The 1,153,433-nt window shown below is 43.8% G+C and overlaps 1 long non-coding RNA gene across 1 annotated transcript; it reads left to right on the top strand.

The window, feature by feature from the left end:
* Positions 1-15,674: 15,674 nt before the first annotated feature.
* On the top strand, positions 15,675-942,549 carry LOC308610525. Its single transcript, XR_014014569.1, has 3 exons — positions 15,675-15,702; positions 97,164-97,210; positions 942,475-942,549. It is a non-coding gene; the product is annotated as an uncharacterized lncRNA (long non-coding RNA).
* Positions 942,550-1,153,433: the final 210,884 nt, after the last annotated feature.

The following is a 1,153,433-nucleotide window of genomic DNA, read 5'->3' on the forward strand; positions in this document are numbered from 1 at the left end:
ATGACAAGGGTCAGGGAGCATTGTGCTGACAAGTGCATGGAGAATTGTGATGACAAGGGTAATGGAGCATTCTGATGACAAGCATGTGGTGTGTTTTGATGACAATGGCATGGGGCATTGTGATGAAAATGGCATGGGGCATTGTGATGACAAAGGCATGGGCATTGGATTGAAAAAGGCATGGAGACTTTCCGTGACAGGGTTCAAGCAGCATTCTGATGAAAAGTGTCAGGGAGCATTGTGATGACAAGTGCATTGAGAATTGTGATGACAAAGGCCATGGAGCATTGTGATGAAAAGGGCATGGAATATTGTGATGACAGGCAGCATGGAGCGTTGTGATGACAAGTGTTATGAAACATTGTGATCACAAGGGTTTGGACAATTGTGATGACAGAGGTAATGGATCATTTTGATTTCAAGGAGCATGGAGCATTGTGATGACAAGGGCATGAAGCAATGTGATACCAAGGTTCAGGGAGGAATGTGATGAAAATAGTTATGGAGTATTGTGATGACAAGCGAATAGAGCATTGTATTGACAAGGTCATGTAACATTTTGCTGACAAAGGCATGGAGCATTGTGATGACTGGTGTCATGGAGCACTGTGATGACAAGCGTCACGGAGCATTGTGAATACTGGGGTCATGGAGCATTGGGATGTCAAGTGCATGGATCATTGTGATGACAAAGGTCGTGGAGCACTGGGCTGAAAATGTTCAGGGAGTGTTGTGATCAGAGGGGTCATGGAGCATTGTGATGACTAGGGAATGGAGCACTGTGATGACAAGAGCCCCGGATCATTGTGTTGTCAGGTGTCATGGAGTGTTGTGATGACAGTGGTCATGCAGCATTGTGATGATATTGGCCATGGAGCATTGTGATGAGTAGGTCGTGGAACATTTGGCTGAAAATGTTCATGGATTATTGTGATGACATGTTTCATGGAGCATTGTGATGACAAGGGAATGGAGCATGGTGATGACAAGGTCCTGGATCATTGTCATGAGAAGACCATTAAGACTTGTGATGACAAGTCTCATGGAGCATTCTGATGAAAAGGGGCATGGAGCATTGTGATTACAGGGCTCTTGGAGCATTGTGATGACAAGGGAATGGAGCATTGTGATGAGAAGGCCATGGAGCATTCTGATGACAAGCGTCATGGAGCTTTGTGATGACAAGTGCATGGAGAATTGTGATTACCGGTGTCTTGGAGCATTGTGATGAAAAGGGCATGGATCATTGTGATGAAAAAGGCATGGAGCCTTCTCATGACAGGGTTCAACGTGCATACTGACGACAAGTGTCAGGGAGCATTGTGCTGACAAGTGTATTGAGCATTGTGATGACAAAGGTCATGGAGCATTGTGATGAGAAGACCATGGATAATTGTGATGATGAGCATCATGGGGTGTTGTGATGATAAGTTTTATGGAACATTGTGATCACAAGGGTTTGGAGCATTATGATGACAGAGGTCATGGAGCATTTTGATTTCATTGTGAGGACAGTAGCCTGAAGCATTATGATGATGGGCATGGTGCATTGTGATGACAGGGTTCATGGAGCATTGAGATGAGAAGGGGCATGAAGCATTGAGATTACAGGCGTCATGGAGCATTGTGATGACAAGGGCAAGGAGCATTGTGATGAGAAGGCCATGGAACATTCTGATGACATGAGTCATGGAGCCTTGTGATGAAAAGGGCATGGAGCATTGTAATTACAGTGGTCTTGGAGCATTGTGATGACAAGGCCGTGGAATATTGTGATGGCTGGGGTCATGGAACATTGTTATGACAGAGATAATGGAGCATTGTGATGAGAAGGTCATTGAGCATTGTTCTGAAATGTTTCATGGTTTATTGTGATGAGAGAGGGCATGGAGCATTGTGATGACAAGGGCATAGAACACTGTGGTACATGGGTCATGGAGGATTTTAATGACAAGGGCATGGAGCATTTTGATGAGAAGGTTATTGAGCATTGTGATGACAAGTGTCATAGAGCTTTGTGATGACAAGGGCATGGAGCAATGTGATGAGAGGTTTCATGGAGCATTGTGATGACAATGACATGGAACATTGTGATGCCAAGTGTCATGGAGCTTTGTGATGACAAATGTCATGGAGCATTTTGATGACAAGTGTGTGGTGAATTGTGATGAGAAGGCCAGGGAGCATTTTGATGACAGGGTCATGCAGCAATTTGATGAAAAATGTAATGGAACATTTTGATGACAGTGGTTATAGAACATTGTGATGCCAGGTGTCATGGAGCTTTTGGATGAAAAGGGTCATGGAGCATTTTGATGACAGTGGTTATGGAACATTATGATGTCAGTGGTCATGGAACATTGTGCTGATATGGGATATAGCATTGTGATGACAGGGGTTATGGAACATTGTGATTACAGGGTTATGGGAGGATTGTGATGACTAGTGATGGAACATTGTGTTATCTCAGGTGAGAGAGCATTTAGATGAGAAGTGCATGGAGCATTGTGATTACAATGTTTATGGAGCATAGTGATGAGAAGGATGTCGATCATTGTGATGAAAATCACGTGGCACATTTTGATGACAAGGGTCATGGAGCATTGTTCTGACAAAGGCACGTAGCATTGTGATGAAAAGTTCATGCATCATTGTGGTTACAAAGTCACAGAGTCTTGTGATGGCACGGGCATGGACCATTGTGATGACAAAGGTTATGAAGCATTGTGATGACTGGAGTCACGGAGCATTGTGATGACAGGGGTCATGGAGCATTGTGAAGACAAGGGCAAGGAAAATTGTGATGACAGGGGCATGGAGCATTAGTCTGATATTTTTTATAGATTATTGTGATGACAGTGGACATGGTGCATTGTGATGACAAGAGCAAGGAGCATTGTGATTAGAAGGTCATGGAGTATTTTGAAGACAGGTGTCAGGGAGCATTGTGATGACATATGTCATGGTGCATTGCGATGTCAATGACCGGGAGCACTGTGATGCCAAATGTAATGGAGTATTGTGATGATAAATATAATGGAGCTTTGTGATGACTAGGGCTTTGAGCATTATGATGACAACAGAAATTGAGAATTGTCATGACAAGGTCGTGAAGCATTGTGATGACAAGGTTCTGGAGCATTGTGATGAGAAAACCATGGAGCCTTGTGATGACAAGTCTCATGGAGCATACTGATGCAAAGGGGCATGGAGCATTCTGATTACAGGGGTCTTGGAACACTGTGATGAAAAGGGCATGGAGCATTGGTCAAATAATTTTCATAGATTATTGCGATGACACTTGGAATGGCACATTGCATTGACAAGGGCATGGAACATTTTGATGTCCAGGTCATGCAGTATTGTGAAGACATATGTCAGGGAGCATTGTGATGACATATGTATTGGCCCATTGTGATGACAATGGCATGAATCATTGTGATGCCAAGTGTCATGGAGGATTCTGAAGACAAAGGTAATGGAGCATTGTGATGACAATGGCTTGGAGCATTGTGAAGACAAGGGTCAGGGAGCATTGTGCTGACAAGTGCATGGAGCATTGTGATGAGAAGGACAAGGAACCATCTGATGACATGCGTCATGTAGCTTTGTTATGAGATGGGCATGGAGCATTTTGATGACAGGTGTCTTGGAGCATTGTGCTGACAAGGGTCACTGAGCCTTGTGATGACAAGGCCGTGGAACATCGTGATGGCAGGTGTCATGGAGCATTGTTATGACCGTGGTAATGCAGCATTTTGATGTCAAGGATATGGAGCATTGTGATGAGAAGGCCATGGAAAATTCTGATGACATGTGTCATGGAGCTTTGTGATGACAACGGCATGGAGCAATGTGATGAGAGCATTCTTGGAGCATTGTGATAACAATGACTTGGAACATTGTGATGCCAGTGTCATGGATCTTTGTGATGACAAAGGTCATTCAGCATTTTGATGACAAAGGCGTTGTTCATTGTGATGAGTAGGGCAGGGAGCATTGTGATGCCAGGGGTTATGGATCATTGTGATGTCTGTGGTCATCGAAAATTGTGATGATAAGTGCATGTACCATTGTGAAGACAGTAGTCATGGAACATTATGATGACAGGGGTGATGGAGTATTGTGACGAATAGTGATGTAACATTGTGATATCAGTGGTGAGAGAGCATTTTGATGAGAAGTGCATGGAGCATTGTGATGACAAGATTGTGGAGAACTGTGATGACAAGCGCATGGAGCATTGTGATGACGTGTCATGGAGCATTGTGCTGACAAGCGCATGGAGCATTGTGATGACAACGGTCATGGAGCATTGTGCTGAGAAAGGCATAGAGCATTGTGATGACAAGGGTCAAAGAGCATTGTGATGAAAATTTCATGGAGCATTGAGGTTAAAAAGGACACAGAGACTGTTGATGACGAGGGCATGGACCATTGTGATGACAAAGGTCATGAATCATTGAGATGACTGGAGTCACGGAGCATTCTGATGACATGGGTCATGAAGCACTGTGATAAAAAGGGCATGGAGCTTTGTGATGACAAGCGTCACGGAGCATTGTGAATACAGGGGTCATGGAGCATTGGGATGACAAGGGCATGGATCATTGTGATGACAAGGGTCATGGAGCATTGGGAGGAAAGTGTTCATGGAGTATTGTGATGACAAGGGACATGGAGCGTTGTGATGACAGGGGTCATGGAGCATTGTGATGAGAAGGTCATGGAGAATTGGGCTGAAAATGTTCATGGAGTATTGTGATGACAGTTTTCATGGAGCATTGTGATGACAAGGTACTGGAGCATTGTGATGAGAAGACCATGGAGCCTTATGATGATATGTCTCATGGAACATTGTGATGAAAAGTGGCAAGGAACATTGTGATTACAGGGGTCGTGGAGCACTGTGATGACAAGGGAATGGAGCATTGGGATGAGACGGCCATGGAGCCTTGTAATCACAGGGTTCAATGAGCATACTGACGACAAGTGTCAGGGAGCATTGTGATGACAAGGGTATTGAGCAATGTGGTGACAAATGTCATGGAGCATTGCGATGAGAAGACCATGGATAATTGTGATGATGAGCGTCATGGGGTGTTGTGATGATAAGTGTTATGGAACATTTTGATAACAAGGATTGGGAGCATTGCGATGAGAGAGGTCATGGAGCTTTATGATTTCATTGTGATGACAATAGACTGAAGCATTATGATGTTGGGCATGGTGCATTTTGATGACAGGGTTCTTGGAGCATTGAGATGAAAAGGGGCATGGAGCATTGTGATTACAGTGGTCTTGGAGCACTGCGATGACAGGTGTAATGGAGCATTGTGATGACAAGGGCATGGAGCACTATAATGATAAGGCCATGGAGCATTCTGATGACATGCGTCATGGAGCTTTGTGACGACAAGGGAATGGAGCAATGTGATGAGAGCGATCATGGAGCATTGTGATCACAATGACATGGAGCACTGTGATGCCAGGTTATGGATCTTTGTGATGACAATGTCATGGAGCATTTTGATTACAAGGGCGTTGTGCATTGTGATGCGAAGGGCAGGGAGCATTGTGATGAGAGGGTCATGGAACAATTTGATGAAAAGTGTCATGGAACATTTTGATGACAGGGGTTATGGAACATTGTGATGTCATGGGTCATGGAACATTTTCATGACAGGGGCTATGGACCATTGTGAGGACAGGGGAGTGGGTGTATTGTGATGACTAGTGAGAGAACATTTTGATATCAGTGGTGAGAGAGCACTTTGATAAGTCGTGCAAGGAGCACTGTGATGACAAGTTTTATGGAGCATTGTGATGACATGGGTCATGGAGCACTGCGCTGACCAGCGCATGGAACATTCTGATGACAAGGGTCATGGAGCATTGAGTTGACAAAGGCACGGAGCATTGTGATAACTAGTGTCACGGAGCATTGTGATGAAAAGTTCATGGAGCATTGTGGTGACAAATTTCAAAGAGCCTTGCGATGATGAGGACATGGATCATTGTGATGACACAGGTCATGAAGCATTGTGATGACTGGAGTCACGGAGCATTGTGAGAACTGAGGTCATGGAGCATTGTGATGACAAGGGCATGGAGCATTTGATGACAGGGGCATGGAGCATTGGTCTGACAAGTTTGATGGATAATTGTGTTGAGAATGGGCATGGCACATTGTGATGACAAGGTCATGCAGTATTGTGAAGACAGGTGTCAGGGAGCATTGTGATGACCTATTTCATGTTCCACTGTGATGACAATGGCATGGAGCATTGTGATGCCCAGTGTTTTGGAGGATTGTGATGACAAAGGTAATGGAGCATTGTGATGACAAGGGCTTTGAGCATTGTGATGACAAGGGTCATGGAACATTGTGATGACAACGGCCATTGAGAATTTTGATGAAAATATCGTGAAGCATTGTGATGACAAACGCATGGAGCTTGCTATGACAGGGGTCATGGGGCATTGTGATGACATGTGCATGGAGAATTGTGATGACAAAAGCATGTAACATTGTGATGAGAACTGTCATGGAGCATTGTGATGACAAGGACGTGGAGAATTGTGATGACAAGGGACATGGAGCATTGTGATGACCAGGGCATGGAGCAGTGTGATGGCAAGACCGTGGAGCATTGTGAAGAGAAGACCATGGATAATTGTGATGACGAGCGTCATGGAGCACTGCAATGACAAGGGCTATGGAGCACTGTGATGTCAGGGGACATGGAGCATTTTGATGAAAAATTTCATGGAGCATTTTGGTGACAGGGATCATGGAACATTGTGATGTCATAGGTTATCGAACATTGTGATGATAAGTGCATGTAGCATTGTGATGACAGGAGTCATTGAATATTGTGATGACAGGGGTGAGGGAGTATTGTGATGAATAGTGATGTAACATTGTGATATCAGTGGTGAGAGAGCATATTGATGAGAAGTGCATGGATCATTGTGATGACAATGTTAATGGAGCATTGTGATGACAAGATTGTGGAGCACTGTGATGACAAGCGCATGGTGCATTGTGATGATGTGTCATGGAGCATTGTGTTGACAAGCGCCTGGAGCATTGTGATGACAACAGTCACGGAGCATTGTTCTGAGAAAGGCATAGAGTATTGTGATGACAATGGTCAAAGAGCATTGTGATGAAAATTTCATGGAGCATTGAGGTTAAAAAGGTCACTGAGACTGTTGATGATGAGGGCATGGCCCATTGTGATGACAAAGGTCATGAAGCATTGTGATGACTGGAGTCACGGAGCATTGTGATAACAAGGGCATGGAACATAGGTCTAATAAGTTTCATGGATTATTGCAATGACAGTTGGAATGGCGCATTGTGATGACAAGGGCATGGAACATTGTGAAGACCAGGTCATGCAGTATTGTGAAGACTGGTGTCTGTGAGCATTGTGATGACATATGTAATGGCCCATTTTGATGACAGTGGCATGGAGCATTGTGATGACAAGTGTCATGGAGGATTCTGATGACAAAGGTAATGGAGCATTGTGATGACAATGGCTTGAAGCATTGTGATGACAAGGGTCAGGGAGCATTGTGCTTGCAAGTGCATGGAAAATTGTGATGACACGGGTCATGGAGCATTTGGATGACAAACTTGTGGAGTATTTTGATGACAATGGCATGGATTATTGTGATGAAAATGGCATGGAGCCGTTTCTTGACAGGTTTCAAGGAGCCTTCTGACGACCAGAGACAGGGAGCATTGTGATGACAAGGGTATTGAGAATTGTGATGACAAAGGTCATGGAGCATTTTGCTGACAAGCACATGGAGCATTGTGATGACAACGGTCATGGAGCATTGTGCTGAGAAAGGCACAGAGTATTGTAATGACAAGGGTCAAAGAGCATTGTGATGAAAATTTCATGGAGCATTGAGGTTAAAAAGGTCACAGAGACTGTTGATGACGAGGGCATGGACCACTGTGATGACAAAGGTCATGAATCATTGAGATGACTGGAGTCACGGAGCATTGTGATGACATGGGTCATGGAGCACTGTGATAACAAGGGTATGGAGCATTGTGATGACAAGTGCACGAAGCATTGGTCTAATAAGTTTCATGGATTATTGCAATGACAGTTGGAATGGTGCATTTTGATGACAAGGGCATGGAGCATTGTGAAGACCAGGTCACGCAGTATTGTGTAGACTGGTGTCAGGGAGCATTGTGATGACATATGTAATGGCCCATTGTGATGACAATGGCATGGAGCATTGTGATGCCAAGTGTCATGGAGGATTCTTATGACAAATGTAATGGAGCATTGTGATGATTATGGCTTGGAGCATTGTGCTGACAAGTGCATGGAGAATTGTGATGACAAAGGTCATGGAGAATTCTGATGAGAAGCTTCTGGAGTATTTTGATGACAATGGCATGGAGCATTCTGATGAAAACTGCGTGGGGCATTGTGATGAAAAAGGCATGGAACCTTTTCGTGACAGGGTTCAAGGAGCATTCTGACGACAAGTGTCAGGGAGCACTGTGATGACAAGTATATTGAGAATTGTGATGACAATGGTCATGGAGCATTGTGATGAAAAGGGCATGGAGTATTGTAATGACAGGCATCATGGAGTGCTGTGATGACAAGTGTTATGGAACATTGTGATCACAAGTGTTTGGAGCATTTTGATGACAGAGGTCATGGATCATTTTGATTTCAAGGAGCATGGAGCATTGTGATGACAAGGGCATGAAACAATGTGATCCCAAGTTTCATGGAGGATGCATTACAATGCATAGAGCATTGTAATGACAAGATCATGTAGCATTTTGCTGACAGAGGCATGGAGGATTGTGATGACAGGTGTCATGGAGCACTGTGATGACAAGCGTCACGGAGCATTGTGAATACAGGGGTCATGGAGCATTGGGATGACAAGGGCATGGATCATTTTGATGACAAGGGTCATGGAGCATTGGGATGAAAGGGTTCATGGAGTACTGTGATGACAAGGGACATGGAGCGTTGTGATGACAGGGGTCATGGAGCATTGTAATGACAGGTGTCATGGAGCATTGTGATGAGAAGGTCATGGAGCATTAGGCTGAAAATATTCATGGAGTATTGTGATGACTGGTGTCATGGAGCATTATGATGACAAGGTACTGGAGCACTGTGATGAGAAGACCATGGAGCTTTGTGATGATATGTCTCATGGAACATTCTGATGAAAAGGGGCATGGAGCATTGTGATTACAGGGGTCGTGGAGCACTGTGATGACAAGGGCATGGAGCATTGGGATGAGAAGGCCATGGAGCCTTGTTATCACAGGGTTCAAGGAGCATACTGACGACAAGAGTCAGGGAGCATTGTGATGACAAGGGTATTGAGCAATGTGGTGACAAATGTCATGGAGCACTGCGATGACAAGACCATGGATAATGGTGATGACGAGCGTCATGGGGCGTTGTGATGATAAGTGTTATGGAACATTTTGATAACAAGGATTTGGAGCATTGTGATGAGAGAGGTCATGGAGCATTATGATTTCATTGTGATGAAAATAGCATGAAGCATTATGATGGTGGGCATGTTGCATTGTGATGACAGGGTTCATGGAGCATTGAGATGAAAAGTGGCATGGAGCACTTTGATTACAGTGGTTTTGGAGCATTGTGATAACAGGTGTAATGGAGCATTGTGATGGCAAGGGCATGGAGCACTGTGATGAGAAGGCCATGGAACATTCTGATGACAAGGGTCATGGAGCTTTGTGACGACAAGAAAATGGAGCAATGTGATGAGAGCGATCATGGAGCATTGTGATGACATTGACATGGAGCATTGTAATGCCAAGGGTCATGGATCTTTTTGATGACAAAGTCATGGAGCATTTTGATTACAAGGGCGTTGTGCATTGTGATGCGAAGGGCAGGGAGCATTGTGATGAGAGGGTCATGGAGCAATTTGATGAAAAGGGTCATGGAACATTTTGATGACAGGGGTTATGGAACATTGTGATGTCAGGGGTCATGGAACACTTTCATGACAGGGTTTATGGACCATTCTGATGACAGGAGAGTGGGCGTATTTTGATGACTAGTGAGGGAACATTTTGATATCAGTGGTGAGAGAGCACTTTGATAAGACGAGCAAGGAGCATTGTGATGACAAGGTTTATGGAGCACTGTGATGACATGGGTCATGGAGCAATGCGCTGACAAGCGCATGGAACATTGTGATGACAAGGGTCATGGAGCATTGAGTTGACAAAGGGACGGAGCATTGTGATAACAAGTGTCACGGAGCATTGTGATGAAAAGTTCATGGAGCATTGTGGTGACAAAGTTCACAGAGCCTTGTGATGATGAGGGCATGGATCATTGTGATGACACAGGTCATGAAGACTTGTGATGACTGGATTCACGGAGCATTGTGAGAACTGTGGTCATGGAGCATTGTGATGACAAGGGCATGGAGCATTGTGATGACAGGGGCATGGAGCATTGGTTTGACAAGTTCCATGGATAATTGTGTTGACAGTGGGCATGGCACATTGTGATGACAAGGTCATGCAGTATTGTGAAGACAGTTGTCAGGGAGCATTGTGATGACATATTTCATGTTGCATTGTGATGACAATGGCATGGAGCATTGTGATGTCAAGTGTTTTAGAGGATTGTGATGACAAAGGTAATGGAGCATTATGATGGCAAGGGCTTGGAGCCTTGTGATGACAATGGTCAAGGAGCATTGTGATGACAACGGCCATTGAGAATTTTGATGCAAAGATCGTGAAGCATTGTGATGACAAAGGCATGGAGCTTGCTATGACAGGGGTCATGGGGCACTGTGATGATATGTGCATGGACAATTGTGATGACAGAAGCATGTAACATTGTGATGAGAACTGTCACGGAGCATTGTGATGACAAGGACGTGGAGAATAGTGATGACAAGGGACCTGGAGCATTTTGATGACCAGGGCATGGAGCATTGTGATGGCAAGTCCATGGAGCATTGTGATGAGAAGACCATGGATAATTGTGATGACGATCGTCATGGAGCACTGTAATGACAAGGGCTATGAAGCATTGTAATGTCAGGGGACATGGAACATTTGATGAAAAAGGTCATGGAGCATTTTGATGACAGGGGTTATGGAACATTGTGATGTCATATGTAATGGCCCATTGTGATGACAATGGCATGGAGCATTGTGTTGCCAATTGTCATGGAGGATTCTGATGACAAAGGTAATGGAGCATTGTGATGACAATGGCTTGGAGCATTGTGCTGACTAGTGCATGGAGAATAGTGATGACAAAGGTCATGGAGCATTGTGATGAAAAGGGCATGGAGTATTGTGATGACAGGCATCATGGAGCGTTGTGATGACAAGTGTTATGGAACATTGTGATCACAAGGGTTTGGAGCACTGTGATGACAGAGGTCATGGATCATTTTGATTTCAAGGAGCATGGAGCATTGTGATGACAAGGGCATGAAACAATGCGATCCCAAGGTTCATGGAGGCTTGTGATGACAATGGTAATGGAGCATTGTGATGACAAGGACATAGAGCATTGTAATGACAAGGTCATGTAGCATTTTGCTGACAAAGACATGGAGCATTGTGATGACAGGTGTCATGGAGCACTGGTATGACAAGCGTCACGGAGCATTTTGAATACAGGGGTCATGGAGCATTGCGATGACAAGGGCATGGAGCATTTTGATGACAGGGCTTATGGAACATTGTGAAGTCATAGGTCATCGAACATTGTGATGATAAGTGCATGTAGCATTGTGATGACAGGAGTCATGGAACATTGTGATGACAGGGCTGAGGGAGTACTGTGATGAATAGTGATGTAACATTGTGATGTCAGTGGTGAGAGATCATATTGATGAGAACTGCATGGAGCATTGTGATGACAATGTTAATGGAGCATTGTGATGATAAGATTGTGGAGCACTGTGATGACAAGCGCATGGTGCATTGTGATGACGTGTCACGGTGCATTGTGCTGACAAGCGCATGGAGCATTGTGGTAACAACGGTCATGGAGCATTGTGCTGAGAAAGGCATAGAGGATTGTGATGACAAGGGTCAAAGAGCATTGTGATGAAAATTTCATGGAGCATTGAGGTTAAAAAGGACACAGAGACTGTGGATGACGAGGGCATGGACCATTGTGATGACAAAGGTCATGAAGCATTGAGATGACTGGAGTCACGGAGCATTGTGATGACATGGGTCATGTAGCACAGTGATAACAAGGACATGGAGCATTGTGATGACAAGGGCACGGAGCATTGGTCTAATACGTTCCATGGATTATTGCAATGACAGTTGGAATGGTGCATTTTGATGACAATGGCATGGAGCATTGTGAAGGCCAAGTCATGCAGTATTGTGAAGACTGGTGTCAGGGAGCATTGTGATGACATATGTAATGGCCCATTGTGATGACAGTGGCATGGATCATTGTGATGCCAAGTGTCATGGAGGATTCTGATGACAAAGGTAATGGAACATTGTGATGACAATGGCTTGGAGCATTGTGCTGACAAGTGCATGGAGCATTGTGATGACAAAGGTCATGGAGCATTCTGATGACAAGCTTGTGGAGTATTTTGATGACAATGGCATGGAGCATTGTGATGAAAATGGCGTGGGGCATTGTGATGTAAAAGGCATGGAGCCTCTTCGTGACAGGGTTCAAGGTGCATTCTGATGACAAGTGTCAGGGAGCATTGTGATGACAAGTGTATTGAGAATTGTGATGCCAATGTTCATGGAGCATTGTGATGAAAAGTGCTTGGATAATTGTGATGACAGGCATCATGGAGCGTTGTGATGACAAGTGTTATGGAACATTGTGATCACAAGGGTTTGGAGCATTGTGATGACAGAGGTCATGGATCATTTTGGTTTCAAGGAGCATGGAGCATTGTGATGACAAGGGCATGAAACAATGTGATCCTAAGGTTCATGGAGGATTGTGATGACAATGGTAATTGAGTATTGTGATGACAAGTGCATAGAGCATTGTAATGACAAGGTCATGTAGCATTTTGCTGACAAAGGCATGGAGCATTGTGATGACAGGTGTCATGGAGCACTGTGATGACAAGTGTCATGGAGCATTGTGAATACAGGGGTCATGGAGCATTGGGATGACAAGGGCATGGATCATTGTGATGACAAGGGTCATGGAGCATTGGGATGAAAGTTTTCATGGAGTATTGGGATGACAAGGGACATGGAGCGTTGTGATGACAGGGGTCATGGAGCATTGTAATGACAGGGGTCATGGAGTATTGTGATGAGAAGGTCATGGAGCATTGGGCTGAAAATGTTCATGGAGTATTGTGAGGACAGGTGTCATGGAGCATTGTGATGACAAGGTACTGGAGCATTGTGATGAGAAGACCATGGATCCTTGTGATGATATGTCTCATGGAACATTCTGATGAAAAGGGGCATGGAGCATTGTGATTACAGGGGTCGTGGGGCACTGTGATGACAAGGGCATGGAGCATTGGGATGAGAAGGCCATGGATAATTGTGATGATGAGCATCATGGGGTTTTATGATGATAAGTGTTATAGAACATTGTGATCACAAGGGTTTGGAGCATTATAATGAAAGAGGTCATGGAGCATTTTGATTTCATTGTGATGACAATAGCCTGAAGCATTATGATGATGGGCATTGAGATGAAAAGGGGCATGGAGCACTGTGATTACAGGGGTCTTGGAGCATTTTGATGACAAGGCCGCGGAACATTGTGATGGCAGGGGTCATGGAACATTGTTATGAAAGAGGTAATGGAGCATTGTGATGAGAAATGCATTGATCATTGGTCTGAAATGTTTCGTGGTTTATTGTGATGAGAGTGGGCATGGAGCTTTGTGATGACAAGGGCACGGAACTCTGTGATACATGGGTCATGGAGGATTGTAATGACAAGAGCATGGAGCATTGTGATGCGAAGGGTATCGAGCAATGTGATGACAAGTTTCATGGAGCTTTATGATGACAAGGGCATGGAGCAATGTGATGAGAGTGTTCATGGGGCATTGTGATGACAATGACATGGAGCACTGTGATGCCAAGTGTCATGGAGCTTTGTGATGACAAAAGTCATGGAGCATTTTGATGACAAAGGTGTGGTGCATCGTGATGAGAAGGCCAGGGATCATTTTGATGACAGGGTCATGCAGCAATTTGATGAAAAGTGTAATGGAACATTTTGATGACAGGGGTTATAGAACATTGTGATGCCAGTTGTCATGGAGCTTTGGGATGTAAAGGGTCATGGAGCATTTTGATGACAGTGGTTATGGAACTTTATGATGTCAGTGGTCATGGATCATTGTGCTGATAAGGGGATGTAGCATTGTGATGACAGGGATCATGGAACATTGTGATTACAGGGTTATGGGAGGATTGTGATGACTAGCGATGGAATATTGTGATATCTCAGGTGAGAGAGCATTTGGATGAGAAGTGCATGGAGCATTGTGATTAAAATGTTTATGCAGCATAGCGATGACAAGCTTGTCGATCATTGTGATGAAAAGCACATGGCACACTGTGATGACAAGGGTCATGGAGCATTGTTCTGAAAATGGCATGGAGCACTGTGATGAAAAGTTCATGGAGCATTGTAGTTACAAAGGTCACAGAGCCTTGTGATGACGAGGGCATGGATTGTTGTGATGACAAACGTTACGAAGCATTGTGATGAATGTAGTCACGGAGCATTGTGATGACAGGGGTCATGGAGCATTGTGAAGACAAGGGCATGGGACATTGTGATGACAGGGGCATGGAGCATTGGTCTGACAATTTTCATAGATTATTGTGATGACAGTGTACATGGTGCATTGTGATGACAAGGGCAAGGAGCATTGTGATGAGAAGGTCATGGATTATTGTGAAAACAGGTGTCAGGGAGCATTGTGATGACATATGTCATGGTCCATTGTGATGACAATGACAGGGAGCATTGTGATGCCAAATGCAATGGAGGATTGTGATGATAAATATAATGAAGCATTGTGATGACTAGGGCTTGGAGCATTATGATGACAAGAGAAATTGAGGATTTTCATGACAAGGTCGTGAAGCATTGTGATGACAAGGTCCTGGATCATTGTGATGAGGAAACCATGGAGCCTTGTGATGACAAGTCTCATGGAGCATACTGATGAAAAGGGGCATGGAGCATTCTGATTACAGGGGTCTTGGAACACTGTGATAACAAGGGCATGGAGCATTGTGATGACAAAGGCATGGAGAATTGCTCTTATAAGTTTAGTGGATTATTGCGATGACAGTTGAAATGGCACATTGTAATGACTAGGGCATGGAGCATTTTGATGTCCAGGTCATGCAGTAATGTGAAGACATGTGTCAGGGAGCATTGTGATGACATATGTAATGGCACATTGTGATGACAATGGCAAGGAGCATTGTGATGCCAAGTGTCATGGAGGATTCTGATGACAAATGAAATGGAGCATTGTGATGAAAATGGCTTGGAGCATTGTGATGACAAGGGTCAGGGAACATTGAGCTGACAAGTGCATGGAGCTTTGTGATGAGAAAGCCATGGAAACTTCTGATGACATGCGTCATGGAGCTATGTTATGACAAGGGCATGGAGCATTTTGATGACAGGTGTCTTGGAGCATTGTGCTGACAAGGGTCATTGAGCCTTGTGATGACAAGGTCGTGGAACATCGTGATGTCAGTGGTCATGGAGCATTGTTATGACAGGGGTAAAGGAGCATTGTGATGGCAAGGGCAAGGAGCATTGTGATGAGAAGGCCATGTAACATTCTGATGACATGTGTCATGGAGCTTTGTGATGACAAGGTCATGGAGCAATGTGATGAGAGCATTCATGGAGCATTGTGATAACAATGACATGGAGCACTGTGATGCCAAGTGTCATGCATTATTGTGATGACAAAGGTCATGGAGCAATTTGATGACAAAGGCCTTGTGCATTGTGATGAGTAGGGCAGGGAGCATTGTGATGACAGGGTCATGGATCAACTGGATGAAAAGTGTCATGGAACATTTTGATGACAGGGGTTATGGAAAATTGTGATGTCAGGGCTCATGGAGCATATTGATGAAAAGTGTCATGGAGCATTTTGATGACAGGGATTATGGAAAATTGTGATGTCTGGGGTCATCAAACATTGTGATGATAAGTGAATGTAGCATTGTGATGACAGGAGTCATGGAACATTATGATGACAGGGGTGAGGGAATATTGTGACGAATAGTGATGTAACATTGTGATATCAGTGGTGAGAGAGCATATTGATGAGAAGTGCATGGAGCATTGTGATGACAAGGTAAATGGAGCATTGTGATGACAAGAATGTGGAGCACTGTGATGACAAGCGCATGGTGCATTGTGATGACATGTGTCAGGGAGCATTGTGCTGACAAGCGCATGGAGCATTGTGATGACAACGGTCATGGAGCACTGTGCTGAGAAAGGGATAGAGTATTGTGATGACAAGGGTCAAAGAGCATTGTGATGAAAATTTCATGGAGCATTGAGGTTAAAATTGTCACAGAGACTGTTGATGACGAGGGCATGGACCACTGTGATGACAAAGTTCATGAAGCATAGTGATGACTGGAGTCACGGAGCATTGTGATAACAAGGGCATGGAGCATTGTGATGACAAGAGTCACTGAACATTGTGATGACAGGGTTGAGGGAGTATTGTGATGAATAGTGATGTAACATTGTGATATCAGTGGTGAGAGAGCATATTGATGAGAAGTGCATGGAGCATTGTGATGACAAGGTAAATGGAGCATTGTGATGACAAGATTGTGGAGCACTGTGATGACAAGCGCATGGTGCATTGTGATGACATGTGTCAGGGAGCATTGTGCTGACAAGCGCATGGAGCATTGTGATGACAACGGTCATGGAGCACTGTGCTGAGAAAGGCATAGAGTATTGTGATGACAAGGGTCAAAGAGCATTGTGATGAAAATTTCATGGAGCATTGAGGTTAAAAATGTCACAGAGACTGTTCTTGACGAGGGCATGGACCACTGTGATGACAAAGTTCATGAAGCATTGTGATGACTGGAGTCACGGAGCATTGTGATAACAAGGGCATGGAGCATTGTGATGACAAGGGCATGGAACATTGGTCTAATAAGTCTCATGTATTATTGCAATGACAGTTGGAATGGCACATTGTGATGACAACGGCATGGAGCATTGTGAAGACCAGGTCATGCAGTATTGTGAAGACTGGTGTCAGGGAGCATTGTGATGACATATGTAATGGCCCATTGTGATGACAATGGCATGGAGCATTGTGATGCCAAGTATCATGGAGGATTCTGATGACAAATGTAATGGAGCATTGTGATGACAATGGCTTGGAGCATTGTGATGACAAGAGTCAGGGAGCATTGTGCTGGCAAGTGTATGGAGAATTGTGATGACACGGGTCATGGAGCATTTGGATGACAAGCTTGTGGAGTATTTTGATGACAAAGGCATGGATTATTGTGATGAAAATGGCATGGGGCATTGTGATGATAAAGGCATGGAGCCTTTTTGTGCCAGGGTTCAAGGAGCATTCTGACGACAAGAATCAGGGAGCACTGTGATGACAAGTGTATTGAGAATTGTGATGACAAAGGTCATGGAGCATTGTGAGGAAAACGGCATGGAGTACTGTGATGACAGGCATCATGGAGCGTTGTGATGACAAGTGTTATGGAACATTGTGACCACAAGGGTTTGGAGCATTGTGATGACAGAGGTCATGGATCATTTTGATTTCAAAGAGCATGGAGCATTGTGATGACAAGGGCATGTAACTATGTGAACCCAAGGTTCATGGAGGATTGTGATGACAATGGTAATGGAGTATTGTGATGACAAGTGCATTGAGCATTGTAATGACAAGGTCATGTAGCATTTTGCTGACAAAGGCATGGAACATTGTGGTGACAGGTGTCATGGAGCACTGTGATGACAAGCGTCACGGAGCATTGTGAATACCGGGGTCATGGAGCACTGGGATGACAAGGTCATGGATCATTGTGATGACAAGTGTAATGGAGCATTGGGATGAAAATGTTCATGGAGTGTTGTGATGACAAGGGACATGGAGCGTTTTGATGACAGGGGTCATGGAGCATTGTGATGACAAGGTACTGGAGCACTGGGCTGAAAATATCCATGGAGTATTGTGATGAGAGGTGTCAAGGAGCATTGTGATGACTAGGTACTGGAGCATTGTGATGAGAAGACCATGGAGCCTTGTGATTATATGTCTCATGGAACATTCTGATGAAAAGGGGCATGGAGCCTTGTGATTACAGTGGTCGTGGAGCACTGTGATGACAAGGGCATGGAGCATTGGGATGAGAAGGCCATGGAGCCTTGTCATCAAAGGGTTCAAGGAGCACACTGACAACAAGTGTCAGGGAGCATTGTGATGACAAGGGTACTGAGCATTGTGGTGACAAAAATCATGGAGCATTGTAATGAGAATACCATTGATAATTGGGATGACGAGCGTCATGGGGCGTTGTGATGATCAGTGTTATGGAACATTTTGACCACAAGGATTTGGAGCATTGTGATGAGAGAGGTCATGGAGCATTATGATTTCTTTGTGATGACAATAGCATGAAGCATTATGATGCTGGTCATGGTATATTGTGATGACAGGGTTCATGGAGCATTGAGATGAAAAGGGGCATGGAACATTGTGATTACAGGGTTCTTGGAGCATTGTGAAGACAGGTGTTTTGGAGCATTGTAATGGCAAGGGCATGGAGCACTGTGATGAGAAGGCCATGGAGCATTCTGATGACATGCGTCATGGAGCTTTGTGATGACAAGGGCAAGAAGCAATGTGATGAGAGTGATCATGGAGCATTGTGATGACAATGTCATGCAGCATTGTGATGCCAAGGGTCATGGATCTTTCTGATGACAAAGTCTTGGAGCATTTTGATGACAAGGGTGTTGTACATTGTGATGAGAAGGGCAGGGAGCATTGTGATGACAGGGTCATGGAGAAAGTTGATGAAAAGGGTCATGGAACATTTTGATGACAGGGGTTATGGAACATTGTGAAGTCAGGGGTTATGGAATATTTTTATGACAGGGGAGTGTGTGTATTGTGATGACTAGTGAGGGAACATTTTGATATCAGTGGTGAGAGAGCATTCTGATAAGACGTGCAAGGAGCATTGTGGTGACAAGGTTTATGGAGCATTGTGATGACATGGGTATAGGAGCACTGCGCTGACAAGCGAATGGAACATTGTGATGACAAGGGTCATGGAGCATTGAGTTGACAAAGGGACGGAGCATTGTGATAACAAGTGTCACGGAGCATTGTGATGAAAAGTTCATGGAACATTGAGGTGACAAAGTTCACAGAGCCTTGTGATGATGAGGGCATGGATCATTGTGATGACACAGGTCATGAATCCTTGTGATGACTGGAGTCACGGAGCATTGTGAGAACTGCGGTCATGGAGCATTGTGATGACAAGGGCATGGAGCATTGTGATGACAGGGACATGGAGCATTGGTCTGACAAGTTTCATGGATAATTGTGTTGATAGTGGGCATGGTACATTGTGATGACAAGGTAATGGAGTATTGTGAAGACAGGTGTCAGGGAGCATTGTGATGACATATTTCATGATCCATTGTGATGACAAGGGCATGGAGCATTGTGATGTCAAGTGTTTAGGAGGATTGTGATGACAAATGTAAAGGAGCATTGTGATGACAAGGGCTTGGAGCATTGTGATGACAAGGGTCATGGAGCATTGTGATGACAAGGCCATTGTCAATTTTGATGAAAACGTTGTGAAGCATTGTGATGACAAAGGCATGGAGCTTGCTATGACAGGGGTCATGGGGCAATGTGATGACATGTGCATGGAGAATTGTGATGACAAAAGCATGTAACATTGTGATGAGAACTGTCATGGAGCACTGTGATGACAAGGACGTGGAGCATTGTGATGAGAAGACCATGGATAATTGTGATGACGAGCATCATGGAGAACTGTAATGACAAGGGCTATGGAGCATTGTGATGTCAGGGGACATGGAGCATTTTGATGAAAAAGTTCATGGAGCATTTTGATGTCAGGGGATATGGAACATTGTGATGTCATAGGTCATCGAACATTGTGATGATAAGTGCATGTAGCATTGTGAGGACAGGTGTCATGGAATATTGTGATGACAAGGGTGAGAGAGTATTGTGATGAATAGTGATGTAACATTGTGATATCAGTGGTGAGTGAGCATATTGATGAGAAGTGCATGGAGCACTGTGATGACAATGTTAATGGAGCATTGTGATGACAAGATTGTGGAGAACTGTGATGACAAGCGCATGGAGCATTGTGATGACGTGTCATGGAGCATTGTGCTGACAAGCGCATGGAGCATTGTGATGACAACGGTCATGGAGCATTGTGCTGAGAAAGGACTAGAGTATTGTGATGACAAGGGTCAAAGAGCATTGTGATGAAAATTTCAGAGAGCATTGAGGTTAAAAAGGTCACAGAGACTGTTGATGACGAGGGCATGGACCATTGTGATGACAAAGGTCATGAAGCATTGTGATGACTGGAGTCACAGAGCATTGTGATGAAAGGGGTCATGGAGCATTCTGATAACAAGGGCATGTAGCATTGTGATGACAAGGGCATGGAGCATTGGTCTAATAAGTTTCATGGATTATTGCGATGACAGTTGGAATGGCACATTGTGATGACAAGGGCATGGAGCATTGTTATGACCAGGTCATGCAGTATTGTGAAGACAGGTGTCAGGGAGCATTGTGATGACATATTTAATGGCCCATTGTGATGACAACGGCATGGAGCATTGTGATGCCAAGTGCCATGGAGGATTCTGATGACAAATGTAATGGAGCATTGTGATGACAATGGCTTGGAGCCTTGAGATGACAAGGGTCAGGGAGCATTGTGCTGGCAAGTGCATGGAGAATTGTGATGACACGGGTCATGGAGCATTTGGATGACAAGCTTGTGGAGTATTTTCCTGACAATGGCATGGATTATTGTGATGAAAATGGCATGTGGAATTGTGATCAAACAGCATGGTGCCTTTTTGTGCCAGGGTTCAAGGAGCATTCTGACGACAAGAGTCAGGGAGCATTGTGATGACAAGTGTATTGAGAATTGTGATGAAAAAGGTCATGGAGCATTGAGCAGACAAGCACATGGAGCATTGTGATGACAACGGTCATGGAGCATTGTGCTGAGAAAGGCATATAGTATTGTGATGACAAGGGTCAAAGAGCATTGTGAGGAAAATTTCATGGAACATTGAGGTTAAAAAGGTCACACAGACTGTTGATGATGAGGGCATGGACCATTGTGATGACAAATTTCATGATGCATTGAAATGACTGGAGTCACGGAGCATTGTGATGACATGGGTCATGGAGCACTGTGATAACAAGGGCATGGAGTATTGTGATGACAGGGACATGGAGCATTGGTCTAATAAGTTTCATGGATTATTGCAATGACAGTTGGAATGGCGCATTGTGATGACAAGGGCATGGAGCATTGTGAAGACCAGGTCATGCAGTATTGTGAAGACTGATTTCAGGGAGCATCATGATGATTTATGTAATAGACCATTGTGATGACAATGGCATGGAGCATTGTGATGCCAAGTGTCATGGAGGATTCTGATGAGAAAGGAAATGCAGCATTGTGATGAAAATGGCTTAGAGCATTGTGATGACAAGTGTCACGGAGCATTGTGCTGAAAATAGATGGAGAATTGTGATGACAAAGGTCATGTAGCATTCTGATGACAAGGTTGTGGAGTATTTTGATGACAACGGCATGGAGCATTGTGATGAAAACGGCATGGGGAATTGTGATGAAAAAGGAAAGGAGCCTTTTCGTGACAGGTTTCAAGGAGCATTCTGACAAGTGTCACGGAGCATTGTGATGACAAGTGTATTGAGAATTATGATGACAAATGTCATGGAGCCTTGTGATGAAAAGGGCCTGGGGTATTGTGATGACAGGCATCATGGAGTGTTGTGATGACAAGTGTTTTGGAACATTCTGATCACAAGTGTTTGGAGCATTGTGATGACAGAGGTCATGGATCATTTTGATTTCAAGGGGCATGGAGCATTGTGATGACAAGGGCATGAAACAATGTGATCCCAACGTTCATGGAGGATTGTGATGACAATGGTAATGGAGTATTGTGATGACAAGCGTATAGAACATTGTAATGAAAAGGTCATGTAGCATTTTGCTGAAAAAGGCATGGAGCATTGTGATGACAGGTGTCATGGAGCACTGTGATGACAAGTGTCATGGAGCATTGTGAATACAGGGGTCATGGAGCATTGGGATGACAAGTGCAAGGATTATTTTGATGACAAGTGTCATGGAGCATTGGGATGAAAATGTACATGGAATATTGTGATGACAAGGGAAATGGAATGTTGTGATGATATGGGTCATGGAGCATTGTGATGACAAGGTACCGGAGCATTGTGATGAGAAGACCGTGGAGCCTTGTGATGATATGTCTCATGGAACATTATGATGAAAAGGGGCATGGAGCCTTGTGATTAGAGGTGTCGTGGAGCACTGTAATGACAAGGGCATGGAGCATTAGGATTAGAAGGCCATGGAGCCTTGTCATCACAGGGTTCATGGAGCATACTGACGACAAGTGTCAGGGAACATTGTGATGACAAGGGTATTGAGCATTGTGGTGACAAAAGTCATGGAGCATTGTGATGAGAAGACCATGGATAATTGTGATGACGAGCGTCATGGGGCGTTGTGATGATCAGTGTTATGGAACATTTTGATCACAAGGATTTGGAGCATTGTGATGAGAGAAGTCATGGAGCATTATGATTTCATTGTGATGACAATAGCATGAAGCATTATGATGGTGGGCATGGTGCATTGTGATGACAGGGTTCATGGAACATTGAGATGAAAAGGGGCATGGAACATTGTGATTACAGGGGTCTTGGTGCATTGTGATGAGAGGTGTAATGGAGCTTTGCGATTGCATGGGCATAGAGCACTGTGATGAGAAGGCCATGGAGCATTCTGATGGCATGTGTCATGGAGCTTTGTGACGACAAGGGCATGAAGCAATGTGATGAGAGCGAACATGGAGCATTGTGATGGCAATGACATGGAGCATTGTGATGCCAAGGGTCATGGATCTTTGTGATGACAAAGTCATGGAGCATTTTGATGACAAGGGTGTTGTACATTGTGATGAGAAGGGCAGGGAGCATTGTGATGACAGGGTCATGGAGCAATTTGATGAAAAGGGTCATGGAACATTTTAATGACAGAGGTTATGGAACATTGTGATGTCAGGGGTCATGGAACATTTTAATGACAGGGGTTATGGACCATTGAGATGACATGGGAGTGGGTGTATTGTGATGACTAGTGAGGGAACATTTTGATATCAGTGGTGAGAGAGCATTTTGATAAGATGTGCAAGGAGCATTGTGATGACAAGGTTTATGGAGCATTGTGATGACATGGGTCATGGAGCACTGCGCTGACAAGCACATGGAACATTGTGATGACAAGGGTCATGGAGCATTGAGTTGACAAAGGGATGGAGCATTGTGATAACAAGTGTCACGGAGCATTGTGATGAAACGTTCATGGAGCATTGTGGTGACAAAGTTCACAGAGCCTTGTGATGATGAGGGCATGGATCATTGTGATGACACAGGTCATGACGCCTTGTGATGACTGGAGTCACGGAGCATTGTGAGAACTGGGGTCATGAAGCATTGTGATGACAAGTGCATGGAGCATTGTGATGACAGGGACATGGAGCATTGGTCTGACAAGTTTCATGGATAATTGTGTTGACAGTGGGCATGGCACATTGTGATGACAAGGTCATGGAATATTGTGAATACAGGTGTCAGGAAGCATTGTGATGACATATTTCATGTTCCATTGTGATGACAATAGCATGGAGCATTGTGATGCCAAGTGTTTTGGAGGATTGTGATGACAAAGGTAATGGAGCATTGTGATGACAAGGGTATTGAGCATTGTGGTGACAAAAGTCATGGAGCATTGTGATGAGAAGACCATGGATAATTGTGATGATGAGCGTCATGGGGCGTTGTGATGATAAGAGTTATGGAACATTTTGATCATAAGGATTTGGAGCATTGTGATGAGAGAAGTCATGGAGCATTATGATTTCATTGTGATGACAATAGCATGAAGCATTATGATGGTGGGCATGGTGCACTGTGATGACAGGGTTCATGGAACATTGAGATGAAAAGGGGCATGGAACATAGTGATTACAGGGGTCTTGGTGCATTGTGATGAGAGGTGTAATGGAGCTTTGCGATTGCATGGGCATAGAGCACTGTGATGAGAAGGCCATGGAGCATTCTGATGGCATGTGTCATGGAGCTTTGTGACGACAAGGGCATGAAGCAATGTGATGAGAGCGAACATGGAGCATTGTGATGGCAATGACATGGAGCATTGTGATGCCAAGGGTCATGGATCTTTGTGATGACAAAGTCATGGAGCATTTTGATGACAAGGGTGTTGTACATTGTGATGAGAAGGGCAGGGAGCATTGTGATGACAGGGTCATGGAGCAATTTGATGAAAAGGGTCATGGAACATTTTAATGACAGAGGTTATGGAACATTGTGATGTCAGGGGTCATGGAACATTTTAATGACAGGGGTTATGGACCATTGAGATGACATGGGAGTGGGTGTATTGTGATGACTAGTGAGGGAACATTTTGATATCAGTGGTGAGAGAGCATTTTGATAAGATGTGCAAGGAGCATTGTGATGACAAGGTTTATGGAGCATTGTGATGACATGGGTCATGGAGCACTGCGCTGACAAGCACATGGAACATTGTGATGACAAGGGTCATGGAGCATTGAGTTGACAAAGGGATGGAGCATTGTGATAACAAGTGTCACGGAGCATTGTGATGAAACGTTCATGGAGCATTGTGGTGACAAAGTTCACAGAGCCTTGTGATGATGAGGGCATGGATCATTGTGATGACACAGGTCATGACGCCTTGTGATGACTGGAGTCACGGAGCATTGTGAGAACTGGGGTCATGAAGCATTGTGATGACAAGTGCATGGAGCATTGTGATGACAGGGACATGGAGCATTGGTCTGACAAGTTTCATGGATAATTGTGTTGACAGTGGGCATGGCACATTGTGATGACAAGGTCATGGAATATTGTGAATACAGGTGTCAGGAAGCATTGTGATGACATATTTCATGTTCCATTGTGATGACAATAGCATGGAGCATTGTGATGCCAAGTGTTTTGGAGGATTGTGATGACAAAGGTAATGGAGCATTGTGATGACAAGGGTATTGAGCATTGTGGTGACAAAAGTCATGGAGCATTGTGATGAGAAGACCATGGATAATTGTGATGATGAGCGTCATGGGGCGTTGTGATGATAAGAGTTATGGAACATTTTGATCATAAGGATTTGGAGCATTGTGATGAGAGAAGTCATGGAGCATTATGATTTCATTGTGATGACAATAGCATGAAGCATTATGATGGTGGGCATGGTGCACTGTGATGACAGGGTTCATGGAACATTGAGATGAAAAGGGGCATGGAACATAGTGATTACAGGGGTCTTGGTGCATTGTGATGAGAGGTGTAATGGAGCTTTGCGATTGCATGGGCATAGAGCACTGTGATGAGAAGGCCATGGAGCATTCTGATGGCATGTGTCATGGAGCTTTGTGACGACAAGGGCATGAAGCAATGTGATGAGAGCGAACATGGAGCATTGTGATGGAAATGACATGGAGCATTGTGATGCCAAGGGTCATGGATCTTTCTGATGACAAAGTCATGGAGCATTTTGATGACAAGGGTGTTGTACATTGTGATGAGAAGGGCAGGGAGCATTGTGATGACAGGGTCATGGAGCAATTTGATGAAAAGGGTCATGGAACATTTTAATGACAGAGGTTATGGAACATTGTGATGTCAGGGGTCATGGAACATTTTCATGACAGGGGTTATGGACCATTGTGATGACATGGGAGTGGGTGTATTGTGATGACTAGTGAGGGAACATTTTGATATCAGTGGTGAGAGAGCATTTTGATAAGATGTGCAAGGAGCATTGTGATGACAAGGTTTATGGAGCATTGTGATGACATGGGTCATGGAGCACTGCGCTGACAAGCACATGGAACATTGTGATGACAAGGGTCATGGAGCATTGAGTTGACAAAGGGATGGAGCATTGTGATAACAAGTGTCACGGAGCATTGTGATGAAAAGTTCATGGAGCATTGTGGTGACAAAGTTCACAGAGCCTTGTGATGATGAGGGCATGGATCATTGTGATGACACAGGTCATGACACCTTGTGATGACTGGAGTCACGGAGCATTGTGAGAACTGGGGTCATGAAGCATTGTGATGACAAGTGCATGGAGCATTGTGATGACAGGGACATGGAGCATTGGTCTGACAAGTTTCATGGATAATTGTGTTGACAGTGGGCATGGCACATTGTGATGACAAGGTCATGGTATATTGTGAATACAGGTGTCAGGGAGCATTGTGATGACATATTTCATGTTCCATTGTGATGACAATAGCATGGAGCATTGTGATGCCAAGTGTTTTGGAGGATTGTGATGACAAAGGTAATGGAGCATTGTGATGACAAGAGCTTGGAGCATTGTGATGACAAGGGTCATGGAGCATTTTGATGACAACGGCCATTGAGAATTTTGACGAAAAGGTCGTGAAGCATTGTGATGACAGAGGCATGGAGCTTGCTATGACAGGGGTCATGGGGCATTGTGATGACATGTGCATGGAGAATTGTGATGACAAAAGCATGTAAAATTGTGATGAGAACTGTCATGGAGCATTGTGATGAGAAGGATGGGGAAAATTGTGATGACAAGGTACATGGAGCGTTGTGATGACCAGGGCATGGAGCATTCTGATGGCAAGACCGTGGAGCATTGTGATGAGATGACCATCTATAATTGTGATGACGAGCGTCAAGGAGCACTGTAATGACAAGGGCTATGGAGCATTGTGATGTAGGGGACATGGAGCATTTTGATGAAAAGGGTCATGGAGTATTTTGATGACAGGGTTTATGGAACATTGTGGTGTCATAGGTCATCGAACATTGTGATGATAAGTGCATGTAGCATGGTGATGACAGGAGTCATGGAACATTGTGATGACAGGGGTGAGGGAGTATTGTAATGAATAGTGATGTAACATTGTGATATCAGTGGTGAGAGAGCATATTGATGAGATGTGCATGGAGCATTGTGATGACAATGTTAATGGAGCCTTGTGATGACAAGAGTGTGGAGCACTGTGATGACAAGCACATGGAGCATTGTGATGACAACGGTCATGGAGCATTGTGCTGAGAAAGGCATAGAATATTGTAATGACAAGGGTCACAGAGCATTGTGATGAAAATTTCATGGAGCATTTAGGTTAAAAAGTTCACAGAGACTGTTGATGATGAGGGCATGGACCACTGTGATGACAAAGGTCATGAAGCATTTTGATGACTGGAATCACGGAGCATTGTGATAACAAGGGCATGGAGCATTGTGATGACAAGGGCATGGAACAATTGTCTAATAAGTTTCATGGATTATTGCAATGACAGTGGGAATGGCGCATTGTGATGACAAGGGCATGGAGCATTGTGAAGACCAGGTCATGCAGTATTGTGAAGACTGGTGTCAGGGAGCATTGTGATGACATATGTAATGGCCCATTGTGATGACAATGGCATGGAGCATTGTGATGCCAATGTCATGGAGGATTCTGATGACAAAGGTAATGGAGCATTGTGATGACAATGGCTTGGAGCATTGTGATGACAAGGGTCTGGGAGCATTGTGCTGGCAAGTGCATGGATAATTGTGATGACATGGGTCATGGAGAATTTGGATGACAAGCTTGTGTTGTATTTTGATGACAATGGCATGGATTATTGTGAGGAAAATGGCATGGGGCATTGTGATGAAAACAGCATGGAGACTTTTCTTGACAGGTTTCAATGATCATTCTGACGACAAGAGACAGGGAGCATTGTGATGACAAATGTATTGAGAATTGTGATGACAAAAGTCATGTAACATTGTGATGAAAAGGGCATGGAGTATTGTGATGACAGGCTTCATGGAGCGTTGTGATCACAAGTGTTATGGAACATTGTAATCACAAGGGTTTGGAGCATTGCGATGAGAGAAGTCATGGATCATTTTGATTTCAAGGTTCAAGGAGCATTGTGATGACAACGGCCATTGAGTATTTTGAAGAAAAGTTCGTGAAGCAATGTGGTGACACAGGAATGGAGCTTGCTATGACAGGGGTCATTGGGCATAGCGATGACATGTGCATGGAGAATTGTGATGACAAGGGACATGGAGCACTGTGATGAAAACTGTCATGGAGCATTGGGATGACAAGGACGTGGAGAATTGTGATGACAACGGACATGGAGCACTGTGATGACCAAAGCATGGAACATTGTGATGGCAAGACCGTGGAGCATTGTGATGAGAAGAACATGGATAATTGTGATGACGAGCGTCATGGAGCACTGTAATGACAAGGGCTATGGAGCATTGTGATGTCAGGGGATATGGAGCATTTTGATGAAAAGGGGCATAGAGCATTTTGATGACAGGCCTTATGGAACACTGTGATGTCATAGGTCATCGAACATTGTGATGATAAGTGCATGTAGCATTCTGATGACAGGAGTCATGGAACACTGTGATGACAGGGGTGGGGGAGTATTCCGATGAATAGAGATGTAACGTTGTGATATCACTGGTGAGAGAGCATATTGATGAGAACTGCATGGAGCATTGTGATGACAAGGTTAATTGAGCATTGTGATGACAAGATTGTGGAGCACTGTGATGGCAAGCGCATGGTGCACTGTGATGACATGTGTCATGGAGCATTGTGCTGAGAAGCGCATGGAACATTGTGATGACAACGGTCATGGAGCATTGTGCTGATAAAGGCAGAGAGTATTGTGATGACAAGGGTCAAAGAGCATTATGATGAAAATTTCATGGAGCCTTGAGGTTAAAAAGGTCACAGAGACTGTTGATGACAAGGGCATGGACCATTGTGATGACAAATGTCATGAAGCATTGTGATGACTGGACTCACGGAGCATTGTGATGACATGGGTCTTTGAGCATTGTGATAACAAGGGCATGGAACATTGTGATGAAAATGGCATGGAGCATTGGTCTAATAAGTTTCATGGATTATTGCAATGACAGTTGGAATGGCGCATTGTGATGACAAGGGCATGGAGCATTGTGAAGACCAGGTCATGCATTATTGTGAAGACTGATGTCAGGGAGCATTGTGATGACATATGTAATGGCCCCTTTGATGACAATGGCATGGAACATTGTGATGCCAAGTGTCATGGAGGATTCTGATGACAAATGTAATGAAGCTTTGTGATGACAATGACTTGGAGCATTGTGATGACAAGGGTCAGGGAGCATTGGGCTGGCAAGTGCATGGCGAATTGTGATGACACGGGTCATGGAGCATTTTGATTACAAAATTGTGGAGTATTTTGATGACAATGGCATGGAGCATTGTGGTGAAAATGGCATGGTGCTTTGTGATGAAAAAGGCATGGAGCCTTTTAGTGACAGGGATCAAGGAGCATTCTGACGACAAGAGTCAGGGAGCATTGTGATGACAAGTGTTATGGAACATTGTTATCACAAGCTTTTGGAGCATTGTGATGACAGAGTCATGGATCATTTTGATTTCAAGGAGCATGGAGCATTGTGATGACAAGGGCATGAAGCAATATGATTCCAATGTTCATGGAGGATTGTGATGACAATGGTAATGCAGTTTTGTGATGACAAGTGCATAGAGCATTGTAATGACAAGGTCATGTAGCATTTTGCTGACAAAGGCATGGAGCATTGTGATGACAAGTGTCATGGAGCACTTTGGTGACATGCGTCACTGAGCATTGTGAATACAGGGATCATGGAGCATTGGGATGACAAGTGCATGGATCATTGTGATGATAAGCGTCATGGAGCATTGGGCTTAAAATGTTCATGTAGTATAGTGATGACAGGGATCATGGAGCATTGTGATGAGTAGGGAATTGAGCATTGTGATGACAAGAGACCCGTATAACTCTGTTGTCAGCGGTCATGGTGTGTTGTGATGACAGTTGTCATGGAGCATTGTGATGATATTGGTCATGGATCATTGTGATGAGAAGGTCATGGAGCATTGGGCTGAAAATGTTCATGGAGTATTGTGATTATAGGGGTCATGGAACATTGTGATGACAAGGAAATGTAGCATTGTGAATAGAAGACCATGGAGACTTTTGATGACAAGTCTCATGGAGCATTCTGATGAAAAGGGGCCTGGAGCATTGTGATTACAGGAGTCTTGGAACATTGTTATGAAAAGGGCATGGAGCATTGTGAGGAGGCCATGGAGTATTCTGATGACATGCGTCATGGAGCTTTGTGATGACAAGTGCATGGAGCACTGCGATTACAGGGGTCTTGGAGAATTGTGATGAAAAGGGCATGGAGCCTTGTCATGATAGGGTTCAAGGAGCATACTGACGACAAGTGTCAGGGAGCATTGTGATGACAAGTGTATAGAGCATTGTGATGACAAGGGTTATGGAGCATAGTGATGAGAAGATCATGGATAATTGTGATGATGGGCGTTATGGGGTGTTGTGATTATAAGTGTTATGGAACATTGTGATCAAAAGAGTGTGGAGCATTGTGATGACAGAGGTCATCGAGCATTTTGATTTCATTGTGATGACAATAGCCTGAAGCATTATGATGATAGGCATGGTGCATTGTGTTGACAGGGTTCATGGAGCATTGAGATGAAAAGGGGCATGGATCATTGTGATTACAAGGGTCTTGGAGCATTGTGATGAGAAGGGAAAGGAGTGTTGTGATGACAAGGGGATGGAACATTCTGATGTCATGTGTCATGGATCTTTGTGATGACAAGGGCATGGAGAATTTTGATTACAGGGGTCTTGGAGCATTGAGATAACATGTGTCATGAACCCTTGTTAATGAAAATGTCGTGGAACATTGTGATGGCAGGAGTCATCTAGCATTGTTTTGACAGGGGTAATGGAGCATTGTGATGAGAAGGACATGGAACATTGGTCTGAAATGTTTCATGGATTATTGTGATGTGAGTGGGCCTGGAGCATGGTGATGACAAGGTCACGGAACACTGTGATACATGAGTCAATGAGGTTTGTAATGACAAGGACATGGAGCACTGTGATGAGAAGGGCATCGAGCATTGTGATGACAAGTGTCATGGAGCTTTGTGATGACAATGACATGGAGCATTGTGATGCCAAGGGTCATGGAACTTTCTGATGACAAAGGTCATGGAGCATTTTGATGACAAGGGTGTGGTACATTGTGATGAGAAGGGCAGGGAGTATTTTGGTGACAATGTTATGCAGGAATTTGATGAAAAGTGTAATGTAACATTTTGAAGACAGGGGTTATAGAACATTGTGATGTCAGGGGTCATGGAGCTTTGGGATGAAAAGGATCATGGAGCATTTTGATGACAGTTGTTATGGAACATTGTGATGTCAGGGGTCATGGAATATTGTGATTATATGGGGATGTAGCATTGTGATGACAGGGGTCATGGAATGTTGTGATTACAGGGGTGAGGGAGTATTGTGACGACTAGTGATGTAACACTGTGATATCTCTTGTGAGAGAGCATTTTGATGAGAAATCCATGGAGCATTGTGATTACAAGGTTTATGTAGCATTGCAATGAAAATTTTGTGGACCGTTGTGAGGCAAAGCGCGTGGCACATTGTGATGACAAGGGACATTGAATATTTTTCTGCCAAAGGCATGGAGCATTGTGATGACAATTGTCATGGAGCATTGTGATGAAAAGTTCATGGTGCATTGTGGTTCCAAATGTCACAGAGCCTTGTGATGACACGGGCATGCACCATTGTGATGGCAAACGTTATGCAACATTGTGATGAATGGAGTCACGGAGCATTGTGATGACAGGGGTCATGGAGCATTGTGATGACTAGGGCATGGAGCATTGTGATGATAGGGGCATGAAACATTGGTCTGACAAGTTTCATAGAGTATTGTGATGATAGTGGGCATGGTGCATTGTGATGACAAGGGCATGGAGCATTGTGATGTGAAGGTCATGGAGTGTTGTGAAGACAGCTGTCAGGGAGCACTGTGATGACATATGTCATGGTCCATTGCGATGACATTGGCAGGGTGCATTGTGATGCCAAATGTAATGGAGGATTGTGATGACAAATATAATGGAGCATTGTGATGACTAGGGCTTGCAGCATTATGAAGAGAATGGCCACTGAGAATTTTTATGACAAGGGCATGAAGCATTGTGATGACAAGGTCCTGGAGCATTGTGATGAGAAAATTATTGAGCCTCGTAATGACAAGTCTCATGGAGCATACTGATGAAAAGGGGCATGGAGCACTGTGATTACAGGTGTCTTGGAGCATTGTGATGAGAAGGGTCATGGAGCCTTGTTATGACAACTCCATGGAACATCGTGATGGCAGGGGTCAAGGAGCATTGTAATGACAGGGGTAATGGAGCATTGTGATGGCAAGGTCATGGATCATTGTGATGAGAATGCCATGGAGCATTCTGATGACATGCGTCATGGAGCGTTGTGATGACAAGGGCATGGAGCAGTGTGATTACAGTGGTCTTGGAGCATTGTGATGAAAACGGAATGGATATTTGTGATGAAAACGGTATGGAGCCATGTCATGACAGGGTTCAAGGAGCATACAGACAACCATGGTCAGGGAGCATTTTGATGACAAGTGTATTGAGCATTGTGATGACAAAGGTTATGGAGCATTGTGATGAGAAGACCATGGATAATTGTGATGACGAGCGTCATGGGCATTGTGAGGACGAGTTTTATGGAATATTGGGATCACATGTGTTTGGAGCATTGTTATGACAAAGGTCATAGAGCATTTTGATTTCATTGTGATGACAGCAGCATGAAGCATTATGATGATGGGCATGGTGCAATTTGATGAGAGGGTTCATGGATCCTTGGGATGAAATGGGGCATGGAGCACTGTGATTACAGGGGTCTTGGAGCATTGTGATGACAAGGGCATGGAGCATTGTGATGAGAAGGCCATGGAGCATTCTGATGACATGAGTCATGGAGGTTTGTGATAACAAGGGCATGGAGCATTTTGATTACAGGGGTATAGGAGCATTATCATGCAAACGGCATGGATCATTGTGATGAAAAACGCATGGAGCCTTGTCATGACAGGGTTCAAAGAGCATACTGATGACAAGTGTCAGGGAGCATTTTGATGACAAGTGTTTTGAGCATTGTCATGACAAAAGTCATGGAGAATTGTGATGAGAAGTGTCATGGGGCCTTGTGATGACAAGTCCATGGAACATCGTGATGGCAGGGGTCATGGAGCATTGTGAGGAGAAGGGATGGAGCATTCTGATGACATGCGTCATGGAGCTTTGTGATGACACGGGCATGGAGCAATGTGATGAGAGCTTTCATGGAGCATTGTGATGACAAAGACATGGAGCATTGTGATGCCAAGGGTCATGGATCTTTGTGTTGAAAAGGACATGGAGCATTTTGATAAAAAGGGCGATGTGCATTCTGATGAGAAGGGCAGGGAGCATTGTGATGACAGGGTCATGGAGCAATTTGATGCAAAGGGTCATGGAACATTTTGATGACAGGGGTGATGGAACATTGTGATGTCAGGGGTCATGGATCAATTTGATGAAAATGGTCATGGAGCATTTTGATGACAGGGATTATGGAACATTGTGATGTCAGTGGTCATCGAATATTGTGATAATAATTGCAAGTAGCATTGTGATGACAGGAGTCATGGAACATTGTGATGACAGGGGTGAGGGAGTATTGTGATGAATAGTGATGTATCATTGTGATATCAGTGGTGAGAGAGCATTTTGAGGAGAAGTGCAAGGAGCTTTGTGATGACAAGGTTTATGGAGCATTGTGATGACAAGTTTGTGGAGCACTGTGAAGACAAGCGCATGGCGCATGGTGATGACATGTTTCATGGAGCATTGTGATGAGAAGACCATGGATAATTGTGATGACGGGCATCATGGGGCATTGTGATGACAAGTGTTATGGATTATTGTGATCACAAGTGTTTGGATCATGGTTATGACAGAGCTCATGGAGCATTTTGATGTCATTGTGATGACAATAGCATGAAACATTATGATGATGGGTATGGTACATTGTGATGAGAGGGTTCATGGATTATTGAGATGAAAAGGGGCATGGAGTATTGTGATTTTAGAGGTCTTGGAGCATTGTGATGAGAAGGGTCATGGAGCCTTGTGATGAAAAGGCCATGGAACATCGTGATGTCAGGGGTCATGGAGCATTGTGATGACAGGGGTAATGGAACATTGTGATGGCAAGGGCAAAGAGCATTGTGATGGGAAGGCCATGGAACTTTCTGATGATATGCGTCATGGAGCTTTTTGATGACAAGTGCATGGAGCAATGTGATGAGAGCGTTTATGGATCTTTGTGATGACAAAGTCATGGAGCATTTTGATGAGAAGGGCGTTGTGCATTGTGATGAGAAGGGCAGGGAGCATTGTGATGACAAGTGCATGAAGCAATGTGATCCCAAGATTCTTGGAGGATTGTGATGACAATGGAAATGCAGTGTCGTGATGACAAGCACATAAAGCATTGTAATTAAAAGGTCATGAGGAATTTTGTTGACAAAGGCATGGAGCATTGTGATGATAGGTGTCATGGAGCACTGTGATTACAAGCGTCATGGAGCATTGTGAATACAGGGTTCATGGAGCATTGGGATGATAAGGTCATGGATAATTGTGATGACAAGCGTCATGGAGCACTTGGCTGAAAATTTTCATGGAGTATTGTGATGACAGGAGTCATGGAGCATTGTGATGACAGAGGTCATGGAGAATTTTGATTTAATTGTGCTGACTATAGCCGGAAGCATTATGACGATGGGCATGATGCATTGTGATGACAGGGTTCATGGAGCATTGAGATTAAAAGTGGCATTGAGCATTGTGATTACAGGGGACTTGGAGCATTGTGATGACATGGGCATGGATCCTTTTGATGAGAAGTCCATGTAACATTCTGGTGACATGTGTCATGGAGCTTTGTGATGACAAGGGCATGGAACATTGTGATTACAGGGGTCTTGGAGCATTGTGATGACAAGTGTCATGGAGCCTTGTGATGACAAGGCCGTGGAACAATGTAATGGCAGTGGTCATGGAGCATTGTTATGACAGGGATAATGGAGCATTTTGATGAGAAGGGTATGGAGCATTGTGATTTCAAGTTTTATTGAGCATTGCGATGACAAATTTGTGGACCGTTGTGATGAAAAGTGCGTGACACATTGTGATGACAAGGGTCATGGAGCATTTTTCTGGCAAAGGCATGGAGCATTGTGATGACAAGGGTCACGGAGAATTGTGATGAAAAGTTCATGGAGCATTGTGGTTACAAAGGTCACAGAGCCTTGTGATGATGCGGGCATGGACCATTGTGATGACAAATGTTATGAAGCATTGTGATGACTGGAGTCAGGGAGCATTGTGATGACAGGGGTCATGTAGCATTGTGATGATAAGGGCTTGGAGAACTGTGATGAGAGGGGCATGGAGCATTGGTCTGACAAATTTCATAGATTATTGTGATGACAGTGGACATGGTGCATTGTGATGACAAGCGCATGGAGCGTTGTGATGACAAGGGCATGGAGCGTTGTGATGAGAAGGTCATGGAGTATTGTGAAGACAGGTGTCAGGGAGCATTGTGATGATATATGTCATGATACATTGCGATGAAAATGGCAGGGAGCATTGTGATGCCAAATGTAATGGAGGATTGTGATGACAAATATAATGAAGCATTGTGATGACTAGGGCTTGGAGCATTATCATGACTAGGGCCATTGAGAATTTTCAGGACAAGGTCGTGAAGCATTGTGATGACAATTTCCTGGAGCACTGTGATGAGAAAACCATGGAGCCTTGTGATGACAAATCTCATGGAGCATACTGATAAAAAGGGGCATGGAGCATTGTGATGACAGGAGTCATGGAACATTGTGATGACAGGGGTGAGGGAGCATTGTGACGAATAGTGATGTAACATTGTGATATCAGTGGTGAGAGAGCATTTTGTTGAGAAGTGCATGGAGCATTGTGATGACGAGGTTTATGGAGCATTGTGATGACAAGATTCTGGAGCAATGTGATGACAAGCGCATGGAGCATTTTGATGACATTTGTCTTGGAGCATTGTCCTAACTAGCACATGTAGGATTGTGATGACAAGGGTCTTGGAGCATTGTGCTTAGAAAGGCACAGAGCATTGTGATGACAAGGGTCAAAGAGCATTGTGATGAAAAATTCATGGACATTGTGGTTAAAAAGGTCACAGAGACTGTTGATGACAAGGGCATAGACCATTGTGATGACAAACGTCCTGAACCATTGTGATGACTGGAGTCACGGAGCATTGTGATGATAGGGGTCATGGAGCATTGTGATGACAAGGGCATGGAGCATTGGTCTAATAAGTTTCATGGATTATTGCGATGACAGTTTGAATGGCACATTGTGATGACAAGGGCATGGAGCATTGTGATGACCAGGTCATGCATTATTGTGAAGACAGGTGTCAGTGAGCATTGTGATGACATATGTAATGGCCCATTGTGATGACAATGGCATGGAGCATTGTGATGCCTAGTGTCATGGAGGATTCTGATGACAAAGGAAATGGAACACTGTGATGACAATGGCTTGGAGCATTGTGATGACAAGTGTCTGGGAGCATTATGCTGGCAAGTGCATGGAGAATTGTGAAGAAACGTGTCATGAAGCATTTGGATGACAAGCTTGTGGAGTATTTTGATGACAAAGGCATGGAATATTGTGATGAAAATGGCATGGGGCATTATGATTAAAATGGCATGGAGCCTTTTCGTGACAGGGTTCAAGGAGCACTCTGACGACAAGTGTCAGGAATCATTGTGATGACAAGTGTATTGAGAATTGTGATGACAAAGGTCATGGAGCATTGTGATGAAAAGGGCATGGAGTATTGTGGTGACAGGCATCATGGAGCGTTGTGATGACAAGTGTTATGGAACATTGTGATCACAAGTGTTTGGAGCATTGTGATGACAGAGGTCATGGATCATTTTTACTTCAAGGAGCATGGAGCATTGTGATGACTAGGACATGCCGCAAGGTGATCCCAAGGTTCATGGAGGATTGTGATGACAGTGGTAATGGAGTATTGTGATGACAAGCGCATAGAGCATTGTAATGACAAGGTCATGTAGCATTTTGCTGACAAAGCCATGGAGCACTGTGATGACAGGTGTCATGGAGCACTGTGATGACAAGCGTCACGGAGCGTTGTGAATACAGGGGTCATGGATCTTTGAGATGACAAGGGCATGGATCCTTGTGATGACAAGGGTCAAAGAGCATTGTGATGAAAATTTCATGGAACATTGAAGTTAAAATGGTCACAGAGACTGTTGATGAAGAGGGCGTGGACCATTGGGATGACAAAGGTCAAGAAGCATTGTGATGACTGGACTCACGGAGCATTGTGATGGCATGGGTCATGGAGCATTGTGATAACAAAGGCATGGAACATTGTGAAGACCAGGGCATGGGGCACTGTGATGAATTGTTTTATGGAACATTGTGATCACAAATGTTTGGAGCATTTTGATGACAGAGGTCACGGGTCATTTTGATTTCAAGGAGCATGGAGCATTGTGATGACAAGGGCATGAAACAATGTGATCCCAATGTTCATGGAGGATTGTGATGACAATGGTAATGGAGTATTGTGATGACAAGTGCATAGAGCATTGCAATGACAAGGTCTTGTAGCATTTTGCTGACAAAGGCATGGAGCATTGTGATGAGAAGACCATGGAGACTTGTGATGATATGTCTCATGGAACATTCTGATGAAAAGGGGCATGGAGCCTTGTGATTACAGGGGTTGTGGAGCACTGTGATGACAAGGGCATGGGGCATTGGGATGAGAATGCCATGGATCCTTGTCATCACAGGGTTTGAGGAGCATACTGACGACAAGTGTCAGGGAGCATTGTGATGACATGGGTATTGAGCATTGTGGTGACAAAAGTCATGAAGCACTGTGATGAGAAGACCATGGATAATTGTGATGACGAGCGTCATGGGGCGTTGTGTTGATAAGTGTTATGGGACATTTTGATCACAAGGGTTTGGAGCATTGTGGTGAGAGAGGTCATGGAGCATTATGATTTCATTGTGATGAAAATAGCCTGAAGCATTATGATGATGGGCATGGTACATTGTGTTGACAGGGTTCATGGAGCATTGAGATGAAAAGGGGCATTGTGATTACAGGGTTCTTGGAGCATTGTGATGAGAGGTGTAATGGAGCATTGTGATGGCAAGGGCATGAAGCATTGTGATGAGAAGGCCATGGAACATTCTGATGACATGCGTCATGGAGCTTTGTGACGACAAGGGCATGAAGCAATGTAATGAGAGCGATCATGGAACACTGTGATGACAATGACATGGAGCATTGTGATGCCAAGGGTCATGGATCTTTGTGATGACAAAGTCATGGAGCATTTTGATGACAAGGGTGTTGTGCATTGTGATGAGAAGGGCAGGGAGCATTGTGATGACAGGGTCATGGAGCAATTTGATGAAAAGGGTTATGGAACATTTTGATGACAGTGGTTATGGAACATTGTGATGTCAGGGGTCATGGAACATTTTCATGACAGGGGTTATGGACCATTGTGATGACAGGGGAGTGGGTGTATTGTGATGACTAGTGAGGGAATATTTTGATATCAGTGGTGAAAGAGCATTTTGATAAGACCTGCAAGGAGCATTGTGATGACAAGGTTTATGGAGCATAGTGATGACATGGGTCATGGAGTACTGCGCTGACAAGTGCATGGAACATTGTGATGACAAGTGTCATGGAGCATTGAGTTCACAAAGGGACAGAGCATTGTGATAACAAGTGTCACCGAGCATTGTGATGAAAAGTTCATGGAGCATTGTGGTGACAAAGTTCACAGAGCCTTGTGATGATGAGGGCATGGATCATTGTGATGACACAGGTCATGAAGCGTTGTGATGACTGGAGTCATGGAGCATTGTGAGAACTGGGGTCATGGAGCACTGTAATGACAAGGGCATGGAGCATTGTGATGACAGGGGCATGGAGCATTGGTCTGACAAGTTTCATGGATAATTGTTTGACAGTGGGCATGGCACATTGTGATGACAAGGTCATGGAGTATTGTGAAGACAGGTTTCAGGGAGCATTGTGATGACATATTTCATGTTCCATTGTGATGACAATGGCATGGAGCATTGTGATGCCAAGTGTTTTGGAGGATTGTGGTGACAAAGGTAATGGAGCATTGTGATGACAAGGGCTTGGTGCATTGTGATGACAAGGGTCATGGAGCATTTTGATGACAACGGCCATTGAGAATTTTGATGAAAAGGTCGTGAAGCATTGTGATGACTGAGCCATGGAGCTTGCTATGACAGGGGTCATGGGGCATTGCGATGACATGTGCATGGAGAATTCTGATGACAAAATACGTAACATTGTGATGAGAAATGTCATGGAGCATTGCGATGACAAGGACATGGAGAAATATGATGACAAGGGACATGGAGCATTGTGATGACCAGGGCATGGAGCATTTTGATGAAAAGGGTCATGGAGCATTTTGATGACAGGTGTTATGGAACATTGTGATGTCATAGGTCTTCGAACTTTGTGATGATAAGTTCATATAGCATTGTGATGACAGGAGTCATGGAACATTGTGATGACAGGGGTGAGGGAGTATTGTGATGAATAGTGATTTAACATTGTGATATCAGTGGTGAGAGAGCATACTGATGAGAAGTGCATGGAGCATTGTTATGACAAGACTGTGGAGCACTGTGATGACAAGCGAATGGTGCATTGTGATGACGTGTCATGGAGCATTGTGCTGACAAGCGCATGGAGCATTGTGATGACAACGGTCATGGAGCATTGCGCTGAGAAAGGCATAGAGTGTTGTGATGACAAGGGTCAAAGAGCATTGCGATGAAAATTTCATGGAGCATAGAGGTTAAAAAGGTCACAGAGACTGTTGATGACGAGGGCATGGACCATATTGATGACAAAGGTCATGAAGCATTGTGATGACTGGAGTCACGGAGCATTTTGATAACAAGGCCATGTAGCATTGTGATGACAAGGGCATAGAACATTGGTCTAATAAGTTTTATGGATTATTGCAATGACAGTTGGAATGGCGCATTGTGCTGGCAAGTGCATGGAGAATTGTGATGACACGGGTCATGGAGCATTTTAGATGACAAAATTGTGGAGTATTTTGATGACAATGGCATGGAGCACTGTGATGAAAATGGCATGGGGCTTTGTGATTAAAAAGGCATGGAGCCTTTTAGTGACAGGTTTCAAGGAGCATTCTGACGAAAAGAGTCAATGAGCATGGTGATGACAAGTGTTATGGATCATTGTGCTCACAAGGTTTTGGAGCATTGTGATGACAGAGTCATGGATCATTTTGATTTCAAGGAACATGGAGCATTGTGATGACAAGGGCATGAAGCAATGTGATCCCAAGGTTCATGGAGGATTGTGATAAAAATGGAAATGCAGTTTTGTGATGACAAGCGCATAGAGCATTGTAATGACAAGGTCATGCAGCATTTTGCTGACAAAGGCATGGAGCACTGTGATGACAGGTGTCATGGAGCACTTTGGTGATATGCTTCACTGAGCATTGTGTATACAGGGGTCATGGAGCATTGTGATGATAAGCATCATGGAGCATTGGGCTGAAAATGTTCATGGCGTATAGTGATGACAGGGATCATGGAGCATTTTGATGAGTAGGGAATTGAGAATTGTGATGACAAGAGTCCAGTATCACTGTGTTGTCAGTGGTCATGGAGTGTTGTGATGACAGTGGTCATGGAGCATTGTGATGATATTGCTCATGGAGCATTGTGATGAGAATGTCATGGAGCATTGGGCTGAAAATGTTCATGGAGTATTGTGATTACAGGGGTCATGGAACATTGTGATGACAAGGAAATGTAGCATTGTGAAAAGAAGACCATGGAGACTTTTGATGACAAGTCTTCTGGAGCATTCTGATGAAAAGGGGCCTGGAGCATTGTGATTACAGGAGTCTTGGAACATTGTTATGACAAGGGCATGGAGCATTGTGAGGAGGCCATGGAGTATTCTGATGACAAGCGTCATGGAGCTTTGTGATAACAAGTGCATGGAGCACTGCGATTAAAGGGGTCTTGAAGAATTGTGATGAAAAGGGCATGGAGCCCTGTCATGATAGGGTTCAAGAAGCATACTGAAGACAAGTGTCTGGGAGCATTGTGATGACAAGTGTATAGAGCATTGTGATGACAAGGGTTATGGAGCATAGTGATGAGAAGACCATGGATAATTGTGATGATGAGCGTCATGGGGTGTTGTGACGATAAGTGTTATGGAACATTGTGATCAAAAGAGTTTGGAGCATTGTGATGACAGAGTTCATCGAGCATTTTGATTTCATTTTGTTGACAATAGCCTGAAACATTATGATGATGGGCATGGTACATTGTGTTGACAGGGTTCATGGAGCATTGAGATGAAAAGGGGCATGGAGCATTGTGATTAAAAGGGTCTGGGAGCATTGTGATGAGAAGGGCAAGGAGCGTAGTGATGACAAGGGCATGAAACATTCTGATGGCATGCGTCATGGATCTTTGTGATGAGAAGGGCATGGAGAATTTTGATTACAGGGGTCTTGGAGCATTGAGATGACAAGTGTCATGGACCCTTGTGAATGACAATGCCGTGGAACATTGTGATGGCAGGAGTCATGGAGCATTGTTATGACAGGGGTAATGGAGCATTGTGATGAGAAGGACATGGAGCATTGGTCTGAAATGTTTCATGGATTATTGTGATGAGAGTGGGCCTGGAGCATTGTGATGACAAGGGCACGGAACACTGTGATACATGAGTCAATGAAGTTTGTAATGACAAGGACATGGAGCGTTGTGATGACAGGGGTCAGGGAGCATTGTGATGAGAAGGTCATGGAGCATTGGGCTGAAAATGTTCATGGAGTATTGTGATGACAGGTGTCATGGAGCATTGCGATGACAAGGTACTGGAGCATTGTGATGAGAAGACCATGGAGCCTTGTGATGGTATGTCTCATGGAACATTCTGATGAAAAGGGGCATGGAGCATTGTGATTACAGGGGTCGTGGAGCACTGTGATGACAAGGGCATGGAGCATTGTGACGAGAAGGCCATGGAGCCTTGTCATCACAGGGTTCAAGGAGCATACTGACGACAAGTGTCAGGAAGAAAAGTGATGACAAGGGTATTGAGCAATGTGGTGACACATGTGATGGAGCATTGTGATGAGAAGACCATGGATAATTGTGATGACGAGCTACATGGGGCGTTGTGATGATCAGTGTTATGGAACATTTTGATTACAAGGATTTGGACCATTGTGATGAGAGAGGTAATGGAGCATTATGATTTCATTGTGATGACAATAGCATGAAGCATTATGATGGTGGGCATGGTGCATTGTGATAACATGGTTTATGGAGCATTGAGATTAAAAGGGGCATGCAGCATTTTGATTACAGTGGTCTTGGAGCATTGTGATGACATGTGTAATGGAGTATTCTGATGGCAAGGCCATGGAGCACTGTGATGAGAAGGCCATGGAGCATTCTGATGACATGCGTCATGGAGCTTTGTGACGACAAGGGAATGGAGCAATGTGATGAGAGTGATCATGGAGCATTGTGATGACAATGACATGGAGCATTGTGATGCCAAGCGTCATGGATCTTAGTGATGACAAAGTCATGTAGCATTTTGATTACAAGGGCGTTGTGCATTGTGATGCGAAGGGCAGGGAGCATTGTGATGACAGGGTCATTGAGCAATTTGATGAAAAGGGACATGGAACATTTTGATGACAGGGGTTATGGAACATTGTGATGTCAGGGTTCATGCAACATTTTCATGACAGGGGTTATGGACCATTTTGATGACAGGGGTGCGGGTGTATTGTGATGACTAGTGAGGGAACATTTTGATATTAGTGGTGAGAGAGCACTTTGATAAGACGTGCAAGGTGCATTGTGATGACAAGGTTTATGGAGCATTGTGATGACATGGGTTATGGAGCACTGCGCTGACAAGCGAATGGAACCTTGTGATGACAAGTGTCATGGACCATTGAGTTGACAAAGGGACGGAGCATTGTGATGAAAAGTTCATGGAACATTGAGGTGACAAAGTTCACAGAGCCTTGTGATGATGAGGGCATGGATCATTGTGATGACACAGGTCATGAAGCCTTGTGATGACTGGAGTCACGGAGCATTGTGAGAACTGGTGTCATGGAGCATTGTGATGACAAGTGCATGGAGCATTGTGATGACAGGGACATGGAGCATTGGTCTGACAAGTTTCATGGATAATTGTGTTGACAGTGGGCATGGCACATTGTGATGACAAGGTCATGGAGTATTGTGAAGACAGGTGTCAGGGAGCATTGTGATGACATATTTCATGTTCCATTGTGATGGCAATGGCATGGAGCATTGTGATGCGAAGTGTTTTGGAGGATTGTGATGACAAATGTAATGGAGCCTTGTGATGACAAGGGCTTGGAGCATTGTTATGACAAGGGTCATGGAGCATTTTGATGACAAGTGCATGGAGCATTGTGATGACAACGGCCAATAAGAATTTTGATGAAAATGTCGTGAAGCACTGTGCTGACAAAGGCATTGAGCTTGCTATGATAGGGGTCATGGGGCATTGCGATGACATGTGCATGGAGAATTGTGATGTCCAAAGCATGTAACATTGTGATGAGAACTGTCATGGAGCATTGTGATGAAAAGCACTTGGAGAATTGTGATAACAAGGGACATGGAGCATTGTGATAACAGGTGTCATGGAGCACTGTGATGACAGAGGTCATGGACAATTGTGATGACAAGGGTCATGTAGCATTCTGATGACAAGCTTGTGCTGACAAAGCATGTAAGAGTGTGATGAGAAGTGTCATGGAACATAGTGATGCCAAGAACGTGGAGAATTGTGATGACAGGGAACATGGAGAATTGTGATGACCAGGGCATGGAACATTGTGATGGCAAGACCGTGGAGCATTGTGATGAGAAGACCATGGATAATTGTGATGACGAGCATCATGGAGCACTGTAATGACAAGGGGTATGGAGCATGGTGATGTCAGGGGACATGGAGCCATTTGATGAAAAGTGTCATGGAGAATTTCGATGACAGGTGTTATGGAACATGGTGATGTCATAGGTCATCGAACATTGTGATGAGAAGTACATGTAGCATTGTGATGACAGAATTCATGGAACATTGTGATGACAGGGATGAAGGAGTATTGTGATGAATAGCAATGTAACATTGTGATATCAGTGTTGAGAGAGCATATTGATGAGAATTGCATGTAGCATTGTGATGACAAAGTTAATGGAGCATTGTGATGACAAGATTGTGGAGCACTGTGATGACAAGCGCATGGTGCATTGTGATGAAATGTGTCATGGAGCATTGTGATGACAAGCATATGGAGCATTGGAATGAAAACGGTCATGGAGCATTGTGCTGAGAAAGGCATAGAGAATTGTGATGACAAGGGTCAAAGAGCATTGTGATGAAAATTTCATGGAGCACTTAGGTTAAAAAGGTCAAAGAGACTGTTGATGACGAGGGCATGGATCATTGTGTTGACAAAGGTCATGAAGCATTGTGATTACTGGAGTCAATGAGCACTGTGATGACATGTGTTGTGGAGCATTGTGATAAAAGGGGCATGGAGCATTGTGATGACAAGGGCATGAAGCATTGGTCTAATAAGTTTCATGGATTATTTCAATGACAGTTGGAATGGCACATTGTGATGACAAGGGCATGGAGCATTGTGAAGACCAGGTCATGCAGTATTGTGCAGACAGGTGTCAGGGAGCATTGTGATGACATATGTAATGGACCATTGTGATGACAATAGCATGGAGCACTGTGATGCCAAGTGTCATGGAGGATTCTGATGACAAATGTAATGGAGCATTGTGATGACAATGGCTTGGAGCATTGTGATCACAAGGGTCAGGGAGCATTGTGCTGGCAAGTGCATTGAGAATTGTGATGACACGGGTCATGGAGCATTTTGATGACAAGCTTTTTGAGTATTTTGATGACAATGGCATGGAGTATTTTGATGAAAACGGCATGGGACATTGTGATGAAAAATGCATGGAGCCTTTTTGTTCCAGGGTTCAAGGAGCATTCTGACGACAAGTGTCAGGGAGCATTGTGATGACAAGTGTCATGGAGCAATGCGCTGAAAATGTTCATGGAGTATTCTGATGACAGGGGTCATGGAGCATTGTGATGACTAGGGAATGGAGCATTGTGATGACAAGAATCCCGGATCACTGTGTTGTCAGGGGTCATGGAATGCTGTGATGACAGTGGTCATGGACCATTGTGATGCTATTTTTCATGGAGCATTGTGATGATTAGGTCATGGAGCATTGGGCTGAAAATATTCATGGAGTATTGTGATTACAGGGGTCATGGAACATTGTGATGAAAAGGAAATGTATCATTGTGATTAGAAGACCATGGAGACTTGTGATGACAAGTCTCATGGAGAATTCTGATGAAAAGGGGCATGGAGCATCGTGATTACAGATGTCTTGGAGCATTGTTATGACAAGGGCATGGAGCATTGTGAAGAGAAGGCCATTTAGCATTCTGATGACATGCGTCATGTAGCATTCTGATGACATGCGTCATGGAGCATTGTGATGAAAAAGGCATGGAGCCTTGTCATGACAGGGTTCAAGGAGCATACTGACGACAAGTGTTAGGGAGCATTGTGATAACACGTGTATTGAGCATTGTGATGACAAAGATCATGGATCATTGTGATGAGAAGACCATGGATAATTGTGTTGACGAGCGTCATGGGGCATTGGGAGGACAAGTGTTATGGAATATTGTGATCACAAGGGTTTGGAGCATTGTTATGACAGAGGTCATGGAGCATTTTGATTTCATTGTGATGACAATAGCATTAAGCATTATGATAATGGGCATGGTGTATTGTGATGACAGGGTTCATGGATCATTGAGATGAAAAGGGGCATGGAGCATTGGGCTGAAAATATTCATAGAGTATAGTGATGATAGGGTTCATGGAGCATTGTAATGACCTGGGAATGGAGCATTGTGATGACTAGAGTACCGGATCACTGTGTTGTCAGGGGTCCTGGAATGTTGTGATGACAGTATTCATGGACCATTGTGATGATATTGTTCATGGAGTACTGTGATGATAAGGTCATGGAGAATTGGGCAGAAAATGTTCATGGATTACTGTGATGACAGGGGTCATGGAACATTGTAATGACAAGGAAATGTAGCATTGTGATTAGAAGACCATGGAGACTTGTGATGACATGTCTCATGGAGTATTCTGATGAAAAGGGGCATTGAGCATTGTGATTACAGGTGTCTTGGAGCATTGTGATGAAAATAGTCATGGAGCCTTGTTATGACAAGGCCATGGAACATCAGATGGCAGGGGTCATGGAGCATTGTGATGAGAAGGCCATGGAGCATTCTGATGACATATGTCATGGAGCTCTGTTATGAAAAGGGCATGGATCAATGTGATGAGAGCGTTCATGGAGCATTGTGATGACAATGACATGGATCACTGTGATGCCAAGTGTCATGGATCTTTGTGATGATAAATGTCATGGAGCATTTTGATGACAAGGGCGTTATGCATTGTGATGAGTATGGCAGGGAGCATTGTGATGACAGGGTCATGGAGCAATTTGATGAAAAGGGTCAAGGAGCATCTTGATGACAGGGGTTATGGAACATTGTGATGTCAGGGGTCAGCGAGCATTGTGTTGATAAGTGCATGTAGCATTCTGATGACAGGAGTCATGGAACATTGTGATGACGGGTGACTGAGTATTGTGACGAATAGTGATGTAACATTGTGATATCAGTGGTGAGAGAGCATTTTCATGAGAAGTGCATGTAGCAATGTGATGACAAGATTTATGGAGGATTGTGATGACAAGATTGTGGAGCACTCAGATGACAAGCGCACGGTGCATTGTGATGGCATGTATCAAGTAGCATTGTCCTTACAAGCACATGGAGCATTGTGATGACAAGGGTCATGGAGCATTGTGCTGAGAAAGGCATAGAGCATTGTGATGACAAGGGTCAAAGTGCATTGTGATGAAAAGTTCATGGAGCATTTTGGTTAAAAAGTCACAGAGACTGTTGATGACGAGGGCATGGACAAATGTGGGGACAAAGTTCATGAAACATTGTGATGACTGGAATCACGGAGCATTGGGATGACAGGGGTCATGGAGCATTGTGATAACAGGGGCATGAAGCCCTGTGATGACAAGGGCATGGAGCATTGGTCTAATGAGTTTCATGGATTATTGCGATATCAGTTGGAATGGCACATTGTGATGACAAGGGCATGGAGCATTGTGATGACCAGGTCATGCAGTATTGTGAAGACAGGTGTCAGGGAGCATTGTGATGACATATGTAATGGCCCATTGTGATGAAAATGGCATTGAGAATTGTGGTGCCAAGTGTCATGGAGGATTCTGATGACAAAGATAACGGAGCATTATGATGACAATGGCTTGGAGCATTGTGATGACAAGGGTTAGGGAGCATTGTGCTGCCAAGTGCATGGAGCATTGTGATGACAAGGGTCATGGAGTATTTTGATGACAAGCTTGTGGAGTATTTTGATGAGAATGGCATGGAGCATTGTGATGAAAACGGCATGGGGCATTGTGATGAAAAAAGCATGGAACCTTTTCGTGACAGTGTTCAAGGGGTATTCTGATGAAAAGTGTCAGGGAGCATTGTGATGACAAGTGTTTTGAGAATTGTGATGACAAAGGTCATGGATCATTGTGATGAAAAGGGCATGGATTATTGTGATGACTGGCATCATGGAGCGTTTTGATGACAAGTGTTATGGAACATTGTAATTACAAGGGTTTGGAGCATTGTGATGACAGAGTTCATGGATCATTTTGATTTCATGGAGCATGGAGCATTGTGATGACAAGGGCATGAAGCAATGTGATCCCAATGTTCATGGAGGATTGTGATGACAATGGTAATGGAGTATTGTGATGACAAGCGCAAAGAGCATAGTAATGACAAGGTCATGTAGCATTTTGCTGACAAAGGCATGGAGCATTGTGATGACAGTTGTCTTTGAGCATTGTGATGACAAGTGTCATGGAGCCTTGTGATGAAAAGGCCGTGGAACATTGTGATGGCAGGGGTAATGGAGCATGGTTATGAGACGGGTAATGGAGCATTTTGATGAGGAGGCATGGATAATTGTGATGACGAGCGTCATGGGGCACTGTGATGACAAGTGTTATGGAATATTGTGATCACAACGGTTTGGAGCATTGTTATGACAGAGGTCATGGAGCATTTTCATTTCATTGTGATGACAATAGCATGAAGCATTATGATGATGTGCATGGTGCATTGTGATGACAGGGTTCATGGATCATTGAGATGAAAATGGGCATGGAGCATTGTGATTCCAGGGGTCTTGGAGCATTGTGATTACAGGGGTCTTGGAGCATTGTCATGAGAAGGGTCATGGAGACTTGTGATGACAAGGCCATGGAACAAGGTGATGGCAGGGATCATGGAACATTGTTATGACAGGTGTAATGGAGCATTGTGATGGCAAGGGAATGGAACATTGTGATGAGGAGGCCATGGAGCATTCTGATTACATGTGTCATGGAGCTTTGTGATGACAAGGGCATGGAGCAATGTGATGAGAGCATTCACGGAGCATTGTGATGATAATGACATGGAGCACTGTGATGCCCAGGGACATGGAGCATCTTGATGAGAGGGGTTATGGAAAATTGTGATGTCAGGTGTCATCGAACGTTGTGATGATAAGTGCATGTAGCATTGTGATAACAGGGGTCATGGAGCATTGTGATGACAGAGGTCATGGAGGATTTTGATTTCATTGTGCTGACAATAGCCTGAAGCATTATGATAATGGGCATGATGCATGGTGATGACAGGGTCCATGGAGCATTTAGATGAATAGTGGCATGGAGCATTGTGATTACAGGGGTCTTGGAGCATTGTGATGACAAGGGCATGGGACATTTTGATTAGAAAGCCATGGAACATTCTGATGACATGTGTCATGGAACATTGTTATGACATGGGTAATGGAACATTTTGATGACAAGGGAATGGAGCATTGTGATGAAAAGGGCATGGCTCATTGTGATGAAAAAGGCATGGAGCCTTGTGATGACAGGGTTCAAGGAGCATACAGACAGCATGTGTCAGGGAGCATTTTGATGACAAGTGTATTGAGCATTGGAATGACAAAGGTATGGAGCATTGTGATGAGAAGACCAAGTATAATTGTGATGACGAGCGTCATGGGGCACTGTGATGAAAAGTGTTATGGAATATTGTGATCACAAGGGTTTGGAGCATTGTTATGACAGAGGTCATGGAGCATTTTGATTTCATTGTGATGACAATAGCATGAAGCATTATGATGATGGGCATGATGAATTATGATGACAGGGTTCATGGATCAGTGAGATGATAATGGGCATGGAGCACTGTGATTACAGGGGACTTGGAGCATTGTGATGACAAGGGCATGGAACATTTTGATGAGAAAACCATGGAACATTCTGAAGACATGTGTCATGGAGCTTTGTGATGACAAGGGCAGCGAGCAATGTGATTACAGTGGTCTTGGAGCATAGTGATGACAATTGTCATGGAGTCCTGTGAAGACAAGACCGTGTAACATTGTGATGGCAGGGTTCATGGAGCATTGTTGTGACAGTAGTAATGGAGCATTGTGATGAAATGGGCATGGAGCATTGTGATTAAAAGGTTTATGGAGCATTGGCATGACAAATTTGTGGACAGTTGTGATGAAATCGCGTGGCACATTGTGATGACAATGGTCATGGAGCATTTTTCTGAAAAAGACATGGAGCACTGTGATGATAAGGGTCAAGGAGCATTGTGATGGAAATTTCATGGAGCATTGTGGTTACAAAGGTCACAGAGCCTTGTGATGACGTGGGCATGGACCATTGTGATGACAAATGTTATGAAGCAATCTGATGCCTGGAGTCACGGAGCATTGTGATGACAGGGGTCATGGAGCATTGTGATGACAAGGACATGGATCATTGTGATGAGAACGTCATGGAGTATTGTGAAGACAGGTGTCAGGGAGCATTGTAAGGACATTTGTCATGGTCCATTGCGATGACAATGGCAGGGAGCACGGTGATGCCAAATGTAATGGAAGATTGTGATGACAAATATAATGGAGCATAGTGATGACTAGGGCTTGGAGCATTGTGATGACAAGGGCCATTGAGAATTTTCATGACAAGGTCGTGAAGCACTGTGATGACAAAATCCTGGATCATTGTGATGAGAAAACCATGGAGCCTTGTGATGACAAATCTCATGGAGCATACTGATGAAAAGGGGCATGGAGCATTGCCATTACAGCGGTGTTGGAGCACGGTGATGAGAAGGGCATGGAGCATTTTGATGAGAAGGCCATGGAACATTCTGATGACATATATCATGGAGCTTTGTGATGACAAGGCCGTGGAACATTGTGATGGCCGGGGTCATGGAGCATTGTGATGACCAGGTCATGCAGTATTGTGAAGACAGGTGTCAGGGAGCATTGTGATGACATATGTAATGGCCCATTGTGATAAGAATGGCATGGAGCATTGTGATTCCAAATGTCATTGAGGATTCTTATGATAAAAATAATGGAGCATTTTGATGACAATGGCTTGGGGCATTGTGATGACAAGGGTCAGGGAGCATTGTGCTGACAAGTGCATGGAGAATTGTGATGTCAAGGTTCATGGAGCATTATGATGACAATATTGTGGTGTATTTTGATGACAATTGCATGGCACATTGTGATGGAAACGGCATGGGGCATTTTGATGAAAAAGGCATGGAGACTTTTCGTGACAGGGTTCAAGGAGCATTCTGAAGACAAGTGTCAGGGAGCATTGTGGTGACAAGTGTATTGAGTATTGTGATGACAAAGGTCATGGAGCATTGTGCTGAAAAGGGAATGGAATAATGTGATGACAGGCATCATGGAGCGTTGTGATGACAAGTGTTAGGGAACATTGTGATCACAAGGGTTTGGAGCATTGTGATGACAGTGGTCATGGATCATTTTGATTTCAAGGAGCATGGAGCATTGTGATGTCTAGGACATGAAACAATGTGATCCCACGGTTCATGGAGGATTGTTGTGACAATGGTAATGGAATATTGTGATGACAAGCGCATAGAGCATTGTAATGACAAGGTCATGTAGCATTTTGCGGACAAAGGCATGGAGCATTGTGATGACAGGTGTCATGGAGCACTGTGATGACAAGCGTCAAGGAGCATTGTGAATACAGGATTCATGGATCATAGGGATGACCAGGGCATGGATCATTGTGATGACAAGGGTCATGGAGCATAGGGCTGAAAATGTTCATGGAGTATTGTGATGAGAAGTGTCATGGAGCAGTGTGATGTCTAGGTAAAGGAACATTGTGATGACTAGAGTCTCGGATCATTGTGTTGTCAGGTGTCTTGTAGTTTTGTGATGACAGTGGTCAAGGAGTATTGTGATGATATTGGTCATGGAGCATTGTGATGAGAAGTCATGGAGCATTGGGCTGAAAATATTCCTGGAGTATTGTGAAGACAGGGGTCATGGAGCATAGTGATGACAAGGTCCTGGAGCATTGTGATGAGAAGAACATGGAGACTTGTGATGACAAGTCTCATGGAGCATTCTGATGAAAAGGGGCATGGAGCATTGTGATTACAGGGGTCTTGGAGCATAGTGAAAACAAGGGCTTGGAGCATTGTGAGGAAAAGGCCATGGAGCACTCTGCTGACAGGCGTCATGGAGCTTTGTGATGACAAGGCATGGAGCATTGTGATTAACGGGGTCTTGGAGCATTGTGATGAAAAGGACATGGATCATTGTGATGAAAAAGGCATGGAGCCTTTCCATGACAGGGTTCAAAGAGCATACAGACAACAAGTGTCAGGGAACATTGTGATGACAAGTGTATTGAGCATTGTGATGACAAATTTCATGGAGCATTGTGATGAGAAGACCATGGATAATCGTGATGATGAGCCTCAGGGGTGTTGTGATGATAAGGGTTATGGAACATTGTTATCACAAGAGTTTGGAGCATTATGATGAGAGAGGTCATTGAGCATTTTGATTTCATTGTGATGACAACAGCCTGAAACATTATGATGATGGGCATGGTGCATTGTGATGACAGGGCTCATGGAGCATTGAGATGAAAAGGGGCATGGAGCATTGTGATTACAGGGGTCTTGGAGCATTGTGATGACAAGGGCATGGAGCATTTTGATGAGAAGGCCATGGAACATTCTCATGACATGCATCATGGAGCTTTGTGATGAAAAGTGCAAGGAGCATTGTGATGACAGGGGTATGGAGCATTGTTCTTACAAGTTTCATAGATTATTGTGATGACAGTGGGCATGGTGAATTGTGATGACAAGCGCATGGAGCATTGTGATGAGAAGGTCATAGAGTATTGTGAAGAAATGTGTCAGGGAGCATTGTGATGATATATGTCATGGTCCATTGTGATGACAATGGCATGGAGCACTGTGATGCCAAATATAATGGAGGATTGTGATGACAAATATAATGGAGCATTGTAATGACTAGGGCTTGGAGCATTATGATGACAAGGGCCAATGAGAATTTTCATGACAAGGTCGTGAAGCATTTTGATGACAAGATCCTGGAGCATTGCGATGAGAAAAACATGAAGCCCTGTGATGACAAGTCTCATGGAGCGTACTGATGACAAGGGGCTGGAACATTGTGATTACAGGTGTCTTCGAACATTGTGATGACAAGGGCATGGAGCATTGTGAGGAGAAGGCAAAGGAGCATTCTGATGACATGCGTCATTGAGCTTTCTGATGACAAAGCATGAAGCATTGTGATTACATGGGTCTTGGAGCATTGTGATGAAAAGGGCATGGATCATTGTGATTAAAAAGGCATGGAGCCTTTTCATGACAGGGTTCAAGGAGCATACAGACAACAAGAGTCATGGAGCATTTTGATGACAAGTATATTGAGCATTGTGATGACAATGGTCATGGAGCATTGTGATGAGAAGACCATGGATAATTGTGATGACGAGCGTGAAGGGGCATTGTGATGACAAGTGTTATGGAATATTGTGATCACTAGGTTTTGGAGCATTGTTATGACAGAGGTCATGGAGCATTTTGATTTCATTGTGATGACAATAGCAGGAAGCATTATGATGATGATCATGTTGCATTTTGATGAGACGGTTCATGGATCACTGAGATGAAAAGGGGCATGGAGCATTGTGATTACAGGGGTCTTGGAGCATTGTCATGACAAAGGCATGGAACATCGTGACAACAGCGTTCATGGAGCATTTTTATGACAGGGATAATGGAGCATTGTAATGGCAACTGCATGGAGCACTGTGATGAGAAGGCCATGGAGTATTCTGATGACATGCATCATGGAGCTTTGTGATGACAAGGGCATGGAGCAATGTGATGAGAGCTTTCATGGAGCATTGTGATAACATTGACATGGAACATTGTGATGCCAAGCGTCATGGATCTTTATGATGACAAAGGTCATGGAGCATTTTGATGACAAGTGCGTTAGCAATGTGATGAGAAGGGCTGTGAGCATTGTGATGACAGCGTAATGGAGCAATTTGATGAAAAATGTTATGGAATATTTTGATGACAAGGGTTATGGAACACTGTGATGTCAGCGGTCATGGAGCATTTTGATGAAAAGCGTCATGGAGCATTTTGATGAGAGGTGTTAAGGAATATTGTGATGTCAGGGGTCATCGAACATTGTGATGATAAGTGCATGTAGCATTGTGATGACAGGAGTCATGGAGCATTGTGATGACAGCGGGGAGGGAGTATTGTGATGAATAGTGATGTAACATTGTGATATCAGTGGTGAGAGAGCATTTTGATGAGAAATGCATGGAGCATTGTGAAGACAATGGTAATGGAGCATTGTGATGACAAGGTTGTGGAGCACTGTGATGACAAGCACATGGCACATTGTGATGACATGTGTCACGGAGCATTGTGCTGACAACCTCATGGAGCATTGTGATGACAAGGGTCATGGAGCATTGTGCAGAGAAAGGCATAGAGCATTTGGATGACAAGGGTCAAAGAGCATTGTGATGAAAAGTACATAGAGCATTGTGGTTAAAATGGTCACAGAGACTGTTGATGACGAGGGCATGGACCACTGTGATAACAATGGTCATGAAGCATTGTGATGACTGGAGTCACGGAGCATTGTGATGACAGGGGTCATTGAGCATTGTGATAACAAGGGCATGGAACATTGTCTAATATGTTTCATGGATTATTGCGATGACAGTTGAAATGGTGCATTGTGATGACAAGGGCATGGAGCATTGTGATGACCAGGTCATGCAGTATTGTGAAGACAGGTGTCAGGGAGCATTGTGATGACATATGTAAAGGCCCATTGTGATGACAATGGCATGGAGCATTGTGATGCCAAGTGTCATGGAGGATTCTGATAACAAAGTTAATGGAGCATTGTGATGACAATGGCTTGGAGCATTGTGATGACAATGGTTAGGGAGCATTATGCCGACAAGTGCATGGAGAATTGTGATGACAAATGTCATGGAGCATTCTGATGACAAGCTTGTGGAGTATTTTGATGACAATTGCATGGATCATTGTGATGAAAACGGCATGTGGCATTGTGATGGAGAAGGCATGGAGCATGTCTTTGACAGGGTTCAAGGAGCATTCTGATGACAAGTGTCAGGAAGCATTGTGATGACAAGTGTATTGAGAATTGTGATGACAAAGGTCATGGATCATTGTGATGACAAGGGCATAGAGTATTGTGATAACAGTCATCATGGAGCTTTGTGATGACAAGTGTTATGGAACATTGTGATCACAAGGGTTTGGAGCATTGTGATGAGAGAGGTCATGGAACATTTTGAATTCAAGGAGCATGGAGCATTGTGATGACAGGAGTCATGCAGCACTTGATATCAGGGATCATGGAGCATTTTGATGAAAAGGGTCATAGAGCATTTTGATGACATGTGTTATGGAACATTTGATGTCAGGGATCATCGAACATTGTGATGATAAGTGCATGTAGCATTTTGATGACAGGAGTCATGGAACATTGTGATGAGAGGGGTGAGGGAATATTGTGATGAATAGTGATGTAACACTGTGATATCAGTGGTGAGAGAGCATTTTGATGAGAAGTGCATGGAGCATTGTGATGACAAGTGTATTGAGAATTGTGATGACAAAGTCATGTAGCATTGTGATGAAAAGGGCATGGAGTATTGTGATGACAGGCATCATGGAGCGTTGTGATGACAGTGCTATGGAACATTGTGATCTCAAGTGTTTGGAGCATTGTGATGAGAGAGGTCATGGATCATTTTGATTTCAAAGTGCATGGAGCATTGTGATGACAGGGGTCATGGATCATTGTGATATCAGGGATCACAGAGAATTTTGATGCAAAGGTTCATGGAGCATTTTGATGACAGGGGTTTTGGAACATTGTGATATCAGGAGTCATCGAACATTGTGATGATAACTGCATGTAGCATAGTGATGACAGGAGTCATGGAACACTGGGATGAGAGGGGTGAGGGAATATTGTGATGAATAGTGATGTAAGATTGTGATATCAGTGGTGTGAGAGCATTATGATGAGAAGTGCATGGAGCATTGTGATGACAAGGTTTATGGAGCATTGTGATGACAAGATTGTGGAGCACTCTGATGACAACCACATGGTGAATTGTGAAGATATGTGTCATGGAGCATTGTGCTGACAAGCACATGGAGCATTGTGATGACAACGGTCATGGAGCATTGTGCTTAGAAAGGCATAGAGCATTGTGATGACAAGGGTCAAAGAGCATTGTGATGAAAAGTTCATGGAGCATTGTGGTTAAAGTGGTCACAGAGACTGTTGATGACGAGGACATGGACCATTGTTATGACAAAGGATATGAAGCATTGTGACGACTGGAGCCACGGAGCATTGTGATGACAGGGGTCATGGAGCGTTGTGATAAAAAGGGCAGGGAGCATTTTGATGACAAGTGCATGGAGCATTGGTCTAATAAGTTCCATGGATTATTGCGATGACAGTTGGAATGGCACATTGTGATCACAAGGGCATGGAGCATTGTGATGACCTGGTCATGAATTATTGTGTAGACATGTGTCAGGGAGCATTGTTATGACATATGTAATGGCCCATTGTGATGACAATGTCATGGAGCATTGTGATGCCATGTGTCATGGAGGATTCTGATGACAAAGGTAATGGAGCATTGTGATGACAATGGCTTGGAGCATTGTGATGACAAGGGTCAGGGAGCATTGTGCTGGCAAGTGCATGGAGAATTGTGATGACAAGGTTCATGGAGCCTTCTGATGACAAGCTTGTGGAGAATTTTGATGAAAATGGCATGGAGCATTGTGATGAAAACTGCATGGGGCACTGTGATGAAAAAGGCATGGAACATTTTCGTGACAGGGTTCAAGGAGCATTCTGACGACAAGTGTCAGGGAGCATTGTGATGTCAAGTGTATTGAGAATTGTGATGACAAAGATCATGGAGCATTGTGATGAAAAGGGTATGGAGTATTTTGATGACAGTCATCATGGATCGTTGTGATGACAAGTGTTATGGAACACTGTGATCACAAGGTTTTGGAGCATTGTGATGACAGAGGTCATGGATCACTTTGATTTCAAGGAGCATGGAGCATTGTGATGACAAGGGCATGAAGCAATTTGATCCCAAGGTTCATGGAGGATTGTGATGACAATGGTAATGGAGTATTGTGATGACAAGCACATAGAGCATTGTAATGACAATGTCATGTAGCATTTGGCTGACAAAGACATGGAGCATTGTGATGACAGGTGTCATGGAGCACTGTGATGACAAGCGTCACAGAGCATTGTGAATACTGGGGTCCTGGAGCATTGGGATGACTAGGGCATGGATCATTGTGATGACAAGGGTCTTGGAGCACTGGGCTAAACATGTTCATGGAGGATTTTGATGACAGGGGTCATGGAGCATAGTGATGAGTAGGAAATGGAGCATTGTGATGACAAGAGTCCCGGATCATTGTGTTGTCAGGTGTCATGGAGTGTTGTGATGACAGTGATCATGGAGCATTGTGATGATATTGGCCATTGAGCATTGTGATGAGTAGGTCGTGGAGCATTGGGCTGAAAATGTTCAGGGATTATTGTGATGACAGTTATCATGGAGCATTGTGATGACAAGGGAATGGAGCATTGTGATGTGAAGACCATGGAGACTTGGGATGACTATTCTCATGGAGCATTCTCATGAAAAGGGGTATGGAGCATTGTGATTACAGGGGTCTTGGAACATTGTGTTGACTAGGGCATGGAGCATTGTGATGAGAAGGCCATGGTCCATTCTGATGACATGTGCAATGGAGCTTTGTGATGACAACGGCATGGAGCATTGTGATTACAGGGATCTTGGAACATTGTGATGAAAATGTCACGGATCATTGTGATGAAAAAGGCATGGAGCCTTGTCATGACAGGGTTCAAGGAGCATACAGATGACAAGTGTCAGGGGGCATTGTGATGACAAGTGTTTTGAGCATTGTGATGACAAAGATCATGGAGCATTGTGATGAGAAGACCATGGATAATTGTGATGAGGAGTGTCATGGGGTGTTGTGATGATAAGTCTTATGGAACATGGTGATAACAAGGGTTTGGAGCATTATGATGACAGAGGTCATGGAGAATATTGATTTCATGGTGATCACAATAGCCTGAAACATTATGATGATGGGCATGGTGCATTGTGATGATAGGGTTCATGGAATATTGAGATGAAAAGGGGCATAGAACATTGTGATTACATGGGTCTAGGAGCATTGTGATGACAAGGGCATGGAGCATTGTGAGGAGTAGCACAAGGAGCACTGTAATTACATTTGTCATTGAGCTTTGTGATGACAACTGCATGGAGCATTGTGATGAAAAGGGCATGGAGTATTGTGATTACAGGAGTCATAGAGCGTTGTGATGACAAGTGTTATGGAATATTATGATTACAAGGGTTTGGAGCATTGTGATGATAGAGGTCATTGATCATTTTGATTTCAAGGTTCATGGAGCATTGTGATGACAAGGGCATGAAGCAATGTGATCCCAAGCCTCACGGAGGATTGTGATGACAATGGAAAAGGATTATTGTGATGACAAGCGTATAGAGCATTGTAATGACGAGGTCATGTAGCATTTTGTTGACAATGGCATGGAGCATTGTGATGACATATGTCATGGAGCACGGTGATGACAAGCGTCACGGAGCATTGTGAATACAGGGGTCATGGAGCATTGGGATGACAAGGACATGGATCATTGTGATGACAAGTTTCCTGGAGCACTGGGTTGAAAATGTTCATGGAGTGTTGTGATGACAGCGTTCATGGAGCATTGTGATGACTAGGGAATGGAGCATTGTGATGACAAGAGTCCCGGATCATTGTGTTTTCAGGTGTCATGGAGTGTTGTGATGACTGTGGTCATGGAGCATTGTGATGATATTGGCCATGGAGCGTTGTGATGAGTAGGTCGTGGAGCATTGGGCTGAAAATATTCATGGATTATTGTGATGACAGGGATCATGGAGCATTGTGATTACAAGGGAATGGAGCATGGTGATGAAAAGGTCGTGGAGCATTGTGATTTGAAGACCATGGAGACGTGTGATGACAAGTCTCATGGAGCATTCTGAAGAAAAGGGGCATGGAGCATTGTGATTACAGGGGTCTTGGAACATTGTGATGACTAGGGCATGGAGCATTTGATGAGAAGGCCATGGAGCATTCTGATGACATGCGTCATGGAACATTGTGCTGAGAAATGCATAGAGCCCTGTGATGACAAGGGTCAAAGAGCATTGTGATGAAAAGTTCATGGAGCATTGTGGTTAAAAAGGTCACAGAGGCTGTTGATGACGAGGGAATGGACTATTGTGATGACAAAGGTCATGAAGCATTGTAAAGACTGGAGTCACGGAGCATTGTGATGACAGGGTCAATGGAAGAATGTGATAACAAGGTAATGGAACATTGTGATGACAAGGGCATGGAGCATTGTGATGACCAGGTCATGCAGTATTGTGAAGACAGGTGTCAGGGAGCATTGTTATGACACATGTCATGGCCCATTGTGATGACAATGGCATGGAGCCTTGTGATGCCAAGTGTCATGGAGGATTCTGATGACAAATGTAATGGAGCATTGTGATGACTAGGGCTTGGAGCATTATGATGACAAGGGTCAGGGAACATTGTGCTGGCAAGTGCATGGAGAATTGTGATGACAAGGGTCATGGAGCATTCTGATGACAGGCTTGTGGAGTATTTTGATGACAATGGCATGGAGCATTGTGATGAAAATGGCATGGGGCATTGTGATGAAAAAGGCATGGAGCCTTTTCGTGACAGGTTTCAAGGAGCATTCTGATGACAAGTGTCAGGGAGCATTGTGATGACAAGTGTATTGAGAATTGTGATCACAAAGGTCATGGAACATTGTGATGAAAAGGGCATGGAATATTGTGATGACAGGCATCATGGAGCGTTGTGATGACAAGTGTTATGGAACACTGTGATCACAAGTGTTTGGAGCATTGTGATGACAGAGGTCCTGGATCATTTTGATTTCAAGGAGCCTGGAGCATTGTGATGACAAGGGCATGAATCAATGTGATCCCTAGGTTCATGAAGGATTGTGATGACAATGGAAATGGAGTATTGTAATGACAAGCGCATAGAGCATTGTAATGACAAGGTCATGCAGCATTTTGCTGACAAAGGCATGGAGCATTGTGATGACATGTGTCATGGAGCACTGTGATGACAAGCGTCAAGGATCATTGTGAATACAGGGGTCATGGACCATTGGGTTGACAAGTGCATGGATCAGTGTGATGACAAGTTTCCTGGAGCACTGGGCTGAAAATGTTCATGGAGGATTTTGATGACAGGGTTTATGGAGCATTGTGATGTGTAGGAAATGGAGCATTGTGATGACAAGAGTCCCAGATCATTGTGTTGTCAGCTGTCATGGAGTGTTGTGTTGACAGTGGTCATGGAGCATTGTGATGATATTGGCCATGGACCATTGTGATGAATAGGTCGTGGAGCATTGGGCTGAAAATGTTCATGGATTATTGTGATGACAGTTATCATGGAGCATTGTGATGACAAGGGAATGGAGCATGGTGATGACAAGTTCCTGGAGAATTGTGATATGAAGACCATGGAGACTTGTGATGATAAGTCTCATGGAGCATTGTGATGAAAAGGGGCATGGAGCATTGTGATTACAGGGGTCTTGTAACATTGTTATGACTAGAGCATGGAGCATTGTGATGAGAAGGACATGGAGCATTCTGATGACATGCATCATGGAGCTTTGTGATGACAAGGGCATGGAGCATTGTGATTACAGGGATCTTGGAGCATTGTGATGAAAAGGGCACGGATCATTGTGATGAAAAAGGCATGGAGCCTTGTCATGACAGGGTTCAAGGAGCATACTGATGACAAGTGTCAGGGGGCATTGTGATGACAAGTGTATTGAGCATTGTGATGACAAAGATCATGGAGCATTGTGATGAGAACACCATGGATAATTGTGATGAGGTGCATCATGGGGTATTGTAATGATAAGTGTTATGGATCACTGTGATAACAAGGGTTTGGAGCATTATGATGACAGAGGTCATGGAGAATATTGATTTCATTGTGATGACAATAGCTTGAAGCATTATGATGATGGGCATGGTGCATTGTGATGACAGGGTTCATGGAGCATTGAGATGAGAAGGGGCATAGAGCATTGTGATTACATGGGTCTTGGAGCATTGTGATGACAAGGGCATGGAGCATTGTGATGAAAAGGCCTAGAGTATTGTGATGGCAGGCGTCATACAGCGTTGTGACGACAACTGTTATGGAATATTGTGATTACAAGGGTTTGGAGCATTGTGATGATACAGGTCATGGATCATTTTGATTTCAAGGCGCATGGAGCATTGTGATGACAAGGGCATGAAGCAATGTGATCCCAAGGCTCACGGAGGATTGTGATGACAATGGAAATGGAGTTTGTTGATGACAAGCGTATAGAGCATTGTAATGACAAGGTAATGTAGCATTTTGTTGACAAAGGCATGGAGCATTGTGATGACATGTGTCATGGAGCACGGTGATGACAAGCGTCACGGAGCAATGTGAATACAGGGGTCATGGAGCATTGGGATGACAAGGGCATGGATCATTTTGATGACAAATTTCCTGGAGCACTGGGCTGAAAATGTTCATGGAGTGTTGTGATGACAGCATTCTTGGAGCATTGTGATGAGTAGGGAATGGAGCATTGTGATGACAAGAGTCCCGGATCATTGTGTTTTCAGGTGTCATGGAGTATTGTGATGACAGAGGTCATGGAGCATTGTGATGAAAACGGCATGGGGCATTGTGATGAAAAAGGCATGGAGCCTTTTCATGACAGGTTTCAAGGAGCATTCTGATGACAAGTGTCAGGGAACATTGTTATGACAAGTGTATTGAGAATTGTGATGACAAAGTTCATGGAGCATTGTGATGAAAAGGGCATGGAATATTGTGATGACAGGCATCATGGAGCGTTGTGATGACAAGTGTTATGGAGCATTGTGATCACAAGGTTTTGGAGCATTGTGATGACAGAGGTCATGGATCATTTTGATTTCAAGGAGCATGGAGCATTGTGATAACAAAGGCATGAAGCAATGTGATCCCAAGGTTCATGGAGGATTGTGATGAAAATGGTAATGGTGTATTGTGAAGACAAGTGCATAGAACATTGTAATTAAAAGCTCATGTCGCATTTTGCTGACAAATGCATGGAGCATTGTGATGACATTTGTCATGGAGCACTGTGATGGCAAGCGTCAAGGAGCATTGTGAATACAGGGGTCATGGAGCATTGGGATGACAAAGGCATGGATCATTGTGATGACAAGGGTCATGAATCATTGGGCTTAAAATATTCATGGCGTATTGTGATGACAGGGTTCATGGAGCATTGTGATGACTAGGGAATTGAGCACTGTGGTGACAAGAGTCCCGGATCATTGTGTTGTCAGGTGTCATAGAGTGTTGTGATGACAGAGGTCATGGAGCATTGTGATGATATTGGTCATGGAGCATTGTCATGAGAAGGTCATGGAGCATTGTGCTGAAAATATTCATGGAGTATTGTCATGACAGTGGTCAAGGAGCACTCTGATGACAAGGGAATGGCACATGCTGATGACAAGGTCTTGGAGCCTTGTGATGAGAAGACCATGAAGACTTGTGATGAGAAGTCTCATGGAGAATTCTGATGAAAAGGGGCATGGAGCATTGTGATTTCAGGGATCTTGGAGATTTGTGATGACAAGGGCATGGAGCATTGTGATTACAAGGCTCTTGGAGCATTGTGATGAGAAGTGTCATCGAGCCTTCTGTTGACAAGTCCATGGAGCATTTTGAAGGCAGGGGTCATGGAGCATTGTTATTACAGGTGTAATGGAGCATTGTGATGAAAAGTGCATGGATCATTGTGATTACAAGGTATATGGAGCACTGTGATGACAAATTTGTGGACCGTTGTAATGAAAAGCCTGTTGCACATTGTGATGACAAGGGTCATGGAGCATTGTGAAGAAAAGTTCACGGAGCACTGTGGTTAAAAAGGTCACAGAGACTGTTGATGACGTGGGCATGGACCATTGTGATGACAAAGGTCATGAAGCATTGTGATGACTGGAGTCACGGAGCATTGTGATGACAGGTGTCATGGAGCATTGTGATAACAAGGGCATGGAGCATTGTGATGACAATGGCATGGAGCATTGGTCTAATAAGTTTCATGGATTATAGCGATGACATTTGGAAAGGCACATTGTGATCACAAGGCCATGGAGCATTGTGATGACCAGGTCATGGATTATTGTGAAGGCAGTTGTCAGGGAGCATTGTGATGACATATGTAATGGCCCGATGACAACAATGGCATGGAGCATTGTGATGCCAAGTGTCATGGAGGATTCTGATGACAATGGTAATGGAGCATTGTGATGACAATGGATTGGAGCATTGTGATGACAGGGGCATGGAGCATTACTCTGACAAGTTTCATGGATAATTGTGTTGAAAGTGGGCTTGGCATACTGTGATAACAAGGGCATGGAGCATTGTGATTACAAGGTCATGGATTATTGTGAAGACATGTGTCAGGGAGCATAGTGATGACATATTTCATTGTCCATTGTGATGACAATGGCATGGAGCATTGTGATGCCAAGTGTTATGGAGGATTGTGATGACAAAGGTAATGGAGCCTTGTGATGACAAGGGCTTGGAGCATCGTGATGACAAGGGCATGGATCATTTTGATGACAATGGCCATTGAGAATTTTGATGAAAAGTTCGTGAAGCATTGTGATGACAAAGGCATGGAGCTTGCTATGACAGGGAAAAGGGGGCATTGCAATGACAAGTGCGTGGAGAATTGTGATGACAAGAGCATGTAACATTCTGATGAGAATTGTCATGGAGCATTGTGATGACAAGGACGTGGAGAACTGTGATGACAAGGGACATGAACATTGTCATTACCAGGACATGGAGCATTGTGATGGCAAGACCGTGGAGCACTGTGATGAGAAGACCATGGATACTTGTGGTGACGAGCATCATGGAGCACTGTAATGACAAGGGACAATGAGCAATGTGATGACAGGTGTCATGGAGCACTGTGATGAGAGGGGTCATGGATCACTGTGATGACAAGGGTCATGCAGAATTTTGATGACAAGGGCGAGGAGCATTGTGATGAGAAGACCATAGATAATTGTGATGACAAGCGTCATGGAGCAGTGTAATGACAAGGTGTATGGAGCATTGTGATGAGAGGGGTTATGGAGCATTGTGATGACAAGGGTCATGGAGCTTTCTGATGACAAGCTTGTGGAATATTGTGATGACAACGGCATGGATCATTGTGAAGAAAAGGGCATGGAGCATTGTGATAACAAGGGCATGGAGCATTGTGATGACAAGGGCATGGAACATTGTTCTAATAAGTCTCATAGATTATTGTGATGACAGTTGGAAAGGTGCATTGTGATGAAAATGGAATGGAGCATTGTGATGCCAAGTGTCATGGAGGATTCTGATGACAAAGGTAATGGCCCATTGTGCTGACAAGTGCATGGAGAATTGTGATGACAAGGGTCATGGAGCATTCTGATGACAAGCTTGTGGAGTATTTTGATGACAATGTCATGGAGCATTGTGATGAAAAAGGCATGGAGCCTTTTTGTGACAGGGATAAAGCAGCATTCTGACGACAAGTGTCAGGAAGCATTTTGATGACAAGTGTATTGAGAATTGTGATGACAAATGTCATGGTTCATTGTGATGAAAAGGGGATGGAGTGTTGTGATGACACGTGTTATGGAACATTGTGATCAAAAGGGTTTGGAGCATTGTGATGACAGAGGTCATGGTTCATTTTGATTTCAAGGAGCATGGAGCATTGTGATGACAAGGGCATGAAGCAATGTGATCCCAAGCTTCATGGAGGATTGTGATGACAATGGTAATGGAGTATTGTGATGACAAACACATAGAGCATTGTTATGACAAGGTCATATAGAATTTTGCTGACAAAGGCCAGGAACATTGTGATGACAGTTGTCATGGAGCACTGTGATGACATGTGTCACGGAGCATTGTGAATACAGTGGTCATGGAGCATTGGGATGACAAGGGAATGGATCATTGTGATGACAAGTGTCATGGAGCACTGGGCCAAAAATGTTCATGGAGTGTTGTGATGACAGGGGTCATGGAGCATTGTGATGGCAGAGGTCATGGAGAATTTTGATTTCATTGTGCTGACAATAGCCTGAAGCATTATGATGAGGGGCATGATGCATTGTGATGACAGGGTTCATGGAGCATTGAGATGAAAAGGGGAATGGAGCATTGTGATTACAGGGGTCTTGGAGCACTGTGATGACAACGGCATTGAGCATTTTGATGAGAAGGACATGGAACCTTCTGATGACATGTGTCATGGAGATTTGTGATGACAAGGGCATGGAGCATTGTGATTACATGGGTTTTGGAGCATTGTGATGAGAGGTGTCCTCGAGCCTTGTGATGACAAGGCCATGGAACATTTTGATAGCAGGGGTCATGGAGCATTCTTATGACAGATGTAATGGAGCATTGTGATGAGAAGGGCATGGATCATTGTGATTTCAAAGTTTATGGAGCACTGTGATGACAAATTTGTGGACCGTTTTAATGAAAAGTGTGTGGCACATTGTGATGACAAGGGTCATGGAGAAGTTTTCTGACAAAGACATGGAGAATTGTGATGACAAGGGTCACGGAGCATTGTGATGAAAAGTTCATGGAGCATTGTGGTTACAAAGGTAACAGAGCCATGTGATGACGCGGGCATGGACCATTGTGGTAACAAATGTTATGAAGCACTGTGATGACTGGAGTCATGGAGCATTGTGATGACAGGGGTCATGGAGCATTGTGGTGACAAGGGCATGGAGCATTGTCCTTATAAATGCATAGAGCATTGTGACGACAAGGGTCAAAAAGCATTGTGATGAAAAGTTCATGGAGCATTGTGGTTAAAATGGTCACAGAGACTGTGGATGACGAGGGCATGGACCATTGTGATGACAAAGGTCATGAAGCATTGTGATGACTGGAGTCACGGAGCATTGTGATGACAGGGGTCATGGAGCATTGTGATACCAAGGGCATGGAGCATTGTGATGGCAAGGGCATGGAACATTGGTCTACTAAGTTTCATGGATTATAGCGATGACATTTGCAAAGGCGCATTGTGATCACAAGGACATGGAGCATTGTGAAGACCAGGTCATGCATTATTGTGAAGGCAGTTGTCAGGGAGCACTGTGATGACATATGTAATGGCCCATTGTGATGACAATGGCATTGAGCATTGTGATGCCAAGTGTCATGGAGGATACTGATGACAAAGGTAATGGAGCTTTGTGATGACAATGGATTTGAGCATTGTGATGACAAGTGTAAGGGAGCATTGTGCTGACAAGTGCATGGAGAATTGTGATGACTAGGGTAATGGAGCATTCTGATGACAGGATTGTGGTGTGTTTTGATGACAATAGCATGGAGCATTTTGATGAAAATGACGTGGCGCATTGTGATGAATAAGGCATGGGGTATTGTGATGAAAAATGCATGGAGCCTTTTTGTGACAGGGTTCAAGGAGCATTCTGACGACAAGTGTCAGGGAGCATTAAGATGACAAGTGTATTGAGAATTGTGAGGACAAATTTCATGGAGCATTGTGATGACAAGGGCATGGAATATTGTGATGACAGGCAGCATGGAGCGTTGTGATGACAAGTGTGATGGAACATGGTAATCACAAGGGTTTGGAGAATTGTGATGAGAGAGGTCATGAATCATTTTGATTTCAAGGAGCATGGAGCATTGTGATGACAAGGGCATGAAGCAATGTGATCCCAAGTTTCATGGAGGATTGTGATGACAATGGTAATGCAGTATTGTGATGACAAGCTCATAGAGCATTGTTATGACAATGTCATATAGAATTTTGCTGACAAAGCCCAGGAGCATTGTGATGACAGTTGTCATGGAGCACTGTGATGACAAGTGTCATGGAGGTTTGTGAATACAGTGGTCAGGGAGCATAGGGATGACAAGGGCATGGATCATTGTATTCACAAGGGTAATGGAGCTCTGGACTGAAAATGTTCATGGAGTATTGTTATGACAGGGTCATGGAGCATTGTGATGAAGGAGGTCATGGAGAATTTTGATTTCATTGTGCTGACAATATCCTGAAGCATTATGATGAAGGGCATGATGCACTGTGATGACAGGGTTCATGGAACAATGATTTGAAAAGGGGCATGAAGCATTGTGATTACAGGGGTCTTGGAGCATTGTGATGACAAGGGCATCGCCATTTTCATGAGAAGGCCATGGAACATTCTGATGACATGTGTCATGGAGATATGAGATGACAAGCTCATGGAGCATTGTGATTACAAGGGTCTTGGAGCTTTGTGATGAGAAGTGTCATCGAGCCTTGTGATGACAAGGCCATGGAGCATTTTGATGGCAGGGGTCATGGAGCATTGTTATAACAGGTGTAATGGAAAATTGTGGTGAAAAGGGCATGGATCATTGTGATTACAAGGTTTATGGAGCACTGTGATGACAAATTTGTGGACCGTTGTAATGATAAGCGTGTGGCACATTGTGATGACAAGGGTCATGGAGCATTTTTCTGACAAAGGCATGGAACACTGTGATGACAGAGGTGAGGGAGTATTGTGATGAATAGTGATGTAACATTGTGATATGTTTGGTGAGAGAGCATTTTGATGAGAAGTGCTTTGAGAATTGTGATGACAATGTGTATGGAGCATTGTGATGACAAGATTGTGGAGCACTGTGATGACAAGCACATGGCGCATTGTGATGACATGTGTCATGGAGCATTGTGCTGACAAGCGCAGGGAGCATTGTGATGACAAGGGTCATGGAGCATTGTGCTGAGAAAGGCATAGAGCATTGTGATGACAAGGGTCAAAGAGCATTGTGATGAAAATTTCATGGAGCATTGTGGTTAAAAACATCACAGAGACTCTTGATGACGAGGGCATTGACCACTGTGATGACGAAGGTCATGAAGCATTGTGATGACTGGAGTCACGGAGCATTGTGGTGACAGGTGTCATGGAGCATTGTGATAACAAGGGCATGGAGCATTCTGATGACAAGGTCATGGAGCATTGTGATGACAAGGGCATGGAGCATTGTGATGAGAAAGTCATGGAGTATTGTGAAGACAGGTGTAAGGGAGCATTGTGATGACATATGTCATGGTCCATTGTGATGACAATGGCAGGGAGCATATTGATGCCAAATGTAATGGAGGATTGTCATGACAAATATAATGGAGCATTGTGATGACTAGCGCTTGAAGCATTATGATGACAAAGGCCATTGAGAATGTTCATGACAAGTTCGTGAAGCATTGTGATGACAAGGTCCTGGAGCACTGTGATGAGATAACCATGGAGACTTGTGAGGACAAATCTCATGGAGCATACTGATGAAAAGGGGCATGGAGCATTGTGATTATAGGGGTCTTGGAACATTGTGATGACAAGGGCATGGAGCATTGTGAGGAGAAGGCCAAGCAGCATTCTAATGATATGCGTCATTGAGCTTTGTGATGACAAGGGCATGGAGAATTATGATTACAGGGGTCTTAGAGCATTGTGATGAAAAAGACATGGATCATTGTGATGAAAAAGGCATGGAGCCTTGTCATGACAGTGTTCAAGGAGCATACAGACAACAAGTGTCAGGGAACATTTTGGTGACAAGTGTATTGAGCATTATGATGACAAAGTTCATGGAGCATTGTGATGAGAAGACCATGGATAACTGTAATGACGAGCATCATGGGGCATTGTGATGACAAGAGTTATGGAATATTGTGGTCACAAGGGTTTGGAGCACTGTTATGACAGAAGTCATGGAGCATTTTGATTTCATTGTGATGACAATAGCATGAAGCATTATGATGACGGGCATGGTGCATTGTGATGACAGGGTTCATGGAGCATTGAGATGAAAAGGGACATCGATAATTGTGATTACAGGGGTCTTGGAGCATTGTGATGACAAGTGCATCGTGCATTTTGATGAGAAGGCCATGGAACATTCTGATGACATGTGTCATGGAGATATGCGATGACAAGGTCATGGAGCATTGTGATTACAAGGGTCTTGGAGCATTGTGATGAGAAGTTTCATCGAGCCTTGTGATGACAAGGCCATGGAGCATTTTGATGGCAGGGGTCATGGAGCATTGTTATTACAGGTGTAAAGGAAAATTGTGATGAAATGGGCATGGATCATTGTGATTACAAGGTTTATGGAGCAATGTGATTACAAATTTGTGGACCATTGTAATGAAAAGCGTGTGGCACATTGTGATGACAAGGATCATGGAGCATTTTTCTGACAAAGGCATGGAGCATTTTGCTGAGAAATGCATAGAGCATTGTGATGACAAGTGTCAAAGAGCGTTGTGATGAAAAGTTCATGGAGCATTGTGGTTAAAAATGTCACAGAGACTGTTAATGAGGAGGGCATGGACCATTGTGATGACAAAGGTCATGAAGCATTGTGATGACTGGAGTCAAGGAGCACTGTGATGACAGGGTTCATGGAGAATTGTGATAACAAGGGCATGTAGCATTGTGATGACAAGGGCATGGAGCATTGTGACGAGAAAGTGATGGAATATTGTGAAGACAGTTGTCAGGGAGCGTTTTGATGACAAGAGTCCCGGATCATTTTGTTGTCAGGGTTCATGGAGCGTTGTGATGACAGTGGTCATGGAGCATAGTGATGACAGGGGTCATGGAGCATTGTGATGAGAAGGTCATGGAGCATTGGGCTGAAAACTGTCATGAAGTATTGTGATGTCAGGGGTCATGGAGCATTGTGATGACTAGGTACTGGAGCATTGTGATGTGAAGATGATGGAGCCTTTTGATGACAAGTCTCATGGAGCATTCTTATGAAAAGGGGCTTGGAACATTGTGATTACAGGGGTCTTGGAGCATTGTGATGACAAGTTCATGGAGCATTGTGATTACAGGAGTCTTGGAGCACTGTGATGAACAGGGCATGGATCATTGTGATGAAAAAGGCATGGAGCCTTGTCATGACAGGGTTCAAGGAGCATACTGATGACAAGTGTCAGGGAGCATTGTGATGACAACGGTATTGAGCATTGTGATGACAATGGTCATGGAGCACTGTGATGAGAAGTCCATGGATAATTGTGATGACCAGCGTCATGGGGCATTGTGTTGACAAGTGTTATGGAACATTTTGATCACAAGGGTTTGGAGCATTGTTATGATAGAGGTCATGGAGAATTTTGATTTCATTGTGATGACAATAGCATGAAGCATTATGATGATGGGCATGGTGCATTGTGATGACAGGGTTCATGGATCATTGAGAAGAAAAGGGGCATGGAGCATTTGATTACAGGGGTCGTGGAGCCTTGTGATGACAAGGCCGTGGAACATTGTGATGGCAGGGATCATGGACCATTGTTATGACAGGGGTAATGGAGCATTGTGATAACAAGGGCACGGAACACAGTGATACATTTGTCAAGGTGGAATGAAATGACACGGTCATGGAGCATTCGTCTGAAAAGTTTCATGGATTATTGTGACGAGAGTCGGCATGGAACATTGTGATGACTAGGGCACGGAACACAGTGATACATGTGTCATGGAGGACTGCAATGACAAGGGCATGGAGCATTGTGATTAGAAGGGCATCAAGCATCGTGATGACAAGCGTCATGGAGATCTGTGATGACAATGGCATGGAGCAATGTGATTCCAAGGGTCATGGAGCTTTGTGATGACATAGGCCATGGAGCATTTTAATGACAAGGGCGTGGTGCATTGTGATGAGAAGGGCAGGGAGCATTGTGATGACAGGGTCATGGAGCAATTGGATGAAAAGGGTCATGGAACATTTTGATGACAATGTTTATGGAACATTGTGATATCAGGGGTCATGGAGCATTGTGATAAAAGGGTCATGGGTCATTGTGATGACAGGAGTTATGGAACATTGTGATGTCATGGGTATGGAGCATTGTGATGATAAGGGCATGTAGAATTGTTGTGAATAGGGTCATGGATCATTGTGATGACAGGTGTGAGGTAGCATTGTGATGATTGTTGATGGAACATTGTGATATCAGTGGTGAGAGAGCATTTTGATGAGAAGTGCATGGAGCATTCTGATGACAATGTTTATGGAGCATTGTGATGAAAACGATGTGGAGCATCGTGATGACAAGCACATGGCGCATTGTGATGCCATGGGTCATGGAGTATTGTGCTGACAAAGGCATGGAGTATTGTGATGACAAGTGTCACCGAGCATTGTGATGAAATATTCATGGAGCATTGTGGTGACAATGGTCACAGAGCCTTGTTATGATGAGGGCATGGACCATTGGGATGACAATGGACATGAAGCATTGTGATGACTGGAGTCACAGAGCATTGTGATGACAGGAGTCATAGAGCATTGTGATGAAAGGGCATGGAGCACTGTGAGGAGAAGGTCATGGAGTATTGTGAAGACAGGTGTCAGGAAGCATTGTGATGACATATGTCATGGTCCATTGTGATGACAATGGAATGGAGCATTGTGACGTCAAGTGTCAAGAAGCATTGTGATGACAAGGGTCATGGAGCATTTTGATGACAAGGGCCATTGAGAATTTTGATGACAAGTTCATGAAGCATATTAATGACAAGCACATTGATCTTGCTATGACAGGGTTCATGGAGCATTGCGATGACAAGTTCATGGAGAATTGTGATGACAAAGGTCATGGAGCATTCTGATGAAAAGCTTATGGAGTATTTTGATGACAATGGCATGTAGCATTGTGCTGAAAACGGCATGGGGCATTCTGATGAAAAAGGCATGGAGCCTTTTCGTGACACGGTTCAAGGAGCATTCTGACGAATAGTTTCAGGGAGCATTGTGATGACAAGTATATTGAGAACTATGATGACAAAGGTCATGGAGCACTGTGATGAAAAGGGCATGGAGTATTGTGATGACACGCATCATGCAGCGTTGTGATGACAAGAGTTATGGTACATTGTGATCACAAGGGTTTGGAGCATTGTGATGAGAGAGGTCTTAGCTCATTTCGATTTCAAGGAGCATGGAGCATTGTGATGACAAAGGCATGAAGCAATGTGATGCCAAGGTTCATGGAGGATTGTAATGGCAATCGTAATGGAGTATTGTGATGACAAGTGCATAGAGCATTGTCATGATAAGGTCATGTAGCTTTTTGCTGACAAAGGCATGGAGCATTGTGATGACAGGTGTCATGGAGCACTGTGATGACAACCGTCACGGAGCATTTTGAATACAGGGGTCATGGAGCATTGGGATGACAAGGGCTTGCATCATTGTGATGAGAAGTTTCATGGAGCATTGGGTTGAAAATATTCATGGAGTATTGTGATGACAGGGGTCATGGAGTATTGTGATGAGAAAGGAATGGAGCACTGTGATGACAACGTCCTGGAGCACTGTGATGTGAAGACCATGGAACCTTGTGATGACTAGTCTCATGGAGCATTCTGATGAAAAGGAGCAGGGATCATTGTGATCACAGTAGTCTTGGAGCATTGTGATGACAAGGGCATGGAACATTATGATGAGAAGGCCATGTAGCATTCCGATGATATGCGTCATGGAGCTTTGTGATGACATGTGCAAGGACCATTTTGAACACAGGGATCTTGAAGCATTGCGTTGAAAAGGGCATGGATCATTGTGATGAAAAAGGCATGGAGCCTTTTCATGAAAGTGTTCAAGGTGCATAGTGATGGCAATAGTCAGGGAGCATTGTGACAACAAGTGTATTGAGCATTGTGATGACAAAAATCATGGTGCATTGTGATGAGAAGACCATGGATTATTGTGATGACCAGCGTCATGGGGCATCGTGATGACAAGAGTTATGGAACATTGTGATCACAAGCGTTTGGAGAATTGTGATGACAGAAGTCATGGAGCATTTTCATTTCATTGTGATGACAATAGCATGAAGCATTATGATGATGGGCATGGTGCATTGTGATGGCAGCGTTCATGGAGCATTGTGATGAAAAGTGGCATGAAGCATTGTTCTGCAAATTTTCATGGATTATTGTGATAAGAGTGGGAATTGCACATTGTGACAACAAGGGCATGGAGCACTGTGTTGACAAGGTCATGGATTATTGTGAAGAAAGGTGTCAGGGAACATTGTGATGAAATATGTCATGTTCCAATTTGATGACAATATCATGAAGCATTGTGATGCCAAGTGTCATGGAAGATTGTTGTGACAAAATAAAGGAGCACTGTGATGACAAGGGCATGGAGCATTGTGATATCAAGGGCCATTGATAATTTTAATGTCCAGGTCGTGAAACATTCTGATGACAAGCACATGGAGCTTCCTATGACAGGCGTCATGGAGCATCGTGATGACAAGTGCATGGAGTATTGTGATGACAAGTGCATATAACATTGTGATGTGAAGTGCCATGGAGAATTGTAATGACATGGACGTGGAGAATTGTGAGGACAAGGGACATTGAGCTTTGAGATGACAAGGCATGGAGCATGGTGATGGCAAAACCGTGGAGCATTGTGATGAGAAGACCTTGGGTAATTGTGATGTCGAGGATCATGGAGCACTGTAAGCACAAGGGACATGAAGCATTGTGATGACAGGTGTCAGGGAGCATTGTGATAAGAGGGGTCATGTAGCATTCTGATGACAAGGGCATGAAGCATTGTGATGACAAGTGCATGGAGCATTGTGATGAAAAGTGCATGCAGCATTGCAATGACAAGTGCATGGATAATTGTGATGACAAGAGCATGTAACATTGTGATGAGAAGTGTCATGTAGCATTGTGATGACAAGGACGTGGAGAATTGTGATGACAAGGGACATGGAGCATTGTGATAACCAGGGCATGGAGCATTGTGATGAGAGGGGTCATGGAGCATTATTATGACAAGGGCCATGGGGCATTCTGACAAAAGATATCACTTATGAAGGGAATGTAATCATGGCTACATATGAACTGAATTAGGGAAGAGAACAGATTCTCAGATTTAGAAAAAAACTCTTATGCTTGCTTAAGGGGAAAGAGAGGTGGGGAAATGCAGAAAACAAAAGTTTGATATTAGAACAGGAACCGTTCCAAAATCCAAAAACAGAAGAGACAAGCCCTACTCCTTCCTCAGTGAACGGAACTCAACATCCCTATTCCCCACAGAGAAATATATCTGACTAGTAAGAATTTTAAAACCTATGTATTGATATGTCTCCGTAAGGGAACCAAGTGTGTCTAGAACAACATAAGCATGGCAGTGAGAATCAGCTGAATCCCACTATACAAATGAATTTCAAAACAAAACATAAAAACAGTAAAATTCTTACACAATTCCTTCAGGGGTTCTGATGAAACCTGGAATGACCCTATCTACAATGACAGCTGGATGTGGCATAAGGCTGGTCACTTGAGACTGAGAGGATTGGTGAGATTGGGTGAAAAAATGCAGACCCTTTAAAGCAATAATGCCTGCCACCCATTCCATGGTTCCCAACTCTCCAGGTAGAAAGAAATATCACTACAGTTATAACATGTATGGGAACGTAGAGACTGGAAACACTCTGAAGTTGAAAGGTTTCTAAAACTCTACTACTTTTCTCTCTCCTTGTGCACCAGTTTGACATTCCAAATGCTTTACTATCAATCTCACAACTTGGAGAGTCAGCCCCTATAACTTCCTAATTCGCACAGTGGACAAATTGTGCAGAGGATATAAGGGAAATGGAGAACCAATGAGAGAGTAGCTGTAGGCCTTTGGACGGCACCATGTCACTCTAATTTCGCGTCACGAAGAGGAATTAACCAAAGTCTCAGCCTGCCCCGCCAGAACAAGTATAGGTCCTGAAACAAAATTGTGGATTTGCGGTCAGCTCACAAAAACGCGAGTTGAATAATGGAGCTCAGGGCCACAGCAATTCACTAACATGCAGAGTTACAAAGGACTACTCTCTTCCAAAAATCTGTGGAGAGAAAGCCACGAGGCGGAATTGAAAATGAGGCAGAATGGCATGAAACAGATTTCAAGAGGTACATTGGAATCACCTTTAAACACAGGAAAAGCATCACAGCTTTGAAATTATGGAAACAGCCATAAAGAGTGTAAGGGTTTTCACGTGAATATATTCAGGAGAAAACGCATATAGCCTTTTCGGCCAAGCAAGAAAGCGGGCAATGCAAATCTGCACTACAAAGAAGTAACACTTCCCACCTGTCAAAAGGGACATCCGCAAAATGTGTAAAAACCAGAAAGGCAAGACAGGCCCTGGAGAACAGGGAACACTGTTATGCTGATGGGCGGGATGTAAATTGCCAACTGTGTCTCTCAAGGAATGCATTCTGTTCGCTAAAACAAGTAAACAACAGAGCTACAGAACCAAGGGCACTTCGAGTCTAGGGAATATACCTTGGGAAAACTGAAAATCAATAAGACAGATCCACACCAAAATTCAGGCCTGCACTGCTTACAAGAACCTCAACTTGGGTACACTTTAAATATCCCAGGAAAAAAAAATGGTTCAAGAAATTGTGGTACTTACGTATGATGGAATATTCCTCAGCCAAGAAATCAATGTCATAAGGCCAGTGGCAGCAAAATGAGTGGATTCAGGTACGATAATTCTAAGTGAAATAAGTCACACAGAAAAATAAACTTATCATAAGGTATCACTTAGGAAGATCCTGTAAACATGGCTACACAAGAACTGAGCTAGGAAAGAGAAGAGAGTCTCATATTTATAAAACACACTTATGCCTGCTTAAGGGGGAAGGAGAGGTGGGGTGATGCATAAAACCAGAGTTTGATATTAGTACAGGTACCGTTCCAAAAACCAAACACGGAATAGACAAGACCTACACCTTCCTCAGTGAAAGGGACTCAAAACCCCATATTCAGCGCAGAGTAATATATCTTACTAGTAAGAATCTTAAAACCTATGTATTTATATGTCTCCATAAGGGAATCAAGTGTTTCTAGACTGGCATAAATATGGCAGTGAAAATCAGCTCAAACCCAATATAAAAAGGAATTTCAAAAACAAAACAAAAAAACAGTGATATTCTTTACAAATCCTTCAGGGTCTCTGATGAAACCTGGAATGACCATATCTACAATGACAGCTAGATATGGCATAAGGCTGGACACTTGGGACTGAGAGGTTTGGTGAGATTGGGTGGGAAAATGCAGACCCTTTAAGGCAAAAATGCATGGCACCCATTCCATGTGTCCCAGCTCTGCAGGTTGAAGGGAATATTACTACAGCTATAACATGTAAGGGAAACCTAGAGAATGGACACACTGTGAATACGAAATGTTTCTAAAACTCAACGAATAGTCCCTCTTCTGGTGCTCTGGTTTGACTTTCCAAATGCTTTACTATAAATCTCCCAACTTGGAGAGACAGACCTTTTAACCTCCTCGTTCTAACAGGTTGCCAAATTGGCAGAGGATGAAAGGGAAGAGGGAGAACCAATGAGAGAGTAGCCATGAGGCACATGGACGGGCACATGTCACTCTAATTTCCCGGGCAGAAGAAGTATTAACCAAAGTCTCAGCCACCCACCGGACACCAGGATAGGTCCTGAAACAAAATTTGGACTTATATTCAGGTCACAAATAACATATTGAAAAATGGAGCTCAGGGGCACAGCAATTACCCAACTGGCAGAGTTGTAAAGGACATATCTAGTCCAAAAATCTGTTGAGGGAAGGCTACGAGGTTGACTTGAAAGCGAGGCAGAATAGCAGGAAACAGATTTCAAGAGGTACGTTGGAATCACCTTGAAAGCACAGGAAGAGGGTCTCATCATTGACAATGATGCACCTGGCCAAAAACTGCCTATGTGTTTTCTCCTGAATATATTCAGGAGAAGATGCATATGCCCTTTTTGGGCAAGCAAGCAAGCGGGCAATGCAAATCTGCACTACACAGAAATATCACTTCCCACGATTCAAAAGGGACATCCACAAAATATGTAAAAACCAGAAAGGCAAGACAGGCCTTGGAGAACAGGGAGCCTTGTTATGCTGGTGGGCGGGATGTAAATTACCAACTGCCTCTCTGGAGGAGTGCATTGTGTTCCCTAAAACAATTAAACAACAGAGCTACAGAGCCAAGATAGCTTCCAGTGTAGGGAATATACCTTGGGAAAACTGAAAATCAATAAGACACAGGCACCCAAAATTTACGGCTGCACCGCTTACAAGAACCTAAACTTGTGTCCACATTAAATTTCCCAGGAAAAATAAAAATCTTTCAAAAATTTATAGTACTTATGTCCAATGGATTATCCCTCAACCATGAAATCAATGTCATAAGACCAGTAGCAGCAAAATGATTGGATTTAGTTACAACGATTCTAACTGAAATAAGTCACACAGAAAAAGAAACTTATCATAAGGTATCATTTAGGAAGATCTTGTAAATATGGCTACACTTGAACTGAGTTAGGAAAGAGAACAGAGTCTCACATTTAGAAAACTCTCTTATGCCTGCTTAAGGGGGAAGGAGAACTGGGGTGATGCATAAAATCAGAGTTTGATATAAGCACAGGTACAATTCCAAAAACCAACTCTGGAATAGACATGACCTAGACCTTCCTCAGTGAAAGGGACTCAAAATCCCTTATTTCCCGCAAGGGAATATATCTGACTAGTAAGAATCTTAAAACCTATGCATTGATATGTCTGTGTAAGGGAATCAAGTGTGTCTAGACAGGCATAAACATGGCAGCGAGAATCAGCTCAAACCCACTATAAAAAGGAATTTCAAAAACAAAACCAAAAAACAGGGAAATTTTTTACAATTCCTTCAGTGTCTCTGATGAAACCTGGAATGACCTTATCTACAATGACAGCTGGATGTGGCATAAAGCTGGACACTTGGGACTGAGAGTATTGGTGAGATTGGGTGAGCAAATGCAGACCCTTTAAAGCAATAATGCATGGCACCCATTCCATGAGTCCCAACTCTCCAAATTGAAGGAATATTACTACAGCTATAACATGTAAGGGAAACCTACAGAATGGACACACGGTGAATACGAAACGTTTCTAAACCTCAATGAATAATCCCTCTCCTTGTGCTCAAGTTTGACTTTCCAACTGCTATACTATCAATCTCCCAACGTGGAGAGACAGCCCCATTAACCTACTGCTTCGAACAGGTTGCCAGTTTGGCAGAGGGTGAAAGGGAAGAGGGAGAACCAATGAGAGATTAGCTGTTAGGCATTTGGACGGGCACATGTCATTCTAATTTCCCGGCAGGAAAAAGAATTAACCAAAGTCTCAGCCACCCACCGGGAACAAGTATAGATCCTGAACCAAAATTTTGGACTTGCGGTCAGCTCACAAAAAACGAGTTGAAAAATGGAGCTCAGGGGCACAGCAATTCACAAACTGGCAGAGTAATAAAGGACAACTATCGTCCAAAAATCTGTTGAGGGAAGGCAACAAGGCGGACTTGAAAGCGAGGCAGAATAGCAGGAAACAGATTTCAAGAGGTATGTTGGAATCGCCTGTAAAGCACAGGAAGAGGGGCACAGCTACGACAATGATGTACTTGGCCAAAAAGGGCGTATGCGTTTTCTTCTGAATATATTCAGGAGAAAACGCATACGCCCGTTTCGGCCAAGCAAGCAAGCTTGTAATGCAAATCTGCACTGCAAAGAAGTATCACTTCCGACCGGTCAAAACGGACCTCCACAAAATGTGTAAAAACCAGAAAGGCAAGACAGGCCCTGGAGAACAGGGAGCCTTGTTATGCTGATGGGCGGGATGTATATTGCCAACTGCCTCACTGGAGGTGTGCATTGTGTTCCCTAAAACAATTAAACAACAGAGCTACAGAGCCAAGGGCGCTTCCAGTCTAAGGAATGTACCTTGGGAAAACTGAAAATCAATAAGACAGAACCACACCAAAATTTAGGGCTGCACTGCTTACAAGAACCTCAACTTATTACACCTTAAATATCCCAGGAAATATAAAAATGGTTCAAAAAATTGTGGTTCTTAAGTATGATGGAATATCCCTCATCCATGAAATCAATGTCATAAGACCAGTAGCAGCAAAATGAGTGGATTCAGGTACGATGATTCTAAGTGAAATAAGTCACACAGAAAAAGAAACTTATCATAAGATATCACTTATGAAGATCCTGTAAACATGGCTACACATGAACTGAGTTAGGAAAGAGAACAGAGTCTCACATTTAGAAAACACTCTTATGCCTGCTTAAGGGGGATGGAGAGGTGGGGTGATGCATACAACGAGAGTTTGATATAAGCACAGGTACCGCTTCAAAAACCAACTATGGAATAGACAAGACCTACACCTTCCTCAGTGAAAGGGACTCAAAACCCCATATTTCCCGCAGAGGACTATATCTCACTAGTAAGAATCTTAAATCCTATGTATTGATATGTCTGCGTAAGGGAATCAAGTGTGTCTAGAGTGGCATAAACCTGGTAGCGAGAATCAGCTCAAACCCTCTATAAAAAGGAATTTCGAAAAAAAAATAAAACAGGGAAATTCTTTACAATTCCTTCAGGGTCTCTGATGAAAACTGGAATGACCCTATCTACAATGACAGCTGGATGTGGCATAAGGCTGGACACTTGGGACTGAGAGGATTGGTGAGATTGGGTGAGCAAATGCAGACCCTTTAAAGCAATAATTCATGGTACCCATTCCATGTGTCCCAACTCTCCAGCTTGAAGGGAATATTACTAGAGCTATAACATGTACGGGAAACCAAGAGAAAGGACACACTGTGAATACGAAATGTTTCTAAAACTCAACGATTAGTCCCTATCCTGGAGCTCCTGTTTTACTTTTCAACTGCTTTACTATCAATCACCCGACTTGGAGAGACAACCCCTTTAACCTCCTGTTCGCACAGGTTGCCAATTTGGCAGAGGTTGAAAGGGAAGAGGGAGAACCAATGAGAGAGTAGCTGTTAGGCATTTGGTCGGGCACATATCACTCTAATTTCCCGGCAGGAAGTATAATTAACCAAAGTCTCAGCCACCCACTGTGAACCAGTATAGGTTCTGAAACAAAATTTTTGACTTGTGTTCAGCTCAAAAAACACGAGTTGAAAAATGGAGCTCAGGGGCACAGCAATTCACAAACTGGCAGAGTAATAAAGGACAACTATCATCCAAAAATCTGTTGAGGGAAGGCAACAAGGCGGACTTGAAAGCGAGGCAGAATAGCAGGAAACAGATTTTACGACGTAAGTTGGAATAGCCTGTAAAGCACAGGAAGAGGAGCACAACTTCGACAATGATGCACTTGGCCAAAAAGGGCGTATGCGTTTTCTCCTGAATATATTCAGGAGAAAACAAATACGCCCTTTTTGGCCAAGCAAGCAAGCAGGCAATGGAAATCTGCACTACAAAGATGTATCACTTCCCACTGGTCAAAAGGGACATCCAAAATATGTGTAAAAAGCAGAATGGCAAGACAGGCCCTGGAGAACAGGGAGCCTTGTTATTCTGATGGCCGGGATGTATATTGCCCACTTCCTCTCTGGAGTAGTGCATTGTGTTCCCTTAAAGAAGTAAACAACAGAGCTACAGAGCCAAGGGCACTTGCAGTCTGGGGAATATACCTTGGTAAAACTGAAAATCAGTTAGACTGAGCCACCCAAAAATTTAGGTGTTCACTGCTTCCAAGAACCTCAACTTGGCACACCTTAAATATCCCAGGAAATATAAAAATGGTTTAAAAAATTTTGTTACTTATGTACGATGGAATATCCCTCAGTCATGAACTCAATGTCATAAGACCAGTAGCAGCAAAATGAGTGGATTCAGGTACGATGATTCTAAGTGAAATAAGTCACACAGAAAAAGAAACTTATCATAAGATAGCACTTATGGAGATCCTGTAAACATGGCTACACATGAACTGAGTTAGGAAAGAAAACAGAGTCGCACATTTAGGAAACACTCTTTTGCCTGCTTAAGGGGGAAGGAGAGGTGGGGTGATGCATAAAACCACAGTTTGATATAAGCACAGGTACCGTTCAAAAAACCATCTATGGAGCAGAGAAGACCTACACCTTTCTCAGTGAAAGGGACTCAAAACACCATATTTCCCGCAGAGGAATATATCTGACTTGTAAGAATTTTAAAACCTATGTCTTGATATGTCTCCGTAAGGGAATTAAGTGTGTCTAGACTGGCATAAACATGGAAGTGAGAATCAGCTCAAAAGCACTATAAAAAGGAATTTCAAAACAAAACAAAAAAAAACGGGAAATTATTTACAATTCCTTCAGGGTTTCTGATGAAACCTGGAATGACCCTATGTACAACGACAGCTGGTTTTGGCATAAGGCTGTACACTTTGGACTGAGTGGAGTGGTGAGATTGGGTGGGCAAATGCAGACCCTTAAAGCAATAATGCTTGGCACCCATTCCATGGGTCCCAACTCTCCAGGTTGAATGGAATATTACTACAGGTATAACATGTACGGGTAACCTAGAGCACGGACACACTGTGAATACGAAAGGATTGTAAAACTCAAGTAACAGTCCCTCTCCTGGTGCTCCGTTTTGACTTTCCAACTGCTTTACTATTATTCTGCCAACTTGGAGAGACAGGCCCTTTAAACTAATGGTTCTCACAGGTTGCCAGTTTGGCAGACTATGAAAGGGAAGAGGGAGAACCAATGAGATAGAAGCTGTTAGGCATTTGGACGGGAACATGACACTCTAATTGCCTGGCAGGAAGAAGAATTAACCAAAGTCTCAGCCACCTGCCGGGAACCAGTATAGGTCCCGAACCAAAATTTTAGACTTGTGTTCAGCTCACAAAAACGAGTTGAAAAATGGAGCTCAGGGGCACTGCAATTCACAAACTGGCAGAGTAATAAAGGACAACTATCATCCAAAAATTTGTTGAGGGAAGGCATCGAGGCTGACTTGAAAGAGAGGCAGAATAGCAGGAAACAGATTTCAAGAGGTACGTTGGAATCACCTTTAAAGCACATGAAGAGCGGCACAACGTCGACAATGATGCACTTGGCCAAAAAGTGTGTATGCACTTTCTCCTGAATATATTCAGGAGAAAACGCATACGCCCTTTTTGGCCAAGCAAGCAAGCGGGCAATGCAAATCTGCACTACACAGAAGTATCAATTCCCAACGATCAAATGGGACATCCGCAAAATGTGTAAAAACCAGAAAGGCAAGACAGGCCCTGGAGAACAGGGAGCATTGTTATGCTGATTGGCGGGATGTAAATTGCCAACTGCCTCTCGGGTTGAGTGCATTGTGTTCCCTACAACAAGTAAACTACAGAGCTACAGAGCCAAGGGCACTTCCAATCTAGGGAATATACCTTGGGAAAACTGAAAACCAATAAGATAGTGCTACCCCAAAATTTAGGGCTGCACTCCTTACAAGAACCTCAACTTGGGTACACCTTAAATATTCCAGGAACGACAAAAATGGTTCAAGAAATTGTGGTACTTACATATGATGGAATATCCCTCAGCCAGGAAATCAATGTCATAAGACCAGTAGCAGCGAAATGAGTGGATTCAGGTACGATGATTCTAAGTGAAATAAATTACACAGAAAAATAAACTTATCATAAGATATCACTTATGAAGTTCCTGTAACGATGGCTACACATGAACTGAGTTAGGCAAGATAATAGAGTAACGAATCTTATCATAAGATATCACTCATAGTGGGAATGTACACATGGCTACAAATGAACTGAATTACAAACACAACAGAGTCACTCATTTAGGAAACAATATTCTGCCTGCTTAATGGGAAAGGTGAGGTGGGGTGATGCATCAAACCACAGTTTTAAATTAGCACAGATACCGTTACATAAACCAAGTATGTAATAGACATCACCTACTGCCGACACAATGAACTGGACTCAACACCCCCGATTCATTGCACAGGAATATATATGACTCCAAGAATTTTAAAACATATGTATTATAATGTCTCCATAAAGGAATCATGTGTGTGTATAACAGCATGAACACAGCACTGAAATTCACCTAACCCCCTTATAAAAATAAATTTCAAAAGCAAAATGCAAAAACAGCGAAACAGAGAGAAAGTCTTAAGAATTACGTTCAGGGCCTGTGATGCAACATGGATTGTCCACCTTTACACCCACAGCCTGATGAGATATAAGACTGGACACTTGGGGCTGACAAGATTGCTGAGGTTGTGTGAGCAAAAGAACACCACTTAGAGCAATACTGTGTGCTACCCATTCTAGTGGTCCCAACTCTCCAGGGTTAAGGGAATCTTCCTACAGTTAAAGCATGCATGGGAAACCCATTGGATGGTACACTGTGTAATTGGGAAAGTTTTCTAAAAGGTACCTCATTTTTCCTTTTGTCTTTCTCGGCTTCGCCATTCCATCTGCATTACTAAAAATCTCCCGACTTGGAGTATCAGCGCCTTACCCTCCTGTTATGCACAGTTTGCAAATTGTGCAGAGGATGAACAGGAAGAGGGGAAACAAATGAGAGATTAGCTGTAGGTGTTTGGATGGGCACATATCACTCTAGTTTCCCATCAGGAAGAAGAATTAACCAAAGGCTCAGCCTGAAGCCCCGGAACCAGACTAGGGCCAACAGCCATCCTACGGTATTGCAGGCAGCTCACAAATAGGCGAGTTCAAAAATGGAAATCAGGGACACAGCAATTCACAAACTTGCAGAGTTATAAAGGACAACTATCATCCAGAAATATATTGAGGTAAGGCAGTGAAGAGGATTTGAATGCAAGACAGAATCGAAGGAAACAGATTTCAAGAGGTAGATTGGAGTCATCTTTAAAGCACATGAAAAGCGACAGAACTTCAACAATGTTGCCCTTGGCCGAAAAGGGAGTATGTGTATTTTCTTGAATATATTCGGGAAAAAAATCATAAGCCCTTTTTGGCCAAGCAAGCCATCAGGCATTGCAAATCCACACAACATAGAAGTGTCCCTTACCTGCAGTCCAAGGGGCCATCCACAAATAGTGTAAAAACCACAAATGCAGGACAGGCCATGGAGAAAAAGGAGTCTGATTACGCCGATGGACAGGATGTAAATTGCCAACAGCCTCTCTGGAGAACTGTATGTTGTTTTCTAAAACAGAGCTACAGAGCATAGCACACTTCCACTCATGGGCGTGTATTTTGGGAAAATTAAAAATCCACAACACACAGCCAGCCCAAAATTTACGGCTGCTCTGTTTACAAGAACCTCGACTTCAGTACACTTTAAATATCCCAGGAAATGAAAAAAAATGGATATAGATGTTGTGGGACTTATATACAATGGAATGTCACTCAGACATAAAATCAATGTCATAAGGCCAATAGCAGCATAATGAGTGGCTTTACGTACGATGATGCTAAGTGAAATGAACCAAAAAGAAAAAAGAAACTTTTTGTAATATATCACTTATAGAGGGAATGTAAACATGGCTACCCATGAACTGAATTTCAAAAGTGAACAGAGTTACACATTTAGAAAACACACTTATTCTTCCTTAAGGGAAAAGGTGACGTGGGGTGATGTGTAAAAGCAGAGTTTGAAATTAGCACAGATACCATTCCATATACCAAATATGTAATAGACAAGACCTACTCCTTTCTCAAAGAACTGGACACAAAACACCCTATTCACTGAAGAGGAGTATATCTGACTGGGAATAATCTTGAAACCTATGTATGTATATGGCTCCATAATGGAATCAAGTGTATGTAGATTGGCATAAACACAGATCAATGGAACAGGACAGAAAGCCCAGAGATAAACCTACATACCTATTGCTATCTCATCTATGACAAAGGAGCTATGGATATACAATGGAGAAAAGACAGTCTCTTCAGTAATTGGTGCTGGGAAAACTGGACCCCTACACATAAAACAATGAAATTAGAGCACTCCATAACACCATACACGAAAATAAACTCTAAATGGATTAGAGATCTAAATATAAGACCAGACACTATAAAACACTTAGAGGAAACCATAGGCAGAACACTCTATGACATAAATCACAGCAAGATCCTTTTTGACCCACCTCCTAGATAAATGGAAATTAAAATTGAAATCAACAAATGGGACCTAATGAAACTTAAAAGCTTTTACACAGTACAGGAAAACATAAACAAGATGCAAATACAACCCTCAGAATGGGAGAAAATATTTTCAAATGAAGCAATTGACAATGGATTAATATCCAAACTTGACAAGCACCTCATGTAGCTCAATATCACAAAAACAAACAACCCAATCCAAAAACGGGCAGAAGACCTAAATAGACATTTCTCCAAGGAAGATATACAGATTACCAACAAACACATGAAAGGATGCTGAACAACACTAATCATTAGAGAAATGCAAATCAAAACTACCGTGAGGTATCACCTCACAGCAGTCAGAGTGGCAATCATCAAAATAATCTACAAAACAATAAATGCTGGAGAGGCCTTTATTGGAGAAAAGGGAACACACTTGCACTGTGGGTGGGAATGTAAATTGATATGGGCACTAGGGAGAATAGTATGGAGGTTCCTTTAAATAACTAACAATAGAAGTACTATACGACACAACAATCCAACTACTGGGTATTTGCCTTGCAAAAACCATAATTTTAAAAGAGTTATGTACAAAAATGTTCATTGCAGCTCTATTTACAATAGCCAGGACATGGAAGCAACCTAAGTGTCCATCGACAGATGAATGGATAAAGAAGATCTGGCACATATATACAATGGGATATTACTCAGCCATAAAAAGAAGCAAAACTGAGTTATTTGTACTGAGGTGGATGGACTTAGAATCTGTCCTACACAGTGAAGTAAGTCAGAAAGGGAAAAACAAATACTGTATGTTAACAGAGATATACGGAACCTAATGAAGAAAAAAAAAGATTTTGAGGAACCTAGTGGCAGGACAGGATTAAGGACACAGACATAGAGAAAGGACTTGAGGACACTGGAATGGGGATGGGTAAGCTGGGCCGAAGTGAGAGAGTGGCATGGACATAAATACATTACCAAATGTAAAACCGATAGCTACTGGGAAGCAGCCACATAGAACAGGGAGATCAGCTCGGTGCTTTGTGACCACATAAAGGTGTGGGATATGGGGTGTGGGAGGTAGATGCAAGAGGGAGGGGATCTGGTGATATTTGTATATGTATAGCTGATTCACTTTTTTATACAGCAGAAACGAACACTCCATTGTAAAGCAATTATACTCCAATAAACGTGTAAAAGGAAAAAAAAAAGAAAGCACAGGGATAAACCTACACACCTATGTCAACTAATCTATGACAAAGGAGGCAAGACTATACAATGGAGATAAGACAGTCTCTTCAATCATTGGTGCTGGGAAATATGGACAGCTACATGTAAAAGATTGAAATTAGAACACTCCCCAACACCATACATAAAAATATATGCAAAATGGATTAGAGACCTTAATGTAAGACTGGATAGTATAAAACTCTGAGAGGGAAACTTACGAAGGATACTCTGACGTAAATCACAGCAAGATCTTTTTTGATCCACCTCCTATAGTAATGAAATAAAAAAGAAAACTAAACAGATGGGACATAATGAAACGTAAAAGCTTTTACAAAGCAAAGGAAACTACAAACAAGATGAAAAGACAACACTCAGAATGGCAGAAAATATTTCCAAACGAATCAATGGACAAATGATTAATCTCCAATATTTATAAACAGCTAATGCAGTTCAATATTAATAAAACAAACAACCCAATACAAAAATGGAAGAAGATCTAAATAGACATTTCTTCCAAGAAGACATAGAGATCGCCAGTACGAACATAAAAATCTGCTCAACATCACTAATTATTAGAGAAATGGAAATCAAAACTACAATGAGGTATCACGTCACACCTGTTAGAATGGGCATCGTCAGAAAATCTACAAACAACAAATGCTGGAGCGGGTGTGGAGAAAAGGAACTTTCTTCCACTATTGTTGGGAATGTAAATTGATACAGTCTCTATGTTGAACAGTATGGAGGTTCCTTAAAAAACTAAAAATAGAATTACCATATAATCCAGCAATCCCACTACTGGGCATATACCCAGAGAAAACCATAAATCAAAAAGACACATTCACCACAATGTTCATTGCAGCACTATTTACAATAGCCAGGTAATGAAAGCAACTTAAGGGCCCACAGACAGACGAATGGATAAAGATGTGGTACATATATACAATGGAATATTACTCAGCCATACAAAGGAATGAAATTGGGTCATTTGTAGAGACCTTGATGGATCTAGAGACTGTCATACAGAATGAAGTAATTTAGAAAGAGAAAAACCAATATTGTATATTAATACATATATGTGGAACCTAGAAAAATGGTACAGATGAACCAGTTTGCAGGGCAGAGATAGAGACACAGATGTAGAGAACAAACATATGGACACAAAGGGGGGAACGCCATGTGAGGGTGGTGGTGGGATGAAATGGGAGACTGGGATTAACATGTGCACACATATATGTATAAAATAGATATCCAATAAGAACCTGCTGTATAAAATAAATAAATAAATTTGAAAAAATTAAAAATAAATAAATAACATTTAATAAAATAAAACAGAAAAAAAGATTTTCCCTTCACATAGACGTCTTTATATTAATGCATTATTTCCATGTTTATATCTCCAAATTAAAAAAAAAGAGGAATAAATAAAATCTACCTTGAACCGAAAAGAAAAAAAGAAAAAAAAAAAAAATAAAAACAGAACCCACCATTTATACAGAGGAAAATCGTATCAGGGACTTGCTCCAGTGGTAAAAAAATTCTTAAGTTGGTCAGAGGTGGGAAATCGTCTCCCATGCAGTCAGCAGCGCTCCCCCCCTCAAGGAGCATCCTCATTGCAAAGCTGGGGGACTGTGTCGAGGCGTCTGTGAGTAAATGTGAGCTGAGCCCCAGTCCTGCTGCAGCTGAACTCTTCCCACCCTTTCCAGGTAAAACACATGAATATGTACAAGCACTTGCAAGCCTAGAGGAAGGGCTGTGGAACCACACCAGCGACAGCACGCAGGCTGACTTGGTGCCTGCAGGCCAGCCAGGATGGTCCTGGCCCCAGATGGTCTTCTGGAAGCTTTCCATTTCCCTGCCTGAGATACCCCTCCTGCCACGGCCCCCACTGCTTTTTTACTTCCTCACCTCTGCCTGGGGAGAAATTCCAGCGGCAGTTATAGGTGACATATCCTCTTCTTTAGCAGGTGGCAGCCTGGCAACACCTGCAGAAAGTCCAGCAGAGCCCCACTCACACTGGGCCCCCCACAAAGCCACGGCCCCTCACTCCTTCCCACCACACCAGCCCCGACACTGCTGACGGGGCAGAGAATATGGCGTCAGGCACAGCTACAGGGGCTCTTGCTGACTGGAGAGGTGTTTATATTGACCTCAACCCAGGCACACCTGGGGAGGGCTGGCAGGCAGTGTCAGGCTGCCCAAATCCGCCAATCCTCATCCCTCAGGGGCTCACAGTTGCAGAAAATGAACCTTGATAAACGGGCCACGCCCAAGGAACAGGAGTGGGCTCTTGAGAGTCAGGATAGACAAGGGGCTGCAGCTGCGTCTTGTTTTCTTACCATTTTATCTGGTCCATGAGTGGAAAACAAATTCAAGACGACAATATCCTAAAGAGAAGATCCCAGGAGTCAGGGAGAGGATTGATGGTGGGTGGAGACAGAGGCCTGGTGCTCTGGCTGCAGTGGAGGTGTCTGGAAGACCAGGCAGAGAGAGGCTGCACAGAGTGATATCCAGGGTCACAGAACTGTCAGAGATGCTGTTTGTTAGTTCAAGTCCTGCTCTGAGGTGTTCTGTGTCAGCTGTGAGTGACAGGTGAGCTGGGGTTTCTCTGCAAGTTGGGCTATGTGCACATTTCCCGTGTCTCCAGCCCTGCCGGGGTACCTGACCAGGGGAGTTCCGTATCCTGGGAAGGGCCTGAATATGAGAGCCCCATGGGCTGCTGGGTAGCTGCACAGGTGAGCTCCATACCGTGGGAGGGACTTGACCACGAGAGCCCCGTGGGCTGTGGGGTGGGGGTTGCAGCCCTGGTTAGCTCCATATCCTTGGATTGGCCTGATCACGAGAGCCCCATGGGTTGCTGGAGACCTGGTAAAGGATATCAGGACAGTCAGTGAAGCCACTGAGGATATATATCCAGTAGCTCCTATTTCCTACACCCTGCTGGTCATTCTACCATCCACCAGGCCATGGCATTCTGTATTAGACTTCAATGATGACTTCTTCTGTATTCCATTCATCTCAGAGTCACAAGAATTTTTGGCTTGTGAGTGGCCGGACACAACATGCAACAAAAGCAATAATGCTGGGCCGTCCTGCCCCAATGGTTCAAAAATCCCCACACCATCATTGGGGAAATGTCCTCTAAAGACCTAAAAGTTCTACCTTTGTAAAAGGGAACCCTCCTTCAATATGCAGAGGACATTCTGATCGCCAGGCCTACTAAAGACGCCTCTGAACTACCTAGCCAAGAAAGGATAGAAGGTGTCCAAGAAAAAGGCTCAAATATCCCAGGCTCAGGTGACATGCCTGGGCTTCATTCTCACAGATATTCGGAGAAACGCATCCCAGGATAGGGAAGAAGCCATTTGCAGCCTTACCACTTCTAAAACTAGAAGACAGCTTAGGGGTTCCTGGGGAGGCCAAGGATTTCTGCATCTGGATCCCTAACTACAGTCTAATACCTGGGCCTCTACATAAAACACTGACACGAAAAGATGATGATCCTTTTGAGTAGAATTCAGAAGCAGCCTCTCAAGAATGGAAAGAGCAGTCAATTCAGACCCTTGCCCAGGAACTCCCTAATTTAGCTAAACCCTTTGACTTTTACATACCCGGTCAAAGGTTAATCGCCCTTGGAGCCTTAGTGCAAAAACTGGGACCACTTGAAATGGAGCAACACAAGAATGCCCTTCAGGTATGATAAACTATAGTCACCAAGGGCTTTGCCACCGACTCATCAGGCCAGGATACTGGGGTATCTAAAAAGCTGGAAATCAGCAGCTCAAAAGGCCAGCTCCCTCTTAAGGGAAAAGGACCCCACGTGATGATCCTAACCACCCATCATGCCCTGAAGTTGCAGGGGTCGCTCTGTGGACACACTGACCTCGATTGAGGAGGCCCTCCAACTCCAACCTCCAGAGAGACAAACAGGGGCAACGGGCCCCCAAGATGACTTGTGTGACCATCACTTCACCTGGAGTTTCTCTCAGAAAACAACAAGACTGTGCCCCGAAAGAGCAGGCTACTGCCTGCAGGACTTACTGCACCCACAGGGGAGCTAATAAGCTTGGCGTGGGAAAAGTATATCCCGCTTTCACCATAGAAAACCCTACAGACAACACGGTGATGGTGGCCAATATGACCAGCTGGCCTGCTGGCTACTTCTAAAGGCCTTTGACTCAGTGGACGTCATAGTCCTGGATCACCACTGACACTGGACTGTCTGGGAGTTGCGTGGGCAGGGCTCTGACACATGGTGCTGTTTGTACATTAATTCAGGGACCTAATTAAAGAAAGCACAGACTACTGGACACAGCATCTAGGCTGGCAAAAACCATCTTCCTAAGGTCGCGGAACAAATGTGGTGTGGGGTGAAACCTGCCACCTCAGCATCTCTGCACATCTCTTTCCTGGACCCTTAAAGGTCATTAGAATCTATAACACTTCCAATGCTGGTGCTCAGGCAGACGAGAAGTGAGGCAGGAGGCCTTGGGACAATCAACCTCACCTGGAGGCTGGTGGGGAGACGTTTTGCCCACTTCCCCGAGGTATCAGGGCTCCCACCATAGCATGAAGCAGTTACAAAAGAGGGGTCTGCACCCTCAACACCCCAAGAATGTGGAACAGAACAAAAAGCAGAGGAGGTGTTTGTCTCCGGCAACGTTCATTAAAAATTCCTGGGAGATAAAAAAGAGAATCTGGGCAATAAAATAAAGTCTAACCTGTTTTCCTTTGTGCTTTGTCTAATTTCACGTGCTTCTAGGGTTCCGCATGCAGAGGCCCCACACCTGGCACTTCAGACCCGATTTCCTAGAACAGAATGGCTGTGTCGACACCTCAGCTAGCGGGGTCCCATGCAGACTCCGTGGCATAGAGCCTGAGCTGCAGCCAACCCAGCCCTCGAGAGCTCCATCTGCTCCCTCCCTCTGACACTACCGTGATCCCTACACAGCAGCCCACCCCACAGCCCGTGGGGGAGTGCACGCTCTCACCTCTCCATTCTGTTTTCAAAATAATGTTTCCTTTGCTTCTGAACCAAACTCAGTCTTGATCTGTCGGCTCCAATGACACTGGGCATGGGGACTCCTGTTGGGGTCCACTCTGGAGGATCAGTAACAGAAATTGAGAACATTGTAACTTCAATGAACAGATGTGTGAGCCAAACTGTAGTTAACATAGAGCAGTGTATAATGCTCGGGTAAAATAAGATGTTTCTAAGACTCACATTTGATATTTCCATCACTTTACTATAAGCAAGTTCAGTGAAGACGTCTGTCTTATTTGTCAGGACAACATTAGAGAAATGAAGTGATTTATTTCCATGGATGTACATCGAAAACTCTTGGCTGAAGCTTCAATCTTGTTTTGAATGCTTTTCCATTGAAAATGATACATCTCTTTCTGTACCCCCATTTCTGAGAAGTATAAAATCTTATAATTTATTATTAACAAAGGGGAAAGGTAGGAGAAGGGATAAATTAACAGCTTGGGATTAACACATACACACTGCTATGTATAAAATAGATCATCAACAAGGAACTACTGTATAGCACAGGGAACTACACTGAATATTTTGCAATAACCTATAAGGGGAAATAATCTGAAAAAGAATCGATATTTTTATTGACATCATCTATCAATGACAGATAAAATGTAACCTAAGCAAGGCTGATGGTGAGCGCTTCTGACCCTGAAGATTTCAATCATCTAAAGTTTGGGCTCTGCCTATTTCCCAAGGCCCTTAATGGACATATGTGTAGCCGTAGCTTAAAAATTCCCCAGTTTGGGGTTCAGGGAGGCACTGATTTGGAAAAATCCCTGGTGTTCTCCTTACATGCACGGGACCCTTCCTATATCTAAAACATGCCTGCCACACCTAGAGGATGGTACACTGTTTGATCGGAAAGAGTTTGGAAAAGGCACCTCAACTCCTCATCGCCTGGTGCTCGGGTTCACCCCTCCAGCATCTTTCCTAACAATCTCCTCACTTGGGGATATCAGCACCGTCAACATCCTCTTGCACACAGCTTGGAATTTGTCCAGAGGAAGAAGCGGAAGGATGAGAAAAATTTAGAGACAAGTCTTAGGTGTTCGGACAGGCACATGCCACTCTAATTTCCCATTAGGAACAAGAATTAACCAAGGGCTCAGCCTGCCTCCTCAGAACCAGAATTGGGCCTGAAGCAATCCAATGGTTTGGCGGCCAGCTCACAAAAAAAGCAAGTTGGAAAATGGAGCTCAGGAGCAGACAATTCAAAGACCTGCAAAGATATAAATGATAACCAACATCCAAAAATATATTCAGGTAAGGCAACGAAGAAGATCTGAATGAGAGGCAGAATTGCAGGAAACAGATTTCAAAAGGTAGATTGTACTCACATTTAAAGCATATGAAAAGCAGCAGAATTTCTAAAATGATGCAGTTGGGCAGAGGGGTGTATGTGTTTTTTTCGTGAAATCTTCAGGAAAATAAAACACATACAGAGTTTTTGGCCAACCAAGCAAGCGGGAAATGCAAATCCGCACAACAAAGAAGTCTCAATATACACTGCTTAGAAAGGTCATCCAAAAAATGTGTACAAACCAGAAATGCAGGAGAAGCCAGGGAGAAAAGGGAGCCTAGTCACGCTGATGGGTGGGGTATAAATATCCAAGAGCCACTCTGAAGAAGTGTATGCTGTTGCCTAAAAAATCTAAAATGCAAAGCCCCTGAGCAAAGGGGACTTCAACTCATGGGCATATAACTTGGGAAGACTAAATATCGACAAGACACAGGCACCCCAAAGTTTAGGGCTGCTCTGCAGACAAGAACCTCAACTTTGGTACACCTAAATTATCCCAGGAAAAAGAGAAATGCATAAAGAACTTGTTGTAATTTTGTACAACGGAATATCACTCAGACGTGAAATCAATGTCATAAGGCCAGTAGCAGCATAATGAGTGGATTTAGGTATGATGATTCTAAGTGAAATTAGTCACACAGAAAAAAAGAATCTTATCATAAGATAGCACTTACAGAGGGAATGTCAACATCACAACACATAAACTGAAATAAGAAAGAGAACAGAGTCTCACATTTAGAAAACTCTCTTATGACTGCTTAAAGGGAAAGGAGAGGTGGGGTGATGCATAAAACCAGAGTTTGATATTAGCACAGGTAACATATCATAAACCAAATACAGAAGAGACAAGACCTACACCTTCCTCAGTGAACGTGACTCAAAACACCTATTCCCCGCAGAGGAATATATCTGACTAGTAAGAATCTTAAAACCTATGTATTGATATGTCTCCGTAAGGGAATCAAGTGTGTCTAGACCGGCATAAACACGTCAGTGAAAATCAGATCAACCCCATTATAAAAATGAATTTCAAAAACCAAACAAAAAAACAGCGAAATTCTTACACAATTCCTTCAGGGGTTCTGATGAAACCTGGAATGACCCTATCTGCAAAGACAACTGGATGAGACATAAGGCTGGACACTTGGGACTGAGAGGGCTGGTGAGATTGGGAGAGAAACTGCAGACCCTTTAAAGTAGTAATGCATGACACCATTCCATGAGTCCCAAATCTCCAGGTAGAAGGGAATATCACTACAGTTATAACATGTATGGCAAACCTAGAGAATGGACACACTGTGATGGTGAAAGGTTTCAAAAAGTCTCCTAATTTTTCCTCTCCTTGTGCTCCAGGTTGGCATTCCAACTGCCTTACTATCAATTTCCCAACTTAGGAGAGTTAGCCCCTATAACCTCCTGGTTCGCAAAGTTTGCTAATTGTGCAGAGGATGAAAGGGAAGAGGGAGAACCAATTAGAGAGTAGATGTAGGCATTTGGACGGGCACATGTCACTCTAAATTCCCGTCAGGAAGAAGAATTAACCAAAGCCTCAGCAACCCGAAGGGAACAGTATAGCCACCCCTGGAACCAGTATAGGTCCTGAAGCAAAATTGTGGATTTGCAGTCAGCTCCCAAAAATGGGATTTGAAAATTGGAGCTCAGGGGCACAGAAATTCACAAACCTGCAGAGTTATAAAGGACTACTCTCTTCCAAAAATCTGTTGAGAGAAGGCAATGAAGCAGACTTTAAAATGAGGCAGAATTGCACAAAACATATTGCATGAGGTAAATTGGAATCACTTTTAAAGCACAGGAAAAGCATCACAACTTCGACAGTGATGCACTTGGCCAAAAACGGTGTATGGCTTTTCACTTGAATATATTCAGGAGAAAACGCATACACCCTTTATGGCCAATCAAACAAGCGTGCAATGCAAATCCACACTACAAAGAATTGTCTCTACCCAGCGGTCAAAACGGACATCCAAAAATCTGTAAAAACCAGAAAGGCAAGAGAGACATGACAAGGACATGAAGCAATGTGATCCCCAGGGTCATGGAGGATTGTGATGACAAGCTCATGGAGCATTGTGATGACAAGATTATGTAGCAGTTTGCTGACAAAGGCATGGAGCATTGTGATGACAATGTTCATGGAACACTGTGATGACAAGAGTCACGGTGCATTGTGATTAAAGGTGTCATGGAGCAGTGGGATGACAAGGGCATGGAATATTTTGATGACAAGAGTCCCGGATCATTGTGTTGTCAGGGTTCATGGAACGTTGTGATGACACTGGTCATGGACCATTGTGATTAGAAGGTCATGGAGCATTGGGCTGAAAATGTTCATGGAGTATTGTGATGACAGGTGTCATGGAGCATTGTGATGACAAGGTAGTAGAGCATTGTGATGAGAAGACCATGGAGCCTTGTGATGATAAGTCTCATGGAGCATTCTGATGAAAAGGGGCATAGAGCATTGTGATTACAGGGGTCGTGGAGCATTGTGATGACAAGGGCATGGAGCATGGGATGAGAAGGCCAGGGAGCGTTCTGATGACATGCATCACGTAGTTTGTGATGACAAGGGCATGGAGCATTGGGATTAGAGGGAGCTTGGAGACCTGTGAGGAAAAGGGCATGGAACATTGTGATGAAAAAGGCATGGAGCCTTGTCATGACAGGGTCCACGGAGGATACTGATGACAAGTGTCAGGGAGCACAGTGATGACATGTGTATTGAGCATTGTGATGACAAGATTCATGGAGCATTGTGATGAGAAGACCATGGATAACTGAGATGACGAGCGTCATGGGGCATTGTAATGATAAGTGTTATGGAACATTTTGATCACAAGGATTTGGAGCATTATGATGACAGAGGTCATGGAGCATTTTGATTTCACTTTGATGACAAGAGCATGAAGCATTATGATGATGGGCATGGTGCATTGTGATGACAGGGTTCATGGAGAATTGAGATGAAAATTGGCATGGAGCATTGTGATTACAAGGGTCTTGGAGCATTGTTATGACAAGGGCATGGAGCATACTGAATGAGAAGTCCATGGAGCATTCTGTTGGCATGTGTCATGAAGCTTTGTGATGACAAGTGCATGGAGCATTGTGATTACAGGGGTCTTGGAGCATTGTGTTGACAAGGGTCTTGGAGCATTGTGATGACAAAAGTCAGGGAGCATTTTGATGACAAGGCTGTGGTGCATTCTGTTGTGAAGGGCAGGGAGCATTGTGATGACAGTGTCATGGAGCAATTTGATGAAAAATGTCATGGAACATTTTGATGACAGGGTTTATGGAACATTGTGATATCAGGGGTCATGGAACATTTTCATGACAGGGGTTATGGACCACTGTGATGACAGGGTAGTGGGTGTATTTTGATGACTAGTGAGGGAACATTTTGATATCAGTGGTGAGAGAGCGTATTGATAAGAAGTGCATGGAGCATTGTGATGATAAGGTTTATGGAGCATTGTGATGACAATGTTGTGGAGCATTGTGATGTCAAGCGCATGGTGCATTGTGATGACATGGGTCATGGAGCACTGCGCTGACAAGCGCATGGAACATTGTGATGACAAGGGTCATGGAGCATTGAGTTGACAAAGGGATGGAGCATTGTGATGACAAATGTCAAGGAGCATTGTGATGAAAAGTTCATGGAGCATTGTGGTGACAAAGTTTACAGAGCCTTGTGATGATGAGGGCATGGATCATTGTGATGACACAGGTCATGAAGCCTTGTGATGACTGGAGTCACGGAGCATTGTGATGACTGGGGTCATGGTGCATTTTGATGACAAGGGCATGGAGCATTGTGATGACAGGGGCATAGAGCACTGGTCTGACAAGTTTCATGGATAATTGTGTTGACATTGGGCAAGGCACATTGTGATAACAAGGGCATGGAGCATTGTGATGACAAGGTCATGGAGTATTGTGAAGACATGTGTCAGGGAGCATTGTGATGACATATTTCATGGTCAATTGTGATGACAATGGCATGGAGCATTGTGATGCCAAGTGTTATGGAGGATTGTGATGACAAAGGTAATGGAGCATTGTGATGACAAGGGTTTGGAGCATTGTGATGATAAGGGTAATGGAGCATTGTGATGACAACGGCCATTGAGAATTTTGATGAAAAGTTCGTGAAGCATTGTGATGACAAATGCATACAGCTTGCTATGACAGGGTTCATGGGGAATTACGATGACAAGTGCATGGAGAATTGTGATGACAAGAGCATGTAACATTGTGATGTGAACTGTCATGGAGCACTGTGATGACAAGGACGTAGAGAACAGTGATGACAATGGACATGGGCATTGTGATTACCAGGGCATGGAGCACTGTGATGGCAAGTCCATGGAGCACTATGATGAGAAGACCGTGGATAATTGTGGTGACGAGCATCATGGAGCACTGTAATGACAAGGGACATGGAGAAATGTGATGACAGGGGTCATGGAGCATTTTGATGACAAGGGCGTGGAGCATTTTGATTACAATGCCATGGAGCATTGTGAAGAAAAGGGCAAGGAGCATTGTGATGAAAAAGACATGGAGCCTTTTCATGACAGGGTTAAAGGAGCATTCTAACGACAAGTGTCAGGGAGCATTGCGATGACAAGTGTATTGAGAATTGTGATGACAAAGTTCATGGAGCATTGTGACGACAAGGACATGAAGTATTGTGATGACAGTCAGCATGGAGCGTTTTGATGACAACTGTTAAGGAACATTGTGATTACAAGTGTTTGGAGCATTGTGAGTACAGAGGTCATGGATCATTTTGATTTCAAGGAGCATGGAGCTTTGTGATGACAGGGGTCATGGAGCATTGTGATATCAGGGGTCATGGAGCATTGTGATGAAAAGGTTTATGGAGCATTGTGATGACAAGATTGTGGAGCACTCTGATGACAAGTGCATGGTGCATTGTGATGATATGTGTCATGGAGCATTGTGCTGATAAGCGCATGGAGCATTGTAATGTCAAGGGTCAAAGAGCATTGTGAAGAAAAGTTCATGGAGCATTGTGGTTAAAAAAGTCACACAGACTGTTGATGACGAGGGCATGAATCATTGTGATTACAAAGGTCATGAAGCATTGTGATGACTGGAGTCACGGAGCATTGTGATGACAGGGGTCATGGAGCATTGTGATAAAAAGGGCATGGAGCATTGTGAAGACAAAGGCATGGAGCATTGGTCTAATAAGTTTAATGGATTGTTGCAATGACAGTTGGATTTGTGCATTGTGATGAAAAGGGCATGGAGCATTGTGATGACCAGCTCATGCAGTATTGTGAAGACAGGTGTCAGGGAGCATTGTGATGACATATGTAATGGCCCATTGTGATGACAATGGCATGGAGCATTGTGATGAAAACGGCATGGGGCATTGTGATGAAAAAGGCATGGAGTCTTTTCCTGACAGGGTTCAAGGAGCATACTGACGACAAGTGTCAGGGAGCATTGTGATGACAAGTGTATTGAGAATAGTGATGACAATGGTCATGGAGCATTGTGATGAAAAGGGCATGGAGTATTGTGATGACAGGCATCTTGGAGCGTTGTGATGACAAGTGTTATAGAACAATGTGATCACAAGGTTTTGGAGCATTGTGATGACAGAGGTCATGGAGCTTTTTGATTTCAAGAAGCATGGAGCATTGTAATGACAAGGGCATGAAGCAATGTGATCCCAAGGTTCATGGAGGATTGTGATGACAACGGTAATGGAGTATTGTGATGACAAGCGCATAGAGCATTGTAATGACATGGTCATGTAGCATTTTCCTGACAAAGGCATGGAGCATTCTGATGACAGGTGTCATGGAGCACTGTGATGACAAGCGTCACAGAGCAGTGTGAATACAGAGGTCATGGAGCATTGGGATGACTAGGGAATTGATCATTTTGATGACAAGGGTCATGGAATTTGGGCTGAATATATTCATGGTGTATTGTGATGACAGGGGTCATGGAGCATTGTGATGACTAGGTAATGGAGCATTGTGATGACAAGAGTCCCGGATCATTGTGTTGTCAGGTGTCATGGAGTGTTGTCATGACAGCGGTCATGGAGCATTGTGATGATATTGGTCATGGAGCATTGCGATGAGAAAGTCATGCAGCATTGGGCTGAAAATGTTCATGGAGTATTGTGATGACAGGGGTCATGGAGCATTGTGATGACAAGGGCATGGAGTTTTGTGATGACAGGGGCATGGATAATTGTGATGACAAGGGTCATGGAGCATTCTGATGACATGCTTGTGTAGTATTTTGCTGAAACAGCATGTAACACTGGGATAAGAAGTGTCATGGAACATAGTGATGGCAAGAACTTGGAGAACTGTGATGACCAGGGCATGGAGCATTGTGATGGCAAGACCGTGGAGCATTGTGATGAGAAGACCATGGATAACTGTGATGAAGATCGTCATGGAGCACTGTAATGACAAGGGGTATGGAGCATTGTGATGTCACGGGACATGGAGCATTTTGATGAAAAGGGTCATGGAGCATTTTGATGACAGGGCTAATGGTACATTGTGATGTCATAGGTCATCAAACATTGTGATGATAAGTGCATGTAGCATTGTGATGACAGGAGTCATGGAACATTGTGATAACAGGGGTGAGGGAGTATTGTGGTGAATAGTGATGTAACATTGTGATATCAGTGGTGAGAGAGCATATTGATGAGAAGTGCATGGAGCACTGTGATGACAAGGTTAACGGAGCATTGTGATGACAAGATTGTGGAGCACTGTGATGACAAGCGCATGGAGCATTGTGATGACAACGGTCATGGAGCTTTGTGCTGAGAAAGGCATAGAGTATTGTGATGACAAGGTTCAAAGAGCATTGTGATGAAAATTTCATGGAGCATTGAGGTTAAAAAGGTCACAGAGACTGTTGATGACGAGGGCATGTACCATTGTGATGACAAAGGTCATGAAGCATTGAGATGATTGGAGTCAAGGAGCATTGTGATTACATGGGTCATGGAGCATTGTAATAACAAGGGCATGGAGCATTGTGATGACAAATGCACGGAGCATTGATCTAATAAGTTTCATGGATGATTGCAATGACAGTTGGAATGGTGCATTGTGATGACAAGGGCATGGAGCCTTGTGAAGACCAGGTCATGCAGTATTGTGAAGATTGGTATCAGGGAGCATATTGATGACATATGGAATGGCCCATTGTGATGACAATGGCATGGAGGATTCTGATGACAAAGGTAATGGAGCATTGTGATTACAATGGCTTGGAGAATTGTGATGACAACTGTCAGGGAGCATTGTGATGACAAGTGCATGGAGAATTGTGATGACAAACGTCATGGAGCATTCTGATGACAAGCTTGTGGAGTATTTTGATGACAGTGGCATGGAGCATTGTGATGAAAAATGCATGGGACATTGTGATGAAAAAGGCATGGAGCCTTTTCTTGACAGGGTTCAAGGAGCATTCTGACGACAAGTGTCAGGGAGCATTGTGATGACAAGTGTATTGAGCATTGTGATGACAATGGTCATGGAGCGTTGTGATGAAAAGGGCATAGAGTATTGTGATGACAGGCATCATGGAGCGTTGTGATGACAATTGTTATGGAACACTGTGATCACAAGGGTTTGGAGCATTTTGTAGAGTGAGGTCATGGATCATTTTGATTTCAAGGAGCATGGAGCATTGTGATGACAAGGGCATGAAACAATGTGATCCCAAGGTTCATGGAGGATTGTGAGGACAATGGTTATGGAGTATTGTGATGACAAGGGACATGGAACGTTGTGATGACAGGGATCATGGAACATTTTAATGACAGGGGTTATGGACCATTGTGATGACAGGGTAGTGGGTTTATGGTGATGCCTAGTGAGGGAACATTTTGATATCAGTGGTGAGAGAGCATTTTGATAAGACGTGCAAGGAGCATTGTGATGACAAGGTTTACGGAGCATTGTGATGACATGTGCCATGGAGCACTGCGCTGACAAGCACATGGAAAATTGTGATGACAAGGGTCATGGAGCATTGAGTTGACAAAGGGATGGAGCATTGTGGTAACAAGTCTCACGGAGCATTGTGATGAAAAGTTCGTGGAGCATTGTGGTGACAATATTCACAGAGCCTTGTGATCATGAGTGCATGGATCATTGTGATGACACAGGTCATGAAGCCTTGTGATGACTGGAGTCACGGAGCATTGTGAGAACAGGGGTCATGGAGCATTGTGATGACAAGGGTCATGGAGCATTGTGATGACAAGGGCTTGGAGCATTGTGATGACAAGGATCATGGAGCATTGTTATCACAATGGCCATTGAGAATTTTGATGAAAAGGTCGTGAAGCATTGTGATGACAAAGGCATGGAGCTTGCTATGACAGGGGTCATGGGGCATTGCAGTGACATGTTCATGGAGAATTGTGATGACAAAAGTATGTAACATTGTGATGAGAACTGTCATGGAGCATTGTGATGAAAAGGACGTGGATAATTGTGATGACAAGGGACATGGAGCATTGTGATGACCAGGGCATGGAGCATTGTGATGGCAAGACCGTGGTGCATTGTGATGAGAAGACCATGGATAATTGTGATGAAGAGCGTCATGGAGCACTGCAATGACAAGGGCTATGGAGCATTGTGATGTCAGGGGACATGGAGCATTTTGAGGAAAAAGGTCATGGAGCATTTTGATTACAGGGATTATGGAACATTGTGATGTCATAGGTCATCGAACATTGTGATGATAAGTGGATGTAGCATTGTGATGACAGGAGTCATGGAACATTGTGATGACATGGGTGAGGGAGCATTGTGATGAATAGTGATGTAACATTGTGATATCAGTGGTGAAAGAGCATATTGATGAGAAGTGCATGGAGCATTGTGATGACAATGTTAATGGAGCATTGTGATGACAAGATTGTGGAGCACTGTGATGACAAGCGCATGGGGCATTGTGATGATGTGTCATGGAGCATTGTGCTGACAAGCGCCTGGAGCATTGTGATGACAACGGTCATGGAGCATTGTGCTGAGAAAGGCATAGAGTATTGTGATGACAATGGTCAAAGAACATTGTGATGAAAATTTCATGGAGCATTGAGGTTAAAAAGGTCACTGAGACTGTTGATGATGAGGGCATGGACCACTGTGATGACAAAGGTCATGAAGCATTGTGATAACTGGAGTCACGGAGCATTGTGATAACAAGTGCATGAACATAGGTCTAATAAGTTTCATGGATTATTGCAATGACAGTTGGAATGGCACATTGTGATGACAAGGGCATGCAGCATTGTGAAGACCAGGTCATGCAGTATTGTGAAGTCTGGTGTCAGGGAGCATTGTGATGACATATGTAATGGCCCATTGTGATGACAATGGCATGGAGCATTGTGATGCCAAGTATCATGGAGGATTCTGATGACAAAGGTAATGGAGCATTGTGATGACAATGGCTTGAAGCATTGTGATGACAAGGGTCAGGGAGCATTGTGCTGGCAAGTGCATGGAGAATTGTGATGACACGGGTCATGGAGCATTTGGATGACAAACTTGTGGAGTATTTTGATGACAATGGCATGGATTATTGTGATGAAAATGGCATGGGGCATTTTGACGAAAATGGCATGGAGCCTTTTCGTGACAGGTTTCAAGGAGCCTTCTGAAAACAAGAGACAGGGAGCATTGTGATGACAAGTGTATTGAGAATTGTGATGACAAAGGTCATGGAGCATTGTGCTGACAAGCGCATGGAGCATTGTGATGACAACGGTCATGGAGCATTGTGCTGAGAAAGGCATAGAGTATTGTGATGACAAGGGTCAAAGAGCATTGTGATGAAAATTTCATGGAGCATTGAGGTTAAAAAGGTCACAGAGACTGTTGATGACGAGGGCATGGACCATTGTGATGACAAAGGTCATGAATCATTTAGATGACTGGAGTCACGGAGCATTGTGATGACATGGGTCATGGAGCACTGTGATAACAATGGTATGGAGCATTGTGTTGACAAGTGCACGTAGCATTGGTATAATAAGTTTCATGGATTATTGCAATGACAGTTGGAATGGTGCATTTTGATGACAAGGGCATGGAGCATTGTGAAGACCAGGTCACGCAGTATTGTGTAGACTGGTGTCAGGGAGCATATTGATGACATATGTAATGGCCCATTGTGATGACAATGGCATGGAGCATTGTGATGCCAAGTGTCATGGAGGATTCTGATGACAAAGGTAATAGAGCATTGTGATGATAATGGCTTGGAGCCTTGTGCTGACAAGTGCATGGAGAATTGTGATGACAAAGGTCATGGAGAATTCTGATGAGAAGCTTCTGGAGTATTTTGATGACAATGGCATGGATCATTGTGATGAAAACGGAGTGGGGCATTGTGATGAAAAAGGCATGGAGCCTTTTCGTGACAGGTTTCAAGGAGCATTCTGACAACAAGTGTCAGGGAGCATTGTGATGACAAGTCTCATGGAGCATACTGATGAAAAGAGGCATGGAGCATTGTGATTACAGGGGTCTTGGAACACTGTGATGACAAGGGCATGGGGCATTGTGAGGAGAAGGCCAAGGATCATTCTAGTGACATGCGTCATTGAGCTTTCTGATGACAAGGGCATGTAGCATTGGGATTACAGGTGTCTTGGAGCACTGTGATGAATAGGGCATGGATCATTGTGAGGAAAATGTCATGGAGCCTTTTCAAGAAAAGGTTCAAGGAGCATACAGACAACAAGTGTCAGGTAGCATTTTGATGACAAGTGTATTGAGCATTGTGATGACAAAAGTCATGGAGCATTGTGATGAGAAGACTATGGATAATTGTGATGACGAGCGTTATGAGGCATTGTGATGAAAAGTGTTATGGAATATTGTGATCACAAGAGTTTGGAGCATTGTTATGACAGATGTCATGGAGCATTTTGATTTCATTGTGATGACAATCGCATGAAGCATTATGATGATGGGCCTGGTGCATTGCGATGACAGGGTTCATGGATCATTGAGATGAAAAGGGGCATGGAGCATTGTGATTACAGGGGTCTTGGAGCATTGTGATGACAAGGGTCTTGGAGCCTTGTGATGACAAGGCCGTGGAACATCGTGATGGCAGGGGTCATGGAGCATTGTTATGACAGGGGTAATGGAGCACTGTGATGGCAAGGGCATGGAGCATTGTGATGAGAAGGCCATGGAGCATTCTGATGACGTGTCATGGAGCTTTGTGATGACAAGGGCATGGAGCAATGTGATGAGAGCGTTCATGGAACACTGTGATGACAATGACATGGAGCATTGTGATGCCAAGTGTCATGGATCTTTGTGATGACAAAGGTCATGGAGCATTTTGATTACAAGGGCTTTGTGCATTGTGATGAGAAGGGCTGGGAGCATTGTGATTGACAGGTTCATGGAGCAATTTGATGAAAATTGTCCTGAAGCATTTTGATGACAGGGGTTATGGAACATTGTGATGTAAGGGGTCATCAAACATTGTGATGATAAGTGCATGTAGCATTGTGATGACAGGAGTCATGGAACATTGTGATGACATGGGTGAGGGAGCATTGTGACGAATAGTGATGGAACACTGTGATATCATTTGTGAGACAGCATTTTGTTGAGAAGTGCATGGAGCATTTTGATGACAAGTTTTATGGAGCAATGTGATGATAAGATTGTGGAGCACTCTGATGACAAGTGCATGGTGCATTGTGATGACATGTGTCTTGGAGCATTATCCTGACCAGCACAAGGAGCACTGTGATGACAAGAGTAATGAAGCATTGTGCTTAGAAAGGCATAGAGCATTGTGATGACAAGGGTCAAAGAGCATTGTAATGAAAAGTTCATGGAGCATTGTGGTTACAAAGGTCACAGAGTCTGTTGATGACGAGGGCATGGACCATTGTGATGACAAAGGTCCTGAACCATTGTGATGACTGGAGTCACGAAGCATTGTGATGAAAGGGGTCATGGAGCATTGTGATAACAAGGACATGGAGCATTGTGATGACAAGGGCATGGAGCATTGGTCTAATAATTTTCATGGATTATTGCGATGACAGTTGGAATGGCACATTGTGATGACAAGGGCATGGAGCATTGTGATGACTAGGTCATGTAGTATTGTGAAGACAGGTGTCAGGGAGCATTGTAATGACATATGTAATGGCCCATTGTGATGACAGTGGCATGGGGCATTGTGATGCCAAGTGTCATGGAGGATTCTTATGACAAAGGTAATGGAGCACTGTGATGAGAATGGCTTGGAGCATTGTGATGACAAGGGTCAGGGAGCATTGTGCTGACAAGTGCATGGAGAATTGTGATGACAAGTGTTATGGAGCATTCTGATGACAAGCTTGTGGAGTATTTTGATGACAATGGCATGGAGCATTGTGATGAAAACAGCATGGGGCATTGTGATGAAAAAGGCATGGAGCCTTTTCGTGACAGGGTTCAAGGAGCATTCTGACGACAAGTGTCAGGGAGCATTGTGATGACATGTGTATTGAGAATTGTGATGGCAAAGGTCATGGAGCATTGTGATGAAAAGGGCATGGAGTATTGTGATGACAGGCATCATGGAGCGTTGTGATGACAAGTGTTATGGAACATTGTGATCACAAGGGTTTGGAGCATTGTGATGACAGAGGTCATGGATCATTTTGATTTCAAGGCGCATGGAACATTGTGATGACTAGGACATGAAACAAGGTGATCCCACTGTTCATGGATGATTGTGATGACAATGGTAATGGAGTATTGTGATGACAAGCGCACAGAGCATTGTAATGACAAGGTCATGTAGCATTTTGCTGACAAAGTCTTGGAGCATTGTGATGACAAGCATCACGGAGCATTGTGAATATAGGGGTCATGGATCATTGGAATGACAAGGGCATTGATCATTGTGATGACAAGGGTCATGGAGCATAGGGCTGAAAATGTTCATGGATTATTGTGATGAGAGGGGTCTTGGAGCATTGTGATGTCTAGGGAAAGAACATTGTGATGAAAAGAGTCTCGGAACATTGTGTTGTCAGGTGTTTTGGAGATTTGTGATGATAATGCTCATGGAGCATTGTGATGATATTGGTCATGGAGCATTGTGATGAGAATGTCATGGAGCATTGGGCTGAAAATATTCATGGAGTATTGTGAAGACAGTGGTCATGGAGCATTGTGATGAGAAGTACATGGAGACTTGTGATGACAAGTCTCATGGAGCATTCTGATGAAATGGGGCATGGAGCATTGTGATTACAGGGGTCTTGGAGCATTGTGATAACAAGGGCTTGGAGCATTGTGAGGAAAAGGCCATGGAGCACTCTGCTGACAGGCGTCATGGAGCTTTGTGATGACAAGGACATGGAACATTGTGATTAAAGGGGTCTTGGAGCATTGTGATGAAAAAGGCATGGAGCCTTTCCATGAGAGGGTTCAAGGAGCATATAGACAACAAGTGTCAGGGAACACTGTGACGACAAGTGTATTGAGCATTGTGATGAGAAGACCATGGATAATCGTGATGATGAGCGTCAGGGCTGTTGTGTTGATAAGTGTTATGGAACATTGTGATCACAAGGGTTTTGAGCATTATGATGACAGAGGTCATTGAGCATTTTGATTTCATTGTGATGACAATAGCCTGAAGCATTATCATGATGGGCATGGTGCATTGTGATGACAGGGTTCATGGAGCATTGAGATAAATAGGGGCTGGGAGCATTGTGATTACAGGGGTTTTGGAGCATTGTGATGAAAAGGGCATGGAGCATTGTGATTACCAGGGTCTTGGAGCATTGTGATGGCAAGGGTCATGGAGCCTTGTGATGACAAGGCAGTGGATCATTGTGAAGGCAGGGGTCATGGGGCATTGTTATGACAGAGGTAATGGATCATTGTGATGAGAAGGGTCATGGAGCCTTGTGATGACAAGGCCATGGAACATCGTGATGGCAGAGGTCATGGAGCATTGTCATGACAGGGGTAATGGAGCATTGTGATGGCAAGGGCATGGAGCATTGTGATGAGAAGGGCATCTAGCATTGTGATGACAAGTGTCATGGAGCTTTGTGATGACAAAGGCATGGAGCATTTTGATGACAAGGGTGTGGTGCATTGTGATGAGAAAGGCAGGGAGCATTTTGATGACAGGGTCATGCAACAATTTGATGAAATATCTAATGGAACATTTTGATGACAGGGGTTATAGAACATTGTGATGTCAGGGGTCATGGAGCTTTGGGATAAGAAGGGTCATGGAGCATTTTGATGACAGGAGTTATGGATCATTGTGATGTCAGGTGTAATGGAACATTGTGATGATAACGGCATGTAGCATTGTGATGACAAGGATCATGGAACATTGTGATTAGAGGTGTGAGGGAGTATTGTGATGACTAGTGGTGTAACATTGTGATATCTCTGGTGAGAGAGCATTTGGATGAGAAGTGCATGGAGGAATGTGATTACAAGGTTTATGGAGCTTAGCGATGGCAATGTCATGGACCGTTGTGATGAAAAGTGCATGGCACATTGTGATGACAAGAGTCATGTAGCATTGTTCTGACAAAGGCATGGAGCATTGTGATGACAAGGGTCACGGAGCATTGTGATGAAAAATTCATGGAGCATTGTGGTTGCAAAGGTCACAGAGCCTTGTGATGATGCGGGCATGGACCATTGTGATGACAAACGTTATGAAGCATTGTGACGGATGGAGTCACGGAGCATTGTGATGACAGGGGTCCTGGAGCTTTGTGATGACAAGGGCATGGAGCATTGTGATGACAGGGGCATGGAGCATTGGTCTGACAAGTTTCAGAGATTATTGTGATGACAGTGGACAGGCTGCATTGTGATTGCAAGGGCATGGAGCACTGTGATGAGAAGGTCTTGGAGTACTGTAAAGAGAGATGTCAGGGAGCATTCTGATGACATATGTCATGGTCCACTGCGCTGACAATGGCAGGGAGCATTGTGATGCCAAATGTAATGGAGGATTGTAATGACAAATATAATGGAGCATTGTGATGACTAGGGCTTGGAGCATTATGATGACAAGGGCCATTGAGAATTTTCATGACAAGGTCGTGAAGCATTGTGATGACAATGTCCTGGAGCATTGTGATGAGAAAACCATGGAGCCTTGTGATGACAAACCTCATGGAGCATACTGATGAAAAAGGGCATGGGCCACTGTGATTACAGGGGTCTTGGATCATTGTGATGACAAGGGCATGGAGCATTGTGAGGAGAAGGCCAAGGAGCATTCTAATGACATGCATCCTTGAGCTTTGTGATGACAAGGTCATGGAGCACTGTGATTACAGGGGTCTTGGAGCATTGTAATGAAAACGGCATGGATCATTGTGATGAGAAAGGCATGGAGCCTTGTCATGACAGGGTTCAAGGAGCATTCTGACGACAAGTGTCAGGGCGCATTGTGATGCCATGTGTATTGTGAGTTGTGATGACAAAGTCATGGAGCATTGTGATGAAAAGGGCATGGAGTATTGTGATGACAGGTTCATGGAGCAATTTGATGAAAAGGGTCATGGAACATTTTGATGACAGGGGTTATGGAACACTGTGATGTCAGGGGTCATGGAGCATTTTGATGAATGTTCATGGAGCATTTTGATGACAGGGGTTATGGAACATTGTGATGACAGGGGTCATCGAATATTGTGATGATAAGTGCATGTAGAATTGTGATGACAGGAGTCATGGAACATTGTGATGACTGGGGTGAGGGAGTATTATGACGAATAGTGATGTAACATTGTGATATCAGTGGTGAGAGAGCATTTTGATGAGAAGTACATGTAACATTGTGAAGTCAAAGATTATGGAGCATGGTGATGACAAGATTGTGGAGAACAGTGATGACAAGTGCATGGCACATTGTGATGACATGGGTAATGGAGCATTGTTCTGACAAAGGCAAGGAGCATTGTGATGACAAGCGCATGGCACATTGTGATGACATGGGTAATGGAGCATTGTTCTGAGAAAGGCATGGAGCATTGTGATGACAAGGGTCATGGAGCATTGTGATGAAAAGTTCATGGAGTATTGTGGTCACAAATGTCACAGAGCCTTGTGATGATGCGGGCTTGGACCACTGTGATGACTAACGTTATGAAGCATTGTGATGAATGGTGTCACGGAGCATTGTAATGACAGGGGTCATGGAGCATTGTGATGACTAGGGAATCGAGCAATGTGATGACAAGAGTCCCGGATCATTGTGTTGTCACGTGTCATGGAGTGTTGTGATGCCAGTTATCATGGTGCATTGTGATGATATTGGTCATGGATCATTGTGATGAGAATGTCATGGAGCAATGGTCTGATAATATTCATGGAGTATTGTGATGACAGGGGTCATGGAGCATTGTGATGACAGAGGTCATGGAGCATTTTTATTTCATTGTGATGACAATAGCCTGAAGCATTATGATGATGTGCTTGATGCATTGTGATGACAGGGTTCATGGTGCATTGAGATGAACAGGGGCATGGAGCATTGTGATGACAGTGGTCTTGGAGGATTCTGATGACAAGAGCATGGAGCATTTTTATGAGAAGTCCATGGAACATTCTGATGACATGTGTCATGGAGCTTTGTGATGACAAGGGCATGGAGCATTGTGATTACAGGGGTCTTGGAGCACTGTGATGTCAAGTGTCATGGAGCATTGTGATGACAAGGCCATGGAACAGACTGATGGCATGGGACATGGAGCATTCTTATGACAGGTGTAATGGAGCATTGTGATGAGAAGGGCATGGAGCATTGTGATTACAAGATTTATGAAGCATTGCCATGACAAATTTGTGGACCGTTGTGATGAAAAGTGCGTGGCACATTGTATTGACAAGGGTCATGGAGCATTTTTCTGACAAAGGCATGGTGCATTGTGATGACAAGTGTCACGGAGCATTGTGATGAAAAGTTCATGGAGCATTGTGGTTACAAAGGTCACAGAGCCTTGTGATGATGCGGGCATGGACCACTGTGATGACAAATGTTATGAATCATTGTGATGCCTGGAGTCACGGAACATTGTGATGAAAGGGGTCATGGAGCATTGTGATGACAAGGGCATGGAACATTGTGATGTCAGGGGCATCGATCATTGGTCTGACAAGTTTCAAAGATTATTGTGATGACAGTGGACATGGTGCATTGTGATGACAAGGGCATGGATCATTGTGATGAGTAGGTCATGGATTATTGTGAAGACAGGTGTCAGGGAGCATTGTGATGACATATGTCATGGTCCATTGCGATGACAATGCGAGGGAGCATTGTGATGCGAAATGTAATGGAGGATTGTGATGACTAGGGCTTGGAGCATTATGATGACAAGAGAAATTGAGAATTTTCATGACAAGGTCCTGAAGCATTGTGATGACAAGGTCCTTGATCATTGTGATGAGGAAACCATGGAGCCTTGTGATGACAAGTCTCATGGAGCATACTGATGAAAAGGGGCATGGAGCATTCTGATTACAGGGGTCTTGGAACACTGTGATAACAAGGGCATTGAGCATTTTGATGACAAGGACATAGAGAATTGCTCTTATAAGTTTAATGGATTATTGCGATGACAGTTGAAATGGCACATTGTAATGACAAGGGCATGGAGCATTTTGATGTCCAGGTCATGCAGTAATGTGAAGACATGTGTCAGGGAGCATTGTGATGACATATGTAATGGCACATTGTGATGACAATGGCATAGGGCATTGTGATGCCAAGTGTCATGGAGGATTCTGATGACAAATGTAATGGAGCATTGTGATGACTATGGCTTGGAGCATTGTGATGACAAGGGTCAGGGAAGATTGTGCTGACAAGTGCATGGAGCATTGTGATGAGAAGGCCATGGAAACTTCTGATGACATGCGTCATGGAGCTATGTTATGACAAGGGCATGGAGCATTTTGATGACAGGTGTCTTGGAGCATTGTGCTGACAAGGGTCATTGTGCCTTGTGATGACAAGGTCGTGGAACATCGTGATGTCAGTGGTCATGGAGCATTGTTATGACAGGGTAAAGGAGCATTGTGATGGCAAAGTCATGGAGCATTGTGATGAGAAGACCATGTAACATTCTGATGACATGTGTCATGGAGCTTTGTGATGACAACGTCATGGACCAATGTGATGAGAGAATTCATGGAGCATTGTGATATCAATGACATGGAGCACTGTGATTCCAAGTGTCATGCATTATTGTGATGACAAAGGTCATGGAGCAATTTGATGACAAAGGCCTTGTGCATTGTCATGAGTAGGGCAAAGAGCATTGTGATGACAGGGTCATGGTGCAATTGGATGAAAAGGGTCATGGAACATTTTGATGACAGGGGTTATGGAAAATTTTGATGTCAGGGCTCATGGAGCATAATGATGAAAAGTGTCATGGAGCATTTTGATGACAGGGATTATGAAACATTGTGATGTCTGGGATCATCAAACATTGTGATGATAAGTGAATGTAGCACTGTGATGACAGGAGTCATGGAACATTATCATGACAGGGGTGAGGGAGTATTGTGACGAATAGTGATGTATCATTGTGATATCAGTGGTGAGAGAGCATTTTGATGAGAAGTGCATGGAGCATTGTGATGACAAATTTTATGGAGCATTGTGATGACAAGATTGTGGAGCACTGTGATGGGAAGCTCATGGTGCATTGTGATGACATAAGTCATGGAGCATTGTCCTGACAAGCACATGGAGAATTGTGATGCCAAGGGTCATGGACGATTCTGATGACAAAGGTTATGGAGCATTGTGATGACAATGGCTTGGAGCATTGTGATGACAAGGGTCAGGGAGCATTGTGCAGACCAGTGCATGGGGAATTGTGATGACAAGGGTTATGGAGGATTCTGATGACAAGATTGTGGAGTATTTTAATGACAATGGCATAGAGCATTGTGATGCAAACGGCATGGGGCATTGTGATGAAAATGGCATGGAGCCTTTTCATGACAGGTTTCAAGGAGCATTCTGACGACAAGTGTCAGGGAGCACTGTGATGACAAGTGTATTGAGAATTGTGATGACAAAGGTCATGGAGCATTGTGATGAAAAGGGCATGGAATAATGTGATGACAGGCATCATGGAGCATTGTGATGACAAGATTTATGGAACATTTTTATCTCAAGGGTTTGGAGCACTGTGATGACAGGGGTCATGGATCATTTTTATTTCTAAGAGCATGGAGCATTGTGATGACAAGGACATGAAGCAATGTGATCCCAAGGTTCATGGAGGATTGTGATGACAATGGTAATGGAGTATTGTGATGATAAGCACATAGAGCATTGTAATGAAAAGGTCATGTAGCATTTTGCTGACAAAGGCATGGAACATTGTGATGATAGGTGTCAAGGAGCACTGTGCTGACAAGGGTCCCGGAGCATTGTGAGTACAGGGTTCATGGAGCATTGGGATGACAAGGGCATGGATGTTTGTGATGACAAGGGTCATGGAGCATTGGGCTGAAAAAGTTCATGGAGTATTGTGATAACATGGGGCATGGAGCATTGTGATGACAGAGGTCATGGAGAATATTGATTTCATTCTGCTGACAATAGCCAGAAGCATTATGATGATGGGCATGATGCATTGTGATGACAGGGTTCATGGAGCATTGGGATGAATAGGGGCATGCAGCATTGTGATTACAGGTGTCTTGGGGCATTGTGATGACAAGGGCATGGAGCATTTTGATGAGAAGGCCATGGAACATTCTGATGACATGTGTCATGGAGCTTTGTGATGACAAGAGCTTGGAGCATTGTGATAACAGTGGTCTTGGAGCATTGTGAGGAGAAGGGCATGGTTCATTGTGATGAAAAAGGCATGGACCCTTGTCATGACAGGTACAAGGAGCATACAGACAACAAGTGTCAGGGAGCATTTTGATGACAAATGTATTGAGCATTGTGATGAGAAAGGTCATGGAGCATTGTGATGAGAAGACCAAGGATTATTGTGATGATGAGCATCATGGGGCAGTGTGATGAAAAGTGTTATGGAATATTGTGATCACAAGGGTTTGGAGCATTGCTATGACAGAGGTCATGGAGCATTTTGATTACATTGTGATGACAATAGCATGAAGCATTATGATGATGGGCACGGTGCACTGTAATGACAGGGTTCATGGATCAGTGAGATGAAAAGGGGCATGGAGCATTGTGATTACAGGGGTCTTGGAGCATTGTGATGACAAGGCCATGGAACATCGTTATGGCAGGGGTCATGGAGCACTGTTATGACGGGGTAATGGATCATTGTGATGACAAGGACATGGAGCATTGTGATTACAGGGGTCTTGGTACATTGTGATGACAATCGTCCTGGAGCCTTGTGATGACACGGCCGTGGAACATTGTGATGGCAAGGGTCATGGAGCATTGTTATGGCAGGTGTAATGGAGCATTGTGATGAGAAGGGCATGGAGCATTGTGATTACAAGGTTTATGGAGCATTGGCAGGACAAATTTGTGGACCGTTGTGATGAGAAGTGCATGGCACATTGTGATGACAAGGGTCATGGAGCATTTTTCTGACAAAGGTATGGAGCACTGTGATGACAAGAATCAAGGAGCATTGTGATGAAATGTTCATGGAGCATTGTGGTTACAAATGTCACAGAGACTGTTGATGATGAGGGCATGGACCATTGTGATGACAAAGGTCATGAAGCATTGTGATGACTGGAGTCACGGAGCATTGTGATGACAGGTGTCATGGAGCACTGTGATGACAAGTGCATAGAGCATTGTGATGACCAGGTCATGCAGTATTAAGAAGACAGGTGTCAGGGAGCATTGTCATGACATATGTAATGGCCCATTGTGATGATAATAGCATGGAGCATTGTGATGCCAAGTGTCATGGTGGATTCTGATGACAAAGGTAAAGGAGCATTGTTATGACAATGGCTTGGAGCATTGTGATGACAAGGGTCAGGGAACATTGTGCTAACAAGTGCATGGATAATTGTGATGACAAGGTCATGGAGCATTCTGATGACAAGCTTATGGAGTATTTTGATGACAGTGGCATGGAGCATTGTGATGAAAATGGCATGGGGCATTGTGATGAAAAATGCATGGAGCCTGTACATGACAGGGCTCAAGGAGCATTCTGACGACAAGTGTCAGTGAGCATTGTGATGAAAAGTGTATTGAGAATTGTGATGACACAGATCATGGAGCATTGTGATGAAAAGGGCCTGGAGTATTGTGATGACAGGCATCATGGAACGTTGTAATGACAAGTGTTATGGAACTTTGTGATCACAAGGGTTTGGAGCATTGTGATGACAGAGGTCATGGATCATTTTGATTTCAAGGAGCATGGAGCATTGTGATGACAAGGGCATGAAGCAACGTGATCCCAAGGTTTATGGAGGATTGTGATGACAATGGTAATGGAGTATTGTAATGACAAGCGCATAGAGCATTGTAATGACATGGTCATGTAGCAGTTTGCTTACAAAGGCATGGAGCATTGTGATGACAGGTGTCATGGAGCACTGTGATGACAGGCTTCACGGAGCATTGTGAATAGAGGGGACATGGAGCATTGTGATGACAAGTGCATGGAGCATTGTGATGACAGGGGCACGGAGCATTGGACTGAAAAGTTTCATAGATTATTGTGATGACAGTGGACATGCTGCATTGTGATAAGAGCATGGAGCATTGTGATGAGAAGGTCATGGAGTATTGGGAAGACAGGTGTCAGGGAGCATTGTGATGCCAGAATGCATGGTCCATTGCGATGACAATGGCAGTGAGCATTGTGATGCCAAATGTAATGGAGGATTGTGATGAATAGGGCTTGGAGCATTATGATGAAAAGTGCCATTGAGAATTTTCATGACATGGTCATGGAGATTTGTGATGACAAGGTCCTGGAGCACTGTGATGAGAAAACCATGGAGCCTTGTGATGACAAATCTCATGGAGCATACTGATGAAAAGGGGCATGGACCTTTGTGATTATAGGGGTCTTGGAACATTGTGATGACAAGGGGATGGAGCATTGTGAGGAATAGGCCAAGGAGCATTCTAATGGCATGTGTCATTGAGCTTTGTGATGACAAGGGCATGGAGCATTGTGATTACAAGGGTCTTGGAGCATTGTGATGAAATGGGCATGGATCATTTTGATGAAAAAGGCATGGACCCTTGTCATGACAGGATTCAAGGAGCATACAGACAACAAGTGTCAGGGAGCATTTTGATGACAAGTGTATTGAGCATTGTGATGACAAAGGTCATGGAGCATTGTGATGAGAAGGCCATGGATAATTGTGATGACGAGTGTCACGGGGCATTGTGATGACAAGTGTTATGGAATATTGTGATCACAAGGGTTTGGAGCATTGTTATGACAGAGGTCATGGAGCATTTTGAATTCATTGTGATGACAATAGCAAGAAACATTATGATGATGGGCATGGTGCATTGTGATGACAGGGTTCATGGATCATTGAGATGAAAAGGGGCATGGAGCATTGTGAGTACAGGGGTCTAGGAGCATTGTGATGAGAAGGGTCATGGAGCCTGTTGATGATAAGGCCATGGAACATCGTGATGGCTGTGGTCATGGAGCATTGTTATGACAGCGGTAATGGAGCATTGTGATGGCAAGGGCATGGAGCATTGTGATGAGAAGGCCATGGAGCATTCTGATGACATATGTCATGGAGCTTTGTGATGACAACTGCATGGAGCTTTGTGATGCCAAGCGTCATTGATCTTTATGATGGCAAAGTCATGGAGCATTTTGATGACAAGGGCGTTGTGCACTGTGATGAGAAGGAAAGGAAGCATTTTGATGACAGGGTCATGGAGCAATTTGATGAAAAGGGTCATGGAACATTTTGATGACAGGGGCTGGGGAATATTGTGATGTCTGTGGTCATCGAATATTTTGATGATAATGCATGTAGCATTGTGATGACAGGAGTCATAGAACATTGTGATGACAGGGGTGAGTGAGTATTGCGACGAATAGTGATGTAACATTGTGATATCAGTGGTGAGAGAGCATTTTGATGAGAAGTGCCGGGAGCATTGTGATGACAAGTTTTATGGAGCATTGTGATGAAAAGGTTTTGGAGCACTGTGATGACAAGCGCATGGTGCATTGTGATGACATGTGTTGTGGAGCATTGTGCTGATAAGCGCATGGAGCATTGTGATGACCAGGGTCATGGAGAATTGAGCAGAGAAAGGCATAGAACATTGTGATGACAAGGGTCAAAGAGCATTTTGATGAAAAGTTCAAGGAGCATTTTGGTTAAAAATGTCACAGAGACTGCTGATGACGAGGGCATGGACCAATGTCATGACAAAGGTCATGAAGCATTGTGATTACTGGAGTCACGGGGCATTGTGATGACAGTGTTCATGGAGCATTGTGATAACAAGGGCATGGAGCATTGTGATGACAAGGGCATGAAGCATTGGTCTAATAAGTTTCATGGATTATTGTTATGATAGTTGGAATGGCGCATTGTGATGACAAGGGCATGGAGCATTGTGATGACCAGGTCATGCATTATTGTGAAGACAGGTGTCAAGGAGCATTGTGATGACATATATAATGCCCCTGTGTGATGGAAATGGTTGGAGCATTGTGATGCCATGTGTCATGGAGGATTCTGATGACAAATGTAATGGAGCACTGTGATGACAATGGCTTTGTGCATTGTGATGACAAGGGTCAGGGAGCATTGTGCTGACAAGTGCATGGAGAATTGTGATGACAAGGGTCATGGAGCATTCTGATGACAAGCTTGTGGAGTATTCTGATGACAATGGCATGGAGCATTGTGATGAAAAGGGCATGGAGCATTTTCGTGACAGGGTTCAAGGAGCATTCTGAAGACAAGTGTCAGGGAGCATTGTGATGACAAGTGTATTGAGAATTGTGATGACAAAGGTCATGGAACATCGAGATGAAAAGGGCATGGAGTATTGTGATGACAGGCATCACGGAGCGATGTGATGACAAGTGTTATGGAACTATGTGATCACAAGTGTTATGGAACTTTGTGATCACAAGTGTTTGGAGCATTGTGATGACAGAGGTCATGGATCATTTTGATTTCAAGGAGCATGGAGCATTGTGATGACAAGTGCATGAAGCAATGTGATCCCAAGGTTCATGGAGGATTGTGATGACAATGGTAATGGAGTATTGTGATGATAAGTGTATAGAGCATTGTAATGACAACGTCATGTAGCAATTTGCTGTCAAATGCATGGAGCATTGTGATGACAGGTGTCATGGAGCACTGTGATGACAAGCGTCACAGAGCATTGTGAATACAGGGGTCATGGAGCATTGGGATGACAAGGGCATGGATCATTGTGATGACAAGGTTCATGGAGCATTGGGCTGAAAATGTTCATGGAGTATTGTGATGACAGGGTTCATGGAGCATTGTGATGACAGAGGTCATGGAGAATTTTGATTTCTTTACGCTGACAATTGCGGGAAGCATTATGATGATGGACATGATGCATTGTGATGAGAGGGTTCATGGAGCATTGAGATGAATAGGGGCAAGGAACATTGTGATTACAGTGGTCTTGGAGCATTGTGATGACAATGGCAAGGAGCATTTTTATGAGAAGGCCATGGAACATTCTGATGACATGTGTCATTGACATTGTGATGACAAGGGTATGGAGCATTGTGAATACAGGGGTCTTGGAGCATTGTGATGACAAGTGTCATGGAGCCTTGAGATGACAAGGCCGTGGAACATTGTGATGGCAAGGGTCATGGAGCATTGTTATGATAGCGGTAATGGAGCATTGTGATGAGAAGGGCATGGAGCATTTAGATTACAAGATTTATGGAGCATTGCCATGAAAAATTGTGGACCGTTGTGATGAAAAGAGCGTGGCATATTGTGATGACAAGGGTCATGGATCATTTTTCTGACAAAGGCATGGAGCATTGTGATGACAAGGGTCACGGAGCATTGTGATGGAAAATTCATGGAGCATTGTGGTTACAAAGGTCACAGAGGCTTTTGATGACGCGGGCATGAACCATTGTGATGACAAATGTTTTGAAGCGTTGTGATGCCTGGAGTCACGGAGCATTGTGATGACAGGGGTCATGGAGCATTTTGATGACAAGTGCATGGAGTATTGTGATGTCAGGGGCATGTAGCATTGGTCTGACAAGTTTCATAGATTATTGTGATGACAGAAGACATGGTGCATTGTGCTGACAAGCGCATGGATCATTGTGATGACTAGGTCATGCAGTACTGTGAAGACAGGTGTCAGGGATTATTGTGAGGACATATGTAATGGCCCATTGTGATGACAATGGCATGGAGCATTGTGATGCCAAGTGTCATGGAGGATTCCGATGACAAAGGTAATGGAGCATTGTGAGGACAATGGCTTGGAGCATTGGGATGACAAGGGTCAGGGAGCATTGTGGTGACAAGTGCATGGAGAACTGTGATGACAAGGGTTATGGAGCATTCTGATGACAAGCTTGTGGAGTATTTTGATGACAATGGCATGGAGCATTCTGAAGAAAACGGCATGGGGCATTGTGATGAAAAATGCATGGAGCTTTTTCCTGACAGGGTTCAAGGAGCATTGTGACAAGTGTCAGGGAGCATTTTGATGACAAGTGTATTGAGAATTGTGATGACAAAGGTCATGGAGCATTGTGATGAAAAGGGAATCGAGTATTGTGATGACAAGTGTCAAAGAGCATTGTGATGAAAAGTTCATGGAGCATTGTGGTTAAATAGGTCACAGAGACTGTTGATGACGAGGGCATGGACCATTGTGATGACAAAGGTTATGAAGCATTGTGATGACTTGGGTCACGGAGCATTGTGATGACAGGGGTCATGGATCATTGTGACGACAAGTGCATACAGCATTGTGATGTCCAGGTCATGCAGTATTGTGAAGACAGGTGTCAGGGAGCATTGTGATGGCCTATGTAATGGCCCATTGTGATGACAATGGCATGGAGCATTGTGATGCCAAGTGTCATTGAGGATTCTGATGACAAAGGTAATGGAGCATTGTGATGACAATGTCTTGGGACATTGTGATGACAAGGGTCAGGGAGCATTTTCCTGAGAAGTGCATGGAGAATTGTGATGACAAAGGTCATGGAGGATTCTGATGACAAGCTTGTGGAGTATTTTGATGACAATGGCATGGAGCATTGTGATAAAAACGGCATGCAGTATTGTGAGGAAATAGGCATGGAGCCTTTTCGTGACAGGGTTCAAGGAGCATTCTGACGACAAGTGTCATGGAATATTGTGATGACAAGTGCATTGAGAATTGTGATGACAAAGGTCATGGAGCATTGTGATGAAAAGGGCATGGAGTATAGTGATGACATACATCATGGAGCATTGTGATGACAAGTGTTATGGAACATTGTAATCACAAGGGTGTGGAGCACTGTGATGACAGAGGTCATGGATCATTTTGATATCAAGGAGCATGGAGCAGTGTGATGATAAGGGCATGAAGCAATGTTATTCCAATGTTCATGGAGGATTGTGATGACAATGGTAATGGAGTATTTTGATGACAAGCACAAAGAGAATAATAATGACAAGGTCATGTAGCATTTTGCTGACAAAGGCATGGAGCATTGTGATGACAGGTGTCTTGGAGCATTGTGATGACACATGTCATGGAGCCTTGTGATGACATGGCCGTGGGACATTGTGATGGCAGGGGTAATTGAGCATTGTGATCACAAGGGCATGGATAAATGTGATGATGAGCGTCATGGGGCACTGTGATGACAAGTGTTATGGAATATTGTTATCACAATGATTTGGAGCATTGTTATGACAGAGGTCATGGAGCATTTTGATTTCATTGTGATGACAATAGCATGAAGCATTATGATGATGTGCATGGTGCATTGTGATGACAGGGTTCATGTGTCATTGAGATGAATTGGGCATGGAGCATTGTGATTACAGGGGTCTTGGAGCATTGTGATGAGAAGGGTCATGGAGCCTTGTGGTGACAAGACCAGGGAACAACGTGATGGCAGGGATCATGGAACATTGTTATTACAGGTTTAATGGAGCATTGTGATGGCAAGGGCATGGAACATTGTGATGAGAAGTCCATGGAGCATTCTGATGACATGTGTCATGGAGCTTTGTGATGACAAGGGCATGGAGCAATGTGATGACAGCGTTCTTGGAGCATTGTTATGACAATGGCATGGAGCTCTGTGATGCCAAGTGTCACGAGTCTTTGTGATGACAAAGGTCATGGAGCATTTTGATGACAAGGGTGTTGTGCATTGTGATGATAAGGGCAGGGAGCATTGTGATCACAGATTCATGGAGCAATTGGATGAAAAGCGTAATGGAGCAACTTGATGACAGGGGTATGGAACACTATGATGTCAGTGGTCATCGAACATTGTGATGATAAGTACATGTAGCATTGTGATGACAGGAGTCATGGAAAATTGTGATGAAGTGTGAGGGAGTATTGTGACGAATAGTGATGTAACATTGTGATATCAGTGGTGAGAGAGCATTTTGATGAGAAATGCATGGAGCATTGTGATGACAAGGTTTATGGAGCATTGTGATGACAAGATTGTGGAGCACTGTGATGACAAGCGCCCGGTGCACTGTGATGACATGTGTCATGGAGCATTGTCCTGACAAGCACATGGACAATTGTGATGACAAGGGTCATGGAGCATGGTGCTAAGAAAGGCATAGAGCATTGTGATGACAAAGGTCAAAGAGCACTGTGATGAAAAGTTCATGGAGCATTTTGGTTAAAAAGTCACAGAGACTGTTGATGACGAGGGCATGGAAGATTGTAATGACAAAGTTCATTAAACATTGTGATGATTGCAGTCAGGGAGCATTGTGATGACAAGGGCATGGAGCATTGGTCTAAAAAGTTTCATGGATTATTGTGATGACAGTTGGAATGGCGCATTGTGATGACAAGGGCATGGAGAATTGTGATGACCAGGTCATGCACTATTGTGGAGACAGGTGTCAGGGAGCATTGTGATGACATATGTAATGGCCCATTTTGATGACAATGGCTTGGAGCATTGTGATGCCAAGTGTCATGGAGGATTCTGATGACAAAGGTAATGGACCTTTGTGATGACAAAGGCTTGGATCATTGTGATGACAAGGTTCAGGGAGCATTGTGCTGACAAGTGCATAGAGAATTGTGATGACAAGGGTCATGGAGGATTCTGATGAAAATATTGTGGAGTATTTTGATGACAATGGCATAGAGCATTGCGATGAAAATGGCATGGGGCATTGTGATGAAAAAGGCATGGAGCCTATTTGTGACAGGTTTCAAGGAGCATTCTGACGACAAGTGTCAAGGAGCATTGTGATGACAAGTGTATTGAGAATTGTGATGACAAAAGTCATGGAGCATCGTGATGAAAAGGGCTTGGAGTATTGTGATAACAGGCATCATGGAGCGTTGTGATGACAAGTTTTACTGAACATTGTGATCACAAGAGTTTGGAGCATTGTGATGACAGAGGTCATGGATCATTTTGATTTCAAGGAGCACGGAGCATTGTGATGACTAGGGCATGAAGCAATGTGATCCCAAGTTTCATGGAGGATTGTGATGACAATGGTAATGGAGTACTGTGATGACAAGCACATAGAGAATTGTAATGACAAGGTCATGTAGCACTTTGCTGACAAAGGCCTGGAGCATTGTGATGACAGGTGTCAAGGTGCACTGTGAGTACAAGCGTCATGGAGCATTGGGAATACAGGGGTCATGGAGCATTGGGATGACAAGGGCATGGATGCTTGTGATGACAAGTGTCATGGAACATTGGGCTGAAAATGTTAATGGATTATTGTGATAACAGGGGTCATGGAGAATAGTGATGACAGAGGTCATAGAGCATTTTGATTTCATTGTGATGACAATAGCATGAAGCATTATGATGATGGGCATGGTGCATTGTGATGACAGGCTTCATGGATCAGTGAGATGAAAAGGGGCATGGAGCATTGTGATTACAGGGGTCATGGAGCATTCTGATGACATGTGTCATGGAGCTTTGTGATGACAAGGGCATGGAGCAATGTGATGAGATCGTTCATGGAGCATTGTGATGACAATGACATGGAGCATTGTGATGTCAAGGGTCATGGATCTTTCTGATGACAAATGTCAAGGAGCATTTTGATGAGAAGTGCATTGTGCATTGTGATGAGAAGGGCAGGGACCATTGTGAAGGTAGGGGTCAGTGAGCATTGTTATGACAGGGGTAATGGAACATTGTGATGACAAGGGCATGGAGCATTTTGATGAGAAGGCCATGGAACATTCTGATGACATGTGTCATGGAGCTTTGTGATGACAAGGGCATGGATCATTGTGATTAGAGGGGTCTTGGAACATTGTGATGACAGGCGTCATGGAGCCTTGTGATGAAAGGCCATGGAACATTGTGATGGCAAGGGTCATGGAGCAATGTTATGACAGGTGTAAAGGAGCAATGCGATGAGAAGGGCATGGAGCATTGTGATTACAAGGTTTATGGAGCATTGCCCTGAAAAATTTGTGGACCATTGTGATGAAAAGCGCGTGGCACATTGTGATGACAAGGGTCATGGAGCATTTTTCTGACAAAGGCATGGAGCATTGTGATGACAAGAATCAAGGCGCATTGTGATGAAAAGTTCATGGAGCATTGTGGTTACAAAGGTCACAGAGACTGTTGATGACGAGGGCATGGACCATTGTGATGACAAAGGTTATGAAGCATTGTGATGACTGGAGTCATGGAGCATTGTGATGACAGGGGTCATGGAGCATTGAGACGACAAGTGCATAGAGCCTTGTGATGACCAGGTCATGCAGTATTGTGAAGACAGGTGTCAGGGAGCATTGTGATGACATATGTAATGGCCCATTGTGATGAGAATGGCATTGAGCATTGTGATGCCATGTGTCATGGAGGATTCCGATGACAAAGGTAATGGAGCATTGTGATGGCAATGGCTTGGAGCATTGTGATGACAAGGGTCAGGGAGCATTGTGCTGACCAGTGCATGGAGAATTGTGATGACAAGGGTCATGGAGCATTCTGATGACAAGCTTGTGGAGTATTTTGATGACAATGGCATGGAGCATTGTGATGAAAATGGCATGGGGCATTGTGATGAAAAAGGCATGGAGCCTTTTTGTGACAGGTTTCAAGGAGCATTTTGACGACAAGTGTCAGGGAGCTTTGTGAAGACAAGTGTATTGAGAATTGTGATGACAAAGATCATGGAGCATTGTGATGAAAAGGGCATGGAGTATTGGGATGACAGGCATCATGGAACGTTGGTATGACAAGTGTTATGGAACTTTGTGATCACAAGCGTTTGGAGCATTGTGATGAGAGAGGTCATGGATCATTTTGATTTCAAGGAGCATGGAGCATTTTGATGACAAGGGGATGAAGCAATGTGATCACAACTTTCATGGAGGATTGTGATGACAATGGTAATGGAGTATTGTGATGACAAGCGCATAGAGCATTGTAATGACAAGGTCATGTAGCATTTTGCTGACAAAGGCATGGAGCATTGTGATGACAGGTGTCATGGAGCACTGTGAGGACAAGCGTCAGGGAGCATTGTGAACAGAGGGGTCATGGAGCATTGTGATGACAAGTGCATGCAGCATTGTGATGACAGGGGCACGGATCATTGTTCTGACAAGTTTCATAGATTATTGTGATGACAGTGGACATGCTGCATTGTGATGACAAGGGCATGGAGGATTGTGATGAGAAGGTCATGGATTATTGAGAAGACAGGTGTCAGGGAGCATTGTGATGCCTTAAGTCATGGTCCATTGCGATGACAATGGCAGGGAGCATTGTGATGCCAAATGTAATGGAGGATTGTGATGCCAAATATAATGGAGCATTGTGATGACTGCGACTTGGAGCATTATGATGACAAGGGCCATTGAGAATTTTCATGACAAGGTCATGAAGCATTGTCATGACAAGGTCCTGGAGCATTGTGATGAGAAAACCATGGAGCCTTGTGATGACAAATCTCATGGAGCATACTGATGAAAAGGGGCATGGAGCATTGTGATTACAGGGGTCTTGGAGCTCTGTGATGACTAGGGCATGGAGCATTTTGATGAGAAGTCCATGGAACTTTCTGATGACATGTGTCATGGAGCTTTTTGATGACAAGTGCATGGAGCTCTGTGATTACAGGTGTCTTGGAGCCTAGTGATGACAAGTGTCATGGAGCCTTGTTATGACAAGACCGTGTAACATTGTGATGGCAGGGATTATTGAGCATTGTGATGACAGGGGTAATCGAGCATTGTGATGACAAGGGCATGGAGCATTGTGATGTCAGGGGCATGGAACATTGGTCTGACAATTTTCATAGATTACTGTGATGACAGTGGACATGCTGCATTGTGACGAAAAGGGCATGGATCATTGTGATGAGACGGTCGTGCAGTATTGTGAAGACAGGTGTCAGGGAGCATTGTGATGACATATGTCAGGGTCCATTGCAATGACAATGGCAGGGAGCATGGTGATGCTAAATGTAATGGAGGATTGTGATGACAAATATAATGGAGCATGGTGATGACTAGGGCTTGGAGCACTATGATGACAAGGGCCATTGAGAATTTTCGTGACAAGGTCGTGAAGCATTGTGATGAAAAAATTATGGAGCATTGTGATGAGAAAACCATGGATCTTTGTGATGAGAAATCTCATGGAGCATACTGATGAAAAGGGGCATGGAGCATTGTGATTACAGGGGTCTTGGAGCACTGTGATGACATGGGCATGGGGCATTTTGATGAGAAGGCCATGGAAGATTCTGAAGACTTGTGTCATGGAGCTTTGTGATGACAAGGGTATGGAGCATTGTGATTAGAGGGGTCTTGGAGCATTGTGATGACAAGTGTCATGGAGTCTTGTGATGACAAGGCCGTGGAATATTGTGATGGCAGGGCTCATGGAGCATTGTTATGAGAAGGGTAATGGAGCTTTGTGATGAGAAGGGCAAGGAGCATTGTGATTACAAGGTTTATGGAGCATTGCGATGACAAATTTGAGGACCGTTTTGATGAAAATTGCGTGGCACATTGTGATGAAAAGGGTCATGGAGCATATTTCTGACAAAGGCATGGAGCATTGTGATGACAAGGGTCACGGAGCATTGTGATGAAATGTTCATGGAGCATTGTGGTTACAAAGGTCACAGAGCCTTGTGAATACGTGGGCATGGACAATTGTGATGACAAATGTTATGAAGCATTGTGATGACTGGAGTCACGGAGCATTGTGATGACAGGGGTCATGGAGCATTGTGATGACAGGGGCATGGAGCATTGTGATGAGAAGTTCATGGAGTCTTTTGAAGAAAGGTGTCAGGTAGCATTGTGATGACATATGTCATGGTCCATTGCGATGCCAATGGCAGGGAGCATTGTGATGCCAAATGTAATGGAAGATCGGGATGACAAATATAATGGAGCATTGTGATGACTAGGGCTTGGAGCATTATGATGAGAAGGGCCATTGAGAATTTTCATGACAAGGTCATGAACCATTGTGATGACAAGGTCCTGGAGTATTGTGGTAAGAAAACCATGGAGGCTTGTGATGAAAAATCTTATGGAGCATACTGATGAAAAGGGTTATGGACCACTGTGATTACACGGGTCTTGGAACATTGTGATAACAAGGGCATGGAGCATTGTGAGGAGAAGTCCAAGGAGCATTCTAATGATATGCATCACAGAGCTTTGTGATGACAAGGGCATGGAGCATTGTGATTAGAGGGGTCTTGGAGCATTGTGAAGAAAAGGGCATGGAACATTTTGATGAAAAAGGCATGGAGCCTTGTCATGACAGGGTTCAAGTAGCATACAGATAACAAGTGTCGGGGAGCATTTTGATGACAAGTGTATTGAGCATTGTGATGACAAAGGTCATGGAGCATTGTGATGAGAAGAACATGGATAATTGTGATGACGAATATCATGGGGCATTGTGATGACAAGTGTTACGGAATATTGTGATAACAAGGGTTAGGAGCAGTGTTATGACAGAATTCATGGAGCATTTTGATTTCTTTGTGATGACAATAGCATGAAGCATTATGATGAGGGGCATGGTGCATTGTGATGACAGTGTTCATGGATCATTGAGATGAAAATGGGCATGGAGCATTGTGATTACAGGGATTTTGGAGCATTGTGATGAGAAGAGTCATGGAGCCTTGTGATGACAAGGTCAAGGAACATCCTGATGGCAGGGGTCATGGATTATTGTTATGACAGTGGTAATGGAGCATTGTGATGGCAAGGGCATGGATCATTGTGATGAGAAGGCCATGGAGTATTCTGATGACATGTGTCATGGAGATTTGTGATAACAAGGGCATCGAGCAAGGTGATTAGAGCGTTCATGGAGCATTGTGATGACAATGACATGGAGCATTGTGATGCCAAGTGTAATGGATCTTTGTGATGACAAAGATCATGGAGCATTTTGAAGACAAGGGGGTTGTGCATTGTGATGAGAAGGGCAGAGAGCACTGTGATGACAGGGTCATGGAGCAATTTGATGAAAAGTGTCATGGAACATTTTGATGACATGGATTATGCAACATTGTGATGTCAGGGGTCATGGAGCATTTTGATGAAACGGGTCATGGAGCATTTTGATAACAGGGGTTATGGAACATTGTGATGTCAGGGGTCATCGAACATTGTGATGATAAGTGCAAGTACCATTGTGATGACAGGAGTCATGGAATATTATGATGACAGGAGAGAGGGAGTATTGTGCCGAATAGTGATGTAACATTGTGATATCAGTGGTGAGAGAGCATTTTGATGAGAAGTGCATGGAGCATTGTGATGACAAGGTTTATGGAGCATTGTGATGACAAGATTGTGGAGCATTGTGATGACAGAATTGTGGAGCAGTGTGATGACAAGCTCATGGTGCATTGTGATAACATGTGTCATGGAGCATTGTGCTGACAAGCACATGGAGCATTGTGATGACAATGGTCATGGAGCATTGTGCTGAGAAAGGCATAGAGAATTGTGATGAAAAGGATCAAAGAGCATTGTGATGAAATGTTCATGGAGCATTGTGGATAAAAAGGTCACAGAGAATGTTGATGACGACGACATGGACCATTGTGATGACAAAGGTCATGAAACATTGTGATTAATGGAGTCACGGAGCATTGTGATGACAGGGCTCATGGTGCATTGTGATAACAAGGGCATGGAGTATTGTTAAGACAAGGGCATGCAGCATTGGTCAAATAAGTTTCATGGATTATTGTGATGACAGTTGGAATGGCACATTGTGATGAAAAGGGCAAGGAGCATTGGTCTAATTAGTTTCATGGATTATTGCGATGAAATTTGGAATGGCCCATTTTGATGACAAGGGCATGGAGCATTGTGATGCCAAGTGTCATGGAGGATTCTGATGACAAAGGTAATGGATCATTGTGATGACAATGGCTTGGACCAATGTGATGACAAGGGTCAGGGAGCATTGTCCTGACAAGTGCATGGAGAATTGTGATGATAAGGGTCATGGAGCATGCTGATGACAAGCTTGTGGTGTATTTTGATGACAATGGCATAGAGCATTGTTATGCAAACAGCATGGGGCATTGTGATGAAAAAGGCATGGAGCCTTTTCGTGACAGGTTTCAAGGAGCATTCTGACGACAAGTGTCAGGGAGCATTGTGATGACAAGTGTATTCAGAATTGTGATGACAAAGGTCATGGAGCATTTTGATGAAAAGGGCATGGAGTACTGTGATGACAGGCATCATGGAGCATTGTGATGACAAGTTTTATGGAACTTTGTGATTACAAGGGTTTGGAGCATTGTGATGACAGAGGTCATGGATAATTTTGATTTCAAGGAGCATGGAGCATTGTGATAACAAGGGCATGGAACAATGTGATCCCAAGGTTCATGGAGGATTGTGATGACAATGGTAATGGAGTATTGTGATGACAAGCGCATAGAGCATTGTAATGACAAGGTCATGTAGCATTTTGCTGACAAAGGAATGGAGCATTGTGATGACAGGTGTCATGGAGCACTGTGATGAAAAGCGTCACAGAGCATTGTGAATACAAGGGTCATGGAGCTCTGGGATGTCAAGGGCATGGATCATTGTGATGACAAGGGTCATGGAGCATTGGGCTGAAAATGTTCATGGATTATTGTGATGACAGGTGTCATGAAGCATTGTGATGACAGAGGTCACGGAGAATTTTGATTTCATTGTGGTGACAGTAGCCGGAATCATTATGATAATGGACCTGATGCATTGTGATGACAGGGTTCATGGAGCATTGAGATGAAAAGGGGCATGGAGCATTGTTATTATAGTGGTCTGGGAGCATTGTGATGACAAGGGCATGTAGCATTTTGATGAGAAGTCCATGGAACTTTATGATGACATGTGTCATGGAGCTTTTTGATGACAAGGGCATGGAGCATTGTGATTACAGGGTCTTTGGAGCATTGTGATGACATGTGTCATGGAGCCTTGTGATGACAAGGCCATGGAACAATGTGATGTCAGGGGTCATGGAGCATTGTTATGACAGGGTTAATGGAGCATTGTGATGAGAAGGGCATGGAGCATTGTGATTACAATCTTTATGGAGCATTGCCATGACAAATTTGTGGACCGTTGTGATGAAAAGCGCATGGCACATTTTGATGTCAAGGATCATGGAGAATTTTTCTGACAAAGGCGTGGGGCATTTTGATGACAAGGGTCATGGAGCATTGTGATGGAAATTTCATAGAGCATTGTGGTTACAAAGGTTACAGAGCCTTGTGATGGTGTGGGCATGGACCATTGTGATGACAAATGTTTTGAAGCATTGTGATGACTGGAGTCATGGAGCATTGTGATGACAGGTGTCATGGAGCAATGGGATGAGAGCGTTCATGGAGCATCGTGATGGCAATGACATGGAGTATTGTGATGCCAAGCGTCATGGATCTTTGTGATGACAAAGGTAATGGATCATTTTGATGACAAGGGTGTTGTGCATTGTGATGAGAAGGTTTGGTAGCATTTTGATGACAGGGTCATGGAGCAATTTGATGAAAAGTGTCATGGAGCATTCTGATGACAGGGGTTATGGAACATTGTGATGTCAGTGGTCATCGAACATTGTGATGAGAATGCATGTAGCATGGTGATGACAGGAGTCATGGAACATTGTGATGCCAGGGGTGAGGGAGTATTGTGACGAATAGTGATGTAACATTGTGATATTAGTGGTGAGAGAGTATTATGATGAGAAGTGCATGGAGCATTGTGATGACAAGGTTGATGGAGCATTGTGATTAAAAGATTGTGGAGCACAGTGATGACAAGCGAATGGTGCATTGTGATGACATGTGTCGTGGAGCATTGTGCTGACAAGCGCATGGAGCATTGTGATGACAAATGTCATGGAGCTCTGTGCTGAGAAAGGCATAGAGCATTGTGATGAAAAGGGTGCAAGAGCATTGTGATGAAAAGTTCATGGAGCATTGTGGTTAAAATGGTCACAGAGACTGTTGATGACGAGGGCATGGACCATTGTGATGAGAAAGGTCATGAAGCATTGTGATGACTGGAGTCAGGGAGCATTGTGATGACAGTGCTCATGGAGCATTGTGATAACAAGGGCATGGAGCATTGTGATGACAAGGACATGGAACATTGGTCAAATAACTTTCATGGATTATTAAGATGACAGTTGGAATGGCACATTTTGATGACAAGGGCATGGAGCATTGTGATGACCAAGTCATGCAGTATTTTGAAGACAGGTGTCATGGAGGATTCTGATGACAAAGGTAATGGAGCATTGTGATAAAAAGGGTCAGGGAGCATGGTGCTGACAGTGCATGAAGAATTATGATGACAAGGGTCAAGACAGGGGTCTTGGAGCATTTTTCTTACAAAGGCATGTAGCATTGTGATGACAAGGGTCATGGAGCATTGTGATAAGATCATGTAGCATTGTCGTTACAAAGGTCATAGAGCCTTGTGATGACGCGTGCATTGACCACTGTGATGACAAATGTAATGATGCTTTGTGATGCCTGGAGTCACGGAACATTGGGATGACAGGTGTCATGGAGCATTGTGATGACAAGGGCATGGAACATTGTGATGGCAGGAGTCATGGATCATTGTTATGATGGTGTAATGGAGCATTGTAATGAGAAGGGAAAGGAGCATTGTGATTTCAATGATTATGGAGCATTGTGATGACAAATTTGTGGACCGTTGATATTAAAAGCGCGTGGCACATTGTGATGACAAGGGTCATGGAGCATTTTTCTGACAAAGGCATGGAGCATTATGTTGACAAGTGTCACGGAGCATTGTGATGAAAAGTTCATGGAGAATTGTGCTTACAACGGTCACAGATCCTTGTGATGATGCGGGCATGGACCATTGTGATGACAAATGTTATGAAGCATTGGGATGACTGGAGTCATGGAGCAATGTGATGACACAGGTCATGGAGCATTTTGATGACAAGGGCATGGAGCATTGTGATGAAAAGTTCATGGAGTATTTTGAAGAAAGGTGTCAGGGAGCATTGTGATGACATATGTCATGGTCCATTGCGATGACAATGGCAGGGAGAATTGTGATGCCAAATGTAATGTAGGATTGTGATGACAAATATAATGAAGCATTGTGATGACTAGGGCTTGGAACATTATGATGAAAAGGGCCATTGAGAATTTTTATGACAGGTCATGAAGCATTGTGATGACAAGGGCCTGGAGCATTGTGATGAGAAAACCATGGAGCCTTGTGATGACAAATCTCATGGATCATACTGATGAAAAGGAACATGGACCATTTTGATTACAGGGGTCTTGGAATATTGTGATGACATGGGCATGGAGCATTGTGAGGAGAAGGCCAAGGAGCATTCTAATGACATGCGTCATTGAGCTGTGTGATGACAAGGGCATGGAGCATTGTGATTACAGGGGTCTTGGAGCATTATGATGAAAAGGCCATGGATCATTGTGATGAAAACGGCATGGAGCCTTGTCATGACAGGTTTCAAGGAGCATACAGACAACAAGTGTCAAGGAGCATTTTGATGACAAGTGTATTGAGCATTGTGATGACAAAAGTCATGGAACACTGTGATGAGAAGACCATGGATAATTGTGATGACGAGCGTCATGGGGCATTGTGATGAAAACTGTTATGGAATATTGTGATCACAAGGGTTTTGAGCATTTTTTTGACAGAGGTCATGGAGCATTTTGATTTCATTGTGATGACAATAGCATGAAGCATTATGATGATGGGCATGCTGCTTTGTGATGACAGGGTTCATGGATCATTGAGATGAAAAGGAGCATGGAGCATTGTGATTACCGGGATCTTGGAGCATTGTGATGAGAAGGGTCATGGAGCCTTGTGATGACAAGGCCATGGACCATCGTGATGGCAGAGGTCATGGAGCATTGTTATGAGAGGGGCAATGGAGCATTTTGATGGCAAGGGCGTGGATCATGGTGATGAGAAGGACATGGAGCATTCTGATGACATGTGTCATGGAGCTTTGTGATGACAAGGGCATGGACCAATGTATTCAGAGCGTTAATGGAGCATCGTGATGACAATGACATGGAGCATTGTGATGCCAAGTGTCATGGATCTTTGTGATGACAAAGGTCATGGAGCATTTTGATGTCAAGGGTGTTGTGCATACTGATGAGAAGGGCAGGGAGCATTGTGATGACAGGGTCATGGAGCAATTTGTTATAAAGTGTCATGGAACATTTTGATGGCAGGTGTTATGGAACATTGTGTTGTCAGGGGTCATGGAGCATTTTGATGAAACGGGTCATGGAGCATTTTGATGACAGGGGTTATGAAACATTGTGATGTCAGGGGTCATCGAACATTGTGATGATAATGCATGTAGCATTGTGATGACAGGAGTCATGGAACATTGTGATGACAGGGATGAGTGAGTATTGTGACGAATAGTGATGTAATATTGTGATATCAGTGGTGAGAGAGCATTTTGATGAGAAGTGCATTGAGCCTTGTGATGACAAGGTTTAAGGAGCATTGTGATGATAAGATTGTGGAGAACTTTGATGACAAGCGAATGGTGCATTGTGATGACATGTGTCATGGAGCATTGTGCTGACAAGCACATGGAGCACTGTGATGACAAGTGTCATGGAGAATTGTGCTGAGAAAGGCATAGAGCATTGTGATGACAAGGGTCAAAGAGCATTGTGATGAAAAGTTCATGGAGCATTGTGGTTAGAATGGTCACAGAGACTGTTGATGACGAGGGTATGGACCATTGTGATGACAAAGTTCATGAAGCATTGTGATGACTGGATTCACGGAGCACTGTGATGACAGAGGTCATGGAGCATTGTGGTAACAAGTGCATGTAGCATTGTGATGACAAGGGCATGGAGCATTGGTCTAATAAGTTTCATGGATTATTGCAATGACAGTTGGAAGGGTGCACTGTGATGGCAAGGGCATGGAGCATTGTGATGACCTGGTCATGCAGTATTTTGAAGACAGGTGTCAGGGAGCATTGTGGTGACATATGTAATGGCCCATTGTGATGACAAAGGCATGGAGCATTGTGATGCTAAATGTCATGGAGGATTCTGATGACAAAGGTAATGGAGCATTGTGATGACAATGGCTTGGAGCATTGTGATGACAAGGGTCAGGGAGCATTGTGCTGACAAGTGCATGGAGAATTGTGATGACAAGAGTCATGGAACATTCTGATGACAAGCTTGTGGAGTATTTTGATGACAATGGCATGGAGCATTGTGATGAAAATGGCATCCTGCATTGTGATGAAAAAGGCATGGAGCCTTTTCGTGACAGGGTTCAAGGGGCATTCTGAAGACAAGTGTCAGGGAGCATTGTGATGACAATTGTATTTAGAATTGTGATGACAAAGATCATGGAGCATTGTGATGAAAAGGGAATGGAGTATTGTGATGACAGGCATCATGGAGCGTTGTGACGACAAGTGTTATGGAACTTTGTGATCACAAGTGTTTGGAGCATTGTGATAACAGAGGTCATGGATCATTTTGTTTTTAAGGAGCATGGAGCTTTGTGATGACAGGAGCATGAAGCAATGTGAACCGAATGTTCATGGAGGATTGTGATGAGAATGGTAATGGAGTATTGTGATGACAAGCACATAGAGCATTGTCATGACAAGGTCATGTTGCATTTTGCTGTCAAAGGCATGGAGAATTGTGAAGACAGGTGCATGGAGCACTGTGATGACAAGCGTCACGGAGCATTGTCTATACAGGGGTCATAGAGAATTGGGATGACAAAGGCATGCATCATTGTGATGACAAGGGCCATGGAGCATTGGGCTGAATATGTTCATGGAGTATTGTGATGACAGGGGTCATGGAGCATTGTGATGGCAGAGGTCATGGAGAATTTTTATTTCATTGTGCTGGCAATAGCCTGAAGCATTATGATTATGAGCACGATTCATTGTGATGACAGGTATCATGGAGCATTGAGATGAAAAGGTGCTGGGAACATTGTGATTACTGGGGTCTTGGATCATTGTGATGACAAGGGCATGGAACATTTTTATGAGAAGGTCATGGGACATTCTGATGACATGTGTCATGGAGCTTTGTGATGACAAGGGCATGGAGCATTGTGATTACAGGGGTCTTGGAGCATTGTGATGACAAGTGTCATGGAGCCATGTGATGACAAGGCCGTGGAACATTGTGATGGTAGGGGTCATGGAGCATTGTTATCACAGGGGTCATGGAGCATTGTGATGAGAAGGGCATGGAGCATTGTGATTACAAGGTATATGGAGCATTGTGATGAAAAATTTCTGGACCGTTGTGATGAAAAGCGCTTGGCACATTGTAATGACAAGGGTCATGGAGCATTTTTCTGACAAAGGCTTGGAGCACTGTGATGACAATGGTCACGGAGCATTTTGATGAAACGTTCATGGAGCATTGTTCTTACAAAGGTCACATAGCCTTGTGATGATGCGGGCATGGATCACTGTGATGACAAATGTTATGAAGCATTGTGATGCCTGGAGTCACAGAGCATCGTGATGACAGGGGTCATGGAGCATTGTGACAACAAGGACATGGAGCATTGTGAGGTCAGTGGAATGGAGCATTGGTCTGACGAGTTTCATAGATTATTGTGATGACAGTGGACATGGTGCATTGTGATGACATGGGCATGGAGCATTGTGATGACAGGGGCATGGAGCATTGTGATGAGAATTTCATGGAGTATTTTGAAGAAAGTTGTCAGGGAGCATTGTGATGACATATGTCATGGTCCAATGTGATGACAATGGCAGGGAGCATTGTGATGCCAAATGTAATGGAGAATTGTGATGGCAAATATAATGGATCATTGTGATGACTAGGGCTTGGAGCATTATGATGACAAGGGCCATTGAGAATTTTCGTGACAATGTCATGAAGCATTGTGATGACAAGGTCCTGTAGCATTGTGATGAGAAAACCATGGATCCTTGTGATGACAAATCTCAAGGAGCATACTGATGAAAAGGGACATGGACCATTGTCATTACAGGGTTCTTGGAACATTGTGATGACATGGGCATGGAGCATTGTGAGGAGAAGGCCAAGGAGCATTCTAATGACATGTGTCTTTGAGCTTTGTGATGACAAGGGCATGGAGCATTGTGATTACAGCGGACTTGGAGCATTGTGATGAAAAGAGCATGGATCATTGTGATGAAAAAGGCATGGAGCCTTGTCATGACAGTTTTGAATGAGCATACAGACAACAAGTGTCAGGGAGCATTTTGATGAAAGTGTATTGAGCATTGGGATTACAAAGTCATGGAGCATTGTGATGAGAAGACCATGGATAACTGTGATGACGAGCGCCATGGGGCATTGTGATGACAAGTGTTATGGAATACTGTGATCACAAGGGTTTGGAGCATTGTTATGACAGAAGTCATGGAGCATTTTGATTTCATTGTGATGACAATAGCATGAAGCATTATGATGATGGGCATCGTGCATTGTGATGACAGGTTTCATGGATCATTGAGATCAAAAGGGGCATGGAGCATTGTGATTACCGGGGTCTTGGATCATTGTGATGAGAAGGGTCATGGAGCCTTGTGATGACAAGGCCATGGAATATCGTGATGTCAGAGGTACGGAGCATTGTTATGACAGGGGTAATGGAGCATTGTCATGGCAAAGGCGTGGAGCATTGTGATGAGAAGGCCATGGAGCATTCTGATGACATGTGTCATGGAGCTTTGTGATGACAAGAGCATGGAGTAATGTGATGAGAGCCTTCATGGAGCATTCTGATGACAATGACATGGAGCATCGTGATGCCAAGGGTCATGTATCTTTGTGATGACAATGGTCATGGAGCATTTTGATGAGAAGGGTGTGGTGCATTTTGATGAAAAGGGCAGGGAGCATTGTGATGACAGGTGTCATGGAGCATTGTGATGACAGGTGTCTTGGAGCACTGTGATGACAAGCGTCATGGATCATTGTGAATATAGGTATCATGGAGCAATGGGATGACAAGGGCATGGAGCATTGTGATTACAGGTGTCTTGAGCATTGTGATGACCAGTGTCATGGAGCTTTGTGATGACAAGGCCGTTGAACATTTTGATGGCGGGGTCATGAGGCATTGGGCTGAAAATATTCATGGAGTATTGTGATGACAGTGGTCAGGGAGCATTGTGATGACTAGGTAATGGAGCATTGTGATTACAAGGGTCCCGGATCATTGTGTTGTAAGGTGTCATGGAGTGTTGTGATGACAGTGGTCATGGAGAATAGGGATGATATTGGTCATGGAGCATTGTGATGATTATGTCATGGAGCATTTGGCTGAATATATTCATGGAGTATTGTGATGACAGTGGTCATGGAGCATTGTGATGACAAGGGAATGGAGCATGGGGATGACAAGTTCCTGGAGCATTGTGATGAGAAGACCATGGAGACTTTTGATGAGAAATCTCTTGGGGCATTCTGTTGAATATGGACATGGGGCATTGTGATTACAGGGGTCTTGGAGCATTGTGATGACAAGGGCATGGATCATGGTCATGAGAAGGCCATGGAGCATTCTGATGACATGTGTCATGCATCTTTGTGATGACGAGGGCATGGAGCATTGTGAATACAGGGGTCTTGAGCATTGTGATGACAAGTGTAATGGAGCCTTGTGATGACAAGGCCGTGTAACATTGTAATGGAAGGGGTCATGGAGCATTGTTATGACAGGGGTAATGGAGCATTTTGATGAGAAGGGCATGGAGCATTGGTCTGAAATACTTCATGGATTATTGTGATGAGTGTGCGCATGGAGCATTGTGATGACGAGGGCACGGAACACTGTGATACATGGGTCATGGATCATGGAGCTTTGTGATGACAAGTCATGGAGAATTTTGATGAAAAGGGCATGGAGTATTGTGATGACAGGGGTTTCAGCATTGGTCTGACAACTTTCATAGATTATTGTGATGCCAGTGGACATGGTGCATTGTGATGACAAGGCCATGGATCATTGTGAAGAGAAGGTCATGGAGTATTGTGAAGACAGGTGTCAGGGAGCATTGTGATGACATATGTCATGGTCCATTGCGATGACAATGCTAGGTAGTATTGTGATGCCAAATTTAATGGAGTATTGTGATGACAAATGTCATGGAGCATTGTGATGAAAAGGGCATGGAGTATTGTGATGACACACATCATGGAGCGTTGTGATGACAAGTGTTATGGAACATTGTGATCACAAGGGATTGGAGCATTGTGATGACAGAGGTCTTGGCTCATTTTGATTTCAAGGAGCATGGAGCATTTTGATGACAAGGGCACGAAGCAATGTGATCCCAAGTTTCATGGAGGATTGTGATGGCAATGGTAATGGAGTAAGGTGATGACAAGCGCATAGAGCATTGTAATGATACGGTCATGTAGCATTTTGCTGACAAACGCATGGAGTATTTTAATGACAGGTATCATGGAGCAATGTGATGACAAGCGTCATGGAGCATTGTGAATACAGGTGTCATGGAGCATTGGGATGACATGGGCATGCATCATTGTGATGAGAAGGGTCATGGACCACTGGGGTGAAAATGTTCATGGAGTATTTTGATGACAGGGGTCATGGAGTATTGTGATGACAAGGGAATGGAGCCCTGTGATGACAACGTCCTGGAGCACTGTGATGTGAAGACCATGGAACCTTGTGATGACTAGTCTCATGGAGCATTTGGATGAAAAGGAGCAGGGAACATTGTGATTACAGGTGTCTTGGAGCTTTGTGATGACAAGGGCATGGAGCATTATGATGAGAAGGCCATGGAGCATTCTTATAACATGCGTCATGGAGATTTGTGATGACAAGTGCAAGGAGCATTGTGATCACAGGGTTCTTGGAGCATTGTGATGAAAAGGGAATAGATCATTGTGATGAAAAAGGCATGGAGCTTTGTCATGAAAGAGTTCAAGGTGCATACTGATGGCAATAGACAGGGAGCATTGTGCCGACAAGTGTAATGAGCATTGTGATGACAAAAATCATGGTGCATTGTGATGAGAAGACCGTGGATAATAGTGATGACCAGCGTCATGGGGCATTGTGATGACAAGTGTTATTGAACATTGTGATCACAAGGGTGTGGAGCATTGTGATGACAGAGGTCATGGAGCATTTTGATTTCATTGTGATGACAATAGCATGAAGCAGTATGATGATGGGCATGGTGCACTGTGATGACAGCGTTCATTGGGCATTATGATGAAAATTGGCATGGAGCATTGTTCTGACAAGTTTCATGGATTATTGTGATAAGAGTGGGCATGGCACATTGTGACGACAAGGGCATGGGGTTCTGTAAAGAAAGTTGTCAGGGAGCATTGTGATGAAATATGTCATGTTCCAGTTTGATGACAATATCATTGAGCATTGTGATGCCAAGTGTCATGGAGGATTGTTGTGACAAAGTAAAGGAGCATTGTGATGACAAGGGCATGGAGAATTGTGATATCAAGGGCCATTGATAATTTTAATGTCCAGGTCGTGAAACATTGTGATGACAAGTGCATGGAGCTTCCTATGACAGGGGTCATGTAGCATCGCGATGGCAAGTGCATGGAGTATTGTGATGAAAAGAGCATATGACATTGTGATGTGAAGTTCCATGGAGCATTGTAATGACAAGGACGTGGACAATTGTGAGGACAAGGGACATTGAGCTTTGAGATGACAAGGCATGGAGCATGGTGATGGCAAAAGGTGGAGCACTGTGATGAGAAGACCTTGGGTATTTGTGATGTCGAGCATCATGGAGCACTGTAAAGACAAGTGGCATGAAGCATTGTGATGACAGGTGTCAGGGAGCATTGTGATGAGAGGGGTCATGGAGCATTGTGAAGATAAGAGCATGAAGCATTGTGATGACAAGTGCATGGAGCATTGTGATGACAAGTGCATGGAGCACTGCAATGACAAGTGCATGGAGAATTGTGATGACAAGAGTATGTAACATTTTGATGAGAAGTGTCATGTAGCACTGTGATGACAAGGACGTGGAGAATTGTGATGAAAAGGGACATGGAGCATTGTGATAACCAGGGCATGGAGCACTGTGATGACAGGGGTCATGGAGCATTATTATGACAAGGGCCATGGTGCATTCTGACAAAAGATATCACTTATGAATGGAATGTAAACATGGCTACATATAAACTGAATTAGGGAAGAGAACATATTCTCGGATTTAGAAAACACTCTTATGCTTACTTAAGGGGAAAGAGAGGTGGGGAGATGCACAAAACAAAAGTTTGATATTAGCACAGAAGCCGTTCCATAATCCAAAAAGAGAAGAGACAAGCCCTACTCCTTCCTCAGTGAATGGAACTCAACATCCCTATTCACTGGAGAGAAATATATCTGACTAGTAAGAATTTTAAAACCTATGTATTGATATGTCTCCATAAGGGAACCAAGTGTGTCTAGAACGACATAATCATGGCAGTGAGAATCAGCTCAAACCTACTATAAAAATGAAATTTAAAACAAAACATAAAAACAGTAAAATTCTCACACAATTCCTTCAGGGGTTCTGATGAAACCTGGAATGACACTATCTACAATGACAGCTGGATGTGGCATAAGGATGGTCACTTGGGGCTGAGAGGACTGGTGAGATTGGGTGAAAAAATGCAGACCCTTTAAAGAAATAATGCCTGTCACCCATTCCATGGTTCCCAACTCTCCAGGTAGAAAGGAATATCACTACAGTTATAACATGTATGGGAACGTAGAGAATGGAAACACTCTGATGGTGAAAGGTTTCTAAAGCTCTACTAATTTTTTCTCTCCTTGTGCTCCAGTCTGACATTTCAACTGCTTTACTATCAATCTTCCAACTTGGAGAGTCAGCCCCTAAAACCTCCTGATTCACACAGTCGTCAAATTGTGCAGAAGATATAAGGGAAGAGAGAGAACCAATGAGAGAGTAGCTATAGGCATTTAAACAGCCACATGTCACACTAATTTCCCGTCACGAAGAGGAATTAACCAAAGTCTCATGCTGACCCCCAAAACAAGTATAGGTCCTGAAGCAAAATTGTGGATTTGTGGTCGGCTCACAAAAACGCGAATTGAAAAATGGAGCTCAGGGGCACAGCAATTCACAAACTGGCAGAGTAATAAAGGACAACTATCGTCCAAAAATCTGTTGTGGGAAGGCAACGAGGTGGACTTGAAAGAGAGGCAGAATAGCAGGAAACAGATTTCATGAGGTATGTTGGAATTGCCCTTAAAGCACAAGAAGAGGGGCACAACTTCGACAATGATGAACTTGGCCAAAATTTGCGTATGCGTTTTCTCCTGAATATACTCAGGAGAAAACACATACACCCATTTTGGCCAAGGAAGCAAGCGGGCAAAGAAAATCTGCACTACAAAGAAGTATCACTTCCCACCATTCAAAAGGGACATCCACAAAATGGGTAAAAACCAGAAAGGCAATACAGGCCCTGTTGAACAGGGAGCCTTGTTATGCTGATGGGCGGGATGTAAATTGCCAACTGCCTCTCTGGAGGAGTGCATTGTGTTCCCTAAAACAAGTAAACTACAGAGCTACAGAGACAATGGTGCTTCCAGTCTAGGGAATATACCTTGGGAAAACTGAAAATCAATAAGACAGAGCCACCTCAAAAATTAGGGCTGCATTGCTTACAAGATCCTCAACTTCGGTACACCTTAAATATCCCAGGAAATAAAAAAAATGGTTCAAAAAATTGTGGTACTTACATACGATGGAATATGCCTCAGCCATGAAATCTATGTCATAAAACCAGTAGCAGCAAAATGAGTGGATTCAGGTACGATGATTCTAAGTGAAATAAGTCACTCAGAAAAAGAAACTTTTCATAAGATATCACTTATGAAGATCCTGTAAACATGGCTACACTTGAATTGACTGAAGAAAGAGAAAAGAGCCTCACATTTAGAAAACACTTTTATGCCTGCTTAAGGCGGAAGGAGAGGTGGGGTGATGCATAAAAACCACAGTTTGATAGAAGCACAGGTACCGTTCCTAAAACCAACTATGGAATAGACAAGACCTACACCTTCCTCAGGGAAAGGAACTCAAAACCCCTTATTTCCCACAGAGGAATATATCTGACTATTGAGAATCTGAAAAACTATGTATTGATATGTCTGTGTAAGGGAATCAACTGTGTCTAGACTGGCATAAACATGGCAGCGAGAATCAGTTCAAACCCACTATAAAAAGTAATTTCAAAAATAAAACAAAAAAACATGAAATTCTTTACAATTCCTTCAGGTTCTATGATGAAACCTGGAATGAACCTGTGTACAATGACAGCTGGATATGGCATAAGGCTGGACACTTGGGACTGAGAGGATTGGTGAGTTTGGGTGAGCAAATGCAGACCATTTAAAGCAATAATGTGTGGCACCCATTCCATGGGTCCCAACTCTGCAGGTTGAAGGGAATATTACTACAGCTATTACATGTACAGGAAACCTAGAGGATGGACACACTGTGAATATGAATGGTTTCTTAAACTCAATGAATCGTGCCTCTCCTGGTGCTCTGGTTTGACTTTCCAACTGCTTTACTATGAATCTCCCAACATGGAGAGACAGCCCCTTTAACCTCCCGGTTCGCACAGGTTGCCAATTTGGCAGAGGATAAAAGGGAATAGGGAGAACCAATGAGAGAGTAGCTGTTAGGCATATGCACGGGCACATGTCACTCTAATTTCCCGGCAGGAAGAAGAATTAACCAAAGTCTCAGCCACCCCCCGGGAACCAGGATAAGTCCTGAAGCAAAATTTTGGACTTCCGTTCAGCTCACAAAAAACGAGTTGATAAATGGAGCTCAGGGGCACAGCAATTCACAAACTGTCAGAGTAATAAAGGACAAATATCGTCCAAAAATCTGTTGAGGGAAGGAAACGAGGTGGACTTGAAAGAGAGGCAGAAAGCAGGAAACAAATTTCATGAGGTATGTTGGAATTGCCTTTAAAGCACAAGAAGAGCGGCACAACTTGGACAATGATGCACTTGGCCAAAATGGGCGTATGCGTTTTCTCCTGAATATATTCAGGAGAAAACGCATATGCCCTTTTTGGCCAAGGAAGCAAGCGGGGATTGCAAATCTGCACTACAAAGAAATATCTCTTCCCACCAGTCAAAACGGACATGCACAAAGTGGGTAAAAACCAGAAAGGCAAGACAGGCCCTGGAGAACTGGTAGCCTTGTTACGCGGTTGGGCGGGATGTAAATTGCCAACTTCCTCTCTGGAGGAATGCTTTGTGTTCCCTAATACAAGTAAAATACAGAGCTACAGAGCCAAGGGCGCTTCCAGTCTAGGTAATATACCTTGGGAAAACTGAAAACCAATAATACAGAACCACCTCAAAATTTAGGACTGCACTGCTTACAAGAACCTCCAATTGGGTACACCTTAAATATCACAGGAAGTATAAAAATGGTTCAAAAAATTGTGGTACTTACGCACGATGGAATATCCCTCAGCCATGAAATGAATCTCATAAGACTAGTAGCAGCAAAATGAGTGGATACAGGTACGATGATTCTAAGTGAAATAAGTCACACAGAAAAATAAACTGATCATAAGATATCACTTATGAAGATACTGTAAACATGGCTACACTTGAAATGACTCAGAAAAGAGAAAAGAGCCTCACATTTTGAAAACACTCTTAGGCCTGCTTAAGGGGGATGGAGAGGTGGGGAGATGCATAAAATCCATAGTTTGATATAAGCACAGGTACCGTTCCAAAACCAACTATGGAATAGAAAAGACCTACACCTTCCTCAAGGAAAGGGCTCAAAACCCCTTATCTCCCGCAGAGGAATATATCTGACTATTAAGAATCTTAGAAACTATGTAGTCATATGTCTGTGTAAGGGAATCAATTGTGTCTAGACTGGCATAAACATGGCAGCGAGGATCAGTTCAAACCCACTATAAAAAGGAATTTCAAAAATAAAACAAAAAAAGAAGGAATTTCTTTCCAATTCCTTCAGGGTCTCTGATGAAAGCTGGAATGACCATGTCTACAATGACAGCTGGATATGGCATAAGGCTGGACACTTGGGACTGAGAGGATTGGTGAGATTGGGTGAGCAAATGCAGACCCTTTAAAGCAATAATGCGTGGCACCCATTCCATGCGTCCCAACTCTGCAGGTTGAAGGGAATGTTACTACAGCTGTTACATGTACAGGAAACCTAGAGGATGGACACACTGTGAATACGAAAGGCTTCTTAAACTCAATGAATCGTGCCTCTCCTGGTTCTCCGGTTTGACTTTCCAACTGCTTTACTATAAATCTCCCAAATTTGAGAGACAGCCCCTTTAACCTCCTGGTTCGCACAGGTTGCCAATTTGGCAGAGGATGAAAGGGAAGAGGGAGAACCAATGAGAGAGTAGCTGTTAGGCATTTGGACAGACATATGTCACTCTAATTTCCTGGCAGGAAGAAGAATTAACCAAAGTCTCAGCCACCCACCGGGAACCAGTATAGGTCCTGAACCAAAATTTTGGACTTGCTTTTAGCTCACAAAAAGGAGTTGAAAAATGGAGCTCAGGGGCACAGCAATTCACAAACTGGCAGAGTAATAAAGGACAACTATCGTCCAAAAATATGTTGAGGGAAGGCAACGAGGCAGACGTGAAAGCGAGGCAGAATAGCAGGAAACAGATTTCAAAAAGTTCATTGGAATCGCCTATAAAGCACAGGAAGAAGGACAGAAGTTCGACAGTGATGCACTTGGCCAAAAAGGTCTTATGTGTTTTCTCCTGAATATATTCAGGAGAAAAGGCATACGCCCTTTCTTGGCAAGCAAGCAAGCTGACAATGCAAATCTGCACAACAATGAAGTATCACTTCCCACCTGTCAAAAGGGACATCCACAATATGTGTAAAAACCAGAAAGGCAAGACAGTCCCTGGAGAACTGGGAGCCTTGTTATGCTGATGGGCGGGATGTAAATTGCCAACTGCGTCACTGGAGGAGTGCATTGTGTTCCCTAAAACAAGTAATCAACAGAGCTACAGAGCCAAAGGCACTTCCAGTCTAGGGAATATTCCTTGGGAAAACTGAAAATCAATAAGACAAAGCAACCCCCAAACTCAGGGCTACACTGTTTACAAGAACCTCAACTTGGGTACAGGTTAAATATCCCAGGAAACATAAAAATCGTTCAAAAAATTGGGGTACTTACGTACGATGGAATATCCCTGAGCCATGAAATCAATGTCCTAAGACCAGTAGCAGCAAAATGAGTGGATTCATGTACGATGATTCTAAGTGAAATAAGTCACACAGAAAAAGATACTTATCATTAGATATCACTTATGAAGATCCAATAAACATGGCTACACATGAACTGAGTTAGGAAAGAGAATAGAGTCTCACATTTAGCAAACACTCTTATGCCTGCCTAAGAGGGAAGGAGAGGTGGGTTGATGCATAAAGCCAGAGTTTGATATAAGCACAGGTACCGTTCCAAAAACCAACTATGGAATAGACAAGATCTACACCTTCCTCAGTGAAAGGGACTCAAAACCCCATATTTCCCGCAGAGGAATATATCTGACTAGTAAGAATCTTAAAACCTATGTACTGATATGTCTCCGCAAGGTTATCAAATGTGTCTAGACTGGCATAAAACATGGCAGCGAGAATAAGCTCAAACCCACTATAAAAAGGAATTTCAACAGCAAAAGAAAAAAACAGGGAAATTCTTTACAATTCCTTCAGGGTCTCTGATGAAACCTGGAATGACCTTATCTACAATGACAGCTGGATGTGGCATAATGCTCAACACTTGGGACAGAGAGGTTTGGTGAGATTGGGTGAGCAACTGCAGACCCCTTAAAGCAATAATTCATGGAACCCATTCCATGGGTCCCAACTCTCCAGGTTGAAGGGAATATTACTACATGTATAACATGTACGGGAACCCTAGAGAATGGACACAGTGTTAATACGAATGATTTCTAAATGTCAACGAATTGTCCCTCTCCTGGTGCTCCGCTTTCACTTTCCAACTCCTTTACTATCAATCTCCCAACTTGCAGATACAGAACGTTTAACCTCCTGGTTCGCACAGGTTGCCAATTTGGCAGAGGATGAAAGGGAATAGGGAGAACCAATGAGAGAGTAGCTGTTAGTCATATGAACGGGCAAATGTCACTCTAATTTCCAGGGAGGAAGAAGAATTAACCAAAGTCTCAGCCACACACCTGGAACCAGGATAGTTCCTGAACCAAAATTTTGGACTTCCGTTAAGCTCACAGAAAACGAGTTGAAAAATGGAGCTCGGGGGCACAGCCATTCACAAACTGTCAGAGTAATAAAGGACAACTATCGTCCAAAAATCTGTTGAGGGAAGGCAACGAGGTTGACTTGAAAGAGAGGCAGAATAGCAGGAAACAGATTTCATGAGGTACATTGGAATTACCTTTAAAGCACAGGAAGAGGGGCAAACCTTCCACAATGATTCACTTGGCAAAAATGGGTGTTTGCGTTTTCTCCTGAATATATTCAGGAGAAAACGCATATGCCCTTTTTGTCCAAGGAATCATGCGGGCAATGCATATCTGCTCTACTAAGAATTATCACTTCCCAACGGTCAAAAGGGACATACACAAAATGTGTAAAAACCAGAAAGGCAAGATAGTCCCTGGAGAACAGGGATCATTGTTATGATGATGGGCGGGATGTAAATTGCCAGCTGCCCCTCTGGAGGAGTGCATTATGTTCCCTAAAACAACTAAACAACAGAGCTACAGAGCCAAGGGCACTTCCAGTCTAGGGAATGTACCTTGGGAAAACTGAAAATCAATGAGACACAGCCAACCCAAATTCAGGGCTGCACTGCTTACAAGAACCTCAACTTGGGTACACCTTAAATATCCCAGGAAATATAAAAATGGTTCAAAAAATTGTGGTATAACATACGATGGAATAACCCTCAGCCATGAAATCTATGTCGTAAGACCAGGAGCAGCAAAGTAAGTGGATTCAGGTACGATGATCCTAAGTGAAATAAGTCACACAGAAAAAGAAACTTATCATAAGATATCACTTATGAAGATCCTGTAAACATGGCTACACATGAACTGAGTTAGGAAAGAGAACAGAGTCTCACATTTAGAAAACACTCTTATGCCTGCTTCCGGGGAAAGAAAGGTTGGGTGATGCATAAAACCAGAGTTTGATATAAGCACAGGTACAGTTCCAAAAATCAACTACAGAATACACAAGACCTACACCTTCCTCAGTGAAATGGAGTCAAAACCCCATATTTCCCGCAGAGCAATATATGTGACTAGTAAGAATTTAAAACCTATGTATTGATATCTCTCCGTAAAGGAATCAAGTGTGTCCAGACGGGCATAAACATGGCAGCGAGATACAGATCAAACCCACTATAAAAAGGAATTTTTAAACCAAAACAAAAAAAGCAGGGAAATTCTTTCCAATTCCTTCAGGGTCTCTTATGAAACCTGGGAAGACCCTGTGTACAATGATAGCTGGATGTGGCATAAGGCTGGACACTTGGGACTGAGAGGATTGGTGAGATTGGGTGAGCAAATGCAGATGCTTTAAAGCCATAATGCATGGCACCCATTCCATGGGTCTCAACTCTCCAGGTTGAAGGGACTCTTACTACAGCTATGACATACCGGAAACCTAGAGAATGGACTCACTGTGAATAAGAAAGGTTTCTAAAACTCAATTAATAGTCCCTCTCCTGGTGCTCCGGTATGAATTTCCAACTGCTTTACTACAAATCTCCCAACTTGGAGAGATAGGCCCTTTAACCACCTGGTTCACACAGGTTGCCAATTTGGCAGACGATGAAAGGGAAGAGGGAGAACCAATGAGAGAGTAGCAGTTAGGCATTTGGACGGGCACATGTCACTCTAATTTCCAGGCAGGAAGAAGAATTAACCAATGTCTCAGCACCCCACCGGGAACAAGTATAGTTCCTGCACCACAATTTTGGACTTGCATTTAGCTCTCAAAAAACGAGGTGAATAATGGAGTGCAGGGGCACAGCAATTCACAAACTGGAAGAGTAGTAAAGGACAACTATCGTCAAAATTAAGTTGTGGGAAGGCAACGAGATGGATTTGAAAATGAGTCAGAATATCAGGAAACAAATTTCAAGAGGTACGTTGGAATCTCCTGTAAAGCACAGGAAGAGGGGCACAACTTTGAAAATGATGCACTTGTCCAAAAAGTGTGTATGCATTTTCTCCTGAATATATTCAGGAGAAAATGAATACACCATGTTTGGCCAAAGAAGCAAGTGGGCAATGCAAATCTGCACTAGAAAGAAGTATCACTTCCCACCGGTCAAAAGGGACATCCACACAATGTGTAAAAACCAGAAAGCCAAAACAGGCCCTGGAGAAGAGGGAGCCTTGTTATGCTGATGGGTGGGATGTAAATTGCCAACTGCCTCTCTGGAGGAGTGCATTGTGTTCCCTAAAACAAGTAAACAAAAGAGCTACAGAGACAAGGGCACTTCCAGTCAAGGGAATATACCTTGGGAAAACTGAAAATCAATAAGACAGAGCCACCCCAAAATTTAGGGCTGCATTGCTTATAAGAACCTCAACTTGGGTACACCTTAAATATTCCAGGATAGACAAAAATGGTTCAAGAAATTGTTGTAATTACGTACAATAGAATATCCCTCAGCCATGAAATCAATGTCATAAGGCCAGTAGCATCAAAATGAGTGGATTCAGGTACGATGATTCTAAGTGAAATAAGTCAAACAGAAAAATAAACTTATCATAAGATATCACTTATGAAGGTACTGTACACATGGCTACAGATGAACTGAGTTAGGAAAGAGAAGATAGTCTCACATTTAGAAAACACTCTTATGCCTGCTTAAGGGGGAAGGAGAGGTGGGGTGATGCATAAAACCAGAGTTTGATATTAATCCAGGTAAAGTTCCAAAAACCAACTATGGAATAGACAAGACCTACATCTTCCTCAGTGAAACGAACTCCACACCGCATATTCCCCACAGAGGAATATATCTGACTAGTAAGAATATTAAAACCTATGTAATGATATGTCTCCGTAAGGGAATAAAGTTTGTCTAGACTGGCATAAACATGGCAGTGAGAATCAGCACAAACCCACTATAAAAAGTAATTTCAAAAACAAAACAAAAAACTGGGAAATTATTTACAATTCCTTCAGGGCCTCTGAAGAAACCTGAAATGACCCTATCTACAATGACAGCTGGATGTGGCATAAGTCTGGACACTTGGGACTGAGAGGATTGGTGAGATTGGGTGAGCAAATGCACACCCTTTAAAGCAATAATGCATGGCACACATTCCATGTGTCCCAACTCTCCATGTTGAAGGGAATTTTACTACAGCTATAACATGTACGGGAAATCTAGAGAATGGACACACTGTGAATATGAAAGGTTTCAAAAACTCAACGAATAGTCCCTCTCCTGGTGCTACGGTTTGACTTTCCAACTGCTTTACTATCAATCTCCCAACTTGGAGAGACAGCACCTTTAAACTCCTGGTTCACACAGGTTGCCGATTTGGCAGAGGATGAAAGGGAAGAGGGAGAACCAATGAGAGAGTAGCTGTTAAACATTTGGACTCATACAAGTCACTCTAATTTCCCGGCAGAAGAAATATTAACCAAAGTTTCAGGAACAGGCCGGGAACCAGTATAGGTCCTGATCCAAAATTTTGAACTTGTGGTCAGCTGCCAAAAAACGAGTTAAAATATGGAGCTCAGGGGCACAGCAATTCACAAACTGGCAGAGTAATAAAGGACAACTATCCTCCAAAAATCTGTTGAGGGAATGCAATAAGGTGGACTTGATATCGAGGCATCACAGCAGGAAACTGATTTCAAGAGGTACGTTCGAATTGCCTTTAAAGCTCAGGAATAGGGGCACAATTTTGACAATGATACACTTGGCTAAGAAGGGTGTATACGTTTTCTCCTGAATTTATTCAGGAGAAAGCTCATACACCCTTTTTGGCCAAGCAAGCAAGTGTCCAATGCAAATGTGCACTACAAAGAAGTAAAACTTCCCACTGGTCAAAGGGATATCCGCAAACTGCTTGAAAACCTGAAAGGCAAGACAGGCCCTGGAGAACAGGGAGCCTTGTTATGCTGATGGGCGGGATGTAAATTGCCAACTGCCTCTCTGGAGGAGTTAACTGTGTTCCCTAAAACAAGTAAACAACAGAGCTACACAGCCAAGAGCACTTCCAGTCTAGGGAAAATACCTTGGGAAAACTGAAAATCAATAAGACAAAACCACCGCAAAATTTAGTGCTGCACTGCTTACAAGAACCTCAACTTGGGTTCACTTTAAATATCCCAGGAAAAACAAAAATGGTTCAAGAAATTGTGCTTTTACGTACGATGGAATATCCCTCAGCCATGAAATCAATTTCATAAGGGCAGTAGCAGCAAAATGATTGGATTCAGGTACGATGATTCTAAGTGAAATAAGTCACGCAGAAAAAGAAACTTATCATAAGATACCACTTATGAAGATCCTGTAATGATGGCTACACATGAACTGAGTTAGGAAAGTGAACAGTGTCTCACATGTAGAAAACACTCTTTTGCCTGCTTAAGGGGGAAGGAGAGGTGGGGTGATGCATAAAACCAGAGTTTGATATAAGCACAGATACCGTTCCAAAAACCAACTATGGAACTGAGAAGACCTACACCTTCCTCAGTGAAAGGGACTCAAAATCCCATATATCCAGCAGAGGAATAAAACTGACTAGTAAGGATCTTAAAATATATGTCTTCATATTTCTCCATAAGGGAATGAAGTGTGTAGACTGGCATAAACATGGAAGCGAGAATCAGCTCAAACCCACTATAAAAAGGAATTTCAAAAACAAAACAAAAAAACAATGAAATTCTTTACAATTCCTTCAGGGTTTCTGATGAAACCTGGAATGACCCTATCTACAACGACAGCTGGATATGGCATAAGGCTGGACACTTGGGACTGAGAGGATTGGTGAGATTGGGTGAGCAAGTGCAGACCCTTTAAAGCAATAATGCATGGCACCCATTCCATGGGACCCAACTCTCCAGGTTGAAGGTAATATTACTACAGCTATAACATGTACGGGAAACCTAGAACACGGACACACTGTGAATACGAAAGGTTTCTAAAACTCAAGTAATAGTCCCTCTCCTTGTGCTCGGTTTGAATTTCCAACTGCTTTACTATCAATCTGCCAACTTGGAGAGACAGGCCCTTTAAACTCCTGGTTCTCACAGGTTGCAAATTTGGCAGAATATGAAAGGGAAGAGGGAGAACCAATGAGAGAGTAGCTGTTAGGCATTTGGACGGACACATATCACTCTAATTTCCCAGCAAGAAGAAGAATTAACCAAAGTCTCAGCCACCTGCCGGGAACCAGTATAGGTCCCGAACCAAAATTTTGGACTTTCATTCAGCTCACAAAAACGAGTTAAAAAATGGAGCTCAGGGGCACTGCAATTCACAAACTTGCAGAGTAATAAAGAGTAATAAAGGACAACTATCATCCAAAAATCTGTTGAGGGAATGCATCGAGGCAGACTTGAAGGAGAGGCAGAATAGCAGGAAACAGATTTCAAGGGGTACGTTGGAATCACCTTTAAAGCACAGGAAGAGGGGCACAACGTTGACAATGATGCACTTGTCCAAATAGGGTGTATGTGTTTTCTCCTGAACGCATATGCCCTTTTTGGCCAAGCAATCAAGCGGGCAATGCAAATGTGCACTACACAGAAGTATCAATTCCCACAGATCAAAAGGGACATCCGCAAATTGTGTAAAAACCAGAAAGTCAAGACAGGCCCTGGAGAACAGGGAGCACTGTTATGCTGATTGGCGGGATGTAAATTGCCAACTCTCTCTTGGGACCAGTGCATTGTGTTCCCTAAAACAAGTAAACAACAGAGCTACAGAGCCAAGGGCACTTCCTATATAGGGAATATACCTTGGAAAAACTGAAAATCAATAAGACAGAGCCACCCCAAACTTTAGGGCTGCACTCCTTACAAGAACCTCAACTTGGGTACACTTTAAATATCACAGGAAAGACAAAAATGGTTCAAGAAATTGTGGTACTTACGTACGATGGATTATCCCTCAGCCATGAAATCAATGTCATAAGACCAGTAGCAGCAAAATGAGTGGATTCAGGTACGATGATTCTAAGTGAAATAAGTTACACAGAAAAATAAACTCATCATAAGATATCACTTATGAAGGTCCTGTAAATATGGCTACACATGAACTGAGTTAGGAAATATAACAGAGTAACGAATCTTATCATAAGATATCACTCATAGTGGGAATGTAAACATGGCTACGAATGAACTGAATTACAAACACAACAGCGTCACACATTTAGCAAACAATATTCTTCCTGCTTTAGGTGAAAGGTGAGGTGGGGTGATGCATAAAACCACAGTTTTAATTTAGCACAGAAACCGTTACATAAACCAAGTATGTAATAGACATCACCTACTCCTGACACAATGAACTGGACTCAACACCACCGATTCATTACGGAGGAATATATCTGTTTCCAAGAATTTTAAAACATATGTATTCTCATGTCTCCATAAAGGAATCATGTGTGTGTATAACAGCATGAACACAGCACTGAAATTCACCTAACACCCTTATAAAAATAAATTTCAAAAGCAAAATGCAAAAACAGCGAAACAGAGAGAAAGTCTTAAGAATTACGTTCAGGGCCTGTGATGCAACCTGGATTGTCTGCCTTTACACCCACAGCTGGATGAGACATAAGACTGGACACTTGGGGCTGACAAGATTCCTGAGGTTGTGTGAGCAAAAGAACACCACTTAGAGCAATACTGTGTGCTACCCATTCTAGTGGTCCCAACTCTCCAGGTTTAAGGGAATCTTCCTACAGTTAAAGCATGCATGGGAAACCCAGTGGGTGTTACACTGTGTAATTGGGAAAGTTTTCTAAAAGGTACCTCATTTTTCCTTTCATTGTTCTCGGCTTCACCATTCCATCTGCATGACTAAATATCTCCTCATTTGGAGTATCAGCGCCTTTACCCTCCTGTTATGCACAGTTTTCAAATTGTGCAGAGGATGAAGAGGAAGAGGGGAAACAAATGAGAGATTAGCTGTAGGTGTTTGGATGGGCATATGTCACTCTAGTTTCCCATCAGGAAGAAGAATTAACCAAAGGCTCAGCCTGAAGCCCCGGAACCAGACTAGGGCCTACAGCCATACTACGGTATTGCAGCCAGCTCACAGATAGGCGAGTTAAAAATGGAAATCAGGGGCACAGCAATTCACAAACTTTCACAGTTATAAAGGACAACTATCATCCAGAAATATATTGAGGTAAGACAGTGAAGAGGATTTGAATGCAAGGCAGAATTGAAGGAAAAAAATTTCAAGAGGTAGAATGGAGTCATCTTTAAAGCACATGAAAAGCGACAGAACTTCGACAATGTTACCCTTGGGCGAAAAGGGAGTATGTGTATTTTCTTGAATATATTCGGGAAAAAATGCATACGCCCTTTTTAGCCAAGCAAGCCATCAGGCATTGCAAATCCACACTACATAGAAGTGTCCCTTACCTCCAGTCAAAAGGGCCATCCGCAAATAGTGTAAAAACCAGAAATGCAGGACAGGCCATGGAGAAAAAGGAAACTGATTACGCGGATGGACAGGTTGTAAATTGCCAACAGTCTCTCTGGAGAACTGTATGTTGTTTTCTAAAACAGAGCTACAGAGCATAGCACACTTCAACTCATGGGCGTGTATTTTGGGAAAACTAAAATTCCACAACACACAGCCAGCCCAAAGTTTAGGGCTGCTCTGTTTACAAGAACCTCGACTTCAGTACACTTTAAATATCCCAGGAAATGAAAAAAAAATGGATATAGATGTTGTGGTACTTATATACAATTGAATGTCACTCAGACATAAAATCAATGTCTTAAGGCCAATAACAGCATAATGAGTGGCTTTAGGTACGATGATGCTAAGTGAAATGAGCCACAAAGAAAAAAGAAACTTATTATAATGTATCACTTATAGAGGGAATATAAACATCGCTACCCATGAAAAGCGAACAGAGTTACACATTTAGAAAACACACTTATGCCCCCTTAAGGGGAAAGGTGACGTGGGGTGATGTGTAAAAGCAGAGTTTCAAATGAGCACAGATACCATTCCATATACAAAATATGTAATAGACAAGACCTACTCCTTTCTCAATGAACTGGACACAAAACACCCTATTCACTGAAGAGGAGTATATCTGACTGGTAATAATCTTGAAACCTATGTATTTATATGGCTCCATAATGGAATCAAGTGTATGTAGATTGGCATAAACACAGATCAATGGAACAGGACAGAAAGCCCAGAGATAAACCTACATACCTATGGCTATCTCATCTATGACAAAGGAGCTAAAGATATACAATGGAGAAAAGACAGTCTCTTCAGTAATTGGTGCTGGGAAAACTGGACCCCTACACATAAAAGAATGAAATTAGAACACTCCATAACACCATACACAAAAATAAACTCTAAATGGATTAGAGATCTAAATATAAGACCAGACACTATAAAACACTTAGAGGAAACCATAGGCAGCACACTCTATGACATAAATCACAGCAAGATCCTTTTTGACTCACCTCCTAGAGAAATGGAAATAAAAACAGAAATCAACAAATGGGACCTAATGAAACTTAAAAGCTTTTACACAGTACAGGAAAACATAAACAAGATGCAAAAACAACCCTCAGAATGGGAGAAAATATTTTCAAATGAAGCAATTGACAAAGGATTAATCTCCAAACTTTACAAGCACCTCATGTAGCTCAATATCAAAAAAACAAACAACCCAATCCAAAAACGGGCAGAAGACCTAAATAGACATTTCTCCAAAGAAGATATACAGATTACCAAGAAACACATGAAAGGATGCTGAACATCACTAATCATTAGAGAAATGCAAATCAAAACTACCGTGAGGTATCACCTCACAGCAGTCAGAGTGGCAATCATCAAAATAATCTACAAAACGATAAATGCTAGAGAGGCCTTTATTGGAGAAAAGGGAACAAACTTGCACTGTGGGTGGGAATGTAAATTGATATGGTCACTAGGGAGAACAGTACAGAGGTTCCTTTAAATAACTAACAATAGAAGTACCATACGACACAACAATCCAACTACTGGGCATTTGCCTTGCAAAAACCATAATTTTAAAAGAGTTATGTACAAAAATATTCATTGCAGCTCTATTTACAATAGCCAGGACATGGAAGCAACCTAAGTGTCCATCGACAGATGAATGGATAAAGAAGATATGGCACATATATACAATGGGATATTACTCAGCCATAAAAAGAAGCAAAACTGAGTTATTTGTACTGAGGTGGATGGAATTAGAATCTGTCCTACACAGTGAAGTAAGTCAGAAAAGGAAAAACAAATACTCTATGTTAACAGAGATATACGGAACCTAATGAAGAAAAAAAAAAAGATTTTGAATAACCTAGTGGCAGGACCGGGTTAAGGACACAGACATAGAGAAATGACTTGAGGACACCGGAAGGGGGATGGGTAAGCTGGGACGAAGTGAGAGAGTGGAATGGACATAAATACATTACCAAATGTAACACCGATAGCTACTGGGAAGCAGCCACATAGAACAGGGAGATCAGCTCGGTGCTTTGTGACTACATAAAGGTGTGGGATATGGGGTGTGGTAGGGAGATGCAAGAGGGAGTGGATCTGGTGATATTTGTATATGTATAGCTGATTCACTTTTTTATACAGCAGAAACGAACACTCCATTGTAAAGCAATTATACTCCAATAAACGTGTAAAAGGAAAAAAAAAAGCACATGGATAAACCTACACACCTATGGTCAACAAATCTATGACAAAGGAGGCAAGACTATACAATGGAGATAAGACAGTTTCTTCAATCATTGGTGCTGGGAAATATGGACAGCTACATGTAAAAGAATGAAATTAGAACACTCCCCAACACCATACATAAAAATATATTCAAAATGGATTAGAGACCTTAATGTAAGACCGGATAGTATAAAACTCTGAGAGGAAAACTTACGAAGGATACTCTGACGTAAATCACAGCAAGATCTTTTTTGATCCACCTCCTATATTAATGAAATAAAAAAGAAAACTAAACAGATGGGACTTAATGAAATGTAAAACCTTTTACAAAGCAAAGGAAACTACAAACAAGATCAAAAGACAACCCTCAGAATGGCAGAAAATATTTGCAAACGAATCAATGGACAAATGATTAATCTCCAATATATATATAAACAGCTCATGCAGCTTAATATTAATAAAACAAACAACCCAATACAAAAATGGAAGAAGATCTAAATAGACATTTCTTCCAAGAAGACATAGAGATGGCCAGTACGCACATGAAAATCTGCTCAACATCTCTAATTATTACAGAAATGGAAATGGAAATGGCAATGACGTATCACGTCACACCTGTTAGAATGGGCATCATCAGAAAATCTACAAACAACAAATGCTGGAGTGGGTGTGAAGAAAAGGAACTTTCTTCCACTATTGTTGGGAATGTAAATTGATACAGTCTCTATGGGGAACAGTATGGAGGTTCCTTAAAAAACTAAAAATAGAATTACCATATAATCCAGCAATCTCACTACTGGGCATATACCCAGAGAAAACCATAAATCAAAAAGACACATTCACCACAATGTTCATTGCAGCACTATTTACAATAGCCAGGCAATGAATGCAACCTAAGTGCCCACAGACAGACGAATGGATAAAGATGTGGTACATATATACAATGGAATATTACTCAGCCATACAAAGGAATGAAATTGGGTCATTTGTAGAGAACTTGAAGGATCGAGAGACTGTCATACAGAGTGAAGTAAGTCAGAAAGAGAAAAACCAATATTGTATATTAATGCATATATGTGGAACCTAGAAAAATGGAACAGATGAACCAGTTTGCAGGGCAGAGATAGAGACACAGATGTAGAGAACAAACATATGGACACCACGGGGGGAACGCCATGTGAGGGTGGTGGTGGGATGAATTGGGAGACTGGGATTCACATGTGCACACTTATATGTATAAAATAAATATCCAATAAGAACCTGCTGTATAAAAGAAATACATAAATTTTAAAAAATTAAAAATAAATAAATAACATTTAATAAAATAAAACAGAAAAAAAGTTTTTCCCTTCACATAGACGTCTTTATATTAATGCATTATTTCCATGCTTATATCACCAAATTAAAAAAAAATAGGAATAAATAAAATCTACCTTGAACCAAAAAGAAAAAAGGAAAAAAAAACAAAACAAAACAAAAAAAAATACACCATTTATACAGAGGAAAATCGTATCAGGGCATTTGCTCCAGTGGTAAAAAATTCTTAAGTTGGTCAGAGGTGGGAAATCGTCTCCCATGCAGACAGCAGCGCTCCCCCCCACAGGGAGCATCCTCATTGCAAAGCTGGGACACTGTGTCGAGGCGTCTGTGAGTAAATGTGAGCTGAGCCCCAGTCCTGCTGCAGCTGAACTCTTCCCACCCTTTCCAGGTAAAACACCTGAATATGTATAAGCACTTGCAAGCCCAGGAGAAGGGCTGTGGAGCCACACCAGCGACAGCACGAAGGCTGACTTGGTGCCTGCAGGCCAGCCAGGATGGTCCTGGCCCCAGAAGGTCTTCTGGAAGCTTTCCATTTCCCTGCCTGCGATACCCCTCCTGCCACGGCTCCCACTGCTTTTTTACTTCCTCACCTCTGCCTGGGGAGAAATTCCAGCGGCAGGTATGGGTGACACATCCTCTTCTTTAGCAGGTGGCAGCCTGGCAACTCCTGCAGAAAGTCCAGCAGAGCCCCACTCACACTGGGCCACCCACAAAGCCACGGCCCCTCACTCCCTCCCACCACCCCAGCCCCGACACTGCTGACGGGGCAGAGAATATGGCGTCAGGCACAGCTACAGGGGCTCTTGCTGACTGGAGAGGTGCTTATATTGACCTCAACCCAGGCACACCTGGGGAGGGCTGGCAGGCAGTGTCAGGCTGCCCAAATCAGCCAATCCTCATCCCTCAGGGGCTCACAGTTGCAGAAAATGAACCTTGCTAAACGGACCACGCCTAAGGAACAGGTGTGGGCTCTTGAGAGTTAGGATAGACAAGGGGCTGCAGCTGCGGCTTGTTTTCCTACCATTTTATCTGTTCCATGAGTGGAAAACAACTTCAAGAAGACCCTATCCTAATGAGAAGAACCCAGGAGTCAGGGAGAGGAGTGATGGTGGGTGGATACAGAGGCCTGGTGCCCTGGCTGCAGTGGAAGTGTCTGGAAGACCAGGCAGAGAGAGGCTGCACAGAGTGATAGCCAGGGTCACAGACCTGTCAGAGCTGCTGTTTGTTAGTTCAAGTCCTGCTCTGAGGTGTTCTGTGTCAGCTGTGAGTGACAGGTGAGCTGGGGGTTCTCTGCAAGGTGGGCTATGTGCACAGTTCCTGTGTGTCCGGCCCTGCTGGGGTACCTGCCCAGGGGAGTTCCGTATCCTGGGAAGGGCCTGACTATGACAGCCCCATGGGCTGCTGGGTAGCTGCACAGGTGAGCTCCATAACCTGGGAGGGACTTGACCACAAGAGCCCCGTGGGCTGTGGGGTTGGGGTTGCAGCCCAGGTGAGCTCCATATCGTGGGATTCGCCTGACCATGAGAGCCCCATGGGCTGCTGGAGACCTGGTAAAGGATATCAGGACAGTCAGTGAAGCCACCGAGGATATATATCCAGTAGATACTATTTCCAACACCCTGTTGGTCATTCTACCATCCACCAGGCCATGGCATTCTGTATTAGACTTCAATGATGCCTTCTTCTGTATTCCATTCATCTCAGAGTCACAAGAATTTTTGGCTTGTGAGTGGCAGGACACAACATGCAACAAAAGAAATAATGCTGGGCCGTCCTGCACCAATGGTTCAAAATTCCCCACACCATCATTGGGGAAATGTCCTCTAAAGACCTAAAAGTTCTACCTCTGTAAAAGGGAACCCTCCTTCAATATGAAGATGACATTCTGATCGCCAGGCCTACTAAAGACGCCTCTGAACTACCTAGCCAAGAAAGGATAGAAGGTGTCCAAGAAAAAGGCTCAAATATCCCAGGCTAAGGTGACATGCCTGGGCTTCATTCTCACAGATATTCGGAGAAACGCATCCCAGGATAGGGAAGAAGCCATTTGCAGCCTTACCTCTTCTAAAACTAGAAGATAGCTTAGGGGTTCCTTGGGAGGCCAAGGTTTTCGGCATCTGGATCCCTAACTACAGTCTAATAGCTGGGCATCTACATGAAACACTGACACGAAAAGATGATGATCCTTTTGAATAGAATCCAGAAGCAGCCTCTCAAGAATGGAAAGAGCAGTCAATTCAGACCCTTGCCCAGGAACTCCCTTATTTAGCTAAACCCTTTGACCTTTACATACCCGGTCAAAGGTTAATAGCCCTTGGAGCCTTAGTGCAAAAACTGGGACCACTTGAAATGGAGCAACACAAGAATTCCCTTCAGGTATGATAAACTATAGTCACCAAGGGCTTTGCCACCGACTCATCAGGCCAGGATACTGGGGTATCTAAAAAGCTGGAAATCAGCAGCCCACAATGCCAGCTCCCTCCTAAGGGAAAAGGACCCCACGTGGTGATCCTAACCACCCATCATGCCCTGAAGTTGCAGGGTTCTCTCTGTGGACACACTGACCTCAAGTGAGGAGGTCCTCCAACTCCAAACTCCAGAGAGACAAACAGGTGCAACGGGCCCCCAAGATGACTTGTGTGACCATCACTTGACCTGGAGTTTCTCTCAGAAAACAACAAGACTGTGCCCCGAAAGAGCAGACTACTGCTTGCAGGACTTACTGCACCCACATGGGAGCTAATAAGCTTGGAGGGGGAAACGTATATCACGCTTTCACCATAGAAAACCCTACAGACAACACCGTGATGGTGACCAATATGACTGGCTGGACTGCTGGCTACTTCTAAAGGCCATTGACTCAGTGGACGTCATGGTCCCGGATCACCACTGACCCTGGACTGTCTGGGAGTTTCGCGGGCAAGGCTCTGACACATGGTGCTATTTGTACATTAATTCATATACCTAATTAAAGAAAGCACAGACTACTGGTCATAGCATCTAGGCTGGCAAAAACCATCTTCCTACAGGCGCCGAACAAATGTGGTGTGGGTTGAAACCTGCCAACTCAGCATCTCTGCACATCTCTTTCTTGGACCCTTAAAGGTCATTAGAATCTATAACACTTCCAATGCTGGTGCTCAGGCAGACGAGAAGTGAGGCAGGAGGCCTTGGGACAATCAACCTCACCTGGAGGCTGGTGGGGAGACGTTTTGCCCCTCCCCCCAGGTATCAGGGCTCCCACCATATCATGAAGCAGTTACAAAAGAGGGGTCTGCACACTCAACACCCCAAGAATGTGGAACAGAACAAAAAGCAGAGGAGGTGTTTGTCTCCGGCAACATTCATTAAAATTCCTGTGAGATAAAAAAGAGAATCTGGGCAATAAAATAGTCTAACCTGTTTTTCCTTTGTGCTTTGTCTAATTTCACGTGCTTCTAGGGTTCCGCATGCAGAGGTCCCACACCTGGCACTTCAGACCCGATTTCTTAGAGCAGAATGGCTGGGTCGCCACCTCAGCTAGCGGGGTCCCATGCAGACTCCGTGGCATAGAGCCTGAGCTGCAGCCAACCCAGCCCTCGAGAGCTCCATCCCCTCCCTCCCACTGACGCTGCCAGGATCCCTACACAGCAGCCCAGCCCACAGCCCGTGGGGGAGTGCACGCTCTCACCTCTCCATTCTGTTTTCAAAATAATATTTCCTTTGCTTCTGAACCAAACTCAGTCTTAATCTGTTGGCTCCAATGACACTGGGCACGGGGACTCCTGTTGGGGTCCACTCTGGAGGATCAGTAACAGAAATTGAGAACATTGTAACTTCAATGAACAGATGTGTGAGCCAAACTGTAGTTAACATAGAGCAGTGTATAATGCTCGGGTAAAATAAGATGTTTCTAAGACTTACATTTGATATTTCCATCACTTTACTATAAGCAAGTTCAGTGAACACGTCTGTCTTATTTATCAGGTCAACATTAGAGAAAAAAAGTGATTTATTTCCATGGATGTACATCGAATACTCTTGGCTGAAGCTTCAATCTTGTTTTGAATGCTTTTCCATTGAAAATGATACCTCTCTTTCCGTTCCCCCATTTCTGAGAAGTATAAAGTCTTACAATTTATTATTACCAAAGGGGAAAGATAGGAGAAGGGATAAATTAACAGTTTGGGATTAACACATACACACTGCTATGTATAAAATAGATCATCAACAAGGAACTACTGTATAGCACAGGGAACTACACTGAATATTTTGCAATAACCTATAAGGGGAAATAATCTGAAAAAGAATCGATATTTTTATTGACATCATCTATCAATGACAGATATAATGTAACCTAAGCAAGGCCGATGGTGAGCGCTTCTGACCCTGAAGATTTCAATCATCTAAAGTTTGGGCTCTGCCTATTTCCCAATGCCCTTAATGGACATACGTGTAGCCGTAGCTTAAAAATTCCCCAGTTTGGGGTTCAGGGAGGCACTGATTTGGAAAAATCCCTGGTGTTCTCCTTACATGCACGGGACCCTTCCAACAGCTAAAACATGCCTGCCACACCTAGAGGATGGTACACCATTTGATCGGAAAGAGTATTGAAAAGGCTCCTCATCTCCTCATCGCCTGGTGCTCGGGTTCAACCCTCCAGCAACTTTCCTAACAATCTCCTCACTTGGGGATATCAGCACCTTCACCATCCTCTTGCACACAGTTTGGAAATTGTCCAGAGGAAGAAGTGGGAGGATGAGAAAAATTTAGAGACAAGTCTTAGGTGTTTGGACAGGAACATGCCACTCTAATTTCCCGTTAGGAACAAGAATTAACCAAAGGCTCAGCCTGCCTCCTCAGAACCAGAATAGGGCCTGAAGCAATCCAATGGTTTCGCGGCCAGCTCACAAAAAATGTGAGTTGCAAAATGGAGCTCAGGAGCAGACAATTCAAAGACCTGCAAAGATATAAATGATAACCAACGTCCAAAAATATATTCAGGTAAGGCAACGAAGAGGATCTGAATGAGAGGCAGAATTGCAGGAAACAGATTTCAAAAGGTAGATTGTGCTCACATTTAAAGCATATGAAAAGCAGCAGAATTTCTAAAATGATGCAGTTGGGCAAAAGGGTGTATATGTTTTTTTTCGTGAAATCTTCAGGAAAATAAAACACATACAGAGTTTTTGATCAACCAAGCAAGCGGGAAATGCAAATCTGCACAACAAAGAAGTCTCAATATACACTGCTTAGAAAGGCCATCCAAAAAATGTGTACAAACCAGAAATGCAGGAGAGGCCATGGAGAACAGGGAGCCTAGTCACGCTGATGGGTGGGGTATAAATATCCAAGAGCCACTCTGAAGAAGTGTATGCTGTTTCCTAAAACATCTAAAATACAAAGCCCCCGAGCAAAGGGGATTTCAACTCATGGGCATATAACTTGGGAAGACTAAATATCGACAAGACACAGGCACCCCATAGTTTAGGGCTGCTCTGCATACAAGAACCTCTACTTCGGTACACCTAAATTATCCCAGGAAAAAGAGAAATGCATAAAGAACTTGTCGTAATTTTGTACAACGGAATATCACTCAGACATGAAATCAATGTCATAAGGCCAGTAGCAGCATAATGAGTGGATTTAGGTATGATGATTCTAAGTGAAATCAGTCACACAGAAAAAAAGAATCTTATCATAAGATATCACTTACAGAGGGAATGTCAACATCACAACACATGAACTGAATTAAGAAAGAGAACAGAGTCTCACCTTTAGAAAACACTCTTATACCTGCTTAAAGGGAAAGGAGAGGTGGGGTGATGCATAAAACCAGAGTTTGATATTAGCACAGGTAACATTCCATAAACCAAATACAGAAGAGACAAGACCTACACCTTCCTCAGTGAACGGGACTCAAAACCCCTATTCCCCGCAGAGGAATATATCTGACTAGTAAGGATCTTAAAACCTATGTATTGATATGTCTCCGTAAGGGAATCAAGTGTGTCTAGACCGGCATAAACACGTCATTGAAAATTAGCTCAACCCCATTATAAAAATGAATTTCAAAAACCAAACACAAAAACAGCCAAATTCTTACACAATTCCTTCAGGGGTTCTGATGAAAACTGGTATGACCCTATCTGCAAAGACAACTGGATGAGGCATAAGGCTGGACACATGGGACTGAGAGGACTGGTGAGATTGGGAGAGAAAATGCAGATCCTTTAAAGTAGTAATGCATGACACCATTCCATGAGCCCCAAATCTCCAGGTAGAAGGGGATATCAATACAGTTATAACACGTATGGGAAACCTAGAGAATGGACACACTGTGATGGCGAAAGGTTTCTAAAAGTCTCCTAATTTTTCCTCTTCTTGTGCTCCAGGTTGGCATTCCAACTGCCTGACTATCAATCTCCCAACTTAGGAGAGTTAACCCCTATAACCTCCTGGTTCGCACAGTTTGTTAATTGTGCAGAGGATGAAAGGGAAGAGGGAGAACCAATCAGAGAGTAGATGTAGGCATTTGGATGGGCACATGTCACTCTAAATTCCCGTCAGGAAGAAGAATTTACCAAAGCCTCAGCCACCCATAGGGAACAGTATAGCCACCCCTGGAACCAGTATAGGTCCTGAAGCAAAATTGTGGATTTGCGGTCAGCTCCCAAAAATGGGATTTGAAAATTGGAGATCAGGGGCACAGCAATTAACAAACCTGCAGAGTTATAAAGGACTACTCTCTTCCAAAAATCTGTTGGGAGAAGGGACCGAAGCGGACTTTAAAATGAGGCAGAATTGCACAAAACATATTTCATGAGGTAAATTGGAATCGCTTTTAAAGCACAGGAAAAGCATCACAACTTCGACAGTGATGCACTTGGCCAAAAACGGCGTATGGATTTTCTCCTGAATATATTCAGGAGAAAACACATACACCCTTTTTGGCAAATCAAGCAAGCGTGCAATGCAAATCCACACTACAAAGTATTGTCACTACCCAGCGGTCAAATGGGACATCCGAAAATCTGTAAAAACCAGAAAGGCAAGAGAGATATGACAAGGACATGAAGCAATGTGATCCCAAGGGTCATGGAGGATTGTGATGACCAGCTCATGGAGCATTGTGATGACAAGATTATGTAGCATTTTGCTGACAAAGGCATGGAGCATTTTGATCACAATGCTCATGGAACACTGTGATGACAAGCGTCACGGAGCACTGTGATTAAAGCTGTCATGGAGCAGTGGGATGACAAGCGCATGGAGCATTTTGATGACAAGAGTCCCGGATCATTGTGTTGTCAGGGTTCATGGAGCATTGTGATGACATTGGCCATGGAGCATTGTGATGAGAAGGTCATGAAGCATTGGGCTGAAAATGTTCATGGAGTATGGTGATGACAGGTGTCATTTAGCATTGTGATGACAAGGTACTGGAGCATTGTGATGAGAAGACCACGGAGCCTTGTGATGACAAGTCTCATGGAGCATTCTGATGAAAAGGGGAATGGAGCATTGTGATTACAGGGGTCGTGGAGCGTTGTGATGAGAAGGGCATGGAGCATGGGATGAGTAGGCCAGGGAGTGTTCTGATGACATGCATCACGGAGTTCAGTGATGACAAGGGCATGGAGCATTGTGATTACAGGGGGCTTGGAGCACTGTGAGGAAAAGGGCATGGAACATTGTGATGAAAATGGCATGGAGCCTTGTCATGACAGGGTTCATGGAGGATACTGACGACAAGAGTCTGGGAGCATTTTGAGGACAAGTGTATTGAGCATTGTGATGACAAAGGTCATGGAGCATTGTGATGAGAAGACCATGGATAACTGTGATGACGAGCGTCATGTGGCATTGTGATGACAAGTGTTATGGAATATTGTGATCACAAGGGTTTGGAGCATTGTTATGAGAGGGGTCATGGAGCATTTTGATTTCATTCTGATGACAGTAGCATGAAGCATTATGATGATGGGCATGGTGCATTGTGATGACAGGGTTCATGGAGCATTGAGATGAAAAGGGGCATGGAGCATTGTGATTACAGGGGTAATCTTGGAGCATTGTGATGACAAGGGCATGGGGCATCGTGAATGAGAAGGCCATGGAGCATTCTGATGATATGCGTCATGAAGCTTTGTGATGACAAGGGCATGTTGCATTGTGATTACAGGGGTAATGGAGCATTGTGATGACAAGGGCATGGAACATTTGTCTGAAATGTTTCATGGATTATTGTGATGAGAGGGGGCAAGGAGCATAGTGATGACAAGGTCACAGAACACAGTGATACATGGGTCGTGGAGGATTGTAATGACAAGGGCATGGAGCACTGTGAGAAGAATGGCATCGAGCATAGTGATGAAAAGCATCATGGTGACTGTAATGACAAGGGCATGTAAAAATGTGATGAGAGGGTTCATGGAGCATTATGATAACAATGGCATGGAGCATTGTGATGCAAAGGGTCATGGAGCTTTGTGATGACAAAGGTCAGGGAGCACTTTGATGACAAGGCTGTGGTGCATTCTGTTGTGAAGGGCAGGGAGCATTGTGATGACAGGGTCATGGAGCAATTTGATGAAAAATGTCATGGAACATTTTGATGACAGTGGTTATGGAACATTGTGATTTCAGGGGTCATGGAACATTTTCATGACAGGGGTTATGGACCACTGTGATGAGAGGGGAGTGGGTGTATTGCGATGACTAGAGAGGGAACATATTGATATCAGTGGTGAGAGAGCATTCTGATAAGAAGTGCATGGAGCATTGTGATGACAATGTTTATGGAGCATTGTGATGAAAATGTTGTGGAGCATTGTGATGTCAAGCACATGGCACATTGTGATGACATGGGACAGGGAGCATTGCGCTGACAAGCACATGGAACATTGTGATGACAAGGGTCATGGCGCATTGAGTTGACAAAGAGACGGAGCATTGTGATGACAAGTGTCACGGAGCATTGTGATGAAAAGTTCATGGAGCATTGTGGTGACAATGTTCACAGAGCCTTGTGATGATGAGGGCATGGATCATTGTGATGACAGAGGTCATGAAGCCTTGTGATGAATGGAGTCACGGAGCATTGTGATGACTGGGGTCATGGAGCATTGTGATGACAAGGGAAAGGAGCATTGTGATGACAAAGTCATGGAGTATTGTGAAGACATGTGTCACGGAGCATTGTGATGACATAATTCATGGTCCATTGTGATGACAATGGCATGGAGCATTGTGATGCCAAGTGTTATGGAGGATTGGGATGACAAAGGTAATGGAGCATTGTGATGACAAGGGTTTGGAGCACTGTGATGATAAGGGTCATGGAGCATTGTGATGACAAGGGCAAGGAGCATTGTGATGACAATGGCCATTGAGAATTTTGATGAAAAGGTCGTGAAGCATTGTGATGACAAAGGCATGGAGCTTGGTATGACAGGGTTCATGGTGCATTGAAATGACAAGTGCATGGAGAATTGTGATGACAAGAGCATGTAACATTTTGATGTGAACTGTCATGGAGCATTGTGATGACAAGGACGTGAGAATTGTGATGACAATGGACATGAGGATTGTGATTACCAGGGCATGGAACACTGTGATGGCAAGACCGTGGAGCACTGTGATGAGAAGACCATGGATAACTGTGGTGATGAGCATCATGGAGCACTGTAATGACAAGGGACATGAAGAATTTTGATGACAGGTGTCATGGAGCATTGTGATGACAGGGGTCATGGAGCATTTTGAGGACAAGGGCGTGGAGCATTGAGATGAGAAGACCATGCATAATTGTGATGACGAGTGTCATGGAGCACTGTATTGACAAGGGGTATGGAGCATTGTGATGACAGGGGTAATGGAGCATTGTGATGACAAGTGTCATGGAGCATTCTGATGACAAGCTTGTGGAGTATAGTGATTACAATGGCATGGAGCATTGTGATGAAAAGGGCATGGAGCATTGTGATGAAAAAGACATGGAGCCTTTTCATGACAGGTTTAAAGGAGCATTCTGACGACAAGTGTCAGGGAGCAGTGTGATTACAAGTGTATTGAGAACTGTGATGACAAAGTTCATGGAGCATTGTGACGACAAGGACATGAAGTATTGTGATGACAGGCATCATGGAGCGTTTTGATGACAACTGTTATGGAACATTGTGATTACAAGTGTTTGGAGCATTGTGATAACAGAGGTCATGGATCATTTTGATTTAAAGGAGCATGGAGCATTTTGATGACAGGGGTCATGGAGCATTGTGATATCAGGGGTCATGGAGCATTTTGATGAAAAGGGTCATGGAGAATTTTGATGACAGGGGTTATGGAACATTGTGATGTCAGGGGTTATCGAACATTTTGATGATAAGTGCATGTAGCATTGTGATGACAGGAGTCATGGAACATTGGGATGAGAGGGGTGAAGGAATATTGTGATGAATAGTGATGTAACATTGTGATATCAGTGCTGAGAGAGCATTTTCAGGAGAAGTGCATGGAGCATTGTGATGACAAGGTTTATGGAGATTTGTGATGACAAGTAGGTGGAGCACTCTGATGACAAGCGTATGGTGCATTGTGATAATATGTGCCATGGACCATTGTGCTGACAAGCACATGGAGCACTGTGATGACAACAGTCATGGAGCATTGTGCTGAGAAAGTCATAGAGCATTGTGATGACAATGGACAAAGAGCACTGTGATGAAAAGTTCATGGAGCATTGTGGTTAAAAAGGTCACAAAGACTGTTGATGATGAGGGTATGAACAATTGTGATGACAAAGGTCATGAAGCATTGTGATGACTGGAGTCATGGAGCATTGTGATGACAGGGGTCATGGAGCATTGTGATAAAAAGGGCATGGAGCATTGTGAAGACAATGGCATGGAGCATTGGACTAATAAGTTTAATGGATTATTGCAGTGACAGTTGGATTGGTGAATTGTGATGAAAAGGGCATGGAGCATTGTGATGACCAGGTCATGCAGTACTGTGAACATAGGTGTCAGGGAGCATTATGATGACATATGTAATGGCCCATTGTGATGACAATGACATGGAGCATTGTGATGCCAAGTGTCATGGAGGATTCTGATGACAAAGGTAATGGAGCATTGTGATGACAATGGCTTGGAGGATTGTGATGACAAGGGGAAGGGAGCATTGTGCTGGCAAGTGCATGGAGAATTGTGATGACAAGGGTCATGGGACATTGTGATGACAAGCTTGTGGGGTATTTTGATGACAATGGAATGGAGCATTGTGATGAAAACGGAATGGGGCCTTGTGATGAAATAGGCATGGAGTCTTTTCGTGACAGGGTTCAAGGAGCATACTGACTACAAGTGTCAGGGACCATTGTGATGACAAGTGTATTGAGAATTGTGATGACAAAGGTCATGGAGCATTGTGATGAAAAGGGCATGGAGTATTGTGATGACAGGCATAATGGAGCGTTGTGATGACAAGTGTTATGGAACATGGTGATCACAAGGGTTTGGAGCATTGTGATGAGAGAGGTCATGGATCATTTTGATTTCAAGGAGCATGGAGCATTGTGATGACAAGGGCATGAAGCAATGTGATCCCAAGGTTCATGGAGGATTGTTATGACAATGGTAATGGAGTATTGTGTTGACAAGCGCATAGAGCATTGTAATGACAAGGTCATGTAGCATTTTGCTGACAAAGGCATGGAGCATTGTGATGACAGGTGTCAAGGAGCACTGTGATGACAAGCGTCAGAGAGCATTGTGAATACAGAGGTCATGGAGCATTGGGATGACTAGGGCATTGATCATTTTGATGACAATGGTCATGGAGTTTGGGCTGAATATATGCATGGAGTATTGTGATGAGAGGGTTCATGGAGCATTGTGATGACTACGTAATGGGGCATTGTGATGACAAGAGTCCCGGATCATTGTGTTGTCAGGTGTCATGGAGTGTTGTGATGACAGTGGTCATGGAGCATTGTGATGATATTGGTCATGGAGCATTGCGATGAGAAAGTCATGGAGCATTGGGCTGAAAATATTCATGGAGTATTGTGATGACAGGGGTCATGGAGCATTGTGATGACAAGGGCATGGAGCTTTGTGATGACATGGTCATGGATACTTCTGATGACAAGGGTCATGGAGCATTCTGATGACAAGCTTGTGTAGTATTGTGCTGACACAGCATGTAACACTGTGATAAGAAGTGTCATGGAACATAGTGATGCCAAGAACTTGGAGAATTGTGATGACCAGGGCATGGAGCATTGTGATGTCAAGACCGTAGAACATTGTGATGAGAAGACCATGGATAATTGTGATGAAGAGCGTCATGGAGCACTGTAATGACAAGGGTTATGGAGCCTTGTGATGTCAGGGGACATTGAGCATTTTAATGAAAAGTGTCATGGAGCATTTTGATGACAGGGCTTATGTAACATTGTGATGTCATAGGTCATCGAACATTGTGATGATAAGTGCATGTAGCATTGTGATGACAAGAGTCATGGAACATTGTGATGACAGGGGTGAGGGAGTATTGTGATGAATAGTGATGTAACATTGTGATATCATTTGTGAGAGCGCATATTGATGAGAAGTGAATGGAGCATTTTGATGACAAGGTTAATGGAGCATTGTGATGACAAGATTGTGGAGCTCTGTGATGACAAGCGCATGGTGCATTGTGATGACATGTGTGATGTAGCATTGTGCTGACAAGCACATGGAACATTGTCATGACAACGGTCACGGAGCATTATGCTGAGAAAGGCATACAGTATTGTGATGACAAGGGTCAAAGAGCATTGTGATGAAAATTTCATGGAGCACTGAGGTTAAAAAGGTCACAGAGACTGTTGATGACGAGGGCATGGGCCACTGTGATGACAAAGGTCATGAATCAGTGAGATGACTGGAGTCACGGAGCATTGTGATGACATGGGTCATGGAGCATTGTGATAACAAGGGCATGGAGCATTGTGATGACAAGTGCACGGAGCATTGGTCTAATAATTTTCATGGATTATTGCAATAACAGATGGAATGGTGCATTTTCTTGACAAGGGCATGGAGCATTGTGAAGACCAGGTCATGCAGTATTGTGAAGACAGGTGTCAGGGAGCAATGTGATGACATATGTAATGGCCCATTGTGATGACAATGGCATTCAGTATTGTGATGCCAAGTGTCATGGAGGATTCTGATTGCAAAGGTAAAGGTGCATTGTGATGACAATGGCTTGGATCATGGTGATGACAACGGTCAGGGAGCATTGTGCTGACAAGTGCATGTAGAATTGTGATGACAAAGGTCATGGAGCATTCTGATGACAAGCTTGTGGAGTATTTTGATGACAATGGCATAGAGCATTGTGATGAAAACGGCATGGGGCATTGTGATGAAAAAGGCATGGAGCCTTTTCGTGACAGGGTTCAAGGAGCATTCTGACGACAAGAGTCAGGGAGCATTGTGATGACAAGTGTATTGAGAATTGTGATGACAAAGTTCATGGAGAATTGTGATGAAAAGGACATGGAGTATTGTGATGACAGGCATCATGGAGCGTTGTGATGACAAGTGCTATGGAACATTGTGATCACAAGGGTTTGGAGCATTTTGATGACAGAGGTCATGGACCATTTTGATTTCAAGGAGCATGGAGGATTGTGATGACAAGGACATGAATCAATGTGATCCCAAGGTTCATGGAGGATTGTGATGACAATGGTAATGGAGTATTGTGATGACAAGTGCACAGAGCATTGTAATGACAAGGTCATGTAGCATTTTGCTGACAAAGGCATGGAGCATTGTGATGACAGGTGTTATGGAGCACTGTGATGACAAGCGTCACGGAGCATTGTGAATAAAGGGGTCATGGAGCATTGGGATGACAAGGGCATGGATCATTGTGATGACATGTGTCATGGAGCATTGGGATGGAAATGTTCATGGAGTATTGATTTGGCAAGGGACATGGAGCGTTGTGATGATAGGGGTCATGGAAAATTGTGATGAGAAGGTCATAGAGCATTGGGCTGAAAATGTTCATGGAGTATTGTGATGACCGGTGTCATGGAGCATTGTGATGACAAGGTACTGGAGCATTGTGATGCCACGGGTCATGGTTCTTTGTGATGACAAAGTCATGGAGCATTTTGATGACAAGGCCGTTGTGCATTGTGATGAGAAGGGCAGGGAGCATTGTGATGACAGTGTCATGGAGCAATTTGATGAAAATGGTGATGGAACATTTTGATGACAGTGGTAATGGAACACTGTGATATCAGGGGTCATGGAACATTTTCATGACAGGGGTTATGGACCATTGTGATGACAGGGGAGTGGGTGTATTGTGATGACTAGTGAGGGAACATATTGATATCAGTGGTGAGAGAGCATTTTGATAAGACGTGCAAGGAGCATTGTGATAACAAGGTTTATGGAGCATTGTGATGACATGGGTCATGGAGCACTGCACTGACAAGCATATGGAACACTGTGATGACAAGGGTCATGGAGCATTGAGTTTACAAAGGATGGAGCATTGTGGTAACAAGTGTCACGGAGCATTGTGATGAAAAGTTCATGGAGCATTGTGGTGACAAAGATCACAAAGCCTTGTGATGATGAGGGCATGGATCATTGTGATGACACAGTTCATGAAGCCTTGTGATGACTGGAGTCACGGAGCATTGTGAGAACTGGGGTCATGGAGCATTGTGATGACAAGGTTATGGAGGATTTTTATGACAGGGGCATGGAGCATTGGCGTGACAAGTTTCACGGATAATTGTGTTGACATTTGGCATGGCACATTGTGATGACAAGGTTATGCAGTATTGTGAAGACAGGTGTCAGGGAGCATTGTGATGACATATTTCATGTTCCATTGTTATGACAATGGCATGGAGCATTGTGATGTCAAGTGTTTTGGAGGATTGTGATGACAAAGGTAATGGAGCATTGTGATGACAAGGGCTTGGAGCATTGTGATGACGAGGGTCAAAGAGCATTGTGATGAAAATTTCATGGAGCATTGAGGTTAAAAATGTCACAGAGACTGTTGATGACGAGGGCATGGGCCATTGTGATGACAAAGGTCATGAAGCATTGTGATGACTGGAGTCACGGAGCATTGTGATAACAAGGGCATGGAGCATTGTGAGGACAAGGGCATGGAACATTGGTCTAATAAGTTTCATGGACTATTGCAATGACCGTTGGAATGGCACATTGTGATGACAAGGGCATGGACCATTGTGAAGACCAGGTCATGCAGTATTGTGAAGACTGGTGTCAGGGAGCATTGTGGTGACATATGTAATGGCCCATTGTGATGACAATGGCTTGGAGCATTGTTATGCCAAGTGTCATGGAGGATTCTGATGACAAAGTTAATGGAGCATTGTGATGACAATGGCTTGGAACATTGTTATGACAAGGGCATGGAGCATTGTGATGAAAAGGGCATGGAAAGTGGTCTAATAAGTTTCATGGATTATTGCAAAGCCAGTTGGAATGGCACATTGTGATGACAAGGGCATGGAGCATTGTGAGGACCAGGTCATGCAGTATTCTGAAGACTGGTGTCAGGGAGCATTGTGATGACATATGTAATGGCCCATTGTGATGAAAATGGCATGGAGCATTGTGATGCCAAGTGTCATGGAGGATTCTGATGACAAAGTTAATGGGGCATTGTGATGACAATGGCTTGGAGCATTGTGATGACAAGGGTCAGGGAGCATTGTGCTGGCAAGTGCATGGAGAATTGTGAAGACACGGGTCATGGAGCATTTGGATGACAAGCTTGTGGAGTATTTTGATGACAAAAGCATGGATTATTTTGATGAAAATGGCATGGGGCATTATGATGAAAATGGCATGGAGACTTTTCGTGACAGGGTTCAAGGAGCATTCTGACGAAACGAGTCAGGGAGCATTGTGATGACAAGTGTATTGAGAATTGTGATGACAAAGTTCATGGAATATTGTGATGACAAGGGTCATGGAGCACAGAGTTGACAAAGGGATGGAGCATTGTGGTAACAAGTGTCACGGAGGATTTTGATGAAAGGTTCATGGAGAATTCTGGTGACAATGTTCAGAGAGCCTTGTGATGATGAGGGCATGGATCATTGTGATGACACAGGTCATGAAGCCTTGTGATGATAGGAGTCACGGAGCACTGTGAGAACTGGGGTCATGGAGCATTGTGATGACAGGGGCATGGAGCATTGGTCTGACAAGTTTCATGGATAATTGTGTTGACAGGGGGCATGGCACATTGTGATGACAAGGTCATGCAGTATTGTGAAGACAGGTTTCAGGGAGCATTGTGATGACATATTTCATGTTCCATTGTTATGACAATGGCATGGAGCATTGTGATGTCAAGTGTTATGGAGGATTGTGATGACAAAGGTAAAGGAACATTGTGATGACAAGGGCTTGGAGCATTGTGATGACAAGGGTCATGGAGCATTGTGATGACAACGGCCATTGAGAATTTTTATGAAAAGTTCGTGAAGCATTGTGATGACAAAGGCATGGAGCTTGCTATGACAGTGGTCATGGGGCATTGCGATGACATGTGCATGGAGAATTGTGATGACAAAAGCATGGAACATTGTGATGAGAACTCTTATGGAGCATTGTGATGACAAGGACTTGGAGAATTGTGATGACAAGAGACATGGAGCATTGTGATGACCAGGGCATGGTGCACTGTGATGGCAAGAACGTGGAGCGTTGTGATGAGAAGACCATGGATAATTGTGATGACGAGCGTCATGGAGCACTGTAATGACAAGGGGTATGGAGCATTGTCATGTCAGGGGACATGGAGCATTTTGATGAAAAGTGTCATGGAGGATTTGGATGACAGGGGTTATAGAACATTGTGATGTCATAGGTCATCGAACATTGTGATGATAAGTGCATGTAGCATGGAGATGACAGGAGTCATGGTACACTGTGATGACAGGGGTGAGGGAGTATTGTAATGAATAGTGATGTAACATTGTGATATCAGTGGTGAGAGAGCATATTGATGAGAAGTGCATGGAGCATTGTGATGACAATGTTAATGGGGCATTGTGATGACAAGATTGTGGAGCACTGTGATGACAAGCGGATGGTGCATTTTGATGACGTGTCATGGAGCATTGTGCTGACAAGCGCATGGAGCATTTTGATGACAACGGTCATGGAGCATTGTGCTGAGAAAGGCAGAGAGTATTGTGATGACAAGGGTCAAAGAGCATTGTGATGAAAATTCCATGGAGCATTGAGGTTAAAAAGGTCACAGAGACTGTTGATGACGAGGGCATGGACCATTGTGATGACAAAGCTCATGAAGCATTGTGATGACTGGACTCACGGAGCATTGTGATGATATGGGTCATGGAGCATTGTGAAAACAAGGGCATGGAACATGGTGCAGACCAGGTCATGCAGTATTGTGACGACTGGTGTCAGGGAGCATTGTGATGACATATGTAATGGCCCATTGTGATGACAATGGCATGGAGCATTTTGCTGACAAAGGCATGGAGCATTGTGATCACAGGTGTCATGGATCTCTGTGATGACAAGTGTCACGGAGCATTGTGAATAAAGGGGTCATCGAGCATTGGGATGACAAAGGCATGGATCATTGTGATGACAAGGGTCATGGAGCATTGGGATGAAAATGTTTATGGAGTATTGTGATGACAAGGGACAAGGAGCGTTGTGATGGCAGGGGTCATGGAGCATTGTAGTGACAGGGGTCATGGAGCATTGTGATGAGAAGGTCATGGAGACCTGGATTGAAAATATTAATGTAGTATTGTGATGACCGGTGTCATGCAGCATTGTGATGACAAGGGCATGGTGCATAGGGATGAGAAAGCCATGGAGCCTTGTCATCACAGGGTTCAAGGAGCATACTGACGACAAGTGTCAGGGAGCATTGTGATGACAAGGGTATTGAGCATTGTGGTGCCAAAAGTCATGGAGCATTGTGATGGGAAGACCATGAATAATTGTGATGACGCGGGTCATGGGGCGTTGTGATGAAAAGTGTTATGGAACATTTTGATCACCAGGATTTGGAGCATGGTGATTACAGAGGTCATGGAGCTTTATGATTTCATTGTGATGACAATAGCATGAAGCATTATGATGGTGGGCATGGTGCATTGTGATGACAGGGTTTATGGAGCATTGAGTTGACAACGGGATGGAGCATTGTGGTAACAAGTGTCACGGAGCAATGTGATGAAAATTTCTTGGTGCATTGTGGTGACAAATTTCACAGATCCTTCTGATGATGAGGGCATGGATCATTGTGATCACACTAGTCATGAAGGCTTGTGATGACGGGAGTCACGGTGCATTGTGAGAACTTGGGTCATGGAGCATTGTGATGACAAGGGCATGGAGCATTGGTCTGACAATTTTCATGGATAATTGTGTTGACAGTGGGCATGGCACATTGTGATGACAAGGTTATGCAGTATTTTGAAGACAGGTGTCAGGGAGCATTGTGATGACATATGTAATGGCCCATTGTGATGACAATGGCATGGAGCATTTTGCTGACAAAGGCATGGAGCATTGTGATCACAGGTGTCATGGATCTCTGTGATGACAAGTGTCACGGAGCATTGTGAATAAAGGGGTCATCGAGCATTGGGATGACAAAGGCATGGATCATTGTGATGACAAGGGTCATGGAGCATTGGGATGAAAATGTTTATGGAGTATTGTGATGACAAGGGACAAGGAGCGTTGTGATGGCAGGGGTCATGGAGCATTGTAGTGACAGGGGTCATGGAGCATTGTGATGAGAAGGTCATGGAGACCTGGATTGAAAATATTAATGTAGTATTGTGATGACCGGTGTCATGCAGCATTGTGATGACAAGGGCATGGTGCATAGGGATGAGAAAGCCATGGAGCCTTGTCATCACAGGGTTCAAGGAGCATACTGACGACAAGTGTCAGGGAGCATTGTGATGACAAGGGTATTGAGCATTGTGGTGCCAAAAGTCATGGAGCATTGTGATGGGAAGACCATGAATAATTGTGATGACGCGGGTCATGGGGCGTTGTGATGAAAAGTGTTATGGAACATTTTGATCACCAGGATTTGGAGCATGGTGATTACAGAGGTCATGGAGCTTTATGATTTCATTGTGATGACAATAGCATGAAGCATTATGATGGTGGGCATGGTGCATTGTGATGACAGGGTTTATGGAGCATTGAGTTGACAACGGGATGGAGCATTGTGGTAACAAGTGTCACGGAGCAATGTGATGAAAATTTCTTGGTGCATTGTGGTGACAAATTTCACAGATCCTTCTGATGATGAGGGCATGGATCATTGTGATCACACTAGTCATGAAGGCTTGTGATGACGGGAGTCACGGTGCATTGTGAGAACTTGGGTCATGGAGCATTGTGATGACAAGGGCATGGAGCATTGGTCTGACAATTTTCATGGATAATTGTGTTGACAGTGGGCATGGCACATTGTGATGACAAGGTTATGCAGTATTTTGAAGACAGGTGTCAGGGAGCATTGTGATGACATATTTCATGTTCAATTGTGATGACAATGGCATGGAGCATTGTGATGTCAAGTGTTTTGGAGGATTGTGATGACAAAGGTAATGGAGCATTGTGATGACAAGTGCTTGGAGCATTGTGATGACAAGGGTCATGGAGCATTTTGATGACAACAACCATTGAGAATTTTGATGAACAGGTCGGGAAGCATTGTGATGACAAGGGCATTGAGCTTGCAATGACAGGGGTCATGGGGCATTGCGATGAAATGTGCATGGAGAATTGTGATGACAAAAGCATGTAACATTGTGATGAGAACTGTCATGGAGCATTGTGATGACAAGGACGTGGAGAATTGTGATGAGAAGGGACATGGAGTATTGTGATGACCAGGGCATGGAGCCTTTTGATGGCAAGACCGTGGAGCATTGTGATGAGAAGACCATGGATAATTGTGATGACGAGCGTCATGGAGCACTGTAATGAAAAGTGCTATGGAGCATTGTGATGTCAGGGGTCATGGAGCATTTTGATGAAAAGGGTCATGGAGCATTTTGATGACAGGGGTTATGGAACATTGTGATGTCATAGGTCATCGAACATTTTGATGATAAGTGCATGTAGCATGGTGATGACAGGAGTCATGGAACACTGTGATGACAGGGGTGAGGGTGTATTGTAATGAATAGTGATGTAACATTTTGATATCAGTGGTGAGAGAGCATATTGATGAGAAGTGCATGGAGCATTGTGATGACAATGTTAATGGAGCATTGTGATGACAAGATTGTGGAGCACTGTGATGACAAGTGCATGGTGCATTGTGATGACGTGTCATGGAGCATTGTGCTGACAAGCGCATGGAACATTGTGATGGCAACGGCCATGGAGCATTGTGCTGAGAAAAGCAGAGAGTATTGTGATGACAAGGGTCAAAGAGCATTGTGATGAAAATTTCATGGGGCATTGAGGTTAAAATGGTCACAGAGACTGTTGATGAAGGGGGCATGGATCATTGTGATGACAAAGGTCATGGAGCATTTTTATGACAAGCTTGTGGAGTATTTTGATGACAATGGCATGGAGCTTTGTGATGAAAATGGCATGCGGCATTGTGATGAAAAAGGCATGGAACCTTTTCGTGACAGGGTTCAAGCAGCATTCTGACGACAAGTGTCAAGGAGCATTTTGATGACAAGTGTATTGAGAATTGTGATGACAAAGGTCATGGAGCATTGTGATGAAAAGTGCATGGAGTATTGTGATGACATGCATCATGGAGCGCTGTGATGACAAGTGTTATGGAACATTGTGATCACAAGTGTTTGGAGCATTGTGATGACAGAGGTCATGGATCATTTTGATTTCAAGGAGCATGGAGATCTGTGATGACAAGGGCATGAAACAATGTGATCCCACTGTTCATGGAGGATTGTGATGACAATGGTAAAGGAGTATTGTGATGACAAGTGCATTGAGCCTTGTAATGACAAGGTCATGTAGCATTTTGCTGACAAAGGCATGGAGCATTGTGATGACAGGTGTCATGGAACTCTGTGATGTCAAGCGTCACGGCGCATTGTGAATACAGGGTTCATGGAGCATTGGGATGACAAGGGTCATGGAGCATTGGGATGAAAATATTCATGGAGTATTGTGATGACAAGGGATATGGAGCGTTGTGATGACAGGGGTCATGGAGCATTGTGATGAGAAGGTCATGGAGCATTGGGCTGAAAATATTCATGGAGTATTGTGATGACAGGTGTCATGGAGCATTGAGATGACAATGAACTTGAGCATTGTGATGAGAAGACCATGGAGCCTTGTGATGATATGTCTCATGGAACATTCTGATGAAAAGGGGCATGGAGCACTGTGATTACAGGGGACTTGGAACATTGTTATGACAAGGGCATGGAGCTTTGTGAGGAGGCCATGGAGTATTCTGATGACATGGGTCATGGAACTTTGTGATGACAAGTGCATGGAGCACTGCGATTACAGGGGTCTTGGAGAATTGTGATGAAAAGGGCATGGAACCTTGTCATGATAGGGTTCAAGGAGCATACTGACGACAAGTGTCAAGGAGCATTGTGATGACAAGTGTATAGAGCATTGTGATGACAAGGGTTATGGAGCATAGTGATGAGAAAACCATGGATAATTGTGATGATGAGCGTCATGGGGTGTTGTGACGATAAGTGTTATGGAACATTGTGATCAAAAGAGTTTGGAGCATTGTGATGACAGATGTCATCGATCATTTTGATTTCATTTTGATGACAATAGCCTGAAGCATTATGATGATGGGCATGGTACATTGTGTTGACAGGGTTCATGGAGCATTGAGATGAAAAGGGTCTTGGAGCATTGTGATGAGAAGGGCAAGGAGCGTTGTGATGACAAGTGCATGGAACATTCTGATGGCATGCGTCATGGATCATTGTGATGACAAGGGCATGGATTATTTTGATTACAGGTGTCTTGGAGCACTGAGATGACAAGTGTCATGGACCCTTGTGAATGACAAGGCCGTGGAACACTGTGATGGCAGGAGGCATGGAGCATTGTTATGAGAGGGGTAATGGAGCATTGTGATATGAAGGACATGGAGCATTGTTCTGAAATGTTTCATGGATTATTGTGATAAGAGTGGGCATGGAGCATTGTGATGACAAGGGCACGGAACACTGTGATACATGAGTCAATGAGGTTTGTAATGACAAGTACATGGAGGTTTCTGATGACAATGACATGGAGCATTGTGATGCCAAGGGTGATCGAGCATTGTGATGACAAAGGTCATGGAGCATTTTGATGACAATGGTGTGGTGCATTGTGATGAGAAGGGCAGGGAGTATTTTGGTGACAATGTTATGCAGGAATTTGATGAAATGTGTCATGGAACATTTTGAAGACAGGGTTTATAGAACATTGTGATGTCAGGGGTCATGGAGCTTTGGGATGAAAAGGATCATGGAGCATTTTGATGACAGGGGTTATGGAACATTGTGATGTCAGGGGTCATGGATCATTGTGATTATAAGGGGATGTAGCATTGTGATGACAGGGGTCATGGATTATTGTGATTACAGGGGTGAGGGAGTATTGTGACGACTAGTGATGTAACACTGTGATATCTCTTGTGAGAGAACATTTTGATGAGAAATGCATGGAGCATTGTGATTACAAGGTTTATGGAGCATTGCAAAGAAATGTTTGTGGACCGTTTTGAGGATAAGCGCGTGGCACATTGTGATGACAAGGGACATGGAATATTTTTCTGCCAAAGGCATGGAGCATTGTGATGACAATGGTCATGGATCATTGTGATGAAAAGTTCATGGAGCATTGTGGTTCCAAATGTCACAGAGCCTTGTGATGATGCGGGCATGGACCATTGTGATGGCAAACATTATGTAGCATTGTGATGACTGGAGTCACGGAGCATTGTGATGACAGGGGTCATGGAGCATTGTGATGACTAGGGCATGGAGCATTGTGATGACAGGGGCATGAAACATTGGTCTAAACAGTTTCATAGATTATTGTGATGACAGTGGGCATGGTGCATTGTGATGACAAGGTCATGGAGCATTGTGATGAGAAGGTCATGGAATATTGTGAAGACAGCTTTCAGGGAGCACTGTGATGACATATGTCATGGTCCATTGCAATGACATTGGCAGTGAGCATTGTGATACCAAATGTAATGGAGGATTGTGATGACAAATATAATGGAGCATTGTGATGACTAGGGCTTGCAGCATTATGATGAGAATGGCCATTGAGAATTTTCATGACAAGGGCATGAAGCATTGTGATGACAAGGTCCTGGAGCATTGTGATGAGAAAATCATGGAGCCTTGTAATGACAAGTCTCATGGAGCATACTGATGAAAAGGGGCATGGAACACTGTGATTACAGGGGTCTTGGAGCATTGTGATGAGAAGGGTCATGGAGCCTTGTTATGACAAGTCCATGGAACATCGTGATGGCAGGGGTCAAGGAGCATAGTAATGACAGGGGAAATGGAGCATTGTGATGGCAAGGGCATGGATCATTGTGATGAGAAGGCCATGGAGCATTCTGATGACATGCGTCATGGAGCTTTGTGATGACAAGGGCATGGAGCAGTGTGATTACACGGGTCTTGGAGCATTGTGATAAAAAGGGAATGGATCATTGTGATGAAAACGGTATGGAGCCTTGTCATGACAGGGTTCAAGGAACATACAGACAACAAGTGTCAGGGAGCATTTTGATGACAAGTGTATTGAGCATTGTGATGACAAAGGTCATGGAGCATTGTGATGAGAAGACCATGGATAATTGTGATGACGAGCGTCATGGGCATTGTGAGGACAAGTTTTATAGAATATTGGGATCACATGGGTTTGGAGCATTGTTATGACAGAGGTCATGGAGCATTTTGATTTCATTGTGATGACAATAGCATGAAGCATTATGATGATGTGCATGGTGCAATTTGATGAGAGGGTTCATGGTTCCTTGGGATGAAAAAGGGCATGGAGCACTGTGATTACAGGGGTCTTGGAGCATTGTTCTGACAAGGGCATGGAGCATTGTGATGAGAAGGGTCATGAAGCCTTGTGATGACAAGTCCATGGAACATCGTGATGTCAGGGGTCATGGAGCATTGTGAGGAGAAGGGATGGAGCATTCTGATGACATGCGTCATGGAGCTTTGTGATGACACGGGCATGGAGCAATGTGATGAGAGCTTTCATGGAGCATTGTGATGACAAACACATGGAGCATTGTGTTGACAAGGTCATGGAGCATTGGTTTAATTAGTTTCATGGATTATTGCGATGACAGTTGGAATGGCACATTGTGATGAAAAGGGCTTGGAGCATTGTGATGACCAGGTCATGCAGTATTGTGAATACAGGTGTCAGGGAGCATTGTGATGACATATGTAATGGACCATTGTGATGACAATGGCATGGGACATTGTGATGCCAAGTGTAATGGAGGATTCTGATGGCAAAGGTAATGGAGCATAGTGATGACAATGGCTTGGGGCACTGTGATGACAAGGGTCAGGGAGCATTGTGCTGGCAAGTGCACGGAGAATTGTGATGAAAAGGGTCATGGAGCATTGTGCTGAGAAAGGCATAGAACATTTTGATGACAAGTGTCAAAGAGCATTGTGATGGAAAGTTCAAGGAGCATTATGGTTAAAAAGGTCACAAAGACTGTTGATGATGAGGGCATGGACAATTTTGATGACAAAGTTCATGAAGCACTGTGATGAGTGGAGTAACGGAGCATTGTGATGACAGGGTTCATGGAGCATTGTGATGACTAGGGAATTGAGCACTGTGGTGACAAGAGTCCCGGATCATTGTGTTTTCAGCTGTCATGGAGTTTTGTGATGACAGATGTAATGGAGCATTGTGATGATATTGGTCATGGAGCATTGTGATGAGAAAGTCATGGAGCATTGTGCTGAAAATATTCATGGAGTATTGTGATGACAGGGGTCAAGGAGCACTCTGATGACAAGGGAACGGAGCATGCTGATGACAAGATCTTGGAGCCTTGTGATGAGAAGACCATGAAGACTTGTGATGAGAAGTCTCATGGAGAATTCTGATGAAAAGGGGCATGGAGCATTGTGATTTCATGGGTCTTGGAGATTAGTGATGACAAGGGCATGGAGCATTGTGATTACAAGGGTCTTGGAGCATTGTGATGAGAAGTGTCATCGAGCCTTCTGTTGACAAGGCCATGGAAAATTTGATGGCAGGTGTCAAGGAGCATTGTTATTACAGGTGTAATGGAACATTGTGATGAAAAGGGCATGGATCATTGTGATTACAAGGTTTATGGAGCACTGTGATGACAAATTTGTGGACCGTTGTAATGAAAAGCGTGTTGCACATTGTGATGACAAGGGACATGGAGCATTTTTCTGACAAAGGCATGGAGCATTGTGCTGAGAAATGCATAGAGCATTGTGATGACAAGGGTCATAGAGCATTGTGATGAAAAGTTCATGGAGCACTGTGGTTAAAAAGGTCACAGAGACTGTTGATGATGAGGGCATGGTCCATTGTGATGACAAAGGTCATGAAGCATTGTGATGACTGGAGTCATGGAGCATTGTGACGATAGGTGTCATGGAGCATTGTGATAAGAAGGGCATGGAGCATTGTGATGACAAGGGCATGGAGCATTGGTCTAATAAGTTTCATGGATTATAGCGATGACATTTGGAAAGGCGCATTGTGATCACAAGGGCATGAAGCATTGTGATGACCAGGGCATGCATTATTGTGAAGGCAGTTGTCAGGGAGCATTGTGATGACATATGTAATGGCCCGATGACAACAATGGCATGGAGCATTGTGATGCCAAGTGTCATGGAGGATTCTGATGACAATGGTAATGGAGAATTGTGATGACAATGGATTGGAGCATTGTGATGACAAGGGTCAGGGAGCATTGTGCTGACAAGTGCATGGAGAATTGTGATGACAAATCTCATGCAGCATTCTGATGACAAGCTTGTGGAGTATTTTGATGACAATGGCATGTAGCATTGTGATGCCAAGTGTCATGGAGGATTCTGATGACAAGTTAATGGAGCATTGTGATGACAATACCTTGGAGCATTGTGGTGACAATGGTCAGGGAGCATTGTGCCCACAAGTGCATGGAGAATTGTGATGACAAGCGTCATGGAGCATTCTGATGACAAGCTGGTGGAGTATTTTGATGACAATGGCATGGAGCATTGTGATGAAAACGGCATGGGGCATTGTGATGAAAAAGGCATGGAGCCTTTTCGTTACAGGTTTCAAGGAGCATTCTGATGACAAGTGTCAGGGAGCATTGTGATGACAAGTGTATTGAGAATTGTGATGACAATGGTCATGGAGCATTGTGATGAAAAGGGCATGGAGTACTGTGATGACAAGCATCATGGAGCATTGTGATGACAAGATTTATGGAACACTGTGATCACAAGGCTTTGGAGCATTGTGATGACAGAGGTCATGGATCATTTTGATTTCAAGGAGCATGGAGCATTGTGATGACAAGGGCATGAAGCAATGTGATCCAAAGGTTCATGGAGGATTTTGATGACAATGGAAATGGAGTATTGTAATGACAATCGCATAGAGCATTGTAATGACAACGTCATGTAGCATTTTGCTGACAAAGGCATGGAGCATTGTGATGACATGTGTCATGGATCACTGTGATGACAAGCGTCACGGAGCATTGCAAATACAGGGGTCCTGGACCATTGGGTTGACAAGGGCATGGATCAGTGTGATGACAAGTTTCCTGGAGCACTGGGCTGAAAATGTTCATGGAGTGATTTGATGACAGGGGTTATGGAGCATTGTGATGAGTAGGAAATGGAGCATTGTGATGACAAGAGTCCCGGATCATTGTCTTGTCAGGTGTCATGGAGTGTTGTGATGACAGTGGTCATGGAGCATTGTGATGATATTGGCCATGGAGCATTGTGATGAGTAGGTCGTGGAGCATTGGGCTGAAAATGTTCATGGATTATTGTGATGACAGGTATCATGGAGCATTGTGATGACAAGGGAATGGAGCATGGTGATGACAAGTTCCTGGAGCATTGTGATGTGAAGACCATGAAGACTTGTGATGACAAGTCTCATGGAGCATTCTGATGAAAAGGGGCATGGAGCATTGTGATTACAGGGGTCTTGGAACATTGTGATGACTAGGGCATGGAGCATTGTGATGAGAAGGCCATGGAGCATTCTGATGACATGCGTCATGGAGCTTTGTGATGACAAGGGCATGGAGCATTGTGATTACAGGGATCTTGGAGCATTGTGATGAAAAGGGTATGGATCATTGTGATGAAAATGGCATGGAGCCTTGTCATGACAGGGTTCAAGGAGCATACTGATGACAAGTGTCAGGGGGCATTGTGATGACAAGTGTATTGAGCATTGTGATGACAAATATCATGGAGCATTGTGATGAGAAGACCATGGATAATTGTGATGAGGAGCATCATGGGGTGTTGTGATGATAAGTGTTTTGGAACATTGTGATAACAAGGGTTTGGAGCCTTATGATGACAGAGGTCATGGAGAATATTGATTTCATTGTGATGACAATAGCCTGAAGCATTATGATGATGGTCATGGTGCATTGTGATGACAGGGTTCATGGAGCATTGAGATGAAAAGGGGCATAGAGCATTGTGATTACATGGGTCTTGGAGCATTGTGATGACAAGGGCATGGAGCATTGTGAGGAGTATCCCAAGGAGCATTGTAATTACATGTGTCATTGAGCTTTTTAATGACAATGGCATGGAGCATTGTGATGAAAAGGGCATGGAGTATTGTGATGAAAAAGGCATGGAGCCATTTCGTGACAGGGTTCAAGGAACATTCTGACGACAAGTGTCAGGGAGCATTGTGAAGACAAGTGTATTGAGAATTGTGATGACAAAGTTCATGGAGCATTGTGATGAAAAGGGCATGGAGTATTGTGATGACAGGCATCATGGAGCGTTGTGATGACAAGTGTTATGGAACTCTGTGATCACAAGGCTTTGGAGCATTGTGATGACAGAGGTCATGGATCATTTTGATTTCAAGGAGCATGGAGCATTGTGATGACAAGGGCATGAAGCAATGTGATCCCAAGGCTCACGGAGGATTGTGATGACAATGGAAATGGAGTTTTGTGATGACAAGGGTATAGAGCATTGTAATGACAAGGTCATGTAGCATTTTGTTGACAAAGGCATGGAGCATTGTGATGACATGTGTCATGGAGCACAGTGATGACAAGCGTCACAGAGCATTGTGAATACATGGGTCATGGATCATTGGGATGACAAGGACATGTATCATTGTGATGACAAGTTTCCTGGAGCACTGGGCTGAAAATGTTCATGGAGTGTTGTGATGACTGCGTTCATGGAGCATTGTGATGACTAGGGAATGGAGCATTGTGATGACAAGAGTACCGGATCATTGTGTTTTCAGGTGTCATGGAGTGTTGTGATGACTGTGGTCATGGAGCATTGTGATGATATTGGCCATGGAGCATTGTGATGAGTAGGTCGTGGAGTATTGGGCTGAAAATATTCATGGAGCATTGTGATGACAAGGGAATGGAGCATGGTGATGACAAGTTCCTGGAGCATTGTGATATAAAGACCATGGAGACTTGTGATGACAACTCTCATGGAGCATTCTGATGAAAAGGGGCATGGAACATTGTAATTACAGGGGTCTTGGAACATTGTGATGACTAGGGCATGGAGCATTGTGATGAGAAGGCCATGGAGCATTCTGATTACATGCGTCATGGAGCATTGTGATGACAAGGGCATGGAGCATTGTGATTACAATGGCATGGAGCATTGGTCTAATAATTTTCATGGATTATAGCGATGACATTTGGAAAGGCGCATTGTGATCACAAGGGCATGGAGCATTGTGATGACCAGGTCATGCATTATTGTGAAGGCAGTTGTCAGGGAGCATTGTGATGACATATGTAATGGCCCGATGACATCAATGGCATGGAGCATTGTGATACCAAGTGTCATGGAGGATTCTGATGACAATGGTAATGGAGCATTTTCATGACAATGGATTGGAGCATTGTGATGACAAAGGTCATGGAGCATTGTGATGACAAGGGCATTTAGTATTGTGATGACAGGCAGCATGGAGCATTGTGATGACAAGTGTTATGGAATACTGTGATCACAAGAGTTTGGAGAATTGTGATGAGAGAGGTCATTGATCATTTTGATTTCAAGGAGCATGGATCATTGTGATGACAAGGGCATGAAGCAATGTGATCCCAAGGTTCATGGAGGATTGTGATGAAAACAGTATTGGAGTATTGTGATGACAAGTGCATAGAGCATTGTAATGACAAGGTCATGTAGCATTATGCTGACAAAGGCATGGAGCATTGTGATGACAGGGTTGAGGGAGTATTGTGACAAATATTGATGTAGCATTGTGATATCAGTTGTGAGGGAGCATTTTGATGAGAAGTGCATGGAGAATTGTGATGACAAGTTTTATGGAGCATTGTGATGACAAGATTGTGGAGCACTGTGATGACAAGTGAATGGTGCATTGTGATTACATGTGTCATGGAGCACTGTGCTGACAAGCGCCTGGAGCATTGTGATGACAATGGTCTTGGAGCATTGGGTTGAGAAAGGCATAGACCATTTTGATGACAAGGGTCAAAGAGCATTGTGATGAAACGTTCATGGAGCATTGTGGTTAAAATGGTCACAGAGACTGTTGATGACGAGGACATGGATCATTGTGATGACAAATGTCATGAAGCATTGTGATGACTGGAGTCACGGAGCATTGTGATGACAGGGGTCATGGAGCATTGTGATATCAAGGGCATGGAACATTGTCTAGTAAGTTTCATGGATTATTGCGATGACAGTTTGAATGATGCATTGTGATGACAGGGTCCTGGAACATTGTGATGAGAAAATCATGGAGCCTTGTGATGGCAATTCTTATGGAGCATAGTGATGAAAAGGGGCATGGAGCATTGTGATTACAGGGGTCTTGGCACATTGTAAGGACAAGGTCATGCATCATTTTGAGGAGAAAACCAAGGAGCATTCTGATGGCATGCGTCATTGAGCGATGTGATGACAAGGGCATGGAGCATTGTGATTACAGGGGTCTTGTAGCATTGTGATGAAAAAGGCATGGATCATTTTGATGAAAAAGGAATGGATACTTGTCATGACAGGGTTCAAGGAGCATACGGACAACAAGTGTCAGGGTACAATTTGATGACAAGTGTATTGAGCAGTATGATGACAAAGTTCATGGAGCATTGTGATGAGAAGACCATGGATAACTGTTATGACGATCGTCATGGGGCATTGTGATGACAAGTGTTATGGAATATTGTAATCACTAGGGTTTGGAGCATTGTTATGACAGAGATCATGGAGCATTTTGATTTCATTGTGATGACAACAGCATGAAGCATTACGATGATGAGCATGGTGCATTGTGATGACAGGGTTTATGGAGCATTGAGAGGAAAAGGGGCATGGATCATTGTGATTACAAGGGTCTGGGAGCTTTGTGATAACATGGGCATGGAGCATTGTGATGAGAAAGCCATGGAACATTTTGATGACATGCGTCATGGAGCTTTGTGATGACAAGGGCATGGACCATTGTGATTACAGGGGTCTTCAGCACTGTGATGACAATTGTCATGGAACCTTGTGATGACTAGGCCATGGAACATTGTGATGGCACGGGTCATGGTGCATTGTTATGACAGAGGGAATGGAGCATTGTGATGAGAAGGGCATGGAACATTGGCCTGGAATGTTTCATGGATTTTTGTGATGAGAAGGGCATCGAGCATTGTGATGACAAGTGTCATGGAGCTTTGTGATTACAATGGCATTGAGCAATGTTATGAAAGGATTAATGGAGCTTTGTGATCACAATGACATGGAGCATTGTGATGCCAAGTGTCATAGAGCTTTGTGATGACAAGTCATGGAGCATTTTGATGACAAGGGCACGTTGCATTGTGATGAGAAGGGCAGGGAGCATTTTGATGACCGGGTCATGCAGCAATTTGATAAAAGTGTAATGGAACATTTTGATGGCCGGTGTTATAGATTATTGTGATGTCAGGGGTCATGGAGCTTTGGGATGAAAAGGGTCATGGAGCATTTTGATGACAGGGTTTATGGAATATTGTGATGTCAGTGGTCATGGATCATTGTGAGGATAAGGGGATGTAGCATTGTGATGACAGGTGTCATGGAATATTGTGATTAGAGGGGTGATGGTGTATTGTGATGACTAGTGATGGAACACTGTGATATCTCTGGTGATAGAGCATTTTGATGAGAAGTGCATGGAGCATTGTGATTACAAGGTTTACGGAGAATTTCAATGACAAGATTGTGGATTGTTGTGAAGAAATGTGCGTGGCACATTGTGATGACAATTGTCATGGAGCATTGTTCTGACAAAAACATGGAGCATTGTGATGACAAGGGTCACATAGAATTGTGATGAAATGTTAATGGAGCATTGTGGTTACAAAGGTCACAGAGCATTGTGATGATGCGGGCATGGACCATTGTGATGATAAACGTTATGAAGCATTGTGATGATTGGAGTCACGGAGCATTGTGATGACAGGGTTCATGGAGCATTGTGATGACAGGGGCATGGAGCATTGTGATGACAGGCGCATGGAGCATTGGTCTGAAAAGTTTCGTAGATTATTGTGATGACAGTGGGCACGGTGCATTGTGATGACAAGGGCATGGAGCATTGTGATGAGAAGGTCATGGAGTATTGTGAAGACAGGTGTCAGGGAGCATTGTGATGTCATATGTCATGGTCCATAGCGATAACAATGGCATGGAGAATTGTGATGCCAAATGTAATGGAGGAATATGATGTCAAATATAATGGAGCATTGTGATGACTGGGACTTGGAGCATTATGATGACAAGGGCCATTGAAAATTTTCATGACATCCTCGTGAAACATTGTGATGACAAGATCCTGGAGCACTGTGATGGGTAAACCATGGAGCCTTGTAATGACAAGTCACATGGAGCATACTGATGAAAAGGGGCATAGAGCGTTGTGATTACAGGGGTCTTGGAACATTTTGATAAAAAAGGGCATGGATCATTGTGATGGAAAAGGCATGGGTCCTTGTCATGACAGGGTTCAAGGAGCATACAGACAACAAGTGTCAGGGAGCATTTTAAAGACATGTATATTGAGCATTGTGATGACAAATGTCATGGAGCATTGTGATGAGAAGATCATGGATAATTGTGATGACGAACAACATGGGGCATGGTTATGACAAGTGTTATGGAATATTGTGATCACAAGGGTTTGGAGCATTGTTATGACAGAGGTCATGGATCATTTTGATTTCAAGGGGCATGGAGCATTGTGATGCAAGGGTATGAAGCAATGTGATCCCAAGTTTCATGGAGGATTGTGATGACAATAGTAATGGAGTATTGGGATGACAAGCACATAGAGCATTGTAATGACAATGTCATGTAGCATTTTGTTGACAAAGGCATGGATCATTGTGATAAAAAAGGCCTGGAGCCTTGTCATGACAGGGTTCAATGAGCATACAGACAACAAATGTCAGGGTGCATCTTGATGACAAGTGATTTGAGCATTGTCATGACAAGGTCCTGGAGCATTTTGATGAGAAATCCATGGAGACTTGTGATGAAAAATCTCATGGAGCATACTGATGACAAGGGAATGGATCATTGTGAGGAGATTGCCAAGGAGCATTCTAATGAAATGTGTCATTGAGCTTTGTGATGAGAAGTGCTTGGAGCATTGTGATTACAGGGGTCTTGGAGCATTGTGATGAAAATGGCATGGATCATTGTGATGAAAAAGGCATGGAGCATTGTGATTAGAGGGGTCTTGGAGCATTCTGATGAGAAGGGTCATGGAGCCTTGTGATGACAAGTGCATGGAACATCGTGATGGCATGTGTCATGGAGCACTGTTATGAAAGGGGTAATGGAGCATTGTGATGGCAAGGGCATGGAGCATTGTGATGAGAAGGCCATGGAGCATTCTGATGACATGTGTCATGGAGCTTTGTGATGACAAGGGCATGGAGCCATGTGATGAGTGCGTTCATGGAGCACTGTGATGACAATGACATGGAGCATTGTGATGCCAAGGGTCATGGATCTTTGTGATGACAAAAGTCATGGAGCATTTTGATGACAAGGGTGTTGTGCATTGTGATGAGAAGGGCAGGGAACATTGTGATGACAGGGTCATGGAGCAATTTGATGCAAAGGGTCATGGAACATTTTGATTATAGTGGTTATGGAATATTGTGATGTCTGGGTCATGGAGCATTTTGATGAAAAGAGTCATGGAGCATTTTTATGACAGGGGTTATGGCACACTGTGATGTCAGGGGTCATAGAACATTGTGATGATATGTGCATGTAGCATTAAGATGACAGGAGTCATGGAACATTATGATGACAGGGGTGAGGGAGTATTGTGACGAATAGTGATGTAACATTGTGATATCAGTGGTGAGAGAGCATTTTGATGAGAAGTGCATGGAGCATTGTGATGACAAGTTTTATGGGGCATTGTGATGACAAGATTTTGGAGCACTGTGATGACAAGCACATGGTGCAGTGTGATGACATGTGTCATGGAGCAATGTGCTGACAAGCGCATGGAGCATCGTGATGACAAGGGTCATGGAGCATTGTGCAGAGAAAGGCATAGAGCATTGTGATGACAAGGGTCAGATTGCATTGTGATGAAAAGTTCATGGAGCACTGTGGTTAAAAATGTCACAGAGACTGTTGATGACGAGGGCATGGACCATTGTGATGACAAAGGTCATGAAGCATTGTGATGACTGGAATCACGGAGCATTGTGATGACAGGGGCCATGGAGCATTGTGAAAACAAGGGCATGGATCATTGTGATGATAAGGACATGGAACATTGTTCTAATAAGTTTCATGGATTATTGTGATGACCGTTGGAATGGCGCATTGAGATGACAAGGGAATGGAGCAGTGTGATGACCAGGTCATGCAGTATTGTGAAGAGAGGTGTCAGGGAGCATTGTGATGACATATGTAAAGGCCCATTGTGATGACAATGGCATGGATCATTGTGATGCCAAGTGTCATGGAGGATTCTGATGACAAAGGTAATGGAGCATTGTGATGACAATGGCTTGTAGCATTGTGATGACAAGGGTCAGGGGGCATTGTGCTGACAATTGCATGGAAAATTATGATGACAGCGTTCAAGGAGCATTCTGATGACAAGCTTCTGGAGTATTTTGATGACAATGGCATGGAGCATTGTGATGAAAAAGACATTGAGCCATTTTGTGACAGGGTTCAAATAGCATTCAGATGAAATGTGTCAGAAAGCATTGTGATAACAAGTGTATTGAGAATTGTGATGACAAATGTCATGGAGCATTGTGATGAAAAGGGCATGGAGTGTTGCGATGACAAGTGTTATGGAACCTTGTGATCACAGGGTTTGGAGCATTGTCATGACAGAGGTCATGGATCATTTTGATTTCAAGGAGCATGGAGCATTGTGATAACAAGGGCATGAAGCAATGTGATCCCAAGGTTCATGGATGATTGTGATGACAATGGTAATGGAGTATTGTGATGACAAGCGCATAGAGCATTGTTATTACAAGGTCATATAGAATTTTGCTGACAAAGTCCTGGAGCATTGTGATGACAGGTGTCATGGAGCACTGTGATGACAAGTGTCACGGAGCATTATGAATACATTGGTCATGTAGCATTGGGATGACAAGGGCATGTATCACTGTGATGACAAGTGTCATGGAGCACTGGGCTGAAAATGTTCATGGAGTATTTTAATGACAGGGGACATGGAGCATTGTGAAGACAGAGGTCATGGAGAATTATAATTTCATTGTGCTAACAATAGCCTGAAGCATTATGATGATGGGCATGATGCATTGTGCTGACAGGGTTCATGGAGCATTTAGATGAAAAGGGGCATGAAGCATTGTGATTACAGGGGTCTTCGAGCATTGTGATGACAAGGGCATCGAGCATTTTGATGAGAAGGCCATGGAGCATTCTGATGACATGTGTCATGGAGATTTGTGATAACAAGTGCATGGAGCACTGTGATTAGAGGGTTCTTGCAGCATTGTGATGAGAAGTGTTATCGAGCCTTGTGATGGCAAGGCCAAGGAACATTGTGATGGCAGCTGTCATGGAGCATTGTTATGACAGGGGTCATGGTGCATTTTGATTTCATTGTGATGACAATAGCATGAAGCATTATGATGATGGGCATGGTGCATTGTGATGACAGGGTTCATGGATCATTGAGATGAAAAGGGGCATGAAGCATTGTTTTTACAGGGGTCTTGGAGCATTGTGATGACAGGGGCATAGAGCATTGTGATAAGAAAATCATGGAGCCCTGTAATGACAAGTCTCATGGAGCATACTGATGAAAAGGGGCAAGGAGCATTTTGATTACAGGGGTCTTGGCACATTGTGAGGACAAGGGCATGGATAATTTTGAGTAGAAGGCCAAGTAGCATTCTGAAGATATGAGTCATTGAGCTTTGTGAAGACAAGGGCACGGAGCATTGTGATTACAGGGGTCTTGGTGCATTGTGATGAAAATGGCATGGATCATTGTGATGAAAAAGGCATGGAGCCTTGTCATGACAGTGTTAAAGGAGCATACAGACAACAAGTATTAGGGAACATTTTGATGACAAGTGTATTGACCATTATGATGACAAAGTTCATGGAGCATTGTGATGAGAAGACCAAGGATAACTGTGATGACGAGCGTCATGGGGCATTGTGATGACAAGTGTTATGGAATATTGTGATCACAAGGGTTTGGAGCATTGTTATAACAGGGGTCATGGAGCATTTTGATTTCATTGTGATGACAATACCATGAAGCATTATGATGAAGGGCACGATGCATTGTGATGACAGGTATCATGGGGCATTGAGATGAAAAGTGGCATGGAGCATTGTGATTACAGGGCTCTTGGAGCATTGTGATTAGTAGGTCATGGAGCATTTTGAAGAGAAGGCCATGGAACCTTCTGATGACATGTGTCATGGAGCATTGAGATGAAAAGGGGCATGGAGCATTGTGTTTACAGGAGTCTAGGAACATTGTGATGACAAGGGCATGGAGCATTGTGATGAGAAAGCCATGGAATATTGTGATGAAATGCGTCATGGAGCTTTGTGATGACAAGGACATGGAGCATTGTGATTACAGGCGTCTTCAGCATTGTGATGACAAGTGTCATGGAATCTTGTGATGACTAGGCCGTGGAACATTGTAATGGCAGGGGTCATGGTGCATTGTTATGACAGAGGTAATGGAGCATTGTGATGAGAAGGGCATGGATCATTGGTCTGAAAAGTTTCATGGATTATTGTAATGAGAGGGGGCAAGGAGCATTGTGATGACAAGGGTACGGAACACTATGATACATGGGTCATGCAGGATTGTAATGAAAATGGCATGGAGTATTGTGATGAGAAGGGCATCGAGCATTGTGATGACAAATGTCATGGAGCTTTGTGATGACAAGGGCATTGAGCAATGTTATGAAAGCGTTCATGGAGCACTGTGATGACAAAGACATGGAGCATTGCGATGCCAAGGGTCATGGAGCTTTGTGATGACAAGTCATGGAGCATTTTGATGACAAGGGCATGGTGCATTGTGATGAGAATGGCAGAGAGCATTTTGATGTACGGGTCATGCAGCAATTTGATAAAAAGTGTAATGGAACATTTTGATGGCAGTGGTTATAGAACATTGTGATGTCAGGGGTCATGGAGATTTGGGATGAAAAGGGTCATGGAGCATTTTGATGACAGGGGTTATGGAACATTGTGATGTCAAGGGTCATGGAACAATGTGATGATAAGGGATGTAGCATTGTGATGACAGGTGTCATGGAATATTGTGATTAGAGGGGTGATAGAGTATTGTGATGATTAGTGATGGAACACTGTGATATCTCAGGTGAGAGAGCATTTTGATGAGAAGTGCATGGAGCATTGTGATTACAAGGTTTATGGAGCATTGCAATGAATAGGTTGTGGACTGTTGTGATGATATGCGCGTGGCACATTGTGATGACAATGGTCATGGAGCATTGTTCTGATAAAGACATGGAGCATTGTGATGACAAGGTCATGAATCAATGTGATCCCAATGTTCATGGAGGATTGTTATGACAATAGTAATGGAGTATTGTGATGACAAGCACATAGAGCATTGTAATGACAAGTTCATGTAGCATTTTGCTGACAAAGGCATGGAGCATTGTGATGACAGGTGCCATGGAGCACTGCGATGACAAGCGTCATGGAGCATTGTGAATACAGGGTTCTTGGAGCATTGGGATGACAAGGGCATTGATCATTGTGATGACAAGTGTCATGGAGCATTGGGCTGAAAATGTTCATGGAGTATTGTGATGACAGAGGTCATGGCGAATTTTTATTTCATTGTGCTGACAATAGCTGGAAGCATTATGATGATGGGCATGATGCATTGTGATGACAGGGTTCATGGAGCATTGAGATGAAAAAGGGAATGGAGCATTGTGATTACAGTGGTCTTGGAGCATTGTGATGACAAGGGCATGGAGCAAATTGATGAGAAGGCCATGGAACATTCTGATGACCTGTGTCATGGAGATTTGTGATGACAAGGGCATGGAGCATTGTGATTACAGGTGTCTTGGAGCTTTGTGATGACAAGTGTCATGGAGCCTTGTGATAACAAGGCTGTGGAACATTGTGATGGCAGGTGTCATGGAGCATTTTTTTGACAGGGATAATGGAGCATTGTGATGAGAAGGTCATGGAGCATTGTGATTATATGGTTTTTGGAGCATTGCGATGACAAATTTGTGGTCCATTGTGATGAAAAGCGCGTGGAACATTGTGATTACAAGTGTCATTGAACATTTTTCTGACAAAGGCATGGAGCATTGTGATGACAAGCGTCATGGAGCATTGTGATGAAAAGTTCATGGAGCATTGTGGTTACAAAGGTAAAAAGCCTTGTGATGACGTGGGCATGGACCATTGTGATGACAAATGTTATGAAGCATTGTGATGACTGGAGTCACATAGCATTGTGATGACAGGGGTCATTGAGCATTGTGATGACAAGGTCATGGAGCGTTTTGATGAGAAGGGCATGGAGCAATGTGATGAGAGAGTTCATGGAGCATTTTGATAACAATGACATGAAGCATGGTGTTGCCAAGGGTCATGGTTCTTTGTGATGACAAAGGTCATGGAGCAATTTGATGACAAATGTGTGGTGCATTGTGATGAGAAGTGCAGGGTGCGATTGATGACACGGTCATGCAGCAATTTGATGAAAAGTGTAATGGATCATTTTGATGACAGCGGTTATAGAACATTGTGATGCCAGGGGTCATGGAGCTTTGGGATGAAAAGGGTCATGGAGCATTTTGATGACATGGGTTATGGAACATTGTGATTTCAGGGGTCATGGAACATTGTGATGATAAGCGGATGTAGCATTGTGAGGACAGGGCTCATGGAACATTGTGATTACAGGGGTGAGGTAGTATTGTTATGACAAGTGATGGAACATTATGATATCACTTGTGAGAGAGCATTTAGATGAGAAGTGCATGGAGCATTGTGATTACAAGGTTTTTGGAGCATAGCGATGACAAGGTTGTGGAATGTTGGAATGAAAATCGCGTGGCACATTGTGATGACAAGGGTCATGCAGCATTGTTCTGACAAAGGCATAGAGCATTGTGATGACAAGAGTCACGGAGCATTTTGATGACAAGTTCATGAAGAATTGTGGTTACAAAGGTCACAGAGCCTTGTGATGACGAGGGCAAGGACCACTGTGATGACATACGTTATGAAGCATTGTGATGACTGGAGTCATGGAGCATTGTGATGACAGGGGTCATGGAGCATTGTGATGATAAGGGCATGGAGCACTGTGATGAGAGAGGCATGGAGCACTGGTCTGACAAGTTTCATAGGTTATTGTGATGACAGTGGGCATGGTGCATTGTGATGACCAGGGCATGGAGCATTGTGATGAGAAGGTCATGGAGTATTGTGAAGACCGGTGTCAGGGAGCATTGTGATGACTTATGTAATGGTCCATTGCGATGACAATGGCATGGAAAATTGTGATGAGGAAACCATGGAGCCTTGTGATGACAAGTCTCATGGAGCATACTGATGAAAAGGGGCATGGAGCATTGTGATTACAGGGGCCTTGGAACATTGTGATGAAATGGGCATGGATCATTATGATTACAGGGGTCTTGGAACATTGTGATGAAAAGGGCATGGATCATTGTGATGAAAAAGGCATGGAGCCTTGTCATGACAGGGTTCAAGGAGCATACAGACAACAAGTGTCAGGGAGCATTTTGATGACAAGTGTATTGAGCATTGTGATGACAATGGTCATGGAGCATAGTGATGAGAAGACCATGGATAATTGTGATGACGAGCGTCATGGGGTGTTCTGATGATAAGTGTCATGGAACATTGTGATCACAAGGGCTCCGAGCATTATGATGACAGAGGTCATGGAGCATTTTGATTTCATTGTGATGACAATAGCCTGGAGCATTATGATGATGGGCATGGTGCATTGTGATGACATGTTTCATGGAGCACTGACATGAAAAGGGGCATGGAATATTATGATTACAGGAGTCTTGGAGCATTGTGATGACAAGGACATGGAGCATTGTGATGTGAAGGCCATGGAACATTCTGATGACATGCGTCATTGAGCTTTGTGATGCCAAGGGCATGGAGCATTGTGATTACAGGGGTCTTGAGCATTGTGATGACAAGTGTCATGGAGACTTGTGATGACAAGGCCGTGGAACATTTTGATGGCAGGGTCATGGAGCATTGTTATGACAGGGGTAATGGAGCATTTTGATCAGAAGGGCATGGAGCATTGGTCTGAAATATTTCATGGATTATTGTGATGAGAGTGGGCATGGAGCATTGTGATGACAAGGTCACGGAACACTGTGATACATGGGTCATGGGTCATGGAGCTTTGCAATGACAATTCATGGAGCATTGTGATGACAATGGCATGGAGCATTGTGATGATTGGGGCATGGAGCATTGGTCTGACAAGTTTCATAGATTATTGTGATGACAGTGGACATGGTGCATTGTGATGACAAGGAAATGGAGCACTGTGATTACAGGGTTCTTGGCACATTGTGATGAAAAGGGCATGGATCATTGTGATGAAAATAGCATGGAGCCTTTTATGACAGGGTTCAAGTAGCATACTGATGAGAAGTGTCAGGGAGCATTGTGATGACAAGTCAGTTGAGCATTGTGATGACAAAGGTCATGGAGCATTGTGATGAGAAAACCATGGATAATTGTGATGATGAGCGTCATGTGGTGTTGTGATGATACGTGTTATGGAACACTGTGATCACAAGGGGTAGGAGCATTATGATGACAGAGGTCATGGAGCATTTTGATTTCACTGTGATGACAATAGCCTGAAGCATTATGATGATGGGCATCGTGCATTGTGATGACAGGGTTCATGGAGCATTGAGATAAAATGGGGCACAGTGCATTGTGAATACAGGTGTCATGGAGCACTGGGTTGACAAGGTCATGCATCATTGTGATGAGAAGGGTCATGGAGCATGGGCTGAAAATGTTCATGGAGTATTGTGATGACAGTGGTCATGGAGTATTGTGATGACAAGGGAATGGAGCACTGTGATGACAACGTCCTGGAGCACTGTGATGTGAAGACCATGGAACCTTGTGATGACTAGTCTCATGCAGCATTCTGATGAAAAGTCGTAGGGAACATTGTGATTACAGGGGTCTTGGAGCATTGAGATGACAAGGGCATGGAACATTATGATGAGAAGGCCATGGAGCATTCTGATGACATGCGTCATGGAGCTTTGTGATGACAATTGCAAGGAGCATTGTGATCACAGGGGTCTTGGAGCATTGTGATGAAAAGAGCATGGATCATTGTGATGAAAAAGGCATGGAGCCTTTTCATGAAAGAGTTCAAGGTGCATACTAATGGCAATAGTCAGGGAGCATTGTGATGACAAGTGTATTGAGCATTGTGATGAAAAAAATCATGGTGCATTGTGATGAGAAGACCATGGATTATTGTGATAACCAGCGTCTTGCGGCATTGTGATGACAAGAGTTATGGAACATTGTGATCACAAGGGTTTTTAGCCTTTTGATTACAGCGGTCATGGAGCATTTTGATTTCATTGTGATGACAATAGCATGAAGCATTATGATGATGGGCATGGTGCATTGTGATGACAGCGTTCATGGAGCATTGTGATGAAAAGTGGCATGGAGTATTGTTCTGACAAGTTTCATGGATTATTGTGATAAGAGTGGGCATGGCACATTGTGACGACAAGGGCATGGAGCACTGTGATGACAAGGTCCTGGATTATTGTGAAGAAAGGTGTCAGGGAGCATTGTGATGAAATATATCATGTTCCAGTTTGATGACAATATCATGGAGCATTGTGATGCCAAGTGTCATGGAGGATTGTTGTGACAAAGTAAAGGAGCATTGTGCTGAAAAGGGCATGGAGCATTGTGATATCAAGGGCCATTGATAATTTTAATGTCCAGTTCATGAAACATTGTGATGACAAGGGCATGGAGCTTCCTATGACAGGGGTCATGGAGCATCGCGATGACAATTTCACAGAGTATTGTGATGACAAGAGCATATAACATTGTGATGTGAAGTGTCATGGAGCATTGCAATGAAAAGGACGTGGAGAATTGTGAGGACAAGGGACATTGGGCTTTGAGATGACAAGGCATGGAGCATGGTGATGGCAAAACCGTGGAGCATTGTGATGAGAAGACCTTGGGTAATTGTGATGTCGAGCATCATGGAGCACTGTAAGGACAAGGGGCATGAAGCATTGTGATGAGAGGTGTCAGGGAACATTGTGATGAGAGGGTTCATGGAGCATTGTGATGACAAGGGCATGAAGCTATGTGATGACAAGTGCATGGAGCATTCTGATGACAAGTGCATGGAGCATTGCAATGACAAGTGCATGGAGAATTGTGATGACAAGAGCATTTAACATTGTGATGAGAAATGTCATGTAGCACTGTGATGACAAGGACGTGGAGAATTCTGATGACAAGGGACATGGAGCATTGTGATAACCAGGGCATGGAGCATTGTGATGACAGGGGTCATGGAGCATGATTATGACAAGGGTCATGGGGCATTCTGACAAAAGATATCACTTATGAAGGGAATGTAAACATGGCTACATATAAACTGAATTAGGGAAGAGAACAGATTCTCAGATTTAGAAAACACTCTTATGCTTGCTTAAGGGGAAAGAGAGGTGGGGAGATGCACAAAACAAAAGTTTGATATTAGCACAGGAACCGTTTCATAATCCAAAAACAGAAGAGACAAGCCCTACTCCTTCCTCAGTGAACGGAACTCAACATCCCTATTCCCCACAGAGAAATATATCTGACTAGTAAGAATTTTAAAACCTATGTATTGATATGTCTCCGTAAGGGAAACAAGTGTGTCTAGAACGACATAAACATGGCAGTGAGAATCAGCTCAAAGCCACTATAAAAATGAATTTCAAAACAAAACATAAAAACAGTAAAATTCTTACACAATTCCTTCAGGGGTTCTGATGAAACCTGGAATGACTCTATCTACCATGACAGCTGGATGTGGCATAAGGCTGCTCACTTGGGGCTGAGAGGACTGGTGAGATTGGGTGAAAAAATGCAGACCCTTTAAAGAAATAATGCCTGCCACCCATTCCATGGTTCCCAACTCTCCAGGTAGAAAGGAATATAACTACATTTATAACATGTATGGGAACGTAGAGAATGGAAACACTCTGATGGTGAAAGGTTTCTAAAACTCTACTATTTTTTCTCTCCTTGTGCTCCAGTTTGACATTCCACCTGCTTTACTATCAATCTCCCAACTTGGAGAGCCAGCCCCTATAACATCCTGATTCGCACAGTGGGCAAATTGTACAGAGGATATAAGGGAAGAGAGAGAACCAATGAGAGAGTAGCTGTAGGCATTTGGACGGCCACATGTCACTCTAATTTCCCGTCACGAAGAGGAATTAACCCAAGTCTCAGCCTGCCACCCCCAGAACAAGTATAGGTCCTGAAGCAAAATTGTGGATTTGCGGTTGGCTCACAAAAACGCGAGTCAATAAATGGAGCTCAGGGCCACAGCAATTCACTAACCAGCAGACATATAAAGGAATACTCTCTTCCAAAAATCTGTTGAGGTAAAGCCACGAGGCAGAATTGAAAATGAGGCAGAATGGCATGAAACAGAATTCAAGAGGTACATTGGAATCACCTTTAAACACAGGAAAAGCATCACAACTTGGAAAATTATGGAAATGGCCATAAAGAGCATATGGGTTTTCACGTGAATATATTCAGGAGAAGATGCATACACCCTTTATGGCCAAGCAAGCAAGCGAGCAATGCAAATCTGCACTACAAAGAAGTATCACTTCCCACCATTCAAAAGGGACATCCACAAAATGTGTAAAAACCAGAAAGGCAAGACAGGCCCTGGAGAACAGGGAGCCTTGTTATGCTGATGGGTGGGATGTAAATAGCCAACAGCCACTCTGGAGGAGTGCACTGTGTTCCATAAAACAAGTAAATAACAGAGCTACAGAACCATGGGCGCTTGCAGTCTAGGGAATATACATTGGGAAAAATGAAAAACAATAAGACACAGCCACCCCAAAATTTAGGGCTGCACTGCTTACAAGAACCTCAACTTGTATACACCTTAAATTTCACAGGAAAGATAAAAATCGTTTAAAAATTTGTGGTACTTATGTCCGATGGATTATCCCTCAGCCCTGAAATCAATGTCATAAGACCAGTAGCAGCAAAATGAGTGGATTCAGGTACGATGATACTAAGTGAAATAAGTCACAGAGAAAATGAAACTTATCATAATATATCACTTATGAAGATCCTGTAAACATGGCTACACATGAACTGTGTTAGGAAAGAGAACAGAGTCTCATATTTAGAAAACACTCTTATGCCTGCTTAAGGGGGAAGGAGAGGTGGGGTGATGCATAAAACCAGAGTTTGATATTAGTACAGGTACCGTTAAAAAAACCAACTACGGAATAGACAAGACCTACACTTTCCTCAGTGAAAGGGATGCAACATCCCATATTCTGCACAGAGGATTATATCTTACTAGTAAGAATATTAAAACCTATGCATTGATATGTCTCCATAAGCGAATCAAGTGTGTCTTGACTGGCATAAACATGGCAGTGAGAATCAGCTCAAACCCACTATAAAAAGGAATTTCATAAACAAACCCAAAAACAGGGAAATTCTTTAAAATTCCTTCTAGGGCTCTGATGAAACCTGGAATGACACTGTCTAAAACGACAGGTGTATGTGTTGTAAGGCTGGACACTTGGGACTGAGAGGATTGGGGAGATTGGGTGAGCAAATGCAGACCCTTTAAGGCAATAATGCATGGCACCCATCCATGGGTCCCAACTCTCCATGTTGAAGGGAATATTACTAGAGATATAACATGCACAGGAAACCTAGAGAATGCACACACTGTGTATACGAAAGTTTTCAAAACCTCAACTAATAATCCCTTTCCTGGTGCACCGGTATGAGTTTCCAACTGCTTTACTATAAATCTCCAGGCTCGGGGAGAAAGGCCCTTTTAACCCCTGGTTCGCACAGGTTGCCAATTTGGCAGAGGATGGAAGGGAAGAGGGAGAGCCAATGAGAGAGTAGCTGTTAGGCATTTGGACGGGCACATGTCACTCTAATTTCCAGGCAGGAAGAAGAATTAACCAAAGTCTCAGCCACCCGCCGGGAACCAGTATAGGTCCTGAATCAAAATTTTGGGCTTGCGTTCAGCTCACAAAAAAGGAGTTGAAAAATGGAGCTCAGGGGCACAGCAATTCACAAACTGGTAGAGTAATAAAGGAGAAAAATCATCCAAATATCTGTTGAGGGAAGGCAGCGAGGCGAACTCGAAAGCGAGGCATAATACCAGAAAACAGATTTCAAGTGGTACTTTGGAATCGCCTTTAAAGCACAGGAAGAGGGGCAGGATTTCGACAATGATGCACTTGGGAAAAATGGCGTATGCGTTTTCTCCTGAATATATTCAGGAGAAAACGCATATGACCTTTTTTGCCAAGCAAGCAAGCGGGCAACACAAATCTTCACTACAAAGAAGTATCACTTCCTACCGTTCAAAAGGGCATCGACATATTGTGTAAAAACCAGAAAGGCAAGACAGGCCCTGGAGAACAGGGAGCCATGTTATGCTGATGGGAGGGATGTAAATTGCCAACTGCCTCACTGGAGGAGTGCATTGTGTTCCCTAAAACAAGTAAACATCAGAGCTACAGAGCCAAAGGCAATTCCAGTCTAGGGAATATATCTTGGGAAAACTGAAAATCAGTAAGAAAGAGACACCCATAAAGTGAGAGCTACACTTCTTACAAGAACCTCAACTTGGGTACACATAAAATAAACCAGGAAGTATAAAAATGGTTCAAAAAATTGTGGTACTTACGTACGATGGAATATCCCACAGCCATGAAATCAATGTCATAAGACCAGTAGCAGCAAAATGATTGGATTCAGGTTGATGATTCTAAGAGAATTAAGTCACACAGAAAAAGAAACTTATCAAAAGATATCACTTATGAAGATCCCGTAAACATGGCTACACTTGAACTGAGCTAGGGAAGAGAACAGTGTCTCACATTTAGAAAACACTCTTATACCTGTTTAAGGGGGAAGGAGAGGTGGGGTGATGCATAAAATCAGAGTTTGATATAAGCACAGGTACCATTCCAAAAACCAACTATGGAATAGACAAGACCTACACCTTCCTCAGTGAAAGGGACTCAAAACCCCTTATTTCACGCAGAAGAATATATCTGACTAGTAAGAATCTTAAAACCTATGTATTGATATGTCTCCGTAAGGGAATCAAGTGTGTCTAGACTGGCAAAAACATGGCAGCGAGAATCAGCTCAAAGCCAATAAAAAAAAGGAATTTCAAGAACAAATCAAAAAAACAGGGTAATTCTTTAGAATTCCTTCATGGTCTCTGATGAAACCTGGAATTACCCTCTCTACAATGACAGCTGGATGTGGCATAAGGCTGGACACTTGGGACTGAGAGGATAGGTGAGATTGGGTGAGCAAATGCAGACTCTTTGAAGCAATAATCCATGGCACCCATTCCATGTGTCCCAACTCTCCAGGTTGAAGGGAATATTACTACAGCTATAACATGTACGGGAAACCTAGAGAATGGACACACTGTGAATACGAAAGGATTCTAAAACTCAACGAAGAGTCCCTCTCCTGGTGCACCGGTTTGACTTTCCAACTGCTTTACTATCAATCTCACAACTTGGAGATACAGCCCCTTTAACCTCCTGTTCGCAGAGGTTGCCAATTTGGCAGAGGGTGAAAGGGAAGAGGGAGAACCAATGAGAGAGTAGCTGTTAGGCATTTGGACGGGCACATGTCACTCTAAATTCCCAGCAGGAAGAAGTATTAAACAAAGTCTCAGCCACCCACCGGGAAACAGTATAGATCCTGAACCAAAATTTTTGACTTGTGTTCAGCTCACAAAAAACGAGTTGAACAATGGAGCTCAGGGGCACAGCAATTCACAAACTGTCAGAGTAATTAAGGACAACTATCGTCCAAAAATCTGTTGAGGGAAGGCAACGAGGTGGACTTGAAAGAGAGGCAGAATAGCAGGAAACAGATTTCATGAGGTACGTTGAATTTGCCTTTAAATCACAGGATGAGGGGCACAACTTCGACAATGATGCACTTGCCCAAAAAGGGCGTATGCATTTTCTCCTGAATATATTCAGGAGAAAACGCATACACCCTTTTTGGCCAAGCATGCAAGCGGACAATTCAAATCTGCACTACAAAGAAGTATCACTTCACCCCACTCAAAAGGGATATCCACAAAATATGTAAAAAACAGAAAGGCAAGACAGGCACTGGAGAACAGGGAGCCTTTTTATGCTGATGGGCGGGATGTAAATTGCCAACTGCCTCTCTGGAGGAGTGCATTGTGTTCCCTAAAACAAGTAAACAACAGAGCTACAGAGTCCAGGGCGCTTCCAATCTAGGGAATATACCTTGGGAAAACTGAAAATGAATAAGACAGGGACACCCCCAAATTTAGGGCTGGAATGCTTAAAAGAACCTCAACTTGGGTACACCTTAAATATCCCAGGAAATATAAAAATGGTTCAAAAAATTGTGGTACTAACGTACGATGGAATATCCCTCAGCCATGAAATCAATGTCATAAGACCAGTAGCAGCAAAATGAGTGGATTCAGGTACGATGATTCTAAGTGAAATAAGTCACACAGAAAAAGAAACTTATCATAAGATATCACTTATAAAGATCCTGTAAACATGGCTACACATGACCTGAGTTAGGAAAGAGAACAGAGTCTCACATTTAGAAAAAAACTCTTATGCCTGCTTAAGCGGGATGGCGAGGTGGGGTGATGCATAATACCAGAGTTTGATATGAGCTCAGGTACCGTTCCAAAAACCAACTATGGAATAGACAAGACCTACACCTTCTTCAGTGAAAGGGACTCAAAACCCATATTTCCCGCAGAGGAATAGATCTGACTAGTAAGAATCTTAAAACCTATGTATTGATATGTCTGTGTAAGGGAATCAAGTGTGTCTAGAGTGGCGTTAACCGGGCAGCGAGAATCAGCTCAAACCAACTATAAAAAGGAATTTCAAAAACAAAACATATATACAGGGAAATTCTTTACAACGTCTTCAGGGTCTCTGATGAATCCTGGAATGACCCTATCTACAATGACAGCTGGATGTGGCATAAGGCTGGACACTTGGGACTGAGAGGATTGGTGAGATTGGGTGAACAAATGCAGACCCTTTAAATCAATAATGCATGGCACCCATTCCATGGGTCCCAACTCTCCAGGTTGAAGAGAATATTACTACAGCTATAACATGTACGGGAAACCTAGAGAATGGACACACTGTGAATATGAAAGGATTCTAAAACTCTACGAATAGTCCCTCTCCTGGTGCTCCAGTTTGACGTTCCAACTGCTTTACTATCAATCTCCCAAATTGGAGAGACAGCTCCTTTAACCTCCTGGTTCCCACAGGTTGCCAATTTGGCAGAGGATGTTAGGGAAGAGGGAGAACCAATGAGAGAGTAGCTGTTAGGCATTTGGATTGGCACATGTCACTCTAATTTCCAGGCAGGAAGAAGAATTAACCAAAGTTTCAGCCATTCACAGGGAACCAGTATAGGTCCGGAAGCAAAACTTTGGACTTGCGTTCAGCTCACAAAAAACGAGTTGAAAAATGGAGCTCAGGGGCACAGGAATTCACCAACTAGCAGAGTAATAAAGGACAACTATCGTCCAAAAATCTGTTGAGGGAAGGCAACGAGGCGGACTTGAAAGCGAGGAAGAATAGCAGGAAACATATTTCAAGAGGTACGTCGGAATCGTCTGTAAAGCACAGGAAGAGGGGCACAACTTCGACAATGATGCACTTGACCAAAAAGGGCATATGCATTTTCTCCTGAATATATTCAGGAGAAAACGCATATGCCCTTTTTGGCCAAGCAAGCAAGCAGGGAATGCAAATCTGCACCACAAAGAAGTATATTTTCCCACTGGTCAAAAGGGACATCCATAAAATGTGTAAAAACCAGAAAGGCAAGATAGGCCCTGGAGAACAGGGAGCCCTGTTATGCTGATGGGCGGGATGTAAATTGACAGCTGCCTCACTGGTGGAGTGCATTGTGTTCCCTAAAACAAGTAAACAACAGAGCTACCCAGCCAAGGGCACTTCCAGTCTAGAGAATATACCTTGGGAAAATTGTAAATCAATAAGACAGAGCCACCCCCAAATTTAGGGCTGCACTGCTTACAAGAACCTCAACTTGGGTACACCTTAAATATCCCAGGAAATATAAAAATGGTTCAAAAAATTGAGGTACTTATGTACAATGGAATATCCCTCAGCCATGAAATCACTGTCATAAGACCAGTAGCAGCAAAATGAATGGATTCAGGTACGATGATTCTAAGTGAAATAAGTCACACAGAAAGAGAAACTTATCATAAGATATCATTTAGAAGATCCTGTAAACATGACTACACTTGAACTGAGTTAGGAAAGAGAACAGTGTCTCACATTTAGAAAACACTCTTATGCCTGCTTAAGGGGGAAGGAAAGGTGGGGTGATGCATAAAACCAGAGTTTGTTATAAGCACAGTTATCGTTCCAAAAACCAACTATGGAATAGACAAGACCTACACATTCCTTAGAGAAAGGGACTCAAAACCCCATATTTCTCGCCGAGGAATATATCTGACTAGTAAGTATCTTAAAACCTATGTACTGATATGTCTGGGTAAGCAAAATAAGTGTGTCTAGACTGGCATAAACATGGCAGCGTGAATCAGCTCAAACCTACTATAAAATGAATTTCAAAAACAAAACAAAAAAACAGGCACTTTCTTTGCAATTCCTTCAGGGTCTCTGACGAAACCTGGAATGACCCTAAGTACAATGACAGCTGGATTTGGCATAAGGCTGGACACTTGGGACTGAGAGGATTGGTGAGATTGGGTGAGCAAATGCAGACCCTTTAAAGCAATAATGCATGGCACCCATTCCATAGGTCCCAACTCTCCAGGTTGAAGGGAATATTAATACAGCTATAACATGTACGGGAAAACTAGAGAATGAACACACTGTGAATACGAAAGGTTTCTAAAACTCAACGAATAGTCCCTCTCCTGGTGCTCCGCGTTGAATTTCCAACTGCTTTACTATCAATCTCCCAACTTGGAGAGACAGCCCCTTTAACCTCCTGGTTCCCATAGGTTGCCAATTTGGCAGAGGATGGAAGGGAAGAGGGAGAACCAATGAGAGAGTAGCTGTTAGGCATGTGGACGGGCCAATGTCACTCTAATTTCCCGGGAGGAAAAAGAATTAACCAAAGTCTCAGCCACCCACCGGTAAAAAGTATAGGTCCTGAAGCAAAATTTTGGACTTGTGTTCAGCTCACAAAAAACGCGTTGAAAAATGGAGCTCAGGGGCACAGCAATTCACAAACTGGCAGAGTAATAAAGGACAACTATTGTCCAAAAATCTATTGAGGGAAGGCAATGATGCGGACTTGAAAGAAGGCAGAGTAGCAGGAAACGGATTTAAAGAGGTACATAGAGGGCTTCCCTGGTGGTGCAGTGGTTGAGAGTCCGCCTGCCGATGCAGGGGACACGGGTTCGTGCCCCGGTCTGGGAAGATCCCACATGCCGCGGAGCGGCTGGGCCCGTGAGCCATGGCTGCTGAGCCTGCGCGTCCGGAGCCTGTGCTTCGCAACGGGAGAGGCCACAACAATGAGAGGCCCACATACCGCAAAAACAAAAAAAAAAACATAAAGAGGTACATAGAAATCGCCTGTAAAGAACAGGAAGAGGGGAACAACTTCGACAATGATGCACTTGGCCAAATAAGGCGTATGCGTTTTATCCTGAATATATTCAAGAGAAAACACATACGCCCTTTTTGGCCAAGCAAGCAAGCGGGCAATTCACATCTGCACTAAAAAGAAGTATCTCTTCCCAACGGTTAAAAGGGACATCCAAAAAATGTGTAAAATCCAGAAAGGCAAGACAGGCCCTGGAGAACTGGGAGACTTGTTATGCTGAAGCGTGGGAGGTAAATTGCCAGCTGTCCCTCTGGAGGAGTGCATTGTGTTCCCTAAAACAAGTAAACAACAGAGCTACAGAGCAAAGTCACTTCCAGTCTAGGGAATATACCTTGGTAAAACTGAAAATCAATAGGACAGAGCCACCCCCAAATTTAGGGCTGCACTGCTTACAGGAACCTCAACTTGCGTACACCTTAAATATCCCAGGAAATATAAAAATGGTTCAAAAAATTGTGGTACTTAAGTACGATGGAATATCCCACAGCCATGAAATCAATGTCATAAGACCAGTAGCAGCAAAATGAGTGGATTCAGGTACGATGATTCTAAGTGAAATAAGTCACACAGAAAAAGAAACTTATCATAAGATATCACTTATAAAGATCCTGTAAACATGGCTACACATGACCTGAGTTAGGAAAGAGAACAGAGTCTCACATTTAGAAAAAACTCTTATGCCTGCTTAAGGGGGATGGCGAGGTGGGGTGATGCATAATACCAGAGTTTGATATGAGCTCAGGTACCGTTCCAATAACCAACTATGGAATAGACAAGACCTACACCTTCTTCAGTGAAAGGGACTCAAAACCCATATTTCCCGCAGAGGAATAGATCTGACTAGTAAGAATCTTAAAACCTATGTATTGATATGTCTGTGTAAGGGAATCAAGTGTGTCTAGAGTGGCGTTAACCGGGCAGCGAGAATCAGCTCAAACCAACTATAAAAAGGAATTTCAAAAACAAAACATATATACAGGGAAATTCTTTACAACGTCTTCAGGGTCTCTGATGAATCCTGGAATGACCCTATCTACAATGACAGCTGGATGTGGCATAAGGCTGGACACTTGGGACTGAGAGGATTGGTGAGATTGGGTGAACAAATGCAGACCCTTTAAATCAATAATGCATGGCAACCATTCCATGGGTCCCAACTCTCCAGGTTGAAGAGAATATTACTACAGCTATAACATGTACGGGAAACCTAGAGAATGGACACACTGTGAATATGAAAGGATTCTAAAACTCTACGAATAGTCCCTCTCCTGGTGCTCCAGTTTGACGTTCCAACTGCTTTACTATCAATCTCCCAAATTGGAGAGACAGCTCCTTTAACCTCCTGGTTCCCACAGGTTGCCAATTTGGCAGAGGATGTTAGGGAAGAGGGAGAACCAATGAGAGAGTAGCTGTTAGGCATTTGGATTGGCACATGTCACTCTAATTTCCAGGCAGGAAGAAGAATTAACCAAAGTTTCAGCCATTCACAGGGAACCAGTATAGGTCCGGAAGCAAAATTTTGGACTTGCGTTCAGCTCACAAAAAACGAGTTGAAAAATGGAGCTCAGGGGCACAGGAATTCACCAACTAGCAGAGTAATAAAGGACAACTATCGTCCAAAAATCTGTTGAGGGAAGGCAACGAGGCGGACTTGAAAGCGAGGAAGAATAGCAGGAAACATATTTCAAGAGGTACGTCGGAATCGCCTGTAAAGCACAGGAAGAGGGGCACAACTTCGACAATGATGCACTTGACCAAAAAGGGCATATGCGTTTTCTCCTGAATATATTCAGGAGAAAACGCATATGCCCTTTTTGGCCAAGCAAGCAAGCAGGGAATGCAAATCTGCACCACAAAGAAGTATATTTTCCCACTGGTCAAAAGGGACATCCATAAAATGTGTAAAAACCAGAAAGGCAAGATAGGCCCTGGAGAACAGGGAGCCCTGTTATGCTGATGGGCGGGATGTAAATTGACAGCTGCCTCACTGGTGGAGTGCATTGTGTTCCCTAAAACAAGTAAACAACAGAGCTACCCAGCCAAGGGCACTTCCAGTCTAGAGAATATACCTTGGGAAAATTGTTAATCAATAAGACAGAGCCACCCCCAAATTTAGGGCTGCACTGCTTACAAGAACCTCAACTTGGGTACACCTTAAATATCCCAGGAAATATAAAAATGGTTCAAAAAATTGAGGTACTTATGTACAATGGAATATCCCTCAGCCATGAAATCACTGTCATAAGACCAGTAGCAGCAAAATGAGTGGATTCAGGTACGATGATTCTAAGTGAAATAAGTCACACAGAAAGAGAAACTTATCATAAGATATCATTTAGAAGATCCTGTAAACATGACTACACTTGAACTGAGTTAGGAAAGAGAACAGTGTCTCACATTTAGAAAACACTCTTATGCCTGCTTAAGGGGGAAGGAAAGGTGGGGTGATGCATAAAACCAGAGTTTGGTATAAGCACAGTTATCGTTCCAAAAACCAACTATGGAATAGACAAGACCTACACATTCCTTAGAGAAAGGGACTCAAAACCCCATATTTCTCGCCGAGGAATATATCTGACTAGTAAGTATCTTAAAACCTATGTACTGATATGTCTGGGTAAGCAAAATAAGTGTGTCTAGACTGGCATAAACATGGCAGCGTGAATCAGCTCAAACCTACTATAAAATGAATTTCAAAAACAAAACAAAAAAACAGGCACTTTCTTTGCAATTCCTTCAGGGTCTCTGATGAAACCTGGAATGACCCTAAGTACAATGACAGCTGGATTTGGCATAAGGCTGGACACTTGGGACTGAGAGGATTGGTGAGATTGGGTGAGCAAATGCAGACCCTTTAAAGCAATAATGCATGGCACCCATTCCATAGGTCCCAACTCTCCAGGTTGAAGGGAATATTAATACAGCTATAACATGTACGGGAAAACTAGAGAATGAACACACTGTGAATACGAAAGGTTTCTAAAACTCAACGAATAGTCCCTCTCCTGGTGCTCCGCGTTGAATTTCCAACTGCTTTACTATCAATCTCCCAACTTGGAGAGACAGCCCCTTTAACCTCCTGGTTCCCATAGGTTGCCAATTTGGCAGAGGATGGAAGGGAAGAGGGAGAACCAATGAGAGAGTAGCTGTTAGGCATGTGGACGGGCCAATGTCACTCTAATTTCCCGGGAGGAAAAAGAATTAACCAAAGTCTCAGCCACCCACCGGTAAAAAGTATAGGTCCTGAAGCAAAATTTTGGACTTGTGTTCAGCTCACAAAAAACGAGTTGAAAAATGGAGCTCAGGGGCACAGCAATTCACAAACTGGCAGAGTAATAAAGGACAACTATTGTCCAAAAATCTATTGAGGGAAGGCAATGATGTGGACTTGAAAGAAGGCAGAGTAGCAGGAAACGGATTTAAAGAGGTACATAGAAATCGCCTGTAAAGAACAGGAAGAGGGGAACAACTTCGACAATGATGCACTTGGCCAAATAAGGCGTATGCGTTTTATCCTGAATATATTCAAGAGAAAACACATACGCCATTTTTGGCCAAGCAAGCAAGTGGGCAATTCACATCTGCACTAAAAAGAAGTATCTCTTCCCAACAGTTAAAAGGGACATCCAAAAAATGTGTAAAATCCAGAAAGGCAAGACAGGCCCTGGAGAACTGGGAGACTTGTTATGCTGAAGGGTGGGAGGTAAATTGCCAACTGTCCCTCTGGAGGAGTGCATTGTGTTCCCAAAAACAAGTAAACAACAGAGCTACAAAGCAAAGTCACTTCCAGTCTAGGGAATATACCTTGGTAAAACTGAAAATCAATAGGACAGAGCCACCCCCAAATTTAGGGCGGCACTGCTTACAGGAACCTCAACTTGCGTACACCTTAAATATCCCAGGAAATATAAAAATGGTTCAAAAAATTGTGGTACTTACGTATGATGGAATATCCCAAAGGCATGATAACAATGTCATAAGACCAGTGGCAGCAAAGTGAGTGGATTCAGGTACGATGATTTTAAGTGAAATAAGTCACACAGAAAAAAAAATTATCATAAGTTATCACTTTTGAAGTTCCTGTAAACATGGCTACACATGAAATGAGTTAGGAAAGAGAACAGAGTCTCACATTTAGAAAACACTCTTATGCCTGCTTATGGGGGAAGGAGTGCTTGGGGGATGCATAAAACCAGAGTTTGATATAAGCACATGTACCTTTCCAAAAACCAACTATGCATTAGAAAAGACCTACACCTCCCTCAGTGAAAGGGACTCAAAATCCCATATTACCCGCAGAGGAATATATCTGACTTGTAAGAATCCTAAAACCGATGTATTGATATGTCTCCGTAAGGGAATCAAGTGTGTCTAGACTGGGATAAACATGGCAGCGAGAATCAGCTCAAACCCACTAAAAAAAGGAATTTCAAAAACAAAACAAAAAAACAGGGAAATTCTGTTCAATTCCTTCAGGGTCTCTGATGAAACATGCAATGACTCTATCTACAATGACAGCTGGATGTGGCATAAGGCTGGACACTTGGGACTGAGAGGATTGGTGAGATTGGGTGTGCAAATGCAGACCCTTTAAAGCAATAATGCATGGCACCCATTCCATGGGTCCCAAATCTCCAGATTGAAGGGAATATTACTACAGCTATAACATGTACGGAAAACGTAGAGAATGGACACACTGTAAATACGAAAGGTTTCTAAAACTCAACGAATAGTCCCTCTCCTGGTGCTCCACTTTGACATTCCAACTGATTTACTATCAATCAGCCAAATGGAGAGACTGCCCCTTTAACGTCCTGGTACGCACAGGTTGCCAATTTGGCAGAGGATGAAAGGGAAGAGGGAGAACCAATGAGAGATTAGATGTTAGGCCTTTGGACGGGCACATCTCACTCTAATTTCCCGGCAGGAAGAAGAATTAACCAAAGTCTCAGCCACACACCGGGAACCAGTATAGGTCCTGAACCAAAATTTTGGACTTGCGTTCAGCTCACGAAAAACGAGTTAAAACATGGAGCTCAGGGGCACAGCAATTCACAAACTGGCAGAGTGATAAAGGAAAACTATCGTCAAAAAATCTATTGAGGGAAGGCAACGAGGCGGACTTGAAAGCAAGGCAGAATAGCAGGAAAAAGATTTCAAGAGGTACGTTGGAATCGCCTGTAAAGCACAAGAAGAGGGGCACAACTTCGACAATGATGCACTTGGCCAAAATGGGCTTATACGTTTTCTCCTGAATATATTCAGGAGAAAACACATAAGCCCGTTTTGGCTAAGCAAGCATGCGGGCAATGCAAATCTGCACTACAAAGAAGTATCACTTCCCACCGGTCAAAAGGGACATCCACAAAATGGGTAAAATCCCGAAAGGCAAGACAGGCACTGGAGAACAGGGAGCCTTTTTATGCTGATGGGCGGGATGTAAACTGCCAACTGCCTCTCTGGAGGAGTGCATTGTGTTCCCTAAAACAAGTAAACAACACAGGTACAGAGCGAAGAGCACTTCTAGTCTAGGGAATATACCATGGGAAAACTGAAAATCAATAAGATAGAGCCACCCCCATATTTAGGGCTGCACTGCTTACAAGAACCTCAACTTGGGTACACCTTAAATATCCCAGGAAATATAAAAATGGTTTAAAAATTTGTCGTACTGACGTACGATGGAATATCCCTCAGCCATGAAATCAATGTCATAAGACCAGTAGCAGCAATATGAGTGGATTCAGGTACAATGATTCTAAGTGAAATAAGTCACACAGGAAAAGAAACTTATCATAAGATATCACTTATGAAGATCCTATAAACATGGCTACACATGAACTGAGTTAGGAAAGAGAACAGAGTCTCACATGTAGAAAACACTCTTATACCTGCTTAAGCGGGAAGGAGAGGTGGAGTGTTGCATAAAACCAGAGTTTGATATAAGCAGAGGTACCGGTACAAAAACCAACTATGGAATAGACGAAACCTACACCTTCCTCAGTGAAAGGGACTCAAAACCCCATATTTCCCACAGAGGAATATATCTGACTAGTAAGAATCTTAAAACCTATGTATTGATATGTCTCCGTAAGGGAAACAAGTGTGTCTAGACTGGCAAAAACATGGCAGCGAGAATCAGCTCAAACCCACTATTAAAAGTAATTTCAAAATCAAAACAAAAAAAAACAGGGAAATTCTTTACAATTCCTTCAGGGTCTCTGATGAAACCTGGAAAGACCCTATCTACAATGACAGCTGGATGTGGCATAAGGCTGGACACATGGGACTGAGAGGATTGGTGAGCAAATGCAGACCCATAATGCAATAATGCATGGGCCCCATTCCATGGGTCCCAACTCTCCAGGTTGAAGGGAATATTACTACAGCTATAACATGTATGGGAAACCTAGAGAATGGACCCACTGTGAATACGAAAGGTTTCTAAAACTCAACGAATAGTCCCTCTCCTTGTACTCCAGTTTAACTTTCCAACTGCTTTACTATCAATCTCCCAACATGGAGAGACAGCCCCTTTAACCTCCTGGTTCACACAGGTGGCCAATTTGGCAGAGGATTAAAGGGAAGAGGGAGAAGCAATGAGAGAGTAGCTGTTAGGCATTTGGACGGGCACAAGTCACTCCTATTTCCCGGGAGGAAGAAGAATTAAACAAAGTCTCTGCCTCCACCGGGAACCAGTATAAGTCCTGAAACAAAATTTTGTACTTGCGTTCAGCTCACAAAAAACGAGTTGAAAAATGGAGCTAAGGGGCACAGCAATTCACAAAGTAGCAGAGTAATAAAGGACAACTATCATCCAAAAATCTGTTGAGGGAAGGCAACGAGGCGGACTTGAATGCGAGGCAAAATAGCAGGAAACACATTTCAAGAGGTACATAGGAATCGCCTGTAAAGCACAGGAAGAGGGGCACAACTTCGACAATAATGCACTTGGCCAAAAAGGGCGTATGCATTTTCTGCTGAATATATTCAGGAGAAAACGCATACGCCCTTTTTGGCCAAGCAAGCAAGCGGGCAATGCAAATCTGCCCTACAAAGAAGTATCTCTTCCCACTGGTCAAAAGGGACATACACAAAATGTGTAAAAAACAGAAAGGCAAGACAGGCCCTGGGGAACAGGGGGCCTTGTTATGCTGATGGGCAGGATGTAAATTGCCAACTGCCTCTCTGGAGGAGTGCATTGTGTTCCCTAAAAGAAGTAAACAAAAGAGATACAGAGGCATGAGCACTTCCAGTCTAGGGACTATAACTTGGGAAAACAGAAAATCAATAAGACAGAGCCACCCCAAAATTTCGGGCTGCACTGCTTACAAGAACGTCAACTTGGGCACCCCTTAAATATCCCAGGAAATATAAAAATGGTTCAAAAAATTGTGGTACTTATGTAAAATGGAATATCCCTCAGCCATGAAATCAATGTCATAAGACCAGTAGCTGGAAAATGAGTGGATTCATGTACGATGATTGTAAGTGAAATAAGTCACACAGAAAATGAAACTTATCATAAGATATCACTTAGAAGATCCTGTAAACATGACTACACTTGAACTGAGTTAGGAAAGGGAACAGAGTCTCACATTTAGTAAACAATCTTATGCCTGCCTAAGGGGGAAGGAGAGGTGGGTTGATGCATAGAACCAGAGTTTGATATAAGCACAGGTATCGTTCCAAAAACAAACTATGGAATAGACAAGACCTACACCTTCCTCAGTGAAAGGGACTCAAAACCCCATATTTCCTCCAGAGGAATATATCTGACTAGTAAGGATCTTAAAACCTATGTACTGATATGTCTTGGTAACGTAATTATGTGTGACTAGACTGGCATAATCATGGCAGCGAAAATCAGCTCAAACCCACTATAAAATGAGTTTCACAAACAAAAAAAAACAGGGAAATTCTTTACAATTGCTTCAGGGTCTCTGACGAAATCTGGAATGACCATATCTACAATGACAGCTGGATGTGGCATAAGGCTGGACACTTGGGACTGAGAGGATTGGTGAGATTTGGTGAGAAAATGCAGTCGCTTTAAAGCGGTAATGCCTGGCCCCCATTCCATGGGTCCCAACTTTCCAGGTTGAGGGGAATATTACTACAGATATAACATATACGGGAAACCTAGAGAATGAACACACTCTGAATACGAAAGTTTTCTAAAACTCAAGGAATCGTCCCGCTCCTGGTGCTCCACTTTGAATTTCCAACTGCTTTACTATCAATCTCCCAACATGGAGAGACAGCCCCTTTAACATCCTGGTTCCCATACGTTTCCAATTTGGCAGAGGATGGAAGGGAAGAGGGAGAGCCAATGAGAGAGTAGCTGTTAGGCATTTGGACGGGCACATGTGACTCTAATTTCCCGGCAGGAAGAAGAATTAACAAAAGTGTCAGCGATTCACCGGGAACCAGTATAGGACATGAAGCAAAATTTTGTACTTGCGTTCAGCTCACCAAAAACGAGTTGAGAAATGGAGCTCATGGGCAAAGCAATTCACAAACTGGCAGAGTAATAAAGGACAACTATCGTCCCAAAATCTGTTGATGGAAGGCAATGATGCGGACGTGAAAGGGAAGCATAATAGCAGGACACTGATTTTAAGAGGTACGTTGGAATTGCCTTTAAAGCACAGGAAGAGGGTCACAACTTCAGCAATGATGCACTTGGCCAAAAAGGGCGTGTGTGTTTTCTCTTGAATATATTCAGGAGAAAACACATAGCCCTTTTTGGCCAAGCAAGCATGCGGGCAATGCAAATCTGCACTACAAAGAAGTATCACTTCCCACCGATCAAAAGGGAAATCCACAAAATGTGTAAAAACCAGAAAGGCAAGACAGGCCCTGGAGAAAACGGAGCCTTGTTATGCTGATGGGCGGTATGTAAACTGCCAATGGCCTCACTGGAGGAGTGAACTGTGTTCCCTAAAACAATTAAACAACAGAGCTACAGAGCCAAGGGCACATCCAGTCTAGGGAATATACCTTGGGAAAACTGAAAATCAAGAAGACAGAGCCACCCCCAAATTTAGGGCTGCACTGCTTACAAGAACCTCAACTTGGGTACTCCTTAAATATCCCAGGGATATAAAAATTATTCAAAAAACTGTGGTACTTATGTATGATGAAATATCCTTCAGCCTTGAAGTCAATGTCATAAGACCAGCAGCAGCAAAATGAGTGGATTCAGGTACGATGATTCTAAGTGAAATAAGTCACACAGAAAAAGAAACTTATCATAAGATATCACTTATGAAGATCCTGTAAACATGGCTACACAGGAACTGAGTTAGGAAAGAGAAGAGTGTCTCACATTTAGAAAACACTGTTATGCCTGCTTAAGGGGAAAGGAGAGGTGGGGTGATGCATAAAATCAGAGTTTGATATAAGCACAGGTACCGGTCCAAAAACCAACTATGGAATAGACAAGACCTACACGTTCCTCAGTGAAAGGAACACAAAACCCTATATTTCCCGCAGAGGAATATATCTGACTAGTAAGAATCTTAAAACCTATGTATTGATATGTCTCCGTAAGGGAATCAAGTGTGTCTAGACTGGCATAAACATGGCAGCGAGAATCAGCGCAAACCCACTATAAAAGGGAATTTAACAAACAAAACAAAAAAAAACACGGAAATCCTTTACAATTCCTTCAGGTTCTCTGATGAAACCTGGAATGACCCTATCTACAAAGACAGCTGGATATGTCATAAGGCTGGACACATGGGACTGAGAGGAATGGTGAGATTGGGTGAGCACATGCAATCGCTTTAAAGCAATAATGCATGGCCCCCATTCCATGGGTCCCAACTCTCCAGGTTGAAGGGAATATTACTACAGCTATAACATATACGGGAAACATAGAGAATGGACACAGAGTGAATACGAAAGGTTTCTAAAACACAACACATTGTACCTCTCCTGGTGCTCCTGTTTGACTTTCCAACGACTTTACTATCAATCTCCAAACTTGGAGAGACATCCCCTTTAACCTCCTGGTTCGCAGAGGGTGACAATTTGGCAGAGGATGGAAGGGAAGAGGGAGAACCAATGAGAGAGTTGCTGTTAGGCATTTGGACGGTCATATGTCACTCTAATTTCCCGGCAGGAAGAAGAATTAACCAAAGTCTCAGCCACCCACTGCGAACCAGTAGAGTTCCTGAACCAAAATTTTGGACTTGCGTTCAGCTCACAAAAAACGAGTTGAAAAATGGAGCTCAGGGGCACAGCAATTCACAAACTTGCAGAGTAATAAAGGACAACTATTGTCCAAAAATCTGTTGAGGGAAGGTAACGAGGCGGACTTCAAAGTGAGGCAGAATAACAGGAAACAGATTTTAAGAGGTACCTTGGAATCGACCTTAAAGCCAAGGAAGCGGGGCAAAACATCGACAATGATGCGCTTTGCCAAAATGGACGTATGCGTTTTCTCCTGAATATATTCAGCAGAAAACGCATACGCCCTTTTTGGCCAAGCAAGCAAGCGGGCAATGCAAATCTGCACTACAAAGAAGTATCACTTCCCACTGGTCAAAAGGGACATCCACAAAATGTGTAAATACCTGAAAGGCAAGACAGGCCCTGGAGAACAGGGAGCCTTGTTATGCTGATGGGCGTGATGTAAATTGCCAACTGCCTGTCTGGAGGAGTGCATTGTGTTCCCTAAAACAAGTAAACAAAAGAACTACAGAGCCAAGGGTGCTTCCAGTCTAAGGAATATACCTTTGGAAAACTGAAAATCAATAACACAGAGCCAACCCAAAATTTAGGGCTGCACTGCTTACAAGAACCTCAACTTGGGTACACCTGAAATATCCCAGGAAATATAAAAATGGATCAAAAAATTGTGGTACTTCCGTACGATGGAATATCCCTCAGCCATGAAATCAATGTCATAAGACCAGTAGCAGCAAAGTGAGTGGGTTCAGGTACGATGATTCTAAGTGAAATAAGTCACACAAAAAAAGAAACTTATCATAACATAACACTTATGAAGATGTTGTAAACATGGCTACACTTGATCTAATTTATGAAAGATAACAGAGTCTCACATTTAGAAAGCACTCTTATGCCTGCTTAAGGGGGAAGGAGAGGTGGGGTGATGCATAAAACCAGAGAATGATATAAGCCCAGGTACCGTTCAAAAACCAATTATGGAATAGACAAGACCTACACCTTCTTCAGTGAAAGGGACTCAAAACCGCATATTTCCCGCAGAGGAATATATCTGACTAGTAAGAATCTTAAAACCTATGTATTGATATCTTTCCATAAGCGAATCAAGTGTGTCTAGACTGGCATAAGCATGGCAGCGAGAATCAGCTCAAACCCAGTAAAAAAGGGATTTCAAAAAAAACAAAAAAAACAGGGAAATTCTTTACAATTCCTTCACCGTCTCTGATGAAACCTGGAATGACCCTATCTGTAATGGCAGTGGGATGTGGCATAAGGCTTGACACTTGGGACTGACAGGATTGGTGAGATTGGGTGAGCAAATGCAGACCCTTTAAAGCAATAATGCATGGCACCCATCCATGATTCCCAACTCTCCTGTTTGATGGAAATATTAATACATCTCTAACATGTACGGGAAACATAGAGAATGGACACACTGTGAATATGAAAGCTTTCTAAATCTCAATGAATTGTCCTTCTCCTGGTGCTCCGTTTTAACTTTCCAAATGCTTTAATAAAAATCTCCCAACTTGCAGAGAGAGCCCCTTTAACCTCCTGGTTCGCACATGTTGGCAATTTGGCAGAGAATGAAAGGGAAGAGGGAGAACCAATGAGAGAGTAGCTGTTAGGCATTTGGACGGCCACATGTCACTCTACTTTCCTGTAAGGAAGATGAATTAACCAAAGTCTCAGCCACCCACTGGGAACCAGTATAATTTCTGAACCAAAATTTTGGACTTGAGGTCAGCTCACAAAAAATGAGTTGAAACATGGAGCTCAGGGGGACAGCAATTCACCAACTGGCAGAGTAATAAAAGACAACTATAGTCCAAAAATCTTTTGAGAAAGGGCATCGAGTCGGACTTGAAAGCGAGGCAGAATAGTAGGAAACAGATTTCAAGAGGTACATTGGAATCGCCTTTAAAGGACAGGAAGAGGGGCACAACTTCGACAATAATGCACTTGGCACAAAAGTGCGTATGTGTTTTCTCCTGAATATATTCAGGAGAAAACGCATACGACATTTTTGGCCAAGCAAGCAAGCAGGCAATGCAAATCAGCACTACAAATAAGTATTACTTCCCACTGGTCAAAGGGGACATCCAAAAATGTGTAAAAACCAGGAAGGCACGGCAGGCCCTGGAGAACAGGGTGCCTTTTTATGCTGATGGGCGGGATGTAAATTGCCAACTGCCCCACTGGAGAAGTGCACTGTGTTCCCTAAAACAAGTAAAGAACAGAGCTACATAGACAAGGGCACTTCCAGTCTAGGGAATATACCTTGGGAAAACTGAAAATCAATAAGACAGAGCCACCCCCAAATTTAGGGCTGCACTGCTTACAAGAACCTCAACTTGGGTACACCTTAAATATCCCAGGAAATATAAAAATGGTTCAAGAAATCGTGGTACTTACGTACGATGGAATATCCCTCAGCCATGAAAACAATGTCATAAGACGAGTAGCATCAAAATGAGTGGATTCAGGTACGATGATTCTAAGTGAAATAAGTCACACAGAAAAAGAAACTTATCATAAGATATCACTTATGAAGATCCTGTAAACATGGGTACACATGAACTTAGTTAGGAAAGAGAACAGAGTCTCACATTTAGAAAACACTCCTATGCCTGCTTAAGGGGGAAGGAGAAGTGGGGTGATGCATAAAACCACAGTTTGATATAAGCAAAGAACCGTTCCAAAAACCAGCTATGGAATAGACATGGCCTACACATTCCTCAGTGAAAGGGACTCAAAACCCCATATGTCCCGCAGAGGAATATATCTGATTAGTAAGAATCTTAAAACCTATGTATTGATATGTCTCCATAAGGGAACATGTGTGTCTAGACTGGCATAAACATGGCACCGAGATTCAGCTCAAAACTACTATAAAAAGTATTTCAAAATCAAAACAAAAAAAACAGGGAAATTCCTTACAATTCCTTCAGGGTCTCTGTTGAAATCTGGAATGACCCTATCTACAATGACAGCTGGATGTGGAATAAGGCTGGAGACAATGGACTGAGAGGATGGGTGAGATTGGGTAAGCAAATGCAGACCCTTTAAAGCAATAATGCATGGCACCCATTCCATGGGTCCCAACTGTCCACGTTGAAGGGAATATTACTACAGCTATAACATTTACAGGAATCCTATCAAATGGACACACTGTGAATAAGAAAGGTTTCTAAAACTCAACGAAAAGTCCCTCTCCTCGTGCCACTGTTTGACTTTCCAACTGATTTACTATCAATCTCCCAACTTGGAGAGACAGCGCCTTTTACATCCTGGTTCGCACTGGTTGTCAGTTTGGCAGAGGACAAAAGGGAAAAGGGAGAACCAATGAGAGAGTAGCTGTTAGGCATTTGGACGGGCACATGTCACTCTAATTTCCTGGCATGAAGAAGAATTAACGAAAGTCTCAGCTTCCTGCCAGGATCGAGTATAAGTCCTGAACCAAATTTGTGGATTTGCGGTCAGCTCACAAAAAAAGCGAGTTGAAAAACTGAGCTCAGGGTCACAGCAATGCCCAAACTTCCAGAGTAATAAAGGACAACTATCATCCAAAATATGTTGAGGGAAGGCAATAATGTGGACGTGAAAGTGAAGCAGAATAGCAGGAAACAGATTCCAAGAGGTACATTGGAATTGCCTTTAAAACACAGGAAGAGGGGCACTACTTCAACAATGATGCACTTGGCCCAAAGGGCATATGCGTTTTCTCCTGAATATATTCAAGAAAAAATGCATATGCCCTTTTTGGTCAAGCAATCAAGCAAGTGGTTAATGCAAATCTGCACTACAAGAACAACCACATCCCACTTGTCAAAAGGGACATCCGAAAAATGTGTAAAAACCAGAAAGGCATGACAGGCCCTGGAGAACAGGGAGCCTTGTTAGGCTAATGGGCAGGATGTAAATCGCCAACTGCCTCTCTGGAGGAGTGCATTGTGTTTCCTAAAATATTAAACCACAGAGCTACAGAGCCAAGGGCAGTTCCAGTCTAGGGAATATACCTTGGGAAAACTGAAAATCAGTAAGACAGAGCCACCCCCAAATTTAGGGCTGCACTGCTTACAAGAACCTCAACTTGGGTACACCTTAAATGTCCCAGGAAATATAAAAATAATTCAAAAAATTGTGGTACTTACTTACGATAGTATATCCCTTAGCCATGAAATCAATGTCATAAGGCCAGTAACAGAAAAATGAGTGGATTCAGGAACGATGATTCTAAGTGAAATAAGTCACAAAGAAACAGAAACTTATCATAGGATATCACTTATGAAGGTCCTGTAACCATGGCTACACAGGAACTGAGTTAGGAATGATAACAGAGTAACGAATATTATCATAAGATATCACTCATATGGTGAATGTACACATCGCTACACATCAACTGAATTACAAACACAACAGAGTCACACATTTAGAAAACAATCTTCTACCTGCTTAAGGGGAAAGGCGAGGTGGGGTGATGCATAAAACAACAGTTTTAAATTAGCACAGATACCGTTACATAAACCAAGTATGCAATAGAAAACACCTACTCCCGGCACAATGAACTGGACTCAACACCCCCTATTCATTGCAGACGAATATATCTGACTCTAATTATTTTAAAACACTTGTATTCTCATGTCTCCATAAAGGAATCATATGTGTGTATAATGGCATGAACACAGCACTGAAATTCAGCTAAACCCCCTTATAAAAATAAGTTTCAAAAGCAAAATGCAAAAACAGCAAAATGAGAGAAATCTTAAAAATTACGTTCAGGGGGCTTCCCTGGTGGCGCAGTGGTTCAGAGTCCGCCTGCCGATGCAGGGGACACGGGTTCGTGCCCCGGTCTGGGAAGATCCCACATGCCGCGGAGCGGCTAGGCCTCTGAGCCATGGCCGCTGAGCCTGTGCGTCCGGAGCCTGTGCTCCACAACGGGAGAGGCCACAACAGTGAGAGGCCTGCATACCGCAAAAAAAAAAAAAAAAAAAAAAAAAAAATTACGTTCAGGGCCTGTGATCCCACCTGGATTGAACACATTTTCACCCACAGCTGGATGAGACATAAGACTGGACACTTGGGGCTGACAAGATTCCTGAGGTTGTGTGAGCAAAAGAACACCACTTAGAGCAATACCGTGTGCTACCCATTCTAGTGGTCCCAACTCTCCTGGTTTAAGGGAATCTTCCTACAGTTAAAACATTCATGGGAAATCCAGTGGATGGTACACTGTGTAATTGGGAAAGTTTTCTAAAAGGTACCTCATTTTTCCTTTTGTCGTGCTCGGCTTCGCCATTCCATCTGCATTACTAAAAATCTCCCCACTTGGAGTGTCAGCGCCTTTACGCTCCTGTTATGCACAGTTTGCAAATTGTGCAGAGGATGAACAGGAAGAGGGGAAACAAATGAGAGATTAGCTGTAGGTGTTTGGATGGGCACATATCACCCTAGTTTCCCATCAGGAAGAAGAATTAACCAAAGGCTCAGCCTGAAGCCCTAGAACCAGACTAGGGCCTAAAGCCATCATGCGGTATTTAAGACAGCTCACAAATAGGCGAGTTGAAAAATGGAAATCAGGGGCACAGCAATTCACAAACTTGCAGAGTTATAAAGCACAACTATCATCCAGAAATATATTGAGGTAAGGCCGTGAAGTGGATTTGAATGCAAGGCAGAATTGAAGGAAACAGATTTCAAGAGGTACATTGGAGTCATCTTTAAAGCACATGAAAAGCGACAGAACTTCAACAATGTTGCCCTTGGCCGAAAAGGGAGTATGTGTATTTTCTTGAATATATTCGTGAAAAAATGCATACACCCTTTTTGGCCAAGCAAGCCATCAGGCATTGCAAATCCACACTACATAGAAGTGTACCTTACCTCCAGTCAAAAGGGCCATCCACAAATAGTGTAAAAACCACAAATGCAGGAAAGGCCATGGAGAAAAGGGAGCCTGGTTACACCGATGGACAGGATGTAAATTGCCAACAGCCTCTCTGGAGAACTGTATGTTGTTTTCTAAAACAGAGCTACAGAGCATAGCACACTTCAACTCATGGGCGTGTATTTTGGGAAAACTAAAAATCCACAACACACAGCCTGCCCAAAATTTAGGGCTGCTCTGTTTATAAGAACCTCGATTTCAGTACACTTTAAATATCCCAGGAAAGGAAAAAAAATGGATATAGATGTTGTGGTACTTACATACAATGGAATGTCACTCAGACATAAAATCAATGTCATAAGGCCAATAGCAGCATAATGAGTGGCTTTAGGTACAATGATGCTAAGTGAAATGAGCCACAAAGAAAAATAAACATATTGTAATATATCACTTATAGAGGGAATGTAAACATGGCTACACATGAACTGAATTTCAAAAGAGAACAGAGTTACACGTTTAGAAAACACACTTATGCCTCCTTAAGGGGAAAGGTGACGTGGGGTGATGTGTAAAAGCAGAGTTTGAAATTAGCACAGATCCCATTCCATATAACAAATATGTAATAGACAAGACCTACTCCTTTCTCAATGAACTGGACACCAAACACCCTATTCACTGAAGAGGAATATATCTGACTGATAATAATCTTGAAACCTATGTATTTATATGTCTCCATAATGGAATCAAGTGTATGTAGATTGGCATAAACACAGATCAATGGAACAGGACAGAAAGCCCAGAGATAAACGTACATACCTATGGCTATCTCATCTATGACAAAGGAGCTAAGGATATACAATGGAGAAAAGACAGTCTCTTCAGTAATTGGTGCTGGGAAAACTGGACCCCTACACATAAAAGAATGAAATTAGAACACTCCATAACACCATACACAAAAATAAACTCTAAATGGTTTAGAGATCTAAATATAAGACCAGACACTATAAAATTGTTAGAGGAAACCATAGGCAGAAAACACTATGACAGAAATCACAGCAAGATCCTTTTTGACTCACCTCCTAGAGAAATGGAAATAAAAACAGAAATCAACAAATGGGACCTAATGAAACTTAAAAGCTTTTACACAGTATGGGAAAACATAAACAAGATACAAAAACAACGCTCAGAATGGGAGAAAATATTTTCAAATGAAGCAATTGACAAAGGATTAATCCCCAAACTTTACAAGCACCTCATGTAGCTCAATATCACAAAAACAAACGACCCAATCCAAAAACGGGCAGAAGACCTAAATAGACATTTCTCCAAAGAAGATATACAGATTACCAAGAAACACATGAAAGGATGCTGAACATCACTAATCATTAGAGAAATGCAAGTCAAAACTACCATGAGGTATCACCACACAGCAGTCAGAGTGGCAATCATCAAAAAAATCTACAAAACAATAAATGCTGGAGAGGGCTTTATTGGAGAAAAGGAAACACACTTGCACTGTGGGTGGGAATATAAATTGATATGGGCACTAGGGAGAACAGTACGGAGGTTCCTTTAAATAACTAACAATAGACGTACCATACGACACAACAATCCAACTACTGGGAATTTGCCTTGCGAAAACCATAATTCTAAAAGAGTTTTGTACAAAAATGTTCATTGAAGCTCTATTTACAATAGCCAGGACATGGAAGCAACCTACGTGTCCAACGACAGATGAATGGATAAAGAAGATCTGGCACATATATACAATGGGATATTACTCAGCCATAAAAAGAAGCAAAACTGAGTTATTTGTACTGAGGTGGATGGACTTAGAATCTGTCCTACACAGAAAGGGAAAAACAAATACTGTATGTTAACAGAGATATACGGAATCTAATGAAGAAAAAAAAAAGATTTTGAAGAACCTAGTGGCAGGACCGGATTAAGGACACAGACATAGAGAAAGGACTTGAGGACACCGGAAGGGGGATGGGTAAGCTGGGACGAAGTGAGAGAGTGGCATGGACATAAATACATTACCAAATGTAACACCGATATCTACTGGGAAGCAGCCACATAGAACAGGGAGATCAGCTCGGTGCTTTGTGACCACATAAAGGGGTGGGATATGGGGTGTGGGAGGGAGATACAAGAGGGAGGGGATCTGTTGATATTTGTATATGTATAGCTGATTCACTTTTTTATACAGCAGAAACGAACACTCCATTGTAAAGCAATTATACTCCAATAAACGTGTAAAAGGAAAAAAAAAAGAAAGCACAGGGATAAACCTACACACCTATGGTCAACTAATCTATGACAAAGGAGGCAAGACTATACAATGGAGATAAGACAGTCTCTTCAATCATTGGTGCTGGGAAATATGGACAGCTACATGTAAAAGAATGAAATTAGAACACTCCCCAACACCATGCATGAAAATATATTCAAAATTGATTAGAGACCTTAATGTAAGATGGGGCAGTATAAAACTCTTAGAGGAAAACTTACGAAGGATACTCTGATGTAAATCACAGCAAGATCTTTTTTGCTCCACTTCCTATAGTAATGAAATAAAAAAGAAAACTAAACAGATGGGACCTAATGAAATGTAAAAGCTTTTTCAAAGCAAAGGAAACTACGAACAAGACAAAAAGACAACCCTCAGAATGGCAGAAAATATTTCCAAACGAATAAATGGACAAATGATTAATCTCCAATATATATATAAACAGCTCATGCAGCTCAATATTAATGAAACAAACAACCCAATACAAAAATGGAAGAAGATGTAAATAGACATTTCTTCCAAGAAGACATAAAGATGGCCAGTACGCACATGAAAATCTGCTCAACATCACTAATTATTAGAGAAATGGAAATGGAAACTACAATGAGGTATCACGTCACACCTGTTAGAATGGGCATCATCAGAAAATCTACAAACAACAAATGCTGGAGAGGGTGTGGAGTAAAGGAACCTTCTTCCACTATTGTTGGGAATGTAAATCGATATAGTCTCTATGGAGAACAGTATGGATGTTCCTTAAAAAACTAAAAATAGAATTACCATATAATCCAGCAATCCCACTACTGGGCATATACCCAGAGAAAACCATAAATCAAAAAGACACATTCACCACAATGTTCATTGCAGCACTATTTACAATAGCCAGGTAATGAAATCAACCTAAGTGCCCACAGACAAATGAATGGATAAAGATGTGGTACATATATACAATGGAATATTACTCAGCCACACAGAGGAATGAAATTGGGTCATCTGTAGAGACCTTGATGGATCTAGAGACTCTCATACAGAGTGAAGTAAGTCAGAAAGAGAAAAAAACAATATTGTATGTTAATGCATATATGTGGAACCTAGAAAAATGGTACAGATGAACCAGTTTGCAGGGCAGAGATAGAGACACAGATGTAGAGAACAAACATATGGACACCAACGGGGTAATGCCATGTGAGGGTGGTGGTGGGATGAATTGGGAGACTGGATTCATATGTGCACACTTATATGTATAAAATAGATATCCAATAAGAACCTGCTGTATAAAATAAATAAATAAATTGAAAAAATAAAATAAAAATAAATAAATAAAATTTAATAAAATAAACCAAAAATTTTTTCCCTTCACATAGACGTCTTTATATTAATGCATTATTTCCACGTTTATATCCCCAAATTAAAAAAAAAGAGGAATAAATAAAATCTACCTTGAACCAAAAAGAAGAAAAAGAAAAAAATAAAAGAGAACCCACCAGTTATACAGAGGAAAATCGTATCAGGGCACTTGCTCCAGTGGTAAAAAATTCTTAAGTTGGTCAGAGGTGGGAAATCATCTCCCATGCAGTGAGCAGCGCTCCCCCCCAACAAGGAGCATCCTCATTGCAAAGCTGGGGGACTGTGTCGAGGCATCTGTGACTAAATGTGAGCTGAGCCCCAGTCCTGCTGCAGCTGAACTCTCCACCCTTTCCAGGTAAAACAGCTGAATATGTACAAGCACTTGCAAGTCTAGAGGAAGGGCTGTGGAGCCACACCAGGCGACAGCACGCAGGGTGACTTGGTGCCTGCAGGCCAGCCAGGAGGGTCCTGGCCCCAGATGCTCTTCTGGAAGCTTTCCATTTTCCTGCCTGAGATACCCCTCCTGCCACGGCCCCCACTGCTTTTTTACTTCCTCACCTCTGCCTGGGGAGAAATTCCAGCGGCAGGTATGGGTGACACATCCTCTTCTTTAGCAGGTGGCAGCCTGGCAACTCCTGCAGAAAGTCCAGCAGAGCCCCACTCACACAGGGCCACCCACAAAGCCACGGCCCCTCACTCCCTCCCACCACCCCAGCCCCGACACTGCTGACGGGGCAGAGAATATGGCGTCAGACACAGCTACAGTGGCTCTTGCTGACTGGAGAGGTGTTTATAAAGACCGCAACCCAGGCATGCCTGGGGAGGGCTGGCAGGCAATGTCAGGCTGCCCAAATCAGCCAATCCTCACCCCTCAGGGGCTCACAGTTGCAGAAAATGAACCTTGCTAAACGGGCCTGGCCCAAGGAACAGTTGTGGGCTCTTGAGAGTCAGGATAGAAAGGGGCTGCAGCTGCAGCTTGTTTTCTTATCATTTTATCTGGTCCATGAGTGGAAAACAACTTCAAGAAGACCCTATCCTAATGAGAGGAACCCAGGAGTCAGTGAGTTGAGTGATGGTGGGTGGAGACAGAGGCTTGGTGCCGTGGCTGCAGTGGAAGTGTCTGAAAGACCAGGCAGAGAGAGGCTGCACAGAGTGATAGTCAGGGTCACAGACCAATCAGAGTTGCTGTTTGTTAGTTCAAGTCCTGCTCTGAGGTGTTCTGTGTCAGCTGTGAGTGACAGGTGAGCTGGGGGTTCTCTGCAAGGTGGGCTATGTGCACAGTTCCTGTGTGTCCAGCCCTGCTCGGGTACCTGCCCAGGGGAGCTCTGTATCCTGGGAAGGGCCTGACTATGAGAGCCCCATGGGCTGCTGGGTAGCTGCACAGGTGAGCTCCATACCGTGGGAGGGACTTGACAACAAGAGCTCCGTGGGCTGTGGGGTGGGGGTGCAGCCCAGGTGAGCTCCATATCCTGGGATTGGCCTGACCACAAGAGCCCCATGGGTTGCTGGAAACCGGGTAAAGCATATCAGGACAGTCAGTGAAGCCACCGAGGATATACATCCAGTAGCTCCTATTTCCTACACCCTGCTGGTCATTCTACCATCCACCAGGCCATGGCATTCTGTATTAGACTTCAATGAAGCCTTCTTCTGTATTCCATTCATCTCAGAGTCACAAGAATTTTTGGCTTGTGAGTGGCAGGACACAACATGCAACCAAAGCAATAATGCTGGGCCGTCCTGCCCCAATGGTTCAAAAATCCCCACACCATCATTGGGGAAATGTCCTCTAAAGACCTAAAAGTTCTACCTCTGTAAAAGGGAACCCTCCTTCAATATGCAGAGGACATTCTGATCGCCAGGCCTACTAAAGACGCCTCTGAACTACCTAGCCAATAAATGATAGAAGATGTCCAAGAAAAAGGCTCAAATATCCCAGGCTAAGGTGACATGCCTGGGCTTCATTCTCACAGATATTCGGAGAAACGCATCCCAGGATAGGGAAGAAGCCATTTGCAGCCTTACCTCTTCTAAAACTAGAAGACAGCTTAGGGGTTCCTGGGGAGGCCAAGGTTTTCTGCATCTGGATCCCTAACTACAGTCTAATACCTGGGCCTCTACATGAAACACTGACACGAAAAGATGATGATCCTTTTGAATAGAATCCAGAAGCAGCCTCTCAAGAATGGAAAGAGCAGTCAATTCAGACCCTTGCCCAGGAACTCCCTAATTTAGCTAAACTTTTGACCTTTACATACCCGGCCAAAGGTTAATCGCCCTTGGAGCCTTAGTGCAAAATCTGGGACCACTTGAAATGGAGCAACACAAGAATGCCCTTCAGGTATGATAAACTCTGGTCACCAACGGCTTTGCCCACCGACTCATCAGGCCAGGATACTGGGGTATCTAAAAAGCTGGAAATCAGCAGCCCGCAAGGCCAGCTCCCTCCTAAGGGAAAAGGACCCCACGTGGTGATCCTAACCACCCATCATGCCCTGAAGTTGCAGGGGTCGCTCTGTGGACACACTGACCTCGAGTGAGGAGGCCCTCCATCTCCAACCTCCAGAGAGGCAAACGGGGTCAACGGGCCCCCAAGATGACTCGTGTGACCATCACTTGACCTGGAGTTTCTCTCAAAAAACAACAAGACTGGGCCTCCCTGGTGGCGCAGTGGTTGAGAGTCCGCCTGCTGATGCAGGGGATACGGGTTCGTGCCCCGGTCTGGGAGGATCCCATATGCCGCGGAGCGGCTGGGCACGTGAGCCATGGCCGCTGGGACTGCGCATCCGGAGCCTGTGCTCCGCAACGGGAGAGGCCACAACAGTGAGAGGCCCGCATACCGCAAAAAAAAAAAAAAAAATAGAAAGAAAACAACAAGGCTGTGCCCCGAAAGAGCAGACTACTGCTTGCAGGACTTACTGCACCCTGAGGGGAGCTAATAAGCTTGGAGGGGGAAATGTATAACACGCTTTCAACATAGAAAACGCTACAGACACCGTGGTGATTGTAGCCAATATGACCGGCTGGACTGCTGGCTACTTCTAAAGGCCGTTAACTCAGTGGACGTCATGGTCCTGGATCACAACTGACCCTCGACTGTCTGGGAGTTGTGCGGGCAGGGCTCTGACACATGGTGCTGTTTGTACATTAATTCAGGGACCTAATTAAAGAAAGCACAGACTACTGGTCAGAACATCTAGGCTGGCAAAAACCGTCAGCCTAAGATCGCCGAACAAATGTGGGGTGGGGTGAAACCTGCCACTGCAGCATCTCTGTGTATCTCCTTTCTGGAACTTAAAGGTCATTAGAATCTATAACACTTCCAATGCTGGTGCTCAGGCGGACGAGAAGTGAGGCAGGAGGCCTTGGGACAATCAACCTCACGTGGAGGCTGGTGGGGAGACGTTTTGACCCTCCCCCCATGTATCAGGGCTCACACCACAGAATGAAGCAGTTACAAAAGAGGGATCTGGACCCTCAACACCCCAAAAATGAGGAACGGAACAAAAAGCAGAGGAGGTGTTCATCTCCGGCAACGTTCATTAAAAATTCCTGGCAGATAAAAAGAGAATCTGGGCAATAAAATGAAGACTAAGCTGTTTTTCTATTGTGCTTTGTCTAATTTCTCGTACTCCTAGGGCTCCGCATGCAGAGGTCCCACACCCGTCATTTCAGATCCGATTTCCTAGTGCAGAATGGCTGGGTCGACACCTCAGCTAGCGGGGTCCCATGCAGACTCTGTGACATAGAGCCTGAGCTGCAGCCAACCCAGCCCTCGAGAGCTCCATCTCCTCCCTCCCACTGATGCTGCTGGGATCCCTACACAGCAGCCCAGCCCACAGCCCGTGGGGGAGTGCACGCTCTCACCTCTCCATTCTGTTTTCAAAATAATGTTTCCTTTGCTTCTGAACCAAACTCAGTCTTGATCTGTTGGCTCCAATGACACTGGGCAAGGGGAATCCTGTTAGGGTCCACTCTGGAGGATCAGTAACAGAATTTGAGAACATTGTAACTTCAATGAACAGGTGTGTGAGCCAAACTGTAGTTAACATAGAGCAGTGTATAATGCTCGGGTAAAATAAGATGTTTTTAAGACTTACATTTGATATTTCCATCACTTTACTGTAAGCAAGTTCAGTGAAGACGTCTGTCTTATTTGTCAGGTCAACATTAGAGAAATGAAGTGATTTATTTCCATGGATGTACATCGAATACTCTTGGCTGAAGCTTCAATCGTGTTTTGAATGCTTTTCCATTGAAAATGATACCTCTCTTTCAGCTCCCCCATTTCTGAGAAGTATAAAATCTTATAATTTATTATTACCAAAGGGGAAAGGTAGGAGAAGGGATAAATTAACAGTTTGGGATTAACAGATACACACTGCTATGTATAAAATAGATCATCAACAAGGAACTACTGTATAGCACAGGGAACTACACTGAATATTTTGCAATAACCTATAAGGGAAAATAATCTGAAAAAGAATCGATATTTTTATTGACATCATCTAACAATGACAGATAAAATGTAACCTAAGCAAGGCCGATGGTGAGCGCTTCTGACCCTGAAGATTTCAATCATCTAAAGTTTGGGCTATGCCTATTTCCCAAGGCTCCTAATGGACATACGTGTAGCCGTACCTTAAAAATTCCCCAGTTTGGGGTTCGGGGAGGCACTGATTTGGAAAAATCCCTGGTGTTCTCCTTACATGCACGGGACCCTTCCTACAGCTAAAACATGCCTGTCACACCTAGAGGATGGTACACCGTTTGATCGGAAAGAGTTTGGAAAAGGCACCTCATCTCCTCATCGCCTGGTGCTCGGGTTCACCCCTCCAGCATCTTTCCTAACAATTTCCTCACTTGGGGATATCAGCACCGTCAACATCCTGTTGCACACAGTTTGGAATTTGTCTAGAGGATGAAGCGGAAGGATGAGAAAAATTTAGAGACAAGTCTTAGGTGTTCAGACAGGCACATGCCACTCTAATTTCCAATCCGGAAGACAAATTCATCAAAGGCTAGAATTGCCCACGGAAACAGAATAGGGCTAGAGGAAATCCCGCTGTTTTGTGTCCAGTTTCCAAAAACACAAGTTGAAAAATGGAACATAGGGTCACTAAAATTCATGAAACTGCAGAGTTGAAATTATCTATCTTCGAAAAATGTCTTGAGGTAAGACACAGAAAAAGACTTGTAAGCAAGGGAGAGTGGCAGGAAACATATTTGAAGAGGTAGAAAGGACTCCCCATTAAAGCACAAGAAAAGGGGCTGAACATCGCCAATGATGCAGTTGGCCCAAAAGTGTGTATGCATTTTTTCTGAATATATTCAAGTAAAGGCCATACACACTTTTGATCCAACCAAACAGGTGGGCACTGGAAATCAATACTACAAAATATATCACTTCACATCAGTCAGAAGGGCCATCCACATAAAGTGTAAACACCAGAAATGCAGGACAGTGCGAGGAGAAAAGGGAACCCTGTGAGGCTGATAGTGGAAATGTAATTTGCCAACGGCCACTCTGGAGAAGTGTATTGTGTTTGCTAAAACATCTAAAACATGAGCTACAGAGCATAGGGCACTTGCACTCAAGGGCGTATACCCTGGGAAATACAAAAATCGACAGAAAACTGGCACCCCAACGTTTACCACCTCTCTGTTAAAAAGGGCCTCCACTTGGATATAACCTAAATGTCCCTGGAAGGATAAAATGGATAAAAGAGATGGGGTACTTATGTAGAGTGGAATATTACTCATCCAGAAATCAATGAAATAAGGCCAGTTGGAACAACTCTGGAGGAGTTACATACGATCATTCTAAGTGACATATGTCAGAAAAAAAAAGACACATATCATAAGATGTCACTTAAAGGTGGAATCAAAAATGGCTACACATGAAATAAACTACAAAACAGAAACATAGTCAAATATGTAGAAAATAGACATAAGGCTGCTAAATGGGAAAGGTGGGGAATGGTGAGGTATTATCCAGGAGGTTGAAATTAGCAAAGTTACCATTCCAAATATCAAATTGAATAACTGACAAGGCCTACACAGTACCTCAAAGAACTGAACTCAGCTCACTCAAGTAACTGGAAAATAATACATATGTCTGATAAGCATCTGAAAAAGAATTTATTGTTGTCTCACAGTACATGAATCAAGTGGATGTGCAGCAGCAAAAAACAGAGCTTGGAAAATCAGCTGTAACCAATATAAAAATAAATTTAAAAAATATTTATAAAAACAGTGAGACAGACAAAAATTCTTACAACTTTTGTTGAAGGGCTATGATGTAACATGGATTGAACACATGTAGACCCACAGCAGGATGATATATAAGGCTGGAAGCTATGCACGCTAAGAGATGTTAGAGAGGCTGGGTGAGGAAATGCAGACCTTTTAAATACTGCCTGGTACCCATTCCATGGGTCCCAAATCTGCAGGTTCAAGGGAATATTCTGACAGCGAAAACATGCCTGGGAAACCGAGATGAATGAACACCGTGTGCTCAGGAAAGGTGTCTAAAATGCACCTCATTTTTGATCTGGTGCTGGGGTTCGCCATTCCAGCCACATTACTAACAATCTCCCCACTTGGAGAATCAGCACCTTTAACCTCCTGTGTCACACAGTTTGCAATTAGTGCAGAGGATAAATGGGAAGATGGGGAACCAATGAGAGATTAGCTGTAGGGGTTTTGACAGGCACATGTCACTCAAATTTCCCATTAGGAAGAAGAATTAAACAAAGGCTCTGCCTGCCTCCTCAGAACCAGAATAGGACCGGAAGCAATCCAATGGTTTGGCGGCCAGCTCACAAAAAAAGCGAGTTGCAAAATAGACCTCAGGAGCAGACAATTCAAAGACCTGCAAAGATACAAATGATAACCAACGTTCAAAAATATATTCAGGTAAGGCAACGAAGAGGACCTGAATGAGAGGCAGAATTGCAGGAAACAGATTTCAAAAGGTAGATTGTACTCACATTTAAAGCATATGAAAAGCAGCAGAATTTCTAAAATGATGCAGTTGGGCAAAAGGGTGTATGTGTTTTTTCGTGAATATCTTCAGGAAAATAAAACACATACAGAGTTTTTGGCCAACCAAGCAAGTGGGAAATGCAAATCTGCACAACAAAGAAGTCTCAATTTCCACTGCTCACAAAGGCCATCCAAAAAATGTGTACAAACCAGAAATGCAGGAGAGGCCATGGAGAACAGGGAGCCTAGTCACACTGATGGGTGGGGTATAAATATCCAAGAGCCACTCTGAAGAAGTGTATGCTGTTTCCTAAAACATCAAAAATACAAAACCTTTGAGCAAAGGTGTTTTCAATTCATGGGCATATAACTTGGGAAGACTAAATATCAACAAGACACAGGCACCCCATAGTTTAGGGCTGCTCTGCATACAAGAACCTCAACTTCAGTACACCTAAATTATCCCAGGAAAAAGAGAAATGCCTAAAGAACTTGTGGTAATTTTGTACAACAGAATATCACTCAGACGTGAAATCAATGTCATACGGCCAGTAGCAGCATAATGAGTGGATTTAGGTATGATGATTCTAAGTGAAATTAGTCACACAGATAAAAGAATCTTATCATAAGATATCACTTACAAAGGGAATGTCAACATCACAACACATGAAATGAATTCAGAAAGAGAACAGAGACTCACATTTAGAAAACACTCTTATGCCTCCTTAACGGGAAAGGAGAGGTGGGGTGATGCATAAAACCAGAGTTTGATATTAGCACAGGTACCATTCCATAAACCAAATACAGAATAGACAAAACCTACACCTACCTCAGTGAACGGGACTCAAAACGCCTATTCCCCGCAGAGGAATATATCTGACTGGTAAGAATCTTAAAAAACTATGTATTGATATGTCTCTGTAAGGGAATCAAGTGTGTCTAGAACGGCATAAACACGTCAGTGAAAATCAGCTCAAACCCATTATAAAAATGAATTTCAAAAACAAAACAAAAAAACAGCGAAATTCTTACACAATTCCTTCAGGGGTTCTGATGAAACCTGGAATGACCCTATCTGCAAAGACGGCTGGATGAGACATAAGGCTGGACACTTGGGACTGAGAGGACTGGTGAGATTGGGATAGAAAATGCAGACCCTTTAAAGTAGTAATGCATGCCACCATAACATGGGTCCCAAATCTCCAACTAGGAGGGAATATCACTACAGTTATAACATGTATGAGAAACCTAGAGAATGGACACCCTTTGATGGCGAAAGGTTTCTAAAAGTCTACTAATTTTTCCTCTCCTTGTGCTCCAGTTTGGTATTCCAACTGCCTTACTATCAATCTCCCAACTTAGTAGAGTCAGCTCCTATAACCTCCTGGTTTGCACAGTTTGCTAATTGTGCAGAGGATGAAAGGGAAGAGGGAGAACCAATCAGAGAGTAGATGTAGGCATTTGGACGGACACATGCCACTCTAAATTCCCGTCAGGAAGAAGAATTAACCAAAGCCTCAGCCACCCGCGGGGAACAGTATAGCCACCCCTGGAAGCAGTACAGGTCCTGAAGCAAAATTGTGTATTTGCGGTCAGCTCCAAAAAATGGGATTTGAAAATTGGAGCTCAGGGGCACAGCAATTCACAACCCTGAGAGTTTTAAAGGACTACTCTCTTACAAAAATCTGTTGAGGGAAGGCAACAAAGCGGACTTGAAAATGAGGCAGAACTGCACAAAACATATTTCAAGAGGTAAATTGGAATCACATTTAAAGCACAGGAAAAGCATCACAACTTCGACAATGATGCACTTGGCCAAAAACGGCGCATGCCTTTTCTCCTGAATGTATTCAGGAGAAAACACATACGAACTTTTTGGCCAATCAAGCAAGCTTGCAATGCAAATCCACACTACAAACAATTGTCACTTCCCACCAGTCAAAAGGGACATCCGAAAATCTGTAAAAACCAGAAAGGCAAGAGAGAGATGAGAAGGGCATGAAGAAATGTTATCCCAAGGGTCATGTAGGATTGTGATGACAAGCGAATGGAGCATTGTGATGACAAGATTATGTAGCATATTGCTGACAAAGGCATGGAGCATTGTGATGACAAGTTTCATGGAGCACTGTGATGACAAGCATCACGGAGCATTGTGATTACAGGGGTCAAGGAGAATTGGGATGACAAGGGCATGGAGCATTTTGATGACAAAGGTCCCAGATCATTGTGTTGTCAGGGTTCATGGAGCGTTGTGATGACAGTGGTCATGGAGCATTGTGATGACAGTGGTCATGGAGCATTATGATGAGAAGGTCATGGAACATTGGGCTGAAAATGTTCATGGAGCATTGTGATGACAGGGGTCATGGAGCATTGTGATGACAAGCTACTGGAGCATTGTGATGAGAAGACCATGGAGCCTTGTGATGACAAGTCTCATGGAGCATTCTGATGAAAAGGGGAAAGGATCATTGTGATTGCAGGGGACTTGGAGCATTGTGATGAAAAGGGCAAGGAGCATTGGGATGAGAAGACCATCGAGCGTTCTAATGACATGCATCATGGAGCTTTGTGATGACAAGGGCATGGAGCATTGTCGTTAAAAAGGTCACAGAGACTGTTGATGACGAGGTCATGGACCACTGTCATGACAAAGGTCATGAAGCATTGTGATGAGTGTAGTCACGGAGCATTGTGATGACAGGGGTCATGGAGCATTTTGATAACAAGGGCATGGAGCATTGTGATGACAAGGGCATGGAGCATTACTTTAAATTGTTTCATGGATTATTGTGATTCCCCAGTGTCGTGAAGCATTGTGATGACAAGGTCCTGGAGCATTGGGATGAGAAAACCATGAAGCCTTGTGATGCCAAATCTCATGGAGCATACTGATGAAAAGGGTCATGGACCACTGTGATTACAGGGGTCTTGGGACATTTTGATGACAAGGGCATGGAGCATTGTGATGACCTGGTCATGCAGTATTGTGAAGAGAGGTGTCAGGGAGCATTGCGATGACATATGTAATGGCCCATTGTGATGACAATGGCATGAAGCATTGTGATGCCAAGTTTCATGGAGGATTCTGATGACAAAGGTAATGGAGCATTGTGATGACAATGACTTAGAGAATTGTGATGACTAGGGTCAGGGCGCATTGTGCTGACAAGTGCATTGAGAATTGTGATGACAAGTGTCATGGAGCATTCTAATGATAAGCTTGTGGAGAATTTTGATGACAATGGCATGGAGCATTGTGATGAAAATGGCATGGGGCATTGTGATGAAAAAGGAATGGAGACTTTTTGTGACAGGTTTCAAGGAGCATTCTGACGACAAGTGTCAGGGAGCATTGTGATGACAAGTGTATTGAGAATTGTGATGACAGGCATCATGGAGCGTTGTGATGACAAGTGTTATGGAACTTTCTGATCAGAGGGTTTGGAGCATTGTGATGACAAGTGTCAGGGAGCATTGTGATAACCATTGTATTGAGCATTGTGATGACAAAATCATGGAGCATTGTGATGAGAAGACCATGGATAATTGTGATGATGAGCGTCATGGGGTGTTGTAATGATAAGTGTTATGGAATATTGTGATAAAAAGGGTTTGGAGCATTATGATTACAGAGGTCATGGAGAATATTGATTTCATTGTGATGACAATAGCCTGAAGCATTATGATGATGGACATGGTGCACTGTGATGACAGGGTTCATGGAGCATTGAGATGAAAAGGGGCATGGGGCATTGTGATTGCAAGGGTCTTGGAGCATTGTGATGACAAGGACATGGAGCATTTTCATGAGAAGGCCTTGGAACATTCTGATGACAAGTGTCATGGAACCTTGTGATGACTAGGCCGTGGAACACTGTGATGGCAGGGGTCATGGTGCATTGTTATGACAGGCGTAATGGAGCATTATGATGAGAAGGGCATGGAACATTGGTCTGAAATGTTTCATGTATTATTGTGATGAGAGTGGGCATGGAGCATTGTGATGACAAGGGCACGGAACACTGTGATACATGGATCATGCAGGATTGTAATGACAAGGGCATGGAGCGTTGTGATAAGAAGGGCATCGAGCATTGTGATGACAAGTGTCATGGAGCTTTGTGATTACAAGGGCATGAGCAATGTGATGAGAGGGTTCATGGAGCCTTGTGATGACAAGTCATGGAGCATTTTGATGAAAAGGGCATGGTGCATTGTGATGAGAAGGGCAGGGAGCCTTTTGATGACAGGGTCATGCAGCAATTTGATAAAAAGTGTAATGGAACATTTTGATGGCAGGGGTTATAGAACATTGTGCTGTCAGGAGTCTTGGAGCTTTGGGATGAAAAGGGTCATGGACCATTTTGCTAACAGGTGTTATGGAACATTTTGATGTCAGGGGTCATGGAACATTGTGCTGATAAGGGGATGTAGCATTGTGATGACAGGGTCATGGAACATTGTGATTACAGGGGTGAGGGAGTATTGTGATGACTAGTGATGGAACATTGTGATATCTCTGGTGAGAGAGCATTTTGATGAGAAGTGCATGGACCATTGTGATTACAAGGCTTATGGGGCATATCAATGACAACTTTGTGGACCGCTGAGATGAAATGCGTGTGACAGTTTGTGATGACAATGGTCATGGAGCATTGTTCTGACAAAGACATGGTGCATTGTGATGACAAGGGTCACAGAAAATTGTGATGAAAAGTTCATGGAGCATTATCGTTACAAAGGTCACAGAGCCTTGTGATGACGCGGCCATGGACCATTGTGATGACAAACGTTAGGAAGCATTGTGATGACTGGAGTCACGGAGCATTGTGATGACAGGGGTCATGGAGCATTGTGATGACAAGGGCAAGGAACATTGTGATGACAGGGGCATGGAGCATTGGTCTAAGAAGTTTCATAGTTTATTGTGATGAGTGTGGGCATGGTGCATTGTGATGACAAGGGCACGGAGCATGGTGATTAGAAGGTCATGGAGTATTGTGAAGACAGGTGTCAGGGAACACTGTGATGACATATGTCATGGTCCATTGCGATGATAATGGCATGGAGCACTGTGATGCCAAATGTAATGGAGGATTGTGATGACAAATATAATGGAACATTGTGAGGACTAGGGCTTGGAGCATTATGATGACAAGGGCCATTGAGAATTTTCATGACAAGGTCATGAATCATTGTGATGACGAGGTCCTGAAGCATTGTGATGAGAAAACCATGGAGCCTTGTGATGACAAGTCTCATGGAGCATACTGATGAAAAGGGGCATGGAGCATTGTGATTACAGGGGTCGTGGAACATTGTGAGGACAAGGGCATCGAGCACTGTGAGGAGAAGGCCAAGGAGCATTCTAATGACATGCATCATTGAGCTTTGTGATGACAAGGATATGGAACATTGAGATTACAGTGGTCTTGGAGCATTGTGATGAAAAGGGCATGGATCACCTTGATGAAAAAGGCATGGAGCCTTGTCATGACAGGGTTCAAGGAGCATACAGACAACAAGTGTCAGGGAGCATTTTGATGACAAGTGTATTGAGCATTGTGATGACACGGTCCTGGAGCATTGTGATAAGAAAACCATGGAGCCTTGTGATGACAAATCTTATGGAGCATACTGATGAAAAGGCGCATGGACCATAGGGATTACAGGGTTTTGGAACTTTGTGATTACAAGGTCATGGAGCATTGTGATGAAAAGTGCATGGAGTATTGTGATGACATGTGTCATGGAGCGTTGTGATGACAAGTGTTATGAAACATTGTAATTAAAAGGGTTTGGAGCATTGTGATGATAGAGGTCATGGGTCATTTTGATTTCAAGGAGCATGGAGCATTGTGATGACAAGGGCATGAAGCAATGTGATCCCAAGGCTCACGGAGGATTGTGATGACAATGGAAATGGAGTATTGTGATGACAAACACATAGAGCATTGTAATGAAAAGGTCATGTAGCATTTTGCTGACAAAGGCATGGAGCATTGTGAGGACATGTGTCATGGAGCACTGTGATGACAAGCGTCACGGAGCATTGTGAATACAGGGGTCATCGAGCATTGGGATGACAAGGGCATGGATCATTGTGATGACAAGCTTCCTGGAGCACTGGGCTGAAAATGTTCATGGAGTGTTGTGATGACAGGCGTCATGGAGCCTTCTGATTATATTTGCCATGGAGCATTGTGATGAGTAGGTCGTGGAGCAATGGGCTGAAAATGTTCATGGATTATTGTGATGACAGGGATCATGGAACATTGTGATGACAAGGGAATAGCGCATGGTGATGACAAGGTCCTGGAGCATTGTGATGTGAAGGCCATGGAGACTTATGATGACAAGTCTCATGGAGCATTCTGATGAAAAGGGGCATGGAGTATTGTGATTACAGGGGTCTTGGAGCACTGTGATGACTAGGGCATGGAGCATTGTGATGAAAAGGCCATGGAGCATTCTGATGACATGTGTCATGGAGCTTTGTGATGAAAAGGCATGGATCATTGTGATGAAAAAGGTATGGAGCCTTGTCATGACAAGGTACTAGGAGCATACTGATGTCAAGTGTCAGGGAGCATTGTGATAACAAGTGTACTGAGCATTGTGATGACAAAGATCATGGAGCATTGTGATGAGAAGACCATGGATAATTGTGATGATGAGCGTCATGTTGTGTTGTGATGATAAGTGTTATGGAACTTTGTGATAACAAGGGTTTGGAGCATTATGATTACAGAGGTCATGGACAATACTGATTTCATTGTGATGAGAATAGCCTGAAGCATTATGATGATGGGCATGGTGCACTGTGATGACAGGGTTCATGGAGCATTGAGATGAAAAGTGGCATGTGGCATTGTGATTACAAGGGTCTTGGAGCATTGTGATGACAAGGGCATGGAGCATTTTGATGAGAAGGCCATGGAACATTCTGATGATAAGTGTCATGGAACCTTGTGATGACTAGGCCGTGGATCATTGTGATGGCAGGGGTCATGGTGCATTGTTATGACAAGCATAATGGAGCATTATGATGAGAAGGGCATGGAACATTGGTCTGAAATGTTTCATGTATTATTGTGATGAGAGTGGGCATGGAGCATTGTGATTACAAGGGCACGGAACACTGTGATACATGGGTCATGCAGGATTGTAATGACAAGGGCATGGAGCATTGTGATGAGAAGGGCATCAAGCATAGTGATGACAAGTGTCATGGAGCTTTGTTATGACAAGGGCATGGAGCAATGTGATGAGAGGGTTCATGGACCATTGTGATTACAGGGGTGAGGGAGTATTGTGATGACTAGTTATGGAACATTGTGATATCTCTGGTGAGAGAGAATTTTGATGAGAAGTGCATGGACCATTGTGAATACAAGGTTTATGGAGCATTTCAATGACAAGGCTGTGGACCGTTGTGATGAAATGCACGTGGCACTTTGTGATGATAATGGTCATGGAGCATTGTTCTGACAAAAACATGGTGCATTGTGATGACAAGTGTCAAAGAGAATTGAGATGAAAAGTTCATGGAGCATTGTGGTTACAAAGGTCACAGAGCCTTGTGATGACACGGGCATGGACCACTGTGATGACAAACTTTATGAAGCATTGTCATGACCGGAGTCATGGAGCATTGTGATGACAGGGGTCATGGAGCATTGTGATGACAAAGGCATGGAGCATTGTGGTGACAGGGGTATGGAGCATTGGTCTGACAAGTTTCATAGATTATTGTGATGACAGTGGACATGGTGCATTGTGATGACACAGGCACGGAACATGGTGATGAGAAAGTCATGGAGTATTGTGAAGAGAGGTGTCAGGGAACACTGTGATGATATATGTCATGGTCCATTGCGATGACAATGGCATGGAGCATTGTGATGAAAAATGTAATGGAGGATTGTGATGACAAATATAATGGAACATTGTGATGACTAGGGCTTGGAGCATTATGATGACAAGGGCCATTGAGAATTTTCATGACAAGGTCATGAAGCATTGTGATGACAAGGTCCTGGAGCATTGTGATGATAAAACCATGGAGCCTTGTGATGACAAGTCTCATGGAGCATACTGATGAAAAGGGGCATGGAGCATTGTGATTACAGGGATCGTGGAATATTGTGAGGACAAGGGCATGGAGCACTGTGAGGAGAAGGCCAAGGAGCATTCTAATGACATGTGTCATTGAGCTTTGTGATGACAAGGGCATGGAGCATTGGTCTAATAATTTTCATGGATTATAGCGATGACATTTGGAAAGGCGCATTGTGATGACAAGGGCATGGAACATTGTTATGACCAGGTCATGCAGTATTGTGAAGACAGGTGTCAGGGAGCATTGTCATGACATATGTAATGGCCCATTGTGATGACAATGGCATGGAGCATTGTGATGCCAATTGTCATGGAGGATTCTGATGACAAAGGTAATTGAGCACTGTGATGACAATGGCTGGGAGCATTGTGATGACAAGAGTCAGGGAGCATTGTGCTGACAAGTGCATGGATAATTGTGATGATAAGGGTCATGGAGCATTCTGATGACAAGCTTGTGGTGTGTTTTGATGACAATGGCATGGAGCATTGTGATGAAAACGGCATGGGGCATTGTGATGAAAAAAGCATGGGGCATTCTGGTGAAAAAGGCATGGAGCCTTTCCGTGACAGGGTTCAAGGAGCATTCTGACGACAAGTGTCAGGGAGCATTGTGATGACAAGTGTATTGAGAATTGTGTTGACAATGGCCATGGAGCATTGTGATGAAAAGGGCATGGAATATTGTGATGACAGGCAGCATGGAGCGTTGCGATGACAAGTGTTATGGAATATTGTGATCACAAGTGTTTGGAGAATTGTGATGACAGAGGACATGGATCATTTTGATTTCAATGAGCATGAAGTATTGTGATGACAAGGGCATGCAGCAATGTGATACCCAGGTCCATGGAGGATTGTGATGAAAATAGTAATTGAGTATTGTGATGACAAGTGAACAGAGCATTGTAATGACAAGGTCATGTAACATTTTGCTGACAAAGACATGGAGCATTGTGATGACAGGTGTCATGGAGCACTGTGATGACAAGCGTCACAGAGCATTGTGAATACTGGCGTCATGGAGCATTGGGATGTCAAGTGCATGGATCATTGTGATGACAAGGGTCGTGGAGCACTGGGCTGAAAATGTTCATGGAGTGTTGTGATGATAGGGGTCATGGAGCATTGTGATGACTAGGGAATGGAGCATTGTGATGACAAGAGCCCCAGATCATTTTGTTGTCAGGTGTCATGGAGTGTTGTGATGACAGTGGCCATGCAGCATTGTGATGATATTGGCCATGGAGCATTGTGATGAGTAGGTGGTGGAACATTGCGCTGAAAATGTTCATGAATTATTGTGATGACAGGGGTCATGGAGCATTGTGATGACAATGGCTTGGAGCATTGTGACGACAAGTGTATTGAGCATTGTGATGACAAAAATCATGGTGCATTGTGATGAGAAGACCATGGATTATTGTGATGACCAGCGTCATGGGGCATTGTGATGACAAGTGTTATGGAACATTGTGATCACAAGTGCTCCGAGCATTATGATGACAGAGGTCATGGAGCATTTTGATTTCATTGTGATGACAATAGCCTGAAGCATTATGATGATGGGCATGGTGCATTGTGATGACAGGGTTCATGGAGCACTGAGATAAAAAGGGACATGGAGTATTGTGATTACAGGGGTCTTGGAGCACTGTGATGACAAGAGCATGGAGCATTGTGATGTGAAGGTCATGGAATATTCGGATGACATGCGTCATTGAGCTTTGTGATGCCAAGGGCATGGAGCATTGTGATTACAGGGGTCTTGTGCATTGTGATGACAAGTGTCATGGAGCTTTGTGATGACAAGGCCGTGGAACATTTTGATGGCATGGTCATGGAGCACTGTTATGACAGGGGTAATGGAGCATTTTGATCAGAAGGGCATGGAGCATTGGTCTGAAATATTTCATGGATTATTGTGATGAGAGTGTGCATGGAGCATTGTGATGACAAGGTCATGGAACACTGTGATACATGGGTCATTGGTCATGGAGCTTTGCGATGACAATTCATGGAGCATTGTGATGACAAGGGCATGGAGCATTGTGATGATAGGGGCATGGAGCATTGGTCTGACAAGTTTCATATATTATTGTGATGACAGTGGACATGGTGCATTGTGAGGACAAGGAAATGGAGCATTGTGATTACAGGGGTCTTGGCACATTGTGATGAAAAGGGCATGGATCACTGTGATGAAAATAGCATGGAGCCTTGTCATGACAGGGTTCAAGTAGCATACTGATGACAAGTTTCAGGGAGCATTGTGATGACAAGTCTACTGAGCATTGTGATGACAAAGGTCATGGAGCATTGTGATGAGAAAACCTTGGATAATTTTGATGATGAGCGTCATGTGGTGTTGTGATGATAAGTGTTATGGAACATTGTGATCACAAGGGTTCGGAGCATTATGATGACAGAGGTCATGGAGCATTTTGATTTCACTGTGATGACATTAGCCTGAAGCATTATGGTGATGGGCATCGTGCATTGTGATGACAGGGTTCATGGAGCATTGAGATGTAACGGGGCACGGTGCATTGTGAATACAGGTGTCACGGAGCATTGGGATGACAAGGGCATGCATCATTTTGATGAGAAGGGTCATGGAGCATGGGCTGAAAATGTTCATGGAGTATTGTGATGACAGGGGTCATGGAGTATTTTGATGACAAGGGAATGGAGCACTATGATGACAACGTCTTGGAGCACTGTGATGTGAAGACCATACAACCTTGTGATGACTAGTCTCATGCAGCATTCTGATGAAAAGGCGTAGGGAACATTGTGATTACAGGGGTCTTGGAGCATTGAGATGACAAGGGCATGGAACATTATGATGAGAAGGCCATGGAGCATTCTGATGACATGCGTCATGGAGCTTTGTGATGACAATTGCAAGGAGCATTGTGATCACAGGGGTCTTGGAGCATTGTGATGAAAAGAGCATGGATCATTGTGATGAAAAAGGCATGGAGCCTTGTCATGAAATAGTTCAAGGTGCATACTAATGGCAATAGTCAGGGAGCATTTTGAGGATAAGTGTATTGAGCATTGTGATGACAAAAATCATGGTGCATTGTGATGAGAAGACCATGGATAACTGTGATGACCAGCGTCATGCGGCATTGTGATGACAAGTGTTATGGAACATTGTGATCACAAGGGTTTTTAGCCTTGTGATGACAGAGGTCATGGAGCATTTATTGATTTCATTGTGATGACAATAGCATGAAGCATTATGATGATGGGCTTGGTGCACTGTGATGGCAGCGTTCATGGAGCATTGTGATGAAAAGTGGCATGGAGCATTGTTCTGACAAGTTTCATGGATTATTGTGATAAGATTGGGCATGCCACATTGTGACGACAAGGGCATGGAACACTGTGATGACAAGGTCCTGGATTATTGTGAAGAAAGGTGTCAGGGAGCATTGTGATGAAATATATCATGTTCCAGTTTGATGACAATATCATGGAGCATTTTGATGCCAAGTGTCATGGAGGATTGTTGTGACAAAGTAAAGGAGAATTGTGATGCCAAGGGCATGGAGCATTGTGATATCAAGGGCCATTGATAATTTTAATGTCCAGGTCGTGAAACATTGTGATGACAAGGGCATGGAGCTTCCTATGACAGAGGTCATGGAGCATCGCGATTACATGTACATGGATTATTGTGATGACAAGAGCATATAACATTGTGATGTGAAGTGCCATGGAGCATTGCAATGACAAGGACGTGGAGAATTGTGAGGACAAGGGACACTGAGCTTTGAGATGACAAGGCATGGAGCATGGTGATGGCAAAACCGTGGAACATTGTGATGAGAAGACCTTGGGTAATTGTGATGTCGAGCATCATAGATCACTGTAAGGACAAGGGACATGAAGCATTGTGATGACAGGTGTCAGGGAGCATTGTGATGAGAGGGGTCATGGAGCATTGTGATGACAAGGGCATGAAGCATTGTGATGACAAGTGCATGGAACATTGTGATGGGAAGTGCATGGAGCATTGCAATGACAAGTGCATGGAGAATTGTGATGACGAGAGCATGTAACATTGTGATGAGATGTGTCATGTAGCATTGTGATGACAAGGACGTGGAGAATTCTGATGACAAGGGATATGGAGCATTGTGATAACCAGGGCATGGAGCATTGTGATGACAGGGGTCATGGAGCATGATTATGACAAGGGTCATGGGGCATTCTGACAAAAGATATCACTTATGAAGGGAATGTAAACATGGCTACATATGAACTGAATTAGGGAAGAGAAGATATTCTCACATTTAGAAAACACTCTTATGCTTGCTTAACGGGAAAGAGAGGTGGGGAGATGCACAAAACAAAAGTTTGATATTAGCACAGTAACCGTTCCATAATCCAAAAACAGAAGAGACAAGCCCTACTCCTTCCTCAGTGAACGGAACTCAACATCCCTATTCCCCGCAGAGAAATATATCTGACTAGTAAGAATTTTAAAACCTATGTATTGATATGTCTCCGTAAGGGAACCAAGTGTGTCTAGAATGACATAAACATGGCACTGAGAATCAGGTCAAACCCACTATAAAAATGAATTTCAAAACAAAACACAAAAACAGTAAAATTCTTACACAATTCCTTCAGGGGTTCTGATGAAACCTGGAATGACCCTATGTACAATGACAGCTGGATGTGGCATAAGGCTGGTCACTTGGGACTGAGAGGACTGGTGAGATTGGGTGAAAAAATGCAGACCCTTTAAAGAAATAATGCCTGCCACCCATTCCATGGTTCCCAACTCTCCAGGTAGAAAGGAATATAACTACAGTTATAACATGTATGGGAACGTAGAGAATGGAAACACTCTGATGGTGAAAGGTTTCTAAAACTCTACGATTTTTTCTCTCCTTGTGCTCCACTTTGACATTCCAACTGCTTTACTATCAATCTATCAACTTAGAGAGCCAGACCCTATAACATCCTGATTCACACAGTGGGCAAATTGTGCAGAGGATATAAGGGAAGAGAGAGAACCAATGAGAGAATAGCTGTAGGCATTTGGACGGCCACATGTCACTCTAATTTCCCATCACGAAGAGGAATTAACCAAAGTCTCAGCCTGCCACCCCCAGAACAAGTATAGGTCCTGAAGCAAAATTGTGGATTTGCGGTCAGCTCACAAAAACGCGAGTTGAAAAATGGAGCTCAGGGCCACAGCAATTCACTAACCAGCAGACTTATAAAGGAATACTCTCTTCCAAAAGTCTGTTGAGGGAAAGCCACGAGGCAGAATTGAAAAAGAGGCAGAATGGCATGAAACAGAATTCAGGAGGTACATTGGAATCACCTTTAAACACAGGAAAAGCATCACAACTTCGAAAATTATGGAAATGGCCATAAAGAGCATATGGGTTTTCACGTGAATATATTCAGGAGAAGATGCATACGCCATTTTTGGCCAAGCAAGCAAGCGGGCAATGCAAATCTGCACTACAAAGAAGTATCACTTCCCAACATTCAAAAGGGACATCCACAAAATGTGTAAAAACCAGAAAGGCAAGACAGGCCCTGGAGAACAGGGAGCCTTGTTATGCTGATGGGTGGGATGTAAATTGCCAACTGCCTCTCTGGAGGAGTGCATTGTGTTCCCTAAAACAAGTAAACAACAGAGCTACAGAGCCAAGGGCGCTTGCAGTCTAGGGAATATACCTTGGGAAAACTGAAAAAAAACAATAAGACACAGCCACCCCAAAATTTAGGGCTGCACTGCTTACAAGAACCCCAACTTGTATACACCTTAAATTTCTCAGGAAAGATAAAAATCGTTTAAAAATTTGTGGTACTTATCTCCGATGGATTATCCCTCAACCATGAAATCAATGTCATAAGACCAGTAGCAGCAAAATGAGTGGATTCAGGTAATATGATTCTAAGTGAAGTAATTCACACAGAAAATGAAACTTATCATAATATATCACTTATGAAAATCCTGTAAACATGGCTACACATGAACTGAGTTAGGAAAGAGAACAGAGTCTCATATTTAGAAAACACTCTTATGCCTGCTTAAGGGGGAAGGAGAGGTGGGGTGATGCATAAAACCAGAGTTTGATATTAGTGCAGGTACCGTTACAAAAACCAACTATGGAATAGACAAGACCTACACTTTCCTCAATTAAAGGGACGCAACATCCCATATTCTGCGCAGAGTATTATATCTTACTAGTAAGAATATTAAAACCTATGCATTGATATGTCTCCGTAAGCGAATCAAGTGTGTCTTGACTGGCATAAACTTGGCAGCGAGAATCACCTCAAACCCACTATAAAAAGGAATTTCAAAAACAAAACCAAAAACAGGAAAATTCTTTAAAATTCCTTCAGGGTCTCTGATGAAACCTGGAATAACCCTGTCTACAATGACAGCTGGATGTGGCATAAGGCTGGATAGTTGGGACTGAGAGGATTGGTGAGTTTGGGTGAGCAAATGCAGACCCTTTAAAGCAATAATGCATGGCTCCCATTCCATGGGTCCAAACTCTCCAGGTTGAAGGGAATATTACTATACCTGTAACATGTACAGGAAACCTAGAGAATGGAAACACTGTGAATATGAAAGTTTTCTTAAACTCAATGAATAGTCCCTCTCCTGGAGCTCCAGTGTGACTTTCCTACTGCTCTACTATCAATCTCCCAACTTGGAGAGACAGCCCCTTGAACCTCCTGGTTCTCACAGGTTGCCAATTTGGCAGAGCATGAAAGGGAAGAGGGAGAACCAATGAGAGAGTAGCTGTTAGGAATTTGGACGGGCACATGTCACTCTAGTTTTCCGTTAGGAAGAAGAATTAACCAAAGTGTCAGCCACCCACCGGGAACCAGTATAGGTCCTGAACCAAAATTTTGGACTTGTGTTCAGCTCACAGAAAACGAGTTGAATAATGGACCTCAGGGGCACAGCAATTCACAAACTGCCAGAGTAATAAAGGAAAACTATCGTCCAAAAATCTGTTGAGCGAAGTCAAAGACGTGGACTTGAAAGAGAGTCAAAGTAGCAGGAAACAGATTCCATGACGTATGTTGGAACAGCCTTTAAAGCACAGGACGAGGGGCACAACTTCAACAATGATGCACTTGGCCAAAATGGGCGTAAGCGTTTTCTCCTGAATATATTCAGGAGAAAACGCATACGCCCTTTTTCACGAAGGAAGCAAGACGGCAATGCAAATCTGCACTACAAAGTAGTATCACTTCCCCCCAATCAAAAGGGATATCCACAAAATGTGTAAAAACCAGAAAGGCAAACAGGCCCTGGAGAACAGGGAACTTTGTTATGCTGATGGGCGCGATGTAAATTGCCAACTGCCTCTGTGGAGGAGTGCATTGTGTTCCCTAAAATAAGTAAACAACAGAGCTACAGAGCCAAGGGTGCTTCCAGTCTAGGGAATATACCTTGGGTAAAGTGAAAATCAATAAGCCAGAGTCACCCAAAAATTTTGGGCTGCACTGCTTACAATAACATCAACTTGGGTACACCTTAAATATCCCAGGAAATATAAAAATGGTTCAAAATATTGTGGTTGTTATGTACGATGGAATATGCCTCAGCCATGAAATCAATTTCATAAGACCAGTTGCAGCAAAATGACTGGATTCAGGTACGATGATTCTAAGTGAACTAAGTCACACAGAAAAAGAAACTTATCATAAGATATCACTTATGAAGATCCTGTAAACATGGCTACACTTGAACAGAGTGAGGAAAGAGAAAAGAGCCTCACATATAGAAAACACACTTATGCCTGCTTAAGGGGGATGGAGAGGTGGGGTGATGCATAAAAACCAAAGTTTGATATAAGCACAGGTACCTTTCCAAAAACCAAATATGGAATGACAAGACCTACTCCTTCCTCAGTGATAGGGACTCAAAACCCCATATTTCCCACAGAGGAATATATCTGACTAGTAAGAATCTTAAAACTTATGTATTGATATGTCTCCGCAAGGGAAACAAGTGTGTGTAGACTGGCATAAACATGGCAGCGTGAATCAGCTCAACCCACTATAAAAAGAATTTCAAAAACAAAGCAAAAAAAACAGGGAAATTCTTTACAATTCCTTCAGGGTCTCTGATGAAACCAGGTATGACCCTGTCTACAATGACAGCTGGATGTGGAATAATGCTGGACACTTGGGACTGAGAGGATTGGTGAGACTGGGTGAGCAAATGAAGACCCTTTAAAGCAATAATGCATGGCACCCATTCCATGCGTCCCAACTCTGCAGGTTAAAGGGAATATTACTACAGCGATAACATGTACGGGAAACATAGAGAATGGACACACTGCGAATACGAAAGGTTTCTAAAACTCAACGAATAGACCTCTCCTGGTGTTACGGTTTGACTTTCCAACTGTTTTACTATCATTCTCCCAACTTGGAGAGACAGACCCTTTAACCTCCTGTTCCAACACGTTGCCAATTATGCAGATGGTGAAAGGAAAGTGGGAGAACCAATGAGAGAGTAGCTGTTAGGCATTTGGACGGGCACATGTCACTCTAATTTCCAGGCAGGAAGAAGAATTAACCAAAATCTCAGCCACCCACCGGGAACCAGGATAGATCCTGAACCAAAATTTTGGACTTGCGTTCAACTCAAAAAAAACGAGTTGAAAAATGGAGCTCAGATGCACCGCAATTCACAAACTGGCAGAGTAATAAAGGACAACTGTTGTCCAAAAATCAGTTGAGGGAAGTCAACGAGGCGGACGTGAAAGCGAGGCAGAATAGCAGGAAACAGATTTCAAGAGGTACGTTGGAATCGCCTGCAAAGCATAGGAAGAGGGGCACAACATCGACACTGATGCACTTGGACAAAAATGGTGTATGCGTTTTCTCCTAAATATATTCAGGAGAAAACACATACGCCCTTTTTGGACAAGCAAGCAAGCGGGCAATGCAAATCTGCACTATAAAGAAGTATCAGTTCGCACCAGTCAAAAGGGACATCCACAAAATGGGTTAAAACTAGAAATGCAAGACAGGCCCTGGAGAACAGGGAGCGTTGTTTTTTTGATGGGCGGGATGTAAATTGCCAATGGACTCTCAGGAGGAGTGCATTGTGTTCCCTAAAACAAGTAAACAACAGAGCTACAGAGCCAAGGGCGCTTCCACTCTAGGGAATATACCTTGGGATAACTGTATATCAATAAGACAGGCCAACCCCAAAATTTAGGGCTCCAGTGCTTACAAGAACCACAACTTGCTACACCTTAAATATCCCAGGAAATATACAAATGGTTCAAAAAATTGTGGTACTTACATACGATGGAATATCCCTCAGCCATGAAATCAATGTCGTAAGACCAGTAGCACCAAAATGACTGGATACAGGTACTATGTTTCAAAGTGAAATAAGTCACTCAGAAAAATAAACTTATCATAAGATAGCACTTATGAAGATCCTGTAAATATGGCTACACATGAACTGAGTTAGGAAAGAGAACAGAGTCTCACATTTAGAAAACACTCTTCTGCCTGCTTAAGGGGGATGGAGAGGTGGGGTGATGCATACAACCAGAATTTGATATAAACACCGGTACCGTTCCAAAAACCAGCTATGGAATAGACAAGACCTACAGCTTCCTCAGTGAAAGAGACTCAAAACCCCATATTTCTGACAGAGGAATATATCTGACTAGTAAGAATCTTAAAACCTATGTATTGATATGTCTGTGTTAGGGATTCAAGTGTGTCTAGAGTGGCATAAACCTGGCAGGAAGAATCAGCTCAAATACACTATAAAAAGCAATATCGAAAGCTATTCAAAAAAACAGGGAAATTCTTTACAATTCCTTCAGTGTCCCTGATGAAACCTGGAATAAACCTATCTACAATGACAGCTGGAAGTGGCATAAGGATGGACACTTGGGACTGAGAGGATTGGTGAGATTGGGTGAGCAAATGCAGACCCTTTAGCACAATAATTCATGGCACCCATTCCATGGGTCCCAACTCTCCAGCTTGAAGGGAATATTACTACAGCTATAACATGTACCGGAAACCTAGAGAATGGACACACTCTGAATACGAAAGCTTTCTAAAACGCAACAAATAGTCCCTCCCCTGGTGCTCCAGCTTGAAATTCCAACTGCTTTACTATCAACCTCCCAACTTGGAGATACAGCCCATTTAACCTCCTGGTTCCCACAGGTTGCCAATTTGGCAGAGGATGGAAGGGAAGAGGGAGAACTAATGAGAGAGTAGCTGTTAGGCATTTGGACGGGCACATGTGACTCTAAATTCCCGGTCTGAAGAAAAATTAACAAGAGTCTCAGCCACACACCAGGAACCAGTATAGGTCCTGAACGAAAAATTTGGACTTGTGTTCAGCTCACAAAAAACTAGTTGAAAAATGGAGCTCAAGGGCACAGCTATTCACAAACTAACAGATTAATAAAGGACAACTATCGTCCAAAAATCTGTTGAGGGAAGGCAAAGAGGCAGAATTGAAAGCGAGGCAGAATAGCAGAAAACAGATATCAAGAGGTACGTAGGAATCACTTGTAAAGCACAGGAAGCGGGGCACAACTTCGATAATGATGCACTTGGACAAAAAGAGCGTCTGCGTTTTCACCTGAATATATTCAGGAGAAAACGCAGACGCCCTTTTTGGCCAAGCAAGCAAGCAGGCAATTCAAATCTGCACTACAAAGAAGTATCACTTCCCACCAGTCAAATGGGACATCCACAAAATATGTAAAAACCAGAAAGGCAAGACAGGCCCTGGATAACAGGGAGCCTTGTTATGCTGATGGATGGGATGTAAAATGCCAACTGCCTCACTGGACGAGTGCATTGCATTCCCTAAAACAAGTAAACAACAGAGCTACAGAGCCAAGGGCACTTCCAGTCTAGGGAATATACGTTGGGGAAACTGAAAATCAATAAGACAGAGCCGCCCCCATATTTAGGGCTGCACTGCTTACAAGAACCTCAACTTGGGTACACCTTAAATATCCAAGGAAATATAAAAATGGTTCAAAAATTGTGGTACTTACGTACGATGGAATATCCCTCAGCCGTGAAATCAATGTCATAAGACCAGTAGCAGCAAAGTGAGTGCATTCAGGTACGATGATTCTAAGTGAAATAAGTCAAACAGAAAAACAAACTTATCATAAGATATCACTATGAAGATCCTGTAAACATGGCTACACATGAACTGAGTTAGGAAAGAGAAGAGAGTCTCACATTTAGAAAACACACTTATGCCTGCTTAAGGGGGAAGGAGAGGTGGGTTGATGCATAAATCCAGAGTTTGATATAAGCACAGGAACCCTTCCAAAAACCAACTATAGAATAGACAAGACTTACACCTTCCTCAGTGAAAGGGACACAAAACCCCATATTTCCGGCAGAAGAATACATCTGACTAGTAAGAATCTTAAAACCTATGTATTGATATATCCCCGTAAGGGAATCAAGTGTGTCTAGACTGGCATAAACATGGCAGCGAGAATCAGCTCAAACCCGCTATAAACAGGAATTTCAAAACCAAAACAAAAAACAGGGAAATTCTTTACATTTCCTTCAGGGTCTCTGAGGAAACCTGGAATGACCCTATGTACAATGACAGCTGGATATGGCATAAGCCTGGACACTTGCGACTGAGAGGATTGGTGAGATTGGGTGAGCAAATGCAGACCCTTTAAAGCAATAATGCATGGAACACATTCCATGGGTCCGAACTCTCCAGGTTGAAGGGAACATTACTACAGTCTTAAAATGTACGGTAATCCTAGAGAATGGACACAATGTGAATACGAATGGTTTCTAAAACTCAACGAATAGTCCCTCTCCTGGTGCTCCGGTTTGAGTTTCCAACTGCATTACTATCAATCTCCCAGCTTGGAGAGACAGCCCCTTTAACCTCCTGGTTCCCACAGGTTGCCAATTTGGCAGAGGATGGTATGGAAGAGGGAGAACCAATGAGAGAGTAGTTGTTAGGCATTTGGACGGGCTCATGTCACTCTAATTTCCTGGCAGGAAGAAGAATTAACCAAAGTCTCAGCCACCCACCGGGAACCAGTAGAGGTCCTGAACCAAAATTTTGGACTTGTGTTCAGCTCACAATAAACGAGTTGAACCATGGAGCTCATGGGCACAGCAATTCACAAACTGGCAGATTAATAAAGGACAACTATTGTCCAAAAATCTGTTTAGGCAAGGCAACGAGGCGGACTTGAAAGCGAGGCCGGATAGCAGGAAACTGATTTCAAGAGGTACTTAGGAATCGCCTGTAAAGCACAGGAAGAGGGGAACAACATCGACAGTGATGCACTTGGCCAAAAAGTGCGTATGCATTTCTCCTGAATATATTCAGGAGAAAACGCATACGTCCTTTTTGGCAAGCAAGCAAGCGGGCAATGTAAACCTGCTCTACAAAGAAGTATCTCTTCCCACCAGTCAAAAGGGACATCCACAAAATGTGTAAAAACCAGAAAGGCAAGACAGGCCCTGGAGAACAGGGATCCTTGTTATGCTAATGGGCGGGATTTAAATTGCCAAGTTGCTCCCTGGAGAGGTGCATTGTGTAGCCTAAAACAAGTAAATAACAGAGCTCCAGAGCCAAGGGCACTTGCAGTCTAGGGAATATACCTTGGGAAAACTGAAAATCAATAGGACAGAGCCACCCCCAAATTTAGGGTTGCACTGTTTACAAGAACCTCAACTTGGGTACACCTTAAATAACCCAGGGAATATAAAAATGGTTAAAAAAATTGTGGTACTTACGTACGATGGAATATTCCTCAGCCATGAAATCAATGTCATAAGACCAGTAGCAGCAAAATGAGTGGATTCAGGTACGATGATTCTAAGTGAAATAAGTCACACAGAAAATGTAACTTATCATAAGATATCACTTATGAAGTTCCTGTAAACATGGCTACACATGAACAAAGTTAGGAAAGAGAACAGTGTCTCACATTTAGAAAACACTCTTATGCCTGCTTAAGAGGGAAGGAAAAGTGGGGTGATGCATAAAACCAGAGTTTGATATAAGTACAGTTACTCTTCCAAAAACCAACTATGGAACAGACAAGACCTACACCTTCCTCAGTGAAAGGGACTCAAAACACCATATTTCCCGCAGAGTTATATATCAGACTAGTAAAGATCTTAAAACATATGTACTGATATGTCTGGGTAAGGGACTTAAGTGTGTCTAGACTGGGATAACCATGGCAGCAAGAATCAGCCCAAACCAACTATAAAAAGGAATTTCAAAAACAAAACAAGACACAGGGAAATTATTTACAATTCCTTCAGGGTCTCTGAAGAAACCTGGAATTACCATATCTAAAATGACAGTTGGATGTGGCATAAGGCTGGACACTTGGGAATGAGAGGATTGGTTAGATTAGGGGAGCAAATGCAGACCCTTTAAAGCAATAATGCCTGGCACCCATTCCATGGGTCCCAACTCTCCAGGTTGGAGGGAATACTACTACAGCTATAACATGTATGGGAAACCTAAAGAATGGACACAATGTGAATACGAATGGTTTCTAAACTCAATGATTAGTCCCTCTCCTGGTGCTGTGGTTTGACTTTCCAACTGCTTTACTATAAATCTCCCAACTTGGAGAGACAGGCCCTTTAACCTCCTGGTTCCCACAGGTGGCCAATTTGGCAGAGGATGGAAGGGAAGAGGGAGAACCAATGAGAGAGTAGCTGTTAGACATTTGGACGGGCATATTTCACTCTAATTTCCCGGAAGGAAGAATAATTAAACAAAATCTCAGCCACCCACCGGGAACCAGTATAGGTCCTGAACAAAAATTTTGGACTTGCGTTCAGCTCACAAAAAAACGAGTAGAATAATGGAGCTCAGTGTCACAGCTATTCACAAACTGGCAGAGTAATAAAAGACAACTATCGTCCAAAAATATGTTTAGGTAAGGCAACGAGGCAGACTTGAAAGCGAGGCAGAATAGCAGGAAACAGATATCAAGAGGTACGTAGGAATCACTTGTAAAGCACAGGAAGCGGGGCACAACTTCGACAATTATGCAGTTGCCCAAAAAGTGCATATGCATTTTCTCCTGAGTATATTCTGGAGAAAACGCATACGCACTTTTTGGCCAAGCATGAAATTGGGCAATGCAAATCTGCACTACAAAGAAGTATCTCTTCGCACCGGTGAAAAGGGACATCCACAAAATGTGTAAAAACCAGAAAGGCAAGACAGGCCCTGGAGAAGAGGGAGCCCTTTTATGCTGATGGTCGGGATGTAAATTGCTAACTGCCTCACTGGAGTAGTGCATTGCGTTCACTAATACAAATAATCAACAGTGCTACCGAGCCAAGGGCACTTCCAGGCTAGGGGATATAGCTTGGGAAAACTGAAAATCAATAAGACAGAGCCACCCCCAAATTTAGGGTTGCACTGCTTACAAGAACCTCAAATTGGGTACACCTTAAATATCCCAGGTAATATAAAAATGGTTCAAAAAATTGTGGTACTTACGAACGATGGAATATCCCTCAGGAATGAAATCAATGTCATAAGACCAGTAGCAGCAGTGCGAGTGGATTCAGTTACGATGATTCTAAGCGAAATAAGTCCCACAGAAAAAGAAACTTATCGTAAGATGTCACTTATGAAGATCCTGTAAACATGGCTACACATGAACTGAGTTAGGAATGAAAACAGTCTCACATTTAGAAAACCCTCTTATGCCTGCCTAAGGGGGAAGGAGAGGTAGGGTGATGCATAAAACCAGAGTTTGATATAAGCACAGGTACCGTTCCAAAAACCAACTATGCAATAGACAAGACCTACACCTTCCTCAGTGAAAGGGACTCAAAACACCTATTTCCCGCAGAGGAATATATCTGACTAGTAAGAATCTTAAAACCTTTGTAATGATATATATCCGTAAGGGAATCAAGTGTGTCTAGACTGGCATAAACATGGCAGCGAGAATCAGCTCAAACCCACTATAAACAGGAATTTCACAAACAAAACAAAAAAAAACAGGGAAATTCTTTACAATTCCTTCAGGGTCTCTGATGGAACCTGGAATGACCCTATCTACAATGACAGCTGGATGTGGCATAAGGCTGGACAGTTGGGACTGAGAGGATTGGTGAGATAGGGTGAGCAAATACAGTCGCTTTAAAGCAATAATGCATGGCCCCCATTCCATTGGTCCCAAGTCTCTAGGTTGAAGGGAATATTACTACAGCTATAACATGTACGGAAAACCTAGAGAATGGACACACTGTGAATACGAAAGGTTTCTAAAACTCAACGAACAGTCCCTCTTGTGGTGCTCAAGTTTGACATTCCAACTGCTTTACTATCAATCTCCCAACTTGGAGAGAAATCCCCTTTAACCTCTTGGTTCACACAGCTTGCCAACTTGGCAGATGATGGAAGGGAAGAGGGAGAAACAGTGAGAGAGTAGCTGTTAGGCATTTGGACGGGCACAGGTCTCTCTAATTTCCCAGCAGGAAGAAGAATTGACCAAAGTCTCAGCCACCCACCGGGAACCAGTATAGGTCCTGAACCAAATTTTGGACTTGCGTTCAGCTCACAAAAAACGAGTTGAATCATGGAGCTCAGGGGCACAGCAATTCACAAACTGGCAGAGTAATACAGGACAACTATCATCCAAAAATCTGTTGAGGGAAGTCAACGTGGCCGACTTGAAAGCGAGGAAGAATAGCAGGAAACACATTTCAAGAGGTGCGTTGGATTTGCCTGTAAAGCACAGGAAGAGGGGCACAATTTCGACAATGATGCACTTGGCCAAAAAGGGCGTATGCGTTTTCTCCTGAATATATTCAGGAGAAAACGCATACGCCCTTTTTGGCCCAGCAAGCAAGCGGGCAATGCAAATCTGCACTACAAAGTAGTATCACTTCCCAGTGGTAAAAAGGGACATCCACAAAATGTGTAAAAACCAGAAAGGCAAAACAGGCAGTGGAGAAGAGGGAGCCTTGTTATGCTGAGGGGCGGGATGTAAATTGCCAACTGCCTCTCTGGAGGTGTGCATTGCGTTCTCTAATACAAGTAAACAACAGAGCTACAGAGCCAAGGGCACTTCCAGTCTAGGGAATATACCTTGGGAAAACTGAAAATCAATAAGACAGAGCCACCACCAAATTTAGGGCTGCACTGCTTACAAGATCCTCAACTTGGGTACATCTTAAATATACCAGGAAATATAAAAATGGTTCAAAAATTGTGGTACTTACGTACGATGGAATATCCTTTAGCCATGAAATCAATGTCATAAGAAGAGTAGCAGCAAAGTGAGTGGATTCAGGTACGATGATTCTAAGTAAAATAAGCCACAAAGAAAAAGAAACGTATCATAAGATATCACTTATGAAGATCCTGTAAACATGGCTACACATGAACTGAGTTAGGAAAGAGAAAAGACTCTCACATTTACAAAACTCTCTTATGCCTGCTTAAGGGGGAAGGAGAGGTGGGGTGATGCATAAAACCAGAGTTTGATATAAGCACAGGTACCGTTCCATAACCAACTATGCAATAGACAAGACCTAAACCTTCCTCAGTGACAGGGACTCCAAACCCCATCTTTTCCGCAGGGGAATATATCTGACTAGTAAGAATCTTAAAACCTATGTATTGATATATCTCCATAAGGGAATCAAGTGTGTCTACACTGGCATAAACATGGCAGCGAGAATCAGCTCAAACCCAATATAAACAGGAATTTCACAAACAAAACAAAAAAACAGGGAAATTCTTTACAATTCCTTCAGGTTCTCTGATGGAACCTGGAATGACCCTATCTACAATGACAGCTGGATGTGGCATAAGGCTGGACACTTGGGACTGAGAGGATTGGTGAGATTGGGTGAGCAATTGCAGTCGCTTTAAAGCAATAATGCATGGCCCCCATTCCATGGGTCCCAAATCTCCAGGTTAAAGTAATATTACTACAGCTATAACATGTACGGGAAACCTAGAGAATGGACACACTGTGAATACGAAAGTTTTCTAAAACTCAACGTATATTCCCACTCGTGGTGCTCCGGTTTGACATTCCAACTACTTTACTATCAATCTCCCAACTTGGAGAGACAGCCCCTTTAACCTCCTCATTCGCACAGGTTGCCAATTTGGCAGAGGATGGAAGGGAAGAGGGAGATCCAATGAGACATTAGCTGTTAGGCATTTGGACGGGCACATGTCTCTCTAATTTCCCAGCAGGAAGAAGAATTAAACAAAGTCTCAGCCACCCACCGGGAACCAGTATAGATCCTGAACCAAATATTTGGACTTGCATTCAGCTCACAAAAAACGAGTTGAAAAATGGATCTCAGGGGCACAGCAATTCACAAACTGGCAGAGTAATAGAGGACAACTATCGTCCAAAAATCTGTTGAGGAAAGTCAACGAGGCCGACTTGAAAGAGAGGCAGAATAGCACTAAACACATTTCAAGAGGTGCGTTGGATTCGCCTGTAAAGCACAGGAAGAGGGGCACACCTTCGACAATGATGCACTTGGCCAAAAAGGGCGTATGTGTTTTCTCCTGAATATATTCAGGAAAAAACGCATACGCCCTTTTTGGCCAAGCAACCAAGCAGGCAATGCAAATCTGCACTATAAAGAAGTATCACTTCCCACCAGTCAAAAGGGATATCCACAAAATGTGTAAAAACCAGAAATGCAAGACAGGCCCTGGAGAACAGGGAGCCTTGTTATGCTGATGGGCGAGATGTAAACTGGCAACTGCCTCACTGGAGGTGTGCATTGTGTTCCCTAAAACAAGGAAACATCAGAGCTACAGAGCCAAGGGCTCTTCCAGTCTAGGGAATATACCTTGGGGAAACTGAAAATCAATAAGACAGAGCCACCCCCAAATTTAGGGCTGCACTGCTTACAAGAACCTCAACTTGGGTACACCTTAAATATCACAGGACATATATAATATGGTTCAAATATTGTGGTACTTACGTACGATGGAATATCCCTCAGCCATGAAATCAATGTCATAAGACCAGTAGCAGCAAAGTGAGTGGATTCAGGTACGATGATTCTAAGTGAAATAAGTCACACAGGAAAAGAAACTTATCATAATATATCACTTATGAAGATCCTCTAAACATGGCTACACATGAACTGAGTTAGCAAAGGGAACAGAGTCTCACATTCAGAAAACTCTCTTATGCCTGCTTAACGGGGAAGGAGAGGTGGGGTGAGGCATAAAACCAGAGTTTGATATAAGCACAGGTACCGTTCCAAAAACCAACTATGGAATAGACAAGACCTACACCTTCCCCACTGAAAGGGACTCAAAACCCCATATTTCCCACAGAGGAATATATCTGACTACTAAGAATCTTAAAACCTATGTAATGATATATCTCCGTAAGGGAATCAAGTGTGTCTAGACTGGCATAAACATGGCAGCGAGAATCAGCTCAAACCCACTATAAACAGGAATTTCAAAAACAAAACAAAAAAACAGGGAAATTCTTTACAATTCCTTCAGGGTCTCTGATGGAACCTGGAATGACCCTATCTACAATGACAGCTGGATGTGGCATAAGGCTGGACACTTGGGACTCAGAGGACTGGTGAGATAGGGGGAACAAATACAGTCGCTTTAAAGCAATAATGCATGGCCCCCAATCCATGGGTCCCAAGTCTCCAGGTTGATGGGAATATTACTACAGCTATAACATGTACGGGAAACCTAGAGAATGGACACACTGTGAATACGAAATGTTTCTAAAACTCAACGAATAGTCCCTCTCGTGGTGCTCCAGTTTGACATTCCAACTGCTTTACTATCAATCTCCCAACTTGGAGAGTCAGACTCTTTAACCTCCTGGTTCGCACGGGTTGCCAACTTGGCAGAGGATGGAAGGGAAGAGGGAGAACCAGTGACAGAGTAGCTGTTAGACATTTGGACTGGCACATGTCTCTCTAATTTCCCAGCAGGAAGAAGAATTAAACAAAGTCCCAGCCACCCACCGGGAACCAGTATAGGTCCTGAACCAAATTTATGGACTTGCATTCAGCTCATAAAAAACGAGTTGAAACATGGAGCTCAGGGGCACAGCAATTCACAAACTGGCAGAGTAATACAAGACAACTATAGTCCAAAAATCTGTTGAGGGAAGTCATCGAGGCCGACTTGAAAGTTGGGCAGAATAGCAGGAAACACATTTCAAGAGGTGCGTTGGATTCGCCTGTAAAGCACAGGAAGAGGGGCACAACTTCAACAGTGATGCACTTGGCCAAAAAGGGCGTATGTTTTTGTTCCTGAATATATTCAGGAGAAAACGCATATGCTCTTTTTGGCCAAGCAAGCAAGCGGGCAATGCAAATCTGCACTACAAAGTAGTATCACTTCCCACCGGTCAAAAGGGACATCCACAAAATGTGTAAAAACCAGAAAGGCAAAACAGGCCATGAAGAACCGGGAGCATTGATATGCTGAGGGGCGGGATGTAAATTGCCAACTGCCTCACTGGAGGAGTGCATTGAGTTCCCTAAGAAAAGTAAACAACAGAGCTACAGAGCCAAGGGCACTTCCAGTCTAGGGAATATACCTTGGGAAAACTGAAAATCAATAAGACAGAGCCACCCCGAAATTTAGGGCTGCACTGCTTACAAGATCCTCAACTTGGGTACACCTTAAATATCCCAGGAAATATAAAAATGGTTCAAAAATTGTGGTACTTACGTACGATGGAATATCCTTTAGCCATGAAATCAATGTCATAAGAAGAGTAGCAGCAAAGTGAGTGGATTCAGGTACGATGATTCTAAGTAAAATAAGCCACAAAGAAAAAGAAACGTATCATAAGATATCACTTATGAAGATCCTGTAAACATGGCTACACATGAACTGAGTTAGGAAAGAGAAAAGACTCTCACATTTACAAAACTCTCTTATGCCTGCTTAAGGGGGAAGGAGAGGTGGGGTGATGCATAAAACCAGAGTTTGATATAAGCACAGGTACCGTTCCATAACCAACTATGCAATAGACAAGACCTACACCTTCCTCAGTGACAGGGACTCCAAACCCCATCTTTTCCGCAGGGGAATATATCTGACTAGTAAGAATCTTAAAACCTATGTATTGATATATCTCCATAAGGGAATCAAGTGTGTCTACACTGGCATAAACATGGCAGCGAGAATCAGCTCAAACCCAACATAAACAGGAATTTCACAAACAAAACAAAAAAACAGGGAAATTCTTTACAATTCCTTCAGGTTCTCTGATGGATCCTGGAATGACCCTATCTACAATGACAGCTGGATGTGGCATAAGGCTGGACACTTGGGACTGAGAGGATTGGTGAGATTGGTTGAGCAATTGCAGTCGCTTTAAAGCAATAATGCATGGCCCCCATTCCATGGGTCCCAAATCTCCAGGTTAAAGTAATATTACTACAGCTATAACATGTACGGGAAACCTAGAGAATGGACACATTGTGAATACGAAAGTTTTCTAAAACTCAACGTATATTCCCACTCGTGGTGCTCCGGTTTGACATTCCAACTACTTTACTATCAATCTCCCAACTTGGAGAGACAGCCCCTTTAACCTCATTCGCACAGGTTGCCAATTTGGCAGAGGATGGAAGGGAAGAGGGAGATCCAATGAGACATTAGCTGTTAGGCATTTGGACGGGCACATGTCTCTCTAATTTCCCAGCAGGAAGAAGAATTAAACAAAGTCTCAGCCACACACTGGGAACCAGTATAGGTCCTGAACCAAATATTTGGACTTGCATTCAGCTCACAAAAAACGAGTTGAAAAATGGATCTCAGGGGCACAGCAATTCACAAACTGGCAGAGTAATAGAGGACAACTATCGTCCAAAAATCTGTTGAGGGAAGTCAACGAGGCCGACTTGAAAGAGAGGCAGAATAGCACTAAACACATTTCAAGAGGTGCGTTGGATTCGCCTGTAAAGCACAGGAAGAGGGGCACAACTTCGACAATGATGCACTTGGCCAAAAAGGGCGTATGTGTTTTCTCCTGAATATATTCAGGAAAAAACGCATACGCCCTTTTTGGCCAAGCAAGCAAGCGGGCAATGCAAATCTGCACTATAAAGAAGTATCACTTCCCACCAGTCAAAAGGGATATCCACAAAATGTGTAAAAACCAGAAATGCAAGACAGGCCCTGGAGAACAGGGAGCCTTGTTATGCTGATGGGCGAGATGTAAACTGGCAACTGCCTCACTGGAGGTGTGCATTGAGTTCCCTAAAACAAGGAAACATCAGAGCTACAGAGCCAAGGGCTCTTCCTGTCTAGGGAATATACCTTGGGGAAACTGAAAATCAATAAGACAGAGCCACCCCCAAATTTAGGGCTGCACTGCTTACAAGAACCTCAACTTGGGTACACCTTAAATATCACAGGAAATATATAATATGGTTCAAATATTGTGGTACTTACGTACGATGGAATATCCCTCAGCCATGAAATCAATGTCATAAGACCAGTAGCAGCAAAGTGAGTGGATACACGTACGATGATTCTAAGTGAAATAAGTCACACAGGAAAAGAAACTTATCATAATATATCACTTATGAAGATCCTCTAAACATGGCTACACATGAACTGAGTTAGCAAAGGGAACAGAGTCTCACATTCAGAAAACTCTCTTATGCCTGCTTAACGGGGAAGGAGAGGTGGGGTGAGGCATAAAACCAGAGTTTGATATAAGCACAGGTACCGTTCCAAAAACCAACTATGGAATAGACAAGACCTACACCTTCCCCACTGAAAGGGACTCAAAACCCCATATTTCCCGCAGAGGAATATATCTGACTAGTAAGAATCTTAAAACCTATGTAATGATATATCTCCGTAAGGGAATCAAGTGTGTCTAGACTGGCATAAACATGGCAGCGAGAATCAGCTCAAACCCACTATAAACAGGAATTTCAAAAACAAAAGAAAAAAACAGGGAAATTCTTTACAATTCCTTCACGGTCTCTGATGGAACCTGGAATGACCCTATCTACAATGACAGCTGGATGTGGCATAAGGCTGGACACTTGGGACTCAGAGGATTGGTGAGATAGGGGGAACAAATACAGTCGCTTTAAAGCAATAATGCATGGCCCCCAATCCATGGGTCCCAAGTCTCCAGGTTGATGGGAATATTACTACAGCTATAACATGTACGGGAAGCCTAGAGAATGGACACACTGTGAATACGAAATGTTTCTAAAACTCAACGAATAGTCCCTCTCGTGGTGCTCCAGTTTGACATTCCAACTGCTTTACTATCAATCTCCCAACTTGGAGAGTCAGACCCTTTAACCTCCTGGTTCGCACAGGTTGCCAACTTGGCAGAGGATGGAAGGGAAGAGGGAGAACCAGTGACAGAGTAGCTGTTAGACATTTGGACGGGCACATGTCTCTCTAATTTCCCAGCAGGAAAAAGAATTAAACAAAGTTCCAGCCACCCACCGGGAACCAGTATAGGTCCTGAACCAAATTTATGGACTTGCATTCAGCTCATAAAAAACGAGTTGAAACATGGAGCTCAGGGGCACAGCAATTCACAAACTGGCAGAGTAATACAGGACAACTATAGTCCAAAAATCTGTTGAGGGAAGTCATCGAGGCCGACTTGAAAGTTGGGCAGAATAGCAGGAAACACATTTCAAGAGGTGCGTTGGATTCGCCTGTAAAGCACAGGAAGAGGGGCACAACTTCAACAGTGATGCACTTGGCCAAAAAGGGCGTATGTTTTTGCTCCTGAATATATTCAGGAGAAAACGCATATGCTCTTTTTGGCCAAGCAAGCAAGCGGGCAATGCAAATCTGCACTACAAAGTAGTATCACTTCCCACCGGTCAAAAGGGACATCCACAAAATGTGTAAAAACCAGAAAGGCAAAACAGGCCATGAAGAACCGGGAGCATTGTTATGCTGAGGGGCGGGATGTAAATTGCCAACTGCCTCACTGGAGGAGTGCATTGAGTTCCCTAAGAAAAGTAAACAACAGAGCTACAGAGCCAAGGGCACTTCCAGTCTAGGGAATATACCTTGGGAAAACTGAAAATCAATAAGTCAGAGCCACCCCCAAATATAGGGCTGCACTGCTTAGAAGAACCTCAACTTGGGTACAGCTTAAATATCCCAGGAAATATAAAAATGGTTCAAAAATTGTGGTACTTACGTACGATGGAATATCCCTCAGCCATGAAATCAATGTCATAAGACCAGTAGCAGCAAAGTGAGTGGATTCAGGTTTGATGATTCTAAGGGAAATAACTCACACAGAAAAAGAAACTTATCATAAGATATCACTTATGAAGATAATGTAAACATGGCTACACATGAACTGAGTTAGGAAAGAGAACAGAGTCTCACATTTAGAAAACACTCTTATGCCTGCTTAAGGGGGAAGGAGAGGTGGGGTGATGCATAAAACCAGAGTTTGATATAAGCACATGTACCGTCCCAAAAAAAACCATGGAATAGACAAGACCTACACCTTCCTCAGTGAAAGGGACTCAAAAGCCCATATTTCCCGCACAGGAATACATCTGACTAGTAAGAATCTTAATACCTATGTATTGATATGTCTCCATAAGGGAATCAAGTTTGTCTAGACTGGCATAAACATGGCAGCAAGAATCAGCCCAAACCCACTATAAACAGGAATTTCAAAAACAAAACAAAAAACAGGGAAATTCTTTACAATTACTTCAGGGTCTCTGACGAAACCTGGAATGACCCTATCTACATTGACAGCTTGAAGTGGCTTAAGGCTAGACACTTGGGACTGAGAGAATTGGTGAGATTGGATGAGCAAATGCAGACCCTTTAAAGCAATAATGCATGGCACCCATTCCATGGGTCCCACCTCTCCAGGTTGAAGGGAATATTAATACAGCTATAACATGTACGGGAAACCTAAAGAATGGACACACTGTGAATACGAAATGTTTCTAAAACTCAACGAATAGTCCCACTCCTGGTTCTCCGATTTGACTTTCCAACTGCTTTACTATCAATCTCCCAACTTGGAGAGACAGCCCCTTTAACCTCCTGGTTCCCACAGGTTGTCAATTTGGCAGAGGATGGAAGGGAAGAGGGAGAACCAATGAGAGAGTTGTTGTTAGGCATTTGGAAGTGCACATGTCACTCTAATTTCTCGGCAGGAAGAAGAATTAACCAAAGTCTCAGGCACCAACCAGGAAACAGTATAGTTCCTGAACTAAAATTTTGGACTTGCATTCAGCTCACAAATAATGAGTTGAAACATGGAGCGCAGGTGCACAGCAATTCACATACTGGCAGAGTAATAAAGGACAACTATTGTCCAAAAATCTGTTGCGGGAAGGCAACAAGGTGGACTTGAAAGCGAGGCAGAATAGCAGGAAACAGCTTTCAAGAGGTACGTTGGAATTGACTGTAAAGCACAGGAAGAGGGGCACAACTTCAACAGTGATGCACATGGCCAAAAAGGGCGTATATATTTTCTAGTGAATATATTCAGGAGAAAACGCGTACGCCATTTTTGGCCAAGCAAGCAAGCGGGCAATGCAAATCTGCACTACAAGAAGTATCTCTTCCCACTGGTCAAAAGGGACATCCATAAAATTTGTAAAAACCAGAAAGGCAAGACAGGCCCTGGAGAACAGGGTGCCTTGTTATGCTGATGGGTGGGATGTATGTTGCCAACTGCCTAACTGGAGTAGTGCATTTTGTTCCCTAAAACAAGTAAACAACAGAACTACAGAGCAAAGGGCACTTCCAGTCTAGGGAATATACCTTGGGAAAACTGAAAATCAATAAGACAGAGCCACCCCCAAATTTAGGGCTGCAATGCTTACAAAAACCTCAACTTGCATACACCTTAAATATCCCAGGATATATAAAAATGGTTCAAAAAATTGTGGTACTTACCTAGGATGGAATATCCCTCGGCCATGAAATCAATGTCATAAGACCAGTAGCAGCAAAGTGAGTCGATTAAGGTACGATGATTCTAAGTGAAATAAGTCACACAGAAAAAGAAACTTATCATAAGATATCACTTATGAAGATCCTGTAAACATGGCTACACATGAACTGAGTTAGGAAAGAGAACAGAGTCTCACATTTAGAAAACACTCTTATGCCTGCTTAAGGGGGAAGGAGAGGTTGGGTGATGCATAAAACCAGAGTTTGATATAAGCACAGGTACGGTTCCAAAAACCAACTATGGAATAGACAAGACCTACACGTTCTTCAGTGAAAGGGACTCAAAATCCCATATTTCCCGCAGAGGAATATATCTGACTAGTAAAAATCTTAAAACCTATGTATTGATATGTCTCCGTAAGGGAATCAAGTGTGTCTAGACTGGCATAATCATGGCAGTGAGAATCAGCTGAAACCCACTATAAAGAGGAATTTCAAAACAAAAGAAAAAAACAGGGAAATCCTTTACAATTCTTTCAGGGTCCCTGATAAAACCTGGAATGACCCTATCTACAATGACAGCTGGATGTGGCATAATGCTGGACACTTGGGACTGAGAGGATTGGTGAGATTGGGTGAGCAAATGCAGTCGCTTTAAAGCAATAATGCATGGCCCCCATTCCATGGGTCCCAACTCTCCAGGTTGAATGGAATATTACTATAGCTATAATATGTACGGGAAACCTAGAGAATGGACACACTGTGAATATGAAATTTTTCTAAAACTCAATGAACAGTCCCTCTCGTGGTGCTCCAGTTTGACATTCCATCTGCTTTACTATCAATCTCCCAACTTGGAGAGACAGCCCCTTTAACCTCCTGGTTCGCACAGGTTGCCAATTTGGCAGAGGATGGAAGGAAAGAGGGAGAACCAATGAGAGAGTAGCTGTTAGGCATTTGGATGGGCACATGTCACTCTAATTTTCCGACAGGAAGAAGAATTAACCAAAGTCTCAGCCACCCAGCGGAAACCAGTATAGGTCCTGAACCAAATTTTTGGGCTTGCGTTCAGCTCACAAAAAACGAGTTGATAAATGGAGCTCAGGGTCACAGTAATTCAGAAACTGGCATAGTAATAAAGGACAACTATCGTCCAAAAATCTGTTGAGGGAAGGCAACGAGGCCGACTTGAAATCGAGGCAGAATAGCAGGAAACAGATTTCAAGAGGTGCGCTTGAATCGAATGTAAAGCACAGGAAGAGGTGCACATCTTCACCAATGATGCACTTGGCCAAAAAGGGCGTATGCGTTTTCTCCTGAATATATTCAGGCGAAAACGCATACGCCCTTTTTGGCCAAGCAATCAAGCGGGCAATGCAAATATGCAATACAAAGAAGTATCACTTCCCACCGGTCAAAAGGGACATCCACAAAATGTGTAAAAACCAGAAATGCAAGACAGGACCTGGAGAACAGGTAGCCTTTTTATGCTGACGGGCAGGATGTAAATTGCCAACTGGCTCACTGGAGGAGTTCATTGTGTTCCCTAAAACAAGTAAACAACAGAATAACAGAGCCAAGGGCACTTCCATTCTAGGGAATATACCTTGGGAAAATTGAAAATGTATAAGACAGAGCCACCCCCATATTTAGGGCTGCACTGCTTCAAGAACCTCAACTTGGGTACACCTTAGATATTCCAGGAAATATAAAAATGGATCAAAAAATTGTGGTACTTACGTAAGATGGAATATCCCTCAGCTTTGAAATCAATGTCATAAGACCAGTAGCAGCAAAGTGAGTGGATTCAGGTACGATGATTCTAAGTGAAATAAGTCACACAGGAAAAGAAACTTATCATAAGATAGCAATTATGGAGATCCTGTAAACATGACTACACTTGAACTGAGTTAGGAAAGAGAACAGCGTCTCACATGTAGAAAACCCTCTTATGCCTGCTTAAGGGGGAAGGAGACATGGGGTGACACATAAAAATAGAGTTTGATATAAGCACAGGTTCCGTTCCAAAAACCATCTATGGAATAGACAAGACTTACACCTTCCGCAGTGAAAGGGACTCAAAACCCCGTATTTCCCACAGAGGAATATATCTGACTACAAAGAACCTTAAAACCTATGTATTGATATGTCTGCATAAGGGAATCAAGTGTGTCTTGACTGGCAAAAACATGGCAGCGAGAATCAGCTCAAACCCACTATAAACAGGAATTTCAAAAACAAAACAAAAAAAAACAGGTAAATTCTTTAAAATTCCTTCAGGGTCTCTGATGGAACCTGGAATGACCCTATCTACAATGACAGCTGGATGTGGCATAAGGCTGGACCCTTGGGACTGAGAGGATTGTTGAGATTGGGTGAACAAATGCAGTCGCTTTAAAGCAATAAAACATGGCCCCCATGTCATGGGTCTCAACACTCCAGCTTGAAGGGAATATTACTAAAGCTATAACATGTACGGGAAACCTAGAGAATGGACACACTGTGAATACAAAAGGTTTCTAAAACTCAAAGAATAATTCCTCTCGTGGTGCTCCAGTTTGACATTCCAACTGCTTTACTATCAATCTCCCAAGTTGGAGAGATAGCCCCTTTAACATCCTGGTTCGCATATGTTGTCAATTTGGCAGAGTACGAACGGGAAAAGTGAGAACCAATGAGAGAGTAGCTGTAAGGCATTTGGACAGGCACATGTCACTCTTATTTCCCGGCATGAAGAAGAATTAATCAAAGTCTCATCTTCCTCCCAGGAACGAGTATAAGTCCTGAACCAAAATTGTGGATTTGCGGTCCGCTCACAAAGAAGCGAGTTGAAAACCGGATCTCAGGGTCACAGCAATTCCCAAACTGCCAGATTTATAAAGGAGAACTATCGTCCAAAAATATGTTGAGGGAAGGCAATGATGCGGACGTGTAAGCGAAGCAGAATAGCAGGAAACAGATTACAAGAGGTACATTGGAATTGCCTTTAAAGCACAGGAAGAGGGGCACTACTTCAACAATGATGCACTTGGCCCAAAGGGCATAGGCGTCTTCTCCTGAATATATTCAAGAAAAAACGCATATGCCCTTTTTGGTCAAGCAAGCAAGCGGGTAATGCAAATCTGCCCTACAAGAACGACCACATCCCACTTGTCAAAAGGGACATCCGAAAAATATGTAAAAACCAGAAAGGCAAGACAGGCCCTGGAGAACAGGGAGCCTTGTTAGGCTAATGGGCAGGACGTAAATTGCCAACTGCCTCTCTGGAGGAGTGCATTGTGTTCCCTAAAAAATATACCACAGAGCTACAGAGCCAAGGGCAGTTCCAGTCTAGGGAATATACCTTGGGAAACTGAAAATCAGTAAGTCAGAGACACCCCAAAATTTAGGGCTGCACTGCTTACAAGAACCTCAACTTGGGTACACCTTAAATATTTCAGCAAATATAAAAATGGTTCAAAAAATTGTGGTACTTACGTACGATTGAATATCCCTTAGACATGAAATCAATATCATAAGGCCAGTAACAGAAAAATGAGTGGATTCAGGTACGATGATTCTAAGTGAAATTAGTCACACAGAAAAAGAAACTTATCATAAGATATCACTTATGAAGTTCCTGAAACCATGGCTACACATGAACTGAGTTAGGAAAGATAACAGAGTAACGAATATTATCATAAGATATCACTCATATGGTAAATGTACACATCGCTACACATGAATAGAATTACAAACACAACAGAGTCACACATTTAGAAAACAAACTTCTGCCTGCTTAAGGGGAAAGGCGAGGTGGGGTGATGCATAAAACCACAGTTTTAAATTAGCACAGATACTGTTACATTAACCAAGTATGCAATAGACAACACCTACTCCCGGCACAATGAACTGGACTCGACACCCCCTATTCATTTCAGAGGAATATATCTGACTCTAAGTATTTTAAAACACATGCATTCTCATGTCACCATAAAGGAATCATATGTGTGTATAATGGCATGAACACAGCACTGAAATTCAGCTAAACCACCTTATAAAAATAAGTTTCAAAAGCAAAATTCAAAAACAGCGAAACAGAGAGAAATCTTAAAATTACGTTCAGGGCCTGTGATCCAACCTGGATTGACCACCTTTACACCCACAGCTGGATGAGACATATGACTGGACACTTGGGGCTGACAAGTTTCCTCAGGTTGTGTGAGCAAAAGAACACCACTTAGAGCAATACCGTGTGCTACCCATTCTAGTGGTCCCAAATCTCCTGGTTTAAGGGAATCTTCCTACAGTTAAAACATGCATGGGAATCCCAGTGGATGGTACACTGTGTAATTGTGAAAGTTTTCTAAAAGGTACCTCATTTTTCCTTTCATCGTGCTCGGCTTCGCCATTCCATCTGCATTACTAAAAATCTCCTCACTTGGAGTGTCAGCGCCTTTACCCTCCTGTTATGCACAGTTTGCAAATTGTGCAGAGGATGAACAGGAAGAGGGGAAACAAATGAGAGATTAGCTGTAGGTGTTTGGATGGGCACATATCACCCTAGTTTCCCATCAGGAAGAAGAATTAACCAAAGGTTCAGCCTGAAGCCCCGGAACCAGACTAGGGCCTAAAGCCATCCTGCGGTATTGCAGCCAGCTCACAAATAGGCGAGTTGAAAAATGGAAATCAGGGGCACAGCAATTCACAAACTTGCAGAGTTATAAAGGACAACTATCATCCAGAAATATATTGAGGTAAGGCCGTGAAGAGGATTTGAATGCAAGGCAGATTGAAGGAAACAGATTTCAAGAGGTACATTGGAGTCATCTTTAAAGCACATGAAAAGCGACAGAACTTCAACAATGTTGCCCTTGGCCGAAAAGGGAGTATGTGTATTTTCTTGAATATATTCGTGAAAAAATGCATACACCCTTTTTGGCCAAGCAAGCCATCAGGCATTGCAAATCCACACTACATAGAAGTGTACCTTACCTCCAGTCAAAAGGGCCATCCACAAATAGTGTAAAAACCACAAATGCAGGACAGACCATAGAGAAAAGGGAACCTGGTTACACCGTTTGACAGGATGTAAATTGCCAACAGCCTCTCTGAAGAACTGTATGTTGTTTTCTAAAACAGAGCTACATAGCATAGCACACTTCCACTCATGGGCGTGTATTTTGGGAAAACTAAAAATCCACAACACACAGCCAGCCCAAAGTTTAGGGCTGCTCTGTTTACAAGAACCTCGACTTCAGTACACTTTAAATATCCCAGGAAAGGAAAAAAAAAATGGATATAGATGTTGTGGTACTTATATAAAATGGAATGTCACTCACATAAAATCAATGTCATAAGGCCAATAACAGCATAATGAGTGGCTTTAGGTACGATGATGCTAAGTGAAATGAGCCACAAAGAAAAATAAACATATTGTAATATATCACTTATAGAGGGAATGTAAACATGGCTACACATGAACTGAATTTCAAAAGAGAACAGAGTTACACATTTAGAAAACACACTTATGCCTCCTTAAGTGGAAAGGTGACGTGGGGTGATGTGTAAAAGCAGAGTTTGAAATTAGCACAGATCCCATTCCATATACCAAATATGTAATAGAAAAGATCTACTCCTTTCTGAATGAACTGGACACCAAACACCCTATTCACTGAAGATGAATATATCTGACTGGTAATAATCTTGAAACCTATGTATTTATATGTTTCCATAATGGAATCAAGTGTATGTAGATTGGCATAAACACAGATCAATGGAACAGGACATAAAGCCCAGAGATAAACGTACATACCTATGGCTATCTCATCTATGACAAATGAGCTAAGGATATACAATGGAGGAAAGACAGTCTCTTCAGTAATTGCTGCTGTGAAAAGTGGACGCCTACACATAAAAGAATGAAATTAGAGGACTCCATAACACCATACACAAAAATAAACTCTAAATGGATTAGAGATCTAAATATAAGACCAGACACGATAAAACTGTTAGAGGAAACCATAGGCAGAACACTCTATGACATAAATCACAGCAAGATCCTTTTTGACTCACCTCCTAGAGAAATGGAAATGAAAACAGAAATCAACAAATGGGACCTAATGAAACTTAAAAGCTTTTACACAGTATAGGAAAACTTAAACAAGATACAAAAACAACCCTCAGAATTGAAGAAAATATTTTCAAATGAAGCAATTGACAAAGGATTAATCCCCATACTTTACAAGCACCTCATGTAGCTCAATATCACAAAAACAAAGAACCCAATCCAAAAACGGGCAGAAAACCTAAATAGACATTTCTCCAAAGAAGATATACAGATTACAAAGAAACACATGAAAGGATGCTGAACATCACTAATCATTAGAGAAATGCAAATCAGAACTACCGTGAGGTATCACCTCACAGCAGTCAGAGTGGCAATCATCAAAAAAATCTACAAAACAATAAATGCTGGAGAGGGCTTTATTGGAGAAAAGGGAACACACTTGCACTGTGGGTGGGAATGTAAATTGATATGGGCACTAGGGAGAACAGTACAGAGGTTCCTCTAAATAACTAACAATAGAGGTACCATACAACAAAACAATCCAACTACTGGGTATTTGCCTTGTGAAAACCGTAATTCAAAAAGAGTTATGTAGAAAAAATGTTCATTGCATCTCTATTTACAATAGCCAGGACACAGAGACAACCTAAGTGTCCATCGACAGATGAATGGATAAAGAAGATCTGGCACATATATACAATGGAATATTACTCAGCCATAAAAAGAAGCAAAACTGAGTTATTTGTACTGAGGTGGATGGACTTAGAATCTGTCCTACACAGTGAAGTAAGTCAGAAAGGGAAAAACAAATACTGTATGTTAACAGAGATATATGGAATCTAATGAAGAAATAAAAAAGATTTTGAAGAACCTAGTGGCAGGACAGGATTAAGGACACATACGTAGAGAAAGGACTTGAGGACACCGGAAGGGGGATGGGTAAGCTGGGACGAAGTGAGAGAGTGGCATGGACATAAATACATTACCAAATGTAACACAGATAGCTACTGGGAAGCAGCCACATAGAACAGGGAGATCAGCTCGGTGCTTTGTGACCACATAAAGGGGTGGGATATGGAGTGTGGGAGGGAGATGCACGAGGGAGGGGATCTGGTGATATTTGTATATGTATAGCTGATTCACTTTGTTGTACAGCAGAAACTAACACTCCATTGTAAAACAATTATACTCCAATAAACGTGTAAAAGGAAAAAAAAACAGAATGTCCAGGGATAAACCTACACACCTATGGTCAACTAATCTATGACAAATGAGGCAAGACTATACAATGGAGATAAAACAGTCTCTTCAATCATTGTTGATGGGAAATATGGACAGCTACATGTAAAAGAATGAAATTAGAACACTCCCCAACACCATACATAAAAATATATTCAAAATGGATTAGAGACATTAATGTAAGATGGGACAGTATAAAACTCTGAGAGGAAAACTTACAAAGGATACTCTGACGTAAATCACAGCAAGATCTTTTTTGATCCACCTCCTATAGTAATGAAATAAAAAAGAAAACTAAACAGATGGGACCTAATGAAATGTAAAAGCTTTTTTCAAAGCAAAGGAAACTGCAAAAAAGACAAAAAGACAACCCTCAGAATGGCAGAAAATATTTGCAAACGAATCAATGGACAAATAATTAATCTCCAATATATATATAAACAGCTCATGCAGCTCAATATTAATGAAACAAACAAACCAATACAAAAATGGAAGAAGATCTAAATAGACATTTCTTCCAAGAAGACAAAGAGATGGCCAGTACACACATGAAAATCTGTTCAACATCACTAATTATTAGAGAAATGGAAATGGAATCTACAATGAGGTATCACGTCACACCTGTTAGAATGGGCATAATCAGAAAATCTACAAACAACAAATGCTGGAGAGGGTGTGGAGAAAAGGAACCTTCTTCCACTATTTTTGGGAATGTAAATCGATATAGTCTCTATGGAGAACAGTATGGAGGTTCCTTAAAAAACTAAAAATAGAATTACCATATAATCCAGCAATCCCACTACTGAGCATATACCCAGAGAAAACCATAAATCAAAAAGACACATTCACCACAATGTTCATTGCAGCACTATTTACAATAGCCAGGTAATGAAATCAACCTAACTGCCCACAGACAAATGAATGGATAAAGATGTGGTACATATATACAATGGAATATTACTCAGCCACACATAGGAATGAAATTGGGTCATCTGTAGAGACCTTGATGGATCTAGAGACTCTCATACAGAGTGAAATAAGTCAGAAAGAGAAAAAACCAATATTGTGTGTTAATGCATATATGTGGAACCTAGAAAAATGGTACAGATGAACCAGTTTGCAGGGCAGAGATAGAGACACAGATGTAGAGAACAAACATATGGACACCAAGGTGGTAATGCCATGTGAGGGTGGTGGTGGGATGAATTGGGAGACTGGGATTCATATGTGCACACTTATATGTATAAAATAGATATGCAATAAGAACCGGCTGTATAAAAAAAATAAATAAATTGAAAAAAAATTAAAAATAAATAAATAAAATTTAATAAAATAAACCAAAAATAGTTTTTCCCTTCACATAGACGTCTTTATATTAATGCATTATTTCCATGTTTATATCTCCAAATTAAAAAAAAGAAGAAATAAAATCTACCTTGAACCAGAAAGAAAAAAAAAAAAAAAAAAAAAAAAAAAAAACAGAACCCACCAGTTATACAGAGGAAAACCTTATCAGGGCACTTGCTCAAGTGGTAAAAAATTCTTAATTTGGTCAGAGGTGGGAAATCATCTCCCATGCAGTGAGCAGCACTCCCCCCCAACAAGGAGCATCCTCATTGCAAAGCTGGGGGTCTGTGTCGAGGTGTCTGTGAGTAAATGTGAGCTGAGCCCCAGTCCTGCAGCAGCTGAACTCTTCCCACCCTTTCCAGGTAAAACACATGAATATGTACAAGCACTTGCAAGCCTAGAGGAAGGGCTGTGGAGCCACACCAGCGACAGCACGCAGGCTGACTTGGTGCCTGCAGGCCAGCCAGGAAGGTCCTGGCCCCAGATGCTCTTCTGGAAGCTTTCCATTTCCCTGCCTGAGATACCCCTCCTGCCACGGCCCACACTGCTTTTTTACTTCCTCACCTCTGCCTGGGGAGAAATTCCAGCGGCAGGTATGGGTGACACATCCTCTTCTTTAAAAGGTGGCAGCCTGGCAACTCCTGCAGAAAGTCCAGCAGAGCCCCACTCACACTGGGCCACCCACAAAGCCACAGCCCCACACTCCCTCCCACCACCCCAGCCCCGACACTGCTGACAGGGCAGAGAATATGGCGTCAGTCACAGCTACAGGGGCTCTTGCTGACTGGAGAGGTGTTTATATTGACCTCAACACAGGCACACCTGGGGAGGGCTGGCAGGCAGTGTCAGGCTGCCCAAATCAGCAAATCCTCACCTCTCAGGGGCTCACAGTTGCAGAAAATGAACCTTGCTAAACGGGCCAGGCCCAAGGAAAAGGTGTGGGCTCTTGAGAGTCAGGATAGACAAGGGGCTGCAGCTGCGGCTTGTTTTCTTATCATTTTATCTGGTCCATGAGTGGAAAACAACTTCAAGAAGACCCTCTCCTAATGAGAGGAACCCAGGAGTCAGGGAGAGGAGTGATGGTGGTTGGAGAGAGACGCCTGGTGCCGTTGCTGCAGTGGAAGTGTCTGGAAGACCAGGCAGAGAGAGGCTGCACAGAGTGATAGCCAGGGTCACAGACCTGTCAGAGCTGCTGTTTGTTAGTTCAAGTCCTGCTCTGAGGTGTTCTGTGTCAGCTGTGAGTGACAGGTGAGCTGGGGGTTCTCTGCAAGGTGGGCTATGTGCACAGTTCCTGTGTGTCCAGCCCTGCTCGGGTACCTGCCCAGGGGAGCTCTGTATCCTGGTAAGGGCCTGACTATGAGAGCCCCATGGGCTGCTGGGTAGCTGCACAGGTGAGCTCCATACCCTGGGAGGGACTTGATCATGAGAGCCCCGTGGGCTGTGGGGTGGGGGTGCAGCCCAGGTGAGCTCCATAACCTGGGATTGGCCTGACCACGAGAGCCCCATGGGCTGCTGGAGACCTGGTAAAGCATATCAGGACAGTCAGTGAAGCCACCGAGGATATACATCCAGTAGCTCCTATTTCCTACACACTGCAGGTCATTCTACCATCCACCAGGCCATGGCATTCTGTATTAGACTTCAATGATGCCTTCTTCTGTATTCCATTCATCTCAGAGTCACAAGAATTTTTGGCTTTTGAGTGGCAGGACACAACATGAAACCAATGCAATAATGCTGGTCCGTCCTTCCCCAATGGTTCAAAAATCCCCACACCATCATTGGGGAAATGTCCTCTAAAGACCTAAAAGTTCTACCTCTGTGAAAGGGAACCCTCCTTCAATATGCAGAGGACATTCTGATCACCAGGCCTACTAAAGACACCTCTGAACGACCTAGCCAATAAAGGATAGAAGGTGTCCAAGAAAAAGGCTCAAATATCCCAGGCTCAGGTGACATGCCTGGGCTTCATTCTCACAGATATTCGGAGAAACGCATCCCAGGATAGGGAAGAAGCCATTTGCAGCCTTACCTCTTCTAAAACTAGAAGACAGCTTAGGGGTTCCTGGGGAGGACAAAGTTTTCTGCATCTGGATCCCTAACTACAGTCTAATATCTGGGCCTCTACATGAAACACTGACACGAAATGATGATGATCCTTTTGAATAGAATCCAGAAGCAGCCTCTCAAGAATGGAAAGAGCAGTCAATTAAGACCCTTGCCCAGGAACTCCCTAATTTAGCTAAACCTTTGACCTTTACATACCCGGTCAAAGGTTAATCAACCTTGGAGCCTTAGTGCAAAAACTGGGACCACTTGAAATGGAGCAACACAAGAATGCCCTTCAGGTATGATAAACTATGGTCACCAAGGTCTTTGCCCACCGACTCATCAGGCCAGTATACTGGGGTATCTAAAAAGCTGGAAATCAGCAGCCCGCAAGGCCAGCTCCCTCCTAAGGGAAAAGGACCCCACGTGGTGATCCTAACCACCCATCATGCCCTGAAGTTGCAGGAGTCGCTCTGTGGACACACTCACCTCGAGTGAGGAGGCCCTCCAACTCCAACCTCCAGAGAGACAAACGGGGGCAACGGGCCCCCAAGATGACTTGTGTGACCATCACTTGACCTGGAGTTTCTCTCAGAAAACAACAAGACTGTGCCCCGAAAGAGCAGACTACTGCTTGTAGGACTTACTGCACCCAGAGGGGAGCTAATAAGCTGGGAGGGGAAACATATATCATGCTTTCACCATAGAAAACCCTACAGACACCGTGGTGATTGTAACCAATATGACCGGCTGGACTGCTGGCTACTTCTAAAGGCCGTTGTCTCAGTGGACGTCATGGTCCTGGACCACCACTGACCGTGGACTGTCTGGGAGTTGTGCGGGCAGGGCTCTGACACATGGTGCTGTTTGTACATTAATTCAGGGACCTAATTAAAGAAAGCACAGACTACTGGTCAGAGCATCTAGGCTGACAAAAAACGTCAGCCTAAGATTGCCGAACAAATGTGGGGTGGGGTGAAAGCTGCCACTGCAGCATCTCTGCGCATCTCCTTCCTGGAACTTAAAGGTCATTAGAATCTATAACACTTCCAGGGCTCGTGCTCAGGCAGACGAGAAGTGAGGAAGGAGGCCTTGGGACAATCAACCTCACCTGGAGGCTGGTGGGGAGACGTTCTGACCCTCCCCCCATGTATCAGGGCTCACACCACAGCATGAAGCAGTTACAAAACAGGGGTCTGCACCATCAACACCCCAAAAATGAGGAACATAACAAAAAGCAGAGGAGGTGTTCATCTCCGGCAACGTTCATTAAAAATTCCTGGGAGATATAAAGAGAATCTGGGCAATAAAATAAAGTCTAAGCTGTTTTTCCATTGTGCTTTGTCTAATTTCAAGTGCTCCTAGGGCTCCGCATGCAGAGGTCCCACACCAGGCATTTCAGATCCGATTTCCTAGTGCAGAATGCCTGGGTCGACACCTCAGCTAGCGGGGTCCCATGCAGACTCCGTGACATAGAGCCTGAGCTGCAGCCAACCCAGCCTTCGAGAGCTCCATGCCCTCCCTCCCACTGACGCTGCCTTGATCCCTACATTGCAGCCCAGCCCACAGCCCGTGGGGGAGTGCACGCTCTCAACTCTCCATTCTGTTTTCAAAATAATGTTTACTTTGCTTCTGAACCAAACTCAGTCTTGATCTTTTGGCTCCAATGACACTGGGCACGGTGACTCCCGTTGGGGTCCACTCTGGAGGATCAGTAACAGAAATTGAGAACATTGTAACTTCAATGAACAGGTGTGAGAGCCAAACTATAGTTAACATAGAGCAGTGTATAATGCTCGGGTAAAATAGATGTTTTTAAGACTTACATTTGATATTTCCATCACTTTACTGTAAGCAAGTTCAGTGAACACGTCTGTCTTATTTGTCAGGTCCTCATTAGAGAAATGAAGTGATTTATTTCCATGGATGTACATCGAATACTCTTGGCTGAAGCTTCAATCGTGTTTTGAATGCTTTTCCATTGAAAATGATACCTCTCTTTCAGTTCCCCCATTTCTGAGAAGTATAAAATCTTATAATTTATTATTACCAAAGGGGGAAGGTAGGAGAAGGGATAAATTAACAGTTTGGGATTAACAGATACACACTGCTATGTATAAAATAGATCATCAACAAGGAACTACTGTATAGCACAGGGAACTACACTGAATATTTTGCAATAACCTATAAGGGGAAATAATCTGAAAAAGAATATATATATTTATTGACATCATCTATCAATGACAGATAAAATGTAACCTAAGCAAGGCCGATGGTGAGCGCTTCTGACCCTGAAGATTTCAATCATCTAAAGTTTGGGCTCTGCCTATTTCCCAAGGCCCTTAATGGACATACGTGCAGCCGTAGCTTAAAAATTCCCCAGTTTGGGGTTCGGGGAGGCACTGATTTGGAAAAATCCCTGGTGTTCTCCTTATATGCACGGGACCCTTCCTACAGCTAAAACATGCTTGCCACACCTAGAGGATGGTACACCGTTTGATCGGAAAGAATTTGGAAAAGGCACCTCATCTCCTCATTGCTTGGCGCTCGGGGTCACACCTCCAGCATCTTTCCTAACAATCTCCTCACTTGGGGATATCAGCACCGTCAACATCCTATTGCACACTGTTTGGAATTTGTCTAGAGGATGAAGCGGAAGGATGAGAAAAATTTAGAGACAAATCTTAGGTGATCAGACAGGCACATGCCACTCTAATTTCCAATCCAGAAGACAAATTCATCAAAGGCTAGAATTGCCCACGGAAACAGAATAGGGCTAGAGGAAATCCCGCTGTTTTGTGTCCAGTTTCCAAAAACACAAGTTGAAAAATGGAACTCAGGGTCACTAAAATTCATGAAACTGCAGAGTTGAAATTATCTATCTTCGAAAAATGTCTTGAGGTAAGCCACAGAAAAAGACTTGTAAGCAAGGGAGAGTGGCAGGAAACATATTTGAAGAGGTAGAAAGGACTCCCCATTAAAGCACAAGAAAAGGGGCTGAACATCGCCAATGATGCAGTTGGCCCAAAAGGGCGTATGCAATTTTTCTGAATATATTCAAGTAAAGGCCATACACACTTTTGATCCAACCAAACAGGTGGGCACTGGAAATCAATACTACAAAATATATCACTTCACATCAGTCAGAAGGGCCATCCACATAAAGTGTAAACACCAGAAATGCAGGACAGTGCGAGGAGAAAAGGGAACCCTGTGAGGCTGATAGTGGAAATGGAATTTGCCAACAGCCACTCTGGAGAAGTGTATTGTGTTTGCTAAAACATCTTAAAAATGAGCTACAGAGCATAGGGCACTTGCACTCATGGGCGTATACCTTGGGAAAAACAAAAATCAACAGGAAACAGGCACCCCAACGTTTACCACCTGTCTGTTAAAAAGGGCCTCCACTTGGATATAACCTAAATGTCCCTGGAAGGATAAAATGGATAAAAGACATGGGGTACTTATGTAGAGTGGAATATTACTCATCCAGAAATCAATGAAATAAGGCCAGTTGGAACAACTCTGGAGGAGTTACATACGATCATTCTAAGTGACATATGTCAGAAAAAAAAAAAGACACATATCATAAGATGTCACTTAAAGGTGGAATCAAAAATGGCTACACATGAAATAAACTACAAAACAGAAACATAGTCAAATATGTAGAAAATAGACATAAGGCTGCTAAATGGGAAAGGTGGGGAATGGTGAGGTATTATCCAGGAGGTTGAAATTAGCAAAGTTACCATTCCAAGTATCAAATTGAATAACTGAAAAGGCCTACACAGTACCTCAAAGAACTGAACTCAGCTCACTCAAGTAATTGGAAAATAATACATATGACTGGTAAGCATCTGAAAAAAAAATTATTCTTGTCTCACAGTACATGAATCAAGTGGATGTACAGCAGCAAAAAACAGAGCTTTGAAAATCAGCTGTAACCAATATAAAATAAATTTAAAAAATATTTATAAAAACAGTGAGACAGACAAAAATTCTTACAACTTTTGTTGAAGGGCTATGATGTAACATAGATTGAACACATGTAGACCCACAGCAGGATGATATATAAGGCTGGAAGCTATGCACACTAAGAGATGTTAGAGAGGCTGGGTGAGGAAATGCAGACCTTTTAAATACTGCCTGGTCCCCATTCCATGGGTCCCAAATCTGCAGGTTCAAGGGAATATTCTGACAGCGAAAATATGCCTGGGAAACCGAGATGAATGTACACCGTGTGCTCAGGAAAGGTGTCTAAAATGCACCTCATTTTTGATCTCCTGGTGCTGGGGTTCGCCATTCCAGCCACATTACTAACAATCTCCCCACATGGAGAATCAGCACCTTTAACCTCCTGTGTCACACAGTTTGCAATTTGTGCAGAGGATAAATGGGAAGATGGGGAACCAATGAGAGATTAGCTGTAGGGGTTTTGACAGGCACATGTCACTCGAATTTCCCATTAGGAAGAAGAATTAAACAGAGGCTCAGCCTGCCTCCTCAGAACCAGAATAGGATCGGAAGCAATCCAATGGTTTGGCGGCCAGCTCAAAAAGCGAGTTGCAAAATGGAGCTCAGGAGCAGACAATTCAAAGACCTGCAAAGATATAAATGATAACCAACGTCCAAAAATATATTCAGGTAAGGCAACGAAGAGGATCTGAATGAGAGGCAGAATTGCAGGAAACAGATTTCAAAAGGTAGATTGTACTCACATTTAAAGCATATGAAAAGCAGCAGAATTTCTAAAATGATGCAGTTGGGCAAAAGGGTGTATGTGTTTTTTCGTGAATATCTTCAGGAAAATAAAACACATACAGAGTTTTTGGCCAACCAAGCAAGCGGGAAATGCAAATGTGCACAACAAAGAAGTCTCAATTTCCACTGCTCACAAAGGCCATCCAAAAAATGTGTACAAACCAGAAATGCAGGAGAGGCCATGGAGAACAGGGAGCCTAGTCACACTGATGGGTGGGGTATAAATATCCAAGAGCCACTCTGAAGAAGTGTATGCTGCTTCCTAAAACATCAAAAATACAAGGCCCCCGAGCAAAGGGGTTTTCAATTCATGGGCATATAACTTGGGAAGACTAAATATCAACAAGACACAGGCACCCCATAGTTTAAGGCTGCTCTGCATACAAGAACCTCAACTTCGGTACACCTAAAATATCCCAGGAAAAAGAGAAATGCCTAAAGAACTTGTGGTAATTTTGTACAACATAATATCCCTCAGACGTGAAATCAATGTATATAAGGCCAGTAGCAGCATAATGAGTGGATTTAGGTATGATGATTCTAAGTGAAATTAGTCACACAGATAAAAGAATCTTATCATAAGATATCACTTACAAAGGGAATGTCAACATCACAGCACATGAAATGAATTAAGAAAGAGAACAGAGACTCACATTTAGAAAACACTCTTATGCCTCCTTAAGGCGAAAGCAGAGGTGGGGTGATGCATAAAACGAGAGTTTGATATTAGAACAGGTACCATTCCATAAACCAAATACAGAAGAGACAAGATCTACACCTACCTCAGTGAACGGGACTCAAAACGACTATTCCTCGCACAGGAATATATCTGACTAGTAAGAATCTTAAAAACCTATGTATTGATATGTCTCCGTATGGGAATCAAGTGTGTCTACACCGTCATAAACCTGTCAGTGAAAATCAGCTCAAACCCATTATAAAACTGAATTTCAAATACAAAACAAAAAAACAGCGAAATTCTTACACAATTCCTTCAGGGGTTCTGATGAAACCTGGAATGACCCTATCTGCAAAGACAGCTGGATGAGACATAAGGCTGGACACTTGGGACTGAGAGGACTGGTGAGATTGGGAGAGAAAATGCAGACCCTTTACAGTACTAATGCATGCCACCATACCATGGGTCCCAAATCTCCAAGTAGAAGGGAATATCACTACAGATATAACATGTATGAGAAACCTAGAGAAAGGACACCCTGTGATGGCAAAAGTTTTCTAAAAGTCTCCAAATTTTTCCTCTCCTTGTGCTCCAGTTTGGCATTCCAACTGCCTTACTATCAATCTCCCAAGTTAGGAGAGTCAGCTCCTATAACCTCCTGGTTCGCACAGTTTGCTAATTGTGCAGAGGAGGAAAGGGAAGAGGGAGAACCAATCAGAGAGTAGATGTAGGCATTTGGACGGACACATGCCACTCTAAATTCCCGTCAGGAAGAAGAATTACCAAAGCCTCAGCCACCCGCAGGGAACAGTATAGCCACCCCTGGAAGCAGTACAGGTCCTGAAGCAAAATTGTGTATTTGCGGTCAGCTCCCAATAATGGGATTTGAAAATTGGTGCTCAGGGGCACAGCAATTCACAACCCTGAGAGTTTTAAAGGACTACTCTCTTCCAAAAATCTGTTGAGGGAAGGCAACGAAGCGGACTTGAAAATGAGGTAGAATTGCACAAAACATATTTCAAGAGGTAAATTGGAATCACCTTTAAAGCCAGGAAAGGCATCACAACTTCGACAATGATGCACTTGGCCAAAAATGGCGTATGCCTTTTCTCCTGAATGTATTCAGGAGAAAACGCATACGACCTTTTTGGCCAATCAAGCAAGCACACAGTGCAAATCCACACTACAAAGAATTGTCACTTCCCACCGGTCAAAAGGGACATCCGATAATCTGTAAAAACCAGAAAGGCAAGAGAGAGATGAGAAGGGCATGAAGAAATGTTATCCCAAGGGTCATGGAGGATTGTGAGGACAAGCGAATGGAGCATTGTGATGACAAGATTATGTAGCATATTGCTGACAAAGGCATGGAGCATTGTGATGACAAGTTTCATGGAGCACTGTGATGACAAGCGTCACAGAGCATTATGATTACAGGGGTCATGGAGAATTGGGATGACAAGGGCATGGAGCATTTTGATGACAAAGGTCCCGGATCATTGTGTTGTCAGAATTCATGGAGCGTTGTGATGACAGTGGTCATGGAGCATTGTGATTACAGGGGTCATGGAGCATTGTGATGAGAAGGTCAAGGAACATTGGGCTGAAAATGTTCATGGAGTATTGTGATGACAGGGGTCATGGAGCACTGTGATGACAAGCTACTGGAGCATTGTGATGAGAAGACCATGGAGCCTTGTGATGACAAGTCTCATGGAGCAATCTGATGAAAAGGGGCATGGAGCTTTGTGATTACAGGGGACTTGGAACATTGTGATGAAAAGGGTAAGGAGCATTGGGATGAGAAGACCATCGAGCGTTCTGATGACATGCATCATGGAGCTTTGTGATGAAAAGGGCATGGAGCATTGTGATTACAGGGGCTTTGGAGCACTGTGAGGAAAATGGCATGGAACATTGTGATGAAAAAGGAATGGAGCCTTGTCATGACAGGGTTCAAGGAGCATACAGATGACAAGTGTCAGGGAGCATTGTGATGACAAGGGTATTGAGCATTATGATGAAAAATTTCATGGAGCATTGTGATGAGAAGACCATGGATAATTGTGATGATGAGCCTCATGGGGCGTTGTGATGCTAAGTGTTATGGAACATTTTGATCACAAGGATTTGGAGCATTGTGATGACAGAGGTCATGGAGCATTTTGATTTCACTCTGATGAAAATAGCATGAAGCATTATGATGATGGGCAAGGTGCATTGTGATGACAGGGTTCATGGAGCATTGAGATGAAAAGGGGCATGGAGCATTCGGATGACATGCATCATGGAGCTTTGTGATGACAAGGGCATGGAGCATGGTGAATGAGAAGGCCAAGGAGCATTCTGATGACATATTTCATGGAGCTTTGTGATGACAAGGGCATGGAGCATTGTGATTACAGGTGTCGTGGAACATTGTGATGAGAAGGGTCATGGAGACTTGTGATGACAAGGACAAGGAACATCGTGATGGGAGGGCTCATGGAGCATTGTTATGACAGGGGTAATGGAGCATGGTGATGACAAGGGCATGGAGCATTGTGATGACAAGGTCATAGATTATTGTGAAGACATGTGTCATGGAGCATTATGATGACATATTTCATGGTCCACTGTGAAGACAATGGCATGGAGCATTGAGATGACAAATGTTATGGAGGATTGTGATGACAAAGGTAATGGAGCATTGTGATGACAAGGAATTGGAGCACTGTGATGACAAGGGTCAAGGAGCATTGTGATGACAAGCGCATGGATCATTGTGATGACAATGTCCATTGAGAATTTTGATGAAAAGGTCGTGAAGAATTGTGATGACAAAGGCATGTAGATTGCTATGACAGGGGTCATGGGGCACTGCGATGACAATTGCATGGAGAATTGTGATGACAAGAGCAGGTAACATTGTGATGAGAACTGTCATGGAGCATTGCGATGACAAGGATGTGGAGAATTGTGATGACAAGAGCATGTAACATTGTGATGAGAACTGTCATGGAGCATTGTGATGACAAGGACTTGGAGAATTGTGATGACAAGGGACATGAAAATTGTGATTACCAGGGCATGGAGCATTGTGATGCCAAGACCGTGGAGCACAGAGATGAGAAGACCATGGATAATGGTGGTGACAAGAATCATGGAGCACTGTAATGACAAAGGGCATGGAGCATTGTGATGACAGGTGTCATGGAACATTGTGATGACAGTGGTGATAGATATTTGGGATGACAAAAGTCATGGAGCATTCTGATGACAAGCTTGTGGAGTACTGTGATGACAAAGCATGTAACCCTGTGATGAGAAGTGTCATGGAGCACAGTGATGCCAAGAACGTGGAGAATTTTGATGACAGGGAACATGGAGCATTGTGATGACCAGTGCATGGAGCATTGTGATGGCAAGACCGTGGAGCATTGTGATGAGAAGACCATGGATAATTGTGATGAGGAGCGTCATGGAGCACTGTAATGACAAGTGGTATGGAGCACTGTGATGACAGGGGTCATGGAGAATTGTGATGACAAGGGTCATGGAGCATTCTTATGACAAGTGTGTGGAGTATAGTGATGACAATGGCAAGGAGCATTGTGATGAAAAGGGCATTGAGCATTGTGATGAAAAAGGCATGGAGCCTGTTCATGAAAGGGTTCAAGGAGCATTCTGACGACAAGTGTCAGGGAGCATTGTGATGACAAGTGTATTGAGAACTGTGATGAAAAAGATGATGGAGCATTGTGACGACAAGGGCATGCAGTATTGTGATGACAGGCGTCATGGAGCATTGTGATGACAAGTGTTATGTAAAATTGTGATCACAAGGATTTGGAGCACTGTGATGACAGAGGTCATGGAACTTTTTGATTTCAAGGAGCATGGAGCATTGTGATGACAGGGGTCATGGAGCACTGTGATGTCAGTGGTCATGGAGCATTTTGATGAAAAGGGTCATGGAGCATTTTGATGACAGGTGTTATGGAACATTGTGATGTCAGGGGTCATCGAACATTGTGATGATAAGTGCATGTAGCATTCTGATGACAGGAGTCATGGAACATTGTGATGACAGGGTTGAGGGAGTATTGTGATGAATAGTGATGTAACATTGTGATATCAGTTGTGGGAGAGCATTTTGGTGAGAAGTGCATGGAGCATTGTAAAGACAAGGTTTATGGAGACTTGTGATGACAACATTGTGGAACACTGTGATGAGAAGCGCATGGCACATTGTGATGACAAGGGTCACGGAGCATTGTGATGAAATGTTCATGGAGCATTGTGGTAACAAAGGTAACAGAGCCTTGTGATGATGCGGGCATGGACCATTGTGATGACAAATGTTATGAAGCATTGTGATGACTGGAGTCACGGAGCATTGTGATGACAGGGGTCATGGAGCATTGTGATGACAAGGGCATGGAGCACTGTGCTGAGAATGGCATAGAGCATTGTGATGACAAGTGTCAAAGAGCATTGTGATGAAAAGTTCATGGAGCATTGTGATTAAAAAGGTCACAGAGACTGTCGAGGGCATGGACCATTGTTATGACAAAGGTCATGTAGCATTGTGATGACAGGGTCATGGAATATTGTGATTACAGGGGTGAGGGAGTATTGTGATGACTAGTTATGGAACATTGTGATATCGCTGGTGAGAGAGTATTTTGATGAGAAGTGCATGGAGCATTGAGATTACACGGTTTATGGAGCATTTCAATGACAAGGTTGTGGACCGTTGTGATGAAATGCGTGTGGCACTTTGTGATAACAATGGTCATGGAGCATTGTTCTGACAATGTCATGGTGCATTGTGATGACAAGGGTCCCAGAATATTGTGATGAAAAGTTCATGGAGCATTGTGGTTACAAAGGTCACAGAGCCTTATGATGACGCGGGCATGGACCATTGTGATAACAATCTTTATGAAGCATTGTGATGACTGGAGTCACGGAGCATTGTGATGACAGGGGTCATGGAGCATTGTGATGACAAGGGCATGGAGCATTGTGATGACAGGGGCATGGAGCATTGGTCTGACAAGTTTCATAAATTATTGTGATGAGTGTGGGCATGGTGCATTGTGATGACAAGGGCACGGAGCATGGTGATGAGAAGGTCATGGAGTATTGTGAAGACAGGTGTCAGGGAACACTGTGATGACATATGTCATGGTCCATTGCAATGACAATGGCATGGAGCATTGTGATGCCAAATGTAATGGAGGATTGTGAGGACAAATATAATGGAGCATTGTGATGACTAGGGCTTGGAGCATTATGATGACAAGGGCCATTGAGTATTTTCATGACAAGGTCATGAAGCATTGTGATGACAAAGTCCTGGAGCACTGTGATGAGAAAACCATGGAGCCTTGTGATGACAAGTCTCATGGAGCACACTGATGAAAAGGAGCATGGGGCATTGTGATTACACGGGTCGTGGAACCTTGTGAGGACAAGGGCATGGAGAACTGTGAGGAGAAGGCCAAGGAGCATTCTAATGACTTGCGTCATTGAGCATTGTGATGACAAGGGCTTGGAATATTGTGATTACAGTGGTCTTAGAGCATTGTGATGAAAAGGGCATGGATCACCTTGATGAAAAAGGCATGGAGCCTTGTCATTACAGGGTTCAAGGAGCATACAAACAACAAGTGTCAGGAGGCATTTTGATGACAAGTGTATTGAGCATTGTGATGACAAGGTCCTGGAGCATTGTGATGAGAAAACCATGGAGCCTTGTGATGACAAATCTCATAGAGCATACTGATGAAAGGAGCATGGAAAACTGGGATTACAGGGATTTGGAACATTGTGATTACAAGGTCATGGAGCATTGTGATGAAAAGGTCATGGAGTATTGTGATGACATGCGTCATGGAGCATTGTGATGACAAGTGTTATGGAACATTGTGATTAGAAGGGTTTGGAGCATTGTGATGATAGAGGTCAGGAATCATTTTGATTTCAAGGAGCATGGAGCATTGTGATGACAAGGGCTTGAAGCAATGTGATCCCAAGGCTCACGGAGGATTGTGATGACAATGGAAATGGAGTATTGTGATGACAAGCGCATAGAGCATTGTAATGAAAAGGTCATGTAGCATTTTGCTGACAAAGGCATGGAGCATTGTGAGGACATGTGTCATGGAGCACTGTGATAACAAGCGTCACGGAGCATTGTGAATGCATTGGCCATGGAGCATTGGGATGACAAGGGCATGGATCATTGTGATGACAAGTTTCCTGGAGCACTGGGCTGAAAATGTTCATGGAGTGTTGTGATGACAGGGGTCATGGAGCCTTGTGATGATATTGGCCATGGAGCATTGTGATGAGTAGGTCGTGGAGCAATGGGCTGAAAATGTTCATGGATTATTGTGATGACAGTGATCATGGAACAGTGGGATGACAAGGGAATGGAGCATAGTTATGACAAGGTCTTGGAGCATTGTGATGTGAAGACCACGGAGACTTGTGATGACAAGTTTCATGGAGCATTCTGATGAAAAGGGGCATGGAGCATTGTGATTACAGGGGTCTTGGAGCATTGTGATGACGAGGGCATGGAGCATTGTGATGAGAAGGCCATGGAGCATTCTGATGCATGCGTCATGGAGGTTTATGATGACAAGGGCATGGAGCATTGTGATTACAGGGATCTTGGAGCATTGTGATGAAAAGGGCATGGATCATTGTGATGAAAAAAGGCATGGAGCCTTGTCATGACAGGGTTCAAGGAGCATACTGATGACAAGTGTCAGGGAGCATTGTGATAACAAGTGTATTGAGCATTGTGATGACAAAGATCTTGGAGCATTGTGATGAGAAGACCATGGATAATTGTGATGATGAGCGTCATGGGGTGTTGTGATGATAAGTGTCATGGAACATTGTGATAACAAGGGTTTGGAGCATTATGATTACAGAGGTCATGGAGAATATTGATTTCATTGAGATGACAATAGCCTGAAGCATTATGATGACGGGCATGGTGCACTGTGATGACAGGGTTCATGGAGCATTGAGATGAAAAGTGGCATGGGGCATTGTGATTACAAGGGTCTTGGAGCATTGTGATGCAAGGGCATGGAGCATTTTGATGAGAAGTCCATGGAACTTTCTTATGACAAGGGTCATGGAACCTTGTGATGACTAGGAAGTGGAACATTGTGATGGCAGGGGTCATGGTGCATTGTTATGACAGGCGTAATGAAGCATTATGATGAGAAGGGCATGGAACATTGGTCTGAAATGTTTCATGTATTATTGTGATGAGAGTGGGCATGGAGCACTGTGATGACAAGGGCACGGAACACTGTGATACATGGGTCATGCAGGATTGTAATGACAAGGGCATGGAGCATTGTGATGAGAAGGGCATCGAGCATTGTGATGACGAGTGTCATGGAGCATTGTGATGACAAGGGCATGGAGCAATGTGATGAGAGGGTTCATGGAGCATTGTGATTACAATGACTTGGTGCATTGTGATGCCAAGGGACATGGAGGTTTTTGATGACAAATCATGGAGCATTTTGATGACAAGGGCATGGTGCATTGTGATGAGAAGGGCAGGGAGCCTTTTGATGACCAGGTCATTCAGCAATTTGATAAAAAGTGTAATGGAACATTTTGATGGCAGTGGTTATAGAACATTGTGATGTCAGGAGTCTTGGAGCTTTGGGATGAAAAGGGTCATGGACCATTTTGCTGACAGGTGTTATGGAACATTGTGATGTCAGGGGTCATGGAACATTGTGATGATAAGGGGATGTAGCACTGTGATGACAGGGCCATGGAACATTGTGATTACAGGGGTGAGGGAGTATTGTGATGACTAGTGATGGAACTTTTTGATATCTCTGGTGAGAGAGCATTTTGATGAGAAGTGTATGGAGCATTGTGATTACAAAGTTTATGGAGCATTTCAATGACAAAGTTGTGGAGCGTTGTGATGAAATGCGCATAGCACTTTGTGATGACAATGGTCATGGAGCATTGTTCTGACAAAGACATGGTGCATTATGATGACAAGTGTCACAGAGAATTGTGATGAAAAGTTCATGGAGCATTGTGGTTACAAAGGTCACAGAGCCTTGGAATGACGCGGGCATGGACCACTGTGATGACAAACGTTATGAAGCATTGTGATGACTGGAGTCACGGAGCATTGTGATGACAGGGGTCATGGAGCATTGTGATGACAAGGGCATGGAGCATTGTGATGACAGGGGCATGGAGCATTGGTCTGACAAGTTTCATATACTATTTTGATGAGTGTGGGCATGGTGCATTGTGATGACGAGGGCACGGAGCATGGTGATGAGAAGGTCATGGAGTATTGTGAAGACAGGTGTCAGGGAACACTGTGATGACATATGTCATGGTCCATTGCGATGACAATGGCATGGAGCACTGTGATGCCAAATGTAATGGAGGATTGTGATGACAAATATAATGGAGCATTGTGATGACTAGGGCTTGGAGCATTATGATGACAAGGTCCATTGAGAATTTTCATGACAAGGTCATGAAGCATTGTGATGACAAGGTCCTGGAGCATTGTGATGAGAAAACCATGGAGCCTTGTGATGACAAGTCTCATGGAGCATACTGATGAAAAGGGGCATGGATCATTGTGATTACAGGGGTCGTGGAACATTGTGAGGACAAGGGCATGGAGCACTGTGAGGAGAAGGCCAAGGAGCATTCTAATGACATGCGTCATTGAGCTTTGTGATGACAAGGATATGGAACATTGTGATTACAGTGGTCTTGGAGCATTGTGATGAAAAGGGCATGGATCACCTTGATGAAAAAGGCATGGAGCGTTGTCATGACAGGTTTCAAGGAGCATACAGACAACAAGTGTCAGGGAGCATTTTGATGACAAGTGTATTGAGCATTCTGATGACAAGGTCCTGGAGCATTGTGATGAGAAAACTATGGAGCCTTGTGATGACATATCTCATGGAGCATACTGATGAAAAGGGACATGGACCATTGGGATTACAGGGGTTTGGAACATTGTGATTACAATGTCTTGGAGCATTGTGATGAAAAGGGCATGGAGTATTGTGATGACATGCGTCATGGAGCATTGTGATGACAAGTGTTACGGAATATTGTGATTACAAGGGTTTGGAGCATTGTGATGACAGAGGTCATGGATCATTTTGATTTCAAGGAGCATGGAGCATTGTGATGACAAGGGCATGAAACAATGTGATCCCAAGGCTCACGGAGGATTGTGATGACAATGGAAATGGCGTATTGTGATGACAAGCACTTAGAGCATTGTAATGAAAAGGTCATGTAGCATTTTGCTGACAAAGGCATGGAGCATTGTGAAGACATGTGTCATGGAGCACTATTATGACAAGCGTCACGGAGCATTGTGAATGCAGGTGTCATGGAGCATTGGGATGACAAGGGCATGGATCATTGTGATGACAAGTTTCCTGGAGCACTGGGCTGAAAATGTTCATGGAGTGTTGTGATGACAGGGGACGTGGAGCCTTTTGATGATATTGGCCATGGAGCATTGTGATGAGTAGGTCGTGGAGCAATGGGCTGAAAATGTTCATGGATTATTGTGATGACAGGGATCATGGAACATTGGGATGACAAGGGAATGGAGCATGGTGATGACAAGGTCCTGGAGCATTGTGATGTGAAGACCATGGAGACTTGTGATGACACGTCTCATGGAGCATTGTGATGAAAAGGGGCATGGAGCATTGTGATTACAGGGGTCTTGGAGCATTGTGATGACAAGGGCATGGAGCATTTTGATGAGAAGGCCATGGAGCATTCTGATGACATGTGTCATGGAGCTTTGTCATGACAAGGGCATGGAGCATTGTGATTACAGGGATCTTGGAGCATTATGATGAAAAGGGCATGGATCATTGTGATGACAAAGGCATGGAGCCTTGTCGTGACAGGGTTCAAGGAGCATACTGATGACAAGTGTCAGGGAGCATTGTGATAACAAGTTTATTGAGCATTGTGATGACAAAGATCATGGAGCATTGTGATGAGAAGACCATGGATAATTGTGATGATGAGCGTCATGGGATGTTGTGATGATAAGTGTTATGGAACATTGTGATAACAAGGGTTTGGAGCATTATGATTACAGAGGTCATGGAGAATATTGATTTCATTGTGATGACAATAGCCTGAAGCATTATGATGATGGGCATGGTGCACTGTGATGACAGGGTTTTTGGAGCATTGAGATGAAAAGGGGCATGGGGCATTGTGATTACAAGGGTCTTGGAGCATTGTGATGGCAAGGGCATGGAGCATTTTGATGAGAAGGCCATGGAACATTCTGATGACAAGTGTCATGGAACCTTGTGATGACTAGGCCATGGAACATTGTGATGGTAGGGGTCATGGTGCATTTTTATGACAGGCATAATGGAGCATTATGATGAGAAGGGCATGGAACATTGGTCTGAAATGTTTCATGTATTTTTGTGATGACAGGGGTCATGGAACATTGTGATGACAAGGAAATGTAGCATTGTGATTAGAAGACCATCGAGACTTGTGATGACAAGTCTCATGGAGCATTCTGATGAAAAGGGGCATGGAGCATTGTGATTACAGGTGTCTTGGAACACTGTTATGACAAGGGCTTGGAGCATTGTGAAGAAAAGGCCATGGAGCATTCTGATGACAAGCGTCATGGAGCATTGTGATAACAAGTGTATGGAGCATTGTGATGAAAAGGGCATGCAGCATTGGTCTAATATGTTTCATGGATTATTGAGATGACAGTTGGAATGGCGCATTGTGATGACAAGAATCCCGGATCACTGTGTTGTCAGGGGTCATGGAGTGTTGTGATGACAGTGTTCCTGGACCATTGTGATGATACTGTTCATGGAGCATTGTGATGAGAAGGTCGTGGAGCATTGGGCTGAAAATATTCATGGAGTATTGTGATGACAGGGGTCATGGAACATTGTGATGACAAGTAAATGTAGCATTGTGATTAGAAGACCATGGATACTTGTGATGAGAAGTCTCATGGAGCATTCTGATGAAAAGTGGCATGGAGCATTGTGATTACAGGTGTCTTGGATCATTGTTATAACAAGGGCTTGGAGCATTGTGAAGAAAAGGCCATGGAGCATTCTGATGACAAGCGTCATGGAGCATTGTGATGACAAGGGCATGGAGCATTGGTCTAATAAGTTTCACGGATTATTGCGATGACAGTTGGTTTGGCACATTGTGATGAAAAGGGCATGGAGCATTGTGATCACCAGGCCATGCCATATTGTGAAGACAGGTGTCAGGGAGCACTGTGATGACATATGTAATGACCCATTGTGATGACAATGGCATGGAGAATTGTGATGACAAGGTTTATGCAGCATTGTGATGACAAGATTGTGGAGCACTGTGATGACAAGCACATGGTGCATTGAGATGACATATGTCATGGAGCATTGTGCTGACAAGCGCATGGAGAATTGTGATGACAAGGGTCATGGAGCATTGTGCTGAGAAAGGCATAGAGCATTGTGATGACATGGGTCAAAGAGCATTATGATTTAAAGTTCATGGAGCATTGTGGTTAAAAAGGTTACAGAGACTGTTGATGACGAGGGCCTGTACCATTCTGATGACAAAGGTCATGAACCATTGTGATGACTGGAGTCACGGAGCATTGTGAAGACAGGGGACATGGAGCATTGTTATGACAGAGGTTATGGAGAATTTTGATTTCATCTTACTGACAATAGCCGGAAGCATGATGATGATGGGCATGATGCATTGTGATGACATGGTTCATGGAGCACTGAGATGAAAAGGGACATGTTGCATTGTGATTACAGGGGTCTTGGAGCATTGTTAGGACAAGGGCATTGAGCATTTTGATGAGAAGTCCATGGAATATTCTGAGGACATGTGTCATGGAGCTTTGTGATGACAAGGGCATGGAGCATTGTGATGACAGGAGTCAACGAACATTGTGATGACAGGGGTGAGGGAGCATTGTGACGAATAGTGATGTAACACTGTGATATCAGTGGTGAGACAGCATTTAGTTGAGAAGAGCATGGAGCATTTTCATGACAAGGTTTATGGAGCATTGTGATGACAAGATTGTGGAGCACTGTGATGACAAGAGCATGGTGCATTGTGATGACATGTGTCTTGGAGCATTATCCTGAACAGCACATGGAGCATTGTGATGACAAGCGTAATGGAGCATTGTGCTTAGAAAGGCCTAGAGCATTGTGATGACAAGGGTCAAAAAGCATTGTGATGAAAAGTTCATGGAGCATTGTGCTTAAAATGGTCACAGAGACTGTTGATGATGAGGGCATGGACCATTGTGATGACAAAGGTCATGGAGCATTGTGATTACTGGAGTCACGGAGCATTGTGATGACTGGGGTCATGGAGTATTTTGATAACAATGGCATGGAGCATTGTGATAACAAGGGCATGTAACTTTGGTCTAAAATTCGTCATGGATTATTGCGATGACATTTGGAATGGCGCATTGTGTTTACAAGGGCATGGAGCATTGTGATGAAGAGGTCATGCGTTATTGTGAAGACAGGTGTCAGGGAGCATTGTAATGACATATGTAATAACCCATTGTGATGACAATGGCATGGATCACTGTGATGCCAACTGTCATGGAGGATTCTGATGACAAAGGTAATGGAGCATTGTGATGACAATGGCTTGGAGCATTGTGATGACAAGGGTCAGGGAGCATTCTGATGACAAGCTTGTGCAGTATTTTGATGACAATGGCATGGAGCATTGTGATGAAAACGGCATGGGACATTGTGATGAAAAAGGCATGGAGCCTTTTCGTGACATGGTTCAAGGAGCATTCTGACAAGTATCAGGGAGCATTGTGATGACAAGTGTATTGAGAATTGTGATGACAAAGGTCATGGAGCATTGTGATGAAAAGGGCATGGAGTATTGTGATGACAGGCATCATGGATCGTTGTGATGACAAGTGTTATGGAACATTGTGATCACAAGGGTTTGGAGCATTGTGATGACACAGGTCATGGATCATTTTGATTTCAAGGAGACTGGAGCATTGTGATGTCTAGGACATGAAACCATGTGATCCCACGGTTCATGGAGGATTGTGATGACAATGGTAATGGAATATTGTGATGACAAGCGCATAGAGCATTATAATGACAAGGTCATGTAGCATTTTGCTGACAAAGGCATGGAGCATTGTGATGACAGGGGTCATGGAGCACTGTAATGACAAGCATCACGGAGCATTGTGATTACAGGGTTCATGGATCATTGGGATGACAAGGGCATGGATCATTGTGATGACAAGGGTCATGGAATATAGGGCTGAAAATGTTCATGGAGTATTGTGATGAGAGGGGTCATGGAGCATTGTGATGTCTAGGGAAATGAACACTGTGATGACAAGACTCTCGGATCATTGTGTTGTCAGGTGTCATGGAGCATTGTGATGATATTGGTCATGGAGCACTGTGATGAGAAAGTTATGGAACATTGGGATGAAAATGTTCATGGAGTATTGTGAAGACAGGGGTCATGGAGAATTGTGATGACAAGGGAATGGAGCATAGTGATGACAATGTCCTGGAGCATTGTGATGAGAAGAACATGGAGACTTGTGATGACAAGTCTCATGGAGCATTCTGATGAAAAGGGGCATGGAGCATTGTGATTACAGGGGTCTTGGAGCATGGTGAAAACAAGGGCTTGGAGCATTGTGAGGAAAAGGCCATGGAGCACTCTGCAGACAGGCGTCATGGAGCTTTGTGATGACAAGGGCATGGAACATTGTGATTAAACGGGTCTTGGAGCTTTGTGCTGAAAAGGGCATGTATCATTGTGATGAAAAAGGCATGGAGCCTTTCCATGAAAGGGTTCAAGGAGCATACAGACAACAAGTGTAGGTAACATAGTGATGGCAAGTGTATTGAGCACTGTGATGAAAAATTTCATGGAGCATTGTGATGAGAAGACCATGGATAATCGTGATGATGAGCGTCAGTGGTGTTGTGATGATAAGTGTTATGGAACATTGTGATCACAAGAGTTTGGAGCATTATGATGGCAGAGGTCATTGAGCATTTTGATTTCATTGTGATGACAACAGCCTGAAGCATTATGATGATCGGCATGGTGCATTGTGATGACAGGGTTCATGGAGCATTGAGATGAAAAGGGGAATGGAGCATTGTGATTACAGAGTTCTTGGAGCATTGTGATGACAAGGGCAAGGAGCATTGTGATGAGAAGGCCATGGAACATTCTGATGACATGCGTCATGGAGCTTTGTGATGACAAGGGCATGGAGCATTTTGATGACAGGGGCTTGGAGCATTGTTCTGACATGTTTCATAGATTATTGTGATGACAGTGGGCATGGTGCATTGTGATGACAAGCGCATGGAGCACTGTGATGAGAAGGTCATGGAGCATTGTGAAGACAGGTGTCAGGGAGCATTGTGATGATATATGTCATGGTCCATTGCGATGACAATGACATGGAGCATTGTGATGCCAAATATAATGGAGGATTGTGATGACAAATATAAGGGAGCATTGTAATGACTAGGGCTTGGAGCATTATGATGACAAGGGCCATTGAGAATTTTCATGACAAGGTCGTGAAGCATTGTGATGACAAGGTCCTGGAGCATTGCGATGAGAAAACCATGGAGCCTTGTGATGACAAGTCTCATGGAGCATACTGATGACAAGGGGCATGGAACATTGTGATTACAGGGGTCTTGGAGCATTGTGATGACATGTGTATGGATCATTGTGATGAGAAAGCCACTGAATATTCTGATGACATGTGTCATGGAACTTTGTGATGACTAGGCCGTGGAACACTGTGATGGCAGGGGACATGGTGCATTGTTATGACAGAAGTAATGGAGCATTCTGATGAGAACGGCATGGAACATTGGTCTGAAATGTTTCATGGATTATTGTAATGATAGTGGGCATGGAGCATTGTGATGAAAAGGGTACGGAACACTATGATACATGAGTCATGCAGGATTGTAATGACAAGGGCATGGAGCATTGTGAAGAGAAGGGCATTGAGCATTGTGATGACAAGTTTCATGGAGCTTTTTGATGACAAGGAAATTGAGCAATGTTACGAGAGGGTTCATGGAGCATTTTGATGACAATGACATGGAGCATTGTGATGTCATGGGTCATGGAATTTTGTGATGTAAAGTCATGGAGCATTTTGATGACAAGGGCATGGTGCATTGTGATGAGAAGGGGAGGGAGCATTTTGATGACCGTGTCATGCAGCAATTTGATGAAAAGTGTAATGGAACATTGTGATGTCAGTGGTCTTGGAGCTTTGGGATGATATGTGTCATGGAGTATTTTGATGACCGGGGTTATGGAACATTGTGATGTCAGGGGTCATGGAACATTGTGATGATATGGGGATGTAGCACTGTGATGACAGGGTCATGGAACATTGTGATTAAAGGGGTGAGGGAGTATTGTGATGACTAGTGATGGACACTGTGATATCTCTCGTGAGAGAGCATTATGATGAGAAGTGCATAGAGCATTGTGATTAAAAAGTTTATGGAGCATTGCAATGACAAGGTTGTGGACGATTGTGTTGAAATGCGCGTGACACATTGTGATGACAATGGTCATGGAGCATTGTTCTGACAAAGACATGGAGCATTGTGATGACAAGGGTCACAGAGCATTGTGATGAAAAGTTCATGGAACATTGTGGTTACAAAGGTCACAGAGCCTTGTGATGACGCAGGCATGGACCATTGTGATGACAAACGTTATGAAGCACTGTGATGACTGGAGTCACGGAGCAATGTGATGATAGGGTTCAAGGAGCATTATGATGACAAGGGGATGGAGCACTGTGATGACAGGGTCATGGAGCATTTGTCTGAGAAGTTTGATAGATTATTGTGATGACAGTGGGCATGGTGCATTGTGATGACAAGGGCATGGAGCATTGTGATGACAAGGGCATCGAATACTGTGAAGACTGGTGTCAGGGAGCATTGTGATGACATATGTCATGGTCCATTGTGATGACAATGGAATGGAGAAATGTGATGCCAAATGTAATGGAGGATTGTGATGACAAATATAATGGAACATTGTGATGACTAGGGCTTGGAGCATTATGATGACAAGGGCCATTGAAAATTTTCATGACAAGGTCGTGAAGCATTGTGATGACAAGGTCCTGGAGCATTGTGATGAGAAAACCATGGAGCCTTGTGATGACAAGTCTCATGGAGCATACTGATGAAAAGGGGCATGGAGCACTGTGATTACAGGGCTCTTGCAACATTGTGATGACAAGGGCATGGAGCATTGTGAGGAGAAGACCAAGGAGCGTACTAATGGCAAGTGTCATTGAGCTTTGTGATGACAAGCGCATGGATCACTGTGATCACATGTGTCTTGGAGCATTGTGATGAAAAGGGCATGGATCATTGTGACGAAAAAGGCATGGAGCCTTGTCAAGAAATGTTTCAAGGAGCATACAGACAAAAAGCGTCAGGGAGCATTTTGATGACAAGTGTATTGAGCATTGTGATGACAAAGGTCATGGAGCATTGTCATGAGAAGACCATGGATAATTGTGATGACGAGCATCATGGGACATTGTGATGACAAGTGTTACACTATATTGTGATCACTAGGGTTTGGAGCATTGTTATGACAGAGGTCAGGGAGCATTTTGATTTCATTGTGATGACAATAGCATGAAGCATTTTGATGAAGGGCATGGTGCATTGTGATGACAGGGTTCATGGCTCATTGAGATGAAAAGGGGCATGGAGCATTGTGATTACCGGGGTCTTGGAGCATTGTGATGAGAAGGGTCATGGAGCCTTGTGATGACAAGGCCATGGACCATCGTGATGGCAGGGTTCATGGAGCATTGTTATGAAAGTGGTAATGGAGCATTGTGATGGCAAGGGCGTGGAACATTGTGATGAGTAGGCCATGGAGCATTCTGATGACATGTGTCATGGAGATTTGTGATGACAAGGGTATGGAGCAATGTGATGAGAGCATTCATGGAGCATCGTGATGACAATGACATGGAGCATTGTGAATCCAAGTGTCATGGATCTTTTTGATGAAAAATTTCATGGAGCATTTTGATGACAAGGGTGTTGTGCATTGTGCTGAGAAGGGCAGGGAGCATTGTGATGAGAGGGTCATGGAGCAATTTGATGAAAACGGTCATGGAACATTTTGATGGCAGGGGTTATGCAATATTGTGATGTCAGGGGTCATGGAACATTTTGATGAAACGGGTCATGGAGCATTTTGATGACAGGGTTTATGGAACATTGTGATGTCAGGGGTCATCAAACATTGTGATGATAATGCATGTAGCATTGTGATGACAGGAGTCATGACACATTGTGATGACAGGGGTGAGGGAGCATTGTGATGAAAAGGGCATGGATCATTGTGATGATAAAGGCATGGAGCCTTCTCATGACAGGGTACAATGAGCATACAGACAACAAGTGTCAGGGAGCATTTTGATGACAAGTGTATTGAGCATTGTGATGACAAAGATCAAGGAGCATTGTGATGAGAAGACCATGGTTAATTGTCATGACGAGAGTCATGGGACATTGTGATGACAAGTGTTATGGAATATTGTGATCACAAGGGTTTGGAGCATTGTTATGACAGAGGTCATGGAGCATTTTGATTTCATTGTGATGACAATAGCATGAAGCATTATGATGATGGGCATGGTGCATTGTGATGACAGGGTTCATGGATCATTGAGATAAAAAGGGGCATGGAGCATTGTTATTACAGGGATCTTGGAACATTGTGATGAGAAGGGTCATGGAGCTTGTGATGAAGAGGCCATGGAACACCGTGATGGCAGGAGTCATGGAGCATTATTATGAAAGGGGTAATGGAGCATTGTGATGGCAAGGGTGAGGTTCATTGTGAGGAGAAGGCCATGGAGCATTCTGATGACATGTGTCATGGAGCTTTGTGATGACAAGGGCATGGAGCAATGTGATGAGAGCGTTCATGGAGCATCGTGATGACAATGACATGGAGCACTGTGATCCCAAGCGTCATGGATCTTTGTGATGACAAAGGTCATGGAGCATTTTGATGACAAGTGTGTTGTGCATTGTGATGAGAAGGGCAGGGAGCATTTTGATGACAGTGTCATGGAGCAAATTGATGAAAAGGATCATGGAGCATTTTGATGACAGGGGTGATGGAACATTGTGTTGTCAGGGGTCATCGAATATTGTGATGATAATGCATGTAGCATGTTGATGACAGGAGTTATGGAACATTGTGATGCCAGGGGTGAGGGAGTATTGTGACGAATAGTGATGTAACATTGTGATATCAATGGTGAGAGAGCAATTTGATGAGATGTGCATGGAGCATTGTAATGACAAGTTTTATGGAGCATTGTGATGACAAGTTTGTGGAGCACTCTGATTACAAGCGAATGGTGCATTGTGATGACATGTGTCGTGGAGCATTGTTCTGACAAGCGCATGGAGCATTGTGATGACAAGTGGCATGGAGCATTGTGATGAGAAAAGCATAGAGCATTGTGATGACAAGGGTCAAAGAGCATTGTGATGAAAAGTTCATGGAGCATTGTGGTTAAAAAGGTCACAGAGACTGTGGAAGAAGAGGGCATGGACCATTGTGATGACAAAGTTCATGAAGCATTGTGATGACTGGAGTCACGGAGCATTGTGATGACAGTGGTCATGGGGCATTGTGATAACAAGGGCATGGAGCATTGTGATGACAAGGACATGGAACATTGGTCTAATAAGTTTCATGGATTATTGTGATGACAGTTGGAATGGTGCATTGTGATCACAAGGGTATGGAGCATTGTGATGACCAGGTCATGCAGTATTGTGAAGACAGGTGTCATGGAGGATTCTGATGACAAAGGTAATGGAGCACTGTGATGAAAATGGCTTGGAGCATTGTGATGACAAGGGTCAGGGAGAATGGTGCTGACAAGTGCATGCAGAATTGTGATGACAAGTGTCATGACAGGGGTCATGGAGCATTTTTCTTACAAAGGCATGTAGCATTGTGATGACAAGGGTCACGGAGCATTGTGATGAAAAGATCATGGAGCATTGTCGTTACAAAGGTCACAGAGCCTTGTGATGACGCGGGCATCGACCACTGTGATGACAAATGTTATGAAGCATTGTGATGCCTGGAGTCACGGAACATTGGGATGACAGGTGTCATGGAGCATTGTGATGACAAGGGCATGGAGCATTGTGATGAGAAGGTCATGGAGTATTGTGAAGATAGGTGTCAGGGAGCATTGTGATGACATATGTCATGGTCCATTGCGATGACAATGGCAGGGAGTATTGTGATGCCAAATGTAATGGAGGATTGTGATGACAAATATAATGGAGCATTGTGATGACTAGGGCTTGGAGCATTATGATGACAAGGTCCATTGAGAATTTTCATGGCAAGGTCGTGAAGCATTGTGATGACAAGGTCCTGGAGCATTGTGATGAGAAAACCATGGAGCCTTGTGATGACAAATCTCATGGAGCATACTGATGAAATGGGGCATGGAGCATTGTGATTACAGGGGTCTTGGAGCACTGTGATGACAAGGGCATGGAGCATTTTGAAGAGAAGGCCATGGAACATTCTGATGACATGTGTCATGGAGCTTTGTGATGACAAGGGCATGGAGCATTGTGATTAAAGGGGTCTTGGAGCATTGTGATGACAAGTGTCTTGGAGCCTTGTGATGACAAGGTCGTGGAACATTGTGATGGCAGGGGTCATGGATCATTGTTATGATAGGGGTCATGGAGCATTGTGATGAGAAGGGAAAGGAGCATTGTGATTTCAAGGTTTATGGAGCATTGCGATGACAAATTTGTGGACCGTAGTGATGAAAAGTGCGTGGCACACTGTGATGACAAGGGTCCTGGAGCATTTTTCTGACAAAGGTATGGAGCATTGTGATGACAAGTGTCACGGAGCATTGTGATAAATAGATCATGGAGCATTGTGGTTACAAAGGTCACAGAGCCTTGGGATGATGCGGGCATGGACCATTGTGATGACAAATGTTATGAAGCATTGTGATGCCTGGAGTCACGGAGCATTGTGATGACATGGGTCATGGAGCACTGTGATGACAAGGGCATGGAGCATTGTGATGACAGGGGCATGGAACATTTTGATGAGAAGTTCATGGAATATTTTGAAGAAAGATGTCAGAGAGCATTGTGATGACATATGTCATGGTCCATTTCTACGACAATGGCCGGGAGCGTTGTGATGCCAAATGTAATGGAGGACTGTGATGACAAATATAATGCAGCATTGTGATGACTAAGGCTTGGAGCATTATGATGACAAGGGCCATTGAGTATTTTCATGACAAGGTCATGAAGCATTGTGATGACAAGGTCCTGGAGCATTGTGATGAGAAAACCATGGAGCCTTGTGATGACAAATCTCATGGAGCATACTGAAGAAAAGGGACATGGACCATTGTGATTATAGGGGTCTTAGAACATTGTGATGACATGGGCATGGAGCATTGTGAGGAGAAGGCCAAGGAGCATTCTAATGACATGCGTCATTGAGCTTTGTGATGACAAGGGCATGGAGCATTGTGATTACAGGGGTCTTGGAGCCTTGTGATGAAAAAGGCATGGATCACTGTGATGATAAAGCATGGAGCCTTCTCATGACAGGGTACAATGAGCATACAGACAACAAGTGTCAGGGAGCATTTTGATGACAAGTGTATTGAGCATTGTGATGACAAATATCAAGGAGCATTGTGATGAGAAGACCATGGTTAATGTCATGACAAGAGTCATGGGACATTGTGATGACAAGTGTTATGGAATATTGTGATCACAAGGGTTTGGAGCATTGTTATGACAGAGGTCATGGAGCATTTTGATTTCATTGTGATGACAATAGCATGAAGCATTATGATGATGGGCATGGTGCATTGTGATGACAGGGTTCATGGATCATTGAGATGAACAGGGGCATGGAGCATTGTGATTACAGGGGTCTTGGAGCATTGTGATGAGAAGGGTCATGGAGCCTTGTGATGACAAGGCCATGGAACATCGTGATGGCAGTAGTCATGGAGCATTGTCATGACAGGTGTAATGGAGCATTGTGATGGCAAGGCCATGGTGCATTGTGAGGAGAAGGCCATGGAGCATTCTGATGACATGTGTCATGGAGCTTTGTGATGACAAGGGCATGGAGCAATGTGATGAGAGCGTTCATGGAGCATCGTGATGACAATGATATGGAGCACTGTGATCCCAAGCGTCATGGATCTTTGTGATGATAAAGGTCATGGAGCATTTTGATGACAAGTGTGTTGTGCATTGTGATGAGAAGTGCAGGGAGCATTTTGATGAGAGGGTCATGGAGCAATTTAATGAAAAGGGTCAAGGATCATTTGGATGACAGGGGTGATGGAACATTGTGTTGTCAGGGGTCATCGAATATTGTGATGATAATGCATGTAGCATGTTGATGACAGGAGTTATAGAACATTGTGATGCCAGGGGTGAGGGAGTATTGTGACGAATAGTGATGTAACATTGTGATATCAAGGGTGAGAGAGCATTTTGATGAGAAGTGCGTGGAGCATTGTGATGACAAGGTTTATGGAGCATTGTGATGACAAGATTGTGGAGCACTCTGATGACAAGCAAATGGTGCATTGTGATGACATGTGTCGTGGAGCATTGTTCTGACAAGCGCATGGAGCATTGTGATGACAAGTGTCATGGAGCATTGTGCTGAGAAAGGCATAGAGCATTGTGATGACAAGGGTCAAAGAGCATTGTGATGAAAAGTTCATGGAGCATTGTGGTTAAAAAGGTCACAGAGACTGTTGATGACGAGGGCATGGACCATTGTGATGACAAAGGTCATTAAGCATTTTGATGAGTGGAGTCACGGAGCATTGTGATGACAGTGGTCATGGAGCAATGTGATAACAAAGGCATGGAGCATTGTGATGACAAGGGCATGGAGCATTGGTCTAATAAGTTTCATGGATTATTGTGATGACAGTTGGAATGGTGCATTGTGATGACAAGGTTATGGAGCATTGTGATGACCAGGTCATGCTGTATTGTGAAGACAGTTGTCATGGAGGATTCTGATGACAAAGGTAATGGAGCATTGTGATGACAATGGCTTGGAGCATTGTGATGACAAGGGTCAGGGAGCATGGTGTTGACAAGTGCATGCAGAATTGTGATGACATGTGTCATGACAGGTGTCATGGAGCATTTTTCTTACAAAGGCATGTAGCATTGTGATGACAAGGGTCACGGAGCATTGTGATGAAAAGATAATGGAGCATTGTCGTTACAGTGGGCACAGAGCCTTGTGATGACACGGGCATCGACAACTGTGATGACAAATGTTATGAAGCATTGTGATGCCTGGAGTCACGGAACATTGGGATGAGAGGTGTCATGGAGCATTGTGATGACAACGGCATGGAGCATTGTGATGAGAAGGTCATGGAGTATTGTGAAGATAGGTGTCAGGGAGCATTGTGATGACATATGTCATGGTCCATTGCGATGACAACGGCTGGGAGCATTGTGATGCCATATGTAATGGAGGATTGTGATGACAAATATAATGGAACATTGTGATGACTAGGGCTTGGAGTATTATGATGACAAGGGCCATTGAGAATTTTCATGGCAAGGTCGTGAAGCATTGTGATGACAAGGTCCTGGAGCATTGTGATGCGTAAACCATGGAGCCTTGTGATGACATATCTCATGGAGCATACTGATGAAATGGGGCATGGAGCATTGTGATTACAGGGGTCTTGTAGCACTGTGATGACAAGGCATGGAGCATTTTGAAGAGAAAGCCATGGAACATTCTGATTACATGTGTCATGGAGCTTTGTGATGACAAGGGCATGGAGCATTGTGATTACAGGTGTCTTGGAGCATTGTGATGACAAGTGTCTTGGAGCCTTTTGATGACAAGGTCGTGGAACATTGTGATGGCAGGGTTCATGGATCATTGTTATGATAGGGGTAATGGAGCACTGTGATGAGAAGGGAAAGGAGCATTGTGATTTCAAGGTTTATGGAGCATTGCGATGACAAATTTGTGGACCGTTGTGATGAAAATCGCGTGGCACATTGTGATGACAAGTGTCATGGAGCATTTTTCTGACAAAGGCATGGAGCATTGTGATGACAAGCGTCACAGAGCATTGTGATGAATAGTTCATGGAGCATTCTGGTTACAAAGGCCACAGAGCCTTGGGATGACGTGGGCATGGACCACTGTGATGACAAATGTTATGAAGCATTGTGATGCCTGGAGTCACGGAGCATTGTGATGACAGGGATCATGGAGCACTGTGATGACAAGGGCATGGAGCATTGTAATGACAGGGTCATGGAGCATTTTGATGAGAAGTTCATGGAGTATTTTGAAGAAAGGTGTCAGGGAGCATTGTGATGACATATGTCATGGTCCATTGCGATGACAATGGCAGGGAGCATTGTGATGCCAAATGTAATGGAGGATTGTGATGACAAATATAATGGAGCATTGTGATGACTAGGGCTTGGAGCATTATGATGACAAGGGCCATTGAGAATTTTCATGACAAGTCATGAAGCATTGTGATGAAAAGGTCCTGGAGCATTGTGATGAGAAAAACATGGAGCCTTGTGATGACAAATCTCATGGAGCATACTGAAGAAAAGGGGCATGGACCATTGTGATTACAGGAGTCTTAGAACATTGTGATGACATGGGCATGGAGCATTGTGAGGAGAAGGCCAAGGAGCATTCTAATGACATGCGTCATTGAGCTTTGTGATGGCAAGGGCATGGAGCATTGTGATTATAGGGGTCTTGGAGCACTGTGATGAAAAGGGCATGGATCATTGTGATGAAAAAGGCATGGAGCCTTCTCATAACAGGGTACAATGAGCATACAGAGAACAAGTGTCAGGGAGCATTTTGATGACAAGTGTATTGAGCATTGTGATGAGAAGACCATGGATAATTGTGATGATGAGAGTCATGGGACATTGTGATCACAAGTGTTATGGAATATTGTGATCACAAGGGTTTGGAGCATTGTTATGACAGAGGTCATGGAGCATTTTGATTTCATTGTGATGACAATAGCATGAAGCATTATGGTGATGGGCATGGTGCATTGTGATGACAGGGTTCATGGATCATTGAGATGAAAAGGGGCATGGAGCTTTGTGATTACAGGGGTCTTGGAGCATTGTGATGAGAAGGGTCATGGAGCCTTGTGATGACAAGGCCATGGAACATTGTGATGGCAGGAGTCATGGAGCATTGTTATGACAGGGGTAATGGAGCATTGTGATGGCAAGGGCGTGGTGCATTGTGAGGAGAAGGCCATGGAGCATTCTGAGGACATGTGTCATGGAGCTTTGTGATGACAAGGGCATGGAGTAATGTGATGAGAGCGTTCATGGAGCATCGTGATGACAATGACATGGAGCACTGTGATCCCAAGCGTCATGGATCTTTGTGATGACAAAGGTCATGGAGCATTTTGATGAAAAGTGTGTTGTGCATTGTGATGAGAAGGGCAGGGAGCATTTTGATGACAGGGTCACGGAGCAAATTGATGAAAAGGACCATGGAGCATTTTGATGACAGGGGTGATGGAACATTGTGTTGTCAGGGGTCATCGAATATTGTGATGATAATGCATGTAGCATGTTGATGACAGGAGTTATGGAACATTGTGATGCCAGGGGTGAGGGAGTATTGTGACGAATAGTGATGTAACATTGTGATATCAATGGTGAGAGAGCATTTTGATGAGAAGTGCATGGAGCATTGTGATGACAATGTTTATGGAGCTTTGTGATGACAAGATTGTGGAGCACTCTGATGACAAGCGAATGTTGCATTGTGATGACATGTGTCGTGGAGAATTGTTCTGACAAGCGCATGGAGCATTGTGATCACAAGTTTCATGGAGAATTGTGCTGAGAAAGGCATAGAGCATTGTGATGACAAGGGTCAAATAGCATTGTGATGAAATGTTCATGGAGCATTGTGGTTAAAAAGGTCACAGAGACTGTTGATGACGAGGGCATGGACCATTGTGATGACAAAGGTCATGAAGCATTGTGATGACTGGAGTCACGGAGCATTGTGATGACAGTGGTCATGGAGCAATGTGATAACAAAGGCATGGAGCATTGTGATGACAAGGGCATGGAGCATTGGTCTAATAAGTTTCATGGATTATTGTGATGACAGTTGGAATGGTGCACTGTGATGACAAGGGTATGGAGCATTGTGATGACCAGTTCATGCAGTATTGTGAAGACAGGTGTCATGGAGGATTCTGATGACAAAGGTAATGGAGCTTTGTGATGACAAGGTCCTGGAGCATTGTGATGAGTAAACCATGGAGCCTTGTGATGACATATCTCTTGGAGCATACTGATGAAATGGGGCATGGAGCATTGTGATTACAGGGGTCTTGGAGCACTGTGATGACAAGGGCATGGAGCATTTTGAAGAGGAAGCCATGGAACATTCTGATGACATGTGTCATGGAGCTTTGTGATGACAAGGACATGGAGCATTGTGATTACAGGGGTCTTGGAGCATTGTGATGACAAGTGTCTTGGAGCCTTATGATGACAAGGTCGTGGAACATTGTGATGGCAGGGGTCATGGATCATTGTTATGATAGTGGTAATGGAGCATTGTGATGAGAAGGGAAAGGAGCATTGTGATTTCAAGGTTTATGGAGCATTGCGATGACAAATTTGTGGACCGTTGTGATTAAAAGTGCGTGGCACACTGTGATGACAAGGGTCATGGAGCATTTTTCTGACAAAGGCATGGAGCATTGTGATGACAAGGGTAACAGAGCATTGTGATGAACAGTTCATGGAGCATTGTGGTTACAAAGGCCACAGAGCCTTGGGATGACGTGGTCATGGACCACTGTGATGACAAATGTTATGAAGCATTGTGATGCCTGGAGTCATGGAGCATTGTGATGACAGGGATCATGGAGCACTGTGATGACAAGGGCATGGAGCATTGTAATGACAGGGTCATGGAGCATTTTGATGAGAAGTTCATGGAGTATTTTGAAGAAAGTTGTCAGGGAGCATTGTGATGACTTATGTCATGGTCCATTGCGATGACAATGGCAGGGAGCATTGTGATGCCAAATGTAATGGAGGATTGTGATGACAAATATAATGGAGCATTGTGATGACTAGGGCTTGGAGCATTATGATGACAAGGGCCATTGAGAATTTTCATGACAAGTCATGAAGCATTGTGATGACAAGGTCCTGGAGCATTGTGATGAGAAAACCATGGAGCCTTGTGATGACAAATCTCATGGAGCATACTGAAGGAAAGGGACATGGATCTTTGTGATTACAGGGGTCTTAGAACATTGTGATGACATGGGCATGGAGCATTGTGAGGAGAAGGCCAAGGATCATTCTAATGACATGCGTCATTGAGCTTTGTGATAACAAGGACATGGAGCATTGTGATTACAGGGGTCTTGGAGCATTGTGATGAAAAGGGCATGAATCATTGTGATGAAAAAGGCATGGAGCCTTCTCATGACAGGGTACAATGAGCATACAGACAACAAGTGTCAGGGAGCATTTTGATGACAAGTGTATTGAGCATTGTGATGAGAAAGATCAAGGAGCATTGTGATGAGAAGACCATGGTTAATTGTCATGACGAGAGTCATGGGACATTGTGATGACAAGTGTTATGGAATATTGTGATAACAAGGGTTTGGAGCATTGTTATGACAGAGGTCATGGAGCATTTTGATTTCATTGTGATGACAATAGCATGAAGCATTATGATGATGGGCATGGTGCATTGTGATGACAGTGTTCTTGGATCATTGAGATGAAAAGGGGCATGGAGCATTGTGATTACAGGGGTCTTGGAACATTGTGATGAGAAGGGTCATGGAGCTTGTGATGACAAGGCCATGGAACACCGTGATGGCAGGAGTCATGGAGCATTGTTATGACAGTGGTAATGGAGCATTGGATGGCAAGCGTGAGGTGCATTGTGAGGAGAAGGCCATGGAGCATTCTGATGACATGTGTCATGGAGCTTTGTGATGACAAGGGCATGGAGCAATGTGATGAGAGCGTTCATGGAGCATCGTGATGACAATGACATGGAGCACTGTGATCCCAAGCATCATGGATCTTTGTGATGACAAAGGTCATGGAGCATTTTGATGACAAGTGTGTTGTGCATTGTGATGAGAAGGGCAGGGAGCATTTTGATGACAGGGACACGGAGCAAATTGATGAAAAGGATCATGGAGCATTTTGATGACAGGGGTGATGGAACATTGTGTTGTCAGGGGTCATCGAATATTGTGATGATACTGCATGTAGCATGTTGATGACAGGACTTATGGAACATTGTGATGCCAGGGGTGAGGGAGTATTGTGACGAATAGTGATGTAACATTGTGATATCTATGGTGAGAGAGCATTTTGATGAGATGTGCATGGAGCATTGTGATGACAAGGTTTATGGAGCATTGTGATGACAAGTTTGTGGAGCACTCTGATGACAAGCGAATGGTGCATTGTGATGACATGTGTCGTGGAGCATTGTTCTGACAAGCGCATGGAGCATTGTGATGACAAGGGTTATGGAGCATTGTGCTGAGAAAGGCATAGAGCATTCTGATAACAAGGGTCAAAGAGCATTGTGATGTAATGTTCATGGAGCATTGTGGTTAAAATGGTCACAGAGACTGTTGATGACGAGGGCATGGATCATTGTGATGCAAACGTAGTGAAGCATTGTGATGACTGGAGTCACGGAGCATTGTGAAGACAGGGGCCATAGAGCATTGTGATAACAAGGGCATGGAGAATTGTGATGACAAGGGTATGGAACATTGGTCTAATATGTTTCATTGATTATTGCAATGACAGTTGGAATGGCGCATTGTGATGACAAGGTCATGGAGCATTGTGATGACCAGGTCATGCAGTATTGTGAAAACAGGTGTCAGGGAGTATTGTGATAACATATGTTATGGCCCATTGTGATGACAATGGCATGGAGCATTGTGATGCCAAGTGTCATGGAGGATTCTGATGACAAAGGTAATGGAGCATTGTGATGAGAAGACCATGGATAATTGTGGTGATGAGCCTCATGGGGCGTTGTGATGATAAGTGTTATTGAACATTTTGATCACAATGATTTGGAGCATTGTGATGACAGAGGTCATGGAGCATTTTGATTTCATTCTGATGACAGTAGCATGAAGCATTATGATGATGGGCATGGTGCATTGTGATGACAGGGTTCATGGAGCATTGAGATGAAAAGGGGCATGGAGCATTGTGATAACAGGGGTCTTGGAGCATTGTGATGACAAGGGCATGGAGCATCGTGAATGAGAAGGCCATGGAGCATTCTGATGACATGCGTCATGAAGCTTTGTGATGACTAGGGCATGGAGCATTGTGATTACAGGGGTCTTGGAGCATTGTGATGACAAGGGTCATGGAAACTTGTGATGACAAGGCTGTGGAACAGTGTGACGGCAGGGGTCATGGAGCATTGTTATGACAGGGGTAATGGAGCATTGTTATGACATGTGCATGGAGCATTGGTCTGAAATGTTTCATGGATTATTATCATGAGTGGAGGCAAGGAGCATTGTGATGACAAGGGCACAGAACACTGTGATACATGGGTCGTGGAGGATTGTAATGACAAGCGCATGGAGCATTGTGAGAAGAATGGCATCGAGCATAGTGATGAAAAGCATCATGGAGACTGTAGTGACAAGGGCATGTAAAAATGTGATAAGAGGGTTCATGGAGCATTATGATAACAATGGCATGGAGCATTGTGATGCAAAGTGTCATGGAGATTTGTGATGAAAAAGGTCAGGGAGCATTTTGATGACAAGGCTGTGGTGCATTCTGTTGTGAAGGGCAGGGAGCATTGTGATGACAGGGTCATGGAGCATTTGATGAAAAATGTCATGGAACATTTTGATGACAGGGGTTATGGAACATTGTGATTTCAGGGTCATGGAACATTTTCATGACAGGGGTTATGGACCACTGTGATGACAGGGGAGTGGTTGTATTGTGAGGACTAGTGAGGGAACATTTTGATATCAGTGGTGAGAGAGCATTTTGATAAGACGAGCAGGGAGCATTGTGATGACAAGGTTTACGGAGCATTGTGATGACAATGTTGTGGATCACTGTGATGTAAAGCGCATGGCACATTGTGATGACATGGGTCAGGGAGCATTGCACTGACAAGCACATGGAACTTTGGGTTGACAAGGGTCATGGCGCATTGAGTTGACAAAGTGACGGAGCATTGTGATGACAAGTGTCACGGAGCATTGTGATGAAAAGTTCATGGAGCATTGCGGTGAAAAAGTTCACAGAGCCTTGTGATGATGAGGGCATGGATCATTGTGATGACACAGGTCATGAAGCCTTGTGATGACTGGAGTCACGGAGCATTGTGATGACATGGGTCATGGAGCATAGTGATAACAAGGGCATGGAATATTGTGAAGACCAGGTCATGCAGTATTGTCAAGACTGGTGTCAGGGAGCATTGTGATGACATATGTAATGTACCATTGTGATGAAAATGGCCTGGAGCATTGTGATAAAAATTGTTTTGGAGGATTCTGATGACAAAGGTAATGGAACATTGTGATGACAATGGCTTGGAGAATTGTGATGACAAGGGTCAGGGAGCATTGTGCTGAAAAGTGCATAGAGAATTGTGATGACAAAGGTCATGGAGCATTCTGATGACAAGCTTGTGGAGTATATTGATGATAATGGCATGGAGCATTGTGATGAAAATGGCATGGGGCATTGTGATGAAAAAGGCATGGAGCCATTTCCTGACAGGGTTCAAGGAGCATTCTGTCGACAAGTGTCAGGAATCATTGTGATGATAAGTGTATTGAGAATTGTGATGACAAATGTCATGGAGCATTGTGATGAAAAGGGAATGGAGTATTGTGATGACAGGCATCATGGAGCGTTGTGATGACAAGTGTTATGGAACATTGTGATCACAAGTGTTTGGAGCATTGTGATGACAGAGGTCATGTATCATTTTGATTTCAAGGAGCATGGAGGATTGTGATGACAAGGGCATGAAACAATGTGATCCCAAGGATCATGGAGGATTGTGATGACAATGGTAATGGAGTATTGTGATGACAAGTGCATAGAACATTGTAATGAAAAGGTCATGTAGCATTTTGCTGACAGAGGCATGGAGCATTGTGATGAGAAGACCATGGTGCCTTGTGATGATATATCTCATGGAACATTCTGATGAAAAGGGGCATGAAGCCTTGTGATTACAGGGGTCGTGGAGCACTGTGATGACAAGGGCATGGAGCATTGGGATGAGAAGGCCATGGAGCCTTGTTATCACAGGGTTCAAGGAGCATACTGACGACAAGTGTCAGGGAACATTGTGATGACAAGGGTATTGAGCATTGTAGTGACAAAAGTCATGGAGCATTGTGATGAGAAGACCATCGATAATTGTGATGACGAGCGTCATGGGGAGTTGTGATGATAAGTGTTATGGAAGATTTTGATCACAAGGATTTGGAGCATTGTGATGAGAGGGGTCATGGAGCATTATGATTTCATTGTGATGACAATAGCATGAAGAATTATGATGGTGGGCATGGTGCATTGTGATGACAGGGTTCATGGAGCACTGAGATGAAAAGGGGCATGGAGCATTGTGATTACAGGGGTTTTGGAGCATTGTGATGACAGGTTTAATGGAGTATTGTGATGGCAAGAGCAAGCAGCACTGTGATGAGATGGCCATGGAGCATTCTGATGACATGCGTCATGAAGCTTTGTGCCGACAAGTGCATGAAGCAATGTGATGAGAGCGATCATGGAGCATTGTGATGACAGTGACATGGAGCATTGTGATTCCAAGGGTCATGGATCTTTGTGATGACAAAGTCATGGAGCATTTTGATGACAAGTGTGTTGTGCTTTCTGATGAGAAGGGCAGGGAGCATTGTGATGACAGGGTCATGGAGCAATTTGATGTAAAGGGTTATGTAACATTTTGATGACATGGGATATGGAACATTGTGATGTCATGGGTCATGGAACATTTTCATGACAGGGGTTATGGACCATTGTGATGACAAGGGAGTGAGTGGATTGTGATGACTAGTGAGGGAACATTTTGATATAAGTGGTGAAAGAGTATTTTGATAAGACGTGCAAGGAACATTGTGATGACATGGGTCATGGAGCACTGTGCTGACAAGCGCATGGAACATTGTGATGACAAGGGTCATGGAGCATTGAGTTGACAAATGGACGGAGCATTGTGATAACAAGTGTCACGGAGCATTGTGATGAAAAGTTCATGGAACATTGTGGTGACAAAGTTCACAGAGCCTTGTGATGATGAGGGCATGGGTCATTGTGATGACACAGGTCATGACGCCTTGTGATGATTGGAGTCAAGGAGCATTGTGAGAACTGTGGTCAAGAAGCACTGTGATGAAAATGGCATGGAGCATTGTGATGACAGTGGCATGGAGCATTGGTCTGACAAGTTTCATGGATAATTGTTTTGACAGTGGGCATGGCACATTGTGAGGACAAGGTCATGGAGTATTGTGAAGACAGGTGTCAGGGAGCATTGTGATGACATATTTCATGTTCCATTGTGATGACAATGGTATGGAGCATTTTGATGCCAAGTGTCACTGAGGATTGTGATGAAAAATGTAATGGAGCATTGTGGATGACAAGGGCTTGGAGCAATGTGATGACAAGTGTTATGGAGCATTTTGATGACAACGGCCATTGAGAATTTTGATGAAAAGGTCGTGAAGCATTGTGATGACAGAGGCATGGAGCTTGCTATGACAGGGGTCATGAGGTATTGTGATGACATGTGAATGGAGAATTGTGATGACAAAACATGTAACATTGTCTTGAGAACTGTCATGGAGCATTGTGATGACAAGGACGAGGAGAATTGTAATGACAAGGTACATGGAGCCTTGTGATGACCAGGGCATGGAGCATTGTGATGGCAAGACCTTGGAGCATTGTGATGAGAAGACCATGGATAATTGTGATGAAGAGCGTCATGGAGCACTATAATGACAAGGGGTATGGAGCATTGTGATGTCAGGGGACATGGAGCATTTTGATGACAGGGCTTATGGAACATTGTGATGTCATAGGTCATCGAACATTGTGATGATAAGTTCATGTAGCATTGTGATGACAGGAGTCATGGAACATTTTGATGACAGGGGTGGGGAGTATTGTTATGAATAGAGATATAACATTGTGATATCAGTGGTGAGAGAGCATATTGATGAGAAGTGCATGGAGCATTGTGATGACAAGGTTAATGGAGCATTGTAATGACAAGATTGTGGAGCAGTTTGATGGCAAGCGCATGTTGCACTGTGATGACATGTGTCATGGAGCATTGTGCTGACAAACGCATGGAGCATTGTGATGACAACGGTCATGGAGCATTGTGCTGAAAAAGGCAGAGAGTATTGTGAAGACAAGGGTCAAAGAGCATTGTGATGAAAATTTCATGGAGCCTTGAGGTTAAAAAGGTCACAGAGACTGTTGATGACGAGGGCATGGACCATTGTGATGACAAAGGTCATGAAACATTGTGATGACTGGACTCACGGAGCATTGTGATGACATGGGTCATGGAGCATTGTGATAACAAGGGCATGGGACATTGTGATGAAAAGGGCATGGAGCATTGGTCTAATAAGTTTCATGGATTATTGCAATGACATTTGGAATGGGGCATTATGATGACAAGGGCATGGAACATTGTGAAGACCAGGTCATGCAGTATTGTGGCGACTGGTGTCAGGGAGCATCGTGATGACATATGTAATGGCCCATTGTGATGACAATGGCCTGGAGCATCGTGATGCCAAGTGTCATGGAGGATTCTAATGACAAAGGTAATGCAGCATTGTGTTGAAAATGGCTTAGAGCATTGTGATGACAAGTGTCAGGGAGCATTGTGCTGACAAGTGCATGTAGAATTGTGATGACAAAGGTCATGGAGCATTCTGATGACAAGCTTGTGGAGTATTTTGATGACAGTGGCATGGAGCATTGTGATGAAAACGGCGTGGGGCATTGTGATGAAAAGGCATGCAGCCTTTTTGTGACAGTTTTCTAGGAGCATTCTGACGACAAGTTTCAGGGAGCATTGTGATGACAAGTGTATTGAGAATTGTGATGACAAAAGTCATGGAGCATTGTGATGAATAGGGCATGGAGTATTGTGATGACAGGCATCATGGAACGTTGTGATTACAAGTGTTATGGAACATTGTGATCACAAGGGTTAGGAGCATTGTGATGACAGAGGTCATGGATCATTTTGATTTCAAGGAGCATGGAGCACTGTGATGACAAGGGCATGAAACAATGTGATCCCAAGGTTCATGGAGGATTTTGATGACAATGGTAATGGAGTATTGTGATGACAAGCGTATAGAACATTGTAATGACAAGGTCATGTGGCACTTTGCTGACAAAGGCATGGGCATTGTGATGACCGGTGTCATGGAGCACTGTGATGACAAGCGTCACGGAGCATTGTGAATACAGGGGTCATGGAGCATTGGGATGACAAGTGCATGGATGATTTTGAAGACAAGTGTCACGGAGCATTGGGATGAAAATGTTCATGGAATATTGTGATGACAAGGGACAAGGATTGTTGTGATGACAGGGGTCATGGAGCATTGTGATGATAAGGAACTGGAGCATTGTGATGAGAAGACCATGGAGCCTTGTAATGATATGTCTCATGGAACATTCTGATGAAAAGGGGCATGGAGCCTTGTGATTACAGGGGTCGTGGAGCACTGTGATGACAAGGGCATGGAGCATTGGGATGAGAAGGCCATGAAGCCTTGTCATCACAGGGTTCAAGGAGCATACTGACGACAAGTGTCAGGGAATATTGTGATGACAAGGGTATGAGCATTGTGGTGACAAAAGTCATGGAGCATTGTGATGAGAAGACCATGGATAATTGTGATGACGAATGTCATGGGGTGTTGTGATGATAAGTGTTATGGAACATTTTGATAACAAGGATTTGGAGCATTGTGATGAGAGAGGTCATGGAGCATTATGATTTCATTGTGATGACAATGGCATGAAGCATTATGATGGTGGGCATGGTGCATTGTGATGACAGGGTTCATGGAACATTGAGATTAAAAGGGGCATGGAGCATTGTGATTACAGGGGTCTTGGAGCATTGTTATGAGAGGTGTAATGGAGCATTGTGATTGCAAGTGCATAGAGCACTGTGATGAGAAGGCCATGGAGCATTCTGATGACATGTGTCATGGAGCTTTGTGACGACAAGGGCATGAAGCAATGTGATGAGAGCGATCATGGAGCATTGTGATGGAAATGACATGGAGCATTGTGATGCCAAGTGTCATGGATCTTTGTGATGACAAATTCTTGGAGCATTTTGATGACAAGGGTGTTGTACATTGTGATGAGAAGGTCAGGGAGCATTGTGATGACAGTGTCATGCAGCAATTTTATGAAAAGCGTCATGGAGCATTTTGATGACAGGGGTTATGGAATATTGTGATGTCAGGGGTCATGGAACATTTTCATGACAGGGGTTATGGACCATTGTGATGACAGGGGAGTGGGTGTATTGTGATGACTAGTGAGGGAACATTTTGATATCAGTGGTGAGAGAGCATTTTGATAAGTCGTGCAATGAGCATTGTGATGACAAGGTTTATGGAGCATTGTGATGATATGGGTCATGGAGCACTGCGCTGAGATGCACATGGAACATTGTGATGACAAGGGTCATGGAGCATTGAGTTGACAAACGGACGGAGCATTGTGATAACAAGTGTCACGGAGCATTTTGATGAAAATTTCATGGAGCAATGTGGTGACAAAGTTCACAGAGCCTTGTGATGATGAGGGCATGGATCATTGTGATGACACAGGTCATGACGCCTTCTGATGACTGGAGTCACGGAGCATTGTGAGAACTGGGTTCATGGAGCATTGTGATGACAAGGGCATGGGGCATTGTGAAGACAGGGTCATGGAGCATTGGTCTGACAAGTTTCATGGATAATTGTGTTGACAATGGGCATGGCACATTGTGAGGACAAGGTCATGGAGTATTGTGAAGACAGGTGTCAGGGAGCATTGTGATGACATATTTCATGTTCCATTATGATGACAATGGCATGGAGAATTGTGATGCCAAGTGTTTTGGAGGATTGTGATGACAAAGGTAATGGAGCATTGTGATGACAAGGGCTTGGAGCATTGTGATGACAAGGGTCATGGAGCATTTTGATGAGAACGGCCATTGAGAATTTTGACGAAATGGTCGTGAAGCATTGTGATGACAGAGGCATGGAGCTTGCTATGACAGGGGTCATGGGGTATTGTGATGACATGTGCATGGAGAATTGTGATGACAATGGTACGTAACATTGTGAGGAGAACTGTCATGGAGCATTGTGGTGACAAGGACGTGATGAATTGTGATGACAAGTGACATGGAGCATTGTGATGTAAGGGGACATGTAGCATTTTGATGAAAAGGGTCATGGAGCATTTTGATGAGAGGGCTTATGGATCATTGTGATGTCATAAGTCATCGAATATTGTGATGATATGTGCATGTAGCATTGTGAAGACAGGTGTCATGGAACATTGTGATGACAGGGGTGGGGGAGTATTGTGATGAATACTGATGTAACATTGGGATATCAGTGGTGAGAGAGCATATTGATGAGATGTGCATGGAGCATTGTGATGACAAGGTTAATGGAGGATTGTGATGACAAGATTGTGGAGCACTGTGATGACAAGCACGTGGTGCATTGTGATGACGTGTCATGGAGCATTGTGCTGACAAGCGCATGGAGCATTGTGATGACAACGGTCATGGAGGATTGTGCTGAGAAATGCATAGAATATAGTGATGACAAGCGTCAAAGAGCATTGTGATGAAAATTTCATGGAGCATTGAGGTTAAAAAGGTCACAGAGACTGTTGATGACGAGGGCATGGACCATTGTGATGACAAAGGTCATGAAGCATTGTGATGACTGGAGTCACGGAGCATTGTGATAAAAAGGGCATGGAGCATTGTGATGACAAGGGCTTGGAACATTGGTCTAATAAGTTTCATGGATTATTGCAATGACAGTTGGAATGGCGTATTGTTATGACAAGGGCATGGAGCACTGTGAAGACCAGGTCATGCAGTATTGTGAAGACTGGTGTCAGGGAGCATTGTGATGACATATGTAATGGCCCATTGTGATGACAATGGCATGGAGCATTGTGATGCCAAGTGTCATGGAGGATTCTGATGACAAAGGTAATGGAGCATTGTGATGACAATGGCTTGGAGCATTGTGATGACAAGGGTCTGGGAGCATTGTGCTGGCAAGTGCATGGAGAATTGTGATGACACGGGTCATGGAGCATTTGGATGACAAGCTTGTGGAGTATTTTGATGACAATGGCATGGATTATTGTAGGACAATGGCATAGGGCATTGTGATGAAAACAGCATGGAGCCTTTTCTTGACAGTGTTCAATGGTCATTCTGACGACAAGAGTCAGGGAGCATTGTGATGACAAGTGTATTGAGAATTGTGATGACAAAGGTCATGGAACATTGTGATGAAAAGGGCATGGAGTATTGTGATGACAGGCATCATGGAGCGTTGTGATGACAAGTGTTATGGAACATGGTAATCACAAGGGTTTGGAGCATTGCAATGACAAAGGTCATGGATCATTTTGATTTCAAGGAACATGGAGCATTGTGAAGACAACTGCATGAAGCAACGTGATCCCAAGTTTCATGGAGGATTGTCATGACAAAAGTAATGGAGTATTGTGATGACAAGCGCATAGAGCATTGTAATGAAAAGGTCATGTAGCATTTTGCTGACAAAGGCATGGAGCATTGTGACGACAGGTGTCATGGCGCACTGTGATGACAAGTGTCACAGAGCATTTTGAATACAGAGGTCATGTAGCATTGGGATGACTAGGGCACGGATCATTTTGATGAAAAGTGTCATGGAGTTTGGGCTGAATATATTCATGGAGTATTGTGATGACAGGTGTCATGGAACATTGTGATGACTAGGTAATGGGGCATTGTTATGACAAGAGACCCGGATCATTGTGTTGTGATGACAGTTGTCATGGAGCATTGTGATGATATTGGTCATGGAGCATTGTGATGAGAAAGTCATGGAGCATTGGGCTGACAATGTTCATGGAGTGTTGTGATGACAGGTGTCATGGAGCATTGAGATGACAAGGTACTGGAGCACTGTGATGAGAAGACCATGGAGCCTTGTGATGATATGTCTCATGGAACATTCAGATGAAAAGGGGCATGGAGAATTGTGATTACAGGGGTCGTGGAGCACTGTGATGAAAAGGGCATGGAGCATTGGGATGAGAAGGCCATGGAGCCTTGTCATCACAGGGTTCAAGGAGCATACTGACGACAAGTGTCAGGGAGCATTGTGAAGACAAGGGTATTGAGCATTGTGGTGACAAAAGTCATGGAGCATTGTGATGAGAAGACCATGGATAATTGTGATGACAAGCGTCATGGGGCGTTGGGATGATAAGTGTTATGGAACATTTTGATCACAAGGATTTGGAGCATTGTGATGAGAGGGGTCATGGAGCATTATGATTTCATTGTGATGACAATAGCATGAAGCATTATAATGGTGGGCATGGTGCATTTTGATGACAGGGCTCATGGAGCATTGAGATGAAAAGGGGCATGGAGCATTGTGATTACAGGGGTCATGGAGCATTGTGATGACAGGTGTAATGGAGCATTGTGATGGCAAGGGCATGGAGCACTGTGATGAGAAGGTCATGGAGCATTCTGATGACATGCGTCATGGAGCTTTGTGACGACAAGGGCATGAAGCAATGTGATGAGAGCGATCATGGATAATTGTGATGACAATGACATGGAGCATTGTGATGACAAGGGTCATTGATCTTTGTGATGACAAATTCATGGCGCATTTTGATGACAAGGGCGTTGTGCATTGTGATGAGAAGAGCAGGGAGCCTTGTGATGACATGGTCATGGAGCAATTTGATGAAAAGGTCATGGAACATTTTGATGACAGGGGTTATGGAACATTGTGATGTCAGGGGTCATGGAACATTTTCATGACAGGGGTTATGGACCATTGTGATGACAGGGGAGTGGGGGTATTGTGGTGACTAGAGATGGAACATTTTGATATCAGTGCTGAGAGAGCATTTTGATAAGACGTGCAAGGAGCATTGTGATGACAAATTTTATGGAGCATTGTGATGACATGGGTCATGGAGCACTGTGCTGACAAGCGCATGGAACATTGTGATGACAAGGGTCATGGAGCATTGAGTTGACAAAGGGACGGAGCATTGTGATAACAAGTTTCACGGAGCATTGTGATGAATAGTTCATGGAGCAATGTGGTGACAAAATTCACAGAGCCTTGTGATGATGAGGGCATGCATCATTGTGATGACACAGGTCATGAAGACTTGTGATGACTTGAGTCACGGAGCATTGTGAGAACTGGTGTCATGGAGCATTGTGATGACAAGGGCATGCAGCATTGTGATGACAGGGTCATGGAGCATTGTGAGAACTGGTGTCATGGAGCATTGTGATGACAAGGGCATGCAGCATTGTGATGACAGGGTCATGGAGCATTGGTCTGACAAGTTTCATGGATAATTGTGTTGACTGTGGGCATGGCACATTGTGATGACAAGGGCATGGAATATTGTGAAGACAGGTGTCAGGGAGCATTGTGATGACATATTTCATGTACCATTGTGATGACAATGGTATGGAGCATTGTGATGTCAAGTGATTTGGAGGATTGTGTTGACAAAGGTAATGGAGCATTGTGATGACAAGGGCTTGGAGCATTGTGATTACAAGGTTCATGGAGCATTGTGATGACACCGGCCATTGAGAATTTTGAAGAAAAGTTCGTGAAGCATTGTGGTGACACAGGAATGGAGCTTGCTATGACAGGGGTCATGGGGTATTGCGATGACATGTGCATGGAGAATTGTGATGACAAAAGACATGGAGCACTGTGATGAGAACTGTCATGGAGCAATATGATGACAAGGACGTGGAGAATAGTGATGACAACGGACATGGAGCACTGTGATGACCAAAGCATGGAGCATTGTGATGGCAAAACCGTGGAGCATTGTGATGAGAAGACCATGGATAATTGTGATGACGAGCGTCATGGAGCACTGTAATGACAAGGGCTATGGAGCATTGTGATGTCATGGGACATGGAACATTTTGATGAAAAGGGTAATGGAGCATTTTGATGACATGGCTTATGGAACATTCTGATGTCATAGGTCATCGAACATTGTGATGATAAGTGCATGTAACATTGTGATGACAGGAGTCATTGAACATTGTGATGATAGGGGTGAGGGAGTATTGTGATGAATAGTGATATAACATTGTGATGTCAGTGGTGAGAGAGCATATTGATGAGAAGGGCATGGAGCATTGTGATGACAAGGTAAATGGAGCATTGTGATGACAAGATTGTGGAGAACTGTGATGACAAGCACTTGGTGCATTCTGATGACATGTGTCATGGAGCATTGTGCTGACAAGCGCATGGAGCATTGTGATTACAACGGTCAAGGAACATTGTGCTGAGAAAGGCATAGAGTATTGTGATGACAAGGGTCAAAGAGCATTGTGATGAAAATTTCATGGAGCATTGAGGTTAAAAATGTCACAGAGACTGTTGATGACCAGGGCATGGACCATTGTGATGACAAAGGTCATGAAGAATTGTGATGACTGGAGTCACGGAGCATTGTGATAACAAGGGCATGGAGCATTGTGATGACAAGGGCAGGGAACATTGGTCTAATAAGTTTCATGGATTATTGCAATGACAGTTGGAATAGCGCATTGTGATGACAAGTGCATGGAGCATTGTGATGACCAGGTCATGCAGTATTGTGAAGACAGGTGTCAGGGAGCATTGTGATGACATATATAATGTCCCATTGTGATGACAATGGCATGGAGCATTGTGATGCCAAGTGTCATGGAGGATTCTGATGACAAAGGTAATGGAGCATTGTGATGACAATGGCTTGGAGCATTGTGATGACAAGGGTCAGGGAGCATTGTGCTGGCAAGTGCATGGAGAATTGTGATGCACACGTCATGGAGCATTTGGATGACAAGCTTGTGGAGTATTTTGATGACAATGGCATGGATTATTGTGAGGAAATGGCATGGGGCATTGTGATGAAAACAGCATGGAGCCTTTTCTTGACAGTGTTCAATGGTCATTCTGACGACAAGAGCCAGGGAGCATTGTGATGACAAGTGTATTGAGAATTGTGATGACAAAGTTCATGGAACATTGTGATGAAAAGGACATACAGTATTGTGATGACAGGCATCATGGAGCGTTGTGATGACAAGTGTTATGGAACATTGTGATCACAAGGGTTTGGAGCATTGCGATGACAGAGGTCATGGATCATTTTGATTTCAAGGAGCATGGAGCATTGTGATGACAAGGGCATGAAGCAATGTGATCCCAGTGTTCATGGAGGACTGTGATGATAATGGTAATGGAGTATTGTGATGACAAGCGCATAGAGCATTGTAATGACAAGGTCATGTAGCATTTTGCTGACAAAGGCATGGAGCATTGTGATGACAGGTGTCATGGCGCACTGTGATGACAAGTGTCACAGAGCATTGTGAATACAGAGGTCATGGACCATTGGGGTGACTAGGGCATGGAACATTTTGATGACAAGGATCATGGAGTTTGGGCTGAATATATTCATGGAGTATTGTGATGACATGGGTCATGGAGCATTGTGATGACTAGGTAATGGGGCATTGTGATGACAAGAGTCCCGGATCATTGTGTTGTCAGGTGTCATGGAGTGTTGTGATGACAGTGGTCATGGAGCATTGTGATGATATTGGTCATGGAGCATTGCGATGAGAAAGTCATGGAGCATTGGGCTGAAAATGTTCATGGAGTATTGTGATGACACGTGTCATGGAGCATTCAGATGACAAGTTTGTGGAGTACTGTGCTGACAAAGCATGTAACACTGTGATGAAAAGTGTCATGGAACATAGTGATGCCAAGAACTTGGAGTATTGTGATGACCAGGGCATGGAGCATTGTGATGGCAAGACCGTGGAGCATTGTGATGAGAAGGCCATGGATAATTGTGATGAAGAGTGTCATGGAGCACTGTAATGACAAGGGTTATGGAGCATTGTGATGTCAGGGGACATGGAGCATATTGATGAAAAGGTTAATGGAGCATTTTGTTGACAGGTCTTATGGAACATTGTGATGTCATAGGTCATCAAACATTGTGATGATAAGTGCATGTAGCATTGTGATGACAGGAGTCATGGAACATTGTGATGACAGTGGTGGGGGAGTATTGTGATAAATAGTGATGTAACTTTGTGATATCAGTGGTGAGAGAGCATATTGATGAGAAGTGCATGGAGCCCTGTGATGACAAGGTTAATGGAGCATTGTGATGACCAGATTGTGGAGCACTGTGATGACAAGTGCATGGTGCACTGTGATGACATGTGTCATGGAGCATTGTGATGAAAACGGCATGGGACATTGTGATGAAAAATGCATGGATCCTTTTCGTGACAGGTTGCAAGGAGCATTCTGACGACAAGAGTCAGGGAGCCTTGTGATGACAAGTGTATTGAGAATTGTGATGACAAAGGTCATGGAGCAATGTGATGAAAAGGCCATGGAATATTGTGATGACAGGCATTATGGAGAATTGTGATGACAAGTGTTATGGAACATTTTGACCACAAGTGTTTGGAGCATTGTGATGACAGAGGTGGTGAATCATTTTGATTTCAAGGAGCATGGAGCATTGTGATGACAAGGGCATGAAACAATGTGATCCCAAGGTTCATGGAGGATTGTGATGACAATGGTAATGGAGTATTGTGATGACAAGTGCATAGAGCATTTTAATGACAATGTCATGTAGCATTTTGCTGACAATGGCATGGAGAATTGTGATGACAGGGGTCATGGAGCATTGTAATGACAGGGGTCATTGAGCATGGTGATGAGAAGTTCATGGAGCATTGGGCTGAAAATGTTCATGGAGTATTTTGATGACAGGTGTAATGGAGCATTGTGATGACAAGGTACTGGAGCATTGTGATGAGAAGACCATGGAGCCTTGAGATGATATGTCTCATGGAACATTCTGATGAAAAGGGGCATGGAGCCTTTTGATTACAGGGGTTGTGGAGCACTGTGATGACAAGGGCATGGAGCACTGGGATGAGAAGGCCATGGAGCGTTGTCATCAAAGGGCTCAAGGAGCATACTTAGGACAAGTGTCAGGGAGCTTTGTGATAACAAGGGTATTGAGCATTGTGGTGACAAAAGTCATGGAGCATTGTGATGAGAAGACCATGGATAATTGTGATGAGGAGAGTCATGGGGCGCTGTGATGATAAGTGTTATGGAATATTTAGATCACAAGGATTTGGAGCATTGTGATGAGAGAGGACATGGAGCATTATGATTTCATTGTGATGACAATAGCATGAAGAATTATGATGGTGGCCATGTTGCATTGTGAAGACAGGGCTCATGGGGCATTGAGATGAAAAGGGGCATGGATCATTGTGATTACAGGGGTCTTGGGGCATTGTGATGACAGGTGTAATGGAGCATTGTGATGGCAAGGGCATGTAGCACTGTGATGAGAAGGCCATGGATCATACTGATGACATGCATCATGGAGCTTTGTGACGACAAGGGCTTGGATCAATGTGATGAGAGTGATCATGAAGCACTGTGATGACAATGAAATGGAGTATTGTGATGATAAGGGTCATGGATCTTTATGATGACAAAGTCATGGAGCATTTTGATGACAAGGGCGTTTTGCATTGTGATGAGAAGGGCAGGGAGCATTGTGATGACAGGGTCATGGAGCAATTTGATGAAAAGGGTCATGGAACATTTTGAAGACAGGATTTATGGAATATTGTGATGTCAGGGGTCATGGAGCTTTTTCATGACAGGTGTTATGGACCAGTGTGATGACAGGGGAGTGGGTATATTGTGATGACTAGTGAGGGAACATTTTGATATCAGTGGTGAGAGAGTATTTTGATAAGACGTGCAAGGAGCATTGTGATGACAAGGTTTATGGAGCATACTGATGACATGGGTCATGGAGCACTGCACTGACAAGCACATGGAACATTGTGATGACAAGGGTCATGGAGCATTGAGTTGACAAAGGGATGGAACATTGTGGTAACAAGTGTCACGGAGCATTGTGATGAAAAGTTCATGGAGCATTGTGGTGACAATGTTCACAGAGCCTTGTGATGATGTGGGCATGGATCATTGTGATGACACAGGTCATGAAACCTTGTGATGACTGGAGTCACGGAGCATTGTGAGAACTGGTGTCATGGAGCATTGTGATGACAAGGGCATGGAGCATTGTGATGACAGTGGCATGGAGCACTGGTTTGACATGTTTCATGGATAATTGTGTTGACATTGGGCATGGCACATTGTGATGACAATGTCATGGAGTATTGTGAAGACAGGTGTCAGGGAGCATTGTGATGAAATATTTCATGTTCCATTGTGATGACAATGGCATGGAGCATTGTGATGCCAAGTGTTTTGGAGGATTGTGATGACAAAGGTAATTGGGCATTGTGATGACAAGGGCTTGGAGAATTGTGATGACAAGTGTCATGGAGCATTTTGATGACAACGGCCATTGAGAATTTTGATGAAAATGTCATGAAGCATTGTGAAGACAGAGGCATGGAGCTTGCTATGACAGGGGTCATGGGGCATTGCGATGATATGTGCATGGAGAATTTTGATGGCAAAAACATGTAACATTGTGAAGACAACTGTCATGGAGCATTGTGAAGACAATGACGTGAGGAATGTGATGACAAGGAACATGGAGCATTGTGATGACCAGGGCATGGAGCATTGTGATGACAAGATTGTGGAGCACTGTGATGACAAGCGCATGGTGCATTGTGATGACGTGTCATGGATCTTTGGGCTGACAAGTGCATGGTGCATTGTGATGACAACGGTCATGGAGCATTGTGCTGAGAAAGGCATAGAGCATTGTGATGACAAGTGCCAAAGTGCATTGTGATGAAAATTTCATGGAGCATTGAGGTTAAAAATGTCACAGAGACTGTTGATGATGAGGACATGGAACATTTTGATGACAAAGGTCATGAAGAATTGTGATGACTGGAGTAACGGAGCATTTTGATAACAAGGCCATGAGCATTGTGATTACAAGGGCATGGATCATTGGTCTTATAATTTTCATGGATTATTGCAATGTAAGTTGGAATGGCGCATTTTGTTGACAAGGGCATGGAGCATTGTGAAGACCACGTCATGCTGTATTGTGAAGACAGGTGTCAGGGAGCATTGTGATGACATATGTAAAGGCCCAATGTGATGACAATGGCATGGAGCATTGTGATGCCAAGTGTCATGGAGGATTCTGATGACAAAGGTAATGAAGCTTTGTGATGACAATGGCTTTGAGCATTGTGATGACAAGGGTCAGGGAGCATTGTGCTGGCAAGTGCATGGAGAATTGTGATGACATGGGTCATGGAGCATTTCGATGACAAAATTGTGGAGTATTTTGATGACAATGGCATGGAGCATTGTGATGAAAATGGCATGGGGCTTTGTGATGAAAACAGCATGGAGCCTTTTAGTGACAGGGTTCAAGGAGCATTCTGAGGACAAGTGTCAGGGAGCATTGTGATGACAAGTGTTATGGAACATTGTGATCACAAATTTTGGAGCATTGTGATGACAGAGTCATGGATCATTTTGATTTCAAGGAGCATGGAGCATTGTGATGACAATGGCATGAAGCAATATGATTCCAAGGTTCATGGAGGATTGTGATGACAATGGTAATGCAGTTTTGTGATGACAAGCGCATAGAGCATTGTAATGACAATGTCATGTAGCATTTTGCTGACAAAGGCATGGAGCATTGTGATGACAGGTGTCATGGATCACTTTGGTGACATGCGTCACTGAGCATTGTGAATACAGGGGTCATAGAGCATTGGGATGACAAGGGCATTGATCATTGTGATGATAAGCGTCATGGAGCATTGGGCTTAAAATGTTCATGTAGTATAGTGATGACAGGGATCATGGAGCATTGTGATGAGTAGGGAATTGAGCATTGTGATGACAAGAGTCCCGTATAACTGTGTTGTTAGCGGTCATGGTGTGTTGTGATGACAGTGGTCATGGAGCATTGTGATGATATTTGTCATGGAGCATTGTGATGAGAAGGTCATGGAGCATTGGGCTGAAAATGTTCATGGAGTATTGTGATTACAGGGGTCATGGAACATTGTGATGACAAGGAAATGTAGCATTGTGAATAGAAGTCCATGGAGACTTGTGATGACAAGTCTCATGGAACATTCTGATGAAAAGGGGCATGGGGCATTGTGATTACAGGAGTCTTGGAACATTGTTATGACAAGGGCATGGAGCATTGTGAGGAGGCCATGGAGTATTCTGATGACATGCGTCATGGAGCTTTGTGATGACAAGTGCATGGAGCACTGCGATTACAGGTGTCTTGGAGAATTGTGATGAAAAGGGCATGGAGCCTTGTCGTGATATGGTTCAAGGAGCATACTGATGACAAGTGTCAGGGAGCATTGTGATGACAAGTGTATAGAGCATTGTGATGACAAGGGTTATGGAGCATAGTGATGAGAAGATCATGGATAATTGTGATGATGGGCGTCATGGGGTGTTGTGATGATAAGGGTTATGGAACATTGTGATCAAAAGAGTTTGGAGCATTGTGATGACAGAGGTCATCGAGCATTTTGATTTCATTGTGATGACAATAGCCTGAAGCATTATGATGATGGGCATGGTGCATTGTGTTGAAAGGGATCATGGAGCATTGAGATGAAAAGGGGCATGGAGCATTGTGATTACAAGGGTCTTGGAGCATTGTGATGAGAAGGGCAAGGAGCATTGTTCTGAAATGTTTCATGGATTATTGTGATGAGAGTGGGCATGGAGCATTGTGATGACAAGGGCACGGAACACTGTGATACATGAGTCAATGAGGTTTGTAATGACAAGGACATGGAGCATTGTGATGAGAAGGGCATCGAGCATTGTGATGACAAGTGTCATGGAGCTTTGTGATGAAAATGACATGGAGCATTGTGATGCCAAGGGTCATGGAGTTTTGTGATGACAAAGGTCATGGAGCATTTTGATGACAAGTGTGTGGTGCATTGTGATGAGAAAGGCAGGGAGTATTTTTGTGACAAGGTTATTCAGGAATTTGATGAAAAGTGTAATGGAATATTTTGAAGACAGGGGTTATAGAACATTGTGATGTCAGGGTTCTTGGAGCTTTGGGATGAAAAGGATCATGGAGCATTTTGATGACAGGGGTCATGGAATATTGTGATTACAGGGTGAGGGAGTATTGTGACGACTAGTGATGTAACACTGTGATATCTCTTGTGAGAGAGCATTTTGATGAGAAATGCATGGAGCATTGTGATTACAAGGTTTATGGAGCATTGCAATGAAAATTTGTGGACCGTTGTGAGGAAAAGCGCGCGGCACATTGTGATGACAAGGGACATTGAATATTTTTCTGCCAAAGGCATGGAGCATTGTGATGACAATGGTCATGGAGCATTGTGATGAAAAGTTCATGGAGCATTGTGGTTCCAAATGTCACAGAGCCTCGTGATGATGCGGGCATGGACCATTGTGACGGCAAACGTTATGCAGCATTTTGATGACTGGAGTCACGGAGCATAGTGATGACAGGGGTCATGGAGCACTGTGATGACTAGGGCATGGAGCATTGTGATGACAGGGGCATGAAACATTGGTCTGACCAGTTTCATAGAGTATTGTGATGAGAGTGGGCATGGTGCATTGTGATGACAAGGGCATGGTGCATTGTGATGAGAAGGTCATGGAGTATTGTGAAGACAGCTGTCAGGGAGCACTGTGATGACATATGTCATGGTCCATTGTGATGACATTGGCAGGGAGCATTGTGATGCCAAATGTAATGGAGGATTGTGATGACAAATAAAATGGAGCATTGTGATGACTAGGGCTTGCAGCATTATGATGAGAATGGCCACTGAGAATTTTTATGACAAGGGCATGAAGCATTGTGATGACAAGCTCCTGGAGCATTGTGATGAGAAAATCATGGAGCCTCGTAATGACAAGTCTCATGGAGCATACTGATGAAAAGGGGCATTGAGCACTGTGATTACAGGGGTCTTGGTGCATTGTGATGAGAAGTGTCATGGAGCCTTGTTATGACAAGTCCATGGAACATCGTGATGGCAGGGGTTAAGGAGCTTTGTAATGACAGGGGTAATGGAGCATTGTGATGGCAAGGTCATGGATCATTGTGATGAGAAGGCCATGGAGCATTCTGATGACATGTGTCATGGAGCTTTGTGATGACAAGGGCATGGAGCAGTGTGATTACAGGGGTCTTGGAGCATTGTGATGAAAAGGGAATGGATCATTGTGATGAAAACGGTATGGAGCCTTGTCATGACAGGGTTCAAGGAGCATACAGACAACAAGTGTCAGGGAGCATTTTGATGACAAGTGTATTGAGCATTGTGATGACAAAGGTCATGGAGCATTGTGATGAGAAGACCATGGATAATTGTGATGACGAGCGTCATGGGCATTGTGAGGACAAGTTTTATGGAATATTGGGATCACATGGGTTTGGAGCATTGTTATGACAGCGGTCAAGGAGCATTTTGATTTCATTTTGATGACAATAGCATGAAGCATTACGATGATGGGCATGGTGCAATTTGATGAGAGGGTTCATGGATCCTTGGGATGAAAAGGGGCATGGAACACTGTGATTACAGGGGTCTTGGAGCATTGTAATGACAAGGGCATGGAGCATTGTGATGAGAAGGCCATGGAGCATTCTGATGACATGAGTCATGGAGCTTTCTGATAACAAGGGCATGGAGCATTTTGATTACAGGGGTATTGGAGCATTATCATGCAAACGACATGGATCATTGTGATGAAAAAGTCATGGAGACTTGTCATGACAGGGTTCAAAGAGCATACTGACGACAAGTGTCAGGGAGCATTTTGATGACAAGTGTATTGAGCATTGTGATGACAAAAGTCATGGAGCATTGTGATGAGAAGGGTCATTGAGCCTTGTGATGACAAGTCCATGGAACATCGTAATGGCAGGGGTCATGGAGCATTGTGAGGAGAAGGGATGGAGCATTCTGATGACATGCGTCATGGAGCTTTGTGATGACACGGGCATGGAGCAATGTGATGAGAGCTTTCATGGAGCATTGTGAAGACAAAGACATGGAGCATTGTGATGCCAAGGGTCATGGAACTTTGTGTTGAAAAGGACATGGAGCATTTTGATAACAATGGCGATGTGCATTCTGATGAGAAGGGCAGGGAGCATTGTGATGACAGTGTCATGGGGCAATTTGATGCAAAGGGTCATGGAAAATTTTGATGACAGGGGTTATGGAACATTGTGATGTCAGGGGTCACGGATCAATTTGATGAAAATGGTCATGGAGCATTTTGATGACAGGGGTTATGGAACATTGTGATGTCAGGGGTCATCGAACATTGTGATAATAATTGCAAGTAGCATTGTAATGACAGGAGTCATGGAACATTGTGATGACAGGGGTGAGGGAGTATTGTGATGAATAGTGATGTAACATTGTGATATCAGTGGTGAGAGAGCATTTTGATGAGAAGTACATGGAGCCTTGTGATGACAAGGTTTATGGAGCATTGTGATGACAAGTTTGTGGAGCGCTGTGAAAACACGCACATGGCGCATGGTGATGACATGTGTCATGGAGCATTGTGATGAGAAGACCATGGACAATTTTAGATGACGGGCGTCATGGGGCACTGTGATGACAAGTGTTATGGAATATTGTGATCACAAGGGTTTGGATCATGGTTATGTCAGAGGTCATGGAGCATTTTGATGTCATTGTGATGACAATAGCATGAAGCATTATGATGATGGGTATGGTACATTGTGATGAGAGGGTTCATGGTTTATTGAGATGAAAAGGGACATGGAGTATTGTGATTTTAGAGGTCTTGGAGCATTGTGATGAGAAGGGTCATGGAGCCTTGTGATGAAAAGGCCTTGGAACATCGTGATGTCAGGGGTCATGGAGCATTGTGATGACGGTGTAATGGAACATTGTGATGGCAAGGGCAACGAGCATTGTGATGAGAAGGCCATGGAACTTTCTGATGATATGCGTCATGGAGCTTTTTGATGACAAGTGCATGGAGCAATGTGATGAGAGCGTTTATGGATCTTTGTGATGACAAAGTCATGGAGCACTTTGATGACAAGGGCGTTGTGCATTTTGATGAGAAGTGCAGGGAGCATTGTGATGACAAGTGCATGAAGCAATGTGGTCCCAAGATTCTTGGAGGATTGTGATGACAATGGAAATTCACTGTTGTGATGACAAGCACATAGAGCATTGTAATGACAAGGTCATGAGGCATTTTGTTGACGAAGGCATGGATCATTGTGATGATAGGTGTCATGGAGCACTGTGATGACAAGCGTCACGGAGCATTGTGAATACAGGGGTCATGGAGCATTGGGATGACAAGGTCATGGAGCACTGGGCTGAAAATTTTCATGGAGTATTGTGATGACTGGAGTCATGGAGCATTGTGATGACAGAGGTCATGGAGAATTTTGATTTAATTGTGCTGACAATAGCTGGAAGCATTATGATGATGGGCATGATGCATTTTGATGACAGGGTTCATGGAGCATTGAGATTTAAGGGGCATGGAGCATTGTGATTACAGGGGTCTTGGAGCATTGTGATGACAAGGGCATGGAGCCTTTTGATGAGAAGGCCATGGGACATTCTGGTGACATGTGTCATGCAGCTTTTTGATGACAAGGGCATGGAGCATTGTGATTACCAGGGTCTTGGATCATTGTGATGGCAAGGGTCATGGAGTCTTGTGATGACAAGGCCGTGAAACATTGTGATGGCAGGGGTCATGGAGCATTGTTATGACAGAGTTAATGGAGCATTGTGATGAGAAAGGTCATGGAGCCTTGTGATGACAAGGCCATGGAACATCGTGATGGCAGGGATCATGGAGCATTGTCATGACAGGGGTAATGGAGCAATGTGATGGCAAGGGCATGGAGCATTGTGATGAGAAGGGCATCGAGCATTGTGATGACAAGTGTCATGGAGCTTTGTGATGACAAAGGCATGGAGAAATGTGATGAGAGAGTTCATGGAGAATTGTGATGACAGGAGTCATGGAGCAATGTGATGACAGAGGTCATGGAGAATTTTGATTTAATTGTGCTGACAATAGCTGGAAGCATTATGAAGATGGGCATGATGCATTTTGATGACAGGGTTCACGTAGAATTGAGATTAAAAGGGGCATGGAGCATTGTGATTACAGGGGTCTTGGAGCATTGCGATGACATGTGTCATGGAGCCTTGCGATGACAAGGCCGTGGAACATTGTGATGGCAGGGGGCATGGAGCATTGTTATGACAGGGATAATGGAGCATTTTGATGAGAAGGGTATGGAGCATTGTGATTCCAAAATTTATTGAGCATTGCGATGACAAATTTGTGGACCGTTGTGTCGAAAACTGCGTGACACACTGTGATGACAAGGGTCATGGAGCATTTTTCTGGGAAAGGCATGGAGCATTGTGATGACAAGGGTCACGGAGCATTGTGATGAAAAGTTCATGGAGCATTGTGGTTACAAAGGTCACAGAGCCTTGTGATGATGCGGGCATGGACCATTGTGATGACAAATGTTATGAAGCTTTGTGATAACTGGAGTCACGGAGCATTGTGATGACAGGGGTCATGTAGCATTGTGATGAAAAGGGCGTGGAGCACTGTGATGAGAGCGGCATGGAGCATTAGTCTGACAAATTTCATAGATTATTGTGATGACAGTGGACATGGTGCATTGTGATGACAAGGGCATGGAGCGTTGTTATGAGAAGGTCATGGAGTATTGTGAAGACAGGTGTCAGGGAGCATTGTGATGACATATGTCATGATCCATTGCGATGACAATGGCAGGGAGCATTGTGATGCAAATGTAATGGAGGATTTTGATGATAAATATAATGGAGCATTGGGATGACAATGGCTTGGAGCATTGTGATGCCAAGGGTCAGGGAGCATTGTGCTGACAAGGGCATGGAGAATTGTGATGACAAGGGTCATGGAGCTTTCTGATGGCAAGCTTGTGGAGTATTTTGATAACAATAGCATGCAGCATTGTGATGAAAACGGCATGGCACATTGTGATGAAAAACCCATGGAGCCTTTTCGTGACAGGTTTCAAGGAGCATTCTGACGACAATTGTCAGGGAGCATTTTGATGACAAGTGTATGGAGAATTGTGATGACAAAGGTCATGGAGCATTGTGATGAAAAGGGCATGCAGTATTGTGATGACAGGCATCATGGAGTTTTGTGATGACAAGTGTAATGGAACATTGTGATCACAAGGGTTTAGAGCATTGCGATGACAGAAGTCATGGATCATTTTGATTTCAAGGAGCATGGAGCATTGTGATGACAAGGGCATGAAGCAATGTGATCCCAAGGTTCATGGAGGATTGTGATGACAATGGTAATGGAGTATTGTGATGACAAGCGCATAGAGCATTGCAATGACAATATCATGTAGCATTTTGCTGACAAAGGCATGGAGCATTGTGACGACAGGTGTCATGGAGCACTGTGATGACAAGCGTCACAGAGCATTGTGAATACAGGTGTCATGGAGCATTGGGATGACAAGGGCATGGATCATTGTAATGACAAATGTCATGGAGCATTGGGCTGAAAATGTTCATGGAGTTTTTTGATGACAGGGGTCATGGAGCACTGTGATGACAGAGGTCATGGAGAATTTTGATTTCATTGTGCTGACAATAGCCGGAAGGATTATTATGATGGGCATGATGCATTGTGATGACATGGTCCATGGAGCATAGAGATGAAAAGGGGCATGGAGCATTGTGATTACAGGGGTCTTGGAGCATTGTGATGACAAGGGCATGGAGCATTGTGATGAGAAGGCCATGGAGCATTCTGATGACATTAGTCTGGGAGCTTTGTGATGACAAGGGCATCGAGCATTTTGATTACAGGGGTCTTGGAGCATTATCATGCAAACGGCCTGGATCATTGTGATGAAAAAGGCATGGAGCCTTGTCATGACAGTGTTCAAGGAGCACACTGACGACAAGTGTCAGGGAGCATTGTGATGACAAGTGTATTGAGCATTGTGATGACAAATGTGATGGAGCATTGTGATGAGAAGACCATGGATAACTGTGATGATGAGCGTCATGGGGTGTTGTGATGATAAGTGTTATGGAACATTGTGATCACAAGGTTTTGGAGCACTGTGATGACAGAGGTCATGGAGCATTTTGATGTTATTGTGATGACAATAGCCTGAAGCATTATGATGATGGGCATAGTGCACTGTGATGACAGGGCTCATGGAGCATTGAGATGAAATGGGGCATGGAGCATTATGATTACAAGGGTCTTGGAGCATTGTGATGACAAGGGCATGGAGCATTGTGATGAGAAGGCCATGGAACATTCTGATTACATGCATCATGGAGCTTTGTGATGACAAGCGCATGGATCATGGTGATTAAAGGGGTCTTGGAGCATTGTGATGACAATTGTCATGGAGCCTTGTGATGACAAGGCCGTGGAACATTGTGAAGGCAGGGTTCATGGAGCATTGTTACGACAGGTGTAATGGAGCAATGTGATGAGAAGGGCATGGAGCACTGGTCTGAAATATTTCATGGATTATTGTGATGAGAGTGGGCATGGAGCATTGTGATGACAAGGGCACTGAACACTGTGATACATGGGTCATGGAGGATTGTAATGACAAGGGCATGGAGCATTGTGATTAGAAGGACATCGAGCATTGTGATGAAAAGTGTCATGGAGCTTTGTGATGACAAGGGCATGGAGCAATGTGATGAGAGGGTTCATGGAGCATTGTGATGACAATGACATGGATCATTGTGATGCAAAGTGTCATGGAGCTTTGTGATGACAAAGGTCATGGAGCATTTTGATGACAAGGGTGTGGTGCATTGTGATGAGTAGTGCAGGGAGCATTTTGATGACAGGGTCATGCAGCAATTTGATGAAAAGTGTAATGGAATATTGTGATGACTGTGGTTATAGAACATTGTGATGTCAGGGGTCATGGAGCTTTGGGATGAATATGGTCATGGAGCATTTTGATGACAGGGGTTATGGAATATTTTGATGTCAATGGTCATGGAACATTGTGATGATAAAGGGATGTAGCACTGTGATGACAGGAGTCATGGAATATTGTGTTTACAGGCGTGAGGGAGTATTCTGATGACTATTGATGGAACACTGTGATATCTCTGGTGAGAGAGCATTTTGATGAGAAGTGCATGGAGCATTGTGATTACAGGGTTTATGGAGCATTGCAATGACAAGGTTGTGGAATGTTGTGATGAAAATCGTTTGGCACATTGTGATGACAAGGGTCATGGGGCATTGTTCTGACAAAGACAAGGAGCATTGTGATGACAAGGGTCACGGAGCATTGTGATGAAAAGTTCATGGAGCATTGTGGTTACAAAGGTCACAGAGCCTTGCGATGACGCGGGTATGGACCATTTTGATGACAAACGTTATGAATCATTGTGATGACTGGAGTCACGGAGCATTGTGATGACAGGGGTCATGGAGCATTCTGATGACAAGGGCATGGAGCATTGTGATGACAGGAGCATGGAGCAATTGTCTGACAAGTTTCATAGATTATTGTGATGACATTGGACATGGTACATTGTGGTGACAAGCATATGGAGCATTGTGATGAGAAGGTCATGGAGTATTGTGAAGACAGGTGTCAGGGAGCATTGTGATGATATATGTCATGCTCCATTATGATGACAATGGCAGGGAGCATTGTGATGCCAAATGTAATGGAGGATTGTGATGACAAATATAATGGAGCATTGTGATGACTAGGGCATGATGAATTGTGATGACATGGTCCATGGAGCACTGAGATGAAAAGGGGCATGGAGCATTGTGATTACAGGGTACTTGGAGCATTGTGATGACAAGGGCATGGAGCATTTTGATAAGAATTCTATGGAATATTCTGATGACATGTGTCATGGAGCTTTGTGATGACTAGTGCTTGGAGCATTATGATGACAAGGGCCATTGAGAATTTTCATGACAAGGTCGTGAAGCATTGGGATGACAAGGTCCTGGAGCATTGTGATGACAAAACCATGGAGCCTTGTGATGACAAGTCTCATGGAGCATACTGATGAAAAGGGGCATGGATCATTGTGATTACAGGGGTATGGGAACATTGTGGTCACAAGGGCAAGGAGCATTGTGAGGAGAAGACCAAGGAGCATTCTCATGACATGCGTCATTGAGCTTTGTGATGACAAGGGCATGGAGCATTGTGACTACAGGGGTCTTGGAGAACTGTGATGACAAGCGTCATGGAGTATTGTGAATACAGGGGTCATGGATCATTGAGATGACAAGGGCATGGATCATTGTGATGACAAGGGTCATGGAGCATTGGCCTGAAAATGTTCAAGGATTATTGTGATGAGAGGGGTCATGGAGAATTGTGATGACTAGGGAATGGAGCATTGTGATGACAAGAGTCTCGGATCATTGTGTTGTCAGGTGTCATGGAGTTTTCTGATGACAGTGGTCATGGAGCATTGTGATGATATCGGTCATTGAGCATTGTGATGAGAAGGTCATGGAGCATTGGGCTGAAAATATTCATGGAGTATTGTGAAGGCAGGGGTCATGGAGCATTGGGATAAGAAGGGTCATGGAGCATTTTGATGACAGGGGTTATGGATCATTGTGATGCCAGGTGTAATGGAACATTGTGATAATAAGGGCATGTAGCATTGTGATGACAAGGATCATGGAACATTGTGATTAGAGGGGTGAGGGAGTATTGTGATGACTAGTGATGGAACATTGTGATATCTGTGGTGAGAGAGCATTTGGATGAGAAGTGCATGGAGCATTGTGATTACAAGGTTTACGGAGCATAGCGATGACAAGGTTTTGGACCGTTGTGATGAAAAGTGCGTGGCACTTTGTGATGACAAGGGTCATGGAGCATTGTTCTGGCAAAGGCATGGAGCATTGTGATGACAAGGGTCATGGAGCATTGTGATGAAAAGTTCATGTAGCATTGTGGTTACAAAGGTCACAGAGCCTTGTTATGATGCAGGCATGGACCATTGTGATGAGCAATGTTATGAAGCACTGTGATGACTGGAGTCAAGGAGCACTGTGATGACAGGGGTCATGGAGCATTGTGATGACAAGGGCTTGGGGCACTGTGATGAGAGGGGCATGGAGCATAGGTCTGACAAGTTTCATAGATTATTGTGATGACAGTGGACATGGTGCATTGTGATGACAAGGGCATGGAGCGCTGTGATGAGAAGGTCATGGATTATTGTGAAGACAGGTGTCAGGGAGCATTGTGATGACATATGTCATGATCCATTGCGGTGACAATGGCAGGGAGCATTGTGACGCCAAATGTAATGAAGCATTGTGATGACTAGGGCTTGGAGCATTATCATGACTAGGGCCATTGAGAATTTTCAGGACAAGGTCGTGAAGCATTGTGATGACAATATCCTGGAGCATTGTGATGATAAAACCATGGAGCCTTGTGATGACAAGTCTCATGGAGCATACTGATGAAAAGGGGCATGGAGCATTGTGATGACAGGTGTTATGGAACATTGTGATGTCATAGGTCATCGAATATTGTGATGATAAGTACATGTAGCATTGTGATGACAGGAGTCATGTAACATTGTGATGACAGGGGTGAGGGAGCATTGTGATGAATAGTGATGTAACATTGTGATATCAATGGTGAGAGAGCATTTTGTTGAGAAGTGCATGGAGCATTGTGATGACAAGGTTAATGGAGCATTGTGATGACAAGATTGTGGAGCAATGTGATGACAAGCGCATGGTGCATTTTGATGACATTTGTCTTGGACCATTGTCCTAACTAGCACATGGAGGATTGTGATGACAAGGGTCTTGGAGCATTGTGCTTAGAAAGGCACAGAGCATAGTGATGACAAGGGTGAAAGAGCATTGTGATGAAAAGTTCATGGAGCATTGTGGTTAAAAAGGTCACAGAGACTGTTGATGACGAGGGCATAGAACATTGTGATGACAAACGTCCTGAACCATTGTGATGACTGGAGTCACGGAGCATTGTGATGATAGGGTTCATGGAGCATTGTGATGACAAGGGCATGGAGCATTGGTCTAATAAGTTTCATGAATTATTGCGATGACAGTTTGAATGGCACATTGTGATGACAAGGGCATGGAGCATTGTCATGAACAGGTCATGCATTATTGTGAAGACAGGTGTCAGTGAGCACTGTGATGACATATGTAATGGCCCATTGTGATGACAATGGCATGGAGCATTGTGATGCCTATGTCATGGAGGATTCTGATGACAAAGGTAATGGAACATTGTGATGACAATGGCTTGGAGCATTGTGATGACAAGTGTCTGGAAGCATTGTGCTGGCAAGTGCATGGATAATTGTGAAGACACGGGTCATGAAGCCTTTGGATGACAATCTTGTGGAGTATTTTGATGACAAAGGCATGGATTATTGTGATGAAAATGGCATGGGGCATTATGATGAAAACGGCATGGAGCCTTTTCGTGACAGGGTTCAAGGAACATTCTGACGATGAGTGTCAGGAATCATTGTGATGACAAGTGTATTGAGAATTGTGATGACAAAGGTCATGGAGCATTGTGATGAAAAGGGCATGGAGTACTGTGGTGACAGGCATCATGGAGCGTTGTGATGACAAGTGTTATGGAACATTGTGATCAAAAGTGTTTGGAGCAATGTGATGACAGAGGTCAGGGATCATTTTTATTTCAGGGGCATGGATCACTGTGATGACTAGGACATGACTCAATGTGATCCCAAGGTTCATGGAGGATTGTGATGACAATGGTAATGGAGTATTGTGATGACAAGCGAATAGAGCATTGTAATGACAAGTTCATGTAGCATTTGCTGACAAAGCCATGGAGCATTGTGATGACAGGTGTCATGGAGCACTGTGATGACAAGCGTCACGGATCATTGTGAATACAGGGGTCATGGAACATTGAGATGACAAGGGCATGGATCATTGTGATGAAATGGGTCATGGAGCCTTGGGCTGAAAATGTTCAAGGAATATTGTGATGAGAGGGGTCATGGAGCATTGTGATGACTAGGGAATGGAGCATTGTGATGACAAGAGTCTCGGATCATTGTGTTGTCATGTGTCATGGAGTTTTGTGATGACAGTGCTCATGGAGCATTGTGATGATATTGGTCATTGAGCATTGTGATGAGAAGGTCATGGAGCATTGGGCTGAAAATGTCCATGGAGTATTGTGAAGGCAGGGGTCATGGAGCATTGTGATGAAAAGGGAATGGAGCATAGTGATGACAAGGTCCTGGAGCATTGTGATGAGAAGAACATGGAGACTTGTGATGACAAGTCTCATGGAGCATTCTGATGAAAAGGGGCATGGAGCATTGTGATTACAGGGCTCTTGGAGCATTGTGATAACAAGGGATTGGAGCATTGTGAGGAAAATGCCATGGAGCACACTGCTGATATTCTTCATGGAGATTTGTGATGACAAGCTCATGGAGCATTTTGATTAAAGGGGTCATGGAGCATTGTGATGAAAAAGGCATGGAGCCTTGTCATGACAGGGTTCAAGGAGCATACAGACAACAAGTGTCAGGGAGCATTGTGTGACAAGTGTATTGAGCCTTTTGATGACAAATTTTATGGAGCATTGTGATGAGAAGACCATGGATATTTGTGATGATGAGCGCCAGGGGGTGATGTGATGATAAGTGTTATGGAAGATTGTGATCACAAGGGTTTGGAGCATTATGATGACAGAGGTCATGGAGCATTTTGATTTCATTGTGATGACAATAGTATGAAGCATTAAGATGATGGGCATGGTGCATTGTGATGACAGGGTTCATGGAACATTGAGATGAAAAGGGGCATGGAGCATTGTAATTACAGGGGTCTTGGAGCATTGTGATGACAAGGGCATGGAGCATTGTGATGAAAAGTCCATGGAACATTCTGATGACATCCGTCATGGAGCTTTGTGATGCCAATGGCATGGAGCATTGTGATTACCAGGGACTTGGATCATTGTGATGGCAAGGGTCATGGAGTCTTGTGATGACAAGGCTGTGAAATATTGTGATGGCAGGGGTCATGGAGCATTGTTATGACAGAGGTAATGGAGCATTGTGATGAGGAGGGTCATGGAGCCTTGTGGTGACAAGGCCATGGAACATCGTGATGGCAGGGGTCATGAGGCACTGTCATGAGTGGGGTAATGGAGCATTGTGATGGCAAGGGCATGGGGCATTTTGATGAGAAGTGCATCGAGCATTGTGATGACAACTGTCCTGGAGCTTTGTGATGACAAAGGCTTGGAGAAATGTGATGAGAGGGTTCATGGAGAATTGTGATGACAATGACATGGAGCATTGTGCTGCAAAGTATCATGGAGCTTTTTGATGAGAAAGGTCATTGAACATTTTTATGACAAGGGCGTTGTGCATTGTGATGAGAAAGGCAGGGAGCATTTTGATGACAGGGTCATGCAGCAATTTGATGAAAAGTGTAATGGAACATGTTGATGACAGGGGTTATAGAACATTGTGATGTCAATGATCATGGAGCTTTGGGATGAAATGGGTCATGGAGCATTTTGATGACAGGGGTTATGGAACATGGTGATGTCAGGGGTCATGGAACATTGTGATGATAAGGGCATGTAGCACTGTGATGACAGGGGTCATGGAATATTGTGATTAGAGGGGTGAGGGAGTATTGTGATGACTAGTGAAGGAACATTGTGATATCTCTGGTGAGAGAGCATTTGGATGAGAAGTGCATGGAGCATTGTGATGACAAGGTTTATGGAGCATTGTGATGACAAGATTGTGGAGCACTGTGATGACAATCGCATGGTGCATATTGATGACATGTGTCGCGGAGCATTGTGCTGACCAGCACATGGAGCATTGTGATGTAAAGGGTCATGGAGCATTGTGCTGAGAAAATCATAGAGCATTGTGATTACAAGGGTCAAAGAGCATTATGATGAAAATTTCATGGAGCATTGTTGTTTAAAAGGTCACAGAGGGCTTCCCTGGTGGCGCAGTGGTTTAGAGTCCGCCTGCCGATGCAGGGGACACGGGTTCGTGCCCCGGTCTGGGAAGATCCCACATGCCGCGGAGCGGCTGGGCCCGTGAGCCATGGCCGTTGGGCCTGCGCGACCGGAGCCTATGCTCCGCAACGGGAAAGGCCACAACAGTGAGAGGCCCACATACCGCAAAAAAAAAAAAAAAAGGTCTCATAGACTGTTGATGATGAGGGCATGGACCATTGTGATGAGAAAATTCATGAAGCATTGTGATGACTGGATTCACGGAGCACTGTGATGACAGGGTTCATGGAGCATTGTGATAACTACGCATGTAGCATTGTGATGACAAGGGCATGGAGTATTCTAATAAGTTTCATGGATTATTGTGAAGACAGTTGGAATGGCGCATTGTGATCACAAGGGCATGGAGCTTTGTGATGACCAGGTCATGCAGTATTTTGAAGACAGGTGTCAGGGAGCATTGTGATGACATTTGTAATGGCCCATTGTGATGACAATGGCATGGAGCATTATGATGCCAAGTTGCATGGTGGATTCTGATGACAAAGGTAATGGAGCATTGTGATGACAATGGCTTGGGGCATTGTGATGACAAGGGTCAGGGAGCATTGTGCTGACAAGTGCATGGAGAATTGTGATGACAAGGGTCATGGAGCATTCTGATGACATGCTTGTGAATTATAGTGATGACAATGGCATGGAGCATTGTGATGAAAACGGCATGGGACATTGTGAAGAAAAAGGCATGGAGCCTTTTCATGACAGGGTTCAAGGAGCATTCTGACAAAAAGTGTCAGGGAGCATTGTGATGACAAGGGCATGGAGTATTGTGATGACAGGCATCATGGAGCGTTGTGATGACAAGTGTTGTGGAACATTGTAATCACAAGTGTTTGGAGCATTGTGATGACAGAGGTCATGGATCATTTTGATTTCAAGGAGCATGGAGCATTGTGATGACAAGGACATGAAGCAATGAGAACCCAATGTTCATGGAGGATTGTGATGACAATGGTAATGGAGTATTGTGATGACAAGCGCAAAGAGCATAGTAATGACCATGTCATGTAGCATTTTGCTGACAAAGGCATGGAGCATTGTGATGACAGGTGTCTTTGAGCATCGTGATGACAAGTGTCATGGAGCCTTGTGATGACAAGGCCGTGGAACATTGTGATGGCAGGGGTCATGGAGCATTTTTAAGAGAGGGGTAATGGAGCATTTCGATGAGAAAGGCATGGATAATTTTGATGACGAGCGTAATGGGGAACTGTGATGACATGTGTAATGGAATATATTGATCACAACGATTTTGAGCATTGTTATTACAGAGGTCATGGAGCATTTTGATTTCATTGTGATGACAATATTATGAATCATTATGATGATGTGCATGCTGCATTGTGATGACAGGTTTCATGGGTCATTGAGATGAAAATGGACATGGACCATGGTGATTACAAGGTTATTGGAGCATTGTGAGGAGAAGGGTAATGGAGCCTTGTGATGACAAGTCCATGGAACAACGTGATGGCAGGGATCATGGAACATTGTTATGACAGGTGTCATGGAGATTTGTGATGACAAGGGCATGGAGCAATGTGATGAGAGCGTTCATGGAGCATTGTGATGACAATGACATGGAGCACTGTGATGCCAAGGGTCATGGAGCATCTTGATGACAAGGGCATTGTGCAATGTGATGAGAAGGGCAGGGAACATTGTGATGACAGGGTCATGGAGCAATTTGATGAAAAGTGTCATGGAGCATCTTGATGATAGGGTTTATGAAACATTGTGATGTCAGGGGTCATCGAACATTGTGATGATAAGTGCATGTAGCATTGTGATGACAGGAGTCATGGAACATTGTGATGATGAGTGCGGGAGTATTGTGACGAATAGTGATGTAACATTGTGATATCAGTTGTGAGAGAGCATTTTGATGAGAAGTCATGGAACATTGTGATGACAATGTATACGGAGCATTGTGATGACATGTGTCACGGAGCACTGTCCTGACAAGCACATGGAGCACTGTGATGACAAGGGTCATGGAGCATTGTTCTGAGAAAGGCATAGAACATTGTGATGACAAAGGTCAAAGAGCATTGTGATGAAAAGTTTATAGAGCATTGTGGTTAAATATTCACAGAGACTGTTGATGACGAGGGCATGGACCATTGTGATGAAAAAGGTCATTAAACATTGTGATGATTGGAGTCACGGAGCATTGTGATGACAGGGGTCATAGAGCATTGTGATAACAAGGGGATGAAGCATTGTGATGACAAGGGCATGGAGCATTGGTCTAATAAGTTTCATGGATTATTGTGATGACATTTGGAATGGCGCATTGTGATGACAAGGTCATGGAGCATAGTGATGACCAGGTCATGCAGTATTGTGAAGACAGTTGTCAGGGAGCATTGAAATGACTTATGTAATGGCCCATTGTGATGACAATGACATGGAGCATTGTGATGCCAAGTGTCATGGAGGATTCTGATGACAAATGTAATGGAGCATTGTGATGACAATAGCTTGGAGCTTTGCGACGACAAGGATCATGGAGCATTCTGCTGACAAGTGCATGGAGAATTGTGATAACAAGGGTCATGGAGGATTGTGATGACAAGATTGTAGAGTATTTTGATGACAGTGGCATAGAGCATTGTGATGAAAAATGCATGGGACATTGTGATTAAAAATGCATGGAGCCTTTTCGTGACAGTGTTCAAGGAGCATTCTGACGACAAGTGTCAGGGAGCATTGTGATGACATGTGTATTGAGAACTGTGATGACAAAGGTCATGGAGCATAGTGATGGAAAGGGCATGGAGTACTGTGATGACAGGCATCATGGATCGTTGTGATGACAAGTGTTATGGAACATTGTTATCACAAGTGTTTGGAGCATTGTGATGAGAGAGGTCATGGATCATTTTGATTTGAAAGAGCATGGAGCATTGTGATGACAAGGACATGAAGCAATGTGATACCCAGGTTCATGGAGGATTGTGATGACAATGGTAATGGAGTATTGTGATGACAAGCACATAGAGCATTGTAATGACAAGGTCATGTAGCATTTTGCTGACAAAGGCATGGAGCATTGTGATGACAGGTGTCATGCAGCACTGTGATGACAAGCGTCATGGAGCATTGTGAATACAGGGGTCATGGAGCATTGGGATGACAAGTGCATGGATGATTGTGATAACAAGGGTCATGGAGCATTGGGCTGAAAATGTTCATGGAGTATTGTGATAACAGTGGTCATGGAGCATTGTGATGACAGAGGTCTTTGAGAATTTTGATTTCATTGTGCTGAAAATAGCCTGAAGCATTATGATAGTGGGCATGATGCATTGTATTGACAGGGTTCATGGAGCATTGAGATGAATAGGGGCATGGAGCATTGAGATAACAGGGATCTTGGAGCATTGTGATGACAAGGGCATGGAGCATTTTGATGAGAAGGCCATGGAACATACTGATGACATTTGTCATGGAGTTTTATGATGACAGGAGCATGGAGCATTGTGATTACAGTGGTATTGGAGCATTGTGATGAAACGGGCATGGCTCATTGTGATGAAAAAGGCATGGAGGCTTGTCATGACAGGGTTCAAGGAGCATACAGACAGCAAGTGTTAGGGAGTATTTTGATGACAAGTGTATTGAGCATTGTGATGACAAAAGTATGGAGCATTGTGATGAGAAGACCAAGGATATTTGTGATGACGAACGTCATGGGGCACTGTGATAAAAAGTGTTATGGAATATTGTGATAGCAAGGGTTTGGAGCATTGTTATGACAGAGGTCATGGAGCATTTTGATTTCATTGTGATGACAATAGCATGAAGCATTATGATGATGGGCATGGTGCATTGTGATGACAGGTTTCATGGATCAGTGAGATGAAATGGGGCATGGAGCTCTGTGATTACAGGGGTCTTGGAGCATTGTGATGAGACGGGTCATGGATCCTTGTGATGAAAAGACCATGGAACATCGTGATGGCTGTGGTCATGGAGCATTGTTATGACAGGGGTAATGGAGCATTGTGATGGCAAGGGCATGGAGCATTGTGATGAGAAGGCCATGGAGCATTCTGATGATATGTGTCATGGAGCTTTGTGATGACAATGGCATGGAGCTTTCTGATGCCAAGCGTCATTGATCTTTGTGATGGCAATGGTCATGGAGCATTTTGATGCAAGGGCGTTGTGCACTGTGATGAGAAGGGAAGGAAGCATTTTGATGACAGGGTCATGGAGCAATTTGATGAAAAGTGTCATGGAACATTTTGATGACAGGGGTTGGGGAACATTGTGATGTCAGTGGTCATCGAATATTGTGATGATAATACATGTAGCATTGTGATGACAGGTGTCATGGTACATTTTGATGACAATGACTTGGAGCATTGTGATGCCAAGGGTCATGGATCTTTGTGATGACAAAGTCAAGGAGCATTTTGATGAAAAGTGCAATGTGCATTGGGATGAGAAGGGCAGGGAGCATTGTGATGGCAGGGGTCAAGGAGCATTGTTATTACAGTGGTAATGGAACATTGTGACGACAAGGGCATAGAGCATTTTGATGAGAAGGCCATGGAACATTCTGATGACATGTGTCATGGAGTTTTGTGATGACAAGGGCATGGAGGTTTGTGTTTACAGGGGTCTTGGAACTTTGTGATGACACGTGTCATGGAGCCTTGTGATGACAAGGTCCTGGAGTATTGTGATGAGAAATCCATGGAGCCTTGTGATGACAAATCTCATGGAGCATACTAATGAAAAGGGGCATGGTCCATTGTGAATACTGGGGTCTTGGAACATTGTGATGACAATGGCATGGAGCATTGTGAGGAGAAGGTCAAGGAGCATTCTAATGACATGCGTCATTGAGCTTTGTGATGACAAAGGCATTGAGCATTGTGATTACAAGTGTCTTGGAGCATTGTGATGAAAAGGGCATGGATCATTGTGATGAAAAAGTCATGGAGCCTTGTCATGAGAGGTTTCAAGGATCAAAGAGACAACAAGTGTCAAGGAGAATTTTGATGACAAGTGGATTGAGCATTGTGATGACAAAGATCATGGAGCATTGTGATGAGATGACCATGGATAATTTTGATGACGAGTGTCATGGGGAATTGTGATGACAACTGTTATGAAATATTGTGATCACAAGGGTTTGGAGCATTGTTATGACAGAGTTCATGAAGCATTCTAATTTCATTGGGATGAGAATAGCATGAAGCATTATGATGATGGGCATGGTGCATTGTGATGACAGGGTTCATGGATCATTGAGATGAAAAGGGGCATGGAGCATTGTGATTACAGAGGTCTTGGAGCATTGTGATGAAAAGGGTCATGGAGTCTTGTGATGACAAGGCCATGGAACATCGTGATGGCAGTGGTCATGTAGCATTGTTATGACGGGGTAATGGAGCATTGTGATGGCAAGGGCATGGAGCATTGTGATGAGAAGGCCATGGAGCATTCTGATTACATGTGTCATGGAGATTTGTGATGACAAGGTCATGGAGCAATGGGATGAGAGCGTTCATGGAGCATCATGATGACAATGACATGGAGGTTTGTGATGCCAAGCGTCATGGATGTTTGTGATGACAAATGTCATGGAGCATTTTGATGACAAGGTCGTTGTGCATTGTGATGAGAAGGGCAGGGTGCATTGTGATGACACGGTCATGGAGCAATTTGATGAAAATGGTCATGGAACATTTTGATGACTGGGTTTGTGGAACATTGTCATGTCAGGAGTCACGGAGCATTTTTTGATGAAAAGGGTCATGGAATATTTTGATGACAGGAGTCATGGAACATTGTGATGACAGGGATGAGGGTGTATTGTGACGAATAGTGATGTAACACTGTGATATCAGTGGTGAGAGAGCATTTTGATATGAAGTGCATGGAGCATTGTGATGACAAGGTTCATGGAGCATTTTGATGACAAGATTGTGGAGCACTGTGATGACAAGCGAATGGTGCATTGTGATGACATGAGTCGTGGAGCATTGTGCTGACAAGCCCATGGAGCATTGTTATGACAAGGGTCATGGAGCATTGCGCTGAGAAAGGCATAGAGCATTGTGATGACAGGGGTCAAAGAGCATTGTGATGAAAAGTTCATGGAGCATTGTGGTTAAAAAAGACACAGAGACTGTTGATGATGAGGGCATGGACCATTGTGATGACAAAGGTCATGAAGCATTGTGATGACTGCAGTCACGGAGCATTGTGATGACAGGGGTCATGGAGCATTGTGATAACCAGTGTATGGAGCATTGTGATGACAAGGGCATGGAGCATTGGTCTAATAAGTTTCATGGATTATTGCGATGACAGTTGGAACGGTGCATTGTGATGACAACGTCATGGAGCATTGTGATGACCAGATCAGTCAGTATTGTAAAGACAGCTGTCCTGGAGCATTGTGATGACATATGTAATGGCCCATTGTCATGACAATGGCATGGAGCATTGTGATGCCAAGTGTCATGGAGGATTCTGATGACAAATGTAATGGAGCATTGTGATGACAATGGCTTGGGGCATTGTGATGACAAGGGTCAGGGAGCATTGTGCTGACAAGTGCATGGAGAATTGTGATGACAAGGGTCATGGAGCATTCTGATGACAAGCTTGTGGTGTATTTTGATGACAATGGCATGGAGCATTTTGATGAAAGCGGCATGGGGCATTGTGATGAAAAAGGCATGTAGCCTTTTCGTGACAGGGTTCAAGGAGCATTCTGACAACAAGAGTCAGTGAGCACTGAGATGACAAGTGTATTGAGAATTATGATGACAAATGTCATGGAGCATTGTGATGAAAAGGGCATTGAACTTTGTGATGACATGTGTTATGGAACATTGTGATCACAAGGGTTTGGAGCATTGTGATGACAGAGGTCATGGATCATTTTGATTTCATGGAGCATGGAGCATTGTGATGACAAGGGCATGAAGCAATGTGATCCCACGATTCATGGAGTATTGTGATGAGAAGGGCATAGAGCATTGTAATGACAAAGTCATGTAGCATTTTGCTAACAAAGCCATGGAGCATTGTGATGACAGGTGTCATGGAGCACTGTAATGACAATCGTCACAGAGCATTGTGAATACAGGTGCCATGGAGCATTGGGATGACAAGCTCATGGATCTTTGTGATGACAAGGGTTATGGAGCATTGGGCTGAATACGTTCATGGAATATTGTGATGATAAAGGTCATGGAGCATTGTGTAGAGAGAGGTCATGGAGAATTTTGATTTCATTGGGCTCACCATACCCTGAAGCATTATGATGATGGGCATGATGCATTGTGATGACAGGGTTCATGGAGCCTTGAGATGAAAAGGGGCATGGAGCATTGTGATTACAGAGGTCTTGGAGCATTGTGATGAAAAGGGTCATGGAGTCTTGTGATGACAAGGCCATGGAACATCGTGATGGCAGTGGTCATGTAGCATTTTTATGACGGGGTCATGGAGCATTGTGATGGCAAGGGCATGTAGCATTGTGATGAGAAGGCCATGGAGCATTCTGATGACATGTGTCATGGAGATTTGTGATGACAAGGTCATGGAGCAATGTGATGAGAGCGTTCATGGAGCATCATGATGACAATGACATGGAGGTTTGTGATGCCAAGCGTCATGGATGTTTGTGATGACAAAGGTCATGGAGCATTTTGATGACAAGGTCGTTGTGCATTGTGATGAGAAGGGCAGGGAGCATTGTGATGACAGGGTCATGGAGCAATTTGATGAAAATGGTCATGGAACATTTTGATGACTGGGTTTGTGGAACTTTGTCATGTCAGGGGTCATGGAGCATGTTTTGATGAAAAGGGTCATGGAATAGTTTGATGACAGGAGTCATGGAACATTGTGATGACAGGGATGAGGGTGTATTGTGACGAATAGTGATGTAACACTGTGATATCAGTGGTGAGAGAGCATTTTGATATGAAGTGCATGGAGCATTGTGATGACAAGGTTCATGGAGCATTGTGATGACAAGATTGTGGAGCACTGTGATGATAAGCGAATGGTGCATTGTGATGACATGTGTCGTGGAGCATTGTGCTGACAAGCCCATGGAGCATTGTTATGACAAGGGTCATGGAGCATTGTGCTGAGAAAGGCATAGAGCATTGTGATGACAGGGGTCAAAGAGCATTGTGATGAAAAGTTCATGGAGCATTGTGGTTAAAAACGACACAGAGACTGTTGATGATGAGGGCATGGACCATTGTGATGACAAAGGTCATGTAGCATTGTGATGACTGCAGTCACGGAGCATTGTGATGACAGGGGTCATGAAGCATTGTGATAACAAGTGTATGGAGCATTGTGATGACAAGGGCATGGAGCATTGGTCTAATAAGTTTCATGGATTATTGCGATGACAGTTGGAATGGCGCATTGTGATGACAACGGCATGGAGCATTGTGATGACCAGATCAGTCAGTATTGTAAAGACAGCTGTCCTGGAGCATTGTGATGACATATGTAATGGCCCATTGTCATGACAATGGCATCTAGCATTGTGATGCCAAGTGTCATGGAGGATTCTGATGATAAATGTAATGGAGCATTGTGATGACAATGGCTTGGGGCATTGTGATGACAAGGGTCAGGGAGCATTGTGCTGGCAAGTGCATGGAGAATTGTGATGACAAGGGTCATGGAGCATTCTGATGACAAGCTTGTGGTGTATTTTGATGACAATGGCATGGAGCATTTTGATGAAAGCGGCATGGGGCATTGTGATGTAAAAGGCATGTAGCCTTTTCGTGACAGGGTTCAAGGAGCATTCTGACGACAAGAGTCAGTGAGCACTGTGATGACAAGTGTATTGAGAATTGTGATGACAAATGTCATGGAGCATTGCGATGAAAAGGGCATTGAGCTTTGTGATGACATGTGTTACGGAACATTGTGATCACAAGGGTTTGGAGCATTGTGATGACAGAGGTCATGGATCATTTTGATTTCATGGAGCATGGAGCATTGTGATGACAAGGGCATGAAGCAATGTGATCCCACGATTCATGGAGTATTGTGATGACAAGGGCATTGAGCATTGTAATGACAAAGTCATGTAGCATTTTGCTAACTAAGCCATGGAGCATTGTGAATACAGGTGCCATGGAGCATTGGGATGACAAGCTCATGGATCTTTGTGATGACAAGGGTTATGGAGCATTGGGCTGAATATGTTCATGGAATATTGTGATGATAAAGGTCATGGAGCATTGTGTAGAGAGAGGTCATGGAGAATTTTGATTTCATTGTGCTCACAATACCCTGAAGCATTATGATGATGGGCATGATGCATTGTGATGACAGGGTTCATGGAGCCTTGAGATGAAAAGTGGCATGGAGCATTGTGATTACAGGGGTCTTGGAGCATTGTGAGGATAAGGGCATGGAACATTTTGATGAGAAAGCCATGGAACGTTCTGATGACATGTGTCATGGAGCTTTGTGATGACAAGGGCAGCGAGCAATGTGATTAGAGTGGTCTTGAGCATAGTTGTGACAAGTGTCATGGAGCCTTGTGGTGACAAGACAGTGTAACATTGGGATGGCAGGGTTCATGGAGCATTGTTATGACAGGTGTAATGGAGCACTGTGATAACAAGTGTCACAGAGCATTGTGAATACAGAGATCATGGAGCATTGGGATGACTAGGGCACGGATCATTTTGATGACAAGGGTCATGGAGTTTGGGCTGAATATATTCATGGAGTATTGTGATGACGGGGGTCATGGAGCATTGTGATGACTCGGTAATGGGGCGTTGTGATGACAAGTGTCCCGGATCATTGTGTTGTCAGGTGTCATGGAGTGTTGTGATGACAGTGGTCATGGAGCATTGTGATGATATTGGTCATGGAGCATTGCAATGAGAATGTCATGGAGCATTGGGCTGATAATATTCATGCAGTATTGTGATGACAGGGGTCATGGAGCATTGTGATGACAAGGGCATGGAGCTTTGTGATGACAGGGGCATGGATAATTGTGATGACAAGGGTCATGGAGCATTTTTTTTTTTTTTTTTTGGTACGCGGGCCTCTCACTGTTGTGGCCTCTCCCCTTGCAGAGCACAGGCTCCGGATGCGCAGGCTCAGTGGCCATGGCTCACGGGCCCAGCTGCTCCACGGCATATGGGATCCTCCCGGACTGGGGCACGAACCCGCATCCCCTGCATCGGCAGGCGGACTCCCAACCACTGCGCCACCAGGGAGGCCCTAAAGAGAAGGCTTTTTTTTGTTTGTTTTTTGGGGGTTTTTTTGGTCGCGCCTCACAGCATGCAGGATCCTACTTCCCCGACCAGGGATCGAACCCAGCCCCCCTGCAGTGGAAGCGCAGAGCCCTAACCACTGGACCACCAGGGAATTCCCCATGGAGCATTTTGATGACAAGTTTGTGGAGTATTGTGCTGACAAAGCATGTAACACTGTGATGAGAAGTGTCATGGAACATAGTGATGCCAAGAACTTGGAGAATTGTGATGACCAGGGCATGGAGCATTGTGATGGCAAGACCGTGGAGCATTGTGATGAGAAGGCCATGTATAATTGTGATGAAGAGTGTCATGGAGCACTGTAATGACAAGGGGTATGGAGCCTTGTGATGTCAGGGGACATGGAGCATTTTGATGAAAAGTGTCATGGAGCATTTTGATGACAGGGCTTATGGAACATTGTGATGTCATAGGTCATCGAACATTGTGATGATAAGTGCATGTAGCATTGTGATGACAGGGGTCATGTAATATTGCAATGACAGGGTTGAGGGAGTATTGTGACAAATATTGATGTAGCATGGTGATATCAGTGGTGACAGTGCATTTTGATGAGAAGTGCATGGAGAATTGTGATGACAAGTTTTATGGAGCATTGTGATGACAAGATTGTGGAACACTGTGATGACAAGCGCATGGTGCATTGTGATTACATGTGTCATGGAGCACTGTGCTGACAAGAGCCTGGAGAATTGTGATGACAAGGGTCTTGGAGCATAGGGCTGAGAAAGGCATAGAGCATTTTGATGACAAGTGTCAAAGAGCATTGTGATGAAAAGTTCATGGAGCATTGTGGTTAAAAAGGTCACAGAGACTGTTGATGACGAGGACATGGACCATTGTGATGACAAAGGTTATGAAGCATTGTGATGACTAGAGTCACGGAGCATTGTGATGACAGGGGTCATGGAGCATTGTATTAACAAGGGCATGGAACATTGTCTAATAAGTTTCATGGATTATTGCGATGACAGTTTGAATGACGCATTGTGATGACAAGGGCCTGGAGCATTGTGATGACCAGATCATGCAATATTGTGAAGAGAGTTGTCAGGGAGCAATGTGATGACATATGTAATGGCCCATTTTGATGACAACAGCATGAAGCATTATGATGATGGGCATGGTGCATTGTGATGACAGGGTTCATGGGTCATTGAGATGAAAATGGGCATGTAGCATTGTGACTACAGGGGCCTTAGAGCTTGTGATGAGAAGGGTCATGGAGCCTTGTGATGACAAGGCCATAGAACAACATGATGGCAGGTATCAAGAAACATTGTTATGACAGGTGTAATGGAGCATTCTGATGGCAAGGGCATGGAACATTGTGATGATATGGCCATGTAGCATTCTGATGACATGTGTCATGGAGCTTTGTGATGACAAGGGCATGGAGGAATGTGATGAGAGGTTTCATGGAGCATTGTGATGACAATGACATAGAGCATTGTGATGCCAAGGGTCATGGAGCTTTGTGATGACAACTCATGGATCATTTTGATGACAAGGGCATGGTGCATTGTGATGAGAAGGGCAGGGAGCATTTTGATGACCGAGTCATGCAGCAATTTGATATAAACTGTAATGGAACATTTTGATGGCATGGGTTATAGAATATTGTGACGTCAGGGGTCATGGAGCTTTGGGATGAAAAGGGTCATGGAGCATTTTGATGACAGTGGTTATGGAATAGAGTGATGTCAGGGGTCATGGAACATTGTGATGTTAAGGGGATGTAGCATTGTGATGACAGGGTCATGGAACATTGTGATTACAGGGGTGAGGGAGTATTGTGATGACTAGTGATGGAACATTGTGATATCTCTGTTAAGAGAGCATTTTGATGAGAAGTGCATGGACCATTGTGATTACAATGTATATGGAGCACTGCAATAACAAGGTTGTGGACCGTTGTGATGAAATGTGCGTGGCACATTTTGATGACAATGGTCATGGAGCATTGTTCTGACAAAGACATGGAACATTGTGATGAGAAGGGTCACAGAGAATTGTGATGAAATGTTCATGGAGCATTGTGGTTACAAAGGTCACAGAGCCTTGTGATGATGCGGGCATGGACCATTGTGATGACAAACGTTATGAAGCATTGTGATGATTGGAGTCACGGAGCATTGTGATGACAGGGTTCATGGATCATTCTGATGACAAGGGCATGGAGCATTGTGATGACAGGTGCATGGAGCATTGGTCTGACAAGTTTCATAGATTACTGTGATGACAGTGTGCATGGTGCATTGTGATGTTAATGGCATGGAGCATTGTGATGAGAAGGTCATGGAGTATTGTGAAGACAGGTGTCAGGGAGCATTGTGATGACATATGGCATGGTCCATTGCGATGACAATGGCATGGATAATTTGATTCCAAATGTAATGGAGGATTGTGATGACTGGGGCTTGGAGCATTATGATGACAAGGGCCATTGAAAATTTTCATGACATGGTCGTGAAGCATTGTGATGAAAAGGTCCTGCAGCCCTGTGATGACAAAACCATGGAGCCTAGTGAAGACAAGTCTCATGGAGCATACTGATGAAAAGGGGCATGGAGCATTGAGAATACAGTGGTCTTGCAACATTGTGATGACAAGGGCATGGATCATTGTGAGGAGAAGACCAAGGAGCATTCTGATGGCATGCATCATTGAGCTTTGTGATGACAAGGGCATGGAGCATTGTGATGACAAGGGTCATGGAGCATTGTGATGACAACGGCCATTGAGAATTTTGGATGAAAATGTTGTGAAGCATTGTGATGACAAAGGCATGGAGCTTGCTATGTTATTGGTCATGTGGCATTGCGATGACATGTGCATGGAGAATTGTGATGACAAAAGCATGTAACATTGTGATGAGAACTGTCATGGAGCGTTGTGATGACAAGCACATGGAGAATTGTGATGACAAGGGGCATGGAGCATTCTGATGACAAGCTTGTGGAGTATTGTGCTGACAAAGCATGTAACACTGTGATGAGAAGTGTCATGGAACATAGTGATGCCAAGGACGTGGAGAATTGTGATGACAGGGAACATGGAGCATTGTGATGACCAGGGCATGGAGCATTGTGATGGCAACACCGTGGAGCCTTGTGATGAGAAGATCATGGATAATTGTGAAGACGAGCGTCATGGAGCACTGTAATGACAAGGGGTATGGAGCATTGTGATGTCAGGGGACATGGAGCCTTTTGATGAAAAGGGTCATGGAGCATTTTGATGACATGGCTTATGGAACATTGTGATGTCATAGGTCATCGAACATTGTGATGATAAGTGCATATAGCACTGTGATGACAGGAGTCATGGAACATTGTGATGACAGGGGTGACGGAGCATTGTGACGAATAGTGATGTAACATTGTGATATCAGTGGTGAGAGAGCATTTTGTTGAGAAGTGCATGGAACATTGTGATGACAAGGTTTATGGAGCATTGTGATGACAAATTGTGGAGCACTGTGATGACAATTGCATGGTTTATTGTGATGACATATGTCTTGGAGTACTGTCCTGACCAGCACATGGAGCATTGTGATGACATGGGTCGTGGAGCTTCCTGCTTCGAAAGGCATAGAGCATTGAGATGACAAGGGTCAAAGAGAATTGTGATGAAATGTTCATGGAGCATTGTGGTTAAAAAGGTCACAGAGACTGTGGATGACGAGAACATGGACCATTGTGATGACAAAGGTCCTGAACCATTGTGATGACTGGAGTCATGGAGCATTGTGAATACAGGGGCCATGGAGCATTGGGATGACAAGGGCATGGATGATTGTGATGACAAGTGTCATGGAGCATTTGGCTGAAAATGTTCATGGAGTATTGTGATGACAGGGGTCATTGAGAATTGTGATGAGAGAGGTCATGGAAAATTTTGATTTCATTTTGCTGACAATAGCCGGAAGCATTATGATGATGGGCATGATGCATTGAGATGACAGGGTTCATGGAGCATTGACATGAAAAAGGGCATGGAGCACTGTGATTACAGGAGTCTTGGAGCATTGTGATGAAAAGGGCATGGAGCATTTTGATGGGAAGGCCATGGAACATACTGATGACATGTGTCATGGAGCTTTGTGATGACAAGGGCATGGAGCAGTGTGATTACAGGGGTCTTGGAGCATTGTGATGACAAGTGTCATAGAGCCTTGTGATAACAAGGAAGTGAAACATTGTGATGGCAACGTTCACGGAGCATTGTTATGACAGGGGTAATGGAGCATTGCGATGAGAAGGACATGGAGCATTGTGATTACAAGGTTTATGGAGCATTGCCATGACAAATTTGTGGACTGTTGTGATGAAAAGCGGTGGCACATTGTGATGACAAGGGTCATGGAGCATTTTTCTGACAAAGGCATGGAGCATTGTGATAACAAGTGTCACGGAGCATTGTGAAGGAAATTTCATGGAGCTTTGTGGTTACAATGGTCACAGAGCCTTGTGATGATGCGGGCATGGATCATTGTGATGAGAAATGTTATGAAGCATTGTGATGCCTGGAGTCACGGAGCATTGTGATGACATGGGTCATGGAGCACTGTGATGCCAAGGGCATGGAGCATTGTGATGTCAGGGGCATGGAGCATTCGTCTGAATACCTTCAGAGATTATTGTGATGACAGTGGACATGGTGCATTGTGCTGACAAGGGCATGGATCATTGTGATGTGAATGTCATGGATTATTGTGAAGACAGGTGTCAGGGAGCATTGTGATGTCATATGTCATGGTCCATTGCGATGACAATGGCATGGAGCATTGTGATGACAAATGAAATGGAGGATTCTGATGACAAATATAATGGAGCATTGTGATGACTAGGGCTTGGAGCATTATGATGACAAGGGTTATTGAGAATTGTCATGACAAGGTACAGAAGCATTGTGATGACAAGGTCCTGTAGCATTGTGATGAAAAAACCATGGAGCCTTGGGATGAAAAATCTCATGGAGCATACCGATGAAAAGGGGCATGGAGCATTGTGATTACAGGGGTCTTAGAGCACTGTGATGAAAAGGGCATGGAGCATTTGGATGAGAATGCCATGTAACATTCTGATGACATGTGTCATGGAGCTTTGTGATGACAAGGGCATGGAGCATTGTGATTACAGGAATCTTGGAGCATTGTGATGACAAGTGTCATGGAGTATTGTGATGACAAGGCCGTGGAAAACTGTGATGGCAGGGGTCATGGAGCATTGTTATGAGAGGGGTAATGGAGCATTGTGATGGGAAGGGTCATGGAGCATTTTCATGACGGCGTTATGGAACATTGTGATGTAAGGTGTCATCGAACATTGTGATGATAAGTGCATGTACCATTGTGATGACAGTAGTCATGGACCATTATGATGACAGGGGTGAGGGAGTATTGTGACAAATAGTGATGTAACACTGTGATATCAGTGGTGAGAGAGCATTTTGATGAGAAGTGCATGAAGCATTGTGATGACAAGGTTTATGGAGCATTGTGATGACAAGATTGTGGAGCACTGTGATGACAAGTGCATGGTGCATTCTGATGACATGTGTCATGGAGGACTGTGCTGACAAGCGCATGGAGCATTGTGATAACAGGGGTCATGGAGCATTGTGATAACAAGGGTATGGAGCATTGTGATGAAAAGAGCATGGAGCATTGGTCTAATAAGTTTCATGGATTATTGCTAAGACAGTTGGAATGGTGCATTGTGATGACAAGGGCATGGATGATTATGATAACCAGGTCATGCAGTATTGTGAAGACAGGTGTCAGGGAGCATTGTGATGACATATGTAATGGCCCATTGTGATGACAATGGCATGGAGCATTGTGATGCCAAGTGATATGGAGGATTCTGATGACAAAGGTAATGGAGCATAGTGATGACAAAGGCATGCAGCATTTTGATGAGAAGACCATGGAACATTCTGATGACATGTGTCATGGAGCTTTGTGATGACAAGGGCGTGGAGCATTGTGATTAAAAGGGTCTTGGAGCATTGTGATGACAAGTGTCATAGAGTCTTGTGATGACAAAGCCGTGGAAAATTGTGATGGCAGGGGTCATGTAGCATTGTTATGAGAGGGTTAATGAAGCATTGTGATGAGAAGGGCAAGTAGCATTGTGATGAAAAGTTTTCTGGAGCATTGTGATGACATATTTGTAGACAGTTGAGATGAAAAGATCGTGGCACATTGTGATGACAAGGGTCATGGAGCATTTTTCTGACAATGGCATGGAGCATTGTGATGACAAGGGTCACGGAGCATTGTGAGGATAAGTTCTTGGAGCATTGTGGTTACAAAGGTCACAGAGCCTTGTGATGATGCGGGAAGGTAACATTGTGATGACAAATATTATAAAGCACTGTGATGACTGGAGTCACGGAGCATTGTGATGACAGGGGTCATGGAGCATTGTGATGACAAGAGCATGGAGCACTGGGATGACAAGGGCATGGGGCATTGTGATGAGAAGTTCATGGAGTATTTTGAAGAAAGGTGTCAGGGAGCATTGTAAAGACATATGTCATGGTCCTTTGCGATGAAAATGGCAGGGAGTATTGTGATGCAACATGTAATGGAGGATTGTGATGACTAGGGCTTGGAACATTATGATGACAAGGGCCATTGAGAATTTTCATGACAGTGTCGTGAAGCATTGTGATGACAAGTTCCTGGAGCATTGTGATAAGAAAACCATGGAGTTTTGTGATGACAAATCTCATGGAGCATAATGATGAAAAGGGGCATGGACCACTGTGATTACCGGGGTCTTGGAACATTGTGATAACAAGGGCATGGAGCAATGTGAGAAGAAGGCCAATGTACATTCTAATGACATGCGTCATTGAGCTTTGTAATGAAAAGGGCATGGAGCATTGTGATTACAGAGGTCTTGGAGCATTTTGATGAAAGGGCATGGATCATTGTGATGAGAAAGTCATGGAGCCTTGTCATGACAGTGTTCAAGGAGCATAAAGACAACAAGTGTGAGGGAGCATTTTGATGTCAAGTGTATTGAGCATTGTGATGACAAAGGTCATGGAGCATTGTGATGAGAAAACCATGGATAATTGTGATGACGAGTGTCAAGGGGCATTGTCCTGACCACTGTTATGGAATATTGTGATCACAAGGGTTTGCAGCATTTTTATGACAGAGTTCATGGAGAATTTTGATTTCATTGTGATGACAACAGCATGAAGCACTATGATGATGGTCATGCAGGATTGTGATGACAGGTTTCATGGATCATTGAGATGAAAAGGGGCATGGAGAACTGTGATTACAGGGGTCTTGGAAAATTGTGATGAGAAGTGTCATGGAGCCTTGTGATGACAAGGCGAAGGAACATCGTGATGGCAGGGGTCATTGAGCATTGTTATGACAGGTGTAATGGAGCATTTTGATGGCAATGGCATGGAGCATTGTCATGAGAAAGCCATGGAGCATTCTGATGACATGTGTCATGGAGCTTTGTGATGACAAGGGCATGAAGCAATGTGATGGGAGTGTTCATGGATCACTGTGATGACAATGACAAGGAGCATTGTGATGCCAAAGGTCATGGATATTTGTGATGACAAAAGTCATGGAGCATTTTCATGACAAGGGCGTTGTTCATTGTGATGAGAAGGGAAGGGAGCATTGTGATGACAGTATCATGGAGCAATTTGAAAAAAAGAGTCATGGAATATTTTGATGACGGGGTTATGGAACATTGTGATGTCAGGGGTCATCGAACATTGTGATGATAATTGCATGGACCAATGTGATGACAGGAGTCATGGAACATGATGATGACAGGGGTGAGGGAGTACTGTGACGAATAGTGATGTTACATTTTGATATCAGTGGTGAGAGAACATTTTGATGAGAAGTGCATGGAGCATTGAGATGACAAGGTTTATGGAGCATTGTGATGACAAGATTGTGGAGCACTGGGATGACAAGCGCATGGTGCACTGTGATGACATGTGTCATGGAGCATGGTGCAGAGAAAGGCATAGAGCATTGTGATGACAAAGGTCAAAGAGCCTTGTGATGAAAAGTTCATGGAGCATTGTGGTCAAAATTGTCAGAGAGACTGTTGATGACGAGGGCATGGACAATTGTGATGACGAAGTTCATGAAGCATTGTGATGACTGGAGTCATGGAGAATTGTGATGACAGGGGTCATGGAGCATTGTGATAACAAGGGCATGGAGCACTGTGATGACAAGGGCATGGAGCATTGGTCTAATAAGTTTCATGGATTATTGCGATGACAGTTGGAACGGCACATTGTGATGAAAAGGGCATGGAACATTGGTCTCAAAAGTTTCATGGATTATTGCGATGACAGTTGGAATGGCGCATTGTGATGACAAGTGCATGGAGCATTGTGATAACGAGGTCATGCAGTAGTGTGAAGACAGGTGTCAGGGAGCACTGTGATGACATATGTCATGGTCCATTGCGATGACAATGTCAGGGATCATGGTGATGCCAAATGTAATGGAGGATTGTGATGACAAATATAATGGAGCATTGTGATGACTAGGGCTTTGAGCATTATGATGACAAGGGCCATTGAGAATTTTCATGACAAGATCGTGAAGCATTGTGATGAAAAAATATGGAGCATTGTGATGAGAAAACCATGGAGCCTTGTGATGACAGATCTCATGGAGCAAACTGATGAAAAGGGGCATGGAGCATTGTCATTACAGGGGTGTTGGAGCACAGTGAAGACAAGGGCATGGAGCATTTTGATGAGAAGGCCCAGGAACATTCTGATGACATGTGTCATGGAGCTTTGTGATGACAAGGGCATGGAGCATTGCGATTACAGGGGTCTTGGAGAATTGTGATGACAAGTGTAATGGAGTCTTGTAATGACGAGGCCGTGGAACTTTGTGATGGCCAGGGTGATGGTGCTTTGTGATGACCAGGTCATGCAGTATTGTGAAGACAGTTGTCAGGTGTCATTGTGATGACATATGTAATGGTCCATTGTGATGAGAATGGCAAGGAGCATTGGGATGCCAAGTGTCATGGAGAAATCTGATGCCAAAGTAATGGAGCATTTTGATGACCATGGCTCTGGGCATTGTGATGACAAGGGTCATGGAGCATTCTGATGACAAGCTTGTGGTGTATTTTGATGACAACGGCATGGAGCATTGTGATGGAAACGGCATGGGGCATTGTGATGAAAAAAGCATGGAGACTTTTCGTGACAGGTTTCAAGGAGCATTGTGACGACAAGTGTCAGGGAGCATTGTGATGACAAGTGTATTGAGGATTGTGATGACAAAGGTCATGGAGCATTGTGATGAAAATGACATGGAGTATTGTGATGACAGGCATCTTGGAGCGTTGTGATGACAAGTGTTATGGAACTTTGTGATCACGAGGGTTTGGGGCATTGTGATGACAGAGGTCATGGATCATTTTGATTTCAAGAAGCATGGAGCATTGCGAAGACAAGGGCATGAAGCAATGTGATCCCAAGGTTCATGGAGGATAGTGATGACAATGGTAATTGAGTATTGTGATGACAAGCGCATAGAGCATTGTAATGTCAAGGTCATGTAGCATTTTGCTGACAAAGGCATGGAGCATTGTCATGACAGGTGTCATGGAGCACTGTGCTGACAAGCGTCCTGGAGCATTGTGAATACAGGGGTCATGGAGCATTGGGATGACAAGGGCATGTATGATTGTGATGACAAGTGTCATGGAGCATTGGGCTGAAAAAGTTCATGGAGTATTGTGATAACAGGGGTCTTGGAGCATTGTGATGACAGAGGTCATGGAGAATTTTGATTTCATTGTGCTGACAATAGCCGGAAGCATTATGATGATGGGCATGATGCATTGTGATGACAGGGTTCATGGAGCATTGAGATGAATAAGGGCATGGAGCATTGTGATTACAGGGGTCTTGGGGCATTGTGATGACAAGGGCATGGAGCATTTTGATGAGAAGGCCATGGAACATACTGATAACATGTGTCATGGAGCTTTGTGATGACAAGGGCATGGAGCATTGTGATTACAGGGGTCTTGGTACATTGTGATGACAAGTGTCATGGAGCCTTCTGATGACAAGGCCGTGGAACATTGTGATGGCAAAGGTCATGTAGCATTGTTATGACAGGTGTAATGGAGTTTTGTGATGACATGGGCATGGAGCATTGTGATTACAAGGGTCTTGGAGCACTGTGATGAAAAGGGCATGGATCATTGTGATGAAAAAAGCATGGAACCTTGTCATGACAGGTTTCAAGAAGCATACAGACAACAAGTGTCAGGGAGCATTTTGCCGACAAGTGTATTGAGCATTGTGATGACAAAGGTCATGGAGCATTGTGATGAGAAGACCATGGATAATTGTGATGACGAGTGTCATGGGGCATTGTGATAACAAGTGTTATGGAATATTTTGTTCACAAGGGTTTGGAGAATTGTTATGACAGAGGTCATAGAGCATTGTGAATTCATTGTGATGACAATAGCATGAAGCATTATGATGATGGGAATGGTGCATTTTGATGACAGGGTTCATGGATCATTGAGATGAAAAGGGGCATGGAGCATTGTGATTAGAGGGGTCTTGGAGCATTGTGATGAGAAGGGTCATGGATCCTTGTGATGAAAAGGCCATGGAACATCGTGATGGCTGTGGTCATGGAGCATTGTTTTGACAGGGGTAATGGAGCATTGTGATGGCAAGGACATGGAGAATTGTGATGAGAAGGCCATGGAGCTTTCTGATGACATTTGTCATGGAGCGTTGTGATGACAATGGCATGGAGCTTTCTGATGCCAAGCGTCATTGATCTTTTTGATGGCAATGGTCATGGAGCATTTTGATGGCAAGTGCGTTGTGCACTGTGATGTGAAGGGAAGGAAGCATTTTGATGACAGGGTCATGGAGCAATTTGATGAAAAGTGTCATGGAACACTTTGATGACAGGGGTTGGGGAACATTGTGATGTCAGTGGTCATAGAATATTGTGATGATAATGCATGAAGCATTGTGATGACAGGAGTCATGGTACATTGTGATGACAGGGGTGAGGGAGTATTGTGACGAATAGTGATGTAACATTGTGATATCAGTTGTGAGAGAGCATTTTGAAGAGAAGTGCAGGGAGCTTTGTGATGACAAGTTTTATGGAGCATTGTGATGAAAAGACTTTGGAGCACTGTGATGACAAGCTCATGGTGCATTGTGATGACATGTGTCGTGGAGCATTGTGCTGACAAGCACATGGAGCATTGTGATGACAAGGGTCATGGAGCATTGTGCTGAGAAAGGCATAGAGCATTGTGATGACAAGGGTCCAAGAGAATTGTGATGAAAAGTTCATGGAGCATTGTGGTTAAAATGTCACAGAGACTGTTGATGATGAGAGCATGGACCATTGTGATGACAAAGGTCATGAAGCATTGTGATAACTGGAGTCACGGAGCATTGTCATGACAGGGGTCATGGAGCATTGTGATAACAAGGGCATGGAGCATTGTGATGACAAGGGCATGGAGCATTGTGATGACCAGGTCATGCAGTATTGTGAAGAGAGGTGTCAGGGAGCATTGTAATGACATACGTAATGGCCCATTGTGATGACAATGGCATGGAGCATTGTGATGCCAAGTGTCATGGAGAATTCTGATGACAAAGGTAATGGAGCATTCTGATGATAATGGCTTGGTGCATTGTGATGACAATGGTCAGGGAGCATTGTGCTGACAAGTGCATGGAGAATTGTGATGACAACGCTCATGGAGCATTCTGATGACAAGCTTTTGGAGTATTTTGATGACAATGGCATGGAGCATTGTGATGAAAATGGCATGGGACATTGTGATGAAAAAGGAATGGAGCATTTTCGTGACAGTGTTCAAGGAGCATTCTGACGACAAGTGTCAGGGAGCATTGTGATAACAAGTGTATTGATAATTGTGATGACAAATTTCATGGAGCATTGTGATGAAAAGGGCATGGAGTATTGTGATGATAGGCATCATGGAGCGATTTAATGACAAGAGTTTTGGAACTTTGTGATCACATGGGTTTGGAGCATTGTGATGACAGATGTCATGGATCATTTTGATTTCAAGGAGCATGGAACATTGTGATGAAAAGGGCATGAAGCAATGTGATCCCACGGTTCATGGAGGATTGTGATGACAATTGTAATGGAGTATTGTGATGACAAGGACATAGAGCCTTGTAATGACAAGTTCATGTAGCATTTTGCTGACAAAGCCATGGAGCATTGTGATGACATGTGTCATGGAGCACTGTGATGACAAGCGTCACGGAGCATTGTGAATACAGGGATCATGGAGCATTGCGATGACAAGGTCATGGATGATTGTGATGACAAGTGTCATGGAGCATTGGGCTGAAAATATTCATGGAGTATTGTGATGATAGGGGTCATGGAGCATTGTGATGAGAGAGGTCATGGAGAATTTTGATTTCATTGTGCTTACAATAGCCTGAAGCATTATGATCATGAGCATGATGCATTTTGATGACAGGGTTCATGGAGCATTGAGATGAAGAGGGGCATGGAGCACTGTGATTACAGTGGTCTTGGTTCATAGTGATGAAAAGTGTCATGGAGCCTTGTGATGACAAGCCTGTGGAACATTGTGATGGCAGGTGTCATGGAGCATTGATATGACAGGGCTAATGGAGCATTGTGATGAGCAGGGCATGGAGCATGTGACTACAAGGTTTATGGAGCATTTTTCTGACAAAATCATGGAGCATTGTGATGACAAGAGTCACGGAGCATTGTGATGGAAATTTCATGGAGCACTGTGGTTACAAAGGTCACAGAGCCTTGTCATGACGCGGACATGGACCATTGTGATGACAACACTTATGAACCATTGTGATGCCTGGAGTCACGGTGAATTGTGATGACAGGGGTCATGGAGCATTGTGATGACAAGGGCATGGATCATTGTGATGTCAGGGGATGGAACATTGGTATGTCAAGTTTCATAGATTATTGTGATGACAGTTGGCTTGGTGCATTGTGATGACAAGGGCATGGATCATTGTGATGATAAGGTCATGGAGTATTGTGAAGACAGGTGTCAGGGAGCATTGTGATAAAATATGTCATGGTCCATTGCGATGACAATGTCAGGGAGCACGGTTATGCCAAATGTAATGGAGGATTGTGATGACAAATATAATGGAGCATTGTGATGACTAGGGCTTGGAGCATTATGATGACAAGGGCCATTGAGAATTTTCATGACAAGGTCGTGAAGCATTGTGATGACAAAATGCTTCAGCATTGTGATGAGAAACCCATGTAGCCTTGTGATGAACAATCTCATGCAGCATACTGATGAAAAGGTGCTTGGAGCATTTTCATTACAGTGGTGTTGGAGCACGGTGATGACAAGGGCATGGAGCATTTTGATGAGAAGGCCATGGAACATTCTGATGACATGTGTCATGGAGCTTTGTGATGACAAGTTCATGAAGCATTGTGAATACTGGGGTCTTGGAGCATTGTGATTAAAAGTGTCATGGAGTCTTGTGATGACAAGACCGTGGAACATTGTGATGGCAGGGGTTATGGAGCATTGTGATGACAAGGTCATGCAGTATTGTGAAGACAGGTGTCAGGGAGCATTGCGATGACATATGTAATGGCCCATTGTGATGACAATTGCAAGGAGCATTATGATGCCAAGAGTCATGGAGGATTCTGATGACAAAGGAAATGGAGCATTGTGTTGACAGGGGTCAGGGAGCATTGTGCTGACAAGTGCATGGAGAATAGTGATGACAAGGGTCATGGAGCATTCTGATGACAAGCTTGTAGAGTATGTTGATGACAATGGCATTGAGCATTGTGATGAAAACGGAATGGGACATTGTGATGAAAAAGGCATGGGGCATTGTGATGATAAACGCATGGAGCCTTTTCGTGACAGGGTTCAATGAGCATTCTGACGACAAGTGTCAGGGAGCATTGTGAGGACAAGTGTATTGAGAATTGTGATGAAAAAGGTCATGGAGCATTGTGATGAAAATGGCATGGAGTATTGTGCTGACTTTCAGCATGTAGCGTTGTGATGTCAAGTGTTTTGCAACATTGTGATCACAAGTGTTTGGAGAATTGTGATGACAGAGATCATGGATCACTTTGATTTCAAGGAGCATGGAGCATTCTGATGACAAGAGCATGAAGCAATGTGATCCCAAGGTTCATGGAGGATTGTGATGAGATTTGTAATGGAGTATTGTGATGAAAATCACATAGATCATTGTAATGAGAAAGTCATGTAGCATTTTGCTGACAAAGCCATGGAGCATTGTGATGACAGGTATCATGGAGCACTGTGATGACAAGCGTCACGGAGCATTGTGTATACATGGGTCATGGAGCATTGGGATGACAAGGGCATGGATCATTGTAATGGCAAAGGTCATGCAGCATTGGGCTGAAAATATTCGTGGAGTATTGTGATGACAGGGGTCATGGAGCATTGTGATGAGAGAGGTCATGGAGAATTTTGATTTCATTGCGCTGACAATAGCCGGAATCATTATAATGATGGGCATGATGCATTGTGATGACAGGGTTCATGGAGCATTGAGATGAAAAGTGGCATGGAGCATTGTGATTACAGGGGTCTTGGAGCATTTTGATGAGAAGGGTCATGGAGCCTGGTGATGACAAGACCATGGGACATTGTGATGCCAGGGGTCATGGAGCATTGTTATGACAGGGTTCACGGAGCATTGTGATGGACATTTCACGGAGCATTGTGGTTACTAAGTCACAGAGCCTTGTGATGACGCTGGCTTAGACAATTGTGTTGACAAATGTTATGAAGCATTGTGATGCCTGGAGTCAGGGAGCATAGTGATGACAGACGTCATGGAGCATTTTGATGACAAGGCCATGGAGCATTGTGATGTCTGATCCATGGAGCATTGGTATGAAAGTTTTCATAGATAATTGTGATGACAGTGGACATGGTGCATTGTGCTGACAAGGGCATGGATCATTGTGATGAGAAGGCCATGGAGTATTGTGAAGATAGGTGTCAGCGAGCATTGTGATGACATATGTCATGGTCCATTGTGATGACAATGGCAGGGAGCATTGTGATGCCAAATGAAATGGAGGATTATGATGACAAATATAATGGAGCATTGTGAGGACTAGGGCTTGGAGCATTATGATGACAAGGGCCATTGAGAATTCTCAAGACAAGGTCGAGAAGCATTGCGATGACAAGGTCCTGGAGCATTGTGATGAAAAAACCATGGAGACTTGTGATGACAAATCTCATGGAGCATACTGATGAAAAGGGGCATGGAGCATTGTGATTACAGGGTTCTTGGTGCACTGTGATGACAAGGGCATGGAGCATGTTGATGAGAAGGCCATGGAACATTCTGATGACATGTGTCCTGGACCTTTGTGATGACAAGGGCATGGAGCATTGTGATTACAGGGGTCTTCGAGCATTGTGATGACAAGTGTCATGGAGTCTTGTGATGACAAGTCCGTCGAACATTGTGATGGCAGGTGTCATGGAGCATTGTTATGACAGGGTTATGGAGCATTGTTATGAGAAGTGCAGGGAGCATTGTGATTACAATGTTTATGGAATATTGCGATGACAAATTTGTGGACCTTAGTGATGAAAAGTATGTGGCACATTGTGAAGACAAGGGACATGGAGCATTTTTCTGACAAAGGCATGTAGCATTGTGATGACAAGGGTCACGGAGCATTGTGATGAAAAGTTCATGGAGCACTGTGGTTACAAAGGTCACAGAGCCTGGTGATGACACGGGCATGTACCACTGTGATGACAAATGTTATGAAGCATTGTGATGAATGGAGTCACAGAGCATTGTGATGACAGTGGTCATGGAGCATTGTGATGACAAGGGCATGGAGCATTGGGATGACAAGGGCATGGAGCATTGTGATGAGAAGTTCATGGAGTATTTTGAAGAAAGGTGTCAGGGAGCATTGTGATGACATATGTAATAGTCCATTGCGATGACAATGGCTGGGAGTATTGTGATGCCAAATGTAATGGAGGATTGTGATGACAAATATAATGGAGAATTGTGATAACTACGGCTTGGAGCATTATGATGACAAGGGCCATTGAGAATTTTCATGACAATGTCGTGAAGCATTTTGATGACAAGTTCCTGGAGCATTGTGATAAAAAACCATGGAGCCTTGTGATGACAAATCTCATGGAGCATACTGATGAAAAGGGGCATGGTCAACTGTGATTACCGGGGTCTGGGAACATTGTGATGACGAGGGCATGGATCAATGTCAGGAGAAGGCCAAGGAGCATTCTAATGACATGCGTCATTGAGATTTGTGATGACAAGGACATGGAGCATTGTGATTACACGGGTCTTGGAGCATTGTGATGAATAGGGCATGGATCATTGTGATGAGAAAGGCATGGAGCCTTGTCATGACAGGGTTCAAGGAGCATACAGACAACAAGGGTGAGGGAGCATTTTGATGACAAGTGTATTGAGCACTGTGATGACAAATGTCATAGAGCATTTTGATGAAAAGACCATGGATAATTGTCATGACGAGTGTCAATGGACATTGTGATGACAAGTGTTATGGAATATTGTGATCACATGGGTTTGCAGCATTTTTATGACAGAGTTCATGGAGCATTTTGATTTCATTGTGATGACAATAGCATGAAGCACTATGATGATGGGCATGGTGCATTTTGATGACAGGGTTCATGGAACATTGAGATGAAAAGGGGCATGGAGCACTGTGATTACAGGGGTCTTGGAGCATTGTGATGAGAAGTGTCATGGAGCCTTGTGATGACAAGCCCCAGGAACATCGTGATGGCAGGGTTCATGGAGCATTGTTATGAGAGTGGTAATGGAGCACTGTGATGAGTAGTGCAAGGACCATTGTGATTACAAAGTTTATGGAGCATTGCAATGACAAATTTTTGGACCGTTTTGATGAAAAGTGTGTGGCACATTGTGATGACAAGGGTCATGGAGCATTCTTATCACAAAGGCATGGAGCATTGTGATGACAAGTGTCACGGAACACTGTGATGAAAAGTTCATGGAACATTGTGGTTACAAAGGTCACAGAGCCTTGTGATGACGCGGGCATGGAACATTGTGATGACAAATTTGTGAAGCATTGTGATGACTGGAGTCACGGAGCATTGTGATGACAGTGGTCATGGAGAATTGTAATGATAACGACATGGAGCATTGTGATGACAGGGGCATGGAGCATTGTGATGAGAATTTCATAGATTATTTTGAAGAAACGTGCCATGGAGCATTGTGATGACATATGTCATAGGCCATTGCGATGACAATGGCAGGGAGCATTGTGATGCCAAATGTAATGGAGGATTGTGATGAAAAATATAATGGAGCATTGTGATGACTAGGGCCTGGAGCATTATGATGAGAAGGGCCATTGAGAATTTCAATGAAAAAGTCATGCAGCATTGTGATGACAAGGTCGTGGATCATTGTGATAAGAAAACCATAGAGCCTTTTGATGACAAATCTCATGGAGCATACTGATGAACAGGGGCATGGACCACTGTGATTACAGGGGTCTTGGAACATTGTGATAACAAGGGCATGGAAAACTGTGAGTAGAAGTTTAAGGAACATTCTAATGATATGCGTCATAGAGCTTTGTGATGACAAGGTCATGGAGCATTGTGATTACAGGGGTCTTGGAGCATTGTGAAGAAAAGGACATGGATCATTGTGATGAAAAAGGCATGGAGCCTTGTCATGAGAGGTTTCAAGGAGCATACAGACAACAAGTGACATGGGGCATTTTGGTGACATGTGTATTGACATTGTGATGACAATGATCATGGAGCATACTGATGAAAATGGGCATGGAGCATTGTGATTACAGGCGTCTTGGAGCACTGTGATGACAAGGCATGGAGCATTTAGATGAGAAGGCCATGGAACATTCTGATGACATGTGTCATGGAACTTTGTGATGACAAGGGCATGGAGCATTGTGATTACAGGGGTCTTGGAGCATTGTGATGACAAGTGTCTTGGAACCTTGTGATGACAATGCCGTGGAACATTGTGATGGCAGGGGTCATGGATCATTGTTATGATGGGTTAATGGAGCATTGTGATGAGAAGGGAAAGGAGCATTGTGTTTTCAATGTTTATGGACCATTGCGATGACAAATTTGTGGACCATTGTGATAAAAAGCGTGTGGCACATTTTGATGACAAGGGTCATGGAGCATTTTTCTGACAAAGGCATGGAGCATTGTGATGACAGGGTCAAGGAGCATTGTGATGAAAAGTTCATGGAGCATTGTGGTTACAATAGTCACAGATTTTTGTGATGATGCGGGCATGGACCATTGTGATGACAAATGTTATGAAACATTGTGATGACTTGGGTCACGGAGCAATGTGATGGCAGTGGTCATGGAGCATTCTGATAACAAGGGCATGGAGCATTGTGATGATAGGGGCATGGAGCATTGTGATGAGAAGTTCATGGAGTATTCTGAAAAAAGGGGTCAGGGAACATTGTGATGACATATGTCATGGTCCATTGCGATGACAATGGCAGGGAGCATTGTGATGCCAAATGTAACTGAGCGTTGTGAAGACAAATATAATGGAGCATTGTTATGACTAGGGCTTGGAGCATTATGATGACAAGGGCCATTGAGAATTTTCATAACAACGTCATAAAGCATTGTGATGAAAGGGTCCTGAGCATTGTGATAAGAAAACCATGGAGCCTTGTGATGACAAATCTCATGGAGCATAGTGATGAAAAGGGGTAGGGACGACTGTGATTACAGGCGTCTTGGAACATTGTGATGACAAGGTCATGGAGCATTGTGAGTAGAAGGCCAAGGAGCATTCTAATGATATGTGTCATAGAACATTGTGATTACAAGGGCATGGAGCATTGTGATTACAGTGGTCTTGGAGCATTGTGATGAAAAAGGCATGGATCATTGTGATGAAAAAGGCATGGAGCCTTGTCATGACAGGGTTCAAGGAACATACAGACAACACCTGACAGGGAGCACTTTGATGACAAGTGTATTGAGCATTGTGATGGCAAAGGTCATGGAGCATTGTGATGAGCAGACCATGGATAATTGTGATGACGAGTGTCATGGGGCATTGTGATGACAAGTGTTATGGAATATTGTGATCACAAGGGTTTGGAACATTTTTATGACAGAGTTCATGGAGCATTTTGATTTCTTTGTGATGACAATAGCATGAAGCATTATGATGACGGGAATGTTGCATTGTGATGACAGGGTCATGGATCATTTAGATGAAAAGGGGCATGGAGCAATGTGATTACAGTGATATTGGAGCATTATGATGAAAAAGGCATGGATCATTGTGATGAAAAAAGCATGGAGCCTTGTCATGAAAGGGTTCAAGGAGCATACAGACAACAAGTGACAGGGAGCATTTTGATGACAAGTGTATTGAGCATTGTGATGGCAAAGGTCATGGAGCATTGTGATGAGCAGACCATGGATAATTGTGATGACGAGTGTCAAGGGGCATTGTGATGACAAGTGTTATGGAATATTGTGATCACAAGGGCTTGGAACATTGGTATGACAGAGTTCATGGAGCATTTTGATTTCTTCGTGATGACAAGAGCATGAAGCATTATGATGATGGTAATGTTGCATTGTGATGACAGGGTTCATGGATCATTGAGATGAAAAGGGGCACGGAGCATTGTGATTACAGTTGTCTTGGAGCATGTGATGAGAAGGGTCATGGAGCCTTGTGATGAAAAGGCCAAGGAACATCGTGATGGCAGTGGTCATGGAGCATTATTATGACATGGGTAATGGAGCATTGTGATGTCAAGGGCATGGAGCATTGTGATGAGAAGGCCATGGAGCACTGTGATGCCAAGGCTCATGGATCATTGTGATGACAAGGTCATGGAGCATTTTGATGACAAGGGCGTTGTGCATTGTGATGAGAAGGGCAGGGAGCATTGTGATGACAGGGTCATGGAGCAATTCGATGAGAAGTGTCATGGAACATTTTGATGAGAGGTGTTATGGAACATTGTGATATCAGGTGTCATGTAGCATTTTGATGAAAAGTGTCATGGAGCATTTTGATGACAGTTGTTATGGAACATTGTGATGTCAGGGGTCATCGAACATTGTGATGATAAGTGCATGTACCATTGTGATGACAGGAGTCATGGAACATTATGATGACAGGGGTGAGGGATTATTGTGATGAACAGTGATGTAACACTGTGATATCAGTGGTGAGAGAGCATTTTGTTGAGAAATTCATGGAGCATTGTGATGACAAGGTTTATGGAGCATTGTGATGACAAGATTGTGGAGCACTGTAATGACAAGCGCATGGTGCATCTTGATGACATGTGTCATAGAGCATTGTGCTGACAAGCGCATGGAGCATTGTGATGACAAGAATCATGGAGCATTGTGCTGAGAAAGGCATAGAGCATTGTGATGAAAAGGGTAAAAGGGCATTGTGCTGAAAAGTTCATGGAGCATTGTGGTTAAAAAGTTCACAGAGACTGTTGATGACGAGCACATGGACCATAGTGATGACAAAGGTCATGAAGATTTGTGATGACTGGAGTCACGTAGCATTGTGAGGATAGGGATCTTAGAGCATTGTGATGAAAGGGCATGAAGCATTGTTCTAATAATTTTCGTGGATTATTGCGATGACAGTTGGAATGGCGCATTGTGATGGCAATGGCATGGAGCATTGTGAAAACCAGGTCATGCAGTATTGTGAAGACAGGTGTCACGGAGCATTGTGATGTCATATGTAATGGCCCATTGTGATGACAATGGCATGGAGCATTGTGATGCCAAGTGTCATGGAGGATTCTGATGACAAAGGTAATGGAGCATTGTGATGACAATGGCATGGAGCATTGTGATGAAAATGGCATGGGGCATTGTGATGAAAAAGGCATGGAGCCTTTTCGTGACAGGGTTCAAGGAGCATTCAGACAGCAAGTGTCAGGGAGCATTGTAATGACAAGTGTATTGAGAATTGTGATGACAAAGTTCATGGAGCATTTTCATGAAAAGGGCATGGAGTATTGTGATGACAGGCATCATGGAGCGTTGTGATGAGAAAGGTTATTGAACTTTGTGATCACAAGAGTTTGGAGCATTGTGATGACATAGGTCATGGATCATTTTGATTTCAGGAGCATGGAGCATTGTGATGACAAGAGCATGAAGCAATGTGATCCCAAAGTTCATGCAGGATTGTGATGACAATAGTAATGGAGCATTGTGATGTAAAGCGCATAGAGCATTGTAATGACAAGGTCATGTAGCATTTTGGTGACAAAGGCATGGGACATTGTGATGACAGGTGTCATGGATCTCTGTGATGACAAGCCTCACGGAGCATTGTGAATACATGGGTCATGGAGCATTGGGATGACAAGGGCATGGATCACTGTGATGACAAGGGTCATGGAGCATTGGGATGAAAATGTTCATGGAGTATTGTGAAGACAGGGGTCATGGAGCATTGTGATGACAGAGGTCATGGAGAATTTTGATTTCATTGTGGTGAAAATAGCCGGAAGCATTATGATGATGGGCATGATGCATTGTCATGACAGGGTTCATGGAGCATTGAGATGAAAAAGGGCATGGAACATTGTGATTACCGGGGTCTTGGTGCAATGTGATGACAAGTGTCATGGAGAATTGTGATGATAAGGCCGTGGAACATTGTGAAGGCGGGTGTCATGGAGCATTGTTATGAGAGGTGTAATGGAGCACTGTGATGAGAAGGGCATGGAACATTGTTATTACAATGTTTATGGAACATTGCGAAAAATAATTTATGGACCGTTGGGATGAAAAGGGTGATGCAAGGGTCAGAGAATTTTTCTTAAAAGGCATGGAGCTTTGTGATGACAAGGGTCACGGAGCATTGTGATGAAATATTCATGGAGCATTGTGGTTACAAAGGTCACAGAGCCTTATGATGACGTGGGCATCTACCACAGTGATGACAAATGTTATGAATCATTGTTATGCCTGGAGTCACGGAACATTGTGATGACAGGCGTCATGGAGCATTGTGATGACAAGGGCTTGGCGTATTGTAATGAGAAGTTCATGGAATATTGTGAAGACATGTCTGGGAGCATTGTGATAACATATGTCATGGTCCATTGTGATGACAATGGCAGGGAGCATTGCGATGACAAATGTAATGGAGGATTGTGATGACAAATATAATGGAGCATTGTGATGACTAGGGATTGGAGCATTATGATGACAAGGGCCATTGAGAATTTTCATGACAAGGTCGTGAAGCATTGTGAGGACAATGTCCTGGAGCATTGTGATGAGAAAACATTGGAGCCTTGTGATGACAAATCTCATGGAGCATACTGATGAAAATGGGCATGGAGCATTGTGATTACAGGCGTCTTGGAGCACTGTGATGACAAGGCATGGATCATTTTGATGAGAAGGCCATGGAACATTCTGATGACATGTGTCATGGAGCTTTGTGATGACAAGGGCATGGAGCATTGTGATTACAGGGGTCTTGGAGCCTTGTGATGACAATGCCGTGGAACATTGTGATGGCAGGGGTCATGGATCATTGTTATGATGGGTTAATGGAGCATTGTGATGAGAAGGCAAAGGAGCATTTTGTTTTCAATGTTTATGGAGCATTGTGATGACAAATTTGTGGACCGTTGTGATAAAAAGCGTGTGGCACATTTTGATGACAAGGGTCATGGAGCATTTTTCTGACAAAGGCATGGAGCATTGTGATGACAGGGTCACGGAGCATTGTGATGAAAAGTTCATGGAGCATTGTGGTTACAATGGTTACAGATTTTTGTGATGATGCGGGCATGGACCATTGTGATGACAAATGTTATGAAACATTGTGATGACTTGGGTAAAGGAGCAATGTGATGACAGTGGTCATGGAGCATTGTGATAACAAGGGCATGGAGCATTGTGATGATAGGGGCATGGAGCATTGTGATGACAGTTGTCATGGAGCACTGTGATGACAACCATCACGGAGCATTGTGAATACAGGGGTCATGGAGCATTGGGATGACAAGGGCATGGATCATTGTGATGACAAGGGTCATGGAGCATTGGGCTGAAAATGTTCAAGGAGTATTGTGATGACAGGGGTCATGGAGCATTGGGATGACAGAGGTCATGGAGAATTTTGATTTCATTGTGGTGACAATAGCCGGAAGCATTATGATGATGGGCATGATGCATTGTGATAACAGGGTTCATGGATCATTGATATAAAAAGTGGCATGGAGCATTGTGATTACAGGGGTCATGGTGCATTGGTATGACAGAGGTCATGGAGAATTTTGATTTCATTGTGGGGACAATAGCCGGAAGCATTATGATGATGGGCATGATGCATTGTGATGACAGGGTTCATGGAACATTGAGATGATAAGGGGCATGGAGCATTGTGATTACAGGGGTCTTGGAGCATTGTGATGACAACTGTCATGGAGACTTGTGATGATAAGGCCGTGGAACATTGTGATGGCGGGTGTCATGGAGCATTGTTATGAGAGTGGTAATGGAGCATTGTGAATAAAAGGGCATGAAACATTGTGATTACAAGGTTTATTGAGCATTGCGATGAATAATTTGTGGACCGTTGGGATGACAATGGTCATGCAAGGGTCATAGAGAATTTTTCTTACAAAGGCATGGAGCATTGTGATGACAAGGGTCACGGAGCATTGTGATGAAATGCTCATGGAGCATTGTGGTTACAAAGGTCACAGAGCCTTATGATGACGCGGGCATCGACCACTGTGATGAAAAATGTTATGAAGCATTGTGATGCCTGGAGTCACGGAACATTGTGATGACAGGTGTCATGGAGCATTTTGATGACAAGGGCATGGAGCATTGTGATGAGAAGGTCATGGAATATTGTGAAGACATGTGTCAGGGAGCATTGTGATGACATATGTCATGGTCCATTGTGATGACAATGGCAGGGAGCATTGTGATGACAAATGTAATGGAGGATTATGATGACAAATATAATGGAGCATTGTGATGACTAGGGATTGGAGCATTATGATGACAAGGGCCATTGAGAATTTTCATGACAAGGTCGTGAGGCATTGTGATGAAAATGTCCTGAAGCATTGTGATGAAAAAACCTTGGAGCCTTGTGATGACAAACCTCATGGAGCATACTGATGAAAAGGGGCATGGAGCATTTTGATTACAGGGGTCTTGGAGCACTGTGAAGACAAGGCATGGATCATTTTGATGAGAAGGCCATGGAACATTCTGATGACATGTGTCATGGAGCTTTGTGATGACAAGGGCTTGGAGCATTGTGATTACAGGGGTCTTGGAGCATTGTGATGACAAGTGTCTTAGAGCCTTGTGATGACAATGCCGTGGAACATGGTGATGGCAGAGGTCATGGATCACTGTTATGATGGGTTAATGGAGCATTGTGATGAGAAGGGAAAGGAGTATTGTGTTTTCAATGTTTATGGAGCATTGTGATGACAAATTTGTGGACCGTTGTGATAAAAAGCACGTGGCACATTGTGATGACAAGGGTCATGGAGCATTTTTCTGACAAAGGCATGGAGCATTGTGATGACAGGGGTCACGGAGCATTGTGATGAAAAGTTCATGGAGCACTGTGGTTACAACGGTCGTCACAGATTCTTGTGATGATGCGGGCATGGACCATTGTGATGACAAATGTTATGAAGCATTGAGATGACTGGAGTCACGGAGCAATGTGATGACAGCGGTCATGGAGCATTGTGATGACAAGGGCATGGAGCATTGTGATGATAGGGGCATGGAGCATTGTGATGAGAAGTTCATGGAGTGTTTTGAAGAAAGGTGTCAGGGAGCATTGTGATGACATATGTCATGGTCCATTGCGATGACAATGACAGGGAGCATTGTGATGCCAAATGTAATGTAGGATTGTGATGACAAACATAATGAAGCATTGTGATGACTAGGGCTTGGAGCATTATGATGAAAAGGGCCATTGAGAATTTTTATGAGAAGTCATGTAGCATTGTGATGACAAGTTCCTGGAGCATTGTCATGAGAATAACATGGAGCCCTGTGATGACAAATCTCATGGATCATACTGAAGAAAAGGGACATGGACCATTGTGATTACAGGGTTCTTGGAAATTTGTGATGACATGGGCATGGAGCATTGTGAGGTGAAGGCCAAAGAGCGTTCTAATGACATACGTCATTGAGCTTTGTGATGACAAGTGCATGGAGCATTGTGATTACAGGGGTCTTGGAACATTGTGATGAAAAGGACATGGAACATTGTGATGAAAATGGCATGGAGCCTTGTAATGACAGTTTTCAAAGATCATACAGACAATAAGTGTCAGGGAGCAGTTTGATAACAAGTGTATTGAGCATTGTGATGACAAAGGTCATGGAGCATTGTGATGAGAAGGCCATGGTTAATTGTGATAACGAGAGTCATGGGGCATTGTGATGACAAGAGTTATGAAATATTGTGATCACAAGGGTTTGGAGCACTGTTATGACAGAGGTCATGGAGCATTTTGATTTCATTTTGATGACAATAGCATGAAGCATTATGATGATGGGCATGGTGCAATGTGATGACAGGGTTCATGGATCATTGAGATGAAAAGGGGCATGGAGCATTGTGATTACATTGGTCTTGGAGCATTGTGATGAGAACGGTCATGGAGCCTTGAGATGAGAAGACCATTGAACATCGTGATGGCAGGTGTCATGGAGCATTTTTATGACAGGTGTAATGGAGCATTGTGATGGCAAGGGCGTGGTGCATTTTGATGAGAAAGCCATTGAGCATTCTGATGACATGTGTCATGGAACTTTGTAATGACAAGGGCATGGAGCAATGTGATGAGAGTGTTCATGGAGCATCGTAATGACAATGACTTGGAGCATTTTGATGCCAAGTGTCATGGATCTTTGTGATGCCAAATATCATGGAGCATTTTGAAGACAAGGGTGTTGTGCATTGTGATGACAAAGGCCTGGAGCATTTTGATGACAGGGTCATGGAGCAATTTGATGAAAAGCGTCATGGAGCATTTTGATGACAGTGGTGATGGAACATTGTGATGTCAGGGGTCATCGAACATTGTGATGAAAATGCATGTAGCATGTTGAAGACAGGAGTCATGGAACATTGCGATGACAGGTGTGAGGGAGTATTGTGACGAATTGTGATGTAACATACTGATATCAGTGTTGAGAGAGCATTTTGATGATAATTGCATGTAGCGCTGTGATGACAAGGTTTATGGAGCATTGTGATGACAGGATTTTGGAGCAATGTGATGACAAGCTAATGGTGCATTGTGATAACATGTGTCGTTGAGCATTGTGCTGAAAAGCGCATGGAGCATTGTGATGACAAGGGTGAAAGAGCATTGTGATGAAAAATTCATGGAGAATTGTGGTTAAAAAGGTCACAGAGACAGTTGATGACAAGGGCATGGACCATTGTGATGACAAAGTTCATGAAGCATTGTGATGACTGGAGTCACGGAGCATTGTGATGACAGTGGTCATGGAGCATTGTGATAACAAGGGCATGGATTATTGTGATGACAAGTGTCATGGAGCATTGGGCTGAATATGTTCATGGAGTATTGTGATGACAGGGGTCATGGAGCATTGTGATGGCAGAGGTCATGGAGAATTTTGATTTCATTGTAGTGACAGTAGCCGGAAGCATTATGATGATGGGCATGATGCATTGTGATAACAGGGTTCATGGAGCATTGATATGAAAAGGGGCATGGAGCATTGTGATTACAGGGGTCTTGGAGCATTGTGATGACAAGTGTCATGGAGACTTGTGATGATAACTCCGTGGAACATTGTGATGGCGGGTGTCATGGAGCATTGTTATGAGAGGGGTAATGGAGCATTGTGATGACAAGGGCATGGAGCATTGTGATGATAGGGGCATGGAGCATTGTGATGAGAAGTTCATGGAGTATTTTGAAGAAAGGTGTCAGGGAGCATTGTGATGACATATGTCATGGTCCATTGCGATGACAATGACAGGGAGCATTGATATGCCAAATGTAATGTAGGATTGTGATGACAAACATAATGAAGCATTGTGATGACTAGGGCTTGGAGCATTATGATGAAAAGGGCCATTGAGAATTTTTATGACAAGTCATGTAGCATTGTGATGACAAGTTCCTGGAGCATTGTGATGAGAATACCATGGAGCCTTGTGATGACAAATCTCATGGAGCATACTGAAGAAAAGGGACATGGACCATTGTGATTACAGGGGTCTTGGAACTATGTGATGACATGGGCATGGAGCATTGTGAGGTGAAGGCCAAGGAGCATTCTAATGACATACATCATTGAGCTTTGTGATGACAAGGGAATGGAGCATTGTGATTACAGGGGTCTTGGAACATTGTGATGAAAAGGACATGGATCATTGTTATGAAAATGGCATGTAGCCTTGTAATGACAGGTTTCAAGGATCATACAGACAATAAGTGTCAGGGAGCATTTTGATAACAAGTGTATTGAGCATTGTGATGACAAAGGTCATGGAGCATTGTGATGAGAAGACCATGGATAATTGTGATATCGAGAGTCATGGGGCATTGTGATGACAAGAGTTATGAAATATTGTGACCACAAGGATTTGGAGCATTGTTATGACAGAGGTCATGGAGCATTTTGATTTCATATTGATGACAATAGCATGAAGCATTATGATGATGGGCATGGTGCATTGTGATGACAGGTTCATGGATCATAGAGAAGAAAAGGGGTATGGAGCATTGTGATTACAGTGGTCTTGAAGCATTGTGATGAGAACGGTCATGGAGCCTTGTGATAAGAAGACCATGGAACATCGTGATGGCAGGTGTCATGGAGCATTTTTTTGACACGTGTAATGGAGCATTGTGATGGCAAGGGCGTGGTGCATTGTGATGAGAAGGCCATGGAGCATTCTGATGACATGTGTCATGGAGCTTTGTAATGACAAGGGCAAGGAGCAATGTGATGAGAGTGTTCATGGAGCATCATGAAGACAATGACATGGAGCATTGTGATGCCGAGTGTCATGGATCTTTGTGATGACAAATGTCATGGAGCATTTTGATGACAAGGGTGTTGTGCATTGTGATGACAAGGGCCTAGAGCATTTTGATGACAGGGTCATGGAGCAGTTTGATGAAAATTGTCATGGAGCATTTTGATGACAGGGGTAATGGAACATTGTGATGTCAGGGGTCATCGAACATTGTGAAGAAAATGCATGTAGCATGGTTAAGACAGGAGTCATGGAACATTGCGATGCCAGGTTTGAGGGAGTATTGTGACGAATTGTGATGTAAGATTGTGATATCAGTGTTGAGAGAGCATTTTGATGATAATTGCATGGAGCATTGTGATGACAAGGTTTATGGAGCATTGTGATGACAAGATTTTGGAGCACTGTGATGACAAGCTAATGGTGCATTGTGATGACATGTGTCATGGAGCATTGTGCTGAAAAGCGCATGGAGCATTGTGATGACAAGGGTCAAAGAGCATTGTGATGAAAAGTTCATGGAGCATTGTCGTTAAAAAGGTCACAGAGACCGTTGAAGACGAGGGCATGGACCATTGTGATGACAAATTTCATGAAGAATTGTGATGCCTGGAGTCACGGAGCATTGTGATGACAGTGGTCATGGGGCACTGTGATAACACGGGCATGGAGCATTGTGATGACAAGGGCATGGAGCATTGGTCTAATAATTTTCATGGATTATTGCAATGACATTTGGAATGGTGCATTGTGATGACAAGGGCATGGAGCATTGTGATGAGAAGACCATGGATAATTGTGATAACGAGAGTCATTGGGCACTGTGATGACAAGAGTTATGGAATATTGTGATCACAAGTGTTTGGAGCATTGTTATGACAGAGGTCATGGAGTATTTTGATTTCATTTTGATGACAATAGCATGAAGCATTATGATGATGGGCATGGTGCAATGTGATGACAGGGTTCATGGATAATTGAGATGAAAAGGGGCATGGAGCATTGTGATTACAGGGGTCTGGGAGCATTGTGTTGAGAACGGTCATGGAGCCTTGTGATGACAAGACCATGGAACATCGTGATGGCAGGTGTCATGGGGCATTATTATGACAGGTGTAATGGAGCCTTGTGATGGCAAGAGCGTGGTGCATTGTGAGGAGTAGGCCATGGAGCATTCTGATGACATGTGTCATGGAGCTTTGTAGTGACAAGGGCATGGAGCAATGTGATGAGAGTGTTCATGGAGCATCGTGATGACAATGACATGGAGCATTGTGATGCCAAGTGTCATGGATCTTTGTGATGACAAATGTCATGGAGCATTTTGATGACAAGTTTGTTGTGCATTGTGATGAGAAGGGACGGGAGCATTTTGATGACAGGGTCATGGAGAAATTTGATGAAAAGCGTCATGGAGCACTTTGATGACAGGGGTTATGGAACATTGTGATGTCATGGGTCATCGAACATTGTGATGAAGATGCATGTAGAATGGTGAAGACAGGAGTCATGGAACATTGCGATGCCAGGTGTGTGGGAGTATTGTGACGAATTGTGATGTAACATTGTGATATCAGTGTTGAGAGAGCATTTTGATGATAATTGCATGGAGCACTGTGATGACAAGTTTTATGGAGCATTGTGATGACAAGATTTTGGAGCACTGTGATGACAAGCTAATGGTGCATTGTGATGACATGTGTCATGGAGCATTGTTCTGAAAAGCGCATGGAGCATTGTGATGACAAGGGGCAAAGAGCATTGTGATGAAAACTTCATGGAGCATTGTGGTTAAAAAGGTCACAGAGACTGTTGATGACGAGGGCATGGACCATTGTGATGACAAAGTTCATGAAGCATTGTGATGACTGGAGTCACGGAGCATTGTGATGACAGTGGTCATGGAGCATTGTGATAACAAGGACATGGATCATTGTGATGACAAGGGTCATGGAGCACTGGGCTGAATATGTTCATGGAGTATTGTGATGACAGGGGTTATGGAGCATTGTGATGACAGAGGTCATGGAGAATTTTGATTTCATTGTGGTGACAGTAGCCGGAAGCATTATGATGATGGGCATGATGCATTGTGATGTCAAGGTTCATGGAGCATTGAGATGAAAAGGGGCATGGAGCATTGTGATTACAGAGGTCTTGGAGCATTGTGATGACAAGTGTCATGGAGACTTGTGATGATAAGTCCGTGGAACATTGTGATGGCGGGTGTCATGGAGCATTGTTGTAGAGGGGTAATGGAGCATTTTAATGAGAAGGGCAAGAAACATTGTGATTACAAGGTTTATGGAGCATTGTGATGAATAATTTGTGGACCGTTGGGATGACATGGGTCATGCAAGGGTCATAGAGAATTTTTCTTACAAAGTCATGGAGCATTTTGATGACAAGGGTCACGGAGCATTGTGATGAAAAGTTCATGGAGCACTGTGGTTACAACGGTCGTCACAGATTCTTGAGATGATGCGGGCATGGACCATTGTGATGACAAATGTTATGAAGCATTGTGATGACTGGAGTCAGAGAGCAATTTGATGACAGGGGTCATGGAGCATTGTGATGACAAGGGCATGGAGCATTGTGATGATAGCGGCATGGAGCATTGTGATGAGAAGTTCATGGAGTATTTTGAAGAAAGGTGTCAGGGAGCATTGTGATGACATATGTCATGGTCCATTGCGATGACAATGACAGGGAGCATTGTGATGCCAAATGTAATGTAGGATTGTGATGACAAACATAATGAAGCATTGTGATGACTAGGGCTTTGAGCATTATGATGAAAAGGGCCATTGAGAATTTTAATGACAAGTCATGTAGCATTGTGATGACAAGTTCCTGGAGCATTGTGATGAGAATACCATGGAGCCTTGTGATGACAAATCTCATGGAGCATACTGAAGAAAAGGGACATGGACCATTGTGATTGCAGGGGTCTTGGAACTTTGTGATGACATGGGCATGGAGCATTGTGAGGTGAAGGCCAAGGAGCATTCTAATGGCATACGTCATTGAGCTTTGTGATGACAAGGGCATGGAGCATTGTGATTACAGGGTTCTTGGAGCATTGTGATGAAAAGGACCTGGATCATTGTGATGAAAATGGCATGGAGCCTTGTAATGACAGGTTTCAAGGATCATACAGACAATAAGTGTCAGGGAGCATTTTGATGACAAGTGTAGTGAGCATTGTGATGACAAAGGTCATGGAGCATTGTGATGAGAAGACCATGGATAATTGTGATAACGAGAGTCATGGGGCATTGTGATGACAAGAGTTATGAAATATTGTGATCACAAGGGTTTGGAGCATTGTTATGACAGAGGTCATGGAGCATTTTGATTTCATTTTGATGACAATAGCATGTAGCATTATGATGATGGGCATGGTGCATTGTGATGACAAGGTTCATGGATCATTGAGATGAAAAGGGGAATGGAGCATAGTGATTACAGGGGTCTTGGAGCATTGTGATGAGAACGGTCATGGAGCCTTGTGATGAGAAGACCATGGAACATCGTGATGGCAGGTGTCATGGAGCATTTTTATGACAGGTGTAATGGAGCATTGTGATGGCAAGGGCGTGGTGAATTGTGATGAGAAGGCCATGGAGCATTCTGATGACATGTGTCATTGGGCTTTGTAATGACAAGGGCATGGAGCAATGTGATGAGAGCGTTCGTGGAGCATCGTGATGACAATGACATGGAACATTGTGATGCCAAGTGTCATGGATCTTTGTGATGACAAATGTCATGGAGCATTTTGATGACAAGGGTGTTGTGCATTGTGATGACAAGGGCCTGGAGCATTTTGATGACAGGTTCATGGAGCAATTTGATGAAAAGCGTCATGGAGCATTTTGATGACAGGGGTGATGGAACATTGTGATGTCAGGGGTCATCGAACATTGTGATGAAAATGCACGTAGCATGGTGAAGACAGGAGTCATGGAACATTGCGATGCCAGGGGTGAGGGAGTATTGTGACGAATTGTGATGTTACATTGTGATATCAGTGTTGAGAGAGCATTTTGATAATAATTGCATGGAGCATTTTGATGACAAGGTTTATGGAGCATTGTGATGACAAGATTTTGGAGCACTGTGATGACAAGCTAATGGTGCAATGTGATGACATGTGTCATGGAGCATTGTGCTGAAAAGCGCATGGAGCATTGTGATGACAAGTGTCAAAGAGCATTGTGATGAAAAGTTCATGGAGCATTGTGGTTAAAAAGGTCACAGAGAGCGTTGATGACGAGGGCATGGACCACTGTGATGACAAAGTTCATGAAGCATTGTGATGCCTGGAGTCATGGAGCATTGTGATGACAGTGGTCATGCGGCATTGTGATAACAAGGGCATGGAGCATTGTGATTACAAGGGCATGGAGCATTAGTCTAATAATTTTCATGGATTATTGCAATGACATTAGGAATGGCACATTGTGATGAGAAGCCCGTTGATAATTGTGATAACGAGAGTCATGGGCATTGTGATGACAAGAGTTATGGAATATTGTGATCACAAGGGTTTGGAGCATTGTTATGACAGAGGTCATGGAGCATTTTGATTTCATTTTGATGACAATAGCATGAAGCATTATGATGATGGCATGGTGCAATATGATGACAGGTTTCATGGATCATTGAGATCAAAAGGGGCATGGAGCATTGTGATTACAGGGTTCTTGGAGCATTGTGATGAGAACGGTCATGGAGCCTTGTGATGACAAGACCATGGAACATCTTGATGGCAGGTGTCATGGAGCATTTGTATGACAGGTGGAATGGAGCATTGTGATGGCAAGGGCGTGGTGCATTGTTTTGAGAAGGCCATGGAGCATTCTGATGACATGTGTCAAGGTGCTTTGTAATGACAAGGGCATGGAGCAATATGATGAGTGTGTGCATGGAGCATCATGATGACATTGACATGGAGCATTGTGATGCCAAGTGTCATGGATCTTTGTGATGAGAAATGTCATGGAGCACTTTGACGACAAGGGTGTTGTGCATTGTGATGACAAAGGCCTGGAGCGTTTTGATGACAGGGTCATGGAGCGATTTGATGAAAAGCGTCATGGAGCATTTTGATGACAGGGGTGATGGAACATTGTGATGTCATCGGTCATCGAACATTGTGATGAAAATGCATGTAGCATGGTGAAGACAGGAGTCATGGATCATTGAGATGCCAGGGGTGAGGGAGTATTGTGACGAATTTTGATGTAACATTGTGATATCAGTGTTGAGAGAGCATTTTGATGATAATTGCATGGAGCATTTTGATGACAAGGTTTATGGAGCATTGTGATGACAAGAATTTGGAGCACTGTGATGACAAGCTAATGGTGCATTGTGATGACATGTGTCATGGAGCATTGTGCTGAAAAGCGCATGGAGCATTGTGATGACAAGGGTCAAAGAGCATTGTGATGAAATCTTCATGGAGCATTGTGGTTAAAATGGTCACAGAGACCGTTGATGACAAGGGCATGGACCATTGTGATGACAAAGTTCATGAAGCATTTTGATGCCTGGAGTCATGGAGCATTGTGATGACAGTGGTCATGTGGCATTCTGATAACAAGGGCATGGAGCATTGTGATGACAAGGGCATGTAGCATTGGTCTAATAAGTTTCAAGGATTATTGAGATGACATTTGGAATGGCGCATTGTGATGACAAGGGCATGGAGCATTGTGATGAGGAGACCATGGATAATTGTGATAACGAGAGTCATGGGGCATTGTGATGACAAGAGTTATGGAATATTGTGATCACAAGGGTTTGGAGCATTGTTATGACAGAGGTCATGGAGCATTTTGATTTCATTTTGATGACAATAGCATGAACCATTATGATGATGGGCATGGTGCAATGTGATGACAGTGTTCATGGATCATTGAGATGAAATGGGGCATGGAGTATTGTGATTACAGTGGTCATGGAGCATTGTGATGAGAACGGTCATGGAGCCTTGTGATGACAAGACCATGGAACATCGTGATGGAAGATGTCATGGGGCATTATTATGACAGGTGTAATGCAGCATTGTGATGGCAAGGGCGTGGTGCATTGTGAGTAGAAGGCCAGGGAGCATTCTGATGACATGTGTCATGGAGCTTTGTAATGACAAGGGCATGGAGCAATGTGATGAGAGCGTTCATGGAGCATCGTGATGACAATGACATGGAGCACTGTGATGCCAAGTGTCATGGATCTTTGTGATGAAAAATGTCATGGAGCATTTTGATGACAAGTGTGTTGTGCATTGTGATGAGAAGGGCAGACAGCATTTTGATGACAGGGGTCATGGAACATTGTGATGTCAGGGGTCATCGAACATTGTGATGAAAATGCATGTAGCATGGTGAAGACAGGAGTCATGGAACATCGCGATGCCAGGTGTGAGGGAGTATTGTGACGAATTGTGATGGAACATTGTGATATCAGTGTTGAGAGAGCATTTTGATGATAATTGCATGGAGCACTGTGATGACAAGGTTTATGGAGCATTGTGATGCCAAGATTTTGCAGCACTGTGATGACAAGATAATGGTGCATTGTGATGACATGTGTCATGGAGCATTGTTCTGAAAAGCGCATGGAGCATTGTGATGACAAGGGTCAAAGAGCATTGTGATGAAAAGTTCATGGAGCATTGTGCTTAAAAATGTCACAGAGACTGTTGATGACGAGGGCATGGACCATTGTGATGACAAAGTTCATGAAGCAATGTGATGACTGGAGTCACGGAGCATTGTGATGACAGTGGTCATGGAGCATTGTGATAACAAGGGCATGGATCATTGTGATGACAAGGGTCAGGGAGCATTGGGCTGAATATGTAAATGGAGTATTGTGATGACAGGGGTCATGGAGCATTGTGATGACAGAAGTCATGGAGAATTTTGATTTCATTGTGGTGACAGTAGCCGGAAGCATTATGATGATTGGCATGATGCATTGTGATGACAGGGTTCATGGAGCATTGAGATGTAACGTGGCATGGAGCATTATGATTACAGGGGTCTTGGAGCATTGTGATGACAAGTGTCAGGGAGACTTGTGATGATAAGTCCGTGGAACATTGTGATGGCGGGTGTCATGGAGCATTGTTATGAGAGGGGTAATGGAGCATTGTGATTAGAAGGGCATGAAACATTGTGATTACAAGGTTTATGGAGCATTGCGATGAATAATTTGTGGACCGTTGGGATGACAAGGGTCATGCAAGGGTCATAGAGAATTTTTCTTACAAAGGCATGGAGCATTGTGATGACAAGGGTCCCGGAGCATTGTGATGAAATGTTCATGGAGCATTGTGGTTACAAAGGTCACAGAGCCTTATGATGACACGGCATCGACCACTGTGATGACAAATGTTATGAAGCATTGTGATGCCTGGAGTCACGGAACATTGTGATGACAGGGGTCATGGAGCATTGTGATGACAAGGGCATGGAGCATTGTGATGAGAAGGTCATGGAATATTGTGAAGACATGTGTCAGGGAGCATTGTGATGACATATGTCATGGTCCATTGTGATGACAATGGCAGGGAGCATTGTGATGACTAATGTAATGGAGGATTGTGAAGACAAATATAATGGAGCATTGTGATGACTAGGGATTGGAGCATTATGATGACAAGGCCCATTGAGAGTTTTCAGGACAATGTCGTGAAGCATTGTGATGACAAGGTGCTGGAGCATTGTGATGACAAACCTCATGGAGCATACTGATGAAAAGGGGCATGGAGCATTGGGATTACAGGGGTCTTGGAGCAATGTGATGACAAGGCATGGATCATTTTGATGAGAAGGACATGGAACATTCCGATGACATGTGTCATGGAGCTTTGTGATGACAAGGGCATGGAGCATTGTGATTACAGGGGTCTTGGAGCATTGTGATGACAAGTGTCTTGGAGCCTTGTGATGACAATGCCGTGGAACATTGTGATGGCAGGGGTCATGCATCATTGTTATGATGGGTTAATGGAGCATTGTGATGAGAAGGAAAAGGAGCATTGTGATTTTAATGTTTATGGAGCATTGTGATGACAAATTTGTGGACCGTTGTGATAAAAAGCGTGTGGCACATTGTGATGACAAAGGTCATGGAGCATTTTTCTGACAAAGGCATGGAGCATTGTGATGACAAGGGTCACGGAGCATTGTGATGAAAAGCTCATGGAGCACTGTGGTAACAACCGTCGTCACAGATTCTTGTGATGATGCGGGCATGGACCATTGTGATGACAAATGTTATGAAGCATTGTGATGACTGGAGTCACGGAGCAATGTGATGACAGGGTCATGGAGCATTGTGATGACAAGGTCATGGAGCATTGTGATGATAGGGGCATGGAGCATTGTGATGAGAAGTTCATGGAGTATTTTGAAGAAAGGTGTCAGGGAGCATTGTGATGACATACGTCATGGTCCAGTGCGATGACAATGACAGGGAGCATTGTGATGCCAAATGTAATGTAGGATTGTGATGACAAATATAATGAAGCATTGTGATGACTAGGGCTTGGAGCATTATGGTGAAAAGGGCCATTGAGTATTTTTATGACAAGTCATGTAGCATTGTGATGACAACTTCCTGGAGCATTGTGCTGAGAATACCATGGAGCCTTGTGATGACAAATCTCATGGAGCATACTGAAGAAAAGGTACATGGACCATTGTGATTACAGGGGTCTTGGAACTTTGTGATGACATTGGCATGGAGCATTGTGAGGTGAAGGCCAAGGAGCATTCTAATGACATATGTCATTGAGCTTTGTGATGACAAGGGCATGGAGCATTATGATTACAGGGGTCTTGGAACATTGTGAAGAAAATGACCTGGATCATTGTGATGAAAATGGCATGGAGCCTTGTAATGACAGGTTTCACGATCATACAGACAATAAGTGTCAGGGAGCATTTTGATGACAAGTGTATTGAGCATTGTGATGACAAATGTCATGGAGAATTGTCATGAGAAGACCATGGAAAATTGTGATAACGAGAGTCATGGGGCATTGTGATGACAAGAGTTATGAAATATTGTGATCACAAGGGTTTGGAGCATTGTTATGACAGAGGTCATGGAGCATTTTGATTTCATTTTGATGACAATAGCATGAAGCATTATGATGATGGGCATGGTGCATTGTGATGACAGCGTTCATGGATCATTGAGATGAAAAGGAGCATGGAGCATAGTGATTACAGGGGTCTTGGAGCATTGTGATGAGAACGGTCATGGAGCCTTGTGATGAGAAGACCATGGAACATCGTGATGGCAGGTGTCATGGAGCATTTTTATGACAGGTGTAATGGAGCATTGTGATGGCAAGGGCATGGTGCATTGTGATGAGAAGGCCATGGAGCATGCTGATGACATGTGTCATGGAGCTTTGAAATGACAAGGGCATGGAGCAATGGGATGAGAGCGTTCATGGAGCATCGTGATGACAATGACATGGAGCATTGTGATGCCAAGTGTCATGGATCTTTGTGATGACAAATGTCATGGAGCATTTTGATGACAAGTGTGTTGTGCATTGTGATGACAAGGGCCCGGAGCATTTTGATGACAGGGTCATGGAGCATTTTGATGAAAAGCGTCATGGAGCATTTTGATGACAGGGGTCATGGAACATTGTGATGTCAGGGGTCATCGAACATTGTGATGAAAATGCATGTAGCATGGTGAAGACAGGAGTCATGGAACATTGCGATGCCAGGGGTGAGGGAGTATTGTGACGAATTGTGATGTAACATTGTGATATCAGTGTTGAGAGAGCATTTTGATGATAATTGCATGGAGCATTGTGATGAAAAGGTTTATGGAGCATTGTGATGACAAGATTTTGGAGCTCTGTGATGACAAGCTAATGGTGCATTGTGATGACATGAGTCATGGACCATTGTGCTGAAAAGCGCATGGAGCGTTGTGATGACAAGGGTCAAAGAGCACTGTGATGAAAAGTTCATGGAGCATTGTGGTTAAAAAGGTCACAGGGACCGTTGATGACGAGGGCATGGACCATTGTGATGACAAAGTTCATGAAGCATTGTGATGCCTGGAGTCACGCAGAATTGTGATGACAGTGGTCATGGGGCATTGTGATAACAAGGACATGGAGCATTGTGATGACAAGGGCATGGAGCATTGGTCTAATAAGTTTCATGGATTATTGCGATGACATTTGGAATGGCGCATTGTGATGACAAGCACATGGTGCATCTTGATGACATGTGTCATGGAGCATTGTGATGACAAGGGTCACGGAGCATTGTGCTGAGAAAGGCATAGAGCACTGTGATGACAAGGGTCAAAGGGCATTGTGCTGAAAAGTTCATGGAGCATTGTGGTTAAAAAGATCACAGAGACTGTTGATGACGAGGGCATGGACCATTGTGATGACAAAGGTCATGAAGGATTGTGATGACTGGAGTCACATAGCATTGTGATGACAGGGTTCATAGAGAATTGTAATGAAAGGGCATGAAGCATTGGTCTAATAAGTTTCATGGATTATTGTGATGACAGTTGGAATGGCGCATTGTGATGACAATGGCATGGAGCATTGTGATGACCAGGTCATGCAGTATTGTGAAGACAGGTGTCAGGGAGCACTGTGATGACATATGTAATGGCCCATTGTGATGACAATAGCATGGAGCATTGTGATGCCAAGTGTCATGGAGGATTCTGATGACAAAGGTAATGGAGCATTGCGATGACAATGGCTTGGAGCATTGTGATGACAAGGGTCAGGGAGCATTTTGCTGACAAAGGCATGGAGCATTGTGTTGACTGGTGTCATGGAGCACTGTGATGACAAGCATCACGGAGCATTGTGAATACAGGGGTCATTGAGCATTGGGATGACAAGGGCATGCGTCATTGTGATGACAAGGGTCATGGAGCATTGGGCTGAAAATGTTCATGAAGTATTGTGATGACAGGGGTCATCGAGCTTTGTGATGACAGAGGTCATGGAGAATTTTGATTTCATTCTGGTGACAATAGCCGGAAGCATTATGATGATGGGCATGATGCATTGTGTTGACAGGGTTCATGGAGCATTGAGATGAAAACGGGCATGGAGCATTGTGATTACAGGGGTCTTGGGGCATTGTGATGACCAGTGTCATGGAGACTTGTGATGATGAGGCCGTGGAACATTGTGATGGCGGGTGTCATGGAGCATTGTTATGATAGGGGTAATGGAGCATTGTGATGAGAAGGGCATGGAACATTGTGATTACAAGGTTTATGGAGCATTGCGATGAATAAATTGTGGACCGTTGGGATGACAAGGGTCATGCAAGGGTCATAGAGAATTTTTCTTACAAAGGCATGGAGCATTGTGATGACAAGTGTCACGGAACATTGTGATGAAATGTTCATGGAGCATTGTGGTTACAAAGGTCACAGAGCCTTATGATGACGCGGGCATCGACCACTGTGATGACAAATGTTATGAAGCATTGTGATGCCTGCAGTCACGGAACATTGTAATGACAGGGGTCATGGAGCACTGTGATGACAAGGGCATTGAGCATTGTGATGAGAAGGTCATGGAATATTGTGAAGACATGTGTCAGGGAGAATTGTGATGACATATGTCATGATCCATTGTGATGACAATGACAGGGAGCATTGTGATGACAAATGTAATGGAGGTTTGTGATGACAAATATAATGGAGCATTGTGATGACTAGGGATTGGAGCATTATGATGACAAGGGCCATTGTGAATTTTCATGACACGGTCGTGAAGCATTGTGATGACAAGGTCCTGGAGCATTGTGATGAGAAAACCATGGAGCCTTGTGATGACAAACCTCATGGAGCATACTGATGAAAAGAGGCATGGAACATTGTGATTACACGGGTCTTGGAGCACTGTGATGACAAGGCATGGATCATTTTGATGAGAAGGACATGGAACATTCTGATGACATGTGTCATGGAGCTTTGTGATGAAAATGGCATGGAGCATTGTGATTACAGGTGTCTTGGAGCATTGTGTTGCCAAGTGTCTTGGAGCCTTTTGATGACAATGCCATGGAATATTGTGATGGCAGGGGTCATGGATCATTGTTATGATGGGCTAATGGAGCATTGTGATGAGAAGGGAAAGAAGCATTGTGATTTCAATGTTTATGGAGCATTGTGATGACAAATTTGTGGACCGTTGTGATAAAAAGTTCATGGCACATTGTGATGACAAGGGTCATGGAGCATTTTTCTGACAAAGGCATTGAGCATTGTGATCACAACGGTCACGGAGCATTGTGATGATAAGTTCATGGAGCACTGTGGTTACAACGGTCGTCACAGTCTTTTGATGATGCGGGCATGGACCATTGTGATGACAAATGTTATGAAGCATTGTGATGACTCGAGTCACGGAGCAATGTGATGACAGGGGTCATGGAGCATTGTGATGACAAGGACATGGAGCATTGTGATGATAGGTGCATGGAGCATTGTGATGAGAAGTTCATGGAGTATTTTGAAGAAAGTTGTCAGGGAGCATTGTGATTTCATATGTCATGGTCCATTGCGATGACAATGGCAGGGAGCATTGTGATGCCAAATGTAATGTAGGATTGTTATGACAAATATAATGAAGCATTGTGATGACTAGGGCTTGGAGCATTATGATGAAAAGGGCCATTGAGAATTTTTATGACATGTCATGTAGAATTGTGATGACAAGTTCCTATAGCATTGTGATGAGAATACCATGGAGCCTTGTGATGACAATTCTCATGGAGCATACTGAAGAAAAGGGACATGGACCATTGTGATTACAGGGGTCTTGGAACTTTGTGATGACATGGGCATGGAGCATTGTGAGGTGAAGGCCAAGGAGCATTCTAATGACATACGTCACTGAGCTTTGTGATGACAAGGGAATTGAGCATTGTGATTACAGGGGTCTTGGAACATTTTGATGAAAAGGACCTGGATCATTGTGATGAAAATGGCATGGAGCCTTGTAATGACAGGTTTCAAGGATCATACAAACAATAAGTGTCAGGGAGCATTTTGATGACAAGTGTATTGAGCATTGTGATGACAAAGGTCATGGAGCATTGCGATGAGAAGACCATGGATAATTGTGATAACGAGAGTCATGGGGAATTTTGATGACAAGAGTTATGGAATATTGTGATCACAAGGGTTTGGAGCATTGTTATGACAGAGGTCATGGAGCATTTTGATTTCATTGTGATGACAATAGCCTGAAGCATTATGATGATGGGCATTGTGCATTGTGATGACAGGGTTCATGGATCATTGATATGAAAGGGGCATGGAGCATTGTGATTACAGGGGTCTTGGAGCCTTGTGATGAGAACGGTCATGGAGCCTTGTGATGACAAGACCATGGAACATGGTGATGGCAGGTGTCATGGAGCATTTTTATGACAGGTGTAATGGATCATTGTGATGGCAAGGGTGTGGTGCATTGTGATGAGGTGGCCATGGAGCATTCTGATGACATGTGTCATGGAGCTTTGTAATGACCAGGACATGAAGCAATGTGATGAGAGTGTTCATGGAGCATCGTGATGACAATGACATGGAGCATTGTGATGCCAAGTGTCATGGATCTTTGTGATGACAAATGTCATGGAGCACTTTGATGACAAGGGTGTTGTGCATTGTGTTGAGCAGGGCCTGGAGCATTTTGATGACAGGGTCATGGAGCAGTTTGATGAAAAGCGTCATGGAGCATTTTGATGACAGCGGTGATGGAACATTGTGATGCCAGGGGTCATCGAACATTGTGATGAAAATGCATGTAGCATGGTGAAGACAGGAGTCATGGAACATTGCGATGCCAGGAGTGAGGGAGTATTGTGACAAATTGTGATGTAATATTGTGATATCAGTGTTGAGAGAGCATTTTGATGATAACTGCATGGAGGATTGTGATGACAAGTTTTATGGAGCATTGTGATGACAACGTTTTGGAGGACTGTGATGACAAGCTAATGGTGCATTGTGATGACATGTGTCAAGGAGCATTGTGCTGAAAAGCACATGGAGCATTGTGATGACAAGTGTCAAAGAGCATTGTGATGACAAGTATCTTGGAGAATTGTGATGACAATGCCATGGAACATTGTGATGGCAGGGGTCATGGAATCATTGTTATGATGGGGTAATGGAGCATTGTGATGAGAAGTGAAAGGAGCATTGTGATTTCAATGTTTATGGAGCATTGTGATGACAAATTTTTGGACCGTTGTGATTAAAAGCGCATGGCACATTGTGATGACAAGGGTCATGGACCATTTTTCTGACAAAGGCATGGAGCATTGCGATGACTAGTGTCACGGAGCATTGTGATGAAAATTTCATGGAGCATTGTGGTTACAACGGTCACAGATCCTTGTGATGATGTGGGCATGGACCATTGTGATGACAAATGTTATGAAGCATTGTGATGACTGGAGTCACGGAGCAATGTGATGACACGGGTCATGGAGCATTGTGATGACAAGGGCATGGAGCATTGTGATGAAAATTTCATGGAGTATTTTGAAGAAAGGTGTCAGGGAGCATTGTGATGACATATGTCATGGTCCATTGCGATGACAATGGCAGGGAGCATTGAGATGCCAAATGTAATGTAGGATTGTGATGACCAATATAATGAAGCATTGTGATGACTAGGGCTTGGAGCATTATGATGAAAAGGGCCATTGAGAATTTTTATGACAGGTCATGAAGCATTGTGTTGACAAGTTCCTGGAGCATTGTGATGAGAAAACCATGGAGCCTTGTGATGACAAATCTCATGGAGCATACTGAAGCAAAGGGACATGGACCATTGTGATTACAGTGGTCTTGGAACTTTGAGATGACATGGGCATGGAGCATTGTGAGGAGAATGCCAAGGAACATTCTAATGACATACGTCATTGAGCTTCGTGATGACAAGTGCATGGAGCATTGTGATTACAGGTGTCTTGGAGCATTGTGATGATAAGTGCATGGTTCATTGTGATGAAAAAGACATGGAGCATTGTCATGACAGGTTTCAAGGATCATACAGACAACAAGTGTCAAGGAGCATTTTGATGACAAGTGTATTGAGCATTGTGATGACAAAGGTCATGGAGCATTGTGATGAGAAGCCCATGGATAACTGTGATGACGAGAGTCATGGGGCATTGTGATGACAAGAGTTATGGAATATTGTGATCACAATGGTTTGGAGCAGTGTTATGACAGAGGTCATGGAACATTTTGATTTCATTGTGAAGACAATAGCATGAAGCATTATGATGATGGGCATGGTGCATTTTGATGACAGGTTTCATGGAGCATTGAGTTGAAAAGGGGCATGGAGCATTGTGATTACAATGGTCTTGGAGCATTTTGATGACAAGGGCATGGAGCATCTTGAATGAGAAGGCCATGGAGCATTCTGATGACATGCGTCATGGAGCTTTGTGATGACAAGGGCATGGAACATTGTGCTTACAGGGGTCTTTGAGCATTGTGATGACAAGGGTCATAGATCCTTGTGATGACAAAGCTTTGGAACATTGTGATGGCAGGATTCATGGAGCATTTTTATGACAGGGGTAATGGAGCATTGTGATGACAAGGGCATGGAGCATTGGTGTGAAATATTTCATGGATTATTGTGATGAGAGGGGGCAAGGAGCATTTTGATGACAAGGGCACGGAACACTGTGATACTTGGGTCGTGGAGGATTGAAATGAGAAGCCCATGGAGCACTGTGAGAAGAATGGCATCGAACATAGTGATGAAAAGCATCATGGAGCCTGTAATGACAAGGGCATGTAACAATGTGATGAGAGGGTTCATGGAACATTATGATGACAATGGCATAGGGCATTGTGATTCAAAGTGTCATGGAGCTTTTTGATGACAAATGTCAGGGAGCATTTTGATGACAAGTCTGTGGTGCATTCTCTTGTGAAGTGAAGGGAGCATTGTGATGACAGGGTCATGGAGAAATTTGATGAGAAATGTCATGGAACTTTACGATGACAGGTGTTATGGAACATTGTGATATCAGGGGTCATGGAACATTTTCATGACAGGGTTTATGGAACACTGTGATGATAGGGGTGTGGGTATATTGTGATGAGTAGTGAGGGAACATTTTGATATCAGTGGTGAGAGAGCATTTTGATAAGAAGTGCATGAAGCATTGTGATGACAAGGTTTGTGGAACATTGTGATGACAATGTTGTGGAGCATTGTGATGTCAAGCACATGGCGCATTGTGATGGCATGGTTCAGGGAGCACTGCGCTGACAAGCACATGGAACATTGTGATGACAACGGTCATGGAGCATTGTGCTGAGAAAGGCATAGAGCATTGTGATGACAATGGTCAAAGAGCATTTTGATGAAATATCATGGAGCATTGTGGTTAAAAAGGTCACAGAGACTGTTGATGACGAGGGCATGGACAATTGTGATGACAAATGTCATGAAGCATTGTGATAACTGGAGTCACGGAGCATTGTGATGACAGGGGTAATGGAGCATTCTGATAAAAAGGGCATGGAGCATTGTGAATACAAAGGCATGGAGCATTGGTCTAATAAGTTTAATGTATTATTGCAATGACAGTTGGATTGGTGCATTGTGATGAAAAGGCATGGAGCATTGTGATGACCAGTTCATGCAGTATTGTGAAGACAGGTGTCAGGGAGCATTGTGATGACATATGTAATGGCCCATTGTGATGACAATGGCATGGAGCATTGTGATGCCAAGTGTCATGGAGGATTGTGATGACAAAGGTAATGGAGCATTGTGATGACAATGCCTTGGAGGATTATGGTGACAAGGGTAAGGGAGCATTGTGCTGGCAAGTGCATGGAGCATTGTGATGACAATCTTGTGGAGTATTTTGATGACAAGTGCATAGAGAATTGTAATGAGAACGTCATGTAGCATTTTGCTGACAAACGCATGGAGCATTGTGATGACAGTTGTCACCGAGCACTGTGAAGACAAGCGTCACGGAGCATTGTGATACAGGTGTCATGGAGCATTGGGATGACACGTGCATGTATTATTGTGATGACAAGGGTCATGGAGCATTGGGATGAAAATGTTCATGGAGTATTGTGATGACAAGGGACATGGAGCGCTGTGATGACAGGGGTCATGGAGCATTGTAATGACAGGGGTCATGGAGCATTGTGATGAGAAGCTCATGGAGCATTTGGCTGAAAATGTTCATGGAGTATTGTGATAACTGGTGTCATGGAGCATTGTGATGACAAGGTACTGGAGCATTGTGATGAGAAGACCATGGAGCCTTTTGATGATATGTCTCATGGAACATTCTGATGAAAAGGGGCCTGGAGCATTGTGATTACAGGGGTTGTGGAGCACTGTGTTGACAAGTGCATAGATCATTGGGATGAGAGGCATCATGAAGCCTTGTGATGACTGGAGTCACGGAGCATGGTGAGAACTATGGTCATGGATCATTGTGATGACAAGGGCATGGAGCATTGTAATGACAGGTGCATGTAGTATTTTGAAGTCATGTGTCAGGGAGCATTGTGATGACATATTTCATGTTTCATTGTGATGACAATGGCATGGAGCATTGTGATGCCAAGTGTTTTGGAGGATTCTGATAACAAAGGTAATGGAGCATTGTGATGACAAGTGCTTGGAGCATTGTGATGACAAGGTTCAAGGAGCATTTTGATGACAACGGCCATTGAGAATTTTGATGAAAAGGTCGTGAAGCATTGTGATGACACAGGCATGGAGCTTGCTATGACAGGGGTCATGGGACACTGCGATGAATTGTGCATGGAGAATTGTGATGACAAAAGCAGGTAACATTGTGATGAGGACTGTCATGGAGCACTGTGATGACAAGGACCTGGAGAATTGTGATGACAAGGGACATGGAGCATTGTGATGACCAGGGCATGGAGCATTGTGATGGCAAGACCGTGGAGCATTGTGATGAGAAGACCATGGATAATTGTGATGATGAGCGTCATGGAGCACTGTAATGACAAGGGCTAAGCAGCACTGTGATGTCAGGGGACATGGAGAATTTTGATGAAAAGGATCATGGAGCATTTTGATGACAGGTGTTATGGAACATTGTGATGTCATAGGTCATCGAACATTGTGATGATAAGTGCATGTAGCATTGTGAAGACAGGAGTCATGGAACATTTTGATGACAGGGGTGAGGGAGTATTGTAATGAATAGTGATGTAACATTGTGATATCAGTGGTGAGAGAGCATATTGATGAGAAGTGCATGCAGCATTGTGATGACAAGGTTAATGGAGCATTGTGATGACAAGATTGTGGAGCACTGTGATGACAAGCGCATGGTGCATTGTGATGACAACGGTCATGGAGCATTGTGCTGAGAAAGGCATAGAGTATTGTGATGGCAAGGGTCAAAGAGCATTGTGATGAAAATTTCATGGAGCATTGATGTTAAAAAGATCACAGAGACTGTTGATGATTAGGGCATGGACCATTGTGATGACAAAGGTCATGAAGCATTGTGATGAGTGGACTCACGGAGCATTGTTATGACATGGGTCATGGAGCATTGTGATGACAAGGGCATGGAACATTGGTCTAATAAGTTTCATGGATTATTGAAATGACAGTTGGAATGGCGCATTGTGATGACAAGTTCATGGAGCATTGTGAAGACCAGGTCATGCAGTATTGTGAAAACAGGTGTCAGGGAGCATTGTGATGACATATATAATGGCCCATTATGATGACAATGGAATGGAGCATTGTGATGCCAAGTGTCATGGAGGATTCTGATGACAAAGGTAATGGAGCATTGTGATGACAATGGCTTGGAGCATTGTGATGACAAGTGTCAGGGAGCATTGTGATGGCAAGTGAATGGAGAATTGTGATGAAAAGGACCATGGAGCATTCTGACGACAAGCTTGTGGAGTATTTTGATGACAATGGCATGGATTATTGTGATGAAAATGGCATTGGGCATTGTGATGAAAATGGCATGGAGCCTTTTCGTGACAGGGTTCAAGGAGCATTCTGACGACAAGAGTGAGGGAGCATTGTGATGACAAGTGTGTTGAGAATTGTGATGACAAAGGTCATGGAACATTGTGATGAAAAGGGCATGGAGTATAGTAATGACAGGCATCATGGAGCGTTGTGATGACAAGTGTTATGGAACAATGTGATCACAAGGTTTTGGAGCATTGCGATGACAGAGGTCATGGATCATTTTGATTTCTGGGAGCAAGGAGCATTGTGATGACAAAGGAATGAAGCAATGTGATCCCAAGGTTCATGGAGGATTGTGATGACAATGGTAATGGAGTATTGTGATGAGAAGGTCATAAAGCATTGCAATGACCAGGTCATGTAGCATTTGGCTGACAAAGACATGGAGCATTGTGATGACAGGTGTCATGGAGCACTGTCATGACAAGTTTCACCGAGCATTGTGAATACAGAGTTTATGGAGCATTGGGATGACTAGGGCATGGATCATTTTGATGACAAGGTTCATGGAGTTTGGGCTGAATATATTCATGGAGTATTGTGATGAAAGTGGTCATGGAGCATTGTGATGACTAGGTAGTGGGGCATTGTGATGACAAGAGTCCCGGATCATTGTGTTGTCAGGTGTCATGGAGTGTTGTGATGACAGTGGTCATGGAGCATTGTGATCATATTGGTCATGGAGCATTGCGATGAGAAAGTCATGGAGCATTGGGCTGAAAATGTTCATGGAGTACTGTGATGACACGGGTCATGGAATATTGTGAAGACAAGGAAATGTAGCACTGTGAATAGAAGACCACGGAGACTTGTGATGACATGTCTCCTGTAGCATTCTGATGAAAAGGGGCATGGAGCATTGTGATTACAGGAGTCTTGGAGCATTGTGATGACAAGGGCATGGAGCTTTGTGATGACAGGGGCATGGGTAATTGTGATGACAAGGGTCATGGAGCATTCTGATGACAAGTTTGTGGAGTATTTTGCTGACAAATCATGTAACACTGTGATGAGAAGTGTTATGGAACATAGTGATGCCAAGAACTTGGAGAACTGTGATGACCAGGGAATGGAGCATTGTGATGGCAAGACCGTGGAGCATTGTGATGAGAAGGCCATGGATAATTGTGATGAAGAGCGTCATGGAGCACTGTAATGACAAGGGCTATGGAGCATTGTAATGTCAGGGGACATGGAGCATTTTGATGACAAGGGTCATAGAGCATTGTGATGAGAAGTTCATGGAGCATTGGGCTGAAAATGTTCATGGAGTATTGTGATGACAGGGGTCATGGAACCTTGTGATGACAAGGAAATGTAGCACTGTGAATAGAAGACCACGGAGACTTGTGATGACAAGTCTCCTGTAGCATTCTGATGAAAAGGGGCATGGAGCATTGTGATTACAGGAGTGTTGGAGCATTGCTATGACAAGGGCATGGATCATTGTGAGGAGAAGGCCATGGAGCATTCTGATGACATGGGTCATGGAGCTTTATGATGACAAGTGCATGGAGCACTGTGATTACAGGGATCTTGAAGAATTGTGATGAAAAGGGCATGGAGCCTTGTCATGACAGGTTTCAAGGAGTATACTGATGACAAGTGTCAGGGAGCATTGTGATGATAAGTGTATTGAGCATTGTGATGACAAGGGTTATGGAGCATATTGATAAGAAGACGATGGATAATTGTGATGATGAGCGTCACGGGGTGTTGTGATGATAAGTGTTATAGATCATTGTGATGACAGAGGTCATGGAGCATTTTGACTTCATTGTGATGACAATAGCCTGAAGCATTATGATGTTGGGCATGGTGAATTGTGATGACAGGTTTCATGGAGCATTGAGATGAAAAGGGGCATGGAGGATTGTGATTACAAGGGTCTTGGAGCATTGTGATGACAAGGGCAAGGAGCATTGTGATGACAAGGGCATGGAACATTCTGATGACATGCGTCATGGAACTTTGTGATTAAAAGGGCATGGAGAATTTTGATTACATGGGTCTTGGAGCATTGTGATGACAAGTGTCATGGAGCCTTGTGAATGACAAAGCCTTGGAACACTGTGATGGCAGGGGTCATGGAGCATTTTTATGACAGGGGTAATGGAGCATTGTGATGAGAAGGACATGGAGCATTGTTCTGAAATATTTCATGGATTATTGTGATGAGAGTGGGCATGGAGCATTGTGATGACAAGGGCACGGAACACTGTGATACATGAGTCAAGGAGGATTCTAATGACAATGTCATGGAGCACTGTGATGAGAAGGGCATCGAGCATTGTGATGACAAGTGTCATAGAGCTTTGTGATGACAATGACATGGAACATTTTATGCCAAGGGTCATGGAGCTCTGTGATGACAAATGTCATGGAGCATTTTGATGACAAGGGTGTGGTGCATTGTGATGAGAAGGCCAGGGAGTATTTTGGTGACAAGGTTATGCAGGAATTTGATGAAAATTGTAATTGAACATTTAGATGACACGGGTTATAGAACTTTGTGATGTCAGGTGTCATGGAGCTTTGGGAAGAAAAGGATCATGGAGCATTTTGATGACAGGTGTTATGGAACATTGTGACATCAGGGGTCATGGAACATTGTGATTATAAGGGGATGTAGAATTGTGATGACAGGGGTCATGGAATATTGTGATTACAGGGGTGAGGGAGTATTGTGACGACTAGTGATGGAACATTTTGATATCTCTGGTGAGAGAGCATGTTGATGAGAAATACATGGAGCATTGTGATTACAAGGTTTATGGAGCATTGCAATGAAAAGTTTGTGGACCGTTGTGAGGAAAAGTGTGTGGCACTTTGTGATGACAAGTGTCATGGAATATTTTTCTGCCAAAGGCATGGAGCACTGAGATGACAATGGTCATGGGGCATTGTGATGAAAAGTTCATGGAGCATGGTGGTTACAAAGGTCAGAGAGCCTTGTGATGACGCGGGCATGGACCACTGTGATGACAAACGTTATGTAGCATTGTGATGACTGGAGTCACGGAGCATTGTGATGACAGTGGGCATGGTGCATTGTGATGACAAGGGCATGGAGCATTGTGATGAGAAGGTCATGGAGTATTGTGAAGACAGGTGTCATTGAGCACTGTGATGACATATGTCATGGTCCATTGCAATGACAAAGGCAGGGAGCATTGTGATGCCAAATGTAATGGAGGATTCTAATTACAAATATAATGGAGCATTGTGATGACTAGGACTTTGAGCATTATGATGAGAATGGCCATTGAGAATTTTCATGACAAGGGCAAGATGCATTGTGATGACAAGGTCCTGGAGCATTGTGATGAGAAAATCATGGAGCCTTGTGATGACAAGTCTCATGGAGCATACTGATGAAGAGGGGCATGGAGCACTGTGATTACAGGGGTCTTGGAGCATTGTGATGAGAAGGGTCATGGAGCCTTGTTATGACAAGGCCATGGAACATCGTGAAGGCAGGGTTCATGGAGCATTGTAATGAGAGGTGTAATGGAGCATTGTAATGGCATGGGCATGGATCATTGTGATGAGAAGGCCATGGAGCATTCTGATGACATGCGTCATGGAGTTTGTGATGACAAGGGCATGGAGCATTGTGATTACAGGGTCTTGGAGCACTGTGATGAAAAAGGAATGGATCAATTTGATGAAAACGGTATGGAGCCTTGTCATGACTGGGTTCATGGAGCATACAGACAACAAGTGTCAAGGAGCATTTTGATGACAAGTGTATTGAGCATTGTGATGACAAAGGTCATGGAGCATTGTGATGAGAAGTCATTGGATAATTGTGATGACGAGCGTCATGGGGCATTGTGAGGACAAGATTTATGGAATATTGGGATCACAAGGGTTTGGAGCATTGTTATGACAGAGGTCATGAGGCATTTTGATTTCATTGTGATGACAATATCATGAAGCATTATGATGATGGGCATGGTGCAATTTGATGAGTGTGTTCATGGATCCTTGGGATGAAAAGGAGCACGGAGCATTGTAATAACAGGGGTCTTGGAGCACTGTGATGAGAAGGGTCATGGAGCCTTGTTATGACAAGTCCATGGAAAATCGTGAAGGCAGGGTTCATGGAGCATTGTGAGGAGAAGTGATGGAGCATTCTGATGACATGCGTCATTGAGCTTTCTGATGACACGGGCATGGAGCAATGTGATGAGAGCTTTCATGGAGCATTGTGATGACAATGACATGGAGCATTGTGATGCCAAGAGTCATGGATCTTTGTGTTGACAAACGTCATGGAGCATTTTGATGACAAGGGCTTTGTGCAATGTGATGAGAAGGGCAGGGAGCATTGTGATGACAGGGTCATGGAGCAATTTGATGAAAAGGGTCACGGAACATTTTGATGACAGTGGTTATGGAACATTGTGATGTCAGGGGTCATGGATCAATTTGATGAAAAGGGTCATGGAGCATTTTGATGACAGGGGTTATGGAACATTGTGATGTCAGGTGTCATCGAACATTGTGATAATAATTGCATGTAGCATTGTGATGACAGGAGTCATGGAACATTGTGTTGAGGGGTGAGGGAGTAATGTGATGAACAGTGATGTAACATTGTGATATCAGTGTTGAGAGAGCATTTATATGAGACGTGCATGGAACTTTGTGATGACAAGTTTTATGGAGCATTGTGATGACAAGATTGTTGAGCACTGTGTTGACAAGCAGATGGCACATTGTGATGACTTGTGTCATGGAGCATTGTGCTGACCAGCGCATGGAGCATTGTGATGAAAAGGGTCATGGAACACTGTACTGAGAAACGCATAGAGCATTGTGATGACAAGGGTCAAAGAGCATTGTGATGAAAAGTTCATGGAGCATTGTGGTTAAAAAGTCAGAGACTGTTGATGACAAGGGCATGGGCCATTGTTATGACAAAGGACATGAAGCATTGTGATGACTGGAGTCAAGGAGCATTGTGACGACAGGGGTCATGAAGCATTGTGATGACAAGGGCATGGAGCATTGTGATGACCAGGTCATGCAGTATTGTGAAGACAGGTGTTAGAGTGCATTGTGATGACATATGTAATGGCCCATTGTGATGACAATGGCATGGAGCATTGTGATGCCAAGTGTCATGGAGGATTCTGATGACAAAGGTAATGGAGCATTGTGATGACAATGGCTTGGAGCATTGTGATGACAAGGGTCAGGGAGCATTGTGCTGACAAGTGCATCGAGAATTGTGATGAAAAGGACCATGGAGCATTCTGACGACAAGCTTGTGGAGTATTTTGATGACAATGGCATGGAGCACTGTGATGAAAATGGCATGTGGCATTGTGATGAAAAAGGCATTGAAACTTTACATGACAGGCTTCATGGAGCATTCTTACAACAATTTTCAGGGAGCATTGTGATGATAATTGTATTGAGAATTGTGATGAAAAATGTCATGGAGCATTGTGATGAAAAGGGCATGGAGTATTGTGATGAGAGGCATCATGGAGCGTTGTGATGACAAGTGTTAGGGAACATTGTGATCACAAGGTTTTGGAGCATTGTGATGACAGAGGTCATGGATCATTTTGATTTCAAGGAGCATGGAGCATTGTGATGACAAGGGCATGAAGCAATGTGATCCCAAGTTTCATGGAGGATTGTGATGACAATGGTAATGGAGCATTGTGATGACAATCGAATAGAGCATTGTAATGACAAAGTCATGTAGCATTTTTTTGACAAAGGCATGGAGCATCGTGATGACAGGTGTCATGGAGCACTGTGATAACAAGCGTCACGGAGCATTGTGAATACTGAGGTCATGGAGTATTGGGATGACAAGGGCATGGATCATTGTGATGTTAAGTGTCATGGAGCATTGGGCTGAAAATGTTCATGGAGTATTGTGATGACAGGCGTCATGAAGCATTGTGATGACACGGTTCATGGAGCATTGAGATGAAAATGGCAATGGAGAATTGTGATTACAGGGGTCTGGGAGCATTGTGATAACAAGGGCATGGAGCATTCTGATGAGAAGTCCATGGAACATTCTGATGACATATGTCATGGAGTTTGTGATGATAAGGGCATGGAGCATTGTGATTACAGGGGTCTTGGAGCATTGTGATGACAAGTGTCTTGGAGCCTTGTGATGACAAGGCCGCGGAACATTGTGATGGCAGGGGTCACTGAGCATTGTTATGACAGGTGTAATGGAGCATTGTGATGAGAAGGGCCTGGAGCATTGTGATTACAAGTTTTATGGAGCATTGCAATGACCAATTTGTGGACCGTTGTGATGAAAAGCGCGTGGCACCTTGTGATTACAAGGATCATGGATCATTTTTCTGACAAAGGCATGGAGCATTGTGATGACAAGGGTCACGGAGCATTGTGATGAAAAATTCATAGAACATTGTGGTTACAAAGGTAAAAGAGCCTTTTGATGACGTGGCCATGGACCATTGTGATGACAAACGTTATGAAGCATTTTGATGACTGGAGTCACGGAGCATTGTGATGACAGGGGACATGGAGCATTGTGATGACAAGGAAATGGAGCATGGTGATGACAAGGTACTGGAGAATTGTGATGAGAAGACCTTGGAGACTTGAAATGACCAGTCTCATGGAGAATTCTGATGAAAAGGGGAATGGAGCATTGTGATTACAGGTGTCTTGGAGCATTGTGATGACAAGGGCATGGAGCATTGTGAGAAGAAGGCCATAGAGCATTCTGATGTCATGTATCTTGGAGCTTTGTGATGAAAAGGCATGGAGCATTTGGATTACAGGGGTCTTGGAGCATTGTGATGAATAGGGCATGAATCATTGTGATGAAAATTGCATGGAGCCTTGTCATAACAGGGTTCAAGGAGCATACAGACAACAAGCGTCAAGGAGCATTTTGATGACAAGTGTATTGAGCATTGTGATGACAAAGGTCATGAAGCATTGTGATGAGAAGACCATGGATAATTGTGATGACGAGCGTCATGGGGCATTTTGAGGACAAGTGTTATGGAATACTGAGATCACAAGGGTTTGGAGCATTGTTATGACAGAGGTCAGGGAGCATTTTGATTTCATTGTGATGAAAAAAGCATGACGCATTATGATGATGGGCATGGTGCATTGTGATGACAGGGTTCATGGATCGTTGAGATGAAAAGGCGCATGGAGCATTGTGATTACAGAGGTCTTGGAACATTGTGATGAGAAGGGTCATGGAGCCTTGTGATGAAAAATCCATGGAACATCGTGATGGCAGGTGTCATGGAGCATTGTGATGAGAAGGCCATGGGGCATTCTGATGACATGTGTCATGGAGCGTTTTGATGACAAGGGCATGGAGCAATGTGATGAGAGCGTTCATGGAGCATTGTGATGACAACGACATGGATCACTGTGATGCCAAGCGTCATGGATCTTTCTGATGACAAATGTCATGGAACATTTTGATGACACGGCCGTTGTGCATTGTGATGAGAAGGGCAGGGAGCATTGTGATGAGAGGGTCATGGAGCAATTTGATGAAAAGTGTCATGGAACATTTTGATGACAGGTGTTATGGAACATTGTGATGTCAGGGGTCACGAACATTTTGATGATAATTGCATGTAGCATTGTGATGACAGGAGTCATGGAACATTGTGATGACATGGGTGAGGGAGTATTGTGATGAATATTGATGTAACATTGTGATATCAGTGGTGAGAGAGCATTTTGATGAGAAGTGCATGGAGCATTGTGATGACGAGGTTTATGGAGCATTGTGATTACAAGTTTGTGGGGCACTGTGAAGACAAGCACATGGCGCATTGTGATGACATGTGTCATGGAGCATTGTGATGAGAAGACCATAGATAATTGTGATGACGGGCGTCATGGGGCATTGTGATGACACGTGTTATGGAATATTGTGATCACAAGGGTTTGGATCATGGTTATGCCCGAGGTCATGGAGCATTTTGGTTTCATTGTGATGACAATAGCATGAAGCATTATGATGATGGGCATGGTGCACTGTGATGAGAGGGTTCATGGATTATTGAGAAGAAAAGGGACATGGAGTATTGTGATTATAGAGGTCTTGGAGCATTGTGATGAGAAGGGTCATGGAGCCTTGTGATGACAAGACCATGGAACATTGTGATGTCAGTGGTCATGAAGCATTGTGATGACAGGGATAATGAAGCATTTTGATGACAAGGGTCAAAGAGCATTGTGATGAAAATTTCATGGAGCTTTGATGTTAAAACGGTCACAGAGACTGTTGAAGATGAGGGCATGGACCATTTTGATGACAAAGGTCATGAAGCATTGTGATGACTGGACTCACGGAGCTTTGTGATGACATGGGTCATGGAGCATTGTGATAACAAGGGCATGGAGCATTGTGATGACAGAGATCATGGATCATTTTGATTTCAAGGAGCATGGAGCATTGTGATGACAAGGGCATGAAACAATGTGATTCCAAGATTCATGGAGGATTGTGATGACAATGGCAATGGAGTATTGTGATGACAAGTGCATAGAGCATTGTAATGACAACGTCATGTAGCATTTTGCTGACAAAGGCATGGAGCATTGTGATGACAGGTGTCATGGAGCACTGTGAAGACAAGCGTCACGGAGCATTGTGAATACAGGGGTCTTGGAGCATTGGGATGACAAGGGCATGGATCATTGTGATGACAAGTGTCATGGAGCATTGGGATGAAAATGTTAATGGAGTATTGTAATGACCAGGGACATGGAGCGTTGTGATGACAGGGGTCATGGAGCATTGTAATGACAGGGTTCATGGAGCATTGTGATGAGAATTTCAGGGAGCATTGGGCTGAAAATGTTCATGGAATATTGTGATGACTGGTGTCATGGAGCATTGTGATGACAAGGTACTGGAGCATTGTGATGAGAAGACCATGGATCCTTGTGATGATATGTATTATGGAACATTCTGATGAAAAGGGGCATGGAGCATTGTGATTACAGGGGTCGTTCAGCACTGTGATGACAAGGGCATAAAGCATTTGGATGAGAAGGCCATGGAACTTTGTCATCACAGGGTTCAAGGAGCATACTGACGACAAGTGTCAGGGAGCATTGTGATGACAAGGGTATTGAGCATTGTGGTGACAAAAGTCATGGAGCATTGTGATGAGAAGACCATGGATAATTGTGATGACGAGCGTAATGAGGCGTTGTGATGATAAGTGTTATGGAACATTGTGATCCCAAGGATTTGGAGCACTGTGATGAGAGAGATCATGGAGCATTATGATTTCATTGTGATGACAAGAGCATGAAGCATTATGATGGTGGGCATGGTGCATTGTGATGACAGGGTTCATGGAACATTGTCATGACAGGTGTAATAGAGCATTGTGATGGCTAGGGTAGAGAGCACTGTGATGAGAAGCCATGGAGCATTCTGATAACATGCGTCATGGAGCTTTTTGACGACAAGGTCATGGAGCAATGTCATGAGAGTGATCATGGAGCATTGTGATTAAAATGACATGGAGCATTGTGATGCCAAGAGTGATGGATAATTGTGATGACAAAGGTCATGGAGCATTTTGATGACAAGGGCGTTGTGCATTGTGATGAGAAAGGCAGGGATCATTGTGATGACAGGGTCATGGAGTAATTTGATGAAAAGTGTCATGGAACATTTTGATGAGAGGGGTTATGGAACATTGTGATGTCAGGGGTCATGGAGCATATTGATGAAAAGTGTCATGGAGAATTTTGATGACAGGGGTTATGGAACATTGTGATGTCAGGGGTCATCGAACATTGTGATAATAAGTGCTTGTAGCATTGTGATGACAGGAGTCATGGAACATTGAGGTGACAGGGGTGAGGGAGTATTTTGATGAAAAGTGATGTAACGTTGTGATATCAGTGGTGATAGAGCCTTTTGATGAGAAGTGCATGGAGCATTGTGAAGACAGTGTTTATGGGACATTGTGATGACAAGATTGTGCAGGACAGTGATGACAAGCGCATGGCTAATTGTGATGACATGTCTCATGGAGCATTGTGCTGACATGCTATTGGAGCCTTGTGATGACAAGGGTCAGGGAACAATGTGTTGAGAAGCGCATAGAGCATTGTGATGACAAGGGTCAAAGAGTATTGTTATGAAAAGTTCATGAGCATTGTGGATAAAAACGTCACAGAGAGTGTTGATGACGAGGGCATGGACCATTGTGATGACAAAAGTCATGAAGCATTGTGATGACTGGACACACGGAGCATTGTGATGACAGGGGTCATGGAGCACTGTGATAACAAGGGCATGGAGCACTGTGATGAGAAGGGCATGGAACATTGGTCTAATAGGTTTCATATGGAGCATTCTAATGCCAAGCTTGTGGAGTATTGAGCTGACAAAACATGTAACACTGTGATGAGAAGTGTCATGTAACATAGTGATGCTAAGGAAGTAGAGAATTGTGATGACAGGGAACATGGAGCATTGTGATGACAAGGGGATGGAGCATTCTGATGACAAGCTTGTGGAGTATTTTGATGACAATGGCATGGAGCATTGCGATGAAAATGGCATGGGGCATTGTGATGGAAAAGCCATGGAGCCTTTTCGTGACAGGATTCAAGGAGCATACTGACGACAATTGTCAGGGAGCATTGTGATGACAAGTGTATTGAGAATTGTGATGACAAAGGTCATGGAGCATTGTGATGAAAATGACATGGAGTATTGTGATGACAGGCATCATGGAGCGTTGTGATGACAAGTGATATGGAACATTGTGATCACAAGTGTTTAGAGCATTGTGATGACAGAGGTCATGGATCATTTTGATTTCAAGGAACATGGAGCATTATGATGACAAGGGCATTAAGCAATGTGATGGCAGGGACATGGAAGATTGGTCTGCCAAATTTCAGAGATTACTGTGATGAAAGTGGATATGGTGCATTGTGATGACAAGGGCACGGATCATTGTGAAGAGAATGTCATGGATTATGGAGAAACAGGTGTCAGGGAGCATTGTGATGACATATGTCATGGTCCATTGTGATGACAATGGCAAGGAGTACTGTGATGCCAAATTTAACGGAGGATTGTGATGACAAATATAATGGAGCATTGTGATGACTAGGGCTTGGAGCATTATGATGACAAGGGCCATTGAGAATTTTCATGACAAGGTCGTGAAGCATTGTGATGAAAAGGTCCTGGAACATTGTGATGAGAAAATCATGGAGCCTTGTGATGACAGTTCTCATGGAGCATAGTGATGAAAAGGGGCATGGAGCATTGTGATTACAGGGGTCTTGGCACATTGTGAGGACAAGGGCATGGATCATTGTGAGGAGAAGGACAAGAAGCATTCTGATGACATGGGTCATTTAGCTTTGTGATGACAAGGGCATGGAGCATTGTGATGAGAAGACCATGGATAATGGTGATGACGACCATCATGGGGCATTGTGATGGCAAGTGTTATGGAATATTGTGATCACAAGGGTTTGGAGCATTGTTATGACAGAGGTCATGGAGCATTTTGATTTCATTGTGATGACAATAGCATGAAGCATTATGATGATGGGCATGGTGCATTGTGATGACAGGGTTCATGGAGCATTGAGATGAAAAGTGGCATGGAGCATTGTGTTTACAGGGGCCTTGGAGCATTCTGATGACAAGCGCATGCAGCATTGTGATGAGAAAGCCATGGAACATTCTGATGACATGCCTCATGGAGCTTTGTGATGACAAGGGCATGGAGCATTGTGATTACAGGGGTCTTGGAGCATTGTGATGGAAAGTGCATGGATCATTTTGATGAAAAAGGAATGGAGACTTGTCATGACAGGGTTCAAGGAGCATACAGACAACAAGTGTCAGGGAACATTTTGATGACAAATGTATTGAGCATTATGATGACAAAGTTCATGGTGCATTGTGATGAGAAGACCATGGATAACAGTGATGACGACCGTCATGGGGCATTGTGATGGCAAGTGTTATGGAATATTGTGATCACAAGGGTTTGGAGCATTGTTATGACAGAAGTCATGGAGCATTTTGATTTCATTGTGATGACAATAGCATGAAGCATTATGATGATGGGCATGGTGCATTGTAATGACAGGATTCATGGAGCATTGAGATGAAAAGGGGCATGGAGCATTGTGTTTACAGGGGTCTTGGAGCATTCTGATGACAAAGGCATGGAGCATTGTGATGAGAAAGCCATGGAACATTCTGATGACATGCCTCATGGAGCTTTGTGATGACAAGGGCATGGAGCATTGTGATTACAGGTGTCTTCAGCATTGTGATGACAAGTGTCATGCAACCTTGTGATGACTAGGCCGTGGAAAATTGTGATGGCAGGGGTCATGGTGCATTGTTATGACAGAGGTAATGGAGCATTGTGATGAGAAGGGCATGGAATATTGGTCTGAAATGTTTCATGGATTATTGTGATGAGAGTGGGCATGGAGCATTGTGATGACAAGGGTACGGAACACTATGATACATGGGTCATGCAGGATTGTAATGAAAATGGCATGGAGCATTGTGATGAGATGGGCATCGAGCATTGTGATGACAAGTGTCATGGAGCTTTGTGATGACAAGGGCATGGAGCAATGTGATGAGAGGGTTCATGGAGCATTGTGACGACAATGACATGGAGCATTGGGATGACAAGGGTCATGGAGCTTTGTGATGACAACTCATGGAGCATTTTGATGACAAGGGCATGGTGCATTGTGATGAGAAGGGCATGGAGCATTTTGATGACCGAATCATGCAGCAATTTGATAAAAACTGTAATGGAACTTTTGATGGCAGGGGTTATAGAACATTGTGACATCAGGGGTCAGGGAGCTTTGGGATGAAAAGGGTCATGGAGCATTTTGATGACAGGGGTTATGGAATAGAGTGATGTCAGGGGTCATGGAACATTGTGATGATAAGGGGATGTAGCATTGTGATGACAGGTTCATGGAACATTGTGATTACAAGGGTGAGGGAGTATTGTGATGACTAGTGATGGAACATTGTGATATCTCTGTTAAGGGAGCATTTTGATGAGAAGTGCATGGCCCATTGTGATTACAAGTTTATGCAGCACTGCAATGACAAGGTTGTGGACCGTTGTGATCAAATACGCGTGGCACATTGTGATGACAATGGTCATGGAGCATAGTTCTGACAAAGACATGGAGCATTGTGATGACAAGGGTCACAAAGAATTGTGATGAAATGTTCATGGAGCATTGTGGTTACAAAAGTCACAGAGCCTTGTGATGATTCGGGCATGGACCATTGTGATGACAAACGTTATGAAGCATTGTGATGATTGGAGTCACGGAGCATTGTGATAACAGGGTTCATGGAGCATTGTGATGACAAGGGCATGGAACATTGTGATGACAGGGGCATGGAGCATGGGTCTGACAAGTTTCATAGATTACTGTGATGACATTGTGCATGGTGCATTGTGATGACAAGGGCATGGACCATTGTGGTGAGAAGGTCATGGAGTATTGTGAAGACCGGTGTCACGGAGCATTGTGATGACATATTTCATGGTCCATTGCGATGGCAATGGCATGGATAATTGTGATTCCAAATGTAATGGAGGATTGTGATGACAAATATAATGGAGCACTGTGATGACTGGGGCTTGGAGCATTATGATGACAAGGGCCACTGAAACTTTTCATGACATGGTCCTGAAGCATTGTGATGACAAAGTCCTGGAGCATTGTGATGAGGAAAAAATGGAGCCTTGTGATGACAAGTCTCATGGAGCCTACTGATGAAAAGGGGCATGGAACATTGTGAATACAGGGATCTTGGAACATTGTGATGACAAGGGCATGGATCTTCATGAGGAGAAGACCAAGGAGCATTCTGATGGCATGTGTCATTGAGCTTTGTGATGACAAGGGCATGGAGCATTGTGATGACAATGGTCATGGAGCATTGTGATGACAACGGCCATTGAGAATTTTGATGAAAATATCGTGAAGCATTGTGATGACAAAGGCATGGAGCTTGCTCTGACAGGGGTCATGGGGCATTGCGATGACATGTGCATGGAGAATTGTGATGACAAAAGCATGTAACATTGTGATGAGAACTGTCATGGAGCATTGTGATGACAAGCACGTGGAGAATTGTGAGGACAAAGGGCATGGAGCATGCTGAGGACAAGCTTGTGGAGTATTGAGCTGACAAAGCATGCAACACTGTGATAAGAAGTGTCATGGAACATAGTGATGCTAAGGACGTGGAGAATTGTGATGACAGGGAATATGGAGCATTGTGATGACCAGGGCATGGAGCATTGTGATGGCAACACCGTGGAGCACTGTGATGAGAAGACCATGGATAATTGTGATGAAGAGCGTCATGAAGTACTGTAATGACAAGGTGTATGGAGCATTGTGATGTCAGGGGACATGGAGCTTTTTGATGAAAATGGTCATGGAGCATTTTGATGACATGGCTTATGGAACATTGTGATGTCATTGGTCATCGAACATTGTGATGATAAGTGCATGTAGCACTGTGATGACAGGAGTCATGGAACATTGTGATTACAGGGATGAAGGATTATTGTGATGAATAGTGATGGGTCATTGTGATATCAGTGGTAAGAGAGCATAATGATGAGAAGTTCATGGAGCATTGTGATGACAAGATTGTGGAGCACTGTGATGACAAGCGCATGGTGCATTGTGATGAAATGTGTCATGGTGCATTGTGCTGACAAGCACATGGAGCATTGTGATGACAACGGTCATGGAGCACTGTGCTGAGAAAGGCATAGAGCATTGTTATGACAAGGGTCAAAGAGCATTGTGATGAAAATTTCATGGAGCACTGAGGTTAAAACTGTCACAGAGACTGTTGATGACGAGGGCATGGACCATTGTGTTGACAAAGGTCATGAAGCATTGTGATGCCTGGAGTCAATGAGCATTGTGATGACATGGGTCATGGAGCATTGTGATAACAAGGGCATGGAGCATTGTGAAGACAAGGGCATGGAGAATTCTGATGACAAGCTTGTGGAGTATTTTGATGAAAATGTCATGGAGCATTGTGATGAAAACGGCATGGGGCATTGTGATAAAAAAGCCATGGAGCCTTTTCGTGACAGGGTTCAAGGAGCATACTGATGACAATTATCAGGGAGCATTGTGATGACAAGTGTATTGAGAATTGTGATGACAAAGGTCATGGAGCATTGGGCTGAAAATGTTCATGGAATTTTGTGATGACAGGGGTATTGGAGCACTGTGATGACAGAGGTCATGGAGAATTTTGATTTCATCGTGCTGACAATAGCCGGAAGCATGATGATGATGGGCATGATGCATTGTGATGACAGGGTTCATGGAGCACTGAGATGAAAAGGGGCATGGAGCATTGTGATTACAGGGGTCTTGGAGCATTGTTATGACAAGGGCATGGAGCATTTTGTTGAGTAGTCCATGGAACATTCTGATGACATGTGTCATGGAGCTTTGTGATGAAATGGGCATGGAGCATTGTGATGACAAGTGTCTGGAATCTTGTGATGACAAGGCTGTGTAACATTGTGATGGCAGGGGTCATGGAGCATTGTTATGACAGGGGTAATGGAGCATTTTGATGAGAAGGGCATGGAGAATTGTGATTACAAGTGTTATGGAGCATTGCGATGACAAATTAGTGGACCGTTGTGATAAAAAGTGCGTGGCACATTGTGATGACAAGGGTCATGGAGCACTGTTCTGACAAACGCATGGAGCCATTGTGATGACAAGGGTCACGGAGCATTGTGATGAAAAATTCATGGAGCATTGTGGTTACAAATGTCAAGGAGCCTTGTGATGATGCGGGAATGGACCGTTGTGATGACAAATGTTATGAAGCATTGTGATGACTGGAGTCACAGATCATTGGGATGACATGGGACATGGAGCATTGTGATGACAAGGGCATGGAACATTGTGATGACAGGGGCATGGAGCATTGGTCTGCCACGTTTCATAGATTACTGTGATGACAGTGGACATGGTGCATTGTGATGACAAGGGCACGGATAATTGTGATGAGAAGGTCATAGAGTATTGTGAAGACAGGTGTCAGGGAGCATTGTGATGACATATGTCATGGGCCATTGCAATAACAATGACAGGGAGCATTCTGATGCCAAATGTAACGGAGGATTGTGATGACAAATATAATGGAGAATTGTGATGACTAGGGCTTGGAGCATTATGAAGAGAAGGGCCATTGAGAATTTTCATGACAAGGTCGTGAAGCATTTTGATGACAAGGTCCTGGAGCGTTGTGATTAGAAAACCATGGAGCCTTGTGATGACAAGTCTCATGGAGCATACTGATGAAATGGGGCATGGAGCATTGTGATTACAGGGGTCTTGGAACATTGTGATGTAAAGGGCATGGAGCATTGTGAGGAGAAGGCCAAGGAGCATTCTAATGACATGCGTCTTTGAGATTTGTGATGACAAGGGCATGGAACATTGTGATTACAGGGGACTTGGAGCACTGTGATGAAAAGGGCATGGATCATTGTGATGAAAAAGTCATAGAGCCTTGTCATGACAGTGTTCAAGGAGCATACAGACAACAAGTGTCAGGGAGCATTTTGATGACAAGTGTATTGAGCATCGTGATGACAAAAGTCATGGAGCATTGTGATGAGAAGACCATGGATAATTGTGATGACGAGCGTTATGGGGCATTGTTATGACAAGTGTTAAGGAATATTGTGATCACAAGTGTTTGGAGCATTGTTATAACAGAGGTCATGGAGCATTTTGATTTCATTGTGATTACAATAGCATGAAGCATTATGATGATGGGCATGGTGCATTGTGATGAAAGGGTTCACGGATCATTGAGATGAAGTGGGGCATGGAGCATTGTGATTACAGGGGTCATGGAGCATTGTGATGAGAAGGGTCATGGAGCCTTGTGATGACAAGACCATGGAACTTCTTGATGGCAGGGGTCCTGGAGCATTGTTATGACAGTGTAATGGAGCATTGTGATGACATGGTGATGGAGCATTGTGATGAGAAATCCATGGAGCATTCTGATGACATGTGTCATGGAGCTTTGTGATGACAATGGCATGGAGCAATGTGATGAGAGCGTTCATGGAACATTGTGATGACAATGACATGGAGCATTGTGATGCCAAGCATCATGGATCTTTGTGATGACAAAGGTCATGGAGCATTTTGATGACAAGGGCGTTGTGCATTGTGATGAGAAGCGCAGGGAGCATTGTGATGACTGGGTCATGGTGCAATTTGATGAAAAGTGTCATGAAGCATTTTGATGACAGGGGTTATGGAACATTGTGATGTAAGGGGTCATCAAATTTTATGATGATATGTGCATGTAGCATTGTGATGACAGGAGTCATGGAACATTGTGATGACAGGGTGAGGGAGCATTGTGACAAATAGTGATGTAGCATTGTGATATCAGTGGTGAGAGAGAATTTTGTTGAGAAGTGCATGGAGCATTGTTTTGACAAGGTTTATGGAGCATTGTGATGACAAGATTATGGAGCACTGTGATGAAAATTGCATGGTGCATTGTGATGACATGTGTCTTGGAGTATTGTGCTGACCAGCACATGGAGCATTGTGATGACAAGGGTCATGGAGCATTGGGCTGAAAATGTTCATGGAGTATTGTCATGAGAGGGGTCATGGAGCATGGTCATGACTAGCTAATGGAGCTTTGTGATGACAAGAGTGTCGGATCATTGTGTTGTGAGGTGTCATGGAGTTTTGTGATGACACTGGTCATGGAGCATTTTGATGAAATTTGTCATGGAGCATTGTGATGAGAAGGTCATGGATTATTGGACTGAAAATGTTCATGGAGTATTGTGAAGACAGGGTTCATGGAGCACTGTGATGACAAGGGATTGGAGCATTGTGATGACAAGGTCCTGGAGCATTATGATGAGAAGAACATGGAAACTTACGATGACAAGTCTCATGGAGCATTCTGATGAAAAGAGTCATGGAGCATTGTGATTAGAGGGGTCTTGGAGCATTGTGATGAAAAGGGCATGGATCATTGTGATGAAAAAGTCATGGAGCCTTGTCACGACAGGGTTCAAGGAGCATATAGACAACAAGTGTCAGGGAGCATTGTGATGACAAGTGTATTGAGCATTGTGATGACAAAGGTCATGGAGCATTGTAATGAGAAGACCATGGATAATTGTGATGATGAGCGTCAGGGGTGTTGTGATGATATGTGTTATGGAACATTGTTATCACAAGGGTTTGGAGCATTATGATGACAGAGGTTATGGAGAATTTTGATTTCATTCTGATGACAATAGCCTGAAGCATTATGATGATGGGCATGGTGTATTGTGATGACAGGTTTCATGGAGCATTGAGATGAAAAGGGGCATGGAGCATTGTGATAACAGGTGTCTTGGAGCATTGTGATGAAAAGGGCATGGAGCATTGTGATGAGAAGGCCATGGAACATTCTGATGACATGCGTCATGGAGCATTGTGATGACAAGGGCAAGGAGCATTGTGATGAAAGGGGCATGGAGCATTGTGATGAGAAGTTCATGTAGTATATTGAAAAATGTGTCAGGGAGCATTGTGATGACATATGTCATGGTCCATTGCGATGACAATGGCAGGGAGCATTGTGATGCCACATGTAATGGAGGATTGTGATGGCAAATATAATGGAGCATTGTGATGACTATGGCTTGGATCATTATGATGACAAGGGCCATTGAGAATTTTCATGACAATGTCATGAAGCATTGTGATAACAAGGTCCTGGAGCATTGTGATAAGAAATCCATGGAGCCTTGTGATGAAAGTTCTCATGGAGCATACCTATGAAAAGGGTATTGGACCATTGTGATTACAGGGGTCTTGGAACATTGTGATGACAAGGGCATGGAGCATTGTGAGGAGAAGGCCAACGAGCATTCTAATGACATGCATCATTGAGCTTTGTGATGACTAGGGCTTGGAGAATTGTGTTTACAGGGGTCTTGGAGCATTGTGATGAAAAGGGCATGGATCATTGTGATTAAAAAGGCATGGAGCCTTGTCATGACAGCATTCAAGTAGCATACAGACAACAAGTGTCTGGGAGCATTTTGATGACAAGTGTATTGAGCATTGTGATGACAAAGGTAATGGAGCATTGTGATGAGAAGACCATGGATAATTGTGATGACAAACGTCATGTGGCATTGTGATGACAAGTGTTATGGAATATTGTGATCTCAAGGGTTTGGAGCATTGTTTTGACAGAGGTCATGAAGCATTTTTAATTCATTGTGATGAAAATAGCATGAAGCATTATGATGATGTGCATGGTGCATTGTGATGACAGGTTTCATGGGTCAAGGAGATGAAAATGGGCATGGAGCATTGTGAATACAGGGGTCATGGAGCATGGTGATGACAAGCTCATGGAGAATTGTGATGTCAGGGGCATGGAGCATTGTTCTGACAAGTTTCAAAGATTTTTGTGATGACAGTGGACATGGTGCATTGTGATGACAAAGGCATGGATCATTGTGATGAGTAGGTCATGGAGTATTGTGAAGACTGGTGTAAGTGAGCATTGTGATGACATATGTCATGTTCCATTGCGATGACAATGGCAGGGAACATTGTGATGAATGGTGTCACGGAGCATTGTGATGACAGGGGTCATGGAGCATTGTGATAACAAGGACATGGAGCATTTAGATGACAAGGGCATGTAGCATTGGTCTAATAAATTTCATGGATTATTCCGATGACAGTTGGAATGGCACATTTTGTTGGAAATGGCATGGAACATTGGTCTAATATGTTTCATGGATTATTGCAATGACAGTTGGAATGGCACATTGTGAAGACAAGACCATGGATCATTGTGATGCCAAGTGTCATAGAGGATTCTGATGACAAAGTAATGGAGCATTTTGATGACAATGGCTTGGTGCATTGTGATAACAAGGGTCAGGGAGCATTCTGATGACATGCTTGTGGTGTATTTTGATGACAGTGGCATGGAGCATTGTGATGAAAACGTCATGGGGCACTGTGATGAAAAAGGCATGGAGCCTTTTCGAGACAGGGTTCAAGGAGAATTCCGACGAGAAGTGTCAGGTAGCATTGTGATGACAAGTGTATTGAGAATTTTGATGACAAAGGTCATGGAGCATTGTGATGAAAAGGGCATGGAGTATTGTGTTGACAGGCATCATGGACAATTGTGATGACAAGTGTTATGGAACTTTGTGATCACAATGTTTTGGAGTATTGTGATGAAAGAGGTCATGGATCATTTTGATTTCAAAGAGCATGGAGCATTGTGATTTCAAGGGCATGAAGCAATGTTATCCCAAGGTTCATGGAGGATTCTGATGGCAATGGTAATGGAGTATTGTGATGACAAGCGCATAGAGCATTGTAATGAAAAGGTCATGTAGCATTTTGCTGACAAAGTCATGGAGCACTGTGATGACAGGTGTCATGGAGCACTGTGATGACAAGCGTCGCGGAGCATTGTGAATACAGGGGTCATTTAGCATTGGGATGACAAGGGCATTGATAAGTGTGATGACAAGGGTCATGGAGCATTGGGCTGAAAATGTACATGGAGCATTGTGATGACAGGGGTCATGGAGAATTGTGATGGCAGAGGTCATGGAGAATTTTGATTTTATTGTGCTGACCATAGCCTGAAGCATTATGATGATGGGATCGATGCATTGTGATGACAGGTATCATGGAGCATTGTGATGAAAAGGGGCCTGGAGCATTGTGATTACAGGGGTCTTGGAGCATTGTGATGAAACGGTCATGGAGCGTTTTGATGAGAAGGTCATGGAACATTCTTATGACGTGTCATGGAGATTTGTGATGACAAGAGCATGGAGCACTGTGATTAGAGGGATCTTGGAGCATACTGATGACAAGTGTCATGGAGCCTTGTGATGACAAGGCCGTGGAACATTGTGAGGGCTGGGGTCATGGAGCATTGTTATGACAGTGGTAATGGAGCACTGTGATAAGAAGGGCATGAAGCTTTGTGATTACAAGGTATATGGACCATTGCAATGACAAATTTGTGGACCGTTGTGATGAAAAGCGCTTGGCACATTGTAATGACAAGGGTCATGGAGCATTTTTCTGACAAATGCTTGGAGCATTGTGATGACAAGGGTCACGGAGCATTTTGATGAAAATTTCATGGAGCACTGTGGTTACAAAGGTCACATAGCCTTGTGATGATGCGGGCAAGGATCACTGTGATGACAAATGTTACGAAGCATTGTGATGCCTGGAGTCACGTAGCATTGTGATGACAGGGGTCATGGAGCATTGTGATGACAAGGGCATGGAGCATTGTGATGTCAGGGGTATGGAGCATTGGTCTGAAAAGTTTCATAGATTATTTTGATGACACAGGACATGGTGAATTTTGATGACTAGGGCATGAAGCATTGTGATGAGAAGGTCATGGAGTACTGTGAAGATAGGTGTCAGGGAGCATTGTGAGGACATATGTCAAGGTCCATTGCGATGACAATGGCAGGGAGCATTGTGATGCCAAATGTAATGGAGGATTGTGATGACAAATATAATGGAGCATTGTGATGACTAGACCTTGGAGCATTATGATGACAAGGGCCATTGAGAATTTTCATGGCAAAGTCGTGAAGCATTGTGATGACAATGTCCTGGAGCATTCTGATGAGAAAACCATGGAGCCTTGTGATGACAAATATCATGGAGCATTCTGATGAAAAGGGGCATGGACCATTGTGATTACAGTGGTCTTGGAGCACTGTTATGACAAGGACATGGAGCATTTTGATGAGAAGGCCATGGAACATTCTGATGACATGAGTCATGGAGCTTTGTGGTGACAAGAGCATGGAGCATTGTGATTACTGGGATCTTGGAGCATTGTGATGACAAGTGTCATGGAGCTTTGTGATGACAAGGCCGTGGAACATTGTGATGGCTGGGATCATGGATCATTGTTATGATAGGGGTAATGGAGCATTGTGATGAGACGGGCAAGGAGCATTGTGATTACAAGTTTTATGGAGCATTGCAATGACAAATTTGTGGACTGTTGTGATGAAAAGCACGTGGCACATTGTGATGACAAGGGTCATGGAGCATTTTTCTGACAAAGGCATGGAACTTTGTGATAACAATGGTCACGGAGCATTGTGATGAAAAGTTCATGGAGCATTGTGGTTACAAAGATCACAGATCCTTGTGATGATGCGGGCATGGACCATTGTGATGACAAAAGTTATGAAGCATTGTGATGCCTGGAGTCACGGAGCATTGTGATGACAGGGCTCATGGAGCATTGTGATGACAAGGGCATGGAGCATTGTGATGGGAATTTCATGGAGTATTTTGAAGAAAGTTGCCAGGGAGCATTGTGATGACATATGGCATGGTCCATTGCGATGACAATTGCAAGGAGCATTGTGATGTCAAATGTAATGGAGGATTGTGAGGACAAATATAATGGAGCATTGTGATGACTAGGGCTTGGAGCATTATGATGACAAGGGCCATTGCGAATTTTCATGACAAGGTCATGAAGCAGTTTGATGACAAGGTCCTGGAGCATTGTGATGAGAAAACCATGGAGCCTTGTGATGACAAATCTCATGGAGCATACTGATGAAAAGGGACATGAACCAATGTGATTACAGGGGTCTTGGAACTTTGTGATGACATGGACATGGAGCATTGTGAGGAGAAGGCCAAGGCGCATTCTAATGACATGCCTTATTGAGCTTTGTGATGACACGGGCATGGAGCAATGTGATTACAGTGGTCGTGGAACACTGTGATGAAAAGGGCATGGATCATTTTGAGGGAAAATGCATGGAGCCTTGTCATGACAGGTTTCAAGCAGCATACAGACAACAAGTTTCAGGGAGCATTTTGATGACAAGTGTATTGAGAATTGTGATGACAAAGTTCATGGAGCATTGTGATGAGAAGACCATGGATAATGGTGATGATGAGCATTATGGGGCATTGTGATGACAAGTGTTATGGAATATTGAGATCACAAGGTTTTGGAGTATTGTTATGACAGAGGTCATGGAGCATTTTGATTTCATTTTGATGACAATAGCATGAAGCATTATGATGATGGGCATGGTGCATTGTGATGACAGGGTTCATGGATCATTGAGATGAAAAGTGGCATGGAGCATTGTGATTACCGGAGTCTTGGAGAATTGGAAAATTGCGATGAGAAGGGTCATGGAGCCTTGTGATGACAAGGCCATGGACCATCGTGATGGTCCGGGTCATGGAGCATTGTTATGACAGTTGTAATGGAGCATTGTGATGGCAAGGGCGTGGAGCATTGTGATGAGAAGGCCATGGAGCATTTTGATGACATGTGTCATGGAGCATCGTGATGACAATGACATGGAACACTGTGATGCCAATTGTCATAGATCTTTGTGATGACATAGGTCATGGAGCATTTTGATGACAAGGGTGCTGTGCATTGTAATGAGCAGGGCAGCGAGCGTTGTGATGAGAGGGGCATGGAGCAATTTGATGAAAATGGTCATGGAACATTTTGATGGCAGGGGTTATGGAACATTGTGATGTCAAGGGTCATGGAATATTTTGATGAAACGGGTCATGGAGCATTTTGATGACAGGGGTTATGGAACTTTGTGATGTCAGGTGTCATCGAATATTGTGATGATAATGCATGTAGCACTGTGAAGACAGGAGTCATGGAACATTGTGATGACAGGGGTGAGGGAGTATTGTGACGAATAATGATGTAATATTGTGATATCAGTGGTGAGAGAGCATTTTGATGAGAAGTGCATGCAGCATTATGATGACAAGGTTTATGGAGCATTGTGATGACAAGATTGTGGAGCACTGTGATGACAAGCGTCACGGAGCATTATGAATACAGGGGTCATGGAGCATTGGGATGACAAGGGCATGGATCATTGTGATGAGAAGGGTCATGGAGCACTGGGATGAAAATGTTCATGGAGTGTTGTGAAGACAGGTGTCAGGGAGCATTGTGATGACATATATCATGGTCCATTGCGATGACAATGGCAGGGAGCATTGTGATGCCAAATGTAATGGAGGATTGTGATGACAAATATAATAGAGCATTGTGATGACTAGGGCTTGGAGCATTATGATCACAAGGGCCATTGAAAATTTTCATGACATGGTCGTGAAGCACTCTGATGAAATGTTCCTGGAGCATTGTGATGACAAATCCATGGAGCCTTCTGATGACAAGTCTCATGGAGCATACTGATGAAAAGGGGCATGGAGCATTGTAATTACAGGGGTCTTGGAGCATTGTGATGAAAAGGGCATGGATCATTGTGTTGAAATATGCATGGAACCTAGTCATGACAGTGCTCAAGGAGCATAGAGATAAGAAGTGTCACGGAGCATTTTGCTGACAAGTGTATTGAGCATTGTGATGACAAAGGTCATGGAGCATTGTGATGAAAAGTTCATGGAGCATTTTGGTTAAAAAGTCACAGAGACTGTTGATGACGAGGGCATGGAAGATTGTGATGACAAAGGTCATTAAACATTGTAATGATTGCAGTCAGGGAGCATTGTGATTACAGAGGTCATGGAGCATTGTGATAACAAGGGCATGGAGCATTGTGATGACAACTGTCATGGAGCATTGTGCTGAGAAAGGCGTAGAGTATTGTGATGACAAGGGTTAAAGAGCATTGTGATGAAAATTTCATGGAGCATTGAGGTTAAAAAGGTCACAGTGACTGTTGATGACGAGGGCATGGACCATTGGGATGACAAAGGTCATGAAACATTGTGATGACTGGAGTCACAGAGCATTGTGATAACAAGGGCATGGAGCATTGTGATGAAAAGGGCATGGAATATTGGTCTAATAAGTTTCATGGATTATTGCAATGACAGTTGGAATGGTGCATTGTGATGACAAGGGCATGGAGCATTGTGATGCCAAGTGTCATGGAGGATTCTGATGACAAAGTTAATGGAGCATTGTGAAGACAATGGCTTGGAGCATTGTGATGACAAGGGTCAGGGAGCATTGTGCTGGAAATTGCATGGAGAATTGTGATGACATGGGTCATGGAGCATTTGGATGACAAGCTGGTGGAGTATTTCGATGACAATGGCATGGATTTTTGTGATGAAAATGGCATTAGGCATTGTGATAAAAACCGCATGGAACCTTTTGTTGACAGGGTTTAAGGAGCATTCTGACGACAAGAGTCAGGGAGCATTGTGATGACAAGTGTAATGAAAATTGTGATGACAAAGATCATGGAACATTGTGATGAAAGGGGCATGGAGTATTGTGATGACAGGCATCATGGAGCGTTGTGATGACAAGTGTTATGGAACATTGTGGTCACAAGGGTTTGGAGCATTGCGTTGACAGAGGTCATGGATCATTTTGATTTCAAGGAGCATGGAGCATTGTGATGACAAGGGCATGAAGCAATGTGATCCCAATGTTCATGGACGATTGTGATGACAATGGTAATGGAGTATTGTGATGACAAGCCATAGAGCATTGTAATGACAAGGTCATGTAGCATTTTGCTGACAAAGGCATGGAGCATTGTGATGACAGGTGTCATGGAGCACTGTGATGACAAGTGTCACAGTGCATTGTTAATACAGAGGTCATGGAGCATTGTGATGACTAGGGCATGGATCATTTTGATGACAAGTGTCATGGGGTTTGGGCTGAATATATTCATGGATTATTATGATGACAGGCGTCATGGAGCATTGTGATGACTAGTTAATGGGGCATTGTGATGACAAGAGTCCCGGATCATTGTGTTGTCAGGTGTCATGGAGTGTTTTGATGACAGTGCTCATGGAGCATTGGGATGATATTGGTCATGGAGCATTGCGATGGGAAAGTCATGGAGCATTGGGCTGAAAATATTCATGGAATATTGTGATGACAGGGGTCATGGAGCATTGTGATGACAAGGGCATGGAGCTTGGGATGACAGGGGCATGGATAATTGTGATTATAAGGGTCATGGAGCATTCTGATGACAAGTTTGTTGAGTATTGTGCTGACAAAGCATGTAACACTGTGATGAGAAGTGTCATGGAACACAGTGATGCCAAGAATTTGGAGAATAGTGATGACCAGGGCATGGAGCATTGTGATGGCAAGACCGTGGAGCATTGTGATGAGAAGACCATGGATAATTGTGATGAAGAGCGTCATGGAGCACTGTAATGACAAGGGGAAAGGAGCATTTTGATGTCAGGGGACATGGAGCATTTTGATGAAAAGGGTCATGGAGCATTTTGATGACAGGGCTTATGGAACATTGTGATGTCATAGGTCATCGAACATTGTGATGATAAGTGCATGTAGCATGGTGATGACAGGAGTCATGGAACATTGTGATGACAGGGTTGGGGGAGTATTGTGATGAATAGTGATGTAACATTGTGATATCAGTTGTGAGAGAGCATATTGATGAGAAGTGCATGGTGCATTGTGATGACAAGTTTAATGGAGCATTGAGATGACAAGATTGTGGAGCACTGTGATGACAAGTGCATGGTGCACTGTGAGGACATGTGTCATGGAGCATTGTGCTGACAAGCGCATGGAGCATTGTGATGACAACGGTCATGGAGCATTGTGCTGAGAAAGGCATAAAGTACTGTGATGACAAGGGTCAAAGAGCATTGTGATGAAAATTTCATGGAGCACTGAGGTTAAAAAGGTCACAGAGACTGTTGATGATGAGAGCATGGACCATTGCTATGACAAAGGTCATGAAGCATTGTGATGACTGGACTCACGGAGCTTTGTGATGACATGTGTCATGGAGCATTGTGATAACAAGGGCATGGAGCATTGTGATGACAGAGGTCATGGATCATTTTGATTTCAAGGAGCATGGAGCATTGTGATGACAAGGGCATGAAACAATGTGATTACAATGTTCAAAGAGGATTGTGATGACGATGGTAATGGTGTATTGTGCTGACAAGTGCATAGAGCATTGTAATGACAACGTCAGGTAGCAATTTGCTGACAAAGGCATTGAGCATTGTGATGACAGGTTTCATGGAGCACTGTGAAGACAAGCGTCACGGAGCATTGTGAATACAGGGGTCATGGAGCATTGGGATGACAAGGGCATGGAACATTTTGATGACAAGTGTCATGGAGCATTGGGATGAAAATGTTCATGGAGTATTGTGATGACCAGGGACATGGAGCGTTGTGATGACAGGGGTCATGGAGCATTGTAATGACAGGGGTCATGGAGCATTGTGATGAGAAGGTCAGGGAGCATTGGGCTGAAAATGTTCATGGAATATTGTGATGACAGGTGTCATGGAGCATTGTGATGACAAGGTACTGGAGCATTGTGATGAGAAGACCATGGAGCCTTGTCATGATATGTCTCCTGGAACATTCTGATGAAAAGGGGCATGGAGCATTGTGATTACAGGGGACGTGCAGCACTGTGATGACAAGGGCATAGAGCATTGGGATGAGAAGGCCATGGAACTTTGTCATGACAGGTTTCAAGGAGCATACTGACGACAAGTGTCAGGGAGCATTGTGCTGACAAGTGCATGCAGAATTGTGATGACAAAGGTCATGGAGCATTCTGATGACAAGATTGTGGAGTATTTTGATGACAATGGCATGGAGCATTTTGATGAAAATGGCATGGGGCATTGTGATGAAAAAGGCATGGAGCCTTATCGTGACAGCGTTCAAGAAGCATTCTGACGACAAGTGTCAGGGAGCATTGTGATGACAAGTGTTTTGGAGGATTGTGATGACAAAGGTAATGGAGCATTGTGATGACAAGGGCTTGGAGCATTGTGATGACAAGGGTCATGGAGCATTTTGATCACAACGGCCATTGCTAATTTTGATGAATAGGTCGTGAAGCATTATGATGACGGAGGCATGGAGCTTGCTATGACAGGGGTCAAGGGGCATTGCGATGACATGTGCATGGAGAATTGTGATGACAATATCATGTAACACTGTGATGAGAACTGTCATGGAGCATTGTGATGACAAGGACGTGGAGAATTGTGATGACATGGGACATGGAGCATTGTGATTTCCAGGGCATGGAGCATTGTGATGGCAAGACCGTGGAGCATTGTGATGAGAAGACCATGGATAATTGTGATGACGAGTGTCATGGAGCACTATAATGACAATGGCTATGGAGCACTGTGATGTCAGGGGACATGGAGCATTTTGATGAAAAGGGTCATGGAGCATTTTGATGACAGGGGTTATGGAACATTGTGATGTCATAGGTCATCGAACATTGTGATGATCAGTGTATGTAGCATGGTGATGACAGGAGTCATGGAACATTGTGATGAGAGGGGTGAGGGAGTATTGTGATGAATAGTGATATAACATTGTGATATCAGTGGTGAGAGAGCATTTTGATGAGAAGTGCAAGGAGCATTGCGAAGACAAGGTTAATGGAGCATTGTGATGACAAGATTGTGGAACACTGTGATGACAAGCGCATGGTGCATTGTGATGACATGTGTCATGGAGCATTGTGCTGACAAGCGCATGGAGCATTGTGATGACAACGGTCAAGGAACATTGTGCTGAGAAAGGCATAGAGTATTGTGATGACAAGGGTCAAAGAGCATTGTGATGAAAATTTCATGGAGCATTGAGGATAAAACTGTCACAGAGACTGTTGATGACGAGGGCATGGACCATTGGGATGACAAAGGTCATGAAGAATTGTGTTGACTGCAGTCACGGAGCATTGTGATATCAAGGGCATGGAGCATTGTGATGACAAGGGCATGGAAATTGGTCTAATAAGTTTCATGGATTATTGCAATGACAGTTGGAATGGCGCATTGTGATGACAAGGGCATGGAGCATTGTGAAGACCAGGTCATGTGGTATTGTGAAGACTGGTGTCAGGGAGCATTGTGATTACATATGTAATGGCCCATTGTGATGACAATGGCATGGAGCATTGTGATGCCAAGTGTCATGGAGGATTCTGATGACAAAGGTAATGGAGCATTGTGATGACAATGGCTTGGAGCATTGTGATGACAAGGGTCAGGGAGCATTGTGCTGGCAATTGCATGGAGAATTGTGATGAGACGGGTCATGGAGCATTTGGATGACAAGCTTGTGGAGTATATTGATGATAATGGCATGGATTATTGTGATGAAAATGGCATTAGGCTTTGTGATGAAAACAGCATGGAGCCTTTTCTTGACAGGTTTCAAGGAGCATTCTGACGACAAGAGTCAGGGAGCACTGGGATGACAAGTGTATTGAAAATTGTGATGACAAAGATCATGGAACATTGTGATGAAAGGGGCATGGAGGATTGTGATGACAGGCATCATGGAGGGCTGTGATGACAAGTGTTATGGAACATTGTGATCACAAGTGTTTGGAGCATTGTGATGACAGAGGTCATGGATCATTTTGATTTCAAGGTGCATGGAGCACTGTGATGACAAGGGCATGAAACAATGTGATTCCAAGGTTCATGGAGGATTGTGATGACAATGGTAATGGAGTATTGTGATGACAAGTGCATAGAGCATTGTAATGACAACGTCATGTAGCATTTTGCTGACAAAGGTATGGAGCATTGTGATGACAGTTGTCATGGAGCACTGTGATGACAAGCGTCACGGAGCATTGTGAATACATGGGTCACGGACCATTGGGATGACAAGGGCATGGATGATTGTGATGACAAGTGTCATGGAATATTGGGCTGAAAATGTTCATGGATTATTGTGATAACAGGGGTCATGGAGAATTGTGATGACAGAGGTCATGGAGCATTTTGATTTCATTGTGATGACAATAGCATGAAGCATTATGATGATGGGCATGGTGCATTGTGATGACAGGGTTCATGGATCAGTGAGATGAAAAGGGGCATGGAGCATTGTGATTACAGGGGTCTTGGAGCATTCTGATGACATATGTCATGGAGCTTTGTGATGACAAGTGCATGGAGCAATGTGATGAGATCGTTCATGGAGCACTGTGATGACAATGACATGGAGCATTGTGATGCCAAGTGTCATGGATCTTTGTGATGACAAATGTCAAGGAGTATTTTGATGACAAGTGCATTGTGCATTGTGATGAGAAGGGCAGCGAGCATTGTGAATATAGGGGTCAGGGAGCATTGTTATGAAAGGTGTAATGGAACATTGTGATGACAAGGGCATGGAGCATTTTGATGAGAAGGCCATGGAACATTCTGATGACATGTGTCATGGAGCTTTGGGATGACAAGGGCATGGAGCATTGTGATTACAGGGGTCTTGGAACATTGTGATGACAAGCCTCATGGAGCTTTGTGATGACAAGGCCGTGGAACATTGTGATGGCAACGGTCATGGAGTAATGTTATGACAGGTTTAATGGAGCACTGTGATGAGAAGGGCATGGAGCATTGTGATTACAAGGCCTATGGAGCATTGCCCTGACAAATTTGTGGACCATTGTGATGAAAAGCGCGTGGCACATTGTGATGACAAGGGTCATGGAGAATTTTTCTGACAAAGTCATGGAGCATTGTGATGACAAGAATCAAGGAGCATTGTGATGAAAAGTTCATGGAGCATTGTGGTTACAAAGTTCATATAGCCTTGTGATGACGCGGGCAAGGATCACTGTGATGACAAATGTTACGAAGCATTGTGATGCCTGGAGTCACGGAGCATTGTGATGACAGGGGTCATGGAGCATTGTGATGACAAGGGCATGGAGCATTGTGATGTCAGGGGTATGGAGCATTGGTTTGAAAAGTTTAATAGATTATTTTGATGACACTGGACACGGTGAATTTTGATGACAAGGGCATGGAGCATTGTGATGAGAAGGTCATGGAGTACTGTGAAGACAGGTGTCAGGGAGCATTGTGAGGACATATGCCAAGGTCCATTGCGATGACAATGGCAGGGAACATTGTGATGCCAAATGTAATGGAGGATTCTGATGACAAAGGTAATGGAGCATTGTGATGGCAATGGCTTGGAGCATTGTGATGCCAAGGGTCATGGATCTTTGTGATGACAAAGTCATGGAGCATTTTGATGACAAGGGCGTTTGCATTGTGAGGAGAAAGGCAGGGAGCATTGTGATGACAGTGTCATGGAGCAATTTGATGAAAAGTGTGATGGAACATTTTGATGACAGGGGTTATTGACCATTTTGATGTCAGGGGTCACGGAACATTTTCATGATAGGGGTTATGGACCATTGTGATGACAGGGGAGTGGTTGTATTGTGATGACTTGTGAGGGAATATTTTCATATCTGTGGTGACAGAGCATTTTGATAAGACATGCAAGGAGCATTGTGATGAAAAGGTTTATGGAGCATTGTGATGACATGGGTCATGGAGCACGGATTTGACAAAGGGACGGAGCACTGTGATAACAAGTGTCACGGAGAATTGTGATGAAAAGTTAATGGAGCATTGTGGTGACATAGTTCACAGAGCCTTGTGATGATGAGTGCATGGATCATTGTGATGACACAGGTCATGAAGCCTTGTGATGACTGGAGTCACGGAGCATTGTGAGAACTGGTGTCATGGAGCATTGTGATGACAAGGGCATGCAGCATTGGTCTGAGCAGTTTCATGGATTATTGTGTTGACAGTGGGCATGGCACATTGTGATGACAAGGTCATGGAGTATTGTGAAGACAGGTGTCAGGGAGCATTGTGATGACATATTTCATGTTCCATTGTGATGACAAAGGCATGGAGCATTGTGATGTCAAGTGTTTTGGAGGATTGTGATGACAAAGGTAATGGAGCATTGTGATGACCAGGGCTTCGATCATTGTGATGACACGGGTCATGGAGCATTTTGATGACAATGGCCATTGAGAATTTTGATGAAAAGGTCGTGAAGCATTGTGATCACAGAAGCATGGAGCTTGCTATGACAGGGGTCATGGGGCATTGCGATGACATGTGCATGGAGAACTGTGATGACAGAAACATGTAACATTGTGATGAGAACTGTCCTGGAGCATTGTGATGACAAGGGACATGGAGCATTGTGATGGCCAGGGCATGGAGCACTGTGACGGCAAGACCGTGGAGCATTGTGATGAGAAGAACATGGATAATTTTGATGACGAGCGTCATGGAGCACTGTAATGACAAAGGCTATGGAGCATTGTGATGTCAGGGGTCATCGTGCATTTTGATGAAAAGTGTCATGGAGCATTTTGATGACAGGGGTTATGGAACATTGTGATGTCATAGGTCATCGAACATTATGATGATCAGTGCATATAGCATTGTGATGACAGGAGTCATGGAACATTGTGATGACAAGTTTCATAGATTATTGTGATGACAGTGGACATGCTGCATTGTGATGACAAGGGCATGGAGGATTGTGATGAGAAGGTCATGGAGTATTGAGAAGACAGGTGTCAGGGAGCATTGTGATGCCATATGTCATGGTCCATTGCGATGACAATGGAAGGGAGCATTGTGATGCCAAATGTAATGGAGGATTGGGATGCCAAATATAATGGAGCATTGTGATGACTGGGACTTGGAGCATTATGATGACAAGGGCCATTGAGAATTTTCATGACAAGGTCATGAAGCATTGTGATGACAAGGTCCTGGAGCATTGTGATGAGAAAACCATGGAGCCTTGGGATGACAAATCTCTTGGAGCATACTGATGAAAAGGGGCATTGAGCATTGTGATTACAGGGGTCTTGGATCTCTGTGATGACAAGGGCATGGAGCATTTTGATGAGAAGGCCATGGAACATTCTGATGACATGTGTCATGGAGCTTTGTGATGACAAGTGCATGGAGCACTGTGATTAAAGGGGTCTTGGAGCCTAGTGATGACAAGTGTCATGGAGCCTTGTGATGACAAGACCGTGTAACATTGTGATGGCAGGGTTTATTGAGCATTGTTATGACAGGGGTAATGGAGCACTCTGATGAGAAGGGCATGGAGCATTGTGATTAAAAGGTTTATGGAGCATTGCCATAACAAATTTGTGGACCGTTGTGATGAAAACGCGTGGCACATTGTGATGACAAAGTCATGGAGCATTTTTCTGACAAAGGCATGGAGTATTGTGATGACAAGTGTCACGGAGCATCGTGATGGAAATTTCATGGAGCATTGTGGTTACAAAGGTCACAGAGCCTTGTGATGACGCAGGCATGGATCATTGTGATGAAAAATGTTATGAAGCATTGTGATGCCTGGAGTCACGGAGCATTGTGATGACAGGGATCATGGAGCATTGTGATGACAAGGGCATGGAGCATTGTGATATCAGGGGCATGGAGCATTGGTTTGACAAGTTTCATAGATTATTGTGATGACAGTGGACATGGTGCATTGTGATGACAAGGGCATGGATCATTGTGATAACCAGGTCATGCAGTATTGTGAAGACAGGTGTCAGGGAGCATTGTGATGACATATGTCAGGGTCCATTGCAATGACAATGGCAGGGAGCACGGTGATGCCAAATGTAATGGAGGATTGTGATGACAAATAAAATGGAGCATTGTGATGACTAGGGCTTGGAGCATTATGATGCCAAGGGCCATTGAGAGTTTTCGTGACAAGGTCGTGAAGCATTGTGATGAAAAAATTATGGAACATTGTGATTAGAAACCCATGGAGCTTTGTGATGAAAAATCTCTGCAGCATACTGATGAAAAGGGGAATGGAGCATTGTCATTACAGGGGTGTTGGAGCACGGTGATGACAAGGGCATGGTGCATTTTGATGAGAAGGCCCTGGAACATTATGATGACATGTGTCATGGAGCTTTGTGATGACAAGGGCATGGAGCATTGTGATTACAGTGGTCTTGGAGCATTGTGATGACAAGTGTCATGGAGTATTGTGATGACGAGGACGTGGAACATTGTGATGGCCAGTGTCATGGAGCACTGTGATGACCAGGTAATGCAGTATTGTGAAGACAGGTGTCAGGGAGCATTGTGATGACATATGTAATGGCCCATTGTTATGAGAATGGCATGGAACATTGTGATGCCAAGTGTCATGGAGGATTCTGATGACAAAGGTAATGGAGCATTTTGATGACAATGGCTTGGGGCATTGTGATTACAAAGGTCAGGGAGCATTGTGCTGACAAGTGCATGGATAATTGTGATGACAATGGTCATGGAGCATTCTGATGAAAACTTGTGGTGTATTTTGATGACAATGGCATGGGGTATTGTGATGGAAACGGCTTGGGGCATTGTGATGAAAAAGGCATGGAGCCTTTTCCTTACAGGGATAAAGGAGCATTCTGATGACAAGTGTCAGGGAGCATTGTGATGACAAGTGTATTGAGAATTGTGATGACAAAGGTCATGGAGCATTTTGATGAAAAGTGTCATGGAACGTTTTGATGACAGGGGTTATGGAACATTGTGATGATATGTGCATGTAGCATTGTGATGACAGGAGACATGGAACAATGTGATGACAGGGGTGAGGGGGTATTGTGACGAAGAGTGATGTAACATTGTGATATCAGTGGTGAGAGAGCATTTTGATGAGAAGTGCATGGTGCATTGTGATGACAAGTTTTATGGAGCATTGTGATGACAATATTGTGGAGCACTGTGAAGACAAGCCCATGGTGCATTATGATGATATGTGTCGTGGAGCATTGTGCTGACAAACGCATGGAGCATTTTGATGACAAGGGTCATGGAGCATTGTGCTGAGAAAGGCATAGAGCATTGTGATGACAAGGGTCAAAGAGCATTATCAAGAAAAGTTCCTAGAGCATTGTGGTTAAAAAGGTCACAGAGACTGTTGATGATGAGGGCCTGGACCACTGTGATGACAAAGGTCATGAACCATTGTGATGACTGGTGTCACGGAGCATTGTGATGACAGGGGTCATGGAGCATTGTGACAAAAAGGGGATGGAGCATTGTGATGACAAGGGCATGGAACATTCTTCTAATAAGTTTCATGGATTATTGCGATGACAGTTGTAATGGCCCATTGTGATGACAATGGCATGGAGCATTGTGATGCCAAGTGTCATGGAGGATTCTGATGACAAAGGTAATGGAGCATTGTGATGACAATGGCTTGGGGCATTGTGATGACAAGGGTCAGGGAGCATTTTGCTGACAAGTGCATGGAGAATTGTGAGGACAAAGGTCATGGAGGATTCTGATGACAAGCTTGTGGAGTATTTTGATGACAATGTCATGGAGCATTGTGATGAAAACAGCATGCAGTATTGTGAGGAAATAGGCATGGAGCCTTTTCCTGACAGGGTACAAGGAGCATTCTGACGACAAGGGTCAGGGTACATTGTGATGACAAGTGTTTTGAGAATTCTGATGACAAAGGTCATGGAGCATTGTGATGAAAAGGGCATGGAGTATAGTGAAGACAGACATCATGGAGCGTTGGATGACAAGTGTTATGGAACATAGTAATCACAAGGGTGTGGAGCACTTTGATGACAGAGGTCATGGATCATTTTGATTTCAAGGAGCATGGAGCATTGTGATGACAAGGGCATGAAGCAATGTTATTCCAATGTTAATGGAGGATTGTAATGACAATGGTAATGGAGTATTTTGATGACAAGCACAAAGAGAATAGTAATGACAAGGTCATGTAGCATTTTGCTGACAAAGGCATGGAGCATTGTGATGACAGGTGTCTTGGAGCATTGTGATGACAAGTGTCATGGAGCCTTGTGATGAAACGGCCGTGGGACATTGTGATGGCAGGGGTAATTGAGCATTGTGATCAGAAGGGCATGGATAAATGTGATGAAGAGCGTCATGGGGCACTGTGATGACAAGTGTTATGGAATATTGTTATCACAATGATTTGGACCATTGTTATGACAGAGGTCATGGAGCATTTTGATTTCATTGTTATGACAATAGCATGAAGAATTATGATGATGTGCATGGTGCATTGTGATGACAGGGTTCATGTGTCATTGAGATGAAAATGGGCATGGAGCATTGTGATTACAGGGGTCTTGGAGCATTGTGATGAGAAGGGTAATGGAGCCTTGTGATGACAAGACCATGGAAAAACGTGATGGCAGGGATCATGGAACATTGTTATTACAGGTGTAATGGAGCATTGTGATGGCAAGGGCATGGAACATTGTGATGAGAAGGACATGGAGCATTCTGATGACATGTGTCATGGAGCTTTGTGATGACAAGGGCATGGAGCAATGTGATGAGAGCGTTCATGGAGCATTGTGATGACAATGGCATGGAGCACTGTGATGCCAAGTGTCATGGTTCTTTGTGATGGCAAATGTCATGGAGCATTTTGATGACAAGGGTGTTGTGCATTGTGATGATAAGGGCAGGGAGCATTGTGATGACAGAGTCATGGAGCAATTGGATGAAAAGGGTAATGGAGCAACTTGTTGACAGGGGTATGGAAAACTGTGATGTCAGGGGTCATCGAACATTGTGTTGATAAGTGCATGTTGCATTGTGATGACAGGAGTCATGGAAAATTGTGATGACGGGTTAGGGAGTATTGTGACGAATAGTGATGTAACATTGTGATATCAGTCGTGAGAGAGCATTTTGATGAGAAATGCATGGAGTATTGTGATGACAACGTTTATGGAGCATTGTGATAACAAGGGCATGGAGCATAGTGATGACAAGGGCATGGAGCATTGGTCTAATAAGTTTCATGGATTATTGTGATGACAGTTGGAATGGCGCATTGTGATGACAAGGTCATGGTGAATTGTGATGACCAGGTCATGCAGTATTGTGAAGACAGGTGTCAGGGAGCATTGTGATGACATATGTAATGGCCCATTTTGATGACAATGGCATGGAGCATTGTGATGCCAAGTGTCATGGACGATTCTGATGACAAAGGTAATGGAGCATTGTGATGACAGTGGCTTGGAGCATTGTGATGACACGGGTCAGGGAGCATTGTGCTGACAAGTGCATAGAGAATTGTGATGACAAGGGTCATGGAGGATTCTGATGACAAGATTGTGGAGTATTTTGATGACAATGGCATAGAGCATTGTGATGAAAACGGCATGGGGCATTTTGATGGAAAATGCATGGAGCCTTTTTGTGACAGGGTACAAGGAGCATTCTGACGACAAGTGTCAGGGAGCATTGTGATGACAAGTGTATTGAGAATTGTGATGACAAAAGTCATGGAGCATTGTGATGAAAAGGGCATGGGATATTGTGATAACAGGCATCATGGAGCGTTGTCATGACAAGTGTTATTGAACATTGTGATCACAAGGGTTTGGAGCATTGTGATGACAGAGGTCATGGATCATTTTGATTTCAAGGAGCATGGAGCATTGTGATGACAAGGGCATGAAGCAATGTGATCCCAAGTTTCATGGAGGATTGTGATGACAATGGTAATGGAGTATTGTGATGACAAGCGCATAGAGAATTGTAATGACAAGGTCATGTAGCATTTTGCTGACAAAGGCATGGAGCATTGTGATGACAGGTGTCATGGAGAACTGTGATGACAAGCGTCATGGAGCATTGTGAATACAGGGGTCATGGAGCATTGGGATGACAAGGACATGGATGATTGTGATGACAAGTGTCATGGAACATTGGGCTGAAAATGTTCATGGATTATTGTGATAACAGGGGTCATGGAGAATTGTGATGAAAGAGGTCATGGAGCACTTTGATTTCATTGTGATGACAATAGCATGAAGCATTATGATGATGGGCATGGTGCATTGTGATGACAGGGTTCATGGATCAGTGAGATGAAAAGGGGCATGGAGCATTGTGATTACAGGGGTCTTGGAGCATTCTGATGACATGTGTCATTGAGCTTTGTGATGATAAGTGCATGGAGCAAAGCGATGAGTTCGATCATGGAGCATTATGATGACAATGACATGGAGCATTGTGATGCCAATTGTCATGGATCTTTGTGATGACAAATGTCAAGGAGTATTTTGATGACAAGTGCAATGTGCATTGTGATGAGAAGGGCAGAGAGCATTGTGAAGGTAGGGGTCAGGGAGCATTGTTATGATAGGGGTAATGGAACATTGTGATGACAAGGGCATGGAGCATTTTGATGAGAAGGCCATGGAACATTCTGATGACATGTGTCATGGAGCTTTGGGATGACAAGGGCATGGAGCATTGTGATTACAGGTGTCTTGGAACATTGTGATGACAAGCCTCATGGAGCCTTGTGATGACAAGGCCGTGGAACATTGTGATGGCAACGGTCATGGAGCAATGTTATGACATGTGTAATGGAGCACTGTGATGAGAAGGGCATGGAGAATTGTGATTACAAGGTTTATGGAGCATTGCCCTGACACACTTGTGGACCACTGCGATGAAAAGTTCATGGCACACTGTGATGATAAGGGTCATGGAGCATTTTTCTGACAAAGTCATGGAGCATTGTGATGACAAGAATCAAGGAGCATTGTGATGAAAAGTTCATGGAGCATTGTGGTTACAAAGGTCACAGAGACTGTTGATGACGAGGGCATGGACCATTGTGATGACAAAGGTTATGAAGCATTGTGATGACTGGAGTCACGGAGCATTGTGATGACAGGGGTCATGGAGCATTGTGACGACAAGTTCATAGAGCACTGTGATGACCTGGTCATGCAGTATTGTGAAGACAGGTGTCAGGGAGCATTGTGATGACATATGTAATGGCCCATTGTGATGACAATGGCATGGAGCATTGTGATGCCATGTGTCATGGAGGATTCTGATGATAAAGGTAATGGAGCATTGTGATGGCAATGGCTTGGAACATTGTGATGCCAAGGGTCATGGATCTTTGTGATGACAATGTCATGGAGCATTTTGATGACAAGGGCGTTTGCATTGTGCGGAGAAAGGCAGGGAGCATTGTGATGACAGTGTCATGTAGCAATTTGATGAAAAGGGTCATGGAACATTTTGATGACAGGGGTTATGGAACATTGTGATGTCAGGGGTCATGGAACATTTTCATGACAGGAGTTATGGACCATTGTGATGACAGGGGAGTGGTTGTATTGTGATGACTAGTGAGGGAATATTTTTATATCAGTGGTGAGAGAGCATTTTGATAAGAAGTGCAAGGAGCATTGTGATGAAAAGGTTTATTCATCATTTTGATGACATGGGTCATGGAGCACTGATTTGACAAAGGGAAGGAGCACTGTGATAACAATCGTCATGGAGCATTGTGATGAAAAGTTCATGGAGTATTGTGGTGACATAGTTCACAGAGCCTTGTGATGATGAGGGCATGGATCATTGTGATGACACAGGTCATGAAGCCTTGTGAGGACTGGAGTCACGGAGCATTGTGAGAACTGGGGTCATGGAGCATTTTGATGAAAAGGTTCATGGAGCATTTCGATGACAGGGGTTATGGAACATTGTGATGTCATAGGTCATCGAACATTGTGATGATATGTGCATGTAGCATGGTGATGACAGGAGTCATGGAATATTGTGATGACAGGGGTGAGGGAGTATTGTAATGAATAGTGATGTAACATTGTGATATCAGTGGTGAGAGAGCATATTGATGAGAAGTGAATGGAGCACTGTGATGACAAGCACATGGTGCATTGTGATGACGTGTCATGGAGCATTGTGCTGACAAGCGCATGGAGCATTGTGATGACAATGGTCATGAAGCATTGTGCTGAGAAAGGCATAGAGTATTGTGATGACAAGGGTCAAAGAGCATTGTGATGAAAATTTCATGGAGCTTTGAGGTTAAAAAGGTCACATAGACTGTTGATGACAAGGGCATGGACCACTGTGATGACAAAGGTCATGAAGCATTGTGATGACTGGAGTCACGGAGCATTGTGATAACAAGGGCATGGAGCATTGTGATGACAAGGGTCAGGGAGGATTGTGCTGGAAAGTGAATGGAGAATTGTGATGACACGTGTCATGGAGCATTTGGATGACAAACTTGTGTAGTAGTTTGATGAAAATGGCATAGATTATTGTGATGAAAATGGCATGGGGCACTGTGATGAATATAGAATGAAGCCTTTTCTTGACAGGGTTCAAGGAGCATTCTGACGACAAGAGTCAGGGAGCATTGTGATGACAAGTGTATTGAGAATTGTGATGACAAAGGTCATGGAGCATTGTGATGAAAAGGGCATGGATTATTGTGATGACAGGCATCATGGAGCGTTGTGATGACAAGTGTTATGGAACATTGTGACCACAAGTGTTTGGAGCATTGTGTTGACAGAGGTCATGGATCATTGTGATTTCAAGGAGCATGGAGCATTGTGATGACAAGGGCATGAAACAATGTGATCCCAAGGTTCATGGAGGATTGTGATGACAATGGTAATGGAGTATTGTGATGACAAGTGCATAGATCATTGTAATGACAAGGTCATGTAGCATTTTGCTGACAAAGGCATGGAACATTGTGATGACAGGTGTCATGGAGCACTGTGATGACAAGCGTCACGGAGCATTGTGAATACAGGGGTCATGGAGCATTGGGATGACAAGGGCATGGATCATTGTGATGACAAGGGTCATGGAGCATTGGGATGAAAATGTTGATCGATTATTGTGATGACAAGGGACATGGAGCGTTGTGATGACAGGGGTCATGGAGCATTTTAATGACAGGTGTCATGGAGCATTGTGATGAGAAGGTCAGGGAGCACTGGGCTGAAAATGTTCATGGAATATTGTGATGACAGTTGTCATGGAGCATTGTGATGACAAGGTACTGAAGCATAGTGATGAGAAGACCATGGAGCCTTGTGATGATATTGTCTCATGGAACATTCTGATGAAAAGTGGCATGGAGCTTTGTGATTACAGGTGTTGTGGAGCACTGTGATGACAAGGGCATGGAGCATTGGGATGAGAAGGCCATGGAGCCTTGTCATCACAGGGTTAACGGAGCAAACTGATGACACGTGTCAGGGAGCATTGTGATGACAAGGGTATTGAGCATTGTGATGACAAAAGTCATGGAGCATTGTGATGAGAAGACCAAGGATAATTTTGATGACGAGTGTCATGGGGGGTGTGAAGATAAGTGTTATGGAACATTTTGATCACAAGGATTTGGAGCATTGTGATGAGAGAGGTCATGGAGCATTATGATTTCATTTTGATGACAATAGCATGGAGCATTATGATGGTGGGCATGGTGCATTGTGATGACAGGGTTCATGGAGCATTGAGATGAAAAGGGGCATGGAGCATTGTGATTATATGGGTTTTGGAGCATTGTGATGACAGGTGTAATGGAGCATTGTGATGACAAGTGCATGGAGCACTGTGATGAGAAGGCCAGGGAGCATTCTGATGACATATGTCATGGAGCTTTGTGACGACAAGGGCATCGATCAATGTGATGAGAGTGATCATGGAGCACTGTGATGACAATGACATGGAGCATTGTCATGCCAACGGTCATGGATCTTTGTGATGACAAATTCATGGAGCATTTTGATGACAAGGGCGTTGTGCATTGTGACGAGAAAGGCAGGGAGCATTGTGATGACATGGTCATGGAGAAATTTGATGAAAAGGGTCATGGAACATTTTGATGACAGGGGTTATGGAACATTGTGATGTCAGGGGTCATGGAACATTGTCATGACAGGGATTATGGACCATTGTGATGACGGGGGAGTGGGTGTATTGTGATGACAAGTAAGGGAACATTTTGATATCAGTGTTGAGAGAGCATTTTGATAAGACGTGCAAGGAGCATTGTGATAACAAGGTTTATGTAGCATTGTGATGACATGTGTCATGGAGCATTGTGTTGACAAAGGGACGGAGCATTGTGATAACAAGTGTCACGGTGCATTGTGATGGAAAGTTCATGGAGCATTTTGGTGACAAAGTTCACAGAGCCTTGTGATGATGAGGGCATGGATCATTGTGATGACACAGGTCATGAAGCCTTGTGATGACTGGAGTCACGGAGCATTGTGAGAACTGGGGTCATGGAGCATTGTGATGACAAGGGCATGGAGCATTGTGATGACAGGGGCATGCAGCATTGGTATGACAAGTTTCATGGATAATTGTGTTGACAGTGGGCATGGCACATTGTGAGGACAAGGTCATGGAGTATTGTGAAGACAGGTGTCAGGGAGCATTGTGATGACCTATTTCATGTTCCATTGTGATGACAATGGCATGGAGCATTGTGATGCCAAGTGATTTGGAGGATTGTGATGACAAAGGATATGGAGCATTGTGATGACAAGGGTTTGGAGCATTGTGATGACAAGGGTCATGGAGCATTTTGATGACAACGGCCATTGAGAATTTTGATGAAAAGGTCGTGAAGCAATGTGATGAAAGAGGCATGGAGCTTGCTATGACAGGGGTCATGGGGCATTGCGATGACATTGGCATGGAGAATAGTGATGACAAAAACATGTAACATTGTGATGGGAACTGTCATTGTGCATTGTGATGACAAGGTCGTGGAGAATTGTGATGACCAGGGCATGGAGCATTGTGATGGCAAGACCGTGGAGCAATGTCATGAGAAGACCATGGATAATTGTGATGATGAGCGTCATGGAGCACTGTAATGACAAGGGTTATGGAGCATTGTGATGTCAGGGGACATGGAGCATTTTGATGAAAACGGTAATGGAGCATTTTGATGACGGGGTTATGGAACATTGTGATGGCATAAGTCATCGAATATTGTTATGATAAGTGTATGTAGCATGGTGATGACAGGAGTCATGGAACATTTTGATGAAAGGGGTGAGGGAGTGTTGTGATGAATAGTGATGTAACATTGTGATATCAGTGTTGAGAGAGCATATTGATGAGAAGTGCATGGAGCATTGTGATGACAAGATTGTGGAATACTGTGATGACAAGCGCATGGTGCATTGTGATGACGTGTCATGGAGCATTGTGCTGACAACTGCAGGGAGCATTGTGATGAAAACGGTCACGGAGCATTGTGCTGAGAAAGGCATAGAGTATTGTGATGACAAGGGTCCAAGAGCATTGTGATGAAAATTTCATGGAGCATTGAGGTTAAAAATCTCACAGAGTCTGTTGATGAATGGGGTATGGACCATTCTGATGACAAAGGTCATGAAGCATTGTGATGACTGGAGTCATGGAGCATTGTGATAACAAGGGCATGGAGCATTGTGATGAAAAAGGCATGGAACATTGGTCTAATATGTTTCATGGATTATTGCAATCACAGTTGGTATGGCACACTGTGATGACAAGGGCATGGAGCATTTTGAAGACCAGGTCATGCAGTATTGTGAAGACTGGTGTCAGGGAGCATTGTGATGACATATGTAAGGGTCCATTGTGATGACAATGGCATGGAGCATTGTGATGCTAAGTGTCATGGAGGATTCTGATGACAAAGGTAATGGAGAATTGTGATGACAATGGCTTGGAGCATTGTGATGACAAATGTCAGGGAGCAATGTGCTGGCATTTGCATGGAGATTTGTGATGACACGGGTCATGGAGCATTTGGATGACAAGCTTGTGGAGTATTTTGATGACAATTCCATGGATTATTTGATGAAAATGGCATGGGACATTGTGATGAAAACTGCATGGAGCCTTTTCTTGACAGGGATCAAGTTGCATTCTGACGACAAGGGTCAGGGAGCACTGTGATGACAAGTGTATTGAGAATTGTGATGACAATGGTCATGGAACATTGTGATGAAAAGGGCATGGAGTATTGTGTTGACAGGCATCATAGAGCGTTGTGATGACAAGTGTTATGGAACCTTGTGATCAAAAGGGTTTGGAGCCTTGCGATGACAGAGTTCATGGATCATTTTGATTTCAAGGAGCATGGAGCATTGTGATGACAAGGGAATGAAGAAATGTGTTCCCAAGGTTCATGGAGGATTTTGATGGTACTGGTAATGGAGTATTGTGATGACAAGCGCATAGAGCTTTGTAATGACAAGGTCATGTAGCATTTTCCTGACAAAGGCAAGGAGCATTGTGATGACAGGTGACTTGGAGCACTGTGATGACAAGCGTCACGGAGCATTCTGAATACAGAGGTCATGGAGCACTGGGATGACTAAGGCCTGGATCATTTTGATGACAAGGGTCATGGAGTTTGGGCTGAATATATTCATGGAGTATTGTGATGAGAGGGGTCATAGAGCATTGTGATGACTAGGTAATGGGGCATTGTGATGACAAGAGTCCCAGATCATTGTGTTGTCAGGTGTCATGGAGTGTTGTGAAGACAGTGGTCTTGCAGCATTGTGATGATATTGGTCATGGAGCATTGCGATGAGAAAGTCATGGAGCATTGGGCTGAAAATATTCATGGAGTATTGTGATGAAAGGGGTCATGGAGCATTGTGATGACAAGGGCATGGAGTTTTGTGATGACAAGGTCATGGATAATTGTGAAGACAAGAGTCATGGAGCATTCTGATGACAAGTTTGTGGAGTATTGTGCTGACAAATCATGTAACATTGTGATGGGAAGTGTCATGGAACATAGTGATGCCAAGAACTTGGAGAATTGTGAAGACCAAAGCATGGAGCATTGTGATGGCAAGACCGTGGAGGATTGTGATGAGAAGACCATGGATAATTGTGATGAAGAGCGTCATGGAGCAGTGTAATGACAAGGGGTAAGGAGCATTGTGATGTCAGGTGACATGGAGCATTTTGATGAAAAGTGTCATGGAGCATTTTGATGACAGGGCTTATGGAACATTGTGATGTCATAGGTCATCGAACATTGTGATGATAAGTGCATGTAGCATGGTGATGACTGGAGTCATGGAACATTGTGATGACAGGGGTGAGGGAGTATTGTGATGAATCGTGAGGTAACATTGTGATATCAGTGGAGAGAGACCATTTTGTTGAGAAGTGCATGGATCATTGTGATGACAAGGTTAATGGAGCATTGTGATGACAAGATTGTGGAGCACTATGATGACAAGCACATGGTGAATTGTGATGACATGTGTCATGGAGCATTGTGCAGACAAGCACATGGAGAATTGTGATGACAACGGTCATGGAGCATTGTGCTGAGAAAGGCATAGAGTATTGTGATGACAAGGGTTAAAGAGCATTGTGATGAAAATTTCATGGAGCATTGAGGTTAAAAAGGTCACAGAGACTATTGATGACGAGGGCATGGACCATTGTGATGACAAAGGTCATGAAGCATTGTGATGACTGGAGTCAAGGAGCATTGTGATAACAAGGCATGGAGCATTGTGATTTCAAGGGCATGGAATATTGGTCTAATAAGTTTCATGGATTATTGCAATGACAGTTGGAATGGCACATTGTTATGACAAGGGCATGGAGCATTGTGAAGGCCAGGTCATGCTGTATAGTGAAGACTGGTGTCAGGGAGCATTGTGATGACATATGTAATGGCCCATTGTGATGACAATGCCATGGAGCATTGTGATGCCAAGTGTTATGGAGGATTCTGATGACAAAAGTAATGGAGCATTGTGATGACAATGGCTTGGAGCATTGTGAGGACAAGGGTCAGGGAGCATTGTGCTGGCAATTGCATGGAGAATTGTGATGACACGGGTCATGGAGCATTTGGAAGACAAGCTTGTGGAGTATTTTGATGCCAATGGCATGGAACATTGTGATGAAAACGGCATGGGGCATTGTGATGAAGAAGGCATGGAGCCTTTTCGTGACAGGGTTCAAGGAGCATTCTGACGACAAGTGTCAGGGAGCATTGTGATGACAAGTGTATTGAGAATTGTGATGACAAAGGTCATGGAGCTTTGTGATGAAAAGGGCATGGAGTATTGTGATGACAGGCATCATGGAGCGTTGTGATGACAGGTGTTATGGAACATTGTGATAACAAGGATTTGGAGCATTGTGATGACAGAGGTCATGGATCATTTTGATTTCAAGGAGCATGGAGCATTGTGATGACGAGGGCATGAAACAATGTGATTCCAAGGATCATCGAGGATTGTGATGACAATGGTAATGGAGGATTGTGATTACAAGTGAATAGAGCATTGTAATGACAACGTCATGTAGCATTTTGCTGACAAAGGCATGGAGCATTGTGATGACAGGTGTCATGGAGCACTGTGAAGACAACCGTCACGGAGCATTGTGAATACAAGGGTCATAGAGCTTTGGGATGACAAGGGCATGGATCATTGTGATGACAAGGGTCATGGAGCATTGGGATGAAAATGTTCATGGAGTATTGTGATGACAAGCGACATAGAGCGTTGTGATGACAAGTGTTATGGAACATTGCGATCACAAGGGTTTGGAGCATTTCATTGACAGAGGTCATGGATCATTTTGATTTCAAAGAGCATGGAGCATTGTGATGACAAGGGCATGAAGCAATGTGATCCCAAAGTTCATGGAGGATTGTGATGAAAATGGTAATGGAGTATTGTGATGACAAGTGCATAGAGCATTCTAATGACAATGTCATGTAGCATTTTGCTGACAAAGGCATGGAGCATTGTGATGACAGGTGTCATGGAGCACTGTGATGACATGTGTCACAGAGCATTGTGAATACAGAGGTCATGGAGCATTGGGATGACTAGGGCATGGATCATTTTGATGACAAGGGTCATGGAGTTTGGGCTGAATATATTCATGGAGTATTGTGATGACGGGCATCATGGAGCATTGTGATGACTAGGTAATGGGGCATTGTGATGACAAGAGTCCCGGATCATTGTGTTCTCAGGTGTCATGGAGTGTTGTGATGACAGTGGTCATGGAGCACTGTGATGATATTGGTCATGGAGCATTGCGATGAGAAAGTCATGGAGCATTGGGCTGAAAATGTTCATGGAATATTGTGATGACAGGGGTCATGGAGCATTGTGATGACTAGGGCATGGAGCTTTGAGATGACAGGGGCATGGATAATTGTGATGACAAGGGTCATGGAGCATTCTGATGACAATTTTGTTGAGTATTGTGCTGACAAAGCATGTAACACTCTGATGAGAAGTGTCATGGAAGATAGTGATGCCAAGAATTTGGAGAATTGTGATGACCAGGGCATGGAGCATTGTGATGGCAAGACCGTGGAGCATTGTGATGAGAAGACCATGGATAATTGTGATGAAGAGCATCATGGAGCACTGTAATGACAAGGGGTAATGAGCATTGTGATGTCAGGGTACATGGAGCATTTTGATGAAAAGGGTCATGGAGCACTTTGATGACAGGGCTTATGGAACATTGTGATGTCATAGGTCATCGAACATTGTGATGATAAGTGCATGTAGCATGGTGATGACAGGAGTCATGGAACATTGTGATGACAGGGGTGGGGGAGTATTGTGATGAATAGTGATGTAACATTGTGATATCAGTGGTGAGAGAGCATATTGATGAGAAGTGCATGGTGCATTTTGATGACAAGGTTAATGGAGCATTGTGATGACAAGATTCTGGAGCACTGTGATGACAAGCGCATGGTGCACTGTGATGATATGTGTCATGGAGCATTGTGCTGACAAGTGCATGGAGAATTGTGATGACAACGGTCATGGAGCATTTTGCTGAGAAAGGCATAAAGTATTGTGATGACAAGGGTCAAAGAGCATTGTGATGAAAATTTCATGGAGCACTGAGGTTAAAAAGGTCACAGAGACTGTTGATGATGAGGGCATGGACCATTGTGATGACAAAGGTCATGAAGCATTGTGATGACTGGACTCACGGAGCATTGTGATGACATGGGTCATGGAGCATTTTGATAACAAGGGCATGGAGCATTGTGATGACAAGGGTATATAGCATTGGTCTAATAAGTTTCATGGATTATTGCAATGACAGTTGGAAAGGCGCATTGTGATGACAAGGGCTTGGAGCATTGTGAAGACCAGGTCATGCAGTATTGTGAAGACTGGTGTCAGGGAGCATTGTGATGACATATGTAATGGCCCATTGTGATGACAATGGCATGGAACATTTTGATGACAAGTGTCATGGAGGATTCTGATGACAAAGGTAATGGACCATTGTGATGACAATGGCTTGGAGCACTGTGATGACAAGGGTCAGGGAGCATTGTGCTGACAAGTGCATGCAGAATTGTGATGACAAAGGTCATGGAGCATTCTGATGACAAGCTTGTGGAGTATTTTGATGACAATGGCATGGAGCATTGTGATGAAAACGGCATGAGGCATTGTGACGAAAAAGGCATGGAGCCTTATCGTGACAGGGTTCAAGGAGCATTCTGACCACAATTGCCAGGGAGCATTGTGATGACAAGTGTTTTCGAGGATTGTGATGACAAAGGTAATGGAGCATTGTGATGACAAGGACTTGGAGCATTGTGATGACAACGGTCATGGAGCATTGTGATGACAAGGACTTGGAGCATTGTGATGACAACGGTCATGGAGCATTTTGATGCCAACGGCCATTGAGAATTTTGATGAAAAGGTCGTGAAGCATTGTGATGACAGAGGCATGGACCTTGCTATGACAGGGTTCATGGGGCATTGCGATGACATGTGCATGGAGAATTGTGATGACAATAACATGTAACATTGTGATGAGAACTGTCATGGAGCATTGTGATGACAAGGACGTGGAGAATTGTGATGACATGGGACTTGGAGCATTGTGATGACCAGGGCATGGAGCATTGTGATGGCAAGACGGTGGAGCACTGTGATGAGAAGACCATGGATAATTGTGATGACGAGCGTCATGGATCATTATAATGACAAGGGCTATGGAGCATTGTGATGTCAGGGGACATGGAGCATTTTGATGAAAAGGGTCATGGAGCATTTTGATGACAGGGCTTATGGAACATTGTGATGTCATAGGTCATCGAATATTCTGATGATCAGTGCATGTAGCATGGTGATGACAGGAGTCATGGAACAATGTGATGACAGGGGTGAGGGAGGATTGTGATGAATAGTGATGTAACATGGTGATATCAGTGGTGAGAGGGCATTTTGATGAGAAGTGCATGGAGCATTGTGAAGACAAGGTTAATGGACCATTGTGATGAGAAGATTGTGGAGCACTGTGATGACAAGTGCATGGAGCATTGTGATGACAACGGTCATGGAGCACTGTGCTGAGAAAGGCATAGAGTATTGTGATGACAAGGGTTAAAGAGCATTGTGATGAAAATTCCATGGAACATTGAGGTTAAAAAGGTCACAGAGACTGTTGATGACGAGGGCATGGACCATTGGGATGACAAAGGTCATGAAGCATTGTGATGACTGGAGTCACAGAGCATTGTGATAACAAGGGCATGGAGCATTGTGATGAAAAGGGCATGGAATATTGGTCTAATAAGTTTCATGGATTATTGCAATGACAGTTGGAATGGAGCATTGTGATGACAAGGGCATGGAGCATTTTGAAGACTAGGTCATGCAGTATTGTGAAGACTGGTGTCAGGGAGCATTGTGATGACATATGTAATGGCCCATTTTGATGACAATGCCATGGAGCATTGTGATGCCAAGTGTCATGGAGGATTCTGATGACAAAGGTAATGGAGCCTTGTGATGACAATGGCTTGGAGCATTGTGATGACAAGGGTCAGGGAAAATTGTGCTGGCAATTGCATGGAGAATTGTGATGACATGGGTCATGGAGCATTTGGATGACAAGCTTGTGGAGTATTTTGATGACAATGGCATGGATTATTGTGATGAAAATGGCATTAGGCATTGTGATAAAAACAGCATGGAGCCTTTTGTTGACAGGGTTTAAGGAGCATTCTGACGACAAGAGTCAGGGAGCATTGTGATGACAAGTGTATTGAAAATTGTGATGACAAAGATCATGGAACATTGTGATGAAAGGGGCATGGAGTATTGTGATGACAGGCATCATGGAGCGTTGTGATGACAAGTGTTATGGAACATTGTGGTCACAAGGGTTTGGAGCATTGCGTTGACAGAGGTCATGGATCATTTTGATTTCAAGGAGCATGGAGCATTGTGATGACAAGGGCATGAAGCAATGTGATCCCAAAGTTCATGGAGGATTGCGATGACAATGGTAATGGAGTATTGTGATGACAAGCCATAGAGCATTGTAATGAAAAGGTCATGTAGCATTTTGCTGACAAAGGCATGGAGCATTGTGATGACAGGTGTCATGGAGCAATGTGATGACAAGTGTCACAGAGCATTGTGAATACAGAGGTCATGGAACATTGGGATGACTAGGGCATGGATCATTTTGATGACAAGTGTCATGGAGTTTGGGCTGAATATATTCATGGAGTATTGTGATGACATGCGTCATGGAGCATTGTGATGACTAGGTAATGGGGCATTGTAATGACAAGAGTCACGGATCATTGTGTTGTCAGGTGTCATGGAGTGTTTTGATGACAGTGGTCATGGAGCACTGTGATGATACTGGTCATGGAGCATTGTGATGAGAAAGTCATGGAGCATTGGGCTGAAAATGTTCATGGAATATTGTGATGACAGGGGTCATGGAGCATTGTGATGACAAGGGCATGGAGCTTTGGGAGGACAGGGGCATGGATAATTGTGATGACAAGGGTCATGGAGCATTCTGATGACAAGTTTGTTGAGTACTGTGCTGACAAAGCATGTAACACTGTGATGAGAAGTGTCATGGAACATAGTGATGCCAAGAATTTGGAGAATTGTGATGACCAGGGCATGGAGCATTGTGATGGCAAGACCGTGGAGCATTGTGATGAGAAGACCATGCATAATTGTGATGACGAGCGTCATGGAGCACTATAATGACAAGGGCTATGGAGCATTGTGATGTCAGGGGACATGGAGCATTTTGATGAAAAGGGTCATGGAGCATTTTGATGACAGGGCTTATGGAACATTGTGATGTCATAGGTCATCGAACATTGTGATGATCAGTGCATGTAGCATGGTGATGACAGGAGTCATGGAACATTGTGGTGACAGAGGTGAAGGAGTATTGTGATGAATAGTGATGTAACAGTGATATCAGTGGTGAGAGAGCATTTTGATGAGAAGTGCAAGGAGCATTGTGAAGACAAGGTTAATGGAGCATTGTGATGAGAAGATTGTGGAGCACTGTGATGACAAGCGCATGGTGCATTGTGCTGACATGTGTCATGGAGCATTGTGCTGACAAGCGCATGGAGCATTGTGATGACAACGGTCATGGAGCATTGTGCTGAGAAAGGCGTAGAGTATTGTGATGACAAGGGTTAAAGAGCATTGTGATGAAAATTTCATGGAGCATTGAGGTTAAAAAGGTCACAGAGACTGTTGATGACGAGGGCATGGACCATTGGGATGACAAAGGTCATGAAGCATTGTGATGACTTGAGTCACAGAGCATTGTGATAACAAGAGCATGGAGCAGTGTGATGAAAAGGGCATGGAATATTGGTCTAATAAGTTTCATGGATTCTTGCAATGACAGTTGGAATGGCGCATTGTGATGACAAGGGCATGGAGCATTGTGAAGACCAGGTCATGCAGTAATGTGAAGACTGTTGTCAGGGAGCATTGTGATGACATATGTAATGGCCCATTGTGATGACAATGCCATGGAGCATTGTGATGCCAAGTGTCATGGAGGATTCTGATGACAAAAGTAATGGAGCCTTGTGATGACAATGGCTTGGAGCATTGTGATGACAAGGGTCAGGGAGCATTGTGCTGGCAATTGCATGGAGAATTGTGATGACATGGGTCATGGAGCATTTGGATGACAAGCTTGTGGAGTATTTTGATGACAATGGCATGGATTATTGTGATGAAAATTGCATTAGGCATTGTGATAAAAACAGCATGGAGCCTTTTGTTGACAGGGTTTAAGGAGCATTCTGACGACAAGAGTCAGGTAGCATTGTGATGACAAGTGTATTGAAAATTGTGATGACAAAGATCATGGAACATTGTGATGAAAGGGGCATGGAGTATTGTGATGACAGGCATCATGGAGCGTTGTGATGACAAGTGTTATGGAACATTGTGGTCACAAGGGTTTGGAGCATTGCGTTGACAGAGGTCATGGATCATTTTGATTTCAAGGAGCATGGAGCATTGTGATGACAAGGGCATGAAGCAATGTGATCCCAAAGTTCATGGAGGATTGCGATGACAATGGTAATGGAGTATTGTGATGACAAGCCATAGAGCATTGTAATGAAAAGGTCATGTAGCATTTTGCTGACAAAGGCATGGAGCATTGTGATGACAGGTGTCATGGAGCAATGTGATGACAAGTGTCACAGAGCATTGTGAATACAGAGGTCATGGAACATTGGGATGACTAGGGCATGGATCATTTTGATGACAAGTGTCATGGAGTTTGGGCTGAATATATTCATGGAGTATTGTGATGACATGCGTCATGGAGCATTGTGATGACTAGGTAATGGGGCATTGTAATGACAAGAGTCACGGATCATTGTGTTGTCAGGTGTCATGGAGTGTTTTGATGACAGTGGTCATGGAGCACTGTGATGATACTGGTCATGGAGCATTGTGATGAGAAAGTCATGGAGCATTGGGCTGAAAATGTTCATGGAATATTGTGATGACAGGGGTCATGGAGCATTGTGATGACAAGGGCATGGAGCTTTGGGAGGACAGGGGCATGGATAATTGTGATGACAAGGGTCATGGAGCATTCTGATGACAAGTTTGTTGAGTACTGTGCTGACAAATCATGTAACACTGTGATGAGAAGTGTCATGGAACATAGTGATGCCAAGAATTTGGAGAATTGTGATGACCAGGGCATGGAGCATTGTGATGGCAAGACCGTGGAGCATTGTGATGAGAAGACCATGCATAATTGTGATGACGAGCGTCATGGAGCACTATAATGACAAGGGCTATGGAGCATTGTGATGTCAGGGGACATGGAGCATTTTGATGAAAAGGGTCATGGAGCATTTTGATGACAGGGCTTATGGAACATTGTGATGTCATAGGTCATCGAACATTGTGATGATCAGTGCATGTAGCATGGTGATGACAGGAGTCATGGAACATTGTGATGACAGAGGTGAAGGAGTATTGTGATGAATAGTGATGTAACAGTGATATCAGTGGTGAGAGAGCATTTTGATGAGAAGTGCAAGGAGCATTGTGAAGACAAGGTTAATGGAGCATTGTGTTGAGAAGATTGTGGAGCACTGTGATGACAAGCGCATGGTGCATTGTGCTGACATGTGTCATGGAGCATTGTGCTGACAAGCGCATGGAGCATTGTGATGACAACGGTCATGGAGCATTGTGCTGAGAAAGGCGTAGAGTATTGTGATGACAAGGGTTAAAGAGCATTGTGATGAAAATTTCATGGAGCATTGAGGTTAAAAAGGTCACAGAGACTGTTGATGACGAGGGCATGGACCATTGGGATGACAAAGGTCATGAAGCATTGTGATGACTTGAGTCACAGAGCATTGTGATAACAAGAGCATGGAGCAGTGTGATGAAAAGGGCATGGAATATTGGTCTAATAAGTTTCATGGATTATTGCAATGACAGTTGGAATGGCGCATTGTGATGACAAGGGCATGGAGCATTGTGAAGACCAGGTCATGCAGTATTGTGAAGACTGGTGTCAGGGAGCATTGTGATGACATATGTAATGCCCAATGTGATGACAATGCCATGGAGCATTGTGATGCCAAGTGTCATGGAGGATTCTGAAGACAAAGGTAATGGAGCATTGTGATGACTATGGCTTGGAGCATTGTGATGACAATGGTAAGGGAGCATTGTGCTGGCAATTGCATGGAGAATTGTGATGACATGGGTCATGGAGCATTTAGATGACAAACTTGTGGAGTATTTTGATGAGAATGGCATGGATTATTGTGATGAAAATGGCATTAGGCATTGTGATAAAAACAGCATGGAGCCTTTTGTTGACAGGGTTTAAGGAGCATTCTGACGACAAGAGTCAGGGAGCATTGTGATGACAAGTGTATTGAAAATTGTGATGACAAAGATCATGGAACATTGTGATGAAAGGGGCATGGAGTATTGTGATGACAGGCATCATGGAGCGTTGTGATGACAAGTGTTATAGAACATTGTGGTCACAAGGGTTTGGAGGATTGCGTTGACAGAGGTCATGGATCATTCTGATTTCAAGGAGCATGGAGCATTGTGATGACAAGGGCATGAAGCAATGTGATCCCAATGTTCATGGAGGATTGTGATGACAATGGTAATGGAGTATTGTGATGACAAGCCATAGAGCATTGTAATGACAAGGTCATGTAGCATTTTGCTGACAAAGGCATGGAGCATTGTGATGACAGGTGTCATGGAGCACTGTGATGACAAGTGTCACAGAGCATTGTGAATACAGAGGTCATGGAGCATTGGGATGACTAGGGCATGGATCATTTTGATGACAAGTGTCATGGAGTTTGGGCTGAATATATTCATGGAGTATTGTGATGATAGGCGTCATGGAGCATTGTGATGACAAGGTAATGGGGCATTGTGATGACAAGAGTCCCGGATCATTGTGTTGTCAACTGTCATGGAGTGTTTTGATGACAGTGGTCATGGAGCATTGTGATGATATTGGTCATGGAGCATTGCGATGAGAAAGTCATGGAGCATTGGGCTGAAAATGGTCATGGAATATTGTGATGACAGGGGTCATGGAGCATTGTGATGACAAGGGCATGGGGTTTTGGGAGGACAGGGGCATGGATAATTGTGATGACAAGGGTCATGGAGCATTCTGATGACAATTTTGTTGAGTATTGTGCTGACAAAGCATGTAACACTGTGATGAGAAGTGTCATGGAACATAGTGATGCCAAGAATTTGGAGTTTTGTGATGACCAGGGCATGGAGCATTGTGATGGCAAGATCGTGGAGCATTGTGATGAGAAGACCATGGATAATTGTGATGAAGAGCGTCATGGAGCACTGTAATGACAAGGGGTAAGGAGCATTGTGATGTCAGGGGACATGGAGCATTTTGATGAAAAGGGTCATGGAGCATTTTGATGACAGGGCTTATGGAACATTGTGATGTCATAGGTCATCGAACATTGTGATGATAAGTGCATGTAGCATGGTGATGACAGGAGTCATGGAACATTGTGATGACAGGGGTGGGGGAGTATTGTGATGAATAGTGATGTAACATTGTGATATCAGTTGTGAGAGAGCATATTGATGAGAAGTGCCTGGTGCATTGTGATGACAAGGTTAATGGAGCATTGAGACGACAAGATTGTGGAGCACTGTGATGACAAGCGCATGGTGCACTGTGATGACATGTGTCATGGAGCATTGTGCTGACAAGCGCATGGAGCATTGAGATGACAACGGTCATGGAGCGTTGTGCTGAGAAAGGCATAAAGTACTGTGATGACAAGGGTCAAAGAGCATTGTGATGAAAATTTCATGGAGCACTGAGGTTAAAAAGGTCACAGAGACTGTTGATGATGAGGGCATGGACCATTGCGATGACAAAGGTCATGAAGCATTGTGATGACTGGACTCACGGAGCTTTGTGATGACATGGGTCATGGAGCATTGTGATAACAAGGGCATGGAGCATTGTGATGACAGAGGTCATGGATCATTTTGATTTCAAGGAGCATGGAGCATTGTGATGACAAGGGCATGAAACAATGTGATTCCAAGGTTCATGGAGGATTGTGATGACAATGGTAATGGAGTATTGTGATGACAAGTGCATAGAGCATTGTAATGACAACGTCAGGTAGCATTTTGCTGACAAAGGCATGGAGCATTGTGATGACAGGTGTCATGGGGCACTGTGAAGACAAGCGTCACGGAGCATTGTGAATACAGGTGTCATGGATCATTGTGATGACATGTGTCATGGAGCATTGGGATGAAAATGTTCATGGAATATTGTGATGACCCGGGACATTGAGCGTTGTGATGACAGGGTTCATGGAGCATTGTAATGACAGGGGTCATGGAGCATTGTGATGAGAAGGTCAGGGAGCATTGGGCTGAAAATGTTCATGGAATATTGTGATGACAGGTGTCATGGAGCATTGTGATGACAAGGTACTGGAGCATTGTGATGAGAAGACCATGGATCCTTGTCATGATATGTCTCATGGAACATTTTGATGAAAAGGGGCATGGAGCATTGTTATTATAGGGGTCGTGTAGCACTGTGATGACAAGGGCATAGAGCATTGGGATGAGAAGGCCATGCAACTTTGTCATCACAGGTTTCAATGAGCATACTGACGACAAGTGTCAGGGAGCATTGTGCTGACAAGTGCATGCAGAATTGTGATGACAAAGGTCACGGAGCATTCTGATGACAAGCTTGTGGAGTATTTTGATGACAATGGCATGGAGCAGTGTGATGAAAACGGCATGGAGCATTGTGATGAAAAAGGCATGGAGCCTTTTCGTGACAGGGTTCAAGGAGCATTCTGACGACAAGGGTCAGGGAGCATTGTGCTGACAAGCGCATGGAGCATTGAGATGACAACGGTCATGGAGCATTGAGCTGAGAACGGCATAGAGTATTGTGATGACAAGGGTCAAAGAGCATTGTGATGAAAATTTCACGGAGCATTTAGGATAAAACAGTCAGAGAGACTGTTGATGACGAGGGCATGGACCACTGGGATGACAAAGGTCATGAAGAATTGTGATGAATGGAGTCACGGAGCATTGTGATAACAAGGGCATGGAGCATTGTGATGACAAGGGCATGGAAAATTGGTCTAATAAGTTTTATGGATTATTGCAATGACAGTTGGAATGGCGCATTGTGATGACAACGGCATGGAGCATTGTGAAACCAGGTCAGGCGATATTGTGAAGACTGGTGTCAGGGAGCATTGTGATGACATATGTAATGGCCCATTGTGATGACAATGGCATGGAGCATTTTGATGCCAAGTGTCATGGAGGATTCTGATGACAAAGGTAAAAGACCATTGTGATGACAATGGCTTGGAGCACTGTAGTGACAAAGGTCAGGGAGCATTGTGCTGACAAGTGCATGCAGAATTGTGATGACAAAGGTCATGGAGCATTCTGATGATAAGTTTGTGGAGTATTTTGATGACAATGGCACGGAGAATTGTGATGAAAATGGCATGGGACATTGTGATGAAAAAGGCATGGAGCCTTTTCGTGACAGGGTTCAAGGAGCATTCTGACGACAAGTGTCAGGGAGCATTGTGATGATAAGTGTTTTGGAGGATTGTGATGACAAAGGTAATGGAGCATTGTGATGACAAGGGCTTGGAGCATTGTGATGACAAGGGTCATGGAGCATTTTGATGACAACGGCTATGGAGAATTTTGATGAATATGTCATGAAGCATTATGATGACAGAGGCATGGAGCTTGCTATGACAGGGGACATGGGGAATTGCGATGACATATGCATGGAAAATTGTGATGAGAATAACATGTAACATTGTGATGAGAACTGTCATGGAGCATTGTGATGACAAGGACGTGGAGAATTGTGATGACATGGGACATGGAGCATTGTGATGAGCAGGGCATGGAGCATTGTGATGGCAAGACCGTGGAGCATTGTGATGAGAAGACCATGGATAATTGTGATGACGAGCGTCATGGAGCACTATAATGACAAGGGCTATGGAGCATTGTGATGTCAGGGGACATGGAGCATTTTGATAAATGGGTCATGGAGCATTTTGATGACAGGGGTTATGGAACATTGTGATCTCATAGGTCATCGAACATTGTGATGATCAGTGCATGTAGTATGGTGATGACAGGAGTCAGGGAACATTGTGATGACAGGGTTGGGGGAGTATTGTGATGAATAGTGATGTAACACTGTGATATCAGTGTTGAGAGATAATTTTGATGAGAAGTGCATGAAGCATTGTGAAGACAAGGTTAATGGAGCATTGTGATGACAAGATTGTGGAGCACTGTGATGACAAGTGCATGGTGCATTGTGATGACATGTGTCATGGAGCATTGTGCTGACAAGCGCATGGAGCATTTTGATGACAACGATCATGGAGCATTGTGCTGAGAAAGGCATAGAGTATTGTGATGACAAGGGTCAAAGAGCATTGTGATGAAAATTTCATGGAGTATTGAGGATAAAACAGTCACAGAGACTGTTGATGACGAGGGCATGGACCATTGGGATGACAAAGGTCATGAAGAATTGTGATGACTGGAGTCACGGAGCATTGTGTTAACAAGGGCATGGATCATTGTGATGACATGGACATGGAAAATTGGTCTAATAATTTTCATGGATTATTGCAATGACATTTGGAATGGCGCATTGTGATGACAATGGCATGGAGCATTGTGAAGACCAGGTCAGGCGGTATTGTGAAGACTGGTGTCAGGGAGCATTGTGATGACATATGTAATGGCCCATTGTGATGACAATGGCATGGAGCATTGTGATGCCAAGTGTCATGGAGGATTCTGATGACAAAGGTAATGGAGAATTGTGATGACAATGGCTTGGAGCATTGTGATGACAAGGGTCAGGGAGCATTGTGCTGGCAAGTGCATGGAGAATTGTGATGCACACGTCATGGAGCATTTGGGTGACAAGCTTGTGGAGTATTTTGATGACAATGGCATGGATTATTGTGAGGAAATGGCATGGGGCATTGTGATGAAAACAGCATGGAGCCTTTTCTTGACAGGATTCAAGGAGCATTCTGACGACAAGAGTCAGGGAGCATTGTGATGACAAGTGTATTGAAAATTGTGATGACAAAGAACATGAAACATTGTGATGAAAGGGGCATGGAGTATTGTGATGACAGGCATCATGGAGGGTTGTGATGACAAGTGTTATGGAACATTGTGATCACAAGGGTTTGGAGCATTGTGATGACAGAGGTCATGGATCATTTTGATTTCAAGGAGCATGAGGATTGTGATGTCAAGGGCTTGAAACAATGTGATTCCAAGGTTCATGGAGGATTGTGATGACAATGGTAATGGAGTATTGTGATGACAAGTGCATAGAGCATTGTAATGACAACGTCATGTAGCATTTTGCTGACAAAGGCATGGAGCATTGTGATGACAGGTGTCATGGAGCACTGTGAAGACAAGCGTCACGGATCATTGTGAATACAGGGGTCATGGAGCATTGGGATGACAAGGGTATGGATCATTGTGATGACAAGGGTCATGGAGCATTGGGATGAAAATGTTCATGGAGTATTGTGATGACAAGCGACGTGGAGCGTTGTGATGAGAAGGTCAGGGAGCATTGGGCTGAAAATGTTCATGGAGTATTGTGATGAGAGGTGTCATGGAGCATTGTGATGACAAGGTACTGGAGCATTGTGATGAGAAGACTATGGTGCCTTGTGATGATATGTCTCATGGAACATTCTGATGAAAATGGGCATGGAGCATTGGGATTACAGGGGTCGTGCAGCACTGTGATGATAAGGGCATGGAGCATTGGGATGAGAAGGCCATGGAACTTTTTCATCACATGGTTCAAGGAGCATACTAACGACAAGTGTCAGGGAGCATTGTGATGACAAGGGTATTGAGCATTGTGGTGACAAAGTCATGGAGCATTGTGATGAGAAGGCCATGGATAATTGTGATGACGAGCGTCATGGGGCATTGTGATGATAAGTGTTATGGAACATTTTGATCACAAGGATTTGGAGCATTGTGATGAGAGAGGTCATGGAACATTATGATTTCATTGTGATGACAATAGCATGAAGCATTATGATGGTGGGCATGGTGCATTGTAATGACAGGGTTCATGGAGCATTGAGATGCAAAGGGGCATGGAGCATTGTGATTACAGGGGTCATGGAGCATTGTGATGACAGGTGTAATGGAGCACTGTGATGGCAAGGGCATGGAGCACTGTGATGAGAAGGCCATGGAGCATTCTGATGACATGCGTCATGGAGCTTTGTGACGACAAGAGCATGAAGCAATGTGATGAGACCGATCATGGAGCATTGTGATGACAATGACATGGAGCATTGTGATGCCAAGGGTCATGGATCTTTGTGATGACAAAATCATGGAGCATTTTTATGACAAGGGCGTTTTGCATTGTGATGAGAAGGGCAGGGAGCATTGTGATGACAGGATCATGGAGCAATTTGACGAAAAGGGTCATGGAACATTTTGATGACAGGGCTTATGGAACATTTTGATGTCAGGTGTCATGGAACATTTTCATGAAAGTGGTTATGGACCATTGTGATGAACAGGGGCATGGGTGTATTGTTATGACTAGTGAGGGAACATTTTGATATCAGTGGTGAGAGATCATTTTGATAAGACGTGCAAGGATCATCGTGATGACAAGGTTTATGGAGCATTGTGTTGACAAAGGGACGGAGCATTGTGATAACAAGTGTCATGGAGCATTGTGTTGACAAAGGGACGGAGCATTGTGATAACAAGTATCATGGAGCATTGTGATGAAAAGTTCATGGAGCATTGTGGTGACAAAGTTCACAGAGCCTTGTGATGATGAGGGCATGGATCATTGTGATGACACAGGTCATGAAGCCTTGTGATGACTGGAGTCACGGAGCATTGTGAGAACTGGGGTCATGGTGCATTGTGATGACCAGGGCATGGAGCATTGTGATGACAGAGGCATGGAGCATTGGTCTGACAAGTTTCATGGATAATTGTGTTGACAGTGGGCATGGCACATTGTGATGACAAGGTCATGCAGTATTGTGAAGACAGGTGTCAGGGAGCATTGTGATGACATATTTCATGTTTCATTGTGATGACAAGGGCATGGAGCATTGTGATGTCAAGTGTTTTGGAGGATTCTGATGACAAAGGTAATGGAGCATTGTGATGACAAGGGCTTGGAGCATTGTGATGACAAGGGTCATGGATCATTTTGATGACAATGGCCATTGAGAATTTTGATGAAATATCGTGAAGCTTGTGATGACAAAGGCATGGAGCTTGCTATGACTGGGGTCATGGGGCATTGCGATGACATGTGCATGGAGAATTGTGATGACAAAAGCAGGTAACATTGTGATGAGGACTGTCATGGAGCATTGTGATGACAAGCACGTGGAGAATTGTGATGACAAGGGACATGGAGCATTGTGATGACCAGGGCATGGAGCTTTGTGATGGCAAGACGGTGGAGCATTGTGATGAGAAGACCATGGATAATTATGATGATGAGCGTCATGGAGCACTGTAATGACAAGGGCTATGCAGCATTGTGATGTCAGGGGACATGGAGCATTTTGATGAAAAAGGTCATGTAGCATTTTGATGACAGGGGTTATGGAATATTGTGATGTCATAGGTCATCGAACATTGTGATGATAAGTGCATGTAGCATGGTGATGACAGGAGTCATGGAACATTGTGATGACAGGGGTGGGGGAGTATTGTGATGAATAGTGATGTAACATTGTGATATCAGTTGTGAGAGAGCATATTGATGAGAAGTGCCTGGTGCATTGTGATGACAAGGTTAATGGAGCATTGAGACGACAAGATTGTGGAGCACTGTGATGACAAGCGCATGGTGCACTGTGATGACATGTGTCATGGAGCATTGTGCTGACAAGCGCATGGAGCATTGAGATGACAACGGTCATGGAGCGTTGTGCTGAGAAAGGCATAAAGTACTGTGATGACAAGGGTCAAAGAGCATTGTGATGAAAATTTCATGGAGCACTGAGGTTAAAAAGGTCACAGAGACTGTTGATGATGAGGGCATGGACCATTGCGATGACAAAGGTCATGAAGCATTGTGATGACTGGACTCACGGAGCTTTGTGATGACATGGGTCATGGAGCATTGTGATAACAAGGGCATGGAGCATTGTGATGACAGAGGTCATGGATCATTTTGATTTCAAGGAGCATGGAGCATTGTGATGACAAGGGCATGAAACAATGTGATTCCAAGGTTCATGGAGGATTGTGATGACAATGGTAATGGAGTATTGTGATGACAAGTGCATAGAGCATTGTAATGACAACGTCAGGTAGCATTTTGCTGACAAAGGCATGGAGCATTGTGATGACAGGTGTCATGGGGCACTGTGAAGACAAGCGTCACGGAGCATTGTGAATACAGGTGTCATGGATCATTGTGATGACATGTGTCATGGAGCATTGGGATGAAAATGTTCATGGAATATTGTGATGACCCGGGACATTGAGCGTTGTGATGACAGGGTTCATGGAGCATTGTAATGACAGGGGTCATGGAGCATTGTGATGAGAAGGTCAGGGAGCATTGGGCTGAAAATGTTCATGGAATATTGTGATGACAGGTGTCATGGAGCATTGTGATGACAAGGTACTGGAGCATTGTGATGAGAAGACCATGGATCCTTGTCATGATATGTCTCATGGAACATTTTGATGAAAAGGGGCATGGAGCATTGTTATTATAGGGGTCGTGTAGCACTGTGATGACAAGGGCATAGAGCATTGGGATGAGAAGGCCATGCAACTTTGTCATCACAGGTTTCAATGAGCATACTGACGACAAGTGTCAGGGAGCATTGTGCTGACAAGTGCATGCAGAATTGTGATGACAAAGGTCACGGAGCATTCTGATGACAAGCTTGTGGAGTATTTTGATGACAATGGCATGGAGCAGTGTGATGAAAACGGCATGGAGCATTGTGATGAAAAAGGCATGGAGCCTTTTCGTGACAGGGTTCAAGGAGCATTCTGACGACAAGGGTCAGGGAGCATTGTGCTGACAAGCGCATGGAGCATTGAGATGACAACGGTCATGGAGCATTGAGCTGAGAACGGCATAGAGTATTGTGATGACAAGGGTCAAAGAGCATTGTGATGAAAATTTCACGGAGCATTTAGGATAAAACAGTCAGAGAGACTGTTGATGACGAGGGCATGGACCACTGGGATGACAAAGGTCATGAAGAATTGTGATGAATGGAGTCACGGAGCATTGTGATAACAAGGGCATGGAGCATTGTGATGACAAGGGCATGGAAAATTGGTCTAATAAGTTTTATGGATTATTGCAATGACAGTTGGAATGGCGCATTGTGATGACAACGGCATGGAGCATTGTGAAACCAGGTCAGGCGATATTGTGAAGACTGGTGTCAGGGAGCATTGTGATGACATATGTAATGGCCCATTGTGATGACAATGGCATGGAGCATTTTGATGCCAAGTGTCATGGAGGATTCTGATGACAAAGGTAAAAGACCATTGTGATGACAATGGCTTGGAGCACTGTAGTGACAAAGGTCAGGGAGCATTGTGCTGACAAGTGCATGCAGAATTGTGATGACAAAGGTCATGGAGCATTCTGATGATAAGTTTGTGGAGTATTTTGATGACAATGGCACGGAGAATTGTGATGAAAATGGCATGGGACATTGTGATGAAAAAGGCATGGAGCCTTTTCGTGACAGGGTTCAAGGAGCATTCTGACGACAAGTGTCAGGGAGCATTGTGATGATAAGTGTTTTGGAGGATTGTGATGACAAAGGTAATGGAGCATTGTGATGACAAGGGCTTGGAGCATTGTGATGACAAGGGTCATGGAGCATTTTGATGACAACGGCTATGGAGAATTTTGATGAATATGTCATGAAGCATTATGATGACAGAGGCATGGAGCTTGCTATGACAGGGGACATGGGGAATTGCGATGACATATGCATGGAAAATTGTGATGAGAATAACATGTAACATTGTGATGAGAACTGTCATGGAGCATTGTGATGACAAGGACGTGGAGAATTGTGATGACATGGGACATGGAGCATTGTGATGAGCAGGGCATGGAGCATTGTGATGGCAAGACCGTGGAGCATTGTGATGAGAAGACCATGGATAATTGTGATGACGAGCGTCATGGAGCACTATAATGACAAGGGCTATGGAGCATTGTGATGTCAGGGGACATGGAGCATTTTGATAAATGGGTCATGGAGCATTTTGATGACAGGGGTTATGGAACATTGTGATCTCATAGGTCATCGAACATTGTGATGATCAGTGCATGTAGTATGGTGATGACAGGAGTCAGGGAACATTGTGATGACAGGGTTGGGGGAGTATTGTGATGAATAGTGATGTAACACTGTGATATCAGTGTTGAGAGATAATTTTGATGAGAAGTGCATGAAGCATTGTGAAGACAAGGTTAATGGAGCATTGTGATGACAAGATTGTGGAGCACTGTGATGACAAGTGCATGGTGCATTGTGATGACATGTGTCATGGAGCATTGTGCTGACAAGCGCATGGAGCATTTTGATGACAACGATCATGGAGCATTGTGCTGAGAAAGGCATAGAGTATTGTGATGACAAGGGTCAAAGAGCATTGTGATGAAAATTTCATGGAGTATTGAGGATAAAACAGTCACAGAGACTGTTGATGACGAGGGCATGGACCATTGGGATGACAAAGGTCATGAAGAATTGTGATGACTGGAGTCACGGAGCATTGTGTTAACAAGGGCATGGATCATTGTGATGACATGGACATGGAAAATTGGTCTAATAATTTTCATGGATTATTGCAATGACATTTGGAATGGCGCATTGTGATGACAATGGCATGGAGCATTGTGAAGACCAGGTCAGGCGGTATTGTGAAGACTGGTGTCAGGGAGCATTGTGATGACATATGTAATGGCCCATTGTGATGACAATGGCATGGAGCATTGTGATGCCAAGTGTCATGGAGGATTCTGATGACAAAGGTAATGGAGAATTGTGATGACAATGGCTTGGAGCATTGTGATGACAAGGGTCAGGGAGCATTGTGCTGGCAAGTGCATGGAGAATTGTGATGCACACGTCATGGAGCATTTGGGTGACAAGCTTGTGGAGTATTTTGATGACAATGGCATGGATTATTGTGAGGAAATGGCATGGGGCATTGTGATGAAAACAGCATGGAGCCTTTTCTTGACAGGATTCAAGGAGCATTCTGACGACAAGAGTCAGGGAGCATTGTGATGACAAGTGTATTGAAAATTGTGATGACAAAGAACATGAAACATTGTGATGAAAGGGGCATGGAGTATTGTGATGACAGGCATCATGGAGGGTTGTGATGACAAGTGTTATGGAACATTGTGATCACAAGGGTTTGGAGCATTGTGATGACAGAGGTCATGGATCATTTTGATTTCAAGGAGCATGAGGATTGTGATGTCAAGGGCTTGAAACAATGTGATTCCAAGGTTCATGGAGGATTGTGATGACAATGGTAATGGAGTATTGTGATGACAAGTGCATAGAGCATTGTAATGACAACGTCATGTAGCATTTTGCTGACAAAGGCATGGAGCATTGTGATGACAGGTGTCATGGAGCACTGTGAAGACAAGCGTCACGGATCATTGTGAATACAGGGGTCATGGAGCATTGGGATGACAAGGGTATGGATCATTGTGATGACAAGGGTCATGGAGCATTGGGATGAAAATGTTCATGGAGTATTGTGATGACAAGGGACGTGGAGCGTTGTGATGAGAAGGTCAGGGAGCATTGGGCTGAAAATGTTCATGGAGTATTGTGATGAGAGGTGTCATGGAGCATTGTGATGACAAGGTACTGGAGCATTGTGATGAGAAGACTATGGTGCCTTGTGATGATATGTCTCATGGAACATTCTGATGAAAATGGGCATGGAGCATTGGGATTACAGGGGTCGTGCAGCACTGTGATGATAAGGGCATGGAGCATTGGGATGAGAAGGCCATGGAACTTTTTCATCACATGGTTCAAGGAGCATACTAACGACAAGTGTCAGGGAGCATTGTGATGACAAGGGTATTGAGCATTGTGGTGACAAAGTCATGGAGCATTGTGATGAGAAGGCCATGGATAATTGTGATGACGAGCGTCATGGGGCATTGTGATGATAAGTGTTATGGAACATTTTGATCACAAGGATTTGGAGCATTGTGATGAGAGAGGTCATGGAACATTATGATTTCATTGTGATGACAATAGCATGAAGCATTATGATGGTGGGCATGGTGCATTGTAATGACAGGGTTCATGGAGCATTGAGATGCAAAGGGGCATGGAGCATTGTGATTACAGGGGTCATGGAGCATTGTGATGACAGGTGTAATGGAGCACTGTGATGGCAAGGGCATGGAGCACTGTGATGAGAAGGCCATGGAGCATTCTGATGACATGCGTCATGGAGCTTTGTGACGACAAGAGCATGAAGCAATGTGATGAGACCGATCATGGAGCATTGTGATGACAATGACATGGAGCATTGTGATGCCAAGGGTCATGGATCTTTGTGATGACAAAATCATGGAGCATTTTTATGACAAGGGCGTTTTGCATTGTGATGAGAAGGGCAGGGAGCATTGTGATGACAGGATCATGGAGCAATTTGACGAAAAGGGTCATGGAACATTTTGATGACAGGGCTTATGGAACATTTTGATGTCAGGTGTCATGGAACATTTTCATGAAAGTGGTTATGGACCATTGTGATGAACAGGGGCATGGGTGTATTGTTATGACTAGTGAGGGAACATTTTGATATCAGTGGTGAGAGATCATTTTGATAAGACGTGCAAGGATCATCGTGATGACAAGGTTTATGGAGCATTGTGTTGACAAAGGGACGGAGCATTGTGATAACAAGTGTCATGGAGCATTGTGTTGACAAAGGGACGGAGCATTGTGATAACAAGTATCATGGAGCATTGTGATGAAAAGTTCATGGAGCATTGTGGTGACAAAGTTCACAGAGCCTTGTGATGATGAGGGCATGGATCATTGTGATGACACAGGTCATGAAGCCTTGTGATGACTGGAGTCACGGAGCATTGTGAGAACTGGGGTCATGGTGCATTGTGATGACCAGGGCATGGAGCATTGTGATGACAGAGGCATGGAGCATTGGTCTGACAAGTTTCATGGATAATTGTGTTGACAGTGGGCATGGCACATTGTGATGACAAGGTCATGCAGTATTGTGAAGACAGGTGTCAGGGAGCATTGTGATGACATATTTCATGTTTCATTGTGATGACAAGGGCATGGAGCATTGTGATGTCAAGTGTTTTGGAGGATTCTGATGACAAAGGTAATGGAGCATTGTGATGACAAGGGCTTGGAGCATTGTGATGACAAGGGTCATGGATCATTTTGATGACAATGGCCATTGAGAATTTTGATGAAATATCGTGAAGCTTGTGATGACAAAGGCATGGAGCTTGCTATGACTGGGGTCATGGGGCATTGCGATGACATGTGCATGGAGAATTGTGATGACAAAAGCAGGTAACATTGTGATGAGGACTGTCATGGAGCATTGTGATGACAAGCACGTGGAGAATTGTGATGACAAGGGACATGGAGCATTGTGATGACCAGGGCATGGAGCTTTGTGATGGCAAGACGGTGGAGCATTGTGATGAGAAGACCATGGATAATTATGATGATGAGCGTCATGGAGCACTGTAATGACAAGGGCTATGCAGCATTGTGATGTCAGGGGACATGGAGCATTTTGATGAAAAAGGTCATGTAGCATTTTGATGACAGGGGTTATGGAATATTGTGATGTCATAGGTCATCGAACATTGTGATGATAAGTGCATGTAGCATGGTGATGACAGGAGTCATGGAACATTGTGATGACAGGGGTGGGGGAGTATTGTGATGAATAGTGATGTAACATTGTGATATCAGTTGTGAGAGAGCATATTGATGAGAAGTGCCTGGTGCATTGTGATGACAAGGTTAATGGAGCATTGAGACGACAAGATTGTGGAGCACTGTGATGACAAGCGCATGGTGCACTGTGATGACATGTGTCATGGAGCATTGTGCTGACAAGCGCATGGAGCATTGAGATGACAACGGTCATGGAGCGTTGTGCTGAGAAAGGCATAAAGTACTGTGATGACAAGGGTCAAAGAGCATTGTGATGAAAATTTCATGGAGCACTGAGGTTAAAAAGGTCACAGAGACTGTTGATGATGAGGGCATGGACCATTGCGATGACAAAGGTCATGAAGCATTGTGATGACTGGACTCACGGAGCTTTGTGATGACATGGGTCATGGAGCATTGTGATAACAAGGGCATGGAGCATTGTGATGACAGAGGTCATGGATCATTTTGATTTCAAGGAGCATGGAGCATTGTGATGACAAGGGCATGAAACAATGTGATTCCAAGGTTCATGGAGGATTGTGATGACAATGGTAATGGAGTATTGTGATGACAAGTGCATAGAGCATTGTAATGACAACGTCAGGTAGCATTTTGCTGACAAAGGCATGGAGCATTGTGATGACAGGTGTCATGGGGCACTGTGAAGACAAGCGTCACGGAGCATTGTGAATACAGGTGTCATGGATCATTGTGATGACATGTGTCATGGAGCATTGGGATGAAAATGTTCATGGAATATTGTGATGACCCGGGACATTGAGCGTTGTGATGACAGGGTTCATGGAGCATTGTAATGACAGGGGTCATGGAGCATTGTGATGAGAAGGTCAGGGAGCATTGGGCTGAAAATGTTCATGGAATATTGTGATGACAGGTGTCATGGAGCATTGTGATGACAAGGTACTGGAGCATTGTGATGAGAAGACCATGGATCCTTGTCATGATATGTCTCATGGAACATTTTGATGAAAAGGGGCATGGAGCATTGTTATTATAGGGGTCGTGTAGCACTGTGATGACAAGGGCATAGAGCATTGGGATGAGAAGGCCATGCAACTTTGTCATCACAGGTTTCAATGAGCATACTGACGACAAGTGTCAGGGAGCATTGTGCTGACAAGTGCATGCAGAATTGTGATGACAAAGGTCACGGAGCATTCTGATGACAAGCTTGTGGAGTATTTTGATGACAATGGCATGGAGCAGTGTGATGAAAACGGCATGGAGCATTGTGATGAAAAAGGCATGGAGCCTTTTCGTGACAGGGTTCAAGGAGCATTCTGACGACAAGGGTCAGGGAGCATTGTGCTGACAAGCGCATGGAGCATTGAGATGACAACGGTCATGGAGCATTGAGCTGAGAACGGCATAGAGTATTGTGATGACAAGGGTCAAAGAGCATTGTGATGAAAATTTCACGGAGCATTTAGGATAAAACAGTCAGAGAGACTGTTGATGACGAGGGCATGGACCACTGGGATGACAAAGGTCATGAAGAATTGTGATGAATGGAGTCACGGAGCATTGTGATAACAAGGGCATGGAGCATTGTGATGACAAGGGCATGGAAAATTGGTCTAATAAGTTTTATGGATTATTGCAATGACAGTTGGAATGGCGCATTGTGATGACAACGGCATGGAGCATTGTGAAACCAGGTCAGGCGATATTGTGAAGACTGGTGTCAGGGAGCATTGTGATGACATATGTAATGGCCCATTGTGATGACAATGGCATGGAGCATTTTGATGCCAAGTGTCATGGAGGATTCTGATGACAAAGGTAAAAGACCATTGTGATGACAATGGCTTGGAGCACTGTAGTGACAAAGGTCAGGGAGCATTGTGCTGACAAGTGCATGCAGAATTGTGATGACAAAGGTCATGGAGCATTCTGATGATAAGTTTGTGGAGTATTTTGATGACAATGGCACGGAGAATTGTGATGAAAATGGCATGGGACATTGTGATGAAAAAGGCATGGAGCCTTTTCGTGACAGGGTTCAAGGAGCATTCTGACGACAAGTGTCAGGGAGCATTGTGATGATAAGTGTTTTGGAGGATTGTGATGACAAAGGTAATGGAGCATTGTGATGACAAGGGCTTGGAGCATTGTGATGACAAGGGTCATGGAGCATTTTGATGACAACGGCTATGGAGAATTTTGATGAATATGTCATGAAGCATTATGATGACAGAGGCATGGAGCTTGCTATGACAGGGGACATGGGGAATTGCGATGACATATGCATGGAAAATTGTGATGAGAATAACATGTAACATTGTGATGAGAACTGTCATGGAGCATTGTGATGACAAGGACGTGGAGAATTGTGATGACATGGGACATGGAGCATTGTGATGACCAGGGCATGGAGCATTGTGATGGCAAGACCGTGGAGCATTGTGATGAGAAGACCATGGATAATTGTGACGACGAGCGTCATGGAGCACTATAATGACAAGGGCTATGGAGCATTGTGATGTCAGGGGACATGGAGCATTTTGATAAATGGGTCATGGAGCATTTTGATGACAGGGGTTATGGAACATTGTGATCTCATAGGTCATCGAACATTGTGATGATCAGTGCATGTAGTATGGTGATGACAGGAGTCAGGGAACATTGTGATGACAGGGTTGGGGGAGTATTGTGATGAATAGTGATGTAACACTGTGATATCAGTGTTGAGAGATAATTTTGATGAGAAGTGCATGAAGCATTGTGAAGACAAGGTTAATGGAGCATTGTGATGACAAGATTGTGGAGCACTGTGATGACAAGTGCATGGTGCATTGTGATGACATGTGTCATGGAGCATTGTGCTGACAAGCGCATGGAGCATTTTGATGACAACGATCATGGAGCATTGTGCTGAGAAAGGCATAGAGTATTGTGATGACAAGGGTCAAAGAGCATTGTGATGAAAATTTCATGGAGTATTGAGGATAAAACAGTCACAGAGACTGTTGATGACGAGGGCATGGACCATTGGGATGACAAAGGTCATGAAGAATTGTGATGACTGGAGTCACGGAGCATTGTGTTAACAAGGGCATGGATCATTGTGATGACATGGACATGGAAAATTGGTCTAATAATTTTCATGGATTATTGCAATGACATTTGGAATGGCGCATTGTGATGACAATGGCATGGAGCATTGTGAAGACCAGGTCAGGCGGTATTGTGAAGACTGGTGTCAGGGAGCATTGTGATGACATATGTAATGGCCCATTGTGATGACAATGGCATGGAGCATTGTGATGCCAAGTGTCATGGAGGATTCTGATGACAAAGGTAATGGAGAATTGTGATGACAATGGCTTGGAGCATTGTGATGACAAGGGTCAGGGAGCATTGTGCTGGCAAGTGCATGGAGAATTGTGATGCACACGTCATGGAGCATTTGGGTGACAAGCTTGTGGAGTATTTTGATGACAATGGCATGGATTATTGTGAGGAAATGGCATGGGGCATTGTGATGAAAACAGCATGGAGCCTTTTCTTGACAGGATTCAAGGAGCATTCTGACGACAAGAGTCAGGGAGCATTGTGATGACAAGTGTATTGAAAATTGTGATGACAAAGAACATGAAACATTGTGATGAAAGGGGCATGGAGTATTGTGATGACAGGCATCATGGAGGGTTGTGATGACAAGTGTTATGGAACATTGTGATCACAAGGGTTTGGAGCATTGTGATGACAGAGGTCATGGATCATTTTGATTTCAAGGAGCATGAGGATTGTGATGTCAAGGGCTTGAAACAATGTGATTCCAAGGTTCATGGAGGATTGTGATGACAATGGTAATGGAGTATTGTGATGACAAGTGCATAGAGCATTGTAATGACAACGTCATGTAGCATTTTGCTGACAAAGGCATGGAGCATTGTGATGACAGGTGTCATGGAGCACTGTGAAGACAAGCGTCACGGATCATTGTGAATACAGGGGTCATGGAGCATTGGGATGACAAGGGTATGGATCATTGTGATGACAAGGGTCATGGAGCATTGGGATGAAAATGTTCATGGAGTATTGTGATGACAAGGGACGTGGAGCGTTGTGATGAGAAGGTCAGGGAGCATTGGGCTGAAAATGTTCATGGAGTATTGTGATGAGAGGTGTCATGGAGCATTGTGATGACAAGGTACTGGAGCATTGTGATGAGAAGACTATGGTGCCTTGTGATGATATGTCTCATGGAACATTCTGATGAAAATGGGCATGGAGCATTGGGATTACAGGGGTCGTGCAGCACTGTGATGATAAGGGCATGGAGCATTGGGATGAGAAGGCCATGGAACTTTTTCATCACATGGTTCAAGGAGCATACTAACGACAAGTGTCAGGGAGCATTGTGATGACAAGGGTATTGAGCATTGTGGTGACAAAGTCATGGAGCATTGTGATGAGAAGGCCATGGATAATTGTGATGACGAGCGTCATGGGGCATTGTGATGATAAGTGTTATGGAACATTTTGATCACAAGGATTTGGAGCATTGTGATGAGAGAGGTCATGGAACATTATGATTTCATTGTGATGACAATAGCATGAAGCATTATGATGGTGGGCATGGTGCATTGTAATGACAGGGTTCATGGAGCATTGAGATGCAAAGGGGCATGGAGCATTGTGATTACAGGGGTCATGGAGCATTGTGATGACAGGTGTAATGGAGCACTGTGATGGCAAGGGCATGGAGCACTGTGATGAGAAGGCCATGGAGCATTCTGATGACATGCGTCATGGAGCTTTGTGACGACAAGAGCATGAAGCAATGTGATGAGACCGATCATGGAGCATTGTGATGACAATGACATGGAGCATTGTGATGCCAAGGGTCATGGATCTTTGTGATGACAAAATCATGGAGCATTTTTATGACAAGGGCGTTTTGCATTGTGATGAGAAGGGCAGGGAGCATTGTGATGACAGGATCATGGAGCAATTTGACGAAAAGGGTCATGGAACATTTTGATGACAGAGCTTATGGAACATTTTGATGTCAGGTGTCATGGAACATTTTCATGAAAGTGGTTATGGACCATTGTGATGAACAGGGGCATGGGTGTATTGTTATGACTAGTGAGGGAACATTTTGATATCAGTGGTGAGAGATCATTTTGATAAGACGTGCAAGGATCATCGTGATGACAAGGTTTATGGAGCATTGTGTTGACAAAGGGACGGAGCATTGTGATAACAAGTGTCATGGAGCATTGTGTTGACAAAGGGACGGAGCATTGTGATAACAAGTATCATGGAGCATTGTGATGAAAAGTTCATGGAGCATTGTGGTGACAAAGTTCACAGAGCCTTGTGATGATGAGGGCATGGATCATTGTGATGACACAGGTCATGAAGCCTTGTGATGACTGGAGTCACGGAGCATTGTGAGAACTGGGGTCATGGTGCATTGTGATGACCAGGGCATGGAGCATTGTGATGACAGAGGCATGGAGCATTGGTCTGACAAGTTTCATGGATAATTGTGTTGACAGTGGGCATGGCACATTGTGATGACAAGGTCATGCAGTATTGTGAAGACAGGTGTCAGGGAGCATTGTGATGACATATTTCATGTTTCATTGTGATGACAAGGGCATGGAGCATTGTGATGTCAAGTGTTTTGGAGGATTCTGATGACAAAGGTAATGGAGCATTGTGATGACAAGGGCTTGGAGCATTGTGATGACAAGGGTCATGGATCATTTTGATGACAATGGCCATTGAGAATTTTGATGAAATATCGTGAAGCTTGTGATGACAAAGGCATGGAGCTTGCTATGACTGGGGTCATGGGGCATTGCGATGACATGTGCATGGAGAATTGTGATGACAAAAGCAGGTAACATTGTGATGAGGACTGTCATGGAGCATTGTGATGACAAGCACGTGGAGAATTGTGATGACAAGGGACATGGAGCATTGTGATGACCAGGGCATGGAGCTTTGTGATGGCAAGACGGTGGAGCATTGTGATGAGAAGACCATGGATAATTATGATGATGAGCGTCATGGAGCACTGTAATGACAAGGGCTATGCAGCATTGTGATGTCAGGGGACATGGAGCATTTTGATGAAAAAGGTCATGTAGCATTTTGATGACAGGGGTTATGGAATATTGTGATGTCATAGGTCATCGAACATTGTGATGATAAGTGCATGTAGCATGGTGATGACAGAAGTCATCGAACATTGTTATGACAGGGGTGAGGGAGTATTGTAATGAATAGTGATGTAACATTGTGATATCAGTGGTGAGAGAGCATATTGATGAGAAGTGCATGGAGCATTGTGATGACAATGTTAATGGAGCATTGTGATGACAAGATTGTGGAGCACTGTGATGACAAGCGCATGGTGCATTGTGATGACGTGTCATGGAGCATTGTGCTGACAAGCGCATGGAGCATAATGATGATAACGGTCATGGAGCATTGTGCTGAGAAAGGCAGAGAGTATTGTGATGACAAGGGTCAAAGAGCATTGTGATGAAAATTTCATGGAGCATTGAGGTTAAAAAGGTCACAGAGACTGTTGATGATGAGGGCATGGACCATTTTGATTACAAAGTTCTTGAAGCATTATGATGACTGGACTCACGGAGCATTGTGATGACATGGGTCATGGAGCATTGTGATAACAAGTGCATGGAGCATTGTGATGACAGAGGTCATGGATCATTTTGATTTCAAGGAGCATGGAGCATTGTGATGACAAGGGCATGAAACAATGTGATTCCAAGGTTCATGGAGGATTGTGATGACAATGGTAATGGAGTACTGTGATGACAAGTGCATAGAGCACTGTAATGACAACGTCATGTAGCATTTTGCAGACAAAGGCATGGAGCATTGTGATGACAGGTGTCATGGAGCACTGTGAAGACAAGCGTCATGGATCATTTTGAATACAGGGGTCATGGAGCATTTGGATGACAAGGGCATGGATCATTGTGATGACAGGAGTCATGGAACATTGGGATGAAAATGTTCATGTATTATTGTGATGACCAGGGACCTGGAGTGTTGTGATAACAGGGGTCATGAAGAATTGTAATGACAGAGGTCATGGAGCATTGTGATGAGAAGTTCAGGGAGCATTGGGCTGACAATGTTCATGGAATATTGTGATGACAGGTGTCATGGAGCATTGTGATGACAAAGTACTGGAGCATTGTGATGAGAAGACCATGGAGCCTTGTGATGATATGTCTCATGGAACATTCTGATGAAAAGTGGCATGGAGCATTGTGATTACAGGGGTCGTGCAGCACTGTGATGACAAGGGCATAGAGCCTTGGGATGAGAAGGCCATGGAACTTTGTCATCACAGGGTTCAAGGAGCATACTGACGACAAGTGTCAGGGAGCATTGTGATGACAAGGGTATTGAGCATTTTGGTGACAAAAGTCATGGAGCATTGTGATGAGAAGACCATGGATAATTGTGATGACGAGCGTCATGGGGCGTTGTGATGATAAGTGTTATGGAACATTTTGAACCAAATGATTTGGAGCATTGTGATGAGAGAGGTCATGGAGCATTATGATTTCATTTTGATGACAATCGCATGAAGCATTATGATGATTGGCATGATGCATTGTGATGACAGGGTTCATGGAGCATTGAGATGAAAAGAGGCATTGAGCATTGTGATTACATGGGTCATGGAGCATTTTGATAACAAGGGCATGGAGCATTGTGATGACAAGATCATGGAGCATTGGTCTAATAAGTTTCATGGATTATTGCAATGACAGTTGGAATGGCATATTGTGATGACAAGGGCATGGAGCATTGTAAAGACCAGGTCATGCAGTATTGTGAAGCCTGGTGTCAGGGAGCATTGTGATGACATATGTAATGGCCCTTTGTGATGACAAAGGCATTGGGCATTTTGATGCCAAGTGTCATGGAGGATTTTGATGACAAAGGTAATGGACCATTGTGATGACAATGGCTTGGAGCACTGTGATGACAAGGGTCAGGGTGCATTGTGCTGACAAGTGCATGCAGAATTGTGATGACAATGGTCATGGAGCATTCTGATGACAAGCTTGTGGAGTATTTTGATGACAATTGCGTGGATCATTGTGATGAAAATGGCATGGGGCATTGTGATGAAATATGCATGGAGCCTTTTCGTAACAGGGTTCAAGGAGCATTCTGACGACAAGTGTCAGGGAGCATTGTGATGACAAGTGTATTGAGAATTGTGATGACAAAGGTCATGGAGCATTGTGATGAAAAGGGCATGGAGTATTGTGATGACAGGCATCATGGAACGTTGTGATGACAAGTGTTATGGAAAATTGTGATCACAAGGGTTTGGAGCATTGTGATGACAGAGGTCATGGATCATTTTGATTTCAAGGAGCATGGAGCATTGTGATGACAAGGGCATGAAACAATGTGATTCCAAGGTTCATGGAGGATTGTGATGACAATGGTAATGGAGTATTGTGATGACAAGTGCATAGAGCATTGCAATGACAACGTCATGTAGCATTTTGCTGACAAACGCATGGAGCATTGTGATGACAGGTGTCATGGAGCACTGTGAAGACAAGCGTCACGGAGCATTGTGAATACAGGGGCCATGGAGCATTGGGATGACAAGGGCATGGATCATTGTGATGACAAGGGTCATGGAGCATTGGGATGAAAATGTTCATGGAGTATTCTGATGACAAGGGACATGGAGCGTTGTTATTACAGGGGTAATGGAGCATTGTAATGACAGGTGTCATGGAGCATTGTGATGAGAAGATCAGGGAGCATTGGGCTGAAAATATTCATGGTGTATTGTAATGACAGGTGTCATTGAGCATTGTGATGACAAGGTACTGGAGCATTGTGATGAGAAGACCATGGAGCCTTGTGATGATGTCTCATGGAACATTCTGATGAAAAGGGGCATGGAGCATTGGGATTACAGGAGTCGGGAAGCACTGTGATGACAAGGGCATGGAGCATTGGGATGAGAAAGCCATGAACTTTTTCATCACAGGGTTCAAGGAGCATACTGACGACAAGTGTCAGGGTGCATTGTGATGACAAGGTTATTGAGCATTGTGGTGACAAAAGTCATGGAGCATTGTGATGAGAAGACCATGGATAATTGTGATGACTAGCGTCATGAGGCGTTGTGATGATAAGTTTTATGGAACATTGTGATCACAAGGATTTTGATCATTGTGATGAGAGAGGTCATGGAGCATTATGATTTCATTGTGATGACAATAGCATGAAGCATTATGATGGTGGGCATGGTGCTTTGTGATGACAGGGTTCATGGAACATTGAGATGAAAAGGGGCATGGAACATTTTGATTACAGGGGTCTTGGAGCATTGTGATGACAGGTGTTTTGGAGCATTGAGATGGCAAGGGCATGGAGCAGTGTGATGAGAAGGCCATGGAGCATTCTGATGACATGCGTCATGGAGCTTTGTGACGACAAGAGCATGAAGCAATGTGATGAGACCGATCATGGTGCATTGTGATGACAATGGCATGGAGCATTGTGATGCCAAGCGTCATGGATCTTTGTGATGACAAAGTCATGGAGCATTTTTATGACAAGGGCGTTTTGCATTGTGATGAGAAGGTCAGGGAGAATTATGATGACAGTGTCATGGAGCAATTTGATGAAAAGTGTCATGGAACATTTTGATGACAGTGGTTATGGAATATTGTGATGTCAGGGGTCATGGAACATTGTCATGACAGGGGTTATGGACCATTCTGATGAACAGGGGAGTGGGTGTATTGTGATGACTAGTGAGGGAACATTTTGATATCAGTGGTGAGAGAGCCTTTTGATAAGACGTGCAAGGAGCATTGTGATGACAAGGATTATGGAGCATTGTGATGACATGGGTCATGGAGCACTGCGCTGAGAAGCGCATGGAACATTGTGATGACAAGGGTCATGGAGCATTGTGTTGACAAAGCGACGGAGCATTGTGATAACAAGTGTCACGGAGCATTGTGATGAAAAGTTCATGGAGCATTGTGGTGACAAAGTTCACAGAGCCTTGTGATGATGAGGGCATGGATCATTGTGATGACACAGGTCATGAAGCCTTGTGATGACTGGAGTCAGGGAGCATTGTGAGAACTCAGTTAATGGAGCATTGTGATGAGAAGACCATGGAAAATTGTGATGACGAGCGTCATGGTGCATTGTGAGGACAAGTGTTATGGAATATTGTGATGACAAGGGTTTGGAGCATTGTTATGACAGAGGTCATGGAGCATTTTGATTTCATTGTGATGAAAAAAGCATGAAGCATTATGATGATGGGCATGGTGCATTGTGATGACAGGGTTCATGGATCATTGAGATGAAAAGGGGCATGGAGCATTGTTATTACAGGGGTCTTGGAGCATTGTGATGAGAAGGGTCATGGAGCCTTGTGATGAAAAATCCATGGAACATCGTGATGGCAGGTGTCATGGAGCATTGTGATGAGAAGACCATGGAGGATTCTAATGACATGCGTCATGGAGGTTTTTGATGACAAGGGCATGGATCAATGTGATGAGAGTGTTCATGGAGCATTGTGATGACAACGACATTGAGCACTGTGATGCCAAGTGTCATGGATCTTCGTGATGACAAATGTCATGGAGGATTTTGATGACAAGGGCGTTGTGCATTGCGATGAGAAGGGCAGGGAGCATTGTGATGACAGGGTCATGGAGCAATTTGTTGAAAAGGATCATGGAACATTTTGATGACAGGGGTTATGGAACATTGTGATGTCATGGGTCACGAACATTGTGATGATAATTGGATGTAGCATTGTGATGACAGGACTCATGGAACATTGTGATTACAGGGGTGAGGGAGTATTGTGATGAATACTGATGTAACATTGTGATATCAGTGGTGAGAGAGCATTTTGATGAGAAGTGCATGGAGCATTGTGATGACAAGGTTTATGGAGCATTGTGATGACAAGTTTGTGGAGCACTGTGAAGACAAGCACATGGCGCATTGTGATGACATGTGTCATGGAGCATTGTGATGAGAAGAACATAGATAATTGTGATGACGGGCGTCATGGGGCATTGTGATGACAAGTGTTATGGAATATTGTGATCACAAGGGTTTGGATCATGGTTATGAACGAGGTCATGGAGCATTTTGATTTCATTCTGATCACAATAGCATGAAGCATTATTATGATGGGCATGGTTCATTGTGATGATAGGTTTCATGGATTATTGAGATGGAAAGAGGCATGGAGTATTGTGATTATAGAGGTCTTGGAGCATTGTGATGAGAAGTGTCATGGAGCCTTGTGATGACAAGACCATGGGACATCGTGATGTCAGGGGTCATGAAGCATTGTGATGACTGGGATAATGGAGCATTGTGATGGCAATGGCAAGGAACATTGTGATGAGAAGGCCATGGAGCATTCTGATGACATGCGTCATGGAGCCTTGTGATGACAAGGGCATGGAGCAATGTGATGAGAGCGTTTATGGAGAATTGTGATGACAACAACATGGAGCATTTTGATGACAATGGCATTGTGCATTGTGATGAGAAGGGCAGGGAGCATTGTGATGACATGTGCATGAAGCAATGTGATCCCAAGATTCATGGAGGATTGTGATGAAAATGGAAATGCAGTGTTGTGATGACAAGCACATAGAGCATTGTAATGACAATGTCATTTAGCATTCTGCTGACAAAGTCATGGATCATTGTGATGACAGGTGTCATGGAGCATTGTGATGACTAGGGAATGAAGCATTTTGATGACAATGTCCTGGAGCATTGTGATGAGAAGACCATGTAGACTTGTGATGACCAGTCTCATGGAGAATTCTGATGAAAAGGTGCATGGAGCATTGTGATTACAGGGGTCTTGGAGCATTGTGATGACAAGGGCATGGAGCACTGTGATTAGAATGCCATGGAGCATTCTGATGACATGCGTCATGGAGCTTTGTGATGACAAGGGCATGGAGCATTTTGATTACAGGGATCTTGGAGCATTATCATCAAAACTGCATGGATCATTGTGATGAAAAAGGCATGGAGCCTTGTCATTTTAGGGTTCAAGGAGCATACTGACGACAACTGTCAGGTAGCATTGTGATGACAAGTGTATTGAGCATTGTGATGACAAAAGTCATGGAGCATTGTGATGAGAAGACCATGGATAATTGTGATGATGAGCGTCATGTGGTGTTGTGATGATAAGTTTTATGGAAGATTGTGATCACAAGGTTTTGGAGCACTGTGATGACAGAGGTCTTGGAGCATTTTGATGTCATTTTTATGACAATAGACTGAAACATTATGATGATGGGCATGGTGCACTGTGATGACAGGGTTCATGGAGCATTGAGATGAAAAGAGGCATGGAGCATTCTGATTACATGTGTCATGGAGCATTGTGATGACAAGGGCATGGAGCATTACGATGAGAAGGCCATGGAACATTCTGATTACATGTGTCATGGAGCTTTGTGATGACAAACTCATGGAGCATTGTGATTAAAGGGGTCTTTGTGCATTGTGATGACAAGTGTCATGGAGCCTTGTGATGACAAGTCCATGGAATATTGTGAAGGCAGGGTTCATGGAGCATTGTTATGACAGGGTTAATGGAGCAATGTGATGAGAAGTGCATGGAGCATTGGTCTGAAATATTTCATGGATTATTGTGATGAGAGTGGGCATGGAGCATTGTGATGACATGGGCACTGAACACTGTGATACATGGGTCATGGAGGAATGTAATGACAAGGGCATGGAGCATTGTGATTAGAAGGGCATCGAGCATTGTGATGACAAGTGTCATGGAGCTTTGTGATGACAAGGGCATGGAGCAATGTGGTGAGAGGGTTCATGGAGCATTGTGATGACAATGACATGGAGCATTGTGATGCAAAGTGTCAAGGACCTTTGTGATGACAAAGGGCATGGAGCATTTTGATGACAAGCGTGTGGTGCATTGTGATGAGTAGGGCAGGGAGCATTTTGAGGACAAGGTCATGCAGCAATTTGATGAAAAGTGTAATGGAATATTTTGATGAATGGGGTTATAGAACATTGTGATGTCAGGGGTCATGGAGCTTTGGGATGAATATGGTCATGGAGCATTTTGATGACAGCGGTTATGGAATATTGTGATGTCAAGGGTCATGGAACATTGGGATGATAAAGGGATGTAGCACTGTGATGACAGCTGTCATGGCACATTGTGTTTACAGGGGTGAGGGAGTATTGTGATGAGTAGTGATGGAACATTGTGATATCTCTGTTGAGAGAGCATTTTGATGAGACGTGCATGGAGCTTTGTGATTACAAGGTTTATGGAGCATTGCAATGACAAGGTTGTGGAACGTTTTGATGAAAATCGTGTGACATATTGTGATGACAATGGTCATGGAGCATTGTTCTGATAAAGACATGGAGCATTGTGATGACAAGGGTCACGGAGCATTGTGATGAAAAGTTCATGGAGCATTGTGGTTACAAAGGTCACAGAGCCTTGTGATGACGCGGGTATGGACCATTTTGATGACAAACTTTATGAATCATTGTGATGACTGGAGTCACGGAGCATTGTGATGACAGGGGTCATGGAGCATTGTGATGACAAGGGCATGGAGCATTGTGATGACAGGGGCATGGAACATTGGTCTGACAAGTTTCATAGATTATTGTGATGACAGTGGGCATGGTGCATTGTGGTGACAAGCGCATGGAGCATGTGATGAGAAGGTCATGGAGTATTGTGAAGACACTTGTCAGGGACCATTGTGATGACATATGTCATGGTCCATTGCGATGACAATGGCATGGAGCATTGTGATGCCAAATGTAATGGAGGATTGTGATGACAAATATAATGGAGCATTGTGATGACTAGGGCTTGGAGCATTATGATGACAAGGGCCATTGAGAATTTTGATGACAAGGTCGTAAAGCAGTGTGATGACAATGTCCTGGAGCATTGTGATGAGAAAACCATGGAGCCTTGTGATGACAAGTCTCATGGAGCATACTGATGTAAAGGGACTTGGAACATTGTGATTACAGGGTTCTTGGAACCTTGTGATGACAAGGGCATGGAGCATTGTGAAGAGAAGGCCAAGGAGCATTCTGATGACATGCGTTATTGATCTTTCTGATGACAAGGGCATGGAGCATTGTGATTACAGTGGTCTTGGGGCATTGTGATGAAAGGGGCATGGATCATTGTTATGAAAACGGCATGGAGCCTTGTCATGACACGGTTCAAGGATCATACAGACAACAAGTTTCAGGGAGCATTTTGATGACAAGTGTATTGAGCATTGTGATGACAAAGTTCATGGAGAACTGTGATGAGAACACCACGGATAATTGTGGTGACTCGCATCATGGGGCATTGTGATGACAAGTGTTATGGAATATTGTGATCACAACGGTTTGGAGCATTGTTATGACAGAGGTCATGGAGCATTTTGATTTCATTGTGATGACAATAGCATGAAGCATTATGATGATGGGCATGGTGCATTCTGATGAGAGGGTTCATGGATCATTGAGATGAAAAGGGGCATGGAGCATTGTGATTACAGGGTTCTTGGAGCATTGTGATGAGAAGGGTCATGGAGCCTTGTGATGACAAGGCCATGGAACATCATGATGGCAGGGTTCATGGAGCATTTTTATGACAGGGATAATGGAGCATTGTAATGGCAACTGCATGGAGCACTGTGATGAGAAGTCCATGGAGTATTCTGATGACATGAGTCATGGAGCTTTGTGATGACAAGGGCATGGAGCAATATGATGAGAGCGTTCATGGTGCACTGTGATGACAATGACATGGAGCATTGTGATGCCAAGTGTCATGGATCATTGTGATGACAAAATTCTGGACTATTTTGTTAACAAGGGCATTGTGTATTGTGATGAGAAGGGCAGGGAGCATTGTCATGACAGGGTCATGGAGAAATTTGATGAAAAGTGTCATGGAATATTTTTTAACATCTTTTTTATTAATTTTTTGCTTTATAACAATTTAAATCAGTTATACATATACATATGTTCCCATATCCCCTCCCTTTTGCATCTCCCTCCCACCCTCCCTATCCCACCCCTCCAGGCGGTCCCAAAGCACCGAGCTGATCTCCCTGTGCTATGCGGCTTCTTCCCATTACCTATCTACCTTACGTTTGGTAGTGTATATATGTCCATGCCGCTCTTTCACTTTGTCACGGCTTACCCTTCACCCTCCCGATATCCTCTAGTCCATTCTCTAGTACGTCTGTGTCTTTATTCCTGTCTTACCCCTATGTTCTTCATGACATTTTTTTCTTAAATTCCATATATATGTGTCAGCATACAGTATTTGTCTTTCTCTTTCTGACTTACTTCACTCTGTATGACAGACTCTAGGTCCATCCACTTCATTACAAATAGGTCAATTTCATTTCTTTTTATGGCTGAGTAATATTCCATTGTATATATGGGCCACATCTTCTTTACCCATTCATCCGATGATGGACCCTTAGGTTGTTTCCATCTCCGGGCTATTGTAAATAGGGCTGCTATGAACATTTTGGTACATGTCTCTTTTTGAATTATGGTTTTCTCAGGGTATATGGCCAGTAGTGGGATTGCTGGGTCCTATGGTAGTTCTATTTGTAGTTTTTTAAGGAACCTCCATACCGTTCTCCATAGTGGCTGTACCAATTCACATTCCCACCAGCAGTGCAACAGTGTTCCCTTTTTTCCACACCCTCTCCAGCATTTATTGTTTCTAGATTTTTTGATGATGGCCATTCTGACTGGTGTGAGATGATATCTCATTGTAGTTTTGATTTGCATTTCTCTGATGAGTAAAGATGTTGAGCATCCTTTCATGTGTTTGTTGTCAGTCTGTATATCTTCTGTGGAGAAATGTCTATTTAGGTCTTCTGCCCATTTTTGGATTGGGTTGTTTGCTTTTTTGTTATTGAGCTGCCTGAGCTGCTTATAAATTTTGGAGATTAATCCTTTGTCAGTTGCTTCATTTGCAAATATGTTCTCCCATTCTGAGGGTTGTCTTTTCGTCTTGATTATGTTTTCCTTTGCTGTGCAAAATCTTTTAAGTTTCATTAGGTCCCATGTGTTTATTTTTGTCTTTATTTCCATTTCTCTAGGAGGTGGGTCAAAAAGGATCTTGCTGTGATTTATGTCATAGAGTGTTCTGCCTATGTTTTCCTCTAAGAGTTTGATAGTTTCTGGCCTTACATTTAGGTCTTTAATCCATTTTGAGCTTATTTTTGTGTATGGTGTTAGGGAGTGACCTAATCTCATATTTTTACATGTCCCTATCCAGTTTTCCCAGCACCACTTATTGAAGAGACTGTCTTTTCTCCACTGTACATTCCTGCCTCCTTTATCAAAGATAAGGTGTACATATGTCCACGGGTTTATCTCTGGGCTTTCTATCCTGTTCCATTGATCTATCTTTCTGTTTTTGTGCCAGTACCATACTGTCTTGATTACTGTAGCTTTGTAGTATAGTCTGAAGTCAGGGAGCCTGATTCCTCCAGCTCCATTTTTCGTTCTCAAAATTGCTTTGGCTATTCGGGGTCTTTTGTGTTTCCATACAAATTGTGTAAATATTTTGCCCTAGTTCTGTGAAAAATGCCAGTGGTAGTTTGATAGGGATTGCACTGGATCTGTCGATTGCTTTGGGTAGTAGAGTCATTTTCACAATGTTGATTCTTCCAATCCAAGAGCATGGTACATCTCTCCATCTATTTGTATCATCTTTATTTTCTTTCATCAGTGACTTATAATTTTCTGCATATAGGTCTTTTGTCTCCTTAGGTAGGTTTATTCCTAGATATTTTATTCTTTTGTTGCAATGGTAAATGGGAGTGTTTCCTTGATTTCATTTTCAGATTTTTCATCATTAGTATATAGGAATGCCAGAGATTTCTGTGCATTAATTTTGTATCCGGCAACTTTACCAAATTCATTGATTACCTCTAGTAGTTTTCTGGTAGCATCTTTAGGATTCTCTATGTATAGTATCATGCCATCTTCAAACAGTGACAGCTTTACTTCTTCTTTTCCGATTTGGATTCCTTTTATTTCCTTTTCTTCTCTGATTGCTGAGGCTAAAGCTTCCAAAACTATGTTGAATAAGAGTGGTGAGAGTGGGCAACCTTGTCTTGTTCCTGATCTTAGTGGAAATGGTTTCACTTTTTCACCATTGAAGAGGATGCTGGCTGTGGGTTTGTCATATATGGCCTTTATTATGTTGAGGAAAGTTCCCTCTATGCCTACTTTCTGCAGGGTTTTTATCATAAATGGGTGTTGAATTTTGTCGAAAGCTTTCTCTGCATCTATTGAGATGATCATATGGTTTTTCTCCTTCAATTTGTTAATATGGTGTATCACGTCGATTGATTTGCGTATATTGAAGAATCCTTGCATTCCTGGAATAAACCCCACTTGATCATGGTGTATGATCCTTGTAATGTGCTGTTGGATTCTGTTTGCTAGGATTTTGTTGAGGATTTTTGCATCTATGTTCATCAGTGATATTGGCCTGTAGTTTTCTTTCTTTGTGACATCCTTGCCTGGTTTTGGTATCTAAGGTGATGGTGGTCTCGTAGAATGAGTTTGGGAGTGTTCCTCCCTCTGCTATATTTTGGAAGAGTTTGAGAAGGATAGGTGTTAGCTCTTCTCTAAATGCTTGATAGAATTCGCCTGAGAAGCCATCTGGTCCTGGGCTTTTGTTTGTTGGAAGATTTTTTATCACAGTTTCAATTTCAGTGCTTGTGATTGGTCTGTTCATATTTTCTATTTCTTCCTGATTCAGTCTTGGCAGGTTGTGCATTTCTAAGATTTTTTTCCATTTCTTCCAGGTTGTCCATTTTATTGTCATAGAGTTGCTTGTAGTAATCTCTCATGATCTTTTGTATTTCTGCAGTGTCAGTTGTTACTTCTCCTTTTTCATTTCTTATTCTATTGATTTGAGTCTTCTCCCTTTTTTTCTTGATGCGTCTGGCTAATGGTTTATCAATTTTGTTTATCTTCTCAAAGAACCAGGTTTTAGTTTTATTGATCTTTACTATCGTTTCCTTCATTTCTTTTTCATTTATTTCGGATCTGATTTTTATGATTTCTTTCCTTCTGCTAACTTTGGGATGTTTTTGTTCTTCTTTCTCTAATTGCTTTAAGTGCAAGGTTAGGTTGTTTATTCGAGATGTTTCCTGTTTCTTAAGGTGGGATTGTATTGCTATAAACTTCCCTCTTAGAACTGCTTTTGCTGAATCCCATAGGTTTTGGGTCGTCGTGTCTCCATTGTCATTTGTTTCTAGATATTTTTTTAATTTCCTCTTTGATTTCTTCAGTAATCACTTCGTTATTAAGTAGTGTATTGTTTAGCCTCCATGTGTTTGTATTTTTACAGCTCTTTTCCTGTAATTGATATCAAGTCTAATAGCATTGTGGTCGGAAAAGATACTTGATACAATTTCAATTTTCTTGAATTTACCAAGGCTTGATTTGTGACCCAAGATATGATCTTCCTGGAGAATATTCCATGAGCACTTGAGAAAAATGTGTATCCTGTTGTTTTTGGATAGAATATCCTATAAATATCAGTTAAGTCCATCTTGTTTAATGTGTCATTTAAAGCTGGTGTTTCCTTATTTATTTTCATTTTGGATGATCTGTCCATTGGTGAAAGTGGGGTGTTAAAGTCCCCTACTATGATTGTGTTACTGTCAATTTCTCCTTTTATGGCTGTTAGTATTTGCCTTATGTATTGAGCTGCTCCTATGTTGGGTGCATAAATATTTACAGTTATTATATCTTCTTCTTGGATCGATCCCTTGATCATTATGTAGTGTCCTTCTTTGTCTCTTCTAGTAGTCTTTATTTTAAAGTCTATTTTGTCTGATATGAGAATTGCTACTCCAGCTTTCTTTTGGTTTCCATTTGCATGGAATATCTTTTTCCATCCCTTTACTTTCAGTCTGTATGTGTCTCTAGGTCTGAAGTGGGTCTCTTGTAGACAGCATATATATGGGTCTTGTTTTTGTATCCATTCAGCCAATCTGTGTCTTTTGGTGGGAGCATTTAGTCCATTTACATTTAAGGTAATTATCAATATGTTTGTTCCTATTCCCATTTTCTTAATTATTTTGGGTTTGTTATTGTAGGTCATTTCCTTCTGTTGTGTTTCTTGCCTAAAGAAATTCCTTTAGAATTTGTTGTAAAGCTGGTTTGGTGGTGCTGAACCCTCTCAGCTTTTGCTTGTCTGTAAACGTTTTAATTTCTCCATCAAATCTGAATGAGATCCTTGCTGGGTAGAGTAATCTTGGTTGCAGGTTTTTCTCTTTCATCACTTTAATTATGTCCTGCCACTCCCTTCTGGCTTGTAGAGTTTCTGCTGAGAGATCAGCTGTTATCCTGATGGGGATTCCCTTGTGTGTTATTTGTTGTTTTTGCCTTGCTGCTTTTCATATGATTTCTTTGTGTTTACTTTTTGACAGTTTGATTAATATGTGTCTTGGCGTATTTCTCCTTGCATTTATTCTATATGGGACTCTCTGTGCCTCCTGGACTTGATTAACTATTCCCTTTCCCATATTCGGGAAGTTTTCAACTATAATCTCTTCAAATATTTTCTCAGTCCCTTTCTTTTTCTCTTCTTCTTCTGGAACCCCTATAATTCGAATGTTGGTGCATTTAATGTTGTCCCAGAGGTCTCTGAGACTGTCCTCTGGTTTTTTTCATTATTTTTTCTTTATTTTGCTCTGCAGCAGTTATTTCCACTATTTTATCTTCCACCTCACTTATCCGTTCTTCTGCCTCAGTTATTCTGCTATTGATCCCATCTAGAGTATTTTTTTTTATTTCATTTATTTTATTTTTAATTGATGCTTGATTCATCTTTAGTTCTTCTAGGTCCTTGTTAACTGTTTCATGCATTTTGTCTATTCTATTTCCAAGATTTTGGATCTGGGAAATAGAATCTTGGATCATCTTTACCATCATTATTCTGAATTCTTCTTCAGGTAGACTGCCTATTACCTCTTCATTTGTTAGGTCTGGTGGATATTTTATCTTGCTCCTTCTCCTGCTGTGTGTTTTTCTTTCTTCTCATTTTGCTTATGTTACAGTTTTTGGGGTCTCCTTTTTGTAGGCTGCAGGTTCGTAGTTCCCGTTGTTTTTGGTGTCTGTCCCCAGTGGCTAAGGTTGGTTTAGTGGGTGTAGGCTTCGTGGTGGAAGGTACTAGTGCCTGTGTACTGGTGGATGAGGCTGGATCTTGTCTTTCTGGTGGGCAGGTCCACGTCTGGTGGTGTGTTTTGGGGTGTCTGTAGACTTTTTATGATTTTAGGCCACCTCTCTGCTAATGGGTGGTGTTGTGTTCCTGTCTTGTTAGTTGTTTGGCATAGGGTGTCCAGCACTGTAGCTTGCTGGTCGTTGAGTGAAGCTGGGTGCTGGTGTTGAGATGGAGATCTCTGGAAGATTTTCGCCGTTTGATATTATGTGGAGCTGGGAGGTCTCTTGTGGACCAGTGTCCTGAAGTTGGCTCTCCCACCTCAGAGGCACAGCACTGACTCCTGGCTCCTCAATTTGGGATGATTTGTTGTCTATTCATGTATTCCACAGATGCAGGGTACATCAAGTTGATTGTGGAGCTTTAATCCGCTGCTTCTGAGGCTGCTGGGAGAGGTTTCCCTTTCTCTTCTTTGTTCTCACAGCTCCTGGGTCTCAGCTTTGGATTTGGCCCCGCCTCTGCATGTAGGTCACCGGAAGACATCTGTTCTTCGCTCAGACAGGACAGGGTTAAAGGAGCAGCCTCTTCGGAGACTCTTGCTCACTCAGACCGGGAGGGAAGGAGGGGCACTGAGTGCAGGGCGAGCGTGCAGCGGCAGAGGTCAGCGTGACGTTGCACCAGCCCGAGGCACGCTGTGTGTTCTCCCAGGGAAGCCGCACCTGGATCCTGGGACACCGGCAGTGGTGGGCTGCACAGGCTCCTGGCAGGGCGGTGTGGACAGTGACCTGTTCTCGCACACAGGCTTCTTGGCAGCAGCAGCAGCAGCCCCAGTGTCCCACGCAGGTCACTGGGCTCTGCGCTTTCCGTCGTGACTCGCGCCTGTCTGTGGAGCCCCTTTAAACAGCGCTCTTAATCCCCTCGCCCCGTGCACCAGGAAACCAAGAGGGAAGAAAAAGTCTCTTGCCTCTTCAGCAGCTCCAGAGTTTTCCCGGACTCACTGCCGGCTAGCTGTGGCACATTAGCCCCCTTCAGGCTGAGTTCTCGCCGCCAGCCCCAGTCCTCTCCCTGCGCTCTGACCGAAGCCCGAGCCTCAGCTTCCAGAGCTGCCTGCCCTGGCGGGCGAGCAGAGAAGCCTCTTGGGCTGGTGAGTGCCGCTCGGCACCGATCCTTTGTGCGGGAATGTCTCCGCTTTGCCCTACCAAGGTATGTGGGGAGTTTCTTGCCTTTTGGGAGGTCTGGGGTCTTCTGCCAGCATTCAGTAGGTGTTCTATAGGAGTTGTTCCACGTGTAGCTGTATTTCTGGTGTATCCGTGGAGAGGAAGTTGACATCCGCGTCTTACTCTTCCACCATCTTACCCGGAAGTCGGTCATGGAATATTTTGATAACAGGGTTTATGGAACACTGTGATGTCAGCGGTCATGGAGCATTTTGATGAAAAGGGTCATGGAGAATTTTGATGACAGGGGTTAAGGAACATTGTGATGTCAGGGGTCATCGAACATTGTGATGATAAACGCATGTAGCATTGTGATGACAGGAGTCATGGAATATTGTTTTGACAGGGGTGAGGGAGTATAGTGATGAATAATGATGTAACACTGTGATATCAGTGGTGAGAGAGCATTTTGATGAGAAATGCATGGAGCATTGTGATGACAAGGTTTATGGAGCATTGTGATGACAAGATTGTGGAGCACTGTGATGACAAGCGAATGGTGCATTGTGATGATATGTGTCATGGAGCATTGTGCTGACAAGCTCATGGAGCATCGTGATGACAAGGGTCATTCAGAATTGTGCTGAGAAAGGCATAGAGCATTGTGATGACAAGGGTCAAATTGCATTGTGATGAAAAGTTCATGGAGCACTGTAGTTAAAAAGGTCACAGTGTCTGTTGATGACGGGGCATGGAGAACTGTGATGACTAAGGTCATGAAGCATTGTGATGACTGGAGTCACAGAGCATTGTGATGACAGTGGTCATGGAGCATTGTGTTAACAAGGGCATGGAGCATTGTGATGACAAGGGCATGGAGCATTAGTCTAATAAGTTTCATGGTTTATTGTGATGACAATTGGAATGGCACATTGTGATGACAAGGGCATGGAGCATTGTGATGAACAGGTCCTTCAGTATTGTGACAACTGGTGTCAGGGAGCATTGTGATGACATATGTAATGGCCCATTGTGATGACAACGGCATGGAGCATTGTGATGCCAAGTGTCATGGAGGATTCTGATGACAAAGGTTATGGAGCATTGTGATGACAATGGCTTGGATCATTGTGATGACAAGGGTCAGGGAGCATTGTGCTGACAAGTGCATGGAGCATTGTGATTACAGGGATCTTGGAGCATTGTGATGAAAAGGGCATGTACCATTGTGATGAAAAAGGCATGGCGCCTTGTCATGACAGGGTTCAAGGAGCATACTGATGACAAGTGTCAGGGAGCATTGTGATGACAAGTGTATTGATCATTGTGATGACAAAGATCATGGAGCATTGTGATGAGAAGACCATGGATAATTGTGATGATGAGCGTCATGGGGTATTGTGATGATAAGTGTTATGGAACATTGTGATAACAAGGGTTTGGAGCATTATGATGACAGAGGTCATGGAGCATTTTGATTCCATTGTTATGACAATAGCCTGAAGCATTATGATGATGGGCATGGTGCATTGTGATGACAGTGTTCATGGAGCATTGACATGAAAAAGGGCATGGAGCATTGTGATTACATGGGTCTTGGAGCATTGTGATGACAAGGGCATGGAGCCTTGTGAGGAGTAGGCCAAGGAACATTGTAATGACATGTGTCATGGAGCTTTGTGATGACAAGGGCATGGAGCATTGTGATGAAAAGGGTCATGGAGCATTGGGCTGAAAATGTTCATGGAGTATTGTGATGACAGGGTCATGGAACATTGTGATTACAGGGGTGAGGGAGTATTGGGATGACTAGTGATGGAACATTGTGATATCTCTGGTGATAGAGCATTTTGATGAGAAGTGCATGGACCACTGTGATTACGATGTTTATGGAGCATTTCAATGACAAAGATGTGGACCGTTGTGATGAAATGCACGTGGCACATTGTGTTGACCATGGTCATGGAGCATTGTTACGACAAAGACATGGAGCATTGTGATAACAAGGGCATGGAGCATTGTGATGACAAGGACATGGAGCATTGGTCCTATAAGTTTCATGGATTATAGTGATGACATTTGGAAAGGCGCATTTTGATGACAAGGGCATGGAGCATTGTGATGACCAGGTCATGCAATATTGTGAAGGCAGTTGTCAGGGAGCCTTGCGATGACATATGTAATGGCCCATTGTGATGACAATGGCATGGAGCATTGTGATGCCAAGTGTCATGGAGGATTCTGATGACAAAGGTAATGGAGCATTGTGATGACAATGGCTTGGAGCATTGTGATGACAAGGGTCCAGGAGCATTTTGCTGCCAAGTGCATGGAGAATTGTGATGACAAGGGTCATGGAGCATTCCGATGACAAGCTTGTGGTGTGTTTTGATGACAATGGCATGGAGCATTGTGATGAAAATGGCATGGGGCATTGTGATGAAAAAGGCATGGAGACTTTTCGTGACAGGGATCAAGGAGCTTTCTGATGACAACTGTCAGGGAGCATTGTGATGACAGTGTATTGATAATTGTGATGACAAAGGTCATGGAGAACTGTGATGACAAGGGCATGGAGTATTGTGATGACAGGCAGCATGGAAAATTGTGATGACAAGTGTTATGGAACATTGTGAACAAAAGAGTTTGGAGAATTTTGATGACAGAGGTCATGGATCATTTTGATTTCAAGGAGCATGGAGCATTGTGATGACAAGGGCATGAAGCAATGTGATCCCAAGGTTCATGGAGGATTGTGATGAAAATAGTATTGGAGTATTGTGATGACAAGTGCATAGAGCATTGTAATGGCAAGGTCATGTAGATTTTGCTGACAAAGGAATTGAGCATTGTGATGACAAGTGCATAGAGCATTGTAATGGCAAGGTCATGTAGATTTTGCTGACAAAGGAATTGAGCATTGTGATGACACGTGTCTTGGAGCACTGTGATGACAAGCATCACGGAGCATTTTGAATACAGTTGTCACGTAGCATTGGGTTGACAAGTGCATGGATCATTGTGATGACAAGTGTCATCGAGCACTGGGCTGAAAATGTTCATGGAGTGTAGTGATGACAGGGTTCATGGAGCATTGTGATGACTAGGGATTGGAGCATTGTGATGAAAAGAGTCCTGGATCATTGTGTTGTCAGGAGTCATGGAGTGTTGTGATGACAGTGGTCATGGAGCATTGTGATGATATTGGCCATGGAGCATTGAGATGAGTAGGTCCTGGAACACATGGCTGAAAATGTTCATGGATTATTGTGATGACAGGGGTCATGGAGCATTATGATGACAAGGGAATGGAGCATGGTGATGACAAGGTCCTGGAGCATTGTGATGAGAAGATCATGGAGACCTGTGATGACAAGTCTCATGGAGCATTCTGATGAAAAGGGGCATGGAGCATTGTGATTACTGTGGTCTTGGAGCATTGTGATGACAAGGGCATGGAGCATTGTGATGAGAAGGTCATAGAGCATTCTGATGACATGCGTCATGGAGCTTTGTGATGACAAGTGCATGTAGCATTGTGATTACAGGGGTCTTGGAGCATTGTGATGAAAAGGGCATGGATCATTGTGATGAAAAAGGCATGGAGCCATGTCATGACAGGGTTCAAGGAGCATACTGACGACAAGTGTCAGGGAGCATTGTGATTACAAGTGTATTGAGCATTGTGATGAAATAGTTCATGGAGCATTGTGATGAGAAGACCATGGATAATTGTGATGATGAGCAACATGGGGTGCTGTGATGCCAAGTGTTATGGAACATTGTGATAACAAGTGTTTGGAGCATTATGATGAAACATGTCATGGAGCATTTTGATTTCATTGTGATGACAACAGCCTTAAACATTATGATTATAGGCATGGTGCATTGTAAGGAGAGGGTTCATGGATCATTGAGATGAAAAGGGGCATGGAGCATTGTGATTACAAGGGTCTTTGAGCATTGTGAGGACAAGGGCATGGAGCATTGTGATGAGAAGGCCATGGGACATTCTGATGACATGCGTCATAGAGCATTGTGATGACAAGGCCTTGGAACATTTTAATCGCAGGGGTCATGGAGCATTGTTATGAGAGAGGTAATGGAGCATTGTGATGAGAAGGGCATTGAGCATTGGTCTGAAATGTTTCATGGTTTATTGTTTGAGAGTGGGCATGGTGCTTTGTGATGACATTGGCACGGAACACTGTGATACATGGGTCATGGAGGATTGTAATGACAAGGGCATGGAGCATTGTGATGACAATGACATCGAGCATTGTGATGACAAGGACATGTAGCACTGTGATGCCAAGGGTCATGGAGCTTTGTGATAACAAATGTCATGGAGCATTTTTAGGACAAGGTTGTGGTGCATTGTGATGAGAAGGCCAGGGAGCATTTTGATGACAGGGTCATGCAGCAATTTGATGAAAAGTGTAATGGAACATTTTGATGACAGGGGTTATAGAACATTGTGATGCCAGGGGTCATGGAGCTTTGGGATGAAAAGGGTCATGGAGCATTTTGATAACAGTGGTTATGGAACATTAGGATGTCAGTGGTCATGGAACACTGTGCTGATAAGTGGAGGTAGCATTGTGATGACAGGGGTCATGGAATATTGTGATTACAGGGTTGAGGGAGGATTGTGATGATTAGTGATGGAACATTGTGATATCGCATGTGAGAGAGCATTTGGATGAGAAGTGCATGGAGCATTGTGATTACAGGGTATATGGAGCATAGTGATGACAAGGTTGTCGATTATTGTGATGAAAAGCACGTGGCACATTGTGATGACAAGGGTCATAGAGCATTGTTCTGACAAAGGCATGGAGCATTGTGGTTACAAAGGTCACAGAGCCTTGTGATGACGCGGACATGGACCGTTGTGATGACAAACGTTATGAAGCATTGTGATGACTGGAGTCATGGAGCATTGTGATGACAGGGGTCATGGAGCATTGTGATAACAAGGGCATGGAGCATTGGTCTGACAATTTTCAAAGATTATTGTGATGACACTGGACATGGTGCATTTTGATGACAAGGGCATGGATCATTGTGATGAAAAAGTCATGGAGTATTGTGAAGACAGGTGTCAGTGAGCATGGTGATGACATATGTCATGGTCCATTGCGATAACAATGGCAAGGACCATTGTGATGCCAAATGTAATGGAGGATTGTGATGAGAAATATAATGGAGCATTGTGATTACTAGGGCTTGGAGCATTATGATGACAACAGAAATTGAGAATTTTCCTGAAAAGGTTGTGAAGCAATGTGATGACAAGTTCCTGGAGCATTGTGATGAGAAAACCATGGGGCCTTGTGATGACAAGTCTCATGGAGCATACTGATGAAAAGGGGTATGGAGCATTCTGATTGCAGGGGTCTTGGAACATTGTGATAAGAAGGGCATGGAGCATTGTGATGACAAGTGCAGGGAGCATTGGTCTAATAAGTTTCATGGATTATTGCGACGATAGTTGGAATGGCACATTGTAATGACAAGGTCATGGAGCATTGTGATGTACAGGTTATGCAGTATTGTGAAGACAGCTGTCACGGAGCATTGTGATGACATATGTAATGGCCCATTGTGATGACACTGGCATGGAGCATTGTGATGCCAAATGTCATGGAGGATTCTGATGACAAAGGTAATGGAGCATTGTGATGATAATGTCTTGGAGCATTGTGATGACAAGTGTCAGGGAGCACTGTGCTGACAATTGCATGGAGAATTGTGATGACAAGGGTCATGGAGCATTCTGATGACAAGCTTGTGGAGTATTTTGATGACAATGGCATGGAGCATTGTGATGAAAACGGCATGGGCCATTGTGATGAAAAATGCATGGAGCCATTTCGTGACAGGGTTCAAGGAGCATTCTGAAGACAAGTGTCAGGGAGCATTGTGATAACAAGTGTATTGAGAATTCTGATGACAAAGGTCATGGAGCATTGTGATGAAAACGGCATGGAGTATTGTGATGACAGGCATCATGGATTGTTGTGATGACAAGTGTAATGGAACATTGTGATCACAAGGGTTTGGAGCATTGTGATGACAGACGTCATGGATCATTTTTATTTCAAGGAGCATGGAATATTGTGATGACAAGGGCATGAAGCAATGTGATCCCAAGGTTCATGGAGGATTGTGATGACAATGGTAATAGAGTATTTTGATGACAAGCGCATAGAGCTATGTAATGACAAGGTCATATAGCATTTTGCTGAAAAAGGCATGGAGCATTGTGATCACAGGTGTCATGGAGCTCTGTGATGACAAGTGACAAGGAACAATGTGAATACAGTGGTCATGGAGAATTGGGATGAGAAGAGCATGGACCATTGTGATGACAAGTGTCATGGAGAATTGGGCTGAAAATGTTCATGGAGTATTGTGATGACAGGGGTCATGGAGCATTGTGTTGTCAGGTGTCATGGAGTGTTGTGATGACAGAGGTCATGGAGCATTGTGATGATATTGGTCATGGAGCATTGTGATGAGAATGTTATGGAGCATTCGGCTGAAAGTGTTCATGGATTATTGTGATGACAGGTGTCATGGAGCATTGTGATGACAAGGGAATGGAGCTTGGTGATGAAAAGGTCCTGGAGCATTGTGATGAGATGACCATGGAGAATTGTGATGACAAGTCTCATGGAGCATTCTGATGAAAAGGGGCATGGAGCATTGTGATTACAGTGGTCTTGGAGCATTGTGATGAAAAGGGCATGGATCATTGTGATGAAAAAGGCATGGAGCCATGTCATGACAGGGTTCAAGGAGCATTCTGAGGACAAGTGTCAGCGAGCATTGTGTTGACAAGTTTATTGAGCATTGTGATGACAAAGATCATGGAGCATTGTGATGAGAAGACCATGGATAATTGTGATGATGAGCGTCATGGGGTGTTGTGATGATAAGTGTTATGGAACAATGTGATCACAAGGGTTTGGAGCATTATGATGACAGAGGTCATGGAGAATTTTGATTTCATTTTAATGACAATAGCCTGAAGAATTATGATGTTGTGCATGGTGCATTGTGATGACAGGGTTCATGGAGCATTGAGATGAAAATGGGCAAGGACCATTGTGATTACAAGGGTCTTGGAGAATTGTGATGACAAGGGCATGGAGCATTGTGATGAGAAGGCCATGGAACCTTCTGATGGCATGTGTCATGGAGCTTTGTTATGACAAAATCAATGAGCATTTTGATGACAGGTGTCTTGGAGCATTGTGCTGACAAGGAACATTGAGCATTGTCATGACAAGGCCGTGGAACATTGTGATGGCAGGCGTCATGGAGCTTTGTTATGACAGAGGTAATGGAGCATTGTGATGAGAAGGTCATTGAGCATTGGTCTGAAATATTTCATGGATTATTGTGATGAGAGTGGGCATGGAGCATTGTGATAACAAGGGCATGGAACACTGTGATACATGCATAATGGAGGATTGTAATGACAAGGGCCTGGAGCAATGTGATGAGAGGTTTCATTGAGCATTGTGATGACAAGGACATGGAGCATTGTGAGGAGAAGGCCATGGAGCATTCTGATGACATGCATCATGGAGATTTGTGATGACAAAGGCATGGAGCATTGTGGTTACATGGGTCTTGGAGCATTGTGATGAAAAGGGCATGGAGCATTGTGATGAAAAAGGCATTGTGCCTTGTCATGACAGTGTTCAAGGAGCATACTGACGACAAGAGTCAGGGGGCATTGTGATGACAAGTGTATTGAGCATTGTGATGACAAAGATCATGGAGCATGGTGATGAGAAGACCATGGATAATTGTGATGATGTTCGTCATGGGGTGTTGTGATGATAAGTGTTATGGAACATTGTGATCACAAGGGTTTGGAGGATTGTGATGACAGAGGTCATGGAGAATTTTGATTTCACTGTAATGACAATAGCCTGAAGCATTATGATGATGGGCATGGTGCATTGTGATGACTGGGTTCATGGAGCATTGAGATGGAAAAGTGCATGGAGCATTGTGATTACAGGGGTCTTGGAGCATTGTGATGACAAGCGCATAGAGCATTGTAATGAGAAGGTGATGAAGAATTTTGCTGACAAAGGCCTGGAGCATTGTGAAGACAGGTGTCATGGATCTCTGTGATGACAAGTGTCATGGAGCATTTTGAATACAGGGGTCATGGAGCATTGGGATGACAAGGGCATGATTCATTGTGATTACAAGGGTCATGGAGTATTGGACTGAAAATGTTCATGGAGTATTGTGATGACAGGGGTCATGGAGCATTGTGATGACAGAGGTCATAGAGAATTTTGATTTCATTGTGCTGACAATAGCCGGAAGCATTATGATGATGGACATGATGCATTGTGATGACAGGGATCATGGAGCATTGAGATGAAAAGGGGCATGGAGCATTGTGATTACAGGGGTCTTGGAGCACTGTGATGAAAAGGGCATGGAACATTTTGATGAGAACGCCATGGAACATTCTGATGACATGTGTCATGGAGCTTTGTGATGACAAGGGCATGGAGTATTGTGATTACAGGGGTCTTGGAGCATTGTGATAACAAGTGTCAGGGAGCCTTTTAATAACAAGGCTGTGGAACATTGTGATGGCAAGTGTCATGGAGCATTGTTATGACAGGTGTAATGGAGCATTGTGATGAGAATGTCATGGAGCATTGTGATTATATGGTTTCTAGGGCATTGTGATGACAAATTTGTGGACCGTTGTGATGAAAAGCGCGTGGCACATTGTGATGACAAGGGTCTCGGAGCATTTTTCTGACAAACGAATGGAGCATTGTGATGACAAGAGTCACGAAGCATTGTGATGAAAAGTTCATGGAGCATTGTGGTTACAAAGGTAACACAGCCTTGTGATAACGCGTGCATGGACCATTGTGATGACAAATGTTATGAAACAATGTGATGACTGGATTCACAGAGCATTGTGATGACAGGGGTCATGGAGCATTGTGATGACAATGGCATGGAGCTTTGTGATGAGAAGTCAATGGATAATTGTGATAACGAGTGTCATTGGGCATTGGGATGACAAGTGTTATGGAATATTGTGCTCACAAGGGTTTGGAGCATTGCTATGACAGAGGTCATCGAGCATTTTGATTTCACTGCGATGACAATAGCATGAAGCATTATGATGATGGGCATGGTGCATTGTAATGACAGGGTTCATGGAACATTGAGATGAAAAGGGGCATGGAGCATTGTGATTACATGGGTCTTGGAGCATTGTGATGTGAAGGGTCATGGAGCCTTGTGATGACAAGGCCATGGAACATCGTGATGGCAGGGGTCATGGAGCATTCTTATGACAGGTGTAATGGAGCACTGTGATGGGAAGGCCATGGAACATTCTGATGACATGTGTCATGGAACATTGTGCTGACAAGCGCATGGAACATTGTGATGACAAATGTCATGGATCATTGTGCTGAGAAAGGCATAGAGTATTGTGATGAAAAGGGTCAAAGAGCATTTTGATGAAAATTTCATTGAGTATTGTGGTTAAAAAGGTCACAGAGATTGTTGATGACAAGGGCATGGACCATTGTGGTGACAAAGGTCATGAAGCATTTTGATAACTGGAGTCACGGAGCATTGTGGTGACAGGGTTCATGGAGCATTGTGATAACAAGGGCATGGAGCACTGTGATGACAAGGGTCAGGGAGCATTTTGATAACAAGGGAATGGAGCATTGGTCTAATAAGTTTCATGGATTATTGCGATGACAGTTGGAATGGCGCATTGTGATGACAAGGGCATGGAACATTGTGATGACCAGGTCATGCAGTATTGTGAAGACTGGTGTCAGGGAGCATTGTGATGACATATGTAATGGCCCATTGTGATGAGAATGGCATGGAGCATTGTGATGCCAATTGTCATGGAGCACTGTTATGACAAGCGTCACGGAGCATTGTGAATACAGGGGTCATGGAGCATTGGGATGACAAGGGCATGGTTCATTGTGATGACAAGTGTCATGGATCATTGGGCTGAAGATGTTCATGGAGTATTGTGATGACAGGGGTCATGGAGCATTGTAATGACAGAGTTTCATGGAGCGTTTTGATTTCATTTTGATGACAGTAGCCTGAAACATTATGATGATGGGCAGGGTGCATTGTGATGGCAAGGTTCATGGAACATTTAGGGGAAAACGGGCATGGAGCATTGTGATTACAGGGGTCTTGAGCATTGTGATGACAAGTGTCATGGAGCCTTGTGAAGACAAGGCCGTGGATCATTGTGATGGCAGGGGTAATGTTGCATTGTTAAGACAGGGGAAATGGAGTATTGTGATGAGAAGGGCATGTAGCATTGGTCTGAAATATTTCATGGATTATTGTGATGAGTGCTGGCATGGAGCACTGTGATGCCAAGGGCCATGGAGATATGTGATGACAAGGGTCAAGGAGCATTTTGAAGACAAGTGCGTGGTGCTTTGTGATGATAAGGGCAGGGAGCATTTTGATGCCAGGGTCACGGAGCAATATGATGAAATGTGTAATGGAATATTTTGCTGACAGGTGTTATAGATCATTGAGATGTGAGGGGTCCTGGAGCTTTGGGATGAAAAGGGTCATGGAACATTTTGATGACAGGGGTCAAGGAACTTTGTGATGATAAGGGTATGTAGCATTGTGAAGACAGGGGTCATGGAACATTGTGATTACAGGGTTGAGGGAGTATTGTGATGACTAGTGAATGAACATTGTGATATCAGTGGTGAGAGAGCATTTTGATGAGAAGTGCATGGAGCATTGTGATTACAAGGTTTATGGAGCATTGCGATGAAAACGTTGTGGACCTTTGTTATGAAAACCGTGTGGCACATTGTGATGACAAAGGTCATGGAGCATTGTTTTGACAAAGGCATGGAGCATTGTGCTGACAAGGGTCACGGAGCATTGTGATGAAAAGTTCATGGAGCATTGTGGTTACAAAGTCACAGAGCCTTGTGATGACACGGGCATTGACCATTGTGATGACGAATGTTATGAAGCATTCTGATGACTGGAATCACGGAGCATTGTGATGACAAGGGTCATGGAGCATTGTGATGACAAGGTCATGGAGCATTGTGCTGACAAGCGCATGGAGCATTGTGATGACAAGGGTCATGGAGCATGTGCTGAGAAAGGCATAGAGCATTGTGATGACATGGGTCAAAGAGCATTGTGATGAAAAGTTCACGGAGCATTGTGGTTAAAAACGTAACAGAGACTGTTGATGATGACGGCATGGACCATTGTGATGACAAAGGTCTTGAAACATAGTGGTGATTGGAGTCACGGTGCATTGTGATGACAGGGGTCATGGAGCATTGTGATAACAAGGGCATGGAGCATTGTGATGACAAGGGTATGAAGCATTGGGCTGAAAATGTTAATGGAATATTGTGATGACAGTGTTCATGGTGCATTGTGATGACAAGAGAATGGAGAACTGTGATGACAAGGTCCTGGAGCATTGTGATGAGAAGTCCATGGAGCCTTGTGATGACAAGTCTCATGGAGAATTCTGATGAAAAGGGGCATGGTGTATTGTGATTACAGGGGTCTTGGAACATTCTAATGACAAAGGCATGGAGCATTGTGAGGAGAAGCCCAAGGAGCATACTGATGACATGTGTCATTGAACTTACTGATGAGAAAGGCATGGAGCATTGTGATTACAGGGGTCTTGGAGCATTGTGATGAAAGGGGCAGGGATCATTGTGATGAAAATGGCAAGGAGCCTTGTCATGTCAGTGTTCAAGGAGCATACAGACAACAAGTGTCAGGGAGCATTTTGATGACAAGTGTATTGAGCATTGTGATGAAAAAGGTCATGGAGCATTGTGATGAGAAGACCATGGATAATTGTGATGACGAGCCTCATGGGGCTTTGTGAGGACAAGTGTTATGGAATATTGTGATCACAAGGGTTTGGATAATTGTTATGACAGAGGTCATGTAGAAATTTGATTTCATTGTGATGACAATAGCATGAAGCATTATGATGATGGGCATGGTGAATTGTGATGACAGGTTCATGGATCATTGAGATGAAAAGGGGCATGGAGCATTGTGATTACAGGGGACTTGGAGCCTTGTGATGAAAAGGCCATGGAACATCGTGATGGCCGGGGTCATGGAGCATTTTTATGACAGGTGTAATGGAGCATTGTTATGGCAAGGGCATGGAGCATTGTGATGAGAAGGCCATGGATGATTGTGATGACAAGCGTCATGGGGTGTTGTGATGTAAAGTGTTATGGAAGATTTTGATCACAAGGATTTGGAGCATTGTGATGACAGAGGTCATGGAGAATTTTGATTTCATTGTGATGATAGTAGAATGAAGCATTCTGATGATGGGCATGATGCATTTTGATGACAGGGTTCATGGAACATTGAGATGAAAAGGGGCATGGAGCATTGTGATTACAAGAGTCTTGGAGCATTGTGATGCCAAGGGCATGGAGCATCGTGAATGAGAAGGCCATGGAGCATTCTGATGACATGCGTCATGAAGCTTTGTCATGACAAGGGCATGGAGCATTGTGATTACAGGAGTCTTGGTGCATTGTGATGACAAGGGTCATGGAGCCTTGTGATGACAAGGCTGTGGATCATTGTGATGGCGGGGTTCATGGAGCATTGTTATGACAGGGGTAATGGAGCATTGTGATGACAAGAGCATGGAGCATTGGTCTGAAATGTTTCATGAATTGTTGTGGTGATGAGAGGGGGCAACGAGCATTGATATGACAAGGGCATGGAACACTGTGATACATGGGTCATGGAGGATTGTAATGAGAAACGCATGGAGCATTGTGAGAAGAATGGCATCGAGCATTGTGATGAAAATAATCATGGAGCCTGTGATGACAAGGGCATGGAACAATGTGATGAGATGATTCATGGAGCATTGTGATGACAATGTCATGCAGCATTGTGATGCCTATGGTCATAGAGCTTGGTGATGACAAAGGTCAGGGAGAATTTTATTGACAAGTCTGTGGTGCATTCTGTTATGAAGGAGAGGGAGCATTGTGATGACAGGGTCATGGAGCAATTTGATGAAAAATGTCATGTAACATTTTGATGACAGGTGTTATGGAACATTTTGATGTCAGGGGTCATGGAACATTTTCATGACATGGGTTATGGACCATTGTGATGACAGGGTACTGGGTGTATTGTGCTGACTAGTGAGGGAACATTTTGATATCAGTGGTGAGAGAGCATTTTGATAAGAAGTGCATGGGGCATTGTGATGACAAGATTGTGGAGCATTGTGATGACAGACGCATGTCACATTGTGATGACATGGGTCATGGAGCACTGAGTTGACAAAGGGACGGAGGATTGTGATGAGAAGTGTCACGGAACATTGTGATGAAAAGTTCATGGAGCATTGTGGTGACAAAGTTCACAGAGCCTTGTGATGATGAGGGCATGGACCACTGTGATGACACAGGTTATGAATCCTTGTGATGAGTGGATTCACGGAGCATTGTGATAACTGGGGTCATGGAGCATTGTGATGACAAGGGCAGGGAGCTTTGTGATGACAGGGGCATGGAGCATTGCTCTGACAAGTTTCATGGATAATTGTGTTGACAGTGGGCATGGCATATTTTGAAAACAAGGGCATGGAGCATTGTGATTACAAGGTCATGGATTATTGTGAAGACATGTGTCAGGGAGCATAGTGATGACATATTTCATTGTCCATTGTGATGACAATGGCATGGAGCATTGTGATGCCAAGTGTTATGGAGGATTGTGATGACAAAGGTAATGGAGCCTTGTGATGACAAGGGCTTGGAGCATTGTGATGACAAGGGTCATGGAGCATTGTGATGACAAGGGCATGGATCATTTTGATGACAATGGCCATTGAGAATTTTGATGAAATGTTCATGAAGCATTGTGATGACAAAGGCATGGAGCTTGCTATGACAGGGTAAAGGGGGCATTGCAATGACAAGTGCGTGGAGAATTGTGATGACAAGAGCATGTAACATTCTGATGAGAATTGTCATGGAGCATTGTGATGATAAGGACGTGGAGAATTGTGATGACAAGGGACATGAGCATTGTCATTAACAGGACATGGAGCATTGTGATGGCAAGACCGTGGAGCACTGTGATGAGAAGACCATGGATACTTGTGGTGACGAGCATCATGGAGCACTGTAATGACAAGGGACAATGAGCAATGTGATGACAGGTGTCATGGAGCACTGTGATGAGAGGGGTCATGGATCATTGTGATGACAAGGGTCATGCAGCATTTTGATGACAAGTGCGAGGAGCACTGTGATGAGAAGACCATGGATAATTGTGATGACATGCGTCCTGGAGCAGTGTAATGACAAGGTGTATGGAGCATTGTGATGAGAGGGGTTATGGAGCATTGTGATGACAAGGGTCATGGAGCTTTCTGATGACAAGCTTGGGGAGTATTGTGATGATAACGGCATGGAGCATTGTGAAGAAAAGGGCATGGAGCATTGTGATAACAAGGGCATGGAGCATTGTGATGACAAGGGTCATGGAGCATTGTGCTGAGAAAGGCATAGAGCATTGTGATAACAAGTGTCAAAGTGCATTGTGATGAAAAGTTCATGGAGCATTGTGGTTACAAATGTCACAGAGACTGTTCATGACGGGGGCATGTACAATTGTGATGACAAAGGTCATGAAGCATTGTGATGAGTGGAATCAAGGAGCATTGTGATGACATGGGTCATGGAGCATTGTGATAACAAGGGCATGGAGCATTGTGATGACAAGGGCATGGAACATTGTTCTAATAAGTTTCATAGATTATTGTGATGACAGTAGGAATGGTGCATTGTGATGACAAGGGAATGGAGCATTGTGATGACCAGGTCATACAGTATTTTGAACAGAGGTGTCAAGGAGCATTGTGATGACATATGTAATGGCCCATTGTGATGACAATGGCATGGAGCATTGTGATGCCAAGTGTCATGGAGGATTCTGATGACAAAGGTAACGGAGCATTGTGATGACAATGGCTTGGAGCATTGTGATGACAAGGGTCAGGGAGCATTGTGCTGACAAGTGCATGGAGAATGGTGATGACAAGGGTCATGGAGCATTCTGATGACAAGCTTGTGGAGTATTTTGATGACAATGACATGGAGCATTGTGATGAAAAAGGCATGGAGCCATTTTGTGACAGGGATAAAGCAGCATTCTGACGACAAGTGTCAGGAAGCATTTTGATGACAAGTGTATTGAGAATTGTGATGACAAATGTCATGGATCATTGTGATGAAAAGGGGATGGAGTGTTGTGATTACACGTGTTATGGAACATTGTGATCAAAAGGGTTTGGAGCATTGTGATTACAGAGGTCATGGTTCATTTTGATTTCAAGGAGCATGGAGCATTGTGATGACAAGGGCATGAAGCAATGTGATCCCAAGCTTCATGGGGGATTGTGATGACAATGGTAATGGAGTATTGTGATGACAAGCACATAGAGCATTGTAATGACAAGGTCATATAGAATTTTCTGACAAAGGCCAGGAGCATTGTGATGACAGTTGTCATGGAGCACTGTGTTGACAAGTGTCACGGAGCATTGTGAATACAGGGGTCATGGAGCATTGGGATGACAAGGGCAGGGATCATTGTGATGAGAAGTGTCATGGAGCACTGGGCCAAAAATGTTCATGGAGTATTGTGATGACAGGGGTCATGGAGCATTGAGATGGCCGAGGTCATGGAGAATTTTGATTTCGTTGTGCTGACAATAGCCTGAAGTATTATGATGAGGGGCATGATGCATTGTGATGACAGGGTTCATGGAGATTTGAGATGAAAAGTGGAATGGAGCATTGCGATTACAGGGGTCTTGGAGCACTGTGATGACAACGGCATCGAGCGTTTTGATGAGAAGCACATGAAACCTTCTGATGACATGTGTCATGGAGATTTGTGATGACAACGGCATGGAGCATTGTGATTACAAGGGTTTTGCAGCATTGTGATGAGAGGTGTCATCGAGCCTTGTGATGACAAGGCCATGGAACATTTTGATGGCAGGGGTCATGGAGCATTGTTATGACAGGTGTAATGGAGCATTGTGGTGAGAAGGGCATGGATCATTGTGATTTCAAAGTTTATGGAGCACTGTGATGACAAATTTGTGGACCGTTTTAATGAAAAGCGTGTGGCACATTGTGATGACAAGGGTCATGGAGAAGTTTTCTGACAAAGGCATTGAGAATTGTGATGACAAGGGTCACGGAGCATTGTGATTAAAAGTTCATGGAGCATTGTGGTTACAAAGGTAACAGAGCCGTGTGATGACGCGGGCATGGACCATTGTGGTAACAAATGTTATGAAGCATTGTGATGACTGGAGTCATGGAGCATTGTGATGACAGGGGTCATGGAGCATTGCGGTGACAAGGGCATGGAGCATTGTGCTTAGAAATGCATAGAGCATTGTGACGACAAGGGTCAAAAAGCATTGTGATGAAAAGTTCATGGAGCATTGTGGTTAAAATGGTCACAGAGACTGTTGATGACGAGGGCATGGACCATTGTGATGACAAAGGTCATGAAGCATTGTGATGACTGGAGTCACGGAGCATTGTGATGAGAGGGTTCATGGAGCATTGTGATACCAAGGGCATGGAGCATTGTGATGGCAAGGGCATGGAACATTGGTCTACTAAGTTTCATGGATTATAGCGATGACATTTGCAAAGGTGCATTGTGATCACAAGGACATGGAGCATTGTGAAGACCACATCATGCATTATTGTGAAGGCAGTTGTCAGGGAGCATTGTGATTACATATGTAATGGCCCATTGTGATGACAACGGCATGGAGCATTGTGATACCAAGTGTCATGTAGGATACTGATGACAAAGGTAATGGAGCTTTGTGATGACAATGGATTTGAGCATTGTGATGACAAGGGTAAGGGAGCATTGTGCTGACAAGTGCATGGAGAATTGTGATGACAAGGGTAATGGAGCATTCTGATGACAAGATTGTGGTGTGTTTTGATGACAATAGCATGGAGCATTGTGATGAAAATGACATGGGGCATTGTGATGAAAATGGCATGGGGCACTGTGATGAAAAATGCATGGAGCCTTTTCGTGACAGGGTTCAAGGAGCATTCTGAGGACAAGTGTAAGGGAGCATTAAGATGACAAGTGTATTGAGAATTGTGATGACAAATTTCATGGAGCATTGTGATGACAAGGGCATGGAATATTGTGATGACAGGCAGCATGGAGCGTTGTGATGACAAGTGTGATGGAACAGTGTAATCACAAGTGTTTGGAGAATTGTGATGAGAGAAGTCATGAATCATTTTGATTTCAAGGAGCATGGAGCATTGTGATGACAAGGGCATGAAGCAATGTGATCCCAAGTTTCATGGAGGATTGTGATGACAATGGTAATGCAGTATTTTGATGACAAGCTCATAGAGCATTGTTATGACAATGTCATATAGAATTTTGCTGACAAAGCCCAGAAGCATTGTGATGACAGCTGTCATTGAGCACTGTGATGACAAGTGTCATGGAGCTTTGTGAATACAGTGGTCATGGAGCATTGGGATGACAAGGGCATGGATCATTTTATTCACAAGGGTAATGGAGCTCTGGACTGAAAATGTTCATGGAGTATTGTTATGACAGGGGTCATGGAGCATTTTGATGACAGAGGTCATGGAGAATTTTGATTTCATTGTGCTGACAATATCCTGAAGCATTATGATGATGGGCATGATGCATTGTGATGACCGGGTTCATGGAACATTGATTTGAAAAGGGGCATGAAGCATTGTGATTACAGGGGTCTTGGAGCATTGTGATGACAAGGGCATCGAGCATTTTGATGAGAAGGCCATGGAACATTCTGATGACATGTGTCATGGAGATATGTGATGACAAGCTCATGGAGCATTGTGATTTCAAGGGTCTTGGAGCATTGTGATGAGAAGTGTCATCGAGGCTTGTGATGACAAGGCCATGGAGCATTTTGATGGCAGGGGTCATGGAGCACTGTTATAAAAGGTGTAATGGAAAATTGTGGTGAAAAGGGCATGGATCATTGTGATTACAATTTTTATGGAGCACTGTGATGACAAATTTGCGAACCGTTGTAATGATAAGCGTGTGGCACATTGTGATGACAAGGGTCATGGAGCATTTTTCTGACAAAGGCATGGAGCATTGTGCTGAGAAATGCATAGAGCATTGTGATGACAAGGGTCAAACAGCATTGTGATGAAAATTTCATGGAGCATTGTGGTTAAAAAGGTCACAGAGACTGTTGATGACGAGGGCATGGACCATTGTGATGACAAAGGTCATGAAGCATTGTGATGACTTGAGTCACGGTGCACTGTGATGACAGGGGTCATGACAGAATTGTGATAACAAGGGCATGTAGCATTGTGATGACAAGGGCATGGAGCATTGGTCTAATATGTTTCATGGATAATAGCGATGACATTTGGAAAGGCGCATTGTGATCACAAGGGCATGGAGCATTGTGATGCCAAGTGTCATGGAGGATTCTGATGACAAACGTAATGGAACATTGTGATGACAAGTGTCAGGGAGCATTGTGCTGACAAGTGCATGGAGAATTGTGATGACAAGGGTCATGGAGATTTGTGATGACAAGGGTCATGGAATATTCTGATGAAAAGCTTGTGGAGTATTTTGATGACAATGGCATGGAGGATTCTGATAAAAACGGCATGGGGCATTGTGATGAAAAAGGCATGGGGCATTGTGTTGAAAAAGGCATGGAGCCTTTTCGTGACATTGTTCAAGGAGCATTTTTACGAAAAGTGTCAGGGAACATTTTGATGACATGTGTATTGAGAATTGTGATGACAAAGATCATGGAGCATTGTGATGACAAGGGCATGGAGTATTGTGATGACAGGCAGCATGGAGCGTTGTGATGACAATTGTTATGGAACACTGTGATTACAAGGGTTTGGAGAATTGTGATGAGAGAGGTCATGGAACATTTTGATTTCAAGGAGCATGGAACATTGTGATGACAAGGACATGAAGCAATGTGATCCCAAGGTTCATGGAGGATTGTGATGAAAATAGTATTGGAGTATTGTGATGAGAAGCGCATAGAGCTTTGTAATGACAAGGTCATGTAGCATTTTGCTGACAAAGGCATGGAGCATTGTGATGACAGGTGTCATGGAGCACTGTGATGACAAGCGTCACGGAGCATTGTGAATACAGGGGTCATGGAGCATTGGGATGACAAGGGCATGGAGCATTGTGAGGAGAAGACCAATGAGCATTCTAATGATATGCGTCATTGAGCTTTGTGATGACAATGGCATGGAGAATTATGATTACAGGGGTCTTAGAGCATTGTGATGAAAAAGGCATGGAACATTGTAATGAAAAAGACATGGAACCTTGTCATAACAGGGTTCAAGGATCATACAGACAACAAGTGTCAGGGAGCATTTTGATGACAAGTGTATTGAGCATTCTGATGACAAAGGTCATGGAGCATTGTGATGAGAAGACCATGGATAATTGTGATGACGAGCGTCATGGGGAATTGTGATGACAAGAGTTATGGAATATTGTGTTCACAAGGGCTTGGAACATTGTGATGACAGGGTTCATGGATCATTTAGATGAAAAGGGGCATGGAGCATTGTGATAACATGGGTTTTGGAGCATTGTGAGGAGAAGGGACATGGGGACTTGTGATGACAAGGCCATGGAACAACATAATGGCATGGGTCATGGAGCATTCTTATGACAGGTGTAATGGAGCACTGTGCTGAGAAGGCGATAGAGCATTCTGATGACATGTATCATGGAGCTTTGTGATGAGAAGGGCATGGAGTAATGTGATGAGAGCATTCATGGAGCACTGTGATGACAATGACATGGAGCCTTGTGATGCCAAGTGTCATGGTTCTTTGTGATGACAAATGTCATGGAGCATTTTGATGACAAAGGCATTGTGCATTGTGATGAGAAGGGCAGGGAGCATTGTGATGACTAGGTCATGGAGCAATTTGTTGAAAAGTGTCATGGAACATTTTGATGACAGTGGTTATGGAACATTGTGATGTCTGGGGTCATGGAGCATTTTGATGAAAAGTGTTTTGGAGCATTTTGATGACAGTGGTTATGGAACATTGTGATGTCAGGGGTCATCGAACATTGTGATGATAAGTGCATATACCATTATGATGACAGGGGTCACGGAACATTGTGACGACAGGGGTGAGGGAGTATTGTGATGAATTGTGATGTAACATTGTGATATGTTTGGTGAGAGAACATTTTGATGAGAAGTGCGTTGAGAATTGTGATGACAATGTGTATGGAGCATTGTGATGACAAGATTGTGGAGCACTGTGATGACAAGCACATGGTGCATTGTGATGACATGTGTCATGGAGCATTGTGCTGACAAGCGCAGGGAGCATTGTGATGACAAGGGTCATGGAGCATTGTGCTGAGAAAGGCATAGAGCATTGTGATGACAAGGGTCAAAGAGCATTGTGATTAAAATTTCATGGAGCATTGTGGTTAAAAACGTCACAGAGTCTCTTGATGACGAGGGCATGGACCACTGTGATGACGAAGGTCATGAAGCATTGTGATGACTGGAGTCACGGAGCATTGTGGTGACAGGGGTCATGGAGCATTGTGATAACAAGGGCATGGAGCATTGTGATGACAAGGTCATGGAGCATTGTGATGACAAGGGCATGGAGCATTGTGATGAGAAAGTCATGGAGTATTGTGAAGACATGTGTAAGGGAGCATTGTGATGACATATGTCATGGTCCATTGTGATGACAATGGCAGGGAGCATTGTGATGCCAAATGTAATGGAGGATTGTCATGACAAATATAATGGAGCATTGTGATGACTAGGGCTTGAAGCATTATGATGACAAAGGCCTTTGAGAATGTTCATGACAACTTCGTGAAGCATTGTGATGACAAGGTCCTGGAACATTGTGATGATAAAACCATGGAGCCTTGTGCTGACAAATCTCATGGAGCTTACTGATGAAAAGGGGCATGGATCATTGTGATTATAGGGGTCTTGGAACATTGTGATGACAAGGGCATGGAGCATTGTGAGGAGAAGGCCAAGCAGCATTTTAATGATATGCGTCATTGAGCTTTGTGATGACAAGGGCATGGAGAATTATGATTACAGGGGTCTTAGAGCATTGTAATGAAAAAGACATGGATCATTGTGATGAAAAATGCATGGAGCCTTGTCATGACAGGGTTCAAGGAGCATACAGACAACAAGTGTCAGGGAACATTTTGGTGACAAGTGTATTGAGCATTATGATGACAAAGTTCATGGAGCATTGTGATGAGAAGACCATGGATAACTGTGATGACGAGCATCATGGGGCATTGTGATGACAAGTGTTATGGAATATTGTGGTCACAAGGGTTTGGAGCACTGTTATGACAGATTTCATGGAGCATTTTGATTTCATTGTGATGACAATAGCATGAAGCATTATGCTGATGGGCATGGTGCATTGTGATGACAGGGTTCATGGAGCATTGAGATGAAAAGGGGCATGGATAATTGTGATTACAGGGGTCTTGGAGCACTGTTATGACAAGGGCATCGTGCATTTTGATGAGAAGGCCATGGAACATTCTGATGGCATGTGTCATGGAGATATGCGATGACAAGGTCATGGAGCATTGTGATTACAAGGGTCTGGAAGCATTGTGATGAGAAGTGTCATCGAGCCTTGTGATGACAAGGCCATGGAGCATTTTGATGGCAGGGGTCATGGAGCATTGTTATTACAGGTGTAATGGAAAATTGTGATGAAAAGGGCATGGATCATTGTGATTACAAGGTTTATGGGGCAATGTGATTACAAATTTGTGGACCATTGTAATGAAAAGCGTGTGGCACATTGTGATGACAAGGGTCATGGAGCATTTTTCTGCCAAAGCATGGAGCATTTTGCTGAGAAATGCATAGAGCATTGTGGTGACAAGTGTCAAAGAGCGTTGTGATGAAAAGTTCATGGAGCATTGTGGTTTAAAATGTCACAGAGACTCTTAATGAGGAGGGCATGGACCATTGTGATGACAAAGGTCATGAAGCATTGTGATGACTGGAGTCAAGGAGCACTGTGATGACAGGGTTCATGGAGCATTGTGATAACAAGGGCATGTAGCATTGTGATGACAAGGGCATGGGGCATTGTGAAGAGAAAGTCATCGAATATTGTGAAGACAGGTGTCAGGGAGCGTTTTGATGACAAGAGTCCCGGATCATTTTGTTGTCAGGGTTCATGGAGCGTTGTGATGACAGTGGTCATGGAGCATTGGGCTGAAAACCTTCATGAAGTATTGTGATGTCAGGGGTCATGGAGCATTGTGATGACAAGGTACTGGAGCATTGGGATGTGAAGACGATTGAGCCTTTTGATGACAAGTCTCATGGAGCATTCTTATGAAAAGGGGCATGGAACATTGTGATTACAGGGGTCTTGGAGCATTGTGATGACAAGGTCATGGAGCATTGTGATTACAGGAGTCTTGGAGCACTGTGATGAACAGGGCATGGATCATTGTGATGAAAAATGCATGGAGCCTTGTCATGACAGGTTTCAAGGAGCATACTGATGACAAGTGTCAGGGAGCCTTGTGATGACAAGGGTATTGAGCATTGTGATGACAATGGTCATGGAGCATTGTGATGAGAAGTCCATGGATAACTGTGATGACCAGCGTCATGGGGCGTTGTGTTGACAAGTGTTATGGAACATTGTGATCAGAAGGGTTTGGAGCATTGTTATGATAGAGGTCATGGAGAATTTTGATTTCATTGTGATGACAATAGCATGAAGCATTATGATAATGGGCATGGTGCATTGTGATGACAGGGTTCATGGAGCATTGAGATGAAAAGGGGCATGGAGCATTTGATTACAGGGGTCGTGGAGCCTTGTGATGACAAGGCCGTGGAACATTGTGATGGCAGGGATCATGGAGCATTGTTATGACAGGGGTAATGGAGCATTGTGATGACAAGGGCACGGAACACAGTGATACATGTGTCAAGGAGGAATGAAATGACACGGTCATGGAGCATTGGTCTGAAAAGTTTCATGGATTATTGTGACGAGAGTGGGCATGGAACATTGTGATGACTAGGGCACGGAACACAGTGATACATGTGTCATGGAGGACTGCAATGACAAGGGCATGGAGCATTGTGATTAGAATGGCATCGAGTATTGTGATGACAAGCGTCATAGAGCTCTGTGATGACAATGGCATGGAGCAATGTGATTCCAACTGTCATGGAGCTTTGTGATGACATAGGCCATGGAGCATTTTAATGACAAGGGCGTGGTGCATTGTGATGAGAAGGGCAGGGAGCATTGTGATGACAGGGTCATGGAGCAATTGGATGAAAAGGGTCATGGAACATTTTGATTACAGTGTTTATGGAACATTGTGATATCAGGGGTCATGGAGCATTGTGATAAAAGGGTCATGGATCATTGTGATGACAGTGGTTATGGAACATTGTGATGTCATGTGTATGGAGCATTGTGGTGATAAGGGCATGTAGAATTGTTGTGAATAGGGTCATGGATCATTGTGATGACAGGGGTGAGGGAATATTGTGATGATTAGTGATGGAACATTGTGATATCTGTGGTGAGAGAGCATTTTGATGAGAAGTGCATGGAGCATTCTGATGACAAGGTTTATGGAGCATTGTGATGACAACGATGTGGAGCATCATGATGACAAGTGCATGGCGCATGGTGATGCCATGGGTCATGGAGTATTGTGCTGACAAAGGCATGGAGTATTGTGATGACAAGTGTCACCGAGCATTGTGATGAAATATTCATGGAGCATTGTAGTGACAATGATCACAGAGCCTTGTCATGACGAGGGCATGGACCATTGGGATGACAATGGTCATGAAGCATTGTGATGACTAGAGTCACAGAGCATTGTGATGACAGGGGTCATAGAGCATTGTGATGAAAGGTCATGGAGCATTGTGAGGAGAAGTTCATGGAGTATTGTGAAGACAGGTGTCAGGAAGCATTGTGATGACATATGTCATGGTCCATTGTGATGACAATGGAATGGAGCATTGTGATGCCAAGTGTCAAGAAGCATTGTGATGACAAGGGTCATGGAGCATTGTGATGACAAGGGCCTTTGAGAATTTTGATGACAAGTTCATGAAGCATAATAATGACAAGCACATTGATCTTGCTATGACAGGGGTCATGGAGCATTGCGATGACAAGTTCATGGAGAATTGTGATGACAAAGATCATGGAGCATTCTGATGACAAGCTTATGGAGTATTTTGATGACAATGGCATGTAGCATTGTGATGAAAACGGCATGGGGCATTCTGATGAAAAAGGCATGAAGCCTTTTCCTGACAGGGTTCAATGAGCATTCTGATGAATAGTTTCAGGGAGCATTGTGATGACAAGTATATTGAGAACTATGATGACAAAGGTCATGGAGCATTGTGATGAAAAGGACATGGAGTATTGTGATAACATGCATCATGGAGCGTTGTGATGACAAGTGTTATGGTACATTGTGATCACAAGGTTTTGGAGCATTGTGATGACAGAGGTCTTAGCTCATTTCGATTTCAAGGAGCATGGAGCATTGTGATGACAAAGGCATGAAGCAATGTGATGCCAAGGTTCATGGAGGATTGTGATGGCAATGGTAATGGAGTATTGTGATGACAAGCACATAGAGCATTGTAATGATAAGGTCCTGTAGCATTTTGCTGACAAAGGCATGGAGCATTGTGATGACAGGTGTCCTGGAGCACTGTGATGACAAGCGTCATGGAGCATTTTGAATACAGGGGTCATGGAGCATTGGGATGACAAGGGCATGCATCATTGTGATGAGAAGTTTCATGGAGCACTGGGCTGAAAATGTTCATGGAGTATTGTGATGACAGGGGCCATGGAGTATTGTGATGAAAAGGGAATGGAGCACTGTGATGACAACGTCCTGGAGCACTGTGATGTGAAGACCATGGAACCTTGTGATGACTAGTCTCATGGAGCATTCTGATGAAAAGGAGCAGGGATCATTGTGATCACATTAGCCTTGGAGCCTTGTGATGACAAGGGCATGGAACATTATGTTGAGAAGGCCATGGAGCATTCCGATGACATGTGTCATGGAGCTTTGTGATGACAAGTGCAAGGACCATTGTGAACACAGGGGTCTTGGAGCATTGTGTTGAAAAGGGCATGGATCATTCTGATGAAAAAGGCATGGAGCCTTTTCATGAAAGTGTTCAAGGTGCATAGTGATGGCAATAGTCAGGGAGCATTGTGACGACAAGTGTATTGAGCATTGTGATGACAAAAATCATGGTGCATTGTGATGAGAAGACCATGGATTATTGTGATGACCAGCGTCATGGGGCATTGTGATGACAAGTGTTATGGAACATTGTGATCACAAGGGTTTAGAGCATTATGATGACAGAGGTCATGGAGCATTTTGATTTCATTGTGATGACAATAGCATGAAGCATTATGATGATGGGCATGGTGCATTGTGATGACAGCGTTCATGGAGCATTGTGATGAAAAGTGGCATGGAGCATTGCTCTGAAAATTTTCATGGATTATTGTGATAAGAGTGTGCATGGCACATTGTGACAACAAGGGCATTGAGCACTGTGATGACAGAGTCATGGATTATTGTGAAGAAAGGTGTCAGGGAACATTGTGATGAAATATGTCATGTTCCAATTTGATGACAATATCATGGAGCATTGTGATGCCAAGTGTCATGTAGGATTGTTGTGACAAAATAAAGGAGCACTGTGATGACAAGGGCATGGAACATTGTGATATCAAGGTCCATTGATAATTTTAATGTCCAGGTCGTGAAACATTCTGATGACAATCACATGGAGCTTCCTATGACAGGCGCCATGGAACATGGCGATGACAAGTGCATGGAGTATTGTGATGACAAGTGCATATAACTTTGTGATGTGAAGTGCCATGGAGAATTGTAATGACAAGGACGTGGAGAATTGTGAGGACAAGGGACATTGAGCTTTGAGATGACAAGGCATGGAGCATGGTGATGGCAAAACCGTGGAGCATTGTGATGAGAAGACCTTGGGTAATTGTGATGTCGAGGATCATGGACCACTGTAAGCACAAGGGACAAGAAGCATTGTGATGACATGTGTCAGGGAGCATTGTGATAAGAGGGGTCATGAAGCATTGTGATGACAAGGGCATGAAGCATTGTGATGACAAGTGCATGGAGCATTGTGATGATAAGTGCATGAAGCATTGCAATGACAAGGGCATGGATAATTGTGATGACAAGAGCATGTAACATTGTGATGAGAAGTGTCATGTAGCACTGTGATGACAAGGACGTGGAAAATTGTGATGACAAGGGACATGGAGCATTGTGATAACCAGGGCATGGAGCACTGTGATGACAGGGGTCATGGAGCATTATTATGACAAGGGCCATGGGGCATTCTGACAAAAGATATCACTTATGAAGGGAATGTAATCATGGCTACATATGAACTGAATTAGGGAAGAGAACATATTCTCAGATTTAGAAAAAAAAAAACTTATGCTTGCTTAAGGGGAAAGAGAGGTGGGGAAATGCAAAAAACAAAAGTTTGATATTAGAACAGGAACCGTTCCATAATCCAAAACCAGAAGAGACAAGCCCTACTCCTTCCTCAGTGAACGGAACTCAACATCCCTATTCCCCACAGAGAAATATATCTGACTAGTAAGAATTTTAAAACCTATGTATTGATATGTCTCCATAAGGGAACCAAGTGTGTCTAGAACAACATAAACATGGCAGTGAGAATCAGCTGAAACCCACTATAAAAATGACTTTCAAAACAAAACATAAAAACAGTAAAATTCTTACACAATTCCTTCAGGGGTTCTGATGAAACCTGGAATGACCCTATCTACAATGACAGCTGCATGTGGCATAAGGCTGGTCACTTGAGACTGAGAGGATTGGTGAGATTGGGTGAAAAAAATGCAGACCCTTTAAAGCAATAATGCCTGCCACCCATTGCATGGTTCCCAACTCTCCAGGTAGAAAGAAATATCACTACAGTTATAACATGTATGGGAACGTAGAGACTGGAAACACTCTGATGGTGAAAGGTTTCTAAAACTCTACTACTTTTTTCTCTCCTTGTGCACCAGTTTGACATTCCAAATGCTTTACTATCAATCTCCCAACTTGGAGAGTCAGCCCCTATAACTTCCTAATTCGCACAGTGGACAAATTGTGCAGAGGATATAAGGGAAGAGGGAGAACCAATGAGAGAGTAGCTGTAGGCATTTGGACGGCAACATGTCACTCTAATTTCGCTCCACGAAGAGGAATTAACCAAAGTCTCAGCCTGCCACCCCCAGAACAAGTATAGGTCCTGAAGCAAAATTGTGGATTTGCGGACAGCTCACAAAAACGCGAGTTGAAAAATGGAGCTCAGGGCCACAGCAATTCACTAACATGCAGAGTTACAAAGGACTACTCTCTTCCAAAAATCTGTTGAGGGAAAGCCACGAGGCGGAAGTGAAAATGAGGCAGAATGGCATGAAGCAGATTTCAAGAGGTACATTGGAATCACCTTTAAACACAGGTAAAGCATCACAACTTTGAAATTATGGAAACAGCCATAAAGAGTGTATGGGTTTTCATGTGAATATATTCAGGAGAAAACGCATATAGCCTTTTCGGCCAAGCAAGAAAGCGTGCAATGCAAATCTGCACTACAAAGAAGTAACACTTCCCACCTGTCAAAAGGGACATCCGCAAAATGTGTAAAAACCAGAAAGGCAAGACAGGCCCTGGAGAACAGGGAACACTGTTATGCTGATGGGCGGGATGTAAATTGCCAACTGCGTCTCTCAAGGAATGCATTCTGTTCCCTAAAACAAGTAAACAACAGAGCTACAGAGCCAAGGGCACTTCCAGTCTAGGCAATATACCTTGGGAAAACTGAAAATCAATAAGACAGATCCACACCAAAATTCAGGGCTGCACTGCTTAAAAGAACCTCAACTTGGGTACACTTTAAATATCCCAGAAAAGAAAAAAAAAATGGTTCAAGAAATTGTGGTACTTACGTATGATGGAATATTCCTCAGCCATGAAATCAATGTCATAAGGCCAGTGGCAGCAAAATGAGTGGATTTAGGTACGATAATTCTAAGGGAAATAAGTCACACAGAAAAATAAACTTATTATAAGGTATCACTTATGAAGATCCTGTAAACATGGCTACACATGAACAGAGCTAGGAAAGAGAAGAGAGTCTCATATTTATAAAACACCCTTATGCCTGCTTAAGGGGGAAGGAGAGGTGGGTTGATGCATAAAACCAGAGTTTGATATTAGTACAGGTACCGTTCCAAAAACCAAATACGGAATAGACAAGACCTACACCTTCCTCAGTGAAAGGGACTCAAAACCCCATATTCAGCGCAGAGTAATATATCTTACTAGTAAGAATCTTAAAACCTATGTATTTATATGTCTCCATAAGGGAATCAAGTGTTTCTAGACAGGCATAAACATGGCAGCGAGAATCAGCTCAAACCCAATATAACAAGGAATTTCAAAAACAAAACAAAAAAACAGTGATATTCTTTACAAATCCTTCAGGGTCTCTGATGAAACCTGGAATGACCCTATCTACAATGACAGCTGGATATGGTATAAGGCTGGACACTTGGGACTGAGAGGATTGGTGAGATTGGGTGGGAAAATGCAGACCCTTTAAGGCAATAATGCATGGCACCCATTCCATGGGTCCCAACTCTGCAGGTTGAAGGGAATATTACAACAGCTATAACATGTACGGGAAACCTAGAGAATGGACCCACTGTGAATACGAAAAGTTTCTAAAACTCAACGAATAGTCTGTCTCCTGGTGCTCTGGTTTGACTTTCCAACTGCTTTACAATAAATCTCCCAACTTGGAGAGACAGACCGTTTAACCTCCTGGTTCTAACAGGTTGCCAAATTGGCAGAGGATGAAAGGGAAGAGGGAGCACCAATGAGAGAGTAGCCATGAGGCATTTGGACGGGCACATGTCACTCTAATTTCCCGGCCGGAAGAAGAATTAACCAAAGTCTCAGCCACCCACCGGACACCAGTATAGGTCCTGAACCAAAATTTGGACTTATATTCAGGTCACAAATAACATATTGAAAAATGGAGCTCAGGGGCACAGCAATTCCCCAACTGGCAGAGTAGTAAAGGACATATCTCGTCCAAAAATCTGTTGAGGGAAGGCTACGAGGTGGACTTGAAAGCGAGGCAGAATAGCAGGAAACAGATTTCAAGAGGTACGTTGGAATCACCTTGAAAGCACAGGAAGAGGGTCTCATCATTGACAATGATGCACCTGGCCAAAAACTGCCTATGCGTTTTCTCCTGAATATATTCAGGAGAAGATGCATATGCCCTTTTTGGCCAAGCAAGCAAGCGGGCAATGCAAATCTGCACTACACAGAAATATCACTTCCCACCATTCAAAAGGGACATCCACAAAATGTGTAAAAACCAGAAAGGCAAGACAGGCCCTGGAGAACAGGGAGCCTTGTTATGCTGGTGGGCGGGATGTAAATTGCCAACTGCCTCTCTGGAGGAGTGCATTGTGTTCCCTAAAACAATTAAACAACAGAGCTACAGATCCAAGGGAGCTTCCAGTGTAGGGAATATACCTTGGGAAAACTGAAAATCAATAAGACACAGGCACCACAAAATTTACGGCTGCACCGCTTACAAGATCCTCAACTTGTGTCCACCTTAAATTTCCCAGGAAAGATAAAAATCGTTCAAAAATTTGTAGTACTTATGTCCAATGGATTATCCCTCAACCATGAAATCAATGTCATAAGACCAGTAGCAGCAAAATGATTGGATTTAGGTACGATGATTCTAACTGAAATAAGTCACACAGAAAAAGAAACTTATCATAAGATGTCATTTAGGAAGATCTTGTAAATATGGCTACACTTGAACTGAGTTAGGGAAGACAACAGAGTCTCACATTTAGAAAACTCTCTTATGCCTGCTTAAGGGAGAAGGAGAGGTGGGGTGATGCATAAAAACAGAGTTTGATATAAGCACAGGTACCATTCAAAAAACCAACTCTGGAATAGACAAGACCTAGACCCTCCTCAGTGAAAGGGACTCAAAATCCCATATTTCCCGCAAGGGAATATATCTGACTAGTAAGAATTTTAAAACCTATGCATTGATATGTCTGTGTAAGGGAATCAAGAGTGTCTAGACTGGCATAAACATAGCAGCGAGAATCAGCTCAAACCCACTATAAAAAGGAATTTCAAAAACAAAACACAAAAAACAGGGAAATTTTTTACAATTCTTTCAGGGTCTCTGATGAAACCTGGAATGATCCTATCTACAATGACAGCTGGATGTGGCATAAAGCTGGACACTTGGGACTGAGAGTATTGGTGAGATTGGGTGAGCAAATGCAGTCCCTTTAAAGCAATAATGCATGGCACCCATTCCATGAGTCCCAACTCTCCAGATTGAAGGGAATATTACTAGAGCTATAACATGCAAGAGAAACCTAGAGAATGGACACACTGTGAATACGAAAGGTTTCTAAACCTCAACGAATAATCCCTCTCCTTGTGCTCAAGTTTCACTTTCCAACTGCTCTATTATCAATCTCCCAACTTGGAGAGACAGCCCCATTAACCTACTGTTTCGAACAGGTTGCCTGTTTGGCAGAGGGTGAAAGGGAAGAGGGAGAACCAATGAGAGAGTAGCTGTTAGGCATTTGGACGGGCACATGTCATTCTAATTTCCTGGCAGGAAAAAGAATTAACCAAAATCTCAGCCACCGACCGGGAAAAATTATAGATCCTGAACCAAAATTTTGGACTTGCATTCAGCTCACAAAAAACGAGTTGAAAAATGGAGCTCAGGGGCACAGCAATTCACAAACTGTGAAAGTAATAAAGGACAACTATCATCCAAAAATCTGCTGAGTGAAGGCAACGAGGTGTACTTGAAACAGAGGCAGAATAGCAGGAATCAGATTTCATGAGGTACGTTGGATTTGCCTTTAAAGCACAGGACGAGGGGCACAACGTCGACAATGATGTACTTGGCCAAAAAGGGCGTGTGCATTTTCTCCTGAATATATTCAGGAGAAAACGCATACACCCTTTTTGGCCAAGCAAGCAAGCAGGCAATGCAAATCTGCACTACAAAGATGTATCACTTCCCAGAGTTCAAAAGGGACCTCCACAAAATGTGTAAAAACCAGAATGGCAAGAGAGGCCATGGAGAACAGAGAGCCTTGTTATGCTGATGGGCGGGATGTAAATTGCCAATGGCCTTTCTGGAGGAGTGCATTGTGTTCCCTAAAACAAGTAAACAACAGAGCTACAGATTCAAGGCCGATTCCAGTCTAGGGAATATACCTTGGGAAAACTGAAAATGAATAAGACAGAGCCACCCCAAAATTTAGGGCTGCACTGCTTACAAGAACCTCTACTTGGGTAAACCTTAAATATCCCAGGAAATATAAAAAATGGTTCTAAAAATTGTGGTACTTAAGTACGATGGAATGTCCCTCAGCCAAGATATCAATGTCATAAGACCAGTAGAAGCAAAATGAGTGGTTTCAGGTACGATGATTCTAAGTGAAATAAGTCACACAGAAAAAGAAACTTATCATAAGATATCGCTTATGAAGATCCTGTAAACATGGCTACACTTGAACTGAGTTAAGAAAGAGAAGAGAGTCTCACATTTAGAAAACACTCTTATGCCTACTTAAGGGGGATGGAAAGGTGGGGTGATGCAGAAAATCAGAGTTTGATATAAGCACAGGTACCGCTTCAAAAACCAACTATGGAATAGACAAGACCTGCACCTTCCTCAGTGAAAGGAAATCAAAACCCCATATTTCCCGCAGAGGAATATATCTCACTAGTAAGAATCTTAAAACCTATGTATTGATATGTCTGCGTAAGGGAATCAAGTGTTTCTAGACTGGCATAAACATGGCAGCGAGAATCAGCTCAAACCCATTATAGAAAGGAATTTCAAAAACAAAACAAAAAAAAACAGGGAAAATTTTTTACAAATCTTTCAGTGTCTCTGATGAAACCTGGAATGAGCCTATCTACAATGAGAGCTGGATGTGGCATAAAGCTGGACACTTGGGACTGAGAGTATTGGTGAGATTGGGTGAGCAAATGCAGACCCTTTAAAGCAATAATGCAGGGCACCCATTCCATGAGTCCCAACTCTCCAGATTGAAGGGAATATTACTAGAGCTATAATATGCAAGGGAAACCTAGAGAATGGACACACTGTGAATACGAAAGTTTTCTAAACCTCAACGAATAACACCCCTCTCCTTTTGCTCAAGTTTCACTTTCCAACTGCTCTATTATCAATCTCCCATCTTGGAGAGACAGCCCCATTAACCTACTGTTTCGAACAGGTTGCCTGTTTGGCAGAGGGTGAAAGGGAAGAGGGAGAACCAATGAGAGAGTAGCTGTTAGGCATTTGGACGGGCACATGTCATTCTAATTTCCTGGCAGGAAAAAGAATTAACCAAAGTCTCAGCCACCCACCAGGAACCAGTATAGGTCCTGAACCAAAATTTTGGACTTGCGTTCAGCTCACAAAAAACGAGTTGAAAAATGGAGCTCAGGGGCACAGCAATTCACAAACTGTGAAAGTAATAAAGGACAACTATCATCCAAAAATATGCTGAGTGAAGGCAACGAGGTGTACTTGAACAGAGGCAGAATAGCAGGAAACAGATTACATGAGGTACGTTGGATTTGCCTTTAAAGCACAGGACGAGGGGCACAACTTCGACAATGATGTACTTGGCCAAAAAGGGCGTGTGCATTTTCTCCTGAATATATTCAGGAGAAAACGCATACGCCCTTTTTGGCCAAGCAAGCAAGCAGGCAATGCAAATCTGCACTACAAAGATGTATCACTTCCCAGAGTTCAAAAGGGTCCTACACAAAATGTGTAAAAACCAGAAAGGCAAGAGAGGCCTTGGAGAACAGAGAGCCTTGTTATGCTGATGGGCGTGATGTAAATTGCCAATGGCCTCTCTGGAGGAGTGCATTGTGTTCCCTAAAACAAGTAAACAACAGAGCTACAGATTCAAGGGCGATTCCAGTCTAGGGAATATACCTTGGGAAAACTGAAAATGAATAAGACAGAGCCACCCCAAAATTTAGGGCTGCACTGCTTACAAGAACCTCAACTTGGGTACACCTTAAATATCCCAGGAAATATAAAAATGGTTCTAAAAATTGTGGTACTTAAGTACGATGGAATGTCCCTCAGCCAAGATATCAATGTCATAAGACCAGTAGAAGCAAAATGAGTGGTTTCAGGTACGATGATTCTAAGTGAAATAAGTCACACAGAAAAAGAAACTTATCATAAGATATCGCTTATGAAGATCCTGTAAACATGGCTACACTTGAACTGAGTTAGGAAAGAGAACAGAGTCTCACATTTAGAAAACACTCTTATGCCTGCTTAAGGGGGATGGAAAGGTGGGATGATGCAGAAAACCAGAGTTTGATATAAGCACAGGTAACGCTTCAAAAACCAACTATGGAATAGACAAGACCTACACCTTCCTCAGTGAAAGGAACTCAAAACCCCATATTTCCCGCAGAGGAATATATCTCACTTGTAAGAATCTTAAAACCTATGTATTGATATGTCTGCATAAGGGAATCAAGTGTGTCTAGAGTGGCATAAACGTGGCAGAGAGAATCAGCTCAAACTCACTATAAAAAGTAATTTCAAAAACAAAAGAAAAAAAACACGGAAATTCTTTACAATTCCTTCAGGGTCTCTGATGAAACCTGGAAAGACCATATATAAAATGACAGCTGGATGTGGCATAAGAATGGACACTTGGGACTGAGAGGATTGGTGAGATTGTGTGAGCAAATGCAGACCCTTTAAAGCAATAATTCATGGTACCCATTCCATGGGTCCCAACTCTCCAGCTTGAAGCGAATATTACTACAGCTATAACATGTACGGGAAACCTAGAGAAAGGACACACTGTGAATACAAAAGGTTTCTAAAACTCAACGAATAGTCCCTATCCTGGAGCTCCTGTTTGACTGTCCAACTGTTTTACTATCAATCACCCGACTTGGAGAGACAGCCCCTTTAACCTCCTGTTCACACAGGTTGCCAATTTGGCAGAGGTTGAAAGGGAAGAGGGAGAACCAATGAGAGAGTAGCTGTTAGGAATTTGGACGGGCACATGTCACTCTAATTTCCCGGCAGGAAGAATAATTAACCAAAGTCTCAGCCACCCACTGGGAACCAGTATAGGTTCTGAACCAAAATTTTGGACTTGCGTTCAGCTCAAAAAAAAACGAGTTGTAAAATTGAGCTCAGGGGTACAGCAATTCACAAACTGGCAGAATAATAAAGGACAACTATCATCCAAAAATCTGTTGAGGGAAGACAACGAGGCGGACTTGAAAGTGAGGCAGAATAGCAGGAAACAGATTTTAAGACGTAAGTTGGAATCGCCTGTAAAGTACAGGAAGAGCGGCACAACTTCGACAATGATGCACTTGGCCAAAAAGGGCGTATGCGTTTTCTCCTGAATATATTCAGGAGAAAACGCATACGCCCTTTTTGGCCAAGCAATCAAGCGGGCAATGCAAATCTGCACTACAAAGATGTATCACTTCCCACCGGTCAAAACGGACCTCCACAAAATGTGTAAAAACCAGAAAGGCAAGACAGAAGCTGGAGAACACGGAACGTTGTTATGCTGATGGGCAGGATGTAAATTGCCAACGGCCTCTCTGGAGGAGTGCATTGTGTTCCCTAAAACATGTAAACAACAGAGCAACAGAGCCAAGGGCGCTTCCAGTGTAGGGAATATACCTTGAGAAAACTGACAATCAATAAGACAGAGCCACCCCAAAATTTAGGGCTGCACTGCTTACAAGAACCTCAACTTGGGTACACCTTAAATATCCCAGGAAATATAAAAATGTATCAAAAAATTGTGGTACTTAAGTACGATGGAATATCCCTCAGCCATGAAATCAATGTCATAAGACCAGTAGCAGCAAAATGTGTGAATTCAGGTACGATGATTCTAAGTGAAATAAGTCACAAAGAAAAAGAAACTTATCATAAGATATCACTTATGTAGATCCTGTAAACATGGCTACACTTGAACTGAGTTCGGAAAGAGAACAGAGTCTCACATTTAGAAAACACTCTTATGCCTGCTAAAGGGGGATGGAGAGGTGGGGTGATGCATAAAACCAGAGTTTGATAAAAGCACAGGTACCGTTCCAAAAACCAACTATGGAATACACAAGACCTACACCTTCCTCAGTGAAAGGGACTCAAAACCCCATATTTCCCGCACAGGAATATATCAGACTAGTAAGTATCTTAAAACCTATGTATTGATATGTCAGTGTAAGTGAATCAAGTGAGTCTAGAGTGGCATAAACCTGGCAGCGAGAATCAGCTCAAACCCACTATAAAAAGGAATTTCAAAAACAAGAGAAAAAAACAGGGAAATTCTTTACAATTTTTCAGGGTGTCTGATGAAACCTGGAATGACCCTACCTAGAATGACAGCTGGATGTGGCATAAGGCTGGACACTTGGGACTGAGAGGATTGGTGAGATTGGGTGAGCAAATGCAGACCTATTATTGCAATAATTCATGGTACCCATTCCATGGGTCCCAACTCTCCCAGCTTGAAGGGAATATTACTACAGCTATAACATGTACGGGAAACCTAGAGAAAGGACACACTGTGAATACGAAAGGTTTCTAAAACTCAACGAATTGTCCCTATGCTGGAGCTCCTGTTTGACATTCCAACTGCTTTACTATCAATCACCCAACTTGAAGAGACAGCCCCTTTAACCTCCTGTGCGCACAGTTTGCCAATTTGGCAGAGGTTGAAAAAGAATTGGGAGAAGAAATGAGAGAGTAGCTGTTAGGCATTTGGACGGGCACATGTCACTCTAATTTCCCGGCAGGAAGAACAATTAAGCAAAGTCTCAGCAACCCACTGGGAACCAGTATATTTTCCGAACCAAAATTTAGGACTTGCGTTCAGCTCAAAAAAAACGAGTTGAAAAATGGAGCTCAGGGGCACAGCAATTCACAAACTGGCAGAGTAATAAAGGACAACTATCATCCAAAAATCTGTTGAGGAAAGGCATCGAGGCAGACTTGAAAGCGAGGCAGAATAGCAGGAAACAGATTTAAAGACGTAAGTTGGAATCGCCTGTAAAGCACAGGAAGAGGGGCACAACTTCGACAATGATGCACTTGGCCAAAAAGGGCTTATGCGTTTTCTCCTGAATATATTCAGGAGAATACTCATACGCCCTTTTTGGCCAAGCAATCAAGCGGGCAATGCAAATCTGCACTACTAAGAAGTATCACTTCCCACCGGTCAAAACGGACCTCCACAAAATTTGTAAAAACCAGAAAGGCAAGACAGGCCCTGGAGAACATGGAGCGTTGTTATGCGATGGGCTGGATGTAAATTGCCAATGGCCTCTCTGGAGGAGTGCACTGTGTTCTCTAAAATAAGTAAACCACAGAGCTACAGAGCCAAGGGCGCTTCCAGTCTAGGGAATATACATTGAGAAACTGAAAATCAATAAGACAGAGCCACCCCAACATTTAAGGCTGCACTGCTTACAAGAACCTCAACTTGAGTACACCTTAAATATCCCAGGAAATATAAAAATGGTTCAAAAAATTGTGGTACTTAAGTACGATGGAATATCCCTCAGCCATGAAATCAATGTCATAAGACCAGTAGCAGCAAAATGAGTGGATTCAGGTACGATGATTCTAAGTGAAATAAGTGACACAGAAAAAGAAACTTATCATAAGATATCACTTATGAAGATCCTGTAAACATGGCTACACTTGAACTGAGTTAGGAAAGAGAAGAGTGTCTCACATTTAGAAAACACTCTTATGCCTGCTTAAGGGGAATGGAGAGGTGGGGTGATGCATAAAACCCGAGTTTGATATAAGCACAGGTACCGTTCCAAAAACCAACTATGGAATAGACAAGACCTACACATTCCTCAGTGAAAGGAACTCAAAACCAAATATTACCTGAACAGGAATATATCTGACTAGTAAGAATCTTAAAACCTATGTATTGATATGTCTGCGTAAGTGAATCAAGTGTGTCTAGAGTGGCATAAACATGGCAGCGAGAATCAGCCCAAACCCCCTATAAAAAGGAATTTCAAAAACAAAAGAAAAAAACAGGGAAATTCTTTACAATTCCTTCAGGGTGTCTGATGAAACCTGGAATGACCCTATCTACAATGACAGCTGGATGTGGCATAAGGCTAGACACTTGGGACTGAGAGGAATGGTGAGATTGGGTGAGCAAATGCAGACCCTTTAAAGCAATAATTCATGGTACCCATTCCATGGGTCCAAACTCTCCAGCTTGAAGGGAATATTACTACAGCTATAACATGTACGGGAAACCTAGAGAAAGGACACAATGTGAATACGAAAGGTTTCTAAATCTCAACGAATAGTCCCTCTCCTGGAGCTCCGGTTTGACTTTCCAACTGCTTTACTATCAATCACCCTAATTGGAGAGACAGGCCCTTTAACCTTCTGTTCGCACAGGTGGCCAATTTGGCAGAGGTTGAAAGGGTAGAGCGAGAACCAATGAGAGAGTAGCTGTTAGGCATTTTGACGGGCACATGTCACTCTAATTTCCTGGCAGGAAGAAGAATTAACCAAAGCCTCAGCCACCCTCTGGGAACCAGTATAGGTTCTGAACCAAAATTTTGGACTTGTGTTCAGCTCAAAAAAAAAGGAGTTGAAAAATGGAGCTCAGGGGCACAGCAATTCACAAACTGGCTGAGTGATAAAGGACAACTATCGTCCAAAAATCTGTTGAGGGAAGGCAACGAGGCAGACTTGGAAGCAAGGCAGAATAGAAGGAAACAGATTTCAAGATGTACTTTGGAATCGCCTGTAAAGCACAGGAAGAGGGGCACAACTTCGACAATGATGCACTTTGCCAAAAAGGGCGTATGTGTTTTCTCCTGAATATATGCAGGAGAAAACGCATACGCCCGTTTTGGCCAAGCAAGCAAGTGGGTAATGCAAATTTGCACTGCAAAGAAGTATCACTTCCGACTGGTCAAAACGGACCTCCACAAAATGTGTAAAAACCAGAAAGGCAAGACAGGCCCTGGAGAACAGGGAGTCTTGTTATGCTTATGGGCGGAATGTATATTGCCAACTGCCTCACTGGAGGTGTGCATTGTGTTCCCTAAAACAAGTAAACAACAGAGCTACAGAGCCAAGGGCGCTTCCAGTCTAGGGAATGTACCTTGGGAAAACTGAAAATCAATAAGACAGAACCACCACAAAATTTAGGGCTGCACTGCTTACAAGAACCTCAACTTGGGTACACCATAAATATCCCAGGAAATATAAAAATGGTTCAAAAAATTGTGGTTCTTAAGTACGATGGAATATCCCTCAGCCATGAAATCAATGTCATGAGACCAGTAGCAGCAAAATGAGTGGATTCAGGTACGATGATTCTAAGTGAAATAAGTCACACAGAAAAAGAAACTTATCATAAGATATCACTTATGAAGATCCTGTAAATATGGCTACACTTGAAATGAGTTAGGAAAGAGAACAGACTCTCATATTCAGAAAACACTCTTATGCCTGCTTAAGGGGGATGGAGAGGTGGGGTGATGCATACAACCAGAATTTGATATAAGCACAGGTACCGCTTCAAAAACCAACTATGGAATAGACAAGACCTACACCTTCCTCAGTGAAAGGGACTGAAAACCCAATATTTCCCGCAGAGGAATATATCTCACTAGTAAAAATCTTAAAACCTATGTATTGATATGTCTGCGTAAGGGAATCAAGTATGTCTAGAGTGGCATAAACCTGACAGCGAGAATCAGCTCAAACCAACTATAAAAAGGGATTTCAAAAACAAACAAAAAAAAAGGGAAATTCTTTACAATTCCTTCAGGGTCTCTGATGAAACCTGGAATGACCCTATCTACAATGACAGCTGGATGTGGCATAAGACTGGACACTTGGGACTGAGATTATTGGTGAGATTGGGTGAGCAAATGCAGACCCTTTAAAGCAATAATTCATGACACCCATTCCATGGGTCCCAACTCTCCAGCTTGAAGGGAATATTACTAAAACTATAACATATACGGGAAAACAAGAGAAAGGACACACTGTGAATACAAAAGGATTCTAAAACTCAACGAAGAGTCCCTATCCTGGAGCTCCTGTTTGACTTTCCAACAGCTTTACTATCAATCACCCGACTTGGAGAGACAGCCCCTTTAACCTCCTGTACTCACAGGTTGCCAATTTGGCAGAGGTTGAAAGGGAAGAGGGAGAACCAATGAGAGAGTAGCTGTTAGGCATTTGGACGGGCACATGTCACTCTAATTTCCCGGCAGGAAGAACAATTAACCAAAGCCTCAGCCAACCACAGGGAACCAGTATAGTTTCTGAACCAAAATTTTGGACTTGTGTTCAGCTCAAAAAAACGAGTTGAAAAATGGAGCTCAGGGGCACAGCAATTCACAAACTAGCAGAGTAATAAAGGACAACTATCATCCAAAAATCTGTTGAGGGAAGGCAACAAGGCGGACTTGAAAGCGAGGCAGAATAGCAGGAGACAGATTTTAAGACGTAAGTTGGAATCGCCTGTAAAGCACAGGAAGAGGGGCACAACTTCCACAATGATGCACTTGGCCAAAAAGGGCGTATGCGTTTTCTCCTGAATATATTCAGGAGAAAACTCATACGCCCTTTTTGGCCAAGCAAACAAGCAGGCAATGCAAATTTGCACTACAAAGATGTATCACTTCCCACCGGTCAAAACGGACCTCCACAAAATGTGTAAAAACCAGAAAGTCAAGACAGTCCCTGGAGAACACGGACCGTTGTTATGCTGATGGGGGGGATGTAAATTGCCAACGGCCTCTCTGGAGGAGTGCACTGTGTTCCCTAAAACAAGTAAACAACAGAGCTACAGAGCCAAGGGCGCTTCCAGTCTAGGGAATATACCTTGAGAAAACTGAAAATCAATAAGACAGAGCCACCCCAAAATTTAGGGCTGCACTGCTTACAAGAACCTCAAGATGGGTACACCTTAAATATCCCAGGAAATATAAAAATGGTTCAAAAAATTGTGGTACTTAAGTAGGATGGAATATCCCTCAGCCATGAAATCAATGTCATGAGACCAGTATCAGCAAAATGAGTGGATTCAGGTACGATGATTCTAAGTGAAATAAGTGACACAGAAAAAGAAACTTATCATAAGATATCACTTATGAAGATCCTGTAAACATGGCTACACTTGAACTGAGTTTGGAAAGAGAACAGAGTCTCACATTTAGAAAACACTCTTATGCCTGCTTAAGGGGGATGGAGAGGTGGGGTGATGCATAAAACCAGAGTTTGATATAAGCACAGGTACCGTTCCAAAAACCAACTATGGAATAGACAAGACCTACACCTTCCTCAGTGAAAGGGACTCAAAACACCATATTTCCCGCACAGGAATATATCTAACTAGTAAGAATATTAAAACCTATTTATTGATATGTCTGCGTAAGTGAATCAAGTGTGTCTAGAGTGGCATAAACCTGGCAGCGAGAATCAGCTCAAACCCCCTATAAAAAGGAATTTCAAAAGCAAAAGAAAAAAACAGGGAAATTCTTTACAATTCCTTCAGGGTGTCTGATGAAACCTGGAATGACCCTATCTACAACAACAGCTGGATGTGGCATAAGGCTGGACACTTTGGACTGAGAGGATTGGTGAGATTGGGTGAGCAAATGCAGACCCTTTAAAGCAATAATTCATGGTACCTATTCCATGGGTCCCAACTCTCAAGCTTGAAGGGAATATTACTACAGCTATAACATGTACAGGAAACCTAGAGAAAGGAAACACTGTGAACACTCAACGAATTGTCCCTATCCTGGAGCTCCTGTTTGACCTTCCAACTGCTTTACTATCAATCACCCGACTTGGAGAGACAGCCCCTTTAACCTCCTGTTCGCACAGGTTGCCAATATGGCAGAGGTTGAAAGGGTAGAGGGAGAACCAATGAGTGAGTAGCTGTTAGGCATTTGGACTGGCACATGTCACTCTAATTTCCTGGCAGAAAAAAGAATTAACCAAAGTCTCAGCCACCCACTGGGTACCAGTATAGCTTCTGAACCAAAATTTTGGACTTGCGTTCAGCTCACAAAAAAAGAGTTGAAAAATGGAGCTCAGGGGCACAGCAATTCACAAACTGGCAGAGTAATAAAGGACAACTATCATCCAAAAATCTGTTGAGGGAAGGCAACGAGGCGGACTTGAAAGCGAGGCAGAATAGCAGGAAACAGATTTTAAGACGTAAGTTGGAGTTGACTGTAAAGCACAGGAAGAGGGGCACAACTTCGACAATGATGCACTTGGCCAAAAAGGGCGTATGCGTTTTCTCCTGAATATATTCAGGAGAAAACACATACGCCGTTTTTGGCCAAGCAATCAAGCGGACAATGCAAATCTGCACTACAAAGAAGTATCACTTCCCACCGGTCAAAATGGACCTCCACAAAATGTGTAAAAACCAGAAAGGCAAGACAGGCCCTGGAGAACACGGAGCGTTGTTATGCTGATGGGCAGGATGTAAATTGCCAAGGGCCTCTCTGGAGGAGTGCGCTGTGTTCCCTAAAACAAGTAAACAACAGAGCTACAGAGCCAAGGGCGCTTCCAGTCTAGGGAATATACCTTGAGAAAACTGAAAATCAATAAGACAGAGCCACCCCAAAATTTAGGGCTGTACTGCTTACAAGAACCTCAACTTGGGTACACTTTAAATATCCCAGGAAATATAAAAATGGTTCAAAAAATTTTGGTACTTAATTACGATGGAATATCCCTCAGCCATGAAATCAATGTCATAAGACCAGTAGCAGCAAAATGAGTGGATTCAGGTATGATGATTCTAAGTGAAATAAGTCACAAAGAAAAAGAAACTTATCATAAGATATCACTTATGAAGATCCTGTAAACATGGCTACACTTGAACTGAGTTAGGAAAGAGAACAGAGTCTCACATTTAGAAAACACTCTTAGGCCTGCTTAAGGGGGATGGAGAGGTGGGGTGATGCATACAACCAGAATTTGATATAAGCACAGGTACCGCTTCAAAAACCAACTATGGAATAGACAAGACCTACACCTTCCTCAGTGAAAGGGTCTGAAAACCCCATATTTCCCGCAGAGGAATATATCTCACTAGTAAAAATCTTAAAACCTATGTATTGATATGTCTGCGTAAGGGAATCAATTGTGCCTACAGTGACATAAACCTGACAGCGAGAATCAGCTCAAACCCACTATAAAAAGGAATTTCAAAAACAAACAAAAAAAAAACAGGGAAATTCTTGACAATTCCTTCAGTGTCTCTGATGAAACCTGGAATGACCCTATCTAAAATGACAGCTGGATGTGGCATAAGACTGGACACTTGGGATTCAGAGGATTGGTGAGATTGGATGAACAAATGCAGACCCTTTAAAGCAATAATTCATCGCACCCATTCCTTCGGTCCCAACTCTGCAGCTTGAAGGGAATATTACTACAACTATAACATGCAAAGGAAATCTAGAGAAAGGACACACTGTGAATACGAAAGGTTTCTAAAACTCAACGAATAGTCCCTATCATGGAGCACCTGTTTGACTTTCCAACTGCTTTACTATCAATCACCCGACTTGGAAAGACAGCCCCTTTAACCTCCTGTACACACACGTTGCCAATTTGGCAGAGTTTGAAAGGGAAGAGGGAAAACGAATGAGAGAGTAGCTGTTAGGCATTTGGACGGGCACATGTCACTCTAATTTCCCGGCAGGAAGAACAATTAACCAAAGTCTCAGCCAGCCACAGGGAAACAGTATAGTTTCTGAACCAAAATTTTGGATTTGTGTTCAGCTCAAAAAAAACGAGTTGAAAAATGGAGCTCAGGGGCACAGCAATTCACAAACTAGCAGAGTAATAAAGGACAACTATCATCCAAAAATCTGTTGAGGGAAGGCAACAAGGCGGAATTGAAAGCGAGGCAGAATAGCAGGAAACAGATTTTAAGACGTAAGTTGGAATTGCCTGTAAAGCACAGGAAGAGGAGCACAACTTCGACAATGATGCACTTGGCCAAAAAGGGCATATGAGTTTTCTCCTGAATATATTCAGGAGAAAACTCATACGCCCTTTTTGGCCAAGTAATCAAGCGGGCAATGCAAATCTGCAATACAAAGAAGTATCACTTCCCACCGGTCAAAACGGACCTCCACAAAATGTGTAAAAACCAGAAAGGCAAGACAGGCCCTGGAGAACACGGAGCATTGTTATGCTGATGGGCGGGATGTAAATTGCCAAGTGCCTCTCTGGAGGAGTGCATCGTGTTCCCTAAAACAAGTAAACAACAGAGCTACAGAGCCAAGGGCGCTTCCAGTCTAGGTAATATACCTTGAGAAAACTGAAAATCAATAAGACAGAGCCACCCCAAAATTTAGGGCTGCACTGCTTACAGGAACCTCAACTTGGGTACACCTTAAATATCCCAGGAAATACAAAAATGGTTCAAAACTTGTGGTACTTAAGTACGATGGAATATCCCTCAGCCGTGAAATCAATGTCATAAGACCAGTAGCAGCAAAATGAGTGGATTCAGGTACGATGATTCTAAGTGAAATAAGTCACACAGAAAAAGAAACTTATCATAAGATATCACTTATGAAGATCCTGTAAACATGGCTACACTTGAACTGAGTTTGGAAAGAGAACAGAGTCTCACATTTAGAAAACACTCTTATGCCTGCTTAAGGGGGATGGAGAGGTGGGGTGATGCATACAACCAGAGTTTGATATAAGCACAGGTACCGCTTCAAAAACCAACTATGGAATACACAAGACCTACATCTTCCTCAGTGAAACGGACTGAAAAACCCATATTTCCCGCCGAGGAATATATCTCACTAGTAAAAATCTTAAAACCTATGTATTGATATGTCTGCGTAAGGGAATCAATTGTGTCTACAGTGGCATAAACCTGACAGCGAGAATCAGCTCAAACACACTATAAAAAGGAATTTCAAAAACAAACAATAAAAAACAGGGAAATTCTTTACAATTCCTTCAGGGTCTGTGATGAAACCTGGAATGACCCTACCTAAAATGACAGCTGGATGTGGCATAAGACTGGACATTTGGGACTCAGAGGATTGGTGAGATTGGGTGAGCAAATTCAGACCATTTAAAGCAATAATTCATGGCACCCATTCCATCGGTACCAACTCTCCAGCTTGAAGGGAATATTACTACAACTATAACATGTATGGGAAACCTAGAGAAAGCACACACTGTGAATACGAAAGGTTTCTAAAACTCAACGAATAGTCCCTATCCTGGAGCTCCTGTTTGACTTTCCAACTGCTTTACTATCAATCACCCGACTTGGAAAGACAGCCCCTTTTACCTACTGTACACACACGTTGCCAATTTGGCAGTGGTTGAAAGGGAAGAGGGAGAACCAATGAGAGAGTAGCTGTTAGGCATTTGGACGGGCACATGTCACTCTAATTTCCTGGCAGGAAGAAGAATTAACCAAAGTCTCAGCCACCCACTGGGAACCAGTATGGGTTCTGAACCAAAATTTTGGACATGCGTTCAGCACAAAAAAAAACGAGTTGAAAAATGGAGCTCAGTGGCACTGCAATTCACATACTGGCAGAGTAATAAAGGACAACTTTCGTCCAAAAATCTGTTGAGGGAAGGCAACCAGGCAGACTAGGATGTGAGGCCGGATAGCAGGAAACAGATTTCAAGAGGTACCTTGGAATCGCCTGTAAAGCACAGAAAGAGGGGCACAACTTCGACAATGATGCACTTTGCCAAAATGGGCGTATGCGTTTTCTCCTGAATATATTCAGGAGAAAACGCATACGCCCGTTTTGGCCAAGCAAGCAAGTGGGTAATGCAAATCTGCACTGCAAAGAAGTATCACTTCCGACCGGTCAAAACGGACCTCCACAAAATGTGTAAAAACCAGAAAGGCAAGACAGGCCCTGGAGAACAGGGAGCCTTGTTATGCTGATGGGCGGGATGTATATTGTCAACTGCCTCACTGGAGGTGTGCACTGTGTTCCCTAAAACAAGTAAACAACAGAGCTACAGAGCCAAGGGCGCTTCCAGTCTAGGGAATGTACCTTGGGAAAACTGAAAATCAATAAGACAGAACCACCCCAAAATTTAGGGCTGCACTGCTTACAAGAACCTCAACTTTGGTACACCATAAATATCCCAGGAAATATAAAAATGGTTCAAAAAATTGTGGTTCTTAAGTATGATGGAATATCCCTCAGCCATGAAATCAATGTCATGAGACCAGTAGCAGCAAAATGAGTGGATTCAGGTACGATGATTCTAAGTGTAATAAGTCACACAGAAAAAGAAACTTATCATAAGATATCACTTATGAAGATCCTGTAAACATGGCTACACTTGAACTGAGTTAGGAAAGAGAACAGAGTCTCACATTTAGAAAAGCCTCTTATGCCTGCTTAAGGGGGATGGAGAGGTGGGGTGATGCATACAACCAGAGTTTGATATAAGCACAGGTACCGTTCCAAAAACCAACTATGGAATAGAAAAGACCTACACCTTCCTCAGTGAAACGGACTGAAAACCCCATATTTCCCGCAGAGGAATATATCTCACTAGTAAAAATCTTAAAACCTATGTATTGATATGTCTGCGTAAGGGAATCAATTGTGTCTACAGTGGCATAAACCTGACAGCGAGAATCAGCTCAAACCCACTATAAAAAGGAATTTCAAAAACAAACAAAAAAAAAACAGGGAAATTCTTTACAATTCCTTCAGGGTCTCTGATGAAACCTGGAATGACCTTACCTAAAATGACAGCTGGATGTGGCATAAGACTGGACACTTGGGACTCAGAGGATTGGTGAGATTGGGTGAGCAAATGCAGACCCTTTAAAGCAATAATTCATGGCACCCATTCCATCGGTCCCAACACTCCAGCTTGAATGGAATATTACTACAACTATAACATGTACGGGAAACCTAGAGAAAGGACACACTGTGAATACGAAAGGTTTCTAAAACTCAACGAATAGTCCCTATCCTGGAGCTCCTGTTTGACTTTCCAACTGCTTTACTATCAATCACCCGACTTGGAAAGACAGCCCCTTTAACCTCCTGTACACACACGTTGCCAATTTGGCAGAGGTTGAATGGGAAGAGGGAGAACCAATGAGAGAGTAGCTGTTAGGCATTTGGACGGGCACATGCCACTCTAATTTCCCGGCAGGAAGAACAATTAACCAATGTCTCAGCCACCCACAGCGAACCAGTATAGTTTCTGAACCAAAATTTTGGACTTGTGTTCAGCTCAAAAAAAACGAGTTGAGGGCCTCCCTGGTGGCGCAGTGGTTGAGAGTCCGCCTGCCGATGCAGGGGATACGGGTTCGTGCCCAGGTCCGGGAGGATCCCATATGCCGCGGAGCGGCTGGGCCCGTGGGCCATGGCCGCTGGGCCTGCGCGTCCGGAGCCTGTGCTCCGCAGCGGGAGAGGCCACAACAGTGAGAGGCCCGCATACCGCAAAAAAAAAAAAAAAAAACGAGTTGAAAAATGGAGCTCAGGGGCACAGCAATTCACAAACTGGCAGAGTAATAAAGGACAACTATCATACAAAAATCTGTTGAGGGAAGGCAACAAGGCGGACTTGAAAGCGAGGCAGAATAGCAGGAAACAGATTTTAAGACGTAAGTTGGAATCACCTGTAAAGCACAGGAAGAGGGGCACAACTTCGACAATGATGCACTTGGCCAAAAAGGGCGTATGCGTTTTCTCCTGAATATATTCAGGAGAAAACGCATACGCCCTTTTTGGCCAAGCAAGCAAGCGGGCAATGCAAATCTGCACTACAAAGATGTATCACTTCCCACCGGTCAAAACGGATCTCCACATAATGTGTAAAAACCATAAAGGCAAGACAGGCCCTGGAGAACACGGAGCGTTGTTATGCTGATGGGCAGGATGTAAATTGCCAAGGGCCTCTCTGGAGGAGTGCATTGCGTTCCCTAAAACAAGTAAACAACAGAGCTACAGAGCCAAGGGCGCTTCCAGTCTAGGGAATATACCTTGAGAAAACTGAAAATCAATAAGACAGAGCCACCCCAAAATTTAGGGCTGCACTGCTTACAAGAACCTCAACTTGGGTACACCTTAAATATCCCAGGAAATATAAAAATGGTTCAAAAAATTGTGGTGCTTAAGTACGATGGAATATCCCTTAGCCATGAAATCAATGTCATAAGACATGTAGCAGCAAAATAAGTGGATTCAGGTACGATGATTCTAAGTGAAATAAGTCACACAGAAAAAGAAACTTATCATAAGATATCACTTATGAAGATCCTGTAAACATGCCTACACTTGAACTGAGTTAGGAAAGAGAACAGAGTCTCACATTTAGAAAACACTCTTATGCCTGCTTAAGGGGGATGGAGAGGTGGGGTGATGCATACAACCAGAGTTTGATATAAGCACAGGTACCACTTCAAAAACAAACTATGGTATAGACAAGACCTACACCTTCCTCAGTGAAAGGGACTGAAAACCCCATATTTCCCGCAGAGGAATATATCTCACTAGGAAATTCTTAAAACCTATGTATTGATATGTCTGTGTAAGGGAATAAATTGTGTCTACAGTGACATAAACCTGACAGCGAGAATCAGCTCAAACCCACTATAAAAAGGAATTTCAAAAACAAAAAAAAAAAAACAGGGTAATTCTTTACAATTCCTTCAGGGTCTCTGATGAAACCTGGAATGACCCTATCTAAAATGACAGCTGGATGTGGCATAAGACTGGACACTTGGGACTCAGAGGATTGGTGAGATTGGGTGAGCAAATGCAGACCATTTAAAGCAATAATTCATGGCACCCATTCCATCGGTCCCAACTCTCCAGCTTGAAGGGAATATTACTACAACTATAACATGCAAGGGAATCCTAGAGAAAGGACACACTGTGAATACGAAAGGTTTCTAAAACTCAACGAATAGTCCCTATCCTGGAGCTCCTGTTTGACTTTCCAACTGCTTTACTATCAATCACCCGACTTGGAAAGACAGCCCCTTTAACCACCTGTACACACACGTTGCCAATTTGGCAGAGGTTGAAAGGGAAGAGGGAGAACCAATGAGAGAGTAGCTGTTAGGCATTTGGACGGGCACATGTCACTCTAATTTCCTGGCAGGAAGAAGAATTAACCAAAATCTCAGCCACCCACTGGGAACCACTATGGGTTCTGAACCAAAATTTTGGGCATGCGTTCAGCTAAAAAAAAAACGAGTTGAAAAATGGAGCTCAGGGGCACAGCAATTCACAAACTGGCAGAGTAATAAAGGACAACTATCGTCCAAAAATCTGTTGAGGGAAGGCAACGAGGCAGACTAGGATGTGAGGCCGGATAGCAGGAAACAGATTTCAAGAGGTACCTTGGAATCGCCTGTAAAGCTCAGGAAGAGGGGCACAACTTCGACAATGATGCACTTTGCCCAAAAGGGCGTATGCATTTTCTCCTGAATATATTCAGGAGAAAACGCATACGCCCGTTTTGGCCAAGCAAGCAAGCGGGTAATACAAATCTGCACTGCAAAGAAGTATCACTTCCGACCGGTCAAAACGGACCTCCACAAAATGTGTAAAAACCAAAAAGGCAAGACAGGCCCTGGAGAACAGGAAGATTGTTATGCTGATGGGCTGGATGTAAATTGCCAACTGTCTCTGTGGAGGAGTGCATTGTGTTCCCTAAAACAAGTAAACAAGAGAGCTACAGAGCCAATGCCACTTCCAGTCTAGGGAATATACCTTGGGAAAACTGAAAATCAGTAAGACAGATCCATCCCAAAACTGAGGGCTGCACTGCTTACAAGAACCTCAACTTGGGTACACCTTAAATATCCCAGGAAAGACAAAAATGGTTCAAGAAATTGTGGTACTTACGTACGATGGAATATCCCTCAGCCTTGAACTCAAAGTCATAAGAGAAGTAGCAACAAAATTAGTGGATTCTGGTACGATGATTCTAAGTGAAATAAGTCACACAGAAAAAGAAACTTATCATAAGATAGCATTTATGGAGATCCTGTATACATTGCTACACTTGAACTGAGTTAGGAAAGAGAACAGAGTCTCACATTTAGAAAACACTCTTATGCCTGCTTAAGGGGGAAGGAGAGGTGGGGTGATGCATAAAACCAGAGTTTGATATAAGCACAGGAACCATTCCGAAAACCATCTATGGAATAGACAAGACCTACACTTTCCTCAGTGAAAGGGACTCAAAACCCCTTATTTCCCGCAGAGGAATATATCTGACTAGTAAGAATCTTAAAATCTATGTATTGATATGTCTCCTTATGGGAATCAAGTGTGTCCAGAATGGCATAAACTTGGCATTGTGAATCAGCTCAAACCCACTATAAAAAGGAATTTCAAAAACAAAACAAAAAAAAGGGATATTCTTTACAATTCCTTCAGGGTCTCTGATGAAACCTGGAAAGACCCTGTCTACAACGACCTCTGGATGTTGCATAAGGCTGGACTCTTGGGACTGAGAGGATTTGTGAGATAGGTTGAGCAAATGCAAACCCTTTAAAGCAATAATGCATGACACCAATTCCATGGGTCTCAACTCTCCAGGTTGTAGGGAATATTACTACAGCTATAACATATACGGGAAACCTAGAGATTGGAGACACTGTGAATATGAAATGTTTTTAAAACTCAACGAATACTCCCTCTCCTGGTTGCTCCGGTTTGACTTTCCAACTCCTTTACTATCAATCTCCCAACTTGGAGAGACAGCCCCTTTAAACTAATGGTTGTCACAGGTTGCCAGTTTGGCAGACTATGAAAGGGAAGAGGGAGAACCAATGAGATATTAGCTGTTACGCATTTGGACGGGAACATGACACTCTAATTGCCTGGCAGGAAGAAGAATTAACAAAAGTCTCAGCCACCTGCCGGGAACCAGTAGAGGTCCCGAACCAAAATTATAGACTTGTGTTCAGCTCACAAAAACGAGTTGAAAAATGGAGCTCAGGGGCACTGCAATTCACAAACTGGCAGAGTAATAAAGGACAACTATCATCCAAAAATTTGTTGAGGGAAGGCATCGAGGCTGACTTGAAAGAGGCAGAGTAGCAGGAAACATATTTCAAGAGGTACGTTGGAATCACCTTTAAAGCACATGAAGAGCAGCACAACGTCGACAATGATGCACTTGGCCAAAAAGTGTGTATGCACTTTCTCCTGAATATATTCAGGGGAAAACGCATACGCCCTTTTTCGCCAAGCAAGCAAGCGGGCAATGCAAATCTGCACTTTACAGAAGTATAAATTCCCACCGATCAAAAGGGACATCCGCAAAATGTGTAAAAACCAGAAAGGAAAGACAGGCCCTGTAGAACAGGGAGCATTGTTATGCTGACTGGCGGGATGTAAATTGCCAACTGCCTCACTGGAGGAGTGCATTGTGTTCCCTACCACAAGTAAACTACAGAGCTACAGAGCCAAGGGCACTTCCAATCTAGGGAATATACCTTGGGAAAACTGAAAACCAATAAGATAGTGCTACCCCAAAATTTAGGGCTGCACTCCTTACAAGAACCTCAACTAGGGTACACCTTAAATATCCCAGGAAAGACAAAAATGGTTCAAGAAATTGTGGTACTTACGTATGATGGAATATCCCTCAGCCAGGAAATCAATGTCATAAGACCAGTAGCAGCGAAATGAGTAGATTCAGGTACGATGATTCTTAGTGAAATAAATTACACAGAAAAATAAACTTATCATAAGATATCACTTATGAAGTTCCTGTAACCATGGCGACACATGAACTGAGTTAGGCAAGATAACAGAGCAACGAATGTTATCATAAGATATCACTCATAGTGGGAATGTACACATGGCTACAAGTGAACTGAATTACAAACACAACAGAGTCACTCATTTAGGAAACAATATTCTGCCTGCTTAAGGGGAAAGATGAGGTGGGGTGATGCATCAAACCACAGTTTTAAATTAGCACAGATATCGTTACATAAACCAAGTATGTAATAGACATCACCTACTGCCGACACAATGAACTGGACTCAACACCCCCGATTCATTGCAGAGGAATATATCTGACTCCAAGAATTTTAAAACATATGTATTCCCATGTCTCCATAAAGAAATCATGTGTGTGTATAACAGCATGAACACAGCACTGAAATTCACCTAACCCCCTTATAAAAATATATTTCAAAAGCAAAATGCAAAAACAGCAAAACAGAGAGAAAGTCTTAAGAATTACGTTCAGGGCCTGTGATGCAACATGGATTGTCCACCTTTACACCCACAGCCTGATGAGATATAAGACTGGACACTTGGGGCTGACAAGATTGCTGAGGTTGTGTGAGCAAAAGAACACCACTTAGAGCAATACTGTGTGCTCCCCATTCTAGTGGTCCCAACTCTCCAGGTTTAAGGGAATCTTCCTACAGTTAAAGCATGCATGGGAAACCCATTGGATGGTACACTGTGTAATTGGGAAAGTTTTCTAAAAGGTACATCATTTTTCCTTTCGTCGTTCTCGGCTTCGCCATTCCATCTGCATTACTAACAATCTCCCGACTTGGAGTATCAGCACCTTTACCCTCCTGTTATGCACAGTTTGAAAATTGTGCAGAGGATGAACAGGAAGAGGGGAAACAAATGAGAGATTAGCTGTAGGTGTTTGGATGGGCACATGTCACTCTAGTTTCCCATCAGGAAGAAGAATTTACCAAAGGCTCAACCTGAAGCCCTGGAACCAGACTAGGGCCTACAGCCATCCTACGGTATTGCAGCCAGCTCACAAATAGGCGAGTTGAAAAATGGAAATCAGGGGCACAGCAATTCACAAACTTGCAGAGTTATAAAGGACAACTATCATCCAGAAATATATTGAGGTAAGGCAGTGAAGAGGATTTGAATGCAAGACAGAATTGAAGGAAACAGATTTCAAGAGGTAGATTGGAGTCATCTTTAAAGCACATGAAAAGCGACAGAACTTCAACAATGTTGCCCTTGGCCGAAAAGGGAGTATGTGTATTTTCTTGAATATATTCGGGAAAAAATTCATACGCCCTTTTTGGCCAAGCAAGCCATCAGGCATTGCAAATCCACACTACATAGAAGTGTCCCTTACCTCCAGTCAAAAGGGCCATCTGCAAATAGTGTAAAAACCACAAGTGCAGGACAGGCCATGGAGAAAAAGGAGCCTGATTACGCCGATGGACAGGATGTAAATTGCCAACAGCCTCTCTGGAGAACTGTATGTTGTTTTCTAAAACAGAGCTACAGAGCATAGCACACTTCCACTCATGGGCGTGTATTTTGGGAAAACTAAAAATCCACAACACACAGCCAGCCCAAAATTTAGGGCTGCTCTGTTTACAAGAACCTCGACTTCAGTACACTTTAAATATCCCAGGAAATGAAAAAAAAAATGGATATAGATGTTGTGGTACTTATATACAATGGAATGTCACTCAGACATAAAATCCATGTCATAAGGCCAATAGCAGCATAATGAGTGGCTTTACGTACGATGATGCTAAGTGAAATGAACCACAAAGAAAAAAGAAACATTTTGTAATATATCACTTATAGAGGGAATGTAAACATGGCTACCCATGAACTGAATTTCAAAAGTGAACAGAGTTACACATTTAGAAAACACACTTATTCCTCCTTAAGGGAAAAGGTGACGTGGGGTGATGTGTAAAAGCAGAGTTTGAAATTAGCACAGATCCCATTCCATATACCAAATATGTAATAGACAAGACCTACTCCTTTCTCAATGAACTGGACACAAAACACCCTATTCACTGAAGAGGAGTATATCTGACTGGTAATAATCTTGAAACCTATGTATGTATATGTCTCCATAATGGAATCAAGTGTATGTAGATTGGCATAAACACAGATCAATGGAACAGGACAGAAAGCCCAGAGATAAACTTACATACTTATTGCTATCTCATCTATGACAAAGGAGCTATGGATATATAATGGAGAAAAGACAGTCTATTCAGTAATTGGTGCTGGGAAAACTGGACCCCTACACATAAAAGAATGAAATTAGAGCACTCCATAACACCATACACAAAAATAAACTCTAAATGGATTAGAGATCTAAATATAAGACCAGACACTATAAAACACTTAGAGGAAACCATAGGCAGAACACTCTATGACATAAATCACAGCAAGATCCTTTTTGACCCACCTCCTAGAGAAATGGAAATTAAAATCGAAATCAACAAATGGGACCTAATGAAACTTAAAAGCTTTTACACAGTACAGGAAAACATAAACAAGATGCAAAAACAACCCTCAGAATGGGAGAAAATATTTTCAAATGAAGCAATTGACAAAGGATTAATATCCAAACTTTAAAAGCACCTCATGTAGCTCAATATCACAAAAACAAACAACCCAATCCAAAAACGGGCAGAAGACCTAAATAGACATTTCTCCAAGCAAGATATACAGATTACCAAGAAACACATGAAAGGATGCTGAACATCACTAATCATTAGAGAAATGCAAATCAAAACTACCGTGAGGTATCACCTCACAGCAGTCAGAGTGGCAATCATCAAAATAATCTACAAACAATAAATGCTGGAGAAGCCTTTATTGGAGAAAAGGGAACACACTTGCACTGTGGGTGGGAATGTAAATTGATATGGGCACTAGGGAGAACAGTACGGAGGTTCCTTTAAATAACTAACAATAGAAGTATCTTATGACACAACAATCCAACTACTGGGCATTTGCCTTGCAAAAACCATAATTTTAAAAGAGTTATGTACAAAAATGTTCATTGCAGCTTTATTTACAATAGCCAGGACATGGAAGCAACCTAAGTGTCCATCGACAGATGAATGGATAAAGAAGATCTGGCACATATATACAATGGGATATTACTCAGCCATAAAAAGAAGCAAAACTGAGTTATTTGTAGTGAGGTGGATGGACTTAGAATCTGTCCTACACAGTGAAGTAAGTCAGAAAGGGAAAAACAAATACTGCATGTTAACAGAGATATACGGAACCTAAAGAAGAAAAAAAAAAAAGATTTTGAAGAACCTAGTGGCAGGACAGGATTAAGGACACAGACATAGAGAAAGGACTTGAGGAAACCGGAAGGGGGATGGGTAAGCTGGGCCAAAGTGAGAGAGTGGCATGGACATAAATACATTACCAAATGTAACACCGATAGCTACTGGGAAGCAGCCACATAGAACAGGGAGATCAGCTCGGTGCCTTGTGACCACCTAAAGGTGTGGGATATGGGGTGTGGGAGGGAGATGCAAGAGGGAGGGGATCTGGTGATATTTGTATATGTATAGCTGATTCACTTTTTTATACAGCAGAAACGAACACTCCATTGTAAAACAATTATACTCCAATAAACGTGTAAAAGGGAAAAAAAAGAAAGCACAGGGATAAACCTACACACCTATGGTCAACTAATCTATGACAAAGGAGGCAAGACTATACAATGGGGATAAGACAGTCTCTTCAATCATTGGTGCTGGGAAATATGGACAGCTACATGTAAAAGATTGAAATTAGAACACTCCCCAACACCATACATAAAAATATATGCAAAATGGATTAGAGACCTTAATGTAAGACCGGATAGTATAAAACTCTGAGAGGGAAACTTACGAAGGATACTCTGACGTAAATCACAGCAAGATCTTTTTTGATCCACCTCCTATAGTAATGAAATAAAAAAGAAAACTAAACAGATGGGACATAATGAAACGTAAAAGCTTTTAGAAAGCAAAGGAAACTACAAACAAGATGAAAAGACAACACTCAGAAAGGCAGAAAATATTTCCAAACGAATCAATGGACAAATGATTAATCTCCAATATATATAAACAGCTCATGCAGCTCAATATTAATAAAACAAACAACCCAATACAAAAATGGAAGTAGATCTAAATAGACATTTCTTCCAAGAAGACATAGAGATCGCCAGTACGCACATAAAAATCTGCTCAACATCACTAATTATTAGAGAAATGGAAATCAAAACTACAATGAGGTATCACGTCACACCTGTTAGAATGGGCATCATCAGTAAATCCACAAACAACAAATGCTGGAGCAGGTGTGAAGAAAAGGAACTTTCTTCCACTATTGTTGGGAATGTAAATTGATACAGTCTCTATGCAGAACAGTATGGAGGTTCCTTAAAAAACTAAAAATAGAATTACCATATAATCCAGCAATCCCACTACTGGGCATATACCCAGAGAAAACCATAAATCAAAAAGACACATTCACCACAATGTTCATTGCAGCACTATTTACAATAGCCAGGTAATGAAAGCAACCTAAGTGCCAACAGACAGACGAATGGATAAAGATGTGGTACATATATACAATGGAATATTACTCAGCCATACAAAGGAATGAAATTGGGTCATTTGTAGAGACCTTGATGGATCTAGAGACTGTCATACAGAGTGAAGCAATTTAGAAAGAGAAAAACCAATATTGTATATTAATACATATATGTGGAACCTAAAAAAATGGTACAGATGAACCGGTTTGCAGGGCAGAGATAGAGACACAGATGTACAGAACAAACATATGGACACAAAGGGGGGAACGCCATGTGAGGGAGGTCGTGGGATGAATTGGGAGACTGGGATTAACATGTGCACACTTATATGTATAAAATAGATATCCAATAAGAACCTGCTGTATAAAATAAATAAATAAATTAGAAAAAATTAAAAATAAATAAATAAATTTTAATAAAATAAAACAGAAAAAAAGTTTTTCCCTTCACATAGACGTCTTTATATTAATGCATTGTTTCCATGTTTATATCTCCAAATTAAAAAAAAAAATGTGGAATAAATAAAATCTACCTTGAACCAAAAAGAAAAAAGAAAAAAAAAAAAAAAAAAAAACAGAACCCACCATTTATACAGAGGAAAATCGTATCAGGGCACTTGCTCCAGTGGTAAAAAATTCTTAAGTTGGTCAGAGGGGGAAATCGTCTCCCATGCAGTCAGCAGCGCTCCCCCCCTCAAGGAGCATCCTCATTGCAAACCTGGGGGACTGTGTCGAGGCGTCTGTGAGTAAATGTGAGCTGAGCCCCATTCCTGCTGCAGCTGAACTCTTCCCACCCTTTCCAGGTAAAACACATGAATATGTACAAGCACTTGCAAGCCTATAGGAAGGGCTGTGGAGCCACACCAGCGACAGCACGCAGGCTGACTTGGTGCCTGCAGGCCAGCCAGGATGGTCCTGGCCCCAGATGCTCTTCTGGAAGCTTACCATTTCCCTGCCTGAGATACCCCTCCTGCCACGGCACCCACTGCTTTTTTACTTCCTCACCTCTGCCTGGGGAGAAATTCCAGCGTCAGGTATGGGTGACACATCCTCTTCTTTAGCAGGTGGCAGCCTGGCAACTCCTGCAGAAAGTCCAGCAGAGCCCCACTCACACTGGGCCACCCACAAAGCCACGGCCCCTCACTTCCTCCCACCACCCCAGTCCCGACACTGCTGACGGGGCAGAGAATATGGCGTCAGGCACAGCTACAGGGGCTCTTGCTGACTGGAGAGGTGTTTATATTGACATCAACACAGGCACACCAGGGGAGGGCTGGCAGGCAGTGTCAGGCTGCCCAAATCAGCCAATCCTCATCCCTCAGGGGCTTACAGTTGCAGAAAATGAACCTTGATAAACGGGCCATGCCCAAGGAACAGGTGTGGTCTCTTGAGAGTCAGGATAGACAAGGGGCTGCAGCTGCGGCTTGTTTTCTTACCATTTTATCTGGTCCATGAGTGGAAAACAAATTCAAGAAGACAATATCCTAACGAGAAGATCCCAGGAGTCAGGGAGAGGAGTGATGGTGGGTGGAGACAGAGGCCTGGTGCCCTGGCTGCAGTGGAAGTGTCTGGAAGACCAGGCAGAGAGAGGCTGCACAGAGTGATATCCAGGGTCACAGAACTGTCAGAGCTGCTGTTTGTTAGTTCAAGTCCTGCTCTGAGGTGTTCTGTGTCAGCTGTGAGCGACAGGTGAGCTGGGGTTTCTCTGCAAGGTGGGCTATGTGCACAGTTCCCGTGTCTCCAGCCCTGCCGGGGTACCTGACCAGTGGAGTTCCGTATCCTGGGAAGGGCCTGAATATGAGAGCCCCATGGGCTGCTGGGTAGCTGCACAGGTGAGCTCCATACCCTGGGAGGGACTTGACCAGGAGAGCCCTGTGGGCTGTGGGGTGGGGGGTGCAGCCCTGGTTAGCTCCATATCCTGGGATTGGCCTGATCACGAGAGCCCCATGGGTTGCTGGAGAACTGGTAAAGGATATCAGGACAGTCAGTGAAGCCACCGAGGATATATATCCAGTAGCTCCTATTTCCTACACCCTGCTGGTCATTCTACCATCCACCAGGCCATGGCATTCTGTATTAGACTTCAATGATGCCTTCTTCTGTATTCCATTCATCTCAGAGTCACAAGAATTTTTGGCTTGTGAGTGGCAGGACACAACATGCAACAAAAGCAATAATGCTGGGCCGTCCTGCCCCAGTGGTTCAAAAATCCGCACACCATCATTGGGGAAATGTCCTCTAAAGACCTAAATGTTCTACCTCTGTAAAAGGGAACCCTCCTTCAATATGAAGATGACATTCTGATCGCCAGGCCTACTAAACACGCCTCTGAACTACCTAGCCAAGAAAGGATAGAAGTTGTCCAAGAAAAAGGCTCAAATATCCCAGGCTCAGGTGACATGCCTGGGCTTCATTCTCACAGATATTCGGAGAAACGCATCCCAGGATAGGGAAGAAGCCATTTGCAGCCTTACCTCTTCTAAAACTAGAAGACAGCTTAGGGGTTCATGGGGAGGCCAAGGTTTTCTGCATCTGGATCCCTAACTACAGTCTAATAGCTGGGCCTCTACATGAAACACTGACACGAAAAGATGATGATCCTTTTGAGTAGAATTCAGAAGCAGCCTCTCAAGAATGGAAAGAGCAGTCAATTCAGACCCTTGCCCAGGAACTCCCTAATTTAGCTAAACCCTTTGACCTTTACATACCCGGTCAAAGGTTAATCGTCCTTGGAGCCTTAGTGCAAAAACTGGGACCACTTGAAATGGAGCAACACAAGAATGCCCTTCAGGTATGATAAACTATAGTCACCAAGGGCTTTGCCACCGACTCATCAGGCCAGGATACTGGGGTATATAAAAAGCTGGAAATCAGCAGCCCAATAGGCCAGCTCCCTCCTAAGGGAAAAGGACACCACGTGATGATCCTAACCACACATCATGCCCTGAAGTTGCAGGGGTCGCTCTGTGGACACACTGACCTCGAGTGAGGAGGCCCTCCAACTCCAACCTCCAGAAAGACAAACAGGGGCAACGGGCCCCCAAGATGACTTGTGTGACCATCACTTCACCTGGAGTTTCTCTCAGAAAACAACAAGTCTGTGCCCCGAAAGAGCAGGCTACTGCCTGCAGGACTTACTGCACCCACAGGGGAGCTAATAAGCTTGGCGGGGGAAAAGTATATCACGCTTTCACCATAGAAAACCCTACAGACAACACGGTGATGGTGGCCAATATGACCGGCTGGACTGCTGGCTACTTCTAAAGGCCGTTGACTCAGTGGACGTCATGGTCCTGGATCACCACTGACACTGGACTGTCTGGGAGTTGCGCGGGCAGGGCTCTGACACATGGTGCTGTTTGTACATTAATTCAGGGACCTAATTAAAGAAAGCACAGACTACTGGTCAGAGCATCTAGGCTGGCAAAAACCATCTTCCTAAGGTCGCGGAACAAATGTGGTGTGGGGTGAAACCTGCCACCTCAGCATCTCTGCACATCTCTTTCCTGGACCGTTAAAGGTCATTAGAATCTATAACACTTCCAATGCTGGTGCTCAGGCAGTCGAGAAGTGAGGCAGGAGGCCTAGGGAAAATCAACCTCACCTGGAGGCTGGTGGTGAGACGTTTTGCCCACTTCCCCGAGGTATTAGGGCTCCCACCATAGCATGAAGCAGTTACAAAAGAGGGGTCTGCACCCTCAACACCCCAAGAATGTGGAACAGAACAAAAAGCAGAGGAGGTGTTTGTCTCCGGCAACATTCATTAAAAATTCCTGGGAGATAAAAAGAGAATCTGGGCAATAAAATAAAGACTAACCTGTTTTTCCTTTGTGCTTTGTCTAATATCACGTGCTCCTAGGGTTCCGCATGCAGAGGTCCCACACCTGGCACTTCAGACCCGATTTCCTAGAACAGAATGGCTGGGTCGACACCTCAGCTAGCGGGGTCCCATGCAGACTCCGTGGCATAGAGCCTGAGCTGCAGCCAACACAGACCTCGAGAGCTCCATCCGCTCCCTCCCACTGACACTAACGGGATCCCTACACAGCAGCCCAGCCCACAGCCTGTGGGGGAGTGCAACCTCTCACCTCTCCATTCTGTTTTCAAAATAATGTTTCCTTTGCTTCTGAACTAAACTCAGTCTTGATCTGTCGGCTCCAATGACACTGGGCACGGGGACTCCTGTTGGGGTCCACTCTGGAGGATCAGTAACAGAAATTGAGAATATTGTAACTTCAATGAACAGATGTGTGAGCCAAACTGTAGTTAACATAGAGCAGTGTATAACGCTCGGGTAAAATAAGATGTTTCTAAGACTTACATTTGATATTTCCATCACTTTACTATAAGCAAGTTCAGTGAAGACGTCTGTCTTATTTGTCAGGTCAACATTAGAGAAATGAAGTGATTTATTTCCATGGATGTACATCGAATACTCTTGGCTGAAGCTTCAATCTTGTTTTGGATGCTTTTCCATTGAAAATGATACCTCTCTTTCTGTTCCCCCATTTCTGAGAAGTATAAAATCTTATAATTTATTATTACCAAAGGGCAAAGGTAGGAGAAGGGATAAATTAACAGTTTGGGATTAACACATACACACTGCTATGTATAAAATAGATCATCAACAAGGAACTACTGTATAGCACACGGAACTACACTGAATATTTTGCAATAACCTATAAGGGGAAATAATCTGAAAAAGAATCGATATTTTTATTGACATCATCTATCAATGACAGATAAAATGTAACCTAAGCAAGGCCGATGGTGAGTGCTTCTGACCCTGAAGATTTCAATCATCTAAAGTTTGGGCTCTGCCTATTTCCCAAGGCCCTTAATGAACATACGTGTAGCCGTAGCTTAAAAATTCCCCAGTTTGGGGTTCAGGGAGGCACTGATTTGGAAAAATCCCTGGTGTTCTCCTTACATGCACGGGACCCTTCCTACATCTAAAACATGCCTGCCACACCTAGAGGATGGTACACCGTTTGATCGGAAAGAGTTTGGAAAAGGCACCTCATCTCCTCATCGCCTGGTTCTCGGGTTCACCCCTCCAGCATCATTCCTAACAATCTCCTCACTTGGGGATATCAGCACCGTCAACATCCTCTTGCACACAGCTTGGAATTTGTCCAGAGAAAGAAGCGGAAGGATGAGAAAAATTTAGAGACAAGTCTTAGTGGTTCGGACAGGCACATGCCACTCTAATTTCCCATTAGGAACAAGAATTAACCAAAGGCTCAGCCTGCCTCCTCAGAACCAGAATTGGGCCTGAAGAAATCCAATGGTTTGGCGGCCAGCTCACAAAAAAAGCAAGTTGCAAAATGGAGCTCAGGAGCAGACAATTCAAAGACCTGCAAAGATATAAATGATAAACAACGTCCAAAAATATATTCAGGTAAGGCCACGAAGAAGATCTGAATGAGAGGCAGAATTGCAGGAAACAGATTTCAAAAGGTAGATTGTACTCACATTTAAAGCATATGAAAAGCAGCAGAATTTCTAAAATGATGCAGTTGGGCAAAAGGGTGTATGTGTTTTTTTCGTGAAATCTTCAGGAAAATAAAACACATACAGAGTTTTTGGCCAACCAAGCAAGCGGGAAATGCAAATCCGCAGAACAAAGAAGTCTCAATATACACTGCTTAGAAAGGCCATCCAAAAAATGTGTACAAACCAGAAATGCAGGAGAGGCCAGGGAGAACAGGGAGCCTAGTCACGCTGATGGGTGGGGTATAAATGTCCAAGAGCCTCTCTAAAGAAGTGTATGCTGTTGCCTAAAAATCTAAAATGCAAAGCCACCGAGCAAAGGGGACTTCAACTCATGGGCATATAACTTGGGAAGACTAAATATCGAGAAAACACAGGCACCCCAAAGTTTAGGGCTGCTCTGCATACAAGAACCTCAACTTCGGTACACCTAAATTATCCCAGGAAAAAGAGAAATGCATAAAGAACTTGTCGTAATTTTGTACAACGGAATATCACTCAGACGTGAAATCAATGTCATAAGGCCAGTAGCAGCATAATGAGTGGTTTAGGTATGATGATTCTAAGTGAAATTAGTCACACAGAAAAAAAGAATCTTATCATAAGATAGCACTTACAGAGGGAATGTCAACATCACAACACATGAACTGAATTAAGAAAAAGAACAGAGTCTCACATTTAGAAAACTCTCTTATGCCTGCTTAAAGGAAAAGGAGAGGTGCGGTGATGCATAAAACCAGAGTTTGATATTAGCACAGGTAACATATCATAAACCAAATACAGAAGAGACAAGACCTACACCTTCCTCAGTGAACGTGACTCAAAACCCCTATTCCCCGCAGAGGAATATATCTGAGTAGTAAGGATCTTAAAACCTATGTATTGATATGTCTGCGTAAGGGAATCAAGTGTGTCTAGGCCGGCATAAACACATCAGTGAAAATCAGCTCAACCCCATTATAAAAATGAATTTCAAAAACCAAACAAAAAGTCAGCGAAATTCTTACACAATTCCTTCAGGTGTTCTGATGAAACCTGGAATGACCCTATCTGCAAAGACAACTGGATGTGACATAAGGCTGGACACTTGGTACTGAGAGGACTGGTGAGATTGGGAGAGAAAATGCAGACCCTTTAAAGTAGTAATGCATGACACCATTCCATGAGTCCCAAATCTCCAGGTAGAAGGGAATATCACTACAGTTATAACATGTATGGGAAACCTAGAGAATGGACACACTGTGATGGCGAAAGGTTTCTAAAAGTCTCCTAATTTTTCCTCTCCTTGTGCTCCAGGTTGGCATTCCAACTGCCTTACTATCAATCTCCCAACTTAGGAGAGTTAGCCCCTATAACCTCCTGGTTCGCAAATTTTGCTAATTGTGCAGAGGATGAAAGGGAAGAGGGAGAACCAATTAGAGAGTAGATGTAGGCATTTGGACGGGCACATGTCACTCTAAATTCCCGTCAGGAAGAAGAATTAACCAAAGCCTCAGCCACCCGTAGGGAACAGTATAGCCACCCCTGGAACCAGTATAGGTCCTGAAGCAAAATTGTGGATTTGCAGTCAGCTCCCAAAAATGGGATTTGAAAATTGGAACTCAGGGGCACAGCAATTCACAAACCTGCAGAGTTATAAAGGACTACTCTCTTCCAAAAATCTGTTGAGAGAAGGCAATGAAGCAGACTTTAAAATGAGGCAGAATTGCACAAAACATATTGCATGAGTTAAATTGGAATCGCTTTTAAAGCACAGGAAAAGCATCACAACTTCGACAGTGATGCACTTGGCCAAAAACGGTGTATGGCCTTTCACCTGAATATATTCAGGAGAAAACGCATACACCCTTTATGGCCAATCAAGCAAGCGTGCAATGCAAATCCACACTACAAAGAATTGTCACTACCCAGCGGTCAAAACGGACATCCGAAAATCTGTAAAAACCAGAAAGGCAAGAGAGACATGACAAGGACATGAAGCAATGTGATCCCAAGGTTCATGGAGGATTGTGATGACAAGCTCATGGAGCATTGTGATGACAAGATTCTGTAGCAGTTTGCTGACAAAGGCATGGAGCATTGTAATGACAATGCTCATGGAACACTGTGATGACAAGCATCACGGAGCATTGTGATTAAACGTGTCATGGAGCAGTGGGATGACAAGGGCATGGAACATTTTGATGACAAGAGTCCCGGATCATTGTGTTGTCCGGGTTCATGGAGCATTGTGATGACATTGGTCATGGAGCATTGTGATGAGAAGGTCATGGAGCATTGGGCTGAAAATGTTCATGGAGTATTGTGATGACAGGTGTCATGGAGCATTGTGATGATAAGGTAGTAGAGCATTGTGATGAGAAGACCATGGAGCCTTGTGATGACAAGTCTCATGCAGCATTCTGATGAAAAGGGGCATAGAGCATTGTGATTACAGGGGTCGTGGAGCATTGTGATGACAAGGGCATGGAGCATGGGATGAGAAGGCGAGGGAGCGTTGTGATGACATGCATCACAGAGCTTTGTGATGACAAGTGCATGGAGCATTGGGATTACAGGGAACTTGGAGCCCTGTGAGGTAAAGGGAATGGAACATTGTGATGAAAAAGGCATGGAGACTTGTCATGACAGGGTTCATGGAGGATACTGATGACAAGTGTCAGGGAGCACTGTGATGACAAGTGTATTGAGCATTGTGATGACAAGGTTCATGGAGCATTGTGATGAGAAGACCATGGATAACTGAGATGACGAGCGTCATGGGGCAATGTGATGATAAGTGTTATGGAACATTTTGATCACAAGGATTTGGAGCATTGTGATGACAGAGGTCATGGAGCATATTGATTTCATTTTGATGACAATAGCATGAAGCATTGTGATGATGGGCATGGTGCATTTTGATGACAGGGTTCATGGAGCATTGAGATGAAAAGGGGCATGGAGCATTGTGATTACAAGCGTCTTGGAGCATTGTTATGACAAGGGCATGGAGCATACTGAATGAGAAGTCCATGGAGCATTCTGTTGACATGCGTCATGAAGCTTTGTGATGACAAGTGCATGGAGCATTATGATTACAGGGGTCTTGGAGCATTGTGTTGACAAGGGTCTTGGAGCATTGTGATGACAAAGGTCAGGGAGCATTTTGATGACAAGGCTGTGGTGCATTCTGTTGTGAAGGGCAGGGAACATTGTGATGACAGGGTCATGGAGCAATTTGATGAAAAATGTCATGGAACATTTTGATGACATGAGTTATGGAACATTGTGATATCAGGGGTCATGGAACATTTTCATGACAGGGGTGATGGACCACTGTGATGACAGGTTAGTGGGTGTATTTTGATGACTAGTGAGGGAACACTTTGATATCAGTGGTGAGAGAGCATATTGATAAGAAGTGCATGGAGCATTGTGATGATAAGGTTTATGGAGCATTGTGATGACAATGTTGTGGAGCATTGTGATGTCAAGCGCATGGTGCCTTGTGATGACATGGGTCAGGGAGCACTGCGCTGACAAGCGCATGGAACATTGTGATGACAAGGGTCATGGCGCATTGAGTTGACACAGGGACGGAGCATTGTGATGACAAATGTCAAGGAGCATTGTGATGAAAAGTTCATGGAGCATTGTGGTGACAAAGTTCACAGAGCCTTGTGATGATGAGGGCTTGGATCATTGTGATGACACAGGTCATGAAGCCTTGTGATGACTGGAGTCACGGAGCATCGTGATGACAGGGGTCATGGAGCATTGTGATGACAGGGGCATAGATCACTGGTCTGACAAGTTTCATGGATAATTGTGTTGACATTGGGCAAGGCACATTGTGATAACAAGGGCATGGAGCATTGGAATGACAAGGTCATGGAGTATTGTGAAGACATGTGTCAGGGAGCATTGTGATGACATATTTCATGGTCAATTGTGATGACAATGGCATGGAGCATTGTGATGCCAAGTGTTATGGAGGATTGTGATGACAAAGGTAATTGAACATTGTGATGACAGGGGTTTGGAGCATTGTGATGATAAGGGTAATGGAGCATTGTGATGAGAAGGGCATGGAGCATTGTGATGACAACGGCCATTGAGAATTTTGATGAAAAGTTCGTGAAGCATTGTGATGACAAAGGCATACAGCTTGCTATGACAGGGTTCATGGAGCATTGCGATGACAAGTGCATGGAGAATTGTGATGACAAGAGCATGTAACATTTTGATGTGAACTGTCATGGAGCACTGTGATGACAAGGACGTAGAGAACTGTGATGACAATGGACATGGGCATTGTGATTACCAGGGCATGGAGCACTGTGATGGCAAGACCATGGAGCACTGTGATGAGAAGACCGTGGATAATTGTGGTGACGAGCATCATGGAGCACTGTAATGACAAGGGACATGGAGAATTGTGATGACAGGTGTCATGGAGCATTGTGATGACAGGGGTCATGGAGCATTTTGATGACAAGGGCGTGGAGCATTTTGAAAACAATGGCAGGGAGCATTGTGATGAAAAGGGCATGGAGCATTGTGATTAAAAAGACATGGAGCCTTTTCATGACAGGTTTAAAGGAGCATTCTAACGACAAGTGTCAGGGAGCATTGTGATGACAAGTGTATTGAGAATTGTGATGACAAAGTTCATAGAGCATTGTGACGACAAGGACATGAAGTATTGTGATGACAGGCATCATGGAGCGTTTTGATGACAACTGTTATGGAACATTGTGATTACAAGTGTTTGGAGCATTGTGAGTACAGAGGTCATGGATCATTTTGATTTCAAGGAGCATGGAGTTTTGTGATGACAGGGGTCATGGAGCATTGTGATATCAGGGGTCATCGACCATTTTGATGAAAATGGTCATGGAGCATTTTGATGACAGTGGTTATGGAACATTGTGATGTCAGAGGTCATCGAACATTTTGATGATAATTGTATGTAGCATTGTGATGACAGGAGTCATGGAACATTGTGATGAGAGAGGTGAAGGAATATTGTGATGAATAGTGATGTAACATTGTGATATCAGTGGTGAGAGAGCATTTTGTGGAGAAGTGCATGGAGCACTGTGATGAAAAGGTTTATGGAGCATTGTGATGACAAGATTGTAGAGCACTCTGATGACAAGCGCATGGTGCATTGTGATGATATGTGTCATGGAGCATTGTGCTGATAAGCGCATGGAGCATTGTTATGACAACGGTCATGGAGCATTCTGCTGAGAAAGGCAAAGAGCATTGTGATGACAATGGTCAAAGAGCATTGTGATGAAAAGTTCATGGAGCATTGTGGTTAAAAAGGTCACAGAGACTGTTGATGAAGAGGGCATGAATCATTGTGATGGCAAAGGTCATGAAGCATTGTGATGACTGGAGTCACGGAGCATTGTGATGACAGGGGTCATGGAGCATTGTGATAAAAAGGGCATGGAGCATTGTGAAGACAAAGGCATGGAGCATAGGTCTACTAAGTTTAATGGATTGTTGCAATGACAGTTGGATTGGTGCATTGTGATGAAAAGGGCATGGAGCATTGTGATGACCAGGTCATGCAGTATTGTGAAGACAGGAGTCAGGGAGCATTGTGATGACATATGTAATGGCCCATTGTGATGACAATGGCATGGAGCATTGTGATGAAAACGGCATGGGGCATTGTGATGAAAAAGGCATGGAGTCTTTTCCTGACAGTGTTCAAGGAGCATACTGACGACAAGTGTCAGGGAGCATTGTGATGACAAGTGTATTGAGAATTGTGATGACAATGGTCATGGAGCATTGTGATAAAAAGGGCATGGAGTATTGTGATGACAGGCATCTTGGAGCGTTATGATGACAACTGTTATAGAACAATGTGATCACAAGGTTTTGGAGCATTGTGATGACCGAGGTCATGGATCATTATGCTTTCAAGAAGCATGGAGCATTGTGATGACAAGGGCATGAAGCAATGTGAACCCAAGGTCCATGGAGGATTTTGATGACAATGGTAATGGAGTATTGTGATGACAAGCGCATAGAGCATTGTAATGACATGGTCATGTAGCATTTTGCTGACAAAGGCATGGAGCATTGTGATGACAGGTGTCATGGAGCACTGTGATGACAAGCGTCACAGAGCAGTGTGAATACAGAGGTCATGGAGCATTGGGATGACTAGGGAATTGATCATTTTGATGACAAGGGTCATGGTATTTGGGCTGGATATATTCATGGAGTATTGTGATGACAGGGGTCATGGAGCATTGTGATGACTAGGTAATGGGACATTGTGATGACAAGAGTCCCGGATCATTGTGTTGTCAGGTGTCATGGAGTGTTGTCATGACAGCGGTCATGGAGCTTTGTGATGATATTGGTCATGGAGCATTGCGATGAGAAAGTCATGGAGCATTGGGCTGAAAATGTTCATGGAGTATTGTGATGACAGGGGTCATGGAGCATTGTGAGGACAAGGGCATGGAGCTTTGTGATGACAGGGGCATGGATAATTGTGATGACAAGGGTCATGGAGCATTCTGATGACAAGCTTGTGTAGTATTTTGCTGAAACAGCATGTAACACTGGGATAAGAAGTGTCATGGAACATAGTGATGGCAAGAACTTGGAGAATTGTGATGACCAGGGCATGGAGCATAGTGATGGCAAGACCGTGGAGCATTGTGATGAGAAGACCATGGATAATTGTGATGAAGATCGTCATGGAGCACTGTAATGACAAAGGGTATTGAGCATTGTGATGTCACGGGACATGGAGCATTTTGATGAAAAGGGTCATGGAGCATTTTGATGACAGGGCTAATGGAACATTGTGATGTCATAGTTAATCGAACATTGTGATGATAAGTGCATGTAGCATTGTGATGACAGGAGTCATGGAACATTGTGATAACAGGGGTGAGGGAGTATTGTGGTGAATTGTGATGTAACATTGTGATATGAGTGGTGAGAGAGAATATTGTTGAGAAGTGCATGGAGCAATGTGATGACAAGTTTAACGGAGCATTGTGATGACAAGATTGTGGAGCACTGTGATGTCAAGCGCATGGAGCACTGTGATGACAACGGTCATGGAGCTTTGTGCTGAGAAAGGCATAGAGTATTGTGATGACAAGTTTCAAAGAGAATTGTGATGAAAATTTCATGGAGCATTGAGGTTAAAAAGGTCACAGAGACTGTTGATGACGAGGGCATGGAACATTGTGATGACAAAGGTCATGAAGCATTGAGATGATTGGAGTCAAGGAGCATTGTGATGATAAGGGCCATGGAGCATTGTTATAACAAGGGCATGGAGCATTGTGATGACAAATGCACGGAGCATTGATCTAATAAATTTCATGGATGATTGCAATGACAGTTGGAATGGTGCATTGTGATGACAAGGGCATGGAGCATTGTGAAGACCAGGTCATGCAGTATTGTGAAGACTGGTGTCAGGGAGCATTTTGATGACATATGGAATGGCCCATTGTGATGACAATGGCATGGAGGATTCTGATGACAAAGGTAATGGAGCATTGTGATGACAATGGCTTGGAGCATTGTGATGACAAGGGTCAGGGAGCAGTGTGATGACAAGTGCATGGAGAATTGTGATGACAAACGTCATGGAGCATTCTGATGACAAGCTTGTGGAGTATTTTGATGACAATGGCATGGAGCATTGTGATGAAAACGGCATGGGACATTGTGATGAAAAAGGCATGGAGTCTTTTCTTGACAGGGTTCAAGAAGCGTTCTGACGACAAGTGTCAGGGAGCATTGTGATGACAAGTGTATTGAGAATTGTGATGACAATGGTCATGGAGCGTTGTGATGAAAAGGGCATAGAGTATTGTGATGACAGGCATCATGGAGCGTTGTGATGACAAATGTTATGGAACACTGTTATCACAAGTGTTTGGTGCATTGTGATTAGTGAGGTCATGGATCATTTTGATTTCAAGGAGCATGGAGCATTGTGATGACAAGGGCATGAAACAATGTGATCCCAAGGTTCATGGAGGATTGTGAGGACAATGGTTATGGAGTATTGTGATGACAAGTGCATAGAGCATTGTAATGACAAAGTCATGTAGCATTTTGCAGACAAAGGCATGGAGCATTGTGATGACAGGTGTCAAGGCGCACTGTGATGACAAGCGTCACAGAGCATTGTGAATACAGGGGTCATGGTTCATTGGGATGACAAGGGCATGGATCATTGTGATGACAAGTGTCATGGAGAATTGGGATGAAAATGTTCATGGAGTATTGTGATGACAAGGGGCATGGAACATTGTGATGACAGGGATCATGGAGCATTGTAATTACAGGGGTCATGGAGCATTGTGATGAGAAGACCATGGAGCCTTGTGATGATATGTCTCATGGAACATTCTGATGAAAAGGGGCATGGAGCAATGTGATTACAGGGGTGGTGGAGCACTGTGCTGACAAGGGCATGGAGCATTGGGATGAGACGGCCATGGAGCCTTGTCATCACAGCGTTCAAGTTGCATACTGACGACAAGTGTCAGGGAGCATTGTGATGACAAGTATATTGAGCATTGTGGTGACAAAAGTCATGGAGCATTGTGATGAGAAGACCATGTATAATTCTGATGACGAGCATCATGGGGCGTTGTGATGATAAGTTTTATGGAACATTTTGATCACAAGGATTTGGAGCATTGTGATGACAAAGGTCATGAAGCATTTTGATGATAAGGGGGTTGTGCATTGTGATGAGAAGGGCTGGGAGCATTGTGATGACAGGTTCATGGGGCAATTTGATGAAAAGAGTCATGGAACATTTTGATGACAAGGGTTATGGAACATTGTGATGTCAGGGATCATGGAACATTTTCATGACAGGGGTTATGGACCATTGTGATAACAGGGTATTGGGTGTATGGTAGATGCCTAGTGAGGGAACATTTTGATATTAGTGGTGAGAGAGCATTTTGATAAGACGTGCAAGGTGCATTGTGATGACAAGGTTTATGGAGCATTGTGATGACATGGGCCATGGAGCACTGCGCTGACAAGCGCATGGAACATGGTGATGACAAGGGTCATGGAGCATTGAGTTGACAAAGGGATTGAGCATTGTGGTAACAAGTGTCACGGAGCATTGTGATGAAAAGTTCGTGGAGCATTGTGGTGACAAAGTTCACAGAGCCTTGTGATCATGAGTGCATAGATCATTGTGATGACACAGGTCATGAAGCGTTGTGATGACTGGAGTCATGGAGCATTGTGAGAACTGGGGTCATGGAGCATTGTGATGACAAGGGCATGGAGCATTGTGATGACAGGGGCATGGAGCATTGGTCTGACATGTTTAATGGATAATTGTGTTGACAGCGGACATGGCACATTGGGATGACAATGTCATGCAGTATTGTGAAGACAGGTGTCAGGGCGCATTGTGATGACCTATTTCATGTTCCATTGTGATGACAATGGCATGGAGCATTGTGATGCCAAGTGTTTTGGAGGATTGTGATGACAAAGGTAATGGAGGATTGTGATGACAAGGGCTTGGAGCATTGTGATGACAAGGGTCATGGAGCATTGTGATCACAACGGCCATTGAGAATTTTGATGAAAAGGTCGTGAAGCATTGTGATGACAAAGGTATGGAGCTTGCTATGACAGGGGTCATGGGGCATTGCAGTGACATGTGCATGGAGAATTGTGAGGACAAAAGCATGTAACATTGTGATGAGAACTGTCTTGGAGCATTGTGATGACAAGGACGTGGAGAATTGTGATGACAAGGGACATGGAGCATTGTGAAGACCAGGGCATGGAGCATTGTGATCGCAAGGCCGTGGAGCATTGTGATGAGAAGAACATGGATAATTCTGATGAAGAGCGTCATGGAGCACTGCAATGACATGGGCTATGGAGCATTGTGATGTCAGGGGACATGGAGCATTTTGATGAAAAAGGTCATGCAGCATTTTGATGACAGGGATTATGGAACATTGTGATGTCATAGGTCATCAAACATTGTGATGATAAGTGCATGTAGCATTGTGATGACAGGAGTCATTGAATATTGTGATGACGGGTGAGGGAGTATTTTGATGAATAGTGATGTAACATTGTGATATCAGTGGTGAGAGAGCATATTCATAAGAAGTGCATGGAGCATTGTGATGACAATATTAATGGAGCATTGTGATGACAAGATTGTTGAGCACTGTGATGACAAGCGCATGATGCATTATGATGATGTGTCATGGAGCACTGTGCTGACAAGCGCCTGGAGCATTGTGATGACAAAGGTCATGGAGCATTGTGCTGAGAAAGGCATAGAGTATTGTGATGACAAGGGTCAAAGAGCATTGTGATGAAAATTTCATGGAGCATTGAGGTTAAAAAGGTCACTGAGACTGTTGATGATGAGGGCATGGACCATTGTGATGACAAAGGTCATGAACATTGTGATGACTGGAGTCACGGAGCATTGTGATAACAAGGGCATGGAACATTGGTCTAATAAGTTTCATGGATTATTGCAGTGACAGTTGGAAGGGTGCATTGTGATGACAAGGGCATGGAACATTGTGAAGATCAGGTCATGCAGTATTGTGAAGACTGGTGTCAGGGAGCATTGTGATGACATATATAATGGCCCATTGGGATGACAATGGCATGGAGCATTGTGATGCAAAGTGTCATGGAGGATTCTGATGACAAAGGTAATGGAGCATTGTGATGACAATGGCTTGAAGCATTGTGATGACAAGGGTCAGGGAGCATTGTGCTGGCAAGTGCATGGAGAATTGTGATGACACGTGTCATGGAGCATTTGGATGACAAACTTGTGGAGTATTTTGATGACAATGGCATGGATTATTGTGATGAAAATGGCATGGGGCATTGTGATGAAAATGGCATGGAGCCTTTTCGTGACAGGTTTAAAGGAGCCTTCTGACGACAAGAGACAGGGAGCATTGTGATGACAAGTGTATTGAGAATTGTGATGACAAAGGTCATGGAGCATTGTGCTGACAAGCGCATGGAGCATTGTGATGACAACGGTCATGGAGGATTGGGCTGAGAAAGGCATAGAGTATTGGATGACAAGGGTCAAAGAGCATTGTGATGAAAATTTCATGGAGCATTGAGGTTAAAATGGTCACAGAGACTGTTGATGACGACGGCATGGACCATTGTGATGACCAAGGTCATGAATCATTGAGATGACTGGAGTCACGGAGCATTGTGATGACATGGGTCATGGAGCACTGTGATAACAAGGGTATGGAGCATTGTGAAGACAAGTGCACGGAGCATTGGTCTAATAAGTTTCATGGATTATTGCAATGACAGTTGGAATGGTGCATTTTGATGACAAGGGCATGGAGCATTGTGAAGAACAGGTCACGCAGTATTGGGTAGACTGGTGTCAGGGAGCATTGTGATGACATATGTAATGGCCCATTGTGATGACAATGGCATGGATCATTGTGATGCCAATTGTCATGGAGGATTATGATGACAAAGGTAATGGAGCATTGTGATGATAATGGCTTGGAGCATTGTGCTGACAAGTGCATGGAGAATTGTGATGACAAAGGTCATGGAGAATTCTGATGAGAAGCTTCTGGAGTATTTTGATGACAACGGCATGGAGCATTGTGATGAAAACGGCGTGGGGCATTGTGATGAAAAAGGCATGGAGCCTTTCCGTGACAGGGTTCAAGGAGCATTCTGACGAAAAGTGTCAGGGAGCATTGTGATGACAGGTGTATTGAGAATTGTGATGACAAAGTTCATGGAGCATTGTGATCAAAAGGGCATGGAGTATAATGATGACAGGCATCATGGAGTGTTGTGATGACAAGTGTTATGGAACATTGTGATCACAAGTGTTTGGAGCATTGTGATGACAGAGGTCATGGATCATTTTGATTTCAAGGAGCATGGAGCTTTGTGATCCCAAGGTTCATGGAGGATTGTGATGACAATGGTAATGGAGTATTGTGATGGCAAGTGCATAGAGCATTGTAATGACAAGGTCATGTAGCATTTTGCTGACAAAGGCATGGAGCATTGTGATGAGAGGTGTCATGGAGCACTGTGATGACAAGCGTCACTGAGCATTGTGAATACAGGGGTCATGGAGCATTGTGATGACAAGGGCATGGAGCATTGTGAAGACCAGGTCATGCAGTATTGTGAAGACTGGTGTCAGGGAGCATTGTGATGACATATGTAATGGCCCATTGTGATGACAATGACATGGAGCATTGTGATGCCAAGTTTCATGAAGGATTCTGATGACAAAGGTAATGGAGCATTGTGATGACAATGGCTTGGAGCATTGTGATGACAAGTGTCAGGGAGCATTGTGCTGACAAGTGCATAGAGAATTGTGATGACAAGGGTCATGGAGCACTGCGCTGAGAAGTGCATGGAACATTGTGATGAAAAGGGTCATGGAGCACTGAGTTGACAAAGGCACGGAGCATTGTGATAACAAATGTCACGGAATATTGTGATGAAAACTTCATGGAGCATTGTGGTGACAAAGTTCACAGAGCCTTACGATGATGAGGACTTGGATCATTGTGATGACACAGTTCATGAAGCATTGTGATGACTGGAGTCACGGAGCATTGTGAGAACTGAGGTCATGGAGCATTGTGATAACAAGGGCATGGAGCATTGTGATGACAGGGGCATTGAGCATTGGTCTGACAAGTTTCATGGATAATTGTGTTGACAGTGGTCATGGCACATTGTGATGACAAGGTCCTGCAGTATTGTGAAGACAGGTGTCAGTGAGCATTGTGTTGACCTATTTCAGGTTCCATTGTGATGACAATGGCATGGAGCATTGTGATGCCAAGTGTTTTGGAGGATTGTGATGACAAAGGTAATGGAGCATTGTGATGACAAGGGCTTGGAGCATTGTGATGACAAGGGTCATGGAACATTGTGAAGACAACGGCAATTGAGAATTTTGATGAAAAGGTCGTGAAGCATTGTGATGACAAAGGCATGGAGCTTGCTATGTCAGGGGTCATGGGGCATCGCGATGACATGTGCATGGAGAATTGTGATGACAAAAGCATGTAACATTGTGATGAGAACTGTGATGGAGCATTGTGATGACAAGGACGTGGAGAATTGTGATGACAAGGGACATGGAGCATTGTGATGACCAGGGCATGGAGCATTGTGATGGCAAGTCCGTGGAGCATTGTGAAGAGAAGACCATGGATAATTGTAATGACGAGCATCATGGAGCACTGTAATGACAAGGGCTATGGAGCATTGTGATGTCAGTGGACATGGAGCATTTTGATAAAAAGGTCATGGAGCTTTTTGATGACAGGGGTTATGGAACATTGTGATGTCATAGGTCATCGAACATTGTGATGATAAGTGCATGTAGCATTGTGATGACAGGAGTCATGGAACATTGTGATGACAGGGGTGAGGGAGTATAGTGATGAATAGTGATGTAACATTGTGATATCAGTTTTGAGAGATCATATTGATGAGAACTGCATGGAGCATTGTGATGACAATGTTAATGGAGCATTGTGATGACAAGACTGTGGAGCACTGTGATGACAAGCGCATGGAGCATTGTGATAACAACGTTCATGGAGCATTGTGCTGAGAAAGGCATAGAGTATTGTGATGACAAGTGTCAAAGAGCATTGTGATGAAAATTTCATGGAGCTTTGACGTTAAAAAGGACACAGAGATTGTTGATGACGAGGGCATGGACCATTGTGATCACCAAGGTCATGAAGCATTGAGATGACTGGAGTCACGGAGCATTGTGATGACATGGGTCATGTAGCACAGTGATAACAAGGGCATGGAGCACTGTGATGACAAGGGCATGGAGCATTGGTCTAATAAGTTTCATGGATTATTGCAATCAGAGTTGGAATGGTGCACTTTGATGACAAGGGCATGGAGCATTGTGAAGACCAGGTCATGCAGTATTGTGAAGACTGGTGTCAGGGAGCATTGTGATGACATATGTAATGGCCCATTGTGATGACAATGGCATGGAGCATTGTGATGCCAAGTGTCATGGAGGATTCTGATGACAAAGGTAATGGAGCATGGTGATGACAATGGCTTGGAACATTGTGCTGACTAGTGCATGGAGCACTGTGATGACAGAAGTCATGGAGCATTCTGATGACAAGCTTGTGGAGTATTTTGATGACAATGGCATGGAGCATTGTGATGAAAATGGCGTGGGGCATTGTGATGTAAAAGGCATGGAGCCTTTTCGTGACGGGGTTCAATGTGCATTCTGATGACAAGTGTCAGGGAGCATTGTGATGACAAGTGTATTGAGAATTGTTATGCCAAAGTTCATGGAGCATTGTGATGAAAAGTGCTTGGAGAATTGTGATGACAGGCATCATGGAGCGTTGTGATGACAAGTGTTATGGAACATTGTGATCACAAGGGTTTGGAGCATTGTGATGACAGAGGTCATGGATCATTTTGATTTCAAGGAGCATGGAGCATTGTGATGACAAGGGCATGAAACAATGTGATCCCAAGGTTCATGGAGGATTGTGATGACAATGGTAATGGAGTATGGTGATGACAACTGCATAGAGCATTGTAATGACAAGGTCATGTAGCATTTTGCTGACAAAGGCATGGAGCATTGTCATGACAGGTGTCATGGAGCACTGTGATGACAAGTGTCACGGAGCATTGTGAATACAGGGGTCATGGAGCATTGGGATGACAAGGGCATGGATCATTGTGATGACAAGTGTCATGGAGCATTGGGATGAAAGTGTTCATGGAGTATTGTGATGACAGGTGTCATGGAGCATTGTGATGACAAGGTACTGGAGCATTGTGATGAGAAGACCATGGAGCCTTGTGATGATATGTCTCATGGAACATTCTGATGAAAAGGGGCATTAGTCATTGTGATTACAGGGGTCGTGGGGCACTGTGATGACAAGGGCATGGAGCAATGGAATGAGAAGGCTATGGAGCCTTGTCATCACAGGGTTCAATGAGCATACTGAGGACAAGTGTCAGGGAGCATTGTGATGACAAGGGTATTGAGCAATGGGGTGACAAATGTCATGGAGCATTGCGATGAGAAGACCATGGATAATTGTGATGACGAGCGTCATGGATCATTGTGACGATAAGTGTTACGGAACATTTTGATCACAAGGATTTGGAGCATTGTGATGAGAGAGGTCATGGAGCATTGTGATGGTAAGGGCATGGAGCACTCTGATGAGAAGGCCATGGAGCATTCTGATGACATGGGTCATGGAGCCTTGTGACGACAAGGGAATGGAGCAATGTGATGAGAGCGATCATGGAGCATTGTGATGACAATGACATGGAGCATTGTGATGCCAAGGTCATGGATCTTTTTGATGACAAAGTCATGGAGCATTTTGATTACAAGGGCGTTGTGCATTGTGGTGCGAATGGCAGGGAGCACTGTGATGACAGGGTCATGGAGCAATTTGATGAAACGGGTCATGGAACATTTTGTGACAGGGTTTATGGACCATTGTGATGACAGGGGAGAGGGTGTATTGTGATGACTAGTGAGGGAACATTTTGATAGCAGTGGTGAGAGAGCACTTTGATAAGACGTGCAAGGAGCATTGTGATGACAAGGTTTATGGAGCATTGTGATGACATGGGTCATGGAGCACTGCGCTGACAAGCACATGTAACACTGTGATGACAAGGGTCATGGAGCATTGAGTTGACAAAGGGACGGAGCATTGTGATAACAAATGTCACGGAGCATTGTGATGAAAAGTTCATGGAGCATTGTGGTGACAAAGTTCACAGAGCCTTGTGATGATGAGGACATGGATCATTGTGATGACACAGGTCATGAAGCCTTGTGATGACTGGAGTCACGGAGCATTGTGAGAACTGCTGTCATGGAGCATTGTGATGACAAGGGCAAGGAGCATTGTGATGACAGGGGAATGGAGCATTGGTCTGAAAAGTTTCATGGATAATTGTGTTGACAGTGGGCATGGCACATTGTGATGATCATGTCATGGATTATTGTGAAGACAGGTGTTATGGAGCATTGTGATGACATATTTCATGTTTCATTGTGATGACAATGGCATGGAGCATTGTGATGCCAAGTGTTTTGGAGGATTGTGATGACAAAGGTAATGGAGCATTGTGATGACAAGGGCTTGGATCATTGTGATCACAAGGGTCATGGAGCATTGTGATGACAACGGCCATTGAGAATTGTGATGAAAAGGTCGTGAAGCATTGTGATGACAAAGGCATGGGGCTTGCTATGTAAGGTGTCATGGGGCATTGCGATGACATGTGCATGGAGAATTGTGATGACAAAAGCATGTAACATTGTGATAAGAACTGTCATGGAGCATTGTGATGACAAGGACTTGGAGAATTGTGATGACAAGGGACATGGAGCAATGTGATCACCAGGGCATGGAGCATTGTGATGGCAAGACCGTGGAGCATTGTGATGAGAAGACCATGGATAATTATGATGACGAGCGTCATGGAGCACTGTAATGACAAGGGCTATGGAGCATTGTGATGTCAGGGGACATGGAGCATTTTGATGAAAAATGTCATGGAGCATTTTGATGACAGGGGTTATGGAACATTGTGATGTCATAGGTCATCGAACATTGTTATGATAAGTGCATGTAGCATTGTGATGACAGGAGTCATGGAACATTGTGATGACCTGGGTGAGGGAGTATTGTGATGAATAGTGATGTAACATTGTGATATCAGTGGTGAGAGATCATATTGATGAGAACTGCATGGAGCATTGTGATGACAATGTTAATGGAGCATTGTGAGGACAATATTGTGGAGCACTGTGATGAGATGCGCATGGTGCTTTGTGATGAGGTGTCATGGAGCATTGTGCTGACAAGCGCATGGAGCATTGTGATGGCAACTTTCATGGAGCATTGTGCTGAGAAAGGCATAGAGTATTGTGATGACAATGGTCAAAGAGCATTGTGATGAAAATTTCATGGAGCATTGACGTTAAAAAGGACACAGAGACTGTTGATGACGAGGGCATGGAACATTGTGATGACAAAGATAATGAAGCATTGAGATGACTGGCGTCACGGAGCATTGTGATGACATGGGTCATAGAGCACTGTGATAACAAGGTCAAGGAGCATTGTGATGACAAGTGCACGGAGCATTGATCTAATAAGTTTCATGGATTATTGCAATGACAGTTGGAATGGTGCATTGTGATGACAAGGGCATGGAGCATTGTGAAGACTAGGTCATGCAGTATTGTGAAGACTGTTGTCAGGGAGCATCGTGATGACATATGTAATGGCCCATGGTGATGACAATGGCATGGTGCATTGTGATATCAAGTGTCATGGAGGATTCTGATGACAAAGGTAATGGAGCATTGTGATGACAATGGCTTGGTGCACTGTGCTGAGAAGTGCATGGAGCATTGTGAATACAAAGGTCATGGAACATTCTGATGACAAGCTTGTGGAGTATTTTGATGACAATGGCATGGAGCATTGTGATGAAAATGGCGTGGGGCATTGTGATGAAAAAGGCATGGAGCCTTTTCGTGACAGGTTTCAAGGAGCATTCTGACGACAAGTGTCTGGGAGCATTGTGATGACAAGTGTATTGAGAATTGTGATGCCAAAGGTCATGGAGCATTGTGATGAAAAGGGCATGGAGTATTGTGATGACAGGCATCATGGAGCGTTGTGATGACAAGTGTTATGGCACATTGTGATCACAAGCGTTTGGAGCATTGTGATGACAGTGGTCATGGATCATTTTGATTTCAAGGAGCATGGAGCATTTTGATGACAAAGGCATGAAACAATGTAATCCCAAGGTTCATGGAGGATTGTGATGACAATGGTAATGGAGTATTGTGATGACAAGTGCATAGAGCATTGTAATGACAATGTCATGTAGCATTTTGCTGACAAAAGCATGGAGCATTGTGATGATAGGTCTCATGGAGCACTGTGATGACAAGTGTCACGGAGCATTGTGAATACAGGGGTCATGGAGCATTGGGATGAAAAGGGCATGGATCATTGTGATGACAATGGTCATGGAGCATTGGGATGAAAGTGTTCATGGAGTATAGTGATGACAAGGGACATGAAGCGTTGTGATGATAGGGGTCATGGAGCATTGTAATGCCAGGGGTCATGGAGCATTGTGATGAGAAGGTCATGGAACATTGGGCTGAAAATATTCATGGAGCATTGTGATGACAAGGTACTGGAGCATTGTGATGAGAAGACCATGGAGCCTTGTGATGATATGTCTCATGGAACATTCTGATGAAAAGGGGCATGGAACATTGTGATTACAAGGGTCGTGGGGCACTGTGATGACAAGGGCATGGAGCATTAGGATGAGAAGGCCATGGAGCTTTGTCATCACCGGGTTCAAGGAGCATACTGACGACAAGTGTCAGGGAGCATTGTGATGACAAGGGTATTGAGCAATGTGGTGACAAATGTCATGGAGCATTGCGATGAGAAGACCATGGATAATTGTGATGACGAGCGTCATGGGGCGTTGTGATGATAAGTGTTACGGAACATTTTGATCTCAAGGATTTGGAGCATTGTGATGAGAGAGGTCATGGAGCATTATGATTTCATTGTGATGACAATAGCATGAAGGATTATGATGATGGGCATGGTGCATTGTGATGACAGGTTTCATGGAGCATTGAGATGAAAAGGGGCATGGAGCATTGTGATTACAGTGGTCTTGGAACATTCTGATGAGAGGTGTAATGGAGCATTGTGATGGCAAGGGCATGGAGCACTGTGATGAGAAGGCCATGGAGCATTCTGATGACATGGGTCATGGAGCTTTGTGACGACAAGGGAAAGGAGCAATGTGATGAGAGCGATCATGGAGCATTGTGATGACAATGACATGGAGCATAGTGATGCCAAGGTCATGGATCTTTGTGATGACAAAGTCATGGAGCATTTTGATTCCAAGGGCGTTGTGCATTGTGATGCGAAGGGCAGGGAGCATTGTGATGACAGGGTGATGGAGAAATTTGATCAAAAGAGTCATGGAACATTTTGATGACAGGGGTTATGGAACATTGTGATGTCATGGGTCATGGGACATTTTCATGACAAGGGGTTATGGACCATTGTCATAACAGGGGAGTGGGTGTATTGTGATGACTAGTGAGGGAACATTTTGATATCAGTGGTGAGAGAGCACTTTGATAAGACGTGCAAGGAGCATTGTGATGACAAGATTTATGGAGCATTGTGATGACATGGGTCATGGAGCACTGCGCTGACAAGCGCATGGAACATTGTGATGACAAGGTTCATGGAGCATTGAGTTGACAAAGGGAAGGAGCATTGTGATAACAAGTGTCACCGAGCATTTTGATGAAAAGTTCATGGAGAATTGTGGTGACAAAGTTCACAGAGCCTTGTGATGATGAGCTCATGGATCATTGTGATGACACAGGTCATGAAGCCTTGTGATGACTGGAGTCACGGAGCATTGTGAGAACTGGGGTCATGGAGCATTGTGATGACAAGGGCAAGGAGCATTGTGATGACAGGGGCATGGAGCATTGGTCTGACAAGTTTCATGGATAATTGTGTTGACATAGGGCATGGCACATTGTGATGACAAGGTCATGCAGTATTGTGAAGACAGGTGTCAGGGAGCATTGTGATGACATATTTCATGTTTCATTGTGATGACATATTTTATGTTTCATTGTGATGACAATGGCATTGAGCATTGTGATGCCAAGTGTTTTGGAGGATTGTGATGACTAAGGTAATGGAGCATTGTGATGACAAGGGCTTGGATCATTGTGATGACAAGGGTCATGGAGCATTGTGATGACAACGGCCATTGAGAATTTTGATGAAACGGTCATGAAGCATTGTGATGACAAAGGCATGGAGCTTGTTATGACAGGGGTCCTGGGGCATTGCGATGACATGTGCATGGAGAATTGTGATGACAAATGCATGTAACATTATGATGAGAACTGTCATGGAGCATTGTGATGACAAGGACGTGGAGAATTGTGATGACAAGGGACATGGAGCATTGTGATGACCAGGGCATGGAGTATTGTGATGGCAAGACCGTGGAGCATTGTGATGAGAAGACCATGGATAATTGTGATGACGAGCGTCATGGAGCACTGTAATGACAAGGGCTATGGAGCATTGTGATGTCAGGGGACATGGAGCATTTTGATGAAAAAGGTCATGGAGCATTTTGATGACAGGAGTCATGGAACATGGTGATGACAGGGGTGAGGGAGTATTGTGATGAATAGTGATGTAACATTGTGATATCTGTGGTGAGAGATCATATTGATGAGACCTGCATGGAGCATTGTGATGACAATGTTAATGGAGCATAGTGATGACAAGATTGTGGAGCACTGTGATGACAAGCGCATGGAGCATTGTGCTTACAAGCGCCTGGAGCATTGTGATGACAACGGTCATGGAGCATTGTGCTGAGAAAGGCCTAGAGTATTGTGATGACAAGGGTCAAAGAGCATTGTGATGAAAATTTCATGGAGCATTGAGGTTAAAAAGGACAGAGAGACTGTTGATGACGAGGACATGGAACTTTTGATGACAAAGGTCATGAAACACTGAGATGACTGGAGCCACGGAGCATTGTGATGACATGGGTCATGGATCATTGTGATATCAAGGGCATGGAGCATTGTGATGACAAGTGCACGGAGCATTGGTCTAATAAGTTTCATGGATTAATGTAATGACAGTTGGAATGGTGCGTTTTGATGACAAGGGCATGGAGCATTGTGAAGACCAGGTCATGCAGTATTGTGAAGACTGGTGTCAGGGAGCATTGTGATGAAATATGCAATGGTCCATTGTGATGACAATGGCATGGAGCATTGTGATGCCAAGTGTCATGGAGGATTCTGATGACAAAGGTAATGGAGCATTGTGATGACAATGGCTTGGAGCATTGTGCTGACAAGTGCATGGAGCATTGTGATGACAAAGGTCATGGAGCATTCTGATGACAAGCTTGTGGAGTATATTGATGACAATGGCATGGAACATTGTGATGAAAATGGCGTGGGACATTGTGAAGAAAAAGGCATGGAGCTTTTTCGTGACAGGGTTCAAGGAGCATTTTGACGACAAGTGTCAGGGAGCATTGTGATGACAAGTGTATTGAGAATTGTGATGCCAAAGGTCCTGGAGCATTGTGATGAAAAGGGCATGGAGTATTGTGATGACAGGCATCATGGAGCGTTGTGATGACAAGTGTTATGGAACATTGTGATCACAAGTGTTTGGAGCATTGTGATGACAGAGGTCATGGATCATTATGATTTCAAGGAGCGTGGAGCATTGTGATGACAAAGGCATGAAACAATGTGATCCCAAGGTTCATGGAGGATTGTGATGACAATGGTAATGGAGTATTGTGATGACAGGTGCATGGAGCATTGTAATGACAAGGTCATGTAGCATTTTGCTGACAAAGACATGGAGCATTGTGATGACAGGGGCATGGAGCATTGGTCTGACAATTTTCATGGATAATTGTGTTGACAGTGGGCATGGCACATTGTGATGACAAGGTCATGGAGTATTGTGAAGACAGGTGTCAGGGACAATAGTGATGACATATTTCATGTTCCATTGTGATGACAATGGCATGGAGCATTGTGATGCCAATTGTTTTGGAGGATTGTGATGACAAATGTACTGGAGCATTGTGATGACAAGGTCTTGGATCATTGTGATGACAAGGGTCATGGAGCATTTTGATGACAAGTGCATGGAGCATTGTGATGACAACGGCCAATGAGAATTTTGATGAAAAAGTCGTGAAGCATTGTGATGACAAAGGCATTGAGCTTGCTATGACACGGGTCTTGGGGCATTGCGATGACATGTGCATGGAGATTTGTGATGACAAAAGCATGTAACATTGTGATGAGAACTGTCATGGAGCATTGTGATGATAATGGCATGGAGCACTGTGATGCCAAGTGTCATGGAGGATTCTGATGACAAAGCTAATGGAGCATTGTGATGACAATGGCTTGGAGCATTGTGATGACAAGGGTCAGGGAGCATTGTGCTGGCAAGTGCATTGAGAATTGTGATGACACTGGTCATGGAGCATTTTGATGACAAGCTTTTTGAGTATTTTTATGACAATGGCATGGAGTATTTTGATGAAAACGGCATGGGACATTTTGATGAAAAATGCATGAAGCCTTTTTGTGCCAGGGTTCAAGGAGCATTCTGACGAGAAGAGTCAGGGAGCATTGTGATGACAAGTGTCATGGAGCAATGGGATGAAAATGTTCATGGAGTATTGTGATGACAGGGGTCATGGAGCATTGTGATGACTAGGGAATGGAGCATTGTGATGACAAGTATTACGGATCACTGTGTTGTCAGGGGTCATGGAATGTTGTGATGACAGTGGTCATGGACCATTGTGATGATATTTTTCATGGTGCATTGTGATGAGTAGGTCATGAAGCATTGGGCTGTAAATATTCATGGAGTATTGTGATAACAGGGCACATGGAACATTGTGATGAAAAGGAAATGTAGCATTGTGATTAGAAGACCATGGAGACTTGTGATGACAAGTCTCATGGAGCATTCTGATATAAAGGGGCTTGGAGCATTGTGATTACAGGTGTCTTGGAGCATTGATATGATAAGGGCATGGAGCATTGTGAAGAGAAGGCCATGGAGCATTCTGATGATATGCGTCATGGAGCATTGTGATGACAAGTGCATGGAGCATTGTGATTACAGAGGACTTGGAGCATTGTGATGAAGTGGGCATGCATCATTGTGATGAAAATGTCATGGAGCCTTGTCATGACAGGGTTCAAGGAGCATACTGACGAAAAGTGTCAGGGAGAATTGTATTGACAAGTGTATTGAGCATTGTGATGACAATGGTTATGGAGCATATTGATGATAAGACCATGGATAATTGTGATGATGAGCGTAATCGGGTGTTGTGATGATAAGTTTTATGGAACACTGTGATCAAAAGGTTTTGTTGCATTGTGATGACAGAGGTCATGGAGCATTTGATTTCATTGTGATGACAATAGCCTGAAGCATTATGATGATGGGCATGGAGCATTGTGATGACAGGTTTCATGGAGCAATGAGATGAAAAGCAGCATGGAGCATTGTGATTGCAAGGGTCTTGGAGCATTGTGAGGACAAGGGCATGGAGCATTGTGATGACAAGGGTATGGAACATTCTGATCACATGCGTCATGGAGCTTTGTGATGACAAGTGCATGGAGCATTTTGATTACAGGGATCTTGGAGCATTGTGATGAGAAGTGTCATGGAGCCTTGTGAATGACAACACCGTGGAACATTGTGATAGCAGGGGTCATGGAGCATTGTTATGACAGTGGTAATGGAGCATTGTGATGAGAAGGACATGGAGCATTGGTCTGAAATATTTCAGGATTATTGTGATGAGAGCGGGCATGGAGCACTGTCATGACAAGTGCTCCGAACACTGTGATACATGAGTAAAGGAGTATTATAATGACAAGGGCATGGAGCATTGTGATGAGAAGGGCATCGAGCATTGTGATGGCAAGTGTCATGGAGCTTTGCGATGACATGTGCATGGAGCAATGTGATGAGAATGTTCATGGAGCCTTGTGATGACAATGACATGGAGCATTGTGATGTCAAGGGTCATGGAACTTTGTGATGACAAAGTCATGGAGCATTTTGATGACAAGGGTGTGGTGCATTGTGATGAGAAGGGCAGGGAGTATATTGATGATAGGGTCATGCAGGAATTTGATGAAAAGTGTAATGGAACATTTTGCTGACAGTGGTTATAGAACATTGTGATGTCAGGGGTAATGGAACTCTGGGATGAAAAGGGTCATGGAGCATTTGGATGAGAAAGCCATGGAACATTCCGAAGACATGTGTCATGGAGCTTTCTGATGACAAGGGCAGCGAGCAATGTGATTACAGTGGTCTTGGAGCATAGTGATGACAAGTGTCATGGAGCCTTGTGATGACAAGACCGTGGAACATTGTGATGGCAGAGTTCATGGAGCATTGTTATGACAGGGGTAATGGAGCATTGTGATGAGAAGGGTATGGAGCATTGTGATTAAAAGGTTTATGGAGCATTGCCATGACATATTTGTGGACAGTTGTGATGAAAACGCGTGGCACATTGTAATGACAATGGTCATGGAGCAATTTTCTGAAAAAGGCATGGGACATTGTGATGACAAGGGTCACGGAGCATTGTGATGGAAATTTCATGGAGCATTGTGGTTACAAAGGTCACAGAGCCTTGTGATGACGCGGGCATGGACCATTGTGATTACAAATGTTATGAAGCAATTTGATGCCTGGAGTCACGGAGCATTTTGATGACAAGGGCATGGAGCATTGTGAGATCAGGGGCATGGAGCATTCGTCTGACAAGATTCATAGATTATTGTGATGACAGTGGACATGGTTCATTGTGATGCCAAAGGCATGGATCATTGTGATGAGAAGGTCATGGAGTACTGTAAAGACATTTGTCAGGGAGCATTGTGATGACATATGTCATGATCCATTGTGATGACAATGTCAGGGAGCACGGTGTTGCAAAATGTAATGGAGGATTGTGATGACAAATATAATGGAGCATTGTGATGACTAGGGCTTGGAGCATTATGATGACAAGGGCCATTGAGAATTTTCATGACAAGGTCGTGAAGCACTGTGATGACAAATTCCTGGAGCATTGTGATGAGAAAACCATGGAGCTTTGTGATGACAAATCTCATGGAGCATACTGCTGAAAAGGTGCATGGAGCATTGTCATTACAGGGGTGTTGGAGCACGGTGATGAGAAGGGCATGGAGAATTTTGATGAGAAGGCCATGGAACATTCTGATGACATGTGTCATGGAGCTTTGTGATGACAAGGGCATGGAGCATTGGGATTACAGGGGTCTTGGAGGATTATGATGACAAGTGTCATGGAGTCTTGTGATGACAAGTCCGTGGAACATTGTGATGGCCGGGGTCATGGAGCATTGTGATGACCAGGTCATGCAGTATTGTGAAGACAGGTGTCAGGGAGCATTGTGATGACATATGTAGTGGCCCATAGTGATAAGAATGGCATGGAGCACTGTGATGCCAAATGTCATGGAGGATTCTGATGATAAATATAATGGAGCATTTTGATGACAATGGCTTGGGGCATTGTGATGACAAGGGTCAGGGAGCATTGTGCTGACAAGTGCATGGAGAATTGTGATGACAAGGGTCATGGAGCATTCTGATGACAAGCTTGCGTTGTATTATGAAGACAATGGCAAGGCGCATTGTGATGGAAACGGCATGAGGCATTGTGATGAAAAAGGCATGGAGGCTTTTCGTGACAGGTTTCAAGGAGCATTCTGACGACAAGGGTCAGGGAGCATTGTGATGACAATTGTATTGAGGATTGTGATGACAAAGGTCATGGAGCATTGTGATGAAAAGGGCATCGAGTATTGTGATGACAGGCATCATGGAGCGTTGTGATGACAAGTGTTATTGAACTTTGTGATCACAAGGGTTTGGAGCATTGTGATGACAGAGGTCATGGATCATTTTGGTTTCAAGGAGCATGGAGCTTTGTGATGACAAGGGCAGTGAGCAATGTGATTACAGTGGTCTTGGAGCATAGTGATGACAAGTGTCATGGAGACTTGTGATGACAAGACCGTGTAACATTGTGATGGCAGGGTTCATGGAGCATTATTATTACAGGGTAATGGAGTATTGTGATGAGAAGGGCATGGAGCATTGTGATTACAGGGGTCTTGGAGCATTGTGATAACAAGTGATTGGGGTATTGTGAGGAAAAGGCCATGGAGCACTCTGCTGACAGGCGTCATGGAGCTTTGTGATGACCAGGGCATGGAGCATTGTGATGACAAGGGCATGGAGCATTGGTCTAATAAGTTTCATGGATTATTGTGATGACAGTTAGAATGGCACATTGTGATGACAAGGGCATGGAGCATTGTGATGACCAGGTCATGCAGTATTGTGAAGAGAGGTGTCAGGGAGCATTGTCATGATATATGTAATGGCCCATTGTGATGACAATGGCATGGAACATTGTGATGCCATGTGTCATGGAGGATTCTGATGACAATGGTAATGGAGCATTGTGATGACAATGGCTTGGAGCATTGTGATGATAATGGTCAGGGAGCATTGTGCTGACAAGTGCATGGAGAATTGTGATGACAAGGGTCATGGAGCATTCTGATGACAAGTTGTGGAGTATTTTGAGGACAATGGCATGGAGCATTGTGATGAAAATGGCATGGGGCATTGTGATGAAAATGGCATGGAGCCTTTGCGTGACAGTGTTCTAGGAGCATTCTGACGACAAGTGTCAGGGAGCATTGTGATAACAAGTGTATTGAGAATTGTGATGACAAAGGTCATGGAGCATTGTGATGAAAAGGGAATGGAATATTGTGATGATAGGCATCATGGAGCGATTTGATGACAAGAGTTATGAAACTTTGTGATCGCAAGGTTTTGGAGCATTGTGATGACAGATGTCATGGATCATTTTGGTTTCAAGGAGCATGGAACATTGTGATGACAAGGGCATGAAGCAATGTGATCCCACGGTTCAAGGAGGATTGTGATGACAATTGTAATGGAGTATTGTGATGACAAGGGCATAGAGCATTGTAATGACAATTTCATGTAGCATTTTGCTGACAAAGCCATGGAGCATTGTGATGACAGGTGTCATGGAGCACTGCGATAACAAGCGTCACGGAGCATTGTGAATACAGGGGTCATGGAGCATTGGGATGACAAGGTCATGGATCATTGTGATGACAAGTGTCATGGAGCATTGGGCTGAAAATGTTCTTGGAGTATTGTGATGATAGGGGTCATGGAGCATTGTGATGAGAGAGGTCATGGAGAATTTTGATTTCATTGTGCTGACAATAGCCTGAAGCATTATGATCATGAGCATGATGCATTTTGATGACAGGGTTCATGGAGCATGGAGATGAAGAGGGGCATGGAGCATTGTGATTACAGGGGTTTGCAGCATTGTGATGACAAGGGCATGGAACTTTTTGATGAGAAAGCCATGGAACATTCTGATGACATGTGTCATGGAGCCTTGTGATGACAAGGTCAGCGAGCACTGTGATTACAGTGGTCTTGGAGCATAGTGATGACAAGTGTCATGGAGCCTTGTGATGACAAGACTGTGGAACATTGTGATGGCAGGTGTCATGGAGCATTGTTATGACAGGGGTAATGGAGCATTGTGATGAGAAGGGCATGGGGCATTGTGATTACAAGGTTTATGGAGCATTTTTCTGACAAAGGCATGGAGCATTGTGATGACAAGGGTCACGGAGCAATGTGATGGAAATTTCATGGAGCATTGTGGTTAAAATGGTCACAAAGCCTTGTGATCACGCCAGCATGGACCATTGTGATGACAACTGTTATGAACCATTGTGATGCCTGGAGTCACGGAGCATTGTCATGACAGGGGTCATGGAGCATCGGATGACAAGGGCATGGAACAATGTGATGTCAGGGGCATGGAATATTGCTATGTCAAGTTTCATAGATTATTGTGATGACAGTTGGCTTGGTGCATTGTGATGACAAGGGCATGGATCATTGTGATGATAAGGTCATGGAGTATTGTGAAGACAGGTGTCAGGGAGCATTGTGATGATATATGTAATGGTCCATTGCGATGACACTGTCAGGGAGCACGTTGATGCCAAATGTAATGGAGGATTGTGATGACAAATATAATGGAGCATTGTGATGACTAGAGCTTGGAGCATTATGATGACAAGGGCCATTGAGAATTTTCATGACATGGTCGTGAAGCATTGTGATGACAAAATCCTGGAGCATTGTGATGAGAAACCCATGGAGGCTTGTGATGACAAATCTCATGGAGCATACTGATGAAAAGGGGCATGGAGCATTGTCATTACAGGGTTGTTGGAGCACGGTGTTGACAAGGGCATGGAGCATTTTGATGAGAATGCCATGGAACATTCTGATGACATGTGTCATGGAGCTTTGTGATGACAAGTGCATGGAGCATTGTGAATACTTGGGTCTTGGAGCATTGTGATTACAAGTGTCATGGAGTCTTGTGATGACAAGTCCGTGGACATTGTGATGGCAAGGGTCATGGAGCATTGTGATGACAAGGTCATGTAGTGTTGTGAAGACAGGTGTCAGGGAGCATTGTGATGACATATGTAATTGCCCATTGTGATGACAATGGCATGGAGCATTGTGATATCAAGTGTCATGGAGGATTCTGATGACAAAGGTAATGGAGCATTTTGATGACAATGGCTTGGGGCATTGTAATGACAAAGGACAGGGAGCTTTGTGCTGAGAAGTGCATGGAGAATTTTGATGACAAGGGTCATGGAGCATTCTGATGACAAGCTTTTGGAGTACTTTGATTACTTTGGCATGGAGCATTGTGAAGAACATGGCATGGGGCATTGTGATGTAAAAGGCATGGAGACTTTTCGTGACAGGGTTCAAGGAGCATTCTGACGACAAGTGTCAGGGAGCATTGTTATGACAAGTGTATTGAGGATTGTGACGACAAAGATTATGGAGCATTGTGATGAAAAATGAATGGAGTATTGTGATGATAGGAATCATGGAGCAATTTGATGACAAGGGTTATGGAACGTTGTGATCACAAGGGTTTGGATCATTGTGATGACAGAGGTCATGGATCATTTTAATTTCAAGGAGCATGGAACATTGTGATGAAAAGGGCATGAAGCAATGTGATCCCACGGTTCATGGAGGATTGTGACGACAATGGTAATGGAGTATTGTGATGACAAGGGCATAGAGCATTGTAATGACAAGGTCATGTAGCATTTTGCTAACAAAGCCATGGAGCATTGTGATGACAGGTGTCATGGAGAATTGTGAATGCAGGGGTCATGGAGCATTGTGATGACAAGGGTCATGGAGCATTGGGCTGAAAATGTTCATGGAGTATTGTGATGATAGGGGTCATGGAGCATTGTGATGAGAGAGGTCATGGAGTATTTTGATTTCATTGTGATGACAATAGCCTGAACCATTAAGATGATGGGCATGATGCATTGTGATGACAGGATTCATGGAGCATTCTGATGACAAGGGCATGGAATATTTTGTTAAGAAAGCCATGGAACATTCTGTTGACATGTGTCATGGAGCTTTGTGATGACAAGGGCATGGAGCAATGTGATGAGAGTGTTCATGGAATATCGTGATGGCAATGACATGGAGTATTGTGATGCCAAGCGTCATGGATTTTTGTGATGAGAAAAGTCATGGAGCATTTTGATGAGAAGTGCGCTGTTCATTGTGATGAGAAGGGCCGGGAACATTGTGATGACAGGGTCATGGAGCAATTTGATTAAAAGGGTCATGGAACATTTTTATGGCAGGGGTTATGGAACATTGTGATGTCAGGGGTCATGGAGCATTTTGATGAAAAGGGTCATGGAGCATTTTGATGACAGTGGTTATGGAACATTGTGATATCAGAGGTCATCGAACATTGTGATGATAATGCATGTAGCATTGTGATGACAGGAGTCATGGAACATTGTGCCGACTGGGGTGACGGAGTATTGTGACGAATAGAGATGTAACATTGTGATATCAGTGGTGAGAGAACATTTTGATGAGAAGTGCATGGAGCATTGTTATGACAAGGTTTATGGAGCATTGTGATGACAAGATTGTGGAGCACTCTGATGACAAGCACATGGTGCATTGTGATGACATGTGTCGTGGATCATTGTGCTGACAAGCACATGGAGCATTGTGATGAAAAGGGTCATGGAGCATTGTGCTGAGAAAGGCATAGAGCATTGTGGTGACAAGGGTCAAAAAGCATTGTGATAGAAAGTTCATGGAGCATTGTGGTTAAATGTGTCACAGAGATTGTTGATGATGAGTCCATGGACCATTCTGACGACAAAGGTCATGAAGCATTTTATTTATTTATTTATTTTTTTCGGTACGCGGGCCTCTCACTGTTGTGGCCTCTCCCGTCGCGGAGCACAGGCTCCGGACGCGCAGGCCCAGCGGCCATAGCTCATGGGCCCAGCCGCTCTGCGGCATGTGGGATCCTCCCGGACCGGGGCAGGAACCCGTGTCCTCTGCATCGGCAGGCGGACTTTCAACCACTGCGCCACCAGGGAAGCCCCGGTCAAGAAGCATTTTGATGACTGGAGTCACAGAGCATTGTGATGAAAGTGGTCTTGGAGCATTTTGATAACAAGGGCATGGAGCATTGTGATGACAAGGGCATGGAGCATTGGTCTTAAAAGTTTCATGGATTATTGCGATGACAGTTGGAATGGCGCATTGTGATGACAAGGGCATGGAACATTGTGATGAACAGGTCATGCAGTATTGTGAAGACAGGTGTCAGGGACCATTGCGATGACATATGTAATGGCCCATTGTGATGACAATGTCATGGAGCACTGTGATGCCAAGGGTCATGGAGGATTCTGATGACAAAGGAAATGGAGCATTGTGATGACAGGGGTCAGGGAGCATTGGGCTGACAAGTGCATGGAGAATTGTGATGACAAGGTTCATGGAGCATTCTGATTACAAGTTTGTGGAGTATTTTGATGACAATGGCATTGAGCATTGTGATGAAAACGGCATGGGACGTTGTGATGAAAAAGGCATGGGGCATTGTGATGAAAAGGGCATGGAGTATTGTGTTGACATTCAGAATGGAGCGTTGTGATGACAACTGTTTTGGAACATTGTGATCACAAGTGTTTGGAGAATTGTGATGACAGAGGTCATGGATCACTTTGATTTCAAGGAGCATGGAGCATTCTGATGACAAGAGCATGAAGCAATGTGATCCCAAGATTCATGGAGGATTGTGATGAGAATGGTAATGGAGTATTGTGATGAAAAGCGCATAGAGCATTGTAATGAGAAGGTAATGTAGCCTTTTGCTGACAAAGTCATGGAGCATTGTGATGACAGTTGTCATGGAGCACTGTGATGACAAGCGTCACGGAGCATTGTGAATACTGGCGTCATGGAGCATTGGGATGAAAAGGGCCTGGATCATTGTGATGACAAATGTCATGGAGCATTGGGCTGAAAATATTCATGGAGTACTGTGATGACAGGGGTCATGGAGCATTGTGATGAGATAGGTCATGGAGAATTTTGATTTCATTGCGCTGACAATAGACGGAAGCATTATGATGATGGGCATAATGCATTGTGATGACAGGGTTCATGGAGCATTGAGATGAAAAGGGGCATGGGGCACTGTGATTACCAGGGTCTCAGAGCATTGTGATGACAAGGGCATGGAGCATTCTGATGAGAAGGCCAGGGAACATTCTGATGACATGTGTCATGGAGCTTTGTGATAACAAGGGCATGGAGCATTGTGATTACCGTGGTCTTGGAGCATTGTGATGACAAGGGTCATGGAGCCTTGGGATGACAAGACCGTGGAACAATGTGATTGAAGGTTCATGCTGCATTGTTATGAAAGGGGTAATGGAGCATTGTGATGAGAAGGACATGGAGCATTGTGATGAGAAAACCATGGATCATCCTGATGACATGTGTCATGGAGCTTTGTGATGACCACGGCATGCAGCATTGTGATTACATGCGTCTTGGAGCATTGTGATGAAAAAGGCATGGATCATTGTGATGTAAAAGGCATGGAGCCTTGTCATGACAGGGTTCAAGGAGCATACAGACAACAAGTGACGGGAGCATTTTGATGACAAGTGTATTGAGCGTTGTGATGGCAAAGGTCATGGAGCATTGTGATGAGCAGACCACGGATAATTGTGATGACGAATGTCATGGGGCATTGTGATGACAAGTGTTATGGAATATTGTGATCACAAGAATTTGGGACATTGTTATGACAGAGTTCATGGAGCATTTTGATTTCATTGTGATGACAATAGCATGAAGCATTATGATGATGTGAATGTTGCATTGTGATGACAGGGTTCATGGATCATTGAGATGAAAAGGGGCATGAAGCATTGTGATTACAGTTGTCTTGCAGCATGTGATGAGAAGGGTAATGGAGCCTTGTGATGAAAAGGCCAAGGAACATCGTGATGGCAGTGGTCATGGAGCATTGTTATGACAGGGGTAATGGAGCATTGTGATGTCCAGGGCATGGAGCATTGTGATGAGAAGGCCATGGAGCATTCTGATGACATGTGTCATGGAGCTTTGTGATGACAAGGGAATGGAACAATGTGTTGAGAGCGTTCATGTAGCATTGTGATGAAAATGACATGTAGCATTGTGATGCCAAGTGTCATGGATCTTTGTGATGACAAAGGTCATTGAGCATTTTGATGACAAGGGCGTTGTGCACTGTGATGAGAAGGGCAGGGAGCATTGTGATGACAGGGTCATGGACAATTTGATGAAAAGTGTCATGGAAAATTTTGATGATTGGTGTTATGGAATATTGTGATATAAGGGGTCATGGAGCATTTTGATGAAAAGGGTCATGGAGCCTTTTGATGACCGGTGTTATGGAACATTGTGATGTATGGGGTCATCGAACATTGTGATGATAAGTGCATGTACCATTGTGATGACAGGAGTCATGGAATATTATGATGACAGGGGTGAGGGAGTATTGTGACGAATAGAGATGTAACATTGTGATATCAGTGGTGAGAGAGCATTTTGATGAGAAATGCATGGAGCATTGTGATGACAAGTTTTATGGAGCATTGTGATGACAAGATTGTGGAGCACTGTAATGACAAGTGCATGGTGCATCTTGATGACATGTGTCATAGAGCATTGTGCTGACAGCACATGGAGCACTTTGATGAGAAAGCCTTGGAACATTCTGATGACGTGTGTCATGGAGCTTTGTGATGACAACTGCAGGAAGTATTGTGATTACAGGGGTCTTCAGCATTGTGATGACAAGTGTCATGGAACCCTGTGATGACTAGTCCGTGGAAAATTATGATTGCAGGGGTCATGGTGCATTGTTATGACAGAGGTAATGGAGCATTGTGATGAGAAGGACATGGAACATTGGTCTGAAATATTTCATGGATTATTGTGATGAGAGTTGGCATGGAGCATTGTGATGACAAGGGTACGGAATTTGTGATATATTGGTCATGCAGGATTGTAATGAAAAGGGCATGGAGCATTGTGAGGAGAAGAGCATCGAGCATTGTGATGACAAGATTGTGGAGCATTGTGATGACAAGCACATGGTGCATTGTGATGACATATGTCATGGAGCATTGTGCTGACAAGCGCATGGAGAATTGTGATGACATGGGTCAAAGAGCATTATGATGAAAAGTTCATGGAGCATTGTGGTTAAAAAGGTTACAGAAACTGTTGATGACCAGGGCCTGGACCATTGTGATGAAAAAGTTCATGAAGCATTGTGATGACTAGAGTCATGGAGCATTGTGATGACAGGGGTCATGGAGCACTGTGATGACAGGGGTCATGGAGCATTGTGATGACAAGGGCATGAAGCACTGGTCTAACAAGTTTCATGGATTATTGCGATGACAGTTGGAATGGCGCATTGTGATGACAAGAGCATGGAGCATTGTGATGACCAGGTCATGCAGTATTGTGATGACAAGTGTCAGGGAACATTGTGATGACATATGTAATGGCCGATTGTGATGACAATGCCATCGAGCAATTTGAGGCCAAGTGTCATGGAGGATTCTGATGACAAAGCTAAAGGACCATTGTGATGACAATGGCTTGGAGCACTGTGATGACAAGGGCCAGGGAGCATTGTGCTGACAAGTGCATGGAGAATTGTGATGACAAGGGTCATGTAGCATTCTGATGACAAGCTTGTGGAGTATTTTGATGACAATGGCATGGAGCATTGTGATGAAAACGGCATGGGGCATTGTGATGAAAAAAGCATGGAGCCTTTTCGTGACAGGGTTCAAGGAGCATACTGACGACAATAGTCAGGGAGCATTGTGATGACAACTGTATTGAGAATTGTGATGACAAAGGTCATTGAGCATTGTGATGAAAAAGGCATGGAGAATTGTGATGACAGGCATCATGGAGCGTTGTGATGACAAGTGATATGGAACATTGTGATCACAAGGGTTTAGAGCATTGTGATGACAGAGGTCATGGACCATTTTGATTTTAAGGAGCATGGAGCATTGTGATGACAAGGGCATGAAGCAATGCGATCCCAAGGTTCATGAAGGTTTGTGATGACAATGGTAATTGAGTATTCTGATGACAAGCGCATAGAGCATTGTAATGACATGGTCATGTTGCATTTTGCTGACAATGGCATGGAGCACTGTGATGACAGGTGCCATGGAGCACTGTGATGACAAGCCTCACGGAGCATTGTGAATACCTGGGTCATGGGGCATTGGGATGACAAGGGCATGGATCATTGTAATGACAAATGTCATGGAGCATTGGGCAGAAAATGTTCATGGAATTTTGTGATGACAGGGGTCATGGAGCACTGTGATGACACAGGTCATGGAGAATTGTGATTTCATCGTGCTGACAATAGCCCGAAGCAGGATGATGATGGGCATGATGCATTTTGATGACAGGGTTCATAGAGCACTGAGATGAAAAGGGGCATGGAGCATTGTGATTACAGGGGTCTTGGAGCATTGTGATGACAAGGGCATGGAGCCTTTTGATTAGAAGGCCATGGAACATTCTGGTGACATGTGTCATGGAGCTTTGTGATGACAAGTGCATGGAGCACTGTGATTTCAGGGGTCTTGGAGCATTGTGATGAGAAGTGTCATGGAGCATTGTGATGACAAGGCCGTGGAACATTGTGATTGCAGGGGTCATGGAGCATTGTTATGACACGGGTAATGGAGCATTGTGATGAGAAGGGCATGGAGAATTGTGATTACAAGTGTTATGGAGCGTTGCGATGACAAATTTGTGGACCGTTGTGATAAAAATTGCGTGGCACATTGTGATGACAAGGGTCATGGAGCATTGTTCTGACAAAGGCATGGAGCTTTTGTGATGACAAGGGTCATGGAGCATTGTGATGAAAAGTTCATGGAGCATTGTGGTTACAAATGTCAAAGAGCCTTGTGATGATGCTGGAATGGACCATTGTGATGGCAAATGTTATGAAGCATTGTGATGACTGGAGTCACGGAGCATTGTGATGACAGGGGACATGGAGCATTGTGATGACAAGGGCATGGAGCATTATGATGACAGCAGCATGGAACATTGGTCTGCCAAGTTTCATAGATTACTGTGATGACAGTGGACATGGTGCATTGTGATGACAAAGGCACGGATTATTGTGATGAAAAGGGCATGGATCATTGTGAGGAAAATGTCATAGAGCCTTGTCATGAAAGGGTTCAAGGAGCATACAGACAACAAGTGTCAGGGAGCATTTTGATGACAAGTGTATTGAGCATTGTGATGACAAAAGTCATGGAGCATTGTCATGAGAAGACCATGGATAATTTTGATGACGAGCTTTATGGGGCATTGTGATGACAAGTGTTAAGGAATATTGTGATCACAAGGGTTTGGAACATTGTTATGACAGAGGTCATGGAGCATTTTTATTTCATTGTGATGGAAATAGCTTGAAGCATTATGATGATGGGCATGCTGCATTGTGATGACAGGGTTCACGGATCATTGAGATGAAATGGGGCATGGAGTATTGTGATTACAGGGGTCTTGGAGCATTGTGATGAGATGGGTCATGGAGCCTTGTGATGACAAGGCCATGGAACATCGTGATTGCAGGGGTCCTGGAGCATTTTTATGACAGGTGTAATGGAGCATTGAGATGACAAGGTCATGGAGCACTGTGATGAGAAAGCCATGGAGCATTCTGATGACATGTGTCATGGAGCTTTGTGATGACAAGGGCATGGAGCAATGTGATGAGTGCGTTCATGGAACACTGTGATGACAATGACATGGAGCATTGTGATGTCAAGTGTCATGCATCTTTGTGATGACAAAGGTCATGGAGCACTTTGATGACAAGCTTGTGCAGTATTTTGATGACAATGGCATGGAGCATTGTGATGAAAACGGCATGGGGCATTGTGATGAAAAAGGCATGGAGCTTTTTCGTGACAGGGTTCAAGGAGCATTCTGACGACAAGTGTCAGGGAGCATTGTGATGACAAGGGTCATGGATCTTTGTGATGACAAAGGTCATGGAGCATGTTGATGACAAGGGCGTTGTGCATTGTGATGAGAAGGGCAGGGATCATTGTGATGGCAGGTTCATGGAGCAATTTGATGAAAAGTGTCATGGAACATTTTGATGGCAGGGGTTATGGAACATTGTGATGTCAGGGTTCATGGAGAATTTTGATGAAACGGGTCATGGAGCATTTTGATGAGGGGTTATGGAACATTGTGCTGTCAGTGGTCATCGAACATTGTGATGATAATGCATGTAGCATTGTGATGACAGGAGTCATGGAACACTGTGATGAGAGGTTTCAGGGAGTATTGTGACGAATAGTGATGTAATATTGTGCTATCAGCGGTGAGACAGCATTTTGATTAGAAGTGCATGGAGCATTGTGATGACAAGCTTTATGGAGCATTGTGATGACAAGATTGTGGAGCACTGTGATGACAAGCAAATGGTGCATTGTCATGATATGTGTCGTGCAGCATTGTGCTGTCAAGCGCATGGAGCATTGTGATGACATGGGTCAAAGAGCATTATGGTGAAATGTTCTTGGAGCATTGTGGTTAAAAAGGTCACAGAGACTGTTGATGATGAGGACATGGACCTTTGTGATGACCAAGGTCATGAAGCACTTTGATGACTGGTGTCACGGAGCATTGTGATGACAGGGGACATTGAGCATTGTGACAACAAGGGCATGGAGCATTGTGATGACAAGGGCATGGAGCATTGGTCTAATAAGTTTCATGGATTATTGTGATTCCAGTTGGAATGGCGCATTGTGATGACAAGGGCATGGAGCATTGTGATTACCAGGTCATGCAGTATTGTGAAGACAGGTGTCAGGGAGTATTGTGATGAAATATGTAATGGCACATTGTGATGACAATGGCATTTAGCATTGTGATGACAAGTGTCAAGGAGGATTCTGATTACAAATGTAATGGAGCATTGTGATGACAATGGCTTGGAGCATTGTGATGACAAGGGTCAGGGAGCATTGTGCTGACAAGTGCATGGATAATTGTGATGACAGAGGTCATGGAGCATTCTGATGACAAGCTTGTGGAGTATTTTGATGAAAATGGCATGGAGCATTGTGATGAAAATGGCATGGGGCATTGTGAGGAAAAAGGCATGGAGCCTTTTCGTGACAGGGTTCAAGGAGCCTTCTGACGACAAGTGTCAGGGAGCATTGTGATGACAAGTGTATTTAGAATTGTGATGACAAAGATGATGGAGCATTGTGATGAAAAGGGCATGGAGAATTGTGATGACAGGCATCATGGAGCGTTGTGATGACAAGGGTTATGGAACTTTGTGATCACAAGGATTTGGAGCATTGTGATGACAGAGGTCATGGATCATTTTGATTTCAAGGAGCATGGAGCATTCTGATGACAAGAGCATGAAGCAATGTGATCCAAAGGTTCATGGAGGATTGTGATGACAATGGTAATGGAGTATTGTGATGACAAGCACATAGAACATTTTAATGACAAGGTCATGTAGCATTTTGCTGACAAAGGCATGGAGCATTGTAATGACAGGTGTCATGGAGCACTGTGATGACAAGCGTCTTGAAGCATTGTGAATACAGGGGTCATGGAGCATTGTGATGACAAGCGCGTGGAGCATTTTGATGTCAGGGGCATGGAGCATTGGTCTGACAAGTTTCGTAGATTATTGTGATGACAGTGGACATGGTGCATTGTGATGACAAGGGCATGGATCATTGTGATGAGAAGGTCATGGATTATTGTGAAGACAGGTGTAAGTGAGCATTGTGATGACATATGTCATCGTCCATTGCAAAGACAATGGCAGGGAGCATTGTGATAATTGGAGTCACGGAGCATTGTGATGACAGGGGTCATGGAGCATTGTGATAACAAGGACATGGAGCATTTTGATGACAAGGTCATGGAGCATTGTTCTAATATGTTTCACGGATTATTGCGATGACAGTTGGAATGGCACATTGTGAAGAAAAGGGCATGGAGCATTGGTCTAATATGTTTCATGGATTATTGCAATGAGAGTTGGAATGGCGCATTGTGATGACAAGAGCATGGATCATTGTGATGCCAAGTGTCATGGAGGATTCTGATGACAATGATAATGGAGCATTTTGATGACAATGACTTGGGGCTCTGTGATGACAAGGGTCAGGGAGCATTCTGATGACAAGCTTGTGGTGTATTTTGATGACAATGGCATGGAGCATTGTGATGAAAACGTCATGGGGCACTGTGATGAAAAAGGCATGGAGCATTTTCGAGAGAGGGTTCAAGGAGTATTCTGACGACAAGTGTCAGGTAGCATTGTGATGACAAGTGTATTGAGAATTGCGATGACAAAGGTCATGGAGCATTGTGATGAGTACACCATGGATAACTGTGATGACGAGCGTCAAGGGGCATTGTGATGACAAGTGTTATGGAATATTGTGATCACAAGGGTATGGAGCATTGTTATGACAGAGGTCATGGAGCATTTTGATTTCATTGTGATGACAATAGCATGAAGCATTATGATGCATGGTGCATTGTGATGACAGGGTTCATGGATCATTGAGATCAAAAGGGGCATGGAGCATTGTGATTACAGGGGTCTTGGAACATTGTGATGAAAAGGGCATGGAGTACTTTGATGACAGGCATCATGGAGCGTTGTGATGACAAGTGTTAAGGAACACTGTAATCACAAGTGTTTGGAGCATTGTGATGAAAGAGATCATGGATCATTTTGCTTTCAAGGAGCATGGATCATTGTGATGTCAAGGGCATAGTGTATTGTGATAACAGGCATCATGGAGCATTGTGATGACAAGTGTTATGGAACTTTGTGATCACAATTGTTTGGACCACTGTGATGACAGAGGTCATGGATCATTTTGATTTCAAGGAGCATGGAACATTGTGATGTCAAGGGCATGAAGCAATGTGATCCCAAGTTTCATGGAGGATTGTGATGACAGTGGTAATGGAGTATTGTGATGGCAAGCCCATAGAGCATTGTAATGACAAGGTCATGTAGCATTTTGCAGACAAAGGCATGGAGCACTGTGATGACAAGCGTCACAGAGCCTTGTGAATAAAGGGGTCATGGAGCATTGGAATGACAAGGGCATGGATCATTTTGATGACAAGTGTCATGGAGCATTGGGCTGAAAATGTTCATGGAGTATTGTGATGACAGGGGTCATGGAGCATTGTGATGACAGAGGTCATGGAGAATTTTGATTTCATTGTGCTGACAATAGCCTGAAGCATTATGATGATGGGCATGATGCATTGTGATGACAGGGTTCATGGAGCATTGAGATGAAAAGGGGCATGGAACATTGTGATTACAGGGGTCTGAGAGCATTGTGATGACAAGGGCATGGAGCATTTTGATGAGAAGGCCATGGAACATTATGATGACATGTGACACGGAGATTTGTGATGACAAGGGCATGGAGCATTGTGATTAAAGGGCTCTTGGAGCATTGTGATGACATGTGTCATGGAGCCTTGTGATGACAAGGCCGTGGAACATTGTGATGGCAGGGGTCATGGAGCATTGTTATGAAAGGGGTAATGCAGCATTGTGATGAGAAGGGCATGGAGCATTGTGATTAAAAGGTTTATGGAGCATTGCCATGAAAACTTTGTGGACCGTTGTGATGCAAAGCGCGTGGCACATTGTGATGACAAGGGTGATGGAGCATTTTTCTTACAAAGGCATGGAGCATTGTGATGACAAGAGTAACGGAGAATTGTGATGAAAAGTTCAAGGAGCATTGTGGTTACAGAGGTCACAGAGCCTTGAGATGTCACGGGCATGGATCACTGTGATGACAAATGTTATGAAGCACTGTGATGCCTGGATTCACGGAGCATTGTGATGACAGGGGTCATGGAGCATTGTGATGACAAGCGCATGGAGTATTGTGATGTCAGGGGCATGGAGAATTGGTCTGACAAGTTCCATAGATTATTGTGATGACAGTGGACATGGTGCATTGTGATAACAAGGGCATGGATCTTTGTGATGAGAAGGTCATGGAGTATTGTGAAGACAGGTGTCAGGGAGCATTGTGATGAAATATATCATGATCCATTGTGAGGACAATGGCAGGGAGCATTGTGATGACAAATGAAATGGAGGATTGTGATGACAAATAAAATGGAGCATTGTGATGACTAGGGCTTGGAGCATTATGATGACAAGGGCCATTGAGAGTTTTCATGACAATGTCGTGAAGCATTGTGATGACAAGGTCCTGGAGCGCTGTGAGGAGAAAACCATGGAGCCTTGTGATGACAAATCTCATGGAGCATACTGATGAAAAGCGGATGGAGCATTGTGATTACAGGGGTCTTGGAGCACTGTGATGACAAGGGCATGGAGCATTTTGATGAGAAGGTGATGGAACATTCTGATGACATGTGTCATGGAGCTTTGTGGTGACAAGAGCATGGAGCATTGTGATTACAGGGATCTTGGAGCATTGTGATGAGAAGTGTCATGGAGCCTTGTGATGACAAGGCCATGGAACATTGTGATGGCAGGGATCATGGATCATTGTTATGATACTGGTAATGGAGCATTGTGATGAGAAGGGCAAGGAGCATTGTGATTACAAGTTATATGTAGCATAGGGATAACAAATTTGTGGACTGTTGTGATGAAAAGTGCGTGGCACATTGTGATGAGAAGGGTCATGGAGCATTTTTCTGACAAAGGCATGGAGCATTGTGATGACAAGGGTTAAGGAGCAGTGTGATGAAAAGTTCATGCAGCATTGTGATTACAAAAGTCACACATCCTTGTGATGATGCGGGCATGGATCATTGTGATGACAAAAGTTATGAAGCATTGTGATTACTGGAGTCACGGAGCATTGTGATGACAGTGTCCATGGAGCATTGTGATGACAAGGGCATGGAGCATTGTGATGACAGGGGCATGGAGCACAGTTATGAGTAGTTCATAGAGAATTTTGAAGAATGTTGTCAGGGAGCATTGTGATGACATATGTCAGAGTCCATTGCAATGACAATGGCAGGGAGCATTGTGATGCCAAATGTATTGGAAGATTGTGATGACAAATATAATGGAGCATTGTGATGACTAGTGCTTGGAGCATTATGAGGACAAGGGACATTGAGAATTTTCATGAAAAGGTCATGAAGCATTGTGATGACAAGGTCCTGGAGCATTGAGATGAGAAATCCATGGAGCCTTGTGATGACAAATCTCATGGAGCATAGTGATGAAAAGGGACATGGACCATTGTGATTACAGGGCGCTTGGAACATTGTGATGACATGGGCATGGAGCATTGTGAGGAGAAGGCCAAGGATCATTCTAATGACATGCGTCTTTGAGGTTTGTGATGACAAGGGCATAGAGAATTGTGATTACAGGGGTCGTGTAGCATTGTGATGAAAAGGGCATGGATCATTGTGATGGAAAAGGCATGGTGCCTTGTCATGACAGGTTTCAAGGATCATACAGACAACAGGTGTCAGGGAGCATTTTGATGACAAGTGTATTGAGCATTGTGATGACAAAGGTCATGGAGCATTGTGATGAGAAGACCATGGATAGTTGTGATGAGGAGCATCAAGGGGCATTGTGATGACAAGTGTTATGGAATATTGTGATCACAAGGGTATGGAGCATCGTTTTGACAGAGGTCACGGAGCATTTTGATTTCATTTTGATGACAATAGCATGAAGCATTATGATGATGGGCATGGTGCATTGTGATGAAAGGGTTCAAGGATAATTGAGATCAAAAGGGGCATGGAGCATTGTGATTACCGGGGTCTTGGAGCATTGTGATGAGAAGGGTCATGGAGCCTTGTGATGACAAGGCCATGGACCTTCGTGATGGCAGGGATCATGGAGCATTGTTATGACAGGTGTAATTGAGCATTGTGATGGCAAGGGCGTGGAGCACTGTGATGAGAAGGCCATGGAGAATACTGATGACATGTGTCATGGAGCTTTGTGATGACAAGGGCATGGAGCAATGTGATGAGAGCGTTCCTGGAGCATCGTGATGACAATGACATGCAGCATTGTGATGCAAAGTGTCTTTGATATTTGTGATGACAAAGGTCATGGAGCATTTTGATGACAAGGGGGTTGTGCATTGTGTTGAGAAGGGCAGGGAGCATTGTGATGACAGGGTCATGGAGCAATTTGATGAAAAGTGTCATGGAACATTTTGATAACGGGTTATGGAACATTGTGATGTCAGGGGTCATCGAACATTGTGATGATATGTGCATGTAGCATTGTGATGACAGGAGACATGGAACAATATGATGACAGGGGTGAGGGTGTATTGTGACGAATAGTGATGTAATATTGTGATATCAGTGGTGAGAGAGCATTTTGATGTGAAGTGCATGGATCATTGTGATGACAAGCTTTATGGAGCATGGTGATGACAAGATTGTGGAGCACTGTGATGACAAGCGAATGGTGCATTGTGATGACATGTGTCGTGCAGCATTGTGCTGACAAGCACATGGAGCATTGTGATGAAAAGTGTCAAAGAGCATTGTGATGAAAAGTTCATGGAGCACTGTGTTTAAAAAGGTCACAGAGACTGTTGATAACGAGGGCATGGACCACTGTGATGACAAAGTTCATGAAGCATTGTGATGTCTGGTGTCACGGAGCATTGTGATGACAGGGGCCATGGAGCATTGTGATACCAAGGGCATGGAGCATTGTGATGTCAGGGGCATGGAGCATTGGTCTGAAAAGTTTAATAGAATATTGTGATGACAGTGGGCATGGTGCATTGTGCTGACAAGGGCATGGGTCATTGTGATGAGAAGGTCATGGATTATTGTTAAGACAGGTGTCAGGGAGCATTGTGATGACATATGTCATGGTCCATTGCGATGACAATGGCAGGGAGCATTGTGATGCCCAATGAAATGGAGGATTGTGATGACAAATATAATGGAGCATTGTGATGACAAGGTCCTGGAGCATTGTGATGAAAAAACCATGGAGCCTTGTGATGACAAATCTATTGGAGCATACTGATGAAAAGGGCATGAAGCATTGTGATTACAGGGGTCTTGGAGCACTGTGATGACAAGGGCATGGAGCATTTTGATGCAAAGGCCATGGAACATTCTGATGACATGTGTCATGGAGCTTTGTAATGACAAGGGCATGGAGCATTGTGATTACAGGGCTCTTGGAGCATTGTGATTACAAGTGTCATGGAGTCTTGTGATGACAAGGCCGTGGAACATTGTGATGGCCGGGGTCATGGAGCATTGTTATGAGAGGGGTAATGGAGCATTGTGATGTGAAGGGCATGGAGCATTTTGATTACAAGGTTTATGGAGCATTGCGATGATAAATTTGTGGACCGCTGTGATGAAAAGCTCATGGCACATTGTGATGACAAGGGTCATGGAGCATTTTTCTGACAAAGGCATGGAGCATTGTGATGACAAGTGTCACGGAGCATTGTGATGAAATGTACATGGAGCATTGTCGTTACAAAGATCACAGAGCCTTGTGATGACGTGGGCATGGACCACTGTGATGACAAATGTTATGAAGCATTGTGATGCCTGGAGTCACGGAACATTGTGATGACATATGTCATGGTCCATTGCGATGACAATGGCAGGGAGCATTGTGATGCCAAATGAAATGGAGGATTGTGATGACAAATATAATGGAGCATTGTGATGACTAGGTCTTGGAGCATTATGATGAGAAGGGACATTGAGACTTTTCATGACAAGATCGTGAAGCATTGTGATGAAAATAACATGGAGCCTTTTGATGACAAGTCTCATGGAGCATACTGATGAAAAGAGGCATGGAACATTGTGATTACAGGTGTCTTGGAGCACTGTGATGACAAGGGCATGGAACATTGTGAGGAGAAGGCCAAGGAGCATTCTAATGACATGCGTCATTGTGCTTTGTGATGACAAGGGCATGGAGCATTGGGATTACAGGTGTCTTGGAGCACTGTGAGGAAAAGGGCATGGATCATTGTGAGGAAGAAGTCATAGAGCCTTTTCATGACAAGTTTCAAGGAGCATACAGACAACAAGTGTCAGGGAGCATTTTGATGACTAGTGTATTGAGCATTGTGATGACAAAAGTCATGGAGCATTGTGATGAGAAGACCATGGATAATTGTGATGACGAGTGTTATGGGGTATTGTGATGAAAAGTGTTATGGGATATTGTGATCACAAGGGTTTGGAGCATTGTTATGACACATGTTATGGAGCATTTTGATTTCATTGTGATGCCAATAGCATGAGGCATTATGATGATGGGCATGGTGCATTGTGATGACAGGGTTCATGGATCATTGAGATGAATTGGGGCATGGAGCATTGTGATTACAGGGGTCTTGGAGCATTGTAATGAGAAGGGTCATGGAGCCTTGTGATGAAAAGGCCATGGAACATCGTGATGGCAGGGGTCATGGAGCATTGTTATGACAGGGGAAATGGAGCATTGTGATGGCAAGGGCATGGAGCATTGTGATGAGAAGGCCATGGAGCATTCTGATGACATGTGTCATGGAGCTTTGTGATGACAAGGGCATGGATCAATGTGATGAGAGTGTTCATGGAACATTGTGATGACAATGACATGGAGCACTGTGATGCCAAGCGTCATGGATCTTTGTGATGACAAAGGTCATGGAGCATTTTGATTACAAGGGCGTTTTGCATTGTGATGAGAAGGGCTGGGAGCATTGTGATGACATGTTCATGGAGCAATTTGATGAAAAGGGTCATGAAGCATTTTGATGACAGGGGTTATGGAATATTGTGATGTAAGGGGTCATCAAACATTGAGATGATAAGTGCATGTAGCATTGTGAAGACAGGAGTCACGGAACATTGTGATGACAGGGGTGAGGGAGCATTGTGACGAATAGTGATGGAACATTGTATATCATTGGTGAGACAGCATTTTGTTGAGAACTGCATGGAGCATTTTGATGACAAGGTTTATGGAGCAATGTGATGACAAGATTGTGGAGCACAGTGATGACAAGCCCATGGTGCATTGTTATGACATGTGTCTTGGAGCATTGTCCTGACCAGCACATGGAGCACTGTGATGACAAGAGTAATGAAGCATTGTGCATAGAAAGGCATAGAGCATTGTGATGACAAGGGTCAAAGAGCATTGTGATGAAAAGTTCATGGAGCATTGTGGTTAAAAAGGTCACACAGACTGTTGATGACGAGAGCATGGATCATTGTGATGACAAAGGTCCTGAACCATTGTGATGACTGGAGTCACGAAGCATTGTGATGACAGGCGTCATGGAGCATTCTGATAACAAGGTCATGGAGCATTGTGATGACAAGGGCATGGAGCATTTGTCTAATAAGTTTCATGGATTACTGCGATGACAGTTGGAATGGCACATTGTGATGACAAGGGCATGGAGCATTGTGATGACTAGGTCATGCAGTACTGTGAAGACAGGTGTCAGGGAGCATTGTAATGACATATGTAATGGCCCATTGTGATGACAATGGCATGGAGCATTGTGATGCCATGTGTCATGGAGGATTCTGATGACAAATGTAATGGAGCATTGTGATGACAATGGCTTGGAGCATTTTGATGACAAGGGTCAGGGAGCATTGTGCTGACAAGTGCATGGAGAACTGTGATGACAAGGGTTATGGAGCATTCTGATGACAAGCTTGTGGAGTATTTTGAAAACAATGCCAAGGAGCATTGTGATGAAAACGGCATGGGGCATTGTGATGAAAAAGGCATGGAGCCATTTCGTGACAGGTTTCAAGGAGCATTGTGACAAGTGTCAGGGAGCATTGTGATGACAAGTGTATTGAGAATTGTGATGACAAAGGTCATGGAGCATTGTGATGAAAAGGGCATGGAGTATTGTGATGACAACGGTCAAAGGGCATTGTGATGAAAATTTCATGGAGCATTGTGGTTGAAAAGGTCACAGAGACTGTTGATGATGAGGGCATGGACCATTGTGATGACAAAGGTTATGAAGCATTGTGATGACTGGAGTCACGGAGCATTGTGATGACAGGGGTCATGGATCATTGTGACGACAAGTGCATAGAGCATTGTGATGTCCAGGTCATGCAGTATTGTGAAGACGGGTGTCAGGGAGCATTGTGATGACATATGTAATGGCCCATTGTGATGACAATGGCATGGAGCATTGTGATGCCAAGTGTCATGGAGGATTCTGATGACAAATGTAATGGAGCATTGTGATGACAATGGCTTGGGGCATTGTGATGACAAGGGTCAGGGAGCATTTTGCTGACAAGTGCATGGAGAATTGTGATGACAAAGGTCATGGAGGATTCTGATGACAAGCTTGTGGAGTATTTTGATGACAATGGCATGGAGCATTGTGATGAAAACGGCATGCGGTATTGTGAGGAAATAGTCATGGAGCCTTTTCGTGACAGGGTTCAAGGAGCATTCTGACGACAAGTGTCAGGGAGCATTGTGATGACAAGTGTATTGAGAATTGTGATGACAAAGGTCATGGAGCATTGTGATGAAAAGGGCATGGAGTATAGTGATGACAGACATCATGGAGCGTTGTGATGACAAGTGTTATGGAACATTGTAATCACCAGGGTGTGGAGCACTGTGATGACAGAGGTCATGGATCATTTTGATTTCAAGGAGCATGGAGCATTGTGATGACAAGGGCATGAAGCAATGTTATTCCAAAGTTCATGGAGGATTGTGATGACAATGGTAATGGAGTATTTTGATGACAAGCACAAAGAGAATAGTAATGACATGGTCATGTAGCATTTTGCTGACAAAGGCATGGAGCATTGTGATGACAGGTGTCTTGGAGCACTGTGATGACAAGTGTCATGGAGCCTTGTGATGACACGGCCGTGGGACATTTTGATGGCAGGGGTAATTGAGCATTGTGATCAGAAGGGCATGAATAAATGTGATGACGAGCGTCATGGGGCACTGTGATGACAAGTGTTATGGAATATTGTTATCACAACGATTTGGAGCATTGTTATGACAGAGGTCATGGAGCATTTTGATTTCATTGTGATGACAATAGCATGAAGCATTATGATGATGTGCATGGTGCATTGTGATGAGAGGGTTCATATGTCATTGAGATGAAATGGGCATGGAGCATTGTGATTACAGGGTTCTTGGAGCATTGTGATGAGAAGGGTCATGGAGCCTTGTGATGACAAGACCATGGAACAACGTGATGGCAGGGATCATGGAACATTGTTATTACATGTGTAATAGAGCATTGTGATGGTAAATGCATGGAACATTGTGATGAGAAGTCCATGGAGCATTCTGATGACATGTGTCATGGAGCTTTGTGATGACAAGGGCATGGAGTAATGTGATGAGAGTGTTCATGGAGTATTGTGATGACAATGGCATGGAGCACTGTGATGCCAAGGCTCATGGGTCTTTGTGATGACAAAGTTCATGGTTCATTTTGATGACAGGGGTGTTGTGCATTTTGATGATAAGGGCAGGGAGCATTGTGATGACAGAGTCATGGAGCAATTGGATGAAAAGTGTCATGGAGCAACTTGATGACAGGTGTATGGAACAGTGTGATGTCAGGGGTCATCGAACATTGTGATGATAAGTGCATGTAGCATTTTGATGACAGGAGTCATTGAAAATTGTGATGACGTGTGAGGGAGTATTGTGACGAATAGTGATGTAACATTGTGATATCAGTGGTGAGAGAGCATATTGATGAGAAATGCATGGAGCATTGTGATGACAAGGTTTATGGAGCATTGTGATGACAAGATTGTGGAGCACTGTGATGACAAGCGCCCGGTGCATTGTGATGACATGTGTCATGGAGCAATGTCCTGACAAGCACATGGAGCATTGTGATGACAAGGGTCATGGAGCATTGTGCTGAGAAAGGCATAGAGCATTGTGATGACAAAGGTCAAAGAGCATTGTGATGAATAGTTCATGGAGCATTTTGGTTAAAATGTCACAGAGACTGTTGATGACGAGGGCATGGAAGATTGTGATGACAAGGTCATTAAACATTGTGATGATTGCAGTCAGGGAGCACTGTGATGACAGGGGTCATGGAGCATTCTGATAACAAGGGCAAGGAGCATTGTTATGACAAGGGCATGGAGCATTGGTCTAATAAGTTTCATGGATTATTGTGATGACAGTTGGAATGGCGCATTTTGATGACAAGGGCATGGAGAATTGTGAAGACCAGGTCATGCAGTATTGTGTAGACATGTGTCAGGGAGCATTGTGATGACATATGTAATGGCCAATTTTGATGACAATGGCATGGAGCATTGTGATGCCAATTGTCATGGAGGATTCTGATGACAAAGGAAATGGAGCATTGTGATGACAATGGCTTGGAGCATTGTGATGACAAGGGTCAGGGAGCATTGTGCTGACAAGTGCATAGAGAATTGTGATGACAAGGGTCATGGAGGATTCTGATGACAAGATTGTGGAGTATTTTGATGACAATGGCATAGAGCATTTTGATGAAAACGGCATGGGGCATTGTGATGAAAAAGGCATGAAGCCTTTTTGTGGCAGTGTTTAAGGAGCATTCTGACGACAAGTGTCAGGGAGCATTGTGATGACAATGTATTGAGAATTGTGATGACAAAAGTCATGGAGCATTGTGATGAAAAGGGCATGGAGTATTGTGATAACAGGCATCATGGAGCGTTGTGATGACAAGTGTTATTGAACATTGTGATCACAAGACTTTGGAGCACTGTGATGACAGTGGTCATGGATCATTTTGATTTCAAAGAGCATGGAGCATTGTGATGACAAGGGCATGAAGCAATGTGATCCCAATTTCATGGAGGATTGTGACGACAATGGTAATGGAGTATTGTGATGACAAGCACATAGAGAATTTTAATGAAAAAGGTCATGTAGCATTTTGCTGACAAAGGCATGGAGCATTGTGATGACAAGGTTTATGGAGCATTGTGATGACAAGATTGTGGAGCACTGTGATGACAAGCGCCCGGTGCATTGTGATGACATGTGTCATGGAGCAACGTCCTGACAAGCACATGGAGCATTGTGATGACAAAGTCATGGAGCATTGTGCTGAGAAAGGCATAGAGCATTGTGATGACAAAGGTCAAAGAGCATTGTGATGAATAGTTCATGCAGCATTTTGGTTAAAATGTCACAGAGACTGTTGATGACAAGGGCATGGAAGATTGTGATGACATGGTCATTAAACATTGTGATGATTGCAGTCAGGGAGCATTGTGATGACAGTGGTCATGGAGCATTGTGATGACAAGGGCAGGGAGCATTGGTGTAATAAGTTTGACGGATTATTGTGATGAGAGTTGGAATGGCGCATTGTGATGACAAGGGCATGGAGAATTGTGAAAACCAGGTCATGCAGTATTGTGAAGACATGTGTCAGGGAGCATTGTGATGACATATGTAATGGCCAATTTTGATGACAATGGCATGGAGCATTGTGATGCCAATTGTCATGGAGGATTCTGATGACAAAGGTAATGGAGCATTGTGATGACAATGGCTTGAAGCATTGTGATGACAAGGGTCAGGGAGCATTGTGCTGACAAGTGCATAGAGAATTGTGATGACAAGGGTCATGGAGGATTCTGATGACAAGATTGTGGAGTATTTTGATGACAATGGCATAGAGCATTTTGATGAAAACGGCATGGGGCATTGTGATGAAAAAGGCATGAAGCCTTTTTGTGGCAGGGTTTAAGGAGCATTCTGACGACAAGTGTCAGGGAGCATTGTGATGACAATGTATTGAGAATTGTGATGACAAAAGTCATGGAGCATTGTGATGAAAAGGGCATGGAGTATTGTGATAACAGGCATCATGGAGCGTTGTGATGACAAGTGTTATTGAACATTGTGATCACAAGACTTTGGAGCACTGTGATGACAGTGGTCATGGATCATTTTGATTTCAAGGAGCATGGAGCATTGTGATGACAAGGGCATGAAGCAATGTGATTCCTAGGTTCATGAAGGATTGTGATGACAATGGTAATGGAGTATTGTGATGACAAGCGCATAGAGAATTGTAATGAAAAAGGTCATGTAGCATTTTGCTGACAAAGGCATGGAGCATTGTGATGACAGGTGTCATGGAGCACTGTGATGCCAAGCGTCACGGAGCATTGTGAATACAGGGGTCATGGAGCATTGGGATGCCATGGGCATGTATGATTGTGATGATAAGTGTCATGGAACATTGGGCTGAAAATGTTCATGGATTATTGTGATAACAGGGGTCATGGAGAATTGTGATGACAGAGGTCATGGAGCATTTTGATTTCATTGTGATGACAATAGCAAGAAGCATGACAATGGGCATGGTGCATTGTGATGACAGGGTTCATGGATCAGTGAGATGAAAAGGGGCATGGAGCATTGTGATTACAGGGGTCTTGGAGCACTCAGATGACATGTATCATGGAGCTTTGTGATGACAAGGGCATGGAGCAATGTGATGAGATCATTCATGGAGCACTGTGATGACAATGACATGGAGCATTGTGATGCCAAGGGTCATGGATCTTTGTGATGACAAATGTCAAGGAGCATTTTGATGACAAGTGCATTTTGCATTGTGATGAGAATGGCAGGGAGCATTGTGAAGGTAGGGGTCAGGGAACATTGTTATGACAGCGGTAATGGAGCATTGTGATGAGAAGGGCATGGAGCATTGTGATTAAAAGTTTTATGGAGCATTGTCATGACAAATTTGTGGACCATTGTGATGAAAACACGTGGCACATTGTGATGACAAAGGTCATGGAACATTTTTCTGACAAAGGCATGGAGTATTTCGATGACAAGGGTCACGGAGCATCGTGATGGAAATTTCATGGAGCATTGTGGTTACAAAGGTCACAGAGCCTTGTGATGACGCAGAAATGGACCATAGTGATGACAAATGTTATGAAGCATTGTGATGCCTGGAGTCATGGAGCATTGTGATGACAGGGATCATGGAGCATTGTGATGAAAAGGACATGGAGCATTGTGATGACAAGGGTCAAAGATCATTATCATGAAAAGTTCATGGAGCATTGTGGTTAAAAAGGTCACAGAGACTGTTGATGACGATGGCATGGACCATTGTGATGACAAAGGTCATGAACCATTGTGATGACTGGTGTCATGGTGCATTGTGATGACAAGGGTCATGGAGCATTGTGACAACAAGGGGATGGAGAATTGTGATGACAAGGGCATTGAACATTCTTCTAATAAGTTTCATGGATTATTGCGATGACATTTGGAATGGAGCATAGTGATGACAAGGGCTTGGAGCCTTGTGATGACCAGGTCATGCAGTATTGTGAAGACATGTGTCAGGGAGCATTGCGATGACATATGTAATGGCCCATTGTGATGACAATGGCATGGAGCACTGTAATGCCAAGTGTCATGGAGGACTCTGATGACAAAGGTAATGGAGCATTGTGATGACAATGGCTTGGGGCATTGTGATGACAAGGGTCAGGGAGCATTTTGCTGACAAGTGCACGGAGAATTGTGATGACAAAGGTCATGGAACATTCTGATGACAAGCTTGTGGAGTATTTTGATGACAATGGCATGGAGCATTGTGATGAAAACGGCATGCGGTATTGTGAGGTAATAGGCATGGAGCCTTTTCCTGACAGGGTTCAAGGAGCATTCTGACGACAAGTGTCAGGGAACATTGTGATGACAAGTGTATTGAGAATTGTGATGACAAAGGTCTTGGAGCATTGTGATGAAAAGGGCATGGAGTATAGTGATGACAGACATCATGGAGCGTTGTGATGACAAGTGTTATGGAACATTGTAATCACAAGGGTTTGGACCACTGTGATGACAGAGGTCATGGATCATTTTGATTTCAAGGAGCATGGAGCATTGTGATGACAAGGGCATGAAGCAATGTTATTCCAATGTTCATGGAGGATTGTGATGACAATGGTAATGGAGTATTTTGATGACAAGCACAAAGAGAATAGTAATGACAAGGTCATGTAGCATTTTGCTGACAAAGGCATGGAGCATTGTGATGACAGGTGTCTTGGAGCATTGTGATGACAAGTGTCATGGAGCCTTGTGATGACACGGCCGTGGGACATTGTGATGGCAGGGGTAATTGAGCATTGTGATCAGAAGGGCATGGATAAATGTGATGACGAGCGTCATGGGGCACTGTGATGACAAGTGTTATGGAATATTGTTATTACAACGATTTGGAGCACTGTTATGACAGAGGTCATGGAGCATTTTGATTTCATTGTGATGACAATAGCATGAAGCATTATGATGATGTGCATGGTGCATTGTGATGACAGGGTTCATGTGTCATTGAGATGAAATGGGCATGGAGCATTGTGATTACAGGGTTCTTGGAGCATTGTGATGAGAAGGGTCATGGAGCCTTGTGATGACAAGACCATGGAACAACGTGATGGCAGGGATCATTGAACATTGTTATTACAGGTGTAATGGAGCATTGTGATGGCACGGGTCATGGAGCATTTTTCTGACAAAGAATGGAGCATTGTGATGACAAGAATCAAGGAGCATTTTGATTAAAAGTTCATGGAACATTGTGGTTACAAAGGTCACAGAGACTGTGGATGACGAGGGCATGGACCATTGTGATGACAAAGGTTATGAAGCATTGTGATGACTGGAGTCATAGAGTATTGTGATGACAGGGGTCATGGAGCATTGTGACAACAAGTGCATAGAGCATTGTGATGACCAGGTCATGCAGTATTGTGAAGACAGGTGTCAGGGAGCATTGTGATGACATATGTAATGGCCCATTGTGATGACAATGGCATTGAGCATTGTGATGCCATGTGTCATGGAGGATTCTGATGATAAATGTAATGGAGCATTGTGATGGCAATGGCGTGGAGCATTGTGATGACAAGGGTCTTGGAGCATTGTGATGAGAAGGGTCATGGAGCCTTGTGATGAAAAGGCCATGGAACATCGTGATGGCAGGGGTCATGGAGCATTGTTATGACAGGGGAAATGGAGCATTGTGATGGCAAGGGCATGGAGCATTGTGATGAGAAATCCATGGAGCATTCTGATGACATGTGTCATGGAGCTTTGTGATGACAAGGGCATGGATCAATGTGATGAGAGTGTTCATGGAACATTGTGATGACAATGACATGGAGCACTGTGATGCCAAGCGTCATGGATCTTTGTGATGACAAAGTCATGGAGCATTTTGATTACACGGGCGTTTTGCATTGTGATGAGAAGGGCTGGGAGCATTGTGATGACATGTTCATGGAGCAATTTGATGAAAAGGGTCATGAAGCATTTTGATGACAGGGGTTATGGAATATTGTGATGTAAGGGGTCATCAAACATTGAGATGATAAGTGCATGTAGCATTGTGAAGACAGGAGTCACGGAACATTGTGATGACAGGGGTGAGGGAGCATTGTGACGAATAGTGATGGAACATTGTATATCATTGGTGAGACAGCATTTTGTTGAGAACTGCATGGAGCATTTTGATGACAAGGTTTATGGAGCAATGTGATGAAAAGATAGTGGAGCACTGTGATGACAAGCCCATGGCGCATTGTTATGACATGTGTCTTGGAGCATTGTCCTGACCAGCACATGGAGCACTGTGATGACAAGAGTAATGAAGCGTTGTGCTTAGAAAGGCATAGAGCATTGTGATGACAATGGTCAAAGAGCATTGAGATGAAAGGTTCATGGAGCATTGTGGTTAAAAAGGTCACAGAGACTGTTGATGACGAGAGCATGGATCATTGTGATGACAAAGGTCCTGAACCATTGTGATGACTGGAGTCACGAAGCATTGTGATGACAGGGGTCATGGAGCATTCTGATAACAAGGTCACGGAGCATTGAGATGACAAGGGCATGGAGCATTTGTCTAATAAGTTTCATGGATTACTGTGATGACAGTTGGAATGGCACATTGTGATGACAAGGGCATGTAGCATTGTGATTACTACGTCATGCAGTACTGTGAAGACAGGTGTCAGGGAGCATTGTAATGACATATGTAATGGCCCATTGTGATGACAATGGCATGGAGCATTGTGATGCCCAGTGTCATGGAGGACTCTGATGACAAAGGTAATGGAGCATTGTGATGACAATTGCTTGGGGCATTGTGATGACAAGGGTCAGGGAGCATTTTGCTGACAAGTGCACGGAGAATTGTGATGACAAATGTCATGGAGCATTCTGATGACAAGCTTGTGGAGTATTTTGATGACAATGGCATGGAGCATTGTGATGAAAACGGCATGCGGTATTGTGAGGTAATAGGCATGGAGCCTTTTCCTGACAGGGTTCAAGGAGCATTCTGACGACAAGTGTCAGGGAACATTGTGATGACAAGTGTATTGAGAATTGTGATGACAAAGGTCTTGGAGCATTGTGATGAAAAGGGCATGGAGTATAGTGATGAGAGACATCATGGAGCGTTGTGATGACAAGTGTTATGGAACATTGTAATCACAAGGGTTTGGAGCACTGTGATGACAGAGGTCATGGTTCATTTTGATTTCAAGGAGCATGGAGCATTGTGATGACAAGGGCATGAAGCAATGTTATTCCAATGTTCATGGAGGATTGTGATGACAATGGTAATGGAGTATTTTGATGACAAGCACAAAGAGAATAGTAATGACAAGGTCATGTAGCATTTTGCTGACAAAGGCATGGAGCATTGTGATGACAGGTGTCTTGGAGCATTGTGATGACAAGTGTCATGGAGCCTTGTGATGACACGGCCGTGGGACATTGTGATGGCAGGGGTAATTGAGCATTGTGATCAGAAGGGCATGGATAAATGTGATGACGAGCGTCATGGGGCACTGTGATGACAAGTGTTATGGAATATTGTTATTACAACGATTTGGAGCACTGTTATGACAGAGGTCATGGAGCATTTTGATTTCATTGTGATGACAATAGCATGAAGCATTATGATGATGTGCATGGTGCATTGTGATGACAGGGTTCATGTGTCATTGAGATGAAATGGGCATGGAACATTGTGATTACAGGGTTCTTGGAGCATTGTGATGAGAAGGGTCATGGAGCCTTATGATGACAAGACCATGGAACAACGTGATGGCAGGGATCATTGAACATTGTTATTACAGGTGTAATGGAGCATTGTGATGGCAAGGGTCATGGAGCATTTTTCTGACAAAGAATGGAGCATTGTGATGACAAGAATCAAGGAGCATTTTGATGAAAAGTTCATGGAACATTGTGGTTACAAAGGTCACAGAGACTGTGGATGACGAGGGCATGGACCATTGTGATGACAAAGGTTATGAAGCATTGTGATGACTGGAGTCATAGAGTACTGTGATGACAGGGGTCAAGGAGCATTGTGACAACAAGTGCATAGAGCATTGTGATGACCAGGTCATGCAGTATTGTGAAGACAGGTGTCAGGGAGCATTGTGATGACATATGTAATGGCCCATTGTGATGACAATGGCATTGAGCATTGTGATGCCATGTGTCATGGAGGATTCTGATGACAAATGTAATGGAGCATTGTGATGGCAATGGCGTGGAGCATTGTGATGAGAAGGGTCTTGGAGCATTGTGATGAGAAGGCCATGGAACATCGTGATGGCAGGGGTCATGGAGCATTGTTATGACAGGGGAAATGGAGCATTGTGATGGCAAGGGCATGGAGCATTGTGATGATAAATCCATGGAGCATTCTGATGACATGTGTCATGGAGCTTTGTGATGACAAGGGCATGGATCAATGTGATGAGAGTGTTCATGGAACATTGTGATGACAATGACATGGAGCACTGTGATGCCAAGCGTCATGGATCTTTGTGATGACAAAGTCATGGAGCATTTTGATTACAAGGGCGTTGTGCATTGTGATGAGAAGGGCTGGGAGCATTGTGATGACAGGTTCATGGAGCAATTTGATGAAAAGGGTCACGAAGCATTTTGATGACAGGGGTTATGGAATATTGTGATGTAAGGGGTCATCAAACATTGTGATGATAAGTGCATGTAGCATTGTGAAGACAGGAGTCACGGAACATTGTGATGACAGGGGTGAGGGAGCATTGTGACGAATAATGATGGAACATTGTATATCATTGGTGAGACAGCATTTTGTTGAGAAGTGCATGGAGCATTTTGATGACAAGGTTTATGGAGCAATGTGATGAAAAGATTGTGGAGCACTGTGATGACAAGCCCATGGCGCATTGTTATGACATGTGTCTTGGAGCATTGTCCTGACCAGCACATGGAGCACTGTGATGACAAGAGTAATGAAGCGTTGTGCTTAGAAAGGCATAGAGCATTGTGATGACAAGGGTCAAAGAGCATTGAGATGAAAGGTTCATGGAGCATTGTGGTTAAAAAGGTCACAGAGACTGTTGATGACGAGAGCATGGATCATTGTGATGACAAAGGTCCTGAACCATTGTGATGACTGGAGTCACGAAGCATTGTGATGACAGGGGTCATGGAGCATTCTGATAACAACGTCATGGAGCATTGTGATGACAAGCGCATGGAGCATTTGTCTAATAAGTTTCATGGATTACTGCGATGACAGTTGGAATGGCACATTGTGATGACAAGGGCATGTAGCATTGTGATGACTACGTCATGCAGTACTGTGAAGACAGGTGTCAGGGAGCATTGTAATGACATATGTAATGGCCCATTGTGATGACAATGGCATGGAACATTGTGATGCCAAGTGTCATGGAGGATTCTGATGACAAATGTAATGGAGCATTGTGATGACAATGGCTTTGAGCATTGAGATGAGAAGGGTCAGGGAGCATTGTGCTGACAAGTGCATGGAAAACTGTGATGACAGGGCTTATGGAGCATTCTGATGACAAGCTTGTGGAGTATTTTGATGACTATGCCATGGAGCATTGTGATGAAAACGGCATGGGGCATTGTGATGAAAAAGGCATGGAGCCATTTCGTGACAGGGATCAAGGAGCATTGTGACAAGTGTCAGGGAGCATTGTGATGACAAGTGTATTGAGAATTGTGATGACAAAGGTCATGGAACATTGTGATGAAAAGGGCATGGAGTATTGTGATGACAACGGTCAAAGGGCATTGTGATGAAAATTTCATGGAGCATTGTGGTTAAAAAGGTCACAGAGACTGTTGATGATGAGGGCATGGACCATTGTGATGACAAAGGTTATGAAGCATTGTGATGACTGGAGTCACGGAGCATTGTGATGACAGCGGTCATCGAGCATTGTGACGACAAGTGCATAGAGCATTGTGATGTCCAGGTCATGCATTATTGTGAAGACAGGTGTCAGGGAGCATTGTGATGACATATGTAATGGCCCATTGTGATGACAATGGCATGGAGCATTGTGATGCCAAGTGTCATGGAGGATTCTGATGACAAATGTAATGGAGCATTGTGATGACAATGGCTTGGGGCATTGTGATGACAAGGGTCAGGGAGCATTTTGCTGACAAGTGCATGGAGAATTGTGATGACAAAGGTCATGGAGCATTCTGATGACAAGCTTGTGGAGTATTTTGATGACAATGGCATGGAGCATTGTGATGAAAACGGCATGCGGTATTGTGAGGAAATAGGCATGGAGCCTTTTCCTGACAGGGTTCAAGGAGCATTCTGACGACAAGTGTCAGGGAGCATTATGATGACAATTGTATTGAGAATTGTGATGACAAAGGTCATGGAGCATTGTGATGAAAAGGGCATGGAGTATAGTGATGAGAGACATCATGGAGCGTTGTGATGACAAGTGTTATGGAACATTGTAATCACAAGGGTGTGGAGCACTGTGATGACAGAGGTCATGGATCATTTTGATTTCAAGGAGCATGGAGAATTGTGATGACAAGGGCATGAAGCAATGTTATTCCAATGTTCATGGAGGATTGTGATGACAATGGTAATGGAGTATTTTGATGACAAGCACAAAGAGAATAGTAATGACATGGTCATGTAGCATTTTGCTGACAAAGGCATGGAGCATTGTGATGACAGGTGTCTTGGAGCATTGTGATGACAAGTGTCATGGAGCCTTGTGATGACACGGCCGTGGGACATTGTGATGTCAGGGGTAATTGAGCATTGTGATCAGAAGGGCATGGATAAATGTGATGACGAGCGTCATGGGGCACTGTGATGACAAGTGTTATGGAATATTTTTATCACAACGATTTGGAGCATTGTTATGACAGAGGTCAGGGAGCATTTTGATTTCATTGTGATGACAATAGCATGAAGCATTATGATGATGTGCATGGTGCATTGTGATGACAGGGTTCATGTGTCATTGAGATGAAATGGGCATGGAGCATTGTGATTACAGGGTTCTTGGAGCATTGTGATGAGAAGGGTCATGGAGCCTTGTGATGACAAGACCATGGAACAACGTGATGGCAGGGATCATGGAACATTGTTATTACATGTGTAATGGAGCATTGTGATGGCAAGGGCATGGAACATAGTGATGAGATGGCCATGGAGCATTCTGATGACATGTGTCATGGAGCTTTGTGATGACAAGGGCATGGAGTAATGTGATGAGAGCGTTCATGGAGTATTGTGATGACAATGGCATGGAGCACTGTGAGGCCAAGGGTCATGGGTTTTTGTGATGAGAAAGGTCATGGAGCATTTTGATGACAAGGGTGTTGTGCATTTTGATGATAAGGGCAGGGAGCATTGTGATGACAGAGTCATGGAGCAATTGGATGAAAAGGGTCATGGAGCAACTTGATGACAGGGGTATGGAACAGTGTGATGTCAGGGGACATCGAACATTGTGATGATAAGTGCATGTAGCATTTTGATGACAGCAGTCATGGAAAATTGTGATGACGTGTGAGGGAGTATTGTGACGAATAGTGATGTAACATTGTGATATCAGTGGTGGGAGAGCATATTGATGAGAAATACATGGAGCATTGTGATGACAAGGTTTATGGAGCATTTTGATGACAAGATTGTGGAGCACTGTGATGACAAGCGCCCGGTGCATTGTGATGACATGTGTCATGGAGCAATGTCCTGACAAGCACATGGAGCATTGTGATGACAAGGGTCATGGAGCATTGTGCTGAGAAAGGCATAGAGCATTGTGATGACAAAGGTCAAAGAGCATTGTGATGAATAGTTCATGGAGCATTTTGGTTAAAATGTCACAGAGACTGTTGATGACGAGGGCATGGAAGATTGTGATGACAAGGTCATTAAACATTGTGATGATTGCAGTCAGGGAGCATTGTGATGACAGGGGTCATGGAGCATTCTGATAACAACGGCAAGGAGCATTGTGATGACAAGGGCATGGAGCATTGGTCTAATAAGTTTCATGGATTATTGTGATGACAGTTGGAATGGCGCATTGTGATGACAAGGGCATGGAGAATGGTGAAGACCAGGTCATGCAGTATTGTGAAGACATGTGTCAGGGAGCATTGTGATGACATATGTAATGGCCAATTTTGATGACAATGGCATGGATCATTGTGATGCCAAGTGTCATGGAAGATTCTGATGACAAAGGTAATGGAGCATTGTGATGACAATGGCTTGGAGCATTGTGATAACAAGGGTCAGGGAGCATTGTGCTGACAAGTGCATAGAGAATTGTGATGACAAGGGTGATGGAGGATTCTGATGACAAGATTGTGGAGTATTTTGATGACAATGGCCTAGAGCATTTTGATGAAAACGGCATGGGGCATTGTGATGAAAAAGGCATGAAGCCTTTTTGTGGCAGGGTTTAAGGAGCATTCTGACGACAAGTGTCAGGGAGCATTGTGATGACAATGTATTGAGAATTGTGATGACAAAAGTCATGGAGCATTGTGATGAAAAGTGCATGGAGTATTGTGATAACAGGCATCATGGAGCGTTGTGATGACAAGTGTTATTGAACATTGTGATCACAAGACTTTGGAGCACTGAGATGACAGTGGTCATGGATCATTTTGATTTCAAGGAGCATGGAGCATTGTGATGACAAGGGCATGAAGCAATGTGATCCCTAGGTTCATGGAGGATTGTGATGACAATGGTAATGGAGTATTGTGATGACAAGCGCATAGAGAATTGTAATGAAAAAGGTCATGTAGCATTTTGCTGACAAAGGCATGGAGCATTGTGATGACAGGTGTCATGGAGCACTGTGATGACAAGCGTCACGGAGCATTGTGAATACAGGGGCCATGGAGCATTGGGATGACATGGGCATGGATGATTGTGATGACAAGTATCATGGAACATTGGGCTGAAAATGTTCATGGATTATTGTGATAACTGGGGTCATGGAGAATTGTGATGACAGAGGTCATGGAGCATTTTGATTTCATTGTGATGACAATAGCATGAAGCATGACGATGGGCATGGTGCATTGTGATGACAGGGTTCATGGATCAGTGAGATGAAAAGGGGCATGGAGCATTGTGATTACAGGGGTCTTGGAGCACTCAGATGACATGTATCATGGAGCTTTGTGATGACAAGGGCATGGAGCAATGTGATGAGATCATTCATGGAGCACTGTGATGACAATGACATGGAGCATTGTGATGCCAAGGGTCATGGATCTTTGTGATGACAAATGTCAAGGAGCATTTTGATGACAAGTGTATTTTCCATTGTGATGAGAATGGCAGGGAGCATTGTGAAGGTAGGGGTCAGGGAACATTGTTATGACAGGGGTAATGGAGCATTGTGATGAGAAGGGCATGGAGCATTGTGATTAAAAGGTTTATGGAGCATTGTCATGACATATTTGTGGACCATTGTGATGAAAACACGTGGCACATTGTGATGACAAAAGTCATGGAACATTTTTCTGACAAAGGCATGGAGTATTGCGATGACAAGGGTCAGGGAGCATCGTGATGGAAATTTACTGGAGCATTTTGGTCACAAAGTTCACAGAGCCTTGTGATGACGCAGAAATGGACCATTGTGATGACAAATGTTATGAAGCATTGTGATGCCTGGAGTCATGGAGCATTGTGATGACAGGGATCATGGAGCATTGTGATGAAAAGGGCATGGAGCATTGTGATGACAAGGGTCAAAGATCATTATCATGAAAAGTTCATGGAGCATAGTGGTTAAAAAGGTCACAGAGACTGTTGATGACGAGAGCATGGACCATTGTGATGACAAGGTCATGAACCATTGTGATGACTGGTGTACGGAGCACTGTGATGACAAGGGTCATGGAGAATTATGACAACAAGGGGATGGAGAATTGTGATGACAAGGGCATGGAACATTCTTCTAATACGTTTCATGGATTATTGTGATGACATTTGGAATGGCGCATTGTGATGACAAGGGCATGGAGCCTTGTGATGACCAGGTCATGAAGTATTGTGAAGACATGTGTCAGGGAGCATTGTGATGACATATGTAATGGCCCATTGTGATGACAATGGCATGGAGCACTGTAATGCCAAGTGTCATGGAGGACTCTGATGACAAAGGTAATGGAGCATTGTGATGACAATGGCTTGGGGCATTGTGATGACAAGGGTCAGGGAGCATTTTGCTGACAAGTGCATGGAGAATTGTGATGACAAAGGTCATGGAGCATTCTGATGACAAGCTTGTGGAGTATTTTGATGACAATGGCATGGAGCATTGTGATGAAAACGGCATGCGGTATTGTGAGGAAATAGGCATGGAGCCTTTTCCTGACAGGGTTCAAGGAGCATTCTGACGACAAGTGTCAGGGAACATTGTGATGACAAGTGTAATGAGAATTGTGATGACAAAGGTCATGGAGCTTTTTGATGAAAAGGTCATGGATTATAGTGATGACAGACATCATGGAGCGTTGTGATGACAAGTGTTATGGAACATTGTAATCACAAGTGTGTGGAGCACTGTGATGACAGAGGTCATGGATCATTTTGATTTCAAGGAGCATGGAGCATTGTGATGACAAGGGCATGAAGCAATGTTATTCCAATGTTCATGGAGGATTGTGATGACAATGGTAATGGAGTATTTTGATGAAAAGCACAAAGAGAATAGTAATGACAAGGTTATGTAGCATTTTGCTGACAAAGGCATGGAGCATTGTGATGACAGGGGTATTGGATCATTGTGATGACAAGTGTCATGGAGCCTTGTGATGACACGGCCGTGGGACATTGTGATTGCATGGGTAATAGAGCATTGTGATCAGAAGGACATGGATAAATGTGATGACGAGCGTCATGGGGCACTGTGATGACAAGTGTTATGGAATATTGTTATTACAACGATTTGGAGCATTGTTATGACAGAGGTCATGGAGCATTTTGATTTCATTGTGATGACAATAGCATGAAGCATTATGATGATGTGCATGGTGCATTGTGATGACAGGGTTCATGTGTCATTGAGATGAAATGGGCATGGAGCATTGTGATTACAGGGGTCTTGGAGCATTGTGATGAGAAGGGTCATGGAGCCTTGTGATGACAAGACCATGGAACAACGTGATGGCAGGGATCATGGAACATTTTTATTACAGGTGTAATGGAGCATTGTGATGGCAAGGGTCATGGAGCATTTTTCTGAGAAAGGCATGGAGCATTTTGATGACAAGAATCAAGGAGCATTGTGATGAAAAGTTCATGGAACATTGTGGTTACAAAGGTCACAGAGACTGTTGAAGACGAGGGCATGGACCATTGTGATGACAAAAGTTATGAAGCATTGTGATGACTGGAGTCATAGAGCATTGTGATGACAGGGTCATGGAGCATTGTGACGACAAGTGCATAGAGCATTGTGATGACCAGGCCATGCAGTATTGTGAAGACATGTGTCAGGGAGCATTGTGATGACATATGTAATGGCCCATTGTGATGACAATGGCATTGAGCATTGTGATGCCATGTGTCATGGAGGATTCTGATGACAAATGTACTGGAGCATTGTGATGGCAATGGCGTGGAGCATTGTGATGACAAGGGTCTTGGAGCATTGTCATGAGAAGGGTCATGGAGCCTTGTGATGAAAAGGCCATGGAACATCGTGATGGCAGGGGTCATGGAGCATTGTTATGACAGGGGAAATGGAGCACTGTGATGGCAAGGGCAGGGAGCATTGTGATGAGAAGGCCATGGAGCATTCTGATGACATGTGTCATGGAGCTTTGTGATGACAAGGGCATGGATCAATGTGATGAGAGTGTTCATGGAACATTGTGATGACAATGACATGGAGCACTGTGATGCCAAGCGTCATGGATCTTTGTGATGACAAAGGTCATGGAGCATTTTGATTACAAGGGCGTTGTGCATTGTGATGAGAAGGGCTGGGAGCATTGTGATGACAGGTTCATGGAGCAATTTGATGAAAAGGGTCATGAAGCATTTTGATGACAGGGGTTATGGAATATTGTGATGTAAGGGGTCATCAAACATTGTGATGATAAGTGCATGTAGCATTGTGAAGACAGGAGTCACGGAACATTGTGATGACAGTGGTGAGGGAGCATTGTGACGAATAGTGATGGAACATTGTATATCATTGGTGAGACAGCATTTTGTTGAGAAGTGCATGGAGCATTTTGATGACAAGATTTATGGAGCAATGTGATGACAAGTTTGTGGAGCACTGTGATGACAAGCCCATGGCGCATTGTTATGACATGTGTCTTGGAGCATTGTCCTGACCAGCACATGGAGCACTGTGATGACAAGAGTAATGAAGCATTGTGCTTAGAAAGGCATAGAGCATTGTGATGACAAGGGTCAAAGAGCATTGTGATGAAAAGTTCATGGAGCATTGTGGTTAAAAAGGTCACAGAGACTGTTGATGACGAGAGCATGGATCATTGTGATGACAAAGGTCCTGAACCATTGTGATGACTGGAGTCACGAAGCATTGTGATGACAGGGGTCATGGAGCATTCTGATAACAAGGTCATGGAGCATTGTGATGACAAGGGCATGGAGCATTTGTCTAATAAGTTTCATGGATTACTGCGATGACAGTTGGAATGGCACATTGTGATGACAAGGGCATGGAGCATTGTGATGACTAGGTCATGCAGTACTGTGAAGACAGGTGTCAGGGAGCATTGTAATGACATATGTAATGGCCCATTGTGATGACAATGGCATGGAACATTGTGATGCCAAGTGTCATGGAGGATTCTGATGACAAATGTAATGGAGCATTGTGATGACAATGGCTTGGAGCATTGTGATGACAAGGGTCAGGGAGCATTGTGCTGACAAGTGCATGGAGAACTGTGATGACAAGGGTTATGGAGCATTCTGATGACAAGCTTGTGGAGTATTTTGATGACAATGGCATGGAGCATTGTGATGAAAACGGCATGGGGCATTGTGATGAAAAAGGCATGGAGCCATTTCGTGACAGGGATCAAGGAGCATTGTGACAAGTGTCAGGGAGCATTGTGATGACAAGTGTATTGAGAATTGTGATGACAAAGGTCATGGAGCATTGTGATGAAAAGGGCATGGAGTATTGTGATGACAACGGTCAAAGGGCTTTGTGATGAAAATTTCATGGAGCATTGTGGTTAAAAAGGTCACAGAGACTGTTGATGATGAGGGCATGGACAATTGTGATGACAAAGGTTATGAAGCATTGTGATGACTGGAGTCACGGAGCATTGTGATGACAGCGGTCATCGAGCATTGTGACGACAAGTGCATAGAGCATTGTGATGTCCAGGTCATGCAGTATTGTGAAGACAGGTGTCAGGGAGCATTGTGATGACATATGTAATGGCCCATTGTGATGACAATGGCATGGAGCATTGTGATGCCAAGGGCATGAAGCAACGTGATCCCAAAGTTCATGGAGGATTGTGATGACAATGGTAATGGAGTATGGTAATGACAAGTGCATAGAGCATTGTAATAACAAGGTCATGTAGCATTTTGCTGACAAAGGCATGGAGCATTTTGATGACAGGTGTCATGGAGCACTGTGATGACAAGCGTCACGGAGCATTGTGAATAGAAGGGTAATGGAGCATTTTGATGACAAGTGCATGGAGCATTGTGATGACAGGCGCCCGGAGCATTGGACTGAATATTTTCATAGATTATTGTGATGAGAGTGGACATTCTGCATTGTGATGACAAGGGCATTGAATATTGTGATGAGAAGGTCATGGATTATTTTGAAGACAGGTGTCAGGGAGCATTGTGATGCCATAAGTCATGGTCCATTGCGATGACAATGGCAGGGAGCATTGTGATGCCAAATGTAATGGAGCATTGTGATGAATAGGGCTTGGAACATTATGATGACAAGGGCCATTGAGAATTTTCATGACAACGTCATGGAGCATTGTGATGACAAGGTCCTGGAGCATTGTGATGAGCAAACCATGGAGCCTTGTGATGACAAATCTCATGGAGCATACTGATGAAAAGGGGCATGGACCGTTGTGATTACAGGGGTCTTGGAACATTGTGATGACAAGGGGATGGAGCATTGTGAGGAGAATGCCAAGGAGCACTCTGCTGACAGGCGTCTTGGAGCTTTGTGATGACAAGGGCATGGAGCATTGTGATTAACGGGGTCTTGGAGCATTGTGATGAAAAGGGCATGGATCATTGTGATGAAAAAGGCATGGAGCCTTGACATGACAGGTTTCAAGGAGCATACAGACAACAAGTGTCAGGGAGCATTTTGACGACAAGTGTATTGAGCATTGTGATGACAAAGGTCATGGAGCATTGTGATGAGAAGACCATGGATAATTGTGATGACGAGTGTCATGGGCCATTGTGATGACAAGTGTTATGGAATATTGTGATCACAAGGGTTTCGAGCATTGTTATAACAGAGGTCATGGAGCATTGTGAATTCATTGTGATGACAACAGCATGAAGCATTATGATGATGGGCATTGTGTATTGTGATGACAGGTTTCATGGATCTTTGAGATGAAAAGGGGCATGGAGCATTGTGATTACAGGGGTCTTGGAGCATTGTGATTAGAAGGGTCATGGAGCCTTCTGATGATAAGGCCATGGAACATTGTGATGACCGTGGTCATGGAGCATAGTTATGACAGTGGTAATGGTGCATTGTGATGGCAAGGGCATGGAGCATTGTGATGAGAAGGCCATGGAGCATTCTGATGACATGTGTCATGGAGCTTTGTGAAGACAATGGTATGGAGCTTTGTGATGCCAAGCGTAATAGATCTTTGAGATGGCAAAGGTCATTGAGCATTTTGATGGCAAGGGCGTTGTGCACTGGGATGAGAAGGGAAGGAAGCATTTTGATGACAGGGTCATGGAGCATTTTGATGAAAAGGGTCATGGAACATTTTGATGACAGGGTTGGGGAACATTGTGATGTCAGTGGTCATCGAATATTGTGATGATAATGCATGTAGCATTGTGATGACAGGAGTCATGGAACAATGTGATGACAGGTGTGAGGAAGTATTTTGACGAATAGTGATGTAACATTGTGATATCAGTTGTGAGAGAGCATTTTGATAAGAAGAGCAGGGAGCATTGTGATGACATGTTTTATGGAGCATTGTGATGAAAAGATTTTGGTGCACTGTGATGACAAGTGCATGGTGCATATTGATGACAAGGGTCATGGAGCATTGTGCTGAGAAAGACATAGAGCATTGTGATGACAAGGGTCAAAGAGAATTGAGATGAAAAGTTCATGGAGCGTTGTGGTTAAAAATGTCACAGAGACTGTTGATGATGAGGGCATGGAATATTGTGATGACAAAGGTCATGAAGCATTGTGATTACTGGAGTCACAGAGCATTGTGATGACAGGGGTCATGGAGCATTGTGATAACAAGGGCATGGAGCATTGTGATGACAAGGGCATGGAGCATTGGTCTAATAAGTTTCATGGATTATTGTAATGAGAGTTGGAATGGCGCATTGTGATGACAAGGACATGGAGCATTGTGATGACCAGGTCATGCAGTATTGTGAAGAGAGGTGTCACGGAGCATTGCCATGACTTATGTAATGGCCCATTGTGATGACAATGGCATGGAGCATTGTGATGCCAAGTGTCATGGACGATTCTGATGACAAAGGTAATGGAGCATTCTGATGACAATGGCTTGGAGCATTGTGATGACAAGTGTCAGGGAGCATTGTGCTGACAAGTGCATGGAGAATTGTGATGACAAGGGTCATGGAGCATTCTGATGACAAGCTTGTGGAGTATTTTGATGACAATGGCATGGAGCATTGTGATGAAAATGGCATGGGGCCTTGTGATGAAAAAGGCATGGAGCCTTTTCGTGACAGTGTTCAAGGAGCACACTGACGACAAGTATCAGGGAGCATTGTGATAACAAGTTTATTGAGAATTGTGATGACAAAGGTCATGGAGCATTGTGATGAAAGGGCATGGAGTATTGTGATGATAGGCATCATGGAGCGATTTGATGAAAAGAGTTAAGGAACTTTGTGATCAGAAGGGTTTGGAGCATTGTGATGACAGATGTCATGGATCATTTTGATTTCAAGGAGCATGGAACTGTGTGATGACAAGGGTATGAAGCAATGTGATCCCACAGTTCATGGAGGATTCTGATGACAATTGTAATGGAGTATTGTGATGACAAAGGCATAGAGCATTGTAATGATAAGTTCATGTAGAATTTTGCTGACAAAGCCATGGAGCATTGTGATGACAGATGTCATGGAGCATTGTGATGACAGATGTCATGGAGCACTGTGATGACAAGCGTCACGGAGCATTGTGAATACAGGGGTCATGGAGCATTGGGATGACAAGATCATGGATCATTGTGATGACAAGGTCATGGAGCATTGGACTGAAAATATTCATGGTGTATTGTGATGATAGGGGTCATGGAGAATTGTGATGAGAGTGGTCGTGGAGAATTTTGATTTCATTTTGCTGACAATAGCCTGAAGCATTTTGATCATGAGCATGATTCATTTTGATGAAAGGGTTCATGGAGCATTGAGATGAAGAGGGGCATGGAGCAATGTGATTACAGGGGTCTTGGAGCATTGTGATGACAAGGGCATGGAACATTTTGATGAGAAAGCCATGGAACATTCTGATGACATGTGTCATGGAGCCTTGTGATGACAAGGTCAGCGAGCATTGTGATTAGAGTGGTCTTGGAGCATAGTGATGACAAGTGTCATGGAGGCTTGTGATGACAAGACTGTGGAACATTGTGAAGGTAGTTGTCATGGAGCATTGTTATGACAGGGGTAATGGAGCATTATGATGAGAAGGGCATGGAGCATTGTGATTACAAGGTTTATGGAGCATTTTTCTGACAAAGGCAAGGAGCATTGTGATGACAAGGGTCACGGAGCATTGTGATGGAAATTTCATGGAGCATTGTAGTTACAAAGGTCACAGAGCCTTGTGATGACGCGGGCATGGACCATTGTGATGACAACTGTTATGAACCATTTTGATGCCTGGAGTCACGGAGCATTTTGATGACAGTGGTCTGGAGCATTCTGATGACAAGTACATGGAGCATGGTGATGTCAGGGGCATGGAACATTGGTATGTCATGTTTCATAGATTATAGTGATGACAGTTGGCATGGTGCATTGTGATGACAAGGTCATGGATCATTGTGATGATAAGGTCATGGAGTTTTGTGAAGACAGGTGTCAGGGAGCATTGTGTTGACATATGTCATGATCCATTGCAATGACAATGTCAGGGAGCACGGTGATGCCAAATGTAATGGAGGATTGTGATGACAAATATAATGGAGCATTGTGATGACTAAGGCTTGGAGCATTATGATGACAAGGGCCATTGAGAATTTTCATGACAAGGTCGTAAAGCATTGTGATGACAAAATCCTGGAGCATTGTGATGAGAAACCCATGGAGCCTTGTGATGACAAATCTCATGGAGCATACTGATGAAAAGGTGCTTGGAGCATTGTCATTACACGGGTGTTGGAGCACGGTGATGACAAGGGCATGGAGCATTTTGATGAGAAGGCCATGGAACATTCTGATGACATGTGTCATGGAGCTTTGTGATGACAAGTGCATGGAGCATTGTGAATAATGTGGTCTTCGAGCATTGTGATTACAAGTGTCATGGAGTCTTGTGATGACAAGGGCGTGGAACATTGTGATGGCAGGTGTCATGGAGCATTGTGATGACAAGGTCATGCTGTATTGTGAAGACAGGTGTCAGGGAGCATTGTGATGACATATGTAACGGCCCATTGTGATGACAATGGCATGGAGCATAGTGGTATCATGTGTCATGGAGGATTCTGATGACAAAGGAAATGGAGCATTTTGATGACAATGGCTTGGGGCATTGTGATGACAAAGGTCAGGGAGCTTTGTGCTGACATGTGCATGGAGAACTGTGATGACAAGGGTCATGGAGCCATCTGATGACAAGCTTGTGGAGAACTTTGATGACGTTGGCATGGAGCATTGTGATGAAAATGGCATGGGGCATTGTGATGAAAAAGGCATGGAGAATTATCGTGCCAGGGTTCAAGGAGCATTCTGACGACAAGTGTCAGGGAGCATTGTTATGACAAGTGTATTGAGAATTAAGATGCCAATGATCATGGAGCATTGTGATGAAAAGTGCATGGAGTATTGTGATGATAGGAATCATGGAGCGATTTGATGACAAGAGTTATGGAACGTTGTGATCACAAGGGTTTGGAGCACTGTGATGACAGAGTTCATGGATCATTTTAATTTCAAGGAGCATGGAATATTGTGATGAAAAGGGCATGAAGCAATGTGATCCCACGGTTCATGGAGGATTGTGATGACAATGGTAATGGAGTATTGTGATGACAAGGGCATAGAGCATTGTAATGACAAGGTCATGTAGTATTTTGCGGACAAAGCCATGGAGCATTCTGATGACATGTGTCATGGAGCTTTGTGAGGACAAGGGCATGGACCAATGTACTGAGAGCGTTCATGGAGCATCGTGATGACAATGACATGGAGCATTGTGATGCCAAGTGTCATGGATCTTTGTGATGACAAATGTCATGAAGCATTTTGATGTCAAGGGTGTTGTGCATTCTGATGAGAAGGGCAGGGAGCATTGTGATGACAGGGTCATGGAGCAATTTGTTGTAAAGTGTCATTGAACATTTTGATGGCAGGTGTTATGCAACATTGTGATGTCAGGTGTCATGGAGCATTTTGATGTAACGGGTCATGGAGCATTTTGATAACAGGGGTTATGAAACATTGTGATGTCAGGAGTCATCGAACATTGTGATGATAATGCATGTAGCATTGTGATGACAGGGGTCATGGAATATTGAGATGACAGGGATGAAGGAGTATTGTGACGAATATTGATGTAATATTGTGATATCAGTGGTGAGAGAGCATTTTGATGAGAAGTGCATGGAGCATTGTGATGACAAGGTTTATGGAGCATTGTGATGACAAGATTGTGGAGCACTTTGATGACAAGCGAATGGTGCACTGTGATGACATTTGTCATGGAGCATTGTGCTGACAAGCGCATGGAGCACTGTGATGACAAGTGTCATGGAGAATTGTGCTGAGAGAGGCATAGAGCATTGTGATGACAAGGGTCAAAGAGCATTGTGATGAAAAGTTCATGGAGCATTGTAGTTAAAATGGTCACAGAGATTGTTGATGACGTGGGCTTGGACCATTGTGATGACAAAGGTCATGAAGCATTTTGATGACTGGAGTCACGGAGCACTGTGATGACAAGGGTCATGGAGCACTGTGATAACAAGTGCATGTAACATTGTGATGACAAGGGCATGGAGCATTGGTCTAATAAGTTTCATGGATTATTGCGATGACAGTTGGAAGGGCACATTGTGATGGCAAGGGCATGGAGCATTGTGATGACCAGGTCATGCAGTATTTTGAAGACAGGTGTAAGGGAGCATTGTGATGACAAAGGCATGGAGCATTGTGATGCCAAATGTCATGGAGGATTCTGATGACAAAGGTAATGGAGCATTGTGATGACAATGGCTTGGAGTATTGTGATGACAAGGGTCAGGGAGCATTGTGCTGACAAGTGCATGGAGAATTGTGATGACAAGGGTCATGGAGCATTCTGATGACAAGCTTGTGGAGTATTTTGATGACAATGGCATGGAGCATTGTGATGAAAATGACATTGTGCATTGTGATGAAAAAGGCATGGAGCCTTTTCGTGACAGGCTTCAAGGGGCATTCTGAAGAAAAGTATCAGGGAGCATTGTGATGACAAGTGTATTTAGAATTGTGATGACAAAGATCATGGAGCATTGTGATGAAAAGGGAATGGAATATTGTGATGACAGGCATCATGGAGCGTTGTGATGACAAGTGTTATGGAACTTTGTGATCACAAGGGTTTGGAGCATTGTGATAACAGAGGTCATGGATCATTTTGTTTTTAAGGAGCATGGAGCTTTGTGATGACAAGAGCATGAAGCAATGTGAACCGAAGGTTCATGGAGGATTGTGATGAGAATGGTAATGGAGTATTGTGAAGACAAGCACATAGAGCATTGTCATGACAAGGTCATGTTGCATTTTGCTGTCAATGGCATGGAGAATTGTGATGACAGGTGTCATGGAGCACTGTGATGACAAGCGTCACGGAGCATTGTGTATACAGGGGTCATGGAGCATTGGGATAACAAGGGCCATGGAGCATTGGGCTGAAAATGTTCATGGAGTATTGTGATGACAGGGGTCATGGAGCATTGTGATGGCAGAGGTCATGGAGAATTTTGATTTCATTGTGCTGACAATAGCCTGAAGCATTATGATTATGGGCACGATTCATTGTGATGACAGGTATCATGTAGCATTGAGATGAAAAGCGGCAGGGAGCATTGTGATTACTGTGGTCTTGGAGCATTGTGATGACAAGGGCATGGAGCATTTTTATGAGAAGGTCATGGAACATTCTGATGACATGTGTCATGGAGCTTTGTGATGACAAGGGCATGGAGCATTGTGATTACAGGGGTCTTGGATCATTGTGATGACAAGTGTCATGGAGCCTTGTGATGACAAGGCCGTGGAACATTGTGATGGCAGGTGTCATGGAGCATTGTTATCACAGGGGTAATGGAGCATTGTGATGAGAAGGGCATGGAGCATTGTGATTACAAGGTATATGGAGCATTGTGATGAAAAATTTCTGGATCGTTATGATGAAAAGCGCTTGGCACATTGTAATGACAAGGGTCATGGAGCATTTTTCTGACAAAGTCTTGGAGCACTGTGATGAAAATGGTCACGGAGCATTTTGATGAAACGTTCATGGAGCATTGTTCTTACAAAGGTCACATAGCCTTGTGATGACGCGGGCATGGATCACTGTGATGACAAATGTTATGAAGCACTGTGATGCCTGGAGTCACAGAGCATTGTGATGACAGGGGTCATGGAGCATTGTGATGACAAGGACATGGAGCATTGTGAGGTCAGGGGCATGGAGCATTGGTCTGACGAGTTTCATAGATTATTGTTATGACAGTGGACATGGTGCATTGTGATGACAACGGCATGGAGCATTGTGATGACAGGGGCATGGAGCATTGTGATGAGAATTTCATTGAGTATTTTGAAGAAAGTTGTCAGTGAGCATTGTGATGACATATGTCATGGTCCATTGCGATGACAATGGCAGGGAGCATTGTGATGCCAAATGTAATGGAGGATTGTGATGACAAATATAATGGACCATTGTGATGACTAGGACTTGGAGCAATATGATGACAAGGGCCATTGAGAATTTTCATGACAATGTCATGAAGCATTGTGATGACAATGTACTGGAGCATTGTGATGAGAAAACCATGGATCCTTGTGATGACATATCTCAAGGAGCATACTGATGAAAAGGGACATGGACCATTGTGATTACAGGGTTCTTGGATCATTGTGATGACATGGGCATGGAGCATTGTGAGTAGAAGACCAAGGAGCATTCTAATGAAATGTGTCCTTCAGCTTTGTGATGACAAGGGCATGGAGCATTGTGATTACAGGGGACTTGGAGCATTGTGATGAAAAGAGCATGGATCATTGTGATGAAAAAGGCATGGAGCCTTGTCATGACAGTTTTGAATGAGCATACAGACAACAAGTGTTATGGAATACTGTGATCACAACGGTTTGGAACATTGTTATGACAGAGGTCATGGAGCATTTTGATTTCATTGTGATGACAATAGCATGAAGCATTATGATGATGGGCATGGTGCATTGTGATGACAGGTTTCATGGATCATTGAGATCAAAAGGGGCATGGAGCATTGTGATTACCGGGGTCTTGGATCATTGTGATGAGAAGGGTCATGGAGCCTTGTGATGACAAGGCCATGGAACATCGTGATGTGTGGGGTATGGAGCATTGTTATGACAGGGGTAATGGAGCTTTGTCATGGCAAAAGCATGGAGCATTGTGATGAGAAGGCCATGGAGCATTCTGATGACATGTGTCATGGAGCTTTGTGATGACAAGAACATGGAGCAATGTGATGAGAGCCTTCATGGAGCACTGTGATGACAATGACATGGAGCATTGTGATGCCAAGGGTCATGGATCTTTGTGATGACAATGGTCATGGAGCATTTTGATGAGAAGGGTGTGGTGCATTTTGATGAGAAGGGCAGGGAGCATTGTGATGACTGGTGTCATGGAGCACTGTGATGACAAGCGTCATGGATCATTGTGAATATAGGTGTCATGGAGCAATGGGATGACAAAGGCATGGAGCATTGTGATTATAGGTGTCTTGAGCATTGTGATGACAAGTGTCATGGAGCTTTGTGATGACAAGGCCGTTGAACATTTTGATGGCAGGGGTCATGAAGCATTGGGCTGAAAATATTCATGGAGTATTGTGATGACAGTGGTCATGGAGCATTGTGATGACTAGGGAATGGAGCATTGTGATTACAAGAGTCCCGGATCATTGTGTTGTCAGGTGTCATGGAGTGTTGTGATCACAGTTGTCATGGAGAATAGGGATGATATTGGTCATGGAGCATTGTGATGATTATGTCATGGAGCATTTGGCTGAATATATTCATGGAGTATTGTGATGACAGTGGTCATGGAGCACTGTGATGACAAGGGAATGGAGCATGGTGATGACAAGTTCCTGGAGCATTGTGATGAGAAGACCATGGAGACTTTTGATGAGAAATCTCTTGGGGCATTCTGTGGAATATGGGCATGGGACATTTTGATTACAGGGGTCTTGGAGCTTTGTGATGACAAGGGCATGGATCATGGTGATGAGAAGGCCATGGAGCATTCTGATGACATGTGTCATGCAGCTTTGTGATGACGAGGGCATGGAGCATTGTGAATACAGGGGTTTTGAGCATTGTGATGACAAGTGTCATGGAGCCTTGTGATGACTAAGGCCGTGTAACATTGTGATGGAAAGGGTCATGGAGCATTGTCATGACAGGGGTAATGGAGCATTTTGATGAGAAGGGCATGGAGCATTGGTCTGTAGTATTTCATGGATTATCGTGATGAGTGTGGGCATGGAGCATTGTGATGACGAGGGCACGGAACACTGTGATACATGGGTCATGGGTCATGGAGCTTTGTGATGACAAGTCATGGAGCATTTTGATGAAAAGGACATGGAGTATTGTGATGACAGGGGCTTGAAGCATTGATCTGAGAACTATCATAGATTATTGTGATGCCAGTGGACATGGTGCATTGTGATGACAAGGCCATGGATCACTGTGAAGAGAAGGTCATGGAGTATTGTGAAGACAGGTGTCAGGGAGCATTGTGATGACATGTTATGGTCCATTGCGATGACAATGCTAGGTAGTATTGTGATGCCAAATTTAATGGAGTATTGTGATGACAAATGTCATGGAGCATTGTGATGAAAAGGGCATGGAGTATTGTGATGACACACATCATGGAGCGTTGTGATGACAAGTGTTATGGAACATTGTGATCACAAGGGATTGGAGCATTGTGATGAGAGAGGTCTTGGCTCATTTTGATTTCAAGGAGCATGGAGCATTTTTATGACAAGGGCATGAAGCAATGTGATCCCAAGTTTCATGGAGGATTGTGATGGCAATGGTAATGGAGTAAGGTGATGACAAGCGCATAGAGCATTGTAATGATAAGTCATGTAGCATTTTGCTGACAAACGCATGGAGTATTTTGATGACAGGTATCATGGAGCAATGTGATGACAAGTGTCACAGAGCTTTGTGAATACGGGTGTCATGGAGCATTGGGATGACATGGGCATGCATCATTGTGATGAGAAGGGTCATGGACCACTGGGGTGAAAATGTTCATGGAGTATTTTGATGACAGGGGTCATGGAGTATTGTGATAACAAGGGAATGGAGCACTGTGATGACAACGTCCTGGAGCACTGTGATGTGAAAACCATGGAACCTTGTGATGACTAGTCTCATGGAGCTTTCGCATGAAAAGGAGCAGGGAACATTGTGATTACAGGTGTCTTGGAGCTCTGTGATGACAAGGGCATGGAGCATTATGATGAGAAGGCCATGGAGCATTCTGATGACATGTGTCATGGAGATTTGTGATGACAAGTGCAAGGAGCATTGTGATCACATGGTTCTTGGAGCATTGTGATGAAAAGGGCATGGATCATTGTGATGAAAAAGGCATGGAGCTTTGTCATGAAAGAGTTCAAGGTGCATACTGATGGCAAAAGTCTGGGCACATTGTGATCACAGGGTTCTTGGAGCATTGTGATGAAAAGGGCATGGATCATTGTGATGAAAAAGGCATGGAGCTTTGTCATGAAAGAGTTCAAGGTGCATACTGATGGCAATAGTCAGGGAGCATTGTGCCGACAAGTGTAATGAGCATTGTGATGACAAAAATCATGGTGCATTGTGATGAGAAGACCGTGGATAATAGTGATGACCAGAGTCATGGGGCATTGTGATGACAAGTGTTATTGAACATTGTGATCACAAGGGCATGGAGCATTGTGATATCAAGGGCCATTGATAATTTTAATGTCCAGGTCGTGAAACATTGTGATGACAAACGCATGGAGCTTCCTATAACAGGGGTCATGGAGCATCGCAATGACAAGTGCATGGAGTATTGTGATGAGAAGAGCATATGACATTGTGATGTGAAGTGCCATGGAGCATTGTAATGACACGGACGTGGGCAATTGTGAGGACAAGGGACATTGAGCTTTGAGATGACAAGGCATGGAGCATGGTGATGGCAAAACGTGGAGCACTGTGATGAGAAGACTTTGGGTAATTGTGATGTCGAGCATCATGGAGCACTGTAAAGACAAGTGGCATTAAGCATTGTGATGACAGGTGTCAGGGAGCATTGTGATGAGAGGGGTCATGGAGCATTGTGATGACAAGAGCAAGAAGCATTGTGATGACAAGGGCATGGAGCATTGTGATGACAAGTGCATGGAGCATTGCAATGACAAATGCATGGAGAATTGTGATGGCAAGAGTATGTAACATTTTGATGAGAAGTGTAATGTAGCATTGTGATGACAAGGACGTGGAGAATTGTGATGACAAGGGACATGGAGCATTGTGATAACCAGGGCATGGAGCATTGTGATGACAGGGGTCATGGAGCATTATTATGACAAGGGCCATGGTGCATTCTGACAAAAGATATCACTTATGAAGGGAATGTAAACATGGCTACATATGAACTGAATTAGGGAAGAGAACAGATTCTCAGATATAGAAAACAATCTTATGCTTACTTAAAGGGAAAGAGAGGTGGGGAGATGCACAAAACAAAAGTTTGATATTAGCACAGAAACCATTCCATAATCCAAAAAGAGAAGAGACAAGCCCTACTCCTTCCTCACTGAATGGAACTCAATATCCCTATTCCCCGGAGAGAAATATATCTGACTAGTAAGAATTTTAAAACCTATGTATTGATATGTCTCCATAAGGGAACCAAGTGTGTCTAGAACGACATAAACATGGCAGTGAGAATCAGCTCAAACCCAATATAAATATGAATTTTAAAACAAAACATAAAAACAGTAAAATTCTCACACAATTCCTTCAGGGGTTCTGATGAAACCTGGAATGACACTATCTACAATGACAGCTGGATGTGGCATAAGGCTGGTCACTTGGGGCTGAGAGGACTGGTGAGATTGGGTGAAAAAATGCAGACCCTTTAAAGAAATAATGCCTGTCACCCATTCAATGGTTCCCAACTCTCCAGGTAGAAAGGAATATCACTACAGTTATAACATGTATGGGCACATAGAGAATGGAAACACTCTGATGGTGAAAGGTTTCTAAAGCTCTACTACTTTTTTCTCTCCTTGTGCTCCAGTTTGACATTTCAACTGCTTTACTATCAATCTCCCAACTTGGAGAGTCAGCCCCTAAAACCTCCTGATTCACACAATGCGCAAATTGTGCAGAAGATATAAGGGAAGAGAGAAACAATGAGAGAGTAGCAGTAGGCATTTGGACAGCCACATGTCACACTAATTTCCCGACACGAAGAGGAATTAACCAAAGTCTCATCCTAACCCCCCAGAACAAATAAAGGTCCTGAAGCAAAATTGTGGATTTGTGGTCGGCTCTCAAAAACGCGAATTGAAAAATGGAGCTCAGGGGCACAGCAATTCACAAACTGTCAGATTAATAAAGGACAACTATCGTCCAAAAATCTGTTTAGGGAAGGCAACGAGGCGGACTTGAAAGCGAGGCAGAATAGCAGGAAACAGTTTCAAAAGGTACACTGGAATCACCTTTAAAGCAGAGGAAGAGGGGCAGAAGTTCGACAATGATGCACTTGGCCAAAAAGGGCGTAAGCGTTTTCTCCAGAATATATTCAGGAGAAAACGTATACACCCTTTCTGGCCAAGCAAGCAAGCGGACAATGCAAATGTGCACAACAATGAAGTATCTCTTCCCACCAGTCAAAAGGGACATCCACAATATGTGTAAAACCAGAAAGGCAAGACAGGCCCTGGAGAACAGGGAGCCTTGTTATGCTGATGGGCGGGATGTAAATTGCCAACTGCCTCACTGGAGGAGTGCATTGTGTTCCCTAAAACAAGTAAACAACAGAGCTACAGAGCCAAGGGCACTTCCAGTCTAGGGAATATACCTTGGGAAAACTGAAAATCAATAAGACAAAGCAACCCCCAATGTCAGGGCTACACTGCTTACAAGAACCTCAACTTGGGTACAGGTTAAATATCCCAGATATATTAAAATGGTTCAAAAAATTGTGGTACTTACGTACGATGGAATATCCCTCAGCCATGAAATCAATATCATAAGACCGATGGCAGCAAAATGAGTGGATTCATGTACGGTGATTCTAAGTGAAATAAGTCACACAGAAAAAGTAACTTATCATAAGATATCACTTATGAAGATCCTGTGAACATGGCTACACATGAACTGAGTTAGGAAAGAGAAGAGTGTCTCACATTTAGAAAACACTCTTATGCCTGCTTAAGGGGGAAGGAGAGGTGGGGTGATGCATGAAACCAGAGTTTGATATAAGCACAGGTACCGTTCCAAAAACCAACTATGGAATACACAAGACCTACACCTTCCTCAGTGAAAGGGACTCAAAACCCCATATTTCCCGCAGAGGAATATATCTGACAAGTAAGAATCTTAAAACCTATGTATTGATATGTCTCCATAAGAGAATCAAGTGTGTCTAGACTGGCATAAACATGGCAGCGAGAATCAGCTCAAACCCAGTATGACAAGGAATTTCAAAAACCAAACAAAAAAAACAGGGAAATTCTTTTCAATTCCTTCAGCGTCTCTTATGAAACCTGGAATGACACTATATACAATGACAGCTGGATGTGGCATAAGGCTGGACACTTTGGACTGAGAGGATTGGTGAAATTGGGTGAGCAAATGCAGACCCCTTAAAGCAATAATTCATGGTACCCATTCCTTGGGTCCCAACTCTCCAGGTTGAAGGGAATATAACTACAGCTATAACATGTACGGGAAACCAAGAATGGACACACTGTGAATACGAAAGTTTCCTAAATCTCAACGATTTGTCCCTCTCGTAGTGCTCCGGTTTCCTTTCCAACTGCTTTACTATCAATCTCCCAACTTGGAGAGACAGCCCGTTTAACTTCCTGGTTCGCACAGGTTGCCAATTTGGCAGAGGATGAAAGGGAAGAGGGAGAACAAATGAGAGAGTAGCTGTTAGGCATTTGGACGGGCACATATCACTCTAATTTCCTGGCAGGAAGAAGAATTAACCAAACTCTCAGGCAACCACCTTGATAAAGTATAGGTCCTGAATCAAGATATTGGACTTCCTTTCAGCTCACAAAAAACGAGTTGAAAAATGGAGCTCCGGGGCACAGCAATTCACAAACTGGCAGAGTAATAAAGGACAACTATCATCCAAAAATCTGTTGAGGGAAGGCAACGAGGTGGACTTGAAAGAGAGGCAGAATAGCAGGAAACAGATTTCATGAGGTATGTTGGAATTGCCCTTAAAGCACAGGAAGAGGGGCACAACTTGGACAATGATGCACTTGGCCAAAATTTGTGTATGCGTATTCTCCTGAATATATTCAGGAGAAAACACATACGCACTTTTTGGCCAAGGAAGCAAGCGGGCAATGAAAATCTGCACTACAAAGAAGTATCCCTTCTCACCAGTCAAAAGGGACATCCACAAGATGGGTAAAAACCAGAAAGGCAAGACAGACCCTGTTGAATAGGGAGCCTTGTTATGCTGATGGGCGGGATGTAAATTGCCAACTGCCTCTCTGGAGGAGTGCATTGTGTTCCCTAAAACAAGTAAACTACAGAGCTACAGAGACAAGTGTGCTTCCAGTCTAGGGAATATACCTTGGGAAAACTGAAAATCAATAAGACAGAGCCACCTCAAAAATTAGGGCTGCACTGCTTACAAGAACCTCAACTTGGGTACACCTTAAATATACCAGGAAATATAAAAATGGTTCAAAAAATTGTGGTACTTACATACGATGGAATATGCCTCAGCCATGAAATCTATGTCAAAAGACCAGTAGCAGCAAATGAGTGGATACAGCTACGATGATTCTAAGTGAAATAAGTCACACAGAAAAATAAACTTATCATAAGATATCACTTATGAAGATCCTGTAAACATGGCTACACTTGAAGTGACTGAGGAAAGAGCAAAGAGCCTCACCTTTAGAAAACACTCTTATGCCTGCTTAAGGGGGAAGGAGAGGTGGGGTTATGCATAAAACCAGAGTTTGATATAAGCACAGGTATCGTTCCAAAAACCAACTATGCAATACACAAGACCTACACCTTCCTCAGTGAAAGGGACACAAAACCCCATATTTCCAGCAGAGGAATATATCTGACTAGTAAAAATAATAAAACCTATGTATTTATATGTCTCTGTAGGGAATCAAGTGTGTCTAGACTGGCATAAACATGGCAGCGAGAATCAGCTCAAACCCACTATAAAAAGAAATGTCAAAAACAAAACAAAAAAAAGGGAAATCCTTTACAATTATTTCAGTGTCTCTTAGGAAACCTGGAATGACCCTATCTACAATGACAGCTGGATGTTGCATAAGGCTGGACACTTGGGACTGAGAGGATTGGTAAGATTCGTGAGCAAATGCAGACCCTTTAAAGCAATAATGCATGGCACCCATTATATGGGTCCCAACTCTCCAGGTTGAAGGGAATATTACTACATCGAAAACATGTACGGGAAACCTAGAGAATGGACACACCATGATTACGAAACGTTTCTAAAACTCAACGAATAGACCCTCTCCTGGTGTTCCTGTTTGACTTTCCAACTGCTTTACTATCAATCTCCCAACTTGGAGAGATAACCCCTTTAAGCTCCTGGTTCGCACAGGTTGCCAGTTTGGCAGAGGATGGAAGGGAAGATGGAGAACCAATGAGAGAGTAGCTGTTAGGCATTTGGACGGGCCCATGTCACTCTAATTTCCCAGCAGGAAGAAGAATTTACCAAAGTCTCAGCCACCGACCGGGAACCAGTATAGGTCCTGAACCAAAATTTTGGACTTGCGTTCAGCTCACAAAAAACGAGTTAAAAAATGGAGCTCAGGGGCACAGCAGTTCACAAACTGGCAGAGTAATCAAGAACAACTCTCGTCCAAAAATCTGCTGAGGGAAGGCAACGAGGCCGACTTGAAAGCGAGGCAGATTAGCAGGAATCAGATTTCAAGAGGTACGTAGGAATCGCCTGTAAAGCACAGGAAGAGGGTCACAACTTCGCCAATGATGCACTTGGACAAAAAGGGTGTATGCGTTTTCTAATGAATATATTCACGAGAAAACGCATACGCCCTTTTTGGCAAAGCAAGCAAGCCGGCAATGCAAATCTGCACTACAAAGAAGAATCACTTCCCACCAGTCAAAAGGGACATCCACAAAATATGTAAAAACCAGAAAGGCAAGACAGGCCCTGGAGAACAGCAGCCTTGTTATGCTGATGGGTGGGATGTAAATTGCCAACTGCCTCACTGGGGTGGTGCTTTGTGTTCCCTAAAACAAGTAAACAACAGAGCTACAGAGCCCAGGACACTTCAAGTCTAGGGAACATACCTTGGGAAAACTGAAAATCAATAAGACAGAGCCACCCCCAAAATTAGGGCTCCACTGCATAGAAGAACTTCAACAAGGGTACACCTTCAATATCCCAAGAAATATAAAAGTAGTTCAAATATAGGGGTACTTACATATGATGGAATATCCTTCAGCCATGAAATCAATGTCATAAGTCCAGTAACAGCAAAGTGAGTGGATTCAGGTACGGTGATTCTAAGTGAAATAAGTCCCACAGAAAAAGAAACTTATCATAAGATATCACTTATGAAGATCCTGTAAACATGGCTACACATGAACTGAGTTAGGAAAGGGAACAGAGTCTCACTTTTAGAAAACACTCTTATGTCTGTTAAGTGGGAAGGAGAGGTGGGGTGATGCATAAAACCAGAGTTTGATACAAGCACAGGTACCGTTCCAAAAACCAACTGTGCAATAGACAAGACCTACACCTTCCTCAGTGAAAGGGACTCAAAACCACATATTTCCCGCAGAGGAATATATCTGACTAGTAAGAATCATAAAACCTATGTATTGATATGTCTCTGTAAGGGAATCGAGTGTGTCTAGACTGGCATAAACATGGCAGCGAGAATCAGCTCAAACCCACTATAAAAAGAAATGTCAAAAACAAAACAAAAAAACAGGGAAATCCTTTACAATTATTTCAGGGTCTCTTAGGAAACCTGGAACGAACCTATCTACAGTGACAGCTGGATGTGGCATAAGGCTGGACACTTGGGACTGAGAGGATTGGTGAGATTGGGTGAGCAAATGCAGACCCTTTAAAGCAATAATCCATGGCACCCATTAAATGGGTCACAACTCTCCAGGTTGAAGGGAATATTACTACAGATATAACATGTACGGGAACCCTGGAGAATTGACACACTGTGAATACGAAAGGTTTGTAAAACTCAGCGAATAGTCACTCTCCTGGTGGTCCTGTTTGACTTTCCAACTGCTTTACTATCAATCTCCCAACTTGGAGAGACACCCCCTTTAAGCTACTGGTTCGCACAGGTTGCCAATTTGGCAGAGGATGGAAGGGAAGAGGGAGAACCAATGAGAGAGTAGCTGTTAGGCATTTGGACGGGCCCATGTCACTCTAATTTCCCAGCAGGAAGAAAAATTTACCAAAGTCGCAGCCACCCACCGGGAACCAGTATAGGTCCTGAACCAAAATTTTGGACTTGCGTTCAACTCACAAAAAAACGAGTTGAAAAATGGAGCTCAGGGGCACAGCAGTTCACAAACTGGCAGAGTAATAAAGGACAACTCTCGTCCAAATATCTGCTGAGGGAAGGCACCGAGGCCGACTTGAAAGCGAGGCAGAATAGCAGTAATCAGATTTCAAGAGGTACGTAGGAATCGCCTGTAAAGCACGGGAAGAGGGGCACAACCACGCCAATGATGCACTTGTCCAGAAAGGGCATATTCGTTTTCTCCAGAATATATTCACGAGAAAACGCATACGCCCTTTTTGGCCAAGCAAGCAAGCGCGCAATGCAAATCTGCACTACAAAGAAGTATCACTTCCCACCGTTCAAAAGGGACATCCACAAAATATGTAAAAACCAGAAAGGCAAGACAGGCCCTGGAGAACAGGAGCCTTGTTATGCTGATGGGTGGGATGTAAATTGCCAACTGCCTCCCTGGAGTGATGCATTGTGTTCCCTAAAACAAGTAAACAACAGAGCTACAGAGCCATGGGCACTTAAAGTCTAGGGAATATACCTTGGGAAAACTGAAAATCAATAAGACAGAGCCACCCCCAAATTTAGGGCTCCACTGCTTAGAAGAACCTCAACTAGGGTACACCTTCAATATCCCAGGAAATATAAAATTATTTCAAAAATAGGGGTACTTACGTATGATGGATTATCCTTCAGCCATGAAATCAACGTCATAAGACCAGTAACAGCAAAGTGAGTGGATTCATGTACGGTGATTCTAAGTGAAATAAGTCACACAGAAAAAGAAACTTATCATAAGATATCACTTATGAAGATCCTGTAAACATGGCTACACATGAACTGAGTTAGGAAAGAGAACACAGTCTCACATTTAGAAAACGCTCTTATGCCTGCTTAAGTGTGTAGAAGAGGTGGGGGGATGCAAAAAACCAGAGTTTGATATAAGCACAGGTACCGTTACAAAAACCAACTCTGCAATAGACAAGACCTACACCTTCCTCAGTGAAAGGGAATCAAAACCCCATATTTCCCGCAGAGGAATATATCTGACTAGTAAGAATCATAAAACCTATGTATTGATATGTCTCCGTAAGGGTATCAAGTGTGTCTAGACTGGCATAAACATGGCAGCGAGAATCAGCTCAAACCCACTATAAAAAGAAATGTCAAAAACAAAACAAAAAAACAGGGAAATCCTTTACAATTATTTCAGGGTCTCTTAGGAAATCTGGAATGACCCTATCTACAATGACAGCTGGATGCGGCATAAGGCTGGACACTTGGGACTGAGAGGATTGGTGAGATTGGGTGAGCAAATGCAGACCCTTTAAAGCAATAATGCATGGCACCCATTATATGGGTCACAACTCTCCAGGTTGAAGGGAATATTACTACAGATATAACATATACGGGAAACCTGGAGAATTGACACACTGTGAATACGAAAGGTTTGTAAAACTCAGCGAATAGTCACTCTCCTGGTGGTCCTGTTTGACTTTCCAACTGCTTTACTATCAATCTCCCAACTTGGAGAGACACCCCCTTTAAGCTACTGGTTCGCACAGGTTGCCAATTTGTCAGAGGATGGAAGGGAAGAGGGAGAACCAATGAGAGAGTAGCTGTTAGGCATTTGGACGGGCCCATGTCACTCTAATTTCCCGGCAGGAAGAAGAATTTACCAAAGTCGCAGCCACCCACCGGGAACCAGTATAGGTCCTGAACCAAAATTTTGGACTTGCGTTCAGCTCACAAAAAAACGAGTTGAAAAATGGAGCTCAGGGGCACAGCAGTTCACAAACTGGCAGAGTAATAAAGGACAACTCTCGTCAAATATCTGCTGAGGGAAGGCACCGAGGCCGACTTGAAAGCGAGGCAGAATAGCAGTAATCAGATTTCAAGAGGTACGTAGGAATCGCCTGTAAAGCACAGGAAGAGGGGCACAACCACGCCAATGATGCACTTGTCCAGAAAGGGCATATGCGTTTTCTCCGGAATATATTCACGAGAAAACGCATACGCCCTTTTTGGCCAAGCAAGCAAGCGGGCAATGCAAATCTGCACTACAAAGAAGTATCACTTCCCACCGTTCAAAAGGGACATCCACAAAATATGTAAAAACCAGAAAGGCAAGACAGGCCCTGGAGAACAGGAGCCTTGTTATGCTGATGGGTGGGATGTAAATTGCCAACTGCCTCCCTGGAGTGATGCATTGTGTTCCCTAAAACAAGTAAACAACAGAGCTACAGAGCCATGGGCACTTAAAGTCTAGGGAATATACCTTGGGAAAACTGAAAATCAATAAGACAGAGCCACCCCCAAATTTAGGGCTCCACTGCTTAGAAGAACCTCAACTAGGGTACACCTTCAATATCCCAGGAAATATAAAATTATTTCAAAAATAGGGGTACTTACGTATGATGGATTATCCTTCAGCCATGAAATCAATGTCATAAGACCAGTAACAGCAAAGTGAGTGGATTCAGGTATGGTGATTCTAAGTGAAATAAGTCACACAGAAAAAGAAACTTATCATAAGATATCACTTATGAAGATCCTGTAAACATGGCTACACATGAACTGAGTTAGGAAAGAGAACACAGTCTCACATTTAGAAAACACTCTTATGCCTGTTTAAGTGGGAAAGAGAGCTGTGGTGATGCATAAAACCAGAGTTTGATATAAGCATAGGTACCGTTACAAAAACCAACTCTGCAATAGACAAGACCTACACCTTCCTCAGTGAAAGGGAATCAAAACCCCATATTTCCCACAGAGGAATATATCTGACTAGTAAGAATCATAAAACCTATGTATTGATATGTCTCCGTAAGGGTATCAAGTGTGCCTAGACTGGCATAAACATGGCAGCGAGAATCAGCTCAAACCCACTATAAAAAGAAATGTCAAAAACAAAACAAAAAAACAGGGAAATCCTTTACAATTATTTCAGGGTCTCTTAGGAAATCTGGAATGACCCTATCTACAATGACAGCTGGACGCGGCATAAGGCTGGACACTTGGGACTGAGAGGATTGGTGAGATTGTGTGAACAAATGCAGACCCTTTAAAGCAATAATGCATGGCACCCATTATATGGGTCCCAACTCTCCAGGTTGAAGGGAATATTACTACATCGAAAACATGTATGGGAAACCTAGAGAATGGACACACCGTGAATACGAAACGTCTCTAAAACTCAACGAATAGTCCCTCTCCTGGTGTTCCTGTTTGACTTTCCAACTGCTTTACTATCTATCAATCTCCCAACTTGGAGAGATAACCCCTTTAAGCTCCTGGTTCGCACAGGTTGCCAATTTGGCAGAGGATGGAAGGGAAGAAGGAGAACCAATGAGAGAGTAGCTGTTAGGCATTTGGACGGGCTCATGTCACTCTAATTTCCCGGCAGGAAGAAGAATTTACCAAAGTCGCAGCCACCCACCGGGAACCAGTATAGGTCCTGAACCAAAATTTTGGACTTGCGTTCAGCTCACAAAAAACGAGTTAAAAAATGGAGCACAGGGGCACAGCAGTTCACAAACTGGCAGAGTAATCAAGAACAACTCTCGTCCAAAAATCTGCTGAGGGAAGGCAACGAGGCCGACTTGAAAGCGAGGCAGATTAGCAGGAATCAGATTTCAAGAGGTACGTAGGAATCGCCTGTAAAGCACAGGAAGAGGGGCACAACTTCGCCAATGATGCACTTGGCCAAAAAGGGCGTATGCGTTTTCTAATGAATATATTCACGAGAAAACGCATACGCCCTTTTTGGCAAAGCAAGCAAGCCGGCAATGCAAATCTGCACTACAAAGAAGAATCACTTCCCACCGGTCAAAAGGGACATCCACAAAATATGTAAAAACCAAAAAGGCAAGACAGGCCCTGGAGAACAGGAGCCTTGTTATGCTGATGGGTGGGATGTAAATTGCCAACTGCCTCACTGGTGTGGTGCATTGTGTTCCCTAAAACAAGTAAACAACTGAGCTACAGAGCCAAGGGCACTTCCAGTCTATGGAATATACCTTGGGAAAACTGAAAATCAGTAAGACAGAGCCACACCAATATTTAGGGCTGCACTGCTTACAAAAACCTCAACTTGGGTACAACTTAACTGTCCCCGGAAAGAAAAAAATGGTTCAAGAAATTTTGGTACTTACGTACGATGAAACATCCCTTAGCCATGAAATCAATGTCATAAGGCCAGTAGCAACAAAATGAGTGGCTTCAGGTACGATGATTCTAAGTGAAGTATGTCAAACAGAAAAAGAAAATTATCATAAGATATCACTTATAGGGTGAATGTACACATGGCAACACGTGAACTGAATTACAAACACAACAGAGTCACACATTTAGAAAACAATCTTCTGCCTGCTTAAGGAGAAAGGCGAGGTGGGGTGATGCATAAACCACAGTTTTAAATTAGCACAGATACCGTTACATAAACTAAGTATGTAATAGACAACACCTACTCCCAGCACAATCAACTGGACTCAACACCCCCTATTCATTGCAGAGGAATATATCTGACTCTAATCATTTTAAATCATATGTATTCTCATGTCTCCATAAAGGAATCATATGTGTGTATAATGGCATGAACACAGCACTGAAATTCAGCTAAACCCCCTTTTAAAAATAAGTTTCAAAAGCAAAATGCAAAAACAGCGAAACAGAGAGAAATCTTAAAAATTACGTTCAGGGCCTGTGATGCAACCTAGATTGACCACCTTTACAACCATAGATGGATGAGACATAAGACTGGACACTTGGGGCTGACAAGATTGCTGAGGTAGTGTGAGCAAAAGAACACCACTTAGAGCAATACTGTGTGCTACCCATTCTAGTGGTCCCAACTCTCCAAGTTGAAGGGAATCTTCCTACAGTTAAAACATGCATGGGAAACTCAGTGGATGTTACACTGTGTAATTGGGAAAGTTTTCTAAAAGGTACCTCATTTTTCCTTTAATCGTGCTCAGCTTCACCATTCCATCTGCATTACTAAAAATCTCCCCAATTGGAGTGTCAGCGCCTTTATCCTCCTGTTATGCACAGTTTGCAAATTGAGCAGAGGATGAACTGGAAGAGGGGAAACAAATGAGAGATTAGCTGTAGGTGTTTGGATGGGAACATATCACTCTAGTTTCCCATCAGGAAGAAGAATTAGCCAAAGGCTCAGCCTGAAGCTCCGGAACCAGACTAAGGCCTAAAGCCATCCTGTGGTATTGCAGCCAGCTCACAAATAGGCGATTTGAAAAATGGAAATCAGGGAAACCGCAATTCACAAACTTGCAGAGTTATAAAGGACAACTATCATCCAGAAATATATTGTGGTAAGGCAGTGAAGAGGATTTGAATGCAAGGCAGAATTGAAGGAAACAGATTTCAAGAGGTACATTGGAGTCATCTTTAAAGCTCATGAAAAGCAACAGAACTTCAACAATGTTGCCCTTGGCTGAAAAGGGACTATGTGTATTTTCTTGATTATATTCGGGAAAAAATGCATACTCCCTTTTTGGCCATGCAAGCCATCAGGCATTGAAAATCCACACTAAATAGAAGTGTCCCTTACATCCAGTCAAAAGGGCCATCCACAAATAGTGTAAAAACCACAAAAGCAGGAGAGGCCATGGAGAAAAGGGAGCCTGGTTACACCGATGGACAGGATGTAAATTGCAAACACCCTCTCTGGAGAACTGTATGTTGTTTTCTAAAACAGCTACAGAGCATAGCACAGTTCACTCATGGGCGTGTATTTTGGGAAAACTAAAAATCCACAACACACAGCCAGCCCAAAGTTTAGGGCTGCTCTGTTTACAAGAACCTCAACTTCGGTACACTTTAAATATCCCAGGAAAGGAAAAAAAATGGATATAGATGTTGTGGTACTTATATACAATGGAATGTCACTCAGACATAAAATCAATGTCATAAGGCCAATAGCAGCATAATGAGTGGCTTTAGGTACGATGATGCTAAGTGAAATGAGCCACAAAGAAAAAAGAAACTTATTGTAATATATCACTTATAGAGGGAATGTAAACATGGCTACACATGAACTGAATTTCAAAAGAGAACACAGTTACACGTTCAGAAAACACACTTATGCCTCCTTAACGGGAAAGGTGACGTGGGGTGATGTGTAAAAGCAGAGTTTGAAATTAGCACAGATACCATTCCATATACCAAATATGTAATAGACAAGACCTACTCCTTTCTCAATGAACTGGACACCAAACACCCTATTCACTGAAGAGGAATATAACTGACTGGTAATAATCTTGAAACCTATGTATTTATATGTCTCCATAATGGAATCAAGTGTATGTAGATTGGCATAAACACAGATCAATGGAACAGGACAGAAAGCCCAGAGATAAACCTACATACCTATGGCTATCTCATCTATGACAAAGGAGCTAAGGATATACAATGGAGAAAAGACAGTCTCTTCAGTAATTGGTGCTGGGAAAACTGGACCCCTACACATAAAAGAATGAAATTAGAACACTCCATAACAAAATACACAAAAATAAACTCTAAATGGATTAGAGATCTAAATATAAGACCAGACACTATAAAACACTTAGAGGAAACCATAGGCAGAACACTCTATGACATAAATCACAGCAAGATCCTTTTGGACTCACCTTATAGAGAAATGGAAATAAAAACAGAAATCAACAAATGGGACCTAATGAAACTTAAAAGCTTTTACACAGTACAGGAAAACATAAACAAGATGCAAAAACAACCCTCAGAATGGGAGAAAATATTTTCAAATGAAGCAATTGACAAAGGATTAATCTCCAAACTTTACGAGCACCTCAAGTAGCTCAATATCACAAAAACAAACAACCCAATCGAAAAACGGGCAGAAGACCTAAATAGACATTTCTCCAAAGAAGATATACAGATTACCAAGAAACACATGAAAAGATACTGAACATCACTAATCATTAGAGAAATGCAAATCAAAACTACCGTGAGGTATCACCACACAGCAGTCAGAGTGGCAATCATCAAAAAAATCTACAAAACAATAAATGCTGGAGAGGCCTTTATTGGAGAAAAGGGAACACACTTGCACTGTGGGTGGGAATGTAAATTGATATGGGCTCTAGGGAGAACAGTACAGAGGTTCCTTTAAATAACTAACAATAGAAGTACCATACGACACAACAATCCAACTACTGGTCATTTGCCTTGCAAAAACCATAATTGTAAAAGAGTTATGTACAAAAATATTCATTGCACCTCTATTTACAATAGCCATGATATGGAAGCAACCTAAGTGTCCATCGACAGATGAATGGATAAAGAAGATCTGGCTCATATAAAGAATGGGATATTACTCAGCCATAAAAAGAAGCAAAACTGAGTTATTTGTACTGAGGTGGATGGACTTAGAATCTGTCCTACACAGTGAAGTAAGTCAGAAAGGGAAAAACAAATACTGTATGTTAACAGAGATATACGGAACCTAATGAAGAAAAAAAAAAGATTTTTGAAGAACCTAGTGGCAGGACCGGATTAAGGACACAAACATAGAGAAAGGACTTGAGGACACCAGAAGGGGGATAAGTAAGCTGGGACGAAGTGAGAGAGTGGCATGGACATAAATACATTACCAAATGTAACACCGATAGCTACTGGGAAGCAGCCACATAGAACAGGGAGATCAGCTCGGTGCTTTGTGACCACATAAAGGGGTGGGATATGGGGTGTGGGAGGGAGATGAAAGGAGTGGATCTGGTGATATTTGTATATGTATAGCTGATTCACTTTTTTATACAGCAGAAACGAACACTCCATTGTAAAGCATTTATACTCCAATAAACGTGTAAAAGGAAAAAAAAAAGAAAGCACAGGGATAAACCTACACACCTATGGTCAACTAATCTATGACAAAGGAGGCAAGACTATACAATGGAGATAAGACAGTCTCTTCAATCATTGGTGCTGGGAAATATGGACAGCTCCATGTAAAAGAATGAAATTAGAACACTCCCCAACACCTTACATAAAAGTATATTCAAAATGGATTAGAGACCTTAATGTAAGACCGGATAGTATCAAACACTGAGAGGAAAGCTTACGAAGGATACTCCGACGTAAATCACAGCAAGATCTTTTTTGATCCACCTCCTATAGTAATGAAATAAAAAAGAAAACTAAACAGATGGGACCTAATTAAACGTAAAAGCTTTTGCAAAGCAAAGGAAACTACAAACAAGATAAAAAGACAACCCTCAGAATGGCAGAAAATATTTGAAAACGAATCAATGGACAAATGATTAATCTCCAATATATATAAACAGCTCATGCAGCTCAATATTAATGAAACAAACAACCCAATACAAAAATGGAAGAAAATCTAAATAGACATTTCTTCCAATAAGACATAGAGATGGCCAGTACGCACATGAAAATCTGCTCATCATCTCTAATTATTAGAGAAATGGAAATGGAAACTACAATGAGGTATCACGTCACACCTGTTAGAATGGGCATCATCACAAAATCTACAAACAACAAATGCTGGAGCGGGTGTGAAGAAAAGGAACTTTCTTCCACTATTGTTGGGAATGTAAATTGATACAGTCTCTATGGGGAACAGTATGGAGGTTCCTTAAAAAACTAAAAATAGAATTACCATATAATCCAGCAATCCCACTACTGGGCATATACCCAGAGAAAACCATAAATCAAAAAGACACATCCACCACAATGTTCATTGCAGCACTATTTACAATAGCCAGGTAATGAAAGCAACCTAAGTGCCCACAGACAGACGAATGGATAAAGATGTGGTACATATATACAATGGAATATTACTCAGCCATACAAAGGAATGAAATTGGGTCATTTGTAGAGACCTTGAAGGATCGAGAGACTGTCATACAGAGTGAAGTAAGTCAGAAAGAGAAAAACCAATATTGTATATTAATGCATATATGTGGAACCTAGAAAAATGGTACAGATGAACCAGTTTGCAGGGCAGAGATAGAGACACAGATGTAGAGAACAAACATATGGACACCAAGGGGGGAACGCCATGTGAGGGTGGTGGTGGGATGAATTGGGAGACTGGGATTCACATGTGCACACTTATATGTATAAAATAGATATCCAATAAGAACCTGCTGTATAAAAGAAATACATAAATTTTAAAAAATTAAAAATAAATAAATAACATTTAATAAAATAAAACAGAAAAAAAGTTTTTCCCTTCACATAGACGTCTTTATATTAATGCATTATTTCCATGTTTATATCACCAAATTAAAACAAAATAGGAATAAATAACATCTACCTTTAACCAAAAAGAAAAAAAAAAAAAAAAACAGAAACCACCGTTTATACAGAGGAAAATCGTATCAGGGCACCTGCTCCAGTGGTAAAAAATTCTTAAGTTGGTCAGAGGTGGGAAATCGTCTCCCATGCAGTCAGCAGCACTCCCCCCTACAAGGAGCATCCTCATTGCAAAGCTGGTGGACTGTGTCGAAGCGTCTGTGAGTAAATGTGAGCTGAGCCACAGTCCTGCTGCAGCTGAACTCCTCCCACCATTTCCAGGTAAAACACCTGAATATGTACAAGCACTTGCAAGCCTAGAAGAAGGTCTGTGGAGCCACACGAGCGACAGCACGCAGGCTGACCTGGTGCCTGCAGGCCAGCCAGGATGGTCCTGGCCCCAGATGCTCTTCTGGAAGCTTTCCATTTACCTGCCTGTGATACCCCTCCTGCCATGGCCCCCACTGATTTTTAATTCCTCACCTCTGCCTGGGGAGAAATTCCAGCGGCAAGTATGGGTGACACATCCTCTTCTTTAGCAGGTGGCAGCCTGGCAACTCCTGCAGAAAGTCCAGCAGAGCCCCACTCACACTGGGCCACCCACAAAGCCACGGCCCCTCACTCCCTCCCACCACCCCAGCCCCGACACTGCTGACGGGGCAGATAATATGGCGTCAGGCACAGCTACAGGGTCTCTTGCTTACTGGAGAGGTGTTTATATTGACCTCAACCCAGGCACACCTGGGGAGGCCTGGCAGGTGGTGTCAGGCTGCCCAAATCAGCCAATCCTCATCCCTCAGGGGCTCACAGTGGCAGAAAATGAATCTTGCTAAACGGGCCACGCCTAAGGAACAGGTGTAGGCTCTTGAGAGTTAGGATAGACAAGGGGCTGCAGCTGCCGCTTGTTTTCTTACCATTTTATCAGTTCCATGAGTGGAAAACAACTTCAAGAAAACCCTATCCTAATGAGAAGAACCCAGGAGTCAGGGAGAGGAGTGATGGTGGGTGGAGACAGAGGCCTGGTGCCCTGGCTGCAGTGGAAGTGTCTGGAAGACCAGGCAGAGAGAGGCTGCACAGAGTGATAGCCAGGGTCACAGACCTGTCAGAGCTGCTGTTTGTTAGTTCAAGTCCTGCTCTGAGGTGTTCTGTGTCAGCTGTGAGTGACAGGTGAGCTGGGCGTTCTCTGCAAGGTGGGCTATGTGTACAGTTCCTGTGTGTCCAGCCCTGCCGGGGTACCTGCCCAGGGGAGTTCCGTATCCTGGGAAGGGCCTAACTATGAGAGCCCCATGGGCTGCTGGGTAGCTGCACAGGTGAGCTCCATACCGCGGGAGGGACTTGACCACGAGAGCCCCGTGGGATGTGGGGTGGAGGGTGCAGCCCAGGTGAGCTCCATATCCTGGGATTGGCCTGACCACGAGAGCCCCATGGGCTGCTGGAGACATGGTAAAGCATATCAGGACAGTCAGTGAAGCCACCGAGGTTATATATCCAGTAGCTCCTATTTCCTACACCCTGCTGGTCATTCTACAATCCACCAGGCCATGGCATTCTGTATTAGACTTCAATGATGCCTTCTTCTGTATTCCATTCATCTCAGAGTCACAAGAATTTTTGGCTTGTGAGTGGCAGGACACAACATGCAACCAAAGAAATAATGCTGGGCCGTCCTGCCCCAATGGTTCAAAAATCCCCACACCATCATTGGGGAAATGTCCTCTAAAGACCTAAAAGTTCTACCTCTGTAAAAGGGAACCCTCCTTCAATATGAAGATGACATTCTGATCGCCAGGCCTACTAAAGACGCCTCTGAACTACCTAGCCAAGAAAGGATAGAAGGTGTCCAAGAAAAAGGCTCAAATATCCCAGGCTAAGGTGACATGCCTGGGCTTCATTCTCACAGATATTCGGAGAAACGCATCCCAGGATAGGGAAGAAGCCATTTGCAGCCTTACCTCTTCTAAAACTAGAAGACATCTTAGGGGTTCCTGTGGAGGCCAAGGTTTTCTGCATCTGGATCCCTAACTACAGTCTAATACCTGGGCCTCTACATGAAACACTGACACGAAAAGATGATGATCCTTTTGAATAGAATCCAGAAGCAGCCTCTCAAGAATGGAAAGAGCAGTCAATTCAGACCCTTGCCCAGGAACTCCCTAATTTAGGTAAACCTTTGACCTTTACATACCCGGTCAAAGGTTAATAGCCCTTGGAGCCTTAGTGCAAAAACTGGGACCACTTGAAATGGAGCAACAAAAGAATGCCCTTCAGATATGATAAACTATGGTCACCAAGAGCTTTGCCACCGACTCATCAGGCCAGGATACTGGGGTATCTAAAAAGCTGGAAATCAGCAGCCCACAAGGCCAGCTCCCTCGTAAGGGAAAAGGACCCCATGTGTTGATCCTAACCACCCATCATGCCCTGAAGTTGCAGGGGTCGCTCTGTGGACACACTCACCTCGAGTGAGGAGGTCCTCCAACTCCAACCTCCAGAGATACAAATGGGGGCAACGGGCCCCCAAGATGACTTGTGTGACTATCACTTGACCTGGAGTTTCTCTCAGAAAACAACAAGACTGTGCCCCGAAAGAGCAGACTACTGCTTGCAGGACCTACTGCACCCACAGGGGAGCTAATAAGCTTAGAGGGGGAAATATATATCCCGCTTTCACCATAGAAAACCCTACAGACAACACGGTGATGGTGGCCAATATGACTGGCTGGACTGCTGGCTACTTCTAAAGGCCGTTGACTCAGTGGACATCATAGTCCTGGATCACCACTGACCCTGGACTGTCTGGGAGTTGTGCGGGCAAGGCTCTGACCCATGGTGCTGTTTGTACATTAATTCAGGTACCTAATTAAAGAAAGCACAGACTACTGGTCAGAGCATCTAGGCTGACAAAAACCATCTTCCTACGGTCGCCGAACTAATGTGGTGTGGGGTGAAACCTGCCACCTCAGCATCTCTGCACATCTCTTTCCTGGACCCTAAAGGTCATTAGAATCTATAACACTTCCAATGCTGGTGCTCAGGCGGACGAGAAGTGAGGCAGGAGGCCTTGGGACAATCAACCTCACCTGGAGGCTGGTGGGGAGACGTTTTGCCCCTCCCCGCAGGTATCAGGGCTCCCACCATAGCATGAAGCAGTTACAAAAGAGGGGTCTGGACCCTCAACACCCCAAGAATGTGGAACAGATCAAAAAGCAGAGGAGGTGTTTGTCTCCGGCAACATTCATTAAAAATTCCTGGGAGATAAAAAGAGAATCTGGGCAATAAAATAAAGTCTAACCTGTTTTTCCTTTGTGCTTTGTCTAATTTCACGTGCTCCTAGGGTTCCGCATGCAGAGGTCCCACACCTGGCACTTCAGACCCGATTTCCTAGAACAGAATGGCTGGGTCGACACCTCAGCTAGCTGGGTCCCATGCAGACTCCGTGGCATAGAGCCTGAGCTGCAGCCAACCCAGCCCTCGAGATCTCCATCCGCTCCCTCCCACTGACGCTGCCGGGATCCCTACACAGCAGCCCAGCCCACAGCCCGTGGGGGAGTGCACGCTCTCACCTCTCCATTCTGTTTTCAAAATAATGTTCCTTTGCTTCTGAACCAAACTCAGTCTTGATCTGTTGGCTCCAATGTCACTGGGCACGGGGACTCCTGTTGGGGTCCACTCTGGAGGATCAGTAACAGAAATTGGGAACATTGTAACTTCAATGAACAGATGTGTGAGCCAAACTGTAGTTAACATAGAGCAGTGTATAATGCTCGGGTAAAATAAGCTGTTTCTAAGACTTATATTTGATATTTCCATCACTTTACTATAAGCAAGTTCAGTGAAGATGTCTGTCTTATTTGTCAGGTCAACATTAGAGAAATGAAGTGATTTATTTCCATGGATGTACATTGAATACTCTTGGCTGAAGCTTCAATCTTGTTTTGAATGCTTTTCCATTGAAAATGATACCTCTCTTTCAGTTCCCCCATTTCTGAGAAGTATAAAATCTTATAATTTATTATTACCAAAGGGGAAAGGTAAGAGAAGGGATAAATTAACAGTTTGGGATTAACGCATACACACTGCTATGTATAAAATAGATCATCAACAAGGAACTACTGTATAGCACAGGGAACTACACTGAATATTTTGCAATAACCTAAAAGGGGAAATAATCTGAAAAAGAATCGATATTTTTATTGACATCATCTATCAATGACAGATAAAATGTAACCTAAGCAAGGCTGATGGTGAGCGCTTCTGACCCTGAAGATTTCAATCATCTAAAGTTTGGGCTCTGCATATTTCCCAAGGCCCTTAATGGACATATGTGTAGCCGTATCTTAAAAATTCCCCAGTTTGGGGTTCAGGGAGGCACTGATTTTGAAAAATCCCTGGTGTTCTCCTTACATGCTCGGGACCATTCCTACAGCTAAAACATGCCTGCCTCTCCTAGAGGATGGTACACCGTTTCATCGGAAAGAGTTTGGAAAAGGCACCTCATCTCCTCATCGCCTGGTGCTCGGGTTCAACCCTCCAGGATCTTTCTTAACAATCTCCTCACTTGGGGATATCAGCACCGTCAACATCCTCTTGCACACAGTTTGGAATTTGTCCAGAGGAAGAAGTGGAAGGATGAGAAAAATTTAGAGACAAGTCTTAGGTGTTCGGACAGGAACATGCCACTCTAATTTCCCATTAGGAACAAGAATTAACCAAAGGCTCAGCCTGCCTCCTCAGAACCAGAATAGGGCCTGAAGCAATCCAATGGTTTGGCGGCCAGCTCACAAAAAAAGCGAGTTTCAAAATAGAGCTCAGGAGCAGACAATTCAAAGACCTGCAAAGATATAAATGATAACCAACGTCCAAAAATATATTAAGGTAAGGCAACGAAGAGGATCTGAATGAGAGGCAGAATTGCAGGAAACAGATTTCAAAAGGTAGATTGTACTCACATTTAAAGCATATGAAAAGCAGCAGAATTTCTAAAATGATGCAGTTGGGCAAAAGGGTGTATGTGTTTTTTTCGTGAAATCTTCAGGAAAATAAAACACATACAGAGTTTTTGGCCAACCAAGCAAGCGGGAAATGCAAATCTGCACAACAAAGAAGTCTCAATATACACTGCTTAGAAAGGCCATCCAAAAAATGTGTACAAACCAGAAATGCAGGAGAGGCCATGGAGAACAGGGAGCCTAGTCACGCTGATGGGTGGGGTATAAATATCCCAGAGCCACTCTGAAGAAGTGCATGCTGTTTCCTAAAACATCTAAAATACAAAGCCCCCGAGCAAGGGGACTTCAACTCATGGGCATATAACTTGGGAAGACTAAATATCGACAAGACACAGGCACCCCAAAGCTTAGGGCTGCTCTGCATACAAGAACCTCAACTTCGGTACACCTAAATTATCCCAGGAAAAAGAGAAATGCATAAAGAACTTGTGGTAATTCTGTACAACGGAATATCACTGAAACGTGAAATCAATGTCATAAGGCCAAGAGCAGCATAATGAGTGGATTTAGGTATGATGATTCTAAATGAAATTAGTCACACAGAAAAAAGAATCTTATCATAAGATATCACTTACAGAGGGAATATCAACATCACAACACATGAACTGAATTAAGAAAGAGAACAGAGTCTCACATTTAGAAAACACTCTTATGCCTGCTTAAAGGGAAAGGAGAGGTGGGGTGATGCATAAAACCAGAGTTTGATATTAGCACAGGTAACATTCCATAAACCAAATACAGAAGAGACAAGACCTACACCTTCCTCAGTGAACGGGACTCAAAATCCCTATTCCCCGCAGAGGAATATATCTGACTAGTAAGAATTTAAAACCTATGTATTGATATGTCTCCGTAAGGGAATCAAGTGTGTCTAGACCGGCATAAACACGTCAGTGAAAATCAGTTCAACCCCATTATAAAAATGAATTTCAAAAACCAAACAAAAAAACAGGGAAATTCTTACACAATTCCTTCTGGGGTTCTGATGAAACCTGGAATGACCCTATCTGCAAAGACAACTGGATGAGACATTAGGCTGGACACTTGGAACTGAGAGGACTGGTGAGATTGGGAGAGAAAATGCAGATCCTTTAAAGTAGTAATGCATGACACCATTCCATGAGTCCCAAATCTCCAGGTAGAAGGGAATATCAATACAGTTATAACACGTATGGGAAACCTAGAGAATGGACACACTGTGAGGCGAAAGGTTTCTAAAAGTCTCCTAATTTTTCCTCTCCTTGTGCTCCAGGTTGGCATTCCAACTGCCTTACTATCAAACTCCCAACTTAGGAGAGTTAACCCCTATAACATCCTGGTTCACACAGTTTGCTAATTGTGCAGAGGATGAAAGGGAAGAGGGAGAACCAATCAGAGAGTAGATGTAGGCATTTGGACGCGCACATGTCACTCTAAATTCCCGTCAGGAAGAAGAATTAACCAAAGCCTCAGCCACCCGTAGGGAACAGTATAGCCACCCCTGGAACCAGTATAGGTCCTGAAGCAAAATTGTGGATTTGCGGTCAGCTCCCAAAAATGGGATTTGAAAATTGGAGCTCAGGGGCACAGCAATTCACAAACCTGCAGAGTTATAAAGGACTACTCTCTTCCAAAAATCTGTTGGGAGAAGGGAATGAAGCGGACTTTAAAATGAGGCAGAATTGCACAAAACATATTGCATGAGGTATATTGGAATCACTTTTAAAGCACAGGAAAAGCATCACAACTTCGACAGTGATGCACTTGGCCAAAAACGGCGTATGGCTTTTCTCCTGAATATATTCAGGAGAAAATGCATACGCCGTTTTTGGCCAATCAAGCAAGCGTGCAATGCAAATCCACACTACAAAGTATTGTCACTGCCCAGCGGTCAAATGGGACATCCGAAAATCTGTAAAAACCAGAAAGGCAAGAGAGATATGACAGGGACATGAAGCAATGTGATCCCAAGGGACATGGAGGATTGTGATGACCAGCTCATGGAGCATTGTGATGACAAGATTATGTAGCATTTTGCTGACAAAGGCATGGAGCATTGTAATGACAATGCTCATGGAACACTGTGATGACAAGCGTCACGGAGCATTGTGATTAAGCTGTCATGGAGCAGTGGGATGACAAGCGCATGGAGCATTTTGATGACAAGAGGCCCCGATCATTGTGTTGTCAGGGTTCATGGAGCGTTGTGATGACACTGGTCATGGAGCATTGTGATGAGAAGGTGATGGAGCATTGGGCTGAAAATGTTCATGGAGTATTGTGATGAGAGGTGTCATTTAGCATTGTGATGACAAGGTACTGGATCATTGTGATGAGAAGACCATTGAGCCTTGTGATGACAAGTCTCATGGAGCATTCTGATGAAAAGGGGCATGGAGCATTGTGATTACAGGGGTTGTGGAGCATTGTGATGACAAGGGCATGGAGCATGGGATGAGAAGGCCAGGGAGCCTTCTGATGACATGCATCACGGAGTTCTGTGATGACAAGGGCATGGAGCATTGTGATTACAGGGGGCTTGGAGCACTGTGAGGAAAAGGGCATGGAACGTTGTGATGAAAATGGCATGGAGCCTTGTCATGACAGGGTTCATGGATGATACTGACGAGAAGTGTCAGGGAGCATTGTGATGACGGGGTATTGAGCATTGTAATGACAAATTACATGGAGCATTGTGATGAGAAGACCATGGATAATTGTGATGACGAGCGTCATGGGGCGTTGTGATGACAACTGTTATGGAACATGGTGATCACAAGAGTTTGGAGCATTGTGATGACAGAGGTCATGGATCATTCTGATTTCAAGTAGCATGGAGCATTGTGACGACAAGGGCATGCAGCAATGTGATGCCAAGGTTCATGGAGGATTGTGATGACAATGGTAATGGAGTATTCTGTAGACAAGCGCATAGAGCATTGTAATGACAGGTCATGTAGCATTTTGCTGACAAAGGCATGGAACATTGTGACGACAGGTGTCATGGAGCACTGTGATGACAAGCGTCACAGAGCATTGTGAATACAGAGGTCATGGAGCATTGGGATGACCAGGGCATTGATCATTTTGATGACAAGGGTCATGGAGTTTGGGCTGAATATATTCATGGAGTATTGTGATGAGAGGGTTCATGGAGCATAGTGATGACCAGGTAATGGGGCATTGTGATGACAAGAGTCCCGGATCACTGTGTTGTCAGGTGTCATGGAGTGTTGTGATGACAGTGGTCATGGAGCACTGTGATGATATTGCTCATGGAGCATTGCAATGAGAAAGTCATGGAGCATTAGACTGAAAATGTTCATGGAGTATTGTGATGACAGGAGTCATGGAGCATTCTGATGACAAGCTTGTGTAGTACTGTGCTGACATAGCATGTAACACTGTGATAAGAAGTGTCATGGAACATAGTGATGTCTAGAACTTGGAGAACTGTGATGACCAGGGCATGGAGCATTGTGATGGCAAGACCGTAGAGCATTGTGATGAGAAGGCCATGGATAAATGTGATGAAGAGCGACATGGAGCACTGTAATGACAAGGGGTATGGAGCATTTGATCCCAAGGTTCATGGAGGATTGTGATGACAATGGTAATGGAGTACTGTGATGACAATTGCACAGAGCATTGTAATGACAAGGTCATGTAGCATTTTGCTGACAAAGGCATGGAGCATTGTGATGAAAGGTGTCATGGAGCACTGTGATGACAAGCGTCACGGAGCATTTTGAATAAAGGGGTCATGGAGCATTGGGATGAGTAGGGCATGGATCATTGTGATGACAAGTGTCATGGAGCATTGGGATGGAAATGTTCATGGAGTATTGTGATGACAAGGGACATGGAGCGTTGTGATGACAGGGGTCATGGAGCATTGTAATGACAGGGGTCATGGAGCATTGTGATGAGAAGTTCATGTAGCCCTGGGCTGAAAATATTCATGGAGTATTGTGATGACCGGTGTCATGGAGCATTGTGATGACAAGGTACTGGAGCATTGTGATGCCAAGCGTCATGTTTCTTTGTGATGACAAAGTCATGGAGCATTTTGATGACAAGGGCTTTGTGCATTGTGATGAGAAGGGCAGGGAGCATTGTGATGACAGTGTCAAGGAGCAATTTGATGAAAATGGTGATGGAACATTTTGATGACAGAGGTTATGGAACATTGTGATATCAGGGGTCATGGAACATTTTCCTGACAGGGGTTATGGACCATTGTGATGACAGGGGAGTGGGTGTATTGTGATGACTAGTGAGGGAACATTTTGATATCAGTGGTGAGAGAACATTTTGATAAGACGTGCAAGGAACATTGTGATGACTAGGTTTATGGAGCATTGTGATGACATGGGTCATGGAGCAGTGCACTGACAAGCGCATGGAACATTGTGATGACAAGGTTCATGGAGCATTGAGTTTACAAATTGATGGAGCATTGTGGTAACAAGTGTCACGGAGCATTGTGATGAAAAGTTCATGGAGCATTGTGGTGACAAAGTTCACAGAGCCTTGTGATGAAGAGGGCATGGATCATTGTGATAACACAGGTCATCTAGCCTTGTGATGACTGGAGTCACGGAGCATTGTGAGAACTGGGGCCATGGAGCATTGTGATAACAAGAGTATGGAGCATTGTGATGACAGGGGCACGGAGCATTGGTCTGACAAGTTTCATGGATAATTGTGTTGACATTTGACATGGCACATTGTGATGACAAGGTTATGCAGTATTGTGAAGACAGGTGTCAGGGAGCATTGTGATGACATATTTCATGTTCCATTGTGATGACAATGGCATGGAGCATTGTGATGACAAGGGATTGGAGCATTGTGATGACAAGTTTCATGGTGCACTGTGATGACAACGGCCTTTGAGAATTTTGATGAACATGTCGTGAAGCATTGTGATGACAAAGGCATGGAGCTTGTTATGACAGGGGTCATGGGGCATTGCGATTACATGTGCATGGAGAATTGTGATGACAAAAGCATGTAACATTGTGATGAGAACTGTCATGGAGCATTGTGATGACAAGGACGTGGAGAATGGTGATGACAAGGGACATGGAGCATTGTGATGACCAGGGCATGGAGCATTGTGATGGCAAGACCGTGGAGCATTGTGATGAGAAGACCATGGATAATTGTGATGACGAGCGTCATGGAGCACTGTAATGACAAGGGCTATGGAACATTGTGATGTCCGGGGACATGGAGCATTTTGATGAAAAGGGTCATGGAGCATTTTGATGACAGGGGTTATGGAATATAGTGATGTCATTGGTCATCGAACATTGTGATGATAAGTGCATGTAACATTGTGATGACAGGAGTCATGGAACATTGTGATGACAGGGGTGAGGGAGTATTGTAATGAATAGTGATGTAACATTGTGGTATCAGTGGTGAGAGAGCATATTGATGAGAAGTGCATGGAGCATTGTGATGACAAGGTTAATGGAACATTGGGATGACAAGATTGTGGAGCACTGTGATGACAAGAGCATGGTGCATTGTGATGACGTGTCATGGAGCATTGTGCTGACAAGTGCATGGAGCATTGTGATGACAACAGTCATGGAGGATTGTGCTGAGAAAGGCATAGAGTATTGTGATGACAAGTGTCAAAGAGCATTGTGATGAAAATTAAATGGAGCATTGAGGTTAAAAAGGTCACAGAGAATGTTGATGACGAGGGCATGGACAATTGTGATCACAAAGGTCATGAATCATTGAGATGACTGGAGTCACGGAGCACTGTGATGACATGGGTCATAGAGCATTGTGATAACAAGTGCATGGAGCATTGTGATGACAAGTGCACGGAGCATTGGTCTAATAAATTTCATGGATTATTGCAGTGACAGTTGGAATGGTGCATTGTGATGACAGGGGCATGGAGCATTGTGAAGAGCAGGTCATGCAGTATTGTGAAGACTGGTGTCAGGGAGCATTGTGATGACATATGTAATGGCCCATTGTGATGACAATGGCATGGAGCATTGTGATGCCAAGTGTCATGGAGGATTCTGATGAGAAAGTTAATGGAGCATTGTGATGACAATGGCTTGGAGCACTGTGATGACAAGGGTCAGGGAGCAATGTGCTGACAAGTGCATGGAGAATTGTGATGACAAATATCATGGAGCATTCTGATGACAAGCTTGTGGAGTATTTTGATGAAAATGGCATGGATCTTTGTGATGAAAATGGCATGGGACATTGTGATGAAAAAGGCATGGATCCATTTCGTGACAGGTTTCAAGGTGCATTCTGACCACAAGTGTCAGGGAGCATTGTGATGACAAGTGTATTGAGAATTGTGATTACATAAGTCATGGAGCATTGTGATGAAAAGGGCATGGAGTATTGTGATGACAGGCATCATGGAGCGTTGTGATGACAAGTGTTATGGAACATTTTGATCACAAGGTGTTGGAGCATTGTGATGAGAGAGGTCATGGAGCATTATGATTTCATTGTGATGACAATTGCATAAAGCATTATGATGGAGGTCATGGTGCATTGTGATGACAGGGTTCATTGAGCATTGAGATGAATAGGGGCATGGAGCATTGTGATTACAGTGGTCTTGGATCATTGTGATGACAGGTCTAATGGAGCATTGTGATGGCACGTGCATGGAGCACTGTGATGAGAAGGCCATGGAGCATTCTGATGATATGCGTCATGGAGCTTTGTGATGACAAGGGCATGGATCAGTGTGATGAGAGCGATCATGGAGCATTGTGATGACAATGACATGGAGCATTGTGATACCAAGCCTCATGGTTCTTTGTGATGACAAAATCATGGAGCATTTTGATGACAAGTGCGTGGTGCATTGTGACGAGAAAGGCAGGGGGCATTGTGATGACAGTGTCATGGAGCAATTTGATGAAAAGGGTCATGGAACATTTTGATGACAGTGTTTATGGAACATTGTGATATCAAGGGTCATGGAACATTTTCATGACAGGGGTTATGGACCATTGTGATGACATTGGAGTGGGTGTATTGTGATGACTAGTGAGGGAACATTATGATATCAGTGGTGAGAGAGAATTTTAATAAGACGTGCAAGGAGCATTTTGAAGACAATGTTTATGGAGCATTGTGATGACATGGGGCGTGGAGCAATGCGCTGACAAGTGCATGGAACATTGTAATGACAAGGGTAATGGAGCATTTTGATGACAACGGCCATTGAGAATTTTGATGAAATTGTCGTGAAGCATTGTGATGACAGAGGCACGGAGCTTGCTAAGACAGGGGTCATGGAGCATTGTGCTCACAAGCGCATGGAGCACTGTGATGACAACGATCATGGAGCATTGTGCTGAGAAAGGCATAGAGTATTGTGATGACAAGGGTCAAAGAGTATTGTGATGAAAATTTCATGGAGCATTGAGGTTAAAAAGGTCACAGAGACTGTTGCTGACGAGGTCATGGACCATTGTTATGACAAAGGTCATGAAGCACTGTGATGACTGGACTCACGGAGCATTGTGATGACATGGGTCATGGAGTATTGTGATAACAAGGACATGGAACATTGTGAAGACGAGTTCATGCAGTATTGTGAAGACTGGTGTCAGGGAGCATTGTGATGACATATGTAATGGCCCATTGTGATGACAATGGCATGGAGCATTGTGATGCCAAGTGTTATGGAGGATGCTGATGACAAAGGTAATGGAGCATTGTGATGACAGTGGCTTGGAGCATTGTGATGACAAGGGCTTGGAGCATTGTGATGACAAGGGCATGGAAAATTGGTCTAGTACATTTCATGGATTATTGCAATGACAGTTGGAATGGCGCATTGTGATGACAAGGGCATGGAGCATGGTGAGGACCAGGTCATGCAGTATTGTGAAGACTGGTGTCAGGGAGCATTGTGATGATATATGTAATGGCCCATTGTGATGACAATGGCATGGAGCATTGTGATGCCTAGTGTCATGGAGGATTCTGATGACAAACTTAATGGAGCATTGTGATGACAATGGCTTGGAGCATTGTGATGACAAGTGTCATGGAGCATTGTGCTGGCAAGTGCATGGAGAATTGTGAAGACACGGGTCATGAAGCATTTGGATGACAAGCTTGTGGAGTATTTTGATGACAAAGGTATGGATTATTGTGATGAAAATGGCATGGGGCATTGTGATGAAAACGGCATGGAGACTTTTCGTGACAGGGTTCAAGGAGCATTCTGACCACAAGAGACAGGGAGCATTGTGATGACAAGTGTATTGAGAATTGTGATGACAAAGGTCATGGAACATTGTGATTGCAAGGGTCATGGAGCATTGTGTTGACAAAGGGATGGAGCATTGTGGTAACAAGTGTCATGGAGCATTGTGATGAAAAGTTCATGGAGCATTGTGGTGACAAAGTTCACAGAGCCTTGTGATGATGAGGGCATGGATCATTGTGATGACAAAGGTCATGAAGCCCTGTGATGACTGGAGTCACGGAGCACTGTGAGAACTGCGGTCATGGAGCATTGTGTTGACAAGGGCATGGAGCATTGGCCTGACAATTTTCAGGGATAACTGTGTTGACAGTGGGCATGGCACATTGTGATGACAAGGTCATGCAGTATTGTGAAGACAGGTGTCAGGGAGCATTGTGAGGACATATTTCATGTTCCATTGTGACGAAAATGGTATGGAGCATTGTGATGTGAAGTGATTTGGAGGATTGTGATGACAAAGGTAATGGAGCATTGTGATGACAAGTGCTTGGAGCATTGTGATGACAAGGGTTAAGGAGCATTGTGATGACAACGGCCATTGAGAATTTTGATGAAAAGGTCCTGAAGCAATGTGGTGACACAGGAATGGAGCTTGCTATGACAGGGGTCATGGGGCTTTGTGATGAAATGTGCATGGAGAATTCTGATGACAAGGGACAAGGAGCACTGTGATGAGAACTGTCATGGAGCATTGTGATGACAAGGACTTGGAGAATTGTGATGACAACGGACATGGAGCACTGTGATGACCAAAGCATGGAGCATTGTGATGGCAAGACCGTGGAGCATTGTGATGAGAAAACCATGGATAATTGTGATGACGAGCGTCATGGAGCACTCTAATGACAAGGGCTATGGAGCATTGTGATGTCAGGGGACATGGAGCATTTTGATGAAAAGTGTCATGGAGCATTTTGATGACATGGCTTATGGAACATTGTGATGTCATACGTCATCGAACATTGTGATGATAAGTGCATGTAGCATTCTGATGACAGTAGTCATTGAACATTGTGATGACAGGGGTGAGGGACTATTGTGATGAATAGTGATGTAACATTGTGATATCAGTGGTGAGAGAGCATATTGATGAGAAGTGCATGGAGCATTGTGATGACAAGGTAAATGGAGCATTGTGATGACAAGATTGTGGAGCACTGTGATGACAAGCGCATGGTGCATTGTGATGACATGTGTCATGGAGCATTGTGCTGACAAGCGCATGCAGCATTGTGATGACAACGGTCATGGAGCATTCTGCTGAGAAAGGCATAGAGTATTGTGATGACAAGGGTCAAAGATCATTGTAATGAAAATTTCATGGAGCACTGAGGTTAAAATGGTCACAGAGACTGTTGATGACGAGGCCATGGACCATTGTGATGACAAAGCTCATGAAGCATTGTGATGACTGGAGTCACGGAGCATTGTGATAACAAGGGCATGGAGCATTGTAATGACAAGGGCATGGAACTTTCGTCTAATAAGTTTCATGGATTATTGCAATGAGAGTTGGAATAGCGCATTGTGATGACAAGGGCATGGAGCATTATGAAGACCAGGTCATGCAGTATTGTGAAGCCTGGTGTCAGGGAGCATTGTGATGACATATGTAATGGCCCATTGTGATGACAATGGCATGGAGCATTGTGATGCCAAGTGTCATGGAGGATTCTGATGACAAAGGTAATGGAGCATTGTGATGACAATGGCTTGGAGCATTCTGATGAAAAGGGTCAGGGAGAATTGTGCTGGCAAGTGCATGGAGAATTGTGATGACAGGTGTCATGGAGCATTGTGATGAGAAGGTCATGGAGCATTGGGCTAAAAATATTCATGGAGTATTGTGATGACAGGTGTCATGGAGGATTGTGATGACAAGGTACTGGAGCATTGTGATGAGAAGACCATGGAGCCTTGTGATGATATGTCTAATGGAACATTCTGGTGAAAAGGGGCATGGAGCCTTGTGATTAAAGGGGTGGTGGAGCACTGTGATGTCAAGGGCATGGAGCATTGGGATGAGCATGTCATGGAGCCTTGTCATCACAGGGTTCAAAGAGCAAACTGACGACAAGTGTCAGGGAGCATTGTGATGACAAGGGTATTGAGCATTGTGGTGACAAAAGTCATGGAGCATTGTGATGAGAAGACCATGGATAATTGTGATGACGAGTGTCATGGGGCGTTGTGATGATAAGTGTTATGGAACATTTTGATCACAAGGATTTGGAGCATTGTGATGAGAGTGGTCATGGAGCATTATGATTTCATTGTGATGACAATAGCATGAAGCATTATGATGGTGGGCATGGTGCATTGTGATGACAGGGTTCATGGAGCATTGAGATGAAAAGGGGCATGGAACATTGTGATTTCAGGGGTCTTGGAGCATTGTGATGACAGGTGTAATGGAGCATTGTGATGGCAAGGGCATGGAGCACTGTGATTAGAAGGCCATGGAACATTCTGATGACATGCACCATGGAGCTTTGTGACGACAAGACATGAAGCAATGTGATGAGAGTGATCATGGAGCATTGTGATGACAATGACATGGATCATTGTGATGCTAAGGGTCATGGATCTTTGTGATGACAAAGTCATGGAGCATTTTGATGACAAGTGTGTGTGCATTATGATGAGAAGGGCAGGGAGAATTTTGATGACAGGGTCATGGAGCAATTTGATGAAAAGGGTCATGGAACATTTTGATGACAGGGGTTATGGCACATTGTGAGGTCAGGGGTCATGAAACATTTTCATGACAGGGGTTATGGACCATTGTGATGACAGGGGAGTGGGTGTATTGTGATGACTAGTGAGGGACCATTTTGATATCAGTGGTGAGAGAGCATTTTAATAAGACGTGCAAGGAGCATTGTGATGACAAGGTTTATGGAGCATTGTGATGACATGGGTCATGGAGCACTGCGCTGACAAGCGCTTGGAACATTGTGATGACAAGTGTCATGGATCATTGAGGTGACCAAGGGACGGAGCATTGTGATAACAAGTTTTACGGTGCATTGTGATGAAAAGTTCATGGAACATTGTGCTGACAAAGTTCACAGAGCCTTGTGATGATGAGGGCATGGATCATTGTGATGACACAGGTCATGAAGCCTTGTGATGACTTGAGTCATGGAGCATTGTGAGAACTGGTGTCATGGAGCATTGTGATGACAAGGGCATGCAGCATTGTGATGACAGGGACATGGAGCATTGGTCTGACATGTTTCATGGATAATTGTGTTGACTGTGGGCATGGATCATTGTGATGACAAGGGCATGGAATACTGTGAAGACAGGTGTCAGGGAGCATTGTGATGACATATTTCATGTTCCATTGTGATGACAATGGTATGGAGCATTGTGATGTCAAGCGATTTGGATGATTGTGATGACAAAGGTAATGGAGCATTGTGATGACAAGGGCTTGGAGCATTGTGATGACAAGGGTCATGGAACATTGTGATGACAACAGCCATTGAGAATTTTGATGAAATGGTCGTGAAGCATTGTGGTGACACAGGAATGGAGCTTGCTATGACAGGGGTCATGGGGCATTGCGATGACATGTGCATGGAGAATTGTGATGACAACGGACATGGAGCACTGTGATGACCAAAGCTTGGAGCATTGTGATGGCAAGACCGTGGAGCATTGTGATGAGAAGACCATGGATAATTGTGATGACGAGCGTCATGGAGCACTGTAATGACATGGGCTATGGAGCATTGTTATGTCAGGGGTCATGGAGCATTTTGATGAAAAGGGTAATGGAGCATTTGATGACATGGCTTATGGAACATTGTGATGTCATACATCATCGAACATTGTGATGATAAGTGCATGTAGCATTGTGATGAAAGGAGTCATTGAACATTGTGATGACAGGGGTGAGGGAGTATTGTAATGAATAGTGATGTAACATTGTGATATCAGTGGTGAGATAGCATATTGATGAGAAGTGCATTGAGCATTGTGATGACAAGGTAAATGGAGCATTGTGCTGAGAAAGGCATAGAGTAGTGTGATGACAAGTGTCAAAGAGCATTGTGATGAAAATTTCATGGAGCATTGAGGTTAAAAAGGTCACAGAGACTGTTGATGACGAGGGCATGGACCATTGTGATGACAAAGGTCATGAAGCATTGTGATGACTGGAGTCACGGAGCATTGTGATAACAAGGGCATGGAGCATTGTGATGACAAGGGCATGGAACATTGGTCTAATAAGTTTCATGGATTATTGCAATGACAGTTGGAATAGCACATTGTGATGACAAGGGCATGGAGCATTGTGAAAACCAGGTTATGCAGTATTGTGAAGACTGGTGTCAGGGAGCATTGTGATGACATATGTAATGGCCCATTTGATGACAATGGCATGGAGCATTGTGATGCCAAGTGTCACGGATGATTCTGATGACAAAGGTAATGGAGCATTGTGATGACAATTGCTTGGAACATTGTGATGACAAGGTTCAGGGAGCATTGTGCTGGCAAGTGCATGGAGAATTGTGATGACACGGGTCATGGAGAATTTGGATGACAAGCTTGTGGAGTATTTTGATGACAATGGCATGGAGCATTGTGATGAAAATGGAATGGGGCATTGTGATGATAAAGCATGGAGCCTTTTTGTGCCAGGATTCAAGGAGCATTCTGACGACAAGAGTCAGGGAGCACTGTGATGACAAGTGTATTGAGAATTGTGATGAAAAAGGTCATGGAACATTTTGATGAAAAGGGCATGGAGTATTGTGATGACAGGCATCATGGAGCGTTGTGATGACAAGTGTTATGGAACATTGTGACAACAAGGATTTGGAGCATTGTGATGACAGAGGTCATGGATCATTTTGATTTCAAGGAGCATGGAGCATTGTGATGACAAGGGCAGAAACAATGTGATCCCAAGGTTCATGGAGCATTGTGATGACAATGGTAATGGATTATTGTGATGACAAGTTAATTGAGCATTGTAATGACAAGGCCATGTAGCATTTTGTTGACAAACGCATGAAACATTGTGGTGACAGGTGTCACGGAGCATTGGGATGACAAGGGAAGGGATCATTTTGATGACAAGGGTCATGGAGCATTGGGATGAAAATGTTCATGGAGTATAGTGATGACAAGGGACATGGAGCGTTGTGATGACAGGGGTCATGGAGCATTGTGCTGAGAAAGGCGTAGAATATTTTGATGACAAGGGTCAGAGAGCATTGTGATGAAAATTTCATGGAGCATTGAGGTTAAAAAGGTCACAGAGACTGTTGATGAAGAGGGCATGGACCATTGTGATGACTAAGGTCATGAAGCATTGTGATGACTGGACTCATGGAGCATTGTGGTGACATGGGTAATGGCGCATTGTGATAACAACGACATGGAATATTGTGAAGACCAGGTCATGCAGTATTGTGAAGACTGGTGTCAGGGAGCATTGTGATGACATATGTAATGTCCCATTGTGAAGACAATGGCCTGGAGCATTGTGATGCCAAGAGTCATGGAGGATTCTGATGACAAAGGTAATGGAGCATTGTGATGACAATGGCTTGGAGCATTGTGATGACAAGGGTCAGGGAACATAGTGCTGACTAGTGCATAGAGAATTGTGATGACAAAGGTCATGGAGCATTCTGATGACAAGCTTGTGGAGTATTTTGATGATAATGGCATGGAGCATTGTGATGAAAATGGCATGGGGCATTGTGATGAAAAAGAATGGAGCCATTTCCTGACAGGGTTCAAGGAGCATTCTGACGACAAGTGTCAGGAATCATTGTGATGATAAGTGTATTGAGAATTGTGATGACAAATGTCATGGAGCATTGTGATGAAAAGGGCATGGAGTACTGTGATGACAGGCATCATGGAGCGTTGTGATGACAAGTGTTATGGAACATTGTGATCAAAAGTGTTTGGAGCACTGTGAAGACAAGGTCATGGATCATTTTGATTTCAAGGAGCATGGAGCATTGTGAGGACAAGAGCATGAAACAATGTGATCCCAATGTTCATGGAGGATTGTGATGACAATGGTAATGGAGTATTGTGATGACAAGTGCATAGAGCATTGTAATGACAACGTCCTGTAGCATTTTGCTGACAGAGGCATGGAGCATTGTGATGAGAAGACCATTGAGCCTTGTGATGATATGTCTCATGGAAAATTCTGATGAAAAGGGGCATGGAGCCTTGTAATTACAGGGGTCGTGGAGCACAGTGAGGACAAGCGCATGGAGCATTGGGATGAGAAGGCCATGGAGCCTTGTCATCACAGGATTCAAGGAGCATACTGACAAGTGTCAGGGAGCATTGTGATGACAAGGGTATTGAGAATTGTGGTGACAAAAGTCATGGAGCATTGTGATGAGAAGATCATGGTTAATTGTGATGACGAGCGTCATTGGGTGTTGTGATGATAGATGTTATGGAACATTTTGATCACAAGGATGTGGAGCATTGTGATGAGAGAGGTCATGGAGTATTATGATTTCACTGTGATGAAAATACAATGAAGCATTATGATGGTGGGCATGGTGCATTTTGATGACAGGTTTCAAGGAGCATTGAGATGAAAAGGGGCATGGAGCATTGTGATTACAGGGTTCTTGGAGCATTGTGATGACAGGTGTAATGGAGCATTGTGATGGCAAGGGCATGGAGCACTGTGATGAGAAGGCCATGGAGCATTCTTATGACATGTGTCATGGAGCTTTGTGACGACAATGGCATGAAGCAATGTGATGAGAGCGATCATGGAGCACTGTGATGACAATGACATGGAGCATTGTGATGCGAAGGATCATGGATCTTTGTGATGACAAAGTCATGGAGCATTTTGATGACAAGGGTGTTGTGCTTTGTGATGAGAAGGGCAGGGAGCATTGTGATGACATGTTCATGGAGCAATTTGATGAAAAGTGTTATGGAACATTTTGATGACAGGGCTTATGGAACATTGTGATGTCAGGGGTTATGGAACATTTTCATGACAGGGGTTATGGACCATTGTGATGACAGGGGAGTGGGTGTATTGTGATGACTAATGAGGGAACATTTTGATATCAGTGGTGAAAGAGCATTTTGATAAGACGTGCAAGGAGCATTGTGATGACATGGGTCATGGAGCACTGTGTTGACAAGCGCATGGAGCATTGTGATGCCAAGGTTCATGGATGTTTGTGATGCCAAAGTCATGGAGCATTTTTATGACAAGGGCGTTTTGCATTGTGATGAGAAGGGCAGGAAGCATTGTGATGAGAGGGTCATGGAGCAATTTGATGAAAAGGGTTATGGAACATTTTGATGACAGGGCTTATGGAACATTGTGATGTCAGGTGTTATGGAACTTTTATATGACAGGGGTTATGGACCATTGTGATGACACGGGAGTGGGTGTATTGTGATGACTAGTGAGGGAACATTTTGATATCAGTGGTGAAAGCGCATTTTGATAAGACGTGCAAGGAGCATTGTGATGACATGGGTCATGGAGCACTGTGTTCACAAGCGCATGGAACATTGTGATGACAAGGGTCATGGAGCATTGAGTTGACAAAGGGACGGAGCACTGTGATAACAAGTCTCACGGAGCATTTTGATGAAAAGTTCATGGAACATTGTGGTGACAAAGTTCACAGAGCCTTCTGATGATGAGGGCATGGGTCATTGTGATGACACAGGTCATGAATCCTTGTGATGAATGGAGTACTGAGCATTGTGTGAACTGGGGTCATGGAGCATTGTGATGACAATGGCATAGAGCATTGTGATGACAGGGGCATGGAGCATTGGTCTGACAAGTTTCATGGATAATTGTGTTGACAGTGGGCATGACACATTATGATGACAAGGTCATGGAGTATTGTGAATACAGGTGTCAGGTAGCATTGTGATGACATATTTCATGTTCCATTGTGATGACAATGGTATGGAGCATTGTGATGCCAAGTGTTATTGAGGATTGTGATGACAAAGGTAATGGAGCATTGTGATGACAAGGGCTTGGATCATTGTGATGACAAGGGTCATGGAGCATTTTGATGACAACGGCCATTGAGAATTTTGATGAAAAGTTCGTGAAGCATTGTGATGACAGAGGCATGGAGCTTGCTATGACAGTGGTCATGGGGCATTCCGATGACATGTGAATGGAGAATTGTGATGACATAAACATGTAACATTGTGATGAGAACTGTCATGGAGCATTGTGATGACAATGACGTGGAGAATTGTGATGACAAGGGACATGGAGGATTGTGATGACCAGGGCATGGAGCATTGTGATGGCAAGACCGTGGAGCATTGTGATGAGAAGACCATGGATAATTGTGATGACGAGCGTCATGGAGCACTGTAATGACAAGGGCTATGGAGCATTGTGATGTCAGGGGACATGGAGCATTTTGATGAAAAGGGGCATGGAGCATTTTGATGACAGGGCTTATGGAACATTGTGATGTCATAGGTCATCGAACATTGTGATGATAAGTGCATGTAGCATTGTGAGGACAGGAGTCATGGAACATTGTGATGTCAGGGGTGGGGGAGTATTGTGATGAATAGAGATGTAACATTGTGATATCAGTGGTGAGAGAGCATATTGATGAGAAGTGCATGGAGCATTGTGATGACAAGGTTAATGGAGCATTGTGATGACAAGATTGTGGAGCACTGTGATGGCAAGCGCATGGTGCACTGTGATGACATGTGTCATGGAGCATTTTGCTGAGAAGCGCATGGAGCATTGTGATGACAACAGTCATGGAGCATTGTGCTGAGAAAGGCATAGAGTATTGTGATGACAAGGGTCAAAGAGCATTGTGATGAAAATTTCATGGAGCCTTGAGGTTAAAAAGGTCACAGAGACTGTTGATGACAAGGGCATGGACCACTGTGATGACAAAGGTCATGAAGCATTGTGATGACTGGACTCACGGAGCATTGTGATGATATGGGTCATGGAGCATTGTGGTAACTAGGGCATGGAACATTGTGATGAAAAGGGCATGGAGCATTAGTCTAATAAGTTTCATAGATTATTGCAATAACAGTTGGAATGGCGCATTGTGATGACAAGGGCATGGAGCATTGTGAAGACCAGGTCATGCATTATTGTGAAGACATGTGACAGGGAGCATTGTGTTGACTTATGTAATAGCCCATTGTGATGACAATGGCATGGAGCATTGTGATGCCAAGTGTCATGGAGGATTCTGATGACAAAGGTAATGCAGCATTGTGATGAAAATGGCTTAGAGCATTGTGATGACAAGTGTCAGGGAGCATTGTTGTGAAAAGTGCATGGAGAATTGTGATGACAAAGGTCATGGAGCATTCTGATGACAATGTTGTGGAGTATTTTGATGACAACGGCATGGAGCATTGTGATGAAAACGACATGGGGCATTGTGATGAAAAAGGCATGGAGCCTTTTCGTGACAGGTTTCAAGGAGCATTCTGACGACAAGTGTCACGGAGCATTGTGATGACAAGTGTATTGAGAATTGTGATGACAAACCTCATGTAGCCTTGTGATGAAAAGGGCATGGGGTATTGTGATGACAGGCATCATGGAGTGTTGTGATGACAAGTGTTTTGGAACATTCTGATCACAAGTGTTTGGAGCATTGTGATGACAGAGGTCATGATCATTTTGATTTCAAGGAGCATGGAGCATTGTTATGACAAGGGCATGAAACAATGTGATCCCAAGGTTCATGGAGGATTGTGATGACAATGGTAATGGAGTATTGTGATGACAAGCGTATAGAACATTGTAATGAAAAGGTCATGTAGAATTTTGCTGACAAAGGCATGGAGCATTGTGATGACAGGTGTCATGGAGCACTGTGATGACAAGCGTCACGGAGCATTGTGAATACAGGTGTCATGGAGCATTGGGGTGACAAGTGCATGGATGATTTTGATGACAAGTGTCATGGAGCATTGGGATGAAAATGTTCATGGAATATTGCGATGACAAGGGAAATGGAGTGTTGTGATGACAGGGGTCATGGAGCTTTGTGATGACAAGGTACTGGAGCACTGTGATGAGAAGACCATGGAGCCTTGTGATGATATGTCTCATGGAATATTCTGATGAAAAGGGGCATGGAGCCTTGTGATTACAGGGGTCGTGGAGCACTGTGATGACAAGGGCATGGAGCATTGGGATGAGAAGGCCATGGAGCCTTGTCATCACAGGGTTCAAGGAGCATACTGACGACAAGTGTCAGGGAAGATTGTGATGACAAGGGTATTGAGCATTGTGGTGACAAAAGTCATGGAGCATTGTGATGAGAAGACCATGGATAATTGTGATGACGAGCGTCATGGGGCATTCTCATGATAATTGTTATGGAACATTTTGATCACAAGGATGTGGAGCATTGTGATGAGAGAGGTCATGGAGCATTATGATTTCATTGTGATGACAATAGCATGAAGCATTATGATGGTGGGCATGGTGCATTGTGATGACAGGGATCATGGAACATTGAGATGTAAAGGGGCATGGAGCATTGTGATTACATGGGTCTTGGTGCATTGTGATGAGAAGCGTAATGGAGCATTGTGATTGCAAGGGCATAGAGCACTGTGATGAGAAGGCCATGGAGCATTCTGATGACATGTGTCATGGAGCTTTGTGACGACAAGGGCATGAAGCAATGTGATGAGAGCCAACATGGAGCATTGTGATGGCAAAGAAATGTAGCATTGTGATGCCAAGGGTCATGGATCTTTGTGATGACAAAGTCATGGAGCATTTTGATGACAAGGGTGTTGTACATTGTGATGAGAAGGGCAGGGAGCATTGTGATGACAGTATCATGGAGCAATTTGATGAATAGGGTCATGGAACATTTTGATGACAGGGGTTATGGAACATTGTGATATCAGGGGTCATGGAACATTTTCATGACAGGTGTTATGGACCATTGTGATGACTGGGGAGTGGGTGTATTGTGATGACTAGTGAGGGAACATTTTGATATCAGTGGTGAGAGAGCATTTTGATAAGACGTGCAAGGAGCATTGTGATGACAAAGTTTATGGAGCATTGTGATGACATGGGTCATGGAGCACTGCCCTGACAAGCGCATGGAAGATTGTGATGACAAGGGTCATGGAGCATTGAGTTGACAAATGAATGGAGCATTGTGATAACAATTGTCACGGAGCATTGTGATGAAAAGTTCATGGAGCATTGTGGTGACAAAGTTCACAGAGCCTTGTGATGATGAGGGCATGGATCATTGTGATGACACAGGTCATGACGCCTTGTGATGACTGGAGTCACGGAGCATTGTGAGAACTGGGGTCATGGAGCATTGTGATGACAAGTGCATGGAGCATTGTGATGACAGGGGCATGGAGCATTGGTCTGACAAGTTTCATGGATAATTGTGTTGACAGTGGGCATGGCACATTGTGATGACAAGGACATGGAGTATTGTGAATACAGGTGTCAGGGAGCATTGTGATGACATATTTCATGTTCCTTTGTGATGACAATAGCATGGAGCATTGTGATGCCAAGTGTTTTGGAGGATTGTGATGACAAAGGTAATGGAGCATTGTGATGACAAGGGTCATGGAGCATTTTGATGACAACGGCCATTGAGAATTTTGATGAAAAGGTCGTGAAGCATTGTGATGACAGAGGCATGGAGCTTGCTATGACAGGGGTCATTGTGATGACATGTGCATGGAGAATTGTGATGACAAAAGCATGTAAAATTGTGATGAGAACTGTCATGGAGCATTGTGATGACAAGGACTTGGAGAATTCTGATGACAAGGGACATGGAGCATTGTGATGACCAGGGCATGGAGCATTGTGATGGCAAGACCGTGGAGCATTGTGATTAGAAGATCATGGACAATTGTGATGACGAGCGTCAAGGAGCACTGTAATGACAAGGGCTATGGAGCATTGTGATGTCCGGGGACATGGAGCATTTTGATGAAAAGGGTCATGGAGTATTTTGATGACAGGGTTTATGGAACATTGTGATGTCATAGGTCATCGAACATTGTGATGATAAGTGCATGTAGCATGGTGATGACAGGAGTCATGGAACATTGTGATGACAGGGGTGAGGGAGTATTGTAATGAATAGTGATATAACATTGTGATATCAGTGGTGAGAGAGCATATTGATGAGATGTGCACGGAGCATTGTGATGACAATGTTAATGGAGCCTTGTGATGACAAGATTGTGGATCACTGTGATGACAAGCGCATGGTGCATTGTGATGACGTGTCATGGAGCATTGTGATGACAAGCGCATGGAGCATTGTGATGACAACGGTCATGGAGCATTGTGCTGAGAAAGGCATAGAATATTGTAATGACAAGGGTCAAAGAGCATTGTGATGAAAATTTCATGGAGCCTTGAGGTTAAAAAGGTCACAGAGACTGTTGATGATGAGGGCATGGACCACTGTGATGACAAAGGTCATGAAGCATTTTGATGACTGGAGTCACGGAGCATTGTGATGACAGGGGTCATGGATCATTGTGACGACAAGGGCATGGAGCATTGTGATGACAGAGGCATGGAGCATTCGTCTGAAAAGTTTCATGGATAATTGTGTTGACTGTGGGCATGGCACATTGTGATGACAAGGTCATGGAGTATTGTGAAGACAGGTGTCAGGGAGCATTGTGATGACATATTTCATGTTCCACTGTGATGAAAATGGTATGGAGCATTGTGATGTCAAGTGATTTGGAGGATTGTGATGCCAAAGGTCATGGAGCATTGTGATGACAAGGGCTTGGAGCATTGTGATGACAAGGGTCAAGGAGCATTGTGATGACAACGGCCATTGAGAATTTTGATGAAATGTTCGTGAAGCAATGTGGTGACACAGGAATGGAGCTTGCTATGACAGGGGTCATGGGGCATTGCGATGACATGTGCATGGAAAATTGTGATGACAAGGGACATGGAGCACTGTGATGAGAACTGTCATGGAGCACTGTGATGACAAGGACGTGGAGAATTGTGATGACAATGGACATGGAGCACTGTGATGACCAAAGCTTGGAGCATTGTGATGGCAAGACCGTGGAGCATTGTGATGAGAAGACCATGGATAATTGTGATGACGAGCGTCATGGAGCACTGTAATGACAAGGGCTATGGAGCATTGTGATGTCAGGGGACATGGAGCATTTTGATGAAAAGTGTTAAGGAGCATTTTGATGACAGGGCTTATGGAACATTGTGATGTCATAGGTCATCGAACATTGTGATGATAAGTGCATGTAGCATTGTGATGACAGGAGTCATGGATCATTGTGATGACAGGAGTGGGGGAGTATTGCGATGAAAAGAGATGTAACATTGTGATATCATTGGTGAGAGAGCATATTGATGAGAAGTGCATGGAGAATTGTGATGACAAGTTTAATGGAGCATTGTGATGACAAGATTGTGGAGCACTGTGATGGCAAGTGCATGGTGCACTGTGATGTCATGTGTCATGGAGCATTGTGCTGAGAAGCGCATGGAGCATTGTGATGACAACGGTCATGAGCATTGTGCTGAGAAAGGCAGAGAGTATTGTGATGACAAGGGTCAAAGAGCATTATGATGAAAAGTTCATGGAGCCTTGAGGTTAAAAAGGTCACAGAGTCTGTTGATGACGAGGGCATGGACCATTGTGATGACAAAGGTCATGAAGCACTGTGATGACTGGACTCACGGAGCATTGTGATGACATGGGTCATGGAGCATTGTGATAACAAGGGCATGGAACATTGTGATGAAAAGGGCATGGAACATTGGTCTAATAATTTTCATGGATTATTGCAATGACAGATGGAATGGTGAATTGTGATGACATGGGCATGGAGCATTGTGAAGAGCAGGTCATGCAGTATTGTGAAGACTGGTGTCAGGGAACATTGTGATGACTTATGTAATAGCCCATTCTTTTCACAATGGCATGGAGCATTTTGATGCCAAGTGTCATGGAGGATTCTGATGACAAAGGTTATTCAGCATTGTGATGAAAATTGCTTAGAGCATTGTGATGACAAGTGTCAGCTAGCATTGTGCTGAAAAGTGCATGGAGAATTGTGATGACAAAGGTCATGGAGCATTCTGATGACGGGGTTGTGGAGTATTTTGATGACAACGGCATGGAACATTGTGATGAAAACGGCATGGGGCATTGTGATGAAAAAGGCATGGAGCCTTTTCGTGACAGGTTTCAAGGAGCATTCTGACGACAAGTGTCACGGAGCATTGTGATGACAAGTGTATTGAGAATTGTGATGACAAATGTCATGGAGCCTTGTGATGAAAAGGGCATGGGGTATTGTGATGACAGGCATCATGGAGTGTTGTGATGACAAGTGTTTTGGAACATTCTGATCACAAGTGTTTGGAGCATTGTGATGACAGAGGTCATGGATCATTTTGATTTCAATGAGCATGGAGCATTGTGATGACAAGGGCATGAAACAATGTGATCCCAAGGTTAATGGAGGATTGTGATGACCATGGTAATGGAGTATTGTGATGCCAAGCGTATAGAACATTGTAATGAAAAGGTCATGTAGCATTTTGCTGACAAAGGCATGGAGCATTGTAATGACAGGTGTCATGGAGCACTGTGATGACAAGCGTCACGGAGCATTGTGAATACACGGGTCATGGAGCATTGGGATGACAAGTGCATGGATGATTTTGATGACAAGTGTCATGGAGCATTGGGATGAAAATGTTCAAGGAATATTGTGATGACAAGGGAAATGGAGTGTTGTGATGACAGGGGTCATGGAGCATTGTGATGGCAAGGTACTGGAGCATTGTGATGAGAAAACCATGGAGCCTTTTGATGATATGTCTCATGGAACATTCTGATGAAAAGGGGCATGGAGCCTTGTGATTACAGGGGTCGTGGAGCACTGTGATGACAAGGGCATGGAGCATTGGGATGAGAAGGCCATGGAGCCTTGGAATCACAGGGTTCAAGGAGCATACTGACGACAAGTGTCAGGGAACATTGTGATGACAAGGGTATTGAGCATTGTGGTGACAAAAGTCATGGAGCATTGTGATGAGAAGACCATGGATAATTGTGATGACGAGCGTCATGGGGCGTTCTGATGATAAGTGTTATGGAACATTTTGATCACAAGGATTTGGAGCATTGTGATGAGAGAGGTCATGGAGCATTATGATTTCATTGTGATGATAATAGCATGAAGCATTATGATGGGGGGCATGGTGCATTTTGATGACAGGGTTCATGGAACATTGAGGTGAAAAGGGGCAAGGAGCATTGTGATTACATGGGTCTTGGTGCATTGTGATGAGAGGTGTAATGGAGCATTGTGATTGGAAGGGCATAGAGCACTGTGATGAGAAGGCCATGGAGCATTCTGATGACATGTGTCATGGAGCTTTGTGACGACAAGGGCATGAAGCAATGTGATGAGCGCGAACATGGAGCATAGTAATGGCAATGACATGGAGCATTGTGAGGCCAAGGGTCATGGATCTTTGTGATGACAAAGTCATGGAGCATTTTGATGACAAGGGTGTTGTACATTGTGATGAGAAGGGCAGGGAGTATTGTGATGACAGGGTCATGGAGCAATTTGATGAATAGGGTCATGGAACATTTTGATGACAGGGGTTATGGAACATTGTGATGTCAGGGGTCCTGGAACATTTTCATGACAGGGGTTATGGACCATTGTGATGACAGGGGAGTGGGCGTATTGTGATGACTAGTGAGGGAACATTTTGATATCAGTGGTGAGGGAGCATTTTGATAAGACGTGCAAGGAGCATTGTGATGACAAGGTTTATGGAGCATTGTGATGACATGGGTCATGGAGCACTGCACTGAGAAGCGCATGGAACATTGTGATGACAAGGGTCATGGAGTATTGAGTTGACAAATGGATGGAGCATTGTGATAACAAGTGTCACGGAGCATTGTGATGTAAAGTTCATGGAGCATTGTGGTGACAAAGTTCTCAGAGCCTTGTGATGATGAGGGCATGGATCATTGTGATGACACAGGTCATGACTCCTTGTGATGACTGGAGTCACGGAGCATTGTGAGAACTGGGGTCATGGAGCATTGTGATGACAAGTGCATGGAGCATTGTGATGACAGGGCATGGAGCATTGGTCTGACAAGTTTCATGGATAAATGTGTTGACAGTGGGCATGGCACATTGTGATGACAAGGTCATGGAGTACTGTGAAGACAGGTGTCAGGGAGCATTGTGATGACATACTTCATGTCCCATTGTGATGACAATAGCATGGAGCATTGTGATGCCAAGTGTTTTGGAGGATTGTGATGACAAAGGTAATGGAGCATTGTGATGACAAGGGCTTGGATCATTGTGATGACAAGGGTCATGGAGCATTTTGATGACAACGGCCATTGAGAATTTTGACGAAATGGTCGTGAAGCATTGTGATGACAGAGGCATGGAGCTTGCTATGACAGGGGTCATGGGGCATTGTGATGACATGTGCATGGATAATTGTGATGACAAAAGCATGTAAAATTGTGATGAGAACTGTCATGGAGCATTGTGATGACAAGACCGTGGAGCATTGTGATGAGAAGACCATGGATAATTGTGATGACGAGCGTCAAGGAGCACTGTAATGACAAGGGCTATGGAGCATTGTGATGTCCGGGGACATGGAGCATTTTGATGAAAAGGGTCATGGAGTATTTTGATGACAGGGTTTATGGAACATTGTGATGTCATAGGTCATCGAACATTGTGATGATAAGTGCATGTAGCATGGTGATGACAGGAGTCATGGAACATTGTGATGACAGGGGTGAGGTAGTATTGTAATGAATAGTGATATAACATTGTGATATCAGTGGTGAGAGAGAATATTGATGAGATGTGCATGGAGCATTGTGATGACAATGTTAATGGAGCCTTGTGATGACAAGATTGTGGAGCACTGTGATGACAAGCGCATGGTGCATTGTGATGACGTGTCATGGAGCATTGTGCTGACAAGCGCATGGAGCATTGTGATGACAACGGTCATGGAGCACTGTGCTGAGAAAGGCATAGAATATTGTAATGACAAGGGTCAAAGAGCATTGTGATGAAAATTTAATGGAGCATTTAGGTTAAAAAGATCACAGAGACTGTTGATGATGAGGGCATGGACCAATGTGATGACAAAGGTCATGAAGCATTTTGATGACTGGAATCACGGAGCATTGTTATAACAAGGGCATGGAGCATTGTGATGACAAGGGCAGGGAACATTGGTCTAATAAGTTTCATGGATTATTGCAATAACAGTTGGAATGGCGCATTGTGATGACAAGGGCATGGAGCATTGTGAAGACCAGGTCATGCAGTATTGTGAAGACTGGTGTCAGGGAGCATTGTGATGACATATGTAATGGCCCATGGTGATGACAATGCCATGGAGCATTGTGATGCCATGTGTCATGGAGGATTCTGATGTCAAATGTAATGGAGCATTGTGATGACAATGGCTTGGAGCCTTGTGATGACAAGGGTCATGGAGCATTGTGCTGGCAAGTGCATGGAGAATTGTGATGACATGGGTCATGGAGCATTTGGATGACAAGCTTGTGTAGTATTTTGATGACAATGGCATGGATTATTGTGAGGAAAATGGCATGGGGCATTGTGATGAAAACAGCATGGAGACTTTTCTTGACAGGGTTCAATGATCATTCTGACGACAAGAGACAGGGAGCATTGTGATGACAAGTGTATTGAGAATTGTGATGACAAATGTCATGGAACATTGTGATGAAAAGGTCATGGAGTATTGTGATGACAGGCATCATGGAGCCTTGTGATGACAAGTGTTATCGAACATTTTAATCACAAGGGTTTGGAGCATTGCGATGACAGAGGTCATGGATCATTTTAATTTCAAGGATCATGGAGCATTGTGATGACTAGGGCATGAAGCAATGTGAACCCAAGTTTCATGAAGGATTGTGATGACAATGGTAATGGAGTATTGTGATGACAAGCGCATAGAGCATTGTAATGACTAGGTCATGTAGCATGTTGCTGACAAAGGCATGGAGCATTGTGATGACAGGTGTCATGGAGCACTGTGATGACAAGTGTCACAGAGCATTGTGAATACAGAGGTCATGGAGCATTGGGATGACTAGGGCAAGGATCATTTTAATGACAAAGTTCATGGAGTTTGGGCTGAATATATTCATGGAGTATTGTGATGACAGGTAATATGGAGCATTGTGATGACTAGGTAATGGGGCATTGTGATGACAAGATTCCCGGATCATTGTGTTGTCAGGTGTCATGGAGTGTTTTGATGACAGTGGTCATGGAGCATTGTGATGATATTGGTCATGGAGCATTGCGATGAGACAGTCATGGAGCATTGGGCTGAAAATGTTCATGGAGTATTGTGATGACAGGGGTCATGGAGCATTTTGATGAAAAGGGCATGGAGCTTTGTGATGACAGAGGTCATGGATCATTTTGATTTCATAGAGCATGGGGCACTGTGATGACAAGGACATGAAACAATGTGATCCCAGGGTTCATGGAGGATTGTGATGACAATGGTAATGGAGTATTGTGATGACAAGTGCATAGAGCATTGTAATGACAAGGTCATGTACCATTTTGCTGACAAAGGCATGGGGCATTGTGATGACAGGTGTCATGGAACTCTGTGATGACAAGCATCACGGAGCATTGTGAATACAGGGGTCATGGAGCATTGGGATGACAGGGGCATGGATCATTGTGATGACAAGGGTCATGGAGCATTGAGATGAAAATATTCATGGAGTATTGTGATGACAAGGGACATGAAGCGTTGTGATGAGAAGGTAATGGAGCATTGGGCTGAAAATGTTCATGGAGTATAGTGATGACAGTTGTCATGGAGCATTGAGATGACAAGGTACTGGAGCATTGTGATGAGAAGACCATGGAGCTTTGTGATGATATGTCTCATGGAACATTCTGATGAAAAGGGGCATGGAGCATTGTGATTACAGGGGTTGTGGAGCACTGTGATGACAAGGGCATGGAGCATTTGGATGAGAAGGCCATGGAACCTTGTCATCACATAGTTCAAGGAGCATACTGACGACAAGTGTCAGGGAGCATTGTGATGACAAGGGCATTGAGCATTGTGGTGACAAAAGTCATGGAGCATTGTGATGAGAAGACCATGGATAATTGTGATCATGAGCGTCATGGGGCGTTGTGATGATAAGTGTTATGGAACATTTTGATCACAAGGATTTGGGGCATTGTGATGAGAGATGTCATGGAGCATTATGATTTCATTGTGATGACAATAGCATGAAGCATTATGATGGTGGGCATGGTGCATTTTGATGACAGGGCTCATGGGGCATTGAGATGAAAAGGGGCATGGATCATTGTGATTACGGGGGTCATAGAGTTTTGTGATGACAGGTGTAATGGAGCACTGTGATGGCAAGGGCATGGAGCACTGTGATGAGAAGGCCATGGAGCATTCTGATGACATGCGTCATGGAGCTTTGTGACGACAAGGGCATGGAGCAATGTGATGAGAGCGATCATGGAGCATTGTGATGACAATGACATGGAGCATTGTGATGCCAAGGGTCATGGTTCTTTGTGATGACAAAGTCATGGAGCATTTTGATGACAAGGGCGTTGTGCATTGTGATGAGAAGGGCAGGGAGCATTGTGATGACCGGGTCATGGAGCAATTTGATGAAAAGCTTCATGGAACCTTTTGATGACAGAGTTTAAGGAACATTGTGATGTCAGGGGTCTTGGAACATTTTTATGACAGGGGATATGGACCATTGTGTTGACAGAGTAGTGGGTGTATTGTGATGAATAGTGAGGGAACAGTTTGATATCAGTGGTGACAGAGCATTTTGATAAGACGTGCAAGGAGAATTGTGATGACAAGGTTTATGGAGCATTGTGTAGACATGGGTCATGGAGCACTTCGCTGACAAGCGCATGGAAGATTGTGATGACAAGGGTCATGGAGCATTGAGTTGACAAAGGGACGGAGCATTGTGATAACAAGTGTCACGGAGCATTGTGATGAAATGTTCATGGTTCATTGTGGTGACAAAGTTCACAGACCCTTGTGATGATGAGGGCATGGATCATTGTGATGACACAGGCCATGAAGCCTTGTGATGACTGGAGTCAAGGAGCATTGTGAGAACTGGGTTCATGGAGCATTGTGATGACAAGGGCATGGAGCATTGTGATGACAGGGGCATGGAGCATTGGTCTCACAAGTTTCATGGATAACTGTGTTGACTGTGGGCATGGCACATTGTGATGACAAGGGCATGGAGTATTGTGAAGACAGGTGTCAGGGAGCATTGTGATGACATATTTCATGTTCCATTGTGATGAAAATTGTATGGAGTATTGTGATGTCAAGTGATTTGGAGGATTGTGATGACAAAGGTAATGGAGCATTGTGATAACAAGGGCTTGTTGCATTGTGATGACACGTGTCAAGGAGCATTGTGATGACAACGGCCATTGAGAATTTTGATGAAAAGTTCGGGAAGCAATGTGGTGACACAGGAATGCAGCTTGCTATGACAGTGGTCATGCGGCATTGCGATGACATGTGCATGGAGAATTGTGGTGACAAGGGACATGGAGCACTGTGATGAGAACTGTCATGGTGCATTGTGATGACAAGGACGTGGAGAATTGTGATGACAACTGACATGGAGCACTGTGATGACCAAAGCATGGAGCATTGTGATGGCAAGACCATGGAGCATTGTGATGAGAAGACCATGGATAATTGTGATGACCAGCGTCATGGAGCACTGTAATGACAAGGGCTATGGAGCATTGTGATGGCAGGGGACATGGAGCATTTTGATGAAAAGGGGCATGGAGCATTTTGATGACAGGGCTTATGGAACATTGTGATGTCATAGTTCATCGAACATTGTGATGATAAGTGCATGTAGCATTGTGATGACTGGACTCATGGAACACTGTGATGACAGGGGAGGGGGAGTATTGCGATGAATAGAGATATAACATTGTGATATCATTGGTGAGAGAGCATATTGATGAGAAGTGCATGGAGCATTGTTATGACCAGGTTAATGGAGCATTGTGATGACAAGATTGTGGAGCACTGTGATGGCAAGCGCATGGTGCACTGTGATGACATGTGTCATGGAGCATTGTGCTGAGAAGCGCATGGAGCATTGTGATGACAACGGTCATGGAGCACTGTGCTGAGAAAGGCAGAGAGTATTGTGATGACAAGGGTCAAAGAGCATAATGATGAAAATTTCATGGAGCCTTGAGGTTAAAAAGGTCACAGAGACTGTTGATGATGAGGGCATGGACCATTGTGATGACAAAGGTCATGAAGCACTGTGATGACTGGACTCACGGAGCATTGTGATGACACGGGTCATGGACCATTGTGATAACAAGGGCATGGAACATTGTGATGAAAACGGCATGGAGCATTGGTCTAATAAGTTTCATGGATTATTGCAATGACAGTTGGAATGGCGAATTGTGATGACAAGGGCATGGAGCATTGTGAAGACCATGTCATGCTGTATTGTGAAGACTGGTGTCAGGGAGCATTGTGATGACTTATGTAATAGCCCATTGTGATGACAATGGCATGGAGCATTTTGATGCCAAGTGTCATGGAGGATTCTGATGACAAAGGTAATGCAGCATTGTGATGAAAATTGCTTAGAGCATTGTGATGACAAGTGTCAGCTAGCATTGTGCTGAATAGTGCATGGAGAATTGTGATGACAAAGTCATGGAGCATTGTGATGGTGGGGTTGTGGAGTATTTTGATGAAAATGGCATGGAACATTGTGATGAAAACGGCATGGGGCATTGTGATGAAAAAGGCATGGAGCCTTTTCGTGACAGGTTTCAAGGAGCATTCTGACGACAAGTGTCACGGAGCATTGTGATGACAAGTGTATTGAGAATAGTGATGACAAAGGTCATGGAGCCTTGTGATGAAAAGGGCATGGGGTATTGTGATGACAGGCATCATGGAGTGTTGTGATGACAAGTGTTTTGGAACATTCTGATCACAAGCCTTTGGAGCATTGTGATGACAGAGGTCATGGATCATTTTGATTTCAATGAGAATGGAGCATTGTGATGACAAGGGCATGAAACAATGTGATCCCAAGGTTCATGGAGGATTGTGATGACAATCGTAATGGAGTATTGTGATGACAAGTGCATTGAGCATTTTAATGACAAGGTCATGTAGCATTTTGCTGACAAAGGCATGGAACATTGTGGTGGCAGTTGTCATGGAGCACTGTGATGACAAGTGTCACGGAGCATTGTGAATACAGGGGTCATGGAGCATTGGGATGACAAGGGCATGGATCATTGTGATGACAAGAGTCATGGAGCATTGGGATGAAAATGTTCATGGAGTATCGTGATGACAAGGGACATGGAGCGTTGTGATGTCAGGGGTCATGGAGCATTGTGATGACAAGGTACTGGAGCATTTGTGATGAGAAGACCATGGAGCCTTGTGATGATATGTCTCATGGAACATTCTGAGGAAAATGGACATGGAGCCTTGTGATTACAGGGTTCGTGGAACACTGTGATGACAAGGGCATGGAGAATTGGGATGAGAAGGCCATGGAGCCTTGGCATCACAGGGTTCAAGGAGCATACTGACGACAAGTGTCAGGGAACATTGTGATGACAAGGGTATTGAGCATTGTGGTGACAAAAGTCATGGAGCATTGTGATGAGAAGACCATGGATAATTGTGATGACGAGCGTCATGGGGCGTTCTGATGATAAGTGTTATGGAACATTTTGATCACAAGGATTTGGAGCATTGTGATGAGAGAGGTCATGGAGCATTATGATTTCATTGTGATGACAATAGCATGAAGCATTATGATGGGGGGCATGGTGCATTGTGATGACAGGGTTCATGGAACATTGAGATGAAAAGGGGCATGGAGCATTGTGATTACAGGGGTCTTGGTGCATTGTGATGAGAGGTGTAATGGAGCATTGTGATTGCAAGGGCATAGAGCACTGTGATGAGAAGGCCATGGAGAATTCTGATGACATGTGTCATGGAGCTTTGTGACGACAAGGGCATGAAGCAATGTGATGAGAGCGAACATGGAGCATTGTGATGGCAATGACATGGAGCATTGTGATGCCAAGGGTCATGGATCTATGTGATGACAAAGTCATGGAGCATTTTGATGACAAGAATGTTGTACATTGTGATGAGAAGGGCAGGGAGCATTGTGATGAAAGATCATGGAGCAATTTGATGAAAAGGGTCATGGAACATTTTGATGACAGGTGTTATGGAACATTGTGATGTCAGGGGTCCTGGAACATTATCATGACAGGGGTTATGGACCATTGTGATGACAGGGAGTGGGTGTATTGTGATGACTAGTGAGGGAACATTTTGATATCAATGGTGAGAGAGCATTTTGATAAGACGTACAAGGAGCATTGTGATGACAAAGTTTATGGAGCATTGTGATGACATGGGTCATGGAGCACTGCGCTGACAAGCGCATCGAATATTGTGATGAAAAGTGTCATGGAGCATTGTGTTGACAAAGGGACGGAGCATTGTGATAACAACTGTCACGGAGCATTGTGATGAAAAGTTCATGGAGCATTGTGGTGACAAAGTTCACAGAGCCTTGTGATGATGAGGGCATGGATCATTGTGATGACACAGGTCATGACACCTTGTGATGACTGGAGTCACGGAGCATTGTGAGAACAGGGGTCATGGAGCATTGTGATGACAAGGGCATGGAACATTGTGATGACAGAGGCATGGAGCATTGGTCTGACAAGTTTCATGGATAATTGTGTTGACAGTGGGCATGACACATTGTGATGAAAAGGTCATGGAGTATTGTGAAGACAGGTGTCAGGGAGCATTGTGATGACATATTTCATGTTCCATTTTGATGACAATGGCATGGAGCATTGTGATGCCAAGTGTTTTGGAGGACTGTGATGACAAAGGTAATGGAGCATTGTAATGACAAGGGCTTGGAGCATAGTGATGACAAGGGTCATGGAACATTGTGATGACAACGGCCATTGAGAATTTTGACGAAAAGTTCGTGAAGCATTGTGATGACAGGGACATGGAGCTTGCTATGTCAGGGGTCATGCGGCATTGCGATGACATGTGCATGGATAATTGTGATGACAAAAGCATGTAAAATTGTGATGAGAACTGTCATGGTGCATTGTGATGACAAGGACTTGGAGAATTGTGATGACAAGGGACATGAAGCATTGTGATGACCAGGGCATGGCACATTCTGATGGCAAAACCGTGAAGCACTGTGATGAGAAGACCATGGATAATTGTGATGACGAGCGTCAAGGAGCACTGTAATGACAAGGGCTATGGATCATTGTGATGTCAGGGGACATGGAGCATTTTAATGAAAAGGGTCATGGAGTATTTTGATGACAGGGGTTATGGAACATTGTGATGTCATAGGTCATCGAACATTGTGATGATAAGTGCATGTAGCATGGTGATGACAGGATCATGGAACATTGTGATGACAGGGGTCAGGGAGTATTGTAATGAATAGTGATATAACATTGTGATATCAGTGGTGAGAGAGCATATTGATGAGATGTGCATGGAGCATTGTGATGACAATGATAATTGGGCCTTGTGATGACAAGATTGTGGAGCACTGTGATGACAAGCGCATGGTGCATTGTGATGACGTGTCATGGAGCATTGTGCTGAGAAAGGCATAGAGTATTGTGATGACAAAGGCCAAAGAGCATTGTGATGAAAATTTCATGGAGCATTGAGGTTAAAAATGTCACAGAGACTGTTGATGATGAGGGCATGGAACATTTTGATGACAAAGGTCATGAAGCATTGTGATAACTGGAGTCACGGAGCATTTTGATAACAAGGCCATGGAGCATTGTGATGACAAGGTCATGGAACATTGGTCTTATAAGTTTCATGGATTATTGCAATGTTAGTTGGAATGGCGCATTGTGATGACAAGGGCATGGAGAATTGAGAAGAGCACGTCATGCTGTATTGTGAAGACAGGTGTCAGGGAGCATTGTGATGACATATGTAATGGCCCATTGTGATGACAATGGCATGGAACATTGTGAAGCCAAGTGTCATGGAGGATTCTGATGACAAAGGTAATGAAGCTTTTTGATGACAATGGCTTGGAGCATTGTGATGACAAGGGTCAGGGAGCATTGTGCTGGCAAGTGCATGGAGAATTGTGATGACACGGGTCATGGAGCATTTTGATGACAACATTGTGGAGTATATTGATGACAATGGCATGGAGCATTGTGATGAAAATGGCATGGGGCTTTGTGATGAAAAAGGCATGGAGCCTTTTAGTGACAGGGATCAAGGAGCATTCTGACGACAAGAGTCAGGGAGCATTGTGATGACAAGTGTTATGGAACATTGTGATCACAATGTTTTGGAGCATTGTGATGACAGAGTCATGGATCATTTTGATTTCAAGGTGCATGGAGCATTGTGATGACAAGGGCATGAAGCAATATGATTCCAAGTTTCATGGAGGATTGTGATGACAATGGTAATGCAGTTTTGTGATGACAAGCATAGAGCATTGTAATGACAAGGTCATGTAGCATTTTGCTGACAAATGCATGGAGCATTGTGATGACAAGTGTCATGGAGCACTTTGGTGACATGCGTCACTGAGCATTTTGAATACAGGGGTCATGGAGCATTGGGATGACAAGGGCATGGATCATTGTGATGATAAGCGTCACGGAGCATTGGGCTTAAAATGTTCATGGAGTATAGTGGTGACAGGGATCATGGAGCATTGTGATGAGTAGGGAATTGAGCATTGTGATGACAAGAGACCCGTATCTCTCTGTTGTCAGCGGTCATGGTGTGTAGTGATGACAGTGGTCATGGAGCATTGTGATGATATTGGTCATGGAGCATTGTGATGAGGAGGTCATGGAGCATTGGGCTGAAAATGTTCATGGAGTATTGTGATTACAGGGGTCATGGATCATTGTGATGACAAGGAAATGTAGCATTGTGAATAGAAGACCATGGAGACTTGTGATGACAAGTCTCATGGAGCATTCTGATGAAAAGGGGCATGGAGCATTGTGATTACAGGTGTCTTGGAACATTGTTATGACAAGGGCATGGAGCATTGTGAGGAGGCCATGGAGTATTCTGATGACATGCGTCATGGAGCTTTGTGATGACAAGTGCATGGAGCACTGCGATTACAGGTGTCTTGGAGAATTGTGATGAAAAGGGCATGGAGCCTTGTCAGGATAGGTTTCAAGGACATACTGACGACAAGTGTCAGGGAGCATTGTGATGACAAGTGTATAGAGCATTGTGATGACAAGGGTTATGGAGCATAGTGATGAGAAGATCATGGATAATTGTGATGATGGGCGTCATGGGGTGTTGTGATGATAAGTGTTATGGAACATTGTGATCAAAAGAGTTTGGAGCATTGTTATGACAGAGGTCATCGAGCATTTTGATTTCATTGTGATGACAATAGCCTGAAGCATTATGATGATGGGCATGGTGCATTGTGTTGACAGGGTTCATGGAGCATTGAGATGAAAAGGGGCATAGAGCATTGTGATTACAAGGGTCTTGGAGCATTGTGATGAGAAGGGCAAGGAGCATTGTGATGACAAGGGCATGGAACATTCTGATGTCATGTGTCATGTATCATTGTGATGACAAGGGCATGGAGAAATTTGATTACAGGGGTTTTGGAGCATTGAGATGACATGTGTCAGGGACCCTTGTGAATGACAAGGCCGTGGAACTTTGTGATGGTAGGAGTCATGGAGCATTGTTATGACAGGTGTAATGGAGCATTGTGATGAGAAGGACATGGAGCATTGGTCTGAAATGTTTCATGGATTATTGTGATGAGAGTGGGCATGGAGCATTGTGATGACTAGGTCACGGAACACTGTGATACATGAGTCAGTGAGGTTTGTAATGACAAGGACATGGATCATTGTGATGAGAAGGGCATCGAGCATTGTGATGACAAGTTTCATGGAGCTTTGTGATGACAATGACATGGAGCATTGTGATGCCAAGGGTCATGGAGCTTTGTGATGACAAAGGTCATGAAGCATTTTGATGGCAAGTGTGTGGTGCATTGTGATGAGAAGGGCAGGGAGTATTTTGGTGACAATGTTATGCAGGAATTTGATGAAAGTGTAATGGAACATTTTGAAGACAGAGGTTATAGAACATTGTGATGTCAGGGGTCATGGAGCTTTGGGATGAAAAGGATCATGGAGCATTTTGATGACAGGGGTTATGGAACATTGTGATGTCAGGGGTCATGGAACATTGTGATTATAATGGGATGTAGCATTGTGATGACAGGGGTCATGGAATATTGTGATTACAGGGGTGAGGGTGTATTGTGACGACTAGTGATGTAACACTGTGATATCTCTTGTGAGAGAGCATTTTGATGAGAAATGCATGGAGCATTGTGATTACAAGGTTTATGGAGCATTGCAATGAAAAGTTTGTGGACCGTTGTGAGGAAAAGCGCGTGGCACATTGTGATGACAAGGGACATTGAATATTTTTTCTGCCAAAGGCATGGAGCATTGTGATGACAATGGTCATGGAGCATTGTGATGAAAAGTTCATGGAGCATTGTGGTTTCAAATGTCACAGAGCCTTGTGATGACGCGGGCATGGACCACTGTAATGGCAAACGTTATGCAGCATTGTGATGAATGGAGTCACAGAGCATTGTGATGACAGGGGTCATGGAGCACTGTGATGACTAGGGCATGGAGCATTGTGATGACAGGGGCATGAAACATTGGTCTGACAAGTTTCATAGAGTATTGTGATGACAGTGGGCATGGTGCATTGTGATGACAAGGGCATGGAGCATTGTGATGAGAAGGTCATGGAGGGTTGTGAAGACAGCTGTCAGGGAGCACTGTGATGACATATGTCATGGTACATCGCGATGACATTGGCAGGGAGCATTGTGATGCCAAATGTAATGGAGGATTGTGATGACAAATATAATGGAGCATTGTGATGACTAGGGCTTGCAGCATTATGATCAGAATGGCCACTGAGAATTTTTATGACTAGGGCATGAAGCATTGTGATGACAAAGTCCTGGAGCATTGTGATGAGAAAATTATGGAGCCTCGTAATGACAAGTCTCATGGAGCATACTGATGAAAAGGGGCATGGAGCACTGTGATTACAGGGGTCTTGGAGCACTGTGATGAGAAGGGTCATGGAGCCTTGTTATGACAAGTCCATGGAACATCGTGATGGCAGGGCTCAAGGAGCATTGTAATGACAGGGGTAATGGAGCAATGTGATGGCAAGGGCATGGATCATTGTGATGAGAAGGCCATTGAGCATTCTGATGACATGCGTCATGGAGCTTTGTGATGACAAGGGCATGGAGCAGTGTGATTACAGTGGCCTTGGAGCATTGTGATGAAAAGGGAATGGATCTTTGTGATGAAAACCGTATGGAGCCTTGTCATGACAGGTTTCAAGGAGCATACAGACAACAATGGTCAGGGAGCATTTTGATGACAAGTGTATTGAGCATTGTGATGACAAAGGTCATGGAGCATTGTGATGAGAAGACCATGGATAATTGTGATGACGAGCTTCATGGGCATTGTGAGGACAAGTTTTATGGAATATTGGGATCACATGGGTTTGGAGCATTGTTATGACAAAGGTCATAGAGCATTTTGATTTCATTGTGATGACAATAGCATGAAGCATTATGATGATGGGCATGGTGCAATTTGATGAGAGGGTTCATGGATCCTTGGGATGAAAAAGGGCATGGAGCACTGTGATTACAGTAGTCTTGGAGCATTGTGATGACAAAGGCATGGAGCATTGTGATGAGGAGGCCATGGAGCATTCTGATGACATGAGTCGTGGAGGTTTGTGATAACAAGGGCATGGAGCATTTTGATTACAGTGGTATTGGAGCATTATCATGCAAACGGCATGGATCATTGTGATGAAAAAGGCATGGAGCCTTGTCATGACAGGGTTCAAAGAGCATACTGACGACAAGTGTCAGGGAGCATTTTAATGACAGGTGTATTGAGCATTGTGATGACAAATGTCATGGAGAATTGTGATGAGAAGGGTCATGGAGCCTTGTGATGACAAGTCCATGGAACATCGTGATGGCAGGGTTCATGGAGCATTGTGAGGAGAAGGGATGGAGCATTCTGATGACATGCGTCATGGAGCTTTGTGATGACACGGGCATGGAGCAATGTGATGAGAGCTTTCATGGAGCATTGTGATGACAAAGACATGGAGCATTGTGATGCCAAGGGTCATGGATGTTTGTGTTGAAAAGGACATCGAACATTTTGATAACAAGGGCGATGTGCATTCTGATGAGAAGGGCATGGAGCATTGTGATGACAGGGTCATGGAGCAATTTGATGCAAAGGGTCATGGAACATTTTGATGACAGGGGTTATGGAACATTGTGATGTCAGGGGTCATGGATCAATTTGATGAAAATGGTCATGGAGCATTTTGATGACAGGGGTTATGGAACATTTTGATGTCAGGGGTCATCGAACATTGTGATAATAATTGCAAGTAGCATTGTGATGACAGGAGTCATGGAACTTTGTGATGACAGGGGTGAGGGAGTATTGTGATGAATAGTGATGTAACATTGTGATATCAGTGGTGAGAGAGCATTTTGATGAGAAGTGCAAGGAGCTTTGTGATGACAAGGTTTATGGAGCATTGTGATGACAAGTTTGTGGAGCGTTGTGAAGACAAGCACATGGCGCATGGTGATGACATGTGTCATGGAGCATTGTGATGAGAAGACCATGGATAATTGTGATGACGGGCGTCATGGGGCATTGTGATGACAAGTGTTATGGAATATTGTGATCACAAGGGTTTGGATCATGGTTATGACAGAGCTCATGGAGCATTTTAATGTCATTGTGATGACAATAGCATGAAGCATTATGATGATGGGTATGGTACATTGTGATGAGAGGGTTCATGGATTATTGAGATGAAAAGGGGCATGGATTATTGTGATTTTAGAGGTCTTGGAGCATTGTGATGAGAAGGGTCATGGAGCCTTGTGATGAAAAGGCCATGGAACATCGAGATGTCAGGGGTCATGGAGCAATGTGATGACAGGTGTAATGGAACATTGAGATGGCAAGGGAAAAGAGCATTGTGATGAGAAGGCCATGGAACTTTCTGATGATATGCGTGATGGAGCTTAATGATGAAAAGGGCATGGAGCAATGTGATGAGAGCGTTTATGGATCTTTGTGATGATAAAGTCATGGAGCATTTTGATGAGAAGGGCGTTGTGCATTGTGATGAGAAGGGCAGGGAGCATTGTGATGACAAGTGCATGAAGCAATGTGATCCCAAGATTCTTGGAGGATTGTGATGACAATGGAAATGCAGTGTTGTGATGACAAGCACATAGAGCATTGTAAAGACAAGGTCATGAGGCATTTTGTTGACAAAGGCATGGAGCATTGTGATGATAGGTGTCATGGAGCACTGTGATGACAAGCGTCACGAAGCATTGTGAATACAGGGGTCATGGAGCATTGGGATGATAAGGTCATGGATCATTGTGATGAGAAGCGTCATGGAGCACTTGGCTGAAAATTTTCATGGAGTATTGTGATGACAGGAGTCATGGAGCATTGTGATGACAGAGGTCATGGAGAATTTTGATTTAATTGTGCTGACAATAGCCGGAAGCATTATGATGATGGGCATGATGCATTGTGATGACAGGGTTCATGGAGCATTGAGATTAAAAGGGGCATGGAGCACTGTGATTACTGGGGTCTTGGAGCATTGTGTTGACATGGGCATGGATCCTTTTGATGAGAAGGCCATGGAACATTCTGGTGACATGTGTCATGGAGCTTTGTGATGAGAAGGGCATGGAGCATTGTGATTACAGGGGTCTTGGAGCATTGTGATGACAAGTGTCATGGAGCCTTTTGATGACAAGGCCGTGGAACATTGTGATGGCAGGGGTCACGGAGCATTGTTATGACAGGGATAATGGAGCATTTTGATGAGAAGGGTATGGAGCATTGTGATTTCAAGTTTTATTGAGCATTGCGATGACAAATTTGTGGACCGTTGTGATGAAAATTGCGTGACACATTGTGATGACAAGGGTCATGGAGCATTTTTCTGGCAAAGGCATGGAGCATTGTGATGAAAAGGGTCACGGAGATTTGTGATGAAATGTTCATGGAGCATTGTGGTTACAAAGGTCACAGAGCCTTGTGATGATGTGGGCATGGACAATTGTGATGATAAATGTTATGAAGCATTGTGATGACTGCAGTCACGGAGCACTGTGATGACAGGGGTCATGTAGCATTGTGATGACAAGGGCTTGGAGCACTGTGATGAGAGGGGCATGGAGCATTGGTCTGACAAATTTCATAGATTATTGTGATGACAGTGGACATGGTGCATTGTGATGACAAGGGCATGGAGCGTTGAGATGAGAAGGTCATGGAGTATTGTGAAGACAGGTGTCAGGGAGCATTGTGATGACATATGTCATGATCCATTGCGATGACAATGGCAGGGAGCATTGTGAGGCCAAATGTAATGGAGGATTTTGATGACAAATATAATGGAGCATTGTGATGACAATGGCTTGGAGCATTGTGATGACAAGGGTCAGGGAGCATTGTGCTGACAAGTGCATGGAGAATTCTGATGACAAGGGTCATGGAGCTTTCTGATGACAAGCTTGTGGAGTATTTTGATAACAATAGCATGCAGCATTGTGATGAAAACGGCATGGGGCCTTGTGATGAAAAACCCATGGAGCCTTTTCGTGACAGGGTTCCAGGAGCATTCTGATGACAATTGTCAGGGAGCATTTTGATGACAAGTGTATTGAGAATTGTGAGGACAAAGGTCATGGAGCATTGTGATAAAAAGGGCATGGAGTATTGTGATGACAGGCATCATGGAGCGTTGTGATGACACGTGTTATGGAATATTGTGATCAAAAGGGTTTACAGCATTGTGATGACAGAGGTCATGGATCATTTTGATTTCAAGTAGCATGGAGCATTGTGATGACAAGGGCATGAAGCAATGTGATCCCAAAGTTCATGGAGGATTGTGATGACAATGGTAATGGAGTATTGTGATGACAAGCACATAGAGCATTGCAATGACAATATCATGTAGCATTTTGCTGACAAAGGCATGGAGCATTGCGATGACAGGTGTCATGGAGCACTGTGATGACAAGCGTCACAGAGCATTGTGAATACAGGTGTCATGGAGCATTGGGATGACAAGGGCATGGATCATTGTAATGACAAATGTCATGGAGCATTGGGCTGAAAATGTTCATGGAGTTTTGTGATGACAGGGGTCATGGAGCACTGTGATGACAGAGGTCATGGAGAATTTTGATTTCCTTGTGCTGACAATAGCCGGAAGTATTATTATGATGGGCATGATGCATTGTGATGACATGGTCCATGGAGCATTGAGATGAAAAGGGGCATGGAACACTCTGATTACAGGGGTCTTGGAGCATTGTGATGACAAGGGCATGGAGCATTGTGATGAGAAGGCCATGGAACTTTCTGATGACATGAGTCATGGAGCTTTGTGATGACAAGGGCATCGAGCATTTTGATTACAGGGGTCTTGGAGCATTATCATGCAAACGGCCTGGATCATTGTGATGAAAAAGGCATGGATCCTTGTCATGACAGGGTTCAAGGAGCACACTGACGACAAGTGTCAGGGAGCATTGTGATGACAAGTGTATTGAGCATTGTGATGACAAATGTCATGGAGCATTGTGATGAGAAGACCATGGATAATTGTGATGATGAGCGTCATGGGGTGTTGTGATGATAAGTGTTATGGAACATTGTGATCACAAGGTTTTGGAGCACTGTGATGACAGAGGTCATGGAGCATTTTAATGTCATTGTGGTGACAATACCCTGAAGCATTATGATGATGGGCATAGTGCACTGTGATGACAGGGTTCATGGAGCATTGAGATGAAATGGGGCATGGAGCATTATGATTACAAGAGTCTTGGAGCATTGTGATGACAAGGGCATGGATCATTGTGATGAGAAGGCCATGGAACTTTCTGATTACATGCATCATGGAGCTTTGTGATGACAAGCGCATGGAGCATGGTGATTAAAGGGGACTTGGAGCATTGTGATGACAATTGTCATGGAGCCTTGTGATGACAAGGCCATGGAACATTGTGAAGGCACTGTTCATGGAGCATTGTTACGACAGGGGAAATGGAGCAATGTGATGAGAAGGGCATGGAGCATTGGTCTAAAATATTTCATGGATTATTGTGATGAGAGTGGGCAAGGAGCATTGTGATGACAAGGGTACTGAACACTGTGATACATGGGTCATGGAGGATTGTAATGACAAGTGCATGGAGCATTTTGATAAGAATTCCATGGAACATTCTGATGACATGTGTCATGGAGCTTTGTGATGACTAGGGCTTGGATCATTATGATGACAATGGCCATTGAGAATTTTCATGACAAAGTCGTGAAGCATTGGGATGACAAGGTCCTGGAGCACTGTGATGACAAAACCATGGAGCCTTGTGATGACAAGTCTCATGGAGCATACTGATGAAAAGGGGCATGGAGCATTGTGATTACAGGGGTCTTGGAACATTGTGATGACAAGGGCAAGGAGCATTGTGAGGAGAAGACCAAGGAGCATTCTCATGACTTGCATCATTGAGCTTTGTGATGACAAGTGCATGGAGCATTGTGATTACAGGGGTCTTGGAGAACTGTGATGACAAGCGTCACGGAGCTTTGTGTATACAGGGGTCATGGATCATTTAGATGACAAGGGCATGGATCATTGTGATGACAAGGGTCATGGAGCATTGGGCTGAAAATGTTCAATGATTATTGTGATGAGAGGGGTCATGGAGCATTGTGATGACTAGGGAATGGAGCATTGTGATGACAAGAGTCTCGGATCATTGTGTTGTCTGGTGTCATGGAGTTTTGTGATGACAGTGGTCATGTAGCATTGTGATGATATTGGTCGTTGAGCATTGTGATGAGAAGGTCATGGAGCATTGGGCTGAAAATGTTCATGGAGTATTGTGAAGGCAGGTGTCATGGAGCATTGTGATGACAAGGAATGGAGCATAGTGATGACAAGGTCCTGGAGCATTGTCATGAGAAGAACATGGAGATTTGTGATGACAATTCTCATGGAGCATTCTGATGTAAAGGTGCATGGAGCATTGTGATTACAGGGCTCTTGGAGCATTGTGATAACAAGGGCTTGGAGCATTGTGAGGAAAATGGCATGGAGCACTCTGCTGACATGCGTCATGGTGCTTTGTGATGACAAGGGCATGGAGCATTTTGATTAAAGTGGTCTTGGAGCCTTGTGATGAAAAGGACATGTATCATTGTGATGAAAAACGCATGGAACCTTTTCATGACAGGGTTCAAGCAGCATACAGACAACAAGTGTCAGGGAGCATTGTGATGACAAGTGTTTTGAGCATAGTGATGACAAATTTCATGGAGCATTGTGATGAGAAGACCATGGATATTTATGATGATGAGCGTCAGGGGGTGATGTGATGATAAGTGTTACGGAACATTGTGATCACAAGGGTTTGGATCATTATGATGACAGAGGACATGGAGCATTTTGATTTCACTGTGATGACAATAGCATGAAGCATTAAGATGATGGGCAAGGTGCATTGTGATGACAGGTTTCATGGAACACTGAGATGAAAAGCGGCACGGAGCATTGTAATTACAGGGGTCTTGGAGCACTGTGATGACAAGGGCATGGAGCATTGTGATGAAAAGGGCATGGAACATTCTGATGACATGCGTCATGGAGATTTGTGATGCCAAGGGCATGGAGCATTGTGATTACCAGGGTCTTGGATCATTGTGATGGCAAGGGTCATGGAGTCTTGTGATGACAAGGCCGTGATACATTGTGATGGCAGGGATCATGGAGCATTGTTATGACAGAAGTAATGGAGCATTGTGATGAGAAGTGTCATGGAGCCTTGTGATGACAAGGCCATGGAACATCGTGATGGCAGGGGTCATGGAGCATTGTCATGAAAGTGGTAATGGAGCATTGTGATGGCAAGGGCATGGAGCATTGTGATGAGAAGGGCATCGAGCATTGTGATGACAAGTGTCATGGAGCTTTGTGATGACAAAGGCATGGAGAAATGTGATGAGAAGTTTCATGGAGAATTGTGATGGCAATGACATGGAGCATTGTGATGCCAAGTATCATGGAGCTTTGTGATGACAAAGGTCATGGAACATTTTTATGACAAGGGCGTGGTGCATTGTGATGAGAAAGGCAGTGAGCATTTTGATGACAGGGTCATGCAGCAATTTGATGAAAAGTGTAATGGACTATTTTGATGACTGGGGTTATAGAACACTGTGATATCAGGGGTCATGGAGCTTTGGGATGAATATGGTCATGGAGCATTTTGATGACAGGGGTTATGGAATATTGTGATGTCAAGGGTCATGGAACATTGTGATGATAAAGGGATGTAGCACTGTGATGACAGGAGTCATGGCACATTGTGTTTACAGGCGTGAGGGAGTATTCTGATGACTAGTGATGGAACACTGTGATATCTCTGGTGAGAGAGCCTTTTGATGAGAAGTGCATGGAGCATTGTGATTACAGGGTTTATGGAGCATTGCAATGACAAGGTTGTGGAACGTTGTGATGAAAATCGTTTGGCACATTGTGATGACAAGGGTCATGGGGCATTGTTCTGACAAAGACATGGAGCATTGTGATGACAAGGGTCACGGAGCACTGTGATGAATAGTTCATGGAGCATTGTGGTTACAAATGTCACAGAGCATTGTGATGACGCGGGCATGGACCATTGTGATGACAAACGTTATGAAGCATTGTGATGACTTGTGTCATGGAGCATTGTGATGACAGGGTTCCTGGAGCATTGTGATGACAAGGGCATGGAGCATTCTGATGACAAGGGCATGAAACATTGCTCTAAAAAGTTTCATAGATTATTGTGATGACAATGGTCATGCAGAATTGTGATGACAAGGGCATGGAACATTGTGATGAGAAGGTCATGGAGTATTGTAAAGACAGGTGTCAGGGAGCATTGTGATGACATAGGTCATGGTCCATTGCGATGACAATGGCAGGGAGCATTGTGATGCCAAATGTAACGGAGGATTGTGATGACAAATATAATGGAGCATTGTGATGACTAGGGCTTGGAGCATTATGATGACAAGGGCCATTGAGAATTTTCATGACAAGTCTTGAAGCATTGTGATGACAAGGTCCCGGAGCATTGTGATAAAAAAACCATGGAGCCTTGTGATGACAAATCTCATGGAACATACTGATGGAAAGGGGCATGGACCATTGTGATTACAGGGGTCTTGGAGCATTGTGATGAAAAGGGCATGGATCATTGTGATGAAAAAGGCATGGATCCTTGTCATGACAGGTTTCAAGGAGCATACAGATAACAAGTGTCGGGGAGCATTTTGATGACAAGTGTATTGAGCATTGTGATGACAAAGGTCATGGAGCATTGTGATGAGAAGACCATGGATAATTGTGATGACGAGCGTCATTGGGCATTGTGATGACAAGTGTTATGGAATATTGTGATCACAAGTGTTTGGAGCATTGTTATGACAGAGTTCATGATGCATTTTGATTTCATTGTGATGACAATAGCATGAAGCATTATGATGATGGGCATGGTGCATTGTGATGACAGGGTTCATGGATCACTGAGATGAAAAGGGGCATGGAGCATTGTGTTTACAGGGGTCTTGGAGCATTGTGATGAGAAGGGTCTTGGAGCCTTGTGAAGACAAGGACATGGAGCATTCTAATGACATGTGTCATGGAGCATTGTGAAGAAAAGGGCATGGAGTAATGTGATGAGAGCTTTCATGGAGCATCGTGATGACAATGACATGGAGCACTGTGATGCCAAGGGTCATGGATCTTTGTGATGACAAAGGTAATGGAGCATTTTGATGACAAGGGCGTTTTGCATTGTGATGAGAAAGGCAGGGATCATTTTGATGACAGGTTTATGGAGCAATTTGATGAAAAGGGTCATGGAACATTTTGATGACAGGTGTTATAGAACATTGTGATGTCAGGGGTCATGGAGCATTTTGATGAAACGGGTCATGGAGCATTTTGATGACGGGTTATGGAACATTTTGATGTCAGGTGTCATCGATCATTGTGATGATAATGCATGTAGCATTGTGATGACAGGAGTCATGGAACACTGTGATGACAGGGGTGAGGGAGTATTGTGACGAACAGTGATGTAACATGGTGATATCTGTGCTGAGAGAGCATTTTGATGATAAGTGCATGGAACATTGTGATCACAAGCTTTATAGAGCATTCTGATGACAAGATTGTGGAACACTGTGATGACAATCGCATGGTGAATTGTGATGACATGTGTCGTGGAGCATTGTGCTGACAAGCACATGGAGCACTGTGATGAAAAGGGTCATGGAGCACTGTGCTGAGAAAGGCATAGAGCATTGTGATGACAAGGGTCAAAGAACATTATGATGAAAATTTCATGGAGCATTGTTGTCAAATAGATCACAGAGACTGTTGATGATGAGGGCATGGACCACTGTGATGACAAAAGTCATGAAGCATTGTGATGACTGGAGTCACGGAGCATTGTGATGACAGGGGTCATGGTGCATTGTGATAACTAGGGCATGTAGCATTCTGATGACAAGGGCATGTAGCATTCTAATAAGTTTCATGGATTATTGTGATGACAGTTGGAATGGCGCATTGTGATCACAAGGGCATGGAGCATTGTGATGACCAGGTCATGCAGTATTGTGAAGACAGGTGTCAGGGAGCATTGCAATGACATTTGTAATGGCCCAATGTGATGACAATGGCATGGAGCATTGTGATGCCAAGTGTCATGGAGGATTCTGATGACAAATCTAATGGAGCATTGTGATGCCAATGGCTTGGGACATTGTGGCGACAATGGTCAGGGAGCATTTTCCTGACAAGTGCATGGAGAATTGTGATGACAAGGGTCAAGGAGCATTCTGATGACAAGCTTATGGAATATTTTGATGACAATGGCATGGAGCATTGTGAAGAAAATGGCATGGGGCATTGTGATGAAAAAGGCATGGAGCCTTTTCGTGACAGGGTTAAAGGAGCATTCTGACGACAAGTGTCAGGGAGCATTGCGATGACAAGTGTATTGAGAATTGTGATGACGAAGGTCATGGAGCATTGTGATGAAAAGGGCATGGAGTATTGTGATGACAAGCCTCATGGATCGTTGTGATGACAAGAGTTATGGAACACTGTGATCACAAGGGTTTGAAGCATTGTGATGACAGAGGTCATGGATCATTTTGATTTCAAGGAGCATGGAGCATTGTGATGACAAGGGCATGATGCAATGTGATCCCAAGATTCATGGAGGATTTTGATGACAATGGTAATGGAGTATTGTGATGACAAGTGCAAAGAGCATAGTAATGACAAGGTCATGTAGCATATTGCTGACAAAGGCATGGAGCATTGTGATGACAGGTGTCTTGGAACATTGTGATGACAAGTGTCAGGGATCCTTGTGATGACAAGGCCGTGGAACATTGTGATGGCAGGTGTCATGGAGCATTGTGATGACAGGGGTAATGGAGCACTGTGATGAGAAGGGCATGGAACATTCTGATGACATGTGTCATGGAGCTTTGTGAAGACAAGGGCATGGAGAATTTTGATTACAGGGTTCTTGGAGCATTGTGATGACAAGTGTCATGGAGCCTTGTGATGACAAGGCCCTGGAACATTGTGATGGTAGTGTTCATGGAGCATTGTTATGAAAGGGGTAATGGAGCATTGTGAGGAGAAGGGTATGGAGCATTGTGATTCCAAAGTTTATGGAGCACTGCGATGACAAATTTGTGGACCGTTGTGATGAAAAGTGCGTGGCACATTGTGATGACAAGGGTCATGGAGCGTTTTTCTGGGAAAGGCATGGAGCATTGTTATGACAAGGGTCACGGAGCATTGTGATGAAAATTTCATGGAGCATTGTGGTTACAAAGGTCACAGAGCCTTGTGATGATGCAGGCATGGACCATTGTGATGACAAATATTAAGAAGCACTGTGATGACTGGAGTCACGGAGCACACTGATGACAGGGGTCATGGAGCATTGTGATGACAAGGGCTTGGAGCACTGTGATGTGAGGGGCATGGAGCATTGGTCTGACAAGTTTCATAGATTATTGTGATGACAGTGGACATGGTACATTGTGATGGCAAGGGCATGGACCTTTGTGACGAGAAGTTCTTGGAGTATTGTGAAGACAGGTATCAGGGAGCATTGTGATGATATATGTCATGATCCATTGCGATGAAAATGGCAGGGAGCATTGTGATGCCAAATGTAATGGAGGATTGTGATGACAAATATAATGAAGCATTGTGATGACTAGGGCTTGGAGCATTATCATGACTAGGGCCATTGAGAATTTTCAGGACAAAGTTGTGAAGCATTGTGATGACAATTTCCTGGAGCATTGTGATGAGAAAACCATGGAGGCTTGTGATGACAAATCTCATGGAGCATACTGATGAAAAGGGTCATGGAGCATTGTGATGACAGGAGTCATGGAACATTGTGATGACAGGGGTGAGGGAGCATTGTGACGAATAGTGATGTAACATTGTGATATCAGTGGTGAGAGAGCATTTTGTTGAGAAGTGCATGGAGCATTGTGATGACAAGGTTTATGGAGCATTGTGATGACAAGATTGTGGAGCAATGTGATGACAAGCGCATAGAGCATTTTGATGAAATTTGTCTTGGATCATTGTCCTAACTAGCAAATGTAGGAAGGTGATGACAAGGGTCTTGGAGCATTGTGCTTAGAAAAGCACAGAGCATTGTGATGACAAGGGTCAAAGATCATTGTGATGAAAAGTTCATGGAGCTTTGTGGTTAAAAAGGTCACAGAGACTGTTGATGACGAGGGCATAGACCATTGTGATGACAAACGTCCTGAACCATTGTGATGACTGGAGTCACGGAGTATTGTGATGATAGGGGTCATGGAGCATTGTGATGACAAGGGCATGGAGCATAGGTCTAATAAGTTTCATGGATTATTGCGATGACAGTTTGAATGGCACATTGTGATGACCAGGCATGGAGCATTGTGATGACCAGGTCATGCATTATTGTGAAGACAGGTGTCAGTGAGCATTGTGATGACATATGTAATGGCCCATTGTGATGACAATGGCATTGAGCATTTTGATGCTTAGTGTCATGGAGGATTCTGATGACAAAGGTAATGGAACACTGTAATGACAATGGCTTGGAGCATTGTGATGACAATTGTCTGGGAGCATTGTGCTGGCAAGTGCATGGATAATTGTGAAGACACGGGTCATGAAGCATTTGGATGACAATGTTGTGGTGTATTTTGATGACAAAGGCATGGATTATTGTCATGAAAATGGCATGGGGCATTATGATGAAAATGGCATGGAGCCTTTTCGTGACAGGTTTCAAGGAGCATTCTGACAACAAGTGTCAGGAATCATTGTGATGACAAGTGTATTGAGAATTGTGATGACAAAGGTCGTGGAGCATTGTGATGAAAAGGGCATGGAGTATTGTGATGACAGGCATCATGGAGCATTGTGATGACAAGTGTTATGGAACATTGTGATCACAAGTGTTTGGAGCATTGTGATGACAGAGGACATGGATCATTTTTACTTCAAGGAGCATGGAGCATTGTGATGACTAGGACATGCCGCAATGTGATCCCAGGGTTCATGGAGGATTGTGATGACAATGGTAATGGAGTATTGTGATGACAAGCGCATAGAGCATTGTAATGACAAGGTCATGTAGCATTTTGCTGACAAAGCCATGGAGCATTTTGATGACAGGTGTCATGGAGCACTGTGATGACAAGCGTCACGGAGCATTGTGAATAGAAGGGTCATGGAGCTTGTGATGACAAGGCCATGGAACATCATGATGGCAGGGTTCATGGAGCATTGTCATGACAGGGGTAATGGAGCATTGTGATGGCTAGGGCATGGAGCATTGTGATGAGAAGGGCATCGAGCATTGTGATGACAAGTGTCATGGAGCTTTGTGATGACAAAAGCATGGAGAAATGTGATGAGAGGGTTCATGGAGAATTGTGATGACAGTGACATGGAGCATTGTGATGCCAAGTATCATGGAGCTTTGTGATGACAAAGGTCATGGAACATTTTTATGACAAGGGCGTGGTGCATTGTGATGAGAAAGGCAGGGAGCATTTTGATGACAGGGTCATGCAGCAATTTGAAGAAAAGTGTAATGGAACATTTTGATGACAGGGGTTATAGAACATTGTGATGTCAGGGGTCATGGAGCTTTGGGATGAAAAGGGTCATGGAGCATTTCGATGACAAGTGTTATGGAACATGGTGATGTCAGGGGTCATGGAACATTGTGATGATAAGGGCATGTAGCATTGTGATGACAGGGGTCATGGAATATTGTGATTAGAGGGGTGAGGGAGTATTGTGATGACTAGTGATGGAACATTGTGATATCTCTGGTGAGAGAGCATTTGGATGAGAAGTGCATGGAGCATTGTGATGACAAGGTTTATGGAGCATTGTGATGACATGATTGTGGAGCACTGTGATGACAATTGCATGGTGCATTGTGATGATATGTGTCGCGGAGCATTGTGCTGACAAGCGCATGGAGCCTTGTGATGAAAAGGGTCATGGAGCACTGTGCTGAGAAAGGCATAGAGCATTGTGATGACAAGGGTCAAAGAGCATAATGATGAAAATTTCATGGAGCATTGTTGTCAAATAGATCACAGAGACTGTTGATGATGAGGGCATGGACCATTGTGATGAGAAAAGTCATGAAGCATTGTGATGACTGGAGTCACGGAGCATTGTGATGACAGGGGCCATGGAGCATTGTGATAACTACGCATGTAGCATTGTGATGACAAGGCCATGGAGTATTCTAATAAGTTTCATGGATTATTGTGATCACAGTTGGAATGGCGCATTGTGATCACAAGGGCATTGAGCATTGTGATGACCAGGTCATCCACTAGTGTGAAGACAGGTGTCAGGGAGCATTGTGATGGCATTTGTAATGGCCCATTGTGATGACAATGGCATGGAGCATTGTGATGCCAAGTGTCGTGGAGGATTCTGATGGCAAAGGTTATGGAGCATTGTGATGACAATGGCTTGGGGCATTGTGATGACAAGGTTCAGGGAGCATTGTGCTGACAAGTGCATGGAGAATTGTGATGACAAGGGTCATGGAGCATTCTGATGACAAGCTTGTGAATTATAGTGATGACAATGGCATGGAGCATTGTGATGAAAACGGCATGGGACATTGTGATGTAAAAGGCATGGAGCCTTTTTGTGATAGGTTTCAAGGAGCATTCTGACGACAAGTGTCAGGGAGCATTGTGATGACAAGGGCATGGAATATTGTGATGACAGGCATCATGGAGCATTGTGATGACAAGTGTTGTGGAACATTGTAATCACAAGGGTTTGGAGCATTGTGATGACAGAGGTCATGGATCATTTTGATTTCAAGGAACATGGAGCATTGTGATGACAAGGACATGAAGCAATGAGATCCCAATGTTCATGGGGATTGTGATGACAATGGTAATGGAGTACTGTGATGACAAGCGCAAAGAGCATAGTAATGACAATGTCATGTAGCATTTGCTGACAAAGGCATGGAGCATTGTGATGACAGGTGTCTTTGAGCATCGTGATGACAAGTGTCATGGAGCCTTGTGATGAAAAGGCCGTGGAACACTGTGATGGCAGGGGTCATGGAGCATTTTTAAGAGAGGGGTAATGGAGCATTTCGATGAGAAATGCATGGATAATTTTGATGACGAGCGTAATGGGGCACTATGATGACAAGTGTAATGGAATATTTTTATCACAACGGTTTGGAGCATTATTATTACAGAGGTCATGGAGCATTTTGATTTCATTGTGATGACAATATTATGAATCATTATGATGATGTGCATGGTGCACTGTGATGACAGGTTTCATGGGCCATTGAGATGAAAATGGGCATGGAGCATTGTGATTACAGGGTTATTGGAGCATTGTGAGGAGAAGGGTAATGGATCCTTGTGATTACAAGGCCATGGAACAACGTGATGGCAGAGATCATGGAACATTGTTATGACAGGTGTAATGGAGCATTGTGATGGCAAGGGAATGGAACATTGTGATGAGAAAACCATGGTGCATACTGATTACATGTGTCATGTAGCTTTGTGATGACAAGGGCATGGAGCAATGTGATGAGAGCGTTCATAGAGCATTGTGATGACAATGACATGTAGCACTGTGATGCCAAGTGTCATGGAGCATCTTGATGGCAAGGGTGTTTTGCATTGTGATGAGAAGGGCAGGGAGCATTGTGATGACAGGGTCATGGAGCAATTTGATGAAAAGTGTCATGGAGCATCTTGATGATAGGGTTTATGGAACATTGTGATGTCAGGGGTCATCGAACATTGTGATGATAAGTGCATGTAGCATTGTGATGACAGGAGTCATGGAACATTGTGATGACGGGTGCGGGAGTATTGTGACGAATAGTGATGTAACATTGTGATATCAGTGGTGAGAGAGCATTTTGATGAGAAGTGCATGGAACGTTGTGATGACAATGTTTATGGAGCATTGTGATGACATGTGTCACGGAGCACTGTCCTGACAAGCACATGTATCACTGTGATGACAAGGGTCATGGAGCATTGTTCTGAGAAACGCATAGAGCATTGTGATGACAAAGGTCAAAGAGCATTGTGATGAAAAGTTCATAGAGCATTGTGGTTAAATAGTCACAGAGACTGTTGATGACGAGGGCATGGAACATTGTGATGAAAAAGTTCATTAAACATTGTGATGATTGGACTCACGGAGCATTGTGATTACAAGGATCATAGAGCATTGTGATAACAAGGGCATGAAGCATTGTGATGACTAGGGCATGGAGCATTGGTCTAAGAAGTTTCATGGATTATTGTGATGACATTTGGAATGGCGCATTGTGATGACAAGGGCATGGAGCATTGTGATGACCAGGTCATGCAGTATTGTGAAAACAGTGGTCAGTGAGCATTGAAATGAATTATGTAATGGCCCACTGTGATGACAATGGCATGGAGCATTGTGATGCCAAGGGTCATGGATCATTGTGATGACAAAGTCATGGAGCATTTTGATGACAAGGGTGTTGTGCATTGTGATGAGAAGGGCAGGGAGCATTGTGATGACAGGGTCATGGAGCAATTTGATGAAAAGGTTTATGGAACATTTTGATGACAGGGGTTATGGAACATTGTGATGTCAGGGGTCATGGAACATTTTCATGACAGGGGTTATGGACCATTGTGATGACAGGGGAATGGGTGTATTGTGATGACTAGTGAGGGAACATTTTGATATCAGTGGTGAAAGAGCATTTTGATAAGAACTGCAAGGAGCATTGTGATGACAAGGTTTACGGAGCATTGTGATGACATGGGTCATGGAGCACTGCGCTGACAAGCGCATGGAACATTGTGATGGCAAGGGTCATGGAGCATTGAATTGAAAAAGGGATGGAGCATTGTGATAACAAGTGTCACGGAGCATTGTGATGAAAAGTTTATGGAGCATTGTGGTGACAAAGTTCAGAGAGCCTTGTGATGATGAGGGCATGGATCATTGTGATGACACAGGTCATGAAGCCTTGTGATGACTGGAGTCACGGAGCATTGTGAGAACTGGGGTCATGGAGCACTGTGATGACAAGGGCATGGAGCATTGTGATGACAGGGGCATGGAGCATTGGTCTGACAAGTTTCATGGATAATCGTGTTGACAGTGGGCATGGCACATTGTGATGACAAGGTCATGGAGTATTGTGAAGACAGATGTCAGGGAGCATTGTGATGACATATTTCATGTTCCATTGTGATGACAATGGCATGGAGCACTGTGATGCCAAGTGTTTTGGAGGATTGTGATGACAAAGGTAATGGAGCATTGTGATGACAAGGGCTTGGTGCATTATGATGACAAGGGTCATGGAGCATTTTGATGACAACGGCCATTGAGAATTTTGATGAAATGTTCGTGAAGCATTGTGATGACAGAGGCATGGAGCTTGCTATGAGAGGGGTCATGGGGCATTGCGATGACATGTGCATGGAGAATTGTGATGACAAAAATACGTAACATTTTGATGTGAACTGTCATGGAGCATTGCGATGACAAGGACATGGAGAAATATGATGACAAGGGACATGGAGCATTGTGATGACCAGGACATGGAGCATTTGGATGAAAAGGATCATGGAGCATTTTGATGACAGGAGTTATGGAACATTGTGATGTCATAGGTCTTCGAACTTTGTGATGATAAGTGCATGTAGCATTGTGATGACAGGAGTCATGGAACATTGTGATGACAGGGGTGAGGGAGTATTGTGATGAGTAGTGATTTAACATTGTGATATCAGTGGTGAGAGAGCATATTGATGAGAAATGCCTGGAGCATTGTGATGACAAGACTGTGAAGCACTGTGATGACACGCGCATGGTGCCTTGTGATGAAGTGTCATGGAGCATTGTGCTGACAAGTGCATGAAGCATTTTTATGACAACGGTCATGGAGCATTGCGCTGAGAAAGGCATAGAGTATTGTGATGACAAGGGTCAAAGAGCATTGCGATGAAAATTTCATGGAGCATAGAGGTTAAATAGGTCACAGAGACTGTTGATGACGAGGGCATGGACCATTTTGATGACAAAGGTCATGAAGCATTGTGATGACTGGAGTCACGGAGCATTTTGATAACAAGGCCATGGAGCATTGTGATGACAAGGGCATGGAGCATTGTGAAGACCACGTCATGCTTTATTGTGAAGACAGGTGTCAGGGAGCATTTTGATGACATATGTAATGGCCCATTGTGATGACAATGGCATGGAGCATTGTGATGCCAAGTGTCATGGAGGAATCTGATGACAAAGGTAATGAAGCTTTGTGATGACAATGGCTTGGAGCATTGTGATGACAAGTGTCAGGGAGCATTGTGCTGGCAAGTGCATGGAGAATTGTGATGACACGGGTCATGGAGCATTTTGATGACAAAATTGTGGAGTATTTTGATGACAATGGCATGGAGCATTGTGATGAAAATGGCATGGGGCTTTGTGATGAAAAATGCATGGAGCCTTTTAGTGACAGGTTTCAAGGAGCATTCTGACAACAAGAGTCAGGGGGCATTGTGATGACAAGTGTTATGGAACATTGTGATCACAAGGTTTTGGAGCATTGTGATGACAGAGTCATGGATCATTTTGATTTCAAGGAGCAGGGAGCATTTTGATGACAATTGTTATGGAACATTGTGATCACAAGGTTTTGGAGCATTGTGATGACTGAGTCATGGATCATTTTGATTTCAAGGAGCATGGAGCATTGTGATGACAAGGGCATGAAGCAATGTGATCTCTAGGTTCATGGAGGATTGTGATAAAAATGGTAATGCAGTTTTGTGATGACAAGCGCATAGAGCATTGTAATGACAAGGTCATGTAGCATTTTGCTGAGAAATGCATGGAGCATTGTGATGACAAGTGTCTTGGAGCACTTTGGTGACATGCGTCACTGAGCATTGTGAATACAGGGGTCATGGAGCATTGGGATGACATGCCATGGATCATTGCGATGATAAGCATCATGGAGCATTGGGCTGAAAATATTCATGGAGTATAGTGATGACAGGGATCATGGAGCATTGTGATGAGTAGGGAATTGAGCATTGTGATGACAAGAGTCCAGTATCACTGTGTTGTCAGTGGTCATGGAGTGTTGTGATGACAGTGGTCATGGAGCATTGTGATGATATTGGTCATGGAGCATTGTGATGAGGAGGTCATGGAGCATTGGGCTGAAAATGTTCATGGAGTATTGTGATTACAGGCGTCATGGAACATTGTGATGACAAGGAAATGTAGCATTGTGAATAGAAGACCATGGAGACTTGTGATGACAATTCTCCTGGAGCATTCTGATGAAAAGGGGCATGGAGCATTGTGATTACAGCAGTCTTGGAACATTGTAATGACAAGGGCATGGAGCATTGTGAGGAGGCCATAGAGTATTCTGATGACAAGTGTCATGGAGCTTTGTGATGACAAGTCCATGGAGCACTGCGATTACAGGGGTCTTGGAGAATTGTGATGAAAAGGGCATGGAGCCCTGTCTTGATATGGTTCAAGGAGCATACGGACGACAAGTGTCAGGGAGCATTGTGATGACAAGTGTATAGAGCATTGTGATGACAAGGGTTATGGAGCATAGTGATGAGCAGTCCATGGATAATTGTGATGATGATCGTCATGGGGTGTTGTGACGATAAGTGTTATGGAACATTGTGATCAAAAGAGTTTGGAGCATTGTGATGACAGAGGTCATCGAGCATTTTGATTTCATTTTGATGACAATAGCCTGAAGCATTATGATGATGTGCATGGTACATTGTGTTGACAGGTTTCATGGAGCATTGAGATGAAAAGGGGCATGGAGCATTGTGATTAAAAGGGTCTGGGAGCATTGTGATGAGAAGGGCAAGGAGCGTTGTGATGACAAGGGCATGGAACATTCTGATGGCATGCGTCATGGATCTTTGTGATGAGAAGTGCATGGAGAATTTTGATTACAGGGGTCTTGGAGCATTGAGATGACAAGTGTCATGGACCCTTGTGAATGACAAGGCCGTGGAATATTGTGATGGCAGGAGTCATGGAGCATTGTTATGACAGGGGTAATGGAGCATTGTGATGAGAAGGACATGGAGCATTGGTCTGAAATGTTTCATGGATTATTGTGATGAGAGTGGGCATGGAGCATTGTGATGACAAGGGCACGGAACACTGTGATACATGAGTCAATGAGGTTTGTAATGACAAGGACATGGAGCATTGTGATGAGAAGGGCATCGAGCATTGTGATGACAAGTGTCATGGAGCTTTGTGATGACAATGACATGGAGCATTGTGATGCCAAGGGTCAAGGAGCTTTCTGATGACAAAGGTCATGGAGCATTTTGATGACAAGGGTGTGGTGCATTGTGATGAGAAGGGCAGGGTGTATTTTGGTGACAAGGTTATGCAGGAATTTGATGAAAAGTGTAATGGAACATTTTTTTTTTTCATTTTAATTTTTTTTTCACTTGGTCCCCTCATTTTATTTTATTTTATTTATTTTATTTTTTTTTAATTTTTTTTTAAATTAGTTTCTGCTTTATAACAAAGTGAATCAGTCATACATATACATCTGTTCCCACATCCCCTCCCTCATGCATCTCCCTCCCTCCCACCCTCCCCATCCCACCCCTCCAGGCGGTCACAAAGCACCGAGCTGATCTCCCTGTGCTCTGCGGCCGCTTCCCACTATCTATCTACCTTACGTTTGGTAGTGTATATATGTCCATGCCTCTCTCTCGCCTCGTCACAGCCTACCCTTCCCCCTCCCCATATCCTCAAGTCCATTCTCAAGTAGGTCTGTGTCTTTATTCCCGTTTTGCCCCTAGGTTCTTCATGACATATTTTTTTAAATTCCGTATATATGTGTTAGCATACGGTATTTGTCTTTCTCTTTCTGACTAACTTCACTCTGTATGACAGTCTCTAGGTCTGTCCATCATCGGATGAATGGTAATGGAACATTTTGAAGACAGGGGTTATAGAACATTGTGATGTCAGGGTTCATGGAGCTTTGGGATGAAAAGGATCATGAAGCATTTTGATGACAGGGCTTATGGAACATTGTGATGTCAGGGGTCATGGAACATTGTGATTATATGGGGATGTAGCATTGTGATGACAGGTGTCATGGAATATTGTGATTAATGCGGTGAGGGAGTATTGTGATGACTAGAGATGTAAAACTGTGATATCTCTTGTGAGAGAGCATTTTGAAGAGAAATGCATGGAGCATTGTGATTACAGGGTTTATGGAGCATTGCAATGAAAAGTTTGTGGACCTTTGTGAGGAAAAGCGCGTGGCACATTGTGATGACAAAGGACATGGAATATTTTTCTGCGAAAGGCATGGAGCATTGTAATGACAAAGGCCATGGAGCATTGTGATGAAAAGTTCATGGAGCATTGTGGTTCCAAATGTCACAGAGCCTTGTGATGACGCGGGCATGGACCATTGTGATGGCAAACGTTATGTAGCATTGTGATGACTGGAGTCACGGAGCATTGAGATGACAGGGGTCATGGAGCATTGTGATGACTAGGGCATGGTGCATTGTGATGACAGTGGTGTGAAACATTGTTCTGACCAGTTTCATAGATTATTGTGATGACAGTGGGCATGGTGCATTGTGATGAAAACGGCATGGGGCATGGTGATGAAAAAGACATGGAGACTTTTCGTGACAGGGTTCAAGGAGCATTCTGATGACAAGTGTCAGGGAGCATTGTGATGACATGTGTATTGAGAAATGTGAAGACAAAGTCATAGAGCATTGTGATGAAAAGAGCATGGATTATTGTGATGACAGGAATCATGGAGCGTTGTGATGACAAGTGTTATGGAACACTGTGATCACAGGGGTTTGGAGCATTGTGATGACAGAGGTCATGGATCATTTTGATTTCAAGGAGCATGGAGCATTGTGATGTCTAGGACATGAAACCATGTGATCCCACGGTTCATGGAGGATTGTGATGACAATGGTAATGGGATATTGTGATGAAAAGCGCATAGAGCATTGTAATGACAAGGTCATGTAGCTTTTTGCTGACAAAGACATGGAGCATTGTGATGACTGGTGTCATGGAGCACTGTGATGTCAAGCGTCATGGAGCATTGTGAATACAGGGTTCATGGTTCATTGGGATGACAATGGCATGGATCATTGTGATGACAAGGGTCATGGAGCATAGGGCTGAAAATGTTCATGGAGTATTGTGATGAGAGGGGTCATGGAGCATTTTGATGTCTAGGGAAAGGAACATTGTGATGACAAGACTCTCGGATCATTGTGTTATCAGGTGTCATGGAGTTATGTGATGACAGTGGTCATGGAGCATTGTGATTATATTGGTCATGGAGCATTGTGATGAGAAGGTCATGGAGCATTGGGCTGAAAATGTTCATGGTGTATTGTGAAGACAGTTGTCATGGAGCATTGTGATGACAATGGAATGGAGCATAGTGATGACAAGGGCCTGGAGCATTGTGATGAGAAGAACATGGAGACTTGTGATGTTAAGTCTCATGGAGCATTCTGATGAAGAGGGGCATGGAGCATTGTGATTACAGGGGTCTTGGAGCATTGTGAAAACAAGGGCTTGGGGCATTGTGAAGAAAAGGCCATGGAGCACTCTGCTGACAGGCCTCATGGAGCTTTGTGATGACAAGGGCATGGAGCATTGTGATTAACGGGGTCTTGGAGCATTGTGATGAAAAGGGCATGGATCATTGTGATGAAAAAGGCATGGAGCCTTTCCATGACAGGGTTCAAGCAGCATACAGACAACAAGTGTCAGGGAACATTGTGATGACATGTGTATTGAGCATTGTGATGACAAATTTCATGGAGCATTGTGATGAGAAGACCATGGATAATCGTGATGATGAGCGTCAGGTGTGTTGTGATGATAAGTTTATGGAACATTGTGATCACAAGGGTTTGGAGCATTATGATGACACAGTTAATTGAGCATTTTGATTTCATTGTGATGACAACAGCCTGAAGCATTATGATGATGGTCATGGTGCATTGTGATGACAGGGTTCATGGAGCATTGAGATGAAAAGGGGCATGGAGCATTGTGATTACAGGGGTCTTGGAGCATTGTGATGACAAGGGCATGGAGCATTGTGATGAGAAGGCCATTGAACATTCTGATGACATGCGCCATGGAGCTTTGTGATGACAAGGGCATGGAGCATTGTGATGACAGGGGCATGGAGCATTATTCTGACAAGTTTCATAGATTATTGTGATGACAGTGGGCATGGTGCATTGTGATGACAAGCGCATGGAGCATTGTGATGAGAAGGTCATGGAGTATTGGGAAGACAGGTGTCAGGGAGCATTGTGATGATATATGTCATGGTCCATTGCGATGACAATGGCATGGAGCATTGTGATGCCAAATCTAATGGAGGATTGTGATGACAAATATAATTGAGCATCGTAATGACTAGGGCTTGGAGCATTATGATGACAATTGCCTTTGAGAATTTTCATGACAAGGTCGTGAAGCATTGTGATGACAAGATCCTGGAGCACTGCGATGAGAAATCCATGGAGCCTTGTGATGACAAGTCTCATGGAGCATACTGATGACAAGGGGCATGGAACATTGTGATTACAGGGCTCTTGGATCATTGTGATGACAAGGGCATGGAGCATTGTGAGGAGAAGGCAAAGGAGCATTCTGATTACATGCGTCATTGAGCTTTCTGATGACAAAGGCATGAAGCATTGTGATTACAGGTGTCTTGGAGCATTGTGATGAAAAGGGCATGGATCATTGTGATGAAAAAGGCATGGAGACTTTTCATGCCAGGGTTCAAGGAGCATACAGACAACAAGAGTCAGGGAACATTTTGATGACAAGTGTATTGAGAATTGTGATGACAATGGTCATGGAGCATTGTGATGAGAAGACCATGGATAATTGTGATGACGAGTGTCATGGGGCATTGTGATCACAAGTGTTATGGAATATTGTGATCACAAGGGTTTGGAGCATTGTTATGACAGAGGTCATGGAGCATTTTGATTTCATTGTGATGACAATAGCATGAAGCATTATGATGATGGGCATGGTGCATTTTGATGAGAGTGTTCATGGATCATTGAGATGAAAAGGGGCATGGAGCATTGAGATTACAGGGGTCTTGGAGCATTGTGATGACAAGGCCATGGAACATCGTGATGGCAGGGTTCATGGAGCATTTTTATGAGAGGGATAATGGAGCATTGTAATGGCAACTGCATGGAGCACTGTGATGAGAAGGCCATGGAGTATTCTGATGACATTCGTCATGGAGCTTTGTGAAGACAAGGGCATGGAGCAATGTAATGAGAGCATTCTTGGAGAATTCTGATAACATTGACATGGAGCATTGTGTTTCCAAGCGTCATGAATCTTTGTGATGACAAATGTCATGGAGCATTTTGATGACAAATGTGTTGGCAATGTGATGAGAAGGACTGGGAGCATTGTGATGACAGTGTCATGGAGCAATTTGATGAAAAGTGTTATGGAATATTTTGATGACAAGGGTTATGGAACACTGTGATTTCAGCGGTCAAGGAGCATTCTGATGAAAAGGGTCATGGAGCATTTTGATGACAGGGGTTAAGGAACATTGTGATGTCAGGGGTCATCGAACATTGTGATGATAAGTGCATGTAGCATTGTGATGACAGGAGTCAGGGAGCATTTTGATGACAGGGGGGAGGGAGTATTGTGATGAATAGTGATGTAACATTGTGATATCAGTGGTGAGAGAGCATTTTGATGAGAAATGCATGGAGCATTGTGAAGACAATGGTTATGGAGCATTGTGAAGACAATGTTGTGGAGCACTGTGATGACAAGCATATGGCGCATTGTGATGACATGTGTCATGGAGCATTGTGCTGACAACCTCATGGAGCATTGTGATGACAAGGGTAATGCAGCATTGGGCAGAGAAAGGCATAGAGCATTGGGATGACAAGGGTCAAAGAGCATTGTGATGAAAAGTTCATGGAGCATTGTGGTTAAAATGGTCACAGAGACTGTTGATGATGAGGGCATGGACCATTGTGATAACAATGGTCATGAAGCATTATGATGACTGGAGTCACGGAGTATTGTGATGACAGGGGTCATGGAGCATTGTGATAATAAGGGCATGGAGCACTGTGATGACAAGGGCATGGACCATTGGTCTAATAAGTTTCATGAATTATTGCGATGACTTTTGGAATGGTGCATTGTGATGACAAGGTCATGGAGCATTGTGATGACCAGGTCATGCAGTATTGTGAAGACAGGTGTCAGGGAGCATTGTGATGACATATGTAAAGGCCCATTGTGATGACAATGGCATGGAGCATTGTGATGCCAAGTGTCATGGAGGATTCTGATAACAAAGGTAATGGAGCACTGTGATGACAATGGCTGGAGCATTGTGATGACCATGGTTAGGGAGCATTGTGCTGACAACTGCATGGAGAATTGTGATGACAAATGTCATGGAGCATTCTGATGACAAGCTTGTGGAGTATTTTGATGACAATAGCATGGAGAATTGTGATGAAAACGGCATGGGCCATTGTGATGGAAAAGGCATGGAGCATTTTCGTGACAGGGTTCAAGGAGCATACTGACGACAAGTGTCAGGGAGCATTGTGATGACAAGTGTATTGAGAATTGTGATAACAATGGTCATGGAGCATTGTGATGAAAAGGGCATCGAGTATTGTGATGACAAGCATGATGGAGCGTTGTGATGACAATTGTTTTGGAACATTGTGATCACAAGGGTTTGGAGCATTGTGATGACAGAGGTCATGGATCATTTTGATTTCAAGGAGCATGGAGCATTGTGATGTCTAGGACATGAAACAATGTGATCCCACGGTTCATGGAGGATTGTGATGACAATGGTAATGGAATATTGTGATGAAAAGCGCATAGAGCATTGTAATGACAAGGTCATGTAGCAGTTTGCTGACAAAAGCATGGAGCATTGTGATGACAGGTGTCATGGAGCACTGTGATGACAAGCGTCACGGAGCATTGTGAATACAGGGTTCATGGATCATTGGGATGAAAAGGGCATGGATCATTTTGATGACAATGGTCATGGAGCATAGGGCTGAAAATGTTCATGGAGTATTGTGATGAGAGGGGTCATGGAGCATTTTGATGTCTAGGGAAAGGAACATTGTGATGACAAGAGTCTCGGATCATTTTGTTGTCTTGTGACATGGAGTTTTGTGATGACAGTGGTCATGGAACATTGTTATGATATTGGTCATGGAGCATTGTGATGATAAGGTCATGGAGCATTGGGCTGAAAATGTTAATGAAGTATTGTGAAGACAGGGGTCATGGAGCATTGTCATGACAATGGAATGGAGCATAGTGATGACAAGGGCCTGGAGCATTGTGATGAGAAGAACATGGAGACTTGTGATGTTAAGTCTCATGGAGCATTCTGATGAAAAGGGGCATGGAGCATTGTGATTACAGGGGTCTTGGAGCATTGTGAAAACAAGGGCTTGGGGCATTGTGAAGAAAAGGCCATGGAGCACTCTGCTGACAGGCCTCATGGAGCTTTGTGATGACAAGGGCATGGAGCATTGTGATTAACGGGGTCTTGGAGCATTGTGATGAAAAGGGCATGGATCATTGTGATGAAAAAGGCATGGAGCCTTTCCATGACAGGGTTCAAGCAGCATACAGACAACAAGTGTCAGGGTACATTGTGATGACATGTGTATTGAGCATTGTGATGACAAATTTCATGGAGCATTGTGATGAGAAGACCATGGATAATCGTGATGATGAGCGTCAGGTGTGTTGTGATGATAAGTTTATGGAACATTGTGATCACAAGGGTTTGGAGCATTATGATGACACAGTTAATTGAGCATTTTGATTTCATTGTGATGACAACAGCCTGAAGCATTATGATGATGGTCATGGTGCATTGTGATGACAGGGTTCATGGATCACTGAGATGAAAAGGGGCATGGAGCATTGTGATTACAGGGGTCTTGGAGCATTGTGATGACAAGGGCATGGAGCATTGTGATATAGAAGGCCATTGAACATTCTGATGACATGCGTCATGGAGCTTTGTGATGACAAGGGCATGGAGCATTGTGATGACAGGGGCATGGAGCATTATTCTGACAAGTTTCATAGATTATTGTGATGACAGTGGACATGGTGCATTGTGATGACAAGCGCATGGAGCATTGTGATGGGAAGGTCATGGAATATTGGGAAGACAGGTGTCAGGGAGCATTGTGATGATATATGTCATGGTCCATTGCGATGACAATGGCATGGAGCATTGTGATGCCAAATCTAATGGAGGATTGTGATGACAAATATAATTGAGCATCGTAATGACTAGGGCTTGGAGCATTATGATGACAATTGCCTTTGAGAATTTTCATGACAAGGTCGTGAAGCATTGTGATGACAAGGTCCTGGAGCATTGCGATGAGAAAACCATGGAGCCTTGTGATGACAAGTCTCATGGAGCATACTGATGACAAGGGGCATGGAACATTGTGATTACAGGGCTCTTGGATCATTGCGATGACAAGGGCATGGAGCATTGTGAGGAGAAGGCAAAGGAGCATTCTGATGACATGTGTCATTGAGCTTTCTGATGACAAAGGCATGAAGCATTGTGATTACAGGGGTCTTGGAGCATTGTGATGAAAAGGGCATGGATCATTGTGATGAAAAAGGCATGGAGCCTTTTCATGCCAGGGTTCAAGGAGCATACAGACAACAAGAGTCAGGTAGCATTTTGATGACAAGTGTATTGAGCATTGTGATGACAATGGTCATGGAGCATTGTGATGAGAAGACCATGGATAATTGTGATGACGAGTGTCATGGGGCATTGTGATCACAAGTGTTATGGAATATTGTGATCACAAGGGTTTGGAGCATTGTTATGACAGAGGTCATGGAGCATTTTGATTTCATTGTGATGACAATAGCATGAAGCATTATGATGATGGGCATGGTGCATTTTGATGAGAGTGTTCATGGATCATTGAGATGAAAAGGGGCATGGAGCATTGAGATTACAGGGGTCTTGGAGCATTGTGATGACAAGGCCATGGAACATCGTGATGGCAGGGTTCATGGAGCATTTTTATGAGAGGGATAATGGAGCATTGTAATGGCAACTGCATGGAGCACTGTGATGAGAAGGCCATGGAGTATTCTGATGACATGCGTCATGGAGCTTTGTGATGACAAGGGCATGGAGCAATGTAATGAGAGCGTTCTTGGAGAATTCTGATAACATTGACATGGAGCATTGTGTTTCCAAGCGTCATGAATCTTTGTGATGACAAATGTCATGGAGCATTTTGATGACAAATGTGTTGGCAATGTGATGAGAAGGGCTGGGAGCATTGTGATGACAGTGTCATGGAGCAATTTGATGAAAAGTGTTATGGAATATTTTGATGACAACGGTTATGCAACACTGTGATTTCAGCGGTCAATGAGCCTTCTGATGAAAAGGGTCATGGAGCATTTTGATGACAGGTGTCATCGAACATTGTGATGATAAGTGCATGTAGCATTGTGATGACAGGAGTCATGGAGCATTTTGATGACAGGGGGGAGGGAGTATTGTGATGAATAGTGATGTAACATTGTGATATCAGTGGTGAGAGAGCATTTTGATGAGAAATGCATGGAGCATTGTGAAGACAATGGTTATGGAGCATTGTGATGACAAGGTTGTGGAGCACTGTGATGACAAGCGTATGGCGCATTGTGATGACATGTGTCACGGAGCATTGTGCTGACAACCTCATGGAGCGTTGTGATGACAAGGGTAATGCAGCATTGGGCAGAGAAAGGCATAGAGCATTGGGATGACAAGGGTCAAAGAGCATTGTGATGAAAATTTCATGGAGCATTGTGGTTAAAATGGTCACAGAGACTGTTGATGATGAGGGCATGGACCATTGTGATAACAATGGTCATGAAGCATTATGATGACTGGAGTCACGGAGTATTGTGATGACAGGGGTCATGGAGCATTGTGATAATAAGGGCATGGAGCATTGTGATGACAAGGGCATGGACCATTGGTCTAATATGTTTCATGGATTATTGCGATGACTTTTGGAATGGTGCATTGTGATGACAAGGGCATGGAGCATTGTGATGACCAGGTCATGCAGTATTGTGAAGACAGGTGTCAGGGAGCATTGTGATGACATATGTAAAGGCCCATTGTGATGACAATGGCATGGAGCATTGTGATGCCAAGTGTCATGGAGGATTCTGATAACAAAGGTAATGGAGCATTGTGATGACAATGGCTGGAGCATTGTGATGACAATGGTTAGGGAGCATTGTGCCGAGAAGTGCATGGAGAATTGTGATGACAAATGTCATGGAACATTCTGATGACAAGCTTGTGGAGTATTTTGATGACAATAGCATGGAGCATTGTGATGAAAACGGCATGGGCCATTGTGATGGAAAAGGCATGGAGCATTTTCGTGACAGGGTTCAAGGAGCATTCTGACGACAAGTGTCAGGGAGCATTGTGATGACAAGTGTATTGAGAATTGTGATAACAAAGGTCATGGAGCATTGTGATGAAAAGGGCATCGAGTATTGTGATGAGAAGCATCATGGAGCGTTGTGATGACAACTGTTTTGGAACATTGTGATCACAAGGGTTTGGAGCATTGTGATGACAGAGGTCATGGATCATTTTAATTTCAAGGAGCATGGAGCATTGTGATGTCTAGGACATGAAACAATGTGACCCCACGGTTCATGGAGGATTGTGATGACAATGGTAATGGAATATTGTGATGAAAAGCGCATAGAGCATTGTAATGACAAGGTCATGTAGCAGTTTGCTGACAAAGGCATGGAGCATTGTGATGACAGGTGTCATGGAGCACTGTGATGACAAGCGTCACGGAGCATTGTGAATACAGGGTTCATGGATCATTGGGATGAAAAGGGCATGGATCATTTTGATGACAATGGTCATGGAGCATAGGGCTGAAAATGTTCATGGAGTATTGTGATGAGAGGGGTCATGGAGCATTTTGATGTCTAGGGAAAGGAACATTGTGATGACAAGAGTCTCGGATCATTTTGTTGTCTTGTGACATGGAGTTTTGTGATGACAGTGGTCATTGAACCTTTTTATGATATTGGTCATGGAGCATTGTGATGATAAGGTCATGGAGCATTGGGCTGAAAATGTTCATGAAGTATTGTGAAGACAGGGGTCATGGAGCATTGTGATGACAATGGAATGGAGCATAGTGATGACAAGGTCCTGGAGCATTGTGATGAGAACATGGAGACTTGTGATGCCAAATCTCATGGAGCATTCTGATGAAATGGGGCATGGTGCATTGTGATTACAGGGGTATTGGAGCATTGTGAAAACCAGGGCTTGGAGCATTGTGAGGAAAAGGCCATGGAGCACTCTGCTGACAGGCCTCATGGAGCTTTGTGATGACAAGGGCATGGAGCATTGTCATTAAAGGGGTCTTGGAGCATTGTGATGAAAAGGGCATGGATCATTGTGATGAAAAAGTCATGGAGCCTTTCCATGACAGAGTTCAAGGAGCATACAGACAACAAGTGTCAGGGAACATTGTGATGACAAGTGTATTGAGCATTGTGATGACAAATTTCATGGAGCATTGTGATGAGAAGACCATGGATAATCGTGATGATGAACGTCAGGGGTGTTGTGATGATAAGTGTTATGGGACATTGTGATCACAAGGGTTTGGAGCATTATGATGACAGAAGACATTGAGCATTTTGATTTCATTGTGATGACAACAGCCTTAAGCATTATGATGATGGGCATGGTGCATTGTGATGACAGGGTTCATGGAGCATTGAGATGAAAAGGGGCATGGAGCATTGTGATTACAGGGGTCTTGGAGCATTGTCATGACAAGAGCATGGAGCATTGTGTTGAGAAGGCCATGGAATATTCTGATGACATGCGTCATGGAGCTTTGTGATGACAAGAGCATGGAGCATTGTGATGACAGGGGCATGGAGCATGGTTCTGACAAGTTTCATAGATTACTGTGATGACAGTGGGCATGGTGCATTGTGATGACAAGCGCATGGAGCATTGTGATGAGAAGGTCATGGAGTATTGTGAAGACAGGTGTTAGGGAGCATTGTGATGATATATGTCATGGTCCATTGCGATGACAGTTTCATTGAGCATTATGATGCCAAATATAATGGAGGATTGTGATGACAAATATAATGGAGCATTGTAATGACTAGGGCTGGGAGTATTATGATGACAAGGGCCATTGAGAATTTTCATGACAAGGTCGTGAAGCATTGTGATGACAAGGTCCTGGAGCATTGCGATGAGAAAACCATAGAGCCTTGTGATGACAAGTCTCATGGAGCATACTGATGACAAGGTGCATGGAACATTGTGATTACAGGGGTCTTGGAATATTGTGATGACAAGGGCATGGGGCATTGTGAGGAGAAGGCTAAGGAGCATTTTGATGACATGCGTCATTGAGCTTTCTGATGACAAAGGCATGAAGCATTGTGATTACAGGGGTCTTGGGACATTGTGATGAAAAGGGCATGGATCATTGTGATGAAAAAGGCATGGAGCCTTTTCATGACAGTGTTCTAGGAGCATACAGACAACAAGAGTCAGGGAGCAATTTGATGACAAGTGTATTGAGCATTCTGATGACAATGTTCATGGAGCATTGTGATGAAAAGACCATGGATAATTGTGATGACGAGTGTCATGGGGCATTGTGATGACAAGTGTTATGGTATATTATGATCACAAGGGTTTGGAGCATTGTTATGACAGAGGTCATGGAGCATTTTGATTTCAAGGAGCATGGAGCATTGTGATGACAAGGGCATGAAGCAATGTGATCCCAAGGTTCATGGAGGATTGTAATGACAATGGTAATGGAGTATTGTGATGACAAGCTCATAGAGCACTGTAATGACAAGGTCATGTAGCATTTTCATGTCAAAGCCATGGAACATCGTGATGGCAGGGTTCATGGAGCATTTTTAGGAAAGGGATAATGGAGCATTGTAATGGCAACTGCATGGAGCACTGTGATGTGTAGGCCATGGAGTATTCTGATGTCATGCGTCATGGAGCTTTGTGATGACATCGGCATGGAGCAATGTGATGAGAGTGTTCATGGAGCATTGTGATGCCAAGCGTTATGGATCTTTGTGATGACAAATGTCATGGAGCATTTTGATGACAAGTGCGTTGGCAATGTGATGAGAAGGGCTGGGAGCATTGTGATGAGAGCGTCATGGAGCAATTTGATGAAAAGGCTTATAGAATATTTTGATGACAAGGGTTTTGGAACACTGTGATGTCAGCGGTCATGGAGCATTTTGATGAAAATGGTCATGGAGAATTTTGATGACAGGGGTTAAGGAACATTGTGATGTCAGTGGTCATCGAACATTGTGATGATAAGTGCATGTAGCATTGTGACGACAGGAGTCATGGAGCATTGGGATGACGGGGGAGGGAGTATTGTGGTGAATAGTGATGTAACATTGTGATATCAGTGGTGAGAGAGCATTTTGAAGATAAATGCATGGAGCATTGTGAAGACAATGGTTATGGAGCATTGTGATGACAAGGTTGTGGAGCACTGTGATGACAAGTGCATGGCACATTGTGATGACATGTATCACGGAGCAATGTGCTGACAACCTCATGGAGCATTGTGATGACAAGGGTCATGGAGCATTGTGCAGAGAAAGGCATAGAGCATTGGGATGACAAGGGTCAAAGAGCATTGTGATGAAAAGTTCATGGAGCATTGTGGTTAAAATGGTCACAGAGACTGTTGATGACGAGGGCATGGACCATTGTGATAACAGTGGTCATGAAGCATTGTGATGACTGAAGTCACGGAGTATTGTGATGACAGGGGTCATGGAGCATTGTGATAATAAGGGCATGGAGCATTGTGATGACAAGTGCATGGACCATTGGTCTAATAAGTTTCATGGATTATTGCGATGACTGTTGGAATGGTGCATTGTGATGACAAGGGCATGGAGCATTGAGATGACCAGGTCACGCAGTATTGTGAAGACAGGTGTCAGGGAGCATTGTGATGACATATGTAAAGGCCCATTGTGATGACAATGGCATGGAGCATTGTGATGCCAAGTGTCATGGAGGATTCTGATAAAAAAGGTAATGGAGCATTGTGATTACAATGCCTTGGAGCATTGTGATGAGAATGGTTAGGGAGCATTGTGCGGACAAGTGCATGGAGAATTCTGTTGACAAATGTCATGGAGCATTCTGATGACAAGCTTGTGGAGTATTTTGATGACAATGGCATGGAGCATTGTGATGGAATAGGCATGGAGCCTTTTCGTGACAGGGTTCAAGGTACATTCTGACGAAAAGTGTCAGGGATCATTGTGATGAAAAGTGTATTGAGAATTGTGATGATAAAGGTCATGGAGCATTGTGATGAAAAGGGCATGGAGTATTGTGATGACAGGCGTCATGGAGCGTTGTGATGACAAGTGTTATGGAACATTGTGATCTCAAGTGTTTGGAGCATTGTGATGAGAGAGGTCATGGATCATTTTGATTTCAAGCTGCATGGAGCATTGTGATGACAGGGGTCATGGATCATTGTGATATCTGGGATCACGGAGCATTTTGATGCAAAGGGTCATGGAGCATTTTGATGACAGTGGTTATGGAACATTGTGATGTCAGGGGTATCGAACATTCTGATGATAATTGCATGTAGCATAGTGATGACAGGAGTCATGGAACACTGGGATGAGATGGGTGAGGGGATATTGTGATGAATAGTGATGTAACATTGTGATATCACGGGTGAGAGAGCATTATGATGAGAAGGGCATGGAGCATTGTGATGACAAGTTTTATTGAGCATTGTGATGACAAGATTCTGGAGCACTGTGATGACAAGCGAATGGTGAACTGTGAAGACATGTGTCATGGAGCATGTTGCTGACAAGCGCATGGAGCATAGTGATGACAACGGTCATGGAGCATTGTGCTGAGAAAGGCATAGGGCATTGTGATGACAAGGGTCAAAGAGCATTGTGATGAAAAGTTCATGGAGCATTGTGGTTAAAATTGTCACAGAGAATTTTGATGACGAGGGCATGGACCATTGTTATGACAAAGGTTATGAAGCATTGTGATGACTGGAGCCACGGAGCATTGTGATGACAGGGGTCATGGAGCATTTTGATAACAATGGCATTGAGCATTGTGAAGACAAAGGCATGGAGCATTGTTCTAACAAGTTCAATGGATTATTGCAATGACAGTTTGAATGCTGCATTGTAATGACAAGGGCATGGAGCATTGTGATGACCAGGTCATGAAGTATTGTGAAGACATGTGTCAGGGAGCATTGTTATGACATATTTAATGGCCCATTGTGATGACAATGGCATGGAGCATTGTGATGCCAAGTGTCAAGGAAGATTCTGATGACAAAGGTATTGGAGCATTGTGATGACAATGGCTTGGAGCATTGCGATGACAAGGGTCAGGGAGCAATGTGCTGGCAAGTGCTTGGAGAATTGTGATGACAAAGGTCATGGAGCATTCTGATGACAAGCTTGTGGAGTATTTTGATGACAATGGCAGAGAGCATTGTGATGAAAACCGCATGGGGCATTGTGATGAAAAAGGCATGAAGACTTTTCGTGACAGGGTTCAAGGAGCATACTGACAACAAGTGTCAGGGAGCATTGTGATGACAAGTGTATTGAGAATTGTGATGACAAAGGTCATGGAGCATTGTGATGAAAAGTGCATGGAGTATTGTGATGACAGGCATCATGGAGCGTTGTTATGACAAGTGCTATGGAACATTGTGATCGCAAGATTTTGGAGCATTGTGATGACAGAGGTCATGGAGCATTTTGATTTCAAGGAGCATGGAGCATTGTGATGACAAGGGCATGAAGCAATGTGATCCCAAGGTTCATGGAGGATTGTAATGACAATGGTAATGGAGTATTGTGATGACAAGCTCATAGAGCACTGTAATGACAAGGTCATGTAGCATTTTCATGACAAAGGCATGGAACATTGTGTTGACAGGTGTCATGGAGCACTGTGAAGATAAGCGTCACAAACCGTTGTGAATACAGGGGTCATGGAGCATTGGGATGACTAGGGCATGGATCATTGTGAGGACAAGTGTCATGGAGCTTTGGGCTGAAAATGTCCATGGAATATTGTGATGACAGGGTTCATGGAGCATTGTGATGACTAAGTAATCGGGCATTTTGATGACAAGTGTCCAGGATTATTGTATTGTCAGGTGTCATGGAGTGTTGTGATGACAGTGGTCATGGAGCTTTGTGATCATATTGGTCATGGAGCATTGTGATGAGAAGGTCATGGAGCATTGGGCTGAAAATGTTCATGGAGTATTGTGATGACAGGGGTCATGGAGCACTTTGATGACAAGGGCATGGAGCATTGTGATGAGAAGTTCATCGAATACTGTGAAGACAGGTGTCAGGGAGCATTGTGATGACATATGTCATGGTCCATTGTGATGACAATGGCATGGAGAATTGTGATGCCAAATGTAATGGAGGATTGTGATGACAAATATAGAGGAACATTGTGATGACTAGGGCTTGGAGCATTATGATGACAAGGGCCATTGAAAATTTTCATGACAATGTCGTGAAGCATTGTGATGACAATGTCCTGGAGCACTGTGATGAGAAAACCATGGAGCCTTCAGATGACAAGTCTCATGGAGCATAATGATGGAAAGTGGCATGGAGCCCTGTGATTACAGGGCTCTTGCAACATTGTGATGACAAGGGCATGGAGCATTGTGAGGAGAAGACCAAGGAGCATACTAATGGCATGCATCATTGAACTTTGTGATGACAAGAGCATGGAGCATTGTGATTATATGTGCCTTGGAGCATTGTGATGAAAAGGGCATGGATCATTGTGATGAAAAAGGCATGGAGCCTTGTCAAGAGATGGTTCAAGGAGCATACAGACAAAAAGTGTCAGGGAGCACTTTAATGACAAGTGTATTGAGCATTGTGATGACAAAGGACATGGAGCATTGTCATGAGAAGACCATGGATAACTGTGATGACGAGCGTAAAGGGACATTGTGATGACAAGTGTTATACTATATTGTGATCACAAGGGTTTGGAGCATTGTTATGACAGAGGTCATGGAGCATTTTAATTTCATTGTGATGACAATAGCATGAAGCATTATGATGCTGTGCATGGTGCATTTTGATGACACGGTTCATGGTTCATTGAGATTAAAAGGGGCATGGAGCATTGTGATGATAAGGGTCATGGAGCCTTGTGATGAGAAGTCCATGAGGCATTCTGATGACATGTGTCATGGAGCTTTGTGAAGACAAGGGCATGGAACAATGTGATGAGAGTGTACATGGAGCATTGTTTTTTTTTTTTTTTTTTTTTTCGTAAATATTATTATTTTTTATTAGTTTCTGCTTTATAACAAAGTGAATCAGTCATACATATACATCTGTTCCCACATCCCTTCCCTCATGCATCTCCCTCCCTCCCTCCCTCCCCATCCCACCCCTCCAGGCGGTCACAATTCACCGAGCTGATCTCCCTGTGCTCTGCGGCTTCTTCCCACTATCTATCTACCTTACGTTTGGTAGTGTATATATGTCCATGCCTCTCTTTCGCTTTGTCACAGCTTACCCTTCCCCCTCCCCATATCCACAAGTCCATTCTCAAGTAGGTCTGTGTCTTTATTCCTGTTTTACCCCTAGGTTCTTCATGACATATTTTTTTTAAATTCCGTATATATGTGTTAGCATACGGTATTTGTCTTTCTCTTTCTGACTTACTTCACTCTGTATGACAGACTCTAGGTCTATCCATCTCATTACACATAGCTCAGTTTCGTTTCATTTTATGGCTGAGTAATATTCCATTGTATATATGTGCCACATCTTTATCCATTCATCCGATGATGGACACTTAGGTTGTTTCCAGCTCCGGGCTATTGTGACTAGAGCTGCAATGAACATTTTGGTACATGTCTCTTTTGGAATTATGGTTTTCTCAGGGTATATGCCTAGTAGTGGGATTGCTGGGTCATATGGTAGTTCTATTTTTAGTTTTTTAAGGAACCTCCATACTCTTCTCCATAGTGGCTATACCAATTCACATTCCCACCAGCAGTGCAAGAGTGTTCCCTTTTCTCCACACCCTCTCCAGCATTTATTGTTTCTAGATTTCTTGATGATGGCCATTCTGACTGGTGTGAGATGATATCTCATTGTAGTTTTGATTTGCATTTCTCTAATGATTAATGATGTTGAGCATTCTTTCATGTGTTTGTTGGCAGTCTGTATATCTTCTTTGGAGAAATGCCTATTTAAGTCTTTTGCCCATTTTTGGATTGGGTTGTTTGTTTTTTTGCTATTGAGCTGCATGAGCTGTTTATATATTTTGGAGATTAATCCTTTGTCTGTTGCTTCATTTGCAAATATTTTCTCCCATTCTGAGGGTTGTCTTTTGGTCTTGTTTATGGTTTCCTTTGCTGTGCAAAAGCTTTGAAGTTTCATTAGGTCCCATTTGTTTATCTTTGTTTTTATTTCCATTTCTCTAGGAGGTGGGTCCAAAAGGATCTTGCTGTGATTTATGTCATAGAGTGTTCTGCCTATGTTTTCCTCTAAGAGTTTGATAGTTTCTGGCCTTACATTTAGGTCTTTAATCCATTTTGAGCTTATTTTTGTGTATGGTGTTAGGGAGTGATCTAATCTCATATTTTTACATGTCCCTATCCAGTTTTCCCAGCACCACTTATTGAAGAGACTGTCTTTTCTCCACTGTACATTCCTGCCTCCTTTATCAAAGATAAGGTGAACATATGTCCACGGGTTTATCTCTGGGCTTTCTATCCTGTTCCATTGATCTATCTTTCTGTTTTTGTGCCAGTACCATACTGTCTTGATTACTGTAGCTTTGTAGTATAGTCTGAAGTCAGGGAGCCTGATTCCTCCAGCTCCATTTTTCGTTCTCAAGATTGCTTTGGCTATTCGGGGTCTTTTGTGTTTCCATACAAATTGTGAAATTTTTTGCTCTAGTTCTGTGAAAAATGCCAGTGGTAGTTTGATAGGGATTGCACTGAATCTGTCGATTGCTTTGGGTAGTAGAGTCATTTTCACAATGTTGATTCTTCCAATCCAAGAGCATGGTACATCTCTCCATCTATTTGTATCATCTTTAATTTCTTTCATCAGTGTCTTATAATTTTCTGCATATAGGTCTTTTGTCTCCTTAGGTAGGTTTATTCCTAGATATTTTATTCTTTTTGTTGCAATGGTAATTGGGAGTGTTTCCTTGATTTCTCTTTCAGATTTTTATCATTAGTATATAGGAATGCCAGAGATTTCTGTGCATTAATTTTGTATCCGGCAACTTTACCAACTTCATTGATTAGCTCTAGTAGTTTTCTGGTAGCATCTTTAGGATTCTCTATGTATAGTATCATGCCATCTTCAAACAGTGACAGCTTTACTTCTTCTTTTCCGATTTGGATTCATTTTATTTCCTTTTCTTCTCTGATTGCTGAGGCTAAAGCTTCCAAAACTATGTTGAATAAGAGTGGTGAGAGTGGGCAACCTTGTCTTGTTCCTGATCTTAGTGGAAATGGTTTCACTTTTTCACCATTGAAGACGATGCTGGCTGTGGGTTTTTCATATATGTCCTTTATTATGTTGAGGAAAGTTCCCTCTATGCCTACTTTCTACAGGGTTTTTATCATAAATGGGTGTTGAATTTTGTCGAAAGCTTTCTCTGCATCTATTGAGATGATCATATGGTTTTTCTCCTTCAATTTGTTAATATGGTGTATCACGTCAATTGATTTGCGTATATTGAAGAATCCTTGCATTCCTGGAATAAACCCCACTTGATCATAGTGTATGATCCTTGTAATGTGCTGTTGGATTCTGTTTGCTAGGCTTTTGTTGAGGATTTTTGCATCTATGTTCATCAGTGATATTGGCCTGTAGTTTTCTTTCTTTGTGACATCCTTGCCTGGTTTAGGTATCAAGGTGATGGTGGTCTCGTAGAATGAGTTTGGGAGTGTTCCTCCCTCTGCTATATTTTGGAAGAGTTTGAGAAGGATAGGTGTTAGCTCTTCTCTTAATGCTTGATAGAATTCGCCTGAGAAGCCATCTGGTCCTGGGCTTTTGTTTGTTGGAAGATTTTTTATCACAGTTTCAATTTCAGTGCTTGTGATTGGTCTGTTCATATTTTCTATTTCTTCCTGATTCAGTCTTGGCAGGTTGTGCATTTCTAAGATTTTTTCCATTTCTTACAGGTTGTCCATTTTATTGGCATAGAGTTGCTTGTAGTAATCTCTCATGATCTTTTGTATTTCTGCAGTGTCAGTTATTACTTCTCCTTTTTCATTTCTAATTCTATTGATTTGAGTCTTCTCCCTTTTTTTCTTTATGAGTCTGGCTAATGGTTTATCAATTTTGTTTATCTTCTCAAAGAACCAGCTTTTAGTTTTATTGATCTTTACTATCGTTTCCTTCATTTCTTTTTCATTTATTTCTGATCTGATTTTTATGATTTCTTTCCTTCTGCTAACTTTGGAATGCTTTTGTTCTTCTTTCTCTAATTGCTTTAAGTGCAAGGTTAGGTTGTTTATTCGAGATGTTTCCTGTTTCTTAAGGTGGGATTGTATTGCTATAAACTTCCCTCTTAGAACTGCTTTTGCTGCATCCCATAGGTTTTGGGTCGTCGTGTCTCCATTGTCATTTGTTTCTAGATATTTTTTAATTCTCTCTTTGATTTCTTCAGTGATCACTTCGTTATTAAGTAGTGTATTGTTTAGCCTCCATGTGTTTGTATTTTTACAGCTCTTTTCCTGTAATTGATATCAAGTCTCATAGCATTGTGGTCGGAAAAGATACTTGATACAGTTTCAATTTTCTTAAATTTACCAAGGCTTGATTTGTGACCCAAGATATGATCTATCCTGGAGAATATTCCATGAGCACTTGAGAAAAATGTGTATTCTGTTGTTTTTGGATGGAATATCCTATAAATATCAGTTAAGTCCATCTTGTTTAATGTGTCATTTAAAGCTGGTGTTTCCTTATTTATTTTCATTTTGGATGATCTGTCCATTGGTGAAAGTGGGGTGCTAAAGTCCCCTACTATGATTGTGTTACTGTCGATTTCTCCTTTTATGGCTGTTAGTATTTGCCTTATGTATTGAGGTGCTCCTATGTTGGGTGCTTAAATATTTACAATTGTTATATCTTCTTCTTGGATCGATCCCTTGATCATTAGGTAGTGTCCTTCTTTGTCTCTTCTAGTAGTCTTTATTTTAAAGTCTATTTTGTCTGATATGAGAATTGCTACTCCAGCTTTCTTTTGGTTTCCATTTGCATGGAATATCTTTTTCCATCCCTTTACTTTCAGTCTGTATGTGTCTCTAGGTCTGAAGTGGGTCTCTTGTAGACAGCATATATATGGGTCTTGTTTTTGTATCCATTCAGCCAATCTGTGTCTTTTGGTGGGAGCATTTAGTCCATTTACATTTAAGGTAATTATCGATATGTTTGTTCCTATTCCCATTTTCTTAAGTGTTTTGGGTTCTTTATTGTAGGTCTTTTCCTTCTGTTGTGTTTCTTGCCTAGAGAAGTTCCTTTAGCATTTGTTGTAAAGCTGGTTTGGTGGTGTTGAACTCTCTCAGCTTTTGCTTGTCTGTAAACGTTTTAAATTCTCCATCAAATCTGAATGAGATCCTTGCTGGGTAGAGTAATCTTGGTTGCAGGTTTTTCTCTTTCATCACTTTAATTATGTCCTGCCACTCCCTTCTGGCTTGTAGAGTTTCTGCTGAGAGATCAGCTGTTATCCTGATGGGGATTCCCTTGTGTGTTATTTGTTGTTTTTGCCTTGCTGCTTTTCATATGATTTCTTTGTGTTTACTTTTTGACAGTTTGATTAATATGTGTCTTGGCGTATTTCTCCTTGGATTTATTCTGTATGGGACTCTCTGTGCCTCCTGGACTTGATTAACTATTTCCTTTCCCATATTAGGGAAGTTTTCAACTATAATCTCTTCAAATATTTTCTCAGTCCCTTTCTTTTTCTCTTCTTCTTCTGGAACCCCTATAATTCGAATGTTGGTGCGTTTAATGTTGTCCCAGAGGTCTCTGAGACTGTCCTCTGTTCTTTTCATTCTTTTTTTCTTTATTTTGCTCTGCAGCAGTTATTTCCACTATTTTATCTTCCACCTCACTTATCCGTTCTTCTGCCTCAGTTATTCTGCTTTTGATCCCATCTAGAGTATTTTTTATTTCATGTATTGTATTTTTAATCGATGCTTGATTCATCTTTAGTTCTTCTAGGTCCTTGTTAACTGTTTCTTGCATTTTGTCTATTCTATTTCCAAGATTTTGGATCTGCGAAATAGAATCTTGGATCACCTTTACCATCATTATTCTGAATTCTTTTTCAGGTAGACTGCCTATATTACCTCCTCATTTGTTAGGTCTGGTGGGTTTTTATCTTGCTCCTTCTCCTGCTGTGTGTTTTTCTGTCTTCTCATTTTGCTTATGTTACTGTGTTTGGGGTCTCCTTTTTGCAGGCTGCAGGTTCGTAGTTCCCGTTGTTTTTGGTGTCTGTCCCCAGTGACTAAGGTTGGTTTAGTGGGTTGTGTAGGCTTCTTGGTGGAGGGTACTAGTGCCTGTGTTCTGGTGGGTGAGGCTGGATCTTGTCTTTCTGGTGGGCAGGTCCACGTCTGGTCGTGTGTTTTGGGGTGTCTGTGGACTTTTTATGATTTTAGGCCACCTCTCTGCTAATGGGTGGCGTTGTGTTCCTGTCTTGCTAGTTGTTTGGCATCGGGTGTCCAGCACTGTAGCTTGCTGGTCGTTGAGTGAAGCTGGGTGCTGGTGTTGAGATGGAGATCTCTGGAAGATTTTTGCCGTTTGATATTATGTGGAGCTGGGAGGTCTCTTGTGGACCAGTGTCCTGAAGTTGGCTCTCCCACCTCAGAGGCACAGCACTGACTCCTGGCTCCTCAATTTGGGATGATTTGTTGTCTATTCATGTATTCCACAGATGCAGGGTACATCAAGTTGATTGTGGAGCTTTAATCCGCTGCTTCTGAGGCTGCTGGGAGAGGTTTCCCTTTCTCTTCTTTATTCTCACAGCTCCTGGGTCTCAGCTTTGGATTTGGCCCCGCCTCTGCGTGTAGGACACCGAAAGGCGTCTGTTCTTCACTCAGAGAGGACAGGGTTAAAGGAGCAGCTTCTTCGGGGACTCTGGCTCACTCAGGCCGGGCAAGAGGGAGGGGCACGGAGTGCAGGGTGAGCCTGCAGCGGCAGAGGTCAGCGTGACGTTGCACCAGCCCGAGGCATGCCGTGCATTCTCCCAGGGAAGCCGCCCCTGTATCCCGGGACCCCGGCAGTGGCGGGCTGAACAGGCTCCCGGAAGGGTGGTGTGGACAGTGACCTGCGCTCGCACACAGGCTTCTTGGCGGCGGCAGCAGCAGCCCCAGCGTCCCACGCAGGTCACTGGGCTCCGCGCTTTCCGTCGTGAATCGCGCCTGTCTGTGGAACCCCTTTAAGCAGCGCTCTTAATTCCCTCTCCTCGCGCACCAGGAAACCAAGAGGGAAGAAAAAGTCTCTTGCCTCCTCGGTAGCTCCAGAGTTTTCCCGGACTCCCTGCCGGCTTGCTGTGGCACATTAGCCCCCTTCAGGCTGAGTTCTCGCCGCCAGCCCCAGTCCACTCCCTGCGCTCTGACCGAAGCCCGAGCTTCAGCTTCCAGCGCCGCCTGCCCTGGCGGGCGAGCAGACAAGACTCTTGGGCTGGTGAGTGCCGCTCGTCACCGATCCTCTGTGCGGGAATGTCTCCGCTTTGCCCTACGCAGGTATGTGGGGAGTTTCTTGCCTTTTGGGAGGTCTGCGGTCTTCTGCCAGCATTCAGTAGGTGTTCTTTAGGAGTTGTTCCACGTGTAGCTGTATTTCTGGTGTATCCGTGGAGAGGAAGGTGATCTCCACGTCTTACTCTTCCGCCATCTTACCTGGAAGTCGGTCATGGAATATTTTGATGACAGGGTTTATGGAATACTGTGATGTCAGCGGTCATGGAGCATTTTGATAAAAAGGGTCATGGAGCATTTTTATGACAGGGGTTAAGGAACATTGTGATGTCAGGGGTCATTGAACATTGTGATGATAAATGCATGTAGCATTGTGATGACAGGAGTCATGGAACATTGTTTTGACAGGGGTGAGGGAGTATTGTGATGAACAGTGATGTAACATTGTGATATCAGTGGTGAGAGAGCATTTTGATGAGAAATGCATGGAGCATTGTGAAGACAAGGGTTATGGAGCATTGTGATGACAAGATTGGGGAGCACTGTGATGACAAGCGCATTGCGCACTGTGATGACATGTGTCATGGAGCATTGTGCTGACAAGCGCATGGAGCATTGTGATGAAAAGGGTCATGGAGCATTGTGCAGATAAAGGCATAGAGCATTGTGATGACAAGGGTCAAAGAGCATTGTGATGAAAAGTTCATGGAGCATTGTGGTTAAAATGGTCACAGAGACTGTTGATGATGAGGGCATGGACCATTTTCTTAACAAAGGTCATGAAGCATTGTGATGAATGGAGTCACGGAGTATTGTGATGACAGGGGTCATGGAGCGTTGTGATAACAAGGGCATAGAGCATTGTGATGACAAGGGCATGGAGCATTGGTCTAATAAGTTTCATGGATTATTGCAATGACAGTTGGATTGGCACAGTGTGATGACAAGGGCATGGAGCATTGTGAGGGAAAACGCATGGAGCCTTGTCATGACAGGTTTCAAGCAGCATACAGACAACAAGTTTCAGGGAGCATTTTGATGACAAGTGTATTGAGCATTGTGATGACAAAGTTCATGGAGCATTGTGATGAGGAGACCATTGATAATGGTGATGATGAGCATCATGGGGCATTGTGATGACAAGTGTTATGGAATATTGAGATCACAAGGTTTTGGAGTATTGTTATGACAGAGGTCATGGAGCATTTTGATTTCATTTTGATGACAATAGCATGAAGCATTATGATGATGGGCGTGGTGCATTGTGATGACAGGGTTCATGGATCATTGAGATGAAAAGTGGCATAGAGCATTGTGATTACCGGAGTCTTGGAGCATTGTGATGAGAAGGGTCATGGAGCCTTGTGATGACAAGGCCATGGACCATCGTGATGGTCGGGGTCATGGAGCATTGTTATGACAGGGGTAATGGAGCATTGTGATGGCAAGGGCGTGGAGCATTGTGATGAGAAGGCCATGGAGCATTCTGATGACATGTGTCATGGAGCTTTGTGATGACAAGAGCATGGAGCAATGTGATGAGAGTGTTCATGGAGCATCGTGATGAAAATGACATGGAACATTGTGATGCCAAGTGTCATAGATCTTTGTGATGACAAGGTCATGGAGCATTTTGATGACAAGGGTGCTGTGCATTGTAATGAGCAGGGCAGCGAGCGTTGTGATGAGAGGGTCATGGAGCAATTTGATGAAAAGGGTCATGGAACATTTTGATGGCAGGGGTTATGGAACATTGTGATGTCAAGGGTCATGGAACATTTTGATGAAACGGGTCATGTAGCATTTTGATGACAGGGGTTATGGAACATTGTGATGTCAGGGGTCATCGAATATTGTGATGATAATGCATGTAGCATTGTGATGACAGGAGTCATGGAACATTGTGATGACAGGGGTGAGGGAGTATTGTCACGAATAGTGATGTAATATTGTGATATCAGTGGTGAGAGAGCATTTTGATGAGAAGTGCATGCAGCATTGTGATGACAAGGTTTATGGAGCATTGTGATGACAAGATTGTGGAGCATTGTGATGCCAAGCGTCACGGAGCATTATGAATACAGGGGTCATGGAGCATTGGGATGACAAGGGCATGGATCATTGTGATGAGAAGGGTCATGGAGCACTGGGCTGAAAACGTTCATGGATTGTTGTGAAGACAGGTGTCAGGGAGCATTGTGATGACATATGTCATGGTCCATTGTGATGACAATGGCAGGGAGCATTGTGATGCAAAATGTAATGGAGGATTGTGATGACAAATATAATAGAGCATTGTGATGACTAGGGCTTGGAGCATTATGATCACAAGGGTCATTGAAAATTTTCATGACATGGTCGTGAAGCACTCTGATGAAATGTTCCTGGAGCATTGTGATGACAAATCCATGGAGCCTTCTGATGACAAGTCTCATGGAGCATACTGATGAAAAGGGGCATGGATCATTGTGATTACAGGGGTCTTGGAACATTGTGATGACAAGGGCATGGAGCATTGTGAGGAGAAGACCAAGGAGCATTCTGAAGGCATGCATCATTGAGTTTTGTGATGGCAAGGTCATGGTGCCTTGTGATTACATGGGTCTTGGAGCATTGTGATGAATAGGGCATGGATCATTGTGATGAAATATGCATGGAACCTTGTCATGACAGGGTTCAAGGAGCATAGAGATAAGAAGTGTCACGGAGCATTTTGATGACAAGTGTATTCAGCATTGTGATGACAATGTCATGGAACTTTTTGATGAGAAGACCATGGATAATTGTGATGACGAGTGTCATGTGTCATTGTGATGAGAAGGGTTATATAATATTGTGCTCACAAGGGTTTGAAGCATTGTTATGACTGAGGTCATGGAGCATTTTTATTTCACTATGAAGACAATAGCATGAAGCATTATGATGATGGGCATGGTGCATTGTGATGACAGGGTTCATGGAACTTTGAGATGAAAAGGGTCATAGAGCATGGAGATTACAGGGTTCTTGGAGCATTGTGATGTGAAGGGTCATGGAGCCTTGTGATGACAAGGCCATGGAACATCGTGATGGCAGGGGTCATGGACAATTGTTATGACAGGGGTAATGGAACATTGTGATGGCAAGGGCATGGAGCATTGTGATGAGAAGGCCAAGGAGTATTCTGATGACATGTGTCATGGAGCTTTCTGATGACAAGGGCATGGAGCAATGTGATGAGAGAGTTCATGGAGCACTGTGATGACAATGACATGGAGCATTGTGATGCCAATGGTCATGGATCTGTGTGATGACAAAGGTCATGGAGCATTTTGATGGCAAGTGCGTTGTGCATTGTGATGAGAAGGGCAGGGAGCATTGTGATGACAGTGTCATGAAGCAATTTGATGAAAAGTGTCATGGAACATTTTGATGACAGGGGTTATAGAACATTGTGATGTCAGGGGTCATCGAACATTGTGATGATATGTGCATGTAGCATTGTGATGACAGCAGACATGGAACAATGTGATGACAGGGGTGAGGTGGTATTGTGACAAATAGTGATGTAACATTGTGATATCAGTGGTGAGAGAGCATTTTGATGAGAAGTGCATGGTGCATTGTGATGACAAGTTTTATGGAGCATTGTGATGACAATATTGTGGAGCACTGTGAAGACAAGAGCATGGTGCATTTTGATGACATGTGTTGTGGAGCATTGTGCTGACAAGCACATGGAGCATTGTGATGACAAGGGTCATGGAGCATTGTGCTGAGAAAGGCATAGAGCATTGTGATGACAAGGGTCAAAGAGCATTATCATGAAAAGATCATGGAGCATTGTGGTTAAAAATGTCACAGAGACTGTTGATGACGAGGGCATGGACCATTGTGATGACAAAGGTCATGAACCATTGTGATGACTGATGTCACGGAGCATTGTGATGACAGGGGTCATGGAGCATTATGACAACAAGGGGATGGAGCATTGTGATGACAAGGGCATGGAACATTCTTCTAATATATTTCATGGATTATTGCGATGACAGTTGGAATGGCACATTGTGATGACAAGGGCATGGAGCCTTGTGATGACCAGGTCATGCAGTATTGTGAAGACAGGTGTCAGGGAGCATTGCGATGACATATGTAATGGCCCATTGTCATGACAATGGCATGGAACATTGTGATGCCAAGTGTCATGGAGGATTCTGATGACAAAGGAAATGGAGCACTGTGATGACAATGGCTTGCGGCATTGTGATGACAAGGGTCAGGGAGCATTTTGCTGACAAGTGAATGGAGAATTGTGATGACAAAGTTCATGGAGCATTGTGATGACAAGCTTGTGGAGTATTTTGATGACAATGGCATGGAGCATTGTGATGAAAACGGCATGCGGTATTGTGAGGAAATAGGCATGGAGACTTTTCGTGACAGGGTTCAAGGAGCATTCTGACGACAAGTGTCAGGGAACATTGTGATGACAAGTGTATTGAGAATTGTGATGACAAACGTCATGGAGCATTGTGATGAAAAGGGCATGGAGTATAGTGAAGACAGACAGCATGGAGCGTTGTGATGACAAGTGTTATGGAACATTGTAATCACAAGGGTGTGGAGCACTGTGATGACAGAGGTCATGGATCATTTTGATTTCAAGGAGCATGGAGCATTGTGATGACAAGGGCATGAAGCAATGTTATTCCAATGTTCATGGAGGATTGTGATGACAATGGTAATGGAGTATTTTGATGACAAGCACAAAGAGAATAGTAATGAAAATGTCATGTAGCATTTTGCTGACAAATGCATGGAGCATTGTGATGACAGGTGTCTTGGAGCATTGTGATGACAAGTGTCATGGAGCCTTTGGATGACACGGCCGTGGGACATGCTGATGGCAGGGGTAATTGAGCATTGTGATCAGAAGGGCATGGATAAATGTGATGACGAGCGTCATGGGGCACTGTGATGACAAGTGTTATGGAATATTGTTATCACAACGATTTGGAGCATTGTTATGACAGAGGTCATGGAGCATTTTGATTTCATTGTGATGACAATAGCATGAAGCATTATGATGATGTGCATGGTGCATTGTGATGATAGGGTTCATGTGTCATTGAGATGAAAATGGGCATGGAGCATTGTGATTACAGGTGTCTTGGAGCATTCTGATGACATGTGTCATGGAGCTTTGTGATGACAAGCGCATGGAGCAATGTGATGCCAAGGGTCATGGGTCTTTGTGATGACAAAGGTCATGGAGCATTTTGATGACAAGGGTGTTGTGCATTGTGATGATAAGGGCAGGGAGCATTGTGATGACAGAGTCATGGAGCAATTGGATGAAAAGGGTCATGGAGCTACTTGATGACAGGGGTATGGAACACTGTGATTTCATGGGTCATCGAACATTGTGATGATAAGTGCATGTTGCATTGTGATGACAGGAGTCATGGAAAATTGTGATGACGGTTGAGGGAGTATTGTGACGAATAGTGATGTAACATTGTGATATCAGTGGTCAGAGAGAATTTTGATGAGAAATGCATGGAGCATTGTGATGACAAGTTTTATGGAGCATTGAGATGACAAGATTGTGGAGCACTGTGATGACAAGCACATGGGGCATTGTGATGACATGTGTCATGGAGCATTGTCCTGACAAGCACATGGAGCATTGTGATGACAAGTGTCATGGAGCATTGTGCTGAGAAAGGCATAGAGCATTGTGATGAAAAATGTCAAAGAGCATTGTGATGAAAAGTTCATGGAGCATTTTGGGTAAAAAGTCACCAAGACTGTTGATGACGAGTGCATGGAAGATTGTGATGACAAAGGTCATTAAACATTGTGATGATTGCAGTCAGGGAGCACTGTGATGACAGGGGTCATGGAGCAATGTGATAACAAGGGCATGGAGCATTGTGATGACAAGGGCAAGGAGCATTGGTCTAATAAGTTTCATGGATTATTGTGATGACAGTTGGAATGGCGCATTGTGATGACAAGGTCATGGAGAATTGTGATGACCAGGTCATGCAGTATTGTGAAGACAGGTGTCAGGGAGCATTGTGCTGACAAGCGCATGGAGCATAATGATGATAACGGTCATGGAGCATTGTGCTAAGAAAGGCAGAGTGTATTGTGATGACAAGGGTCAAAGAGCATTGTGATGAAAATTTCATGGAGCATTGAGGTTAAAACGGTCACAAAGACTGTTAATGATGAAGGCATGGACCATTTTGATGACAAAGGTCATGAAGCATTGTGATGACTGGACTCACGGAGCATTGTGATGACATGGGTCATGGAGGATTGTGATAACAAGGGCATGGAGCATTGTGATGACAGAGGTCATGGATCATTTTGATTTCAGGGAGCATGGAGCATTGTGATGACAATGGTAATGGAGTATTGTGATGACAAGTGCATAGAGCATTGCAATGACAACGTCATGTAACATTTTGCTGACAAAGGCATGGAGCATTGTGATGGCAGGTGTCATGGAGCATTTTGATAACAAGGGCATGGAACATTGTGAAGACAAGGGCATGGAGCATTTGTCTAATAAGTTTCATGGATTATTGCAGTGACAGTTGGAATGGCGCATTGTGATGACAAGGGCATGGAGCATTGTGAAGACCAGGTCATGCAGTATTGTGAAGACTAGTGTCAGGGAGCATTGTGATGACATATGTAATGGCCCATTGTGATGACAATGCCATGGAGCATTGTGATGCCAAGTGTCATGGAGTATTCTGATGACAAAGGTAATGGAGCATTGTGATGACAATGGCTGGGAGCACTGTGATGACAAGGGTCAGGGAGAATTGTGCTGACAAGTGCATGCAGAATTGTGATGACAAAAGTCATGGAGCATTCTGATGACAAGCTTGTGGAGTATTTTGATGACAATGGCATGGAGCATTGTGATGAAAATGGCATGGGGCACTGTGATGAAAAAGGCATGGAGCCTTTTCGTGACAGGGTTCAAGGAGCATTCTGATGACAAGTGTCAGGGAGCATTGTGATGAAAAGTGTTTTAGAGGATTGTGATAAAAAGGGTCATGGAGCATTTTGATGACAACGGCTATTGAGAATTTTGATGAATAGGTCGTGAAGCATTATGATGACAGTGGCATGGAGATTGCTATGACAGGGGTCATGGGGCATTGCGATGACATGTGCATGGAGAATTGTGATGACAATATCATGTAACATTGTGATGAGAAATGTCATGGAGCATTGTGATGACAAGGATGTGGAGAATTGTGATGACATGGGACATGGAGCATTGTGATGACCAGGGCATGGAGCATTGTGATGGCAAGACCGTGGAGCATTGTGATGAGAAGACCATGGATAATTGTGATGACAAGCGTCATGGAGCTCTATAATGACAAGGGATATGGAGCATTGTGATGTCAGGGGACATGGAGCATTTTGATGAAAAGGGTCATGGATCATTTTGATGACAGGGGTTATGGAACATTGTGATGTAATAGGTCATCGAACATTGTGATGATAAGTGCATGTAGCATGGTGATGACAGGAGTCATGGAACATCGTGATGACAGGGGTGAGGGAGTATTGTGATGAATAGTGATGTATCATTGTGATATCAGTGGTGAGAGAGCATTTTGATGAGAAGTGCATGGAGCATTGTGAAGACAAGGTTAATGGAGCATTGTGATGACAAGATTGTGGAGCACTGTGATGACAAGCGCATGCTGCATTGTGATGACATGTGTCATGGATCATTGTGCTGACAAGCGCATGGAGCATTGTGATGACAACAGTCATGGAGCATTGTGCTAAGACAGGCATAGAGTATTGTGATGACAAGGGTCAAACAGCATTGTGATGAAAATTTCATGGAGCACTGAGGATAAAAAGGTCACAGAGACTGTTGATGACGAAGGCATGGACCATTGGGATGACAAAGGTCATGAAGAATTGTGATGACTGGAGTCACGGAGCATTGTGATAACAAGGGCATGGAGCATTGTGATGACAAGGGCATGGAAAATTGGTCTAATAAGTTTCTTGGATTATTGCAATGACAGTTGGAATGGCGCATTGTGATGACAAGGGAATGGAGCATTGTGAAGACCAGGTCATGCGGTATTGTGAAGACTGGTGTCAGGGAGCATTGTGATGACATATGTAATGGCCCATTGTGATGACAATGCCATGGAGCATTGTGATGCCAAGTGTCATGGAGGATTCTGATGACAAATGTAATGGAGCATTGTGATGACAATGGCTTGCAGCATTGTGATGACAAGGGTCAGGGAGCATTGTGCTGGCAATTGCATGGAGAATTGTGATGCCACGGGTCATGGTGCATTTGGATGACAAGCTTGTGGAGTATTTTGATGACAATGGCATGGATTATTGTCATGAATATGGCATTAGGCTTTGTGAAGAAAACAGCATGCAGCCTTTTCTTGACAGGTTTCAAGGAGCATTCTGACGACAAGAGTCAGGGAGCATTGTGATGACAAGTGTATTGAAAATTGTGATGACAAAGGTCATGGAACATTGTGATGAAAGGGGCATGGAGTATTGTGATGACAGGCATCATGGAGGGTTGTGATGACAAGTGTTATGGAACATTGTGATCACAAGGGTTTGGAGCATTGTGATGACAAGGATTATGGAGCATTGTGATGACATGGGTCATGGAGAACTGCTCTGAGAAGCGCATGGAAGATTGTGATGACAAGTGTCATGGAGCATTGTGTTGACAAAGGGACGGAGCATTGTGATAACAAGTGTCACGGAGCATTTTGATGAAAAGTTCATGGAGCATTGTGGTGACAAAGTTCACAGAGCCTTGTGATGATAAGGGCATGGATCATTGTGATGACAAAGGTCATGAAGCCTTGTGATGACTGGAGTCAGGGAGCATTGTGAGAACTGGGGTCATGGAGCATTGTGATGAGAAGACCATGGATAATTTGATGACGAGCGTCATGGGGCATTGTGAGGACAAGTGTTATGGAATATTGTGATCACAAGGGTTTGGAGCATTGTTATGACAGAGGTCATGGAGCATTTTGATTTCATTGTGATGAAAAAAGCATGAAACATTATGATGATTGGCATGGTGCATTGTGATGACAGGGTTCATGGATCATTGAGATGAAAAGGGGCATGGAGCATTGCGATTACAGGGGTCTTGGAGCATTGTGATGAGAAGGGTCATGGAGCCTTGTGATGAAAAATCCATGGAACATCGTGATGGCAGTTGTCATGGAGCATTGTGATGAGAAGACCATGGAGGATTCTGATGACATGCGTCATGGAGCTTTTTGATGACAAGGGCATGGAGCAATGTGATGAGAGCGTTCATGGAGTATTGTGATGACAACGACATGGAGCACTGTGATGCCAAGCGTCATGGATCTTTGTGATGACAAATGTCATGGAGCATTTTGATGACAAGGGCCTTGTGCATTGTGATGAGAAGGGCAGGGAACATTGTGATGACAAGGTCATGGAGCATTTTGATAACTGGAGTCACGGAGCATTGTGGTGACAGGGGTCATGGAGCATTGTGATAACAAGGGCATGGAGCATTGTGATGACAAGGGAATGGAGCATTGGTCTAATAAGTTTCATGGATTATTGCGATGACAGTTGGAATGGCGCACTGTGATGACAAAGGCATGGAACATTTTTATGACAAGGTCATGCAGTATTGTGAAGAGAGGTGTCAGGGAGCATTGTGATGACATATGTAATGGCCCATTGTGATGAGAATGGCATGGAGCATTGTGATGCCAATTGTCATGGAGGATTCTGATGACAAACGTCATGGAGCATTGTGATGACAATGGCATGGAGCACTGTGATGACAGTTGTCACGGAGCACTGTGATGACAAGTGTCACGGAGCATTGTGAATACAGGGTTCATGGAGCATTTGGATGACACGGACATGGTTCATTGTGATGACAAGTGTCATGGAGCATTGGGCTGAAAATGTTCATGGAGTATTGTGATGACAGGGGTCATGGAGCATTGTAATGACAGAGTTTCATGGAGCGTTTTGATTTCATTGTGATGACAATAGCCTGAAACATTATGATGATGGGCAGGGTGCATTGTGATGGCAGGGTTCATGGAATATTTAGGGGAAAACGGGCATGGAGCATTGTGAATACAGGGGTCTTGAGCATTGTGATGACAAGTGTCATGGAGCCTTGTGAAGACAAGGCCGTGGATCATTGTGATGGCAGGGGTAATGGAGCATTGTTAAGACAGGGGTAATGGAGTATTGTGATGAGAAGGGCATGTAGCATTGGTCTGAAATATTTCATGGATTATTGTGATGAGTGCTGGCATGGAGCACTGTGATGCCAAGGGACATGGAGATATGTGATGACAAGGGTCAAGGAGCATTTTGAAGACAAGTGCGTGGTGCTTTGTAATGATAAGGGCAGGGAACATTTTGATGCCAGGGTCACGGAGCAATATGATGAAATTTGTAATGGAATATTTTGCTGACAGGTGTTATTGATCATTGAGATGTCAGGGGTCCTGGAGCTTTGGGATGAAAAGGGTCATGGAGCATTTTGATGACAGGGGTCAAGGAAGTTTGTGATGATAAGGGTATGTAGCATTGTGAAGACAGGGGTCATGGAACATTGTGATTACAGGGGTGAGGGAGTATTGTGATGACTAGTGATGGAACATTGTGATATCAGTGGTGAGAGAGCATTTTGATGAGAAGTGCATGGAGCATTGTGATTACAAGGTTTATGGAGCATTGCGATGACAGGGTTGTGGACCTTTGTTATGAAAACCGTGTTGCACATTGTGATGACAAGGGTCATGGAGCATTGTTTTGACAAAGGCATGGAGCATTGTGCTGACAAGGGTCACGGAGCATTGTGATGAAAAGTTCATGGAGCATTGTGGTTACAAAGTCACAGAGCCTTGTGATGACACGGGCATGGACCATTGTGATGACAAATGTTATGAAGCATTCTGATGACTGGAATCATGGAGCATTGTGATGACAAGGGTCATGGAGCATTGTGATGACAAGGTCATGGAGCATTGTGCTGACAAGCGCATGGAGCATTGTGATGACAAGGGTCATGGAGCATTGTGCTGAGAAAGGCATAGAGCATTGTGATGACAAGGGTCAAAGAGCATTGTGATGAAAAGTTCACGGAATATTGTGGTTAAAAACGTAACAGAGACTGTTGATGATGACGGCATGGACAATTGTGATGACAAAGGTCATGAAACATTGTGGTGATTGGAGTCATGGTGCATTGTGATGACAGGGGTCATGGAGCATTGTGATAACAAGGGCATGGAGCATTGTGATGACAAGGGTATGAAGCATTGGGCTGAAAATGTTAATGGAATATTGTGATGACAGAGTTCATGGAGCATTGTGATGACAAGGGAATGGAGAATTGTGATGACAAGGTCCTGGAGCATTGTGATGAGAAGTCCATGGAGCCTTGTGATGACAAGTCTCTTGGAGAATTCTGATGAAAAGGTGCATGGTGCATTGTGATTACAGGGGTCTTGGAGCCTTGTGATGAAAAGGCCATGGAACATCGTGATGGCCGGGGTCATGGAGCGTTTTTATGACAGTGGTAATGGAGCATTGTGATGGCAAGGGCATGCAGCATTGTGATGAGAAGGCCATGGATAATTGTGATGACAAGCGTCATGGGGTGTTGTGATGTAAAGTGTTATGGAACATTTTGATCACAAGGATTTGGAGCATTGTGATGACAGAGGTCATGGCGCATTTTGATTTCATTGTGATGATAGTAGAATGAAGCCTTCTGATGATGGGCATGGTGCATTTTGATGACAGGGTTCATGGAACATTGAGATGAAAAGGGGCAAGGAGCATTGTGATTACAAGATTCTTGGAGCATTGTGATGCCAAGGGCATGGAGCATCGTGAATGAGAAGGCCATGGAGCATTCTGATGCCATGCGTCATGAAGCTTTGTCATGACAAGGGCATGGAGCATTGTGATTACAGGGGTCTTGGTGCATTGTGATGACAAGGGTCATGGAGCCTTGTGATGACAAGGCTGTGGATCATTGTGATGGCGGGGCTCATGGAGCATTGTTATGACAGGCGTAATGGAGCATTGTGATGACAAGAGCATGGAGCATTGGTCTGAAATGTTTCATGAATTGTTGTGATGAGAGAGGGCAATGAGCATTGATATGACAAGGGCACGGAACACTGTGATACATGGGTCATGGAGGATTGTAATGAGAAGCGCATGGAGCATTGTGAGAAGAATGGCATCGAGCATTGTGATGAAAATTATCATGGAGCCTGTGATGACAAGGGCATGGAACAATGTGATGAGGTCATGGAGCATTGTGATGACAATGTCATGCAGCATTGTGATGCCTATGGTCATAAAGCTTTGTGATGACAAAGGTCAGGGAGAATTTTGTTGACAAGGCTGTGGTGCATTCTGTTGTGAAGGAGAGGGAGCATTGTGATGACAGGGTCGTGGAGCAATTTGATGAAAAATGTCATGTAACATTTTGATGACAGGGGTTATGGAATATTGTGATGTCAGGGGTCATGGAACATTTTCATGACATGGGTTTTGGACCATTGTGATGACAGGGTAGTGGGTGTATTGTGCTGACTAGTGTGGGAACATTTTGATATCAGTGGTGAGAGAGCATTTTGATAAGAAGTGCATGGGGCATTGTGATGACTAGGTTTATGGAGCATTGTGATGACAAGATTGTGGAGCATTGTAATGACAGACGCATGTCACATTGTGATGACATGGGTCATGGAGCACTGAGTTGACAAAGGGACGGAGGATTGTGATGAGAAGTGTCACGGAACATTGTGATGAAAAGTTCATGGAGCATTGTTGTGACATAGTTCACAGAGCCTTGTGATGATGAGGGCATGGACCACTGTGATGACACAGGTTATTAATCCTTGTGATGAGTGGATTCACGGAGCATTGTGATGACAGGGGTCATGGAGCATTGTGATGACAAGGGCAGGGAGCTTTGTGATGACAGGGGCATGGAGCATTGCTCTGACAAGTTTCATGGATAATTGTGTTGACAGTGGGCATGGAATATTGTGATAACAAGGGCATGGTGCATTGTGATTTCAAGGTCATGGATTATTGTGAAGACGTGTCAGGGAGCATAGTGATGACATATTTCATTGTCCATTGTGATGACAATGGCATGGAGCATTGTGATGCCAAGTGTTATGGAGGATTGTGATGACAAAGGTAATGGAGCCTTGTGATGACAAGGGCTTGGAGCATTATGATAACAAGGGTCATGGAGCATTGTGATGACAAGGGCATGGATCATTTTGATGGCAATGGCCATTGAGAATTTTGATGAAAAGTTCGTGAAGCATTGTGATGACAAAGGCATGGAGCTTGCTATGACAGGTTAAATGGGGCATTGCATTGACAAGTGCGTGGAGAATTGTGATGACAAGAGCATGCAACATTCTGATGAGAACTGTCATGGAGCATTGTGATGACAAGGACGTGGAGAATTGTGATGACAAGGGACATGAGCATTGTCATTAACAGGACATGGAGCACTGTGATGGCAAGACCGTGGAGCACTGTGATGAGAAGACCATGGATACTTGTGGTGACGAGCATCATGGAGCACTGTAATGACAAGGGACAATGAGCAATGTGATGACAGGTGTCATGGAGAACTGTGATGAGAGGGGTCATGGATCATTGTGATGACAAGGGTCATGCAGCATTTTGATGACAAGGGCGAGGAGCATTGTGATGAGAAGACCATGGATAATTGTGATGACAAGCGTCCTGGAGCAGTGAAATGACAGGGTGTATGGAGCATTGTGATGAGAGGGGTTATGGAGCATTGTGATGACAAGGGTCATGGAGCTTTCTGATGACAAGCTTGTGGAGTATTGTGATGACAATGGAATGGAGCATTGTGAAGAAAAGGGCATGGAGCATTGTGATAACAAGGACATGGAGCATTGTGATGACAAGGGTCATGGAGCATTGTGCTGAGAAAGGCATAGAGCATTGGGATACAAGGGTCAAAGTGCATTGTGATGAAAAGTTCATGGAGCATTGTGGTTACAAATGTCACAGAGACTGTTCATGACGAGGGCATGTACAATTGTGATGACAAAGGTCATGAAGCATTGTGATGACTGGAATCAAGGAGCATTGTGATGACATGGGTCATGGAGCATTGTGATAACAAGGGCATGGAGCATTGTGATTTCAAGGGCATGGAACATTGTTCTAATAAGTTTCATAGATTATTGTGATGACAGTTGGAATGGTGCATTGTGATGACAAGGGAATGGAGCATTGTGATGACCAGGTTATACAGTATTTTGAACAGAGGTGTCAAGGAGCATTGTGATGACATATGTAATGGCCCATTGTGATGACAATGGCATGGAGCATTGTGATGCCAAGTGTCATGGAGGATTCTGATGACAAAGGTAATGGAGCATTGTGATGACACTGGCTTGGAGCTTTGTGATGACAAGGGTCAGGGAGCATTGTGCTGACAAGTGCATTGAGAATTGTGATGACAAGGGTCATGGAGCATTCTGATGACAAGCTTGTGGAGTATTTTGATGACAATGGCATGGAGCATTGTGATGAAAAAGGCATGGAGCCATTTTGTGACAGGGATAAAGCAGCATTCTGACGACAAGTGTCAGGAAGCATTTTGATGACAACTGTTTTGAGAATTGTGATGACAAATGTCATGGATCATTTTGATGAAAAGGGGATGGAGTGTTGTGATGACACGTGTTATGGAACTTTGTGATCAAAAGGGTTTGGAGCATTGTGATGACAGAGGTCATGGTTCATTTTGATTTCAAGGAGCATGGAGCATTGTGATGACAAGGGCATGAAGCAATGTGATCCCAAGCTTCATGGAGGATTGTGATGACAATGGTAGTGGAGTATTGTGATGACAAGCACATAGAGCATTGTTATGACAAGGTCATATAGAATTTTGCTGACAAAGGCCAGGAGCATTGTGATGACAGTTGTCATGGAGCACTGTGATGACAAGTGTCACGGAGCATTGTGAATACAGTGGTCATGGAGCATTGGGATGACAAGGGCATGGATCATTGTGATGGCAAGGGTCATGGAGCACTGGGCCAAAAATGTTCATGGAGTATTGTGATGACAGGGGTCATGGAGCATTGTGATGAGAGAGTTAATGGATAATTTTGATTTCATTGTGTTGACAATAGCCTGAAGCATTATGATGAGGGGCATGATGCATTGTGATGACAGGGTTCATGGAGCATTGTGATGAAAAGGGGAATGGAGCATTGTGATTACAGGGGTCTTGGAGCACTGTGATGACAACGGCATCGAGCGTTTTGATGAGAAGGACATGGAACCTTCTGATGACAGGTGTCATGGAGATTTGTGATGACAAGGGCATGGAGCATTGTGATTACAAGAGTTTTGGAGCATTGTGATGAGAGGTGTCATCGAGCCTTGTGATGACAAGGCCATGAAACATTTTTATGTCAGGGGTCATGGAGCATTGTTATGACAGGTGTAATGGAGCATTGTGATGAGAAGGGCATGGATCATTGGGATTTCAAAGTTTATGGAGCACTGTGATGACTAATTTGTGGACCGTTTTAATGAAAAGCGTGTGGCACATTGTGATGACAAGGGTCATGGAGAAGTTTTCTGACAAAGGCATGGAGAATTGTGATGACAAGTGTCAAGGAGAATTGTGATGAAAAGTTCATGGAGCATTGTGGTTACAAAGGTAACAGAGCCGTGTGATGACGCGGGCATGGACCATTGTGGTAACAAATGTTATGAAGCATTGTGATGACTGGAGTCATGGAGCATAGTGATGACAGGGCTCATGGAGCATTGTGATGAGAAGGTCATGGAGCATTGGGCTGAAAACGTTCATGAAGTATTGTGATGTCAGGGGTCATGGAGCATTGTGATGACAAGGTACTGGAGCATTGTGATGTGAAGACGATGGAGCCTTTTGATGACAAGTCTCATGGAGCATTCTTATGAAAAGGGGCATGGAACATTGTGATTACAGGGGTCTGGGAGCACTGTGATGACAAGGTAATGGAGCATTGTGATTACAGTTGTCTTGGAGCACTGTGATGAACAGGGCATGGATCATTGTGATGAAAAAGGCATGGAGCCTTGTCATGACAGGGTTCAAGGAGCATACTGATGACAAGTGGCAGGGAGCATTGTGATGACAAGGGTATTGAGCATGGTGATGACAATGGTCATGGAGCATTGTGATGAGAAGTCCATGGCTAATTGTGATAACCAGCGTCATGGGGCGTTGTGCTGACAAGTGTTATGGAACATTGTGATCACAAGGGTTTGGAGCATTGTTATGATAGAGGTCATGGAGAATTTTGATTTCATTGTGATGACAATAGCATGAAGCATTATGATGATGGGCATGGTGCGTTGTGATGACAGGGTTCATGGAGCATTGAGATGAAAAGGGGCATGGAGCATTTGATTACAGGGGTCGTGGAGCCTTGTGATGACAAGGCCGTGGAACATTGTGATGGCAGGGATCATCGAGCATTGTTATGACAGGGGTAATGGAGCATTGTGATGACAAGGGCACGGAACACAGTGATACATGTGTCAAGGAGGAATGAAATGACACGGTCATGGAGCATTGGTCTGAAAAGATTCATGGATTATTGTGACGAGAGTAGGCATGGAACATTGTGATGACTAGGGCACGGAACACAGTGATACATGTGTCATGGAGGACTGCAATGACAAGGGCATGGAGCATTGTGATTAGAAGGGCATCGAGCATTGTGATGACAAGCGTCATGGAGCTCTGTGATGACAATGGCATGGAGCAATGTGATTCCAAGGGTCATGGAGCTTTGAGATGACATAGGCCATGGAGCATTTTAATGGCAAGGGCGTGGTGCATTGTGATGAGAAGGGCAGGGAGCATTGTGATGACACGGTCATGGAGCAATTGGATGAAAAGGGTCATGTAACATTTTGATGACAGTGTTTATGGAACATTGTGATATCAGGGGTCATGGAGCATTGTGATAAAAGGGTCATGGATCATTTTGATGACAGGGCTTATGGAACATTGTGATGTCATAGGTCATCGAACATTGTGATGATAAGTGCATGTAGCATGGTGATGACAGGAGTCATGGAACATTGTGATGACAGGTGTGAGGGAGTAATGTAATGAATAGTGATGTAACATTGTGATATCAGTGGTGAGAGGGCATATTAATGAGAAGTGCATGGAGCATTGTGATGACAATGTTAATGGAGCATTGTGATGAGAAGATTGTGGAGCACTGTGATGACAAGCACATGGTGCATTGTGATGACGTGTCATGGATCATTGTGCTGACAAGCGCATGGAGCATTGTGATGACAACGGTCTGGAGCATTGTGCTGAGAATGGCATAGAACATTGTGATGAAAAGGGCATGGAGCATTGGTCTAATAAGTTTCATGGATTATTGCAATGACTGTTGGAATGGCGCATTGTGATGACAAGGGCATGGAGCATTGTGAAGGCAAGGTCTTGCAGTATTGTGAAGACTGGTGTCAGGGAGCATTGTGATGACATATGTAATGGCTCATTGTGATGACAATGGCATGGAGCATTGTGATGCCAAGTGTCATGGAGGATTCTGATGACAAAGGTAATGGAGCATTGTGATGACAATGGCTTGGAGCATTGTGATGACAAGGGTCAGGGAGCATTGTGCTGGCAAGTGCATGGAGAATTGTGATGCACACGTCATGGAGCATTTGGGTGACAATCTTGTGGAGTATTTTGATGACAATGGCATGGATTATTGTGAGGAAATGGCACGGGGCATTGTGATGAAAACAGCATGGAGCCTTTCCTTGACAGGGTTCAATGATCATTCTGACGACAAGAGCCAGGGAGGATTGTGATGACAAGTGTATTGAGAATTGTGATGACAAAGTTCATGGAACATTGTGATGAAAAGGACATACAGTATTGTGATGACAGGCATCATGGAGCGTTGTGATGACAAGTGTTATGGAACATTGTGATCACAAGTGTTTGGAGCATTGTGATGACAGAGGTCATGGATCATTTTGATTTCAAGGGGCATGGAGCATTGTGATGACAAGGGCATGAAGCAATGTGATCCCAAGGTTCATGGAGGATTGTGATGATAATGGTAATGGAGTATTTTGATGACAAGCGCATAGAGCATTGTAATGACAAGGTCATGTAGCATTTTGCTGACAAAGGTATGGAGCATTGCGATGACAGTTGTCATGACGCACTGTGATGACAAGTGTCACAGAGCATTGTGAATACAGAGGTCATGGAGCATTGGGATGACTAGGGCACAGATAATTTTGATGACAAGGATCATGGAGTTTGGGCTGAATATATTCATGGAGTATTGTGATGACATGGGTCATGGAGCATTGTGATGGCTAGGTAATGGGGCATTTTGATGACAAGAGTCCCGGATCATTGTGTTGTCAGGTGTCATGGAGTGTTGTGATGACAGTGGTCATGGAGCATTGTGATGATATTGGTCATGGAGCATTGCGATGAGAAAGTCATGGAGCATTGGGCTGAAAATGTTCATGGAGTATTGTGATGACACGTGTCATGGAGCATTCAGATGACAAGTTTATGGAGTACTGTGCTGACAAAGCATGTAACACTGTGATGAGAAGTGTCATGGAACATAGTGATGCCAAGAACTTGGAGTATTGTGATGACCAGGGCATGGAGCATTGTGATGGCAAGACCGTGGAGCATTGTGATGAGAAGGCCATGGATAATTGTGATGAAGAGTGTCATGGAGCACTGTAATGACAAGGGTTATGGAGCATTGTGATGTCAGGGGACATGGAGCATTTTGATGAAAAGGGTCATGGAGCATTTTGTTGACAAGTGTTATGGAACATTGTGATGTCATTGGTCATCGAACATTGTGATGATAAGTGCATGTAGCATTGTGATGACAGGAGTCATGGAACATTGTGATGACAGGGGTGGGGTGTATTGTGATAAATAGTGATGTAACTTTGTGATATCAGTGGTGAGAGAGCATATTGATGAGAAGTGCATGGAACCCTGTGATGACAAGTTTAATGGAGCATTGTGATGACCAGATTGTGGAGCACTGTGATGACAAGCGCATGGTGCATTGTGATGACATGTGTCATGGAGCATTGTGCTGACAAGCGCATGGAGCATTGTGATGACAACGGTCATGGAGCATTGTGCTGAGAAAGGCATAGAGTATTGTGATGACAAGGGTCAAAGAGTATTGTGATGAAAATTTCATGGAGCATTGAGGTTAAAAAGGTCACAGAGACTGTTGATGATGAGGGCATGGACCATTGTGATGACAAAGGTCATGAAGCATTGTGATGACTGGACTCACGGAGCATTGTGATGACATGGGTCATGGAGCATTCTGATAACAAGGGCATGGAGCATAGTGATGACAAGTGCATGGAGCATTGGTCTAATAAGTTTCATGGATTATTGCAATGACATTTGGAATGGCGCATTGTGATGACCAGGGCATGGAGAATTGTGAAGACCAGGTCATGCAATATTGTGAAGACTGGTGTCAGGGAGCATTGTGATGACATATGTAATGGCCCATTGTGATGACAATGGCATGGAGCATTGTGATGCCAAGTATCATGGAGGATTCTGATGACAAATGTAATGGAGCATTGTGATGGCAATGGCTTGGAGCATTGTGATGACATGCGTCATGGAGCTTTGTGACGACAAGGGCATGAAGCAATGTGATGAGAGCGATCATGGATCATTGTGATGACAATGACATGGAGCATTGTGATGCCAAGGGTCATGGTTCTTCGTGATGACAAAATCATGGAGCATTTTGATGACAAGGGCGTTGTGCATTGTGATGAGAAGGGCAGGGAGCATTGTGATGACAGGGTCATTGAGCAATTTGATGAAAATGGTCAAGGAACATTTTGATGACAGGGGTTATGGAACATTTTGATGTCAGGGGTCATGGAACATTTTCATGACAGGGGTTATGGACCATTGTGATGACAGGGGAGTGGGGGTATTGTGGTGACTAGAGAGGGAACATTTTGATATCAGTGCTGAGAGAGCATTTTGATAAGACGTGCAAGGAGCATTGTGATGACAAGTTTTATGGAACATTGTGATGACATGGGTCATGGAGCACTGTGCTGACAAGCGCATGGAACATTGTGATGACAAGGGTCATGGAGCATTGAGTTGACAAAGGGACGGAGCATTGTGATAACAAGTGTCACGGAGCATTGTGATGAAGAGTTCATGGAGCAATGTGGTGACAAAATTCACAGAGCCTTGTGATGATGAGGGCATGCATCATTGTGATGACACAGGTCATGAAGCCTTGTGATGACTTGAGTCACGGAGCATTGTGAGAACTGGTGTCATGGAGCATTGTGATGACAAGGGCATGCAGCATTGTGATGACAGGGGCATGGAGCATTGGTCTCACAAGTTTCATGGATAATTGTGTTGACTGTGGGCATGGCACATTGTGATGACAAGGGCATGGAATATTGTGAAGACAGGTGTCAGGGAGCATTGTGATGACATATTTCATGTACCATTGTGATGACAATGGTATGGAGCATTGTGATGTCAAGTGATTTGGAGGATTGTGATGACAAAGGTAATGGAGCATTGTGATGACAAGGGCATGCAGCATTGTGATGACAGGGGCATGGAGCATTGGTCTCACAAGTTTCATGGATAATTGTGTTGACTGTGGGCATGGCACATTGTGATGACAAGGGCATGGAATATTGTGAAGACAGGTGTCAGGGAGCATTGTGATGACATATTTCATGTACCATTGTGATGACAATGGTATGGAGCATTGTGATGTCAAGTGATTTGGAGGATTGTGATGACAAAGGTAATGGAGCATTGTGATGACAAGGGCATGCAGCATTGTGATGACAGGGGCATGGAGCATTGGTCTCACAAGTTTCATGGATAATTGTGTTGACTGTGGGCATTGCACATTGTGATGACAAGGGCATGGAATATTGTGAAGACAGGTGTCAGGGAGCATTGTGATGACATATTTCATGTACCATTGTGATGACAATGGTATGGAGCATTGTGATGTCAAGTGATTTGGAGGATTGTGATGACAAAGGTAATGGAGCATTGTGATGACAAGGGCTTGGAGCATTGTGATTACAAGGTTCATGGAGCATTGTGATGACAACGGCCATTGAGAATTTTGATGAAAAGATCGTGAAGCATTGTGGTGACACAGGAATGGAGCTTGCTATGACGGGGTCATGGGGTATTGCGATGACATGTGCATGGAAAATTGTGATGACAAAAGACATGGAGCACTGTGATGAGAACTGTCATGGAGCATTGTGATGACAAGGACGTGGAGAATAGTGATGACAACGGACATGGAGCACTGTGATGACCAAAGCATGGAGCATTGTGATGGCAAGACCGTGGAGCATTGTGATGAGAAGGCCATGGATAATTGTGATGACGAGCGTCATGGAGCACTGTAATGACAAGGGCTATGGAGCATTGTGATGTCATGGGACATGGAGCATTTTGATGAAAAGGGTAATGGAGCATTTTGATGACATGGCTTATGGAACATTGTGATGTCATAGGTCATCGAACATTGTGATGATAAGTGCATGTAGCATTGTGATGACAGGAGTCATTGAACACTGTGATGATAGGGGTGAGGGAGTATTGTGATGAATAGTGATGTAACAATGTGATATCAGTGGTGAGAGAGCATATTGATGAGAAGTGCATGGAGCATTGTGATGGCAAGGTAAATGGAGCATTGTGATGACAAGAATGTGGAACACTGTGATGACAAGCACATGGTGCATTGTGATGACATGTGTCATGGAGCATTGTGCTGACAAGCGCATGGAGCATTGTGATGACAACGGTCAAGGAACATTGTGCTGAGAAAGGCATAGAGTATTGTGATGACAAGGGTCAAAGAGCATTGTGATGAAAATTTCATGGAGCATTGAGGTTAAAAATGTCACAGAGACTGTTGATGACAAGGGCATGGACCATTGTGATGACAGAGGTCATGAAGAATTGTGATGACAGGAGTCACGGAGCATTGTGATAACAAGGGCATGGAGCATTGTGATGACAAGGGCATGGAACATTTGTCTAATAAGTTTCATGGATTATTGCAATGACAGTTGGAATAGCGCATTGTGATGACAAGTGCATGGAGCATTGTGAAGACCAGGTCATGCAGTATTGTGAAGACTGGTGTCAGGGAGCATTGTGATGACATATATAATGGCCCATTGTGATGACAATGGCATGGAGCATTGTGATGCCAAGTGTCATGGAGGATTCTGATGACAAAGGTAATGGAGCATTGTGATGACAATGGCTTGGAACATTGTGATGACAAGGGTCAGGGAGCATTGTGCTGGAAAGTGCATGGAGAATTGTGATGACACGGGTCATGGAGCATTTGGATGACAAGCTTGTGGAGTATTTTGATGACAATGGCATGGAGCATTGTGATGAAAATGGCATGGGGCATTGTGATGATAAAGGCATGGAGCCTTTTTGTGCCAGGGTTCAAGGAGCATTCTGACGACAAGAGTCAGGGAGCATTGTGATGACAAGTGTATTGACAATTGTGATGACAAAGGTCATGGAACATTTTGATGAACAGGGCATTGAGTATTGTGATGACAGGCATCATGGAGCGTTGTGATGACAAGTGTTATGAAACATTGTGACCACAACGATTTGGAGCACTGTGATGACAGAGGTCATGGATCATTTTGATTTCAAGGATCATGGAGCATTGTGATGACAAGGGCATGAAACAATGTGATCCCAAGTTTCATGGAGGATTGTGATGACAGTGGTAATGGAGTATTGTGATGACAAGTTCTTTGAGCATTGTAATGAGAAGGCCATGTAGCATTTTGCGGACAAAGGCATGGAACATTGTGGTGACAGGTGTCATGGAGCATTCGGATGACAAGGGCATGGATCATTGTGATGACAAGGGTCATGGAGCATTGGGATGAAAATGTTCATGGAGTATCGTGATGACAAGGGACATGGAGCATTGAGTTGACAAAGGGACGGAGAATTGTGATAACAAGTGTCCCGGAGCATTGTGATGAAAATTTCATGGAGCATTGTGGTGAAAAAGTTCACAGAGCCTTGTGATGATGAGGGCATGGACAATTGTGATGACACAGGTCATGACACCTTGTGATGACTGGAGTCACGGAGCATTGTGAGAACTGGGGTCATGGAGCATTTTGATGACAAGGGTCATGGAGCATTCAGTTGACAAAGGGACGGAGCATTGCGATAACAAGTGTCACGGAGCATTGTGATGAAAAGTTCATGGAGCATTGTGGTGACAAAGTTCACAGAGTCTTGTGATGATGAGGGCATGGATAATTGTGATGACACAGGTCATGACGCCTTGTGATGACTGGAGTTACGGAGCATTGTGAGAACTGGGGTCATGGAGCATTGTGATGACAAGGGTCATGGAGCATTGAGTTGACAAAGTTACGGAGCATTGTGATAACAAGTGTCACGGAGCATTGTGATGAAAAGTTCATGGAGCATTGTGGAGACAAAGTTCACAGAGCCTTGTGATGATGAGGGCATGGATAATTGTGATGACACAGGTCATGACGCCTTGTGATGACTGGAGTCACGGAGCATTGTGAGAACTGGGGTCATGGAGCATTGTGATGACAAGGGTCATGGAGCATTGAGTTGACAAAGGGACGGAGCATTGTGATAACAAGTGTCACGGAGCATTGTGATGAAAAGTTCATGGAGCATTGTGGTGAAAAAGTTCACAGAGCCTTGTGATGATGAGGGCATGGATAATTGTGATGACACAGGTCATGTCGCCCTGTGATGACTGGAGTCACGGAGCATTGTGCGAACTGGGATATTGGAGCATTGTGATGACAAGGGCATGGAGCATTGTGATGACAGGGTCATGGAGCATTGTGATGACAGGGTCATGGAGCATTGGTCTGACAAGTTTCATGGAGAATTGTGTTGACAGTGGGCATGGCACATTGTGATGACAAGGTCATGGAGTATTGTGAAGACAGGTGTCAGGGAGCATTGTGATGACATATTTCATGTTCCATTGTGATGACAATGGCATGGAGCATTGTGATGCCAATTGTTTTGGAGGATTGTGATGACAAAGGTAATGGAGCATTGTGATGACAAGGGCTTGGATCATTGTGATGACAAGGGTCAGGGAGCATTTTGATGACAACGGCCATTGGGAATTTTGACGAAAAGGTCTTGAAGCATTGTGATGAGAGAGGCATGGAGCTTTCTATGACAGGGGTCATGGGGCATTGCGATGACATGTGCATGGAGAATCGTGATGACAAAAGCATGTAAAATTGTGATGAGAACTGTCATTGAGCATTGTGATGACATGGACGTGGAGAATTCTGATGACAAGGGACATGGAGCATTGTGATGACCAGGGCATGGAGCATTGTGATGGCAAGACCGTGGAGCATTGTGATGAGAAGGCCATGGATAATTGGGATGACGAGCGTCAAGGAGCACAGTAATGACAAGGGCTATGGAGCATTGTGATGTCAGGGGACATGGAGCATTTTGATGAAAAGTGTCATGGAGCATTTTGATGACAGGGCTTATGGAACATTGTGATGTCATAGGTCATCGAACATTGTGATGATAAGTGCATGTAGCATGGTGATGACAGGAGTCATGGAACATTGTGATGACAGGGGTGAGGGAGTAATGTAATGAATAGTGATGTAACATTGTGATATCAGTGGTAAGAGAGCATATTGATGAGAAGTGCATGGAGCATTGTGATGACAATGTTAATGGAGCATTGTGATGAGAAGATTGTGGAGAACTGTGATGACAAGCGCATGGTGCATTGTGATGACGTGTCATGGATCATTGTGCTGAAAAGCGCATGGAGCATTGTGATGACAACGGTCTGGAGCATTGTGCTGAGAATGGCATAGAACATTGTGATGAAAAGGGCATGGAGCATTGGTCTAATAATTTTCATGGATTATTGCAATGACAGTTGGAATGGCGCATTGTGATGACAAGGGCATGGAGCATTGTGAAGGCAAGGTCTTGCAGTATTGTGAAGACTGGTGTCAGGGAGCATTGTGATGACATATGTAATGGCTCATTGTGATGACAATGGCATGGAGCATTGTGATGCCAAGTTTCATGGAGGATTCTGATGACAAAGGTAATGGAGCATTGTGATGACAATGGCTTGGAGCATTGTGATGACAAGGGTCAGGGAGCATTGTGCTGGCAAGTGCATGGAGAATTGTGATGCACACGTCATGGAGCATTTGGGTGACAAGCTTGTGGAGTATTTTGATGACAATGGCATGGATTATTGTGAGGAAATGGCATGGGGCATTGTGATGAAAACAGCATGGAGCCTTTCCTTGACAGGGTTCAATGATCATTCTGACGACAAGAGCCAGGGAGGATTGTGATGACAAGTGTATTGAGAATTGTGATGACAAAGTTCATGGAACATTGTGATGAAAAGGACATACAGTATTGTGATGACAGGCATCATGGAGCGTTGTGATGACAAGAGTTATGGAACATTGTGATCACAAGGGTTTGGAGCATTGTGATGACAGAGGTCATGGATCATTTTGATTTCAAGGAGCATGGAGCATTGTGATGACAAGGGCATGAAGCAATGTGATCCCAAGGTTCATGGAGGATTGTGATGATAATGGTAATGGAGTATTGTGATGACAAGCGCATAGAGCATTGTAATGACAAGGTCATGTAGCATTTTGCTGACAAAGGTATGGAGCATTGAGATGACAGTTGTCATGACGCACTGTGATGACAAGTGTCACAGAGCTTTGTGAATACAGAGGTCATGGAGCATTGGGATGACTAGGGCACAGATAATTTTGATGACAAGGATCATGGAGTTTCGGCTGAATATATTCATGGAGTATTGTGATGACATGGGTCATGGAGCATTGTGATGGCTAGGTAATGGGGCATTTTGATGACAAGAGTCCCGGATCATTGTGTTGTCAGGTGTCATGGAGTGTTGTGATGACAGTGGTCATGGAGCATTGTGATGATATTGGTCATGGAGCATTGCGATGAGAAAGTCATGGAGCATTGGGCTGAAAATGTTCATGGAGTATTGTGATGACACGTGTCATGGAGCATTCAGATGACAAGTTTGTGGAGTACTGTGCTGACAAAGCATGTAACACTGTGATGAGAAGTGTCATGGAACATAGTGATGCCAAGAACTTGGAGTATTGTGATGACCAGGGCATGGAGCATTGTGATGGCAGACCGTGGAGCATTGTGATGAGAAGGCCATGGATAATTGTGATGAAGAGTGTCATGGAGCACTGTAATGACAAGGGTTATGGAGCATTGTGATGTCAGGGGACATGGAGCATTTTGATGAAAAGGGTCATGGAGCATTTTGTTGACAGGTGTTATGGAACATTGTGATGTCATAGGTCATCGAACATTGTGATGATAAGTGCATGTAGCATTGTGATGACAGGAGTCATGGAACATTGTGATGACAGGGGTGGTGTGTATTGTGATAAATAGTGATGTAACTTTGTGATATCAGTAGTGAGAGAGCAAATTGATGAGAAGTGCATGGAACCCTGTGATGACAAGTTTAATGGAGCATTGTGATGACCAGATTGTGGAGCACTGTGATGACAAGCGCATGGTGCATTGTGATGACATGTGTCATGGAGCATTGTGCTGACAAGCGCATGGAGCATTGTGATGACAACGGTCATGGAGCATTTTGCTGAGAAAGGCATAGAGTATTGTGATGACAAGGGTCAAAGTGTATTGTGATGAAAATTTCATGGAGCATTGAGGTTAAAAAGGTCAAAGAGACTGTTGATGATGAGGGCATGGACCATTGTGATGACAAAGGTCATGAAGCATTGTGATGACTGGACTCACGGAGCATTGTGATGACATGGGTCATGGAGCATTGTGATAACAAGGGCATGGAGCATAGTGATGACAAGGGCATGGAGCATTGGTCTAATAAGTTTCATGGATTATTGCAATGACATTTGGAATGGCGCATTGTGATGACCAGGGCATGGAGAATTGTGAAGACCAGGTCATGCAATATTGTGAAGACTGGTGTCAGGGAGCATTGTGATGACATATGTAATGGCCCATTGTGATGACAATGGCATGGAGCATTGTGATGCAAAGTATCATGGAGGATTCTGATGACAAATGTAATGGAGCATTGTGATGGCAATGGCTTGGAGCATTGTGATGACAAGCGTCATGGAGCTTTGTGACGACAAGGGCATGAAGCAATGTGATGAGAGCGATCATGGATCATTGTGATGACAATGACATGGAGCATTGTGATGCCAAGGGTCATGGTTCTTCGTGATGACAAAATCATGGAGCATTTTGATGACAAGGGCGTTGTGCATTGTGATGAGAAGGGCAGGGAGCATTGTGATGACAGGCTCATGGAGCAATTTGATGAAAATGGTCAAGGAACATTTTGATGACAGGGGTTATGGAACATTTTGATGTCAGGGGTCATGGAACATTTTCATGACAGGGGTTATGGACCATTGTGATGACAGGGGAGTGGGGGTATTGTGGTGACTAGAGAGGGAACATTTTGATATCAGTGCTGAGAGAGCATTTTGATAAGACGTGCAAGGAGCATTGTGATGACAAGTTTTATGGAGCATTGTGATGACATGGGTCATGGAGCACTGTGCTGACAAGCGCATGGAACATTGTGATGACAAGGGTCATGGAGCATTGAGTTGACAAAGGGACGGAGCATTGTGATAACAAGTGTCACGGAGCATTGTGATGAATAGTTCATGGAGAAATGTGGTGACAAAATTCACAGAGCCTTGTGATGATGAGGGCATGCATCATTGTGATGACACAGGTCATGAAGCCTTGTGATGACTTGAGTCACGGAGCACTGTGAGAACTGGTGTCATGGAGCATTGTGATGACAAGGGCATGCAGCATTGTGATGACAGGGGCATGGAGCATTGGTCTCACAAGTTTCATGGATAATTGTGTTGACTGTGGGCATGGCACATTGTGATGACAAGGGCATGGAATATTGTGAAGACAGGTGTCAGGGAGCATTGTGATGACATATTTCATGTACCATTGTGATGACAATGGTATGGAGCATTGTGATGTCAAGTGATTTGGAGGATTGTGATGACAAAGGTAATGGAGCATTGTGATGACAAGGGCATGCAGCATTGTGATGACAGGGGCATGGAGCATTGGTCTCACAAGTTTCATGGATAATTGTGTTGACTGTGGGCATTGCACATTGTGATGACAAGGGCATGGAATATTGTGAAGACAGGTGTCAGGGAGCATTGTGATGACATATTTCATGTACCATTGTGATGACAATGGTATGGAGCATTGTGATGTCAAGTGATTTGGAGGATTGTGATGACAAAGGTAATGGAGCATTGTGATGACAAGGGCTTGGAGCATTGTGATTACAAGGTTCATGGAGCATTGTGATGACAACGGCCATTGAGAATTTTGATGAAAAGATCGTGAAGCATTGTGGTGACACAGGAATGGAGCTTGCTATGACGGGGTCATGGGGTATTGCGATGACATGTGCATGGAAAATTGTGATGACAAAAGACATGGAGCACTGTGATGAGAACTGTCATGGAGCATTGTGATGACAAGGACGTGGAGAATAGTGATGACAACGGACATGGAGCACTGTGATGACCAAAGCATGGAGCATTGTGATGGCAAGACCGTGGAGCATTGTGATGAGAAGGCCATGGATAATTGTGATGACGAGCGTCATGGAGCACTGTAATGACAAGGGCTATGGAGCATTGTGATGTCATGGGACATGGAGCATTTTGATGAAAAGGGTAATGGAGCATTTTGATGACATGGCTTATGGAACATTGTGATGTCATAGGTCATCGAACATTGTGATGATAAGTGCATGTAGCATTGTGATGACAGGAGTCATTGAACACTGTGATGATAGGGGTGAGGGAGTATTGTGATGAATAGTGATGTAACAATGTGATATCAGTGGTGAGAGAGCATATTGATGAGAAGTGCATGGAGCATTGTGATGGCAAGGTAAATGGAGCATTGTGATGACAAGAATGTGGAACACTGTGATGACAAGCACATGGTGCATTGTGATGACATGTGTCATGGAGCATTGTGCTGACAAGCGCATGGAGCATTGTGATGACAACGGTCAAGGAACATTGTGCTGAGAAAGGCATAGAGTATTGTGATGACAAGGGTCAAAGAGCATTGTGATGAAAATTTCATGGAGCATTGAGGTTAAAAATGTCACAGAGACTGTTGATGACAAGGGCATGGACCATTGTGATGACAGAGGTCATGAAGAATTGTGATGACAGGAGTCACGGAGCATTGTGATAACAAGGGCATGGAGCATTGTGATGACAAGGGCATGGAACATTTGTCTAATAAGTTTCATGGATTATTGCAATGACAGTTGGAATAGCGCATTGTGATGACAAGTGCATGGAGCATTGTGAAGACCAGGTCATGCAGTATTGTGAAGACTGGTGTCAGGGAGCATTGTGATGACATATATAATGGCCCATTGTGATGACAATGGCATGGAGCATTGTGATGCCAAGTGTCATGGAGGATTCTGATGACAAAGGTAATGGAGCATTGTGATGACAATGGCTTGGAACATTGTGATGACAAGGGTCAGGGAGCATTGTGCTGGAAAGTGCATGGAGAATTGTGATGACACGGGTCATGGAGCATTTGGATGACAAGCTTGTGGAGTATTTTGATGACAATGGCATGGAGCATTGTGATGAAAATGGCATGGGGCATTGTGATGATAAAGGCATGGAGCCTTTTTGTGCCAGGGTTCAAGGAGCATTCTGACGACAAGAGTCAGGGAGCATTGTGATGACAAGTGTATTGACAATTGTGATGACAAAGGTCATGGAACATTTTGATGAACAGGGCATTGAGTATTGTGATGACAGGCATCATGGAGCGTTGTGATGACAAGTGTTATGAAACATTGTGACCACAACGATTTGGAGCACTGTGATGACAGAGGTCATGGATCATTTTGATTTCAAGGATCATGGAGCATTGTGATGACAAGGGCATGAAACAATGTGATCCCAAGTTTCATGGAGGATTGTGATGACAGTGGTAATGGAGTATTGTGATGACAAGTTCTTTGAGCATTGTAATGAGAAGGCCATGTAGCATTTTGCGGACAAAGGCATGGAACATTGTGGTGACAGGTGTCATGGAGCATTCGGATGACAAGGGCATGGATCATTGTGATGACAAGGGTCATGGAGCATTGGGATGAAAATGTTCATGGAGTATCGTGATGACAAGGGACATGGAGCATTGAGTTGACAAAGGGACGGAGAATTGTGATAACAAGTGTCCCGGAGCATTGTGATGAAAATTTCATGGAGCATTGTGGTGAAAAAGTTCACAGAGCCTTGTGATGATGAGGGCATGGACAATTGTGATGACACAGGTCATGACACCTTGTGATGACTGGAGTCACGGAGCATTGTGAGAACTGGGGTCATGGAGCATTTTGATGACAAGGGTCATGGAGCATTCAGTTGACAAAGGGACGGAGCATTGCGATAACAAGTGTCACGGAGCATTGTGATGAAAAGTTCATGGAGCATTGTGGTGACAAAGTTCACAGAGTCTTGTGATGATGAGGGCATGGATAATTGTGATGACACAGGTCATGACGCCTTGTGATGACTGGAGTTACGGAGCATTGTGAGAACTGGGGTCATGGAGCATTGTGATGACAAGGGTCATGGAGCATTGAGTTGACAAAGTTACGGAGCATTGTGATAACAAGTGTCACGGAGCATTGTGATGAAAAGTTCATGGAGCATTGTGGAGACAAAGTTCACAGAGCCTTGTGATGATGAGGGCATGGATAATTGTGATGACACAAGTCATGACGCCTTGTGATGACTGGAGTCACGGAGCATTGTGAGAACTGGGGTCATGGAGCATTGTGATGACAAGGGTCATGGAGCATTGAGTTGACAAAGGGACGGAGCATTGTGATAACAAGTGTCACGGAGCATTGTGATGAAAAGTTCATGGAGCATTGTGGTGAAAAAGTTCACAGAGCCTTGTGATGATGAGGGCATGGATAATTGTGATGACACAGGTCATGTCGCCCTGTGATGACTGGAGTCACGGAGCATTGTGCGAACTGGGATATTGGAGCATTGTGATGACAAGGGCATGGAGCATTGTGATGACAGGGTCATGGAGCATTGTGATGACAGGGTCATGGAGCATTGGTCTGACAAGTTTCATGGAGAATTGTGTTGACAGTGGGCATGGCACATTGTGATGACAAGGTCATGGAGTATTGTGAAGACAGGTGTCAGGGAGCATTGTGATGACATATTTCATGTTCCATTGTGATGACAATGGCATGGAGCATTGTGATGCCAATTGTTTTGGAGGATTGTGATGACAAAGGTAATGGAGCATTGTGATGACAAGGGCTTGGATCATTGTGATGACAAGGGTCAGGGAGCATTTTGATGACAACGGCCATTGGGAATTTTGACGAAAAGGTCTTGAAGCATTGTGATGAGAGAGGCATGGAGCTTTCTATGACAGGGGTCATGGGGCATTGCGATGACATGTGCATGGAGAATCGTGATGACAAAAGCATGTAAAATTGTGATGAGAACTGTCATTGAGCATTGTGATGACATGGACGTGGAGAATTCTGATGACAAGGGACATGGAGCATTGTGATGACCAGGGCATGGAGCATTGTGATGGCAAGACCGTGGAGCATTGTGATGAGAAGGCCATGGATAATTGGGATGACGAGCGTCAAGGAGCACAGTAATGACAAGGGCTATGGAGCATTGTGATGTCAGGGGACATGGAGCATTTTGATGAAAAGTGTCATGGAGCATTTTGATGACAGGGCTTATGGAACATTGTGATGTCATAGGTCATCGAACATTGTGATGATAAGTGCATGTAGCATGGTGATGACAGGAGTCATGGAACATTGTGATGACAGGGGTGAGGGAGTAATGTAATGAATAGTGATGTAACATTGTGATATCAGTGGTAAGAGAGCATATTGATGAGAAGTGCATGGAGCATTGTGATGACAATGTTAATGGAGCATTGTGATGAGAAGATTGTGGAGAACTGTGATGACAAGCGCATGGTGCATTGTGATGACGTGTCATGGATCATTGTGCTGAAAAGCGCATGGAGCATTGTGATGACAACGGTCTGGAGCATTGTGCTGAGAATGGCATAGAACATTGTGATGAAAAGGGCATGGAGCATTGGTCTAATAATTTTCATGGATTATTGCAATGACAGTTGGAATGGCGCATTGTGATGACAAGGGCATGGAGCATTGTGAAGGCAAGGTCTTGCAGTATTGTGAAGACTGGTGTCAGGGAGCATTGTGATGACATATGTAATGGCTCATTGTGATGACAATGGCATGGAGCATTGTGATGCCAAGTTTCATGGAGGATTCTGATGACAAAGGTAATGGAGCATTGTGATGACAATGGCTTGGAGCATTGTGATGACAAGGGTCAGGGAGCATTGTGCTGGCAAGTGCATGTAGAATTGTGATGCACACGTCATGGAGCATTTGGGTGACAAGCTTGTGGAGTATTTTGATGACAATGGCATGGATTATTGTGAGGAAATGGCATGGGGCATTGTGATGAAAACAGCATGGAGCCTTTCCTTGACAGGGTTCAATGATCATTCTGACGACAAGAGCCAGGGAGGATTGTGATGACAAGTGTATTGAGAATTGTGATGACAAAGTTCATGGAACATTGTGATGAAAAGGACATACAGTATTGTGATGACAGGCATCATGGAGCGTTGTGATGACAAGAGTTATGGAACATTGTGATCACAAGGGTTTGGAGCATTGTGATGACAGAGGTCATGGATCATTTTGATTTCAAGGAGCATGGAGCATTGTGATGACAAGGGCATGAAGCAATGTGATCCCAAGGTTCATGGAGGATTGTGATGATAATGGTAATGGAGTATTGTGATGACAAGCGCATAGAGCATTGTAATGACAAGGTCATGTAGCATTTTGCTGACAAAGGTATGGAGCATTGAGATGACAGTTGTCATGACGCACTGTGATGACAAGTGTCACAGAGCTTTGTGAATACAGAGGTCATGGAGCATTGGGATGACTAGGGCACAGATAATTTTGATGACAAGGATCATGGAGTTTCGGCTGAATATATTCATGGAGTATTGTGATGACATGGGTCATGGAGCATTGTGATGGCTAGGTAATGGGGCATTTTGATGACAAGAGTCCCGGATCATTGTGTTGTCAGGTGTCATGGAGTGTTGTGATGACAGTGGTCATGGAGCATTGTGATGATATTGGTCATGGAGCATTGCGATGAGAAAGTCATGGAGCATTGGGCTGAAAATGTTCATGGAGTATTGTGATGACACGTGTCATGGAGCATTCAGATGACAAGTTTGTGGAGTACTGTGCTGACAAAGCATGTAACACTGTGATGAGAAGTGTCATGGAACATAGTGATGCCAAGAACTTGGAGTATTGTGATGACCAGGGCATGGAGCATTGTGATGGCAGACCGTGGAGCATTGTGATGAGAAGGCCATGGATAATTGTGATGAAGAGTGTCATGGAGCACTGTAATGACAAGGGTTATGGAGCATTGTGATGTCAGGGGACATGGAGCATTTTGATGAAAAGGGTCATGGAGCATTTTGTTGACAGGTGTTATGGAACATTGTGATGTCATAGGTCATCGAACATTGTGATGATAAGTGCATGTAGCATTGTGATGACAGGAGTCATGGAACATTGTGATGACAGGGGTGGTGTGTATTGTGATAAATAGTGATGTAACTTTGTGATATCAGTAGTGAGAGAGCAAATTGATGAGAAGTGCATGGAACCCTGTGATGACAAGTTTAATGGAGCATTGTGATGACCAGATTGTGGAGCACTGTGATGACAAGCGCATGGTGCATTGTGATGACATGTGTCATGGAGCATTGTGCTGACAAGCGCATGGAGCATTGTGATGACAACGGTCATGGAGCATTTTGCTGAGAAAGGCATAGAGTATTGTGATGACAAGGGTCAAAGTGTATTGTGATGAAAATTTCATGGAGCATTGAGGTTAAAAAGGTCAAAGAGACTGTTGATGATGAGGGCATGGACCATTGTGATGACAAAGGTCATGAAGCATTGTGATGACTGGACTCACGGAGCATTGTGATGACATGGGTCATGGAGCATTGTGATAACAAGGGCATGGAGCATAGTGATGACAAGGGCATGGAGCATTGGTCTAATAAGTTTCATGGATTATTGCAATGACATTTGGAATGGCGCATTGTGATGACCAGGGCATGGAGAATTGTGAAGACCAGGTCATGCAATATTGTGAAGACTGGTGTCAGGGAGCATTGTGATGACATATGTAATGGCCCATTGTGATGACAATGGCATGGAGCATTGTGATGCAAAGTATCATGGAGGATTCTGATGACAAATGTAATGGAGCATTGTGATGGCAATGGCTTGGAGCATTGTGATGACAAGCGTCATGGAGCTTTGTGACGACAAGGGCATGAAGCAATGTGATGAGAGCGATCATGGATCATTGTGATGACAATGACATGGAGCATTGTGATGCCAAGGGTCATGGTTCTTCGTGATGACAAAATCATGGAGCATTTTGATGACAAGGGCGTTGTGCATTGTGATGAGAAGGGCAGGGAGCATTGTGATGACAGGGTCATGGAGCAATTTGATGAAAATGGTCAAGGAACATTTTGATGACAGGGGTTATGGAACATTTTGATGTCAGGGGTCATGGAACATTTTCATGACAGGGGTTATGGACCATTGTGATGACAGGGGAGTGGGGGTATTGTGGTGACTAGAGAGGGAACATTTTGATATCAGTGCTGAGAGAGCATTTTGATAAGACGTGCAAGGAGCATTGTGATGACAAGTTTTATGGAGCATTGTGATGACATGGGTCATGGAGCACTGTGCTGACAAGCGCATGGAACATTGTGATGACAAGGGTCATGGAGCATTGAGTTGACAAAGGGACGGAGCATTGTGATAACAAGTGTCACGGAGCATTGTGATGAATAGTTCATGGAGAAATGTGGTGACAAAATTCACAGAGCCTTGTGATGATGAGGGCATGCATCATTGTGATGACACAGGTCATGAAGCCTTGTGATGACTTGAGTCACGGAGCACTGTGAGAACTGGTGTCATGGAGCATTGTGATGACAAGGGCATGCAGCATTGTGATGACAGGGGCATGGAGCATTGGTCTCACAAGTTTCATGGATAATTGTGTTGACTGTGGGCATGGCACATTGTGATGACAAGGGCATGGAATATTGTGAAGACAGGTGTCAGGGAGCATTGTGATGACATATTTCATGTACCATTGTGATGACAATGGTATGGAGCATTGTGATGTCAAGTGATTTGGAGGATTGTGATGACAAAGGTAATGGAGCATTGTGATGACAAGGGCTTGGAGCATTGTGATTACTAGGTTCATGGAGCATTGTGATGACAACGGCCATTGAGAATTTTGATGAAAAGATCGTGAAGCATTGTGGTGACACAGGAATGGAGCTTGCTATGACGGGGTCATGGGGTATTGCGATGACATGTGCATGGAGAATTGTGATGACAAAAGATATGGAGCACTGTGATGAGAACTGTCATGGAGCATTGTGATGACAAGGACGTGGAGAATAGTGATGACAACGGACATGGAGCACTGTGATGACCAAAGCATAGAGCATTGTGATGGCAAGACCGTGGAGCATTGTGATGAGAAGGCCATGGATAATTGTGATGACGAGCGTCATGGAGCACTGTAATGACAAGGGCTATGGAGCATTGTGATGTCATGGGACATGGAGCATTTTGATGAAAAGGGTAATGGAGCATTTTGATGACATGGCTTATGGAACATTGTGATGTCATAGGTCATCGAACATTGTGATGATAAGTGCATGTAGCATTGTTATGACAGGAGTCATTGAACATTGTGATGATCGGGGTGAGGGAGTATTTTGATGAATAGTGATGTAACATTGTGATATCTGTGGTGAGAGAGCATATTGATGAGAAGTGCATGGAGCATTGTGATGGCAAGGTAAATGGAGCATTGTGATGACAAGAATGTGGAGCACTGTGAAGACAAGCACATGGTGCATTGTGATGACATGTGTCATGGAGCATTGTGCTGACAAGCGCATGGAGCATTGTGATGACAACAGTCAAGGAACATTGTGCTGAGAAAGGCATAGAGTATTTTGATGACAAGGGTCAAAGAGCATTGTGATGAAAATTTCATGGAGCATTGAGGTTAAAAATGTCACAGAGACTGTTGATGACGAGGGCATGGACCATTGTGATGACAAAGGTCATGAAGAATTGTGATGACTGGAGTCACGGAGCATTGTGATAACAAGGGCATGGAGCATTGTGATGACAAGGGCAGGGAACATTGGTCTAATAAGTTTCATGGATTATTGCAATGACAGTTGGAATAGCGCATTGTGATGACAAGTGCATGGAGCATTGTGAAGACCAGGTCATGCAGTATTGTGAAGACTGGTGTCAGGGAGCATTGTGATGACATATATAATGGCCCATTGTGATGACAATGGCATGGAGCATTGTGATGCCAAGTGTCATGGAGGATTCTGATGACAAAGGTAATGGAGCATTGTGATGACAATGGCTTGGAGCATTGTGATGACAAGGGTCAGGGAGCATTGTGCTGGCAAGTGCATGGAGAATTGTGATGACACGGGTCATGGAGCATTTGGATGACAAGCTTGTGGAGTATTTTGATGACAATGGCATGGAGCATTGTGATGAAAATGGCATGGGGCATTGTGATGATAAAGACATGGAGCCTTTTTGTGCCAGAGTTCAAGGAGCATTCTGACGACAAGAGTCAGGGAGCATTGTGATGACAAGTGTATTGACAATTGTGATGACAAAGGTCATGGAACCTTTTGATGAACAGGGCATGGAGTATTGTGATGACAGGCATCATGGAGCGTTGTGATGACAAGTGTTATGAAACATTGTGACCACAACGATTTGGAGCACTGTGATGACAGACGTCATGGATCATTTGGATTTCAAGGAGCATGGAGCATTGTGATGACAAGGGCATGAAACAATGTGATCCCAAGGTTCATGGAGGATTGTGATGACAGTGGTAATGGAGTATTGTGATGACAAGTTCTTTGAGCATTGTAATGAGAAGGCCATGTAGCATTTTGCTGACAAAGGCATGGAACATTGTGGTGACAGGTGTCATGGAGCATTCGGATGACAAGGGCATGGATCATTGTGATGACAAGGGTCATGGAGCATTGGGATGAAAATGTTCATGGAGTATCGTGATGACAAGGGACATGGAGCATTGAGTTGACAAAGGGACGGAGAATTGTGATAACAAGTGTCACGGAGCATTGTGATGAAAATTTCATGGAGCATTGTGGTGACAAAGTTCACAGAGCCTTGTGATGATGAGGGCATGGACAAATGTGATGACACAGGTCATGACACCTTGTGATGACTGGAGTCACGGAGCATTGTGAGAACTGGGGTCATGGAGCATTGAGATGACAAGGGTCATGCAGCATTGAGTTGACAAAGGGACGGAGCATTGCGATAACAAGTGTCACGGAGGATTGTGATGAAAAGTTCATGGAGCATTGTGGTGACAAAGTTCACAGAGTCTTGTGATGATGAGGGCATGGATAATTGTGATGACACAGGTCATGACGCCTTGTGATGACTGGAGTCACGGAGCATTGTGAGAACTGGGGTCATGGAGCATTGTGATGACAAGGGTCATGGAGCATTGAGTTGACAAAGGGACGGAGCATTTTGATAACAAGTGTCACGGAGCATTGTGATGAAAAGTTCATGGAGCATTGTGGAGACAAAGTTCACAGAGCCTTGTGATGATGAGGGCATGGATAATTGTGATGACACTGGTCATGACGCCTTGTGATGACTGGAGTCACGGAGCATTGTGCGAACTGGGGTATTGGAGCATTGTGATGACAAGGGCATGGAGCATTGTGATGACAGGGTCATGGAGCATTGGTCTGACTAGTTTCATGGATAATTGTGTTGACAGTGGGCATGGCACATTGTGATGACAAGGTCATGGAGTATTGTGAAGACAAGTGTCAGGGAGCATTGTGATGACATATTTCATGTTCCATTGTGATGTCAATGGCATGGAGCATTGTGATGCCAAGTGTTTTGGAGGATTGTGATGACAAAGGTAATGGAGCATTGTGATGACAACGGTCTGGAGCATTGTGCTGAGAATGGCATAGAACATTGTGATGAAAAAGGCATGGAGCATTGGTCTAATAAGTTTCATGGATTATTTCAATGACAGTTGGAATGGTGCATTGTGATGACAAGGGCATGGAGCATTGTGAAGGCAAGGTCTTGCTGTATTGTGAAGACTGGTGTCAGGGAGCATTGTGATGACATATGTAATGGCTCATTGTGATGACAATGGCATGGAGCATTGTGATGCCAAGTGTCATGGAGGATTCTGATGACAAAGGTAATGGAGCATTGTGATGACAATGGCTTGGAACATTGTGATGACAAGGGTCAGGGAGCATTGTGCTGGCAAGTGCATGGAGAATTGTGATGCACACGTCATGGAGCATTTGGATGACAAGCTTGTGGAGTATTTTGATGACAATGGCATGGATTATTGTGAGGAAATGGCATGGGGCATTGTGATGAAAACAGCATGTAGCCTTTCCTTGACAGGCTTCAATGATCATTCTGACGACAAGAGCCAGGGAGCATTGTGATGACAAGTGTATTGAGAATTGTGATGACAAAGTTCATGGAACATTGTGATGAAAAGGACATACAGTATTGTGATGACAGGCATCATGGAGCGTTGTGATGACAAGTGTTATGGAACATTGTGATCACAAGGGTTTGGAGCATTGCGATGACAGAGGTCATGGATCATTTTGATTTCAAGGAGCATGGAGCATTGTGATGACAAGGGCATGAAGCAATGTGATCCCAAGGTTCAAGGAGGATTGTGATGATAATGGTAATGGAGTATTGTGATGACAAGCGCATAGAGCATTGTAATGACAAGGTCATGTAGCATTTTGCTGACAAAGGTATGGAGCATTGTGATGACAGGTGTCATGGCGCACTGTGATGACAAGTGTCACAGAGCATTGTGAATACAGAGGTCATGGAGCATTGGGATGACTAGGGCACGGATCATTTTGATGACAAGGATCATGGAGTTTGGGCTGAATAGATTCATGGAGTATTGTGATGACATGGGTCATGGAGCATTGTGATGACTAGGTAATGTGGCATTGTGATGACAAGAGTCCCGGATCATTGTGTTGTCAGGTGTCATGGAGTGTTGTGATGACAGTGGTCATGGAGCATTGTGATGATATTGGTCATGGAGCACTGCAATGAGAAAGTCATGGAGCATTGGGCTGAAAATGTTCATGGAGTATTGTGATGACACGTGTCATGGAGCATTCAGATGACAAGTTTGTGGAGTACTGTGCTGCCAAAGCATGTAACACTGTTATGAGAAGTGTCATGGAACATAGTGATGCCAAGAACTTGGAGTATTGTGATGACCAGGGCATCGAGCATTGTGATGGCAAGACCATGGAGCATTGTGATGAGAAGGCCATGTATAACTGTGATGAAGAGTGTCATGGAGCACTGTAATGACAAGGGTTATGGAGCATTGTGATGTCAGGGGACATGGAGCATTTTGATGAAAAGGGTCATGGAGCATTTTGTTGACAGGTGTTATGGAACATTGTGATGTCATAGGTCATCGAACATTGTGATGATAAGTGCATGTAGCATTGTGATGACAGGAGTCATGGAACATTGTGATGACAGGGGTGGGGGAGTATTGTGATAAATAGTGATGTAACTTTGTGATGTCAGTGGTGAGAGAGCATATTGATGAGAAGTGCATGGAGCCCTGTGATGACAAGGTTATTGGAGCATTGTGATGACCAGATTGTGGAGCACTGTGATGACAAGTGCATGGTGCACTGTGATGACATGTGTCATGGAGCATTGTGCTGACAAGCGCATGGAGCATTGTGATGACAACGGTCATGGAGCATTGTGCTGAGAAAGGCATAGAGTATTGTGATGACAAGGGTCAAAGGGTATTGTGATGAAAATTTCATGGAGCATTGAGGTTAAAAAGGTCACAGAGACTGTTGATGATGAGGACATGGACCATTGTGATGACAAAGGTCATGAAGCATTGTGATGACTGGACTCACGGAGCATTGTGATGACATGGGTCATGGAGCATTGTGATAACAAGGGCATGGAGCATAGTGATGACAAGGGCATGGAGCATTGGTCTAATAAGTTTCATGGATTATTGCAATGACATTTTGAATGGCGCATTGTGATGACAAGGGCATGGAGCATTGTGAAGACCAGGTCATGCAATATTGTGAAGACTGGTGTCAGGGAGCATTGTGATGACATATGTAATGGCCCATTGTGATGACAATGGCATGGAGCATTGTGATGCCAAGTATCATGGAGGATTCTGATGACAAATGTAATGGAGCACTGTGATGGCAATGGCTTGGAGCATTGTTATGACATGCGTCATGGAGCTTTGTGAAGACAAGGGCATGAACCAATGTGATGAGAGCGATCATGGATCATTGTGATGACAATGACATGGAGCATTGTGATGCCAAGGGTCATGGTTCTTCGTGATGGCAAAATCATGGAGCATTTTGATGACAAGGGCGTTGTGCATTGTGATGAGAAGGGCAGGGAGCATTGTGATGACAGGGTCATGGAGCAATTTGATGAAAATGGTCAAGGAACATTTTGATGACAGGGGTTATGGAACATTTTGATGTCAGGGGTCATGGAACATTTTCATGACAGGGGTTATGGACCATTGTGATGACAGGGGAGTGGGGGGATTGTGGTGACTAGAGAGGGAACATTTTGATATCAGTGCTGAGAGAGCATTTTGATAAGACGTGCAAAGAGCATTGTGATGACAAGTTTTATGGAGCATTGTGATGACATGGGTCATGGAGCACTGTGCTGACAAGCGCATGGAACATTGTGATGACAAGGGTCAAGGAGCATTGCGTTGACAAAGGGACGGAGCATTGTGATAACAAGTGTCACGGAGCATTGTGATGAATAGTTAATGGAGAAATGTGTTGACAAAATTCACAGAGCATTGTGATGATGAGGGCATGCATCATTGTGATGACATAGGTCATAAAGCCTTGTGATGACTTGAGTCACGGAGCATTGTGAGAACTGGTGTCATGGAGCATTGTGATGACAAGGGCATGCAGCATTGTGATGACAGGGGCATGGAGAATTGGTCTGACAAGTTTCATGGATAATTGTGTTGACTGTGGGCATGGCACATTGTGATGACAAAAGCATGGAATATTGTGAAGACAGGTGTCAGGGAGCATTGTGATGACATATTTCATGTACCATTGTGATGACAATGGTATGGAGCATTGTGATGTCAAGTGATTTGGAGGATTGTGATGACAAAGGTAATGGAGCATTGTGATGACAAGGGCTTGGAGCATTGTGATTACTAGGTTCATGGAGCATTGTGATGACAACGGCCATTGAGAATTTTGATGAAAAGATCGTGAAGCATTGTGGTGACACAGGAATGGAGCTTGCTATGAAAGGTTTCATGGGGTATTGCGATGACATGTGCATGGAGAATTGTGATGACAAAAGACATGGAGCACTGTGATGAGAACTGTCATGGAGCATTGTGATGACAAGGACGTGGAGAATAGTGATGACAACGGACATGGAGCACTGTGATGACCAAAGCATGGAGCATTGTGATGGCAAGACCGTGGAGCATTGTGATGAGAAGGCCATGGATAATTGTGATGACGAGCGTCATGGAGCACTGTAATGACAAGGGCTATGGAGCATTGTGATGTCATGGGACATGGAGCATTTTGATGAAAAGGGTAATGGAGCATTTTGATGACATGGCTTATGGAACATTGTGATGTCATAGGTCATCGAACATTGTGATGATAAGTGCATGTAGCATTGTGATGACAGGAGTCATTGAACACTGTGATGATAGGGGTGAGGGAGTATTGTGATGAATAGTGATGTAACAATGTGATATCAGTGGTGAGAGAGCATATTGATGAGAAGTGCATGGAGCATTGTGATGGCAAGGTAAATGGAGCATTGTGATGACAAGAATGTGGAACACTGTGATGACAAGCACATGGTGCATTGTGATGACATGTGTCATGGAGCATTGTGCTGACAAGCGCATGGAGCATTGTGATGACAACGGTCAAGGAACATTGTGCTGAGAAAGGCATAGAGTATTGTGATGACAAGGGTCAAAGAGCATTGTGATGAAAATTTCATGGAGCATTGAGGTTAAAAATGTCACAGAGACTGTTGATGACAAGGGCATGGACCATTGTGATGACAGAGGTCATGAAGAACTGTGATGACAGGAGTCACGGAGCATTGTGATAACAAGGGCATGGAGCATTGTGATGACAAGGGCATTGAACATTTGTCTAATAAGTTTCATGGATTATTGCAATGACAGTTGGAATAGCGCATTGTGATGACAAGTGCATGGAGCATTGTGAAGACCAGGTCATGCAGTATTGTGAAGACTGGTGTCAGGGAGCATTGTGATGACATATATAATGGCCCATTGTGATGACAATGGCATGGAGCATTGTGATGCCAAGTGTCATGGAGGATTCTGATGACAAAGGTAATGGAGCATTGTGATGACAATGGCTTGGAACATTGTGATGACAAGGGTCAGGGAGCATTGTGCTGGAAAGTGCATGGAGAATTGTGATGACACGGGTCATGGAGCATTTGGATGACAAGCTTGTGGAGTATTTTGATGACAATGGCATGGAGCATTGTGATGAAAATGGCATGGGGCATTGTGATGATAAAGGCATGGAGCCTTTTTGTGCCAGGGTTCAAGGAGCATTCTGACGACAAGAGTCAGGGAGCATTGTGATGACAAGTGTATTGACAATTGTGATGACAAAGGTCATGGAACATTTTGATGAACAGGGCATTGAGTATTGTGATGACAGGCATCATGGAGCGTTGTGATGACAAGTGTTATGAAACATTGTGACCACAACGATTTGGAGCACTGTGATGACAGAGGTCATGGATCATTTTGATTTCAAGGATCATGGAGCATTGTGATGACAAGGGCATGAAACAATGTGATCCCAAGTTTCATGGAGGATTGTGATGACAGTGGTAATGGAGTATTGTGATGACAAGTTCTTTGAGCATTGTAATGAGAAGGCCATGTAGCATTTTGCGGACAAAGGCATGGAACATTGTGGTGACAGGTGTCATGGAGCATTCGGATGACAAGGGCATGGATCATTGTGATGACAAGGGTCATGGAGCATTGGGATGAAAATGTTCATGGAGTATCGTGATGACAAGGGACATGGAGCATTGAGTTGACAAAGGGACGGAGAATTGTGATAACAAGTGTCCCGGAGCATTGTGATGAAAATTTCATGGAGCATTGTGGTGAAAAAGTTCACAGAGCCTTGTGATGATGAGGGCATGGACAATTGTGATGACACAGGTCATGACACCTTGTGATGACTGGAGTCACGGAGCATTGTGAGAACTGGGGTCATGGAGCATTTTGATGACAAGGGTCATGGAGCATTCAGTTGACAAAGGGACGGAGCATTGCGATAACAAGTGTCACGGAGCATTGTGATGAAAAGTTCATGGAGCATTGTGGTGACAAAGTTCACAGAGTCTTGTGATGATGAGGGCATGGATAATTGTGATGACACAGGTCATGACGCCTTGTGATGACTGGAGTTACGGAGCATTGTGAGAACTGGGGTCATGGAGCATTGTGATGACAAGGGTCATGGAGCATTGAGTTGACAAAGTTACGGAGCATTGTGATAACAAGTGTCACGGAGCATTGTGATGAAAAGTTCATGGAGCATTGTGGAGACAAAGTTCACAGAGCCTTGTGATGATGAGGGCATGGATAATTGTGATGACACAGGTCATGACGCCTTGTGATGACTGGAGTCACGGAGCATTGTGAGAACTGGGGTCATGGAGCATTGTGATGACAAGGGTCATGGAGCATTGAGTTGACAAAGGGACGGAGCATTGTGATAACAAGTGTCACGGAGCATTGTGATGAAAAGTTCATGGAGCATTGTGGTGAAAAAGTTCACAGAGCCTTGTGATGATGAGGGCATGGATAATTGTGATGACACAGGTCATGTCGCCCTGTGATGACTGGAGTCACGGAGCATTGTGCGAACTGGGATATTGGAGCATTGTGATGACAAGGGCATGGAGCATTGTGATGACAGGGTCATGGAGCATTGTGATGACAGGGTCATGGAGCATTGGTCTGACAAGTTTCATGGAGAATTGTGTTGACAGTGGGCATGGCACATTGTGATGACAAGGTCATGGAGTATTGTGAAGACAGGTGTCAGGGAGCATTGTGATGACATATTTCATGTTCCATTGTGATGACAATGGCATGGAGCATTGTGATGCCAATTGTTTTGGAGGATTGTGATGACAAAGGTAATGGAGCATTGTGATGACAAGGGCTTGGATCATTGTGATGACAAGGGTCAGGGAGCATTTTGATGACAACGGCCATTGGGAATTTTGACGAAAAGGTCTTGAAGCATTGTGATGAGAGAGGCATGGAGCTTTCTATGACAGGGGTCATGGGGCATTGCGATGACATGTGCATGGAGAATCGTGATGACAAAAGCATGTAAAATTGTGATGAGAACTGTCATTGAGCATTGTGATGACATGGACGTGGAGAATTCTGATGACAAGGGACATGGAGCATTGTGATGACCAGGGCATGGAGCATTGTGATGGCAAGACCGTGGAGCATTGTGATGAGAAGGCCATGGATAATTGGGATGACGAGCGTCAAGGAGCACAGTAATGACAAGGGCTATGGAGCATTGTGATGTCAGGGGACATGGAGCATTTTGATGAAAAGTGTCATGGAGCATTTTGATGACAGGGCTTATGGAACATTGTGATGTCATAGGTCATCGAACATTGTGATGATAAGTGCATGTAGCATGGTGATGACAGGAGTCATGGAACATTGTGATGACAGGGGTGAGGGAGTAATGTAATGAATAGTGATGTAACATTGTGATATCAGTGGTAAGAGAGCATATTGATGAGAAGTGCATGGAGCATTGTGATGACAATGTTAATGGAGCATTGTGATGAGAAGATTGTGGAGAACTGTGATGACAAGCGCATGGTGCATTGTGATGACGTGTCATGGATCATTGTGCTGAAAAGCGCATGGAGCATTGTGATGACAACGGTCTGGAGCATTGTGCTGAGAATGGCATAGAACATTGTGATGAAAAGGGCATGGAGCATTGGTCTAATAATTTTCATGGATTATTGCAATGACAGTTGGAATGGCGCATTGTGATGACAAGGGCATGGAGCATTGTGAAGGCAAGGTCTTGCAGTATTGTGAAGACTGGTGTCAGGGAGCATTGTGATGACATATGTAATGGCTCATTGTGATGACAATGGCATGGAGCATTGTGATGCCAAGTTTCATGGAGGATTCTGATGACAAAGGTAATGGAGCATTGTGATGACAATGGCTTGGAGCATTGTGATGACAAGGGTCAGGGAGCATTGTGCTGGCAAGTGCATGTAGAATTGTGATGCACACGTCATGGAGCATTTGGGTGACAAGCTTGTGGAGTATTTTGATGACAATGGCATGGATTATTGTGAGGAAATGGCATGGGGCATTGTGATGAAAACAGCATGGAGCCTTTCCTTGACAGGGTTCAATGATCATTCTGACGACAAGAGCCAGGGAGGATTGTGATGACAAGTGTATTGAGAATTGTGATGACAAAGTTCATGGAACATTGTGATGAAAAGGACATACAGTATTGTGATGACAGGCATCATGGAGCGTTGTGATGACAAGAGTTATGGAACATTGTGATCACAAGGGTTTGGAGCATTGTGATGACAGAGGTCATGGATCATTTTGATTTCAAGGAGCATGGAGCATTGTGATGACAAGGGCATGAAGCAATGTGATCCCAAGGTTCATGGAGGATTGTGATGATAATGGTAATGGAGTATTGTGATGACAAGCGCATAGAGCATTGTAATGACAAGGTCATGTAGCATTTTGCTGACAAAGGTATGGAGCATTGAGATGACAGTTGTCATGACGCACTGTGATGACAAGTGTCACAGAGCTTTGTGAATACAGAGGTCATGGAGCATTGGGATGACTAGGGCACAGATAATTTTGATGACAAGGATCATGGAGTTTCGGCTGAATATATTCATGGAGTATTGTGATGACATGGGTCATGGAGCATTGTGATGGCTAGGTAATGGGGCATTTTGATGACAAGAGTCCCGGATCATTGTGTTGTCAGGTGTCATGGAGTGTTGTGATGACAGTGGTCATGGAGCATTGTGATGATATTGGTCATGGAGCATTGCGATGAGAAAGTCATGGAGCATTGGGCTGAAAATGTTCATGGAGTATTGTGATGACACGTGTCATGGAGCATTCAGATGACAAGTTTGTGGAGTACTGTGCTGACAAAGCATGTAACACTGTGATGAGAAGTGTCATGGAACATAGTGATGCCAAGAACTTGGAGTATTGTGATGACCAGGGCATGGAGCATTGTGATGGCAGACCGTGGAGCATTGTGATGAGAAGGCCATGGATAATTGTGATGAAGAGTGTCATGGAGCACTGTAATGACAAGGGTTATGGAGCATTGTGATGTCAGGGGACATGGAGCATTTTGATGAAAAGGGTCATGGAGCATTTTGTTGACAGGTGTTATGGAACATTGTGATGTCATAGGTCATCGAACATTGTGATGATAAGTGCATGTAGCATTGTGATGACAGGAGTCATGGAACATTGTGATGACAGGGGTGGTGTGTATTGTGATAAATAGTGATGTAACTTTGTGATATCAGTAGTGAGAGAGCAAATTGATGAGAAGTGCATGGAACCCTGTGATGACAAGTTTAATGGAGCATTGTGATGACCAGATTGTGGAGCACTGTGATGACAAGCGCATGGTGCATTGTGATGACATGTGTCATGGAGCATTGTGCTGACAAGCGCATGGAGCATTGTGATGACAACGGTCATGGAGCATTTTGCTGAGAAAGGCATAGAGTATTGTGATGACAAGGGTCAAAGTGTATTGTGATGAAAATTTCATGGAGCATTGAGGTTAAAAAGGTCAAAGAGACTGTTGATGATGAGGGCATGGACCATTGTGATGACAAAGGTCATGAAGCATTGTGATGACTGGACTCACGGAGCATTGTGATGACATGGGTCATGGAGCATTGTGATAACAAGGGCATGGAGCATAGTGATGACAAGGGCATGGAGCATTGGTCTAATAAGTTTCATGGATTATTGCAATGACATTTGGAATGGCGCATTGTGATGACCAGGGCATGGAGAATTGTGAAGACCAGGTCATGCAATATTGTGAAGACTGGTGTCAGGGAGCATTGTGATGACATATGTAATGGCCCATTGTGATGACAATGGCATGGAGCATTGTGATGCAAAGTATCATGGAGGATTCTGATGACAAATGTAATGGAGCATTGTGATGGCAATGGCTTGGAGCATTGTGATGACAAGCGTCATGGAGCTTTGTGACGACAAGGGCATGAAGCAATGTGATGAGAGCGATCATGGATCATTGTGATGACAATGACATGGAGCATTGTGATGCCAAGGGTCATGGTTCTTCGTGATGACAAAATCATGGAGCATTTTGATGACAAGGGCGTTGTGCATTGTGATGAGAAGGGCAGGGAGCATTGTGATGACAGGGTCATGGAGCAATTTGATGAAAATGGTCAAGGAACATTTTGATGACAGGGGTTATGGAACATTTTGATGTCAGGGGTCATGGAACATTTTCATGACAGGGGTTATGGACCATTGTGATGACAGGGGAGTGGGGGTATTGTGGTGACTAGAGAGGGAACATTTTGATATCAGTGCTGAGAGAGCATTTTGATAAGACGTGCAAGGAGCATTGTGATGACAAGTTTTATGGAGCATTGTGATGACATGGGTCATGGAGCACTGTGCTGACAAGCGCATGGAACATTGTGATGACAAGGGTCATGGAGCATTGAGTTGACAAAGGGACGGAGCATTGTGATAACAAGTGTCACGGAGCATTGTGATGAATAGTTCATGGAGAAATGTGGTGACAAAATTCACAGAGCCTTGTGATGATGAGGGCATGCATCATTGTGATGACACTGGTCATGACGCCTTGTGATGACTGGAGTCACGGAGCATTGTGCGAACTGGGGTATTGGAGCATTGTGATGACAAGGGCATGGAGCATTGTGATGACAGGGTCATGGAGCATTTTGCTGAGAAAGGCATAGAGTATTGTGATGACAAGGGTCAAAGTGTATTGTGATGAAAATTTCATGGAGCATTGAGGTTAAAAAGGTCAAAGAGACTGTTGATGATGAGGGCATGGACCATTGTGATGACAAAGGTCATGAAGCATTGTGATGACTGGACTCACGGAGCATTGTGATGACATGGGTCATGGAGCATTGTGATAACAAGGGCATGGAGCATAGTGATGACAAGGGCATGGAGCATTGGTCTAATAAGTTTCATGGATTATTGCAATGACATTTGGAATGGCGCATTGTGATGACCAGGGCATGGAGAATTGTGAAGAACAGGTCATGCAATATTGTGAAGACTGGTGTCAGGGAGCATTGTGATGACATATGTAATGGCCCATTGTGATGACAATGGCATGGAGCATTGTGATGCAAAGTATCATGGAGGATTCTGATGACAAATGTAATGGAGCATTGTGATGGCAATGGCTTGGAGCATTGTGATGACAAGCGTCATGGAGCTTTGTGACGACAAGGGCATGAAGCAATGTGATGAGAGCGATCATGGATCATTGTGATGACAATGACATGGAGCATTGTGATGCCAAGGGTCATGGTTCTTCGTGATGACAAAATCATGGAGCATTTTGATGACAAGGGCGTTGTGCATTGTGATGAGAAGGGCAGGGAGCATTGTGATGACAGGGTCATGGAGCAATTTGATGAAAATGGTCAAGGAACATTTTGATGACAGGGGTTATGGAACATTTTGATGTCAGGGGTCATGGAACATTTTCATGACAGGGGTTATGGACCATTGTGATGACAGGGGAGTGGGGGTATTGTGGTGACTAGAGAGGGAACATTTTGATATCAGTGCTGAGAGAGCATTTTGATAAGACGTGCAAGGAGCATTGTGATGACAAGTTTTATGGAGCATTGTGATGACATGGGTCATGGAGCACTGTGCTGACAAGCGCATGGAACATTGTGATGACAAGGGTCATGGAGCATTGAGTTAACAAAGGGACGGAGCATTGTGATAACAAGTGTCACGGAGCATTGTGATGAATAGTTCATGGAGAAATGTGGTGACAAAATTCACAGAGCCTTGTGATGATGAGGGCATGCATCATTGTGATGACACAGGTCATGAAGCCTTGTGATGACTTGAGTCACGGAGCACTGTGAGAACTGGTGTCATGGAGCATTGTGATGACAAGGGCATGCAGCATTGTGATGACAGGGGCATGGAGCATTGGTCTCACAAGTTTCATGGATAATTGTGTTGACTGTGGGCATGGCACATTGTGATGACAAGGGCATGGAATATTGTGAAGACAGGTGTCAGGGAGCATTGTGATGACATATTTCATGTACCATTGTGATGACAATGGTATGGAGCATTGTGATGTCAAGTGATTTGGAGGATTGTGATGACAAAGGTAATGGAGCATTGTGATGACAAGGGCTTGGAGCATTGTGATTACTAGGTTCATGGAGCATTGTGATGACAACGGCCATTGAGAATTTTGATGAAAAGATCGTGAAGCATTGTGGTGACACAGGAATGGAGCTTGCTATGACGGGGTCATGGGGTATTGCGATGACATGTGCATGGAGAATTGTGATGACAAAAGATATGGAGCACTGTGATGAGAACTGTCATGGAGCATTGTGATGACAAGGACGTGGAGAATAGTGATGACAACGGACATGGAGCACTGTGATGACCAAAGCATAGAGCATTGTGATGGCAAGACCGTGGAGCATTGTGATGAGAAGGCCATGGATAATTGTGATGACGAGCGTCATGGAGCACTGTAATGACAAGGGCTATGGAGCATTGTGATGTCATGGGACATGGAGCATTTTGATGAAAAGGGTAATGGAGCATTTTGATGACATGGCTTATGGAACATTGTGATGTCATAGGTCATCGAACATTGTGATGATAAGTGCATGTAGCATTGTTATGACAGGAGTCATTGAACATTGTGATGATCGGGGTGAGGGAGTATTTTGATGAATAGTGATGTAACATTGTGATATCTGTGGTGAGAGAGCATATTGATGAGAAGTGCATGGAGCATTGTGATGGCAAGGTAAATGGAGCATTGTGATGACAAGAATGTGGAGCACTGTGAAGACAAGCACATGGTGCATTGTGATGACATGTGTCATGGAGCATTGTGCTGACAAGCGCATGGAGCATTGTGATGACAACAGTCAAGGAACATTGTGCTGAGAAAGGCATAGAGTATTTTGATGACAAGGGTCAAAGAGCATTGTGATGAAAATTTCATGGAGCATTGAGGTTAAAAATGTCACAGAGACTGTTGATGACGAGGGCATGGACCATTGTGATGACAAAGGTCATGAAGAATTGTGATGACTGGAGTCACGGAGCATTGTGATAACAAGGGCATGGAGCATTGTGATGACAAGGGCAGGGAACATTGGTCTAATAAGTTTCATGGATTATTGCAATGACAGTTGGAATAGCGCATTGTGATGACAAGTGCATGGAGCATTGTGAAGACCAGGTCATGCAGTATTGTGAAGACTGGTGTCAGGGAGCATTGTGATGACATATATAATGGCCCATTGTGATGACAATGGCATGGAGCATTGTGATGCCAAGTGTCATGGAGGATTCTGATGACAAAGGTAATGGAGCATTGTGATGACAATGGCTTGGAGCATTGTGATGACAAGGGTCAGGGAGCATTGTGCTGGCAAGTGCATGGAGAATTGTGATGACACGGGTCATGGAGCATTTGGATGACAAGCTTGTGGAGTATTTTGATGACAATGGCATGGAGCATTGTGATGAAAATGGCATGGGGCATTGTGATGATAAAGACATGGAGCCTTTTTGTGCCAGAGTTCAAGGAGCATTCTGACGACAAGAGTCAGGGAGCATTGTGATGACAAGTGTATTGACAATTGTGATGACAAAGGTCATGGAACCTTTTGATGAACAGGGCATGGAGTATTGTGATGACAGGCATCATGGAGCGTTGTGATGACAAGTGTTATGAAACATTGTGACCACAACGATTTGGAGCACTGTGATGACAGACGTCATGGATCATTTGGATTTCAAGGAGCATGGAGCATTGTGATGACAAGGGCATGAAACAATGTGATCCCAAGGTTCATGGAGGATTGTGATGACAGTGGTAATGGAGTATTGTGATGACAAGTTCTTTGAGCATTGTAATGAGAAGGCCATGTAGCATTTTGCTGACAAAGGCATGGAACATTGTGGTGACAGGTGTCATGGAGCATTCGGATGACAAGGGCATGGATCATTGTGATGACAAGGGTCATGGAGCATTGGGATGAAAATGTTCATGGAGTATCGTGATGACAAGGGACATGGAGCATTGAGTTGACAAAGGGACGGAGAATTGTGATAACAAGTGTCACGGAGCATTGTGATGAAAATTTCATGGAGCATTGTGGTGACAAAGTTCACAGAGCCTTGTGATGATGAGGGCATGGACAAATGTGATGACACAGGTCATGACACCTTGTGATGACTGGAGTCACGGAGCATTGTGAGAACTGGGGTCATGGAGCATTGAGATGACAAGGGTCATGCAGCATTGAGTTGACAAAGGGACGGAGCATTGCGATAACAAGTGTCACGGAGGATTGTGATGAAAAGTTCATGGAGCATTGTGGTGACAAAGTTCACAGAGTCTTGTGATGATGAGGGCATGGATAATTGTGATGACACAGGTCATGACGCCTTGTGATGACTGGAGTCACGGAGCATTGTGAGAACTGGGGTCATGGAGCATTGTGATGACAAGGGTCATGGAGCATTGAGTTGACAAAGGGACGGAGCATTTTGATAACAAGTGTCACGGAGCATTGTGATGAAAAGTTCATGGAGCATTGTGGAGACAAAGTTCACAGAGCCTTGTGATGATGAGGGCATGGATAATTGTGATGACACTGGTCATGACGCCTTGTGATGACTGGAGTCACGGAGCATTGTGCGAACTGGGGTATTGGAGCATTGTGATGACAAGGGCATGGAGCATTGTGATGACAGGGTCATGGAGCATTGGTCTGACTAGTTTCATGGATAATTGTGTTGACAGTGGGCATGGCACATTGTGATGACAAGGTCATGGAGTATTGTGAAGACAAGTGTCAGGGAGCATTGTGATGACATATTTCATGTTCCATTGTGATGTCAATGGCATGGAGCATTGTGATGCCAAGTGTTTTGGAGGATTGTGATGACAAAGGTAATGGAGCATTGTGATGACAACGGTCTGGAGCATTGTGCTGAGAATGGCATAGAACATTGTGATGAAAAAGGCATGGAGCATTGGTCTAATAAGTTTCATGGATTATTTCAATGACAGTTGGAATGGTGCATTGTGATGACAAGGGCATGGAGCATTGTGAAGGCAAGGTCTTGCTGTATTGTGAAGACTGGTGTCAGGGAGCATTGTGATGACATATGTAATGGCTCATTGTGATGACAATGGCATGGAGCATTGTGATGCCAAGTGTCATGGAGGATTCTGATGACAAAGGTAATGGAGCATTGTGATGACAATGGCTTGGAACATTGTGATGACAAGGGTCAGGGAGCATTGTGCTGGCAAGTGCATGGAGAATTGTGATGCACACGTCATGGAGCATTTGGATGACAAGCTTGTGGAGTATTTTGATGACAATGGCATGGATTATTGTGAGGAAATGGCATGGGGCATTGTGATGAAAACAGCATGTAGCCTTTCCTTGACAGGCTTCAATGATCATTCTGACGACAAGAGCCAGGGAGCATTGTGATGACAAGTGTATTGAGAATTGTGATGACAAAGTTCATGGAACATTGTGATGAAAAGGACATACAGTATTGTGATGACAGGCATCATGGAGCGTTGTGATGACAAGTGTTATGGAACATTGTGATCACAAGGGTTTGGAGCATTGCGATGACAGAGGTCATGGATCATTTTGATTTCAAGGAGCATGGAGCATTGTGATGACAAGGGCATGAAGCAATGTGATCCCAAGGTTCAAGGAGGATTGTGATGATAATGGTAATGGAGTATTGTGATGACAAGCGCATAGAGCATTGTAATGACAAGGTCATGTAGCATTTTGCTGACAAAGGTATGGAGCATTGTGATGACAGGTGTCATGGCGCACTGTGATGACAAGTGTCACAGAGCATTGTGAATACAGAGGTCATGGAGCATTGGGATGACTAGGGCACGGATCATTTTGATGACAAGGATCATGGAGTTTGGGCTGAATAGATTCATGGAGTATTGTGATGACATGGGTCATGGAGCATTGTGATGACTAGGTAATGTGGCATTGTGATGACAAGAGTCCCGGATCATTGTGTTGTCAGGTGTCATGGAGTGTTGTGATGACAGTGGTCATGGAGCATTGTGATGATATTGGTCATGGAGCACTGCAATGAGAAAGTCATGGAGCATTGGGCTGAAAATGTTCATGGAGTATTGTGATGACACGTGTCATGGAGCATTCAGATGACAAGTTTGTGGAGTACTGTGCTGCCAAAGCATGTAACACTGTTATGAGAAGTGTCATGGAACATAGTGATGCCAAGAACTTGGAGTATTGTGATGACCAGGGCATCGAGCATTGTGATGGCAAGACCATGGAGCATTGTGATGAGAAGGCCATGTATAACTGTGATGAAGAGTGTCATGGAGCACTGTAATGACAAGGGTTATGGAGCATTGTGATGTCAGGGGACATGGAGCATTTTGATGAAAAGGGTCATGGAGCATTTTGTTGACAGGTGTTATGGAACATTGTGATGTCATAGGTCATCGAACATTGTGATGATAAGTGCATGTAGCATTGTGATGACAGGAGTCATGGAACATTGTGATGACAGGGGTGGGGGAGTATTGTGATAAATAGTGATGTAACTTTGTGATGTCAGTGGTGAGAGAGCATATTGATGAGAAGTGCATGGAGCCCTGTGATGACAAGGTTATTGGAGCATTGTGATGACCAGATTGTGGAGCACTGTGATGACAAGTGCATGGTGCACTGTGATGACATATGTCATGGAGCATTGTGCTGACAAGCGCATGGAGCATTGTGATGACAACGGTCATGGAGCATTGTGCTGAGAAAGGCATAGAGTATTGTGATGACAAGGGTCAAAGGGTATTGTGATGAAAATTTCATGGAGCATTGAGGTTAAAAAGGTCACAGAGACTGTTGATGATGAGGACATGGACCATTGTGATGACAAAGGTCATGAAGCATTGTGATGACTGGACTCACGGAGCATTGTGATGACATGGGTCATGGAGCATTGTGATAACAAGGGCATGGAGCATAGTGATGACAAGGGCATGGAGCATTGGTCTAATAAGTTTCATGGATTATTGCAATGACATTTTGAATGGCGCATTGTGATGACAAGGGCATGGAGCATTGTGAAGACCAGGTCATGCAATATTGTGAAGACTGGTGTCAGGGAGCATTGTGATGACATATGTAATGGCCCATTGTGATGACAATGGCATGGAGCATTGTGATGCCAAGTATCATGGAGGATTCTGATGACAAATGTAATGGAGCACTGTGATGGCAATGGCTTGGAGCATTGTTATGACATGCGTCATGGAGCTTTGTGAAGACAAGGGCATGAACCAATGTGATGAGAGCGATCATGGATCATTGTGATGACAATGACATGGAGCATTGTGATGCCAAGGGTCATGGTTCTTCGTGATGGCAAAATCATGGAGCATTTTGATGACAAGGGCGTTGTGCATTGTGATGAGAAGGGCAGGGAGCATTGTGATGACAGGGTCATGGAGCAATTTGATGAAAATGGTCAAGGAACATTTTGATGACAGGGGTTATGGAACATTTTGATGTCAGGGGTCATGGAACATTTTCATGACAGGGGTTATGGACCATTGTGATGACAGGGGAGTGGGGGGATTGTGGTGACTAGAGAGGGAACATTTTGATATCAGTGCTGAGAGAGCATTTTGATAAGACGTGCAAAGAGCATTGTGATGACAAGTTTTATGGAGCATTGTGATGACATGGGTCATGGAGCACTGTGCTGACAAGCGCATGGAACATTGTGATGACAAGGGTCAAGGAGCATTGCGTTGACAAAGGGACGGAGCATTGTGATAACAAGTGTCACGGAGCATTGTGATGAATAGTTAATGGAGAAATGTGTTGACAAAATTCACAGAGCATTGTGATGATGAGGGCATGCATCATTGTGATGACATAGGTCATAAAGCCTTGTGATGACTTGAGTCACGGAGCATTGTGAGAACTGGTGTCATGGAGCATTGTGATGACAAGGGCATGCAGCATTGTGATGACAGGGGCATGGAGAATTGGTCTGACAAGTTTCATGGATAATTGTGTTGACTGTGGGCATGGCACATTGTGATGACAAAAGCATGGAATATTGTGAAGACAGGTGTCAGGGAGCATTGTGATGACATATTTCATGTACCATTGTGATGACAATGGTATGGAGCATTGTGATGTCAAGTGATTTGGAGGATTGTGATGACAAAGGTAATGGAGCATTGTGATGACAAGGGCTTGGAGCATTGTGATTACTAGGTTCATGGAGCATTGTGATGACAACGGCCATTGAGAATTTTGATGAAAAGATCGTGAAGCATTGTGGTGACACAGGAATGGAGCTTGCTATGAAAGGTTTCATGGGGTATTGCGATGACATGTGCATGGAGAATTGTGATGACAAAAGACATGGAGCACTGTGATGAGAACTGTCATGGAGCATTGTGATGACAAGGACGTGGAGAATAGTGATGACAACGGACATGGAGCACTGTGATGACCAAAGCATGGAGCATTGTGATGGCAAGACCGTGGAGCATTGTGATGAGAAGACCATGGATAATTGTGATGACGAGCGTCATGGAACACTGTAATGACAAGGGCTATGGAGCATTGTGATGTCATGGGACATGGAGATTTTTGATGAAAAGGGTAATGGAGCATTTTGATGACATGGCTTATGGAACATTGTGATGTCATAGGTCATCGAACATTGTGATGATAAGTGCATGTAGCATTGTGATGACAGGAGTCATTGAACATTGTGATGTTCGGGGTGAGGGTGTATTGTGATGAATAGTGATGTAACATTGTGATATCAGTGGTGAGAGAGCAGATTGATGAGAAGTGCATGGAGCATTGTGATGACAAGGTAAATGGAGCATTGTGATGACAAGATTGTGGAGCACTCTGATGACAAGCACATGGTGCATTGTGATGACATGTGTCATGGAGCATTGTGCTGACAAGCGCATGGAGCATTGTGATGACAACGGTCAAGGAACATTGTGCTGAGAAAGGCATAGAGTATTGTGATGACAAGGGTCAAAGAGCATTGTGATGAAAATTTCATGGAGCATTGAGGTTAAAAATGTCACAGAGACTGTTGATGACGAGGGCTTGGACCATTGTGATGACAAAGGTCATGAAGAATTGTGATGACTGGAGTCACGGAGCATTGTGATAACAAGGGCATGGAGCATTGTGAAGACCAGGTCATGCAGTATTTTGAAGACTGGTGTCAGGGAGCATTGTGATGACATATATAATGGCCCATTGTGATGACAATGGCATGGAGCATTGTGATGCCAAGTGTCATGGAGGATACTGATGACAAAAGTAATGGAGCATTGTGATGACAATGGCTTGGAGCATTGTGATGACAAGGGTCAGGGAGCATTGTGCTGGCAAGTGCATGGAGAATTGTGATGACACGGGTCATGGAGCATTTGGATGACAAGCTTGTGGAGTATTTTGATGACAATGGCATGGAGCATTGTGATGAAAATGGCATGGGGCATTGTGATGATAAAGGCATGGAGCCTTTTTGTGCCAGGGTTCAAGGAGCATTCTGACGACAAGAGTCAGGGAGCATTGTGATGACAAGTGTATTGACAATTGTGATGACAAAGGTCATGGAACATTTTGATGAAAAGGGCATGGAGTACTGTGATGACAGGCATCATGGAGCGTTGTGATGACAAGTGTTATGAAACATTGTGACCACAACGATTTGGAGCACTGTGATGACAGAGGTCATGGATCATTTTGATTTCAAGGAGCATGGAGCATTGTGATGACAAGGGCATGAAACAATGTGATCCCAAGGTTCATGGAGGATTGTGATGACAGTGGTAATGGAGTATTGTGATGACAAGTACTTTGAGCATTGTAATGAGAAGGCCATGTAGCATTTTGCTGACAAAGGCATGGAACATTGTGGTGACAGGTGTCATGGAGCATTCGGATGACAAGGGCATGGATCATTTTGATGACAAGGGTCATGGAGCATTGGGATGAAAATGTTCATGGAGTATCGTGATGACAAGGGACATGGAGCATTGAGTTGACAAAGGGACGGAGAATTGTGATAACAAGTGTCACGGAGCATTGTGATGAAAATTTCATGGAGCATTGTGGTGACAAAGTTCACAGCTCCTTGTGATGATGAGGGCATGGATAATTGTGATGACACAGGTCATGACACCTTGTGATGACTGGAGTCACGGAGCATTGTGAGAACTGGGGTCATGGAGCATTGTGATGACAAGGGTCATGGAGCATTGAGTTGACAAAGGGACGGAGCATTGTGATAACAAGTGTCACGGAGCATTGTGATGAAAAGTTCATGGAGCATTGTGGTGCCAAAGTTCACAGAGCCTTGTGATGATGAGGGCATGGATAATTGTGATGACACTGGTCATGACGCCTTGTGATGACTGGAGTCACGGAGCATTGTGCGAACTGGGGTATTGGAGCATTGTGATGACAAGGGCATGGAGCACTGTGATGACAGGGTCAAGGAGCATTGGTATGACAAGTTTCATGGATAATTGTGTTGACAGTGGGCATGGCACATTGTGATGACAAGGTCATGGAGTATTGTGAAGACAAGTGTCAGGGAGCATTGTGATGACATATTTCATGTTCCATTGTGATGACAATGGCATGGAGCATTGTGATGCCAAGTGTTTTGGAGGATTGTGATGACAAAGGTAATGGAGCATTGTGATGACAAGGGCTTGGATCATTGTGATGACAAGGGTCATGGAGCATTTTGATGACAACGGCCATTGAGAATTTTGACGAAAATGTCATGAAGCATTGTGATGACAGAGGCATGGAGCTTGCTATGACAGGGGTCATGGGGCATTGCGATGACATGTGCATGGAGAATCGTGATGACAAAAGCATGTAAAATTGTGATGAGAACTGTCATTGAGCATTGTGATGACATGTACGTGGAGAATTCTGATGACAAGGGACATGGAGCATTGTGATGACCAGGGCATGGAGCATTGTGATGGCAAGACCGTGGAGCATTGTGATGAGAAGACCATGGATAATTGGGATGACGAGCGTCAAGGAGCACAGTAATGACAAGGGCTATGGAGCATTGTGATGTCAGGGGACATGGAGCATTTTGATGAAAAGTGTCATGGAGCATTTTGATGACAGGGCTTATGGAACATTGTGATGTCATAGGTCATCGAACATTGTGATGATAAGTGCATGTAGCATGGTGATGACAGGAGTCATGGAACATTGTGATGACAGGGGTGAGGGAGTAATGTAATGAATAGTGATGTAACATTGTGATATCAGTGGTGAGAGAGCATATTAATGAGAAGTGCATGGAGCATTGTGATGACAGTGTTAATGGAGCATTGTGATGAGAAGATTGTGGAGCACTGTGATGACAAGCGCATGGTGCATTGTGATGACGTGTCATGGATCATTGTGCTGACAAGCGCATGGAGCATTGTGATGACAACGGTCTTGAGCATTGTGCTGAGAATGGCATAGAACATTGTGATGAAAAGGGCATGGAGCATTGGTCTAATAAGTTTCATGGATTATTGCAATGACAGTTGGAATGGCGCATTGTGATGACAAGGGCATGGAGCATTGTGAAGGCAAGGTCTTGCAGTATTGTGAAGGCTCGTGTCAGGGAGCATTGTGATGACATATGTAATGGCTCATTGTGATGACAATGGCATGGAGCATTGTGATGCCAAGTGTCATGGAGGATTCTGATGACAAAGGTAATGGAGCATTGTGATGACAATGGCTTGGAGCATTGTGATGACAAGGGTCAGGGAGCATTGTGCTGGCAAGTGCATGGAGAATTGTGATGCACACGTCATGGAGCATTTGGATGACAATCTTGTGGAGTATTTTGATGACAATGGCATGGATTATTGTGAGGAAATGGCATGGGGCATTGTGATGAAAACAGCATGGAGCCTTTCCTTGACAGGCTTCAATGATCATTCTGACGACAAGAGCCAGGGGGCATTGTGATGACAAGTGTATTGAGAATTGTGATGACAAAGTTCATGGAACATTGTGATGAAAAGGACATACAGTATTGTGATGACAGGCATCATGGAGCGTTGTGATGACAAGTGTTATGGAACATTGTGATCACAAGGGTTTGGAGCATTGCGATGACAGGGGTCATGGATCATTTTGATTTCAAGGAGCATGGAGCATTGTGATGACAAGGGCATGAATCAATGTGATCCCAAGGTTCATGGAGGATTGTGATGATAATGGTAATGGAGTATTGTGATGACAAGCGCATAGAGCATTGTAATGACAAGGTCATGTAGCATTTTGCTGACAAAGGTATGGAGCATTGTGATGACAGGTGTCATGGCGCACTGTGATGACAAGTGTCACAGAGCATTGTGAATACAGAGGTCATGGAGCATTGGGATGACTAGGGCACGGATCATTTTGATGACAAGGATCATGGAGTTTGGGCTGAATAGATTCATGGAGTATTGTGATGACATGGGTCATGGAGCATTGTGATGACTAGGTAATTGGGCATTGTGATGACAAGAGTCCCGGATCATTGTGTTGTCAGGTGTCATGGAGTGTTGTGATGACAGTGGTCATGGAGCATTGTGATGATATTGGTCATGGAGCATTGCGATGAGAAAGTCATGGAGCATTGGGCTGAAAATGTTCATGGAGTATTGTGATGACACGTGTCATGGAGCATTCAGATGACAAGTTTGTGGAGTACTGTGCTGACAAAGCATGTAACACTGTGATGAGAAGTGTCATGGAACATAGTGATGCCAAGAACTTGGAGTATTGTGATGACCAGGGCATGGAGCATTGTGATGGCAAGACCGTGGAGCATTGTGATGAGAAGGCCATGGATAATTGTGATGAAGAGTGTCATGGAGCACTGTAATGACAAGGGTTATGGAGCATTGTGATGTCAGGGGACATGGAGCATTTTGATGAAAAGGGTCATGGAGCATTTTGTTGACAGGTGTTATGGAACATTGTGATGTCATAGGTCATCGAACATTGTGATGATAAGTGCATGTAGCATTGTGATGACAGGAGTCATGGAACATTGTGATGACAGGGGTGGGGGAGTTCTGTGATAACAAGGTCATGGAGCATAGTGATGACAAGGGCATGGAGCATTGGTCTAATAAGTTTCATGGATTATTGCAATGACATTTGGAATGGCGCCTTGTGATGACAAGGGCATGGAGCATTGTGAAGACCAGGTCATGCAATATTGTGAAGACTGGTGTCAGGGAGCATTGTGATGACATATGTAATGGCCCATTGTGATGACAATGGCATGGAGCATTGTGATGCCAAGTATCATGGAGGATTCTGATGACAAATGTAATGGAGCTTTGTGATGGCAATGGCTTGGAGCATTGTGATGACATGCGTCATGGAGCTTTGTGACGACAAGGGCATGAAGCAATGTGATGAGAGCGATCATGGATCATTGTGATGACAATGACATGGAGCATTGTGATGCCAAGGGTCATGGTTCTTCGTGATGACAAAATCATGGAGCATTTTGATGACAAGGGCGTTGTGCATTGTGATGAGAAGGGCAGGGAGCATTGTGATGACAGGGTCATGGAGCAATTTGATGAAAATGGTCAAGGAACATTTTGATGACAGGGGTTATGGAACATTTTGATGTCAGGGGTCATGGAACATTTTCATGACAGGGGTTATGGACCATTGTGATGACAGGGGAGTGGGGGTATTGTGGTGACTAGAGAGGGAACATTTTGATATCAGTGCTGAGAGAGCATTTTGATAAGACGTGCAAGGAGCATTGTGATGACAAGTTTTATGGAGCATTGTGATGACATGGGTCATGGAGCACTGTGCTGACAAGCGCATGGAACATTGTGATGACAAGGGTCATGTAGCATTGAGTTGACAAAGGGACGGAGCATTGTGATAACAAGTGTCACGGAGCATTGTGATGAAAATTTCATGGAGCATTGTGGTGACAAAGTTCACAGAGCCTTGTGATGATGAGGGCATGTATCATTGTGATGACACAGGTCATGAAGCCTTGTGATGACTTGAGTCACGGAGCATTGTGAGAACTGGTGTCATGGAGCATTGTGATGACAAGGGCATGCAGCATTGTGATGACAGGGGCATGGAGCATTGGTCTCACAAGTTTCATGGATAATTGTGTTGACTGTGGGCATGGCACATTGTGATGACAAGGGCATGGAATATTGTGAAGACAGGTGTCAGGGAGCATTGTGATGACATATTTCATGTACCATTGTGATGACAATGGTATGGAGCATTGTGATGTCAAGTGATTTGGAGCATTGTGATGACAAAGGTAATGGAGCATTGTGATGACAAGGGCTTGGAGCATTGTGATTACAAGGTTCATGGAGCATTTTGATGACAACGGCCATTGAGAATATTGATGAAAATATCGTGAAGCATTGTGGTGACACAGGAATGGAGCTTGCTATGACGGGGTCATGGGGTATTGCGATGACATGTGCATGGAGAATTGTGATGACTAAAGACATGGAGCACTGTGATGAGAACTGTCATGGAGCATTGTGATGACAAGGGCATGCAGCATTGTGATGACAGGGGCATGGAGCATTGGTCTCACAAGTTTCATGGATAATTGTGTTGACTGTGGGCATGGCACATTGTGATGACAAGGGCATGGAATATTGTGAAGACAGGTGTCAGGGAGCATTGTGATGACATATTTCATGTACCATTGTGATGACAATGGTATGGAGCATTGTGATGTCAAGTGATTTGGAGCATTGTGATGAAAAAGGTAATGGAGCATTGTGATGACAAGGGCTTGGAGCATTGTGATTACAAGGTTCATGGAGCATTTTGATGACAACGGCCATTGAGAATATTGATGAAAATATCGTGAAGCATTGTGGTGACACAGGAATGGAGCTTGCTATGACGGGGTCATGTGGTATTGCGATGACATGTGCATGGAGAATTGTGATGACTAAAGACATGGAGCACTGTGATGAGAACTGTCATGGAGCATTGTGATGGCAAGACCGTGGAGCATTGTGATGAGAAGGCCATGGATAATTGTGATGACGTGCGTCATGGAGCACTGTAATGACAAGGGCTATGGAGCATTGTGATGTCATGGGACATGGAGCATTTTGATGAAAAGGGTAATGGAGCATTTTGATGACATGGCTTATGGCACATTGTGATGTCATAGGTCATCGAACATTGTGATGATAAGTGCATGTAGCATTGTGATGACAGGAGTCATTGAACATTGTGATGATAGGGGTGAGGGAGTATTGTGATGAATAGTGATGTAACATTGTGATATCAGTGGTGAGAGAGCATATTGATGAGAAGTGCATGGAGCATTGTGATGACAAGGTAAAAGGAGCATTGTGATGACAAGAATGTGGAGCACTGTGATGACAAGCACATGGTGCATTGTGATGACATGTGTCATGGAGCATTGTGCTGACAAGCGCATGGAGCATTGTGATGACAACGGTCAAGGAACATTGTGCTGAGAAAGGCATAGAGTATTGTGATGACAAGGGTCAAAGAGCATTGTGATGAAAATTTCATGGAGCATTGAGGTTAAAAATGTCACAGAGACTGTTGATGACGAGGGCATGGACCATTGTGATGACAGAGGTCATGAAGAATTGTGAGGACTGGAGTCACGGAGCATTGTGATAACAAGGGCATGGAGCATTGTGAAGACCAGGTCATGCAGTATTGTGAAGACTGGTGTCAGGGAGCATTGTGATGACATATATAATGGCCCATTGTGATGACAATGGCATGGAGCATTGTGATGCCAAGTGTCATGGAGGATACTGATGACAAAAGTAATGGAGCATTGTGATGACAATGGCTTGGAGCATTGTGATGACAAGGGTCAGGGAGCATTGTGCTGGCAAGTGCATGGAGAATTGTGATGACACGGGTCATGGAGCATTTGGATGACAAGCTTGTGGAGTATTTTGATGACAATGGCATGGAGCATTGTGATGAAAATGGCATGGGGCATTGTGATGATAAAGGCATGGAGCCTTTTTGTGCCAGGGTTCAAGGAGCATTCTGACGACAAGAGTCAGGGAGCATTGTGATGACAAGTGTATTGACAATTGTGATGACAAAGGTCATGGAACATTTTGATGAAAAGGGCATGGAGTACTGTGATGACAGGCATCATGGAGCGTTGTGATGACAAGTGTTATGAAACATTGTGACCACAACGATTTGGAGCACTGTGATGACAGAGGTCATGGATCATTTTGATTTCAAGGAGCATGGAGCATTGTGATGACAAGGGCATGAAACAATGTGATCCCAAGGTTCATGGAGGATTGTGATGACAGTGGTAATGGAGTATTGTGATGACAAGTACTTTGAGCATTGTAATGAGAAGGCCATGTAGCATTTTGCTGACAAAGGCATGGAACATTGTGGTGACAGGTGTCATGGAGCATTCGGATGACAAGGGCATGGATCATTTCGATGACAAGGGTCATGGAGCATTGGGATGAAAATGTTCATGGAGTATCGGGATGACAAGGGACATGGAGCATTGAGTTGACAAAGGGACGGAGAATTGTGATAACAAGTGTCACGGAGCATTGTGATGAAAATTTCATGGAGCATTGTGGTGACAAAGTTCACAGCTCCTTGTGATGATGAGGGCATGGATAATTGTGATGACACAGGTCATGACACCTTGTGATGACTGGAGTCACGGAGCATTGTGAGAACTGGGGTCATGGAGCATTGTGATGACAAGGGTCATGGAGCATTGAGTTGACAAAGGGACGGAGCATTGTGATAACAAGTGTCACGGAGCATTGTGATGAAAAGTTCATGGAGCATTGTGGTGACAAAGTTCACAGAGCCTTGTGATGATGAGGGCATGGATAATTGTGATGACACTGGTCATGACGCCTTGTGATGACTGGAGTCACGGAGCATTGTGCGAACTGGGGTATTGGAGCATTGTGATGACAAGGGCATGGAGCACTGTGATGACAGGGTCATGGAGCATTGGTCTGACAAGTTTCATGGATAATTGTGTTGACAGTGGGCATGGCACATTGTGATGACAAGGTCATGGAGTATTGTGAAGACAAGTGTCAGGGAGCATTGTGATGACATATTTCATGTTCCATTGTGATGACAATGGCATGGAGCATTGTGATGCCAAGTGTTTTGGAGGATTGTCATGACAAAGGTAATGGAGCATTGTGATGACAAGGGCTTGGATCATTGTGATGACAATGGTCATGGAGCATTTTGATGACAACGGCCATTGAGAATTTTGACGAAAATGTCATGAAGCATTGTGATGACAGAGGCATGGAGCTTGCTATGACAGGGGTCATGGGGCATTGCGATGACATGTGCATGGAGAATCGTGATGACAAAAGCATGTAAAATTGTGATGAGAACTGTCATTGAGCATTGTGATGACATGTACGTGGAGAATTCTGATGACAAGGGACATGGAGCATTGTGATGACCAGGGCATGGAGCATTGTGATGGCAAGACCGTGGAGCATTGTGATGAGAAGGCCATGGATAATTGGGATGACGAGCGTCAAGGAGCACAGTAATGACAAGGGCTATGGAGCATTGTGATGTCAGGGGACATGGAGCATTTTGATGAAAAGTGTCATGGAGCATTTTGATGACAGGGCTTATGGAACATTGTGATGTCATAGGTCATCGAACATTGTGATGATAAGTGCATGTAGCATGGTGATGACAGGAGTCATGGAACATTGTGATGACAGGGGTGAGGGAGTAATGTAATGAATAGTGATGTAACATTGTGATATCAGTGGTGAGAGAGCATATTAATGAGAAGTGCATGGAGCATTGTGATGACAGTGTTAATGGAGCATTGTGATGAGAAGATTGTGGAGCACTGTGATGACAAGCGCATGGTGCATTGTGATGACGTGTCATGGATCATTGTGCTGACAAGCGCATGGAGCATTGTGATGACAACGGTCTGGAGCATTGTGCTGAGAATGGCATAGAACATTGTGATGAAAAGGGCATGGAGCATTGGTCTAATAAGTTTCATGGATTATTGCAATGACAGTTGGAATGGCGCATTGTGATGACAAGGGCATGGAGCATTGTGAAGGCAAGGTCTTGCAGTATTGTGAAGGCTGGTGTCAGGGAGCATTGTGATGACATATGTAATGGCTCATTGTGATGACAATGGCATGGAGCATTGTGATGCCAAGTGTCATGGAGGATTCTGATGACAAAGGTAATGGAGCATTGTGATGACAATGGCTTGGAGCATTGTGATGACAAGGGTCAGGGAGCATTGTGCTGGCAAGTGCATGGAGAATTGTGATGCACACGTCATGGAGCATTTGGATGACAAGCTTGTGGAGTATTTTGATGACAATGGCATGGATTATTGTGAGGAAATGGCATGGGGCATTGTGATGAAAACAGCATGGAGCCTTTCCTTGACAGGCTTCAATGATCATTCTGACGACAAGAGCCAGGGGGCATTGTGATGACAAGTGTATTGAGAATTGTGATGACAAAGTTCATGGAACATTGTGATGAAAAGGACATACAGTATTGTGATGACAGGCATCATGGAGCGTTGTGATGACAAGTGTTATGGAACATTGTGATCACAAGGGTTTGGAGCATTGCGATGACAGGGGTCATGGATCATTTTGATTTCAAGGAGCATGGAGCATTGTGATGACAAGGGCATGAATCAATGTGATCCCAAGGTTCATGGAGGATTGTGATGATAATGGTAATGGAGTATTGTGATGACAAGCGCATAGAGCATTGTAATGACAAGGTCATGTAGCATTTTGCTGACAAAGGTATGGAGCATTGTGATGACAGGTGTCATGGCGCACTGTGATGACAAGTGTCACAGAGCATTGTGAATACAGAGGTCATGGAGCATTGGGATGACTAGGGCACGGATCATTTTGATGACAAGGATCATGGAGTTTGGGCTGAATAGATTCATGGAGTATTGTGATGACATGGGTCATGGAGCATTGTGATGACTAGGTAATGGGGTATTGTGATGACAAGAGTCCCGGATCATTGTGTTGTCAGGTGTCATGGAGTGTTGTGATGACAGTGGTCATGGAGCATTGTGATGATATTGGTCATGGAGCATTGCGATGAGAAAGTCATGGAGCATTGGGCTGAAAATGTTCATGGAGTATTGTGATGACACGTGTCATGGAGCATTCAGATGACAAGTTTGTGGAGTACTGTGCTGACAAAGCATGTAACACTGTGATGAGAAGTGTCATGGAACATAGTGATGCCAAGAACTTGGAGTATTGTGATGACCAGGGCATGGAGCATTGTGATGAGAAGGCCATGGATAATTGTGATGAAGAGTGTCATGGAGCACTGTAATGACAAGGGTTATGGAGCATTGTGATGTCAGGGGACATGGAGCATTTTGATGAAAAGGGTAATGAAGCATTTTGTTGACAGGTGTTATGGAACATTGTGATGTCATAGGTCATCGAACATTGTGATGATAAGTGCATGTAGCATTGTGATGACAGGAGTCATGGAACATTGTGATGACAGGGGTGGGGGAGTATTGTGAAAAATAGTGATGTAACTTTGTGATGTCAGTGGTGAGAGAGCATATTGATGAGAAGTGCATGGAGCCCTGTGATGACAAGGTTATTGGAGCATTGTGATGACCAGATTGTGGAGCACTGTGATGACAAGCGCATGGTGCATTGTGATGACATGTGTCATGGAGCATTGTGCTGACAAGCGCATGGAGCATTGTGATGACAACGGTCATGGAGCATTGTGCTGAGAAAGGCATAGAGTATTGTGATGACAAGGGTCAAAGAGTATTGTGATGAAAATTTCATGGAGCATTGAGGTTAAAAAGGTCACAGAGACTGTTGATGATGAGGGCATGGACCATTGTGATGACAAAGGTCATGAAGCATTGTGATGACTGGACTCACGGAGCATTGTGATGACTTGGGTCATGGAGCATTGTGATAACAAGGGCATGGAGCATAGTGATGACAAGGGCATGGAGCATTGGTCTAATAAGTTTCATGGATTATTGCAATGACATTTGGAATGGCGGTTGTGATGACAAGGGCATGGAGCATTGTGAAGAACAGGTCATGCAATATTGTGAAGACTGGTGTCAGGGAGCATTGTGATGACATATGTAGTGGCCCATTGTGATGACAATGGCATGGAGCATTGTGATGCCAAGTATCATGGAGGATTCTGATGACAAATGTAATGGAGCACTGTGATGGCAATGGCTTGGAGCATTGTGATGACATGCGTCATGGAGCTTTGTGACAAGGGCATGAAGCAATGTGATGAGAGCGATCATGGATCATTGTGATGACAATGACATGGAGCATTGTGATGCCAAGGGTCATGGTTCTTCGTGATGACAAAATCATGGAGCATTTTGATGACAAGGGCGTTGTGCATTGTGATGAGAAGGGCAGGGAGCATTGTGATGACAGTGTCATGGAACAATTTGATGAAAATGGTCAAGGAACATTTTGATGACAGGGGTTATGGAACATTTTGATGTCAGGGGTCATGGAACATTTTCATGACAGGGGTTATGGACCATTGTGATGACAGGGGAGTGGGGTATAGTGGTGACTAGAGAGGGAACATTTGGATATCAGTGCTGAGAGAGCATTTTGATAAGACATGCAAGGAGCATTGTGATGACAAGTTTTATGGAGCATTGTGATGACATGGGTCATGGAGCACTGTGCTGACAAGCGCATGATACATTGTGGTGACAAGGGTCATGGAGCATTGAGTTGACAAAGGGACGGAGCATTGTGATAACAAGTGTCACGGAGCATTGTGATGAAAAGTTCATGGAGCATTGTGGTGACAAAGTTCACAGAGCCTTGTGATGATGAGGGCATGGATAATTGTGATGACACTGGTCATGACGCCTTGTGATGACTGGAGTCACGGAGCATTGGGCGAACTGGGGTATGGGAGCATTGTGATGACAAGGGCATGGATCATTGTGATGACAGGGTCATGGAGCATTGGTCTCACAAGTTTCATGGATAATTGTGTTGACTGTGTGCATGGCACATTGTGATGACAAGGTCATGGAGTATTGTGAAGACAAGTGTCAGGGAGCATTGTGATGACATATTTCATGTTCCATTGTGATGACAATGGCATGGAGCATTGTGATGCCAAGTGTTTTTGAGGATTGTGAAGACAAAGGTAATGGAGCATTGTGATGACATAGTCTTGGATCATTGTGATGACAAGGGTCAGGGAGCATTTTGATGACAACGGCCATTGAGAATTTTGACGAAAATGTCATGAAGCATTGTGATGACAGAGGCATGGAGCTTGCTATGACAGGGGTCATGGGGCATTGCGATGACATGTGCATGGAGAATCGTGATGACAAAAGCATGTAAAATTGTGATGAGAACTGTCATTGAGCATTGTGATGACATGGACGTGGAGAATTCTGATGACAAGGGACATGGAGCATTGTGATGACCAGGGCATGGAGCATTGTGATGGCAAGACCGTGGAGCATTGTGATGAGAAGGCCATGGATAATTGTGATGACGAGCGTCAAGGAGCACAGTAATGACAAGGGCTATGGAGCATTGTGATGTCAGGGGACATGGAGCCTTTTGATGAAAAGTGTCATGGAGCATTTTGATGACAGGGCTTATGGAACATTGTGATGTCATAGGTCATCGAACATTGTGATGATAAGTGCATGTCGCATGGTGATGACAGGAGTCATGGAACATTGTGATGACAGGGGTGAGGGAGTAATGTAATGAATAGTGATGTAACATTGTGATATCAGTGGTGAGAGAGCATATTAATGAGAAGTGCATGGAGCATTGTGATGACAGTGTTAATGGAGCATTGTGATGAGAAGATTGTGGAGCACTGTGATGACAAGCGCATGGTGCATTGTGATGACGTGTCATGGAGCATTGTGCTGACAAGCGCATGGAGCATTGTGATGACAACGGTCTGGAGCATTGTGCTGAGAATGGCATAGAACATTGTGATGAAAAGGGCATGGAGCATTGGTCTAATAAGTTTCATGGATTATTGCAATGACAGTTGGAATGGCGCATTGTGATGACAAGGGCATGGAGCATTGTGAAGGCAAGGTCTTGCAGTATTGTGAAGACTGGTGTCAGGGAGCATTGTGATGACATATGTAATGGCTCATTGTGATGACAATGGCATGGAGCATTGTGATGCCAAGTGTCATGGAGGATTCTGATGACAAAGGTAATGGAGCATTGTGATGACAATGGCTTTGAGCATTGTGATGACAAGGGTCAGGGAGCATTGTGCTGGCAAGTGCATGGAGAATTGTGATGCACACGTCATGGAGCATTTGGATGACAAGCTTGTGGAGTATTTTGATGACAATGGCATGGATTATTGTGAGGAAATGGCATGGGGCATTGTGATGAAAACAGCATGGAGCCTTTCCTTGACAGGGTTCAATGATCATTCTGACGACAAGAGCCAGGGAGCATTGTGATGACAAGTGTATTGAGAATTGTGATGACAAAGTTCATGGAACATTGTGATGAAAAGGACATACAGTATTGTGATGACAGGCATCATGGAGCGTTGTGATGACAAGTGTTATGGAACATTGTGATCACAAGGGTTTGGAGCATTGCGATAACAGAGGTCATGGATCATTTTGATTTCAAGGAGCATGGAGTATTGTGATGACAAAGGCATGAAGCAATGTGATCCCAAGGTTCATGGAGGATTGTGATGATAATGGTAATGGAGTATTGTGATGACAAGCGCATAGAGCATTGTAATGACAAGGTCATGTAGCATTTTGCTGACAAAGGTATGGAGCATTGTGATGACAGGTGTCATGGCGCACTGTGATGACAAGTGTCACAGAGCATTGTGAATACAGAGGTCATGGAGCATTGGGATGACTAGGGCACGGATCATTTTGATGACAAGGATCATGGAGTTTGGGCTGAATAGATTCATGGAGTATTGTGATGACATGGGTCATGGAGCATTGTGATGACTAGGTAATGGGGCATTGTGATGACAAGAGTCCCGGATCATTGTGTTGTCAGGTGTCATGGAGTGTTGTGATGACAGTGGTCATGGAGCATTGTGATGATATTGGTCATGGAGCATTGCGATGAGAAAGTCATGGAGCATTGGGCTGAAAATGTTCATGGAGTATTGTGATGACACGTGTCATGGAGCATTCAGATGACAAGTTTGTGGAGTACTGTGCTGACAAAGCATGTAACACTGTGATGAGAAGTGTCATGGAACATAGTGATGCCAAGAACTTGGAGTATTGTGATGACCAGGGCATGGAGCATTGTGATGGCAAGACCGTGGAGCATTGTGATGAGAAGGCCATGGATAATTGTGATGAAGAGTGTCATGGAGCACTGTAATGACAAGGGTTATGGAGCATTGTGATGTCAGGGGACATGGAGCATTTTGATGAAAAGGGTCATGGAGCATTTTGTTGACAGGTGTTATGGAACATTGTGATGTCATAGGTCATCGAACATTGTGATGATAAGTGCATGTAGCATTGTGATGACAGTAGTCATGGAACATTGTGATGACAGGGGTGGGGGAGTATTGTGATAAATAGTGATGTAACTTTGTGATGTCAGTGGTGAGAGAGCATATTGATGAGAAGTGCATGGAGCCCTGTGATGACAAGGTTAATGGAGCATTGTGATGACCAGATTGTGGAGCACTGTGATGACAAGCGCATGGTGCACTGTGATGACATGTGTCATGGAGCATTGTGCTGACAATCGCATGGAGCATTGTGATGACAACGGTCATGGAGCATTGTGCTGAGAAAGGCATAGAGTATTGTGATGACAAGGGTCAAAGAGTATTGTGATGAAAATTTCATGGAGCATTGAGGTTAAAAAGGTCACAGAGACTGTTGATGATGAGGGCATGGACCATTGTGATGACAAAGGTCATGAAGCATTGTGATGACTGGACTCACGGAGCATTGTGATGACATGGGTCATGGAGCATTGTGATGCCAATTATCATGGAGGATTCTGATGACAGATGTAATGGAGCACTGTGATGGCAATGGCTTGGAGCATTGTGATGACATGCGTCATGGAGCTTTGTGACGACAAGGGCATGAAGCAATGTGATGAGAGCGATCATGGATCATTGTGATGACAATGACATGGAGCATTGTGATGCCAAGGGTCATGGTTCTTCGTGATGACAAAATCATGGAGCATTTTGATGACAAGGGCGTTGTGCATTGTGATGAGAAGGGCAGGGAGCATTGTGATGACAGGGTCATGGAACAATTTGATGAAAATGGTCAAGGAACATTTTGATGACAGGGGTTATGGAACATTTTGATGTCAGGGGTCATGGAACATTTTCATGACAGGGGTTATGGACCATTGTGATGACAGGGGAGTGGGGGTATTGTGGTGACTAGAGAGGGAACATTTTGATGTCAGTGCTGAGAGAGCATTTTGATAAGACGTGCAAGGAGCATTGTGATGACAAGTTTTATGGAGCATTGTGATGACATGGGTCATGGAGCACTGTGCTGACAAGCGCATGGAACATTGTGATGACAAGGGTCATGGAGCATTGAGTTGACAAAGGGACGGAGCATTGTGATAACAAGTGTCACGGAGCATTGTGATGAATAGTTCATGGAGCAATGTGGTGACAAAATTCACAGAGCCTTGTGATGATGAGGACATGCATCATTGTGATGACACAGGTCATGAAGCCTTGTGATGACTTGAGTCACGGAGCATTGTGAGAACTGGTGTCATGGAGCATTGTGATGACAAGGGCATGAAGCATTGTGATGACAGGGGCATGGAGCATTGGTCTCACAAGTTTCATGGATAATTGTGTTGACTGTGGGCATGGCACATTGTGATGACAAGGGCATGGAATATTGTGAAGACAGGTGTCAGGGAGCATTGTGATGACATATTTCATGTACCATTGTGATGACAATGGTATGGAGCATTGTGATGTCAAGTGATTTGGAGGATTGTGATGACAAAGGTAATGGAGCATTGTGATGACAAGGGCTTGGAGCATTGTGATTACAAGGTTCATGGAGCATTTTGATGACAACGGCCATTGAGAATTTTGATGAAAAGATCGTGAAGCATTGTGGTGACACAGGAATGGAGCTTGCTATGACAGGGTCATGGGGTATTGCGATGACATGTGCATGGAGAATTGTGATGACTAAAGACATGGAGCACTGTGATGAGAACTGTCATGGAGCATTGTGATGGCAAGACCGTGGAGCATTGTGATGAGAAGGCCATGGATAATTGTGATGACGAGCGTCATGGAGCACTGTAATGACAAGGGCTATGGAGCATTGTGATGTCATGGGACATGGAGCATTTTGATGAAAAGGGTAATGGAGCATTTTGATCACATGGGTTATGGAACATTGTGATGTCATAGGTCATCGAACATTTTGATGATAAGTGCATGTAGCATTGTGATGACAGGAGTCATTGAACATTGTGATGATAGGGGTGAGGGAGTATTGTGATGAATAGTGATGTAACATTGTGATGTCAGTGGTGAGAGAGCATATTGATGAGAAGTGCATGGAGCATTGTGATGACAAGGTAAATGGAGCATTGTGATGACAAGAATGTGGAGCACTGTGATGACAAGCACATGGTGCATTGTGATGACATGTGTCATGGAGCATTGTGCTGACAAGCGCATGGTGCATTGTGATGACAACGTTCAAGGAACATTGTGCTGAGAAAGGCATAGAGTATTGTGATGACAAGGGTCAAAGAGCATTGTGATGAAAATTTCATGGAGCATTGAGGTTAAAAATGTCACAGAGACTGTTGATGACGAGGGCATGGACCATTGTGATGACAAAGGTCATGAAGAATTGTGATGACTGGAGACACGGATCATTGTGATAACAAGGGCTTGGAGCATTGTGATGACAAGGGCAGGGAACATTGGTCTAATAAGTTTCATGGATTATTGCAATGACAGTTGGAATAGCGCATTGTGATGACAAGTGCATGGAGCATTGTGAAGACCAGGTCATGCAGTATTGTGAAGACTGGTGTCAGGGAGCATTGTGATGACATATATAATGGCCCATTGTGATGACAATGGCATGGAGCATTGTGATGCCAAGTTTCATGGAGGATTCTGATGACAAAGGTAATGGAGCATTGTGATGACAATGGCTTGGAGCATTGTGATGACAAGGGTCAGGGAGCATTGTGCTGGCAAGTGAATGGAGAATTGTGATGACACGTGTCATGGAGCAATTGGATGACAAGCTTGTGGAGTATTTTGATGACAATGGCATGGAGCATTGTGATGAAAATGGCATGGGGCATTGTGATGATAAAGGCATGGAGCCTTTTTGTGCCAGGGTTCAAGGAGCATTCTGACGACAAGAGTCAGGGAGCATTGTGATGACAAGTGTATTGACAATTGTGATGACAAAGGTCATGGAACATTTTGATGAAAAGGGCATGGAGTACTGTGATGACAGGCATCATGGAGCGTTGTGATGACAAGTGTTATGAAACATTGTGACCACAACGATTTGGAGCACTGTGATGACAGAGGTCATGGATCATTTTGATTTCAAGGAGCATGGAGCATTGTGATGACAAGGGCATGAAACAATGTGATCACAAGGTTCATGGAGGATTGTGATGACAGTGGTAATGGAGTATTGTGATGACAAGTTCTTTGAGCATTGTAATGAGAAGGCCAAGTAGCATTTTGCTGACAAAGGCATGGAACATTGTGGTGACAGGTGTCATGGAGCTTTCGGATGACAAGGGCATGGATCATTGTGATGACAAGGGTCATGGAGCATTGGGATGAAAATGTTCATGGAGTATCGTGATGACAAGGGACATGGAGCATTGAGTTGACAAAGGGACGGAGCTTTGTGATAACAAGTGTCACGGAGCACTGTTGTGAAAATTTCATGGAGCATTGTGGTGACAAAGTTCACAGAGCCTTGTGATGATGAGGGCATGGATAATTGTGATGACACAGGTCATGACGCCTTGTGATGACTGGAGTCACGGAGCATTGTGCGAACTGGGGTATTGGAGCATTGTGATGACAAGGGCATGGAGCATTGTGATGACAGGGTCATGGAGCATTGGTCTGCCAAGTTTCATGGATAATTGTGTTGACTGTGGGCATGGCACATTGTGATGACAAGGTCATGGAGTATTGTGAAGACAGGTGTCAGGGAGCATTGTGATGACATATTTCATGTTCCATTGTGATGACAATGGCATGGAGCATTGTGATGCCAAGTGTTTTGGAGGATTGTGATGACAAAGGAAATGGAGCATTGTGATGACAAGGGCTTGGATCATTGTGATGACATGGGTCAGGGAGCATTTTGATGACAACGGCCATTGAGAATTTTGACGAAAATGTCATGAAGCATTGTGATGACAGAGGCATGGAGCTTGCTATGACAGGGGTCATGGGGCATTGCGATGACATGTCCATGGAGAATCGTGATGACAAAAGCATGTAAAATTGTGATGAGAACTGTCATTGAGCATTGTGATGACATGTACGTGGAGAATTCTGATGACAAGGGACATGGAGCACTGTGATGACCAGGGCATGGAGCATTGTGATGGCAAGACCGTGGAGCATTGTGATGAGAAGGCCATGGATAATTGTGATGACGAGCGTCAAGGAGCACAGTAATGACAAGGGCTATGGAGCATTGTGATGTCAGGGGACATGGAGCATTTTGATGAAAAGTGTCATGGAGCATTTTGATGACAGGGCTTATGGAACATTGTGATGTCATAGGTCATCGAACATTGTGATGATAAGTGCATGTAGCATGGTGATGACAGGAGTCATGGAACATTGTGATGACAGGGGTGAGGGAGTAATGTAATGAATAGTGATGTAACATTGTGATATCAGTGGTGAGAGAGCATATTAATGAGAAGTGCATGGAGCATTGTGATGACAGTGTTAATGGAGCATTGTGATGAGAAGATTGTGGAGCACTGTGATGACAAGCGCATGGTGCATTGTGATGACGTGTCATGGAGCATTGTGCTGACAAGCGCATGGAGCATTGTGATGACAACGGTCTGGAGCATTGTGCTGAGAATGGCATAGAACATTGTGATGAAAAGGGCATGGAGCATTGGTCTAATAAGTTTCATGGATTATTGCAATGACAGTTGGAATGGCGCATTGTGATGACAAGGGCATGGAGCATTGTGAAGGCAAGGTCTTGCAGTATTGTGAAGACTGGTGTCAGGGAGCATTGTGATGACATATGTAATGGCTCATTGTGATGACAATGGCATGGAGCATTGTGATGCCAAGTGTCATGGAGGATTCTCATGACAAAGGTAATGGAGCATTGTGATGACAATGGCTTGGAGCATTGTGATGACAAGGGTCAGGGAGCATTGTTCTGGCAAGTGCATGGAGAATTGTGATGCACACGTCATGGAGCATTTGGATGACAAGCTTGTGGAGTATTTTGATGACAATGGCATGGATTATTGTGAGGAAATGGCATGGGGCATTGTGATGAAAACAGCATGGAGCCTTTCATTGACAGGGTTCAATGATCATTCTGACGACAAGTGACAGGGAGCATTGTGATGACAAGTGTATTGAGAATTGTGATGACAAAGTTCATGGAACATTGTGATGAAAAGGACATACAGTATGGTGATGACAGGCATCATGGAGCGTTGTGATGACAAGTGTTATGGAACATTGTGATCACAAGGGTTTGGAGCATTGCGATGACAGAGGTCATGGATCATTTTGATTTCAAGGAGCATGGAGCATTGTGATGACAAGGGCATGAAGCAATGTGATCCCAAGTTTCATGGAGGATTGTGATGATAATGGTAATGGAGTATTGTGATGACAAGCACATAGAGCATTGTAATGACAAGGTCATGTAGCATTTTGCTGACAAAGGTATGGAGCATTGTGATGACAGGTGTCATGGCGCACTGTGATGACAAGTGTCACAGAGCATTGTGAATACAGAGGTCATGGAGCATTGGGATGACTAGCGCACGGATCATTTTGATGACAAGGATCATGGAGTTTGGGCTGAATAGATTCATGGAGTATTATGATGACATGGGTCATGGAGCATTGTGATGACTAGGTAATGGGGCATTGTGATGACAAGAGTGCCGGATCATTGTGTTGTCAGGTGTCATGGAGAGTTGTGATGACAGTGGTCATGGAGCATTGTGATGATATTGGTCATGGAGCATTGCGATGAGAAAGTCATGGAGCATTGGGCTGAAAATGTTCATGGAGTATTGTGATGACACGTGTCATGGAGCATTCAGATGACAAGTTTGTGGAGTACTGTGCTGACAAAGCATGTAACACTGTGATGAGAAGTGTCATGGAACATAGTGATGCCAAGAACTTGGAGTATTGTGATGACCAGGGCATGGAGCATTGTGATGGCAAGACCGTGGAGCATTGTGATGAGAAGGCCATGGATAATTGTGATGAAGAGTGTCATGGAGCACTGTAATGACAAGGGTTATGGAGCATTGTGATGTCAGGGGACATGGAGCATTTTGATGAAAAGGGTCATGGAGCATTTTGTTGACAGGTGTTATGGAACATTGTGATGTCATAGGTCATCGAACATTGTGATGATAAGTGAATGTAGCATTGTGATGACAGGAGTCATGGAACATTGTGATGACAGGGGTGGGGGAGTATTGTGATAAATAGTGATGTAACTTTGTGATGTCAGTGGTGAGAGAGCATATTGATGAGAAGTGCATGGAGCCCTGTGATGACAAGGTTAATGGAGCATTGTGATGACCAGATTGTGGAGCACTGTGATGACAAGCGCATGGTGCACTGTGATGACATGTGTCATGGAGCATTGTGCTGACAAGCGCATGGAGCATTGTGATGACAACGGTCATGGAGCATTGTGCTGAGAAAGGAATAGAGTATTGTGATGACAAGGGTCAAAGAGTATTGTGATGAAAATTTCATGGAGCATTGAGGTTAAAAAGGTCACAGAGACTGTTGATGATGAGGGCATGGACCATTGTGATGACAAAGGTCATGAAGCATTGTGATGACTGGACTCACGGAGCATTGTGATGACATGTGTCATGGAGCATTGTGATAACAAGGGCATGGAGCATAGTGATGACAAGGGCATGGAGCATTGGTCTAATAAGTTTCATGGATTATTGCAATGACATTTGGAATGGCGCATTGTGATGACAAGGGCATGGAGCATTGTGAAGACCAGGTCATGCAATATTGTGAAGACTGGTGTCAGGGAGCATTGTGATGACATATGTAATGGCCCATTGTGATGACAATGGCATGGAGCATTGTGATGCCAAGTATCATGGAGGATTCTGATGACAGATGTAATGGAGCACTGTGATGGCAATGGCTTGGAGCATTGTGATGACATGCGTCATGGATCTTTGTGACGACAAGGGCATGAAGCAATGTGATGAGAGCGATCATGGATCATTGTGATGACAATGACATGGAGCATTGTGATGCCAAGGGTCATGGTTCTTCGTGATGACAAAATCATGGAGCATTTTGATGACAAGGGCGTTGTGCATTGTGATGAGAAGGGCAGGGAGCATTGTGATGACAGGGTCATGGAACAATTTGATGAAAATGGTCAAGGAACATTTTGATGACACCGGTTATGGAACATATTGATGTCAGGTGTCATGGAACATTTTCATGACAGGGGTTATGGACCATTGTGATGACAGGGGAGTGGGGGTATTGTGGTGACTAGAGAGGGAACATTTTGATATCAGTGCTGAGAGAGCATTTTGATAAGACGTGCAAGGAGCATTGTGATGACAAGTTTTATGGAGCATTGTGATGACATGGGTCATGGAGCACTGTGCTGACAAGCGCATGATACATTGTGATGACAAGGGTCATGGAGCATTGAGTTGACAAAGGGACGGAGCATTGTGATAACAAGTGTCATGGAGCATTGTGATGAATAGTTCATGGAGAAATGTGGTGACAAAATTCACAGAGCCTTGTGATGATGAGGGCATGCATCATTGTGATGACACAGGTCATGAAGCCTTGTGATGACTTGAGTCACGGAGCACTGTGAGAACTGGTGTCATGGAGCATTGTGATGACAAGGGCATGCAGCATTGTGATGACAGGGGCATGGAGCATTGGTCTCACAAGTTTCATGGATAATTGTGTTGACTGTGGGCATGGCACATTGTGATGACAAGGGCATGGAATATTTTGAAGACAGGTGTCAGGGAGCATTGTGATGACATATTTCATGTACCATTGTGATGACAATGGTATGGAGCATTGTGATGTCAAGTGATTTGGAGGATTGTGATGACAAAGGTAATGGAGCATTGTGATGACAAGGGCTTGGAGCATTGTGATTACAAGGTTCATGGAGCATTTTGATGACAACGGCCATTGAGAATTTTGATGAAAAGATCGTGAAGCATTGTGGTGACACAGGAATGGAGCTTGCTATGACAGGGGTCATGGGGTATTGCGATGACATGTGCATGGAGAATTGTGATGACAAAAGACATGGAGCACTGTGATGAGAACTGTCATGGAGCATTGTGATGACAAGGACGTGGAGAATAGTGATGACAACGGACATGGAGCACTGTGATGACCAAAGCATGGAGCATTGTGATGGCAAGACCGTGGAGCATTGTGATGAGAAGACCATGGATAATTGTGATGACGAGCATCATGGAGCACTGTAATGACAAGGGCTATGGAGCATTGTGATGTCATGGGACATGGAGCATTTTGATGAAAAGGGTAATGGAGCATTTTGATGACATGGCTTATGGAACATTGTGATGTCATAGGTCATCGAACATTGTGATGATAAGTGCATGTAGCATTGTGATGACAGGAGTCATTGAACATTGTGATGATAGGGGTGAGGGAGTATTGTGATGAATAGTGATGTAACATTGTGATATCAGTGGTGAGAGAGCATATTGATGAGAAGTGCATGGAGCATTGTGATGACAAGGTAAATGGAGCATTGTGATGACAAGATTGTGGAGAACTGTGATGACAAGCACATGGTGCATTGTGATGACATGTGTCATGGAGCATTGTGCTGACAAGCGCATGGAGCATTGTGATGACAACGGTCAAGGAACATTGTGCTGAGAAAGGCATAGAGTATTGTGATGACAAGGGTCAAAGAGCATTGTGATGAAAATTTCATGGAGCATTGAGGTTAAAAATGTCACAGAGACTGTTGATGACGAGGGCATGGACCATTGTGATGACAAAGGTCATGAAGAATTGTGATGACTGGAGTCACGGATCATTGTGATAACAAGGGCTTGGAGCATTGTGATGACAAGGGCAGGGAACATTGGTCTAATAAGTTTCATGGATTATTGCAATGACAGTTGGAATAGCGCATTGTGATGACAAGTGCATGGAGCATTGTGAAGACCAGGTCATGCAGTATTGTGAAGACTGGTGTCAGGGAGCATTGTGATGACATATATAATGGCCCATTGTGATGACAATGGCATGGAGCATTGTGATGCCAAGTGTCATGGAGGATTCTGATGACAAAGGTAATGGAGCATTGTGATGACAATGGCTTGGAGCATTGTGATGACAAGGGTCAGGGAGCATTGTGCTGGCAAATGCTTGGAGAATTGTGATGACACGGGTCATGGAGCATTTGGATGACAAGCTTGTGGAGTATTTTGATGACAATGGCATGGAGCATTGTGATGAAAATGGCATGGGGCATTGTGATGATAAAGGCATGGAGCCTTTTTGTGCCAGGGTTCAAGGAGCATTCTGACGACAAGAGTCAGGGAGCATTGTGATGACAAGTGTATTGACAATTGTGATGACAAAGGTCATGGAACATTTTGAAGAAAAGGGCATGGAGTATTGTGATGACAGGCATCATGGAGCGTTGTGATGACAAGTGTTATGAAACATTGTGACCACAACGATTTGGAGCACTGTGATGACAGAGGTCATGGATCATTTTGATTTCAAGGAGCATGGAGCATTGTGAAGACAAGGGCATGAAACAATGCGATCCCAAGGTTCATGGAGGATTGTGATGACAGTGGTAATGGAGTATTGTGATGACAAGTTCTTTGAGCATTGTAATGAGAAGGCCAAGTAGCATTTTGCTGACAAAGGCATGGAACATTGTGGTGACAGGTGTCATGGAGCATTCGGATGACAAGGGCATGGATCATTGTGATGACAAGGGTCATGGAGCATTGGGATGAAAATGTTCATGGAGTATCGTGATGACAAGGGACATGGAGCAATGAGTTGACAAAGGGACGGAGCATTGTGATAACAAGTGTCACGGAGCATTGTGATGAAAATTTCATGGAGCATTGTGGTGACAAAGTTCACAGAGCCTTGTGATGATGAGGGCATGGATAATTGTGATGACACAGGTCATGATGCCTTGTGATGACTGGAGTCACGGAGCATTGTGAGAACTGGGGTCATGGAGCATTGTGATGACAAGGGTCATGGAGCATTGAGTTGACAAAGGGACGGAGCATTGTGATAACAAGTGTCACGGAGCATTGTGATGAAAAGTTCATGGAGCATTGTGGTGACAAAGTTCACAGAGCCTTGTGATGATGAGGGCATGGATAATTGTGATGACACAGGTCATGACGCCTTGTGATGACTGGAGTCACGGAGCATTGTGCAAACTGGGGTATTGGAGCATTGTGATGACAAGGGCATGGAGCATTGTGATGACAGGGTCATGGAGCATTGGTCTGCCAAGTTTCATGGATAATTGTGTTGACAGTGGGCATGGCACATTGTGATGACAAGGTCATGGAGTATTGTGAAGACAGGTGTCAGGGAGCATTGTGATGACATATTTCATGTTCCATTGTGATGACAATGGCATGGAGCATTGTGATGCCAAGTGTTTTGGAAGATTGTGATGACAAAGGTAATGGAGCATTGTGATGACAAGGGCTTGGATCATTGTGATGACAAGGGTCATGGAGCATTTTGATGACAACGGCCATTGAGAATTTTGACGAAAATGTCATGAAGCATTGTGATGACAGAGGCATGGAGCTTGCTATGACAGGGGTCATGGGGCATTGCGATGACATGTGCATGGAGAATCGTGATGACAAAAGCATGTAAAATTGTGATGAGAACTGTCATTGAGCATTGTGATGACATGTACGTGGAGAATTCTGATGACAAGGGACATGGAGCACTGTGATGACCAGGGCATGGAGCATTGTGATGGCAAGACCGTGGAGCATTGTGATGAGAAGGCCATGGATAATTGTGATGACGAGCGTCAAGGAGCACAGTAATGACAAGGGCTATGGAGCATTGTGATGTCAGGGGACATGGAGCATTTTGATGAAAAGTGTCATGGAGCATTTTGATGACAGGGCTTATGGAACATTGTGATGTCATAGGTCATCGAACATTGTGATGATAAGTGCATGTAGCATGGTGATGACAGGAGTCATGGAACATTGTGATGACAGGGGTGAGGGAGTAATGTAATGAATAGTGATGTAACATTGTGATATCAGTGGTGAGAGAGCATATTAATGAGAAGTGCATGGAGCATTGTGATGACAGTGTTAATGGAGCATTGTGATGAGAAGATTGTGGAGCACTGTGATGACAAGCGCATGGTGCATTGTGATGACGTGTCATGGATCATTGTGCTGACAAGCGCATGGAGCATTGTGATGACAACGGTCTGGAGCATTGTGCTGAGAATGGCATAGAACATTGTGATGAAAAGGGCATGGAGCATTGGTCTAATAAGTTTCATGGATTATTGCAATGACAGTTGGAATGGCGCATTGTGATGACAAGGGCATGGAGCATTGTGAAGGCAAGGTCTTGCAGTATTGTGAAGGCTGGTGTCAGGGAGCATTGTGATGACATATGTAATGGCTCATTGTGATGACAATGGCATGGAACATTGTGATGCCAAGTGTCATGGAGGATTCTGATGACAAAGGTAATGGAGCATTGTGATGACAATGGCTTGGAGCATTGTGATGACAAGGGTCAGGGAGCATTGTGCTGGCAAGTGCATGGAGAATTGTGATGCACACGTCATGGAGCATTTGGATGACAAGCTTGTGGAGTATTTTGATGACAATGGCATGGATTATTGTGAGGAAATGGCATGGGGCATTGTGATGAAAACAGCATGGAGCCTTTCCTTGACAGGGTTCAATGATCATTCTGACGACAAGAGCCAGGGAGCATTGTGATGACAAGTGTATTGAGAATTGTGATGACAAAGTTCATGGAACATTGTGATGAAAAGGACATACAGTATTGTGATGACAGGCATCATGGAGCGTTGTGATGACAAGTGTTATGGAACATTGTGATCACAAGGGTTTGGAGCATTGCGATAACAGAGGTCATGGATCATTTTGATTTCAAGGAGCATGGAGTATTGTGATGACAAAGGCATGAAGCAATGTGATCCCAAGGTTCATGGAGGATTGTGATGATAATGGTAATGGAGTATTGTGATGACAAGCGCATAGAGCATTGTAATGACAAGGTCATGTAGCATTTTGCTGACAAAGGTATGGAGCATTGTGATGACAGGTGTCATGGCGCACTGTGATGACAAGTGTCACAGAGCATTGTGAATACAGAGGTCATGGAGCATTGGGATGACTAGGGCACGGATCATTTTGATGACAAGGATCATGGAGTTTGGGCTGAATAGATTCATGGAGTATTGTGATGACATGGGTCATGGAGCATTGTGATGACTAGGTAATGGGGCATTGTGATGACAAGAGTCCCGGATCATTGTGTTGTCAGGTGTCATGGAGTGTTGTGATGACAGTGGTCATGGAGCATTGTGATGATATTGGTCATGGAGCATTGCGATGAGAAAGTCATGGAGCATTGGGCTGAAAATGTTCATGGAGTATTGTGATGACACGTGTCATGGAGCATTCAGATGACAAGTTTGTGGAGTACTGTGCTGACAAAGCATGTAACACTGTGATGAGAAGTGTCATGGAACATAGTGATGCCAAGAACTTGGAGTATTGTGATGACCAGGGCATGGAGCATTGTGATGGCAAGACCGTGGAGCATTGTGATGAGAAGGCCATGGATAATTGTGATGAAGAGTGTCATGGAGCACTGTAATGACAAGGGTTATGGAGCATTGTGATGTCAGGGGACATGGAGCATTTTGATGAAAAGGGTCATGGAGCATTTTGTTGACAGGTGTTATGGAACATTGTGATGTCATAGGTCATCGAACATTGTGATGATAAGTGCATGTAGCATTGTGATGACAGTAGTCATGGAACATTGTGATGACAGGGGTGGGGGAGTATTGTGATAAATAGTGATGTAACTTTGTGATGTCAGTGGTGAGAGAGCATATTGATGAGAAGTGCATGGAGCCCTGTGATGACAAGGTTAATGGAGCATTGTGATGACCAGATTGTGGAGCACTGTGATGACAAGCGCATGGTGCACTGTGATGACATGTGTCATGGAGCATTGTGCTGACAATCGCATGGAGCATTGTGATGACAACGGTCATGGAGCATTGTGCTGAGAAAGGCATAGAGTATTGTGATGACAAGGGTCAAAGAGTATTGTGATGAAAATTTCATGGAGCATTGAGGTTAAAAAGGTCACAGAGACTGTTGATGATGAGGGCATGGACCATTGTGATGACAAAGGTCATGAAGCATTGTGATGACTGGACTCACGGAGCATTGTGATGACATGGGTCATGGAGCATTGTGATAACAAGGGCATGGAGCATAGTGATGACAAGGGCATGGAGCATTGGTCTAATAAGTTTCATGGATTATTGCAATGACATTTGGAATGGCGCATTGTGATGACCAGGGCATGGAGCATTGTGAAGACCAGGTTATACAATATTGTGAAGACTGGTGTCAGGGAACATTGTGATGACATATGTAATGGCCCATTGTGATGACAATGGCATGGAGCATTGTGATGCCAATTATCATGGAGGATTCTGATGACAGATGTAATGGAGCACTGTGATGGCAATGGCTTGGAGCATTGTGATGACATGCGTCATGGAGCTTTGTGACGACAAGGGCATGAAGCAATGTGATGAGAGCGATCATGGATCATTGTGATGACAATGACATGGAGCATTGTGATGCCAAGGGTCATGGTTCTTCGTGATGACAAAATCATGGAGCATTTTGATGACAAGGGCGTTGTGCATTGTGATGAGAAGGGCAGGGAGCATTGTGATGACAGGGTCATGGAACAATTTGATGAAAATGGTCAAGGAACATTTTGATGACAGGGGTTATGGAACATTTTGATGTCAGGGGTCATGGAACATTTTCATGACAGGGGTTATGGACCATTGTGATGACAGGGGAGTGGGGGTATTGTGGTGACTAGAGAGGGAACATTTTGATGTCAGTGCTGAGAGAGCATTTTGATAAGACGTGCAAGGTGCATTGTGATGACAAGTTTTATGGAGCATTGTGATGACATGGGTCATGGAGCACTGTGCTGACAAGCGCATGGAACATTGTGATGACAAGGGTCATGGAGCATTGAGTTGACAAAGGGACGGAGCATTGTGATAACAAGTGTCACGGAGCATTGTGATGAATAGTTCATGGAGCAATGTGGTGACAAAATTCACAGAGCCTTGTGATGATGAGGACATGCATCATTGTGATGACACAGGTCATGAAGCCTTGTGATGACTTGAGTCACGGAGCATTGTGAGAACTGGTGTCATGGAGCATTGTGATGACAAGGGCATGAAGCATTGTGATGACAGGGGCATGGAGCATTGGTCTCACAAGTTTCATGGATAATTGTGTTGACTGTGGGCATGGCACATTGTGATGACAAGGGCATGGAATATTGTGAAGACAGGTGTCAGGGAGCATTGTGATGACATATTTCATGTACCATTGTGATGACAATGGTATGGAGCATTGTGATGTCAAGTGATTTGGAGGATTGTGATGACAAAGGTAATGGAGCATTGTGATGACAAGGGCTTGGAGCATTGTGATTACAAGGTTCATGGAGCATTTTGATGACAACGGCCATTGAGAATTTTGATGAAAAGATCGTGAAGCATTGTGGTGACACAGGAATGGAGCTTGCTATGACAGGGTCATGGGGTATTGCGATGACATGTGCATGGAGAATTGTGATGACTAAAGACATGGAGCACTGTGATGAGAACTGTCATGGAGCATTGTGATGGCAAGACCGTGGAGCATTGTGATGAGAAGGCCATGGATAATTGTGATGACGAGCGTCATGGAGCACTGTAATGACAAGGGCTATGGAGCATTGTGATGTCATGGGACATGGAGCATTTTGATGAAAAGGGTAATGGAGCATTTTGATCACATGGGTTATGGAACATTGTGATGTCATAGGTCATCGAACATTTTGATGATAAGTGCATGTAGCATTGTGATGACAGGAGTCATTGAACATTGTGATGATAGGGGTGAGGGAGTATTGTGATGAATAGTGATGTAACATTGTGATGTCAGTGGTGAGAGAGCATATTGATGAGAAGTGCATGGAGCATTGTGATGACAAGGTAAATGGAGCATTGTGATGACAAGAATGTGGAGCACTGTGATGACAAGCACATGGTGCATTGTGATGACATGTGTCATGGAGCATTGTGCTGACAAGCGCATGGTGCATTGTGATGACAACGTTCAAGGAACATTGTGCTGAGAAAGGCATAGAGTATTGTGATGACAAGGGTCAAAGAGCATTGTGATGAAAATTTCATGGAGCATTGAGGTTAAAAATGTCACAGAGACTGTTGATGACGAGGGCATGGACCATTGTGATGACAAAGGTCATGAAGAATTGTGATGACTGGAGACACGGATCATTGTGATAACAAGGGCTTGGAGCATTGTGATGACAAGGGCAGGGAACATTGGTCTAATAAGTTTCATGGATTATTGCAATGACAGTTGGAATGGCGCATTGTGATGACAAGTGCATGGAGCATTGTGAAGACCAGGTCATGCAGTATTGTGAAGACTGGTGTCAGGGAGCATTGTGATGACATATATAATGGCCCATTGTGATGACAATGGCATGGAGCATTGTGATGCCAAGTTTCATGGAGGATTCTGATGACAAAGGTAATGGAGCATTGTGATGACAATGGCTTGGAGCATTGTGATGACAAGGGTCAGGGAGCATTGTGCTGGCAAGTGAATGGAGAATTGTGATGACACGTGTCATGGAGCAATTGGATGACAAGCTTGTGGAGTATTTTGATGACAATGGCATGGAGCATTGTGATGAAAATGGCATGGGGCATTGTGATGATAAAGGCATGGAGCCTTTTTGTGCCAGGGTTCAAGGAGCATTCTGACGACAAGAGTCAGGGAGCATTGTGATGACAAGTGTATTGACAATTGTGATGACAAAGGTCATGGAACATTTTGATGAAAAGGGCATGGAGTATTGTGATGACAGGCATCATGGAGCGTTGTGATGACAAGTGTTATGAAACATTGTGACCACAACGATTTGGAGCACTGTGATGACAGAGGTCATGGATCATTTTGATTTCAAGGAGCATGGAGCATTGTGATGACAAGGGCATGAAACAATGTGATCACAAGGTTCATGGAGGATTGTGATGACAGTGGTAATGGAGTATTGTGATGACAAGTTCTTTGAGCATTGTAATGAGAAGGCCAAGTAGCATTTTGCTGACAAAGGCATGGAACATTGTGGTGACAGGTGTCATGGAGCTTTCGGATGACAAGGGCATGGATCATTGTGATGACAAGGGTCATGGAGCATTGGGATGAAAATGTTCATGGAGTATCGTGATGACAAGGGACATGGAGCATTGAGTTGACAAAGGGACGGAGCTTTGTGATAACAAGTGTCACGGAGCACTGTTGTGAAAATTTCATGGAGCATTGTGGTGACAAAGTTCACAGAGCCTTGTGATGATGAGGGCATGGATAATTGTGATGACACAGGTCATGACGCCTTGTGATGACTGGAGTCACGGAGCATTGTGAGAACTGGGGTCATGGAGCATTGTGATGACAAGGGTCATGGAGCATTGAGTTGACAAAGGGACGGAGCATTGTGATAACAAGTGTCACGGAGCATTGTGATGAAAAGTTCATGGAGCATTGTGGTGACAAAGTTCACAGAGCCTTGTGATGATGAGGGCATGGATAATTGTGATGACACAGGTCATGACGCCTTGTGATGACTGGAGTCACGGAGCATTGTGCGAACTGGGGTATTGGAGCATTGTGATGACAAGGGCATGGAGCATTGTGATGACAGGGTCATGGAGCATTGGTCTGCCAAGTTTCATGGATAATTGTGTTGACTGTGGGCATGGCACATTGTGATGACAAGGTCATGGAGTATTGTGAAGACAGGTGTCAGGGAGCATTGTGATGACATATTTCATGTTCCATTGTGATGACAATGGCATGGAGCATTGTGATGCCAAGTGTTTTGGAGGATTGTGATGACAAAGGAAATGGAGCATTGTGATGACAAGGGCTTGGATCATTGTGATGACATGGGTCATGGAGCATTTTGATGACAACGGCCATTGAGAATTTTGACGAAAATGTCATGAAGCATTGTGATGACAGAGGCATGGAGCTTGCTATGACAGGGGTCATGGGGCATTGCGATGACATGTGCATGGAGAATCGTGATGACAAAAGCATGTAAAATTGTGATGAGAACTGTCATTGAGCATTGTGATGACATGTACGTGGAGAATTCTGATGACAAGGGACATGGAGCACTGTGATGACCAGGGCATGGAGCATTGTGATGGCAAGACCGTGGAGCATTGTGATGAGAAGGCCATGGATAATTGTGATGACGAGCGTCAAGGAGCACAGTAATGACAAGGGCTATGGAGCATTGTGATGTCAGGGGACATGGAGCATTTTGATGAAAAGTGTCATGGAGCATTTTGATGACAGGGCTTATGGAACATTGTGATGTCATAGGTCATCGAACATTGTGATGATAAGTGCATGTAGCATGGTGATGACAGGAGTCATGGAACATTGTGATGACAGGGGTGAGGGAGTAATGTAATGAATAGTGATGTAACATTGTGATATCAGTGGTGAGAGAGCATATTAATGAGAAGTGCATGGAGCATTGTGATGACAGTGTTAATGGAGCATTGTGATGAGAAGATTGTGGAGCACTGTGATGACAAGCGCATGGTGCATTGTGATGACGTGTCATGGAGCATTGTGCTGACAAGCGCATGGAGCATTGTGATGACAACGGTCTGGAGCATTGTGCTGAGAATGGCATAGAACATTGTGATGAAAAGGGCATGGAGCATTGGTCTAATATGTTTCATGGATTATTGCAATGACAGTTGGAATGGCGCATTGTGATGACAAGGGCATGGAGCATTGTGAAGGCAAGGTCTTGCAGTATTGTGAAGACTGGTGTCAGGGAGCATTGTGATGACATATGTAATGGCTCATTGTGATGACAATGGCATGGAGCATTGTGATGCCAAGTGTCATGGAGGATTCTCATGACAAAGGTAATGGAGCATTGTGATGACAATGGCTTGGAGCATTGTGATGACAAGGGTCAGGGAGCATTGTTCTGGCAAGTGCATGGAGAATTGTGATGCACACGTCATGGAGCATTTGGATGACAAGCTTGTGGAGTATTTTGATGACAATGGCATGGATTATTGTGAGGAAATGGCATGGGGCATTGTGATGAAAACAGCATTGAGCCTTTTGTTGACAGGGTTCAATGATCATTCTGACGACAAGTGACAGGGAGCATTGTGATGACAAGTGTATTGAGAATTGTGATGACAAAGTTCATGGAACATTGTGATGAAAAGGATATACAGTATTGTGATGACAGGCATCATGGAGCGTTGTGATGACAAGTGTTATGGAACATTGTGATCACAAGGGTTTGGAGCATTGCGATGACAGAGGTCATGGATCATTTTGATTTCAAGGAGCATGGAGCATTGTGATGACAAGGGCATGAAGCAATGTGATCCCAAGTTTCATGGAGGATTGTGATGATAATGGTAATGGAGTATTGTGATGACAAGCACATAGAGCATTGTAATGACAAGGTCATGTAGCATTTTGCTGACAAAGGTATGGAGCATTGTGATGACAGGTGTCATGGCGCACTGTGATGACAAGTGTCACAGAGCATTGTGAATACAGAGGTCATGGAGCATTGGGATGACTAGCGCACGGATCATTTTGATGACAAGGATCATGGAGTTTGGGCTGAATAGATTCATGGAGTATTATGATGACATGGGTCATGGAGCATTGTGATGACTAGGTAATGGGGCATTGTGATGACAAGAGTGCCGGATCATTGTGTTGTCAGGTGTCATGGAGAGTTGTGATGACAGTGGTCATGGAGCATTGTGATGATATTGGTCATGGAGCATTGCGATGAGAAAGTCATGGAGCATTGGGCTGAAAATGTTCATGGAGTATTGTGATGACACGTGTCATGGAGCATTCAGATGACAAGTTTGTGGAGTACTGTGCTGACAAAGCATGTAACACTGTGATGAGAAGTGTCATGGAACATAGTGATGCCAAGAACTTGGAGTATTGTGATGACCAGGGCATGGAGCATTGTGATGGCAAGACCGTGGAGCATTGTGATGAGAAGGCCATGGATAATTGTGATGAAGAGTGTCATGGAGCACTGTAATGACAAGGGTTATGGAGCATTGTGATGTCAGGGGACATGGAGCATTTTGATGAAAAGGGTCATGGAGCATTTTGTTGACAGGTGTTATGGAACATTGTGATGTCATAGGTCATCGAACATTGTGATGATAAGTGAATGTAGCATTGTGATGACAGGAGTCATGGAACATTGTGATGACAGGGGTGGGGGAGTATTGTGATAAATAGTGATGTAACTTTGTGATGTCAGTGGTGAGAGAGCATATTGATGAGAAGTGCATGGAGCCCTGTGATGACAAGGTTAATGGAGCATTGTGATGACCAGATTGTGGAGCACTGTGATGACAAGCGCATGGTGCACTGTGATGACATGTGTCATGGAGCATTGTGCTGACAAGCGCATGGAGCATTGTGATGACAACGGTCATGGAGCATTGTGCTGAGAAAGGAATAGAGTATTGTGATGACAAGGGTCAAAGAGTATTGTGATGAAAATTTCATGGAGCATTGAGGTTAAAAAGGTCACAGAGACTGTTGATGATGAGGGCATGGACCATTGTGATGACAAAGGTCATGAAGCATTGTGATGACTGGACTCACGGAGCATTGTGATGACATGTGTCATGGAGCATTGTGATAACAAGGGCATGGAGCATAGTGATGACAAGGGCATGGAGCTTTGGTCTAATAAGTTTCATGGATTATTGCAATGACATTTGGAATGGCGCATTGTGATGACAAGGGCATGGAGCATTGTGAAGACCAGGTCATGCAATATTGTGAAGACTGGTGTCAGGGAGCATTGTGATGACATATGTAATGGCCCATTGTGATGACAATGGCATGGAGCATTGTGATGCCAAGTATCATGGAGGATTCTGATGACAGATGTAATGGAGCACTGTGATGGCAATGGCTTGGAGCATTGTGATGACATGCGTCATGGATCTTTGTGACGACAAGGGCATGAAGCAATGTGATGAGAGCGATCATGGATCATTGTGATGACAATGACATGGAGCATTGTGATGCCAAGGGTCATGGTTCTTCGTGATGACAAAATCATGGAGCATTTTGATGACAAGGGCGTTGTGCATTGTGATGAGAAGGGCAGGGAGCATTGTGATGACAGGGTCATGGAACAATTTGATGAAAATGGTCAAGGAACATTTTGATGACACCGGTTATGGAACATATTGATGTCAGGTGTCATGGAACATTTTCATGACAGGGGTTATGGACCATTGTGATGACAGGGGAGTGGGGGTATTGTGGTGACTAGAGAGGGAACATTTTGATATCAGTGCTGAGAGAGCATTTTGATAAGACGTGCAAGGAGCATTGTGATGACAAGTTTTATGGAGCATTGTGATGACATGGGTCATGGAGCACTGTGCTGACAAGCGCATGATACATTGTGATGACAAGGGTCATGGAGCATTGAGTTGACAAAGGGACGGAGCATTGTGATAACAAGTGTCATGGAGCATTGTGATGAATAGTTCATGGAGAAATGTGGTGACAAAATTCACAGAGCCTTGTGATGATGAGGGCATGCATCATTGTGATGACACAGGTCATGAAGCCTTGTGATGACTTGAGTCACGGAGCACTGTGAGAACTGGTGTCATGGAGCATTGTGATGACAAGGGCATGCAGCATTGTGATGACAGGGGCATGGAGCATTGGTCTCACAAGTTTCATGGATAATTGTGTTGACTGTGGGCATGGCACATTGTGATGACAAGGGCATGGAATATTTTGAAGACAGGTGTCAGGGAGCATTGTGATGACATATTTCATGTACCATTGTGATGACAATGGTATGGAGCATTGTGATGTCAAGTGATTTGGAGGATTGTGATGACAAAGGTAATGGAGCATTGTGATGACAAGGGCTTGGAGCATTGTGATTACAAGGTTCATGGAGCATTTTGATGACAACGGCCATTGAGAAATTTGATGAAAAGATCGTGAAGCATTGTGGTGACACAGGAAAGGAGCTTGCTATGACAGGGGTCATGGGGTATTGCGATGACATGTGCATGGAGAATTGTGATGACAAAAGACATGGAGGACTGTGATGAGAACTGTCATGGAGCATTGTGATGACAAGGACGTGGAGAATAGTGATGACAACGGACATGGAGCATTGTGATGACCAAAGCATGGAGCATTGTGATGGCAAGACCGTGGAGCATTGTGATGAGAAGACCATGGATAATTGTGATGACGAGCATCATGGAGCACTGTAATGACAAGGGCTATGGAGCATTGTGATGTCATGGGACATGGAGCATTTTGATGAAAAGGGTCATGGAGCATTTTGATGACATGGCTTATGGAACATTGTGATGTCATAGGTCATCGAACATTGTGATGATAAGTGCATGTAGCATTGTGATGACAGGAGTCATTGAACATTGTGATGATAGGGGTGAGGGAGTATTGTGATGAATAGTGATGTAACATTGTGATATCAGTGGTGAGAGAGCATATTGATGAGAAGTGCATGGAGCATTGTGATGACAAGGTAAATGGAGCATTGTGATGACAAGATTGTGGAGAACTGTGATGACAAGCACATGGTGCATTGTGATGACATGTGTCATGGAGCATTGTGCTGACAAGCGCATGGAGCATTGTGATGACAACGGTCAAGGAACATTGTGCTGAGAAAGGCATAGAGTATTGTGATGACAAGGGTCAAAGAGCATTGTGATGAAAATTTCATGGAGCATTGAGGTTAAAAATGTCACAGAGACTGTTGATGACGAGGGCATGGACCATTGTGATGACAAAGGTCATGAAGAATTGTGATGACTGGAGTCACGGATCATTGTGATAACAAGGGCTTGGAGCATTGTGATGACAAGGGCAGGGAACATTGGTCTAATAAGTTTCATGGATTATTGCAATGACAGTTGGAATAGCGCATTGTGATGACAAGTGCATGGAGCATTGTGAAGACCAGGTCATGCAGTATTGTGAAGACTGGTGTCAGGGAGCATTGTGATGACATATATAATGGCCCATTGTGATGACAATGGCATGGAGCATTGTGATGCCAAGTGTCATGGAGGATTCTGATGACAAAGGTAATGGAGCATTGTGATGACAATGGCTTGGAGCATTGTGATGACAAGGGTCAGGGAGCATTGTGCTGGCAAATGCTTGGAGAATTGTGATGACACGGGTCATGGAGCATTTGGATGACAAGCTTGTGGAGTATTTTGATGACAATGGCATGGAGCATTGTGATGAAAATGGCATGGGGCATTGTGATGATAAAGGCATGGAGCCTTTTTGTGCCAGGGTTCAAGGAGCATTCTGACGACAAGAGTCAGGGAGCATTGTGATGACAAGTGTATTGACAATTGTGATGACAAAGGTCATGGAACATTTTGAAGAAAAGGGCATGGAGTATTGTGATGACAGGCATCATGGAGCGTTGTGATGACAAGTGTTATGAAACATTGTGACCACAACGATTTGGAGCACTGTGATGACAGAGGTCATGGATCATTTTGATTTCAAGGAGCATGGAGCATTGTGAAGACAAGGGCATGAAACAATGCGATCCCAAGGTTCATGGAGGATTGTGATGACAGTGGTAATGGAGTATTGTGATGACAAGTTCTTTGAGCATTGTAATGAGAAGGCCAAGTAGCATTTTGCTGACAAAGGCATGGAACATTGTGGTGACAGGTGTCATGGAGCATTCGGATGACAAGGGCATGGATCATTGTGATGACAAGGGTCATGGAGCATTGGGATGAAAATGTTCATGGAGTATCGTGATGACAAGGGACATGGAGCAATGAGTTGACAAAGGGACGGAGCATTGTGATAACAAGTGTCACGGAGCATTGTGATGAAAATTTCATGGAGCATTGTGGTGACAAAGTTCACAGAGCCTTGTGATGATGAGGGCATGGATAATTGTGATGACACAGGTCATGATGCCTTGTGATGACTGGAGTCACGGAGCATTGTGAGAACTGGGGTCATGGAGCATTGTGATGACAAGGGTCATGGAGCATTGAGTTGACAAAGGGACGGAGCATTGTGATAACAAGTGTCACGGAGCATTGTGATGAAAAGTTCATGGAGCATTGTGGTGACAAAGTTCACAGAGCCTTGTGATGATGAGGGCATGGATAATTGTGATGACACAGGTCATGACGCCTTGTGATGACTGGAGTCACGGAGCATTGTGCAAACTGGGGTATTGGAGCATTGTGATGACAAGGGCATGGAGCATTGTGATGACAGGGTCATGGAGCATTGGTCTGCCAAGTTTCATGGATAATTGTGTTGACAGTGGGCATGGCACATTGTGATGACAAGGTCATGGAGTATTGTGAAGACAGGTGTCAGGGAGCATTGTGATGACATATTTCATGTTCCATTGTGATGACAATGGCATGGAGCATTGTGATGCCAAGTGTTTTGGAAGATTGTGATGACAGAGGTAATGGAGCATTGTGATGACAAGGGCTTGGATCATTGTGATGACAAGGGTCATGGAGCATTTTGATGACAACGGCCATTGAGAATTTTGACGAAAATGTCATGAAGCATTGTGATGACAGAGGCATGGAGCTTGCTATGACAGGGGTCATGGGGCATTGCGATGACATGTGCATGGAGAATCGTGATGACAAAAGCATGTAAAATTGTGATGAGAACTGTCATTGAGCATTGTGATGACATGTACGTGGAGAATTCTGATGACAAGGGACATGGAGCACTGTGATGACCAGGGCATGGAGCATTGTGATGGCAAGACCGTGGAGCATTGTGATGAGAAGGCCATGGATAATTGTGATGACGAGCGTCAAGGAGCACAGTAATGACAAGGGCTATGGAGCATTGTGATGTCAGGGGACATGGAGCATTTTGATGAAAAGTGTCATGGAGCATTTTGATGACAGGGCTTATGGAACATTGTGATGTCATAGGTCATCGAACATTGTGATGATAAGTGCATGTAGCATGGTGATGACAGGAGTCATGGAACATTGTGATGACAGGGGTGAGGGAGTAATGTAATGAATAGTGATGTAACATTGTGATATCAGTGGTGAGAGAGCATATTAATGAGAAGTGCATGGAGCATTGTGATGACAGTGTTAATGGAGCATTGTGATGAGAAGATTGTGGAGCACTGTGATGACAAGCGCATGGTGCATTGTGATGACGTGTCATGGATCATTGTGCTGACAAGCGCATGGAGCATTGTGATGACAACGGTCTGGAGCATTGTGCTGAGAATGGCATAGAACATTGTGATGAAAAGGGCATGGAGCATTGGTCTAATAAGTTTCATGGATTATTGCAATGACAGTTGGAATGGCGCATTGTGATGACAAGGGCATGGAGCATTGTGAAGGCAAGGTCTTGCAGTATTGTGAAGGCTGGTGTCAGGGAGCATTGTGATGACATATGTAATGGCTCATTGTGATGACAATGGCATGGAACATTGTGATGCCAAGTGTCATGGAGGATTCTCATGACAAAGGTAATGGAGCATTGTGATGACAATGGCTTGGAGCATTGTGATGACAAGGGTCAGGGAGCATTGTGCTGGCAAGTGCATGGAGAATTGTGATGCACACGTCATGGAGCATTTGGATGACAAGCTTGTGGAGTATTTTGATGACAATGGCATGGATTATTGTGAGGAAATGGCATGGGGCATTGTGATGAAAACAGCATGGAGCCTTTCGTTGACAGGGTTCAATGATCATTCTGACGACAAGAGACAGGGAGCATTGTGATGACAAGTGTATTGAGAATTGTGATGACAAAGTTCATGGAACATTGTGATGAAAAGGACATACAGTATGGTGATGACAGGCATCATGGAGCGTTGTGATGACAAGTGTTATGGAACATTGTGATCACAAGGGTTTGGAGCATTGCGATGACAGAGGTCATGGATCATTTTGATTTCAAGGAGCATGGAGCATTGTGATGACAAGGGCATGAAGCAATGTGATCCCAAGGTTCATGGAGGATTGTGATGATAATGGTAATGGAGTATTGTGATGACAAGCGCATAGAGCATTGTAATGACAAGGTCATGTAGCATTTTGCTGACAAAGGTATGGAGCATTGTGATGACAGGTGTCATGGCGCACTGTGATGACAAGTGTCACAGAGCATTGTGAATACAGAGGTCATGGAGCATTGGGATGACTAGGGCACGGATCATTTTGATGACAAGGATCATGGAGTTTGGGCTGAATAGATTCATGGAGTATTGTGATGACATGGGTCATGGAGCATTGTGATGACTACGTAATGGGGCATTGTGATGACAAGAGTGCCGGATCATTGTGTTGTCAGGTGTCATGGAGAGTTGTGATGACAGTGGTCATGGAGCATTGTGATGATATTGGTCATGGATCATTGCGATGAGAAAGTCATGGAGCATTGGGCTGAAAATGTTCATGGAGTATTGTGATGACACGTGTCATGGAGCATTCAGATGACAAGTTTGTGGAGTACTGTGCTGACAAAGCATGTAACACTGTGATGAGAAGTGTCATGGAACATAGTGATGCCAAGAACTTGGAGTATTGTGATGACCAGGGCATGGAGCATTGTGATGGCAAGACCGTGGAGCATTGTGATGAGAAGGCCATGGATAATTGTGATGAAGAGTGTCATGGAGCACTGTAATGACAAGGGTTATGGAGCATTGTGATGTCAGGGGACATGGAGCATTTTGATGAAAAGGGTCATGGAGCATTTTGTTGACAGGTGTTATGGAACATTGTGATGTCATAGGTCATCGAACATTGTGATGATAAGTGAATGTAGCATTGTGATGACAGGAGTCATGGAACATTGTGATGACAGGGGTGGGGGAGTATTGTGATAAATAGTGATGTAACTTTGTGATGTCAGTGGTGAGAGAGCATATTGATGAGAAGTGCATGGAGCCCTGTGATGACAAGGTTAATGGAGCATTGTGATGACCAGATTGTGGAGCACTGTGATGACAAGCGCATGGTGCACTGTGATGACATGTGTCATGGAGCATTGTGCTGACAATCGCATGGAGCATTGTGATGACAACGGTCATGGAGCATTGTGCTGAGAAAGGCATAGAGTATTGTGATGACAAGGGTCAAAGAGTATTGTGATGAAAATTTCATGGAGCATTGAGGTTAAAAAGGTCACAGAGACTGTTGATGATGAGGGCATGGACCATTGTGATGACAAAGGTCATGAAGCATTGTGATGACTGGACTCACGGAGCATTGTGATGACATGGGTCATGGAGCATTGTGATAACAAGGGCATGGAGCATAGTGATGACAAGGGCATGGAGCATTGGTCTAATAAGTTTCATGGATTATTGCAATGACATTTGGAATGGCGCATTGTGATGACCAGGGCATGGAGCATTGTGAAGACCAGGTTATACAATATTGTGAAGACTGGTGTCAGGGAACATTGTGATGACATATGTAATGGCCCATTGTGATGACAATGGCATGGAGCATTGTGATGCCAATTATCATGGAGGATTCTGATGACAGATGTAATGGAGCACTGTGATGGCAATGGCTTGGAGCATTGTGATGACATGCGTCATGGAGCTTTGTGACGACAAGGGCATGAAGCAATGTGATGAGAGCGATCATGGATCATTGTGATGACAATGACATGGAGCATTGTGATGCCAAGGGTCATGGTTCTTCGTGATGACAAAATCATGGAGCATTTTGATGACAAGGGCGTTGTGCATTGTGATGAGAAGGGCAGGGAGCATTGTGATGACAGGGTCATGGAACAATTTGATGAAAATGGTCAAGGAACATTTTGATGACAGGGGTTATGGAACATTTTGATGTCAGGGGTCATGGAACATTTTCATGACAGGGGTTATGGACCATTGTGATGACAGGGGAGTGGGGGTATTGTGGTGACTAGAGAGGGAACATTTTGATGTCAGTGCTGAGAGAGCATTTTGATAAGACGTGCAAGGAGCATTGTGATGACAAGTTTTATGGAGCATTGTGATGACATGGGTCATGGAGCACTGTGCTGACAAGCGCATGGAACATTGTGATGACAAGGGTCATGGAGCATTGAGTTGACAAAGGGACGGAGCATTGTGATAACAAGTGTCACGGAGCATTGTGATGAATACTTCATGGAGCAATGTGGTGACAAAATTCACAGAGCCTTGTGATGATGAGGACATGCATCATTGTGATGACACAGGTCATGAAGCCTTGTGATGACTTGAGTCACGGAGCATTGTGAGAACTGGTGTCATGGAGCATTGTGATGACAAGGGCATGAAGCATTGTGATGACAGGGGCATGGAGCATTGGTCTCACAAGTTTCATGGATAATTGTGTTGACTGTGGGCATGGCACATTGTGATGACAAGGGCATGGAATATTGTGAAGACAGGTGTCAGGGAGCATTGTGATGACATATTTCATGTACCATTGTGATGACAATGGTATGGAGCATTGTGATGTCAAGTGATTTGGAGGATTGTGATGACAAAGGTAATGGAGCATTGTGATGACAAGGGCTTGGAGCATTGTGATTACAAGGTTCATGGAGCATTTTGATGACAACGGCCATTGAGAATTTTGATGAAAAGATCGTGAAGCATTGTGGTGACACAGGAATGGAGCTTGCTATGACAGGGTCATGGGGTATTGCGATGACATGTGCATGGAGAATTGTGATGACTAAAGACATGGAGCACTGTGATGAGAACTGTCATGGAGCATTGTGATGGCAAGACCGTGGAGCATTGTGATGAGAAGGCCATGGATAATTGTGATGACGAGCGTCATGGAGCACTGTAATGACAAGGGCTATGGAGCATTGTGATGTCATGGGACATGGAGCATTTTGATGAAAAGGGTAATGGAGCATTTTGATCACATGGGTTATGGAACATTGTGATGTCATAGGTCATCGAACATTTTGATGATAAGTGCATGTAGCATTGTGATGACAGGAGTCATTGAACATTGTGATGATAGGGGTGAGGGAGTATTGTGATGAATAGTGATGTAACATTGTGATGTCAGTGGTGAGAGAGCATATTGATGAGAAGTGCATGGAGCATTGTGATGACAAGGTAAATGGAGCATTGTGATGACAAGAATGTGGAGCACTGTGATGACAAGCACATGGTGCATTGTGATGACATGTGTCATGGAGCATTGTGCTGACAAGCGCATGGTGCATTGTGATGACAACGTTCAAGGAACATTGTGCTGAGAAAGGCATAGAGTATTGTGATGACAAGGGTCAAAGAGCATTGTGATGAAAATTTCATGGAGCATTGAGGTTAAAAATGTCACAGAGACTGTTGATGACGAGGGCATGGACCATTGTGATGACAAAGGTCATGAAGAATTGTGATGACTGGAGACACGGATCATTGTGATAACAAGGGCTTGGAGCATTGTGATGACAAGGGCAGGGAACATTGGTCTAATAAGTTTCATGGATTATTGCAATGACAGTTGGAATAGCGCATTGTGATGACAAGTGCATGGAGCATTGTGAAGACCAGGTCATGCAGTATTGTGAAGACTGGTGTCAGGGAGCATTGTGATGACATATATAATGGCCCATTGTGATGACAATGGCATGGAGCATTGTGATGCCAAGTTTCATGGAGGATTCTGATGACAAAGGTAATGGAGCATTGTGATGACAATGGCTTGGAGCATTGTGATGACAAGGGTCAGGGAGCATTGTGCTGGCAAGTGAATGGAGAATTGTGATGACACGTGTCATGGAGCAATTGGATGACAAGCTTGTGGAGTATTTTGATGACAATGGCATGGAGCATTGTGATGAAAATGGCATGGGGCATTGTGATGATAAAGGCATGGAGCCTTTTTGTGCCAGGGTTCAAGGAGCATTCTGACGACAAGAGTCAGGGAGCATTGTGATGACAAGTGTATTGACAATTGTGATGACAAAGGTCATGGAACATTTTGATGAAAAGGGCATGGAGTATTGTGATGACAGGCATCATGGAGCGTTGTGATGACAAGTGTTATGAAACATTGTGACCACAACGATTTGGAGCACTGTGATGACAGAGGTCATGGATCATTTTGATTTCAAGGAGCATGGAGCATTGTGATGACAAGGGCATGAAACAATGTGATCACAAGGTTCATGGAGGATTGTGATGACAGTGGTAATGGAGTATTGTGATGACAAGTTCTTTGAGCATTGTAATGAGAAGGCCAAGTAGCATTTTGCTGACAAAGGCATGGAACATTGTGGTGACAGGTGTCATGGAGCTTTCGGATGACAAGGGCATGGATCATTGTGATGACAAGGGTCATGGAGCATTGGGATGAAAATGTTCATGGAGTATCGTGATGACAAGGGACATGGAGCATTGAGTTGACAAAGGGACGGAGCTTTGTGATAACAAGTGTCACGGAGCACTGTTGTGAAAATTTCATGGAGCATTGTGGTGACAAAGTTCACAGAGCCTTGTGATGATGAGGGCATGGATAATTGTGATGACACAGGTCATGACGCCTTGTGATGACTGGAGTCACGGAGCATTGTGAGAACTGGGGTCATGGAGCATTGTGATGACAAGGGTCATGGAGCATTGAGTTGACAAAGGGACGGAGCATTGTGATAACAAGTGTCACGGAGCATTGTGATGAAAAGTTCATGGAGCATTGTGGTGACAAAGTTCACAGAGCCTTGTGATGATGAGGGCATGGATAATTGTGATGACACAGGTCATGACGCCTTGTGATGACTGGAGTCACGGAGCATTGTGCGAACTGGGGTATTGGAGCATTGTGATGACAAGGGCATGGAGCATTGTGATGACAGGGTCATGGAGCATTGGTCTGCCAAGTTTCATGGATAATTGTGTTGACTGTGGGCATGGCACATTGTGATGACAAGGTCATGGAGTATTGTGAAGACAGGTGTCAGGGAGCATTGTGATGACATATTTCATGTTCCATTGTGATGACAATGGCATGGAGCATTGTGATGCCAAGTGTTTTGGAGGATTGTGATGACAAAGGAAATGGAGCATTGTGATGACAAGGGCTTGGATCATTGTGATGACATGGGTCATGGAGCATTTTGATGACAACGGCCATTGAGAATTTTGACGAAAATGTCATGAAGCATTGTGATGACAGAGGCATGGAGCTTGCTATGACAGGGGTCATGGCGCATTGCGATGACATGTCCATGGAGAATCGTGATGACAAAAGCATGTAAAATTGTGATGAGAACTGTCATTGAGCATTGTGATGACATGTACGTGGAGAATTCTGATGACAAGGGACATGGAGCACTGTGATGACCAGGGCATGGAGCATTGTGATGGCAAGACCGTGGAGCATTGTGATGAGAAGGCCATGGATAATTGTGATGACGAGCGTCAAGGAGCACAGTAATGACAAGGGCTATGGAGCATTGTGATGTCAGGGGACATGGAGCATTTTGATGAAAAGTGTCATGGAGCATTTTGATGACAGGGCTTATGGAACATTGTGATGTCATAGGTCATCGAACATTGTGATGATAAGTGCATGTAGCATGGTGATGACAGGAGTCATGGAACATTGTGATGACAGGGGTGAGGGAGTAATGTAATGAATAGTGATGTAACATTGTGATATCAGTGGTGAGAGAGCATATTAATGAGAAGTGCATGGAGCATTGTGATGACAGTGTTAATGGAGCATTGTGATGAGAAGATTGTGGAGCACTGTGATGACAAGCGCATGGTGCATTGTGATGACGTGTCATGGAGCATTGTGCTGACAAGCGCATGGAGCATTGTGATGACAACGGTCTGGAGCATTGTGCTGAGAATGGCATAGAACATTGTGATGAAAAGGGCATGGAGCATTGGTCTAATAAGTTTCATGGATTATTGCAATGACAGTTGGAATGGCGCATTGTGATGACAAGGGCATGGAGCATTGTGAAGGCAAGGTCTTGCAGTATTGTGAAGACTGGTGTCAGGGAGCATTGTGATGACATATGTAATGGCTCATTGTGATGACAATGGCATGGAGCATTGTGATGCCAAGTGTCATGGAGGATTCTGATGACAAAGGTAATGGAGCATTGTGATGACAATGGCTTGGAGCATTGTGATGACAAGGGTCAGGGAGCATTGTTCTGGCAAGTGCATGGAGAATTGTGATGCACACGTCATGGAGCATTTGGATGACAAGCTTGTGGAGTATTTTGATGACAATGGCATGGATTATTGTGAGGAAATGGCATGGGGCATTGTGATGAAAACAGCATGGAGCCTTTCGTTGACAGGGTTCAATGATCATTCTGACGACAAGTGACAGGGAGCATTGTGATGACAAGTGTATTGAGAATTGTGATGACAAAGTTCATGGAACATTGTGATGAAAAGGACATACAGTATTGTGATGACAGGCATCATGGAGCGTTGTGATGACAAGTGTTATGGAACATTGTGATCACAAGGGTTTGGAGCATTGCGATGACAGAGGTCATGGATCATTTTGATTTCAAGGAGCATGGAGCATTGTGATGACAAGGGCATGAAGCAATGTGATCCCAAGTTTCATGGAGGATTGTGATGATAATGGTAATGGAGTATTGTGATGACAAGCACATAGAGCATTGTAATGACAAGGTCATGTAGCATTTTGCTGACAAAGGTATGGAGCATTGTGATGACAGGTGTCATGGCGCACTGTGATGACAAGTGTCACAGAGCATTGTGAATACAGAGGTCATGGAGCATTGGGATGACTAGCGCACGGATCATTTTGATGACAAGGATCATGGAGTTTGGGCTGAATAGATTCATGGAGTATTATGATGACATGGGTCATGGAGCATTGTGATGACTAGGTAATGGGGCATTGTGATGACAAGAGTGCCGGATCATTGTGTTGTCAGGTGTCATGGAGAGTTGTGATGACAGTGGTCATGGAGCATTGTGATGATATTGGTCATGGAGCATTGCGATGAGAAAGTCATGGAGCATTGGGCTGAAAATGTTCATGGAGTATTGTGATGACACGTGTCATGGAGCATTCAGATGACAAGTTTGTGGAGTACTGTGCTGACAAAGCATGTAACACTGTGATGAGAAGTGTCATGGAACATAGTGATGCCAAGAACTTGGAGTATTGTGATGACCAGGGCATGGAGCATTGTGATGGCAAGACCGTGGAGCATTGTGATGAGAAGGCCATGGATAATTGTGATGAAGAGTGTCATGGAGCACTGTAATGACAAGGGTTATGGAGCATTGTGATGTCAGGGGACATGGAGCATTTTGATGAAAAGGGTCATGGAGCATTTTGTTGACAGGTGTTATGGAACATTGTGATGTCATAGGTCATCGAACATTGTGATGATAAGTGAATGTAGCATTGTGATGACAGGAGTCATGGAACATTGTGATGACAGGGGTGGGGGAGTATTGTGATAAATAGTGATGTAACTTTGTGATGTCAGTGGTGAGAGAGCATATTGATGAGAAGTGCATGGAGCCCTGTGATGACAAGGTTAATGGAGCATTGTGATGACCAGATTGTGGAGCACTGTGATGACAAGCGCATGGTGCACTGTGATGACATGTGTCATGGAGCATTGTGCTGACAAGCGCATGGAGCATTGTGATGACAACGGTCATGGAGCATTGTGCTGAGAAAGGAATAGAGTATTGTGATGACAAGGGTCAAAGAGTATTGTGATGAAAATTTCATGGAGCATTGAGGTTAAAAAGGTCACAGAGACTGTTGATGATGAGGGCATGGACCATTGTGATGACAAAGGTCATGAAGCATTGTGATGACTGGACTCACGGAGCATTGTGATGACATGTGTCATGGAGCATTGTGATAACAAGGGCATGGAGCATAGTGATGACAAGGGCATGGAGCATTGGTCTAATAAGTTTCATGGATTATTGCAATGACATTTGGAATGGCGCATTGTGATGACAAGGGCATGGAGCATTGTGAAGACCAGGTCATGCAATATTGTGAAGACTGGTGTCAGGGAGCATTGTGATGACATATGTAATGGCCCATTGTGATGACAATGGCATGGAGCATTGTGATGCCAAGTATCATGGAGGATTCTGATGACAGATGTAATGGAGCACTGTGATGGCAATGGCTTGGAGCATTGTGATGACATGCGTCATGGATCTTTGTGACGACAAGGGCATGAAGCAATGTGATGAGAGCGATCATGGATCATTGTGATGACAATGACATGGAGCATTGTGATGCCAAGGGTCATGGTTCTTCGTGATGACAAAATCATGGAGCATTTTGATGACAAGGGCGTTGTGCATTGTGATGAGAAGGGCAGGGAGCATTGTGATGACAGGGTCATGGAACAATTTGATGAAAATGGTCAAGGAACATTTTGATGACACCGGTTATGGAACATATTGATGTCAGGTGTCATGGAACATTTTCATGACAGGGGTTATGGACCATTGTGATGACAGGGGAGTGGGGGTATTGTGGTGACTAGAGAGGGAACATTTTGATATCAGTGCTGAGAGAGCATTTTGATAAGACGTGCAAGGAGCATTGTGATGACAAGTTTTATGGAGCATTGTGATGACATGGGTCATGGAGCACTGTGCTGACAAGCGCATGATACATTGTGATGACAAGGGTCATGGAGCATTGAGTTGACAAAGGGACGGAGCATTGTGATAACAAGTGTCATGGAGCATTGTGATGAATAGTTCATGGAGAAATGTGGTGACAAAATTCACAGAGCCTTGTGATGATGAGGGCATGCATCATTGTGATGACACAGGTCATGAAGCCTTGTGATGACTTGAGTCACGGAGCACTGTGAGAACTGGTGTCATGGAGCATTGTGATGACAAGGGCATGCAGCATTGTGATGACAGGGGCATGGAGCATTGGTCTCACAAGTTTCATGGATAATTGTGTTGACTGTGGGCATGGCACATTGTGATGACAAGGGCATGGAATATTTTGAAGACAGGTGTCAGGGAGCATTGTGATGACATATTTCATGTACCATTGTGATGACAATGGTATGGAGCATTGTGATGTCAAGTGATTTGGAGGATTGTGATGACAAAGGTAATGGAGCATTGTGATGACAAGGGCTTGGAGCATTGTGATTACAAGGTTCATGGAGCATTTTGATGACAACGGCCATTGAGAAATTTGATGAAAAGATCGTGAAGCATTGTGGTGACACAGGAAAGGAGCTTGCTATGACAGGGGTCATGGGGTATTGCGATGACATGTGCATGGAGAATTGTGATGACAAAAGACATGGAGGACTGTGGTGAGAACTGTCATGGAGCATTGTGATGACAAGGACGTGGAGAATAGTGATGACAACGGACATGGAGCACTGTGATGACCAAAGCATGGAGCATTGTGATGGCAAGACCGTGGAGCATTGTGATGAGAAGACCATGGATAATTGTGATGACGAGCATCATGGAGCACTGTAATGACAAGGGCTATGGAGCATTGTGATGTCATGGGACATGGAGCATTTTGATGAAAAGGGTCATGGAGCATTTTGATGACATGGCTTATGGAACATTGTGATGTCATAGGTCATCGAACATTGTGATGATAAGTGCATGTAGCATTGTGATGACAGGAGTCATTGAACATTGTGATGATAGGGGTGAGGGAGTATTGTGATGAATAGTGATGTAACATTGTGATATCAGTGGTGAGAGAGCATATTGATGAGAAGTGCATGGAGCATTGTGATGACAAGGTAAATGGAGCATTGTGATGACAAGATTGTGGAGAACTGTGATGACAAGCACATGGTGCATTGTGATGACATGTGTCATGGAGCATTGTGCTGACAAGCGCATGGAGCATTGTGATGACAACGGTCAAGGAACATTGTGCTGAGAAAGGCATAGAGTATTGTGATGACAAGGGTCAAAGAGCATTGTGATGAAAATTTCATGGAGCATTGAGGTTAAAAATGTCACAGAGACTGTTGATGACGACGGCATGGACCATTGTGATGACAAAGGTCATGAAGAATTGTGATGACTGGAGTCACGGATCATTGTGATAACAAGGGCTTGGAGCATTGTGATGACAAGGGCAGGGAACATTGGTCTAATAAGTTTCATGGATTATTGCAATGACAGTTGGAATAGCGCATTGTGATGACAAGTGCATGGAGCATTGTGAAGACCAGGTCATGCAGTATTGTGAAGACTGGTGTCAGGGAGCATTGTGATGACATATATAATGGCCCATTGTGATGACAATGGCATGGAGCATTGTGATGCCAAGTGTCATGGAGGATTCTGATGACAAAGGTAATGGAGCATTGTGATGACAATGGCTTGGAGCATTGTGATGACAAGGGTCAGGGAGCATTGTGCTGGCAAATGCTTGGAGAATTGTGATGACACGGGTCATGGAGCATTTGGATGACAAGCTTGTGGAGTATTTTGATGACAATGGCATGGAGCATTGTGATGAAAATGGCATGGGGCATTGTGATGATAAAGGCATGGAGCCTTTTTGTGCCAGGGTTCAAGGAGCATTCTGACGACAAGAGTCAGGGAGCATTGTGATGACAAGTGTATTGACAATTGTGATGACAAAGGTCATGGAACATTTTGAAGAAAAGGGCATGGAGTATTGTGATGACAGGCATCATGGAGCGTTGTGATGACAAGTGTTATGAAACATTGTGACCACAACGATTTGGAGCACTGTGATGACAGAGGTCATGGATCATTTTGATTTCAAGGAGCATGGAGCATTGTGAAGACAAGGGCATGAAACAATGCGATCCCAAGGTTCATGGAGGATTGTGATGACAGTGGTAATGGAGTATTGTGATGACAAGTTCTTTGAGCATTGTAATGAGAAGGCCAAGTAGCATTTTGCTGACAAAGGCATGGAACATTGTGGTGACAGGTGTCATGGAGCATTCGGATGACAAGGGCATGGATCATTGTGATGACAAGGGTCATGGAGCATTGGGATGAAAATGTTCATGGAGTATCGTGATGACAAGGGACATGGAGCAATGAGTTGACAAAGGGACGGAGCATTGTGATAACAAGTGTCACGGAGCATTGTGATGAAAATTTCATGGAGCATTGTGGTGACAAAGTTCACAGAGCCTTGTGATGATGAGGGCATGGATAATTGTGATGACACAGGTCATGATGCCTTGTGATGACTGGAGTCACGGAGCATTGTGAGAACTGGGGTCATGGAGCATTGTGATGACAAGGGTCATGGAGCATTGAGTTGACAAAGGGACGGAGCATTGTGATAACAAGTGTCACGGAGCATTGTGATGAAAAGTTCATGGAGCATTGTGGTGACAAAGTTCACAGAGCCTTGTGATGATGAGGGCATGGATAATTGTGATGACACAGGTCATGACGCCTTGTGATGACTGGAGTCACGGAGCATTGTGCAAACTGGGGTATTGGAGCATTGTGATGACAAGGGCATGGAGCATTGTGATGACAGGGTCATGGAGCATTGGTCTGCCAAGTTTCATGGATAATTGTGTTGACAGTGGGCATGGCACATTGTGATGACAAGGTCATGGAGTATTGTGAAGACAGGTGTCAGGGAGCATTGTGATGACATATTTCATGTTCCATTGTGATGACAATGGCATGGAGCATTGTGATGCCAAGTGTTTTGGAAGATTGTGATGACAAAGGTAATGGAGCATTGTGATGACAAGGGCTTGGATCATTGTGATGACAAGGGTCATGGAGCATTTTGATGACAACGGCCATTGAGAATTTTGACGAAAATGTCATGAAGCATTGTGATGACAGAGGCATGGAGCTTGCTATGACAGGGGTCATGGGGCATTGCGATGACATGTGCATGGAGAATCGTGATGACAAAAGCATGTAAAATTGTGATGAGAACTGTCATTGAGCATTGTGATGACATGTACGTGGAGAATTCTGATGACAAGGGACATGGAGCACTGTGATGACCAGGGCATGGAGCATTGTGATGGCAAGACCGTGGAGCATTGTGATGAGAAGGCCATGGATAATTGTGATGACGAGCGTCAAGGAGCACAGTAATGACAAGGGCTATGGAGCATTGTGATGTCAGGGGACATGGAGCATTTTGATGAAAAGTGTCATGGAGCATTTTGATGACAGGGCTTATGGAACATTGTGATGTCATAGGTCATCGAACATTGTGATGATAAGTGCATGTAGCATGGTGATGACAGGAGTCATGGAACATTGTGATGACAGGGGTGAGGGAGTAATGTAATGAATAGTGATGTAACATTGTGATATCAGTGGTGAGAGAGCATATTAATGAGAAGTGCATGGAGCATTGTGATGACAGTGTTAATGGAGCATTGTGATGAGAAGATTGTGCAGCACTGTGATGACAAGCGCATGGTGCATTGTGATGACGTGTCATGGATCATTGTGCTGACAAGCGCATGGAGCATTGTGATGACAACGGTCTGGAGCATTGTGCTGAGAATGGCATAGAACATTGTGATGAAAAGGGCATGGAGCATTGGTCTAATAAGTTTCATGGATTATTGCAATGACAGTTGGAATGGCGCATTGTGATGACAAGGGCATGGAGCATTGTGAAGGCAAGGTCTTGCAGTATTGTGAAGGCTGGTGTCAGGGAGCATTGTGATGACATATGTAATGGCTCATTGTGATGACAATGGCATGGAACATTGTGATGCCAAGTGTCATGGAGGATTCTCATGACAAAGGTAATGGAGCATTGTGATGACAATGGCTTGGAGCATTGTGATGACAAGGGTCAGGGAGCATTGTGCTGGCAAGTGCATGGAGAATTGTGATGCACACGTCATGGAGCATTTGGATGACAAGCTTGTGGAGTATTTTGATGACAATGGCATGGATTATTGTGAGGAAATGGCATGGGGCATTGTGATGAAAACAGCATGGAGCCTTTCGTTGACAGGGTTCAATGATCATTCTGACGACAAGAGACAGGGAGCATTGTGATGACAAGTGTATTGAGAATTGTGATGACAAAGTTCATGGAACATTGTGATGAAAAGGACATACAGTATGGTGATGACAGGCATCATGGAGCGTTGTGATGACAAGTGTTATGGAACATTGTGATCACAAGGGTTTGGAGCATTGCGATGACAGAGGTCATGGATCATTTTGATTTCAAGGAGCATGGAGCATTGTGATGACAAGGGCATGAAGCAATGTGATCCCAAGGTTCATGGAGGATTGTGATGATAATGGTAATGGAGTATTGTGATGACAAGCGCATAGAGCATTGTAATGACAAGGTCATGTAGCATTTTGCTGACAAAGGTATGGAGCATTGTGATGACAGGTGTCATGGCGCACTGTGATGACAAGTGTCACAGAGCATTGTGAATACAGAGGTCATGGAGCATTGGGATGACTAGGGCACGGATCATTTTGATGACAAGGATCATGGAGTTTGGGCTGAATAGATTCATGGAGTATTGTGATGACATGGGTCATGGAGCATTTTGATGACTACGTAATGGGGCATTGTGATGACAAGAGTGCCGGATCATTGTGTTGTCAGGTGTCATGGAGAGTTGTGATGACAGTGGTCATGGAGCATTGTGATGATATTGGTCATGGAGCATTGCGATGAGAAAGTCATGGAGCATTGGGCTGAAAATGTTCATGGAGTATTGTGATGACACGTGTCATGGAGCATTCAGATGACAAGTTTGTGGAGTACTGTGCTGACAAAGCATGTAACACTGTGATGAGAAGTGTCATGGAACATAGTGATGCCAAGAACTTGGAGTATTGTGATGACCAGGGCATGGAGCATTGTGATGGCAAGACCGTGGAGCATTGTGATGAGAAGGCCATGGATAATTGTGATGAAGAGTGTCATGGAGCACTGTAATGACAAGGGTTATGGAGCATTGTGATGTCAGGGGACATGGAGCATTTTGATGAAAAGGGTCATGGAGCATTTTGTTGACAGGTGTTATGGAACATTGTGATGTCATAGGTCATCGAACATTGTGATGATAAGTGAATGTAGCATTGTGATGACAGGAGTCATGGAACATTGTGATGACAGGGGTGGGGGAGTATTGTGATAAATAGTGATGTAACTTTGTGATGTCAGTGGTGAGAGAGCATATTGATGAGAAGTGCATGGAGCCCTGTGATGACAAGGTTAATGGAGCATTGTGATGACCAGATTGTGGAGCACTGTGATGACAAGCGCATGGTGCACTGTGATGACATGTGTCATGGAGCATTGTGCTGACAATCGCATGGAGCATTGTGATGACAACGGTCATGGAGCATTGTGCTGAGAAAGGCATAGAGTATTGTGATGACAAGGGTCAAAGAGTATTGTGATGAAAATTTCATGGAGCATTGAGGTTAAAAAGGTCACAGAGACTGTTGATGATGAGGGCATGGACCATTGTGATGACAAAGGTCATGAAGCATTGTGATGACTGGACTCACGGAGCATTGTGATGACATGGGTCATGGAGCATTGTGATAACAAGGGCATGGAGCATAGTGATGACAAGGGCATGGAGCATTGGTCTAATAAGTTTCATGGATTATTGCAATGACATTTGGAATGGCGCATTGTGATGACCAGGGCATGGAGCATTGTGAAGACCAGGTTATACAATATTGTGAAGACTGGTGTCAGGGAACATTGTGATGACATATGTAATGGCCCATTGTGATGACAATGGCATGGAGCATTGTGATGCCAATTATCATGGAGGATTCTGATGACAGATGTAATGGAGCACTGTGATGGCAATGGCTTGGAGCATTGTGATGACATGCGTCATGGAGCTTTGTGACGACAAGGGCATGAAGCAATGTGATGAGAGCGATCATGGATCATTGTGATGACAATGACATGGAGCATTGTGATGCCAAGGGTCATGGTTCTTCGTGATGACAAAATCATGGAGCATTTTGATGACAAGGGCGTTGTGCATTGTGATGAGAAGGGCAGGGAGCATTGTGATGACAGGGTCATGGAACAATTTGATGAAAATGGTCAAGGAACATTTTGATGACAGGGGTTATGGAACATTTTGATGTCAGGGGTCATGGAACATTTTCATGACAGGGGTTATGGACCATTGTGATGACAGGGGAGTGGGGGTATTGTGGTGACTAGAGAGGGAACATTTTGATGTCAGTGCTGAGAGAGCATTTTGATAAGACGTGCAAGGAGCATTGTGATGACAAGTTTTATGGAGCATTGTGATGACATGGGTCATGGAGCACTGTGCTGACAAGCGCATGGAACATTGTGATGACAAGGGTCATGGAGCATTGAGTTGACAAAGGGACGGAGCATTGTGATAACAAGTGTCACGGAGCATTGTGATGAATAGTTCATGGAGCAATGTGGTGACAAAATTCACAGAGCCTTGTGATGATGAGGACATGCATCATTGTGATGACACAGGTCATGAAGCCTTGTGATGACTTGAGTCACGGAGCATTGTGAGAACTGGTGTCATGGAGCATTGTGATGACAAGGGCATGAAGCATTGTGATGACAGGGGCATGGAGCATTGGTCTCACAAGTTTCATGGATAATTGTGTTGACTGTGGGCATGGCACATTGTGATGACAAGGGCATGGAATATTGTGAAGACAGGTGTCAGGGAGCATTGTGATGACATATTTCATGTACCATTGTGATGACAATGGTATGGAGCATTGTGATGTCAAGTGATTTGGAGGATTGTGATGACAAAGGTAATGGAGCATTGTGATGACAAGGGCTTGGAGCATTGTGATTACAAGGTTCATGGAGCATTTTGATGACAACGGCCATTGAGAATTTTGATGAAAAGATCGTGAAGCATTGTGGTGACACAGGAATGGAGCTTGCTATGACAGGGTCATGGGGTATTGCGATGACATGTGCATGGAGAATTGTGATGACTAAAGACATGGAGCACTGTGATGAGAACTGTCATGGAGCATTGTGATGGCAAGACCGTGGAGCATTGTGATGAGAAGGCCATGGATAATTGTGATGACGAGCGTCATGGAGCACTGTAATGACAAGGGCTATGGAGCATTGTGATGTCATGGGACATGGAGCATTTTGATGAAAAGGGTAATGGAGCATTTTGATCACATGGGTTATGGAACATTGTGATGTCATAGGTCATCGAACATTTTGATGATAAGTGCATGTAGCATTGTGATGACAGGAGTCATTGAACATTGTGATGATAGGGGTGAGGGAGTATTGTGATGAATAGTGATGTAATATTGTGATGTCAGTGGTGAGAGAGCATATTGATGAGAAGTGCATGGAGCATTGTGATGACAAGGTAAATGGAGCATTGTGATGACAAGAATGTGGAGCACTGTGATGACAAGCACATGGTGCATTGTGATGACATGTGTCATGGAGCATTGTGCTGACAAGCGCATGGTGCATTGTGATGACAACGTTCAAGGAACATTGTGCTGAGAAAGGCATAGAGTATTGTGATGACAAGGGTCAAAGAGCATTGTGATGAAAATTTCATGGAGCATTGAGGTTAAAAATGTCACAGAGACTGTTGATGACGAGGGCATGGACCATTGTGATGACAAAGGTCATGAAGAATTGTGATGACTGGAGACACGGATCATTGTGATAACAAGGGCTTGGAGCATTGTGATGACAAGGGCAGGGAACATTGGTCTAATAAGTTTCATGGATTATTGCAATGACAGTTGGAATAGCGCATTGTGATGACAAGTGCATGGAGCATTGTGAAGACCAGGTCATGCAGTATTGTGAAGACTGGTGTCAGGGAGCATTGTGATGACATATATAATGGCCCATTGTGATGACAATGGCATGGAGCATTGTGATGCCAAGTTTCATGGAGGATTCTGATGACAAAGGTAATGGAGCATTGTGATGACAATGGCTTGGAGCATTGTGATGACAAGGGTCAGGGAGCATTGTGCTGGCAAGTGAATGGAGAATTGTGATGACACGTGTCATGGAGCAATTGGATGACAAGCTTGTGGAGTATTTTGATGACAATGGCATGGAGCATTGTGATGAAAATGGCATGGGGCATTGTGATGATAAAGGCATGGAGCCTTTTTGTGCCAGGGTTCAAGGAGCATTCTGACGACAAGAGTCAGGGAGCATTGTGATGACAAGTGTATTGACAATTGTGATGACAAAGGTCATGGAACATTTTGATGAAAAGGGCATGGAGTATTGTGATGACAGGCATCATGGAGCGTTGTGATGACAAGTGTTATGAAACATTGTGACCACAACGATTTGGAGCACTGTGATGACAGAGGTCATGGATCATTTTGATTTCAAGGAGCATGGAGCATTGTGATGACAAGGGCATGAAACAATGTGATCACAAGGTTCATGGAGGATTGTGATGACAGTGGTAATGGAGTATTGTGATGACAAGTTCTTTGAGCATTGTAATGAGAAGGCCAAGTAGCATTTTGCTGACAAAGGCATGGAACATTGTGGTGACAGGTGTCATGGAGCTTTCGGATGACAAGGGCATGGATCATTGTGATGACAAGGGTCATGGAGCATTGGGATGAAAATGTTCATGGAGTATCGTGATGACAAGGGACATGGAGCATTGAGTTGACAAAGGAACGGAGCTTTGTGATAACAAGTGTCACGGAGCACTGTTGTGAAAATTTCATGGAGCATTGTGGTGACAAAGTTCACAGAGCCTTGTGATGATGAGGGCATGGATAATTGTGATGACACAGGTCATGACGCCTTGTGATGACTGGAGTCACGGAGCATTGTGAGAACTGGGGTCATGGAGCATTGTGATGACAAGGGTCATGGAGCATTGAGTTGACAAAGGGACGGAGCATTGTGATAACAAGTGTCACGGAGCATTGTGATGAAAAGTTCATGGAGCATTGTGGTGACAAAGTTCACAGAGCCTTGTGATGATGAGGGCATGGATAATTGTGATGACACAGGTCATGACGCCTTGTGATGACTGGAGTCAAGGAGCATTGTGCGAACTGGGGTATTGGAGCATTGTGATGACAAGGGCATGGAGCATTGTGATGACAGGGTCATGGAGCATTGGTCTGCCAAGTTTCATGGATAATTGTGTTGACTGTGGGCATGGCACATTGTGATGACAAGGTCATGGAGTATTGTGAAGACAGGTGTCAGGGAGCATTGTGATGACATATTTCATGTTCCATTGTGATGACAATGGCATGGAGCATTGTGATGCCAAGTGTTTTGGAGGATTGTGATGACAAAGGAAATGGAGCATTGTGATGACAAGGGCTTGGATCATTGTGATGACATGGGTCATGGAGCATTTTGATGACAACGGCCATTGAGAATTTTGACGAAAATGTCATGAAGCATTGTGATGACAGAGGCATGGAGCTTGCTATGACAGGGGTCATGGGGCATTGCGATGACATGTCCATGGAGAATCGTGATGACAAAAGCATGTAAAATTGTGATGAGAACTGTCATTGAGCATTGTGATGACATGTACGTGGAGAATTCTGATGACAAGGGACATGGAGCACTGTGATGACCAGGGCATGGAGCATTGTGATGGCAAGACCGTGGAGCATTGTGATGAGAAGGCCATGGATAATTGTGATGACGAGCGTCAAGGAGCACAGTAATGACAAGGGCTATGGAGCATTGTGATGTCAGGGGACATGGAGCATTTTGATGAAAAGTGTCATGGAGCATTTTGATGACAGGGCTTATGGAACATTGTGATGTCATAGGTCATCGAACATTGTGATGATAAGTGCATGTAGCATGGTGATGACAGGAGTCATGGAACATTGTGATGACAGGGGTGAGGGAGTAATGTAATGAATAGTGATGTAACATTGTGATATCAGTGGTGAGAGAGCATATTAATGAGAAGTGCATGGAGCATTGTGATGACAGTGTTAATGGAGCATTGTGATGAGAAGATTGTGGAGCACTGTGATAACAAGTGTCATGGAGCTTTGTGATGAATAGTTCATGGAGAAATGTGGTGACAAAATTCACAGAGCCTTGTGATGATGAGGGCATGCATCATTGTGATGACACAGGTCATGAAGCCTTGTGATGACTTGAGTCACGGAGCACTGTGAGAACTGGTGTCATGGAGCATTGTGATGACAAGGGCATGCAGCATTGTGATGACAGGGGCATGGAGCATTGGTCTCACAAGTTTCATGGATAATTGTGTTGACTGTGGGCATGGCACATTGTGATGACAAGGGCATGGAATATTTTGAAGACAGGTGTCAGGGAGCATTGTGATGACATATTTCATGTACCATTGTGATGACAATGGTATGGAGCATTGTGATGTCAAGTGATTTGGAGGATTGTGATGACAAAGGTAATGGAGCATTGTGATGACAAGGGCTTGGAGCATTGTGATTACAAGGTTCATGGAGCATTTTGATGACAACGGCCATTGAGAATTTTGATGAAAAGATCGTGAAGCATTGTGGTGACACAGGAATGGAGCTTGCTATGACAGGGGTCATGGGGTATTGCGATGACATGTGCATGGAGAATTGTGATGACAAAAGACATGGAGCACTGTGATGAGAACTGTCATGGAGCATTGTGATGACAAGGACGTGGAGAATAGTGATGACAACGGACATGGAGCACTGTGATGACCAAAGCATGGAGCATTGTGATGGCAAGACCGTGGAGCATTGTGATGAGAAGACCATGGATAATTGTGATGACGAGCATCATGGAGCACTGTAATGACAAGGGCTATGGAGCATTGTGATGTCATGGGACATGGAGCATTTTGATGAAAAGGGTAATGGAGCATTTTGATGACATGGCTTATGGAACATTGTGATGTCATAGGTCATCGAACATTGTGATGATAAGTGCATGTAGCATTGTGATGACAGGAGTCATTGAACATTGTGATGATAGGGGTGAGGGAGTATTGTGATGAATAGTGATGTAACATTGTGATATCAGTGGTGAGAGAGCATATTGATGAGAAGTGCATGGAGCATTGTGATGACAAGGTAAATGGAGCATTGTGATGACAAGATTGTGGAGAACTGTGATGACAAGCACATGGTGCATTGTGATGACATGTGTCATGGAGCATTGTGCTGACAAGCGCATGGAGCATTGTGATGACAACGGTCAAGGAACATTGTGCTGAGAAAGGCATAGAGTATTGTGATGACAAGGGTCAAAGAGCATTGTGATGAAAATTTCATGGAGCATTGAGGTTAAAAATGTCACAGAGACTGTTGATGACGAGGGCATGGACCATTGTGATGACAAAGGTCATGAAGAATTGTGATGACTGGAGTCACGGATCATTGTGATAACAAGGGCTTGGAGCATTGTGATGACAAGGGCAGGGAACATTGGTCTAATAAGTTTCATGGATTATTGCAATGACAGTTGGAATAGCGCATTGTGATGACAAGTGCATGGAGCATTGTGAAGACCAGGTCATGCAGTATTGTGAAGACTGGTGTCAGGGAGCATTGTGATGACATATATAATGGCCCATTGTGATGACAATGGCATGGAGCATTGTGATGCCAAGTGTCATGGAGGATTCTGATGACAAAGGTAATGGAGCATTGTGATGACAATGGCTTGGAGCATTGTGATGACAAGGGTCAGGGAGCATTGTGCTGGCAAATGCTTGGAGAATTGTGATGACACGGGTCATGGAGCATTTGGATGACAAGCTTGTGGAGTATTTTGATGACAATGGCATGGAGCATTGTGATGAAAATGGCATGGGGCATTGTGATGATAAAGGCATGGAGCCTTTTTGTGCCAGGGTTCAAGGAGCATTCTGACGACAAGAGTCAGGGAGCATTGTGATGACAAGTGTATTGACAATTGTGATGACAAAGGTCATGGAACATTTTGAAGAAAAGGGCATGGAGTATTGTGATGACAGGCATCATGGAGCGTTGTGATGACAAGTGTTATGAAACATTGTGACCACAACGATTTGGAGCACTGTGATGACAGAGGTCATTTATCATTTTGATTTCAAGGAGCATGGAGCATTGTGAAGACAAGGGCATGAAACAATGCGATCCCAAGGTTCATGGAGGATTGTGATGACAGTGGTAATGGAGTATTGTGATGACAAGTTCTTTGAGCATTGTAATGAGAAGGCCAAGTAGCATTTTGCTGACAAAGGCATGGAACATTGTGGTGACAGGTGTCATGGAGCATTCGGATGACAAGGGCATGGATCATTGTGATGACAAGGGTCATGGAGCATTGGGATGAAAATGTTCATGGAGTATCGTGATGACAAGGGACATGGAGCAATGAGTTGACAAAGGGACGGAGCATTGTGATAACAAGTGTTACGGAGCATTGTGATGAAAATTTCATGGAGCATTGTGGTGACAAAGTTCACAGAGCCTTGTGATGATGAGGGCATGGATAATTGTGATGACACAGGTCATGATGCCTTGTGATGACTGGAGTCACGGAGCATTGTGAGAACTGGGGTCATGGAGCATTGTGATGACAAGGGTCATGGAGCATTGAGTTGACAAAGGGACGGAGCATTGTGATAACAAGTGTCACAGAGCATTGTGATGAAAAGTTCATGGAGCATTGTGGTGACAAAGTTCACAGAGCCTTGTTATGATGAGGGCATGGATAATTGTGATGACACAGGTCATGACGCCTTGTGATGACTGGAGTCACGGAGCATTGTGCAAACTGGGGTATTGGAGCATTGTGATGACAAGGGCATGGAGCATTGTGATGACAGGGTCATGGAGCATTGGTCTGCCAAGTTTCATGGATAATTGTGTTGACAGTGGGCATGGCACATTGTGATGACAAGGTCATGGAGTATTGTGAAGACAGGTGTCAGGGAGCATTGTGATGACATATTTCATGTTCCATTGTGATGACAATGGCATGGAGCATTGTGATGCCAAGTGTTTTGGAAGATTGTGATGACAAAGGTAATGGAGCATTGTGATGACAAGGGCTTGGATCATTGTGATGACAAGGGTCATGGAGCATTTTGATGACAACGGCCATTGAGAATTTTGACGAAAATGTCATGAAGCATTGTGATGACAGAGGCATGGAGCTTGCTATGACAGGGGTCATGGGGCATTGCGATGACATGTGCATGGAGAATCGTGATGACAAAAGCATGTAAAATTGTGATGAGAACTGTCATTGAGCATTGTGATGACATGTACGTGGAGAATTCTGATGACAAGGGACATGGAGCACTGTGATGACCAGGGCATGGAGCATTGTGATGGCAAGACCGTGGAGCATTGTGATGAGAAGGCCATGGATAATTGTGATGACGAGCGTCAAGGAGCACAGTAATGACAAGGGCTATGGAGCATTGTGATGTCAGGGGACATGGAGCATTTTGATGAAAAGTGTCATGGAGCATTTTGATGACAGGGCTTATGGAACATTGTGATGTCATAGGTCATCGAACATTGTGATGATAAGTGCATGTAGCATGGTGATGACAGGAGTCATGGAAAATTGTGATGACAGGGGTGAGGGAGTAATGTAATGAATAGTGATGTAACATTGTGATATCAGTGGTGAGAGAGCATATTGATGAGAAGTGCATGGAGCATTGTGATGACAGTGTTAATGGAGCATTGTGATGAGAAGATTGTGGAGCACTGTGATGACAAGCGCATGGTGCATTGTGATGACGTGTCATGGATCATTGTGCTGACAAGCGCAAGGAGCATTGTGATGACAACGGTCTGGAGCATTGTGCTGAGAATGGCATAGAACATTGTGATGAAAAGGGCATGGAGCATTGGTCTAATAAGTTTCATGGATTATTGCAATGACAGTTGGAATGGCGCATTGTGATGACAAGGGCATGGAGCATTGTGAAGGCAAGGTCTTGCAGTATTGTGAAGGCTGGTGTCAGGGAGCATTGTGATGACATATGTAATGGCTCATTGTGATGACAATGGCATGGAGCATTGTGATGCCAAGTGTCATGGAGGATTCTCATGACAAAGGTAATGGAGCATTGTGATGACAATGGCTTGGAGCATTGTGATGACAAGGGTCAGGGAGCATTGTGCTGGCAAGTGCATGGAGAATTGTGATGCACACGTCATGGAGCATTTGGATGACAAGCTTGTGGAGTATTTTGATGACAATGGCATGGATTATTGTGAGGAAATGGCATGGGGCATTGTGATGATAACAGCATGGAGCCTTTCGTTGACAGGGTTCAATGATCATTCTGACGACAAGAGACAGGGAGCATTGTGATGACAAGTGTATTGAGAATTGTGATGACAAAGTTCATGGAACATTGTGATGAAAAGGACATACAGTATGGTGATGACAGGCATCATGGAGCGTTGTGATGACAAGTGTTATGGAACATTGTGATCACAAGGGTTTGGAGCATTGCGATGACAGAGGTCATGGATCATTTTGATTTCAAGGAGCATGGAGCATTGTGATGACAAGGGCATGAAGCAATGTGATCCCAAGGTTCATGGAGGATTGTGATGATAATGGTAATGGAGTATTGTGATGACAAGCGCATAGAGCATTGTAATGACAAGGTCATGTAGCATTTTGCTGACAATGGTATGGAGCATTGTGATGACAGGTGTCATGGCGCACTGTGATGACAAGTGTCACAGAGCATTGTGAATACAGAGGTCATGGAGCATTGGGATGACTAGGGCACGGATCATTTTGATGACAAGGATCATGGAGTTTGGGCTGAATAGATTCATGGAGTATTGTGATGACATGGGTCATGGAGCATTGTGATGACTACGTAATGGGGCATTGTGATGACAAGAGTGCCGGATCATTGTGTTGTCAGGTGTCATGGAGAGTTGTGATGACAGTGGTCATGGAGCATTGTGATGATATTGGTCATGGAGCATTGCGATGAGAAAGTCATGGAGCATTGGGCTGAAAATGTTCATGGAGTATTGTGATGACACGTGTCATGGAGCATTCAGATGACAAGTTTGTGGAGTACTGTGCTCACAAAGCATGTAACACTGTGATGAGAAGTGTCATGGAACATAGTGATGCCAAGAACTTGGAGTATTGTGATGACCAGGGCATGGAGCATTGTGATGGCAAGACCGTGGAGCATTGTGATGAGAAGGCCATGGATAATTGTGATGAAGAGTGTCATGGAGCACTGTAATGACAAGGGTTATGGAGCATTGTGATGTCAGGGGACATGGAGCATTTTGATGAAAAGGGTCATGGAGCATTTTGTTGACAGGTGTTATGGAACATTGTGATGTCATAGGTCATCGAACATTGTGATGATAAGTGAATGTAGCATTGTGATGACAGGAGTCATGGAACATTGTGATGACAGGGTTGGGGGAGTATTGTGATAAATAGTGATGTAACTTTGTGATGTCAGTGGTGAGAGAGCATATTGATGAGAAGTGCATGGAGCCCTGTGATGACAAGGTTATTGGAGCATTGTGATGACCAGATTGTGGAGCACTGTGATGACAAGCGCATGGTGCACTGTGATGACATGTGTCATGGAGCATTGTGCTGACAAGCGCATGGAGCATTGTGATGACAACGGTCATGGAGCATTGTGCTGAGAAAGGAATAGAGTATTGTGATGACAAGGGTCAAAGAGTATTGTGATGAAAATTTCATGGAGCATTGAGGTTAAAAAGGTCACAGAGACTGTTGATGATGAGGGCATGGACCATTGTGATGACAAAGGTCATGAAGCATTGTGATGACTGGACTCACGGAGCATTGTGATGACATGTGTCATGGAGCATTGTGATAACAAGGGCATGGAGCATAGTGATGACAAGGGCATGGAGCATTGGTCTAATAAGTTTCATGGATTATTGCAATGACATTTGGAATGGCGCATTGTGATGACCAGGGCATGGAGCATTGTGAAGACCAGGTCATGCAATATTGTGAAGACTGGTGTCAGGGAGCATTGTGATGACATATGTAATGGCCCATTGTGATGACAATGGCATGGAGCATTGTGATGCCAAGTATCATGGAGGATTCTGATGACAGATGTAATGGAGCACTGTGATGGCAATGGCTTGGAGCATTGTGATGACATGCGTCATGGATCTTTGTGACGACAAGGGCATGAAGCAATGTGATGAGAGCGATCATGGATCATTGTGATGACAATGACATGGAGCATTGTGATGCCAAGGGTCATGGTTCTTCGTGATGACAAAATCATGGAGCATTTTGATGACAAGGGCGTTGTGCATTGTGATGAGAAGGGCAGGGAGCATTGTGATGACAGGGTCATGGAACAATTTGATGAAAATGGTCAAGGAACATTTTGATGACACCGGTTATGGAACATATTGATGTCAGGTGTCATGGAACATTTTCATGACAGGGGTTATGGACCATTGTGATGACAGGGGAGTGGGGGTATTGTGGTGACTAGAGAGGGAACATTTTGATATCAGTGCTGAGAGAGCATTTTGATAAGACGTGCAAGGAGCATTGTGATGACAAGTTTTATGGAGCATTGTGATGACATGGGTCATGGAGCACTGTGCTGACAAGCGCATGATACATTGTGATGACAAGGGTCATGGAGCATTGAGTTGACAAAGGGACGGAGCATTGTGATAACAAGTGTCATGGAGCATTGTGATGAATAGTTCATGGAGAAATGTGGTGACAAAATTCACAGAGCCTTGTGATGATGAGGGCATGCATCATTGTGATGACACAGGTCATGAAGCCTTGTGATGACTTGAGTCACGGAGCACTGTGAGAACTGGTGTCATGGAGCATTGTGATGACAAGGGCATGCAGCATTGTGATGACAGGGGCATGGAGCATTGGTCTCACAAGTTTCATGGATAATTGTGTTGACTGTGGGCATGGCACATTGTGATGACAAGGGCATGGAATATTTTGAAGACAGGTGTCAGGGAGCATTGTGATGACATATTTCATGTACCATTGTGATGACAATGGTATGGAGCATTGTGATGTCAAGTGATTTGGAGGATTGTGATGACAAAGGTAATGGAGCATTGTGATGACAAGGGCTTGGAGCATTGTGATTACAAGGTTCATGGAGCATTTTGATGACAACGGCCATTGAGAATTTTGATGAAAAGATCGTGAAGCATTGTGGTGACACAGGAATGGAGCTTGCTATGACAGGGGTCATGGGGTATTGCGATGACATGTGCATGGAGAATTGTGATGACAAAAGACATGGAGCACTGTGATGAGAACTGTCATGGAGCATTGTGATGACAAGGACGTGGAGAATAGTGATGACAACGGACATGGAGCACTGTGATGACCAAAGCATGGAGCATTGTGATGGCAAGACCGTGGAGCATTGTGATGAGAAGACCATGGATAATTGTGATGACGAGCATCATGGAGCACTGTAATGACAAGGGCTATGGAGCATTGTGATGTCATGGGACATGGAGCATTTTGATGAAAAGTGTAATGGAGCATTTTGATGACATGGCTTATGGAACATTGTGATGTCATAGGTCATCGAACATTGTGATGATAAGTGCATGTAGCATTGTGATGACAGGAGTCATTGAACATTGTGATGATAGGGGTGAGGGAGTATTGTGATGAATAGTGATGTAACATTGTGATATCAGTGGTGAGAGAGCATATTGATGAGAAGTGCATGGAGCATTGTGATGACAAGGTAAATGGAGCATTGTGATGACAAGATTGTGGAGAACTGTGATGACAAGCACATGGTGCATTGTGATGACATGTGTCATGGAGCATTGTGCTGACAAGCGCATGGAGCATTGTGATGACAACGGTCAAGGAACATTGTGCTGAGAAAGGCATAGAGTATTGTGATGACAAGGGTCAAAGAGCATTGTGATGAAAATTTCATGGAGCATTGAGGTTAAAAATGTCACAGAGACTGTTGATGACGAGGGCATGGACCATTGTGATGACAAAGGTCATGAAGAATTGTGATGACTGGAGTCACGGATCATTGTGATAACAAGGGCTTGGAGCATTGTGATGACAAGGGCAGGGAACATTGGTCTAATAAGTTTCATGGATTATTGCAATGACAGTTGGAATAGCGCATTGTGATGACAAGTGCATGGAGCATTGTGAAGACCAGGTCATGCAGTATTGTGAAGACTGGTGTCAGGGAGCATTGTGATGACATATATAATGGCCCATTGTGATGACAATGGCATGGAGCATTGTGATGCCAAGTGTCATGGAGGATTCTGATGACAAAGGTAATGGAGCATTGTGATGACAATGGCTTGGAGCATTGTGATGACAAGGGTCAGGGAGCATTGTGCTGGCAAATGCTTGGAGAATTGTGATGACACGGGTCATGGAGCATTTGGATGACAAGCTTGTGGAGTATTTTGATGACAATGGCATGGAGCATTGTGATGAAAATGGCATGGGGCATTGTGATGATAAAGGCATGGAGCCTTTTTGTGCCAGGGTTCAAGGAGCATTCTGACGACAAGAGTCAGGGAGCATTGTGATGACAAGTGTATTGACAATTGTGATGACAAAGGTCATGGAACATTTTGAAGAAAAGGGCATGGAGTATTGTGATGACAGGCATCATGGAGCGTTGTGATGACAAGTGTTATGAAACATTGTGACCACAACGATTTGGAGCACTGTGATGACAGAGGTCATGGATCATTTTGATTTCAAGGAGCATGGAGCATTGTGAAGACAAGGGCATGAAACAATGCGATCCCAAGGTTCATGGAGGATTGTGATGACAGTGGTAATGGAGTATTGTGATGACAAGTTCTTTGAGCATTGTAATGAGAAGGCCAAGTAGCATTTTGCTGACAAAGGCATGGAACATTGTGGTGACAGGTGTCATGGAGCATTCGGATGACAAGGGCATGGATCATTGTGATGACAAGGGTCATGGAGCATTGGGATGAAAATGTTCATGGAGTATCGTGATGACAAGGGACATGGAGCAATGAGTTGACAAAGGGACGGAGCATTGTGATAACAAGTGTCACGGAGCATTGTGATGAAAATTTCATGGAGCATTGTGGTGACAAAGTTCACAGAGCCTTGTGATGATGAGGGCATGGATAATTGTGATGACACAGGTCATGATGCCTTGTGATGACTGGAGTCACGGAGCATTGTGAGAACTGGGGTCATGGAGCATTGTGATGACAAGGGTCATGGAGCATTGAGTTGACAAAGGGACGGAGCATTGTGATAACAAGTGTCACGGAGCATTGTGATGAAAAGTTCATGGAGCATTGTGGTGACAAAGTTCACAGAGCCTTGTGATGATGAGGGCATGGATAATTGTGATGACACAGGTCATGACGCCTTGTGATGACTGGAGTCACGGAGCATTGTGCAAACTGGGGTATTGGAGCATTGTGATGACAAGGGCATGGAGCATTGTGATGACAGGGTCATGGAGCATTGGTCTGCCAAGTTTCATGGATAATTGTGTTGACAGTGGGCATGGCACATTGTGATGACAAGGTCATGGAGTATTGTGAAGACAGGTGTCAGGGAGCATTGTGATGACATATTTCATGTTCCATTGTGATGACAATGGCATGGAGCATTGTGATGCCAAGTGTTTTGGAAGATTGTGATGACAAAGGTAATGGAGCATTGTGATGACAAGGGCTTGGATCATTGTGATGACAAGGGTCATGGAGCATTTTGATGACAACGGCCATTGAGAATTTTGACGAAAATGTCATGAAGCATTGTGATGACAGAGGCATGGAGCTTGCTATGACAGGGGTCATGGGGCATTGCGATGACATGTGCATGGAGAATCGTGATGACAAAAGCATGTAAAATTGTGATGAGAACTGTCATTGAGCATTGTGATGACATGTACGTGGAGAATTCTGATGACAAGGGACATGGAGCACTGTGATGACCAGGGCATGGAGCATTGTGATGGCAAGACCGTGGAGCATTGTGATGAGAAGGCCATGGATAATTGTGATGACGAGCGTCAAGGAGCACAGTAATGACAAGGGCTATGGAGCATTGTGATGTCAGGGGACATGGAGCATTTTGATGAAAAGTGTCATGGAGCATTTTGATGACAGGGCTTATGGAACATTGTGATGTCATAGGTCATCGAACATTGTGATGATAAGTGCATGTAGCATGGTGATGACAGGAGTCATGGAACATTGTGATGACAGGGGTGAGGGAGTAATGTAATGAATAGTGATGTAACATTGTGATATCAGTGGTGAGAGAGCATATTAATGAGAAGTGCATGGAGCATTGTGATGACAGTGTTAATGGAGCATTGTGATGAGAAGATTGTGGAGCACTGTGATGACAAGCGCATGGTGCATTGTGATGACGTGTCATGGATCATTGTGCTGACAAGCGCATGGAGCATTGTGATGACAACGGTCTGGAGCATTGTGCTGAGAATGGCATAGAACATTGTGATGAAAAGGGCATGGAGCATTGGTCTAATAAGTTTCATGGATTATTGCAATGACAGTTGGAATGGCGCATTGTGATGACAAGGGCATGGAGCATTGTGAAGGCAAGGTCTTGCAGTATTGTGAAGGCTGGTGTCAGGGAGCATTGTGATGACATATGTAATGGCTCATTGTGATGACAATGGCATGGAACATTGTGATGCCAAGTGTCATGGAGGATTCTCATGACAAAGGTAATGGAGCATTGTGATGACAATGGCTTGGAGCATTGTGATGACAAGGGTCAGGGAGCATTGTGCTGGCAAGTGCATGGAGAATTGTGATGCACACGTCATGGAGCATTTGGATGACAAGCTTGTGGAGTATTTTGATGACAATGGCATGGATTATTGTGAGGAAATGGCATGGGGCATTGTGATGAAAACAGCATGGAGCCTTTCGTTGACAGGGTTCAATGATCATTCTGACGACAAGAGACAGGGAGCATTGTGATGACAAGTGTATTGAGAATTGTGATGACAAAGTTCATGGAACATTGTGATGAAAAGGACATACAGTATGGTGATGACAGGCATCATGGAGCGTTGTGATGACAAGTGTTATGGAACATTGTGATCACAAGGGTTTGGAGCATTGCGATGACAGAGGTCATGGATCATTTTGATTTCAAGGAGCATGGAGCATTGTGATGACAAGGGCATGAAGCAATGTGATCCCAAGGTTCATGGAGGATTGTGATGATAATGGTAATGGAGTATTGTGATGACAAGCGCATAGAGCATTGTAATGACAAGGTCATGTAGCATTTTGCTGACAAAGGTATGGAGCATTGTGATGACAGGTGTCATGGCGCACTGTGATGACAAGTGTCACAGAGCATTGTGAATACAGAGGTCATGGAGCATTGGGATGACTAGGGCACGGATCATTTTGATGACAAGGATCATGGAGTTTGGGCTGAATAGATTCATGGAGTATTGTGATGACATGGGTCATGGAGCATTGTGATGACTACGTAATGGGGCATTGTGATGACAAGAGTGCCGGATCATTGTGTTGTCAGGTGTCATGGAGAGTTGTGATGACAGTGGTCATGGAGCATTGTGATGATATTGGTCGTGGAGCATTGCGATGAGAAAGTCATGGAGCATTGGGCTGAAAATGTTCATGGAGTATTGTGATGACACGTGTCATGGAGCATTCAGATGACAAGTTTGTGGAGTACTGTGCTGACAAAGCATGTAACACTGTGATGAGAAGTGTCATGGAACATAGTGATGCCAAGAACTTGGAGTATTGTGATGACCAGGGCATGGAGCATTGTGATGGCAAGACCGTGGAGCATTGTGATGAGAAGGCCATGGATAATTGTGATGAAGAGTGTCATGGAGCACTGTAATGACAAGGGTTATGGAGCATTGTGATGTCAGGGGACATGGAGCATTTTGATGAAAAGGGTCATGGAGCATTTTGTTGACAGGTGTTATGGAACATTGTGATGTCATAGGTCATCGAACATTGTGATGATAAGTGAATGTAGCATTGTGATGACAGGAGTCATGGAACATTGTGATGACAGGGGTGGGGGAGTATTGTGATAAATAGTGATGTAACTTTGTGATGTCAGTGGTGAGAGAGCATATTGATGAGAAGTGCATGGAGCCCTGTGATGACAAGGTTAATGGAGCATTGTGATGACCAGATTGTGGAGCACTGTGATGACAAGCGCATGGTGCACTGTGATGACATGTGTCATGGAGCATTGTGCTGACAAGCGCATGGAGCATTGTGATGACAACGGTCATGGAGCATTGTGCTGAGAAAGGAATAGAGTATTGTGATGACAAGGGTCAAAGAGTATTGTGATGAAAATTTCATGGAGCATTGAGGTTAAAAAGGTCACAGAGACTGTTGATGATGAGGGCATGGACCATTGTGATGACAAAGGTCATGAAGCATTGTGATGACTGGACTCACGGAGCATTGTGATGACATGTGTCATGAAGCATTGTGATAACAAGGGCATGGAGCATAGTGATGACAAGGGCATGGAGCATTGGTCTAATAAGTTTCATGGATTATTGCAATGACATTTGGAATGGCGCATTGTGATGACAAGGGCATGGAGCATTGTGAAGACCAGGTCATGCAATATTGTGAAGACTGGTGTCAGGGAGCATTGTGATGACATATGTAATGGCCCATTGTGATGACAATGGCATGGAGCATTGTGATGCCAAGTATCATGGAGGATTCTGATGACAGATGTAATGGAGCACTGTGATGGCAATGGCTTGGAGCATTGTGATGACATGCGTCATGGATCTTTGTGATGACAAGGGCATGAAGCAATGTGATGAGAGCGATCATGGATCATTGTGATGACAATGACATGGAGCATTGTGATGCCAAGGGTCATGGTTCTTCGTGATGACAAAATCATGGAGCATTTTGATGACAAGGGCGTTGTGCATTGTGATGAGAAGGGCAGGGAGCATTGTGATGACAGGGTCATGGAACAATTTGATGAAAATGGTCAAGGAACATTTTGATGACACCGGTTATGGAACATATTGATGTCAGGTGTCATGGAACATTTTCATGACAGGGGTTATGGACCATTGTGATGACAGGGGAGTGGGGGTATTGTGGTGACTAGAGAGGGAACATTTTGATATCAGTGCTGAGAGAGCATTTTGATAAGACGTGCAAGGAGCATTGTGATGACAAGTTTTATGGAGCATTGTGATGACATGGGTCATGGAGCACTGTGCTGACAAGCGCATGATACATTGTGATGACAAGGGTCATGGAGCATTGAGTTGACAAAGGGACGGAGCATTGTGATAACAAGTGTCATGGAGCATTGTGATGAATAGTTCATGGAGAAATGTGGTGACAAAATTCACAGAGCTTTGTGATGATGAGGGCATGCATCATTGTGATGACACAGGTCATGAAGCCTTGTGATGACTTGAGTCACGGAGCACTGTGAGAACTGGTGTCATGGAGCATTGTGATGACAAGGGCATGCAGCATTGTGATGACAGGGGCATGGAGCATTGGTCTCACAAGTTTCATGGATAATTGTGTTGACTGTGGGCATGGCACATTGTGATGACAAGGGCATGGAATATTTTGAAGACAGGTGTCAGGGAGCATTGTGATGACATATTTCATGTACCATTGTGATGACAATGGTATGGAGCATTGTGATGTCAAGTGATTTGGAGGATTGTGATGACAAAGGTAATGGAGCATTGTGATGACAAGGGCTTGGAGCATTGTGATTACAAGGTTCATGAAGCATTTTGATGACAACGGCCATTGAGAATTTTGATGAAAAGATCGTGAAGCATTGTGGTGACATAGGAATGGAGCTTGCTATGACAGGGGTCATGGGGTATTGCGATGACATGTGCATGGAGAATTGTGATGACAAAAGACATGGAGCACTGTGATGAGAACTGTCATGGAGCATTGTGATGACAAGGACGTGGAGAATAGTGATGACAACGGACATGGAGCACTGTGATGACCAAAGCATGGAGCATTGTGATGGCAAGACCGTGGAGCATTGTGATGAGAAGACCATGGATAATTGTGATGACGAGCATCATGGAGCACTGTAATGACAAGGGCTATGGAGCATTGTGATGTCATGGGACATGGAGCATTTTGATGAAAAGGGTAATGGAGCATTTTGATGACATGGCTTATGGAACATTGTGATGTCATAGGTCATCGAACATTGTGATGATAAGTGCATGTAGCATTGTGATGACAGGAGTCATTGAACATTGTGATGATAGGGGTGAGGGAGTATTGTGATGAATAGTGATGTAACATTGTGATATCAGTGGTGAGAGAGCATATTGATGAGAAGTGCATGGAGCATTGTGATGACAAGGTAAATGGAGCATTGTGATGACAAGATTGTGGAGAACTGTGATGACAAGCACATGGTGCATTGTGATGACATGTGTCATGGAGCATTGTGCTGACAAGCGCATGGAGCATTGTGATGACAACGGTCAAGGAACATTGTGCTGAGAAAGGCATAGAGTATTGTGATGACAAGGGTCAAAGAGCATTGTGATGAAAATTTCATGGAGCATTGAGGTTAAAAATGTCACAGAGACTGTTGATGACGAGGGCATGGACCATTGTGATGACAAAGGTCATGAAGAATTGTGATGACTGGAGTCACGGATCATTGTGATAACAAGGGCTTGGAGCATTGTGATGACAAGGGCAGGGAACATTGGTCTAATAAGTTTCATGGATTATTGCAATGACAGTTGGAATAGCGCATTGTGATGACAAGTGCATGGAGCATTGTGAAGACCAGGTCATGCAGTATTGTGAAGACTGGTGTCAGGGAGCATTGTGATGACATATATAATGGCCCATTGTGATGACAATGGCATGGAGCATTGTGATGCCAAGTGTCATGGAGGATTCTGATGACAAAGGTAATGGAGCATTGTGATGACAATGGCTTGGAGCATTGTGATGACAAGGGTCAGGGAGCATTGTGCTGGCAAATGCTTGGAGAATTGTGATGACACGGGTCATGGAGCATTTGGATGACAAGCTTGTGGAGTATTTTGATGACAATGGCATGGAGCATTGTGATGAAAATGGCATGGGGCATTGTGATGATAAAGGCATGGAGCCTTTTTGTGCCAGGGTTCAAGGAGCATTCTGACGACAAGAGTCAGGGAGCATTGTGATGACAAGTGTATTGACAATTGTGATGACAAAGGTCATGGAACATTTTGAAGAAAAGGGCATGGAGTATTGTGATGACAGGCATCATGGAGCGTTGTGATGACAAGTGTTATGAAACATTGTGACCACAACGATTTGGAGCACTGTGATGACAGAGGTCATTTATCATTTTGATTTCAAGGAGCATGGAGCATTGTGAAGACAAGGGCATGAAACAATGCGATCCCAAGGTTCATGGAGGATTGTGATGACAGTGGTAATGGAGTATTGTGATGACAAGTTCTTTGAGCATTGTAATGAGAAGGCCAAGTAGCATTTTGCTGACAAAGGCATGGAACATTGTGGTGACAGGTGTCATGGAGCATTCGGATGACAAGGGCATGGATCATTGTGATGACAAGGGTCATGGAGCATTGGGATGAAAATGTTCATGGAGTATCGTGATGACAAGGGACATGGAGCAATGAGTTGACAAAGGGACGGAGCATTGTGATAACAAGTGTCACGGAGCATTGTGATGAAAATTTCATGGAGCATTGTGGTGACAAAGTTCACAGAGCCTTGTGATGATGAGGGCATGGATAATTGTGATGACACAGGTCATGATGCCTTGTGATGACTGGAGTCACGGAGCATTGTGAGAACTGGGGTCATGGAGCATTGTGATGACAAGGGTCATGGAGCATTGAGTTGACAAAGGGACGGAGCATTGTGATAACAAGTGTCACGGAGCATTGTGATGAAAAGTTCATGGAGCATTGTGGTGACAAAGTTCACAGAGCCTTGTGATGATGAGGGCATGGATAATTGTGATGACACAGGTCATGACGCCTTGTGATGACTGGAGTCACGGAGCATTGTGCAAACTGGGGTATTGGAGCATTGTGATGACAAGGGCATGGAGCATTGTGATGACAGGGTCATGGAGCATTGGTCTGCCAAGTTTCATGGATAATTGTGTTGACAGTGGGCATGGCACATTGTGATGACAAGGTCATGGAGTATTGTGAAGACAGGTGTCAGGGAGCATTGTGATGACATATTTCATGTTCCATTGTGATGACAATGGCATGGAGCATTGTGATGCCAAGTGTTTTGGAAGATTGTGATGACAAAGGTAATGGAGCATTGTGATGACAAGGGCTTGGATCATTGTGATGACAAGGGTCATGGAGCATTTTGATGACAACGGCCATTGAGAATTTTGACGAAAATGTCATGAAGCATTGTGATGACAGAGGCATGGAGCTTGCTATGACAGGGGTCATGGGGCATTGCGATGACATGTGCATGGAGAATCGTGATGACAAAAGCATGTAAAATTGTGATGAGAACTGTCATTGAGCATTGTGATGACATGTACGTGGAGAATTCTGATGACAAGGGACATGGAGCACTGTGATGACCAGGGCATGGAGCATTGTGATGGCAAGACCGTGGAGCATTGTGATGAGAAGGCCATGGATAATTGTGATGACGAGCGTCAAGGAGCACAGTAATGACAAGGGCTATGGAGCATTGTGATGTCAGGGGACATGGAGCATTTTGATGAAAAGTGTCATGGAGCATTTTGATGACAGGGCTTATGGAACATTGTGATGTCATAGGTCATCGAACATTGTGATGATAAGTGCATGTAGCATGGTGATGACAGGAGTCATGGAACATTGTGATGACAGGGGTGAGGGAGTAATGTAATGAATAGTGATGTAACATTGTGATATCAGTGGTGAGAGAGCATATTAATGAGAAGTGCATGGAGCATTGTGATGACAGTGTTAATGGAGCATTGTGATGAGAAGATTGTGGAGCACTGTGATGACAAGCGCATGGTGCATTGTGATGACGTGTCATGGATCATTGTGCTGACAAGCGCAAGGAGCATTGTGATGACAACGGTCTGGAGCATTGTGCTGAGAATGGCATAGAACATTGTGATGAAAAGGGCATGGAGCATTGGTCTAATAAGTTTCATGGATTATTGCAATGACAGTTGGAATGGCGCATTGTGATGACAAGGGCATGGAGCATTGTGAAGGCAAGGTCTTGCAGTATTGTGAAGACTGGTGTCAGGGAGCATTGTGATGACATATGTAATGGCTCATTGTGATGACAATGGCATGGAGCATTGTGATGCCAAGTGTCATGGAGGATTCTCATGACAAAGGTAATGGAGCATTGTGATGACAATGGCTTGGAGCATTGTGATGACAAGGGTCAGGGAGCATTGTGCTGGCAAGTGCATGGAGAATTGTGATGCACACGTCATGGAGCATTTGGATGACAAGCTTGTGGAGTATTTTGATGACAATGGCATGGATTATTGTGAGGAAATGGCATGGGGCATTGTGATGATAACAGCATGGAGCCTTTCGTTGACAGGGTTCAATGATCATTCTGACGACAAGAGACAGGGAGCATTGTGATGACAAGTGTATTGAGAATTGTGATGACAAAGTTCATGGAACATTGTGATGAAAAGGACATACAGTATGGTGATGACAGGCATCATGGAGCGTTGTGATGACAAGTGTTATGGAACATTGTGATCACAAGGGTTTGGAGCATTGCGATGACAGAGGTCATGGATCATTTTGATTTCAAGGAGCATGGAGCATTGTGATGACAAGGGCATGAAGCAATGTGATCCCAAGGTTCATGGAGGATTGTGATGATAATGGTAATGGAGTATTGTGATGACAAGCGCATAGAGCATTGTAATGACAAGGTCATGTAGCATTTTGCTGACAATGGTATGGAGCATTGTGATGACAGGTGTCATGGCGCACTGTGATGACAAGTGTCACAGAGCATTGTGAATACAGAGGTCATGGAGCATTGGGATGACTAGGGCACGGATCATTTTGATGACAAGGATCATGGAGTTTGGGCTGAATAGATTCATGGAGTATTGTGATGACATGGGTCATGGAGCATTGTGATGACTACGTAATGGGGCATTGTGATGACAAGAGTGCCGGATCATTGTGTTGTCAGGTGTCATGGAGAGTTGTGATGACAGTGGTCATGGAGCATTGTGATGATATTGGTCACGGAGCATTGCGATGAGAAAGTCATGGAGCATTGGGCTGAAAATGTTCATGGAGTATTGTGATGACACGTGTCATGGAGCATTCAGATGACAAGTTTGTGGAGTACTGTGCTGACAAAGCATGTAACACTGTGATGAGAAGTGTCATGGAACATAGTGATGCCAAGAACTTGGAGTATTGTGATGACCAGGGCATGGAGCATTGTGATGGCAAGACCGTGGAGCATTGTGATGAGAAGGCCATGGATAATTGTGATGAAGAGTGTCATGGAGCACTGTAATGACAAGGGTTATGGAGCATTGTGATGTCAGGGGACATGGAGCATTTTGATGAAAAGGGTCATGGAGCATTTTGTTGACAGGTGTTATGGAACATTGTGATGTCATAGGTCATCGAACATTGTGATGATAAGTGAATGTAGCATTGTGATGACAGGAGTCATGGAACATTGTGATGACAGGGGTGGGGGAGTATTGTGATAAATAGTGATGTAACTTTGTGATGTCAGTGGTGAGAGAGCATATTGATGAGAAGTGCATGGAGCCCTGTGATGACAAGGTTATTGGAGCATTGTGATGACCAGATTGTGGAGCACTGTGATGACAAGCGCATGGTGCACTGTGATGACATGTGTCATGGAGCATTGTGCTGACAAGCGCATGGAGCATTGTGATGACAACGGTCATGGAGCATTGTGCTGAGAAAGGAATAGAGTATTGTGATGACAAGGGTCAAAGAGTATTGTGATGAAAATTTCATGGAGCATTGAGGTTAAAAAGGTCACAGAGACTGTTGATGATGAGGGCATGGACCATTGTGATGACAAAGGTCATGAAGCATTGTGATGACTGGACTCACGGAGCATTGTGATGACATGTGTCATGGAGCATTGTGATAACAAGGGCATGGAGCATAGTGATGACAAGGGCATGGAGCATTGGTCTAATAAGTTTCATGGATTATTGCAATGACATTTGGAATGGCGCATTGTGATGACCAGGGCATGGAGAATTGTGAAGACCAGGTCATGCAATATTGTGAAGACTGGTGTCAGGGAGCATTGTGATGACATATGTAATGGCCCATTGTGATGACAATGGCATGGAGCATTGTGATGCCAAGTATCATGGAGGATTCTGATGACAGATGTAATGGAGCACTGTGATGGCAATGGCTTGGAGCATTGTGATGACATGCGTCATGGATCTTTGTGACGACAAGGGCATGAAGCAATGTGATGAGAGCGATCATGGATCATTGTGATGACAATGACATGGAGCATTGTGATGCCAAGGGTCATGGTTCTTCGTGATGACAAAATCATGGAGCATTTTGATGACAAGGGCGTTGTGCATTGTGATGAGAAGGGCAGGGAGCATTGTGATGACAGGGTCATGGAACAATTTGATGAAAATGGTCAAGGAACATTTTGATGACACCGGTTATGGAACATATTGATGTCAGGTGTCATGGAACATTTTCATGACAGGGGTTATGGACCATTGTGATGACAGGGGAGTGGGGGTATTGTGGTGACTAGAGAGGGAACATTTTGATATCAGTGCTGAGAGAGCATTTTGATAAGACGTGCAAGGAGCATTGTGATGACAAGTTTTATGGAGCATTGTGATGACATGGGTCATGGAGCACTGTGCTGACAAGCGCATGATACATTGTGATGACAAGGGTCATGGAGCATTGAGTTGACAAAGGGACGGAGCATTGTGATAACAAGTGTCATGGAGCATTGTGATGAATAGTTCATGGAGAAATGTGGTGACAAAATTCACAGAGCCTTGTGATGATGAGGGCATGCATCATTGTGATGACACAGTTCATGAAGCCTTGTGATGACTTGAGTCACGGAGCACTGTGAGAACTGGTGTCATGGAGCATTGTGATGACAAGGGCATGCAGCATTGTGATGACAGGGGCATGGAGCATTGGTCTCACAAGTTTCATGGATAATTGTGTTGACTGTGGGCATGGCACATTGTGATGACAAGGGCATGGAATATTTTGAAGACAGGTGTCAGGGAGCATTGTGATGACATATTTCATGTACCATTGTGATGACAATGGTATGGAGCATTGTGATGTCAAGTGATTTGGAGGATTGTGATGACAAAGTTAATGGAGCATTGTGATGACAAGGGCTTGGAGCATTGTGATTACAAGGTTCATGGAGCATTTTGATGACAACGGCCATTGAGAAATTTGATGAAAAGATCGTGAAGCATTGTGGTGACACAGGAAAGGAGCTTGCTATGACAGGGGTCATGGGGTATTGCGATGACATGTGCATGGAGAATTGTGATGACAAAAGACATGGAGGACTGTGGTGAGAACTGTCATGGAGCATTGTGATGACAAGGACGTGGAGAATAGTGATGACAACGGACATGGAGCACTGTGATGACCAAAGCATGGAGCATTGTGATGGCAAGACCGTGGAGCATTGTGATGAGAAGACCATGGATAATTGTGATGACGAGCATCATGGAGCACTGTAATGACAAGGGCTATGGAGCATTGTGATGTCATGGGACATGGAGCATTTTGATGAAAAGGGTCATGGAGCATTTTGATGACATGGCTTATGGAACATTGTGATGTCATAGGTCATCGAACATTGTGATGATAAGTGCATGTAGCATTGTGATGACAGGAGTCATTGAACATTGTGATGATAGGGGTGAGGGAGTATTGTGATGAATAGTGATGTAACATTGTGATATCAGTGGTGAGAGAGCATATTGATGAGAAGTGCATGGAGCATTGTGATGACAAGTTAAATGGAGCATTGTGATGACAAGATTGTGGAGCACTCTGATGACAAGCACATGGTGCATGGTGATGACATGTGTCATGGAGCATTGTGCTGACAAGCGCATGGAGCATTGTGATGACAACGGTCAAGGAACATTGTGCTGAGAAAGGCATAGAGTATTGTGATGACAAGGGTCAAAGAGCATTGTGATGAAAATTTCATGGAGCATTGAGGTTAAAAATGTCACAGAGACTGTTGATGACGAGGGCATGGACCATTGTGATGACAAAGGTCATGAAGAATTGTGATGACTGGAGTCACGGAGCATTGTGATAACAAGGGCATGGAGCATTGTGTTGACAAGGGCAGGGAACATTGGTCTAATAAGTTTCATGGATTATTGCAATGACATTTGGAATAGCGCATTGTGATGACAAGTGCATGGAGCATTGTGAAGACCAGGTCATGCAGTATTGTGAAGACTGGTGTCAGGGAGCATTGTGATGACATATATAATGGCCCATTGTGATGACAATGGCATGAAGCATTGTGATGCCAAGTATCATGGAGGATTCTGATGACAAAGGTAATGGAGCATTGTGATGCCAATGGCTTGGAGCATTGTGATGACAAGGGTCAGGGAGCATTGTGCTGGCAAATGCTTGGAGAATTGTGATGACACGGGTCATGGAGCATTTGGATGACAAGCTTGTGGAGTATTTTGATGACAATGGCATGGAGCATTGTGATGAAAATGGCATGGGGCATTGTGATGATAAAAGCATGGAGCCTTTTTGTGCCAGGTTTCAAGGAGCATTCTGACGACAAGAGTCAGGGAGCATTGTGATGACAAGTGTATTGACAATTGTGATGACAAAGGTCATGGAACATTTTGATGAAAAGGGCATGGAGTACTGTGATGACAGGCATCATGTAGCGTTGTGATGACAAGTGTTATGAAACATTGTGACCACAACGATTAGGAGAACTGTGATGACAGAGGTCATGGATCATTTTGATTTCAAGGAGCATGGAGCATTGTGATGACAAGGGCATGAAACAATGTGATCCCAAGGTTCATGGAGGATTGTGATGACAGTGGTAATGGAGTATTGTGATGACAAGTTCTTTGAGCATTGTAATGAGAAGGCCATGTAGCATTTTGCTGACAAAGGCATGGAACATTGTGGTGACAGGTGTCATGGAGCATTCGGATGACAAGGGCATGGATCATTGTGATGACAAGGGTCATGGAGCATTGGGATGAAAATGTTCATGGAGTAACGTGATGACAAGGGACATGGAGCATTGAGTTGACAAAGGGACGGAGCATTGTGATAACAAGTGTCACGGAGCATTGTGATGAAAATTTCATGGAACATTGTGGTGACAAAGTTCACAGAGCCTTGTGATGATGAGGGCATGGATAATTGTGATGACACAGGTCATGACACCTTGTGATGACTGGAGTCACGGAGCATTGTGAGAACTGGGGTCATGGAGCATTGTGATGACAAGGGTCATGGAGCATTGAGTTGACAAAGGGACGGAGCATTGTGATAACAAGTGTCACGGAGCATTGTGATGAAAAGTTCATGGAGCATTTTGGTGACAAAGTTCACAGAGCCTTGTGATGATGAGGGCATGGATAATTGTGATGACACAGGTCATGACGCCTTGTGATGACTGGAGTCACGGAGCATTGTGAGAACTGGGGTCATGGAGCATTGTGATGACAAGGGTCATGGAGCATTGAGTTGACAAAGGGACGGAGCATTGTGATAACAAGTGTCACGGAGCATTGTGATGAAAAGTTCATGGAGCATTGTGGTGCCAAAGTTCACAGAGCCTTGTGATGATGAGGGCATGGATAATTGTGATGACACAGGTCATGACGCCCTGTGATGACTGGAGTCACGGAGCATTGTGCGAACTGGGGTATTGGAGCATTGTAATAACAAGGGCATGGAGCATTGTGATGACAGGGTCATGGAGCATTGGTCTGACAAGTTTCATGGATAATTGTGTTGACAGTGGGCATGGCACATTGTGATGACAAAGTCATGGTGTATTGTGAAGACAGGTGTCAGGGAGCATTGTGATGACATATTTCATATTCCATTGTGATGACAATGGCATGGAGCATTGTGATGCCAAGTGTTTTGGAGGATTGTGATGACAAAGGTAATGGAGCATTGTGATGACAAGGGCTTGGATCATTGTGATGACAAGGGTCATGGAGCATTTTGATGACAACGGCCATTGAGAATTTTGACGAAAATGTCATGAAGCATTGTGATGACAGAGGCATGGAGCTTGCTATGACAGGGGTCATGGGGCATTGCGATGACATTTGCATGGAGAATCGTGATGAAAAAAGCATGTAAAATTGTGATGAGAACTGTCATTGAGCATTGTGATGACATGGACGTGGAGAATTCTGATGACAAGGGACATGGAGCATTGTGATGACCAGGGCATGGAGCATTGTGATGGCAAGACCGTGGAGCATTGTGATGAGAAGGCCATGGATAATTGTGATGACGAGCGTCAAGGAGCACAGTAATGACAAGGGCTATGGAGCATTGTGATGTCAGGGGACATGGAGCATTTTGATGAAAAGTGTCATGGAGCATTTTGATGACAGGGCTTATGGAACATTGTGATGTCATAGGTCATCGAACATTGTGATGATAAGTGCATGTAGCATGGTGATGACAGGAGTCATGGAACATTGTGATGACAGGGGTGAGGGAGTAATGTAATGAATAGTGATGTAACATTGTGATATCAGTGGTGAGAGAGCATATTGATGAGAAGTGCATGGAGCATTGTGATGACAGTGTTAATGGAGCATTGTGATGAGAAGATTGTGGAGCACTGTGATGACAAGCGCATGGTGCATTGTGATGACGTGTCATGGATCATTTTTCTGACAAGCGCATGGAGCATTGTGATGACAACGGTCTGGAGCATTGTGCTGAGAATGGCATAGAACATTGTGATGAAAAGGGCATGGAGCATTTGTCTAATAAGTTTCATGGATTATTGCAATGACAGTTGGAATGGCGCATTGTGATGACAAGGGCATGGAGCATTGTGAAGGCAAGGTCTTGCAGTATTGTGAAAACTGGTGTCAGGGAGCATTGTGATGACATATGTAATGGCTCATTGTGATGACAATGGCATGGAGCATTGTGATGCCAAGTGTCATGGAGGATTCTGATGACAAAAGTAATGGAGCATTGTGATGACAATGGCTTGGAGCATTGTGATGACAAAGGTCAGAGAGCATTGTGCTGGCAAGTGCATGGAGAATTGTGATGCACACGCCATGGAGCATTTGGATGACAAGCTTGTGGAGTATTTTGATGACAATGGCATGGATTATTGTGAGGAAATGGCATGGGGCATTGTGATGAAAACAGCATGGAGCCTTTCCTTGACAGGGTTCAATGATCATTCTGACGACAAGAGCCAGGGAGCATTGTGATGACAATTGTATTGAGAATTGTGATGACAAAGTTCATGGAACATTGTGATGAAAAGGACATACAGTATTGTGATGACAGGCATCATGGAGCGTTGTGATGACAAGTGTTATGGAACATTGTGATCACAAGGGTTTGGAGCATTGTGATGACAGAGGTCATGGATCATTTTGATTTCAAGGAGCATGGAGCATTGTGATGACAAGGGCATGAAGCAATGTGATCCCAAGGTTCATGGAGGATTGTGATGATAATGGTAATGGAGTATTGTGATGACAAGCGCATAGAGCATTGTAATGACAAGGTCATGTAGCATTTTGCTGACAAAGGTATGGAGCATTGTGATGACAGGTGTCATGGCGCACTGTGATGACAAGTGTCACAGAGCATTGTGAATACAGAGGTCATGGAGCATTGGGATGACTAGGGCACGGATCATTTTGATGGCAAGGATCATGGAGTTTGGGCTGAATATATTAATGGAGTATTGTGATGACATGGGTCATGGAGCATTGTGATGACTAGGTAATGGGGCATTGTGATGACAAGAGTCCCGGATCATTGTGTTGTCAGGTGTCATGGAGTGTTGTGATGACAGTGGTCATGGAGCATTGTGATAATATTGGTCATGGAACATTGCGATGAGAAAGTCATGGAGCATTGGGCTGAAAATATTCATGGAGTATTGTGATGACACGTGTCATGGAGCATTCAGATGACCAGTTTGTGGAGTACTGTGCTGACAAAGCATGTAACACTGTGATGAGAAGTGTCATGGAACATAGTGATGCCAAGAACTTGGAGTATTGTGATGACCAGGGCATGGAGCATTGTGATGGCAAGACCGTGGAGCATTGTGATGAGAAGGCCATGGATAATTGTGATGAAGAGTGTCATGGAGCACTGTAATGACAAGGGTTATGGAGCATTGTGATGTCAGGGGACATGGAGCATTTTGATGAAAAGGGTCATGGAGCATTTTGTTGACAGGTGTTATGGAACATTGTGATGTCATAGGTCATCGAACATTGTGATGATAAGTGCATGTAGCATTCTGATGACAGGAGTCATGGAACATTGTGATGACAGGGGTGGGGGAGTATTGTGATAAATAGTGATGTAACTTTGTGATATCAATGGTGAGAGAGCATATTGATGAGAAGTGCATGGAGCCCTGTGATGACAAGGTTAATGGAGCATTGTGATGACCAGATTGTGGAGCACTGTGATGACAAGCGCATGGTGCACTGTGATGACATGTGTCATGGAGCATTGTGCTGACAAGCGCATGGAGCATTGTGATGACAACGGTCATGGAGCATTGTGCTGAGAAAGGCATAGAGTATTGTGATGACAAGGGTCAAAGAGTATTGTGATGAAAATTTCATGGAGCATTGAGGTTAAAAAGGTCACAGAGACTGTTGATGATGAGGGCATGGACCATTGTGATGACAAAGGTCATGAAGCATTGTGATGACTGGACTCACGGAGCATTGTGATGACATGGGTCATGGAGCATTGTGATAACAAGGGCATGGAGCATAGTGATGACAAGGGCATGGAGCATTGGTCTAATAAGTTTCATGGATTATTGCAATGACATTTGGAATGGCGCATTGTGATGACAAGGGCATGGAGCATTGTGAAGACCAGGTCATGCAATATTGTGAAGACTGGTGTCAGGGAGCATTGTGATGACATATGTAATGGCCCATTGTGATGACAATGGCATGGAGCATTGTGATGCCAAGTATCATGGAGGATTCTGATGACAAATGTAATGGAGCATTGTGATGGCAATGGCTTGGAGCATTGTGATGACATGCGTCATGGAGCTTTGTGACGACAAGGGCATGAAGCAATGTGATGAGAGCGATCATGGATCATTGTGATGACAATGACATGGAGCATTGTGATGCCAAGGGTCATGGTTCTTCGTGATGACAAAATCATGGAGGATTTTGATGACAAGGGCGTTGTGCATTGTGATGAGAAGGGCAGGGAGCATTGTGATGACAGGATCATGGAGCAATTTGATGAAAATGGTCAAGGAACATTTTAATGACATGGGTTATGGAACATTTTGATGTCAGGGGTCATGGAACATTTTCATGACAGGGGTTATGGACCATTGTGATGACAGTGGAGTGGGGGTATTGTGGTGACAAGAGAGGGAACATTTTGATATCAGTGCTGAGATAGCATTTTGATAAGACGTGCAAGGAGCATTGTGATGACAAGTTTTATGGAGCATTGTGATGACATGGGTCATGGAGCACTGTGCTGACAAGCGCATGGAACATTGTGATGACAATGGTCATGGAGCACTGAGTTGACAAAGGGACGGAGCATTGTGATAACAAGTGTCACGGAGCATTGTGATGAATAGTTCATGGAGCAATGTGGTGACAAAATTCACAGAGCCTTGTGATGATGAGGGCATGCATCATTGTGATGACACAGGTCATGAAGCCTTGTGATGACTTGAGTCACGGAGCATTGTGAGAACTGGTGTCATAGAGCATTGTCATGACAAGGGCATGCAGCATTGTGATGATAGGGGCATGGAGCATTGGTCTGACATGTTTTATGGATAATTGTGTTGACTGTGGGCATGGCACATTGTGATGACAAGGGCATGGAATATTGTGAAGATAGGTGTCAGGGAGAATTGTGATGACATATTTCATGTACCATTGTGCTGACAATGGTATGGAGCATTGTGATGTCAAGTGATTTGGAGGATTGTGATGACAAAGGTAATGGAGCATTGTGATGACAAGGGCTTGGAGCATTGTGATGACAAGGTTCATGGAGCATTGTGATGACAACGGCCATTGAGAATTTTGATGAAAAGATCGTGAAGCATTGTGGTGACACAGGAATGGAGCTTGCTATGACAGGGGTCATGGGGTAATGCGATGACATGTGCATGGAGAATTGTGATGACAAAAGACATGGAGCACGGTGATGAGAACTGTCATGGAGCATTGTGATGAAAAGGACGTGGAGAATAGTGATGACAACGGACATGGAGCACTGTGATGACGAAAGCATGGAGCATTGTGATGGCAAGACCGTGGAGCATTGTGATGAGAAGACCATGGATAATTGTGATGACGAGCGTCATGGAGCACTGTAATGACAAGGGCTGTGGAGCATCGTGATGTCATGGGACATGGAGCATTTTGATGAAAAGGGTAATGGAGCATTTTGATGACATGGCTTATGGAACATTGTGATGTCATAGGTCATCGAACATTGTGATGATAAGTGCATGTAGCATTGTGATGACAGGAGTCATTGAGCATTGTGATGATAGGGGTGAGGGAGTATTGTGATGAATAGTGATGTAACATTGTGATATCAGTGGTGAGAGAGCATATTGATGAGAAGTGCATGGAGCATTGTGATGACAAGGTAAATGGAGCATTGTGATGACAAGATTGTGGAGCACTCTGATGACAAGCACATGGTGCATGGTGATGACATGTGTCATGGAGCATTGTGCTGACAAGCGCATGGAGCATTGTGATGACAACGGTCAAGGAACATTGTGCTGAGAAAGGCATAGAGTATTGTGATGACAAGGGTCAAAGAGCATTGTGATGAAAATTTCATGGAGCATTGAGGTTAAAAATGTCACAGAGACTGTTGATGACGAGGGCATGGACCATTGTGATGACAAAGGTCATGAAGAATTGTGATGACTGGAGTCACGGAGCACTGTGATAACAAGGGCATGGAACATTGTGATGACAAGGGCAGGGAACATTGGTCTAATAAGTTTCATGGATTATTGCAATGACAGTTGGAATGGCGCATTGTGATGACAAGGGCATGGAGCATTGTGAAGACCAGGTCATGCAGTATTGTGAAGACTGGTGTCAGGGAGCATTGTGATGACATATATAATGGCCCATTGTGATGACAATGGCATGGAGCATTGTGATGCCAAGTGTCATGGAGGATTCTGATGACAAAGGTAATGGAGCACTGTGATGACAATGACTTGGAGCATTGTGATGACAAGGGTCAGGGAGCATTGTGCTGGCAAGTGCATGGAGAATTGTGATGACACGGGTCATGGAGCATTTGGATGACAAGCTTGTGGAGTATTTTGATGACAGTGGCATGGAGCATTGTGATGAAAATGGCATGGGGCATTGTGATGATAAAGGCATGGAGCCTTTTTGCGCCAGCGTTCAAGGAGCATTCTGACGACAAGAGTCAGGGAGCATTGTGATGACAAGTGTATTGACAATTGTGATGACAAAGGTCATGGAACATTTTGATGAAAAGGGCATGGAGTACTGTGATGACAGGCATCATGGAGCGTTGTGATGACAAGTGTTATGAAACATTGTGACCACAACGATTTGGAGCACTGTGATGACAGAGGTCATGGATCATTTTGATTTCAAGGAGCATGGAGCATTGTGATGACAAGGGCATGAAACAATGTGATCCCAAGTTTCATGGAGGATTGTGATGACAGTGGTAATGGAGTATTGTGATGACAAGTTCTTTGAGCATTGTAATGAGAAGGCCATGTAGCATTTTGCTGACAAAGGCATGGAACATTGTGGTGACAGGTGTCATGGAGCATTCGGATGACAAGGGCATGGATCATTGTGATGACAAGGGTCATGGAGCATTGGGATGAACATGTTCATGGAGTATCGTGATGACAAGGGACATGGAGCATTGAGTTGACAAAGGGACGGAGCATTGTGATAACAAGTGTCACGGAGCATTGTGATGAAAATTTCATGGAGCATTGTGGTGACAAAGTTCACAGAGCCTTGTGATGATGAGGGCATGGATAATTGTGATGACACAGGTCATGACACCTTGTGATGACTGGAGTCACGGAGCATTGTGAGAACTGGGGTCATGGAGCATTGTGATGACAAGGGTCATGGAGCATTGAGTTGACAAAGGGACGGAGCATTGTGATAACAAGTGTCACGGAGCATTGTGATGAAAAGTTCATGGAGCATTGTGGTGCCAAAGTTCACAGAGCCTTGTGATGATGAGGGCATGGATAATTGTGATGACACAGGTCATGTCGCCCTGTGATGACTGGAGTCACGGAGCATTGTGCGAACTGGGGTATTGGAGCATTGTGATGACAAGGGCATGGAGCATTGTGATGACAGGGTCATGGAGCATTGTGATGACAGGGTCATGGAGCATTGGTCTGACAAGTTTCATGGAGAATTGTGTTGACAGTGGGCATGGCACATTGTGATGACAAGGTCATGGAGTATTGTGAAGACAGGTGTCAGGGAGCATTGTGATGACATATTTCATGTTCCATTGTGATGACAATGGCATGGAGCATTGTGATGCCAAGTGTTTTGGAGGATTGTGATGACAAAGGTAATGGAGCATTGTGATGACAAGGGCTTGGATCATTGTGATGACAAGGGTCTTGGAGCATTTTGATGACAACGGCCATTGAGAATTTTGACGAAAATGTCATGAAGCATTGTGATGACAGAGGCATGGAGCTTGCTATGACAGGGGTCATGGGGCATTGCGATGACATGTGCATGGAGAATCGTGATGACAAAAGCATGTAAAATTGTGATGAGAACTGTCATTGAGCATTGTGATGACATGTACGTGGAGAATTCTGATGACAAGGGACATGGAGCATTGTGATGACCAGGGCATGGAGCATTGTGATGGCAAGACCGTGGAGCATTGTGATGAGAAGACCATGGATAATTGGGATGACGAGCGCCAAGGAGCACAGTAATGACAAGGGCTATGGAGCATTGTGATGTCAGGGGACATGGAGCATTTTGATGAAAAGTGTCATGGAGCATTTTGATGACAGGGCTTATGGAACATTGTGATGTCATAGGTCATCGAACATTGTGATGATAAGTGCATGTAGCATGGTGATGACAGGAGTCATGGAACATTGTGATGACAGGGGTGAGGGAGTAATGTAATGAATAGTGATGTAACATTGTGATATCAGTGGTGAGAGATCATATTAATGAGAAGTGCATGGAGCATTGTGATGACAATGTTAATGGAGCATTGTGATGAGAAGATTGTGGAGCACTGTGATGACAAGCGCATGGTGCATTGTGATGACGTGTCATGGATCATTGTGCTAACAAGCGCATGGAGCATTGTGATGACAACGGTCTTGAGCATTGTGCTGAGAATGGCATAGAACATTGTGATGAAAAGGGCATGGAGCATTGGTCTAATAAGTTTCATGGATTATTGCAATGACAGTTGGAATGGCGCATTGTGATGACAAGGGCATGGAGCATTGTGAAGGCAAGGTCTTGCAGTATTGTGAAGACTGGTGTCAGGGAGCATTGTGATGACATATGTAATGGCTCATTGTGATGACAATGGCATGGAGCATTGTGATGCCAAGTGTCATGGAGGATTCTGATGACAAAGGTAATGGAGCATTGTGATGACAATGGCTTGGAGCATTGTGATGACAAGGGTCAGAGAGCATTGTGCTGGCAAGTGCATGGAGAATTGTGATGCACACGTCATGGAGCATTTGGATGACAAGCTTGTGGAGTATTTTGATGACAATGGCATGGATTATTGTGAGGAAATGGCATGGGGCATTGTGATGAAAACAGCATGGAGCCTTTCCTTGACAGGGTTCAATGATCATTCTGACGACAAGAGCCAGGGAGCATTGTGATGACAAGTGTATTGAGAATTGTGATGACAAAGTTCATGGAACATTGTGATGAAAAGGACATACAGTATTGTGATGACAGGCATCATGGAGCGTTGTGATGACAAGTGTTATGGAACATTGTGATCACAAGGGTTTGGAGCATTGCGATGACAGAGGTCATGGATCATTTTGATTTCAAGGAGCATGGAGCATTGTGATGACAAGGGCATGAAGCAATGTGATCCCAAGGTTCATGGAGGATTGTGATGATAATGGTAATGGAGTATTGTGATGACAAGCGCATAGAGCATTGTAATGACAAGGTCATGTAGCATTTTGCTGACAGAGGTATGGAGCACTGTGATGACAGGTGTCATGGTGCACTGTGATGACAAGTGTCACAGAGCACTGTGAATACAGAGGTCATGGAGCATTGGGATGACTAGGGCACGGATCATTTTGATGACAAGGATCATGGAGTTTGAGCTGAATAGATTCATGGAGTATTGTGATGACATGGGTCATGGAGCATTGTGATGACTAGGTAATGGGGCATTGTGATGACAAGAGTCCCGGATCATTGTGTTGTCAGGTGTCATGGAGTGTTGTGATGACAGTGGTCATGGAGCATTGTGATGATATTGGTCATGGAGCATTGCGATGAGAATGTCATGGAGAATTGGGCTGAAAATGTTCATGGAGTATTGTGATGACACGTGTCATGGAGCATTCAGATGACCAGTTTGTGGAGTACTGTGCTGACAAAGCATGTAACACTGTGATGAGAAGTGTCATGGAACATAGTGATGCCAAGAACTTGGAGTATTGTGATGACCAGGGCATGGAGCATTGTGATGGCAAGACCGTGGAGCATTGTGATGAGAAGGCCATGGATAATTGTGATGAAGAGTGTCATGGAGCACTGTAATGACAAGGGTTATGGAGCATTGTGATGTCAGGGGACATGGAGCATTTTGATGAAAAGGGTCATGGAGCATTTTGTTGACAGGTGTTATGGAACATTGTGATGTCATAGGTCATCGAACATTGTGATGATAAGTGCATGTAGCATTGTGATGACAGGAGTCATGGAACATTGTGATGACAGGGGTGGGGGAGTATTGTGATAAATAGTGATGTAACTTTGTGATATCAATGGTGAGAGAGCATATTGATGAGAAGTGCATGGAGCCCTGTGATGACAAGGTTAATGGAGCATTGTGATGACCAGATTGTGGAGCACTGTGATGACAAGCGCATGGTGCACTGTGATGACATGTGTCATGGAGCATTGTGCTGACAAGCGCATGGAGCATTGTGATGACAACGGTCATGGAGCATTGTGCTGAGAAAGGCATAGAGTATTGTGATGACAAGGGTCAAAGAGTATTGTGATGAAAATTTCATGGAGCATTGAGGTTAAAAAGGTCACAGAGACTGTTGGTGATGAGGGCATGGACCATTGTGATGACAAAGGTCATGAAGCATTGTGATGACTGGACTCACGGAGCATTGTGATGACATGGGTCATGGAGCATTGTGATAACAAGGGCATGGAGCATAGTGATGACAAGGGCATGGAGCATTGGTCTAATAAGTTTCATGGATTATTGCAATGACATTTGGAATGGCGCATTGTGATGACAAGGGCATGGAGCATTGTGAAGACCAGGTCATGCAATATTGTGAAGACTGGTGTCAGGGAGCATTGTGATGACATATGTAATGGCCCATTGTGATGCCAATGGCATGGAGCATTGTGATGCCAAGTATCATGGAGGATTCTGATGACAGATGTAATGGAGCATTGTGATGGCAATGGCTTGGAGCATTGTGATGACATGCGTCATGGAGCTTTGTGACGACAAGGGCATGAAGCAATGTGATGAGAGCGATCATGGATCATTGTGATGACAATGACATGGAGCATTGTGATGCCAAGGGTCATGGTTCTTCGTGATGACAAAATCATGGAGGATTTTGATGACAAGGGCGTTGTGCATTGTGATGAGAAGGGCAGGGAGCATTGTGATGACAGGATCATGGAGCAATTTGATGAAAATGGTCAAGGAACATTTTAATGACATGGGTTATGGAACATTTTGATGTCAGGGGTCATGGAACATTTTCATGACAGGGGTTATGGACCATTGTGATGACAGTGGAGTGGGGGTATTGTGGTGACAAGAGAGGGAACATTTTGATATCAGTGCTGAGATAGCATTTTGATAAGACGTGCAAGGAGCATTGTGATGACAAGTTTTATGGAGCATTGTGATGACATGGGTCATGGAGCACTGTGCTGACAAGCGCATGGAACATTGTGATGACAATGGTCATGGAGCACTGAGTTGACAAAGGGACGGAGCATTGTGATAACAAGTGTCACGGAGCATTGTGATGAATAGTTCATGGAGCAATGTGGTGACAAAATTCACAGAGCCTTGTGATGATGAGGGCATGCATCATTGTGATGACACAGGTCATGAAGCCTTGTGATGACTTGAGTCACGGAGCATTGTGAGAACTGGTGTCATAGAGCATTGTCATGACAAGGGCATGCAGCATTGTGATGACAGGGGCATGGAGCATTGGTCTGACATGTTTCATGGATAATTGTGTTGACTGTGGGCATGGCACATTGTGATGACAAGGGCATGGAATATTGTGAAGATAGGTGTCAGGGAGAATTGTGATGACATATTTCATGTACCATTGTGATGACAATGGTATGGAGCATTGTGATGTCAAGTGATTTGGAGGATTGTGATGACAAAGGTAATGGAGCATTGTGATGACAAGGGCTTGGAGCATTGTGATTACAAGGTTCATGGAGCATTGTGATGACAACGGCCATTGAGAATTTTGATGAAAAGATCGTGAAGCATTGTGGTGACACAGGAATGGAGCTTGCTATGACAGGGGTCATGGGGTAATGCGATGACATGTGCATGGAGAATTGTGATGACAAAAGACATGGAGCACGGTGATGAGAACTGTCATGGAGCATTGTGATGAAAAGGACGTGGAGAATAGTGATGACAACGGACATGGAGCACTGTGATGACCAAAGCATGGAGCATTGTGATGGCAAGACCGTGGAGCATTGTGATGAGAAGACCATGGATAATTGTGATGACGAGCGTCATGGAGCACTGTAATGACAAGGGCTGTGGAGCATTGTGATGTCATGGGACATGGAGCATTTTGATGAAAAGTGTAATGGAGCATTTTGATGACATGGCTTATGGAACATTGTGATGTCATAGGTCATCGAACATTGTGATGATAAGTGCATGTAGCATTGTGATGACAGGAGTCATTGAACATTGTGATGATAGGGGTGAGGGAGTATTGTGATGAATAGTGATGTAACATTGTGATATCAGTGGTGAGAGAGCATATTGATGAGAAGTGCATGGAGCATTGTGATGACAAGGTAAATGGAGCATTGTGATGACAAGATTGTGGAGCACTCTGATGACAAGCACATGGTGCATGGTGATGACATGTGTCATGGAGCATTGTGCTGACAAGCGCATGGAGCATTGTGATGACAACGGTCAAGGAACATTGTGCTGAGAAAGGCATAGAGTATTGTGATGACAAGGGTCAAAGAGCATTGTGATGAAAATTTCATGGAGCATTGAGGTTAAAAATGTCACAGAGACTGTTGATGACGAGGGCATGGACCATTGTGATGACAAAGGTCATGAAGAATTGTGATGACTGGAGTCACGGAGCACTGTGATAACAAGGGCATGGAACATTGTGATGACAAGGGCAGGGAACATTGGTCTAATAAGTTTCATGGATTATTGCAATGGCAGTTGGAATAGCGCATTGTGATGACAAGTGCATGGAGCATTGTGAAGACCAGGTCATGCAGTATTGTGAAGACTGGTGTCAGGGAGCATTGTGATGACATATATAATGGCCCATTGTGATGACAATGGCATGGAGCATTGTGATGCCAAGTGTCATGGAGGATTCTGATGACAAAGGTAATGGAGCATTGTGATGACAATGGCTTGGAGCATTGTGATGACAAGGGTCAGGGAGCATTGTGCTGGCAAATGCTTGGAGAATTGTGATGACACGGGTCATGGAGCATTTGGATGACAAGCTTGTGGAGTATTTTGATGACAATGGCATGGAGCATTGTGATGAAAATGGCATGGGGCATTGTGATGATAAAGGCATGGAGCCTTTTTGTGCCAGGGTTCAAGGAGCATTCTGACGACAAGAGTCAGGGAGCATTGTGATGACAAGTGTATTGACAATTGTGATGACAAAGGTCATGGAACATTTTGAAGAAAAGGGCATGGAGTATTGTGATGACAGGCATCATGGAGCGTTGTGATGACAAGTGTTATGAAACATTGTGACCACAACGATTTGGAGCACTGTGATGACAGAGGTCATTTATCATTTTGATTTCAAGGAGCATGGAGCATTGTGAAGACAAGGGCATGAAACAATGCGATCCCAAGGTTCATGGAGGATTGTGATGACAGTGGTAATGGAGTATTGTGATGACAAGTTCTTTGAGCATTGTAATGAGAAGGCCAAGTAGCATTTTGCTGACAAAGGCATGGAACATTGTGGTGACAGGTGTCATGGAGCATTCGGATGACAAGGGCATGGATCATTGTGATGACAAGGGTCATGGAGCATTGGGATGAAAATGTTCATGGAGTATCGTGATGACAAGGGACATGGAGCAATGAGTTGACAAAGGGACGGAGCATTGTGATAACAAGTGTCACGGAGCATTGTGATGAAAATTTCATGGAGCATTGTGGTGACAAAGTTCACAGAGCCTTGTGATGATGAGGGCATGGATAATTGTGATGACACAGGTCATGATGCCTTGTGATGACTGGAGTCACGGAGCATTGTGAGAACTGGGGTCATGGAGCATTGTGATGACAAGGGTCATGGAGCATTGAGTTGACAAAGGGACGGAGCATTGTGATAACAAGTGTCACGGAGCATTGTGATGAAAAGTTCATGGAGCATTGTGGTGACAAAGTTCACAGAGCCTTGTGATGATGAGGGCATGGATAATTGTGATGACACAGGTCATGACGCCTTGTGATGACTGGAGTCACGGAGCATTGTGCAAACTGGGGTATTGGAGCATTGTGATGACAAGGGCATGGAGCATTGTGATGACAGGGTCATGGAGCATTGGTCTGCCAAGTTTCATGGATAATTGTGTTGACAGTGGGCATGGCACATTGTGATGACAAGGTCATGGAGTATTGTGAAGACAGGTGTCAGGGAGCATTGTGATGACATATTTCATGTTCCATTGTGATGACAATGGCATGGAGCATTGTGATGCCAAGTGTTTTGGAAGATTGTGATGACAAAGGTAATGGAGCATTGTGATGACAAGGGCTTGGATCATTGTGATGACAAGGGTCATGGAGCATTTTGATGACAACGGCCATTGAGAATTTTGACGAAAATGTCATGAAGCATTGTGATGACAGAGGCATGGAGCTTGCTATGACAGGGGTCATGGGGCATTGCGATGACATGTGCATGGAGAATCGTGATGACAAAAGCATGTAAAATTGTGATGAGAACTGTCATTGAGCATTGTGATGACATGTACGTGGAGAATTCTGATGACAAGGGACATGGAGCACTGTGATGACCAGGGCATGGAGCATTGTGATGGCAAGACCGTGGAGCATTGTGATGAGAAGGCCATGGATAATTGTGATGACGAGCGTCAAGGAGCACAGTAATGACAAGGGCTATGGAGCATTGTGATGTCAGGGGACATGGAGCATTTTGATGAAAAGTGTCATGGAGCATTTTGATGACAGGGCTTATGGAACATTGTGATGTCATAGGTCATCGAACATTGTGATGATAAGTGCATGTAGCATGGTGATGACAGGAGTCATGGAACATTGTGATGACAGGGGTGAGGGAGTAATGTAATGAATAGTGATGTAACATTGTGATATCAGTGGTGAGAGAGCATATTAATGAGAAGTGCATGGAGCATTGTGATGACAGTGTTAATGGAGCATTGTGATGAGAAGATTGTGGAGCACTGTGATGACAAGCGCATGGTGCATTGTGATGACGTGTCATGGATCATTGTGCTGACAAGCGCAAGGAGCATTGTGATGACAACGGTCTGGAGCATTGTGCTGAGAATGGCATAGAACATTGTGATGAAAAGGGCATGGAGCATTGGTCTAATAAGTTTCATGGATTATTGCAATGACAGTTGGAATGGCGCATTGTGATGACAAGGGCATGGAGCATTGTGAAGGCAAGGTCTTGCAGTATTGTGAAGACTGGTGTCAGGGAGCATTGTGATGACATATGTAATGGCTCATTGTGATGACAATGGCATGGAGCATTGTGATGCCAAGTGTCATGGAGGATTCTCATGACAAAGGTAATGGAGCATTGTGATGACAATGGCTTGGAGCATTGTGATGACAAGGGTCAGGGAGCATTGTGCTGGCAAGTGCATGGAGAATTGTGATGCACACGTCATGGAGCATTTGGATGACAAGCTTGTGGAGTATTTTGATGACAATGGCATGGATTATTGTGAGGAAATGGCATGGGGCATTGTGATGATAACAGCATGGAGCCTTTCGTTGACAGGGTTCAATGATCATTCTGACGACAAGAGACAGGGAGCATTGTGATGACAAGTGTATTGAGAATTGTGATGACAAAGTTCATGGAACATTGTGATGAAAAGGACATACAGTATGGTGATGACAGGCATCATGGAGCGTTGTGATGACAAGTGTTATGGAACATTGTGATCACAAGGGTTTGGAGCATTGCGATGACAGAGGTCATGGATCATTTTGATTTCAAGGAGCATGGAGCATTGTGATGACAAGGGCATGAAGCAATGTGATCCCAAGGTTCATGGAGGATTGTGATGATAATGGTAATGGAGTATTGTGATGACAAGCGCATAGAGCATTGTAATGACAAGGTCATGTAGCATTTTGCTGACAATGGTATGGAGCATTGTGATGACAGGTGTCATGGCGCACTGTGATGACAAGTGTCACAGAGCATTGTGAATACAGAGGTCATGGAGCATTGGGATGACTAGGGCACGGATCATTTTGATGACAAGGATCATGGAGTTTGGGCTGAATAGATTCATGGAGTATTGTGATGACATGGGTCATGGAGCATTGTGATGACTACGTAATGGGGCATTGTGATGACAAGAGTGCCGGATCATTGTGTTGTCAGGTGTCATGGAGAGTTGTGATGACAGTGGTCATGGAGCATTGTGATGATATTGGTCATGGAGCATTGCGATGAGAAAGTCATGGAGCATTGGGCTGAAAATGTTCATGGAGTATTGTGATGACACGTGTCATGGAGCATTCAGATGACAAGTTTGTGGAGTACTGTGCTGACAAAGCATGTAACACTGTGATGAGAAGTGTCATGGAACATAGTGATGCCAAGAACTTGGAGTATTGTGATGACCAGGGCATGGAGCATTGTGATGGCAAGACCGTGGAGCATTGTGATGAGAAGGCCATGGATAATTGTGATGAAGAGTGTCATGGAGCACTGTAATGACAAGGGTTATGGAGCATTGTGATGTCAGGGGACATGGAGCATTTTGATGAAAAGGGTCATGGAGCATTTTGTTGACAGGTGTTATGGAACATTGTGATGTCATAGGTCATCGAACATTGTGATGATAAGTGAATGTAGCATTGTGATGACAGGAGTCATGGAACATTGTGATGACAGGGGTGGGGGAGTATTGTGATAAATAGTGATGTAACTTTGTGATGTCAGTGGTGAGAGAGCATATTGATGAGAAGTGCATGGAGCCCTGTGATGACAAGGTTATTGGAGCATTGTGATGACCAGATTGTGGAGCACTGTGATGACAAGCGCATGGTGCACTGTGATGACATGTGTCATGGAGCATTGTGCTGACAAGCGCATGGAGCATTGTGATGACAACGGTCATGGAGCATTGTGCTGAGAAAGGAATAGAGTATTGTGATGACAAGGGTCAAAGAGTATTGTGATGAAAATTTCATGGAGCATTGAGGTTAAAAAGGTCACAGAGACTGTTGATGATGAGGGCATGGACCATTGTGATGACAAAGGTCATGAAGCATTGTGATGACTGGACTCACGGAGCATTGTGATGACATGTGTCATGGAGCATTGTGATAACAAGGGCATGGAGCATAGTGATGACAAGGGCATGGAGCATTGGTCTAATAAGTTTCATGGATTATTGCAATGACATTTGGAATGGCGCATTGTGATGACCAGGGCATGGAGAATTGTGAAGACCAGGTCATGCAATATTGTGAAGACTGGTGTCAGGGAGCATTGTGATGACATATGTAATGGCCCATTGTGATGACAATGGCATGGAGCATTGTGATGCCAAGTATCATGGAGGATTCTGATGACAGATGTAATGGAGCACTGTGATGGCAATGGCTTGGAGCATTGTGATGACATGCGTCATGGATCTTTGTGACGACAAGGGCATGAAGCAATGTGATGAGAGCGATCATGGATCATTGTGATGACAATGACATGGAGCATTGTGATGCCAAGGGTCATGGTTCTTCGTGATGACAAAATCATGGAGCATTTTGATGACAAGGGCGTTGTGCATTGTGATGAGAAGGGCAGGGAGCATTGTGATGACAGGGTCATGGAACAATTTGATGAAAATGGTCAAGGAACATTTTGATGACACCGGTTATGGAACATATTGATGTCAGGTGTCATGGAACATTTTCATGACAGGGGTTATGGACCATTGTGATGACAGGGGAGTGGGGGTATTGTGGTGACTAGAGAGGGAACATTTTGATATCAGTGCTGAGAGAGCATTTTGATAAGACGTGCAAGGAGCATTGTGATGACAAGTTTTATGGAGCATTGTGATGACATGGGTCATGGAGCACTGTGCTGACAAGCGCATGATACATTGTGATGACAAGGGTCATGGAGCATTGAGTTGACAAAGGGACGGAGCATTGTGATAACAAGTGTCATGGAGCATTGTGATGAATAGTTCATGGAGAAATGTGGTGACAAAATTCACAGAGCCTTGTGATGATGAGGGCATGCATCATTGTGATGACACAGGTCATGAAGCCTTGTGATGACTTGAGTCACGGAGCACTGTGAGAACTGGTGTCATGGAGCATTGTGATGACAAGGGCATGCAGCATTGTGATGACAGGGGCATGGAGCATTGGTCTCACAAGTTTCATGGATAATTGTGTTGACTGTGGGCATGGCACATTGTGATGACAAGGGCATGGAATATTTTGAAGACAGGTGTCAGGGAGCATTGTGATGACATATTTCATGTACCATTGTGATGACAATGGTATGGAGCATTGTGATGTCAAGTGATTTGGAGGATTGTGATGACAAAGGTAATGGAGCATTGTGATGACAAGGGCTTGGAGCATTGTGATTACAAGGTTCATGGAGCATTTTGATGACAACGGCCATTGAGAAATTTGATGAAAAGATCGTGAAGCATTGTGGTGACACAGGAAAGGAGCTTGCTATGACAGGGGTCATGGGGTATTGCGATGACATGTGCATGGAGAATTGTGATGACAAAAGACATGGAGGACTGTGGTGAGAACTGTCATGGAGCATTGTGATGACAAGGACGTGGAGAATAGTGATGACAACGGACATGGAGCACTGTGATGACCAAAGCATGGAGCATTGTGATGGCAAGACCGTGGAGCATTGTGATGAGAAGACCATGGATAATTGTGATGACGAGCATCATGGAGCACTGTAATGACAAGGGCTATGGAGCATTGTGATGTCATGGGACATGGAGCATTTTGATGAAAAGGGTAATGGAGCATTTTGATGACATGGCTTATGGAACATTGTGATGTCATAGGTCATCGAACATTGTGATGATAAGTGCATGTAGCATTGTGATGACAGGAGTCATTGAACATTGTGATGATAGGGGTGAGGGAGTATTGTGATGAATAGTGATGTAACATTGTGATATCAGTGGTGAGAGAGCATATTGATGAGAAGTGCATGGAGCATTGTGATGACAAGTTAAATGGAGCATTGTGATGACAAGATTGTGGAGCACTCTGATGACAAGCACATGGTGCATGGTGATGACATGTGTCATGGAGCATTGTGCTGACAAGCGCATGGAGCATTGTGATGACAACGGTCAAGGAACATTGTGCTGAGAAAGGCATAGAGTATTGTGATGACAAGGGTCAAAGAGCATTGTGATGAAAATTTCATGCAGCATTGAGGTTAAAAATGTCACAGAGACTGTTGATGACGAGGGCATGGACCATTGTGATGACAAAGGTCATGAAGAATTGTGATGACTGGAGTCACGGAGCATTGTGATAACAAGGGCATGGAGCATTGTGTTGACAAGGGCAGGGAACATTGGTCTAATAAGTTTCATGGATTATTGCAATGACATTTGGAATAGCGCATTGTGATGACAAGTGCATGGAGCATTGTGAAGACCAGGTCATGCAGTATTGTGAAGACTGGTGTCAGGGAGCATTGTGATGACATATATAATGGCCCATTGTGATGACAATGGCATGGAGCATTGTGATGCCAAGTATCATGGAGGATTCTGATGACAAAGGTAATGGAGCATTGTGATGCCAATGGCTTGGAGCATTGTGATGACAAGGGTCAGGGAGCATTGTGCTGGCAAATGCTTGGAGAATTGTGATGATACGGGTCATGGAGCATTTGGATGACAAGCTTGTGGAGTATTTTGATGACAATGGCATGGAGCATTGTGATGAAAATGGCATGGGGCATTGTGATGATAAAAGCATGGAGCCTTTTTGTGCCAGGTTTCAAGGAGCATTCTGACGACAAGAGTCAGGGAGCATTGTGATGACAAGTGTATTGACAATTGTGATGACAAAGGTCATGGAACATTTTGATGAAAAGGGCATGGAGTACTGTGATGACAGGCATCATGTAGCGTTGTGATGACAAGTGTTATGAAACATTGTGACCACAACGATTAGGAGAACTGTGATGACAGAGGTCATGGATCATTTTGATTTCAAGGAGCATGGAGCATTGTGATGACAAGGGCATGAAACAATGTGATCCCAAGGTTCATGGAGGATTGTGATGACAGTGGTAATGGAGTATTGTGATGACAAGTTCTTTGAGCATTGTAATGAGAAGGCCATGTAGCATTTTGCTGACAAAGGCATGGAACATTGTGGTGACAGGTGTCATGGAGCATTCGGATGACAAGGGCATGGATCATTGTGATGACAAGGGTCATGGAGCATTGGGATGAAAATGTTCATGGAGTAACGTGATGACAAGGGACATGGAGCATTGAGTTGACAAAGGGACGGAGCATTGTGATAACAAGTGTCACGGAGCATTGTGATGAAAATTTCATGGAACATTGTGGTGACAAAGTTCACAGAGCCTTGTGATGATGAGGGCATGGATAATTGTGATGACACAGGTCATGACACCTTGTGATGACTGGAGTCACGGAGCATTGTGAGAACTGGGGTCATGGAGCATTGTGATGACAAGGGTCATGGAGCATTGAGTTGACAAAGGGACGGAGCATTGTGATAACAAGTGTCACGGAGCATTGTGATGAAAAGTTCATGGAGCATTTTGGTGACAAAGTTCACAGAGCCTTGTGATGATGAGGGCATGGATAATTGTGATGACACAGGTCATGACGCCTTGTGATGACTGGAGTCACGGAGCATTGTGAGAACTGGGGTCATGGAGCATTGTGATGACAAGGGTCATGGAGCATTGAGTTGACAAAGGGACGGAGCATTGTGATAACAAGTGTCACGGAGCATTGTGATGAAAAGTTCATGGAGCATTGTGGTGCCAAAGTTCACAGAGCCTTGTGATGATGAGGGCATGGATAATTGTGATGACACAGGTCATGACGCCCTGTGATGACTGGAGTCACGGAGCATTGTGTGAACTGGGGTATTGGAGCATTGTAATAACAAGGGCATGGAGCATTGTGATGACAGGGTCATGGAGCATTGGTCTGACAAGTTTCATGGATAATTGTGTTGACAGTGGGCATGGCACATTGTGATGACAAAGTCATGGTGTATTGTGAAGACAGGTGTCAGGGAGCATTGTGATGACATATTTCATATTCCATTGTGATGACAATGGCATGGAGCATTGTGATGCCAAGTGTTTTGGAGGATTGTGATGACAAAGGTAATGGAGCATTGTGATGACAAGGGCTTGGATCATTGTGATGACAAGGGTCATGGAGCATTTTGATGACAACGGCCATTGAGAATTTTGACGAAAATGTCATGAAGCATTGTGATGACAGAGGCATGGAGCTTGCTATGACAGGGGTCATGGGGCATTGCGATGACATTTGCATGGAGAATCGTGATGAAAAAAGCATGTAAAATTGTGATGAGAACTGTCATTGAGCATTGTGATGACATGGACGTGGAGAATTCTGATGACAAGGGACATGGAGCATTGTGATGACCAGGGCATGGAGCATTGTGATGGCAAGACCGTGGAGCATTGTGATGAGAAGGCCATGGATAATTGTGATGACGAGCGTCAAGGAGCACAGTAATGACAAGGGCTATGGAGCATTGTGATGTCAGGGGACATGGAGCATTTTGATGAAAAGTGTCATGGAGCATTTTGATGACAGGGCTTATGGAACATTGTGATGTCATAGGTCATCGAACATTGTGATGATAAGTGCATGTAGCATGGTGATGACAGGAGTCATGGAACATTGTGATGACAGGGGTGAGGGAGTAATGTAATGAATAGTGATGTAACATTGTGATATCAGTGGTGAGAGAGCATATTGATGAGAAGTGCATGGAGCATTGTGATGACAGTGTTAATGGAGCATTGTGATGAGAAGATTGTGGAGCACTGTGATGACAAGCGCATGGTGCATTGTGATGACGTGTCATGGATCATTTTTCTGACAAGCGCATGGAGCATTGTGATGACAACGGTCTGGAGCATTGTGCTGAGAATGGCATAGAACATTGTGATGAAAAGGGCATGGAGCATTTGTCTAATAAGTTTCATGGATTATTGCAATGACAGTTGGAATGGCGCATTGTGATGACAAGGGCATGGAGCATTGTGAAGGCAAGGTCTTGCAGTATTGTGAAAACTGGTGTCAGGGAGCATTGTGATGACATATGTAATGGCTCATTGTGATGACAATGGTATGGAGCATTGTGATGCCAAGTGTCATGGAGGATTCTGATGACAAATGTAATGGAGCATTGTGATGACAATGGCTTGGAGCATTGTGATGACAAAGGTCAGAGAGCATTGTGCTGGCAAGTGCATGGAGAATTGTGATGCACACGCCATGGAGCATTTGGATGACAAGCTTGTGGAGTATTTTGATGACAATGGCATGGATTATTGTGAGGAAATGGCATGGGGCATTGTGATGAAAACAGCATGGAGCCTTTCCTTGACAGGGTTCAATGATCATTCTGACGACAAGAGCCAGGGAGCATTGTGATGACAATTGTATTGAGAATTTTGATGACAAAGTTCATGGAACATTGTGATGAAAAGGACATACAGTATTGTGATGACAGGCATCATGGAGCGTTGTGATGACAAGTGTTATGGAACATTGTGATCACAAGGGTTTGGAGCATTGTGATGACAGAGGTCATGGATCATTTTGATTTCAAGGAGCATGGAGCATTGTGATGACAAGGGCATGAAGCAATGTGATCCCAAGGTTCATGGAGGATTGTGATGATAATGGTAATGGAGTATTGTGATGACAAGCGCATAGAGCATTGTAATGACAAGGCCATGTAGCATTTTGCTGACAAAGGTATGGAGCATTGTGATGACAGGTGTCATGGCGCACTGTGATGACAAGTGTCACAGAGCATTGTGAATACAGAGGTCATGGAGCATTGGGATGACTAGGGCACGGATCATTTTGATGGCAAGGATCATGGAGTTTGGGCTGAATATATTAATGGAGTATTGTGATGACATGGGTCATGGAGCATTGTGATGACTAGGTAATGGGGCATTGTGATGACAAGAGTCCCGGATCATTGTGTTGTCAGGTGTCATGGAGTGTTGTGATGACAGTGGTCATGGAGCATTGTGATAATATTGGTCATGGAACATTGCGATGAGAAAGTCATGGAGCATTGGGCTGAAAATATTCATGGAGTATTGTGATGACACGTGTCATGGAGCATTCAGATGACCAGTTTGTGGAGTACTGTGCTGACAAAGCATGTAACACTGTGATGAGAAGTGTCATGGAACATAGTGATGCCAAGAACTTGGAGTATTGTGATGACCAGGGCATGGAGCATTGTGATGGCAAGACCGTGGAGCATTGTGATGAGAAGGCCATGGATAATTGTGATGAAGAGTGTCATGGAGCACTGTAATGACAAGGGTTATGGAGCATTGTGATGTCAGGGGACATGGAGCATTTTGATGAAAAGGGTCATGGAGCATTTTGTTGACAGGTGTTATGGAACATTGTGATGTCATAGGTCATCGAACATTGTGATGATAAGTGCATGTAGCATTGTGATGACAGGAGTCATGGAACATTGTGATGACAGGGGTGGGGGAGTATTGTGATAAATAGTGATGTAACTTTGTGATATCAATGGTGAGAGAGCATATTGATGAGAAGTGCATGGAGCCCTGTGATGACAAGGTTAATGGAGCATTGTGATGACCAGATTGTGGAGCACTGTGATGACAAGCGCATGGTGCACTGTGATGACATGTGTCATGGAGCATTGTGCTGACAAGCGCATGGAGCATTGTGATGACAACGGTCATGGAGCATTGTGCTGAGAAAGGCATAGAGTATTGTGATGACAAGGGTCAAAGAGTATTGTGATGAAAATTTCATGGAGCATTGAGGTTAAAAAGGTCACAGAGACTGTTGATGATGAGGGCATGGACCATTGTGATGACAAAGGTCATGAAGCATTGTGATGACTGGACTCACGGAGCATTGTGATGACATGGGTCATGGAGCATTGTGATAACAAGGGCATGGAGCATAGTGATGACAAGGGCATGGAGCATTGGTCTAATAAGTTTCATGGATTATTGCAATGACATTTGGAATGGCGCATTGTGATGACAAGGGCATGGAGCATTGTGAAGACCAGGTCATGCAATATTGTGAAGACTGGTGTCAGGGAGCATTGTGATGACATATGTAATGGCCCATTGTGATGACAATGGCATGGAGCATTGTGATGCCAAGTATCATGGAGGATTCTGATGACAAATGTAATGGAGCATTGTGATGGCAATGGCTTGGAGCATTGTGATGACATGCGTCATGGAGCTTTGTGACGACAAGGGCATGAAGCAATGTGATGAGAGCGATCATGGATCATTGTGATGACAATGACATGGAGCATTGTGATGCCAAGGGTCATGGTTCTTCGTGATGACAAAATCATGGAGGATTTTGATGACAAGGGCGTTGTGCATTGTGATGAGAAGGGCAGGGAGCATTGTGATGACAGGATCATGGAGCAATTTGATGAAAATGGTCAAGGAACATTTTAATGACATGGGTTATGGAACATTTTGATGTCAGGGGTCATGGAACATTTTCATGACAGGGGTTATGGACCATTGTGATGACAGTGGAGTGGGGGTATTGTGGTGACAAGAGAGGGAACATTTTGATATCAGTGCTGAGATAGCATTTTGATAAGACGTGCAAGGAGCATTGTGATGACAAGTTTTATGGAGCATTGTGATGACATGGGTCATGGAGCACTGTGCTGACAAGCGCATGGAACATTGTGATGACAATGGTCATGGAGCACTGAGTTGACAAAGGGACGGAGCATTGTGATAACAAGTGTCACGGAGCATTGTGATGAATAGTTCATGGAGCAATGTGGTGACAAAATTCACAGAGCCTTGTGATGATGAGGGCATGCATCATTGTGATGACACAGGTCATGAAGCCTTGTGATGACTTGAGTCACGGAGCATTGTGAGAACTGGTGTCATAGAGCATTGTCATGACAAGGGCATGCAGCATTGTGATGATAGGGGCATGGAGCATTGGTCTGACATGTTTTATGGATAATTGTGTTGACTGTGGGCATGGCACATTGTGATGACAAGGGCATGGAATATTGTGAAGATAGGTGTCAGGGAGAATTGTGATGACATATTTCATGTACCATTGTGCTGACAATGGTATGGAGCATTGTGATGTCAAGTGATTTGGAGGATTGTGATGACAAAGGTAATGGAGCATTGTGATGACAAGGGCTTGGAGCATTGTGATGACAAGGTTCATGGAGCATTGTGATGACAACGGCCATTGAGAATTTTGATGAAAAGATCGTGAAGCATTGTGGTGACACAGGAATGGAGCTTGCTATGACAGGGGTCATGGGGTAATGCGATGACATGTGCATGGAGAATAGTGATGACAACGGACATGGAGCACTGTGATGACGAAAGCATGGAGCATTGTGATGGCAAGACCGTGGAGCATTGTGATGAGAAGACCATGGATAATTGTGATGACGAGCGTCATGGAGCACTGTAATGACAAGGGCTGTGGAGCATTGTGATGTCATGGGACATGGAGCATTTTGATGAAAAGGGTAATGGAGCATTTTGATGACATGGCTTATGGAACATTGTGATGTCATAGGTCATCGAACATTGTGATGATAAGTGCATGTAGCATTGTGATGACAGGAGTCATTGAACATTGTGATGATAGGGGTGAGGGAGTATTGTGATGAATAGTGATGTAACATTGTGATATCAGTGGTGAGAGAGCATATTGATGAGAAGTGCATGGAGCATTGTGATGACAAGGTAAATGGAGCATTGTGATGACAAGATTGTGGAGCACTCTGATGACAAGCACATGGTGCATGGTGCTGACATGTGTCATGGAGCATTGTGCTGACAAGCGCATGGAGCATTGTGATGACAACGGTCAAGGAACATTGTGCTGAGAAAGGCATAGAGTATTGTGATGACAAGGGTCAAAGAGCATTGTGATGAAAATTTCATGGAGCATTGAGGTTAAAAATGTCACAGAGACTGTTGATGACGAGGGCATGGACCATTGTGATGACAAAGGTCATGAAGAATTGTGATGACTGGAGTCACGGAGCACTGTGATAACAAGGGCATGGAACATTGTGATGACAAGGGCAGGGAACATTGGTCTAATAAGTTTCATGGATTATTGCAATGACAGTTGGAATGGCGCATTGTGATGACAAGGGCATGGAGCATTGTGAAGACCAGGTCATGCAGTATTGTGAAGACTGGTGTCAGGGAGCATTGTGATGACATATATAATGGCCCATTGTGATGACAATGGCATGGAGCATTGTGATGCCAAGTGTCATGGAGGATTCTGATGACAAAGGTAATGGAGCATTGTGATGACAATGACTTGGAGCATTGTGATGACAAGGGTCAGGGAGCATTGTGCTGGCAAGTGCATGGAGAATTGTGATGACACGGGTCATGGAGCATTTGGTTGACAAGCTTGTGGAGTATTTTGATGACAGTGGCATGGAGCATTGTGATGAAAATGGCATGGGGCATTGTGATGATAAAGGCATGGAGCCTTTTTGCGCCAGCGTTCAAGGAGCATTCTGACGACAAGAGTCAGGGAGCATTGTGATGACAAGTGTATTGACAATTGTGATGACAAAGGTCATGGAACATTTTGATGAAAAGGGCATGGAGTACTGTGATGACAGGCATCATGGAGCGTTGTGATGACAAGTGTTATGAAACATTGTGACCACAACGATTTGGAGCACTGTGATGACAGAGGTCATGGATCATTTTGATTTCAAGGAGCATGGAGCATTGTGATGACAAGGGCATGAAACAATGTGATCCCAAGGTTCATGGAGGATTGTGATGACAGTGGTAATGGAGTATTGTGATGACAAGTTCTTTGAGCATTGTAATGAGAAGGCCATGTAGCATTTTGCTGACAAAGGCATGGAACATTGTGGTGACAGGTGTCATGGAGCATTCGGATGACAAGGGCATGGATCATTGTGATGACAAGGGTCATGGAGCATTGGGATGAAAATGTTCATGGAGTATCGTGATGACAAGGGACATGGAGCATTGAGTTGACAAAGGGACGGAGCATTGTGATAACAAGTGTCACGGAGCATTGTGATGAAAATTTCATGGAGCATTGTGGTGACAAAGTTCACAGAGCCTTGTGATGATGAGGGCATGGATAATTGTGATGACACAGGTCATGACACCTTGTGATGACTGGAGTCACGGAGCATTGTGAGAACTGGGGTCATGGAGCATTGTGATGACAAGGGTCATGGAGCATTGAGTTGACAAAGGGACGGAGCATTGTGATAACAAGTGTCACGGAGCATTGTGATGAAAAGTTCATGGAGCATTGTGGTGCCAAAGTTCACAGAGCCTTGTGATGATGAGGGCATGGATAATTGTGATGACACAGGTCATGTCGCCCTGTGATGACTGGAGTCACGGAGCATTGTGCGAACTGGGGTATTGGAGCATTCTGATGACAAGGGCATGGAGCATTGTGATGACAGGGTCATGGAGCATTGTGATGACAGGGTCATGGAGCATTGGTCTGACAAGTTTCATGGAGAATTGTGTTGACAGTGGGCATGGCACATTGTGATGACAAGGTCATGGAGTATTGTGAAGACAGGTGTCAGGGAGCATTGTGATGACATATTTCATGTTCCATTGTGATGACAATGGCATGGAGCATTGTGATGCCAAGTGTTTTGGAGGATTGTGATGACAAAGGTAATGGAGCATTGTGATGACAAGGGCTTGGATCATTGTGATGACAAGGGTCATGGAGCATTTTGATGACAACGGCCATTGAGAATTTTGACGAAAATGTCATGAAGCATTGTGATGACAGAGGCATGGAGCTTGCTATGACAGGGGTCATGGGGCATTGCGATGACATGTGCATGGAGAATCGTGATGACAAAAGCATGTAAAATTGTGATGAGAACTGTCATTGAGCATTGTGATGACATGTACGTGGAGAATTCTGATGACAAGGGACATGGAGCATTGTGATGACCAGGGCATGGAGCATTGTGATGGCAAGACCGTGGAGCATTGTGATGAGAAGACCATGGATAATTGGGATGACGAGCGTCAAGGAGCACAGTAATGACAAGGGCTATGGAGCATTGTGATGTCAGGGGACATGGAGCATTTTGATGAAAAGTGTCATGGAGCATTTTGATGACAGGGCTTATGGAACATTGTGATGTCATAGGTCATCGAACATTGTGATGATAAGTGCATGTAGCATGGTGATGACAGGAGTCATGGAACATTGTGATGACAGGGGTGAGGGAGTAATGTAATGAATAGTGATGTAACATTGTGATATCAGTGGTGAGAGATCATATTAATGAGAAGTGCATGGAGCATTGTGATGACAATGTTAATGGAGCATTGTGATGAGAAGATTGTGGAGCACTGTGATGACAAGCGCATGGTGCTTTGTGATGACGTGTCATGGATCATTGTGCTAACAAGCGCATGGAGCATTGTGATGACAACGGTCTTGAGCATTGTGCTGAGAATGGCATAGAACATTGTGATGAAAAGGGCATGGAGCATTGGTCTAATAAGTTTCATGGATTATTGCAATGACAGTTGGAATGGCGCATTGTGATGACAAGGGTATGGAGCATTGTGAAGGCAAGGTCTTGCAGTATTGTGAAGACTGGTGTCAGGGAGCTTTGTGATGACATATGTAATGGCTCATTGTGATGACAATGGCATGGAGCATTGTGATGCCAAGTGTCATGGAGGATTCTGATGACAAAGGTAATGGAGCATTGTGATGACAATGGCTTGGAGCATTGTGATGACAAGGGTCAGAGAGCATTGTGCTGGCAAGTGCATGGAGAATTGTGATGCACACGTCATGGAGCATTTGGATGACAAGCTTGTGGAGTATTTTGATGACAATGGCATGGATTATTGTGAGGAAATGGCATGGGGCATTGTGATGAAAACAGCATGGAGCCTTTCCTTGACAGGGTTCAATGATCATTCTGACGACAAGAGCCAGGGAGCATTGTGATGACAAGTGTATTGAGAATTGTGATGACAAAGTTCATGGAACATTGTGATGAAAAGGACATACAGTATTGTGATGACAGGCATCATGGAGCGTTGTGATGACAAGTGTTATGGAACATTGTGATCACAAGGGTTTGGAGCATTGCGATGACAGAGGTCATGGATCATTTTGATTTCAAGGAGCATGGAGCATTGTGATGACAAGGGCATGAAGCAATGTGATCCCAAGGTTCATGGAGGATTGTGATGATAATGGTAATGGAGTATTGTGATGAGAAGCGCATAGAGCATTGTAATGACAAGGTCATGTAGCATTTTGCTGACAGAGGTATGGAGCACTGTGATGACAGGTGTCATGGTGCACTGTGATGACAAGTGTCACAGAGCACTGTGAATACAGAGGTCATGGAGCATTGGGATGACTAGGGCACGGATCATTTTGATGACAAGGATCATGGAGTTTGAGCTGAATAGATTCATGGAGTATTGTGATGACATGGGTCATGGAGCATTGTGATGACTAGGTAATGGGGCATTGTGATGACAAGAGTCCCGGATCATTGTGTTGTCAGGTGTCATGGAGTGTTGTGATGACAGTGGTCATGGAGCATTGTGATGATATTGGTCATGGAGCATTGCGATGAGAATGTCATGGAGAATTGGGCTGAAAATGTTCATGGAGTATTGTGATGACACGTGTCATGGAGCATTCAGATGACCAGTTTGTGGAGTACTGTGCTGACAAAGCATGTAACACTGTGATGAGAAGTGTCATGGAACATAGTGATGCCAAGAACTTGGAGTATTGTGATGACCAGGGCATGGAGCATTGTGATGGCAAGACCGTGGAGCATTGTGATGAGAAGGCCATGGATAATTGTGATGAAGAGTGTCATGGAGCACTGTAATGACAAGGGTTATGGAGCATTGTGATGTCAGGGGACATGGAGCATTTTGATGAAAAGGGTCATGGAGCATTTTGTTGACAGGTGTTATGGAACATTGTGATGTCATAGGTCATCGAACATTGTGATGATAAGTGCATGTAGCATTGTGATGACAGGAGTCATGGAACATTGTGATGACAGGGGTGGGGGAGTATTGTGATAAATAGTGATGTAACTTTGTGATATCAATGGTGAGAGAGCATATTGATGAGAAGTGCATGGAGCCCTGTGATGACAAGGTTAATGGAGCATTGTGATGACCAGATTGTGGAGCACTGTGATGACAAGCGCATGGTGCACTGTGATGACATGTGTCATGGAGCATTGTGCTGACAAGCGCATGGAGCATTGTGATGACAACGGTCATGGAGCATTGTGCTGAGAAAGGCATAGAGTATTGTGATGACAAGGGTCAAAGAGTATTGTGATGAAAATTTCATGGAGCATTGAGGTTAAAAAGGTCACAGAGACTGTTGATGATGAGGGCATGGACCATTGTGATGACAAAGGTCATGAAGCATTGTGATGACTGGACTCACGGAGCATTGTGATGACATGGGTCATGGAGCATTGTGATAACAAGGGCATGGAGCATAGTGATGACAAGGGCATGGAGCATTGGTCTAATAAGTTTCATGGATTATTGCAATGACATTTGGAATGGCGCATTGTGATGACCAGGGCATGGAGCATTGTGAAGACCAGGTTATACAATATTGTGAAGACTGGTGTCAGGGAACATTGTGATGACATATGTAATGGCCCATTGTGATGACAATGGCATGGAGCATTGTGATGCCAATTATCATGGAGGATTCTGATGACAGATGTAATGGAGCACTGTGATGGCAATGGCTTGGAGCATTGTGATGACATGCGTCATGGAGCTTTGTGACGACAAGGGCATGAAGCAATGTGATGAGAGCGATCATGGATCATTGTGATGACAATGACATGGAGCATTGTGATGCCAAGGGTCATGGTTCTTCGTGATGACAAAATCATGGAGGATTTTGATGACAAGGGCGTTGTGCATTGTGATGAGAAGGGCAGGGAGCATTGTGATGACAGGATCATGGAGCAATTTGATGAAAATGGTCAAGGAACATTTTAATGACATGGGTTATGGAACATTTTGATGTCAGGGGTCATGGAACATTTTCATGACAGGGGTTATGGACCATTGTGATGACAGTGGAGTGGGGGTATTGTGGTGACAAGAGAGGGAACATTTTGATATCAGTGCTGAGATAGCATTTTGATAAGACGTGCAAGGAGCATTGTGATGACAAGTTTTATGGAGCATTGTGATGACATGGGTCATGGAGCACTGTGCTGACAAGCGCATGGAACATTGTGATGACAATGGTCATGGAGCACTGAGTTGACAAAGGGACGGAGCATTGTGATAACAAGTGTCACGGAGCATTGTGATGAATAGTTCATGGAGCAATGTGGTGACAAAATTCACAGAGCCTTGTGATGATGAGGGCATGCATCATTGTGATGACACAGGTCATGAAGCCTTGTGATGACTTGAGTCACGGAGCATTGTGAGAACTGGTGTCATAGAGCATTGTCATGACAAGGGCATGCAGCATTGTGATGACAGGGGCATGGAGCATTGGTCTGACATGTTTCATGGATAATTGTGTTGACTGTGGGCATGGCACATTGTGATGACAAGGGCATGGAATATTGTGAAGATAGGTGTCAGGGAGAATTGTGATGACATATTTCATGTACCATTGTGATGACAATGGTATGGAGCATTGTGATGTCAAGTGATTTGGAGGATTGTGATGACAAAGGTAATGGAGCATTGTGATGACAAGGGCTTGGAGCATTGTGATTACAAGGTTCATGGAGCATTGTGATGACAACGGCCATTGAGAATTTTGATGAAAAGATCGTGAAGCATTGTGGTGACACAGGAATGGAGCTTGCTATGACAGGGGTCATGGGGTAATGCGATGACATGTGCATGGAGAATTGTGATGACAAAAGACATGGAGCACGGTGATGAGAACTGTCATGGAGCATTGTGATGAAAAGGACGTGGAGAATAGTGATGACAACGGACATGGAGCACTGTGATGACCAAAGCATGGAGCATTGTGATGGCAAGACCGTGGAGCATTGTGATGAGAAGACCATGGATAATTGTGATGACGAGCGTCATGGAGCACTGTAATGACAAGGGCTGTGGAGCATTGTGATGTCATGGGACATGGAGCATTTTGATGAAAAGGGTAATGGAGCATTTTGATGACATGGCTTATGGAACATTGTGATGTCATAGGTCATCGAACATTGTGATGATAAGTGCATGTAGCATTGTGATGACAGGAGTCATTGAACATTGTGATGATAGGGGTGAGGGAGTATTGTGATGAATAGTGATGTAACATTGTGATATCAGTGGTGAGAGAGCATATTGATGAGAAGTGCATGGAGCATTGTGATGACAAGGTAAATGGAGCATTGTGATGACAAGATTGTGGAGCACTCTGATGACAAGCACATGGTGCATGGTGCTGACATGTGTCATGGAGCATTGTGCTGACAAGCGCATGGAGCATTGTGATGACAACGGTCAAGGAACATTGTGCTGAGAAAGGCATAGAGTATTGTGATGACAAGGGTCAAAGAGCATTGTGATGAAAATTTCATGGAGCATTGAGGTTAAAAATGTCACAGAGACTGTTGATGACGAGGGCATGGACCATTGTGATGACAAAGGTCATGAAGAATTGTGATGACTGGAGTCACGGAGCACTGTGATAACAAGGGCATGGAACATTGTGATGACAAGGGCAGGGAACATTGGTCTAATAAGTTTCATGGATTATTGCAATGGCAGTTGGAATAGCGCATTGTGATGACAAGTGCATGGAGCATTGTGAAGACCAGGTCATGCAGTATTGTGAAGACTGGTGTCAGGGAGCATTGTGATGACATATATAATGGCCCATTGTGATGACAATGGCATGGAGCATTGTGATGCCAAGTGTCATGGAGGATTCTGATGACAAAGGTAATGGAGCATTGTGATGACAATGACTTGGAGCATTGTGATGACAAGGGTCAGGGAGCATTGTGCTGGCAAGTGCATGGAGAATTGTGATGACACGGGTCATGGAGCATTTGGATGACAAGCTTGTGGAGTATTTTGATGACAGTGGCATGGAGCATTGTGATGAAAATGGCATGGGGCTTTGTGATGATAAAGGCATGGAGCCTTTTTGCGCCAGCGTTCAAGGAGCATTCTGACGACAAGAGTCAGGGAGCATTGTGATGACAAGTGTATTGACAATTGTGATGACAAAGGTCATGGAACATTTTGATGAAAAGGGCATGGAGTACTGTGATGACAGGCATCATGGAGCGTTGTGATGACAAGTGTTATGAAACATTGTGACCACAACGATTTGGAGCACTGTGATGACAGAGGTCATGGATCATTTTGATTTCAAGGAGCATAGAGCATTGTGATGACAAGGGCATGAAACAATGTGATCCCAAGGTTCATGGAGGATTGTGATGACAGTGGTAATGGAGTATTGTGATGACAAGTTCTTTGAGCATTGTAATGAGAAGGCCATGTAGCATTTTGCTGACAAAGGCATGGAACATTGTGGTGACAGGTGTCATGGAGCATTCGGATGACAAGGGCATGGATCATGGTGATGACAAGGGTCATGGAGCATTGGGATGAAAATGTTCATGGAGTATCGTGATGACAAGGGACATGGAGCATTGAGTTGACAAAGGGACGGAGCATTGTGATAACAAGTGTCACGGAGCATTGTGATGAAAATTTCATGGAGCATTGTGGTGACAAAGTTCACAGAGCCTTGTGATGATGAGGGCATGGATAATTGTGATGACACAGGTCATGACACCTTGTGATGACTGGAGTCACGGAGCATTGTGAGAACTGGGGTCATGGAGCATTGTGATGACAAGGGTCATGGAGCATTGAGTTGACAAAGGGACGGAGCATTGTGATAACAAGTGTCACGGAGCATTGTGATGAAAAGTTCATGGAGCATTGTGGTGCCAAAGTTCACAGAGCCTTGTGATGATGAGGGCATGGATAATTGTGATGACACAGGTCATGACACCTTGTGATGACTGGAGTCACGGAGCATTGTGCGAACTGGGGTCATGGAGCATTGTGATGACAAGGGACATGGAGCATTGAGTTGACAAAGGGACGGAGCTTTGTGATAACAAGTGTCACGGAGCACTGTTGTGAAAATTTCATGGAGCATTGTGGTGACAAAGTTCACAGAGCCTTGTGATGATGAGGGCATGGATAATTGTGATGACACAGGTCATGACACCTTGTGATGACTGGAGTCACGGAGCATTGTGCGAACTGGGGTATTGGAGCATTGTGATGACAAGGGCATGGAGCATTGTGATGACAGGGTCATGGAGCATTGTGATGACAGGTTCATGGAGCATTGGTCTGACAAGTTTCATGGAGAATTGTGTTGACAGTGGGCATGGCACATTGTGATGACAAGGTCATGGAGTATTGTGAAGACAGGTGTCAGGGAGCATTGTGATGACATATTTCATGTTCCATTGTGATGACAATGGCATGGAGCATTGTGATGCCAAGTGTTTTGGAGGATTGTGATGACAAAGGTAATGGAGCATTGTGATGACAAGGGCTTGGATCATTGTGATGACAAGGGTCATGGAGCATTTTGATGACAACGGCCATTGAGAATTTGACGAAAATGTCATGAAGCATTGTGATGACAGAGGCATGGAGCTTGCTATGACAGGGGTCATGGGGCATTGCGATGAAATGTGCATGGAGAATCGTGATGACAAAAGCATGTAAAATTGTGATGAGAACTGTCATTGAGCATTGTGATGACATGTACGTGGAGAATTCTGATGACAAGGGACATGGAGCATTGTGATGACCAGGGCATGGAGCATTGTGATGGCAAGACCGTGGAGCATTGTGATGAGAAGACCATGGATAATTGTGATGACGAGCGTCAAGGAGCACAGTAATGACAAGGGCTATGGAGCATTGTGATGTCAGGGGACATGGAGCATTTTGATGAAAAGTGTCATGGAGCATTTTGATGACAGGGCTTATGGAACATTGTGATGTCATAGGTCATCGAACATTGTGATGATAAGTGCATGTAGCATGGTGATGACAGGAGTCATGGAACATTGTGATGACAGGGGTGAGGGAGTAATGTAATGAATAGTGATGTAACATTGTGATATCAGTGGTGAGAGAGCATATTAATGAGAAGTGCATGGAGCATTGTGATGACAATGTTAATGGAGCATTGTGATGAGAAGATTGTGGAGCACTGTGATGACAAGCGCATGGTGCATTGTGATGACGTGTCATGGATCATTGTGCTGACAAGCGCATGGAGCATTGTGATGACAACGGTCTTGAGCATTGTGCTGAGAATGGCATAGAACATTGTGATGAAAAGGGCATGGAACATTGGTCTAATAAGTTTCATGGATTATTGCAATGACAGTTGGAATGGCGCATTGTGATGACAAGGGCATGGAGCATTGTGAAGGCAAGGTCTTGCAGTATTGTGAAGACTGGTGTCAGGGAGCATTGTGATGACATATGTAATGGCTCATTGTGATGACAATGGCATGGAGCATTGTGATGCCAAGTGTCATGGAGGATTCTGATGACAAAGGTAATGGAGCATTGTGATGACAATGGCTTGGAGCATTGTGATGACAAGGGTCAGAGAGCATTGTGCTGGCAAGTGCATGGAGAATTGTGATGCACACGTCATGGAGCATTTGGATGACAAGCTTGTGGAGTATTTTGATGACAATGGCATGGATTATTGTGAGGAAATGGCATGGGACATTGTGATGAAAACAGCATGGAGCCTTTCCTTGACAGGGTTCAATGATCATTCTGACGACAAGAGCCAGGGATCATTGTGATGACAAGTGTATTGAGAATTGTGATGACAAAGTTCATGGAACATTGTGATGAAAAGGACATACAGTATTGTGATGACAGGCATCATGGAGCGTTGTGATGACAAGTGTTATGGAACATTGTGATCACAAGGGTTTGGAGCATTGCGATGACAGAGGTCATGGATCATTTTGATTTCAAGGAGCATGGAGCATTGTGATGACAAGGGCATGAAGCAATGTGATCCCAAGGTTCATGGAGGATTGTGATGATAATGGTAATGGAGTATTGTGATGACAAGCGCATAGAGCATTGTAATGACAAGGTCATGTAGCATTTTGCTGACAAAGGTATGGAGCACTGTGATGACAGGTGTCATGGTGCACTGTGATGACAAGTGTCACAGAGCACTGTGAATACAGAGGTCATGGAGCATTGGGATGACTAGGGCACGGATCATTTTGATGACAAGGATCATGGAGTTTGAGCTGAATAGATTCATGGAGTATTGTGATGACATGGGTCATGGAGCATTGTGATGACTAGGTAATGGGGCATTGTGATGACAAGAGTCCCGGATCATTGTGTTGTCAGGTGTCATGGAGTGTTGTGATGACAGTGGTCATGGAGCATTGTGATGATATTGGTCATGGAGCATTGCGATGAGAATGTCATGGAGAATTGGGCTGAAAATGTTCATGGAGTATTGTGATGACACGTGTCATGGAGCATTCAGATGACCAGTTTGTGGAGTACTGTGCTGACAAAGCATGTAACACTGTGATGAGAAGTGTCATGGAACATAGTGATGCCAAGAACTTGGAGTATTGTGATGACCAGGGCATGGAGCATTGTGATGGCAAGACCGTGGAGCATTGTGATGAGAAGGCCATGGATAATTGTGATGAAGAGTGTCATGGAGCACTGTAATGACAAGGGTTATGGAGCATTGTGATGTCAGGGGACATGGAGCATTTTGATGAAAAGGGTCATGGAGCATTTTGTTGACAGGTGTTATGGAACATTGTGATGTCATAGGTCATCGAACATTGTGATGATAAGTGCATGTAGCATTGTGATGACAGGAGTCATGGAACATTGTGATGACAGGGGTGGGGGAGTATTGTGATAAATAGTGATGTAACTTTGTGATATCAATGGTGAGAGAGCATATTGATGAGAAGTGCATGGAGCCCTGTGATGACAAGGTTAATGGAGCATTGTGATGACCAGATTGTGGAGCACTGTGATGACAAGCGCATGGTGCACTGTGATGACATGTGTCATGGAGCATTGTGCTGACAAGCGCATGGAGCATTGTGATGACAACGGTCATGGAGCATTGTGCTGAGAAAGGCATAGAGTATTGTGATGACAAGGGTCAAAGAGTATTGTGATGAAAATTTCATGGAGCATTGAGGTTAAAAAGGTCACAGAGACTGTTGATGATGAGGGCATGGACCATTGTGATGACAAAGGTCATGAAGCATTGTGATGACTGGACTCACGGAGCATTGTGATGACATGGGTCATGGAGCATTGTGATAACAAGGGCATGGAGCATAGTGATGACAAGGGCATGGAGCATTGGTCTAATAAGTTTCATGGATTATTGCAATGACATTTGGAATGGCGCATTGTGATGACAAGGGCATGGAGCATTGTGAAGACCAGGTCATGCAATATTGTGAAGACTGGTGTCAGGGAGCATTGTGATGACATATGTAATGGCCCATTGTGATGACAATGGCATGGAGCATTGTGATGCCAAGTATCATGGAGGATTCTGATGACAAATGTAATGGAGCATTGTGATGGCAATGGCTTGGAGCTTTGTGATGACATGCGTCATGGAGCTTTGTGACGACAATGGCATGAAGCAATGTGATGAGAGCGATCATGGATCATTGTGATGACAATGACATGGAGCATTGTGATGCCAAGGGTCATGGTTCTTCGTGATGACAAAATCATGGAGGATTTTGATGACAAGGGCGTTGTGCATTGTGATGAGAAGGGCAGGGAGCATTGTGATGACAGGATCATGGAGCAATTTGATGAAAATGGTCAAGGAACATTTTAATGACATGGGTTATGGAACATTTTGATGTCAGGGGTCATGGAACATTTTCATGACAGGGGTTATGGACCATTGTGATGACAGTGGAGTGGGGGTATTGTGGTGACAAGAGAGGGAACATTTTGATATCAGTGCTGAGATAGCATTTTGATAAGACGTGCAAGGAGCATTGTGATGACAAGTTTTATGGAGCATTGTGATGACATGGGTCATGGAGCACTGTGCTGACAAGCGCATGGAACATTGTGATGACAATGGTCATGGAGCATTGAGTTGACAAAGGGACGGAGCATTGTGATAACAAGTGTCACGGAGCATTGTGATGAATAGTTCATGGAGCAATGTGGTGACAAAATTCACAGAGCCTTGTGATGATGAGGGCATGCATCATTGTGATGACACAGGTCATGAAGCCTTGTGATGACTTGAGTCACGGAGCATTGTGAGAACTGGTGTCATAGAGCATTGTCATGACAAGGGCATGCAGCATTGTGATGACAGGGGCATGGAGCATTGGTCTGACATGTTTCATGGATAATTGTGTTGACTGTGGGCATGGCACATTGTGATGACAAGGGCATGGAATATTGTGAAGATAGGTGTCAGGGAGAATTGTGATGACATATTTCATGTACCATTGTGATGACAATGGTATGGAGCATTGTGATGTCAAGTGATTTGGAGGATTGTGATGACAAAGGTAATGGAACATTGTGATGACAAGGGCTTGGAGCATTGTGATTACAAGGTTCATGGAGCATTGTGATGACAACGGCCATTGAGAATTTTGATGAAAAGATCGTGAAGCATTGTGGTGACACAGGAATGGAGCTTGCTATGACAGGGGTCATGGGGTAATGCGATGACATGTGCATGGAGAATTGTGATGACAAAAGACATGGAGCACGGTGATGAGAACTGTCATGGAGCATTGTGATGAAAAGGACGTGGAGAATAGTGATGACAACGGACATGGAGCACTGTGATGACGAAAGCATGGAGCATTGTGATGGCAAGACCGTGGAGCATTGTGATGAGAAGACCATGGATAATTGTGATGACGAGCGTCATGGAGCACTGTAATGACAAGGGCTGTGGAGCATTGTGATGTCATGGGACATGGAGCATTTTGATGAAAAGTGTAATGGAGCATTTTGATGACATGGCTTATGGAACATTGTGATGTCATAGGTCATCGAACATTGTGATGATAAGTGCATGTAGCATTGTGATGACAGGAGTCATTGAACATTGTGATGATAGGGGTGAGGGAGTATTGTGATGAATAGTGATGTAACATTGTGATATCAGTGGTGAGAGAGCATATTGATGAGAAGTGCATGGAGCATTGTGATGACAAGGTAAATGGAGCATTGTGATGACAAGATTGTGGAGCACTCTGATGACAAGCACATGGTGCATGGTGATGACATGTGTCATGGAGCATTGTGCTGACAAGCGCATGGAGCATTGTGATGACAACGGTCAAGGAACATTGTGCTGAGAAAGGCATAGAGTATTGTGATGACAAGGGTCAAAGAGCATTGTGATGAAAATTTCATGGAGCATTGAGGTTAAAAATGTCACAGAGACTGTTGATGACGAGGGCATGGACCATTGTGATGACAAAGGTCATGAAGAATTGTGATGACTGGAGTCACGGAGCATTGTGATAACAAGGGCATGGAACATTGTGATGACAAGGGCAGGGAACATTGGTCTAATAAGTTTCATGGATTATTGCAATGGCAGTTGGAATAGCGCATTGTGATGACAAGTGCATGGAGCATTGTGAAGACCAGGTCATGCAGTATTGTGAAGACTGGTGTCAGGGAGCATTGTGATGACATATATAATGGCCCATTGTGATGACAATGGCATGGAGCATTGTGATGCCAAGTGTCATGGAGGATTCTGATGACAAAGGTAATGGAGCATTGTGATGACAATGACTTGGAGCATTGTGATGACAAGGGTCAGGGAGCATTGTGCTGGCAAGTGCATGGAGAATTGTGATGACACGGGTCATGGAGCATTTGGATGACAAGCTTGTGGAGTATTTTGATGACAGTGGCATGGAGCATTGTGATGAAAATGGCATGGGGCATTGTGATGATAAAGGCATGGAGCCTTTTTGCGCCAGCGTTCAAGGAGCATTCTGACGACAAGAGTCAGGGAGCATTGTGATGACAAGTGTATTGACAATTGTGATGACAAAGGTCATGGAACATTTTGATGAAAAGGGCATGGATTACTGTGATGACAGGCATCATGGAGCGTTGTGATGACAAGTGTTATGAAACATTGTGACCACAACGATTTGGAGCACTGTGATGACAGAGGTCATGGATCATTTTGATTTCAAGGAGCATGGAGCATTGTGATGACAAGGGCATGAAACAATGTGATCCCAAGGTTCATGGAGGATTGTGATGACAGTGGTAATGGAGTATTGTGATGACAAGTTCTTTGAGCATTGTAATGAGAAGGCCATGTAGCATTTTGCTGACAAAGGCATGGAACATTGTGGTGACAGGTGTCATGGAGCATTCGGATGACAAGGGCATGGATCATTGTGATGACAAGGGTCATGGAGCATTGGGATGAAAATGTTCATGGAGTATCGTGATGACAAGGGACATGGAGCATTGAGTTGACAAAGGGACGGAGCATTGTGATAACAAGTGTCACAGAGCATTGTGATGAAAATTTCATGGAGCATTGTGGTGACAAAGTTCACAGAGCCTTGTGATGATGAGGGCATGGATAATTGTGATGACACAGGTCATGACACCTTGTGATGACTGGAGTCACGGAGCACTGTGAGAACTGGGGTCATGGAGCATTGTGATGACAAGGGTCATGGAGCATTGAGTTGACAAAGGGACGGAGCATTGTGATAACAAGTGTCACGGAGCATTGTGATGAAAAGTTCATGGAGCATTGTGGTGACAAAGTTCACAGAGCCTTGTGATGATGAGGGCATGGATAATTGTGATGACACAGGTCATGTCGCCCTGTGATGACTGGAGTCACGGAGCATTGTGCGAACTGGGGTATTGGAGCATTGTGATGACAAGGGCATGGAGCATTGTGATGACAGGGTCATGGAGCATTGTGATGACAGGTTCATGGAGCATTGGTCTGACAAGTTTCATGGAGAATTGTGTTGACAGTGGGCATGGCACATTGTGATGACAAGGTCATGGAGTATTGTGAAGACAGGTGTCAGGGAGCATTGTGATGACATATTTCATGTTCCATTGTGATGACAATGGCATGGAGCATTGTGATGCCAAGTGTTTTGGAGGATTGTGATGACAAAGGTAATGGAGCATTGTGATGACAAGGGCTTGGATCATTGTGATGACAAGGGTCATGGAGCATTTTGATGACAACGGCCATTGAGAATTTTGACGAAAATGTCATGAAGCATTGTGATGACAGAGGCATGGAGCTTGCTATGACAGGGGTCATGGGGCATTGCGATGACATGTGCATGGAGAATCGTGATGACAAAAGCATGTAAAATTGTGATGAGAACTGTCATTGAGCATTGTGATGACATGTACGTGGAGAATTCTGATGACAAGGGACATGGAGCATTGTGATGACCAGGGCATGGAGCATTGTGATGGCAAGACCTTGGAGCATTGTGATGAGAAGACCATGGATAATTGTGATGACGAGCGTCAAGGAGCACAGTAATGACAAGGGCTATGGAGCATTGTGATGTCAGGGGACATGGAGCATTTTGATGAAAAGTGTCATGGAGCATTTTGATGACAGGGCTTATGGAACATTGTGATGTCATAGGTCATCGAACATTGTGATGATAAGTGCATGTAGCATGGTGATGACAGGAGTCATGGAACATTGTGATGACAGGGGTGAGGGAGTAATGTAATGAATAGTGATGTAACATTGTGATATCAGTGGTGAGAGGTCATATTAATGAGAAGTGCATGGAGCATTGTGATGACAATGTTAATGGAGCATTGTGATGAGAAGATTGTGGAGCACTGTGATGACAAGCGCATGGTGCATTGTGATGACGTGTCATGGATCATTGTGCTGACAAGCGCATGGAGCATTGTGATGACAACGGTCTTGAGCATTGTGCTGAGAATGGCATAGAACATTGTGATGAAAAGGGCATGGAGCATTGGTCTAATAAGTTTCATGGATTATTGCAATGACAGTTGGAATGGCGCATTGTGATGACAAGGGCATGGAGCATTGTGAAGGCAAGGTCTTGCAGTATTGTGAAGACTGGTGTCAGGGAGCATTGTGATGACATATGTAATGGCTCATTGTGATGACAATGGCATGGAGCATTGTGATGCCAAGTGTCATGGAGGATTCTGATGACAAAGGTAATGGAGCATTGTGATGACAATGGCTTGGAGCATTGTGATGACAAGGGTCAGAGAGCATTGTGCTGGCAAGTGCATGGAGAATTGTGATGCACACGTCATGGAGCATTTGGATGACAAGCTTGTGGAGTATTTTGATGACAATGGCATGGATTATTGTGAGGAAATGGCATGGGGCATTGTGATGAAAACAGCATGGAGCCTTTCCTTGACAGGGTTCAATGATCATTCTGACGACAAGTGACAGGGAGCATTGTGATGACAAGTGTATTGAGAATTGTGATGACAAAGTTCATGGAACATTGTGATGAAAAGGACATACAGTATTGTGATGACAGGCATCATGGAGCCTTGTGATGACAAGTGTTATGGAACATTGTGATCACAAGGGTTTGGAGCATTGCGATGACAGAGGTCATGGATCATTTTGATTTCAAGGAGCATGGAGCATTGTGATGACAAGGGCATGAAGCAATGTGATCCCAAGGTTCATGGAGGATTGTGATGATAATGGTAATGGAGTATTGTGATGACAAGAGCATAGAGCATTGTAATGACAAGGTCATGTAGCATTTTGCTGACAAAGGTATGGAGCACTGTGATGACAGGTGTCATGGTGCACTGTGATGACAAGTGTCACAGAGCACTGTGAATACAGAGGTCATGGAGCATTGGGATGACTAGGGCACGGATCATTTTGATGACAAGGATCATGGAGTTTGAGCTGAATAGATTCATGGAGTATTGTGATGACATGGGTCATGGAGCATTGTGATGACTAGGTAATGGGGCATTGTGATGACAAGAGTCCCGGATCATTGTGTTGTCAGGTGTCATGGAGTGTTGTGATGACAGTGGTCATGGAGCATTGTGATGATATTGGTCATGGAGCATTGCGATGAGAATGTCATGGAGAATTGGGCTGAAAATGTTCATGGAGTATTGTGATGACACGTGTCATGGAGCATTCAGATGACCAGTTTGTGGAGTACTGTGCTGACAAAGCATGTAACACTGTGATGAGAAGTGTCATGGAACATAGTGATGCCAAGAACTTGGAGTATTGTGATGACCAGGGCATGGAGCATTGTGATGGCAAGACCGTGGAGCATTGTGATGAGAAGGCCATGGATAATTGTGATGAAGAGTGTCATGGAGCACTGTAATGACAAGGGTTATGGAGCATTGTGATGTCAGGGGACATGGAGCATTTTGATGAAAAGGGTCATGGAGCATTTTGTTGACAGGTGTTATGGAACATTGTGATGTCATAGGTCATCGAACATTGTGATGATAAGTGCATGTAGCATTGTGATGACAGGAGTCATGGAACATTGTGATGACAGGGGTGGGGGAGTATTGTGATAAATAGTGATGTAACTTTGTGATATCAATGGTGAGAGAGCATATTGATGAGAAGTGCATGGAGCCCTGTGATGACAAGGTTAATGGAGCATTGTGATGACCAGATTGTGGAGCACTGTGATGACAAGCGCATGGTGCACTGTGATGACATGTGTCATGGAGCATTGTGCTGACAAGCGCATGGAGCATTGTGATGACAACGGTCATGGAGCATTGTGCTGAGAAAGGCATAGAGTATTGTGATGACAAGGGTCAAAGAGTATTGTGATGAAAATTTCATGGAGCATTGAGGTTAAAAAGGTCACAGAGACTGTTGATGATGAGGGCATGGACCATTGTGATGACAAAGGTCATGAACCATTGTGATGACTGGACTCACGGAGCATTGTGATGACATGGGTCATGGAGCATTGTGATAACAAGGGCATGGAGCATAGTGATGACAAGGGCATGGAGCATTGGTCTAATAAGTTTCATGGATTATTGCAATGACATTTGGAATGGCGCATTGTGATGACAAGGGCATGGAGCATTGTGAAGACCAGGTCATGCAATATTGTGAAGACTGGTGTCAGGGAGCATTGTGATGACATATGTAATGGCCCATTGTGATGACAATGGCATGGAGCATTGTGATGCCAAGTATCATGGAGGATTCTGATGACACATGTAATGGAGCATTGTGATGGCAATGGCTTGGAGCATTGTGATGACATGCGTCATGGAGCTTTGTGACGACAAGGGCATGAAGCAATGTGATGAGAGCAATCGTGGATCATTGTGATGACAATGACATGGAGCATTGTGATGCCAAGGGTCATGGTTCTTCGTGATGACAAAATCATGGAGGATTTTGATGACAAGGGCGTTGTGCATTGTGATGAGAAGGGCAGGGAGCATTGTGATGACAGGATCATGGAGCAATTTGATGAAAATGGTCAAGGAACATTTTAATGACATGGGTTATGGAACATTTTGATGTCAGGGGTCATGGAACATTTTCATGACAGGGGTTATGGACCATTGTGATGACAGTGGAGTGGGGGTATTGTGGTGACAAGAGAGGGAACATTTTGATATCAGTGCTGAGATAGCATTTTGATAAGACGTGCAAGGAGCATTGTGATGACAAGTTTTATGGAGCATTGTGATGACATGGGTCATGGAGCACTGTGCTGACAAGCGCATGGAACATTGTGATGACAATGGTCATGGAGCATTGAGTTGACAAAGGGACGGAGCATTGTGATAACAAGTGTCACGGAGCATTGTGATGAATAGTTCATGGAGCAATGTGGTGACAAAATTCACAGAGCCTTGTGATGATGAGGGCATGCATCATTGTGATGACACAGGTCATGAAGCCTTGTGATGACTTGAGTCACGGAGCATTGTGAGAACTGGTGTCATAGAGCATTGTCATGACAAGGGCATGCAGCATTGTGATGACAGGGGCATGGAGCATTGGTCTGACATGTTTCATGGATAATTGTGTTGACTGTGGGCATGGCACATTGTGATGACAAGGGCATGGAATATTGTGAAGATAGGTGTCAGGGAGAATTGTGATGACATATTTCATGTACCATTGTGATGACAATGGTATGGAGCATTGTGATGTCAAGTGATTTGGAGGATTGTGATGACAAAGGTAATGGAGCATTGTGATGACAAGGGCTTGGAGCATTGTGATTACAAGGTTCATGGAGCATTGTGATGACAACGGCCATTGAGAATTTTGATGAAAAGATCGTGAAGCATTGTGGTGACACAGGAATGGAGCTTGCTATGACAGGGGTCATGGGGTAATGCGATGACATGTGCATGGAGAATTGTGATGACAAAAGACATGGAGCACGGTGATGAGAACTGTCATGGAGCATTGTGATGAAAAGGACGTGGAGAATAGTGATGACAACGGACATGGAGCACTGTGATGACGAAAGCATGGAGCATTGTGATGGCAAGACCGTGGAGCATTGTGATGAGAAGACCATGGATAATTGTGATGACGAGCGTCATGGAGCACTGTAATGACAAGGGCTGTGGAGCATTGTGATGTCATGGGACATGGAGCATTTTGATGAAAAGTGTAATGGAGCATTTTGATGACATGGCTTATGGAACATTGTGATGTCATAGGTCATCGAACATTGTGATGATAAGTGCATGTAGCATTGTGATGACAGGAGTCATTGAACATTGTGATGATAGGGGTGAGGGAGTATTGTGATGAATAGTGATGTAACATTGTGATATCAGTGGTGAGAGAGCATATTGATGAGAAGTGCATGGAGCATTGTGATGACAAGGTAAATGGAGCATTGTGATGACAAGATTGTGGAGCACTCTGATGACAAGCACATGGTGCATGGTGATGACATGTGTCATGGAGCATTGTGCTGACAAGCGCATGGAGCATTGTGATGACAACGGTCAAGGAACATTGTGCTGAGAAAGGCATAGAGTATTGTGATGACAAGGGTCAAAGAGCATTGTGATGAAAATTTCATGGAGCATTGAGGTTAAAAATGTCACAGAGACTGTTGATGACGAGGGCATGGACCATTGTGATGACAAAGGTCATGAAGAATTGTGATGACTGGAGTCACGGAGCATTGTGATAACAAGGGCATGGAACATTGTGATGACAAGGGCAGGGAACATTGGTCTAATAAGTTTCATGGATTATTGCAATGGCAGTTGGAATAGCGCATTGTGATGACAAGTGCATGGAGCATTGTGAAGACCAGGTCATGCAGTATTGTGAAGACTGGTGTCAGGGAGCATTGTGATGACATATATAATGGCCCATTGTGATGACAATGGCATGGAGCATTGTGATGCCAAGTGTCATGGAGGATTCTGATGACAAAGGTAATGGAGCATTGTGATGACAATGACTTGGAGCATTGTGATGACAAGGGTCAGGGAGCATTGTGCTGGCAAGTGCATGGAGAATTGTGATGACACGGGTCATGGAGCATTTGGATGACAAGCTTGTGGAGTATTTTGATGACAGTGGCATGGAGCATTGTGATGAAAATGGCATGGGGCATTGTGATGATAAAGGCATGGAGCCTTTTTGCGCCAGCGTTCAAGGAGCATTCTGACGACAAGAGTCAGGGAGCATTGTGATGACAAGTGTATTGACAATTGTGATGACAAAGGTCATGGAACATTTTGATGAAAAGGGCATGGAGTACTGTGATGACAGGCATCATGGAGCGTTGTGATGACAAGTGTTATGAAACATTGTGACCACAACGATTTGGAGCACTGTGATGACAGAGGTCATGGATCATTTTGATTTCAAGGAGCATGGAGCATTGTGATGACAAGGGCATGAAACAATGTGATCCCAAGGTTCATGGAGGATTGTGATGACAGTGGTAATGGAGTATTGTGATGACAAGTTCTTTGAGCATTGTAATGAGAAGGCCATGTAGCATTTTGCTGACAAAGGCATGGAACATTGTGGTGACAGGTGTCATGGAGCATTCGGATGACAAGGGCATGGATCATTGTGATGACAAGGGTCATGGAGCATTGGGATGAAAATGTTCATGGAGTATCGTGATGACAAGGGACATGGAGCATTGAGTTGACAAAGGGACGGAGCATTGTGATAACAAGTGTCACGGAGCATTGTGATGAAAATTTCATGGAGCACTGTGGTGACAAAGTTCACAGAGCCTTGTGATGATGAGGGCATGGATAATTGTGATGACACAGGTCATGACACCTTGTGATGACTGGAGTCACGGAGCACTGTGAGAACTGGGGTCATGGAGCATTGTGATGACAAGGGTCATGGAGCATTGAGTTGACAAAGGGACGGAGCATTGTGATAACAAGTGTCACGGAGCATTGTGATGAAAAGTTCATGGAGCATTGTGGTGACAAAGTTCACAGAGCCTTGTGATGATGAGGGCATGGATAATTGTGATGACACAGGTCATGTCGCCCTGTGATGACTGGAGTCACGGAGCATTGTGCGAACTGGGGTATTGGAGCATTGTGATGACAAGGGCATGGAGCATTGTGATGACAGGGTCATGGAGCATTGTGATGACAGGTTCATGGAGCATTGGTCTGACAAGTTTCATGGAGAATTGTGTTGACAGTGGGCATGGCACATTGTGATGACAAGGTCATGGAGTATTGTGAAGACAGGTGTCAGGGAGCATTGTGATGACATATTTCATGTTCCATTGTGATGACAATGGCATGGAGCATTGTGATGCCAAGTGTTTTGGAGGATTGTGATGACAAAGGTAATGGAGCATTGTGATGACAAGGGCTTGGATCATTGTGATGACAAGGGTCATGGAGCATTTTGATGACAACGGCCATTGAGAATTTTGACGAAAATGTCAAGAAGCATTGTGATGACAGAGGCATGGAGCTTGCTATGACAGGGGTCATGGGGCATTGCGATGACATGTGCATGGAGAATCGTGATGACAAAAGCATGTAAAATTGTGATGAGAACTGTCATTGAGCATTGTGATGACATGTACGTGGAGAATTCTGATGACAAGGGACATGGAGCATTGTGATGACCAGGGCATGGAGCATTGTGATGGCAAGACCGTGGAGCATTGTGATGAGAAGACCATGGATAATTGGGATGACGAGCGTCAAGGAGCACAGTAATGACAAGGGCTATGGAGCATTGTGATGTCAGGGGACATGGAGCATTTTGATGAAAAGTGTCATGGAGCATTTTGATGACAGGGCTTATGGAACATTGTGATGTCATAGGTCATCGAACATTGTGATGATAAGTGCATGTAGCATGGTGATGACAGGAGTCATGGAACATTGTGATGACAGGGGTGAGGGAGTAATGTAATGAATAGTGATGTAACATTGTGATATCAGTGGTGAGAGATCATATTAATGAGAAGTGCATGGAGCATTGTGATGACAATGTTAATGGAGCATTGTGATGAGAAGATTGTGGAGCACTGTGATGACAAGCGCATGGTGCATTGTGATGACGTGTCATGGATCATTGTGCTGACAAGCGCATGGAGCATTGTGATGACAACGGTCTTGAGCATTGTGCTGAGAATGGCATAGAACATTGTGATGAAAAGGGCATGGAGCATTGGTCTAATAAGTTTCATGGATTATTGCAATGACAGTTGGAATGGCGCATTGTGATGACAAGGGCATGGAGCATTGTGAAGGCAAGGTCTTGCAGTATTGTGAAGACTGGTGTCAGGGAGCATTGTGATGACATATGTAATGGCTCATTGTGATGACAATGGCATGGAGCATTGTGATGCCAAGTGTCATGGAGGATTCTGATGACAAAGGTAATGGAGCATTGTGATGACAATGGCTTGGAGCATTGTGATGACAAGGGTCAGAGAGCATTGTGCTGGCAAGTGCATGGAGAATTGTGATGCACACGTCATGGAGCATTTGGATGACAAGCTTGTGGAGTATTTTGATGACAATGGCATGGATTATTGTGAGGAAATGGCATGGGGCATTGTGATGAAAACAGCATGGAGCCTTTCCTTGACAGGGTTCAATGATCATTCTGACGACAAGAGCCAGGGAGCATTGTGATGACAAGTGTATTGAGAATTGTGATGACAAAGTTCATGGAACATTGTGATGAAAAGGACATACAGTATTGTGATGACAGGCATCATGGAGCGTTGTGATGACAAGTGTTATGGAACATTGTGATCACAAGGGTTTGGAGCATTGCGATGACAGAGGTCATGGATCATTTTGATTTCAAGGAGCATGGAGCATTGTGATGACAAGGGCATGAAGCAATGTGATCCCAAGGTTCATGGAGGATTGTGATGATAATGGTAATGGAGTATTGTGATGACAAGCGCATAGAGCATTGTAATGACAAGGTCATGTAGCATTTTGCTGACAAAGGTATGGAGCACTGTGATGACAGGTGTCATGGTGCACTGTGATGACAAGTGTCACAGAGCACTGTGAATACAGAGGTCATGGAGCATTGGGATGACTAGGGCACGGATCATTTTGATGACAAGGATCATGGAGTTTGAGCTGAATAGATTCATGGAGTATTGTGATGACATGGGTCATGGAGCATTGTGATGACTAGGTAATGGGGCATTGTGATGACAAGAGTCCCGGATCATTGTGTTGTCAGGTGTCATGGAGTGTTGTGATGACAGTGGTCATGGAGCATTGTGATGATATTGGTCATGGAGCATTGCGATGAGAATGTCATGGAGAATTGGGCTGAAAATGTTCATGGAGTATTGTGATGACACGTGTCATGGAGCATTCAGATGACCAGTTTGTGGAGTACTGTGCTGACAAAGCATGTAACACTGTGATGAGAAGTGTCATGGAACATAGTGATGCCAAGAACTTGGAGTATTGTGATGACCAGGGCATGGAGCATTGTGATGGCAAGACCGTGGAGCATTGTGATGAGAAGGCCATGGATAATTGTGATGAAGAGTGTCATGGAGCACTGTAATGACAAGGGTTATGGAGCATTGTGATGTCAGGGGACATGGAGCATTTTGATGAAAAGGGTCATGGAGCATTTTGTTGACAGGTGTTATGGAACATTGTGATGTCATAGGTCATCGAACATTGTGATGATAAGTGCATGTAGCATTGTGATGACAGGAGTCATGGAACATTGTGATGACAGGGGTGGGGGAGTATTGTGATAAATAGTGATGTAACTTTGTGATATCAATGGTGAGAGAGCATATTGATGAGAAGTGCATGGAGCCCTGTGATGACAAGGTTAATGGAGCATTGTGATGACCAGATTGTGGAGCACTGTGATGACAAGCGCATGGTGCACTGTGATGACATGTGTCATGGAGCATTGTGCTGACAAGCGCATGGAGCATTGTGATGACAACGGTCATGGAGCATTGTGCTGAGAAAGGCATAGAGTATTGTGATGACAAGGGTCAAAGAGTATTGTGATGAAAATTTCATGGAGCATTGAGGTTAAAAAGGTCACAGAGACTGTTGGTGATGAGGGCATGGACCATTGTGATGACAAAGGTCATGAAGCATTGTGATGACTGGACTCACGGAGCATTGTGATGACATGGGTCATGGAGCATTGTGATAACAAGGGCATGGAGCATAGTGATGACAAGGGCATGGAGCATTGGTCTAATAAGTTTCATGGATTATTGCAATGACATTTGGAATGGCGCATTGTGATGACAAGGGCATGGAGCATTGTGAAGACCAGGTCATGCAATATTGTGAAGACTGGTGTCAGGGAGCATTGTGATGACATATGTAATGGCCCATTGTGATGCCAATGGCATGGAGCATTGTGATGCCAAGTATCATGGAGGATTCTGATGACAGATGTAATGGAGCATTGTGATGGCAATGGCTTGGAGCATTGTGATGACATGCGTCATGGAGCTTTGTGACGACAAGGGCATGAAGCAATGTGATGAGAGCGATCATGGATCATTGTGATGACAATGACATGGAGCATTGTGATGCCAAGGGTCATGGTTCTTCGTGATGACAAAATCATGGAGGATTTTGATGACAAGGGCGTTGTGCATTGTGATGAGAAGGGCAGGGAGCATTGTGATGACAGGATCATGGAGCAATTTGATGAAAATGGTCAAGGAACATTTTAATGACATGGGTTATGGAACATTTTGATGTCAGGGGTCATGGAACATTTTCATGACAGGGGTTATGGACCATTGTGATGACAGTGGAGTGGGGGTATTGTGGTGACAAGAGAGGGAACATTTTGATATCAGTGCTGAGATAGCATTTTGATAAGACGTGCAAGGAGCATTGTGATGACAAGTTTTATGGAGCATTGTGATGACATGGGTCATGGAGCACTGTGCTGACAAGCGCATGGAACATTGTGATGACAACGGTCATGGAGCATTGAGTTGACAAAGGGACGGAGCATTGTGATAACAAGTGTCACGGAGCATTGTGATGAATAGTTCATGGAGCAATGTGGTGACAAAATTCACAGAGCCTTGTGATGATGAGGGCATGCATCATTGTGATGACACAGGTCATGAAGCCTTGTGATGACTTGAGTCACGGAGCATTGTGAGAACTGGTGTCATAGAGCATTGTCATGACAAGGGCATGCAGCATTGTGATGACAGGGGCATGGAGCATTGGTCTGACATGTTTCATGGATAATTGTGTTGACTGTGGGCATGGCACATTGTGATGACAAGGGCATGGAATATTGTGAAGATAGGTGTCAGGGAGAATTGTGATGACATATTTCATGTACCATTGTGATGACAATGGTATGGAGCATTGTGATGTCAAGTGATTTGGAGGATTGTGATGACAAAGGTAATGGAGCATTGTGATGACAAGGGCTTGGAGCATTGTGATTACAAGGTTCATGGAGCATTGTGATGACAACGGCCATTGAGAATTTTGATGAAAAGATCGTGAAGCATTGTGGTGACACAGGAATGGAGCTTGCTATGACAGGGGTCATGGGGTAATGCGATGACATGTGCATGGAGAATTGTGATGACAAAAGACATGGAGCACGGTGATGAGAACTGTCATGGAGCATTGTGATGAAAAGGACGTGGAGAATAGTGATGACAACGGACATGGAGCACTGTGATGACGAAAGCATGGAGCATTGTGATGGCAAGACCGTGGAGCATTGTGATGAGAAGACCATGGATAATTGTGATGACGAGCGTCATGGAGCACTGTAATGACAAGGGCTGGGGAGCATTGTGATGTCATGGGACATGGAGCATTTGGATGAAAAGGGTAATGGAGCATTTTGATGACATGGCTTATGGAACATTGTGATGTCATAGGTCATCGAACATTGTGATGATAAGTGCATGTAGCATTGTGATGACAGGAGTCATTGAACATTGTGATGATAGGGGTGAGGGAGTATTGTGATGAATAGTGATGTAACATTGTGATATCAGTGGTGAGAGAGCATATTGATGAGAAGTGCATGGAGCATTGTGATGACAAGGTAAATGGAGCATTGTGATGACCAGATTGTGGAGCACTCTGATGACAAGCACATGGTGCATGGTGATGACATGTGTCATGGAGCATTGTGCTGACAAGCGCATGGAGCATTGTGATGACAACGGTCAAGGAACATTGTGCTGAGAAAGGCATAGAGTATTGTGATGACAAGGGTCAAAGAGCATTGTGATGAAAATTTCATGGAGCATTGAGGTTAAAAATGTCACAGAGACTGTTGATGACGAGGGCATGGACCATTGTGATGACAAAGGTCATGAAGAATTGTGATGACTGGAGTCACGGAGCATTGTGATAACAAGGGCATGGAACATTGTGATGACAAGGGCAGGGAACATTGGTCTAATAAGTTTCATGGATTATTGCAATGGCAGTTGGAATAGCGCATTGTGATGACAAGTGCATGGAGCATTGTGAAGACCAGGTCATGCAGTATTGTGAAGACTGGTGTCAGGGAGCATTGTGATGACATATATAATGGCCCATTGTGATGACAATGGCATGGAGCATTGTGATGCCAAGTGTCATGGAGGATTCTGATGACAAAGGTAATGGAGCATTGTGATGACAATGACTTGGAGCATTGTGATGACAAGGGTCAGGGAGCATTGTGCTGGCAAGTGCATGGAGAATTGTGATGACACGGGTCATGGAGCATTTGGATGACAAGCTTGTGGAGTATTTTGATGACAGTGGCATGGAGCATTGTGATGAAAATGGCATGGGGCATTGTGATGATAAAGGCATGGAGCCTTTTTGCGCCAGCGTTCAAGGAGCATTCTGACGACAAGAGTCAGGGAGCATTGTGATGACAAGTGTATTGACAATTGTGATGACAAAGGTCATGGAACATTTTGATGAAAAGGGCATGGAGTACTGTGATGACAGGCATCATGGAGCGTTGTGATGACAAGTGTTATGAAACATTGTGACCACAACGATTTGGAGCACTGTGATGACAGAGGTCATGGATCATTTTGATTTCAAGGAGCATGGAGCATTGTGATGACAAGGGCATGAAACAATGTGATCCCAAGGTTCATGGAGGATTGTGATGACAGTGGTAATGGAGTATTGTGATGACAAGTTCTTTGAGCATTGTAATGAGAAGGCCATGTAGCATTTTGCTGACAAAGGCATGGAACATTGTGGTGACAGGTGTCATGGAGCATTCGGATGACAAGGGCATGGATCATTGTGATGACAAGGGTCATGGAGCATTGGGATGAAAATGTTCATGGAGTATCGTGATGACAAGGGACATGGAGCATTGAGTTGACAAAGGGACGGAGCATTGTGATAACAAGTGTCACGGAGCATTGTGATGAAAATTTCATGGAGCATTGTGGTGACAAAGTTCACAGAGCCTTGTGATGATGAGGGCATGGATAATTGTGATGACACAGGTCATGACACCTTGTGATGACTGGAGTCACGGAGCACTGTGAGAACTGGGGTCATGGAGCATTGTGATGACAAGGGTCATGGAGCATTGAGTTGACAAAGGGACGGAGCATTGTGATAACAAGTGTCACGGAGCATTGTGATGAAAAGTTCATGGAGCATTGTGGTGACAAAGTTCACAGAGCCTTGTGATGATGAGGGCATGGATAATTGTGATGACACAGGTCATGTCGCCCTGTGATGACTGGAGTCACGGAGCATTGTGCGAACTGGGGTATTGGAGCATTGTGATGACAAGGGCATGGAGCATTGTGATGACAGGGTCATGGAGCATTGTGATGACAGGTTCATGGAGCATTGGTCTGACAAGTTTCATGGAGAATTGTGTTGACAGTGGGCATGGCACATTGTGATGACAAGGTCATGGAGTATTGTGAAGACAGGTGTCAGGGAGCATTGTGATGACATATTTCATGTTCCATTGTGATGACAATGGCATGGAGCATTGTGATGCCAAGTGTTTTGGAGGATTGTGATGACAAAGGTAATGGAGCATTGTGATGACAAGGGCTTGGATCATTGTGATGACAAGGGTCATGGAGCATTTTGATGACAACGGCCATTGAGAATTTTGACGAAAATGTCATGAAGCATTGTGATGACAGAGGCATGGAGCTTGCTATGACAGGGGTCATGGGGCATTGCGATGACATGTGCATGGAGAATCGTGATGACAAAAGCATGTAAAATTGTGATGAGAACTGTCATTGAGCATTGTGATGACATGTACGTGGAGAATTCTGATGACAAGGGACATGGAGCATTGTGATGACCAGGGCATGGAGCATTGTGATGGCAAGACCGTGGAGCATTGTGATGAGAAGACCATGGATAATTGTGATGACGAGCGTCAAGGAGCACAGTAATGACAAGGGCTATGGAGCACTGTGATGTCAGGGGACATGGAGCATTTTGATGAAATGTGTCATGGAGCATTTTGATGACAGGGCTTATGGAACATTGTGATGTCATAGGTCATCGAACATTGTGATGATAAGTGCATGTAGCATGGTGATGACAGGAGTCATGGAACATTGTGATGACAGGGGTGAGGGAGTAATGTAATGAATAGTGATGTAACATTGTGATATCAGTGGTGAGAGATCATATTAATGAGAAGTGCATGGAGCATTGTGATGACAATGTTAATGGAGCATTGTGATGAGAAGATTGTGGAGCACTGTGATGACAAGCGCATGGTGCATTGTGATGACGTGTCATGGATCATTGTGCTGACAAGCGCATGGAGCATTGTGATGACAACGGTCTTGAGCATTGTGCTGAGAATGGCATAGAACATTGTGATGAAAAGGGCATGGAGCATTGGTCTAATAAGTTTCATGGATTATTGCAATGACAGTTGGAATGGCGCATTGTGATGACAAGGGCATGGAGCATTGTGAAGGCAAGGTCTTGCAGTATTGTGAAGACTGGTGTCAGGGAGCATTGTGATGACATATGTAATGGCTCATTGTGATGACAATGGCATGGAGCATTGTGATGCCAAGTGTCATGGAGGATTCTGATGACAAAGGTAATGGAGCATTGTGATGACAATGGCTTGGAGCATTGTGATGACAAGGGTCAGAGAGCATTGTGCTGGCAAGTGCATGGAGAATTGTGATGCACACGTCATGGAGCATTTGGATGACAAGCTTGTGGAGTATTTTGATGACAATGGCATGGATTATTGTGAGGAAATGGCATGGGGCATTGTGATGAAAACAGCATGGAGCCTTTCCTTGACAGGGTTCAATGATCATTCTGACGACAAGAGCCAGGGAGCATTGTGATGACAAGTGTATTGAGAATTGTGATGACAAAGTTCATGGAACATTGTGATGAAAAGGACATACAGTATTGTGATGACAGGCATCATGGAGCGTTGTGATGACAAGTGTTATGGAACATTGTGATCACAAGGGTTTGGAGCATTGCGATGACAGAGGTCATGGATCATTTTGATTTCAAGGAGCATGGAGCATTGTGATGACAAGGGCATGAAGCAATGTGATCCCAAGGTTCATGGAGGATTGTGATGATAATGGTAATGGAGTATTGTGATGACAAGCGCATAGAGCATTGTAATGACAAGGTCATGTAGCATTTTGCTGACAAAGGTATGGAGCACTGTGATGACAGGTGTCATGGTGCACTGTGATGACAAGTGTCACAGAGCACTGTGAATACAGAGGTCATGGAGCATTGGGATGACTAGGGCACGGATCATTTTGATGACAAGGATCATGGAGTTTGAGCTGAATAGATTCATGGAGTATTGTGATGACATGGGTCATGGAGCATTGTGATGACTAGGTAATGGGGCATTGTGATGACAAGAGTCCCGGATCATTGTGTTGTCAGGTGTCATGGAGTGTTGTGATGACAGTGGTCATGGAGCATTGTGATGATATTGGTCATGGAGCATTGCGATGAGAATGTCATGGAGAATTGGGCTGAAAATGTTCATGGAGTATTGTGATGACACGTGTCATGGAGCATTCAGATGACCAGTTTGTGGAGTACTGTGCTGACAAAGCATGTAACACTGTGATGAGAAGTGTCATGGAACATAGTGATGCCAAGAACTTGGAGTATTGTGATGACCAGGGCATGGAGCATTGTGATGGCAAGACCGTGGAGCATTGTGATGAGAAGGCCATGGATAATTGTGATGAAGAGTGTCATGGAGCACTGTAATGACAAGGGTTATGGAGCATTGTGATGTCAGGGGACATGGAGCATTTTGATGAAAAGGGTCATGGAGCATTTTGTTGACAGGTGTTATGGAACATTGTGATGTCATAGGTCATCGAACATTGTGATGATAAGTGCATGTAGCATTGTGATGACAGGAGTCATGGAACATTGTGATGACAGGGGTGGGGGAGTATTGTGATAAATAGTGATGTAACTTTGTGATATCAATGGTGAGAGAGCATATTGATGAGAAGTGCATGGAGCCCTGTGATGACAAGGTTAATGGAGCATTGTGATGACCAGATTGTGGAGCACTGTGATGACAAGCGCATGGTGCACTGTGATGACATGTGTCATGGAGCATTGTGCTGACAAGCGCATGGAGCATTGTGATGACAACGGTCATGGAGCATTGTGCTGAGAAAGGCATAGAGTATTGTGATGACAAGGGTCAAAGAGTATTGTGATGAAAATTTCATGGAGCATTGAGGTTAAAAAGGTCACAGAGACTGTTGGTGATGAGGGCATGGACCATTGTGATGACAAAGGTCATGAAGCATTGTGATGACTGGACTCACGGAGCATTGTGATGACATGGGTCATGGAGCATTGTGATAACAAGGGCATGGAGCATAGTGATGACAAGGGCATGGAGCATTGGTCTAATAAGTTTCATGGATTATTGCAATGACATTTGGAATGGCGCATTGTGATGACAAGGGCATGGAGCATTGTGAAGACCAGGTCATGCAATATTGTGAAGACTGGTGTCAGGGAGCATTGTGATGACATATGTAATGGCCCATTGTGATGCCAATGGCATGGAGCATTGTGATGCCAAGTATCATGGAGGATTCTGATGACAGATGTAATGGAGCATTGTGATGGCAATGGCTTGGAGCATTGTGATGACATGCGTCATGGAGCTTTGTGACGACAAGGGCATGAAGCAATGTGATGAGAGCGATCATGGATCATTGTGATGACAATGACATGGAGCATTGTGATGCCAAGGGTCATGGTTCTTCGTGATGACAAAATCATGGAGGATTTTGATGACAAGGGCGTTGTGCATTGTGATGAGAAGGGCAGGGAGCATTGTGATGACAGGATCATGGAGCAATTTGATGAAAATGGTCAAGGAACATTTTAATGACATGGGTTATGGAACATTTTGATGTCAGGGGTCATGGAACATTTTCATGACAGGGGTTATGGACCATTGTGATGACAGTGGAGTGGGGGTATTGTGGTGACAAGAGAGGGAACATTTTGATATCAGTGCTGAGATAGCATTTTGATAAGACGTGCAAGGAGCATTGTGATGACAAGTTTTATGGAGCATTGTGATGACATGGGTCATGGAGCACTGTGCTGACAAGCGCATGGAACATTGTGATGACAACGGTCATGGAGCATTGAGTTGACAAAGGGACGGAGCATTGTGATAACAAGTGTCACGGAGCATTGTGATGAATAGTTCATGGAGCAATGTGGTGACAAAATTCACAGAGCCTTGTGATGATGAGGGCATGCATCATTGTGATGACACAGGTCATGAAGCCTTGTGATGACTTGAGTCACGGAGCATTGTGAGAACTGGTGTCATAGAGCATTGTCATGACAAGGGCATGCAGCATTGTGATGACAGGGGCATGGAGCATTGGTCTGACATGTTTCATGGATAATTGTGTTGACTGTGGGCATGGCACATTGTGATGACAAGGGCATGGAATATTGTGAAGATAGGTGTCAGGGAGAATTGTGATGACATATTTCATGTACCATTGTGATGACAATGGTATGGAGCATTGTGATGTCAAGTGATTTGGAGGATTGTGATGACAAAGGTAATGGAGCATTGTGATGACAAGGGCTTGGAGCATTGTGATTACAAGGTTCATGGAGCATTGTGATGACAACGGCCATTGAGAATTTTGATGAAAAGATCGTGAAGCATTGTGGTGACACAGGAATGGAGCTTGCTATGACAGGGGTCATGGGGTAATGCGATGACATGTGCATGGAGAATTGTGATGACAAAAGACATGGAGCACGGTGATGAGAACTGTCATGGAGCATTGTGATGAAAAGGACGTGGAGAATAGTGATGACAACGGACATGGAGCACTGTGATGACGAAAGCATGGAGCATTGTGATGGCAAGACCGTGGAGCATTGTGATGAGAAGACCATGGATAATTGTGATGACGAGCGTCATGGAGCACTGTAATGACAAGGGCTGGGGAGCATTGTGATGTCATGGGACATGGAGCATTTGGATGAAAAGGGTAATGGAGCATTTTGATGACATGGCTTATGGAACATTGTGATGTCATAGGTCATCGAACATTGTGATGATAAGTGCATGTAGCATTGTGATGACAGGAGTCATTGAACATTGTGATGATAGGGGTGAGGGAGTATTGTGATGAATAGTGATGTAACATTGTGATATCAGTGGTGAGAGAGCATATTGATGAGAAGTGCATGGAGCATTGTGATGACAAGGTAAATGGAGCATTGTGATGACCAGATTGTGGAGCACTCTGATGACAAGCACATGGTGCATGGTGATGACATGTGTCATGGAGCATTGTGCTGACAAGCGCATGGAGCATTGTGATGACAACGGTCAAGGAACATTGTGCTGAGAAAGGCATAGAGTATTGTGATGACAAGGGTCAAAGAGCATTGTGATGAAAATTTCATGGAGCATTGAGGTTAAAAATGTCACAGAGACTGTTGATGACGAGGGCATGGACCATTGTGATGACAAAGGTCATGAAGAATTGTGATGACTGGAGTCACGGAGCATTGTGATAACAAGGGCATGGAACATTGTGATGACAAGGGCAGGGAACATTGGTCTAATAAGTTTCATGGATTATTGCAATGGCAGTTGGAATAGCGCATTGTGATGACAAGTGCATGGAGCATTGTGAAGACCAGGTCATGCAGTATTGTGAAGACTGGTGTCAGGGAGCATTGTGATGACATATATAATGGCCCATTGTGATGACAATGGCATGGAGCATTGTGATGCCAAGTGTCATGGAGGATTCTGATGACAAAGGTAATGGAGCATTGTGATGACAATGACTTGGAGCATTGTGATGACAAGGGTCAGGGAGCATTGTGCTGGCAAGTGCATGGAGAATTGTGATGACACGGGTCATGGAGCATTTGGATGACAAGCTTGTGGAGTATTTTGATGACAGTGGCATGGAGCATTGTGATGAAAATGGCATGGGGCATTGTGATGATAAAGGCATGGAGCCTTTTTGCGCCAGCGTTCAAGGAGCATTCTGACGACAAGAGTCAGGGAGCATTGTGATGACAAGTGTATTGACAATTGTGATGACAAAGGTCATGGAACATTTTGATGAAAAGGGCATGGAGTACTGTGATGACAGGCATCATGGAGCGTTGTGATGACAAGTGTTATGAAACATTGTGACCACAACGATTTGGAGCACTGTGATGACAGAGGTCATGGATCATTTTGATTTCAAGGAGCATGGAGCATTGTGATGACAAGGGCATGAAACAATGTGATCCCAAGGTTCATGGAGGATTGTGATGACAGTGGTAATGGAGTATCGTGATGACAAGGGACATGGAGCATTGAGTTGACAAAGGGACGGAGCATTGTGATAACAAGTGTCACGGAGCATTGTGATGAAAATTTCATGGAGCATTGTGGTGATAAAGTTCAAAGAGCCTTGTGATGATGAGGGAATGGATAATTGTGATGACACAGGTCATGACGCCTTGTGATGACTGGAGTCACGGAGCATTGTGAGAACTGGGGTCATGGAGCATTGTGATGACAAGGGTCATGGAGCATTGAGTTGACAAAGGGACGGAGCATTGTGATAACAAGTGTCACGGAGCATTGTGATGAAAAGTTCAGGGAGCATTGTGGTGACAAAGTTCACAGAGCCTTGTGATGATGAGGGCATGGATAATTGTGATGACACAGGTCATGACGCCCTGTGATGACTGGAGTCAGAGAGCATTGTGCAAACTGGGGTATTGGAGCATTGTGATGACAAGGGCATGGAGCATTGTGATGACAGGGTCATGGAGCATTGGTCTGACAAGTTTCATGGAGAATTGTGTTGACAGTGGGCATGGCACATTGTGATGACAAGGTCATGGAGTATTGTGAAGACAGGTGTCAGGGAGCATTGTGATGACATATTTCATGTTCCATTGTGATGACAATGGCATGGAGCATTGTGATGTCTAGTGTTTTGGAGGATTGTGATGACAAAGGTAATGGAGCATTGTGATGACAAAGGCATGGAGCATTGTGATGACAAGGGTCATGGAGCATTTTGATGACAACGGCCATTGAGAATTTTGACGAAAATGTCATGAAGCATTGTGATGACAGAGGCATGGAGCTTGCTATGACAGGGTTCATGGGGCATTGCGATGACATATGCATGGAGAATCGTGATGACAAAAGCATGTAAAATTGTGATGAGGACTGTCATTGAGCATTGTGATGACATGGACGTGGAGAATTCTGATGACAAGGGACATGGAGCATTGTGATGACCAGGGCATGGAGCATTGTGATGGCAAGACCATGGAGCATTGTGATGAGAAGGCCATGGATAATTGTGATGACGAGCATCAAGGAGCACAGTAATGACAAGGGCTATGGAGCATTGTGATGTCAGGGGACATGGAGCATTTTGATGAAAAGTGTCATGGAGCATTTTGATGACAGGGCTTATGGAACATTGTGATGTCATAGGTCATCGAACATTGTGATGATAAGTGCATGTAGCATGGTGATGACAGGAGTCATGGAACATTGTGATGACAGGGGTGAGGGAGTAAATAAATTAATAGAGATGTAACATTGTGATATTTGTGGTGAGAGAGCATATTGATGAGAAGTGCATGGAGCATTGTGATGACAGTGCTAATGGAGCATTGTGATGAGAAGATTGTGGAGCACTGTGATGACAAGCGCATGGTGCATTGTGAAGACGTGTCATGGATCATTGTGCTGACAAGCGCATGGAGAATTGTGATGACAACGGTCTGGAGCATTGTGCTGAGAATGGCATAGAACATTGTGATGAAAAGGGCATGGAGCATTGGTCTAATAAGTTTCATGGATTATTGCAATGACAGTTGGAATGGCGCATTGTGATGACAAGGGCATGGAGCATTGTGAAGGCAAGGTCTTGCAGTATTGTGAAGACTGGTGTCAGGGAGCATTGTGATGACATATGTAATGGCTCATTGTGATGACAATGACATGGAGCATTGTGATGCCAAGTGTCATGGAGGATTCTGATGACAAAGGTAATGGAGCATTGTGATGACAATGGCTTGGAGCATTGTGATGACAAGGGTCAGGGAGCATTGTGCTGGCAAGTGCATGGAGAATTGTGATGCACACCTCATGGAGCATTTGGGTGACAAGCTTGTGGAGTATTTTGATGACAATGGCATGGATTATTGTGAGGAAATGGCATGGGGCATTGTGATGAAAACAGCATGGAGCCTTTCCTTGACAGGGTTCAATGATCATTCTGACGACAAGAGCCAGGGAGCATTGTGATGACAAGTGTATTGAGAATTGTGATGACAAAGTTCATGGAACATTGTGATGAAAAGGACATACCGTATTGTGATGACAGGCATCATGGAGCGTTGTGATGACAAGTGTTATGGAACATTGTGATCACAAGGGTTTGGAGCATAGCGATGACAGAGGTCATGGATCATTTTGATTTCAAGGAGCATGGAGCATTGTGATGACAAGGGCATGAAGCAATGTGATCCCAAGGTTCATGGAGGATTGTGATGATAATGGTAATGGAGTATTGTGATGACAAGCGCATAGAGCATTGTAATGACAAGGTCATGTAGCATTTTGCTGACAAAGGTATGGAGCATTGTGATGACAGGTGTCATGGCGCACTGTGATGACAAGTGTCACAGAGCATTGTGAATACAGAGGTCATGGAGCATTGGGATGACTAGGGCACAGATCATTTTGATGACATGGATCATGGAGTTTGGGCTGAACATATTCATGGAGTATTGTGATGACATGGGTCATGGAGCATTGTGATGACTAGGTAATGGGGCATTGTGATGACAAGAGTCCCGGATCATTGTGTTGTCAGGTGTCATGGAGTGTTGTGATGACAGTGGTCATGGAGCATTGTGATGATATTGGTCATGGAGCATTGCGATGAGAATGTCATGGAGAATTGGGCTGAAAATGTTCATGGAGTATTGTGATGACACGTGTCATGGAGCATTCAGATGACAAGTTTGTGGAGTACTGTGCTGACAAAGCATGTAACACTGTGATGAGAAGTGTCATGGAACATAGTGATGCCAAGAACTTGGAGTATTGTGATGACCAGGGCATGGAGCATTGTGATGGCAAGACCGTGGAGCATTGTGATGAGAAGGCCATGGATAATTGTGATGAAGAGTGTCATGGAGCACTGTAGTGACAAGGGTTATGGAGCATTGTGATGTCAGGGGACATGGAGCATTTTGATGAAAAGGGTCATGGAGCATTTTGTTGACAGGTCTTATGGAACATTGTGATGTCATAGGCCATCGAACATTGTGATGATAAGTGCATGTAGCATTGTGATGACAGGAGTCATGGAACATTGTGATGACAGGGGTGGGGGAGTATTGTGATAAATAGTGATGTAAATTTGTGATATCAGTGGTGAGAGAGCATATTGATGAGAAGTGCATGGAGCCCTGTGATGACAAGGTTAATGGAGCATTGTGATGACCAGATTGTGGAGCACTGTGATGACAAGCGCATGGTGCACTGTGATGACATGTGTCATGGAGCATTGTGCTGACAAGCGCATGGAGCATTGTGATGACAACGGTCATGGAGCATTGTGCTGAGAAAGGCATAGAGTATTGTGATGACAAGGGTCAAAGGGTATTGTGATGAAAATTTCATGGAGCATTGAGGTTAAAAAGGTCACAGAGACTGTTGATGATGAGGGCATGGACCATTGTGATGACAAAGGTCATGAAGCATTGTGATGACTGGACTCACGGAGCATTGTGATGACATGGGTCATGGAGCATTGTGATAACAAGGGCAGGGAGCATAGTGATGAAAAGGGCATGGAGCCTTGGTCTAATAAGTTTCATGGATTATTGCAATGACATTTGGAATGGCGCATTGTGATGACTAGGGCATGGAGCATTGTGAAGACCAGGTCATGCAATATTGTGAAGACTGGTGTCAGGGAACATTGTGATGACATATGTAATGGCCCATTGTGATGACAACGGCATGGAGCATTGTAATGCCAAGTATCATGGAGGATTCTGATGACAAATGTAATGGAGCATTGTGATGGCAATGGCTTTGAGCATTGTGATGACATGCGTCATGGAGCTTTGTGACGACAAGGGCATGAAGCAATGTGATGAGAGCGATCATGGATCATTGTGATGACAATGACATGGAGCATTGTGATGCCAAGGGTCATGGTTCTTCGTGATGACAAAATCATGGAGCATTTTGATGACAAGGGCGTTGTGCATTGTGATGAGAAGGGCAGGGAGTATTGTGATGACAGTGTCATGGAACAATTTGATGAAAATGGTCAAGGAACATTTTGATGACAGGGGTTATGGAACATTTTGATGTCAGGGGTCATGGAACATTTTCATGACAGGGGTTATGGACCATTGTGATGACAGGGGAGTGGGGGTATTGTGGTGACTAGAGAGGGTACATTTTGATATCAGTGCTGAGAGAGCATTTTGATAAGACGTGCAAGGAGCATTGTGATGACAAGTTTTATGGAGCATTGTGATGACATGGGTCATGGAGCACTGTGCTGACAAGCCCATGGAACATTGTGATGACAAGGGTCATGGAGCATTGAGTTGACAAAGGGACGGAGCATTGTGATAACAAGTGTCACGGAGCATTGTGATGAATAGTTCATGGAGCAATGTGGTGACAGAATTCACAGAGCCTTGTGATGATGAGGGCATGCATCACTGTGATGACACAGGTCATGAAGCCTTGTGATGACTTGAGTCACGGAGCATTGTGAGAACTGGTGTCATGGAGCATTGTGATGACAAGGGCATGCAGCATTGTGATGACAGGGGCATGGAGCATTGGTCTCACAAGTTTCATGGATAACTGTGTTGACTGTGGGCATGGCACATTGTGATGACAAGGGCATGGAATATTGTGAAGACAGGTGTCAGGGAGCATTGTGATGACATATTTCATGTACCATTGTGAGGACAATGGTATGGAGCATTGTGATGTCAAGTGATTTGGAGGATTGTGATGACAAAGGTAATGGAGCATTGTGATGACAAGGGCTTGGAGCATTGTGATTACAAGGTTCATGGAGCATTGTGATGACAACGGCCATTGAGAAGTTTGATGAAAAGATCGTGAAGCATTGTGGTGACACAGGAATGGAGCTTGCTATGACAGGGGTCATGGGGTATTGCGATGACATGTGCATGGAGAATTGTGATGACAAAAGACATGGAGCACTGTGATGAGAACTGTCATGGAGCATTGTGATGACAAGGACGTGGAGAATAGTGATGACAACGGACATGGAGCACTGTGATGACCAAAGCATGGAGCACTGTGATGGCAAGACCGTGGAGCATTGTGATGAGAAGACCATGGATAATTGTGATGACGAGCGTCATGGAGCACTGTAATGACAAGGGCTATGGAGCATTGTGATGTCATGGGACATGGAGCATTTTGATGAAAAGGGTAATGGAGCATTTTGATGACATGGCTTATGGAACATTGTGATGTCATAGGACATCGAACATTGTGATGATAAGTGCATGTAGCATTGTGATGACAGGAGTCATTGAACATTGTGATGATAGGGGTGAGGGACTCTTGTGATGAATAGTGATGTAACATTGTGATATCAGTGGTGAGAGAGCATATTGATGAGAAGTGCATGGAGCATTGTGATGACAAGGTAAATCGAGCATTGTGATGACAAGATTGTGGAGCACTGTGATGACAAGCACATGGTGCATGGTGTTGACATGTGTCACGGAGCATTGTGCTGACAAGCGCATGGAGCATTGTGATGACAACGGTCAAGGAACATTGTGCTGAGAAAGGCATAGAGTATTGTGATGACAAGGGTCAAAGAGCATTGTGATGAAAATTTCATGGAGCATTGAGTTTAAAAATGTCACAGAGACTATTGATGACGAGGGCATGGACCACTGTGATGACAAAGGTCATGAAGAATTGTGATGACTGGAGTCACGGAGCATTGTGATAACAAGGGCATGGAGCATTGTGATGACAAGGGCAGGGAACATTGGTCTAATAAGTTTCATGGATTATTGCAATGACAGTTGGAATAGCGCATTGTGATGACAAGTGCATGGAGCATTGTGAAGACCAGGTCATGCAGTATTGTGAAGACTGGTGTCAGGGAGCATTGTGATGACATATATAATGGCCCATTGTGATGACAATGGCATGGAGCATTGTGATGCCAAGTGTCATGGAGGATTCTGATGATAAAGGTAATGGAGCATTGTGATGACAATGGCTTGGAGCATTGTGATGACAAGGGTCAGGGAGCATTGTGCTGGCAAGTGCATGGAGAATTGTGATGACACGGGTCATGGAGCATTTGGATGACAAGCTTGTGGAGTATTTTGATGACAATGGCATGGAGCATTGTGATGAAAATGGCATGGGGCATTGTGATGATAAAGGCATGGAGCCTTTTTGTGCCAGGGTTCAAGGAGCATTCTGTCGACAAGAGTCAGGGAGCATTGTGATGACAAGTGTATTGACAATTGTGACGACAAAGGTCATGGAACATTTTGATGAAAAGGGCATGGAGTACTGTGATGACAGGCATCATGGAGCGTTGTGATGACAAGTGTTATGAAACACTGTGACCACAACGATTTGGAGCACTGTGATGACAGAGGTCATGGATCATTTTGATTTCAAGGAGCATGGAGCATTGTGATGACAAGGGCATGAAACAATGTGATCCCAAGGTTCATGGAGGATTGTGATGACAGTGGTAATGGGGTATTTTGATGACAAGTTCTTTAAGCCTTGTAATGAGAAGGCCATGTAGCATTTTGCTGACAAAGGCATGGAACATTGTGGTGACAGGTGTCATGGAGCATTCGGATGACAAGGGCATGGATCATTGTGATGACAAGGGTCATGGAGCATTGGGATGAAAATGTTCATGGAGTATCGTGATGACAAGGGACATGGAGCATTGAGTTGACAAAGGGACGGAGCATTGTGATAACAAGTGTCACGGAGCATTGTGATGAAAATTTCATGGAGCATTGTGGTGACAAAGTTCACAGAGCCTTGTGATGATGAGGGCATGGATAATTGTGATGACACAGGTCATGACGCCTTGTGATGACTGGAGACACGGAGCATTGTGAGAACTGGGGTCATGGAGCATTGTGATGACAAGGGTCATGGAGCATTGAGTTGACAAAGGGACGGAGCATTGTGATAACAAGTGTCACGGAGCATTGTGATGAAAAGTTCATGGAGCATTGTGGTGACAAAGTTCACAGAGCCTTGTGATGATGAGGGCATGGATCATTGTGATGACACAGGTCATGACGCCCTGTGATGACCGGAGTCATGGAACATTGTGCGAACTGGGGTATTGGAGCATTGTGATGACAAGGGCATGGAGCATTGTGATGACAGGGTCATGGAGCATTGGTCTGACAAGTTTCATGGATAATTGTGTTGACAGTGGGCATGGCACATTGTGATGACAAAGTCATGGAGTATTGTGAAGACAGGTGTCAGGGAGCATTGTGATGACATATTTCATGTTCCATTGTGATGACAATGGCATGGAGCATTGTGATGCCAAGTGTTTTGGAGGATTGTGATGACAAAGGTAATGGAGCATTGTGATGACAAGAGCTTGGATCATTGTGATGACAAGGGTCAAGGAGCATTTTGATGACAACGGCCATTGAGAATTTTGACGAAAAGGTCATGAAGCATTGTGATGACAGAGGCATGGAGCTTGCTATGACAGGGGTCATGGGGCATTGCGATGACATGTGCATGGAGAATCGTGATGACAAAAGCATGTAAAATTGTGATGAGAAGTGTCATTGAGCATTGTGATGACATGGACGTGGAGAATTCTGATGACAAGGGACATGGAGCATTGTGATGACCAGGGCATGGAGCATTGTGATGGCAAGACCGTGGAGCATTGTGATGAGAAGGCCATGGATAATTGTGATGACGAGCGTCAAGGAGCACAGTAATGACAAGGGCTATGGAGCATTGTGATGTCAGGGGACATGGAGCATTTTGATGAAAAGAGTCATGGAGCATTTTGATGACAGGGCTTATGGAACATTGTGATGTCATAGGTCATCGAACATTGTGATGATAATTGCATGTAGCATGGTGATGACAGGAGTCATGGCACATTGTGATGACAGGGGTGAGGGAGTAATGTAATGAATAGTGATGTAACATTGTGATATCAGTGGTGAGAGAGCATATTGATGAGAAGTGCATGGAGCATTGTGATGACAATGTTAATGGAGCATTGTGATGAGAAGATTGTGGAGCACTGTGATGACAAGCGCATGGTGCATTGTGATGACGTTTCAGGGATCATTGTGCTGACAAGCGCATGGAGAATTGTGATGACAACGGTCTGGAGCATTGTGCTGAGAATGGCATAGAACATTGTGATGAAAAGGGCATGGAGCATTGGTCTAATAAGTTTCATGGATTATTGCAATGACAGTTGGAATGGCGCATTGTGATGACAAGGGCATGGAGCATTGTGAAGGCAAGGTCTTGCAGTATTGTGAAGACTGGTGTCAGGGAGCATTGTGATGACATATGTAATGGCTCATTGTGATGACAATGGCATGGAGCATTGTGATGCCAAGTGTCATGGAGGATTCTGATAACAAAGGTAATGGAGCATTGTGATGACAATGGCTTGGAGCATTGTGATGACAAGGGTCAGGGAGCATTGTGCTGGCAAGTGCATGGAGAATTGTGATGCACACGTCATGGAGCATTTGGATGACAAGCTTTTGGAGTATTTTGATGACAATGGCATGGATTATTGTGAGGAAATGGCAGGGGGCATTGTGATGAAAACAGCATGGAGCCTTTTCTTGACAGGGTTCAATGATCATTCTGACGACAAGATCCAGGGAGCATTGTGATGACAAGTGTATTGAGAATTGTGATGACAAAGTTCATGGAACATTGTGATGAAAAGGACATACAGTATTGTGATGACAGGCATCATGGAGCGTTGTGATGACAAGTGTTATGGAACATTGTGATCACAAGGGTTTGGAGCATTGCGATGACAGAGGTCATGGATCATTTTGATTTCAAGGAGCATGGAGCATTGTGATGACAAGGGCATGAAGCAATGTGATCCCAAGGTTCATGGAGGATTGTGATGATAATGGTAATGGAGTATTGTGATGACAAGCGCATAGAGCATTGTAATGACAAGGTCATGTAGCATTTTGCTGACAAAGGTATGGAGCATTGTGATGACAGGTGTCATGGCGCACTGTGATGACAAGTGTCACAGAGCATTGTGAATACAGAGGTCATGGAGCATTGGGATGACTAGGGCACAGATCATTTTGATGGCAAGGATCATGGAGTTTGGGCTGAATATATTCATGGAGTATTGTTATGACATGGGTCATGGACCACTGTGATGACTAGGTAATGGGGCATTGTGATGACAAGAGTCCCGGATCATTGTGTTGTCAGGTGTCATGGATTGTTGTGATGACAGTGGTCATGGAGCATTGTGATGATATTGGTCATGGAGCATTGCGATGAGAAAGTCATGGAGCATTGGGCTGAAAATGTTCATGGAGTATTGTGATGACACGTGTCATGGAGCATTCAGATGACAAGTTTGTGGAGTACTGTGCTGACAAAGCATGTAACACTGTGATGAGAAGTGTCATGGAACCTAGTGATGCCAAGAACTTGGTGTATTGTGATGACCAGGGCATGGAGCATTGTGATGGCAAGACCGTGGAGCATTGTGATGAGAAGGCCATGGATAATTGTGATGAAGAGTGTCATGGAGCACTGTAATGACAAGGGTTATGGAGCATTGTGATGTCAGGGGACATGGAGCATTTTGATGAAAAGGGTCATGGAGCATTTTGTTGACAGGTCTTATGGAACATTGTGATGTCATAGGTCATCGAACATTGTGATGATAAGTGCATGTAGCATTGTGATGACAGGAGTCATGGAACATTGTGATGACAGGCGTGGGGGAGTATTGTGATAAATAGTGATGTAACTTTGTGATATCAGTGGTGAGAGAGCATATTGATGAGAAGTGCATGGAGCCCTGTGATGACAAGGTTAATGGAGCATTGTGATGACCAGATTGTGGAGCACTGTGATGACAAGCGCATGGTGCACTGTGATGACATGTGTCATGGAGCATTGTGCTGACAAGCGCATGGAGCACTGTGATGACAACGGTCATGGAGCATTGTGCTGAGAAAGGCATAGAGTATTGTGATGACAAGTGTCAAAGAGTACTGTGATGAAAATTTCATGGAGCATTGAGGTTAAAAACGTCACAGAGACTGTTGATGATGAGGGCATGGACCACTGTGATGACAAAGTTCATGAAGCATTGTGATGACTGGACTCACGGAGCATTGTGATGACATGGGTCATGGAGCATTGTGATAACAAGGGCATGGAGCATAGTGATGACAAGGGCATGGAGCATTGGTCTAATAAGTTTCATGGATTATTGCAATGACATTTGGAATGGCACATTGTGATGACAAGGGCATGGAGCATTGTGAAGCCCAGGTCATGCAATATTGTGAAGACTGGTGTCAGGGAGCATTGTGATGACATATGTAATGGCCCATTGTGATGACAATGGCATGGAGCATTGAGATGCCAAGTATCATGGAGGATTGTGATGACAAATGTAATGGAGCATTGTGATGACAATGGCTTGGAGCATTGTGATGACAAGGGTCAGGGAGCATTGTGCTGACAAGTGCATGGAGAATTGTGATGACAAAGGTCATGGAGCATTCTGATGACATGCTAATGGAGTATTTTGATGACGATGGCATGGAGCATTGTGATGAAAACTGCATGGGGCATTGTGATGAAAAATGCATGGAGCCTTTTTGTGACAGTGTTCAAGGAGCATTCTGACGACAAGAGTCAGGGAGCATTGTGATGACAAGTGTATTGAGAATTGTGATGACAAAGGTCATGGAGCATTGTGATGAAAAGGGCATGGAATATTGTGATGACAGGCATTATGGAGAATTGTGATGACAAGTGTTATGGAACATTGTGACCACAAGTGTTTGGAGCATTGTGATTACAGAGGTCATGGATCATTTTGATTTCAAGGAGCAGGGAGCATTGTGATGACAAGGGCATGAATCAATGTGATCCCAAGGTTCATGGAGGATTGTGATGACAATGGTAATGGAGTATTGTGATGACAAGTGCATAGAGCATTTTAATGACAATGTCATGTAGCATTTTGCTGACAATGGCATGGAGCATTGTGATGACAGGGGTCATGGAGCTTTGTAATGACAGGGTTCATGGAGCATGGTGATGAGAAGTTCATGGAGCATTGGGCTGAAAATGTTCATGGAGTATTTTGATGACAGGTGTAATGGAGCATTGTGATGACAAGGTACTGGAGCATTGTGATGAGAAGTCCATGGAGCCTTGTGATGATATGTCTCATGGAACATTCTGATGAAAAGGGTCATGGAGCCTTGTGATTACAGGGGTTGTGGAGCACTGTGATGACAAGGGCATGGAGCATTGGAATGAGAAGGCCATGGAGCCTTGTCATCAAAGGGCTCAAGGAGCATACTTAGGACAAGTGTCAGGGAGCTTTGTGATAACAAGTGTATTGAGCATTGTGGTTACAAAAGTCATGGAGCATTGTTATGAGAAGACCATGGATAATTGTGATGAGGAGCGTCATGAGGCGTTGTGATGATAAGTGTTATGGAACATTTAGATCACAAGGATTTGGAGCATTGTGATGAGAGAGGACATGGAGCATTATGATTTCATTGTGATGACAATAGCATGAAGCATTATGATGGTGTGCATGGTGCATTGTGAAGACAGGGCTCATGGAGCATTGAGATGAAAAGGGGCATGGATCATTGTGATTACAGGGGTCTTGGGGCATTGTGATGACAGGTGTAATGGAGCATAGTGATGGCAAGGGCATGGAGCACTGTGATGAGAAGGCCATGGATCATACTGATGACATGCATCATGGAGCTTTGTGACGACAACGGCATGGATCAATGTGATGAGAGTGATCATGGCGCACTGTGATGACAATGAAATGGAGCATTGTGATGACAAGGGTCATGGATTTTTGTGATGACAAATTCATGGAGCATTTTGATGACAAGGGCGTTGTGCATTGTGATGAGAAGGCCAGGGAGCATTGTGATGACAGTGTCATGGAGCAATTTGATGAAAAGGGTCATGGAACATTTTGAAGACAGGGTTTATGGAATATTGTGATGTCAGGGGTCATGGAGCTTTTTAATGACAGGTGTTATGGAACATTGTGATGACAGGGGAGTGGGTATATTGTGATGACTAGTGAGGGAACATTTTGATATCAGTGGTGAGAGAGCATTTGGATAAGACGTGCAAGGAGCATTGTGATGACAAGGTTTATGGAGCATTGTGATGACATGGGTCATGGAGCACTGCACTGACAAGCGCATGGAACACTGTGATGACAAGGGTCATGGAGCATTGAGTTGACAAATGGATGGAGCGTTGTGGTAACAAGTGTCACGGAGCACTGTGATGAAAAGTTCATGGAGCATTTTGGTGACAATGTTCACAGAGCCTTGTGATGATGAGGGCATGGATCATTGTGATGACACAGGTCATGAATCTTTGTGATGACTGGAGTCACGGAGCATTGTGAGAAATGGTTTCATGGAGCATTGTGATGACAAGGGCATGGAGCATTGTGATGACAGTGGCATGGAGCACTGGTTTGACAAGTTTCATGGATAATTGTGTTGACATTGGGCATGGCACATTGTGATGACAATGTCATGGATTATTGTGAAGAAAGTTGTCAGGGAGCATTGTGATGACATATTTCATGTTCCATTGTGATGACAATGGCATGGAGCATTGTGATGCCAAGTGTTTTGGAGGATTGTGATGACAATGGTAATTGGGCATTGTGAGGACAAGGGCTTGGAGCATTGTGATGACAAGTGTCATGGAGCATTTTGATGACAACGGCCATTGAGAATTTTGATGAAAAGGTCGTGAAGCATTGTGATGACAGAGGCATGGAGCTTGCTATGACAGGGGTCATGGGGCATTGCGATGATATGTGCATGGAGTATTTTGATGGCAAATACATGTAACATTGTGAAGACAACTGTCATGGAGCATTGTGAAGAAAAGGACGTGAGAAATGTGATCACAAGGGACATGGAGCATTGTGATGACCAGGGCATGGAGCATTGTGATGGCAAGACCGTGGAGCATTGTGATGAGAAGGCCATGGATAATTGAGATGACGAGCGTCATGGAGCACTGTAATGACAAGGGCTATGGAGCATTGTGATGTCAGGGGACATGGAGCATTTTGATGAAAAGGGTCATGGATCATTTTGATGACAGGGGTTATGGAACATTGTGATGTCATAGGCCATCGAACACTGTGATGATAAGTGCATGTAGCATTGTGATGACAGGAGTCATGGAACATTGTGATGACAAGGGTGAGGGAGTTTTGAGATGAACAGTGATGTAACTTTGTGATATCAGTGGTGAGAGAGCATATTGATGAGAAGTGCATGGAGCATTGTGATGACAAGATTGTGGAGCACTGTGATGACAAGCGCATGGTGCATTGTGATGACGTGTCATGGATCTTTGGGCTGACAAGTGCATGGTGCATTGTGATGACAACGGTCATGGAGCATTGTGCTGAGAAAGGCATAGTGCATTGTGATGACAAGTGCCAAAGAGCATTGTGATGAAAATTTCATGGAGCATTGAGGTTAAAAATGTCACAGAGACTGTTGATGATGAGGACATGGAACATTTTGATGACAAAGGTCATGAAGAATTGTGATGACTGGAGTAACGGAACATTTTGATAACAAGGCCATGAGCATTGTGATTACAAGGGCATGGATCATTGGTCTTATAATTTTCATGGATTATTGCAATGTAAGTTGGAATGGCGCATTTTGATGACAAGGGCATGGAGCATTGTGAAGACCACGTCATGCTGTATTGTGAAGACAGGTGTCAGGGAGCATTGTGATGACATATGTAATGGCCCATTGTGATGACAATGGCATGGAGCATTGTGATGCCAAGTGTCATGGAGGATTCTGATGACAAAGGTAATGAAGCTTTGTGATGACAATGGCTTGGAGCATTGTGATGACAAGGGTCAGGGAGCATTGTGCTGGCAAGTGCATGGAGAATTGTGATGACATGGGTCATGGAGCATTTTGATGACAAAATTGTGGAGTATTTTGATGACAATGGCATGGAGCATTGTGATGAAAATGGCATGGGGCTTTGTGATGAAAAATGCATGGAGCCTTTTAGTGACAGGGTTCAAGGAGCATTCTGAGGACAAGTGTCAGGGAGCATTGTGATGACATGTGTTATGGAACATTGTGATCACAAATTTTGGAGCATTGTGATGACAGAGTCATGGATCATTTTGATTTCAAGGAGCATGGAGCATTGTGATGACAATGTCATGAAGCAATATGATTCCAAGGTTCATGGAGGATTGTGATGACAATGGTAATGCAGTTTTGTGATGACAAGCGCATAGAGCACTGTAATGACAAGGTCATGTAGCATTTTGCTGACAAAGGCATGGAGCATTGTGATGACAGGTGTCATGGATCACTTTGGTGACATGCATCACTGAGCATTGTGAATACAGTGGTCATGGAGCATTGGGATGACAAGGGCATTGATCATTGTGATGATAAGCGTCATGGAGCATTGGGCTTAAAATGTTCATGTAGTATAGTGATGACAGGGATCATGGAGCATTGTGATGAGTAGGGAATTGAGCATTGTTATGACAAGAGTCCCGTATCACTGTGTTGTCAGCGGTCAAGGTGTGTTGTGATGACAGTGATCATGGAGCATTGTGATGATATTGGTCATGGAGCATTGTGATGAGAAGGTCATGGAGCATTGGGCTGAAAATGTTCATGGAGTATTGTGATTACAGGGGTCATGGAACATTGTGATGACAAGGAAATGTAGCATTGTGAATAGAAGACCATGGAGAATTGTGATGACATGTCTCATGGAGCATTCTGATGAAAAGGGGCATGGGGCATTGTGATTACAGGAGTCTTGGAACATTGTTATGACAAGGGCATGGAGCATTGTGAGGAGGCCATGGAGTATTCTGATGACATGCGTCATGGAGCTCTGTGATGACAAGTGCATGGAGCACTGCGATTACAGGTGTCTTGGAGAATTGTGATGAAAAGGGCATGGAGCCTTGTCATGATAGGGTTCAAGGAGCATACTGATGACAAGTGTCAGGGAGCATTGTGATGACAAGTGTATAGAGCATTGTGATGACAAGGGTTATGGAGCATAGTGATGAGAAGATCATGGATAATTGTGATGATGGGCGTCATGGGGTGTTGTGATGATAAGGGTTATGGAACTTTGTGATCAAAAGAGTTTGGAGCATTGTGATGACAGAGGTCATCGAGCATTTTGATTTCATTGTGATGACAATAGCCTGAAGCATTATGATGATGGGCATGGTGCATTGTGTTGAAAGGGTTCATGGAGCATTGAGATGAAAAGGGGCATGGAGCATTGTGATTACAAGGGTCTTGGAGCATTGTGATGAGAAGGGCAAGGAGCATTGTTCTGAAATGTTTCATGGATTATTGTGATGAGAGTGGGCATGGAGCATTGTGATGAGAAGGGCACGGAACACTGTGATACATGAGTCAATGAGGTTTGTAATGACAAGGACATGGAGCATTGTGATGAGAAGGGCATCGAGCATTGTGATGACAAGTGTCATGGAGCTTTGTGATGACAATGACATGGAGCATTGTGATGCCAAGGGTCATGGAGTTTTGTGATGACAAAGGTCATGGAGCATTTTGATGACAAGGGTGTGGTGCATTGTGATGAGAAGGGCAGGGAGTATTTTTGTGACAAGGTTATGCAGGAATTTGATGAAAAGTGTAATGGGACATTTTGAAGACAAGGGTTATAGAACATTGTGATGTCAGGGGTCATGGATCTTTGGGATGAAAAGCATCATGGAGCATTTTGATGACAGGGGTCATGGAACATTGTGAATATAAGGGGATGTAGAATTGTGATGACAGGGTTCATGGAATATTGTGATTACAGGGGTGAGGGAGTATTGTGACAACTAGTGATGTAACACTGTGATATCTCTTGTGAGAGAGCATTTTGATGAGAAATGCATGGAGCATTGTGATTACAAGGTTTATGGAGCATTGCAATGAAAATATGTGGACCTTTGTGAGGAAAAGCGTGCGGCACATTGTGATGACAAGGGACACTGAATATTTTCCTGCCAAAAGCATGGAGCATTGTGATGACAATGGTCATGGAGCATTGTGATGAAAAGTTCATGGAGCATTGTGGTTCCAAATGTCACAGAGCCTTGTGATGATGCGGGCATGGACCATTGTGATGGCAAACGTTATGCAGCATTTTGATGACTGGATTCACGGAGCATTGTGATGACAGGGGTCATGGAGCACTGTGATGACTAGGGCATGGAGCATTGTGATGACAGGGGCATGAAACATTGGTCTGACCAGTTTCATAGAGTATTGTGATGAGAGTGGGCATGGTGCATTGTGATGACAAGGGCATGGAGCATTGTGATGAGAAGGTCATGGAGTATTGTGAAGACAGCTGTCAGGGAGCACTGTGATGACATATGTCATGGTCCATTGTGATGACATTGGCAGGGAGCATTGTGATGCCAAATATAATGGAGCATTGTGATGACTAGGGCTTGCAGCATTATGATGAGAATGGCCATTGAGAATTTTTATGACAAGGGCATGAAGCAATGTGATGACAAGCTCCTGGAGCATTGTGATGAGAAAATCATGGAGCCTCATAATGACAAGTCTCATGGAGCATACTGATGAAAAGGGGCATGGAGCACTGTGATTACAGGGGTCTTGGAGCATTGTGATGAGAAGTGTCATGGAGCCTTGTTATGACAAGTCCATGGGACATCATGATGGCAGGGGTTAAGGAGCTTTGTAATGACAGGGGTAATGGAGCATTGTGATGGTAAGGTCATGGATCATTGTGATGAGAATGCCATGGAGCATTCTGATGACATGCGTCATGGAGCTTTGGATGACAAGGGCATGGAGCAGTGTGATTACAGGGGTCTTGGAGCATTGTGATGAAAAGGGAATGGATCATTGTGATGAAAACGGTATGGAGCCTTGTCATGACAGGGTTCAAGGAGCATACAGACAACAAGTGTCTGGGAGCATTTTGATGACAAGTGTATTGAGCATTGTGATGACAAAGGTCATGGAGCATTGTGATGAGAAGACCATGGATAATTGTGATGACGAGCATCATGGGCATTGTGAGGACAAGTTTTATGGAATATTGGGATCACATGGGTTTGGAGCAATGTTATGACAGCGGTCATGGAGCATTTTGATTTCATTGTGATGACAATAGCATGAAGCATTATGATGATGGGCATGGTGCAATTTGATGAGAGGGTTCATGGATCCGTGGGATGAAAAGGGGCATGGAACACTGTGATTACAGGGGTCTTGGAGCATTGTGATGACAAGGGCATGGAGCATTGTGATGAGAAGGCCATGGAGCATTCTGATGACATGAGTCATGGAGCTTTCTGATAACAAGGGCATGGAGCATTTTGATTACAGGGGTATTGGAGCATTATCATGCAAACGACATGGATCATTGTGATGAAAAAGTCATGGAGACTTGTCATGACAGGGTTCAAAGAGCATACTGACGACAAGTGTCAGGGAGCATTTTGATGACAAGTGTATTGAGCATTGTGATGACAAAAGTCATGGAGCATTGTGATGAGAAGTGTCATTGAGCATTGTGATGACAAGTCCATGGAACATCGTAATGGCAGGGGTCATGGAGCATTGTGAGGAGAAGGGATGGAGCATTCTGATGACATGTGTCATGGATCTTTGTGATGACACGGGCATGGAGCAATGTGATGAGAGCTTTCATGGAGCATTGTGATGACAATGACATGGAGCATTGTGATGCCAAGGGTCATGGAACTTTGTGTTGAAATGGACATGGAGCATTTTGATAACAAGGGCGATGTGCATTCTGATGAGAAGGGCAGGGAGCATTGTGATGACAGTGTCATGGAGCAATTTGATGCAAAGGGTCATGGAACATTTGGATGACAGGGGTTAGGGAACACTGTGATGTCAGGGGTCACGGATCAATTTGATGAAAATTGTCATGGAGCATTTTGATGACAGGGGTTATGGAACATTGTGATGTCAGGGGTCATCGAACATTGTGATAATAATTGCAAGTAGCATTGTGATGACTGGAGTCATGGAACATTGTGATGACAGGGGTGAGGGAGTATTGTGATGAATAGTGATGTAACATTGTGATATCAGTGGTGAGAGAGCATTTTGATGAGAAGTGCATGGAGCCTTGTGATGACAAGGTTTATGGAGCATTGTGATGACAAGTTTGTGGAGCGCTGTGAAAACACGCGCCTGGCACATGGTGATGACTTGTGTCATGGAGCATTGTGATGAGAAGACCATGGATAATTGTGATGACGGGCGTCATGGGGCATTGTGATGACAAGTGTTATGGAATATTGTGATCACAAGGGTTTGGATCATGGTTATGACAGAGGTCATGGAGCATTTTGATGTCATTGTGATGACAATAGCATGAAGCATTATGATGATGGGTATGGTACATTGTGATGAGTGGGTTCATGGTTTATTTAGATGAAAAGGGGCATGGAGTATTGTGATTTTAGAGGTCTTGGAGCATTGTGATGAGAAGGGTCATGGAGCCTTGTGATGAAAAGGCCTTGGAACATCCTGATGTCAGGGGTCATGGAGCATTGTGATGACGGGGTAATGGAACATTGTGATGGCAAGGGCAAGGAGCATTGTGATGAGAAGGCCATGGAACTTTCTGATGATATGCATCATGGAGCTTTGTGATGACAAGTGCATGGAGCAATGTGATGAGAGCGTTTATGGATCTTTGTGATGACAAAGTCATGGAGAACTTTGATGACAAGGGCGTTGTGCATTTTGATGAGAAGAGGAGGGAGCATTGTGATGACAAGTGCATGAAGCAATGTGATCCCAAGATTCTTGGAGGATTGTGATGACAAGCACATAGAGCATTGCAATGACATGGTCATGAGGCATTTTGTTGACAAAGGCATGGTGCATTGTGATGATAGGTGTCATGGAGCACTGTGATGACAAGCGTCACGGAGCATTGTGAATAAAGGGGTCATGGAGCATTGGGATGATATGGTCATGGATCATTGTGATGACAAGCGTCATGGAGCACTGGGCTGAAAATTTTCATGGAGTATTGTGATGACAGGAGTCATGGAGCATTGTGATTACAGAGGTCATGGAGAATTTTGATTTAATTGTGCTGACAATAGCTGGAAGCATTATGATGATGGGCATGATGCATTTTGATGACAGGGTTCATGGAGCATTGAGATTAAAGGGGCATGGAGCATTGTGATTACAGGGGTCTTGGAGCATTGTGAGGACAAGGGCATGGAGCCTTTTGATGAGAAGGCCATGGGACATTCTGGTGACATGTGTCATGCAGCTTTGTGATGACAAGGGCATTGAGCATTGTGATGAAAAGGGCATGGAACATTCTGATGACATGCGTCAAGGAGCTTTGTGATGCCAAGGGCATGGAGCATTGTGATGACAGGAGCATGGAGCATTGGTCTGACAAGTTTCATAGATTATTGTGATGACAGTGGACATGGTACATTGTGGTGACAAGCACATGGAGCATTGTGATGAGAAGGTCATGGAGTATTGTGAAGACAGGTGTCAGGGAGCATTGTGATGATATATGTCATGGTCCATTACGATGACAGTGGCAGGGAGCATTGTGATGCCAAATGTAATGGAGGATTGTGATGACAAATATAATGGAGCATTGTGATGACTAGGGCATGATGAATTGTGATGACATGGTCCATGGAGCACTGAGATGAAAAGGGGCATGGAGCATTGTGATTACAGGGTACTTGGAGCATTGTGATGACAAGGGCATGGATCATTTTGATAAGAATTCCATGGAATATTCTGATGACATGTGTCATGGAGCTTTGTGATGACTAGGGCTTGGAGCATTATGATGGCAAGGGCCATTGAGAATTTTCATGACAAGGTCGTGAAGCATTGGGATGACAATGTCCTGGAGCATTGTGATGACAAAACCATGGAGCCTTGTGATGAGAAGTCTCATGGAGCATACTGATGAAAAGGGGCATGGAGCATTGTGATTACAAGGGTCTAGGAACACTGTGATGACAAGGGCAAGGAGCATTGTGAGGAGAAGACCAAGGAGCATTCTCATGACATGCGTCATTGAGCTTTGTGATGACAAGGGCATGGAGCATTGTGACTACAGGGGTCTTGGAGAACTGTGATGACAAGCGTCACGGATTATTGTGAATACAGGGGTCATGGATCATTGAGATGACAAGGGCATGGATCATTGTGATGACAAGGGTCATGGAGCATTGGCCTGAAAATGTTCAAGGATTATTGTGATGAGAGGGGTCATGGAGAATTGTGATGACTAGGGAATGGAGCATTGTGATGACAAGAGTCTCGGATCATTGTGTTGTCAGGTGTCATGGAGTTTTCTGATGACAGTGGTCATGGAGCATTGTGATGATATTGGTCATTGAGCATTGTGATGAGAAGGTCATGGAGCATTGGGCTGAAAATGTTCATGGAGTATTGTGAAGGCAGGGGTCATGGAGCATTGTGATGACAAGGGAATGGAGCATAGTGATGACAAGGTTCTGGAGCATTGTGATGAGAAGAACATGGAGATTTGTGATGACAAGTCTCATGGAGCATTCTGATGAAAAGGTGCATGGAGCATTGTGATTACAGGGCTCTTGGAGCATTGTGATAACAAGGGCTTGCAGCATTGTGAGGAAAATGCCCTGGAGCACTCTGCTGACATGCGTCATGGAGCTTTGTGATGACAAGGGCACGGAGCATTTTGATTAAAGGGGTCTTGGAGCATTGTGATGAAAAAGGCATGTATCATTGTGATGAAAAAGGCATGGAGCCTTGTCATGACAGGGTTCAAGCAGCATACAGACAACAAGTGTCAGGGAGCATTGTGATGACAAGTGTATTGAGCATTGTGATGACAAATTTCATGGAGCATTGTGATGAGAAGACCATGGATATTTGTGATGATGAGCGTCAGGGTGTGATGTGATGATAAGTGTTATGGAAGATTGTGATCACATGGGTTTGGAGCATTATGATGACAGAGGTCATGGAGCATTTTTATTTCATTGTGAAGACAATAGCATGAAGCATTAAGATGATGGCAAGGTGCATTGAGATGACAGGGTTCATGGAGCATTGAGATGAAAAGGGGCATGGAGCATTGTAATTACAGGGGTCTTGGAGCATTGTAATGACAAGGGCATGGAGCATTGTGATGAAAAGGGCATGGAACATTCTGATGACATGCGTCAAGGAGCTTTGTGATGCCAAGGGCATGGAGCATTGTGATTGCCAGGGTCTTGGATCATTGTGATGGCAAGGGTCATGGAGTCTTGTGATGACAAGGCCGTGAAACATTGTGATGGCAGGGGTCATGGAGCATTGTTATGACAGAGTTAATGGAGCATTGTGATGAGAAGGGTCATGGAGCCTTGTGATGACAAGGCCATGGATCATCGTGATGGCAGGGGTCATGGAGCATTGTCATGACAGGGGTAATGGAGCATTGTGATGGCAAGGGCATGGAGCATTGTGATGAGAAGGGCATCGAGCATTGTGATGACAAGTGTCATGGAGCTTTGTGATGACAAAGGCATGGAGAAATGTGATGAGAGAGTTCATGGAGAATTGTGATGACAGGAGTCATGGAGCATTGTGATGACAGAGGTCATGGAGAATTTTGATTTAATTGTGCTGACAATAGCTGGAAGTAATATGATGATGGGCATGATGCATTTAGATGACATGGTTCATGGAGCATTGAGATTAAAAGGGGCATGGAGCATTGTGATTACAGGGGTCTTGGAGCATTGTGATGACAAGTGTCATGGAGCCTTGTGATGACAAGGCCGTGGAACATTGTGATGGCAGGGGGCATGGAGCATTGTTATGACAGGGATAATGGAGCATTGTGATGAGAAGGTTATGGAGCATTGTGATTCCAAAGTTTATTGAGCATTGCGGTGACAAATTTGTCGACCATTGTGACGAAAAGTGCGTGACGCACTGTGATGACAAGGGTCATGGAGCATTTTTCTGGCAAAGGCATGGAGCATTGTGATGACAAGGGTCACGGAGCATTGTGATGAAAAGTTCATGGAGCATTGTGGTTACAATGGTCACAGAGCCTTGAGATGATGCGGGCATGGACCATTGTGATGACAAATGTTATGAAGCATTGTGATAAAGGGAGTCACGGAGCATTGTGATGACAGGGGTCATGTAGCATTGTGATGAAAAGGGCTTGGAGCACTGTGATGAGAGCGGCATGGAGCATTGGTCTGACAAATTTCATAGATTATTGTGATGACAGTGGACATGGTGCATTGTGATGACAAGGGCATGGAGCGTTGTTATGAGAAGGTCATGGAGTACTGTGAAAACAGGTGTCAGGGAGCACTGTGGTGACATATGTCATGATCCATTGCGATGACAATGGCAGGGAGCATTGTGATGCCAAATGTAATGGAGGATTTTGATGATAAATATAATGGAGCTTTCTGATGACAATGGCTTGGAGCATTCTGATGACAAGGGTCAGGGAGCATTGTGCTGACAAGTGCATGGAGAATTGTGATGACAAGGGTCATGGAGCTTTCTGATGACAAGCTTGTGGAGTATTTTGATAACAATAGCATGCAGCATTGTGATGAAAACGGCATGGGGCATTGTGATGAAAAACCCATGGAGCCTTTTCGTGACAGGTTTCAAGGAGCATTCTGACGACAATTGTCAGGGAGCATTTTGATGACAAGTGTATGGAGAATTGTGATGACAAAGGTCATGGAGCTTTGTGATGAAAAGGGCATGGAGTATTGTGATGACAGGCATCATGGAGTGTTGTGATGACAAGTGTTATGGAACATTGTGATCACAAGGGTTTAGAGCATTGCGATGACTGAGGTCATGGATCATTTTGATTTCAAGGAGCATGGAGCATTGTGATGACAAGGGAATGAAGCAATGTGATCCCAATGTTCATGGAGGATTTTGATGACAATGGCAAAGGAGTATTGTGATGACAAGCGCATAGAGCATTGCAATGACAATATCATGTAGCATTTTGCTGACAAAGGCATGGAGCATTGTGACGACAGGTGTCATGGAGCACTGTGATGACAAGCGTCACAGAGCATTGTGAATACAGGTGTCATGGAGCATTGGGATGACAAGGGCATGGATCATTGTAATGACAAATGTCATGGAGCAATGGGCTGAAAATGTTCATGGAGTTCTGTGATGACAGGGGTCATGGAGCACTGTGATGACAGAGGTCATGGAGAATTTTGATTTCATTGTGCTGACAATAGCCGGAAGGATTATTATGATGGGCATGATGCATTGGGATGACATGGTCCATGGAGCATAGAGATGAAAATGGGCATGGAGCATTGTGATTACAGGGGTCTTGGAGCATTGTGATGACAAGGGCATGGATCATTGTGATGAGAAGGCCATGGAGCATTCTGATGACATTAGTCTGGGAGCTTTGTGATGACAAGGGCATCGAGCATTTTGATTACAGGGGTCTTGGAGCATTATCATGCAAACGGCCTGGATCATTGTGATGAAAAAGGCATGGAGCCTTGTCATGACAGGGTTCAAGGAGCACACTGACGACAAGTGTCAGGGAGCATTGTGATGACAAGTGTATTGAGCATTGTGATGACAAATGTGATGGAGCATTGTGATGAGAAGACCATGGATAATTGTGATGATGAGCGTCATGGGGTGTTGTGATGATAAGTGTTATGGAACATTGTGATCACAAGGTTTTGGAGCACTGTGATGACAGAGGTCATGGAGCATTTTGATGTTATTGTGATGACAATAGCCTGAAGCATTATGATGATGGGCATAGTGCACTGTGATGACAGGGTTCATGGAGCATTGAGATGAAATGGGGCATGGAGCATTATGATTACAAGGGTCTTGGAGCATTGTGATGACAAGGGCATGGAGCATTGTGATGAGAAGGCCATGGAACATTCTGATTACATGCATCATGGAGCTTTGTGATGACAAGTGCATGGATCATGGTGATTAAAGGGGTCTTGGAGCATTGTGATGACAATTGTCATGGAGCCTTGTGATGACAAGGCCGTGGAACATTGTGAAGGCAGGGTTCATGGAGCATTGTTACGACAGGTGTAATGGAGCAATGTGATGAGAAGGGCATGGAGCACTGGTCTGAAATATTTCATGGATTATTGTGATGAGAGTGGGCATGGAGCATTGTGATGACAAGGGCACTGAACACTGTGATACATGGGTCATGGAGGATTGTAATGACAAGGGCATGGAGCATTGTGATTAGAAGGACATCGAGCATTGTGATGAAAAGTGTCATGGAGCTTTGTGATGACAAGGGCATGGCGCAATGTGATGAGAGGGTTCATGGAGCATTGTGATGACAATGACATGGATCATTGTGATGCAAAGTGTCATGGAGCTTTGTGATGACAAAGGTCATGGAGCATTTTGATGACAAGTGTGTGGTGCATTGTGATGAGTAGGGCAGGGAGCATTTTGATGACAGGGTCATGCAGCAATTTGATGAAAAGTGTAATGGAATATTGTGATGACTGTGGTTATAGAACATTGTGATGTCAGGGGTCATGGAGCTTTGGGATGAATATGGTCATGGAGCATTTTGATGACAGGGGTTATGGAATATTTTGATGTCAATGGTCATGGAACATTGTGATGATAAAGGGATGTAGCACTGTGATGACAGGAGTCATGGAATATTGTGTTTACAGGCGTGAGGGAGTATTCTGATGACTATTGATGGAACACTGTGATATCTCTGGTGAGAGAGCATTTTGATGAGAAGTGCATGGAGCATTGTGATTACAGGGTTTATGGAGCATTGCAATGACAAGGTTGTGGAATGTTGTGATGAAAATCGTTTGGCACATTGTGATGACAAGGGTCATGGGGCATTGTTCTGACAAAGACATGGAGCATTGTGATGACAAGGGTCACGGAGCATTGTGATGAAAAGTTCATGGAGCATTGTGGTTACAAAGGTCACAGAGCCTTGCGATGACGCGGGTATGGACCATTTTGATGACAAACGTTATGAATCATTGTGATGACTGGAGTCACGGAGCATTGTGATGACAGGGGTCATGGAGCATTGTGATGAAAAGGGCATGGAGCATTGTGATGACAGGAGCATGGAGCATTGGTCTGACAAGTTTCATAGATTATTGTGATGACAGTGGACATGGTACATTGTGGTGACAAGCACATGGAGCATTGTGATGAGAAGGTCATGGAGTATTGTGAAGACAGGTGTCAGGGAGCATTGTGATGATATATGTCATGGTCCATTACGATGACAATGGCAGGGAGCATTGTGATGCCAAATGTAATGGAGGATTGTGATGACAAATATAATGGAGCATTGTGATGACTAGGGCATGATGAATTGTGATGACATGGTCCATGGAGCACTGAGATGAAAAGGGGCCTGGAGCATTGTGATTACAGGGTACTTGGAGCATTGTGATGACAAGGGCATGGAGCATTTTGATAAGAAATCCATGGAATATTCTGATGACATGTGTCATGGAGCTTTGTGATGACTAGGGCTTGGAGCATTATGATGACAAGGGCCATTGAGAATTTTCATGACAAGGTCGTGAAGCATTGGGATGACAAGGTCCTGGAGCATTGTGATGACAAAACCATGGAGCCTTGTGATGAGAAGTCTCATGGAGCATACTGATGAAAAGGGGCATGGAGCATTGTGATTACAGGGGTCTTGGAACATTGTGATGAGAAAGGCAAGGAGCATTGTGAGGAGAAGACCAAGGAGCATTCTCATGACATGCGTCATTGAGCTTTGTGATGACAAGGGCATGGAGCATTGTGACTACAGGGGTCTTGGAGAACTGTGATGACAAGCGTCACGGAGCATTGTGAATACAGGGTTCATGGATCATTGAGATGACAAGGGCATGGATCATTGTGATGACAAGGGTCATGGAGCATTGGCCTGAAAATGTTCAAGGATTATTGTGATGAGAGGGGTAATGGAGCATTGTGATGGCAAGGGCATGGAGCATTGTGATGAGAAGGGCATCGAGCATTGTGATGACAAGTGTCATGGAGCTTTGTGATGACAAAGGCATGGAGAAATGTGATGAGAGGGTTCATGGAGAATTGTGATGGCAATGACATGGAGCATTGTGATGCCAAGTATCATGTAGATTTGTGATGACAAAGGTCATGGAACATTGTTATGACAAGGGCGTGGTGCATTGTGATGAGAAAGGCAGGGAGCATTTTGATGACAGGGTCATGCAGCAATTTGATGAAAAGTGTAATGGAATATTTTGATGACAGGGGTTATAGAACATTGTGATGTCAGGGGTCATGGAGCTTTGGGATGAAAAGTGTCATGGAGCATTTTGATGACAGGGATTATGGAACACTGTGATGTCAGGGGTCATGGAACATTGTGATGATAAGGGCATGTAGCATTGTGATGACAGGGTTCATAGAACATTGTGATTAGAGGGGTGAGTGAGTATTGTGATGACTCGTGATGGAACATTGTGATATCTCTGGTGAGAGAGCATTTGGATGAGAAGTGCATGGAGCATTGTGATTACAAGGTTTACGGAGCATAGCGATGACAATGTTTTGGACCGTTGTGATGAAAAGTGCGTGGCACTTTGTGATAACAAGGGTCATGGAGCACTGTGATGACAGAGGTCATGGAGAATTTTGATTTCATTGTGCTGACAATAGCCGGAAGGATTATTATGATGGGCATGATGCATTGTGATGACATGGTCCATGGAGCATAGAGATGAAAATGGGTATGGAGCATTGTGATGAGAAGGCCATGGAACATTCTGATGACATTAGTCTGGGAGCTTTGTGATGACAAGGGCATCGAGCATTTTGATTACAGGGGTCTTGGAGCATTATCATGCAAACGGCCTGGATCATTGTGATGAAAAAGGCATGGAGCCTTGTCATGACAGGGTTCAAGGAGCACACTGACGACAAGTGTCAGGGAGCATTGTGATGACAAGTGTATTGAGCACTGTGATGACAAATGTGATGGAGCATTGTGATGAGAAGACCATGGATAATTGTGATGATGAGCGTCATGGGGTGTTGTGATGATAAGTGTTATGGAACATTGTGATCACAAGGTTTTGGAGCACTGTGATGACAGAGGTCATGGAGCATTTTGATGTTATTGTGATGACAATAGCCTGAAGCATTATGATGATGGGCATAGTGCACTGTGATGACAGGGTTCATGGAGCATTGAGATGAAATGGGGCATGGAGCATTATGATTACAAGGGTCTTGGAGCATTGTGATGACAAGGGCATGGAGCATTGTGATGAGAAGGCCATGGAACATTCTGATTACATGCATCATGGAGCTTTGTGATGACAAGTGCATGGATCATGGTGATTAAAGGGGTCTTGGAGCATTGTGATGACAATTGTCATGGAGCCTTGTGATGACAAGGCCGTGGAACATTGTGAAGGCAGGGTTCATGGAGCATTGTTACGACAGGTGTAATGGAGCAATGTGATGAGAAGGGCATGGAGCACTGGTCTGAAATATTTCATGGATTATTGTGATGAGAGTGGGCATGGAGCATTGTGATGACAAGGGCACTGAACACTGTGATACATGGGTCATGGAGGATTGTAATGACAAGGGCATGGAGCATTGTGATTAGAAGGACATCGAGCATTGTGATGAAAAGTGTCATGGAGCTTTGTGATGACAAGGGCATGGCGCAATGTGATGAGAGGGTTCATGGAGCATTGTGATGACAATGACATGGATCATTGTGATGCAAAGTGTCATGGAGCTTTGTGATGACAAAGGTCATGGAGCATTTTGATGACAAGTGTGTGGTGCATTGTGATGAATAGGGCAGGGAGCATTTTGATGACTGGGTCATGCAGCAATTTGATGAAAAGTGTAATGGAATATTGTGATGACTGTGGTTATAGAACATTGTGATGTCAGGGGTCATGGAGCTTTGGGATGAATATGGTCATGGAGCATTTTGATGACAGGGGTTATGGAATATTTTGATGTCAATGGTCATGGAACATTGTGATGATAAAGGGATGTAGCACTGTGATGACAGGAGTCATTGAATATTGTGTTTACAGGCGTGAGGGAGTATTCTGATGACTATTGATGGAACACTGTGATATCTCTGGTGAGAGAGCATTTTGATGAGAAGTGCATGGAGCATTGTGATTACAGGGTTTATGGAGCATTGCAATGACAAGGTTGTGGAATGTTGTGATGAAAATCGTTTGGCACATTGTGATGACAAGGGTCATGGGGCATTGTTCTGACAAAGACATGGAGCATTGTGATGACAAGGGTCACGGAGCATTGTGATGAAAAGTTCATGGAGCATTGTGGTTACAAAGGTCACAGAGCCTTGCGATGACGCGGGTATGGACCATTTGGATGACAAACGTTATGAATCATTGTGATGAATGGAGTCACGGAGCATTGTGATGACAGGGGTCATGGAGCATTGTGATGACAAGGGCATGGAGCATTGTGATGACAGGAGCATGGAGCATTGGTCTGACAAGTTTCATAGATTATTGTGATGACAGTGGACATGGTACATTGTGGTGACAAGCACATGGAGCATTGTGATGAGAAGGTCATGGAGTATTGTGAAGACAGGTGTCAGGGAGCATTGTGATGATATATGTCATGGTCCATTACGATGACAATGGCAGGGAGCATTGTGATGCCAAATGTAATGGAGGATTGTGATGACAAATATAATGGAGCATTGTGATGACTAGGGCATGATGAATTGTGATGACATGGTCCATGGAGCACTGAGATGAAAAGGGGCATGGAGCATTGTGATTACAGGGTACTTGGAGCATTGTGATGACAAGGGCATGGAGCATTTTGATAAGAAATCCATGGAATATTCTGATGACATGTGTCATGGAGCTTTGTGATGACTAGGGCTTGGAGCATTATGATGACAAGGGCCATTGAGAATTTTCATGACAAGGTCGTGAAGCATTGGGATGACAAGGTCCTGGAGCATTGTGATGACAAAACCATGGAGCCTTGTGATGAGAAGTCTCATGGAGCATACTGATGAAAAGGGGCATGGAACACTGTGATTACAGGGGTCTTGGAACATTGTGATGACAAAGGCAAGGAGCATTGTGAGGAGAAGACCAAGGAGCATTCTCATGACATGCGTCATTGAGCTTTGTGATGACAAGGGCATGGAGCATTGTGACTACAGGGGTCTTGGAGAACTGTGATGACAAGCGTCACGGAGCATTGTGAATACAGGGTTCATGGATCATTGAGATGACAAGGGCATGGATCATTGTGATGACAAGGGTCATGGAGCATTGGCCTGAAAATGTTCAAGGATTATTGTGATGAGAGGGGTAATGGAGCATTGTGATGGCAAGGGCATGGAGCATTGTGATGAGAAGGGCATCGAGCATTGTGATGACAAGTGTCATGGAGCTTTGTGATGACAAAGGCATGGAGAAATGTGATGAGAGGGTTCATGGAGAATTGTGATGGCAATGACATGGAGCATTGTGATGCCAAGTATCATGTAGCTTTGTGATGACAAAGGTCATGGAACATTGTTATGACAAGGGCGTGGTGCATTGTGATGAGAAAGGCAGGGAGCATTTTGATGACAGGGTCATGCAGCAATTTGATGAAAAGTGTAATGGAATATTTTGATGACAGGGGTTATAGAACATTGTGATGTCAGGGGTCATGGAGCTTTGGGATGAAAAGTGTCATGGAGCATTTTGATGACAGGGATTATGGAACATTGTGATGTCAGGGGTCATGGAACATTGTGATGATAAGGGCATGTAGCATTGTGATGACAGGGTTCATGGAACATTGTGATTAGAGGGGTGAGGGAGTATTGTGATGACTAGTGATGGAACATTGTGATATCTCTGGTGAGAGAGCATTTGGATGAGAAGTGCATGGAGCATTGTGATTACAAGGTTTACGGAGCATAGCGATGACAATGTTTTGGACCGTTGTGATGAAAAGTGCGTGGCACTTTGTGATGACAAGGGTCATGGAGCACTGTGATGACAGAGGTCATGGAGAATTTTGATTTCATTGTGCTGACAATAGCCGGAAGGATTATTATGATGGGCATAATGCATTGTGATGACATGGTCCATGGAGCATAGAGATGAAAATGGGTATGGAGCATTGTGATTACAGGGGTCTTGGAGCATTGTGATGACAAGGGCATGGAGCATTGTGATGAGAAGGCCATGGAGCATTCTGATGACATTAGTCTGGGAGCTTTGTGATGACAAGGGCATCGAGCATTTTGATTACAGGGGTCTTGGAGCATTATCATGCAAACGGCCTGGATCATTGTGATGAAAAAGGCATGGAGCCTTGTCATGACAGGGTTCAAGGAGCACACTGACGACAAGTGTCAGGGAGCATTGTGATGACAAGTGTATTGAGCATTGTGATGACAAATGTGATGGAGCATTGTGATGAGAAGACCATGGATAATTGTGATGATGAGCGTCATGGGGTGTTGTGATGATAAGTGTTATGGAACATTGTGATCACAAGGTTTTGGAGCACTGTGATGACAGAGGTCATGGAGCATTTTGATGTTATTGTGATGACAATAGCCTGAAGCATTATGATGATGGGCATAGTGCACTGTGATGACAGGGTTCATGGAGCATTGAGATGAAATGGGGCATGGAGCATTATGATTACAAGGGTCTTGGAGCATTGTGATGACAAGGGCATGGAGCATTGTGATGAGAAGGCCATGGAACATTCTGATTACATGCATCATGGAGCTTTGTGATGACAAGTGCATGGATCATGGTGATTAAAGGGGTCTTGGAGCATTGTGATGACAATTGTCATGGAGCCTTGTGATGACAAGGCCGTGGAACATTGTGAAGGCAGGGTTCATGGAGCATTGTTACGACAGGTGTAATGGAGCAATGTGATGAGAAGGGCATGGAGCACTGGTCTGAAATATTTCATGGATTATTGTGATGAGAGTGGGCATGGAGCATTGTGATGACAAGGGCACTGAACACTGTGATACATGGGTCATGGAGGATTGTAATGACAAGGGCATGGAGCATTGTGATTAGAAGGACATCGAGCATTGTGATGAAAAGTGTCATGGAGCTTTGTGATGACAAGGGCATGGCGCAATGTGATGAGAGGGTTCATGGAGCATTGTGATGACAATGACATGGATCATTGTGATGCAAAGTGTCATGGAGCTTTGTGATGACAAAGGTCATGGAGCATTTTGATGACAAGTGTGTGGTGCATTGTGATGAGTAGGGCAGGGAGCATTTTGATGACAGGGTCATGCAGCAATTTGATGAAAAGTGTAATGGAATATTGTGATGACTGTGGTTATAGAACATTGTGATGTCAGGGGTCATGGAGCTTTGGGATGAATATGGTCATGGAGCATTTTGATGACAGGGGTTATGGAATATTTTGATGTCAATGGTCATGGAACATTGTGATGATAAAGGGGTGTAGCCCTGTGATGACAGGAGTCATGGAATATTGTGTTTACAGGCGTGAGGGAGTATTCTGATGACTATTGATGGAACACTGTGATATCTCTGGTGAGAGAGCATTTTGATGAGAAGTGCATGGAGCATTGTGATTACAGGGTTTATGGAGTATTGCAATGACAAGGTTGTGGAATGTTGTGATGAAAATCGTTTGGCACATTGTGATGACAAGGGTCATGGGGCATTGTTCTGACAAAGACATGGAGCATTGTGATGACAAGGGTCACGGAGCATTGTGATGAAAAGTTCATGGAGCATTGTGGTTACAAAGGTCACAGAGCCTTGCGATGACGCGGGTATGGACCATTTTGATGACAAACGTTATGAATCATTGTGATGACTGGAGTCACGGAGCATTGTGATGACAGGGGTCATGGAGCATTGTGATGAAAAGGGCATGGAGCATTGTGATGACAGGAGCATGGAGCATTGGTCTGACAAGTTTCATAGATTATTGTGATGACAGTGGACATGGTACATTGTGGTGACAAGCACATGGAGCATTGTGATGAGAAGGTCATGGAGTATTGTGAAGACAGGTGTCAGGGAGCATTGTGATGATATATGTCATGGTCCATTACGATGACAATGGCAGGGAGCATTGTGATGCCAAATGTAATGGAGGATTGTGATGACAAATATAATGGAGCATTGTGATGACTAGGGCATGATGAATTGTGATGACATGGTCCATGGAGCACTGAGATGAAAAGGGGCATGGAGCATTGTGATTACAGGGTACTTGGAGCATTGTGATGACAAGGGCATGGAGCATTTTGATAAGAAATCCATGGAATATTCTGATGACATGTGTCATGGAGCTTTGTGATGACTAGGGCTTGGAGCATTATGATGACAAGGGCCATTGAGAATTTTCATGACAAGGTCGTGAAGCATTGGGATGACAAGGTCCTGGAGCATTGTGATGACAAAACCATGGAGCCTTGTGATGAGAAGTCTCATGGAGCATACTGATGAAAAGGGGCATGGAACACTGTGATTACAGGGGTCTTGGAACATTGTGATGACAAAGGCAAGGAGCATTGTGAGGAGAAGACCAAGGAGCATTCTCATGACATGCGTCATTGAGCTTTGTGATGACAAGGGCATGGAGCATTGTGACTACAGGGGTCTTGGAGAACTGTGATGACAAGCGTCACGGAGCATTGTGAATACAGGGTTCATGGATCATTGAGATGACAAGGGCATGGATCATTGTGATGACAAGGGTCATGGAGCATTGGCCTGAAAATGTTCAAGGATTATTGTGATGAGAGGGGTAATGGAGCATTGTGATGGCAAGGGCATGGAGCATTGTGATGAGAAGGGCATCGAGCATTGTGATGACAAGTGTCATGGAGCTTTGTGATGACAAAGGCATGGAGAAATGTGATGAGAGGGTTCATGGAGAATTGTGATGGCAATGACATGGAGCATTGTGATGCCAAGTATCATGTAGCTTTGTGATGACAAAGGTCATGGAACATTGTTATGACAAGGGCGTGGTGCATTGTGATGAGAAAGGCAGGGAGCATTTTGATGACAGGGTCATGCAGCAATTTGATGAAAAGTGTAATGGAATATTTTGATGACAGGGGTTATAGAACATTGTGATGTCAGGGGTCATGGAGCTTTGGGATGAAAAGTGTCATGGAGCATTTTGATGACAGGGATTATGGAACATTGTGATGTCAGGGGTCATGGAACATTGTGATGATAAGGGCATGTAGCATTGTGATGACAGGGTTCATGGAACATTGTGATTAGAGGGGTGAGGGAGTATTGTGATGACTAGTGATGGAACATTGTGATATCTCTGGTGAGAGAGCATTTGGATGAGAAGTGCATGGAGCATTGTGATTACAAGGTTTACGGAGCATAGCGATGACAATGTTTTGGACCGTTGTGATGAAAAGTGTGTGGCACTTTGTGATGACAAGGGTCATGGAGCACTGTGATGACAGAGGTCATGGAGAATTTTGATTTCATTGTGCTGACAATAGCCGGAAGGATTATTATGATGGGCATAATGCATTGTGATGACATGGTCCATGGAGCATAGAGATGAAAATGGGTATGGAGCATTGTGATTACAGGGGTCTTGGAGCATTGTGATGACAAGGGCATGGAGCATTGTGATGAGAAGGCCATGGAGCATTCTGATGACATTAGTCTGGGAGCTTTGTGATGACAAGGGCATCGAGCATTTTGATTACAGGGGTCTTGGAGCATTATCATGCAAACGGCCTGGATCATTGTGATGAAAAAGGCATGGAGCCTTGTCATGACAGGGTTCAAGGAGCACACTGACGACAAGTGTCAGGGAGCATTGTGATGACAAGTGTATTGAGCATTGTGATGACAAATGTGATGGAGCATTGTGATGAGAAGACCATGGATAATTGTGATGATGAGCGTCATGGGGTGTTGTGATGATAAGTGTTATGGAACATTGTGATCACAAGGTTTTGGAGCACTGTGATGACAGAGGTCATGGAGCATTTTGATGTTATTGTGATGACAATAGCCTGAAGCATTATGATGATGGGCATAGTGCACTGTGATGACAGGGTTCATGGAGCATTGAGATGAAATGGGGCATGGAGCATTATGATTACAAGGGTCTTGGAGCATTGTGATGACAAGGGCATGGAGCATTGTGATGAGAAGGCCATGGAACATTCTGATTACATGCATCATGGAGCTTTGTGATGACAAGTGCATGGATCATGGTGATTAAAGGGGTCTTGGAGCATTGTGATGACAATTGTCATGGAGCCTTGTGATGACAAGGCCGTGGAACATTGTGAAGGCAGGGTTCATGGAGCATTGTTACGACAGGTGTAATGGAGCAATGTGATGAGAAGGGCATGGAGCACTGGTCTGAAATATTTCATGGATTATTGTGATGAGAGTGGGCATGGAGCATTGTGATGACAAGGGCACTGAACACTGTGATACATGGGTCATGGAGGATTGTAATGACAAGGGCATGGAGCATTGTGATTAGAAGGACATCGAGCATTGTGATGAAAAGTGTCATGGAGCTTTGTGATGACAAGGGCATGGCGCAATGTGATGAGAGGGTTCATGGAGCATTGTGATGACAATGACATGGATCATTGTGATGCAAAGTGTCATGGAGCTTTGTGATGACAAAGGTCATGGAGCATTTTGATGACAAGTGTGTGGTGCATTGTGATGAGTAGGGCAGGGAGCATTTTGATGACAGGGTCATGCAGCAATTTGATGAAAAGTGTAATGGAATATTGTGATGACTGTGGTTATAGAACATTGTGATGTCAGGGGTCATGGAGCTTTGGGATGAATATGGTCATGGAGCATTTTGATGACAGGGGTTATGGAATATTTTGATGTCAATGGTCATGGAACATTGTGATGATAAAGGGGTGTAGCCCTGTGATGACAGGAGTCATGGAATATTGTGTTTACAGGCGTGAGGGAGTATTCTGATGACTATTGATGGAACACTGTGATATCTCTGGTGAGAGAGCATTTTGATGAGAAGTGCATGGAGCATTGTGATTACAGGGTTTATGGAGTATTGCAATGACAAGGTTGTGGAATGTTGTGATGAAAATCGTTTGGCACATTGTGATGACAAGGGTCATGGGGCATTGTTCTGACAAAGACATGGAGCATTGTGATGACAAGGGTCACGGAGCATTGTGATGAAAAGTTCATGGAGCATTGTGGTTACAAAGGTCACAGAGCCTTGCGATGACGCGGGTATGGACCATTTTGATGACAAACGTTATGAATCATTGTGATGACTGGAGTCACGGAGCATTGTGATGACAGGGGTCATGGAGCATTGTGATGAAAAGGGCATGGAGCATTGTGATGACAGGAGCATGGAGCATTGGTCTGACAAGTTTCATAGATTATTGTGATGACAGTGGACATGGTACATTGTGGTGACAAGCACATGGAGCATTGTGATGAGAAGGTCATGGAGTATTGTGAAGACAGGTGTCAGGGAGCATTGTGATGATATATGTCATGGTCCATTACGATGACAATGGCAGGGAGCATTGTGATGCCAAATGTAATGGAGGATTGTGATGACAAATATAATGGAGCATTGTGATGACTAGGGCATGATGAATTGTGATGACATGGTCCATGGAGCACTGAGATGAAAAGGGGCATGGAGCATTGTGATTACAGGGTACTTGGAGCATTGTGATGACAAGGGCATGGAGCATTTTGATAAGAAATCCATGGAATATTCTGATGACATGTGTCATGGAGCTTTGTGATGACTAGGGCTTGGAGCATTATGATGACAAGGGCCATTGAGAATTTTCATGACAAGGTCGTGAAGCATTGGGATGACAAGGTCCTGGAGCATTGTGATGACAAAACCATGGAGCCTTGTGATGAGAAGTCTCATGGAGCATACTGATGAAAAGGGGCATGGAGCATTGTGATTACAGGGGTCTTGGAACATTGTGATGACAAAGGCAAGGAGCATTGTGAGGAGAAGACCAAGGAGCATTCTCATGACATGCGTCATTGAGCTTTGTGATGACAAGGGCATGGAGCATTGTGACTACAGGGGTCTTGGAGAACTGTGATGACAAGCGTCACGGAGCATTGTGAATACAGGGTTCATGGATCATTGAGATGACAAGGGCATGGATCATTGTGATGACAAGGGTCATGGAGCATTGGCCTGAAAATGTTCAAGGATTATTGTGATGAGAGGGGTAATGGAGCATTGTGATGGCAAGGGCATGGAGCATTGTGATGAGAAGGGCATCGAGCATTGTGATGACAAGTGTCATGGAGCTTTGTGATGACAAAGGCATGGAGAAATGTGATGAGAGGGTTCATGGAGAATTGTGATGGCAATGACATGGAGCATTGTGATGCCAAGTATCATGTAGCTTTGTGATGACAAAGGTCATGGAACATTGTTATGACAAGGGCGTGGTGCATTGTGATGAGAAAGGCAGGGAGCATTTTGATGACAGGGTCATGCAGCAATTTGATGAAAAGTGTAATGGAATATTTTGATGACAGGGGTTATAGAACATTGTGATATCAGGGGTCCTGGAGCTTTGGGATGAAAAGTGTCATGGAGCATTTTGATGACAGGGATTATGGAACATTGTGATGTCAGGGGTCATGGAATATTGTGATGATAAGGGCATGTAGCATTGTGATGACAGGGTTCATGGAACATTGTGATTAGAGGGGTGAGTGAGTATTGTGATGACTCGTGATGGAACATTGTGATATCTCTGGTGAGAGAGCATTTGGATGAGAAGTGCATGGAGCATTGTGATTACAAGGTTTACGGAGCATAGCGATGACAATGTTTTGGACCGTTGTGATGAAAAGTGCGTGGCACTTTGTGATGACAAGGGTCATGGAGCACTGTGATGACAGAGGTCATGGAGAATTTTGATTTCATTGTGCTGACAATAGCCGGAAGGATTATTATGATTGGCATGATGCATTGTGATGACATCGTCCATGGAGCATAGAGATGAAAATGGGTATGGAGCATTGTGATTGCAGGGGTCTTGGAGCATTGTGATGACAAGGGCATGGAGCATTGTGATGAGAAGGCCATGGAGCATTCTGATGACATTAGTCTGGGAGCTTTGTGATGACACGGGCATCGAGCATTTTGATTACAGGGGTCTTGGAGCATTATCATGCAAACGGCCTGGATCATTGTGATGAAAAAGGCATGGAGCCTTGTCATGACAGGGTTCAAGGAGCACACTGACGACAAGTGTCAGGGAGCATTGTGATGACAAGTGTATTGAGCACTGTGATGACAAATGTGATGGAGCATTGTGATGAGAAGACCATGGATAATTGTGATGATGAGCGTCATGGGGTGTTGTGATGATAAGTGTTATGGAACATTGTGATCACAAGGTTTTGGAGCACTGTGATGACAGAGATCATGGAGCATTTTGATGTTATTGTGATGACAATAGCCTGAAGCATTATGATGATGGGCATAGTGCACTGTGATGACAGGGTTCATGGAGCATTGAGATGAAATGGGGCATGGAGCATTATGATTACAAGGGTCTTGGAGCATTGTGATGACAAGGGCATGGAGCATTGTGATGAGAAGGCCATGGAACATTCTGATTACATGCATCATGGAGCTTTGTGATGACAAGTGCATGGATCATGGTGATTAAAGGGGTCTTGGAGCATTGTGATGACAATTGTCATGGAGCCTTGTGATGACAAGGCCGTGGAACATTGTGAAGGCAGGGTTCATGGAGCATTGTTACGACAGGTGTAATGGAGCAATGTGATGAGAAGGGCATGGAGCACTGGTCTGAAATATTTCATGGATTATTGTGATGAGAGTGGGCATGGAGCATTGTGATGACAAGGGCACTGAACTCTGTGATACATGGGTCATGGAGGATTGTAATGACAAGGGCATGGAGCATTGTGATTAGAAGGACATCGAGCATTGTGATGAAAAGTGTCATGGAGCTTTGTGATGACAAGGGCATGGCGCAATGTGATGAGAGGGTTCATGGAGCATTGTGATGACAATGACATGGATCATTGTGATGCAAAGTGTCATGGAGCTTTGTGATGACAAAGGTCATGGAGCATTTTGATGACAAGTGTGTGGTGCATTGTGATGAGTAGGGCAGGGAGCATTTTGATGACAGGGTCATGCAGCAATTTGATGAAAAGTGTAATGGAATATTGTGATGACTGTGGTTATAGAACATTGTGATGTCAGGGGTCATGGAGCTTTGGGATGAATATGGTCATGGAGCATTTTGATGACAGGGGTTATGGAATATTTTGATGTCAATGGTCATGGAACATTGTGATGATAAAGGGATGTAGCACTGTGATGACAGGAGTCATGGAATATTGTGTTTACAGGCGTGAGGGAGTATTCTGATGACTATTGATGGAACACTGTGATATCTCTGGTGATAGAGCATTTTGATGAGAAGTGCATGGAGCATTGTGATTACAGGGTTTATGGAGCATTGCAATGACAAGGTTGTGGAATGTTGTGATGAAAATCGTTTGGCACATTGTGATGACAAGGGTCATGGGGCATTGTTCTGACAAAGACATGGAGCATTGTGATGACAAGGGTCACGGAGCATTGTGATGAAAAGTTCATGGAGCATTGTGGTTACAAAGGTCACAGAGCCTTGCGATGACGCGGGTATGGACCATTTTGATGACAAACGTTATGAATCATTGTGATGACTGGAGTCACGGAGCATTGTGATGACAGGGGTCATGGAGCATTGTGATGAAAAGGGCATGGAGCATTGTGATGACAGGAGCATGGAGCATTGGTCTGACAAGTTTCATAGATTATTGTGATGACAGTGGACATGGTACATTGTGGTGACAAGCACATGGAGCATTGTGATGAGAAGGTCATGGAGTATTGTGAAGACAGGTGTCAGGGAGCATTGTGATGATATATGTCATGGTCCATTACGATGACAATGGCAGGGAGCATTGTGATGCCAAATGTAATGGAGGATTGTGATGACAAATATAATGGAGCATTGTGATGACTAGGGCATGATGAATTGTGATGACATGGTCCATGGAGCACTGAGATGAAAAGGGGCATGGAGCATTGTGATTACAGGGTACTTGGAGCATTGTGATGACAAGGGCATGGAGCATTTTGATAAGAAATCCATGGAATATTCTGATGACATGTGTCATGGAGCTTTGTGATGACTAGGGCTTGGAGCATTATGATGACAAGGGCCATTGAGAATTTTCATGACAAGGTTGTGAAGCATTGGGATGACAAGGTCCTGGAGCATTGTGATGACAAAACCATGGAGCCTTGTGATGAGAAGTCTCATGGAGCATACTGATGAAAAGGGGCATGGAGCATTGTGATTACAGGGGTCTTGGAACATTGTGATGACAAAGGCAAGGAGCATTGTGAGGAGAAGACCAAGGAGCATTCTCATGACATGCGTCATTGAGCTTTGTGATGACAAGGGCATGGAGCATTGTGACTACAGGGGTCTTGGAGAACTGTGATGACAAGCGTCACGGAGCATTGTGAATACAGGGTTCATGGATCATTGAGATGACAAGGGCATGGATCATTGTGATGACAAGGGTCATGGAGCATTGGCCTGAAAATGTTCAAGGATTATTGTGATGAGAGGGGTAATGGAGCATTGTGATGGCAAGGGCATGGAGCATTGTGATGAGAAGGGCATCGAGCATTGAGATGACAAGTGTCATGGAGCTTTGTGATGACAAAGGCATGGAGAAATGTGATGAGAGGGTTCATGGAGAATTGTGATGGCAATGACATGGAGCATTGTGATGCCAAGTATCATGTAGCTTTGTGATGACAAAGGTCATGGAACATTGTTATGACAAGGGCGTGGTGCATTGTGATGAGAAAGGCAGGGAGCATTTTGATGACAGGGTCATGCAGCAATTTGATGAAAAGTGTAATGGAATATTTTGATGACAGGGGTTATAGAACATTGTGATGTCAGGGGTCATGGAGCTTTGGGATGAAAAGTGTCATGGAGCATTTTGATGACAGGGATTATGGAACATTGTGATGTCAGGGGTCATGGAACATTGTGATGATAAGGGCATGTAGCATTGTGATGACAGGGTTCATGGAACATTGTGATTAGAGGGGTGAGGGAGTATTGTGATGACTAGTGATGGAACATTGTGATATCTCTGGTGAGAGAGCATTTGGATGAGAAGTGCATGGAGCATTGTGATTACAAGGTTTACGGAGCATAGCGATGACAATGTTTTGGACCGTTGTGATGAAAAGTGCGTGGCACTTTGTGATGACAAGGGTCATGGAGCACTGTGATGACAGAGGTCATGGAGAATTTTGATTTCATTGTGCTGACAATAGCCGGAAGGATTATTATGATGGGCATGATGCATTGTGATGACATGGTCCATGGAGCATAGAGATGAAAATGGGTATGGAGCATTGTGATTACAGGGGTCTTGGAGCATTGTGATGACAAGGGCATGGAGCATTGTGATGAGAAGGCCATGGAGCATTCTGATGACATTAGTCTGGGAGCTTTGTGATGACAAGGGCATCGAGCATTTTGATTACAGGGGTCTTGGAGCATTATCATGCAAACGGCCTGGATCATTGTGATGAAAAAGGCATGGAGCCTTGTCATGACAGGGTTCAAGGAGCACACTGACGACAAGTGTCAGGGAGCATTGTGATGACAAGTGTATTGAGCATTGTGATGACAAATGTGATGGAGCATTGTGATGAGAAGACCATGGATAATTGTGATGATGAGCGTCATGGGGTGTTGTGATGATAAGTGTTATGGAACATTGTGATCACAAGGTTTTGGAGCACTGTGATGACAGAGGTCATGGAGCATTTTGATGTTATTGTGATGACAATAGCCTGAAGCATCATGATGATGGGCATAGTGCACTGTGATGACAGGGTTCATGGAGCATTGAGATGAAATGGGGCATGGAGCATTATGATTACAAGGGTCTTGGAGCATTGTGATGACAATGGCATGGAGCATTGTGATGAGAAGGCCATGGAACATTCTGATTACATGCATCATGGAGCTTTGTGATGACAAGTGCATGGATCATGGTGATTAAAGGGGTCTTGGAGCATTGTGATGACAATTGTCATGGAGCCTTGTGATGACAAGGCCGTGGAACATTGTGAAGGCAGGGTTCATGGAGCATTGTTACGACAGGTGTAATGGAGCAATGTGATGAGAAGGGCATGGAGCACTGGTCTGAAATATTTCATGGATTATTGTGATGAGAGTGGGCATGGAGCATTGTGATGACAAGGGCACTGAACACTGTGATACATGGGTCATGGAGGATTGTAATGACAAGGGCATGGAGCATTGTGATTAGAAGGACATCGAGCATTGTGATGAAAAGTGTCATGGAGCTTTGTGATGACAAGGGCATGGCGCAATGTGATGAGAGGGTTCATGGAGCATTGTGATGACAATGACATGGATCATTGTGATGCAAAGTGTCATGGAGCTTTGTGATGACAAAGGTCATGGAGCATTTTGATGACAAGTGTGTGGTGCATTGTGATGAGTAGGGCAGGGAGCATTTTGATGACAGGGTCATGCAGCAATTTGATGAAAAGTGTAATGGAATATTGTGATGACTGTGGTTATAGAACATTGTGATGTCAGGGGTCATGGAGCTTTGGGATGAATATGGTCATGGAGCATTTTGATGACAGGGGTTATGGAATATTTTGATGTCAATGGTCATGGAACATTGTGATGATAAAGGGGTGTAGCACTGTGATGACAGGAGTCATGGAATATTGTGTTTACAGGCGTGAGGGAGTATTCTGATGACTATTGATGGAACACTGTGATATCTCTGGTGAGAGAGCATTTTGATGAGAAGTGCATGGAGCATTGTGATTACAGGGTTTATGGAGCATTGCAATGACAAGGTTGTGGAATGTTGTGATGAAAATCGTTTGGCACATTGTGATGACAAGGGTCATGGGGCATTGTTCTGACAAAGACATGGAGCATTGTGATGACAAGGGTCATGGAGCATTGTGATGAAAAGTTCATGGAGCATTGTGGTTACGAAGGTCACAGAGCCTTGCGATGACGCGGGTATGGACCATTTTGATGACAAACGTTATGAATCATTGTGATGACTGGAGTCACGGAGCATTGTGATGACAGGGGTCATGGAGCATTGTGATGAAAAGGGCATGGAGCATTGTGATGACAGGAGCATGGAGCATTGGTCTGACAAGTTTCATAGATTATTGTGATGACAGTGGACATGGTACATTGTGGTGACAAGCACATGGAGCATTGTGATGAGAAGGTCATGGAGTATTGTGAAGACAGGTGTCAGGGAGCATTGTGATGATATATGTCATGGTCCACTGAGATGACAATGGCAGGGAGCATTGTGATGCCAAATGTAATGGAGGATTGTGATGACAAATATAATGGAGCATTGTGATGACTAGGGCATGATGAATTGTGATGACATGGTCCATGGAGCACTGAGATGAAAAGGGGCATGGAGCATTGTGATTACAGGGTACTTGGAGCATTGTGATGACAAGGGCATGGAGCATTTTGATAAGAAATCCATGGAATATTCTGATGACATGTGTCATGGAGCTTTGTGATGACTAGGGCTTGGAGCATTATGATGACAAGGGCCATTGAGAATTTTCATGACAAGGTCGTGAAGCATTGGGATGACAAGGTCCTGGAGCATTGTGATGACAAAACCATGGAGCCTTGTGATGAGAAGTCTCATGGAGCATACTGATGAAAAGGGGCATGGAGCATTGTGATTACAGGGGTCTTGGAACATTGTGATGACAAAGGCAAGGAGCATTGTGAGGAGAAGACCAAGGAGCATTCTCATGACATGCGTCATTGAGCTTTGTGATGACAAGGGCATGGAGCATTGTGACTACAGGGGTCTTGGAGAACTGTGATGACAAGCGTCACGGAGCATTGTGAATACAGGGTTCATGGATCATTGAGATGACAAGGGCATGGATCATTGTGATGACAAGGGTCATGGAGCATTGGCCTGAAAATGTTCAAGGATTATTGTGATGAGAGGGGTAATGGAGCATTGTGATGGCAAGGGCATGGAGCATTGTGATGAGAAGGGCATCGAGCATTGAGATGACAAGTGTCATGGAGCTTTGTGATGACAAAGGCATGGAGAAATGTGATGAGAGGGTTCATGGAGAATTGTGATGGCAATGACATGGAGCATTGTGATGCCAAGTATCATGTAGCTTTGTGATGACAAAGGTCATGGAACATTGTTATGACAAGGGCGTGGTGCATTGTGATGAGAAAGGCAGGGAGCATTTTGATGACAGGGTCATGCAGCAATTTGATGAAAAGTGTAATGGAATATTTTGATGACAGGGGTTATAGAACATTGTGATGTCAGGGGTCATGGAGCTTTGGGATGAAAAGTGTCATGGAGCATTTTGATGACAGGGATTATGGAACATTGTGATGTCAGGGGTCATGGAACATTGTGATGATAAGGGCATGTAGCATTGTGATGACAGGGTTCATGGAACATTGTGATTAGAGGGGTGAGGGAGTATTGTGATGACTAGTGATGGAACATTGTGATATCTCTGGTGAGAGAGCATTTGGATGAGAAGTGCATGGAGCATTGTGATTACAAGGTTTACGGAGCATAGCGATGACAATGTTTTGGACCGTTGTGATGAAAAGTGCGTGGCACTTTGTGATGACAAGGGTCATGGAGCACTGTGATGACAGAGGTCATGGAGAATTTTGATTTCATTGTGCTGACAATAGCCGGAAGGATTATTATGATGGGCATGATGCATTGTGATGACATGGTCCATGGAGCATAGAGATGAAAATGGGTATGGAGCATTGTGATTACAGGGGTCTTGGAGCATTGTGATGACAAGGGCATGGAGCATTGTGATGAGAAGGCCATGGAGCATTCTGATGACATTAGTCTGGGAGCTTTGTGATGACAAGGGCATCGAGCATTTTGATTACAGGGGTCTTGGAGCATTATCATGCAAACGGCCTGGATCATTGTGATGAAAAAGGCATGGAGCCTTGTCATGACAGGGTTCAAGGAGCACACTGACGACAAGTGTCAGGGAGCATTGTGATGACAAGTGTATTGAGCATTGTGATGACAAATGTGATGGAGCATTGTGATGAGAAGACCATGGATAATTGTGATGATGAGCGTCATGGGGTGTTGTGATGATAAGTGTTATGGAACATTGTGATCACAAGGTTTTGGAGCACTGTGATGACAGAGGTCATGGAGCATTTTGATGTTATTGTGATGACAATAGCCTGAAGCATCATGATGATGGGCATAGTGCACTGTGATGACAGGGTTCATGGAGCATTGAGATGAAATGGGGCATGGAGCATTATGATTACAAGGGTCTTGGAGCATTGTGATGACAAGGGCATGGAGCATTGTGATGAGAAGGCCATGGAACATTCTGATTACATGCATCATGGAGCTTTGTGATGACAAGTGCATGGATCATGGTGATTAAAGGGGTCTTGGAGCATTGTGATGACAATTGTCATGGAGCCTTGTGATGACAAGGCCGTGGAACATTGTGAAGGCAGGGTTCATGGAGCATTGTTACGACAGGTGTAATGGAGCAATGTGATGAGAAGGGCATGGAGCACTGGTCTGAAATATTTCATGGATTATTGTGATGAGAGTGGGCATGGAGCATTGTGATGACAAGGGCACTGAACACTGTGATACATGGGTCATGGAGGATTGTAATGACAAGGGCATGGAGCATTGTGATTAGAAGGACATCGAGCATTGTGATGAAAAGTGTCATGGAGCTTTGTGATGACAAGGGCATGGCGCAATGTGATGAGAGGGTTCATGGAGCATTGTGATGACAATGACATGGATCATTGTGATGCAAAGTGTCATGGAGCTTTGTGATGACAAAGGTCATGGAGCATTTTGATGACAAGTGTGTGGTGCATTGTGATGAGTAGGGCAGGGAGCATTTTGATGACAGGGTCATGCAGCAATTTGATGAAAAGTGTAATGGAATATTGTGATGACTGTGGTTATAGAACATTGTGATGTCAGGGGTCATGGAGCTTTGGGATGAATATGGTCATGGAGCATTTTGATGACAGGGGTTATGGAATATTTTGATGTCAATGGTCATGGAACATTGTGATGATAAAGGGGTGTAGCACTGTGATGACAGGAGTCATGGAATATTGTGTTTACAGGCGTGAGGGAGTATTCTGATGACTATTGATGGAACACTGTGATATCTCTGGTGAGAGAGCATTTTGATGAGAAGTGCATGGAGCATTGTGATTACAGGGTTTATGGAGCATTGCAATGACAAGGTTGTGGAATGTTGTGATGAAAATCGTTTGGCACATTGTGATGACAAGGGTCATGGGGCATTGTTCTGACAAAGACATGGAGCATTGTGATGACAAGGGTCACGGAGCATTGTGATGAAAAGTTCATGGAGCATTGTGGTTACAAAGGTCACAGAGCCTTGCGATGACGCGGGTATGGACCATTTTGATGACAAACGTTATGAATCATTGTGATGACTGGAGTCACGGAGCATTGTGATGACAGGGGTCATGGAGCATTGTGATGAAAAGGGCATGGAGCATTGTGATGACAGGAGCATGGAGCATTGGTCTGACAAGTTTCATAGATTATTGTGATGACAGTGGACATGGTACATTGTGGTGACAAGCACATGGAGCATTGTGATGAGAAGGTCATGGAGTATTGTGAAGACAGGTGTCAGGGAGCATTGTGATGATATATGTCATGGTCCATTACGATGACAATGGCAGGGAGCATTGTGATGCCAAATGTAATGGAGGATTGTGATGACAAATATAATGGAGCATTGTGATGACTAGGGCATGATGAATTGTGATGACATGGTCCATGGAGCACTGAGATGAAAAGGGGCATGGAGCATTGTGATTACAGGGTACTTGGAGCATTGTGATGACAAGGGCATGGAGCATTTTGATAAGAAATCCATGGAATATTCTGATGACATGTGTCATGGAGCTTTGTGATGACTAGGGCTTGGAGCATTATGATGACAAGGGCCATTGAGAATTTTCATGACAAGGTCGTGAAGCATTGGGATGACAAGGTCCTGGAGCATTGTGATGACAAAACCATGGAGCCTTGTGATGAGAAGTCTCATGGAGCATACTGATGAAAAGGGGCATGGAGCATTGTGATTACAGGGGTCTTGGAACATTGTGATGACAAAGGCAAGGAGCATTGTGAGGAGAAGACCAAGGAGCATTCTCATGACATGCGTCATTGAGCTTTGTGATGACAAGGGCATGGAGCATTGTGACTACAGGGGTCTTGGAGAACTGTGATGACAAGCGTCACGGAGCATTGTGAATACAGGGTTCATGGATCATTGAGATGACAAGGGCATGGATCATTGTGATGACAAGGGTCATGGAGCATTGGCCTGAAAATGTTCAAGGATTATTGTGATGAGAGGGGTAATGGAGCATTGTGATGGCAAGGGCATGGAGCATTGTGATGAGAGGGGCATCGAGCATTGTGATGACAAGTGTCATGGAGCTTTGTGATGACAAAGGCATGGAGAAATATGATGAGAGGGTTCATGGAGAATTGTGATGGCAATGACATGGAGCATTGTGATGCCAAGTATCATGTAGCTTTGTGATGACAAAGGTCATGGAACATTGTTATGACAAGGGCGTGGTGCATTGTGATGAGAAAGGCAGGGAGCATTTTGATGACAGGGTCATGCAGCAATTTGATGAAAAGTGTAATGGAATATTTTGATGACAGGGGTTATAGAACATTGTGATGTCAGGGGTCATGGAGCTTTGGGATGAAAAGTGTCATGGAGCATTTTGATGACAGGGTTCATGGAACATTGTGATTAGAGGGGTGAGGGAGTATTGTGATGACTAGTGATGGAACATTGTGATATCTCTGGTGAGAGAGCATTTGGATGAGAAGTGCATGGAGCATTGTGATTACAAGGTTTACGGAGCATAGCGATGACAATGTTTTGGACCGTTGTGATGAAAAGTGCGTGGCACTTTGTGATGACAAGGGTCATGGAGCACTGTGATGACAGAGGTCATGGAGAATTTTGATTTCATTGTGCTGACAATAGCCAGAAGGATTATTATGATGGGCATGATGCATTGTGATGACATGGTCCATGGAGCATAGAGATGAAAATGGGTATGGAGCATTGTGATTACAGGGGTCTTGGAGCATTGTGATGACAAGGGCATGGAGCATTGTGATGAGAAGGCCATGGAGCATTCTGATGACATTAGTCTGGGAGCTTTGTGATGACAAGGGCATCGAGCATTTTGATTACAGGGGTCTTGGAGCATTATCATGCAAACCGCCTGGATCATTGTGATGAAAAAGGCATGGAGCCTTGTCATGACAGGGTTCAAGGAGCACACTGACGACAAGTGTCAGGGAGCATTGTGATGACAAGTGTATTGAGCATTGTGATGACAAATGTGATGGAGCATTGTGATGAGAAGACCATGGATAATTGTGATGATGAGCGTCATGGGGTGTTGTGATGATAAGTGTTATGGAACATTGTGATCACAAGGTTTTGGAGCACTGTGATGACAGAGGTCATGGAGCATTTTGATGTTATTGTGATGACAATAGCCTGAAGCATCATGATGATGGGCATAGTGCACTGTGATGACAGGGTTCATGGAGCATTGAGATGAAATGGGGCATGGAGCATTATGATTACAAGGGTCTTGGAGCATTGTGATGACAAGGGCATGGAGCATTGTGATGAGAAGGCCATGGAACATTCTGATTACATGCATCATGGAGCTTTGTGATGACAAGTGCATGGATCATGGTGATTAAAGGGGTCTTGGAGCATTGTGATGACAATTGTCATGGAGCCTTGTGATGACAAGGCCGTGGAACATTGTGAAGGCAGGGTTCATGGAGCATTGTTACGACAGGTGTAATGGAGCAATGTGATGAGAAGGGCATGGAGCACTGGTCTGAAATATTTCATGGATTATTGTGATGAGAGTGGGCATGGAGCATTGTGATGACAAGGGCACTGAACACTGTGATACATGGGTCATGGAGGATTGTAATGACAAGGGCATGGAGCATTGTGATTAGAAGGACATCGAGCATTGTGATGAAAAGTGTCATGGAGCTTTGTGATGACAAGGGCATGGCGCAATGTGATGAGAGGGTTCATGGAGCATTGTGATGACAATGACATGGATCATTGTGATGCAAAGTGTCATGGAGCTTTGTGATGACAAAGGTCATGGAGCATTTTGATGACAAGTGTGTGGTGCATTGTGATGAGTAGGGCAGGGAGCATTTTGATGACAGGGTCATGCAGCAATTTGATGAAAAGTGTAATGGAATATTGTGATGACTGTGGTTATAGAACATTGTGATGTCAGGGGTCATGGAGCTTTGGGATGAATATGGTCATGGAGCATTTTGATGACAGGGGTTATGGAATATTTTGATGTCAATGGTCATGGAACATTGTGATGATAAAGGGGTGTAGCACTGTGATGACAGGAGTCATGGAATATTGTGTTTACAGGCGTGAGGGAGTATTCTGATGACTATTGATGGAACACTGTGATATCTCTGGTGAGAGAGCATTTTGATGAGAAGTGCATGGAGCATTGTGATTACAGGGTTTATGGAGCATTGCAATGACAAGGTTGTGGAATGTTGTGATGAAAATCGTTTGGCACATTGTGATGACAAGGGTCATGGGGCATTGTTCTGACAAAGACATGGAGCATTGTGATGACAAGGGTCACGGAGCATTGTGATGAAAAGTTCATGGAGCATTGTGGTTACGAAGGTCACAGAGCCTTGCGATGACGCGGGTATGGACCATTTTGATGACAAACGTTATGAATCATTGTGATGACTGGAGTCACGGAGCATTGTGATGACAGGGGTCATGGAGCATTGTGATGACAAGGGCATGGAGCATTGTGATGACAGGAGCATGGAGCATTGGTCTGACAAGTTTCATAGATTATTGTGATGACAGTGGACATGGTACATTGTGGTGACAAGCACATGGAGCATTGTGATGAGAAGGTCATGGAGTATTGTGAAGACAGGTGTCAGGGAGCATTGTGATGATATATGTCATGGTCCATTACGATGACAATGGCAGGGAGCATTGTGATGCCAAATGTAATGGAGGATTGTGATGACAAATATAATGGAGCATTGTGATGACTAGGGCATGATGAATTGTGATGACATGGTCCATGGAGCACTGAGATGAAAAGGGGCATGGAGCATTGTGATTACAGGGTACTTGGAGCATTGTGATGACAAGGGCATGGAGCATTTTGATAAGAAATCCATGGAATATTCTGATGACATGTGTCATGGAGCTTTGTGATGACTAGGGCTTGGAGCATTATGATGACAAGGGCCATTGAGAATTTTCATGACAAGGTCGTGAAGCATTGGGATGACAAGGTCCTGGAGCATTGTGATGACAAAACCATGGAGCCTTGTGATGAGAAGTCTCATGGAGCATACTGATGAAAAGGGGCATGGAGCATTGTGATTACAGGGGTCTTGGAACATTGTGATGACAAAGGCAAGGAGCATTGTGAGGAGAAGACCAAGGAGCATTCTCATGACATGCGTCATTGAGCTTTGTGATGACAAGGGCATGGAGCATTGTGACTACAGGGGTCTTGGAGAACTGTGATGACAAGCGTCACGGAGCATTGTGAATACAGGGTTCATGGATCATTGAGATGACAAGGGCATGGATCATTGTGATGACAAGGGTCATGGAGCATTGGCCTGAAAATGTTCAAGGATTATTGTGATGAGAGGGGTAATGGAGCACTGTGATGGCAAGGGCATGGAGCATTGTGATGAGAAGTGCATCGAGCATTGTGATGACAAGTGTCATGGAGCTTTGTGATGACAAAGGCATGGAGAAATGTGATGAGAGGGTTCATGGAGAATTGTGATGGCAATGACATGGAGCATTGTGATGCCAAGTATCATGGAGCTTTGTGATGACAAAGGTCATGGAACATTTTTATGACAAGGGCGTGGTGCATTGTGATGAGAAAGGCAGGGAGCATTTTGATGACAGGGTCATGCAGCAATTTGATGAAAAGTGTAATGGAATATTTTGATGACAGGGGTTATAGAACATTGTGATGTCAGGGGTCATGGAGCTTTGGGATGAAAAGTGTCATGGAGCATTTTGATGACAGGGATTATGGAACATTGTGATGTCAGGGGTCATGGAACATTGTGATGATAAGGGCATGTAGCATTGTGATGACAGGGTTCATGGAACATTGTGATTAGAGGGGTGAGGGAGTATTGTGATGACTAGTGATGGAACATTGTGATATCTCTGGTGAGAGAGCATTTGGATGAGAAGTGCATGGAGCATTGTGATTACAAGGATTACGGAGCATAGCGATGACAATGTTTTGGACCGTTGTGATGAAAAGTGCGTGGCACTTTGTGATGACAAGGGTCATGGAGCATTGTTCTGACAAAGCCATGGAGCATTGTGATGACAAGGGTCACGGAGCACTGTGATGAAAAGTTCATGGATCATTGTGGTTACAAATGTCACAGAGCATTGTGATGATGTGGGCATGGACCATTGTGATGACAAATATTATGAAACATTGCGACGACTTGAGTCACGGAGCATTGTGGTGACAGGGTTCCTGGAGCATTGTGATGACAAGGGCATGGAGCATTGTGATGACAAGGGCTTGGAGCATTGCTCTGACAAGTTTCATAGATTATTGTGATGACACTGGTCATGCAGCATTGTGATGACAAGGGCATGGAACATTGTGATGAGAAGGTCATGGAGTATTGTAAAGACAGGTGTCAGGGAGCATTGCGATGACATATGTCATGGTCCACTGAGATGACAATGGCAGGGAGCATTGTGATGCCAAATGTAATGGAGGATTGTGTTGACAAATATAATGGAGCTTTGTGATGACTAGGGCTTGGAGCATTATAATGACAAGGGCCATTGAGACTTTTCATGACAAGTCTTGAAGCATTGTGATGACATATCTCATGGAACATACTGATGAAAAGGGGCATGGACAATTGTGATTACAGGGGTCTTGGAACATTGTGATGACAAGTGCATGAAGCATTGTGAGGAGAAGCCCAAGGGGCATTCTAATGACATGAGTCATTGAGCTTTGTGGTGACAGTGGCATGGAGCATTGTGATTACAGGGGTCTTGGAGCATTGTGATGAAAAGGGCATGGATCATTTTGATGAAAAAGGCATGGAGCCTTGTCATGACAGGGTTCAAGGAGCATACAGATAACAAGTGTCTGGGAGCATTTTGATGACAAGTGTATTGAGCATTGTGATGACAAAGGTCATGGAGCATTGTGATGAGAAGACAATGGATAATGGTGATGATGAGCATCATGGGGCATTGTGATGACAAGTGTAATGGAATATTGTGATCACAAGTGTTTGGAACATTGTTATGACAGAGTTCATGTTGCATTTTGATTTCATTGTGTTGACAATAGCATGAAGCATTATGATGATGGGCATGGTGCATTGTGATGACAGGGTTCATGGAACATTGAGATGAAAAGGGGCATGGAGCATTGTGATTACAGGGGTCTTGGAGCATTGTGATGAGAAGGGTCATGGAGCCTTGGGAAGACAAGGACATGGAGCATTCTGATGACATGTGTCATGGAGCACTGTGATGACAAGAGCATGGAGTTATGTGACGAGAGCTTTCATGCAGCATCGTGATGACAATGACATGGAGCACTGTGATGCCAAGGGTCATGGATCTTTGTGATGACAAATTTAATGGAGCATTTTGATGACATGGGCGTTGTGCAATGTGATGAGAAGGGCAGGGATCATTTTGATGACAGGTTTATGGGGCAATTTGATGAAAAGGGTCATGGAACATTTTGATGGCAGGTGTTATAGAACATTGTGATGTCAGGGGTCATGGAGCATTTTGATGAAATGGGTCATGGAGCATTTTGATGACGGGTTATGGAACATTTTGATGCCAGGTGTCATCGAACATTGTGATGATAATGCATGTAGCATTGTGATGACAGGAGTCATGGAACATTGTGATGACAGATGTGAGGGAGTATTGTGACGAACAGTGATGTAACATTGTGATATCTGTGCTGAGAGAGCATTTTGATGAGAAGTGCATGGAACTTTGTGATCACAAGTTTTATAGAGCATTGTGATGACAAGATTGTGGAGCACTGTGATGACAATCGCATGGTGCATTGTGATGACATGTGTCACGGAGCATTGTGCTGACAAGCACATGGAGCATTGTGATGAAAAGGGTCATGGAGCACTGTGCTGAGAAAGGCATAGAGCATTGTGATGACAAGGGTTAAAGAGCATTATGATGAAAATTTCATGGAGCATTGTTGTTAAAAGGTCACAGAGACAGTTGATGATGAGGGCATGGATCATTTTGATGACAAAAGTCATGAAGCATTGTGATGACTGGAGTCACGGAGCATTGTGATGACAGGGGTCATGGATCATTGTGATAATTAGGGCATGTAGCATTCTGATGACAAGGGCATGAAGCATTCTAATAAGTTTCATGGATTATTGTGATGACAGTTGGAAAGGCGCATTGTGATCACAAGGGCATGGAGCATTGTGATGACCAGGTCATGCAGTATTGTGAAGACAGGTGTCAGGGAGCATTGTGATGACATTTGTAATGGCCCATTGTGATGACAATGGCATGGAGCATTGTGATGCCAAGTGTCATGGAGGATTCTGATGACAAAGGTAATGGAGCATTGTGATGACAATGGCTTGGGGCACTGTGGCGACAATGGTCAGGGAGCATTTTGCTGAAAAGTGCATGGAGAATTGTGATGACAAGGGTCAAGGAGCATTCTGATGACAAGCTTGTGGAGTATTTTGATGACAATGGCGTGGAGCATTGTGATGAAAACAGCATGGGGCATTGTGATGAAAAAGGCATGGAGCATTTTCGTGACAGGGTTTAAGGAGCATTCTGATGACAAGTGTCAGGGAGCATTGCAATGACAAGTGTATTGATAATTGTGATGACAAAGGTCATGGAGCATTGTGATGAAAAGAACATGGAGTATTGTGATGACAGGCATCACGGATCGTTGTGATGACAAGTGTTATGGAACACTGTGATCACAAGGGTTTGGAGCATTGTGATGACAGAGGTCATGGATCATTTTGATTTCAAGGAGCATGAAGCATTGTGATGACAAGGGCATGACACAATGTGATCCCAAGATTCATGGAGGATTGTGAAGACAATGGTAATGGAGTATTGTGATGACAAGCGCAAAGAACATAGTAATGATAAGGTCATGTAGCATTTTCCTGACAAAGGCATGGAACATTGTGATGACAGGTGTCTTGCAACACTGTGAGGACAAGTGTCAGGGAGCCTTGTGATGACAAGGCTGTGGAACAATGTGATGGCAGGGGTCATGGAGCATTGTGATGACAGGGGTAATGGAGCATTGTGATGAGAAGGGCATGGAATATTCTGATGACATGTGTCATGCAGCTTTGTGAAGACAAGGGCATGGAGCATTTTGATTACTGGTGTCTTGGAGCATTGTGATGACAAGTGTCATGGAGCCTTGTGATGACAAGGCCCTGGAACATTGTGATGGCAGGGGTCATGGAGCATTGTTATGACAGGGGTAATGGAGCATTGTGATGAGAAGGGTATGGAGCATTGTGATTCCAATGTTTATGGAGCATTGCGATGACAAATTTGTGGACCGTTGTGATGAAAAGTGCGTGGCACATTGTGATGACAAGGGTCATGGAGCATTTTTCTGGCAAAGGCATGGAGCATTGTGATGACAAGGGTCACGGAGCATTGTGATGAAAAGTTCATGGAGCATTGTGGTTACAAAGGTCACAGAGCCTTGTTATGATGCAGGCATGGTCCATTGTGATGACAAATGTTATGAAGCACTGTGATGACTGGAGTCACGGAGCACTGTGATGACAGGGGTCATGGAGCATTGTGATGACAAGGGCTTGGAGCACTGTGATGAGAGGGGCATGGAGCATTGGTCTGACAAGTTTCATAGATTATTGTGATGACAGTGGACATGGTGCATTGTGATGACAAGGGCATGGAGCGTTGTGATGAGAATGTCATGGATTATTGTGAAGACAGGTGTCAGGGAGCATTGTGATGACATATGTCATGATCCATTGCGGTGACAATGGCAGGGAGCATTGTGATGCCAAATGTAATGAAGCATTGTGATGACTAGGGCTTGGAGCATTATCATGACTAGGGCCATTGAGAATTTTCAGGACAAGGTCGTGAAGCATTGTGATGACAATTTCCTGGAGCATTGTGATGATAAAACCATGGAGCCTTGTGATGACAAGTCTCATGGAGCATACTGATGAAAAGGGGCATGGAGCATTGTGATGACAGGTGTTATGGAACATTGTGGTGTCATAGGTCATAGAACATTGTGATGATAAGTGCATGTAGCATTGTGATGACTGGAGTCATGGGACATTGTGATGACAGGGGTGAGGGAGCATTGTGACGAATAGTGATGTAACATTGTGATATCAGTGGTGAGAGAGCATTTTGTTGAGAAGTGCATGGAGCATTGTGATGACAAGGTTAATGGAGCATTGTGATGACAAGATTGTGGAGCAATGTGATGACAAGCGCATGGTGCATTTTGATGACATTTGTCTTGGACCATTGTCCTAACTAGCACATGGAGGATTGTGATGACAATGGTCTTGGAGCATTGTGCTTAGAAAGGCACAGAGCATTGTGATGACAAGGGTGAAAGAGCATTGTGATGAAAAGTTCATGGAGCATTGTGGTTAAAAAGGTCACAGAGACTGTTGATGACGAGGGCATAGAACATTGTGATGACAAACGTCCTGAACCATTGTGATGACTGGAGTCACGGGGCATTGTGATGATAGGGTTCATGGAGCATTGTGATGACAAGGGCATGGAGCATTGGTCTAATAAGTTTCATGGATTATTACGATGACAGTTTGAATGGCACATTGTGATGACAAGGGCATGGAGCATTGTGATGACCAGGTCATGCATTATTGTGAAGACAGGTGTCAGTGAGCACTGTGATGACATATGTAATGGCCCTTTGTGATGACAATGGCATGGAGCATTGTAATGCCTAGTGTCATGGAGGATTCTGATGACAAAGGTAATGGAACATTGTGATGACAATGGCTTGGAGCATTGTGATGACAAATGTCTGGGAGCATTGTGCTGGTAAGTGCATGGATAATTGTGAAGACACGGGTCATGAAGCATTTGGATGACAAGCTTGTGGAGTATTTTGATGACAAAGGCATGGATTATTGTGATGATAATGGCATGGGGCATTATGAAAACGGCATGGAGCCTATTTGTGACAGGGTTCAAGGAGCATTCTGACGATGAGTGTCAGGAATCATTGTGATGACAAGTGTATTGAGAATTGTGATGACAAAGGTCATGGAGCATTGTGATGAAAAGGGCATGGAGTACTGTGGTGACAGGCATCATGGAGCGTTGTGATGACAAGTGTTATGGAACATTGTGATCACAAGTGTTTGGAGCATTGTGATGACAGAGGTCATGGATCATTTTTATTTCAAGGGGCATGGAGAATTGTGATGACTAGGACATGCCTCAATGTGATCCCAAGGTTCATGGAGGATTGTGATGACAAGGGCATGGAGCATTGGTCTAATAAGTTTCATGGATTATTACGATGACAGTTTGAATGGCACATTGTGATGACAAGGGCATGGAGCATTGTGATGACCAGGTCATGCATTATTGTGAAGACAGGTGTCAGTGAGCACTGTGATGACATATGTAATGGCCCTTTGTGATGACAATGGCATGGAGCATTGTAATGCCTAGTGTCATGGAGGATTCTGATGACAAAGGTAATGGAACATTGTGATGACAATGGCTTGGAGCATTGTGATGACAAATGTCTGGGAGCATTGTGCTGGTAAGTGCATGGATAATTGTGAAGACACGGGTCATGAAGCATTTGGATGACAAGCTTGTGGAGTATTTTGATGACAAAGGCATGGATTATTGTGATGATAATGGCATGGGGCATTATGAAAACGGCATGGAGCCTATTTGTGACAGGGTTCAAGGAGCATTCTGACGATGAGTGTCAGGAATCATTGTGATGACAAGTGTATTGAGAATTGTGATGACAAAGGTCATGGAGCATTGTGATGAAAAGGGCATGGAGTACTGTGGTGACAGGCATCATGGAGCGTTGTGATGACAAGTGTTATGGAACATTGTGATCACAAGTGTTTGGAGCATTGTGATGACAGAGGTCATGGATCATTTTTATTTCAAGGGGCATGGAGAATTGTGATGACTAGGACATGCCTCAATGTGATCCCAAGTTTCATGGAGGATTGTGATGACAATGGTAATGGAGTATTGTGATGACAAGCGCATAGAGCATTGTAATGACATGGTCATGTAGCATTTGCTGACAAAGCCATGGAGCATTGTGATGACAGGTGTCATGGAGCACTGTGATGACAAGCATCACGGATCATTGTGAATACAGGGGTCATGGATCATTGAGATGACAAGGGCATGGATCATTGTGATGAAATGGGTCATGGAGCCTTGGGCTGAAAATGTTCAAGGAATATTGTGATGAGAGGGGTCATGGAGCATTGAGATGACTAGGGAATGGAGCATTGTGATGACAAGTGTCTCGGATCATTGTGTTGTCAGGTGTCATGGAGTTTTGTGATGACAGTGGTCATGGAGCATTGTGATGATATTGGTCATTGAGCATTGTGATGAGAAGGTCATGGAGCATTGGGCTGAAAATGTTCATGGAGTATTGTGAAGGCAGGGGTCATGGAGCATTGTGATGAAAACGGAATGGAGCATAGTGATGACAAGGTCCTGGAGCATTGTGATGAGAAGAACATGGAGACTTGTGATGACAAGTCTCATGGAGCATTCTGATGAAAAGGGGCATGGAGCATTGTGAGTACAGGGCTCTTGGAGCATTGTGATAACAAGGGCATGGAGCATTGTGATGAAAAGGCCATGGAACATACTGATGACATGCGTCATGGAGCTTTGTGATGCAAATGGCATGGAGCATTGTGATTACCAGGGACTTGGATAATTGTGATGGCAAGCGTCATGGAGTCTTGTGATGACAAGGCCGTGAAATATTGTGATGGCAGGGGTCATGGAGCATTGTTATGACAGAGGTAATGGAGCATTGTGATGAGGAGTGTCATGGAGCCTTGTGATGACAAGGCCATGGAACATCGTGATGGCAGGGTTCATGGAGCATTGTCATGACAGGGGTAATGGAGCATTGTGATGGCAAGGGCATGGGGCATTTTGATGAGAAGGGCATCGAGCATTGTGATGACTACTGTCCTGGAGCATTCTGATGACAAAGGATTGGAGAAATGTGATGAGAGGGTTCATGGAGAATTGTGATGACAATGACATGGAGCATTGTGCTGCAAAGTATCATGGAGCTTTTTGATGACAAATGTCATGGAACATTTTTAGGACAAGGGCGTTGTGCATTGTGATGAGAAAGGCAGGGAGCATTTTGATGACAGGGTCATGCAGCAATTTGATGAAAAGTGTAATGGAACATGTTGATGACAGGGGTTATAGAACATTGTGATGTCAATGATCATGGAGTTTTGGGATGAAATGGGTCATGGAGCATTTTGATGACAGGGGTTATGGAACATGGTGATGTCAGGGGTCATGGAACATTGTGATGATAAGGGCATGTAGCATTGTGATGACAGGGGTCATGGAATATTGTGATTAGAGGGGTGAGGGAGTATTGTGATGACTAGTGAAGGAACATTGTGATATCTCTGGTGAGAGAGCATTTGGATGAGAAGTGCATGGAGCATTGTGATGACAAGGTTTATGGAGCATTGTGATGACAAGATTGTGGAGCACTGTGATGACAATCGCATTGTGCATATTGATGACATGTGTCGCGGAGCATTGTGCTGACAAGCGCATGGAGCATTGTGATGAAAAGGGTCATGGAGCACTGTGCTGAGAAAGGCATAGAGCATTGTGATGACAAGGGTCAAAGAGCATTATGATGAAAATTTCATGGAGCATTGTTGTTAAAAAGGTCACAGAGACTGTTGATGATGAGGGCATGGACCATTGTGATAAGAAAAGTCATGAAGCATTGTGATGACTGGAGTCACGGAGCACTGTGATGACAGGGGTCATGGAGCATTGTGATAACTATGGCATGTAGCATTGTGATGACAATGGTATGGAGTATTCTAATAAGTTTCATGGATTACTGCGATGACAGTTGGAATGGCGCATTGTGATCACAAGGGCATGGAGCATTGAGATGACCAGGTCATGCAGTATTTTGAAGACAGGTGTCAGGGAGCATTGTGATGACATTTGTAATGGCCCATTGTGATGACAATGGCATGGAGCATTGTGATGCCAAGTTGCATGGAGGATTCTGATGACAAAGGTAATGGAGCATTGTGATGACAATGGCTTGGGGCATTGTGATGACAAGGGTCAGGGAGCATTGTGCTGACAAGTGCATGGAGAATTGTGATGACAAGGGTCATGGAGCATTCTGATGACAAGCTTGTGAATTATAGTGATGACAATGGCATGGAGCATTGTGATGAAAACGGCATGGGACATTGTGAAGAAAAAGGCATGGAGCCTTTTCGTGACAGGGTTCAAGGAGCATTCTGACAACAAGTGTCAGGGAGCATTGTGATGACAAGGGCATGGAGTATTGTGATGACAGGCATCATGGAGCGTTGTGATGACAAGTGTTTGGAACATTGTAATCACAAGGGTTTGGAGCATTGTGATGACAGAGGTCATGGATCATTTTGATTTCAAGGAGCATGGAGCATTGTGATGACAAGGACATGAAGCAATGAGAACCCAATGTTCATGGAGGATTGTGATGACAATGGTAAAGGAGTATTGTGATGACAAGGGCAAAGAGCATAGTAATGACAATGTCATGTAGCATTTTGCTGACAAAGGCATGGAGCATTGTGATGACAGGTGTCTTTGCGCATCGTGATGACAAGTGTCATGGAGCCTTGTGATCACAAGGCCGTGGAACATTGTGATGGAAGGGGTCATGGAGCATATTTAAGAGAGGGGTAATGGAGCATTTCGATGAGAAAGGCATGGATAATTTTGATGACGAGCGTAATGGGGCACTGCGATGACAAGTGTAATGGAATATTTTGATCACAACGGTTTTGAGCATTGTTATTACAGAGGTCATGGAGCATTTTGATTTCATTGTGATGACAATATTATGAATCATTATGATGATGTGCATGCTGCATTGTGATGACAGGTTTCATGGGTCATTGAGATGAAAATGGGCATGGAGCATTGTGATTAAAGGTTATTGGAGCATTGTGAGGAGAAGGGTAATGGAGCATTGTGATGACAAGTCCATGGAACAACGTGATGGCAGGGATCATGGAACATTGTTATGACAGGTGTCATGGAGCTTTGTGATGACAAGGGCATGGAGCAATGTGATGAGAGCGTTCATGGAGCATTGTGATGACAATGACATGGAGCACTGTGATGCCAAGGGTCATGGAGCATCTTGATGACAAGGGCATTGTGCCATCTGATGAGAAGGGCAGGGAACATTGTGATGACAGGGTCATGGAGCAATTTGATGAAAAGTGTCATAGAGCATCTTGATGATAGGTTTTATGGAACATTGTGATGTCAGGGGTCATCGAACATTGTGATGATAAGTGCATGTAGCATTGTGATGACAGGAGTCATGGAACATTGTGATGATGAGTGCGGGAGTATTGTGATGAATAGTCATGTAACATTGTGATATCAGTGGTGAGAGAGCATTTTGATGAGAAGTCATGGAACATTGTGATGACAATGTTTATGGAGCATTGTGATGACATGTGTCACGGAGCACTGTCCTGACAAGCACATGGAGCACTGTGATGACAAGGGTCATGGAGCATTGTTATGAGAAAGGCATAGAGCATTGTGATGACAAAGGTCAAAGAGCATTGTGATGAAAACTTTATAGAGCATTGTGGTCAAATATTCACAGAGACTGTTGATGACGAGGGCATGGACCATTGTGATGAAAAATGTCATTAAACATTGTGATGATTGGAGTCACGGAGCATTGTGATGACAGGGGTCATAGAGCATTGTGATAACAAGGGCATGAAGCATTGTGATGACAAGGGCATGGAGCATTGGTCTAATAAGTTTCATGGATTATTGTGATGACCTTTGGAATGGCGCATTGTGATGACAAGGTCATGGAGCATAGTGATGACCAGGTCATGCAGTATTGTGAAGACAGTTGTCAGGGAGCATTGAAATGACTTATGTAATGGCCCATTGTGATGACAATGGCATGGAGCATTGTGATGCCAAGTGTCATGGAGGATTCTGATAACAAATGTAATGGAGCATTGTGATGACAATAGCTTGGAGCTTTGTGATGACAAGGATCATGGAGCATTGTGCTGACAAGTGCATGGAGAATTGTGATAAAAAGGGTCAGGGAGGATTGTGATGACAAGATTGTAGAGTATTTTGATGACAATGGCATAGAGCATTGTGATGAAAAATGCATGGGACATTGTGATGAAAAAAGCATGGAGCCTTTTCGTGACAGTGTTCAAAGAGCATTCTGACGACAAGTGTCAGGGAGCATTGTGATGACATGTGTATTGAGAATTGTGATGACAAAGGTCATGGAGCATAGTGATGGAAAGGGCATGGAGTACTGTGATGACAGGCATCAGGGATCGTTGTGATGACAAGTGTTATGGAACATTGTTATCACAAGTGTTTGGAGCATTGTGATGAGAGAGGTCATGGATCATTTTGATTTGAAAGAGCATGGAGCATTGTGATGACAAGGACTTGAAGCAATGTGATACCCAAGTTCATGGAGGATTGTGATGACAATGGTAATGGAGTATTGTGATGACAAGCACATAGAGCATTGTAATGACAAGGTCATGTAGCATTTTGCTGACAAAGGCATGGAGCATTGTGATGACAGGTGTCATGGAGTACTGTGATGACAAGCGTCATGGAGCATTGTGAATACAGGGGTCATGGAGCATTGGGATGACAAGTGCATGGATGATTGTGATAACAAGGGTCATGGAGCATTGGGCTGAAAATGTTCATGGAGTATTGTGATAACAGGGGTCATGGAGCATTGTGATGACAGAGGTCTTTGAGAATTTTGATTTCATTGTGCTGACAATAGCCTGAAGCATTATGATAGTGGGCATGATGCATTGTATTGACAGGGTTCATGGAACATTGAGATGAATAGGGGCATGGAGCATTGTGATAACAGGGGTCTTGGAGCATTGTGATGACAAGGGCATGGAGCATTTTGATGAGAAGGCCATGGAACATACTGATGACATTTGTCATGGAGTTTTATGATGACAGGAGCATGGAGCATTGTGATTAGAGTGGTCTTGGAGCATTGTGATGAAACGGGCATGGCTCATTGTGATGAAAAAGGCTTGGAGGCTTGTCATGCCGGGGTTCAAGGAGCATACAGACAGCAAGTGTTAGGGGGTATTTCGATGACAATTGTATTGAGCATTGTGATGACAAAATTATGGAGCACTGTGATGAGAAGACCAAGGATAATTGTGTTGACGAGCGTCATGGGGCACTGTGATGAAAAGTGTTATGGAATATTGTGATAGCAAGGGTTTGGAGCATTGTTATGACAGAGGTCATGGAGCATTTTGATTTCATTCTGATGACAAAAGCATGAAGCATTATGATGATGGGCATGGTGCATTGTGATGACAGGTTTCATGGATCAGTGAGATGAAATGGGGCATGGAGCTCTGTGATTACAGGGGTCTTGGAGCATTGTGATGAGAAGGGTCATGGATCCTTGTGATGAAAAGGCCATGGAACATCGTGATGGCTGTGGTCATGGAGCATTGTTATGACAGGGGTAATGGAGCATTGTGATGGCAAGGGCATGGAGCATTGTGATTAGAAGGCCATGGAGCATTCTGATGACATGTGTGATGGAGCTTTGTGATGACAATGGCATGGAGCTTTCTGATGCCAAGCGTCATTGATCTTTGTGATGGCAATGGTCATGGAGCATTTGATGCAAGGGCGTTGTGCACTGTGATGAGAAGGGAAGGAAGCATTTTGATGACAGGGTCAAGGAGCAATTTGATGAAAAGGGTCATGGAACATTTTGATGACAGGGGTTGGGGGACATTGTGATATCAGGGGTCTTCGAACATTGTGATGAAAATGCATGTAGCATGGTGATGAAAGGAGTCATGGAACATTGCGATGCCAGGTGTGAGGGAGTATTGTGACGAATTGTGATGTAACATTGTGATATCAGTGTTGAGAGAGCATTTTGATGATAATTGCATGGAGCACTGTGATGACAAGGTTTATGGAGCATTGTGATGACAAGATTTTGGAGCACTGTGATGACAAGCTAATGGTGCATTGTGATGACATGTGTCATGGAGCATTGTGCTGAAAAGCGCATGGAGCATTGTAATGAGAAGGGTCAAAGAGCATTGTGATGAAAAGTTCATGGAGCATTGTGGTTAAAGAGGTCACAGAGACTGTTGATGACGAGGGCATGGACTTTGGGATGACAAAGTTCATGAAGCATTGTGATGACTGGAGTCACGGAGCATTGTGATGACAGTGGTCATGGAGCATTAAGATAACAAGGGCATGGAGCATTGTGATGACAAGGGCATGGAGCATTGGTCTAATAAGTTTCATGGATTATTGCGATGACATTTGGAATGGCGCATTGTGATGACAAGCGCATGGTGCATCTTGATGACATGTGTCATGGAGCATTGTGCTGACAAGCACATGGAGCATTCTGATGACAAGGGTCATGGAGCATTGTGCTGAGAAAGGCATAGAGCATTGTGATGACAATGGTCAAAGGGCATTGTGCTGAAAAGTTCATGGAGCATTGTGGTTAAAAAGATCACAGAGACTGTTGATGACGAGGGCATGGACCATTGGAATGACAAAGGTCATGAAGAATTGTGATGACTGGAGTCACGTAGCATTGTGATGACAGGGTTCATAGAGCATTGTGATGAAAGGGCATGAAGCATTGGTCTAATAAGTTTCATGGATTATTGCGATGACACTTGGAATGGCGCATTGTGATGGCAATGGCATGGAGCATTGTGATGACCAGGTCATGCAGTATTGTGAAGAGAGGTGCCAGGGAGCATTGTGATGACATATGTAATGGCCCATTGTGATGACAATGGCAGGGAGCATTGTGATGACAAATGTAATGGAGGATTGTGATGACAAATATAATGGAGCATTCTGATGACTAGGGCTTGGAGAATTGTGATGACAATGGTCATGGAGCATTCTGATGACAAGCTTGTGGAGTATTTTGATGACAATGGAATGGAGCATTGTGATGAAAATGGCATGGGACATTGTGATGAAAAAGGCATGGAGCCATTTCGTGACAGTGTTCAAGGAGCATTCTGACGACAAGTGTCAGGGAGCATTGTAATGACAAGTGTATTGAGAATTGTGATGACAAAGTTCATGGAGCATTTTGATGAAAAGGGCATGGAGTATTGTGATGACAGGCATCATGGAGCGTTGGGATGACAAAGGTTATTGAACTTTGTGATCACAAGGGTTTGGAGCATTGTGATGACAGAGTTCATGGATCATTTTGATTTCAGGAGCACGGAGCATTGTGATGACAAGAGCATGAAGCAATCTGATCCCAAGTTTCATGGAGGATTGTGATGACAATAGTAATGGAGTATTGTGATGAAAGGCGCATAAAGCATTGTAATGACAAGGTCATGTAGCATTTTGCTGACAAAGGCATGGAGCATTGTGATGACTGGTGTCATGGAGCACTGTGATGACAAGCATCACGGAGCATTGTGAATACAGGGGTCATGGAGCATTGGGATGACAAGGGCATGGATCATTTTGATGACAAGTGTCATGGAGCTTTGGGCTGAAAATGTTCATGGATTATTGTGATGACAAGGGTCATGGAGCACTGTAATGACAGAGGTGATGGAAAATTTTAATTTCATTGTGGTGACAATAGCCGGAAGCATTATGATGATTTGCATGATGCATTGTGATGACAGGGTTCATGGAGCATTGAGATGAAAAGGGGCATGGAGCATTGTGATTACAGGGGTCTTGAGCATTGTGATGACAAGTGTCATGGAGACTTGTGATGATAAGGCCGTGGAACATTGTGATGGCGGGTGTCATGGAGCATTGTTATGAGAGGGGTAATGGAGCATTGTGATGAGAAGGGCATGGAACATTGTGATTACAAGGTTTATGGAGCATTGCGATGAATAATTTGTGGACCGTTGGGATGACAAGGGTCATGCAAGGGTCATAGAGAATTTTTCTTACAAAGGCATGGAGCATTGTGATGACAAGGGTCACGGAGCATTGTGATGAAATGTTCATGGAGCATTGTGGTTACAAAGGTCACAGAGCCTTATGATGACGCGGGCATCGACCACTGTGATGACAAATGTTATGAAGCATTGTGATGCCTGTAGTCACGGAACATTGTGATGACAGGGGTCATGGAGCATTGTGATGACAACGGAATGGAGCATTGTTATGAGGAGGTCGTGGAATATTGTGAAGACATGTGTCAGGGAGCATTGTGATGACATATGTCATGGTCCATTGTGATGACAATGGCAGGGAGCATTGTGATGACAAATGTAATGGAGGATTGTGATGACAAATATAATGGAGCATTGTGATGACTAGGGATTGGAGCAATATGATGACAAGGGCCATTGATAATTTTCATGACAAGTCTTGAAGCATTGTGATGACAAATCTCATGGAACATACTGATGAAAAGGGGCATGGACAATTGTGATTACAGGGGTCTTGGAACATTGTGATGACAAGTGCATGGAGCATTGTGAGGAGAAGGCCAAGGGGCATTCTAATGACATGAGTCATTGAGCTTTGTGGTGACAGGGGCATGGAGCATTGTGATTACAGTGGTCTTAGAGCATTGTGATGAAAAGGGCATGGATCATTTTGATGAAAAAGGCATGGAGCCTTGTCATGACAGGGTTCAAGGAGCATACAGATAACAAGTGTCTGGGTGCATTTTGATGACAAGTGTATTGAGCATTGTGATGACAAAGGTCATGGAGCATTGTGATGAGAAGACAATGGATAATGGTGATGATGAGCATCATGGGGCATTGTGATGACAAGTGTAATGGAATATTGTGATCACAAGTGTTTGGAACATTGTTATGACAGAGTTCATGTTGCATTTTGATTTCATTGTGATGACAATAGCATGAAGCATTATGATGATGGGCATGGTGCATTGTGATGACAGGGTTCATGGAACATTGAGATGAAAAGGGGCATGGAGCATTGTGATTACAGGGGTCTTGGAGCATTGTGATGAGAAGGGTCATGGAGCCTTGGGAAGACAAGGACATGGAGCATTCTGATGACATGTGTCATGGAGCACTCTGATGACAAGAGCATGGAGTTATGTGACGAGAGCTTTCATGCAGCATCGTGATGACAATGACATGGAGCACTGTGATGCCAAGGGTCATGGATCTTTGTGATGACAAATTTAATGGAGCATTTTGATGACAAGGGCGTTGTGCAATGTGATGAGAAGGGCAGGGATCATTTTGATGACAAGTTTATGGGGCAATTTGATAAAAAGGGTCATGGAACATTTTGATGACAGGTGTTATAGAACATTGTGATGTCAGGGGTCATGGAGCATTTTGATGAAATGGGTCATGGAGCATTTTGATGATGGTTTATGGAACACTTTGATGCCAGGTGTCATCGAACATTGTGATGATAATGCATGTAGCATTGTGATGACAGGAGTCATGGAGCATTGTGATGACAGATGTGAGGGAGTATTGTGACGAACAGTGATGTAACATTGTGATATCTGTGCTGAGAGAGCATTTTGATGAGAAGTGCATGGAACTTTGTGATCACAAGTTTTATAGAGCATTGTGATGACAAGATTGTGGAGCACTGTGATGACAATCGCATGGTGCATTGTGATGACATGTGTCACGGAGCATTGTGCTGACAAGCACATGGAGCATTGTGATGAAAAGGGTCATGGAGCACTGTGCTGAGAAAGGCATAGAGCATTGTGATGACAAGGGTTAAAGAGCATTATGATGAAAATTTCATGGAGCATTGTTGTTAAAAGGTCACAGAGACAGTTGATGATGAGGGCATGGATCATTTTGATGACAAAAGTCATGAAGCATTGTGATGACTGGAGTCACGGAGCATTGTGATGACAGGGGTCATGGATCATTGTGATAATTAGGGCATGTAGCATTCTGATGACAAGGGCATGAAGCATTCTAATAAGTTTCATGGATTATTGTGATGACAGTTGGAATGGCGCATTGTGATCACAAGGGCATGGAGCATTGTGATGACCAGGTCATGCAGTATTGTGAAGACAGGTGTCAGGGAGCATTGTGATGACATTTGTAATGGCCCATTGTGATGACAATGGCATGGAGCATTGTGATGCCAAGTATCATGGAGGATTCTGATGACAAAGGTAATGGAGCATTGTGATGACAATGGCTTGGGGCACTGTGGCGACAATGGTCAGGGAGCATTTTGCTGAAAAGTGCATGGAGAATTGTGATGACAAGGGTCAAGGAGCATTCTGATGACAAGCTTGTGGAGTATTTTGATGACAATGGCGTGGAGCATTGTGATGAAAACAGCATGGGGCATTGTGATGAAAAAGGCATGGAGCCTTTTCGTGACAGGGTTTAAGGAGCATTCTGATGACAAGTGTCAGGGAGCATTGCGATGACAAGTGTATTGATAATTGTGATGACAAAGGTCATGGAGCATTGTGATGAAAAGAACATGGAGTATTGTGATGACAGGCATCATGGATCGTTGTGATGACAAGTGTTATGGAACACTGTGATCACAAGGGTTTGGAGCATTGTGATGACAGAGGTCATGGATCATTTTGATTTCAGGAACATGAAGCATTGTGATGACAAGGGCATGACACAATGTGATCCCAAGATTCATGGAGGATTGTGATGACAATGGTAATGGAGTATTGTGATGACAAGCGCAAAGAACATAGTAATGATAAGGTCATGTAGCATTTTGCTGACAAAGGCATGGAGCATTGTGATGACAGGTGTCTTGCAACACTGTGAGGACAAGTGTCAGGGAGCCTTGTGATGACAAGGCCGTGGAACAATGTGATGGCAGGGGTCATGGAGCATTGTGATGACAGGGGTAATGGAGCATTGTGATGAGAAGGGCATGTAATATTCTGATGACATGTGTCATGCAGCTTTGTGAAGACAAGGGCATGGAGCATTTTGATTACAGGGGTCTTGGAGCATTGTGATGACAAGTGTCATGGAGCCTTGTGATGACAAGGCCCTGGAACATTGTGATGGCAGGGGTCATGGAGCATTGTTATGACAGGGGTAATGGAGCATTGTGATGAGAAGGGTATGGAGCATTGTGATTCCAATGTTTATGGAGCATTGCGATGACAAATTTGTGGACCGTTGTGATGAAAAGTGCGTGGCACATTGTGATGACAAGGGTCATGGAGCATTTTTCTGGCAAAGGCATGGAGCATTGTGATGACAAGGGTCACGGAGCATTGTGATGAAAAGTTCATGGAGCATTGTGGTTCCAAAGTCACAGAGCCTTGTTATGATGCAGGCATGGACCATTGTGATGACAAATGTTATGAAGCACTGTGATGACTGGAGTCACGGAGCACTGTGATGACAGGGGTCATGGAGCATTGTGATGACAAGGGCTTGGAGCACTGTGATGAGAGGGGCATGGAGCATTGGTCTGACAAGTTTCATAGATTATTGTGATGACAGTGGACATGGTGCATTGTGATGACTAGGGCATTGAGCGTTGTGATGAGAAGGTCATGGATTATTGTGAGGACAGGTGTCAGGGAGCATTGTGATGACATATGTCATGATCCATTGCGGTGACAATGGCAGGGAGCATTGTGATGCCAAATGTAATGAAGCATTGTGATGACTAGGGCTTGGAGCATTATCATGACTAGGGCCATTGAGAATTTTCAGGACAAGGTCGTGAAGCATTGTGATGACAATTTCCTGGAGCATTGTGATGATAAAACCATGGAGCCTTGTGATGACAAGTCTCATGGAGCATACTGATGAAAAGGGGCATGGAGCATTGTGATGACAGGTGTTATGGAACATTGTGGTGTCATAGGTCATAGAACATTGTGATGATAAGTGCATGTAGCATTGTGATGACTGGAGTCATGGAACATTGTGATGACAGGGGTGAGGGAGCATTGTGACGAATAGTGATGTAACATTGTGATATCAGTGGTGAGAGAGCATTTTGTTGAGAAGTGCATGGAGCATTGTGATGACAATGTTAATGGAGCATTGTGATGACAAGATTGTGGAGCAATGTGATGACAAGCGCATGGTGCATTTTGATGACATTTGTCTTGGACCATTGTCCTAACTAGGACATGGAGGATTGTGATGACAAGGGTCTTGGAGCATTGTGCTTAGAAAGGCACAGAGCATTGTGATGACAAGGGTGAAAGAGCATTGTGATGAAAAGTTCATGGAGCATTGTGGTTAAAAAGGTCACAGAGACTGTTGATGACGAGGGCATAGAACATTGTGATGACAAACGTCCTGAACCATTGTGATGACTGCAGTCACGGGGCATTGTGATGATAGGGTTCATGGAGCAATGTGATGACAAGGGCATGGAGCACTGGTCTAATAAGTTTCATGGATTATTACGATGACAGTTTGAATGGCACATTGTGATGACAAGGGCATGGAGCATTGTGATGACCAGGTCATGCATTATTGTGAAGACAGGTGTCAGTGAGCACTGTGATGACATATGTAATGGCCCTTTGTGATGACAATGGCATGGAGCATTGTAATGCCTAGTGTCATGGAGGATTCTGATGACAAAGGTAATGGAACATTGTGATGACAATGGCTTGGAGCATTGTGATGACAAATGTCTGGGAGCATTGTGCTGGTAAGTGCATGGATAATTGTGAAGACACGGGTCATGAAGCATTTGGATGACAAGCTTGTGGAGTATTTTGATGACAAAGGCATGGATTATTGTGATGATAATGGCATGGGGCATTATGATGAAAACGGCATGGAGCCTTTTTGTGACAGGGTTCAAGGAGCATTCTGACGATGAGTGTCAGGAATCATTGTGATGACAAGTGTATTGAGAATTGTGATGACAAATGTCATGGAGCATTGTGATGGAAAGGGCATGGAGTACTGTGGTGACAGGCATCATGGAGCGTTGTGATGACAAGTGTTATGGAACATTGTGATCACAAGTGTTTGGAGCATTGTGATGACAGAGGTCATGGATCATTTTTATTTCAAGGGGCATGGAGAATTGTGATGACTAGGACATGCCTCAATGTGATCCCAAGGTTCATGGAGGATTGTGATGACAATGGTAATGGAGTATTGTGATGACAAGCGCATAGAGCATTGTAATGACATGGTCATGTAGCATTTGCTGACAAAGCCATGGAGCATTGTGATGACAGGTGTCATGGAGTACTGTGATGACAAGCATCACGGATCATTGTGAATACAGGGGTCATGGATCATTGAGATGACACATGCATGGATCATTGTGATGAAATGGGTCATGGAGCCTTGGGCTGAAAATGTTCAAGGAATATTGTGATGAGAGGGGTCATGGAGAATTGTGATGACTAGGGAATGGAGCATTGTGATAACAAGTGTCTCGGATCATTGTGTTGTCAGGTGTCATGGAGTTTTGTGATGACAGTGGTCATGGAGCATTGTGATGATATTGGTCATTGAGCATTGTGATGAGAAGGTCATGGAGCATTGGGCTGAAAATGTTCATGGAGTATTGTGAAGGCAGGGGTCATGGAGCATTGTGATGAAAACGGAATGGAGCATAGTGATGACAAGGTCCTGGAGCATTGTGATGAGAAGAACATGGAGACTTGTGATGACAAGTCTCATGGAGCATTCTGATGAAAAGGGGCATGGAGCATTGTGAGTACAGGGCTCTTGGAGCATTGTGATAACAAGGGCTTGGAGCATTGTGAGGAAAATGCCATGGAGCACACTGCTGATATTCTTCATGGAGTTTTGTGATGACAAGCTCATGGAGCATTTTGATTAAAGGGGTCATGGAGCATTGTGATGAAAAAGGCATGGAGCCTTGTCATGACAGGGTTCAAGGAGCATACAGACAACAAGTGTCAGGGAGCATTGTGTGACAAGTGTATTGAGCCTTGTGATGACAAATTTCATGGAACATTGTGATGAGAAGACCATGGATATTTGTGATGATGAGCGTCAGGGGGTGATGTGATGATAAGTGTTATGGAAGATTGTGATCACAAGGGTTTGGAGCATTATGATGACAGAGGTCATGGAGCATTTTGATTTCATTGTGATGACAATAGCATTAAGCATTATGATGATGGGCATGCTGCATTGTGATAACAGGGTTCATGGAACATTGAGATGAAAAGGGGCATGGAGCATTGTAATTACAGGCGTCTTGGAGCATTGTGATGACAAGGGCATGGAGCATTGTGATGAAAAGGCCATGGAACATACTGATGACATGCGTCATGGAGCTTTGTGATGCCAATGGCATGGAGCATTGTGATTACCAAGGACTTGGATCATTGTGATGGCAAGGGACATGGAGTCTTGTGATGACAAGGCCGTGAAATATAGTGATGGCAGGGGTCATGGAGCATTTTCATGACAGGGGTAATGGAGCATTGTGATGGCAAGGGCATGGGGCATTTTGATGAGAAGGGCATCGAGCATTGTGATGACTACTGTCCTGGAGCATTGTGATGACAAAGGCTTGGAGAAATGTGATGAGAGGGTTCATGGAGAATTGTGATGACAATGATATGGAGCATTGTGCTGCAAAGTATCATGGAGCTTTTTGATGACAAATGTCATGGAACATTTTTAGGACAAGGGCGTTTTGCATTGTGATGAGAAAGGCAGGGAGCATTTTGATGACAGGGTCATGCAGCAATTTGATGAAAAGTGTAATGGAACATGTTGATGACAGGGGTTATAGAACATTGTGATGTCAATGATCATGGAGTTTTGGGATGAAATGTGTCATGGAGCATTTTGATGACAGGGGTTATGGAACATGGTGATGTCAGGGGTCATGGAACATTGTGATGATAAGGGCATGTAGCATTGTGATGACAGGGGTCATGGAATATTGTGATTAGAGGGGTGAGGGATTATTGTGATGACTAGTGAAGGAACATTGTGATATCTCTGGTGAGAGAGCATTTGGATGAGAAGTGCATGGAGCATTGTGATGACAAGGTTTATGGAGCATTGTGATGACAAGATTGTGGAGCACTGTGATGACAATCGCATTGTGCATATTGATGACATGTGTCACGGAGCATTGTGCTGACAAGCGCATGGAGCATTGTGATGAAAAGGGTCATGGAGCACTGTGCTGAGAAAGGCATAGAGCATTGTGATGACAAGGGTCAAAGAGCATTATGATGAAAATTTCATGGAGCATTGTTGTTAAAAAGGTCACAGAGACTGTTGATGATGAGGGCATGGACCATTGTGATGAGAAAAGTCATGAAGCATTGTGATGACTGGAGTCACGGAGCACTGTGATGACAGGGGTCATGGAGCATTGTGATAACTATGGCATGTAGCATTGTGATGACAATGGTATGGAGTATTCTAATAAGTTTCATGGATTATTGCGATGACAGTTGGAATGGCGCATTGTGATCACAAGGGCATGGAGCATTGAGATGACCAGGTCATGCAGTATTTTGAAGACAGGTGTCAGGGAGCATTGTGATGACATTTGTAATGGCCCATTGTGATGACAATGTCATGGAGCATTGTGATGCCAAGTTGCATGGAGGATTCTGATGACAAAGGTAATGGAGCATTGTGATGACAATGGCTTGGGGCATTGTGATGACAAAGGTCAGGGAGCATTGTGCTGACAAGTGCATGGAGAATTGTGATGACAAGGGTCATGGAGCATTCTGATGACAAGCTTGTGAATTATAGTGATGACAATGGCATGGAGCATTGTGATGAAAACGGCATGGGACATTGTGAAGAAAAAGGCATGGAGCCTTTTCGTGACAGGGTTCAAGGAGCATTCTGACAACAAGTGTCAGGGAGCATTGTGATGACAAGGGCATGGAGTATTGTGATGACAGGCATCATGGAGCGTTGTGATGACAAGTGTTTGGAACATTGTAATCACAAGGGTTTGGAGCATTGTGATGACAGAGGTCATGGATCATTTTGATTTCAAGGAGCATGGAGCATTGTGATGACAAGGACATGAAGCAATGAGAACCCAATGTTCATGGAGGATTGTGATGACAATGGTAAAGGAGTATTGTGATGACAAGTGCAAAGAGCATAGTAATGACAATGTCATGTAGCATTTTGCTGACAAAGGCATGGAGCATTGTGATGACAGGTGTCTTTGAGCATCGTGATGACAAGTGTCATGGAGCCTTGTGATCACAAGGCCGTGGAACATTGTGATGGAAGGGGTCATGGAGCATTTTTAAGAGAGGGGTAATGGAGCATTTCGATGAGAAAGGCATGGATAATTTTGATGACGAGCGTAATGGGGCACTGCGATGACAAGTGTAATGGAATATTTTGATCACAACGGTTTTGAGCATTGTTATTACAGAGGTCATGGAGCATTTTGATTTCATTGTGATGACAATATTATGAATCATTATGATGATGTGCATGCTGCATTGTGATGACAGGTTTCATGGGTCATTGAGATGAAAATGGGCATGGAGCATTGTGATTAAAGGTTATTGGAGCATTGTGAGGAGAAGGGTAATGGAGCCTTGTGATGACAAGTCCATGGAACAACGTGATGGCAGGGATCATGGAACATTGTTATGACAGGTGTCATGGAGCTTTGTGATGACAAGGGCATGGAGCAATGTGATGAGAGCGTTCATGGAGCATTGTGATGACAATGACATGGAGCACTGTGATGCCAAGGGTCATGGAGCATCTTGATGACAAGGGCATTGTGCAATGTGATGAGAAGGGCAGGGAACATTGTGATGACAGGGTCATGGAGCAATTTGATGAAAAGTGTCATAGAGCATCTTGATGATAGGTTTTATGGAACATTGTGATGTCAGGGGTCATCGAACATTGTGATGATAAGTGCATGTAGCATTGTGATGACAGGAGTCATGGAACATTGTGATGATGAGTGCGGGAGTATTGTGATGAATAGTCATGTAACATTGTGATATCAGTGGTGAGAGAGCATTTTGATAAGAAGTCATGGAACATTGTGATGACAATGTTTATGGAGCATTGTGATGACATGTGTCACGGAGCACTGTCCTGACAAGCACATGGAGCACTGTGATGACAAGGGTCATGGAGCATTGTTCTGAGAAAGGCATAGAGCATTGTGATGACACAGGTCAAAGAGCATTGTGATGAAAACTTTATAGAGCATTGTGGTCAAATATTCACAGAGACTGTTGATGACGAGGGCATGGACCATTGTGATGAAAAATGTCATTAAACATTGTGATGATTGGAGTCACGGAGCATTGTGATGACAGGGGTCATAGAGCATTGTGATAACAAGGGCATGAAGCATTGTGATGACAAGGGCATGGAGCATTGGTCTAATAAGTTTCATGGATTATTGTGATGACCTTTGGAATGGCGCATTGTGATGACAAGGTCATGGAGCATAGTGATGACCAGGTCATGCAGTATTGTGAAGACAGTTGTCAGGGAGCATTGAAATGACTTATGTAATGGCCCATTGTGATGACAATGGCATGGAGCATTGTGATGCCAAGTGTCATGGAGGATTCTGATAACAAATGTAATGGAGCATTGTGATGACAATAGCTTGGAGCTTTGTGATGACAAGGATCATGGAGCATTGTGCTGACAAGTGCATGGAGAATTGTGATAAAAAGGGTCAGGGAGGATTGTGATGACAAGATTGTAGAGTATTTTGATGACAATGGCATAGAGCATTGTGATGAAAAATGCATGGGATATTGTGATGAAAAAGGCATGGAGCCTTTTCGTGACAGTGTTCAAGGAGCATTCTGACGACAAGTGTCAGGGAGCATTGTGATGACATGTGTATTGAGAATTGTGATGACAAAGGTCATGGAGCATAGTGATGGAAAGGGCATGGAGTACTGTGATGACAGGCATCAGGGATCGTTGTGATGACAAGTGTTATGGAACATTGTTATCACAAGTGTTTGGAGCATTGTGATGAGAGAGGTCATGGATAATTTTGATTTGAAAGAGCATGGATCATTGTGATGACAAGGACATGAAGCAATGTGATACCCAAGTTCATGGAGGATTGTGATGACAATGGTAATGGAGTATTGTGATGACAAGCACATAGAGCATTGTAATGACAAGGTCATGTAGCATTTTGCTGACAAAGGCATGGAGCATTGTGATGACAGGTGTCATGGAGTACTGTGATGACAAGCGTCATGGAGCATTGTGAATACAGGGGTCATGGAGCATTGGGATGACAAGTGCATGGATGATTGTGATAACAAGGGTCATGGAGCATTGGGCTGAAAATGTTCATGGAGTATTGTGATAACAGGGGTCATGGAGCATTGTGATGACAGAGGTCTTTGAGAATTTTGATTTCATTGTGCTGACAATAGCCTGAAGCATTATGATAGTGGGCATGATGCATTGTATTGACAGGGTTCATGGAACATTGAGATGAATAGGGGCATGGAGCATTGTGATAACAGGGGTCTTGGAGCATTGTGATGACAAGGGCATGGAGCATTTTGATGAGAAGGCCATGGAACATACTGATGACATTTGTCATGGAGTTTTATGATGACAGGAGCATGGAGCATTGTGATTAGAGTGGTCTTGGAGCATTGTGATGAAACGGGCATGGCTCATTGTGATGAAAAAGGCTTGGAGGCTTGTCATGCCGGGGTTCAAGGAGCATACAGACAGCAAGTGTTAGGGGGTATTTTGATGACAAGTGTATTGAGCATTGTGATGACAAAAGTATGGAGCATTGTGATGAGAAGACCAAGGATAATTGTGTTGACGAGCGTCATGGGGCACTGTGATGAAAAGTGTTATGGAATATTGTGATAGCAAGGGTTTGGAGCATTGTTATGACAGAGGTCATGGAGCATTTTGATTTCATTCTGATGACAATAGCATGAAGCATTATGATGATGGGCATGGTGCATTGTGATGACAGGTTTCATGGATCAGTGAGATGAAATGGGGCATGGAGCTCTGTGATTACAGGGGTCTTGGAGCATTGTGATGAGAAGGGTCATGGATCCTTGTGATGAAAAGGCCATGGAACATCGTGATGGCTGTGGTCATGGAGCATTGTTATGACAGGGGTAATGGAGCATTGTGATGGCAATGGCATGGAGCATTGTGATAAGAAGGCCATGGAGCATTCTGAAGACATGTGTGATGGAGCTTTGTGATGACAATGGCATGGAGCTTTCTGATGCCAAGCGTCATTGATCTTTGTGATGGCAATGGTCATGGAGCATTTGATGCAAGGGCGTTGTGCACTGTGATGAGAAGGGAAGGAAGCATTTTGATGACAGGGTCAAGGAGCAATTTGATGAAAAGGGTCATGGAACATTTTGATGACAGGGGTTGGGGGACATTGTGATGTCAGGGGTCATCGAACATTGTGATGAAAATGCATGTAGCATGGTGATGAAAGGAGTCATGGAACATTGCGATGCCAGGTGTGAGGGAGTATTGTGACGAATTGTGATGTAACATTGTGATATCAGTGTTGAGAGAGCATTTTGATGATAATTGCATGGAGCATTGTGATGACAAGATTTTGGAGCACTGTGATGACAAGCTAATGGTGCATTGTGATGACATGTGTCATGGAGCATTGTGCTGAAAAGCGCATGGAGCATTGTAATGAGAAGGGTCAAAGAGCATTGTGATGAAAAGTTCATGGAGCATTGTGGTTAAAGAGGTCACAGAGACTGTTGATGATGAGGGCATGGACCATTGTGATGACAAAGTTCATGAAGCATTGTGATGACTGGAGTCACGGAGCATTGTGATGACAGTGGTCATGGAGCATTAAGATAACAAGGGCATGGAGCATTGTGATGACAAGGGCATGGAGCATTGGTCTAATAAGTTTCATGGATTATTGCGATGACATTTGGAATGGCGCATTGTGATGACAAGCGCATGGTGCATCTTGATGACATGTGTCATGGAGCATTGTGCTGACAAGCACATGGAGCATTCTGATGACAAGGGTCATGGAGCATTGTGCTGAGAAAGGCATAGAGCATTGTGATGACAAGGGTCAAAGGGCATTGTGCTGAAAAGTTCATGGAGCATTGTGGTTAAAAAGATCACAGAGACTGTTGATGATGAGGGCATGGACCATTGGAATGACAAAGGTCATGAAGAATTGTGATGACTGGAGTCACGTAGCACTGTGATGACAGGGTTCATAGAGCATTGTGATGAAAGGGCATGAAGCATTGGTCTAATAAATTTCATGGATTATTGCGATGACACTTGGAATGGTGCATTGTGATGACAAGGGCATTGAGCATCGTGATGAGGAAACCATGGAGCCTTGTGATGGCAAATCTCATGGACCATACTGATGAAAAGAGGCATGGAGCATTTTCATTAGAGGGGTCTTGGAGCACTGTGATGACAAGGGCATGGAGCATTTTGATGAGAAGGCCATGGAACATTCTGATAACATGTGTCATGGAGCTTTGTCATGACAAAGACATCGAGCATTGTGATTACAGGGGTCTTGGAGCATTGTGATGACAAGTGTCATGGAGCCTTGTGATGATAAGGCCGTGGAACATTGTGATGGCAGGTGTCATGGAGCATTGTTATGAGAGGGTAATGGAGCATTGTGATGAGAAGGGCAAGGTGCATTGTGATTAGAACTTTTATGGAGCACTGCGATGACAAATTTGTGGACCGTTGTGATGAAATGCACATGGCATATTGTGATGACAAGGGTCATGGAGCATTTTTCTGACAAAGGCATGGAGCATTGTGATGACAAGACTCACGGAGCATTGTGATGACAAGTTCATGGAGCATTGTGGTTACAAATGTCACAGAGCCTTGTGATGACGCGGGCATGGAACATTGTGATGAAAAATGTTATGAAGCATTTTGATGACAGGGGTCATGGAGCATTGTGATGACAGAGGCATGGGACATTGTGATTAGAAGTTCATGGTGTATTTTGAAGAAAGTTGTCATGGAGCATTGTGATGACATATGTCATGGTCCATTGCGATGACAATGGCAGGGAGCATTGTGATGCCAAATGTAATGGAGAATTGTGATGACAAATATAATGGAGCATTGTGATGACTAGGGCTTGGAGCATTATGATGAGAAGGGCCATTGAGAATTTTCATGACAAGGTCATGAAGCATTGTGATGACAAGTTCCTGGAGCATTGTGATGAGAAAACCATGGAGCCTTGTGATGAAAATTTCTCATGGAGCATACTAATGAAAAGGGGCATGGACCATTGTGATTACAGGGGTCTTGGAACATTGTGATGACAAGGGCAAGGAGCATTGTGAGGAGAAGTTTAAGGAGCATTCTAATGACATGCGTCATTGAATTTTGTGATTACAAGGGCAAGGAGCATTGTGAGGAGAAGGCTAAGGAGCATTCTAATGACATGCATCATTGAGCTTTGTGATGACAATGGCGTGGAGCATTGTGATTGCAGGGGTCTTGGAGCATTGTGATGACAAAGTCATGGAACATTTTGATGAGAAAGCCATGGAACATTCTGATTACATGTGTCATGGAGCCTTGTGATGACAAGGTCAGCATGCATTTTGATTACAGTGGTCTTGGAGCATGGAGATGACAAGTGTCATGGAGCCTTGTGATGACAAGACTGTGGAACATTGTAATGGCAGGGGTCATGGAGCATAGTTATGACAGGGGTAATGGAGCATTGTGATGAGAAAGGCATGGAGCATTGTGATTAAAATGTTTATGGAACATAGCCATGATAAATTTATGGACCGTTTTGATGAAAACACGTGCCACATTGTGATTACAAGGGTCATGGAGTATTTTTCTGACAAAGGCATGGAGCATTGTGATGACAAGGGTCACGGAGCATTGTGATTGAAATTACATGGAGCATTGTGGTTACAAATGTAACAGAGCCTTCTGATGATGCGGGCATGGACCACTGTGATGACAACTGTTATGAAGCATTGTGATGCCTGGATTCACAGAGCATTGTGATGACAGGGGTCATGGAGCATTGTGATGACAAGGGCATGGAGCATTGTGATGTCAGGGGCATGGAATATTGGTATGTCAAGTTTCATAGATTATTGTGATGACATTTGGCATGGTGCATTGTGATGACAAGGGCATGGATCATTGTGATGATAAGGTCATGGAGTATTGTGAAGACAGTTGTCAGGGAGCATTGTGATGACATATGTCTTGGTCCACTGCGATGAAAATGTCAGGGAGCACGGTAATGCCAAATGTAATGGAGGATTGTGATGACAAATATAATGGAGCATTGTGATAACTAGGGCTTGGAGCATTATGATGACAAGGGACATTGAGAATTTTCATGACAAGGTCGTGAAGCATTGTGATGACAATATCCTGGAGCATTGTGATGAGAGACCCATGGAGACTTGTGATGACAAATCTCATGGAGCATACTGATGAAAAGGGGCATGGAGCATTGTCATTACAGGGGTGTTGGAGCACTGTGATGACAAGGGCATGGAGCATTTTGATGAGAAGGCCATGGAATATTCTGATGACATGTGTCATGGAGCTTTGTGATGACAAGGGCATGGAGCATTTTGAATACTGTGGTCTTGGAGCATTGTGATTACAAGTGTCATGGAGTCTTGTGATGACAAGGCCGTGGAACATTGTGATGGCAGGGGTCATGGAGCATTGTGATGACAAGGTCATGCCGTATTGTGAAGACAGGTGTCAGGGAGAATTGTGGTGACTTATGTAATGGCCCATTGTGATGACAATGGCATGGAGCATTGTGATATCAAGTGTCATGGAGGATTCTGATGACAAAGGTCATGGAGCATTTTGATGACAATGGCTTGTGGCATTGTGATGACAAGGGTCAAGGAGCTTTGTGCTGACAAGTGCATGGAGAATTGTGATGAAAAGGGTCATGGAGCATTCTGATGACAAGCTTGTGGAGTACTTTGATGACGTTTGCATGGAGAATTGTGATGAAAATGGCATGGGGCATTGTGATGAAAAAGGCATGGATCCTTTTCGTGACAGGGTTCAAGGAGCATTCTGACGACAAGTGTCAGGGAGCATTCTTATGACAAGTGTATTGAGAATTGTGATGACAAAGATCAGGAGCCTTGTGTTGAAAAGTGCATGGAGTATTGTGATGATAGGAATCATGGAGCGATTTGATGACAAGAGTTATGGAACGTTGTGATCACAAGGTTTTGGAGCTTTCTGATGACAGAGGTCATGGATCATTTTAATTTCAAGAAGCATGGTACATTGTGATGAAAAGGGCATGAAGCAATGTGATCCCACGGTTCATGAAGGATTGTGATGACAATGGTAATGGAGTATTGTGATGACAAGGGCATAGAGCATTGTAATGACAAGGTCATGTAGCATTTTGCTGACAAAGCCATGGAGCAATGTGATGACAGGTGTCATGGAGCACTGTGATGACAAGCGTCACGGAGCATTGTGAATACAAGGGTCATGGAGCATTGTGATGACAAGGGTCATGGAGCATTGGGCTGAAAATATTCATAGGGTATAGTGATGATAGGTGTCATGGAGCATTGTGATGAGAGAGGTCATGGAGTATTTTGATTTCATTGTGCTGGCAATAGCCTGAAGCATTAGCATGATGGGCATAATGCATTGTGATGACAGGGTTCATGGAGCATTGAGATGAAAAGGGTTATGGAGCATTGTGATTACAGGAGTCTTGGAGCATTTTGATGACAAGGGCATGGAATATTTTGATGAGAAAGCCATGGAACATTCTGATGACATGTGTCATGGTGCTTTGTGATGACAAGGGCAAGGAGAAATGTGATGAGAGTGTTCATGTAACATCGTGAAGAAAATGACATGGAGCTTTGTGATGCCAAGAGTCATGGATCTTTGTGATGACGAAGGTCATGGAGCATTTTGATGAGAAGTGTGTTATTCATTGTGATGAGAAGGGCCGGGCGCATTGTGATGACATGGTCATGGAGCAATTTGATTAAAAGGGTCATTGAACATTTTGATGACTGGGGTTATGGAACATTGTGATGTCAGGGGTCATGGAGCATTTTGATGAAAAGGGTCATGGAGCATTTTGATGACAGTGGTTTTGGAACATTGTGATGTCAGGGGTCATCAAACATTGTGATGATAATGCATGTAGCATTGTGAGAACAGGAGTCATGGATCATTGTGACGACAGGTGTGAGGGAGTATTGTGACGATTAGAGATGTAACATTGTGATATCAGTGGTGAGAGAGCCTTTTGATGAGAAGTGCATGGAGCATTGTTATGACAAGGTTTATGGAGCATTTTGATGACAAGATTGTGGAGCACTCTGATGACAAGCACATGGTGCATTGTGATGACATGTGTCATGGAGCATTGTGCTGACAAGCGCATGGAGCATTGTGATGACAAGGGTCATGGAGCATTGTGCTGAGAAGGGCATAGAGCATTGTGGTGACAAGGGTCAAAGAGCATTATGATGAAAAGTTCATGGAGCATTGTGGTTAAAAAGGTCACAGAGACTGTTGATGATGAGGCTATGGACCATTGTGATGACAAAGGTCATGAAGCATTGTGATGACTGGAGTCACGGAGCATTGTGATGACAGAGGTCATGGAGCACTGTGATAACAAGGGCATGGAGCATTGTGATGTCAAGGGCATGGAGCATTTGTCTAAAAAGTTTCATGGATTATTGCGATGACAGTTGGAATGGCGCACTGTGATGACAAGGGCATGGAGCATTGTGATGACCAGGTTATGCAGTATTGTGAAGACAGTTGTCAGGGAGCATTGTGATGACATATGTAATGGCCCATTTTGATGACAATGGCATGGAGCATTGTGATGCCAAGTGTCATGGAGGATTCTGATGACAAAGGAAATGGAGCATTTTGATGTCAGGTGTCAGGGAGCATTGTGCTGACAAGTGCATGGAGAATTGTGATGACAAGGGTCATGGAGCATTCTGATGATAAGCTTGTAGAGTATTTTGATGACAATGGCATTGAGCATTGTGATGAAAACGGCATGAGACATTGTGATGAAAAATGCATGGGGCATTGTGATGAAAAAGGCATGGAGCCTTTTCGTGACAGTGTTCAAGGAGCATTCTGACGACAAGTGTCAGGGAGCATTGGGATGACAAGTGTATTGAGAATTTTGATGACAAAGGTCATGGAGCATTGGAATGAAAAGGGCATGGAGTATTGTGCTGACATGCAGCATGGAGCGTTGTGATGACAATGTTTTGGATCATTGTGATCACAAGTGTTTGGAGAATTGTGATGACAGGGGTCATGGATCATTTTGATTTCAAGGAGCATGGAACATTCTGATGACAAGAGCATGAAGAAATGTGATCCCAAGATTCATGGAGGATTGTGATGAGAATGGTAATGGAGTATTGTGATGAATAGCGCATAGAGCACTGTAATGAGAAGGTCATGTAGCTTTTTGCTGACAAATTCATGGAGCATTGTGATGGCAAGCATCACGGAGCATTGTGAATACAGGGGTCATGGAGCATTTGGATGACAAAGGCATGAATCTTTGTGATGACAAAGGTCATGGAGCATTGGGCTGAAAATATTCATGGAGTATTGTGATGAGAGAGGTAATGGAGAATTTTGATTTCATTGCACTGACAATAGACGAAGCATTATAACGATGGGCATGATGCATTGTGATGACAGGGTTCATGGAGCATTGAGATGAAAAGGGGCATGGAGCACTGTGATTACAAGGGTCTGAGAGCACTCTGATGACAAGGGCATGGAGCATTTTCATGAGAAGTCCAGGGAACATTCTGATGACATGTGTCATGGAGATTTGTGATAACAAGGGCATGGAGCATTGTGATTACAGGAGTCTTGGAACATTGTGATGACAAAGGTCATGGAGCCTTGGGATGACAAGACCGTGGAACATTGTGATTGAAGGGTCATGGAGCATTGTTATGACAGGTGTAATGGAGCATTGTGATAAGAAGGGCATGGAGCATTGTGATGAAAAAACCATGGAGACTTGTGATGACAAATCTCATGGAGCATACTGATGAAATTGGTCAAGGACCACTGTGATTACAGTTGTCTTGGGACATTGTGATGACAAAGCCATGGAGCCTTGTGAGGAGAATGCCAAGGAGCATTCTAAAACATGCATCATTGAGCTTTGTGATAACAAGTGCATGGAGCATTGTGATTACAATGGACTTGGAGCATTGTGATGAAAAGGGCATGGATCATTGTGAAGATAAAGGCATGGAACCTTGTCATGACAGGGTTCAAGGAGCATACAGACAACAAGTGTCAGGGAGCATTTTGATGACAAGTGTATTGAACATTGTGATGACAAAGGTCATGCAGCATTGTGATGAGAAGTCCATGGATAATTGTGATGACGAGTATCATGGGGCATTGTGATGAGTAGTGTTATGGAATACTGTGATCACAAGGGCTTGGAGCATTATTATGAGAGAAGTCATGGAGCATTTTGATTTCATTGTGATGACAATAGCATGAAGCATTATGTTGATGGGCAGGTTCATTGTGATGACAGGGTTCATGGATAATTGAGATGAAAAGGGGCATGGAGCATTGTGATTACAGGGGACTTGGAGCACTGTGATGAGAAGGGTCATGGAGCCTTGTGATGAAAAGGGCATGGAACATCGTGATGTCATGGGTCATGGAACATTGTTATGAAAGGGGTAATGGAGCATTGTGATAGCAAGGGCAAGGAGCATTGTGATGAGAAGGACATGGAGCATTCTGATGACATGTGTCATGGAGCTTTGTGATGACAAGGGCATGGAGCAATGTGATGAGAGCGTTCATGGAGCATTTTGATGACAATGACATGCAGCATTGTGATGCCAAGGGTCATGGATCTTTGTGATGACAAAGGTCATGGAGCATTTTAATGACAAGGGCGTTGTGCATTGTGATGGGAAGGGCAGGGAGCATTGTGATGACAGGGTCATGGAACAATTGGATGAAAAGTGTCATGGAACACTTTGATGACAGGTGTTATGGAACATTGTGATGTCAGGGTTCATGGAGCATTTTGATGAAAAGGGTCATGCAGCACATTGATGACAGGGGTTATGGAACATTGTGATGTCAGGGGTCATCAAACATTGTGATAATATGTGCATGTAGCATTGTGATGACAGGAGTCATGGAACATTGTGATGACAGCGTTGAGGGAAAATTGTGACAAATAGTGATGTAGCATTGTGATATCAGTCGTGAGAGAGCATTTTGATGAGTAGTGCATGGAGAATTGTGATGACAAGTTTTATGGAGCATTGTGATGACAAGATTGTGGAGCACGGTGATGACAAGCGCATGGTGCATTGTGATGACAAGGGTCTTGGAGCATTGGGCTGAGAAAGGCATAGAGTATTTTGATGACAAGGGTCAAAGAGCATTGTGATGAAAAGTTCATGGAGCATTGTGGTTAAAAAGGTCACAGAGACTGTTGATGACGAGGACATGGACCATTGTGATGACAAAGGTCATGAAGCATTGTTATGACTGGAGTCACGAAGCATTGTGATGACAGGGGTCATGGAGCATTGTGATAACAAGGGCATGGAACATTGTCTAATAAGTTTCATGGATTTTTGCGATGACAGTTTGAATGACGCATTGTGATGACATGTGCATGGAGCATTTTGATGACCAGGTCATGCAGTATTGTGAAGAGAGGTGTCAGGGAGCATTGTGATGACATATGTAATGGCCCATTGTGATGACAATAGCATGGTCCATTGTGATGCCAAGTGTCATGGAGGATTCTGATGACAAAGTTAATGTAGCATTGTCATGACAATGGCTAGGAGCATTGTGATGACAAGGGTCAGGGTGCATTGTGCTGATATGTGCATGGAGATTTGTGATGACAAGGGTCATGGAAACTTCTGATGAAAAGCTTGGGGAGTATTTTGATGGCAATGGCATGGAGCATTGTGATGAAAACGGCATGGGGCATTGTGATGAAAAAGGCATGGAGCCTTTTTGTGACAAGTTTCAAGGAGCATTCTGACGACAAGTGTCAGGGAGCATTGTGATGACAAGTGTATTGAGAATTGTGATGACAAAGTCATGGAGCATTGCGATGAAAAGGGCATGGAGTATTGTGATGACAGGCATCATGGAGCGTTGTGATGACAAGTGTTATGGAACACTGTGATCACAAGGGATTGGAGCATTGTGATGACAGAGGTCATGGATCATTTTGATTTCAAGGAGCATGGAGCATTGTGATGACAAGGGCATGAATCAATGTGATCCGAAAGTTCATGGAGGATTGTGATGACAATTGTAATGGAGTATTTTGATGACAAGCACATAGAGCATTGTAATGACAACGTCATATAGCATTTTGCTGACAAAGGCATTGAATATTGTGATGACAGGTGTCACGGAGCACTGTGATGACAAGCGTCATGGATCATTGTGAATATAGGGGTCATGGAGCATAGGGATGAGAAGGGCATGGAGCAATGTGATTACAGGTGTCTTAAGCATTGTGTAGACAAGTGTCATGTAGCCTTGTGATGACAAGGCCGTTGAACATTGTGATGGCAGGGGTCATGGAGCATTGGGCTGAAAATGTTCATGGAGTATTGTGAAGACAGGGGTCATGGAGCATTGAGATGTCAAGGGAATGGAGATTTGGGATGACAAGAGTCCCTGATCATTGTGTTGTCAGGTGTCATGGACTGTTGTGATGACTGTGGTCATGGAGAATAGTGATGATATTGGTCATGGAGCATTGTGATGATAAGGTCATGGAGCATTTGGCTGAAAATATTCATGGAGTATTGAGATGACAGTGGTCATGGAGCATTGCTATGACAAGGGAATGAAGCATGGTGATGACAAGGTCCTGGAGCATTGTGATGAGAAAACCATGGAGACTTTTGATGAGAAATCTCATGGAGAATTTGGTTGAAAAGGGGCATGGATCATTGTGATTGCAGCGGTTTTGGAGCATTCTGATGTCAAGGGCATGGATCATGGTGATGAGAAGGCCATGGAGCATTCTGATGACATGCGTCATGCAGCTTTGTGATGACAAGGGCATGGAGCATTGAGATTACAGGGGTCTTGATCTTTGTGATGACAAGTGTCATGGAGCCTTTTGATGACAAGGCCGTGTAACATTGTGATGGCAGGGGTCATGGAGCATTGTTATGACAGGGTTAATGGAGCATTTTGATGAGAAGGGCATGGAGCATTGCTCTGAAATATTTCATGGAGTATTGTGATGAGAGTGGGCATTGAGCATTGTGACAATGAGGGCACAGAACAGTGTGATACATGGGTCATGGGTCATGGAGCTTTGTGATGACAAGTCATGGAGCATTGTCATGACAGGGACATGGATCCTTGTGAAGAGAAGGTCATGGAATATGGAGAAGACAGGTGTCAGGGAGCATTGTGATGACATATGTCATGGTCCATTGCGATGACAATGGCAGGGAGTATTGTGATGCCAAATTTAATGGAGGATTGTGATGACAAATATATTGGAGCATTGTGATGACTAGGGCTTGTAGCATTATGATGACAAGGGCCATTGAGAATTTTCATGACAAGGTCGTGAAGCATTTTGCTGAAAAGGTCCTGGAACATTGTGATGAGAAAGTCATGGAGCCTTGTTATGACAATTCTCATGGAGCATAGTGATGAAAAGGGGCATGGAGCATTGTGATTACAGGGGTCTTGGCACATTGTGAGGACAAGGGCATGGATCATTGTGAGGAGAAGGCCAAGGAGCATTCTGATGACATGCGTCATTGAGTTTTGTGATGACAAGAGCATGGAGCATTGTGATTACAGGGGTCTTGGAGCATTGTGATGAAAAGGGCATGGATCATTTTGATGAAAAAGGAATGGAGACTTGTCATGACAGGGTTCAAGGAGCATACAGACAACAAGTGTCAGGGAACATTTTGATGACAAATGTATTGAGCATTATGATGACAAAGTTCATGGAGCATTGTGATGAGAAGACCATGGATAACGGTGATGACGACCGTCATGGGGCATTGTGATGGCAAGTGTTATGGAATATTGTGATCACAAGGGTTTGGAGCATTGTTATGAGAGAGGACATGGAGCATTTTGATTTCATTTTGATGATAATAGCATGAAGCATTATGATGATGGGCATGGTGCATTGTGATGACAGGGTTCATGGAGCAGTGAGATGAAAAGGGACATGAAGCATTGCGTTTACAGCGGTCTTGGAGCATTCTGATGACAAGAGCATGGAGCATTGTGATGAGAAAGCCATGGAACATTCTGATGACATACGTCATGTAGCTTTGTGATGACAAGGGCATGGAGCATTGTGATTACAGGGGTCTTCAGCATTGTGATGACAAGTGTCATGGAAACTTGTGATGACTAGGCCGTGGAAAATTGTGATGGCAGGGGTCATGGTGCATTGTTATGACAGAGGTAACGGAGCATTGTGATGAGAAGGGCGTGGAACTTTGGTCTGAAATGTTTCCTGGATTATTGTTATGAGAGTGGGCATGGAGCATTATGATGACAAGGGTACGGAACAGTATTATACATGGGTCATGCAGCATTGTAATGAAAAGGGCATGGAGCATTGTGATGAGAAGGGCATCGAGCATTGTGATGACAAGTGTCATGGAGCTTTGTGATGACAAGTGCATGGAGCAATATGATTAGAGGGTTCATGGAGCATTGTGATGACAATGACATGGAGCATTGTGATGCCAAGGGTCATGGAGCTTTGTGATGACAACTCATGGAGCATTTTGATGACAAGGGCATGGTGCATTGTGATGAGAAGGGCAGGGAGCATTTTGATGACCGAGTCATGCAGAAATTTGATAAAAACTGTAATGGAACCTTTTGATGGCAGGGGTTATAGAACATTTTGACGTCAGGGTTCATGGAGCTTTGGGATGAAAAAGGTCATGGAGCATTTTGATGACAGGGCTTATGGAATAGAGTGATGTCATGGGTCATGGAACATTGTGATGATAAGGGGATGTAGCATTGTGATGACAGGGTCATGGAACATTGTGATTACAGGGGTGAGGGTGTATTGTGATGACTAGTGATGGAACATTGTGATATCTCTGTTAAGTGAGCATTTTGAAGAGAAGTGCATGGACCATTGTGATTACAAGGTTTATGGAGCACTGCAATGACACGGTTGTTGCCCGTTGTGATGAAATGTGCATGGTACACTGTGATGACAATGGTCATGGAGCATTGTTTTGACAAAGACATGGAGCATTGTGATGACAAGTGTCACAGAGAATTGTGATGAAATGTTCATGGAGCATTGTGGTTACAAAGGTCACAGAGCCTTGTGATGATGCGGGCATGGACCATTGTGATGACAAACGTTATGAAGCATTGTGATCATTGGAGTCACGGAGCATTGTGATGACAGGGTTCATGGAGCATTATGATGACAAGGGCATGGAGCATTGTGATGACAGGGGCATGGTGCATGGGTCTGACAAGTTTCATAGATTACTGTGATAACAGTGTGCATGTTGCATTGTGATGACAACGGTATGAAGCATTTTGATGAGAAGGTCATGGAGTATTGTGAAGACAGGTGTCAGGGAACATTGTGATGACATATGTCATGGTCCACTGCCATGGCAATGGCATGGATAATTGTGATTCCAAATGTAATGGAGGATTGTGATGACAAATATAATGGAGCATTGTGATGACTTGGGCTTGGAACATTATGATGACAAGGGCCATTGAAAATTTTCATGACATGGTCGTGAAGCATTGTGATGACAAGGTCCTGGAGCATTGTGATGAGGAAACCATGGAGCCTTGTGATGACAAGTCTCATGGAGCATACTGATGAAATGGGGCATGGAACATTGTGAATACAGGGGTCTTGGAACACTGTGATGACAAGGCATGGATAATTGTGAGGAGAAGACCAAGGAGCATTCTGATGGCATGCGTCATTGAGCTTTGTGATGACAAGGGCATGGAGCATTGTGATGGCAAGAGTCATGGAGCATTGTGATGACAACGGCAATTGAGAATTTTGATGGAAAGGTCGTGAAGCATTGTGATGACAAAGGCATGGAGCTTGCTATGACAGGGGTCATGGGGCATTGCGATGACATGTGCATGGAGAATTGTGATGACAAAAGCATGTAACATTGTGATGACAACTGTCATGGAGCACTGTAATGACAAGCACGTGGAGAATTGTGATGACAAGGGGCATGGAGCATGCTGATTACAAGCTAGTGGAGTATTGTGCTGAAAAAGCATGTAACACTGTGATGAGAAGTGTCATGGAACATAGTGATGCCAAGGACGTGGAGAATTGTGATGACACGGAACATGGAGCATTGTGATGACAAGGGAATTGAGCATTGTGATGGCAACACCGTGGAGCTTTGTGATGATAAGACCATGGCTAACTGTGATGATGAGCGTCATGGAGCACTGTAATGACAAGGGCTATGGAGCATTGTGATGTCAGGGGACATGGAGCCTTTTGATGAAAAGGGTCATGGAGCATTTTAATGACATGGCTTATGGAACATTGTGTTGTCATAGGTCACGGAACATTGTGATGATAAGTGCATGTAGCACTGTGATGACAGGAGTCATGGAACACTGTGATAACAGGGATGAAGGATTATTGTGATGAATAGTGATGGAACATTGTGATATCAATGGTGAGAGAGCATATTGATGAGAAGTTCATGGAGCATTGCAATGACAAGGTTAATGGAGCATTGTGAGGAAATATTGTGGAGCACTGTGATGACAAACGCATGGTGCATTGTGATGAAATGTGTCATGGTGCATTGTGCTGACAAGCACATGGAGCATTGTGATGACAACGGTCATGGAGCATTGTGCTGAGAAAGGCATAGAGCATTGTGATGACAAGTGTCAAAGAGCATTGTGATGAAAATTTCATGGAGCACTGAGGTTAAAACTGTCACAGAGACTGTTGATGACGAGGGCATGGATCACTGTGTTGACAAAGGTCATGAAGCATTGTGATGACTGGAGTCAATGAGCATTGTGATGACATGGGTCATGGAGCATTGTGATAACAAGGGCATGGAGCATTGTGATGACAAGGGCATGGAACATTGGTCTAATAAGTTTCATGGATTATTTCAATGAAAGTTGGAATGGCGCATTGTGATGACAAGGGCATGGAGCATCTTGATGACCAGGTCATGCAGTATTGTGAAGAAAGGTGTCAGGGAGCATTGTCATGACATATGTAATGGCCAATTGTAAAGACAATGGCATGGAGCATTGTGATGCCAAGTGTCATGGAGGATTATGATGACAAAGGTAATGGAGCATTGTGATGACAATGGCTTGGAGCATTGTGGTGAGAAGGGTCAGGGAACATTGTGCTGGCAATTGCATGGAGAATTGTGATGACAAGGGTCATGGATCATTTTGATGACAAGCTGGTGGAGTATTTTGATGACAATGGCATGGAGCATTGTGATGAAAACGGTATGGGGCATTGTGATGAAAATTGCATGTAGCTTTTTTGTGATAGGGTTCAAGGAGCATTCTGACGACAAGAGACAGGAGCATTGTGATGGCAAGTGTCATGGAGCATTGGGCTGAAAATGTTCATGGAGTATTTTGATGATAGGGGTCATGGAGCATTGTGATAACTTGGGAATGTTGCATTGTGATGACAAGAATCCCACATCACTGTGTTGTCAGGAGTCATGGTGTGTTGTGATGACAGGGGTCCTGGACCATTGTGATGATACTGTTCATGGAACATTGTGATGAGAAGGTCATGGAGCACTGGGCTGAAAATATTCATGGAGTATTGTGATGACAGGGGTAATGGAACATTGTGATGACAAGGAAATGTATCATTGTGATTAGAAGACCATGGAGACTTGTGATGACAAGTCTCATGGAGCATTCTGATGAAAAGGGGCATGGAGCATTGTGATTACAGGTGTCCTGGAGCATTGTTATGACAAGGGCTTGGAGCTTTGTGAAGAGAAGGCCATGGAGCATTCTGATGACATGCATCATGGAGCATTGTGATGACAAGGTCTTGGAGCATTGGTCTAATAAGTTTCATGTATTATTGCAATGAAAGTTGGAATGGCACATTGTGATGAAAAGGGCATGCAGCATTGGTCTAATATGTTTCATGGATTATTGTGATGACAGCTGGAATGGTGCATTGTGATGACAAGGGCATGGAGCATTGTGATGACCAGGTCATGCCATATTGTGAAGACAGGTGTCAGGGAGCATTGTGATGACATATTTAATGGCCCATTGTGCTGACAATGGCATGGAGCATTGTGATGACAAGGTTTATGGAGCATTGTGATGACAAGATTGTGGAGCATTGTGCTGACAAGCGCATGGAGAATTATGATGACAAGGGTCATGGAGCATTGTGTTGAGAAAGGCATAGAGCATTGTGATGACATGAGTCAAAGAGCATTATGATGAAAAGTTCATGGAGCATTGTGGTTAAAAAGGTTACAGAGACTGTTAATGACGAGGGCCTGGACCATAGTGATGACAAAGGTCATGAACCATTGTGATGACTGGAGTCACGGAGCATTGTCATGACTGGGGTCATGGAGCATTGTGATGACAGGGGTCATGGAGCATTGTGATGACAAGGACATGAAGTACTGGTCTAATAACTTTCATGGATTATTGCAACGACAGTTGGAATGGCGCATTGTGATGAAAAGGGCATCGAGCATTGTGATAACCAGGTCATGCAGTATTGTGATGACAAGTGTCAGGGAACATTGTGATTACATATGTAATGGCCCATTGTGATGACAATGGCATGGAGCATACTGATGAAAAGGGGCATGGAGCATTGTCATTACAGGGGTGTTGGAGCACGGTGATGACAAGGGCATGGAGCATTTTGATGAGAAGGCCATGGAACATTCTGATGGCATGTGTCATGGAGCTTTGTGATGACAAGTGCATGGAGCATTGTGAATACTTGGGTCTTGGAGCATTGTGATTACAAGTGTCATTGAGTCTTGTGATGACAAGGCCGTGGAACATTGTGATGGCAGGGGTCATGGAGCATTGTGATGAGAAGGTCATGCAGTATTGTGAAGACAAGTGTCAGGGAACACTGTGATGACATATGTAATGGCCCATTGTGATGACAATGGCATGGAGCATTGTGATATCAACTGTCATGGAGGATTCTGATGAAAAAGGTAATGGAGCATTGTGATGACAATGGCTTGGGGCATTGTAATGACAAAGGTCAGTGAGCTTTGTGGTGACAAGTGCATGGAGCATTGTGATGACAAGAGTCATGGAGCAATGGGCTGAAAATGTTCATGGAGTATTGTGATGACAGGGTCATGGAACATTGTGATTACAGGGTTGAAGGAGTATTGGGATGACTAGTGATGGAACATTGTGATATCTCTGGTGATAGAGCATTTTGATGAGAAGTGCATGGAGCATTGTGATTACAGGGTTTATGGAGCATAGTGAAGACAAGGTTGTTGAACATTGTGATGAAAAGCACGTGGCACATTGTGATGACAAGGGTCATGGAGCATTGTTCTGACACAGGCATGGAGCATTGTGGTTACAAAGGTCTCAGAGCCTTGTGATGACGTGGACATGGACCGTTCTGATGACAAACGTTATGAAGCATTGTGATGACTGGAGTCATGGTGCATTGTGATGACAGGGGTCATGGATCATTGTGATAACAAGGGCATGGAGCATTGGTCTGACAATTTTCATAGATTATTGTGATGACAGTGGACATGGTGCATTTTGATGACAAGGGCATGGATCATTGTGATGAGAAAGTCATGGAGTATTGTGAAGACAGGTGTCAGGGAGCATTGTGATGACATATGTCATGGTCCATTGCGATGACAATGGCAAGGACCATTGTGATGCCAAATGTAATGGAGGATTGTGATGAGAAATATAATGGAGCATTGTGATTACTAGGCCTTGGAGCATTATGATGACAAGAGAAATTGAGAATTTTCATGACAAGGTCGGGAAGCAATGTGATGGCAAGTTCCTGGAGCATTGTGATGAGAAAACCATGGGCCCTTGTGATGACAAGTCTCATGGAGCATACTGATGAAAAGGGGCTTGGAGCATTCTGATAGCAGGGGTCTTGGAACATTGTGATAAGAAGGGCATGGAGCATTGTGATGACAAGTGCAGGGAGCATTGGTCTAATAAGTATCATGGATTATTGTGACGACAGTTGGAATGGCACACTGTAATGACAAGGGCATGGAGCATTGTGATGTACAGGTCATGCAGTATTGTGAAGACAGCTGTCAGGGATCATTGTGATGACATATGTAATGGCCCATTGTGATGTCACTGGCATGTAGCATTGTGATGCCAAATGTCATGGAGGATTCTGATGACAAAGGTAATGGAGCATTGTGATGACAATGTCTTGGAGCATTGTGATGACAAGGGTCAGGGAGCATTGTGCTGACAAGTGTTTGGAGAATTGTGAGTACCAAGTTCATGGAGCATTCGGATGACAAGCCTGTGGAGTATTTTGATGACAATGGCATGGAACATTGTGATGAAAATGACATGGGGCATTGTGATGAAAAATGCATGGAGCCATTTCGTGACAGGTTTCAAGGAGCATTCTGAAGACAATTGTCAGGGAGCATTGTGATAACAAGTGTATTGAGAATTCTGTTGACAAAGGTCATGGAACATTGTGATGAAAAGGGCATGGAGTATTGTGATGACAGGCATCATGGAACGTTGTTATGACAAGTGTTATGGAACATTGTGATCACAAGGTTTTGGAGCATTGTGATGACAGAGGTCATGGATCATTTTGATTTCAAGGAGCATGGAATATTGTGATGACAAGGGCATGAAGCAATGTGATCCCAAGGTTCATGGAGGATTGTGATGACAATGGTAATAGAGTATTTTGATGACAATCACACAGAGCTTTGTAATGACAAGGTCATATAGCATTTTGCTGACAAAGGCATGGAGCTTTGTGATCACAGCTGTCATGGAGCTCTGTGATGACAAGCGACAAGGAGCAATGTGAATACAGGGGTCATGGATCATTGGGATGACAAGGACATGGACCATTGTGATGACAAGTGTCATGGAGAATTGGGCTGAAAATGTTCATTGAGTATTGTGATGACAGGGGTCATGGAGCATTGTGATGCCTAGGGAATGGAGCATTGTGATGACAAGAGTCCTGGATCATTGTGTTGTCAGGTGTCATGGAGTGTTGTGATGACAGAGGTCATGGAGCATTGTGATGATATTGGTCATGGAGCATTGTGATGAGAATGTCATGGAGCATTCGGCTGAAACTGTTCATGGATTATTGTGATGACAGGTGTCATGGAGCACTGTGATGACAAGGGAATAGAGCATGGTGATGACAAGGTCCTGGAGCATTGTGATGAGATGATCATGGAGAATTGTGATGACAAGTCTCATGGAGCATTCTGATGAAATGGGACATGGAGCTTTGTGATTACAGGGGTCTTGGAGCATTGTGATGAAAAGGGTCATGGAGCCTTGTTATGACAAGGCCCTGGAGCATTCTGATGACATGCGTCATGGAGCTTTGTGATGACAAGGGCATGGAGCATTGTGATTACAGGGTTCTTGGAGCATTGTGATGAAAAGGACATGGATCATTGTGATGAAAAAGGCATGGAGCCTTGTCATGACAGGGTTCAAGGAGCATACTGAGGACAAGTGTCAGCGAGCATTGTTTTGACAAGTTTATTGAGCATTGTGATGACAAAGATCATGGAGCATTGTGATGAGAAGACCATGGATAATTGTGATGATGAGCGTCATGGGGTGTTGTGATGATAAGAGTTATGGAATATTGTGATCACAAGGGTTTGGAGCATTATGATGACAGAGGTCATGGAGAATTTTGATTTCATTTTAATGATAATAGCCTGAAGAATTATGATGATGTGCATGGTGCATTGTGATGACAGGTTTCATGGAGCATTGAGATGAAAAAGGACAAGGACCATTGTGATTACAAGGGTCTTGGAGAATTTTGATGACAAGGGCATGGAGCATTGTGATGAGAAGTCCATGGAACCTTCTGATGGCATGTGTCATGGAGCTTTGTTATGACAAAGTCAATGAGCTTTTTGATGACAGGTGTCTTGGAGCATTGTTCTGACAAGGGACATTGATCATTGTGATGACAAGGCCGTGGAACATTGTGATGGCAGGGGTCATGGAGCTTTGTTATGACAGAGGTAATGGAGCATTGTGATGAGAAGGTCATTGAGCATTGGTCTGAAATATTTCATGGAATATTGTGATGAGAGTGGGCATGGAGCATTGTGATGACAAGGGCACGGAACACTGTGATCCATGCGTAATGGAGGATTGTAATGACAAGGGCATGGAGCAATGTGATGAGAGGTTTCATTGAGCATTGTGATGAGAATGACATGGAGCATTGTGAGGAGAATGCCATGGAGCATTCTGATGACATGCATCATGGAGCTTTGTGATGACAAGGGCATGGAGCATTGTGGTTACAGGGGTCTTGAAGCATTGTGATGAAAAGGGCATGGATCATTGTGATGAAAAAGGCATGGAGCCTTGTCATGACAGTGCTCAAGGAGCATACTGACGACAAGAGTCAGGGAGCATTGTGATGACAAGTGTATTGAGCATTGTGATGACAAAGATCATGGAGCATGGTGATGAGAGGACCATGGATAATTGTGATGATGATCGTCATGGGGTGTTGTGATGATAAGTGTTATGGAACATTGTGATCACAAGGTTTTGGTGGATTATGAAGACAGAGGTCATGGAGAATTTTGATTTCACTGTAATGACGATAGCCTGAAGCATTATGATGATGGGCATGGTGCATTGTGATGACTGGGTTCATGGAGCATTGAGATGGAAAAGGGCATGGAGCATTGTGATTACAGGGGTCTTGGAGTATTGTGATGACAAGCACATAGAGCATTGTAATGAGAAGGTCATGTAGAATTTTGCTGACAAAGGGCTGGAGAATTGTGAAGACAGGTGTCATGGAACTCTGTGATGACAAGTGTCATGGAGCATTGTGAATACAGGTGTCATGAAGCATTGGGATGACAAGGGCATGAATCATTGTGATGACAATGGTCATGGAGTATTGGACTGAAAATGTTCATGGAGTATTGTGATGACAAGTGCATGGACCATTGTGATTACAAAGTTTATGGAGCATTGCAATGACAAGGTTGTGTACCATTGTGATAAAATGTGCGTGGCATATTGTGATGACAATGGTCATGGAGCATTGTTCTGACAAAGACATGGATCATTGTGATGACAAGGGTCACAGAGAATTGTGATGAAAATTTCATGGAGCATTGTGGTTACAAAGGTCACAGAGCCTTGTGATGACGCGGGCATGGACCATTGTGATGACAAATGTTATGAAGCATTGTGAGGACTGGAGTCATTGAGCATTGTGATGACAGGGGTCATGGAGCATTGTGATGACAAGGGCATGGAGCATTGTGATGACAGGGGCATGGAGCATTGGTCTGACAAGTTTCATAGATTATTGTGATGAGAGTGGGCATGGTGCATTGTGATGACAAGGGCATGGAGCATTGTGAAGAGAAGGTCATGGAGTATTGTGAAGACAGGTGTCAGGGAGCATTGTGATGAAATATTTCATGGTCCATTGCGATGACAATGGCATGGAGCATTGTGATGCCAAATGTAATGGAGGATTGTGATGACAAATAAATGGAGCATTGTGATGATTAGGGCTTGGAGCATTATGATGACAAGGGCCACTGACAATTGTGTGGACCGTTGTGATGAAAAGCGTGATGCACATTGTGATGACAATGGTCATGGAGCATTGTTTTGACAAAGACATGGAGCACTGTGATGACAAGGGCATGGAGCATTGTGATTACAGGTGTCTTGGAGCATTGTGATGACAAGTGTCATGGAGCCTTGTGATGACAAGGCCGTGGAACATTGTGATGGCAGAGGTCATGGAGCTTTGTTATGACAGGCTTAATGGAGCATTGTGATGAGAAGAGAATGGAGCATTGTGATTACAAGGTTTATGGAGCATTGCGATGACAAATTTATGGACCGTTGTGATGAATTGCGCATAGCACATTGTGACGACAAGGGTCATGGAGCATTTTTGTGACAAAGGCATGGATCATTATGATGACAAGGGTCAAAGAACATTGTGATGAAAATTTCATGGAGCATTGTGGTTACAAGGGTCTCAGTGCCTTGTGATGACGCGGGCATGGACCAGTGTGATGACAAACCTTATGAAGCATTGTGAAGACTGGAGTCACGGAGCATTGTGATGACAGGGGTCATGGAGCCTTGTGATGACAATGGCATGTAGAATTGTGATGACAGGGGCATGGAGCATTGGTCTCACAAGTTTCATAGATTATTGTGATGACAGTGGACATGGTGCATTGTGAAGACAAGGGCATGGACCATTGTGAAGAGAAGGGCATGGAGTATTGTGAAGACAGGTGTCAGGGAGCATTGTGATGACATATGTCATTGTCCATTGAAATGACAATGGCAGGGAGCACTGTGATGCCAAAAGTAATGGAGGATTGTGATGACAAATATGATGGAGCATTGTGATGACTAGGGCTTGGACCATTATGATGACAAGGGTCATTGAGAATGTTCATGACAAGGTCGTGAAGCATTGTGATGACAATGTCTTCGAGCATTGTGATGAGAAAACCATGGAGCCTTGTGATGACAAGTCTCATGGAGCATTATGATGAAAAGGGGCATGGAGCATTGTGATAACAGGATTCTTGGTACATTGTGATATCAAGGGCATGGAGCATTGTGAGGATAAGGCTAGGGAGCATTCTGATGACATGCGTCATTGAGCTTTGTGATGACAAGGGCATGGAGCATTGTGATTACAATGGTCTTGGAGCATTGTGATGAAAAGGGCATGGATCATTGTGATGAAAAAGGCATGGAGCCTTGTCATGACAGGTTTCAAGGAGCATACAGACTACAAGTGTCAGGGAACATTTTGATGACTAGTGTATTGAACTTTGTGATGACAAAGGTCATGGAGCATTGTGATGAGAAGACCATGGATAACTGTGATGAGGAGCGTCATGGGGCATTATGATGACAAGTGTTATGGAATATTGTGATCACAAGGTTTTGGAACATTGTTATGACAGAGGTCATGGCGCATTTTGATTTCATTGTAATGACAATAGCATGAAGCATTATGATGATGGGCATGGTGCATTGTGATGACACGGTTCATTGATCATTGAGATGAAAAGGGGCCTGGACTATTGTGATCAGAGGGGTCTAGGAGCATTGTGATGAGAAGGGTAATGGAGCCTTGTGATGACAAGGCCATGGAACATCGTGATCGCAGGTGTCATGGAGCATTGTTATGAAAGGGGTAATGGAGCATTGTGATGGCAAGGATATGGAGCACTGTGATGAGAAGGCCATGGAGCATTCTGTTGACATGTGTCATGGAGCTTTGTGATGACAAGAGCATGGAGCAATGTGATGAGAGCGTTCAAGGAGCAGTGTGATGACAATGATATGGAGCATTTGATGCCAAGGGTCATGGACCTTTGTGATTGCAAATGTCATGGAGCATTTTGATGGGAAGGTTGTGGTGCATTGTGATGAGAAGGGCAGAGAGCATTGTCATGACAGGGTCACGGAGCAATTTGATGTAAAAAGTCATGGAAAATTTTGATGACAGGTGTTATGGAATATTGTGATGTCATGGGTCATGGAGCATTTTGATGATAAGGGTCATGGAGCATTTTGATGACAGGGGTTATGGAACATTGTAATGTCAGGGGTCATCGAACATTGTGATGATAAGTGCGTGTACCATTGTGATGACAGGAGTCATGGAACATTGTGATGACAGGGGTGAGGGAGTATTGTGATGAATAGTGATGTAACATTATGATATCAGTGGTGAGAGAGCATCTTGATGAGAAGTGCATGGAGCATTGTGATGACAAGTTTTATGGAGCATTGTGATGACAAGATTGTGGAGCACTGTGATGACAAGCGCATGGAGCATTGTGATGACAAGTGTTATGGAGCATTGTGCTGAGAAAGCCATAGAGCATTGTGATGACAAGGGTCAAAGAGCATTGTGATGAAAATTTCATGGAGCAATGTGGTTAAATAGGTAACAGAGGCTGTTGATGACGAGGGAATGGACCATTGTGATGACAAAGGTCATGAAGCATTGTAATGACTGGAGTCACTGAGCATTGTGATGACAGGGTTCATGGAGCATTGTGATAACAAGGGCATGGAACATTGTTATGACAAGGGCATGGAGCATTTGTGTAATAAGTTTCATGGATTTTTGTGATGACAGTTGGAATGGCGCAATGTGATAACAAGGGCATGGAGCATTGTGATGACAGGGTTTTTGGAGCATTGTGATGAAAAGGGCATGGATCATTGTGATGAAAAAGGCATGGAGCCTTGTCATGACAGGGTTCAAGTTGCATACTGACGACAAGTGTCAGGGAGCATTGTGATGACAAGTGTCTTGAGCATTGTGATGACAAAGTCATGGAGCACTATGATGAGAAGATCATGGATAATTGTGATGGTGATCGTCATGGGGCATTGTGATGACAAGTGTTATGGAATATTCTGATCACAAGGGTTTGGAGCATTGTTATGACAGAGGTCATGGAGCATTTTTATTTCATTGTGATGACAATGGCATGAAGCATTATGATGATGGGCATGGTGCATTGTGATGACAGTGTTCATGGATCATTGAGATGAAAAGGGGCATGGAGCATTGTGATTACAGGGGTCTTGGAGCATTGTGATGAGAAGGGTCATGGAGCCTTGTGATGACAAGTCCATGGAACATCGTGATGGCAGGGATCATGGAGCATTGTTATGACATGGGTAATGGATCATTGTGATGGCAAGGGCATGGAACATTGTAATGAGAAGGCCATGGAGCACTCTGATGACATGTGTCATGTTGCTTTGTGATGACAAGGGCATGGAGCAATGTGATGAGAGTGTTAATGGAGCATTGCGATGACAATGACATGGAGCATTGTGATGCCAAGGGTCATGTATCTTTGTGATGACAAAGGTCATGGAGCATTTTTATGTCAAAGGCGTTGTGCATTGTGATCATAAGGGCAGGGAGTATTATGATGACAGGGTCATGGAGCAATTTGATGAAAACCGTCATGGAACATTTTGATGACAGGGGTTATCGAATATTGTGATGTCCGGTGTCATGGAGCATTTTCATGAAAAGGGTCCTGGAGCATTTTGATGACAAGTGTCATGGAACTTTGTGATGAAAAGTGCAAGGAGCAATGTGATGAGAGCGTTCATGGAGCATTGTGATGACAATGACATGGAGCATTGTGATGCCAAGGGTCATGGTACTTTGTGATGACAAAGGTTATGGAGCATTTTGATGACAAGTGCGTTGTGTATTGAGATGAAAAGGGCAGGGAGCTTTTTGATGACCGGGTCATGCAGCAATTTGATGAAAATTGTAATGGAACATTTTGATGACAGGGGTTATAGAACCTTGTGATGTCAGGGGTCATGGAGATTTGGGATGAAATGGGTCATGGAGCATTTTGATTACAGGGGTTATGGAATATTGTGATGTCAGGGGTCATGGAACATTGTGATGATAATGGGATGTAGCATTGAGATGACAGGGCTCATGGAATATTGTGATTACAGGGGTGAGGGAGTATTCTGAAGACTAGTGACGGAACATTATGATATCTCTTGTGAGAGAGCATTTAGATGAGAAGTGCATGGAGCATTGTGATTACAAGGGCATGGAGCATTGGTCTGACAATTTTCATAGATTATTGTGATGACAGTGGACATGGTGCATTTTGATGACAAGGGCATGGATCATTGTGATGAGAAAGTCATGGAGTATTGTGAAGACAGGTGTCAGGGAGCATTGTGATGACATATGTCATGGTCCATTGCGATGACAATGGCAAGGACCATTGTGATGCCAAATGTAATGGAGGATTGTGATGAGAAATATAATGGAGCATTGTGATTACTAGGCCTTGGAGCATTATGATGACAAGAGAAATTGAGAATTTTCATGACAAGGTCGGGAAGCAATGTGATGGCAAGTTCCTGGAGCATTGTGATGAGAAAACCATGGGCCCTTGTGATGACAAGTCTCATGGAGCATACTGATGAAAAGGGGCTTGGAGCATTCTGATAGCAGGGGTCTTGGAACATTGTGATAAGAAGGGCATGGAGCATTGTGATGACAAGTGCAGGGAGCATTGGTCTAATAAGTATCATGGATTATTGTGACGACAGTTGGAATGGCACACTGTAATGACAAGGGCATGGAGCATTGTGATGTACAGGTCATGCAGTATTGTGAAGACAGCTGTCAGGGATCATTGTGATGACATATGTAATGGCCCATTGTGATGTCACTGGCATGTAGCATTGTGATGCCAAATGTCATGGAGGATTCTGATGACAAAGGTAATGGAGCATTGTGATGACAATGTCTTGGAGCATTGTGATGACAAGGGTCAGGGAGCATTGTGCTGACAAGTGTTTGGAGAATTGTGAGTACCAAGTTCATGGAGCATTCGGATGACAAGCCTGTGGAGTATTTTGATGACAATGGCATGGAACATTGTGATGAAAATGACATGGGGCATTGTGATGAAAAATGCATGGAGCCATTTCGTGACAGGTTTCAAGGAGCATTCTGAAGACAATTGTCAGGGAGCATTGTGATAACAAGTGTATTGAGAATTCTGTTGACAAAGGTCATGGAACATTGTGATGAAAAGGGCATGGAGTATTGTGATGACAGGCATCATGGAACGTTGTTATGACAAGTGTTATGGAACATTGTGATCACAAGGTTTTGGAGCATTGTGATGACAGAGGTCATGGATCATTTTGATTTCAAGGAGCATGGAATATTGTGATGACAAGGGCATGAAGCAATGTGATCCCAAGGTTCATGGAGGATTGTGATGACAATGGTAATAGAGTATTTTGATGACAATCACACAGAGCTTTGTAATGACAAGGTCATATAGCATTTTGCTGACAAAGGCATGGAGCTTTGTGATCACAGCTGTCATGGAGCTCTGTGATGACAAGCGACAAGGAGCAATGTGAATACAGGGGTCATGGATCATTGGGATGACAAGGACATGGACCATTGTGATGACAAGTGTCATGGAGAATTGGGCTGAAAATGTTCATTGAGTATTGTGATGACAGGGGTCATGGAGCATTGTGATGCCTAGGGAATGGAGCATTGTGATGACAAGAGTCCTGGATCATTGTGTTGTCAGGTGTCATGGAGTGTTGTGATGACAGAGGTCATGGAGCATTGTGATGATATTGGTCATGGAGCATTGTGATGAGAATGTCATGGAGCATTCGGCTGAAACTGTTCATGGATTATTGTGATGACAGGTGTCATGGAGCACTGTGATGACAAGGGAATAGAGCATGGTGATGACAAGGTCCTGGAGCATTGTGATGAGATGATCATGGAGAATTGTGATGACAAGTCTCATGGAGCATTCTGATGAAATGGGACATGGAGCTTTGTGATTACAGGGGTCTTGGAGCATTGTGATGAAAAGGGTCATGGAGCCTTGTTATGACAAGGCCCTGGAGCATTCTGATGACATGCGTCATGGAGCTTTGTGATGACAAGGGCATGGAGCATTGTGATTACAGGGTTCTTGGAGCATTGTGATGAAAAGGACATGGATCATTGTGATGAAAAAGGCATGGAGCCTTGTCATGACAGGGTTCAAGGAGCATACTGAGGACAAGTGTCAGCGAGCATTGTTTTGACAAGTTTATTGAGCATTGTGATGACAAAGATCATGGAGCATTGTGATGAGAAGACCATGGATAATTGTGATGATGAGCGTCATGGGGTGTTGTGATGATAAGAGTTATGGAATATTGTGATCACAAGGGTTTGGAGCATTATGATGACAGAGGTCATGGAGAATTTTGATTTCATTTTAATGATAATAGCCTGAAGAATTATGATGATGTGCATGGTGCATTGTGATGACAGGTTTCATGGAGCATTGAGATGAAAAAGGACAAGGACCATTGTGATTACAAGGGTCTTGGAGAATTTTGATGACAAGGGCATGGAGCATTGTGATGAGAAGTCCATGGAACCTTCTGATGGCATGTGTCATGGAGCTTTGTTATGACAAAGTCAATGAGCTTTTTGATGACAGGTGTCTTGGAGCATTGTTCTGACAAGGGACATTGATCATTGTGATGACAAGGCCGTGGAACATTGTGATGGCAGGGGTCATGGAGCTTTGTTATGACAGAGGTAATGGAGCATTGTGATGAGAAGGTCATTGAGCATTGGTCTGAAATATTTCATGGAATATTGTGATGAGAGTGGGCATGGAGCATTGTGATGACAAGGGCACGGAACACTGTGATCCATGCGTAATGGAGGATTGTAATGACAAGGGCATGGAGCAATGTGATGAGAGGTTTCATTGAGCATTGTGATGAGAATGACATGGAGCATTGTGAGGAGAAGGCCATGGAGCATTCTGATGACATGCATCATGGAGCTTTGTGATGACAAGGGCATGGAGCATTGTGGTTACAGGGGTCTTGAAGCATTGTGATGAAAAGGGCATGGATCATTGTGATGAAAAAGGCATGGAGCCTTGTCATGACAGTGCTCAAGGAGCATACTGACGACAAGAGTCAGGGAGCATTGTGATGACAAGTGTATTGAGCATTGTGATGACAAAGATCATGGAGCATGGTGATGAGAGGACCATGGATAATTGTGATGATGATCGTCATGGGGTGTTGTGATGATAAGTGTTATGGAACATTGTGATCACAAGGTTTTGGTGGATTATGAAGACAGAGGTCATGGAGAATTTTGATTTCACTGTAATGACGATAGCCTGAAGCATTATGATGATGGGCATGGTGCATTGTGATGACTGGGTTCATGGAGCATTGAGATGGAAAAGGGCATGGAGCATTGTGATTACAGGGGTCTTGGAGTATTGTGATGACAAGCACATAGAGCATTGTAATGAGAAGGTCATGTAGAATTTTGCTGACAAAGGGCTGGAGAATTGTGAAGACAGGTGTCATGGAACTCTGTGATGACAAGTGTCATGGAGCATTGTGAATACAGGTGTCATGAAGCATTGGGATGACAAGGGCATGAATCATTGTGATGACAATGGTCATGGAGTATTGGACTGAAAATGTTCATGGAGTATTGTGATGACAAGTGCATGGACCATTGTGATTACAAAGTTTATGGAGCATTGCAATGACAAGGTTGTGTACCATTGTGATAAAATGTGCGTGGCATATTGTGATGACAATGGTCATGGAGCATTGTTCTGACAAAGACATGGATCATTGTGATGACAAGGGTCACAGAGAATTGTGATGAAAATTTCATGGAGCATTGTGGTTACAAAGGTCACAGAGCCTTGTGATGACGCGGGCATGGACCATTGTGATGACAAATGTTATGAAGCATTGTGAGGACTGGAGTCATTGAGCATTGTGATGACAGGGGTCATGGAGCATTGTGATGACAAGGGCATGGAGCATTGTGATGACAGGGGCATGGAGCATTGGTCTGACAAGTTTCATAGATTATTGTGATGAGAGTGGGCATGGTGCATTGTGATGACAAGGGCATGGAGCATTGTGAAGAGAAGGTCATGGAGTATTGTGAAGACAGGTGTCAGGGAGCATTGTGATGAAATATTTCATGGTCCATTGCGATGACAATGGCATGGAGCATTGTGATGCCAAATGTAATGGAGGATTGTGATGACAAATAAATGGAGCATTGTGATGATTAGGGCTTGGAGCATTATGATGACAAGGGCCACTGACAATTGTGTGGACCGTTGTGATGAAAAGCGTGATGCACATTGTGATGACAATGGTCATGGAGCATTGTTTTGACAAAGACATGGAGCACTGTGATGACAAGGGCATGGAGCATTGTGATTACAGGTGTCTTGGAGCATTGTGATGACAAGTGTCATGGAGCCTTGTGATGACAAGGCCGTGGAACATTGTGATGGCAGAGGTCATGGAGCTTTGTTATGACAGGCTTAATGGAGCATTGTGATGAGAAGAGAATGGAGCATTGTGATTACAAGGTTTATGGAGCATTGCGATGACAAATTTATGGACCGTTGTGATGAATTGCGCATAGCACATTGTGACGACAAGGGTCATGGAGCATTTTTGTGACAAAGGCATGGATCATTATGATGACAAGGGTCAAAGAACATTGTGATGAAAATTTCATGGAGCATTGTGGTTACAAGGGTCTCAGTGCCTTGTGATGACGCGGGCATGGACCAGTGTGATGACAAACCTTATGAAGCATTGTGAAGACTGGAGTCACGGAGCATTGTGATGACAGGGGTCATGGAGCCTTGTGATGACAATGGCATGTAGAATTGTGATGACAGGGGCATGGAGCATTGGTCTCACAAGTTTCATAGATTATTGTGATGACAGTGGACATGGTGCATTGTGAAGACAAGGGCATGGACCATTGTGAAGAGAAGGGCATGGAGTATTGTGAAGACAGGTGTCAGGGAGCATTGTGATGACATATGTCATTGTCCATTGAAATGACAATGGCAGGGAGCACTGTGATGCCAAAAGTAATGGAGGATTGTGATGACAAATATGATGGAGCATTGTGATGACTAGGGCTTGGACCATTATGATGACAAGGGTCATTGAGAATGTTCATGACAAGGTCGTGAAGCATTGTGATGACAATGTCTTCGAGCATTGTGATGAGAAAACCATGGAGCCTTGTGATGACAAGTCTCATGGAGCATTATGATGAAAAGGGGCATGGAGCATTGTGATAACAGGATTCTTGGTACATTGTGATATCAAGGGCATGGAGCATTGTGAGGATAAGGCTAGGGAGCATTCTGATGACATGCGTCATTGAGCTTTGTGATGACAAGGGCATGGAGCATTGTGATTACAATGGTCTTGGAGCATTGTGATGAAAAGGGCATGGATCATTGTGATGAAAAAGGCATGGAGCCTTGTCATGACAGGTTTCAAGGAGCATACAGACTACAAGTGTCAGGGAACATTTTGATGACTAGTGTATTGAACTTTGTGATGACAAAGGTCATGGAGCATTGTGATGAGAAGACCATGGATAACTGTGATGAGGAGCGTCATGGGGCATTATGATGACAAGTGTTATGGAATATTGTGATCACAAGGTTTTGGAACATTGTTATGACAGAGGTCATGGCGCATTTTGATTTCATTGTAATGACAATAGCATGAAGCATTATGATGATGGGCATGGTGCATTGTGATGACACGGTTCATTGATCATTGAGATGAAAAGGGGCCTGGACTATTGTGATCAGAGGGGTCTAGGAGCCTTGTGATGACAAGGCCATGGAACATCGTGATCGCAGGTGTCATGGAGCATTGTTATGAAAGGGGTAATGGAGCATTGTGATGGCAAGGATATGGAGCACTGTGATGAGAAGGCCATGGAGCATTCTGTTGACATGTGTCATGGAGCTTTGTGATGACAAGAGCATGGAGCAATGTGATGAGAGCGTTCAAGGAGCAGTGTGATGACAATGATATGGAGCATTTGATGCCAAGGGTCATGGACCTTTGTGATTGCAAATGTCATGGAGCATTTTGATGGGAAGGTTGTGGTGCATTGTGATGAGAAGGGCAGAGAGCATTGTCATGACAGGGTCACGGAGCAATTTGATGTAAAAAGTCATGGAAAATTTTGATGACAGGTGTTATGGAATATTGTGATGTCATGGGTCATGGAGCATTTTGATGATAAGGGTCATGGAGCATTTTGATGACAGGGGTTATGGAACATTGTAATGTCAGGGGTCATCGAACATTGTGATGATAAGTGCATGTACCATTGTGATGACAGGAGTCATGGAACATTGTGATGACAGGGGTGAGGGAGTATTGTGATGAATAGTGATGTAACATTATGATATCAGTGGTGAGAGAGCATCTTGATGAGAAGTGCATGGAGCATTGTGATGACAAGTTTTATGGAGCATTGTGATGACAAGATTGTGGAGCACTGTGATGACAAGCGCATGGAGCATTGTGATGACAAGTGTTATGGAGCATTGTGCTGAGAAAGCCATAGAGCATTGTGATGACAAGGGTCAAAGAGCATTGTGATGAAAATTTCATGGAGCAATGTGGTTAAATAGGTAACAGAGGCTGTTGATGACGAGGGAATGGACCATTGTGATGACAAAGGTCATGAAGCATTGTAATGACTGGAGTCACTGAGCATTGTGATGACAGGGTTCATGGAGCATTGTGATAACAAGGGCATGGAACATTGTTATGACAAGGGCATGGAGCATTTGTGTAATAAGTTTCATGGATTTTTGTGATGACAGTTGGAATGGCGCAATGTGATAACAAGGGCATGGAGCATTGTGATGACAGGGTTTTTGGAGCATTGTGATGAAAAGGGCATGGATCATTGTGATGAAAAAGGCATGGAGCCTTGTCATGACAGGGTTCAAGTTGCATACTGACGACAAGTGTCAGGGAGCATTGTGATGACAAGTGTCTTGAGCATTGTGATGACAAAGTCATGGAGCACTATGATGAGAAGATCATGGATAATTGTGATGGTGATCGTCATGGGGCATTGTGATGACAAGTGTTATGGAATATTCTGATCACAAGGGTTTGGAGCATTGTTATGACAGAGGTCATGGAGCATTTTTATTTCATTGTGATGACAATGGCATGAAGCATTATGATGATGGGCATGGTGCATTGTGATGACAGTGTTCATGGATCATTGAGATGAAAAGGGGCATGGAGCATTGTGATTACAGGGGTCTTGGAGCATTGTGATGAGAAGGGTCATGGAGCCTTGTGATGACAAGTCCATGGAACATCGTGATGGCAGGGATCATGGAGCATTGTTATGACATGGGTAATGGATCATTGTGATGGCAAGGGCATGGAACATTGTAATGAGAAGGCCATGGAGCACTCTGATGACATGTGTCATGTTGCTTTGTGATGACAAGGGCATGGAGCAATGTGATGAGAGTGTTAATGGAGCATTGCGATGACAATGACATGGAGCATTGTGATGCCAAGGGTCATGTATCTTTGTGATGACAAAGGTCATGGAGCATTTTTATGTCAAAGGCGTTGTGCATTGTGATCATAAGGGCAGGGAGTATTATGATGACAGGGTCATGGAGCAATTTGATGAAAACCGTCATGGAACATTTTGATGACAGGGGTTATCGAATATTGTGATGTCCGGTGTCATGGAGCATTTTCATGAAAAGGGTCCTGGAGCATTTTGATGACAAGTGTCATGGAACTTTGTGATGAAAAGTGCAAGGAGCAATGTGATGAGAGCGTTCATGGAGCATTGTGATGACAATGACATGGAGCATTGTGATGCCAAGGGTCATGGTACTTTGTGATGACAAAGGTTATGGAGCATTTTGATGACAAGTGCGTTGTGTATTGAGATGAAAAGGGCAGGGAGCTTTTTGATGACCGGGTCATGCAGCAATTTGATGAAAATTGTAATGGAACATTTTGATGACAGGGGTTATAGAACCTTGTGATGTCAGGGGTCATGGAGATTTGGGATGAAATGGGTCATGGAGCATTTTGATTACAGGGGTTATGGAATATTGTGATGTCAGGGGTCATGGAACATTGTGATGATAATGGGATGTAGCATTGAGATGACAGGGCTCATGGAATATTGTGATTACAGGGGTGAGGGAGTATTCTGAAGACTAGTGACGGAACATTATGATATCTCTTGTGAGAGAGCATTTAGATGAGAAGTGCATGGAGCATTGTGATTACAAGGGCATGGAGCATTGGTCTGACAATTTTCATAGATTATTGTGATGACAGTGGACATGGTGCATTTTGATGACAAGGGCATGGATCATTGTGATGAGAAAGTCATGGAGTATTGTGAAGACAGGTGTCAGGGAGCATTGTGATGACATATGTCATGGTCCATTGCGATGACAATGGCAAGGACCATTGTGATGCCAAATGTAATGGAGGATTGTGATGAGAAATATAATGGAGCATTGTGATTACTAGGCCTTGGAGCATTATGATGACAAGAGAAATTGAGAATTTTCATGACAAGGTCGGGAAGCAATGTGATGGCAAGTTCCTGGAGCATTGTGATGAGAAAACCATGGGCCCTTGTGATGACAAGTCTCATGGAGCATACTGATGAAAAGGGGCTTGGAGCATTCTGATAGCAGGGGTCTTGGAACATTGTGATAAGAAGGGCATGGAGCATTGTGATGACAAGTGCAGGGAGCATTGGTCTAATAAGTATCATGGATTATTGTGACGACAGTTGGAATGGCACACTGTAATGACAAGGGCATGGAGCATTGTGATGTACAGGTCATGCAGTATTGTGAAGACAGCTGTCAGGGATCATTGTGATGACATATGTAATGGCCCATTGTGATGTCACTGGCATGTAGCATTGTGATGCCAAATGTCATGGAGGATTCTGATGACAAAGGTAATGGAGCATTGTGATGACAATGTCTTGGAGCATTGTGATGACAAGGGTCAGGGAGCATTGTGCTGACAAGTGTTTGGAGAATTGTGAGTACCAAGTTCATGGAGCATTCGGATGACAAGCCTGTGGAGTATTTTGATGACAATGGCATGGAACATTGTGATGAAAATGACATGGGGCATTGTGATGAAAAATGCATGGAGCCATTTCGTGACAGGTTTCAAGGAGCATTCTGAAGACAATTGTCAGGGAGCATTGTGATAACAAGTGTATTGAGAATTCTGTTGACAAAGGTCATGGAACATTGTGATGAAAAGGGCATGGAGTATTGTGATGACAGGCATCATGGAACGTTGTTATGACAAGTGTTATGGAACATTGTGATCACAAGGTTTTGGAGCATTGTGATGACAGAGGTCATGGATCATTTTGATTTCAAGGAGCATGGAATATTGTGATGACAAGGGCATGAAGCAATGTGATCCCAAGGTTCATGGAGGATTGTGATGACAATGGTAATAGAGTATTTTGATGACAATCACACAGAGCTTTGTAATGACAAGGTCATATAGCATTTTGCTGACAAAGGCATGGAGCTTTGTGATCACAGCTGTCATGGAGCTCTGTGATGACAAGCGACAAGGAGCAATGTGAATACAGGGGTCATGGATCATTGGGATGACAAGGACATGGACCATTGTGATGACAAGTGTCATGGAGAATTGGGCTGAAAATGTTCATTGAGTATTGTGATGACAGGGGTCATGGAGCATTGTGATGCCTAGGGAATGGAGCATTGTGATGACAAGAGTCCTGGATCATTGTGTTGTCAGGTGTCATGGAGTGTTGTGATGACAGAGGTCATGGAGCATTGTGATGATATTGGTCATGGAGCATTGTGATGAGAATGTCATGGAGCATTCGGCTGAAACTGTTCATGGATTATTGTGATGACAGGTGTCATGGAGCACTGTGATGACAAGGGAATAGAGCATGGTGATGACAAGGTCCTGGAGCATTGTGATGAGATGATCATGGAGAATTGTGATGACAAGTCTCATGGAGCATTCTGATGAAATGGGACATGGAGCTTTGTGATTACAGGGGTCTTGGAGCATTGTGATGAAAAGGGTCATGGAGCCTTGTTATGACAAGGCCCTGGAGCATTCTGATGACATGCGTCATGGAGCTTTGTGATGACAAGGGCATGGAGCATTGTGATTACAGGGTTCTTGTAGCATTGTGATGAAAAGGACATGGATCATTGTGATGAAAAAGGCATGGAGCCTTGTCATGACAGGGTTCAAGGAGCATACTGAGGACAAGTGTCAGCGAGCATTGTTTTGACAAGTTTATTGAGCATTGTGATGACAAAGATCATGGAGCATTGTGATGAGAAGACCATGGATAATTGTGATGATGAGCGTCATGGGGTGTTGTGATGATAAGAGTTATGGAATATTGTGATCACAAGGGTTTGGAGCATTATGATGACAGAGGTCATGGAGAATTTTGATTTCATTTTAATGATAATAGCCTGAAGAATTATGATGATGTGCATGGTGCATTGTGATGACAGGTTTCATGGAGCATTGAGATGAAAAAGGACAAGGACCATTGTGATTACAAGGGTCTTGGAGAATTTTGATGACAAGGGCATGGAGCATTGTGATGAGAAGTCCATGGAACCTTCTGATGGCATGTGTCATGGAGCTTTGTTATGACAAAGTCAATGAGCTTTTTGATGACAGGTGTCTTGGAGCATTGTTCTGACAAGGGACATTGATCATTGTGATGACAAGGCCGTGGAACATTGTGATGGCAGGGGTCATGGAGCTTTGTTATGACAGAGGTAATGGAGCATTGTGATGAGAAGGTCATTGAGCATTGGTCTGAAATATTTCATGGAATATTGTGATGAGAGTGGGCATGGAGCATTGTGATGACAAGGGCACGGAACACTGTGATCCATGCGTAATGGAGGATTGTAATGACAAGGGCATGGAGCAATGTGATGAGAGGTTTCATTGAGCATTGTGATGAGAATGACATGGAGCATTGTGAGGAGAAGGCCATGGAGCATTCTGATGACATGCATCATGGAGCTTTGTGATGACAAGGGCATGGAGCATTGTGGTTACAGGGGTCTTGAAGCATTGTGATGAAAAGGGCATGGATCATTGTGATGAAAAAGGCATGGAGCCTTGTCATGACAGTGCTCAAGGAGCATACTGACGACAAGAGTCAGGGAGCATTGTGATGACAAGTGTATTGAGCATTGTGATGACAAAGATCATGGAGCATGGTGATGAGAGGACCATGGATAATTGTGATGATGATCGTCATGGGGTGTTGTGATGATAAGTGTTATGGAACATTGTGATCACAAGGTTTTGGTGGATTATGAAGACAGAGGTCATGGAGAATTTTGATTTCACTGTAATGACGATAGCCTGAAGCATTATGATGATGGGCATGGTGCATTGTGATGACTGGGTTCATGGAGCATTGAGATGGAAAAGGGCATGGAGCATTGTGATTACAGGGGTCTTGGAGTATTGTGATGACAAGCACATAGAGCATTGTAATGAGAAGGTCATGTAGAATTTTGCTGACAAAGGGCTGGAGAATTGTGAAGACAGGTGTCATGGAACTCTGTGATGACAAGTGTCATGGAGCATTGTGAATACAGGTGTCATGAAGCATTGGGATGACAAGGGCATGAATCATTGTGATGACAATGGTCATGGAGTATTGGACTGAAAATGTTCATGGAGTATTGTGATGACAAGTGCATGGACCATTGTGATTACAAAGTTTATGGAGCATTGCAATGACAAGGTTGTGTACCATTGTGATAAAATGTGCGTGGCATATTGTGATGACAATGGTCATGGAGCATTGTTCTGACAAAGACATGGATCATTGTGATGACAAGGGTCACAGAGAATTGTGATGAAAATTTCATGGAGCATTGTGGTTACAAAGGTCACAGAGCCTTGTGATGACGCGGGCATGGACCATTGTGATGACAAATGTTATGAAGCATTGTGAGGACTGGAGTCATTGAGCATTGTGATGACAGGGGTCATGGAGCATTGTGATGACAAGGGCATGGAGCATTGTGATGACAGGGGCATGGAGCATTGGTCTGACAAGTTTCATAGATTATTGTGATGAGAGTGGGCATGGTGCATTGTGATGACAAGGGCATGGAGCATTGTGAAGAGAAGGTCATGGAGTATTGTGAAGACAGGTGTCAGGGAGCATTGTGATGAAATATTTCATGGTCCATTGCGATGACAATGGCATGGAGCATTGTGATGCCAAATGTAATGGAGGATTGTGATGACAAATAAATGGAGCATTGTGATGATTAGGGCTTGGAGCATTATGATGACAAGGGCCACTGACAATTGTGTGGACCGTTGTGATGAAAAGCGTGATGCACATTGTGATGACAATGGTCATGGAGCATTGTTTTGACAAAGACATGGAGCACTGTGATGACAAGGGCATGGAGCATTGTGATTACAGGTGTCTTGGAGCATTGTGATGACAAGTGTCATGGAGCCTTGTGATGACAAGGCCGTGGAACATTGTGATGGCAGAGGTCATGGAGCTTTGTTATGACAGGCTTAATGGAGCATTGTGATGAGAAGAGAATGGAGCATTGTGATTACAAGGTTTATGGAGCATTGCGATGACAAATTTATGGACCGTTGTGATGAATTGCGCATAGCACATTGTGACGACAAGGGTCATGGAGCATTTTTGTGACAAAGGCATGGATCATTATGATGACAAGGGTCAAAGAACATTGTGATGAAAATTTCATGGAGCATTGTGGTTACAAGGGTCTCAGTGCCTTGTGATGACGCGGGCATGGACCAGTGTGATGACAAACCTTATGAAGCATTGTGAAGACTGGAGTCACGGAGCATTGTGATGACAGGGGTCATGGAGCCTTGTGATGACAATGGCATGTAGAATTGTGATGACAGGGGCATGGAGCATTGGTCTCACAAGTTTCATAGATTATTGTGATGACAGTGGACATGGTGCATTGTGAAGACAAGGGCATGGACCATTGTGAAGAGAAGGGCATGGAGTATTGTGAAGACAGGTGTCAGGGAGCATTGTGATGACATATGTCATTGTCCATTGAAATGACAATGGCAGGGAGCACTGTGATGCCAAAAGTAATGGAGGATTGTGATGACAAATATGATGGAGCATTGTGATGACTAGGGCTTGGACCATTATGATGACAAGGGTCATTGAGAATGTTCATGACAAGGTCGTGAAGCATTGTGATGACAATGTCTTCGAGCATTGTGATGAGAAAACCATGGAGCCTTGTGATGACAAGTCTCATGGAGCATTATGATGAAAAGGGGCATGGAGCATTGTGATAACAGGATTCTTGGTACATTGTGATATCAAGGGCATGGAGCATTGTGAGGATAAGGCTAGGGAGCATTCTGATGACATGCGTCATTGAGCTTTGTGATGACAAGGGCATGGAGCATTGTGATTACAATGGTCTTGGAGCATTGTGATGAAAAGGGCATGGATCATTGTGATGAAAAAGGCATGGAGCCTTGTCATGACAGGTTTCAAGGAGCATACAGACTACAAGTGTCAGGGAACATTTTGATGACTAGTGTATTGAACTTTGTGATGACAAAGGTCATGGAGCATTGTGATGAGAAGACCATGGATAACTGTGATGAGGAGCGTCATGGGGCATTATGATGACAAGTGTTATGGAATATTGTGATCACAAGGTTTTGGAACATTGTTATGACAGAGGTCATGGCGCATTTTGATTTCATTGTAATGACAATAGCATGAAGCATTATGATGATGGGCATGGTGCATTGTGATGACACGGTTCATTGATCATTGAGATGAAAAGGGGCCTGGACTATTGTTATCAGAGGGGTCTAGGAGCCTTGTGATGACAAGGCCATGGAACATCGTGATCGCAGGTGTCATGGAGCATTGTTATGAAAGGGGTAATGGAGCATTGTGATGGCAAGGATATGGAGCACTGTGATGAGAAGGCCATGGAGCATTCTGTTGACATGTGTCATGGAGCTTTGTGATGACAAGAGCATGGAGCAATGTGATGAGAGCGTTCAAGGAGCAGTGTGATGACAATGATATGGAGCATTTGATGCCAAGGGTCATGGACCTTTGTGATTGCAAATGTCATGGAGCATTTTGATGGGAAGGTTGTGGTGCATTGTGATGAGAAGGGCAGAGAGCATTGTCATGACAGGGTCACGGAGCAATTTGATGTAAAAAGTCATGGAAAATTTTGATGACAGGTGTTATGGAATATTGTGATGTCATGGGTCATGGAGCATTTTGATGATAAGGGTCATGGAGCATTTTGATGACAGGGGTTATGGAACATTGTAATGTCAGGGGTCATCGAACATTGTGATGATAAGTGCATGTACCATTGTGATGACAGGAGTCATGGAACATTGTGATGACAGGGGTGAGGGAGTATTGTGATGAATAGTGATGTAACATTATGATATCAGTGGTGAGAGAGCATCTTGATGAGAAGTGCATGGAGCATTGTGATGACAAGTTTTATGGAGCATTGTGATGACAAGATTGTGGAGCACTGTGATGACAAGCGCATGGAGCATTGTGATGACAAGTGTTATGGAGCATTGTGCTGAGAAAGCCATAGAGCATTGTGATGACAAGGGTCAAAGAGCATTGTGATGAAAATTTCATGGAGCAATGTGGTTAAATAGGTAACAGAGGCTGTTGATGACGAGGGAATGGACCATTGTGATGACAAAGGTCATGAAGCATTGTAATGACTGGAGTCACTGAGCATTGTGATGACAGGGTTCATGGAGCATTGTGATAACAAGGGCATGGAACATTGTTATGACAAGGGCATGGAGCATTTGTGTAATAAGTTTCATGGATTTTTGTGATGACAGTTGGAATGGCGCAATGTGATAACAAGGGCATGGAGCATTGTGATGACAGGGTTTTTGGAGCATTGTGATGAAAAGGGCATGGATCATTGTGATGAAAAAGGCATGGAGCCTTGTCATGACAGGGTTCAAGTTGCATACTGACGACAAGTGTCAGGGAGCATTGTGATGACAAGTGTCTTGAGCATTGTGATGACAAAGTCATGGAGCACTATGATGAGAAGATCATGGATAATTGTGATGGTGATCGTCATGGGGCATTGTGATGACAAGTGTTATGGAATATTCTGATCACAAGGGTTTGGAGCATTGTTATGACAGAGGTCATGGAGCATTTTTATTTCATTGTGATGACAATGGCATGAAGCATTATGATGATGGGCATGGTGCATTGTGATGACAGTGTTCATGGATCATTGAGATGAAAAGGGGCATGGAGCATTGTGATTACAGGGGTCTTGGAGCATTGTGATGAGAAGGGTCATGGAGCCTTGTGATGACAAGTCCATGGAACATCGTGATGGCAGGGATCATGGAGCATTGTTATGACATGGGTAATGGATCATTGTGATGGCAAGGGCATGGAACATTGTAATGAGAAGGCCATGGAGCACTCTGATGACATGTGTCATGTTGCTTTGTGATGACAAGGGCATGGCGCAATGTGATGAGAGTGTTAATGGAGCATTGCGATGACAATGACATGGAGCATTGTGATGCCAAGGGTCATGTATCTTTGTGATGACAAAGGTCATGGAGCATTTTTATGTCAAAGGCGTTGTGCATTGTGATCATAAGGGCAGGGAGTATTATGATGACAGGGTCATGGAGCAATTTGATGAAAACCGTCATGGAACATTTTGATGACAGGGGTTATCGAATATTGTGATGTCCGGTGTCATGGAGCATTTTCATGAAAAGGGTCCTGGAGCATTTTGATGACAAGTGTCATGGAACTTTGTGATGAAAAGTGCAAGGAGCAATGTGATGAGAGCGTTCATGGAGCATTGTGATGACAATGACATGGAGCATTGTGATGCCAAGGGTCATGGTACTTTGTGATGACAAAGGTTATGGAGCATTTTGATGACAAGTGCGTTGTGTATTGAGATGAAAAGGGCAGGGAGCTTTTTGATGACCGGGTCATGCAGCAATTTGATGAAAATTGTAATGGAACATTTTGATGACAGGGGTTATAGAACCTTGTGATGTCAGGGGTCATGGAGATTTGGGATGAAATGGGTCATGGAGCATTTTGATTACAGGGGTTATGGAATATTGTGATGTCAGGGGTCATGGAACATTGTGATGATAATGGGATGTAGCATTGAGATGACAGGGCTCATGGAATATTGTGATTACAGGGGTGAGGGAGTATTCTGAAGACTAGTGACGGAACATTATGATATCTCTTGTGAGAGAGCATTTAGATGAGAAGTGCATGGAGCATTGTGATTACAAGGGCATGGAGCATTGGTCTGACAATTTTCATAGATTATTGTGATGACAGTGGACATGGTGCATTTTGATGACAAGGGCATGGATCATTGTGATGAGAAAGTCATGGAGTATTGTGAAGACAGGTGTCAGGGAGCATTGTGATGACATATGTCATGGTCCATTGCGATGACAATGGCAAGGACCATTGTGATGCCAAATGTAATGGAGGATTGTGATGAGAAATATAATGGAGCATTGTGATTACTAGGCCTTGGAGCATTATGATGACAAGAGAAATTGAGAATTTTCATGACAAGGTCGGGAAGCAATGTGATGGCAAGTTCCTGGAGCATTGTGATGAGAAAACCATGGGCCCTTGTGATGACAAGTCTCATGGAGCATACTGATGAAAAGGGGCTTGGAGCATTCTGATAGCAGGGGTCTTGGAACATTGTGATAAGAAGGGCATGGAGCATTGTGATGACAAGTGCAGGGAGCATTGGTCTAATAAGTATCATGGATTATTGTGACGACAGTTGGAATGGCACACTGTAATGACAAGGGCATGGAGCATTGTGATGTACAGGTCATGCAGTATTGTGAAGACAGCTGTCAGGGATCATTGTGATGACATATGTAATGGCCCATTGTGATGTCACTGGCATGTAGCATTGTGATGCCAAATGTCATGGAGGATTCTGATGACAAAGGTAATGGAGCATTGTGATGACAATGTCTTGGAGCATTGTGATGACAAGGGTCAGGGAGCATTGTGCTGACAAGTGTTTGGAGAATTGTGAGTACCAAGTTCATGGAGCATTCGGATGACAAGCCTGTGGAGTATTTTGATGACAATGGCATGGAACATTGTGATGAAAATGACATGGGGCATTGTGATGAAAAATGCATGGAGCCATTTCGTGACAGGTTTCAAGGAGCATTCTGAAGACAATTGTCAGGGAGCATTGTGATAACAAGTGTATTGAGAATTCTGTTGACAAAGGTCATGGAACATTGTGATGAAAAGGGCATGGAGTATTGTGATGACAGGCATCATGGAACGTTGTTATGACAAGTGTTATGGAACATTGTGATCACAAGGTTTTGGAGCATTGTGATGACAGAGGTCATGGATCATTTTGATTTCAAGGAGCATGGAATATTGTGATGACAAGGGCATGAAGCAATGTGATCCCAAGGTTCATGGAGGATTGTGATGACAATGGTAATAGAGTATTTTGATGACAATCACACAGAGCTTTGTAATGACAAGGTCATATAGCATTTTGCTGACAAAGGCATGGAGCTTTGTGATCACAGCTGTCATGGAGCTCTGTGATGACAAGCGACAAGGAGCAATGTGAATACAGGGGTCATGGATCATTGGGATGACAAGGACATGTACCATTGTGATGACAAGTGTCATGGAGAATTGGGCTGAAAATGTTCATTGAGTATTGTGATGACAGGGGTCATGGAGCATTGTGATGCCTAGGGAATGGAGCATTGTGATGACAAGAGTCCTGGATCATTGTGTTGTCAGGTGTCATGGAGTGTTGTGATGACAGAGGTCATGGAGCATTGTGATGATATTGGTCATGGAGCATTGTGATGAGAATGTCATGGAGCATTCGGCTGAAACTGTTCATGGATTATTGTGATGACAGGTGTCATGGAGCACTGTGATGACAAGGGAATAGAGCATGGTGATGACAAGGTCCTGGAGCATTGTGATGAGATGATCATGGAGAATTGTGATGACAAGTCTCATGGAGCATTCTGATGAAATGGGACATGGAGCTTTGTGATTACAGGGGTCTTGGAGCATTGTGATGAAAAGGGTCATGGAGCCTTGTTATGACAAGGCCCTGGAGCATTCTGATGACATGCGTCATGGAGCTTTGTGATGACAAGGGCATGGAGCATTGTGATTACAGGGTTCTTGGAGCATTGTGATGAAAAGGACATGGATCATTGTGATGAAAAAGGCATGGAGCCTTGTCATGACAGGGTTCAAGGAGCATACTGAGGACAAGTGTCAGCGAGCATTGTTTTGACAAGTTTATTGAGCATTGTGATGACAAAGATCATGGAGCATTGTGATGAGAAGACCATGGATAATTGTGATGATGAGCGTCATGGGGTGTTGTGATGATAAGAGTTATGGAATATTGTGATCACAAGGGTTTGGAGCATTATGATGACAGAGGTCATGGAGAATTTTGATTTCATTTTAATGATAATAGCCTGAAGAATTATGATGATGTGCATGGTGCATTGTGATGACAGGTTTCATGGAGCATTGAGATGAAAAAGGACAAGGACCATTGTGATTACAAGGGTCTTGGAGAATTTTGATGACAAGGGCATGGAGCATTGTGATGAGAAGTCCATGGAACCTTCTGATGGCATGTGTCATGGAGCTTTGTTATGACAAAGTCAATGAGCTTTTTGATGACAGGTGTCTTGGAGCATTGTTCTGACAAGGGACATTGATCATTGTGATGACAAGGCCGTGGAACATTGTGATGGCAGGGGTCATGGAGCTTTGTTATGACAGAGGTAATGGAGCATTGTGATGAGAAGGTCATTGAGCATTGGTCTGAAATATTTCATGGAATATTGTGATGAGAGTGGGCATGGAGCATTGTGATGACAAGGGCACGGAACACTGTGATCCATGCGTAATGGAGGATTGTAATGACAAGGGCATGGAGCAATGTGATGAGAGGTTTCATTGAGCATTGTGATGAGAATGACATGGAGCATTGTGAGGAGAAGGCCATGGAGCATTCTGATGACATGCATCATGGAGCTTTGTGATGACAAGGGCATGGAGCATTGTGGTTACAGGGGTCTTGAAGCATTGTGATGAAAAGGGCATGGATCATTGTGATGAAAAAGGCATGGAGCCTTGTCATGACAGTGCTCAAGGAGCATACTGACGACAAGAGTCAGGGAGCATTGTGATGACAAGTGTATTGAGCATTGTGATGACAAAGATCATGGAGCATGGTGATGAGAGGACCATGGATAATTGTGATGATGATCGTCATGGGGTGTTGTGATGATAAGTGTTATGGAACATTGTGATCACAAGGTTTTGGTGGATTATGAAGACAGAGGTCATGGAGAATTTTGATTTCACTGTAATGACGATAGCCTGAAGCATTATGATGATGGGCATGGTGCATTGTGATGACTGGGTTCATGGAGCATTGAGATGGAAAAGGGCATGGAGCATTGTGATTACAGGGGTCTTGGAGTATTGTGATGACAAGCACATAGAGCATTGTAATGAGAAGGTCATGTAGAATTTTGCTGACAAAGGGCTGGAGAATTGTGAAGACAGGTGTCATGGAACTCTGTGATGACAAGTGTCATGGAGCATTGTGAATACAGGTGTCATGAAGCATTGGGATGACAAGGGCATGAATCATTGTGATGACAATGGTCATGGAGTATTGGACTGAAAATGTTCATGGAGTATTGTGATGACAAGTGCATGGACCATTGTGATTACAAAGTTTATGGAGCATTGCAATGACAAGGTTGTGTACCATTGTGATAAAATGTGCGTGGCATATTGTGATGACAATGGTCATGGAGCATTGTTCTGACAAAGACATGGATCATTGTGATGACAAGGGTCACAGAGAATTGTGATGAAAATTTCATGGAGCATTGTGGTTACAAAGGTCACAGAGCCTTGTGATGACGCGGGCATGGACCATTGTGATGACAAATGTTATGAAGCATTGTGAGGACTGGAGTCATTGAGCATTGTGATGACAGGGGTCATGGAGCATTGTGATGACAAGGGCATGGAGCATTGTGATGACAGGGGCATGGAGCATTGGTCTGACAAGTTTCATAGATTATTGTGATGAGAGTGGGCATGGTGCATTGTGATGACAAGGGCATGGAGCATTGTGAAGAGAAGGTCATGGAGTATTGTGAAGACAGGTGTCAGGGAGCATTGTGATGAAATATTTCATGGTCCATTGCGATGACAATGGCATGGAGCATTGTGATGCCAAATGTAATGGAGGATTGTGATGACAAATAAATGGAGCATTGTGATGATTAGGGCTTGGAGCATTATGATGACAAGGGCCACTGACAATTGTGTGGACCGTTGTGATGAAAAGCGTGATGCACATTGTGATGACAATGGTCATGGAGCATTGTTTTGACAAAGACATGGAGCACTGTGATGACAAGGGCATGGAGCATTGTGATTACAGGTGTCTTGGAGCATTGTGATGACAAGTGTCATGGAGCCTTGTGATGACAAGGCCGTGGAACATTGTGATGGCAGAGGTCATGGAGCTTTGTTATGACAGGCTTAATGGAGCATTGTGATGAGAAGAGAATGGAGCATTGTGATTACAAGGTTTATGGAGCATTGCGATGACAAATTTATGGACCGTTGTGATGAATTGCGCATAGCACATTGTGACGACAAGGGTCATGGAGCATTTTTGTGACAAAGGCATGGATCATTATGATGACAAGGGTCAAAGAACATTGTGATGAAAATTTCATGGAGCATTGTGGTTACAAGGGTCTCAGTGCCTTGTGATGACGCGGGCATGGACCAGTGTGATGACAAACCTTATGAAGCATTGTGAAGACTGGAGTCACGGAGCATTGTGATGACAGGGGTCATGGAGCCTTGTGATGACAATGGCATGTAGAATTGTGATGACAGGGGCATGGAGCATTGGTCTCACAAGTTTCATAGATTATTGTGATGACAGTGGACATGGTGCATTGTGAAGACAAGGGCATGGACCATTGTGAAGAGAAGGGCATGGAGTATTGTGAAGACAGGTGTCAGGGAGCATTGTGATGACATATGTCATTGTCCATTGAAATGACAATGGCAGGGAGCACTGTGATGCCAAAAGTAATGGAGGATTGTGATGACAAATATGATGGAGCATTGTGATGACTAGGGCTTGGACCATTATGATGACAAGGGTCATTGAGAATGTTCATGACAAGGTCGTGAAGCATTGTGATGACAATGTCTTCGAGCATTGTGATGAGAAAACCATGGAGCCTTGTGATGACAAGTCTCATGGAGCATTATGATGAAAAGGGGCATGGAGCATTGTGATAACAGGATTCTTGGTACATTGTGATATCAAGGGCATGGAGCATTGTGAGGATAAGGCTAGGGAGCATTCTGATGACATGCGTCATTGAGCTTTGTGATGACAAGGGCATGGAGCATTGTGATTACAATGGTCTTGGAGCATTGTGATGAAAAGGGCATGGATCATTGTGATGAAAAAGGCATGGAGCCTTGTCATGACAGGTTTCAAGGAGCATACAGACTACAAGTGTCAGGGAACATTTTGATGACTAGTGTATTGAACTTTGTGATGACAAAGGTCATGGAGCATTGTGATGAGAAGACCATGGATAACTGTGATGAGGAGCGTCATGGGGCATTATGATGACAAGTGTTATGGAATATTGTGATCACAAGGTTTTGGAACATTGTTATGACAGAGGTCATGGCGCATTTTGATTTCATTGTAATGACAATAGCATGAAGCATTATGATGATGGGCATGGTGCATTGTGATGACACGGTTCATTGATCATTGAGATGAAAAGGGGCCTGGACTATTGTTATCAGAGGGGTCTAGGAGCCTTGTGATGACAAGGCCATGGAACATCGTGATCGCAGGTGTCATGGAGCATTGTTATGAAAGGGGTAATGGAGCATTGTGATGGCAAGGATATGGAGCACTGTGATGAGAAGGCCATGGAGCATTCTGTTGACATGTGTCATGGAGCTTTGTGATGACAAGAGCATGGAGCAATGTGATGAGAGCGTTCAAGGAGCAGTGTGATGACAATGATATGGAGCATTTGATGCCAAGGGTCATGGACCTTTGTGATTGCAAATGTCATGGAGCATTTTGATGGGAAGGTTGTGGTGCATTGTGATGAGAAGGGCAGAGAGCATTGTCATGACAGGGTCACGGAGCAATTTGATGTAAAAAGTCATGGAAAATTTTGATGACAGGTGTTATGGAATATTGTGATGTCATGGGTCATGGAGCATTTTGATGATAAGGGTCATGGAGCATTTTGATGACAGGGGTTATGGAACATTGTAATGTCAGGGGTCATCGAACATTGTGATGATAAGTGCATGTACCATTGTGATGACAGGAGTCATGGAACATTGTGATGACAGGGGTGAGGGAGTATTGTGATGAATAGTGATGTAACATTATGATATCAGTGGTGAGAGAGCATCTTGATGAGAAGTGCATGGAGCATTGTGATGACAAGTTTTATGGAGCATTGTGATGACAAGATTGTGGAGCACTGTGATGACAAGCGCATGGAGCATTGTGATGACAAGTGTTATGGAGCATTGTGCTGAGAAAGCCATAGAGCATTGTGATGACAAGGGTCAAAGAGCATTGTGATGAAAATTTCATGGAGCAATGTGGTTAAATAGGTAACAGAGGCTGTTGATGACGAGGGAATGGACCATTGTGATGACAAAGGTCATGAAGCATTGTAATGACTGGAGTCACTGAGCATTGTGATGACAGGGTTCATGGAGCATTGTGATAACAAGGGCATGGAACATTGTTATGACAAGGGCATGGAGCATTTGTGTAATAAGTTTCATGGATTTTTGTGATGACAGTTGGAATGGCGCAATGTGATAACAAGGGCATGGAGCATTGTGATGACAGGGTTTTTGGAGCATTGTGATGAAAAGGGCATGGATCATTGTGATGAAAAAGGCATGGAGCCTTGTCATGACAGGGTTCAAGTTGCATACTGACGACAAGTGTCAGGGAGCATTGTGATGACAAGTGTCTTGAGCATTGTGATGACAAAGTCATGGAGCACTATGATGAGAAGATCATGGATAATTGTGATGGTGATCGTCATGGGGCATTGTGATGACAAGTGTTATGGAATATTCTGATCACAAGGGTTTGGAGCATTGTTATGACAGAGGTCATGGAGCATTTTTATTTCATTGTGATGACAATGGCATGAAGCATTATGATGATGGGCATGGTGCATTGTGATGACAGTGTTCATGGATCATTGAGATGAAAAGGGGCATGGAGCATTGTGATTACAGGGGTCTTGGAGCATTGTGATGAGAAGGGTCATGGAGCCTTGTGATGACAAGTCCATGGAACATCGTGATGGCAGGGATCATGGAGCATTGTTATGACATGGGTAATGGATCATTGTGATGGCAAGGGCATGGAACATTGTAATGAGAAGGCCATGGAGCACTCTGATGACATGTGTCATGTTGCTTTGTGATGACAAGGGCATGGAGCAATGTGATGAGAGTGTTAATGGAGCATTGCGATGACAATGACATGGAGCATTGTGATGCCAAGGGTCATGTATCTTTGTGATGACAAAGGTCATGGAGCATTTTTATGTCAAAGGCGTTGTGCATTGTGATCATAAGGGCAGGGAGTATTATGATGACAGGGTCATGGAGCAATTTGATGAAAACCGTCATGGAACATTTTGATGACAGGGGTTATCGAATATTGTGATGTCCGGTGTCATGGAGCATTTTCATGAAAAGGGTCCTGGAGCATTTTGATGACAAGTGTCATGGAACTTTGTGATGAAAAGTGCAAGGAGCAATGTGATGAGAGCGTTCATGGAGCATTGTGATGACAATGACATGGAGCATTGTGATGCCAAGGGTCATGGTACTTTGTGATGACAAAGGTTATGGAGCATTTTGATGACAAGTGCGTTGTGTATTGAGATGAAAAGGGCAGGGAGCTTTTTGATGACCGGGTCATGCAGCAATTTGATGAAAATTGTAATGGAACATTTTGATGACAGGGGTTATAGAACCTTGTGATGTCAGGGGTCATGGAGATTTGGGATGAAATGGGTCATGGAGCATTTTGATTACAGGGGTTATGGAATATTGTGATGTCAGGGGTCATGGAACATTGTGATGATAATGGGATGTAGCATTGAGATGACAGGGCTCATGGAATATTGTGATTACAGGGGTGAGGGAGTATTCTGAAGACTAGTGACGGAACATTATGATATCTCTTGTGAGAGAGCATTTAGATGAGAAGTGCATGGAGCATTGTGATTACAAGGGCATGGAGCATTGGTCTGACAATTTTCATAGATTATTGTGATGACAGTGGACATGGTGCATTTTGATGACAAGGGCATGGATCATTGTGATGAGAAAGTCATGGAGTATTGTGAAGACAGGTGTCAGGGAGCATTGTGATGACATATGTCATGGTCCATTGCGATGACAATGGCAAGGACCATTGTGATGCCAAATGTAATGGAGGATTGTGATGAGAAATATAATGGAGCATTGTGATTACTAGGCCTTGGAGCATTATGATGACAAGAGAAATTGAGAATTTTCATGACAAGGTCGGGAAGCAATGTGATGGCAAGTTCCTGGAGCATTGTGATGAGAAAACCATGGGCCCTTGTGATGACAAGTCTCATGGAGCATACTGATGAAAAGGGGCTTGGAGCATTCTGATAGCAGGGGTCTTGGAACATTGTGATAAGAAGGGCATGGAGCATTGTGATGACAAGTGCAGGGAGCATTGGTCTAATAAGTATCATGGATTATTGTGACGACAGTTGGAATGGCACACTGTAATGACAAGGGCATGGAGCATTGTGATGTACAGGTCATGCAGTATTGTGAAGACAGCTGTCAGGGATCATTGTGATGACATATGTAATGGCCCATTGTGATGTCACTGGCATGTAGCATTGTGATGCCAAATGTCATGGAGGATTCTGATGACAAAGGTAATGGAGCATTGTGATGACAATGTCTTGGAGCATTGTGATGACAAGGGTCAGGGAGCATTGTGCTGACAAGTGTTTGGAGAATTGTGAGTACCAAGTTCATGGAGCATTCGGATGACAAGCCTGTGGAGTATTTTGATGACAATGGCATGGAACATTGTGATGAAAATGACATGGGGCATTGTGATGAAAAATGCATGGAGCCATTTCGTGACAGGTTTCAAGGAGCATTCTGAAGACAATTGTCAGGGAGCATTGTGATAACAAGTGTATTGAGAATTCTGTTGACAAAGGTCATGGAACATTGTGATGAAAAGGGCATGGAGTATTGTGATGACAGGCATCATGGAACGTTGTTATGACAAGTGTTATGGAACATTGTGATCACAAGGTTTTGGAGCATTGTGATGACAGAGGTCATGGATCATTTTGATTTCAAGGAGCATGGAATATTGTGATGACAAGGGCATGAAGCAATGTGATCCCAAGGTTCATGGAGGATTGTGATGACAATGGTAATAGAGTATTTTGATGACAATCACACAGAGCTTTGTAATGACAAGGTCATATAGCATTTTGCTGACAAAGGCATGGAGCTTTGTGATCACAGCTGTCATGGAGCTCTGTGATGACAAGCGACAAGGAGCAATGTGAATACAGGGGTCATGGATCATTGGGATGACAAGGACATGGACCATTGTGATGACAAGTGTCATGGAGAATTGGGCTGAAAATGTTCATTGAGTATTGTGATGACAGGGGTCATGGAGCATTGTGATGCCTAGGGAATGGAGCATTGTGATGACAAGAGTCCTGGATCATTGTGTTGTCAGGTGTCATGGAGTGTTGTGATGACAGAGGTCATGGAGCATTGTGATGATATTGGTCATGGAGCATTGTGATGAGAATGTCATGGAGCATTCGGCTGAAACTGTTCATGGATTATTGTGATGACAGGTGTCATGGAGCACTGTGATGACAAGGGAATAGAGCATGGTGATGACAAGGTCCTGGAGCATTGTGATGAGATGATCATGGAGAATTGTGATGACAAGTCTCATGGAGCATTCTGATGAAATGGGACATGGAGCTTTGTGATTACAGGGGTCTTGGAGCATTGTGATGAAAAGGGTCATGGAGCCTTGTTATGACAAGGCCCTGGAGCATTCTGATGACATGCGTCATGGAGCTTTGTGATGACAAGGGCATGGAGCATTGTGATTACAGGGTTCTTGGAGCATTGTGATGAAAAGGACATGGATCATTGTGATGAAAAAGGCATGGAGCCTTGTCATGACAGGGTTCAAGGAGCATACTGAGGACAAGTGTCAGCGAGCATTGTTTTGACAAGTTTATTGAGCATTGTGATGACAAAGATCATGGAGCATTGTGATGAGAAGACCATGGATAATTGTGATGATGAGCGTCATGGGGTGTTGTGATGATAAGAGTTATGGAATATTGTGATCACAAGGGTTTGGAGCATTATGATGACAGAGGTCATGGAGAATTTTGATTTCATTTTAATGATAATAGCCTGAAGAATTATGATGATGTGCATGGTGCATTGTGATGACAGGTTTCATGGAGCATTGAGATGAAAAAGGACAAGGACCATTGTGATTACAAGGGTCTTGGAGAATTTTGATGACAAGGGCATGGAGCATTGTGATGAGAAGTCCATGGAACCTTCTGATGGCATGTGTCATGGAGCTTTGTTATGACAAAGTCAATGAGCTTTTTGATGACAGGTGTCTTGGAGCATTGTTCTGACAAGGGACATTGATCATTGTGATGACAAGGCCGTGGAACATTGTGATGGCAGGGGTCATGGAGCTTTGTTATGACAGAGGTAATGGAGCATTGTGATGAGAAGGTCATTGAGCATTGGTCTGAAATATTTCATGGAATATTGTGATGAGAGTGGGCATGGAGCATTGTGATGACAAGGGCACGGAACACTGTGATCCATGCGTAATGGAGGATTGTAATGACAAGGGCATGGAGCAATGTGATGAGAGGTTTCATTGAGCATTGTGATGAGAATGACATGGAGCATTGTGAGGAGAAGGCCATGGAGCATTCTGATGACATGCATCATGGAGCTTTGTGATGACAAGGGCATGGAGCATTGTGGTTACAGGGGTCTTGAAGCATTGTGATGAAAAGGGCATGGATCATTGTGATGAAAAAGGCATGGAGCCTTGTCATGACAGTGCTCAAGGAGCATACTGACGACAAGAGTCAGGGAGCATTGTGATGACAAGTGTATTGAGCATTGTGATGACAAAGATCATGGAGCATGGTGATGAGAGGACCATGGATAATTGTGATGATGATCGTCATGGGGTGTTGTGATGATAAGTGTTATGGAACATTGTGATCACAAGGTTTTGGTGGATTATGAAGACAGAGGTCATGGAGAATTTTGATTTCACTGTAATGACGATAGCCTGAAGCATTATGATGATGGGCATGGTGCATTGTGATGACTGGGTTCATGGAGCATTGAGATGGAAAAGGGCATGGAGCATTGTGATTACAGGGGTCTTGGAGTATTGTGATGACAAGCACATAGAGCATTGTAATGAGAAGGTCATGTAGAATTTTGCTGACAAAGGGCTGGAGAATTGTGAAGACAGGTGTCATGGAACTCTGTGATGACAAGTGTCATGGAGCATTGTGAATACAGGTGTCATGAAGCATTGGGATGACAAGGGCATGAATCATTGTGATGACAATGGTCATGGAGTATTGGACTGAAAATGTTCATGGAGTATTGTGATGACAAGTGCATGGACCATTGTGATTACAAAGTTTATGGAGCATTGCAATGACAAGGTTGTGTACCATTGTGATAAAATGTGCGTGGCATATTGTGATGACAATGGTCATGGAGCATTGTTCTGACAAAGACATGGATCATTGTGATGACAAGGGTCACAGAGAATTGTGATGAAAATTTCATGGAGCATTGTGGTTACAAAGGTCACAGAGCCTTGTGATGACGCGGGCATGGACCATTGTGATGACAAATGTTATGAAGCATTGTGAGGACTGGAGTCATTGAGCATTGTGATGACAGGGGTCATGGAGCATTGTGATGACAAGGGCATGGAGCATTGTGATGACAGGGGCATGGAGCATTGGTCTGACAAGTTTCATAGATTATTGTGATGAGAGTGGGCATGGTGCATTGTGATGACAAGGGCATGGAGCATTGTGAAGAGAAGGTCATGGAGTATTGTGAAGACAGGTGTCAGGGAGCATTGTGATGAAATATTTCATGGTCCATTGCGATGACAATGGCATGGAGCATTGTGATGCCAAATGTAATGGAGGATTGTGATGACAAATAAATGGAGCATTGTGATGATTAGGGCTTGGAGCATTATGATGACAAGGGCCACTGACAATTGTGTGGACCGTTGTGATGAAAAGCGTGATGCACATTGTGATGACAATGGTCATGGAGCATTGTTTTGACAAAGACATGGAGCACTGTGATGACAAGGGCATGGAGCATTGTGATTACAGGTGTCTTGGAGCATTGTGATGACAAGTGTCATGGAGCCTTGTGATGACAAGGCCGTGGAACATTGTGATGGCAGAGGTCATGGAGCTTTGTTATGACAGGCTTAATGGAGCATTGTGATGAGAAGAGAATGGAGCATTGTGATTACAAGGTTTATGGAGCATTGCGATGACAAATTTATGGACCGTTGTGATGAATTGCGCATAGCACATTGTGACGACAAGGGTCATGGAGCATTTTTGTGACAAAGGCATGGATCATTATGATGACAAGGGTCAAAGAACATTGTGATGAAAATTTCATGGAGCATTGTGGTTACAAGGGTCTCAGTGCCTTGTGATGACGCGGGCATGGACCAGTGTGATGACAAACCTTATGAAGCATTGTGAAGACTGGAGTCACGGAGCATTGTGATGACAGGGGTCATGGAGCCTTGTGATGACAATGGCATGTAGAATTGTGATGACAGGGGCATGGAGCATTGGTCTCACAAGTTTCATAGATTATTGTGATGACAGTGGACATGGTGCATTGTGAAGACAAGGGCATGGACCATTGTGAAGAGAAGGGCATGGAGTATTGTGAAGACAGGTGTCAGGGAGCATTGTGATGACATATGTCATTGTCCATTGAAATGACAATGGCAGGGAGCACTGTGATGCCAAAAGTAATGGAGGATTGTGATGACAAATATGATGGAGCATTGTGATGACTAGGGCTTGGACCATTATGATGACAAGGGTCATTGAGAATGTTCATGACAAGGTCGTGAAGCATTGTGATGACAATGTCTTCGAGCATTGTGATGAGAAAACCATGGAGCCTTGTGATGACAAGTCTCATGGAGCATTATGATGAAAAGGGGCATGGAGCATTGTGATAACAGGATTCTTGGTACATTGTGATATCAAGGGCATGGAGCATTGTGAGGATAAGGCTAGGGAGCATTCTGATGACATGCGTCATTGAGCTTTGTGATGACAAGGGCATGGAGCATTGTGATTACAATGGTCTTGGAGCATTGTGATGAAAAGGGCATGGATCATTGTGATGAAAAAGGCATGGAGCCTTGTCATGACAGGTTTCAAGGAGCATACAGACTACAAGTGTCAGGGAACATTTTGATGACTAGTGTATTGAACTTTGTGATGACAAAGGTCATGGAGCATTGTGATGAGAAGACCATGGATAACTGTGATGAGGAGCGTCATGGGGCATTATGATGACAAGTGTTATGGAATATTGTGATCACAAGGTTTTGGAACATTGTTATGACAGAGGTCATGGCGCATTTTGATTTCATTGTAATGACAATAGCATGAAGCATTATGATGATGGGCATGGTGCATTGTGATGACACGGTTCATTGATCATTGAGATGAAAAGGGGCCTGGACTATTGTTATCAGAGGGGTCTAGGAGCCTTGTGATGACAAGGCCATGGAACATCGTGATCGCAGGTGTCATGGAGCATTGTTATGAAAGGGGTAATGGAGCATTGTGATGGCAAGGATATGGAGCACTGTGATGAGAAGGCCATGGAGCATTCTGTTGACATGTGTCATGGAGCTTTGTGATGACAAGAGCATGGAGCAATGTGATGAGAGCGTTCAAGGAGCAGTGTGATGACAATGATATGGAGCATTTGATGCCAAGGGTCATGGACCTTTGTGATTGCAAATGTCATGGAGCATTTTGATGGGAAGGTTGTGGTGCATTGTGATGAGAAGGGCAGAGAGCATTGTCATGACAGGGTCACGGAGCAATTTGATGTAAAAAGTCATGGAAAATTTTGATGACAGGTGTTATGGAATATTGTGATGTCATGGGTCATGGAGCATTTTGATGATAAGGGTCATGGAGCATTTTGATGACAGGGGTTATGGAACATTGTAATGTCAGGGGTCATCGAACATTGTGATGATAAGTGCATGTACCATTGTGATGACAGGAGTCATGGAACATTGTGATGACAGGGGTGAGGGAGTATTGTGATGAATAGTGATGTAACATTATGATATCAGTGGTGAGAGAGCATCTTGATGAGAAGTGCATGGAGCATTGTGATGACAAGTTTTATGGAGCATTGTGATGACAAGATTGTGGAGCACTGTGATGACAAGCGCATGGAGCATTGTGATGACAAGTGTTATGGAGCATTGTGCTGAGAAAGCCATAGAGCATTGTGATGACAAGGGTCAAAGAGCATTGTGATGAAAATTTCATGGAGCAATGTGGTTAAATAGGTAACAGAGGCTGTTGATGACGAGGGAATGGACCATTGTGATGACAAAGGTCATGAAGCATTGTAATGACTGGAGTCACTGAGCATTGTGATGACAGGGTTCATGGAGCATTGTGATAACAAGGGCATGGAACATTGTTATGACAAGGGCATGGAGCATTTGTGTAATAAGTTTCATGGATTTTTGTGATGACAGTTGGAATGGCGCAATGTGATAACAAGGGCATGGAGCATTGTGATGACAGGGTTTTTGGAGCATTGTGATGAAAAGGGCATGGATCATTGTGATGAAAAAGGCATGGAGCCTTGTCATGACAGGGTTCAAGTTGCATACTGACGACAAGTGTCAGGGAGCATTGTGATGACAAGTGTCTTGAGCATTGTGATGACAAAGTCATGGAGCACTATGATGAGAAGATCATGGATAATTGTGATGGTGATCGTCATGGGGCATTGTGATGACAAGTGTTATGGAATATTCTGATCACAAGGGTTTGGAGCATTGTTATGACAGAGGTCATGGAGCATTTTTATTTCATTGTGATGACAATGGCATGAAGCATTATGATGATGGGCATGGTGCATTGTGATGACAGTGTTCATGGATCATTGAGATGAAAAGGGGCATGGAGCATTGTGATTACAGGGGTCTTGGAGCATTGTGATGAGAAGGGTCATGGAGCCTTGTGATGACAAGTCCATGGAACATCGTGATGGCAGGGATCATGGAGCATTGTTATGACATGGGTAATGGATCATTGTGATGGCAAGGGCATGGAACATTGTAATGAGAAGGCCATGGAGCACTCTGATGACATGTGTCATGTTGCTTTGTGATGACAAGGGCATGGAGCAATGTGATGAGAGTGTTAATGGAGCATTGCGATGACAATGACATGGAGCATTGTGATGCCAAGGGTCATGTATCTTTGTGATGACAAAGGTCATGGAGCATTTTTATGTCAAAGGCGTTGTGCATTGTGATCATAAGGGCAGGGAGTATTATGATGACAGGGTCATGGAGCAATTTGATGAAAACCGTCATGGAACATTTTGATGACAGGGGTTATCGAATATTGTGATGTCCGGTGTCATGGAGCATTTTCATGAAAAGGGTCCTGGAGCATTTTGATGACAAGTGTCATGGAACTTTGTGATGAAAAGTGCAAGGAGCAATGTGATGAGAGCGTTCATGGAGCATTGTGATGACAATGACATGGATTATTGTGAAGAAAGGTGTCAGGGAGCATTGTGATGAAATATGTCATGTTCCAGTTTGATGACAATATCTTTGAGCATTGTGATGCCAAGTGTCCTGGAGGATTGTTGTGACAAAGTAAAGGAGAATTGTGATGACAAGGGCATGGTGCATTGTGATATCAAGGGCCATTGATAATTTTAATGTCCAGGTTGTGAAACATTGTGATGACAAGCGCATGGAGCTTCCTATGATATGGGTCATGGAGCATCGCGATGACAAGTGCAAGGAGTATTGTGATGACAAGAGCATATAACAATGTGATGTGAAGTGCCATGGAGCATTCTAATGACAAGGACGTGGAGAATTGTGAGGACAAGGGACATTGACCTTTGATATGACAAAGCATGGAGCATGGTGACGGCAAAACCGTGGAGCATTGTGATGAGAAGACCTTGGGGAATTGTGATATCGAGCATCATGGAGCACTGTAAGGACAAGTGGCATGAAGCATTGTGATGACAGGTGTCAGGGAGCATTGTGATGACAAATGCATGGAACATTGCAATGACAAGTGCATGGAGAACTGTGATGACAAGAGCATGTAACATTGTGATGAGAAGTGTCATGTAGCATTGTGATGACAAGAACCTGGAGAATTGTGATGACAAGGGACATGGAGCATTGTCATAACCAGGGGATGGAGCATTGTGATGACAGGGGTCATGGAGCATTATTATTATAAGGGCCATGGTGCATTCTGACAAAAGATATCACTTATGAAAGGAATGTAAACATGGCTACATATGAACTGAATTAGGGAAGATAACAGATTCTCAGATTTAGAAAACACACTTATGCTTGCTTAAGGGGAAAGAGAGGTGGGGAGATGCACAAAACAAAAGTTTGATATTAGCACAGGAAACGTTCAATAATCCTAAAACTGAAGAGAGAAGCCCTACTCCTTCCTCAGTGAACGGAACTCAACATCGCTATTGCCCGGAGAGAAATATATTTGACTAGTAAGAATTTTAAAACCTATGTATTGATATGTCTCCATAAGGGAAACAAGTGTGTCTAGAACGACATAAACATGGCAGTGAGAATCAGCTCAAACCCACTATAAAAATGAATTTCAAAACAAAACATAAAAACAATAAAATTATTACACAATTCCTTTAGGGGTACTGATGAAACCTGGAATGACCCTATCTACAATGACAGCTGTATGTGGCATAAGGCTGGTCACTTGGGACTGAGACGACTGGTGAGATTGGGTGAAAAAATGCAGACCGTTTAAAGAAATAATGCTAGCAACCCATTCCATGGTTCCCAACTCTCCAGGTAGAGGGGAATATCACTAGAGTTATAACCTGTATGGGAACGTAGAGAATGGAAACACTCTGATGGTGAAAGGTTTCTAAAACTCCACTACTTTTTTCTCTCCTTGTGCTCCAGTTTGACATTCCAACTGCTTTACTATCAATCTCCCAACTTGGAGAGACAGCCCCTATAACCTCCTGATTCGCACAGTGGGCAAATTGTGCAAAGGATATAAGGGAAGAGAGAGAACCAATGAGATAGTAGCTGTAGGCATTTGGACAGCCACATGTCACTCTAATTTCCCGTCATGAAGAGGAATTAACAAACGTCTCATCCTGCACCCCCAGAACAAGTATAGGTCCTGAAGCAAAATGGTGGATTTGTGGTCGGCTCACAAACACGCGAGTTGAAAAATGGAGCTCAGGGCCACAGCAATTAACTAACCTGCAGAGTTAAAAAGGACTACTCTCTTCCAAAAATCTGTTGAGGGAAAGCCACGAGGCAGAATTGAAAATGAGGCAGAATGGCATGAAACAGATTTCAAGAGGTACATTGGAATCACCTTTATACACAGGAAAAGGACACCAACTTCGAAAATTATGGAAAGGGCCATAATGAGCGTATGGGTTTTCACGTGAATATATTCAGGATAAGATGCATATGCACTTTTTGGCCAAGCAAGCAAGTAGGCAATGTAAATCTGCACTACAAAGAAGTATCACTTCCCACCATTCAAAACGGATATCCACAAATGTGTAAAAACCAGAAACGCAAGACATGCCCTGGAGAACAGGGAGCCTTGTTATGCTGATGGGCTGGATGTAAATTGCCAACTGCCTCCCTGGAGGAGTGCATTGTGTTCCCTAAAACAAGTAAATAACACAGCTACAGAGCCAAAAGCACTTCCAGTCTAGGGAATATACCTTGGGAATTCTGATAATCAATAAGACAAAGCCATCCCCAAAGTCAGAGCTGCACTGCTTACAAGAACCTCAACTTGGGTACACGTTAAATGTCCCAGGAAATATAAAAATGCTTCAAAAAATTGCGGTACTAACGTACGATGGAATATCCCTCAGCCATGAAATCAATGTCATAAGACAAGTAGCAGCAAAATGAGTGGATTCAGGCACAATGACTCTAAGTGAAATAAGTCACACAGAAAAAGAAACTTATCATAAGATGTCACATATGAAGATCCTGTAAACACGGCTACACATGAACTGAGTTAGGAAAGAGAACAGAGTCTCACATTTAGAAAACACACTTATGCCTGCTTAAAGGGGAAGGAGAGATGGGGTGATGCATAAAACCAGAGTTTGATACAAGCACAGCTACCGTTCCAAAAACCAACTATGGAATAGACAAGACCTACACCTTCCTAAGTGAAAGGGACTCAAAACCCCATATTTCCCACAGAGGAATATATCTGACTAGTAAGAATCTTAAAACCTATGTATTGATGGGTCTCCGTAAGGGAATCAAGTGTGTCTAGACTGGCATAAACACGGCAGCGAGAATCAGCTCAAACACACTATGAAAAGGAATTTCAAAAACAAAATAATAAGAAAAAAACAGGAAAATTCTTTACAATTCCTTCAGGGTTTCTGACAAACATTGAATGACCCTATCTACAATGACAGCTGGATGTGGCATAAGGCTGGACACTTGGGACTGAGAGGATTGGTGAGACTGGGTGAGCAAATGCAGACCCTTTAAAGCAATAATGCATGGCACCCATTCCATGGGTCCCAACTCTCTAGGTTAAAGGGAATATTACTACAGCTATAAAATGTACGGGAGACCTAGAGAATGGACACACTGTGAATACAAAATGTTTCTAAATCTCAACGAATAATCCCTCTCCTGCTGCTCTGGTTTGACTTTCCAACTGCTTTACTATCAATCTCCCACCTTGGAGAGACAGCCCCTTTAAGCTCCTGTTTCACACAGGTTGCCAATTTGGCAGAGGAAAGAAGGGAAGAGGGGGAATCAATGAGAGAGTAGTTTTTAGGAATTTGGAAGGGCACATGTCACTCTAATTTCCCGGAAGGAAGAAGAATTAACCAAAGTCTCAGCCATCCCCGGGAACCAGTATAGGCCCTGAACCAAAATTTTGGACTTGCGTTCAGCTCACATAAAACGAGTGGAAACATGGAGCTCAGGGGCACAACAATTCACAAACTGGCAGAGTAATAATGGACCAATATCGTCCAAAAATCTGTTGAGGGAAGGCAACGAGGTGGATTGAAAGCGAGCAGATTAACGGGAACCAGATTTCAATAGGTACGTTGACATCGCCTGTAAAGCACAGGAAGAGGGGCACAACTTCGACAATGATGCACTTGGCCAAAAAGGGCGTATGCGTTTTCTCCTGAATATATTCAGGAGAAAACGCATACGCCCTTTTTGGCCAAGCAAGCAAGCGGGCAATGCAAATCTGCACTACAAAGAAGTATCTCTTCACTATGGTCAAAATGGACATCCACAAAATGTGTAAAAACCAGAAAGGCAAGACAGGCCCTGGAGAACAGGGAGCCTTGTTATGCTGATGGGCGGGAAGTAAATTGCCAACTGCCTCACAGGAGGAGTGCAAAGTGTTCCCTAAAACAAGTAAACAACAGAGCTACAGAGCCAAGGGCACTTCCAGTCTAGGGAATATACCTTGGGAAAACTGAGAATCAATAAGACAGAGCCACTCCCAAATTTAGGACTGCAGTGCTTACAAGAACCTCAATTTGGGTATACCTTAAATATCCCAGGAAATATAAAAATGGTACAAAACATTGTGGTACTTATGTACGATGGAATATCCCTCAGCCATGAAATCAATGTCATAAGACCAGTAGCCGCAAAATGAGTGGATTCAGTTACGATGATTCTAAGTGAAATAAGTCACGCAGAAAAAGAAACTTATCATAAGATATCACTTATGAATGTCCTGTAAACATGGCAACACATGAACTGAGTTAGGAAAGAGAACAGTGTCTAACATTTAGAAAAAACTCTTATGCCTGTTTAAGGGTGAAGGAGAGGTGGGGTGATGCATAAAACCAGAGTTTGATATAAGCACAAGTACCGTTCTAAAAACGAACTAAGGAATAGACAAGATCTAAACCTTCCTCAGTGAAAGGGAGTCAAATCGCCATATTTCCCGCAGAGGGATATATCTGACTAGTAAGAATCTTAAAACCTATGTATTGATATGTCTCCGTAAGGGAATGAAGTGTGTCTAGACTGGCAGAAACATGGCAGCGAGAATCAGCCTAAACCCACTATAAAAATGAATTTCAAAAACAAAACAAAAAACAGGGAATTTCTTTACAATTCCTTCAGGGTCTCTGACGAAACCTGGAATGACCCTATCTACAATGACATCTGGATGTGGCAAAAGGCTGGACACTTGGGACTGAGAGGATTGGTGAGATTGGGTGAGCAAATGCAGACCATTTAAAGCAATAATTCATGGCACCGATTCCATGGGTCCCAAATCTCCAGGTTGAAGGGAATATTACTACAGGTATAACATGTACGGGAAACCTAGAGAATGGACACATTGTGAATACGAAAGGTTTCTAAAACTCAACGAATAATCTCTCTCCTGGTGTGCCGGTTTGACTTTCCAACTGCTTTACTATAAATCTACCAACTTGGAGAGACAGCCCCTTTAACTTCCTGGTTCGCACGCGTTGCCAATTTGGCAGAGGATTGTAGGGAAGAGGGAGAACCAATGAGAGAGTACTTTTCAGGCATTTGGACGGGCACATGTCACCATAATGTCCCAGCAGGAAGAAGAATTGACCAAAGTCTCAGGCACCATCCAGGAACCAGTATAGGTCCTGAACCAAAATTTTGGACTTGCGTTCAGCTCACAAATAAAACGAGTTGAAACATGGAGCTCAGCGGCACAGCAATTCACAAACTGGAAGAGTAATAAAGGACAACTATTGTCCAAATATCTGTTGAGGGAAGGCAACGAGGAGGACTTGAAAGCGTGGCAGAATAGCAGGAAACAGAATTTAAGAGGTATGTTGTAATCGCATTTAAAGCACAGGAAGAGGGGCACAACTTCGTCAATGAAGCACTTGTCAAAAAGGGCGTATGCATTTTCTCCTGTATATATTCAGGAGAAAACACATACGCCCTTTTTGGCCAAGCAAGAAAGAGGGCAATGCAAATCTGCATTACAAAGGAGTTTCACTTCCAACCTGTCAAAAGGGACATCCACAAAATGTGTAAAATCCAGAAAGGAAAGACAGGCTCTGGAGAACAGGGAGCCTTGTTATGCTGATGGGCGGAATTTAAATTGCCAATTCCCTCACAGGAGGAGTGCAATGTATTCCCTAAAACAAGTAAACAACAGAGCTACAGAGCCAAGGGCACTTCCAGTCTAGGGAATGTACCTTGGGAAAACTAAAAATCAATAAGACAGAGCCACCCCCAAATTTAGGCCTGCACTGCTTACAAGAACCTCAACTTGGGTACACCTTAAATATCCCAGGAAATATTAAAATGGTTCAAAAAATTGTGGTACTTACGTATGATGGAATATCCCTCAGCCATGAAATGAATGTCATAAGTCCAGTAGCAGCAAAATGAGTGGATTCAGGTTCGATGATTCTAAGTGAAATAAGTCACACAGAAAAAGAAACTTATCATAAGATATCACTTATGAAAATCCTGTAAATATGGCTACACATGAACTGAGTTAGGAAAGAGAACAGAATCTAACATTTAGAACACACACTTATGCCTGCTTAAGGGGGAAGGAGAGGTGGGTTGATGCATAAAACCAGAGTTTGATATAAGCAGAGGTACCGTTCCAAACATCAACTATGGAATAGACAAGATCTACACCTTCCTCAGTGAAAGGGACTCAAAACCACATATTTCCCGCAGAGGAATATATCTGACTAGTAAGAATCTTAACACCTATGTATTGATATATCTCCTTAAGTGAATAACATGTGTCTAGACTGGCATAAACATGGCAGCGAGAATCAGCTAAAACACACAATAAAAAGGAATTTCAAAAACAAAAGAAAAAACCAGGGCAATTCTTTACAATTCCTTGAGGGTCTCTGATGAAACCTGGAATGACCCTATCTACAATGACAGCTGGATGTGGCATAAGGCTGGACACTTGGGACTGAGAGGATTGGTGAGCTTGGGTGAGCAAATGCAGACCCTTTAAAGCAATAATGCATGGCCCCCATTCCATGGGTCCCAACTCTCCAGGTTGAAGGGAATATTACTATAGCTATAACATGTACGGGAAACCTAGAAAATGGACGCACTGTGAATACAAAAGGTTTCTAAAACTCAACGAATAGTCCCTCTCCTGGTGCTCCGGTTTGACTTTCTAACTGCTTTACTATCAATCTCCCAACTTGGAGAGACAGTCCCTTTAACCTCCTGGTTTGCACAGGTTGCCAATTAGGCAGAGGATGGAACGGAAGAGGGAGAACCAATGAGAGAGTAGCTGATAGGCATTTGGACGTGCACATGTCACTCTAATTTCCTGGCAGGAAGAAGAATTAACCAAAGTCTCAGCCACCCACCGGGAACCAGTATAGGTCCTGATCCAAAATTTTGGACTTGTGTTCAGCTCACAAAAAACGAGTTGAAAAATGGAGCTCAGGGGCACAGCAATTCACAAACTGGCAGATTAATAAAGGACAACTATCGTCCAAAAATCTGTCGAGGGAAGTCAACTAGGCAGACTTGAAAGCGAGGCCGAATAGCAGGAAACAGATTTCAAGAGGTACGTTTGAATCGCCTTTAAAGCACAGGAAGAGGGGCTCAACTTCGACAATGATGCACAGGAGAAAACGCATACGCACATTTTGGCCAAGCAAGCAAGCGGGCAATGCAAATCTGCGCTACAAAGAAGTATCACTTCCCACGGGTCAAAAGGGACATCCACAAAATGTGTAAAAACCAGAAGGCAAGACAGGCCCTGGGAAACAGGGAGCCTTATTATGTTGATGGGCGGGATGTAAATAGCAAACTGCCTCACTGGAGGAGTGCATTGTGTTCCCTAAAGCAAGTAAACAACAGAGCTACAGAGCCAAGGGCACTTCCAGTCTAGGGAATATACCTTGTGGAAACTGAAAATCAATAATACAGAGCCACCCCGAAATTTAGGGCTGCACTGCTTACAAGAACCTCAACTTGGGTACACCTTAAATATCCCAGGAAATATAAAAATGGTTAAAAAAATTGTGGTACTTACGTACGATGGAATATCCCTCATCCAGGAAATCAATATCATAAGACCTGTAGCAGCAAAGTGAGTGGATTCAGGTACGATGATTCTAAGTGAAATAAGTCACACAGAAAAATACACTTATCATAAGATATCACTTATGAAGATCCTGTAAACATGGCTACACATGAACTGAGTTAGGAAAGAGAACAGAGTCTCACATTTAGAAAACACTCTTATGCCTGCATAAGGGAGAAGGAGAGGTGGGGTGATGCATAAAACCAGAGATTGATATAAGCACGTGTACCGTTTCTAAAACCAACTTTGGAATAGACAAGACATACACCTTACTCAGTGAAAGGGACTCAAAACCCCATATTTCCCGCAAAGGAATAGATCTGACTATTAAGTATCTTAAAACCTATGTATTGATATGTGTCCGTAAGGGAATCAAGTGTGTCTAGACTGGCATGAAAATGGCAGCGAGAATCAGCTAAAACCCACTATAAAAAAGGAATTTCAAAAACAAAAGAAAAAACCAGGGAAATTCTTTACAATTCCTTGAGGGTCTCTGATGAAACCTGGAATGACCCTATCTACAATGACAACTGGATGAGGCATAAGGCTGGACACTTGGGACTGAAACAATTGGTGAGATTGGGTGAGCAAAGGCAGACCATTTAAAGCAATAATGCATGGCCCCAACTCCATGGGTCCCAAATCTCCAGGTTGAAGGGAATATTACTACAGCTATAACATGTACGGGAAACGTAGGGAATGGACACACTGTGAATACAAAAGGTGTCTAAAACTCAACGAATAGTCCCTCTCCTGGTGCTCCGGTTTGAATTTCCAACTGCTTTACTATCAATCTCCCAACTTGGAGAGACAGCCCATTAAGCTCCTGGTTCGCACAGGTTGCCAATTTGGCAGAGGATGGAAGGGAAGAGGGAGAACCAATGTGAGAGTAGCTGATAGGCATTTGGACGGGCACATGTCACTCTAATTTCCCGGCAGAAAGAAGAATTAACCAAAGTCTCAGCCACCCACCGTGAACGAGTATAGGTCCTGCACCAAAATTTTGGACTTGCGTACAGCTCACAAAAAACGAGTTGAAAAATGGAGCTCAGGGGCACAGCAATTCACAAACTGGCAGAGTAATAAAGGACAACTATCGTCCAAAAATCTGTTGAGGGAAGGCAACGAGGCGGACTTGAAAGCGAGGCAGAATAGCAGGAAACAGATTTCAAGAGGTACGTTGGAATCGCCTTTAAAGCACAGGAAGAGGGGCACAACTTCGACAATGATGCACTTGGCAAAAAGGGCGTATGCGTTTTCTCCGGAATATATTCAGGAGAAAATGCATACGCCCTTTTTGGCCAAGCAAGCAAGCGGGCAATGCAAATCTGCACTACAAAGAAGTATCACTTCCCACCGTTCAAAAGGGACATCCAGCAAATGTGTAAAAACTAGAAAGGCAAGACCGGCCCTGTGGAACAGGGAGCCTTGTTATGCTGATGGGCGGGATGTAAATTGCCAACTGCCTCACTGGAGGAGTGCATTGCGTTCTCTAAAACTAGTAAACAACAGAGCTACAGAGCCAAGGGCACTTCCAGTCTAGGCAATATACCTTGGGAAAACTGAAAATCAATAAGACAGAGCCACCCCCAAATTTAGGGCTGCACTGCTTACAAGAACCTCAACTTGAGTACTCCTTAAATATCCCAGGAAATATAAAAATGGTTCAAAAAACTGTGGTATTTATGTACGATGGAATATCCCTCAGCCATGAAATCAATGTCATAAGACCAGGAGCAGCAAAGTGAGTGGATTCAGGTACGATGATTCTAAGTGAAATAAGGCACACAGAAAAAGAAACTTATCATAAGATATCACTTATGAAGATCCTGAAAACATGGGTACACATGAACTGAGTTAGGAAAGAGAACAGAGTCTCACATTTAGAAAACACTCTTGTGCCTGCTTAAGGGGAAAGGAGAGGTGGGGTGATGGATAAAACCAGAGTTTGATATAAGTACAGGTACCATTTCTAAAACCAACTCTGGAATAGACAAGACCTACACCTTCCTCAGTGAAAGGGACTCAAAACCCCATATTTCCCGCAGAGGAATAGATCTGACTAGTAAGAAACTTAAAACCTATGTATTAATATGTCTCTGTAAGGGAATCAAGTGTGTCTAGACTGGCATAAACATGGCAGCGAGAATCAGCTCAAACCCACTATAAAAAGGAATTTCAAAAACAAAACCAAAAAACAGGGAAATTTTTTATGTTTCCTTCAGGGTCTCTGATGAAACCTGGAATGAACCTATCTACAATGACAGCTGGATGTGGCATAAGGCTTGACACATGGGACTGAGAGGATTGGTGAGATAGGGTGAGCAAATGCAGACCCTTTAAAGCAAAAATGCATGGCCCCCATTCCATGTGTCCCAACTCTCTATGTTGTAGTGAATATTACTACAGCTATAACATGTACGGGAAACCTAGAGAATGGACACACTGTTAATATAAAAGTTTTCTAAAACTCAACGAGTAGTCCCTCTCCTGGTGCTCCGGTTTGACTTTCCAACTGCTTTACTATCAATCTCCCAACTTGGAGAGACAACCCCTTTAACCTCCTGGTTCGCACAGGTTGCCAATTTGGCAGAGGATGGAAGGGAAGAGGGAGAACCAATGAGAGAGTAGCTGTTAGGCATTTGGACGGGCACATGTCACTCTAATTTCCTGTCATGAAGAAGAATTCACCAGAGTCTCAGCCACTCATCGGGAACCAGTATAGATACTGAACCAAAATTTTGGACTTGCGTACAGCTCACAAAAAACGAGTTGAAAAATGGAGCTCAGGGGCACAGCAATTCACAAACTGGCAGAGTAATAAAGGACAACTATCTTCCAAAAATCTGTTGAGGGAAGGCAACGAGGCGGACTTGAAAGCGAGGCAGAATAGCAGGAAACAGATTTCAAGAGGTACATTGGAATCGCCTTTAAAGCACAGGAAGAGGGGCACAACTTCGACAATGATGCACTTGGCCAAAAAGGGCGTATGCATTTTCTCCTGAATATATTCAGGAGAAAACACATACGCGTTTTTGGCCAAGCAAGCAAGCGGGCAATGCAAATCTGCACTACAAAGAAGTATCACTTCCCACTGGTCAAAAGGGACATCCACAAATGTGTAAAAACCAGAAAGGCAAGACAGGCCATGGAGAAAAGGGAGCCTTGTTATTCTGATAGGTGGGATGTAAATTGCCACCTGCCTCACTGGAGGAGTGCATTGCGTTCCCTAAAACAAGTAAACAACAGAGCTACAGAGCCAAGTGCACTTCCAGTCTAGGGAATATACCTTGGGAAAACTGAAAATCAATAAGACAGAGCCACCCCCAAATTTACGGCTGCACTGCTTACAAGAACCTCAACTTGGGTACACCTTAAATATACCAGGAAATATAAAATTGGTTCTAAAAACTGTGGTATTTATGTACGATGGAATATCCCTCAGCCATGAAATCAATGTCATAAGACCAGGAGCAGCAAAGTGAGTGGATTCAGGTACGATGATTCTAAGTGAAATAAGTCACACAGAAAAAAAAACTTATCATAAGATATCACTTATGAAGATCCTGTAAACATGGCTACACATGAACTGAGTTATGAAAGAGAACAGAGTCTCACATTTAGAAAACACTCTTATGCCTGCTTAAGGGGAAATGAGAGGTGGGGTGATGCATAAATCCAGAGCTTGATATAAGCACAGGTACCATTTCTAAAACCAACTTTGGAATAGACAAGACCTACACCTTTCTCAGTGGAAGGGACTCAAAATCCCATATTTCCCACAGAGGAATAGATGTGACTAGTAAGAATCTTAAAACCTATGTATTGATATGTCTCCGGAAAGGAATCAAGTGTGTCTAGACTGGCATAAACATGGCTTCGTGAATCAGCTCAAACCCACTATAAAAAGGAATTTCAAAAACAGAACCAAAAAACAGGGAAATTCTTAACATTTCCTTCAGGGTCTCTGATGAAACCTGGAATGACCCTATCTACAATGACAGCTGGATGTGGCATAAGCCTGGACACTTGGGACTGAGAGGATTGGTGAGATTGGGTGAGCAAATGCAGACCCTTTAAAGCAAAAATGCATGTCCCCCATTCCATGGGTCCCAACTCTCCAGGTTGAAGGGAATATTGCTACAGCTATAACATGTACCAGAAACCTAGAAAATGGACACACTGTGAATACAAAAGGTTTCTAAAACTCAACGAGTAGTCCCACGCCTGGTGCTCCGGTTTGACTTTCCAACTGCTTTACTATCAATCTCCCAACTTGGAGAGACAACCCCTTTAACCTCCTGGTTCGCACAGGTTGCCAATTTGCCAGAGGATGGAAGGGAAGAGGGAGAACCAATGAGAGAGTAGCTGTTAGGCATTTGGACGGGTACATGTCACTCTAATTTCCCGGCAGGAAGAAGAATTAACCAGTGTCTCAGCCACCCACCGGGAACCAGTATAGGTCCTGAACCAAAATTTGGACTTGCGTACAGCTCACAAAAAACGAGTTGAAAAATGGAGCTCAGGGGCACAGCAATTCACAAACTGGCAGAGTAATAAAGGACAACTATCGTCCAAAAATCTGTTGAGGGAAGGCAACGAGGCAGACTTGAAAGCGAGGCAGAATAGCAGGAAACAGATTTTAAGAGGTACGTTGGAATCGCCTTTAAAGCACAGGAAGAGGGGCACAACTTCGACAATGATGCACTTGGCCAAAAAGGGCGTATGCGTTTTCCCCTGAATATATTCAGGAGAAAACACATACGCCCCTTTTGGCCAAGCAAGCAAGCGGGCAATGCAAATCTGCACTACAAAGAAGTATCACTTCCCACCAGTCAAAAGGGACATCCACAAAATGTGTAAAAACCAGAAAGGCAAGACAGGCCCTGTAGAACAGGGAGCCTTTTTATGGTGATGGGCGGGATGTAAATTGCCAACTACCTCACTGGAGGAGTGCATTGCGTTCCCTAAAACAAGTAAACAACAGAGCTACTGAGCCAAGGGCACTTCCAGTCTAGGGAATATACCTTGGGAAAACTGAACATCAATAAGACAGAGCCACCCCCAAATTTAGGGCTGCACTGCTTACAAGAACCTCAACTTGGGTACACCTTAAATATCGCAGGAAATATAAAAATGGTTCAAAAAACTGTGGTATTTATGTACGATGGAATATCCCTCAGCCATGAAATCAATGTCATAAGACCAGGAGCAGCAAAGTGAGTGGATTCAGGTACGATGATTCTAAGTGAAATAAGTCACACAGAAAAAGAAACTTATCATAAGATATCACTTATGAAGATCCTGTAAACATGGCTACACATGAACTGAGTTAGGAAAGAGAACAGAGTCTCACATTTAGAAAACACTCTTATGCCTGCTTAAGGGGAAATGAGAGGTGGGGTGATGCATAAAACCAGAGTTTGATATAAGTACAGGTACCATTTCTAAAACCAACTGTGGAATAGAAAAGACCTACACCTTCCTCAGTGAAAGGGTCTCAAAACCCCATATTTCCCGCAGAGGAACAGATCTTACTAGTAAGAATCTTAAAACCTATTTATTGATATGTCTCTGTAAGGGAATCAAGTGTGTCTAGACTGGCATAAACATGGCAGCGAGAATCAGCTCAAACCCACTATAAAAAGGAATTTCAAAAACAAAACCAAAAAACAGGGAAATTCTTTACATTTCCTTCAGGGTCTCTGATGAAACCTGGAATGACCCTATCTACAATGACAGCTGGATGTGGCATAAGGCTGGACACTTGGAACTGAGAGGATTGGTGAGATTGGGTGAGCAAATGCAGACCCTTTAAAGCAAAAATGCATGGCACCCATTCCATGGGTCCCAACTATCCAGGTTGAAGGGAATATTACTACAGCTATAACATGTACGGGAAACCTAGAGAATGGACACACTGTGAATACAAAAAGTTTCTAAAACTCAACGAGTAGTCCCTCTCCTGGTGCTACGGTTTGACTTTCCAACTGCTTTACTATCAATCTCCCAACTTGGAGAGACAACCCCTTTAACCTCCTGGTTCGCACAGGTTGCCAATTTGGCAGAGGATGGAAGGGAAGAGGGAGAACCAATGAGAGAGTAGCTGTTAGGCATTTGGATGGGCACATGTGACTCTAATTTCCCGGCAGGAAGAAGAATTAACCAGAGTCTCAGCCACCCACCGGGAACCAGTATAGTTCCTAAACCAAAATTATGGACTTGCGTACAGCTCACAGAAAACGAGTTGAAAAATGGAGTTCAGAGGCACAGCAATTCACACACTGGCAGAGTAATAAAGGACAAATATCATCCAAAAATCTGTTGAGGGAAGGCAAAGAGGCGGACTTGAAAGCCAGGCAGAGTGGCAGGAAACAGATTTCAAGAGGTACGTTGGAATCGCCTTTAAAGCACAGGAAGAGGGGCACAACTTCGACAATGACACACTTGGCCAAATAGGGCGTATGCGTTTTCTCCTGAATATATTCAGGATAAAACGCATACTCCCTTTTTGGCCAAGCAAGCAAGCGAGCAATGCAAATCTGCACTACAAAGAAGTATCACTTCCAACCGGTCAAAAGGGACATCCACAAAATGTGTAAAAAACAGAAAGGCAAGACAGGCCCTGGAGAACAGGAAGCCTTGTTATGCTGATGGACAGGATGTAAATTGCTAACTGCCTCACTGGTGGAGTGCATTGTGTTCCCTAAAACAAGTAAACACCCGAGCTCCAGAGACAAGGACACTTCCAGTCTAGGGAATATACCTTGGAAAAACTGAAAATCAATAAGACAGAACCACCCCCAAATTTAGGGCTGCACTGCTTACAAGAACCTCAACTTGGGTACACCTTAAATATCCCAGGAAATATAAAAATGGTTCAAAAAACTGTGGTATTTATGTACGATATAATATCCCTCAGCCATGAAATCAATGTCATAACACCAGGAGCATCAAATTGAGTGGATTCAGGTACGATGATTCTAAGTGAAATAAGTCACACAGAAAAAGAAACTTATCATAAGATATCACTTATGAAGATCCTGTAAACATGGCTACACATGAACTGAGTTAGGAAAGAGAACAGAGTCTCACATTTAGAAAACACTCTTATGCCTGCTTAAGGGGAAAGGAGAGGTGGGGTGATGCATAAATCCAGAGTTTGATATAAGCACAGGTACCATTTCTATAACCAACTGTGGAATAGACAAGACCTACACCTTCCTCAGTGAAAGGGACTCAAAACACCATATTTCCCGCAGAAAAATAGATCTGACTAGTAAGAATCTTAAAACCTATGTATTGATATGTCTCTGTAAGGGAATCAAGTGTGTCTAGACTGGCATAAACATGGCAGCGAGAATCAGCTCAAACCCACTATAAAAAGGAATTGCAAAAATAAAACCAAATAACAGGGAAATTCTTTACATTTCCTTCAGGGTCTCTGATGAAACCTGGAATGACCCTATCTACAATGACAGCTGGATGTGGCATAAGGCTGGACACTTGGGACTGAGAGGAATGGTGAGATAGGGTGAGCAAATGCAGACCCTTTCAAGCAAAAATGCATGGCCCCCATTCCATGTGTCCCAACTCTCTATGTTGTAGGAAATATTACTACAGCTATAACATGTACGGGAAACCTAGAGAATGGACACATTGTGAATACAAAAGGTTTCTAAAACTCAACGATTAGTCCCACTCCTGGTGCTCCGGTTTGACTTTCCAAATGCTTTACTATCAATCTCCCAACTTGGAGAGACAACCCCTTTAACCACCTGGTTCGCACAGGTTGCCAATTTGGCAGAGGATGGAAGGGAAGGGGGAGAACCAATGAGAGAGTAGCTGTTAGGCATTTGGACGGGCACATGTCACTATAATTTCCTGGCAGGAAGAAGAATTAACCAGAGTCTCAGCCACCCATCGGGAACCAGTATAGATACTGAACCAAAATTTTGGACTTGCGTACAGCTCACAAAAAACGAGTTGAAAAATTGAGCTCAGGGGCACAGCAATTCACAAACTGGCAGAGTAATAAAGGACAACTATCGTCCAAAAATCTGTTGAGGGAAGCCTGCGAGGCGGACTTGAATGCGAGACAGAATAGCAGGAAACAGATTTCAAGAGGTACGTTGGAATTGCCTTTAAAGCACAGGAAGAGGGGCACAACTTCGACAATGACGCACTTGGCCAAAAAGGGCGTATGCGTTTTCTCCTGAATATATTCAGGAGAAAACACATACGCCCTTTTCGGCCAAGCAAGCAAGCGGGCAATGCAAATCTGCACTACAAAGAATTATCACATCAAACCGGTCAAAAGGGACATCCACAAAATGTGTAAAAACCAGAAAGGCAAGACAGGCCCTGGAGAACAGGGTGCCTTGTTATTCTGATGGGCGGGATGTAAATTGCCAACTGCCTCACTGGAGGAGTGCATTGCGTTCCCTAAAACAAGTAAACAACAGAGCTACAGAGCCAAGGGCACTTCCAGTCTAGGGAATATACCTTGGGAAAACTGAAAATCAATAAGACAGAGCCACCCCCATATTTAGGGCTGCACTGCTTACAAGAACCTCAACTTGGGTACACCTTAAATATCCCAGAAAATATAACAATGGTTCAAAAAACTGTGGTATTTATGTACGATGGAATATCCCTCAGCCATGAAATCAATGTCATAAGACCAGGAGCAGCAAAGTGAGTGGATTCAGGTACGATGATTCTAAGTAAATAAGTCACACAGAAACAGAAACATATCATAAGATATCACTTTTGAAGATCCTGTAAACATGGCTACACATGAACTGAGGAATGAAAGAGAACAGCGTCTCACATTTAGAAAACACTCTTATGCCTGCTTAAGGGGAAATGAGAGGTGGGGTGATGCATAAAACCAGAGCTTGATATAAGCACAGGTACCATTTCTAAAACCAACTCTGGAATAGACAAGACCTACACCTTCCTCAGTGAAAGGGACTCAAAATACCATATTTCCCGCAGCGGAATAGATCTGACTAGTAAGAATCTTAAAACCTATGTATTGATATGTCTCCGTAAGGGAATCAAGTGTGTCTAGACTGGCATAAACATGGCAGCGTGAATCAGCTCAAACCCACTATAAAAAGGAACTTCAAAAACAAAACCAAAAAACAGGGAAATTCTTTACATTTCCTTCAGGGTCTCTGATGAAACCTGGAATGACCCTATCTACAATGACAGCTGGATGTGGCATAAGGCTGGACCCTTGGGACTGAGAGGATTGGTGAGATTGGGTGAGCAAATGCAGACCCTTTAAAGCAAAAATGCATGGCCCCCATTCCATGGGTCCCAACTCTCCAGGTTGAAGGGAATATTGCTACATCTATAACATGTACCGAAAATCTAGAGAATGGACACACTGTGAATACAAATGGTTTCTAAAACTCAACGAGTAGTCCCACTCCTGGTGCTCCGGTTTGACTTTACAACTGCTTTACTATCAATCTCCCAACTTGGAGAGACAACCCCTTTAACCTCCTGGTTCGCACAGGTTGCCAATTTGGCAGAGGATGGAAGGGAAGAGGGAGAACCAATGAGAGAGTAGCTGTTAGGCATTTGGACGGGCACATGTCACTCTAATTTCCCGGCAGGAAGAAGAATTAACCAGTGTCTCAGCCACCCACCGGGAACCAGTATAGGTCCTGAGCCAAAATTTGGACTTGCGTACAGCTCACAAAAAACGAGTTGAAAAATAGAGCTCAGGGGCACAGCAATTCACAAACTGGCAGAGTAATAATGGACAACTATCGTCCAAAAATGTGTTGAGGGAAGGCAACGAGGCGGAGTTGAATGCGGGCAGAATAGCAGGAAACAGATTTCAAGAGGTACGTTGGAATCGCCTTTAAAGCACAGGAAGAGGGGCACAACTTCGACAATGACGCACTTGGCCAAAAAGGGAGTATGCGTTTTCTCCTGAATATATTGAGGAGAAAACGCATACGCCCTTTTTGGCCTAGCAAGCAAGTGGGCAATGAAAATCTGCATTACAAAGAAGTATCATATCCCACCGGTCAAATGGGACATCCACAAAGTGTGTAAAAACCAGAAAGGCAAGACAGGCCCTGGAGAACAGGGAGCCTTGTTATGCTGATGGGCGGGATGTAAATTGCCAACTGCCTCACTGGAGGAGTGCATTGCGTTCCCTAAAACAAGTAAATAACACAGCTACAGAGGCAATGGCACTTCCAGTCTAGGAAATATACCTTGGGAAAACTGAAAATCAATAAGACACAGCCACCACCAAATTTAGGGCTGCACAGCTTACAAGAACCTCAACTTGGGTACACCTTAAATATCCCAGGAAATATAAAACATTGTTCAAAAAACTGTTGTATTTATGTACCATGGAATATCCCTCAGCCATGAAATCAATGTCATAAGACCAGGAACAGCAAAGTGAGTGGATTCAGGTACGATGATTCTAACTGAAATAAGTCACACAGAAAAATAAACTTATCACAAGATATCACTTATGAAGTTCCTGTAAACATGGCTACACATGAACTGAGTTAGGAAAGAGAAGAGAGTCTCACATTTAGAAAACACTCTTATGCCTGCTTAAGGGGAAAGGAGAGGTGGGGTGATGCATAAAACCAGAGTTTGATATAAGTACATATACCAATTCTAAAACCAACAGTGGAATAGACAAGACCTACACCTTCCTCAGTGAAAGGGACTGAAAACCCCATATTTCCTGCAGAGGAATACATCTGACTAGTAAGAATCTTAAAACCTATGTATTGATATGTCTCTGTAAGGGAATCAAGTGTGTCTAGTCTGGCATAAACATGACAGTGAGAATCAGCTCAAACCCACTATAAAAAGGAATTTCAAAAATAAAACCAAATAACAGGGAAATTCTTTACATTTCCTTCAGGGTCTCTGATGAAACCTGGAATGATCCTATCTACAATGACAGCTGGATGTGGCATAAGGCTGGACACTTGGTACTGAGAGGATTGGTGAGATTGGGTGAGGAAATGCAGACCCTTTAAAGCAAAAATGCATGGCCCACATTCCATGGCTCCCAACTCTCCAGGTTGAAGGGAATATTACTACAGCTATAACATGTAAGGGAAACCTAGAGAATGGACACACTGTGAATACAAAAGGTTTCTAAAACTCAACGAGTAGTCCCTCTCCTCGTGCTCCGGTTTGACTTTCCAACTTCTTTACTATCAATCTCCCAACTTGGAGAGACAGCCCCTTTAACATCCTGGTTTGCACAGGTTGCCAATTTGGCAGAGGACTGAAGGGAAGAGGGAGAACCAATGAGAGAGTAGCTGTTAGGCATTTGGATGGGCACATGTCACTCTAATTTCCAGGCAGGAAGAAGTATTAAACAGAGTCTCAGCCACCCACCGGGAACCACTATAGGTCCTGATCCAAAATTTTGGACTTGCGTACAGCTCACAAAAAACGAGTTGAAAAATAGAGCTCAGGGGCACAGCAATTCACAAACTGGCAGAGTAATAATGGACAACTATCGTCCAAAAATGTGTTGAGGGAAGGCAACGAGGCGGAGTTGAATGCGGGGAGAATAGCAGGAAACAGATTTCAAGAGGTACGTTGGAATCGCCTTTAAAGCACAGGAAGAGGGGCACAACTTCGACAATGACGCACTTGGCCAAAAAGGGAGTATGCGTTTTCTCCTGAATATATTGAGGAGAAAACGCATACGCCCTTTTTGGCCTAGCAAGCAAGTGGGCAATGAAAATCTGCATTACAAAGAAGTATCATATCCCACCGGTCAAATGGGACATCCACAAAGTGTGTAAAAACCAGAAAGGCAAGACAGGCCCTGGAGAACAGGGAGCCTTGTTATGCTGATGGGCGGGATGTAAATTGCCAACTGCCTCACTGGAGGAGTGCATTGCGTTCCCTAAAACAAGTAAATAACACAGCTACAGAGGCAATGGCACTTCCAGTCTAGGAAATATACCTTGGGAAAACTGAAAATCAATAAGACACAGCCACCACCAAATTTAGGGCTGCACAGCTTACAAGAACCTCAACTTGGGTACACCTTAAATATCCCAGGAAATATAAAACATTGTTCAAAAAACTGTTGTATTTATGTACCATGGAATATCCCTCAGCCATGAAATCAATGTCATAAGACCAGGAACAGCAAAGTGAGTGGATTCAGGTACGATGATTCTAACTGAAATAAGTCACACAGAAAAATAAACTTATCACAAGATATCACTTATGAAGTTCCTGTAAACATGGCTACACATGAACTGAGTTAGGAAAGAGAAGAGAGTCTCACATTTAGAAAACACTCTTATGCCTGCTTAAGGGGAAAGGAGAGGTGGGGTGATGCATAAAACCAGAGTTTGATATAAGTACATATACCAATTCTAAAACCAACAGTGGAATAGACAAGACCTACACCTTCCTCAGTGAAAGGGACTGAAAACCCCATATTTCCTGCAGAGGAATACATCTGACTAGTAAGAATCTTAAAACCTATGTATTGATATGTCTCTGTAAGGGAATCAAGTGTGTCTAGTCTGGCATAAACATGGCAGTGAGAATCAGCTCAAACCCACTATAAAAAGGAATTTCAAAAATAAAACCAAATAACAGGGAAATTATTTACATTTCCTTCAGGGTCTCTGATGAAACCTGGAATGATCCTATCTACAATGACAGCTGGATGTGGCATAAGGCTGGACACTTGGTACTGAGAGGATTGGTGAGATTGGGTGAGGAAATGCAGACCCTTTAAAGCAAAAATGCATGGCCCACATTCCATGGCTCCCAACTCTCCAGGTTGAAGGGAATATTACTACAGCTATAACATGTAAGGGAAACCTAGAGAATGGACACACTGTGAATACAAAAGGTTTCTAAAACTCAACGAGTAGTCCCTCTCCTGGTGCTCCGGTTTGACTTTCCAACTTCTTTACTATCAATCTCCCAACTTGGAGAGACAGCCCCTTTAACATCCTGGTTTGCACAGGTTGCCAATTTGGCAGAGGACTGAAGGGAAGAGGGAGAACCAATGAGAGAGTAGCTGTTAGGCATTTGGATGGGCACATGTCACTCTAATTTCCAGGCAGGAAGAAGTATTAAACAGAGTCTCAGCCACCCACCGGGAACCAGTATAGGTCCTGATCCAAAATTTTGGACTTGCGTACAGCTCACAAAAAACGAGTTGAAAAATGGAGCTCAGAGGCACAGCAATTCACAAACTGGCAGAGTAATAAAGGACAACTATCGTCCAAAAATCTGTTGAGGGAAGGCAACGAGTCAGACTTGAAAGCGAGGCAGAATAGCAGGAAACAGATTTTAAGAGGTACGTTGGAATCTTCTTTAAAGCACAGGAAGAGGGGCACAACTTCGACAATGATGCACTTGGCCAAAAAGTGCGTATGTGTTTTCCCCTGAATATATTCAGGAGAAAACACATACGCCACTTTTGGCCAAGCAAGCAAGCGGTCAATGCAAATCTGCACTACAAAGAAGTATCACTTCCCACCAGTCAAAAGGGACATCCACAAAATGTGTAAAAACCAGAAAGGCAAGACAGGCCCTGGAGAACAGGGAGCCTTGTTATGCTGATGGGCGGGATGTAAAATGCCAACTGCCTCACTGGAGGAGTGCATTGCGTTCCCAAAACAAGTAAACAACAGAGCTACAGAGCCAAGGGCACTTCCATTCTAGGGAATATACCTTGGGAAAACTGACAATCAATAAGACAGAGCCACCCCCATATTTAGGGCTGCACTGCTTACAAGAACCTCAACTTGCGTACACCTTAAATATCCCAGGAAATATAAAAATGGTTCAAAAAACTGTGGTATTTATGTACGATGGAATATCCCTCAGCCATGAAATCAGTGTCATAAGACCAGGAGCAGCAAAGTGAGTGGATTCAGGTACGATGATTCTAAGTGAAATAAGTCACACAGAAAAAGAAACTTATAATAAGATATCACTTATGAAGATCCTGTAAACATGGCTACACATGAACTGATTTAGGAAAGAGAACAGAGTCTCACATTTAGAAAACACTGTTATGCCTGCTTAAGGGGAAAGGAGAGGTGGGGTGATGCATAAAACCAGAGTTTGATATAAGCACAGGTACCATTTCTATAACCAACTGTGGAATAGACAAGACCTACACCTTCCTCAGTGAAAGTGACTCAAAACCCCATATTTCGCGCAGAGGAATTGATCTTACTAGTAAGAATCTTAAAACCTATGTATTGATATGTCTCTGTAAGGGAATCAAGTGTGTCTAGACTGACATAAACATGGCAGCGAGAATCAGCTCAAACCCACTATAAAAAGGAATTTCAAAAACAAAACCAAAAAACAGGGAAAATCTTTACATTTCCTTCAGGGTCTCTGATGAAACCTGGAATGACCCTATCTACAATGACAGCTGGATGTGGCATAAGGCTGGACACTTGGGACTGAGAGGATTGGTGAGATTGGGTGAGCAAATGCAGACCCTTTAAAGCAAAAATGCATGGTCCCCATTCCATGGCTCCCAACTCTCCAGGTTGAAGGGAATATTACTACAGCTATAACATGTACAGGAAACCTAGAGAATGGACACACTGTGAATACAAAAGGTTTCTAAAACTCAACGATTAGTCCCTCTCCCGGTGCTACGGTTTGACTTTCCAACTGCTTTACTATCAATCTCCCAACTTGGAGAGACAACCCCTTTAACCTCCTGGTTCGCACAGGTTGCCAATTTCGCAGAGGATGGAAGGGAAGAGGGAGAACCAATGAGAGAGTAGCTGTTAGGCATTTGGACGGGCACATGTCAGTATAATTTCCTGGCAGGAAGAAGAATTAACCAGAGTCTCAGCCACCCATCGGGAACAAGTATAGATACTGAACCAAAATTTTGGACTTGCGCACAGCTCACAAAAAACGAGTTGAAAAATGGAGCTCAGGGACACAGCAATTCACAAACTGGCAGAGTAATAAAGGACAACTATCGTCCAAAAATCTGTTGAGGGAAGGCAGCGAGTCGGACTTGAAAGCGAGCCAGAATAGCAGGAAACAGATTTCAAGAGGTACGTTGGAATCGCCTTTAAAGCACAGGAAGAGGGGCACAACTTCGACAATGACGCACTTGGCCAAAAAGGGAGTATGCGTTTTCTCCTGAATATATTGAGGAGAAAACGCATACGCCCTTTTTGGCCTAGCAAGCAAGTGGGCAATGAAAATCTGCATTACAAAGAAGTATCATATCCCACCGGTCAAATGGGACATCCACAAAATGTGTAAAAACCAGAAAGGCAAGACAGGCCCTGGAGAACAGGGAGCCTTGTTATGCTGATGGGCGGGATGTAAATTGCCAACTGCCTCACTGGAGGAGTGCATTGCGTTCCCTAAAACAAGTAAATAACACAGCTACAGAGGCAATGGCACTTCCAGTCTAGGAAATATACCTTGGGAAAACTGAAAATCAATAAGACACAGCCACCACCAAATTTAGGGCTGCACAGCTTACAAGAACCTCAACTTGGGTACACCTTAAATATCCCAGGAAATATAAAACATTGTTCAAAAAACTGTTGTATTTATGTACCATGGAATATCCCTCAGCCATGAAATCAATGTCATAAGACCAGGAACAGCAAAGTGAGTGGATTCAGGTACGATGATTCTAACTGAAATAAGTCACACAGAAAAATAAACTTATCACAAGATATCACTTATGAAGTTCCTGTAAACATGGCTACACATGAACTGAGTTAGGAAAGAGAAGAGAGTCTCACATTTAGAAAACACTCTTATGCCTGCTTAAGGGGAAAGGAGAGGTGGGGTGATGCATAAAACCAGAGTTTGATATAAGTACATATACCAATTCTAAAACCAACAGTGGAATAGACAAGACCTACACCTTCCTCAGTGAAAGGGACTGAAAACCCCATATTTCCTGCAGAGGAATACATCTGACTAGTAAGAATCTTAAAACCTATGTATTGATATGTCTCTGTAAGGGAATCAAGTGTGTCTAGTCTGGCATAAACATGGCAGTGAGAATCAGCTCAAACCCACTATAAAAAGGAATTTCAAAAATAAAACCAAATAACAGGGAAATTATTTACATTTCCTTCAGGGTCTCTGATGAAACCTGGAATGATCCTATCTACAATGACAGCTGGATGTGGCATAAGGCTGGACACTTGGTACTGAGAGGATTGGTGAGATTGGGTGAGGAAATGCAGACCCTTTAAAGCAAAAATGCATGGCCCACATTCCATGGCTCCCAACTCTCCAGGTTGAAGGGAATATTACTACAGCTATAACATGTAAGGGAAACCTAGAGAATGGACACACTGTGAATACAAAAGGTTTCTAAAACTCAACGAGTAGTCCCTCTCCTGGTGCTCCGGTTTGACTTTCCAACTTCTTTACTATCAATCTCCCAACTTGGAGAGACAGCCCCTTTAACATCCTGGTTTGCACAGGTTGCCAATTTGGCAGAGGACTGAAGGGAAGAGGGAGAACCAATGAGAGAGTAGCTGTTAGGCATTTGGATGGGCACATGTCACTCTAATTTCCAGGCAGGAAGAAGTATTAAACAGAGTCTCAGCCACCCACCGGGAACCAGTATAGGTCCTGATCCAAAATTTTGGACTTGCGTACAGCTCACAAAAAACGAGTTGAAAAATGGAGCTCAGAGGCACAGCAATTCACAAACTGGCAGAGTAATAAAGGACAACTATCGTCCAAAAATCTGTTGAGGGAAGGCAACGAGTCAGACTTGAAAGCGAGGCAGAATAGCAGGAAACAGATTTTAAGAGGTACGTTGGAATCGCCTTTAAAGCACAGGAAGAGGGGCACAACTTCGACAATGATGCACTTGGCCAAAAAGTGCGTATGTGTTTTCCCCTGAATATATTCAGGAGAAAACACATACGCCACTTTTGGCCAAGCAAGCAAGCGGTCAATGCAAATCTGCACTACAAAGAAGTATCACTTCCCACCAGTCAAAAGGGACATCCACAAAATGTGTAAAAACCAGAAAGGCAAGACAGGCCCTGGAGAACAGGGAGCCTTGTTATGCTGATGGGCGGGATGTAAAATGCCAACTGCCTCACTGGAGGAGTGCATTGCGTTCCCTAAAACAAGTAAACAACAGAGCTACAGAGCCAAGGGCACTTCCATTCTAGGGAATATACCTTGGGAAAACTGACAATCAATAAGACAGAGCCACCCCCATATTTAGGGCTGCACTGCTTACAAGAACCTCAACTTGCGTACACCTTAAATATCCCAGGAAATATAAAAATGGTTCAAAAAACTGTGGTATTTATGTACGATGGAATATCCCTCAGCCATGAAATCAATGTCATAAGACCAGGAGCAGCAAAGTGAGTGGATTCAGGTACGATGATTCTAAGTGAAATAAGTCACACAGAAAAAGAAACTTATCATAAGATATCACTTATGAAGATCCTGTAAACATGGCTACACATGAACTGATTTAGGAAAGAGAACAGAGTCTCACATTTAGAAAACACTGTTATGCCTGCTTAAGGGGAAAGGAGAGGTCGGGTGATGCATAAAACCAGAGTTTGATATAAGCACAGGTACCATTTCTATAACCAACTGTGGAATAGACAAGACCTACACCTTCCTCAGTGAAAGTGACTCAAAACCCCATATTTCCCGCAGAGGAATTGATCTTACTAGTAAGAATCTTAAAACCTATGTATTGATATGTCTCTGTAAGGGAATCAAGTGTGTCTAGACTGACATAAACATGGCAGCGAGAATCAGCTCAAACCCACTATAAAAAGGAATTTCAAAAACAAAACCAAAAAACAGGGAAAATCTTTACATTTCCTTCAGGGTCTCTGATGAAACCTGGAATGACCCTATCTACAATGACAGCTGGATGTGGCATAAGGCTGGACACTTGGGACTGAGAGGATTGGTGAGATTGGGTGAGCAAATGCAGACCCTTTAAAGCAAAAATGCATGGTCCCCATTCCATGGCTCCCAACTCTCCAGGTTGAAGGGAATATTACTACAGCTATAACATGTACAGGAAACCTAGAGAATGGACACACTGTGAATACAAAAGGTTTCTAAAACTCAACGATTAGTCCCTCTCCCGGTGCTACGGTTTGACTTTCCAACTGCTTTACTATCAATCTCCCAACTTGGAGAGACAACCCCTTTAACCTCCTGGTTCGCACAGGTTGCCAATTTGGCAGAGGATGGAAGGGAAGAGGGAGAACCAATGAGAGAGTAGCTGTTAGGCATTTGGACGGGCACATGTCACTATAATTTCCTGGCAGGAAGAAGAATTAACCAGAGTCTCAGCCACCCATCGAGAACAAGTATAGATACTGAACCAAAATTTTGGACTTGCGCACAGCTCACAAAAAACGAGTTGAAAAATGGAGCTCAGGGACACAGCAATTCACAAACTGGCAGAGTAATAAAGGACAACTATCGTCCAAAAATCTGTTGAGGGAAGGCAGCGAGGCGGACTTGAAAGCGAGCCAGAATAGCAGGAAACAGATTTCAAGAGGTACGTTGGAATCGCCTTTAAAGCACAGGAAGAGGGGCACAACTTTGACAATGACGCACTTGGCCAAAAAGGGCGTATGCGTTTTCTCCTGAATATATTCAGGAGAAAACGCATACGCCCTTTTTGGCCAAGCAAGCAAGAGGGCAATGCAAATATGTACTACAAAGAAGTATCACTTCCCACCGGTCAAAAGGGACATCCACAAAATGTGTAAAAAACAGAAAGGCAAGACAGGCCCTGGAGAACAGGTAGCTTGTTATGCTGATGGACAGGATGTAAATTGCTAACTGCCTCACTGGAGGAGTGCATTGTGTTCCGTAAAACAAGTAAACAACAGAGCTACAGAGCCAAGGGCACTTCCTGTCTAGGGAATATACCTTGGGAAAACTGAAAATCAATAAGAGAGAGAGCCACCCCCAAATTTAGGGCTGGACTGCTTAGAGGAACCTCAACTTGGATACACCTTAAATATCCCAGGAAATATAAAAATGGTTCAAATAACTGTGGTATTTATGTACGATGGAATATCCCTCAGCCATGAAATCAATGTCATAACACCAGGAGCAGCAAATTGAGTGGATTCAGGTACGATGATTCTAAGTGAAATAAGTCACACAGAAAAAGAAACTTATCATAAGATATCACGTATGAAGATCCTGTAAACATGGCTACACATGAACTGAGTTAGGAAAGAGAACAGAGTCTCACATTTAGAAAAAACTCTTATGCCTTCTTAAGGGGAAAGGAGAGGTGGGGTGATGCATAAAACCAGAGTTTGATATAAGCACAGGTACCATTTCTATAACAAACTGTGGAATAGACAAGACCTACACCTTCCTCAGTGAAAGGGACTCAAAACTCCATATTTCCCGCAGAGGAATAGATCTGACTAGTAAGATTCTTAAAACCTATGTATTGATATGTCTCTGTAAGGGAATCAAGTGTGTCTAGAGTGGCATAAACATGGCAGCGAGAATCAGCTCAAACCCACTATAAAAAGGAATTTCAAAAACAAAACCAAAAAACAGGGAAATTCTTTGCATTTCCTTCAGGGTCTCTGATGAAACCTGGAATGACCCTATGTACAATGACAGCTGGATGTGGCATAAGGCTGGACACTTGGGACTGATAGGATTGGTGAGATTGGGTGAGCAAATGCAGACCCCTTAAAGCAAAAATGCATGGCCCCCATTCCATTGGTCCCAACTCTCCATGTTGAAGGGAATATTACTACAGCTATAACATGTACGGGAAACCTAGAGAATGGACACACTGTGAATACAAAAGGTTTCTAAAACTCAACGAGTAGTCCCTCTCCTGGTGCTCCGCTTTGACTTTCCAACTGCTTTACTATCAATCTCGCAACTTGGAGAGACAACCCTTTAACCTCCGGGTTCGCACAGGTTGCCAATTTGGCAGAGGATGGAAGGGAAGAGGGAGAACCAATGAGAGAGTAGCTGTTAGGCATTTGGAAGGGCACATGCCACTCTAATTTCCCGGCAGGAAGAAGAATTAACCAGAGTCTCAGCCACCCACCGGAAACCAGTATAGGTCCTGAACCAAAATTTTGGACTTGCGTACAGCTCACAAAAAACGAGTTGAAAAATGGATCTCAGGGGCACAGCAATTCACAAACTGGCAGAGTAATAAAGGACAATGATCGTCCAAAAATCTGTTGAGGGAAGGCAACGAGGAGGACTTGAACGCGAGGCAGAATAGCAGGAAACAGATTTCAAGAGGTACGTTGGAATCGCCTTTAAAGCACAGGAAGAGGGGTACAACTTCGACAATGACACACTTGGCCAAAACGGGCGTATGCGTTTTCTCCTGAATATATTCAGGAAAAAACGCATACGCCCTTTTTGGCCAAGCAAGCAATAGGGCAATGCAAATATGCACTACAAAGAAGTATGACTTCCCACCGGTCAAAAGGGACATCCAATAAATGTGTAAAAACCAGAAAGGCAAGACAGGCCCTGGAGAACCGGGAGCCTTGTTATGCTGATGGGCGGGATGTAAATTGCCACCTGCCTCACTGGAGTAGTGCATTGCGTTCCCTAAAACAAGTAAACAACAGAGGTACAGATTCAAGGGCACTTCCAGTCTAGGGAATATACCTTGGGAAAACTGAAAATCAATAAGACAGAGCCACCCCCAAATTTAGGGCTGCACTGCTTACAAGAACCTCAACTTGGGTACACCTTAAATATCCCAGGAAATATAAAAATGGTTCAAAAAACGCTGGTATTTATGTACGATGGAATATCCCTCAGCCATGAAATCAATGTCATAAGACCAGGAGCAGCAAAGTGAGTGGATTCAGGTACGATGATTCTAAGTGAAATAAGTCACACAGAAAAAGAAACTTATCATAAGAAATCACTTATGATGATCCTGTAAACATGGCTACACATGAAGTGAGTTAGGAAAGAGAACAGAGTCTCACATTTAGAAAACACTCTTATGCCTGCTTAAGGGGAAAGGAGAGGTGGGGTGATGCATAAAACCAGAGTTTGATATAAGTACAGGTACCATTTCTCAAACCAACTGTGGAATAGACAAGACCTACACCTTCCTCAGTGAAAGGGACTCAAAACACCATATTTCACGCAGAGGAATAGATCTGACTAGTAAGAATCTTAAAACCTATGTATTGATATGTCTCTGTAAGGGAATCATGTGTGTCTAGACTGGCATAAACATGACAGCGAGAATCAGATCAAACCAACTATAAGAAGGAATTTCAAAAACAAAACAAAAAAAACAGTGAAATTCTTTACATTTCCTTCAGGGTCTCTGATGACACCTGGAATGACCCTATCTACAATGACAGCTGGATGTGACATAAGGCTGGACACCTGGGACCGAGAGGATTGGTGAGATTGGGTGAGCAAATGCAGACCCTTTAAAGCAAAAATGCATGGCCCCCATTCCAAGGGTCCCATCTCTGCATGTTGAAGTGAATATTACTACAGCTATAACATGTACGGGAAACCTAGAGAATGGACACACTGTGAATACAAAAGGTTTCTAAAACTCAACGAGTAGTCCCTCTCCTGGTGCTCCGCTTTGACTTTCCAAATGCTTTACTATCAATCTCCCATCTTGGAGAGACAACCACTTTAACCTCCTGGTTCGTACAGGTTGCCAATTTCGCAGAGGATGGAACGGAAGAGGGAGAACCAATGAGAGAGTAGCTGTTAGGCATTTGGACAGGCACATGTCACTCTAATTTCCCGGCAGGAAGAAGAATTGACCAGAGTCTCTGCCACCTACGGGGAACCAGTATAGGTCGTGAACCAAAATTATGGACTTGCGTACAGCTCACAAAAAACGAGTTGAAAAATGGAGCTCAGGGGCACAGCAATTCACAAACTGGCAGAGTAATAAATGACAACTCTCGTCCAAAAATCTGTTGAGGGAAGGCAGCGAGGTGGACTTGAAAGCGAGACAGAATAGCAGGAAACAGATTTCAAGAGGTACGTTGGAATCGCCTTTAAAGCACAGGAAGAGGGGCACAACTTAGACAATGACGCACTTGGCCAAAAAGGGCGTATGCGTTTTCTCCTGAATATATTCAGGAGAAAACGCATATGCCCTTTTTGGCCAAGCAAGCAATTGGGCCATGCAAATCTGCACTACAAAGAAGTATCACTTCCCACCGGTCAAAAGGGACATCCACAAAATGTGTAAAAACCAGAAAGGCAAGACAGGCCCTGGAGAACAGGGAGCCTTGTTATGCTGATGGGCGGGATGTAAATTGCCAACTGCCTCACTGGAGGAGTGCATTGCGTTCCCTTAAACAAGTAAACAACAGAGCTACAGAGCCAAGGGCACTTCCAGTCTAGGGAATATACCTTTGGAAAACTGAAAATCAATAAGACAGAGCCACCCCCAAATTTATGGCTGCACTGCTTACAAGAACCTCAACTTTGGTACACCTTAAATATCCCAGGAAATACAAAAATGGTTCTAAAAACTGTGGTATTTATGTACGATGGAATATCCCTCAGCCATGAAATCAATGTCATAAGACCAGGATCCGCAAAGTGAGTGGATTCAGGTACGATGATTCTAAGTGAAATAAGTCACACAGAAAAAGAAACTTATCATAAGATATCACTTATGAAGATCCTGTAAACATGGCTACACATGAACTGAGTTAGGAAAGAGAAGAGAGTCTAACATTTAGAAAACACTCTTATGCCTGCTTAAGGGGAAAGGAGAGGTGGGGTGATGCATAAAACCAGAGTTTGATATAAACACAGGTACCATTTCTAAAACCAACTGTGGAATAGACAAGACCTACACCTTCCTCAGTAAAAGGGACTCAAAACCCCATATTTCCCGCAGAGGAATTGATCTGACTAGTAAGTATCTTAAAACCTATGTATTGATATGTCTCTGTAAGGGAATCAAGTGTGTCTAGACTGGCATAAACATGGCAGCGAGAATCAGCTCAAACCCACTATAAAAAGGAATTTCAAAAACAAAACCAAAAAACAGGGAAATTCTTTACATTTCCTTCAGGGTCTCTGATGAAACCTGGAATGACCCTATCTACAATGACAGCTGGATGTGGCATAAGGCTGGACACTTGGGACTGAGAGGATTGGTGAGATTGGGTGAGCAACTGCAGACCCTTTCAAGCAAAAATGCATGGCCCCCATTCCATGGGTCCCAACAATCCATGTTGAAGGGAATATTACTACAGCTATAACATGTACGGGAATCCTAGAGAATGGACACACTGTGAATACAAAAGGTTTCTAAAACTCAACGAGTAGTCCCTCTCCTGGTGCTCCGCTTTGACTTTCCAACTGCTTTACTATCAATCTCCCAACTTGGAGAGACAACCCCTTTAACCTCCTGGTTCGCACAGGTTGCCAATTTCGCAGAGGATGGAAGGGAAGAGGGAGAACCAATGAGAGAGTAGCTGTTAGGCATTTGGACGGGCACATGTCACTCTAATTTCCCGGCAGGAAGAAGAATTGACCAGAGTCTCAGCCACCTACCGGGAACCAGTATATGTCCTGAACCAAAATTTTGGACTTGCGTACAGCTCACAAAAAACGAGTTGAAAAATGGAGCTCAGGGGCACAGCAATTCACAAACTGGCAGAGTAAGAAAGGACAACTATCGTCCAAAAATCTGTTGAGGGAAGGCAGCGAGGCGGACTTGAAAGCGAGCCAGAATAGCAGGAAACATATTTCAAGAGGTACGTTGGAATCGCCTTTAAATCACAGGAAGACGGGCACAACTTCGACAATGACGCACTTGGCCAAAAAGGGCGTATGAGTTTTCTCCTGAATATATTCAGGAGAAAACGCATACGCCCTTTTTGGCCAAGCAAGCAAGCGGGCAATGCAAATCTGCACTACACAGAAGTATCACTTCCCACCGGTCAAAAGGGACATCCACAAAATGTGTAAAAACAAGAAAGGCAAAACAGGCCCTGGAGAACAGGGAGCCTTGTTATGCTGATGGGCGGGATGTAAATTGCCAACTGCCTCACTGGAGGAGTGCATTGCGTTCCCTAAAACAAGTAAACAACAGAGCTACAGAGCCAAGGGCACTTCCAGTCTAGGGAATATACCTAGGGAAAACTGAAAATCAATAAGACAGAGCCACCCCCAAATTTAGGGCTGCACTGCTTACAAGAACCTCAACTTTGGTACACCTTAAATATCCTAGGAAATATAAAAATGGTTCCAAAAACTGTGGTATTTATGTACGATGGAATATCCCTCAGCCATGAAATCAATGTCATAAGACCAGGAGCTGCAAAGTGAGTGGATTCAGGTACGATGATTCTAAGTGAAATAAGTCACACAGAAAAAGAAACTTATCATAAGATATCACTTATGAAGATCCTGTAAACATGGCTACACATGAACTGAGTTAGGAAAGAGAACAGAGTCTCACATTTAGAAAACACTCTTATGCCTGCTTAAGGGGAAAGGGGTGGTGGGGTGATGCATAAAACCAGAGTTTGATATAAACACAGGTACCATTTCTAAAACCAACTGTGGAATAGACAAGACCTACACCTTCCTCAGTAAAAGGGACTCAAAACCCCATATTTCCCGCAGAGGAATTGATCTGACTAGTAAGAATCTTAAAACCTATGTATTGATATGTCTCTGTAAGGGAATCAAGGGTGTCTAGACTGGCATAAACATGGCAGCGAGAATCAGCTCAAACCCACTATAAAAAGGAATTTCAAAAACAAAACCAAAAAACAGGGAAATTCTTTACATTTCCTTCAGGGTCTCTGATGAAACCTGGAATGACCCTATCTACAATGACAGCTGGATGTGGCATAAGGCTGGACACTTGGGACTGAGAGGATTGGTGAGATTGTGTGAGCAAATGCAGACCCTTTAAAGCAAAAATGCATGGCCCCCATTCCATGGGTCCCAACAATCCATGTTGAAGGGAATATTACTACAGCTATAACATGTACGGGAATCCTAGAGAATGGACACACTGTGAATACAAAAGGTTTCTAAAACTCAACGAGTAGTCCCTCTCCTGGTGCTCCGCTTTGACTTTCCAACTGCTTTACTATCAATCTCCCAACTTGGAGAGACCACCCCTTTAACCTCCTGGTTCGCACAGGTTGCCAATTTCGCAGAGGATGGAAGGGAAGAGGGAGAACCAATGAGAGAGTAGCTGTTAGGCATTTGGACGGGCACATGTCACTCTAATTTCCCGGTAGGAAGAAGAATTGACCAGAGTCTCAGCCACCTACCGGGAACCAGTATAGGTCCTGAACCAAAATTTTGGACTTGCGTACAGCTCACAAAAAACGAGTTGAAAAATGGAGCTCAGGGGCACAGCAATTCACAAACTGGCAGAGTAATAAAGGACAACTATCGTCCAAAAATCTGTTGAGGGAAGGCAGCGAGGCGGACTTGAAAGCGAGCCAGAATAGCAGGAAACAGATTTCAAGAGGTACGTTGGAATCGCCTTTAAATCACAGGAAGACGGGCACAACTTCGACAATGACGCACTTGGCCAAAAAGGGCGTATGTGTTTTCTCCTGAATATATTCAGGAGAAAACGCATACGCCCTTTTTGGCCAAGCAAGCAAGCGGGCAATGCAAATCTGCACTACACAGAAGTATCACTTCCCACCGGTCAAAAGGGACATCCACAAAATGTGTAAAAACAAGAAAGGCAAAACAGGCCCTGGAGAACAGGGAGCCTTGTTATGCTGATGGGCGGGATGTAAATTGCCAACTGCCTCACTGGCGGAGTGCATTGCATTCCCTAAAACAAGTAAACAACAGAGCTACAGAGCCAAGGGCACTTCCAGTCTAGGGAATATACCTTGGGAAAACTGAAAATCAATAAGACAGAGCCACCCCCAAATTTAGGGCTGCACTGCTTACAAGAACCTCAACTTTGGTACACCTTAAATATCCCAGGAAATATAAAAATGGTTCCAAAAACTGTGGTATTTATGTACGATGGAATATCCCTCAGCCATGAAATCAATGTCATAAGACCAGGAGCTGCAAAGTGAGTGGATTCAGGTACGATGATTCTAAGTGAAATAAGTCACACAGAAAAAGAAACTTATCATAAGATATCACTTATGAAGATCCTGTAAACATGGCTACACATGAACTGAGTTAGGAAAGAGAACAGAGTCTCACATTTAGAAAACACTCTTATGCCTGCTTAAGGGGAAAGGGGTGGTGGGGTGATGCATAAAACCAGAGTTTGATATAAACACAGGTACCATTTCTAAAACCAACTGTGGAATAGACAAGACCTACACCTTCCTCAGTAAAAGGGACTCAAAACCCCATATTTCCCGCAGAGGAATTGATCTGACTAGTAAGAATCTTAAAACCTATGTATTGATATGTCTCTGTAAGGGAATCAAGGGTGTCTAGACTGGCATAAACATGGCAGCGAGAATCAGCTCAAACCCACTATAAAAAGGAATTTCAAAAACAAAACCAAAAAACAGGGAAATTCTTTACATTTCCTTCAGGGTCTCTGATGAAACCTGGAATGACCCTATCTACAATGACAGCTGGATGTGGCATAAGGCTGGACACTTGGGACTGAGAGGATTGGTGAGATTGGGTGAGCAAATGCAGACCCTTTAAAGCAAAAATGCATGGCCCCCATTCCATGGGTCCCAACAATCCATGTTGAAGGGAATATTACTACAGCTATAACATGTACGGGAATCCTAGAGAATGGACACACTGTGAATACAAAAGGTTTCTAAAACTCAACGAGTAGTCCCTCTCCTGGTGCTCCGCTTTGACTTTCCAACTGCTTTACTATCAATCTCCCAACTTGGAGAGACCACCCCTTTAACCTCCTGGTTCGCACAGGTTGCCAATTTCGCAGAGGATGGAAGGGAAGAGGGAGAACCAATGAGAGAGTAGCTGTTAGGCATTTGGACGGGCACATGTCACTCTAATTTCCCGGTAGGAAGAAGAATTGACCAGAGTCTCAGCCACCTACCGGGAACCAGTATAGGTCCTGAACCAAAATTTTGGACTTGCGTACAGCTCACAAAAAACGAGTTGAAAAATGGAGCTCAGGGGCACAGCAATTCACAAACTGGCAGAGTAATAAAGGACAACTATCGTCCAAAAATCTGTTGAGGGAAGGCAGCGAGGCGGACTTGAAAGCGAGCCAGAATAGCAGGAAACAGATTTCAAGAGGTACGTTGGAATCGCCTTTAAATCACAGGAAGACGGGCACAACTTCGACAATGACGCACTTGGCCAAAAAGGGCGTATGTGTTTTCTCCTGAATATATTCAGGAGAAAACGCATACGCCCTTTTTGGCCAAGCAAGCAAGCGGGCAATGCAAATCTGCACTACACAGAAGTATCACTTCCCACCGGTCAAAAGGGACATCCACAAAATGTGTAAAAACAAGAAAGGCAAAACAGGCCCTGGAGAACAGGGAGCCTTGTTATGCTGATGGGCGGGATGTAAATTGCCAACTGCCTCACTGGCGGAGTGCATTGCGTTCCCTAAAACAAGTAAACAACAGAGCTACAGAGCCAAGGGCACTTCCAGTCTAGGGAATATACCTTGGGAAAACTGAAAATCAATAAGACAGAGCCACCCCCAAATTTAGGGCTGCACTGCTTACAAGAACCTCAACTTTGGTACACCTTAAATATCCCAGGAAATATAAAAATGGTTCCAAAAACTGTGGTATTTATGTACGATGGAATATCCCTCAGCCATGAAATCAATGTCATAAGACCAGGAGCAGCAAAGTGAGTGGATTCAGGTACGATGATTCTAAGTGAAATAAGTCACACAGAAAAAGAAACTTATCATAAGATATCACTTATGAAGATCCTGTAAACATGGCTACACATGAACTGAGTTAGGAAAGAGAACAGAGTCTCACATTTAGAAAACACTCTTATGCCTGCTTAAGGGGAAAGGGGTGGTGGGGTGATGCATAAAACCAGAGTTTGATATAAACACAGGTACCATTTCTAAAACCAACTGTGGAATAGACAAGACCTACACCTTCCTCAGTAAAAGGGACTCAAAACCCCATATTTCCCGCAGAGGAATTGATCTGACTAGTAAGAATCTTAAAACCTATGTATTGATATGTCTCTGTAAGGGAATCAAGGGTGTCTAGACTGGCATAAACATGGCAGCGAGAATCAGCTCAAACCCACTATAAAAAGGAATTTCAAAAACAAAACCAAAAAACAGGGAAATTCTTTACATTTCCTTCAGGGTCTCTGATGAAACCTAGAATGACCCTATCTACAATGACAGCTGGATGTGGCATAAGGCTGGACACTTGGGACTGAGAGGATTGGTGAGATTGGGTGTGTAAATGCAGACCCTTTAAAGCAAAAATGCATGGCCCCCATTCCATGGGTCCCAACAATCCATGTTGAAGGGAATATTACTACAGCTATAACATGTACGGGAAATCTAGAGAATGGACACACTGTGAATACAAAAGGTTTCTAAAACTCAATGAGTATTCCCTCTCCTGGTGCTCCGCTTTGACTTTCCAACTGCTTTACTATCAATCTCCCAACTTGGAGAGACAACCCCTTTAACCTCCTGGTTCGCAAAGGTGGCCAATTTGGCAGAGGATGGAAGGGAAGAGGGAGAACCAATGAGAGAGTAGCTGTTAGGCATTTGGACGGGCACATATCACTCTAATTTCCCAGCAGGAAGAAGAATTAACCAGAGTCTCAGCCACCCAACGGGAACCAGTATAGGTTCTGAACCAAAATTTTGGACTTGCGTACAGCTCACAAAAAACGAGTTGAAAAATGGAGCTCAGGGGCACAGCAATTCACAAACTGGCAGAGTAATAAAGGACAACTATCGTCCAAAAATCTGTTGAGGGAAGGCAGCGAGGCGGACTTGAAAGCGAGCCAGAATAGCAGGAAACAGATTTCAAGAGGTACGTTGGAATCGCCTTTAAATCACATTAAGACGGGCACAACTTCGACAATGACGCACTTGGCCAAAAAGGGCGTATGTGTTTTCTCCTGAATATATTCAGGAGAAAACGCATACGCCCTTTTTGGCCAAGCAAGCAAGCGGGCAATGCAAATCTGCACTACACAGAAGTATCACTTCCCACCGGTCAAAAGGGACATCCACAAAATGTGTAAAAACAAGAAAGGCAAAACAGGCCCTGGAGAACAGGGAGCCTTGTTATGCTGATGGGCGGGATGTAAATTGCCAACTGCCTCACTGGAGGAGTGCATTGCGTTCCCTAAAACAAGTAAACAACAGAGCTACAGAGCCAAGGGCACTTCCAGTCTAGGGAATATACCTTGGGAAAACTGAAAATCAATAAGACAGAGCCACCCCCAAATTTAGGGCTGCACTGCTTACAAGAACCTCAACTTTGGTACACCTTAAATATCCTAGGAAATATAAAAATGGTTCCAAAAACTGTGGTATTTATGTACGATGGAATATCCCTCAGCCATGAAATCAATGTCATAAGACCAGGAGCTGCAAAGTGAGTGGATTCAGGTACGATGATTCTAAGTGAAATAAGTCACACAGAAAAAGAAACTTATCATAAGATATCACTTATGAAGATCCTGTAAACATGGCTACACATGAACTGAGTTAGGAAAGAGAACAGAGTCTCACATTTAGAAAACACTCTTATGCCTGCTTAAGGGGAAAGGGGTGGTGGGGTGATGCATAAAACCAGAGTTTGATATAAGTACAGGTACCATTTCTAAAACCAACTGTGGAATAGACAAGACCTACACCTTCCTCAGTAAAAGGGACTCAAAACCCCATATTTCCCGCAGAGGAATTGATCTGACTAGTAAGAATCTTAAAACCTATGTATTGATATGTCTCTGTAAGGGAATCAAGTGTGTCTAGACTGGCATAAACATGGCAGCGAGAATCAGCTCAAACCCACTATAAAAAGGAATTTCAAAAACAAAACCAAAAAACAGGGAAATTCTTTACATTTCCTTCAGGGTCTCTGATGAAACCTGGAATGACCCTATCTACAATGACAGCTGGATGTGGCATAAGGCTGGACAATTGGGACTGAGAGGATTGGTGAGATTGTGTGAGCAAATGCAGACCCTTTAAAGCAAAAATGCATGGCCCCCATTCCATGGGTCCCAACAATCCATGTTGAAGGGAATATTACTACAGCTATAACATGTACGGGAATCCTAGAGAATGGACACACTGTGAATACAAAAGGTTTCTAAAACACAACGAGTAGTCCCTCTCCTGGTGCTCCGCTTTGACTTTCCAACTGCTTTACTATCAATCTCCCAACTTGGAGAGACCACCCCTTTAACCTCCTGGTTCGCACAGGTTGCCAATTTCGCAGAGGATGGAAGGGAAGAGGGAGAACCAATGAGAGAGTAGCTGTTAGGCATTTGGACGGGCACATGTCACTCTAATTTCCCGGTAGGAAGAAGAATTGACCAGAGTCTCAGCCACCTACCGGGAACCAGTATATGTCCTGAACCAAAATTTTGGACTTGCGTACAGCTCACAAAAAACGAGTTGAAAAATGGAGCTCAGGGGCACAGCAATTCACAAACTGGCAGAGTAATAAAGGACAACTATCGTCCAAAGATCTGTTGAGGGAAGGCAGCGAGGCGGACTTGAAAGCGAGCCAGAATAGCAGGAAACAGATTTCAAGAGGTACGTTGGAATCGCCTTTAAATCACAGGAAGACGGGCACAACTTCGACAATGACGCACTTGGCCAAAAAGGGCGTATGTGTTTTCTCCTGAATATATTCAGGAGAAAACGCATACGCCCTTTTTGGCCAAGCAAGCAAGCGGGCAATGCAAATCTGCACTACACAGAAGTATCACTTCCCACCGGTCAAAAGGGACATCCACAAAATGTGTAAAAACAAGAAAGGCAAAACAGGCCCTGGAGAACAGGGAGCCTTGTTATGCTGATGGGCGGGATGTAAATTGCCAACTGCCTCACTGGCGGAGTGCATTGCGTTCCCTAAAACAAGTAAACAACAGAGCTACAGAGCCAAGGGCACTTCCAGTCTAGGGAATATACCTTGGGAAAACTGAAAATCAATAAGACAGAGCCACGCCCAAATTTAGGGCTGCACTGCTTACAAGAACCTCAACTTTGGTACACCTTAAATATCCCAGGAAATATAAAAATGGTTCCAAAAACTGTGGTATTTATGTACGATGGAATATCCCTCAGCCATGAAATCAATGTCATAAGACCAGGAGCAGCAAAGTGAGTGGATTCAGGTACGATGATTCTAAGTGAAATAAGTCACACAGAAAAAGAAACTTATCATAAGTTATCACTTATGAAGATCCTGTAAACATGGCTACACATGAACTGATTTAGGAAAGAGAACAGAGTCTCACATTTAGAAAACACTCTTATGCCTGCTTAAGTGTAAGGAGAGGTGGGGTGATGCATAAAACCAGAGTTTGATATAAACACAGGTACCATTTCTAAAACCAACTCTGGAATAGACAAGACCTACACCTTCCTCAGTGAAAGGGATTCAAAACCCCATATGTCCCGCAGAGGAATTGATCTGACTAGTAAGTATCTTAAAACCTATGTATTGATATGTCTCTGTAAGGGAATCAAGTGTGTCTAGACTGGCATAAACATGGCAGCGAGAATCAGCTCAAACCCACTATAAAAAGGAATTTCAAAAACAAAACCAAAAAACAGGGAAATTCTTTACATTTCCTTCAGGGTCTCTGATGAAACCTAGAATGACCCTATCTACAATGACAGCTGGATGTGGCATAAGGCTGGACACTTGGGACTGAGAGGATTGGTGAGATTGGGTGTGTAAATGCAGACCCTATAAAGCAAAAATGCATGGCCCCCATTCCATGGGTCCCAACAATCCATGTTGAAGGGAATATTACTACAGCTATAACATGTACGGGAAATCTAGAGAATGGACACACTGTGAATACAAAAGGTTTCTAAAACTCAATGAGTATTCCCTCTCCTGGTGCTCCGCTTTGACTTTCCAACTGCTTTACTATCAATCTCCCAACTTGGAGAGACAACCCCTTTAACCTCCTGGTTCGCAAAGGTGGCCAATTTGGCAGAGGATGGAAGGGAAGACGGAGAACCAATGAGAGAGTAGCTGTTAGGCATTTGGACGGGCACATATCACTCTAATTTCCCAGCAGGAAGAAGAATTAACCAGAGTCTCAGCCACCCAACGGGAACCAGTATAGGTTCTGAACCAAAATTTTGGACTTGCGTACAGCTCACAAAAAACGAGTTAAAAATGGACCTAAGGGGCACAGCAGTTCACAAACTGGCAGAGTAATAAAGGACAACTATCGTCCGAAAATCTGTTGAGGGAAGGCAACTAGGCGGACTTGAAAGCGAGGCAGAATAGCAGGAAACAGATTTCAAGAGGTACGTTGGAATCGCCTTTAAAGCACAGGAAGAGGGGCACAACTTCGACAATGACGCACTTGGCCAAAAAGGGCGTATGCGTTTTCTCCTGAATATATTCAGGAGAAAACTCATACGCCCTTTTTGGCCAAGAAAGCAAGCGGGCAATGCAAATGTGCACTACAAAGAAGTATCACTTCCCACCGGTCAAAAGGGACATCCACAAAATATGTAAAATCCAGAAAGGCGAGACAGGCCCTGGAGAACAGGGAGCCTTGTTATTCTGATGGGCGGGATGTAAATTGCCAACTGCCTCACTGGAGGAGTGCATTGTGTTCCCTAAAACAAGTAAACAACAGAGCTACAGAGCCAAGGGCACTTCCAGTCTAGGGAATATACCTTGGGAAAACTGAAAATCAATAAGACAGAGCCACCCCCAAATTTAGGGCTGCACTGTTTACAAGAACCTGAACTTGGGTACACCTTAAATATCCCAGGAAATATAAAAATGGTTCAAAAAACTGTGGTATTTATGTACGATGGAATATCCCTCAGCCATGAAAGCAATGTCATAAGACCAGGAGCAGCAAAGTGAGTGGATTCAGGTACGATGATTCTAAGTGAAATAAGTCACACAGAAAAAGAAACTTATCATAAGATATCACTTATGAAGATCCTGTAAACATGGCTACACATGAACTGAGTTAGGAAAGAGAACAGAGTCTCACATTTAGAAAACACTCTTATGCCTGCTTAAGGGGAAAGGAGAGGTGGGGTGATGCATAAAACCAGAGTTTGATATAAACACAGGTACCATTTCTAAAACCAACTCTGGAATAGACAAGACCTACACCTTCCTCAGTGAAAGGGATTCAAAACCCCATATGTCCCGCAGAGGAATTGATCTGACTAGTAAGTATCTTAAAACCTATGTATTGATATGTCTCTGTAAGGGAATCAAGTGTGTCTAGACTGGCATAAACATGGCAGCGAGAATCAGCTCAATCCCACTATAAAAAGGAATTTCAAAAACAAAACCAAAAAACAGGGAAATTCTTTACATTTCCTTCAGGGTCTCTGATGAAACCTAGAATGACCCTATCTACAATGACAGCTGGATGTGGCATAAGGCTGGACACTTGGGACTGAGAGGATTGGTGAGATTGGGTGTGTAAATGCAGACCCTATAAAGCAAAAATGCATGGCCCCCATTCCATGGGTCCCAACAATCCATGTTGAAGGGAATATTACTACAGCTATAACATGTACGGGAAATCTAGAGAATGGACACACTGTGAATACAAAAGGTTTCTAAAACTCAATGAGTATTCCCTCTCCTGGTGCTCCGCTTTGACTTTCCAACTGCTTTACTATCAATCTCCCAACTTGGAGAGACAACCCCTTTAACCTCCTGGTTCGCAAAGGTGGCCAATTTGGCAGAGGATGGAAGGGAAGACGGAGAACCAATGAGAGAGTAGCTGTTAGGCATTTGGACGGGCACATATCACTCTAATTTCCCAGCAGGAAGAAGAATTAACCAGAGTCTCAGCCACCCAACGGGAACCAGTATAGGTTCTGAACCAAAATTTTGGACTTGCGTACAGCTCACAAAAAACGAGTTAAAAATGGACCTAAGGGGCACAGCAGTTCACAAACTGGCAGAGTAATAAAGGACAACTATCGTCCGAAAATCTGTTGAGGGAAGGCAACTAGGCGGACTTGAAAGCGAGGCAGAATAGCAGGAAACAGATTTCAAGAGGTACGTTGGAATCGCCTTTAAAGCACAGGAAGAGGGGCACAACTTCGACAATGACGCACTTGGCCAAAAAGGGCGTATGCGTTTTCTCCTGAATATATTCAGGAGAAAACTCATACGCCCTTTTTGGCCAAGAAAGCAAGCGGGCAATGCAAATGTGCACTACAAAGAAGTATCACTTCCCACCGGTCAAAAGGGACATCCACAAAATATGTAAAATCCAGAAAGGCGAGACAGGCCCTGGAGAACAGGGAGCCTTGTTATTCTGATGGGCGGGATGTAAATTGCCAACTGCCTCACTGGAGGAGTGCATTGTGTTCCCTAAAACAAGTAAACAACAGAGCTACAGAGCCAAGGGCACTTCCAGTCTAGGGAATATACCTTGGGAAAACTGAAAATCAATAAGACAGAGCCACCCCCAAATTTAGGGCTGCACTGTTTACAAGAACCTGAACTTGGGTACACCTTAAATATCCCAGGAAATATAAAAATGGTTCAAAAAACTGTGGTATTTATGTACGATGGAATATCCCTCAGCCATGAAATCAATGTCATAAGACCAGGAGCAGCAAAGTGAGTGGATTCAGGTACGATGATTCTAAGTGAAATAAGTCACACAGAAAAAGAAACTTATCATAAGATATCACTTATGAAGATCCTGTAAACATGGCTACACATGAACTGAGTTAGGAAAGAGAACAGAGTCTCACATTTAGAAAACACTCTTATGCCTGCTTAAGGGGAAAGGAGAGGTGGGGTGATGCATAAAACCAGAGTTTGATATAAGTACAGGTACCATTTCTAAAACCAACTGTGGAATAGACAAGACCTACACCTTTCTCAGTGAAAGGGACTCAAAACCCCATATTTCCCGCAGAGGAATTGATCTTACTAGTAAGTATCTTAAAACCTATGTATTGATATGTCTCTGTAAGGGAATCAAGTGTGTCTAGACTGGCATAAAGATGACAGCGAGAATCAGCTCAAACCCACTATAAAAAGGAATTTCAAAAACAAAACCAAAAAACAGGGAAATTCTTTACATTTCCTTCAGGGTCTCTGATGAAACCTGGAATGACCCTATCTACAATGACAGCTGGATGTGGCATAAGGCTGGACACTTGGGACTGAGAGGATTGGTGAGATTGGGTGAGCAAATGCAGACCCTTTAAAGCAAAAATGCATGGCCCCCATTCCATGGGTCCCAACAATCTTTGTTGAAGGGAATATTACTACAGCTATAACATGTACGGGAAACCTAGAGAATGGACACACTGTGAATACCAAAGGTTTCTAAAACTCAACGAGTAGTCCCACTCCTGGTGCTCCGCTTTGACTTTCCAACTGCTTTACTCTCAATCTCCCAACTTGGAGAGACAACCCCTTTAACCTCCTGGTTTGCACAGGTTGCCAATTTGGCAGAGGATGGAAGGGAAGAGGGAGAACCAATGAGAGAGTAGCTGTTAGGCATTTGGACGGGCACATGTCACTCTAATTTCCCGGCAGGAAGAAGAATTGACCAGAGTCTCAGCCACCTACCGGGAACCAGTATAGTTCCTGAACCAAAATTTTGGACTTGCGTACAGCTCACAAAATACGACTTGAAAAATGGAGCTCAGGGGCACAGCAATTCACAAACTGGCAGAGTAATAAAGGACAACTATCGTCCAAAAATCTGTTGAGGGAAGGCAGCGAGGCGGACTTGAAATCGAGACAGAATAGCAGGAAACAGATTTCAAGATGTTCGTTGGAATCGCCTTTAAAGCACAGGAAGAGGGGCACAACTTCGACAATGATGCACTTGGCAAAAAGGGCGTATGCGTTTTCTCCGGAATATATTCAGGAGAAAACGCATACGCCCATTTTGGCCAAGCAAGCAAGCGGGCAATGCAAATCTGCACTACACAGAAGTATCACTTCCCTCCGGTCAAAAGGGACATCCACAAAATGTGTAAAAACCAGAAAGGCAAGACAGGCCCTGGAGAAGAGGGAGCCTTGTTATGCTGATGGGCGGGATGTAAATTGCCAACTGCCTCACTGGAGGAGTGCATTGCGTTCCCTAAAACAAGTAAACAACAGAGCTACAGAGCCAAGGGCACTTCCAGTCTAGGGAATATACCTTGGGAAAACTGAAAATCAATAAGACAGAGCCACCCCCAAATTTAGGGCTGCACTGCTTACAAGAACCTCAATATTGGAACACTTTAAATATCCGAGGAAATATAAAAATGGTTCCAAAAACTGTGGTATTTATGTAGGATGGAATATCCCTCAGCCATGAAATCAATGTCATAAGACCAGGAGCAGCAAAGTGAGTGGATTCAGGTACGATGATTGTAAGTGAAATAAGTCACACAGAAAAAGAGACTTATCATAAAATATCACTTATGAAGATCCTGTAAACATGGCTACACATGAACTGAGTTAGGAAAGAGAACAGAGTCTCACATTTAGAAAACACTCTTATGCCTGCTTAAGGGGAAAGGAGAGGTGGGGTGATGCATAAAACCAGAGTTTGATATAAGTACAGGTACCATTTCTCAAACCAACTGTGGAATAGACAAGACCTACACCTTCCTCAGTGAAAGGGACTCAAAACCCCATATTTCCGGCAGAGGAATAGATCTGACTAGTAAGAATCTTAAAACCTATGTATTGATAGGTCTCTGTAAGGGAATCATGTGTGTCTAGACTGGCATAAACATGGCAGCGAGAATCAGCAAAAACCCACTATAAAAAGGAACTTCAAAAACAAAACAAAAAAACAGTGAAATTCTTTACATTTCCTTCAGGGTCTCTGATGACAGCTGGAATGACCCTATCTACAATGACAGCTGGATGTGACATAAGGCTGGACACTTGGGACCGAGAGGATTGGTGAGATTGGTTGAGCAAATGCAGACCCTTTAAAGCAAAAATGCATGGCCCCCATTCCATGGGTCCCAACAATCCTTGTTGAAGGGAATATTACTACAGCTATAACATGTACGGGAAATCTAGAGAATGGACACACTGTGAATACAAAAGGTTTCTAAAACTCAATGAGTATTCCCTCTCCTGGTGCTCCGCTTTGACTTTCCAACTGCTTTACTATCAATCTCCCAACTTGGAGAGACAACCCCTTTAACCTCCTGGTTCGCACAGGTTGCCAATTTCGCAGAGGATGGAAGGGAAGAGGGAGAACCAATGAGAGAGTAGCTGTTAGGCATTTGGACGGGCACATGTCACTCTAATTTCCCGGCAGGAAGAAGAATTGACAAGAGTCTCAGCCACCTACCGGGAACCAGTATAGGTCCTGAACCAAAATTTTGGACTTGCGTACAGCTCACAAAAAACGAGTTGAAAAATGGAGCACAGGAGCACAGCAATTCACAAACTGGCAGAGTAATAAAGGACAACTATCGTCCAAAAATCTGTTGAGGGAAGGCAGCGAGGCGGACTTGAAAGCGAGCCAGAATAGCAGGAAACAGATTTCAAGAGGAACGTTGGAATCACCTTTAAAGCACAGGAAGACGGGCACAACTTCGACAATGACGCACTTGGCCAAAAAGGGCGTATGAGTTTTCTCCTGAATATATTCAGGAGAAAACGCATACGCCCTTTTTGGCCAAGCAAGCAAGCGGGCAATGCAAATCTGCACTACACAGAAGTATCACTTCCCACCGGTCAAAAGGGACATCCACAAAATGTGTAAAAACCAGAATGGCAAGACAGGCCCTGGAGAAGAGGGAGCCTTGTTATGCTGATGGGCGGGATGTAAATTGCCAACTGCCTCACTGGAGGAGTGCATTGCGTTCCCTAAAACAAGTAAACAACAGAGCTACAGAGCCAAGGGCACTTCCAGTCTAGGGAATATACCTTGGGAAAACTGAAAATCAATAAGACAGATCCACCCCCAAATTTAGGGCTGCACTGCTTACAAGAACCTCAACTTTGGTACACTTTAAATATCCCAGGAAATATAAAAATGGTTCCAAAAACTGTGGTATTTATGTAGGATGGAATATCCCTCAGCCATGAAATCAATGTCATAAGACCAGGAGCCGCAAAGTGAGTGGATTCAGGTACGATGATTCTAAGTGAAATAAGTCACACAGAAAAAGAAACTTATCATAAGATATCACTTATGAAGATCCTGTAAACATGGCTACACATGAACTGAGTTAGGAAACAGAACAGAGTCTCACATTTAGAAAACACTCTTATGCCTGCTTAAGGGGAAAGGAGAGGTGGGGTGATGCATAAAACCAGATTTTGATATAAACACAGGTACCATTTCTAAAACCAACTGTGGAATAGACAAAACCTACACCTTCCTCAGTAAAAGGGACTCAAAACCCCATATTTCCCGCAGAGGAATTGATCTGACTAGTAAGTATCTTAAAACATATGTATTGATATGTCTCCATAAGGGAATCAAGTGTGTCTAGACTGGCATAAACATGGCAGCGAGAATCAGCTCAAACCCACTATAAAAAGGAATTTCAAAAACAAAACCAAAAAACAGGGAAATTCTTTACATTTCCTTCAGGGTCTCTGATGAAACCTGGAATGACCCTATCTACAATGACAGCTGGATGTGGCATAAGGCTGGACACTTGGGACTGAGAGGATTGGTGAGATTGGGTGAGCAAATGCAGACCCTTTAAAGCAAAAATGCATGGCCCCCATTCCATGGGTCCCAACAATCCATGTTGAAGGGAATATTACTACAGCTATAACATGTACGGGAAATCTAGAGAATGGACACACTGTGAATACAAAAGGTTTCTAAAACTCAATGAGTATTCCCTCTCCTGGTGCTCCGCTTTGACTTTCCAACTGCTTTAGTATCAATCTCCCAACTTGGAGAGACAACCCCTTTAACCTCCTGGTTCGCACAGGTTGCCAATTTGGCAGAGGATGGAAGGGAAGAGGGAGAACCAATGAGAGAGTAGCTGTTAGGCATTTGGACGGGCACATATCACTCTAATTTCCCAGCAGGAAGAAGAATTAACCAGAGTCTCAGCCACCCAACGGGAACCAGTATAGGTCATGAACCAAAATTTTGGACTTGCGTACAGCTCACAAAAAACGAGTTGAAAAATGGAGCTCTGGGGCACAGCAGTTCACAAACTGGCAGAGTAATAAAGGACAACTATCGTCCGAAAATCTGTTGTGGGAAGGCAACTAGGCGGACTTGAAAGCGACGCAGAATAGCAGGAAACAGATTTCAAGAGGTACATTGGAATCGCCTTTAAAGCACAGGAAGAGGGGCACAACTTCGACAATGAGGCAATTGGCCAAAAAGGGCGTATGTGTTTTCTCCTGAATATATTCAGGAGAAAACGGATACGCCCTTTTTGGCCAAGCAAGCAAGTGGTCAATGCAAATCTGCGCTACAAAGAAGTATCACTTCCCACCGGTCAAAAGGGACATCCACAAAATGAGTAAAAACCAGAAAGGCATGACAGGCCCTGGAGAACAGGGAGCCTTGTTATGCTGATGGCCGGGATGTAAATTGCCAACTGCCTCACTGGAGTAGTGCATTGCGTTCCCTAAAACAACTAAACAACAGAGCAACAGAGCCAAGGGCACTTCCAGTCTAGGGAATATACCTTGGGAAAACTGAAAATCAATAAGACAGAGCCACCCCCAAATTTAGGGCTGCACTGCTTACAAGAACCTCAACTTGGGTACACCTTAAATATCCCAGGAAATATAAAAATGGTTCCAAAAACTGTGGTATTTATGTACGATGGAATATCCCTCAGCCATGAAATCAATGTCATAAGACCAGGAGCAGCAAAGTGAGTGGATTCAGGTACGATGATTCTAAGTGAAATAAGTCACACAGAAAAAGAAACTTATCATAAGTTATCACTTATGAAGATCCTGTAAACATGGCTACACATGAACTGATTTAGGAAAGAGAACAGAGTCTCACATTTAGAAAACACTCTTATGCCTGCTTAAGTGTAAGGAGAGGTGGGGTGATGCATAAAACCAGAGTTTGATATAAACACAGGTACCATTTCTAAAACCAACTCTGGAATAGACAAGACCTACACCTTCCTCAGTGAAAGGGATTCAAAACCCCATATGTCCCGCAGAGGAATTGATCTGACTAGTAAGTATCTTAAAACCTATGTATTGATATGTCTCTGTAAGGGAATCAAGTGTGTCTAGACTGGCATAAACATGGCAGCGAGAATCAGCTCAAACCCACTATAAAAAGAATTTCAAAAACAAAACCAAAAAACAGGGAAATTCTTTACATTTCCTTCAGCGTCTCTGATGAAACCTGGAAAGACCCTATCTACAATGACAGCTGGATGTGGCATAAGGCTGGACACTTGGGACTGAAAGGATTGGTGAGATAGGGTGAGCAAATGCAGACCCTTTAAAGCAAAAATGCATGGCCCCCATTCCATGCGTCCCAACTCTCCATGTTGAAGGGAATGTTACTACAGCTATAACATGTACGGGAAACCTAGAGAATGGACACACTGTGAATACAAAAGGTTTCTAAAACTCAATGAGTATTCCCTCTCCTGGTGCTCCGCTTTGACTTTCCAACTGCTTTACTATCAATCTCCCAACTTGGAGAGACAACCCCTTTAACCTCCTGGTTCGCACAGGTTGCCAATTTCGCAGAGGATGGAAGGGAAGAGGGAGAACCAATGAGAGAGTAGCTGTTAGGCATTTGGACGGGCACATGTCACTCTAATTTCCCGGCAGGAAGAAGAATTGACAAGAGTCTCAGCCACCTACCGGGAACCAGTATAGGTCCTGAACCAAAATTTTGGACTTGCGTACAGCTCACAAAAAACGAGTTGAAAAATGGAGCACAGGAGCACAGCAATTCACAAACTGGCAGAGTAATAAAGGACAACTATCGTCCAAAAATCTGTTGAGGGAAGGCAGCGAGGCGGACTTGAAAGCGAGCCAGAATAGCAGGAAACAGATTTCAAGAGGAACGTTGGAATCACCTTTAAAGCACAGGAAGACGGGCACAACTTCGACAATGACGCACTTGGCCAAAAAGGGCGTATGAGTTTTCTCCTGAATATATTCAGGAGAAAACGCATACGCCCTTTTTGGCCAAGCAAGCAAGCGGGCAATGCAAATCTGCACTACACAGAAGTATCACCTCCCACCGGTCAAAAGGGACATCCACAAAATGTGTAAAAACCAGAATGGCAAGACAGGCCCTGGAGAAGAGGGAGCCTTGTTATGCTGATGGGCGGGATGTAAATTGCCAACTGCCTCACTGGAGGAGTGCATTGCGTTCCCTAAAACAAGTAAACAACAGAGCTACAGAGCCAAGGGCACTTCCAGTCTAGGGAATATACCTTGGGAAAACTGAAAATCAATAAGACAGATCCACCCCCAAATTTAGGGCTGCACTGCTTACAAGAACCTCAACTTTGGTACACTTTAAATATCCCAGGAAATATAAAAATGGTTCCAAAAACTGTGGTATTTATGTAGGATGGAATATCCCTCAGCCATGAAATCAATGTCATAAGACCAGGAGCCGCAAAGTGAGTGGATTCAGGTACGATGATTCTAAGTGAAATAAGTCACACAGAAAAAGAAACTTATCATAAGATATCACTTATGAAGATCCTGTAAACATGGCTACACATGAACTGAGTTAGGAAACAGAACAGAGTCTCACATTTAGAAAACACTCTTATGCCTGCTTAAGGGGAAAGGAGAGGTGGGGTGATGCATAAAACCAGATTTTGATATAAACACAGGTACCATTTCTAAAACCAACTGTGGAATAGAAAAAACCTACACCTTCCTCAGTAAAAGGGACTCAAAACCCCATATTTCCCGCAGAGGAATTGATCTGACTAGTAAGTATCTTAAAACATATGTATTGATATGTCTCCATAAGGGAATCAAGTGTGTCTAGACTGGCATAAACATGGCAGCGAGAATCAGCTCAAACCCACTATAAAAAGGAATTTCAAAAACAAAACCAAAAAACAGGGAAATTCTTTACATTTCCTTCAGGGTCTCTGATGAAACCTGGAATGACCCTATCTACAATGACAGCTGGATGTGGCATAAGGCTGGACACTTGGGACTGAGAGGATTGGTGAGATTGGGTGAGCAAATGCAGACCCTTTAAAGCAAAAATGCATGGCCCCCATTCCATGGGTCCCAACAATCCATGTTGAAGGGAATATTACTACAGCTATAACATGTACGGGAAATCTAGAGAATGGACACACTGTGAATACAAAAGGTTTCTAAAACTCAATGAGTATTCCCTCTCCTGGTGCTCCGCTTTGACTTTCCAACTGCTTTACTATCAATCTCCCAACTTGGAGAGACAACCCCTTTAACCTCCTGGTTCGCACAGGTTGCCAATTTCGCAGAGGATGGAAGGGAAGAGGGAGAACCAATGAGAGAGTAGCTGTTAGGCATTTGGACGGGCACATATCACTCTAATTTCCCAGCAGGAAGAAGAATTAACCAGAGTCTCAGCCACCCAACGGGAACCAGTATAGGTCATGAACCAAAATTTTGGACTTGCGTACAGCTCACAAAAAACGAGTTGAAAAATGGAGCTCTGGGGCACAGCAGTTCACAAACTGGCAGAGTAATAAAGGACAACTATCGTCCGAAAATCTGTTGTGGGAAGGCAACTAGGCGGACTTGAAAGCGACGCAGAATAGCAGGAAACAGATTTCAAGAGGTACATTGGAATCGCCTTTAAAGCACAGGAAGAGGGGCACAACTTCGACAATGAGGCAATTGGCCAAAAAGGGCGTATGTGTTTTCTCCTGAATATATTCAGGAGAAAACGGATACGCCCTTTTTGGCCAAGCAAGCAAGTGGTCAATGCAAATCTGCGCTACAAAGAAGTATCACTTCCCACCGGTCAAAAGGGACATCCACAAAATGAGTAAAAACCAGAAAGGCATGACAGGCCCTGGAGAACAGGGAGCCTTGTTATGCTGATGGCCGGGATGTAAATTGCCAACTGCCTCACTGGAGTAGTGCATTGCGTTCCCTAAAACAACTAAACAACAGAGCAACAGAGCCAAGGGCACTTCCAGTCTAGGGAATATACCTTGGGAAAACTGAAAATCAATAAGACAGAGCCACCCCCAAATTTAGGGCTGCACTGCTTACAAGAACCTCAACTTGGGTACACCTTAAATATCCCAGGAAATATAAAAATGGTTCCAAAAACTGTGGTATTTATGTACGATGGAATATCCCTCAGCCATGAAATCAATGTCATAAGACCAGGAGCAGCAAAGTGAGTGGATTCAGGTACGATGATTCTAAGTGAAATAAGTCACACAGAAAAAGAAACTTATCATAAGTTATCACTTATGAAGATCCTGTAAACATGGCTACACATGAACTGATTTAGGAAAGAGAACAGAGTCTCACATTTAGAAAACACTCTTATGCCTGCTTAAGTGTAAGGAGAGGTGGGGTGATGCATAAAACCAGAGTTTGATATAAACACAGGTACCATTTCTAAAACCAACTCTGGAATAGACAAGACCTACACCTTCCTCAGTGAAAGGGATTCAAAACCCCATATGTCCCGCAGAGGAATTGATCTGACTAGTAAGTATCTTAAAACCTATGTATTGATATGTCTCTGTAAGGGAATCAAGTGTGTCTAGACTGGCATAAACATGGCAGCGAGAATCAGCTCAAACCCACTATAAAAAGAATTTCAAAAACAAAACCAAAAAACAGGGAAATTCTTTACATTTCCTTCAGCGTATCTGATGAAACCTGGAAAGACCCTATCTACAATGACAGCTGGATGTGGCATAAGGCTGGACACTTGGGACTGAAAGGATTGGTGAGATAGGGTGAGCAAATGCAGACCCTTTAAAGCAAAAATGCATGGCCCCCATTCCATGCGTCCCAACTCTCCATGTTGAAGGGAATGTTACTACAGCTATAACATGTACGGGAAACCTAGAGAATGGACACACTGTGAATACAAAAGGTTTCTAAAACTCAACGAGTAGTCCCTCTCCTGGTGCTCCGCTTTGACTTTCCAACTGGTTTACTATCAATCTCCCAACTTGGAGAGACAACACCTTTAACCTCCTGGTTCGCACAGGTTGCCAATTTCGCAGAGGATGGAAGGGAAGAGTGAGAACCAATGAGAGAGTAGCTGTTAGGCATTTGGACGGGCACATGTCACTCTAATTTCCCGGCAGGAAGAAGAATTGACCAGAGTCTCAGCCAACCACCGGGAACCAGTATAGGTCCTGAACCAAAATTTTAGACTTGCGTACAGCTCACAAAAAACGAGTTGAATAATGGAGCTCAGGGGCACAGCAATTCACAAACTGGCAGAGTAATTAAGGACAACTATCGTCCAAAAAATTGTTGAGGGAAGGCAGCGAGGCGGACTTGAAAGCGAGACAGAATAGCAGGAAACAGATTTCAAGAGGTACTTTGGAATCGCCTTTAAAGCACAGGAAGAGGGGAACAACTTCGACAATGACGCACTTGGCCAAAAAGGGCGTATCCGTTTTCTCCTGAATATATTCAGGAGAAAACGGATACGCCCTTTTTGGCCAAGCAAGCAAGTGGTCAATGCAAATCTGCACTACACAGAAGTATCACTTGCCACCGGTCAAAAGGGACATCCACAAAATGTGTAAAAAACAGAAAGGCAAGACAGGCCCTGGAGAACAGGGAGCCTTGTTATGCTGATGGGCGGGATGTAAATTACCAACTGCCTCACTGGAGGAGTGCATTGCGTTCCCTAAAACAAGTAAACAACAGAGCTACAGAGCCAAGGGCACTTCCAGTCTAGGGAATATACCTTGGGAAAACTGAAAATCAATAAGACAGAGCCACCCCCAAATTTAGGGCTGCACTGCTTACAAGAACCTCAACTTGGGTACACCTTAAATATCCCAGGAAATATAAAACTGGTTCAAAAAACTGTGGTATTTATGTACGATGGAATATCCCTCAGCCATGAAATCAATGTCATAAGACCAGGAGCAGCAAAGAGAGTGGATTCAGGTACGATGATTCTAATGAAATAATTCACACAGAAAAAGAAACTTATCATAAGATATCACTTATGAAGATCCTGTAAACATGGCTACACATGAACTGAGTTAGGAAAGAGAACAGAGTCTCACATTTAGAAAACACTCTTATGCCTGCTTAAGGGGAAAGGAGAGGTGGGGTGATGCATAAAACCACAGTTTGGTATAAGCACAGGTACCATTTATATAACCAACTGTGGAATAGACAAGACATACACCTTCCTCAGTGAAAGGGACTCAAAACCCCATATTTCCCGCAGAGGAATAGATCTGACTAGCAAGAATCTTAAAACCTATATACTGATATGTCTCCGTAAGGGAATCATGTATGTCTAGACTGGCGTAAACATGGCAGCGAGAATCAGCTCAAACCCACTATAAAAAGGAATTTCAAAAACAAAACAAAAATAACAGGGAAATTCTTTACAATTCCTTCAGGTTGTCTGATGAAATCTGGAATGACCCTATCTGCAAAGACAGCTGGATGTGGCATAAGGCTGGACACTTGGAAGTGAGAGGATTGGTGAGATTGGGTGAGGAAATGCAGACCCTTTAAAGCAATAATGCATGGTCCCAATTCCATGGGTCACATCTCTACAGGTTGAAGGGAATATTACTACAACTGTATCATGTACGGGAATCCTAGTGGATGAACACACTGTGAATACGAAACGTTTCTAAAACTCAACGAATAGTCCCTCTCCTGGTGCTCTGTATTGACTTTCCAAATGCTTTACTATCAATGTCCCAACTTGGAGACTCAGCCCCTTTAACCTCCTGGTTCCCACAGGTTGCCAAATTGGCAGAGGATGGAAGGGATGAGGGAGAACCAATGAGAGAGTAGCTGTTAGGCATTTGGATGGGCATATGTCACTCTAATTTCCCGGCAGGAAGATGAATTAACCAAAGTCTCAGCCAGCCACCCGGAACCAGTGTAGGTCATGAACCAAAATTTTGGACTTGTGTTCAGCTCACAAATTACGAGTTGATAAATGGAGCTCAGGGGCTCAGCAGTTCACAAACTGGCAGAGTAATAAAGCGCAACTATCGTCCAAAAATCTGTTGAAGGAAGGCAAGGAGGCGGACTTGAAAGCGAGGCAGAATAGCAGGAAACTGATTTCAAGAGGTACGTTGGAGTCTCCTGTAAAGCACAGGAAGAGGGGAACAACTTCGACAATGATGCACTTGGCCAATAAGGGCGTATGCGTTTTCTCCTGAATATATTCAGGAGGAAATGCATACGCCCTTTTTGGCCAAGCAAGCAAGAGGACAATGCAAATCTGCACTACAAAGAAGTATCACTTCCCACCGGTCCATAGGGACATCCAAAAAATGTGTAAAAACCAGAAAGGCAAGACAGGCCCTCGAGAAGAAGGAGCCTTGTTATGCTGATGGGCAGGATGTAAATTGCCAACTGCCTCACTGGAAGAGTGCATTGTGTTCCCTAAAACAAGTAAACAACAGAGCTACAGAGCCAAGGGCACTTCCAGTCTAGGGAATATACCTTGGGAAACCTGAAAATCAATAAGACAGAGACACCCCCAAATTTAAGACTGCACTGCTTACAAGAACCTCAAATTGGGTACACCTTAAATATCCCAGGAAATATAAAAATGGTTCAAAAATTGTGGTACTTACGTACGATGGAATATCCCTCAGCCATGAAATCAATGTCATAAGACCAGTAGCATCAAAGTGAGTGGATTCTTGTACGATGATTCTAAGTGAAATAAGTCACACAGAAAAACAAACTTATCGTAAGATATCACTTATGAAGATCCTGTAAACATGGCTACACATGAACTGAGTTAGGAAAGATAACAGAGTATCGAATCTTATCATAACATATCACTCATAGAGTGAATGAAAACATGGCTACATATGAACTGAATTACAAACACAACAGAGTCACACATTTAGAAAACAATCTTCTGCCTGCTTAAGGGGAAAGGCGAGGTGGGTTGATGCATAAAACCACTGTTTTAAGTTAACACAGATACCGTTACATAAACTAAGTATGTAATAGACAACACCTACTCCCCGCACAATGAACTGGACTCAACACCCCCTATTCATTGCAGAGGAATATATCTGACTCTGAGAATTTTAAATCATATGTATTCTCATGTCTCCATAAAGGAATCATATGTGTGTATAATTGCATGAACACAGCACTGAAATTCAGCTAAATCCCCTTAAAAAATAAGTTTCAAAAGCAAAATGCAAAAACAGCGAAACAGAAAGAAATCTTAAAAATTACGTTCAGGGCCTGTGATCCAACCTGGATTGACCACCTTTACACCCACAGCTGGATGAGACATAAGAATGGACACTTGGGGCTGACAAGATTGCTGAGGTTGTGTGAGCAAATGAACACCACTTAGAGCAATACTGTGTGCTACGCATTCTAGTGGTCCCAACTCTCCAGGTTTAAGGGAATCTTCCTACAGTTAAAACATGCATGGGAAACCCAGTGGATGGTACACTGTGTAATTGTGAAAGTTTTCTAAATGTACCTAATTTTTCCTTTCGTCGTGCTCGGCTTCACCATTCCATCTGCATTACTAAAAGTCTCCCCACTTGGAGTGTCAGCGCCTTTACCCTCCTGTTATGCACAGTTTGCAAATTGTGCAGAGGATGAACAGGAAGAGAGAAAACAAATGAGAGATTAGCTGTAGGTGTTTGGATGGGCACATATCACTCTACTTTCCCATCAGGAAGAAGCAATAACCAAAGGCTCAGCCTGAAGCCCCGGAACCGGACTAGGGCCTAAATCCATCCTGCGGTATTGCAGCCAGCTCACAAATAGGCGATTTGAAAAATGGAAATCAGGGGCACAGCAATTCACAAACTTGCAGTGTTATAAAGGACAACTATCATCCAGAAATATATTGAGGTAAGGCCATGAAGAAGATTTGAATGAAAGGCAGATTTGAAGGAAACAGATTTCAAGAGGTACATTGGAGTCATCTTTAAAGCACATGAAAAGCGACAGAACTTCGACAATGTTGCCCTTAGCTGAAAAGGGTGTATGTGTATTTTCTTGAATATATTTGGGAAAAAATGCATACGCCCTTTTTGGCCAAGCAAGCCATCAGGCATTGCAAATCCACACTACATAGAAGTGTCCCTTACCTCCAGTCAAAAGGGCCATCCACAAATAGTGTGAAAACCACAAATGCAGGATAGGCCATTGAGAAAATGGAGCCTGGTTACACCGATGGACAGGATGTAAATTGCCAACAGCCTCTCTGGAGAACTGTATGTTGTTTTCTAAAACAGAGCTACAGAGCATAGCACACTTCCACTCATGGGCGTGTATTTTGGGAAAACTAAAAATCCGCAACACACAGCCAGCACAAAGTTTAGGGCTGTTCTGTTTACAAGAACCTCGACTTCGGTACACTTTAAATATCCCAGGAAAGGAAAAAAATGGATATAGATGTTGTGGTACTTATATACAATGGAATGTCACTCAGACATAAAATCAGTGTCATAAGGCCAATAGCAGCATAATGAGTGGCTTTAGGTACGATGATGCTAAGTGAAATGAGCCACAAAGAAACAGAAACTTATTGTAATATATCACTTATAGAGGGAATGTAAACATGGCTACACATGAACTGAATTTCAAAAGAGAACAGAGTTACACATTTAGAAAACACACTTATGCCTCCTTAAGGGGAAAGGTGACGTGGGGTGATGTGTAAAAGCAGAGTTTGAAATTAGCACAGATACCATTCCATATACCAAATATGTAATAGACAAGACCTACTCCTTTATCAATGAACTGGACACAAAACACCCTATTCACTGAAGAGGAATTTATCTGACTGGTAACAATCTTGAAACCTATGTATTTATATGTCTCCATAATGGAATCAAGTGTATGTAGATTGGCATAAACACAGATCAATGGAACAGGACAGAAATCCCAGAGATAAACCTACATACCTATGGCTATCTCATCTATGACAAAGGAGCTAAGGATATACAATGGAGAAAAGACAGTCTCTTCAGTAATTGGTGCTGAGAAAACTGGAACCCTACACATAAAAGAATGAAATTAGAACACTCCATAACACCATACACAAAAATAAACTCTAAATGGATTAGAGATCTAAATATAAGACCAGACACTATAAAACACTTAGAGGAAACCATAGGCAGAACACTCTATGACATAAATCACAGCAAGATCCTTTTTGACTCACCTCCTAGAGAAATGGAAATAAAAACAGAAATCAACAAATGGGACCTAAAGAAACTTAAAAGCTTTTACACAGTACAGGAAAACATAAACAAGATGCAAAAACAACCCTCAGAATGGGAGAAAATATTTTCAAATGGAGCAATTGACAAAGGATTAATCTCCAAACTTTACAAGCACCTCATGTAGCTCAATCTCACAAAAACAAACATCCCAATCCAAAAACGGCCAGAAGACATAAATAGACATTTCTCCAAAGAAGATATACAGATTACCAAGAAACACATGAAAGAATGCTGAACATCACTAATCATTAGAGAAATGCAAATCAAACTACCTTGAGATATCACCACACAGCAGTCAGAGTGGCAATCATCAAAAAAATCTACAAAACAATAAATGCTGGAGAGGCCTTTATTGGAGAAAAGGGAACACACGTGCACTGTGGGTGGGAATGTAAATTGATATGGGAACTAGGGAGAACAGTACGGAGATTCCTCTAAATAACTAGCAATAGAGGTACCATACGACACAACAATCCAACTACTGGACATTTGCCTTGCGAAAACCATAATTCAAAAAGTGTTATGTACAAAAAAGTTCATTGCAGCTCTATTTACAACAGCCATGACATGGAAGCAACCTAAGTGTCCATCGACAGATGAATGGATAAAGAAGATCTGACACATATATACAATGGAATATTACTCAGCCATAAAAAGAAGCAAAACTGAGTTATTTGTACTGAGTTGGATGGACTTAGAATCTGTCCTACACAGTGAAGTAAGTCAGAAAGGGAAAAACAAATACTGTATGTTAACAGAGATATACGGAATCTAATGAAGGAAAAAAAAAGATTTTGAAGAACCTAGTGGCAGGACAAGGATTAAGGACACTTACGTAGAGAAAGGACTTGAGGACACTGGACGGGGGATGGGTAAGCTGGGACGAAGTGAGAGAGTGGCATGGACATAAATACATTACCAAATGTAACACCGATAGCTACTGAGAATCAGCCACATAGAACAGGGAGATCAGCTCGGTGCTTTGTGACCACATAAAGGGGTGGGATATGGAATTTGGGAGGGAGATGCAAGAGGGAGGGGATCTGGTGATATTTGTATACGTATAGATGATTCACTTTGTTATACAGCAGAAACTAACACTCCATTGTAAAACAATTATACTCCAATAAACGTGTAAAAGGAAAAAAAAAGGAAAAAGAAAGCCCAGGGATAAACCTACACACCTATGGTCAACTAATCTATGACAAAGGAGGCAACACTATACAATGGAGATAAGACAGTCTCTTCAATCATTGGTGCTGGGAAATATGGACAGCTACATGTAAAAGAATGAAATTAGAACACTCCCCAACACCATACATAAAAATATATTCAAAATGGATTAGAGACCTTAATGTAAGACCAGACAGTATAAAACTCTGAGAGGAAAACTTACGAAGGATACTCTGACGTAAATCACAGCAAGATCTTTTTTGATCCACCTCCTATAGTAATGAAATAAAAAAGTAAACTAAACAGATGGGACCTAATGATATGTAAAAGCTTTTGAAAAGCAAAGGAAACTACAAACAAGACGAAAAACAACCCTCAGAATGGCAGAACATATTTACCAATGAATCAATGGACAAATGATTAATCTCCAATATATATAAACAGCTCATGCAGCTCAATATTAATAAAACAAACAACCCAATACAAAAATGGAAGAAGATCTAAATAGACATTTCTTCCAAGAAGACATAGAGATGGCCAGTACGCACATGAAAATCTGCTCAACATCACTAATTATTAGAGAAATGGAAATCAAAACTACAATGAGGAATCACGTCACACCTGTTAGAATGGGCATCATCAGAAAATCTACAAACAACAAATGCTGGAGAGGGTGTGGAGAAAAGGAACCTTCTTTCACTATTGCTGGGAATGTAAATCGATATAGTCTCTATGGAGAACAGTATGGAGGTTCCTTAAAAAACTAAAAATAGAATTACCATATAATCCAGCAATCCCACTACTGGGCATATACCCAGAGAAAACCATAAATCAAAAAGACACATTCACCACAATGTTCATTGCAGTGCTATTTACAATAGCCAGGTAATGAAAGCAACCTAAGTGCCCACAGACAGATGAATGGATAAAGATGTGGTACATATATACAATGGAATATTACTCAGCCATACATAGGAATGAAATTGGGTCATTTGTAGAGACCTTGATGGATCTAGAGACTGTCATACAGAGTGAAGTAAGTCAGAAAGAGAAAAACAAATATTGTATGTTAATGCATATATGTGGAACCTAGAAAAATGGTACAGATGAACCGGTTTGCAGGGCAGAGATAGAGACACAGATGTAGAGAACAAACATATGGACACCAAGGGGGGAATGCCATGTGAGGGTGGTGGTGGGATGAATTGGGAGACTGGGATTCACATGTGCACACATATGTATAAAATAGATATCCAGTAAGAACCTGCTGTATAAAAGAAATAAATAAATTTAAAAAAAAAATAAAAATAAATAAATAACATTTAATAAAATAAACGAAAAAACGTTTTTCCCTTCACATAGACGTCTTTATATTAATGTATTATTTCCATGTTTATATCTCCAAATTAAAAAAAAAGAGGAATAAATAAAATCTACCTTGAACCAAAAAGAATAAAAGAAAAAAAAAAAAAAAAAAAAAAAAAAAAACAGAACCCACCAGTTATACAGAGGAAAATCGTATCAGGGCACTTGCTCCAGTTGTAAAAAATTCTTAAGTTGGTCAGAGATGGGAAATCGTCTCCCATGCAGTGAGCAGCGCTCCCCCCCACAAGGAACATCCTCATTTGAAAGCTGGGGGACTGTGTCGAGGCGTCTGTGAGTAAATGTGAGCTGAGCCCCAGTCCTGCTGCAGCTGAACTCTTCCCACCCTTTCCATGTAAAACAGCTGAATTTGTACAAGAACTTGCAAGCCTAGAGGAAGGGCTGTGTTGCCACACCAGCGACAGCACACAGGCTGACTTGATGCCTGCTGGCCAGACAGGATGGTCCTGGCCCCAGATGCTCTTCTGGAAGCTTTCCATTTCCCTGCCTGAGATACCCCTCCTGCCAAGGCCCCCATTGCTTTTTTACATCCTCACCTCTGCCAGGGAGAAATTCCAGCGGCAGCTATGTGTGACACATCCTCTTCTTTAGCAGGTGGCAGCCTGGCAACTCCTGCAGAAAGTCCAGCAGAGCCCCACTCACACTGGGCCACCCACAAAGCCATGGCCCCTCACTCCCTCCCACCACCCCAGCCCCGACACTGCTGACGGGGCAGAGAATATGGCGTCAGGCACAGATACAGGGGCTCTTGCTGACTGGAGAGGTGTTTATATTGACCTCAACCAAGGCACACCTGGGGAGGGCTGGCAGGCAGTGTCAGGCTGCCCATATCAGCCAATCCTCACCCCTCAGGGGATCACAGTTGCAGAAAATGAACCTTGCTAAACGGGCCGCGGCCAAGGAACAGGTGTGGGCTCTTGAGAGTCAGGATAGACAAGGGGCTGCAGCTGCGGCTTTTTTCTCATCATTTTATCTGGTCCATGAGTGGAAAACAACTTCAAGAACACCCTATACTAATGAGAGGAACCCAGGAGTCAGGGAGAGGAGTGATGGTGGTTGGAGACAGAGGCCTGGTGCCCTGGCTGCAGTGGAAGTGTCTGGAACACCAGGCCGATAGAGGCTGCACAGAGTGATAGCCAGGGTCACAGACCTGACAGGGCTGCTCTTTGTTAGTTCAAGTCCTGCTCTGAGGCGTTTTGTGTCAGCTGTGAGCGACAGGTGAGCTGGGGGTTCTCTGCAATGTGGGCTATGTGCACAGTTCCTGTGTGTCCAGCCGTGCTCAGGTACCTGCCCAGGGGAGCTCCGTATCCTGGGAACGGCCTGACTATGAGAGCCCCATGGGTTGCTGGGTAACTGCACATGTGAGCTCCATACCCTGGGAGGGACTTGACCACAAGAGCCCCGTGGGCGGTTCGGTGGGGCGTGCTGCCCAGGTGAGCTCCATATCCTGGGATTGGCCTGACCACGAGAGTCCCATTGGCTGCTGGGGACCTGGTAAAGGATATAAGGACAGTCAGTGAAGCCACCGAGGATATACATCCAGTAGCTCCTATTTCCTACACCCTGCAGGTCATTCTACCATCCACCAGGCCATGGCATTCTGTATTAGACTTCAATGATGCCTTCTTCTGTGTTCCATTCATCTCAGAGTCACAAGAATTTTTGGCTTGTGAGTGGCAGGACACAACATGCAACCAAAGCAATAATGCTGGGCCATCCTTTCCCAATGGTTCAAAAATCCCCACACCATCATTGGGGAAATGTCCTTTAAAGGCCTAAAAGTTCTACCTCTGTAAAAGGGAACCCTCCTTCAATATGCAGAGGACATTCTGATCGCCAGGCCTACTAAAGACGCCTCTGAACTACCTAGACAAGAAAGGATAGAAGGTGTCCAAGAAAAAGGCTCAAATATCCCAGGCTAAGGTGACATGCCTGGGCTTCATTCTCACAGATATTCGGAGAAACGCATCCCAGGATAGGGAAGAAGCCATTTGCAGCCTTACCTCTTCTAAAACTAGAAGACAGCTTATGGGTTCCTGGGGAGTCCAAGGTTTTCTGCATCTGGATCCCTAACTACAGTCTAATAGCTGGGCCTCTACATGAAACACTGACACGAAAAGATGATGATCCTTTTGAATAGAATCCAGAAGCAGCCTTTCAAGAATGGAAAGAGCAGTCAATTCAGACCCTTGCCCAGGAACTCCCTAATTTAGCTAAACCCTTTGACCTTTACATACCCGGTCATAGGTTAATCGCCCTTGGAGCCTTAGTGCAAAAACTGGGACCACTTGAAATGGAGCAACACAAGAATGCCCTTCAGGTATGATAAACTATAGTCACCAAGGGCTTTGCCCACCGACTAATCAGGCCAGGATACTGGGGTATCTAAAAAGCTGGAAATCAGCTGCCCCCAAGGCCAGGTCCCTCCTAAGGGAAAAGGACCCCACGTGGTGATCCTAACCACCCATCATGCCCTGAAGTTGCAGGGGTCGCTCTGTGGACACACTGACCTTGAGTGAGGAGGCCCTCCAACTCCAACCTCCAGAGAGACAAACGTGGGCAGCAGGCACCCAAAATGACTCGTGTGACCATCACTTGACCTGGAGTTTCTCTCAGAAAACAACAAGACTGTGCCCTGAAAGAGCAGACTACTGCTTGCAGGACTTACTGCACCCAGAGGGGAGCTAATAAGCTTGGCGGGGGAAACATATATCATGCTTTCACCATAGAAAGCCCTACAGACACCGTGGTGATGTTGGTCAATATGACCGGCTGGACTGCTGGCTACTTCTAAAGGCCGTTGACTCAGTGGACGTCATGGTCCTGGATCACCACTGACCCTTGACTGTCTGGGAGTTGTGCGGGCAGGGCTCTGACACATGGTGCTGTTTGTACATTAATTCAGGGACCTAATTAAAGAAAGCACAGACTACTGGTCAGAGCATCTAGGCTGGCAAAAGCCGTCAGCCTAAGGTCGCCGAACAAATGTTGGGTGGGGTGAAACCTGCCACCGCAGCATCTCTGCACATCTGTTTCCTGGACCCTTAAAGGTCATTAGAATCTATAACACTTCCAATGCTGGTGCTCAGGCAGACGAGAAGTGAGGCAGGAGGCCTTGGGACAATCGACCTCACCTGGAGGCTGTTGGGGAGACGTTTTCCCCTCCCCCCATGTATCAGGGCTCCCACCCCAGCATGAAGCAGTTACAAAAGTGGGGTCTGCACCCTCAACACCCCAAGAATGAGGAACAGAACAAAAAGCAGAGGAGGTGTTCATCTCCGGCAACGTTCATTAAAAACTCCTGGGAGATAAAAAGAGAATCTGGGCAATAAAATAAAGTCTAACCTGTTTTTCCTTTGTGCTTTGTCTAATTTCACGTGCTCCTAGGGTTCAGCATGCAGAGGTCCCACACCCGGCACTTCAGACCCAATTTCCTAGTGCAGTATGGCTGGGTCGACACCTCAGCTAGCGGCGTCCCATGCAGACTCTGCGGCATAGAGCCTGAGCTGCAGCCAACCCAGCCCTCGAGATCTCCATCCCCTCCCTCCCACTGATGCTGCCGGGATCCCTACACAGCAGCCCAGCCCACAGCCCGTGGGGGAGTGCACGCTCTCACCTCTCCTTTCTGTTTTCAAAATAATGTTTCCTTTGCTTCTGAAAAAAACTGGTACAGATGAACTGGTTTGCAGGGAAGAAATAGAGACGCAGAGGTAGAGAACAAACGTATGGACACCAAGTGTGGGAAGCCATGGTGTGGTGGTGGTGGGATGAGTTGGGAGATTGGGATTGACCTGCATACATGTATATGCATAAAATACATAACTGATAATAACCTGCTGTATAAAAAAGTAAATAAAATTAAATTTCAAAATTTTCAAAAATAAAATTTAAAAATAATACAGAAAAAAGTTCTTCCCTACACAGATGTATTTATAGGAATGAATTATTTCTATGCTTATATCTATAAATAATAACAGAGGAATAAAATCTAACTTGAACCATAAAAGAAAAAAAAAACCTGAACCCACCAGTTATACAGAGGAAAACCCTATCAGGGCACTTGCTCCAGCGGCAAACAATTCTGAAATTGGTCAGAGGTGGGGAATCATCTCCCATACAGCCAGCAACCCACACCCCACGCAAGGAGCGTCCTCATTGCAAAGCTGGGGGACCGTGCCGAGGCATCTCTGAATAAAGGTGAGCTGAGCCCCAGGCCAGCTGCTGCTGAACTGTTCCCACCCTTCCCAGGTAAAACACCTGAATATGTACAAGGGCTTGAAAGACTAGAGGAAGGGCCGTGGAGCCACTCCAGCAACAGCACGCAGGCCAACTTGGGGCCTGCAGGCCAGCCAGGGTGGTCCTGCCCCGGGCGCTCTTCCGGAAGCTTTCCAATGTCCTGCCTGAGATACCCCACCTGTCCCGGCCCCCACTGCTTTTTTCCTTCCTCACTTCTGTCCGGAGAGAAATTCCAGCGGAAGGTATGGGTGACACATCCTCTTCTTTACAGGTGGCAGCCTGGCAACTCCTGCAGAAAGGCCAGCAGAACCCCACTCACACCGGGCCACCAACAAATCTGTGGCCCCTCATTCCCTCCCACCAGCACAGCCCCGAGACTACTGACGGGGCAGAGAATATGGAGTCAGGCACAGCTTCAGGGGCTATTGCTGCCTGGAGCGCTGTTTATATTGACCTCAACCAGGCACACCTGGGGAGGGCCGGGCGGCAGGGTAAGGCTGCCTAGGTCAGCTAATCCACAACACTCAGGGAATCACATTGTTGAAAATGGACCTCGCTAAGGCAGAAGAGAAGCCAAGGAAAAAAAGAACACAATGCCATTTGCACCACCGTAGATGAGTCTAGAGGTTATCACGTGACTTGTAGTAAGTCAGAAAGTGAAAGACACATATCATATCATATCACTTATAGGTGTTACCTTAAAATGGATACCAGGGCAGATATTTCCACCGAGAAGGGCAATCAGAGATTCATTAACAAACTTATGTTTCACCAATGGAAAGGTGTGAGGATGGGTTTCATTACGATATCGGGGTTAACAGACTTATACAAACACAGGTGACATATATAATCACCAAAGACCTACGGAATACCAAAAGACTACTCATCATTCTGTCATAACGTACATGGGGAAAGGATCCCAGGAAAAACAGACATGTGTATATGTGTAAAAGAACCATATCTTCCACACCTCCAACAAGCCAAACATTGTAATCAAACCTGCTGTAATAAAAAATAAAAATTAAATTAAAAACACGAACAAGAAGTAGGGAGACAAACTTGAGGGGCTTTCTCCTGGCACATTCCATTCTAAATTCCAATCTAGAACACGACTTCCATTGAGGCTCTGTTGCCCTAGTAACCAGAATTGGTAAGGGAGCACTGCTGCCACCTTGTGGCCGTTTCACACAACAGCAGCTTTAATCTCAGCGCTCATGGTCAGTTGATATTCAAAATCATTGCAGGCCTGTAAATGACACCTGCCCTGAAAACAAATCCTGGGGTCACATATCGACCAAAAAATTTAAAGGACGTCCATATTTCAAAACGACCGTTTCAAAAGATATATTTTATGCACATTAGTGTTCTGCTTCTTTTTCTTTCTTTCTTTTTTGGTTAAAAAAACGGGAATGGAAAAAGGCATCCCTCAGAATGGGCGAAAATAGTTGCAAACGAATCAATGGACAAAGGTTTAATCTCCAATATAAATAAACAGCTCATGCAGCTTAATATTAAAAAACAAACAACCCAATACAAAAATGGGCAGAATATCTAAAGAGACGTTTCTTCAAAGAAGACACAGAGATGGCTAAGACGCACATGAAAAGCTGCTCAACAGCACTAATTATTAGAGATATGCAAATCAAAACTATAATGAGGTATGACCTCACACCTGTTAGAATCGGCATCATCAGAAAATCTACAAACAACAAATTCTGGGGAGGGTGCGGACAAAAGGAGACGTCTTCCTCTATGGTGGGAATGTAAATTGATACAGTCACTATGGAGAACAGTATGGAGTTTCCTTAAAAAAACTAGAAATACAAACCTTGATTTTCCCTAACCCTAACCATAGCCCAGAACGGAAACCTACCACCAACCCTACACCTTATCTAGGCCGTACACTAATCTTAATCCGTACGCTGGCACTAACCGGTGAGTCAACACGTACCCTGACCCTAACACGTTTCCATACCCTCAGCTGTGCACTAAACCTTGCTGTTGCCTATCGTTAACCTTAGCCCGGAATAGAAACCTACCATCAGCCCTACACCTTACCCTAAACCGTACCCTAATCCTAAACCATACGTCAACACGTACCCTTACCCTAACACGTTTCCGTACCCTCACCTCTGCCATAAACCTTGCCGTTCCCTAACCCTAACCCTAGCCCAGAACGGAAACCTACCACCAACCCTACACCTTACCTTACGCCGTACCCTAATCCTAATTCGTATGCTGACACTAACTTGTGCATCAACACGTACCCTGACCCTAACACGTTTCGTACCCTCACCTGTGCCCTAAACTTTGCCGGTCCCTAAACATAACCCTAGACTGGAACGGAAACGTACCACCAACCCTACACCTTACTCTATGCGGTACCCTAATCCTCCTACGTACGCTGACACTAACCCGTGAGTCAACACGTACCCTGAACCTAACACATTTCCGTACCGTCACCTGTGCCCAGAACCTTGCAATTCGCTAACCCTAACCCTACAACGGAATGGAAACCTACTGCCATCCGTACACCTTACCCTACGCCGTACCCTAATCCTAATGCGTACGATGACACTATTCCATGCATCATCATGTACCATGACCCTAACACGTTTCTGTACCCTCACCTGTGCCCTAAACCTTGCCGTACCCTAACACTAACCCTAGCCCAGAATGGAAAACTACCACAAACCGTACAGCATACCCTACACGGTACCCTAATCCTAATCCGTACACTGACACTAACCCGTGCGTCAACACGTACACTGACCCTAACACTTTTCCGTTCCCTCACCTGTGCCCTAAACCGTGCCGTTGCCTAACCCTAACCCTAGCCCAAAACGGAAACCTACCACCAACCCTACACGTTACCCTACGCCATACCCTAATCATAATCCGAGCGTCAACACGTACCATGACCCTAACACATTTCCGTACCCTCACCTATGCCCTAAACCTTGCCGTTCCATAACACTAACCCTAGCCTGGAACGGAAACCTACCACCAACCCTAGACTTTAACCTACGAAGGACCATAAACCTACTCCGTACGCTGACACTAACCCATGCGTCAACACTTACCCTGACCCTAACACGTTTCCCTACCTTCACCTGTGACCTAAACCGTGCCGTTGCCTAACCCTAACCCTAGCCCACAACGGAAACCTACCACCAAACCTACACCTTACCCTAAGCCGTACCCTAATGCTAATCCATATGTCAACACGTACCCTGACACTAACACGTTTCCATACCCTCATCTGGGCCCAAAACCTTGCCGTTCCCTAACACTAACCCTAGCCTGGAACGGAAACCTACCACCAACCATACACCTTACCCTATGCCGCACCATAATCCTCATCTGTACTTTCACACTAACCCGTGCGTCAACACGTACCCTGAGCCTAACACGTTTCAATACCCTCACGTGTGCCCTAAACCTTGTCATTCCCTAACCCTAACCCAAGCCCGGAACGGAAACCTACCACCAACACAACACCTTACCCTAAGCCATACCGTAATCCTAATCTGTACGTCAACATGTACCCTGACCCTAAAACGTTTCCGTACCCTCACCTGTGCCCTAAACATTGCCATTCCCTAACCCTAACCCTAGCACGGAACGGAAACCTACCACTAACCCTACACATTACCCTACGCCGTACCCTAATCCTAATCCATACGCTGACACTAACCCGTGTTTCAACACGTACCTTGACTGTAACAAGTTTCCGTACCCTCACCTGTGCCCTAAAACTTGTCATTCCCTAACCCTAACCCTAGTCCGGAAAGGAAACCCACCACCAGCCCTACACCTTTCCCTACGCCGTAGCCTACGCCTGGCCCATATGCTGGCACTGACCCGTGTGTCAGCACGTAGCATGACCCTCCCACGTTTCCGTACCCTCACCTGTGCCCTAAGCCTTGCCGTTCTGTAACCCTAACCCTAGCCCGGAACGGGAAACCACAGCCAGCCCGACACCTTACCCTACGCCGTACACGACTTCTGGCCCGTATGCTGTCACTGAACCATGCGTCAGCGCGTAGCCTGACCCTCCCACGTTTCTGTACCCTCACCTGTGCCCTAAGCCTTGCCGTTCCCTAACCCTAACCCTACACCTTACACTACGCTGTACCCTACTCTTGGCCCGTACGCTGGCACTGACCCGTGCGTCAACACGTAGCCTGACCCTCCCACGTTTCCGTACCATCTACTGTGCCCTAAGCTTTGCCATTGCCTAACCCTAACCCTAGCCCGTAACGGAAACCCACCACCAGCCCTACACCTTACCATACGCCGTACGCTAATCCTGCCCCATACGCTAGCACTGACCCGTGCCTCAGCACATAGCCTACCACTCCCACGTTTCCGCACCCTCACCAGTGCCCTAAGCCTTGCCGTTCCCTAACCCTAACCCTAGCCCAGACCGGAAACACACCACCAGCCCTACAGCTTACCCTACGCCGTACCCTACTGCTTGCCCGTACGCTGGCACTGACCCATGCGTCAGCACGTAGCCTACCTCTCCCAACTTTCTGTACCCTCACCTGTGCCCTTAGCCTTGCCGTTCCCTAACCCTATACCAAAACGGAAACCCACCACCAGCCCTACACCTTACCCTACGCAGTAACTTACTCCTGGCCCGTACGCTGGAACTGACCCGTGCGTCAGCATGGAGCCTGACCCTCCCACGTTTCCGTACCCTCAACTGTGCCTTAAGCCTTCCCGATCCCTAACCCTAACCCTAGCCCAGAACGGAGACCCACCACCAGCCCTACACCTTACCGTACATCGAAGCCTACTCCTGCCCGGAAGCTGACACTGACACGTGCGTGAGCACGTACCCTGACCCTCCCACTTTTCCGTACCCTCACCTGTGCCCTAAGCCTTGCCATTCGCTAACCCTTACCCTGGCCTGGAACGGAAACCCACCACCGGGCCTACACCTTACCCTACGCCGAAGCCCACACCTGGGTGTACGCTGTCATTGACCCGTGCATCAGCACGTAGTCTGACCCTCCCACGTTTACGTAACCTCACCTGTGCCCTAAGTCTTGCGGTTCCCTACCCCTAACCCTTGCCTGGAACGGAAACCCACCACGACCCCTACACCATACCCTACGCCGTACCCAACTCCTGGCCCGTACACTGGCACTGACACGTTTTTCAGCACGTAGCCTGACCCTCCCACGTTTCCGTACCCTCACGTGTGCCCTAAGCCTTAACGTTCCCTAACCCTAACCCTAGACCGGAATGGACACCCACCGCCGCCCTTACACCATACCCTACGCCGTACCCTACTCCTGGTCCACACCCTGGCACTGACCCGTTCTTCAGCACGTAGCCTGACCCTCCCACGTTTCCGTACCCTCTCCTGTGCCCTAAGCCTTGCCGCTCTCTAACCCTAAACCAAGCCCGGAACGGAAACCCACCACCAGACTTACACCTTACCCTACGCAGTACCCTACTCCTGGCCCTTACGGTGGCACTGACACGTGCATGAGCACGTAGCCTGACCCACCCACTACCCTCCCAATACAGAAATGGGCAGAAGATCTCAAGAGACGTTTCATCAAAGACGACACAGATATGACCAAGACGCACATGAAAAGCTGCTCAACATCACTAATTATTAGAGAAATGCAAATCAAAACTACAATAAGGTATCACCTCATAACTGTTAGAATCGGCATCATCAGAAAACCTACAAACAACAAATTCTGGGGAGGGTGTGGACAAAAGGAGCCCTCTTCCACTATTGGTGGGAATGTAAATTGATACAGTCATTATGGAGAACAGAATGGAGTTTCCTTAAAAAAACTAGAAATAGAATTACCATCTGATCCAGCAATCCCACTTCTGGGCATATACCCAAAGAAAACCATAAATCAAAAAGGCACATTCACCACAATGTTCATTGCAGCACTATTTACAATAGCCAGGTAATGGAAGCAAACTAAATGCCCACAGACAGATGAATGGATAAAGATGGGGTACATATATAAAATGGAATATTACTCGGCCATAAAAAGGAATGAAACTGGGTCATTTGTAGAGATATGGATGGATCTAGTGACTGTCATACAGAATGAAGTAAGTCAGAAAGAGGAAAACAAATATTGTATATTAATGCATATATGTGGAACCTAAAAACTGGTACAGATGAACTGGTTTGCAGGGAAGAAATAGAGACAGAGGTAGAGAACAAACGTATGGACACCAAGTGTGGGAAGCCATGGTGTGGTGGTGGTGGGATGAGTTGGGAGATTGGGATTGACCTGCATACATGTATATGCATAAAATACATAACTAATAATAACCTGCTGTATAAAAAAATAAATAAAATTAAATTTCAAAATTTAAAAAAAGAAAATTTAAAAATAATACAGAAAAAAGTTCTTCCCTTCACACAGATGTATTTATAGGAATGAATTATTTCCATGCTTATATCTATAAATACATAAAAGAGGAATAAAATCTAACTTGAACCATAAAAGAAAAAAAAAACCTGAACCCACCAGTTATACAGAGGAAAACCCTATCAGGGCACTTGCTCCAGCGGTAAACAATACTGAAATTGGTCAGAGGTGGGGAATCATCTCCCATACAGCCAGCAACCCACACCCCACGCAAGGAGCGTCCTCATTGCAAAGCTGGGGGATCGTGCAGAGGCATCTCTGAATAAAGGTGAGCTGAGCCCCAGGCCAGCTGCTGCTGAACTGTTCCCACCCTTCCCAGGTAAAACACCTGAATATGTACAAGGGCTTGAAAGACTAGAGGAAGGGCTGTGGAGCCACACCAGCAACAGCACGCAGGCCAACTTGGTGCCTGCAGGCCAGCCAGGGTGGTCCTGCCCCCGGGCGCTCTTCCGGAGGCTTTCCATTGTCCTGGCTGAGATACCCCACCTGTCCCGGCCCCCACTGCTTTTTTCCTTCCACACCTCTCTCCGGAGAGAAATTCCAGCGGAAGGTATGGGTGACACATCCTCTTCTTTACAGGTGGCAGCCTGGCAACTCCAGCAGAAAGGCCAGTAGAAGCCCACTCACACCGGGCCACCAAGAAAGCTGTGGCCCCTCATTCCCTCCCACCAGCACAGCCCCGAGACTGCTGACGGGGCAGAGAATATGGAGTCAGGAACAGCTTCAGGGGCTATTGCTGCCTGGAGCACTGTTTATATTGACCTCAACCAGGCACACCTGGGGAGGGCCGGGCGGCAGGGTAAGGCTGCCCAGGTCAGCTAATCCACAACACTCAGGGAATCACATTGTTGAAAATGGACCTCGCTAAGGCAGAAGAGAAGCCAAGGAAAAAAAGAACACAATGCCATTTGCACCAACGTAGATGAGTCTAGAGGTAATCACGTGACTTGTAGTAAGTCAGAAAGTGAAAGACACATATCATATCATATCACTTATAGGTGTTACCTAAAAATGGATACCAGGGCAGATATTTCCACCGAGAAGGGCAATCAGAGATTCATTAAACAAACTTATGGTTCACCAATGGAAAGGTGTGAGGATTGGTTTCATTACGATATCGGGGTTAAGAGACTTATACAAACACAGGTGACATATATAATTACCAAAGACCTACGGAATACCAAAAGACTACTCAACATTCTGTCATAACGTACATGGGAAAAGTATCCCAGGAAAAACAGACATGTGTATATGTGTAAAAGAACCATATCTTCCACACCTCCAACAAGCCAAACATTGTAATCAAACTTGCTGTAATAAAAAATAAAAATTAAATTAAAAACACGAACAAGAAGTAGGGAGACAAACTTGAGGGGCTTTCTCCTGGCACATTCCATTCTAAATTCCAATCTAGAACACGACTTCCATTGAGGCTCTGTTGCCCTAGTAACCAGAATTGGTAAGGGAGAACTGCTGCCACCTTGTGGCCATTTCACACAACAGCAGCTTTAATCCCAGCGCTAAAGGTCAGTTGATATTCAAAATCATTGCAGGCCTGTAAATGACACCTGCCCTGAAAACAAATCCTGGGGTCACATATCGACCAAAAAATTCAAAGGACGTCCATATTTCAAAACGACCATTTCAAAAGGCATATTTTATGCACATTAGTTTTCTGCTTCTTTTTCTTTCTTTCTTTTCTGGTTAAAAAAACGGGAATGGAAAAAGGCATCCCTCAGAAGGGGCGAAAATAGTTGCAAACGAATCAATGGACAAAGGTTGAATCTCCAATATATATAAACAGCTCATGCAGCTTAATATTAAAAAATCAAACAACCCAATACAAAAATGGGCAGAAGATCTAAAGATACGTTTCTTCAAAGAAGACACAGAGATGGCCAAGACGCACATGAAAAGCTGCTCAACAGCACTAATTATTAGAGAAATGCAAATCAAAACTACAATGAGGTATCACTTCACACTGTTAGCATCGGCATCATCAGAAAATCTACAAACAACAAATTCTGGGGAGGGTGTGGACAAAAGGAGACCTCTTCCACTATTGGTGGGAATGTAAATTGATACAGTCACTATGGAGAACAGTATGGAGTTTCGTTAAAAAAAACTAGAAATAGAACTACCATCTGATCCAGCAATCCCACTTCTGGGCATATACCCAAAGAAAACCATAAATCAAAAAGGTACATTCACCACAATGTTCATTGCAGCACTATTTACAATAGCCAGGTAATGGAAGCAACCTAAATGCCCACAGACAGATGAATGGATAAAGATGTGGTACATGTATAAAATGGAATATTACTCAGCCATAAAAAGGAATGAAACTGGGTCATTTGTAGAGACATCGATGGATCTAGAGACTGTCATACAGAATGAAGTAAGTCAGAAAGAGGAAAACAAATATTGTATATTAATGCATATATGTGGAACCTAAAAACTGGTACAGATGAACTGGTTTGCAGGGAAGAAATAGAGACAGAGGTAGAGAACAAACGTATGGACACCAAGTGTGGGAAGCCATGGTGTGGTGGTGGTGGGATGAGTTGGGAGATTGGGATTGACCTGCATACATGTATATGCATAAAATACATAACTAATAATAACCTGCTGTATAAAAAAATAAATAAAATTAAATTTCAAAATTTAAAAAAAGAAAATTTAAAAATAATACAGAAAAAAGTTCTTCCCTTCACACAGATGTATTTATAGGAATGAATTATTTCCATGCTTATATCTATAAATACATAAAAGAGGAATAAAATCTAACTTGAACCATAAAAGAAAAAAAAACCTGAACCCACCAGTTATACAGAGGAAAACCCTATCAGGGCACTTGCTCCAGCGGTAAACAATTCTGAAATTGGTCAGAGGTGGGGAATCATCTCCCATACTGCCAGCAACCCACACCCCAGGCAAGGAGCGTCCTCATTGCAACGCTTGGGGATCGTGCAGAGGCATCTCTGAATAAAGGTGAGCTGAGCCCCAGGCCAGCTGCTGCTGAACTGTTCCCACCCTTCCCAGGTAAAACACCTGAATATGTACAAGGGATTGTAAGACTAGAGGAAGGGCCGTGGAGCCACCCCAGCAACAGCACGCAGGCCAACTTGGTGCCTGCTGTCCAGCCAGGGTGGTCCTGCCCCCGGGCGCTCTTCCGGAAGCTTTCCATTGTCCTGCCTGAGATACCCCACCTATCCCGGCCCCCAATGCTTTTTTCCTTCCTCAGCTCTGTCCGGAGAGAAATTCCAGCGGAAGGTATGGGTGACACATCATCTTCTTTACAGGTGGCAGCCTGGCACCTCCTGCAGAAAGGCCAGCAGAACCCCACTCACACCGGGCCACCAACAAAGCTGTGGCCCCTCATTCCCTCCCACCAGCACAGCCCCGAGACTGCTGACGGGGCAGAGAATATGGAGTCAGGAACAGCTTCAGGGGCTATTGCTGCCTGGAGCGCTGTTTATATTGACCTCAACCAGGCACACCTGGGGAGGGCCGGGCGGCAGGGTAAGGCTGCCCAGGTCAGCTAATCCACAACACTCAGGGAATCACATTGTTGAAAATGGACCTCGCTAAGGCAGAAGAGAAGCCAAGGAAAAAAAGAACACAATGCCATTTGCACCACCGTAGATGAGTCTAGAGGTAATCACGTGACTTGTAGTAAGTCAGAAAGTGAAAGACACATATCATATCATATCACTTATAGGTGTTACCTAAAAATGGATACCAGGGCAGATATTTCCACCGAGAAGGGCAATCAGAGATTCATTAAACAAACTTATGGTTCACCAAAGGAAAGGTGTGAGGATTGGTTTCATTACGATATCGGGGTTAACAGACTTATACAAACACAGGTGACATATATAATCACCAAAGACCTACGGAATACCAAAAGACTACTCAACATTCTGTCATAACGTACATGGGAAAAGGATCCCAGGAAAAACAGACATGTGTATATGTGTAAAAGAACCACATCTTCCACACCTCCAACAAGCCAAACATTGTAATCAAACTTGCTGTAATAAAAAATAAAAATTAAATTAAAAACACGAACAAGAAGTAGGGAGACAAACTTGAGGGGCTTTCTCCTGGCACATTCCATTCTAAATTCCAATCTAGAACACGACTTCCATTGAGGCTCTGTTGCCCTAGTAACCAGAATTGGTAAGGGAGCACTGCTGCCACCTTGTGGCCGTTTCACACAACAGCAGCTTTAATCCCAGCGCTAATGGTCAGTTGATATTCAAAATCATTGCAGGCCTGTAAATGACACCTGCCCTGAAAACAAATCCTGGGGTCACATATCGACCAAAAAATTCAAAGGACGTCCATATTTCAAAACGACCATTTCAAAAGGCATATTTTATGCACATTAGTTTTCTGCTTCTTTTTCTTTCTTTATTTTTTGGTTAAAAAAACGGGAATGGAAAAAGGCATCCCTCAGAAGGGGCGAAAATAGTTGCAAACGAATCAATGGACAAAGGTTTAATCTCCAATATATATAAACAGCTCATGCAGCTTAATATTAAAAAAACAAACAACCCAATACAAAAATGGGCAGAAGATCTAAAGATACGTTTCTTCAAAGAAGACACAGAGATGGCCAAGACGCACATGAAAAGCTGCTCAACAGCACTAATTATTAGAGAAATGCAAATCAAAACTACAATGAGGTATCACTTCACACTGTTAGAATCGGCATCATCAGAAAATCTACAAACAACAAATTCTGGGGAGGGTGTGGACAAAAGGAGCCCTCTTCCACTATTGGTGGGAATGTAAATTGATACAGTCACTATGGAGAACAGTATGGAGTTTCGTTAAAAAAAACTAGAAATAGAATTACCATCTGATCCAGCAATCCCATTCTGGGCATATACCCAAAGAAAACCATATATCAAAAAGGCACATTCACCACAATGTTCATTGCAGCACTATTTACAATAGCCAGGTAATGGAAGCAACCTAAATGCCCACAGACAGATGAATGGATAAAGATGTGGTACATGTATAAAATGGAATATTACTCAGCCATAAAAAGGAATGAAACTGGGTCATTTGTAGAGACATCGATGGATCTAGAGACTGTCATACAGAATGAAGTAAGTCAGAAAGAGGAAAACAAATATTGTATATTAATGCATATATGTGGAACCTAAAAACTGGTACAGATGAACTGGTTTGCAGGGAAGAAATAGAGACAGAGGTAGAGAACAAACGTATGGACACCAAGTGTGGGAAGCCATGGTGTGGTGGTGGTGGGATGAGTTGGGAGATTGGGATTGACCTGCATACATGTAAATGCATAAAATACGTAACTAATAATAACCCGCTGTATAAAAAATAAATAAAATTAAATTTCAAAATTAAAAAGAATAATATTTAAAAATAATACAGAAAAAAGTTCTTCCCTTCACACAGATGTATTTACAGGAATTAATTATTTCCATGCTTATATCTATAAATACATAAAAGAGGAATAAAATCTAACTTGAACCCTAAAAGAAAAAAAACAACCTGAACCCACCAGTTATACAGAGGAAAACCCTATCAGGGCACTTGCTCCAGCGGCAAACAATTCTGAAATTGGTCAGAGGTGGGGAATCATCTCCCATACAGCCAGCAACCCACACCCCACGCAAGGTGCGTCCTCATTGCAAAGCTGGGGGACTGTGCCGAGGCATCTCTGAATAAAGTTGAGCTGAGCCCCAGGCCAGCTGCTGCTGAACTGTTCCCACCCTTTCCAGGTAAAACACCTGAATATGTACAAGGGCTTGAAAGACTAGAGGAAGGGCCATGGAGCCACACCAGCAACAGCACGCAGGCCATCTTGGGGTCTGCAGGCCAGCCAGGGTGGTCCTGCCCCGGGCGCTCTTCCGGAAGCTTTCCAATGTCCTGCCTGAGATACCCCACCTGTGCCGGCCCCCACTGCTTTTTTCCTTCCTCACCTATGTCCGGAGAGAAATTCCAGCGGAAGGTATGGGTGACACATCCTCTTCTTTACAGGTGGCAGCCTGGCAACTCCTGCAGAAAGGCCAGCAGAACTCCACTCACACCGGGCCTCCAACAAAGCTGTGGCACCTCACTCCCTCCCACCAGCACAGCCCCGAGACTGCTCACGGGCAAAGAATATTGAGGCAGGCACAGCTTCAGGGGCTATTGCTGCCTGGATCGCTGTTTATATTGACCTCAACCAGGCACACCTGGGGAGGGCAGGCCGGCAGGATAAGGCTGCCCACGTCAGCTAATCCACAACCCTCAGGGTATCACAGTGTTGAAAATGGACCTCGCTAAAGCAGAATAGAAGCGAAGGAAAAAAAGGACACAATGCCATTTGCAGCACCGTAGATGAGTCTAGAGGTTATCACGTGACTTGTAGTAAGTCAGAAAGTGAAAGACACATATCGTATCATATCACTTATAGGTGTTACCTAAAAATGGATACCAGGGCAGATATTTCCATGGAGAAGGCCAATCACAGATTCATTAAACAAACTTATGGTTCACCAATGGAAAGGTGTGAGGATTGGTTTCATTACGATATTGGGGTTAACAGACATATACAAACACAGGTGACCTATATAATCACCTAAGACCTACGGAATACAAAGAGAAGACTACTCAACATTCTGTCATAACGTACATGGGAAAAGGATCCCAGGAAGAACAGACATCTGTATATGTGTAAAAGAACCACATCTTCCACACCTACAACAAGCCAAACATTGTAATCAAACTTGCTATAATAAAAAATAAAAAATTAAATTAAAAACACGAACAAGAAGTAGTGAGACAAACATGAGGGGCTTTCTCCTGGCACATTCTATTCTAAATTCCAATCTAGAACACAACTTCCATTTTGGCTCTGTTGCACTAATAACCAGGTTTGAAAGAGAGAACTGCTGCCACCTTGTGGCCGTTTCACACAGCAGCAGCTTTAATCCCAGCGCTAAAGGTCAGTTGATATTCAAAATCATTGCAGGCCTGTAAATGACACCTGCCCTGAAAACAAATCCTGGGGTCACATATCGACCAAAAAATTCAAAGGACGTCCATATTTCAAAACGACCGTTTCAAAAGGCATATTTTATTCACATTAGTGTTCTTCTTTTTCTTTCTTTCTTTTTTGGTTAAAAACACGGGAATGGAAAAAGGCATCCCTCAGAAGGGGCGAAAATAGTTGCAAACGAATCAATGGACAAAGGTTTAATCTCCAATATATATAAACAGTTCATGCAGCTTAATATTAAAAAAACAAACAACCCAATACAAAAATGGGCAGAAGATCTAAAGATACGTTTCTTCAAAGAAGACACAGAGATGGCCAAGACGCACATGAAAAGCTGCTCAACAGCACTAATTATTAGAGAAATGCAAATCAAAACTACAATGAGGTATCACCTCACACCTGTTAGAATTGGCATCATCAGAAAATCTACAAACAACAAATTCTGGGGAGGGTGTGGACAAAAGGAGCCCTCTTCCACTATTGGTGGGAATGTAAATTGATACAGTCACTATGGAGAACCGTATGGAGTTTCCTTAAAAAAAAACTCGAGGGGTTTCCCTGGTGGCGCAGTGGTTGAAGGTCCGCCTGCCGATGCAGGGGACACGGGTTCGAGCCCTCGTCTGGGAGGATCCCACATGCCGCGGAGCAACTAGGCCCATGTGCCACAACTACTGAGCCTGCACGTCTGGAGCCTGTGCTCCGCAGCAGGAGAGGCCACAGCGGTGAGAGGCCCGCGTATCTCAAAGGAAGAAAAAAAAAAAAAAACTCGAAATAGAATTACCATCTGATCAAGCAATCCCACTTCTGGGCATATACCCAAAGAAAACCATAAATCAAAAAGGCACATTCACTACAATGTTCATTGCAGCACTATTTACAATAGCCAGGTAATGGAAGCAACCTAAATGCCCACAGACAGATGAATGGATAAAGATGGGGTACATATATAAAATGGAATATTACTCGGCCATAAAAAGGAATGAAACTGGGTCATTTGTAGAGACATCGATGGATCTAGAGACTGTCATACAGAATGAAGTAAGTCAGAAAGAGGAAAACAAATATTGTATATTAATGCATATATGTGGAACCTAAAAAATGGTACAGGTGAACTGGTTTTCAGGGAAGAAATAGAGACACACAGGTAGAGAACAAACGTATGGACTCCAAGTGTGGGAAGCCATGGGGTGAGGGTGGTGGGACGAGTTGGGAGATTGATAATGACCTGTATACATGTATATGCATAAAATACATAACTAATAATAACCTGCTGTAATATAAAAGTAAATAAAATTAAATTTCAAAATTTTAAATAATAAAATTTAAATATAAAACAGAAAAAAGTTCTTCCCTTCACACAGATGTATATATAGGAATGAATTATTTCCATGCTTATATCTATAAATATATAAAAGAGGAATAAAATCTAACTTGAACCATAAAAGAAGAAAAACCTGAACCCACCAGTTATACAGAGGAAAACTCTATCAGGGCACTTGCTCCAGCGGCAAACAATTCTGAAATTGGTCAGAGGTGGGGAATCATCTCCCATACAGCCAGCAACCCACCCCCCACGAAAGGAGCGTCCTCATTGCAAAGCTGGGGGACCGAGCTTGGCATCTCTGAATAAAGGTGAGCTGAGCCCCAGGCCAGCTGCTGCTGAACTCTTCGACCCTTCCCAGGTAAAACACCTGAATATGTACAAGGGCGTGAAAGACTAGAGGAAGGGCCGTGGAGCCACACCAGCGACAGCACGCAGGCCAACATGATGCCTGCAGCCCAGCCAGGGTGGTCCTGGCCCCGGGCGCTCTTCTGGAAGCTTTCCATTGTCCTGCCTGAGATACCCCACCTGTCCCGGCCCCCACTGCTTTTTTCCTTCCTCACCTCTGTCCGGAGAGAAATTCCAGCGGAAGGTATGGGTGACACATCCTCTTCTTTACAGGTGGCAGCCTGGCAACTCCTGCAGAAAGGCCAGGAGATCTCCACTCACACCGGGACACCAACAAAGCTGTGGCCCCTCACTCCCTCCCACCAGCACAGCCCCGAGACTGCTCACGGGGCAAAGAATATGGAGGCAGGCACAGCTTCAGGGGCTATTGCTGCCTGGAGCGCTGTTTATATTGACCTCAACCAGGCACACCTGGGGAGGGTCGGCCGGCAGGATAAGGCTGCCCACGTCAGCTAATCCACAACCCTCAGGGAATCACAGTGTTGAAAATGGACCTCGCTAAAGCAGAATACAAGCCAAGGAAAAAAAGAACACAATGCCATTTGCACCACCGTAGATGAGTCTAGAGGTAATCATGTGACATGTAGTAAGTCAGAAAGTGAAAGGCACATATCGTATCATATCACATATAGGTGTTACCTAAAAATGGATACCAGGGCAGATATTTCCACGGAGAAGGGCAATAACAGATTCATTAAACAAACATATGGTTCACCAATGGAAAGGTGTGAGGATGGGTTTCATTACGATATTGGGGTTAACAGACATATACAATCACAGGTGACATATATAATCACCTAAGACCTACGGAATACAAAGAGAGGACTACTCAACATTCTGTCATAACGTACATGGGCAAAGGATCACAGGAAGAACAGACATCTGTATATGTGTAAAAGAACCACATCTTCCACACCTACAACAAGCCAAGCATTGTAATCATAGTTGCTGTAATAAAAAATAAAAATTAAATTAAAAACACGAACAAGAAATAGTGAGACAAACTTGAGGGGCTTTCTCCTGGCACATTGCATTCTAAATTCCAATCTAGAACACGACTTCCATTGATGCTCTGTTGCACTAATAACCAGATTTGAAAGAGAGAACTGCTGCCACCTTGTGACCGTTTCACACAACAGCAGGTTTAATCCCAGCGCTAAAGGTCAGTTGATATTCAAAATCATTGCAGGCCTGTAAATGACACCTGCCCTGAAAACAAATCTTGGGGTCACATATCGACCAAAAAATTCAAAGGACGTCCATATTTCAAAACGACCGTTTCAAAAGCCATATTTTACGCACATTAGTGTTCTGCTTCTTTGTCTTTCTTTCTTTTTTGGTTAAAAAAACGGGAATGGAAAAAGGCATCCCTCAGAAAGGGCGAAAATCGTTGCAAACGAATCAATGGACAAAGGTTTACTCTCCAATATATATAAACAGCTCATGCGGCTTAATATTAAAAAAAACAAACAACCCAATACAAAAATGGGCAGAAGATCTAAAGAGACGTTTCTTCAAAGAAGACACAGAGATGGCCAAGACGCACATGAAAAGCTGCTCAACAGCACTAATTATTAGAGAAATGCAAATCAAAACTACAATGAGGTATCACCTCACACCTGTTAGAATTGGCATCATCAGAAAATCTACAAACAACAAATTCTGGGGAGGGTGGGGACAAAAGGATCCCTCTTCCACTATTGGTGGGAATGTAAATTGATACAGTCACTATGGAGAACACTATGGAGTTTCCTTAAAAAAACTAGAAATAGAATTACCATCTGATCCAGCAATCCCACTTCTGGGCATATACCCAGAGAAAACCATAAATCAAAAAGGCACATTCACCACAATGTTCATTGCAGCACTATTTACAATAGCCAGGTAATGGAAGGAACCTAAATGCCCACAGACAGATGAATGGATAAAGATGTGGTACATGTATAAAATGGAATATTACTCAGCCATAAAAAGGAATGAAACTGGGTCATTTGTAGAGACATCGATGGATCTAGAGACTGTCATACAGAATGAAGTAAGTCAGAAAGAGGAAAACAAATATTGTATATTAATGCATATATGTGGAACCTAAAAACTGGTACAGATGAACTGGTTTGCAGGGAAGAAATAGAGACAGAGGTAGAGAACAAACGTATGGACACCAAGTGTGGGAAGCCATGGTGTGGTGGTGGTGGGGTGAGTTGGGAGATTGGGATTGACCTGCATACATGTATATGCATAAAATACATAACTGATAATAACCTGCTGTATAAAAAAGTAAATAAAATTAAATTTCAAAATTTTCAAAAATAAAATTTAAAAATAATACAGAAAAAAGTTCTTCCCTTCACACAGATTTATTTAGAGGAATGAATTATTTCCATGTTTATATCTATAAATAATAACAGAGGAATAAAATCTAATGTGAACCATAAAAGAAAAAAAAAACCCGAACCCACCAGTTATACAGAGGAAAACCCTATCAGGGCACTTGCTCCAGCGGCAAACAATTCTGAAATTGGTCAGAGGTGGGGAATCATCTCCCATACAGCCAGCAACCCACACCCCACGCAAGGAGCGTCCTCATTGCAAAGCTGGGGGATCGTGCAGAGGCATCTCTGAATAAAGGTGAGCTGAGCCCCAGGCCAGCTGCTGCTGAACTGTTCCCACCCTTCCCAGGTAAAACACCTGAATATGTACAAGGGCTTGAAAGACTAGAGGAAGGGCCTTGGAGCCACACCAGCAACAGCACGCAGGCCAACTTGGTGCCTGCAGGCCAGCCAGGGTGGTCCTGCCCCCGGGCGCTCTTCCGGAAGCTTTCCATTGTCCTGCCTGAGATACCCCACCTGTCCCGGCCCCCACTGCTTTTTTCCTTCCTCACCTCTGTCCGGAGAGAAATTCCAGCGGAAAGTATGGGTGACACATCCTCTTCTTTACATGTGGCAGCCTGGCAACTCCTGCAGAAAGGCCAGCAGAACCCCACTCACACCGGGCCACCAACAAAGCTCTGGCCCCTCATTCCCTCCCACCAGCACAGCCCCGAGACTGCTGACGGGGTAGAGAATATGGAGTCAGGCACAGCTTCATGGGCTATTGCTGCCTGGAGCGCTGTTTATATTGACCTCAACCAGGCACAACTGGGGAGGGCCGGGCGGCAGGGTAAGGCTGCCTAGGTCAGCTAATCCACAACACTCAGGGAATCACATTGTTGAAAATGGACCTCGCTAAGGCAGAAGAGAAGCCAAGGAAAAAAAGAACACAATGCCATTTGCACCACCGTAGATGAGTCTAGAGGTAATCACGTGAATTGTAGTAAGTCAGAAAGTGAAAGACACATACCATATCATATCACTTATAGGTTTTACCTAAAAATGGATACCAGGGCAGATACTTCCACCGAGAAGGGCAATCAGAGATTCATTAAACAAACTTATGGTTCACCAATGGAAAGGTGTGAGGATGGGTTTCATTACGATATCGGGGTTAACAGTCTTATACAAACACAGGTGACATATATAATCACCAAAGACCTACAGAATACCAAAAGACTACTCATCATTCTGTCATAACGTACATGGGAAAAGGATCCCAGGAAAAACAGACATGTGTATATGTGTAAAAGAACCACATCTTCCACACCTCCAACAAGCCAAACATTGTACTCAAACTTGCTGTAATAAAAAATAAAAATTAAATTAAAAACACGAACAAGAAGTAGGGAGACAAACTTGAGGGGCTTTCTCCTGGCACATTCCATTCTAAATTCCAATCTAGAACACGACTTCCATTGAGGCTCTGTTGCCCTAGTAACCAGAATTGGTAAGGGAGAACTGCTGCCACCTTGTGGCCGTTTCACACAACAGCAGCTTTAATCCCAGCGCTCATGGTCAGTTGATATTCAAAATCATTGCAGGCCTGTAAATGACACCTGCCCTGAAAACAAATCCTGGGGTCACATATCGACCAAAAAATTTAAAGGACGTCCATATTTCAAAACGACCGTTTCAAAAGATATATTTTATGCACATTAGTGTTCTGCTTCTTTTTCTTTCTTTCTTTTTTGGTTAAAAAAACGGGAATGGAAAAAGGCATCCCTCAGAATGGGCGAAAATAGTTGCAAACGAATCAATGGACAAAGGTTTAATCTCCAATATATATAAACAGCTCATGCAGCTTAATATTAAAAAAACAAACAACCCAATACAAAAATGGGCAGAATATCTAAAGAGACGTTTCTTCAAAGAAGACACAGAGATGGCTAAGACGCACATGAAAAGCTGCTCAACAGCACTAATTATTAGAGATATGCAAATCAAAACTATAATGAGGTATGACCTCACACCTGTTAGAATCGGCATCATCAGAAAATCTACAAACAACAAATTCTGGGGAGGGTGCGGACAAAAGGAGCCGTCTTCCTCTATGGTGGGAATGTAAATTGATACAGTCACTATGGAGAACAGTATGGAGTTTCCTTAAAAAAACTAGAAATAGAAACCTTGACTTTCCCTAACCCTAACCATAGCCCGGAACGGAAACCTACCACCAACCCTACACCTTATCTAGGCCGTACACTAATCTTAATCCGTACGCTGGCACTAACCGGTGAGTCAACACGTACCCTGACCCTAACACGTTTCCATACCCTCAGCTGTGCACTAAACCTTGCTGTTGCCTATCCTTAACCTTAGCCCGGAATAGAAACCTACCATCAGCCCTACACCTTACCCTAAGCCGTACCCTAATCCTAAACCATACGTCAACACGTACCCTTACTCTAACACGTTTCCGTACCTTCACCTCTGCCATAAACCTTGCCGTTCCCTAACCCTAACCCTAGCCCAGAACGGAAACCTACCACCAACCCTACACCTTACCTTACGCCCTACCCTAATCCTAATTCGTATGCTGACACTAACTTGTGCATCAACACGTACCCTGACCCTAACACGTTTCGTACCCTCACCTGTGCCCTAAACTTTGCCGGTCCCTAAACATAACCCTAGACTGGAACGGAAACGTACCACCAACCCTACACCTTACTCTATGCGGTACCCTAATCCTCCTATGTACGCTGACACTAACCCGTGAGTCAACACGTACCCTGAACCTAACATATTTCCGTACCATCACCTGTGCCCAAAACCTTGCAATTCGCTAACCCTAACCCTACATCGGAATGGAAACCTACTGCCATCCGTACACCTTACCCTACGCCGTACCCTAATCCTAATGCGTACGATGACACTATTCCATGCATCATCATGTACCATGACCCTAACACGTTTCTGTACCCTCACCTGTGCCCTAAACCTTGCCGTACCCTAACACTAACCCTAGCCCAGAATGGAAAACTACCACAAACCGTACAGCATACCCTACACGGTACCCTAATCCTAATCCGTACACTGACACTAACCCGTTCGTCAACACGTACACTGACCCTAACACTTTTCCTTTCCCTCACCTGTGCCCTAAACCGTGCCGTTGCCTAACCCTAACCCTAGCCCAAAACGGAAACCTACCACCAACCCTACACATTACCCTACGCCATACCCTAATCATAATCCGAGCGTCAACACGTACCATGACCCTAACACATTTCCGTACCCTCACCTATGCCCTAAACCTTGCCGTTCCATAACACTAACCCTAGCCTGGAACGGAAACCTACCACCAACCCTAGACTTTAACCTACGAAGGACCATAAACCTACTCCGTACGCTGACACTAACCAATGCGTCAACACTTACCCTGACCCTAACACGTTTCCATACCTTCACCTGTGACCTAAACCGTGCCGTTGCCTAACCCTAACCCTAGCCCACAACGGAAACCTACCACCAAACCTACACCTTACCCTAAGCCGTACCCTAATGCTAATCCATATGTCAACACGTGCCCTGACACTAACACGTTTCCATACCCTCATCTGGGCCCAAAACCTTGCCGTTCCCTAACACTAACCCTAGCCTGGAACGGAAACCTTCCACCAACCATACACCTTACCCTATGCTGCACCATAATCCTCATCTCTACTTTCACACTAACCCGTGCGTCAACACGTACCCTGAGCCTAACACGTTTCAATACCCTCACGTGTGCCCTAAACCTTGTCATTCCCTAACCCTAACCCAAGCCCGGAACGGAAACCTACCACCAACACAACACCTTACACTAAGCCATACCGTAATCCTAATCTGTACGTCAACATGTACCCTGACCCTAAAACGTTTCCGTACCCTCACCTGTGCCCTAAACATTGCCATTCCCTAACCCTAACCCTAGCACGGAACGGAAACCTACCACTAACCCTACACATTACCCTACGCCGTACCCTAATCCTAATCCATACGCTGACACTAACCCGTGTTTCAACACGTACCTTGACTGTAACAAGTTTCTGTAAGCTCACCTGTGCCCAAACTTTGCCAATTCCTAACCCTAACCCTAGCCCGGAAAGAAAACCCACCACCAGCCCAACACATTACCCTACACCGAAGCCTACTCCTGGCCCGTACGCAGGCACTGACCCGTGTGTCAGCACGTAGCCTGACCCTCCGACGTTTCCATACCCTCACCTGTGCCCTAAGCCTTGCCGTTCCCTAACCCTAACCCTAGCCCGGAACGGAAACCCACCACCAGCCCTACACCTTACCCTATGCCGTACCCTACTCCTGGCCCATATGCTGGCACTGACACGTGCGTCAGCACGGCGCCTGACCCTCCCACGTTTCCGTACCCTCACCTTTGCCCTAAACCTTGCCATTCCCTAACCCTAACCCTAGCCTGGAAAGGAAAGCAACCACCAGCCCTACACCTTAACCTAAGCCATTGCCTACTCCCGGCCTGTATGCTGGCCCTGACCCGTGCGTCACCACGTAGCCTGACCGTCCCCCGTTTCTGTACCCTCACCTGTGCCCTAAGCCTTGCCGTTCCCTAACCCTAACCCTAGCCCGAAACGGAAACCCACCACCAGCCCTACACCTTACCCTACGCCGTACCATACTCCTGGAGCGTACGCTGGAACTGAACCCTGCGTCAGATGCAGCCTGACCCTCCCACGTTTCCGTACCCTCACCTGTGCCCTAAGCCTTCCCGTTCCCTAACCCTAACCCTAGCCCGGAACAGAGACCCACCACCAGCCCTACACCTTACCCTACGTCGAAGCCTACTCCTGCCCAGAAGCTGACACTGACACGTGCGTGAGCACGTAGCATGACTCTCCCACTTTTCCGTACCCTCACCTGTGCCCTAAGCCTTGCCGTTCGCTAACCCTAACCCTAGCCCAGAACGGAAACTCACCACCGGGCCTACACCTTACCCTACGCCGAAGCCTACACCTGGGCGTACGCTCTCATTGACCCGTGTGTCAGCAAGTAGCCTGACACTCCCACGTTTCCATAACCTCACCTGTGCCCTAAGCCTTGCGATTCCCTACCCCTAACCATAGCCCGGAACGGAATCCCACGACCACCCCTACAGCATACCCTACGCCGTACCCAACTCCTGGCCCGTACGGTGGCACTGACCTGTGTGTCAGCACGTAGCCTGCCTCTCACACGTTTCCGTACCCTCACCCGAACCCTAAGCCTTGTCATTCCCTAAACCTAACTTTAGCCCGGAAAGGAAACCCACCACCAGCCCTACACCTTACCCTACGCCGTACCTTACTCCTGGCCCGTACGCTGGCACTGACCCGTGCGTCAGAACATAGCCTGAACCTCCCACGTTTCCGTACCCGCACCTGTGCCCTAAGGCTTGTCGTTCTCTAGCCCTAACCCTATCCCGGAACGGAAAACCACCCCCTGCCCTAAACCTTACCCTACACTGTACCCTACTTCTGGCCAGTACACTGGCACTGACCCGTGCGTCAGCATGTAGCCTGACCCTCCCACGTTTCCGTACCCTCACCCGTGCCCTAAGCCTTGCCGTTCCCTAACCCTAACCCTACACCTTACCCTACGCCGTACCCTACTCTTTGCCCGTACGCTGGCACTGACCCGTGCGTCAACACGTAGCATGACCCTCCCACGTTTCCCTGCCATCTTCTGTGCCCTAAGCTTTGCCATTCCCTAACCCTAACCCTAGCCCAGAATGGAAACCCACCACCAGCCCTACACCTTACCCTACGCCGTACCCTAATCCTGCCCCGTACGCTAGCACTGACCCGTGCGTCAGCATGGAGCCTGACACTCCCACGTTTCAGTACCCTCACCTGTGCCCTAAGCCTCGCCGTTCCCTAACCCTAACCCTAGCCCGGAACGGAGACCCACCATCAGCCCTACCCCTTACCCTTGTCGAAGCCTACTCCTGCCCGTAAGCTGACACTGACACGTGCGTGAGCACGTACCCAGACCCTCCCACTTTTCCGTACCCTCACCTGTTCCCTAAGCCTTGCGTTCGCTAACCCTTACCCTGGCCCGGAACGGAAACCCACCACCGGGCCTACACCTTACACTACGCCGAAGACTACACCTGGGCGTACGCTGTCATTGACCCGTGCGTCAGCACGTAGTGTGACCCCCCCACGTTTCTGTAACCTCACCTGTGCCCTAAGTCTTGTGGTTCCCTTCCCCAAACAGTTTCCCGGAAAGGAAACCCACCACCACCCCTACACCATACCCAACGTCATACCCAACTCCTGCCCCGTACGGTGGCACTGACCCGTGTGTCAACACGTAGCCTGCCTTTCCCACGTTTCCTTACCCTCACCTGTGCCCTAAGCCTCGCAATTCCCTAACACTAACCCTAGCCCGGAACAGAAACACACCACCAGCCCTACACCTTACCCTACGCCGTACCCTATTCCTGGACCGTACGCTGGCACTGACACGTGATTCAGCATGTAGCCTGACCCACCCACGTTTCCGTACCCTCACCTGTGCCCTAAGCATTGCCTTTCCCTAACCCTAACCCTAGCCGGGAACGGAAACCCACCACCAGCCCTACACCTTACCGTACGCCGTACCCTACTCTTGGCCTATACGCTGGCACTGACCCGTGCGTCAGCACGTAGCCTGACCCACCCACGTTTCCGTACCCTCACCTGTGCCCTAAGCCTTGCCATTCCGTAACCCTAACCCTAGCCCGGAACGGGAAACCACAGCCAGCCCGACACCTTACCATATGCTTCAAACGACTCCTGGCCCGTATGCTGGCACTGACCCGTGCGTCAGCACGTAGCCTGACCCTCCCACTTTTCCGAACCCTCACCTGTGCCCTAAGCCTTGCCGTTCCGTAACCCTAACCCTAGCCCGGAACGGAAACCCACCACCAGCCCTAAATCTTACCCTACGCCGTACCATACTCCTGGCCCGTACGCTGGCACTGAACCGTGCGTCAGCATGTAGCCTGACTCTCCCACTTTTCCTTACCCTCACCTGTTCCCTAAGCCTTACCAATCCCTAACTCTAACCCTAGCCCGGAACGGAAACCCACCACCAGCCCTACACCCTACCCTACGTCGTAGCCTACTGCTGGCCCGTAAGCTGACACTCTCCCATGTGTCAGCCCGTAGCCTGCCTCTCCCACGTTTCCGTACCCTCACCTGTGCCCTAAGCCTTGCCGCTCGCTAACCCTAACCCTAGCCCGGAATGGACACCCACCACCAGCCGTACACTTTACCCTACGCCGTACCCTACACCTGGTCCATACCCTGGAACTAACCCTTGATTCAGCATGTAGCCTGACCCTCCGACGTTTCCATACCCTCACCTGTGCCCTAAGCCTTGCCATTCCCTAACCCTAACCCTAGCCCGGAACAGAGACCCACCACCAGCCCTACACCTTACCCTACGTCGAAGCCTACTCCTGCCCAGAAGCTGACACTGACACGTGCGTCAGCACGGAGCCTGACCCTCCCATGTTTCCGTACCCTCACCTGTGCCCTAAGCCTTGCCGTTCGCTAACCCTAACCCTAGCCCAGAACGGAAACCCACCACCGGGCCTACACCTTACCCTACACCGAAGCCTACACCTGGGCGTACGCTGTCATTGACCCATGTGTCAGCACGTAGTCTGACACTCCCACGTTTCCATAACCTCACCTGTGCCCTAAGTCTTGCAGTTCCCTACCCCTAACCCTAGCCCGGAACGGAATCCCACGACCACCCCTACAGCATACCCTACGCCGTACCCAACTCCTGGCCCGTACGGTGGCACTGACCTGTGTGTCAGCACGTAGCCTGCCTCTCACACGTTTCCGTACCCTCACCTGTGCCCTAAGCCTTACCGATACCTAACCCTAACCCTAGCCCGGAAAGGAAACCCACCACCAGCCCTACACCTTACCGTACACCGTAGCCTACGCCGGGCCCATATGCTGGCACTGACCCGTGTGTCATCATGTAGCATGACCCTCCCACGTTTCCATACCCTCACCTGTGCCCTATGCCTTGCCATTCCCTAACCCTAACCATAGCCCGGAAAGGAAACCAACCAACAGCCCTACACCTTACCCTACGCTGTTGCCTACTCCTGGCCTGTACGCTGGCACTGACCCGTGCGTCAGCACATAGCCTGACCCTCCCCCGTTTCCGTACCCTCACCTGTGCCCTAAGGCTTGTCGTGCCCTAACCCTAACCCTAGCCCAGAACAGAAACCCACCACCAGCCCTACACCTTACCCTACGCCGTAGACTAATCCTGGCCCGTACGCTGACACTGATCCGTGCGTCAGCACGTAGCCTGACCCTCCCACGTTCCCGTACCCTCACCTGTGTCCTAAGCCTTGCCATTCCATAACCCTAACCATAACCACGAACGGAAACCTACCACCAGCCCTACACCTTACTCTACGCCATAGCCCACTCCTGGCCCATACGCTGGCACTGACCTGTGCGTCAGCACGTAGCATGCGCCTCCCACGTTTCCGTATCCTCACCCGAACCCTAAGCCTTGTCATTCCCTAAACCTAACCTTAGCCCGGAAAGGAAACCCACCCACAGCACTACACCTTACCCTACGCCGTACCTTACTCCTGGCCCGTACGCTGGCACTGATCCATGCGTCAGATCATAGCCTGAACCTCCCACGTTTCCGTACCCTCACCTGTGCCTTATGCCTTGCCGTTCCCTAACCCTAACGCTAGCCCGGAATGGTAACCCACCACCAGCCCTTCACCTTACCCTACGCCGTACCCTACTCTTGGCCTGTACGCTGGCACTGACCCGTGCGTCAGCACGTAGCCTGACCCACCCACGTTTCCGTACCCTCACCTGTGCCCTAAGCCTTGCCGTTCTGTAACCCTAACCCTAGCCCGGAACGGGAAACCACAGCCAGCCCGACACCTTACCCTACGCCGTACACGACTTCTGGCCCGTATGCTGTCACTGACCCATGCGTCAGCGCGTAGCCTGATCCTCCCACGTTTCCGTACCATCTACTGTGCCCTAAGCTTTGCCATTGCCTAACCCTAACCCTAGCCCGTAACGGAAACCCACCACCAGCCCTACACCTTACCATACGCCGTACGCTAATCCTGCCCCATACGCTAGCACTGACCCGTGCCTCAGCACATAGCCTACCACTCCCACGTTTCCGCACCCTCACCAGTGCCCTAAGCCTTGCCGTTCCCTAACCCTAACCCTAGCCCAGACCGGAAACACACCACCAGCCCTACAGCTTACCGTACGCCGTACCCTACTCCTTGCCCGTACGCTGGCCCTGACCCATGCGTCAGCACGTAGCCTACCTCTCCCAACTTTCTGTACCCTCACCTGTGCCCTTAGCCTTGCCGTTCCCTAACCCTATACCAAAACGGAAACCCACCACCAGCCCTACACCTTACCCTACGCAGTAACTTACTCCTGGCCCGTACGCTGGAACTGACCCGTGCGTCAGCATGGAGCCTGACCCTCCCACGTTTCCATACCCTCAACTGTGCCTTAAGCCTTCCCGATCCCTAACCCTAACCCTAGCCCAGAACGGAGACCCACCACCAGCCCTACACCTTACCGTACGTCGAAGCCTACTCCTGCCCGGAAGCTGACACTGACACGTGCGTGAGCACGTACCCTGACCCTCCCACTTTTCCGTACCCTCACCTGTGCCCTAAGCCTTGCCATTCGCTAACCCTTACCCTGGCCTGGAACGGAAACCCACCACCGGGCCTAAACCTTACCCTACGCCGAAGCCTACACCTGGGTGTACGCTGTCATTGACCCGTGCATCAGCACGTAGTCTGACCCTCCCACGTTTACGTAACCTCACCTGTGCCCTAAGTCTTGCGGTTCCCTATCCCTAACCCTTGCCTGGAACGGAAAACCACCACGACACCTACACCATACCCTACGCCGTACCCATCTCCTGGCCCATACGCTGGCACTAACACGTTTTTCAGCACGTAGCCTGACCCTCCCACGTTTCCGTACCCTCACGTGTGCCCTAAGCCTTAACGTTCCCTAACCCTAACCCTAGACCGGAATGGACACCCACCGCCGCCCTTACACCATACCCTACGCCGTACCCTACTCCTGGTCCACACCCTGGCACTGACCCGTTCTTCAGCACGTAGCCTGACCCTCTCACGTTTCTGTACCCTCTCCTGTGCCCTAAGCCTTGCCGCTCTCTAACCCTAACCCTAGCCCGGAATGGATCCCCACCACCAGCCTTACACTTTACCCTACGCCATACCCTACTCCTGGTTCATACCCTGGCACTAACCAGTGCTTCAGCATGTAGCCTGACCCGCCCACGTTTCCGTACCCTCACCTGGGCCCTAAGCCTTGCCTTTACCTATCCCTAACCCTAGCCCGGAACGGAAACCCACCAGAAACCCTAAAACTTAATGTATGCCGTAGCCTACTCCTGACCCGTACGCTGGCAGTGACCATTGCGTCAGCACATAGCCTGCCTCTGCCACGTTTCCATACCCTCACCTGTGCACTAAGTCTTGCCGTTCCCTAACCCTAACCTGGAACGGAAAACCAACACCAGCCCTACACCTTACCCTACACCGTACCATACTCCTGGACCGTACGCTGTCACTGACACGTACGTCAGCACGTAGACTGACCCTAACACGTTTCCGTACCCTCACCTGTGCCCTAAGCCTTGCCGTTCCCTAGCCCTAACCCTAGCCCGTAACGGAAACCCACCACCAGCCCTACACCTTACTCTACGCCATACCCTAATCCTGCCCCGTACGCTGGCACTGGCCCGTGCGTCAGCACGTAGCCTGCCACTCCTACGTTTCCGTACCCACACCTGTGTCCTAAGCCATGCCATTCCCTAACCCTAACCCTAGCCCGGAACATAAACCCACCACCAGCCCTAGACCTTACACTACGCCGTACCCTACTCCTGGCCCCTACACTGGCACTGACCAGTGCGTCAGCTCGTAGCCTGCCTCTCCCACGTTTCCGTACCCTCACCTGTGTCCTAAGCCTTGCCGTTCCCTAACCCTAACCCAAGCCTGGAACGGAAACCCACCACCAGCCCTAAACCTTACGTTACGACGTACCCCACTCCTGGCCCGTACGCTGGCACAGACCCGTGCGTCAACACGTAGCCTGCCACTCCCACGTTTCTGTACGTTCACCTGTGCCCTAAGCCTTGCTGTTCCCTCACCCTAACCCTAGCCCGGAACGGAAACCCACCACCAGCCCTAAACCTTACCCTACGCCATACCCTACTCCTGGCCCGTACGCTGGCACTCACCCGTGCGTCAGCACGTAGCCTGACCCTCCCACGATTCCATACGTTCACCTGTGCCCTAAGCCTTGCCGTTCCCTAACCCTAACCCTAGCCCGGAATGGTATCTCACAACCAGCCCTACTCATTACCCTACGCCGTACCCTATTCCTGGCCCGTACGCTGGCACTGACGCATGCGTCAGCACCTAGCCTGACCTTCCCACGTTTCCGTACCCTCACCTGTGCCCTAAGCTTTGTCATTCCGTAACCCTAACACTAGCACGGAACGGAAACCCACCACCAGCCCTATACATTAGCCTACGCCGTAGCCTAATCCTGGCCCGTACATTGGCACTGACCCGTGCGTAAGAACGTAGCCTGACCATCCCACGTTTCCGTACCCTCAGATGTGCCCTAAGCCTTGCCGTTCCCTAACCGTAAACCAAGCCCGGAACGGAAACCCACCACCAGACTTACACCTTACCCTACGCAGTACCCTACTCCTGGCCCTTACGGTGGCACTGACACGAGCGTGAGCACGTAGCCTGACCCACCCACTACCCTACCAATACAGAAATGGGCAGAAGATCTCAAGAGACGTTTCTTCAAAGAAGACACAGATATGACCAAGACGCACATGAAAAGCTGCTCAACATCACTAATTATTAGAGAAATGCAAATCAAAACTACAATGAGGTATCACCTCATAACTGTTAGAATCGGCATCATCAGAAAACCTACAAACAACAAATTCTGGGGAGGGTGTGGACAAAAGGAGCCCTCTTCCACTATTGGTGGGAATGTAAATTGATACAG

Source organism: Mesoplodon bidens, assembly GCF_964165515.1.
Source record: "Mesoplodon bidens genome assembly, contig: HAP1_SCAFFOLD_46, whole genome shotgun sequence".
In the NCBI taxonomy this organism is placed as follows: Eukaryota; Metazoa; Chordata; class Mammalia; order Artiodactyla; family Ziphiidae; genus Mesoplodon; species Mesoplodon bidens.